General features: G+C 44.9%; 3 protein-coding genes and 1 long non-coding RNA gene across 10 annotated transcripts; 2 read left to right on the top strand and 2 right to left on the bottom strand.

Annotated features, from left to right (window-relative positions):
* Positions 1–208,891: 208,891 nt before the first annotated feature.
* On the top strand, positions 208,892–542,702 carry LOC138304297 (RING finger protein 112-like). 5 transcript variants are annotated; one of them, XM_069244247.1, is made up of 15 exons: positions 208,895–209,149; positions 308,830–308,907; positions 309,570–309,756; positions 327,993–328,275; positions 359,422–359,634; positions 397,571–397,723; positions 405,607–405,711; positions 408,268–408,318; positions 415,958–416,014; positions 437,106–437,192; positions 469,769–469,889; positions 482,066–482,196; positions 487,968–488,021; positions 495,488–495,562; positions 540,264–542,702. In XM_069244247.1, the coding sequence occupies exons 4-15, from the start codon at positions 328,009–328,011 to the stop codon at positions 540,816–540,818; spliced, it is 1,869 nt and encodes a 622-aa protein (XP_069100348.1). In that variant the 5' UTR covers positions 208,895–209,149; positions 308,830–308,907; positions 309,570–309,756; positions 327,993–328,008; the 3' UTR covers positions 540,819–542,702. The 5 variants fall into 5 exon arrangements, with proteins under 5 accessions (XP_069100347.1, XP_069100346.1, XP_069100348.1 ...); XM_069244246.1 differs by lacking the exon at positions 309,570–309,756 and having other exon boundaries at positions 208,892–209,149; positions 397,586–397,723; XM_069244245.1 differs by lacking the exon at positions 309,570–309,756 and having other exon boundaries at positions 208,894–209,149.
* Positions 478,914–698,201, bottom strand: LOC138304299 (uncharacterized). The gene is made up of 3 exons (XR_011205541.1): positions 698,182–698,201; positions 483,501–483,534; positions 478,914–479,548 (listed from the first exon to the last, which is right to left on the bottom strand). It is a non-coding gene; the product is annotated as an uncharacterized lncRNA (long non-coding RNA).
* MFAP4 (microfibril associated protein 4) lies at positions 623,257–1,090,387 on the top strand. 3 transcript variants are annotated; one of them, XR_011205540.1, is made up of 7 exons: positions 623,257–623,375; positions 938,120–938,207; positions 1,003,719–1,003,867; positions 1,010,144–1,010,240; positions 1,012,808–1,012,990; positions 1,087,894–1,089,624; positions 1,089,827–1,090,387. XR_011205540.1 is itself a non-coding variant. In XM_069244249.1 (6 exons), exons 1-6 carry the CDS (start codon positions 623,370–623,372, stop codon positions 1,088,139–1,088,141), a joined length of 771 nt encoding a protein of 256 aa, XP_069100350.1. In that variant the 5' UTR covers positions 623,257–623,369; the 3' UTR covers positions 1,088,142–1,090,387. The 3 variants fall into 3 exon arrangements, 2 of the variants coding, with proteins under 2 accessions (XP_069100350.1, XP_069100351.1); XM_069244249.1 differs by having other exon boundaries at positions 1,087,894–1,090,387; XM_069244250.1 differs by lacking the exons at positions 1,087,894–1,089,624; positions 1,089,827–1,090,387 and adding an exon at positions 1,033,605–1,035,330.
* Positions 867,940–888,237, bottom strand: LOC138304296 (uncharacterized). Its single transcript, XM_069244243.1, has 4 exons — positions 882,558–888,237; positions 874,091–874,405; positions 872,978–873,114; positions 867,940–871,810 (listed from the first exon to the last, which is right to left on the bottom strand). Exon 1 carries the CDS (start codon positions 887,531–887,533, stop codon positions 885,461–885,463), a length of 2,073 nt encoding a protein of 690 aa, XP_069100344.1. The 5' UTR covers positions 887,534–888,237; the 3' UTR covers positions 867,940–871,810; positions 872,978–873,114; positions 874,091–874,405; positions 882,558–885,460.
* Positions 1,090,388–1,153,433: the final 63,046 nt, after the last annotated feature.

The following is a 1,153,433-nucleotide window of genomic DNA, read 5'->3' as shown; positions in this document are numbered from 1 at the left end:
CGCTGGGGCACCCGGCCGCCGCCTGCAGCCCTGGGGGCCACCACCTCCTCGGGGCTTATAACAATTAACACATGGGGGACACTTGGACCCCCCCCAGCCCTGGGGACCACCACCTTCCTGGGGCTATGTTTAAATAGTGTGCAGGGGATCCACGCACCCCCCCCCTCTGCAGCCACCAGGGACCACCACCTTTCCAAGGCAAATAGTTAAACTAGGAAGGGGGTCTGTTTTGGACCCCCTAGCCCTTGGGACCACCTCCTGCCCGGGGCTTCTTCCACATTAGAGGGGGGCCACAGGGCCCCCCTCGTGGAGCCACTGATCTCCCTGGGGACCACCACTCCCCAGGGCCGGCTCCTGCTATGTACCGGGGTGCCCACCCCTGGGACATAGCTGTTTGCTGTGGCTTGGCTTGACAGCTGCCGCCAAGTCACAGCAAACACTCAGATATGTGTGCAGGGTACAGAGATGAAAGCATTGTTCCAGCTATATAAAGCAGCTGCCTGCTTGCTAGAGCAATGGGATCACAGGGGAGGCCTTGAGGCTCCCCCCACGGTCCTAGATAGCCCGTAGGGGCAAACTACAAAATAAATAAATAAATATAGTCAGGGACCACGGGGAGGTCTTGAGGTTCGCCCTGCGCTCCCAGATGGCCCATAAAGGCATATTACGAAATAAATATATATAGTTATGGACCACAGGTGTCCCAGATAGGCCATAAAGAGCTAAAAAATATATTTAAAAAACCTGAATAGCTCAAGTGTGAAGGTCGCAGATCTTCACACAGAGCATTGAGGGTTAGAGACCATGGGCCAGATGTAGGAAGAAATGGTTTCGCGACTCGCAAATTGCGAGTCGCAAAGCCATATGGAGAATGGTGTCCCTGACACCATCTGCGAATCGCAAGGGGGTTGCAAAGATCCACCTCATTAATATTAATGAGATGGGTCGCAATTTGCGACCCCCTTGCGATTCCCTGCACTCACAGGGATGGTGGCCTGCTGGAGACAGCAGACCACCATGCCTGTGACTGCTTTTCTAATAAAGCAGTTTTTTTTTGTGTATTGCAGCCCATTTTCCTTTTGCGAATGAGTTAGCACCCACTTCACATGGGTGCTAACTGCGAATTGTGGAGCGAATCGCAAATAGGAAGGGGAACACCCCTTCCTATTTGTGAGTCGCATTCCCATTTTGCGAGTCGGTACCGACTTGCAAAATGGGAATGTGCATCGCGATGCGTGTTTTACATGGCGCAAACAGTGAATTTCGCAGTTTGCGCCATGCAAAACACATTGTACATCTGGCCCCAGGTGTGTTCCTGGGCATTTCCCTGCTTTATTTTTTACTACAACTGTTTAAGAAAGGTAATCTTACTCTTTTTAAGTGACAAATAGATTTGTCTTTTCAAATTGTGCAAAAATATCTCATTCTAAGTATATCATACATCAAAGCCCAAAAAAACTCTCTCTCACTCTCTTACTCTATCTTTCTTTCAATCTCTTTCTCCCACTAACATACCCACTCAGACCCTTACGCACCCATTCACAGGCCCACTCAGACACTCACACACCCACACACAGACCCACTCAGTCCCTCTTGCACCAACTCACAGCCCCAGTCAGACCCTCATGCTCCCACTCACACAACCACTCAGACAGTTACTCATCCAATTACAGACCTACTCAGACTCTCACACGCCCACTCACAGACCCACTGACACCCTCATACACCCACTCACAGACCCTTGCACACACTGACGCACCCACTAAAACACTGATGTACACACTCTCACACCCAGACAGGTAGTCTCACAGCCACTCTCACCCTCAGATATTTCCTCTCACACATATTCTCACACCCAGAGAGGCTACGGCCAACTAACACCACTCACAGCCAAAGGCCATGCACAGTGTGGGGTTGGATGGTTAGGGGGCTTGGCCGCAGGGTCTGGCTGCAGGCCAGGTCTTGCGGGCAACGTCCGCTGCGCACGGGCGAAGGCCGTGCATGGTGCAAGCTTGGCTGATTATAGCGGGTTGGCCTCAGGACAATGGTCGCAGGACAGGCCCTGTGGCCAACCACTGGCGTGCACGTCCGGAGACCGTGTGGGGCGGTGTTTGGATTAACGTATAGTAATGAAAATTACTATATGTTAAAAAACCATAGAAATTCACTGAAAACAACATAGGTTACAGGGACGTTATATTGAGGCTCAAATTGTAAACACACGAAACCACATTAATTCACCAGTTATAGTTAGAGTTACCTCAAGTAACTATAACTCGTGCCCTGAGGTATAACTAGCGCGCTCGCCATGCACTGCTAATTACCCCACAAATTATGAAACTCATGGCATCTTTGATAACATCATTAATAATATCACTGTAATATTTGCAGTAAAATATTTGACAAAAAAATTGTGCATGGCGGGGGCACAAGCCCAATGCCACGCACGACCAAAGGGTTGGGTCTCAGCAGCAGTTGACAAGAAAGAACCGACTCGTCACAGTCACCACATGAGATTTGTGCTTGAAAAAAGCAAGGATGCAAACCCTCCATCAAGGGTTACAGATAACGTTTCAAGATGGAAATACAGAGAAAAAACATTTGCTTTGCCTTGACCATGCATAAGTAATTAGGATGATTAGTACCTTACAGAAGTGGACCTTGAACTTGGGCATCTGCTTTGTTTATATCTGTAAGTGCTTCCAGTTGAGGTTTGATTTCTGTCAAATGACTATCATGCCAAAATGAATCCTGCCCTGCATATTTAGCCAAGAAGAGACCACCATTTTGTGCAAAATGTCTACCCAACTGGAGTACTTTTTACAGGGAAATAAGTAAGCGCTACCTCATTGGGTATCTGTATAGTGCATCTCCTACACTACAGCTCCTTACAAGACACTGTGGTAATGTCTCCAGTGACCTTGTGTGTCTGTAACCTTGCCAATATTATTCCTCAAGCGTCTTTTTCAAGGACGAACTGCAGTTCCATTTTGAAAAAAAAAATATTTTCCAATTCTTAGTGACCACGGGGGAAGCCTCAAGGCATCCATAGTCCCAGCCAACTCCTGTCTCCTGCAGGAACCGCCTATGCTCACGCAAGCAGGGAGCTGCTTTAAATAGCAGCTCCCTGCTTGCAGGGGCAATGTTTTCATCTCTTTCCCTGCATGCATGTTAGTGTGCAGGGAAAGAAAAGAAAACTACACTGTCAACAAGCGGGAGCTGTTAGACAGCTCCCACTTGCTGAAAGCAGAGCTGTTAGCTCCCCCCAAGCAAAATCAAACCGCTACCTCCGGGGTGCCCACCTCAGGAGGTAGCAGGAGCCGGCCATGGGGGGTGGCAGTACCCAGGACCAAGTATGGCTCCAGGAGGGGGGCAGCACAGCCCCCTTCATGGTTTTCATTCAGCCTGGGAAGGTGGTGGTCTTCGGGCCGGAGTCTACGACAGACCTCCTGTCTAATAAATTCTATACCCCAGAGAGGTGGCAGTCCCCAGGACCCCACTTATATATATTTAGTAGTTTGCTCCGGGGAGGTTGTGGCCCGCACATATTTTATATTCATAGCCCCAGGGAGGTGGTGGTCCCCGGGGCCTGGGGTGTTCGCAGGACCCCCCCTTATATTTATTCAGTAGCTTGCCTGAGGGAGGTGGTGGCCCCTCTCCTTAAAAAGATATGCCCAAGGGGCCTGGCTCACCCGGGGACAAAAATAAAAGCAATCGTGGGTGACCGTGCTTGCTTTTTTTTTTTTTAAATCACAGCACAAATCATGAATATTCACGATTTTTGCCATTATTTTTTAAAAATAAATATTTTTTTAGACCTGGGGTGGTTCCCTGGGGAACCCCTGGACCAAGGCTAGGGGTTTAGGTTAACTGTACCCTGCCCACTTTTCCATCTTTTTATTTTTTCTTTTAAACTCGGCTGAAGCTGAGTCTCAAAATGGCAGCCAACACTTCCTGGTTGAAGTGTTGGCACTCAATCAGATCTCTGTACGAGATCAGCAGTATTCACTAATTCTTTGCGACCATATATATATATATATATATATATATATATATATATGCAAATTTGGATTTTCTTTAATTTCTCCTAAACTACTGAACAGATTTACACCAAATAAAGCAAGCATTGGCAAAGCCAATAGATCTTGCCTTTGTTAGGGGATGATTTGGGTTTGGCAATGCTTGTTGATAGAGTCGCATGTGCCAATGTATTGCTATGTCATTTAATGTTACACCCCCCCCACCCACCCAGGAATGTTTGTGTTGAGGTTGGAGCAGTACGTCCTTCACCGCTTGGACAGTGAAATTTTGACACCAGGCAGGAAACATCTGTGCCTAGGTGGAAGTGGTGCGAGAGCTATTGGCTTGGTCAACAACAATGTTCTGTTACTTACCAGTAATCTTCATTATCCCGAATAGGGGTCCTTCTCGTCCCAGTCCTAACCAATGAGGCTTGTCCTCCACCCGACAGGAGTAACACTGTAGTCCTTTTTTATTTTTTTTATAATCAACTCCTCCCCCCGCCTCATCCTGTATGTTACCAAGCAGAGCCAAACAAGGTGCAACACGTAGGGAGGGAGGGAAGAGGACTGGAACGAGGAGGACCCCTATTCGAAGAACAGCTGACTCTCCACATGTATCGGCACTTGGAAGTAGGCTTCCTGGAGATCCAAAGTGGCCAAGAAATCCCCCTCCATGAGGAGAAGAATGATGGATTGCAGGGACACCATCCTAAAATGTTCCACAAACAGAAACTTGTTCAGAGACTTGAGGTTGAGGATGGGGCGAAATGAACTGTCTGGTTTTGGGACCAAAAACAGGGTCGAGTAGAACCCCAAACCATGCTGATCCTCCGGAACTGAAACAATTGCTCGTTTCAGCAACAGCAACTTGATGCCCACCTTGAGACTTCACAACTGCTTGGGATTCCTTGGAGAAGGAGTAACTCTGAATCATGGAGGTGGAATGTGATCTTTGAATTGCATCCGATAACCATGTTCCACTACTGAAAGAAACCAGCTGGCGAACACCACCTGTTTTCACTGAGGAAGAAAAGCCTTGAGGTGAACCCCTTGTGCCATACAGTCATTTCTGCTGCTTAACAGAAGAGGCACCGCAGGAAGAAGGTCGAGCTTTATTATAGAAAGCGGTCCCCCGACTACGGGCCTGTCCACGAAAGGGCCGATGATCCGTTGCCTGAAAAGCATCACGTCTGAAAATCCCCTGCTTTTTATCCATCTCCTGTTTAAGAGAGCAAAGCATTTTCTTCTCCTCAGCAGCCCTCTCAATAATGTTGTTTAGCTCAGGGCCAAACAACTTTTGACCCAAAAAAGGCAGTTTACCAATGAGGGAACGCTGGCCTTACTCCAGCCTCCAAGATTTCAACCACAAGAAGTGCCTGCCCACAATTGAAGCGCCAGCAGCAACAGTGGAGGCCCAAAGACTGTCAAAAGTAGCATCAGATAAAAACTGAGACAAAAGTTCCATACTGACTTGCTCTAGCACGAAGGGAGTTGATAAACATGCAGCTCCCCAAGTGTAAGAGCAATAGTTTTGGCTCTTTCCCTGCAGGATGAAACCTCCACTTCCAGCGAGTGAGAGCACTGTGACAGCTCCCTACCGCTGGAAGCAGAGTGTTTGCTCTGATTTGGCAGGAGTTGTCAAAGCTCCCGCCAAGTCAGAGCTAATAGCTATTCCCCGGGGATGGGGACCCCGGGACATAGGAGGGGCCGTCCCTGGGAGATGTGGGTCCCCAGGGCCATTAATGGCTCCGGGGGGGGCTCTCCTGCTGGAAGTGGAGTGTTTGCTCTGATTTGACAGGAGCTGTCAAAGCTCCTACCAAGTCAGAGCTAACAGCTGTGTCCCATCCCAGGGGTGGGGACCCTGGGACATAGGAGGAACCGGCCCTGGAGGTGGCGGTCCCCTGGGCCATTTCATCGCTCCAGAAGGGGGCGCTGTGCAGCCCCCCTCCAATGTTTATTTTAGCCCCAGGGAGGTGGTGGTCCCAAGGGCCGGGCGTCTGCAACAGACCCCCTCCATTATCAGCCCCCATAGTTTGTATCATTTGCCCCGGGGTGTTGGCAGTCCCTGGGACTGCGGGGAGGAGGTGTGCAGGCCCCCTCACATTAATTTTAGAAGTTTGCCCAGCAGAGGTGGTGTCCCTGCGGTGTGGGGGACTGCGCTGCCTGCCATACATCAGTCACTGCCCCAGGGAGATGGTGGTCCCTTGAGCTGCGGAGAGGGCTGCACGGGCCCCTGCATGAATTTTAGAAGTTTGCCCTGGGGAGGTGGCAGTCCCCAGGGCACGGGGTGTGCCGGCAAGCACTCCCAGAATAGTTCATCAGCAGTGCCCTGGGGTGGTGGCAGTCTTCGGGCTTTGATAATCCCTGGGATTGGGCCCCGTGTGCCACCTACTTTTTCACTCCTCCAAATGCCCCAGGGACCTGGCCCAGTCAGGGGCAAAGAAAAGGAAAAGCAGGTGATAGAGTGCCTTTAAAAGAAGAAAAAAAAAAAAATCTCAGAAAAATCTGTAGATCCGTGGATTTTTCTGAGATTTTAAAAAGAAAATGCTTTTTAGCACTGGCAGGGTTCCTGGGGGACTCCTAGACCAAGGCTAGGGGCTGAGGGTGTCCCTACCATGGTCACTTTTCTTTTTTTAATCTTTTTTGTGGGACTCGGCTGAAGCTGAGTGCCAAAATGGCTACCAAGACTTCCTTGTTGAAGTGTTGCCAGCCAATCAGATAGCAGCACGTGGACAGCTGGATTTGCGGAGGATCCGCGTCTCTAGATATCTATATTTTTTAAGCTCTAATATCTCAAAAACTTCTGAACAGATTTACATCAAATCACAAGAAGCACACTTTTGGGACCAAGAACTAGCTTTCTGCCAAATTTGGTGTAATTCCAACCAGCGCTTCGGGCTGAAGATGTGTTAAAAATCTTTATGGGAAAATGCACAGGGGAAAATAGCATTTTTGGTCCCCCCTTTTTTTTGGCCCCTGCTTGGCGGATCTCCCCAAAACTTTCAAGACAGCAGCTGAACCAAAGGAAGAATACGTTTAGAAAGTTTTGTGAAGATTCGTCAAGTGGCAACAAAGAGTTCGGTAAAACAAAAATGCTCCACCTAGGGAAACTAGGTCCTAACTATAACTACCTACTGGTGACCATCAGTAGGTTATATATATATATACATATACATATACATATACATATATATATATATATATATATATATATATATATATATATTTAGATATAGATATATAAAGATATATATATAGATATAGACATATGTGTGTGTGTGTGTGTGTGTATATTTATATATAGATATATATATTTGTATGGGTTTCACTTACCTTACTATTCTCACCATGCGTAGTAAAGGCATCTGTGTGGTAAAGGTTGCCTGGAACAAGCATGTATTGTGTTGTCATACATCCCATCTCCAGTTGTGTCCAATGCTCAGTTATCCTTGATGCATGTTCATATTTGCCCCACCAATTAGGGCTTCTTCCGATTTGCACAACCACTCAATAATAAATGTATGTTTGGATTGGCACCATCCCTCAGTAACCCATATTCGAAATTTAGGGCCAGATTTAAGAAGCCTCTTACGCCACCTTGCGCCACATTTGTGTCATTTTCTTATGCAAATGTGGGGTTAAGGTGGCTTATCCTGTGCCATATTTACAAGTTAATCCCTTGCGCCACATTATGTCTGCACCAGGCGTAATATATGCAAGGGGGCATTCTGGCACTAGGAGGCTTGAACAAATGGCTCAGTGAAATTTCATGCACCATTTTTTCTTTCATTTTTAATGCCTGCTCAGAGCAGGCGTTAAAATGACACACCAATTTAAATGAATGGGCCTCCTTGCACTTTGCTACACTAGCATCAACATTTTTGACCCTAGTGTAGCAAAGCACCACAATAGCAGAAAAAATGTTGATGCTATTGTCCTAACTACAGCCATGGTGCGCCTTCTGTGAAATGCGGCACAACCATGGTGACGTTAGGTGCTGGTGTGGGGGGGAAGGGGGGTCAGAAAAAGTGGCACATCACAGCTGATGTGCCACTTTGTCAGAAATTTGGACCTTAGATCGGCACCATCGCTCATTAATCGTTACTGTATACCAAGATTGCACCATTACTCAATAATTCTCAGCGCATGATAATATTTGCACTATCTTTGAGAAATCTTGAATTTCTGTCTAGTTTTACAACATCCTTCAAAAAAACCTACTTGCTGCCTACATTTGAACAATCTTCATTTTGCATTAAACTAGTTCTCCCTTGCTTATCTTCCCATAAAGAAACCCGAACGTGGACACACCATACCAGGCAACGTATTTTCATAAATCTCCCCAAATATGTATGCGTTAATCATTTGCCTCCAGCTTCATGAGTTGTCTGTCTAGCGCGTTGCTGTAATACTGCAGCAGAGTGAACCAATGAAGAAAAAATTTACTCATCAAAACCTGAAAGCATGTGTGAGCAAGGAGGCAAAAAGTGATGGTGGGCTTGAATACCAAGGAACTCCTTAAACGACAATAGACATAAGGCAGGGATTGTGAACATTTCGTTGTGGAGAGAGAGACAAGCCGAGGGTCACCCTGCTCATTTCACATTGTGAAATCACATGATAACTGACACAAGCTAGCAGAGCGGACAAAACAGTGGGGCGTTGGGGAGCGAGTTGTGGTAAGGCCCTGTCTCCAGGGTGGAGATCAGTTGTCAAGTAAAACCAGCAGTCGGACATTGGGGGCCATGGTCCAGTGAGGGAGGGAAGAAAAATGATGAGCCTTTAGTGTGGGTGTGATACACTGTATGCATGATGTCATGCATACACGCTCACTGGCATACAGTGCTGCAGAGTTTCACGGACAACAAACCAGCTATCCCCACTACCACTAATTGACTTTGCTGCCTTTGGCTAAGTATGTGCTTTAGATTGTTATTGAGAGACTCTTCTTATGATAACAAGACTGCTGGATTTGGGCGACAGCACCACCAAGCGCGGAGGACTGAGTCTGATCCTGTGCTGTGTGACAGCTGTCAGCTTAACCCTTCTTGCCAGCTAGCAGCACCTCACCAGTACCCAAAAGGAAATGTGATTTGTGGCAGCCCTTCGCATGACTTCTTGGATTTCTCATGGAGACCGTGGTGGAACAGATCATACCCCTTTGTCTCAGTCACATATGTCTCGTACAGGCAAGGGACAAACAAAAGCAGGACTAGGTTCAACACGTTTTATTGAATAAACTGCATTCTATGTAGAAAGGCATGTGTTGCTATTATGAGGATGATAAAACATAATAGAAGCAAAGCAGTGACAAGGAAAGTGAAACATAGGAAAAGTCCCACCATTCTCTCACAATAATAGCTTTATAATCCCTACTTGCACTAATAACATTCTATACAAGAGCATGGAAATGTAAGCCCTAATCCGCCCATCAGGCGCCCTGGAAGGAACCCATCCCCTATACCTGTGGTTCTAGGTAAAGAAGAGGTCTGTTGGTCTACTGAGAGTCCTCCCACGTATGGGCAGAGGAGGCGTCAGATCTCAGCAGAAACTGCAAAGTCAGTGTGCAGCTCACGATGGCAACTGGCTAGAAATCCCCTCTAATGTACAAGGGGCAGTGAGGTGTTTTATAATCAAACAGCAGATGTTCTAAGAAACTGCCCTGAAGTGACAACACTTATATTTCTGTGTATAAACGTTGGGTCATGATGAACGCTTTGTACCGGCAATAATTAATAAGCTTATCATAGTCAGCTTTGGAAAAAGCACAGAGTGAATATGCTGTGCAAGAAAAGAATAACAGAATTCTGTGCGGAGAAACAATTGATAAAATAATAAACACATCTCCACTAAATGAAGCCTTTGCTAAAATATTAAATGAATAAAATGTCATATATTTAGAAGACATGGCACAAACTGCAGGCCTAAGCTAGAAAAGGCTAAAATAATGTGCTTGTATACTAGCTAAGTCAAAAAGAACAAATGATGGACAGAATCCTGAACAATGCAGAAATTCACCCGCAGTCACAAAGATCTGGGTTTAATCCATCGTTCTTTTGCTCACCATACCACCCCAGTTTGGATCCAGCCGATGCAAATCAGTCTTGACCCTGTTCCCCATGGGAACAGTCCAGCCCGAACTGCCAAGTCAGGACCTCCCTGGACCAGAAACAAGCATCCTAGAACCGATTTCAGGGTATCACCTTTCATCAGCCAGGCTAGCTTGAATCCAGTGGCACAATGAGCACAGGACCCACGTCTGGGCATACCCTTCCCACTTGGGGCGACAAACGCAAAAAGAACAGATGATGGACGTAATGCTGAATTCTTTTGGCAATTGTTCTTTTTGCAATTCTTTTTGAAATTGTATACTAGCTAAAGCAACCTTACAACAAGATATAGAATTAAAGATGGGTAACAGTGAGTTGCAGGCAGGAATGTTTTTCACAAAGGGGTCCTGAGTAACGTCAAATAGACAACAAGAGCGAAGCCTGAGTCGTCTATGATGTCACTCAGAACCCGAAGGCGAAAAACATCCCAGTAATTCACTTTTTACCCATCTATAATTTTATGTTATGTGTGGCTCCTAAAATAAAATCATCTGCTCTTGCCTCCAGCTACACGCAATGGCAGAGGATAATGGAAGAGCTATCAATATCATGCCTTCTACAATTAGGCAAATGTTAAAAATAAATATCTTACCTCTAATCCTTAACTAAAACCGACTACTTTCTCTGCCTTCCAGTCACAGCTCATGGGGATTACTGGAGGTGGGGCTGCGGGCACGGGGGAGAATTAATAACATTTTTTATTTTTAAAACTTACCACTGCTCCCTCGCCACTCCTTTGCTGCACGCAGGCACAGGCTCCCAGCCTGCCCTGTGGCCAATCCTGATGCTGCTCAAGGCAGAGGAGCAACCACTGCTGCCTTCCTTCCACTCCTGCAGCTGTGCTTTCTGTTTTCAATCAAAGCAGACAAGCAGAGTTGCCCTGACAGGCTCTCAGAGCCCTGTCACCTGGCATGAAAGGCCTTCATGACTTCACAACAGTTGATAACCAGTTTTGTTATAAACTTTTGTGATGTCATAGCAAGGAGTTATAACATTCAGAAACTGCCAAACATTACAACCACATCATATATACATACATAGATACTTGCTAATGAGGCTCACCACATCCTCCATTGTCGGAGGTTATACTTTGTCTCTCTGTGCTTGGCCTCACTGAGCCGCCCTTCGGGTTTGACTCTCAGAAGGATCTGGACAATTGATGGGGGGGCAGAAGGCAAGCAACACCATCTTAGGTAGTCATTGGGCAACGGTCTGTGCAGGGAGTGCGGTGAATACATATTGAAAACCAAATACAGCCTGGGTGGCAGACAGTGCCGGAGAGCGCCACAGATGCTGTTCTTCACATCCTAAGTGTGCAAGGTCGTGTTTTGTATATGTGTGTGGTGGCCGTGTGATGCCACGTGATTCATTGTGGCTGCATCCATTGGTCTTATTTCTCAATGTGTGAGGCCCTTGTGATGCCACTTGCCTCATGGTGCCTACTTGCACTGGCCTCATAGTTCTGTGTGTATGTATGCCTTTGGGAACCACTTGCCTCATGGTGTCCGCATGCAGTGGCTTCACAGCTGTATCGGAGGCAGAGTACAGGGGCCATTCTAATGCTTAATGATGGACTCTTTTGCCTATCTTTTCTCACCCAACCTTATATATGCAAACTCAAATAGGTAAGAGGATGTACTCCAAAAATTATGATGACTGTCACTTCAAGCACCAAATGGCTGCCCCGAGAGTCAAACACAACCTGTCCAACATCTGTATGACTCATCCAATAAACATTGGCTGAAGGGTAAGTCTCACAGCCCCTCTCAATGTATTTTCTTTATTTTATTAATGACATTAGCTCTACTATATGTAATGATGTAACATGGCTCCATGCCAGAACACTGGGCATGGAACCAGCTTGTTCTGAGGTTCTGTCATGCAGGGTTCTCTGCATGACAGTTGATATGCTGGCTGTTGGTTGAGGCTGTAATAAATACCTCCTACCACATATCTTCATCTGGTGTGGATTCACTTTATTACACTGGCGACGCTTGGGCGGAGAAAGGAACACAGAGGAAGGGACAGCCTCAACAACAACAAAGAAGGAAGAGCTTGGATTATTTAAGAGAAAAACGGAGATAACTTACAGAGACGTGCTGGGAGAGGATCGAGCGTCTTGCAGCATGTTCTAGCGGAGAAAAGTGTGAAATTGCGGTTGTAGGGGCTTTGTGGAAAGCTGTTTGAGCATTTACTGAGGATCAAAATGGTCTCTGTATGCTTCACGACGTCAGAAGGTCAGTGAGCAATTGGAAAAGGACTGAAAGCTGTGGGAATTGTTGGCGGCCATCTTGAGTGTGGTGAAAGGAGAAAAACAAGCCCGATTGACTGAAGAAAATAGACTGGATGTTTGGTTGCGGCCATTTTGAGTGAGGAAAACGATCCGAGATTGCTCAAAGAGAAAGCAAGCCCAACTGCCTGAAGAAAACGGACCAAATGTTTTGTGGCGGCCATCTTAGATGAGGAAGAAGGATTATTTTGTTTTGTTTTTTTGAATTTTTTTTTTTTACAGCGCAATTGTTGGAGGACATCGAAGAAGAACATCAACGGTCTATTGGAAGTTGAAACTTAGACGGAGACTGGATAAGGATCACTATATTGGTTTGTGGTCACGGGAATATACATTTCTTTGGAAACTTTATTGCACTTGTGGAATACAAGTATTGGGCGTTGTAAAATGAATTAAACTGAAAAGGTCGTCTCTGCAGTGACAAACACACCTGAAGACCCGTGTTTGATATAGTGGCATCGTGCTGGGACATACAGTGACTGGCACACCTTTTGGACTTTAAGTACTTTTAGCAACTAGTAGGGTTTGGAATATATTGTGGGGAAGAAGTGTTTTACACCTCTTGTGAGTATGCAGAATGTTACGGCGCCGCCGTTTTTCTTGTCAGATCCAGGAGAACCGGTTATTAAGTGGAAGAAATGGAAAAAGATTTTTGAGAATTATGCCAGGGTGTGTGGTACGATTTTGAGTGGTGAAAGGAAGCAGGCACTTTTGTTACATTGTTTAGGGGGTGAAGGACAGGAGGTGTTGGAAAATCTACCTCCATTGTCGTAAGCTGATCAGAGGGGGTTGAATGAATATGAAATATGTGCAAGACAACTAGATTTACATTACTTGCCAAAGATTAGTACTATTATGGAAAGGTACCATTTTGGTTTGCGGGAGCAAGGGAAAGAGGAGAGTGTTGAAGAATATATTACGGCTTTACGGAAGTTGGCTTCAAGTTGTAAATTTGGGGCGTTGGTAGAAGAAAGGATTAGAGATCAGTTTGTGCTGAGGTGTTGCAGTGATAAAGTGAGGGAAGAACTCTGGCTAAAAGACGAGCCACCGTTGGATGAGGTTGTTAGTATTGCAAAAAGGGTAGAGCATATGTTAAAGTGTGTTGGAGAACTAAGTAAAGCACATAAAGAAGACAAGGTCAGTGTAAAAGCACAAGAAGTGGAGTGTCAAGTCATACAAAAAGATGAGAAGGAAAAAAAGTATGAGGGTGTCCGTGAGAAAGGTGTTGTAATAGAAAATAGCGCAGGAAAGACACAGGGGAATAGGAGGTTTGCAACACCTTTTCAAGGAAATTGCTACAGATGTGGAAGATTTGGACACATGGCTAATGCAAGTGAGTGTCCTGCTAATAGGATTACTTGTAATATTTGCGGAAAAAGAGGACATTTTGGAAAAAATTGTAGGATGAGGAATAGGAGAGATTCTAGATCAGAAATAAAGGAAGTCAGTTTTCAAGTTAGTGAGAGTGAGGTGGAACATCCCTCTGAGTGAGTTTTGGTGGGGATGTTAAAGTCAAAATGAAATTTGATTCGTGCTCTCACATCACGTTTCTCTCAAAGGATTTTTTTATGAAGAATTTTCAAGGAAGAAAGAAGCTGTTCAAACCTAATATTAAACCTACGGGTTATGGTGGGTTGCCAATTAAGTTATTAGGTTATTTTGATGACTGCATTGAGTACAATGGTAGGTTCACTGATGCTAGGATTTATGTTGCTGAGAGGGGTGATAATTTGTTGAGCTGGAGTCATCAAGCACGCTTGGGTGTCATTCTCAATCCTAATGCACATCCATCTGTTCAGGTACAATCTATTGAGGGTGACGAAAACAAGTTTGTGAGAGCTTTTGGTGAATTGTTCAGTGACACCTTGGGGTGTTTAAAGGGGTACAATCACCATATTAAGTTGAAACAGGGCGCAGTACCAGTTGTGGCAAAAGTTAGACGCATTCCCATTTGTGTCCAAGACGCTGTACAAAAAGAGATAGATAAATTGTTGTCCACTGGTGTTATACAGCCTGTAGAGGCAACGGAGTGGTTAGCTCCCATTGTTGTGGCACGTAAACCAAATAATGAAATCCGTCTATGTGTGGATCTTCGTGCCTTAAATAAAGAAGTGGTGGTTGACAAGTTCCCACTTCCCAATATTGAGGAATTAGTATCATCGTTGGATGGTGCTTGCTATTTTACCACTCTGGATATGGCATCAGCATACCATCAGGTTCCGTTGAGTAAAGAGTGTCAAGAATTAACGGCTTTTATTACGCCAATGGGGGCCTTCAAGTTTTTGCGTATGCCGTTTGGGCTGGTTTCTGTGGCCTCAGTATTCCAGAGGATTATGGAAGATCTTTTTAAAGGCATTTCAGGCGTAAAGTGCTACCAGGATGATGTATTAATATGTGGGAGAAACGTGAGAGAACATGATGAGAGGGTGCATGCTGTGCTTAAAAGGATGCTTGATGCTGGGTTATCTCTTAGGCGAAGCAAATGTAAATTTGGAGTCACTGAACTGGACTATTTGGGTCATCATATTTCACGGCAGGGGGTGAGTCCTAAAAAGGATTTGGTGGACACTATCGAAATGTTAAAAGGACCGTGTACAAAAGATGAGGTTTCTTCATTCTTAGGTATGGCAGAATTTTATAACAAATTTATACGAAATTTTGCAGATAAGACAGTAAATCTAAGGAAGTTGATGTGTAAGAATGCAGAGTTTGTTTGGACGGAAGAGTGTGGTACAGAATTTAAACAAGTAAAAAATGATCTCAGGAATGCACCAAACTTACAAGCTTTTGTACCTGGGAATCCCACTTTCATTGTTACTGATGCGAGTATAAAGGGGCTGGGTGCTCTTCTTTTTCAGATCAGGAAGGGCCAAGAGGTGCTAATAGCTTGTGCTTCAAGATGCTTGAAAGGGGCAGAGATATGTTATTCTGTTATAGAGAAGGAAGCGTTGGCAATTTTCTGGGCCATAAACAAGTTCAAAAAATTTGTGTGGGGATCTTCTTTCGTAGTCAGGTCTGATCATAAACCCCTGAAAGAAATTTTTGAGAAGAAGGGTTTGGACTCGATTTCCTCGAGGATCAGGAGATGGGTCATTTCCTTACAGGAGTATAACTTCATGTTTGAATACATTCCGGGAAAGACAAATGTAACGGCAGACTGTCTGTCGAGATTGGTGGAGGTGGTAGAGAATGATAAATCTCAGGATGAAAATGATCAATGTGATGCTGAGTGTGGCATAAGAGTTTGTGATGTTACGCTGGGGGCTGTAAAGGAAGATGAATGGAGGGATGAGTTGCAAAAGGATAGTGAATTGTGTTCTGTGATGTCTCTTTTGGATCAGCATAAGTCTCGAAGTCTGGTTAAACCTTGGTCGTTAGTTGCGAATGAGTTAGCCGTTGTTGATGGTGTTCTAATGAGGGGCACAAGAATGATTCCCCCATTGAGTTTGAGAGAAGTCATCGTGAACATGGCTCATGAAGGGCATATGGGCATTTCTAAAACCAAAGAGCGCATCCGGCAGGATTTCTGGTGGCCTGGATTAGATTTGATGGTGGAACGTACTGTTAGGGAGTGTACACCTTGTCAAGCTAGTGATAAGGTACTCAAACCAAGATGTTCACCTATGGTTTGTAGAAGTTTACCAAAAAGTCCATGGGATGAATTAGCTATCGATATTGTGGGGCCATTGCATGGAGAACATCAGACTCCTTACCTGTTGGTGTTGCTGGATTTGTATTCACGATGGGTGGAGGTGAGTTTGGTGAGAGAGATCACTCCTCAATCTGTGATCAGTTTTTTAGAATCTGTGTTCAAACGCGAGAGTTTTCCTAACTCTATTCTTTCTGACAATGGTCCGCAGTTCTGTTCTGCTCAGATGGAGGAGTATTTTGTAAAATGTGGAATTGTACATAAAAAAATTGCGTTATATCATCCAGAGGCGAATGGTGCTTTGGAGAGATTTAACAGGACTTTAAAGGAGAGTATACAATTAGCAAAGGTAAACCGTTTAGATTGGAGAAAAGAACTGCAGTGTCGTATAACAGCTTACAGGTACACTCCTCATGCATCAACGGGGAAGACTCCTTTTGAACTGCTCAGGGGAAGGTCTCCAAATACTTGTTTGTGTCCTGGCTGGATGGTTACTGGGAAGGGTTTGAAAAACAATGGTATTGGGGAATGGAGAGACAAAGAAGTGTCTCTGCAAAGCAAAAGGAAGATTTATGTTGATAAAAGGAATAATGCGAAAGTTACAAATTTTGAGGTTGGAGATAAAGTAAAGGTCAAAGCTCCTGTTGGGTGTCAAAATTGGTCAAAATATACCTCTCCAAAAACTATCATTAAGCTGTTTAAAAATGCTGTCAAGACGGATGATGGTCGCATCTGGAATCATAGTCGTGTAGCACATTTTGGGGGGTGTGGTGTGGCCGACAGGAGAGATGATACTTCTTATCGTTTTCCCTCTGACATTGATTTAAGGTCTGATAATACTCGTAGGAGTGTCAGAACACGCAGGTTTCCTTTACATTTGTGTGATTTTGTGTAGTTCTTTCTACCCTTTTTTTCTTTCTGTTCAAATGTGTTTTTTGTTCTCATGTTATTTCTGTTCTAATGTAAAGAGGAAGAAGTGTAATGATGTAACATGGCTCCATGCCAGAACACTGGGCATGGAACCAGCTTGTTCTGAGGTTCTGTCATGCAGGGTTCTCTGCATGACAGTTGATATGCTGGCTGTTGGTTGAGGCTGTAATAAATACCTTCTACCACATATCTTCATCTGGTGTGGATTCACTTTATTACACTATATAGCTGAAGCAGGCTCAATGTCAGACCTAATCACCATAAGAATTTCTGACTAGCTGATGATCCTTTAATTAATGCCAGCTAATAGACCACTGTATTTAGATTATAAGTTATACACATGTCAAAGGAGGTGTAACAGGGAACCTCACTGATCTCACCAGTGCCCCTCTGTTGTCTCTGCCCTGTGGCTAGATGTGTGCACTTGGGCAGTACAAGGCAGTGACATTTTTGCATGGTGATGATCTAGCTTGTCCATTTCACATGCTTCATCTCTGCACGTTCTGTTTTTTCTTCCAGAACACATGGACACGATGAAGCCACTGCTGATGTTTATTGTGGCTGCAAGCTTCTGCGTCCGAGGTGAGGCACATTTGGGATACATTGATAATACTGTGGGAATACATTTGATGCCAACAACAAGGCAGGCACAAGATTAACTGGAGGTGGAGGGTGGTAGCAACCGATATTACCAAGGGTTACACACGGCTATTGAAGATCATGGAGGGTGAGAAGAGTAGATGCTGCAAAATATGAGAATTTTCTGAAGGCCTCTCTCTGCAGGGTAAGATTGTACCACAGCCGTTTCTAGGTCCGCTTCTAGAGCGAAAGAAGTGTACAAAGTATAATGATTTCAGTTAATATACATGTGAAAAAAAGCCTCTCCATCACCATCCCCATGCACTATTTATGTGTGAACTGTGTGCTCACTCTGAATAACTTAATAGGAAGTGAATGGAGCGGAGGTGAGTTGGAGGAAAAGTGTTTCCTTCAAAATGTACCGTGAAAGGGAAAGCTGCCTGAAGAGTGCACCCTTGCAAATATATCAGTGAAAGTTGCATGGATAGTGTATATCTCCATATATATATATATATATATATATATATATATATATATATATATATAGGTAGAACTGCAAGGGCAATATACATCACCAGGAAATAAATATAAAGACAGGGCAAAATGTACAAAACCATTTTGCAATCGCAAAACCTGTGATACGCAGCATCAAAGGGCTCACTTTTGCAGTCCTTTCCGAATCGCAATATGAGGTGTTGTGAATGGACGGTATCACTAGTTTTCAATCACAATTGTAGTTACAAAATATTGATGAGGTACCAAACCCCGAGTTGGGATGGTAACTGATTCGTAAAGGGGAAGAGGACCTTTTAGAACCTCTTCCCTTACATCAATCGTGTAGGCACTATCGTGGGAGTAAACTATGGTCCAGGGGACTACTCCTTTCTGATGTTTTCCAAAGCTGAATATTTTTTTTAAATTTAAAAACAGCACCAGTTCTTTGAGTAACACAGGCAGGTTTCAAAATAAAAAAGTTTTCCACAATGGAATGCAATCATAGGGGTGGTGGCCTGTTCCGTGCAGGCCAGCATCCTTTTGACTGCAGCCTTTCAGAGGGGATCCCAAATTGTGACCAGCCTAACTAGGATCACTGACAGAACATCTGAAACACAAATATCTTGTGGACTGAAAATCTTGTCAAAAGTACCAAGGCCCAATATATCAAGAAGGTAAGTATAGATTTATCATTCTTAACTAAACATCCACTTACCGGGATATATATACTGTAGATATGTGTGTGTGTGTATATATATATATATATACCTTTGACAAGGTATATTACTTACCCTTGTAAACGTACCTTCACAATATTTTTCTCCTCAATATTCAATATTTTTGACACCATATTCTGTCCCACGATATTTTTTGTTTACTATATTCTGTCTAAATGCCTCTAATGAATGTTAGCTATGCAGGTCATTCTGCGACCCCTTGCAATTCAGTATGTTGGGAACTGACCTGTTAGTATCAACAACAAAAAACTAAAATATATATAATAACACAGTTATGTTTACAGTAAACTGCTTATAAGTTACAGAACCTGGCTACAACATGCTATCCAGGAATGCTGTAACATCACATAAAAGAGAGATAAGGTAGTTTTTACAATCGTATGTGGAGCAGATCACACACACACATAACTAGACATTGTCTCTGTATGGGGTATTGTTATACTATTCCATTGAAGAGTCTTGGGGGAAAATTTAGACCATGGTAGGCAATCCACCAACTTGCCTGGAGTCCAGGTTCCGCAACCACAGCAAAGTTCTGCTTGGCATATACTGATCCCACCAAATCTTTTTGCAGAGAGTGCCAGAAGGCATAGCAGGAGCACTTTCTGTGAATTTGTAATGCTAGCAAGCCAGCATATTATGGTACCTCTGAGGTATTCAGTTTCGTTTTACAAAAACAAATTTCCAAAGTGTGATTTTTCTGCAAAGCAAAAAGGCAATGTTTGTGGTGTCCAGGGGACTCTTCTTTCTGTGCATCAGGGAGGTATCGCCTTTTTTCCTGTGTGCAAACAACATGGCTTACATGGTGGTAGCTAAAATTAACACAGAGCCTCAAGAACGGGAAAAAAGGGCACTAGAAAGTGTGGCCTTATAGGGCTTGTGTTAGAAATTGGGTCTCTAGTTGGCAGAGATATACACCCTTGTCCAAGTAGAGACCACAATCCTAGTCAGGGTAAGTTACTACACAACCTAAGTTATCCTGTGCTCACTCTCTGGTAGCTTGGCACAGACCAGGTAGGCTTAACTTAGAAGGCAATGAGTAAAGTATTTGTGCAAATACCCAGACATGGATTGGAGACAGACTGTTAGACACAGAAGGCAATAAGTGCAGAGAAATGCTGACTTTCTAAACGTAACACTTCTATAATAGTGATAATAAATCCAACTTCACCATTAAGTAGGATTTTCTATTACCATTGTTGCCATACTGAATATGACAGGGCTACTCCTTTCAGACCAGAATCTACCACTTAAAAAGTATGTAAGGGCAGTTCTAATGCTGGCCTATGAGAGGAGCAGGCGTCACTGTAGTGAAAAATGAATTAGTGAGTTTTTCACTTCCAAGACATGTAAAACACATAATTGTTCTGCCTTTTACTTACATAACACTCTGCCCTATGGGTTCTCAGGATCTACCTTAGGGGTGCATATATTAAAAAAAGGGAGTTTAAGGCTTGGCAAGTAGTTTTAAATCCAAGTCAAAATGGCAGTGAAACTGCACAAACAGGCCTTGATTTGGCAGGCCTGTGACATGGTTAAGGGGCTACTTATGTGGATGGCACAATCAGTGCTGCAGGCCCACTAGTAGCATTTAATTTACAGGCACTGGGCACCTCTAGTGCACTTTACTAGGGACTTCTAGGTAAATTAAATATGCCAATTGGGTAGGAGCCATTGTTACCATGTTTAGGGGAGAAAGTACATGCACTTTAGCACTGGTCAGCAGTGGTAAAGTGCACAGAGTCCTAAAACCAGCAAAAACATGGTCATAAAAATGGAGGGAGGCAGGCAAAAAGTTGGGAGGAGACCACATTAAGGCTGTCAGGTCCAACAGCACGCATTCTTACACTTCGGAGTCCCTGAGTGCGATGGACCATCGGCTATAGGTTTTTGAGTGTAGAGCTAGTTGGGACTCGGCCATTAGGATCCATATGTTTCATACATCTCTAAATGAGCTGTCAAAACAGCAGACTTAGTTGTTGGAGCACTTCCCAATCAGTCACGGCTCACTGGGTTACAAGGGACGGGGCGGCGCATGGCAGGGGGGAAAATATTAATTATATACAATTAGTAAAAAAAAGAAATGTACCTGCTCGCCGCGCCGCTGCTCCTCCATCCCCTCAGCAGGCACAAGCTCTCATCCTGCCCTGCGGCCAATCCTGACACTGCTCAGAGCAGCGTTAGGATTGGCTGGAGAGCTCAGCTAGGGCACTCCCAGGCAGACTGGGAACCTGGGCCTTTTCTCTCCAGCCTGGCAACACGGTGCCGGGCTAAAGAGAGCACAGTGCGCACGTGTGTTTGGCCAGCCCGAGACGGCCGTCCAAACACACATGCGCACTGAGGGGTGTGCACAGTGCACTCCCCTCATCCCCATCATCCCCCATGGCCTGCCCCTTGAACAACAAAACGATAATAAACACAGTACATTTTTTGTTATTGTTTCGTTGTTAAATGTTTGCAGTGGCTGCTGCTGGCAGGGGTACGGGGGCGACGCTCCTCTGCCATAGCGGAGGAGCTGCCTCTGCTCCCGTTTCTGGCAGATGTCCTGCATGCACCAATCCCAAAATAATCCATCTTTGTTGCTATAAACGTGTGTGCCAAAGGTTTCTTAGCGTTTTTTCGGCTGCTTCCAAACCTCTAACAGGAAGCGCAATGGATGGATTAATGAGGGTACATATTCCTTGATCAGAGAATTTATTTGGTGCAAAAAATGATTCTCTCTTGATTTTGCAAACTACTCTACATCATCATACATAAATACGGATTGAAGATGTTTTGCTTCTTAGTGTAATATATTTTCTTGAGAAGAGACATCTTTAAAGGAAGGATCTAAAGTTATGTAGGAATCATTAATCAAGTTTAAAAGACATTTCCAGAGGATTTTGTTTTTTTATTGTTACTGGGGTCTTAATGCAGCTACACCAATCTGTCATTCTTTGAAGAAAGCACAGCATGATCTGGATTACTTTAATAAGATTAAAAAATGTGATTTTCTAAATTTCAGATGAAATGTCAGACGAAATGCACAAGTAAAACAAGATAACCTCTGTTTTGGTGGTTGGAAACCTTAAACTCTAAATTGTGACATGCCATCAGAATTACCTAAAGAAACATTTCAGTGACTACAAATTCCAAATTCCAGTACATATTTCCATTTTTGCTATTTGGATTCCTGTATGTTTTCACAGTCGACATATTGATCTACAGATAGAATGATTGGCTGCCTAATCTTCAGGCTTTGTTGCCTGACTTTCAATGTTCTAAATACCAACATTCCTTTTTACCATTCTGCTCTACTCCCCATCTTGGGAGGACAAACCAATCTTTGCAATCGAAATGTATTCAGAATTGAAATTCAAAGATTCAAAGCCTCCTCTGCTCAGAATTTATCTTTCTCTGGAGCAGCAATATCAACCTGTAACACACTACCAATAAATATCAGAATTCATCCTCCCTCTCCTCTCCCAATAATGCTTTCCTTCACCATTGATTATCTCCTATCCTACTGCATCGACCACCATTTGCTCGACCCACTACCAACTGTCCATAAATAGGATCTGCTTTCTTGCTTTTCAGATACTTGTGTTTAAAATGTTAATTAGGATTCTTTTCTCATCCCTTCTTGTTTTCATCTCTAATTAAGTATTAATCTCCCCACCCAAAGTGAACAGAAAGAACACAACATACAGAAATTGTCAAAGCCTGTAAAAGCCTAATTGCTGTTATAGGCCTCCTCTGATTTGTCCCAAGTTAGATGTTTATGTTGCGATAAAAGAACATATAGTAATTTGGCTTGTGGAACTAATATCAAGCAAAAGTGTTTGATCATTGAAGGTTCAAGGGAGTTGTAATTACCAGCAATTGTAGGTAAAGGTTAATTTCAGAGGAATGCAGAGGATGATATCTTTTGAAAGTGTATAAGAAAAGATACACATGACAGCAAAAAAAAAAGCATTTATAATTAGGACATTTTCCCAATGACCCAGACAGTGTTCAGAAGGTGAATGTCAGCAAAGCACAAATTGGTAGCATCGATTACCTCAGCACCTCCAGCTTTACTTGCAGGGGCATTTCCATTACATTGTGCTGTTATCGACTCCTGCATAGCCTTTTACATCATTAGAAAGTCACAGTTGTGGATGGCAATGCCTGACCCTGGCAGGGAAGGGGGCGGGAGTAACATTGGTTCGTTAACATCTTAAGTGATTATACAAATTGGAGGTCAGTATACTTGAGCATGAGTGGACAATGTTGCAAGGCATATGAGAGAGGCGTATTGTTGCTCCAGCAAAAGAATAATCTCCCAACACTGGCAGGGGAACAGATGGGAAAGTTATATTTTGCAGACAAGTGACAAAAATACTGACTTTGGTCTTCAGGACAGCCTGGTGAGCTGTACTCTTATTGTCAATGTATTGTCCTTCATGGTCATTAATTTTATTTTTATTTTTTTACTTTTGACACTGTCAGGTTTTTGCCATTTTAGCAGTTAACACCTTCAAATACCTACAGGATATTGTTATTTGGGAATTGGGATCAACAACCGAATTTTCTGGCCTCTCTTGAACAGGTCAAAAGAAGTGGGATCAGGCACTTTTCAAATTCTGGTAAATGTTGTATCACAAGAGCACTGTATGCTTTTTCAATAGAGATAGCAAATAGAACTTTATGCAGAAATCCTTTTACGTCATTTTTAATGGTGCCCATATTAGTTTAGATGAAGGTAGAGTTAATTTTGACTGCTTATAAGCCACAGTATGATGGCAATTCCTAGGTTCAGGATAGTCGGCCAATGTGGGTATAGTGCACCATTAGTTGGATATCAAGGGGCATATTTAAAAGCTCTCCTTGCACCACATTAGCTTCATTCTTTTTTACGACAATGTGGCCTAACGAGGCCAAAATCCCCGAGCCACACTTACAAAGTGGCGTAATCCATGCATTTTGCCACTTTGTAACCCTTTGCGCTACGTTATGCCTGTGCCAGGCATAATGTATGCAAAGGGGGCATTCCCCCGTTAGGGGGGACGAAAAAATGGTGCAAGGAAATCTAACAGATTTCCTTGCTGTAGGAGCCTGACCTGATTTGTAGTGGGTACCTAAGGTACTTACACCTTAAACCAGGTCCAGTTATCCCTTATTAGTAAAATGTAGTAGTGTTCTAGCAGCTTAGGCTGTCTAGAGGTAGCTGTAGCAGAGCAGCTTAGGCTGAACTAGGAGACATGCAAAGGTCCTGCAATAGCACTATAATTACACAGTACTTATACACAATAAAAGACAATACTCAGTGTTACTAAAAATAAAGGTACTTTATTTTAGTGACACAAGGCCAAAAATATCTAGGAGGCAGTACTCCTTCTGGAGGTAAGTGTTATACACAATATACACACCAGTAACCAATATCAGGTAAGCACACAGTAAGAAAATAGTGCAAACAGTAGAAGATACAACAGAATGCAATAGATCTAGGGGCAACACAAACCATATACTAAGAAAGTGGAATGTGAATCACAAATTCCCCCCTTGGCAAGTGTGATGTGTAGAGGGGTGCTGGGAGTCTAAGAGAACACCAAAGGTAAGTAAAATACCCCAGAGCCCAGGAAAGTAGGAGTAAAGTACTGCAAGTTTCCTCAGGACACACTACAAGTCTTGATAAGAGATATTGCAAGAACCAAGCAAGACTGCAAGCAACATATTGTGGATTCCTGGACCTGGAGACCTGTGAAGAGAGGAGACCAAGTCCGAAGTCACAGAAGATTCTAGGAAGGACAGGAGCCCCTGCCAACCTAGAAGATGGTGCAAAAGACGATTCGCCGGTTAGACGTAGTCTGCCAAAGAAGATGGCTGTGGGTTCCTGCATGGTGCAGGAGATGTCCCACGTCAAGATGCTGGATGCAGGCTGTTTGCATTGCTGGATTCCTCCAACAAGCCTTGGTTCAAGCAAGGTTGCAGTTTGCATCAAAATGGCGCTGCCTGGACCCAGGAGGCACCTGGGGGCCTCAACTCAGCATGAGGAGGCGGGGGGGCTCCCAACACTGGAGAGAGCCCACAAATGACTAGGCAGCACACACAGGAGTCCCAGGACACAGGAACAAAGAAGATGCAAAGTGTGGTTGGTGCAGCACAACAAAAGAAGAACCACGCCGCCGGAGAACAACTCAGCAAGTCGTGCATCGTAGGATGGAGTGCTGGGGACCTAGGCTACCCTGTGCACAAAGGATTTTTGGAAGAAGTGTACAGAAGCTCAAGCAGCTGGAGATGACGCAGTGCACGGGGGTGCTGTCGCAAACCGGGAAGGCAAGCTCTTACCTCAACCAAAGTTAGACAGCTAGACCTTAGGACAGTCTGGATCGTGTTAGTCCACCACCTGTATTCCAGGGAGCACGCTCATTGTGGGGAGAGGTGTCCCAGAGAAGTGGTTGTCATTGCAAAAGGTGCCTGCAGAAGCAGGGAAGTGACTCTGGTACTCCACTGGAGATTCCTTTGGTTCTTCTGGTGCAGGGTGAAGACAGGAAGTCCTCAGAGTGTGCACACCTTGGAAACTGTTGCAAATGTTGGCTGGAGCTGAAGTTGCAGGTCACAGGAGTCATCCTGGATACTTTGTTACAGTTACAGCGGTTCCTGGAGCAGTCTGTGGTTGATCCGACGGTCATAAGCTGAAGCAGAGGATGCAGAGGATTCCTGGAGTAGTCTTGCAAGCTGAATCTGAAGAGACACCCACAGGAAAGACCATAAATAGCGCTGAGATGGGGATTGGCTACCTACCCAGGTATGCACCTATCAGGAGGGGTCACTGAAGTCACCTGCTGGCACTGCTGCTCAGAGATCTCCAGAGTGTCCCCACTCTTGGAAAACAAGATGGCTAAGGCCAAGGACACACTCGAGAAGCTCTGGGCACCACCCCGGGGGTGGTGATGGACAGTGGAGTGGTCACTCCCCTTTCCTTTGTCCAGTTTGCACCAGAGCAGGGACTGGGGGTCCCTGAACTGGTGTATACTGCCTTATGCAAGGAGGGCACCAACTGTACCCTTCAAAGCATTTCCAGAGGCTCTGGGAGGCTACCCCTCCCATGCCTGTAACACCAATTTCCAAAGGGAGAGGGTGTAACACTCTTCTCCCAAAGGAAATGCATTGTTCCGTCTTCCTGGGACTGAGCTGCTCAGACCCCGGGAGGGCAGAAACCTGTCTGGGAGGTGGCAGCAGCTGTAGCTGCAGTGCAAACCTCAACCTCAGAGAGCTGGTTTGGCAGTACTGGGGGTCCATGGTGGAGCCCCCAGGATGCATGGAATTGGCCCTCCAATACCAGATTTGGAATGGGGCGACAATTACATGATCTTAGACATCTCACATGGCCATATTCGGAGTTACCATTGTGAAGCTACATATAGGTATTGACCTATATGTAGTGACCGAGTGTAATGGTATCCCCACACTCACGAAGTCCGGGGGATTGGCCCTGGACAGCATGGGGGCACCTCTGCTAGTGCATGGGTACCCTCACACTTAGTAACTTTGCACCTAGCCTTCAGTAAATGAAGGTTAGACATATAGGTGACTTATAAGTTACTTAAGTACAGGGAATATGGCTTTGAAATAGTGTTTCACTATTTCACTCAGGCTGCAGTGGCAGGCCTGAAGAAAGGTTTGTCTGAGCTCCTTATGAGTGGCAAAAGAAATGCTGCAGCCCATAAGGATTTCCTGGAACCCCAATGCCCTGGGTACCTAGGTACCATATAATAGGGACTTATAAGGGGGGCCAGTGTGCCGATTGCAATTGGAATATGGAGTCACTAAACTATAGTGACTAATTTGGAAGTTGAGAGAGCATAAGCACTGGAGTTCTGGTTAGCAGAACTTCAGTGACACAGTTAAGCACTACTGACAACACACATAGGCCACAAACTATGAGCACTGGAGTCCTGGCTAGCAGGATCCCAGTGAGACAGGCAAAACACACTGACAAATAAGGTTTTAACTATGAGCACTGTGGTCCTGGCTAGCAGGATCCCAGTGAGACAGTAAAAACATACTGACACACACTCACAAACAGGCCAAAAGTGCGGGTGGCCATACTAGAAAGAGGCTACTTTCTCACACTTGTATAATTTTTTTATGGCACTTTTAACACCTGCCCAGAGCAGGCATTAAAAGGGGCACACCATTGTTTACAATGGACCCCTATGTACTCTGCAGGAGTAGTGCCAAAATGTTGGCGATACTTCTGCAGAGTACATCAATAGGGTCATAAAAAATATTGCTATTGCCCCCTACCCTGCGCCATGGTGCGCCGTATTTTGAATACGGTGCACACATGGTGGTGGTAGGGGGCGGTAAAGGGCACAAGAAAAGTGGTGTTGCACTGTGCACAGCGCCACTTTTCTTAACTATTCCCCTTAGTCTGTTTGAAGTATGTCTCTAGCTGTTGCAATAAAGATTCAACGTGAAATTAAGAATGCAGTAAAAAGCAGCCTGTTGGGATCTGTTGGAGAAGTATAACGAGTCCTTTGGTAAACAGGGACACCCTATGTGCTTCTAAGCACAGTGCAAAGATGTCTGACTTTAGGTATTCAGATAGATTGTATTCTGACCATAATGCCACCAAAAAAGCACTCAAGAAGAAATGAATCCTGTGATCTGAGTATGTTCTCCTTCCACCAATTTAGATGTGCTTACCAAAAAGATATGTTTAATGTATTGTAGCATGTATGAGTTAGAGGTATACCCATCTCATATTAACCTTGTACTGGAGCCTGAAAAAAAAAAAAATATCTGCTTTTAGGTTTCAGCTACTGACAGATTTAGCTGTCTGGAGAAAGCTCTATTGTTTCCTTACATATCATATTCTTAGAGTGGGCTTTGGGTCAGCCTCTTGCTCATGACTGGATGGCTTTGTTGTCTTTCACATGTGTCTGCTTTTGATTAGATATATTTAGTCCCTTTTGTTGGGTTTGTCAAACCTAGGGGTGTATCGGTCTCACAGTTGTTCTCATTGAATGAGTTGTACACTTTCACTGCTGATGTCAGAGAACTCTTGTTTCTATTGCAGGTTTCTGAATTATTTCACTTTTAGCCTTCGATGGGAGCGCACCTGTTGCTTTCTTCTCCCTCACCCATCATGTCTTCCTCCACATGCTTTCCACCTTGTTTTACCCCTAGTGTCTCTCCTTGCCAGACAATATTCCTGCTCTGTACCTAGTCGCTTGTTCACTTGTTATGTCACTCTCCCAGCCTCCTTCTCACTGAATTGTGCCTCTACATTCCAGTCTGGCCCTCTACATGCCTCCCCAATACATGATGCCTCAATAATTCAGTCTTCCCTGTGGTGCCTCCCACACCATAACTTCACTAATTAAAGTCTCTCTGTCTGCTTCTGTCTGTCTCTCACCACCCTGTTATCACTCTTGTGCTTGTTTTTGTATCCATGCCACCTCTTACAGCTTCAAAAGACCTTCTTTTAAAGTGAGTTTAGCTTGTTTTCTGAGCAGAAACAACCTTGCTCATGGAACAAACTGAGTTGACTATGGAAAAAGCCCTGAACTGCTAACAACCTCCAGGATACCCAAAGGGGCACAACAAAGTTATGAAAAGGTGAGGCTCAGAGCTATCGCACTCCTGTTCCCATCATTGCTTCCTATGTTCCCCCACCTGTTTCTCATGTCATTGATTAATTCCTCCAGTCACACATAGCCTTCCTTCCGTCCTCAGAAATGTTACTTGCTTCCTATGTTCCCCCACCTGTTTCTCATGTCATTGATTAATTCCTCCAGTCACACATAGCCTTCCTTCCGTCCTCAGAAATGTTACTTGCTTCCTTCGCTACCTCTTCCCCCAGTCAGCCCCATCCTGCAGTCATTGCTTCCTTCCTACACCACCCAACATTCCTTTCCTTAAACCCCAAATGAAGGCCAATTGGCTTTGTCAATACCTGTGGAAGCATTTTGAACACTCTGGTGTACATAGTTGCAAAGCGTTTGATGTCTTGTGAACTATGTTCAGACAGTCAAGGCTTATAAGTTAATTGTTCATTGTAATTGTTAATTGTCATTGTATTTATATAGCGCTTACTACACCTGACAAGGCATCTAAGCGCTTTTTGGCGAGCAGCACGCTACTCCGGAACCCAAAAGATTTAGTGGTGGATTAGTAAAAGAAAATGTAAGTATAGTAATGTCACGACTTACGCGCTGCTTTAACCTGGAGTCTGCTGAATGAGTGGTACGGTTCTTGTTTCTGAATGTTCGGCCTTGGCCCAGGTAGGGGCGACTCTTTCTGGTAGCCACGGTGCTGCAGGCGATAGGAATGCCAAGGGCAGCCCGTGTCCTACAGAATTAGTGCCAGAGGGGAAAAAAATGTAATAAGGGGAAAATTCCTCCAAAAAGGAAATTTCCTGAAACAGGAGCAAAAGTCAAAAAGTAAATCCAAACAGAAAGTGTTGCAGCGCAAGGAGGGAAAGAATCACAACCCTTAAATACCCCAAAACAAGAATTGACCAACAGGAAGTGCAAGGACGCCATATTAGATAGGGAAAAATACATAGAAAGTAATGGACAAGGAGCCATAGAAAGCAGGGAACCAAAGCATGCTGGAAAGAGAGGGGAATAATGGGAAAGAAGGAAAAACATAAAGGGAGGCAAAAATGAGGGCGACAGAAAGAAAAGGACAACAATAGCAGGTGCAACAGTAGGACCCCCTCCGAAGTCCAAGGTTTGTGCGGAAACAAGCGGTGAAAGTGACGAATCAGAAGAGGAGCGTGAACAGAAGACGCATCTTCCCAAGAGCATTCGCTAAGGGGGTAATCCTTCCAATGAATCAGATACTGAAGACGGTTGCGAAAGACACAAGAGTCACAAATTTCCTGTACCTCATATTCTGGTACGTCATTCACCAACAAGGGAGGAGGACAAGGAACTGCAGAGAGAAAGGACCAGGCACATAGGGTTTGAGCTGGGAAACATGAAAGATTGGATGGATTTTCCAGGTACGATGTAAATGAAGACAGACAGTGACAGGATTAATCAGCTGAAGAATACGGAAAGGACCGTAGTAACGAGGTGTAAACTTGTTCTGAGAAAGACGCAAAGGCAGAAATTTTGAAGAAAGCCAGACTTTATCTTGCATGTGATATACTGGAGCATCCCTGCGCTTCTTATCTGCCATTCCCTTCATGTATCTCTTAGTGTTCAGCAAGTGAGATCGAATCAATCTATGGATCTTCAGAAGTCGTTTGGAAAATTAGGTGACAGCAGGAAAAGAAGAGCTAGACTGATGAGTAGTAGGAAAAGAGGTAGGATGCTAGCCATAGGATCAGAAAAAAGGAGTGACCTTGGAAGCACTATGGACAGGGTTATTGTAAGAGAATTCAGTGATAGGAAGGTAAGTGTTCCAGTTACTCAGGGTAGAATTACAAAAACAGCAAAGGTACTGCTCTAGTCCTTGGTTGAGAGGTTCAGTCTGCCCATTGGTTTGGGGATGGAAACCAGAAGATAATGCTATATTGATGTTCAAAGTCCTACAGAAATGTTTCCAAAACCAGGAGATGTACTGAGGTCCCCTGTCTGATACAATGCTATGTGGGAGTCCATGGAGACGAAAAATATGATGGATAAATATCTAACTTAGTTCTTGAGAGGTAGGTAATTTCTTCAGGGCAGTGAAGTGAGCCATCTTATTAAAGGAATCTATTGTGACCATGATAACCCGGTTTCCTGCTGATGGAGGTAGTGAACACATGAAATCGGTAGAAATGGTGTGCCAGGGAGCAGGTGGAACAGGTAACGGTTGTAGTAATCCCGCAGGTCTGGTACGGGGTATCTTTACTTGGGCACATATGGGACAGGCCTGAGCATATTTTTCGACATCCAATTTCCAGGTAGGCCACCAGAAAGATTGCGAGAGTAATTCCTGCATGGCCCTGATGCCTCTATGACCAACAACCAGAGAATCATGCCACATCTGAAGCGCCTTTTCTCTTACTCCGCTAGTGGGGAGGAACAACAGGTTCGTATAATAATAATACCCCTTTTGTTTACGTATTAGGGCCCATATTTATACTTTTTTAGCGCCACATTTGCATCGTTTTTTGGCGCAAATTTACGAAATACAATAGTATTTTGTAAGTTTGCGACGATTTTGCGTCAAAAAACAACGCAAATGCGGCACTAAAAAAGTATAAATATGGGCCTAGGGGTTTTAAGTTCTCTAGCTCTTGTGCAGAAAGGTTGGAATATTCCAGTTGTACCTCATCCAGGAATTATTGAGCTACACCGATGATCTTGCTGAGCTCAAGTAGATATTGTGATGGGGTAGGTGTACAATCTGGATAATGGCGAGACAGAGCATCGGCCTGTAGTTTTTGGGATCCAGGAATGTAGGTGACATAGAAGTTGTACTGACTGAAAAAAAAGGCCCAACGAGTCTGATGACTGTTCTGGCATTGAAAGTTACGTAAACATTGTAGATTACGATGGTCCGTTCTCACCTCGAAGGGCTCTTTGGAACCAATAAGGAACTGTCTCACTCTTGGCAGGCAGTCTTCAGGGCTAATAACTCCCTTTCCAATACTGAGTAATGTTGTTCCGACACAGAGAGTACATGAGACAAATAGAACACAGGATGTTCTAGACCATCATCATCTTGTTGTTGGAGTAAGACAGCTCCGATGGCTCTTTCGGAAGCATCAGTAACAACAACAAATTGTTTGTTGGTATCTGGATATCTCAGTATTGGTGCTTGAGTGAAGGCCTTTTTTAGACTTTGAAAAGCTGTTTCAGCCGCCCTTGTCCAGACAAATCCTTTACTTAAATTTTCCTTCTTTAATGTTTGCGTAAAGTGGCTGGTCTGTTCCGCAAAATCAAAAATAAACTGTCGATAAAAGTTGGCCAGTCCTAGAAAACATTGAGTTTCCTTAATGGAGGAAGGGGAAGGCCAGTCTTGGATGGCTTGTACCTTTTCCGGATCCATAGCTATTCCAGTGGGACTAAGGTGATAACCCAAATATTTGACTTTGGTCTTATCAAACTCACATTTCTCTGGTTTACAGGACAGTTTATGTAACCTGATACTTTGGAGGACCTGTTTCACATGTGTAGCATGAAGTTCAGGACATCTAGAATATATAAGGATATCGTCTAAGTAGATTACTACAGTATGGTTCAAGAGATCAGAAAACACAGAGGGCCATATTTATACTTTTTGACGCAAAACTGCGCTAACGCAGTTTTGCGTCAAAAAAATTAGCGCCGGCTAACGCCATTCTGAAGCGCCATGCGGGCGCCGTATTTATTCAATAACGTTAGCCGCCGGCGCTGCCTGGTGTGCGTGAAAAAAAACGACGTACACCTGGCAGCGCCGGCGTAGGGGGATATGGAGCTTGGGCGCCAAAAAATGGGGCAAGTCAGGCTGAGGCAAATTTTTCGCCTCAACCCGATTTGCGCCATTTTTTCGACTCCCAACCCCCATTGAAATGACTCCTGTCTTAGCAAAGACAGGAGTCATGCCCCCTTGCCCAATGGCCATGCCCAGGGGACTTCTGTCCCCTGGGCATGGTCATTGGGCATAGTGGCATGTAGGGGGGCACAAATCAGGCCCCCCTATGCCACAAAAAAATAAATTAAAAAAACTTACCTGAACTTACCTTAATGCCACTGGGATGGGTCCCTCCAGCCTTGGGTGTCCTCCTGGGGTGGGCAATGGTGGCAGGGGGTGTCCCTGGGGGCATGGGAGGGCACCTCTGGGCTCCTTCCGAGCCCACAGGTCCCTTAACGCGTGCACTGACCAGGCGCTAAAAAACAGCGCAAAAGCGGCCGGACGTCATTTTTTTTGACCCGCCCACTCCCGGGCGTGAATTTTGCCCGGGAGTGTAAATACGGCGCACATGCCTCGGAGTCAATTTTTTAGACGGGAACGCCTACCTTGCATATCATTAACGCAAAGTAGGTGTCCACGCTAAAAAATGACGCAAACTCCATGGACTTTGGCGCTAGACGCGTCTAACGCCAAAGTATAAATATGGAGTTAGTTTTGCGTCGGAATTGCGTCAAAAAAACTGACGCAATTCCGGCGCAAACAGAGTAAAAATATGCCCCAGAGTCCATAAATCTTTGGAAAATTGAGGGGGCATTAGTGAGACCAAAAGGCATAACTCTGTATTCATAATGACCACATGGGGTTCGAAAGGCAGTCTTCCACTCATCTCCTTCTTTGATGTGCAAAAGGTGGTAAGCTCCACATAGATCTAATTTGGTAAATCGTTGAGCCCCTCTGACTGCCTCCAGAATATCCTTGATGAGGGGTAAAGGATAACGGTCTTTTATAGTGATCTTACTTAAACCACGAAAATCCAGACAGGGACGAAGATCTTTAGTCTTCTTGGGTACAAAAAAGAGAGGAGCCCCCGCCAGAGAGGATGATGGCACACTAAGACCGCTGTGCAGATTTTCTTGCAGATAATCTTTGAAAACTTCCTTTTCAGCTTCTGTGAAACAATACATTCTCCCAAAGGGAACGATCGCCCCAGGTTCCAGGGGAACTGTACAGTCATAATCTCGATGTGGGGTTAAAACAGGTCTGGATGGTTTTTGGAATACATCTTGAAATTCTAGATAGTGATCGGGGACTCCTTGGACTGTATTGATGGAACAACCTGTAGTAAGTTCAGTAGGCATCAACTTCTTGGGTGACCAGTATGTGTCTGATGCAAAACAATTTTCATGACAAAACTGTTTGGACAAGGAAATAGTCCTGGTTTCCCAATTTACATAAGGATTATGTCTTATGAACCACAGAATTCCTAAAATGATAGTATGATTGGGAGATGATATTAGGTCAAATGAGATGTTTTCTTGGTGGTTCCCAAATTGTAAACTTAGAATCAGGGTGGTAGTATCGACTGGACCAGAGGATATTAAGGACCCATCCACTGTGTGTACTTGTTCCGGGACTTCCTTGGGTTGTGTTGGTATTTGTTGTGTTGTGGCCGAAGACTTATCCATATAAATGCCACTAGCACCACAATCAAGTGAGGCCATTGTTCTTTCTTCGCAACCTTCAGGTAACAGCAAAGTCACAGGAAGCATAAACAAAGTAGTGGCATGGTCCTTGAATGAACTAATGGAAGGTACAGCAGATGATTCTGTCCCCTCCCTTCTTACAGAGGATGGGAAGTAGCGTTTCCCGACGGCCTTAGAGGACGAACGGGGCAGGTACGAAGCATATGACCGGCAGAACCACAATACAGGCACAATCCTTTTTTGCGTCTTTCTTCCCGCTTACTGACGGAAAGTGGGCCACGAGTAGTATCCACCTGCATAGGTTCACCTTCGGTTTCTCTGACGGGAGGGCGAAGTTCCTCCGGACTGTGCAAAAAGACACGTGAGGTACTTGGCTGGGAAGGTCCTCTGTTTCTTCTTTTCTCCAAACGTCGTTCTTGGAGACAATATTCGATGGAAAGGGCTAGATCCATCAGACCGCGAAGATCTTCAACTCGAGTGGAGTGCACTAATTCGTCTTTGACTTCCTCCTTTAGCCCTCTACGGAATAGAGTAACCAGAGTTCGTTCCACCCAGCTTGTCTCGGCCACAAGCTGTCGAAAGCATGTAAGATATTGGAGGACATCTTGAGAGCCTTGTTGGATGTCACACAGTGCTTCTTCAGCAGAGGCCTCCAATCCTGGACGACTAAACATCTGTTTAAACCAATTCACGAAGGCTGGATAATCAGACAATACTGGGTCATTGGATGATACCATCGGAGTTGCCCAGGCCAAGGCAGGACCGGATAGAGCACTGATAAGATAACCCACCTTTGTCTTGTCGTGGGAGAATTGTGTGGGTCGGAAGGCAAAGTAAACAGTTAATGCATCTAGGAACTCTTGCAGTATTGTTGGTTCACCGGAGTAACGAGGAGTTGAGGTGGAGACGGTAGGAACATCTGTACTGCGGAAAGCCAAAGCCTGTCCTAAACCAGCATTCTCATTGCGTAGTTGTTGCAGTTCCTGAGCCTGTTGCTGAATGGTTTCCAGAAGGGACTGATCAGGATCTGCATCAGCCGCCACTGTATCATCCATGGTGTTAGACGACGTCAGGTGTATTTGGCGCTGCAATCGGTCACGACTTACGCGCTGCTTTAACCTGGAGTCCGCTGAACGAGTGGCGAGGTTCTTGTTCCTGAATGTTTAGCCTTGGCCCAGGTAGGGACGACTCTTTCTGGTAGCCACGGTGCTGCAGGCGATAGGAATGCCAAGGGCAGGCCGTGGCCTACAGAATTAGTGCCAGAGGGAAGAAAACCCTATTAAGGGGAAAAAACCTCCAAAAAGGAAATTTCCTGGAACAGGAGCAAAAGTAAAAAAGTAAATACAAGATCAAAAAAGAACAGGAAAAACACTGGAACTGACGTAAACCAGTATCTGACACAAGGAAGAAGGAGCGAAGACACCATCCAAACAGAAAGCGTTGCAGCGCAAGGAGGGAAAGAATCACAGCCCTCAAATACCCCAAAACAGGAAGCGACCAACAGGAAGTGCAAGGACACCATATTAGATAGGGAAAAACACATAGAAAGTAACGGACAAGGAGCCATAGAAAGTAGGAAACCAAAGCATGCTGGGAAGAGAGGGGAATAATGGGAAAGAAGGAAAAACATAAAGGGAGGCACAAATGATGGCGACAGAAAGAAAAGGACAATAGCAGGTGAGTGGGGGAGGGTTAAACATGCCCGAATGTGTGCCGCGCTATGAAGAAACGAGGCCCCATGCCCAATTCGGGGCCTCGTATGCTGCACCATAGGCTGGGGGCGTGGCGTGTCTCTGTGCCGCCTGCCGTGGCTCGAGCCAAATGCTCGGCTCGCGCCGCGGTGCAACAAGTAATAGTTTCTGAATAGGGAAATAGGAGTTAATTTGAGCTGTGAGTCTGTTAAATGGATTGAATAGAACAATGGAGGGACAGAAGAGGGAAGAATCTAGAGAGTGTTACTTGGGAGATCATAGTAGTAGGGTGAGGTTTGGGATGAGTAAAGGAGAGATGGATGAGGGAAGAGTCTGTAGAAAGGGATTAAGGAGATCATAGCAGTAAAATGAGGTTTGGGATGGGTCAAAGGAGAGATACATGAGAGACAATTTAGTAGGGTTGCTTGGGAGATCATATCAGTAAATTGAGGTTTGGGGTGAGCCAGGAAGGATAGAGGAGGGAAGAGTCTAGGGAGGGTTATTTTTAAGATAACAGTAGTAGAAATTAGAATGAGGTTTGGGATGAGTCAGAGAGTGGAGATAGAGGATAGATTGAGAGAGTTTTATGGTGAGACAGTAGTGCATAGGAGAGAGTCTCTTTTTCTCTTGTACAGTAGGACTACAGTAATACATATATAGATACATGATTACATAGGAACGGAATATATGTATAAGGAAGATAATATATTGAGATTTAAAAATGCATTGTTCAAGTGTTACAGATAATTTGTGTACTTTTTATACATTTTTTAATCTTTCCCTCAATATTTCAATACTGAAGTGCATGTAGATAAATAGGTAAGACAATATTTACCTATTGTGATAGAGAAAACAGACTCACAAGCATCTAATCAAAACAACGTATATAGAAACTATGTAATGACCTATGAACATGTGAAGCATTGTATATATCTATATATATATATATATATATATATATATATATGTGTGTATATATATATATATATATATATATATATATATATATAACCGTACCTCATATATACATTTGTTAAGGAGACCCAAAGAGTATGTTCATATTTTAAGGCAAAAAAAACATTATTATACATATTTGTTCAAAGAAATACGCATGTCTAGATCTATACATATAATCAAATCATAAATGTTTACATACGTAGGGATATGCATTCCATTGCTGTTTGAATATGGTGGTTACGTAGGAAAGAGCCAACTCTTGAATAGTCTTCTGAAGATGAGATAGTTATCCACCGATCTTATATTTGAGGGTAAAGAATTACATAGTTTGGCTGCTTGAACAGAGAAAGATGTACCACCTATAGTTTTTTTCTGGTATGGTAAGGTTTTGAGGTGAGGTGCCAATATTGAGCGGAGGTTCCTTTTGGTATTTGGTTATTTTATTTCTGTTGAAAGGCGGTCCTATTCCATTTACTGCTTTGTGAGTGATACAAAGCAGCTTGAAGATGGATCTTATGGCAACCGGTAACCAATGTAAGGCCCTCAAGGCAGGGGAGATATGGGCTTGTGGCTTTCCTTGTAGGATTAGTCTGGCAGCAGAACTCTGTTGTAGTCTATACCTAGTGGATAGAGATGATCTGTGGCGGAGGTCATTGGCATAATCCAGTTTAGACAGTACTAGAGCAATAGTAGCCTGGACCTTGTGTGGAAATCCCAGGTGGGGGAAGAAGCGTTGCAGAGCTTTCATGGTGATGAAGCTTGAACTTGGTAACTTGTCCACGTGGGCATACATTGTGAACTTGGAGTCCATGGTAATTCCAAGGTTTCTTACTTCCTTAGAAACTTTAGGTGGTGGTCCTAGATCGTCAGGTGCATAATTTTCCCAATTGCCACATGAGTATTTCCAATTTGGAAGCATTCAGTTTGAGATGGCTCCATGTCATCCACTAATCAACAGCTGTATGGCAACTGAAGATTGGTGAGTTTTTAATGTCTTTGGGGCATTCTAGTTTAAGGAGTATTTTTGTGTCATCTGCACAGTTGTAGCATGTGAGCTGAAATTGAATGATCATTGCCAGTAATGACTTAATGTATATGTTGAAAAGCATGGGTGAGATCTTTGAGCCTTGAGGGGCCCCTGCTTTTGTGAAGTACAGTTTGGATGAGAAAGGGGGAGTATGGCATTTGTTTTGTTTTGAAGGTAGGATGTGATCCAGTCGAGAGAAGTCCCCTCTATGCCGGCTTAGTAGAGTCTTTTTATTAGGGTGCCATGGTCAACTGTGTTAAAGGCAGCTGAGAGGTCCAAGAGAAGTAGTGCAGCAACTCCATTGCAGATGGCAAAAAGAGCAGATTCTGTTCCCCTTTCTGGGTGGAACCCAGTTTGGTAGACTGAAAGTATGGAGTTATCTTCAATGAATTGTGACATCTGGGTGAATGCTGCTCTTCCAATCAGTTTGCCCAGGAAAAGTCCATTTGTAATTGGTCTGTAGTTGTTGGGGGTCATGCAGGCCCAGGTCTGTTTTCTTTAACCCCTTCCCTGCCATGGACATAATGGTTACGTCCATGGCAGCGCCCGTGTGGTGCCACCGACGTAACCATTACGTCCTGCTACCGGCCCTCGGGTGAAGCGCTAGCGCTCCCCCGAGGGCCGCCCCGCCACCCCCCCAGCCCAGGGCTGAAAGTGGAATCCATACCCCTTCAACCCCTGACCCCCCCTGTGACATCAGCGCGCATCGCGTGCTGACAATCACAGAGCCTCCCCCATCGCGCTGGAAGCTCAGCTTCCAGCGCGATCGAAAGAGAAATGCTCAGCATTTCTCTTTCGATCACGTGGGGAAGGCCCAGAGAGACTTCAAAGGGAAAGAAACCCCACTAGACACCAGGGATGTTTTTTTTTATTTTTTAAAGTGACATAAGGGAGCGACCCCTTGGTCAAGGGTCGCTCCCAGGGGGGCATTTTTTTATAGGCCTTTTCTGCCCCCCTGGGGCCAGATCGGCCTATTATTAGGGCGTTCTGCCCCCAGAGGGGGCAGAAACCTCTAGGCACCAGGGATATATATATATATTTTTGTTTGTTTTTTGTTTTGTGTTTTAGGTGTGGGGAGCGACCCCTTAGGCAAGGGTCGCTCCCATAGGGGGCAAATTATATTTAGGCCATTTCTGCCCCCCTTGGCGGCAGATTGGCCTATTTTTATGAGGCCAATGTGCCCCCAAGGGGGGCAGAAACCACTAGATACAAGGAAGTTTTTTTTTGTTTGTTTTTCACGGAAGGGGAGCGACCCCTTAGGCAAGGGTCGTTCCCCTGGGGGGCAAATTTATTTTGGGCCATTTCTGCACCCCATGGGGGCAGATCAGCCTATTTTAATTAGGCCGATCTGCCCCCAAGGGGAGCAGAAACGACTAGGCACCGGGGTTTTTTTTTTTTTTTTAGAGATGGGGAGCGACCCCTTAGGCAAGGGTCGCTCCCCTGGAGGGGCAAATTGTATTTAGGCCATTTCTGCCCGCTTTGGGGGCAGATCGGACGATTTTAGGTCAATCTGCCCCCATGGGGGGCAGAAACCACTAGGCACCAGGGATCTTTTTTTTGCGCCGTCACGCAAGGGGAGCGACCTTGTTGGCAAGGGTCGCTCCCCAGGGTGGGGGGGGGGAGCAAATTTATTTTAGGCCATCAGATCGGCCTATTATTATTAGGGCGATCTGCCCCCGGGGGGGCAGAAACCTCTAGGCGGCAGGGCAATTTTTTTTTTAATTTTTTTTTTTAGAGATGGGGAGCGACCCCTTAGGCAAGGGTCGCTCCCCTGCAGGGGCAAATTGTATTTAGGCCATTTCTGTCCGCGTTGGGGGCAGATTGGCAGAGTTTAGGTCAATCTGCTCCAAAGGGGGGCAGAAACCACTAGGCACCAGGGATCTTTTTTTTGCGCCGTCACGCAATGGGAGCGACCTTGTAGGCAAGGGTCGCTCCCCAGGGGGGGTGGCGGGCAAATTTATTTTAGGCCATTTCTGCCCCCCCTGGGGCCGGCTGAGCTAGAGGCCAAAATCCACAGGTAGGCACTTTGCAAAAAAACATCTCTGTTTTCTGTGAAAAAATATAATGTGTCCACGTTGTGTTTTGGGCCCTTTCCTTTCGTGGGCGCTAGGCCCACGCACACAAGTGAGGTACCATTTTTATCGGGAGACTTGGGGGAACGCTGGGTGGAAGGACATTTGTGGCTCCTCTCAGATTTCAAACTTTCTGTCACCAAAATGAGAGGAAAAAGTGTTTTTTGGGCCAAATTTTGAGGTTTGCAAAGGATTCTGAGTAACAGAACCTAGTCAGAGCCCCACAAGTCACCCCATCTTGGATTCCCCTAGGTGTCTAGTTTTCAGAAATGTGCTGGTTTGCTAGGTGTCCCCAGGTGCCGGCTGAGCTAGAGGCCAAATTCCATAGGTAGGCACTGTTTTCTGTGAAACAATGTGATGTGTCCATGTTGTGTTTCGGGCCATTTCCTTTCGTGGGCGCTAGGCCTACCCGCACAAGTGAGGTACCATTTTTATCGGGAGACTTTGGGGAACGCTGGGTGGAAGGAAATTCGAGGCTCCTCTCAGATTCCAGAACTTTCTGTCACCGAAATGTGAGGAAAATGTGTTTTTTAAGCCACATTTTGAGGTATGCAAAGGATTCTGGGTAACAGAACCTGGTCAGAGCCCCACAAGTCACCCCATCTTGGATTCCCCTAGGTCTCTAGTTTTCAAAAATGCACAGGTTTGGTAGGTTTCCCTAGTTGCCGGCTGAGCTAGGGGCCAAAATCTACAGGTAGGCACTTTGCAAAAAACACCTCTGTTTTCTGTAAAAAAAAAATGGGATGTGTCGCGGGCGCTAGGCCTAACCACACAAGTGAGGTATCATTTTGATCGGGAGACTTGGGGGAACATAGAATAGCAAAACAAGTGTTATTGCCCCTTGTCTTTCTCTACATTTTTTCCTTCCAAATATAAGAGAGTGTAGGAAACCCTTGTAGGATCTACACAAATTACCCCTTGCTGAATTCAGAATTTTGTCTACTTTTCAGAAATGTTGCGGTTTTTGGGATCCAGCATTGGTTTCATGCCCATTTCTGTCACTGACTGGAAGGAGGCTGAAAGCACAAAAAATCTTTAAAATGGGGTATGTCCCAGTAAAATGCCAAAATTGTGTTGAAAAATTGGGTTTTCTGATTCAAGTCTGCCTGTTCCTGAAAGCTGGGAAGCTGGTGGTTTTAGCACCACAAACCCTTTGTTGATGCCATTTTCAAGGAAAAAAACACAAGCCTTCTTCTGCAGCCCCTTTTTCCCATTTGTTTTTAAAAAACGAAATTTTCACTGTATTTTGGCTAAAGTCAAAGTCTGGGTACCTCTAGAATACCTAGGATGTTGGAAAAAAAGGACGCAAACTTAGCGTGGGTAGCTTATGTGAACAAAAAGTTATGAGGGCCTAAGCACGAACTGCCCCAAATAGCCAAAAAAAGGCTTGGCCTGGCAGCGAAGGGGTTAATAAAGGGCGTATGTATGTTGTTTTGTGTTTTTTTAGGAAAGCCTCCTGTAGTTAAGGAATTATTGATGATTCTTCTAACTGGTATGGCAGCAGAGGAAGAATGTACTTGAAAATGTGTGGTGGACAAGGGTCAGAAGGGCACCCGGAAGGCCTTTTTGCTTTGACAAGATCAATAAATTAACTTTGTGATATTTGTTTGAAGGAATGCAGAGGCTGGGACGCGCTGTGTTGCTGGTGGTGGTTGCCGCAGGAAGCTGTAATCGGGCAGGAGCCCTTTAAAAACTTCAAAGCGCTCCCGCCTCGCGGGACGCGCTGTGTTGCTGGTGGTGGTTGCCGCAGGAAGCTGTAATCGGGCAGGAGCCCTTTAAAAACTTCAAAGCGCTCCCGCCTCGCGGGACGCGCTGTGTTGCTGGTGGTGGTTGCCGCAGGAAGCTGTAATCGGGCAGGAGCCCTTTAAAAACTTCAAAGCGCTCCCGCCTCGCGGGACGCGCTGTGTTGCTGGTGGTGGTTGCCGCAGGAAGTTGTAATCGGGCAGGAGCCCTTTAAAAACTTCAAAGCGCTCCCGCCTCGCGGGACGCGCTGTGTTGCTGGTGGTGGTTGCCGCAGGAAGCTGTAATCGGGCAGGAGCCCTTTAAAAACTTCAAAGCGCTCCCGCCTCGCGGGACGCGCTGTGTTGCTGGTGGTGGTTGCCGCAGGAAGCTGTAATCGGGCAGGAGCCCTTTAAAAACTTCAAAGCGCTCCCGCCTCGCGGGACGCGCTGTGTTGCTGGTGGTGGTTGCCGCAGGAAGTTGTAATCGGGCAGGAGCCCTTTAAAAACTTCAAAGCGCTCCCGCCTCGCGGGACGCGCTGCGTTGCTGGTGGTGGTTGCCGCAGGAAGCTGTAATCGGGCAGGAGCCCTTTAAAAACTTCAAAGCGCTCCCGCCTCGCGGGACGCGCTGTGTTGCTGGTGGTGGTTGCCGCAGGAAGCTGTAATCGGGCAGGAGCCCTTTAAATTCTTCCTTTGCGCTCCCGCTCGCGGGACGCGCGCGGGCGTGCCCGGGCCAAGCCCGGGCCAAGGGCGGGCCCGTCCGTGCCCGTCCGAGGCCGAAGGAGGCCGGGCTGGGCCACCTCTCTTGGTCCTAAGGCACGGCAATTGTCCCTCCTGCATAGGGAAGTACTCCAATCTCTCCTCTACATTGTGACATAGTACCATTCGCCAATGGGGAAGCGTAAGGCCAAAGACAGCCCGACTTTAGGCTCTGGCAAATCCAAAATACTCAAAATCAATAAGACTATGTTACCCCACACTAGCCATGTTGCCAAGGAAAAAGATGATTTAATAGAAGAGGTAGAACAGATTCTAAACAACAAGGAGAAGCCTAGTCGAAAGGGCTCAAAATCTGGCACGCTTATTCCATTTCTAACATCTAGTTCACATACTGCTGTTAACTCTCATTCTGTCGCCTCATCTCACCAACCACTCCAACAGTCGTTGCCTTGCCAAGATCCTATTGCCCTCCCTACACTCTATTCCGATGTAGATGCTCTTAGAGCTTGCACACCTCACCCTTCAATTTTATGCTCTAATCGTTTTTCTCCGCTGGCATCCATTGACTCGGACAATCAGCAACCAGCCGTCTCAGCTCTGCCATGTATAGTGAGTCCTCCTCTACAAAATGATTTGTTCACATTGGTGTGTAGCCTTAAGACTGAAGTTAGCGAGTTGAGAGCATTATTGCTTGAGATCACCACCCTTCTTAAAAGCAAATATCCTTCCCCTATTAGCGAGCCTAACTCAAACCTTTTGCCTACCAAGCATCCACCTGCAAAAGGCGTTTTTCCAAACGGGCCTCTTCTGCCACTAGCTTGTGCTGCAGGTCCCATAGACGATCAGTGTCCTGCAAAACAGCTTACGTCCTCTTTTGGAAGAACTACCCCTCTCCTTCCTAATGTTCCCTTCAAATGGGATACTACCAAAGCTTTATACCACAATCATAAATTAATTAGCAACAACTACATATACATGTGCAATGTTCCACCTTTGCCCCCAAACGTGAGAGAAGACAAAGCCTCACTAACAAACAAGGTCTTGCACTGGGTGAGACATACCAGGGGTTGTGGCTCAATCATCCATGATGACATTGTTTCTGTCGAGCGATCTAATGGTTCCCCTGGTCTCTCTGGTCCTAGTGACTTTATAACACTTAGTCTTAAAAGCCCACATTTGGCAGCAGGCCTCATGGAAATGGAAGCACGGTCTATACGCAGGAAGTCCTCAGCAATTACTCTTTCAGCTAGCTGTCCTATTGCTAGCTATATGCGTGCGAATCCTTCCACTAGATCAGCCAATTTGGCCCGAACCATTTTACAACTACTCAAGACATAAGACCAACAGGCCATCAGGTCCAGAGAGATCCACTCCCTGATTTGGCCCCTAAGTTCTGTTTTGGCCCTGCTTCAAGGGCCCAACTAACCCATGATCCTGGGGCTACCTCGGATATTGACTGACTATGTTTCACCAATCTTTGCACAGCCACAGCAGCCATGAACTTTCCATCTAATTCACCCTGCCCAGCCTCTCTTCTTTTATCGGGCTCACAACCTGGAACTATTAATAATACCACAAGTTTATTCAAGGCGAACCCCGTTGCCAGTTACGTCCAAGTTGATACTACCACGAACTCAAACATTTCTTGTGTCCAGCACACAGCAAAACTTTTATCCTGGAATGTGGCTGGCATTAACAGCAAACTTGTTGACACTGAGTGGGGGGCACTCGTTGGAAATTTTAACGTCTGCATGTTCCAGGAAACATGGGCAACGCATTGTACATACAAACAAGGGTATAGTTCCTTTTTCAAGCCTGCTAAGCCATCTTTAGCTGGCAGGGCGGCAGGGGGTTTAATCACATGGGTAAAATCTATAGAGGGGAGTGGTACAAAGGAGATATATGTGGATTCCCATGATATTTTGGCCGTTGCTATCTACCCAGCCTCAGGCACTCCTGTCCTTTGTCTAAATATTTATAGCAGACCGGGACCCTCAAATCACCGATCTCCCATTGTCGAGCTACTGAATATCTTAATCTCAGACCTTCGCCTCAAATATCATATCATAATAGCTGGTGACTTTAACGTTCTACTTGAACTTAATGCAGATCACATAGAGGTCATGCAGTCTGAAGATAGTGTATGGAATATCCCTCCTCCTGTGACTTTTCATTCTACCCAGCAAAATTCATATAAACCAAGCGTTAGGGCCTCACAGATAGTGGACCTCATGATATCCCATGGCCTTCGTTTGGGTAATGGCCGCTTTCCAGCGGACATTCCGGCCAGACCAACCTTCTTCAGGGGCTCATATAGTAACAAATTGGATTATATCCTCTTTGACTTAAGACTATGGCACCATATTCTAGACTTAGAGGTGGGTCTTCCCCATACTAGTGATCATGCTCCCCTCCAGATCACATACAAGAGTTCTCTCCTAGTAGGGGTCGCACTTCCCCCTGTCTCCTCTACTGCTATGGAGCTGTCCAGTAATAGGCGTACAGTCAGGTGGGACTCCTTTGTGCAATCAAATAAGCTTCAAGGAAAATTGCGTGCCCTAACCTCTTCTCACCAGTTATTTGATACCAACCTTATTCTGGCTCCATTAGAAATATTGCCTCTTCATTTGGACCTTTTTTCTACTTTGAAAGAGCTGTTTACTAAACGTCCAAGGCCACTGACTATTTCCTGTATTCGACCACATACTAAATGGTTCAACAAGAGGTGTAGGGAGGCCAAAAATACTTTGGCCATCGCGCTAAAGACCAAGGACAGATCAGGCATCATCATTGCTAGACGTCATTATGCTTCCACTTGCAACAAAAGTAAATTCGAGTACGAAGAGGGGCTATGGAGCAATTTACTTGAGGCAGCTACCGTCCATGATTCAAAACGGTTCTGGCTCCTAGTTTCCTGTGGTGATCAGAACCGCGCATCTCACCTGGAGTCTTATATTTCTCCTGACATCTGGCTCTCCTACTTTAAGGAATTGTATGGACCATTGTTGGCAAGTCATATTTCTGACATAATTTCGGAGGAGCAAACAACTTTTGACGAGTCTATGGCTTTCTTGCCCCCTTTTACACTGAACGAAACTGTGTCGGCCATTGCAGCTCAGAAAGCAGCAAAAGCCCCTGGGATGGACGGGATCCCCTCTGATATGTTTAAAGTGGACCAGAACACCTGGGGCCCATATATTAACAGACTTTCTAATGCCATCTTGACTAGCAGAATTTATCCTGACTCATGGAAAGAGGCGATTATAGTGCCCATCCATAAGAAAGGAGAGAGGAACAACCCGGGTAATTATAGACCCATCAGCCTCCTCGACAACCTTCAAAAAAAATTCTGTTATCAGTTGTTGAGCAGGCTGAACAAGTGGCTAGTTGAAAATCAAATCTTAAATCATCTACAAGCGGGCTTCAGAGAAAAAATTAGCACATTAGATCAGATATTTCGTTTTACTTCTATTAAATGGAAAGTTGTCGATGTTGACTTAGGCCACCTATATGTAGCATTTGTAGATCTAAAATCGGCCTTTGATCTAGTACCCCGCCACAAACTGTGGGAAGTTCTGTCTAAAATAGGAGTCCCGTGTTCTATTTTAAATATTATCAGGGATCTTTACACTGGCAACTATGGTAGAATTAGATGGGGCCCACAAGGTGAATTAACAGAAAAATTCCTTACTGCCCGAGGTGTAAGACAAGGTTGTGTTCTTGCCCCTACCTTATTCCTTCTCTTCATAAACGCATGCATCCCTTATCTTATGGAGTGCTCTAACGACTCGCCTAAAATAGGAGGGCAGAAGATCCCCTGCCTTCTTTTTGCCGATGACACCCTGCTGGTTTCTCAAACAGCCACAGGCCTTTCAACCCTGCTTTCAAGATTCATTGACTATTGCAATGATTATGGGCTCGAAATCAACCGATTAAAAACCAAGTGCATGGTGTTTGGCGATAGGAAAGGCAGAATGAGACGACCTATCTATTTAGAGGGTGCCGCGCTGGAAAGAGTCAGCGATTTTGATTATTTAGGCCTGAAACTAGAAGACTCGCACAAGTGGCAGCGCCACATCCAGAAGGCAACTTTACGATTGCAACAGCGAGCGAGTGGCATTGCAAGATTTGCAGCTAGATCTCCTAGCTTTGCCATGACGCCCGCAGTAGAAATTTATAAACTACAAGCAAGAGGGGGAGCAATCTATGGAGCTGAACTGTGGGGCCACTGTTGCCTGGATGATTTGATAAAAGTGGAGAACTCTTTCTTAAGGTCATTGCTAAGAGTTCCTTCCAGTACCCCACTGCTCCCAATACGCATGGACCTAAATCTCCCTTCTATCAGCCAGATCGTTGCACTCAAGCCCCTGGTGTACTGGATTCGCATATGGTCATCAGATTCTCTTGTCCATTATAGATGTGCGCTAGCTAACTTGATGGCCAACAACACTAGCTCCAAAATCAAGTGGTGTGCATATGTAGAAAGGACCCTCTCGCTTCTTGGTTTGGGGTCCTATTGGAAGGAACCATTATCTATCCCTAAGAACGCAACCCAGACACTAAAGGATGCTTTCTGGCTCCACGTTCAACTTTCCCAATTGTCCGCTGTCTCGTCATCATCCATGACGGGAAACTTTTTATATTTTAAATGCCATTATGAATTTGCACAATATATGGATATAGTATCTTCCCCGTTTGCTCGTTCATTATACATTAGATTCAGGGTGGGCTCTCTTCCTTTGCGTTCCCTCACTTATAAATGGTCTAATTTTAGTTGTTCTTCTAAGATGTGTCCGATGGGCTGTGCCAGAGAAGAATCAGTAACTCATATTCTCTTCCAATGCCCCGCATACTCCAGACAAAGAGCCCGTTGGATTATTCCTCTGTGCAGAAGTAAGGGTTTTAAAAACTGCTCGCTAGCTTTGAGAATTTTTAAATCTGATTCATCGGTTTTAGTGGTTTGTTGTTTGTCAAAATATTTAGACTCAATCTGGCGTATCAGACTGAACACGCTTAAAAAAGCAGATGGAAATTTAACAATGAATGTGGTAAACAACAATTGATGGATTTATCATTGTATGCACATATCACTTTTATTGGTTCAGATGCATTCCCTACCTGCTGTTTTTATTTTTCTTAGATATTTTTTAAATAGAAATGTCCTTTTTATCTGATATGGTTTGCCAGGCTTGTATCTTATTCTTTTACCTATAACGTGTTTTTACATAACTATAAGGTGCGATTTTCCATGAGGGAACTGCTTATGTGTAAATATTTCTCTTTTCTTTTTTTTCTCCTTTTCAATCTTTTATGACTTAAATTGTTTATCATGTAGCTTGCCGTTCCTTTTTTGTGTGATGCGCTTTTATGGTATTTATATTTACCGAAATAAAGCTAATAATGGTAGTGTGTGAATGCAGAGGCTGGGTTGGTCTACTGTTGGAGGGAATATTTGGAAATGGGTTGGTGCTGGTGGTTTTCCTTTGTTTTAAATAGGAGTCAAACATGTCTGCTTTGGTTGTGTAATGGTTTACCAGTTTGTCTGAATTCTTGAGTAATGGGATGAGTTGCTTCTGTGCATTTAGGTTTATGAAATGTGGTGAGAATTTTATCAAATTCCTTATTTGCAGATGTAGCATTTTGAATTATGTTTGAATAGTACCTTTTTCAGCTTTTTGATAATTGATTTGTATATTCTGTTAAGTTAACATCACTTTGCATGCTCTGCTTATAAATCCATGACTAAGAGAACTGCAACAAACACATAAGAAGTGATGGGAGGAATGCTTGCAAATAGTTCACTGGTAATCGTTCGGGATAACATTCCAACCCATAGTTTTTTTGCCCACGATGCCACCTCAGATTAGACCCAGACATGTGCAAATCAACCTTAGCCCTGCTCCAATAGCAATATTACAGCCTGAACTGCCAAGCCAGGTCCGCTCTAAACCAGAACATAAGTAACCCAAGACCAGTTTTCACTTAGTTGGGCCTCAGCTGATGAGTAGAGCTTGGTTCAGGTGGGAAAGTGTGCACAGGACCCATGTCTGGGCTTCCCTGTGGCAACTCAAGGCATTACATCAAACACGTAGAAAGTGATGGGAGAAATGCTTGCAAATAGTCTAACTACTGGCAGTCACTCAGGGTAACATTCCAACCCAGGGTTTCTTTGCCCAAAATGCCAGTTTAAAATAGAACCAACCAAAGGCAAATTAGCCTTGGTCTTGCTCCAATAGGAACAGTCCTACCTAAAATTGCCAAGCCAGGTCCTCTTTGAATGGGAAGATAAGCAACCCAAAACCTGTCTGGCAGTTCGGGCTAGATGACAGCTAGGAATTATTTCAATGTATTTCTGCAGATTTCAGGTATTGGGGTCTTCCTCTCTTGAGGACGTGTTTTTGTTTCTTCACAGCAAGCAGGTGGAAATTCTCACACAGGTCAAGGTGCAACTGCTCTCTCGGTAAAAAGTGTTGCTTCTTAAGTGAAAGGTGTAATTCCTACTTCAGTGGAAGATGATCTTGTAAATTAAGGGGTATTTATGTACTCTGTTTGTGCTGAATTAACGTAATTTATTTTAAAGTTAATTCAGCACAAACTTAACTCTATATTTATATTTTGACACTAGACCGTCTAGCGTCAAAATATAGGAGTTAACATCATTTTTTGGATGTGGGAAACCACCTTGCGTCAATGAGATGCAAGGTAGGCATTCCCTCCCATAAAATGACTCTAAGCCGCTAGCACCATATTTATACATCCGTGCAAAAAAGACACATGGGTGGGAGGCGGAGCCAAAAAATTACGTTATCCCCGTTTAGTGTCAAATTTTAACGCCTGGGTCTGACCACGCGTTAAAATGAGCCACATATACCACTATATAAGGAAAACTCACCTAAGGAACACTTACTACCTCCAAGACAACATGGAGGTTGTACTGCTCCACCTAGGCACACGCTGCAGATGTCTGCAATGGCAGCTGATCCCTCCACCTCCACAACAGCAATGACAAATACCACAACGGCACCCACAAAGACAATTCAGGAGGCAGGAGAGGATATTTCGGCAGAGGACAACCCTCCTTGGCCTCAGGGAGCAAGACCTCATCAGGACTTACCGTCTCAACTGGGAGTCCATTCAACGCCTTCTGAACCACATTGCTGCAGACATCACTACAAGGCTGCAAACTCCCTACAACATACCACCCATCACAAAACACCTCACTGTATTGCATATGCTGGCTTCTGGATCATTTCACACAACAGGGGCACTAATAGCTGGTGTCTCACAGCCATCAATATCTGCTTACCTGCCTAGATGTCATCATCCCCCTCACACCCCACCACATCTGCTTCCCAAACACCCAGCAACTGCAGCAGGAGACCAAGCAAGGATTCTATCCGATTGCTGGCTTTCTGCATGTGCTAGGTGCATCTATCAAACATATTTACAGGAACCGCAAGCACAAACATTCCATAAATGTGCAGGCCATTGTGGACCACCGTGGGCTCTTCACCAACATCTCAGCCAAGTACCCTGGCAGCGTCCATGATGCTTACATATTCTGGAACTCCACCATCAACCAGCGGTTCCAGGATATGGCAAGGGTCTACTTGTCGGTAAGTCAACCAACCAAGCAATACACACACAACACACCAACCCTGTAGGACAAAAAAGATACACACCACAACAAAGACTCATGGATATGGGACCACAGACTTACTGGCAACAACACATATGCAACATGCCGCAGTACACAACAATGATTGGACATCACAAATGCAGACACCCACATGTACCTAACACAGCCACACCGTGTGAAGGACAGGAAGAGATATGTACGCATTGCATACAGAAGAAGACCACAAACCACTACAAGTGTCCACTGGTTAACTTCTAAGTATACTTCACACACAATAGACCAAACCATCAATATCTCTGCCATGTCAATGGCCTATTGCATGAGCATGGAAATAAAGTCACACCTAGGCACATCCCAACCTGATTCAAGGTGTGCAAGACTCAGGCATAATCCACATAAAATCACACCCAAGTGGTGCGAACCACAACTACATTCCATCTGCACATTCCTGACATACCTGTAGGCTGCACATACATCTGTCAAATGCATCAAATTGCACACATTGGAAAACTAATGTACCTGCCAACATAGACAATGGGGCAGAATCATGAGAAATGGTGACACAACTACTCAACTGACACTTCACATGCCCCACTTAGTGGCCCATAACCCCATCATGCCTGTACTGTAGACAAACAGTAGTACACCATGGCGTAGGTTCACTGCTAAACTGGAATGTACATGAATGGCATAGTAGACCCCTGTAGGAGTATGAAGGATAAGACTGGCCATAAATGCACTGTACTAAGTGACCCAACAGAAATATAGCAGGTCCCCCTCCTAAAGTCTGCACTGTGCATGTGTAGTAATTGAGGCAGAAAATCAAATTACTTTGGAGATAGGACACATAACGGTACCAAATGTAATCACAATGCCAAAATATGATACACACCCTTAGACACCTGGACACTCATCATGAGTTTGTTGACTGGCAGAGGCCACTTGTCAAACTTCCACCACAGTAAGACTGCCACTGTGGTCTAAACCCTGCCAGCCCAATTAGGAGTTCACTGCTGGGCCTTTCAGTGGTAACATAATTTTCCATATGCTGAGCCAGCTGGAAAGATGCCCAAAACATTGCAGCTGGTTTGTAAGTGATACGGCTGCAATGTGGTGCTGTGGTGGGTGCAGCAGCACCAGTAGCAGTTATTACCACATGTAATTTGTGCATTGGAAAGTGCTACAGGACTGTCTGTGTGGAAACCCAGCACCGCCCATGTCAAGTGCATGGCCAGTATAGGGGCCTCCAGAGGGCACCTTACACCCCCATACCTCCAGCCCTTGCATGGAGGTGGAACCACCATGCAAAGGCTGGCAGAATATGGAGTCCAAAGGCCTGTGCTGCTTGCAGTGCTGCCCTGGCATGATGAAGACTGCCGGGACTGCCAGGCAGCTGGCTGGTGGCAACCCGCCAATGTTGGCGGTCCAAATATGGTGGGTCCACCACAGTCATAATGCCATAACCACAGCCGTCCAACTGCCACTGTGAGTCTGGCATACTGGGAACACCAGATATTTAATGAGGGCCAAGATGGTTGACACAAACTTAAACTTTGTACTTGTGTAGCGCACTACTCACCTGTTAGGGTCTCAAGGCGCTGTACGCATGCCACTGTGGAACCCCTCCTGGCTTTTCCCTGTGAGGCGCCCACTCCTGGACAACCCCCAGGGTGAAGCCAGGCATCCAAGCGCTGTCAGGGCCGTTGTGGAGATTAAGCAAGCTATTGCCCAGAGTTACAGAGTGGGACCCATTAATTAGATTAGGCACTGAGGCGAGAATTAGCTGGTCCAAGGGAATCGAGCCCAAGACCCGCCAAGGCGGGAATTGAACTGCTGTTCCCGGGCCAGATCTCTGCATCAGGGTCTGCTGCTCTAACCATTGTGCCACACTTCGCCACACAACCACCATCTGCCACTAAGGCTCACTAAGTGTTATGCCCCATCCGTAACGCCACATGCCGATATTGACGGAATAGGCTGACTTTGTAGGTCAACTATGCTGGCCACACATCAGACACCATTGTGCTCCAAGGAGGTGGCAGCCTTCATCCAATATGAGGTCACTGCTACCTAAATGGAATACACATAACATGTAACATACATGATGAGCACACGTATTGCAATCCAGATTGTCATATACAGGTCCTTGAGGCAGTACCCATGAATGACATGTACATCAACACAGTCAAAATGTACCATATCACGAGACCTGGAACATACAGAACACCACAAACACCTCTGAAAACCCACTCAAACGGCAACCAACAACTGTCATGGAATATTCATGGTCCCTCTCAACTCTACACTACATTCCTCCCTCTTATCATTGCAGCTGACCAAGGTTATGGCATACAGCCGTGGGTCATGACCCCATTTGCCAATCCAGATACCAATGAACAGCGTGCCTACAATGAAGCACACCGGAAGACATGCAATGTGGTGGAGAGGAGCTTTGGCCTACTCAAATCCCGGTTTAGGTGCTTGGACATGACAGGAGGAAGCCTCCTGTATGCACCTCGCTGGTATGCAAGATCACACTGGTATGTGCTATCCTGCACAACATGTGTGTCAGAAACAATATCCCCTGGGATGGACAAGTAGATGTCCATAGTCAGGAGGAGGAGGATGATGGGGATGAGGACATTTAGGGGAACCTACCAAACACAGCAGCAGGGCTCCGCAGGAGACAGACAATTGTTGATAATTTTTATACATAGTCAATCAATAAAGTACTCTGTGAACACCTCAAATACATTTTGTACAACAACACAAATCTTGGTCTCCTCATTTTCCAATACATATATTTTTGACATGTCAATCCAACCTCGGGAAGGGTGTCAGAAACACAGAAACAACAAGTATGGTATATACATTTTTGGTGTTGTAGGGGGTTCTACACAATCCAACTCACATATCAGTGACGGCCAAATCCCTAGCACGTGACTTCTGAAGGGCAAGGCCCATGCACCACTACATAAATTGTTACATCATGTGGTCAATGTGCAATTCCATGGGCCAATCAACAACACAACACCATTTCTAGCAGGTAGGGGGCCACACATAAGGTATGGGCTGTCAGGAAATCGAGGTAAAGTAATGTCAGAACTGAACACTGTCACAACACTGTGTGAGAGCAGCTTGGCCTGCACCGTACATGTGTGTCAAGGGGGGGACATCATAGGTAACGTTGCTCCTTCAGTAATTGCCCATGGTAACTAGTCAATGTTGGAAGCTGAGCCTGCACAGTGTCTCCATGGGAATATGTACTGGCACTACAATAGGCCACATACCTGACACAAGGAGGACTTTAAATCATATATGGCACATACACATTGGATGGGGAATGGTCAATGGCTTGGCAGTGACATGAAGCACCTAAGGGTGTTGAATCCGTATGCAAACACATTACAGATTGTATGGACCATGAGTTACAATGGGAGAATGCATCTGCAAAAAGATAGTCTGGCTGGAATGTAGGCAGAGTGTGTGACACACTCATCTACATAGGATGCACAACGGTCACACAAATAGGCTTGATTCACACATGCCCATACCTAATAATGATGAATACATGTTGACAAATGTATGGGTGTCCATCCTAGGTAGCAACGGGTATACCATTGTCCACAATGAATGACCTGTGTTTGAATATCTACACAGTATGCCCCATACAACAACATAACACAGCACTTAGCAATACAAACCACTCACTGTCACTTACATGACAGATCCACTGCATGGTACCAAATATAACTAACTTGTTCATACATGTAATGGCCTCCAATTTCACAATCATATGTGGCATGTGTGTACATCTGCAGCATTCTCCTATACAGTCAGGGACCCACATCACACTAAGTGGGAGTAGTCACAGCCATATTGTCAGCATCTTGCAAAGGATGAATACAGCACTAAGGAGATTATGCACCTTAACATCAGTCAGTCACGGTAAGAGTCAGCTATGTTGCGGCATGCTGGGAGAATTGCATTGCCATGTTCAGCAGTGGATGTCGATGGACAGCTCTGAGATACCCACAAATTCCTGCTGATACTCCGTGACATGTCACACGAAGACTACTCAAGTGCTGTGGCATGTGCAATGTCATGTGTGTCTGGCACTCATTCCATCTCACTAATGATGCCAATGGGACAATGACAACTGAGTTGACAGTTGTAGGAGAGAATATTCCCACTTAACAAAAGTTGCATGTATTATCCCATCCCAATATCACCAGACAATGTTGCTGTAGACGATCTGTACAAGGTGCTAGCAATAAAAATACTGTGAGCAATGGAGGACACAAACATACCTCACCATTCATGGCAGACAAAAGGGATAATGACCAGAAAAACACCAAAACAGACACTGTTAGACACCAATGTCTACATGTCAAACTCTAACTGATGCACAGAAAGGGTGGGCACGTCAGTACATGACCTTGACATGTGTGCCACCACCATACTGTGGTAATTTCCCAGGGCATAGTATCAGAACAGGAGACAGTCACATACACTTCAATCTTAACCGTATAATTTGTCCAACCTTTATGTCACAGCAGTCATGCAACCCCAGGTAGGGTGAACATGGAGATAACTTTGAATTCCTAAACATCCAGACATGTACTACATCCATCTATACATGTCCTACATGTGTAAGCACATGACCTCTGTACCTGAGAGGGGAAGGCTGACATTTCGTACTGCATTGGAATTCGTCACAACCAGGGCTGTATATTAACAATTGTGCAAGTCTCCATCAAATAGGGAGTGTGCACAAGCTGGAAATTAGACATCATAAATGGAAGCGATACCAGCTCAATAAACCCATGCAACACTGCTCTGACAACATCGTCGTATGATAATGTCAGATGCTTTATGCACGTGCACAGGGGGCAGAGTGAAGCGGACCAACATCAACCTGCACCTCCACATGCAACCATGGGTTTGTGTTGCCACACACACTCACATAGTGATCTAGATGGGTAGGTCTGCTATCTATGCTACACTACAACACTGCAACACAGTGGTATGGCATTGTATGTGACAGTCATGATTGACATGATGTTGACAGTAAATAAAACACAAATGGAGGAAGGCACACATATCCTAAAGAGATTAGCACATGTTTCACCATAATGGGCTAGCCATGGTAATGTGAATGGATTCACTACAAAAGCTAACCTAGCAGCAACATAATGGCATAGGTGTCACAAAGACTGTGACAGTATGAATGTACCCACAAATTGTGCACTGACGTACAGTACACATGTGCCAGTGATGTGACAACACAGGCAATAGTGAAAAGGACAACTTCTGTCTATGCAGGGAGATGTCAATGTGAGCTTGCACATCCCCTGACACAGCAATATTGTGATGTATGACACAAACAACACTTCACCTGTCCATACAGATACATGGCATATAGCGTTCTCCACCAACACACATTTCCATAACATCTGCAGCAACTATGAAGCATAGGAAAATACATGGCACATGTGTAGCTGGCCTATAACTAGGTATTTATGATAAGTAACCAGTGAGTAGACACACATGCACACTCAACTTTACGTGATACGTGATGTCAGTGCAGTCCCAGTCCACTGCATACTCTGAGTATATGATGTAATGGTTGACACATGCCTTAGCATGTCACTGGCACAGGGCCATTATAACAATATGTATGTAGGTATGTAGACATATTTTTCCAACTGACATAACTATGTACTCCACCTGCTAATCACGAGTCATATACATATGTGAACACATAGCACACATGTGCCAAAATACATGTGGACACAGCGTAGGACACATGAACATATGCCCAAATCATGAGTGAGTGCCTAAAGCTGCGGCATGATAACACATATTGGATGCACATACTAATGACAGCACAATTACATTAATGCATAGACTTGCACATGTAGCCAAAAAACATATACTACATAGTAGTACAGGCCATGTAACATGCGAAACCACTCATGGTGCATTCAAGACCTACAGAGTAAAAAATGTCGCTATTCTGATATGCATAAAAATAACTGGTGCTAATGCATCTACACCACACCGCAACAAAGCGAAAATGATGCCTGGGCCCTGAGCGGCAAATTCAATGTTACCACTACTCTCAGTGCTCCATGTAGAAAAATTGACACATGACACCCATGCGTCAAAAAAATACACGCATGATGCAAAAAACGTGACGCACACGCCCAGGAAGTGATGTACAAGGATATCCTGTCTGCAAGCATCATACAGAAAGCGTAGTTTCACCTTCACTTCACAGTCTGTTCCCCTGTGACTGTGTTTGGTTATGTTTTGAAGGTGCTGGTGGATTAGTGGTGTGTTTGGAGGTCTTGTTGTGTCCCTTGTGCTGTGTCCTGTTTTTTTGTAGTTTAAAATGTAAACCTACTTGTCATTTGTATTATGGGTGTACTCTTTTTGTCATTGTATTGTTGGGTGTCTGTCTGGGGCAGCTTAGTTTTTGGGGTAGTTTTGGGAGTTTGGGGTAGGTTTAGGCTTTAAGTTTCCTTGCTCATATATATATTTTTCATGTACTGTGCCCTTTTGTCATGTCTGGGAAGGGTAGGATGGGGAGAATGTACCTGGATGAACTGGGGCTGTACAGCTGGTTGGTAGGCCATTACCTGCCCCTCATGCTGCAACTGGGTGGCCGGGTGATCGTAGGCTACCCCACAGAGGCAAGGCGTCTGCGGTGGGGCAAGGTCTTGCCCATCTGGGGAGGATCATCCAAAATGGACGCAATGAGCACCAGCTCAAACATCAGTGGGCAAATCTAGTGGCAAGGAAGCAGGATCTGCTGGACCATCTGGGGATCAAAATCGGCGGAACTGTTGGTAAGTCACCCATTGCCATTCAATTGGCTGCATGTAGCATTTGACTGACAGTAGCAGATAAGTCGGAGTGCTGTTTGTAATGCTTGTGAACATGTTGCATACAACCTGTATGAGGAGTCCCTGCCCCATTTGAGTCCTGTAGATCAAATGTCATATACGTTTGACCATGCGGGACACATGTAAGATGAACCCTGCATAACCATCACAAAGGGGCATATGTGAATGCCCCAAGCGCAACCTATGCACTCCCATAGTGTCATGTGGTTGACGGTAATGCGGTGCTGACCAACCATTTTGACCGCGTAGTCATTAGAAAGTGGTGCAGTGCATGCATTGCACCACTTTAGCAATGTTTAACACACATCATGGCTGGGCCAGCCACAATGTATGCAAGGGGGCCGCTCTGGCGCAAAGGGGGCCTCCATATTGCAAAGAAAAGTCAATGAGACAGCTGCACCCCATTTGTGGCAGATTTCCTAACGCCTGCTCTTTGCTGCCATTAAATATAAGCTCCCATAATGATCAATGTGCCCCTGGGTGCTTAGCAGGACTCGGGTAGGTGAATAATGATGCTAATCCTGTAAAGCGCCACACTACTGTCACACATTTTTGAGCCTACTTCCCCTAACTACCACCAGGGTACACAGTCCATTGGAGATGGCGCACACATGGTGGTATCAGGAGTATGCTAGGGCCCGCACTTCAACAGGCCCAGCACTAGGTGCTGCGCCACTTTCATATCATTGGCCCCAAGTGTTGTGATTCATGCACAGAGCACCTTTCCATTTATACACTTAGGAATCACGCATGAGCCATTAAAAAGGCATGAAAGGGTGTGTACCAATTACTTAGTGAGAGCAAAATCCGGGCCTCAGTGTCACGACTAATGTTCCAAACTATGAATTCCAAACACTCTGTATGGTTGCTAAGTATAGGTGTGATTTCTGTGCATGAAAATGCTTTAGAAGGGCCCCTATGTACTCAGCAGGTGGGTCCATGATCTGTAGCAGTTCCTGCCGAGTGCATCACTGACCTTCACATGTAAACATGATGTTGGCCCACACTGCCAGCATACTGTGACTTAAGAATGACTGTGCACACACATACTGTAGGTGTGAGTAAGGGGTGCACTAAGGCCCACAAGGACAGGATGGATGCAATAGGTGCTGCAATACTGTAGTGCTATCGGCCTCTTGGTGTAAATTTGCAAGGCCATGCTATGGAGCATGACCATGCACGGGGTCCAGACTACTGGCAGTTCCATTTGATCTGTGCATTGTGTACCAAGAGTCAGTATTGTTCACTGAACTTTGTTGCCCATTTGCTTTAAGTAGGATTTACACTAAGCAATGTTCTACCTACATGTCTTACAGGTGGACCTGCCCCTTACACCATCAGAGAGGTGGCGAGATTTGAAGACCCCGATGCATCCAGTAAGTGCCATTTTGTGGCTCCTGTTACCTACTCCAGGATTTGGTGTGAGTCAGTCAGAAGAGTGGAATGCAATGAGTGATGTTGTCATCTGGACCAGTGATAAGAAATAATAGGAGGAGGGATGATGACATCATGGGACATGTGTAAGAGGCCCAAGCACCACTGCAGTGTTAATATTTGAGAGGCTCTGGGGATGCTATGCCCTGCACCGTGTATACACAGTGGCCTTAGTACACATTTGGTGGCTTCACATCAACTTGTCAATACGGCCCCTTCACATGCAGTACTCTGTGTGGAAGGAGTGTGCAATGGGTGTTGTAGTGGCTGTGCCATAGCAACACCATACCAATTAGACGGTGTCCCATAGTTACACATTTCCTAACACTAGAGGCTGTAGCCAATCCTGCAAACACACCAAGGTGTGGCTTTAGCAGGCCAAAACTTAAACAGGCTAACATATATGTTGGTGTGCCTTCTATACTTTGCTCTTTCAATGGGTGCTGCATCTGGCAGCACACATCAAAAGTGCAAAGTCCATTTGTAGAATATATATGTGTTTGGAAGATGTCCCTCCATGCACAAAGACTATCTCCCCCTCAAAGCAGCCAGCTAAGCACCATGGGGTAAGGGTGCCTGGTTCGAGTACTGGAAGCAAGATTATTGATGGTGTTTAGAGAACCTTACTCATATCAAGGTAGCATCAGTTGTACATGTGGCCACAGCATGGGAAATGGAGCTGGAAACCAGTTATATAGGCTCAGGCCAAGTTTTACACCTGAACACATGAATGTAGATGTACTACAACATAGAATACCAGCTTTGTAGCCCCCCTTACAATTGGCCCACTCCTACACTCCATGAGGGGTGCTCGGGCCTTGCGGTATTACCAGGGGTGTTTAGCTGATGGATTGGATGCCCAACCCCCCGTCAGCTCAGGGAGACAGGAAATCGATACTTGTTGAGACAACTGATGCTTAAAGTGTAGATGAGTGCGATGTTTGACAGTCCATAGTCGGTTCCTATTAGCTGTGGCCCATCATTATTTACAATGGATTGATGTCATCCCACTGACATGTACAAGATACCGGTGCTGTATAGTTGTATATGGAGGCACATGAGGTGCAATACAAATTTTATGAGGCACATGTGTAGGACTTTCTGTGTACTAAGCTGTAGCAGCGCATGTTACAAATCTGTACATACTCCACCCAATGCTGATACTAATGGTTGCTTGTCCTCATTTTGCAGCTGCCAACATGACCAATGAGAAACGGCGTCAGTTCACCTGCCGGGCAGAAAGGTACCGTCACATCCTGGAGGTGCACACAGGTTACTGACGCATGGCACGCCATTTCCATTTGGAGAAGGTAACTGGGGAATGGTGGTCATTCCCACACGGGGGACCAACTCAGTACCCAAATCAAAGGATGGAGCATGACCATCATCACAGCAGAGGCTCCCAGCTGAACCCACCCCATCCACCTCTGCAGCACCAGTCGACACCCTCACACCAATTTTGCCACCACCAGCTGCTGCTCCCGCACAACTGGACAGGGACTTACATTGGGACGTGACCCTCATACTACAGCAATTGGACAGGTGTGAGGACGCACTGGCAGAGGACCGCAAAGACCTCAAATACATCAAGAAGAAGATTAAGAGGTCACAGAAGTAAACAAATACTCTGAATGACCACCTCCCAGTACCTTCCCCTCCCTTAAAGTTGTACCATATTTTAGTTTGGGTTTTATGTAGTTAGTGGAAGGTTAGTGTAGTGTAGCCATTATTTAGGATAAGTGTAGTTGGGGGTGGGTTTCTATTCTTAGGTTTTGGTTGTTGGGTTGTTGGGTGGGGGTAATGTTGGGGTTTATATGTGTTTTAATCTAAAAAATATATATATATATATATATATATATATATATTTGTTTAGGTGATAGGTTTAGTTAGTACATGTATAGGTACAGTCATTGTTGTCCTACTTGTTTCTTCTTTCTTAAGGGGGTGGAGAGTCAATGTTTAGAGTGTAGTGTTTTATGTGTAAGTTTAGCATAGGTTAGATAGTTTAGTTGTATGATAAGTATAGTTAGTATAGGTTAGTTTAGTTTAGGGTAGGTTGTAGTGTATTTTTTTAGTATATCCAATTTATAATAAATATCCTGTTATCATTTCAACCAGTTTGTGTAATTAGTGTAGGTCTCGGGGTTCTCCCCATGTGTGTACTGGCCAAATTGGGGAAATGGCTTATGGAATCCATCTTGCCTACGAAAGCCTCATTTTCCATGAGTACTTCCTATAGACAATGGAGCTATCACATTGATTTCAATGTCACATCTACTAGTCCAAGCATCTGCCATCCAGTGTACCCACCACTCGTGATGACTATGTATACTTTGTATTTTACAGGTAGGTCTGGTACTTCAGCTGTCAGTGTTGGGGTTGTGTGTAGGAATCTCAGGAACTGTGGCACATCTGACAACAGCCTCAAATGGAACTCTATCCTGCAAAACTTGCCAGTGGACATAACTAATGAGGTTTGCTACCTTTGTATCACACCAATGAGTTCTTCTGGTACTCCCAGATGATGATATTGCCCTAGACTGGCTTTACTGCCATACCTGCCTATATAGTTAGGGAACCATATATGTGTTCTTCATTTGTGACATACTCAGTGAATTGTTTGTAGATGATAAGAACAGCACACACATTTGTCATATTAGGAACCCTGTGTGTAGCTTTGTGCCCCCACAGTCTTGCACTCTTGTACCGATATTCTGTGACCAATGACATGGATTCACACATTACAATCATTTAGCTGAGTCAATGGATTACAATAGACATGCTGATTGTGTACAAGGTGTTTATTTACAAGTGGAAGTGTTGTAGTGAGGTATTTACAATATCCAGGTCAGGGACCCCATTTGTGAAATCCATACATTTGTGATACAACATAAATCCAGGGTTGAGGGACATCTCATGGGACATGTTTGGGAATAGTGTCAATAAGTGCGGAGGAACAATAGTTGCCAATTGGTGAGTGAGAGACAATGACAGTCCATAGCAGACAGGTCAACAGTGTGTGGGTAAAGAGTGCACATATCCAGCTGTGCTCACACTGGCATGATCTTAAGCACAGAACAAAGGAGAACACTGCCCATGCCGCACAGGCTGGTGCTACCGGGTACTCTTCAGAGTAAAGGTGTTCGACATCTTAATCCTCCGCTGTGTGTGGTGTTTCCTGTGCCCCTGATGGTGGTGGTGAGGAGGTAGAGGGGGCCACAGACACTTCAGTGGTTGAAGATGTGGAATCCCAATTCCTGGCAGCTGTTGATTTTTCAGGATAGCAGCACCATCCCAGTGGTAGGCAGCCATGTCTGCCCTGAGGGAGGCCACTTCATGCTGCATGGAGTCCAGCTTGTTTTCAATCACGCTGCTGCCAGTTTGGGAGGGGAGTTGTTGTGGCCTCTCCCTCATGACAACAGCTATGTCCTTCAGACACTGCTGGACTCCATGCAGTCGGGAGTGTGTGCCTCGTTTGGCATCGGTGTGTTCATTAGCCGTCATGAGGCACGTGCACATCCCTTTAGGCTGACTGCTACAGTCTCCATCCCCACCCCACCTGGGTGGCCCGCTGGACTCTGACCACTGTCCTCTGGAATCTTGTCCCTGGGTCCTCAGAGTCCTCAGCTGTGTCAGACCTGGCAGGTTGTAATATTTGGGTGCTGGAGGGTCTCTTAGCTGATGGTTGTCAGCTGGTCATCCAGGTCATCGGGGAACTCCAGGACAGGCAGATCAGCAGGAGAGCCATCATCCTCTGCAATGAAATGGTGTAAAATCAATCTTTCTCTGTTGTGGCAGTTGACATGTAACTCACTGACTTGCTATTGGAGGCTAAGGGACAACTTACAGCCCAGCTATTGTTCCTGTACATCATTGGTGAAATTTATCAGCCCTTTGCCCCACCCGAGTGTCACATAAAGGAAAGCTCAGGTGGTGCAATAGGCTGCGTCATATTTACTAGGTGTTTATGTATTTCCTTTTGTTTTGTTGGCTTGACACCATCTTATTATTGTGGACCCTTCCTATGCATCCATTTGCATGGTAGGGCCTTGCAGTGGGTGTTGCAGTGGTCAAGCCACAGCAACACACATTGCAATATGCCCCTGTGCCAGTTTTACATGTTTTACATACACCAAGGTGGCACCAAAAGCTTAAACCACCCTGGGGATGGCATTACCAAGGCGCTATATTGTTGTTTCCTTTGAGAATTCCTCATGTTGATGTATGTGGATGTGTGCGACATTGCACAGCACACATGGACCTAGCAGATTCCCATTTCTGTTTCTGGCTGTGCTGGAAGGTGCTCCTTCCTACACAACTATGATCCCCCCTCAATGCAGCCATCCTTGCATTATTGTGCAAGAGATGCAGCATTGTGGCAGTGCAGCTAATTTAACACAGGCACAGGGCTGGACCCAGGGGTGGCTAGCATGGGTATCATTGTTTGATGTGTACATCATTTTCTACATGACAGTGCCTGATGTCACAAAATAATGGACATAGCCAGTTGACTAATGTTGAACTTTGAATAGGGCCTCAAGCTAGTTTGATGGAGATTTTGCAGGTTGTTGTACTAGTGCATACATGGGCCCTCATTACAAGTCTGGAAGACCTATGACCACCAGACTGCCATTGTCAATATGACCACCGCCAACAGCGCAGGTGGAAGTGGCATGTGTTGTACATGGGGAATGCCCCATAGGCCAGTGGCCTGGCATTGGCATGTAGTCGGCAGCTTACAGACTGGCAATGCCACCTGTCTTGTGACACCAGACCAGTATTATGATCAGCGCTACCCTCCAGGTTATGTTCCCGCTTTTCCACCAGCCTTTGCATGGCGGTGAAACCCCCATGCAAAGGTTGGTGGTAATGTGGTGTGCCCCTGGGTGTCCCTGCACAACCCATGCACCTGGCATGGGCAGTGCAGGGGGCCCCATGCCCAGGCCCTTTGCGCTTTCCATTGCCTGATTTGCAGTGCTAAAAGCAGTGTGTCCTGTAACACCCAATGCACCCCAAGATTGGTGCTGACTCTGTTTAATCCATCAATAATGTAGTGGTAACTTCCCCACAGAGCTGACATGAGGAGACAGATTTCCACCCGCCACCCCAGCCTGTAACTCATACTGCCAACCGCAAAAGGTACACTGCACTAGCAGTCTTGCCAACGCCAGACTTGCCCATGCACCATCCCCCGCCTGTCAACGTGAAATTGTACACCATGATGTTCACAGACATACACCATATGTTGTGTTTGTGTGGTTATTTCCCCATTCCTATGTGATTACATTGTTGTGTTACTGTGGTTGTGGGCTCAGCCTGTATGTGTTGTGACCTACAGATTGCAATCTGTAGTGCATATTTTCTCTAGTGGCACAGTTCTGATCAGCGTAAATTTATGTGGCTCCACACTACACCAGTTTAGTTACACTGGGTAGTGCCATGTTTCCTGTGATACAGGACCACCCTGCAATTCCCCCAGCAGCCTGCCCAGATTACTTTTCCCTGCACCCAGAGAGGCATCCTTACTGCATGATGGAGAAGTGGCTGTCATATGAAGATGTGTTATTTATGTGCGGGGTTGTGTTGCTTCCGGCACATGTCTAAGTAAGTTGGCTAAAGTTGCATTTTATTGTGTGCTGTAAGATGCAGCACACATGTGTTTTGGCAAGGGGACAAGGCAGTTGCGAGGTGTTTCTGCAAGGGACACCACCATAACATAACCCCAGGAATTGTATTGACTGACTTCCTAGTCTTTGATGTCTTGGTCGTGTTGGTAGAGTTTGTTTGACTATATGCAAGGGATGTTGTGATGACACAACCACAGGCACAATAATTAGACATGCCTTCCATCCTATGTGCTGCATATGTACATGTTGGTATGTAGTCCTGTTGATTAACATATGTTCAGGTTGTGTATGTGTTGTGGTGCATAGCGCAACCAAGTTTTGTGTACATGTGTTGCTTACGTTTGAATGGTGCAACTTGATTCATGTGCTTTGTGTCCCTCTGTGGTCCTTTCACATGAATTGAGTGTGTCCTATGTGCCTCCCCCTTCTTGCCTTTGACACTTTTGCATTAATTTCCTCCCTGCAACTTACCCTGCATCAGTGGTGGTTCCTGGTAGTCTGCGCTGTCCTGTCCTGCAATTCCAGTGACCAGTTCCTCCAGGATTACCGCTGCAACCATCTCCTCCATCTCTCTCAGGTCCACTTGTAGTGCTGGAACTCCACCTCCAGTTTGCAGTGCTACCTTCCTGTTCCTTGCCATTTTCTCCTTTGTCCTTCGCTTACAATCATGCCAGCGTTTCTTGCACTCATTTACGGTTCTCCTCACCTCTGCCACACTGTTAATCTTGACAACTATCTGCTGCCATATTGCCTCTCTCCTGCCAATTGGCAATTTGGAGTTGACGAATAGTTGTTGTTGGGGCTCCGTCACCTCACTCATAAGGATTTCATGCTCCTCTGCACTAAAACGACACTTGGCTTTTTCTTCTCTGTCCCCTGGGACTTGTGTGTGTCCTCCTGGCTGGCTCCTGGTTGTATGGGGTCACCCTGGGGTCTCTCCTGGCCTGCTGGTTCCATTTTGCCTTTCCTTTGCAAAGTTTCCTGCAATAGCGTCTAAAGGTGAAGCTAATGCAGGGTTAAAATGGTGCATATCCATTGGCGACATGTTTACGTGCCGTAAAACGGGTTAGACTAAATTTTGCAGCGTTAATGTAATTTTGCCGTATGACAGGGCACAAGGGTTAACATCAAAATATTTTACTCTAGCCAGTTCTTAGAGCCACCGTGCATCTTAGTATATATAGGACGCCCTGGTGGCGCTAAAAAATGGTGCAAGCCAGTGCTAAACTTCTCGACGCAAAACTGCGTTTGCGCAGTTTTGCGTCAAAAACTGTGAATAGGGGTCTAAGTGGTTGTGCTCCCCCAGAGAAAGGTTTACATGCCAACCAGTGGAAAGGGTCCTTGTTTGCTCAAAGAAAGGTACTTTTACATCCTCAGGAAAGTATGCCTTTGCTTTCTCAGGTACACTTATTTTCGCTCTTTAAATCCATCTCCCAGGAAGTGAGTGACTCCCTCTTATCCGAAAACATGCATTTTCTCTAACACAGAGGTCCTTGCTCTTCAGTGTTGGGTACCTTTCATTCGTCAAAGGAAGTTGGCCCTGCTCCCCAAAAGTCAGGTGCTTTTGTCATTTCACTGTAAGATTCCCTTGGTTTTGTTAGCTCAGACACAGCCACTAATGCTCCTTTATAAAAATATCCTCTCAGCACTTACCAGCCACAGTGAACGCTCCTTTCAATGTGGCAGCGGCTGCTCCACATTACTTTTTTTTTTTTTTAATCAAACGGTGCAAAAAAATGTTTTTTTTTTAAGTTGGTCCCCAGTCCCAAGTGGGCAAGGCAGGATGGTGTACCTTTTCTTGAAACCAGCCCAGGAAGACTGTTATTGTATCGAGCAAGGTGATGTATGAGCCATGAAGCCCTCTTTCTGTCGCACATTTCAAACGTAGCTGTAAAAGAAATTAACCGCGTTTGATTTGAGAGCAGTTACTTTTCAAGGAAGCGTCACTGGTGGCTTTGCTGTGACTGTCCTCGCTCTCACCAGCAGTGAAGGCAAAGGATGAATGATGCAGGGTTCAATGGTAGCGCTCGACAGATGTCAGGGTGTCACATTATGAATCATACTTAATGCAGGATCAGGATACCACAGTCAGTATGATCAGTATATAGGTGCTCGAACTACACAAGCCTAACAACAAAATGCTCGTTCACCCATTTTGCAAAATGATTCTAATTGAGACTGCCAATACCAAGTGAGACTGCAACTGCGAACCAAAGGAAACTAAGGGCCAGATGTACCAAGAAGGCCTTTTGCGAGTCGGAAATAGCGATTTTTAAGAAATCGCTATTTCTGATTCGCAAAATGCAAAGTATCACATTTGCGATTCGGTAATAGCGATTTCTTAAAAATCGCAAATGCTATTACCGAATCGCAAATTGCGATACCGGCCCCATTCGCAACCATGGGCCCATATCTGCTAATTTTTTGCATTTTCAAAATTGCGATTTCTTAACTGGAAATCGCAATTTCGGAAATGCAAAACCCCAGGGTGCTGGGGGCCTAAGGCCCCTTCTGCTGCACCCCAAAATAACTTTTTACAACATGTAAGGTGCACACATGCCAAAAAGGCATGTGTGCTTTACATATAAATTTTAAAAATGCATTTTAAATGCATTTTTAAAATTTGCACATGGTTACCACCAGGTTCAACCTGGTGGTAAATAGCGATTCCTAAATGCCCAATTCGCATTTAGGAATTGCTTCTTACATGTGCTTTAGAAATCGCAAATAAGGAATCCTTATTTGCGATTTCTTATTTAGAGAGTCGCAATTTGCGACTCTCTAAACAGGGTCGCAATTTTAAGGAATCGCTATTTTAGCAATTCCTTAAAATTGCTTTCAGAATGCCTTTAATACATTCTGAAATGGCATTTTGGATTCGCAAACGGGCATTCACACCGTTTGTGAATGCAAAAAGCTTTCATACATCTGGCCCTAAGTAACACACAAAACTCTCCAACTGTGTCTACAACAATAGAAAGAATGAAAGCACTCAACTGGCAATTAATTTTGTAATCTATTTACTTTACCTACTATATATATTTTTTTATATCGGGTCTCCACTCCGACTCTCCAACTCCAAGTGCTGCTGCCTTTTCAGCCAGGTCCGGCCGGAACATGTGAGAGGTCTCTGAGGAATACCTCTTCGTCTCGTCTCTACAGCTGCGCTTCTTCGTGAGAAATGACGTACTTGTGACAAATGCGCAAGAAGTGGGAAGAGACTGAGAGGGTAAGGGCAGAAGGGCCAATCACTGCATGGCTTCATAATAAAGCCATACAGTGATTGATCATGAGCTCCGTGGGCCTGAAAGTAACCTCCCACCTCTGTGCTGTCCCTTGTGCACCAGAGAGGCTTACTAACCGTGTCTCTTGAGCCAATCCCAACACTGCTCTCTTGCTGTAATATTACCAACACAACATGAGAGCAGTGCCAGGATTGGCTTGAGCAGGCAAAGGCAGTGCTCATTAGGGGACCAGGGGGCTGCAGCTGCGAATCTCCCGGCTCACTAATAGAGCAGGTGAGAAAGGCCTCAAGTGCGCATGTTGGGTTGGACGGCTTCCTTTCTGCGGCCACCCTGACATGCACACTTGAGTGAGTCAGTGACTGTCAATATGTGTACTGTGTGTGTATTTTGAAGGCCCACCCACCTCCCTCATTCAGGATTCAGGAACTTTATTCAACTGGCCCGCGGCTGAAAAAGCTGACCATCGCAGCCAGACCAAAAAAAAAATATTGTGCTATTTTACATTAATACCGGAGATTAGAGGTCCACAAATATAGGAGGGCAACGCCCCAACGCTCTTGAAGAGGAACCGCCCATGGTTTTCTTTTTCTTTTTTTTTTTTAAACACAGAAAGGGGCAGCAACATGGAGGATGCAGGTGGGGGTATGCAACACGGAGGAGGCAGGTAGGGAAGCACACACAAGGAAGCAGGTGGAGGAAGCGTTACAAAGGACGTGGGTGGAGGAAACAACACAGAATGTGCAGTTGCAAAGAAGCAACACAGATGGTGTGGGTGGAGGGGAGCAAAAATTAGAGTGGGGTAGACAGAAGCAATGGGGAAGCAAGACTGAGAGCAGAAGTAACAGCGCGGGATCAGTGTGGAGTGGGTGGAGGAGAGGCACACGGGTGAGAAAGTAACACAGGGAGGAGAAGTACACCAGAGGGAGTGCAATATGGAGGGGTCAGAGAATGGGCACACGGGACAGAAAGCAACACAGAGTGCAGTCTGGGGAGAGGAGTACAAGAGAGAGACAGTCGGAAAACACATGCACTATCAAGCATTGCCTAACCCAAAAGCAAAAGGTAGAGCTTGAAAAGCAAGCAGTGGACACAAGTAATGCATCCAAGTTCCAGTGGAAGTACAAACACAAAAGAAAACAGAAAGCCTACACAAGCTAACAAATGAAAAACAAGCAAAGGAGAGTGACAATAAAACGAATCAGTGGTAAGCAATAGGCAGAATCTAAGCCAACTGCAAGCTTTCAATAGGTCTTTTTGACAGAAGACAGCTGGTGATGTCTAATAAGCAAAACCTTAAATGCGTGCTGCAAGAAAGATGTGGTATTTTAGAGGATAGTACTTTAGAAATGACTTATTAATGTTTAGGAAAATATATACAACTAATTTAGACAGAAGGCAAGAAATTAAGACAGTGGTATTAAAAGGTTTTAAAGCATAAGAAAATGCTTTGGAATGTAAAATATTGGTAAATGAAAGAAGACGAAATAAAACAGCACACTTTCAGGTATAATAGTTTCTTGAAACTCAGCACATGAGCAGGCAACTCTGGGCCATAAATGCTTTATTTAGGAGGCATGGATTTTATGTGATAAATGTGTTTGGTTCTTTGGATGAAGAATTCAAACATTGTTTGCTTTCCAGCTATTCTCTCCTACAGGAGACACAGGTACTTAGAAAAGAGTGAGTATGCCTTAGAGCCAAGTGGTTTCATTTTCAGAAACTGCTTTTTCCTTTGTGCCCCTCACCCTCCCACACACTCTCATGCACACACACACACCAACATATATTCCCCCGACACCACTCAAAAGCACTTTTTCCAAAACCATGGTGGCAACAATCCTGGAGAAGGTTGTTGGGGACATGAGACTTGCAGGAGAGCAGCACTATATATTACAAGATGGCAATGCTCTCTCCATTTTCCCGGACTTTACCCTAGCTGTCCAAGCAGCGAGGTGGGATTACCTGCTACTGAATCCCAAACTGAAACAAGTCGGCAATGCTTATGCTATACTGTCCCGGGCCAACTTGAAAATAATGTAAGTCGAGGTATTCCAGGACCCGCATAGTGCTGCTCCAATTGTCAAGCAAATTGTAGCCAAACTTAATGCACAGCAAAATGAACAAGACTGCATGGGATGGGTCGATGAGTAGTGTGGAGTAAGGTGTTGAAGAAGAATCCTTGTAGTCATCATCCCTCTGAATAGACCACCATCACTTGTTGTCAAATGCGAACATGTCTGAAAAAGCATCTCAGCCCCTGCAGCCCTAATGGGCTTACCTCACAGGAAACATTGCCACCACAGTTGGGCTGCGACAGGACCACCGGGCTGACTGTGAACATGACTGTGGTCTGCAAACTACTACATTCACCCCCAGGTGGATGCCTTATGCGTGATGCATATGCTTGTTGGAACTCTAGTTCCCCCACTGGTAGTATCTCATAGAACTGAGATATGTGCTTTCTCAGTTTATTGCTTCGTTGGCGTAGGTGGGACAGGATGGGGATCCCTAGCTGGTTGGGATGGCCAATGAGCTGAGGATGGAATGCATGTACTGTTTGGTTCGAGTCTCAACACAGGCATAGAAGGTTCATATCTAACATAGGCAACAGAATCATTTGGTCACCTGAAGAGCTGTGGGGTTGCTAGACACCCCTCTGGCAGCATGATTCGTGCAGCACTTAACATAAGTATCAAAGCTATGTCGCAGATTAAATTTTTGATCTGGAATGTGCAAGGCCTTGACAATCCATGCAAGATTAGACAGGTCCTCGCATATTTAGATAGACACCAAGTAGACGTCACCCTGCTTCTGGAAATGCACATACCAGATAAGGGCAAACGTGGTCTTGTGAGCAAGAGTCGCTCTTACACAGCGCATGTGATATATTCCTCATACAGCCGTGGCACAGCAGTACTGGTCAGAAGGGTCCTCTTGTTTCAACTCCTCCATGAGTAAAATGATTCCCAGGGCAGGTATAACTTGCTGCAAGTTATGATTAGTGGTCCACATATAACAATCTTAAACACATATGGCCCTAACATTTATGATACAGACTTCCTGGAGAAGGTCTGGTTTAAGTGCATCTCGTTGGCCCCCCAGCTTCTGTTGCGGGGTGGCAACTTTAATCTGGTCATTGATAAACAAGCAGACTGCTCGATTCCTAATCTCCACGCACACCACAAAGATGCAAAGACAGTGGCCGCTATCATGGCTGATAGTGGCCTGGTGGGTTTCTAGCACCTGCAACATCTGACCACGAAGGAAGGCATGCTTGTGTCCACTGTGAATGCATCCTGGGCCCACTCAGACTATTGGCCTCTGCACGGTTGACATATGCATGTGGGTAAAGTAAGTGGTCAACCTTCCCTTCACGATGTCAGAGAAAGTCCCTGTTAAACTTGTACTAGGCTTCCCCAGCCAGGCACACTGAGCATTTACTAGTGCCTATCCACAGTGGCCCTTGTAGATGATGCATTTAAAGAAGAGATTTGGTCTGAAATCCTCACTTCCTTTCAAACCAATGAGGGGTCGGTTGACAGTGTGGGTACTTTATTGGAGGCCTTCAAGCATACATGCAGGGTGTCTGCAAGCTAAGCAGAGTGGGGATCGCAAAGCCCTCCGTAACTGGCGTGACCTGCTGAAGAGAGAACTAGAGACCTTCGAGAAGTACTTGGCGTGCACCCCAGATACCCGAAGCATAGCGAGCATGCATGGCAAACTGAAAGAATATCTAAACCTAGCCGATCCCTAGCAGGCACATGCACAAATATGCCCATGCCAAAGCATATGGGAAGTCTGAACAGCTGGGCAGAACATTGGCAGCGATGATACACAGCCACCACACAGTCCCCATCATCAGATGGATTTAGGTTGACAGAGAGCAGCCTGTATGAGGCGGAAGATATCCTAGCAGAATTTGTGAATCACGTCTCTGTCCTCTACACGTCCTGTGCTAACAGCTCCATCCAGGAGTACCTCACCAATTTTGACCGTATCTTCTGGCATGGTAGGAGGGCTCGAGACGGCAGTTCGTAGATGTACCCCTTCACCTGGAAGTGATCTATGCTGCCATTTCAGGGCACCCCGCCTGCAAAGTCACTGGGAGTGATGGTTTCCCTGCTCAATTTTATGAAGTATACTCAGCCCAACTATGGTCCCAATTACTGTAAGTAAACAACAAAGCTCATGAGAGGGGTATGCTCCTCCCCTCTCTTACTAAAGCAACTCTTATTACTTTACTAAAACCTGGCAAAGATGCAGATCTCTGTGACTCCTATCAGTCCCTGTCTTTAATCAACGCTGACACCAAGGTTTTGGCCGAGGTCCTGGCAAACAGGCTGATGCTCCTGCTTCCGGACCTTATGCTCCCGAATCAGGCAGAATTTATCCCCGGCAGATCCACAGCTCATAATCTCCCTACCCTCTTTGCCCTCACTCACCAGCTGAACCCACAACTCAATGTGGTGGCGACCCTCCTGGATGCCACAAAGGCCTTCGACTCTTCTGAATGGGCCTTTTTATTTGCCATTGTTGATAGAATGGGATTTCATGAGTAGTTACACTCACTGGGTAAAACTCCTATATACAGCCCGGCCCGCCAGGGTGTGACTGATTGGTCTTCTCTCAGACCCCACACTGCTGAGTAGGGGCACCCCACTGCTCTTTGCTCTATCCACGGAGCCACTAGCGGGGGCAATATGACATTTGCATGCACAGAGAGGATTAAACTTACCTCCATGCAAAATCCTCATTTCCCTCAAAGCAGACAACATAACCCTATTCTTGCGAGATCCTGTCAAAAATCTGAGCCCAGTCATCAAGGAGTTCACGTTATTTTATATTCTCTCAGGCCTTGCAATTAACTGGAACAAATCAACAGTCTTCCTACTTACTCCGAGTACTCCAGAGGGAGCCTTGAAATTCCCACTTCAGCGGTGCACCACATCAGTGAAATACCTGGGAGTCTGGGTCAGCGGTGATAAAGATCTGACCCTTCTGGAAAGATGTGGGGTCCAAAACAGAAGATCATTTAGGGAGATGGCAAGCCTGCCCCACTCACTAATGGGGCGTCTGGCTCTAGTGAAGATGGTTATGTTACAGAGCCTCTTATACCTCTTCTACAACGTTCATATCTTTCTGAACAAACATGGTTCACCACACGATGCTCTCATATGTTAACACTGGCATGGGCAGGTAAGCACCCACAGATAAGATGGGAGGTACTAACATTGCCTTATACACGGGCAGCCTTGCTACACCAGATTTTGAACTTTATTATGCCTGCACCCAAGCACACTTTGCTCACTTTTGGGTGCATCCTTAGCTTGACATGACACACACGGCGATAGAACATGACACAGGGAGACCTCGTCCCTTGGCAGCGATGGTTGGCCAGCGCCCACCATACATATGCAATGAGAGTAATACAGTAACTAGCACCGAAGCAGCCTGGTTTGTGATGTATGATAGGCACTGCGTGCCCGCGTTTTTTGCCCCAGCACTACTCACGCACCGCCCACCGATCCGCATCACGCAGGAGCCTCTCATCTACCGTCGGCTCCAGGGTTGGGGACTGAGGACAATGGGAGCTGTGGAGGTAGAGCACTGGATCCTTTTACTTACATCTGTCCGAAACCCCTTTGCAGGACACATGATCCCTCTTCCCTCAGGCACCAACAGTATGCGGTGCGCTTAGGCTCCTCAATCAAACCACGGTGCAGGTAGAGACCCCTGACATGGCGCATCAAGCTTGACTAAGCTGGAAGGGCGACATAGGTGGGATTCTCGCTGATGAAGAATGGACATATTGCTGCAAGCAGACAGGCAGGCTTTCATCTAACAGCAAACTACGCTTTTTGCATTTTAAATTTCTGCATCACATTTTATTACACCCCTAGGCCTTGCTAAGTTTCACCTGCACCCGGACTCCAGATCACTGTGAAGTGGAGCACCAGATGCAGACTTCATGCAGTTGGCGTGGAGCTGTCCACCTATGAAGAGGAATTGGGTGCCAGTCGTTCATAAACTTCTCCTGGTGTACACAGCAGACATCTTCTGTACCCCACGGAAGTTTACAACTACTGCATTGTTGATAGCTCAGAGGAGGGTAGCCTGCATGAGGGCAGAGACAACACCCCCACAGTCACGCAATGGCTATTAGACATGGGGCATTGCCAGGAACAGCTGGAGGTATACTTCTCAACAATCCCACAAGCCTGCAGGCCAAATGACATATGGAGCTTCCTGAAAACGTACCTGCTTGATACAACTGCCCTAAGTGGATAGGGTGGCCAAAGGGGAGAGTGGGACTCCTCGGGTGGCGCATAGGACAGAGTTGGGCTACATTGGCCTGACTGTTGGATAAATCTGTGTGCCAACCCACCCTCCACTGCAACTGGGTAATAGTGTGTGACTACCATTGCACCTGTGTTTCTCTTTTCCCCTCACTTGAACAATCGAGCGTACCAAGAACGTGCCTTTTCAACGTACATTGTACGAAGTTTCATGCCTTTTTGTATATTATCTGAAACGCTAATTAAACATAATACATTTTTTTTTAAGGTTGTATGGGACCTAATCACAGGGGACAACCTCAACCTGGTCATGGTTAGCCTTGGAAATAGATCTAACATACACATTACACACAGTGGGCATTCATGAAAGGAGGAAGGGGCACATGGCTGGTTAAGGTGGGTTTGACTGATGCATGCAGACACCTGCACCCAGATGATACAGACCATTTGTTCCACTCAGAGACCTACAGGTCAAATGCAAGGATAGAATACTTTCTGGTAGGATATGAGCTACTTCTCAGAAAAGCGGAAGCCAAGATCGACACATAGCATTTTCAGATACTGCCCCAGTATAGGTGATAACTGCTGGGCCAAGGAACAACTACAGAGTGCATAAGAGGAGGTTGCATGACAATACCTTAAGCAATGGTCAGACACGGGGGTAACTATTGTAGACTTTAGAATCCTTTCTAAAGAAGAATGACATGAGAGAGGTAAGGCCTCTACGCATTGTGGGATGCACCAAAGATAGTTCTCAGATGGCAGATAATAGTGGCCTCCGTCCGGAGAAACATTCTATGGCTGAGACCCAACTGAGCATAGAGACACAGCTCAAGAAATTTGAGAGTATCAACTTGCCTGTCTTTCCATTACAGAGGGGCACCAAGCATGGGGGTCATTGCTGGTGCTGCTTTTCAACGACAATGGAGAACCTTGTGCATATGATATACAGGAATTGACACATTGAAGGCATGAAGATAGGGAACGATGAATATAAAGTGACATTGGGCCATATGTATGAACACATTTTCCCACAGACATACAATGGGTAAAAACCTTTGATACATCTGGCCCCATGTGCTTGGATAATCTACAATTGATTATATTGAGTCTGCCCAGCTCATTCCCTCAAGTGTTAGAGAGACTAAAGTCATATGGCATGGTTTTGGCATTTAAAGATAACCTGCAGAAATCCCATCTGATGAATTGTGGACTCCCTGGTGATCAAAACCACCAGCTGAAGCCTTTGTTTCTTTTCCAGTGAACGACTGATACACTCATCTACTCAGGGATATGAATCACACAAACTACACTTACACTGTCCTTGGAGGTTCAGTCGTGCTACATGCTGAGGTTGGCTGAAATCTGGACAGAATTGCAAAAAAGTTATAAAGGGGGGGCTGTCGTGTTGGGGTCGCTTTGCTGTGATCAAGAGGAAAATACTCGGGCATTGCCAAGATGGCAGCCACCTCGGACGCTTTCTGAAAGAGCTCTGTGTTGGGACCTAACACCATCCTGTTGTGATCCAAGCCGTCCTGCCTGCTGTGGTGCCAGCCTGTGGGGGGGGACCTGGGGCCCCTGCAACTAAACTACAGGGCCCCTCAACTGAATCTGGGGACTCTCCAGTAACCTCCTGAAGTGAAGCTGCTGAGCACGGCCTGCGATGCTCCTGAGTCGCATGGGTACCTACCTGCAGCCCGACTCACTTTGAGGGGCCAGAGAGCTTAACGGAGGCCCGTCTGGGGTGTACTTCACTTTGCCCGGATCCCACTTCACACCATACCCAACAGCGGCCCCTCTCACTACATCAGCAAGCCTTACTGGAGGTGCGACAATTGACAGCACCTGGCCGGCGCACTTCTCTCCTACATAGGTGTGTTTGGGCTCCGTGTGGCCCCTTGACACCAGAGGCATGGCTGTGATCATCTCTTGTGGTCCCAGGCAGCCGCCACCAGGGGGTGGGGGCTGCAATCCTCACTCTCTTGCAGGTGTGTGACACACAGAGTGACCATGTGTGGCACACACACAGTTACACAGAGTGCACCCCCTTGGACACTCAGCCTCATCGGATTGTAATTGATGGAGCCCTAAAGAGAGGTGAGAGATTCCAGACTCCTCCCCTACAAACATTTTGTGAGTGCTGGTAGTCACAGGGTGCCCACTGCTCTGCCACTGCATGAAGCGGGCCCGCAATAAACTCACCTCTTTAAATATCAGTGCTATACACCAGCACCACAAGTACTGACTGCAACTCCTTGACACCAGCTTCCTTTCACCAGCAGCCCCTTGCAGGAATAGGTGGGTCACTTGGCCCAGAATATTGCTATTTCAGTGCCACCATTCACATTCTTATGAGCTGTGAATTTGCACTTCCTGGGGAGATGCACTATTCCACCTCTGAAAGATCCTTGTGACCCAGCGATCTGAACTTACTTACAGACTGGACCTTACCTGTATTTTGGGCCTTGCTGGGGGCTGTAGCAACCTGTTCAAAAGCCCACTGCCTGATGCCGAGGCACATGTTGGTTGGTGCCCCTTGGTTTATACACGACATGCTGGGAAGACACACCAGCATGGGACAGGGAAGGGTGTCACATCCTCCACAGCACATATCACTAGCTACTCACAAGACAGGGTCCATGACTGACACTCATACCGCACAATACCACATCCTAATGTGGTATGTGTGTGGCATGGTCACTCCTGTTAAACTCTATGCATACCTTAAACATTGGCACACGCACATTACCATGCTACATCCCACATCAGAAAAGCTACAAAAGGTCTGCACGAAATGGAGAAGGCAAGTATCCAGCACATCAGTGTCAGCTTATGCTAGGGGAGTGCTCGTATAGATCGCCCCTGGGGTCCCATTTGTTCTGAACACACACAGAGTGGACACAGATGGATGCTATGTGGTCCTAGAGGACCAGCTCAATGGTGCTCCCCTCACACTGGTGGCAGTACATGCTTTCAACACAAATCAGTCTGGCTTCCTCGACATGCTCACTCAGGCGCTCTTTCGCGACCCCCTACACCCAGGACTTTGGGGAGGCAATTTTATGTACCGGATGTTGATCTTGACCTCTCCTCTGCTCCCCTATGTGCAGCTACCTGTATTCGCACCACACAGTACTTTCAAACATGGATCACACCACAACACCTACCAGACTCTTGGTAGGTTGGGCACCCAGCACACTGGGAATATTCTTTTTACTCATCAATTCATGATGTACACACCAAGATTGACCTTTTTCTTTTACACATGCAGGGTATTTGGAACACATTGTCTCTGACCACTGCACGCTGTTGGTCACCCTTAGATGGGGTAGACAGAATCCCATCATACCCACATGGCGTTTGCAAACAGATGCACTCTATGACCCCCCATGATTGCGTAGTGCATCACACAATACTTTGAACATAGCAAGGGCACTTCCTCGTCCCGGGCCCTAAAGTGGGATGCCCACAAAGTTGTCACACATGGCCACTGCTTAGTGACTACTTAGGGGTATGACGCCACTTGGTGGGTGAACTGCCATTGAGCAAGAGCTACAACCCCTGGAGGTGAGGGTGGCACTCACACCATGACAGCTGAGCAACTCAAGCAGCGAGCTGAAGCTCACCTGGTAAACATGACCACAAATGCCACACAGCCCTGTTATATGCTGTGGGAGACAGATCGGGGAAGCTATTGGCATGGCTTGTGAAGGAGGACCAGCGAAGTGCTCCGATCGGAGCACTGCACTTGGACGGTGGCACAATAATCACCTCTCAGCCAGCCATCAATGATACCTTTAGCAATTATTACCACAGATTGTAGGCAGCGATGGATCACCTTACTCTGGAGCACGTACACAGTTTCTTCCACAGCCTACAGATGGTCACCCTCTACAAATGACTGAACTGGACGAGCCCCTACAAACTGCCTGCAACAAGACCCTAGGAAACTACAGGCTCCCAATTGAATATTATACAACATTTTCCACTCAAACCACACAACATCTACTGGACATGATCACCGAGGCCAAAACGCTGGGTTAACTTCCGGTCTTGCTTTTAGAGGCCCTGATTGAGGTTCTCCCTAAACCAGAAAGAGACCCGCTTGATGTTTGCTCTTACCATTCTTCCTCATTGCTGAGTCTCGATTGGAAGATTCTGGGCAGTGTACTAGCGAACCACCTCCTCCCAATAATTAACATTCTTGTCCATGTCGACCAATTGGGATACATATCTGAGCAAAGCACTTTCACCATCTTTCATTGCCTACTGTGCCTCATACATGACACCCCACTGACACCTTCAGGCAGGTGGCAGTGTCCTTGGACATCCTTCTTACCCTTGCACACAATGGATTCAGCCCAGGTGTCTTGGAATGGATTCACTCATTGTACAATAGCTCATCGGCAGGGGTCATGACTGTCCAGCTGATCTCCGACAGCTTAGTTATTCAAAGATGCACCAGGCAGGGTTTCCCATTCTCCCCATTCATCTTCACCCCCGCCATGGAGCCACTGGCTCATCATCTCTGCCAGCAAGTGCAGGATTGGGGCATCCCAGAATTAGATGCCCATCATGTCATATTGCTTTACATATTGCTTTACACAGATGATGCCCTGGTCTCCATGCGCAATGTAGATGCCTCTCTCCCAAACCTCATGCACCTGCTGGACAACTTCGGAGACATAGAAGGGCTCCATGTGAAATGGCCTAAGTTATGGTTGTTTCATCTGGTGCCGCACCCTGCTCTGCTCCGCACTGACCCCCTGGTGACACATCTCCAGTGGTGTTAAAGCAGCTTTAGATACTTGGGAGTTCAGATCTATCACTCAGAGAAAGACATTAAGGAGGGCAACCCAGACAAAGTGATTGACTCTATCAGTTGGTCCCTGAGCTTCTGGCATTTGCTGCCCCTGTCCCCGCTGGGCCAAGTGGCGATATCTAAAATGTTGGTGCTCTCTCGCCTGCTTTACCTTTTCACAGTGCTCCCATTAGTGCTTCCCAAGGGCTTCTTTTGTGAATTGTACGGCTTATTGCTCAAATTGATATGGAGTGAGGGGAGCCACTGAGTTACACTCACCACTCTACAAAGCCCACTGACTGAAGGTGGTTTTGGCATGCCCAGTTTTGAGATTTACTACGCACTGGTGCAGCTATAGTGGTCACTGACCTGCTTGCACATACCAACATGCCCGAACCTGGCACCCATTTGTGCTACCCTCATCGACCAGAGCGTCTACACATGGCTGTTGGGATTACTATCCCACCCCCACCGGTTGACAAGCTAGGTGGCTGTGGCTCTCGCCTACTGGTGCAGGGTTGTACATGCCAAGGGAACCCATATCCGTATTGCACATCCATAATGACCTGGGACCTGCCCTGACTTTGCGGTGTGGTGCAGCGTAACAGTGTGTCTCCCTGGATAGAAGCAGGAGTTGTGCAACTGGGGGAACTCTACAATGAGAGCTCCATCATGTCCTTTCAGGACATCATGGACACGAACGGAATAGGAGCAGGCCAGTTCTTACAATTTCACATGATACAGCATGCACTATGCACCAGGTGGGGTGTTGGTGATGTCGAGCCCCTAAGTCTGCCATGCTACATACATTCCTGACCTTGGAAAGCTCACATAACACTATCATCCTCCTCTACATGTCCCTCAACTGAACCCCACCAGACTATGCCACTATTGACTAAAGCTTGGTCCTGTGCTCTGCAACTGGTGAAGGATGTATCCCATAACCCCAGATTTTGCTTTACACAATTCTATTACATGCACCACGCCTACCTCTCCCCTCGGCCCTCAGCATATCAAATGCAAGTAACCGACCCTATTCCCTGAAGGTCCCTGAAGAAAACAGTCAGATGCTCTGGACTCTACCATATGGTGTGAGATTGCCAAGCACTGCAACCAGTATGTCAAGTGGTCACCACCACTGTGATTTAACAGGCGGACCACACACTGGACCCCATACCTGAATCCTGCCTACGGGGCATACGCACCCACGTGGGCAGTAACAGACACCTCAACAAGTTTATTAACCTTGCCTTTGTCCTAGTTAAAAGACAGATAGCTTTGAGGTGGAAGGCACATGCCCCTCCTGACCCCCAGCGCTGGCTGTCCACTCTACTGACATAGACGCAGGCAGAAGCTAACACTCTTAGGTTCCTCTGGATGAGGCGGGATGCATGAACAGGTTGAGAGTGCTGGGAAGACTTCTTGCTTCATGCTGAAGCCAGGAACGAGATGCACACCACTCATGAACCACAGCATCATTCTGTATACTCAGAGTCACACTCAAGCGCTTATCAACAAACCTTTCCCCTCATGATGTGCGGCAGCACCGTTTCTCCTGCATACAACACAACAACCAACATGCACGCCACAACCGCCCCCGTGGAGCTCTGTCCTTACTGCACCCAAGCACACCCCCTCCCAGGATGCTGATTGCCCACGCTCCCTGCCCATGCGCTACCCTCGTCGGGTGATGCACCCTAGCAGCGCACCCCTCCATCAAGCCCATGTGGGACACTCTGTCATATTTTCACTCTAGGCAAACACCACAGTTGTGCTCATTTCAGACTATTGTTTCTGTGTGTATTGCATTGTTTCTCATTACTGTTGTGTGAAGATGGCTGCAGCGTCCTATCCAGCTGCTATCCGATATATGGCTTCACAGTTATGCCAATAATTATACCTGTCATTGCTGTCATGCCTTGACTATGAAAATCAACAAAACACATTTTAGAAAAAAAGAGGAAAATATTCCCCAGGTATGTCACCCATTCCCTTGTCTGCCTTTGCCACCAAGTCTTCAATGCGCCTATAAAGTGCTAATAATAATTTTGCACGGGCTGGGTAGAAATTTAGGATAGTGAAGGGCAGCATGTGTCTTCTGTTGAAAAATACGTATACTGGGCATACCAAGTGTTGAGAGATTTTGTCAAGCACAACAACTGTGTTTCTTGGTGGAGCAGCACAACAACTGTGCTTTGTGTTGGACAGGGTAGACCAAAGCCGGAAACAATGGTGATTCATCGATCAAATCATTTTAGGCACACAGAACTGGAAGATACCACAGCTGTACAAAAGACACTGAAGCTGGTGCTATACTCTTCCCCAGTGATGAGATGCACAAGCCATGAAGGAAGAACTGTTGCCAAATGGAAATGGTTCAGGATAGGCGATAGGGGAATTCTTTGATGAGCACAGGCTCACACCATTCGAGAAGCTAAAGAAAGAATTTGGCCTTGTAGAGATGAATGGTTTAGATACTACCGGATTAGACAATGGGTCATGCCCACGTGCCTCTAGACTGACCATTTAGTTTGAGAAATTGATTTTACCCCAAAAGAGCAACAAGAGCAGCATCTCTAACCGAAATTGTTAAGCCAGCCTCAAAATCCCCAGGTCAGGTGAAGTGGGAGGAAAAACTGGGTCACCTACTCACAGGTAAGGAACGGAGGGGTGTCTACATTACAACACAGAAGTCCAAAGAAAGCACTAAGGTTAGAGAGGCCGTGGGCAAATTGTTACTGTACTTGTATTACATTCATAATAAACTACACAAGTGGTACCCAAAATGCTCTGACAAAAGCTAGAGGGAATGCAGAGGTAAATATACAGTGTTGCGCCTAATGCCTTTAGCTTCCGAAATTCTGATTGACCTACTAGACTCAACTGACTGCATGTCCCAGATGGCCATACCCAGATTCTCTGCATACTCACTGCAAGTGCTCCCCTATAACCAAACATCCCTGTTGCACTCCGCTGGGGCACACAGATGGTGCAGGCACTGTGCGCAGGCAATTAAATGTTCACTGCCCAATGGGGGAAACATGCACACCAGATGTAGGGCAGTGGCACATCAGACCAAGGGGTCTCAGCTAACCGTATCCCTCGAGAAGAGGAGGACAGAGTTTGAAACAGATTGGGGACTTTTTCCCCCTATCTCTCTTCAGACGTTTGTGAACTCGGCTGCCCCAGATTTCTCAGACTGCTCTGAACCACACCATTAGATAGCTCCCAAATTGGCTGAGTGGGACTGCTGCAGGTGCTGAATGACAGTGGGTGAGGGATTTCTGAAGTATCAAAACTCAGGACAAAAGCTGGATGTCCCATTTGATGGACACTTCTGGGCATGTGGCAGGTGGGCTTTTTTGGCCGTTATTTGTTTATGATATTATGTTGACTGTTATATATCAAAAGCATTAATCACACTTCCTCTCCAGTTGGTGGTTGTAGGTGAGGTGTTTGTGCAATGAACATTTTAATAAAAATATTTGACCCTGAAAATCAATTTGGTGTGTTTTGCCTTGTTTTTAGGTTGAAAACTCAGAATTGGAGGTATTTACCAAACCAACCAAACCACCATTTAAATACTTCACCCTATTCTGTCCACCTTGTAGTGAGGGCTTATGTACGATAAAGTTTGCTATAGACATCAAACGAGCTGTCAACTAAGCAGTATAAATGATGAAAACAAGGCAATTTCTCCAAAGAGCAAAATAGTTACTTACAAGCATTCCCAAAGTTCACCTAGGCCCTCTCAGAGCAGCCCTACATGCTGCAGCCCATTTCATGGCAGGACACAAAAATATTCAACCACAATTCCCCCATTCTATGCTCCATTAAGTGGCTTCCCATAGAAGTGAGAGCTCAATTTAAAACTGCCTGCATCACTCATAAAGTTCTACACTTTTCTTTACCTTTGTTCCTCTCTGAGAAACTGAAAATCTCAGGTGCTGGCCAAGACTCATGAAACACTAAGGGCCTGGTTTATGAAAAGTTAGCGCCGCCTTTACGTCATTTTGTAACGCAAAATCAGCACAAATTTTCAAAATATAATTATATTTTGTAACTGTGCGCTGCTTTTGCGTCAAAAAATTACATAAAGGCGGTGCTAACTTTTCATAAATCAGGCCCTTAATTGCTCCTCCTCAGCCCCTCTCCACCCCCTTCCCCCACTTAAAGCACAGGCAATACATGAGCCAATCATTTTCCAGAAGCGCAACAAGATGATGGAACTCTCTCCCGCCAAGCCTCCACCTGACCACATGTCATGTCATCTTCAGAATACCTCAAAGCTGTCACTTTGAACAACACCTGGGCTAACCTGCTATTTCCCCCTCATGCTCCCATAAGTATAGACTAATCTCAACCAGCACAAACAATTGTTGTCCAGCTCCTGGTGCTGTACCACCTGCCTGTCACTGCTATGCTTTACAATGAAAAAGTGTGAGGCGCTCTACCTCACTGGGAGGCTAACCTGGTGTTCTCCCTACTTTTAATGTTAAATGTATATTTTCTATTGATTACTGATACATTCTGCTTTATTGTGAAGTGCTTTGATGCCTACGGGCCATGTCCTCACTATATAAAATCACAAAAAGTAAATAAAATGTGCTTCTTCAGCCTCAGAAAAAAAGTCACATATTTTTGCAAAGAAGCCATCATGAGGGGAAAAACAAGAAAGGCTTTGGACTGATATATCTATTTTACGTTCTCTTGTCAGCCAATGGACTGCAGTGCTACCACTGCTCTTTTGGGCAATGCATGCCGGAAAATGTGACGATCGTAGACTGCGCGCCTGGGCAGGACACATGCCAGATAATCTACAAAGAAGCCCAGTACAGCAGCATGGTATATAGTGAGTATATCCCTCAAGGCTCAGTACTTATCTCATCCTCTCTTTAAGAATCCCCTGTCCTTTTCTTCTAACTCTATTGCGGAGTTGACATAAATCAATTTCTTAATGTCTCTCTACCACAGATTTACTCCTAGCCGACTTACTCTTTTCTTTTCTTCTCTTCTAAATTCTCAACCCCACCAAAACAAAAATCAATTACTTCCACTTTCCCACTTCATTCCCCATTACCCCCTCACGGAGTCCTCCTCATCCCAGTCCTAATTAATGTGCTATGAAGAGGAAGATTCCTAATTGGGGTAACGATGATTATTGGTAAGCAGGGCTTAGTTTGTACAAAAAAATAAGTGCCAGAGCAATCGCCATCAGGCCACTGCAGCTTGCACAACTCATTACCCCTGCCAGCACTGCCAATGACAGTAACAACACAACTGCTAGACATCACACTCCAACACGTGTGACAATTCAGGCTATTCCAGGCCCCAAAAGCTATAAGAATAGCTTGGGCAGCAGGTATTAGTCACTTTTATTGTATATTGAACAATAGACAACTGTTTGTGTGCTCATCTCTAAATCAGACAAATGTAAGTGCTGGTGCGAGCACCAGAAACCACCGGTTCAAATTAAGCACTGCCGACAAGTAACTGGTAATTCCCTTCCCCATCATTTTTCCAGCATGTCAGTTTCTCTTTCATTACAGCCCACAGAATAAAAGTGCTGTGCAAAAGCAAAATACAATCTTCAAGTTAATCGACATGATGGCCACTGACGCCCACCGAAAACCTAGGTTGTTTCCGTAATATAGCCCCAGGCCTCTCGGTCCTCTGCCAAGTCCCTGAGCACAGTTCTACCTCTCAATATGGTAACTGCAACAGTCTCTTCTTCTGTCTCACTGAACCAAACCTCGATTTTGCCACCAGGCCCCTGTTCAACAGACACAGGTCCATCTCTACGAATGACACCAAGATGAATTGTTAATGGTAAATAGGGGGGGTCCTTATAAAAGCTGCTTGCGTTAGAAAACAATTGTTTCTGGCCTCACTTTACGCTCCTTTTCCTTACCTCCTTGCACGGACAATCTCCCTCTGCACTCTTGCTCGCCATTTATACTCACAAAGCTAGCAAGACCTGGCTAGCTCCTTCCTCATCCTGAGCCTTATAAAGATTCGGGAACTTCCTCAAACCGCCTTTAGAATAGGCATCCAAAAACCAGAGTGAAGAGCAGAATGCCTGCTTTCAGTAGCTCTTCATACGCGAAACGGAATTCTTAATCCCTCATGTAATAATAATGCATATACTACGCAGCTCCCTTTCTCACAAGTACTGCTTTTGTTGTAAACACCCACTCTAATTTTATCCAGCATTTTGTTTAGATTAAACTCAGAGTAGCGTTTTTAGATACTCACCAAAAATAAAATGCAAATTCAAAGTAAGACAACAAGGTGAGTTAGTTGTTTGCACGCACTTGCATGTGCTTCTTTCCATCAGGCAAACCCACGTGAAATCATAGGGAAATGCCAAAAGCAGCAAAAAAAAGACCAAGGCAAAGAGGTCATATAGCATTTTAGATGCATGGCTGGGGCAGCTTTCATTGAGGGGTTCCACATGACAGCAGATAGCCAACGGGAGTGAAGCTTGAGTTTTCTGTGATATAACTTTGAACTCTGAGGTTAAAACTCTGTAATTGGCAGCTACCCATGTACAATTTTATGTTATGTTTGGACCACTAGTGGACCACTAAATCCATGTGGCAGATGCCTCTCAGGATCCATGGGCGCTGAAGTAGAGAAATAAGTTGGGGCTTATTTACAAGGAGCTTGTGCTGACGCACTCTCTGCTCTATGTTGCCCCATATTTACAAAATGATGCATTGGACCCAATGTGTCAGTTTGTGATGGCCTGTGTCAAAAAATACCTGCGCTAGACCCGGCTGCACCACACAGTTTATAATGTATGCAGGGTAGGCGTTCCCACATAAAAATCCACTTAGAACTGCCGCAGTGATATTTACACATTTTTCAATGTGTGACGCATCTTAGAGATGCATCACGCTGAACCTGTCAAAATTCCTACGCCTCTTCAACCAAGGCATAGGAACTGACACAGTGGCTTTGTAACAGGAATCTGCCCATTTGAAGTCACTTTACACACTGGAATATGTCTGTAATTCACATCCCCTCTGTTAGTAGTGGATCTACACATGTGACAATCATGTTGTAGGACCCCTTGACCAACCTGGGACTATGGCATCTATGATATCATCATCCACTGTGGCAAGGCTATGTGATGTTGTCTACTCCATGGAAGGGACAGGCCAGGATTGTCACTTCTTCATGGAGGAATGGGTCCCCAAGTGCAGGCCAGCGTACTCCAAAGGACAACAGGTAAGTACACACATAAGGTAGGTAATACACAAAATGCCACTTAACATTACAACATATACTTACATTTACTCACATTGCACTGTCCCTCACCATGTCACACATATTCAGGTCTCACATAAGCAGACTATAGCCAATGTAATGTGGCACAAAGCCATACTGCATACATTACACCCAGGACCAATATAAGAGTGTAAAAGGTGCTATTCCACCATTTTACAGTCTTTGACATTGGGCCCCACACAATAGGCTACTTGCGTCAGTCAGAACTGATTTTTGATGCATTGTTGAAGTTGCATCAGTTGTGAGGCCAACTTCATCAATGTGCCACTTTTCAGGATGATGCCTTGCAGCAGAGTTCCCACTGATGCATCAGTATTTCTGACGCATCATGGGTCCTTGCACCATGGTGCCTCGGATTGTTAATAGGACACATATATGGCATCATAACCTGTTTTGATGCAGCACAACTTATTTTGATGCATTGCTGCCACAACGCAGGGATGCATCAATTCTTGTAAATGAGGCCGCTAGCTTGCTGCTGCAACTGCCTCATCACCCTTTCCCAGTATTCAACAAGCAATGGATCGATAACTCACGATTTCTGCTGCTCTAAAGTGGAAATAAAATGCTTGATTTTACTGTGGATTGGTGCTTCGGCTTTCTGTTGCTATTAATATTGGGATGCTTCGCCCTTTACCGCGACCGCCCTGGAGGGTCTGTGGCCCCATACGGAGCAATTTTGGAGAAGGATTGTTTAGTGAGTGGGCCTAACCCACTCCACTTCGTGCACATTACGGCATTTATCCAAGATGTGGTGTCATGAAGGTGAGAAGGGGATGGGACAGAGGTATTCTACCTCTGTCCTAGCTTTCCACAGACCTTCAGCGTGAACTTTTATTTTGGGAGCAGCAGGTGCATGGCACAGCCTGTGGATATGGAATGGATACTGTATAACATGCTTAGAACTGTGATGCCTTTTACATTATTTGAGCAATATAAAGATTAAGTACTGTTGAGCGAAATAAGGAACATTAAGATGCATTATTGGATTTGTATTTCAGACTACTGAACCACGTGCTGATGGTTGAAAAACATTGTGAGAAAGCACATCTGTTTCAAATTACCTGTGATCAAGGCATTAGCCGAAACGCATCTGGATTGAGAACTCACAATTTCTGCTGCTCTAAAGTGGAAATAGAACACTTGATTTTACTGTGGATTGGTGCTTCGCCTTTTTGTTGCTATTAATATTGGGATGCTTCACCCTTTACTTCGACCACTATGGAGGGTCTGTGTCCCCATACAGAGCAATTTTGGAGAAGGATTGTTTAGTGAGGGGGCCCGACCCTCTCCACTTCGTTGTGCATTTATCCAAGATTTGGTGTCATGAAGTTGAGAAGGGGATGGGACAGAGGTACTCTACCTCTGTCCTAGCTTTCCACAGACTTTCGGCATGAACTTTTATTTTGGGAGCAGCAGGTGCATGGCACAGCCTTGGATATGGAATGGCTGCTGTATAACATGCTTGGAACTGTGATGCCTTTTACATTATTTGAGCAATATAAAGATTAAGTACTGTCGAGCGAAATAACAAACATTAAGATGCATTATGAGATTTGTATTTCAGATTACTGAACCATGTGCTGATGGTTGAAAAACATTGTAAGAAAGCTCATCTGTTTCAAATTACCTGTGATCAAGGCATGAGCCGAAACGCTTCAGGATTGAGAACTCACAATTTCTGCTGTTCTAAAGTGGAAATAAAACGCTTGATTTTACTGTTGATTGGTGCTCTGGCTTTCTGTTGCTATTAATATTGGGATGCTTCGCCCTTTACCACGGCCATCCTGGAGGGTCTGTGGCCCCGTACGGAGCAATGTTGGAGAAGGATTGTTTAGTGAGTGGGCCTAACCCACTCCACTTCGTGCACATTACTGCATTTATCCAAGATTTGGTGTCATGAAGGTGTGAAGGGGATGGGACAGAGGTATTCTACCTCTGTCTTAGCTCTCCACAGACTTTCGGCGTGAACTTTTATTTTGGGAGCAGCAGGTGCATGGCACAGCCCGTGGATATGGAATGCATACTGTATAACATGCTTGGAACTGTGATGCCTTTTACGTCATTTGAGCAATATAAAGATTAAGTACTGCTGAGCGAAATAAGGAACATTAACATGCATTATTGGATTTGAATTTCAGACTATTGAACCACGTGCTGATGGTTGAAAAACATTGCGAGAAAGCACATCTGTTTCAAATTACCTGTGATTACGGCAATAGCCGAAACGCATCAGGTTTGAGAACTCACGATTTCTGCTGCTCTAAAGTGGAAATAAAACGCTTGATTTTACTGTGGATTGGTGCTTCGGCTTTCTGTTGCTATTAATATTGGGATGCTTCGCCCTTTACCACGGCCGGAGTGGAGGATCTGTGGCCCCGTACAGAGCAATTTTGGAGAAGGATATACATATATTTACGTCTTTTTGTCCCCTCCAGGAGCCTCTCTTCTTTCCGAGGCTTTTCCCAAACCGAAAAGAGAGAAATAAGGCGGCACCACCAGAAATGGTGGTTAGGACCAGGTTTCTATAGAAAAAGTGTTTTTTGATTTGCCTATATCTTTGGCGCCAGTTGACGAATCTTCACAAAGTTTTCCCAAAACGTTTACGCTCACTTTAGATTTTGCCTGGAATGTTTCGGGGTGATCCATCAAGCAGGGGCCCGCGAAAAAGGAGGGGTCCCAAAACGCGTTTTCTCAATTAATTTTTTCATAGGGATTTTTAACAACAATAAAGCTGAAACCACTGGACAAAATTACACCAAATTTGGGAGAAAGGTCATTCTTGGTCCAGAAAGAGGCCTTTTATTATTTGGTGTAAATCCATTTGTTAGTTTTAGAGAAATTAACTAAAATCCTAATTTATATATATATAGTGACGCGAAGGATTTGGATCCCTTCCAATCTCGTCCTGAGATCTGATTGGCTGCCAACACTTCAACAAGGAAGTGTTGACAGCCTTGTTGGGGCTCGGTATCAGCCGAGGCCCGGAAAAAAGTGTAAATAGGAACAAAAGGGGCCAGGGTAGAGTCACTCTGACCCCTTAGCTCTGGTGCTGGGGACCCAAAGGGACTCCCCCAGAGCAAAACAGTCCAGGGGCATTGTTAATTTTAATGTGGGGGACCAACAACCCCCCCACAACCCCAGGGACTCCCACCTCCATGGGGCTCAAACGCAATGCAATGTAGGGAGCCGCGCAGCCCCCCACAACCCAGCCCAGGAAACCGCCGCCTACCCGGGGCTATTAATAAATTCAATGCGGGGCCACGCGGCCCCCTCAGCCCTGGGAACATACCACCTTCCTGGGGCAGTGACTGTAAACAGTTCAAGGGACATGCGGCCCCTCGCAGCCCTGGGTCCCACCACCTCCCTGGGGCTATACTAAAAGAGTGAAGGGGGACAGTTTCGGACCCCCCCAAACCTCCAGGGACCACCTCCTCCTCAGAGCTATGCTTGTTACAGGAGCCACTGATGGCCCTGGGGACCCTCACCCCCCAGGGCAGGCTCCTGCTATGTCCTGCTGTGCCCAACCCTGGGCCATAGATGTTTGCTTTTGCTTGGTGGGAGCTGATAGCTCCCAGCAAGCAAAAGCAAAGAAAGTCCACTTTCTGACAATGAGAGCTGTCAAACAGCTCCCGCTGTCAGAAAGCAGAGTTTTTTATCTGTCTTTCCTGCACACAAATATGCGTGCAAGGAAGACAGATAAAAACATTGCTCCCGCAAGCAGGGAGCTGCTATTAAAAGCTCTCCATAGCGAAATGCCATTGACTTCCGATTGGCAGATTGGGTGCAAACAGTGACTGTGTTAGGTTCCACTAACTGTGGACCATTGTCTCGATTTCTACAACCTCTGCCTTTGTCCTGTGTTTTACGCTGTATATTGTTTTATATGTTTGTTTAAAGTGGGGAGCCATTGTTTTATGTAAGATATAATTGAATAATAATTCAGATTTTTTTGCATAATTTTGTGTTTTGGCACCGTTCCTTCTTGTTTTTCTTTTTTCTGTTGAATACTTAGTTCTTGTTAATTTATGTTATAATTGACTGCTTTCTCCCGGAAACACAGTTGTCAGTATGAGGTTTAAATGGTCCAAGCTATGGGTTAGCAGGGCAGTCCCTGTTGTAGTAATACCGAATATTCCTAAAAGCCAATTTAATTTGGTGGCATAAAAAGCTTCCACTGGCTTCCTGTCAAGCAAAGACTAGAATGAATTCAAAGCCCTGACATTATTGTGCAGGGCCACTGAATTGAAAGGCTCAGTGACAAAACCCAAAGATACCTTCCCCGCAGAGCCTTAAGCTTAGTCAATCACAAGTTGCTCTGCATTTTCAAGATTAAAATGACCAGAACAGGTGGGTGTTCCTTCTATTTTTTTTTCCCGAAGCTCTTGAACCTTTCACCTGACCACATTAGAGGTGCCACATCAGATAATTCATTTAAGAGTCTTTTAGTCATATAGCGGTGGGATGCTCCTTTTGGAGCAGCTGTTTTGCACTTTACAAATCTATTTCATTAATTCATTCATTCAATGGGAACTAATGATGTCACACCAGAGATGCGTAAATAGGTGCACATATAGCAACCCTTTGCATTCATACACTACAGTGCTCATGCAATAGCCGAAAGGACACATTATCAGAAAATTTTCCCTCAAAGCCATCTTCATGTTATATCTTCATGTCAAATCTATGTTGCACTTTTAAATAACCTAAATCAGGTTTAGTTTTGGGGAAGCTTGCTCAATAAAAGAATTGAGAAAAACCAACAAGTCAATCAATAATGTAACTAAAGCAATTGCCACTATTATTAGTATAAGTCAACATTTTTTTGGAGTTTTACACACCATGGGTTCTCTCAAATCAGATCAAAAAAAGGAAAAGGAAAACTCAAAATCAAAAAGCAAACTCTACATCCAGTGTATCAGTTCATTTAACTTCTGAATCAGAACCTAACCCTACAGCTGGTTTTGTCTGCTGGAGCGTGGGCCCTAATAATTTCACAAGATATTCAGGATATAAAGCATAAATGTTCAGCATTCGGACATTTATATTCAGTCAGTCAAAAATCAATTCTTCTTCACTGTGGCAGTTCTGCTCATACAGGCTATTCAGAAACGCTCTGTTTCTTCTCAATCTCATGTGTTCTCAAGTCAGTCTCACTCTCAACAAAGTAAGTCCATTTAGGAGATGATAATCTTCGTCTGGGCATCCAGCTGTCTATTTGATCTTCAGGCTACTGACTGGTGATAGTTTGCTCAATTGTTTCTGTTTCTTCTTCAATTGTTTCTGGGATGGATGAGGCCCTCTGACATAAATGCTCCCCACATTTCAGCCACCTTTCTGTCCTCTGTACTCCTCTGGGCAAAGTGCTTGCACCTTCTTCGAGTTCAGGGTGCACACCTTCAGTTGGTGCAGCTTGGTTCACTGTGGCTACTTGCAGTGCTTAATTTGTAAATAAAAATGTGCTGGTGCTCAAAGCACTCCTCTTAAACACGCAGCTGCTGCATTTAAATGTGCGAGAGCAGAATGCTGAAGCGGGGTAATCCTGAAGCCATATTGGGCCTCTTCAATCCATTTAAAGCCTCTCCCTGCCCCTTCAGCTCACTCTAGCAGCTTTCGGCTTTCTACCTTTGTGACGCTTTTTCCTTTTTCTCTTCCTCCGTCTTTCCCATATGTGTCTTTTGCTCGCAGCAAATGCTTGAGGCGGAAGACTAAGCACCAGCTCTCAAAAATAAGTGCTGGTACTCATCACCGGAAACAACAAGCACAAATTAGGCACTGGCTATTTGACTCACTCACAACATGCTCTGCGCTTGTCTTGATTGAACTTTGAAACACTTGTGCAAAATCTTATGCTTCCTTGGAATGTTCATTCTGTGCTGCATTTGCACTCTGTGAATCAGAGGTCACCACTTTTTCTGCGGCTTGTCTCACTCTCTTGGTATGAGAGGTGTTGGAAATGGCTCTTTTTGTAGGGTTATCGCCATACTTTTTGCCTTCTTCCTTCCATTTTTTTAGACCTGTTTTTGCTGGTTTATTGTCTTTGCACACTTTACCACTGCAGATCACTGCTAAACTGCAAGTGTTCCCTATGAAAATTGTATTGGTGATTGGTTTATCCATGACTGCCATATTTGCTTTACTAGTAGGTCCCTGGTAAAGTGCTCCAGAGGTGCCTAAGGCCTGTAAATCAAATGCTACTAGTGGGCGTGCAGCACTGATTATGCCACCCACATAAGTAGCCCTGTGAGCATGTCAGTAGCCAGTGTCTGTGGGTGCAGTTTTAAACTGTGGGTACCCTTGCCAGGCCCAAACCTTCCCTTTTTATACATGTAAGGCACCCCTAAAAGCCCCATGGGTAGCGAGCAGTGTATGTTAAAGGTGGGGCATGTAACGTTGTGTTTTACATGTCCTAACAGTGAGATACTGCCAAATTCAGTTTTTACTGTTGCAAGGATTATCCCTCTCATAGGTTAACATGGGGACTGCCTTTAAATATCCTTAAAGTGGAGTTTCCCTTTGATAGCAGATAGAAGTGTGGAGTTTGGGGTCTCTGAACTCACAATTTAAAAATACACCTTTTGATAAAGTTGGTTTTTAGATTGTCAGTTTGAAAATGCCACTTTTAGAAAGTGGGCATTTTCTTGCTTAAACCATTCTGTACTTCTGCCTGCTTGTGTATTCCACATCTGGGTCAGACTGACAGTTGGGCTGTTGTAAATTTGCCCTAGACAGTGACACAAAGGGAGCTGGGGTGTAGCCTGCATATCCTGATAGGCCATCTGGGTTAGACTGGAGGGAGGAGTGGTCACTTACACTTGAAAGGGCTGTACCTGCCCTCGCACAATGCAGTCTCCGACCCCCTGGTTTATGTCTGGGGCCAGGCCTGGGCAAGGCAGGATCTTGTCAACAACAGAGTATTTCCTTTGAAGTTTGCCTACTTCAAAGGCAGAAAGGGGTATAAGTAGTGAACCCAAAACCCCAGACTTTTAAAATATTTCTGGATCAAGAGGAACCTCTGCCAAGGAGAAGAGCTGAAGAGCTGGAGGAGGAGTACTGCCCCTTTGCTGTATGTGCATTGCTGTGTTGGCCTGCAGTTGCTGCTTCTGCCTGAAAAGAGAGCAAAGGGTGAACTTTGCTGTGTGTCCTGCTTGAGAGAGTTCTCCAAGGGCTTGGAGTAGAGCTTGCCTTCAGTTCGAAGTCTTAGGGATTTCTAAAGACTCCAGTTTCATCTGCCTGCAGCACTGGGAACTGTGTGTTCTATGCTGTTCAAGAAGAAAACCACTGAGATGCCGTCAACTACGCCGCTGGCCTGCACCGTGACCTGCTGATGCTGCACGGAGCCGCACCAACTCGGCTTCACACTGCAACCGTGGTCTCACCAACGCCGCCATCTGATACCGCCACTGAGCCACTGCTTGCACTGTGACCTGTGGGCCTGTACTCCTGCATCACCTTGCTCACACTGTAGCCTGGGCATCCCCAATGATGAAGCTCCTGCTGACACCGGTGCTGCTGCCTGCACTGTGGCCTGTGAACATGACTTGTGAGGTAAATGAAGCACCATCCCACACCGCAGCCCTGGTCCACCGAGGCCAGCACCATCGACTCCAATGTCGTCAACAGATGTCCCAGGCTGCCCCGCAACCCGTGGATGCCACATGGAGCCCGTCAATGCCGCAACGCCGACTTGGGCCTACCGATGACAGCGCTTCAGCAACAGTGCCACTGCTGCTGCTCCGTAGCCTGGTGACACTGCACGTCACACCGCCCGCTTCATACCGCAGCCCTGGTCTCACTGACGCAGCTGGATGCCATCACCAAGCCACTGCCTGCACCGTGATCTGTGGGCACCACACGTCGCATCGTCCCTCTTTACACCGCAGCCCCACCGCCATCCACGCCAGCGATCCTGACTTCATCAGCCCGGAGCTCAATCTGCAATGCATGTGACTTCAAGGGTACCAACCTCCGGAAACCGACGCCTACGACGCTGCTCTCCGGATCTCATCATGAGGATCCCGGTGCCCTGCATTTCCAAGGTACGGTTTGCGGATCTTCAAGACACCGTTGCTTTACCGTGATGCCGCAGCCAGCCTGAACTGTTGGTTTTGTTGATCACGACGCCATGATAGCCCCAGGTGGAGCTATTGACTTCAAGGAACTGTATTTTTCAGTTAATTCTTGCAAAATTCATACCCTTATTACTGTATATTGGATTTTTCTCGCTTTGGTCTTGCTTTGCAGAGATAGATATTCGCTATTTTTCTAAAACTGGTGTGGTGTCCTTTTGTAGTGTTTTCACTGTATTACTGTGTGATATGTGCAAATGCTTTACACATTGCTTTTCAGATAAGCCTAACTGCTCATGCCAAGCTACAAAGGGGATGAGCAGGGATTATCTGAGCTGGGTATCTCCATTATCCTGACTAGAGTGAAGGTCCCTACTTGGACAGGGTGCAAACCGACTGCCACCTAGAGACCCCATTTCCAGCAGGAGGCATGAATACAGTTTAGAAGGCCCCCAAACATAACAGCAACATTTGTCAGAAGAAGGAATTGGAAATGCCCATTCCAATGGGAAGAGTCCAGCCCAAGCTACCAGGGCTCCAGACAACCTTTCCTGACATACTTCTTCACCGTGACCTCATCCCTCAGGCTTAGATCATGGCACTCATCATGCCTTGGAAGTGGAGTTGCACAATCAACCTGGTGAGAGACAGAACACACCACATGGACCAGTCCTTTGCAGTGGTCAATAATCATATAATCCATTATAGTCACAACTGCTGCTGCAGGCAGATCATAAAGTCTCATTGCTCTTCCCATTATAACCTTATGGAGGAGATATCCAGTTCTTTAATTAGGAGTGTTTCAGAGAATCGTCAGAACCAAAGGAAGGGCACAATGCCATTTCATTGGACTATACACCTTAACCAGTTGAGACTTCAGCATCTCATGCACTTGTGCCACCTTTCCAGATGCCTCAGGCCTGCAGCTACCATGGAACCTCTGCTCTACCGAAAGCTCTATACACAGCATTTACATTATTTTATTTTTTTAATGCCTGCCACAATCTGACTCCAGAGAAACCGGTAGACTGAAATGAGGGATCGACCCCCACAGCAGTAATTTGGCCACAGCAAGAATGTCATGTATCCTAGTTGGCTAGGCCTCAACCCAATGAGAAAAGAGGCAGACTATCACCCAAGATATCGCAGAATTCATTGCAGATTGCAGAATCCAATGAAAATGGCCAATTCCACAAAGTCGAGTTGAATACAATTAAAGGGACCCCCAATCTCCCTATGTGAGTCATGGTTACAACTGTCATCTTGCCCATGTTTAACTGGTGGCAAATAACACATCTGTGACACAAGCTTTGTGCAATGACACAGAAACGTGGGTTAAACCCATAGGTCTTGAAGAGATGAACTATAGCATCTCTCCCTATGTGAGCGGGACCGTGAAAATGTCTTGCCATGGGTAACAACTGATCACTCGGTAGAACTGGTCTATCATCTGTAGAAACTCAACCCCCCCTACTGATTCTTTACACATTCTGACCTAAGTCAGTTATATTCCCCCTGAAGACAGACCTTTTCAGGTCTAAAATGCATTGAGGTGGCATGTTGAGCTTGTGATTGTACTCGACTGAACAAGTGAATTAGGATGACAATAAATCATTTATACAAATGAAGAATCCAGTGATCAATTTGGTTAAAAACTTATTTTTTTTAATTTGAACAAAGTGATAATCAACATTTATTAAAGACTGATGAACTATATCTTTTCGGTACAGTCAGTGCCTGTGTACCTTGGGTCTACTTCCCCTTCGTTGTTAGAGCAGCTATATTTTCTTGAAAAGGCTGCACAGCTTTATTTGATAATTTGGATTGTTACAATTGGTTAAAGAAGTAATTTATTATGCAGATGACTCCCATCTGCTCTTCGTCTTCCGGGGGCCCACTCTTCAAAAGAGAAATCATTCAAGGACTGCAGGCAGGCGGTCTTTGATTAGATGTACAGTAGCCAACTGTAGCCAGCTGAAATGTAATTCAGAACAAATGGAAATTATTTTTGGCTCCCACAAAGGAAACTGATGTGAAGTGGCTTGGCCTTCCTCTTTGTCGCCCCCCTTCATCTTCTGTAGCTAAACACTTGGGAGTTATACTGGACAACCAACATTCTCTCCAACCTCAGATCTCGGCTGTGGTTGGCACCTCTTTCAGATTGCTCTGGACCCTCACTAAATGTTTGCATCTCCTTCCTCCAGACTATAAGAAGACAATGGTCCATGCGCTGGCCAAACCTAGGCTAAACCATGCCAATGCTCTTAACCTGGGAATGGCTGAAGCTTATTTAGGCTGCCTCCAGGTTGTGCAAAATGCTGTGGCTGTATTTATCCTGAGACCTCCTAAATGGACTCTGATTTCCCCCTTGCTTAGATCACTTCACTTGCTCACAATAAGAAGCAAGTTCTTTTTAAATCCCCATTCTTGGTTCACCAGGCTTTGTTCCAAGCCAGGCCTAGCTATTTTGCAGACAGATTCCATCCTTCCTGTCCTACTAGATCACTGAGATCAGCATCAGCAGTTCTGGTGGTGGTGGTGCCTCGAATCAAGTGCATGAAGAGGGGAGGTAAAGAATTCTCATTTTTAGCTGCCAAAACTTGGAATCACCCTATCTACGGAGGATGCATTCTGTAGGAAGCAGAAAATCTGGCTCTTTTCTTCTGTCTCTTAGGACATGGTCTATTTATGCGTATTGGACTGTACATATAGGCTTAGCACTGGGACACTTGGTTGAGGACTGTGCGCTCTACAAAACCCCATCATTCATTCATTCATTCATTCAGGTGTGCATCATTTGGAACACTATATTTGTCACATCCTGACCAAACTAACTTCTCTTTTTGGGCTCTGGGGCTTCCACCTGTACACACTTGTTTCTTCTCCAGTATCAATAATGTTTAGCAACATGTTTGAAGTATGTTTGGATGGCCCTTTCTGTAATACCAAAGTGCCCCAGGGAAGCGCAAAGTGGGCACACATGCCCATGCTCCCCCAGGGCACTTCATATAATAAGGCCCCTGATGGTCTATCAGCGAATGAAGGAAGCTGTCATTAGGAGGTTTGGGCTGAAGCCAGCTCAATACGTGCAGAGATTTCCCGACTGCAAGAACCCTGATGGTGTTCTGTTTGAGATTTGGATTCATGGTGTATTGCGCAATTGGAATGAATGGGTAAGAGAGATGGAGAGCTAGGATTTTCACCAGTTGATGGTGACAGAGAAACTCTCAGTAGGAAGAGCCGGTGCTGCTGTGTGCTGCTGCATCCATTGAGAGCAGCCTAACTTTGCTGTGCAGGATCCAGACTTGGTAGCACCTGAAGAGAGGGCAATTGCTGCACCGCTGAACACTGTTATACCGCCAGAGTGGGTAAGACTGAAACCAATCCTTTGGTACCCAGTTGGACTTGCTGGTAACTGTGCTTCGGCACCATAGAAACTTTTAACTAAATTCCAAAAGGTCAAAAGGAAGAACTCTTGAGTACGGCTTAATAGTTGGCATTCCTTGATGCAGCCACCAGTGAATGGGGAATAACCCAGAATAGGTTACATGTTACCCAAAGGAGGGTGGGAGAGGAATTCGCCTAACAACTACTGGAGCCCCCGCCTCAAGGGGGATTGGGTTATTGCATTTGAATGTCTCTTTTTTGGATGTGTAGAATTATAAATAAAATGCTACTTTTTCTTATAAAAGTAGGTATTTAGCTGGTGATTGATTTATTGTTCATACTGTTTGCATTTTGAGTTATGAGTCATGTTCAATGACCTATATCTACATCCACCCAAGGGTGCTTTGACTGCTCAACCACAGCTACCACTGAGAGTCAAGTGCAGAAGAGGTACTCGGCCCAGTTGATCGAATCCATAGATGATCGGGCCCTGAGACACCACGATTAAAAGGCCTCAACCACCATGGTTGGGCCCAGTAGCCCTGTGCGCCCCGTGGCCCTCTGAATGGGGTTCTGGCACTTCCAGTATAGATGATAACTCTGAAGGTGTTAGAGACACAGCGCACTCTAGTAAGAGCAATCAATTGAGCCACCTGTGCTGACATTCCATTGCACACATAGGAGGCTTCCACAATACACCCCAAGGAACACACGTACAGGCTGCTCTCAGAATTCAACATTCATCTCTCAAATAAGAGCCATCTGCCAACAGAGTACAATCAGGCTCTTCCAGATGGATGGCTCGAATGTCATGTTTTGGCTTGGTACACAATTCTGTCACATCAAAAAAGTCCTGATCTACCCCATCATCATTCCTCATCAGACAAGGACAATGGCAAAGTATGGCAGGGTTTAGTGTAGCACTAAAAAAAAATCCAATCTCAACAACCACTCTGGGTAAAATGGGGAATAGTACCCTCCTGGCACTATTCAACACGAAGAGAATTACCCTGGGTACCACTGTCTACTCCTCTGTGCAAAAGGATTATTCGAACACTAATCTCAATTAGTCCAGTCTCACAATAGAGGTTTAATAAGTCCCTATCATGGTGTGGCCGATGGTGCCTCAAGGTCCAACACCTCAAACTTAACAGACAAGTCAAAACCTTAATATAACTCTGTATCTATCCTAGGATCTTGGATTACAATTAATCCATTACCCTAATTATACTCACACTCCTAGGATACTGCACCTGCTTCAGGAATGCCAAAACACCGTCAATACTCAGGCCCGTATTTATACTCCGTTTGCGCCGAATTAGCGTCGTTTTTTTCGACGCAAATTCGGCGCAAAACTAACGCCATATTTATACTTTGGCGTTAGACGCGTCTAGCGCCAAAGTATGGGCAAATAGCGTCATTTTTTTGCGTGAACGCCTTCCTTGCGTTAATGAGATGCAAGGAAGGCGTTCCCGTCTAAAAAAATGACAGCGACGCAAATGCGTCGTATTTATACTCCCGGGCAAAAATCACGCCCGGGAGTGGTCGGGTCAAAAAACCCCGCATTTGTGCCACTTTTTAACGCCTGGGTCAGAGTAGGCGTTAAGGGGCCTGTGGGCTCAAAATGAGCCCACAGGTGCCCTCCCATGCCCCCAGGGACCCCCCTGCCACCCTTGCCCACCCCAGGAGGACACCCAAGGATGGAGGGACCCATCCCAGGGACATTCAGGTAAGTTCAGGTAAGTATAATTTTTTATTTTGTTTAATTTTTTTAATTTTTTTTGGTGGCATAGGGGGGCCTTATTTGTGCCCCCCTACATGCCACTATGCCCAATGACCATGCCCAGGGGACATAGGTCCCCTGGGCATGGCCATTGGGCAAGGGGGCATGACTCCTGTCTTTACTAAGACAGGAGTCATTTAAATGGCGTCTGGGCGTCGAAAGAAATGGCGCAAATCGGGTTGAGGCGATTTTTTTGCCTCAACCTGACTTGCCCCATTTTAAGATGCCCTAACGCCATTTTCCCCCTACGCCGGCGCTGCCTGGTCTACGTGGTTTTTTTCCACGCACACCAGGCAGCGCCGGTCTGCTAGCGCCGGCTAACGCCATTCCATAAATACGGCGCCCGCATGGCGCTTCAGAATGGCGTTAGACGGCGCTAAATTTTTTGACGCTAAACTGCGTTAGCGCAGTTTAGCGTCAAAAAGTATAAATATGGGCCTCAGAGTTCAGGAAATTCGACTTCCTCTGGGCACGTTTTAACTATCTCTGGGGCAAATTTAGACTTTCTAAGCCTTTGTGAAGCCATCCTCTGCTACCAATGTCTTGGGGCACTTTGCTCGGTGCTAAATTCCGGTGACAATTATAGTTCAATGAGTGCCCTCCTATGAACCCTTATTTTCAACTGATGCTGACATCCAACTTAATATATTTCAATAACATTAAGCACGTTTGGCCCCACAAGTTGGCTGAGAATGTTTCAGTTCAAAACCATGAATGTTTATTACAAGATTTGCAAAGTTACAACTCAGATCATCAGGATTAATTTTAATTCAATAGCCAAGACATGAACCCTCTAATCAATATCTCCAAAGCAATTCAAAATCATATGAGCAATGACAAACTGTTATAACGTGGTCTCAAATAGAATTGAGCAAACCAGTTCTCCTGTATAGGAGAACTCCCTACACCTCCTATAAAGGAGAACTTCCTACACCTCCCGTAAAGAACTCCCCACACCTCCCGTAAAGGAGAACTCCCTACACTGCTAAGCTAGAGAAGTTAGACAAGTCTAAAGAAAAGTCAAGATATCAGAATTATTCTAGGAAACCTCTGCATCTGAAGGCAAATAGGAAAATAGGAAACAATCTACACCTGAAGGCAAGTGAAAATGCATCTTAATCACTAGTGTGGGAGAGAGTCCTGAGGAAATCTACATCTAAAGGCTGCAAACACGATCCTAAAATGACAGAATTCTAACATTATCAATAACCGTAATTTCTCAAATAGCCCCAATAAAGTGATGACAGAAAAGACACAATGTCAGTCTCATTGAACTATACAAACCTTTTTCACACACAAGCTTCAAACTAGTAGATAAGACATAATGGGCTGCTTGCAATCTAAGGTGCAGGTAAAAGGCTTCCTTTCCATTAAGAAATTCCACAGCATTCTCAAAGAATAAAACATTCTTTTCTGCATCAGAAACAAGAAGAAAATAAGCATTACACATTTTCAATATCAATTTTGCTTTTAGACTAGAAAATAAATGTTCATATTTCACATACCAAAGTGGCAACTAACATGAGCCATTTAAAATACAGGCCTCCGTGGACTATGATCAATCTAAACGTGGAAAGTACACTTCCCATACCTTTGCATGTTGCCTATTAATGTCGATATATATGCAAAGCATTTCATTATGAAAAATCTTCACCACATATACCTTATTGTTAAGGGAAGGACTACATGGGTATGCCGCTTTCTTGTGCCTTGATTGCCAGAAGAAAAGGCGACTCCCTTCTTGTAGCCACGGTGCCGCTGAGCACCATTTGAGACATGTAGAAGCAACGCATGCCTTTAAAAGGTGCACTGAGGCTGCACTGACGACCGGCAGGACAAGCCTTGTATCAGGATGGAACTCAAGGCCCTACAGAAAGAAACAAACAATATACAAGGTCACAGCTTGTAGCTTAGTAGGCCATGTTCCTACACCAGAAAGGAACCAGAAGCATTTGCAACTCAGTTTTTCTTTGGGTTGAAGCGCCTTAATCAGAGGAGAGCAGGAAACTGCTTATAAGAAATGATGGCGCCATGATGAATAGGGGCTGTGTGCTACATGGGAATGTAGAAGAGGGCAACTTGGAAATGTGTAAAAGGAGTTTCCCACCTACTTTCTACTTAGAAGTGATGGGAGACAGAAGTATATAAAAGTCATATCTGCAACATGTGTAGGCCTGGGCTAACAAAAAACCAATATGTATTAGATCGTGGCCTTAAAAAGTGAAATGTAAGTTAATGGTGTAAGGACAAAGGGAGAAGAATGATCAGTCCATCCCAATCACTGACTGGTTGTATGAGTCATTGCAAACGCATATCAAGTACAGTCCAGATTGTGACCCTCCGTGTATGTGTGGATTTCTCAGGTATTATCTGTTTGCCACTTTTCACCCACTAAGCTTTTAATTTGGTTATAACATAGATTTTTGTTCCGGTGTTCGGCAATAGTTCTTAGGGCTGCTTTCCTAGAGCCTGGATAGTAGGGCCTATGGGCATTGCTGCGTTGCTGTCACTGTTGTCAGTCCGTTTTCACCCTCTCACCCACTCTGAATGAAAGCACTGGTGGCTGAACAGCTTTGAAAGGGATGAGGAATAAATGCCCAACTTCAACTGCATTGAGCCATTGTGTGACGCCAGCAAGCCTTATTCCCATTAGTGGAAATTGTGGCAATTGTCTTCCTCAACAAGTGTTTTCAAAAACAGGCAAATACTCATTTGATTTTGCATTAGCTGGAAATCCTGAAATTCTGACCTGGCGTCAATAAAATATTCCAATCCTTTCATACTGTGCCAGCCAAGCCTTACCCTCCACAGCAATGCTGGGGGACCACCTCTCCTCAACCAAACGTCGAATATTTTGTGTACAATACCCCTGCTGTGTTCAGCAATGACTTCCGAAACTTTCGATTTAAAAGCACCTGCTGAAAAGTTCCTTGTGCGTTTAGCCCTCAAGAAACAATTAAAATGTCAAGATACCTCTTGTGATTAATGTTCCTGCTAGAGAGAGAGATGGAAATTTTGCCTAGTGGCAGCTTTGTCTCAACATAAAGTAACATAGAGGGTTAAAATGCCTCCTGCAAAAAACAGAACTATGGGGCATATTTAAGAGATGTGCAGCGCCACTTTTCTTGCACCCCTTAGCACCCCCTAATGCCGCCATGTGTGCGTCATATTTAAAATACAGTGCACCATGGGGGGAGGTAGGGGACTAGTGGCAGAATTTTTTACGCTAGTCCGGCACTTTTCTGGATTAGCGTCAATTTTGACGCTTATCTTGCAAAGCACCCAGAGGCCTATTGTAACCAATGGATGCCTCCTTTTAATGCCTGCTCTTAGCAGGCGTTAAAAGTGCAGCAAAAAAATGACGCAAAGAAATCTAACAGATTTCTTTGCGTCATTTCCTTGACCCCCCTAACGAGGGGATACCCCCTTTGCATACGTTATGCCTGGAGCACCTGGTCCATTCTTCCAGGATCCAAGTCACCCTGTCCTTTTTGCTTTTTGGCCTGAGCCCTGGTTAAAGCAAAAATATGTCCTGGAATGCCCAGCATTGCTGCATGGGCCTCCAACTCCACATCTGACCAAGCTGATGTCTCTAAATCATTCCCTAGTAGACAGTCTACAGGTAAATCTGAGGCAACCACAACTTTCTTTGGACCAGTAACCACCCCCCCAGTTGAGATTTACAACAGCCATGGGGTGGCTAAGTGTGTTGTTGTGAGCATCGGTTACTTGGTACTGGTGACCAAGTAGGTGTTGTTCAGGGTGGATCAGTTTCTCTATTACCATTGTAACACTGGCACCTGTGTCCCTGTAGGCCTGAACCTCAACACCATTTATTAGAGGTAGTTGCTTGTACTTATCCATGTTAAGGGGACAAGCAACTAAGGCGGCTAAATCAATAGCCCCCTCAGAGACTAACACAGCCTCTGTGGTCTCCCTAACAAGACCAACCCCAACTAAGTTACCAAAAGTGAGCCCAGCTACTCCCTTGGATTGGCTATTAGTAGGTTTGCTCCCACCACCACCGCTATTACTAGGGGCACTAGGTGTAGCAGCAGGGGTTGTAGTGGTAGGAGGCTTGGTGCTTTTCTTTGGTAACTGGGATCTGTTGTCCAATGGCCTTTTATTTTACATAAATAGCACCATGGTTTCTTTTCTTTGTTTTGATTTGAAGAGGATTTGGACCCACCACCCCCACCAGAGTGTTTTTGTGGGCCTGATGAAGACTCATTTTTAGATTTGTCCCCATCCTTGTCAAAAGACTTACCATCCTTCTTCTTGCCATCTTTGTCACCCCTTGTATGAACTTTTCTGTTCACCCTTGTTCTGACCCATTTGTCTGCCTTCTTTCCCAATTCTTGGGGAGAGGTCAGATCAGAGTCCACCAGGTACTGGTGCAACAAATCAGACACACAATTATTAAGAATATGCTCTCTCAGGATTAAGTTATACAGGCTTTCATAATCAGTAACTTTACTGCCATGTAACCACCCCTCCAAGGCCTTCATTGAATGGTCAACAAAGTCTACCCAGTCTTGTGAAGACTCCTTTTTGGTTTCTCTGAACTTCATCCTGTACTGTTCAGTGGTTAAGCCATAACCATCTAGGAGTGCATTCTTAAGAACTGCAAAATTATTGGCATCACTTTCTTTTACAGTAAGGAGCCTATCCCTACCCTTTCCACTAAATGATGGCCATAGGATAGCAGCCCACTGCCTTTGAGGGACATCCTGTACAACACAGGCCCTCTCAAGTGCAGCAAACCACTTGTTAATGTCATCCCCCTCCTTATAAGGGGGAACTATCTTATGCAGATTCCTAGAATCATGCTCTTTTGCAGGATGACTATGGGAAATACTGCTGCTGCCACCATGGGTTTCTAAACCCAATTTCTGTCTTTCTCTTTCCACTTCTAAGGACTGCCTATCCAAATCCAGCTGTTGCTTCTTGAGCTTCAGTCTGGTTTGTTCCACTCTCAATCTATTGAGCTCCCTTTCTAACACTCTGTCATCAGGGTGGGTGGGCGGGTCATTCCTTGAAACAGAAGTATGGTGAGAATGAACAGAAGGAGACCTGTCCCTAACAGATGACACCCTAACAGCTTGGCTAACAGAAACATCACTTCTACTATGATGAGAAGGAATACTCTTGCTGTGATGTGAGACAACACTATCAGTATGGTGTGACTGTACATCAGTACCAGCTATGCTAGGTGGCTTGCTAGGGGGCAGGCTGGAAAGCTTCCCTCCCACATCTTTTGCTAGGGTGCCCCAGAATCAGAGTGGGAACCATCAGCTAATTTCTCACCAGAAGTGCCACCTCTGGCTTTATCTTGTTCAACAAGCATATTAACCAACAGTTCTCTAGAGGGATTCTTCCTTACACTTAAACCTCTTTCTATGCAGAGACTCCTTGCTCCTTTCCAGCTAAGGTGATCATAAGCTTGTTTGGACAGATCAACAGTTTGGCCTGTGCCAGACATTTTAGAAAGTGTTTAAGTGATAGAAAAAGTGAGAAAAAGTTTTTCAGAACTTTTGGAAAGACAGAAAAAAACTTTTTTAACTTTTTAAGAACTTTTTAGAAAGTTTAGAGGTACTTTTCAGCACTTTAGAAAAGAAGTGAGAAAAGAAATGCAAAACTTTTTGGTTAGGTGTACATACACTGAACTTGTTTTGTATATTTTTGTCTTATGAAAAGTACAATGACAAAAGTGGTAAGTAGTTGCAAGTACTTATCCCACCGCTGCACAACCAATGTAGGAGGCTGGACTGGCTTGTAGTGAGTACCAAGGGGTACTTACACCTTGCACCAGGCCCAGGTATCCCTTATTAGTGTATAGGGTGTCTAGCAGCTTAGGCTGATAGATAATGGTAGCTTAGCAGAGCAGCTTAGGCTGAACTAGGAGACGAGTGAAGCTCCTACAGTACCACTAGTGTCATATGCACAATATCATAAGAAAACACAATACACAGATATACTAAAAATAAAGGTACTTTATTTTTATGACAATATGCCAAAAGTATCTCAGTGAGTACCCTCAGTATGAGGATAGCAAATATACACAAGATATATGTACACAATACCAAAAATATGCAGTATAGTATTAGAAAACAGTGCAAACAATGTATAGTTACAATAGGATGCAATGGGGACTCATAGGGATAGGGGCAACACAAACCATATACTCCAAAAGTGGAATGCGAACCACGAATGGACCCAAAACCTATGTGACCTTGTAGAGGGTCGCTGGGACTGTAAGAAAACAGTGAGGGTTAGAAAAATAGCCCACCCCAAGACCCTGAAAAGTGAGTGCAAATTGCACTAAAGTTCCCCAAAGAGCACAGAAGTCGTGATAGGGGAATTCTGCAGGAAAGACCAACACCAGCAATGCAACAACAATGGATTTCCAGACGAGAGTACCTGTGGAACAAGGGGACCAAGTCCAAAAGTCACGATCAAGTCGAGAGTGGGCAGATGCCCAGAAAATGCCAGCTGTGGGTGCAAAGAAGCTGCTACTAGGAAGTAGAAGCTGAGGATTCTGCAGGAACGACAAGGGCTAGAAATTTCTCCTTTGGAGGATGGATGTCACATGTCGTGAAGAGTTGTGCAGAAGTGTTTTCCTGAAGAAAGACCGCAAACAAGCCTTGCTAGCTGCAAGTTGTGCGGTTAGGGTTTTTGGATGCTGCTGTGGCCCAGGAGGGACCAGGATGTCGTCAATTGCGTCAGGGGACAGAGGGGGCGCCCAGCAAGACAAGGAGCCCTCTCAGAAACAGGCAGCACCCGCAGAAGTGCCTGAACAGGCACTACGAAGTGGAGTGAAACGGTGCTCACCCGAAGTTGCACAAAGGAGTCCCACTTCGCCGGAGGACAACTCAGGAGGTCGTGCAATGCAGGTTAGAGTGCTGTGGACCCAGGCTTGGCTGTACACAAAGGATTCCCTCGGAAAGTGCACAGGAGCCGGAGTAGCTGCAAAAGATGCGGTTCCCAGCAATGCAGTCTGGCGTGGGGAGGCAAGGACTTATCTCCACCAAACTTGGACTGAAGAGTCACTGCACTGTGGGAGTCACTTGGACAGAGTTGCTGGATTCAAGGGACCTCGCTCGTCGTGCTGAGAGGAGACCCAGGGGACCGGTGATGCAGTTCTTTGGTGCCTGCAGTTGCAGGGGGACGATTCCGTCAACCCACAGGAGATTTCTTCGGAGCTTCTAGTGCAGAGAGGAGGCAGACTACCCCCACAGCATGCACCACCAGGAAAACAGTCGAGAAGGCGGCAGGATCAGCATTACAGAGTTGCAGTAGTCGTCTTCGCTACTTTGTTGCAGTTTTGCAGGCTTCCAGCGCGGTCAGCAGTCGATTCCTTGGCAGAAGGTGAAGAGAGAGATGCGGAGGAACTCAGATGAGCTCTTGCATTCGTTATCTAAGGAATTCCCCAAAGCAGAGACCCTAAATAGCCAGAAAAGAGGGTTTGGCTACTTAGGAGAGAAGATAGGCTAGCAACACCTGAAGGAGCCTATCAGAAGGAGTCTCTGACGTCACCTGCTGGCCCTGGCCACTCAGAGCAGTCCAGTGTGCCAGCAGCACCTCTGTTTCCAAGATGGCAGAGGTCTGGAGCACATTGGAGGAGCTCTGGGCACCTCCCAGGGGAGGTGCAGGTCAGGGGAGTGGTCACTCCCCTTTCCTTTGTCCAGTTTCGCGCCAGAGCAGGGCTGAGGGGTCCCTGAACCAGTGTAGACTGGCTTATGCAGAAATGGGCACCATGTGTGCCCATGAAAGCATTTCCAGAGGCTGGGGGAGGCTACTCCTCCCCTGCCTTAACACCATTTTCCAAAGGGAGAGGGTGTAACACCCTCTCTCTGAGGAAGTCCTTTGTTCTGCCTTCCTGGGCCAGGCCTGGCTGGACCCCAGGAGGGCAGAAACCTGTCTGAGGGGTTGGCAGCAGCAGCAGCTGCAGTGAAACCCCGGGAAAGGCAGTTTGGCAGTACCAGGGTCTGTGCTAGAGACCCGTGGGATCATGGGATTGTGCCAACAATGCCAGGATGGCATAGAGGGGGCACTTCTATGATCTTAGACATGTTACATGGCCATATTCGGAGTTACCATTGTGAAGCTACACATAGGTAGTGACCTATATGTAGTGCACGCGTGTAATGGTGTCCCCGCACTCACAAAGTCCGGGGAATTGGCCCTGAACAATGTGGGGGCACCTTGGCTAGTGCCAGGGTGCCCACACACTAAGTAACTTAGCACCCAACCTTTACCAGGTAAAGGTTAGACATATAGGTGACTTATAAGTTACTTAAGTGCAGTGTAAAATGGCTGTGAAATAACGTGGACGTTATTTCACTCAGGCTGCAGTGGCAGGCCTGTGTAAGAATTGTCAGAGCTCCCTATGGGTGGCAAAAGAAATGCTGCAGCCCATAGGGATCTCCTGGAACCCCAATACCCTGGGTACCTCAGTACCATATACTAGGGAATTATAAGGGTGTTCCAGTATGCCAATGTAAATTGGTAAAATTGGTCACTAGCCTGTTAGTGACAATTTGAAAGAAATGAGAGAGCATAACCACTGAGGTTCTGATTAGCAGAGCCTCAGTGAGACAGTTAGTCATAACACATGTAACACATACAGGGCACACTTATGAGCACTGGGGCCCTGGCTGGCAGGGTCCCAGTGACACATACAACTAAAACAACATATATACAGTGAAATATGGGGGTAACATGCCAGGCAAGATGGTACTTTCCTACACTGGCGCAGGCATAATATAGCGCAAAAGGTTACAAAGTGACGCAATGCATGCATTGCGCCTCTTTGTATATATGGCACTGCGTTTTTGGCCTTCTGACGCCCCATTAGTGTAAAAAAATGACACTAATGTGGTCTTAGAGTGGCACGAGGGGCTCTTAAATATACCCCTATGGCAGTGCTTAATTTGTGCTTGTTGTTTCTTGTGCAGAGCACCCACATTTATTTTTGAGGGCCTGTGCTTATTTTTCTGCCTCAAGCATTTACTGTGAGAAAAAGACACATATGGGAAAGACGGAGGAAGAGAAAAACAAAAAAGCGTCACAATAGGAAAAAGCAAAAATCTACAAGAGTGAGCTGAAGGGGCAGGGAGTGCCTGTAAATGGTTTGAAGAGGCCCGAGATGGCTTCAGGATTATGCTGCCTCTGTAGTCCGTGTTCACACATTTAATTGCACAAGCTGCGTGTTTTAAGAGGAGCACTTTGGGCACCGGCACCTTTTTATTTACAAATTAAGCACTGCCCTATGCAGCATATTTGAAAAAAGTGGCACTGCAGACAGTGCTGCGCCACTTTTCTTGCACCCTTTAGCACCCCCCCAACGCCACCATGTGTGCGTCATATTTAATATACGGCGCACCATGGCGGTAGTTTGGAGATTAGCATCAGAATCTTTTATGCTAGACCGGCGCTTTGCAGGATTAGCATAAAAAATGTTGATGCAAATCCTGCAAAACACCCAGAGGCCCATTGTAACCAATGGAAGCCTATTTTTAATGCCTGCTGTGAGCAGGTGTTAAAAGCGCTGAAAAAAAATGACGCAAAGAAATCTGTCAGATTTCTTTGCGCCATTTTTTTGAACGCCCCCAACAAGGGGATGCCCCTTTTGCATACATTATTCCTGGCGCAGGCATAATGTAACATAAAAGGTTACAAAGTGCCGCAATGCATGCATTGCTCCACTTAGTAAATATCGCGCAGCATTTTTGTCCTTCTAACGCCACATTAGCTTAAAATAAATTACACTAATGTGGCGTTAGAATGGCACTAGGGGCTCTTAAATATGCCCCTAGGGGGCACATTTGAAAAAAGTGGTGCTGCACACAGTGCTGCACCACTTTTCTTGTGCCCCTTAGCGCTGCCCTAACACCACCATGTGTGCGTTGTATTTAAAATATGGCACAACATGGCAGTAGCTTGGACTAGTGTCAGAATTTTTTATGCAAGTTCAGTGCTTTGCAGGATTAGCGTCAATTTTTATGCTAATCTTGCAAAGCACCCAAAGCCCATTGTAGCCAATTAAAGCCTCCTTTTAATGCCTGCTCTGAGCAGGCGTTAAAAATGCCGGAAAAAATGACGCAAAGAAATCTAACAGATTGCCCCTATATTTTATGTGGCTAGCTGAGTGGATTAGTAAAGCCATCCTTTACAAGTGCTTTAAAACACATGAATGTATGTGAAAGGGGAGCGATGGAGAGATGAGGGGCACATTTGCCGAGTGGTAGTGAGTGAAACCGAGGAGGAGGTCATGGGATGGGGAGGCGCCACAATCAATTGTCACACAGGGCGCCACCGGTCCTAAAGCCGGCCCTGCCCGCAGCACGAGAGACTATGCAGCAAGATTGACAGGGCCCAACTAACAAGTTGACGGTGAAACCTAGGCCTCCCCTCTGATCCCCGGTGCACCTGCTATTGGGCAAAATGCCAGTGATCCAGAGAGGGGCTCAATGCCGACTTACTGGAGGCGCCTCACGCACCTGAGCATTAAGAGGGCACCATCAAGTGGTGATTTACGCGGGGCACTGCAATGACCAAAGGGGGGCCCCAGGGCTACCCCCAACACATTAGCCACCCGCTAAGAGTAATAGTGGGGTGGCTCACAGCTGAGACGGCATGAGCTTCAGGGAACAGTGGGCATACGCCGGCCGGATATACTGGGTGGGGGTCGTGTGTGCACCCTGTAGCCTCGAAATACATGCATTCCAAGGAGCCCAAGCCACAGCATGAATGGAGAAGAGGGTTTAGCAGTATCAGAGATAAGGGGGACCACACAGTTGTTGACAACACAAAAATGAGTCTATCCACAGTTGATTGAATGGGTGGGGGAGCACCTCACCTATTGCAGTCAACCACTATGGGCAAGTATAGGGCAGCACATTCGCACCCCGCCAGCACCATTACTCAATATACTACACCCCGTCCAACAACACAGTGGCTTACATGACAAGGAGGCGAAGATGCAGGGTAAGAACAATGCAAGAAAGATCCAGAGCTGTCGAGAGCCGAACTGTTAGCTGCTATTTATGGCACCATAACAACATTAGAGAATAAGATAGAGACAATATCCATTGAAGTTAATCTCCTGCATGCAGAATTAAAGAAGGTGGCAGAAAAGGTAAAAACGGCTGAGGGCAATATCACAGAACTTCAAGGGGAAGCTACAGCACTTAAACCGCAAATGGCCCAAATGACCACAGCTGGCGCAGATTTGGAGCACCACGTGGAGGATCCGTAAGGTCACTCTCGCTGAAGTAACATTTGTGTGTTGGGGTTCCCCAAACAAATAGAGGGAAGAGAGGCGGAGAGGTTCCTGGAAAACTTGGTCAGTACAGAACTGAAACCCCAGGCCTGTCACAATTCTTTATTGTGGAGAGGGTGCACAGGGCCTTTGTCCCCCCCTCCGCTACCCGGTGCTCCTCCTAGAGGCCTTATTGCAAAACTCAATTATAAAGACAGAGTCTGCATATTGCAGGCAGCCCATGAACAACAAGTCCCGCAACTTGGTAACAGCCGCATAGCTATCTATCCCGATTACACAAAGCAGGTGCAAGCTCCTTCCAAGCAGTCAAACAAAAACTGAAAGTCCTACACCTGCAGAATATGCTGTTGTACCCAGCACGGTGGAAGGTCCTGTTCCAAGGGAAGGTGATTTTCTTCGACCATCCTGAAGATGTCTGGGAGTGGTTGGAAATGAGGACTGTGTCTACCCTCCTGTGACCTGATCTTCCTCAGAAGCAGATGCAAAGCTTCCGCTCATGAGGGGGAGGGAGACACAGGTTCCGCACACTGCGGAAAACTCCCCATACGGACCCAATCAGCCCACCAAGAGTGACAATCAGTGATGATGGGACGATGCGGATACAAGACACTGAGGAACATAGTCTGGGGCCGAGCATTATCATGCAGACACCAGACCCTGAGGCTCAAGGTGGGACAGCAGATACTCAGTTGGATGTCATACTGGATACCATGGTGGCGGCGGAGTCGAAGATGGGGAAATTGTGAGAACTATGCACTGTACTTCGTTCAGATTCCAGGGATGGGGGTCAGAGGCCCTCAGGAGGCTAGAAGTGGTTTGATGCATTAGTGGTGTGGGGGCCTAGATCATGTAAGAGACACTGGAATATGATACACAATGGGTGTGACAGGAAAGGGGTCCTGGTGCACCCACGCTTGGAAGAAATTAGTATTTGAAGCTTGTCATGCACGGTGATTGGATGTGAGCAAGGAGAAAAAATAGACTGTGCAGGCTGGGAGTTAATTGGCAGGAGGGCAGCCTTAGTCCCAGTTGGACCAAAAAAGGAGATGCTATGCAGGTCCTGGGACAGTTTGTGGGTGGGCATATATAGGCCTCTAGATGCACTTTGTAAGTCGGAGGGTGAGAGGGGAGGGAATGTTGTTTTTGTTATGACTATTCAGTTCAGCAATTTGATGTAAGGTGGTCTAAAGCACAGTCGACATACATGAGATGGTGAGGACACTGACAGTTGTGCACTGTGGGTGATGGGGGGTAGTTATAGATTCCTGATATGGAACGTCTTGGGGATGAGCTCATACACAAAAGGATATCGGATACTCTCCTTCCTGAAAAGGCATAGGATTAGTATAGCAAGCCTTCAGGAGACGCATCTAGATGATGCGCAGCCAGGTTGGAGAAAACGTGGCCAGGTCAGGTCTATCACTCCTCATTCTCTACCTACACTAGAGGCACACTCATTTTTGTGGTGCCAGGTCTCCCCTTTTCACTGACATACATGGAGGCGGATGTGACAGGGAGGTACGATCTTGTAAAAGGGTTCTTGTATGGTCAACCGGTGACACTACTTAACACCTATGCCCCTATTATAGATGACCGGACCTTCTTCCTAGCCATGCAGGACGTGGCAGAACAGGAGGAAGGGGACCCCACTACTCTGGATGGGTGATTTTAATTGTGTCTTGGATGGCTCTATAGATAGGTCCCCCCCCCCCAGAGCGAATACAAAGTCCCTCATGACTGCGACGCTTAAAGAGGTCATGCACAACATGGGTTTAGTAGATATATGGAGGGAGAGAAACCCAACCCAAATACATGCCATTCAACCACACACAACACGTTCAGTAGGCTGGATAGATATAACACATATGGGCCGCATCATCTCAGATCACTCACGTGTGTTGCGAAATGTCTTGGTGCAGACCCATTTCGGGGGCCAGATATTGGAGGATGTCCTCGAAAGTGCTAACATATCCGCTGGGGAAGGAAACAAAGACACAGAGTGACCAACTATTTGACCAAAAACTGGGGCACCATGAAGCATAGGGCCACAGACTGGGAAACCCTGAAGGTTGTAGAATGGGGGTCATGTATGGGGCTGACATGTGGTATAAGCAGACAATTGCAGTCAGAGTTGTGTAGTGAGGAAACACACCTGGCATCACTATAGGTCCAGGACCTGATTCGCAAGGACCGGCAGGCATAAGAGAGAGTGTGCACAGGCGTATAGGTGACAGTTGGGACCGGCTAGACAAGTTCACACTTAAAAAATACAGACGACAATTACATAGAGAGGCAGATAAGTCAGAGAGCCTCCTAGCATGGATCTTATATAGGGAAACTCTGCCACCAACATAACATACCTAGCTACGGTGGACAGGAATGTGGTGGCCACAAGGGAGGGTGTAGTGGAGGCATTCAAGGCACACTTACAGGTAGTGTATACCTCAAATCCTGATATCGCTCCAGACCGCTACACACCATTTTTGGAGGATTTAGACATGTTGAAACTACTGGATGGGACGATTGAGGAGTAGGAAGCTCTGTTGGAGCTTGAGGAACTTAGGGCAGCATTAAAAATGCTTTCCCGGTAAAAGCCCCAGGTGGGGATGGCTTCACCACCGAATTCCGCCAGCTACACACAGCAGAGACCACAAAACATCTGCTGGAAATATTCCACTAAGCAAGAGATACAGGGTTGCTCCCACCAACTATGAGCAAAGGGGAGATATGCATGTTCCTGAAACGTGGTGGGGATACAAAAAACACAGCAGCGTACCGGCCTAACAATAATCAACTCAGTTGTAAAAATACTGTGTAAATTGTTGGCGAACCATTTGGCTCTACATATGATTACCCTCAAACCTGAGGATCAGTGTGGCTTTCTCCCAGGCTGTAGCACGGGTATGAATCTAAGATTAACTAATGTATGCCACGAGGTGAGGGGACTAGATACAGAAATGGCACTAGTCTCTATTGACCTAGAAAAAGCTTTTGATACGGTCGACTGGGGTTATTTATTAGAAGTCCTGAGGGTGGCGGGCTTCAGACCCCAGTTTCGTAGATGGGTTAAGTTGCTATATACGGACCCAGTCGCTAGAGTGCGTGTGGGACAAACACACTGAGGCGTGGACATTGGGACGGCAACACTGCAGGGATGCTCGTTGTCTCCACTCCTCTTCACCATGGCAATAGAACCATTGGTGGTGAAAGCACGGCAGGAACTACAAGCATGAGACATACAGGTAGGAGAAATGCGTCATATTATTTCACTGTATGCGGATGGTGTGCTATTTTAGATCTCGTCCCCTCAGCTTGCATTGCCGGTGCTCCTACGTCTGCTGGATGAATTTTCAGGGCTTAGAATTAACAGGGCCAAGTCCTTGATGTTCCCCATGGCCTCACTGAGTGGGACATCAGAGGAGCACCTCCCGGTCTTAGGATTAAGCAGGGAATTAGTGTATTTTCAGTATCTGGGGATCCAGATGGCCCTCTCCCAAGCCCAACAATACCATCTTAATATGGGTAGGATACTAGACTCCCTTAAGACCTCAGTGACCTTCTGGAATACACACCCCTTATCATCAATGGGTAGATTAGCCATTTCTAAAATGGTGCTCCTCCCCCACTGCCTATATGTACTCCAGAACTCGATGTGCCACCTCCCAGCACGTGTATTTTGACAATTGAACTCACTATTTACTTCCCTACTTTGGGAGGATAGTCGGAGTAGGGTGTCATTGGCCACATTAACCAAACCATACCATTGGGTGGGCTGGAGGTCCCACGCCTGATCCTACATTATTATGTTTCCCACTTACAGCATGCAGCATGGTGGCTAAACCCCAAAGCTAAATGGGAAACGCGACTTTTGGCAGGGATGGTAAATACAAATTGTCCACCCAAGCTACTTCTGGAGGGGGCGAGTATGCCTAAAGACACCCCGCATATAGTGTGCCAGACGGCCAGGCTGTGGCAGCGGTTTGTTGTGATAGTAGTAAAACGTGCACCATTTCACAGGGAACACCCGATATGGATCTTAAAACTAGTCAGGCAGATGATAACTTAAATGTCCTTCTGGGCATGGAGTTGGGGGGCGAGGGGGGATGAGAGGGGTTATTGTGAGCAATGGGGAAACCTTTACCCTGACGACTACTTTATATCGTTTTAAAATGACAGTGTGGCGATTACTCACCTATGGCTCGGGCAGGCATTTAATCGCGCATCTCTATAAGGCTATGCGATTAGATGCAAAAGGAGAGCCTACGCAGACCCATGCGGCCTGGGACGTTGACTATGCCCCAATCTGCAACACAGTTTGGGACCGCATCTGCGAATTGACGCGGACAGTGGCCGGTACTGCCCGATTCCGATTGATAGATTATAATTTCCTGCAAAGGATTTATGTGACACCCAAAGATATCCATCACATGGCACCGACGAGATTTGACACTTGCCCTCGTTGTAATACGGAGGGGAGGACTTTCTACACAGGGCGTGGAACTATAGAGCAGTATATAACGTCTGGGAACAAGTCGTGGACAAGATGGTACGTGCCACATATCTGCCCATAGGTCTCACACCTCAGTGTTGCTTGTTAAGTATTTTCAAGTGCCTGAAAGGTCAAAACATGACATAAAAATGTGGGTAGCTGGACATGGTATTAGCGCGGCATAGAATTGCTATAAGATGGATGTCGCAGCACGCCCTGACAATTGATTTTTGGCACAAGGATGGGGTAAAGTGGTCCCTAGCGGAAGAGGCACGTATAAGGCTCAGCGGAAGGGACAACAAACGGGAAGAGGCGCTTATTACCTGTCAGGCACTGTGCGATAAATTGTTAGAACGTGGACATGAAACGACAACAGACTCAGACAGTAGTAACATCTCAGATGAATCGGGAGATGCAGCCTCAGAGAGGGCGGGAATCAGACTATTGTATGGCTAAAAGAGGATCCACTCATGGACAGCTATAGATATCACGTGCTGAATGTACATAAGACGACTTGTTACTTTATGGTAAAATGAAAATATTAAAAAAAGAAAAAGAATTGCCAACAAGTTGTCCCCAAATAGCAGCCAGCCAGTTTCTGAAAATGAACGCATACTACCACATATAGACTAAGAATCTTTGTAAAATAGACTCAAAACAAGACTTTTACATTTTCATGAAACAACATTTCTTCTCCAAAAATACCAGCTTTTCATTTAGCAAATACGTCCTTTCCAATCGTTGGCTATCATTTCCATGAAGTATTCCCATGCAGTACTGCCAAAAATTGACATATCCTAACGCAGAGGTCTTCAAACTGGGGGGCGCCCCCCCCCTAGGGGGGCCTCAAGTGATCCCAGTGGGGGCCCCAGACTCTGGCCAAAATAAATATTATACAGATAACAGGCCTTTGTTTTAAGCAGAAGCATATTATTGCAGTTTTAAAAAGGTAACAATACCTAACTGCAATGTTTCAATAGGTTTAGACATATTTAAACATTGCCATGTTTACAAAATAATTGTATAAAATTCTGACGGAGGGGCCCAATGATTTTTATTTTTCAACTGGGGGGGCGCGGCATTAAAAAGTTTGGCGACCTCTGTCTAACGTTTATATACATTTAACATTATCATGCACCGGGGACTTTCATCCAATCACTAGGACTCCTAGCAGTGTTATGCTAGGGATAGCCATAAGGGTGTTGTGTACCCGCAGAATCACAAGGAATACTTACACCATTATGCCAAGGTCCCAATAATATCATTTTATTATTACATACTTAATATAAGACAACGAGTACTAACACATGCAAAAATGAATTTTAGACGCCACCTATATTTTGGAAAAAGAATGTGTTTGTTAAATGATGCTTTATCTATGTATTTATTTAGTTAGTTTGAGGGGTTTCTACAGCCAAACATGACCCTAAGGCAGAGGTCTTCAAACTGGGTGGCGGGCCCCCATAGGGGGGCCTGAAGTGATCAGGGGGGGGCAGACTCTGGCCAAAATAAATATTATACAGATAACAGGCTTTTGTTTTAAGCAGAAGCATGTTATTGCAGTTATAAAAAGGTAACAGCACTTAACTGCAATGTTTAAATAGGTTTAGACATATTTAAACATTGCCATGCTTATAGACTAATTGTGAAAAATTCTGAGAGGGGCCCAATGATTTTTATTTTTTAACTGGGGGGGCGCAGCCTTAAAAAGTTTGGAGACCTCTGCGGCCTAAGGTATCAAAGCGCTATGCAATAAACACAAAAGCATTTATCACCATAGTTGGTGTTTACACGTTATGAAAAGTTAACAAGCGTCTTATTTACATTCTGCTGGTTAAATTGGATGTATACATGTCTCCATATGTAAGGTGTTATTACTAATTACACGTTCATAGAGGTTACCCATCACTCAATGACCCTTTGTAGCCTCAAGTGAGTGTAGACACATTACCGTTTGTACTTAACATATACAGATAACTCCCTTGTAGGTTAAGAATACATATGTTTGGCCTTTATGCTGTAGTCCAGTGAAGTATGTGGGTGGGAGACTGGGAGGAATCCTGCCCTGTGGGTGGGTTTTGTATGGCGGGAGTCGGATGGTGATGAGGGGCACCTAGATAGGGTTCGATGCTTGTACTAAGCAGCTTACCATGGTATAATGTACAACCATGATGGAGCTAGTGTACGTTTATGGAAGGTGACTCGGTGTCTGTTAGGGCCTAAGTAGCTCTCTAGAAGTAGTGCCTTGATGTCTCTCTTGAAGGTCCTTAAGAACAGGTTAGGACATACCTCCGAAGCCAGGGAGTTCAAGATTCTGGGTGCGTTCCCCAAGAAGTTTGAGCGGTATCAGAGAGGGTGGAGCAAGTGTGTAGACGATATACCAAGACTGCAATTGATGCAATTAATTATTGCTTACCTAAAGAATCTGTCTCTAAATGCCCAAACTATCATCGCAGATATTCAACAGGGCAGCTAGGAATAGTTATCAGAGATTTCCATGTCTACTGCAATTGACAGGTCTAATAAAAACTGTTTTCAGCGCTCAAGTTAAACTTTGGGTCAGGGATGGATCTCATTGCCATCCATTGGACTTAGAAGTGAATTTCAGCTTCAAAGATAAAATAGCTAATGAGGCCATTCCTCCTCCATGAACTGCATCAGCAGTCTTTCTTTCCACTAGTCGTTAAGCGTCATTTCCGTGGGCCTGGAGAACAGTTAATTTATCCAGTCACCAAAACGTCCTTACGCAACCTCTCTGAATTAACTACACCTTTTGAAGTACGTGTGTATTGGAGAATCACTGTACGAAGATTCCTGGACATAGATAGTCTTCTCACCCAGAAGATAATGGATGCAATAGGGCTGGCAGCATAATTTCAGTCAGTGGGTGATTACAGATTCTCAAAACCGGTTGCCTTTGCTAGAGCATTAACTCTACTAGGAAGAGACTTTAAGGCAGTTATGAGGGTTTTACACTATTTCTTATCCTGGTTTGTTGACCTACCACTCTCTCTCTCATACCCCTTTTTCTTTCAGCCATATTACTCACGCTCTCTTCATCTCTTTAAGGCCTCCAGACCTTGCTCAGAAGTATCTAATTCTGCTCGCTTATTCCTCAAAGGTGTAGAAAGGTTTTGCACAACAGAAGCCCTCTGTAAACAACGATTTCAGGAACCAGATCAATGGGAGTCAATCTTCTGTTGCAGCGACTCGCTGTGCAACAAGTAGACGGAGCACAACATGGATGGCGTTAGAGACCAGAAGCTCACCGCCCCACCAGAGGCCTGCTACTCACAATGATCCAGCAAATGAAGGTGAAGAGGAAGAGCTCATTCGACTTAACCTTCACATTGTCCATCCACGTTTGATCAGCCTGTGTTCCACGCAAAATTACATATGGCTTGTAGAGATTCTCCATTTTCTCCCTGTGCCAAATATTAATAAAAATCTGAATCAAGTATATATGCCTCTGTGTATGTATGGGGGGGCGTGGATGTGTGCATGTTTATGAGCGTGTGTGCGAGGGAGAGTGAAAGGGGCAGATAAATAGAATGCCATAGGCTAAAATGAAATGGGTGAATAAATGAGGAGCTATGTGTGGCACACAGACACATATATATGTGGACCATTTTATGGGCTAGCGGAGCCATCCACAGAATTTCAAACCTGCCAGAGCACTGTAAGGTCTACTTAATATTATGCACTTTAAGTACTCCCATGTGCCCCCTTCATGCCATAACCCCACCTCTTCAAACTGAAGATTTTTAGGTATAGACCTACAGGCAGCTTTACCTGCCTTTTGTCGAAAACCTTTTATTTACAGTACAAGATACAGTGAGTGAGTTTTGGGTTAGACTCTTGCTCATGATTGGATGACTTTCTTTGTTTAGCTCCGTTGCTTGTTCCTTAATCAATGGCATTCCACCCTATTTTTGTTTTTGTCCACACCCCTGGGGGATAGCCTCTTTACCATCCTCGCTCTCTTCCCTGGCTCAGGCTCCTGTTTTACTTTTTTATATAATGTTTCTTTATTTTTTCAAGGACCCAGCAGCTGGACATTGCAGGCGGGCAGCTCACTGTTCATGATTTGTTCCCACTCTGTGCTGTCATCTTGCTGTGCTGTCCTCCTCTCTTGCCCATCACTCAGCACACCATTCCCAGTCCTGTCCCCACTCTTTTAAGCTTTTTTGATCATTATTTTTCCAAGGGCCTGGGAGTTGCACTCTGCTACACGGTTACTCACTTCTTTCCCAATGCATGGAAACCAAAGTAGATTATCTTTTTTAATTTACCGCTGCAACACAGCCACCTACCACCTAGTACCAGTAAACTAAAAGTAAAGTAAAAAGATGCCCAACATGTTTGTGCATGTGGTTCATCTCTCAATTATTTTTTTTTTTATTTAAGAAAACTCATGAACACATGGCTACCACACTTCAATGTGCATTTATGGCAGCCACCATATAAGGATTTTTCTTCAAGCATAAAAATAATAATTAAAGTTGGCCTACGTCCATGAGTCACACACGTAGTGGTCATATTAGAATGATTTTTCTACCCTTTAAGAGAAACATGAGATGGCAGCCATGTTTGCTTGCACATGCACAAGGGCCATGTAAGGGAAAAATGATTTGCAAAACCAATACGTTTCACAGGCGAGACCTAGTAGCCTTGGCCAATGCTTGTTATCCACTACCACAGTTTATATGAAGAAAGGATGTCTTTATGTTACCTATTTCTCCTTTAACCATATCTGTTTTGTAATTCACAATCCCTTATCAAGTGTCAGGAGCATACTGCATCCTAAACTTGAGAAATCCCAAGCATTCGTTCTACGATAGAGGGGTTACTGGAAAAAACAGTAGGTCTGTGTGAGATGGCTGTCATGTCTCCTACTCTCCAGATGGGGCTTGCAGTCAGTGCTTAACATGCAAAACAATAAGTGCCCATCGCACACAGCTCTGCTCAGAGGTGCACGGCAGATGCTACTGGATATTGGCCTACCAAAAACCAAGGCTGCTTAGTCCTAAACGCACCTCATGCATCTTTAATCCACTTCTAGATACTCCCTATCCGTTTATCTCTTCTTTGCAGGTTTCTGCTTCCTTCCTTTGTAACTGTTTTCTGTCTTTATGTTCCTCCGCCTTGCCATTTTGTGTGTTTTCCCTCTCGTGGTTTCGGTAAATGTCTGATAGGAAAAAAAACTGCCGGTCCCCAGTGGTCTCCATGGGCAACCACTGACTCAAATTAAGCACTGTTGCCAGTTAATCAGCCTGGAAAGCAATCAAAATTCTAGTTATTGAACTGCCCATGTTCTCTTGCACTTTTACGTCTCATAATTGTTTACAGGCACCTGCTGACCGCTACCGTCATACTCGGTAGACCTTCATCTTCCCTTTCACTTTCCTCTTTCTACCCCGGTTCCTTCCCCATTCCATCACTTTCCTCTACTCTTTCCGTGAGCCACTTCTCCTCAGTGTTCTACTTATCTCCCTCTGCTCTGTGTTCTGCCCCATTTAACCTCCTTTCGCAAATCCCCCTCCTGTTCATCCACACACTTTCCTCCTACTCTCAATCATTGTCCCCTTTGACTAGTACAGACCACTGTAGCTGGTACTGTACCTGTTGTGTTTGGTACTTTGACATACGCCTGTCACTCTCTGAACATCGTGTGGACAATGGCGCCTTGCTAACAGTACCCAAGCCCTTCTCACTTAAAATATTAGATGTGCATTGTGTTTGATGCACACAGTTGGGGACCGTCTCCGGGCTCATTGTGTTTGATGCACACAGTTGGGGACCCTCTCCAGGTTATAACAATGGCATCCACACAAGTGCTCACTCACTGCACTCTGCACTAAAAACTTCTCTGCTATGCCCACCTTCTGCTGGCCTAAACCGTCTTGCTAAAGCTCGTGTGTCAAAAATACTGCATCATGTCTTGCGCACCTCTCTGAACCTGACACGCATCACTCAACTGCCACTGTACATGCCACACCCTTCCTATTTATACAATCAAGCCACTGTTACTGCCCAGGGTAAAATAACTGTTTTGATGCCCCACAAGTGACGGCGATGTCCTTTAAAAATGACAATGAAAAGAACTGCATTGGAAAACCATGTACTATAACATCGTCTCTAGTAAAAATAAGTAAGTGAAACAGGAAATGCAACAGATACACAAAGGTGATGGGAGGATGCTTGCAATTTTAATAACGACTGGAAATCGCTCAGAGTAGCATTCCAACCCACTATTCTTTTGCCCAACGTGCCACCTCAGTTTGGACCCAACAATATGAAAATCAGTCTTGACCCTGCTCCAATGGGAATAGTCCAGACCAAACTGCCAGGCTAAGTCCTCCATGAACTGAAACACAAGAATTCTCACAGTGTGCTTGCTATTTGGGATGGTCCCTACATTAGATAATTGCAACACATAGGGTATTTGGTATTTGCCATGCTCTATACTACCGCACACGGTACACCAACACTTGCCAATCTTCCGGAGGTGTTAAAATAAATTCAAGATGAATACAGGGCTTCCCCAGCCCTGGATTTGAGGATGGAATTAATGGGCAATTTTGCCACTGTGTCTTCAATAATATTAAGTAACCTTAAAGCGGAAGCAGTCACACTAGCAGTGCACATGGGGCTACGGGACATTCCTGCACCGGATCAAGAACGGGAGCTGCCAAACAATATAGCTGAGACCTACTCTAGTATTGCTCGAGATACTCTGGGGGTCACACCAATAAAACCACAATTACAAGGTAGATCTAATAAAGATACTACTAAGCAAACACCTGAAGGTTCTAAAAAGTGCTGGGATAAAAAACAACAAACACCTAAAAAAGAAAGGGGAGAATCTCCACATTCAGAGACCCCCCAGGAAAAGATATAGGCCCGCATTACGACCTTGGTGGGCGGCTGAAGCCACCCGCCAAGGTCTGACTGCCGGGTAGCCGCCAATGTGGCCGCACTCCCGCCGCAGCCATCAGGAGATCCCTGCTGGGCCGGCGGGGATCTCGGCCGCAACATAGGAGCCGGCTCCAAATGGAGCCGGCGGTGTTGCGGCCATGCGACGGGTGCAGTTGCACCCGTCGCGCTTTTCACTGTCTGCATAGCAGAAAGTGAAAAGCTGCACGGGCCCCCAGGGGCCCCGTGGCTCCCTGTACCGCCAGCCTTTTCCTGGCAGTTCAAACGGCCAGGAAAAGGCTGGCGGTAGGGGGACTCATAATCCCCTGGGCAGCGCTGCCCTGGCGGATTAAAACCGTCGGAACCACTGTGGCGGGAAAACACCGGTCCCGACGGTGCGACCGCGGCGCTTCCGCTGCGGTCGTAATTCCCTGTAAAGCACCGCCAGCCTGTTGGCGGTGCTTCCTCCGGACCAGCCCTGGCGGTCTTGGACCGCCAGGGTTGTAATGACCCCCATAATCTTAGAAATACAGATAATATAAAATCACCTGATAGATATCAATATACTGATAAACACCAATCTCGTTCCTTTCAGCACTCACCGGAAAAAAGCAGGGAGAGAGGTGGGCGGTCAGAGCAGCAAACAGAGTACATGAAACCGAGAAAGGACTCAAAACGCTCGACCGAAGTTTCTGTTAAGGAAGAAGAGAAACTTCCCCAACAAAAACGCCAGTTTAAAAAGAAAAATGTGGTAGCAGTTGCAATATGACATGCCATTCAGGAAGAGGGCTTTACTGAAGAACAGGAAGTGGGCACTGGCACTGCTAGACAGTGCAGCAGAGGTCACAATAATTTGCCGGGATCTTTAAGAGCATCTGGAGGTGAAAGCAACTAATGACTTCTTAGAAGTTGAGCCTGCGAACATGCATGTCTCCATGCCCAACAGAGTGTAGAAAATAACTATCTAATTAGAAGGAGACATTGAATGCATAATCAATGGTATTTTTTGGGACCTCATGGTCACCATTTATGACATATTGCTGGCCGAAAAAGATTGACCACCTGAATACGTCCGTGATCTCCCTTATAGAGAAGAGATTATTGAGAAATCCTTCTCGCACCTTGTTCCCAGAAAGCTTGTTGAAATAGAGGCCATTGATTGGGCAGTGGTGCAAGTACCTGCGTTATACTGCAACCATGTAGGGTGGGATAAAGATTCCCTCTATCACGTAATACCAATTAAAAGCAAACCTCAACACCAATAATCAGTAAAGCATGAAGCTAAAGCACCTGTGAGGAAAATCCTCAAACAATTAGAGTAGCAGGGTGTAATTGAACCCTGTGTTTCACCAATGAACAATCCTTTGTCTCCGGTCGCTAAACACTATCATTCACACAGAGTAGTTTTAGACTAAAGACATTTAAACAGTCACACATGCACATGTGCTATACAAAATGCACACAGCACGGCACTTATGAACAATCTAGTGCGCAAAAAATTAGAAATCGGCCCTGGATATTTCCACCGGTTTCTTCTGCCAAAACATACCGCCTGAAAGTAGGAACTTAACAAGTTTCAACACTTTAGGCTTTAAGAAAATTTTGCCGACTCCCACAAGGGTACAGGAACAGTCCTGGACTGTCCTCAGCTCGTGTTACATCTATCTTACATGACATTGACCCTGAGGAATTGTCCTACGGGGACGACATCTACCTTACAGACGGTGACCTCATGCAACATATAAGATGGGCAGCCCACATTGTTGTAGGATTTGCCGAATTCGGCTACAAATTAAATTTAAAAAATAGCCTTCCTTAGTGTCCTATTTTTGGGGTACGAACTGTTGGATGAAGGCAAGAGCCTTGCACCCCAATTTTTACAAAAACATGCACAATTACAACCACCAAACACAATAAAAAAGCACCAGTCCTTATTGGGCTTTTTACATTTTGGCAGAACATACATTCCAGATTATGCACAACGCATTAAACCATTGTATGACTTAATACATCCTACTTTAGCATCAAATTTTGGACAGTCAAACACACATGCATTCTCAGAGAATTAAAAAAAGACATGCTTGAAGCAAAACACCTAAATACGAGGGACAACAAAAACATCTGTTCATCAGAGTAATTGCTCATGCCATTGGTTTCAACTACGTAACATTCAATGAGGGTAAGACCGTCCAAATTGCATACAAATCACATTTGTACTCCACAGCTGAACAACGCTTTGCTGCCACTGAAAAAATACTCACTGCTGTTCAGATGGCTGTTATAAAAAAGAGACCACTGGCCCAGGGGAAATGCACTATTGTCGTATCCCCCATTCCAGCCCTTGAGGCTGTTATTAAAGCTAGTGTTCCAAACACTAAAGCATTATATCCACGTTGGATCCAATGGGCAATGTCTCTGACAGCCACTGATGTTGATTATATTTTTGACTCAAAATTACAAACTCAAGAGTTTTTGCAATATGAACTTGAAATCCAGTTCCTGCAAATACATTGCCTATTGAACAAAATCAGCGAATTTTGTCACTGATGGTTCAGCCCAACCAGCTATAGGCACAAAATATCAATACTCTGCTGCTTGCACCATCATGAATGGATATATGAAGGATGGCAAATTCCATCCACAACAAACTTACACGCAGACCTTAGGGGACTGCACTGCACAGCTTGCAGAACTCAAGGCTCTGGTGATGGTACTGGAACATATGGATCCTGAGCGATGTCGCTGACTGTATGTGATTCGTACTATTGTGTCCAGTCCTTCAATGAAAATCTGCATTACTGGCGCCAGAATGGGCTCACAGATTTCAAAAGGACACACCATTAAACACAGATTTCTGTGATGGAAAGTAGCGGATCTGAAAGAAACACTACCCAATGTCCATATTGTACATACACTAGCACATCGGCAAGTTGGAATACAGGTTGCAGGCGACAACTTGGCTGATGAAGCAGCCAAATCAGCAGTAGCTACAGCTTCTGTTGCTGCAGTATCTTGTTCTAGAACAAAATTGGATGATGAAACACTGGCAGCTGTGAAAGTTTTGGCTGATGGCATGCCCTTACCAAAATCATATCCTGCTAAATACTCCTACCGCATACCATACCTCAATACAGCCCTAGTAGTGACAGAAGGGGTGGGAAATCTTGTGATTCCCAATAAAGACCAAAGACCAGAATTGATCAAAGCAGTGCATGAGGGAGTTGCTTCTGCCCATGCTGGTGGGGCGGCTACAAGTTCACTGTTACAAGCACATTACTGGTGGCCAGGTCTTTACAAACAGATTTATTGTGACATCGGCCACCAAATTAAAGGATTCACTGTTAAACACCCACCACAGACACTCCTCCTAATTTCCAAAAAACCATTACAATGTGTATACTTGGACCATTGTGGTCCCCTGACACCTGATAGTGCATTCAAATATATCTTAGTCGCTGTTGACTCATGCTCCAGATTTCTATGGGTTTGGCCACAACGCTTGGCTGACGCTTGAACTGTTATTAAAGATTTGCAAGTCTTTATCAGCACATATGCTGTTGCTGCTTTCCACTTGGACAAGGGCCCTGCCTTTGCCTCAAGGGCATTCAGGGATGCCATGGCTTCATTAGGGGTCCAACTGCATCACTCCTCTCCATTTCATCCCAAGGGAAATAATGACGTGGAGCGATGAAACCAAGATTTAAAGCAATCCTTAAAAGACAGAGTATTAGGCACAGATCGTAGTTGACTTTCACACCTGTATGAAGTCCAGAAAGCACTTAGGGGCATATTTATACTCCGTTTGCGCCGAATTTGCGCCGTTTTTTTCGACGCAAAATCGATGCAAAACTAACTCCATATTTATACTTTGGCGTTAGACGCGTCTAGCGCCAAAGTTCATGGAGTTAGCGTCATTTTTTTGCGTGAACACCTTCCTTGCGTTAATGATATGCAAGGTAGGCGTTCCCGTCTAAAAAAATGACTGCGATGCTATTGCGTCGGATTTATACTCCCGGGCAAAAATGACGCCCGGGAGTGGGCGGGACTAAAAAACCCGCATTTGCGCCGGATTTTAGTGCCTGGGTCAGGGCAGGCGTTAAGGGACCTGTGGGCTCAGAATGAGCCCAGAGGTGCCCTCCAAAGCCCCCAGGGACACCCCCTGCCACCCTTGCCCACCCCAGGAGGACACCCAAGGATGGAGGGACCCACCCCAGGAAAGAGAAGGTAAGTTGTGGTAAGTATTTTTTTTTAATTTTTATGTGGCATAGGGGGGCCTGATTTGTGCCCCCCTACATGCCACTATGCCCAATGACCATGCCCAGGGGACAGAAGTCCCCTGGGCATGGCCATTGGGCAAGGGGGCATGACTCCTGTCTTTGCTAAGACAGGAGTCATTTCAATGGGGGATGGGCGTCGTAAAAAAATGGCGCATATCGGGTTAAGACGGTTTTCTTGCCTCAGCCTGACTTGCCCCATTTTTAGACGCCCAAACGCCATTTTTCCCTACGCCGGCGCTGCCTGGTGTACATGGTTTTTTTTCACGCACACCAGGCAGCGCCGGTTGGCTAACGCCGGCTAACGCCATTCAATAAATACGGCGCCTGCATGGTGCTTCAGAATGGCGTTAGCCGGCGCTAATTTTTTTGGCGCAAAACTGCGTTAGCGCAGTTTTGCGTCAAAAAGTATAAATATGGACCTTAATAATTTGCCCAGAAGGTCCCTGGGGGGCGTACTTTATACAAATGCCTTTTCAGAACACAAATGTATGTTCCTGATCTTGATGGTCCTGGCGTGGAAGTGGCAGAAACAGTTCCATGAAGACAACGCATCTGCCAGTGCTGCCACCTTGGGAATAAGGGATGTACCAGTAACATCTACCGGCTGGATTTCAAAACTTGGGGATCTAGTGCGTAAAAAGATTGCTGTGAAAAAGGAGTTTGGTCCTTCTTATCTTGCACCGGTTCCAGTCCTGAGAATACATGGTACAGAACTGTCATACTTCCACCGCTGCCTGGTTCTAAAGAAAATATCACAAAATAAGATTATGGATGGAGTCTTGAAACTTTTCAAACACTCACCCCCAGTCAAAGATCTGGGTTTAATCCATTGTTATTTTGCTTGCCACGTCAACCCAGTTTGGACTCAACTATATGCAAATCAGTCTTGATCCTGCGCCCTATGGGAGCAGCCCAGCCTGAACTGCAAAGCCAAGTCCTCCCTGGACAGGATTCAAGCATCCTGGGACCGGTTCCAGGGTATCACCCTTCATCAGCCAGGCTAGCTTGAATCCAGTGGCGCAGCAATCAAGGGACCCACCTCTGGGCATACCCTAGCCACTTAAGGTGCACAACGCAATGTCACAAAATAAAATGATGGATAGAGTGTTGAAACTTTTCAAACACTGACCCCAGTCACAGATCTGGGTTTAATCCATTGTTATTTTGCTTGCCACATCAACACAGTTTGGATCCAACTATATTCAAATCAGTCTTGACCCTGCTCCCTATGGGAGCAGTCCAGTCTGGTCCTAAAGAAAATCACTTCATCTCCATCGACAATGTCAAGCTACACCATGAGGCCGATCCTGCACAGAAGACCTAGGGGACTTCTGGGTAGTACCCCAAGCCCTCTCACTACAGATCAAGATGTTCCTCTACAGGTTTTCAGCAGCAACGCTGATTCCTCTCCTAGCTTTGGGAATGTGGAAAATGAGCTTTCATTGGTTCCCCTAACTTCTACTTCCATGAATAACACGAATAATATTGATACATTTTATTCTAATTCTATGCAAACGGATGGCATAGTCTACTATGAAACACCAAGGGAGTCTTCTGCAAGTTCTCCTCTTCCAAATACATCGCCAGTTTTTGCACAAACTGCTTCTGGATATTTTGCTGTCGTGAATGACACTTTCACTGACTCATCTGACTCATCTGCCTCTACTGCAACAGAATGGTCAAGAGCACGTAAGCTTATAAATTGGATCAAAATTAACTACTTTATCCTCCCATGGAACAACTTATGGTTCTTATTAACTGCACTTGCCTTTGTCCTTTGGACTGGGTTTGTCATTGTTTTCTTTTTACTTATTCATGGTCATTACCTTCCTGAACGCTATACAGTTGAACTGGTGGATGAGGTCTTAAAACCAAATTTTTCATCATACAAAGTCCGCAGAGACTTATCCCTAGTGAACATTTCTGCCATACCAATTCCTGATGGGATTGTTTGGGATAAAGTATTATTTGATATATATGGACCAACGGAGGTCATTCAAATTCCGTATGTATTCAAACTTTCTGTGAACGATGTAATTACACCCGGAGTAGTTCCTGATGATTGGGATGTGAAAACCGTTGATTCCATGATGTCTGATGTACAGTATTATACAGGGTTTGAAAATGAAGATGTGTATCAATCCAGAGAAAATTACAGAGATATGTTCTGTTATAATTATTATGGACATCATTTTATTCACAGAGGAAGTACCCCAAAGACTATTGTTAAGCACACAGTGGGAACACTGTCCGACTCCACTAGTGGGGAGTTCCAAAATGTATACTGAAAAGTTTGCATATTTTTCTGAGCACAATTTAAAAAATGATGAGTCGTATTATTTCAAATTGTCAGTGGTGGAAAGTCAACATATTCTATTTACAGACACAAAATTAATTTATTCTGATTCCTTTGTTTCCCGGTTGGCTATAGAAGGCTATGAGTAATGGTTGAAGTCGATTGACTTGAAAAGTGTGTGGGGAAATGAAAACTGGCAAATAAGGGGAAAGGAAGCTTTATTTAGGGCATGCCTTATGCCTGTTCAAATTATATTTTTAAATGAAACAGTACAACAGACAAGTTGTTTAGGCTTAGCAAGAATTAAGGAATTGAATGAGCCCAGTATTCCAACAGCTGCAAAATTTTACAAATGGCAAAAATATATAAACACATCTGAAGATAAGATCGATGGATGGGTCCACAATGGAACATTCAACACATCACTTTCACATCCAGGTGGGTGCTTATTGTGGCCAGCAGGCACTAATGGGTGCTATAGACGTTTTGCAAACTCCACAGGGGGTTTTAGAACAAATAGGCTGGACCCTAGCTATGCGTCCTCAGAACTCTCGGGCATAGTGACAACATATAGGGCCTGATTCTGACCTTGGCGGTCTTTTCGCAAGACCGCCGAGTTACCGCCGCGGTAAAGACCGCCGACCGCGGCGGTATGCCGCTGCGCGTATTCCGACCGCTGGGAGCGTTCCGCCGGAATACCGCCAGCAGCCACACTGGCGGTCGGCGGGAAAGTGGAGACTGGTCAACCTCCACCGCCACGCCAGCAGAACACCGCCCCCAGAATTACGACCCACATTTCTGTGTGGCGGTCTTCTGTTGGCGGTCTTCTGTTGGCGGTCACGTCCCTATGGCTCCCGTCGCCTCCCGGAGGACCAACGCACAAGGTAAGTTGATCGTCCGTGAGGGGAGGGGGTGGGGGGGTGTTGTGTGATGTGTGCGTGCATGGGGGTGTGTAGAGGGGGTGTGTGAGTGCGTGCATGCGGGCGGGGGGTGCTGCTGTGCCTTTGGGCAATGTGTGTAGTTCGGCGGGTGCGCATGTCGGCATGTATGTGCGGGTATGTGCCCCCGTTGTGTATGTGTGTGTGTAGGGGGTGTGCATATGTGCATGTTGGGGGTGCGTGCATGTCGGGGTGCGTGTATGTGCATGTCGGGGTGGGGGGGGCAGGGGGTTCGTACCACCTCTGGGGGGTGGCAGGGGGGTGGAGGGTGTGGGGGGAGGACTCGTGGGGGGCAGTGGGGGGTGGGGGAGACCCCTATCAGTGCCAGGGAAGGAATTCCCTGGCCCCGATAGTGCCTACCGCCATGGTTCGCATGGCGGTTCCCGACCGCCAAAAACCGCGGCGGTAAGCAGGGTCATGATACGGTTGGCGGTCTTGGGTCGACCGCCGGGCCGGAGTGTGCGAACTCCAGCCCGTCGGTCATGACCGCCGTGGCGGTCGGAGTGGGGAAGTGGCGGTCGATCGCGGCGGTGACCGCCGCGGTCAGAATGCCATTTTTCGGACCGCCGGTCTGTTCGCGGTCCGACCGCCGCCTCTCCGCCGACCGCCAAGGTAAGAATCAGGCCCATAGTGTAGGAAAAATATGCCAGCAATGGTTGAAAAGTTCCTCACTGGATGTTGTTAAAGAACACCTCAGTCTCCAATCTTATGACGCAGATTTACAGGATTTCCTGTTAGGCCCGAGAAGACAACACAGAAAACGCTTCTTATATGCAGTATATAATGACATTTGGAAACTTTCACAACAAGAAGCGGCTGCCCGGTTAAGGCAAGTTGATCAGGAAAATTTACAGAAAGCATTAGCCGTTGTAGATAATGGGATTAGCACCTTGTCTGACCGGATATACTCTTTAAATAACATTGTATCCTCTGCAATAGACATAGTACAGAGTGACATGTCATCTTTACACCATGGACAGAGTCAGCTAAGGTCCATTGTGCAATTAGGTTGGACACAACAAACACTGAAAGCAGGTTGCATACCCTGGCAGCACGTTTGCGCAAGGGATATTTTTTCAACATTTAATGAGACGACAACAAATAATGGCTCAGAATGAAACGACGTACGTCATGCTAGCCACTGAGAAATTAGAAAAGTTGGCTTTTCCTGTGGCTAAAATACCATCTGCTGAATGGCTAACACACAGGGTTATAAATATGCTTATTTCAACACTTCAGTTTACATCCTGATTGAAACACATTCCAGTAGGCAGATATGAAAGGCTAAGAGATAGTTATGTACATGAGGTGAAGGAGCTTCCCTTTTCATACAAATGTTTCAATGGCATGAAAGAGGTCTTTCTTAGCGGTAGTGAATGCAAGACTTCTGTGAGCCATTCAACGGTTTGTAAACAGCTGTCCTTGCACGGGGCATGTAATGCCTCGGCGGCAAATCTGGCTTGTTATCTGAAGGCAGTCTCCCAAATTGTTACATGTTGCGGGAATGTCCTCTTTCCCTCTACACAACAAAGAGGAGTAGCAGATATTTGGCCTCACATTGCTACTTCTGATGTGAATTTTGACAAGTTGAGCAGACTCAAGGCTTTATTGTTTCAAAAACATGTGGCACTTACATCTGCACAGGAGACCTATGCGCTTCAGATTGCTAGGTCATCAGCAGAGATTCAGTCCCTTGTAAACACAAATTTTCTGGGACACTTTGGTGAACTTGTGGGACGAATATTGAACGTGTCCGGTACTACTGCAATCACCCATTTCTTTAAGGCTGTTGGTTCTGGTTTTGTTCACACCTTCTGCTCTGTATTTGGCTTAATACCTTCAGCCATGCACTCAATATTTCTGAATATTTTCTGGGAATTTCTGAGTCCTTTGGCTATAATAGGTGGCATCTTGCTGTTGCTTCTTTTTCTGCGTAAAGGCTGTCCCTTCACAGCAAGGAGAACTGAAAGCGCTTCCACCAGCGCAACTGTGTCATGAACGTATGATGTAGTATTTCGGAGCACCACTCCTAGAACAATTGGAGTGCCACTGGTCCTTGTCATTCCAACTAGTTGTGGATTGTGTGCAGCCTGTGTTTCGATGTCTTTGGTGCCTTTTTGAACGTGCACTGAAAGTTTGTCTTTCTACGCAGCGCTTACTTTCATTGGACACTGATCTGTTGATGTTCTCGATAAGGGCTCATTATCAGACATGCGCGTTGAGGGTGTGTTTGCTATGAGAAGACTATGAGTTGTCCTTTGTGGATACAGCGACTCTTAACTCAACATTGGGCACAACATGGAATGCTGCTGCTTCAGCTGGAGCGCAGGCTTTGGAACATGAGTGCTCTATGGTTTTCCTTGGAAACTATCTGGATGTTTTACCACCTGCCGAAGTAGAACTTTTCCTGGCTTCAATGATGCCGGACATAATTTGCTACTTTCAAAATGACACTGACATTTGAATTCGACTTTCATTGGCACCACTATTACATTTTTAAATTGTCCTTTTTATTCCTGCTCAAATGTCTTTTAACTTGTTATTATTGACATTTATGCTTATGAGCTTTTTTTATAGTATTTCTTAGGCTTTATTTTTAGGCTTTTAAACCGCCTTTGAACCAGCAAGGGGAGGGTATTGTATAGCTATTTTAGCCATATTTTCGACATGTTTTTTTAGCAAACTGGGCCTGCCGTTGTGCACTTTAGCCCAGTTATATTTTATTCAGCTGTGCTTTATTTTTTCTAGCGATAGCCACACTTGCAGTATTGTTTTATTTCCTTTCAACTACTTGTTCTTTCACCTATGAAAGCATTACGTTCAGGAAGATATTTATTTCACTTTGTGCTTCCTTCAAGGCTACAGTCAAATAGGGTTGCCAGCAAACGCGGTATGCTGTGTCTCCATCATTCACAGAAACACACACACTCATATGTGGGGACCATTTCTTAGAATGTCAACTATTCTATTATAAAAACATTGCTTTGTCCCATACACATTAGAGGGAGATTCCAGCCAGATGACCACGACTACATGCTGATTGCCTGCTAAGAAAAAAGAAGGAAGTGGGAGCTAAAAAAGGGGAATGCCAATGTTAAAACTCCAATTAGGGCAGCATTGCACCCCTGGTTTCGTTTCTGGGGATCTATTAACTCATGATGCAAATGGGACTTGCTTATCGAGTAGTGTAATGATGTGTATTGAACCATTGTTGAATTGTTTTTTTTTGGGAACGTTGAACTGTTAAGAATGCTTTGGTAGGTATTTTGAGAAAATGTCTGCATTACAGTCTCATTTTAAGAATCTCGGTCCTGCTGTGGTGTGAAAGCAAAAGTAGGGGCTGATAGCACATACCCTTGCTTAGAGGTGGCAAGTCCACCTCAAGGCAATTATAGTAAGATGGCTCAAAACCAATCCTCTCTTTAATTTTTCTAAGACTTCTAACAGAATAGAATTGCTTAGGTGCAAAGCAGGTGGATCCATGCATATCCCATCGGAAGTTTTAGGAGAGAGATGTCTGGCTCCAGAAATGATTAAAAGTCCTTTGGTCCAGAATCATAGCGCTCAGCTGGAACAACCCATTTCAAGATGTGGAGATGGGAGTGGTGTTGGGGAAGGGGGGTGGTAGTCTTTCCTTCACTCCCCCAAATAGACTAGTGAGTCCCAGATGCAGGCTACACTTACCCCTAGAATCCACCCTTCTTATAGCCATTTTAACTAGAGTCCTGCCATTAAGACCCAGATCGGAAGAATCCACTCTCCAGCTAAAAAACAACATTATGAATTTCAGTGGAGAGAGGAAATCATCCAACAGCCCAGATTAATATTGTCAGAAGAACTCAGTGGGTAGAAATTAGGGAGAAAATGTGGAAGGGGGATTGCATTATTATCAACTTTGATCATCCAGATATTGCCGGCTATTTAATACATCAAGCTTCCCAGATGAATCCCTCCTCAACAGGGATAAAGCTACTTCATCTAGCTTACTTTTATCTGCCAAGTGTCATCTCAAATGTCAGAGATCCCAAGAAACCGTTAGAGAAACATGTAATCCAGCAGAATATGACAAGACCTATACAGCTGACAAATAGATATGATCCATTAAGCTCCTTGAATTATAATAACTGGCTGACAAAAACCCACTCCCCCTCTCCAAGTAGGGTGGGGGGTGTTGATGGTCAGCTCACCAACCAAATCCCTGCCTTTATATTTAAGTTAAATACCCTCTTTAAATGTCTGAGTTTGAACATTGCTGGCCTAGACAATAAGAAACCTGATGATAGATGGCTGAATTTTGTAGAAGGACATCATATAGTGGGACTTCAAGAAACATGAGATACAGGTAGTTCTTTCAACATAGATGGATTTACCTCCTTTTTTCCCCAGCCTTGCCCTCTTCAGCGGGTAAAGATAAGGGTGGACCACTTACCATAGTCTCAAGTGATCACTTGTAAGACAATCCAAGTTGACACTGGTTCACAGTATTTGCTGGTGGTTACTGTAGTTTTTAAAAGGCCCCCAAGCACATTAGTGATTCATTTTTACAATTCACACTTACAGAAATATTTGTCTGAACACGTATTGGCCTTAAAGACCTTAGATCGCTATGCTGAAAAGCAATATACACTGTATGTGGTGATTTTACTTGGAGATTTTAATATTCACCTGTGGTCTTCTCCATGTCAAGTCGGCGGTGAGAGTCTTGTCATTTCGAACACACACGACAAGGAGATTCACTTAGCACTATTCTGGCCAACCATAACTTGGTATTTCTAGATCAAAATATAAAAAGGTCAAGGACCTGTAGAAGCCACCCCTACATTTACTGACAGAAGCGTTAACTCTATTATTGATTATATATTTATTTCTGCTTTTTTCTTTACGCAATTTAGGGTTATCTGGAGCCAGTTTAGTAATCATAATCCATTACTCCTCATCATTGAGTACAGACAGATGGAGGAAGTAGTGGGAAAAGAATGTCCTGAGGCCCAAGATATTAAGCCCATAGACCAGGGGTGTATATTGACGTGGAATAAGGGGGGCCGGGGACCTTCCTAGATAATCTATACACTGTATGTGGTCAAGATTTTGTACTCGGCTAGAGGTTACCTCTCAACCCAAAGGATTTCTCTCTGCTTTTAATAGGGTTTGTTTGCAAGTCTCAAAGAGTTTAATCTGTGTGGGTGGTAAAAATAAGATACCTGTTAATAGATGGTTTGACCATAATTGCTCAGTGGCTCATCAAAGCTTATTTCTAGCCCTAAAGAAAATTCCAAGAAGTAGCACTGAAGTCACAATGTGCAGGAAGAGATCTAAAATGGCAATAACTGACCGGAAAAACGTTATAAGTAAAGCTTGGAATCAATTTCTCCAGGTCAATATTTTAAAATGCAGCGCTAGACTCTGGGACATAGTCAATCGCCCTTATTTTACGGGAGTTACTAATGGAGCAATGGAGTGCTATATATTCCCAGACACCTGGGTGAAGCATTTTCAGGGGATATATGGTTCTGTCACTGCTGAAGTGATAGCCCCAGACAGGGAGGATTCTTAAGGTAAACTCAAAACAGAATTCCTTGAGGAGGAGTTAAATGAGGCTATCATTTACATGTCTAAAAACAAGACCTCAGACTGAGTACCTGCTGATTTATATAAAGCAGATCCTACAAAATGGACAAACATGTTAACCAATATGTTAAAAGCTGTAGGTAAAGTGGGTATCCTCCATCATGGTCCAGGTCAATCATTATATCTTTGTTTAAAAAATGGCAGAAAAACGACTCATAGACTCTGGGGGTGATTCCAACCCCCGTCGGGCGGCGGTAGCCGCCCACCAGGCGGGAACCGCCATTTGGCCGCCATGCAGCCAAAATACCGCTGCCCCCATTTCAACATTCCCGCTGGGCCGACGGGCGCTAACCAAGTTAGCGCCCGCCGGCCCAGCGGGAATGAGGCCTGCAACACACGGTGTTGCGGCCGTGCGACGGGTGCAGTTGCACCCGTCGCGCTTTTCACTGTCTGCTAGGCAGACAGTGAAAAGCTGGCCGGGGCCCTGTTAGGGGACCCCTGCACTGCCCATGCCAGGGGCCCCAGGACACCCCTTACCACCAGCCTCTTCCTGGCGGTGAAAACCGTCAGAAACAGGCTGGCGGTAAGGGGGTCAGAATCCCCAGGGCAGCGCTGCTTGCAGCGCTGCCCTGGCGGATTCTCCCAGCCAGGGCAAAAACGGCGGAAAACCGCCAGCCCCGGCGGGGCGACCGCGGCTTTACCGCCGCGGTCAGAATGGCATGTGAAGCACCGCCAGCCTGTTGGCGGTGCTTCCGTCATTCGTGACCCTGGCGGTCCAAGACCGCCAGGGTCAGAATGACCCCCTCAGTGGTTAAGGTCATGGAGTGTGTCATTATCACCAGGTTAACCACGTGGTTGGATGATAATAATGTTTTGTCTACCTTGCAGTATGGCTTTAGGGCTGGTAGAAGCACCCTAGAGCAATGTCTAAACCTGAAGATGATTATAGGGAAATGCACAATTGCTAAGGGGGGCTCATTACATCTAGCCTTCATGGATCTCATGTCAGCCTTTGATAAAGTCAATAAGTGTGGACAGTCCTCCTTAATATGGGCATTGACTGAGACAGAGTGCCTTATTATGACTTCGGCAGATGGCACAGCTCGCCTGCTGAAGTCCCGATGGGTAGGTTGCGGCCAGTGGTGTAGCCTCCCTTCCGGGCCATTACGAGTTTCCCACTGGGTCAACGGGCAAAACCTCAGTTTCTGTCCACTGGCCCAGTGGGAAATGGCGTACAGCATTGTCTCTGGCTCATAATAGAGCCAGCGGCAATGCTGTAGTGTGTAGGGTGCACCAGCACCCGTCACAATGTTCAGTGTCTGCAAAGCAGACAGCGATCATTGTGATGGTTCTGGCCAGACGGGCCCTGCACTGACCATGCCGGGTGCATGGGCAGTGCAAGGATCTCTCCAGGGCGCCCTGCACCCTGTCTCCTCCAGACTTTTCATGGTGGTGTTACCACCATGAAATCACTGGCGGAGAAGGGGGTCATAATCCCCAGGGCAGAACTGCTTGCAGCGCTGCCCTGGCAGATTAGGACCGCCAGGCTGTCGTGAAGTCGTAATCTGACATTGCTGGCGGTCCGACCGCCAGGTTCATAATGAAGCCCATAGTGTATTTTCTGCATGAACTAAATAAGGATCTGTCTGTTATGAACAGTCTAGGAGTTCAACCTTGCCATTTAAGGTTCATCGGGGAGTAAGATAGGGGTACATAATGGCCCCACTTTTATTCACAATATATAAAAGGGTTTGGGAGCAACATTATGCACCACCTGTAAAGACATCCTACAAACAGGATTGCATCTTATTCCTGCTTTATTATGTGCTGACAATGCAGTGCTGATAGCAAAACCCAGTGTGGGTGTATAGCATTTTCTCAAATCTTTTGTTACCTTCATGAACAGGCTGGATCTGAGTGGTATATACAGTAAATCCCGCACATTGATTATGGGTTCTGGGTGAAAGGAAAGCTGAAAATATACTCCAGAAGGAGGTGAGATCACTAGAGTAAAGCCTTTCCGTATTTTTTTTTTTTTTTTAATGATAAGCACTCATGAGCCCCTTTGTTGACAGCAAAACGAAATGCAATGGGCAGACTGGTTGCCTCTGTGTTTGTCTGGGAGCAAAGCCACTAGGGCCTTAATTAAAATCTATCAATCTAAGGGGCATTTTATACTTCCTTTTCCCTGAATTAGGCCCTCATTACAACCCTGGTGGCCGGTGATAAAGCGGCGGTAATACTGCCAACAGGCCGGCGGTAACTAAAATGGAATTATGACCACGGCGGACATCCCTCACACAGACAGCCACTTCAACACACCGACTGCCACGCTGGTAGCAACAAGAACCACGGCGGTAACCGCCAACAGCCAGGCGGAACACAATGTACCGCCCACTGTATTACAACAGGTCTATCCGCCACCTTTTCCGGGGCGGTACCAACGACATTAAAAGCACGGCAGAAACAGTGCACAGAAGGGAAACGACTCACCCCTGGTGACTCAAGGAAGAACCACGCCGCCATGGAGCCCGAGTTGCAGGTGTTCCCCATGCTCGTCTATCTCCTTTTTCACCATGAATACCAACGCCGGCGAAGACGACCACGGTGTGTACTGCCGCCTAGCACACAGAGATTCACACACATGCAACATCCCCACCCCCAACACTATACACACAAACAGATGCAGTAACATTACATATACATCCTGTACCCCTCAGGAATAATGCAAGGACAAAAGGAATTGATTAAAGTGAGTGTAATAAGATAAAATGTTAGAAAATTGTGCTTCAAAATCAAAACAGTATATACATATATACAAATGGAGGGACACAGCCCAGTCCACAATTTCCGTGGGCCACAGGGCCACATCACATAGGCCAAGGCCCCACTTGACTCCTGCAACAACACGGAGAGAACACTGCAGGGGCATCAGGTCGAAAATACACAGGCACCTCAGGGGACAGGGAACGGGGGGCACCTCAGCTGGAAGATGGAACAACACCACTGGTCCTGGAGGGAGCAAGATGCCCATCACACTGTCCTGGGGAGTGCAAAGCCACAGTCTCTCTAGTGGGTGGTACGCCCACCGCCTGGTCCTGGGGAGTGCAAAGCCACAGTCTCTCTAGTGGGTTGTCTGCCCACATCTTGGTCCTGGGGAGTGCAAACCACAGTCTCTCTAGTGGATGGCTTCTCCACTGGTTCTGGAGGGGGCTTTGTTCCCAGTGTGATTCATCCTGGCAAGGAGGGGGTGAGTGGATGTCTTCTTCCACTGGTTCTGGAAGGGCCTTTGTGCCCAGTGTGCTTCATCCTGGCAAGGAGGGGGTGAGTGGATGGCTTCTTCCACTGGTTCTGGAGGGGGCCTTGTGCCCTGTGATGCAGCACATGGGGAGTGCAAGGTCACAGTCTCTCACCTGGGTATCACACCCACAGGATTTGCAGGGGCCAGAATGCACTACAGTCAATGGAGGCAGGACTACACACTGCCCGCCGGCAGTGACGGCTGCTCAGTGGTGGCAGCGGCAAGGCTGCTGGCGGTGCTGGCAGTGGTGGGGGAGGCTCCTGCCCTTCCCCTGCAGCCTTAGACGGCTGCCCACTGGGGCTGCTGGCAGTGATGGCAGTGGTGGGGGGAGGCTCCTGCCTGTCCCCTGCAGCCTCGGATGGCTGCCTACTGGGGCTGCTGGCGGTGCTTGTAGCGGAGGGGGGAGGCTGCTGCCTGTCCTCTGCAGCCTTCGATGGCTGCCCACTGGGGCTGCTGCTGGCACTGCTGCAGGCAGTGATGCTGGTGGTTGTGCTGGTGCCGGGAATGCCCGTGGTGGGAGGATGCTCCAGCCCTTCTCCTGAGCCTCGGACGGCTGCCCACTGGGGCTGCTGCTGCTGGCACTGCTGCAGGCAGTGATGATGGTGGTGGTCCTGGTGTCGGGAATGCTCGTGATGGGGGGTGGCTCCAGCCCTTCCCCTGCAGCCTCGGATGGCTGCCCACTGGGGCTGCTGGCACTGCTGCAGGCAGTGATGCTGGTGGCGGTGCTGGTGGCAGGAATGCCTGTGGTGGGGGGAGGCTACAGCCCTTCCCCTGCAGCCTCGGACGGCTGCCCACTGGGGCTGCCGCTACTGCTGGCACTGCTGCAGACAGTGATGCTGGTGGCGGTGCTGGTGGTGGTGCTGGTGTTGGGAATGCCCGTGGTGGGGGGAGGCTCCAGTCCTTCCCCTGCAGCCTCGGACAGCTGAACTGCCATGGTTGGTGGTGGGGGCTCAGAATCAGTCCCTGCACCAGGCCTCCTGACCTTCCTGCCTGCAGGGGCAGGCCCCTTGCCCTTGTCCTTCACAGCTGGTGGTGCCTCCTTGCCCTTCACCTTGACAGCCGGTGGTGCCTCCTTGCCTTTGCTCTTCACAGCTGGTGCTGCCTCCTTGCCCTTCACCTTAGCAGCCGGTGGTGCCTCCTTGCCCTTGCCCTTCACAGCTGGTGGTGCCTCCTTGCCCTTCCCAGCTGGTGGTGCCTCCTTGTCCTTCCCTTTTGCAGCTGGTGCAGGCACACTGTCAGTGGTTATGGCTGGTTCCTTGGAGAATCTCCCACCTGCAGTAGCTGCCAACACTACTGTGGCTGTGGACTGGGTTGCTGAGATTATAGCCTGGGTTCTGACCACTCTGGTCGGACGTGAAGGACAGGGGGGAGGGGTAGGGAAGAGGTCAACGGCAGAGAGGAAGAGCTTCTTAGGGACACTGGGGCAGGAAGAGGGTGAAGGTCTGGGAGTGGAGGAAGAGGGAGTGGTTGTAGGAGGTGTCAGTCTGCTGTGTTTGGGTGGAGGTGCATGGGCTGAATGCTGTTGTGAGGTGGATGGCTGTTGGGTATCTGAGTGCTATCGTTTGTGTACTTTGGGAGGAGGGGGCACAGACACAGTGGGAGAGGACACAGGGGACGTGTGCATCGATGTGTGGGTGGTGACTCCCAGTGAGGTGTGTGTAGTGATAGGTGTGATGGAGGTAGTGGATGAGGGTGAAATGCAGGCAGGTATGAGTGGAGACAACACTGGGTGGGTGGTGGATGAGGAGGAGGAGGGGGACACAGTGGATTTTGGTGTGTCTCATTCTGGATGGTGTTTGTGTGAGTGCCTGTGGGATGATGTGTGGTGCTTGTGTTTGCCTGAGCCACTCCTGTGTGTTGTCTTGGGTGCATGTTGGTCTGAATGTGTGCTTGGGATAGGTTGGGGTTCAGGGGAATGGGACTGGGTATAGGAAGTTGGAGGGGGAGGCTAGAGACAGGGACAATGACTGCCACCAGAGAGGAGGCCAGAGTCTGGATTGATCTCTGTTGGGCTGCCATGCCAGAGTGAATGCCCTCCAGGAATGCATGTTTGTTGCAAATGGCCTGCCAGCCCCTGGATGGCATTCACTATGGCTGACTGCCCAACAGAGATGGATTGCAGGAGGTCAGTAGCCTCCTCTCTCAGGGCAGCAGGGCTAACTGGGGCACGGTCTGAGGTGCCTGGGGCGAAGGAGATTCCCACCCTCCTGGGTAAGCGGGCACAGGAAACTCGCTGAGGGGCTGCTGGGAGGGCCGTGCTGGTTCGGGGTGGCGGCTGTACCTGTAGTTGGGGTGGCCACAGAGGTGCCTTCCACCACCAAGGAGCTTCCATCGGAGGAGGTATCACTGTCCGAACTGTCCTCTCCTGTCTCCGCCGTGGTGCTCATTCACCCTCAGTCCCACTGGTGCCCTCATCGTCGGTGGATTCGGCCTCCTGGCACAAGTGGGATGCAGCTCCTTCGGTCGCTGGTGCCTCTGCTCCTCCGCCAGATGATTCTAATGCACACAAGGACAGGGTGACAAAACAAAAAGGTGGGGGAGACAAAGGATACACTTGGTCAGTGGCTGCACCAACACCACCGTTGGCGTACACAGCACACTCACACAGGGAACAGGCCTACGCACTATGCAATGCACTACCAGTCACAATGCTAGTCACCAGCCCTAGGACAGGAATGCCTAAGGCCAATAGCAGTATACCTGCGAACCACAGACCCCTGTACAGTAGTGGATGACTACTAGCTTGGTTGGAGGAATTTTACATCAGAACCCTGCCCAATATGGTACCTACCATGCAATGTCCGGCCTGGTCTAGGGGCACCCACAGGCCCACATCCCCCACCCAGAGACCACCCCACCAGGCGCAAGCTGTAGATTGGGAAACGGAACTCACCCCCTTGTGGCTGCTGTGATGCCCTCAAGCCCTCAATCAAGCTCCGGATTGGCCACTGCCAGTATGTGGGCCATCAGGTGGGTTAGGGTGCGACGGGCACCCCTTCCTCGTTGGGAGGCCATCCCCAGCTGGGCCTCTGCCGTCTTCCGTGCCCAGCGTCTCAGGTCCTCCCACAGTTCGCGACAGTGGGTGCTCCGCCTGCCGTAGACCCCCAGGGTCCACATGTCCTTAGCGATGGCACACCATATACCCTTTTTCTGATGGTGTGAGAAAGTAGCCTCTTTCTAGCCTTGTTACCCCCACTTTTGGCCTGTTTGTGAGTATATGTCAGGGTGTTTTCACTGTCTCACTGGGATCCTGCTAGCCAGGGCCCAGTGCTCATAGTGAAAACCCTATGTTGTCAGTATGTTTGTTATGTGTCACTGGGACCCTGCTAGCCAGGACCCCAGTGCTCATAAGTTTGTGGCCTATATGTATGTGTTCCCTATGTGATGCCTAACGGTCTCACTGAGGCTCTGCTAACCAGAACCTCAGTGGTTATGCTCTCTCTGCTTTCCAAATTTGTCACTAACAGGCTAGTGACTAAATTTACCAATTCACATTGGCATACTGGTACACCCATATAATTCCCTAGTATATGGTACTGAGGTACCCAGGGTACTGGGGGTTCCAGGAGATCCCTATGGGCTGCAACATTTCTTTTGGCACCCATAGGGAGCTCTGACAATTCTTACACAGGCCTGCCAGTGCAGCCTGAGTGAAATAACGTCCACGTTATTTCACAGCCATTTACCACTGCACTTAAGTAACTTATAAGTCACCTATATGTCTAACCTTCACCTGTTGAAGGTTGGGTGCAAAGTTACTTAGTGTGAGGGCACCCTGGCACTAGCCAAGGTGCCCCCACATCGTTCAGGGCAAATTCCCCGGACTTTGTGAGTGCGGGGACACCATTACACGCGTGCACTGTACATAGGTCACTACCTATGTACAGCGTCACAATGGTACCTCCGAACATGGCCATGTAACATGTCTAAGATTATGGAATTGTCACCCCAATGCCATTCTGGCATTGGGGGGACAATTCCATGATCCCCCGGGTCTCTAGCACAGAACCCGGGTACTGACAAACTGCCTTTTCTGGGTCTGCACTGAAGCTGCTGCCAACCCCTCAGACAGGTTTCTGCCCCCCTGGGGTCCAGGCAGCCCTGGCCCAGGAAGGCAGAACAAAGGACTTCCTCTGAGAGAGGGTGTAACGCCCTCTCCCTTTGGAAATAGGTGTGAAGGCTGGGGAGGAGTAGCATCCCCGAGCCTCTGGAAATGCTTTGATGGGCACAGATGGTGCCCATCTCTGCATAAGCCAGTCTACACCGGTTCAGGGATCCCCCAGCCCTGCTCTGGCGCGAAACTGGACAAAGGAAAGGGGAGTGACCACTCCCCTGACCTGCACCTGTCAGGGGAGGTGCCCAGAGCTCCTCCAGTGTGTCCCAGACCTCTGCCATCTTGGAAGCAGAGGTGTATGTGGCACACTGGACTGGTCTGAGTGGCCAGTGCCAGTAGGTGACGTCAGACGCTACTTCTATAAGGCTCTTACCTCTCTTGGTAGCCAATCCTCCTTCCTAGGTAGCCAAACCTCCTTTTCTGGCTATTTAGGGTCTCTGCTTTGGTGATCTCACCAGATAACGAATGCAAGAGCTCACCAGAGTTCCTCTGCATCTCCCTCTTCACCTTCTGCCAAAGGATCGACCGCTGACCTCTCAGGACACCTGCAAAACCGCAACAAAGTAGCCAGACGAATACTAGCAACCTTGTATCGCTTCATCCTGCCGGCTTTCTCGACTGTTTCCAGGTGGTGCATGCTCTGGAGGTAGCCTGCCTCCTTCTTGCACCAGGAGCTATGAAGAAATCTCCCGTGGGTCGACGGAATTTTCCCCCTGCAACTGCAGGCAACAAAAGACTGCATCACCGGTCCTCTGGGTCCCCTCTCAGCATGACGAGCATGGTCCCTGGAACTCAGCAACTCTAACCAAGTGACTCCCACAGTCCAGTGACTCTTCAATCCAATTTGTTGGAGGTAAGTCCTTGCCTTCCCACGCTAGACTGCATTGCTGGGTACCGCATGATTTGCAGCTGCTCCAGCTCCTGTGCACTCTTCCAGGATTTCCTTTGTGCACAGCCAAGCCTGGGTCCCCGACACTCTAACCTGCAGTGCACAACCTTCTGAGTTGTCCTCTGGCGTCGTGGGACTCCCTTTTGTGACTTCGCGTGGACTCCGGTTCACTATTCTTCCAAGTGCCTGTACAGGGACTTCTGCGGGTGCTGCCTGCTTCTGTGAGGGCTCCCTGACTTGCTGGGCGCCCTCTCTGTCACCTCATCAAGTGGCGACATCCTGGTCCCTCTTGGGCCACAGCAGCATCCAAAAACCCTAACCGCGACCCTTGCAGCTAGCAAGGCTTGTTTGCGGTCTTTCTGCATGGGAACACCTCTGCAAGCTTCTTCACGACGTGTGACATCGATCCTCCAAAGGGGAAGTTCCTAGTCCTCTTCGTTCTTGCAAAACACCAAGCTTCTTCCATCCGGTGGCAGCTTCCTTGCACCCTCAGCTGGCATTTCCTGGACTCCTGCCCACCCTCAACACTGTCGCGACTCTTGGACTTGGTCCCCTTGTCTTACAGGTACTCAGGTCTGGAAATCCACTGTTGTTGCATTGCTGGTCTTGGTTTTCCTTGCAGAATCCCCCTATCACGACTTCTGTGCTCTCTGGGGGTTGTAGGTGCACTTTACACCTACCTTACAGGGTCTTGGGGTGGGCTATTTTTCTAACCCTCACTGTTTTCTTACAGTCCCAGCGACCCTCTACAAGCTCACATAGGTTTGGGGTCCATTCGTGGTTCGCAGTCCACTTTTGGAGTATATGGTCTGTGTTGCCCCTATTCTTATGTGTTACTATTGCAATCTACTGTAACTTTACATTGCTTGCATTACTTCCTTTCGCTATTACTTGCATAATTTTGGTTTGTGTACATATATCTTGTGTATATTTCTCATCCTCATACTGAGGGTACTCACTGAGATACTTTTGGCATATTGTCATAAAAATAAAGTACCTTTATTTTTAGTATATCTGTGTATTGTGTTTTCTTATGATATTGTGCATATGACACCAGTGGTATAGTAGGAGCTTTACATGTCTCCTAGTTCAGCCTAAGCTGCTTTGCCATAACTACCTTCTATCAGCCTCAGCTGCTAGAAACACCTCTTCTACACTAAGTAAGAAAACAGTGATGGTTAGAAAAATAGCCCACCCCAAGACCCTGTAAGGTAGGTGTAAAGTGCACCTACAACCCCCAGAGAGCACAGAAGTCGTGATAGGGGGATTCTGCAAGGAAAACCAAGACCAGCAATGCAACAACAGTGGATTTCCAGACCTGAGTACCTGTAAGACAAGGGGACCAAGTCCAAGAGTCGCGACAGTGTCGATAGTGGGCAGGAGCCCAGGAAATGCCAGCTGAGGGTGCAAGGAAGCTGCCACTGGATGGAAGAAGCTTGGTGTTTTCCAAGAACGAAGAGAACTAGGAACTTCCCCTTTGGAGGATGGATGTCCCACGTCGTGAAGAAGCTTACAGAGGTGTTCCCACGCAGAAAGATCGCAAACAAGCCTTGCTAGCTGCAAGGGTCGTGGTTAGAGTTTTTGGATGCTGCTGTGGCCCAGGAGGGACCAGGATGTCGCCACTTGGATGAGGAGACAGAGGGGGCGCCCAGCAAGTCAGGGAGCCCTCACAGAAGCAGGCAGCACCCGCAGAAGTACTGGAACAGGCACTTAGAAAAGGAGTGAACCGGAGTCCACCCGAAGTCACAAAAGGGAGTCCCACGACGCCGGAGGACAACTCAGAAGGTTGTGCACTGCAGGTTAAAGTGTTGGGGACCCAGGCTTGGCTGTGAACGAAGGAAATCCTGGACGAGAGCACAGGAGCCGGAGCAGCTGCAAATCATGCGGTACCCAGCAATGCAGTCTAGCGTGGGGAGGCAAGGACTTACCTCCACCAAACTTGGACTGAAGAGTCACTAGACTGTGGGAGTCACTTGAACAGAGTTGCTGAGTTCCAGGGACCACGCTTGTTGTGCTGAGAGGGGACCCAGAGGACCGGTGATGCAGTATTTAGATGCCTGCGGTTGCAGGGGGAAGATTCCGTCAACCCACAGGAGATTTCTTCAGAGCTCCTGGTGCAGAAAGGAGGCAGGCTATCCTCAGAGCATGCACCACCAGGAAACAGTTGAGAAAGCCGGCAGGATGAAGCGATACAAGGTTGCAGTAGTCGTCTTTGCTACTTTGTTTCAGTTTTGCAGGAGTCCTGAGCAGTCAGCGGTCAATCCTTTGGCAGAAGGTGAAGAGGGAGATGCAGAGGAACTCTGGTAAGCTCTTGCACTCGGTATCTAAAGAATTCCCGAAAGCAGAGACCCCAAATAGCCAGAAAAGGAGGTTTGGCTAGCTAGGAATGAGGATTGGCTACTAAGAGAGGTAAGAGCCTACCAGAAGGAGTCTCTGACGTCACCTGCTGGCACTGGCCACTCAGAGCAGTCCAGTGTGCCAGCAACACCTCTGTTTCCAAGATGGCAGAGGTCTGGGGCACACTGGAGGAGCTCTGGGCACCTCCCCTGGGGGGTGCAGGTCAGGGGAGTGGTCACTCCCCTTTCCTTTGCCCAGTTTCGCACCAGAGCAGGGCTGGGAGATCTCTAAACCAGTGTAGACTGGCTTATGCAGAGATGGGCAGCATCTGTGCCCATCAAAGCATTTCCAGAGGCTACTCCTCCCCAGCCATTACACCTATTTCCTAAGGGAGAGGGTGTCACACCCTCTCTCAGAGGAAATCCTTTGTTCTGCCTTCCTGGGCCAGGGCTGCCTGGACCCCAGGAGGGCAGAAACCTGTCTGAGGGGTTGGCAGCAGCAGCAGCTGCAGTGGAAACCCCGGAAAGGCAGTTTGGCAGTACCCGGGTTCTGCGCTAGAGACCCAGGGGATCATGGAATTGTCTCCTCAATGCCAGAATGGCATTGGGGTGACATTTCCATGATCTTAGACATGTTACATGGCCATGTTCGGAGTTGCCATTGTGACTCTATACATATGTAGTGACCTATGTATAGTGCACGCGTGTAATGGTGTACCCGCACTCACAAAGTCCAGGGAATTTGCCCTGAACAATGTGGGGGCACCTTGGCTAGTGCCAGGGTGCCCACACACTAAGTAACTTTGCACCCAACCTTTACCAGGTGAAGGTTAGACATATAGGTGACTTATAAGTTACTTAAGTGCAGTGGTAAATGGCTGTGAAATAACGTGGACGTTATTTCACTCAGACTGCACTGGCAGGCCTGTGTAAGAATAGTCAGATCTCCCTATGGGTGTCAAAAGAAATGCTGCAGCCCATAAGGATCTCCTGGAACCCCAATACCCTGGGTACCTCAGTACCATATACTAGGGAATTATATGGGTGTTCCAGTATGCCAATGTGAATTGGTGAAATTGGTCACTAGCCTGTTAGTGACAATTTGGAAAGCAGAGAGAGCATAACCATTGAGGTTCTGGTTAGCAGAGCCTCAGTGAGACAGTTAGTCATCACACAGGGAACACATACAGGGCACATACTTATGAGCACTGGGGCTCTGCCTGGCAGGGTCCCAGTGACACATAGACTAAAACAACATATATAAAGTGAAATATGGGGGTAATATGCCAGGCAAGATGGTACTTTCCTACACAACCCCCCCCCCCAAACGAAGGACAGTAAGAATATCCATGACATGATAAGTCTTCATTGTCTAAGAGGAAACATCTGGAGTGTCCACCTGCATTGGAGTGGGTACTCCCAGGTCTATGTTCCACTGTATAGTCCATTCCCTGTAGAGATATGGACCACCTCAACAGTTTAGGATTTTCACCTTTCATTTGTTTTAGCCAAAGTAGAGGTTTGTGGTCTGTCTGAACAATGAAGTGAGTGCCAAACAGGTATGGCCTCAAATTCTTCAGTGCCCAGACCACAGCAAAGGCCTCCCTCTCAATGGCAGACCAACGCTTTTCTCCAGGGGTCAACCTTCTGCTGATAAAAGCAACTGGTTGATCCTGACCCTCAGAGTTAAGTTGTGATAAGACTGTCCCTACCCCTAATTCAGATGCATCAGTTTGAACAATGAATTTCTTGGAGTAACATGGGCTTTTTAGGACAGGTGCAGTGCACATGGCCTGTTTGAGCTCCTCAAAAGCTTTCTGACAGCTAGCTGTCCACAATACCTTTTTAGGCATCTTCTTGCTAGTGAGATCATTAAGTGGGGCTGCAATGGAGCCATAGTTTTTAATGAATCTCCTGTAATACCCAGTGAGGCCTAGGAAGGCTCTCCCCTGGGTCTGTGTTGTAGGGGGAACCCAATCCATGATTGTCTGGATTTTCCCCTGAAGTGGTGCAATCTGTTCTCCACCTACCAGGTGTCCCAGATAAACCACTTTCCCCTGGCCTATCTGGCACTTTGAAGCCTTGATAGTGAGGCCTGCCTTTTGCAGGGCCTCCAAAACATTCTACAGGTGGACCAGGTGATCATACCAGGTGGAGCTAAAGACAGCTATATCGTCTAGATATGCTGCACTAAAAGCCTCCAACCCTTGCAGGACTGTATTCACCAACCTCTGAAAAGTGGCAGGTGCATTTTTCAAACCAAAGGGCATTACTGTGAATTGGTAGTGCCCTCCTATAGTAGAAAATGCAGTTTTAGCTTTAGCATCTTCTGCCAATTTGATCTGCCAATACCCTGCAGTCAAATCAAAGGTGCTTAGATACTTGGCAGATGCCAGTGTATCTATGAGCTCATCTGCCCTGGGTATAGGTTGAGCATCATTTTTTGTTACCTGGTTGAGACCTCTGTAATCTACACAAAACCTCATCTCCCTTTTTCCATCTTTTGAGTGAGGCTTTGGTACAAGCACCACAGGAGAGGCCCATGGGCTTTCAGAATGTTCCACCACTCCTAGATCAAGCATTTTCTGAACTTCTTGCTTTATGCAGTCCTTGACATGGTCAGGCTGCCTATAGATTTTACTTTTGACAGGCAAGCTGTCTCTAGTATCAATTGTGTGTTCACACCTAGATGTGGTGCCTGGCACAGTTGAAAAGAGTTCAGAAAACTGTCCAAGGAGATTTATGCAGTTGTCTTTCTGCTCAGCAGTAAGACAGTCTCCCAAAACTACACCTTCCACTAAAGCATCATCTTCAGTGGAAGAGAAGAGATCAGGGAGAGGGTCACTCTCTTCTTCCTGTCCTTCATCTGTTGCCATGAGCAGGGTGAGATTAGCCCTGTCATAGTAGGGTTTTAGGCGGTTGACATGGAGCACCCTAAGGGGACTCCTGGCAGTGCCCAGGTCAACCAAGTAGGTGACCTCGCCCTTCTTTTCAACAATGAGATGGGGTCCACTCCATTTGCCTTGGAGTGCTCTTGGGGCCACAGGCTCCAATATCCACACCTTCTGTCCTGGTTAGTACTGAATCAGAACAGCCTTCTGGTCATGCCATTGCTTTTGGAGCTCTTGGCTGGCCTGAAGGTTTTTACTGGCCTTTTTCATGTACTCGGCCATTCTGGATCTTAGGCCAAGTACATAGTCCACTATATCCTGCTTAGGAGCTTTTAAAGGTTGTTCCCAAACCTCCTTCACAAGTGTTAGTGGACCTCTTACAGCAGGGATACTCAAAGTACGGCCCGCAGGCCTCATGCGGCCCCTCTGACCTTTACATGCGGCCCCTGGGGCAACAGGAGCACTGGGCAGCTGCTGGCTCGACTCCGCACTAACAAAAATATGAAATACACGCACAATCATTTATTTCAAACTTAATTGGTGCTAAAGAAAGGAAGTAACTAGGGACTTCTGCACTTAACTTTAGAAACGCCTTCATTTTTAAAGACATCTTGCAGCATAAGTGTAAAACTAAGACAGTCTCTTCAAAATTAATTAAGTGTATTTAGTTAACATGCAGAATCTTTTTGCCTTAGTACAATTTATTTTATCAGTGCATTGAGATGCATTCCTTTTAAAGTGATACTTTTCAAACATAAATTTGGAAACATTAATTATTTCCCTTACCCTGAGAACACCATCAATAGTAAATTAAAGAGGCAACTCACTTGGTATGTGCACTTTATGGGTGGCCTGGGTTCCCATCACACATAAACAACATTATAGTTTATTAAATCAAACATAGAAGCAGGTTTTGTGCAGCGCACACCATGAATCATTTATTTTGAGGTAATCTTAAATGTGATAATGCAGAAAAAGGAGGGAAAGTGACACTAAACAATTGCCTAGGATCACACAATATGGAAAAGTGGGTAAGCCGGGATTAATTCCAAGTTTTCTGGTTTCGCATTGTTTATTTCAGCCACTAGATGTATATCATTTGCTTCACCTACACCTACCTTGCCACCAATCCACCTAGTCACCCCACCCGACCGCCACCGCCCTGGCATCAATGCGGCCCCCAGTCACATCACAGACCAAACTTTTTGGCCCCTGGGAAAATGTTTGTGAGTACCCATGTCTTACAGGGTGCCCAAAGAGGAGTTCAAAGGGGTTGAAGCCCACTCCTTTCTGGGGTACCTCCCTGTAAGCAAAAAGGAGGCAAGGTACCAGGACATCCCATCTCCTCCTGAGTTTTTCAGGGAGTCCCATTATCATTCCTTTGAAAGTTTTATTAAACCTCTCTACCAGTCCATTTGTCTGTGGATGATAAGGTGTGGTGAATTTGTATGTTACACCACATTCCTTCCACATAGCCTTCAGTTATGCAGACACAAAGTTGCTACCCCTGTCTGATACAACCTCTTTTGGAAAACCCACCCTGGAAAAGATTCCCAGGAGGGCTTTTGCCACTGCAGGTGCTGTAGTGGTCCTTAGAGGAATTGCTTCAGGATATCTTGTGGCATGGTCCACTACCACCAAGATAAACCTATTGCCTGAAGCAGTAGGAGGGTCAAGGGGGCTAACTATGTCAACCCCTACCCTTTCAAAGGGAACCCCAACCACAGGTAGTGGAATAAGGGGAGCCTTTGGTGTGCCACCAGTCTTGCCACTGGCTTGGCAGGTCACACAAGACTTACAAACATCTATTGTGTCCTCTGATATCCTAGACCAGTGAAACAGGGGGACAAGCCTTTCCCATGTTTTGATCTGGCCCAAATGCCCAGCCAAAGGAATGTCATGTGCCAGAGTTAGGAGGAACTCTCTGTACTGCAGGGGAATGACCAATCTCCTGGCTGCTCCAGGTTTTGGGTCCCTTGCCTCTGTGTACAAGAGGTTGTCCTCCCAGTAAACTCTATGTGAGTCACTGACATCCCCATTTTGCTGCTTGACAGCTTGCTGTCTGAGACCCTCTAATGTAGGACAGGATTGCTGTGCCACACTCAGCTCTTCCCTGGCAGGCCCCCTCCACCCAAAAGCTCAGCAGTGTCTGCTGCCAGCTCATCTGGTGAAGGTTCTGCACAGGGAGGAAATTCTTCTTCCTCAGAAGGAGAATAATCTGTAGAGGGAGGGATAGTGCGTAGGGATTTACCCTTGCTACCCCTAGCTTTAGGGAGCACTTGGTCCATTGTTCCAGGATCCAAGTCACCCTGTCCTTTTTGCTTTTTGGCCTGAGCCCTTGTCAAAGCAAAAATATGCCCAGGAATGCCCAGCATTGCTGCATGAGCCTCCAACTCCACTTCTGCCCAAGCTGATGTCTTTAAATCATTTCCTAGTAGACAGTCTACAGGTAAATCTGAAGCAACCACAACTTTATTTGGACCAGTAACCTCCCCCCCCAGTTGAGATTCACAATAGCCATGGGGTGGCTAAGAGTGTTGTTATGAGCGTCTGTCACTTGGTACTGGTGACCAAGTAGGTGTTGTTCAGGGTGTACCAGTTTCTCTATTACCATGGTAACACTGGCACCTGTGTCCCTGTAGGCCTGAACCTCAACACCATTGATTAGGGGAAGTTGCTTGTACTTATCCATATTAAGGGGACAAGCAACCAAGGTGGCCAAATCAATGGCACCTTCAGAGACTAGCACAGCCTCTGTGGTCTCCCTTACAAGACCAAGCCCAACTAAATTACCAAAAGTGAGCCCAGCTACTCCCTTGGATTGGCTATTAGTAGGTTTGCTCCCACCACCACTGCTATTACTAGGGGCACTAGAGGTTGCAGTAGGGGTTGTGGTAGTAGGAGGTTTGGTGTTTGTCTTTGGACAACTGGCATCAGTTGTCCAATGGCCTTTTACTTTACATAAATAACACCAAGGCTTTTTTACTTGATTTGAAGAGGATTTGGCCCCACCACCCCCACCAGAGTGTTTTTGTGGGCCTGATGAAGAGTCATTTTTAGATTTGTCCCCACCCTTGTCAGAAGACTTACCATCCTTCTTCTTGCCATCCTTGTCACCCCCTGTATGAACTTTTCTGTTCACTCTTGTTCTGACCCATTTGTCTGCCTTCTTTCCCAATTCGTTGGGAGAGGTCAGATCTGAGTCCACTAGATATTGGTGTAACAAGTCAGACACACAGTTATTCAGAATATGCTCTCTCAGAATAAGATTATACAGGCTTTCATAGTCAGAAACTTTATTGCCATGTAACCACCCCCCAAGGCCTTCACTGAACAGTCAACAAAGTCTATCCAGTCTTGTGAGGACTCTTTTCTGGTGTCTCTGAACTTAATCCTGTATTGTTCAATGGTTAAGCCAAATCCATCCAATAGTGCATCCTTCAAAACTGCAAAATTGTTAGCATCACTTTCTCTAACAATAAGGAGCCTATCCCTACCCTTTCCATTGAAAGATAGCCATAGAATAGCAGCCCACTGCCTTTGAGGGACCCCCTGTACCATACAGGCCCTCTCAAGTGCAGCAAACCACTTGTTAATGTCATCCCCCTCCTTGTAAGGGGGAACTATCTTGTGCAGATTCCTGGAATCATGCTCTCTCACAGGATTGCTATCAGGAATACTGCTGCTGCCACCATGGGGTCCAAACCCCAATCTCTCTCTCTCCTTCTCCAGGTCTAGGGATTCCCTGTCTAGAGCCAGCTGTTGCTGTTTAAGCTTCAGCCTGGTCTCTTCCACCCTCAACTTTCTGAGTTCCCTTTCTAACATGTTGTCTTCAGGGTGGGCGGGTTGGGAATGTTTAGACACTGAGGACATATTGGAACCAACAGAGGGAGACCTGTCCCTAACAGCTTGCACTCTAACAACCTGGCCTCCAAGAACAAAAGCATCCCTACTATGATGAGAGCTTCTATTACTACCAGCATTGCTATGTGGTCTGCTAAAGGGCAGATTTGGAAGAGAACCCTCCACACCTCCCTCAAGGGGTTCCCCTGAGTCAGAGTGTGAGCTATCTACCATCTTCTCAATTAAAGTGCCAGCTAGTGACTTATCATTCTCAATTAGCAAATTAAATAGAAATTATCTTGAAGGATTCTTTCCTATCACTAAACCTCTATCAATGCAGAGACTCCTTCGGCTCTTAAAGTTTAGATTGTCATAAGTAGTATTGACCATTTTAAGAGAAGTTCCTACATCAGACATGATAGAAGAAGGTTTAGAGACAGTGAGAAGAGAGAAAAAGTTTCAGGACTTTTTAAAGAACAGGAAAAAAAAAACTTTTTCAAACTTTTTCAAACTTTTAGAAAGTTTAGAAGTACTTTTCAGCACTTAGCAGACAGTGTAAGAGAAGAAAAGCAAAACTTTTTGGTTAGGTGTACATACACTGAACTTGTTTTGTATATTATTCTCTTATGAAAAGTACAAAATGACAAAGTGGTAAGTAGTTACAAGTACTTATCCCACCGCTGCACAACCAATGTAGGAGGCTGGCCTGGCTTGTAGTGGGTACCAGAGGTACTTACACCTTGTGCCAGGTCCAGTTATCCCTTATTAGTGTAGAAGAGGTGTTTGTAGCAGCTAAGGCTGATAGAAGGTAGCTATGGCAAAGCAGCTTAGGCTGAACTAGGAGACATGTAAAGCTCCTACTATACCACTGGTGTCATATTCACAATATCATAAGAAAACACAATACACAGATATACTAAAAATAAAGGTACTTTATTTTTATGACAATATGCCAAAAGTATCTCAGTGAGTACCCTCAGTATGAGGATGAGAAATATACACAAGATATATGTACACAAACGAAAATTATGCAAGTAATAGCGAAAGGAAGTAATGCAAGCAATGTAAAGTTACAGTAGATTGCAATAGTAACACATAAGAATAGGGGCAACACAGACCATATACTCCAAAAGTGGACTGCGAACCACGAATGGACCCCAAACCTATGTGAGCTTGTAGAGGGTCGCTGGGACTGTAAGAAAACAGTGAGGGTTAGAAAAATAGCCCACCCCAAGACCCTGTAAGGTAGGTGTAAAGTGCACCTACAACCCCCAGAGTGCACAGAAGTCGTGATAGGGGGATTCTGCAAGGAAAACCAACACCAGCAATGCAACAACGATGGATTTCCGGACCTGAGTACCTGTAAGACAAGGGGACCAAGTCCAAGAGTTGCGACAGTGTTGAGAGTGGGCAGGAGCCCAGGAAATGCCAGCTGAGGGTGCAAGGAAGCTGCCACCGGATGGAAGAAGGTTGGTGTTTTGCAAGAACGAAGACGACTAGGAACTTCCCCTTTGGAAGATGGATGTCCCACTTCGTGAAGAAGCCTGCAGAGGTGTTCCCACGCAGAAAGACCGCAAACAAGCCTTGCTAGCTGCAAGGGTCACGCTTACGGTTTTTGGATGCTGCTGTGGCCCAGGAGGGACCAGGATGTCGCCACTTGGATTAGGAGACAGAGGGGGCGCCCAGCAAGTCAGGGAGCCCTCACAGAAGCAGGCAGCACCCGCAGAAGTACCAGATCAGGCACTTAGAAGAGGAGTGAACCGGAATCCACCTGAAGTCACAAAAGGGAGTCCCACGACGCCTGAGGACAACTCAGAAGGTTGTGCACTGCAGCTTAGAGTGTCAGGGACCCAGGCTTGGCTGTGCACAAAGGAAATCTTGGAAGAGTGCACAGGAGCCGGAGCAGCTGTACCCAGCAATGCAGTCTAGCGTGGGGAGGCAAGGACTTACCTCCACCAAACTTGGACTGAAGAGTCACTGGACTGTGGGAGTCACTTGGACAGAGTTGCTGAGTTCCAGGGACCACGCTCGTCGTGCTGAGAGGGGACCCAGAGGACCGGTGATGCAGTCTTTTGTTGCCTGCGGTTGCAGGGGGAAGATTCCGTCGACCCACGGGAGATTTCTTCAGAGCTCCTGGTGCAAAAAGGAGGCAGGCTACCCCCAGAGCATGCACCACCAGGAAACAGTCGAGAAAGCCGGCAGGATGAAGCGATACAAGGTTGCAGTAGTCATCTTTGCTACTTTGTTGTGGTTTTGCAGGCATCCTGAGCAGTCAGCGGTCGATCCTTTGGCAGAAGGTGAAGAGGGAGATGTAGAGGAACTCTGGTGAGCTCTTGCACTCGGTATCTAAAGAATTCCCCAAAGCAGATACCCTAAATAGCCAGAAAAGGAGGTTTGGCTACCTAGGAAGGAGGATTGGCTACTAAGAGAGGTAAGAGCCTATCAGAAGGAGTCTCTGACGTCACCTGCTGGCGCTGGCCACTCAGAGCAGTCCAGTGTGCCAGCAACACCTCTGTTTCCAAGATGGCAGAGGTCTGGGGCACACTGGAGGAGCTCTGGGCACCTCCCCTGAGAGGTGCAGTCAGGGGAGTGGTCACTCCCCTTTCCTTTGGCCAGTTTCGCGCCAGAGCAGGGCTGGGGGATCCCTGAACCGGTGTAGACTGGCTTATGCAGAGATGGGCACCATCTGTGCCCATCAAAGCATTTCCAGAGGCTGGGGGAGGCTACTCCTCCCCAGCCATCACACATATTTCCAAAGGGAGAGGGTGTCACACCCTCTCTCAGAGGAAATCCTTTGTTCTGCCTTCCTGGGCCAGGGCTGCCTGGACCCCAGGAGGGCAGAAACCTGTCTGAGGGGTTGGCAGCAGCTGCAGTGGAGACCCCGGAAAGGCAGTTTGGCAGTACCCGGGTTCTGTGCTAGAGACCCGGGGGGTCATGGAATTGTCTCCCCAATGCCAGAATGGCATTGGGGTGACAATTCCATGATCTTAGACATGTTAGATGGCCATGTTTCGGAGTTACCATTGTGACGCTATGCATATGTCGTGACCTATGTATAGTGCACGCGTGTAATGGTGTCCCCGCACTCACAAAGTCCGGGGAATTTGCCCTGAACAATGTGGTGGCACCTTGGCTAGTGCCAGGTGGCCCACACAGTAAGTAACTTTGCACCCATCTTTCACCAGGTGAAGGTTAGACATATAGGTGACTTATAAGTTACTTAAGTGCAGTGGTAAATGGCTGTGAAATAACGTGGACGTTATTTCACTCACGCTGCACTGGCAGTCCTGTGTAAGGATTGTCAGATTTCCCTATGGGTGGCAAAAGAAATGCTGCTGCCCATAGGGATCTCCTGGAACCCCAATACCCTGGGTACCTCAGTACCATATACTAGGGAATTATATGGGTGTTCCAGTATGCCAATGTGAATTGGTGAAATTGGTCACTAGCCTGTTAGTGACAATTTGGAAAGCAGAGAGAGCATAACCACTGAGGTTCTGGTTAGCAGAGCCTCAGTGAGACAGTTAGTCATCACACAGGGAACACATACAGGGCACATAGTTATGAGCACTGGGGCTCTGCCTGGCAGGGTCCCAGTGACACAAAGACTAAAACAACATATATACAGTGAAATATGGCGGTAACATGCCAGGCAAGATGGTTCTTTCCTACAAATGGTGACCAGGGTGGTGTGGATGTCCCTCAGGTCCGCCCTGATCCCCAGGTACTGTCTCTCCTGCAGCCTCTGGATCTCCTGCAACTTGGCCAGTATCTGGCCCATCATCTCCTGGGAATGGTGTATGTTCCCAAGATGTTGGTGAGTGCCTCGTGGAGAGTCGCTTCCCTAGGCCTATCCTCCCCCTGTCACACAGCAGTCCTCCCAGCTTCCCTGTTGTCCTGTGCCTCTGTCCCCTGGACTGTGTGCCCACTGCCACTGATCCCAGGTCCCTGATCGTCCTGCGTTTGTGGGGTGGCCTGGGGTCCTTGTAGTGGTGGACACACTGCTGATTGACGTGTCCTTGGGACAGTGGTATGGGCCTGCTGTGTGGGTGCTGTGGTGGTGTTTCCTGAGGGGGGAGGCTCTGTGGTGGTATGGTACTGTGCCTGGGTAACCGACTGTCCGGAGGTCCCTGATGGGCTAGGTTGGTCATCCAGATCCAGGTGTCCAGAGCTGCTGTCATCACTGTGGGCCTCTTCTATGAGGGGACTGGATGTTGCTGACACCTCCTCTCCGGTGACGTTGGATGGGGGACCTGTGGGGATGTAAATGCAGTTTTATTATTTCTGTGTGTGCCATATTGTGCATGGGTATGTTGCCCACTATGGTTGTTATTGCCCTGGCAGCTGAGGCTTGTGTGAGTATTGATTTGGTGGGCTAGGTGATTGTCTCAAGTGTGCATGATTTGGTGATGGGTGTCCATGCAGGTCTGTGATGGGGGTCCATGCATTGGTGTTGCATGCAGGGCTTGGTTGTGGGAGGGGTGGGTTGTGATGGTGGGGTGTGTGGAAGGTAGTGGAGTGATGGGAGTGAGGGTGAGGGTGGGGGCATGTGATGGAATGCAGGTAGTGGGTGAAAGTAGTAAATATTTGACTTACCAGAGTACAGTCCTCCTGCTACTCCTGCCAGGCCCTCAGGATGCATGACTGCCAAGACTTGCTCCTCTCAAGTTGTTAGTTGTGGGAGAGGAGGTGGGAGTCCACCTCCAGTCCTCTGTACTGCTATCTGGTGTCTTGCTACCACGGAACACATCTTCCCCCGTAGGTCGTTCCACCTCTTCCTGATGTCATCCCTTGTTCTGGGGTGCTGTCCCACAGCGTTGACCCTGTCCACGATCCTCCGCCATAGCTTCATCTTCCTGGCAATGGATGTCTGCTGCACCTGTGATCCGAATAGCTGTGGCTCTACCCTGATGATTTCCTCCTCCATGACCCTTAGCTCCTCCTCTGAGAAACTGGGGTGTCTTTGTGGTGCCATGGGTGTAGTGTGAGTAGTGTGTGTGAAGGTGTGTGGGGTGATGTGTTGGGGTGTGTGCTGTAAGGCACGTGGATGGTGTATGGGTGATGGTGTTTTGTGGCTCTGGTTCTGTGGGTGCTGTTGGTCTGTCTCTCTCAGTTGGCAATATTTTTGAGTTGTAAGGGTTTGTGGAGAGTGTAGGTGTGTGTTTTATAGTGGTGTATGGGTGTGGGTGTGGTGTGTTTATGGGTGCCAGGTGTGTGTTATTCAAATTGTCCAATGTGGTGTTGTTTTGTATGTGTGTGTGTGTATTTTGAGTGTGGCGGTATGTACCGCCAATGGTTTTACCGTGGTTGAATGTCCGCTGAGGTGATTCGTGGGTCATAATGCTGTGGGCTTTGTTCTGTTGGCGTAACGGTGTGGGTTTTGCTACCGCCAGTTTATCACTCAGCTTTGGGCTAGCGGACTTGTGTGTGTTTCTGTATAGTGACAGATTGTTATGTGTGGGTCATAATATGGGTAGCAGTAAACCGCTGCAGCGGCGGTATGTTGGCGACAGTCGGCATGGCGGTAAGCAGGAGTTACCACCAATGTCATAATGAGGGCCTTAGCATCATTGTTTGTATGCTAAATCAGCGCAAACTTAACTCCATATTTATATTTTGACTGTAGACCCGTCTAGCATCATAATATTGGAGTTAAAGTCACTTTTGGGATGCGTGAAACCACCTTGCGTCAATGAGATGTAAGGTAGGCGTTCCCGTCCAAAAAATGGCTCAAAGCCCCTTGCGCCTTATTTATCCTCCAGTGCAAAAAAGGTGCACGGGGGAGGCAGGCCTAAATAATGGTGCTAAGCCTGCTTAGCGCCATTATTTAACGCCTGAGTCAGGGCAGGCGTTAGGGGACCTGTGCACCCATTTCCATGGTCAAACACCATGGAAAGAGGCCACAGGTGCCCACCCCAAGCCCCAGGAAAACTCTCACCCACACCAAAGGGACACCAGAGGATGGGGGGGCATCCCAAGTGAGTAGAAGTAAGTATTTTAAAAATGTTTTTAAAGTGCCATTGGGGGCCCTGAAATGGGCCCCCCTCCATGCCACTGGCTGCAATGGCCAAGCCAAGGGGACCCTTTTCCCCTGTGCTGGCCATTGGGGTGGTGTGCATGACTCCTGTCTTTTATAAGGCAGGAGTCATGTGGTATGGATGGTTTTGCATCAGGAAATGACGCTAGGCTGGTTAAAGGTATTTTTGTGCCTCTAACCAGCCTAGCGTAATTTTTTGGTGCAAAACTCCCTTCCCCCATACCTCCACCCCGCCTGGCTAACATAATTTTACAAGACGCTAGCCCACCCTTTGCGCTGGCTTGAGGGATTCCATAAATTTGGCGCCCGGCTGGCGCTCTGGAATGACACAAGCAGGCACTATACTTTTTGACACACAACTGTGTTGCGCAGTTTTGAGCCAAAAATATAAATATTGCTGTAAATGCATCTATTTGGTGACATACGGTAGTGACACTTGGGGCTATAAAGAGGCCTTGGAATTACAAGTAGATGAAAATAAATTCACGAGGCGCCTATCATCGGTGCCCCAATCCACAGCCTCTTTTATTCTGCATTATGAATTAGGGATGGGATACTTCTCGGACCTGTTAACACTGCGACCCCTACTTAGCTGGATCTCGATATGGTGATATCCAGAAAAGGGATTGAATAAGGTGATATTGAAGGAATGCATGAAACTTGAGAGGGCTTAGCTATTTTAAATCAACATTTGTGGAATTGGGACATCCCAAATATACACGTCCCCAGAAAGGATTGTCCGTGAGGACTTAGCATGGGGCGGGAGACAATATATTTATCTATAGTTCAGGTAAAGAGATAAAGGAAGTTGATGTGCAAACCCTCTGTACGAGCTTATGTCACTACAAAATCATGTGGGCTAAAACAGCCTTATCTTACATTAGTCACAAATTCTCTGCATCGCTTCCTTTTAACAGGATTTACATTAAATCTACTACACTGGCTTTTGGCAGAGCCACTCGATTGGAATAAAGTTGAAAATGTAGTCCCTTGTAGCTGTGATTCTTTCTCAGATCACGATACCTTGCACTTTGTAATGTTCTGTGAATACTACAGCCCTCTCTGCCATCAGTATATTTTACCTTTGCTGAGAGGGAAACAATTTACACAAGCCAGACCTGCTTTAACCTTTTTAAAGATGTTACACAATTAATTTATATGTTTTAGTGTGGCAAACTTTTAATAGGGGGCGACAAGACTTAGAAAGAAATTAGGTTTACAGTGATTTTGATAATAGAGGACTATGGAACGCCTGAGATGTTAGTTTTGTGGTCAACAAAAGAATAGACCCTTTCATCACTATTATCTTTTTGACTGTCTTTAAGGATGTGATGTCCTCATCATTATTTTATGTTTGTTCTATTTATGTATGTCAGTCTGAATGAGAAACAACATTTCAAGTATTTTTATCTTTTTAAATGTATGCATCTTTTGTGGTTTTAAGTAATCGAATACCAAATATTTGATGATGATAGCTAGTAATTACATATGAGGTTTGGCTGTTTCTTCCATGAGTTTTGCACTTCTTGTATACTTGTCTGTTTACAGAAATCGTACAACAGTTCTTTAACGCTATCGCTCCTTAATGTGTTAGCTACCTGTCTTGGACTCGCCCTATATGTGTGAGAGAACTGTGTGATGTCCTTTTAGCTACTGCCGCCCTTCCTTTATTTATTATTTGAGTTGCTGAAGGTTGTGTTGATGCCCCATATTGTACCTTTGTTGTAAAGTCTGGTTTAAAATTTCCACGATACAAAAAATTTGCATTATAAGTATTTGTTTAATGAATGATGTGTGTGAAAGACAGTTGCGGCTCGCGCGATGGTGCATGGGCGGCGTGCAGGGGGAGGGAGAGGGGATTGACATGGGGAGGGAGAGTGGGCGTGGGAATGAAATAAAAAAAGTTTTAAAACTTACCTGTGCTGCCGCCGCCTTCCAAACCATGCTGCTCCTCTGCTTGCAGGCACAGGCTCCTGGCCTGCCATGCGCCAATCCTGATTGGCTGGGAGTGCCCAGCTAGGGAGCTCCCAGGCAGACTGGGAGCCTGTGTTGCCGGGCTTGAGAGAGGCTACTGTGCATGTATGTTTGGCCGGCTCGAGACGGCCGGCCAAACAGACATGCACAGTGAGGGGGAGTGCCCAGCACTCCCCCTCATTGCTCGTCACCCCCATGGCCCAGCCCCTTTTCCACCAAAACGATAATAAACAAAGTTTATTATCGTTTTGGTGGAAAAGGTTTGCAGCTGCTGCTGCTGGCAGGGGGATGACGCTCCTCCGCCGTTAGGGAGGAGCTGCCCCTGGTGAATGAGTGAACCCTCACAAAATATGTCACCAGAGACTATGATAACGCGTCCTTCTATGTCAAGTTATACACATTAGGACTCGTTTTAGGCCGATGAATCTTTTGACCCAGTGGTGAGACACCGTAAGACGAGGTAACTGATCAATATGTCAAGCAATATATCAATAATATCATCAACATATATCACCACGAAATATTTTAGTTTAGACATCAGTTAAAACTGTCGGCGCAACCATGACCTTTCAGTCATGGATAACCACACCTTTATTGAAGTTTTGTGAATTTTATTCCCTATTGATTACAATCTAATAGCAAATGTATTAATCTCAAAACCAAGAAGCAAAAGACCATAGTCACGATATGGCAACTGTGCTAAGATTTTGACAATGTAAAGATCAGAACCATTAAGACACTAACATAAGAGATACGCAAGTCAGAATGCATAGAACATCATATAAGCCAAGTTCAGCATAGTACAACGTCAGTCATGTTTGTTTGTCAGTCAAGGTGTATATCTACTCTAACCACTAATTAGCATTAGCATGTTGGAATTCATGCAAAAACAACTTAGAACACCGATTTGGAAAACATCTAACTAAGGTCTCTAATCAAAAATACAGCAGTTGGTACCTAGAAAGGAAAAGCGAATAGACAAATTACAAGAGCAACTGTCATAATTACCCTCCTCGGAATGAGTCAGCAAACATGTTCAGTCTTCGTCTTCAGGACATCAGTTAGATCGTCGTCAGTTTATCTAGTCTAAAGACAAGGGACACTTCCCTCATAAGGAAGAAAGTGTAATGGGGCGACTAAGGGTGAGGATGGTTTATTAAGTCTCAAGTCACCAAACAGAGTGACAGAGTTTCTGGATGCAATCCATATCATTCCCTACCTAGATCTCTCGAGTCTCCTGTGTCATGAGTTTTTATCCCTTTTTCGTGATACCTTCCCCCAAAATTCTATTGGATAGTCATTTCACCCCACTATCTGTAACCTATCAAATTATACATTAAGTAATGCACTTGTCATTTCATGATAATTCATAACATTTTGATTGGTCTTCATAATTGACGTTTTTCGTAGGTGGCACATCCGGGGTTACTTCATTCTCTGGCACATTCTTCGGGTCAAAAGTTCTCTTTTCTGTGGTTGAATGTCCTTGGATGTTTCCATATTTGTAGCAAAACGTATAAAACTCATACTAAAGCAGCTAGCATGCGGATGGGAAGAAACCTAAGTTCGATACAAAAACAAAGGAAGAATACATGCTGGGTCATCGCCTTTTGCAAGTCAGCACACTGGAGAAACATGAAAAAAGTATGCTTTAATATGAGAGCTACACGGCTAATTCTTCGACTCACGCTAGCTTAAGGCTTATGGATTCTAATAAAATGCAATCTTCGTAAATGTTAATGTATTCGATTAATTCATAATATAAGCAATTGTTTCTTATAGATGACATCAGTATATGCGTACAATAATTCTCTTCAATTATAAGTGTGTTAGAATACAAAATGGATAATATTGATATATTTATTAATGCAATATTCGTTAAGTGTGAGCACTTCACATCTACAATAGGTAATATTCAAATTACGCTCTCTCAGTCCCTCCTCTGATGACGCTCGTCATCACACAAATCTTTCTTTGATCTAGTTTTTCACCTTGCGCGTAATATGCATTTCAACATCTTGCCCTTAATGTGAGCTTTCCCATATTTCATTGAACATTTTCTCTCTTTCACTTTCTTCATTTCTTCTGGCTCTTTTGGTCCAATTTCTTTTTACTTTGTCATTGATTTTACATGCCCCCCATAATCCTAATAGACAAACCAAAACAATTAATAGACCCATCAAAATTTTTGCAAGTACCCCATTCCAAATGCTGGTAAACCAGCTTCCCACTCGGGCAATTCCTTTCCCAAATTTCTCCCAAACACCAAGTTCTTTCAGATCCTTCAAATCTGTACTATCTCTAGTAAGGTTAGTAAGCATGCTTCTAATTTTCTTACTGTTATCTGGAATAAAGGAGCAACAATGACGCTCATTAAGCATTTTGCAGACCCCTCCACTCTTTGCTAAAAGAATGTCTAAAGCAAGCCGATTTTGAAGAGTCATAGCTCTTTCTGCAGCAAGTTCAGTATCCATCAGGAGAATGGCTCCTGTAAAATTTGTCAGCATGTTATCCACAATAGTAGACAACTTTGGAATTTTCATAGAATTCAAGATAACCCCTACTGATGGGATTATAGCTCCAAATATATCACCAATGACAGCCGCCACTGATTCTCGTTTTTGTCTAGAATGTTGCAATTCAGACGTCTTAGGTATTTGTTTCAAGTCATCAATCTGGTATATCTTTGGGAATACTATCCACAAATAACATGTCCCATACCATCCCTTAGGGAGACGGTAATAAGCATTTAGCCCACAAATATAATAGATTCCAGGAATCGCTGGATCTTGTCCATTCAACATAAAGGTCCATTTACTCTGAAACAAAAACACACGCCTACACTCACTCGTACCCACAAACAAATTGTCTTGATCAGATTTTGGTCTATATACACAAAGCCTACCTACATGTAATGCATCTATAGCTAATTTGCCTTGCGTTTTGATTGCAGTATAAGCATAATCATTTGATATGTACGTTTCTCTAATCCTTTTTCTAACCTTTCTTTTAGTATTTTGCGTCTATCATCTGTGTGATCTAGAAAGCTCTTTTCTATAGGCGACAGTAAGCAAGTCAAATTGTTGCGATGTGCATAAGCAGTTCCAAATGTAAGTGTTGGCTCAAAGAATCCTCTAACTATTTTTATATCATGCTCTTTAGCTAGTTTATTCAAGAATTCAATCACAGGCACAAAGAAAAGCACAACATCCAAATTCGAATAAAAGTATTGCACATGCTCTTGATTATAAAATCTTGTTAGTAGCAAGCTGCAACTAATTCCATAAGTAAGAGGGAGGCTATGATAGGTAACTCCCTCCTGCACAGACGAAGGAATTTTAGTACATACATAACAATCTTTCGCACCCATTGTTTCCACATACTCATTTAGTAAGCGATAGAAGACATTATTAGATAGTTCTCCCTTTGCATTAGTCCCTTCATGCATATGCCTTGCATCCTGCTCAAATCTCTCCCACGGTGTCAGTTTAGAAATAGTTTCAGGTTTTGAAGTTGCGTTAATAGTTTCTTTCTCTGTCCATGGCATTCCCACAATCACTCCTACAACCATTATTGCACACACAACACCTATTATAAGACCTAACCAACCACACACCTTACTTTTTTTCTGCGTATATTACAGCATCTTCACTCACTCCAGGACCCTTTTTTTTCGTCAATTCAGGTTAGCAGCTTGTTTTAATCAGGTTTCTTTAAAAGTCAAGTCTGGTTTTAGTGTCACTTCCAGTAATTTTCTAGAGTTTCTTTCTTTTTAGTTTTCAAAATTTTCAACCTAGCCAAATGTTCCTTGAGTTTTGTTCAGGTACCGTAATACTGGCCTGGTACTTCTCGATCAAAACAGAATGCTAGGAATTCTTGTTGCCATTCAGATGTTGTAGCATACGCCCATTCAGGACCTGTATATCTTCTGTTCGCAATTCTTTCTCTCTTTACTCGTCGTTCTCCTTGTTGTTCTCCTTCACTCAGATCATCAGCTTGTGTGGTATCACTCTCTTCTATTATGGTGTCATTCGATACCTCTCTTATTTTAGGATGCGATTTGTCTGGCCAATTATCGCCTCTATGTGTCTTTTCTCAACGCTTCCCTTCTGGACGCTGGACAGCACCCTCCTCTTGTGATATGGTGTTTTCTCTTGACGGACCTGCAACCGGTTCGGGAGATTTTGACACGTTTTGATTTGTATCTACAGTTTCTCTTTTTCTTTCCTCTTCCGGTTCTATGTTGGGTTCAGATTCTAACCCGTATTCGTCTACTTCTGGGAGAACCTCTCCTTTGCTTAGTTCTCCTGTCTCTACTGAGATAGGCGTTCTGTCACCTCTCTCGAACTCATTGATAGCTTGAGGGACTAGGCTGTTCTCAGTGGGCTCTCCAGTAGTCTCAGTTCCTTCTTGACTGATCTCTGACTCTGAGACTTCTCTTCCTGAAGTTGCTGTACCGGATACTTCAAGTTCCTCTTCAACAGGACACGTTACCTTTTTCGTGTGACTGGCATGTATCCAGTTGGGAACCCCGGCACACTTCACAGCAGTGGTGGTCGTCAATATTACTTGGTACAGTCCTTTCCAACGTGGCTCTAAACACGATTTTCTCACGTGCTTCTTGACAACCACCCAATCTCCAGCTTGCAGAGAGTGGCCTGGATCGCCAATTGGTGGCAATGTGTTAGCTTCCACCTGGTGAGAGAAAGAGCGAATTACGTCAGCCAAACCTTTGCAGTAATCCAACACCATATCATCTGTAATATTCACTAGTGCATTTGCAGGTACTGCTGGTAATCTCATTCCTCTGCCCATGAGGATTTCATGGGGGGACAGTCCCGTTTTCTTGTCTGGAGCATTTCTCATAGACATCAGTACTAGAGGTAAGGCATCTGGCCATTTCAAGTTTGTTGCTGCGCACAATTTTGCCATCCTTGATTTCAGAGTACCATTCATCTGCTCAACTAGTCCTGATGCTTCAGGGCGATGGCTACAATGCAGCTTTTGTTCAATGTTGAGTGCGGCACACAGAAGTTTAATCACCTCATTGTCGAAGTGTCTACCCCTATCTGATTCTATAGAAACCGGAAACCCGAATCTTGGTACCAGTTCCCTAAGTAGTAGTTTTGCAACTGTAAGACTATCATTCCTACGTGTGGGATATGCCTCAATCCAATGACTGAAAACACACACAATCACCAACACGTACTTCAATCCTCCACAAACAGGCATCTCGATAAAATCCATTTGCATTTTGTTGAATGGACCTCCAGCTCTCCCAATGTGGCTCAAAGTTACCACAGTTCCTTTTCCAGCATTCATCTGTTGACAGATGACGCAGCTGTGGCAAGTGATTTCTGCGGCATGTCTGAATTTTGGATTGAACCAATCAATCTTAAAGGACCTGATCATGGCATCCCTTCCTAGATGTGCCTGCCCATGGTATAGCTGTGACAAAAGGCTATTTGGCAAGGCCAATTTTCCCTCTTCTGAAACCCATAAGTCATCAGCTCTTTGTACACATTGCATTCTTTGCCAAGAGCGTTTCTCCTCTTTGCTCGCACGACCTTGTAATGTTTTCAGTTCATCTAAGTTGTCAACCACTCGTAATGCCATATTCAAATGTGTGTCATTTTCAGATTGTGGTAACAATTCCCATTGTTCCTTAAACGATATACAGTTCAATGCACAAAATCTTGCGACTTGATCTGCATAGCCGTTTCCCATAGACACAAACTCTTGTGACCTGATGTGAGCACTGCACTTCACCACGGCAATTTCTTGAGGTAACTGAATCGCATGCAACAAATCTCTTATTTGTTCACCGTTTTTCACAGGAGAACCAGAGGAGGTCATAAAACCCCTCTGTAACCAAAGTTGGCCAAAATCCTGCACAATTCCGAATCCATATCTGTTGTTAGTATAGATAGTGACTTTCAAATTCACAGCTGCGTGGCATGCTTTAGTAAGGGCAATTAATTCAGCCACTTGTGCAGAAAACACTTTCTCGAGCCAAGAGGCTTCAACGATGCCAGTTATGGTACATACTGCATAACCGGCTCTCAGTGTTCCTGCAGAGTCTCTTAAGCAGGACCCATCAACAAACATGATACAATCATTTTCTTTTAGCTGAATGTCCTGAATATCGGGACGAGGCTTGGTGCACAACTCAGTCACCTCAAGACAATCATGTTCAAATTCTTCCCCATCTTTGATTTCAACATTTTCATTAGGAAGTAAAGTTGCCGGGTTCAGCACAGTGCTTCTTTTAAGAGTGACATTCGGCGACCCCAGTATGATCGTCTCATACCTAGTGAGACGTGCATTTGTCATGTGTTGTGTCTTAGTTTGTGTCAAGAGAATTTCAACTGAATGTGGAACCATTACTGTCAGAGGGTATCCCAGGACTATGCCTTCACATTGTAAAAGGCTCTGACCAACTGCTGCAACTGCCCGCAAACAACCCGGTAAGGCTGCTGCGACAGGGTCCAAAGTAGCTGAAAAATATGCTACAGGGCGATTTGCATCTCCGTGGACCTGTGTTAAGACAGACAAAGAACAAGCATCACGGTCATGACAAAACAACAGAAAAGGTTTTTCGTAGTCTGGCATTTCTAATGCTGGTGCCCTGCACATGCATTCTTTTAATTCTACGAATGACTCAAGCTCCTCTTTTGACAAAGTTATAGTGTATGGCTCATCCTTGACTTCCTTTCCTGTCAGTTTTATTAATGGCTTTGAGATAATTGAGAAGTTGGGTATCCACTGACAACAGTAGCCCACCATTCCCAAAAACATCCTAACATCTCATTTTGTTGTTGGGGGATTCATTTGCAAAACAGCTGTTATTCTTTCCTTTGATATTCTTCTGGACCCTTTCTCAATCAAATGTCCCAAATATTTTACTTCTTTCTGACAATATTGTATCTTTCTGGGCAACACCTTGTGTCCATTCTTTCCCAGATGATTCAGTAATGCAATGGTATCGTATTTACAACTGTCTCTAGTCTTGGATGCAATTAGCAAATCGTCGATATACTGCACAAGAGTTGAATTAAAAGGCAGCACAAGGGGTTCCAAATCCTTTTTCAGTATCTGATTGAAGATGGATGGTGACTCTGAGAACCCTTGAGGAATTCTGCACCAACTGTACACTTTATCCAGGAATTTGAAACTGAACAAAAATTGGCTATCCTCATGGAGAGGTATCGAAAATAAAGCTTGTGATAGGTCTACTACGGTAAACCATTCAGCATCACAGGGAACCTGAAACATTATTACTGCTGGGTTGGGTACCACAGGACAACATTTTATCACGATTTCATTTATTTTTCGCAAGTCTTGCACAATTCGAACTTTTCCACAGGGCTTCTTTAAACCCATGATGGGTTAGTTACATGGACTGCTCAAGACTTCTTTCAGAACCCCCTATCTGAGAAAATCTGCAATTATTTGTGACACCTCAATGAGGACATCGTGGGTCATGTGATACTGTGACACTTGTGGGAACACTGCATTTGGTTTGATCTGAACTTTGACTGGTTCTACTCCTTTTATTAATCCCACTTCCTTTCCGGTCAAATCCCAGACTTTCTCTGTCACTGTTCCCTGCAAGTCAACAAGTAAGCCAATCAATGTATGCATTGGGAATAAAGTAATCAAAGGGTAGTCTTCATTTGTTCCTGCTTCTTCCTCTACAAATTGACTCTCATCTCCCTCGTCGTCACTGTTTGTCTGTACCTCGATTCCATCATTGGAACAGGTAATTGAACATTTTGTTTTACACAGTAAGTCCCTTCCTAGTAAGGATACTGGACTTGAATCACATACAACAAATTTATGCAGCCCTTGGAAGTTGCCAATTTCAACTTGCACTGGATCAGTAATCGGGTTAGTCAGGTACTGATTTGCTACTCCAACCACTCGTATGGTTCGCCCTGAGAGAGGTAATCTTGGGACTTCTGCACTTCGAACTGTAGAGCGTGTAGCTCCTGTGTCAACCAAAAATGAAACCTTATAGCCCATTACTTTACCCTCTACATATGGGCCTCTCTGATCCACCTCTAGGGATGCTGCAAGCCTGCACTCTTCACTGTCTGAGCTATCATCTGACCAATCCTCATTCATGACATTTTCACCTCATAATGGGAACTGTTGTACAGGGTTATTTTGATTTGTTACCTGACCTGTGACCTGCCGAGGAAGCATCACCTGTTGCTGTCCCATCGGAGCCATTGGTAATTGCATTTGCTGTCTAGGCACCATAGGAATCTGCTGCTGCACTGGTTGCATTTGTATTGACTGAAAACGCGGCATTTGCATCTGCTGCATGGGCTGTACCCCTTGCATTTGTACCAAATTATTCTGAAAATTCGGGTTTTGATGTCTCATCTTTGGACCCCGCGAATTTTGTAATGTACCAACATTAGTGCTCTGCTGAACTTCACCATCCTGCACCACATTCGGGCACTCCCGTTTCCAGTGCCCCACGCCCCCGCACGCGTGACATGGTGACATCTTTTTCACTCCTTGAACTTCATTTTGAATAACAACATTATTCATGTCCGAACCGCGGTTCCCAAACCCTCGGCCTCGGCCTCTCGGCTGTGCCTGAAACACACCATTCATTTGCGGTTGTTGTTGTTGTATCATCTGCTGAACTCCATTTCCCTGTATTCCAGCCTGTGCAGCCCTTATCTGCATCAACATCACCTTTTCCTTTAAATTTTTCTGCTTCAACTCGATCTCATCACTACAGTACTTGGCATACTGCAATACCTCATCAATCGGTTTAGCTTGCCAACAAATCAAATGATTCTTAATCATTTGACTGACCTCCGGTCTCAATCCTTCAACAAATCTAAACACAAGGTGATTCATGTCCTTTGGTTCAATTGTCTCAGTACCACTGTAATGCTTGAACGCTTTCAACAAGCTCTCATAATAAGCATGTATTGACTCTTTAACCTCTTGAGAGGTCCGGTCGATTTTCTGCCAATCAGTCACCTTCGGCGATACCTTTTGCTTCAAAAACTCAAACACTTTATGATAATATTTCATCACCTCTTCTGAAGGTGCTCCGGTCACCTTATCTCTCGCTGGCTCCTTTGTCGGCCAATCTACCCCTCTCTTGCACTTGAGCCACAAATCTGGCGGAACAATGATCTCAAACAAAGTATTCAAGTCTTCCCAGAGACACTTTGCAAGCTTCACAAACCTATCTGTTTGTTGATACCACTCGATCGGCTTCTCTCTCAATCTGGGATAATCATTCGTAAAGGATAAAATGTCTCCCCTTGTCCATGGCACATGCACTAAAACACCACCAGCTGTCTCTCTCATAGGCAGTATTTTTACTGAATCCAAATCAGGTGAAGTCCTAGCTTGATTAGACCCTGGACTATCACTCTTTCCCCTATCTCTTTTCTTTGCCCATCTGCCTTCCCACTTTTCCAATGCACCCCAAATCTGTGCACTTTGCAGCAATTCTCTCAAATGTGCTTTCATGCCTGCAGATCTCATGTGTTCAAAATCTTTTGAATCAAAATCTAATCTATAACTCTTTTTCAAATGTTTAGTGTTTCCGATATCGATATTGTATTTGTCTGCTAGGTTTGCCAATCTCTGATGTGCTTTGCCTACCTCCTTGGTAATTTTGGGACACAGGTATCTTAATTCTGCCTCTGTGTATGACTCCAATCTATTTACTCCCATTGTCCCTTCTACCAACTCGGCAGCTTCTGCCCCTAGTCGTACAAGGTTCAGGTATTCGTCTTGTTTCTCCTTCTCGGGTTCAACTGTGGTCACTGTAGTCTTTTGTGAAGTATAGGTTTTCTCTAACCATTCGTTTAACTGTTGTACCATAAATCCCTGCAGTGAAATGTTCCCTGCATGTATCATTGGAGAATGCGAAGTGTTCGTACTCATGGTTTGGGGAGTCAAAACTCCTAATCCTGCTTGACGCATTGCTTTGAGAGGTGCCCCCACTGGACTAAGGTCCATTAAGGGTCTCGGTGGCTCATTTACTTGCTCTCTAGGGGCCATTATCTGTGGTGTTCCCATATGCCCTCCTCTTATCGCTTCTTGAGTCATTACTCCCTGATCACATACCCCTGCTTTACCCTGTGCATACAATGGTACGGGGGGACCAACAGTAATAGGTAATGATATAGCGGCAGGTGTCTGACCTGGACCCAGACCTCTTGGAGCCTCAACACCATAGGTCTGTTCCAATGTACCCGGAACGGGTACTAATGGCGGTCCCACTACAGGATTATACCCTGGTATCAACTGTGGGGGTTGGGACATTAACTTCGGAGTTGATTCAATCTGTATTAACTTTGGCTTTGTGTATATCGGGTCTGGCGGCACTATAAAATTCGTGGTAGTTTTAAGCACCGGGACATCAGGATAGATTCTCTTTATCTGTGGTGGCAGTTGCAACTGTATCGACATGTCGGGTGCAGTGGGTACACTGACACCATTCTGTGTCAAAGCTGTATCGCTAGTCTGTACTGTATCAGTAACTCCCTTTTCCTGCGTCTGGTTCCCAGGATCCAAGCTAGTGCTTGGAGCGCTGTCGCTTACCGCATACGGTGGCAGACGATCATGTAACAATCTATCCATAAATTCCTCATCGTCTGAATCATCGTCCTCTTCCCAGGATCTTTTATTTTCTTTAGATTTGCCTGAGTCTTTGTCAGTTTTACAGGAGGCTTTCTTTCCTTGTGTTTCTTCTCCCTGAGTTATTACTGGGAATAACTTCAACCCATCTACGATTCCCCTTCTCCACATTTTACTCTTGTTGTCCCACCTGGCCTCTGCATAGGATTTTTCTGCCCTTCTCAGTCTTCTCTGAAACCTTTCTTGTCTATGTTTAAGAGCCATTAAGTCCCAAATTGCTAAAGCCTTATATTGTGCCGGTCTTGGAGGTGGTTTTTGTGTACTTAACATCCACCTCAGATTTTCTAGTACCTTTGGATTGAACGTCCCATGTTCTGGGAACGCTAAACACCCTTCTTTCTCTGTTAATTTGCGCCACTGTTTCATCCATAAACAAGGCGCGACACCTTTCTCTTCCATAACTGTATAAGCTGGAGTACCCTCAGGTGGTGTGGGTTCCCCATCGGTTGCAACGATATATACATCTCCCTTTAGAGCGCTCTTGAATGCTTTGACAGAATTCATTTTTTGCGATTCTCTTATTTTGTATTTAACCAGAAATGGCTTAGTTCCCAGGACACTCTTCACCCGCCCTTTCTCAACCTATTGCCTCTCACGGACGGCAGCCAATCCGTGCGCGACCCCTTCCCGACATCTGACCTATCTCAGCACGGCACCACTGATGTCACACTCACACACACTGCAGCTGACAAAGTCTTGCAGCTTGTCCGCTCCTCACTGACCCTTACAATCATACAAACTAAAGTAAATTATTGCGAGCACCACAAATCTGTCGGTTTACTACAGGAAGGGTAACACATTCGCTTCAGAACTTTACAGAGATTTCACTTGAAGCCTCAGCCGCTACTCGCTCCTTATCAGTTCCCGCATACGCAAGCATAATTCGGCCCGCAAATTCTACTCTCGACTTGTCAATGACTCCTTCTAGTGCACTTTAGAATTTGTCAAATCTCCATCGAAGGTTTCATACATGCATTATAACTCAAACTCGATTTGTCAACCACGCCCGATTGACCTATTAAACCGCACAGATTGCGACATAAACCACATTTATCTTCATACTCCGGAGTCTTAGACCTCGACAGGTCCGTACACAACAACCAACCATGTGGATAATTTTGAGCAACAAGCGATACATTCACATGAAGTACGCCGCCTTCCCTACTCTCATACTGTGGAGTACGCCTGCTCCTGCTAAACAACACTTAATTTGGCCTAATTCACACAGATTTTCGCAAACACCTGCAAATTGCATAAGCTTTAAGCAAGCGCAAAAGACCCTAACCACACATATTATGGCGCCGAGAACATTCCCAACTCATTTAGGCAGGCTCCGAGATCCCAGGAAAGCCATGGTGAACTTAGAAACCCATCATACCTCTGAATTGCATTATCACAGAAAAACAAATTAAACAATGAATCTCCGTCTTAGGGCCCCCAAGGGCCAAACCGTCGCTCTGCTACCAGAACTGATAACGCGTCCTTCTATGTCAATTTATACACATTAGGACTCGTTTTAGGCCGATGAATCTTTTGACCCAGTGGTGAGACACCGTAAGACGAGGTAACTGATCAATATGTCAAGCAATATATCAATAATATCATCAACATATATCACCACAAAATATTTTAGTTTAGACATCAGTTAAAACTGTCGGCGCAACCATGACCTTTCAGTCATGAATAACCACACCTTTATTGAAGTTTTGTGAATTTTATTCCCTATTGATTACAATCTAATAGCAAATGTATTAATCTCAAAACCAAGAAGCAAAAGAGCATAGTCACGATATGGCAACTGTGATAAGATTTTGACAATGTAAAGATCAGAACCATTAAGACACTAACATAAGAGATACGCAAGTCAGAATGCATAGAACATCATATAAGCCCAGTTCAGCATAGTACAACGTCAGTCATTTTCGTTTGTCAGTCAAAGTGTATATCTACTCTAACCACTAATTAGCATTAGCATGTTGGACTTCATGCAAAAACAATTTAGAACACCGATTTGGAAAACATCTAACTAAGGCCTCTAATCAAATATACAGCAGTTGGTACCTAGAAAGGAAAAGCGAATAGACAAATTACAAGAGCAACTGTCATAATTACCCTCCTCGGAATGAGTCAGCATACAGGTTCAGTCTTCGTCTTCAGGACATCAGTTAGATCGTCGTCAGTTTATCTAGTCTAAAGACAAGGGACACTTCCCTCATAAGGAAGAAAGTGTAATGGGGCGACTAAGGGTGAGATGGTTTATTAAGTCTCAAGTCACCAAACAGAGTGACAGAGTTTCTGGATGCAATCCATATTATTCCCTACCTAGATCTCTAGAGTCTCCTGTGTCATGAGTTTTTATCCCTTTTTCGTGATACCTTCCCCCAAAATTCTATTGGATAGTCATTTCGCCCAACTATCTGTAACCTATCAAATTATACATTAAGTAATACACTTGTCATTTCATGATAATTCATAACATTTTGATTGGTCTTCATAATTGACGTTTTTCGTAGGTGGCACATCCGGGGTTACTTCATTCTCTGGCACATTCTTAGGGTCAAAAGTTCTCCTTTCCGTGGTTGAATGTCCTTGGATGTTTCCATATTTGTAGCAAAACGTATAAAACTTATACTAAAGCAGCTAGCATGCGGATGGGAAGAAACCTAAGTTCGATACAAAAACAAAGGAAGAATACATGCTGGGTCATGGCCTTTTGCAAGTCAGCACACTGGAGAAACAGGAAAAAAATATGCTTTAATATGAGAGCTACACGGCTAATTCTTTGACTTACGCTAACTTAAGGCTTATGGATTCTAATAAAATGCAATCTTCGTAAATGTTAATGTATTCGATTAATTAATAATATAAGCAATTGTTTCTTATAGATGACATCAGTATATGCGTACAATAATTCTCTTAAATTATAAGTGTGTTAGAATACAAAATGGATAATATTGATATATTTATTAATGCAATATTCGTTAAGTATGAGCACTTCACATCTAAAATAGGTAATATTCAAATTACGCTCTCTCAACTACAAACACTACAAGTCCCACAATGCAACATGCTGTTAGCAGAACAGCAAGGACAGGCTGATGGTATCACAACACAGTGCAATTTGGCAGACTTGTGAAATGCAAAATAACATTTAGTTCATGACTGCTTCTTGTAGTCTTCCATGGGTGAGACAGCCCAGTAGATAAAAAGGCAAAGAGATAGCCTTTCAAATAGAAAAAGGAGCATATTGCTGCCGATAGGCTAACATTAACACTCTTTGGAAAAGAGGCAAGCTAAAAAAGATGCTGTTTATCAGAACAATAGCAGCAGCAGCTAGACGTGCCTGAGGAGACACTGAGAAAGGAAAACAGTGTACTGACACCCCTCTTCATGAGGAGAGTTTAGTGTGGTTTAGGTGGCACACCCGGGAACACCAATGTGATGAGTATTAACACTGAGTTTTTAATGAAATTATTAATGAATATTCATGTAATTTGAGTATTAGATTTGCGCAGAAAATATAATAAGAGAAAAAATAATGCACACATTTAAAGGTGCGACTACCTGAGTGGCCGCCAATGTTCACAAATAATGGCTTATTAATATGAAATGTTGAGCTTATGTTTGAAAAATGTAGTAATATGTCACATTGAGAGTTATGCATTATGTATTAGCATTATAATTGTAGGCCTTAACTTAGCGGAGGTCTTGGCCTAGTTGCACGGCCTCATGTCAAGCTGTATTTCTTAGGCATTTAATAAAATGTCCAGTTAGGGAATTAAATTGTAATTTTCCACAGTGCTGTCCGTGTGCTCGTAGCTAAAAGTCTTTCTGCTTTCTAGAAGATGCTGTACTAGCTAATTCAACTCAGGAGAATACAATGGAGACTCTGGCTGGAGTACAAGCTTCAACAATATTGTTACCTGACGAGCCGGATGATGAAAAACAGGACGAAAGGAGCCAATCATCGACATGTGAACCCTGTACTAGTAGAAATGTAGATTTGAAGTTTTAGTTTTATTGGACAAAGTGTGAACATGCAATGCCTTCACCAATAGGGACTTGGGAAATAGTTTTAGATAATCTAACTTAGCAGGACTGCACTGAGAAGAGGACAGCATTTGCATTTTGCCTTTTGCCACTGCAATTACCCATTTTCCATCTTGAGAAGAGACATGCTTAACTTTACTGCTTGAAGACTTTGCCTTTTCTGAACTTTGATGTTGAACCCTAAAGCCTTGCTGGCCAGAGTGATATCCTGATGATGAAGACTGACACAGCTTGCTGATCCAAACTGAGGATAGGTATATTGACTATGATGTTGTTTGCTGTGTCTATTTGCTTTTGTTTCTAGGTACCAACCGAGCTATTTTGATAGAGCCATAGTTAGATTTTTTTCCAAATTTGTGTTGACTATATTGTTTTGCATGGAGCACAAACATGCTAATTTTACTCTGGTGTTAGTTAGGGTTCTCACTGATGAAGTTTGCTACATGTAATAACATTTGATGCATTTTCTTTGCTGAATCTAAATGTATGTAATATTGTTTGCACAGTTATTCTTGCTATTAATTTGCACTGTTACTATGGGATGTGTAGTAGCTCAAGCTTTGATTAGATTGGAATTATTTCTTCATTTCGGTTAGCCAATGTTGTTTCTGTATGCTTATCAATTGATTTTGAGATTAACCTACAACACATTAGTAATGTTAATATAGGGACATAAATAACTTAACTTTTTACACAAAGGTGTGGTTATTCATGACTGCAAGGTCTTGGTGTTTGACAATTACTGACTCTAATTGATTACTAATATTATTGATTGTTATTGATTATTGATTTGCATATACGTGATATATGGTGGGAACATCTTAAGCATAGTCAAAAGGTTCATCAACCTATTTGCGTCCACTTGTAAGTTTAATTATTAAAGTCAGATGCTCCAATATGTGCACTGCCTTGAAATATGTCCTGCAAGTGCTGCAGGAGCTGCTGAGTGTGGCCTCCAGTATGAAGCAGGTAAATAACTGCCCTGCTTCTAAGTGTGCACTCTCACAGTACCATCATATGGGCTCCCACTCACAAAGCCTCCCACTGCAGGTTCCCCGAATATGTCAGCTAAAGTTTACAAGATGCAAGACAGCACAGAAAGGAAAGTAGCAGGACTTTCTCTTCCCGGGGCTCACTACAGCAGGGCTGGCTTTTGGCATAGGCGATCTGAACACAGGACTGGGGTACATACAGTTAGAGGGGAAGATCACCTTCTGAGCTGCTATGAATAATGCTTTCAATCCAGGCTGCCGTTCTGTTGATAACCTACCGAAGGCAGGCTCTTTACTTTTGTTATCTTCCCTCCCATTACCTTTCCCCCATTCCTCCCTCATCCCTCCCTCAACTCCCCCCTTTCACCTCCAGTTTAGCAACTGGATAAGTGCTTAATGGAGGAAGCTGGCTCTTTATATAGTAGACCAAAATTAGGTACACTGTGCAAAGATTCCAGGCAAACCCCAGAGGTATCACAGAGGCACAATTACCATCCCAAATGCTCTCTTTTGTGGTAGTGTGGTCGAGGCGCTGGGCAAATCAGAGGGTAGCGCTAAGCATGTAAGGCACACACTCATATAGTAAGTGAGACACACACCCAATAAAGGAATCTGACACCAATTTATAAAAATAACATGTACTTTTATATAAACTTTGATACCAAGATCAGCGGAATCAGGTGAGTACTTTTCAAGTTAGGAATTTCTAGAGTTTTTAAAAGTTGACAGTGCATTTTTCAAATACAGTAATGTTACCCTATGGAGGAAGAACAAGCACTGCATACAGGTATAGTACAGCAACTTACGTACCAATCTCCTGGACTTAAAGTAAGTAGGGGGCAAAGTCCAAGGCCATACCACAGGTCACCTCGGGCGGCACTGGGGAGGCTGGGTGCAGGAGTGCAGTTCAGCATCGGGTGCCCCCAGTAATTCTATGGGGATCGGTCCGTTCACAAAATTGCTGCAGGGATGGACTGGAAGGTCATTCCAGAGGGAAGCCACAGTGGGGCTTGACCCCTGAGGTCTTCAGGCACTGGGGGTCCAGTCTGACAAAGCCAACAAGTGGGATGAGGTTTCATGAGGCTGAGAGATGTGGGGACACCCTTGGTTCTCTTCTCCTTGGTCTGGGGCGGACGGGTAAAGAGGTGTCCTGGGGCGCGGGTCTTTGTCTCCTGTTCACTCACGGTGGCAGGGGGGTCTGCAGAAACAGGACGCAGACGCCATTGTGAAGTCTGCAGTGGGCACACTCAAGGTGGGCTTCAACTCTGGAGGGCCTGGGGCCCACACTGACACCATTGCCCCACTTCAGCTCGGGTGCAGTGGTGATGCCTGGCATCGGGTTTTTGGCAGTCCCGGTCCTCACAGTTCTTTATTGGGTGCCTGCAGATGCAGGGGAGCAGCTCATCTACTCCAAGGTTGTTCTTCTTGGAGATTTGGAAAGCATTGGCAGCTATCCCTGTTTCTTGGAGGTGCCAGGACAGGTCAGTTGCTCCTTGAGGGTCAGGTGCAGCAGGCAGCTGGCAGGGATGGTGCCAAGTCAGTCATGCTACCCAGTTCTAAGGTGCAGCAGGCTTCATGTCCACTCCTTCTTTTGTGTCCCATGAAGATCTGACGTCCTGGTATCAGGGGGTCCCCTAAATACTCAATTTAGGGGGCATTAAGGGGAGTGAACCTTAGTAGGCAATGGGATACTTACTCTTTGGGTCACTACACCCCCTAGATGACCACTTCCTTTTGAGAGTGGGCATCACCCTGTTTCAGAAATCCTAATTGCCCCACACACAAGATGGCGGAACTCCTGAGGCTGTGTTCATTTCATGCTGGTCACCCTAGGGGTGTCTCCAGCCTGGAAAATTAACAGGCCTCCGACATAGCTAATTTTTTCACCTGTCAAGGTGCCAGGTGGGCCCTGAGGCAGGGAGGGGGTCTGCATCTCCCTCTGAGGATGGCCAGATCTACATACCAAAGGCTGTAGGCTTCTTTGAAGCTTCCTGTCTTGGAATACAGATCATCCTGTGGGAAGGGTGAGCAACACCCCTGCCCAAGCAGGCTTTGTTTCTGACCTCTAGAGAACAAAGTCTCTCACCGTTGGTGGGTCTGTTGGTTAGACTGGTTAGAACTAGTCAGTGAGCTCACCAGCAGTTGGTAGGTTTCCAGGGGACACCTTTAAGGTGCTCTCTGGGTGCATGTATTAATAAATCCACCACTGGAATCAGTGAGGGTTTATTAATATGAGATGCTTAATACCAAACATCCCTAGTTTCAATGAAGCCATCATGTAGCTGGGGAACTCGTATTGACCAGTGTCCAGCACATGGATTTAATGGCTTTACGGCACACTTACTATGTCTAAGAATCAACAATGACATAGCAGGGGGATATCTGCTCTTGCAGATATGTCCACACATTTAATATAATGCACCCTGCCTTATGGCTGTAAGGCCTGCTGTAGGGGTGACTTACAAATATTACAGGCAGCATTTAAGGGACATGGCACACAGGCTGCGTGACATGTTTTCACTTTAGGGGAGTACCTTGTCACGTAGCCTGCAATGGCAGTGTGCATGAGGTCGGTGCTGGGTCCCTTAGAGTGGCAGAAGCTGTCCTGCAGCTCTTAGGGACCCTCTCGGGTATGTAGGCCCTAGGTACCAGAGGCACCATTTACTAGGGACTTACAGAGGTGCTCAAATGGTTTGGTCACTTTGGGATCAAGTGATCAGGTGTCTTGTTTTGGAGAAGGAACACTGGCACTGAGGACCTGGTTAGCAGGAACCCTGTGCAATTCAGTCAAAGGTGCATCAAACACCAGGCAGAAAGTTGGAGGGTACTGCAACCAGAACCCAGCTTCCTACAATTAAGGTGAGGTGACAAGTGGCAAATGTGTGCTAACAACCTCTTCACAGGTCTGAGGTATTCAGCCAGGACTGACCAGTGAGCACAAAACGGCCCCTACCTTTAATCACCAATGGGAGGGGGAGTTAGGCAAAATGTGGGGGAGGAGAATCAGGTGGGGCGTCAAATTTAGTTTCACCCGGTGTGCTGTCTGAGGAAAGGCCAGCCCTGCACATTAGGGGGCTTTTTTACAAGCCCTGTGGGGCAGAGCAGTGCAGCAAGTCACCTTGCTGCGCTGCCCTGCCCTGCACCACAGGGAAAGGGCAGCAATGTGCCGTATTGGCGCATTTCCTTCCTCTCTCCCTGCGCTGGTGCACAATGGGCTGCCTAGCGCAAACGCAGTCACTGTTGCACCAGTTGCAAGGATGGCTGCGTCACAGACAGGATTGTTTCTGTGCAGGAAGGGACATCTTCCTGCACACAAACAATCCATGGAGGCTTTTTCCTCTTTCTACGTGTGCTGCAAAATGCAGCATACATAGAAAGAGGAAAAATTTGGATAAATAAAGATCTTTCTACTCATTGCACCTCCCCCGGGGTGGGTAAGATTTTGACGCATTCCCAGGTTGACAGTGCCTTGTAAATCTGGGAATGTGCCAAAACCCATGGGTGTTTGGGGGGGGAACCCAATGGGTGTTGTGTGGGAACCCCTTCCTGCCGCAGTGTAAGGCAATGCAGTGACTTGCACAGCATTGGTTTACACCATGTCTACAAGGCCACGAAAAGCCACACAAGGTGGCTTTGTAGATATGGGCCTCCCCAATAAGCCACCGGTGCATCATAAAAAGTGAAGCACCAGCGGCACACAGGATTGTAAATAAGCCACTAGGTAATAAATAAGGATGCACTTCATGTGAGATTTATATTGTGCCTGTTGTGTAAGACCTGCTGGTTGTGAATGATAAATAAGCACCCGGATGCAGTCCCAGGTGAGCTGTGGGTGCAGAGTTAATGCTTGAGCTACTTTTCAAAAATGCGAGTATCTGCGAAATGCCATGGGCTGCCCCAAAACTAGCCCAGATAAGTTTCCCAGGTCCATGTGTGATATGCTGCTCCATTCCAGGCTTTTTCTTTGAATTCTGGGACTTGTAGTTTTGTTTTTTCCACGATAGAACAGGGCTACAAATCCTAGAATGCAAAGAAAAACCTGGAGTGGAACAACACATCAAGCGTAGTCCTGGGAAACTTGGCAACTATGCAAAACGTGATGGGCAATTCAGACAAATTATGACTGAAGGGGTCTGACCTACACAAACCAATGGTGGGCTGACTGAAAGCCCACTCTCTGTGTGTGTATTTAAAGGAACAGGTCTATTGCTAGGCCAGACCTTAAAAGCGTGAATCCAGTGGTTCCCAACCTGTGTTCCAGGGACACCTGGGGGTTCGCCAAGCCTCTTTAGGGGGTATGCAACTGCTTAGAAAATTAAATAATATTAACAGATTAGGTCCCCAGCTTTCAGTATTGACTCACTGGGGGGTCCCCAGGTTCCAATAATGATTCAGTGGGGTCCCCGGGTTCCAGTAATGATAAAGTAAGGGTCCACAAAAGTGAAAAGGTTGGGAACCACTGCTATAGACCATTACTAGATTTTCCTATGAAGTGCCAAAGGGACGTCTAGTAACAGCCTGTGATTCTGCACCCTCGATGCTGCCTGCACTGTTTCATATGCGTCTGACCTGTGCTACTGTATTGTTTACCAGGTTCACTGCAGTAATACAAACTACTCTTGCATGTCACTGGGCAGTCAGCAACCTCATGCTGATGCACACAAACATCTAGTAACACTCGTACTGCAAGAAATATGTTTCATAGGTGCCTGGTGATAACATGCGTATATTTGAGTGACATTACTGAATTACTGAACTTAAAACTGGGAATATTTATGAAAAATGCCATGATGTTGGCTTGAGCGATCCACCGTACAATTATGATTTTAGTATGCAATTTATTAACAGTTGTGCACATCGGTCTCTGGGGGCAAAAGGGACAGAGTGAAGGACATGGCCACAGGCCACAATCTTCTTCCAGTGCCTTGTAGGCACCCCGATGGGTCCTAAACTAGGGGTTCTGGTGCCAGGGGTATTGCACGTAGATAGTTTTGGCAAGGTCTTAAATATTTCACTAAAAAACAAATAACTCACTGAAAAAAACGTTGTCAGGGGGAGTTAAGGGTAAGAAAGTATAAGATTCACACATATACTCGAAACACTTCCTTATGGCACAGTCCATCTTTTCCAGGCTTTTCTCATGTCGCTCTAGTTTAACTCTGTGCACAGACAAGTCTGCAAACCCTAGTTTTTTTATTGCATTTCACCGAGCTTTTAGAAAGAAGAGTCAGGGAGGAAAAACTGACACATAACCTGGATGGCACAGAGGTGAAGTTTAAAAAATTTGCAAACCTTGCTACCCCTTCTGCCTCTGAACACTACAGCTCTTTCAAAAGCGAAACAGCAAGTAATGCTTTCTAGATGTTACCCCAAGTCTATCAAATTATTGAGGGAAAAATATGCGGAGGACTAAATATATTGAGAAGATAAATGCTTAGTGTTAAGTATAGATTTACCATTCTTAGCTCCCCTTCTACACACCTTGAAGACATATACCTACATGATACACATATTTGGAGCTAAGCGTAGTAAACCTATAACCGGTTCCACTGGAATTATGCGATTTTGCAGCCACTGCGTATTCTGCATAATTATGGATTTGCCGCATATGCTACAAAATCTATCATCTGCTGCATCAGCAGAATTCAACAAAAAAGTTGAGTCTGCTCACAGTGATGAAAAGTTGCTAAAGTGTGGCAACGCGTTGGTGCGCGCGTAGTGGAGGGTCATTCACAGAGATCGACTAGTCCCCTTTATCTTGCTTATTTCTGTATTCATGTGTCAAAGTGGCACTAATAAAGAGAAACCTTAGCCCAGATTTTGTTAACATGTGTAAAAAATGAACCATAACGAGGTAATACTAACACTAAAAGTGCTGCATTACGCCACATAATTTGTCTTTTCTTGCCACCAAAATTGGTCAACTGCGCTGCATAATTTGGTCCTCCCTTGTAGCATAATACTTCTACTGACCCTGCCTATAACTTGAATAGTGATAACAAAACCCTGGAATCATATTAAGTCATTCCATCTCATTCAACAGAAATTTCTCCAGCAATAAAGGAGGAAGCTTAGCTGTCAATATAGAAAAATTTACATCTGTAATGTTGGGGGCCCTAGGCCCTCATGCTACTGGAATGACGTGACACAGACACAGTGGCATGGTGCTAGTAACTGGCCCTGGGCACGTGCGCCCGGCCCTTTTTATTGGCAGAGTCATCTGACCGGTGACGCCTGTGTTGGGTGGGGTGTAGATAGAAGGCTAGCCCTCAGCCGAGTGGCTGGCAAAACACTAGAACGTGTCCAGGAGGACACTACAACATCCATGCCTGTAAACTGTTACCCAACTCCAACTGTTGCCTGCTCATATTTCTTCACTTACAGACCACCTTCAAGCAATCTGAAACTTGAAGGATGCTTTATTGGACGAACTGACAAAAACCATGCAAACTCCCGTCAAAACTACATGAAAGGGAGTTGCGCGAGCATGCAAAACAAGATGGCTGCCTCCCGATAATCCCCAGACAAAGCCCGAATTTTATTACAAGACCGGAGGCTCATATTATGCAGTCTTTCCTTGCTTTAATTCTTAACAGCAGCCAAGTAAAAAACTACAGTACCCAGAATAAAGAAAACTACAACGATGACATCATAGCTGCAACAGCCAATAGGATAACATACAGTAATACTAATAACTTAACTACGAGCAACAAGTCCTCTTTTCTTGCTGCTCGCAGTCAAGATAAGTACCTTCATTGTTTGCTCGATATTTTTATTGTGTGCATTGTTTTCTATGGCTTACATATCGTTATTTTACAGCGCGTCCGTTTCCAATCTTAAAACGCGCGTCTCCCTTTCTTCTTGAAGCGCGTCTTTCAACGGTCGTTTTTCGGCCATTGAAGACGCGCGCCCGCTAATGCGACCATTCTTGACATTTTCCTCATGCCGGCATACCTTTGACTAGCGCTCACGCCGCGTCGATATCTCCGGGTATTTCGAATAATTATTGAGCGCATTTCGCTCGTTTCTTCTCCCGACTGCATTTTTTCTCCTCATTACTTCGGGGGTCAATCGGCTTCTGCCTTTCCTGGCAGTACCGCCCCTATTTCCTAGTTCCTGCCCCTTCAGCCACTCCCTCCCACTCTCTTCATATTTAACCCCTGTTTCCCCAGTTTTGGTTTTAGGTTTATTTTATTTTATTCTAATTATATATTTATATATTTAATATATTTTATTTTTCCTCATTATGGTTGAGGAAGAAGATTCTCAACTTTTTCAAGAGAATTTAAAGTCCTTCATTAAGGACTCTGTACAACAGGCAGTGAATGTTTCCATGTCGGATATTACTAAGAATTTGGAAACCTCTTTTTCCAAGATGATTTCCTCTTCCAAGCTGCCTGCTAATAAAGGCAAGAAACGTGCGGCCACCCTTCCAGTGCCGTCCAAAGGCGTTTCAGCTGGTCCTTCCACCCGAGAGGTCACTAAGTCGGGTCCCCCTCCTTCTCCTGTACAAGTTTCACATTTGAGAGACACAGATGATGACGATGATGATTCTAGTCATGATGACGACATGGACGGATCGGCAGATCCATTTTTGTGTGGGCCTTTGGAGAAAAGGCGTACAATTTCTCCGGGTGACGGTGGTGCCGTTCACCCTGTGTCTCATGTTTTGGTTGACCATACTGGCGAACCCTTATTCGACCCTTCCTTCATGGTTCATCCAAATTCAAAGGAGTGGTATCCATCCGATCATGTGGCTGATTATGTTTCTTTCTTTTTACGCCATCCCCTTGACAAAGCCACTCGTAATAAGCTTAAGTCGGAATGTCCCCGTCCTCACTACCAGATAGCATTACGGCAACCCCAGTTATTGACCCCAACATGCTGATGTTTTTTACCAAATTCGGTAAAGATCCCAAGAAGGGTGTTGATAGAGCTTGGTCAGGTTGTCAAGACAAGCTCCTGGATTTGGTGGGTCCTCTCACTAGAATCTTTGACTTAGCGGAAGAGGCTAAAATTGACAACAGTCCTATAGATCCTGAGGTGCTTTCGAACTGGGCGCAACGCGCTATCTGCATGCTGGGGAATGCCAATACTCAGTTGTCTATTGAGAGGAGGAAGAGTCTACTTTTGAAGATTGATCCTAAATTAGCCTCCTTAGCCTCCAAAGATGATGGTCCGTTGGGTAAAGGCCAATTATTCGGGGATTCTTTCATTAAAGATCTGGGGAAATATGTGTCCACCTTTGCCTCCCTGGACAAGGCCCAACTTTCAATGAAAAAGATTTTTTCTTCTCGGGTTTTTGCCAGGGCCGGCAAAGGCAGGAGTCGCTTTGCCGGCCGCTCCATCAGAGGCCAATACGCCAGCAGAGACTCCTACAGTCAGCAATCCCAGCTTGAATCCTATACCGGATATAAACCAAGGTTCTATCCCCGTCGGTCAAGAGGCTACCGGCAGAGAGGCTACGCCAACAGAGGAGATCAAACCTCCGGTAAGTGCTTCTGTTTCTGGCCTTCCTCCAGTAGGAGGCAGACTGGCTCTGTTCCTCAATTCATGGTTTTCTCTCACCTCAGATCCCTGGGTAATTCAGGCCATTCAGGGTTACCTGTTAGAATTTTATCAAACCCCAATTCAATCCCGCGTTCCTCTGCCCCTAGTTTTTTCCCAAGATCAAACCGAGCTTTTGCGCGTCGAGATCCACTCTCTCCTTTCCAAACGCGCGATAGAACCCGTTCAGTTCGACCCTTCGGGTTTCCTCAGCACCATCTTCCTCTTCCAAAAGAAAAATTAGAAATTTCGTCTGGTGTTGAACCTAAAGGCTTTCAACAATTTTATAGTTTATCGACACTTCAAGATGGAGACTATTCTCCATCTCAGAGACATTCTGCTTCGGCACGATTGGCTAGTCAGATTAGATCTTCAGGATGCCTACCTCACAGTGCCAATTCATCAAGCTCACAGGAAATTCCTTCAGTTCCAGTGGCTAGACTCTTTCTACCAATTCAGAGTTCTTCCCTTCGGGCTTTCTTCCGCACCTTGGTGTTTCACCAAAATTCTCAAACCCGTCGCAGCCTTTCTCCGTTCTCACGGGGTTCGTCTAATCCTTTATTTAGACGACTTTTTGTTGATGGCACAAGACAAAAGTCTGCTTCTAAGCCATCTTCAACTTTGCCAGAACCTACTTCTCGGCCTAGGTTTTCTTATCAATGTACAGAAGTCGGTCCTAATTCCGACTCAAAAGTTGGAATTTCTTGGTTTTCTAATAGACACCACTCTGTCAGTGTTGCAACTCCCCCAACACAAAGTATCCCTGATCAAGAAAGAGATTCGTCAATCCCTATCTCTTCCTCATATCTCCCTCAGGACTCTGGCGCGCTTAGTAGGCCTTTTGGCTTCTTCTATCCAAGCCATCTTCCCAGGTCCTTTGAATTACCGCGCCCTTCAGCGGCTCAAAAACCGTCATCTTCACAAGGGGTCTCGCTTATTCGGATCCTTTGGTTTTAGACGCCGAATCCAAAGAAGAACTTCTGTGGTGGTTGACACACCTAGATGCCTGGAACGGCAGAACTATCTTCTCTGCCGCCCCAGATCTTGTATTAGAATCCGATGCAAGTCGGACCGGTTGGGGCGCAAGATGTGGTCAGTTCTCGACTGGAGGCGCATGGTCTCTGAAGGAGTCCTTCTTGCACATCAACAGTTTAGAGATGCTTGCAGGTTCCTTTGCCATCCGCACTTTTGCAAAAAAACAGAGTAAGTTGCACCATCCTCCTCAGGATGGACAATTTGTCCGCGGTCAGGTATATCAACCACCTAGGGGGTACCAAATCCAAGATCCTCTCCACTTTGGCCAAGCATCTTTGGGAGTATTGTCTTCCTCGTCGCATCTCGGTCAAGGCAGTGTTTCTGCCAGGCAGGCTGAACACAGTAGCGGATTGGTATTCCAGACATCTTCACGATTCCAGCGATTGGCAATTGCACCCTTCAGTATTCAGGTGTCTTTCTTCCATCTTTGGCGAAATGTACATAGATCTTTTCGCTTCTCGCCTCAACTCTCACCTTCCTTCCTTTTTCAGTTGGAGGCCAGATCCGCAGGCTCTAGCCACAGATGCCTTCCTTCAGACTTGGCCGTCTTCCCTTCTTTATGCATTTCCTCCCTTCCTTTTCATTCCCCGGGTTCTGGCTCAGGTACGCAGACAACTGTCCACTCTGGTGATTGTAACTCCTTTTTGGCAGTCCCAACCGTGGTACCCAACTCTCTTGGAGTTGGCAATCGATCGGCCCATCTGGCTTCCTCACTTTCCCGACCTCCTCTTGGATCCCCAAGGCCAACGACATCAGTTAGTTCTCAACGGCTCCTTGTTCCTCATAGCCTGGAGAATTTCGGGGCGTCCTGGAGAACCCCAGGAATTTCGGAGGATGCTGCTAGACTCATCCAACAGGCCAGGGCCCCTGGAACCTCCAGAGCCTATAAATCCGCTTGGGCCCTTTGGAGCAGCTGGTGCTTGGACAGGAGTTCAGATCCCTTTTTGGCTAATGTAGTTTTAGTTATAAATTTCCTGGCTTCTTTAGCCTCTCAAGGTAAAGCCTATCGCACTATTAACATGTACAGATCCGCCATCTCTGCGGAGCATCAAAGAGTTGATGGTAGGCCAATTGGTGAACATCCTCTCGTTTGCCAATTATTAAAGGGAGTAAGATACGTTTTTCCACCGTCTCCTAAATATAATGTCATGTGGGATGTTAATTTTGTATTACGCTTTCTCACCTCTTGGCCTAATAATGATTTGCTATCTCTCAAACAACTTTCGGCCAAGTTAACCATGCTTTTATGTCTGGTTTCTATCAAGCGTGTCTCAGACGTTAAAGCGTTAGATGTTTCTTCCTTTTTCTTCTCTCCCCTTGGTGTTTCTTTCCAGGTCAAGAGACGTACGAAAACTAATTTAGCTTGTGTTAATTATCCATTTTTTCCCTCTCAACCCAAACTATGGGGGTCATTCTGACCTTGGCGGTCTTTTCGCAAGACCGCCGAGTTACCGCCGCGGTGAAGACCGCCGACCGCGGCGGTATGCCGCTGTGCGCATTCTGACCGCTGGGAGCGTTCCGCCGGAAAACCGCCAGCAGCCACACTGGCGGTCGGCGGGAAAGTGGAGACTGGTCAACCTCCACCGCCACGCCAGCAGAACACCGCCCACAGAATTACGACCCACATTTCTGTGTGGCGGTCTTCTGTTGGCGGTCTTCTGTTGGCGGTCACCTCCCCATGGCTCCTGTCGCCTCCCGGAGGAACAACGCACAAGGTAAGTTGATCGTCCGTGAGGGGAGGGGGTGGGGGGGTGTTGTGTGATGTGTGCGTGCATGGGGGTGTGCGTGTGAGTGTGTAGAGGGGGTGTGTGAGTGCGTGCATGCGGGCGGGGAGTGCTGCTGTGCCTATGGGCAATGTGTGTAGTTCGGCGGGTGCGCATGTCGGCATGTATGTGTGCGGGTATGTGTCCCCGTTGTGTATGTGTGTGTGTAGGGGGTGTGTATATGTGCATGTTGGGGGTGTGTGCATGTCGGGGTGCGTGTATGTGCATGTCGGGGTGGGGGTGGGGAGGGGGTTCGTACCACCTCTGGGGGGTGGCAGGGGGGTGGAGGGTGTGGGGGGAGGACTCGGGGGGCAGTGGGGGGGTGGGGGAGACCCCTATCAGTGCCAGGGAAGGAATTCCCTGGCCCCGATAGTGCCTACCGCCATGGTTCGCATGGCGGTTCCCGACCGCCAGAAACTGCGGCGGTAAGCAGGGTCATGATACCGTTGGCGGTCTTGGGTCGACCGCCGGACCGGAGTGCGCAGACTCCAGCCCGTCGGTCATGACCGCCGTGGCTGTCGGAGTGGGGAAGTGGCGGTCGATCGCGGCGGTGACCGCCGCGGTCAGAATGCCATTTTTTTTACCGCCGGTCTGTTCGCGGTCCGACCGCCGCCTCTCCGCCGACCGCCAAGGTCAGAATGAGGGCCTATGTGTTGGAAATTGTCTCAAAACTTATGTGACTCGTACTGCAGATTTGAGATCGTCCTCTGCCTCCCAATTGCTTATTTCCTTTCAGAAACCACATAACCCTGTTTCTTCCCCTACTCTGGCTCGTTGGGTTAAATGGGTCATGTCCTTGGCTGGCATTGATATAACTGCCTTCGGTGCCCATTCGGCCAGAGGCGCTATGGCCTCTCACGCCTTTTGGGCAGGATCCTCTCTACAGGATATTCTCAAGTCTGCAGACTGGTCGAATGAAAGTACGTTTAGAACTTTTTATTGTAAACCAGTTTCTCATGTTTCAGATTCTGTCATTGCTATGCTTTGAACATGCATAATATGAGCCTCCGGTCTTGTAATAAAATTGAGATTTTCCTAGCCTTGGTGTCTGAAAGGCTAGATTTTATTAAAGACACGGAGGCGAGTATTATCCCACCACTATTTTAACCCGCCCTGTATCTTCTTTCAGTGCCAACTCCCTCTTCCAGCGTTGGACAGACATGATGCACACGAACAGCTCTTACCGATTCTGGATTCGCCTGGCGACGTCTATTCCCAGATGGCTCTCCACTTTCGCCATATTCGAGATTGTTGCATGGACATTGTGACTTTGGTTTCTATTTTCTATGCCGTTTTGTTTGTTACTTCTCCTCTTTAGTTTTGCATCAAGAAAAGAGGACTTGTTGCTCGCAGTTAAGTTATTAGTATTACTGTATGGTATCCTATTGGCTGTTGCAGCTATGATGTCATCGTTGTAGTTTTCTTTATTCTGGGTACTGTAGTTTTTTACTTGGCTGCTGTTAAGTATTAAAGCAAGGAAAGACTGCATAATACTCGCCTCCGTGTCTTTAATAAAACCTAGCCTTTCAGACACCAAGGCTAGGAAAATCTCAATTTTCAACGCTAATTTAATTATTTGTAGGCATTTATTATCTGTAAAAAGTGGCTTATTGTATTTTGTTCATCCAGCGCTTCCTGGGGAAGTAACTTTTGAGGCTTTACAAGTACTCTGAAAGGCTTTCATCGATCAGAGCCTTTCCTTTGAGCTGTCCAGTGAAGTGCTGCTGGAGTTTTCTGTCAGGAGGGCAGAGACAGATCAAGGAAAGGGCACAGCTGAGGCCTAACCCACACCCAGCTGGTTCTAGCTGCTGTACACTCTGCTACTTCGGTGATACCTTGTGTAACTTAAATTTTTCTTCATTTGAAGTGAATTTGACATTATTTACTTTATTTACTGATATTAAATCAATATGGAAGGAAAGAATGTGCATGTTATAAATAACAAATGTAAACAAACAACTTCTCCCCCAGCAGTAAAGTATAACATTGTTGATTCCACTGAACTTTCTTTAACTGCAATATTAGAAGAGTTACAAGCAGTATGCTCTAACACAGATAACATCTCATCAGAAATTTAAAATATATGCAAAGACATGGCTAGTCTATCAATATAGGTTTTTGATAACACAATAAAAATCCAGTATAACAAGGCTAAACTTGACAGTATAACACCTCTTACTGCAAAAATTGGCCTACGAATAGTCTATTACTTGATTTAGAAAATCCCAATACACAGTATAACGTGCACATCTTTACTTTACAAGATGTTGAAGACAAAGATTGCAGGAAATACTTGGAAACCTTGTTACCTGGTCTTTTACATGTAAAATTCCCAGAAAAATTAAAAATTGACAAGGCACAAAGAATTCCTAAGAAAAGAAAAGTACACAGTTCCAGACAAAAAAAGGTATAGAAGCACAGTGGATTGAGAATGGAACATGTGAGTCTACTCTTGTTAGAACAAGAGCCCTCACTCACCAATTGGTGACATGCTTCATCATCTGGCTTTTTCTCCTCGTCAGGCTGGCACTGCAATGCCTGATGGGCCCCTCATGGGAGCTCTTTGCCGGAGATCTTTTCGGTGTAGAAATGCCAGTCGTTGAGTGCTGGAATGTGGGATTGGTATAGAAAAATGTAAGTGAGTGAGGTTAAAAATGGCTAGAGGTCTTCAAAACTCATATTTAATCAAGATCAGACCCCTGTCATAATTACAAACAATGGTGTGGGGGAAGGATTAGTTGTAATGTCTAATCTACCCTCAAAAAGAATTAAGAAAAATATGTTTTGTCTACAGTCCCTAAAATCAGAGAGCGTATAGAATGTCAGTACAGAGGTCCCTATACTGCTTCTAAAGAGGTCAACATGGTTCTCGCATTTAAAGTCATTAAAGATCAGTGCGATTCGTCAGGACCAAACGTACCTAATCCACATATAGCATTTAGTTTGTAGTTAAGTCAGTAAGAGGAAATATCATCTAAATTAATTTAGAGGATTATATGTATTGTTTGTATGTGTTTCACTGTGTCGTACACTTCACACAAGGGAAAAGTCACCTGTGTGGTCCTACTTTCCTACCCTCACACAGTGCACATTATTGTATCTGCGACATAAGTTTATGTGTTCCCTTCTCTTCTTTAGGTTCCTGTGAGATGTGAGATATACATTTATCTAAATTTGTAGATCTAAATGTATTTGTAATAATAAGCAACCATGTATAAACTATAAAAAAAATCAAAATTGCAAAATATAATGGTGGTTTTGGTTTACCAGACTTCTTTAATTATTATAAAGGGTTTATTTTAAAACAAAGCATTTTTTGGTGTACTAATACAGACTTTAAGAACGTACCTACATGGCTTTTCATTGAACAAAGTTTGATTTCACAGTTCCAGTTAGCTGCATTACTAAAGGAGTCATTTTGAGTTTGGCAGACGGAAACATCTATCTGCCAAATGTGGAGACTGCCACAGTTCTGGTGGTTTCCCCACCAGCCCTATTACAACTTTCCTAAGGGGCTGACTGGCGGAATGCAAGGTTTCTGCTGATCAGCCCAGTGGGAAAGGTGAGACAGCCTTGTTCCCGGCTCATAATTGAGCCAGTGACAATCCTGACGCACGAAGTGGTCACACTGGCTGCTTTGCAGACAGTGTGCATTTCAAGGGTGATAGTCAGGGGAACCCTGGCACTGCCTCTGCCATAGGCATGGACAGTACAGGGGCCCCTTGTGGCTCCCTGCACTTGTTCAACAAGGTTGTAATCAGCACTGCAGCGTTGACTTCAGCACCGCCATGCCTGATTACAACCATGACCGTTGTCATCCCATTAGGATCACTGATCCTGGCAGAAACAGCAGTCTTTTGGCAGTCCGACCGCCAAACTATTAATTTAAAGGACGTATAGTCAAAGCCACAGTGGTCCAGACCACTACAGTGGGTCTGGCGGTCAAGTGACACCAAACTTGTTATTAGGCCTTATGTCTTTTCCTAACTCTTTAATAAGACGAACCTCAATACTAAAATCTACAAAATGAATAATAAAAGATTTAGGGCCTCATCACGAGTTTGGCCGTCTTTTGGCAAGACCGCTGTGGTGGCGGCCGCCAAAAGACCGCCATGTTGGCAGTGATCCGACCGCCATATTAAGACTGACAGAACTAATCCTGCCAAAAAACAGACAAATTTCCCACACTGCCAGGACACTGCAGGGTGGGAAAGAGGCGGTCCCACCACCAGCACCGCCAGCCCACCAAAAAACCTCTGATCATATTACGATCCACAAATCACGGCAGCGGTTCGTCCACGGCAGAAAACCATTTGCAGTGCAAACCGTGGCGGTCGACAGTCACATCAGTTAAACACCACACTACATTGGATAGTTTGAAAACCCCACACCTGACACACATCCACACACCAGACACACCTACTAACTGCATTATATAACACACCCCTACACAACCCACAACCCTTTGCAACCAGAACGCCACACACAGCCAGAGACAAGCCAAGAATTAAAAAATATACAAAATCACACAATAGGCACCACTACACATTTCACTCAGAATTCATCCCACACCTGCACAACATACACAATACACAATTTTGTATCCCACACAATACACAACAACCGTCACCCATTCACATCACAGCACCCACACCTCATCACCAATTGTTAATTTATTTTCCCCATTTTTCACTACCTCACGGTCTCATCCACCGCTACCATGTCCCCACAAAAAAAATCATTTTTTCACTGATGATTAGTTGAGGGTCAGGGTGGACCAAATTGTCAGAGTAAAGACATACCTTATTGAAGCGCAGGTCCAGCAAACATCAATAGCCAGGAAAATGGAGTTGTGGCAAAGGACAGTTGACAGGGTGAATTCTGTAGGCAGTTATCCGCACACAAGGGAGGGCATCAGGAAGAGGTGGAATGACCTCAGGGGGAGGTATATTCCGTGGCCGCCAGGTACCAGCTGGTGGTCCTCAAGACTGGCAATGGACCCTCACCCCCTACTTTCACATCATGGGAGGAGAAGGTCTTGGACATCCTGCATCCTGAGGGCCTGACGGGAATGCCTGGGGTGGTGGAGTCTGGTAAATAACTACATCATTCATGTCACCAAAAAGCTTTTGTCTTGCATGCTCAGTGATCACCTTTCCCCACCTCAATGACCAGACCACCCACTACCCGTGTGTCCAAATGTCCAAAGACCCCTCTCTCACATGCCACATGTCAACTAAACTCACCTGGCGCCATAGTTTGTGTGTATGGCATGTGAAGTAAAGGGACTGACAGCACTACAACTCCCAGCAGGCACTGTTCCACCTGTAGGAACCCAGAACAGTGTACTGCATCTCAAATAGCTTTAAATGTGAAAATAACAAATCAATGTAACCCATCATCAATGCTCCACTATTTAACAGTTTGTGGCAATGACAGCAATGCTATAACCCATTACCAGTACCATTTCAAGCAAAACACAGCTAGGGCTGTGTTCCCTACTAAACTGGCCTTTGACATAACCTTCCAAACAATGTCATATACTCACCTGGGGTGGGGGGGTGGAGAAACGATATGGGGAACTGGATGTACTTGCAGTACACCCATACAGAGGCCCAGGTCAAATTGTAACTCCCATACTCTTGGCTAGCTCTGTCACCATTGTGCATTGTCCAGCTATTAGTTCAATCAATGATGCCATACACCTTACTATAAGATAAATGTACATTGTCATGTATTTACTCAGACAAGTTATGAGGGCAGCAGCAGTCATCTAACCACCAAAACCACCAACATACTCCAAGACCTTGGAGCAAGGTGTATGCAATTGCAAATCTCTGTGTCCCACATTGCTCTAACCCATATTTATAAGCAGCTGTCATTGTCATATCAAGGGAACATGTAAAGGCATTGTGTGCATTTCACATAGCATGTCTAGTGCTCAAAGTTGAACAACACGTGTTGCCTCACTCACAGCAATTGTGTGTTCCACTTCTCCTACAGGTAACCTTGCCATTCTGACCATGGACAGGATACCAAAGACTGACACTTCCCCTCTGGATGAAGGCCTCAGTGAGGAAAACACTCCAGGATGTCTAGACACTGAGGACAAAGCTGACCCATCAGGGACACCTAGTCAGTCAACAACAGTCAGCCTTACCCTGACCACATCAACTCCTCTCAGCCCTGTTGCATACACATCAAAGGCAAACATTCGCTCCCAAACCTGTGTCTAAAGGACAATAATTTCCATGGTGTGCCCTCCAGTACAGGTACTTGAGTCTCCTGTTGTAACCCCTAACAATGATGGACCTGCCACCAGTAGGAGTGGGCACACTGTGCCAGAAGCACAGGCACGTGGGGGTACAGTGCATGGGAGGGATGGTGTAGGCCAGAGGATGGGGGCTCCAAGGGACACAACTGACCAGGACACCGTCTCCCAAGCCTTTGGAGCCTACCAACATTCCCAAGCTGTGATGGGCCAGGTACTGACCATGATGGGGAAAATCAGACAGCTGCACAGAGACAACCACCAAGAAGCTATGCAGCAGTGGCAGGCCAAAATGCCATTCTGGCTTCCAGTGCTGGGGTGCTGAGAGACATGAATACCACCCTGAAAAGCTTTTGTACTCAACATCAGGCCTCTTCCAGTAGCAATGAAACATCAGGCCCTTCTACATCTGTGGCAGCTAGCAGAATGGAGGCCCTGCCAGGGAAGGGGAATGCCTCAGACACTCCACCCTCTGTAGTTGAAGAACCCCCCCACCCGCAAACGTAGATGTCCACCCAGACATCCTGGAGGAACAAATGCCAAAACCACTGCCAGGAAGTGAACCTCTACTGATTGGTTCTCCTTGTGTGCCACAGAGACACCCTTTTGACTCTTCTGAAACCTACCTCCATTTTCCTATGGTACACGGACACTAAACTTGTGTTTCCAAATGGTGTAGCATCCACCATGACAGAACCATTCACTGTTTACTTTGTGTCATTTTGGTTTCTAATCACTCTCTTTGCTGTGTAATCCCCAATAAATATCACTTGACCACAGATCATGTGTTTGTGTGATTTATCAACCATATACAACTGTCATGTATAACAACTCTTGTACTAAAATGTTTCTCTCAATTGTAAAACCTTTGCCGTGGTTGTTGCATATGTACTGTACAATCAGGCTACATATTGCATTGACAAAGTATTATTTACTTTACACAAATCACTTGTAAAGTGCATTCCCATGTATCAATTTGGAGAATGCCAATGACTACATAGTGAAATACTGCTGCTAACTTCAGAGTTACAGAATAGGTGTCAAACACTACAAACTCACTCTGAAGTTAGGGACATGTCAGTCTATAACTATCCCAGGAGGCAAACATATTGCTTCAGTGCATCATCAGCTACAGCCTTATCACATAACCATACCATAGCTCCCAATTAATCATACCCCATGTAACAGATAGATGTCAGCACTAATGCCCCCAGTCACGGCCCTTCCATATACAACGGTCAGGAATCTGTAGGTTTGCCATTTACCCATGTCAGTCTTCAGGCACATGCACATTGGTCTGCTAAGTGCAAACACACTGACAGCTATGTACAAGTTAGTTCTCAGCCAACACAAACCATAATGAATTTTGAGGGTCTGGATACCACATCATGACATATGTCAGAGACAAATAAACACACACATGGCACCATTGGCCCCATCTCCAATACCAAACAGGTCTTTAGTGTGGAATAGGAAATTACCATCCCACTGTCCTAACAGTCTGGGCATAGAACTCACCCACCACAAATCACATGCTAGACAGTACCTGGTTTAATCCATGTTCACTTCACATGTCATTCTGCAAATCCCATCTGCCTGTGACACTGTCTGATATTGCCAAATGAGGATGAGCCAAACAGTCAATCTGCAATCTGTAAAAGACAAACAAAAGGTATAGGCCACATTGATACATAAACATTACACATCCAAAACGTATGTATAAATGTGACTTTGAATGTACATTGGCAAAACATTAGACTATGTACATAACATGTCTGTACACAACTCCAAGTAACAATCTACATACATAATGAGTCATGGGCTTTGGAGCCACTTATGTCCTATGTGAAGGTCATTAAAGAACCTTATCTGGCATTCCTAACTTCACCAATACCCCACTAAATAACTTTAATTACATCACCACACATACCTTAAGTCAGGTGAAGTTCTGATTGATGAGATCAGCCCTGATGTCTCCAGCATCATCCTCATCATGCTCATCCTCACTTGGCAAAATCTGCATTTCAACCCACAGGATCTGCTGGCTGCCCATCATCTGGTATGAATGGTATCCAACATCTCATGGTGAGGTTGTGAAGCATGCAGCAGACAACAATAATTTGACAATTTTTGGGGGTGAGTAGAGGAGGGATCCTCCAGATTTATCTATGTTGCGAAATCTTGACTTCAGGAGCCCAAAAGTCAGCTCCACAACATGCCTTTCCTTCCGTGGGCCTCACTGAAGCGAACTTCCCCTGGCGTGGTTGGGTACCTCACTGGTGTCAACAACCAAGGATGGTTTTGGTAGCCAGAGTCCCCTGTAAGGAGTAGTGAAAACAAAACAAACATCACTTGGATATCCACATATCTGGTATCAGATAAAAGGTACAGACACACATTATATATAGGACCTACCAACCAGCCAGTCCCTATGAATGTATTGTCGTGTCATTAACAGTGGGATATTGCTGTACCACATGATGAAGGAATCATGGACTGACCCAGGATAATTTCCACACACTTGTGATCTGTAGAGGTCAGCCAAACAGATTACTTGGACGTTGATGGAGTGGAAGTTTTTCTGGTTCCTATAAACCTGTTCATTGGCATTTGGGAGAACCAAGGCTACACTGGCACCATCTATGGCTTTAACCACATGTGGAATGTGTCCCAAAGCATAAAAATCAGCCTTTACATGGGCCAAATCTTCACATTGTGGAAGCCTGATACAGCTGTCCAGGTCTTTCAACAATGCAGACAGTACATTCTTCAAAATCAGACTGAACATGGGCTGAGACACCCCTGCAGGTAGGGCCACTGTATTGTGAAAGAAGCCAGTGGCCAGGAAGTGAAGCACTGACATGACTTGGACAATGGGAGGCATTCTATTGGGATTAAAAATGGCAGGCATCGGATCTGGCTCCAACTGACGACAGAGCTCCATTATTGTATGCCTATCCAGACAGTAGATTTGTATCACGTCACTACTCCATGGTCTGCAGGTCTGCTAGTGGACGGTACACAGGAGGTTGTCTTGCTTTTCTCATGCCAAGATAACTAAGTGGGACAACACCTGATTGTATGTGTATTACTCAATCTATACATCACAAATATGATCACACCAACTTCACATATGAAGCTACATGATGTCACATGAAACAGTGAAAACGTTGTACTCAGCACATACCTAGGCAACATTTGGCTAATAACTACATTCTGATCCCCTAACCACTAGCATGTTCTGTAAATGGAGAAACATGTCACTGCCAGTAAGAGTGACATAAACAAACTTAACTTGTTGAACATTTTTGGTATCGCGATACTAATATCTGATTATTACTCTGCTGACAGTGCTATTTCATGTACATAACTCTGCATACAGCAATTTAACTACCTTTACATTACACCAGTACATTTATACCTGTTTGTATAACGCCATCAGTTAACACAATGTCATGAATGCGTTTCATGGTCAATGACGCACCTATCATAACTTCAACGTACATATATGAGTCTCAAAAAGGCAGCTGCCTGACCTCCTGTACAGGACATCAGGAAGTGACTTAACTCCGCCGGCAGATGTCGTCATGACGATAGACAGGCACAACCGTGGTGGACATTGCCATTGGAACACATTGCTGCCATTGGCGGACTTATGCCAATGGCGACATCTGCTGGTGGTGACGGTCCTGTATGTGGCGGGCATGACCGCCATCTCATACTTCATCCCTCACTTGACTCCTGACACTGCTGCCAGCAAGACCTCCATGCCCTGAGCTCCTGTGTACTGCCTCTGGGAGCAATCATGCCACGTCCTACACGAGATAGGGCCCCTTCCTTGTCTGCTGAATAAGCTGAACAAGCTTGTGGAGGAGGTCCTACCCCTGTATTGACAGCTCTACAGTGCACCAGAGGAGCAGGTAAGCGCAATGAAATACCAATGTTTGAAATGTTAAGTGTATGATGATGTTCAGGAAATGTAGTTGAATGACGATTTGGGATAATATATGTGAGTAGATGGACATGTGCGCACATGCTTAGATAGGTTTTGAGGCCTGATACATAGTAGGAAGTGTGTGATGTTTGTACCCTGACCGACCTAAAAACTGTATAATTAGAAAAATGAAGGTGGTGTCAAAATTATTTGAACACTTATACCATTCTTTAAGACATGCTTTGGTCTGGTCATATGTTTGTAGCCGACATCTGGTGTTGGATATGCATGTTGTATGCCTGACTCAACTTCACACATGGCCAGACTGCAGATTGCCATTCCACATAGAAGGGGATGTTGGAGGAAGTGTGTGTATGACAACTTGCACTACCTTGTTTTCCCCCCTTCTTGTTTTAGTATGGTGCATGTGGACATGACTTTCTTCTCTTGTCTGTGTCATCCATGCAGGTAAACGCCCAACAGAAAAAGGGAATTTGGCGTGCCATCACCAAGAAAGTGAGGAACCTGGGGTCCACAGCCGGCAGAGCATCCACTGTAGGAAGCGGTTGGAGGACCTGAGATACTGGTCCTGACACCCCGGCTGGAGATGTCCTCCCAAGGAGGAAGGGGTGCCCGTCGGACTTGACCCCGCCTAATGGCCCACATATTGGCAGTGGCCTACCCTATCCTGTTTTGAATGGGTGTTTGAGGGCAGCACAGCAGCCACAAGGGGTAAATACTGACTTAACACATATCCTTCCCTATGCCAGGTCAGTGTAGAAACCATTAGAATCTAAGGACTGACAAGAGGTAAGTTGAAAGGCTCACATATCTCCAAGGAACTCATAGATGTACAGTCCTCAACATTGGTACACAGGTGTGTACATTCCATTGTGTATAGGGACATATTTTCTCCTGTTATCCATTCTGTACACAAGTATATGATGACGCACATGTGACTGTGTCATATGTGTACCACTATACTGCGTTAAATACCCTACTAGTTGGTCCTTGCCACCAAAAGATCCATGCTCCCAATATCATGAAAGTAAGTTGTTCAGGTCTTTGCTCTCTGTCCATTCCAATGTCCCTTGATCCATGTCTATCTGGACCATAGAGTATGACAAGTTTAGGTCATTCCTACTTCTGAGAAACATCTGAGGTTTCATGTGAGGCTGCGATGTCTATCTGAAATGCCACATTCCGTACTTGCTAAACTTACTCAGAGCTGTTAGAAGGTGAACCCATTTGGAAAGTGCAAGCTGTACAATGGCCCCTGTAATGTCTCATCTGACTGGACATCCTACATGTTGAAAGCCATGGAGGTACTGCTAGACTACTATTGCCAAACATAAATTCATATCACAGCTCTGAATGTTGGTACCATGTACATGTTCTCTGGATGGTAAGTGGCTACATAGCTATTTCCTTAGTCATTGTGTTTTGGGCATGCTAGGTAGGCCAAGACATCTTATTACCTGTTACATTCTTCACTGGTTTTTGCCAACATCATGTGTACATTGTAAGGTTCTGTCATAAATAAACATTGTAATGTAGCAGGCACATACTTCATTTTGCTTTTTGGATATGTTTTGAATGCTTTTAGGATGGTAACCTATTGTTTGCACTAACTACACTGTGGTGCAAGTGTGATAGTTCACATTCACATGTGGGTGGAATGGTATGTGTTGTCTGTCATTTGGCTTGCCTCAAGGTGTATGTCTCTATCATGGTATCTTCAGATGTGGTTTGTGTCATTGACATTTTCCTATACAGATGTAGGACTACTCATGTCTGAAGTGTGGATTGGGATGTTGCTGCTCATCATGAGACGTTGAATTGTATATGGCCTTATTGCACATGACAAGTGTCCATTGTTTTTAAGGAGTTGTCATGCTACCTATGGTTGTATGTGGGTAAATGCTATTGGCTAATTAGGCCCCTACATGTGTGCAAGGCTTTGTATACAGATAGAGAATGACTAAGATGAGTAGGTCTACAAAGCATCTATCATCCTATCCTACTTTACTGTTGGTACATGTGTTGGTGACGTGTGTTTAGACTCTATCATACGTCAAATATTGGAACTGCCAAATATAGTAGGTGAATGTTTACAAATTTAAATTGTGATGGTTGTGGACTGTGGCATGAAATGTTTTTGGCTTGTATGAAACATGCTGTCTTGTGTTTAGCGTATGATAAGGGTCCTTTCCTGAGACATTACATCAGGTCATATTGTAAGTATGTGTAGATTTTGTGTATGCGATATGTGGAAATCAATGATACCACTACTTCCCATAGCTTGGTTGTTGGTTGACTATGTTGCTGTGGATAGGGACCCAGATTCATGTTGCCTAGTCAGGTTGTCAAGGAATGGTTAGTGTGATAGCTCTACAGATATTATGGTATTGTAGGTGTGGGGTAGGTGGCTTAGCTAGTGTGTGACATTGTTGTAATACAGAGATGTAGATTGTATCTTTTTGTGACATGATGTTGGCACTCACCTGGTTCTTCCTGGGGGTGTAGTACATATAGATGTAATGATCTAAATGATGAGTATAGTGTGATGTTAGTGTATGAAAAGTATGCAATGACCCTACCTTTCTTTCTGTTTCCTGGGATCAGCATCGGTAGTCGAAGGAGATGGGGCACAGCCAAGTGGGGAAGCTGCTGGGTGTGGGACCTCAAGTCATGATACCACAAAGACTAAGGCCCAGTGGCCCGGAAGGCGAGGGGAGTGCCACTGGGAGACAGGATCCACCTCATCATCTTCAAATCCTCCTCCTGTGGACACTCCCTGGTGATGGCAGACCCATCTAGGTCCATCCCAGCACCATCTCTGTCCGTCACCCTCCTTTATACCACTGCCCTCCCTGTAGCTCCCCACCCAGTTGGGCGTGCCAGCTCACCCAAGAGGTGGGCATCTCCTTTGCCGCCGGCCCCTCTGCCCGAGCCCCAATTAGCCATGCGGCCCAAAGTGAGGAGGCTATTGACATCCTGAGGTCAACCTCTGTGTGTCAGTCCACCATTGTGAATGCTATCCAGGGACTGGGAACTCAAATCCAACAGAGTAATGCATTCCTGGATGGCATTCACAGTGCACTGGCTGGCCTACTGAGATCCTTTCAGGCTCTGACCTCCACACTGACAGCAGCCAGGCACCCTTTGTATACTGTCCCCCCTCTACCTTCCTCTTCTCAATCCCAAACACCTTTTCCCAGACCCAGCCAAAGCACACAAACAGATAGGCATGCATCCAACTCAACATCCAAAGGTAGCTCAGACAAACATAAGCACCACAGGACACACCACTGGCATACGCACAAGCAACATTCAGATGCACACAAATCAACAGTCACAACCTACCCTGACACCCCCACCATCACAGACAACACACCTGACACATCTGCAGACACAAAACCAACATTCACAGATCTAGCCACTACACCTATTCTACCCACAAACAGCACCACAGCATACCCTCAGACATCCACCCCAGTCACCACACTCGCAGACACCACAATGACTGACACTCCAGCATGCAGCACATCCACCATGCCTGCAGTCACCGCCCCAACAGACAGCCACGCACACACCATGGCATCTCCCAGCACCTCTAAACCCCACCTCAGCCCAAGACACATAAACACCCGCGCTCACCCACCCAACAGACACCCATTATCCACAAGCATACCTTCCACAAACACACACCCAAGACATCCACACAAACAACTCAGACAACCACTCCCTCTTCCTCCACACACAAACCCTTTTGTTATGACTGTCCCTGTGTGTGCAAAAAGTATTTCCTCACGGAGTTTGGCCTTTTCCCTACTCCTCTGACCCCATTACACCCCTAAACGTGCTGCCTTCCTCCCCAAGTCCATCCCTCCCAACTCAAAAGCCTCCCCTACCCCCTGCAAGTACTCATGCCCCCGTGAAGAAGTCTACCCCTCCCAAGAAGACCCAGCCCTCCCCAAGCCTTAAGTTAAGACCCACCCTCCGAAGACAAATCCCAAACCCCTCCCTAACAGGCCTAAGCCTAACTCCCACCCTTCACCCCAAGATCATCCCTGAGGTGCCAGCCTGCCCCCTTGATGCCCCTACCTGTGGAGGTTACATGAAAGTCAGGAGTCAAGTTGAGGCACCATATGGTGCCTTTGGCACATTACATGTGCTTTGATGTTGGACTGGCTAAAGGCATTGTATTTATCTATTTCTTGGTTTAAGTAATATAAAGATACCAACCTGTGGTTTGTTTCCAGATTACATCTTTGTCCTGCATTTCCTTTCCTAGGTTAAAGTTGTTCCTGGCTGACATAGGTTGTGTGCCAGTATTTGTGTGTGTGTGTGTGTGGTGCTTGTGCTGCCTGTGTTGTATGGGCAGTATGAGAGGGTTTGTGTAATGCTTTTGCCCCCTAGGGATAGGGTGTGTGTTGTGTGATGGGCATGTGTATGTAGCAGACATGTTATTGTGATGGTATTGTGTAGTGTTTGAATTGACATTTGTTATTTGTTGTGGTGTGTAGCTTTGTGTGCTTTGACTGTGTGAGTGTGCATGTATTGTACGTTATGATAGGTACGATGAGCTGTGTGCTTTGTGATGTGTGTGTCGATTGGTAAGTTGATTGATTTTGTGATTGTGTGCGTTTGTTCCCTGTTGGTTGTACTTTGTGTTGTATGTGTGATGTGTCCTTGGGTTGTGTCTATTGTGAGTGCTTACCAATGTGTTTATGATTGTGCGGTTGTGCTGTTGTTGTGACATGTTGTTGTGTTGTATGGTATTGTGTGAGACTGAACCTGTGCTGAGTTTCCATGCATAACTGTGTGTTTTTGACATGTGGTGTGTAGTGTGTGGTGGTTGTAGTGTGTGCTGTGTATGTGCGGGGGTCTGTGTGGCTGTATGTGAGTGTGCGTGTCAGTGTACATTAACGTGTGAGTGTAGCTCTCGCACCTCTGTCCCTTTGGTATGTTATGTATGTGTACACAAATTAACAATATACAACAGTAAAAGGTGAGTGTATGTACTTACGGTTGCTGTCGTGGGTGTAGATTCAGTAGTCTTTCGGTGAGCAGGATCAGACGGATGATGTCTAGTTCTGGTTCATGGGGGCTCCGGAGGAGTATGGCTTCCTTTTATAGAGTTCGTTCCTGTCTGGGTATCTGTGGTGGTGCGACCGTGGCAATATCTTGGTGGTGTGCAGCCTTGTAATATGTCCTGCAGAATCATGGTCTCTGCTGGCCTGCTGATGCCTTCAGTCATCTGTGGCAGTCTGACCGCACTAGCGGTGCTTTGGCTGTATTCCATAGAGAATCCCGCCACAGTCATAATTTGGCGGTCTTCTCCACCAGCCTGTCATGGGAACACCAAACTTGTAATCAGGCCCTTAGTCTTCCCCTTCCAAGCATCGATTTCTAGGACCTTAAATATATTCTTATTGTATAATCCCTTGTTAAAACTCAATCAAAATATACAATTTTGGCAATCTTGGATAAATGTTGGTATTTATTTTTTACCTAAAAGATATATATCATAACAATACTTATATGAACTTTTTTGTAATTTCATCCTTGATTCATGGCCCAATTTCCCTGAGAAGAACATATCTGATTTAGAGATTTACATTGAAGCAAGTATCTCATGCAGTGTAAATGTATTATAAAACATTGAATAATTTTGAAATAAATAATATTAATTTTCTCTCTTCTTTTTGGAATAGTGAACTAGATATATCTATTTCTCAAGACATATGGAGAAAAATATGGTTGAATAACATTTGTGGATGTTTACCGGTGTCTCTATATCAAACTAATGCCTTTATTATTTAATTGTTTATGGACTCCATTAAAACTATTTAATGCAAAACTACTAAATTATCTTAATTGTTGGCACTGTAATATATGTTCATGCTTGTTAAAACATATGCTCTATGAATGTAATATTGTTTCTAAGTTTTGGAAAGAGTTCAAAAGATGGTATTACATAAATGTTTAATTTCTCAGATAAACTTTCATATAATATGCTGATTTGTAAATCGATTTTACTTTCAACAAAACTGTCAGATTCGAATAACAAACTTTTTTATCTTTTTACTATCTGGTGCTCTAAAATCAATTACTGCCAATTGGAAAAACATGTTATTATTATTATTAATCCATACATTGTGGTCATTGATAATTTATAACAGAAAAGGAGCTGATCTGATTCTGGGCCTTTTTAGGAGTTTGGCGGTCGGAAAACCTAACCACCAGACCTGTGGTGAGGTGACCCGCAGAGCTAGCGGTCTTCCCACCAGCCCCAAAACAAGTTTTCCACTGGGATCACCCTTGGTTTCTGCTGGTCAGCCCAGTAGAAAACGTGCGGCTGTTTTGGACTCTGCTCCACAGCTGCGGCAGTCCGATCTCCACTGCAAGTCTGGAGGTCTTCGGACCGCCAGACTTGTATTCAGCCCCTATTTTGGGTGTTGTTCAAAACATATCTGCTTATCAGTCATTTTGGAAACCTATTGATAATATATAGCAATATATTTATAAATAAATACTATTAATATACTCTATATTATATAATATGTAAAGTCTTTATAATTATAGAAGTAGCTCTAGTATGATAAAATTGTGAAGATTATATTTATTGACTCCCCCTCTTTTATTTTCAATTTCAGTTATTATTCTGCAATTGTCATTGTTTAGGTACAAATATTATATTAATGTTATATTGTAAAATTCAATGCACCGCTGTCAGTGCTCTTTTTTGTTTGGTCTGTTGTCATGTCATATATAATTCAATAAAATATTTTGAACACAAAGCTACATGAGTGAGACCCAAATAACCTTCATATGGCAAAACCCATATGAGGTTGGAACTTCAAAACTAGGTGACTGCCTGAAAGAGTTTGACCACTGGATATTTCAAAACTACTTAAAAATCATTGACTCTAAAAACGAGGACCTAATGTGTGGAGACTGGAAATTCTATCACTTTTAACAATCTGACCTGAGGAATTAAAAACACTATCAACAACCTCAAAAGAAGTAAAGTAAAAAAACTAGGATTTTTAAGGACTAATCCTTATCTATTATACAGCAGGTAAATCAAGTAACAAAAGCAACAGTCCATATTGTGAAGATGCTAGAGCGTATTTTGCCACATCTGGGATACCCTCTGAAAGCCCAACTAAGTACTCCCCTAGTCATGTCACAACTGGATTATGCCAATGGCTTATCCCACTGAGAATCAATTTCAGTTATGAGGCACCTCTAAAGAATGCAGGGTGAAGTGGCAAGAAAACATACACAAATTAACTTTCAAAACTAGATCTCTCCCGTGCTGAAAACCCTCCACTGGCCTCATGTCACCAGAAAATATACTTTCACAAGCATTACACAAATAGCAGTAAATGTTAATGGTATTTCCCAGTTTGAATATATCACATAAAACTAACCAAACTCTCAAACAGCCTAGAATAACAAGAACAGTTGGTGGTATGCTCGATTAACCAAATGATGCCACAATTTAAATCACAAATAGCATTAATCTATAACTAAATGAGGATTACTAGAGCATTAGTGTATAATTATATACCCGCATGGCCACTGTATATCAGATCCAAAGAACAACATGCTAATAATACATTATACTATACAAATATAACCAAATAATGGAGTAAGAATTTGCATGAGTTGGTGTGACAACAGCAATAATAACACCATGCCAGTGATCTTACCAATCAATCAATCAGTTTTTATAGAGCGAAACTACTCACCTGTGAGGGTCTCAAGGCACTGGTGATGGGTCTGGGCCTCATTCAAAGAGCCATGTCCTGAGGTTCTTCCTGAAGATGGTGAGTGATGGGCTTTGTCTGAGGTGTGTGGGCAGGTTGTCCAGCTCTTAGCTGCGAGGTAGGCAAAAGATCTTCCTCCGGCAGTGGTTTTGCAGATGCGTGGGATGGTGGCTAGCACCTGCTGGGCGGCGCGAAGGGGTCTGGCGGGGTTATATAAAGAGATGCATTGATTCAGGAAGGCCGGTCCGATGTTGTGGAGGGCCTTGTAGGTGTGGATGAGTAGTTTGAAGTTGACTCGCTTCTCCACTGGGACCAAAGGAGGATCCTCAGGTGTTGGGAGATATGTTCCTGGCGAAGGAGGTTCAAGACGAGTCTGGTGCAGCATTTGGATGAGTTGTAGTTTCCTGATGTTCTTTGTCGTGGTGCCGGCTTAGAGTGCATTGCCATAGTCGAGCTTGCTTGTGACTAAGGCGCGGGTGACTGTCTTTTGGCAGTCGACCGGGATCCATTTGAAGATTTTGCGGAGTTGGCTGAGGGTGTGCCAGCAGGCAGAGGCGACTGCGTTTACCTGTCGGGTCATTGATAGGGAGGAGTCGAGGATGATTCCTAGGTTGCGGGCGTCGTCAGTCAGTCAGAGTAGGCAGGGCGCTGAGCGATGTGGGCCACCAGGAGTCGTCCCAGGCTGAAGTGGAGTTTCCAAAGATGATGAGCTTGGTCTTGTATGAGTTGAGCTTGAGGCAACTCTCCCTCATTCAGACTGCAATGGCTTCCATTCCGGTGTGAAAGTTCTTCTTAGCTTTGTCCGGGTCTTCAGTGAGGGATATGATAAGTTGTGTGTCATCTGCATATGACACGATGTTCATTCTGTGGCCTCCGACGATGGCTGCAAGCGGGGCCATGTAGATGTTGAAGAGCTTTGTGCTCAGGGAGGATCCCTGAGGGATTCCGCAGCTGACTTCTGTTGGTTTAGATATGAAGGGTGAGAGCCTGACTCTCTGTGTTCTTCCAGAGAGGAAAGAGTGAATCCATTGCAAGGCTTTTCCGCAGATTACTGGAGTCTGGTACATAAGGTGCTGAGGGAGACCATGTTGAAAGCTGCTGAGAGGTCGAAGCGTATGAGTGCTGTGGTGAGTCCGTGTCAAGGTGTGTGTGGATGTCATTGGTGGCTGTGGTTGCTACAGAAGCAAGACTGAGAGGTATCCAGAGAGCTGTTGTCTTCGATGCATTGTCGTAGCTGTGAGTTGATGGCTTTTTCCAGTACTTTGGCCGGGTAGGGTAGTAGCGAGATGGGCCAGAAATTCTTTAGCTCTGATGGGTCAGCCATGGGCTTCTTCGGGGGGCGGACTTCAGGCTGTTTCCAATCTTCAGGGAAGGAGGCTGTGTTGAAATAGAAGTTCAGCATCTTGCGGAGTTCGGGGGTGATGGATGCACTGGCTCTGTTGTAGATGTGGTGAGGACAGGGGTCTGTGGGAGCTCCGGAGTGAATGCTGTTGATGATGCTTTCAGTGTCTTCTGTGGTGAGAGTGGACCATCTTTGGATGGTTTGGGTGGGTTCTGGGGAGCTTTGTTGGTTGTAGGTTCTGATGCTGGGCGGGTTCTGCGGGACAAAGCCTTCATAAATGTCCTTAATCTTGCGGTGGAAGAAAGTGGCCAATTTGTCACAGAGGTCTAGCGACGGGGATGTTGGTGGCTTCGGAGAGGGGATTGGTGAATTTGTTGATTACTGTGAAGAGTTCTTTCATGTTGTGCAGGGAGGTGCTGATGCGTTCACAGAGCGCAGCTTTTTTTTTTGCGTTTTTGATGCGTCAGTGATGGGTGGCAGTGGTGGCTCTGAAGGAGGCGAGGACTTCGCTCGTTTTGCTGTTTCTCCGTTTCTTCTCTAAGCTCCTGCAGGTGTGCTTGGATTATTGGTGTTCAGTGGTGAACCAGCTGTCTCTTTTTTTAGATGCGCTCGACCAAAGTTGATCGGAGGGGGATAAGGAGTTGGCGCATTCAGTGATCCAGGAGCTGAGGTTGCCTGCTGCGGTGTTGGCATCGTCAGTGGGAGGTGGGGTGATTTGGCAAGGGTTGTGGTGAGTTGCTTGTCGGTGATTTTGTTCCATTTCCTGTGGGGGGGCTGGGGACGCAGAGGCGGCTGTTGGGTGTGGTGATGGCAAAGTGTAGGCAGTGATGGTCAGTTCAGTCCAGGGTGGAGATGTTCTTGATGGTAATCCGGTTGCTCGAGGTGAAAATGGGGTCTCGTGTGTGTCCTGCGGCGTGCGCCTCTGCTTTAGGATCGAAATGAGAGCTTGCCTGACTCTCAGTTCGAGGCCCTCCTCAACCCGCAGGCTCTTGCCTGCGCCTCATCCGTGGTGGTCTAGTGGCCATCTACAAGTAAGTATCTTCTGTCTCTGTTCTCTCCTTACTCCTGCTTTATAATTCTGGCTTTTACCTCTGCTTCACTTCGTTTTTCAATTTTTTTCCTTTTTTCTGTCTCCTCTCTTCTTTCCTGTCTCTTCTGTTCCCTCTCGCTCCCGCACCGCTGCTGCCCCTGTGGCCCCCTTCCGCCCTGTGAAGCACTTTTCCTGCTCTCCCGCATCCCAGCTGACTAGACCCCCGCCTCCCTCCTCTTCTTAATGGCAGCCGCGTGCAGCAGGCGTGCCAAAGGCAAGCCCGTCTGCGCCCGTCCACGCCTGGATCACGCCCGTACCGCACCCAGCACCGGGCACCCTGAATCTCCAAGAAGCCATTCCCTGACCACCCTCCATTACGACGCCAAGATCGTCCATCGCTTTAACTCTGGATGTCTTAGCGCCTGCTGCACCGCATCCCCTAAGGACACCCACAGACCTTTTTCCGGCTGGAACTGCAACCTCAGTTTCAGCCACAACACACAGCCGGAACACGCCAAACCCGAAACCACTGACGCCCGCCACAACCTCATCAAGTGCCTACTTCTGAATATACGCTCCCTCCATATGCACACCACCTAACTTTGGGACCTGATTGACTCCGCCCATCCAGACATTGCAGTCCTAACCGAGACCTGGACAAACCCTACCTCCGGACCAAACATCGCCATTGCAATCCCGGACGGCCTAAGGAAGGACTGGCTCTCCCGTCCGGGTGGAGGACTGGCCATTGTACATAAGTCCTCAATCCACATCACGGTCAACACGGAGGAACATTCACGCCACTCACAACTCCTCCCCCCACAGCACCCTGGTCTACAGACCACCCGGCCCCCACCCAGCATTCATCAACACCATTGTAGACATCACCATCCCCCATCCCGTGGCCGGTGACTTGAATTTCCACCTCGAGGACCACAACGACCGAAACACCACTTCCCTACTCAACAATTTTGACACCCTCGGCCTCAGACAACTGATCACTGTGTCCACAGCAGCAGGAGGAGCTGGGGAGGGCAACAGACACTGACCAGGAGGTCTGCTGAGTCTTAAATATAGGTTAACCTGTCTGCACACATATACCTCCATTCCATTTGTGATTAACACTAATTGGTTAATCTTGCAAGTGAACCCAGTTTACATCACAATCCCCTAAACTAGAATAACACGAATAACTCTATCTTGGGATGTGACTAATTACTAACTCTGGGTACTCATGCATAGTTGCCAAATTCCCATGCCTATGAGAAATGTGTTGCTCCATTCCAGTTTTTCCTTTGAATTTTGGGACTTGTAGCCCTGTTTTATAATGAAATACACAAGACTGCAAGTCCCAGAATTCAAGGAAAAAACCTGGACTGGAGCAGCACAACATGCAATGACCCTGGAAGCTTGACAGGGCTTCCCATAAGTAGAAGGCTACCGGTCTAGAAAGCGCTTCAGCGCCTTGTCAGGCGTAGTGGGTACCATATAAATGCCAATACAATACAATGTGACACCTTCTAGAAACTCTGGATTTTAATGAAACTCTCTGTGCATTCTGGGAATTCTCGATCCGTACTCCTAAAAGGAAATGCAAAGAGCTGTTAGCTAAAAGCAGCCCTGACATGGAGCCATTTGCTAGCTATTACAAACACCAGGACTGCAAATACCAAGAAGCAAAGGGAAAAGCAGATCGATTCACGAGCGGCTCACACCTGCCACGTGACAACCCTGGAATCATTCGCGCTTTTTCTCATTATTTCGTTCCTGTACCGCTTTTGTTTATTCTTGCTCTTCTGGATTTTGGCACGTATCCTGGAGGCCGTGCACAATGCAACTGTGTCCCTCTTCTCCGACTCTCAACTCCACCCATCTTGTCACGAGACCAGTTGGTGCCAGGCGTCTTCCTTCACACCCTGCTCTCCCTAGAGTTCTCTCCTTCCAAAGGGTGCAGTGGGGAGACTGTCGCCGTAAATGCTACTTTCGCTTTCTCTTCCTCATTCCCCAACCCCTTGTTGTGTTTTCACATCTCTTGGAGAAGCAGGAGCTAGGCAACCTGGAGAGAACCGCGGCTCTCAGGTAAACACTTGTCGGAATATATCAATTTAATATTTTTTTTTTCCACATATTAGCCATTGAGTCGCGATTGTCTCTTTACTTTTCATTCATGTTTGTCACAAAGTTTCATCGGCGTCCTTGTTTTTAAAAGATATCCGCCATATAAAGCGCATGTATATATTTAAGTACGGTAATTGTGCGTGTGTTACCCACAAATACAACCGGATACTCCCGTACAACGAGCGCAGTTTACGATTTTTGAAATTAATTTGAGCAGCTATTTCGGTGTTTTTTTTGTTGTTGTTTTATAATACTTGTAGTTCCCAATTTAAATATGGACGAACATGACTACAACTCCCAGTAGGTAAAGAAACACCTTGCGTGGATGAAGAATTGCGAAAGGACTCCGGGAACTTGAAAGTGCTGTGCAAGGATAGGGCTGGACGCAAACTGCGAGTAGGGTGGTCATCTCTGGTGCGTGCCGGCGCTTCTCCAGTGTTGCGTTTTTTTTGTATAATAGCTTAATACACTAAGGGTATTGGGTTCTTGTTTCACTTCCCTTAAAGTAAATAGTCTAAACCTGGCTGGAATCAATGATTTGTAGGTGAAAAGTTCAGGACTGAAGACAATGTCCATAATTACCTGGAATGAGGCGCCCCAATTAAGAGTGGTGGGAGAAATACTGAGACTTCAGTTTCCCAGTGTCCCTTTGACATGTATACGGTTAGACAGGAGTCATATGATGACGCAGGGTCTCAATGATAGGAAGCAAAACTGTATGTACAACAAACACTAGCCAAGGAGCCCTCTGTGGCTTCTGGCACCCTCAGAGAGTTCCTCACCACTCCTCTAGCAATTTAAAGTGTGGGACTTGTAAAGTTGCATTTTTTTATTGTTGGTGCTTAAGTGGAGTAAATACAAGGGTGGGACTATAATGTGATAACACAATATTCATTAAGAATGTGGCTTAGGCAATGCTGAAATGGCCTAAGAAGATGTAACTGCAAATGCCTCCTGCTCCTCTGCATCTTAAGGCTGCAGCTGTACTTCAGTGATGACACCCAACAAGGGGAAACTGGCCTAGGTTTGCTTGTGTTCCTATTCAGAAGAGCCACAGTTTCACAGCTACGGCTCAACTCTTTCTATTGGAGCAGGACCAAGGCTTATTTGCATATGGCTGAACCCTATCTGTATGATGGACTGGAATGCAGCCCTGAATACCAGTGGCTGTGGCTAAGATCAATTCAGATGTTCCATTCATTGCTTTTATGTTTTTCTCAGTGGTTACAACTGAAGTAACTGCCATTATTCCTCCCTTGCTGGCTGTCGTGATCGCTGTCCCTGCTGTGGTGGCAGCTGTAGTCAGTGTTTTATTTTTTTCTGTAGTAGCAGCTGTGGTTGCTGTTGTCCCTTCTGTCCTTAAAGTTGTGTTCAGTGATGTTGCCTTGACTTGCCTGCAGCTACTGTTGTTATTTCTGACATACTGCCAGCTGTGGTTGCTGGTGAGTCTCTGTTGTCACAAGTCTTGTAGCAGCTTTGCTCGCTGCTTTTGTGGAAGTTTTTGATGCTCTTGTCTTTGTTGTGGTAGCAGATATGGTAGCTGCTGTGGTACTTGCTGTAGTCAAAGCTGGCACATTCTGTGGTTCCTGCTGTGCTTGCAAGCTGTGGCCCTTGCTTTATTGACAGCTATTCTGCTGATGTGTCACTGCTTGGGTCTGTGCTGTCATGACAGCCATTGTTGTTGTTATGGTGGTGGTTGATGTGGCCACTGTTGTGTTTTTTGTTATGCAAGTGTTAACTCGTCCCTTTATGATTAATTTACTCACTTTGGGACTCGTTTTAGGCCAATGAATCTTTTGACCATGATTGAAGACACCTTAGGACGAGCTAGCTAATCAACATGTCAATCAATATGTCAATAATGTAATCAAAGTTCACAGTAATACGACAGTTCAAATTAGTCAAAGACATTTAATAAAACTCAAAACCACCATGACCTTTCAGTCATGAATAACCACCCCAGTTTAGTACGATTTTTGTGAAGTTTATTCCCTATTGATTACAATTCTACTAGCAAGTTTATTAGTCTCAAAACCAAGAAACACATTAGCAAAGTCACAATATGGTAACTCTGATAAGATTTCATCAAAGCAAGAATCACAAACATTAAAATATAACACAGTGTCAGCATAGGTTATCTTTAGCAGAGTATCATCATAAAGTTATTTCAACAAAGCATAGGTTCAGTCATTTGTCTATTTGCATCAGTTTAGTGAATCCCTCTCCTAACCTCAAATCAGCATTGTCATGTTGGGCTTCATGCAAAACAATTTAGTAACATCAATTTGGAAAACATCTAACTATGGTTTCTGTCAAAAGAAGCAGTTGGTACCTAGAAAGGAAAAGCAAACAGACAATCACAATTTCATTGTCCTATAGTTACCCTCCGTGTTTTGGGTCAGCACTCAGGTTCGGTCTTCCTCCTCAGGACATCAGTTGGTTCGCCATCAGGAATTCAGCTATCGGGTAAAAGGGGGCACTTCCCTCATAAGGAGGTAAAGTGTAAACGGCAATATAAGGCAAGAATGGTTTTAAGAACCAAACAGAAAAGTCTCTATGCAAAGTGTCTGGGTCATAGCAAATAGCATCAGCATCTCCCTAACTCTCTCCTAGTTTCCTATTCTCTCTAGTTCTAATTTACTTCCTGGTGTCAAGGGTTTTATCCCATTTTTGTTGTACGTTCCCCTAAAATTTGGTTGGATAAGGGGTTGCACCCCACTATCTCCCTCCAATAGAGTTCCGATTACTTCATCAAATTTGTCACCTCATAACAGTTCTCACATATTTTAGTGGTCCTTATGATTGACATCTTTAGCGGATGGAATGTCCAGTATGATTTCATAGTCTTGTGGTCCTTTGCACATCTTCGGTCAGTGGCTCCATTGTCTGTACCAGTTCAGGCGACCTTGTACCTGCTAACGGTCTACAGTGTTGCATCCAGCTAAAATGTTTCTACAAGCAAGTCGAATCTCATGAGAACGGATCTACTACAGTTACATTCAGCTTCTAGTTTGAAGAAAACAAGAGTTCATGTCCTTCAGCAAGTTAGCACACTGCACGTTAGAAAAACACATTTAATATGAGAGTCAGGCAACTAGGCCTCGACTCATGATAACTAAGGCCTAATGATTTATTAGCAAAACCTTTACATATACCTATTATTATTAGTGTAAAATCATAACATCATATAACATTTCAACATTATTAGTCAGTTTCATTAGTCCTCGTGTATGTTGACGGCCACTCCCCGTGGGCACATTTCAAGCACACGTTATAGCAAAATACATTAATACATTTTTTTATGCAGCATTATTACACATTAGTTCATAAACATTTCATGTTAATATTAATTATCTAAGCTATGCTCTCACACAAGCTATCGCAGATGTTGTCACTACTGCAGTTTCTGCTATTTATGGCAGCTGTTTTTGCAGGTGTCACTTCAGTGAACCTTCCTCCTGGGGTGGGACATTATCCATGTGGACATTGCAATGTTTGTCCTCTGACTAGCCATGTCAATACACTTGATTTGGAACCTATAGGCCAATGGCATCTCACCAAACACACCAATTGCAATACAAAAAATTATGTCTGTATGGTGACACGTCCCTGTGGCCTGCGATATGTTGGGATGACTACTAGACCTGTCAAAACACAAATTAATGAACACCGGAGCAAAATCAGGTGTGGACGTGTCACCACCAAATTATGTGCACATTTTTTGGAAGCACCCCATAGTCCTGACGACTTAAGATGGGTGTTCTATCCAGGTGGCTGGTTGACACCTGTTCGGTATAAGTCAATAAGGACGCTCAATGAAGGACCACACGCCAATTATGAATAAATTTAGCTTTACTATAATTTCAGATAAATGCAGGCATTTAGCACATTAACAATAGTGAAATAAGAATGGCAATGAAAAGCATCTATTCATATATATGTACACTACAGATAGTATCTGTATACGAATGAGCAAAGAGTTCATTGACAGAGTAAGAATAGTAAATAAAAAAAATATATCTATATAGATGTTTATATATAAGTACACTACAAAGACAATCTATGCATACATCTGAGTAAAGAGTACATTAACAGATATAAACTTGGAATAACTGTATACCAACATGCAATACACTATGATGTTCAGGGAGCAGAATATTAACGAGTTGAATACTTCAGATAAGCTTTGATTTACTGCACACTAAAATGCACATTTCAATTACTGTGGCAGACTTACACTACGATGTTCAGTAAAGCAGTAAAAAACTATTAACGAGCTGAATTTCTCAGATTATAAACACAGTAGAAATATAATAATCAATCATAATAATAGAGCAGAGAAACGAAAAGCCTTTCATCCCTGGGTGGAACTTAACTTAGTCACTTAGTCCACGAGTGCTGGGAAGCCCTCTACCGCTCGCTTGAACCTCTCTCCCCCTCGAGCGTCACGGTCTTGGAACAGCAAAACAGGGAGGCAGCTCTGGGTCTGAAGATGACAGTTTCATAACTCCATGTGCGAGCTTCAAAATTCCCCCACCCACCTTTCAGTGTTTAAATAACCTGAAGCTTGAATTCTACCCCCTTCCAGTATTTTCTAGCTATGTTATCAGTACATGTCTCTTGGCTGCCTTGCCATTCCCTGGCCATTGTTTTCATTCCATCTTTTACTGTGGTCTCGTTCTCAAGGTTGAGACTGACTCTCCTTTACAGCATGTTTCTCACACATGCAGCTGCGAATAAGTTTATCTACGGAATGTCAAAAGAAAACAGGCTTGAAAGCGAACATCGTGAATTTCTTTCACGTTGTTCTGGCTTCGGCAGGCATCACGCTCATCTACACTGTTCAAGCTAATTAACCCTTTGCGTTACAATGTCTTCCGCATCTTTCCCTACTAATACACTGATCAATGGGTGATTCTGGATGCCCCTAAGTTTAGACCCGATTTTTCACACTCTCTGTTCAGGCTTGAACAACGTTGGGTGTTTAAACTTCATATCAACATTGACGGGTTGAATGGCGATATCCAGTGGGTTACACTATCTTAATAACTATATCTAAGTTGATTTGTGGTTAGATTAGTGACTATTTGTTAGCTTTATCTTTTTTCCTTATTTCTTTACTCAGTACTGTCCCCCGTGACCTTTCTGGTTACCAATGACATAACTCCTTTGTGTTAAGCACTATGAATGAGTGTATAACACCACCACGTTGTCTGATTGATGATATGACCTCTCACTAGATTTGTTTGTTCAATGGGACTACACCGCCCCTATTCTATTTTTTTATTACCTACATTTATCCTTAATTGGCATTAGGATACTGAGACACTACGTGTGATTTAGTGCCTCTTGACGACAACGAGTACTAATCCCCTTCTCCAATATGGCCCCTGATCGACAATTTATGGAGTGTCCTTTTTCTATTCCTTTGACTGCCTTAGGAGCTGGTCAGTCCTTTCTTTATTTTTATTAATGCCTTCGTGTGACTCGGGAGCGCGCTAAACTCGCGTCTTCCTTCCCTTCAAAAGAATACTCTGGCGGCCGGTTCTCTTGTGTACGGGAGAACGAGTCAAGGTAGGTGCCAGAAGCAACGACCGTCATCACGAAAGTGAGTGATTTTCGACGATGGCTGGGTTTGACGAGAAAATCGCACGTTAAGCCCGCAGTCGACTGTAGCTTGAGTTTGTTTTTGCTCCCACAATCGTCTACAGTTATAAATAAGTTACGGCGACTACGATTTTTCGCATGTGGTTTGGTTAAAATGTGGGGGCCCTCGAGGGCAGATTCTACTACTGTAATTCATTAATATATTTTCCACGTATGGTTGTTTATGGTATATTAGCCCTGGAGCATTAGTATGTGGGCGACCGCTTAATCCTTTTTATATCTCTTTTTACCCTTCAGCAATTATAAAAATAAAAGAGACAAGGCTTAGTGACAAAATAGCCTGCACTAGTGGCCATGACTCGATTGTATCCCTGGTCTATGACTGAGTGCTTGAATTGTGTTGGCATAGACATACCCATGACCAGTTGAATTTGTAAGATCCTACTTGGATTGGAGTTTTATGAATTTTGGTTTTCCCATTTATTTTTGATTTAGTAGTGACCGTTTAAGGCTTGTTTCTTCCCAAGGGGCCCTTCCTACGACTGGGGATGGTAAGCATATGAATTTGCTCACATCAGTACATTATGGGTTGTCACCCTTTGTTTTCACTGGTTCACCACGGGTGACTTTGGCACTAATCATGTGTATTGAAATTTATGATTTATTTTCTAGGGCGACCTTTTTGTTCTTTTTGATTGACAGTTTACCCCAATGTAAGTGACTATTCGTTAATACATATATAAATCAGTCCTCTGTATTTGACATACATTTTTTAAGCATCTTTACTAATTATGAGTCAGGAGAAGTCCTGTTTAAATGATGGTCCTGAAGAAGCGTCATAGGATCTGTATAGACCGTCGGACGCGAAACATGTTGACCAGTGTTTAGGGGATAGGTGATAATTTCCCCGACCCCATCCACCAAAAGAAAGTGGCTGAGCATTATTTCTCAATTTACAATTTCCCCGTGTTTTTAATCTTGGTCTAACCCCCTTTTCAGATACAATAAACAGTGCTGGTTTTTGGGGTGTAAAACCAATTTTAACCTTCCACTCTCCTGCCAGAAATAGTGCCTGACTGTAACAATTCCCAGTGATATTTTCCATCACGGCAGCCACTTCAAAAGATCTCCGGCAAAGAGCCCCCTAACGGGGAGCCCGTCAGACATTGCAGTGCCAGTCTGACGAGGAGCACCCCTGTGATGAAGCGTTACATCTGTTAGGATGTGTGAGGGCTCTTGCTCCTGAACTATAAGGTTCCCTTAGATTCATTCTTCTCTGGAACAGTGTACACCTTTTCTTGCTTGTCCCTTCAGTGAATACAGCTGCCCCTTTCATATGTTCTCATGTGCTAAGTACAAATGCAACGACTATCTGTTAATGTTCCTTACAGTATTTTCTAGAAGCAGTTTTAAGATGCCTCCATGTCCAAAACAGTGAATTGTTAAAATGGCATGAAGGAGTGTTATTATGGAAAAGTCCACTATATTGTATTGGCCGTGCACCCCTACCCTGAGTGCCCAACTATACTGGTGTCTGGATCCCTAATGCTGATTTGTGTTGTCACTGGCAAATGCAGATCATGCATGTGCACCAGGACATAGGCCTGTCTCATGAATTTCTGTCTTGTTGGACTGGGATGGCACCCAAACTGCTACCCTCATAGTGGTGGAAGGCTGTCGCCTTCACCAGGAGTTAAGCAACACAAGTGTGGTGGTGGCAGCATACCGTATAGTGATCAGTAGTAGTGCAGTGAGTTTTTAACCCGTGTCACTGGAGTGAGGCCTACAAGCTCACTCACTTAAAAGTTCAACTTCAGTGTGCTTAACTTACAATTGGCTACATCAGAAGGGTGTGAAGTGCTGTGCAGTGAAGAAAGTGTATCTGTGCTGGGTGTATGTGTTCCTCAGGACTGTACCATACAGGGAAAAGTACTGCGTGGTGTGTGCATGATGTATGCATGTGCTGAGGTGCATGGTACAGTACCTGAAGGATGCAGTGGTGTGCTTGGATGTATGTGTACTGATGAATGGTACAATATATGAAGAGTGCAATGTGTGCAGGGAAGGTGCATGTGCCTGTTGTTTGGTTGCCTATGAGTGGTTCTGTACATGGGGACTACAGTACTTTGCAGTGTTTGTATGCTGTATGCAGGGAGTGCAGAATTATTAGGCAAGTTGTATTTTTGAGGATTAATTTTATTATTGAACAACAACCATGTTCTCAATGAACCCAAAAAACTCATTAATATCAAAGCTGAATATTTTTGGAAGTAGTTTTTAGTTTGTTTTTAGTTTTAGCTATGTTAGGGGGATATCTGTGTGTGCAGGTGACTATTACTGTGCATAATTATTAGGCAACTTAACAAAAAACAAATATATACCCATTTCAATTATTTAGTATTACCAGTGAAACCAATATAACATCTCAACATTCACAAATATACATTTCTGACATTCAAAAACAAAACAAAAACAAATCAGTGACCAATATAGCCAAATTTCTTTGCAAGGACACTCAAAAGCCTGCCATCCATGGATTCTGTCAGTGTTTTGATCTGTTCACCATCAACATTGCGTGCAGCAGCAACCACAGCCTCCCAGACACTGTTCAGAGAGGTGTACTGTTTTCCCTCCTTGTAAATCTCACATTTGATGATGGACCACAGGTTCTCAATGGGGTTCAGATCAGGTGAACAAGGAGGCCATGTCATTAGATTTCCTTCTTTTATACCCTTTCTTGCCAGCCACGCTGTGGAGTACTTGGACGCGTGTGATGGAGCATTGTCCTGCATGAAAATCATGTTTTTCTTGAAGGATGCAGACTTCTTCCTGTACCACTGCTTGAAGAAGGTGTCTTCCAGGAACTGGCAGTAGGACTGGGAGTTGAGCTTGACTCCATCCTCAACCCGAAAAGGCCCCACAAGCTCATCTTTGATGATACCAGCCCAAACCAGTACTCCACCTCCACCTTGCTGGCGTCTGAGTCGGACTGGAGCTCTCTGCCCTTTACCAATCCAGCCACGGGCCCATCCATCTGGCCCATCAAGACTCACTCTCATTTCATCAGTCCATAAAACCTTAGAAAATCAGTCTTGAGATATTTCTTGGCCCAGTCGTGACGTTTCAGCTTGTGTGTCTTGTTCAGTGGTGGTCGTCTTTCAGCCTTTCTTACCTTGGCCATGTCTCTGAGTATTGCACACCTTGTGCTTTTGGGCACTCCAGTGATGTTGCAGCTCTGAAATATGGCCAAACTGGTGGCAAGTGGCAGCTGCACGCTTGACTTTTCTCAGTTCATGGGCAGTTATTTTGCGCCTTGGTTTTTCCACACGCTTCTTGCGACCCTGTTGACTATTTTGAATGAAACGCTTCATTGTTCGATGATCACGCTTCAGAAGCTTTGCAATTTTAAGAGTGCTGCATCCCTCTGCAAGATATCTCACTATTTTTGACTTTTCTGAGCCTGTCAAGTCCTTCTTTTGACCCATTTTGCCAAAGGAAAGGAAGTTGCCTAATAATTATGCACACCTGATATAGGGTGTTGATGTCATTAGACCACACCCCTTCTCATTACAGAGATGCACATCACCTAATATGCTTAATTGGTAGTAGGCTTTCGAGCCTATACAGCTTGGAGTAAGACAACATGCATAAAGAGGATGATGTGGTCAAAATACTCATTTGCCTAATAATTCTGCACTCCCTGTACATGCCTTTGGTGTATGGATGCATGCGAATGGTAAGACCTAGGCCTTCATGGTGAAAGATGGAGTGGAGGTAGAGGGAGCACCCCCACTGCATTACTGTAAGCTGGGTGTAACGCACTGTGCAGGGGAGGACGAGGCCTCTCCTGTAAATTTCAAAGGGTGCTCTTTGATTCAGTGAGAGGTGACAGGAAGGGGGCTAGGTACATCTAAGGAAGAAGATGGGACTGATAAGAGAATCATTAAGAGGGTGACTTGTGCCCATGGGCTAACCCTTTGCACATATCACTAGTCACTCCTATGGCCTGTGTTGTAGGACTGTCCACTTCAGAGACATCCCTGATTGGCAGACTTTTTTTCAGGAGGACGAGGGAGCAGAGGAGTATACACTTCAAAAGAAGGAGAACCCAAACATAAAATGTCAAAGACTCCGACCCTAAATCACATTTGGTGTCTGATAATGGACTATAAGAAGGGGAGTTTGAGACCCAGAAAACTGTCATCTGCCAAGAAGCCAGGCGGGCTGTGTGGGGAGACAAAGCTCTAAGATTTCTGCCTGTAACCAGCACTGGGGGCCAAGGCCTGCTAGTCTCCCTGGTGGTGAGGGAACATCACCTAGGGAAACAAAGACAACCTGCCCTGAAGTCTGGAACACCCGCACTGCCTGCTTGCCAAGACCAATGTGCCATGTGCGGAAGAGGAGATCATTGGAGGGAGCGAGGTCTAATAGGGAGCCCTGTTGAGTGGACTCCCTGTGCAATGTGTTAGGAAACGGCTGCTGCACTGCTCTGCTTGTTGTCCGTGTGCATAGCCGTGGTAAAGACTGTCATGCAGTAATGGTAGAAGCCTTGTGTGATAGCTGCAGCAACCCCCCCATACACCAGGAGAGGCCGCTGTGGGTAGCTTCGCCAGTTGGAGAAGTGAGGATACCGTGGGAGCACCATCACCTAAGCCTCGGACGCAAAACAGGATCATCGAAGCCACCTCCCCAACGGGAGAAATGGAACATTTACCCTGCAGAAAAGTCACAGGAAACCTTGGATTGCTACAGGAGCGCAGATGCAACAGAGAAAACATGCACCTGCCAAGCGCAGCCACTGCGTCTGCATGTGGCTTACTCACTTAAGTTAGACAAGAACCGCTGAAGGGTGAACTCCAGGACTCCGAATGCTTCCCTTCTGCTGGTGCGGGTAAGACTTTTTTCGGGCCTCACAGCCCCAGGGGATCTTGCTGCTAATTCGAGCGTGTGTGCCCTGGAACACTATTTACTTTAAATAAGAATCGTAGTGGACTCTTTAGATGCAGCAGTCTAGTGGGACATACCCATGATGTTACAAATGGTGAACAGGGAATAATCACAATTGCTAACGTTAGTGGGACAGGGAACCACCAGTCAGACATTAGAGCCCCAACTTGAGGGAAGGACTGTGAAATTGTTTGTGAAATTTGTATTCTTCCTTTGTGTGGGTAGTGTTAGAAATAAAATACTTCTCTTTTTTCATAAATGTCAGCATTTGGCTGGACAATGATTTAGTGCCTCAGTTGCATTTTGGGTTGTGAGCTTGTGTTTACTAATCTGTATCTACACCTCTCACCTGAGGGAAGCTTGAACTGCTCGGACCACGCATATCCTGAGAGTCAAGTGCAGAAGGGGTACTATACCTATTTACTTAGCCTCCATAGTAAATCGAACCACCGGACATCAGGAGTAAAAGGCCTCAACCACCACAATTAAGCCGGTAGCGCTTGCATGGCCCTTTTCATCCGAAAGGAGTTATGATGGTGTGCTTCTATTCCCCAGGGGTTTGTGGACGGTGCAGGTAGGTCCTAGTGAATTGCACCGCCACAGCAAACAGTTCAAGGAGAGGCAAGGAGGGCAATGCAAAGAGAATAGGCAACTCGTGAAAGATGAGGTGGACATAAGTAACAGCTGCAAAACCAGTGTTCTAATTGGGTCAGGGTCTACAAGAACCTTGAAAAAAAGGTGGAATGTTGAACCAGTGTCTTCTGATTCTGTCCTTTGCCAGCTGGAAGGTGAGGTGCTTGGGGTGGTGGGGGTGTGTGTTCGTGTTTGCCTGTGATATTTTGGAGCTACAGCACAACATCACCAGAAGGCTTCTTTGTGACACAAGGGTTAAGGAACAGTGGACACTTTTATTTATTAATTTTTGTATTTATTTATTTTATTTATGAGTGGTGTCCCAGGACCTAAAATGCTATTTTTGATTCCAGTTAAATGGCCAAGTTTACACTTTGCTTTTCAAAGGTAGTGATATAAAATAGTGAAGGAACTGCTTTCTTTTATATTTACCCTGTTCAGTATGTTATTGCTCATGGCTAAGAATCATGGGTCTTTATAAACTTGTGAATAAATGTGTTGTTGCCCATTGATTTCAGTAATGTTTTTGTCCAGTTAGGCTCTACTTATGAATTTGTCAAAAACAGAGTTCTGTTTCACGTGTAGGAGAACACTCCCTTAGTTATGTAGGCCACGCCTCTTGTGGATGTTTCTTAGATATGCTATGTAGCCACACCCATATTAAAGCCACCGGCCATTCCCCAGCCATGCACACACTTTTGACACCCCACACAAATCAACACTGTTTGGACTGGACTGTGCCCTTAGTGGTAAGCGGGTATTTTTCCCAGGCCTGGCTGCCTGACTTTGTGAACCCGGTATCCTGAATTTCTGTTTTGGCCATGGTATCATGATAATCTGTCAGTAGGTCTTGGACTTGTAACACTGAAGGGTGCACCAGGCATAACCTCATCTGTTGATAATGGATTACTGTCCCTGGCCTGGATTAAGCATATAAAGGAATAGTGGCAGCATACTGTTTTAAAAATCAACAGTGTGACCACACAATTATATCTGAGTCACTGGATTGGACACTTGTTGGCCTACACATATATAGGTCTGCTTCAATTTAGTTTACTCATTCCTTTGCACTAACATCCAGAGTTGTGTTATGTGGAGCCTGCATGGTACATGTGTTGTGTATGTGAGTGAGCCAGACTGATGCACAAATTAGAATCCATTTTGAATTCCCCTAACCCGGCCTTTGCAAAAAGTGACCTTGTGGGCTGTTTTATCAGACACTGGAAATGTATTGCTCATATTCCTAAAGCCGGTCGGAGGTGAGATAGACACTGTAGTAAGCAGAGTGGAAACAGGAATCCTTTAGATACTCAATTAGGCTTTTTGCTTAGCCAGGATCTTTTCATTAGTCTACCTGAGTGCTATTTTTTGGTGGATGGGATAGGTGATGGTGGAGATCGCATACTGGGTTGTACAAGTTGAGAAAACCTTGAGATAAGGCCTGCATATCTGTCTTCCCCTGATTACTCCTTCAGTAAGGCTGGTGACAATCAGGTGCACAAACCTCACACCTTTTTGTGCTCCTGCCGTGTTTGCTCCAGGCTGGAGATTACTCTGCTGTGAGAAACCTCAATCTACCCAAACACTGTTAGCAGAACAGCCTGGAAATTGAAAGGACCCTTTGAAGGAGAACCAAACTGAAACTGGCTGTATAGTTTCAGACAGTGGATCCATATCTCATGTCTGCCAGTTATGTATAAAATAGGGGCCCACTTCCCCACTCTGTTGCTTCAAGTCCTCTTTTGAAAAGGAATGGTGTGCTCTGCAGAGCACTCAGAGGGCTGTGGTGCAACCAGGACTTGTTTGCCTGACACCAGAGGTGACGGGACATCCCCTGAAGCGTGGATATCTTTCTGAATAAGCTGTGTACTTGTTCTGAAGCACGTAGAAGTCTGCCTGTCTGCTGAGAGAGGAAAGGACCATGCCATCCCCACAGGAGGTGAGACTGTCCAGGAAGGTATTGGGTGTAGCACGTTCCCAGTGGTTGTGGGGCAACTAGAAAATTAGACTGCAGGAGAGTGATCTGGGAGGACCCAAGCTTCAAAGTTCCCCTCCCAGACTTTCTCAACTGGAACCTTGACTCTTCAATGATGTGATTGCTGAAGATAGTTTGGAGCTGTGATATAGTGTTGCCATTCACCCCATATGGGAGCTTCATCTACCTAAACGTATCCAGTCCCTGCGGTGCTGGAACTCCTGAATGTCTGTGGGCCAGCCAACCCTCATTGTAGCCTTCAGGTGTCAACTTCAGAGGCCTGAGGGACCACACACCACCCCATCAAAAAATCAGCTCGGGCATGCTACCACACAAGGCCCAGTGCTCAAGGCAAGGGGTACTCTAGAACGGTCTGCTAGTGCACTGCTGCTCCTCTGAGTCAGCAGATACGCCCCAGAATACTAGGTGCCCTGAGCAGGAACCAGAAAGGACTCATCCAAGTAAACAAATAAGAGACTAAGACTGAGCGCACATACTGATTTGAAGTGATTGAACTGCACCTGTACTGAATTTACACTACTTCTGGTTTCGCTAGAGATAAAAGGCGATCACCCAGGATTGGAGAGGGAGCCTGGAGACAGTAGGCATAGGGACGGAGTGGGGTGGGTTCAACATTTGTCTCAGTATTGGCCGGAGACACTAAGTTGCTTTTGATACTAGTATTGTGTGGTATTGAGCACCATTCTGTACATCAAGCACTTTCTTTCCTGGAAGGGTAAGCAGTGGCCTGGACATTCACTTTATTTAGTTGTTGATAGTTTGACTTCTGAGCTTAAATACCCACTGCCTACTTCCATGAGAGGCATGTCACTGCCTATCCTTGCTACCTGAGAATCAAATGCATAATCGGTTATACTTGGCCCAGTTTGCAGAGCCATAGCAGGAAGGGCTCTTGGAAATCAGAGGCAAGTGACCCAACCCTCTACAGTCGGGGCCAAGCTGCCTTTGCATGTCCTGTGGCTTCTACAGCATTGTCTGACAGTTGTGCACAGAGCAGTTCAATGCTGCATGTTTCGGACAAAAGGGACAGTGCTTTGGCTTGTGTGGCAGTCACGTTTGCAAGAGATGTGCTAAGGGCTTCTCTACAACAACACGCCAAGCCAGTTGCTAGGGTATATTCCCTAGCAAGACATTCACTTCAAGTGGAGAGTAGCACCACCAAGATGTGTGCAGCACTAGAGTCAGCAGAAATTGCCAACCAGATGTTACCAAGTACTCCACCCAATGCATTATTCCAGATGACATGGTGAAATTCCACACTCCAATACATGGCACACTAAATATTCCATGAACTACCATATAGCAAACCATGACATATTTCCCCCCCTCTGCATATATCACAAAACAAGGTAAGACAAAACAAAACTTCGTTGATGAAAAAAACATAAGGAACAAACTTATGTCACCCATACCCTATAACGATTATAAACAAGCAGACCACTACTGGGACCATAAAGTAGCGCACCACACATTCAAAAGTGCACAAGAAGTAGATGTCATGTAGATTTAATGTGGCTTGAAGTCCTTCCACCATACAGGCTTCTTCTACTATCTTTGGCTCCTTCATAGCTTCTTTCAGGTTTCAGTAGTTGTGTAATAACTGCAGATTGACAGAGAGGCCTTAATAAAGCACCAACCATTTTATAATCAGGATATGCTCCACACATACCCAAAAGTCACCACATTTTTCCTCAGTTCGATGATTTTGAAAGGTCCCATAAACGTAGTCAGCATTTTTAACAAACCCAGGCTTTAATTTTAACAATTATTACCCACTTTCCAATATCTCTTCTGAACCGTGTTATTTAGATCATCCCAATTCTTGTAACACTGCTGGTGAAATTTCCTCCTAACATCTTCCCTGCGTTTGAGTCCTCTGCTGCGAATCATGCTTTAACCATAAGGGAGTAAGCTGTGATCCACCAACCCTTCCTTTCAAACAGACAAATGGAGAAAGTTGGGTTTGGCATGTTGCACTGTAGTTGGTACAGAACAGTCTCTTGATCGACTTTAAGTTCCTCAAAACAATCTTGCATCCCTTGTGACAGAAAGTGAACACTGTTGTCAGTAACAGTTGTCTTTGGTGCTCCTTCACAAGCCGACTCATCCCTGAAAGAAATTTCCAATACCACACTCGTATTAATAACAGTTAGAGGCTTGGTGGTAGTCTATTTGGATGTATATTCCAACAACAGGACTTTATTCTCCGATGCACTGAGAATTTCAAAATCACTTATGATATCAAAAGCCAATTTACTTAGTTTCTTTTCAACAGAGACACTCAAGACTTATCATTTCCAGCACACAATTGCTCATAACAGCCTCCACCTGACCGTTCACACCCGGCTCCAGATATTGTTTCCTCACCCTGCTCTGGTGCAGTTCCCGCCCAAGTGTCCCTCATGGGCCATGTTTATCATTGTGTTTCTTTCTAACTGTCTTGGTTAACACAATGTCCACCCTTCATCATTCCACCATCATGAATACATAATTCATCTCTCAAATTCCAGAACGTCTTCACAGGCTCCTGCAATTTACTAAAGTTCATGAAACCTTCAAAAACAATTTAATGACAGACTGTGAAACTTCATGACTCACTTTAGTTTTATCCCACTCCCTCTGACTTATAGCATCTTCCCTCATCCAAAGTACAGGCACAACACAGGCAACAACAAGTAATCTGCTGACTGCTTTCTGATGGGAGTAAGATATTCCACGTGATAGTTAAATTCCCTAAGGCTTTCTGTTTGTCTTTTAATTCTTGGTGTCATCCCCTCTAAATTACTAATCACAAAGATCTGAGCTAGAGACTGATGATCCGTCCTTAGTGGAAGCACCCATTAAAAAAAATTGAAGCACTGGGTGGCACATGCACAGGCCAGCACCTCCCATTCAAACACTAAATGGTATTTTTCAGCTCTTTAAAGTGAGGCAAGGAGACAGGTGTCATTTCTGTCCTGCCATAAACTGGAGCAACACAGCCCCCAGTCTCTTTAAACTTGCATCAGTGCAAAGGGACTGTTGTATGAATTTTTATACGTCGCAGCGTGGGCATGTGGCCTATCTCCTTGAGCACCTAGAACACTTCCTCACACTCAAACGTGTCAAGAGTTGAACAGTGCTGGACATATTTCTTATAATCCACATAGAGCCCGCCCAACGCTTGTTGCAAGGAATGGGAGTTTATACTATGTTTTCTTCTAGGTCAAACTTGGCATTATCTCTTCCTAGAGATTGTGTGTCCGATGTATAATGCAGTTTCCACTTAGAATTAGCATTTCAGAGTGAGCCCATTCCATTGTAGCCTTCTCTGAAGATTTTTTTATTTTCATCATGCTTTTCCCTAAACTTTTGTTACAGCCACCAAAACCTTCTTCATGATTCTCTGGAAGCATACCACTGTTACAACTGCACACAAAGCCAGTTTCTAAGATACATGGTTGGAAGACATTTATTTCAAGTGCAGAATGACACTAGCAAATCCTCTACCCATATCATCTTTCCCAACGTCATGATATGATTCCACACTCCAATACATGACACACTCCACATTCCCTGAACTAACTGAAAACAAAATACAAATGGGTACCAGGCCTAGAAAAATCATAAAAATGTTATTAGACCTGCAGGTCGAGTAGCTTGAATACTCTACTCGACCTAACTGTAATGTACTTGACCCGGAAACGGGTCTCAAATTGATCCTAGGCAAATACTGTATTTTACAGTCACCTTTTTCTTCATTGTCACATATGAGTGTACTTTCAAATATATGAGCTCAGCATTTCTGCTGTAAAAAAAAAAAAGTCCTCTTTTGTTTTGAGTAAATACACAAAATGTTTGCTCCATGTATAACAAATCTAGCCCACATATAGAGTACACATTATCCATTCATGACTTACCTATTCGTTTACTAATAGCTTTGCCATCAGGGCAGGAGTGTTTCTCAGTTTATGTTGAAACACTCACTTTAAATAAATATATTACTAAAGCATAATGTGGTAGCGCACTGTCATTTATAGACAGCACATTTTCAAGAAATGTCCAAAAACCTTCCCACTAACCTGCAGCTTTACTGATAAAACTATATAATGTATTAACAATAATCTGTGAAAATTGGGTTTCAGAAAACATTTATCATTTGCACATCACCAAGTAAAGTGTTCTGACATTTTTCCATTCTATTAAAATATTTTTTTCATCACACAGAACTAGAAAAAATTGTCTTTTATAGCTACTGATATATAATTTGAAATATTTGTAAAGTTTACTTAGGTTTTTCCTAACACACAACATTTATATAACTGATACCAAAAGCCTTTCATTTCACATAGGCCAGACAGTTCACCTTACAAAATCCTGGAACCCTGCAGTCACAAGGAAAAGTGTCTGCATTGCAGGAAGACAAACTGACTTTTGACCTATGTCTCTGAACACAGAGCACATGTGACAAGAATAAGATTTAAAGGCATCTTAATTGCTAATTCAGTTTCTAACTGAACAGCACACCTGCTCTTTGCCCACTCCCAAGAAGGGTGGAGTGGAATCTAAAAATAGCTCGATCTCATAAAATAAAACTGGTCCAGTAGATTTTTCCTGCCCTGCAGTACACAGTTTATTGTGGATGTCACCCGAAGAGACAGGGCTAGCACTGTTTGACAGATACGTAGAAACCAATAATAACCTATGTGGCTAAGTTGGCAATACTAGCTGGACATGTCACTAATTATACCGTAAGGCAAGGATTGCTAACTGTTTTAACATAAGTCCATCTGTCGACTGAGGTGTGGCCAACTTATTGTGTTGTCATTGCCTCAGAAATGCTGGAGCAAAACTGACATGGTTATGCAGCCTTCACTCTGCAAGTGCGCCAATCGTATTGAAAACTTGAATGTTAATCCTTGCCAAGATAAAAGTGAAGGAGTCGCACCAGAGTAACCAACTACACAATCTGGGGCTAAGTCTTGAGCACTTACAGCCCAGCTGGGCCATTGAGTGCCAGGGCCATTCCTTTGAGCAGCCCAGGGAAGGCTAATCCTGATGTCTCTGTCCTCCCACAGACTTGAGCACCTTGAGTCATGAGATCTTATGCACCTGTCCCTCACTCTGGCATCCGCTTCAGCGGTGGGTACAGAGGGAAAGGTATCCATTAGGGAGATACTGCTGCAGACTTCTGAGGGCAGATTCTCCAGAGGTCTGGATGGGGGTTTCTCTGGCCTGCCCAAATGTCTCTTGATCAAGTTACCAATGTAACTTTACACCCTGCTCTGTGCATTCCCACGTCACGACCATAACTCCACATCTGCAGTGCTCCTAGATCCTACTTTATCTGTCTTGCACCTTCTTTCCCCAGTTGCTCAAGACCGGCTTCCCACGATGTCCACCAGCTGAATGCAGTGAGATGCGCTTTCATGCATCCACAAAGCTCCTTCTTCTTTTCTTTTATGTTGTCATGTCCTCCTTTTTGGCCCCTCTTTTCCATCACTCCTGTTTCCCCAACTCCCAAGGAACCGTGAGGTGACCTTATGGGGATGTTATCCATTACACAAATCCACAAACCCTTAACACAAAAGGTGTGGAGGTGATCAAATGCCATATATCTTTGTTTGAAAGACTTCTAAACAGAAATAATCTTTTTAAACACGATGATATGCTGAAGTAAGCAGATAAACACGTTATTTCACATTTATTGCATAGTTTGATCGCAGACAACAGCAGTTCTATGTGTGGTAAGGTAAGTGCAGATTGCATAGCACTTTACAACTGCTTCTCAGCAACCAGGGATACCTCCGCTGCCATACCCCTGGACCAGCCACCCCGATAGCAGTACACCACAGCTACAGACCACATCAATATGACCTTCTCCCTTTATACATGTAACTTCCTGCTACATAGCTCTCCGTTGTAGGCAGCTTCAGTGAGGTCCCTCATCAGACGTTAAAGGGCTGATTGTACTTGAAATATCTGTAAAAATGTATTAGAGAGCTACCTGCCTTAGGTGAAACAAAACCAGACCTTTTGGTCTCAGTGCAAAAAAGTGGCAAGACCATTTTCTCGTTATTTCACACACAATTCATACGTTTGTAGGTGGCTGGGACATTTTAATGAGTTAGAGGGGAGGCAAACATATGCTGGGGTCCTCTCTTCGCAACCGCTCTGTTTTATGAACTAGTTTGAGCTCCTTCGTGCCCTCTTTAGCCAGGTCACTTATAGGGTACATGCACACTCGTCCAAATTCTAAATGCGTTTGTTCCTAATATTCAGGGATTGTGGCTTGTGTTTTGAATATTGTGGTGCAGCAGCTGCTCAGTAATATTACTGCAAATAATGTCTGACACCCTTCCGTTTATCATATACGAGTTCCTGTTTTGATCTAAAAACATTGTTATGGATGTCGCATGAAACATAAACACAACGTGTCTCTGAAAAATGTCTGGAATAGGCTCTAATACATTACCCACATTAAAAATAGGGAAAACGGTATTTCAGACAATCTGTTTAAGAAGTATTCAAGGTAATCAGGGCAAGACTCTGGCAGGACAGAGCTGGATGTGTCAGGGAGCCCCCTGAAAGGCTGGGCCCTGGGCCAGAGCTCCCTTTGCCATGCCGTACGACGTCTCTGGTATGTGGTCGTACAGCCTTTCTCACGTTCCTGCAGTGACATAAAACATAACGGGTCTTACATTTTAAAAACCTCAGAATGGAAGCCATCAAATTTGAACTTGTGACATTAAAGTTGTCCACAAATTTCTATGCTGTGAACTTTAAGATACTTTCTAATTTATCACTTATGGCCGCGCTTTAATTGAAAAGAGATAGGTGTGTATCCAACAAGCCTTGTCAGATGTCTCAGCTGGTTATTATATATGCTGTGGAGCACCAAGAGTTAGCATTGAGGGATCTCGGTAGACATCTGGCATATGTATTCCTGAAATGGCTGGATGTGTTCAAGATCTTACCATGTTGATGCACTCACGGACGGGTAGTCTTTCAATACATGAGGCAGATACACTGGTAACAGGGGCACCATATTTTGGGGTTAGGGTTTACACAAGATCTTCTAACATTAATATTTTGAAATGGTGGCAGTACTTAATGTTTCTTTGTTGAGCCCGCCTCGACCCACACATGGAAAAGCATCCCAGGGGTTTCAGTAACAATGAAGAATCCTTAGTGTTGGTCTGGACTGTAAAACAGAGGATGTAGATACTGGAGAAATGTCGAAATAAGTTTAGTGACTTTCCCTGGCCATGGTTCTCTACATTGCAAGCCACAGGTTCAGAGGGACTGGCATTCGCTACCAGTCTGTAGGGCAAATCAAGCTGGTTCACAAGCGTGTTCAGCCCTCATGTTGTCTCTGGACCATTGTCAGTCTTCTTGCGATAAGAACATATTTAGGTTTGAACCTGGTCGTCCAGACCGCAAATTCTCATCGGTTCTAGAGCAGGCTGTCTCTTTCAGTCAGTCCTCCATGCAGAGCTTAGTTAGCTAGGCTTTGGTTCTGTTTCCGCTTGTTCAGAGCAACTTGTGTCTTCCTTGGAAAGTACATTTATTTGTTTTCCAGGGTAGGAACTGGCAGCAGCAGCCTTGTGTTCCCGTCTAATGCAACGGATCATCCTTTCAGAGTTCAAACAGTTACAAAAACTGGTTCCAGAGGCAGTATTTATGGGAAAATGGTCATTCTGCCAGGAAACCAGTCTCTGAAGGCGTGCCACCTTGGAAATGTAACTCATCAGTCCACCAGAGCAGAGAAGACTCGCAGTGGGAGAAAGGAGAAATCAGTAGTCCGTGGGATGTAGATTTGAAGGCCAGAAGAGACTGCAGGCAACATAAAGCATTGAAGATAGTTGTCTGAGCTGAGGGGCAAGATGCACTGAGAGATCAAGCAAAGTAGGGCTATAAATGAAAAGCCAGGGAAGAGAGTTGTGGGACAGGCAGATTTGAGTGTGGGGATCAGTGAAGCCGGAGATATGGCTGTTGGTGATCACCACGCATATTTAATATAAAGATGAAGACTGACTACAATGCCCACTTACGGCCTTTTCCAGGGTTTTGTTTTCAAAGGCATCCATCATTAAATAGTGCTTGCCCAAATATACAAAAGGTTCCTTCACAATAATATCCTGTCCAGAGCAACTCCTAATAGAGGACAAATTCAGATTGCAGTGGCACATTAATATCATATTTACATGTGATTCTTTTACTTTTTATTTTTTTTAATTTGTGGGTTGTGTTTTTACGTGTTGTATTAGTTTCTTATCAAGGTATAAGTCCGTTTGAACTTTGACCTACCCGAAATGCTTTTTTGTTAAATAAAGAAAGCACTGCTTGTTAATGTCGAAAATTCAGCAGCGATTGCAGTGTTAACGTCACTCTTTCTATATATGTGTTGAGAATGGGCACATTTATGTATCAAAGGTAGTGGAAACTACCATGCCCATCTCCTGCTCCGTGGCATGAACCGCGGTGGCATCAATCTTGCTTATAATATCTAGTTGTATTTTTATCAATCTATGCAGATGTGTTTGTTTTCCTTTCTGCACATGCCCTTAAGTGATGTTCCTTTGTGCACGAGTTACTTCAGACTGTTAGGGAAATACATGTGTTGTAGTTTAAGAAAGTAACTGTGAGAAAGTAGCCTCTTTCTAGCATGGTTACCCCCACTTTTGGCCTGTTTGTGATTGTGTGTCAGTGTGTTTTTACTGTGTCACCGTGATCCTGCTAGCCAGGACCCCAGTGCTCATAGATAAAAACCTATATGTCAGTGTGTTTTGCCTGTCTCACTGGGATCCTGCTAGCCAGGACCCCAGTGCTCATAGTTTGTGGCCTAATGTGTATGCCTGTGTAGTGTGCCTAACTGTGTCACTGAGGCTCTGCTAATCAGAACCTCAGTGCTTAGGCTCTCTCTGCTTTTAAATTTGTCACTGTAGGCCAGTGACTTCATTTGCCAATTTCAATTGGCATACCGGACCTCCCTTATAAGTCCCTAGTATATGGTACCTAGGTACCCAGAGCATTGAGGTACCAGGCGATCCATATGGGCTGCAACATTTCTTTTGCCACCCATAGGGAGCTCAGAAATACCTTTACACAGGACTGCCATTGCAGCCTGCGTGAAATAGTGCACACACTATTTCACAGCCATTTTCACTGCACGTAAGTAACTTATAAATCGCCTATATGTCTAACCTTCACTTGCTGAAGGTTAGGTGCAAAGGTACTAAGTGTGAGGGCACCCTTGCACTAGCAAAGGTGCCCCCACATAGTTCAGGGCCATTTTCCCGGACTTTGTGAGTGCGGGGACACCATTACACGTGTGCACTACACATAGGTCACTACCTATGTGTAGCTTCACAATGGTAACTCAGAATATGGTCATGTAACATGATCTTGGAGTTGTCCCCCCATTCCAAATCTGGTATTGGGGAGCCAATTCCATGCATCCTGGGGGCTCCACCATGGACCCCCAGTACTGCCAAACCAGCTCTCTGAGGCTTGCACTGCAGCTACAGCTGCTGCCACCTCAGACTGGGCAGGCCAGTCCCAGGAAGGCAGAACAAAGCATTTCCTCTGAGAACAGGGTGTTTCACCCTCTCCCTTTGGAAATAGGTGTTACAGGGTGGGGAGGGGTAGCCTTCCCCAGGCTCTGGAAATGCTTTGAATGGCACAGATAGTGCCCTCCTTGCATAAACCAGTCTACACCAGTTCAGGGACCCCTTCTCCCCTGCTCTGGCGGGAAACTGGACAAAGGAAACGGGAGTGACCACTCCCCTGTCCATCACCACCCCAGGGGTGGTGCCCAGAGCTCCTCCAGTGTGACCCAGACTTCAGCCATCTTGCTCTGCAAGGTGTGGGGGCACTCTGGAGGCTTCTGAGTGGCCAGTGCCAGCAGGTGACGTCAGTAACCCCTCCTGATAGGTCCATAGCTGATAAGGTAGCCAATCCCCCTCGCAGGGCTATTTAGGGTCTCTCCTGGGGGTTCTCTTCAGATTCTGCTTGCAAGTTTCCTTCAGGAATCCTCTGCAACAACTTCCGCATCCTCTGACTTCGGATCAACCGCAGCCAGCTCCAAGAAACGCTGTAACTGCAACAAAGTGTCTACAAGAGACACTTTTCTTCAGCAACCTCAGCTCCAAGTCACCAACTGCAACAGTTTTCACAGTGTGCACGCTCTGGGGACTCCCTGTCTTCATCCTGCACCAGAAGAACCGAAGAAATCTCCTGTGGAGTGACGGAATCACTCCCCTGCTCCAAGCAGGCACCTTCCAAGGTGACGACCGGTACCCTGGGACACCTCTCACGGCAACGAGCGTGCACCTAAGGATACAGAGGGTGGATATCATCGACATAGACTGTCCTGAGGTCCTGCTGACGCAATTTGCAGGAGGTAAGACCTTGCCTTCTCTGAGAACTATGGTACTCCTGTGTATTGTGTCTTCTTCACCTCGTGAGGCCTTCGTGCACAGCCTGACCCAGGTCCCCACCATTTCACCCTGCAACGCTGAACTCGCTGAGTTGTTCTCCGGCGGCATGGGGCCTACTTTTGTTGTGCTGCATCAACTGCGTTTGTACCTCCTTTGAACCCGAATTCTGCAGCTTCTGGGGGTACTGGCAGGCATCCTGAGGGCTCTCTAAAGTGCCGAGAGCCCCCTCTTCCTCCGCACACAGAGTTGAGGCCTCCAGGTCCCTTCTGGGTCCATCCAGCGCCATTTTGATTAAAAACGCACTTCTGCCGTAGCCAAGGCTTGTTGGTGCCTTCCAACACAAAATCTCATCTGCAACGATCTTCACGCCGCATGACTTCTTTTGCATCATGCAGGAACCCGCTGGCATCTTCCTAGGGTGCATTTCTGCAGTCTTTTACTAACCGGGGACTCTTCTTTTGCACCCTCTTCTGGGTTGGCAGGGGCTCCTGTCCTTCCTGGAACTTCTGGACTTGGTCCCCTTCCTTTGCAGATCTTCAGGTCCAATAATCCAGCAGTTGTTCTTTGCAGACTTGGTTGGCTGCTGCAAACTCCCAAAAACGAGGTGTAGTGTGTCCTAAGGAAACTTGAAGTACTTTACTCCTGCTTTTCTGGGCTTTGAGGTGGGGCAATTTACTTACCTTTACTGTATTCTTACTCTCCCAGCCATTCTGCACACACTACACTTGTCTAGGGGGGAATTTGTGATTCACATTCCACTTTTTTAGTATATGGTTTGTGTTGCCCCTAGACCTATTTTCTCCCATTGCATTCTATAGGATTTCCTACTGTTTGCATTACTCTATGACTATTTACTTGTCTAATGTTGGTGTCTATTGTGTATAATACTTACCTCCAAAAGGAGTATTGTCTCTATGATATTTTTGGTACTGTGTCACCCAAATCAATACCTTTATTTTTGGTTACACAGAGGATTGTCTTTACTTGTGTATAAGTACTGTGTAACTATAAGTGGTATTGCATGAGCTTTGCATGTCTCCTAGTACGGCTTAAGCTGCTCTGCTATAGCCACTTCTATCAGCCTAAGCTGCTATAACACTACTACATTCACTAACAAGGGATAACTGGACCTGGTGTAAGGTGTAAGTACCCAAGGTACCCATTACAAACCAGGCCAGCCTCCTACAGTAACATTTTAAAACTTTTATATAATTTGATTGGGTGTCTGATTTACTTTTGTCACCGTTTTTTTTCTTTTACAAAACAATTGTTTTTATGCATGCATATTAGTTGCACTAGTGTTTGACAAAGGAAAATTAAGAGTAGTTAAAAGTTTCTACCGCACAAGTCATTTAATAAGGTTGGGTTTTGGATTACAATGGAATATGAGAGGAATGAGCTAGAAATTGCATATTCCTTGAAAGGAATATTTTATATTCCATGGACTGTAAAAGGAATATTTTGTGTAATGTTTCTGTAGATTAAATGAAAATTGAAATTAAACAATATGTCCTTGTCGTTCAGGTGGTTGCGTGCTTAACAGCTGACATTTTAGACCTGTCTATCTTGGCTTCTAAATACTTTCTAAAAGCTTGCTTGTTCAGACACTTCTTGAAATAAATGTTAATTCGACAAAAAGAGTACATCTGTTAATTTCCTTACTGAAGTGCAGAAGCTTTTTTTTTTTCTTCAATTGGTTTCAATACTGAAGTTCCTCAATGTTTTGATCGCTGAAAGATGTGCCTTGCCTTATTTTTGGAAGGATATAGGTGACACAAAATGAATCCTCTCTGCCAACGTTCAGTTTGAGCCTGTGGCTGCAAATGGGGCACACCAGCACACATTTTTGGAATCTAGCACTTATTTTTCTCATCAGACCTTCACTCAGAGAAAGAAAAAAACACAAGAGGAGGAAAAGAAAGGAAGAAAAACAGTTAGCGAGGGAGAAAGCAGGGATGAAAAGAAAATTGCAAGTGTGATATAAAGAATGGAGTACCTGGTGGAGGATTCAATAGGCATGGGGTGCAATCAGTCACGGTATTCGGCACCCTGATGATGCTGTCCGCAGGCTTTTACACAAAACTTTGGGCACTGGCACACATTCTTTTAGCAATTAAGCACTGCTCTCACCACTAAGAAAGGCATTCAATGCATCCTGATTATTCTCATTAGACATATCAGAATGCTTGTTGATGCTAAAAATGATGTGGGCAACTGTTAATACAAACTCAGGTTAGGATCCTGTAGCAGATTGGATTGAAGCATCTCTTGATGATTTGAAGACAATGTAATTTTTAGTCTGATAATACCCTGATTACTTACCTGGTAATCTTCATTACTCCGAGGCCAAGTCTCTCTCATCAGTCATTTATCAGAGTGTTGGCTATCATGAACAGAACCCACCAAAAAAACAAATGAAGTTCTAGCCTTTTCCATTCCCTCCAAGAAGTCTTACCTCCTCTTCCTTCTAGATAATATTAAAAGGAATTTGACCAACTCCTCCTTCCTCAACAAAATCTATGAAGCCGAATGTAGGAGGCTAGCCTGGTTTGTAGTGGGTACCTTGGGTACTTACACCAGGTCCAGTTATCCCTTGTTAGTGAATGTAGAAGTGTTCTAGCAGCTTAGGCTGATACAGGTAGTTATAGCAGAGCAGCTTAGGCTGAACTACTGAACTAGAAGACATGCAAAGCTCCTGCAATACCACTTATAGTTACACAGTACTTATACACAAGTAAAGACAATCCTCTGTGTAACCAAAAATAAAGGTATTTATTTGAGTGACACAGTACCTGAAATATCTTAGAGACAATACTCCTTCTGGAGGTAAGTATTATACACAATATATACACTAGACACCAAAATAAGGTAAGTAATTAGACATAGGACACTGCAAACAATAGGAAATGCTATAGATTGCGATGGGAGAAAATAGGTCTAGGGAAACACAAACCACATACTAAGAAAGTGGAATGCGAATCACAAATTCCCCCCTAGACAAGTGTAGTGTGTAGAGAATCACTGGGAGAGTAAGAAAACCACAAAGGTAAGTAAAATACCCCACTCAAGAGCCCAGAAAAGTAGGAGTAAAGTACTGCAGGTTTCCTAAGGACACACTACAAGTCGTGATTAGAGTTATTGCAGGAACCAAGCAAGACTGCAAACAACAAATAGTGGATTCCTGGACCTGAAGACCTGCAAAGAGAGGAGACCAAGTCCATAAGTTGGAAGAAGTTCCAGGAAGGACAGGAGCCCCTGCCAACCTAGAAGAGGGTGCAAAAGAAGTGTCCCCGGTTTGACGAAGACTGTAGAAATGCACCAAAGGAAGATGGATGCGGGTTCCTGCATGATGCAAAGGATGACCCACAAAGAGATGTTGGATGCAGGCAAGTTTCGGAGCTGGATTTGTCCAACAAGCCTTGGTTCAAGCAAAGTCGCAGGTTGTGTCAAAGTGGCGTTGCCTAGACCCAGGAGGGACCTGGGGGGCCTCAAGTCGGACTGAGGAGGAAGAGGGGGGAACCCACAGATGACCAGGCAGCACCCACAGAGGTCCCATGACACGGGGACAAAGAAGGTGCAAATTGTTGTTGTTGCAGCACTACAAAAGAATGTCCTACGCTGCCGGAGGACAACTCAGCGAGTTGAGAGTTGCAGGATACAGTGCTGGGGACCTGAGCCAGGCTGTGCACAAAGGATTCTTGCTAATAGTGTACAGAGGCCTCAGAAGGTGAAGATGAATCTGTGCACAGGGGTACTGTCACAAACGGGGAAGGCAAGCTCTTACCTCCTCCAAATTTGGACAGCAGGACCCTAGGACAGTCTGTGTTGAAGGGGTCCACCACCTGTGTTCCAAGGCGCATGCTCGCCGCTAGGAGAGGAGTCCAAGAGAATCGCTCTTTGACTTAGAAGGTGCCTGCAAGAGCAAGGAAGTGACTCTGTCACTCCACTGGAGATTTCTTTGGTCCTTCTGGTGCAGGGTGAATAAAGGGAGTCCCCAGAGCGTGCACACCGTGGAAACTGTTGCAGTTGCTGGCTGGAGCTGAACTTGCAGAGGACAAGTAGACCTTCTGGATACTTTGTTGCTGTTACAGCGGTTCCTGGAGCAGTTTGCGCTCGATCTGAGGTCAGAGGATGAAGTAGTAGATGTAGAGGATTCCTGCTGGGAACTTGCATGTAGAATCTGAAGAGAAACCCAGAGGAGAGACCCCAAATAGCCCTGAGAGGGGGAGTGGTATGGACCGATCAGGAGGGGTCTCTGGCATCACCTGTTGGCACTGGCAACTCGGAGGCCTCCAGAGTGTCCTCACACCTTGGAAAACAAGATGGCTGAAGTCTGGGACACACTGGAGGAGCTCTGGGCACCACCACTGGGGTGGTGATGGACAGGGGAGTGGTCACTCCCCTTTCCTTTGTCCAGTTTCGCACCAGAGCAGGGACTGGGAGGGTCCCTTGACCGGTGAAGATTGGTTTATGCAAGGAGGGCACCATCTGTGCCCTTCAAAGCATTTCCAGAGGCTCTGGGACGCTTCCCCTCCCAAGTCTGTAACACCCATTTCCAAAGTGAGAGGGTGTAACACCCTCCTCCCAAAGGAAATGATTTGTTCTGCCTTCCTGGGACTGAGCTGCTCAGACCCCAGGAGGGCAGAACCCTGTCTGTGGTGGCAGCAGCTGTAACTGCAGTGCAAGCCTCCGAGAGCTGGTTTGGCAGTACTGGGGGTCCATGATGGAGCCCCCAGGATGCATGGAATTGACTCCCTAATACCAGATTTGGCATGGGAGGACAATTCCATGATCTTAGACACCTAACATGGCCATATTCGGGGTTACCATTGTGAACCTACATATTGACCTATATGTAGTGCACGCATGTAATGGCGTCCCTGCACTAACAAAGTCCAGGGAATTGGCCCTGGACTGTGTGGGGGCACCTTTGCTAGTGCACGGGTGCCCTCAGATTTAGTAACTTTGCACCTAGCCTTCAGTAAATGAAGGTTAGATATATAGATGACTTATAAGTTATTTAAGTGCAACGAAAATGGCTGTGAAATATTGTGTGCACTATTTCACACAGGCTGCAGTGGCAGCCCTGTGAAAGGGTTTGTCTGAGCTCCTTATGTGTGGCAAAAGAAATGGTGCAGCCCATTAGGATCTCCTGGAACCCCCAATGCTCTGGGTACCTAGGTACCATATACTAGGGACTTATAAGGGGGGGTCCAGTGTGCCAAATGGAATTGGTAATGAAGTCACTAGCCTATAGTGACAAATTTAGAAGCAGAGAGAGCATAAGCACTGAGGTTGTGGTTAGCAGAGCCTCAGTGACAGTTAAGCATTACTGACAACACACACATTAGGCCACAAACTATGAGCATTGGGTTCCTAGCTAGCAGGATCCCAGTGACCCAGTAAAAACACACTGACACTCACAAACAGGCCAACAGTGGGGGTAACCAGGCTAAAAGAGGCTATTTTCTCACATCGAATAACCTAAAACATGAAATGGGAGGGATGGCACGATTTGGATTTGGAGAAATGAAGATTAGTGGTGAGTAACTGGGGCATTACTTCTGATTCAGTCTTCCTCGCCACAGTCATTTACACAATGAGCTGAGATCAAAGGCCAGATCGTCTTCATGACACCAAATCATTCTCTATGACCACTGTGAGATGTTGATGTCAACCACAAATAAAAACGATTTTAATCCTCTTTAAAACATATTAATTCTACATGTCATATGTTACTTCACACCTTAAATGTCAACACTTGCATTTAAGACAGAAGAAGCAAAATAAGTAGAAAGATTGCCACCCAATTCCAGCTTATAATGGTCCATACATGTGTGTGGTGATGACCAAGTGATTGTGTTGCCTAAGTCTCCTTTATTGATACACCCATAAAGTCTGCCCAGGAGATCTAAATATTTATTGTTGCTCCTCCTTTAATCTGATTGGCTAACTCTCTACACTGAGGCTTACAAGCAAGCAGAGCTACTTGCTTAAGTCATCTCCTCAGAGTAGAGTTAGATGGTTTAGACCATTTCAGACTGGTTGAAAGGTCACAAAAAGGCCATTCACCCTCTGAAAAGCTTGTGCTCTTTCTCAAAAAATCAATATAGAAACTTTCACATCTAGCAAATGTAGCAATGACTATCACTCTGACTGAAGATTTGGGGAAAAAGACTGGCAGAACCACTTTTGTAAATTAATGGAAAACTGAAGGAATATTTGAATAAATTTAGGGTTAAATTTTAACACATTTTTGCCTGGGAACACCTTTAAAAAGGCTCAGATCTTAAAAATGAACCCAACGCCTCTGTTCTTTTAGCAAAAGAAATTGGTCACCAAACAGAGTCAGGAATTTAACATCTACCTCCTCCAGAGGCTCAAAGAGGGCAAACTGAAGAGATTATAATACCAATGGTAGATCCCATAAAGGATATGGATGCAAAAGCCTTGATCTCTTAAGAAAATAATCATTGGCAAAGCCAGTAGTTCTTGCCAATGCAAAAGCTATTGGCTTTGCCAATGTCTTTTAGCAACGTTGCACATCCGTGTGGCTGTGCAGCATGGCGTGAAGTTAGAAAAATGTGCTATGACGCAGCCTGCGCTGGCTTCCTCTTAGCATTTTCTTTCGTTATGGATGGTGTGGGTTGGCAACACAGAGAACAGGAGCAAGGGTGGGAACAGGCAACAAGGACAATTGGAGGGTGGGAAATAACTGCAATGGGATGGTTAAAAAAAGAGATCAGGTGTGGCCAGTGCAAGCTGCATCCTGGGACTATTTTTCTTATGGTAGATTGGCAGGAGGCAATCCAGACAGTGAGAGTAGGAGGCGGGGGAGAAGCAACACAGAGAACAGGCGGATTGGGTTGAAAGGTAAGAAGCAGCATGGGAGGTGGGAGGGTGCGTCAACAGTGAATACAGCAGTAAGAACAAAAAATTTAATTTAGTAAAACCCGGATTAAGGATTGAGCACAAAGACTGAGGCTGTATTGAACTCATAATTAACTGATTCCTCATGGATAATGAACCGTGTCAGAATGAGGCCTGAAGGGAAAAGGTGCTTTGGGACACTATTATCTTTGCAATCTTCAACATATGAATGCCAAGAGATAGAAACGCAGATACCATGTGGCCCCTTCAGGCCCGGCTCTAAGAAATTGTATTTGGATGGGCCAAGGGTACATTCAGGTGGGCCGCTGCAGGCCTAAATTGTGGCTTCTGGAGGTAGCTTAAAAGCCCTAGATTATATCATATCTAGTTCAAAACATGTTTGCACCACAATACAAAGGATACATTCTGTGTGTATACATTGCATGTAAAGCTGAAGGGTAGTTTAATTGCCTGGGTACTCCCTTGCATCTAGACCTCTACACCTCCTCTGTGTGCCATGCCAATCCATCTGGCTGGGACAAAACTAATTACCTGACTCTCCCACACATTTTGAAAGAGGACAAGGGAAAAAGTTGAATCAGTGTTAGGGCACTGATGCCAGTCAAAGATCTCAAGTTAGGCACTAGTGTCCTGCCAAGGAGAGGGGCAGATATGAAGGGACAGATGTCAACACGCTTATACAGCGTTGCAGGTGGGTAGGCCACTGAAGGCTTGAGCCAGACCTGTCTGGCTCGGCTCAAGCTCCTCTTGGAACTTCAAGCCCAAAACAACCCAAGCTTTCATTTGGCCTGTCTCTGGGCCTTTCTTGTCTCTCCCGAGCTTTACAAAGCCTTATAAGATGCACTGTTTTCCACGTCTCTTCATAATTGATAACCTAAGAAGTGATTTTCCCCTTTTAATGCCAAGAGAATATTTCCGAGTTGGGAGTACCAGGCGAGTCCTCTGTGCTGGTCTTCGTAGAGGGATTCTCTCCATTGGCTTCTCCCCTGACCACGGACTCAGCAACACACCCCCTTTCAGCCCTAGTTATCCACTTTCCTAACATTGCTCCCCCATGTGCCTAATCCCACTACTGAACCTAGGCCCCAGCCACTTATCAGCCACCATCTACCTCAATTTTCATTATCCCCTTAATGTTGTAATAATCATAAGGTTTATTATTCGGCTAAAGAAAGACTTTTAATTTCCCAGTACAAAATCACCTAAGGTCGTGTAGTTTCCATGTTATACTTAATACAGTAAACGTAAGGAGAACGCACTTTAAAATGTGTTGTAAAGTTCCCCGATGACCCACCCGATTATTAAAGGAAGGAAAACAGAAAGGTCATGTTAATAATGCCATCTATTTTACACAAAGTATGTATCATGGTTGGGTCTTTGCAGATTCTTAAAACCTGAACAAATGGCCACACACTCCCGCAACATTCTCTCACCTGCTTAGAGCTTCACTGTGATCTCTGCCTCGTAGCCGGTCTAATAAAGCATCGGCTGCAGGGGTCCAGGAAAGGTCACGAAGGGTGTTTTAGGATTAACTTCTTTCCTCCAATGAGGAAGCCTAAAAGGAGGTAGAAAAACAGCGTTCGGCTGCCGATATGGAGGAACGTTTTATTTAGTATGTACATGCATTTTCTATTTACATTTTTGCCCTTGATCCATCAGCTCTTCTAGGTTTTGAGAATCCCTTGAGAGACTGTATAGCATAGGAGGAATATGGTACAGCCCTGATGGCAAAATTCCATGCTGCATATGTGCGCTTTACTGCAACACCCACCCTCTTGTCTTCTGGGTCTGATGAGGCCCCAGACATATCTATAAATTCCACCATTTTAGAAGAGGAAAGTGGGAGATTATTTTTTCTTATATATTTTGACATCTTTTGAAGGAGATGCAATTTCAGACTGGAATCAGTTATAAAATAAAGCAATTTTTGGCTTAAAAAATCAGGGGTCTCCCACCTGAATCGGGGCTATTGGCTTGTTGCATATCTCCCTCTAACCTTGTATTCCACCGATTGGGATAATCATTCACTGGGGAGTCTATTGCTGCCCCCATATTAAGAGTTGACTCTTTTGATTTCCCTGAACCCTCCATAGCTGTAGACTGTGTTCCGGGTGAGAAGAACTCTGCACACATAATGAGATTGCGGAGTCGTAAAACTGTTCATGTAGTTTGTGAATTCCAAAAAGTAGTATACTTACGCAAAAGTGCAAGTTTACCTTTGTGAATCAGACCTATGAGTTTGGCTTTGCAGAGGCATTTTCTTGTATTGCGGCATATGGGTATGTTATTGGCGCAGCAGTGAGAAAACTCACATAGGGAGGGTAAGCTTTATTTCCTTTGTGTTTGTTGACTTGGGAAACCCGAATTTTCTGCATCTTAATCAGTAGTTATGAGTAACAGTATTCGTTGATTTGCTTTTATTGAAGTGGGTGGCGCTTAAAGCGCACTTGCTATTTTCCTTATCCTTGTTTGTTTATTCTTTTTTGCTTCGTACGCAGTTGTTGAACAGTAACTTCTGCAAATACAGTTTTATTAACATTTTTTATTGTTAAACAGCACGAATATTTGTGAATAAGCAGACACGTGGCATGCGTTTTTGTAGTTTCATTTATGTGTGATAAATTAGGCACCACTGGACAGTCGAGAAGTGTATCTATTGCAATCGGTAACACTTTAATATGCAGACTTTTGCAACACCCTGTTAAGAAAAGCTCGCTTAAAACAGCACATACCACTCTTACGCTCATTTGTTTGCCTCTTATTTGTTAACGTGTGGGCTTACCTTCCTCTTCTTATGTCTCTCCCTCCGCCGGCGCGTAGATGAATTCCTGTGCCTTTTCTCTGCTCACTTTTTCAGGCACTACATTTTTCTTTTTATTTAAGCACTCTACAAGATTGTTTGTATGTGCTTTTTAACTATGTTCCTCTTGTGCTTCTCTGTCCCCTCTGTTGTGTTCCATGTTGCTTTCACCTGTGTGCTTCTCCCTCACCCCACTGTTTTGCCTTCGCGTTTGTGAACTTTCCCACCTTTCAACTGATCCACCCACAAGGGTCCCAGTATTACTTCCCTGGTGCCGTACCCAAATCCTTCTCCTTTTTATGGTCTGACTTAACAGCACAGCTGTCAGTTATGTTAGGATCACTAGAGAGAGCCATTGGCCCTTTGGGAGCCAGAAGTACATGATTTGATTGGGCAGATGTTGTGTACTTTCACAAAAAAGTGCTAGCCTTCCACACAGCTGTGATAATTTTGAAATATCCATCTTCCTGAGCTTGAATTGTCAGGGGCACAGATGTGTCATCGTAATGCTATTAAACTATCTTAGACAGCTAGATAATTTATGGTGTTTTTCTCTGGTGGCAGCACAGACGGGAGGGGGCAGTCATTATTCTCCATGGATTTTAAAGTCTGGCTTGTAAGTGCAACTGTCACCTGACCTTTCAACTTTAGCCAATGTTATTCTACAGTTCTTTGCTTCCAGTCAAATACATATTCATTTCCATACTATTTACTTGTAATGCTTCATATGGTCTTACACTACTATTGTATACCCAGACCTACTGGCATTGCCAGTGCTTGTTTTAGGTCAAAGCCTACCCAATAGTGCAGCCTGGTTTGCTAACAACATCTTGGGGACATTCTGAAAGCTTCCCTGGGAATGCATTCCGCTCATTGCTTACCATTGGCTTTGTGGCTCGTAACTCATATTTGCTTGCCTTTTATTTGCTGGCTTTATTTGTTCAAGGCTGTCCACCTTGAGTTCATCACTCCCATGGAGCATAGTGTATTTACTGTATTCTTTAATGAGTGCTATCTTTCTGTAAACAGGCCTTTAAATCTTATTTTTATCTTGTCATGCGCATTCAGAGAGAGAGGTCAAATGTCAGGTTCTGTCTTCCAGTTTGGTGTTTATTTTCCTTTCTCTGATGTCAAAGTAAAAGGATTTATGTGACAATCTCGCTGTGAAAGGAAAGGCTTTTTCTAGCACACAACAAAATGTAAAAGTCTGGTAATGGAATTTGCAGATATTCCAGAATATATCAGTTTTAGGAAAGCACAAATGAAACTCATGTTTTTGTAATTCTGATGTGTTGTGGAAGCAACAGTTCAATACACTAGGAGTTGACATTTCCACGGTATCTTTTGTGCACCCTATATTTTCATCAGTAAAACTGTATGCCTCTCCAAATTGAATGGTTGTTTCAATTGAATATGTGATGTCTGCAGTGGCAGAGCAGTACCACACCAAGCATACTCCACAGTACGCCACTCCACTCTGTCCCACTCTGCGACATGCCACTTCATTTTACAACACTCACCTCTGACATACCACTCCACTCTGACACGACAGACACTCCATTCCACCTCACTCCACTACACTCTACACCACTCCACTCTACACCACTCTGACCATCCACTCAACTCTGACACGTCACTCCACTCTACGCTACTCCACTCTGACAATTCACTCCATTCTATGCTATGCCCCTCCACTCTGACACTCTACTCCACTCTATCTTACAACCCTCTATGCCACTTTACTACATACTACACTGACACTACTCAACTCTACACCTCTACCCCACTCCATGCCACTCTACTTCATGCCACTCTACTTCATTCTTCTTTGCGGCACCCAACTTGATGACACAACACGCTACGACACTCCACTCCACTTTATTCCACTCCACTATACGACAGTCTGTTCCACTCTAAAACGCTCAACTCACTCTATGCCACTTTACTCTACTCTGTGCTACTCCACTCTACTCCACTCTTCTCCCTCCACAACATTCTATGCCACTCTATGGCATTCTACTCGGGGGTGGCCCCTCTGCTATGGCGGAGGAGTGTCATCCTGCTGCTGAAAGCAGAAAAATAAAGTAATAATAAAAGTATTTTATTACCAATTTAATTTTCCGCTTAGTGAGGGTGGGTCCAGCCACCCCCACTTCACCAGGGAGGAGGAGTGGTATGTGCACTTCTAAGTGCCCATGTCAGTTTGGCCGGCCAATTTGACATGCGCACTTAGAACTCTTCACCCAGCTGCTTTGCACAGCTGGGTGGAGATCAAGCATAGTCTCTCTCTCACTCCCTCCCTCAGCATTATTTCAGCCCACTCATGCCAATCCTGTTACTTCTCTCATGGTGGTAACAGCATGAGAGAAGGATTGGGTAGGGAGGGGAGGAAGAAAATTAGAAGAATTGAGGCAGCAGAACACCGAGGTAGCAGGTAAGTTTTTTTTTTTCCTTTTTTTTTTTTCCCGACTATTGATCCACCGCCTGCTCCGCACACTTCCCCGCCCCTCTACCCCTTCCTAGCGGCAGCCGGTAGTGATTATACTCCACTCTATGACAATCTACTCCATTTTATGCCACAGCACTCTGGTCACTGTACACAATGCCCTCCATGCCACTCAATGCCACTTTCCTCCTCTCTCCGCCACTCCACGCTACTCCACTCAACACTACTCTGACACTATACCCCACTCTCTGATACTCCACTCTACAACACTCCACTCTACTGTACGACACTCTACTTCTCTCTATGGCCTTCCATTCTGTGCCCTTCCACTCTGCGCTTCCACGCTATTCCATTCTACTCCCTCCATACCACTCTACCCCACTCCACAACACTCTACTCTATGCCACTCTACTTCACTCTGCCACAACACTCTCTGCCACTCTACTCCACCCTGCTCCCTCCTCAACACTCTGCCACTCCACCCTATGGCATTCCATGACACTCCACTCCACTCTGTGCCCCTACACTCTACTCCATGGCACTCTCCTCTGTCTCTAACTTTTAGCCATGTGGAACAGCAGCCAAAGTGGTGTACAGAATGGCTAAAACACATTGGCAAACCTATTGGCTCTGCCACTGCTTGTTTTTTTTCTTTTTAGTTACCGAATAAACTCAGAAAAAGGTAACACATTGTTGGACGTGGCACTTTTGGCAGGTTCATCCCCTATCTTTCTGCCTCCTTCAGCTTATTTTTTCTGACCTGTCTGTGTTAAATTTAGGACTCTTGGCACTTTACCACTGCTAACCAGTGCTAAAGTGCATATGATCTCTGTGTAAATTGTATTGTTGATTGGCATATTTGAGTTGCTAGTAGGTCCCTAGTAAAGTGCACTAGAGGTGTATAGGGTCTGTAAATCAAATGCTACTAGTGGGCTTGCAGCACTGATTGTGCCACCCACATAAGTAGCCCTGTAAACGTGTCTCAGACCTGCCACTGCAGTGTCAGTGTGCAGTCTTGCGCTGCCAATTTGATTTGGCAAGTGTACCCACTTGCCAGGCTTAAACCTTCCCATCTTATACATATAAGGCACCCCTAAGGTAGGCTCTAGGTAGCCCCATGGGCAGGGTGCAATGTACGTTAAAGGTGGGACATGTGCTTATGTGTTGTACATGTCCTGACAGTGAAATACTGCTAAATTCGTTTTTCACTCGTGCAAGGCCTATCTCTATCATAGGTTAACATGGGGGCTGCCTTTGAATGTGATTAAAACACAGATTCCCTTCGGGAGCAGATAGAAATATGGAGTTTAGGGTCTCTGGGCTCACAATTTAAAAATACATCTTTTATTGAAGTTGGTTTTTATATTGTGAGTTTGAAAATGCCACTTTTCAAAAGTAGGCATTTTTTTGCTTAAACCATTCAGTGATTCTGCCCGTTTGTGGATTCCTTCTCTGGGTCAGTTTGACAGTTGGACTGTTTGCACTTCTCTCTAGACAGTGGCACAAGGAGGTCTGGGATGTAGCCCGTATGTCCTGATGAGCCATCTGGGCGGGAGGGGAGGAGTGGTCACTCACACCGACAAGGGCTGTGTCTGCCCTCACACAATGCAGTCTCCAAACTGCTGGTGTGTGGCTGGGGTCTGGCGTGGAGAAGAAAGGATCTTACAGACACTTGAGATTTTACTTTGAAGTAGACCTACTTCATAGGAAGAAAGGGGTATAGGATGAGGACCCAAAATCCCAGACTTTAGATTACTTCAAGGATTCAAGAGGAACCTCTGTCTGGAGAAGAACTGAAGAGCTTGAGGAGAAGTGCTGCCCCGACCTGTGACTGTACTGTGTTGGGCTATCCAACAGTTGCTGCTTCTGCCTGTTCTACGGGACATAGACTGGACTTAGTTGCATTCCTGCTTGAGAAGTGACTCCAAGGGCTTGGAGTAGAGCTTGCCTCCTGTTTTGAAGCCTCAGGGACAGCAAAGGCTTCACCAACCAGACCTGAGTCTACTTGCTGAGGATTCTAGCTTGCCAGAGGGTGCCATTCCAGTTCCTGGACCACTAGAATTGAATTCCTGGAGAAAAAACAGTCTAGTGACGCTGGACGATGCTGTGCGACTTTGCAAAAGACACCGCTGCCCGGCATCGCGATGCCGCTTGCCCCGAGGCTGTGGACCTTGCTGAGTGTGAATCCGATGTCCCTGTGAGCTGACGCCCCTACCCCAGAACTGCGAAGCCACGTGCCCTGAGGCTGTGGACCTCATAGAAGTCCGATGACCCTGTAGGCCTCACATCGCTGCAGTCACTGATCCCACCTGACTTCTCTGACACTGGTGTGTCATAAGCCCAATGTCCGTGATGATCCGATGCCATCGCAGCACCTGCAGCTGTGTGACATCATCGTGACCCCGTGAGCTGCCCCACAGCATCGTGACTTTGCCGGACTTCGCATCTGCCGGAACCAAGGGACCACTCAGCATCCGATGTTGCTTCAACTCCACTGCCCTGTAGCGAGGACCTGATGCTGCTGTGGTGAACTGCAGTTCTTCTTCCCTGTGGCAACAGATCTGATGCCGCATCGGACCCAGTGAAGCCGGTCTTCCCGACTCCATGCACTCGCCTGTTTTCTACCTGTTTCTTAAGGTACTGTACCTGGGGGGACGAACGACTCCGTAAACAGTGCCATTGGTGTCGCATTGTAGGAAACAACTCCAACACGACGACGCACATTACCAACTTGCAGTTCTTGTGCCTCAAGGCACTGTTTTCTTGCTTTTAAATGCTAAATTTGTATTTTTAACTGTATATTGTGGATTTGTATCGTATTTGATCTTGTTTATTTACATAAAATGTATACTATTTTTCTAAATTTATGTTGTCATTTTGTAGTGGTTCATGGTATTACTGGGTGTGTTTGTTCAAAAACTTAACACATCGTCTCTGAGTTAAGCCTGCCTGCTTGTGCCAAGCTACCAAGGGGGTGAGCTGGGGTTAACTGAGTGTGATTCTCCTTTACCCTAACTAGAGTGACGGTCCTTACTTGGACAGGGGTAACCTGACTGGCAACCAAAGACCCCATTTCTGACATGCATCATTTTTTTTAGCACAAACAAATGGCTAGGTCAAAAGAAGTTGTTTTGTTTTATTTTTTCATTTCTTTAGTCACACAGGACAGCACTGGTGATGCTGTGTATCATTGCTAGAACCACTGCTGCACACAAGGTTTACACTATAACTGAGTAATCGTTGTTACATCTATTTTCAAGTAATAATTTGATATAAATAATGAAAATACAATGACATCACCAATTAATTTCACCAAGGGCACATATCTATGTCCTTCTAGTTCAAGAGAGTTCAGCAGTAAGTCCACGTTTATGCTGAGCCATAGTCAACCAGCGGGCTCTCCGCACTGTCTTAACCACTGATTGTGCTTTGCATTAGTTTTGGCATCAGACATGTTGTTGCCACAAAGGAAGCAATTTGGTTATTCATTTGGAATGCACTGGTGTCTAAGTCCATGGAGGGTCAGTGGTAAAAGGGAGTATCCACCACAGACAGAAGCCAGTAGTCATTGAAACGGGCATTTCCTGTGTTAAACGTCACCTATGACGATATCTCCTGCTTTCCTTAGCTGATTATTCGCTGACTTCCTCCTTGGTCCCATGTTCTCAGCACATATAGCCATTAAGCTGTTAATTTGATCGTCTTTTTGCACTGTCTATTGTGTCACTGGTTTCTTTGTTTTTCCCCCATATGTGCTCATTCCCACAACATGTACACTTTGGTGTAGCTTCAGGAGTGGGGTTTGGGCTATTACATCCCCCTAATAAATGTATTTTCTAGTAAGTTGTTGGGTACAGGTGCTTTCAGTCCGGTATGGTAAGGTGTCTGTTAGATTTCAACACACATTTTTACAAACAAAAACGCACACACACACTCTCCATTTCTGTATTTTAAAAGTTTTCAGAAATGTTGGTAAGTTTAGAAAACACTGTTTTCCCTCACTTAGTACCCCTACCAATCTGCATTCCGCGTTTTTTTTTCCCCCCCACTGACCCTGAAGTCCCACCAGTGTTGGCTGCTGCCCGGAAGGTGGTGGTGGAAGGGGGGTGGGGGAGGACAGAGCAGAGGGGCAGTAAACATTTTTTTTAAAAAGATGACCTGCTGCCTCTTGTTCCGCTGCTCCTGCTGCCACTCGTCTTCTTTGCCCCTCTCCAACCAATCCCGATGCTTCTCTCATGTTGTTAAATAGCATAAAAGGAGTGCTGTAATTGGCCTGAGTGGGCAGAAATGCCACACAGGGAGGGAGTGGGACACTGAACTTGGTTTCCACCTGACTGTAAAATACAGCTGGATTGAGAGTTCTAAGTGCGCATGTCAGTTTGGCCGGCCTTTGACAGCCGACCAAACAGCCATGCGCACTTAGAAGCGCACCACCACTCCTCCTCCACTTGTCGACATGGAGGATGGTGGCTCCACCCCAGCCAATGAAAGTGGAAAAGTAAAGGGATAATAATTTTTTTTTATTATCCCTTTATTTTTCTGCTTTCAGCAGCGGGGCAACACTCCTCCTCCATAGCGGAGGGGCCACCCCTGAGTCACTCTTATGTGCCCTGCCCCTGTATGATGCGTTTTTACATTATATGCCAGAGTGATAGTTGAAAAATGTGAAGCTCACACCCCTCCAATCTCACTAAGCTACGCCCTTGAGGCCACTTCATGAATAGGCAAGGCTTCTCAGTTCCCCACATCGTCTGAACGAGATCTACACAGTGCTGCAGAGGACTTCAACACAGGGACATAACTATCAAGAGTGTAGCAGGTGCTGCGGTACTGGGAACTCGGGTACTAAGACACCTACTGAACCCTAATTATTAATGTATTTTACTACTAAACCAGCAGTGATGTGACACGTTGTCTTGGCACCTTTACTCTGCCACTGATTTACAATCATTGCTTTTAGTCCAGACTCCTACTCCAAACCACAGATCCACACAGTAGATTCCCTCCAGCACCTACAACAAGGCAGACATTACGTTAGTTAATAGTTTTATATAGCAGTCAACCACAATAAATATGAAGGACCCTCAAAGCAGTAATGTCAGTCAGTCAGTAAAATCTTTATTTGGTTTTCATTAAAATCCCTAAAAGAGCATACACTCAAAAATAAACATAACACATATGATACAATCCATCAGTATGTGTAAACCTGATATTAAAACATTAAGGATCTAAAATACCCACCCAGTGCACCTTTTTTGTTTTTCATTTAAATCCAGGTTTCCTTTTGATTGGCCTCAAGGGGCAACATGTTTTTTAACACCAACATGTAGGGCTTAGTTTCCCCTGTGACCCAGACATACCCGAGGTGGCGGGTTTACATCATGCACATGTGACTATCTTTTTCGGTTTCCTTCCCTAGCCCTCTCACTGTAGGCAATATGCTGAAAGAACAGACCAATCTCACCTAATCCTTCTGACAATGCTCCTTGATTCATCGGCCCAACTACTATGGAGTTGGGAACAACATCCTTTGTCGACTGACTCAATATGGTGGCTTTGAAGTCATTATCTTCTTTAGGCAATTAGTCATGTAGAATCTCACAGACCTCAGTCTATTATAAACCTCTCCAAACATACATCTATAACAGTGCTTCAGGGCCACTGTGGATTTGCCCACTTTTACCAAAAGAGCACTTTGTAGAGCTAGAAGGTCCTCTTTTTCAATGCCACCATGCCCCCATATATTGGCGCACATCCGCCTTGGTAGGATTAGTCACTGTTTTATTTCCAGGCCTGACCTGCCAAACGCCAGGATTCTTTTTTATTTTTTTATTTTTTTTAGGTTGGGGCGAATCATGCACAGTAGTGGCTGATCTAGGAGTGATGACAAGTGGCTGAATGAAACACAGGGATCTCTCTGAACTGGGCTACTACTCACCAATTGTCTAGTTCTATCTTCCATCATGTGTTCAGCATTTGGCGGTATAGTCAAAACTTCACTGACTGCATGGTGCATAACCACGTCTTCCTTCAGCATTTCTAATTTACTTGTTTATAGTGCCAGTAGCGCATAAGAAATTAACAATAGATGTTGGAGATTGGGATCCTCCCCTATGATCGACAATGTCAGTTTCCTCAAGCCCATGCTACAATATTAAGCTATTCAGAAAAAAATGACAAACCAAGAGAGGTTGTCCTACCCAGCCTGTTCAGGGTCTGATGAGGTCAGACAGGCTCAGTCTTGGCCAGAGCACGTCCACGTAGTAGAAATAGTAAGCATGCTTTGTAACACCAGATGAGTGCCTGTTCCAGACTTCCTGGTTAAATTACGCTGTGCAGTCTGGGTGTCCTTACTTGGCCCAAAAAGTCTCAACAAACATCTAGCCCACTGGGAATAGTAAGTGTGCTTTGTAGTGCCATATGACATCTTGTGCCCCACTTTCTCCTGCTTAAAGCTTTAGGGGTTCCCTGAATAGCAAGATTACAGTTTCAGTTCTTGAATCTGTGGTAAGGGTTGTTCTTCAGGTGGTAACAGCCCAAGAAAGTTTGGTTCAGCACTTAGAAGGTCTTGAATTTCAGAGTTTTCACATGTGAAAATGTTTTGCTCTGGAGAGTTCTTTTACTGTCTGTGATTCTGACGAGTATTTCCAGAGTAAGGAGGTCTTATTACATGGATGGTCTAATAAGTGACTCAGGAGATCTTGAATTTCATTCTCACAGTAGTGATCCGGCATCATTCCTTGAGACTGGGCAAGATGTGGTTGGACTTTGTAGAGGTGGACAGAGTCTTGTTGATAAACTGAGAATTGGCTTGTTGGTGGCAAGTGAAAAGTGAGGAACCCTTTCAGTGATAATATTACTGGATTCTGGTCCAGAAAGCACTCATGCATGTGCAGGAGAGAGAAAGTGTTTGTTTGATGTTTTTGATGGAGTGTAGATGAAAATTGACTTGTTTAGCTGTTCATTTCATCTGAGGGATAAAAAAAAACCCAATAAGCCTCATTACCAAGTACCCAGATGCAGCGTTGTTCATTCCATTCCCTCCGATTTGATGCACTATTGGTGTTAACAATCCCATGGGACCAAGGGTGAACTCTGAGAATCTTTAGGGTAACGGGAAATTACAGGAGGCACCCAGTCATTGCAGATCCAATTTCTCCCAGTAATTCTACATTTTGCCTCACGGTTTCTCCTGGAGATTTTGACTGGGGAATTACAAGCTTCTCTTCATTAGGGCCTACCTTTGAATTGTAACTACCTAGCTCATGTTTTATGTGAAGGGGCAATCCATCCACCTTGAGTTCATCAATTAATGTAGGTGCAAATTAATTTCTGTATTCAGGAGGTAAGAGATGCAGTTATGTTTTTGGGTGTTTACAAGCAGAAAGTTCCCCTGCATCCAGGTCTGAAGAATACCAGTCCTGTGATGGAGGGTACCAATGTTATGAATAGATGATATTTTGATGTAGAGTTGTCGTCCCCATGTTGGTGTGTGGAATCAATCCTGTCAGAGACTGAACTTGGAAGCTCCATGTACAGGCTGAATAGAGCGGAAGCCAATATGGAGTCCTGGGGCACCCCAGTCAGTTATGTCAAGATATTTGTGTCTGCCAAATCACAACAATAGTTCAGCAGGTGAACTATTTCAAGGCTTGGGCAGGGAACCCCCAAAATTGAAAAGGGTTAGTTTAAACCTATGGTAGTCAATTGTACTCCGGGCTGTTATAAATTGTGTCTTTAGTTAGCAGAGGTTTGCACCCTGTCCCAGCAGGGACCATAGTCCTAGTCAGGGCATGTAAGATACACACTAAATGTTTCTGTGCTCACCCTCTGGTAGCTTGGCACAGAGCAGTCAAGCTAAACTAAAGAGGCAATGTGTAAAGAATTTGTACACGCACAGTAACACAATGAAAACACCACAAAGGACTCCACACCAGTTTAGGAAAATCCAACATACACAAGGCAAGTTATGAATTTTCAAAGATTCAATCATAATGCAGAGTTTAGAAGACAATAGCTCCAGCCGGAACTCTCTGGTCGTGCTAGACTGGGGCAAATTCAAAAGTGCAGTCTGACCACACTGGAGCGTGGACAGGGTACGGGAGTCACGCAGACCCGCCTATGCTTTGATCCAGTGGAGGGAATGCGTTGTGCTTGCAGACGATGCATTGTTTTCTGGTCACGCAACGTCATTGATGTGTTGATGTCCACAAGTAGTGAGCACTGGTTCTGATGTGACGTGCTGCGTTGTAAGTTGGGGTTGTTGCGTCGTGCAGTCGGCGTGTGGTGTCCGCAGCTTCGGTGCAGGCAGCAGCAAAGCAGCTTTTCTGCAGCAGGATGCGTTGGTACCAAGTGATGCACTGATGTTGTTGCGCCAGTGTGGGACTTTTTTCCTTACGCAGGGTCATCCCCAATCTTTTTGCCTCCTGCCTCCTATTTTTTCTGACCTGTTTTTGTTAGCTTTAGAACTCTGAGCACTTTACCACTGCTAACCAGTGCTAAAGTGCATATGTTCTGTGTGTAAATTGTATTGTTCATTGGATTTCCATGATTGGCATATTTGATTTACTGGTAAATCCTTAGTACAGTGCACTAGAGGTGCCTAGGGCCTGTAAATCAAATGCTACTAATGGGCCTGCAGCACTGGTTGTGCCACCCACATTAGTAGCCCTGAAAACATGGCTCAGACCTGCCACTGCAGTGTCTTTGTGTGCAATTTTAAATTGCCTATTTGACTTGGCAAGTGTACTCACTTGCCAGGCCTACACCTTCCCTTTTCTTACATGTGAGACACCCCTAAGGTAGGCCCTAGGTAGCCCCATGGGCATGGTGCAGTGTATGTTTAAAGTTGGACATATATAATAATGTGTTTTATATGTCCTAACAGTGAAATACTGCTAAAATCGGTTTTCACTGTTGCAAGGCCTATTCCTCCCGTAGGTTAACATTGGGGTTGCCTTTAAATATGATTAAAGCGTAGGTTCATGTGTAGTTTGGGGTCTCTGAGCTCACAATTTAAAAATGCATCTTTTAGTAAAATTAATTTTAAGATTGTATGTTTGAAAATGCCACTTTTAGAAAGTGGGCGTTTTCTTGCTTAAGCCATTCTGTGACTCTGCCTGTTTGTAGATTCCCTGTTTGGGTCAGTTTGACAGTTGGGCTGTTTGCACCTTTCTCTAGACAGTGACACAAAGGGAGCTAAGGTGTAGCCTGCATATCCTGATGAGCCATCTGTGCTGGTGTGTGACTGGGGCCTGACCTGGGCAAGGCAGGATTTCACAAACAGGAGAGATTTTTCTTTAAAGTAAGCCTACTTGAAAGGCCAAAATGGGTATAAGAAGGGCACCCAAAACCACAGCCTTTAGATCACTTCTGGACATCAAGAGGAACCTCTGCCTGGAGAAGCGCTGAAGAGCTGAGGAGAAGTGCTGCCCTGCCTGAGACTGTGCTTTGTAGAGCTATCCTGTAGTTGCTGCTTCTGCCTGGTGAAAGGGGAGGAAGACTGGACTTTGTTGTGCATTCCTGCTTGTGAAGAAATCTCCAGGGGCTTGTCCCGAGCTTGCCTCCTGTTGTTGAAGTCTCAGGGCCATTAAAGACTTCCCCTGCCAGCACCTGAACTCTCTGCAGAGACTCCTACCCTGCCAAGTGGTGCTCTATCCATTTCCTGGGGCCTTGACAGGTGAAGCTGGCAGACCAAGATTGAAAATGCAGGCACTGCCCGCCATGTGGGGAAATTTCTGACACAACCTCCTAGACGTGGCTGAAGAAAAGACGCAGCGCTGGCTCCGCGGCTGAAATTGATGCACCACTTGGAGCTGGAAAATCGACCCTCGAGGCTGGAGAAATGACTCGCCGCATCGCTAATGGGGGCTGATAACATCGCATCACACACAGCGAGATTTTGCTAACACCGTGCGGCTGGATTTTTGACTCACACCTTGTTGGGCGTGGAAAAACAACGCAACGCCTGCCCGGATCAACGCATCACTCTCCTGCGGAGAGGAAAACTGCGCTCGCCGAACCGACTGGAGAAGGAGAAATGACGCACGGTCGCGCTTGCATGTGAGAAATCGACGCACACTCGCCTGTGCGTATTATTTTGATGCTACCCTAGTACTTTTCAATGCTAACAGTGTTTTACCTGTTTACAAAAGGATTTAAGACTCTTTAGCTTTTAAAATTAATAATTTACTTGTGTATGTTTGATTTTTGTTGTTTTGGTCTTGTTTTATTTAGAGAAGTATTTCCTATTCCTATTTTTCTAAACCTGTGTTGTCATTTTGTAGTGTTTTCACTGAGTTGCTGTGTATGTTGGTACAAATACTTTACACCTAGAACTCTGAAGTTAATCCTGCCTGCTCGTTCCAAGCTACCAAGGTGGTGAGCGGGGGTTAGCTGACGGTGAGTTTCCTTTACCCTGACTAGAGTGAGGGTCCTTGTTTGGACGGGGGTAACCTGACTGCCAACCAAAGACCCCATTTCTAACAGCTAGTTATTGTGTTGCAGCACCACACCCACTTCCAAGGCCCCAGAACTGGATTTGCCACCACTTGGCAGAGTAGGGCTCACAGCAGAGGCACCCGAGTGCTGGTAGCAAGAAGCAGGTGAAGTATTTGAAATCCCTGAGGTTTCAGAAACGGGAGGCAAGCTTAGTCAGGCCCTTGGAAAAACTTTAGATTGCAGGATGTAGAGAGTTAGATCCAGTCTTCTTACTCCCAGGGCAAGAAGTAGCAGGCCAACAGAGTAGAGCAAACAGCAAATTGGAAGTACCTCCTGACAATACTGCGGTCCTTCTTCCTGGTACAATGTCCTCAGTCCAGACGTGTTCTGAGTATATAGTGTCAGAGGCCCAGTACTTATACCCATATGTGCCTTTGAAGTGGACAGCTCAGTACAGTCTGCCAGAAGCTCTGTGGGGGGTGGGTAGCAGTCCCTTGTGTGGGGTCAGGCCACCACCCTTTGAAGTGTCAATGAGAGCTCCTCTACCCTTCCAGCTTAGAAAGACCCACCAGTTGCAGATGGAATACAGGGGCAGTTGAGTGTCCTGTATTTTATGGGTGTCTGGATGGGATGCACAAAGGTAGCTGTCACCTAACCTTACACAGACCAGACAAAGATGGAGACCGGATAAGGCACAGGATGGTAAAAGGAAGAAAATTGCAACTTCCTAAAAGTAGCATTTTCAGACCTGCAATTTAAAAAACACCTTTACTAAGAGATGTGTTTTTAAATTGTGAGTCCAGAGACTCCAAACTAAATTTTTCTATATTTCCCTTATTAGAAATTACTTTTAAAAGATCCCCATACTAGCCTATGATAGAGCGAGTCCTTGTAATAGTACAGAATAAGAATGTAAGAGCTTTTCGCTACGTGGACATGTTAAACTTAAAAGTACATGTCCAACTTTTTAAATACACTACACTGTGCCCTTGGAGCTAACCAGGGCCTGTCTTGTAGGTGTCTTACAGGTAATAAAAGGGAAGATTTGAGCCTGGCAATTAGGTGCACTTGCCAGATCGAAATGGCAGTTTAAACTGCACACACAGGCTCTGCAATGGCATGTTAGAAAGGCCCACTAGTAGCTTTTGACTTACAAGCCCTCGGCACACATACTGCACTTTACTAGGGAATTATTAGTGAATCAAATATTCCAATCATAGAGAGGCCAGTGTTACCATGTTTTAGACACAGAGTGTAAGGAAATGGCTCCCTGTTGCAGTTACCCCCCACTTTTTGCCTGATACTGATGCTGACTTGACTGAGAAGTGTGCTGGGACCCTGCTAACCAGGCCCCAGCACCAGTGTTCCTTCACCTAAAATGTACCATTGTATCCACAATTGGCACACCCTGGCATTCAGATAAGTCCCTTGTAACTGGTACTTCTAGTACCAAGGGCCCTGATGCCAAGGAAGGTCTCTAAGGGCTGCAGCATGTCTTATGCCACCCTAGAGACCCCTCACTCAGCACAGACACACTGCTTACAAGCCTGTGTGTGCTAGTGAGAACAAAATGAGTAAGTCGACATGGCACTCCCCTCAGGGTGCCATGCCAGCCTCTCACTGCCTATGCAGTATAGGTAAGACACCCCTCTAGCAGGCCTTACAGCCCTAAGGCAGGGTGCACTATACCATAGGTGAGGGTACCAGTGCATGAGCACTGTGCCCCTACAGTGTCTAAACAAAACCTTAGACATTGTAAGTGCAGGGTAGCCATAAGAGTATATGGTCTGGGAGTCTGTCAAACACGAACTCCACAGCACCATAATGGCTACACTGAAAACTGGGAAGTTTGGTATCAAACTTCTCAGCACAATAAATGCACACTGATGCCAGTGTACATTTTATTGTAAAATACACCACAGAGGGCACCTTAGAGGTGCCCCCTGAAACTTAACCGACTATCTGTGTAGGCTGACTAGTTTTAGCAGCCTGCCACAAACCGAGACATGTTGCTGGCCCCATGGGGAGAGTGCCTTTGTCACTCTGAGGCCAGTAACAAAGCCTGCACTGGGTGGAGATGCTAACACCTCTCCCAGGCAGGAATTGTCACACCTAGCGGTGAGCCTCAAAGGCTCACCTCCTTTGTGCCAACCCAGCAGGACACTCCAGCTAGTGGAGTTGCCCGCCCCCTCCGGCCAGGCCCCACTTTTGGCGGCAAGGCCGGAGAAAATAATGAGAAAAACAAGGAGGAGTCACTGGCCAGTCAGGACAGCCCCTAAGGTGTCCTGAGCTGAAGTGACTCTAACTTTTAGAAATCCTCCATCTTGCAGATGGAGGATTCCCCCAATAGGGTTAGGATTGTGACCCCCTCCCCTTGGGAGGAGGCACAAAGAGGGTGTACCCACCCTCAGGGCTAGTAGCCATTGGCTACTAACCCCCCAGACCTAAACACGCCCTTAAATTTAGTATTTAAGGGCTACCCTGAACCCTAGAAAATTAGATTCCTGCAACAAGAAGAAGGACTGCCCAGCTGAAAACCCCTGCAGCGGAAGACCAGAAGACGACAACTGCCTTGGCTCCAGAAACTCACCGGCCTGTCTCCTGCCTTCCAAAGATCCTGCTCCAGCGACGCCTTCCGAAGGGACCAGCGACCTCGACATCCTCTGAGGACTGCCCCTGCTTCGAAAAGACAAGAAACTCCCGAGGACAGCGGACCTGCTCCAAGAAAAGCTGCAACTTTGTTTCCAGCAGCTTTAAAGAACCCTGCAAGCTCCCCGCAAGAAGCGTGAGACTTGCAACACTGCACCCGGCGACCCCGACTCGGCTGGTGGAGACCCGACACCTCAGGAGGGACCCCAGGACTACTCTGATACTGTGAGTACCAAAACCTGTCCCCCCTGAGCCCCCACAGCGCCGCCTGCAGAGGGAATCCCGAGGCTTCCCCTGACCGCGACTCTTTGAATCTAAAGTCCCGACGCCTGGGAGAGACCCTGCACCCGCAGCCCCCAGGACCTGAAGGACCGGACTTTCACTGGAGAAGCGACCCCCAGGAGTCCCTCTCCCTTGCCCAAGTGGAGGTTTCCCCGAGGAACCCCCCCCTTGCCTGCCTGCAGCGCTGAAGAGATCCCGAGATCTCTCATAGACTAACATTGCGAACCCGACGCTTGTTTCTACACTGCACCCGGCCGCCCCCGCGCTGCTGAGGGTGAAATTTCTGTGTGGACTTGTGTCCCCCCCGGTGCCCTACAAAACCCCCCTGGTCTGCCCTCCGAAGACGCGGGTACTTACCTGCAAGCAGACCGGAACCGGGGCACCCCCTTCTCTCCATTCTAGCCTATGCGTTTTGGGCACCACTTTGAACTCTGCACCTGACCGGCCCTGAGCTGCTGGTGTGGTGACTTTGGGGTTGCTCTGAACCCCCAACGGTGGGCTACCTTGGACCAAGAACTAAGCCCTGTAAGTGCCTTACTTACCTGGTTAACCTAACAAATACTTACCTCCCCTAGGAACTGTGAAAATTGCACTAAGTGTCCACTTTTAAAACAGCTATTTGTCAATAACTTGAAAAGTATACATGCAATTTTGATGATTTGAAGTTCCTAAAGTACTTACCTGCAATACCTTTCGAATGAGATATTACATGTAGAATTTGAACCTGTGGTTCTTAAAATAAACTAAGAAAAGATATTTTTCTATATAAAAACCTATTGGCTGGATTTGTCTCTGAGTGTGTGTACCTCATTTATTGTCTATGTGTATGTACAACAAATGCTTAACACTACTCCTTGGATAAGCCTACTGCTCGACCACACTACCACAAAATAGAGCATTAGTATTATCTCTTTTTACCACTATTTTACCTCTAAGGGGAACCCTTGGACTCTGTGCATGCTATTCCTTACTTTGAAATAGCACATACAGAGCCAACTTCCTACACAGAGCACATGCACTTTAGCACTGGAGAGCAGCAGTAAAGTACGCAGTTCTAAAACCTGCAAAAAAGAAGTTCATCACACAGTCAAAACAGTAAGTCAGAAAGCAAAAAGTCAGGGGAAACCAACCCAAAAGATGCCAGATCTAACAAGGGCCAAAAAAATAACCATGAGAATAAGTAGAGAGGAGCACTAGTCGTCCAGGATGCTGTGAACATTAAAACAACTGTAGGCAACAACCTTGGAGTGCAAGCATAAGGTTGTGCAAGAGTGCGGTAAGGGTTCAAATATTGCTGCTAGGAGAAACGGAGCTCTAAAACAGCAAACGTAATTTTGCCTAGTGCTCAAAGAATCATTGAGAACCATTGCACCGGAGCTACCTAGTTGTAATTACTTTATCAATGTGTAGTACTCAAAACAACGGTCTGTCAAGCCAAAGGAAGGCCCACAAGAGGAAAAAGAGGGGCTTAGGAGACGCGCGAGAGCTGGAGATGAAGGGCCGCCGTGAAGGGGGGGATACAGGTATATGACAGAAGAGGAGTGAACTGTCAAAGAGTGGGACTGCAGCAGAGAGGACAGGGAGAGCGAAGAAGAAAACGCGCAGAGAGGAAAGGGAGGGGGAAAGATTTATCGGGAAGGAAACAGAAAAGTAAGAGGAGAGAAATACAGAAAGGAAGGGAAAAGAGAGCTAGACGGACAGCGTCATACTTGAAGGTTCATCCATGTTCGTCTGTCTATGAGTTTTTCTCTCACTGTACACATTTAACCGCTTGTTCTCAGGTTGTGATGTATTAGAGGAATCGAAAGAAAGTGGGTCACTAAAGAAAGAAACCCGGCAAGAGTGGAGAGACAAAGAAATAAGCGACTAGGCACACGAAAAGTGCAAAAGGGTAATAATACACATAAAAAGGACCACGGGAGGCCGGGTAAAGAAGATCGAAAATAGAAGACAGTGTGGAGAGGCAGAAGTGCACATAGAAATGGGAACTTAGCCTAAAAGAGAACTTAAAGTGACTGAAAATAGGAGCGAAACTCGAACGTGGGCATATTTTTTTAAAGGAAAAAAAATGATCTCCATAGAGGAAAAACAACAGTTGAAACCTTCTTGCCTCTCTATATTCAGTGACGAAGATCAGGCTAAGCACGCACTAAATTGGGGATGAGTAGTATTGTGGGACAGCAAGGAGCGTATCGACTTGCGTGACACTGCCTTCGAAGCGTGAGGCGTGCTGCACCCACGTGGTTCCTGTGTTGGGCGAGTCACGTGCGCTGGTAAAAAAAAAAATTAATACCAGGCTGCCACTGGTGCAGGAAGAATGCAGTCGGGGACACTGACATTAGGACCATACGGAGCAGACTGCTGAGCACTGTGATTTTAAGCTCATTTTTGGAAAGTGCTATGGAGGAGGTAAGTGAACATGCAGCCCTACCCTTAAGGTAAGCTTAAGGGAAGGCAATGGTTTATCTACTGCTGGACTAAGACAAATCTGACTGGTACCCGGGACCTGGCACTGCCTCCCGAATCCTGCCCCTCCACTTTCTCCCCCCCGTGCATCGTCCTCTCCCTTCGCTGAGGTCCTCTGTCACGTGTGTTTATATGGAACATTCTGCAACATTTCCTTACTTACGCCGTCTAGTTTGAGCCAGCAGGTGTACTGGTTCTAGAATGAGCATGCCAGACCCAAGAGGGGGAACGGCCCATTCATTTCAAGCTGCATAACTGGCCCAAATAGGGGACATTGCAGGATTAGGGACAGTCGTAGACTTCCAGGTACGAGGCCAGACGGAAACATTTTGATGACTTTTATTCATAAGTGGTTCTCTGCTCTGGAAAGTTCAAGCTGCTGTTTGATGCACTGAAATTGATAGCTTTGCGATACTTATTGAGGGAGTGCAGAATTATTAGGCAAATTAGTATTTTGACCACATCATCCTCTTTATGCATGTTGTCTTACTCCAAGCTGTATAGGCTCGAAAGCCTACTACCAATTAAGCATATTAGGTGATGTGCATCTCTGTAATGAGAAGGGGTGTGGTCTAATGACATCAACACCCTATATCAGGTGTGCATAATTATTAGGCAACTTCCTTTCCTTTGGCAAAATGGGTCAAAAGAAGGACTTGACAGGCTCAGAAAAGTCAAAAATAGTGAGATATCTTGCAGAGGGATGCAGCACTCTTAAAATTGCAAAGCTTCTGAAGCGTGATCATCGAACAATCAAGCGTTTCATTCAAAATAGTCAACAGGGTCGCAAGAAGCGTGTGGAAAAACCAAGGCGCAAAATAACTGCCCATGAACTGAGAAAAGTCAAGCGTGCAGCTGCCACGATGCCACTTGCCACCAGTTTGGCCATATTTCAGAGCTGCAACATCACTGGAGTGCCCAAAAGCACAAGGTGTGCAATACTCAGAGACATGGCCAAGGTAAGAAAGGCTGAAAGACGACCACCACTGAACAAGACACACAAGCTGAAACGTCAAGACTGGGCCAAGAAATATCTCAAGACTGATTTTTCTAAGGTTTTATGGACTGATGAAATGAGAGTGAGTCTTGATGGGCCAGATGGATGGGCCCGTGGCTGGATTGGTAAAGGGCAGAGAGCTCCAGTCCGACTCAGACGCCAGCAAGGTGGAGGTGGAGTACTGGTTTGGGCTGGTATCATCAAAGATGAGCTTGTGGGGCCTTTTCGGGTTGAGGATGGAGTCAAGCTCAACTCCCAGTCCTACTGCCAGTTCCTGGAAGACACCTTCTTCAAGCAGTGGTACAGGAAGAAGTCTGCATCCTTCAAGAAAAACATGATTTTCATGCAGGACAATGCTCCATCACACGCGTCCAAGTACTCCACAGCGTGGCTGGCAAGAAAGGGTATAAAAGAAGGAAATCTAATGACATGGCCTCCTTGTTCACCTGATCTGAACCCCATTGAGAACCTGTGGTCCATCATCAAATGTGAGATTTACAAGGAGGGAAAACAGTACACCTCTCTGAACAGTGTCTGGGAGGCTGTGGTTGCTGCTGCACGCAATGTTGATGGTGAACAGATCAAAACACTGACAGAATCCATGGATGGCAGGCTTTTGAGTGTCCTTGCAAAGAAAGGTGGCTATATTGGTCACTGATTTGTTTTTGTTTTGTTTTTGAATGTCAGAAATGTATATTTGTGAATGTTGAGATGTTATATTGGTTTCACTGGTAATGATAAATAATTGAAATGGGTATATATTTTTTTTTGTTAAGTTGCCTAATAATTATGCACAGTGATAGTCACCTGCACACACAGATATCCCCCTAACATAGCTAAAACTAAAAACAAACTAAAAACTACTTCCAAAAATATTCAGTTTTGATATTAATGAGTTTTTTGGGTTCATTGAGAACATGGTTGTTGTTCAATAATAAAATTAATCCTCAAAAATACAACTTGCCTAATAATTCTGCACTCCCTGTATAGGTAGAGAGGGAGAGAGGTGTTGATAGAGAAGTGGAATAGAATGAGGTGAAATTGAGAGAACGCCAAGGTTCCCAGGGCCCCCAGAATGCGGGCGCTATGGGCAGTTGCCATTTTTCCTATGGAAATGGGGCGTGTTGGGTTTTCCATCTTTTTGAAAGATTGAAGGAAAAAAGAGATAATGTTAAAAGTAAACTAAGTAAATTTATGAAGAATCCATTTTGAATTTTTTTATTTTGTATAATAACAGTAGGAAAGAAGGCATTTTGAACTATTGCAATTTCATGCAGTAAAAGCAGAACCTATACACTAAAAATAAACCCCTCAGCAGACAGCCAAGTAAATATTGACTGCATTTGAAACTAACACATCTGACCCCTGTACACCCTGGTGCTGGAACATAGGTACCTTATATTATATGGCATATAAAAGAACAATGACTCATCCCTCTGGTGGGAATGAGTCATGCCCCGCTCAACCAACTGCCAATGCAATGCAGGGGCGCAGCCTGGTCAATAATACTGGGGCTGGGAGGGGTGAGCTTCAGATTTCCCACTATCAGGCTGGCACGTAATGTTAAAATACATTATACGAAAAAGTGGTGCACACAAGAGGGGCTTGAGGGGAAGCGGAAAGGGAGCGGAATGCATATTTGTTGGGGTACTAAGTTAAAGAAAGCACATTATTTTGTGAAATAACCAACATTTTTGAAGTCTTTCCAGAAAGGGAGAGTGTGTGTGTTTTTGATTTTTGTGTGTGTATAAATTCCTGCTGAAATCCAATAAACACCTCACTATACCCAACTGAAAGCACCTGCATCCAACTATATATCACAAATTACATTTATTAGGGGGGTGTAATAACCCAACCCCCCCCCCCCGAAGTTACGCCCCTGACACAACGGTTTCCTTCAATAATTGTAGGCCTTGCACGTTTAGTATAAATGACTCAGATGGGCAGCAGTGCTATTATGTGAAGATATGAGCACTAATTCCCTGTTGATCACATTTTGAGCTGCAGTAGGCTCTTTCTTAACTGTCAAGCTGGCGGCTCCTGACTGGCTGGCTCCTCCGTGGCAGGGTACCGGTATAAGGTCTGCTGAGAAGAGATCACGAGGGCCTCCATCTTGTTGTCGATGGAAGTCCTGGTGCCCCTCACAAGTCGTGGCTTTGTACACTGAAGGATCTCTTTTTATTTTGGGTGCTTTAGCCCAGGGTCATGATCCGTGACATCACTTCGGTGATAACGTCACATGCCTGTCATCCCAGAGTCCAGGCCACTATGCATCTGAAGCATCTCATGGTCAAACTGATTGAAGATTGAGCTGGTCAGGACATTAAAAAATAAAGCATTCCTAAGCATTATGTTAACTAATATTGTTCTTGAAAATATTATGTTCAGCATTTTGTAAGATGTTATTCCTCTATCAAAACTACTGCTAATATTTTGTATTTTAATGTTTAAGTTTTGCTTTTATGGCTTTAACCAAATAAAGATATTTTGATGATGATGATCAAAACGACCGATTCCAGCATGTTTCAGTTCTATAAATGTGTGAGTTTTTTTTATAATTGTCCCAAGCACGATGACACTGGGCACCTCAGCAGTGCAACTATGAGGGCACTACCAATGCTAGGATCCCTAAACCTACATGCCCTGCCATATACTAGGGACGTATGGGTAGGTTGACATAGACAATTATATTTAGCCTAATTTGCATACATCATCAGAATCAGGAAAACACCAGCAAAAAGTAAAAAATGGGGGCAAAACGTTAAAGGACCTCTGCAATCATCCCTGTTTTCTCACAATAATTTGTTACCAAAAGGACATACATATTTTTAGGAATTTCACATACATAAAAAGTGGTTTCTGACTTTGGTAATCCTTTAAATATTAAGGTAAAATGTGTGCACTTTTGGGAAAGTTACGTGGGTTGTTTTCCAAATGTTCTCTATAATTTGGACGAAAGCCTGATATGTAACTTCATTAAAAATACACCTGTATTTAAATAATTTGTCATGATCTACATGTGAGAGATTACACCTGTAAGAACATCAAATTTAAAAATTAAAGGTACAGTCTTGGGGACATTAGCTGCATTGGTCCCTGGCCTTGAATATAAAAAGACTAAAACTGAATGAATGGACTGACACTTGGAACAGGAGTGTTTCCGCCTGAGTAGTTTGATATTTTAAGAGGTTAATTATGTTCTGTTTAACTTATTCCTAATTAAAATTTCCATTCCAAAAATGGTTGGACTCTGCACGTTATCAACAGGTGACAATAGACACTAAGTACCTGATTCAAAATGCATTGTGTACCTAAGCGGAATTTAGGGAAACAAATATGTCTATTTGCAAGTGTTAACTCATATATAGTATTCACAACAAAACTCTAATTTACATTAAATGATATTTGCTCACAAACAATATTACATAGTATGTATTATTTTACATATGAGTGGGTCTGCTCCTGGGGTGCTTTGTGGGTAAACTAGTGTCGAGATGCCTTCCTAAATAGATGAACACCCAAAAACTTGTTAATTTCAGGGCACTGATAAACCTTTTCCAGGTACATTCCCACCTTGGATACGGTGGAGGTTTACTCCTGCAAAGGAGTACGTCTCTATCCTGTATGGGAATTGGTGGTAGCATCTGAAAATCGGTGGGTTGTTGGAGAAGGAGTTTCTCCAAAGGAGTAATATTTTATGGAGAAAAATGGTACAAATGCAGCCCTGGTTTCTATTTACCTATGTGTACATCTATGTATTGCATTTACAAACGCAGCTGCTTCTGGAAAACTACTCTAGTCGCAGTATCCCTGGAGTACTTGGGAAATTCAGTGAAATCTAAAAAAAAACAACAACAAAAAATGTCTTCAATCCTAGACATAAACCTGCTGGAGTAAAGTTTTGTCTGTGGCGTCCACTTCACAGGTTTTTGCCTACTTTGATTTATGTAGTCATACTGTATACATGCCATGTCATCCACAAAGGTTCCACTGTTTGCGTGTGTTAGTGTACTTCATGCTTACACTGTGGACGTGTGATCTATGACTTGATTTTCTCAGTATTGCCCAAGGTCAGGAGTGGCCATGAAAATGCAACGCAAACTAGATCACCACACATGAAGCAGTAACTTTTTGGGCAACCCCAAACATGCCATCCATGCACCTCTTACACTTCTCATAGCATCTAACTTGGAACCATATGGATATGGCGTAAGCAGTGCAGAAAGTCTGTACAAGAACATAAGTAGGCCTAGGCTTACAGGATGTTTCTAAGGTTATGGTTAAAATGTGTAATATAGAAATCAATACTGTTAAAGCATGTAAAAAATGCTACCTTATCCCTAACCATGTGCATGTAGAATGAATGCATTGCTTACATTCTGTACTATTACAACTATATAATGAAATAATGTATGATTAGAAAAATAGGCAGAAACTATGTAAATGAAAAACGTATATTTAAGCGTATACATCATAGAACATTTAGGCCATATCACCCTGATCTTTCTAAGAAGAATGCAAAAAGAACAGTTGATGGACGGAATGTAGACCAAATCTAACATTCACCCCCAGTCACAGATCTGGGTTTAATCCATCAGTTTTTTGCTCACCATGCTTTTCCAGTTTGGACCCAGCTATATGCAAATCAGTCTTGACCTTGTCCCCCATGGGAGCAGTCCAGTCCGAACTGCCAGGCCAGGTCCTCCCTGGATAAGAAACAAGCATCTTGGGACCGGTTTCGCGGTATCACCCCTCTTCAGCCAGGCTAGCTTGAATCTGGTGGCATAGTGAGCACGGGACCCACGTCTGGGCATACCCTTCCCACTTGGGGGCGACAAATGCAAAAAGAAAAGTTGATGGACGGAATGTAGACCAAATCCAATATTCACCCCCAGTCACAGATCTGGGTTTAATCCATCAGTTTGTTTGCACACCATGCTATTCCAGTTTGGATCCAACCATATAATGAAATATATAGAATGTATGATTAGAAAAATAGTCGGAAACTATGTATATGAAAACCGTATATTTATGCGTATACATAATGGAAAATTTAGGCCATATCACCCTGATCTTTCTAAGAAGAGGCCTGCCCATTCAAGCTCATTTTGAGGAACTTGTGCATGCCTGCTCTTCAAAGGTAAGTGTTTGCCCTCAAAAACGAAGCTTATACCTCTCAAAAATATATGTAAATGTGCAACCCTGTTCAAATTCTGGAATTATCACTGCATTGCAGAGGGGCCAGCAGATTTCTGTCGTCATGCTAAAATTGGGGGTTGCATCACCTAGTAGGATTTCAGTATTTGGAAGCTTTGGCTTGTTGAGCCCCCCTACTCAAACTCCCGACTAACACAATAAAATCAAGTTGCAGCATTAAATGTGCTAAAAGATTATTTAGGGTAACTGGTAAACTCCACCTGGGACTCTGGCCATCTAAACGCTACAGTGAAGATTTGCTTGTATTATTTCAGATTTTTATTGAAAATCTGTGTTTTCTGTGTTTTAAAACTGCGGACAAGTGGGATTTCCAAGGCATAGACATTGACGATTGATAATATTCCTGCGTGGGGCTCACCAAATGTATAGGTAGCCACTATATGGCTCCTGTCCTTCGAGACAAGTGTCAGGCATGCTGGCGATTGTCTGCCTTGTGCCCTGCATGTACCTGTCCTGCTCACTCCTCCCTGCAAAAAAACAGTGAAGCTCAAGTTGTTGCACAATTGGTTTTGATCAATCAATAAATGTTACAGTGGAGCAGAGGAAGGTCGTGTTTTTTACCCCACCAGTTTGAGCAAAATCTTGCAAGTCAGCCAGAGACTTCCATGACGCAAAACATGGACCAAGGAATTAGTCAAGCTCTTGCCTAAGACAAAAGGACGCACTCTGTGCCTAGCCCACCCTCCTATGTTCTATTCAGAAACATTAATTGCACCATCAAGAATGTCTGAACGGCACCACCTTCAGTAATTCACAACAGCATTATGGGATGTTTTTCTCCTTCACATATTTTGAAACATTGCAGCTGTTATTATTACTGTACTCTCACAGACCTTCTATCAGCCCTCAGAACCCTGGGTCAGCCCTAGAAGATTCTCATACGCCCTCATCCAGCCTTTAGGCTCCCTCTGCCATCCCTCAGACGCCCTAGAAAGGGTCAGAGTCAGCACTCCCAAACGCTCAGTTATCCCCTCAGAAATTCTCAGCCACCCAAACAGGCCTCTAAGCAGCATTTGTGTCTCCTAGGTAGGCCCAAGAGAACCCCAGCAGACCACGAGTAATGTCGATTTGGGCCTGATCTAGATTTTTAAAAAAACCGGCTGGCCCTCAGCTGGCTCTTTAATACCCTCAGTCAGTTTTCCGCTATCATCAGACAGTCCACGTGTATACTTAGAGCTTGTCAACACACTTTACGAGCTCAGGGGACCATAAAAGGCCATCAACTCCTTAAGCCTGCCATCTTATTTCCTTATCTGGGCCTCATATTTGCTCAGCCATCCTAATGAACCATGAGTCTCACTCTCGTAGCGCTCAGACCACTTTCCTGGGGTTTCAGTGATCAATGACTGCAGTTTTATTTATTTTTCTATATTGGAGACCTGATTAACAGGAAAAATATAAATCTACAAATATTCCAATGCACAAAGGGATTTGTAGAGTTTAAGGCTATTCACAAAACATGTCAGTAGTTTGTCAGGAAAGCTGTCAGCCACAGCTTTTCAGGTGTACTTGTGGGATACTCGTGACCTTTTTGTACATAGCAATTTCACTAATGCAAAATTGTAAAAATGTTTTTTTTAAGTGTAAATCCACAATATGGAAATATGGAAAGGCTTTTTCTTTTTTTCCTCTGTGAAGAAACATTTTCCCAGTGGAAAAACGCATTTGCTACATCATTATCAAGTTTTGGGGGTTATATATTTAAATTCTCTCAGTAGAAAAGGATTTATTCCAGCCTGTTACCGGTGTCAGAAAGAAGTTTGTGAATCTTCATGTTTTAGGTGTTTTAAAACTTTCAAGTAAAACCACACTTTTATGTGCCCTCTCGCCACCATTTGTATGGGATATACTTCCATGTAAAATTACGTGGGAGTGAATTAATTGAGGCGTGTAAGGTCATGTTCTGCGAATACCATGCAGAGGTAGATCACATCTTTTTGTAAAAGTACACAAACACCTTAAAATGCCTTTGAGAATCAGGACAATGAAAATAATTTCTATGTCTACATTATTGTTGTATATTCACTTCTTTTTTCATATATATTTGTATTTTCCCAGTATCAGTATCAACAATATAGCAATATAAATTAAAAAGTTACAATATTTTGGCCTATATTTACCAACAGACTTGCGCTGCACCTGCAGGCCTTTTTCAATGGTAAGTAAATTGAAGTAATTCGCGTCTGCCTGGACAGTAGAGTACTTCCCTGTACTGCCCTGTCAAATCAGAGTACAACCTTCCAAGGTCTAAATCATCATTATTTTGACCAGAATTACACAGTTAACAGTCAAGAGTCAGAGCTGAATTTAGAACCCAGTCTCCGAGTTGTCAAACATCACAACTTAACCACTATGCAGTCTCCAGTTTTGTATCATCCCAGCTATCACAGACCCAGGTACGAATTGTAACACCACATATCAACTCTGTTTCAAATGTACGTATGATTTTACTTTGGAGTATTGTTTATATTGACATTTTTTATCTTCTGTGTTGCCTGCCTTTTGCAGAGGGAGCTCTTTCACCATGTCCACACCACAGCATGTCTTCCTTCAACCACTTCCAATGGCAAAGATAGAAACCATGCTGGTGTAACTGGGCACCTACATTTTTAAATGACATCATGACTCTGGTGCAGTTTTACACCAATGTATTTTTTGTAGATATTTTTTTTTTTTTATTGAGCAGATGCAAATCTTAAGAATAATACAAAAAATACGACATATTTTTACATTACATCATCCAGAACTTATATAATACTTAAATAACTACAGACGATGCTTAAACTACTACTTTTCAGAACTTATCATATCCTAAATAATTTTACTACACATTGACAATGTACTCCAGTCCCTGAAAATGCCTGCGCACTCTTGACACTGCAGTATTTAATAAGATAAATAAGTGTCTGTTTGCACTTCCTCAAATATGCAGGGGGAATGAGTCAAGCAACATGTGATGCATTTATGAAAAAAAAACTGAATGCGTGGGCAGGTTTATATATCTCTAGATACTTTCTGATGCTCATTAGCAGAATGAATCATGCACCGTGGGCCTTTGTGCAGTAACTGGGCGCTTAGTGCCGCAATCCAGTTATTTTTCAGTCTGCTGTAATGCTGTATAATTTCTTCAGATGTTTAAGTATTATGAATGTCAGAAATGTTTTAAAAACTTAATGCATGGCAACCAACCATTCCCCCTTTTCTATCCCCCGCAAACGTCCCCACACTAATTCTAATTTAAAAAATAAGGAATTAGTGTAACATTGAATTGGCTTATTGTGCTTTTGTGACCCTAATGGTTGTGAATGATTTGTTGAAACTGAATACGATTCAACAGTACCTTTACAGATGACTTGGAGCGTGGCGCGCAACTGATTTTTGTAAATGTAATGTTAAATGAGGCGTTCAACATTTGTTAGGCAAGTAGCATGGCTTCAAACCAGTTCGAATTTAAAAACAAGTTTATACGGGGGGGTTGCAGCTCTGCCCAGTAGTTGCATAGCAAAATTATCCACTTTAAAATGCACTGCTATGTTATGTGCATTTGTGTGAGGAGTTTTAAATGAGCCCATTTGTGTGTCAAGAGTCAGTGTAGTTACCTGAGTTGTGGTGTGAGTTCTGTGTGGGAGGTTGAGGATGAGTCTGGCTGTTGAGTTCTGGGTGGTGTATAGTCTTCTGTTGAGTTGCTTGGTGATACCAGAGTAGCGATATCCTCATCGTCCAATTGCTGGTGACTATAGCGTGAGTGACAGTTTTTCTAGTGTTCCTTGGGAGCCATTTAAAGATCTTCCTCACCATGTTCGAGGTGTGGAAGCAGGGAGCAGTGACTGTGTTGACTTGTGTGGTCCTATTCAGTTTGCTGTCTGTGCTAGTAAGAGAGATGAAGGACGAGCGGGATGGAGAATTATTCCTGCACTGTTTTTTTCTGTAATAGAAATCACTGCTGTAAGCTGTGCTGGACCTCTGCTGTGCTCTGTGCAGGCAGTTTGCAAAGGTGTTGCATGTACTATATCTGGGCCCAGATTTTCAAAGATTTTCGTCATTACAAAGCAGTGCAAATGATGTAGATTTGCATTATTTTGTATTAAAAAATAACACAAACGCAGTGCATCGTGCTACCTTGCATTATTTTGCATCAGGACGTGTTCCATCGGTGGTGCATGCTTGTTCCCATGTATCCACCCATTAATTTTGACGCAAATGTACAGGGAGTGCAGAATTATTAGGCAAATGAGTATTTTGACCACATCATCCTCTTTATGCATGTTGTCTTACTCCAAGCTGTATAGGCTCGAAAGCCTACTACCAATTAAGCATATTAGGTGATGTGCATCTCTGTAATGAGAAGGGGTGTGGTCTAATGACATCAACACCCTATATCAGGTGTGCATAATTATTAGGCAACTTCCTTTCCTTTGGCAAAATGGGTCAAAAGAAGGACTTGACAGGCTCAGAAAAGTCAAAAATAGTGAGATATCTTGCAGAGGGATGCAGCACTCTTAAAATTGCAAAGCTTCTGAAGCGTGATCATCGAACAATCAAGCGTTTCATTCAAAATAGTCAACAGGGTCGCAAGAAGCGTGTGGAAAAACCAAGGCGCAAAATAACTGCCCATGAACTGAGAAAAGTCAAGCGTGCAGCTGCCACGATGCCACTTGCCACCAGTTTGGCCATATTTCAGAGCTGCAACATCACTGGAGTGCCCAAAAGCACAAGGTGTGCAATACTCAGAGACATGGCCAAGGTAAGAAAGGCTGAAAGACGACCACCACTGAACAAGACACACAAGCTGAAACGTCAAGACTGGGCCAAGAAATATCTCAAGACTGATTTTTCTAAGGTTTTATGGACTGATGAAATGAGAGTGAGTCTTGATGGGCCAGATGGATGGGCCCGTGGCTGGATTGGTAAAGGGCAGAGAGCTCCAGTCCGACTCAGACGCCAGCAAGGTGGAGGTGGAGTACTGGTTTGGGCTGGTATCATCAAAGATGAGCTTGTGGGGCCTTTTCGGGTTGAGGATGGAGTCAAGCTCAACTCCCAGTCCTACTGCCAGTTCCTGGAAGACACCTTCTTCAAGCAGTGGTACAGGAAGAAGTCTGCATCCTTCAAGAAAAACATGATTTTCATGCAGGACAATGCTCCATCACACGCGTCCAAGTACTCCACAGCGTGGCTGGCAAGAAAGGGTATAAAAGAAGGAAATCTAATGACATGGCCTCCTTGTTCACCTGATCTGAACCCCATTGAGAACCTGTGGTCCATCATCAAATGTGAGATTTACAAGGAGGGAAAACAGTACACCTCTCTGAACAGTGTCTGGGAGGCTGTGGTTGCTGCTGCACGCAATGTTGATGGTGAACAGATCAAAACACTGACAGAATCCATGGATGGCAGGCTTTTGAGTGTCCTTGCAAAGAAAGGTGGCTATATTGGTCACTGATTTGTTTGTGTTTTGTTTTTGAATGTCAGAAATGTATATTTGTGAATGTTGAGATGTTATATTGGTTTCACTGGTAATGATAAATAATTGAAATGGGTATATATTTTTTTTTGTTAAGTTGCCTAATAATTATGCACAGTGATAGTCACCTGCACACACAGATATCCCCCTAACATAGCTAAAACTAAAAACAAACTAAAAACTACTTCCAAAAATATTCAGTTTTGATATTAATGAGTTTTTTGGGTTCATTGAGAACATGGTTGTTGTTCAATAATAAAATTAATCCTCAAAAATACAACTTGCCTAATAATTCTGCACTCCCTGTATAGGTAGAGAGGGAGAGAGGTGTTGATAGAGAAGTGGAATAGAATGAGGTGAAATTGAGAGAACGCCAAGGTTCCCAGGGCCCCCAGAATGCGGGCGCTATGGGCAGTTGCCATTTTTCCTATGGAAATGGGGCGTGTTGGGTTTTCCATCTTTTTGAAAGATTGAAGGAAAAAAGAGATAATGTTAAAAGTAAACTAAGTAAATTTATGAAGAATCCATTTTGAATTTTTTTATTTTGTATAATAACAGTAGGAAAGAAGGCATTTTGAACTATTGCAATTTCATGCAGTAAAAGCAGAACCTATACACTAAAAATAAACCCCTCAGCAGACAGCCAAGTAAATATTGACTGCATTTGAAACTAACACATCTGACCCCTGTACACCCTGGTGCTGGAACATAGGTACCTTATATTATATGGCATATAAAAGAACAATGACTCATCCCTCTGGTGGGAATGAGTCATGCCCCGCTCAACCAACTGCCAATGCAATGCAGGGGCGCAGCCTGGTCAATAATACTGGGGCTGGGAGGGGTGAGCTTCAGATTTCCCACTATCAGGCTGGCACGTAATGTTAAAATACATTATACGAAAAAGTGGTGCACACAAGAGGGGCTTGAGGGGAAGCGGAAAGGGAGCGGAATGCATATTTGTTGGGGTACTAAGTTAAAGAAAGCACATTATTTTGTGAAATAACCAACATTTTTGAAGTCTTTCCAGAAAGGGAGAGTGTGTGTGTTTTTGATTTTTGTGTGTGTATAAATTCCTGCTGAAATCCAATAAACACCTCACTATACCCAACTGAAAGCACCTGCATCCAACTATATATCACAAATTACATTTATTAGGGGGGTGTAATAACCCAACCCCCCCCCCCCGAAGTTACGCCCCTGACACAACGGTTTCCTTCAATAATTGTAGGCCTTGCACGTTTAGTATAAATGACTCAGATGGGCAGCAGTGCTATTATGTGAAGATATGAGCACTAATTCCCTGTTGATCACATTTTGAGCTGCAGTAGGCTCTTTCTTAACTGTCAAGCTGGCGGCTCCTGACTGACTGGCTGGCTCCTCCGTGGCAGGGTACCGGTATAAGGTCTGCTGAGAAGAGATCACGAGGGCCTCCATCTTGTTGTCGATGGAAGTCCTGGTGCCCCTCACAAGTCGTGGCTTTGTACACTGAAGGATCTCTTTTTATTTTGGGTGCTTTAGCCCAGGGTCATGATCCGTGACATCACTTCGGTGATAACGTCACATGCCTGTCATCCCAGAGTCCAGGCCACTATGCATCTGAAGCATCTCATGGTCAAACTGATTGAAGATTGAGCTGGTCAGGACATTAAAAAATAAAGCATTCCTAAGCATTATGTTAACTAATATTGTTCTTGAAAATATTATGTTCAGCATTTTGTAAGATGTTATTCCTCTATCAAAACTACTGCTAATATTTTGTATTTTAATGTTTAAGTTTTGCTTTTATGGCTTTAACCAAATAAAGATATTTTGATGATGATGATCAAAACGACCGATTCCAGCATGTTTCAGTTCTATAAATGTGTGAGTTTTTTTTATAATTGTCCCAAGCACGATGACACTGGGCACCTCAGCAGTGCAACTATGAGGGCACTACCAATGCTAGGATCCCTAAACCTACATGCCCTGCCATATACTAGGGACGTATGGGTAGGTTGACATAGACAATTATATTTAGCCTAATTTGCATACATCATCAGAATCAGGAAAACACCAGCAAAAAGTAAAAAATGGGGGCAAAACGTTAAAGGACCTCTGCAATCATCCCTGTTTTCTCACAATAATTTGTTACCAAAAGGACATACATATTTTTAGGAATTTCACATACATAAAAAGTGGTTTCTGACTTTGGTAATCCTTTAAATATTAAGGTAAAATGTGTGCACTTTTGGGAAAGTTACGTGGGTTGTTTTCCAAATGTTCTCTATAATTTGGACGAAAGCCTGATATGTAACTTCATTAAAAATACACCTGTATTTAAATAATTTGTCATGATCTACATGTGAGAGATTACACCTGTAAGAACATCAAATTTAAAAATTAAAGGTACAGTCTTGGGGACATTAGCTGCATTGGTCCCTGGCCTTGAATATAAAAAGACTAAAACTGAATGAATGGACTGACACTTGGAACAGGAGTGTTTCCGCCTGAGTAGTTTGATATTTTAAGAGGTTAATTATGTTCTGTTTAACTTATTCCTAATTAAAATTTCCATTCCAAAAATGGTTGGACTCTGCACGTTATCAACAGGTGACAATAGACACTAAGTACCTGATTCAAAATGCATTGTGTACCTAAGCGGAATTTAGGGAAACAAATATGTCTATTTGCAAGTGTTAACTCATATATAGTATTCACAACAAAACTCTAATTTACATTAAATGATATTTGCTCACAAACAATATTACATAGTATGTATTATTTTACATATGAGTGGGTCTGCTCCTGGGGTGCTTTGTGGGTAAACTAGTGTCGAGATGCCTTCCTAAATAGATGAACACCCAAAAACTTGTTAATTTCAGGGCACTGATAAACCTTTTCCAGGTACATTCCCACCTTGGATACGGTGGAGGTTTACTCCTGCAAAGGAGTACGTCTCTATCCTGTATGGGAATTGGTGGTAGCATCTGAAAATCGGTGGGTTGTTGGAGAAGGAGTTTCTCCAAAGGAGTAATATTTTATGGAGAAAAATGGTACAAATGCAGCCCTGGTTTCTATTTACCTATGTGTACATCTATGTATTGCATTTACAAACGCAGCTGCTTCTGGAAAACTACTCTAGTCGCAGTATCCCTGGAGTACTTGGGAAATTCAGTGAAATCTAAAAAAAAAACAACAACAAAAAATGTCTTCAATCCTAGACATAAACCTGCTGGAGTAAAGTTTTGTCTGTGGCGTCCACTTCACAGGTTTTTGCCTACTTTGATTTATGTAGTCATACAGTGTACATGCCATGTCATCCACAAAGGTTCCACTGTTTGCGTGTGTTAGTGTACTTCATGCTTACACTGTGGACGTGTGATCTATGACTTGATTTTCTCAGTATTGCCCAAGGTCAGGAGTGGCCATGAAAATGCAACGCAAACTAGATCACCACACATGAAGCAGTAACTTTTTGGGCAACCCCAAACATGCCATCCATGCACCTCTTACACTTCTCATAGCATCTAACTTGGAACCATATGGATATGGCGTAAGCAGTGCAGAAAGTCTGTACAAGAACATAAGTAGGCCTAGGCTTACAGGATGTTTCTAAGGTTATGGTTAAAATGTGTAATATAGAAATCAATACTGTTAAAGCATGTAAAAAATGCTACCTTATCCCTAACCATGTGCATGTAGAATGAATGCATTGCTTACATTCTGTACTATTACAACTATATAATGAAATAATGTATGATTAGAAAAATAGGCAGAAACTATGTAAATGAAAAACGTATATTTAAGCGTATACATCATAGAACATTTAGGCCATATCACCCTGATCTTTCTAAGAAGAATGCAAAAAGAACAGTTGATGGACGGAATGTAGACCAAATCTAACATTCACCCCCAGTCACAGATCTGGGTTTAATCCATCAGTTTTTTGCTCACCATGCTTTTCCAGTTTGGACCCAGCTATATGCAAATCAGTCTTGACCTTGTCCCCCATGGGAGCAGTCCAGTCCGAACTGCCAGGCCAGGTCCTCCCTGGATAAGAAACAAGCATCTTGGGACCGGTTTCGCGGTATCACCCCTCTTCAGCCAGGCTAGCTTGAATCTGGTGGCATAGTGAGCACGGGACCCACGTCTGGGCATACCCTTCCCACTTGGGGGCGACAAATGCAAAAAGAAAAGTTGATGGACGGAATGTAGACCAAATCCAATATTCACCCCCAGTCACAGATCTGGGTTTAATCCATCAGTTTGTTTGCACACCATGCTATTCCAGTTTGGATCCAACCATATAATGAAATATATAGAATGTATGATTAGAAAAATAGTCGGAAACTATGTATATGAAAACCGTATATTTATGCGTATACATAATGGAAAATTTAGGCCATATCACCCTGATCTTTCTAAGAAGAGGCCTGCCCATTCAAGCTCATTTTGAGGAACTTGTGCATGCCTGCTCTTCAAAGGTAAGTGTTTGCCCTCAAAAACGAAGCTTATACCTCTCAAAAATATATGTAAATGTGCAACCCTGTTCAAATTCTGGAATTATCACTGCATTGCAGAGGGGCCAGCAGATTTCTGTCGTCATGCTAAAATTGGGGGTTGCATCACCTAGTAGGATTTCAGTATTTGGAAGCTTTGGCTTGTTGAGCCCCCCTACTCAAACTCCCGACTAACACAATAAAATCAAGTTGCAGCATTAAATGTGCTAAAAGATTATTTAGGGTAACTGGTAAACTCCACCTGGGACTCTGGCCATCTAAACGCTACAGTGAAGATTTGCTTGTATTATTTCAGATTTTTATTGAAAATCTGTGTTTTCTGTGTTTTAAAACTGCGGACAAGTGGGATTTCCAAGGCATAGACATTGACGATTGATAATATTCCTGCGTGGGGCTCACCAAATGTATAGGTAGCCACTATATGGCTCCTGTCCTTCGAGACAAGTGTCAGGCATGCTGGCGATTGTCTGCCTTGTGCCCTGCATGTACCTGTCCTGCTCACTCCTCCCTGCAAAAAAACAGTGAAGCTCAAGTTGTTGCACAATTGGTTTTGATCAATCAATAAATGTTACAGTGGAGCAGAGGAAGGTCGTGTTTTTTACCCCACCAGTTTGAGCAAAATCTTGCAAGTCAGCCAGAGACTTCCATGACGCAAAACATGGACCAAGGAATTAGTCAAGCTCTTGCCTAAGACAAAAGGACGCACTCTGTGCCTAGCCCACCCTCCTATGTTCTATTCAGAAACATTAATTGCACCATCAAGAATGTCTGAACGGCACCACCTTCAGTAATTCACAACAGCATTATGGGATGTTTTTCTCCTTCACATATTTTGAAACATTGCAGCTGTTATTATTACTGTACTCTCACAGACCTTCTATCAGCCCTCAGAACCCTGGGTCAGCCCTAGAAGATTCTCATACGCCCTCATCCAGCCTTTAGGCTCCCTCTGCCATCCCTCAGACGCCCTAGAAAGGGTCAGAGTCAGCACTCCCAAACGCTCAGTTATCCCCTCAGAAATTCTCAGCCACCCAAACAGGCCTCTAAGCAGCATTTGTGTCTCCTAGGTAGGCCCAAGAGAACCCCAGCAGACCACGAGTAATGTCGATTTGGGCCTGATCTAGATTTTAAAAAAAACCGGCTGGCCCTCAGCTGGCTCTTTAATACCCTCAGTCAGTTTTCCGCTATCATCAGACAGTCCACGTGTATACTTAGAGCTTGTCAACACACTTTACGAGCTCAGGGGACCATAAAAGGCCATCAACTCCTTAAGCCTGCCATCTTATTTCCTTATCTGGGCCTCATATTTGCTCAGCCATCCTAATGAACCATGAGTCTCACTCTCGTAGCGCTCAGACCACTTTCCTGGGGTTTCAGTGATCAATGACTGCAGTTTTATTTATTTTTCTATATTGGAGACCTGATTAACAGGAAAAATATAAATCTACAAATATTCCAATGCACAAAGGGATTTGTAGAGTTTAAGGCTATTCACAAAACATGTCAGTAGTTTGTCAGGAAAGCTGTCAGCCACAGCTTTTCAGGTGTACTTGTGGGATACTCGTGACCTTTTTGTACATAGCAATTTCACTAATGCAAAATTGTAAAAATGTTTTTTTTAAGTGTAAATCCACAATATGGAAATATGGAAAGGCTTTTTCTTTTTTTCCTCTGTGAAGAAACATTTTCCCAGTGGAAAAACGCATTTGCTACATCATTATCAAGTTTTGGGGGTTATATATTTAAATTCTCTCAGTAGAAAAGGATTTATTCCAGCCTGTTACCGGTGTCAGAAAGAAGTTTGTGAATCTTCATGTTTTAGGTGTTTTAAAACTTTCAAGTAAAACCACACTTTTATGTGCCCTCTCGCCACCATTTGTATGGGATATACTTCCATGTAAAATTACGTGGGAGTGAATTAATTGAGGCGTGTAAGGTCATGTTCTGCGAATACCATGCAGAGGTAGATCACATCTTTTTGTAAAAGTACACAAACACCTTAAAATGCCTTTGAGAATCAGGACAATGAAAATAATTTCTATGTCTACATTATTGTTGTATATTCACTTCTTTTTTCATATATATTTGTATTTTCCCAGTATCAGTATCAACAATATAGCAATATAAATTAAAAAGTTACAATATTTTGGCCTATATTTACCAACAGACTTGCGCTGCACCTGCAGGCCTTTTTCAATGGTAAGTAAATTGAAGTAATTCGCGTCTGCCTGGACAGTAGAGTACTTCCCTGTACTGCCCTGTCAAATCAGAGTACAACCTTCCAAGGTCTAAATCATCATTATTTTGACCAGAATTACACAGTTAACAGTCAAGAGTCAGAGCTGAATTTAGAACCCAGTCTCCGAGTTGTCAAACATCACAACTTAACCACTATGCAGTCTCCAGTTTTGTATCATCCCAGCTATCACAGACCCAGGTACGAATTGTAACACCACATATCAACTCTGTTTCAAATGTACGTATGATTTTACTTTGGAGTATTGTTTATATTGACATTTTTTATCTTCTGTGTTGCCTGCCTTTTGCAGAGGGAGCTCTTTCACCATGTCCACACCACAGCATGTCTTCCTTCAACCACTTCCAATGGCAAAGATAGAAACCATGCTGGTGTAACTGGGCACCTACATTTTTAAATGACATCATGACTCTGGTGCAGTTTTACACCAATGTATTTTTTGTAGATATTTTTTTTTTTTTATTGAGCAGATGCAAATCTTAAGAATAATACAAAAAATACGACATATTTTTACATTACATCATCCAGAACTTATATAATACTTAAATAACTACAGACGATGCTTAAACTACTACTTTTCAGAACTTATCATATCCTAAATAATTTTACTACACATTGACAATGTACTCCAGTCCCTGAAAATGCCTGCGCACTCTTGACACTGCAGTATTTAATAAGATAAATAAGTGTCTGTTTGCACTTCCTCAAATATGCAGGGGGAATGAGTCAAGCAACATGTGATGCATTTATGAAAAAAAAACTGAATGCGTGGGCAGGTTTATATATCTCTAGATACTTTCTGATGCTCATTAGCAGAATGAATCATGCACCGTGGGCCTTTGTGCAGTAACTGGGCGCTTAGTGCCGCAATCCAGTTATTTTTCAGTCTGCTGTAATGCTGTATAATTTCTTCAGATGTTTAAGTATTATGAATGTCAGAAATGTTTTAAAAACTTAATGCATGGCAACCAACCATTCCCCCTTTTCTATCCCCCGCAAACGTCCCCACACTAATTCTAATTTAAAAAATAAGGAATTAGTGTAACATTGAATTGGCTTATTGTGCTTTTGTGACCCTAATGGTTGTGAATGATTTGTTGAAACTGAATACGATTCAACAGTACCTTTACAGATGACTTGGAGCGTGGCGCGCAACTGATTTTTGTAAATGTAATGTTAAATGAGGCGTTCAACATTTGTTAGGCAAGTAGCATGGCTTCAAACCAGTTCGAATTTAAAAACAAGTTTATACGGGGGGGTTGCAGCTCTGCCCAGTAGTTGCATAGCAAAATTATCCACTTTAAAATGCACTGCTATGTTATGTGCATTTGTGTGAGGAGTTTTAAATGAGCCCATTTGTGTATCAAGAGTCAGTGTAGTTACCTGAGTTGTGGTGTGATGTGTGTGAGTTCTGTGTGGGAGGTTGAGGATGAGTCTGGCTGTTGAGTTCTGGGTGGTGTATAGTCTTCTGTTGAGTTGCTTGGTGATACCAGAGTAGCGATATCCTCATCGTCCAATTGCTGGTGACTATAGCGTGAGTGACAGTTTTTCTAGTGTTCCTTGGGAGCCATTTAAAGATCTTCCTCACCATGTTCGAGGTGTGGAAGCAGGGAGCAGTGACTGTGTTGACTTGTGTGGTCCTATTCAGTTTGCTGTCTGTGCTAGTAAGAGAGATGAAGGACGAGCGGGATGGAGAATTATTCCTGCACTGTTTTTTTCTGTAATAGAAATCACTGCTGTAAGCTGTGCTGGACCTCTGCTGTGCTCTGTGCAGGCAGTTTGCAAAGGTGTTGCATGTACTATATCTGGGCCCAGATTTTCAAAGATTTTCGTCATTACAAAGCAGTGCAAATGATGTAGATTTGCATTATTTTGTATTAAAAAATAACACAAACGCAGTGCATCGTGCTACCTTGCATTATTTTGCATCAGGACGTGTTCCATCGGTGGTGCATGCTTGTTCCCATGTATCCACCCATTAATTTTGACGCAAATGTACAGGGAGTGCAGAATTATTAGGCAAATGAGTATTTTGACCACATCATCCTCTTTATGCATGTTGTCTTACTCCAAGCTGTATAGGCTCGAAAGCCTACTACCAATTAAGCATATTAGGTGATGTGCATCTCTGTAATGAGAAGGGGTGTGGTCTAATGACATCAACACCCTATATCAGGTGTGCATAATTATTAGGCAACTTCCTTTCCTTTGGCAAAATGGGTCAAAAGAAGGACTTGACAGGCTCAGAAAAGTCAAAAATAGTGAGATATCTTGCAGAGGGATGCAGCACTCTTAAAATTGCAAAGCTTCTGAAGCGTGATCATCGAACAATCAAGCGTTTCATTCAAAATAGTCAACAGGGTCGCAAGAAGCGTGTGGAAAAACCAAGGCGCAAAAAATAACTGCCCATGAACTGAGAAAAGTCAAGCGTGCAGCTGCCACGATGCCACTTGCCACCAGTTTGGCCATATTTCAGAGCTGCAACATCACTGGAGTGCCCAAAAGCACAAGGTGTGCAATACTCAGAGACATGGCCAAGGTAAGAAAGGCTGAAAGACGACCACCACTGAACAAGACACACAAGCTGAAACGTCAAGACTGGGCCAAGAAATATCTCAAGACTGATTTTTCTAAGGTTTTATGGACTGATGAAATGAGAGTGAGTCTTGATGGGCCAGATGGATGGGCCCGTGGCTGGATTGGTAAAGGGCAGAGAGCTCCAGTCCGACTCAGACGCCAGCAAGGTGGAGGTGGAGTACTGGTTTGGGCTGGTATCATCAAAGATGAGCTTGTGGGGACTTTTCGGGTTGAGGATGGAGTCAAGCTCAACTCCCAGTCCTACTGCCAGTTCCTGGAAGACACCTTCTTCAAGCAGTGGTACAGGAAGAAGTCTGCATCCTTCAAGAAAAACATGATTTTCATGCAGGACAATGCTCCATCACACGCGTCCAAGTACTCCACAGCGTGGCTGGCAAGAAAGGGTATAAAAGAAGGAAATCTAATGACATGGCCTCCTTGTTCACCTGATCTGAACCCCATTGAGAACCTGTGGTCCATCATCAAATGTGAGATTTACAAGGAGGGAAAACAGTACACCTCTCTGAACAGTGTCTGGGAGGCTGTGGTTGCTGCTGCACGCAATGTTGATGGTGAACAGATCAAAACACTGACAGAATCCATGGATGGCAGGCTTTTGAGTGTCCTTGCAAAGAAAGGTGGCTATATTGGTCACTGATTTGTTTTTGTTTTGTTTTTGAATGTCAGAAATGTATATTTGTGAATGTTGAGATGTTATATTGGTTTCACTGGTAATGATAAATAATTGAAATGGGTATATATTTTTTTTTGTTAAGTTGCCTAATAATTATGCACAGTGATAGTCACCTGCACACACAGATATCCCCCTAACATAGCTAAAACTAAAAACTACTTCCAAAAATATTCAGTTTTGATATTAATGAGTTTTTTGGGTTCATTGAGAACATGGTTGTTGTTCAATAATAAAATTAATCCTCAAAAATACAACTTGCCTAATAATTCTGCACTCCCTGTATAGGTAGAGAGGGAGAGAGGTGTTGATAGAGAAGTGGAATAGAATGAGGTGAAATTGAGAGAACGCCAAGGTTCCCAGGGCCCCCAGAATGCGGGCGCTATGGGCAGTTGCCATTTTTCCTATGGAAATGGGGCGTGTTGGGTTTTCCATCTTTTTGAAAGATTGAAGGAAAAAAGAGATAATGTTAAAAGTAAACTAAGTAAATTTATGAAGAATCCATTTTGAATTTTTTTATTTTGTATAATAACAGTAGGAAAGAAGGCATTTTGAACTATTGCAATTTCATGCAGTAAAAGCAGAACCTATACACTAAAAATAAACCCCTCAGCAGACAGCCAAGTAAATATTGACTGCATTTGAAACTAACACATCTGACCCCTGTACACCCTGGTGCTGGAACATAGGTACCTTATATTATATGGCATATAAAAGAACAATGACTCATCCCTCTGGTGGGAATGAGTCATGCCCCGCTCAACCAACTGCCAATGCAATGCAGGGGCGCAGCCTGGTCAATAATACTGGGGCTGGGAGGGGTGAGCTTCAGATTTCCCACTATCAGGCTGGCACGTAATGTTAAAATACATTATACGAAAAAGTGGTGCACACAAGAGGGGCTTGAGGGGAAGCGGAAAGGGAGCGGAATGCATATTTGTTGGGGTACTAAGTTAAAGAAAGCACATTATTTTGTGAAATAACCAACATTTTTGAAGTCTTTCCAGAAAGGGAGAGTGTGTGTGTTTTTGATTTTTGTGTGTGTATAAATTCCTGCTGAAATCCAATAAACACCTCACTATACCCAACTGAAAGCACCTGCATCCAACTATATATCACAAATTACATTTATTAGGGGGGTGTAATAACCCAACCCCCCCCCCCCGAAGTTACGCCCCTGACACAACGGTTTCCTTCAATAATTGTAGGCCTTGCACGTTTAGTATAAATGACTCAGATGGGCAGCAGTGCTATTATGTGAAGATATGAGCACTAATTCCCTGTTGATCACATTTTGAGCTGCAGTAGGCTCTTTCTTAACTGTCAAGCTGGCGGCTCCTGACTGACTGGCTGGCTCCTCCGTGGCAGGGTACCGGTATAAGGTCTGCTGAGAAGAGATCACGAGGGCCTCCATCTTGTTGTCGATGGAAGTCCTGGTGCCCCTCACAAGTCGTGGCTTTGTACACTGAAGGATCTCTTTTTATTTTGGGTGCTTTAGCCCAGGGTCATGATCCGTGACATCACTTCGGTGATAACGTCACATGCCTGTCATCCCAGAGTCCAGGCCACTATGCATCTGAAGCATCTCATGGTCAAACTGATTGAAGATTGAGCTGGTCAGGACATTAAAAAATAAAGCATTCCTAAGCATTATGTTAACTAATATTGTTCTTGAAAATATTATGTTCAGCATTTTGTAAGATGTTATTCCTCTATCAAAACTACTGCTAATATTTTGTATTTTAATGTTTAAGTTTTGCTTTTATGGCTTTAACCAAATAAAGATATTTTGATGATGATGATCAAAACGACCGATTCCAGCATGTTTCAGTTCTATAAATGTGTGAGTTTTTTTTATAATTGTCCCAAGCACGATGACACTGGGCACCTCAGCAGTGCAACTATGAGGGCACTACCAATGCTAGGATCCCTAAACCTACATGCCCTGCCATATACTAGGGACGTATGGGTAGGTTGACATAGACAATTATATTTAGCCTAATTTGCATACATCATCAGAATCAGGAAAACACCAGCAAAAAGTAAAAAATGGGGGCAAAACGTTAAAGGACCTCTGCAATCATCCCTGTTTTCTCACAATAATTTGTTACCAAAAGGACATACATATTTTTAGGAATTTCACATACATAAAAAGTGGTTTCTGACTTTGGTAATCCTTTAAATATTAAGGTAAAATGTGTGCACTTTTGGGAAAGTTACGTGGGTTGTTTTCCAAATGTTCTCTATAATTTGGACGAAAGCCTGATATGTAACTTCATTAAAAATACACCTGTATTTAAATAATTTGTCATGATCTACATGTGAGAGATTACACCTGTAAGAACATCAAATTTAAAAATTAAAGGTACAGTCTTGGGGACATTAGCTGCATTGGTCCCTGGCCTTGAATATAAAAAGACTAAAACTGAATGAATGGACTGACACTTGGAACAGGAGTGTTTCCGCCTGAGTAGTTTGATATTTTAAGAGGTTAATTATGTTCTGTTTAACTTATTCCTAATTAAAATTTCCATTCCAAAAATGGTTGGACTCTGCACGTTATCAACAGGTGACAATAGACACTAAGTACCTGATTCAAAATGCATTGTGTACCTAAGCGGAATTTAGGGAAACAAATATGTCTATTTGCAAGTGTTAACTCATATATAGTATTCACAACAAAACTCTAATTTACATTAAATGATATTTGCTCACAAACAATATTACATAGTATGTATTATTTTACATATGAGTGGGTCTGCTCCTGGGTGCTTTGTGGGTAAACTAGTGTCGAGATGCCTTCCTAAATAGATGAACACCCAAAAACTTGTTAATTTCAGGGCACTGATAAACCTTTTCCAGGTACATTCCCACCTTGGATACGGTGGAGGTTTACTCCTGCAAAGGAGTACGTCTCTATCCTGTATGGGAATTGGTGGTAGCATCTGAAAATCGGTGGGTTGTTGGAGAAGGAGTTTCTCCAAAGGAGTAATATTTTATGGAGAAAAATGGTACAAATGCAGCCCTGGTTTCTATTTACCTATGTGTACATCTATGTATTGCATTTACAAACGCAGCTGCTTCTGGAAAACTACTCTAGTCGCAGTATCCCTGGAGTACTTGGGAAATTCAGTGAAATCTAAAAAAAAACAACAACAAAAAATGTCTTCAATCCTAGACATAAACCTGCTGGAGTAAAGTTTTGTCTGTGGCGTCCACTTCACAGGTTTTTGCCTACTTTGATTTATGTAGTCATACTGTATACATGCCATGTCATCCACAAAGGTTCCACTGTTTGCGTGTGTTAGTGTACTTCATGCTTACACTGTGGACGTGTGATCTATGACTTGATTTTCTCAGTATTGCCCAAGGTCAGGAGTGGCCATGAAAATGCAACGCAAACTAGATCACCACACATGAAGCAGTAACTTTTTGGGCAACCCCAAACATGCCATCCATGCACCTCTTACACTTCTCATAGCATCTAACTTGGAACCATATGGATATGGCGTAAGCAGTGCAGAAAGTCTGTACAAGAACATAAGTAGGCCTAGGCTTACAGGATGTTTCTAAGGTTATGGTTAAAATGTGTAATATAGAAATCAATACTGTTAAAGCATGTAAAAAATGCTACCTTATCCCTAACCATGTGCATGTAGAATGAATGCATTGCTTACATTCTGTACTATTACAACTATATAATGAAATAATGTATGATTAGAAAAATAGGCAGAAACTATGTAAATGAAAAACGTATATTTAAGCGTATACATCATAGAACATTTAGGCCATATCACCCTGATCTTTCTAAGAAGAATGCAAAAAGAACAGTTGATGGACGGAATGTAGACCAAATCTAACATTCACCCCCAGTCCACAGATCTGGGTTTAATCCATCAGTTTTTTGCTCACCATGCTTTTCCAGTTTGGACCCAGCTATATGCAAATCAGTCTTGACCTTGTCCCCCCATGGGAGCAGTCCAGTCCGAACTGCCAGGCCAGGTCCTCCCTGGATAAGAAACAAGCATCTTGGGACCGGTTTCGCGGTATCACCCCTCTTCAGCCAGGCTAGCTTGAATCTGGTGGCATAGTGAGCACGGGACCCACGTCTGGGCATACCCTTCCCACTTGGGGGCGACAAATGCAAAAAGAAAAGTTGATGGACGGAATGTAGACCAAATCCAATATTCACCCCAGTCACAGATCTGGGTTTAATCCATCAGTTTGTTTGCACACCATGCTATTCCAGTTTGGATCCAACCATATAATGAAATATATAGAATGTATGATTAGAAAAATAGTCGGAAACTATGTATATGAAAAACCGTATATTTATGCGTATACATAATGGAAAATTTAGGCCATATCACCCTGATCTTTCTAAGAAGAGGCCTGCCCATTCAAGCTCATTTTGAGGAACTTGTGCATGCCTGCTCTTCAAAGGTAAGTGTTTGCCCTCAAAAACGAAGCTTATACCTCTCAAAAATATATGTAAATGTGCAACCCTGTTCAAATTCTGAATTATCACTGCATTGCAGAGGGGCCAGCAGATTTCTGTCGTCATGCTAAAATTGGGGGTTGCATCACCTAGTAGGATTTCAGTATTTGGAAGCTTTGGCTTGTTGAGCCCCCCTACTCAAACTCCCGACTAACACAATAAAATCAAGTTGCAGCATTAAATGTGCTAAAAGATTATTTAGGGTAACTGGTAAACTCCACCTGGGACTCTGGCCATCTAAACGCTACAGTGAAGATTTGCTTGTATTATTTCAGATTTTTATTGAAAATCTGTGTTTTCTGTGTTTTAAAACTGCGGACAAGTGGGATTCCAAGGCATAGACATTGACGATTGATAATATTCCTGCGTGGGGCACACCAAATGTATAGGTAGCCACTATATGGCTCCTGTCCTTCGAGACAAGTGTCAGGCATGCTGGCGATTGTCTGCCTTGTGCCCTGCATGTACCTGTCCTGCTCACTCCTCCCTGCAAAAAAACAGTGAAGCTCAAGTTGTTGCACAATTGGTTTTGATCAATCAATAAATGTTACAGTGGAGCAGAGGAAGGTCGTGTTTTTTACCCCACCAGTTTGAGCAAAATCTTGCAAGTCAGCCAGAGACTTCCATGACGCAAAACATGGACCAAGGAATTAGTCAAGCTCTTGCCTAAGACAAAAGGACGCACTCTGTGCCTAGCCCACCCTCCTATGTTCTATTCAGAAACATTAATTGCACCATCAAGAATGTCTGAACGGCACCACCTTCAGTAATTCACAACAGCATTATGGGATGTTTTTCTCCTTCACATATTTTGAAACATTGCAGCTGTTATTATTACTGTACTCTCACAGACCTTCTATCAGCCCTCAGAACCCTGGGTCAGCCCTAGAAGATTCTCATACGCCCTCATCCAGCCTTTAGGCTCCCTCTGCCATCCCTCAGACGCCCTAGAAAGGGTCAGAGTCAGCACTCCCAAACGCTCAGTTATCCCCTCAGAAATTCTCAGCCACCCAAACAGGCCTCTAAGCAGCATTTGTGTCTCCTAGGTAGGCCCAAGAGAACCCCAGCAGACCACGAGTAATGTCGATTTGGGCCTGATCTAGATTTTAAAAAAAACCGGCTGGCCCTCAGCTGGCTCTTTAATACCCTCAGTCAGTTTTCCGCTATCATCAGACAGTCCACGTGTATACTTAGAGCTTGTCAACACACTTTACGAGCTCAGGGGACCATAAAAGGCCATCAACTCCTTAAGCCTGCCATCTTATTTCCTTATCTGGGCCTCATATTTGCTCAGCCATCCTAATGAACCATGAGTCTCACTCTCGTAGCGCTCAGACCACTTTCCTGGGGTTTCAGTGATCAATGACTGCAGTTTTATTTATTTTTCTATATTGGAGACCTGATTAACAGGAAAAATATAAATCTACAAATATTCCAATGCACAAAGGGATTTGTAGAGTTTAAGGCTATTCACAAAACATGTCAGTAGTTTGTCAGGAAAGCTGTCAGCAACAGCTTTTCAGGTGTACTTGTGGGATACTCGTGACCTTTTTGTACATAGCAATTTCACTAATGCAAAATTGTAAAAATGTTTTTTTTAAGTGTAAATCCACAATATGGAAATATGGAAAGGCTTTTTCTTTTTTTCCTCTGTGAAGAAACATTTTCCCAGTGGAAAAACGCATTTGCTACATCATTATCAAGTTTTGGGGGTTATATATTTAAATTCTCTCAGTAGAAAAGGATTTATTCCAGCCTGTTACCGGTGTCAGAAAGAAGTTTGTGAATCTTCATGTTTTAGGTGTTTTAAAACTTTCAAGTAAAACCACACTTTTATGTGCCCTCTCGCCACCATTTGTATGGGATATACTTCCATGTAAAATTACGTGGGAGTGAATTAATTGAGGCGTGTAAGGTCATGTTCTGCGAATACCATGCAGAGGTAGATCACATCTTTTTGTAAAAGTACACAAACACCTTAAAATGCCTTTGAGAATCAGGACAATGAAAATAATTTCTATGTCTACATTATTGTTGTATATTCACTTCTTTTTTCATATATATTTGTATTTTCCCAGTATCAGTATCAACAATATAGCAATATAAATTAAAAAGTTACAATATTTTGGCCTATATTTACCAACAGACTTGCGCTGCACCTGCAGGCCTTTTTCAATGGTAAGTAAATTGAAGTAATTCGCGTCTGCCTGGACAGTAGAGTACTTCCCTGTACTGCCCTGTCAAATCAGAGTACAACCTTCCAAGGTCTAAATCATCATTATTTTGACCAGAATTACACAGTTAACAGTCAAGAGTCAGAGCTGAATTTAGAACCCAGTCTCCGAGTTGTCAAACATCACAACTTAACCACTATGCAGTCTCCAGTTTTGTATCATCCCAGCTATCACAGACCCAGGTACGAATTGTAACACCACATATCAACTCTGTTTCAAATGTACGTATGATTTTACTTTGGAGTATTGTTTATATTGACATTTTTTATCTTCTGTGTTGCCTGCCTTTTGCAGAGGGAGCTCTTTCACCATGTCCACACCACAGCATGTCTTCCTTCAACCACTTCCAATGGCAAAGATAGAAACCATGCTGGTGTAACTGGGCACCTACATTTTTAAATGACATCATGACTCTGGTGCAGTTTTACACCAATGTATTTTTTGTAGATATATTTTTTTTTTTATTGAGCAGATGCAAATCTTAAGAATAATACAAAAAATACGACATATTTTTACATTACATCATCCAGAACTTATATAATACTTAAATAACTACAGACGATGCTTAAACTACTACTTTTCAGAACTTATCATATCCTAAATAATTTTACTACACATTGACAATGTACTCCAGTCCCTGAAAATGCCTGCGCACTCTTGACACTGCAGTATTTAATAAGATAAATAAGTGTCTGTTTGCACTTCCTCAAATATGCAGGGGGAATGAGTCAAGCAACATGTGATGCATTTATGAAAAACAAACTGAATGCGTGGGCAGGTTTATATATCTCTAGATACTTTCTGATGCTCATTAGCAGAATGAATCATGCACCGTGGGCCTTTGTGCAGTAACTGGGCGCTTAGTGCCGCAATCCAGTTATTTTTCAGTCTGCTGTAATGCTGTATAATTTCTTCAGATGTTTAAGTATTATGAATGTCAGAAATGTTTTAAAAACTTAATGCATGGCAACCAACCATTCCCCCTTTTCTATCCCCCGCAAACGTCCCCACACTAATTCTAATTTAAAAAATAAGGAATTAGTGTAACATTGAATTGGCTTATTGTGCTTTTGTGACCCTAATGGTTGTGAATGATTTGTTGAAACTGAATACGATTCAACAGTACCTTTACAGATGACTTGGAGCGTGGCGCGCAACTGATTTTTGTAAATGTAATGTTAAATGAGGCGTTCAACATTTGTTAGGCAAGTAGCATGGCTTCAAACCAGTTCGAATTTAAAAACAAGTTTATACGGGGGGGTTGCAGCTCTGCCCAGTAGTTGCATAGCAAAATTATCCACTTTAAAATGCACTGCTATGTTATGTGCATTTGTGTGAGGAGTTTTAAATGAGCCCATTTGTGTGTCAAGAGTCAGTGTAGTTACCTGAGTTGTGGTGTGATGTGTGTGAGTTCTGTGTGGGAGGTTGAGGATGAGTCTGGCTGTTGAGTTCTGGGTGGTGTATAGTCTTCTGTTGAGTTGCTTGGTGATACCAGAGTAGCGATATCCTCATCGTCCAATTGCTGGTGACTATAGCGTGAGTGACAGTTTTTCTAGTGTTCCTTGGGAGCCATTTAAAGATCTTCCTCACCATGTTCGAGGTGTGGAAGCAGGGAGCAGTGACTGTGTTGACTTGTGTGGTCCTATTCAGTTTGCTGTCTGTGCTAGTAAGAGAGATGAAGGACGAGCGGGATGGAGAATTATTCCTGCACTGTTTTTTTCTGTAATAGAAATCACTGCTGTAAGCTGTGCTGGACCTCTGCTGTGCTCTGTGCAGGCAGTTTGCAAAGGTGTTGCATGTACTATATCTGGGCCCAGATTTTCAAAGATTTTCGTCATTACAAAGCAGTGCAAATGATGTAGATTTGCATTATTTTGTATTAAAAAATAACACAAACGCAGTGCATCGTGCTACCTTGCATTATTTTGCATCAGGACGTGTTCCATCGGTGGTGCATGCTTGTTCCCATGTATCCACCCATTAATTTTGACGCAAATGTACAGGGAGTGCAGAATTATTAGGCAAATGAGTATTTTGACCACATCATCCTCTTTATGCATGTTGTCTTACTCCAAGCTGTATAGGCTCGAAAGCATACTACCAATTAAGCATATTAGGTGATGTGCATCTCTGTAATGAGAAGGGGTGTGGTCTAATGACATCAACACCCTATATCAGGTGTGCATAATTATTAGGCAACTTCCTTTCCTTTGGCAAAATGGGTCAAAAGAAGGACTTGACAGGCTCAGAAAAGTCAAAAATTGTGAGATATCTTGCAGAGGGATGCAGCACTCTTAAAATTGCAAAGCTTCTGAAGCGTGATCATCGAACAATCAAGCGTTTCCTTCAAAATAGTCAACTGGGTCGCAAGAAGCGTGTGGAAAAACCAAGGCGCAAATTAACTGCCCATGAACTGAGAAAAGTCAAGCGTGCAGCTGCCACGATGCCACTTGCCACCAGTTTGGCCATATTTCAGAGCTGCAACATCACTGGAGTGCCCAAAAGCACAAGGTGTGCAATACTCAGAGACATGGCCAAGGTAAGAAAGGCTGAAAGACGACCACCACTGAACAAGACACACAAGCTGAAACGTCAAGACTGGGCCAAGAAATATCTCAAGACTGATTTTCCTAAGGTTTTATGGACTGATGAAATGAGTGAGTCTTGATGGGCCAGATGGATGGGCCCGTGGCTGGATTGGTAAAGGGCAGAGAGCTCCAGTCCGACTCAGACGCCAGCAAGGTGGAGGTGGAGTACTGGTTTGGGCTGGTATCATCAAAGATGAGCTTGTGGGGCCTTTTCGGGTTGAGGATGGAGTCAAGCTCAACTCCCAGTCCTACTGCCAGTTCCTGGAAGACACCTTCTTCAAGCAGTGGTACAGGAAGAAGTCTGCATCCTTCAAGAAAAACATGATTTTCATGCAGGACAATGCTCCATCACACGCGTCCAAGTACTCCACAGCGTGGCTGGCAAGAAAGGGTATAAAAGAAGGAAATCTAATGACATGGCCTCCTTGTTCACCTGATCTGAACCCCATTGAGAACCTGTGGTCCATCATCAAATGTGAGATTTACAAGGAGGGAAAACAGTACACCTCTCTGAACAGTGTCTGGGAGGCTGTGGTTGCTGCTGCACGCAATGTTGATGGTGAACAGATCAAAACACTGACAGAATCCATGGATGGCAGGCTTTTGAGTGTCCTTGCAAAGAAAGGTGGCTATATTGGTCACTGATTTGTTTTTGTTTTGTTTTGTTTTTGAATGTCAGAAATGTATATTTGTGAATGTTGAGATGTTATATTGGTTTCACTGGTAATAATAAATAATTGAAATGGGTATATATTTTTTTTTGTTAAGTTGCCTAATAATTATGCACAGTAATAGTCACCTGCACACACAGATATCCCCCTAACATAGCTAAAACTAAAAACAAACTAAAAACTACTTCCAAAAAGTTCAGCTTTGATATTAATGAGTTTTTTGGGTTCATTGAGAACATGGTTGTTGTTCAATAATAAAATTAATCCTCAAAAATACAACTTGCCTAATAATTCTGCACTCCCTGTATATTTACAGAGAGTTATAGACATATTTTTCTCCTTTATATTTCCTCTTCACATGTGTGCAGCTCACATGCAAAGAAAACTCCAAGGTTAGTTTTTGTGCAGGAAGTTACACCTTCCTGCACAAAACCTTCCTGATCATTACGCACTATGACACAAGAGAGCCTCTATTCGCGCTAGGCAGCCCAAAGTGCACCAGAACAGAGAGAGAGCAGAACTGCACCATTTAATTTAAAATATGGCTAGTTTCTGCTCACTCCCTTTCATGCAACCCAGTGCAGCAACTTCACTTGCTGCACTGTGTTGTGTGAGATGATGGGAAATCTGGCCCCTGATGTGTGAGAGGGTGCAATGGTGACTGTTCTATTCTTTCCTCAGCTCTCTTCCTCCTTCTGTATCATCTGCCTCTTCTTTCCTTCCCGTTATCTCCATGAACGGCAATTCAACAAAATGCCAGGGGTAGCGGACGTGACATCACACACTCTTTGACCTTCAGTTTAATTCACACACATATTCTTACACAGACACACGTTCACAATTACACACACACTCACTCAAGTACACACACAACATGCATTTGAAAGCATTTTGTACTTACCTCAGCTGCCAGGGAGGGTCATAGTCCAGCTAATTGTATTTTTATTACACTAATAGAGAATAATTCAACATTATTTACTATTAGTGTAATAAAAGAAATGAGAGGAAACAACGAGAAAGGAGCCTCAACCTACATCCATAAGGACGCACTGCCATTGTGCTCCTGGCACTGATTTTTGACACCTCTGTAGCCAGGGGTCGCAAAGACAGTGCCAAGGGTCGCAAGGGGCAAGCCAGCGGTTGCAGCTGCGATCCCTGCGACCCCTAAATGACGTCCATGGTTATCTCTCCTTCTTTTCCATCGCTTTTTTTCCCTTATCTCTTTCTCTCCAAGGACAGAAATTGAACCTTACGTATCTTTGACTTTTTTGTTTTTCCATGTCTAATGCCGTGGGTGAGGGAAGGTCAAACCCTCATAGATTAATTCCTACTGTAGAGTTGCCCCCTTTTTTAAGGATGTGCCACCAAGAAACTGGGCAACCGGAAGTGAATTAAGGTGTGTCAAATTATTATTACGCCTTCATTTCACTCTTATGTACGCCATTTTAAAGTAAGGCATAGATGTAGTTTTGAGTGCTCCATGGGACATTGAGAGGGAGACAGCACACACTGGAAAGCAAACTGAGGCACCGGCACCTTTGGTAAACCTTTGAAAATTCCCAAAACGATTACTGAAATAAAGTATCTGCTCTTTTGTAAATAGTAAGTGACATTGCATTCAATTTCGACTCTGTAAATTATGGTTCTTCATGAATAACGGTTTAGGGGTATGAGAAACTTGCGTAAATTGCTTTTGTGTAATTACATGAAATTTCAGAAAAACTAGGTGAAATTACACAATTATCGAAACATATGGTATTTAGCGCTGTATTTCAGTGTGAAATGCATCCTTGTGTACATTGTTGACACGAGGACGCATTCCATGCTAAAGAAAAAATAGCGTCAAAAACAGAAGTAGCTTAGATGAGAGCCACTCACGTTCCGGTTATTTGTGTTGTCCCTACGCTATTATTTTTCTGCTAATGTAATGCTAATGCAGTGTAATTACACAATGAGACATAATATAATTTCTGGAATTTTGCGTGACAAACATAATGCGACCTTCAGAAAATTAAGGAAATTACCCTGATATATTTGAAAATTTTTCCTGAACTTAAAATAGCTCCTCAAAACAGTCTTGCATGTATAACAACTTGTTGATGTAAAGCGATTGATACAGCAGTGTAACTAGTTCGGATCCCTGTAACATAGTTTGGCAGCAAATGTTCACCAAGAGTAACTTAAACGTAGTGTTTATATATTAAGTGAGCTTTTTTATTGATTTTAAATTTACACCTGATTATATGCTAATAATTAGGCAGAATGTTTTTGGTATTGTGAAGATTATCTCTTTTCTACATTTCTCTAGCATTCCCAACAAATAACTGCTTGTAATGTCAAGAATCGGAAAAATCGCTTCATTAAATAGTTAGCTGAACCGTTAATATTGAATGACAAGTTACTGATGATTATTAAGTTCTGATAGCTGTGTATTTATTTATGGTTTTCCGATGTTTGCAACAAAGTAGAAAATTCACTAGAGATTTGCTTGGTAGGGCCGCTAAATATGAAAATAAAAGTGTTCCCTAAGTTCTTAAATCAACTCCAGCACACACTTTCCGAGGTCACAGGGGAATTGTTTGGGGTGGTGGATGGAGTAATTAGATCCCTGTTGTTGGATGGGGGTTACTCGTGCACTGTCCTATGCACGCTAACTAGACACCCATGCGGGAAGGAATCTCATTCCTAGACCTGCGGTTGTTCTATTGGGCAGTACAGCTGCTGACCATCAATGACTGGGCATTTGCCCCCAACAGGATTCTTCTGTGATGGCAGATCGACAATCAGGGTTACTTGAGTCTGCTCTACGATGAGCACCAGCCATTCCGCTACCCCTTTCCGACTGAACCAGTAGTAAAAAACTGGAAGGATGCCCTGAACAAAATAAGTTAGAGAGGATGCGCAATTCCTGTGACCCCTCTGTGGGATTCCACGGTCCTGGGGACGTTCCGGTTGATGGAGTGCCAGTCACAGTGGGCTATCTAAGCTGGGAGACATCTGGGGTCCTCGGGGACTCCTCTCCTTTACGGAATTACAGCACCATTATGAGTTGGTGGCCTTGCAACATTTCTGCAACGCACAGGTCAGTCATGTCCTTCAGAGCCAACAGGAGCAATTACAGGAGGCGGTGGATGAAACGCCACTGGAGTTCTGACTTCCTTCAGCCCCCCTGAAAAAACAGACCATATTCTTCATCTACAGAACAATAGTGGCAAATTGCCAACCCTCACTTGATGGGTTCCGGGTCAGGTGCAGGGAAGATCTGTGGGTCCTGTTGGAGGAGGAGTCTGGGGGAGGCCTGCCCACAACCCACAGGAAGTCGCCATCAGGGTGGGTTTTTGCTTGGTACAATTAAAAATCCTGCATTGAGCCTATTACACTAAGACACGTCTGGAACTCATGGGAAGAGCGGACAATGACAGACACCTTCAGGCTGTAATCATAAGGGGTCACTGATTTACACTCTCTGAGACTGCCCATTGTAGGAGGCTGGCCTGGCTTATAGTGGGTACCTTGTGGTACTTACACCCTGTGCCAGTTTCAGTTATCCCTTATTCGTAGAATAGAGGTGTTTCTAGCAGCTTAGGCTGATAGAAGGTAGCTATGGCAAAGCAGCTTAGGCTCAACTAGGAGACATGCAAAGCTCCTACTATACCACTTATATCATATAGCACAATATCATAAGAAAGCACAATACTCCGAGTTACTAAAAATAAAGGTACTTTATTTTAGTGACAATATGCCAAAAGTATCTCCGAGGATACCCTCACTTAGGAGGTAAGTAATGTACACAAATTATATGTACACAAACCCAAAACAGGTAAGTAACAGTAAGAAAAGTAGAGCAAACAATGTAGAATCACAATAGGATGCAATAGGTAGACATAGGCCTAGGGGCAACACAAACCATGTACTCCAAAAGTGGAATGCGAATCAGGAATGGACCCCAGGCCTATGGCAGGGTCTAGAGGGTCGCTGGGACTGTGAGAAAACAGTAAGGGTGTCCAAGCTACCCCACCCCAAGACCCTGAAAAGTAGGAGTAAAGTTAGCCTACTACCCCAGAAAAACAGAATAGTCGTGATAGGGGATTCTGCAAGAACCACAAGCACCAGCAAAACACTGAAGACAGATTCCTGGACCTGAGGACCTGTAAAGGAAGGGGGGACCAAGTCAAAGAGTCACAAAAGTGTCTAGGGGGGCAGGAGCCCACAAACCCCCGGATGAAGGTGCAAAAGGGCTGCTTCCGGGTGGAAGAAGCCAAAGTTTCTGCAACAACGAAAAGGGCTAGGAACTTCTCCTTTGGATGGAAGATGTCCCACGGCGTGCTGGAGGTTGCAAAAGTATTTCCAGGCAGAAATACGACAAACAAGCCTTGCTAGCTGCAAGAGTCGCGGTTGAGGATTTTGGGTGCTGCTGGGGACCAGGAAGGAGGATGTCACCCCTTGGAGGAGGAGACAGAAGGGGCGCTCTTCAACTCAGAGAGCCCCTGCAGAAGCAGGCAGCACCCGCAGAAGTACCGGAACAGGCACTTAGAAGATCTGAGGACAGCGGTCGACTCAGTCACAAAGGAGGGTCCCACGACGTCGGATTTCAACTCAGCGAGTTGGGCAATGCAGGATGGAGTGCTGAGGACGACCCAGGCTAGGCTGTGCACAAAGGAAGTCCTGGAAAAGTGCACAGAAGCCAGAGCAGCTGCAAATCACGCAGTACACAAGATTGCTGTCTGGCGTGGAGAGGCAAGGACTTACCTCCACCAAATTTGGACAGAAGGGCCACTAGACTGTGGGAGACACTTGGACCCAGCTCCTGTGTTGCAGGGACCATGCTCGTCAGGATGAGAGGGGACCCAGAGGACCGGTGATGCAGTAATTTGGTGCCTGCGTTGGCAGGGGGAAAGATTCAGTTGACCCACAGGATTCTTCTTGGCTTCCAGTGCAGGGTGAAGGCAGACAGCCCTCAGAGCATGCACCACCAGGAAACAGTTGAGGAAGCCGGCAGGATGAGGTGCTACAATGTTGCTGGTAGTCTTCTTGCTACGTTGTTGCAGTTTTGCAGGCGTCCTGGAGCAGTCAGCAGTCGATCCTTGGCAGAAGGCGAAGAGGGAAGTGCAGAGGAACTCTGGTGAGCCCTTGCATTCGTTATCTGAGGAATAGCCCAGAGGAGTGACCCTAAATAGCCAGAAAAAGAGGTTTGGCTACTAAGAAAGGAGGCTTGGCTACTGAAAGAGGTAAGTACCTATCAGGAGGGGTCTCTGACGTCACCTGCTGGCACTAGCCACTCAGAGCAGTCCATTGTGCCCCAGCACCTCTGAATCCAAGGTGGCAGAGGTCTTGGACACACTGGAGGAGCTCTGGGCACCTCCCCTGGGAGGTACTGGTCAGGGGACTGGTCACTCCCCTTTCCTTTGTCCAGTTTTGCACCAGAGCAGGGCTGGGGGAATCCCTGAACCGGTGTAGACTGGCTCATGCAGAGATGGGCACCATCTGTGCTTATCAAAGCATTTCCAGAGGCTGGGGGAGGCTACTCCTCCCCAGCCCTTCACACCTATTTCCAAAGGGAGAGGGTGTAACACCCTCTCTAAGAGGAAATCCTTTGTTCTGCCTTCCTGGGACTGGGCTGCCCAGACCCCAGGAAGGCAGAAACCTGTCTGAGGGGTTGGCAGCAGCTGCAGTGGAGACCCCAGAAAGGCAGTTTGGCAGTACCCGGGTTCTGTGCTAGAGACCCGGGGAAACATGGAATTCTCCCCCCAATACCAGAATGCTATTGGGGTGACAATTCCATGATCCTAGACATGTTACATGGCCATGTTCAGAGTTACCATTGTGACGCTACACATAGGTAGTGACCTATGTGTAGTGCACGCGTGTAATGGTGTCCCCGCACTCACAAAGTCTGGGGAATTTGCCCTGAACAATGTGGGGGCACCTTGGCTAGTGCCAGGGTGCCCACACACTAAGTAACTTGGCACCTAACCTTCACCAAGTGAGGGTTAGACATATAGGTGACTTATAAGTTACTTAAGTGCAGTGGTAAATGGCTGTGAAATAACGTGGACCTTATTTCACTCAGGCTGCAGTGGCAGGCCTGTGTAAGAATTGTCAGAGCTCCCTATGAGTGGCAAAAGAAATGCTGCAGCCCATAGGGATCTCCTGGAACCCCAATACCCTGGGTACCTAGGTACCATATACAAGGGAATTATAAGGGTGTTCCAGTGTGCCAATGAGAATTGGTAAAATTAGTCACTAGCCTGCAGGGACAATTTTTAAGCAGAGAGAGCATAAACACTGAGGTTCTGGTTAGCAGAACCTCAGTGAGACAGAACCTCAGTGAGCCAGTTAGGTACCACACAGGGAACACATACATATAGGTCACAAACTTATGAGCACTGGGGTCCTGGCTAGCAGGATCCCAGTGACACATAACAAACATACTGACAACATAGGGTTTTCACTATGAGCACTGGGCCCTGGCTAGCAGGATCCCAGTGTGACAGTGAAAACACCCTGACATATACTCACAAACAGGCAAAAAGTGGGGGTAACAAGGCTAGAAAGAGGCTTCCTTCTTACACCCATCCATTCAAGCCTTCTGGTTGGGACTTGGTAGACACCTTTCATCAATACTGGAGGAGCCAGTGGACCTAACTAGAATGCTGTTGACATTGGGATGAGGAGCCAGAGCTGCCTAAATATGCCCTACTCTTCTGTAATAAGGCCCTTATTGTGGCCAGACGGGACATTGTCTGCACCTGGGGCAGGGCTGAGGCACCCATAGTTTCCCAGTGGCAACAGAGGATGGAGTGGTGCATGGAGTACACAATATGAGTAGAGGGTGCCCTAGAAAATTTGGCAGGATATGGGGTCCTTGTAGGGCATTCAGAGACTTCGATTAAATCTTCCAATTGCCTACTGTCAGCTCAGTACATCTCCGCATGATCCTCAAGACCCAGATTGGATGTTGCACTGGTGTCAAGCGGTTGTTGGTTATATCTGTTATGATGCAAAATCTAGAAAAAAGATTTTTTTATAAATAAAGATTTCTTTAAAATATTGACGGCCATGCGATAAATTGTTTCTTAAAAGATAAACTGAATAGCATCCTTTGTGCTCGACCAGGGGTGTCCAGTGTATGTATGTCCAGAATGGCAGATCACTGTCGGGTTTCCAGGGTAACCTTTGGGTATGTAAATGAGTTCCATTTATAGCCATTGTATGTAAAGGAATATTATGTGACTATCGTTAAAATGTGGCTTGAATCCTGTCCGTTTGTACAGCTGAGCTGGAGCTGATTCTGGGTAAGAAATATTTTGGGGTCTTTGCTTAGAACAACTTTGAGCTTTATGACCCATTTTCTACGTATTGAAACCCCATGATGCGGAACAAACTGTACATATGAAGACGCTCGGTCCTACTATAAGATTTAGAGAGTTACTTAATTGTCCTCTCGAAACCGAAAAATGTGGGCTTTGAGCTCAGCCGTGACATGCCACGGAAACGTGAAACCTAGGCATAGGGACTTGGAGAAATACTGAGCAGTATTCAAAACGCCGTGTTTCGGCGCCAGTTATGCCGGGAGCCGTGTGCGGTACTTGCTTGAGAGATATCACTGCTCGCCAAGACGGGAGTAGAAGTATCTATTCACTTAAACCAATAACACTGCCATGTAGGTTTGAGTACGTGTGATCTACGTTACATGGAGAGGCTTTCTCTGCTTTCTGATACGTGGCCGTGTTGTAGGGGAAATAACTGAGAGAGAGTCCTGCTGAGGAAAGAAAGAGCCTGAACGATCGGAGTCCTCTTTGGGAAATTCATGGCATCTTTTTATGAGGTGTTTTTGGTACAATGTGATACAAGTTTCCAGTCCAAGGTAATGCACACATTTCCATTCTTTTATTTTTATCCGGATCTAACCGCCTGCTTGTTGTGCTTGAACCTTGGCACTACATTTGGACTACATTTCTAAAGCTGTTTATTTTTGAAGGTTTTTAGTAGCATAATCGGAGACAAACGGCTATGCAGCCACAACTGCTCCCTTAAGCTTCAACATGCAAGCCAGTCACAAAACCTGTTCAGTAGGCTGTGTCTGAACAGGGCCCAGGAGTGCCGATTATGTCCAAGCTACTTTGCTTCGTTAGAGAAGAACTGGACCCACGGAAAAAAAAAACTTGTCAAAACATGCTTCGATTTAACTTGAGCAACAGTGTCCCATAACTGAACTTTAGAAACTACCGATGGAAGGCGGTAGTTTGACCAGGGTTAGAGTAACTGGATTATGCAAAACAAAATCTGGGACATGCCACTAAAATAGACAGGAATGCAGTTTTTCAGCGGCAAATAAAACGCATGACGCAGTTACCAAGGTTAGTATTTTCGTGGAACTATCACAGGGTATATTGAAAGTAACTTTATCATACAATATCTGTGTCACTGTAATTGCTTCCTGATATTGCGGTTGACTAATCCGGACAGGTACACATTGCTTAATCGACCCTCTTTAAAACGCCGACCATGCGGTACATTTCTAGAAGCTTGCTGGAACAGACGTTGAAAATCTGGGTCGTTACTAGTAAATCTAAGACATCTGGTCACTCTAACCAGGGTTCACTTTCACCTTCATGCTCCCCACCAGTGTTAAACAGAAATCCTCAGGCGTAGGCTGTTAGTGAAATACTTCCAGCCTCTCTAAGGCTTAATGCTGTCACAGTTTGAAGCTGACTTTAAATGACTTTTGGGCTCTCCTCGCCCATGAAAAAAAGTTAAAGCTCCACTGGCTCTCCTTGTGGGATGCTTATCAGCCATCGACCTATAATCATTGGCCCTCATTTGGACAAGCTCTGCCCTTTATAGTCCTTCCTAACTTTACCTCTGGCAGACATCTGTTCACCTGCCGATGAGTCTTCATGCGCGGTCACCTCCTCCTTGTCAGCTTTCTGTGCTTGCTTGCTATTTGTTCTGTAGTGAGGGGGTTTATTGGTCTTCTTAGTTCAGAAACAGAATTCTTTTTAAATTCATTGACGACTTTTTTTTCTCCATATGTGTATCTCCTTATGCTCTTCTGGGCACCGAGACATTTGGAGATCAAAAGTTTAAAAAGTAAAGCTATACAATGTAATTACACTGTTGGTCTTGGCTACTCTACATGGTCGCCACCAAATGTTTTGTCTTCACCCCTCCTGCTCTTCTGAATTTGTTTTTGTTGGTATTAGGACTCTGTGCTGTTCACCACTGCTAACCAGTGCTATGCTCTCTCCCATAAACATAGTGAATTGTCCTACACCTCATTGTTACATTTAATTTACCCATAATCCCCTAGTATATGGTACTGTATGTATCGAGGTCCTGTACATTAAATGCTTCTTATGTGCCTTCAGCACTCATAGTTCCACTCACTAAAGTCATAATTTAAAACTTGCTCAAACTTGTCACTGCAGCCGTAGTGCAGCTTTAAACTGCCAATTCAATATGGAAAAATAAGCCTTTTGCTAGGCCTGAACCTTCCTTTTTCATACGTATGTCACCCCTAAAGTAGGCCTAATGGCCCATAGGACAGGGCGCAATGTATTTTTAAAAAGTGCAACATTGTGAGTTTGTTTTTCATGTCCTGTTACTGAAAAACCTCCTAAATTAGTTTTTAGTAATATAAGGCCTATCTCTCCCATTGGATAACATTGGGTTGCCTTAGTACATTTAATAAGTGCTAGGATTTAATTGGGAGAAGGTAGAAATATCATGCTTGAACTCACATTAACTGTAATTTTAAATCCTTTTTAATGGTGATCTTGGATTTTAGATCACAGTTCTGAAAATGCCACTTCTAGAACATTGGCATTTTCTTCCCTTAACCATTTGGTGCCTGTGGGCAGTGTCCAGGGTCACATGACTTTTAAAGGCCCTGCTATTGAGGTTTTCCTGCCACACAGCGACACAACTTGGGCTAGTCTAGGCTGAATAGGCCACCCTTCCTGGATTGCTGTGGGTGGAGCTTTTTCCAAAGGTTGCCTCCAGCACACACATAAAGGAACCTGACACTCGTTTTTTGTCACCACAGACTTCATGGAACCTTGACGGGGGAAGGGAAGAACGTTCCAGACCAGATGTGGGGATAACCTAGAAGGTTCTCTCACTTGCAAGGCTGACACAGGGTATAAATATTGGACCCTCAAAGCAACTCTTCAGTACGCTCCTGGACCTGAGGACATTACAGAAGAAGGGTTGCCTTGCTCCCCAGAGGACTATCATGCTGCTTGATACCTACCATTCTGCTATGAGAGGATTGCCCTGCTAGTTCAGTACTGCCTTGACCTCCAGAGAACTGGCCTGCTGCTTGAGAACTGCCCTGCTCTCTGAGAAGGGAGACTGAACCTGCTCCTTTCATTCAGTGCTAACCTGAATGACTCCAAAGGTCAGTTGGCTGACCCGCTGTCTGAACTATAGGAACACAAGCTCAGGAGGCCTTCCTGCAACTGTCCAGCTGACCTGTTGCACTGGACATGCCTGGACCTGTACCTGGACATGTCTGAACTCTGCTGGCCTTTGCTGAAGTGAGTTCCTGATTCCAAAGATGTGCCTCCCCAGGTCCTTGACCCTTGGCTGTCATCAGTTGAGCTCCTCCTGTGAAGAAAGGGGAAATCCTGAAGTAATGGTCTGTTTGCAACAGCAAACAACCCCGTTTGCGGCAATACTCTGCCACCCATGATGACCACCAATGCGAATCCAGCTCTTCATGCTACAGTGACTGCCAGTGACATCCGGCAGGGCAAGATCTGCACTTCTTGGTACATCAACAGCCTGCAGTGACCACCACCACGAAGCTCCAACTGCGGTCATCTGTGACGCCCAACCGGTACTTCGCACTACAGCGATGACCATCTGCAAAGCTCTCCCTGTTCCACTGCAAACTGGACTAGTTGCATCATACTTTGAAAAGGTAACCTTTTCAGCAGGACTAACCTGTTCCCTGTATCCAGCCCACTCTTCCTCACAGTTGGCCTGAACTTGTGACTTTCCTTTAGTCTACCACATCCAGATGACCGCGAGTAGCACTTTGTGCCTTAGGCCCTATATCTACCTAAAACTTTGAAATTGCATGTCTCCAGTTCTACTTATTGGGTTTTTGTTGTTCTGTTATCATTTTATTTAATAAAATTAACTCTGGTTTTCTGAATTGGTTTGGTATTTTTCTTGTGTTGTGTCTTCACTTTATTACTTTTGGGGTGCTACATAAATACTTTACACGTTGCCTGTAAGTTAAGCTTGACTGCTTTTGTGCCAAACTACAAGAAGTTAATTTGGAGACTTTTGTGGTTCACCCTGACAGGGATGGTGGTTATTGCCTGAGTGGGTTCCCGCCCCCCTCAGCTAATAACCCAATTTATTACATACACAAAAACCTTACCATTCAAAACGCACATTCAGTTAACTATGACTTAGTATGGATTTCGAATTAACAATTTATTCAACGTACGTTATTATCCAAAAACAGATCAAACCCTAAACCTATCGTTTCCATGAACCTAAACCCAACCCCTACACAAAAACGAACACTAACCCTAATATTAAACAGAAGACAACTCTAAGCATATGCCTGACCAGGGCCTTAACCCAAAACTAGCTTTTATCCGCTTCCAGTCACTAACGGTATCATAAGCACGACCTTGATGACCCTTACTCCAACCATTTTCTTATAATTTAAACTTCGCTTCTTAAAAAAAAAAAAAAATCTTTAAAACTATTGTTTTTTGAAAAAACAATATTTATAATTGTCTTTCCAAAACTTCACCACATACTACCAACAGCGTGCTGCCACGCGTTTCACAACTCATTGTATTCTAAGGTATGTTGTGATATGCGTGGTCGTTCTCTCTCTTGCCTTTTCTGATTTTCAGCACATACTGGGATTTTACCGCTCTCAGAATATCCAAATGTTTCGATATTGTGACTAAGATCTCAAACATCCACGCACACCACCTGCCTGTGCCTCAAGCTCATGACTGTCAGCTGACAGCCCCACTCATGGTTCTGCCAAGAAGCGTGCAATTAAACGTTGTGCCCTTCGTCCCACGCATCCCCGTCGCCGAAAACGAAACTCTAATGCCAGAGTTGGGTTGCTAATCTCTGTCTACCTATTCATTTATTCGGCAAAGTAAATAACCAATCTTTTTTTTTCTTTGAAATCACATGCTTATTTGTAATGTTATGGCCACCTGCCTGCCGTCTGGAATTGTTAGCCTCTGGTCCCCACACACTGTAGTGATAACTAATTATTTGATTCATTCTTTTAACATTTTTCTACAGCCAAGTTGCATCAAGTATATTAATGTGCTTTACATTACGACGAGGACCATGATCTAGGCGTGCCATGTGTTTTACAAGCCATAACGCTAGTACCAGTGTAAAATAGAAGGTACCATTTCATTTAGGGTGAGGAAGAGTGCTGCTTTTAGTGGGGTAAGACATTATTAGCCAGGGGTACATTCATTGTATAATATGTGGATCGTGGTAAAGTCTGTGGTCTAAGGGTTATGCAGAGTGCCTCTGAAAAAGGTTTGTCTGGGAGAGAGTTCTGAAGGAGAGGCTGGTGGGCTGGGTTCTCAGATGGACCGGGGGATAGTTTCACGGATTTGTGCCACCCCTGAGAAGGATTGTTTCATGGCTAGAGACGTTTTGAACGTCTGTCTCTAGTACAAGGGAGTCTCTGCTTCTCAGTCCCCATAGCCCTAGGGAAATGGTTACTATGTTGGCAAGATACTGTGGAATGTTTAAGTGGGTAGCTTTGAGGTTAAGCAGAAGATTGTGGCTTGCAGCAGGAACCATTGCAGATTCTTCAAGCCTGGAGAGATGTGATTTAATGTCTTCTTGCCCGTGATGAGTCTGACTGTTGAGTGCAGTTGGCCTTTCGGGGGTAAACTGCCACAACAACAGGGTTTTGGATGGAATGCTTTATTTTATCTCAGGCATTGTCAATCACTCCGTCCGCTTACCAGTCCATTGTTTTTACATGTCTTGGTCCAAACTGAGGTGGCATGTTGTGCAAAATAACGATGGACTGGGATGCAGCTTGAGTAATTACCAGTGGCTGAGATTAATTTAAACATTCCACCCATGACGTTTTTGTTTATCGTAAAGAGGACAGGGAAACTTGGGTGGGGGCCCTCCAAAACTCCATTACCGAATTCCAGACTGGCGATGACTGCTTGAGCCATGGTTTTCAATTGTGTCTACGTTCAGAATTTTCAGATTTTGTTTTTCTCCATTAAGTTAGGCATTTCTTGACTTGGTGAGTTTTTTTATGTGATTTGATGGCGATAAGGCGCTGTCCAAGGTGACTCCTTGTGATTTGGTCAGATGGATTTAGGCGGAAGCATTGAAGTTTAAGTTTATGTAGTAGGATTGGGTTGATACTGTTTTGAGATTTGGGGCCACATGTATCAAATCTTTTTACATTCGCAAACGGTGAGAATCGCAAAATTCGGCCGTTTGCGAATGGAAAAATGCCTTTCACAATGTATGAAAGGCATTCACAGTACAATTTTAAGGAATCGCTAAAATAGCAATTCCTTAAAATTGCGACCCCATTTAGAGAATCACAAATTGCGATTCTCTAAATAGGAAATCATCGCAAATAGATAATTCCTATTTGTGATTTCCAAAGCACATGTATTAAGCATTTCCTAAATGCAAATTGGGCTTTTAGGAAATGCAATTACCACCAAATCCAATTTGGTGGCAAGCATGTGCAAATTTTAAAAATGCATTATAAATGCATTTTTAAAATTGAAATGTAGCGCACACATTCCTCCAAGGCATGTGTGTGCTTCACATGTCTGCAAATATTTTTGTGGGGTGCATCAGAGGGGGCCTTGGGCCCCCAGCACCCTGGGGTTTACATTCCTAATTTGTGAATTCCTAACTGGAATTCACAAATTGAGAAATGCAAAACCATTCGCACCTATGGGCATACAGGCCCATAGGGTTGAATGGAGTTGCATTCTCTACTTGCGATTCGGTAATAGCATTTGCGAATTTTAAGAAATCGCTATTACTGAATTGCAAAATTCATACATACCATTTTGCATTTCTTAAATAGCGATTTCTTAAAATTCGCTATATAAGAAATGCAATTCGTTTTTTTTTATACATCTGGCCCTTAGGGGTGATGATTAAGAATTCTTTCTTCCGAGGGTTAAGCATAAGGAGATTATCTGAAATCCAACACTGAATTGTCTTAAGGCGTGAGTGCAGACAGACAGTGTCATCTATAGATTTAATTTTGAGAAAAAGTTACTTATCTGGTGATTTATGGATGGGAACTCCTTACTCCATCACTGAAAGGCGTAGTGGCTCGAAGTAGAGGCTGAACAAGGTGGAGGATCGAATGGCTCATTGTCGGCCCCCCTGTAACATAGTGGATGTCCCTGAAGTGTGTTTGCCCCTTTTTACCACCTGCTACCTCAAGGACTGGAGCGAGGTGAATCATGCAAGGACTCGATTTCCAAATCTCATTCTGTTCTCCAAGACACTGAGCAGTCTTTGGGTAAGTGGCATGAGATGCTGCAGAGAGGTTTAAGACCAGTAAGCAGGTAATACCCTTGTCCACAGTGTGATGAACGTCATCTTGCACTTCAAAAGTAGCAGTTCCTGTTATTAAACACACCATGAAATCCAGACTGGCAGATTCCCAATAGATGGTTATCACTGATGTAAGTAGATAGCTTGGTAGAGACAAAGCATGCAGTTGCATTCCCGCAACAGGATGAGGTGGACACCGATATATAGCACTGTAATAGGTTTGGGTCAAGGCTGTTTTTCTTTACTATAATATTTATCAGGCCAGTTTTTATAATTTCGGTGAATATTCCTTGGCTTAGGGAAGCCTTCGGTTCCGGGATTGTTCGAAGAGATAACAATTGCTGAAATTACATTTAAGGATATCCTGCACTCTTTATTGGCTTCTGTGTGTAACTATAAGGTCACAGGTCCAAATCCCAGAAGGGCTTACTCAGCCTTTCGTCCTTCCCTAGTCCATACGTTGAGCATAATTAGATTTGCTTTAGTAATACTAGGTATTCGCAGCAATACAAAATCACGGCATTGAAATGTGAAACTTAAAGTCCCATAATGTTTTTTGTGTTGGCTCGCCTGCCAGGCAACCTGTCTCACCTATATCCCTGTGCTCCTTTGCTAGTTTTCTAGAATAAACTGTCCGACCATGTCTTTCTGCCTACTGAATATAATGATTTGGTATATTTTTTTCCAGTTGCTAGGCATGTGTAAGTAATTGCTAGTCTTGTAATACGAAATTAAAACAGTAATTGCTAGCCTAATCATGAATGTGAACGTTATTTGAGTACTTTTGCATGCTTGCCTCCATCTGAAAACGAATACATCAACTGCAATCTTTAAATGGCACCACCCACACTAGATTTCCCCCAACACCATGTATCCCAAAATTACACCTCACTGGCTACCCCAGCTGTATGCATCAACTCTGAACTGTTCTCAATCTGCCTCCTCCTGCCCAGAGCACGTACACCATACCAGTTGCAATAACTTATGCATAACCTATACCTCTAAAATCTGGACTCAGGAATGACTCCTCTGCAGGCCAGATCTGTTGGCACTCTTTCAGACAAAATGTTTCTTAACAAGAACCTTAACTCAGACCGATTTTCTCAGGATGACTACCATCCTAGTTCAAATCCTATCTGACACATTACTTAGGAAAGATCTTTTCATGATTTTTTTCTAGAGGTGTTTTCAACATCCATACAGCTGTTTTCGCTTGTGAGCGTCCCACTCATTGCACAACATATCTTTGAGGCCACCAGATGTAGCTCCACCCTTATACGGAAATCAACTACACCCTACACCGCTCATTCTTCAACCACAGACAGCAATCCTAGCACCATGGAGCGCCTATATGAGGTCCTCACCACCCAGATTCACTTAGCCCTTGCGTTTCTACATCTTGAAGTTTCAACCTACAGTAAGGCAACCTTAGGGTCACAATGACCCCAGACCATAAAACCCTCCCCGATGCTGCACACCTCACTTGACAAGTCACAATTCCCACCCACAGTCTCAGGCAACCTTTCAACAATTGCCTGCAAAGGTCCACACGGTCTTGGGTGCCAGTCCTGCAGTTTTATGCCAATCGATTTGGCCTCCTTGGATCAATCAATAATTGGGTATTCAACAATTATTATTTGTTTTTGAAGAACTCCCTCTTGTACCTTAATTCTCAACGGAAATAAAATGCTTTTTATGCAAGAGGAGTGACGGTATATTATCCTCTTATTTTCTACTCCAGGTTCTATAGGAATGCAAAGCAGCACATCCATCTTAACAACCCCTGTTCTTGTTTATTGTAGGAACCTTGAAGAGACAGTCAATGGTTGATACCAGAGGCCCAAGCCTTGTGCCATGATGGGCAACTCCAGCAAAAAAGAGTAAGTTGGCTTCATTCCTCTGCATGCAGGTTTCTGATGTTGTACAGGAAAGACTGTTGGCTGCATGAGGGTGGTTGTATCATTAATTATATTTTATGTGGCCTAAATTAGGGGTGTGTGGATGGGTGCTTGTCAGAATATTTAATGTGTGAATGTATTCTTTCTTTACTGAGGTGACAGTCTCAGTTTTGGTATTTGTGGTTTGGGTGTGTGGCAGTTCGTCAAATGTTTTATGAAGTTTCAATGTATTTGGTTTGTGTGATGAGGTAATAGGTTTAAGTTTGTCTAGCATAAGTATGTGGGGTTTTTGACATATGTGTTGTGTATATTTTGTGTGTATAATGTATCTGGTGAAACAGGTTTGTGGATATCTGTGCTGGAATTTTGGCGAATGCTTGAATTTTTGTGGTTTGTTCGGGAAGAGAGTGAGAAAAGGTTTAAGGTGCATGGGCAGTACATGGACTACATCTTTGCTGTAGATGTATGATGAGATTTTATAGCTATTCTGTGTACTCCCTTTACAGAAGGGTCAATACTGAATTTGAAATTTAGGATAGGACAAAGAGGATTTGGAGTACAAAATTCCTAGGTTTGCCTATGAAAGTTGTTTAATTCTATTAAGGACACAGAGATGAGCAATATGCTTGGTCCTTCTTTTCAAGAATCCCAGAGCATTGACTCCCAACCTTTATTCAAATCAAGGCGAGAGAAGACATTGGCACCATTCAGTTACGTTATCGTGTTAGCAGTGGGTGGTCTTCAACGGCTCCTTCACTGTCCTTTTTGGCTACTACTACTATGGGAGAAACCCATGATGCTGGACCAGTGGAGCGCTCAATAATATGATAAGTAATGATTAAAGTTATTTTTTCTTACAGCTTCTTGTAAATGAAAAGCATCTTGTCTATGTCAGTTCTTTTTTCTTACAGCTTCTTGTAAATAAAAAGCATCTTGTCTATTTCTCTGAGCAACAGGACGGACATCCTCATTAATATGCAGCTTTACTTTCTTAAACCATGAAACAACAAAGGGAATTGACTTACTGTTTTGTGATGAGTATCCATGTGTTAATTCACAGAAATTAGTCCCATGTCAGCAGCTGTTTTGAAAATGAGCAAACAGGCACTTGCTGCTGCACCTTGAATTACATGGATCAGTGCTTGTACTTTAGATTTTTATGTTTCACTGTTGCTCCAAATGAGCCTCAACTCTTCATGGGCGTCAATGCAGTTAATTGTATTTCTGTTCAGGCATTATATTTATCGATGCACCACTATCGATAATTAAAGGTATCGAACATCCATCTATTTTCAGTGTAATCTTTGGACAGAGCTTTAGCATGTTGACTTTTCTCTGTCTGACATATTTCCTCACATGCTACCAGGATAATGTGCACGGTTTTCTGAGATACACATCGCCATTGTACAATCACTTTCTTCACTTTCAATTATTGAGGCGGGAGAACTGTTTGACGATTTATATGACGATCACCTTCCTTTAGTATCTATTTGCCTAAACTGGTGTCACTGCTTGGCCTTGTGGGCGTGCATCGAACATTGCTTCTGGAACGTTCTGGCGGCCTGTTTGTATTTGCACATGACGCACTCTAGACATCATCACAAAATGGTTCTCTTTACCACAGGCTTTTCATACCTGTCCAATGATGGGACACTTTCCTTCATGTGGAAGCGAAATTCCACATCTAAAACACAACATCTTTATACCTGTAGAAATTACTTTGTGTCCTTCAGTCTTTTGTTTCGAATGACTTTTCACACTCATGACTGATTCATTCTGGGCACCTCCTGCCTCTATATCAGCAGCTTCTTTCTCATCACGCTCCTTAAGTCTGGCAGCCATCAACACTCGTTGCAGACTAAGAATCTCTCTCAGCATTCGTCATTTGAATGAATCGGATAAGCATCTATCAATAACTCTAAGCCGCATGGCTTCTTCATCTTTAAATTAATTGAACTTACAGTGTTTGTTGAGTGTGTCAAGTCTTTCCACAAATTCATTGATTGTTTCACCAACTCTTTGAAGTTCTTAACTGAAAACGTATCGTTCATAATTGACATTTGGTACTGGATTGAATTTGAGATTAAATGTATTTTTAATCTGACAGTATGTGACTTATTTGTCAGTTCTCTGCATTTTCTTTGACTTCTTTCACACCATTACCCACAAGATGTTTGAGATATTTGATAATCTTTGACAACAGTCTCTTCTGGTGCATCAAAGAAATTTTCATTTGCCTGCATCCAGGCAGTCAGTCTATCAACAATATTTTGCTTTTTGGCAGTATCAAAAGCAGGTGTTGATTTCAGGAAGGCAGCAGCATTGCAGCCCAGTGGGAAACATACTGATGTTGAGAGTAGCATGCTCCCAGATGCTGTAGGATGATCATGTTTGTGCAAGCCCTCTTTAAAGTCTTTTTTTTGTGTTGTACTTTTTTATTGTTTTCACAACTTTACATAGTATACAAAGATAATTTTATACCATTCTTAGTCCTAATCTTAGCTCCACTTGGCTTAATTGACATATACATTCTGTGATCTGTTACAAACCCATGTGTTAAATAACTAAGCAACTTAAGCAGATATTTACATTCCTAGCTTTCGATTGTTATCATCAATATTGTTTTGACAGTATAAAGATAATTGTCATAAAGTAATGCAAGCGGGGTCTCAAACAGTGTCTTATTATAACAGACCTATAAGAGAAGAACCCGTTCGCTCTGTGGTATTATTGTCGTACAGTCTCATTGTACTGATAGTCGAGCTTAATAACAGTCAGATAATCTCTTCCCTACCCCATCCCATATGTCCAGGGGTAAATCATGTAGATGTTTTTCTTCCTTAATAGGGGATAATCCTCCCCTTGATGAACAAAATGAATGTGGGGAGAGTGGATATAAACGTATGTTGTGGGAGAGCGACTGGTGATAAGGGGAAAAAGGTAGCTTTGAATGACCCCCGGGTATGGGTTAGAGGTTGTGGGTGAGGTAAGTTGGTCCAGCATAGCATGAGTGGGGATGGTGCCCTATTTATGATATAAGGGGGGTAGGCCTTAGGGAAGACCTTGATATAGTGATATGGGTATAAAACTCGGAGGTGTAACTATCTCAGGAATGTTACTGCAAGTAATGGAGGCGTGTAACTCGAAGCATCATATGGAGCAGATGTGAAATGATCAAGGGTGAGGGATGTATGATATCTAAAAAAAAAAAAAAATGGGGGAACTTTCAAATCAAATTGAGGGAAGGGGGAGGGTAACGTGGGCTTACTGAAGAGGATAAGAAAAGGGAGTGGAAGGGAAAGAATGAGGAATCCAAATAAAGAAGAGAGGGGCAAGGAAGAGCATGAATAGAGGCAGGTATGAGTGTAGAAATAAGATTGATAGTGATAGGGATGATAACAATAGTAGCTGTAATGGTAGCAATAACAGTAACAGTAGTGACCGAGGGGTGGGGAAAGAATCGCACATAAGTAGAGAGGGAGATTGTGGTGATGGGGATAGAGTGGAGATGGTGGGCCAAACGGAGTGATAGCAGTACAGGGAAGTGGAGGGGTAAATTAATGGGAATGGGGATGAGGAAAGAGGGAATGGCGTGAGTGGTGACTGACAGCTAAGAGTAAAAATGGGAGATCAGTAAATCCACGATAAACTGTATGACCGCATTCGGTCGGGGTCCATATTGGATCATGGGGATACAATTCAATACAATAGGGGGTGGCCGTGTATGTTTCGGTGTTGCAAGGGGAATGTTACAGCTGTATAGATTGGTTGAAATTGACATTTCTCCGGAGAGGACTTAGTCCGGTGGCCCGGAGAGAAAGTGTGACCAGGTCTGTAGGAACACTTCTGTCCTATCCTGTAAGCCGTAAATGAGTTGTTCGTGGGTGGCCGCCTGATAAATTGCCACCAACCATTCTTCATGGGAGGGAGTGGCCGCTGCACGCCAGTGTCTAAGAATACATAGTTTTGCCATGGCCAGTACTGTATGTAGTAGTCAACCTTGTGGTCGGGAGAGATTGTATAGCTCCCCAGTATCGTGCAGCAGGATAGATGGGGTGAGGCGTGGTGGTAGGGGTAGGACTTCCTGAAGAGTGTTTCCCACTGACCGCCAAAAAGGTTGTATGGCCGGACAGTCGTGTAGAATGTGGATTAGGTCACAGTGTGTGTGTGGGCATCTCCAGCATGTTGCATGGGATAAAAGTCCTGCTGTGCGCAGTTTCTGTGGGGTCCAGTACCAGTCATGTAAGGTCTTAAAAAGACAGAACTTTAGGTGGGCCTCATGTGCTCCTCGGTCTCTGGCCTCAATCAAGTCAACACAGTCCTCTAGGTCATAGTCGGTCTGCAGGCGTATCTGCCATTTATTCTTAAGAGAATTCAGGAGGGGGAGTGAAAAGAGGTGTTGGTTCAATAATGCCTGCAGTCTGGATACAGCTCCCTTCATTTGTCCCCAAATTTCCAGGTAGTATAGTACTGGGGAGAGTAGGAGTCGTCGGTGGAGGGTCCTAGCCGTTGTGTCAGACAATGTCGGAGTTGGAGATAGCGCCATGAGTAATGTTCCGGAAGATCGAATTCTGCCTGAAGTTCTCTGAATGTCTTCCAGGTATCCCCCGATATGAGCTGGTCTATTCGCACGATACCTCTTTGATGCCAGTCCCTCCAAACGATTGTTTTTCCTCCAATCTGAAACCCCTTATTGCCCCATAGTGGGGCTCTGTCATGTAGATGGGGGTCTATTTTAAGGGATCGGTGCGCCTGTCGCCAGGATTTCCTCATGGCTCCAGTCATGGGGTTGGTGGGTCGGTGGCCCATCTGACCTGTATCATAGAGCATCTGAAGGCCATAGGAGGCGCCTGTAAGTGTTCGTTCCACGTCCACCCAAAGTGGTGGGTCTCTTGCATTCAGGAGTAGGAAAACCAGTTGCGAGTGGTGTAGTGCGGAGGCATAGTGTTCAACCAAGGGAAGGTTTAGACCTCCACATTCACGTCGGGCTAGCAGTGTGGATCTGGGTAGTCGTGGGCGTATGGATCCCCAGGCGAAAGCGTGGATGCAGCGTTCTATCTCCCGTAGGATAGATAGGGGTATATGTAGGGGGAGCATGCCCAGGACGTACAGAGATCTCGGTAAGGTCACCATTCGCACCGCTTGCACTCTGCCCCACATAGAGAGACCCAACTGGTTCCACTTCTCTAAATCTCGCTTCATATTACTGAGTAGTGGGTCTAAATTATCTGTCACTATTTTATCCAAACCTGTGTTTATGTTGATGCCTAAGTAACGGAGACGGGATTGTTTCCATTTGACCGGGAGTCCTTGTGCTGAGGTGCTGACTGTGACCGGGGATAGTGGTAGGGCTTCGCTTTTATCCCAGTTGATCTGATACCCCGAGAGATGTTCGAATTCCGTTAGTATCTCTCTGAGGGCTGTGAGGGAGTTGGATAGATCTGTGGGGGTAAGTAGAATGTCAACTGTATATAGATAGATGACGGAGTTTCCACCTGGGAGCGAGATTCCTGATATAAGATTGGAGCTACGGATAACTGCTGCTAAGGGTTCTATAGCTAAAGGGAATAGTAGGGGGGCAGCGGGCAGCCCTGACGCGTCCCTCTACGAATCAAGAAGGTGTCCGAGAGGAACCCTCCGCAGTTCACCTGGGCTGTCGGGGAATCATACAGTAGACACACTTTATTGATGAAACTATCCCCTAACCCAAAACATTTTAGGATTTCAAAAAGGTACCACCATTCTATTCGGTCGAATGCCTTTTCTGCATCCAGTGAGAGGGCTAGGGCTTCCTCCCGCTTATCTCGTGCTGTCCAGATAGCATGAAAAAGTGTGCGGAGGTGATTCCTTGAGGAGCGGCCCGGTACAAAGCCTTACTTGGGTGTGGTAAATTAGGGAGGGGGATGACTTTTTTGAGGCGTGAGGCCAATATCCCCGCTAGTATCTTAATATTCCCATTGAGAAGAGAGATGGGGCAGTAGCTTCCACTGAGAAGTGGGTCTTTTCCAGGTTTTGGTAAAACTGTGATGGAGGCTTTATTAGAAAGAGGATGCAAAGAGCCCTTCTGTCCAGCCCCTTTGAATGCCTCGTATAAGACTTCCACAGTGTCGGTTCCCGTCCATTTATAGAATTTGGATGTAAATCCATCCTCCCCCGGTGCTTTGTGATATGATAAGTTGGCTATTGCCTGTTGTATCTCTACTTTACTAATGTCGCCTTCTAAAAGTGCCCTGCCGTCAGCCGAGAGACAGGGTATATGTGGTCTCTATAGAAAGGCGTCTAGACGAGTAGTGTCCTCGACTGTTTCTGGGGTATATAGGGCTTGATAGTACCGGCCAAATTCATGGGGTTGGAGAGGCGCCAAGGCTTGCGTCCGGGCGTAATCATCCCGAGTTCTAGGGTTAATAACACCGGGGATGGATCTGATAGTGCGGCCACAAGGATTTCTGCTGATCAAATCGATTGCACCATCCGATGGTTGAGTTGGAAATAGTCGAGCCGCGATTGAGTCCCGTGGACCGAGGAGACAAAGGTGTATTCCTTATCAGAGGGGTGGGAAGGACACCAGCAGTCTAGTAGGCCATGGTCTGAAAGGATATTTTGTAATAAGGCTCTGTCTGCGTTGTTGCCCATATCAAGACCGTCTTGAATGATGTTCCAATCCCCTCCTAGTATATATTGTGAGGCGCCAATCTGCGTTAGTAGGCGGTTGAGAGAGAGAAAGAAGGAGCTTTTGGAGCCAGTGGGGGTGTATATAGAGCCTATGCAGATTTTGGAGGATCCTATCAGAAGTTTGGCGAGGATGTAACGTCCTTCCAGATCGCCCATGTCTTGAGTAACCGGAACTGTAGTGAGCGACGAAGAAGTATCGCCACCCTGCATCTCCTTCCCGTTCCCTGTGTACCTTCCGGCATAGACGGTAGTCCGCTGAAAAGTACTTTGCCCACCCGGTCTCTACGGAGTTTTTCTGATTCTGACGATGAAAGATGTGTTTCCTGTAATAAGGCAATGTCGGCATGTTTGGAGCTGAGATAAGACAGTACCTTTTGACGTTTAATATAGTCGGTCATACCGTGTACATTCTAGGAGAGGACTGTGAGTGGAGTCGTGGATCCCATGAGTGTGCGTAGGGGTTTGTGGTTTGTGGAATGTATAGTGTTCTGCAGTCAGTGATAAAGGACAAGAAGTGGGGGGTAGAGAGAATAGGGGTGTAGACGAGGAGAACCTTTGCCTGGGCATGTGATGGGGAGGGGATAAGAAAGGGGAAGAGGGCGAGAGTGATGAAAATAATACCCCTCGGTCACAGGGAGGGAAGGAGTCGGGTAGGTGGGAGGACCAGTCAGAGGGACAGAGGATGTTGTAGATAGATTGATATGTAAAAGCAGAAGGAGGGGGGAAGTGGAAAATAACACCCGAATGACCGGGGAGTGACTGCTGCTCTAGTGGGCACAGGAGTAGGGGGGGGGATAAAAAAGGTCTGGGGATAAGAATAAGGAAGAGATAGGTGTAAGTAGAGGAAGGGGGGATAAGAACCGTAGTGAGTAAACACTCGCTACTGGAGTCCTGCTAACCTGCGGGTCTTGACCTGTAGGGCCCGCGCGCCGGGGAATTATGACATAAGAGTGCAATGGGGGAGTTCGTAATTTACGTATAGTTTTGTAAGTCCTCTTAGGAGCCTTGTGGCCGCATAGTCATGCATGATAATGGGTAGGGTATGGAGGGTTATGGTTATGGATATGGATATAGGGTCAAGGTTTGAGTTTTTTTGGGGGGTGGAGGAATGACGAGTCATGGGATATGTCCTAGAATATAGTCAGTGGTTGATGAGTGTCAGAATGGTGTAGAGTGTAAGGAATTACGATAAACGGGGCTGTGTTTTGGATGGTTGCCCAAGTGGGTGTTCATTGAGGTCGCGGTCCCAGAGCCGCTGGAGACGGGGTGTGTGGTTGTGGGTCTGCGAGGCTGTGCCGTCACTGTTGCTCCATCCGGAGTAACTGGTACTTAAGGAGTCTGCCTTAGTGGTCGAGGGGTGTGCCTTCATTTATTTACTCTCGAGGGTTAGAGGTATGGGGGTTAACAGTGGGGCTTCGTATATAGGTTGTCCTTGGGGGATGGAGGGGTCCCCTATGATTTAATACGAGTGCTGGGGGGTTTAGTGTGTTTGGGTATGAATTACTAAGTACCCTTCCAATCTGCCATTCGTGTGGGAAGAGGGGGCGGTTGGTGGAAGAATGGCTTTCCCTTTGGCCAGGATGTAAGATACATTGAGAGGGGCGTGGGGTGCGTGTGTGTGTGTGTATTTGTCATAGGGGGATATATAGGTAATCTTGCAGCGTCTGCATTGAGAACCTCATACTGTTGAAATTAGGATTTGTGTAATAACCAATGGACAGGACCTTTGTCATTGTTGTCCTTCCCCCCCCCCCCCCCCCCCCGTACCAGCCATGCATCAAACCCCGGGTTGATATAGCTGTAGCGTTGAAAAGTGCAACCGGTGTATTAAGTTTCCCTTACAGATCCCCTCCCGCCATTAGGCAATCATCATTTAGGTTAATTGAGTTTGCCACTTAGCTGTCCGAAGGCGGGGGAGGTAAAATCTGGTAGCGGATTCGGGTCCTGAAGTCTTCCGTGTCTCTGTGATATTAGTGTCCTGTATGATGATCATCAGGCGATGGTTTCAAGAGGGAGCGGGATTTGTATCTGCCCGCGTCCTGAGTATGGTCGATTACTGCATGGAGGATGTGTTCACGAGCATCTTGGGATTTTGGGGGTCGTTCGTACATGCTGCCTCTCTTTTGTGAGGATGAGTGCTGAGACTGAGACCGTGGGGATGGGGTGATGGAAGCGTTCCCGGTAGGTGGTGGGTCGGATTCCAAGTGGTGATGTCCATGGAGTGTGAGGCCAGGTCGTTTAGAAAGAGCCGAGGTCTTCTGGTTCAGTGAAGTCTCTGGATGTGCTGTGACATGTGATCTACATATGTGCCGGTTCAAAAAGGCCATATTTAATATCCATGGATCTGAGTTGTGGACGGAGAGCCAGAAATGCCCTTCTTTTTTCATTTGTTAGTCTAGAAAAATCTGCAGCCACTCTGATCTTGTGACCTTCCAGGGAGACCGGGCCCGTGTTTTGGCTGCAGAAATAACCTGGCGGGCTTGTTCATGGCGCAAGAAACATGCTATAATAGGACGTGGTTTGTTGGCGGACACTTTATGGGGAGGGCCAATTCTATGCACTGTCTGGAACTCCGGTGGCAGCGAGAACTCTATGCCGAAGTGGTCGATCAGAAGTGATCTGAGGAAGGCTTTGGTGTCAGATCCTTCTTTTTGCTCCAGGATGCCAAAAAAGCATACGTTGTCCCTGCGGCTCCGATCTTCTAGATCGGTGATCTTTGTTCAAAGTGTTCTTAGCTCCTCTTCTTGATCGGGTATTACCGGTACTTGGTCTTCCACAGCTGCAAGGCGTTGATCCAAATTATTTACTGTCTCCCAGAAGCCGGCTATGTCAGCGCGGATGGAGGAGGAGGCCACAGTGAGATCTCTTATCTTTAGATCCATTACCTCTAGATGGCGTCCTACCGAGGTTATCTCTTGCAGAATGCGGTCTGTTGCTTCCAGCGGAGATGGGTCAGCTGGGGAGGGTGTGTGTCCGGATGGTGCCGCCTGTGTCGTCATGGTTTTTGGTTGGGCAATGGCTTCTGAGAACAGCAACTGACTGGAATGTGTGCCTGCAGCTTTTCCGTTTGGCATTGCCCCCACCGTATAAGAGTCTTACGAGAGACGCATTCAATGAGTATATGTATGTTGGGTCCAGGTCACGCCGTTCGTGTTTCTTGGTTCAGTCACTCAGGTTTTTGGGGCTAAAGCCGTAGTGGGGGGGAAGTTCGGTAGGTTGTGATTGTGTAGGTGGGGGGAGGAGGGTGGTTTCCCCCCCCCCCCCCACCTGGGGTGGGTTGATCGTTGAGTTGCGTGGTCTGTGGGTGATACTCCCACTTGGCCTTCTAGGCAGTCTGAACCATCGTAGGCCTCAGGCCCTGTATCATCTGAGGCATTCCATGGTATATCGGGATCCACCTCTGGATTTCTACCAGGTGTTGAAGTAGGTGATAAATGAGGTGCGATCACTAGTAGGGGTCCAGAGGAAGAGGAAGGTGTCTGCAATTTCGGGCAAGCTCCGCTGTAGGCCAATAGGAGGTCTCTCCCCTATGGGCTGTCTCAAGGGGGTCGTCTGTCTCGTCACCTGACGTGGGGTTCTCTGTAGGGACTTCTGTGGTAGGTGCCGGGTTAGCTCATGGAGAGGACTCTGGTTGGGGTCGTGTTACCCACTTTTTTCCTTTTCCTTTTTTGCCCTCCCACCTCACTTCTTTTTGTTTTTTCCTTTTTCCTTTTTTTCCCCCTCTCTCTCCTTCTCAAAAGGCCAGCGGTATGCTTAGGGCGTCTTTTTCTTCCTCCTTCCCCCTTTCAAAAGTGAAGAACCAAAAGTCCTGGTGTGTTTCGATTATAGGGGTTTTTCATGGTTTATTGGTGTGATGGCCTCTGGATTCTCTAGTCTCTGTTTTGTTTTATAGCCGTGACAGGACTTGAGGCTATTTGGGCAGTCTTATTTATAATTATAGCAGTGTTCGTTTGGAGGGGAGGGGGGAGCAGAAGGTATACTCCTTGGCTTTCTTACTTGTAAATTCTCCTGCAACTTTTTAATTTGCGGTTCCGCTTGTTTGGCCTCGGGTGCTGACGTAGCAGGGACAGCGTCCCCGTTCTCCCCTGTATGTGCCCTCGCTCCTGGGTTCGCCGGGCGCTCTGGATCGCGGCTCGGTCCACCTCCGCTGGTCACCTCTGAGCCGATTCCCGGCAGCGCCGCAGGAACTGCTCCAGACCGCGGTGTCCCGCTGCTCCCCGAGCCCATCTCCTCTACGGCCCGAGGGGATGCGTTGTGCGTTATTGGTGAGTGACGGCAGCGGGAGGGTTTACTCACTCACTTGTGGTCTGGGTGATCCAGTGCGCGGCACTAGTGTCACAGGGGTGGGGGGGCGGCGTTCCTCATTTCCCTCTGTTGCGCTCTCACCCCTGGGTTTGCTGCATGCGTCAGTCCACGGCTGCATGGGTCTCGGTAGGCCGCGCCCGATCCAGTTTCCGTTGTTACGGCACCAGCTGTTTTGGGCCGTGGATTCTCGTCTTTCTTCGAGCCCACCTCCTCCGCGGCACTGAGAGGTCGTAGGAGAGGTTGGAGGTAGGGGATAACTCCCCTGTTTCGTTGTAGAACCTGCCCGGCGTGCTGAGCTTTCCTCTCGGGCGGCCATTCTCTCCGCCGGTCAGACCAAGCCCCCTTTAAAGTCTTTTGACATGTGAGCCTCCGAATCTTCCTTAATATTAATTGAAATGGTATGTTCTTTCTTAGCTGCCAACTTCAAGTTTCACAGGCCCAACTGTTGCCTTCAATGCTTAGCTCTTAGAAGACCTATGAAGCTGTTTTGAGCCCCACTCTGCACCTTGATGAGAAACTGCTTTGGGTAGGGACAGCTCTTAAAGCACATCTCGGGGCACCTCTCCTTGAGCTACTTTGGTGATGGCTGTGGCACAATGACTCTTTAGCAGGCTCAATAAGTCATCTATTTTATTCTTTTTACATTTCAATTAGCATTTTCTTATACATGGTTAATTTCTGGTTTGCAGGGCTATTTGGTATCTGTTAATGTTCTTTAACTGCGCTTTGTAAATGTGGTTGAATCCACCTTCAATGTTAACACTCCGTACAATGTATAACTTTCTTTTGCGTGGCAGTGCGGTACTTTTTTGTATGATCTTGATCGTAGCTTCTTAACCAACAATACATAGACGTTTTAGTGAAGCTTTTTTTCCCATTCACACACTTTACACCAACTGGAATTGTGCTTTGACTCCACATACGCCAAACGTCGACTCAGCACTTCAAAGAAGGCACACGTGGCACACACAGGGAATTTGCTTGGACCGCAGCAAACTCTCCAGGAGAGCATGTTCATCTTCGGGTTTCTTATCCCCTATTTCAGTGACAGTTGTAGCGTTTTCTTCAGGCTGTGTACCCGCCAATGACGAGTCCACACATGGAGTTGTAAATCACACATCTTTATTCCTCTGCGTGTACATGTGAACTTCAACATTCCAAACTAAGCTTTCGTTACATTCTGTTCTAGCGATTATGTCACATTGATGTGGATTCCGCTGGGAGCCAGAAAGGTTCCGTTCTAAATCCTGCAAACCACTACATCTCCCCCTATGTTAAATGAAAAAAACATTTTTTGGGGAAATTTATTAGAATTATACATATATATAGAAATATGTACAGTTATATCTCTTCAATCATTCTTCGTGGTGCTTTAATCATCTGACTCTGTCTGGTTACTGGAAGCTGTAGACTCATCTTCAGGGTCAGAAATTGTTAAAGATGGTCAAGGATCAGCAACAGTCACTGAGGTTTCAGAGCCAGTCTTTCTTTCACCATTTCAAGTTGAATACTGATGAACACAGGTCCAAAGTGAGAAGTCTCCATTAATGGACTTCCCACAGCACTTGGCAGTCACAATGTGTCCTTTGGTAGACACTACTTGAGAAGGTTCAGTATCATAAGGAGCATTTTCTTTTGCGTTATCTGTCGAACGATAACCAAACCTCCCTTTCTGAAGGAGATGTCTTTTGCATGTCGCTTCTTGGCTGGATAATCTTTCATTTTCTGTTTGTTAAGTAAGTCCCTACTATGAATTATGTTTTTTTTCCCTCTCTTTAGGTGGTCCTTTGGGGTAACTTGGTTGTCAGTGCTCTCCCAAACATCAAAGTGGCAGGACTCCTAGCCTGTGGTCAAGTGGGGTGTGAATGATAAGCTCATAGAGTAGAATTCAATACTTTTTTTAAATTGAGCTTCTCAAGAGTTGCATGCTGCACTGCTTTCTTTAGCGTACTCATAAAACGCTCAACAAGTTCACTGGCCTGTGGCCTATAAAGGTGTGAACTTTTGATGCTTTATGGTCAGATGCTCCATAAATTCTTAAAATTATTTACTGTTGAAGGAAGGACCATTGTCAAACTTTACAATGGCTGGTATCCCCTATGTTGCAAAGATGCCATCAAGTTTTTCAGTTGCTTTTTCATGCATCGTGGATGAGAGATCTTCATCCAAGAGACAACGGGAGTATTCATCTACAATCACCATTAGATGATGCCCATTATCAAACGGACCAAGGAAATCAATGGGTATTCTCTCCCAGGCATGTTTAAGAAGTTCTGACATATTCATATAGTATACAGGGTAACTCTGGCGGACAGGCAGTTGCATATGTGACAGGCCTTGAGTTCCTTTTCACCTCTTCTACCTAAGTATGGAAACCAGGCTCGGTCTCAGAGAGCTTTCTTTGTGGCAACAATACCACAGTGTCTTTCGTGAGCCACTTCAATCACTCTTTGTCTCATACTCTCTGGAGTCAGGATCCCTGACCCTCCCAATATAATTCCTTCCTGAATTATGGACAATTAATCTCTGACAATTTTGTACTTTTGATATTCACCATCATTACTGAGAAGTCAGATGTGTTTTTCCCACTACTGATGTGTAATTATATCTTTTAACTTCAACAGGTCAGTATCATGACTTGTGGCAGTGATATTCTGGGCTAACGACACAGCAACTGGTGTACTTTACTTGACAATTATATTGATGTAGGCCTCAGCCGTCTTGGGTGGAGTACTATGACTCTGTATGGGCTCTCTTGAAAAGTAGTCAGCAGGATTCTGATCCTTTCTGGGATGATGCACAATTGTATTGTCCTACTCTTGCAATTTCAATCCCCATTGTTCAATTCGAGGAAGCATCTTGGCTTTTGGATTGCCAAAGTTGGTCAGCAAAGCTGGCTGATCAGTCACCAGCACAAACAGCTTTCCATACAGCAATACATGGAAATGTCCACAAGCCCATACAACAGCCAAACCTTCTTTTTGAGGCTATGAGTAGGCACGTCCTATTTGAGACAAACTTTTGGTATTATAGGCCACAAAATGTCATCTAGCATTTGGGAGTCCACTAAGCTCAGTACAAGTATGGCGCCTAACCCAACGGGGCTAGTGCCAACCACAATCTCTGTATGAAGCTTTGGAATAAAGTATGCCATTTACATACCATTTTCAATGGCTTGTTTGATTCTCTTGAAACTTTCCTCACATTCTTTTGACTATTGAAACAAAATGTTTTCTTTGTCAACTCTCGTATTGGAGCACCAACAGTGGCAAAGTCTTGTATGTATCTTGAATAGTAGCTGGCCATTCCAAGAAAAGAACGCACCATTGAAACATCTTGTAGGGGGTTCAGCATCTGTCTAAGTTTGTACTTTTACAGGATCAGGCGTCGTGGCCCTGTCGGAAAAGATATGGCCAAAGAATTTCATTTTTGTCCTATTGAACTTACACTTGTCTGCATTCAAAGTCAAACGTGCATTACTGAGTAACTGACATACTTGTGTAAGAGCTCTACCGTGCTCCTTCTGTGTAGCTCAGAAAATGTATATATGTCATTGCTATAACTGAATGCATTCTCAACTGGTTCTAAGACAAATCGAATGACGTCTTGAAAAAGTGCTGCAGCCGATGACACAACAAAACTAGGTATCTTATATCTAAACAAAACAGCAAGCGTAGAAAAGGTTATAATGTACCTCCAGCTTTCTTTAAGTTCCAACTGATATCTTTACTCAGTACCCTTAAGGACACAGAGATGAGCAATATGCTTGGTCCTTCTTTTCATGTAGCAGCTCATACCAAATTAGAAAAACATCAACTAAAATCCCCAACAATAAAGAACCCCAGAGCTATGGCTCCCAATGTCCAGCTAGGCAGTCCATTTTCCAGGACATCACAGATCACAGCCATCTTAACCTATTTCTTTGTGTGTTGACTGCCGTCTCTCCCAGGCCTGAAATATAATTGTTCCAGTTTTTGTTCTGCCACTATAAAAAACAAACTAGAAGACAGTAGATCATCTGGTTAATTGATTCTAGTCGACAATGAACAATGCATTGAACTTCAATCAAGAAAGAAGAGTATTTAATATATCTAGAACAATATTACTCTTTCAATAGTAATGAAACTTAAAATATTAATAGCCAAACAACATTACAGATTCCCCAGTGGGATAACAATCACCTCTGTGCCCTCAACTGGGATTAAACTTTCATATGCAAAATCCTGGAAATGTAGTGTTCCCAAGCAGAATTGGGGGGGCTAAGGATTATGCTAATTCAACCACATTTGCTGCAATATAAGGGATAGGCTTAAAATCACATTTCTAAAATGTGGAATCACTTGACTAGTCTGCTGCACTCATAATCTGATCAAGAGTTACACCAGATACAGATACAGTGTTGTCACCATTTTTCACAGAATGTGCACCAAGGGCCAGATGTATCAAAAAAACGATTTGCAGTGCTTAAATAGCGAATTTTAGGAAATCGCTATTGAGAAATGCAAAATGGTATGTTTGATTTTTGCGATTTAGTAATAGCGATTTCTTAAAAATTGCAAATGCTATTACCGAATCGCAAATAGAGAATCCGATCCCATTCGCACCTATAGGCCTGCTGCAAATGTTTTTGCATTTCCCAAATTGCGAATTCCAGTTAGGAATTCGCAAATTAGGTTAAGCAAATCCCAGGGTGCTGGGGGCCTAAGGCCCCCTCTGCTGCACCCCAAAAACAATTTGTACGGACATGTGAAGCACACACATGGCTTAAGGGCATGTGTGCACTACATGTCAATTTTAAAAATGCATTTATAATGCATTTTTAAAATTCGCAAATGTTTACCACTAAACTTTTATTTGTGGTAATTGCATTTCCTTAATGCCCAGTTCACATTTAGGAAATGCTTGATACATTTGCTTTGGAAATCGCAAATAGGAATTCTCTATTTGCGATTTCCAATTTAGAGAATCACAATTTGCGGTTCTCTAAATAGGGTCGCAATTTTAAGGAATCGCTATTTTAGCGATTCCTTAAAATAGCACTGCAAATGCATTTCATACATTGTGAAAGGCATTTTTGCATTCGCAAACGGCCGAATTTAGCAATTTGCACCGTTTGCAAATGCAAAAAAGCTTGATACATCTGGCCCCAAATCTCTTGATTTTTCAAGCCACTCAGAACCATGGAAAGTGGCTTTGTGTGATTTCAAATTGCTGTCTTAAGGCTTGCGTACTCTTGCACCACGTTGTGTGGAACAAGAGCTATGCAAACAGCCTTATAAATAGGCCCCACATTAGACATGGAGCAAATATTTACACTATTTAATCAAACAAAAGAGGTTTTTTTGTACAGCAGAAATGCTGAACTCATATATTTGAAGGTGCACTCATATCAGAATGAAGAAAAAGACGATCACTCAACTTGAGACCTTTTCACGGGTCAAGTACATTACAGTTAGGTCAAGTAGATTATTCAATTTACTCGACCTGCAGGTCTAGTAACGATTTTATGATTTTTCAAGGCCTGCCTATATTTCTGAAATTTTCTGACACTGCACCCTCTTCCTTGGCAAAGAACTGAGGGGTGGATGAGAGTTTGAAAAGAAAAGCTAAGAACTCAAACTTGTATACATATAACCCGAAGGAACTTGGAATGGGGTTAGAAGATTGGAATGGTCAAATAGCTAACTGTAAGAAAATGGGTTATGTGTGGAGGAAGTGGTATCTACCCTAGTATTAAGTCCTCAAAATTGTGTCAAGTCAAACATTCATTTTTATAATCTAAACCTTAATAGCACAGTTTGGAGTTTCTCTTTTTGAAGCTCAAAATCCTAAGAAGTCAAGCCTGAAGCTGTATCAGACAAAGTCCTCTTAGATTGGAATAGCTTTACCACAAGGTCCCTTTGAAGCTCTAGAAGTCCCAATTTTTCATACATTCTGGAGCAGTTCCTCTTAGTTACTTCTAAGACTTCCAGGACATTGGAGATAGTACTTAGAAGCCACAACACACTCAACTGAGGAAACCAGCAAGGTCCAGTGTAAGTGAAGGTATTAGTGCCATTCCAGGAAAAGGCCTCCTGCAGCTTTTGAGTTCCCTGTAGCTACACAGGAGGTCAGCCAATTGAACCTTGAAGTTCAATTCTCAGTTCTGGGAATAAATAGGAACAGGTCCAGCTATTCAGGTCTTCATACAGGTTACAGTCAAAGTCCATTCCTCTTCTATTCTGCCACAGGTCCAGAAAGTGTTTGGAGAAGCTGGGACTGAAGTATTATTTTAGCAAGTGGTTGGGGAGGTGAGTCCTAGACACCGCCTGACCAAACTCTTCTCAAAGGCAGACCTTCTCACTTTTGCAGCACATCCTGTTTGCTTTCTGCAAACTATTCCATAATGCACCACTCTCAGTAAAATTTGACATGGCAGAATGTTTTCATCCCTAGTGGGAGATTTTGACACAGCGATGGCTGTGTCAAATGTAATGAGCAGTTTCTCCCACTCGGTCATTCCAACCCAGATCTCCAATGCCTTTCCTACCTCATGGTTTCATTAGTATCATTGTTTCTTGCTGTCTTTTGACTAGCTCAGACCTTTACATTTTTTTTTGTTTACTCATACATTTAATTATACATCCAATAAAGTACCCAGAAAATCCCATTACTTTGTATAACTTCCACAATAGTTGCTACTAGAAGAGCCTGCAAGCTAAACCCAAGTTTTATCAAATCAAGTTTCATTAAAATTAAACTGCTCGCTTGCAAGCTGTAGCACATATGCAAATTGATATTATTGGATTAGCTACATTATCTTTTATTCATTTTATAAAATATGACATTTAATTGAATTGGCTTCTGCAATTTGCAACCTAGTTGATGCCAATTGGAGACATTTTGCAAACTCTCATTGGTAAATTAAACCTCTTATGCAGGCTATATTCCATTCTGTAAAACGAATATGCTGGATGCTGTCCACTTAGGTAAAGTGAATCCAAACACTCAAGTCTCTGATAATAGATTGCAAAGTCTGCATAAACCTGTAGACCACTGCTAGTCCATCCGTACCCCTTTCAATATTACAAAATACCGCTGCCTACACCTAAATGGTATACACGTCTCTGTTAGCCTACCTTTTCTTAGTTTTAAGAATTAGCATTACAATTTAGGAGGCTTAATCATTTCTATGAAGCCGCCTTGCATGTGGTCCCTTTTGTCTTAAAAGATCGATCCATTATCTCACCAATTGTTTTCTTGTGTACACTTCTTGTTTTGCCTGATACTACATACTGAAGATGTTATACAGCCTGAAAGAAATTTGAGATTAGCTTGATGTTTAGATTTCTTGAGGTCCAAGACCTTTTTTAATTAAATATTTCAGTGCTAATGCCATGTATTGGGTAGCCCACTTCAAAACTAGTTGGCACAGTTTCTCATGGTCAGTAGAGATTGTAGATTATTTTGTCAGTCAATTCCGGCTGGTCTGTCCCCGTCATGCGACTACTGATGCTTTTATTGATTGTACCATAAGGGATGGATCTACTGATCTAGGGTCCATAACTATGATAGAAGCTGCTCCTTCCTGTTGCTACTAACTGTACTTCAGCGCTATCTAACTGCTCCTACAGTTTAAATTAATCTTAAATGTTAGACGCAAAGAGGGGTAAACTAACTGTTTTATAGTAGTCTTTTTGGCTCTAGACAATTCAAGGTTCAAAAGTGTCTTTTAGATAGCTCCCCATCTCAGCAGATCTTTCTACCAAAACACCTGTCTCAGTATCTCTCCTATTAATAATCTGACTTTGTTTTAATGTAACTCTACCTCCACCTCTCTCCTCTTAATGTACCTGCTTTCACATCTGTTTTTCCGACACCATCTTTTTATCATTCCGTCTCTTTTTACTTCACCCCCTTTCGAACACATTTTATTATCACATCTCTTTCCTTCCATGTCTATTTTCTACTCTTCTGCTTCTCTTTCCAATTTACAAAGCGTGGTCCTACCCTCATATTTCATTTCACCACTTATTGTGTATTGCCATTTGTTTGTATCACACCTTCTGGCTCATAACTTTTCTTTCTGTACTTGATTCACTTGTTTCCAGACCCACTCCAGTGCAGATGTACACTATAAATGCTCGACTGGAGGACCTGGCTGAGGATCTGAAGTGCTCCATTTGCCTGGATGTCTTTGAGGATCCTGTCTCCATTGACTGTAGCCACAACTTTTGCCGTGGCTGTATTGAGGCCCATTGGAGTGGCATCTCAGTACAAGGATACCTTTGTCCTGAATGCCGGCAACCCTGTCGAAAAGATCGGGTGATCCCTGACTTCCGGATAAAGAACCTTGTGGAGAAGATTGTGCTTGGTGCTGCAGAAGTGGCTATGGTGAGTTGGGTCATAAATATCAGCCAGTGGTCCTATAAAGTTCAATGACTTCAAATTAATGAGAACATACTGTTGGTAGCCTTTGTGGTTAAGTAATCACAAAGTCACACTTTAATCCTCTCCTTTTTAAATGATGTTTGGGAGTTTAACAATCTTTACATGGGTATGTAAGCAAGACATCTCACATGTCTAGGCAAAGTCCTGAAAGAAACCAGTGAACCTCACTGAATGTGGTATTCATAATAAACTCTTGTAAAATAGACCGGAATCCCAGAAAACCCCTGATTTAGATTTTTCTTCACAGTTTTTGTCTGTTATTATGTTTGATTGACCAAAAAGCTACTCTATTTCTTTTTGGCATCTGTATCGAGGAATTAGTGACCACTTTACAGATTAATGTTTTTGACAGGAGGACGTCTTGTGTGTTTTTCTAATTTCTGTTTTGGCAGTGTGTCTAGATGGCGGGGCTAAGACCATCCTTTATGCTTTGTCCCTCATGCCCATTGAAGATTGTGATTTCTGAAGACCACAATGTTTATGTGTGGTGTTTGTCTTGTGGCAGAGGATCAAAATGCTTGCAGAACGCTCTTGCTAAAGAATTTGAGTCCTAGGCAGGAGACCATGTTGGAGAGGAAGATGTGGAAGTCTGATGAATACATGGGGGCAGCTGCTGACAAGGTGAATGTTGAAGTTGAAGAATACTGACTCAAATGTGAGCCCCCTGCAAAATCCTGCAATAATAGCAAAGGCCGCAATCCCCTACAGGAGTCATTTGCCCACGACAAAACCCTAGTCTCATAACTCGACTTCATCTGTTGTGAAATCTCTAACCATATATTGTATGCTACCTCAGAATTTGATCCTACTATACACACAGGTCCTCCACCTCATATCTGAAGGCAAAGTGATTCCATTGAGATCAAGAATCTTTGGTGCACAAGAGTTAGACACTCTCTGGTTAGATATTATAATACTGGTTGATACTGCTTGCATTATTGTTAAAGGCATCAGAATTAGGAAATGTGGTTCACAGCATGTGAATCCATAACATCCGATTGCAAAACCAGTGCTGCAGTGACATATTATTCAGTTATACCTTTTGTAAATATTTCATATGCTCCATAGGATTATTGTGTGCTTCTGCTATGATGATTTTTACAGAACAGTATGGTAACTGTAGCTGGATGTGAGGCTCTACATAAATTTGGTGAGTAGTAGTAATAGTATTGAAAAAAATTTTTTTTATGAGTTTCCAAACATGAATTTTACTAACAAAGGCCTTCCTTAATCTCTGGGATGAGGTTTCAAAAATTAAAAAGAATGACTTTTGTACGTAGTGCATCAAGTAACACATCTTTGCCGCCCCTAAACACAGTATGTAAATAAGAGGTGCTTTTATTACCCATTGTAATGGTGCTCAATATAATTGACCTTCAAAGGGTGAAAGGCTTACTAGGTCATGCCAGTACTGGAGCTCGTGGCCTGCAAGTCAATGTAGACGTCAGCAGTGAGTGTTAACTCTTGCTGGCTTGACTTTTATACTGAGATTTATAAGAGTGGTCTGGAAATCACATTCTACTATATTAAGGATTTTTGGACAGATTGCAAATTAGATTGGTTTCTGCCCCTAAACCAGCCCAATGCCTTATCTTGTAATGAAATATTGAGAGATTAAAATAGCAACAAGGCTCCAAAGTCAAGTCCTCAGGGAACGTCTGAGCTATACTTTCAACCTGTGATTCCTTATTGATGCCTGAAAATCTTAATGTTCCTAGTTATTCAATTCATTTATAGAATGAAGACCTGCTCCTTGAACTGATAAATCATCTTTGGGGGCCCTGAGACTGCAACCAGCAGTATTAGAAAGCAGCTTTTAAGAATTTAGCTCTCCACCCAGAGCTGCATGGAGAGTTCCAAAGCCATCCACCTGCGTTGGGTACATGCATTTTTATTAGGCTGCTATTGGCTTAGCCTGTTCTATTACAATCCTCCTTGCCACTCTTAAGTGGACATCCTTCTTGGATTGTGAGCAGAAAACATCACTGTTTCCATGGCTTTCCTTTATTGTGTGATCGGTGCCCAGCAGGAAGCTCCACTCAGCAGAGAGATGTCTTATTTTCCGTGGAAGAGAAGTGAAATAATTATTTATCAATAACATCTGGTGTACAGTTAGGAAAAAAGGAATTTATGAGGTCAATCATTCAGTCCTCAGTCTTTTATACTGCATTGGTGGCTGCCACAATGCACTGATGTTAGGGGCTTTTTAGTGATGTGCTGGTGAATAGGACAGAAATGCCCTGGGGATATGGGGCCCAGGGAGGGCTGTGAACAACTAAGGGTCTGATTTAGAACTTGGCAGACGGGTTACTCTGTCTAAATCCCATTATAGTCTATGGTTTTAGATTCTGGCAGATGGGATACCTGTCACCGTTATGATGGAGTAAACCATCTGCCGAGTTCTAAATCAGCCCTAAATTTGTTGCTTGAGTTGTATAGTGTATAACAAGTTACACCCAATTGAGTTTGCATGACGAGGGAGGATCTGGGGTGGTCTTTGACTGAGAGGACAGTAAGGTGGGCTAAAGCTTAGGACAAGGGCCTGCAAAAATGACTGATCACACCTTCCTCTTGCACAGTAAATAGTGCATTAATTACAAAGGTTTTAATGATCGATGTTACCTGCTAAAAAGCACTCCCTATAGTGATCGAACACCACCATTTTATTGTATTGATCAGAGCAGGCAAAGCAGGTTGCCCATACATAAAGAATACATTATATAAGCTATACACAAAAGTCGTACACAATATCTGTATACTAGAGCTATAAAGATGCCTGAACGCTTACAAACTAAAGCCTGACAGAAAAAACAACTGTTCTTATGTGTTGCCCGAAAGCTTCTGCCCCATCCCACTGACCCTGCCCCTTCTCCAAAGTTTCTCTGGATAAGTACCCTGAATGCTGGAGAATGTTTAAACATTTACAGACCGGTAATGCCGTATTCCATAATTACTCATATGGTATTGCAGAAACTGCACCAATAATGGAAGTTGAATGCAGGTGAAGGTGCAAAGAGAATGTACTTCTGAAAGCCTGAAACACGCCGGTATTAGGATCTCAGATGGCAGTGCCACAACTAAAGGTGCTGAGAGTGCACAGGGAAGTAACTTGCAACCTCTTGGTAAAGTAATCAAAGATTTTTCCTGATTGGTCATATAAACCTTTATAAGTTGACATGAAGCTTTGAAAGAGAATCCGCTTCAATAATACATTTCAAACTTGTGAAGCCAGTGTGGCCCCACAATGAGGACCAGGAGTGATGACAGTAGCTAAAAGGATTTATGTTAGGTTATTATCAGTCCAGCAGATATAAATGACAGAAATATATTCAAAAGATACAACCAATACAGCTGACAAGCTGAAATATCTCAATAAATTCAGTATCAGCAGAATAAGGTACAGAACAGTAACAACCACTGTGTTGGACCTGGCCCTTTTTGCAGGGTCATCCCCAAACATTTTGCCTCCTTCCTCCTATTTTTCCTGACCTGTTTTTGTTGGCTTTTGAACTCTGAGCACTTTACCACTGCTAACCAGTGCTAAAGTGCATATGCTCTCTGTGTAAATTGTACTGTTAATTGGTTTGTCCATGATTGGCATATTTGATTTACTAGTAAGTCCCTAGTAAAGTGCACTAGAGGTGCCAGGGCCTTGTAAATCAAAAGCTACAAGCGGGCCTGCAGCACTGATTGTGCCACCCACATAAGTAGCCCTGTAATCATGTCTCAGACCTGCCACTGCGGTGTCTGTGTGTGCAGTTTTAAACTGTAAATTCGACTTGGCAAGTGTTGCCACTTGCCAGGCCTAACCCTTCCCTTTTCCTACATGTAAGACACCCCCAAGGTAGGCCCTAGGTAGCCCCAGTGGCAGGGTGCAGTGTATGGTTAAGGTAGGACATATATTATTGTGTTTTATATGTCCTGAAAGTGAAATACTGCCAATCTCTCATAGGTTAACCTGGGGGCTGCCTTTAAACATTATTAAATCGTAGCTTCCCTTTGGGAGCAGATAGACATGTGGAGTTTGGGACCTCTGAACTCACAATTTAAAAATACAACTTTTAGTAAAGTTGATTTTAAGGTTGTGTGTTTGAAAATGCCACTTTTGGAAAGTGGGCATTTTCTTGCTTGAACCATTTTTGTGACTGCCTGTTTGGGGATTCCCTGTCTGGGTTAGTTTGACAGTTGGGATGTTTGCACCTCTCTCCAGACAGTGACACAAAGGGGGCTGGGGTGTAGCCTGTATATTCTGGTGAGCCATCTGTGCTAGGAAGGAGAGGAGGAGTGGTCACTCACACCTGAAAGGGCTGTGCATGCCCTCACACAATGCAGACTCCAACCCCCTGGTGTGTGTCTGAGGCCTTGCCTAGGTAAGGCAGAATTTCACAAACAAGTTAGACGTTTCCTTTGAAGTAAGCCTACTTCAAAGGCCAAAATGGGTATAAGAAGAGCACCCAAACCCACAGACTTTAGACACTTCTTGGAGTAGACACTCTAACTCACAGACACTTCTTGACTAGAAACCTGCTGGTGAAGAATCCCTGAACCAGACCTGCCAAGAGGGACTGCCTTGCTGCCCAAAGGACTCACTGGGACTGCTTTTCTGACAAGGACTGCTGCCTTGCTGTTGCCCTGCTGCCTTGCTGCTCCCTGGCTGTGCTGAGAAGTGCTCTCTCTAGGGCTTGGATAGAGCTTGCCTCCTGTTCCTTGAAGTCTCAGGACCAAAAAGACCTCACTCCTGCAACTGGACTCCTTGTGCGGCGAAAATCCGACGCACAGCCTGCTAAAAGCAACGTACAGCCTGATCCCACGGTGAGAAATTCATCACACGCCGAACCGGAACGACACAGCGCGACTTCGCAAGGAGAAGATCGACGCAGCGCTTGCTTTGCAACCGGAACTTCGATGCACGGCCCACCGGATCGACATGCAGCCGACTTGGGACAACGCAGCCTGACTTCCAGAGAGGACTCGACGCAGCTCCTGCTGTGCGGGAGAAACTTCCACTCAACGCCCACTGAAATGACGCAGCGCTTGTGACTTCGCTCCGCAAGCCCAGGATTCCACGCACAGTCCCCGGGACGCCAAAAGCCCCCGCAACCTGAAGAGGAACCAAGTCCGCACACCGGAAATCGGCGCAAACCCTTCCCCGCGTGGAAAATAATGACGCAAGTCGGTGTGCGAAGGGGAGAAACCAACGCATACCTCCCCGTTTTCCACGCATCTCCTCCTGTGCGGTCCCTTGCGAGGATTTTGAACCAGGTACTTTGTGATTGCAAGAGACCTTTATTAATTTAAGAGACATTTATTTGTTTTGCAAAGACTTAAGACACTTTCAATCACTTTTATAGTGACATCTCAACATCTACTTATTGCATTTTTAATCGTTTTGACCTGCATCTTATCAGATAAATATTATATATTTTTCTAAACACTGTGTGGTGTATTTTTGTGGTGCTTTATGGTGGTATTGTATGATTTATTGCACAAATACCTTACACATTGCCTTCTAAGTTAAGCCTGGCTGCTCAGTGCCAAGCTACCAGATGGTGGGCACAGGATAATTTGGATTGTGTGTGACTTACCCTGACTAGAGCGAGGGTTCTTGCTTGGACAGGGGGTAACTTGACTGCCAACCAAAGACCCCATTTCTAACACACTGCAATACAGAAACTGAGAATTGGAAATGGGTGTTCCATAAAGGAACTCCGGTTCTCTCTCCTAAACATAAAATAATTCTAAGGTCATCTAATCATAGCTCTAATTAAGGAATTGGCATGGTTTTGGAAAGGGTCTCAGTAAATTCAGGAAATGTGAGAAATGCAAGAAGGTGTCAGCATAGCGAAGACTTCAGTCATCAAGAAAAGAGAATAAGTGATTAGCTTAAAGCTTCTCACCTGTAAGAATAAAGGGAAACAGAGAGGTCTGAACCTCTCGAAGTCTAAAGGAATCTTCAAAAAGGAATCTGCTTCAACTACTAACTGTGTGAACACTAGTTAAAATGACAGATGCTTCAGCAACATTTGTATATTATCCCATACCACTAGGAACTAATCATTTCACTTCTCATGATGTGCATTTGCACTATCACTTAAGTTTCCCATCTCACTGAAATTTAGACAGCTACTGCAACCTTGAGCATCTCTTGTTCCTGGTCCACGATGAATATAAGGTTTCATCTGCATGTTAGGTCTCCACACTACTTGGCAAGATTTTTCTTTTCAAGCCTTACTATCTGTAAACTAAAGCATACAACAATATGCCTTTCTCTAGGTAATAAAATCATGAGAACGCTCCTGCAAAGAAAGAACATGCTGACCAAGCAGAATACATTTCAAAATCTTTAACTAAACATTTAATGTGCATTTTAAGTACATGGTTATACATACACGTGTGTTACTTTAGAAATAAATACAGACAAATAAAAGAATATGTTTACTTATGCAAATATAATTTGAAGTGCAAATGTAAATCGTGAATAATGAATACATGTAAGCATTTTAAATTAACATTAGTGCACAACTATATAAATCTTCAGTTTCTTCAGTGGTTACGTTTCATTAATGTGTTTAAATGTTTCACAAATGTTAATGTGATTAAGGCGCACAGTGAATATAAACCCACATATAAATTCGTAACTGCAATGGTGATGTGCAAAGGATGGACTCTAAAATCAATCAATCAACCATTTGTGTAGCGCGCTACTCACCCGCTAGGGTCTCAAGGCGCTGATGGGGGGGGGGAGAAGGAATGCTACTGCTCGAATAACCAGGTCTTGAGGCGTTTCCTGAAGGTCAGGAGGTCCTGGGTCTGTCGTAGGTGGGCCGGGAGGGGGTTCCAGGTCTTGGCTGTGAGGTGGGAGAAGGATCTGCCGCCGGCTGTAATTCGATAGGGACGAGGGCAAGGTTGGTGGAGTGGAGTTGGCGGGTGGGAGTGTGGAAGGTGAGTCGCTCATTGAGGTAGGCAGGGCCTGCCTTGTGGAGAGCTATGTGGGTGTGGATGAGGAGTTTGAAGGTGATCCTCTTGGTGACGGGAAGCCAGTGTAGGTCTCTGAGGTGGGCTGAGATGTGGTTGCAGCGTGGGATGTTGAGGATGAGGCGTGCAAAGGCGTTCTGTGTACGTTGTAGTTTCTTCTGGAGCTTGGCCATTCTTCCCACGTAGAGCACGTTGCCGTAGTCCAGTCTGCTGCTGATGAGGGCGTGGGTGACCGTCCTACTGGTTTCAGTGGGGATCCATCTGAAGATCTTGTGAAGCATGTGGAGGGTGTTGAAGCAGGAAGATGAGACATCGTTGACTTGCTGGGTCATGGTGAGCGATGAGTCTAGGATGAAAGCTAGATTGCGCACGTGGGTGTTGGTGCGGTTCCTTGAGTGGCTGGCCACTAGGAGTCATCCCATGTGGAGCGGTTGGAGCCGAGGATGAGGATCTCTGTCTTGTCTGAGTTAAGTTTGAGGTGGCTCTTCTCCATCCAGTTGGTGATGGCATGCAGTCCGTTATGGGGGTTGGTTTTGGCGGTGGCGGGTCCTTGGTGAGTGAGAGGATCAGCTGGGTGTCGTCAGCGTAGGAGACAATGTTGAGGTTGAGGGATCGGAGGATGTTGGCGAGCAGTGCAATGTAGATGTTAAAAAGGGTTGGACTGAGAGAAGATCCTTGGGGAACGCAGCAGATGGTCTTGGTGGCTTCCGACAAGAAGGGAGGGAGGTGGACTCTCTGAGTTCTGTTGGAGAGGAAGGATGTGATCCAGTCCAGGGCCTTGTGGCGGATCCTGGTGTCGTAGAGGCGAGTGTAGAGGGTGTGGTGACAGACGGTGTCAAAGGCAGCCGAGAGGCCCAGGAGGATGAGGGCCACAGTTTTGCCTTTGTCGAGCATGGTCCTGATGTCGTCGGTTGCGGCGATGAGGGCAGTCTCGGTGCTGTAGTTCCTACGGAATCCAGATTGGGAGATGTCCAGTGTGTTGTTGTCCTCCAGGGAGCGGGTCTGTTGGCCGTTGACGATCTTCTTGATGACCTTCGCCGGGAAGGGAAGGAGGGAGATGGGCTGGTAATTCTTGAGGTCTCCGGGGTCCGCTTTAGGTTTCTTTAGCAGGGCGTTGACTTCGGTGTGCTTCCAACTCTCCGGGAAGTTCGCGGTCTCGAAGGAGCTATTGATGATCATAGGGAGTTACAATAGATAACCTGTTGTGTCACTGCCTTCAAGTTCCACTCTTTGCGTTTTTACTGATTCCCAGAGTCTTAATGAAGGTCAAGAGGGTGAAAGCTCTGGTGAAAATGGTTGTTCCCTTTTAGCTGGCTCCTCTTGGTTTCCACTTCTTTCGACAGATGGGGATGAGTCTGGAGTGGGTGGATCTTGTTTCTTTTTCTCCTCATCTGAAACCTTCCCTCAGTCAGTTAGTCATGAGTGAACTTCTGTTGATTGTTTGGAATTTCAGAGGCTAGGTCTTAAGAAAAAGGCTTTTTTCAGGAGTCTAGCCTTTGCTGTTCAGAATGCTAGAAGAGGTTCCATTCTCATCAGTGTGAGTCTTTTAGAAAATGGAGTGCTTCCAGAAACTTAGCCCCCGTTTCTTGTGAGGGGGTAAATCTTGTTTCTTCCCTTCAACGGGTTTTTAGTCTACATTTAGCTTGTTTCACCTTAAGGATTCAGGGCTACTACAAAGGCTTTTAGAGAATCTCGGTGGTGAGGTAGGTTCCCTGGAAACCCATGCTTTAGACTTCTGAAGATTTATTCTTCTTCTAGACCTGCAGTAACAAAGCCGGTTCTAGTTTGGGGTCTTCATTTAATCTTCTTTGCAGACACCATCCATTTAGGACTCTGGAGTCTATTACTTTTCAGTTTTTGACAATGTCAATTTTTGGTTGCCATATTTTCGACACATGGACCGTGGGAATTGGGAAACTCTTTAATGCAGGCCACTTTATTGAAGGATTTTCTAGATACAATTGTTGCCGGATGAGTGTTTCTTTCAGGCCTGAAGTACTATCTTCGTTTCATAAGGATCAGGAGACGATTCTGCCTCAGTTTGTACATAATCCTCTGTCAGCAGATCAGGAATCTGTCATTCCTAAGATGTTAGCAATACCAATGTATATGAGTCGAGCATCTTCTTTCATAAGGGTAGAGTCTTTGTTGTGAATTTTGCCTCTTTCAGAAAGAGTATGAAACCATCGCTCCAATCTCTGTGCAGATGGGCAAGATCCACAGTTGATTTGGTTACAAATAGAAGTGTTAACCTTGTCTTGGGGGAGTATAAGAGAAGTCAGGGTAAGGAAGGTCTGCTTCCTGGGCAGAGGGTTGGGTGGAAGGAACACATGAATAAATTTCACTAGATCAGCATTTAAGTGTCTCTATTTTGTATGTGGGGTATTGGTCATTGTGAGGGTGCGGATTACCCATATAGCTTCATTGTATAATGATTAATGAGAACGCAAACATGGAGGTAATCTTTTACTTACTAGTAAACCCATTACTTAAAGTTTTTTAATCCTTCGCGTTGTTATTAAACTCCTGCTCAACCTCTTGATTTAGGAGGGTCATCAGTGGGCCTGGTGTATTTTAGCTTGGCCCAGTAAGGAAGAGGTGTAAGTGGATGGAACCTTTATACGGGAAGGGTATCTGCCGCCTTTCGTAAGAGTGAAATTGGGACTAGAATGTAAGATCAATATACAATTGTGTAATGACTGTAACGAGGAAGACAAATATCTTGTAATGGAATTATTGATAAGTATTTCAAATACTTAAATATATGTGGTATTTAACTGCAGGGCTCTGTGATGCTCAGTGTTTTGGGTGTGGCCCCAATCTGCCATGATGACCTTAGCCCGAATTCTGCCTACTTGACCCCTCGAATCCCGGGCATGCCCCCAGGCTGCGTTGTGTTCATTGAGGGTGGGGTCGGGGCTTGTAGGGCTCTCCTGCGTTCATGTAGTTTGGGGTGCACCTTCAGTCCAGGTGGGGGGAGCAGGTGAAAGAAGGACTGAGCGAGTGCCACAGCCACTATCACAGGCCTCTCAGCCTCCGCGTGGCCTTGCGTGGGGCTCATGGGCTGCATGTAGCAAGCCCCACATACCTGGACACACAGGGTTGAGTAACAGACTATAGCGTCATAACAGAGTGCTAGGTTGGTTTTGCTTGTCCTGATTGTGGAGAGGTGGCCGTCGGGCCTGTAATAAGGAGACCGCAGCAGCTGTGGGCAAGAGCCCGGCACATCATTTGGTGCCCTCCCTGCTAGTGGCTACTTGAGGTCAGCTGCACTCTGCAGTTTGCATGTGTGTAGATTTGGTGTCCTGAGTTCTCATTTTAAACATGCCTATATGTCACTGCATCCTGGCATCTTGCCCCCGTATCACTCACGCATCACTCTTCTGCTCGCTGGGATAGGTTGCACTTTATAACTACACCCAAAAATAGAAATGAATACAATCTCTCCACCTGCTCTCTGTCCACCGTTCCTTCCTCTTCATCTCCCTCTCTTGCTACTTCTTCTCCCTCCTTCTCTAAAACTCTTCCCCTCTCTCCATTTATGATCATTCATTAGCTTTGATCCCCCTTCTATTCATGCCTCCCTTTGCCCCGTAAACCTCTCTGCGGAATTCTGTCTCCTCTGCCTCTGTCTTCCTGATGAGAGCTTTGGCTGTATGAACAGTTCAATAAAGGGACATGTTTGGAAGGGGCACGTCAGCGAGTAAACACAATGAGCAGGGCCAGTGGAGTGATGCGATTTTCGCGTAGTTAAGAATTTGCTGCATTATCCATCATCTGCTCCATATTATCCATATTTTAACAAAAAAATATTTCTAGCTCAGACAAGTTAAATGTTACTAAAAAGGTACCAACCGGTTTTGCTGCGGAGTAGAAGGCCCTTTACAAAGGGTTACTGGTCAACTTTCTGTTGCATATTCCTGTGTGTGGGTGTCACACTGGTATTAATGAAGTGAAACCTTTACCCACATATTTTTAAGAATTGTAAAAATGACACCATGACGAGTTAATACTATCACATAATGTGCTTCATAATTTGGCTTTTTTTGCCGCAAAATTCAATAAACCCTGAGGCATAATTTGTTCCTCCCCTGCCGCAAAATTCCAGTTGCCCTGACTGTAAGTCATATTAGAATTATGGTGCCACTGGCTGCACTGAGATACATTTTGCCAGAGTTGTAGATGTGCTCTAGTCAACAGCCCTGGTCGGTGGTACTTTGTGTTGGTTTTGTATGTGCAAATAATCTGTTGGGGGAAGTTGCTTCGTAAATTAGTAATAAGAACCAGTATTTTAAGAGTAGGGTAAGATAATACCTAAAGGAAACACGAAACACAAAAAGAGAGTATTGGGAGTGTTGCTATCCCACACCACCTCCCAAGAGAAATCTATATAGCCACTAAGGGTGTGGGGTAGTTGGGGTTGAGGGTGGAGTTGGACCAGTGTTCCCTCAATTGGCGGTATTGATTAGGACGCGTTTCTGTAAGAGAGGGGGAAAGCATGTGTGGAGAGTGTCTCAGGAGCGACAGGCTGTGTTGTGATAAGAGGGGAGGGGGTAAGTTCCCTTACGGACTAGGTGGTCTCACACACATGATAGTGTCTTGCTTCATCATTTGACCACCTAGCCCCACCCAAGTAAGATGGTACTACTTGGGCGGACTCAACCTCTTAGTTAAAAGAACAAGAGGGAGTGCTGAAATTAAACTGGCTGGATAAATTACAGGGATCCAGATAAGGTGGAAATAAAATTACCATACATGTCACCAATTGCTATCACTGGTCCAACTCCACCCACAACCCCAACTATAGATACCTAGAGGGAAACCAGCCTGTATCGTTTACCTGTCTCAGCAGGAGATCTAGGTATCTCCAGCCCTTCTGAGTGCATGCTCATAACACCACAAGGACGTTTCTGTCTGGGACAAGTGCTGGCCTTCTTTCAAGAGCAGACCTTGGACTGGGGGTCAGGCACAAACCTACAGCACCTTTTCACCCAGAAGAGATGCTGAACCCAGAAGAGATGCTGAATCTAGAAGAGATGCAACTATTCAGCACCACTTTATCAGGGGAGATGCAGAGTTTAAGGACATATCATAACAAGCGTTACCTAAAAAAAAGATGCTACATATTAGGGTATTGGAAATTTGCGTAGTATGCCTTTGTGTAATTATACGAAATTCCAGGGAATTTATGCAAATCTGTCATTAGTGCTATATTTTTCTGAGAAATGCCTCCTTACATCTAAAAATAGCATGAAAAGCACTATTGTTGCAAGTAACAGATGCTACTTTCTGGTTGGTTGTGTTGTTCCTGCTCTCCCGTGCCACAATTTTGCTGTGAATGGCATCTTAATTACACAACGTGGCAGAATTTCAGGAATTTCACATAAGAGTAATTCAAAATTCATCAAATTCCTGGAATTATTTCTGTGGGATTTAAACTGTCATAGAATCCCACTATTTATCAAGGTGTTGTCTATTGTACTGATATTTGTAGCCAGTGTTTTGTTATCTCTTAGAAGGAAAGCAACTCTGCATAGAAGCGCTGATGCTGCCCTGTTTTACGCACAGCACCCCTGTGGACAAGTTCCACTACTCCAAGTTCAAGAAGGGTGTTCCCAGCAGATACACGCTGGTACAGTTTCTTAGCATCCCTCTGGGAAGAGCCTCTGCTTTCCCATTCTAGGGCTAGAGTCCAGCAGAGATGTGTCCATACTCTCTCATGGAAAGTGCCTTTCCGTACTAAGAAAAGCCTGTAATGTCCCGGATGCTGGGAATGTTCCCCTAAAGCACCAGTACTAAAGGGAAGGGTCTGGATAACCCCAATGAATGTACTGCAGCCCTGCTAACCAATACCGTGCTGTCTGATTGCAGGAAAGCAGCTCTGCTGAGGTTCCTGTGCTGCCCAATAAAATGAGGCGAGCCAGAATAAGAACTAATACCTGATTAGTGACCTCAGTCAGACGGGGAGGTGATGTCCCTTGCATGCGCTACTGGTTTGCTGGGAGGCTGCTGTGTTGCTCGGTTGAATTACTGCCGCCGTTCTTAGAAGTAGAGGCCTACAGCAGCCAAATAGAGATTATTGTAAAGTAGAAGTGCAGATCCCTGCAGGCACTAACCCACCAAGCTATATTTCACAAAAAGTCAGCGTCTCGTGAAAGCTGTAGGACTGGAGCAGTGACAATCAAATCTAAAGCATACCAGATATGTCATTGACTGTTCCAAAATGTATCCGATATAGAAAGATCGTTGTCTGCGGTTTTTGCAATGGGCCATTTCCTCTGAAAGTCCAGTATAGATTGGACAGTGTCACTGACCACTCAAGAGTGAGATCGGTGATGAAAGATGCTAGATTGAGCCCTTATGATATGATGCCCCACACATCAGTGCAAGCATTTGACTCAGCACAGTAGTTTGTATCATGGGCAGATCTGAAAGGCAAGAGGGGAGTTCGGTCAATGCCCGTTCAGTGCTGAAGCTCTTAGTACAGAAACTATGCTGAGAGGCACCGATCTTTCTGTGAGAAAGTAGCCTATTTCTAGCCTTGTTACCCCCACTTTTGGCCTGTTTGTGAGTATATGTCAGGGTGTTTTCACTGTCTCACTGGGATCCTGCTAGCCAGGGCCCAGTGCTCATAGTGAAAACCCTATGTTGTCAGTATGTTTGTTATGTGTCACTGGGACCCTGCTAGCCAGGACCCCAGTGCTCATAAGTTTGTGGCCTATATGTGTTCCCTGAGTGATGCCTAACTGTCTCACTGAGGCTCTGCTAACCAGAACCTCAGTGGTTATGCTCTCTCTGCTTTTCAAATTTATCACTAACAGGCTAGTGACTAAATTTACCAATTCACATTGGCATATTGGTACACCCTTATAATTCCCTAGTATATGGTACTGAGGTACCCAGGGTATTGGGGTTCTGGGAGATCCCTATGGGCTGCAGCCTTTCTTTTGCCACCCATAGGGAGCTCTGACAATTCTTACACAGGCCTGCCTCTGCAGCCTGAGTGAAATAACGTCCACGTTATTTCACAGCCATTTACCACTGCACTTAAGTAACTCATAAGTCACCTATATGTCTAACCTTCACCTGGTGAAGGTTAGGTGCAAAGTTACTTAGTGTGTGGGCACCCTGGCACTAGCCAAGGTGCCCCCACATCGTTCAGGGCAAATTCCACGGACTTTGTGAGTGCGGGGACACCATTACACGCGTGCACTGTACATAAGTCACTACCTATGTACAGCTTCACAATGGTAACTCCGAACATGGCCATGTAACATGTCTAAGATCATGGAATTGTCACCCCAATGCCATTGGGGGGATAATTCCATGATCCCCCGGGTCTCTAGCATAGTACCCGGGTACTGCCAAACTGCCTTTCCGGGGTCTCTACTGCAGCTGCTGCCAACCCCTCAGACAGGTTTCTGCCCTCCTGGGGTCCAGGCAGCCCTGGCCCAGGAAGGCAGAACAAAGGATTTCCTCTGAGAGAGGGTGTAACACCCTCTCCCTTTGGAAATAGGTGTGAAGGCTGGGGAGGAGTAGCCTCATCCAGCCTCTGGAAATGCTTTGATGGGCACAGATGGTGCCCATCTCTGCATAAGCCAGTCTACACCGGTTCAGGGATCCCCCAGCCCTGCTCTGGCACGAAACTGGAGAAAGGAAAGGGGAGTGACCACTCCCCTGACCTGCACCTCCCAGGGGAGGTGCCCAGAGCTCCTCCAGTGTGTCCCAGACCTCTGCCATCTTGGAAACAGAGGTGTCTGTGGCACACTGAACTGCTCTGAGTGGCCAGTGCCAGCAGGTGACGTCAGAGGCTCCTTCTGATAGGCTCTTACCTCTCTTGGTAGCCAATCCTCATTCCTAGGTAGCCAAACCTCCTTTTCTGGCTATTTAGGGTCTCTGCTTTGGGGATCTCCCCAGATAACGAATGCAAGAGCTCATCAGAGTTCCTCTGCATCTCCCTCTTCACCTTCTGCCAAAGGATCGACCGCTGACTGCTCAGGACGCCTGCAAAACTGCAACAAAGTAGCAAGACGACTACTAGCAACCTTGTATCGCTTCATCCTGCCGGCTTTCTGGACTGTTTCCAGGTGGTGTATGCTCTGGGGGTAGCCTGCCTCCTCTCTGCACCAGGAGCTCTGAAGAAATCTCTCGTGGGTCAACGGAATCTTCCCCCTGCACCCGCAGGCACCAAAAGACTGCATCACTGGTCCTCTGGGTCCCCTCTCAGCATGACGAGCGTAGTACCTGGAACTCAGCAACTCTGTCCAAGTGACTCTTCAGTCCAAGTTTGGTGGAGGTAAGTCCTTGCCTCCCCACGCTAGACTGCATTGCTGGGTACCGCGTGATTTGCAGCTGCTCCGGCTCCTGTGCACTCTTCCGGGATTTCCTTTGTGCACAGCCAAGCCTGGGTCCCCGACACTCTAACCTGCAGTGCACAACCTTTTGAGTTGTCCTCTAGCATCGTGGGACTCCCTTTTGTGACTTCGCGTGGACTTCGGTTCACTCTTCTTACAGGTGCCTGTTCAGGTACTTCTGCGCTGCGGGTGCTGCCTGCTTCTGTGAGGGCTCCCTGAGTTGCTGGGCGCCCCCTCTGTCTCCTCCTCCAAGTGGCGACATCCTGGTCACTCCTGGGCCACAGCAGCACCCAAAAACCTCTACCGCGACCCTTGCAGCTAGCAAGGCCTGTTTGCGGTCTTTCTGCATGGGAACACCTCTGCAAGCTTCATCGCGACGTGTGACATCCATCCTCCAAAGGGGAAGTTCCTAGTCCTCTTCTTTTTGCAGAACTCCAAGCTTCTTCCATCCGGTGGCAGCTTCCTTGCACCCTCAGCTGGCATTTCCTGGGCTCCTGCCCACTCTCTACACTGTCGCGACTATTGGACTTGGTCCCCTTGTTTTGCAGGTACTCAGGTCCGGAAATCCACTGTTGCATTGCTGATGTTTGTTCTTCCTGCAGAATCCCCCTATCACGACTTCTGTGCTCTCTGGGGGTAGTAGGTGCACTTTACACCTACCTTTCAGGGTCTTGGGGTGGGCTATTTTTCTAACCCTCACTGTTTTCTTACAGTCCCAGCGACCCTCTACAAGCTCACATAGGTTTGGGGTCCATTCGTGGTTCGCATTCCACTTTTGGAGTATATGGTTTGTGTTGCCCCTATACCTATGTGCTCCTATTGCAATCTATTGTAACTGTACACTGCTTGCATTACTTTTCTTGCTATTACCTGCATAATTTTGGTTTGTGTACATATATCTTGTGTATATAACTTCTCCTCATACTGAGGGTACTCACTGAGATACTTTTGGCATATTGTCATAAAAATAAAGTACCTTTATTTTTAGTATATCTGTGTATTGTGTTTTCTTATGATATTGTGCATATGACACCAGTGGTATAGTTGGAGCTTTACATGTCTCCTAGTTCAGCCTAAGCTGCTCTGCTATAGCTACCCTCTATCAGCCTAAGCTGCTAGAAACACCTCTTCTACACTAATAAGGGATAACTGGACTTGGCACAGGGTGTAAGTACACCTTGGTACCCACTACAAGCCAGGCCAGCCTCCTACACTTTCCCACCAAGTCCCTCATTCTGAGTGGTTCGGTTTTGGCCCATGGTCAGACAGCCCCAGAGAATAATGATTCCACACAGTACTTCTTTTCCCCGATGCAGGTTTACCTCTGCATTTCCAGTTTACCTGCTTGGGAAGAGAGCTAACCTGTGACTTCTGAGTTTGTGCACCGGATTATTGTTGATTTTCCCTCTTTCCCAAAAAAATGTCCTTGCAAATTCAACAAGGTCTTTAATGATGCGATTTGCACATAGAAAATAATTCTCAGATGTGTGGTTATTTTGCAAAAATTGTGAATCCAAAGCAGGTACAAATAGACGTTTGCACACTATTTGGAGTGATTGTCCCACTCAGAATGAGAGCCGACCTTTGTAACGACCTTGCTTGTGTGGCGCTGCCGTTCTGCTCCTGCAGTAGAGGTTTAGCTGATCTATTTCTCTGTAATCTTGGGATCTGGAGCAGTGTGCCTCTCACTGCAAAGCACTCCAGTACCTCTTCAGGATAGTAAGTGCTATATAAATACATTTCACAGTTAGTCTTCTGAGATTTGGTGGTACTGTCCCGTCAAACAAGTATGGCGCCCATAATAAAACATGGCGGTGCCATGCCCTTGGATACACCTCATTATCTGCTATGCTCTGTTGTGTCTTTAGAAGTTTAACCAAGAACAGTGCTCGGAAGTAACTGTCCCTGTTCGGAGGTACTGGCACTGTCCTCTTCCGAGTGCCGAGTAATATAAATCCTCAGTTATATAAAAAGGGCAAATAAACTGCTTGACAGAGAGACTTATGCACTCGCCAAGGTTCAGAGTGATTGGTCAAACGGGAAGTGACTTCAGTCCAACTGGTCTCCCTAACCACTGTAACACACTAGTGTTCTGTGCTAATAAACACACACATACGCCCTCTCACACGCTTTATTATAGTCGATTCTGTCATTGTTTGTTGTTCTAACCCTGTATTTATCAGCCTTCTGTTTCTTTCATCACGTGTGATCCCAGCTGGGCTTTGAGGAACAAATGAGAAATGCAGAAGTGAAAATTAGTCACTCAGAAAGCGGAACGGGCCAGTTCAAGAGTGACCTGGCAAGGATGCCATTGGACCTAACGCAAGCAAGAAAATCCCTCTCCCACACCTTTTTTCACAACTATGCAGCGTTTATTGAGTTATTATAATTTTTATTGATATTCTCATTTTGACATCAAGTGTTTTTATTGAATTGTGCTTCCTGAATTTGGCAGCACTATCTTTTGTGTGGTGGAAGTACGCCACCAAAGATCAGGTATGTCCTGGAGAAATGACGGAGGCCTAGCACCGGGCCACTGGGGGTACCAGACGGTGAACACACATGGCTGCCTAGGAAGGGCAGGCATGGCTCAGTCATTAACATTACCCTGTGTGTTTGATGTCTTTCTGAAGCAAAAATATTCTAAGTGGAGGGAAGGTGCGGATGCAGGTTGTTGAGTTTTGTGTCCTCAAATTGCCCCCGTGAAGTAAACTTAAAGATGTGAAGACACTCCACAGAAGAAGGTGATTTTTGACTGTTAATGAATGATGCTCAGTGCTTAATTTGCGCTTGTGGTACCGGTGCTTAGCACTTTTTTCTCGGGGCTACACAAGATATCAGCTTGCTAAATTCACACGGCCTCCCGGTGAAGAGTTGATTTTGCACAGTGTTGTAAAACATTGGACACCGCTTGAGGCCTGCCTCATGAGGCACGCGCACTCACCGCCAGAAACTGCCTGGGTGAGGTTCCTGCTGTGTCAGCTTAACAGGTGGGTCCATCAATCACGGTAGTGTAAGCGCGGGCTACCATTGAACACTTGAAAAAGGGGATACCCCTCCCCGTCCCTCCTTGGCATTTATTCGTCGTGTATTCTCCGAGTCGACACAATGAAGACCAGTGAGCGCCCTGGTTGTCACCCGCGTCCTGCCCCAGTGTACTGCGCAGCTGCAGAGCTAGTCATTGACAAACTAAGAAAGCACAGAGAGTCGCACAGCGGCTGCAGACCTGCCTTTAATTAAAAGGCATTAAGTAGTAAAAGTAAGTCATGATTTCATGTATTTCTTTTTCGTAACATGCCTTTACATGCGCAAGTAGTGTGAACTTCGACTTAAGCAAGTATGTCTTGTATAATGGTTGAGGTACGTTCCCGGAAAAGTGCGACCTCTTATTTCTTGTGCTTGTTTTTTGTTAAAGTAGTGTAGGTCGTCATAGGGTTTGTTTGGGACTGCAAATTCCAGTCCAGATGACGTGCTGCACAATCCTGACTGCTGAGTGATAGTAATGTGTCTGCATGTTGTTAATAGAGCAGCCAGGTTTCCAGCTGCCTGCCCTCTTTCATTTCTTGATCTGCACCCTTACTGTATTTTGCAAAGCGATGCCACTATACACCACAACCTACGAACACACAAGCAGCCTGTGAACACTCCCGAACAGGAACAACAACAACCACCCCCCACCACAGTTGGCTTTCAAATAATATTTTTAACATTTCTTTCTGATATTTGTAAACATTTTAGTATTTGAAGAAATGCCATATGGTTGTTGCTTCTAGAGCGCGCTTACTGTTTTACACCATTACCCCTTCTCTGGTCAATTTTTTGTTTCCCTCTTGGGCTGTTTCGTGTTTCGCACTAGCTTGTAAAGAAGTGCTCATCAATTTATGGACACGTTGTGGGGGACACAACATTTGCTGTCCTTCAGTTTGATAGGGCATGGCTTCTCATGGGACTCCACCCCTTTTAAGACAGGGTTTACATAAGTTACAAACCTTCAGTTTGTGAAGCTCTGCCTGCAGGATGCCCTTCTCTGTGTCTACACACTTATCATGTGCTCTTGTGGCATGGCTTTTGAGTAGTACTGTTTTTATGGAGCTTTGGCCTGTCAAAACCAGGGTTCGAGTCTGTTGTGGTTTGTTTCGTATAATGCAAACCTAAAACTTGTATTTATTAAAGAGGTAATTCAGTGTTTTACCTTCCAGCCTACATCTATATTGCACATTCGTTTATACAGGAAATAATAAGTTCTTGTTTGCATATATTTATTAACATGCCTAAAGAAAGAAATGTGCGACCTATTGCCTTTGTCAATGCCCGTTGGGGTGGTGACTAGATTGCAGTGGGAGTGGTGAATGGGAGGGTGGATTGGGGTGTCTGCTGCAGTGCGGAGGGAGGCCCCAAAGATAGTCGCGAAGCGGGTGTAAGTGCATATGAGGTACATATGCCAGAGGCTTTCATAACTTGACATATATAATAAGTCAACCAAATAGAAGACTGCACAGCTGGGTATTTCTGACTCGGGTATGTGCAGTTTGCAGACCTCCATTATATGCTCTAATGCTTAGGTAATCTGCACATCTGAAAAGTGTGATTTTCAGATACCACAGCATTATATACTGTGCATATACAAAGGGTCGGCTTTGTACACTATAGGAATATCTGTAACATTGCATTTTACATGAGCCTATGATTTATGCATATTTTGGAGATTTGATATATGCATGTAATCAGAGCCTTTAGATGTCCATATTGGACGTAGTGCACGACTAAGTGATGTGCATAAATTAGATACAGGCAGTGCATATGCCAGAGAGGTGCATATTGTGCATCTAGCAGAGTCCAATATATTCTTATATTCTTCATGTGATGCATTCATTGTGGGCCTGTACCTATATTGTAATCTATCCTTTAGCAACAGAATGTACATATCTCAGTGGAATTCAAATTCCCCAAATTCTCAGAGCAAAATAATTGAAAAATGTGTAAGGTGTGGTACTCTCTTTAACTAATAGACTGGCCCAGGCAGTTTAGGGTGTCATTTGCTAATCAAGCCCGGGGAGACACAAAATACAACAGAAATAGATAGTTATTACAGCATTAATTTAGAGTCAGGCCTTTCATGGTCAGAAAAAGTTGATTATCTTCGGTTTCAGAAGTCATGACATCCAGTCTCTTTTGCATTTTTGCCTTGGTTTTATTAAGATGTCCTCCCCAAGGAGGTTGAAAACCAACATGTGTTTCAAGTCAACCATCATATTACTGAGGTAGTAGGAGTGAGAACAGCAGTAAGTAATGCTGGCGCCTTCCCTCCTGACTATTGCTTAAGTAATAGATTGGTAAAGTACCAGTTGCCACATACAATGCACAATGCTCCTGGGTTTTTGGGTTCACTTTGGGCATCCAGAACCAAAGTGGGCAAATGTATTTAGCTCAATTCCTCCTTAGAATTTCCTTTAAATTCTAGTTGGTTTTCCTTGGTGATTCTGAATAAGTGCTCTTTAATATGCACCATTTAGCAAACATTTTTCTACATATTTCTTATGGGAGAGAACAGATACCCATCTACAAAATAGTTTTTAAGTTCCACTGGCCATTAAATGTACCTGAACTTAGAACTGCCCAATGTTCAACATCTTCTGCTACTAGATCAGTTGGGAGCCTTTTTGTGCCAGACCTGGTACATGCTTTATTGTTGACATTCTGATGCACATCCTGCTTCTCTTATTAAAACTCTGTGACAGTAATTGCCGTAATGAAAAGAAAAAAATGCTTTGAATGAAATATTCACACATGGAATGGAGAAACCTAAGGCTGAAAGAGGAAGAGAGCCTGTGTCTGTGCGTGCATCTGAATGAGCGAGAACAAGAGAAATAATGTGCCTTACTTTCCATGTATGCATGTAGGGGTTTGTATGAAAGTAGCATGCCTTGTATTTTAAGTGTAGGTAAAATGTGTGGGTGTTAGGAAAATGTACCTGAGTGACTGTGTATCTTAAGAAGGTGTGCATCTTGTTCTATGTTTCTGTTTTATGTGTCCCCTGTGTTTGGCTGTGCCGTTGTTAGAAATACATTTCAGAGAGTGTAATAAATGTGTGCTTGTTTGGAAAGTGTGCCTTGCTGCAAATCTTTAAAATATGGTCGTAGACCCACAGAGTTGTGTGTTTAATCTATGTTCTTCCGGTTGTGTTTAGGAAATGGCATCTGGGGCTTGCCTGTCAGGAACATATTTCTGCTTTGGTGTGTTACTTGTGTTTGTGTCAGGAATATGCGTCTGATTGTGATTTTTAAGAGTAGTGACTGGGACCATGATGGCATGTTTGAGGCAACAGCGGGTCACACAGTATAATGAGGAATGTATAGGTGGATTTTTAAAAGCACCCTCTCAGGTTATTTCTTGCTCAGAAAAGTCAATGTGCCTGATGCTTTTAGGGAGGTTATGTTTGGTTTCTGTGCCATTATGGGTTTTTGGGGTATGCAGAAGGTGTACTGACAGTTTAATGAGTTTCAGGGGTGTAACTAGTGCAGCAGATTCAGTGGCACCTGGACCCAGGGAGGCGGGGCAACTAACTGATAGAGGCCGTTTTGTTATACTTGTCCTGGAGACCTTTGCAGAATTGTATTGCAACTGATCTTGTTAGCTGCCATAGTGGGGTTGTCACTACACAGTTGGCTGTCTTTATATATTTTGTCTGTATTTCTCGAGGAAAAGTGGTCTCAATACAGTCTGTTGTTTAACTCCTCATCTGTTTTGTTTGTCTTGTGAGAAGTAGCTGTGTGTGTGTCGGATGACATCTCTCTTGCTATAAGTTGCTTCCTCAAGATTTCATACAATGCTCAATCCTCCAGGCATTTGCCCAAAGCCTTCAGCCATATTCCACAGATATACTCATAAGAGTAATCTAAATACTTCCTGTTCGTTTTGTTTACCTTCTTTTGCAATAAATGCTTTGATGGTTCTGGTTTATCAGTGGGCTAATATTTTCACTTCAGAAATCTGTGTTTGATCTCAGGGTCTTAAATTTAAATCTTGGTGTGGCCACTCGGGGCCTCATTACGACTTTGGGGGTCCTTTCACAGGACCGCCGAAGCCGCTGCAGGCAAAAGACCGCCAATAATGGATGTCTTTTGCCTGCCCTTTTAGGAGTTTTCTGCTGGGCCAGCGGGCGGAAACAGCATTTTGGCCCGCTGGAACAGCGGAAAACTCACTACAACATTGAGGCAATTTTGTGGTGCATCGGGTGCAAGAGCACCCGTCGCACATTTCAGTGCCCATAATTCGGGCAGCAAAATGTGCGACAGGGATGTCCATGGGGGCCCCTGCACTGCCCATGCCAAGTGCATGGGCAGTGCAGCCCCCATGGGGACCCCTATGCTCTCTTTCCGCCAGCCTTTGCATGGCGGTGGGACTGCCATGCAAAAGCTGGCGGAAAGGGGACTCGTAATCCCCAGGGCAGCGCTGCTTGCAGCGCTGCCCTGGCAGATTGCGACCGCCGAGACTGCCAGGCTGTCGCCAGGTTGCAACCTGGCAGTGCCGGTGGTCCGACGTGGCTCCTCTGCCACAGTCATAATAGGGCTGTCGGACCACCCTGTCTGCGGCTGTCCGACTGCCATTGCAAGTGTGGCAGTCTTGAGACTGCCACATTCGTAATGAGGGCCTTTGTCTTTTGTATTTCTGAGGCCGATAAAATTACTGCCATTGTGTTGGATAACAACATTTTTAATTTGGCGTCAAGGCCCCTTCTAGTGAATATGTGCTTTACAGACATACATGAGCCCAGATTTAAGTGGGCCTAGCGCCAACTTGTGCTACATTAGCGTAATTTTTTTACGCTAATGTGGCCCAAGGAGGCCAAAATTATCTGCACCAGACTTACAAAGTGGCAAATGCAATGATTGTCACTTTGTAACCCCTTGCGCTACATTATGCCTGCACTAGGCATAATGTATGCAAGAGGGGCGTTCCCCCGTTATGGGTCTAACGAAAATCGCACAAAGAAATATAAAAGATTTCTTTGCACCATTTTTTTCAGCATTTTTAATGCAGGCATTAAAAGAGGGCACACCATTGGTTACAATGGGCCCCAATGTACTCTTCAGGGCTAGTGTCAAAATTGTGGCACTAACCCTGAATAGTAGATCAATAGCATAAAAAGTTCTGACGCGATTGCCCCCTACCTTGCGCCATGGTGCTCCGTATTTTAAATATGGCGCACAAACGGTGGCGCTAAGGGGCGCAAGGAAAGTGGCACTGCACTGGGTGCAGCACCACTTTTCTTAAATCTGCCCCATGGTCTGTTAAGGACACAGAAATGTATTTTAATCTTTTGGATTTCAATTTCTGTGCAATATTACACTGTCATTACTTCCTCTGTCCCTCCTGGACCCAGTTCCTTTCACATATCCATCATGACAGCCCAGGCTACAGTACAGCAAAGGTCACCACAGACAGTTGATTCACTGTTTCTTGCTACAGATGTGGGTTGGGTCTCTTTCAGGTGCCCTTTTCAGGCTGCTTCTGTGGCACAACCTTTGTGTAAAGCGATGCTTCTTAAAGCAGGTAAACGGGTAATGACTCCACGCAGGAGTACCAGTAACATGGGCACAATTTAATTATGAGCTATCTGCACCTGGTTGTCACTAACCTTTCCTGAAGCAACAATGAAGGACAGACAAAAGGCCAGGCTTGGTTGAGAAACGTTCTCTCCTTGAACAACAAATTACACTCTCACCTGCCCCCATACCATTCACCAAATGGCAGTTCTCAGGAAGGACTAATCAGCGCCCCTTTGCTAACGAGGCCAAGGACCTCATTGAATTTGTAAGGGAAACCCTTCTCTTCAGTGCCTTGGGCTCCACCCTCCAGTTACAAGAATAAGGGGAATTCACGATAACTGTCTGGTGGAAGCCATGGTCACCCCTGTCTTGTGCCACGCTGAACCAAGGTCATCCAAAATGGATCCTACTTTGTTTTTGTAGTAATACTGGAAGCCAAAGCTTAAAGGTGAGCCAGACTTTAAAGACTTTGGCCCTCATTACAACCCTGGCGGTCAAAGACCGCCAGGGCTGTTTTGTCGATTGCACCGCCAACAGGCTGGCGGTGCAATCTTGGGAATTACAACCGCGGCGGAAGCGCTGCGGTCGCACTGCCGGGACCGGCGGTTTTCCACCACGTTGGTCCCGGCGGATTTAATCCTCCAGGGCAGCGCTGCCGAGGGGATTATGAGTCCCCCTCCCGCCAGAGTTTTCATGGCGGTAGGAACCGCCATGAAAAGGCTGGCGGAAAGGGGAGTCGCGGGGCCCCTGTGGGCCTTAGGCATGGGCAGTGCAGGGGCCCCCTGGCACAGCTCCATGAAGCTTTTCACGGTCTGCATAGCAGACCGTGAAAAGCGCGACGGGTGCAACTGCACCCGTCGCACCGCCGGCTCCATTTGGAGCTAGCTCCCACGTTACAGCCGTCATCCCCGCTGGGCCAGCGGGCGGAAACTCTGTTTCCTCCCACCGGCCCAGCGGGGATGTCGAAATGGCCACCGCGGGAGTGCAGGCGCATTGGCGGCTGCTCGGCGGTTACAACTTGGCGGGCGGCAGTTGCCGCCCACCAAAGTTGTAATGAGGGCATTTTTGTGTCTTTCGAGTAAGCACTGTAGGGCAGATGTATGAATTGAAAAAGGCTTGAATTTGGGTAGGCAAAGTAGGATCTGTTTGGGTTGTACTTGTAATCAGAGTCATGGCAATAGATGTGCAGGTGCAGAAATGTCCTTGGTGCAAATAAATATTATGCTTGTTCATAACTGTGGCTGTTAGATGAATTGAGATCAAACCCTACACACGTCTAGTGTGTTTTCTTTCACTTTGCTTTGCTAGAATGTCACATTCTGGACAGAAGAAGATTTCAAGCTATTTCACAAAATTTAGGCCAAAAGATGATGAGGAGTCGCTAGCAAGCTTGCTAGAAAAGGCTGTGTTCTTACAATGGATGAATGAAACAAAGAAGATGATGAAGTGCAAGAGAAGGCACTAGATGAGAGTGACACCACTACTAGCATCAGCGTTATCACCCCTACTGAAGGAAAGACCCAAGATAGTCCTCTTAGAGATGAGCAGCATCATGCTGTGGAGAGTGATACAGAGACAGAGGAAACACCAAGCACCAGCCAACAGTTTGACACAATGTCACTTAAACAACATGCAGCCACAGTTTTTAGGAAAGGTGTCCTTCCTAAAGGTTGGAAACATGACCAAAAATATATTTCCAACGCAGGTATCCATGGTTAATTGTTAAAGCCCCTAACCTTGGCTGTTCTGTGTATCGCCAAGTCCATGATCTTTGTGCTAAGAAATCTAGGGGAATGAAATTGTCCAAAGAATGGACCGAGTCTACTGTGAAGGCATATGGCACCAATATAGAGCAACAGCAGACATCATTGAGGAAAAAGATTGCAGAACATGCACAAACCAAAGCTCATGTTACAACTTTAAAAATCGTGGAAAACGCTAAAAAATATCCTTTATTGCAAGTAACTGCAAAAGCTCCACCTGCACAAATATCAGCAACAGCCATAATATTCTGTGTAGCTTATAAGGAAGCAAAGCGGAACAGGCCAGCATACGGTTTTGAAACAGATGTAGACTGCCACCAGTTGAATGGACTGGATATGGGGCGAATTTTGCACTCCAGTGTGTCTTGCTCAAACATACATCCTCAGAAATGAAGTGGAAGATATTTTCCAAAATAATTGAGCTTTCCCCAAAAGTAAGTCTTTTACTAGATGAAGCCACCGCTTTAAATAGAAAAACTACTTTAAATGTGTTCATTGGACTGCAGCTATCTGGGATGGACTCCCCTGTTAATATTTTTGTTGACCTTGTTGGGCTTAGTGATTTGTTAGCTGATGGCTTAGTAGGCAATTTACTATCTGCACTAAAAAAAGATCTGGTTAACATAAGTGAGAACTTTCTTTCCAAATGCCTGTTTTCAGTTGCCTGTGATGGGGCTTCAGTGATGTTTGGCCACCACAGTGGTGTTGTAAAGAGGTTGCAAGAAAAAGTCTCTCCCAATATTGTAGCCCGGCACTGCTCAGCACATCGCCTGGAACTTGCAGTTCATGATGTGATGAAAGATATTGGCGCTGCAAACCATTTAAAAAACGTACTTGATAAGTTGTATTCTCTATTTGCCACATCTGTTAAAACTGTTTGGAGCTAAAAGAATATGCAGAAGCTCTTGACATTCAGCTCTGCAGAACAGGTAGAGAGTTAGATACTCATTGAGTTGCATCAGGCTTCAGAACTGTGGAGGCTATTTGGAATGCTATCCTGCTCTCTACAGACACTTTACTAATGCAGCTGATGATGGTTTCCGGGACAGTTCATGGTGATATGTACACAGGCCTAGGTAGGTGGTTAGCATCTATCCAGTTTATTGCTAATCGTGGCCTCATGTATGATGCTCTTCAGGAGTTATCATAGTTATCACTTGAGTTACAGAAATGTGACTCTACAATCATTGATGCACATTGATGCTTGTCGACAAATAGCAGTGTTTGAGGCAATGGTAGACAGGCAAGAGAACCATTTCTCACAGTGTAAAAAGGCCATAGAACAAAATATATTCCAAGGTGTGGTGCTGCGCAAAGGAAAGACCACTGACAAAATAATTGAACAGGGACATTTTTTTTGCAGCCTTGCAGAAAATTTAGGACATCGTTTGTTGTCTACAGGAAGTACTATTTCTTCTGACAAAAAGGCTGAGTATGATATACCTATTAGTGAAGTGAAAGTTTTATACAAACAGTACTGGCCTGATGAACTACCTGCTCTTTATAGTGAAAGTGATATTGAGCCTCTATGTAAAAGATTCAACATTGGCAGTCAACAAACCATACGTGCTTACAGAGAGTATAAGGAATCTGGAGGCAAAGACATTAAAAGGCAGTTTAAGGAGCTTTTGATAGCCTTACACACTATTGCTAACAGTGCTGCAGAACGTGAGCGGGGCTTTTCTCAAATGAATCTTATATACACATCTACAAGAGCATCATTGCTGACTGAAACAACATCTTCTTTAATGTTTTTCAATCTTGTTGGCCCACCATTTAGGAGATTCAACTCCATCCCCTATGTTCAGTCATGGCTTGCAAAAGGACGAAGAGCAGCACATGACACTAGGAGTAAAGCACCAAAAAAAGGGAAGACTTGAAATGCACAAGCAACGTAGACAGTTTATGGGCTTTTCTGGAAAAATAGCCCAGTCCACCTGACAAAACACATGCCATTACAATGTTTCAAATAACATAAAAAGTTAGACTTTACCATGTTTGGATATTTAATCATTGTTCTAGTATATACATGTTATTTATTTTGCATTTATAACACTTTATTGACAGTGTCAATTTAATTGTTTGTAGAATTTGTGTTGTCTTTGTTTGCTAAATTTATTGTTCTATTTTATATATTCTATTTATTTTAGAACATATATTTGTGTATTTGTATTTTATCTATATTTATTTTTAATTATTTTGTCTTTGAATATTTTGTATGGCACTGTGTTCATTGTGCACTAATATGTATGACTTGAGATATGGTCAATTTCAAACTGCCCAGCCACTACCTCTTTTTTTGGCCTAGGTGTTAGGACCTTTTTGGGTAGATGAAATCATTCTGTGCTTTATGTTAAGATACAAATCTTCAATTAAAAGGTAATATTTTGAACATGTGCATCTTTTGTAATCTGCCTTGTCTGTGTGTTACAGAACTACATTTGGAAAAACCAGTAAAGTTCCATGATTTTTACTATTCTGAATGTCTAATAAATGCACCTATATTGCTATCAGAGTAGGTAATAGCAACAAGCCTAATTTGTAATAATCTTTTTTATTGTTTCTTTAAAATTATTCACTTTAATGGAATACTCAACTATTTATGAACCAAGCCTTTTGGCTACTGGAAGTGACAAGTGGCATATTCAAGTGTATTACATGATTTTATCCAATGTATCTGTTTAGATTGTTTTCAGAACATTTTGGTTTATTTTTTCACATTAGATATTTAAAAACACACAGTTAGACTCTGCTGAAAATGACAACGCAAAGCACCGTTGCACATACACCAGTACTGTCCTTTTACCAAATTGGCACATAGAGCACTGGAATATTTGACATGCCCCTTTCAATGGATTAGTCATTTAGCCAGGTTATTCCAGAGTTGTACTTTAAATGCACTTTCGTTTTCATATTTTTCAAAATGTTCATAGGACTGGGGGGCGGGCCTCCTATCAAAACCTTACTTGAGAAAGGCTCCATTGCTGAAATTCAGATATGATATTACATCTGGCCTTCAGCAGTGCCAGTTGAGAATGTGGGTGGGGCCATTGGAGTAAGTGGGTAGGGCCTTTGGAGTAAGTGGGCGGAGCTGGGGAAGTGGGTGTGGCCTCCTACAAAAAAATTGAGCACCTGGACTTAATATTTTACAAATTAGGCACTGATGATATTGTTCATTGTGTTGTCACAGTGGGTTCTCCTGGTCAGTTATTCTGGTGCAAAGCCTGTCCAGCTAGGCAGACCCAGATGATTTTTGGTAAAAGAATGAAACAGTCCTTCCCAGAGTGGGATTAAGCATCAGAGAGCCTTTGGTGATTGCGCCATTCTTGGGTCAGTGGGTAATGTTACTTGGATGTATTTCTAAGGGCTTTCTTGCAGTTCCACATGTATAGGAGGTAGATTTTAAATGTGGCTTAATTAGTGCTCTTAGAACTCCTGAGGGCTGGTAGTCAGTTGTCTAGTTTCTCATAGTGCAATATTCGATCCGCATCAGCTGATGTCATGCTCAACAATTTTTGTAATAATTCAACAAGTGGCTTTGAGGCGCAGAGAGGCTTATTTACTGTGGATTGTCATCTGTGATCTTCTGTGGCTCTACATGGCAGGAAGCCGTCCCAGAAGTAGTTGTCTGTAGGCAAGTACAGCAGCTATGTAGCAACCTGGCTTCTTGATGACCAAAGCAGTGTTCCTGTTGTTCAAGGGGTAAGGAAGAGTCTGTTCCCCTCCTACCTATGACACATTCTTCTGCTGAGCAATAGGGAGAGCTGCTCTGCATTGCCAGCGTCCTCAGTCTAATATGATGCACAGATTGGCTTAATTCTTGAGACAAGTTATTTTGTGATTGTGTCAATCTCCAGCCCTAAAGTACCTAAGAAATGGTAACCAATTAAATCCCACTTACTGCAGTGGTGTAACAAAACTTGAGGGGGCCTCCCCTGCAAAGTACATGGAGGGGCCCCCTACAGACACACTGAGGAGTTCTTAGGCCACGATACTATGTTCAGGGGTCCCCCTGAAGCTCAGGGGTCCCCCGCACCGTGGGTGCTGCGTTGGCCTTTGTTACACCGCTGCCTTACTACGCTTTCATACAGTCTAAATGGAAGAGAGATGGGTACCTTTAATGAAAATAGCTCCAGCGACCTTCTATCTTCTCAAATGGTGCCTGAGAACCTTTCAAAGCAAAATTCTAATATTAGAAGTTGACAAGAAAAAAATGTCCTTCTATAGAGAAGCTTGGACTTGTCTCTTGACCTATCCATTGCCAAAGAGGGTCTGTTATTTTACCTCTTAATATTCTCCATTTTCGACCAGATCTGCCTGCCAGAATTATTCTCCGCCCAGGATTAGCACCTTTCTTTACAGCATGACAAAGGATAGTTTTGCCATTTCCAGGAAAGGCTTAGGAAGATTGCTATACTTTTTCTCAAGCCAGAGAACTCAATCTACTTTGAGAGAAGTTTCAGAAAAACTATTAGGTTCACTTCTAAAAACAATACACATTGGAATCAGTACCAAACATATTTTATACTGTATCCATTCATGGTACAAATGCTAAAGAGAGATTAGTATCATTTGCTGCCCTCGTTTTTTTTAATTTTTTTTATTTTATGTAATATTTTATTAGATTCTAAAAACATTGAGGCTCGAGTGGCCTCTCACCGAGCTACCAAGTGGCAGCTGTTTAACACTTAAACCAGATGACGGATTAAAGTAAGCTATTGCCAACAATTCTCATAGCGTCAACGATAAATACTACAGTGAGTGTTTAAACATCATGGTATTCTATGAAATTTTAGAAGTTAGGAAAATGGACTACTTTGACTTAGGAATATTGTTCCTAGTGCATAAGGCCAGCCTCCTCAATCTGCTCTGGCAGTAAAATAAGCAAGCTGTGAGCAACTTTCGAATTGAAGCTAATGACTTGATGCAGTCAGGCCTGGAAGCTTCCCTCTTAATAGACAAATGCCTTAGCTAGACCCGGAGCCTTGATCAAAGTGCGTTAAGGGAGCAGGATCGAGCAGAAATATTATAGGTTCTAATAGTGTTTCTGTGGTTAATGGTTCCTCCTATTAGTACTGTATCTGTCTCCCTGATCCTCCCTGCCAATTTTTCTTCCAGGTAGTATCTTCTCTCTTAAATTCACCCTTATTTTTCTGTCAATTAGATTTAGTCTCTTTAACTGCTTCTCTGCCGTTATCTTTTTGTCTTTTTCTTTGTCTCTCCATCCAGCAGTTGCCCTCTGCATTTCTGGAGTGCTCGTTTCTAAATGCCCTGTCAAGATAACAAAATAAATGTTTATTTAGAAGTGACTACAGCTGATGCTTGTTTGCATTTCTAAAATATCTTAGATGATGGATCCGCATTACCCCAGTGAGTTCTAAGCTTCTCAGGCATAAGCATATTGCTTGCGTTCAAATGTCTCACAGGTTCTCTGTACGTTTCTTGTAGGAGACCAATGAGCCCACTGACCCTGTGGCAGCAGTGCAGCTGGTGGGGCTGGATGGAGATGGAAGGCTGGTTGTTCATGAACAAACGCTTAAGAGTTGTTTACAGTCAGAAGAGGTGAAGAACTGCTTAGTGTGCATGATCTCCATCATTGGCGAGCAGCGCAAGGGGAAATCCTTTCTCCTGAATTACCTCCTGAGGAAATTACAAAGCCTGGTGAGAAACAGGAGCAAGCGGGAACATTTTGGGAATGAAAATTGCTTCTAAGATGCACAAGAGAAAGCTTTCTTCATGTCGTTCACTCAACGTGTGTTCATGTTTTCATATCTGATGATTGAAATTGCTTTTTGTGAAAAAGGACTATAATTTCTTGTGTGGCATACTGTTTTTGGGCTCATTTCCTTTAACTGGGAAACTGGATTTAATAGGGTCTTGGAGCACTGCCTCTTTCACCAAGCAAGGACTTGTTGTTATAAAGGATGACTAAAGGTGCAACCCTGCAAAGAAACAAGGATGAATGTGTGGAATGGCTGTATGTGCTGAGATTATTACACAGTTGATGGGTTGTGATGTGAAGGAACGGTGGCTGCATATTCATTGGATGTACGCTGTGCAACTAGAATTGTGCATCCTTGCCGATACTTGTGTAGGAATGAATAGCACATGTCTGTTAGAATAGAAAAGCCTACCCATCGTTCACTAAAGGGAAGATGGTTCTGAGTCTCACAGAATCGCTTTACCCTGTGGCACTGCTCCACACAGCACGTAGCCTATGAAAGTGACATACTCATCAATGATTTATAAAGGCATCCATCTCTTGGCATAGTACTGTGGGGATTTCCACATACATTGACTAATATAAAAACCCTTAACTGAACCATTAAAACAACAATTTATTACTTCTGATAAACCATACCTTGCATTCCCTAGTGTGATCTGTACTAAGGACTTGAAACTATTTACAAAATATTTAATTTCATCCATATACTGTAGTTCAAACACTGTTAGAAGTATACATCAGAAGAACATGTTCTTCTGCTGGATAGTGGACATTCTGTCTTACCACAGATTCCTCACTGCTGCCCACAGCGCGCACATGTGGAGTGGTTTTCTTCTGTGTTAGAAGATGCCAAGTTAGACTTCTTGCACTGCTAACATCTCAATTTGTTGGTTGCTCCGAAACAGAGTATGTGAAAAATGGCTGTTGATAAACTGACGTTATGTGCTTGTGCGGTTGCCTATATGCAACTCCATGTCCTTACATCTGGAGGTGGGATAAAGCTACCACATAGTCCAATGGTGCCACCTACTGGCATGCACAGCTAGTCCAACAACGTTTCCGAATCCAGTCTAGTGTCTGGAAGGATTCGAGTGGTGAGGAATCTGCAGTTAAATGAAATTCACCAGAACAGTGGTGGCTGGTGACTGAAAGCAGTGGTGGGGCACAAATACAAGACGGAATTGCACCTTCTGAGAGAGCCTCACTACCCACATATTTCCATTCACCTACTCACCCACTGCCTTTGGTCACCTACCCATTTACTCATCCACATTGTCATCCACTGCCATTCACACAACTCTTATACACAGACACCCACATTTTCTCAGCCACTCTGTCAAGCCTTGCAAACACATTCAAACACACATTGCCTCACCCATCCAGTATCCAGCAGTTTCAGTGATAAAAGGTACACGTTTATTTGAGCTGCAGATTACATGTTTAATATGACATATCACGCCATTAGTTTGCAGAAGAAATAAAACAATAACTAGCCCTGATAAATAACTGGAACCATTACTGCCTTTGAGAGACAAAATCACATACAGAGGCAGTGAAAGGAGAGGCGAGCTGAGAGAACAGATTATTTCCTTATTGTCTGTAAAAAAAGATAGAGCTCCAACTTACTTGTGTGCAGGGTTGTCTTTGGCATATTTATGACTTGAGGTCTTCAGGTCACACTCCTGTCTCCCAGAGAGCCCTGGATGGAGTTATTTATTGTTTTTATTCCATTTCTCTGCCACAGACTGGGGATTTTCTTTGCGCAATGCCACATTCTTTTAATAAAATGTGACCTCTGGTACGTAAACACTTCTGATCACACCCCACCATTTGAGTAAATAGGAAAGGGTGGAGAATAATATTGGAGTGACATGAAGTTTTCAGAAACCCGGGCTGAAAAAAAAACGCTACAGGCTGTTTACTATCAGGGCTTCTGGTGGAGGAGGAGATAAGCCAGAGACGTCACTGCGATCTGAGAAAACTTAAGGGCTTTGCGTGGGCAAGCCGTGTCAGCCCTACTGTGCAGCTTTCAGCCACATACTGACGCAGGCGCACTGGGGCTTTTCAAAGTGCACAACTTTCACTCCGAAAATGTTGTGCAGAAAATGTTTTACTTTCATCATGTAATTAAATTTATGCTTTACTAGAGAGGCCAGAAAAGGCTAGGGGCACAGCCCCTTAGTCCTTGAACACCAGCCGCCACTGCACCAGAAAGAGCTTTACTGAAAATAAGTAACATATTTATCAGCTCTCAAGTGACAACTCAGTTGATTTGTTGTCTTTGGATCTTTCAGTCCACTGGCATGACTTCAGCTGTGGTAGAGAAATGCTGAAAGTATTCATGAGCTTTAGTTGAACTTGCCCACTTATCTCCTAGTCCTCGTGTTTTGTCTACGTGAGCACTACCTCTGTTTTTCCAATATATCTCAACACAGTGTTAACTGACAGTTTCTCAATGTGTTTCACTCCCATCCGAGTGCGAAGGGAGCAGGGTCAGGGATCCAGTATACAGTCACTCAAGCGCTAACCTCTTCTATGCCCCACTCCCAGGGATTCGGTCTCCGCTCTTACTTCCATTCTGGGCTGTTGCTTTTCTCCCTGCATGAGTCGGGTCCTGCTCAGTCTCTGTCCCCATCGGGTGCTCCCACTTGTCAACTGTCTCTGTCCATAGGTCTGCTATGGGACGTCTACGTACCCCTCTGGACTCTTCCCTTATCAGCGCCCTTTCTTTGTCTCTCCTACCTATGTCTCAACCTTGGGCCCTATCATCGCCTTACATGCTATGATGACTATCCTCTTGGCTAGTATCAGGGTAAGGTCTACAAATTGGTTCCCGACTCTTCTGGGCTCGGTTCTAGAGAGGATACTCAGCTGGCATATCTCAACAGTATTCCCCAGTAAGCGATCCAGGGTCACATTGAGCTTTGAAAGAACTTGTTCCCAGTACCCTTGTATGTGTGTGCATCCCGAGTCATATGAAGGAAGTCTGCATCCAGTACTGTGCATTGAGATGACAGCCTGGACTCACCCCTGTAAATTACTCTAAGCCTGTGCAGCATCATATAAGTCCTGTGCATGTTATTATACAGGATGTACCTCAATCGAGTGTTGTGTTAAGCACCACTTTTAGGGGGTATACTAGTAATCTCTCCATTCTGCATCTGAAAGATCCTGGTCCAGATCGCACATCCAGCACTCCCTTAGGCAACACCAATGGATTCCTGACCATTGTATGTAGAGCCCTATAAAACCAGGAAATCAGGTGGCTAACGGTGCCCATCATCAGTAGTAACTGCAGGACCTGGTGAGTCAACAGTTCGGTGCCTCTATGTCCCCGGAGGTCTCTGAATGTTTGCAAGAGTGCCTCGTGCATAAGGAATTGATCCACTGGGAGGTTTGTCTGCCTCATTGGGTCCAGCAGTGGGATGAGTGTGCCCAGTTGGTAGCAATTGCTCATCATCACTATCCCAGCGTCCGTCCAAGGACTAAGCTGACTAGCTCTAAAATATGTGATTGAGTCACCATGTGGTAGCCCAACAAGTGGTTGCTCAGGGATATAAAGCATTCCCCCTTCTGCCCACTTACAGCAGCAGTGCTAGTAACTCAGTGCCGTGGCCAGTAGGAGCCCCTTTCCCGAGATCCCCAATGCAGGCTGGAGAAACTTTGCAAGTAGTCGCCGCTGATTAGGCTCAGCTCAAATCTTGCCCAAGCTCTGATAGGCCTGCTACATTCAGCTATCATGTGACCCACTGAGCTGCGCAGCCAAGTAGTAAAGCTCAAAGTCAGGGACCCCAAGCCGTCTCTCAAGGGGCATCGTAGGCGTAGGGTCGTAGGCGTAGGGTTGTGGGAGAGACTCACTGACGACCCCCCATCCCAGATTAGCTCCCTTAAGACAGCGCCCAGCTGCCAAAACCACAACACTGAGACCCAGACCAGTAGGTTCACAAAATAATAAAACGTCCTAGGGAGCATGATCATCTTAGAAAGCGACATGCGCGCCGTGACTAGTAGTCTTGTAGCTCTCCAGAAGGAGACACAGGTTTTCAGGGAGCGCAGTGCCTTCCTGATCTTGCACTTCAGCAGCTCTGCTGCATCTTGGCAGACCTAGATAACAAGGCATTTAAATATATGAAGTGTTTCGACCACGTCTAATGGGCAGCCAGTCTGTTGTGGAGCCCCATGCATCATGGGGAAGGCGAATGTTTTGGCTCAGTTTAATCGAAGGCTGGAAAAAGCATAAAGGGGTATGATATGTTTCTCCCCCTCCACTGTGAAGCCACTCCCTCGGAGCGCCAGCCTGATGTACTCAGCCAGCAGTTCGATGGCCAGTGCAAATAGCAAGAGGTGAATCAAAAGAAGGAGGGGGGGACCGGGAGGTTATATGTTCCAGTGTACAGTCTCCCAATAATAGTACAACATACAAAGGTACACTGTTCCACATGTGCACAAATAGCCAAGGACACCTGAGGTGTCAGGAGCAAAAGCCCTCAAGCATCACAATGGATGACTAGCATCATCATCGGGAAATGCTCCTTGTCAGGCCGGCGCTGCAACGCCTGACGGGCTCCCCAAAGGGGGGCACTCAGCCGTACTGTTCTGATAGTAACTCTTAGATCTAACCTAATCAGACAGATATGCCTATATTCAGGCACCAGCATACGCACGGAGAGAACGAAAGAAAATATTAAAATTGGTTATTCATCTAAAAAATATTTCATAATTTTAATCAATACATTAGGATGAAGACCAAGATTAAAATCAAGAAGAAAGTAATAAATTGAGTGTTGATGCTCAATTACTCTCAAAGAGCAACAAACTACTGGGGACTATAATTATAATAGTACCCTTACACCAGGGTCGACATGTTTCGCATCGAACGGTCCTTACGGATCCAATGACGCTTCATCAGGACCAATAACAAGACATTAATCAATTCTTCTCCAAATCAAAAAAAGGGTGACAAAAAATATATACATTATATGTGCGGGATGCCGTTTCGGAGGGTAGGTCCCCAATGACGGACCTGGACACAAACCTGTGTTTCCGAGTCCTCGAAACGTGCCTCTCAAGGAGCCTTATCCTGATTGGGGATGGGCGACCTGACTGTGACTTAGCCAGTTTACTTTAATGTAAGTGACCAGTATATATATTTTTTGTCACCCTTTTTGTCACCATATTTTCTTTCGTTCTCTCCGTGCGTATGCTGGTGCCTGAATATAGGCATATCTGTCTGATTAGGTTAGATCTACGAGTTACTATCAGAAGAGTACGGCTGAGTGCCCCCCTTTGGGGAGCCCGTCAGGCGTTGCAGCGCCGGCCTGACGAGGAGCATTTCCCGATGATGATGCTAGTCATCCATTGTGATGCTTGAGGTCTTTTGCTCCTGACACCTCAGGTGTCCTTGGCTATTTATGCCCGTGTGGAACAGTGTACCTTTGTATGTTGTACAAATAGCAAGAGGGACAGCAGGCACTCCTACCTAGTACCGCTGAAGTTGTTGTATGTCTCGGAGATAGTGTCCAGTTTTAGCCCCAGGCCTTAAGTTCAGTAGTCATATCCAGTCTGTCCATCCCTCTCCTAGCCCCTTGAGGAGCATTCAGCTTCCATGATATCCCACCGCACGGTATCATAGGCTTTCTCTAGGTCCAGTGACACTGTCAGGTCCTATGGGTGACAAAGCCAGCCTGGTTGTGAACTATGTTTTGCAGACGTCTAAAACTGAGGGAGGTGTTTTGGGCCGGGATGAATCTGTTCTGATCAGAGTGTATTAGATTAGGCATGTGGGGCCCCAGCCTAGAGGACAGGGCCTTGCTCAGTACCTTAAAGTCTGTACTAACCATTAAGAGTGGTCGGTAGTCTGCCATGATGGTCTCAGGTGAAGGGGCCTTGGGTAGGGGAAGTGCCAGGGCCTCTCGTCAAGTATGAGAGACACCCCATCTCACACGCCTCCTTGAAGAGGGCCTCTTGCTTTAGAGCCAGGATCACAATATAGTTCACATAGAACTCCAGGGGAAGGCCATCGGTTCTTAGCGACTTTCCGATGCCATATCCTTGACAGCAGTCCTTACTTCCAGGACAGTAATCTGTCTCGCCAACCCCTCAGCCTCTGCCTCTGGAAGCCTCCGTACACCACCTGATCCAGGAGGCCACTGGGGTATCCCCGCGGGCCCGGTCCCTGCAGCCCATAGAGGGCCATATAGTAATCCCGAAATGCTGCATGGATGTTGACAGTGGAGAAGAATGTATTACCAGCCTGTGACACCACGCGATGGATTGGGGAAACTCCTGCCCTCTGGGTGGACCATCCAGTCCAGCAGCCATCCCTGCTCCTCTTCTTCGTTATGGGCGCAGGCAATGTATTCTCTGTGATTGTGGCACTGCAGGTGTTATACTGCTGTGTTGTACTGTTCCCTGGCCTTGAGCAGTTTACGAAGGGCCTCCAGATCCATTCCCAGCACACTGTCCAGGTGATGTATTATAGCATCCAAATGCTACAGCTCATGGTTAATTTCACTGCTGATACCCACAGTTTGGCTCAGGCAATGCCCCCTGCCGACTGCTTTGAAGGCGTCCCATTCCAGCAGTCCGACTGAGGCCATGCCAGAATTGTCCTCAAAGTAATGGACTATCCGGTCGTGCACCTTGTCCCAAAATGTCACATCCTCAAGGGCCACCATATGCAGGCACCATGTTGGAATCGTGGAGCGCTTGTCTACCAGTTGCAGGGGCAATAGTAGTGGGTTGTGGTCCGACAACATTTGATCAAAGTATTCTGTGTGATTGACGCATCGGCTGAGTCCCTTAGAGCAGATGTACGTGTCTAGTCTGGTATGTGCTTTATACATGCTGGAGTAGTATAGGTAGTTCCTGTTGTGGGCATGTTGTGTGCACCACACTTCCTCCATGTCCCAGTGTGCCATCCAGTCCCTCATGCCCTCATCTGTCATATGTTCCATTGCTCCAGATAACAGTGGGGTTGATTGGTCCATTTTTGTGCCTAGTACGCAATTAAAATCTCCCCCAAGTAACAGGACCCCCTCTGACAACTGACTTAATTGTGTGGACAGGGAGCTTAGGAAATGGTTTTGGGCATACACACTTCCCAGCACCACCAGCATGCTGTCAAGTCTTCCCTCCACCAAGGACGTATCTACCCTCCTTCTCAGTTTTTACTGTTATGGCTGTTATGGTTAAGAAAACTCCCACTGTTAGAAATGCGGTCTTTAGTTGGCAGTGAGGTTACCCCCTGTCCAAGCAAGGACCCTCACTCTACTCAGGGTAAGTCACACACAATCCAAATTATCCTGTGCCCACCCTCTGGTAGCTTGGCACTGAGCAGTCAGGCTTAACTTAGAAGGCAATGTGTAAAGTATTTGTGTAATAAGTCATCAAGTAGCACAGTATAACACCACACAAATACACCACACAGTGTGTAGAAAAATATAGAATATTTATCTGGATAAATGCAGGTCAAAACGATCAAGATTTGTACATGTTGAAATATCACTTCAGAGAATGATAAAAGGAGTCTTTAGTCTTTAAAAAGCAACAAGTGTCTCTTGCAAGCACAAAATACCTGGTTTGCGTTCAAATTCTCTGCAAGGGACCGCAGAGGAGGAGATGCATGGAAAACGGGGAGGTGCACGTCAGTTTATCCGGGCGCACACAGACGATGTGTCGATAATTTTCCACGCATGGAAGGCTTTGCGTCTATTTCCGGTGCGCTTTCATGGATCCTCTTCGGGTTGTGGGGTATTCGACGCCCGGGGATGATGCAGAGAAATCCTGGGAGTGCAGGACAAAGTCACAGTAGCTGTGTCGATCGTTTGGGCGATGCAGGGAAGTTTCTGTCGCACTGCAGGTGCTGCGTCGATTCTTCTCGCAGGAAGTCAGGCTGTGTCGTTTCGGCTTGGCTATGCATCGATCCAGTGGGCCGCGTGTCGAAGTTCCGGCTGCAACGCTGTCTCTGCGTCATTTTTCTCTCAGGGAGCCGGGCAGCGTTATTCCCGTTCAGCCTGAAGTGATTTTCTCACCGCGATGCAGGCTGTGCGTCATTTCTGGCAGGCTGTGTGTAGAATTTTCGTCGCAAAAGGAGTTCTTTGCAGGAGGAAGTATTTTTGGTCCTGAGACTTCAAAGAACAGGAGGCAAGCTCTATCCAAGCCCTTGGAGAGCACTTCTCAGCAGTGCCAGAGGGCAGCAAGGCAGTAGGGCAACAGCCAGGGGGTCGAGGGGGGATCAATCCTTTGCAGAAGAGCAGTCAGGCGAGACCTTTGAGCAGTCAGGCAGTTCTTCTTGGCACATTGCACGCCCTGGTTCAGAGTTTCTTCACGTAGTATCTTGTTCAGAAGTGCCTGAGTTGGTAGGATCAGAGGCCCTGTTTGAATACCCAAATGTGCCTTTGAAGGGGGGGAGACTTAAAAGAGTGGCTTAGAAGTGCACAAGGTCCCCTTTCAGTTCCATCCTGTCTGCCAGGGTCCCAGTATGGGGTTTGGCAGTCCATTGTGTGAGGGCAGGCCACTCCACCCTCCCAGTCCAGGAAGACCCATTCAGTATACAGATGTGTGCAGGTGTGACTGAGCATCCTGTGTTTGGGGTTGTCTGAGTGAAATGCACAAGGGAGCTGACAAATAACCCAGCCAGATGTGGCTTGTAAGGCACAGAAGGATTTAAGTGCAGAGAAATGCTCACTTTCTAAAACTGGCATTTCTAAAATAGCAATATTAAATCCAACTACACCTGTCAGCAGGATTTTGTATTACCATGCTGGCCATACTAAATATGACCTTGTTACTCCTTTCAGATCAGAATCTACCACTCAAACAGTATGTGAGGGTAGCCCTAATGTTAGTCTATGAAAGAAGCAGTCCACACAGTAGTGTAAAACGAATTAAGGAGTTCTACACTACCAGGACATATAAACTACACAAGTATATGTCCTGCCTTTTACCTACATAGTACCCTGCCCAATGGGTTACCTAGGGCCTACCTTAGGGGAGACTTATATGTAGAAAAACAGGAGTTTAAAGCTTGGCAAGGACTTTTAAATGCCAAGTCGAAGTGGCAGGGAAGCTGCACACCCAGACCTTGCAGTGGCAGGCTTGAAGCATGGTTAAGGAGCTACCTATGTGGGTGGCACAATCAGTGCAGCAAGCCCACTAATAGCGTTTAATCTACAGGGCCTGGGCACATGTAGTGCACTTTACTAGGGACTTACAAGTAGAATAAATAAGCCAAATTTCGTATGAACCAATGTCACCATGTTTTAAGGGAGAGAGCGAAATGCACTTTAACACTAGTTAGCAGTGGTAAAGTGTGCAGAGTCCTAACACCAGGAAAAACAGTATCCAAAAAGTGGAGGGAGGCAGGCAAAAAGTTGAGTGACCACCCTAAGGCTGTCAGGTCTCTCACCCAAATAAGTGCCTCTTGTGCAAATGGCGAGTATGTGGTGATCTACATCTGACCACGCCGGTGGTGCTGTAGCCTATCACGTTTCTTGCAGCAAGGCTATGTGTACCCCACACCTCTTGAGGAACTTATATATTTTGTGACATTTGGTCGCTGCTCTCATTCCCCGTATGTTCCACGTCATGAGTTTAAACTTGTGTAATGTACGTGTTATGGGATAGCTATCTATCTGTCCCCAACTTCTTTTCCCCATCCCCCGTCTACACCCAACACTCCCCTTTGTCTCCCCACATCCCCCGCATGAAGACTGAAAAGTATGATGCAACTGAAAAAAACACAAACATGTGTCCCAGTTCCTCATTCCTAGGGCAGCCCAGCAGCGATAGGCCATCCAAACCAGTCAAATCAAAGAAACTGTTGCTGCCTTTGATCTCCATGGCAGGTCTATAGGATCGAAGGTGGGGGTAGGCTCATAGTTCAGCCAATGGCTCCACCTTACTGCACTAGGCTCCACAGTGCTCAAGGCCTCACTCCTCCTCCTTTAAATGATCTTGTTCAATGTCTGCGAGGTGATCACCAGTGGGAAGCTCTCAGTTTGATCCTGCCCCTCGGATAACAACCTCATGGAGCCACATCTCGAGACTGGGTCCTCCCCATCTTCTGTGCCCCTGGCATCCATGAGTTCATCGGCTGCTAGCAAGGCCGCTGCCTTGTCCCGGTCCATTTGCGTTTTAGTGGGCCTGACCAGTATTCCACTTCATGCACTCCCCTCCGCGTGCCCCAGTGTGCAGGGGTCTCTTTGTTCCTGCATGGCATGCCTCAATTCAGGACCATGCTTCTTCCGGGTCCTGGCAGAAGTGCAAAGTGCCATCTGCCAGGATTTTAAATTTACAGGGAACCTGAGGGAATAGCACAGGCCCTCTTCTCTTAATGCTCTCTAGACCTCTAGAAAAAAGGCCACTTTGGCCTGAACCACTCTGAAGGTGCCCACTCCCGGGCCTGCTTTAGAAGCAAGTCTCTGTCTTCATAGTGTAGCAAGCTTGCAATCTTGCAACTGCCGGCATGGTCGGCCTCCCCGGAGCCGATGGTCATGCTGGTACTCTGTATATAACCCTCTCGATTGCAAATAAGGGGGTGGGTTGGTTTGGGGCAACAGTATCCCAGTCGGGACTCCAGCTATTCCACCATGTCTGGACCTTCTATGCTCTTGGAAGGCCCATCACTCAGATGTTGTTCCACCTGTTGCGTCCTTCCACGCCCTCTCCTCATTGCTCAGAGGCCCCTTAGCTAGGCACTCATGGCTTTCTGTGCCTGCTGCACCTCGTATAGGACCGTTTCGGAGCCCTTGACTCTGTCCACCCGTTTGCTGTGGTCTGCACACAGCAGGCCCAGCTCTGTCACCACCGTGCCAGTCCATTGGTGAAGCATGTTTTTCACATCTGTTATGGCTGTGAGAATTGTTCAATGTGTTCTGTAGGGTTTGGACAGCGTCTCAAGTGTCATCCCCGCTTCTGCCAGGTCCTTATCACCCTCTTGGAACTCATGTGAGGTGCCCTGTGGTTTGGTCCTCAGCTTACCCATCTCTACCCCATATTACTGATTGCAAGCCGCTCGCTGATTATCTGTTGGGAATGTATGGCAAGGTGAACACAGTAAATGTAGGTCTGTGTGGCCCCAGTCGTCACTCAAGGGGCCTGTGTCCTTGTGGAGTGTTCACTGTCCTTCCCAGGACTGCACTGCTGTCCCCCGGGGCACCCCACAGCAATCACTGACCTTCACCTTCAGTGGTCTTTTGGGTCTTCAGTGCACTCTGCTGCAGTCTCCAGCTTCGGACCCCAGCCTCGCAGAAGGTCTCCCGCTCTTCAGTGTACCAGGACGGAGCCCGACTATCCAGCCAATGTCCACAGCTGTGTCCCAGCCACTTTCTACCGTTTGTCGGGCCCCCTCAGGCAGCGGCCAGGTCCCACCTGGTGCACATATCGGTGCATGCATTCCAAGATTTTATGCCTGGGAGGTTGGGTTGGGTTATTGGGGGAACAGAGGCCCGGCTCATCGCACCTCATCCCGGCTTGTCCCGACGTCCGCATTCGGGGTGGCTCTGTAACCAGGTCTTCCACCTCAGGCATCCAGCTCTCACCTGGGTGGGACGTGAGGATAAGGCCAGGGGTGGGGGCAGGGCGAGAAAGATGCCCTCTATGCACACTACTCTCCCACTCACCACTGTCTGGGTGTAGAACTCCACCTGGGGCCTCAAGCACCACTCCAGAAGCCCCAGAGTACCTCTGCTGCAAGCTCTATTGCCCCAGGAGACCGAGACAAGTCCAGGAGCACCAGGCATGTTCAACACCACCACCGAGGTTATTGACAGCGACCCCTCTGTTGGGTTGCTCTGCACTTCTCTGTCTTCCCCAACACTGATTCATGACTGCTGCCTTGGTACCGGCCCACTCTGCTTCCTATTCCCCTCCGGGACCGTCGTGGCTCTTCGGGCCTACCTGCCAAGGCCTGCACAGGCTACAATGCCTATCCGAGTTGCCGAGCCGTGCTCCGGGCTCCCTCCTGCACCGTGGTGATAGGAGGGTCATCTCCCCTTATTCCCTAGCAGACCACAGAGTGCAGTGCTCCGTTGTTCTTGTGCCAGCTACAGCATAGTTAGCGCACTCCTTGGCCTGCAGCCGGGGCCGGCCCACAGCAGCAGGGCTGCAGTGCCGCTCGTCTTGGCTGGGTCTGACAACTGTTTTAGATGCCTCTGGGCCACTCTGGTGGCAAGTGCTTGGGGGGACCTCTGGTTTAGGGCAGGGGCAGAGGGGCGCGAATGCACCCCCCAGGCGCTCACTAAAACCAGTATCCTGTTAGGCTGGTGCAAAGTCTAAGCATCCATCATTGTGGCATGCTTGGCCACGCCCCGACTGAAGTGGCATTGTCTGTGTTGAGTCAGGTGGCATTGGTCCAGACTGGTTCGAGAAATTGCTTAATGGTAGGAGCATGATGAGAGCAGAGTTTTATCAGAAGTCCATGTGAGTTGAGCTCTAGGGTCAGTCACTGAAGACAAAACTGTGTGTCACTTGTGAGCAAACTGCACCGTGGACTTGAAGGGGCCTCAGAGGTGAATTCCCTCTCAAGTGTAACTCCACTTCAGAGTGGGGCTGTCACTCAATAGTTTGGTCCTAGGATAAGAATTTCCTGCCTATGAGTAACTGGGAGGTTGGAGTGTGCTTATCAGCTAACAGATGGGTCTAGTTCAGCCACTGAAAACTGCAGGTAGCAGCTAAAATAGTCTGCGGAGTGGACTTGTTTTATATAGGTGACTGGTATTTGGAAGATTGCTCAAAGATTGAGTCTTTAACTCCAACTTGAGCCAGAGTAGATGTTGCAGATAAAATAAAGAGACACCAGTAGGGCTTTTTCTGGTCCTGTTCCAGAAATGTTTAAAGTTATGTGAGGTGCTGGAAGGGAATATGGGGGTCATTATGACCCCAACGGTCTGTGATAATGTGGCAGTAGTACCGCCAACAGGCTGGCGTTACATACCGCCACATTATGACATTGGCAAGTTGGCTGCAGCCAACCTGCCAGTATACCACTCCGACTGCCATGGAGGTAGCAGCCGCCGGGCCGGAGATAACAATCTCCAGCCCGGCGGCCGCTATTTTACCACCGGCAGCATTTTGACCCTGCCTACCACCATGGTTTTTGTGGCGTTCATAACGCTGCGAAAATCATGGTGGTAGGCCCTACCTGTGACAGGGAATTCCTTACCTGTAACTGGTAGGAGGCTCACCCACCCCCCACAAAACACTTCCCAGATGACCCCCACTCTCCCATTCACGCACACTGGCAGACACGCGCCAGGCATACACACACTCACTCACACAAGCATACAAGCATTCATTCACGCAGGCATACATTCATTCTCTCACACATTCGTACTAACATTCACACTGACACTCAAACACGCATTCACATTTCCATTCATACACTAATTCTCGCACATGCATACACACACGCATACAATACTACACACACCTTCACATTCATGCACACACTCACACGTTCATGCACACAACCCCACCCACACACACACACACACACACACACACAACACTCCCCCCTCCCCTGTCGGAAACCAGACTTACCTGCATTCAGGGGGTCTTCCGGCAGGGGAGGGGCCGCTGCTACTGCCAGCAGCACCCACTAGCAGAACACCGCCAGGCCGTATTATTTGTCATAACCTTAACACCATATGCCAATATGGCCACAGCTGGATTTCTGCCCTTCTCGTGGCAGAAATCCAGCTGTAGTCATAATTTGGCGGACAGATGTCTGCCGCGGCGACGGTCTTTTGGCGGCCGTCGCCGCGGCGGTAGGCAGCATTTACCACCAATCTTATAATATAATGAGGGCCTATGTTCCTGGTGAAAGATGGGGAGCATAGTGTTTGTGATATTAAATAGTGTCCTAACTGTTGAATGATAATTTAAGAGAAAGCCATGTTTATATGATAATTACTAGCTCAATTTAACGTTGTTTATGATTTCAGAGCAAAGTGATCACAAATTTAGGGAATTTATACCACAATTTCTACTTCAGTCCGCATGTGTCATCATTCCTAAATAAACCCCAAACAATTAATGGAGCGCATATGATAAATAAAACTGCACAACAAAATAGCTCCTTTACTCAGGCTAAAGCCAATATCCATCCAAGCAATTTGTTTAATGCTTCTGCTTCCTGAAGATCAAACAACTGCCTCGCCCTGACCCATAACCTCAGAAAACTGAGTAGCATTGTAAAGATTATATGCCACAATATTGAGGTTAAAAATATTGACCTGCAAGAATATCAACTCAAGAATATCAGCTACTGGTACTATCTGTTCCTAGAGAACCCATGCTCTGCATTCTACTCCCATCTAGTGTTGGGCCTCGGTGTTTGCAACTTGTTTTGCTTTGCAGAAGTCTGATTCACAAGACCTGTCCAGACCTCACCCTTGGCCTATACTGGCTCCATCTCAAAGTGTTTTTCTCACTCAAGCGGGTAATATAAGTGAAGTTCACTGTCAAAGATGGAGTGTGCTGTCAATAGCAAAGTGAGTAAGAAGAACAAAGAAATATCTGTGATCAATGCTGGCTTCTGGGCAGGAGGGTAGACATGTGAATCTACAGCTCTACACACTGCATTCGATGGTTGAAGGGTAAATAAGGTTTTCCATTCATACCATGTGTAGCTGTAGACATGCATGCTGTACATTGACTGTAAAGCAATCCCTTTGCAAAATGGTGGTTAGTAAGAATATGATTCAAATATTTGAAAAAGTATTCTTAGTTCAGGTTGACCAACCAAAGCCTGTTGATGTGCTAGAAATTCTACATAGTAATGCTAAGTGGGCTGACCACGTAGCAGCCTTGCAAACCTTGGTTAGAGAAATGTTACCACAAGAGACTAACATGGCCACCTTTTTGCATTTAGAGTGGGTACTACGGGATGCAAAGAGTTTTTGCTGATCTTAGCATATCATGGTTTGATGCATTTAACTATCCACCTGGCAATGCCAGTTTTAGAGATGGCAGGACCCTTGTGGGGTTTGGTGAAGGCTACAACAAGTTGATTGGACTTTCTCAATGGTTTGGTTCTATCAAAGTAATACATGAGAACCTTCCTACCATCCAAAGTGTGAAGAGCCCTTTCTGCTACAAATTCTGGTTGTGGGACGAAGACTGGAAGCTTAATGTTTTGGTTCATGTGAAGAGGTGAGACCCCCTTAGACACAAATTTAGAGTTGTAAGAAGGACTACCCTATCTTTGTGAATCTGGAAGAATGGTTCATGTGCCAAAGAAGCTTGTGGCTCATTAATGTGGCTATCGGAGGTAATTGAGACTAGGAACACCACCTTCCAAGACAAGATGTGTTGGTCACATGAGTGTAGGGGCTCAGAGGAAGGGTCAATAAGTTATACGAGGACCACATTCAGATTCATCAAAGGTACAAGGGCCACCTTTGGAGGTATTACCCTCTTTAGTGCTGGGAGCCTTAATAATAGATGACTGTTAGAAGTTGGTTGTTGGGTGACTGGGTATGAGCCCTGGTCAAGCAGCAACCACAATCCTAGTCAGGCAAACACTAAATTAACTGTGCTCACCCTCCTGTAGCTTGCACAGAGTACTCAGGCTTAGCTTAGAGGCAGTGTGTAAAGTATTTGTGCAAACCTCAAACAGTGAAAACACCGCAAAAAAAGATTCCATACCAGTTTAGAAAAATAGATCTGAATATAACAAATGAAACAAGACCAAAATGGCAAAAATCCAATACTTAGCACTGGAGATGTGGACTTTCTAAGTGTTTAGTAACAATAGTGCCAATTGGAGATAAACCAATACTATCATGTTTAGAGCAGAGAGCACAAGCACGTTAGCACTTGTTAGCAGTGGTCAAGTGCACAGAGTCCTAAGGCCAACAAAAATGAATGCAGTAAGAATTGGAGGAGGAAGGCAAAATGTTTGTGGATCACCCTGAAGAAAGGGACATTTTCTGACAATGAATGTTGTCTGTCTTGTGGGTACTCCGTAACTGTAGTTAAATGTAAGCATATGGATGTGTAATGAAGGCCTGCCTTGTAAAGGTGTAGACAAGACAAAACAATTCCCTGCACAGAAACTTTAAATGAGTTTAAGCATTCAGAAATACAGTAATGCGTTAATCTTTTCCTCTTAGCCACATAACAGGTGTGCACAGTGGGCTCTCTCACTTTGTGCATGATAGCCATGCTTTCCTCTAGGAGCTTGAGGTAGCCAAACTCTAGAAACTCAAGTGTTGGATCACGAGGTTCATCTGTTTGGGATCTGTATTCTTGAGCTGACTGCGATGCTGAGTGAGAAGGTCTGATCTGAAAAGGAACTTCTTTTGTGGCCTTTTTGCCCAGGTTGGTGCCACTAGGTTGTACCTCATGGACCCCTGCTCCATTTTATTCACCACGTTTGGAATGAGGGGGGACGCAGAAAAGCATAGGTAAATATCCCTGACCAGTTCATCCTGGAGGCAATGTTTTGACATTTTGAATTTTTGATAGCGGTAAACAGGCCTATTGTGGCAGTTGCCACCACTGAAAGTACTTGTGAAGGACTTGTGGGTGGAGCTTACTCTTGTGAAGTTGTTCATGATTCCTTCTGAGGTGCACAAAGTCGTTCTCCACTACTCTCCCAACAGGTGAATGTTGTTGTGGGTTACGCAAAACGAAATCTCCTACTCTAGTGCACAGAGTTGGTGGGATGCCCCCTGCTTTTGGATTCAATACATCACTGTTATGTTACTTATCCTTATCAGATGTTTTTCCCTGAATAAGGGTGAGGACCGCTTTCAGGGACAGTGTGATGGTTAGGAGTTGCAGGTAGTTTGTGGTGTCCCTGGTGCTGAGAGGTCCAGGTGCCTTTGACAATCATCTCATGAAGTGTGCACCACACCCATGAGAGATGCATCAGTGATGGTCGTCACCTATGGAAGAGGACTTAGGAAGGACCTGCCAAGCCACACGTTTTGACTTTATCAGCAAAGCAGAGAGTACTGAGCCTGGTTGATACCTTATACTAGATCCCAACCACAGTCTTTCAGTTTCTGCCATGAGAAGCACTCTTGTAATGTATGAATGGGTAACCTGGCATGTGATGTAATCACAATACATGAAGCCTTCATACCCATCTGTTTCATTTCAGTTTGAACAGTGATAGTACAATCTGTCTGAAAAAGAAGCAGCAGCTGTTGGAATGCCATCAGCCTCTGTTCATTGGGATATGCTTTACTTGTTACCACATATAGAAAGGAGCCAAGATAGGGCTGAATGTTTTGTGGTCGAAAATGCAACTTTTTTGCATTGATGCTGAAACCTAGGCTATAAAGTTGGGATACTTCTGTTCGAGTGTATGGTAGGCATTGCTGTTTGCTGCTACTCATGATTAGCCAATTGGCTAAGTAAGGAAAGACGTGTATGGTATTTCTGTGAAGGTGCACTAATGCTAGTGCAAAGCACTTTGTAAACACCAGTGGAGCAATAGTGACTCAAGCAGGTAATGCCTTACACTGGTAGTGTCATCCACTTGCCAAAAAGGGAGTCACTGTTTTGCATCAGAGACACACCTTGCAGAGCCACCTATGGCCATCCCAAGTCCATTTTCCCTATAGACCACTGTCAGAAAGTCTTTGTCTGGTGGGGTCTAGAAAGGACTGTTGGTACGGTGGTCTCTGATCACAGTTTCCCGGTTTGGCACCTCACCTGCTTTCCTGCTCCCATAAGTTGATTTGGGACTGGGGGACTGTAAGGCCTTATAGACATGTTGATGCAAGTGTCTATTTTGGTCCATCTGGAGGCTGAACAGATTTTCTCCATCAAAAGGGATTTTTAAGAGGTGCTGTTGCACTCTGGGCCTAAACTCTGTAACCCAAAGCCAGGCATACCTGCAGAGGAATAGGAGGGGCCATCTAATATTGGCACTACTGATGATTTCCCCTCAGCAACCAAATCCTGGCCTCTTTTACGATGAGAACTCCTCCGCGACCTCCCATTGGCACTGATTGTACCTGGGAATAGGCTGAGTGAATTGCCATTGCACCGGAGTACGGCTGCCTCACGGGCTATCCTCTTTCCCGCGGCATCAATTTGGATAGATTACTTGTCAGTCAGAGTGGCATCTCTGGTGGCCTTTGCAGAAGCCCTTTTTATAGACCATGTTCACCACTAAGGAGCTAAAAACAATTTGTCCATAAATTTAAACTGGATTGTCTTGGGCAGGCTTATATTTTTTCTCTATATGGGGAGTAGCTACACTGGCTTTTGCTCACTTCTTAAAGTTCTCAGAGGCTGATTTCACCAGGCCCTTAAGCACTGAAAGATTATGGACTGCACGCTCCATCCAAGACAGACTTCTGACTAGGAAATGTCCTTCTCTTACAGTATGGTATGCAGTAGTGTTGTATTATCTGGTGGGTTGACTTGGCAGGGTAGGGCTCTCGATCTTGATCATCCACCACACAGTGTCCCCAGGGATTATTCCTTTCCTGAGGCCTAAAGGTTTCTTAATAAGGGTCCTGTAGTTAGTAATTGCTGCCTGCTTCAGAGACAGTGTCATGTGTCTTAGGTGGAGGAGAGTGCAGGAGTAGTGGTGGTGGATGAGTTGTGGGTGGTACTTATGAGAGAGGGAACAGGGCTGGTGGCAGAATCTCTGACCCTTTCATGGTTTGGTGGTCTAAAAGGGTCGCCTCCTGGTGCCTTTTTGAAGGCCAGCTGGCAAACATTTGGGATGTGAATGAGTCCTGTCGCTGGAGGTTTAGCTGGGATCTTGCTTGAGTCATGGCGGATGAAAAGCTTCTCATTTTGCATCAAGAGCCTCAGACAGCCTTTCAAAGATCGAGCTCTCTGCCCGACTTTAGCAGCGAGGGATTCGTCAGCGCCAGCCTTGATGTCCATTACAGCTAAAGTTCTGCCATCAGTTTCTCCTCTGGATGCAGCTTTACAGCATCTCAGGTCAGATCAGCTTTGATTTCTGCTCCAAGTATTGGGCCGAGGTGACACCGAAAGGCAGTGTGGTTTGCTTCCCTTGGAAGTGGGCTTTGCAGGTGTTAAGCCAGCTTTGACAAGAGTGAACCGTGTCAGAAGCACCTTTTATTCATTCCAGGTTGGCTTGGTTGGTGTTACACCAATCCAAATCTGTAATAATGTGCCTAGAGAGGTAAAATACTTTTTGTATTTTTTTTTTCAGCTGTTGCACTTACTAATCCTGTGCTTAAAGACATTGATGCAAAAATGTTGTGGCGTTATCGCTTTTCTAGTTCGTGTGGATAGTATGCTGCTAAAACTCTGCTTGAAAAAACAGACATTTGAGGTGGATAGACTTAAAATGTGGCTGGTGTTGTGATGAATGTGATCCAACTACAGCTACTCTCCACCTAAACTTGGTAACTTCCTTTCTTTGTTTAAACAATTTATGTCACACTCTCAGTTTGCATTTATGCATATTTACTAATTTAATAATTTACTCTTCATAACTCGACCTACTTTGAAAATCTGATGGAAAATTCTTCCCACATATTCCTCACATTTTTAATATTGTCCAGGTGACATCCAGAAACCTTTTCACACTCCTGCACTGCGGTTGGACCATCCAGTCCAGCAGCCATCCCTGCTCCTCTTCTTCGTTATGGGCGCAGGCAATGTATTCTCTGTGATTGTGGCACTGCAGGTGTTATACTGCTGTGTTGTACTGTTCCCTGGCCTTGAGCAGTTTACGAAGGGCCTCCAGATCCATTCCCAGCACACTGTCCAGGTGATGTATTATAGCATCCAAATGCTACAGCTCATGGTTAATTTCACTGCTGATACCCACAGTTTGGCTCAGGCAATGCCCCCTGCCGACTGCTTTGAAGGCGTCCCATTCCAGTAGTCCGACTGAGGCCATGCCAGAATTGTCCTCAAAGTAATGGACTATCCGGTCGTGCACCTTGTCCCAAAATGTCACATCCTCAAGGGCCACCATATGCAGGCACCATGTTGGAATCGTGGAGCGCTTGTCTACCAGTTGCAGGGGCAATAGTAGTGGGTTGTGGTCCGACAACATTTGATCAAAGTATTCTGTGTGATTGACGCATCGGCTGAGTCCCTTAGAGCAGATGTACGTGTCTAGTCTGGTATGTGCTTTATACATGCTGGAGTAGTATAGGTAGTTCCTGTTGTGGGCATGTTGTGTGCACCACACTTCCTCCATGTCCCAGTGTGCCATCCAGTCCCTCATGCCCTCATCTGTCATATGTTCCATTGCTCCAGATAACAGTGGGGTTGATTGGTCCATTTTTGTGCCTAGTACGCAATTAAAATCTCCCCCAAGTAACAGGACCCCCTCTGACAACTGACTTAATTGTGTGGACAGGGAGCTTAGGAAATGGTTTTGGGCATACACACTTCCCAGCACCACCAGCATGCTGTCAAGTCTTCCCTCCACCAAGGACGTATCTACCCTCCTTCTCAGTTTTTACTGTTATGGCTGTTATGGTTAAGAAAACTCCCACTGTTAGAAATGGGGTCTTTAGTTGGCAGTGAGGTTACCCCCTGTCCAAGCAAGGACCCTCACTCTACTCAGGGTAAGTCACACACAATCCAAATTATCCTGTGCCCACCCTCTGGTAGCTTGGCACTGAGCAGTCAGGCTTAACTTAGAAGGCAATGTGTAAAGTATTTGTGTAATAAGTCATCAAGTAGCACAGTATAACACCACACAAATACACCACACAGTGTGTAGAAAAATATAGAATATTTATCTGGATAAATGCAGGTCAAAACGATCAAGATTTGTACATGTTGAAATATCACTTCAGAGAATGATAAAAGGAGTCTTTAGTCTTTAAAAAGCAACAAGTGTCTCTTGCAAGCACAAAATACCTGGTTTGCGTTCAAATTCTCTGCAAGGGACCGCAGAGGAGGAGATGCATGGAAAACGGGGAGGTGCACGTCAGTTTATCCGGGCGCACACAGACGATGTGTCGATAATTTTCCACGCATGGAAGGCTTTGCGTCTATTTCCGGTGCGCTTTCATGGATCCTCTTCGGGTTGTGGGGTATTCGGACGCCCGGGGATGATGCAGAGAAATCCTGGGAGTGCAGGACAAAGTCACAGTAGCTGTGACGATCGTTTGGGCGATGCAGGGAAGTTTCTGTCGCACTGCAGGTGCTGCGTCGATTCTTCTCGCAGGAAGTCAGGCTGTGTCGTTTCGGCTTGGCTATGCATCGATCCAGTGGGCCGCATGTCGAAGTTCCGGCTGCAACGCTGTCTCTGCGTCATTTTTCTCTCAGGGAGCCGGGCAGCGTTATTCCCGTTCAGCCTGAAGTGATTTTCTCACCGCGATGCAGGCTGTGCGTCATTTCTGGCAGGCTGTGTGTAGAATTTTCGTCGCAAAAGGAGTTCTTTGCAGGAGGAAGTATTTTTGGTCCTGAGACTTCAAAGAACAGGAGGCAAGCTCTATCCAAGCCCTTGGAGAGCACTTCTCAGCAGTGCCAGAGGGCAGCAAGGCAGTAGGGCAACAGCCAGGGGGTCGAGGGGGGATCAATCCTTTGCAGAAGAGCAGTCAGGCGAGACCTTTGAGCAGTCAGGCAGTTCTTCTTGGCACATTGCACGCCCTGGTTCAGAGTTTCTTCACGTAGTATCTTGTTCAGAAGTGCCTGAGTTGGTAGGATCAGAGGCCCTGTTTGAATACCCAAATGTGCCTTTGAAGGGGGGGAGACTTAAAAGAGTGGCTTAGAAGTGCACAAGGTCCCCTTTCAGTTCCATCCTGTCTGCCAGGGTCCCAGTATGGGGTTTGGCAGTCCATTGTGTGAGGGCAGGCCACTCCACCCTCCCAGTCCAGGAAGACCCATTCAGTATACAGATGTGTGCAGGTGTGACTGAGCATCCTGTGTTTGGGGTTGTCTGAGTGAAATGCACAAGGGAGCTGACAAATAACCCAGCCAGATGTGGCTTGTAAGGCACAGAAGGATTTAAGTGCAGAGAAATGCTCACTTTCTAAAACTGGCATTTCTAAAATAGCAATATTAAATCCAACTACACCTGTCAGCAGGATTTTGTATTACCATGCTGGCCATACTAAATATGACCTTGTTACTCCTTTCAGATCAGAATCTACCACTCAAACAGTATGTGAGGGTAGCCCTAATGTTAGTCTATGAAAGAAGCAGTCCACACAGTAGTGTAAAACGAATTAAGGAGTTCTACACTACCAGGACATATAAACTACACAAGTATATGTCCTGCCTTTTACCTACATAGTACCCTGCCCAATGGGTTACCTAGGGCCTACCTTAGGGGAGACTTATATGTAGAAAAACAGGAGTTTAAAGCTTGGCAAGGACTTTTAAATGCCAAGTCGAAGTGGCAGGGAAGCTGCATACCCAGACCTTGCAGTGGCAGGCTTGAAGCATGGTTAAGGAGCTACCTATGTGGGTGGCACAATCAGTGCAGCAAGCCCACTAATAGCGTTTAATCTACAGGGCCTGGGCACATGTAGTGCACTTTACTAGGGACTTACAAGTAGAATAAATAAGCCAAATTTCGTATGAACCAATGTCACCATGTTTTAAGGGAGAGAGCGAAATGCACTTTAACACTAGTTAGCAGTGGTAAAGTGTGCAGAGTCCTAACACCAGGAAAAACAGTATCCAAAAAGTGGAGGGAGGCAAGCAAAAAGTTGAGTGACCACCCTAAGGCTGTCAGGTCTCTCACCCAAATAAGTGCCTCTTGTGCAAATGGCGAGTATGTGGTGATATACATCTGACCACGCCGGTGGTGCTGTAGCCTATCACGTTTCTTGCAGCAAGGCTATGTGTACCCCACACCTCTTGAGGAACTTATATATTTTGTGACATTTGGTCGCTGCTCTCATTCCCTGTATGTTCCACGTCATGAGTTTAAACTTGTGTAATGTACGTGTTATGGGATAGCTATCTATCTGTCCCCAACTTCTTTTCCCCATCCCCCGTCTACACCCAACACTCCCCTTTGTCTCCCCACATCCCCCGCATGAAGACTGAAAAGTATGATGCAACTGAAAAAAACACAAACATGTGTCCCAGTTCCTCATTCCTAGGGCAGCCCAGCAGCGATAGGCCATCCAAACCAGTCAAATCAAAGAAACTGTTGCTGCCTTTGATCTCCATGGCAGGTCTATAGGATCGAAGGTGGGGGTAGGCTCATAGTTCAGCCAATGGCTCCACCTTACTGCACTAGGCTCCACAGTGCTCAAGGCCTCACTCCTCCTCCTTTAAATGATCTTGTTCAATGTCTGCGAGGTGATCACCAGTGGGAAGCTCTCAGTTTGATCCTGCCCCTCGGATAACAACCTCATGGAGCCACATCTCGAGACTGGGTCCTCCCCATCTTCTGTGCCCCTGGCATCCATGAGTTCATCGGCTGCTAGCAAGGCCGCTGCCTTGTCCCGGTCCATTTGCGTTTTAGTGGGCCTGACCAGTATTCCACTTCATGCACTCCCCTCCGCGTGCCCCAGTGTGCAGGGGTCTCTTTGTTCCTGCATGGCATGCCTCAATTCAGGACCATGCTTCTTCCGGGTCCTGGCAGAAGTGCAAAGTGCCATCTGCCAGGATTTTAAATTTACAGGGAACCTGAGGGAATAGCACAGGCCCTCTTCTCTTAATGCTCTCTAGACCTCTAGAAAAAAGGCCACTTTGGCCTGAACCACTCTGAAGGTGCCCACTCCCGGGCCTGCTTTAGAAGCAAGTCTCTGTCTTCATAGTGTAGCAAGCTTGCAATCTTGCAACTGCCGGCATGGTCGGCCTCCCCGGAGCCGATGGTCATGCTGGTACTCTGTATATAACCCTCTCGATTGCAAATAAGGGGGTGGGTTGGTTTGGGGCAACAGTATCCCAGTCGGGACTCCAGCTATTCCACCATGTCTGGACCTTCTATGCTCTTGGAAGGCCCATCACTCAGATGTTGTTCCACCTGTTGCGTCCTTCCACGCCCTCTCCTCATTGCTCAGAGGCCCCTTAGCTAGGCACTCATGGCTTTCTGTGCCTGCTGCACCTCGTATAGGACCGTTTCGGAGCCCTTGACTCTGTCCACCCGTTTGCTGTGGTCTGCACACAGCAGGCCCAGCTCTGTCACCACCGTGCCAGTCCATTGGTGAAGCATGTTTTTCACATCTGTTATGGCTGTGAGAATTGTTCAATGTGTTCTGTAGGGTTTGGACAGCGTCTCAAGTGTCATCCCCGCTTCTGCCAGGTCCTTATCACCCTCTTGGAACTCATGTGAGGTGCCCTGTGGTTTGGTCCTCAGCTTACCCATCTCTACCCCATATTACTGATTGCAAGCCGCTCGCTGATTATCTGTTGGGAATGTATGGCAAGGTGAACACAGTAAATGTAGGTCTGTGTGGCCCCAGTCGTCACTCAAGGGGCCTGTGTCCTTGTGGAGTGTTCACTGTCCTTCCCAGGACTGCACTGCTGTCCCCCGGGGCACCCCACAGCAATCACTGACCTTCACCTTCAGTGGTCTTTTGGGTCTTCAGTGCACTCTGCTGCAGTCTCCAGCTTCGGACCCCAGCCTCGCAGAAGGTCTCCCGCTCTTCAGTGTACCAGGACGGAGCCCGACTATCCAGCCAATGTCCACAGCTGTGTCCCAGCCACTTTCTACCGTTTGTCGGGCCCCCTCAGGCAGCGGCCAGGTCCCACCTGGTGCACATATCGGTGCATGCATTCCAAGATTTTATGCCTGGGAGGTTGGGTTGGGTTATTGGGGGAACAGAGGCCCGGCTCATCGCACCTCATCCCGGCTTGTCCCGACGTCCGCATTCGGGGTGGCTCTGTAACCAGGTCTTCCACCTCAGGCATCCAGCTCTCACCTGGGTGGGACGTGAGGATAAGGCCAGGGGTGGGGGCAGGGCGAGAAAGATGCCCTCTATGCACACTACTCTCCCACTCACCACTGTCTGGGTGTAGAACTCCACCTGGGGCCTCAAGCACCACTCCAGAAGCCCCAGAGTACCTCTGCTGCAAGCTCTATTGCCCCAGGAGACCGAGACAAGTCCAGGAGCATCAGGCATGTTCAACACCACAACCGAGGTTATTGACAGCGACCCCTCTGTTGGGTTGCTCTGCACTTCTCTGTCTTCCCCAACACTGATTCATGACTGCTGCCTTGGTACCGGCCCACTCTGCTTCCTATTCCCCTCCGGGACCGTCGTGGCTCTTCGGGCCTACCTGCCAAGGCCTGCACAGGCTACAATGCCTATCCGAGTTGCCGAGCCGTGCTCCGGGCTCCCTCCTGCACCGTGGTGATAGGAGGGTCATCTCCCCTTATTCCCTAGCAGACCACAGAGTGCAGTGCTCCGTTGTTCTTGTGCCAGCTACAGCATAGTTAGCGCACTCCTTGGCCTGCAGCCGGGGCCGGCCCACAGCAGCAGGGCTGCAGTGCCGCTCGTCTTGGCTGGGTCTGACAACTGTTTTAGATGCCTCTGGGCCACTCTGGTGGCAGGTGCTTGGGGGGACCTCTGGTTTAGGGCAGGGGCAGAGGGGCGCGAATGCACCCCCCCGGCGCTCACTAAAACCAGTATCCTGTTAGGCTGGTGCAAAGTCTAAGCATCCATCATTGTGGCATGCTTGGCCACGCCCCGACTGAAGTGGCATTGTCTGTGTTGAGTCAGGTGGCATTGGTCCAGACTGGTTCGAGAAATTGCTTAATGGTAGGAGCATGATGAGAGCAGAGTTTTATCAGAAGTCCATGTGAGTTGAGCTCTAGGGTCAGTCACTGAAGACAAAACTGTGTGTCACTTGTGAGCAAACTGCACCGTGGACTTGAAGGGGCCTCAGAGGTGAATTCCCTCTCAAGTGTAACTCCACTTCAGAGTGGGGCTGTCACTCAATAGTTTGGTCCTAGGATAAGAATTTCCTGCCTATGAGTAACTGGGAGGTTGGAGTGTGCTTATCAGCTAACAGATGGGTCTAGTTCAGCCACTGAAAACTGCAGGTAGCAGCTAAAATAGTCTGCGGAGTGGACTTGTTTTATATAGGTGACTGGTATTTGGAAGATTGCTCAAAGATTGAGTCTTTAACTCCAACTTGAGCCAGAGTAGATGTTGCAGATAAAATAAAGAGACACCAGTAGGGCTTTTTCTGGTCCTGTTCCAGAAATGTTTAAAGTTATGTGAGGTGCTGGAAGGGAATATGGGGGTCATTATGACCCCAACGGTCTGTGATAATGTGGCAGTAGTACCGCCAACAGGCTGGCGTTACATACCGCCACATTATGACATTGGCAAGTTGGCTGCAGCCAACCTGCCAGTATACCACTCCGACTGCCATGGAGGTAGCAGCCGCCGGGCCGGAGATAACAATCTCCAGCCCGGCGGCCGCTATTTTACCACCGGCAGCATTTTGACCCTGCCTACCACCATGGTTTTTGTGGCGTTCATAACGCTGCGAAAATCATGGTGGTAGGCCCTACCTGTGACAGGGAATTCCTTACCTGTAACTGGTAGGAGGCTCACCCACCCCCCACAAAACACTTCCCAGATGACCCCCACTCCCCCATTCACGCACACTGGCAGACACGCGCCAGGCATACACACACTCACTCACACAAGCATACAAGCATTCATTCACGCAGGCATACATTCATTCTCTCACACATTCGTACTAACATTCACACTGACACTCAAACACGCATTCACATTTCCATTCATACACTAATTCTCGCACATGCATACACACACGCATACAATACTACACACACCTTCACATTCATGCACACACTCACACGTTCATGCACACAACCCCACCCACACACACACACACACACACACACACAACACTCCCCCCTCCCCTGTCGGAAACCAGACTTACCTGCATTCAGGGGGTCTTCCGGCAGGGGAGGGGCCGCTGCTACTGCCAGCAGCACCCACTAGCAGAACACCGCCAGGCCGTATTATTTGTCATAACCTTAACACCATATGCCAATATGGCCACAGCTGGATTTCTGCCCTTCTCGTGGCAGAAATCCAGCTGTAGTCCTAATTTGGCGGACAGATGTCTGCCGCGGCGACGGTCTTTTGGCGGCCGTCGCCGCGGCGGTAGGCAGCATTTACCACCAATCTTATAATATAATGAGGGCCTATGTTCCTGGTGAAAGATGGGGAGCATAGTGTTTGTGATATTAAATAGTGTCCTAACTGTTGAATGATAATTTAAGAGAAAGCCATGTTTATATGATAATTACTAGCTCAATTTAACGTTGTTTATGATTTCAGAGCAAAGTGATCACAAATTTAGGGAAGTTATACCACAATTTCTACTTCAGTCCGCATGTGTCATCATTCCTAAATAAACCCCAAACAATTAATGGAGCGCATATGATAAATAAAACTGCACAACAAAGTAGCTCCTTTACTCAGGCTAAAGCCAATATCCATCCAAGCAATTTGTTTAATGCTTCTGCTTCCTGAAGATCAAACAACTGCCTCGCCCTGACCCATAACCTCAGAAAACTGAGTAGCATTGTAAAGATTATATGCCACAATATTGAGGTTAAAAATATTGACCTGCAAGAATATCAACTCAAGAATATCAGCTACTGGTACTATCTGTTCCTAGAGAACCCATGCTCTGCATTCTACTCCCATCTAGTGTTGGGCCTCGGTGTTTGCAACTTGTTTTGCTTTGCAGAAGTCTGATTCACAAGACCTGTCCAGACCTCACCCTTGGCCTATACTGGCTCCATCTCAAAGTGTTTTTCTCACTCAAGCGGGTAATATAAGTGAAGTTCACTGTCAAAGATGGAGTGTGCTGTCAATAGCAAAGTGAGTAAGAAGAACAAAGAAATATCTGTGATCAATGCTGGCTTCTGGGCAGGAGGGTAGACATGTGAATCTACAGCTCTACACACTGCATTCGATGGTTGAAGGGTAAATAAGGTTTTCCATTCATACCATGTGTAGCTGTAGACATGCATGCTGTACATTGACTGTAAAGCAATCCCTTTGCAAAATGGTGGTTAGTAAGAATATGATTCAAATATTTGAAAAAGTATTCTTAGTTCAGGTTGACCAACCAAAGCCTGTTGATGTGCTAGAAATTCTACATAGTAATGCTAAGTGGGCTGACCACGTAGCAGCCTTGCAAACCTTGGTTAGAGAAATGTTACCACAAGAGACTAACATGGCCACCTTTTTGCATTTAGAGTGGGTACTACGGGATGCAAAGAGTTTTTGCTGATCTTAGCATATCATGGTTTGATGCATTTAACTATCCACCTGGCAATGCCAGTTTTAGAGATGGCAGGACCCTTGTGGGGTTTGGTGAAGGCTACAACAAGTTGATTGGACTTTCTCAATGGTTTGGTTCTATCAAAGTAATACATGAGAACCTTCCTACCATCCAAAGTGTGAAGAGCCCTTTCTGCTACAAATTCTGGTTGTGGGACGAAGACTGGAAGCTTAATGTTTTGGTTCATGTGAAGAGGTGAGACCCCCTTAGACACAAATTTAGAGTTGTAAGAAGGACTACCCTATCTTTGTGAATCTGGAAGAATGGTTCATGTGCCAAAGAAGCTTGTGGCTCATTAATGTGGCTATCGGAGGTAATTGAGACTAGGAACACCACCTTCCAAGACAAGATGTGTTGGTCACATGAGTGTAGGGGCTCAGAGGAAGGGTCAATAAGTTATACGAGGACCACATTCAGATTCATCAAAGGTACAAGGGCCACCTTTGGAGGTATTACCCTCTTTAGTGCTGGGAGCCTTAATAATAGATGACTGTTAGAAGTTGGTTGTTGGGTGACTGGGTATGAGCCCTGGTCAAGCAGCAACCACAATCCTAGTCAGGCAAACACTAAATTAACTGTGCTCACCCTCCTGTACGTTGCACAGAGTACTCAGGCTTAGCTTAGAGGCAGTGTGTAAAGTATTTGTGCAAACCTCAAACAGTGAAAACACCGCAAAAAAAGATTCCATACCAGTTTAGAAAAATAGATCTGAATATAACAAATGAAACAAGACCAAAATGGCAAAAATCCAATACTTAGCACTGGAGATGTGGACTTTCTAAGTGTTTAGTAACAATAGTGCCAATTGGAGATAAACCAATACTATCATGTTTAGAGCAGAGAGCACAAGCACGTTAGCACTTGTTAGCAGTGGTCAAGTGCACAGAGTCCTAAGGCCAACAAAAATGAATGCAGTAAGAATTGGAGGAGGAAGGCAAAATGTTTGTGGATCACCCTGAAGAAAGGGACATTTTCTGACAATGAATGTTGTCTGTCTTGTGGGTACTGTACTCCGTAACTGTAGTTAAATGTAAGCATATGGATGTGTAATGAAGGCCTGCCTTGTAAAGGTGTAGACAAGACAAAACAATTCCCTGCACAGAAACTTTAAATGAGTTTAAGCATTCAGAAATACAGTAATGCGTTAATCTTTTCCTCTTAGCCACATAACAGGTGTGCACAGTGGGCTCTCTCACTTTGTGCATGATAGCCATGCTTTCCTCTAGGAGCTTGAGGTAGCCAAACTCTAGAAACTCAAGTGTTGGATCACGAGGTTCATCTGTTTGGGATCTGTATTCTTGAGCTGACTGCGATGCTGAGTGAGAAGGTCTGATCTGAAAAGGAACTTCTTTTGTGGCCTTTTTGCCCAGGTTGGTGCCACTAGGTTGTACCTCATGGACCCCTGCTCCATTTTATTCACCACGTTTGGAATGAGGGGGGACGCAGAAAAGCATAGGTAAATATCCCTGACCAGTTCATCCTGGAGGCAATGTTTTGACATTTTGAATTTTTGATAGCGGTAAACAGGCCTATTGTGGCAGTTGCCACCACTGAAAGTACTTGTGAAGGACTTGTGGGTGGAGCTTACTCTTGTGAAGTTGTTCATGATTCCTTCTGAGGTGCACAAAGTCGTTCTCCACTACTCTCCCAACAGGTGAATGTTGTTGTGGGTTACGCAAAACGAAATCTCCTACTCTAGTGCACAGAGTTGGTGGGATGCCCCCTGCTTTTGGATTCAATACATCACTGTTATGTTACTTATCCTTATCAGATGTTTTTCCCTGAATAAGGGTGAGGACCGCTTTCAGGGACAGTGTGATGGTTAGGAGTTGCAGGTAGTTTGTGGTGTCCCTGGTGCTGAGAGGTCCAGGTGCCTTTGACAATCATCTCATGAAGTGTGCACCACACCCATGAGAGATGCATCAGTGATGGTCGTCACCTATGGAAGAGGACTTAGGAAGGACCTGCCAAGCCACACGTTTTGACTTTATCAGCAAAGCAGAGAGTACTGAGCCTGGTTGATACCTTATACTAGATCCCAACCACAGTCTTTCAGTTTCTGCCATGAGAAGCACTCTTGTAATGTATGAATGGGTAACCTGGCATGTGATGTAATCACAATACATGAAGCCTTCATACCCATCTGTTTCATTTCAGTTTGAACAGTGATAGTACAATCTGTCTGAAAAAGAAGCAGCAGCTGTTGGAATGCCATCAGCCTCTGTTCATTGGGATATGCTTTACTTGTTACCACATATAGAAAGGAGCCAAGATAGGGCTGAATGTTTTGTGGTCGAAAATGCAACTTTTTTGCATTGATGCTGAAACCTAGGCTATAAAGTTGGGATACTTCTGTTCGAGTGTATGGTAGGCATTGCTGTTTGCTGCTACTCATGATTAGCCAATTGGCTAAGTAAGGAAAGACGTGTATGGTATTTCTGTGAAGGTGCACTAATGCTAGTGCAAAGCACTTTGTAAACACCAGTGGAGCAATAGTGACTCAAGCAGGTAATGCCTTGCACTGGTAGTGTCATCCACTTGCCAAAAAGGGAGTCACTGTTTTGCATCAGAGACACACCTTGCAGAGCCACCTATGGCCATCCCAAGTCCATTTTCCCTATAGACCACTGTCAGAAAGTCTTTGTCTGGTGGGGTCTAGAAAGGACTGTTGGTACGGTGGTCTCTGATCACAGTTTCCCGGTTTGGCACCTCACCTGCTTTCCTGCTCCCATAAGTTGATTTGGGACTGGGGGACTGTAAGGCCTTATAGACATGTTGATGCAAGTGTCTATTTTGGTCCATCTGGAGGCTGAACAGATTTTCTCCATCAAAAGGGATTTTTAAGAGGTGCTGTTGCACTCTGGGCCTAAACTCTGTAACCCAAAGCCAGGCATACCTGCAGAGGAATAGGAGGGGCCATCTAATATTGGCACTACTGATGATTTCCCCTCAGCAACCAAATCCTGGCCTCTTTTACGATGAGAACTCCTCCGCGACCTCCCATTGGCACTGATTGTACCTGGGAATAGGCTGAGTGAATTGCCATTGCACCGGAGTACGGCTGCCTCACGGGCTACCCTCTTTCCCGCGGCATCAATTTGGATAGATTACTTGTCAGTCAGAGTGGCATCTTTGGTGGCCTTTGCAGAAGCCCTTTTTATAGACCATGTTCACCACTAAGGAGCTAAAAACAATTTGTCCATAAATTTAAACTGGATTGTCTTGGGCAGGCTTATATTTTTTCTCTATATGGGGAGTAGCTACACTGGCTTTTGCTCACTTCTTAAAGTTCTCAGAGGCTGATTTCACCAGGCCCTTAAGCACTGAAAGATTATGGACTGCACGCTCCATCCAAGACAGACTTCCGACTAGGAAATGTCCTTCTCTTACAGTATGGTATGCAGTAGTGTTGTATTATCTGGTGGGTTGACTTGGCAGGGTAGGGCTCTCGATCTTGATCATCCACCACACAGTGTCCCCAGGGATTATTCCTTTCCTGAGGCCTAAAGGTTTCCTAATAAGGGTCCTGTAGTTAGTAATTGCTGCCTGCTTCAGAGACAGTGTCATGTGTCTTAGGTGGAGGAGAGTGCAGGAGTAGTGGTGGTGGATGAGTTGTGGGTGGTACTTATGAGAGAGGGAACAGGGCTGGTGGCAGAATCTCTGACCCTTTCATGGTTTGGTGGTCTAAAAGGGTCGCCTCCTGGTGCCTTTTTGAAGGCCAGCTGGCAAACATTTGGGATGTGAATGAGTCCTGTCGCTGGAGGTTTAGCTGGGATCTTGCTTGAGTCATGGCGGATGAAAAGCTTCTCATTTTGCATCAAGAGCCTCAGACAGCCTTTCAAAGATCGAGCTCTCTGCCCGACTTTAGCAGCGAGGGATTCGTCAGCGCCAGCCTTGATGTCCATTACAGCTAAAGTTCTGCCATCAGTTTCTCCTCTGGATGCAGCTTTACAGCATCTCAGGTCAGATCAGCTTTGATTTCTGCTCCAAGTATTGAGCCGAGGTGACACCGAAAGGCAGTGTGGTTTGCTTCCCTTGGAAGTGGGCTTTGCAGGTGTTAAGCCAGCTTTGACAAGAGTGAACCGTGTCAGAAGCACCTTTTATTCATTCCAGGTTGGCTTGGTTGGTGTTACACCAATCCAAATCTGTAATAATGTGCCTAGAGAGGTAAAATACTTTTTGTATTTTTTTTTTCAGCTGTTGCACTTACTAATCCTGTGCTTAAAGACATTGATGCAAAAATGTTGTGGCGTTATCGCTTTTCTAGTTCGTGTGGATAGTATGCTGCTAAAACTCTGCTTGAAAAAACAGACATTTGAGGTGGATAGACTTAAAATGTGGCTGGTGTTGTGATGAATGTGATCCAACTACAGCTACTCTCCACCTAAACTTGGTAACTTCCTTTCTTTGTTTAAACAATTTATGTCACACTCTCAGTTTGCATTTATGCATATTTACTAATTTAATAATTTACTCTTCATAACTCGACCTACTTTGAAAATCTGATGGAAAATTCTTCCCACATATTCCTCACATTTTTAATATTGTCCAGGTGACATCCAGAAACCTTTTCACACTCCTGCACTGCGGTTGTGCCATGCAGTTTCAGCAAAACTCTGATCACCTAGAATGCGATGACATCAGATTGGATAAGGTGGCAACTGAAGGGCTGGTATCCGCTTCTATTTTTCTGCACCTTTTGATGGAGATCTCCATACTTCACAGACAGAATTTCTCACAGCTCAGCAGCAACTAGATGAAATGTCTCGTCTGAAGATTTTATGTTTCAAACCCTGTAGCATATGCCAGAAAAAGATGCATTTATCTAACCCACATGGTTGCATGTGGTGTCTTGACTCTAAACATGAACGCTTGTCTCCACTCCTGTTCTCTGAGAAACCCAAATCCACCAGGAAACGGGTAAGCTAATCTATGTTTGCCTAGGCCATGGAAATTCACAGAAGCATTCCCCTTCCTCCTTTGGCACAAACCATGCCTAAGGCCCAGAGATTTGGCTTTATTAACTTCTTAGGGCTGCCTCTAGTAATCTTGTCATACCCAGTAAATATTGTCTTTCAGAGGTCTTGGAGGGTGATGTATTGATTCCCACTTTTCCTGAAATGAAAATGGTTTTAACACATCTTCAGAAGTGTGTAATGGTAACTATTACTCCTCTGTGCCTAATTTAGGGAAGTCTGTTTGTTTGTATGGAAAGGAAGCTTTAGAATTTACCTTGTCTATCACTGACTCCAAATATAGGATTCTGACAGATCTTGTAACTTCCTGCTACAATTTCAGCAGCTCTGTTTCCTTTCAACGCGGCAGTCTTGGAGCCGTACTGGCTGACACATACAAATAGCTTGATGACACAGGCCTGCACCTTGTGACAACATTCATGTTGTCATATCCATCTCGGTAGAGCTAAGTGATCCAAGGTGCCTCTACTAAGTTGAAACATACGCCTTTCCTAAAGCCCTGCAGACTGCGAGGCCAAGGGACTGGAGTTTATTGTTTGAAATGTATTTGCCCCTGGAAGACTTGCCTTTTGGAGTGCCAATGAGGTGCCCTCTAGCCGCTATGTCCACACACTTTGGGAGTTAGGGTAATTCACTATTATCAGTTTACCAGATCACATCAATAAGCCTTTCTTTGTCCTGTCCAGTGACTGTTTGGATGGTTCCAAACAGATTCTAAAGTGTGACATTATTCTGCAGACACTGTTGCTCAATCCATGAGCGCAACTGTTGTGCTACATTGCCATGCTTGGATGCATTCCACTTGCTTTGGGGTGGGGGGATGCCCAAGCAACCCTCACCACCTGGCTTTCTATGGCTATATGCTGGTCAGCAAGAAGGAAACTCCTTCCTGAAGCACTTAAACAGCACAGCCATGGCATACATACTTGACCTAACATCCCTGGTAAAGCAGTTCCACTGACTTTGTAGGTCGTTGTGAGTCTTGTCCAGAATATAACACTACTGCAGTTCCATCTTTTGCAAGAAAGCAAATATACGGCAGGGGTGGGTGTAAGGGATGCCATCACTAAGAGCAGCTACACCAGTCCCACCTTCTTCTGCTGGCTCTGCTGCTTCAAAACCTCTTTCACTCCCCCACTCCTTTACTCATCAAATTTCCAATAAGGAGCACTGGAGGGGTGTAACATTTTTGCACCAACTGGAAGGCAGTTATGTTGGATCACATAACCATCAAGCTGATCAGCAAGGACTACATTGTACCCTTTTCCAGACAGTCCTCCTTCCATCAGAACGTACTTGGTGACACCTTGATTGTGTAGGCAGAATTTCTTGCCCTTCTGAAGAAATGGGCCATAGAGCTGGAGCCCATGGCTCAAATGATTTTACTCTATTTACCTTACCTCTTGATCCTCCAGAAGCCTGAGGGACTGAGACCCATCCTGCAACTTAGACTCTTAAACTTTTAAGTTGGAAAAGAAATGTTTGAGATGCAGTTCCTGATGTAGGTCTTGCATGCGTATGGTCTTGGCTAGCGCCACTGCATTTCCAGCATGTCTATTTCACCTACTGATCCTCACTGCTCACAAGTGCTAGCCGAGGGTCACCTTGATGTCCCAGCACTGCAAGTTTGATGTTCTTCTTTTTGCACTGATGGCTGCTCTTTGAGTATTTGCCAAGTGATGGCTTCACTGCAGGGGTCAGGCAGCCGTGTACTTCTGTACTTGGATTACAGGCTGGTGAAGGCAGGATCTCCTATACCAGTTACGGAACACCTTCAGTGTATCATGACTGCTTCATGACCAACACCCAGAAGTCTCATCTACCACATACACGGAGGCTGAACTATAAGGGTGGTACTGGGTACGACATAAGTGCAGTTCATACTGATAAGTGTGTTGGAGCTGCAGGCAGTCTGTCTGGCTATGAAGGCCTTCCTCCACTCACAGTCCCTTACATAACCGATTGTGGTGGTGGGCCAAGCAACAGGGCTTTTTTCCAGGGAGTGTCACACTTCTGACACCCTTAAGGTGAGAGCTAATGCCCTGAGCAACCTCTCCTTGGCTGTCCACAAAGTGACTGAAGTGATATTTTCAGAATTGGGATGTACATGTGTTAATATAATCACCATGGCCCTAATCGGAAGTCCACTCTGTTTTGTACCACAACCTTACCTCTGAATGGTTCCCTCGTGGATGTCTGCAGGTTGAACTAGTTACATACCCAACAATTCAACTTTACCATAGGGTCCTGCAGGATTGAGTACAGCTGATTCTAATCGCCTCAGGCTAACTTAAGAGGAGTTGGTACTGAACTGTTGGAACTCAGAACGTATGCCCTTCTTTTCATCCTGCATTGAATGGGCCTGCTCGCTCGGCAGATTGGTCAGGTTCTTGTGTGTCACTTAAGCAGTGACCGAGTACCTCTGCTTACTACCTGAAGTAGCTGATTTATTTTTGGTTACTACAAGATGCAACACATAATCCATTTGTGAAGGTCCCTGGAACATGTTTGTTCAGTGGTGTAAGAAAGTCTGGACACGTCAGTCTCTCCTTTCCAATGGTCTTCACTTCCCAGGCCTCTAGCCCTATATAGCTTCCATAAAATATTATTTGACTGCCATATTCACCATCATGTATCTCCTTGACCAGCCTCATCTATTTTGTTCAACACTAGCGGATCATTTATTTGAAAGGTTTGCTTTATTTGTTTCCTACTACTCTGTTGATTGTTCCTCTGTGGGATTTCAATCTTGTGTTAATGTTCCATTTGAGCCAGTGCTCAATTACCAATTTGACCTGTGACTCTGAAAATCATCTTTTTGGTCGCAATAACTTTGTCCCAGGGGGAAGGAGAACAATAAGCTCTTTTAGAGCAGCAACCATTCCCAGACTTCTGTGCGGGCAAACTGGTTGTTCTTACTTTTCTATCCATGTTACCGAACTTTATCTGCCTTTCACATGCGGCAGTGTATTACTCCTTCTGCTTTCAGTGCTTTCATCTCACCAAAGAAGAGGACGGATTGTATAGACTGGACCCAAAGCATGCTGTGTTTTACTAAACTGATTATAATTAATGCTTCCAGTGTTCTATTATTACTGATTTTTACAGATAAATGCAGACAGAAAACAGTGTGTATACCGTCTGCATTTAATTTTAGAAGCGGAAAGATACAGAAAATTGGGCTTCTTTTAAGTGGCCTTCCGAACCATATGTCCCAAACTCCAGGACAACAGCTGAGCAGATAGCATGGGGAATTAAAAATGCGGGCTGAAATGTCATTAAATACTTTCATATGTCAATCTATCACCATATATTTGTAGAATAATGCTAATATTTATCTGTGGGTGTATTGTGATGTTGTATTTGGCTACCTAATTTGCTAAAACACGACAGGCATGAAAATATGAGTGCTCATTTAGCAGTTAAATAAATGTGGAAATATACAATTTTAAATTTAATTTCTTCTCAAAACAAAAAATAAATATGGATAAATACAGATGGAAATATAAAATAAAACCTGGAGCCTTAATTATTATAATCGGCAGAACAGAGTAGATGATAAAGAGGATGTGCCAGGCCGTGCACTGCAGTGACTATTTTGTCCAGGCTACCCTGCTTGTTACTATCTGGCATGACTCTGCCAAGAAAGACACTCTGATTGGCATTCGCTCCTACCCAGCAGGGCTTGGGATGCTTCCACTGCTGTCACACGATCAACCAGTAGTTGACATTTGCTAAGCAGTCACGTGAACATCCTTCCATGGTTTCACTTAACACTACTGTTGCACAGCTTAAGTATATAGTGATGGATACTTTGCCAGAGCTGTGTTGTGTGACTTGCTTGGATAATTGCCAGTATTCGGATCCAGCCGATGTAGGGTATTGCTATGATACTCCTTCGCCTGGTGAGGAATGTGTTAGAAGAAGTATCCATCAGAAGAAAAAGTTACATAACTTCTGTAACACTGTTTCTGGTGGCTAATCTGTCTTCCTACAGATTGCACTTTATATACTCCCACATCATCACATCCAGGGCAGGCAGAGTCACGGATGAGGCTGTGTGGTGCAACCTGCTGGCATTGGAGCGCTATTGATGGGACTAAACGTTTAGGGGCCTAGGCCAGAACCTGGATGATATCCATAAATTGAGGAACCTGCTGGAATCCATGGTACCCCTCAGAACTGTAACTACCAAAGAAACCTTTTTATCGTTAGGGTCCTAGATGTGAAGTTAGGTACATTGATAATTATTTAAATATATTTACATTGACGATGTAGTTGTTATTTAGGATTCCATATTTTTACCGGTCAGTATTAAAAATGTGAAATTGTAGTAGAACACAGATGGTGAGATATGAGTGCGTCCGGAGCAATTGACCAGTTATGGGCATCTCTGACAGTTTACTTCCACAGAATAACCTTCCTTTTGAACTAGTACCTTTTGGAAACTGGAAACGGTAAGGCCTTCTGAAATATGCGGAAGGAACAAGAGAAAAGGAGGGACGGACGTCTTACAAAGTGAGCAAGCCCATAACCAATCCTCCCTAATCTCTGTTCTAACTAAGTTGTGGACTCTAATAATAAATAATAAGGAAGAGGGCAAAATAATGGAGAAAAACTGTGAAATAGGCTGCCAGTCAAGTAATCTGTTCCTCTAGAAATTCTTCTTTGTTTCACTTAACAGCACGGTTCCTTGCAGGAGACGGAGGACATCTCTTGGATGGGTGAAGAAGAGCAAGTCCTGGAGGGTTTTGAATGGAGAGCCAGTGTCCATCCCACCACCCGGGGAATATGGATCTGGAAGAAACCCTTCATCATCAATAGCAATGGAGAGAAGGTATGGAGGGGAACTGCCTATCGGCCTAGGGGGGCTCACTGTGCTCTTCACTTACAAGAAAAGGATGGAATGTTAATATTGGGACAGTTGTTCTACGAGGCTTTGCTTCTCACTAATAGGTTGCACTTTTGTGTAAAAAATATATATATATATATATATATATATATATATATATATATATATATATATATATATATATATATATATATATATATATATATCCCTGTCGCAAATATATATATATATTCGCAAATAGTAGTGCATTTTGTTACCCAGTTAAGGTTTTTGTATTTTCCTTGCTTATCAGATATTATACTGCAGGCACTCTTCTTTTGCACTTTACTTAAGAGGGCCTCTGCTTAGTTTGCTGCACCTGGAATCAGAGAGCCTGTACATTGGAATTCAATAAGAGTCTGGGAAAGGAAGCTTTTGTTGTAGATATCTTCAGTTTAGTTGAAATTACTGGTTTATCTGCAGTGACTGTACTTTCTGCTTTCATTGGTTGCAGGAAGATCATCAGTTCCTGAAATGTAATCTGAGTTAGTAACTAAAATCATTTTGAAGGTGACAGTCATCGTGATTACTTTTCTGTCTTCCTGCTTTTCTTTTAATCAAACACTGATTTTGGCTGAAAGACAATTAGTCACATTTGTGAGAAAGTAGCCTCTTTCTAGCCTTGTTACCCCCACTAAGGGCCTGTTTGTGAGTGTATGTCAGGGTGTTTTCACTGTCTCACTGGTATCCTGCTTGCCAGGGCCCAGTGCTCATAGTGAAAACCCTATGTTTTCAGTATGTTTGTTATGTGTCACTGGGACCCTGCTAGTCAGGACCCCAGTGCTCATAAGTTTGTGGCCTATATGTATGTGTTCCCTGTGTGGTGCCTAACTGTCTCACTGAGGCTCTGCTAATCAGAACCTCAGTGGTTATGCTCTCTCATTTCTTTTAAATTGTCACTAACAGGCTAGTGACCAATTTCACCAATTTACATTGGCTTACTGGAACACCCTTATAATTCCCTAGTATATGGTACTGAGGTACCCAGGGTATTGGGGTTCCAGGAGATCCCTATGGGCTGCAGCATTTCTTTTGCCACCCATAGGGAGCTCTGACAATTCTTACACAGGCCTGCCACTGCAGCCTGAGTGAAATAACGTCCACGTTATTTCACAGCCATTTTACACTGCACTTAAGTAACTTATAAGTCACCTATATGTCTAACCTTTACCTGGTAAAGGTTAGGTGCAAAGTTACTTAGTGTGAGGGCACCCTGGCACTAGCCAAGGTGCCCCCACATTGTTCAGGGCCAATTCCCCTGACTTTGTGAGTGCGGGGACACCATTACACGCGTGCACTACATATAGGTCACTACCTATATGTAGCTTCACAATGGTAACTCCGAATATGGCCATGTAACATGTCTATGATCATGGAATTGCCCCCTCTATACCATCCTGGCATAGTTGGCACAATCCCATGATCCCAGTGGTCTGTAGCACAGACCCTGGTACTGCGAAACTGCCCTTCCTGGGGTTTCACTGCAGCTGCAGCTGCTGCTGCTGCCAACCCCTCAGGCAGGCATCTGCCCTCCTGGGGTCCAGCCAGGCCTGGCCCAGGATGGCAGAACAAAGAACTTCCTCTGAGAGAGGGTGTGACACCCTCTCCCTTTGGAAAATGGTGTGAAGGCAGGGGAGGGGTAGCCTCCCCCAGCCTCTGGAAATGCTTTCTTGGGCACAGATGTGCCCAATTCTGCATAAGCCAGTCTACACCGGTTCAGGGGACCCCTTAGCCCTGCTCTGGCGCGAAACTGGACAAAGGAAAGGGGAGTGACCACTCTCCTGACCTGCACCTCCCCTGGGAGGTGTCCAGAGCTCCTCCAGTGTGCTCCAGACCTCTGCAATCTTGGAAACAGAGGTGCTGCTGGCACACTGGACTGCTCTGAGTGGCCAGTGCCACCAGGTGACGTCAGAGACTCCTTGTGATAGGCTCCTTCAGGTGTTGCTAGCCTATCCTCTCTCCTAGGTAGCCAAACCCTCTTTTCTGGCTATTTAGGGTCTCTGTCTCTGGGGAAACTTTAGATAACGAATGCAAGAGCTCATCCGAGTTCCTCTGCATCTCTCTCTTCACCTTCTGCCAAGGAATCAACTGCTAACCGCGCTGGAAGCCTGCAACACTGCAACAAAGTAGCAAAGACGACTACTGCAACTCTGTAACGCTGATCCTGCTGCCTTCTCGACTGTTTTCCTGGTGGTGCATGCTGTGGGGGTAGTCTGCCTCCTCTCTGCACTAGAAGCTCCGAAGAAATCTCCCGTGGGTCGATGGAATCTTCCCCCTGCAACCGCAGGCACCAAAAAGCTGCATTACCGGTCCCTTGGGTCTCCTCTCAGCACGACGAGCGAGGTCCCTCGAATCCAGCAACTCTGCCCCCACAGTCCAGTGACTCTTCAGTCCAAGTTTGGTGGAGGTAAGTCCTTGCCTCACCTCGCTAGACTGCATTGCTGGGAACCGTGACTTTTGCAGCTACTCCGGCCTCCGTGCACTTCCGGCGGAAATCCTTTGTGCACAGTCCAGCCTGGGTCCACGGCACTCTAACCTGCATTGCACGACCTCCTAAGTTGTTCTCCGGCGACGTGGGACTTCTTTGTGCGACTTCGGGTGAGCACCATTTCACGCATCCTCGTAGTGCCTGTTTCTGGCACTTCTCCGGGTGCTACCTGCTGCTAAGAGGGCTCCTTGTCTTGCTCGACGTCCCCTCTACCTCCTGGTCCAATTTGCGACCTCCTGGTCCCTCGTGGGCCACAGCAGCATCCAAAAACGCTAACCGCACGATTTGCAGCTAGCAAGGCTTGTTGCCGTTCTTTCGGCGGGAGAACACTTCTGCACGACTCTACAAGGCGAGAGGGATCCGTCCTCCAAAGGGGAAGTCTCTAGCCCTTTGCGTTCCTGCATAAACCGCAGCTTCTTCTGTCCAGTAAAAGCTTCTTTGCACCCGCAGCTGGCATTTCCTGGGCATCTGCCCATCTCCGACTTGCTTGTGACTTTTGGACTTGGTCCCCTTGTTCCACAGGTACCCCAGATTGGAAATCCAGCGTTGTTGCATTGTTGGTTTGTGTCTTTCCTGCATTATTCCTCTAACACGACTTCTTTGTCCTTAGGTGAACTTTAGTGCACTTTGCACTCACTTTTCAGGGTCTTGGGGAGGGTTATTTTTCTAACTCTCACTATTTTCTAATAGTCCCAGCGACCCTCTACAAGGTCACATAGGTTTGGGGTCCATTCGTGGTTCGCATTCCACTTTTGGAGTATATGGTTTGTGTTGCCCCTATCCCTATGTTTCCCCATTGCATCCTATTGTAACTATACATTGTTTGCACTGTTTTCTAAGACTATACTGCATATTTTTGCTATTGTGTATATATATCTTGTGTATATTTCCTATCCTCTCACTGAGGGTACACTCTAAGATACTTTGGCATATTGTCATAAAAATAAAGTACCTTTATTTTTAGTATAACTGTGTATTGTGTTTTCTTATGATATTGTGCATATGACACTAAGCGGTACTGTAGTAGCTTCACCGTCTCCTAGTTCAGCCTAAGCTGCTCTGCTAAGCTACCATTATCTATCAGCCTAAGCTGCTAGACACCCTATACACTAATAAGGGATAACTGGGCCTGGTGCAAGGTGCAAGTACCCCTTGGTACTCACTACAAGCCAGTCCAGCCTCCTACATTATTCCTCGAAGGGAGACCATCAAAGTGCCACTGTTAAAGGGAATACCACCAGCATTTGGAAATTAGTAAAATACTGCCCTACCATGAAGTACACTCCGCCGCACTACCCCCAGTGGCATTACTGCACACCAGTATTTGCATTACCATTGGCTTTCCAATAGTATAAAAATTGACTGACTCCATTTGGTGAAAATAATATTAGTTATGAGCTGATCTTAAGTAGGGTCAATGCCAGAAATCTGGTGCAACTTGCGGCATAGATTGGGTACAGTCACTGCACACCAGTGTAATGACAGAGGAGTGGTTTAGACCACTTGGTTCTTGCGCCTAAGTTCACACTTGTGTGGGTTTTTTATCTCAGTTTTGGTTATTACCAGTGAGATGTTTATATCCGTAGCAATATCTCTAACCCCCCGATTAGCACAAACCCAGGTGTTAAATAGCACAACGCTCTCGTAACATGTGATGCAAATACCAGATCAGCAGTAGTGTTTAGTGAAAACATGGAAGGATGTCCACGTGGCTGCCTGGCAGATGTCAACTACTGGGTGATCTGGTGATTAAATGGTCGTTAACTCTCAACAGAACTATTCTTGTCAGCCTAACAAAATCGTAAGTCTGACTTAAAACCTACAAGGATTCAAACTTCTGCCTTGCAGGTTACACACCCAACTATTTGCAGAGGACGTATATCTCACTGAGCCATTTTACAAGAATTGTAACTGTCACCTGCAGGTTACACAAGGATCTCTGCAACAGAAACCTTATTGCACGGAGCTCCAATACACAAAATCTAAGCCATTCACCACCATGTTATACGCAGGGCTTACCAGCCCACACACAAATCCATCGAGTCATTTCATGATGAATAAAGCCTTTTTCCAGAGATACCCCGCCCGACACACACAAACACACACACACACACACCTCTCTACTGATATGCTATCTGGAAACCTGCTGGATTCACAGAGATCTTTACAGCAGTGTTTTAATTCCTTAAACTGCCTTAACCCACCTTACCACTAAAATGCAGTTTAGTAAGCCAGAACAGTTTCACTATTGTGTCTATCAATGATGCCAATATCTTCTTGGGTTGAGTGTGTAAAAAATATAGTTCATAGATTGACTCTTATCGACTCTGCTGCTGACACCGCCCACCATGACTAAAACGCTAGCCCGATTTGTGGGTGCTGGAGTATGTTTTCCCATTTCCAGCGCTACCCCCACAATTAAAGTTGAATTGAGCATGCAAACTGTGTTGGGTACAAATTGTGCATCCTGTCCCGCCTGTGTGTGTTTTTTGTACACTGATAATGTCTGGTCACCTTTGTATCTCTGTTCATTGGTTGGGCAACACCTTCATCCCTTAAGGTTTTCAATCTCACCCCTAGTTGAAATAGGAGGCAGCAGGCAGCCTTGCTCCTCTTTGGACATCTGTGATCCAGGCTGTCTGCCACCAGGCCATACTGACCGCGTCAGCACCAAAGGCTGCCCATGGCTGAGCGGCTCGGTCCACAGTCTCGCTGGTCCTCCTACAGGAAAATGCTGTCATGTCGCTAAGTAACAGCATCATGGAGACAGCATAAAGTAAATCTCATATTGCAAATGACAGACTGATAGCTTGGGGCACTATATATGTGTTTTCTGCAAATGTGAAGCTGTTCGTTTGGGACAAATTAGTGCATTTGATGCATATAACACGTATATGGTTTGGGACACAAGTGTACTTTCTGCAAGTGATAAGTGTATTTATTGTTTTAACAACCCCATCTGCAGTATTATGATATGCTTTGTATGTGAACACTGTAATGTAGTAATTGTGATGCAGCAATGTGTTTAACGGAGCACTCTCTATTAGTGGAATGGAGTTCTCTGTTTCAGACAAATGTTAGTCTCTTTTTTTAAGTTTGTGTTCTATTTGGACCCCAAATACCATTTTTGGTCCTCTTGATACATTTCATTGTAATTCCCTTTGATATATTTTCCTCTAATGTCATTTTCTGTAAGATTATAGATGTCAATTGCCATGTGAGATCACTCCTAACATAACATCTCTTCATGAGTGCCCTGAATGTATGGTTTGCAGGCTCTGTAGTTTACAACGTAATTGCAAACCGGCCCAACTCTTAAGGTTTGACACCGCTGAATTAACAGGACCTCTCCGAGCCCTGATATTCCTGAAACGGCTTCCAGAAAGACAGCCCATATTATCCCACTTTGCTGAAATCCTTAGAATGAGCCGAATCTGAGACTGAATCTACAAAGTAGAACACTGAAGTGACTCTAATACAACAGGTTTAGCACTACACAAAACTCCTTAATAACTAAATAAACTTCTTCCAGAGTTAGGCACACAGTGTGTGCAAGAAATCATTCCAAAAGTTAACAATGATGTTTCATTTGTAGCTTTCAGAATTCACTGTAAGTAACTGATAACTTCGAGAGGTTTGTAATTTTTAACCCACAATCTGCACACTTTCTATATTAAATGTCATGACCAGGAAATGATGCTGTTTCAAACCTAGACGAGACCTATACAGCCAGTGGCCAACTTGGGTCTAAAGCTGCATGGTTTATATGACAGAGCCTCCATCATCCAGTCATATTTGACTATAGCCTTCCTGCTACATGACCTTGTTGTGTGTACTTGCCACTTCTCTGCTAACTCTGGTCTTAAGATTCCAATCACTGCCTCCCAAAAATGGAGCCTGGAGTCTCCTGTAGACACCAAATCCTGTTTCTCCCAGTGTAGGACTCTGCATTATTTCCTGTAGATACATTGGTGCCATGGCTTTCTGGCTTTAGCATTAGTGCTTATTTAATTCTTCAAAAATAAACGCATGGCCCTGCACTAGTAGGTCAATGCCATGGCAGTATAACCCACATCGAATCACTCCGTTCCCGCTACTGACTTGCTGTAAGCATTTGCTTGTACTGCATTATATTCCACGTGCCCATCTGAACTTGACCAGGTTTTCTCGCTACTTCCTAAGCTGCTTTTTTCAGTCAGCGGATCACTGCGTTCTCAAAATCAATACAGTTTAATAAATGAGGATCCGATACAGAGATGCTGTTAGCCAGGCCACCAATTGCTTGAATGCCGTTCCAGTCACCTGATCTAAAGAAATTATCTATCTCCCCGTATGCAAATTACTTTAGACCTGGGGCCCCTTTAGCGCTGGATGGTAATGGAATAGCCTCTGAATTCCAGAAGTGCTAAGATAGGCGGAGATTCCAAACTGGGAATTTCCTCCACCATACCTGCAAATGAGGCAATTCCACTGGTGATTTGTATGCAGTTGCTACACATTTTCTCGGAAATTGATGGATTTTTCATTACCACACAATTCTGAATGAGGCCTGTGGCCTATTACTCAGCACTTAACCTTCCGACTAAATGTTATTTCTTCCTTTCTACTTTTATGTCTGTGCCTTTCAAGAGGGCAATGCTTACTTCACGAGGATATCTTGATAAAATATGTGTGCATTTGTGTCATAAATAAGGCACCAACAGATTATGGCCATGTAAAAGAATGATTTTAAAAATAACTTTTATGGTGTCATTGCATGCAGCACATAATACAATGCCAAAGCCTTTCCCAGAACACTTCTTATCTCTATGACGTACCCACAATCACTCTACAAAAACATTTATTTACAACATCAAGAGTAGACACCCCTTTGCAGCACATAGGCTATTTGGTAAGTGAATTTCGCAGGCAGTTAATAAACTCATTGCCCAAAGACTTAAAGAAAATTTTCAATTGGGCATTTATGTAGCATATTAAATTGTTTTCTCCATGATCATCTTGTCAAGTGTTTTCATTATCTCTCCATGGATTCATGGATTATCTTTTATTTTCCTTTTCTTTGAAATTAAATTCTCAGCAAGTAAGAGTTTGCACCAGAATCGGGATTCCAGTCACTTGCAGAGAAACATTTATGGTATTGAATCCATTATGGTGTTAAGGTCTTGTCCAAGCAGCTGCTCTTAAAAGCACTACTTCTAGCAGAAGGGGTGGAGAATCCATTATACCAACTGTGTAGTCTCTTAAAACAGCCTGCGGGTACATTTGTAGAGAGTTCTTTGTAGTACATCATGATGATAGCTAGTGTTTTTTAAGTCTGTGACTGTGTACTCTCATTGGCCAGATTGCGGTTTTCTTGGTGGATACAGAAGGCTCCCTGGACATTGCAGGCAACAAAGAGCTCACCGTGAAGATGTCTGCACTGAGCATGCTGCTCAGCTCCCATCTGGTGAGTAGAGAAAGAAGTGGCATGAACATGGCTTCCTCACAGCCTGCATTGTGCTTTCATTGCCAGAGATGATACTGCGATCTACAATCTCATTCTCAGGTACTGGGTCACTATTTTACATGCATTATATTGCATGAAAAAAATGATATCCTCTATATCAACCTAACCACTACATTACAAGATGAGTATAGTTTAAGTAGATATGTAGTTAAGAATGGTAGAAATATACGGCCAGATGTACGAACATCAGTGTTTGCGACTCACAATTTGCAGTTTTTTTTGCAAGTCGCAAACACTGATGTACAACAGTGTCTGTGACACTTTGTGATTCCCAAATGGGTCGCATGGAACCCGCCTCATTAATATTCATGAGGCCGGTGGCAATTTGAGAGCCATTGGAAATGGCCAGCTCTCACGTGGGGGGTGGCCTGCTGAGGTCAGCAGATCACCATGTCTGTGACTACTTTTTAAACAAAGCAGTTTTTTTTAAAGCAGGCCTTTTTCCTGAAAGGAAAACTGGATACATTTCAAAACTAAAAATGAAAAGTGTTCTTTTAATTTTTTTAGAGTGTTCAGTGGCCAATGGGACCACTGCCTGCTTTGAAAAAATGATGTTGCCTCCATTTAGAAAGGGGAAGGCATCCCTTGGGGACCCCTTCCCATTTGCGAATGGGTTACCATCTCCTTCAAAGAGTCGGTAAAGTATGAATGTTTTTTGCAACTGCATTCCAAGTTGCAAATCATTCGTACATACCAGTGCAACTCACTATTAGGAAGGGACACCCTTTACATGCCCCTTCCTAATACCGAATCGCAAAAGCAAAATGTGAGTCAGTAACAAGTTACAGACTCACATTTTGCATTTGGATGTGAAATATTTGTTGGTCGATGTTAACTACCTCAGCATAGTGTCATACAACCATTCGAGAAGGCGTTAATTTACTATTGCTAAATTCTTGACCAACTTTTTTTTTAATGAAAAAGTCACCTGTATTGCACCAGGTTAAACAATTTAGTGAAAACAATGTTACGTAGATTAAGTCCCGTGGAGGAACCCAAAAGGCTACTATATTGCCTCTTAAGTCCACTGGTTGCCTGATTTACAAATGGGTGGACGTTTACTGTAGCTTGACCCGAGTCTTGTCTAGCTGTGGTCCCTGGCACTTAATAGTTCAATCTTGTCTTAGTAGACCTAGTTATCTTAATCTTGTTTACTGCTGCCAAATGTGTCTTGGAGGAGTTTCCGTCTGTCTTCTATCAATGGCCTGGTTTAGCCACCCTCTTTCTTTAATTTTGAAAGCAGTAAGGTCATAATTTTCATCATCTGGGGTGCCATACAGTTAGTTAGGCCTTTGTAAGAACTGTTAAGAGTTTGGAACCTGAGACACTGTTCAAAGGTGATTCATTCATGATACTCATTGACGAAACACTGATGAGGGAGACCCATTAGCCACATATGTCTTTTTTTTTTTTTTTAGGTGTAGCATAGCAGCACGCAAGCTGTTGGTATCTATGTGGGCTTTTAACCATGGCCACCTCACGCCCATCACGTTCACTCGTTCGTGGGCTTGCCTTTCAAAAATCCTTTGACATTGGTAAATGCTTTACGTTTGTCCCACTTTGGGGCGGTTTTGTTACCGCCTTGGAGAGCGACCCGGTTACATGAATAGTTGCACCTTTTCGATATATGCGACTGCGAGTGAACTTCTTTCTCCTTTTGTGTCTCCATCACCCTCATGGCGGCCGTGGCACTTTGAATTGACTTGCTTATGTCAGCTGTTCCACTCTACATTTTATTAACTGGTTCTGCTCTGGTTCTTTTAAAAAAAAAAAAGTAATTTCCTGAGGAATACTGTGAAGCACCAGCTCTGTGCAACCAAACTCAGTACGTTTGTGCCACCGAGACTGATGCCACCAGTTGGAAAATCTACCTGTAATTTTTTGACAGTTCAGAGCTTTGGGAGTCTTCAGGCAAACCTCACCATTTGTGGCTTGTAATGTTGAACCCTTGTGCTTGGCCTTATTGGAAATCTGCATGGTTAATAGTATTTAGAAGAAAGTCAAGTTATTGAATGTGATGTGGAAATTTTCACTGATGTCCCTTCCTGTCAATGATTGGCTGATCGACAGATAAGTCCCTTCACCACTGAGCCATTTTAATAGTTAGTTAGCAATATCAAGCCAAAAATTAGGGTTGCAATACATTTTGGCAACATGAAGGGTCACCCAGGCCAATTTCACTCCTGCTACAACAACATAAGTCCTGTTTAGTGACACACTTGGCTTTGCTGTTTTGTTAAAATTATATTCCCATCTGTCTGCAGACCATGTGTAAAGATAGACCATACATATGAATTGAAGATGGGCCTGCTTAGTTGTCTTGATTCGTGCCCCTTCCTAACACTGGAAAAATCACAGTGGACTGTAATTAGTTGGAGCAAAAAGGCCTCTTTTCAGAGCCTGCTAAAAAAGGGAGAAGCTATTTTCTGTATTCACCTGTGGTTCATCATAGGTTTTATATTTACCACTCATAAACTTTCTTCTGGTTTCTTGTAGATTTTCAATGTTTCTTGCAGCTTAAAGGAGCCAGAGCTGGAGTACCTAGAGGTGAGCTTCTTGTATTTATCTACATGTTGTGTATATACTACCATCAAACTAGCTGACCATTCTTTTCATGTGGTGGACCCTGAGATCTGAATCACATGTATGCATTTGGGCTTGTGCATCTGTGAAAGGTGCTGAAGTAATGGTGTAAGTCTCTAGTTTAGTATATGCAGTTGGTCCATGTGTCCCAAATCTGCTCAGAGGGATGAAGAAAAGCTGATGTAGAATTATGCCAAAGAGAGATCACTAAAACCATCCTGCTAGTCCTCGCCTAGGAGATGGTGTTGGATGCCACCTGTAGGAAAGTACCATCTTGCCTGGCATGTTACCCCCATATTTCACTGTATATATGTTGTTTTAGTTGTATGTGTCACTGGGACCCTGCCAGCCAGGGCCCCAGTGCTCATTAGTGTGCCCTGTATGTGTTAACTGTGGGATGACTAACTGTCTCACTGAGGCTCTGCTAATCAGAACCTCAGTGGTTATGCTCTCTCATTTCTTTCCAAATTGTCACTAACAGGCTAGTGACCAATTTTACCAATTTACATTGGCATACTGGAACACCCTTATAATTCCCTAGTATATGGTACTGAGGTACCCAGGGTATTGGGGTTCCAGGAGATCCCCATGGGCTGCAGCATTTCTTTTGCCACCCATAGGGAGCTCTAACAATTCTTACACAGGCCTGCCACTGCAGCCTGAGTGAAATAACGTCCACGTTATTTCACAGCCATTTTACACTGCACTTAAGTAACTTATAAGTCACTTATATGTCTAACCTTTACCTAGTAAAGGTTGGGTGCTAAGTTACTTAGTGTGTGGGCACCCTGGCACTAGCCAAGGTGCCCCCACATTGTCCAGGGCCAATTCCCCGGACTTTGTGAGTGCGGGGACACCATTACACATGTGCACTACATATAGGTCACTACCTATGTGTAGCTTCACAATGGTAACTCCGAATATGGCCATGTAACATGTCTAAGATCATGGAATTGCCCCACCAATGCCATCCTGGTATTGGGGAGACAATCCCATGATTCCCCGGGTCTCTAGCACAGACCCGGGTACTGCCAATCTGCCTTTCCCGGGGTTTCACTGCAGCTGCTGCTGCCAGCCCCTCAGACAGGTTTCTGCCCTCCTGGGGTCCAGCCAGGCTTGACCCAGGAAGGCAGAACAAAGGACTTCCTCAGAGAGAGGGTGTTACACCCTCTCCCTTTGGAATAAGGTGTCAGGGCTGGGGAGGAGTAGCCTCCCCCAGCCTCTGGAAATGCTTTGATGGGCACAGATGGTGCCCATCTCTGCATAAGCCAGTCTACACCGTTTCAGGGATCCCTCAGCCCTGCTCTGGCGTGAAACTGGACAAAGGAAAGGGGAGTGACCACTCCCCTGACCTGCACCTCCCTTGGGAGGTGCACAGAGCTCCTCCAGTGTGCTCCAGACCTCTGCCATCTTGGAAACAGAGGTGCTGCTGGCACACTGGACTGCTCTGAGTGGCCAGGGCCAGCAGGTGACGTCAGAGACTCCTTCTGATAGGCTCCTTCAGGTGTTGCTAGCCTATCCTCTCTCCTAAGTAGCCAAACCCTCTTTTCTGGCTATTTAGGGTCTCTGCTTTGGGGAATTCCTTAGATGACGAATGCAAGAGCTCATCAGAGTTCCTCTGCATCTCTCTCTTCACCTTCTGCCAAGGAATCGACTGCTGACCGCGCTGGAAGCCTGCAAAACTGCAACAAAGTAGCAACGACGACTACTGCGACACTGTAACGCTGATCCAGCCGCCTTCTCGACTGTTTTCCTGGTGGTGCATGCTGTGGGGGTAGTCTGCCTCCTCTCTGCACTAGAATCTCCAAAGAAATCTCCCGTGGGTCGACGGAATCTTCCCCCTGCAACCGCAGGCACCAAAGAACTGCATCACCGGTCCTCTGGGTCTCCTCTCAGCACGACGAGCGAGGTCCCTTGAACTCAGCAACTCTGTCCAAGTGACTCCCACAGTCCAGTGACTCTTCAGTTCAAGTTTGGTGGAGGTAAGTCCTTGCCTCCCCACGCCAGACTGCATTGCTGGGAACCGCGTGTTTTGCAGCTACTCCGGCTCCTGTGCACTCCACGAAGATTTCCTTTGTGCACAGCCAAGCCTGGGTCCACGGCACTCTAACCTGCATCGCACGACCTCCTGAGTTGTCCTCCGGCGGCGTGGGACTCTCTTGTGCAACTTCGGGTGAGCACCGTTTCACTCCACTTCGTAGTGCCTGTTCCGGCACTTCTGCGGGTGCTGCCTGCTTCTGAGAGGGCTCCTTGTCTTGCTGGGCGCCCCCTCTGTCCCCTGACGCAATTGGTGACATCCTGGTCCCTCCTGGGCCACAGCAGCATCCTAAAACCCTAACCGCGACCCTTGCAGCTAGTAAGGCTTGTTTGAGGTCTTTCTGCGGGAAAACACTTCTGCACGACTCTTCACGACGTGGGACATCCATCCTCCAAAGGGGAAGTTTCTAGCCCTTGTCGTTCATGCAGAATCCTCAGCTTCTACCATCCGGTGGCAGCTTCTTTGCATCCACAGCTGGCATTTCCTGGGCATCTGCCCACTCCCAACTTGATCGTGACCTTTGGACTTGGTCCCCTTGTTCCACAGGTACCCTCGTCTGGAAATCCATTGTTGTTGCATTGCTGGTGTTGGTCTTTCCTGCAGAATTCCCCTATCACGACTTCTGTGCTCTTTGGGGAACTTAGGTGCACTTTACACCCACTTTTCAGGGTCTTGGGGTGGGCTATTTTTCTAACCCTCACTGTTTTCTTACAGTCCCAGCGACCCTCTACGGGGGCACATAGGTTTGGGGTCCATTCGTGGTTCGCATTCCACTTCTAGAGTATATGGTTTGTGTTGCCCCTATCCCTATGTGCCCCCTTTGCATTCTATTGTGACTATACATTGTTTGCACTGTTTTCTATTGCTATTACTGCACATTTTGGTATTGTGTACATATATCCTGTGTATATTTGCTATCCTCATACTGAGGGTACTCACTGAGATACTTTTGGCATATTGTCATAAAAATAAAGTACCTTTATTTTTAGTATATCTGTGTATTGTGTTTTCTTATGATATTGTGCATAAGACACTAGTGGTACTGTAGGAGCTTCACTCGTCTCCTAGTTCAGCCTAAGCTGCTCTGCTAAGCTACCTTTTCTATCAGCCTAAGCTGCTAGACACCCCTCTACACTAATAAGGGATACCTGGGCCAGGTGCAAGGTGTAAGTACCCCTTGGTACTCACTACAAGCCAGTCCAGCCTCCTACACCACCCTGCTCTCTCCCGAAGTGGATGGGTGAATTTTCCCATGCCCATGATCAGTAGGCACATAGGGCCAGATGTCTCATCACGGCCCTTTGCGATTCGGAAATAGCGATTTTTAAGAAATCGCTATTTCCGACTTGCAAAGTGCCATGTATCACATTTGCGATTCGGAAATAGCGATCTCTTAAAAATCCCAAATGCTATTACTGAATCGCAAATTGCGATACCGGCCCCATTCGCAGCTATGGGCCTGTTGGCCCATATCTGCGAATTTTTTGCATTTCCAAAATTGCGATTTCTGAACCAGAAATCGCAATTTTGGAAATGCAAAACCCCAGGGTGCTGGGGGGCTAAGGCCCCCTCTGCTGCACCCCAAAAAAATTTAGGGGGACATGTTAGGTGCACACATGCCAAAAGGGCATGTGTGCTTTACATGTACAATTTAAAAATGCATTTTAAATGCATTTTTAAATTTTGCACATGGTTACCACCAAGTTCAACCTGGTGGTAATTAGCGATTCCTAAATGCCAAAATCGCATTTAGGAATTGCTTCATACATGTGCTAAGAAATCGCAAATAAGGAATCCTTATTTGCGATTTCTTATTTAGAGAGTCGCAATTTGCGACTCTCTAAACAGGGTTGCAATTTTAAGCGAATAGCGATTCCTTAAAATTGCGTTCAGAATGTATTTCATACATTCTGAACTGGCATTTTGCATTCGCAAACGGGCATTCGCACCATTTGCGAATGCAAAATGCTTTCATACATCTGGCCCTTAGACTTGATAGGATGGCCGTCTGAAATCATATTGGACCTGTCACCTAGAGTACAGTGCACTGATCCTGGCTCCCTAACAGCCTCGCTATAAATGTAATGCCCATGACTGAAGCAGTACAATGGAAACCGTACCCATCTCAACTCGTTTCTGAGCACCTTTGGGGTTACGCGCATTATCCAAGCCATTCCATTATCCCTTCCTTTACCACAGTTATATTCTCTGCTGACAGTGGCAGAAGAAGTCCTGTGTAGACAAGAGGTTTACAGCATCGTACTGAGCAACCTGCTGTTTTTCAGGAATATAAACCAGCATTGGCACTGCCAATAGGTCTGGCTTCAAAGGAATTTTGTATGGCAATATGAAGCATTACAAGTAAATAGCATACAAATGGATATGTATTTGTGTGGAAGCAAAGAACTGCTGAAAAAGGTAGGTGTACGTGAAGGGTCAGGTGCAGTTGCACTGTCAAGCTATACCTAAAAATCTATGTAAATTAAAGACCGTCCTCCTCCCAATTCTACTACTGCCAGAGAAAAACAACATAGATTATCTAGTTATATAAGACATAGCATTACCACCCTCTTGTTCCCTTTACTTACAGTGGTACCTACAGTGGAGGGTACAGCTCTGTATTCCATTAGGCAGAACTAGGAGCGACCGAACTTTTGTATGCAAGCAGGATAGGCTAAAGAGTGGAGGCTATCCGTGCGCAAAGTTTGCGGCGGGTGTCTGCCCTACCGTCTCTGTGTCAGGAAAGAGAAGGTGCTATTCATGTACAGATCACCTACTATTTTTAAGGACATATTACCTATGGCCCCACACAGGAGCGTATATACAGCTTTGCATAGAGTGCAAAATGTCAGATTTTGTTTAATGCAAAATACCTGTAATTTCGTGAAATTGTGTCTACTACAAAAAATGCCTTCTACTGGTACATCGAGTAACATTTCTCTGTAAGGCTAGCGTAGGAAAGTCACATCAGACACCACCAGGAAGCTGTTTTGAGGGCTAAAATCAGGCAATTTTTTTGTTATACAAAATGGCAAAATTTTGCATACTTCACACAATAAAAAATTCAGAAGTTATTCGAGATTATAATATTGCACAGCTCTAACATTAGCACAGTGTTGAGGTGCTCAGTTTACAAGCTGCAGGCTCTGCATAGGTGATCAGTAACCGGATGATCCTTTTCGGGTTAAAGAATTCAAAGAAAGCATCATGGGAAAGCTGACATTATACCACATGATTATGAATGTGGTGTTTCATTTTCAATGTCCTCTCATTCTGAAGCTATCACCGAGATAAGAGTCGTGTGTTCTAGGTCTATTTCTTCACAAGGTACTATCCACACTAGGCTACCCATTACCTGACTCCCTGTAGCCAATAGTCTGCACCCCTAACTTTTGTGTAATTGACACATTTAAATTTAAATGTTTGAGAAACTTAACTACTTTTGGCTTGTCACCATTTGACTGTAAAGTTACTCAAAAGTGTGGACTTACATCTCCATCCCCTGAAAGGTAGCTAAGTGACCACAAGAGGCAGGAGGTAACGTGGTAGAATCATTGCATGGACCTCTGGCTCAAGTATGGAGTCTTCCTCCGCGCCCCTGTACTACTGGAGAATCACATTAACAGTTTGGTGCCCAAAGCCCTGAGCCTAGGCACTCTAGAAGCTGGATCTGTCCTGCTGGCAGTCCAGTGAGCCCAGATTGTAAGTAGATGTCTGCTTTGGGTACGCTAAGCCCAGCAGAGGGTTGATAGCCTTATTTTAGCCCCAAAGTTTCCACAAGATGCTGCTCCACGTCAGTGTCAGAGTCAGAAGCCAATCAAATCCAACTAGAGCAATGGGATGCTTCCCTGTCCAACTCTTCAGTGCCCATGTGCATGCCTGGTCATTTAGGAGCGCCTCCGTGCTGCAGGGGACCAGCAGCTGGCTTTGGCACTTCTTCTCTCCGTGCCATCTCGAACAATATTCTCTCCTAGAACTCCCTTGACCCAGAAAATACCCCCGGCATCTCTCCACGGAGTCACCCAACCATTCCCATTCACACATCACACAGGCTGACAGCCAGTGACTGCCGAGCAGACTTTCCTCTTCCCTACTGTTGTTAGTGGAACCTGCAGCTATCAGATTCCCTAGGCGCCATGTCGCTGACCTGCATTTACAGCACCAGCGGGAGATGGCATTCAGGGAACTCCTGCCCTCCTAAGCGGGCTCTCGGCTGTGACATGGTGCGAGTGCATGGACCAAGCACCCTGTAAAAGTAGAGGCTTTCATTACAGGTAGGGAAATGTCATTCTGCCAACACGTTGTTAATTAACTGAAAAAATCCTTCCACCAAGTTGTTGTTGTAGAAACTCTTTAAAAAATCCCAGTGAAGTAATGGTGTGAACAGACACAAAAACCACTTCTGTTGTTTGCGAAGTCTCACTTAATTTTGGTGCAATTTCATACGGAGCTGGATAAACCTTTTGAATGGACATGTATGAAGCGAGCTCAGATGTAATGAAAAACAATGGAGGGGGACAAAAACAAAGATTGAATCTAAGACAGAAAGAATAACGAGCTCCGACAAAGGTAATAGGCCTGGCCTTTACTGCTAGAACATTTGTGGTGCAACTTTATAGCTACTTGATTTATGCTACAAGCCACGAAGGTGGCCTTTATAAGCCTAAAATGAAGTGTAAGAAGCATATGCAAAAAAAAGAAGGCATGCCACCTATAGCATAATATCTGTTATTTAAAATGATTAGAAACAGAAACAACCCAAATTATTAATGATATGATATGTGCGATTCAGGAGGATCATAACATCACTGATGATAAAAAAAAATGTTGCAATATTTGACCATTCTTGCTAAAAGTGACAAAAAGCTAAACATTAAACTGCTTGGCGGTGCAACAATCTCACACTTCTAATTAGTTCTGCAAAGAAATATACTGCACATATTTACATATGGCTGCTTCCAGAAACAACAACTTTCACAATAACCACCTTTGAAGTTTGCTATTACAAGGATGAACAAAAAAAAGTCAAGTAATGCTGGGACATTCACGCACTTTTGCTGCCTAATCAAATGCCAGGCTGCTGTGCACAAGCAAAAAACATCTCTCAACATAATTGTCAGTGTGATTGACATATTTGCCTTGTGGGATAATCCATGAAAAAGAAGACTCTAACAAACAAGTCAATAACTAAGGAGAGCTGACCTTTCCCACACTGTATTTATGCATTCCCGTGGACTGACCCAGAATTTCATTGATACTTTCACAAACCAATGGCTAAGGAAAAGTGGCCTGGTGCCCCTTGCAATATGTACTGCGATTATGTTACCTTGGCGGGACTAGCCCAGACCTAAAAAGTAATGAGCTGTTCTATTTCATGACACTTAAATAAGAAGAAAACCTGAATGTTTGTCTATAATTACTGGGTCTCGTTCCACAAGCTTCTGACAAAGGAACTCCATGGACATTGCAGTCGCCTCCTACAACATATTGTTTAAATACTAGCATGATCTGCTGTATGCGTCATGGCACTGTCAAATAACGGCCCCCCTTTTTTTCTTTTAACAGATGTTTGCGCATGTGGCGGAGGAAGTAGGGAAAACATTTTGCTTGGAGGCCATTCAGGTAAGCATCTCTTGGGGTCCCGTCCTGACCAACAGTTGGAATGATTGCAGAGTTTTGATGAGTACTCTTGCAGCTTTATTAGAGGGCTCATTGAGCTGCTGGTAAACTAGGATATTTTTCCATAGGGTGGTGCCTCTGAAAGACCAATGTGGCTTTGTGAGACTCAATTGTGTGTCTAACAAGAAACACTGTAGTTGTTTTATGTGTAGTTTTGGGCCCAGTGCCGAAGGCCACTTGTAGAGTATTATGTTCACTTTTTCAGCCCACCCGACTGAATGGTAATGCAAGGGGGGATTTCTGGTCATTGCTTCTGAACTGCACGAGATATCTAACTTTTCTTAGTGTGATGATTCCAGACGGGTAATGATGCTGCACATGTGTGTAGCGAGGAGACTCACTTGGATGATCGCAGTCCATTCCAACTTATTTACGTATGAGTATCTCCCGCTTCTCTGGGCTTAACAACTCTAAGTGTGATCAAATAGGAGATAGTCATACACTGCCTGCTTTGTGGTAGGCCCACAATTTTACGATTACAGGCGACCCTGCCTGTCCACCTTTATTTATTTATTAAGCAGTTTTCTATGGTGCTATGCAGCTAATGAGGATCCAAAATTCAAAGTAGGGTACAGATTGTCCTCCCTTCCTGGGGTTCTCCGGATTTCTCTCTCCTGCCAAAAGGTCATAAAATAAATGAATAAGACATAGAAAACTTTTGATCCTGTATGGGGATTTTATTTTTTAAACCTCTTTGATACAGTGAAATTTGAGCAAACGTAAACTTACTTTGAAGTAGTCAATGGGTTCAAGCTTTATACATGGCCCTTGTCAGATCCCTGCTATCTGGACAACTGAAGCAGGGACCCACATAAGTCGTTCTGGTAACCCGCTTTGGTAGCCCTGTAAATTGGACTGGTCATACACTATCTGCTCACTGGCATTCAGAAGGGACCTGGTTTCAAACCATAGCCAACTGTGACTGACCCACAGGCCCATGGAATTTGCTTGCTTATTACTCGTTAGATTAGCTAATACCAGTGCAGCTCTTATGTCCACATATGTCCTGTTCTAGCATCAGAATGTATCCCTCATTGGTCAAGTGCATACATTCACTGCATTGCTGCAACCTCTCACTTCCAGGGGTCAAGAGCCCACTTCTGAAGACACATCCTTTTAGTCACTTCTCACCACTCACATCACATGATGTCATCAGAATACTTTTATTTCTAGCATCACTAAATCTACAGGATATATAAAGACTCACATACCCCACACTGCAGGTCAATGACCCTGCAATGGCAGAGTTTGGTCACACTGAACACACTGTCTCTTATGTCACTCATCTTTGCAGACCTACTTTGTGTACAGCATTCCTATGCTAGAAAGCTTAAAGACACTTGGACCTATTCACAAACGTAACTTGCACTTTTAATTACTTTACACATGCAAGGTTTCTCTTACACTTTTGAGTAACTTTACTTCTTTTGGCTGTTCACTGTTTGAGTGTAAGGCAGGCCTTGAAAAATCATAAAAATGTTACTAGACCTGTAGTTTGAGTAGCTTGAATAATCTACTCAACCTAACTGTAATGTACTTGACCCGGAGATGGTTCTCAAATTGTGCGATCCTAGGCAAATATTGTATTACAGTTCCCTTTTTCTTCATTCTCACATATGAGTGCACCTTCAAATATGTGATTTGAGTATTTCTGCTGTAAAAAAAAAAACTCTTTTGTTTGATTAAATACACTAAATGTTTGCTCCATATATAATAAATCTAGCCCACATATAGGGTACACATGATCCATGCATGACTTGTCTCTTAGTTTACAAAGGGTACACATGATCCATGCATGACTTGCCTCTTAGTTTACTAATAGCTTTGCCATCAGGGCAGGAGTGTTTCTCAGTTTATGTTTAAACACTCACTTTAAATAAATATATGTTCGATGGCATCTGTCGCTGTAGATACGCATGTTCTGCAATAGCTCGCCATCTGGTGTTGGGCCGGAGTGTTACAAGTTGTTTTTCTTCGAAGAAGTCTTTCGAGTCACGGGACCGAGTGACTCCTCCTTTTGTCTCCATTGCGCATGGGCGTCGACTCTATCCTCGATTGTTTTTTTTCCGACATCGGGTTCGGACGTGTTCCTGTCGCTCCGAGTTTCGGAACAGAAAATTAGCTAATTTCGGAAGATTTTCGTCGGTATTGTTGCGTTCGGGATCGGCGTACTTAGATTCAAGACTGCATCGAAGATCGAAGAGCTCCGGTGCCCTTCGGGGTAGTTTTTCGATCCTCCGTCGGGGCCTGGTCGGCCCGACCGCGTGCTGAAGAACGCCGATGGAACGGACCCCGTTCCGTTTCTGCCCCAAATGCCACAATAAATACCCCTACACAGACCAACACTTGGTCTGCAACCTGTGCCTGTCACCTGAGCACAGCGAAGACACCTGCGAGGCCTGTCGTGCGTTCCGGTCCCGAAAAACACTCCGAGACCGTCGAGCCAGAAGACTTCAGATGGCGTCCGCACCGACAGCCCAACGGGAGTTCGAGGAACAGGAAGAGGAAGGTACCTTCTCGATCCAAGACTCCGACTCCGAAGGATTCGACGATACACAAACCGTGAGTAAGACGTCGAAAACCACACAGAGACACATTTACAAGGCCCAGGGGACGCCACTGCCATCCGGCCATGGCTCCACCCATAAATTCGGTGACCGACCGTCGGCACCGAAAAAGGCCCAAACAGTGCCGAGATCGTCCGACTCCGGTCGAGACACCGGCACGCAGCCTTCTCGGGACCGAGAAAGTGCTGGAGACAAGCCTCGACACCGAGATGCCGGTGTGGACACGGCTCGACGCCGAGACAGCGGCACCGAAACAGATCGACGCCGAGAGGTTTCGGCCCGAAAAGGAAAAAAGTCACCTCGGAGCCGAAAAAACACGCAGACAAAGTTTCGATGCCGAAACAAACTGCAAGCGACCCAGCTTCAGGCTCTTATACAGAAGAGCACTCGCTAACCTCCCAAATGCAGAAGCATAGGTTTGAGGAAGAGCTACAAGCAACTGATGTGGACCATACGCAAAAGCGTATCTTCATTCAGCAGGGGACAGGAAAAATAAGCACCCTTCCCCCCCATTAGGAGAAAGAGAAGGTTGGAGTTCCAGACGGAACAAACACCACAACCAAAAGTGGTGAAAAGAGTTACACCACCACCCTCTCCTCGGCCCGTGATTAACGTTTCACCAGCACAAACTCCATCACACTCCCCAGCTCACACCACCATGAGCCAGGGTGACCAAGATCAGGACGCATGGGACCTATACGACGCCCCAGTGTCAGATAACAGTCCGGAGACATACCCTACAAAGCCATCTCCACCAGAAGACAGCACCGCGTACTCTCAAGTGGTGGCTAGAGCAGCACAATTTCACCACGTAAGCCTCCACTCAGAACAGGTCGAGGAGGATTTCTTATTCAACACACTCTCCTCCACCCACAGCTCATACCAAAGCCTGCCTATGCTCCCTGGTATGCTCCGGCACGCAAAAGACATCTTTAAGGAGCCGGTTAAAAGTAGGGCAATCACACCAAGGGTAGAAAAAAAGTATAAGCCGCCTCCTACGGACCCGGTTTTCATCACTACACAGCTGCCACCAGACTCTGTCGTTGTAGGAGCAGCTAGGAAAAGGGCCAACTCTCACACATCTGGAGATGCACCACCCCCAGATAAAGAAAGCCGCAAGTTTGATGCAGCTGGTAAAAGAGTCGCAGCACAAGCTGCAAACCAGTGGCGCATCGCGAACTCCCAGGCACTACTTGCGCGCTATGACAGAGCCCACTGGGACGAGATGCAACATCTCATTGAACATCTGCCCAAGGACTTACAAAATAGGGCAAAACAAGTGGTTGAGGAGGGACAGGCCATCTCCAACAACCAGATACGCTCCTCCATGGACGCTGCAGATACAGCTGCACGGACAATTAATACATCTGTAACTATCAGAAGGCATGCATGGCTCCGAACGTCTGGATTTAAACCAGAGATTCAACAAGCAGTTCTCAATATGCCTTTTAATGAAAAAGAACTGTTCGGTCCAGAAGTGGACACAGCGATTGAGAAACTCAAAAAAGATACGGACACTGCCAAAGCCATGGGCGCACTCTACTCCCCGCAGAGCAGAGGGAATTACAGCACATTCCGTAAAACGCCCTTTCGAGGGGGGTTTCGGGGTCAAAACACACAAGACAGCACCTCACAAGCCACACCGTCCAGTTACCAGGGACAGTATAGAGGAGGTTTTCGGGGACAATATAGAGGAGGGCAATTCCCTAGAAATAGAGGAAGATTTCAAAGCCCAAAAACCCCTACTACTAAACAGTGACTCACATGTCACTCACCCCCTCCACACAACACCAGTGGGGGGAAGAATAGGTCATTATTACAAAGCATGGGAGAAAATCACTACAGACACTTGGGTTCTAGCAATTATCCAACATGGTTATTGCATAGAATTTCTACAATTCCCTCCAAACATACCACCAAAAGCACAAAATTTAACAACACACCATTCCAATCTCCTGGAGATAGAAGTGCAGGCACTATTGCAAAAGAATGCAATCGAATTAGTGCCAAACACACAAATAAACACAGGGGTTTACTCACTGTACTTTCTGATACCAAAGAAGGACAAAACGCTGAGACCAATCCTAGACCTCAGAGTAGTGAACACTTTCATCAAATCAGACCACTTCCACATGGTCACACTACAAGAAGTATTTCCATTGCTAAAACTACACGACTACATGGCAACTTTAGACCTCAAGGATGCTTACTTCCATATACCAATACACCCATCGCACAGGAAATACCTAAGGTTTGTATTCAAAGGAATACATTACCAATTCAAGGTACTGCCTTTCGGATTAACAACCGCACCAAGAGTCTTTACCAAATGTCTAGCGGTAGTCGCTGCACACATAAGAAGGCAGCAAATACATGTGTTCCCATATTTGGACGACTGGCTAATCAAGGCCCATTCGTTCATACAGTGCTCAAATCACACAAATCAGATCATACAAACCCTCTTCAAACTCGGGTTCACCGTCAACTTCACAAAATCCAACATTCTGCCGCGCAAGGTACAACAATACCTAGGAGCCATAATAGACACATCGAAGGGAGTAGCCACTCCAAGTCCACAAAGAATTCTAAATTTCAACACCATCATACAACGCATGTATCCAACACAAAAGATACAGGCAAAGATGGTATTACAACTCCTAGGCATGATGTCTTCATGCATAGCCATTGTCCCAAACGCAAGACTGCACATGAGGCCCTTACAACAATGCCTAGCATCACAGTGGTCTCAAGCACAGGGTCACCTTCTAGATCTGATGTTAATAGACCGCCAAACTTACCTCTTGCTTCTGTGGTGGAACAACATAAATTTAAACAAGGGGCGGCCTTTCCAAGACCCAGTGCCACAATACGTAATAACAACAGATGCTTCCATGACAGGGTGGGGAGCACACCTCGATCAACACAGCATACAAGGACAATGGAACGTACATCAAACAAAACTGCATATCAATCACCTAGAACTTCTAGCAGTTTTTCAAGCACTAAAAGCCTTCCAACCAATAATAGTTCACAAATACATTCTCGTCAAAACAGACAACATGACGACAATGTATTATCTAAACAAGCAGGGGGGGACGCACTCCACGCAGTTAAGCCTGCTAGCACAAGAAATTTGGCATTGGGCAATTCACAACCAAATTCGCCTAATAGCACAGTTTATACCAGGGATCCAAAATCAACTCGCAGACAATCTCTCACGAGATCATCAACAGGTCCACGAATGGGAAATTCACCCCCAAATTCTGAACACTTATTTCAAACTCTGGGGAACACCTCAGATAGACTTGTTTGCGACAAGGGAGAACGCAAAATGCCAAAACTTCGCATCCAGATACCCACACAAACAATCCCAAGGCAATGCCCTATGGATGAACTGGTCAGGGATATTTGCTTACGCTTTTCCTCCTCTCCCTCTCCTTCCTTACCTGGTAAACAAACTCAGTCAAAGCAAACTCAAACTCATATTGATAGCACCAACTTGGGCAAGGCAACCCTGGTACACAACGCTGCTAGACCTATCAGTGGTACCCTGCATCAAATTGCCCAACAGGCCAGATCTGTTGACACAGCACAACCAAAAGATCAGACACCCAGATCCAGCATCGCTGAATCTAGCAATCTGGCTCCTGAAATCCTAGAATTCGGGCACTTACAACTTACCCAAGAATGTATGGAAGTCATAAAACAAGCCAGAAGGCCATCCACCAGGCACTGTTATGCAAGTAAATGGAAGAGGTTTGTTTGCTACTGCCATATTAATCAAATACAACCATTACACACAACTCCAGAACATGTAGTGGGTTACTTGCTTCACTTACAAAAATCTAACCTAGCTTTCTCTTCCATTAAAATACACCTTGCAGCAATATCTGCATACCTGCAGACTACCTATTCAACTTCCCTATATAAGATACCAGTCATTAAAGCATTCATGGAGGGCCTTAGGAGAATTATACCACCAAGAACACTACCTGTTCCTTCATGGAACCTAAATGTTGTCCTAACTAGACTTATGGGTCCACCTTTTGAACCCATGCACTCCTGCGAAATACAATTCCTAACCTGGAAGGTGGCATTTCTCATCGCCATTACTTCCCATGAAGAGTAAGCGAGATTCAGGCGTTTACAATACAGGAACCTTTTATACAACTACACAAAAATAAAGTCGTCCTAAGGACCAATCCTAAATTTTTGCCAAAGGTTATTTCACCGTTCCATCTAAATCAAACAGTGGAACTTCCAGTGTTCTTTCCACAGCCAGATACCGTAGCTGAAAGGGCACTACATACCTTAGATGTCAAAAGAGCATTGATGTATTACATTGACAGAACAAAAAACATCAGAAAGACTAAACAACTCTTTATTGCATTTCAAAAACCTCATGCAGGAAACCCAATTTCAAAACAAGGTATAGCCAGATGGATAGTTAAATGCATCCAAATCTGCTACCTTAAAGCTAAACGACAGCTGCCCATTACACCAAGGGCACATTCAACCAGAAAGAAAGGTGCTACCATGGCCTTTCTAGGAAACATCCCAATACATGAAATATGTAAGGCAGCCACATGGTCTACGCCTCACACATTCACCAAGCACTACTGTGTAGACGTGTTATCCGCACAACAAGCCACAGTAGGGCAAGCTGTATTAAGAACATTATTTCAGACTACTTCCACTCCTACAGGCTGATCCACCGCTTTTGGGGAAATAACTGCTTTCTAGTCTATGCAGAACATGCGTATCTACAGCGACAGATGCCATCGAACTGAAAATGTCACTTACCCAGTGTACATCTGTTCGTGGCATCAGTCGCAGTAGATTTGCATGTGCCCACCCGCCTCCCCGGGAGCCTGTAGCAGCTTGGAAGTTACCTTCAATTAATTATATATGTATCATCTCAACCTTAAATAGGTGCATACTTAGTCACTCCATTGCATGGGCACTATTACTACAATTCAACTCCTACCTCACCCTCTGCGGGGAAAAACAATCGAGGATAGAGTCGACGCCCATGCGCAATGGAGACAAAAGGAGGAGTCACTCGGTCCCGTGACTCGAAAGACTTCTTCGAAGAAAAACAACTTGTAACACTCCGGCCCAACACCAGATGGCGAGCTATTGCAGAACATGCGAATCTACTGCGACTGATGCCACGAACAGATGTACACTGGGTAAGTGACATTTTCATACTAAAGCATGATGTGATAGCACACTGTAATTTACAGATTTACAGACAGTAAATTGCAGCTTTACTGATAAAACTATATAGTGTTTTAACAATAGTCTGTGAAAATTGGGTTTCAGAAAACATTTATCATTTGCACATCACCATGTAAAGAGTTCTGACTTTTTTTTCATCCTATTAAAATTTTTCATCACACAGAAGTACAAACAAATGGTCTTTCACAGCTACTGAAATATATTTTGAAATGTTTTGTGAAGTTGACTTAGTTATATGTCGTGTGTTAGGAAAAACCTGATACCAAATGCCTTTCGTTTCGCTTGGCAAAGATAAAACACGGCTGTGCGCTCAGAGATCCCATAGCAGAAAAAGATCTAGAATCCTTACTGGAGATGAACTGATGATGTACTGGAGCGTAATCTGTATCGGACTGTGACGCGCGGGTTCTATCTTCCTCTCCGGGAGACACAGAGTAGAAGGTTCTCCCTTCATAAAGCACCTGTAAGCTCCGCCCGCTGAGCCACGCCCCGTCCACCCTCGAAGTAGGTAAAGGAATTCCCGCCTCTTACCAGGATGATGGACAGCTTTCCAAAACGACCCCACTGCGTTTACCGCCGATTCCAGTGGTGCGTTGTTGATGATCAGAAGCACGAGGACATCTCCACAAAGACGTACTAGTAACAATCACATTGCCAAAGGCACACAAGGTTGCTGGAGACGTTTACCCCGTGGCCCATCACGTAACCTTAGTGTACAATATAAACGGGGCGTATAAAACATGCTAGGTAACGCTTACTGACATACTCGTAGAAAATACCCCGGTTGGGTAGGCCACGATGCTCATTTTACAGAAACTAAACCTCAAAGGAAGCACTTCCAAATATAAACGTAGCAGGTGCCGCAGTTGAAGCTCAGCTTCTGGAAAGGACAAGCCACCGTAACTCTTGGGCTTGGCAAAGATAAAGCAAGGCTGTGCGCTCAGAGATCCCATAGCAGAAAAAGATCTAGAATCCTTCCTGGAGGTGAACTGATGATGTACTGGAGCGTAATCAGTATCTGACTGTGACGCGCGGGTTTCTATCTTCCTCTCCTGGAGACACAGAGTAGAAGGTTCTCCCTTTATAAAGCACCTGTAAGCTCCGCCCGCTGAGCCACGCCCGTCCACCCTCGAACTAGGTAAAGGAATTCCCGCCTTTTACCAGGATGATGGACAGCTTTCCAAAACGACCCCAATGCGTTTACCGCCGATTCCGGTGGTGCGTTGTTGATGCTCAGAAGCACGAGGACATCTCCACAAAGACGCACTAGTAACAATCGCATTGCCAAAGGAAAACAAGGTTTCTGGAGACGTTTACCCCGTGGCCCATCACGTACCCTTAGTGTACAATATAAACGGGGCGTATAAAACATGCTAGGTAACGCTTACTGACATACTCGTAGAAAATACTCCGGTTGGGTAGGCCACGATGCTCATTTTACAGAAACTAAACCTCAAAGCAAGCACTTACAATTATAATCGTAGAAGGTGCCGCAGTTGAAGCTCAGCTTCTGGAGGTGAACTGATGATGTACTGGAGCGTAATCTGTATCTGACTGTGACGCGCGGGTTCTATCTTCCTCTCCGGGAGACACAGAGTAGAAGGTTCTCCCTTCATAAAGCACCTGTAAGCTCCGCCCGCTGAGCCACGCCCTGTCCACCCTCGAAGTAGGTAAAGGAATTCCCGCCTCTTACCAGGATGATGGACAGCTTTCCAAAACGACCCCACTGCGTTTACAGCCGATTCACGTGGTGCGTTGTTGATGCGCAGAAGCACGAGGACATCTCCACAAAGACGCACTAGTAACAATAACATTGCCAAAGGCACACAAGGTTGCTGGAGACGTTTACCCCATGGCCCATCACGTACCCCTAGTGTACAATATAAACGCAGCAGATACCGCAGTTGAAGCTCACCTTCTGGAAAGGACAAGCCACCCTAACTCTTGGGCTTGGCAAAGATAAAGCAAGGCTGTGCGCTCAGAGATCCCATAGCAGAAAAGATCTAGAATCCTTCCTGGAGGTGAACTGATGATGTACTGGAGCATAATCTGTATCTGACTGAGACGCGCGGGTTCTATCTTCCTCTGCTGGAGACACAGAGTAGAAGGTTCTCCCTTTATAAAGCACCTGTAAGCTCCGCCCGCTGAGCCACACCCCGTCCACCCTAAGTAGGTAAAGGAATTCCCGCCTTTTACCAGGATGATGGATGGATGACTAAGTATTTTTTACCCATGATTCTAATTATGTATTGTATGTGCATATGTGTGTGTAGTCATGTGTGTGTGTGTGTGTATAAATATATATATATATGTGTATGTATGTGTATATGTTGTTTCTGTGCCTGGCATGTTTGTGGATCATTGCATGGCTCCTGTTTTTTTTTGGGTTGTTATACTAGATATCTATGAATTTCTGCTCTCTTTTTATCACACTTATCTACTCATCACTCTTATGTCATGTCTCTATCAAACTATCCTCCATTCTCACTCGGACTCATCCCAAATCCCTTCGACCACTTTCATCTCCTAAATATCTCTGCCTAAGCTCTTCCCTCCACCTCCACATCTAACTCACCAAACCTCACTCTACCTCTGTGACCCCCCACACAACCCTACTAAATTCTCCTGCATTCATCTCACCCTGCTACTATGCTCTCCCTATTCCTTCCACATCCTCTTTCCCCTCCGCCCCCCTTTTATTCATCTCAAGCCTTTGGATTGAGTAAATGAAGGATAAACTCCCAATTAACACTTCTGGATTTCTTTCCTCCTCCACCCCTCCATTACTCCAGTCAATCTAACTAACAAACTCTCATATCCGCAACTCAAATTAACTCATAATAATACTAAAACTGTACTCCTTATTAAATTATACTAATCCATCACTAATTCTTGTTGGGTACCGGAGTAGCGTGCTACTCATCGAAAAGCGCTTCGACGCCTCGTCAGGGGTAGTAAGCGCTATATAAATACGATTACAATTACATAGGTCAGACAGTTCACCATACAAAATCCCTGAACTCTGTAGTCACAAGGAAAAGTATTTGCTTTGCAAGAAGACAAACTGACTTTTGACCTCTGTCTCTGAACACAGAGCAAATGTGACAAGAATAAGATTTAAAGGCATCTCAATTTCTAATTCAGTTTCTGACTGAACAGAACACCTCTTTGTCCACTCCCCAGAAGGGTTGAGTGGAATCTAAAAATAGCTCAACCTCATTAAAAAAAACCTAGCCATATTGAGTGGTCGAGTAGATTTTTCGAACCCTGTAAGGTTACTCAAAAGTGTCCATCCCTAAAACAGGAGGTGGAGCCACATTTCTGAGTGTAATTGACTACTGCCAAAACGGAGCAATAATAAATCCAGCACCACAAATGGCATCCACTGGTACTACAACACCCTTCCATAGGAATCAATGGAGGTAGGGATTAAGAATAAAATCCCATAGGAAATAGTGTCAAATTAAACTATTTAAATAATTTAAAAACATAATTACATTTAATGTTAACAAAAATCTAACAAGAAAACATTTATTTAATTTTAAGGTATTTAATAACATTTTTTTAATTTTTAAATTAGAAATTAATGTAACATTAATGTTTAGTAAAATATAATGAAAGTTTAATTCTTTCTATACATTACTTTTACCTAATACATTATAACTTTTTTTTTTTTACTTTAGGTGAAAATGCTTTTAAACTTCAAAAAATTATTTTTATTTAATATATTTAAGTTGATTAAATATTTATTTCAAAACTAGTTTAATAGTGTTGTAACTTTTTTAAAAATGTTTTTGTGCATTTAAAAAAATGTATACAATTAATTTACATTACTATTTAACTTTAGAAGATTTTGCATTAATTTTCCCTTCAGTTTAGCAAAGAGAGATATCCACCACCAGAGTTTATTATTTATTTAAAAGTATTAAAAGAGATTATAGAATTGATTGAAGGAAATGTAAAATGTAATTATATTTTAACTACAACTAATGCTACATTATTTTATGACTTCCAAAAATGTTCTTAAAGTATTTTAAAATAAATGTTTTATTGCATATTATTTAACATTACATGTATGTATATGTTTAACTCATTGAAATAATTTAATTTAACATTATTAACTATGGGGTTTTATTTTAAGTCCCGTACCTCCATTATTTTCTATGGGATGGTGTTGCAGAGCAGTGGTTGGCCATTTGTGGTGCTGGATGTAACCCTTCTCTGAGATGAAGTACAAACTGTTTTGGGTCTTTTTTTGGCCGTGGTATCTTTAGCAGTGAGGTTTATGAATAGCAATGAGCTTACTGTTTTGTGGTGGAGGAGGCCATGTACCTCCCTAAACCCAACACTAGCCCTCCCTAAAACCCCTTCCTAGCCTTCCCTAAACCCTGCCTTACTCATCCCTAAACTGCTTCTATTTAGTAGTAAGTCAACCCATTTTCCAGTCCCCACAAACCCAGTCACTCCCACATCTACTACTAAGTAGTAAACTTACATGTGTGAGGAGCAACCTGTAGAAAAGATAGGAGTGGTGGAGGTGGAAATTTGGAAATTCATGGTTGCAGGTTCGTGAATTACATTTCTAGTAAATAAGTAGTACTAATTTACATACTACAAAATGCTGTTTGTGAATCATTCCCACTGTGACCAGTACAGAGATGAGTGGTGAAACTAGTGTGTGAGTTATTTTCCACATCCTGTAAGAAAAATTGATACCTTTTCACACATAATTGAATTGTGATGTGAACCCTATCAACAAAGCTTTAACCATTATTTGAGAAAGGAAAGAAAAAAAATGTTTAAAAAAGTAGAGCACAGGAAGTGAATGTTCTTGCTGCGTACAAGGGGCAGTGACAAGAAGGTTATGTTTCTCTGCGAAAATGATCCTGATTACAGTGACAAAACATAAAGGGCATGGTAACGCATTCTTTGTAATATTTTCCGACCCGTGCATAAAATCCTACTTACACATGGGTTGGAATTATGAGTTTGAAGGTACGTAACGCATCCAGTAATCATCAGATGCATTAAATACCTCATGCTTCATTACATTTCACCAAGCCTGCCGAAATTTAATGGGAAAACCATACAGTAATTACTGTTTCATGCAAATTTTGTTGCGTTAAATATGCATGTGTGTGTATATATAATTAGGACCACGTTTCCACAGAAAGAGCATTTTTTTACTTGCCTATATCTTTGGTGTCATTTGATTTATCTTCCCGAAATTTTGCACAAAAAAGTGTGCAGGTGATTCTTGTTGTGCATGGAAAGTTTCCAGGCGATCCGACAAGGAGGGGCTGCGAGAAAGGCAAGGTTTGGGTTGGTCAAAAAACGTGTTTTTCCCATTTTGATTCCCATACGACTACAGTCCGAACCGCTGGATGGAATTACACCAAATTTGGCAGAAACTAGATTATGTTCCACAGATTGTGCTTTTGGTTATTTGGTGTAAATCAGTTCCATTAGTTTTTGAGATATTAAGGGGAAAATACATTTGTAAATCTAGGACCACGGATCCGTTGCAACATTTTTGCTGCAAATTTGCAAATTGGCGTGGCAACAGGAATGCTGTGATTGGCTGACCACAACTTGACCAGAAAGTTGCGGCCACCATTTTAGGTTACGGGACACAGCCCCTGGGGCTAAAAAATAAAAGAAAAAGTGGCATAAAGGGTCAGTTTGTAGGTACCCTGACCCCAGGGGTGTGATATAGGGGTCTTTAATGGGCAAATTATGACCTTAAAATGAATTTTTTTTCATGCCACTCATCGTGCCCCAGTGTAACGTTGCAACAAATTTGCGAATAACACTGAATTAAAAAATATATATATATATTTCACTGTCTCATTTATTCACTAAATCATTCACTCATAGAAGCACTCAGACACTCAAGCACCCACTCAAACACCCACTTTCAGATGCACTCAAACACTGACACACCCACTCACAGACCCTCTCAGACTTCACACATCCACTCAGACTTACTCAGACACACAAGCACCCACTCACACCCCCATGTACCCACTCACAGACCCACTCAGACCCTCATGCACCCACCCACTCACTTAGTCATACACCCACTTTCAGACACTTGCGCACCCATTAACAGACCCTTATGCACCCACTCATATACCAACTCAGACACTGATGCACCCACTTACAGACACACTCAGACCGTCACACATCCACTCACAGAACCACTTAGAACCTCTAGCACCCACTCTCGCACTCAGTGAGACACTCCCACACCCAGAGACACCCTCTCAGACCTATTCTCACACCAAGAAAGACCGACTCTTTGGCCATGCTTAGAGCAATATTGGGTGGTTATAGAGGGTTGGCCCTGTAGCCAAAAGCCTTGCGCAGCACGGGGTTGGGTGGTTATAGGGGGTTGGCTGCAGGACCGGTCCTGCGGCCAACCCCTGAAATGCACGACCAAAGGCTCTGAGCGGCCGTAGTTGGATTACTGTATAGTAATTAAATGACTTTACGTTAAAAAAAAAATAGAAATCCACTCTAAAAAACATAGGTTACAGGGGTGTTTTAATTAGGAAATAGAATTAAGAAAACATAGAATTTCACTTAAAAAAACAAAGGTTGTCGGGGCGTGGCCAAGATGGCGGCGTGAGCGGACGTGTGATTCCGAGCTCTGCCGCCTAGGCCTTTCCAGCCACAGCGTGGCCCCGGGCACCCTTTGGAGAGGCCGCCCCGGCGTCCGGAGGTCTCAGAGAGGCCCCGTGAGTGGAACCGGGGGATCAGCCGGGTGTCTGGCGGCCCGGCGGGAGCAGCTGGTCTGAGTACCGCGAGCATGCCGGCCGGGAGCTGCGGCAGTGAGGGGCAGCCAAGCAGGAGGCAACGGGGCCGTGGGCCCATTCCTGGCTCGAGCAGAGCGTTTGCCCCGGAGGAGTTGGCAGCAGCAGTCGAGCCGCGGAGGTACGGAGCCAGGGGAGGGGGCCACACTTGGGAGATGGCAGCGCGTGGCATTGGCCCTCCAGCGCTGCGGTGATCGTCAGGCCCTGAGAGGGCCTGCTTGGGACAGCGGCAAGGCGGCGTAAGGGAGTCGGAGCTCCCGTGGTCCCCTAGGACTTTGAGGGGCAGTGGGCCCTGTTGTGCTCAGGGCAGAAGGCGAAGCTGCAACTCGGAGGGACATTTCGGCTCGCGCCGCGACGTACTTGGGCTGGTGACTGTCCTCTGGGCCTTGGTTCTTGTGGGCTATCCCCTGGTGGGCCCTGCAACAGGGACAAGCTACAGAGAGCCGGCTCTGACGGGGCAGCGGAGGTGAGGACGGTTGCTTCGCCTTGGCAGAGTCGAGAGCCCGGGGCCGGACCGGGTGGCCCCGGTGGGTGGTGGTGACCCGGCGAGAGAGCTAGATAGCGGAGCAGCTTGGAGGACTGCGACGGGTGATGGTTTCCTCTCGACAACAGCTGTTGAGCAAGACACTGATGGTGTCCTCTAAGCCGAAAAGAGACCAGTCGGTGAGGGAGATGCTAACAAGGTCTCACCCGCCACAGGGCAAGCAGGCTGAAGGGGCTACCTTAGCGAGAGGGCCAGATGACAAGGGCGAGCCGGAGGAGGAAGAAGGGGCTCCGGTAATGAAAGGTTTTCTCACCTCTTTATTTGCCTCTCTCAGGATGGATCAGCAGGAGCTGCGTAGAGACATTTCTCAGGAGATGCGGGATATGCGAGCGGACATTACGGCACTCAGGGAAAGGGTGTCGAGTATGGAAGACACTGAGATCTCCCGGGGGAAGAGGTCGAGCAAGTGCAACAAGAGGTCTTGCGTCTTCGTGAGCAGCAAGAGCTTCTGCAGATCGTGATGGAGGATTTAGACAATCGCTCTAGAAGGCACAACATTCGGGTCCGGGGAGCCCCGGCCGGGGCAGAAGGGGGAGACATTGGAGAGTTCGTCACGGCGCTGTTCCGCTCCATCCCGGGTCCTGATGATTCACAAGAGATCACATTGGAAAGGGGTCCACAGAGCAGGGCGGATGGGGGGAGCCAGTGAGCGCCCTCCGGGTATCTTAGCATGTCTGCACAACTTTATGACTAGAGCAAGTATTCTGCAGAGAATGCGCAACCTTCCTCAGGTCCAGTTTAGAGGGTACACGCTACAGCTGTTCCAGGATCTCTCATTGCGGACATTGCAGAGGTGACGAGAACTTAAGTCCATCACAGAGCACCTTCGGATGCACTCTACGCCCTACACCTGGGGTCATCCCTTTCGCCTTGTGTTCCGCTGGGGAGACCAGCTGCGCCAGGTGAAATCGCTGCAGGAAGCTCATCGGTTCCTAGGCCTGGAGGGGACGGAGTGGAGTGACGGGCCGCGTGAAGAAGCTGCTCCCGAGGACCGCCCGCAATGGCGGTGGAAAGAGAAGAAACTGAGGCAACCGAGGCCGCCTACGACCGAACAAGCGCTGGAGAGACAGTCTGTATTGAACAGCCTCGCAGCGGGGACAAGTGCCTAGACGCAGACAGTCCTTGAGGGTCGTTGCAGTGGTCTGGGGTCGTTTGAGAGTATTGGTGAAGCTGCTGGAGTTGGGTCTGGGCGGTTGGGTCTCTGGGCGCCGAATGACAACCTTGGGAGGTGTGATCGACCCTGTATGGAACTTGCCGCTTTTTGGACTTTCGATAGAGGACTTGTGTGTGTTAGATGTACACCTGTTGTGTACCTTTGTTTTATGTAGTTGTGTTTCCTCTGGAATATTGGGTGCCCTAGACATGACCGCTGCTCTTTTTTACCTGGCCATTAGAGTGCGCGTCGAGTCATTCCACTTCACAATCGCTACATAATATGCCCCCAATGAATGGCAAGAATTATTCATGAGACAAGCTATATCCCCCATGCTCGCTACACCCGACAGGGCTATACTTGTAGGGGGGGACTTCAATTTGGTTATGGACAATGATTTGGACCGCTCTGGACAATGTTTTGGGCAGACTGGGGCGCTGATGCCGGCGGGGCGACAGTGGCTGGCTGACTGTGACTTGGAGGATGTCTGGAGGAGGGCGCACCCGACTCTCTGGGACTATTCATTTTATTCGGCGTCCTCCAAGACATACATGCGCATAGATTTGTTTCTGGCCTCCTCGGAGCTTAGTTCTCGAGTTAGTGAGAGCGCGATTGAACCTCGGGCCTTGACGGATCACGCCCCTATTACTTTGGTGGTCCGCCTTGATGGTGGGCGAGCTCGGGTCCCCAGTTGGCGATTTAGGGACACTATGCTACAGTCACGGTTGGTGGAGGAGGCGCTGCGACGAGCGATTCTTGACTATCTTAGTCACAATGACGATGGGAGGACTAGCTTAGAGACACTGTGGGAGGTGCTGAAGGCTGTTATCCGGGGGGAGGTGATATCTCTCTCGGCTAAGGATAATAAAGCTAGAAGAGAGCTGAGAGAGGTCCTAGAGCAGAAAGTGTCTGCCTTAGAGCGTTCTCACAAGCACACAGGTGCCCCCATGGTGTGGAGGGAATTGGTGAAGGCGTGCTATCAGCTGAAACGGCTCGATTGGGATCGGGCGTAGTATACGGTTGCCAGGCGTAAACATAAATTCTACGTAGGGGTAATCGCTATGGGAAATTCCTTGCCCATAAATTGAGATCCCAGCGATCGGCCAATGCTATAAAGATGGTGCGTTCCTCTGCTCGGTGGGGGGGGGGGGATACGGACAGATCAGCAAATAGCTGAGGTGTTTGCTGATTTTTATAGAGAGTTGTATGCGGCGGGCGTGGGGAGCGGTGCGGATCCTGCCTCTTATCTCGCGGATTGTAAGATTGCCCCGCTCCGTGAGCAAGATGCAGCCTCCCTTGACCAGCCCATACGAATAGAGGAGGTGATCGCGTCGATTTCTCGCCTTACGGTTGGGAAGTCGCCAGGCCCTGACGGCTTTACCACGCTTTTCTATAAGACTTTTTTCTCTGAGTTGGCCCCGCTCTTGGTGCTGCTCTTTAACTCCTCCTTACTAACAGGATCCCTCACGCCTAGCATGTTAGAGGCTACTATCGCAGTCATACCTAAGCCTGGGAAGAACCCGGAGGACTGTGGTTCGTACTGGCCTATCTCGCTCCTAAATAAGGATGCCAAGTTATTCACGGGTATTCTAGCGCAGCAACTTAATCCCTCTATGCCAGGACTCATTGACCCGGATCAGGCGGGTTTCATTCCCCATCGACAGTGCGGTGACAACACAAAGCAGCTCCTACACTTAATAGATAAAACTAATAGATCTCATAGGGAGGTGCTCCTCCTCTCCATTGATGCAGAGAAAGCATTCGATCGGGTGCATTGGCCCTATCTTCTCCGGGTGCTGGAGCACTTTGGGCTTGGACCGGCGTTTTGGACTTGGATTCAGTGTGTTTATAGTGCGCCTACGGCTGCAGTCCGCGTGAATGGGGCTCTGTCGCCTTCGTTTCCGGGTGGGGGACGAGGCAGGGGCATCCGCTCTCCCTACTACTGTTTGCGCTTTATATGGAGCCCCTTGCTCAGCGCCTCTGTCATGATACTCATAACTCTGGCGTCAAGCTTGGGGGAGACCACCACCTCATTAGACTCTATGCTGACGATGTGATCCTCACGCTGGCGGATCCCATGGTCTCACTGCCCGCGCTCATGGTGGCCCTTAGCGCGTTTAGCCGGGTATCTGGGTTTAAAGTGAATACACAGAAATCTCATGTCTTAAGTTTGTCAATTCTACCAGCGAATGAAGAGGCCCTACGGGCTCGATACCCCTTTATATGGTCAACGTCCCACGTGCCTTACCTGGGCATTGCCCTGGCAACATCGGCGGCAAGAAGTTTAGCATGAACTATGCTTCCCTATCTTGGGAGATATTGGGAGACCTGGAGAAGTGGGGGAAACACGGACTCTCCTGGTTCGGCAGGGTCTTGCGATCAAGATGACAGTCTTGCCGTGCATAGTCTACGTGTTTCAGACGCTCCCTTTAACCCTGCTGCCACGCACCATAGCGACACTCCAGTCAGTGATCTTGAAATTCGTATGGGGGAAAGCCTGCTCGGATGCCGCGTCGTGTCCTGTACCGTCCTAATGAGGGGGGGGCCTAGCTGTTCCTGGTCTGCTGAGGTATTTTCAAGCCACCCAGCTGCGCTACTTGCTGGAGTGGAGTCGACCGCTCACCGGAAAGCACTGGTGTTTTATGGACCAGGTGGAGGCCGGGTCTCATATCTGGAAGGAGCCCTGGCTCCGGCATAGGCATAGAGCGTCGGGAATTTATTCCTCTCCGGTTACGGGTACAACGTTCCGGGTGTGGGATGCTGTGGCGATGAGTGCGGTTTGACGAGCTTTCCCTCCCCGATGTCTCCAATTTGTGAGAACCCCGACTTCGCCCCAGGTCTTCAGGCGGAGCGCTTTCAGCGCTGGTATGAAGGGGGCCGCAAAAGGGTTGTCAGCATATTTGATGCGGATGGAGTAATTGCCTTTGACCAGATGAGGGAGACTTATGGGCTCACGGAAGCAGACAGGCTGACCTATTAACAAATTCAGCACTCGGCCCTCAAGCCGGCGATCAGGCCGTTGGTAGCCAGACCGCTTACTCCGTTTGAGAAATGGCTGATGGGAAAGAAAGATGACAAACGGATGATTTCCGAATTGTACCAACTCTTACAGGCAGAGACTCAGCCCGCTAAAACCAAGGGGCAGAGGAGATGGGAGGAAGAGTTGGGGAGGGAGCTAACAGAGGAAGAGTGGGAGAGTGTTCACTATAGAGCGCACCACACTGTCCCTGATGTGTTGTAGGCTGAGACTGCCTACAAGCTCGCCACTTATTGGTACTATACGCCGGCTAGGGTGCATGCATGGGACTCCGCTAAGACTCACCTTTGCTGGAGGGGATGTGGCAGCACTGGCACACTTATGGGGAACGGGAGATAAGGGAAGGGGGCAGAAAGAGAGGCACTGCCGGGGACTGGAAAGGGACGCACAGTTTTGTATTTTGTATTGTGTTGTGGTTTGTTTTCGAGTTTCTAATCTCCGCATAGGCTGGCTGTCTTGACATCTGGGTTATGGGCGATAGCCTCCAAGAGACGGGCTCTAGAAATAAGGGAACGTGTTTCATTATGTCAGTTGGCTTGCGGTACGGGCCGTCTGTTAGCATGTGTGGCAGGACTTCCTGCGAAACTTGTTTGCCGACTCGGATGTAGGCACAGAGTTCTGTATTTGGTCTGTCTATGTTATATACCAATAAACATATTTGATCCATAAAAACCAAAGGTTACAGGGATGGTATAGTTAGGTTCTGAATTTAATCATACAAAACCAAAGAAATTCAGCTGTCATGGTTAGTTATCACAAATAACTACGAGTTACTCGGAACCTAACTATAACATCCCTGTCACCTTTGGTTTTTTAAGTGAATATATATACATATATAATGTGTATACATACATCGTGGTGCTCTTTTGCAATTTGTTGGAGCTGCTTGACACATGGGAACACAAAAATTCTTACACTGTCTTGAACAAAAAAAAAAAGGAGTTTGCGCTCAATGGAAGCTAAAAATAAAAATACTTAATTTGTTACACCAAAATCAATCCAGACACTTTTTTCTGTCATGGCCTTATACACGGGTAAATCAAAAAAGTCCATTATCCCTGCTTAAATTCACAGTGATATGTGTAATTTCCTGTTTTTTTTACTCTTGTTCATGGTAAATGCAGTTCTTTGCAGTTCGATTCTGTAAAAGCATGTAAGAAAGTGTTGTATGCAATTCTGAAGCTAAGTTCCAGTGCTTTCTTTAATCTTTTGTTGGGTCACCTTCATGATAAAATTAGATGCAATTTTCTTTCATGTTTCAGTTGGAATCTTTATTATCATTATTTCCTTTTTTAGAATTTCTTTGTACATCATTTGTATACATTTCACCATTTAGTTTTTCGTAGTGAACATCATTCCTTTTTCAACTTTTCTCATTATCTTATTTACCATAGTTGATTTCAGTTACCATGTCATAAAGATGTTCATTTCATTTTTCTCTTTGATTAACAATATGCTTGATATGCCTTTGTAATGTTTATTTCGCGAGCTATTCCAGCACCCCCCCCCCAGCCCAAGTAGGCTATTTTATTGTTTTCCGATTGCAGTCATTATATTTACATATCTGGTTTTATAGACCTCAGGTTGGTGTGATTAGAATATGGTTTAAGTGAGAGATTTTTTTGTCCTAGAAACTGAACCAACACTGATGCCACACTGTTGTCTTTTATGCTTCAGCATTTAGACATCCTGGTGAGAGACTGTTTTCTCCCTCCTGTCTACGGAGCTCCAGGTGGAGAGAAATATATGAACACTGTTACAGAGGTAAGAGTGTTGCTGTCGTCTTGGAGGTACTTAAATGCTTCTCTGAAATGGGTGTTGAATTATAAGCGGGTCTTTAACTCAGTCGTTCAAGACACCATCCTAGGAGATGACTGGCTGATTTCATGAAGCCTCATTATCTGTTTGACTCTGACATCAGAATTGTGACTCCTGATTTAGTGTATAAGTGAGACTTTGGGGAATCATCCAAGACTAATGCAGAACATCACCAACACACTTAAAATCGCACATTAATTAATCAGAGAACCAGCAGGCTCACCTGGTATCGAATTCACCTAACGTCTCATGTATTTAGTTAACCAGTTACAACATCTCCTCTTTCACAGAGATTGTGAGGTAAAGTTAATTTTCCCTGTGAACTCCTATCAATAGAGCAACACATTTCGATGGGCCTAAAGTGAAGCAAACGTTGTGAGGCACAGCTATTTACTATGTACTCTAAACCTACCTTTCTTAGTGAATAAATATAAGTTCTGAAAAAGGGGTTAACATATTTATGGCCCTATATAAAGTATGGCAGATGGGTTTTAGTGCATCAGGCACGTACAGTACCCCATCTGCCTGACAGTTTCTGAGATGTCCGCCTGCATTGACGAGAACCACTATTACCGTGGTACTTGTCAATCCGTTGGAAGTTTGACAGACAGCTCCATCAACATGACAGAGATGCAAACTTTTTTTTTCCAAAACGAATACACAAGTAGGATTTTGTTTTGAAAAATTAAAAAAACGGTCCTCCCTCTCTCACCTTGTGTGTTTTCTTGCATGACAAGAGGCTCGTTCAGTTTTCACTGCCCCTTACCATCAGGTCTTACCTGGGAGTGATGAACAGTGAAGACTGGCCATGTGTTTGCTCATTCTAAATCGGGATGGCAGCTCTTACTCTGTGAGGCCATCCAAGGTTCATGTCGGCAGTGAAGACAGAGTACCCTTTATGCCAAACTCTAATCGGTCCCATACATTTTCATTTCCAGTGCTGTAGTTAGTTTTTCTTGAAAAATGTACCAATTAAGTGGCTTTATAATTAAGAGATGTTTCTCACCCTACAATAACCTGAGGTCTAGAAGAGAACTGATTCCAAACGCAGTGCCCAATTTGTATTGACTTGAGCTAAGGAAACCATGAGTGTTTAAAGTATTGTATTTTATTTAAAGGATTCTCTTCAAATGAATTATGGTGAAAACAAACACATTTAGCAAAATTCAACACCATAAAAAATAAATTTAAAAAAAAGACAGAGACCAAGTTAGTTGTATTTTCTTAATAACTTGAAAAATCTCTGAAAACGAATTACACATTTTTCCTATCTGAGTCAGTCTGCGATTATACAATAACGGAAAAATGCAGGAATGTAGGTGAAATATAAAAAGCCACCAAAGTAGTCCTAAGTGGTGAAAGGCTGCAGTTCTCCTTTACTCATGGGATGCACCTAACCTCACTTAGTGGCAAGACCCTCTGCTTGAAAGTCCTGCAAAAACATTGGACTGTAAAATCATTCTAAAACACGGTCTTCCATGCTAGGAAAAAAAGGAATATGTATGTAATGATAGAGGACTGCATGCAGATCTGAATGCTGAAGACTGGCTTGTTCACTGTAGGTCCTTTACTAGAATAAAAACAAGTTTCACCTTTTTAGTAGCAGTATCCAAGTAATTAATTTACAAAATCCCCACTAGAAACACAAACATAAACCCTACTCAGATGGAATCTTCCCATCTATTCCAAATGACAGAGGGACCATGCCACAGCAGTAGAAATTTTGGTGCTGAACCACCGGACACATATTATAGAGATAGGGTGCCCATAACACCACTTATAACACCAAGAAACATCAGACGTCATTGTGTGATCAGAATTCCCATAATGAATGTCTAAAGTCTTCAGTCTGGATGCCAAATGGCAGGGTTAGTGGAGACGATATTCCACAGTGTAGCTGCTGTTGTCTGGCTAAATTTGGAATTTTCCACCAAATCAGCTTTTTATATGTTAAAGCGTCTCCCTTTGCAATGGAGAGAGATGCTTTGTTGAAAAATAGGCTGGGCATTTAGCCTTTCCATGACTTCACAGTCCCCATTTGGCAACTTTTTTGCTCCAAAGACAATGAATCAAAACAGCAGTCTGTCTTCAAAGAATAAAATAAGTGCCCCAGATGGACTGAACACTGTTTTCCAGCATTTTGGACTTTTCTGCCTAGGATCGCCACGGTGCACAAGAAAAAAAGCTCCCAGCTAAGCCATCAGAAGACTCCCGTAAATAGGCAGGTCTTCGGAAGCCATGACCATCAGTGGGTGGCCTGGCTGTGTTTTCATACCCAAGAGGCCCTCATCAATGATATGCTGAGATTAGATGTTGGGAAAGATTGCAGATTGGCCTTGCATCTCAAGATCTCTGTGACTGTTCAGAGTTTGGATTTAAAGTGTAGAACCTGGTTGTTTCCATGCTTTGAGGAAGCAGCACTGTCCTTCGTTCTCCTGTGAAATTCAGTACAGGTATCACTCCGGCAGTGTAATGCTAATCGTCCATGAGTCCTGGAAATCACTCAGCTATCTGCTGCAGGATTAGCCATTCCTAATGACATTTGGCAGGAACAGGATGGGTCTCTGGAAGGGCCTGCATGCAAAAGAGATAGAGTGCATAGGGACTGGACAAGGAGCGTTCGAGTATAACCATGCCAGGGTCAGGATATATAGTTCTGAGAGGAACACAAGGATTTCTGATTATCTCTACTACAGAGAGCTCACAAATGCACACTCTGACACTAAAGCAGATATGTTAATTAGAAATATCAATGAGTGTTTATGTATTTTGAATAATAACAACATGTAGAAATAAATAATGTAGAAAAATAATGTGCACATTTGAAAATGTGCCCTCGGAGAGCAAGCACCAAGATTCACAAATGTACTAATAAAATGAGTAACATGTATGAAATATAGAAAAACATATTGAGTAATATAGTACTATATCATAATAAGACATGAAGTATGTTTTGCATTATATTATATAGGTAACTTAGGTGAAGTTGTGGCATAATTTTGCCAGGCCTCATGCAGAAGCTGAATTATTAACGCAATGTAGAGAAGCTAATGTGCTGAACTGACCATGAACCGCTCATTGTTTAAAAAATCTGCTTAGTAAAAATTCTCTGCGATGAACAGGAGATTACGGAATTAAAGTTTTTATCTAACCTGGTGTAAAGCAGATGGGATGTATTTTCCCAGGACTGGAACAATGGAGACACTGACTGGAGAAGATGCAACATTTTCGATACCTGACAAGCCGGATGATGAGGCCATTGTACAGTGAATCAGTTGACACCTTGAGAACTGTGTAATATTAGACTTAATAGATTTGGGGAATTAAGATAATTGGATAGTCATAACTGGTGATTAGTTGACCAATTAGGAATTGGGGGAAAGTCTGGGTGACTGCGATATAATGCTGTGACAGAGGGAAAAATCTTCAGAACTTATTCTGAAATTGATGCGGTATTTGGTGGAGAAGAGATTCGAGATTCTGTCATTGGGCTCAAGCTCTTAAGAGCCTGATTTGATGCTGATCGATTGATGACCTGAAGACGAAGACTGACATTGTTGCTGATCCATAGCGTGGATAGGTAGCTATGACAATGTGACTGAATTACCTTGTGCCTTTTCTTTCTAAGTACCAACTGCGCTGTCTAAATAGTTTTTCTCTTAAGCTAGATGTTTTTCCATATTCATGATCTAAACTGTTTAAGCATGAAGTCCCACATGCTAATGCTAATCTGGGTTGGGTAGGGTTCCTATTCTGAGACATTGACATAATCGATGACAAATGATTGACGGACTGATTTGCTGAACTACTCTTGTCAACATATTCATCATTATTTGCTTACGTTGAAGCTTTAGAACGCATGTTTTCTCAAGTTCTGATTAGATTACGTTATTGGTGGTCACAAATGAATTAATCTTGAGTTGATTTGAATAAAGTTTGAATTAACCCCATGACTTAGTATTGTAACTAATAGGGAAATAACATTTCTAAAACGTATATTAAATTGTGGTTATTCATGAATATTGACGTTATTAACTACTGATTAATGTCCTGCTTGATAATTATTGTATTGAATGATTGTTGATGACATTGGTTATTACATGACTAGGATACTCCATGCAAATCAAAAAGTTAATCGACCTATACACGTCCCCATGGAAGTTTACTTATCTAATAGAGACTTCTAGTTGCAGATTCCTTACCTTAGAATTTTCCCCAGGCATCAGACTGGATCCGGAGATTTTTCTTCGAGCAATACCCTTGCGCTTCGGTAGGTGGCATCGGTCGAATCCGCAGGCGTCGTAGGTGTCGTGATGACGTCGGGAGTAGTACATAGAAGCCGCCCTCGCCCAGTGACGTCAGTTCTTTTCTTTCTGCGCCATGCGCTGATCCGAGAGAGAGCTACCCTTGGCTATTTTTTGGCAGAATTCAAGTGTTTTGTCGAACTTTTTTTGGTGCGACACTTGGTGCGTCGAGGAAGTCTTCGGGTCAAGGTAAGATGAAGAAGTTGAAGAAGTCCCATCGCTCTCCGACTTCACCCCGTCGCTCAGCTGAAGCAACGCAGGACGTGCGTCCACGCACTAGGCCTCTGTCCTCAGAGCCTACGTCTGGGTCAACTCCGCGCTTCCCTGAGTTTCCCGGAGCGACCCTGCCCAACTCAAGGAGTTCTACGAGGCCATGCGCCTCATCTTTGGGCGTGCCGACCCTGATACGGTGCCTTCGGGCCCAAGGGGCTTGGCTGAGGGACCTTCGGGTTCCACGCTGGCGGCTTCAGCCCCGGCCACCGAGGTCACCTCCAGATCCGTGCGCGGATCCGCATCGACGCGGGTCGCACAATCGAGACCTTCCCCAGCGCTGGGTCGTTTATCGATGCTCCCGACGTCGGTAGTGGCCAGTATCGACGTCGACCCGAATCTCATTCCTGACGACTCAGAGTCAGAGCGGTGTTGGCCGACGCCGCCATCGGCTTCGGTGGGCCCTATTCGCCCGAGGTCAGATTCTGACCCATTTTCCTATGGGTACGAATACGGGGAGGAATTGGAAGGGTCCCTGGACCCTTATGAATACCAGGAAGACCCTACTATTGACTGGGCACAGGACTTGGGCGAAGCCAGTGGTCTGGATACTTCTCCTGACGCTGGCATGCTGTCTCCTCCAACCGTGGCTACGGCAGAGGGAGCTACCTATAGTATGGTGGTTAGTAGGGCGGCTGAGGTCCTTGGCCTTGAGCTACCTACTGTCAAAGTCAGGTCTATTCTCCTGACGGAGGTGCTTCTGCCTCGGGCTTCTACGTCTGAACCCGTTCTCCCATTTAACAAGGCCCTCACTGATATCCTTTTGGGTACATGGTCCAAACCCAACACAGGAGCTCCAGTGAACAGTACTATCGCTGCGCCGAATGACCCAAAGCTCCTGTCCCAACATCCTACGCCTGAGAGTCTTGTCATCCAGGCGTCCTCTTCTTCTGGAGTGTTCCCTTCTGCACCCCCGGATAGGGAATCCAAAAGGCTGGAACAATTTGGTAAGAAGTTGTTTTCTTCCTCCAGCCTCGCACTGCGGTCCGTGAACACCGCATGCCTTTTGGGCCGTTATTCCCACTCACTGTGGGCATACGGTTGCGCAAGTCCTGCTGCAGTTACCGGAGGAGGCCCGTGCTATCGTCTCTCAAGCCGTCAAAGATGGGAGAGATGCGGCAAAGTTCACGATCCGTTGTGGGCTGGATACAACCGACTCTCTGGGCAAATTGGTTGCAACGACAGTGGCCTTACGGCGCCATGGCTGGTTACGTACTTCTGGCTTCTCTGGGGATGTACAACAATCACTCATGGACATGCCCTTTGATTGCACCTGTCTCTTCGGAGACAAAGCGGACTCAGCCTTGGAGAAGTTCAAGGATTCCCGGGCTACTGCTCGGTCCCTTGGCCTTTCTTCCGCCACACGCCCCCCACAGTCCACCTTTCGTCCCTTTCGTGGCCACGGAAGGGGCGCCCTGTCGCGTCCTCAACCCAGCCACCGGACAATGCACGCTGGACAGCCTATGCGTGGCTGGGGGTGTGGAATCCCACGTGGCCGTGGGACAGGGAACCAGAGGTCTGTCCAGTCCACCTCTGGCCCCGCAGCAGCCGCCAAACCTTCCTAGTCCGTCCCCTCACTCTCTCCCAGTTGGTGGCAGAATCAGCCATCACCTGCCCCACTGGGAACATATAACCATGGACGGGTGGGTTTTGAAAATAATTAGGACGGGCTACTCCCTCCCTATTGAATCTGCACCACCACACATGCCGCCATCCTTCCATCACCTTTCGGAGGATCATTTAGTGCTTCTCCGCCAGGAAGTCGCTGCTCTCTTGGCCAAGGGAGCTATAGAAAGGGTCCCTGTGCCAGAAGTAGGTCGTGGGTGTTATTCCCACTACTTTCTGATACCAAAGAAGGACAGGCTTGCACCCTATCCTAGATCTTTGGGACCTGAACTACTTCCTCAAGAAGAAGTTCAAAATGCTCACCCTAGCTCCGGTTCTGTCTGCCTTGGACCCAGGAGACTGGATGGTAGTGTTGGATTTGCAGGACGCTTATTTCCACATCCCCATCCTGCCTGCCCACAGGCGTTACCTACGATTCGTGGTAGGTCACGAGCACTTTCAATTTACCGTGCTCCCTTTCGGCCTTACCAGTGCCCCTCGGGTGTTCACGAAAGTGATGGCGGCGGTTGCAGCTCATCTGCGCAGGTTAGGGGTCTCAGTCTTCCCCTACCTAGATGACTGGCTGGCTGTTGAAGGCGCCTTTGCCCCTGACAGTGGTCTCCCACCTCCAGACTACAGCGGACCTCCTGAACCAGCTGGGGTTCACTATCAATGTGCCGAAGTCACACCTGACTCCCTCTCAGACGGTCCCTTTCATCTGAGCAGTTCTGGACACAGTGCTGTTTCGGGCTTATCCTCCTCAAAAGCGAGTCCAAGACATTCAGGCTATGATTCTGATCTTTCAGCCTTCGTCTTGAGTTTCGGTGAGACAGACTCCGAGGCTGCTGGGCCTCTTGGCCTCCTGCATCCTGCTAGTAACACATGCCAGGTGGCATATGCGGGCTCTGCAGTGGAACTTGAAGTTCCATTGGGCGCAGCATTAGGGGAATCTCTCCAACATGGTCCAGATCTCGGAGGGGACTGCGAAAGACCTGCAGTGGTGGTTTTCAAATCCCAATTGGGTCACTGGCAGATCCCTCTCCCTTCCCCACCCAGATCTCTTTATAGTGACAGATGCGTTGCTTCTGGGTTGGGGTGGCCACATGGGGGAGGCGGAGATCAGAGGCCTCTGGTCTACGGCGTAGTCGGGACTCCACATAAATTTGCTGGAGCTCTGAGCAATCAGACTTGCGTTGAAACCATTCCTTCTCTCTCTCTCAAAGGGAAAGTAGTGCAGGTGTTCACGGGCAACACTACCGCCATGTGGTACTCTGAAAAACAAGGCGGGGTAGGGTCCTGGACCCTTTGTCAGGAGGCCTTATGCCTCTGGACATGGCTGCAACATCAGGGCATTACCCTGATGGTTCAACATCTGGCGGGCTCTCTCAACGCCAGAGCAGACGAACTCCGCCGCCGACGCATTGTCAATCACAAATGGCATCTCCATCCGGAGGTGGCGCAAGGTCTCTGTCTCAAGTGGGGAGAGCCTTGGTTAGATCTGTTCGCCTCCACGGAGAACGTGCAGTGTTTTGCGCATTGGAGTTTCCAAGGCGGCACTTGCTCGGAGACGCTTTTCGTCTCGAGTGGAACACTGGCCTCCTTTACACCTTCCCGCCTATCCCTCTTCTGCCCAGAGTTCTCAAGAAAATCAAGTAAGACCGGGCCCAAGTTATCTTGGTAGCTCTGGACTGGCTCGAAGAGTGTGGCATCCAGAGCTAATGAGCATGTTCATCGATCCTCAACTCAGACTGCCTCTTCGGGCGGATCTTTTGTCGCCGCAGCAGGGGACGGTCCGTCACCCGAACCTGTCCAACCTCCGCCGTCATGCGTGGAGATTGAGCGGCAACAGTTGACGGCATTTTACCCTTCCACCCGACGTCTGCAATGTTATCTTGGCAGCCAGGCGTCCATCGACTAAAACTGCATATGCCTGTCGTTGGAATAAATTTGTGGCATGGTGCACGAACAAATCTGTTGACCCCCCTATCTGCCCCTCTTTCAGAGGTTCTTCTATTCATTCTTTCTTTAGCCCTGCAGGGCTCTGCATTGGGCACCCTTAAGGGGTATCTGTCTGCCATTTCTGCCTTTCTTAGGCTTCCTGATCAGCCCTCACTCTTTAAATCTCCTCTTGTGAGTAGGTTCTTGAAGGGGCTCACCCACTTATTTCCTCCCACTCCCTTCATCATGCCTCAGTGGGATCTTAATATTGTACTTACTTACTTGATGTGTACCCCCTTTGAGCCAATGCATAATTGTCCCTTACGGCGCCTCACATTCAAAACTCTTTCTCATCGCCATCACCTCTGCTGGCAGGGTGAGTGAGCTTTAGGCCCTTTCTTCAAAGCCTCCATACTTGTCTGTGCACCCCAACAAAGTGGTGTTATGCACTAGGGCTTCCTTCCTTCCTAAGGTGGTTACACCATTTCATGTAGGCTCTGGCGTGGAAAGTCATTAAAAGAAACTGACGTCACTGTGCGAGGGCAGCGTCTATGTACTACTCCCGACGTCATCACGGAAACCACAACGCCTGCGGAGTCGACCAACGCCACCTACCGACCCGCAAGGGTATTGCTCGAAGAAAAATCTCCGGATCCAGTCTGACGCCTGGGGAAAATTCTAAGGTAAGGAATCTGCAACTAGAATATGTTTCTACCAGATATTTGGTTACCAAAGGTAAGTAACTTGTACATTAAGGACCGGGCACGCTAACCGTTTCTAAAGACGTGATAACCCTTATATAGTTTTATTTAGAATGTGAATTATTACTAGTGTGCACGGTGATTACGTTACACTTGGATTCACCTGTCCAAGTAGATAATATTTTAAAATATTTATTTTGTACCCTCTGGCCCTATGTACCAATTCCTCTAGGGCCACAACTGGTTATTTCTATTTGTCCATTCTAAATTGGAGGAGGCACAAGCCTTTCGCCAATGACGGGCTGTATCCTTTTTGGTCACCAGGTATCTTTTTGCTACCCCCTCCCCCCCCCCCCTCCTCCAAATTGAATCCTTTACACCCAGCAGGGCTACGCTCTGGTCCAGATCTATCAGCACAACTTGCAGTACGTCATTAATGGCCTTCCAATATCGTGCAATCACTGGGTACTCCCAAACGACATGAAAGAAGGTCCCAAGGGTAGACTTCCACCTGGGGCACACCAGGCGTACTGTTCTTCCTATTTGCCAGAGTCTGTATAGGGAGTAATAGAATTTATATAGGTGCTTAAGCTATATTAAGCTTAATTGCATTGGTATCGCCAACTGATGTGGTGCAATCTTTGCTTCGACCCATCTTCATCCTCAAGGACTCCCATATTTGCCTCCCATCGAGCCCTTAGCTTGAACAAGGGACCTGGGTATTTATTAATAAGTGATTTGTATAGTATGGAGAGCCCCCTTTCTCCAATTGATCAACTATGTGGTGGCGTACCATGGGATTACTTCCTGGGAGGGAAGTGAGTTTGTTTCAGTGTATGTCCAATGTCATCTGTAGATGACAAAAAAATTGTGACCTATGGAGGTGAGTCTGCTGTCAGGTCCTGGAAGAACCTAATGATACCACCCCTTCACACATCTCTTAACATGGACTGGCCAAATAAATTCCATTTGGTGAAGCCAGTTAGCCCCGTTACGGACAACAAAGAGCCCTGCCACAGTGGAGTCACCGCTGTCAGCTTCCCATACAAATGCATGTGCTTTAGTGCTGCATGCCAGCAAAGGAAGGGAGGGTGAGTAACAGGAAGGGATGCGTCTGGGGATGACTTACCATATAATAGTTAAGGATTCCATAGGGGCCAGGAAGCTCATGCTAGGTAATTTCTACCTCCATGTAGTCAGTCATCTACCAGACCAGATTGAATGCCCAGTAGGATAGCAGAGCATCTGCCTATCCCAGTCCTGCCTCATATGAGGACATTCAGCACCTAGCAAGTTATATTCGGTTTTGTTGGCTCATAAAAAGGCCCCTATATGGGCCTGGAGGATCGAGGAAGCTGTTAGGGGAGAATGTATGGATAATGTTGGAGGATGTGAAGGAATCGCAGGAGGGAAATCATTTTGAAAAGTGCTCCCCTACACTCCATGGGGAATAGCAATAATGCCCACGTCCGAAAGTCATGTTTTATCCTACTAAGTAAAAGTGCCACATTTAAGTCCCAATACCACTGTTGGGTGAAAGCCACAGACATACCCAGGTAGCATAAGCTGTCCCGTGCCAGCTGGAGTCCAGCATTGATCCACCCTCCTTGTAATCCCCCCCCCTCCCATCAGCACCAATACTATTTTCCTCCAATTCACCTGTAGCCCTGACGCATCACCATAAAGCTGAAGAATTTCCATCATGCGGGGTAATGTTGAACAATAGGGGCATATCATCTGCATGAAGGAAGACACTGTCTTCTGGCCCACTAGGCCACCAGAATCGCTACACTCTTGGGTCTATCTTGGGTAGCTCTGCTCGGGGCTCCACCACAAGAGCAAAGAGCAGTGGGGATAGCTGGCATCTGTGTCGAGTGCACAGCTCTATCAGAAAGGGAAGAGAGAGAATTCTATTGACCCTGTCCTTTGCCCAAAAGTCCCTGTAAAGGGTTTCTACCCAGCCAATGAACTGAGGGTACAACTGCATTTTACGAAGACCTGCTACCAGAAAGGGCCAGCGGATGGAGTTGAATGCTCGCTCCACATCAATTAACAGCATAGCACTGTCTTCCTGCGTTCGTCTCTCCATGCCAGTGCTAGATGAAGGCGACGAAGACAGAGACCTGTGCTCCTCCCAGGCATAAACCATTCTGGTCCAGATGGACCAGCAAGCGAATCACAGTATTTTCACTTCAACATTTATTAATGATATGGGATGATGCGAGGCACATTCCTCGAGGGTGGGGGTGGGAGGGTTAAGGTGGGGGTTGACCGAGATAGTGCCCCTGCACGACACTTAGATTAGGAGGGAGTCTGCTTCCCATCAGTGTGTCCTTGAATAAGGCCAGCAGATGTGGAGCTTGCATGGAGTAGTCTCTCTTAAAGAATTATGCCGGGAAGCCATTAGGGGCAGGTGTCTTGCCTGATGATATGGATGCAGTAGCCTGCTGTACCTCCTCCTCCATGTTAGTTAAGCCCAGGTCAGCCTTCTCCTTCCCAGAGAGAGTTTTCACCGGGAGGTCCACCACAATGTAGTGCCCTCTTTCTGAGGGTTAGGGCTCACGAGAAGCTTAAAGGGCTTCAAAATGGGAGGCAAATTCCTGCAGTGATATGTATTGCTGCCTGGATCACTTCCTCCTCCAGCCAGTGGAGTAGATTTCCAGCTTTGTCCCCCAGTTCAAACATTCTTGCCTGAGAACTAAACCAGCCTAATTGGGCTGAGTCCACAAGGCCTTCCGTAAAGCCAATCTGGCTTGGTTTAACTTGTCTTTGGTAGAGGAGCTAGGGTGGGTGCCCTTTGCACGCTCAAGGCGGATTATGTCTTGGTCAAGAGCCAGGATTATGTCTTGCCAGCGCTGGTCCTTTGATACAGGCCAAGGCCTCCCCCAGGTAGTGGCCTTGCAGGCTTCCCATAGTGTAATTGGGGAAGGTACAGAACTGCTCTAGCAATAAAAGTAATCAGAAAGAATGTTGTGGATATGGTTGCTGAAGGAGTGGTTGAGAAACAACCTGTGAACGGGTGGTCCCGAACACATTCTCGATGCCAGCCGGTACAGAGTGTCGGATAGTTCCGACACGTCATTTCTGCGTTCCCACGTTGCCGTGGGAACGCTCGCGGATGGAGGTTGGCGTCCAAGTGTTGCCGCGGCAACCCAGGAGGGTTTCCGGGCCGCGGCAATGACGAGGCAGGATGATCTCCGTTTTAAGGAGAGTGACGACGGACGATGGGAGGAGGAGACGGCGAACAGCGCGGAGGAGACGGCGAACAGCGCAGAGGAGACGGCGAACAGCGAAGGAGAGACGGCGAACAGCAGAAGAGAGACGGGAGACGGAGGAAGGACCGGGACAACACGGAGTGCCGACAAGGAGTGGAAGAAGGAGAGCAGTTTACAGGATCCTCCACCGAAGGAACACCCCAGCGCCAGCCACGACCCAGGAGGGTCGTGGCTTGCTAAGGTACGGTCCTTGTGGGACAACAGAGAGAGTACCACGGTTAAGAGGGCACTGGGGAAGGGGGCTAAGAAGGAGTGAGGGGAGGACTGGGAGGGAGCTTAGAGAGCACAAGAAAAAACCACGAGTGAGCCACATAAAAGTGCACTATAAGGAGTTTATTCACTTTTTGCCCTAACTCACCACCCCACCTTTGTTGCCTCTTCCCCTTTAGTGAAATAAAACATAAACCTTATTTAATACCCCACTTACCGTAGCGTTTTTCCTTTTTTCCCGGTACCACACCATGTGAGGCCACTGAAAAGCCAGAGGGAACATCCACCTAAAAGAGAACGAAGAGAAGAGAAATCCAATAAGAAGAATAACAGACAGCGACTTAAGACCTAAAAACATAGTAAACAAAAGAAGGACAATTAGAGACAAACCCATAATATTTAAATAAACCACTTACTTGATCATCGCAATTACTCTCCGTGGTCTTTATACCGTTCGACCTGCCACACAACCAACGATTTAATCTGGGAAAACCTCGCTCACCACCAGACAATTTTCCGACTGCCTCCATCATGGAGGAGTGGTCTGAACGACCTCTGGGGAAGATTTGTATCTGGGAAATGGCCTAACGTCAGTGGTTGGGACAAAAAAAGTAGTTAAGGGGGAAGATGTACTGTGGGCATGGGAAAATAATGTTTAATGACAGGTGTGATGATGGAATTGTCACCATACATCAACCAGACCAAGAGCCTCTGCCCAGTGTGACCGGTGCTATGACCTACTGGCCTCTGACTGTGAGTCTGTGCTCAACCTGGGGCGAATAATAGCATTAAAGTCTGCACCCAACAACAGTGGACCCTGGGGGGGGGTGGGGGGGTGGGAAGGGTAACGTGTGAGGGAGAGCTAGCAAAAATGTCAAGACATCCTCTGGAGGGGGCATACACGCTTAGAAGTCTCCACAGACTGCCATCCAAAAATCCTGTGCGCAAGACATATCAGCCAAGGGGGTCAGTACAGACTCACTGCAGTAATTTAGCACCCTTCATGCAAGCCCCACTTCAAGCCATAGTGATATATCCTACAATAGCCATGTCTGCCTAAAAAGGTAGATGTTTGTTGGAGTAATAAAACTACAGGTAGGTGCCGCTTAATATACAACATAACTGTACCTTGCTTCAATTTATCTTTCCGTCTATTGACATTTCATGAGAGTATGGTGTGCCACCTAGAAGTTACACTTGTTGGGTCAGTGATCATCAAGGGTGGGTGTAGTGTGGTGGAAGGAGTTAAAAGGTGGTCGAAGAGTGTGGCATCTTAAGGGGACACAAATGTGCAGAACTAAAAAACGTATGAACAAAAAGATACGTGAACCAGCATTTGCCCCACCCTACACCTCTCCCCAAGGATCATCGGTCGAACAAGGACCCAAAGTGAGAGCCCCAAGAAGTAACCAGACAAAAAAAGATTAAAAACAGAAAGGGGAACATAACAGAAGGAGGTGATTCTCGAGTTATGCAGTAGATAATTGAACCTAGCAGGGGATCCTGGCCTGGCATAACCATTACAGGAAGATCTCTGGATCAGCAGCAGGCTCTCAGCTACAGACATAAGTCCTGGGTCTAGCCGTAGGGAGGGCCTCCACCGCCAGTGTTTCATGTTCTAGACAATCTCCGTCTACGGGTAGTACCTTCATCTGTTCCTTTTGTTTGACAGAGCAAACGCCTCCCAGACTCTAGCCTGTCCCCCCGGGTTGGATGCTGATCGGCGACAACCAAGTCAGGTGCTTCTCAAGCCAGGCACAGACACTTTCCGGCGTATCAAAAAAGAGGGTTTTGTTTTTATAAATCACTTTGAGCAGGGCCGGGAACTGTAGTTTATATTGAATTTGCGGTGCCCTACGTTTTTCTTTAACAGCGAAGAAGATGAAACACTCTTGTACTCTGAGGGTATAATCAGGTAATTGCATCACTGTGGTCAATTCAGTGTGCTTCCCTAAGTCTGTGGAACTCTCGGAGGATGATGTCTCAGTCAGTTATAGTTCAAGAGCTGGGTTATCAACAGGCACATAGGGGGCCCGAGATGGCTAAGCTGCCAAGGACCTATGTACCCTCTCCAGCACAAAGCATAACAAGAGCAACTCAGCAGGGAACCAAGAGGTGAGTCATTTAGCCACAAATTGTGTTGGTCGTCCTTCCTCTTTCCCCTCAGGGATCTCACAATGTGGATATTTTTTTGTCTGCTCCTTCCCTCTGCATCCACAGCCCTACCCTCTAGCTGGCCTGCCCCACTTTGGAGGGCTGTTACGATAAACTGAAGGATGTGGGTATTGTCCTCCACTCTGGATAGATGGTCCTCTGCCTCAGTAACCCTGCTCCTCCACATTTCAAAGATATTGGTGAAGCAGGGAAAGATCTAAGCTGAGCTCACCAATGTTCCCCTCGAGGGAAGTTCTGGAGTCTCTGATTGCCTGAAGGATGAATGTTGTGGGGTTGGTTGGAGGCTCTTGCTCAGGCGGTGCCAGCTTTAGGCCCTATCGCTTGCTCCCTTCAGGGATTGGTTTAGTGAAACTGTCTATTTTGCTCTGAGCAGTGGGATTAGCATACTTGTTCTTACCCATGCTGACTACATAGGGTACAAAGGCTTCCAGGCCACCTGATCACAACAAAATACAGGAGCGAGGGCTCGACCACCAAACCGGATTCCCGAAAGGCAGTAAGGACAGCAAGGAGAGAAGGGCCAACAGTTATGCAACTCACTCATCATCTAGCTATCACTACCTAAATATCCAGGCAGGCTCCTCACAGGGCCCCCAGCGGAGCTTCCATTCTCAGCAGTCCTGGGCACTGTCCATGAGGCAGTTATTGTGGAGCCCTCCACTCAGGGTCCACAGCATGCCTAGTATATAAGGTGGGGCCTTTTCAAATGTCTCCCAGCTCAACCCACTGACTCGGTGGGGATCACATCTGGCTGCACAGCCCACACCACATCACAAAGTCAGTGGCCAACCAAACAAGCAAAGCATCTCTCCCCAATCCCAACAGAAGAGTCAAGGAACCCCACCAGCATGTGCTTTCCTCAAGGACCCCAGCACAATTAGGCCGTGCCTCAATAGTCACTACATTGATGCTGCTGCAGCCAATAATAATTATCCAGCCCCGGTTGGCACCTCTGCTGTCTGCTCATGTGGCAACCCTCGGAACCACGGAAGGTCTCGTATTACTGCCCTGGGGTGTGTCTGTGCATAAGGGAGCACCAACTCCAAGCCTCTCCACCTCCTGTCCCACGTAGCTCCAGGCCGCACGCCTCAAGCCATCTTATTCAAAATAGATGTCACAGTATCATGCTTTGTTTCTGCTGCATGTAGTCAAGAAATATATGGATGTCTTTTTTTCTGTTTGACACTGTTCTTGAAGAAAGCCTCTTTGAGGGCCAACTGTAACAGTTTTTCAAGGACCTTTTGCATGCATGCAGTACTGCATTCATTCGCAGTTGTTCATTGTTTATGTAACTGGTTTGTTCTGACACCTCGGGATCACATTAGGTCAGAGGGACTGAATCTATATTCATGTGGTGTTTAGTGTTAAATTGGTAGGATTTTATGACATGTTAAAACTGCAGTTTGATTTGATGAAAATTTAATTCTTTGCTCAAACCATGGTGACTGTGCATCCATTGTGTTTTTCCATGGAGAAAATGGCTATATAAACCCTTGAATTTGGAGGTGAGCCAGAGATTACTTTGCCTGCTACTAGGGATGCTGCCTGATTTCTTACTGACTTTGCTGTAGATTTCAGACATAGCCTATTATTGATTTTTGTCTTTTATTCTGCATTTTTCCTATTACAGAGAACCTTAATATCAATTATTTTATGCGTTGAAATAAAATTTGCTGCACCTGTGCTATACTATCTCTGTATTGTATCATTATGAACTTTGTAATAAACCTTCACGGTTTTCCTGAATAGCACCATACAACTAATTTTTAAGTCAGCCCTTTCTTTCCTTGACTGTATTTTGAAATGTTGTTTTGAGCCTTGTCTCTGACGGTTTCTCATGATTGGAGGTTAACACCATCCCTGATCAACTAAACTGCTAGGCACACCATTGAGCTGTAAACTTTAGGGGTACTGCGCATCCACAGATTAAACAAGCAGCTGAAAAAATGCTACATAGGCTCTCTGTACTCCAGGCTTCAGGCAATATAGAAGATGTACAGCTGTCTGGATACCCCATATAGACATAGGAGCCCTTGCTGATAGGCCGCAGCCAGCCAAGATTTTCTATAGTGATAGTTAAGAGATAACAAGTTCAACTAGATCTCCTGATGAAGACCACCATTATTGCACTTGTGCTCGGTCATTTGAAATATGGAGGTTTATCATTTATTTCTTTAGATAAAGAGCACTAGACAAATATTGTAATTGTTGATGATTGGCACTCATGCTTGATACAGCATAATTTGTTGACTAGCTTCAACAAATAAAGACGCAAATGCACTCCAAACGGTTGACCCAGATACCCTGTGATCGAAGATTTGTAAACCCACTACAACTTAAGAGAGTCTATATCAAATAACATTATTAAGAGCTGAACTACAGTATATCCTTACATTGAAGAGGTGCTTTGAGCTCTATCAGTATGGATTCTAAAGTGGACTACTGCTGGGGTAGGTTCTCTTTGTCCCTTCATTGAAGAAAAGATGGTGGGGGATTAATTTCACTCTTTCATTTTCTGTAATGTGCATATACAAAAGTAAACACTTTCTTAGGGTTACTGCTTATCAGTAGAATCACATTAAATGTGAAGGCACTGTTGGAGAACTATTCTGTAAACACCATGGTTTTTAGGGTTTTTCTGCTCTCCATAGGAAGGTCTGGATATCCATAGGAAGATTCTTCTACAGATTTGGGTGTCTCCAAATTATGGGGGTTATTCTAACTTTGGAGGAGTGTTAATCCGTCCCAAAAGTGACGGTAAAGTGACGGATATACCACCAGCCGTATTACGAGTTCCATAGGATATAATGGACTCGTAATACGGCTGGTGGTAAATCCGTCACTTTTCCGTCACTTTTGGGACGGATTAACACCTCCTCCAAAGTTAGAATAACCCCCTATGTCTGTAGTGACCCCAGGAAGCATCTGTTAGTCAACTGAAGGAAAGTAATGCGCACTTTTGCCCTTAAGGTCGGCTGGCAAACACATGGCTGTAGGTAAATACCAAATAGTGGCTACCTTAGCATGAAACCCCAAGACAGTAGACTGCTCAACTTGACAGAAGTAGAAACTAAGAGGTATATTTATACTCTGTTTGCACTGAATTAGCGTAATTTTGTTTTACGCTAATACAGTGTAAACTCAACGCAATATTTATATTTTGATGCTAGACCCGTCTAGCGTCAAAATATTGGTGTTAACATCATTTTTGGGATGCCTGAAACCTCCTTGCGTCAATGAGATGCAAGGTAGGCGTTGCTGTCCAAAAAATGACTCTAACCCCCTAGCACCATATTTATCCACCTGTGCAAAAATGACGCGGGTGGGAGGTGGACCGAAAAAATTACGTTAACACCGATTTGCATCAAAATGTAATTCCTGGGTCAGGGCAGGCGTTAGAATGAGGCAACTGACTTAAGGAGAACACACAGAAGCAACATTACTAACCCACAGGAGAAGACAGAGGTGATACTGATCTAGCTTGTGAGACGATGCAGAGGACAGCAACAACTACAGCAATCACCACCACTACAACGCCGCCCACAGAAGCAACGCAGAAGGCAGGAGAGGGTCTTCAGAACCAGGACAACCCTCCTTGGCCTTAGGGACCAGGACATCATTAGGACCTACAGACTGAGCCGGCAAGCCGTACTACACCTGCTGCACCACATTGAACCACAAATCACAGGTAGCCTGTGGACTCCACACAACATACCACCTGTGATAAAGCTGCTAGCTGTCCTGCACATGCTGGTAAGTGGCTTATTCCAAACAACAGGTGCCCTAGTTGCTGGTATCTCACAGCCTTCGTTCTCTGCATTCCTGACAAAGGTGTTAGACGCTAGTGTCTCCCTGACAACCCTCTACATCAGCTTCCCCAATACCCAGCAAAAGCAGCAGGAGAACAAACGGGTTCTATCTGATTCATGACTTCCTGCATGTGCTCGGTGCAATGGACTGCACCCATATCCGGCTCGTACCACCTACAGCAACCGAGCACTTGTCCCACGCATATGCATTCCATTAATGTGCAGGCCATAGTGGACCACCTGGGACTATTCATAAACATTTTGGCCAAGTATCCTGGGAGTGTCCATGATGCCTTCATATTCCGGAACAACAGGATCGATGAACAATCTCAGGATGGACAATATGGAAATGGGCTACTTGTGGGTAAGTTAACAAACCTAGCAATGTACTCACAACACATCAACTCTGTAGGACACACAAGACATACACCACTACATTAACACATTGCCAGGATAACACAGATGTGCAGGTATCAACACATGCACCATGCTGCAGTACAGCACAATCCGTGCACGCCACAAACATGTACCCCCATACGTACGTAACACACCCACAAATTGACAGGCACACCATATGAAGGACAGGTGCAGACATGTACCCTTTGCTAACAGAAGAATTACACAGACCACCACAAGTGCCCACAGGTCGCCTACTATGTACACTTCACACACAGTTCACCAAACAAAGAATAGCACATCCATGTCAATGGCATACACCATGACCATGTCATGTAACTTTCATATAGGCACAGATCCCTCAAGTCATGTCGTGCAAATCATTGCCAGAATAAACATAAAATACCAGACAACTGCTGCTTATACCAACTACATCTCATCAACACTTACCTGACTTACCTGTAGTGGGCAGAGACATCTGCATGATGCATTGGCTCACACACAGAGGAATACAAGATCAATGCCCATCACATACCATGTGCCAGATGTGTGATAAGTGCTACCACACCTACTGTAGTGCCACCTCACATGGACCACATTCTGACCCACAACACCATCATGTCTGTACCAGATACAATAAATGACCCACCATGGGGCAGAGCCACTGTTAGACAGTGAGATCATGGATGCCATAGTGGGATCCTGAAGGAGAATACAGGACATCACTGACCTCGCATGCACTGTGCCAAGGGACACATTTGCTAAGTAGCTGAACTCCATCCCATAGCCTGCACTGTGCATGTGTTGACAGAATAAATGGTGATTCATGTGTTGGAAGATAGGAGAGACACTGGTAGTTATGTTGATCATCCTGTAATAATGGGATACACACCCTCGGATGCCTCATGGTTGCCACAAACATTAGCTGCCACTCTGGATCACCAAGGGACCTTCGTGAAAGCCCACAGTGCCATCGTCATGGCCTGCAGTGTATGTACAACTTCGCAGATGACCATTTTATAATGACTTGAAGCCACTTTGTAAATCGGCCACCCTCCCATGCTGTGCGTAGTGTGGAAGGGGTGTTTGTGTGTTGCTGCAGGTCTGTCACCACAAGATACATAGCATGACGATGCTGACTCAGATGTAGGTGTCACCTAAAACCTGAGGCAGTGCCAACAACAAACACCGCCCCAGGGGTGCTGTTTGCGGGTTGCAATAAGGAAGTAGACTGTGCTTTGAATTCAGATGATTGTGCCACCAATGCATGCTGCATACTGCTGCACACACAGAAATAGACAACTGGCCATCAAAACAGCATATGTATAGGGTGGTGTCCCTTCCTGCACAGATACATCCACCTCCACAAGGCAGCTAGCCAAGTACCCTGGTGCAAGGTAGGTAGTGTAGTTGGACAGCTGCATATGAGCAACTGGCGAAGGGGCCAACAAAGGGTTGCCTAGTAACATGTGACACATGGGGCATTCTTGCATAGTCTAAATATTGCAGGACACTGGAGCCAATTTTGGAGGTGTGTTGTGCATAGTCACTTACCAATTTCAATGGTCCGAAGTGTTGCACATCATCTACAATGACACATGTCAAAATGGATGGTATGTACAGGCTCTGTAGTGCTACCATGTTGCCACCACATCTGACCCCATTGTGTTGTGAGGATGTGCCATATCCTCTCTAGTGATAGCACCCTGATACAAAGGTGCACTACACAACGCGCGGTACATACATACTGAATATCAGTTTGGAATCCAAATCATATGTCCCAGCCCCATGAGCCAAACACAAGATTGTCATGTCCAACAACCCAGTGCTGAGGAGACATTACAAAAGGATAGGAACTCGCAGCATACCACACACACATGAGTCACAACCAACTCAAAATATCAACTGCCATGCTACATGACACACCTTTTGCAAGCCTTAACAACAACTTTAATCTTTTGCAGCGGATTAGGGTTATGGCATACAGCCATGGATAATTACCCCACTTCCCAAGCACAGCAGCAGAGTGTGCATATAATGAGGGACATCGGAGGACACAGGCTATTGTGGAGAGGACATTTGGCATCCTGAAGTCCAGATTCAGGTGCCTGGACATCACAGGAGGCAGCCTCCTATAAGCCCCAGACATCGTCTGCAGGATCATAATGACGTGCTATCCTGCACAACATATGTGTGCAGATGAATGTCCCCTTATGTGAGTAAGTTCATGACCTGCCTGAGGAGGGGGAGGATGGTGGTGAAGAAAATGAGGGGGGACAGCACAACACAGCTGCTGGGATACAATGCAGACTGCACATCATTGAGAACTTCTTCACTTAATAATAATGTAACTCACTTTGTACATTTTGCCTTAGTGATGGTTGTGCTTATTCACACAATCCAACTTTGGTCTCTTCAATCTCTTCAACCTATACCTCAGGATTGTGAGTCTAACCTCAGGGAGCATGTTACAAACACTAATCTGAAAAGCACTGTAGCAACATAACATGTAACGCGTAAGATTGAATTGCTACCATCACACACATCACAAATAGACTCATCACTTGAATGTAACAACTAAAGGACACAGTACATGGAGCACAACATATGAATTACATCCACCTTGCCAACTTGTACAACAATAGCTCATCACACACAACTACAACATGTGCAAATAGGAGGTAAACCAGGGCCCCACACATGGAGCATGTGTGACAAGGGGGGGACATCATTGGTGACAATGGTCATCATGATTAGCCCGGGTATGACGAACAATGGAAGAAGTTGGGCTTGCGCAGTACATCCATGGAAATCAGTCATGCCACTGCCATGGGGCCCTATCCTGACACAGGGTACACATGACCTCACACTTCGCACAGACTCGTCTGTGGAATGCACATCAGAATGGATGAGAAGATATGCAGCTAGGGCTGCAGGTCCACCACACACAAACAAGAACCATTGCTAAATGTAATGAGTTTAATCTGACATTTGTGTTCAAAACATGATACGGTGGAATGTAGGCAGAGCGTGTTAATCACAGTATGTACTAAATATGTGCACGTCAGACATATGTGTAGTCCACACACAAGTCACCATGAACTCAAGATCAACATATGGAGATAGTTGTCTGGTAACATTTCCTAGATAGCGTTCATATGCCATCATCAACAATGCCTGAGCTGTGTATCTTGTCTTAAATGTTATGCTCTGTAAGACAACTACACACATAACATAAGTAAACACAATTCACAATCACATACCATAACTGTTGTATAGTATTGACTGCCATACATATGTGGATACACTGTTGTCACACAGGCATACATATGCACAACGTGCAAATATTTGCATGCTGTTGACTCTGTAACACACACATCGGTGTAACAGACCAATTGCACCCAAATCACATTGTTTGATGGACTACCACATGTGGCCATACACAATATGCCACACTGCAGCACAGCCCATTCCATTTGTATGTTTATACGGGGTGCAGCCATAGACAATGGAACAAAACCATGCAATCAGGAATAGAGTCAAAGAAATTGACAGAAATGCGTCAAACATTGGCAAACGCAAAGTAAATGACCCATGGGCCCTTAGCGTGAATTCCACCTTTGCACTCATCTCAATGATGATTTTCTGTTAATTTGATGAATAAAGGTAATGCATCAAAAAAAGAAAACGCACGTAGCTCATGCATCTGAAATAATCTTGCAAATATCACATGCGTCAAATAAATACACGCATAACAGAAAACGTGACGCACAGGGACAGGAAGTGATGTAATATGAAATCCTGTTTACAGGCATGGTACAGATGAGGGGAACTTATACTTTCTGTTTACAGTCTGTGTCTCTTTTGACTGTGTGGTTTTGTCCTAGAGTTGGTGGTGTGTTTTTGCTCAGTATTGTATCTTGTGGTGTCCCTCCTGTTGTTTTTTTTGTATTTTTGATGTACTTTGTCCCAGTGTTTGTAAATTTGTGTGTTTTGTTGCCCTGTCATTGTTATTGTACTGTGGGGTGTCTGTCCGGGATAGTTGATAAGTTGGGCTAGTTGGGATACATTTTTGGGCTTTAAGTTTCCTTTACATTCATTTTGTTTATATTCATCATTGTCGTCAACCTGTACCTGATAGATATGTCTGGTAGGGGGAGGTTGACAAGGATGGGGGGGGGAGCTGGGAGGCTTTGTGTGGCTGGTAGCCCACTACCTGCAATTAATGTTGAGATGGGGGGGTGGGGCGGGGAACGTGTGATCCAAGGCTACCGGACAGAGGCGAGGCAGCTGCTGTTGGGCAAGGTGCTCCACCACCTGAAGAGGGTGTTTCGCAGCAGCCGCAACAAGCACCAGCTCAAGCATCGCTGGGCAGATCTAATGGCCCGGGAGCAGGATCTGCTTGACCATTTTGGTGTGGTGATCAGTGGCCGTGTTGGTGAGTCTCCCATTGGCATACTATTTACTGTTCACCGCTCTTGAATGACAGTAGCAGATGTGTTGGAGTGCTGCATGCAGTGCTTGTGGACAGATTGCATGCAACCAGAATGAAGTCAAACTGCGCCAGTCTAGACATGGAGTTCACATGTCCTATCATTTTACCAGTGCAGGTCAGATGTTTGGTGAGTCATGCACATCCATCACTAAGTCACACATTTCGGGGCCATGGCAACACCTGTGCCCAAGCATAGTGCCATGTATGATAAACCAAGACACCGCCAGCATACCATATTTAACTGGATTGTGACAACAAAGTAGGGCAATCCAAGTATAGTGCTACATTGTCATCATTTCACACACATGATCCCTGCCATTATGTTAGCAAAAGGGCATACCCGCCTTAGGGGGCACTGGCAATGAGGCATTTGATACCATCAGACAACTTTGCCACATCAATCCTGGATTACTCGATGCATGATCATTGCAGGCTAAAAATTGAGCTGCATGTCCTTCACAAAGTGCCTCTGGGTGCCTTGCAGGACAAGCCAGAATACCTGAGTCAGTTGGCTTGCAGAGCACCAGGGTAGTGTCATGTATTTGCTACCCAACTCCCCCTCATACCATGGAGCTCCATCTTCTATAGATTGGACACATATGGTTGTTGCAGGGTGTAGCACTACATGAGTCTCAGGCCCAGTGTAAGTGTGCAGATGTGTAGCTCTCACTCACCTGAGTGTCAGTGTCATAGTGAGTTTGCAGTGGTGTGTCTGTTGCACTGTCTTACACCAGGATAACTAGCTCAATCCTCTAAAATAGTACACCCTTAATATGTTGTCCACTAATAGTGACAGTGATATGACACTAAGCATGGTTTTCCATCCATATCTTACAGGTGGACCTGCCCCCTACACCATTGGCGAAGTGGCAAGATTTGAGGATTCAGATGTATCCAGTAAGTGTGATCATGTCTGTCCTGTGTAGTGATTGAGGGTTTTGTGTGAGTGAATCGTGTGTTGCACACAATGCTAGAAGTGATGAGTTGTGAAATGATCAGATATCAAAATAGGCTGGATGGTGACATTGTGTCCCATTTAAGGGTTCCCCATGCACGAGCAGAGAGTCATATCTTGTGAGGTTTGTGGTGCTCAGTGGGCAGCATTGTGTAAGCAAGGTGATGACAAGCCACATGTAGGCCCATATGTAACTAAGAAGTGCACCGCTGTGAGAATATTGTCACTGGGACACACTGTGATTCTCACAAAACAGTGATGCACCATTTTGAAAACAAATTGGTGCATCCCTGTATTGTAATGTATATGTAGGAGTGGGTGGGCAACTGTCCCCCAGCATGGTGCCCCATATTTTGTACTCCATTTATGTGACACTTACGTGGAATGTAATAAGCGTGCATGCAGGTCAATGCCAGACGTGTGCTGGCATGGGTATTGGTGTGTAAGGAATAGTATTGGCAGATCAGGTATTGATGGGTGTCTACACCTGGACAGATGAATGTAGATGTGATAGACCTATAGATACCAGCTTACTAGTTGGCAGCCCTCCTAACATATGGTCCACTTCCTGACTCCATGTATGAGTGGGCTTGCCTTGGTGGATGACCTGGACAGTTGAGATGATGGATTGCATTGCCACCCCCCCCTGAGGCACAGGGGGGAGAGGAACAACAAATTTGTAGGTAGATGTGATGCTCACAGTGTAGGTGACAGACATTTTGATCAGGCTTGCATGTGTACCTATAAACACTGACCCCTTATGGTTACCAACCGCATCCCATACTCCCAACAACATATTCAAGTTACTGGTGATGTATGGTTGAAAATTGATGATGAGGAATATTGGCCCTAATCTATGTGAAGTTGACGCTGCCTTTGCATTGTTACACATGGCACAAAATCAATGCACACCTAATTAGGTTTGGTTCCTAATCTTGCTGTGGATCGCTTTGGTGTCAATAAAATGATGCTAAGGCAGCGTTGACGTTATATTTATCAGGGCCATTGTTTTATCCAGAATGTGAGTTAGAGTGCACGTGCAATTAGATGTAGAGTGTAAGCTTATAATCTGTACATACGCCACACAATGCTGACACTGATGGTTGCCTGTCTCAATTTAACAGCTGCCAACATGAACAATGAGTAACTGCGGGCATTTCAGAAGAGGGCAGTCCGCTCTAGGCACATCTTGGCAGTGGAATCTGGATTCTGAAGGATAGCACAGGGTATCGCAGGGAGTGATCCACCTGAAATTGGCGGGCATTCACCCAAGAGGGACCCACAGTGGCCACATAGAGAGGACCAAGAACCACAGCTGTGCAGTGGGGCACAGCTGCCACCGTCATTACAGCCCACTCTGCTACACCGCCAACATCTGTGACACAGCCCTCCCCACCTGCTGCCATGGACATGAATGCAACAAAGGACCTACAGAGGGATGTGACACTGGTCCTTAAAAAGTTGGACAGTCTGGTGAAGGAGGTAAAGAAGGAACACAAAGAGACTGAAGTTCATAAAAAGGAAACTTATGAGGGCCAAATGACTGTCACCCCCAGTTTTGCCCTCTCCCTTCTCATTTGTTTTAATGTTTTATAGGGTTAGTGTCCGGTTAGATTAGGTTAGTAGTTTAGTTAGGATAAGTAGGTTTGGGGGGGTGGGTTTTCTACTTTTTACATGTTACTTTGTGGGTGGATGGGTGGGGTAATGTTGGGGTATTTTTGGTTTAGATGTAGGTAGTATATGTTTAGTTTAGTATGTGTGAGGGCCAATGTTTAGACTGTGTTGTTATATGTGTTAAGTTTAGCATAGGGTAGTTAGGGTCAGTTGTTGGTTAGGTATAGCTAGGATAGGTTAGGATAGGTGTTCTTCATTCTCTTTAGTTTAGTTTAGTTTAATTCTTATTAAAAATCTTAGGGTACTCCCTTACTTCATGTGTCCCATGCTTGGGTCTAAGGGTCTTCCCATGAGTGTACAGTGAAACTTGTGTGTTGGCCTAGGGATTTCGTCCTGCCTCTGGATCCCTCTCTTGACATGTTCATCAACTTCTTACAACTGAGCTGTCACATTGCCAACTACCACACATATACTTGTCTATGCATCTGCCATCCAGTGTGCCCACCACTCAAGGTGACTATGTTAACCATGTATTGGATAGGTAGGTGTGGTCATTCAGCTGTCATTGTTTGGGTCCTGTGTTGAAATGTTAGGCACTTTGGGACATCTGATGAGACCAGCATCAATGTTCATCATGTAGGTACCTTGTGCGTAGATATTTGCCCCCATATTCCTGCACTCTTGTACTGACACTCTGACTAAAGACGTTACACACATCACAATTCCTAAGCGTAGTAGATGTGTCACAATACACAAAGACATGCTAGTTGTGTAGGTGGTCTTTATTTACAAATGTCGTAGTGCAATATTTACAAAGTGCAGGTCTGTGACCCATTAGTGAAATCAATACAATTGTGACACAACACAAGTCCAGGGTTGAGGGACATGTCATGGGACATGCTTGGGTAAAGTGTCTTTCAGTGCAGGGGAACATAAATTGCCAATTGAAAAGTGAGAGACAATTGCAGTCCATAGCAGAAAGGTCAACAGTGGGTCGATGAAGAGTTCATATCTCCAACTGTGCTAACACTTGCATGATGTCAAGGACAAAGGAAAACACTGCCCATGTGGCATGGGCTGGTGCTACTGGGAACTCCTACGGATGAAGATGATCTGTTCCACACCTTCATCCTCTGATGTGTGTAGTGTCTCCTCTGCCCTTGATGGTGGTAGTGGTGAGGTAGAGGGGGCCACACACACTTCAGTGGTTGGAGATGTGGTCTCCCAATTCCCGGCAGCTGCCATCTGTGGATCTACATATGGCATCACTGCAGCAAGGAGGAAACTGCTGATTTTTTTAGTATAGCAGCAACATCCCTGTGTTAGACAGCTATGTTTGCCCTGAGGGATACCATTTCCCGGTGCATGGAGTCCAGCTTGTTCTGAAACACGCTGATGCCAGTTTGGGAGGGCAGTTGTTGTGGGCTTTCCCTCATGGCAGCTGCTATGTCCCTCAGACACTGCTGGACTCCATGCATTGGGGAGTGTGTGCCTCGATTGGCTGCAGACTGTTCAGTAGTGGAAGCGATGCACATGCGCATACTCTTTAGAATGGCTGTCATAGTTTGCATCCCCACTCGCACCTCCTTGGTCATCTCCCACTGGACTCCTACCACTGTCCTCTCAAAGCTGGTCGCTGGGTCCTCGGATTCCACAGCTCTGTCGGTGTTGGCAGGTTGTACTATTGGGGTGTTAAGTGGGGCCTGTGGGATGGCTGCTACATCAGTAGCCCTCCTTGTGACTGGAGGTGGTGTCTGGATGTTTACAAGGACTTCTTGGAGGGTCTCTTGGCTGATGGTTGTCAGCTGGTCATCCAGGTCATCGGGGTACTCCAGGACAGGCAGATCCGCAGGAGAGCCATTATCCTCTGCAATGAGATGGTGTAAAATCAGTCTACCTGTGTTGTGGCAGTTGATATGTCACATCACTGACTTGCTATTTGAGGCTTATTGTCATCTTAGTTCCAATACATTGTTCCTGTACATCATGGCTGCAATCTACAGCCCTGTGCCCCACCTGCCTGTCACATGAAGGGAAGCCCAGTTGGGGCAATTGGCTGCATCATATCTTTTAGGTGTGATGTCTATCATTTTTGTGGCTTGACACAATCTTGTCGTTGTCAACCCTCCCTATGCATCCATTTGCATGGTGAGGCCTTGCAATGGGTGTCGCTGTGCTCATGCCATAGAACCACACATGGCAATTTTCCATTGTCCCAGTCTTACATGTTTCACATACACCCATGCTGTGCTAAGACTCTGCACCACCCCAGGGATGGCATTGCCAGGACACTATGCTGTTGTTACCATTGATGGCTCCTCATGTTGATGTTTGTGTATGTCTGCTACATTGCATAGCACTCACGGACCTAGCAGAGTTCAATTTCATCTTCTGTCTGTGCAGGTGTGTTTGCCTTCCTACATACCTACGTCCTCCCCCTCAATGCAGCCCTCCGTGCACTATGATACATGAGTGCAGCATGGTGGCAGTGCAGCTAATTTTACACAAGCACAGGGTTAGACGCAGGGATGGACAGCTTGGGTATGACATTTCTGCTGTGTACATCATTATGTATCTGACAGTGCCTGATGGTAAATGAGTCTATGGACATAGCCAGTTAACAGGAGTGGTACTTAGGTCAGGGCCTGAAGCTAGTTTGAGGTGATTTTGCATGTAGTCATACTGGTCCCTCATTTCAAGTGCGTCAGTTCTATGGGCAACTGACTTCCATTGTCTATTTGACCACCCCCAACAGCACAGGTGGTAGTAGCAACTGTTGTCAATGTGTAAAGTCCCATGGGCCAGTGGCCTGGCACCAGCAGGTTTCCAGCAGCTTACAGACTGGCAATGCCAGCTGTCCTGTGACACCAGACCAGTATTACCTTCAACGCTCCCCTCCAGGTCAGTTTCCGTATTTCCACCAGCCTTTGCATGGCGGTGAAACATGTTGGTGCTGTGGTGTGCCCCTGGGCGCCCCTGCACAGCCCATGCACTTGGCATGGGCAGTGCAGGGGGTCCCATGCCCTGGACCTTTGCCCTTTCCACTGCTCGATTTGCAGGGCTGAGTGCAGCATGTCCTGTCATACCCAATGCACTGGGTGTATTTGATCCATCAAGAATGTTGTACTAAATGCCCCACAGAGCTACCATGAGCAGACAGATTTCCAGCCGCCATCCCAACATGTGATTTGTACTGCCAACCGCAAAGTGTACACTGCACTGGCAGTCTTTCCAACACCGGACTTGCCCATGCACCAACCCCCACCGTCGATGTGGAATTATACGCCATTATGTGCACAGTCATACCTGATGTGTTGTATGTGTGTGTTTATTTCCCCATTCATGTGTCCCACATGGTTGTGTCAGAGTAGTTGTGGGCTCAGCCTGTGACTGTTGTGACCTACTGTTTGCTATCTGTGGAACATATTTCTGTAGTGGCACATTTCACTTCAGCATCAAGATGTATGGTTCAACACTACTGCAGTTTTGTTGGTCTGGGTAGTAGCATGTTACCACTGATACAGGACCAGCCTGCTATTCCCCAGCGCCTGTTCAGTTCATTGTTCCCTGCACCCAGGGGGCCCCCTGACTGCATGATGGAGTGGTGGCTGCCTCATGTGATGTGTCATCAATGTGCAGTGTGGTGGTGCTACCGGCATATGTCTGGGTACTGTTGGGTCAGTTGCAATGACTTGTGTGCTGTGAGATACAGCACACATGCATTTGGGCAATGAGGCAAGGCAGTTGGAAGTTGGAAGGGACACCATCATGACATTACCCCAGGAGTGGTATTGGCTGACTACCTAGTCTCAGTGGTCTTGGTTGTGTTGGTAGTGTTGATATGACTATATGCAAGGGATATTGTGATGACACAACCAGGGGCACAGTGATTATTCATGCCATCCATCCCCTGTGATGCATATGTACATGTAGGTATTTAGGCCTGGTGTTCAATAAATGTCCAGGTTGTGTATGTGTTATGGTGCATGGCACTACCGAGGCATAGGTACATGTGTAGCTTACGTCAGCATGGTGCAACTTGCTTAATGTGAATTGTGTCCCTCTGCACTCCTTTGCCATGCATTGTGTGTGTCCCATGTGCCTCGCCCTTCTTGCACTTGACATTTTAGCATAAATTTCCCCCATGCAACTTACCCTGCATTTGTGGTGTTTCCTGGTAGTCTGTGCTGTCCTATCCTGCAAGTCCTGTGACGATTTCCTCCGGGATGATCGCTGCAACCATCCCCTCCATCTCGTGCAAGTCCTCTTGTGGTGCTGGACTCCCACCTCCAGTTTGCAGTGCTGCCTTCCTGTTCCTTGCCATTATTTCCTTTGTCCTTCACTTGCAGTCATTCCTCTGTTTCTTGCACTCTGTTACTGTTCTCCTGACCTCTGCCACAATGTTCATCTCATCCACTATCTGTTGCCAAATTGCCTCTCTCCCTCCAACTGTCAATTTTGAGGTGACGAAGAGTTGATGTTGATGCTCCGTCACCTCTCTCACCACTATTTTGTGCTCCCCTGCACTGAAACAACACTTTCTCTTTTTCTTCTCCCTCCCCTGGGTTTTATCTGTGTCCTCCTGGCTGGTTCCTGGTTGATTGGGGTCTCCCTGGGGTCTCTCCTGGCTTCGTGGGTCCATTTTGCCTCTCCTCTGCACTGTTTTCTCAGTTTCCATCTGTATTTGACGCTATGGCGGGCAAAAATGGTCCATTTCCTTTTTATGACATGTGTACATGTCGTAAAACGGATTTGAGTCATTTTTCCTCCGTTAACGTCATTTTGCCTTAAGACAAGGCGCAATGGTTAACAACAGGAAAAATGACTAAACTATTTTAAACGCCACCCAGCGTCATAGTATAAATACCCCGAGTGGCTTTAAAAAATGGCGCCAGTCAGCGCTAAACTTTTTGACGCAAAACCGCGTTAGTGCAGTTTTGTGTCAAAAAGTATAAATCAGGGCCTAAATGTCCAATTTTCTCCTGCTGCTCCTGATCCACAAGTAAAGACCAGGGGCTGGATGTTTCAGAGGGTTTTACCCATTCAATGACTATGGGAAAATATGTTCATACATATGGCCCTAGATGTCTTTTAGTGATGCACTGCCAGATTGTGACTATTTCTGACAATTGGTCAGGGAAGAAAAAGTAAAAACATTTTGATTGATTCATCACACCGAAATTATAAATAATATACTCTGGAGACATTTACATATTGTAAAGGGATTTTGAATAGAGCTGCATGTCGCATAGCAAATGCTTCACAGCACTGCTTGTGAATTCGAGTCTGGGAGTTGTGATGAGGAAGTTTGAGGCCAATGGCATCTCGAAGTTTCCATGGATGTGGTCTTCACTGTTTGGGTCCAATTGCAAATGCTTTAACTGCGGCAGTGCTGATCAGAAAATTGTTGGTGATCAAAAACTAGACTCCACACCAGGTTCACACAAAACATAACTAACTGTGTAAAACCAGGCACTTGGACTGCCATTCTGTTCGAAAAAACTACCAAGAGTTGAAGAGTAAAGAGGAAACTAAACTTTTACTTTAATCTATGTTCCGGAGCTTGATTTTGATGGTGTCTGGGGGTGCTGGGGTTTGGGAGTCGCAAATAGCAACAGTGGCCCACTAATAAATCAAATATCAAGGTACTACGTATATTTCAAACCCCTATATTAAGCGTTGTGAAAGTGGAAATATTTGAAAAGTAGATAACACGCCCATAAAGTTAATTTTGAATGCCCTGGACATTAAAACGTGCACATAACTAAGGGCCAGATGTAGGAAAATTGCAAATTGCGACTTGCAATTTGCGAGTCCTTCCGACTCGCAAATTGCAAGTCGCAATTTGCAATGCAGATCGGTGTCTCAGACACCATCTGCGAGTCGGTATGGGGTCGCAGAGACCCACCTCATTAATATTAATGAGGTGGGTCGCAAATTGCGGCCCCATACCGACTATAGGCACTCGCAAACATGGAGGCCTGCTGTAGTCAGCAGACCTCCATGTTTGTGACTGCTTTTAAATAAAGCAGTTTTTTTTTTTTTTTTAAGTGTAGCCCGTTTTCCTTAAAGGAAAACGAGCTGCACTTAAAAAAAAAAAACGAAACCTTTAGTTTCGGTATTTTTTAAGGGCAGGTAGTGGTCCCTTGGACCACTACCTGCCCTGAAAAAATAGTTTTGGGTCCATTCACAAAGAGGAAGGGGTCCCATGGGGACCCCTTCCACTTTGCGAGTGGGTTACCATCCACTTCAAGTGGATGGTAACTGCGACACCAATGGTATTGCATACCACTCCGAATCGCAAATAGGAAGGGAACACCCCTTCCTATTTGCGATTCTGAAATGCATTTTGCGAGTCGGTCCCGACTCGCAATATGCATTTCTGAATAGGAAAATGCGATTTGCGAGTCGCAAACGGCAATTTTTGCAGTTTGCGACTCGCAAATGCTTTCCTACATCTGGCCCTAAATGTCTTTTTTATTTTTTTTTTCATTTTAAAATTGTCGTGAATAGGAATAAGCTATGAAGAAGTGTATTTTTTGTTCTTGAATATTTTGATCTACTGGATTGTTATTGATGCAATATTTAGTCTGACGCGTTTTATACTAGCATTAATAATTTCTTGGTTTTGATCCTAAATTCATAGTAGAAACATAAGCTCATCTTTGGGAGAACATGTCAGCAGACTAAATTATTCATAGAAAAGTATAAAAATAAATATATGAAGGTTGTGGTTTCTGTTAATGCAATTTCCTTATTTTCTTTTGTTTTTCAGCAACTGCAGGGTGCCTCCAAGCATCCCAGAGCCCTGAACATCCTAAAGAATAGGTCTTGCTGTTTCTTGATGCCTTTTCCGGGCAAGAAGATTGCATTAGGAAGCAGAGGGACTCTGCACGGTAGGCGTACTGTGGCACGATACCTCTGCTTATTAAGCAATGATACTCTGAGCACCCTTCCATTTTGTTGACAAGTTCAAAAAACAAGTAATTTTAGCATTAAGATTAGGACAAATTACTGTCATTCATGAATTTCTCCACCATCCCTCTCCCATGGTTTTGAAGATCAATTGAGGCATGAGGCATTACTGTCTGCTACTTCATATTGTAAGACACATGCAGAATATTATCTTAGTGGCCACAGTGAATGGAGGCAAGTTAACGGTGGTTGCCTTTGATGTGTAGTGCGCCAGACCTTAATGAGTAAATGTACAAGGGGACGCAAATAGGTCAATGAACCTTTTGACTCGCATTTAGGATGTTCCCACTATAACTCCAGTACATGTAGCTCAATAATTAATCAATAACAATATTAATCAATGATCATCAATAGCACTAGTAATCATTTGGAGTCAGTGATTTTCACTCACCATGACTTTTCAGTCATGAATATTCACACCTTTAGTAAAAGTTAGAATGTTTATTTCTCTATATTAACAGTGCTAATGTCATGTAAGATCATCTCAGAAACAAATTATAAACATACAGAAACATCACTGGCTGTCCAAATCAGCGAAAGAAGTGTAATCTAATCAAGAACAATTTTGCAAATGATATCACATACATTTGGGTTCAGCAAAGAAAAAACATCAAACATTACTCCATATAGTAAACTTCATTAGTGAGGAATCATATCTAACACCAGATTAGCTTCAGCATGTTGGGCTTCATGCAAAATAATTAGTAAACACAAATTTGGAAAACATGTAGCTATGGCTCTATCAAAATAGTGGGGTTGGTACCTAGCAAGAAAATGCGAATAGTCTTAAGAAACATATCAGTAATAATATACCTCTCCTCAAATAGATCGGCAAGCTAAGATAGCCTTTGTCATTAGGACATCAGTTGAGTCAGCAGGGCATCAGGCTGCATTAAAATTCAGAAAACGCAAAGTCTTTAAGCAGTAAAGTTAAGCATGTCTCTTGTCAAGGCGCTTAAGAAAGTAATGGCTGTGGCAAAAGGCAAAAGCGCAATGGCGACTTCTTCTCAGTGTACTCCAGCTAAGTTAGATTGACCTGTCAGTCAAGAGATCGCATGTTCACACTTTGTCCAATAAAACTAAAATATCAAATCTATAATTTCTACTAGTACTCGGTTCACATGTCGCTGATTGGCTCCTCTTGTAATGTCTTCATCATCCGGCTCGTCAGTTAACAATATTGTTGCAGCTTATACTCCAGTCAGTGTCTCCATTGTTCTTCTCCTCAGAAAGTCAGTCTTACACATTACACTTTTATTGTTACATTTAGCAAGTGCAACGTATTCTAGTAATGGGTTCTCATGAGAAGGACTTTTAGCTACGAACACATTTGGCCAGCACAGTGGAATATCACAATTTCATTCTCTAAGCAAACGTTTTATTAATCGGTTTAGAAATACAGCTTGACATGAGGCCATGCAACCAGGCCAAGACCTCTGCTATGTTAAGGCCTACAATTAATACAGCTTAATACATAATGCATAACCCTCAATACGATGTATTACTACATTAATCAAACAAAATCTCCATGTTTCATATTAATAAGCCATTAATAAGTATACTTTGTGAACATTGACGGCCGCTCAGGTGGACACACTTTCAACATTTTTCTCTTTATTATTACATTTTCTACGCAAATCCATAACTCAGAATACATGAATATTCATTAATATTTTATTAAAACACCTGCTTTAGCAGATGCTCGTTTATGTCGGGGTTCCACACGCCTCGAAGAGTACAGTTCCACCTTCACACATGCTGCTAATATCAGTTACTTCGTAAACGTATATAAACCAGCAATGAGCAACTTGTCACTACCAATGTTTGCCTGACATGATCATTATGCAAACCTACTGCAAATCACTATTGCTGAAAGACGCACTAACACCACCAACACATCACAACACAAAACTCAACAACACTTCCAAATGTACTTCAGCTGCCTGGCCAAAGATTGAAGCCAGGAAACAGCACAATATATTGATAGCCACGAGCTTCGTTACCCAAACTCCCTCCAATCCCTCAGTCCTGGCACCACAGATTCACTTGTAGAGAATAACACGTTGGCGTGACCTTCTCAGCCCATTTAACTAGATATGACTGTGTCCTGAGCAATGCTCCAAAACATACCAGGCACCTGTAGCCAATCACAGACAAACAGAAGGCTTTCCCTACCTCAACAATAAGGTTTTGCCCTTGTTGTTCTCGCATACACTGGAAGAAATTGGGTAATTAGATGAGTGGGATAACTAAGCACCTCATATATTCATCATAGTTCTTGTGAGGGTGAAACTGCAAAGTCATTATTAACCTGCGATCAATCACCTGGTAGCTATGGCACAGGGAAGAAAGACTTATCTTTGGGACGTGTGTAAATTATGTAAGCAGAAACAAAGTGACACTAAAATGAGAACGTAAAATAAGGGGAACCGGAGATATGAATTTTTAAAGTTTTAATTAGTAATGGCACCAAAAAGCACAAAGCTCCAATGACAGTGATTGCAGTAGACCAGGACGTAGACACAATTTGAGAATGACTGCGATAGAACATGTCGGATAGACCAACCATGTTCATGCTGATCAAAGATTTTAACTTTTTGACAAAGGGCCTCATTACGAGTGTGGTGGTCTGTACGAGTGTGGCGTTCGGATTGACGGTCAGACCGCCCTACTCCGTCTGGTCCGACTGCCCAATTATGACTTACGTGGGTGGACCCGCCTAAAGACCGATGTCCCCGACAGGATCTCAGATCCCGACGGGGTGACGGCATTCGGGCTGTAACCAGCCATGACAGCGCTGAACTCGGTGCCGCCTGGCTGATTACAACCCCACTTTCCGCCAGCCATTTCATGGCCATGAAAAGGCTGGCAGAGAGCCAGTGCTGGGGGCCACAGGGGGGCCCCTGCACTGCCCACACACATGCCATGGGCAGTGCAAGGGCCCCCATGCCCAGCACCCTTGGAATGCGCACTGTCTGCTTTGCAGACATTGCCCATTCCGAGGGTGCTGTAGTGTAAGGATATTGGCCTCAGCCCAGTTAAAGGAGCAGGTGCCAGTATCCTAGCACTGTTCCTGCCTGTCAGCCCAGCGAGAACGCATATTGCAATGTTCTCGCTGGTCAGCCTGGCAGGAACATTGTAATATGCCTGGGGCACTACTGCCATGGTGGTAGCATCCTCCCCGCTGCGTTAGTGGTCCTGTGGTGGGACCGCCAAAATTATAATCAGGCTTTAGTCTTTTAAGTCCAACTACAGAGGTACACTTCTAAGGCCCCAGAACCTTAAGGGAGGCACTTTGAGACTATTAATTTGTCATCCAGGGGCCAACAGAAGGGTTTAGTCCACGTCCAGGAGCCACTATTCAGCTGGGTACTTCCAGGAAAAGGCCTCCTATTAATTGTTGTGACCCTGTAGCTTACACTGGAGGTCATCCAACTTACCCTTGCAGTCCATTTCTTTGTCCTGGGTACAAGGAAGAGCAGGTCCAGTCCACTCCTTCAGGGTTTCTCCCAGGTCACAGACATCCCTTCCAGTCCTTTTCTGTTCTTGGACCTAGATATTGTTCTGAAGTGGGTAGCAGCAGGTGCTGCATTTATGCCTGCCACTTGCGAGTGGGTCAGGTTGATTCCTGGCCCATCTATAACCCTGAAAGTAAAAGTTTCCAGGGCAATCCCTGCCCACTTTTTGAGTAGTTCCTGTTTACATTACTGCAAACAGGTCCACAATGCCATGTTTCAGTGCATTTTCAAGATGGCAGAAGTCTGCTGTGCTGAGCCTGGGCTCGGAGGGCTAGATGTGTGTGTGTGTGTGTGTGTGTGTGTGTGTGTGTATGTGTGTGTGTGGAAAGTGTACTACGGTAATTCTAGTGTCCTCCCACATCTAACACTCAAATCTAGTTTGAAGCAGGCAGTGTACCCACAACAGACCCTGAGACAGAAGTCTGGTAGGACAAAAGCAGGGTCCTCCAGCAACGAGATAGTTCTAAAAGGATTGTCTCAGCATTCTCTCCTCTCTTTGAAGTACGCCCCAAGAATTATTTGTACGCTAGCAGATCTGTCACGCAGGATGTGACACTGGAATGTCAAAAGGATGCCCACATCCCCCACCCTGCTACTGAGCTCAAAGGAGTCATCCCTGCCCATTCAGGTCAACCTGCCAATCAAAGTGATCTATGGTGTAGCTGATGGGAGGACATTCACACGTATTCAAAGGCTAATCCCTTGCTGGGAGAAGCTGGATGCAAGTTAGGTCTCTGGAACCTCAGGCAGGGAAAATGTAACTCTAAAAGTTACTGTTCCATGATATTTATTAAAAACCTGACTTCACCATAAAATTTGATTTTTAATAACTATTTAAAATAATTATTTTTCCAGCTGACCCCCATTCCCTAGATACAGTATTAGTATTGAGTATTGATTCCCAGTGTTTCAATATGGGCCAGCTAGCCTTCCTGCAATAAAAATACCTTTTCACTGTAAGGACATGTTAACATTAAATGTTGACATGCCCTACTTTCAAATACCATGCACCTTGCCTTCTGGGCTACAAGGCTTACATAAAGGTGACCTTTTAATATTTAAAAGGAAGGTTCATATCTGTCAAAAAGGGTTTCTTTTTGCTAGACCAGATTGCTGTTTTTACACTGCTACAGTCAGGCTACAGTGTTAGTCCGTGAGCCATGTTTGCACTGCCACTGTAAGGTATGGTTCAATAGATGCTGCAGTCCCCTAGTGGCATTTAACCACTAGGCTCTGCCTACCTCTGCACCATATGCTAGGGACCTATAGGCAAGTTAAGTATGCCAATTAGCAGTCTGCCATTTCAACCATGTTTAAAGGGGCAGCACAGGCACTTTACTACTGAATTCCCAAAATATACGGTCTAGCTAAAGAAGAAAAATTCAGGGGGACCATGCAGAAAATGCAGCTATACTGCACCGACTCTCCATGGTGCTCTCCTCCTACTCTTAAAATAACACTTCCAAACACAGTTCAAATTGCCTTTCACGATTCTGGATTTAGGATTATGTCTCACTGTTAAGTTACAAACATTCTTTGTTGTATTTTTAAACCTAGAGGCATATGCATGAACATTGATCCCGCTTTTAGGGAATAACTTTCTAAGACGAATCTGCTTTTGAAAGTAAGTGTCTGAGTATTGCTTTCACAGCATGCATTGGGAACCGGTGTGTTCACCGTCTATTTTGCTAATTTGATGACAGACCAATTGGACAGACAAATCCAAAGCTTCTGATACCTAGCTATGCCTAAAACACATATAAAACATGTTGTATTGCAAATATTATCTACTCATACCAACATCTGCCTGAAACAAGCACTGGCAGTTCTATAGGCAAGGCTTGAATTTTCAGTTAAAGGCTAGATCTCCAGGCTTTACCAAAGAAGTGGAATGTGTTCAGTGTCATCAGCAGCCTAGCACCAACATCAGAAGAAACACTAGGGCGGCAGCAGTGGAGCAGGCAGGTTCCTTAATGTGGTTGGTAGGGATGCCAAAAGTTTGCCCTCGGATAGAATCTAAACGTACCATTAGAGAAATAAACCTTTGGTATCCCCAGCAGTCACAGCGTGTGACTGAAGCTGGGTACTTCAGGGGCTGGGTTCTGCCTGGAGAGAGAGTGGAGAAGCACAAGGGTAGGCTGGAGGAACTGTTTCAGTAAGCACTGTAACAGGTGCAAGAACTACGTTTTGTCATATCACAAATCCTTAATGGAAGCTCAATAGAACAGTGTGGTGCATCTGAATAATGCTATCTGCTTAATGCAACCCATCCAAGCAATGGCAAAAGAGAAAACAATCAGGAAAACCAAAGACTAAAGGGGGCTATCCTGGTGGCCACTGTCTCTGTACTTCTTTTTGTAACTTTTTTAAAAGATTGATGACATCAGCTCCTGGCGCAAACACCTAGAGCAGTTTATAGGCAGACATAAAAACAAAAGGGGAGTGGAATAAAGACCTCAAACAGCTTCTGGTAGGACTTTTGGATGTGATGAAGGATGATTCCACTTCTGACAGTTAATGCAAATAATAGTGTAAAGTGCACACCACGTATTGATTCCAAACTACAAACCCCATTGACGACAATGTCTTTACTGAGGCATGTCAGGACACCTTATGCAGGTACGCTACTCCAGACAGATTTGTTGCTCCAATTTAGTACAGACAAGCTTACTAATAAGTTAGATTAGGAAAAGTGGTAGTTTGACACAACCAGTTCTCATATGTTGCTTAATACACAATTTCTTGGCTGAAAGTGTCAATATTGTATATGGAGGATAGGTCATTTCTATGTTATAGGGAATTAAAAGAATGGTGCAATATGCAGCAGATTTCACCTCCAGTCAATACTGAAATCCTAGATAGAAAACCTACTTACAGCTGATGGGTCCGTTTATTCCTCTGGTCTCTTAATGTCTGATATCCTAACATTGCCCCATAGCTGAAGAATTCAAGATGCAGAATCCTCAGTGCAATACACAGGCCCAACTTTCATATTATTTTGATAAGGATATTGCTGTGGAAAATATATCCTGCATTTAATTGGTAGGGGATTGAACCATGGTTTGTTTTGATGCACAGCAACTATAAGAGTGTTCTGGCATTGGAATAGAGAGTCTTTGCCTTTATGCACTGTTCTATCAAGTGCTCTCTGTTTAACATTCTGGTATCCGCCTTGAATGTTTTTCAATGAGTTAAATTCTTGCATTAAGATATATGTAGTTAGTATGCAGGTCACTCTTTTGAATTGTGGCAAAGCTGACTCAGTCTTCCATTCATCTGAGGTTGGTAAATTGATTATATTTCACATATATAATAGTAGTACCTGTTATTTAAAGCACTTTGAAACAGTGGAAGCACTATATAAATACAAGTTGTCATTATTGTTAGTATCCACAATGCCACACTGGGACTGTTGCAGCGATTATGTAGACGCATCTTTAGTCTTAAAGAGGCACACAATTTAATGTAACATTGCTTATGGACTTTGCAACCAGATGGTAAAAACCATCTAGCCCAGTGGCTCCCAGCATGTGGTCTCGTGGGGTCCACGACTGCTTAGAAAAATTAAAAAATATTAACAGATTGGTAAAGTGTATATAAATACAGGGGATAAAAGTACAATTTAACATTTTAAAATATACTATAAATGTCAAGGGATTAAACATAAAATGAGTATCCTCAAATTGACTTGTGTGAGCCTTGCAGGTGCATCGAATAGAATAAACTATGACAGTATGCATGAGGTGTGGCTTCATTTGAATTTAGAAAAGCTCCAACCTTCCTATTTAAAAAAATAAAAATAATGTAGATTTGTTTGCAACTTAATGTGTTATCAATTGTGTATCTGTTTGTTGAATGCTTGTTTCTGTATTTTCTGTGTATTGTTATGCGGTTCAAATCATCAGCAATGTTTACCGGGGCCCCCGGCTTCCAGTACTGACTCCAGGGGGTTCCCCGTAATCCAAATATGATTCAGTTGGGGTCTCTGGATTCCAGTGATGATAAAGTAGGGGTCCACCTGTGTCAGAAGGTTAAGAACCACTGGTCTAGCCAACACACATCCTGAAGAGCAGACGACTTGTGAAGTACGTTGGACAGATTGAAGAAAGTCTTTTGGTGAAGAAAATACAGGTGTCGACTACTTTACGTTTAATACGATTGCCATGAAAAACTTCAAGCATCTTCCACTGATTCATCTTCTGATCAGACTCATTAAAAATGCCACTGATTTTATTAAATTGAATGAGAGTAAAAATGTATTGGATTTAAGTGGGAAGAGTGGGAAGACAGACTTAGACTATACATTCTGAAATTATGATCATGTGGTAATGCTGCATGATGCCTTAGTGGCATACCAATGTTTTATAAATGTTGTCATTTGATATATCATCCATGTTTATGTTATTGAATAGTTGGACAGAATTTTAATTTACGAATCCAAGATTACAAAATCGCAGAATAAATGTTAGGTTTGCCTTAACCAAACTACAGTACCAAATCTGATGTATAAGGGCTCTTTCGTCCATAAAATGTAGTATCTCTTGTTCTTCTCTACAAGTTTATCCTTCTTTTCTCATAACATACAGGCCATATTGAATTGAACTCATCCAAATTCTGTGGAAAAACTACCACAAATGTTTGTAATTCACAAACACTTGTAGACGCTGTACCGTTTACTTATCCAGGAAATGTAACCAGAACTGAGATCCTACTAAAAAAAAAAACAATTTAGCATTACCAGTGATGTGCTGGTTCTTGTACAACTCTACTCCATTTGTCAGCTTCCCCGGTCAACTCGTATCTGTACTCAAGCCAGAAGGCATTGGGCATGGATTCCTCACTACAGAGACCACTTTAAATCCCACTCCTGACAAGGGGACGTCATTCCAGACCCACCATCATATGCATGCCATGACCATGTTCACAGAACTATTGCACAGGATGATGGTCACTGCAGCGGCGTAATACTTGTCCTGTTTCCATCCAAAATCTGACATGAGGATGCCACAGTATCAGAATGCTCTGTCTACGACATGGATTCCTCGCTCACGGCAGCTCTTTTCTTGGCATAGGTAGTGCTTGCTATTGCACCACGTTTCTTACCTCAAAGAGCCTGAGGCAAGCAATGTGTCTACTATGAGCATGTGTTATTTACTGTGTGTTAGCTTCCGTTATTCACTTGGAGCGAAATCCTTCCACAGTACTGCAGACACCTTTCAGATACTACTTTATGAAAGAAAGGTTGAGTTCAGCTAAGATTTCCTTAGTTTTTCTCCGGAGTCCACACTGTGCACATGGTTTTTACAAAGAAGAATTTATTAAATGTTTAAAATAAAACATTTCCAATATAGAAGTCTAAATAATAAGTTATATTTCACACCAATGGCATTTTAATAAAGTTAAGAATTATAATAGTATAGGTTAAGTCACGCCATGAAATATTAAAAATAGGATGAATCATTAAAGCTTACATTAGAAAAACATAGATTTTCTCAATTTAATTTGTATTTCAAATTACATAATTCAATAACAGTGTTGTACCCAGATGTTACTTGCACACCAAACATTTACAGTACCACAACATATAGTACGAACATGAGCAATAATGAAAGAGAGCAAAAAAGGAAAGACCCTATATATCAGCTTCAAATATAAAATGTATTAAACAGAGAACTGATATCTTCATACGTTACTCCTTTATCTAATCTCGTAAAATAAATATTTCCACACTTGGAAGGCAAAGTTTATCAGTGATTTGAAATCCAGTACCTGGACCATCATCTGATTTCGACAACTGAACAATTTGTCATCAAAATGTCTGCAGACATGATTTTATAATCAATGTTAGCATAGCTGGCTATAATGTATGGCCTCTTCTCATTGGTTTCCAGATGCTCCTGCTCCCATCTGTGTTCACCTGGTTCTGTCAGTTCACAGCTTCAAAACCTCTTGTCACACCCTTCCTCCTATCATCATTTCTTTTCATCATCTGTCCTCATGCTTCACTCAGATTCAGAAATTCCTTTATCCTGGTGCAGAAAGCACACGTAAGGTACATAGTTCTAATGAAAAACTAAAATGTTAGTTCATATAAGAACACTGCAAATTCATATACAATGAAAACATAGAAAGTGATGAAAGAAACAAATAAGTCACTCAAAGTGCATGATGCTACATTTGCCATACAGCAGATCCGAGGAAAGATCCTACATAAAGACCGCAGTCAGCATCTGCCAGTTGGTGTAGGAAACGTAAAGCTGGTCTACACTGCCTAAAATTCTGTAATCCAATACATAGAATTAAACCTTGTTTGGTGTATTTTATATAGAATTTACATGAGAATAGAAAGTTTAACATTGTTTGAGCAGATCTTCCATCACAAGGACATGGGCACATGCTAAAACTTTTCTGAAAGCTCAGTGGGAAGCAAAGTAGATACTTAACAGTATCAGCCCTAAAGCAGAATAATAGGGATCTTTCCCATTGTCCACGTGCATTAAAAACATATTGCACAGGTGCATTATCCAAACTCAGGTGGGAGTAAGTTAAAACTGATGTTTTTTTTTCATTTCCATTGAGACCCTTTGTGGACGAGCCTAGTTCGGTACATGCTCTTTCACACACTTTTTATCTAGTCTGCCACAGCAAGGCTCAGCAAAGGTATGAGGCAGCCCTATCTCATGAAAGTATTTTTTCACCTTTGATCGCCATGGAATAAAAAGGCCCTTATTGCACGCAAGGAAATCTTTAATAAAGATCTGGTTCTAGGCTGCCTACTTGGTTTACCATGTGGATAAACACAAAAGTAGAGGTCTAACTCATATGCGATCCGCCATATAACTCATGCCCAGCTCCTCATGACAGATAAAGTGAGAGGTATATAAGGGATTCAAAGATATTTTATCCCACAGAAGGTATCTAATACCTCCTGGCCCTGTTAAGAATCTCACAATTTCTTATTGGAGCTCTTATGCCAAAGGGTTTTAATTTATGACATTGCAATCACCTTAAGAACAGAGGTCGAAAACATAAATAAAATGATTGACAAGCCGTTTTGAAGTGCTGAAAAGTCAACAACCTAGCTTTTAAATTTTATATATTGACAAGAAAATATATGAGGAGGGAGGGAATGGACAGGTTGTCTATTCAGCGATTGTGCCCAGGATTCAAATTGTGCTGTTTTTTTATACTTGTATTTTGATCATCTCTGCCATGCCTTCTTATGGTAATTCGTAGGTGTTTTTGTGGCGTATCCCTATTTATATCATATTTGTGCCCATGCAGGAGCACAGCTACATCTCTGTGGTGAGATCTTACAAGGTAGAGATGCAGCATGTCTTTGATTTTAAATCCTCTGCATTGGATTTGACTTGTTACCTGGCTGTGCTGCACTCCCTGGATAGTGTAGAGTAACTACATTACTGGGGGCCTTCGCAAAGACGCAGAACAAGGCATACCCCCCCCCCCCCGGGGAGGATTGTATGCATCGGTCAAACACTGTGGACTTTATTTTGAACGTTCATGCCTTTCTTTTTTTTGCTTTCTTACTGCCTGCATGAAGACCAGCTACCAGGAGTTGGGTGAATCAGTAGCATAAAGGCAGGTGCTGTTTTTGCAACCGTCTGTATGTGATCGTCTTTGTATGTGTGTTACCCACAACTGAGTACAGTTGTAGGTTGTACCAGTTAGCACTGTCCATGTCCACTACGAGAGCCCACAGGTAAACTGGCAGCTGAAGGATTTATCAGTGCTGCTTTCCGTGTAATTATTAAACCTGTTGCCATGGAACTTGGATGCCAAGTATCAGAACGCTTTCTGCATTGATCTGTACACCTCTATGACTTACTTTTAGAGGGGAAATCACGTTTTCAGAAGTGTGCTTTCATTTAATAGCATTGTGCCTTCTAGGGGTTGCTTGGTTGGTTCATTTCGCTTGAACCAACCAGTGTGCCCTAGAATTGGACCCCAACTACTGTACCGTATTCCAGTATTTATATAGCACTCGCTACCCCTAGGTAGAGATGCAGTTAAAAGTGCAGGACTGGAATGCTTGAATAGATCCTGAACACCTCTAGTCCTTTATTTATTTGCCGCCGTGCCACTCCAGAGACTAGCCATGTGCAATTCGGACTTGGTCCTGCAGAATAGGATCAGTCTAGCTCGGATTGCCTTGCCAAACCTCCACTCTGCAGCGGCATAACCAACCCCAGGCGAGCTTCTGCCTGTTCTGGCCTCATCGGTAAGGGGCAGCTCGAGTCCCATGGCACTCAGTGCCCAGATGGCATGCCTGGCTATATCCATGAGACTTGGGACATCTCACTTAGAAAAAACAAAAAGTGATCGGATGAAAACATTGAGCAGGCACTGGTAATTAGCCTGGGTTGCATTCCAATCCATCATTTTTTTTCCCACGAGGCCCGTCACAGGAAGCTTGTTGCCCTGTCGACCTGAAGACATCTGGGCAACGGCGCTCTTACAATATAATTTTAGGCTAAGAAGTGAAGTATTATGTCACATGTATGAAATATCCCTGTGCACAGGTCTGATTCATTTGCTTGTCCTCTCTCTTTCTGTCAAAGATATGGATGACGACTTTAGAGACACTCTGAAGACGTATATCAACAGCTTGGTGAACAAAGCTGTCAGCCGTGCGAAGGTGGACAACAGGGGGTTCAAACTGACCGCAGGAAAATTGGCAGAGAAAATAAAGGTAAGAGACACTTAGTAAACGGGCAGGCACCAGGATGTTATATTGCGTAAGAGGCCAGCGTCTCTGGCAGGACACACCCTTACCCAAAGAGCTATGGCACGTCTGTGAGAGAGAGCCAACAAACAATGAGGTGTTTTTCCTGCAAACTTGTTGCTTAAGGGCTGTTCAGAATTATCTTGCAGAGTTTAGAGTCCCTAGCTCATACTCATTAGTGTGCCCTTGGGACTGTGTGTCTTTCCAAGCTGTAGTAAGCTTCTGATGCATCCTCACTAATGTGTACGTTGAACATTAATGTCACCCAGTGATGAACAGCAGGAATGATTAACTCAATTAGAAATGCTTGCAACATATGAAAGTTGAGAAGGGTGACCACAAGCTTCATACTTATGTAGTAATAGTTACGTGTTTTCTTTTAGTGGATATCTATAACCTGCCTATTTCATCCTTAACAGTTATAAAGTTAATTATTCGCAAATAAGGAGTTCTGCTCCTTAAAGGGAAATCAGGAACTCAGAATTTAGCACAGGTCATGATATTGTGACACTTGCATTTAGCCTCAATACAGGGACATGTCAGGGCTTCTGTCCTACTTTGAAAGTATGTCACAACAGGTCACCAAACTTCAGTGACAAAATGTTGTGTTTAAAAGATAGCCACGGTCCTAGTGCAAGAGGTAGGTTTTAGTATTATACATAAATAACATGAAGGGGCATAACTGACTCATTGTTAACCTTTCTGTCTAATGGGGACTAGGGTCATAGGTCAGTATACCATGTTGACGTCACCATTTCGTCTTGCCTTCAGCGTGGTTTACACTGTCGTTTCTTAAAGGCCTACTCCGTGTGCACTCCTGAATACTCTCTTCTCAATGTTGTGACCTTTTTTTTTTTTTTTTTAACTTTTTCCAAAGTTGATATATTTTTAATATGATTTGTCTTTCTATCATCATATTAGTGTTTAGACAAAATGCCCTGACAATTGGCACTCATAAAGTTCAGACAGCCAGATCTGGTGTCTCTTCCAGATACGGGTTTTCTCTCCTTTGCATCCGGCTCAAGGTCTGCCATATTAAAGTTCAATCAGTTTGACAAGCATGAAATTCCCATAAAAATCCTTATCATTTAAGTCCTCATGTAATGCTTCATACAATCGTATGACATTCTTCAAACTGTTATTTAAATCTGTTCCACTTTAAATCAATTTAGATACCATCAATATTATCGAAGAGAGAGCATTTATCAAAATGTAACTGAATTCAAGCCATTTTTGTACTTTGCATATTTGTGTGAGCATTTCATGCTTACCCTTATGCTTCATTGGGAGTTGTACTGTACAATTCTGAAAAAGATAAATATAACATGTTACCTTTTACATATCAACACATTTCTAATTTCTGAAATAAAATCAATGTTACTTTTTAATTTCCGTATATTTTATGGTTGTAAAGATAAACTGTGACAAGAAACATTTAGCAGTACCTACATTAACATAGTATAAGTGTCAGTAGTTCTAACGTATGTAATTAGTAATAGGGGTATAGGATAAAAAGGTTACATAATGAATAGTTACTGTCTTCCCAAAGATATAAACATTTTAACTGTAGATTAGTTTACCAGTAATCAGACTCAAACATATATCTATATCTAAATAAATAAATGAAATCACAAAGAAAGAAAGAGAGAAAAAGCGAGAGAAGAAGGCAGCATACCAGGACCTGCCTGGTTTTGGTGAGGTAAGTCAGATAGTAAATTAGTTTGTGCTGTCAGTAATAACGGGGGCATAGGGAGAGAGGTGACAGGGAATGGACGCAGCGGACTGAGATAATTCAAGCTTTCTCCTTCTGTTAGAGGGTGAACTTGAGGGGTCGACTTAGTCTGTTACTATGGGGTTTATACTTTTGTAGATGGAAGTCAAGTTTGTTCCCTAGGGGTTTTGAGCTCCCTGTGATTGAATGATTATTTGACATTGTGTTATCCGCACATACCCAGGCCTACCAAGTGTGGCAGGAGAGGTTTCGGAAATGTTTCCACTCACATAATATTGTCTTAACACCTATTGTTAGTAATATGTCAATAAGAAAAATATATGACTTCAGTAAGTTTGTGGGTTGAGCTCTTGTGCCATGGACCTGAAATAATGTTGCAGAGATTAAGTGAGAGATGTACTTGAAGTAAATCCTCTATAGTTTGCCGTATTTGATCTCAAAGTGAGTCAATGTCATTGCAGCAGAGAAGCATGTGTTCTGGGTCAGCATTTTCTTTTGCACAAGTTCAGCAGACTGAAGACTCAGCCCTTGCTGAATCAGGCTCCCATGCTGACCGCTAGCAGAGATTTAGAGCCTAAAGTTTACTCTAACAAGTAGAAGGGAGAACGTATGACTTGACCTACTGGCTCAGATTGTGGCACACTCTTCATCCCTAGGGGATCTAGTATTAGAGGTATCACATAAAAGCTTCCATTTTCCAATCATATTTTTATTTGTGTTGGTATTCGGTTTTTCAAGAGCACCATAGTGTCTACTAGCCATGTGGCCTAGTTTAGCTACTTTCTCTAAAAATGCTGTGCAATCCTGAATGTGTGTGGCCGGCGCTAAGTGAACAAATGAGAATCTACTTATGGGGGTGGTTCGGGAATTCTGCTCTGCACTTTCTAACCCAAATAGGACCAACAGCTTAGAGGAGTGCAGGAGGTATCTCGAAAAACTATATTGTTCCAGGGTTCAGAATTGGAGAAAATAGAATTAAACAAAGCAACACAAATAGCAGAAATTTCTAAGGCTATAAATTCACTAAAGCTGGGGAAAGCCCCTGGGCCTGATGGCACAGCACTTCCATGGCAATGGCACTGAAAGCAGAGAAAGGCTTTGATAAGGTCTCATGAACTTTCTTGCGTTGAGTGCTGAGAAAATCTGAAACTGAAATGTTTCCTATGAATGCCTTATGCCACCCTGGCATTATTGGTTCATCTGGGCTTAAAAGGTAAGCAAATCAACATAAATATTTAGGAATAGAATTTTAAAAGAAACTAGACCTGACAAAGCAACACCTGGCAGACAAAATATTTAACAAAATTAAATCACTGACAGAAGCAGGGTCTCAGACGTTCATCACTCGGTGGGAGAGAACAGAATATGTCAAAATGATGATATCCCCTCAAATCAATTTCTACTCAAGTATGTTACGATTATTATTCTCAGCAAACTTTTTAAAAACAATTGATAAAATAATGTCAAATTTTATTTGGAGTTTACCATACTTATGGATAGCTTTGGACAGAAAATTGGCATGTGTTTATAGACCGAACAAAGCCCACAAAGGTATGAAACATCTGATCTTTCTCCAAAGAAATCAGTGGGGGAATAGCATATATGGATGTACAATCATGGGAAATGTAAGAAAAGCTCAATAGGAAAGAAGAGAGAGAAAAAAGAAAGTAAACACATAAGTAAAACAATAATAATAAGATCCACCAAACTTAACCCCCCACTTGTCCCATTCACCCACCCAACCTCCCACTCGTGAAACTAGGAGGCAGTGGATGCCTCAAGAGGCCAATGGCAGAGCCAGCTCCAACTTGGAGGCAAACAACAAAAGCAGAATAACTGCTGCATTGCTCGCTAACATGGGTTAGAATTAATATTGTCAGAATAAAGGTTCAAACAGTCTTCAGTAATTCGAGAATCAGGGATGTTATGAAAATCTCTAGAATAATCATCATACAATTAGGTTAAACAATTAGAGATCCCAGAACCAAGACAATGAGCAGTGCATCATATGCCTAAGCATCTATGTCTTCGTTTTGCAGTAAATGATCTCCTCTAATCAAAAAACATTTAATGATTCAAGACCGGGGTCAAAGAGGCAAGGCAGAGCTGACTGAGATAAGAGTTCACACACGTGAGGGAACAACTACTAGTGAAAACATTGTTACAAAACAACAATTTCCAGAGAAGATGCTCAGAACTCTTGACTTACAAGTACACTGCGCCGACAGTTGTCACTTTGTGTCCGAAACTATCCACAGATGTTGGTTGAAAAGCAGTGGAAATAATTGTTCCATAATAAAGAATATCCACATACAATATTTGCATGATGGCAAACTAGTTAATAATCACACATTTACAGGATGTTAACACTGCCTCCCAGGTGGTATAATCAATAAACATACAACCTACAAAGTTTAAAGGTTATCATCCAAATCCTGAGATAGTTTCAACATGAGATTAATCTTGTTAACAATAAGGAACAGAAACCTAATGGAGAGTAGCATTCATCAGACCATCATGATACAAACTTTAGTGTCCATTCAAATCTGCTATGGATTTTTGATGATGGAGTCCAATTCTGCCAATGTATTAAAGATGATGCCTTTTCCTTCATACATTAGTCTAATTTTTGAAGGACCCGCAAAGGAGAAAGGAATATTCTGCAATTTCAACTTGGTCCTAAAGACAGAAAGCCTTTCCTTTGTAGAGTCACCGTGGTATAGTCCTGGGATATTCCTGGGTTTGCCCCATTCCAGTTGGTTGATTTTTACTTGCCTCATCTGCCCTAAAGTGAGTTCCAAACGTTAAAATCTAAGTGGTCTGAATGTAAGGGGCCAAGGTGATTTAGAATTCAGCGTTATCTTGGTGGTTAGCCTGTGTGCACATTCAATCTCAAATTTGTTGTCAAACGAGTTGCAGAGACTGCAGGGAATCCAGGATTGTAGGAAGCTTGCAACGTCTTTGGAGCCATTTTTCAGGTTTTCTTGCAGGCTGAATAGTCTAAGGTTTCTCCTTCTATTCCTGCCCTCAATTCATTGACCTATTTTTCCAGGACTTCAACATTTATTATAGGGGTGTCCAACTTCTTTTTTCTAAAGCAGACTGAGAATCCTCTGGCTTACTCATTCTTGAGACAGCCTTGTCAGTCCCACTTAATGGTGCTTGGATGTCACCCTTCAAACTTATTGTTTCATTTTGCAAGAACTTAGTATTCAATGTTGTACTTTGTGTGAGGTCATGTAGGGTGTTTAACCTTTGAAGGATAAGTTCCATATTTGCCCTTGGGTCCAATTTGTCCTTAAAGGGGAAGTCTGGTATAGGCAGCTCCTCTTTGGTTCTTTTATTTCCATTTTTTTTTTATTCTTTGAGATATTTTTCTCTGGATTCTGCCATTTTATAAGGTCTTGTAGTTTTCAGAGATTGAGTGAAATGCAATGTGGCTTTGACTTAGGGAATCCTCTTTATGTGTATCTGGGACATCTCTGCCAGGATGTAAATTGTCATCTGGATGCTACATATCTTTCACATCATATCCCATTGGCACAGCTGAGTTCTATCCTTTTAGTGGATACGTCGAACAACGTTAGAATCTGATGCTCTTATTATGCCTTGGTGTAACCTTGTAATTGACAGAAAGTCAATGTCTCATTGACAAAGTCTTGAGAGGCTCAGACCTGCACCTATCTGCTTTTATGTTGATCTGTGTACTCATTTATAGAATGCTTTGTCTATCGTTTACAGAATGCTTTGTCTATTTTGATATTAAAGGAGAATTGTGAATCCTTTTCATGCGAGGAAGATCCAGAAGATGTGGTACTCACACCTCTGGTGCTAGTAACTAAATAGACAACCTATGGTTAGTTCTGTCACTGTCCAGCACTGATCTAAATGCTTCCCTTCGCAGTCCTACACTAGCAGAATATGCATTGTGCTTTTGCTTTCAAAGGTATGACTGTGCTGTAATTTGTTTCTTTTTTTCATTCTCTTTTTTTGTTGCTTATTCCAGAAATTTGTGGAGCTGATGAAGAAAAATGAGTACAGCTTTTCGTCCCCTTTAGAGGTAATGTGTATTGATCATTTGCTCTCTAGTACAAACAGCATCCTTCGGGTACATGCTTTTCTCAGCAACCCCAACCTGTATACTTTGTCCTTGAATGTTTGACCTACCTGTCCATCATACTCCTTGAATTGTCCTCTTGTCCTCTGGACATCTCCCTTTTTCCTCTACTTATCTATCTATTGATCTAGATGTCTCAGCTATTCTCTGTTTCTCCTTTTTTTTTTTAGATGTATTTTTCTGTTCTTTGGCAACCCATTGTATGTTCTTGTCCAAAGGCTATCTCCTGCATGCCTCAACTGACAACTTGTTATTATTCTCTTCTCTTCTGCAGGCTACTTCTCCTGTCCTCTGGGTGTCTCTCCAGTCTTCCAGAGTTCTCCTTTAACCCCTTTTTTTACCCTCTCCTTTAGAACTCTCTTATTTCCTGTCATTACCCCTATTATTATCCTCCTTTCCAGCTTCCTATCTTCCCCAGTGTTACTCTTAGGGTATCTCGGAGCTCCCAGCCAAAGGTGGTATCCTCCAGGAAGAGACAGAAAACTTAAAGGTGGGCAAATGTAGTTCATTTCCTGTCCCAATCCTACTGTGGAATGAAGGATGCAGGTTTACACTAACAATTCAATTTAAGTAATCAGTAATGAACAGTATCATTCTGACTATATCAAGAAACTCTGAGAAACTTCACTGTCGCACTGAAGATGCGGAGGATCATTCCCGGCACAACAAGGTGTGAATAATTGGCCTTCCTGAGGGCACAGAACCCCAACTCATCGCCAACTACCTCAAAACATGGGTCAAATCCTGGATACATCAAGACTAGCTGTCCTCCTGGTACGCTATGGAGAGGGCTCACAGATCTCTATCTCCCAAACATCCCCCGGGTGGCGCCGCCTAGACCAGTGATTGCTTGTATCCTTAACTCTGAAGACAGGCACGCCATTCTCAGAGAAGCTTGTGCCCAGATGGACCTCCAATGTAGGGATACCAATGCCCTTCTCTTCCCAGATTACACCCTGGAAGTCCAGCAACAGCACCATTCATACTTGGAGGTAAAAAAAAAAAAGCTCAGAGCAATGGAACTCCAATATCGTCTCATTTTCCCTGCTACACTTCGGGTAATCCATGCTAATAAATATCACTTCTTTGATACCTCTAACTCTCCCTGGTCATGGCTTACAGAAGAATGCCTGCCACACGCTTCAGTGGAAGCCCCCCATCCCAGGGCCCAAAGCTGCAACGACAACCGAAAACCAGTTAGCACCCAAACCACAAAGATACTGCACCCGCTCATGGAAGAGATGCCCCTCACTGCGATCCAAATCTCCATCGCACCCCCGACACGAGATAATCCCTTTCCTCGCTGCACCCTTCACAGGCGTCTGAGGTGGGGGACACCGTATGAAGCTCAACAGCTCCCTCACTCCTGCATCAGCACCAGCCACCGAAGAACATACAGGCACAGACCTCTTTCAAAGCCGCACTCTATAAAAGCTGTTGAGTGTTACGACGGGCATACAGGCACCTACACTTGAACTTTTTTGGATGCATATTGATGGCAAAAGCTTATCCTTGATTAAAGAGGGGTCCACCATAACTGTATTGTTTACTATATTGTTTTCCATTTCTGTTCTCCTTGTTAGACAGATGCTTCTTGGGTAGACATATGGGGTGGGGCGGGTGTTGGGGGGAGGAGATTCAGTAACCTGTTACCATTCATTTTGACACAGACTATATTTTGTTTAAGTGTTGGTTTTAATGTGTTTAACAGTGCTCAGACACATATCAGCTATACAGGCACAATGATGTACACAGAGACTTAGCTTCCTTCCCCATCCATTAGACCCATGCACTGCCACTCTGGCGTGAGGGGATGGCATGCCCTCACTCATCCTGCCCACTGCCAGGCCTGCTACCAGGCCTGACATGACATCTTTTGGAATCTTGTCCTGGAATGTTAATGGTCTACTAGACCGTATAAAATGAACAGCAGTCCTCAATTTCACCCATCAAAACATTCCTGAGGTCTTCCTGCTCCAGGAGACCCAACTTCTGGGTAACCAATTCCCTTTCCTGGCTTGTAGGGGTTATGATAGAGTCTTTCACTCAGGCTGTGCCCCTGGGTCCGAGGGGTGGCAGTGCTGCTGTGGCGATCCTTCCCTCTGCCAATTACCAACGAAGTCTGAGACCCTCAGGGCCGCTTCTTAGCACTCACTGGAACACTTGAGGGTCAGATAGTAAATCTGGTGTGTGTTTATGCCCCTCGGCGACCCTCGCCACCTTTTTTCATGCCCTCTCAGGAGCCCGCCTGGGACTCTCACTAAACATAGTAGGTGGGAAATTCAATTAAGTCCCCAACCCAGACGCCAACACCACAGGAGCAGCATATCACACACACTCGCAAATAGACCTTCTTTATATGCCCCCAGTGGACTGTCACACTATCTCCACAGTTGAGATTCTTCCTATGGGAATATCAGACCATGCTCCCCTCCTCCACCTTGGTTTGATCCGTAAAGGTCCACACCCTATCTGGCAGTTTAACACCTTGGCACCGAACTCCAAGCCTACTTTCATAGCAACATGGGCTCAGCCAGCTCGTCTGGCACCATGTGTGCTGCCAGTAAGGCAACCATGTGGGAAGTCGCTAGGGGACACATTAGAGCTAAGAAGCATTCCCGCTCCCTGCACATCACCCAACTGTAAGCCCACACCCTCTGACTAGAGAGCAGTCTTGCAACAGGCTCACGGTGTGACACTTCCCAGCAGTTTAGTCTCCTGTACGAGGACATATGCCTTGAATCCCTGGAAGCTGCCAAGCATCTGTGGCGGGCCAGAACAGCTGGAGTCTATGGGTAGGGTGGCAAGATCGGGAAGCTACTGTACTGATTGGCCTCCCGTCACTATGCGACCAGAATTGTGCCCAAAATTATTGACAAAAGTGGGATTACCCTCCCTGAGATAATGCAAGCTTTCGCTCACTATTATTGCTGTTTACATACAGCTGTCCTTGAAAGGGACATGGAAGCTTTCTTGTGGTTCCTTAACTAAATATCCCTCCCCATCTATCCCATGCCAAAACTCAAATGTTGGATGAGCTGCTCTCGAATGAAGATCGAGGAAAACCCCAGGCCCTGATGGCTTCCTCCCTGTATACTACAAGACATTCTGTGATGCCTCAACTCCCCCATCTACTGGCACTTTATAAGGAGGTAGGGCAGAGGGGTACTTTTTCCCAGAAATAGATATTGCTACAATTGTAGTGATCCCAAAGATGCAGCCTCCATCCCTCGCTTGTACTGACTATGGCCCTATCTCCCTCATTAATGGAGAGATCAAGATATTCACTATGCTGCTAGCTACCCGTCTTAAACTGGTTCTCAGCACATTGATACACCCTGAGCAGTGCAGCTTTATGCCGAGCCGTAGCATGAGGCACTGCCTCCGATTCCTTCACGTGGCCCTAGTTCACTGTCATCTTCTGGTTTCTAACTCGGCCATGCTTTTTATAGACTTCAAAAAAGCATTTGATAAGGTGGACTGGGGCTACCTCCAATCAGTGTTGTTGTGTGCCAGGGTGGGGCCTCGCTTTCGGGGCATGGTCCAAGTCCTTTACTCGAACACTTTTGCCCAGGTCCAAATTAACGGCACACTCTTCGGACCTTTCATATCACTCAAGGGACTAGACAGTGATATCCTCTATTGCCCTGCTATTTGCCTTAGCAATTAAGCCCCTGGCATGCCTTATCCATGAGGACAAACAGCTGCGGGCTGGAAATGGGGCGAAGGGCATAAAGACCGCATAGCTTTATATGCAGATGATGTCCTAATATATCTTGATAACCCAGCAAAGAGTGGTCCACATTGTCTCCACCTTCCCTAATACTTTGAGGAGGCCTGTGGTTTTAGGATGAATTGCTCTAAATCTGTACTGGTGCCCCTGCCCCCCCCCCCCCCCCCACCCCCCCCCCCCTACCATCCCCTGACTGCTTTGACTGGTAAAATAACATTCCAATCCGTTGACTCAGCTTTAAATTCTTGGGCACTTGGATAGCGCTCCACCCTGAATTTACCTGGTCCCTCAACCTCGAGTCTCTCACGTGAAAGACCAGTGCCTCCCTCGCAAAACGGCAGGCTCTTCCACTGAATGTTATAGGACTTATAGCATTATATAAAATGATGATCCTGAAGAGGTTCTTGTACCGCTTCCAAACCCTTCCACTTCCATACCAAGAACTTGGTTTAAAGCACTAGATGGGATTGCCAACTCCTTCCTATGACTTGGATCCAGGCTGCGCCGCACACTTACTCACTGCCAACGTTATCTGTATGATGGCTGTCTGCGTTTAGCCAACTTCTACCTTTATTATATGCCATCCCACCTTCTAGTGATCCACAATTGGTTCAATGGGGGAGGTAGGACACACCCTATCGGCTAGAACTATACCTTCTAGGGTGCTCACTGGTATTGGCTATGCTCCATGGGTTTCAGATTCCCCTCTGTGACCAAAAGGGTACTCATGACCTGGAGAGCTGCCCTTCGCCACGTTCAGTGACTATATAGGCATCTTACAATTGGGCAATGTCTGGTCGGAGACGCATATACAGGCCTTCCAAGAACTTCAAAACAATGACTCCCTTTCTAACACGCAATTCTACAAATATCTTCAACTGAGACACGCCCTCTACTCCTTTGTTTCCCAGATTAATCCTTTTCCCGAATTTAGCTCACTGGAAGCCAAATTCTTCATAGGTGCACTGGGCAGGGGAGGGGTCTCCCACATCTATCGTACCTTGATCATGAATGCCCCAGGCACACTAGAACACCTTAGAGCTCGATAGGAGAACTGGTTGGCTGCCCTGGAGGGAAACAACTGGAGGGATGATGTTATGGCACCCAGAACCATCACTATATCTTCTAAACTGGGCCTGATCCGAACATACTATGGGGGTCATTCCAACCCTGGCGGTCAATGACCGCCGGGTTGGAGGACCGCGGGAGCACCGCCGACAGGCCGGCGGTGCTCCCAAGGGCATTCCGACCGCGGCGGTAAAGCCGCGGTCGGACCGGCAACACTGGCGGTCTCCCGCCAGTGTACCGCCGCCCTTTGGAATCCTCCAAGGCGGCGCAGCTAGCTGCGCCGCCGAGGGGATTCCGACCCCCCCTACCGCCATCCAGTTCCCGGCGGTCCGCCCGCCGGGAACCGGATGGCGGTAGGGGGGGTCGCGGGGCCCCTGGGGGCCCCTGCAGTGCCCATGCCACTGGCATGGGCACTGCAGGGGCCCCCGTAAGAGGGCCCCTACAAGTATTTCACTGTCTGTTTGGCAGACAGTGAAATACGCGACGGGTGCAACAGCACCCGTCGCACCTTCCCACTCCGCCGGCTCGATTACGAGCCGGCATCCTCGTGGGAAGGGAGTTTTTCCCTGGGCTGGCGGGCGGTCTTTTGGCGACCGCCCGCCAGCCCAGGGAAAAACTTAGAATACCCTCCGCGGTCTTTCGACCGCGGAGCGGTATTTCGGAGGGGGGAACTCTGGCGGGCGGCCTCCGCCGCCCGTCAGGGTCAGAATGACCCCCTATGTGTATTGTGCCTACCTTTCCCCAGCTAGACTACATTGTGCAGGCCTCCTTTCTGAGCCCTCCTGCCTCATTTGTTGGGAAACACCTGCCGATTTCACCATGTGGTTTGGGGATGACCTGAGGTCCAGAAGTTCTGGACAGTGGTGGTAGGGGAACTATCCGCAGTGGTGGGGTGGGAACTCCCCTTTTCCCCCTTGATGATTTTGTTGGGAGTCCTTGAGGGCTCTAGTAGTACGAGGACCGACAGGACATTCTTGGGCATGGCATTGATGGTTGCCAAACGTGTTATAGCAGCTCGCTGGAGAACTCACTCCACCTGCCATATCCCAGTGGTGACGGGAGGTGGACTGGTGTTCGGAACAAGAGAAACTGATCTATGAAGCCCGAGGCTGCCCTCATAAGCACAACCGGGTATAGGGGAAATGGCTGTGTCAGCTGGGTTTAGATCCCACGAGGGGTAGAAATATTGCTACTGCTGTGTCTTGTTTTAATGTGCATGTTGTGCTCGACCACTGTGTCAGTCTTCTGGATATATCATATGTGTGACTTATTTTACTTGCTGCAAAAACTCAATAAAACGTGGCTATTAAAAAAGGAAACTCTGGTAGTAGCACAGAATAGCACAGAACATGTAGCACAGCATCCGCCTGTGTCCCATTGCACACATCACTCTCCCCTGACATGAATGAGCAGAAATAGGTACTTTCACCCTCCTTACAAATGTTTCAGTAAGCACTGTGCAATAGGAGTCCTGGAGTTCAGATACATTTCCTTCTCTGATGTCAAAACCTCAGTCTTACTACTGCTCATGCTGACCCTCCGCTTTCTTTTATGGTGTTTTCCACGATCCTCCTTTGTTCCCCCTCTCTTTACACCTCCCACCATGGAATGGTGGACTTCTACCCAGCATGCAAAGTAGTGTTCTATGACATGTTTGGAGAATCTCGGCAATGTCATTGGGACTTCAATACTCAGAATGCCTACAAGGCTTAAATTGATGCCTATTAATAATATCACCAGTTTGAGACACCAACATTGCACACCCTCTATCTGATCATGTGCTCACTGGCATCCTCATGTCATTCTGCACCCAGCATCTCCTACATGTGCACACTTGGCACTCTGGCTCCTGTTACCCTCTGGAAGGATGAGCTACCATGATCCAGCAGCACCCTAGGCTTTTTAGTTATTCAGATATACTGTGCTCGGTGTATAGCCTCTGCACTGTGTACAGCCTCGAGCTACAATTTACCGTTTTGCACTATTCCCAGCCATTTGTTTTATAGGATCGCCTCAGCCTAGCAGTGCATGATGTTCTCTCCTCACACATTGTTTGCTTCAACTGAACGGGGAGGAAAGGTACAACAACTTTGTATTCCAAACATTTATACATAAGGACAGCAGTGTTGAGTGAGACCTAGTGGTTAAGTGAGCAAGTGATGAAGCAGACACAAAAGGTGAAGTACAAATCCAGAAATAGCTTGTTATAGAAACCCAGTATAGATCTGGAAGATCCGAGAGCCAGGTTTCACCTACCAATGAGTTCCAGTAAAAATCTTCCATACAAACAAATTTTGCATCCTTGAACGGCAATGCCAACCACTCCGGTTCTTTCAATAACCCCCTTCCCAGGTACCCTAATAAAATACATTATCTGTTGCACAAGCAACCTCCTTCAAACATAAATGTGCTCCGAAGATGTCTTACACTTTGGACATACTCAAATATGACTGTGTGAAATTGGCCGACCACTTGTGTGTAAACATTTAAATTTGTCTGGGTGTGCAGGCCTTCTGGACACAGTTTACTTTTCAGGTCTGGGAATATTTAAAAATTGTTTGGAATTGCTTGTGGCAGATTTTGATAATTACTTATTTCCCTTACACAGATGGCCATAGCTCTTCGAAACTTCCGAGCCAACGACGGCATTAAGAACGAGTATGCAAGCTTCATTGAGGAACAAGTAAGTACACATTGTGGCAAACCTTTTATCTGCCTCCAAGAATCAAAAGTAAATGGGAATCGGTAAACTCTGCTAAAGTATGCATAGGCATTGGTGTTGAGAATGAAAAGCATGCTGTTGAAATTTGCATAAACAACAGATGATGGACGGAATGTAGAGCAAATCAAACATCAACCCCAGTCACAGATCTGAGTTTAATCCATCAGTTTTTTTGCTTGCCATGCCATTCCAGTTTGGACCCAGCCATATGCAAATCAGTCTTTGCCCTGTTCCCTGTGCCACTGGATTCAACCTAGCCTGGCTGATGATGAGTGATACCCTGAAACCAGTCCCAAGATGCATGTTTCTAGTCCAGGGAGGACCTGCCCTGGCAGTGGTTGGGTCCATACTGGGGTGGAATGGTGAACAAAAGAATTGATGTATTAAACCCAGAACTGTGACTGGGGGTGAATGTTTGATTAGTTCCGCATTCATTTGTGTTTGTTTGCTGGTAAAATTTGCATGACAGAGGAGCCAGAGTGATGGCCTAGTTTGCAGACTAAAACCTGTCTTTCTAGGAAAAAGATATTTAACTTGTGCAAAATTACATTTTCAGGCCACTAAGAAAGAAGCCATGGTGAGCTCTAGAGTAAAATAAGGACTCAAATCAAGAATAAACTGTCAGAGTAAATCAGGTCCTAATCTTAAACTACCTTCTCTGACAGTCGATGGGGCGTGCCACTGGCTCCCTCCATTACCAAGTCTTGTATGCTGTGTCTCCGTATCCCTGGAAACCTTAAGGAATGAATCTTCTGTTTGGCAAAAGGCCCTCTTTTTATACAGATATATTATGTATGAGTTGCCTTACTACACAATGCCCCTTCCTCTGTTTATGCAAGGCATCAGAGACATTTTTGCAATGAGTGATCTTGGGCATCTGTTGAGCTGCAACACTGAAGAAATTGCTCCTTCAGGTGCAACTTTCACACTGAGTGTGAATAAAAAATAAAAAAAAGCAGTGGCTTGTAATTCTTTGCTACACCCAGAGGTAAAGTGAACAACATGGTGCTTTTTCTCAACCTCAGAAATATGTTCCCCGTATTTTCTGCCATGTGGCCATATTTGTTGCCGACATTGAGCTTCTCAAACAGCCTCTGATGCGCCTTTCTCTCCTGTATGACTTTGTGCCCTAAAGACGCTTACCCATCGTCCACAAAAGAGAAAAACACTTGATGCACACTACTGTTATTTACAGTGTTTTTCGCACAAAATGTACTTGTGAAGCCCACATAGTAACACTAAAAGATTTTATTGTTCTGTGTTTCTCGAATATGCAACTCTAGTTAACATACTTAACTTAAAACCTTTGTGCAAATAAACTAAATTTACTTAACTTGGTTTCACGTGGTATATAGTATCTGTGTCCAAAGTGAGGTGCATGATGTGCAAAATAACAATGGGCTAAAATGCGGTCCGAGTAATTACCAGTGGCTGAGATTAAGTCAAGCATTCCATCCATTACTTTTTTGTATGTGTTAAAGCCTCCATTTCGGGTCAGTCGCTATACAGACACACCAGCAAGTAGTTTCTGACCTGTGTGTGCATGACACTGGAATCCTCCTTGCAGTGCAGAACTGTAGTGAATAAGATCACCACATGCTGCCAGCACAAGGTCCTTGGGTGTGAGGACCGGTTCAAGCCAAGCCACTGGTACAGCTTCTGCCCCCGCCCCCAGCTGCGTCGTACGGTTAACGGCAGCCTAAGCAACTCCATCTGGTCTTGCATAGCCCCCTCTGATAAATGTACTCTGTGAAGGCAAATACTAGTGCGAGAGTGTGTGTGTGATGTCAAGCATACATTGTGTACCCTTACCGTACAAAAACTAGGCATTGACAGTTAAAAACTTTGTATGTGTGCTGTAAAGCGCAGCATTCATGCAAAGCTGGAAAATCTTTGAGAAATTAAAACTTTTCTTACACCTTATGCCTACCTCCAGAAGGCATACAATTTTGGTGCAAGGCCCTATCTACCCTTTTCTTAGTAGGTAGGGATATGTGTCAAAACTCATGGGTGGTTGCAGGGAGCACCCATGCACCATCCATGGAACACCCCCTTGAGGCGAAGCACCTCATTGCTTTACTTTAAGTAACTTTCCAGCACAAATCAGGATTTGCGTTGTAAAGTAAATCCCAACAAAACATTTTGCATGGGTTTGCAATGCAAGCCCTGCACAAAGTATTAGTAAATAACTCCCTTAGCAATTTTCTACATCTACAACAAACCCACAAAATTAAAACTGCAATTTGATCTAAACTTATTTACTTTAGTAAATAGGAAAGATACCCTGCAGTGAGGGATCGTAGGACAGTGATCAGAAACATAATTGTTCTTGTAAAGTCTGCATTGGAAAGAGTGTTAAGACCAAAAACATCAACAAACCCAACCAAAAGCCTATGCAGAGAAACAAACACCCTCAGCACCCCCACAAATGGGGAAGAGTCAACAAAGAAAGAAAACGCGGAGAATCACAGAAAGCCACCGTCACCACTGACAGAACATATATGGTACCACCGACAAAAGAAGACCATGTTGCCAGGTGATAGCCTGACATGGCCAGAATCTACCAAAGACACCTGCAAGGGTACATCATGTGATGCAGAGAAGCAGCTTATGGAAGATAAGGAGGATGGAATGTAAAGCACATGCATCCAGTTTGTGCTTGCTGCGTTGTGATTAACGACATGATAACTACCATGCTGGTTTATATCTTGGGGGAGTATTGGAGCAAGGTCCAGTAGGCCGCTTACCATGGTGTTTTGTCACTCAGTTTTCTGTGCACCTAATGAACACCATCTCTTCAAGCAAAAAGCTAAAATGTTATACTTGATTTATTGTGATTGGGGATCTGCCCATCTCTATGGGCAGAAATTTACATTCACTTGTGTGTTGCCAGAGTTTACCTATAAGCACTATAAGCTAATTCAGAGGTATACATCCAGCAAAAAACTTGAAATAAGGCACATCCACATCTCCCCAACAAGAGAGCTGAGGTGTTATCTGCACATATGCAGGAATGTTATCCATAAGAATGGCTGAGGGCAGCCAGTGAGTGCACATACATTTTGAGCATGACGGGTAGCAGAAGAAGCCCCGCGGGACTGCCAGATACACAGTTAAAAGCTGAGAGTAAATGCTGGAGAGAAAAAACAGATTGTCTACAAGCAATTAGGTATGAAACTATCCAGGCGAATAGACTATCCCATCAGCTTAAGATGCTCCTAAAGTATTTAATTGTTGATGGCATCAAAAGTGGCTGATATTTCTAAGTCTCAGCTTCCTTATCTTGTCATCTGCATCCTTACAGAAATCATCTAGAAATAAGACGAATATGGACTATGCTACGCCATCCTAGAGTGAAAATCTAACTGCATGTGTAGTCATTTTAGATGTTACCAGCAAAAGTGAATTCACCTGGAAAGGTGTCTGGTCCAGGTGATTTAAATAATGAAGACTAGTTGACAACTGTTAAAAAAAATAAAAAAGACAACAGATACCCTTTGACAGTGCCAAAGCAAGACCTGGGTGAGGGACAACACAAACAACAGAACTTTGTAACGTTTGGCATGGAGGGAGTACAGCAGTGCAACAGTTCACAAACATATCCTAATGGCAGGCATATACAGATTTGGCTTAGGGGGGTCTGGGTGCTAGGATGATATCCACAAGTTTGGGCAGAAAGTCATAAGCAGTCAAAGGTCACAGCTCAATCTCCAAGCATGGAGGTGTAGATTGCGGAAATTCAGGAGCAGAACCCTTCCTAATGCTGTGACATGAGATTCTCTCAAATGAGTAGCCTGATCGGAGGACAGATGCTTAAGCACAGGAGTTTGGGGGACCTTACTGTCTGTGTCCAATCCAGGATCACCAGGGGGACTTGGGCCCGGTTGGTTCTGATCTTCTGCCGAACTCTGGGCAGGAAAGGTACATTCAGGAAAGCATACAGAAGTCTCAGTCTCAGTCCCAAGTACCACTCAACATGGAATGCATCTCCAAACAAGAGACGCCTTACAAAGTTCAATGCGCAAAAGTGTGGCCATTGCACATTCTCAATTTTGGTGAACAGATCGACCACAGTTCTCACCTAACTGCCATTCATGGCCCACATGGTGTCAACGGCTTAGTTCATCCATTTAGGTCTTCAGGGAAATCACCAGGTGGTGTCACCAAAGCAATTATTTGATGGTCCAGCCACATTCAAAGATGCAAAGGCTCCAGGCACAGTGTCCATGACCTCATTCCGCCTTGCTTGTTGCAGTACCGCATGGCAGTGGTGTTGTCCATGAGCACCTGCTTCCTTTTGATGGAGGGCGGTAAGGCTTTCAACATCAAGCAGATGGCTCTCTACTCCAGAAGGCTTATATCGAGCCGGGCCTCCACCGGAGACCACATGGCTATCATCTCCACATATCCCAGATGGCCTCCCCCATTCAGAAGTGATAAATCGGTCACCTCAACACCGTATCCAGGATAGCTAAAATCAAAGGGGAGCACCTGTGAAGGAGTCTACATCTTTAAAGGAGTCTAGTGTGACTCTGGCATGTTGATAGTGAACCCCAGCAATGTTAAGAGGCTTGCCATAGTCTGGAGGTGGGCAAAGACTGCCTGAGACTAACCTGCCTTCAACATCATTGAAGTAGGGGAAGACTGGAACCCATGACCTCAGAGGATGTGCTACTACCACCGTCATCGCTTTCGTAAACACCCAATGGGCGCTGGTAATTCCAGAAGGGAGCACCGAAAACTGAAAATGCTCATGGCCAAGTTTTCTGAACCACTGATAAGGCCTGAAGGGAGTAAATGTGAACATAAGCGCCCTGCAAGTCTAGGGTTACCATCCAGTCGCCTATATCGTAGGCAGTCAAGATGTAGGCTTTTCTCAGGAAGGCGTTGAGTTGTCGAAGGTGCAATATGGGACAGGGGCACCAGTCCTTTTTCGGCACCAGGAAGTAGCAGAATGGCAACCTCTACTTACTTCTGGCACAGGAACTCTCTCGTTTCTGACCAAAAGAGCCTGCATGTCCTAATGCAAGAGAGACAGATGGTCCACCGTCAGCCATTATGAAGTTAGTGGAAGGTGCAGCAGGATGTTGAGAAACGGCAAAGAGTAACCCCACAATTGTAGTACCCACTTGTTTAAAGTTATCTCCCACCAAATGACAGAAAGTGTTGTATTCTGCCATCGACCGGGGGACTGTGTGACGCCAGGGACATGCTTTAGAGGCTGTGGAAGACTGGGCTGCCTGCTGTTCCCGTGGTCCTCTTTGTGGGGCACCGCTGCCACAAAAAGGTTGTGGCAACTGATGCTCCTGTTGGGGCTGCTGGTGTTATTGGGGTGCCCTACCGAAGCCACAAAAGGTTCAAAACAGGAGATGCAATTGGCAGCAAAGGATAGAAAGGCCCAAAGAGTGCGCTTGGCCTTTCTATCCTAGAAGCGCTCTTAAGCCAAATCTGCTTTATCACCAAACAATCTGGGAATATTTAATAACATATCCATAAGGCTGACCTTAACCCCTTAACTGCAGGGCCTCCCCCACTCCCCCCAACCTATTTGGGGCAGTTCACGATTAGGCCTTTATAATTGTTAGAAATGGGGTCTTTGGTTCGTAGTCAGGTTGCCCCCTGTCCAAGCAAGGACCCTCACTCTAGTCAGGGTAAGTCACACATAATCCAAATTAACCTGTGCCCACCCTCTGGTAGCTTGGCACTGAGCAGTCCGGCATAACTTAGAAGGAAATGTGTAAAGTATTTGTGCAATAAATCATGCAATAACACAGTATAAACACCACAAAAATACACCACACAGGTTTAGAAAAATTTACAATATTTATCTGATTAAATGCAGGTCAAAACGATCAGGATTTGATAAGTACACGTTGAAATATGACTTTAGAAAATGATAAAAAGAGTCTTAAGTTCTTAAAAACCAAAAGTGTCTCTTGCAAGCACCAAGTACCTGGTTTAGGTCTAAATCATCCACAATGGACCGTAGAGGAGGCGATGCATGGAAAACGAGGAGGTGTGCATCGGTTTCTCTGGGCGCACACAGACAATGCGTCTGTGTTTTTCCATGCAGCAAGGGCTTTGCGTTGATTTCCGGCACGCAGGCTGGGATCCTCTTCGGGTTGTGGGGTACTTGGTCGCCCTGGGGATGGTGCAGAGAAATCCTGGGCGTGCAGGATGAACTCACAGGAGTTGCATCGATCCCGTGTGGCGATGCCTTGAATTTTCTGTCGCACGGCCGGCGCTGCATCGGTTTCCACTCGGGAATCAGGCTGCGTCGTTCCGGTTTGGCTGTGCGTCGATCCGGTCAGGTTGTGCAGCAAATCTTCTGTCGCAAGGCAGGCACTGTGTCGAATCTTCACTCAGGATGTTGGGCGTCATCGTTCCGGATCGGCTGTGCGGTTATTTTTCGGTCGCACCACGACTGTGCAGCCTTTCTGGCAGGCTGTTCGTTGATTTCCGGCACACAAGGAGTTCCTTGCAGAGATGAAATCTTTTTGGCCCTGAGACATCAGGAAACAGGAGGCAAGCTCATCCAAGCCCTTGGAGAGCACTTCTCAGCAGAGTCAGAGGGCAGCAGGGCAGCAGTCCTTCTCAGCAAAGCAGTCCAGATGAGTCCTTTGGGCAGCCAGGCAGACCCTCTTGACAGGCTGCTGGGTCAGGTCCAGAAGTGTCTGAGTTGGTAGGGTCAGGGACCCTGCTTAAATACCCAAATGTGCCTATAAAGTGGGGGAGACTTCAAAGAGTGGCTTAGAAGTGTGCAAGGTCCCCTTTCAGTTCCATCCTGTGTGCTAGGGTTCCGGTAGGGGGTTTGGCAGCCCATTGTGTGAGGGCTGGCTTCTGTCCTTTGATATGTAAGTGTCAGGCCCTCCACCCTCCCAGCCCAGGAAGACCCATTCAGTATGCAGATGTGTGCAGGTGTGACTGAGCATCCTGTGTTTGGGGTTGTCTGAATGAAATGCATAAGGGAGCTGTCAAGTAACCCAGTCAGATGTGGAGTGTAAGGCACAGAAGGATTTAAGTGCAGAGAGATGCTCACTTTCTAAAAGTGGCATTTCTAAAATAGTAATATTAAATCCAACTTCACCAGCTAGCAGGATTTATTATTACTATTCTGGACATACTAAATATTACTTTTTTCCCCTTGGGGATATCAGAATCTACCACTCAAACAGTATATGAGGGTAGCCCCAGTGCTAGCCTATGAAAGGAGCAGACCTAACAGCAGTGTAAACATAATTTAGGAGTTTTACACTACTAGGATATATAGAAAACATGTTCATGTCCTGTCTTTTACTTACATAGCACCCTACCCTATGGGTTACCAAGGGCCTTCCTTAGGGGTGACTTGTATGTAGCAAAAGGGGAGTTTAAGGCTTGGCAAGTACTTTTAAATGCCAAGTCGAATTGGCAGTGAAACTGCACACACAGGCCCTGCAAGGGCGGCCTGAGACATGGTTAGACGGCTACTTATGTGGGTGGCACATACAATGCTGCAGCCCACAGTATTTAATAAGCCAATTGGTTATGAGCCAATGTCACCATGTTTTAAGGGAGAGAGCATATGCACTTTAGCACTGGTTTGTAGTGGTAAAGTGAGCAGAGTCCTTTTTCAGCAAAAACAGTGTCAAAAAGTGGAGGGCGGCAGGCAACAATTGGGGGATGACCACCCTAAGGCTGTCAGGTCTAACAATAACTTTTTGTCCACATAAGCTATCCACGCCAAATTTGCATCCTTTTTTTCCAACATCCTAGGGATCCTAAAAGTACCCAGAGTTTGTGGGTTCCCCTGAAGGAGACCAAGAAATTAGCCAAAATACAGCTAAAATTACATTTGCTTTTCAGAAAAATGGGAAAAAAGTGCTGCAGAAGAAAGCATGTGTTTTTTCCCTGAAAATGGCATCAACAAAGGCTTTACGGTGTTAAAATCACCAACTTCACAGCTTTCAGGAACAGGCAGACTTGAATCAGAAAACCACATTTCTCAACAGAATTGTGGCATTTTACTGGGACATACCCCATTTTTACTATTTTTTGTGCTTTTAGCCTCCTTCCAGTTAGTGACAGAAATGGGTGTGAAACCAATGCTGGATCCGGGACAGCTAACCATTTCTGACAAGTAGACAAAAGTCTGAATTTGGCCAGGGGTCATTGTTTAGATCCTACAAGGTTTTCCTATGGAAAATAACAGCTGAAATAAAAAAATATTGAAATTGAGGTGAAAAAAAACCCAGATTTTTTAAAACAATATATCGTTACGTCCCCGGACTCTTCTGGTTGTAGGGATATATAGGGCTTGTAGGTTCATCAAAAACCCTAGGTACCCAGAGCCAATGAATGAGCTGCACCTTGCAATGGGATTTCTTTGTAAACTGGGAATACAGCAATTCATTTGGTTGAACTATAAAGAGTTAAAAATAGGTATTAAGGAAATTTTTGTATTTTCAAAATGGGCATAAAATAAGGTGTTGAGACGCAGTGGTTATTTGCACATTCTTGAATTCCGGGGTCCTCATACTAGCATGTGAATTACAGGGCATTTCTCAAATAGACTTACACACTGTCTTACATTTGGAAGGAAAAAATGTAGAGAAAGACAAGGGGCAATAACACTTGTTCCTCTATACTTTGTTCCCCCAAGTCTCCTAATATAAATGGTACCTCACTTGCGTTGATAGGCCTAGTGCCCGCAACACGAAACACAACATGGACGCATCACATTTTTACATTGAAATCTGATGGGTTTTTGCAAAGTGCCTAACTGTGGATTTTGGCCTCTAGCTCAGCCAGCATCTAGGAAAACCTACCAAACCTGTGCATTTTTTAAAACTAGACACCTAGGGGAATTCAGAATGGGGTGACGTGAGGCTCTCACCAGGTTCTGTTACCCAGAATCCTTTGCAAACCTAAAAACTTGGCAAAAACACACTTTTTTCTCATATTTTGGTGATAGAAAGTTCCTTAATCTCAGAGAAGCCACAAATTTACTACCTCTCTTGTGTTGGTAGGACTAGTGCCCGCAACAGGAAATGCCCAAAACACAACATGGACACATCACATTTTTGCATTGAAAACTGGCATGTTTTTTGGAAAGTGCCTAGCTGTTGATTTTGGTCTCTAGCTCAGCCGGTACCTAGGAAAACCTACCAAACCTGTGCATTTTTTAAAACTAGACACCTAGGGGAATCCAGGATGGGGTGACTTGTGAGGCTCTCACCAAGTTCTGTTACCCAGAATCCTTTGCAAACCTAAATATTTGGCAAAAAACACTTTTCCCTCAGATTTCGGTGCTGCCAAGTTCTGTAATCTAAGAGGAGCCACAAACTTCCTCCACCCAGAATTATCCCAAGTCTCCTGATAAAAATGGTACCTCTCTTGTGAGGGTAGGCATAGTGCCCATGTCAGGAATGGATCACACATTGGTCAGTGTTAGTCCTTACATGACGGCAACTGTTGACCCTTGGGTGATCCATTCCTGACGCAGGCACTCAAGTGGAGTTGCATTTTTTTCAGGACAGATGGGGAAACACTGGGTGGTAGGAATTTTGGGGATCCCAGCATATTCCTGTAGTTTGTATGACAGAAATGCAAGAAAAATTGAGTTTATTTTTCAACTTTTCACCTTTGCAGAGTATTCTGGGTAAGAAAGCTTTGGGGAATCCACACAAGTCACACCTCTGTGGACTCCCCCGGGTGCCTAGTTTCCAGAAATGTCTGGGTATGGTAGGTTTCCCTATATGGCCGCTGAGCCTGGGACCAAAAACGCAGGTACCTGCCTTACAAAACCAGGTTGTTTTGTGATAATTTTGATGTCTCCTTAATTTGGGCGGTTGAATTTGGGGCAGAAATTATTTGGGGAGCTCCCAAGAGAGCACTTTCTCTGTGCTTGCCGCCACATGCACCTGCTCTCTGGGTTGGGCTAACCCGCTATTGTCCCGCTGCACAGACTGTGCTTGCAAAGGGACAGTAGGACTGCCCTCATCACCTTCCTCAGAATCACTGGAAGAGGAGTTGTTGGAAAAATCACTCCCAGAGTCTGCACCATTTTCCTGTCCCTCAGATGCTGTCTCAGTCTCTGATCCTGCGTCATAGCTATCATCTATACCCCTAGTTAGGGCTTGAGCAGCAGTCATCCAATGAGATGCCGTCTCTGCTACTGGCTATAAACTGTCACTCTAAAACACTAGCCTATGTAGACAGTCACAGAATTGCTGGTGGGTGTGTGTGAGATGCGTGCAACAGTAAAGGTCAGTCACCTTACCTTTGCTTCTTCCCCCAATCAGCACGTTCTCTCAAGACACTCAAAAAAACAAAAAAAGACACACTATTACTTCACCTTGTCACATACTTGTCGTCACAGTCTTTAGCACCTCTGGCGCCCAGTCCAACAATCATTATTGGCGCTCCTGCTCCCATGACTTCCTCCTCAGATTCCCTCACTACCACACAGCAAAAGTGCTCTTCATCTCTCCATAGCCCCCCTCGCACATACATTTCATTTGTATTATAGCGCAGGTAATGGCTGTCTTTACTAATCCACTTAGCTATTTACATAGAATACAGATTTTATCTTTGCAGTAGGCATATAAACCTTCTGCGCTACTTTATGGCATCAAAACTGCCACTTTAATACACGTCAGTTGAAGTATGTGCATTCCTTTGAAGACACAAGCTGCAACTGCAAGAGAACTGGTGGCGAGTCTGTGTATATATATACATGTGTGTTCAATGGCATTTGTAGCTGCAGATACACATGCTATGTATTGCTTCCACCATCTAGTGTTGGGCTCGGAGTGTTACAAGTTGTTTTTCTTCAAAGAAGTCTTTTCGGAGTCACCAGATCAAGTGACTCCTCTCGGTCATACTGCGCATGGGTATTGATTCCATTGTTAGATTGTTTTCTTTCTGCTGTCGGGTTCGGACGTGTTTCCTCTCGCTCTGAGATTTCAATTCGGAAACCTGAGATAACTTTCTTTGACCGTCGGTATTGTTTTGATCGTGTTTCAACCAATAGTCAAACCGATAGCACCGCTGAAACCCAACTCGGGCCTGTTCGGGCCTACCACATCGAAGCCTGATGGAACGAACTCCACTTCGATTTTGTCCCCGATGCCACGCAAAATTTCCATACACAGACCAACACCATCTATGTAATCTGTCTCTCTCCCGATCACTGAGAAGAGGATTGTGAGGCCTGTCGATCGTTTCGATCCAAGAAGACCCTGCGTGACTGGAGAGCCAGGAGACTGGAAATGGCGTAGAAGAGTACCGAGTTTATCGACACCATGAAGAACAGGCACAAATGGCAGTTTCCATCCGAGACACCGACTCCGAAGAAGACTCGGAGGAAGATAGACTCGTCACTGCTGGTCAACACGTGAGTACGACTGACCGTACGTACACCCACTCCAAAAAAAGCCGTTGAAGCCCTTAGGGGCAGCACTGCCAGAGAGCCATGGTTCGACCCGCAAGAAACTACTCATCGACCAACCTTCGGGTTCGGCGCTGAAAAAGGCCACACCTCCTTCGATACCAGAGTCGAGCAAGTGCACCAAAAGCTCAACTTCCGAGCCGGCATTTACACTCTTTGGAGTTGAAGCCTTGACGTCCTGCCTCGGGCCGAAACAACCGGCTGCATTTTCGGGGCCGAAAAAACTGTAATCATCGGAGCTGAAAAAGTCTTCTTATTCAGAAGAACAAGGACTTTCAAGCCATCCTAAGCAGAGCTCTAATCCATATGACGAACAGTCTTCTAAATCATTGAAACCATCTGAATATGTTTCTGAGGACACAGAGATTCAACATTCTGGAAATCATGGATGAGAGACAATCAAGGATCCATATCCATAAAGAGCCTGGCAGAATAATTACTGCACCGCCTCTACAGGCTAAGAGAAAGTTAGCTTTTCAGGAACATTTAGATACTGCTCCACCACCAGTGAAGATTTTCAAACGGAAGGAGAAGCCATTACACCTATGTATACTTCTCCCCCTCATTCACCACAACTTTCTTTTTTGCCACCACCCACAAGCCCACCACCTTTGCCTTCACCAACTCATTCACAAATATATTCTCATGGGGATACTGTTAATCCTTGGGATCTGTATGATCCAATTCCTATACCTGCTAATGACCCGGAATTATATCCTTCCAAACCTTCCCCACTGGAAGACACTGCTGTATACACATAGGTTATTTCTCGGGCAGCAGCGTACCACAGGGTACTTATGCACAGTGAGCCTTTGGAAGAGGATTTCCTTTTTAATACCTTATCCTCCACACACTCACGATACCAGTGCCTCCCAATGCTACCTGGCATGATAAAACATGCAGAAGAGATATTCAGTGAGCCGGTTAAAACTATGGTTTTAACACCCCGCATTGACAAAAAATATAAGCCTGCACCTACAGACCCTGCATACGTTACCCACCAAGTATCTTCATTATCAGTGGTTGTGAGTGCTGCTAGAAAAAGGGCCAATAGTCAGTCGTCAGGGAATGCCCCTGCCACTGACAGAGAGTAGGAAATTTGATGCTGCTGGCAGCAGGGTAGCTACACAAGCAGCTAACCAATGGTGAATTGCGAACTCACAAGCCTTTGTTAGGTATGATAAAGCCCACTGGGACAAGATGCAGGAGCTGTTACAACACCTGACAAAAGAGCACCAAAAAAGAGCTCAACAAATTGTTGAGGAGGGTCAGGCCTTAAGTAATAACCAAACATGATCTGCCCTTGATGCTGCAGATACTGCAGCTAGAAGCTTGAATACTGCTGTCACCATACACAGACATGCATGGCTACGTTCCTCTGGATTTAAGCCGGAAATACAGCAGGTAGTATTGAATATGCCTTTTAATAAAAAAACACCTGTTTGGACCTGAGGTTGACACCACAATAGAAAAAAATCAGGAAGGACTCAGACACTGCTAAAGCAATGGGAGCCTTTTACACAACAGCTTACAGAGACTCCTTTCGTAGGCACCAATTTAGAGGAGGATTCAAGCCACAATCTACAGAGGTTTCTACCTCCCAGTCTAAACAAGGGCAACAACAGCAGTACCAGAGAGGCCAACACTTTAGAGCCAGAGGCAAATTCCAAGCCTCAAAACAAGTCACAACCCCATCAAAACAGTGACTTATTATGCATGCCACAACCCCACACATCTCTTGTGGGGGGCAAACTGCAGCAATTCCACTCCCAATGGGCAAATATCACCACAGACCAATGTGTACTTTCAATTATCCGCAATGGTTATTGCCTAGAATTGATTTATACCCCTCCAGGCATTCCTCCACGTTATCAGAGGTTGTTCCTAGAACACAATGTTCTATTACAAGAAGAAGTACAATCGCTACTACTTAAAGAGGCAAAAGAATTGGTCCCAAAATCTCAACAAGGAACAGGGGTATACTCACTATACTTCCTCATTCCTAAAAAGGATGGCACTCTCAGACCCATTCTAGATCTCAGACCACTAAATCTATATATCCTGTCAGAACACTTTCACATGGTAACTCTGCAGGACGTCATACCACTACTACAAAAACAAGATTACATGACTACATTAGACCTAAAAAATGCGTCTTTCCATATACCCATCCATCCAGCTTACAGAAAATATGTAAGATTTGTGATAGCAGGAAAACATTACCAATTCAAAGTTCTACCATTCGGCATAACAACAGCTCCAAGAGTATTCACAAAATGTCTAGCGGTAGTAACAGCTTACCTAAGAAGACCACACATACATGTCTTTCCTTATCTAGACGATTGGCTAATAAAAACAAGCAATTTTATACAATGTCACCGACACACTCAATACACAATAGAGACCCTACATATACTAAGGTTCACTCTCAACTACCAAAAATCTCATATTCAGCCAGCACAGGTTCAACCTTACCTAGGTACTATTCTCAATTTGCAAAAAGCCTTAGTCTATCCAAATACACAAAGGATACAAGCTTTCCAAAATCACATACCACAAATGCAGCCAAATCAACAATACACTGTAAGATTTATAATGAAACTACTGGGAATGATGGCATCCTGCATAGCAATAGTACTGCATGCAAAACTAAACATGAAAACACTACAACAGTGCCTCTCACAGCAATGGTCTCAAGCACAGGGTCAATTGCAAGATCTAGTGTTGTTAGACCGCCAAACGCACAGCTCCCTTCAATGGTGGAATCTCAGCAATTTAATGAAGAGGCGGTCATTTCAAGACCCTGTGCCTCAGACCACAATAACAACAGATGCATCAATGATAGGTTGGGAAGCTCATCACAACATTATTACCATTCAAGGGGATGGGATTCAAAACAGCTAAATTTTCACATAAACCATTTAGCATTGTTAGCGGTGTTCCTTGCCCTAAAAGTGTTTCAACCACTTCTCAAACGCAAGACTCTTGATAAAAACAGACAATATGACGACAATGTATTACCTAAAGAAACAAGGCGACACACATTCATCTCAACTGTCCCTTCTAGCTCAAACAAAGGGAAATGGGCAATTCACAATCACATTCTACTAGAAGAATACATCCCAGGAATACACAATCAGCTAGTGAATCTCCTAAGCAGAACACAGAAACAGATACACGAATGGAAAATTCACTCTCAGGTACTTCATCAGTACTTTCAAAAGTGAGGGACACCAGAAATAGACCTATTCGGAACAAGCGAAAACGCAAAATGCCAAAACTTTGCACCCAGACACCCACACCCTCTGTCCAAGGGCAATGCTCTATGGATCTGCTAGTCAGGGATGTTTGCTGACGCTTTTCCCCCTCTCCCACTACTTCCATTTCTGGTCAACAAACTGGGTCAGACCTCTCGCACCGTGATACTCATAGCCCCAACGTGGGCACGACAACATTGGTACACAACACTCCTAGACCTGTCAGTAGTACCTCACTACAAATTTCCAAAACATACTGGATTTGTTAACACAAAACAAAGGACAAATCAGACAACCAAATACCAGTGCTCTCAATTTAGAGATTTGGCTCCTGAAGTCATAGAATTTGGTTACTTACAACTTCCATTAGAATGCATGGAAGTTCTCAAACAAGCACGCAAGACTACATCTAGGCAATGCTATGCTAACAAATGGAAACGATTTGTTTATTACTGTCAATCTAAAATAAAATACTGACCCACTTACAGCATCAATACAAGATATTGTAAGCTACCTACTTCATTTACAGAAGTCAAATTTAGCTTTCTCATCTATTGAAATACATCTTACTGCCATATCATCATATTTGCAGACTATACAACATACCTCACTCTTTAGAGTCCCAGTTATTAAAGCCTTCATGGAAGGACTACAACGTATTATCCCACCTAGAACACCACCAGTTCCTGCTTGGAATCTCAATATTGTCCTCACAAGACTAATGGGCCCACCTTTTGAACCCATGCATTCCTGTGAGATTCAATTTTTAACCTGGAAAGTTGCTTTCCTAGTAGCGATTACTTCATTAAGAAGAGTTAGTGAAATACAAGCATTCACTCTTGAGGAACCTTTTTTCTAAGTGCACAACCATAAAGTCGTACTTGGAACTAATCCAAAATTTCTGCCGAAGGTAGTTTCCTCTTTTCAAATAAACCAAACAGTGGAATTGCCAGTCTTCTTCCCAGAGCCAGATTCAACCGCTGAAAGAGCCCTTCACACTCTTGACCCTAAAAGAGCTCTAATGTATTGCATGGATAGAACAAAAAAATTTAGGAAAACTAAACAACTTTTTGTTGCCTTTCAACAACCACATAAAGGTAATCCTATCGCTAAACAAGGGTTAGCTAGATGGATTGTTAAAGGTATTAAAACATGTTACATTAAGGATAAAAGACATCTTTTAGTCACACCTAAAGCACATTCCACTAGGAAAAAAGGTGCATCTATGGCATTTTTAGGAAACATAGCGTTGGCAGATACATTCAAAGCCACATGGTCTACACCCCATAGGTTTACTAAGCATTACTGTGTAGCTGTATTTTCAAAGCAACAGGCCAATGTTGGTAAAGCTGTCTTAAAAATATTATTTCATACAACTCCAGCTCCTACAGGCTAGCCACCGCAATTTATGGGGAGAACAACTGCTTTGAAGTCTATGCATAGCATGTGTATCTGCAGCTGCACATGCCATCGAACGGAAAATGTAACTTACCCATTGTACATCTGTTCGTGGCATGTAGAGCTGCCGATTCACATGCACCCTCCCTCCTCCCCGGAAGCCTGTAGTCGTTGCAGTTTTCTTATTTGTACATGTGTATACACATTTTAAATTTGCATCAACATCTATTTTTACTTACAATTTTTTATAGAACATTTATATTCTTACACTCTGTCACTCCTTCCTACACCCTTTTGAGGGAAAACTATCTAACAGTGTAGTCGATGCCCATGCGCAGTATGACCGAGAGGAGGAGTCACTCGATCCTGTGACTCCGAAAAGACTTCTTCGAAGAAAAATAACTTGTAACACCCTGTGCCCAACACTAGATGGCGGGAGCAATGTAAAAGAGATCACTTTTGTATGTAGGTGTGGTTTTCCTGGGGGTCTATATGTAGATATGGCTATATCTAGATTTGTATCTGTATTTCTTTATTAGCTATATGGTTACCATACAACTATTTTTTTAAAAATTGCCCGTCAATTTACATTTTTTTTTTTTTTAAAACCCCTGGGGGTATGTGATCACATCCCCCCCAGGGGTAAACTTAATATTTTAAAATATATATATATATATATATAAGCCCTTGGGGGAGGCCGGCCCGTTTCCAACAGGGAGGCGACCCCCTTAAGTGAATTCCCTGGTGTCTAGTGGGGTTTCCTGGAGCTGCGATCAAGGGCCAGGAAACCGTTTCAGAAAGGCCTCACTTGAAAGGGAAGAATCTCCCCTTTCAAACGAGGACTTCCCGAATGGTGGGGAGGCCTGTTTGGGCCTGTTTTTCCCACCGGAGCAGGAAGCAGCCTTACCTGCTGCTTCCTGCTTCGGTGGGGAAAACAAGTGTGACGTCAGCATGCCTTGCAGTGCATTGACATCACAAAGGGGCGCGGGAGACATGGAAGCTCTTGTAAATAAAAAAAAAAGTGTCAGCCACTGGTCGTGACCTGCACCAGGGAGGTAGTGTGACGCCGACGCCCGCACCAAAGGTCTTAATGTCTTCCAAAAAACAGTGGACTGCAACCAAGCTGGTCTGTGGATGGCAAAACTAGTACCAATAGCTTTACTGAGGGAGTCTGTCATGTCCAGTCCACAGATGATGGTGAACTGGCCCGCATTGTGGTCCTCCTGGGAAAGACTGGTCCTGGCCTACTCCAGGACCATGGGCAACACTTGGGCAACAGAATCCCATAATGCTTGAGAGTAACGGTCACACAAGCAGCTGGAATTATCAGAATGACGGGTCAAACTTCTGGAAGAGAAAACCCGCTTGCCAAAGGCTACTATTCTCCTCAATTCCCTGTCATGGAGAGTAGACGGAAAATAGTTTGGGTTCACTCTGCTGGCTAAAGCCTGCACCACAATCCTTTCAGGAGTGGGGTGCTGAGTGAGAAAGGCGGGGTCACCTGGAGTAGGGGGATTATGTCAGGTGAAATATGGGTGAATCTTAACATAGCTTGGCCACTTGGCCCGGAAGCCCACAGGCATATCTGTAAGGATGTCATTGATTGGTAACAGCGTCTCAGAACTCATCTGGCCAGGTCGTAACACTTCTGTCGGGACATTAGTTTTGACCTTGTGAGTGGGAAGATGGAGATTAAGGACCTCCACCACCCTTTGCCTAATCACAGCAAAGTAGGCACTGTCTTTGGTGGTAGGTCCTGGTGGAAATATTAGACTAGTGTCTGGGGAGGTATCCAGACCACTGATATCCCTGAGATGTTTGTACCAGATATCCTCCAAGTACAGATCACGTCCCCAACATTGTCTGAATCCATTCTGAAAAGTTCAAGAAGGACCAGAGCCCAACCAGAAGGTACAGGCATTGTGCCCGAATCAGAAGGATAGTAGAGGAGTCGCAGCTCAGACGAAGGAGCGCTTGCCATCAGCAAAGGTCAGGGCGTCGTCGTCTCAGCGTTGGACCACACTGGTTTGGCCGACATCATCTAGAGTCAATGGTGACAGCATCTCTGTATCACATTCTGGCATAGGTTGATGCTCCGGTGAGGGAACCAGTACTGAATTAGTTCCGAGCACTGAGTGGATCCAGAAGGCCCAACTGGTGCTGAGAGCGGACCTGCCTACGGAAGCCCAGTTGAAAGACCGTATGCTAATTCGGGCCCAAATGCGCACCAAAAGGGGTCAGTAACATGCCAAAAAACGTGCAGTAAGGCATCGCAAAATTACTCCGTTTGCTACTGGGTAGCTGACTGACCTGGAAATTCCGGTTGTTGTGGGACAAAGGTCGGAATAGACCCCAAAGGGGACTGACTTTCGGAGCATGTCCCAGACGCACGATAATTCCCTTACACCTTCTCAGAAAACCGAGAGTGGCATGACTGGGCAGAGTCTTGCTTAGATTTCTTGCACTTCTTTTTCAGTTTCCCTCAAGAGTTCGATCGCGAATAGGACTGGTCATGAGAGTTACCTCGGAAGCAGGATAGAAACCTAAGTTTTGTCCTCAGTCAATCTGGCATGGGGTTTTGCCGTGCTTTACCACAAAGAGCTTAGCTTTGCAATCCAAAATGGCCTTGAAGGGCATCAAGGTGCAATCAATGCATGCCTTGGAGTCATGATCTGATATCAGGCAAACCAGATGTGGGCCAGTCACAGACATTTGTTTGTGGCATTCCCCAAAGGATTTAAATCCTGTAGATTTGGGAAGTGACATATTACCCTTGCACACTGGATTTAGAAATTTTTTAACAAGAACAAAGTCTCAGAGATGCGGGGTAGCTCCAGATCCCCATAAGTTGACGTAGAAAGAAAGGAACCAATGTCAGCATGCATGGGTGGAGCGTATATAGACCGATGCACTTCACAAGCAGCGTGAAGTAACATTGGTGTGGAGCCAACGGTGCAACCTATTGCTGCCCTGAGGTAGCACTCAAGACTTTTCAGATCCAGTCTGTCTGACGCCTGGGGGTATTTAAACGATGAGGCATCTGCGGTTATCTAAACATGCTTTACTTACTCCTGTACTGTTCTGGAGAATGTAAAATGTCGAATTCAGAAGCATTGGAGTCAATACTTTTGTATTTCATATGAAACATTTCTTTTGAACATTTCATGTTACTTCAATTATTTGGCCAAAAAGTGGGGGTTTCAATCAACAACACTTTGTGGATATTAATCGCTGCTTTATAAATAAATTGACTTTTAGGATAATAGTGCCACCTCAAGCTTTGTTTTGGCTTAGTTTTAAGGTAACCCCTTTCTTGATGTACCTAGGCGCAGGGCTTGGTATGGTGGTCACTAAGCCCATTTCCTGGGTGCTGACTTGCCTAGAGGAAGTCACTCACAAACTATGCCACCCGATGGGAGTGGTCTGCCTCCTGGTTACCTAGATATTGATTATTCCTGGCTACACAAGGCATTCTTTTGTTTAGCCCCAAGACATTGGAACCAGATCCTAAAAACATTAAAGAGCATCCTAGTCTCTTTTTCCTTTAGAAGAAACCTTAAAACGTACTTCCAGCTCATTTAAACAGGCTAGGATTCTCTCCCCTTCTGTTTACATCTTTCTAAACTATTTCATTCCTTTTACAGTTCTATTAGATTCCTGGTCTCTCCTTAATCCTATTTTACAGGTGTTATGTAGTGCGTTTCAGTGCACCTGTGGATATGTATGTAATCTATAAATACCCAAAATAAATGAATAGTAAATAAATAAGGCAGATACAAGGACCTGACATGAAGACTGGAAAAATAATACATCATAGACCAGAATCCCCCTGTGTTCTGCTGGATTTTCTAACCCTATCTTGTATAGCATTTAGTAGGCCAGTGCACACCCACAACAGCTGCAATGTTCTGCAAAAACCTGGATCCTCTTCAAACTGAGAGCTCTGCATAGGATGGAGTTGTTATGATCCTAAAAGGTCCAGTTAAAGTTGTGGACTGGTGATGGCTGGTGTTGGAAATGGCTCTTTTTGCAAGGTTAACCCAAAACTGTTTGCCTCTGACCTATTTTTGACTGTGTGCTGCATTTCCTGTTTGCTGGCTTTAGGACGCTGGGCACTTTGCCACTGCTGATCATTGCTAAAGTTCAACAGCGCTCTGTCTAAATTGTATTGGTAATTGTTTTATCCATTGATTGGCATATTTGGTTTACTGGTAAGTCCTCAGTATAGTGCGCCATGGGTGCCCGGGCCTGTAAATCAAATGCTACTAGTGGGCCTGCAGCACTGAGTGTGACACCTACATGAGTAGCCCTGTAAACATGTCTTGACTTGCCCCTGCAGTGTCTGTGTGGGGAGTTTTAAACTGCCATTTAGAACTGGCAAGTGCACCAACTTGCCAAGCCCAAACCTTCCCTTTTACTTATGTAAGTCACCCCGAAGGTGGGGCCTATGCTGCCCATGGGCACCGTGCAGTGTATTTAAAAGGTGGGACATGTACTGGTGTGTTTCACATGTCCTGATGGTGAAATAGTGCTAAATTCGGGTTTCCCTATTGCAAGGACTAAACAGCTATTTTAAGTTGCCACCCAGTCCCAAGTGGGGCAAGGCAAGGCGCTGTACCTTTTCTGAAAGGAAGGAAAGGAAGACTGTTATTGTATCGATTAACGTAATGTATGAGCCATGAAGCCCTCTTTCCATCGCACATTTCAAACTTAGCTGTAAGAGAAATTAACCACATTTGATTTGAGAGCAGTTACTTTTCAAGGAAGTGCCACTGGTGGCTTTTCTGTGACTGTCCTCGCTCTCACCAGCAGTGAAAGCAAAGGATGAATGACGCAAAATTCAATGGTAGCTAGCGGTGGTCCTCCACAATGGCGGAGGAGCATCGCCCCGCTGGCTAAGAGCAGGCAGCTGAGAAATAAAGCGGTATTTTGTTTTATTTTTCAGCTGCTGGCTCAGCTTAGCCAGCGTGTGAAGGTGGGGGTGGCTTTTGGGGAGGAGAGAGGGGAGAAGTAGAGAGTGCACTAAGTGCGCATGCTTGTTTGGCTGGCTGTCTTCAGCCGGCCTAATTGACGTGCACTTAGGTTTCTCCAACCTGGCTGTGTCACAGCCGGGTTAGAGAAACTGCACAGACTCCTACGCAGGTCTGAGCGGCAGACCCAGTTGCTCAGACCAGTCCTGGTGCCTTTGTTGGTGTCCCAGGGAATGCTGGTACAGCATCAGAAGAGGAGTGTGCAGCGCCCGGCAGTGTCTGGAAAGGTAAGTTGATTTTATTTTTTATTATTATTTATCCCCCACCCCTCTTAAGATTTGCGGCGGCCTCTCCTGATGGTAGTGCTCATCAGATGTCAGGGTGTCACACTAGGAATCATACTTAATTCAGGATACCAGTCAGTATGATCAGTTTATACTGCTTGAACTACACAAGCCTGAACAACAAAATATTCAGTCACCCCCTTTGCAAAATGATTCTAATTGAGACTGCCAATACCAAGTGAGACTGCAACTGTGAACCGATGGAAACTAAGTAACACAAAAAACTCTTCAACCGTGTCTACAACCATAGTAAAAATGAAAGCACTATACTGACAATTAATTTTGTAATCTATTTACTTTACCTCATATATCTCCACTCCAACTCCCCAACTCCAAGTGCTGCTGCCTTTTCAGCCAGGCCCGGCCAGGACATGTGAGAGGTCTCTGAGGAATACCTCTCTCTTCGGCTTCGCTTCCTTGTGTGCAATGCCGTACTGGTGGCAAATGCGCACAAAGTGGAAGAGAGAAGAGACAGAGAGCCAGGGCAAAAGGGCCAGTTACTGCATGGCTTCATACTAATGCCATGCTGTGATTGGTCATGAGCTCCATGGGCCTGAAAGTAAGCTCCTATCCCTGTGCTGCCTCCTGTGCACCAGAGAGGCCTACTAACCGCGTCTCTTGAGCCAATCCTGAAACTTGTCTCTTGCTGTGATATTAACAACACAGCATGAGAGCAGTGCCAGGATTGGCTTGAGCATGCGAAGTTAGCGCTCATTAGGAGACCAGGCGGCTGCAGCTGCGAGTCCCCCAGCTCACTAATAGAGCCAGGTGATAAAGGCCTCAAGGGCGCATATCGTGTTGGATGGCTGCAGCCAGCCCGACATGCGGACTTGAGTGAGTCAGTGCCTGTCAATCATGTGTACTGTGTGTTTTTTGAAGCCCCAACCCACCTCCTTCACTCATGACTCAGGAACTTTATGCAACTGGTCCACTGTTAAAAAAAGCTGACCCCCGCAGCCAGACAAAACATTTTTTTGTGCTTTATTACATTAATTGGGGGGCTATGAATAGGGGTCAGGCCACAAATATAGGAGGGCAAAACCCCAACGCTCTTGAAGAGGAACTGCCCCTGCTTCTATCCCTGTATAAAATCCCTAAATATCTTTAAAGAGCCTGTGTAACAAGCCCTGCTGGCAGGAGAAAGGGGGAGAGTAGCCAAAGACAATGCTATGAGCAAATGCTCTTCCAGAGCCAAAGCAAAGATGCCTAGGAAGGAATGTTTTTTACACACAGTGCAGACAGTCAAAAGTGTAATAAGGATACAAGAAAAATATAAATAATTTTTTTTAAATAAATACATTCAAGTAAGAAAGAATATAGGGATCATCCCAAGTGCATGACAATAAAGAAATATTGAGTAGAAAGGCAGCACTAAATACTTGCAAAATAACGGTAAAAGGAATTTCCAGCGAAACCAGTGCAAGTCCGTAGGACCAAGTGACTCTGTGGCTTTATGAGGTGAAGATTTTCAGCAGGATGTTGGTAAAAAAGCATTCTGCCTTATGAGTACACTTTGTGTTAGGAGGTAACACTAGTCTAAGCAACGTCAACCTCCCTAGGTGAAAATAAACCAAGCTTCAAATTCAAACAAAAAAGGACTACTAGAATTATTATTTTTCCGTAAATAAGCGTCACTCCATGTTTTGCAGTCATGCTGTCCAGTTTAAATCTTTTTATTTTAATACAGTGAGCTAGATTATTGTTGAAGCTCACATTTTCTTATTCAGACCCTTACAATTTCTTTTACTTAAGAGATTGTGAGTCCTAATCAGCGTGCATGAAATTTCATGTTAGAAAGGAACATATGTACAGGGAACAGCTTTTCTAGTAGCTGGACTGCATAAAATGTTTTTCTTGAGTAGGGCAGCAAAACAATGATAAAGTTAGTGCAACCCAAATAGTCAAAGCTTGAATAAAGAAAGCTAAATAAGATGTTACAAATTATCAACAGAAGTGAAAACGATGCAAGATACCTTGGTTGATGGAACTAGATGAGAATGAGAGAAAATTGAATGTAAATACATGAAGCAAATAATTGGCAAATCAAGGCGCAACTAGTTGTAGATTTTGGAGGGGGGCCATTTTCTTTTAAACAAAATGGCACCAAACTTGGTTTGTCAAGGTATGAAATAAAAGAACCCCCACATGAAATCCCATAACAAACATTTCAATCTTAAGAAACTCTCCAGACCCTTCTTTGGCAGACAATATTGTAAAGTTTTCTGCTCGAAAGCTCCTTAGGTCATGATTTGGCCTCCACAACATAAATGCACCATGTTGTAGAAATGTGTGCAACTAGCAGATTTTCCTATGAGTAGGTTTGGCTGTTTGTGGCATTGCCAAAAAAGAATATGCAAGATGGCGTCGCTTCACTATATACCAAGGACAAATGAAATATGAAAACAGTGGTTTCACGAAAACCCTCACAGTACTCAGTTGAAGGTGAGCTATCCCTGAAAAAGTAATTGCCTATTCTACATTGCTTTGGATAGCTTCTGCTGATGACTCTGCTGGATGTACTCCACAGGTTTTGGGTGTGCCAGAAATTGCCATTGTAAATGGAAATGTCTTTGACTTCTTAGATGGTCAGGGCTTCCATGGTTCCCAGTGCCATCTGTGTGAATCTTTACAATACTGGGCACAATAACACTGGAACCCTCCAGTAAGAGGCAAAGCTTGAATGGCCCATGCTGCTGATTATTGGCAGGTTAGTAGGTTACACGTTCCCTGCCTTCAGCAACTTCTGATCCCACAACTATGCCAAACTCATGTATAAGTTTAGGGATAATGTGCAGGCAATAGGAACCTCATCCCAGATGCTCTACAACTCCTCAGTGTTTGACTAGAAGACACAGAACCTAGCGCGCCCTTTGGATCAACAGGATGTGATGAACCTCATTATCCAATGAAGACTGGTCCTGAAGGATCTCACTGACAGGGCCCTTAATAATAATAAAGCCTCGTCGTTTTCTTAAACAAAGGACACCTCTTGGACATTATGTTCCTTGTGAGTGATACATTTTCTACCTGATTTATGTTCTCCACTAAACCATCCCCCCCAGACCTCCTATCAAGAAGAAGCCTTGTCCTCACTGTCCTGAGTTATAGCCTAACAGGAAACATTGGTAATTCAGTGTGCCCACAGTAGTGCCCGATTCCTATGCTTTCACCCTTTCAGCAAACCGCCTGATCATATCAGCACTTGCCGAAAGCTATCTAGAAAATCAACAGCTGAATAACTGCATGCGCCAACACCCTGGCTGCCCTCAAGTGAAAACCAACAGCAAGAGTCCAACCACAGGCCAGCTGGTATACAGAGGAACTCAGCTTAACAAAACAACATTGCAAACAACTGGAGTACAAATGGAGAGCAAGTTGACACCACAGATAAAGACAAACCAGTCCTAAGACATTACCACTGGCAGATACAGAACACCAAGCTCTTGCAGACTCCATTGACACCTGCACTAACAGCAAGGAAACCTTTGCCATCAAAGATTTCACTACACCTCCTACTAACTCCAGCAGCATCACCCCACTCACAGAAACTTTGCAACAAGCTCTCAGAATTTGTTTGTAACTAAATTACCTCCATATACGCAGCTTTGACCCTCAACTGGACCCCATCACCATCGCAGCTGAACCACCCAGCTTGGCAAAAACGAACCCTGGCCTTGTGTCCTGCCATGATCACCATGGAAATCACTGCTATCATTAAGACCATTCTACTTTAGGGTCCCATCTGACTCTTGCCCCCACCACGCTTTCACCAAAGGACATCTACCAATCAGCAAAGCACTAATACTCCTACTCAACCCCTCCACATTCCTGGACACCTGGAAACATACAACCATCACGCCCCTGCTCAAGAAATATCCGCTGATCCAGCCATGCTTTACAGCTACAGAGAGAAATTAATCAGTTAATATCTGACCAACTACCTCAGCTCCTTATTGCCACTCAGTCTTGATTCAGGCTCAACCCACACCCTGCCATCACGCCCGGAACCTCGGAGTAATCATTGACAGCAACCTGAACATGACTCACACAAGTCAACGCCATCTCTGCATCTTACATCCACACCTGAAAATGCTGAGGAACTTCATCAAATGGCTCCCAAGCAACACTAGCAAAACTGTCACTTATGCTCAAGTCACAAGAAAGTTAGACTATGGGAACACCCTCTATGCCGGGATCAAACATGAGAAGACTACAAACCATCCAGAACTCGACAGCCAGAGTCAACCTCAAACTCCCATACAGAACTTACATCAGACCAAACCAGGAGGAGCTCCACTGGCTCCAGGTACAATAATGTGCTTGATTCAAACCCCTCAAACACACTTTCAGGGTACTACACAACTTATGCCCCACCTGCCTGAGCAGTTGCATCTCCTACCTCCAACCACCCAGACATCTCTGCTCTGCAGGTCTCCTACTAGTACACATCCCACGCATACCCAGAACCAAATCAGGAGGATTCACGTTCTCTTACATTAGTCCTAAAGTGTGTGGAATGGCCTCCCACTCCACATCAGAACTTCCTCTTCTCTTCTTGAATTTCAAAAGAAACTGAAGACCAGGCTTTTCAATTAAACAACCTACCATAGGAAGGGCTAGGCACACACACCTGCTTGTGCCCTCGCAGCTGATAGTGGGGTTTACAACATAACGTATACAAAACATTACATGCATAGTACATATATAAAATGTAATTATATATATATATATATATATATATATTTTTATTTATAAGTTTGATGGCATGTGTAGCTGCAGATACACATGCTGTGCATTAGTCCACCATCTAGTGTTGGGCTCGGAGTGTTACAAGTTTTATTCGAAGAAGTTTTTTCGAGTCACGGGATCGAGTGACTCCTCCTCTTCGGTTCCATTGCACATGGGCATCGAATCCATTGTTAGATTGTTTTCTTTCCGCCGTCGGGTTCTGACGGGTTTCCTTTTGCTCCGAGATTTCGATTCAGAAAACTCTCTTTTCGTCAGTATTGTATCGATCGGGTTCATAATCTTCCATCGACACAGCCCTACTGTCAGGAAAACAACTTTGTTCGCCCTTCAGGGTGCACACGCCCAACTCGGGCCTTTTCAGGCCAACCGCATGGATGCCTCATGGACCGGACTCCATTCCGATTCTGTCCTCGTTGCCACGCGAAGTACCCATATACAGACCAGCATCTGGTTTGTAACCTATGCCTTTCCCCAGACCATCGGGAAGAAAACTGCGAGGCCTGTCGATCCTTACGATCGAAAAAGACTCTTCGAGACAGAAGAGCAAGAAGGCTCGAAATGGCGTCGAGGAGCGGGGAACATCTCTACGTGGAAGAGGAAGAGTCTCTGTTTCAGATTCCGAGTCCAAGCAGGAATCAGACTAAGACAGACCAGTCACAGCACGACACCATGTGAGTACGTCTGCCACTCCACCCCCACAAAAGAAAAAACACAAGGCCCTGGGTACGCCTCTGCCGGAAGGCCATGGCTTGGGTTGAAAAAAGACTGTCGGTGACCAACTTCCCAGTTCGGCACCGAAAAAGGCCACTCCTCCGAAAACATCGGAGACAACTAAGAGCTCTGTTTCTGACTCCACTAAACACCAGGAGGAGTTAGAGGTACAACCAATTCTAGAAATTATGGATGAAAGGCAATCCAGGATCCAAATCCATAAGGAAACAGGGAGAATTCAGACAACACCGCCTTTAAAAACAAAAAGGAAGCACACTTTTCAGGAGGAATTGGACACTATGCAGCCTCCAGCTAAAGTGCCAAAGCAGAAGGAGAAACCACCACCTCCTCAATCTTCTCCTCCTCACTCTTCTCCTCATTCTTTCCACCTACCTACCTACCTCTCTTCCTACCAGCCCTACACCAGTGCAGTCACCCACTTATTCTTAAGATTCACAACAGACAACGTGGATCCATGGGATCTTTATGACCCTGATCCCATTCCAAGTAACGATCCAGACAGCTATCCCTCTAAACCATCATCACCTGAGGATAGTACTGTCTATAATCAAGTCATAGCTAGGGCTGTAGCATATCATGGTGTTACCATGCATACAGAGCCTCTAGAAGAGGATTTCTTATTTAACACTCTATCCTCAACACATTCTAGGTATCAATGCCTCCCGATGCTCCCAGGCATGGTGAAACATGCGGATCAGATCTTTAGTTAACCAGTTAAGGCATGCATCATAACACCTAGGATAGAGAAAAAATATAAAGCTGCACCCTCTGACCCTGATTATATCACCCATCAGGTACCTCCTCATTCCGTGGTAGTTAGTGCTGCCAGGAAGAGAGCAAATAGTCAGTCATCAGGAGATGCACCCCTTCCTGATAAAGAGAGCAGGAAATTCTATGCTGCAGGGAAAAGAGTTGCGTCCCAGGCAGCAAATCAGTAGAGGATAGCCAGCTCGCAAGCACTTTTAGCTCGCTATGACAGAGCCCTTTGGGACGAGATGCAAGACAAAATACAGCATCTTCCCAAAGAACAACAGAAAAGGGCACAAGTAGTGGAGGAAGGGCAAGCCATTACAAACAATCAAATAAGAACTCCCCCAGATGCAGCAGATACCGCTGCTAGGAGTGTCAACACTGCAGTCACTATATGCAGACATGCATGGCTCGGATCTTCTGGATTCAAGACCGAAATACAGCAGGCTGTGTTGAACACGCTGTTCGACAAAAAACATCTTTTTGGGCCAGAAGTAGACACAGCTATAGAAAAATTGCGAAAGGACTCTGACACAGCAAAGGCAATGGGGCACTCTACTCTGCACCATATAGGGGGTCCTTTCGTAAACCTCAGTTTCGAGGTGGTTTCAGAACACAGCCCTCAGAGGCATCCACCTCGTGGACAAAGCCGACATACCAACCGCAATACCAACGTGGTAGTTTTAGGGGCACATATAGAGGACAATACCCCAGAAATAGAGGGAAATTTCAGGCCTCTAAGCAGCCTCCATAGCACCCAAAACAGTGACTTCCCTCATTCCCTTCCACTCCACACCTTTCCTGTGGGGGGAAGACTACAACAGTTCCACACAAATTGGCAAAATATTACCACAGACAACTGGATGTTGTCAATTATCCGTAATGGCTATTGCCTAGAATTGATAAACACTCCTCCAAATATTCCACCAATGTCACACAAACTATCCACAGAAAACATAATTCTGTTACAACAAGAGGTCCAATCTCTACTACTCAAACAAGCAATAGAAATGGTTCCACACTCTCAAATAGGAAGAGGAGTTTATTCACTATATTTTCTAATTCCCAAACTGGATTGCATCCTAAGGCCAATATTAGACCTCAGGACTCTCAATCTTTACATCCTGTCAGAACATTTCCACATGGTAACTTTACAGGATGTCATCTCACTCTTACAAAAACAAGACTTCATGACAGCCTTAGACCTCAAGGATGTGCATTTTCACATACCCCTCCATCCAGCACACAGAAAATATCTCAGATTTGTCATTCAGGGCAAACACTACCAATTCAAAGTGTTACCCTTTGGAATAACAACAGCACCAAGGGTATTCACAAAGTGCTTGGCAGTAGTGGCAGCCTACCTAAGAAGACAACATATACATGTCTTTCCATATGTAGACGATTGGTTAATAAAATCAAACAGTCATACACAATGCCAAAATCATACGCATTATGGAATACAAACCTTACACACACTAGGTTTCTCAATAAACTACCAAAGATCACACCTTCAACCAGCACAAATACAACAGTATTTGGGTTCAATACTAAATACTCAACAAGCTCTACCATATCCAAATACACAAAGGATACAAGATTTCCAAAATATAATCACACAAATACGAATAAATCAACAATACACTGTCAGATTTGTCATGAAGATGTTAGGAATGATGGCATCATGTATTGAAATTGTTCCACACGCAAGACTAAACATGCGGCCCTTACAACAGTGCCTTGCACAACAATGGTCACAAGCACACGGTCAACTCCAAGATCTAGTGTTGATAGACCACCAAACATACATGTCCCATTCAGTGGTGGAATTCCACAAATCTAAAAAAAAAAGGGTGGCCATTTCAAGACCCTGTGCCTCAGACCATAATTACAACAGATGCATCAATGATTGGTTGGGGAGCTCACCTAAACAATCATAACATTCAAGGGCAATGGGATGTCAAACACAACAGCTACACATAAACCACTTGGAGTTATTAGCTGTTTTTCTAGCGCTCAACGCTTTTTAACCTTTTCTCACACAGAAGAATGTTCTTATCAAAACAGGCAACATGACAACCATGTATTATCTCAACAAACAGGGAGGGACACATTCATCCCAACTGTCCCTTCTAGCCCAGAAAATTTGGAAATGGGCAATCCACAACCAAATTCATCTATTAGCACAATACATTCCAGGGATACACAATCAGTTGGCAGAAAGCCTCATCAGAAATCACCAACAAACTCACGAATGGGAGATTCATCCTCAAGTACTTCAAATTACTTTCAAAAGTGGGGAACACCAAACATAGACCTGTTCGCAACAAGCAAAAACACAAAATGCCAAAACTTTGCATCCAGTCACCCACATTCCCTATCCAAGGGCAATGCTCTATGGATCAATAGGTCAGGGATATTTTCATACGCTTTCCCCCCCCCACACTCCTTCCGTTTCTAGTCAAAACGTTGCGTCAAACTTCACTCAACATGATACTGAAAGCACCAGCATGGGCACTTCAACCGTGGTACCCAACATTATTAGATCTGTCGGTAGTACCAAACTCCCATCCAGACCAAATCTGTTGACACAAAACAGAGGTCAAATCAGGCATCCAAATCCCAAGACACTCAATCTAGCAACTTGGCTCCTGAGGTCATAGAGTTTGGATATTTATAACTCCCATAAGAATGTATGGAAGTTATTAAGCAAGCAAGAAAACCCACTACTAGACAGTGCTATGCAAACAAATTGAAAAGATTTGTATATTTCTGTCAATCCAAAAATATAGACCCTCTTACAGCATCAATACAAGATATTGTATGTTATTTACTTCATTTACAAAAATCAAATTTAGCATTCTCTTCAATAAAAATTTATCTTACTGCAATCTCAGCATATTCACAAAATATGCAACATAGCTCTTTATTTAGAGTTCCTGTCATTAAAGCTTTCATGGAAGGTTTAAAACGCATCATTCCACCTAGAACACCACCAGTTCCTTCTTGGAATCTAAATATAGTGCTTACAAGACTTATGGGACCACCATTTGAGCCTATGCACTTGTGTCAAATTCAATTTCGAACATGGAAGGTTGCCTTCCTAGTGGCAATTACTTCTTTAAGAAGAGTAAGTGAAATCCAAGCCTTTACTCTTGAAGAACCTTTCTCCAAGTGCACAAACATAAGGTTGTACTAAGAATAAATCCAAAATTTCTACCAAAAGTTGGATCACAATTTCATATAAATCAAACAGTGGACCTGCCAGTCTTCTTCCCACAGACAGATTCTCAGCTCTACATACATTAGACATCAAAAGAGCTTTAATGTACTATATAGACAGAACTAAACCATTTAGAAAGACTAAACAACTATTTGTAGCTTTCCAAAAACCACATACAGGCAATCCTATATCAAAACAAGGATTAGCACGATGGATCATAAGGTGCATCCAAACATGCTATATTAAAGCAAAAAGACAGCTTTTAGTTCTTAAAGCACATTCTACAAGGAAAAAAGGTGCACCAATGGCTTTTTTAGGGAATATTCCAATGGCGGAAATATGTAAAGCAGCTACATGGTCAACACCACATACATTCACTAAACACTACTGTGTAGACGTATTATCACCACAACAAGCCACAGTATGTCCAGCTGTTCTAAGAACATTATTTCAAACAACTTCAACTCCTACGGGCCGACCACTGCTAATTTATGGGAGGACAAACTGCTTTGTAGTCTATGCACAGCATGTGTATTTGCAGCTACACATGCCATCGAATGGAAAAGGTCACTTACCCACTGCACATCTGTTCGTGGCATGTTCTACTGTAGATTCACATGCACACTCCCTCCTCCACGGAAGCCTGTAGTCGTTTAAGTTACAAACATTTGTACATAAGTAGATACATTTAAATTGGCATGGACAGCTTACTTTATACCTATATACTCTATCACTCCTTCCTTTACCCTCTGCGGGAAAAAAATCTAACAATGGAGTCGATGCCCATGCGCAATGGAACCGAGGAGGAGGAGTCACTCAGTCCTGTGACTCAAAAAGACTTCTTCGAAGAAAAACAACTTGTAACACTCCAAGCCCAACACTAGAAGGTGGACTAATGCACAGCATGTGAATCTGCAACAGAACATGCCACAAACAGATATACACTGGGTAAGTGACATTTTCCATCCATATATATATATATATATATATATATATATGTTCGATGGCATGTGTAGCTGCAGATACACATGCTTTGCAAATCCCGCCATCTAGTGTTGGGCTCGGAGTGTTACAAGTTGTTTTTCTTTGAAGAAGTCTTTTCGAGTCACGAGATCGAGGGACTCCTCCCCTTTCGGCTCCATTGCGCATGGGCGTCGACTCCATCTTAGATTGTTTTCTTTCCGCCATCGGGTTCGGACGTGTTCCTTTTTGCTCCGCGTTTCGGTTCGGAAAGATAGTTAGAATCTCGGAAAATTCGACGGTATTGTTTGCGTTCGGTATCGGGTTAGTTACAACCGATCGACACCGACTTTTGAAGAGCTCCAGTGGCCCTTCGGGGTTTTTCGATCCCCCGTCGGGGCTTGGTCGGCCCGACCACGTGTCTCTTCAAGGCTAATGGAATGGACCCCATGCCGCTTCTGCCCCAAATGGCACAACAAGTATCCTTATACAGATCAGGCACCTGGTCTGTAACTTGTGTTTGTCTCCAGAACACAAAGAAGATACTTGTGAAGCCTGTCGAGCGTTTCGGTCGAGGAAGACATTAAGAGACCGAAGAGCGAGAAGACTGCAGATGGTGTCGGCACCGACAGGACAAAGACACTTGGAGGAAGAAGAAGAAACCTTCTCCATCGAGGAGTCGGAGTCGGACGAGGTCGATCCCGAACAGACACCTAAAACCGTGAGTAAGACGTCGACACACAAAACTCACGAGAAGACCGCAAAAGCCCAGGGGATGCCACCGGCAGCAGGCCATGGCTTAACCCGAAAAATAGGTGACCGATTATCGGCACCGAAAAAGGGCGCGCATGTGTCGAAGACATCCGACTCCGGTCGAGATACCGGCACACAGCAGACTCGACCCCGAGACAGCGGGTCCGAGCAAGTTCGGCACCGAGAGGGCGGCACCAAAACGAGTCGGCACTGAGAGACCGGGACGCCGAAAAAAAAAAAGTGTCGTCGGAGCCGAAAAAGACTGCCGAAAAAGTTTCCATTCCGAAACATCCGGCCTCGGAACCGAAATCAGGTTCCTACACAGAGGAACAGGGACTGTCCTCACAAATGCAAGGACATAAGTTCGGACAAGAACTAGAGTCAATGGAGCCAGACTACACTCGGAGAAGGCTCCACATCCAAAAGGACACAGGGAAGATAAGTACTCTTCCCCCAATTAGGATGAAAAGAAGACTTGCCTTTCAAGAAAAAGACAAGCAGCCACAGGCAAAGGTGGCAAGCCAAATAACACCGCCACCATCTCCACCACGTTCAACGCACACATCACCGTTATCCACTCCACCACTGATGCAGTCCCCAACTCATACTGGAATGAGTCAGGATGATCCCGACGCATGGGATCTTTATGATGCGCCAGTGTCAGATAACAGCCCAGACTGTTACCCAGCGAGACCGTCGCCAACTGAGGACAGTACAGCCTACACACAGGTGGTGTCAAGGGCAGCGGCATTTCATAATGTCACCCTGCATGCAGAGCCTATTGAGGATGATTTTTTGTTTAATACACTATCCTCCACTCATAGCCAATACCAAAGCCTCCCTATGCTACCTGGAATGCTAAAACACTCCAAACAGGTGTTTCAGGAGCCTGTGAAGGGCAGGGCCATAACTCCAAGGGTGGAGAAAAAATACAAGCCACCGCCAACAGACCCGGTATATATCACGCAGCAATTAACACCAGACTCTGTGGTAGTAGGGGCAGCTCGCAAGAGACCAAACTCTCACACCTCGGGAGACGCACCACCTCCAGACAAGGAGAGTCACAAGTTCGATGCTGCGGGGAAAAGGGTTGCAGCACAAGCGGCCAACCAATGGCACATTGCCAACTCACAGGCACTGCTGACAAGATATGATAGGGCTCATTGGGACGAAATGCAACATTTCATTGAACACTTACCCAAGGAGTTCCAGAAAAAGGCACAACAGGTGGTGGAGGAAGGACAGAGTATCTCGAACAATCAGATACGGTCAGCAATGGATGCAGCAGATACGGCTGCTAGGACAGTAAATACAGCAGTAGCCATAAGGAGACGCGCATGGCTGCGTACGTCAGGATTCAAGCCGGAAATACAACAAGCCGTGCTGAATATGCCTTTTAACGGACAGCAGTTGTTTGGGCCGGAGGTGGACACTGCTATCGAAAAACTTAAAAAGGACACTGATACGGCCAAAGCCATGGGCGCACTCTACTCCCCACAGAGCAGAGGCACATTTCGCAAAACGCAGTTTAGAGGGGGTTTTCGAGGACAAACTACAGAACCCACAACCTCACAAACAAGGCCCGCTTATCAGAGCCAATATCAGCGGGGAAGTTTTCGGGGACAATATAGAGGGGGACAGTTCCAAAAGAGTAGAGGGAAGTTCCAAAGTCCCAAAACTCCTCAAAACAAGCAGTGACTTCCACGTCACAAATCCCCAACACATAGCACCTGTGGGGGGGAGACTAACCAAGTTTTACAAACATTGGGAGGAAATAACAACAGACACTTGGGTCCTAGCAATTATCCAGCATGGTTATTGCATAGAATTTCTCAAATTCCCTCCAAACGTCCCACCGAAAACACACAATATGTCAAAACAACACATGGACCTTCTAGGACTAGAGGTCCAAGCGTTGCTACAAAAAGAAGCAAAAGAATTCGTACCAATTCATCAGAAAGGATCAGGAGTTTACTCTCTGTACTTTCTCATACCCAAAAAGGACAAGACTCTAAGACCTATATTAGATCTCAGAACGTTAAATACCTACATCAAATCAGATCACTTTCACATGGTGACATTACAGGACGTAATCCCACTGCTCAAACAACAAGACTACATGACAACACTAGACATAAAGGATGCACATTTCCATATACCGATACATTCATACAGAAAGTACTTAAGGTTTGTATTCCAAGGGGTACATTACCAATTCAAGGTGTTGCCATTCGGAATAACAACTGCGCCAAGAGTTTTTACAAAATGCCTGGCAGTAGTGGCCGCACATATCAGAAGGCAACAAATACATGTGTTCCCGTACCTAGACGATTGGTTAATCAAAACCAACACGCTAGAACGGTGTTCACAACACACAAAGTACGTCATAGAAACCCTCCACAAACTAGGTTTCTCAATCAACTACACAAAGTCACACCTTCAGCCGTGTCAAACACAGCAATACTTAGGGGCAACAATCAACACAGCAAAAGGGATTGCCACTCCAAGTCCACAAAGGGTACAGGCATTTCACAATGTAATACAGGCCATGTATCCAAGACAAAAGATACAAGTCAAAATGGTGATGAAACTCCTAGGCATGATGTCCTCATGCATAGCCATTGTCCCAAACGCAAGGTTGCACATGCGGCCCTTACAACAGGGCCTAGCATCACAATGGTCACAGGCACAGGGTCAACTTCTAGATCTAGTGTTGATAGACCGCCAAACATACACCTTGCTTCAATGGTGGAACAATATAAATTTAAACCAAGGGCGGCCTTTCCAAGACCCAGTGCCTCAATACGTAATAACTACAGATGCCTCCATGATAGGGTGGGGAGCACACCTCAATCAACACAGCATCCAGGGACAATGGGACACTCAGCAAAGACAGTTTCACATAAATCACTTAGAACTACTGGCAGTATTTCTAGCGTTAAAGGCATTTCAACCCATAATAAGCCACAAACACATTCTTGTCAAAACAACAACATGACAACGATGTATTACCTAAACAAACAGGGAGGAACACACTCAACACAGTTGTGTCTCCTGGCACAGAGAATATGGCATTGGGTGATTCACAACCACATTCGCCTAATAGCACAGTTTATTCCAGGGATTCAGAATCAGTTAGCAGACAATCTCTCTCGGGCTCACCAACAGATCCACGAATGGGAGATTCACCCAAACATACTAAACACTTACTTCCAAAGTTGGGGAACACCACAAATAGACCTATTTGCAACAAAAGAAAATGCAAAATGCCAAAACTTCGCATCCAGGTACCCACAAGATCAGTCCCAGGGCAATGCGTTATGGATGAGTTGGTCAGGGATATTTGCATACGCTTTTACCCCTCTCCCACTCCTTCCATATCTGGTAAACAAATTGAGTCAAAACAAACTCAAACTCATACTAATAGCACCAACTTGGGCAAGACAACCTTGGTACACAACACTACTAGACCTCTCAGTAGTGCCTCATGTCAAACTACCAAACAGACCAGATCTGTTAACTCAACACAAACAACAGATCAGACACCCAAATCCAGCATCGCTGAATCTAGCAATTTGGCTCCTGAAGTCTTAGAATTCGGACACTTAGACCTGACACAAGAATGTATGGAGGTCATAAAACAAGCTAGGAAACCAACCACTAGACATTGCTATGCAAATAAGTGGAAAAGATTTGTTTATTATTGCCATAATAATCAAATTCAACCCTTACACGCATCTGCCAAAGACATCGTAAGCTACTTACTACATTTGCAAAAGTCAAAGCTAGCTTTTTCATCCATTAAGATACATCTTACCGCAATTTCAGCTTATCTGCAAATGACGCACTCAACTTCACTTTTTAGGATACCAGTCATAAAAGCGTTTATGGAAGGCCTAAAGAGATCTATACCACCAAGAACACCACCAATTCCTTCGTGGAACCTCAACATTGTCTTAACACGACTCATGGGTCCGCCTTTTGAACCCATGCACTTATGTGAAATGCAATACTTAACATGGAAAGTTGCAATTCTAATTGCCATCACATCTCTAAGAAGAGTAAGTGAGATACAAGCATTTACCATACAAGAACCATTTATTCAGATACACAAGCATAAAGTAGTTTTACGAACAAATCCTAAATTCTTACCGAAAGTCATATCACTGTTCCACTTGAATCAAACAGTAGAACTACCAGTGTTCTTCCCAGAGCCAGATTCTGTAGCTGAAAGATCACTACATACATTAGACATCAAAAGAGTGTTAATGTACTACATTGACAGAACAAAACAAATTTGGAAAACAAAACAATTATTTGTTGCTTTCCAAAAACCTCATGCAGGAAATCCAATTTCCAAACAAGGCATTGCTAGATGTATAGTTAAATGCATTCAAACCTGTTATCTCAAAGCAAAAAGACAACTGCGTATTACACCAAAGGCACACTCAACTAGAAAGAAAGGTGCTACTATGGCCTTTCTAGGAAACATTCCAATGACTGAAATATGTAAGGCAGCCACATGGTCTACGCCTCATACGTTTACCAAGCACTACTGCGTAGATGTGTTAACAGCACAACAAGCCACAGTAGGCCAAGCAGTACTACGAAGTTTGTTTCAAACAACTTCAACTCCTACAGGCTGAACCACCGCTTTTGGGGAGATAACTGCTTACTAGTCTATGCAAAGCATGTGTATCTGCAGCTACACATGCCATTGAACAGAAAATGTCACTTACCCAGTGTACATCTGTTCGTGGCATGAGACGCTGCAGATTCACATGCGCCCACCCGCCTCCCCGGGAGTCTGTAGCCGTTTCGAAGTTGATCTTAAACATTTGTAAATTTTTAAAAATATCACCTTAAACTACATTATGTACATACATATTTACTCCATTGCATGGGCACTATTACTATAATATACAACTCCTACCTCACCCCCTGCGGGGAAAACAATCTTAGATGGTGTCGACGCCCATGCGCGATGGAGCCGAAAGGGGAGGAGTCCCTCGATCTCGTGACTCGAAAAGTCTTCTTCGAAGAAAAACAACTTGTAACACTCCGAGCCCAACACTAGATGGCGGGATGTGCAAAGCATGTGAATCTGCAGTATCTCATGCCATGAACAGATGTACACTGGGTAAGTGACATTTTCCATATATATATATATATATTACAGATTGCCTACTTTACTTTCACTAGAAACTTGCTATTGCATACAGTTCACTCCCTGAGGCCCTGAGGAGCATCTTGGCACTAGGCACCGCAGGTTTGCAAAAGCCATCACCATAGACTTGACAGGGACACCCCAGACGCGACAGGCACACCTGATGAGGAGCTGTCACAGACATTTGCTTGCGACAGTCCTTGCAGGGCTTAAAGCTCATCATTTTAGGGGGGTGGGTGATATCATTTGCACAATATGGACATTTAATGAACTATTGAGTAAAGTGACTGAGAGATGAGAGAGAGAGCTCTGTATCTGTGTCTGATGGCATGGAAGGAAAGGAACTGATGTCAGTGCACTGGAGTGGCGCCTTTATAGGATGCTCATATGCGTTCCAGAGCAGAAAGATGTAGATGCAGAGCCACAAGGCCCCATCTACAGAGCACTCAGAGGTGCTACTGAAGCGTTTCCAGGCCAGACGCCTGGGAAATATTCAAAAAGTGAGGAATCTGCAGGTAGAAGTTTTTATCAGAAGCATTTTTTCAGAAAATGACAAATCCTGTCATCTTTTAAGAGAAGAGGTGAAAGTGTCAGTGATGAGGAGGGACTTCAGGTGAAACGATAAAAGAGAGGACAATGTGGTTAAGGAGTATTGATTATATGTGATTGGCTTAGATGGAAATCTGACAAGAGTAGTATCAGCCCTCACCTCCCAGGTGTTCTGGAAAACCCTTCTGCTGGCAGCTGTGGCAAGCATTACCCATTCTAAGATGGTCATATCACTGCGCCTCTTATATTACTTAGCTAATCTACCCGGGGCACATTCCTAGGAGAATATATATGGCATAGAGTGGTGCTTGTCAAATTGTGCCTCCCAGTGGAGGCTGGTAGATTAGGGTCTCTGGAATACGAGCTGTACTTCAGCTCTGCCCAGCAGCAGTGGCTCAGCCAGTGGCTAGTCACATGCTCTTAAGGAGACATGTGAAACTTTAGTAGGAGTCTGCCCTGATGAGCTCAAAGGGCTCCTGATTGCAGGCATCTGGGGCAAGAACACCCTTCCTTGTCTACTTCGGGTATCGCTGTTGTCTTATACCCAAGCCATACAACTCACCAGAGGGGCTCTGCCCTGTGCCCCAGTTATCCCACTCCTTGGTCTTCCTGACCACGTGGATCTCTCACTTGAAGAAACCTGACATATTGGCACAACTCCAACCTCATGGCGTTGGAAGGCCTCTTTGAGGAGGGCCCTCTCTGTACATTTGATTAATTGTCAGGCCAGTTTGCTTCCAGAGAGGTCAATTCCAAATCACAGTCATATTCAGTACACTTTCTGGCAAATACAGTTCATACTAGACACTGAACAAGAGACATCCACAGGCCCAAGTGCTTTACACCATGGGATTGGGGCATAGGTATATTATTTTGTTGTTTAAATCTATATGTTGGACTGATTCAGGTAGGGTATTCTACAAAACAAAATAATCACAAATCCTTGTTTTACCCCATTTCATATCTCGTAACACCAAATTTAAACTTATGCAATACTTCATTCTACATAGGGCCTACCTCTCACCTGCAGTGGTTAATAGATTGCCACAGACCAATGCTACATGTTTCTGCTATTCCTCAGAACAAGCAGATCTGCATCACATGCGCTGGGCTACCACTCATTGGGGCATTACTGGACAAACATATTGGGGATTACTTCCTTCATAATAGCAAAACGCATCCCAAATGATTGGGTATCAGTAGCCATAGGTGTCTACAAATCTTCCAAAAAAGACAGTTTGCATCTTGTTTTGCTAACGTAGTCCTTTTTGCAAAGCAAATCATTACAAGCAACTGGAAGTCTTGTACACCACCTTCTTTATCAGCCTGGTGGAATGCCCTCTTTAAATGGGTGGAGCCTGAGAGCAAGACCCTTGATAGGGAGGAAGCCAGAGGCCTTCATCGATGCCCTATGGCCTATGGCTTGGGATTGGGATGCCATTCTGGACGTAGTGACAAGAACAACGTTTCTAGAAGATACACTGACATAGCACTCCCCCCTCTCCATCATGGGAATCCCCCTTAGTGCTACCCCCTCAAACTGGTGAGGTTTTAACACTAACAGAGAATCCCCCCAGTCATAATACCCCTTAGTGTCCGATCAGTTGCACATCACAAATAGAAAATGGTCTATACTCTCTATCCTTAAGTTTTATCTAGTCCAGTATGAACCTAGTCCGCCTCCCTCTCCCATCTCCACTCCCTGTTGTTTTTACTACCAGTTGAATGCCAAGATCATATTAGTAATCTATAGGTTTTTGCATGTTCATTTGGCACAACAATTCTCAACTGTGCAGATGTCACACTTTTGAGGCAATGTCTGATCATATAGTCTCTATTGTGTTGCTAATTCTGTAATGTTAACTACAATGAAGAAAATCCCAATAAAGTTTTGTAGGGAGCCGGCTCTCCATATAGTACACTAAAATGAAGTACACTATGTAGAGTCCAGTCGATCCTCAATTGGTATTGCAGAGGCAAAAGTAGATAGGACTAATGCTCTATTTGTGGTAGTGTGGGTGAGCCGTTAGGCTTATCAGAAGGTAGTGCTAAGCATTTGTTGTACTCACAGAGGCAACAAACGAGACACACACTCAAAGAATAAATCCAAGACCAATTTAGAAAATAACATTTATTTTTATATTTGTTTCAAACCCAAGAACTTCGTAATCAAGTAAGTAGACTTTTAAGCAGAAAGACTTTGCAGTTTCAGAAATAGACAATGCAATTTTCAGAGTTCTCTCAATGTTATCCTATGGAGGAAAATAATGTTCAGCAAACACAGGGTTAACACCGACTTACAAAGCCAATCTCAGGGAGTTAAGGTAGGTACTGGGCACTGATCAGAACCACACAGGGAACACAGGGGAGCGGTAAGACATCAGGTGCCCAGTGGTTTTCTATGGGAGTTTGATCCTCATGAAGATAGGCTGCAGGCTCTAGCTAGGAAGCCAGTCTGGGACAACAAGCAGGTAGGTAGTGGACTTGGGGTGCTCAGAACATAGGTGCACCTTTGGTCCTCTTCTCCTGTTCTCAGGGGCGACAGATGCAGGGGTGTCCTTAGACATCGGATTTTCACGTCCGGGAGCCCTTACGGACAGGGAAACCTGTATGCTGAGACTACTGGTGCCATGGGGGAGTCTGGCAGGGGTAGGCACAAGGTGGAATCGAGCTCCTAGGAGAAGGGAGATGTTGTTGGCATGGATGGCTCACCTCAGCTAAGGTCAGGGTTCACGGGTGCAGTGGTTGGTGTAGCTGTCAGGTTTTCTCTCACCACAAGCCTGTGGAAGAAGCGGCCTGCATGCAGAGGCTGCAGGCCTCTCGGGGAAGTTCAGGATGGGTCAGACCACACTGGACTTGTTCTCTGGACAATTGGGGACCTGCTCTGGCACCCTCAGTTGGCTGGCTTCACTTCAGGTAGTGAAGGTCAGTTACAGTGGTCACTTCTGACGTCTGTTTTCCAGGGTCCAGCAGCTGCAGAGTCTTTTTGCTGGAGTTTATTCTTGTAAGGCAAATCCACTGTGTGTGTGAAATTTGAGGCTTTTTTTGAAGACTGGACAAGTTGGCTTTTTTGTGCAGGACTCTTCAAGGTTAACAGGCAGGCTGGAGGGGCTGGGTCCAGGTCAGCTGCCTTTTCATTTCCTCTTCTGCAGGTGCAACTCTTCTTTGGCCAGGTCTTCTTAGTTTGTTGAGATCTGAGTTCTAGGGTCCAGGGGTGCAACCTTAATACTCAATTTAGGGGTGTTAAAGGGAGTGCCGGGTGGTAGCCAATGGGCTGACCACATTTAGGGTGACTAGACCCTTCTTATGACCACTTCCGCTGGGAAATGGGCATAACCCCAACCCTAGTGGCCTAATTCCTTCCAAGCAAGATGGAGGACTTTGAATAGTAGTGTCCACATCCGCTCATCCACCTTAGAGGTGGGACTGGCATGAAATGGGCACTCCTCCTAATTTAACTAATTTTCTCACCTGTGCTAATGCCAAAAGTGGGGTTAGGACAGAGTGGTTGGTCACCTCCGCCATCTGGAGAGACCTGGGTCGCATTACAAAGGCAGCAAGGCCTGTGAAGCTCCCCGCCCTGGAATGTCCATCCTGCCTGTGAGAGGAGGTCACACCTCTGCCCAGAGCAGGCTTTTGTCTCATGCCCTTGAGAGTGCTGGCTCTCACTTTAGGGGACCAGAAACGTGTCTGTGATGACTGAAATGGTCAGGACCAGTCAGTCAACACACTAGTAGTTGGTAGGTTTTCAGGGGTCACTTCTAATGTGCCCATTGTGTGCATTTTTTTATAAATCCATCACTGGGATCAGTTTGATACCAAACGTCCCAGGATTCAGAAAAGCCATCATATAGGCGAGGAACTCGTAGTGACCAGCACATGCATTTAAAATGGCATTCCTGTTCACTTTCTATGTCTCAGAATCGACAGAGACATAGCTGAGGCATATCTGCTCATGTACAGGGAGTGCAGAATTATTAGGCAAATGAGTATTTTGACCACATCATCCTCTTTATGCATGTTGTCTTACTCCAAGCTGTATAGGCTCGAAAGCCTACTACCAATTAAGCATATTAGGTGATGTGCATCTCTGTAATGAGAAGGAGTGTGGTCTAATGACATCAACACCCTATATCAGGTGTGCATAATTATTAGGCAACTTCCTTTCCTTTGGCAAAATGGGTCAAAAGAAGGACTTGACAGGCTCAGAAAAGTCAAAAATAGTGAGATATCTTGCAGAGGGATGAAGCACTCTTAAAATTGCAAAGCTTCTGAAGCGTGATCATCGAACAATCAAGCGTTTCATTCAAAATAGTCAACAGGGTCGCAAGAAGCGTGTGGAAAAACCAAGGCGCAAAATAACTGCCCATGAACTGAGAAAAGTCAAGCGTGCAGCTGCCACGATGCCACTTGCCACCAGTTTGGCCATATTTCAGAGCTGCAACATCACTGGAGTGCCCAAAAGCACAAGGTGTGCAATACTCAGAGACATGGCCAAGGTAAGAAAGGCTGAAAGACGACCACCACTGAACAAGACACACAAGCTGAAACGTCAAGACTGGGCCAAGAAATATCTCAAGACTGATTTTTCTAAGGTTTTATGGACTGATGAAATGAGAGTGAGTCTTGATGGGCCAGATGGATGGGCCCGTGGCTGGATTGGTAAAGGGCAGAGAGCTCCAGTCCGACTCAGACGCCAGCAAGGTGGAGGTGGAGTACTGGTTTGGGCTGGTATCATCAAAGATGAGCTTGTGGGGCCTTTTCGGGTTGAGGATGGAGTCAAGCTCAACTCCCAGTCCTACTGCCAGTTCCTGGAAGACACCTTCTTCAAGCAGTGGTACAGGAAGAAGTCTGCATCCTTCAAGAAAAACATGATTCTCATGCAGGACAATGCTCCATCACACGCGTCCAAGTACTCCACAGCGTGGCTGGCAAGAGAGGGTATAAAAGAAGGAAATCTAATGACATGGCCTCCATGTTCACCTGATCTGAACCCCATTGAGAACCTGTGGTCCATCATCAAATGTGAGATTTACAAGGAGGGAAAACAGTACACCTCCCTGAACAGTGTCTGGGAGGCTGTGGTTGCTGCTGCACGCAATGTTGATGGTGAACAGATCAAAACACTGACAGAATCCATGGATGGCAGGCTTTTGAGTGTCCTTGCAAAGAAAGGTGGCTATATTGGTCACTGATTTGTTTTTGTTTTGTTTTTGAATGTCAGAAATGTATATTTGTGAATGTTGAGATGTTATATTGGTTTCACTGGTAATAATAAATAATTGAAATGGGTATATATTTTTTTTTTGTTAAGTTGCCTAATAATTATGCACAGTAATAGTCACCTGCACACACAGATATCCCCCTAACATAGCTAAAACTAAAAACAAACTAAAAACTACTTCCAAAAATATTCAGCTTTGATATTAATGAGTTTTTTGGGTTCATTGAGAACATGGTTGTTGTTCAATAATAAAATTAATCCTCAAAAATACAACTTGCCTAATAATTCTGCACTCCCTGTATGTATGCCCCCTCATGTAATATAATGCACCCTGCCTTAGGGCTGTAGGGCCTGCTATAAGGGTGACTTACATATATGGAATGCAGTGTTTAGGGAACATGGCACACTGGCTGTGTGCCATGTTGAGTTTTCAATTTTGGAGCACCTGGTCATGCATCCTGCAATGACAGTCTGCATAAGGTTGGTGCTGGGTCCTTCAGAGTGGCACAAGTTGTCCTGCAGCTCTGAAGGGCCTTCTTCAGTACTCATGCCCTAGGTAGCAGGGGTACCATTTATTAGCGACTTACAGGGGGCTGAAGGGCTGGGTCAGTTGGGTATCAAGTGACCAAGTGTCTTGTTTTAGGGAAGGAAAACTGGCACTGGGGACCTGGTTAGCAGGAACCCAGTGTACTTCAGTCAAAGTTGCATCTAAAAAACAGACAAAAAGTGTGTGTGAGGGGTACTGCAACCAGAACCCAGCTCCCTACAGGTTTGTTGGAAAAAATGATTTTATGTGATTGGTGAGGATTTGTTTTTAGATAAAAGGTTGAAGGCGCTCCATTCTACACTGTTTATAGGAGTGGGATGGGATGCCGGAGTTCTCACCTAGGTTGACAGTTTGGTATTACTACTTCTGTGAATTTTGGCTTAATAGCAATTCCTGTTTGTTTGATAAGTTAGCACTTATAGTATAGGATGTGGCTGTGCAGTTATCAGCAAAGTAAAACGTTTATATAAATGTATCTTAGTAACAATTCTTCGAACGTTTTGACTTGGCAATAATGCTGATGTAGTCTGCATCTCACTAGCCTATCAATGCATCGCTACTGACAGACCCTATAAAGTTTGTGACTTCTGTTTACCTTCTTTCTGCAGGACATGAATTCCAAATCCATGTTTACTAATTTGAAGACATCCCCCAGCAAGATGAAAGAGAAGCTGAAGGTCAAAATGGCTGAGATGATGAAGCGCTCTGAGAGGGTGCTGGAGGGGGATGAGTACAGGAAGCTGGACCTGAAGATGGAGCTAGAGGCCCAGATGAGGACTGACATGGAGCGTTTCATGGCAGTCTACACCAAGCGGTTCAAGATCAGTGCCATCAAAGCTGGTGTGGCTGTAGGTGTAGGCACAGTCGGTCTAGCCGGAGGAGTGGTTGGTGGGGTGGTGGCAGGGTTGGTTGTGGCTGCTGAGGTAGCAGTGGTTGCGGTAGGTGCTGTGGCTGGAACAGGCACCTTTGCTGTCATTGGGGGTGGTCTAGGGGCTGGGGTGGGCAATCAAATTGGGAAGAAGCAGGCTACGAGCCTAAAGGATGATGATGGATGCCTCGACTACAACAACATTTTAGACAGTGATGGAGATGGTGAAGATCCTCAAGGGTTTGTAGATCTGTCAGAAGAAGCTCACCTCCTGCACCTGAACCCTTCAGCTTGAAACACACTTCTCTGATACTTCTAACTCAGAACTTATCTTAATGTAATGGCAGCAGAACGCCATCAAGGGGGATGTTGGTGCTTCTTTTAGCCTCAATGAAAACACTGCTCAAACTGTGTAAAACCAAAGGTGGAGAAAGAAGCAAGTAAAAAAAATGTTACTAGATTAAAAGGGGACCTGTCTAATGCACTGACTACTAAAGCACTTTGCGGGCCTGCCCGGAGAAGAGGTTGCACGCTTTCGGTTATGTTAATTAAAAGGTAAGAGGATGTTGCGAGAAGGCTGAGGGACAGTAGACTAAATGACTGGCCTGCTACTCCCCAGGGATGTTGAATAAGGAGAAGCTGAGGACCTGGTACCAGAAAATCAATCAAGAGGAATGTCAGAAAGGGGTGTTACTGGATTGATAAAAGGAAGAAAGGGGGGTGAGAAAGAAGTTGAGCAGAGGAAAGCAATAAAGGGAGTAGATAAAAAAATGATAGCTATAAAGTGGGATGATGTAGAAGCTTCTGAAATCATTGCAGTAGTGGCAAAAGCGGACTCTAGCAACATGGGTAGATATTTGCAAGACCAGTGCTAAACTTAAGGGAGAGACAGTTAAATGCAGTGATGTCCATCTCTTCTGTTTATCTTTCTGTTTGAAATTGTTCATCTTTATCTTGGTGCTAGACGAATGGTCACTACATGTAGTGCTTATCGACTACCTTAGTGACTATTAAGTCCTCCTTGGTGGATAAAGGTCATTGCAATTTACGAAGAAAGCTACAGTAACCAACTGCTGCTCCCCCAAGCACAGATGTAGAATTGCGAAGGGGGAGATGTATGATGTGAAGAGCATAAATGAACGTACAGACTCCTGAGGGGAAAATGGAGATCAGAGGGAGGAGAAGGGTGTTGGTACGTATCTGAAATTATCTAAATGAGGCCATCAGGTAGGTGGAGTTCATGACACAGTACCAGGTAACGGTGCTGCTTGGGTAGAATAACACTTCGAGTTGAGTAATTGACAGAGTAAAGTAATGGAGACTCAGGGTATGTGGGAGATGAGAGAGATACCACACAGAAAAAACATGAGTGAGGAAGATGGAAGATATTGAGGGTAAAGCAGCACAAAATGAAGAACTTGTGAAACGTCACGTTCATAATTTAGATGATCGCTGTGGATAGAAGAGGTGTAAGGGAAGCTGCTGAAAGAGACATACGATAAGCAGATATAGCAACATGATGAAAGAACTAATGTCAGAGTAGAGCTACAAACAGGAAACTGAAACTGGAAAAGAAGCCAGAAAACATGGCAGGGAGGGAGAGAATGAGACATCAGAAAGGATAAATATGAGAGTGCCTGGAGAATCAGAGGGCCCTAAAAGAAGCTCCGCATATAGCTGTTAAAAGTGGTAACATGAGAAATGAGGAGTAAAGACTAACTCACCGATTGTGGCATTAGGAGTGATGTTAAAAAAACAAACGGAATTCTGGGATCATTGTGTGCAAGCACCTTGGGATTTACTATTGATCGCACCTGGTGCTTAAAGCAATAAGACTTTTTATGTTGATTTCTGACCGACCAGGCTCTTGGGGTACACTCCTTATCTTCTGCTCTCGCAGACAGCTGGCATTGTCATGTCAGACAATAACCACAAGCCACAGAGAGATGTTGCAATGTCATACTGGGGGATGCTTCATTTCAACAATGTAGCACCTAGCTCTGATCTAATTGATGCAGCAATAAAAACCAAAGTCGGACATCCATCTTCTCAGTGGAGCTACAAATATCCCATGAAACCCCTAACTTCCAGTCAGAGAAATCATTTTGCATAACTGCATCCAAAGCCTAATGTAATTGTATTGCAGCCTATGTGAATAAATACTATCTGTTTTATGAAAGATGTTTTAAGAAAATTACTTCTTTGATTAGCTTGTGCACAAGAACATTTCTGCCAAACTGAGTTAGAGAATCATGGTAACGCTTACTGACATACTCGTAGAAAATACCCCGGTTGGGTAGGCCACGATGCTCATTTTACAGAAACTAAACCTCAAAGGAAGCACTTCCAAATATAAACGTAGCAGGTGCCGCAGTTGAAGCTCAGTTTCCGGAAAGGACAAGCCACCGTAACTCTTAGGCTTGGCAAAGATAAAGCAAGCCTGTGCGCTGAGAGATCCCATAGCAGAAAAAGATCTAGAATCCTTCCTGGAGGTGACCTGATGATGTACTGGAGCGTAAGCTGTATCTGACTGTGACGCGCGGTTTCTATCTTCCTCTCCTGGAGACACAGAGTAGAAGGTTCTCCCTTCATAAAGCACCTGTAAGCTCCGCCCGCTGAGCCATGTCCCGTCCACCCTCGAAGTAAGTAAAGGAATTCCCGCCTCTTACCAGGATGATGGACAGCTTTCCAAAACGACCCCACTGCGTTTACCACCGATTCCGGTGGTGCGTTGTTGATGCTCAGAAGCACGAGGACATCTCCACAAAGACGCACTAGTAAAAATCGCATTGCCAAAGGAAAACAAGGTTTCTGGAGACGTTTACCCCGTGGCCCATCACGTACCCTTAGTATACAATATAAACGGAGCGTATAAAACATGCTAGGTAACGCTTACTGACATACTCGTAGAAAATACTCCGGTTGGGTAGGCCACGATGCTCATTTTACAGAAACTAAACCTCAAAGGAAGTAGTTACAATTATAATCGTAGCAGGTGCCGCAGTTGAAGCTCAGCTTCTGGAGGTGAACTGATGATGTACTGGAGCGTAATCTGTATCTGACTGTGACGTGCGGGTTCTATCTTCCTCTCCTGGAGACACAGAGTAGAAGGTTCTCCCTTTATAAAGCACCTGTAAGCTCCGCCCGCTGAGCCACGCCCCGTCCACCCAAAACGACCCCAATGCGTTTATCGCCGATTCCGGTGGTGCGTTGTTGATGCTCAGAAGCACGAGGACATCTCCACAAAGACGCACTAGTAACAATCGCATTGCCAAAGGAAAACAAGGTTTCTGGAGACGTTTTTACCCCGTGGCCCATCACGTACCCTTAGTATACAATATAAACGGGGCGTATAAAACATGCTAGGTAACGCTTACTGACATACTCGTAGAAAATACTCCGGTTGGGTAGGCCACGATGCTCATTTTACAGAAACTAAACCTCAAAGGAAGCACTTACAATTATAATCGTAGCAGGTGCCGCAGTCGAAGCTCAGTTTCTGGAGGTGAACTGATGATGTACTGGAGCGTAATCCGTATCTGACTGTGACGCGCGGTTTCTATCTTTCCTCTCCTGGAGACACAGAGTAGAAGGTTCTCCCTTTATAAAGCACCTGTAAGCTCCGCCCGCTGAGCCACGCCCGTCCACCCTCGAAGTAGGTAAAGGAATTCCCGCCTCTTACCAGGATGATGGACAGCTTTCCAAAACGACCCCACTGCGTTTTACCGCCGATTCCGGTGGTACGTTGTTAATGCTCAGAAGCACGAGGACATCTCCACAAAGACGCACTAGTAACAATCACACTGCCAAAGGCACACAAGGTTGCTGGAGACGTTTACCCCATGGCCCATCACGTACCCCTAGTGTACAATATAAACGCAGCAGATGCCGCAGTTGAAGCTCACCTTCTGGAAAGGACAAGCCACCCTAACTCTTGGGCTTGGCTAAGATAAAGCAAGGCTGTGCGCTCAGAGATCCCATAGCAGAAAAGATCTAGAATCCTTCCTGGAGGTGAACTGATGATGTACTGGAGCGTAATCTGTATCTGACTGTGACGCGCGGGTTCTATCTTCCTCTCCTGGAGACAGAGTAGGAGGTTCTCCCTTCATAAAGCACCTGAAAGCTCCGCCCGCTGAGCCACGCCCGTCCACCCTCGAAGTAGGTAAAGGAATTCCCGCCTCTTACCAGGATGATGGACAGCTTTCCAAAACGACCCAACTGCGTTTACCGCCGATTCCGGTGGTGCGTTGGTGATGCTCAGAAGCACGAGGACATCTCCACAAAGACGCACTAGTAACAATCACATTGCCAAAGGCACACAAGGTTGCTGGAGACGTTTACCCCGTGGCCCATCACGTACCCTTAGTGTACAATATAAACGGGGCGTATAAAACATGCTAGGTAACGCTTACTGGCATACTCATAGAAAATACCCCGGTTTGGGTAGGCCACGATGCTCTTTTTACAGAAACTAAACCTCAAAGGAAGCACTTCCAAATATAAACGTAGCAGGTGCCGCAGTCGAAGCTCAGCTTCTGGAAAGGACAAGCCACCGTAACTCTTGGGCTTGGCAAAGATAAAGCAAGGCTGTGCGCTCAGAGATCCCATAGCAGGAAAAGATCTACAATCCTTCCTTGAGGTGAACTGATGATGTACTGGAGCGTAGGCTGTATCTGACTGTGACGCGCGGTTTCTATCTTCCTCTCCTGGAGACACAGAGTAGAAGGTTTCTCCCTTCATAAAGCACCTGTAAGCTCCACCCGCTGAGCCACGCCCGTCCACCCTCGAAGTAGGTAAAGGAATTCCCGCCTTTTACCAGGATGATGGACAGCTTTCCAAAACGACCCAATGCGTTTTTAACGCCGATTCCGGTGGTGCGTTGTTGATGCTCAGAAGCACGAGGACATCTCCACAAAGACGCACTAGTAACAATCGCATTGCCAAAGGAAAACAAGGTTTCTGGAGACGTTTACCCCGTGGCCCATCACGTACCCTTAGTGTACAATATAAACGGGGCGTATGAAACATGCTAGGTAACGCTTACTGACATACTCGTAGAAAATACTCCGGTTGAGTAGGCCACGATGCTCATTTTACAGAAACTAATCCTCAAAGGAAGCACTTCCAAATATAAACGTAGCAGGTGCCGCAGTTGAAGTTTAGCTTCTGGAGGTGAACTGATGATGTACTGGAGCGTAATCTGTATCTGACTGTGACGCGCGGGTTCTATCTTCCTCTCCGGGAGACACAGAGTAGAAGGTTCTCCCTTCATAAAGCACCTGTAAGCTCCGCCCGCTGAGCCACGCCCCGTCCACCCTCAAAGTAGGTAAAGGAATTCCCGCCTCTTACCAGGATGATGGTCATCTTTCCAAAACAACCCCACTGCGTTTACCGCCGATTCACGTGGTGCGTTATTGATGCTCAGAAGCACGAGGACATCTCCACAAAGACGCACTAGTAACAATAACATTGCCAAAGGCACACAAGGTTGCTGGAGACGTTTACCCCATGGCCCATCACGTACCCCTAGTGTACAATATAAACACAGCAGATGCCGCAGTTGAAGCTCACCATCTGGAAAGGACAAGCCACCCTAACTCTTGGACTTGGCAAAGATAAAGCAAGGCTGTGCGCTCAGAGATCCCATAGCAGAAAAGATCTAGAATCCTTCCTGGAGGTGAACTGAGGATGTACTGGAGCGTAATCTGTATATGACTGAGACGCGCGGGTTCTATCTTCCTCTGCTGGAGACACAGAGTAGAAGGCTCTCCCTTTATAAAGCACCTGTAAGCTCCGCCCGCTGAGCCACACCCCGTCCACCCTCGAAGTAGGTAAAGGAATTCCCGCCTTTTACCAGGATGATGGATGGATGACTAAGTATTTTTACCCATGAGTCTAATTATGTATTATATGTGCATATGTGTGTTGTATTCATATGTGTGTGTGTATAAATATATATATATATATGTGTATGTATGTGTATATGTTGTTTCTGTGCCTGGCATGTTTGTGGATCTTTGCATGGCTCCTGTTTTTTTGGGTTGTTATACTAGATATCTATGAATTTCTGCTCTCTTTTATCACACTTATCTACTCATCACTCTTATGTCATGTCTCTATCAAACTATCCTCCATTCTCACTCGGACTCATCCCAAATCCCTTCGACCACTTTCATCTCCTAAACATCTCTGCCTAAGCTCTTCCCTCCACCTCCACATCTAACTCACCAAACCTCACTGTACCTCTGTGACCTCCCACACAACCCTACTAAATTCTCCTGCATTCATCTCACCCTCCTACTATGCTCTCCCTAACCCTTCCACATCCTCTTTCCCCTCCGCTCCCCCTTTTATTCATCTCAAGCCTTTGGATTGAATAAATGAAGGATAAACTCCCAATTAACACTTCTGGATTTCTTTCCTCCTCCACCCCTCCATTACTCCAGTCAATCTAACTAACAAACTCTCATATCCGCAACTCAAATTAACTCATAATAATACTAAAAGTGTACTCCTTATTAAATTATACTAATCTATCACTAATTCTTTTGGGTACCGGAGTAGCGTGCTACTCATCGAAAAGCGCTTCGACGCCTCGTCAGGGGTAGTAAGCGCTATATAAATACGATTACAATACAATACAACACAACAATAATGACACATATGACAGAAAGGAAAGTCTCTTTTTTTTTTTAGCAGATGCCTCACACTGGGTGGTGAGGCTACAGGAGCGGAAGCCACCGCTACAAAATTCAAGTACAAAACAGAGATTTAGAACCTGGAATGGAAAGGAAAGTGGTCTGGGGGTGTCTGCAGGGAGGGAACATAGCATCCACAGGCAACAAGGTATAATACTACCCTTTAACGCGTGTGCACACAGACTGTTGCCAGGCATGAAGGTTTCTCAAGAAGGACCAAAAACAACACATGTTCCCAACACAGTTGAGTTTTATATTGTATTGGATAAAGGTCTGGGCTCGTTAAATAAAGACACTTTCAAATTGTTTGAATAGAAAGTCCTAAGCTGTAAGATGCTCACAGTGCCTTTGGTTTTTAAAGCCTTTCTTGATCTGATTCCCTTGCTGTCCCAATTTGCTTGCTCTGATCCTCAGACCTAGTATGATAGCAGGTCTGGATATGAATCCCAGATGTCCTGGCCTTCTGCTGAGTCGGACAAGGCTCAAGAACCCTGTTGCAGGCGAGTAGCCCTGGCGTAGCTGGCACCAGGTTAGCTACCTGGTTGATGGCAGATAACGAAATACGATAAATATGAATGTGCACTAACGACTACTCTACTTATCGCTGATGTTGATGCCCAAAAGACGCAATCTCTTCCAGCCAAGCCCTTTCTAACCCTGGCAAAAGGATTAAAAATAACCAAATGTGGGAGCTAGGATTAATGTCTTGTTTCAATCCTGATAAACTGCAATTCATTTTGACCTGTGTGATAAACATAGTGCGTCTTTAAAATGTTACTGGCTATTGAGGGGTGTATTCATTTTATTACACGAACTGAAGATTTGAGTTTGTGGGTGTTCGTGTCTGCGGTTATAATATAACAAAGCCTGTACAAGGTTAAAGTGATGAGCTTTCGATTATATAGGCCTGTGGCCCCTTTTCCCAAGTTCACCATTTCCTAGCCCTTAGTTTCTTGTAGAACTTTCTCTCATCTCATTAGACCATCATAAAGGTCAGCAGCGTTGCCACTGCTACTCAGGATGCAATCTCTAAAGGACATCAGAAACCAGTGAAATCACGGGCAACCATGGAGATTTACCCAGAATGCACTTTAGCAGTTTAAATATGTTACTGAGTCACATGCTGGCCATATCCAGCTGATTCATGATTGCGGTAGCGAGGGTTAGTTGTTTTTTTCTTAAAGCTTTTTGGTATTTGTGGGTGTCAGCAGACCTAGCTCCACAGAACTGTACACGTCCGTGCAAATGTTAGCAGTAGTTATTTCTGTCACTTTGTTCAGTCTCAAAGTGGAGAAAGGAGAGAAAATGAAGATGATTTGCAAGATTCCGATCTCAGGGGTATCTACACGATAGGGACGATGATGATCCACCCTCACATTACAGTCCATGTCATGCTTGCAAATGGTAATCATTTTTACTGTACACACACGTCACACAGCTAACATGCATCTCTCAACATCCGGCATTCAGTCGGGAGCATGAAAGATCATACTTCTGAGGGACTGAGCATATCTCTTACAGGGAAAACATCAGCCTTTGTCGCATGAATTTAGTGAAAACGCATCTTGAACTACAAATTGTGCCCCCCAGAACTTTGGTGTTCCCATTGCTTGATGAGGAAGGGGCTGTGTTTAGTGTGAGCTGGTGGTTGCAAGTGGGGTCCACGGGCGTTATTTTACCTCACCAGACTGATCGAGAGCAGGAGGGGGAGACAGAAAAACTGTGACAAAGGGAGAAAGCAATGAAGAGAAAATCTGCAGAGTGAGGTTAAGGGGTGGGGGGGGTGTCAGTTGGTGGATTAAAGAGGCATGATGTGGAATCAAGACTTTGCTTTCTTGGTGTTAGATGCTAGGCTTTTGATAGTGCAAGGTGTTGGCTTCCTGGTAAAACTTTGGTTCCCGGGGGGTCACTTTGAGTGTATGTTCCGCCAATCAAGGTTTATTGCTGTGTTGAAAAGCAATTGAAAAACATGAAGCCCTTTCCCAGTGATCTTGGCATAGAAGGCCACTGTTGAAATTAGACGTAAGATGGAGCAATACATAAAAGGGCTGAATCGCAAGGTTGGTCACACAGTTTCAGTGCTTTTGGTCATGCAGGACCTTTAGAATAAAATCACAATACATTTTTAAAAAGGGTCATGTTGAAGATTACCATCTCAAGACTAACAGGCTGCACACAAAAAGCACACACTTTGGCAGCCAGAAATGGTTCTGCATAATTCAAAGTGTTTTTGACACTGCAGTTGGGTTTGATTTCAGCACAAAGTATCTATAATGCTAGAAAGCCGATCACAATTCTATTTTGTATTGCAGACCTAAGCTTAGCATCACATGGTCTCTGGAGATAAGCTAAAACCAATTTGAGATGATGTATGTTGATTATTGATATGGTAAGCTCAAAGCGTAGAAGAAGGGAGGGAGGAGAGGAAGAAAGAACACTTAAGGAAGGGTCAAACTTAAGGCAATGAGAAAGGAACCTGATGGCTGAGGTATCCTTCAATACAAAACCTATGCTAGGCTCACAGACACCTTTGCACTATGGTGCAAAGGTATTTGAGTGGTTCTCCGCAGCTTGATTGTGCCCCAGTCCTAGAGTGAGAGCAGGATAGTGCCATAGCTTAGTAGATCTAGTGCTTTCCTGTTCTCTCTCACGGACATCAACCCAGCAAATTTGGGTGCTTCATTGTGTGACAGGTTTGTAAATGTGGGCCCTTGTTTTCACACCATTGAAGACCTAAGCCCACAAACTGAGATTTCTTGGCAGGCTGCCTTTCTGGAGCTTTGGGGCCAAGGCCCAATCCCCCAGGCCCCCTGAGGCTCAGTGAGACTTTAGGATGGTTACCATGTTGCAGACCTCTGGCAGGGAAGCAACCCTCACATGATGGATGTCACTAGCTGCTTGTCTCACCTCAGCATAAACTTCCCATTGTTTGATTGAGCCATTCCAACTTAAGAGAAAAATAAGCCAAGTAGAGTATGAACTAGAAAAGGTGCTTTATACAACTGCACACATCCGTTTGCAAGGGCCACATTATGAAGAAATACTCTTTCTGGTGGAGAACTCTAAACTCAGATTTCTAACATTTTGAATATTCCTTAGTCTGCACACTAGATCCAGAAACTTTTAAGCAGTCCCCCTATGGGGGAGTAGGTGACACCATGTAGCTCTGCACTGACACCATTCCACTCCAGATATGTTGTATGGCCCTCATATAGGCACCCCTCCTGCTCCCTGACCTCATTTCCTTTCTTTCTGCTATACCAGACGTGGATCTGCAGCTACTTGGCGTCTGCTTGACAGTTTTTCATCCAAAACATCTACGACAGTTTGCTAGGGCAGTGTCATCTCCTAAAACAGCAGGTTTTTACCCCTGTAATGACTGTCGCAAACTTGACGGCACAGGTGTCTACAATTTGGCCAAACCCAAGTACTTTTCTGACCACTCTTCCCGAAAGGGAGTCTGAAAAAATGGAGAACTTGGAGAAGAGGGTACTTTCTGCCACCAGCTTGGCCCTCATATCTATGAAAGCCAGCTGCCTCCTAGGATAGTATTCACATGCTCTTTGGGATTTGGTGGCAGAAGCCCTCCCAGGTATCCCAGACAACCTCCAAACTCTCCATACCCAGGCCATACAGGGTGGCTGTGATGCAGCCAGGTTTACAATTCGGTTTGACTTGGACACCACCATGCGTGGCTGTGGTCCACCATTTTTTCAGGCAGTGTCCAATCGTCACCTATTGACATACCCTTTGACGGGACCCGCCTGTTTGGGGACAAGGCAGATCTGCTCTGCAGTGTTTAAAGGAGAGCAGGGCCACAGAAAGCTCCCTGGGCTTATCGACCCCACCTCACCAGCCCTATCAGCCTTAACATTCCTTTTGCTGATTCAGCAGAGGTACCCTATTTCGTCATTCACTTCAAGCAGAGCAAGGTGCCCAAACATCTTGGGCCAAGGAGCCATACCACTCACCTAGTCAAATCAGCGTGCTTCTCAATCCACTGTAGCAGCCCCACCTGCCATACCCTTTTAGTGTGCCCTTAGTGAATCACAGCCATCGGATTGGAGGCAGGATCTGATAATTCTTGCCAGCTGGCAGACAATCACGCAAAGACAGGTGGGTCATATGGATAGTTTTGAAGGAGCATACCTTGCCTTTTGCTTACACTCCAATAAACCGTCATGGTCCCCAGAGCAACTGTTGGCGGGCCCGTCTGTCTGTTTTCTGGTAGGAAGTGCCAGCCCTTTTCACCATAGTGGCTGTTGAGAAGGTGCCTGCGCCAGAAGGACAGGGTTATTATCCCTGGTATTTTCTGGTGGATGGAGGTCTTCATCCTATTTTAGACATATGCCCTCTCTTCGCCTTCCCCCAGAAGAAAAAAAGTCAAGAGACTCACACTAGCCTAGGTCTTGGCTGCTTTTGACCCTGGAGCCTGGATTGTGTTGTTGGACCTGCAGGATGCCTATTTTCTTAGACCCCTTTCTGCAGACCCATCTGCACTACCTGCCATTTGTTGTGGGACAGGAGCATTTTCAGTTTGCAGTGCTCCACTTTGGTCTCAACAGTGCCCCTCGGGTGTTCATGAAAGTGATGACAGTGGAAGGAGCGCATCTTCTGAGGTACTAGTCTTCCCATACCTCAGTGACTGGCTGTTGAGGCGAACTTGTTGCAGGCAGTCAACAGCCACCTCCAGATTACAGCAACTCTCCTATCATCTTTGGGGTTCACTATCAACATGCTAAAGTCACTCCTGACTCCTCAGATGCTCCCCTTCTTCTGAGCCATTCTGGATATTGTTCAGTTGTGTGCCTTTCCTCCGCAAAGGAGAGTCCAGGACATTCAGGCTATGTTCCTGATTTTTCAACCTACGTTCTGGATTTCAGTGAGGGCAAATCTGAGGCTGCTGGGACTGATGACCTCCTGCAAACCTACAGGTCAACCATGCCGAGTGGGATATGCAAGGTCTGCAGTGGGATCTGAAGTCTCATCAAGTCCAATTTCAAGGGTTTCTCTTCAACAATGTCCAGATCTTAGAGTAAACTGCAAAAGACCTGAGGTGGTAGTTATTGAGTCAGCGGCAGACCCTCTCCCTACTGCACCCAGCATTGACAGTGGTGACCGATGCATCCCTTCTGGATTGGGGCAATCGTGGGTGGGGTAGACATCAGAGTCCTTTGGTCGCTGTCTAAGGCCAGTCTCCATATCAACTTCCAGGAGCTGAGGGCCTCCAGCGTGGCATAAAAAGCCTTCCTTCCCTCCATCAAAGGAAGGCTGGTGCAGATACTTACAGACAACACCACCACCATGTGGTATTGCAACAAGCAGGGCGGGGTGGGGTCCTGGTCCCTGCGCCAGAAGGTGCTACGCCTTTAGGCATGGCTGAACCATCAAGGGATTTTCCTGGTGGTGAACCAGCAGGAAGAATCTTTAAATGCCAGGGTGGATGAGCTCAGCTTTTAAATCCTAGCGGATCAGGAGCACCAGATACACTTGGATGTAATACAGGTCTCTTCCATGAATGGGGAGAACCTTGGCTCATCTACGCTTCTACAAGTAGAGGTTTCCAAAGCGGTTATTGCTCAGAAACTCATTCCACATCAAGTGGAACCCAGGACTTCTGTACGCCTTTCTGCCTCATTCATCTCATCCATCTGAGGAGGAGAGACTCCATCTCAAGGGCTGAGGGCTAAGCTTTTATATTGATCGTACCAAAGAACAGTGTGTGTGCAATCAGCTGTCTGTGGGGTGCATTAAGGTGAAAAAAAGGCAAGGCCGTGCAGAAGAGGCCCATATCCCTTTGGATCATACTCTCCATCAAGCTCTGCTAAGTGTTGTCCGAAATGTAGCTTCCCGAAGATTTGTGAGCCAAAGCTGCTACTATTGGGTTGATACACGGAGGTCCTGCCATGGACATCTACCAGGCGGCTATGTTGGTGTTACTCCATATGTCCATGGAGCACTACTGTCAGGACAGATATGTTCAATGAGAAGGGTATTTCACCAAAGCCAATGTGCTGTTGGGGCTCTGTGTCTGAGGGCGCGAACAACCTTAAAAGCACTGATGTCAGCACACAGGAGTGACGCATATAAAGACCCTGCTCTGATCCAGAGTGGACCCTTCAGAGTGGAGCCACACAGTGCCACCTACCCTACAGAAGTACCGCTCAAACGTTCCTGGATCCAGTCTGATGCCTGGGGAATATTCAAAAGATGAGGATTCTGCAGTTAAGAGTATGTACGAGAAAAAGCGTTACCTAAGGTAAGTACCTTACTTGGAATTTTGAAGTGTTCTAATCATATGTGTACTGGACACTCTGCGCCAAGCTTTTCAGTGAAATCCATGTGCAATGACCACATTATAAAAAAAAAACACACAGTTTTTTTAATTTTGAAGTGTCATAATCATATATGTATTGGACTCTCTGAGCAAAGCAACAGCACACCCTTCCCCTCCCTTCTCCCAGAAGCTCTGGATGTCAGTGCCCCTTGTGGCGACCCTGCAGAAGACAGTAACCAAGCAAAGACAAAAACAAATGTTTTTTTTAAATTTCATTGAGGCAATTGTTAGAAGTAATTGTAATCATGAACTTAGAAACATTCATGCCCCTTCGCCACTGCCCTGATGTTACTAGTGAGCCAAGAGGGAAGTCAGCTGTCTCTTAACCCATATATGTGACCATGGGTGTCTACTGTAGATGGAATAACAATAGTCTTTTGTTTATGTGTAGCACACTCCATGATCTGATGTAATTAAAGGTGCCTTCATGTGATGATGAAGGAAAAAGTGTCACTGCGAAAACTGTAATTGGCTATGATACAGCATATGCATGTTTTATAAGAATAAGTAGTGCTAGTGTTTGGGGAGGGTGATGTTTTAATGCAAAAGCTTAAATGAAAACCAGAGCTCACAACCTCGCTTAATTCATTAAGACCACTTGCTCCACTGGCAAAAAGTTTTTATTAATTGTCATCCACTCTTGAACTAAAGCATTCACCTACTCCTCACCCATCCAACTGTTCATTAATTCATGGAATCCTGTAGCATGTATGGAATCTCCATACATCCATTCAATGATAGGGCAAGGTTCTGTGATAAAATAAAATGTGTTGTAAAACACGCCATTTTCCATTTTGTTTCAGCCATTTTTGGGGGAAGAGCCCTCCAAACACTCCTTGAAGAAGTCTGCCTGCCTGCCTGCTTGCTTGCTGCATGCTAAATGAGGGCTGGTCTGATAAAATATGCCAGGGTTTCAGTTCCCAGCCGGGCCCTGGTTACGCCACTGTGGACAGGTCGCCTCTAGAAGTGGGAGGGGCTCAGCTCTCCTGGTGATGCATTCACGGGACGTTGCACCCATTGAGTTACATGCAGCCTGGTCGCTGTTGCTGCTCTGCCCCCCTCCCCCCCCACCCCCCCACCTAACCACACTTAGTGAAATAGATCGCTAAAAAAAAAGTGCCCACGTTTGCAAATTGGGCCAGTTTTGAACTTGTAATGAAACAATGTGTGTGTTTTTGCAAGGTATTGAATACGTCATGGGTGTGAGCTTGTTGTAGGCAATGTTTGTTTTAATATCAGGGAAATCAACTGTAAATCCCAGCCAAGCAGACTATAAAACCGCCCCACACACTGGCCTGTCAGGCAAGCCTTTCGGGCACTGCCTGATTGCCATAGGCCAGTCCGACCCGTCCTTCTCTCCCAGTGGTTTTGTCAAACTGCCTGCTCCCTTTAGCGATCCAGGACATTAAAGTTGGCATAAGGGATTGATTTTAAGCAAATGAACGGGCTCTCCCTTATTAGGTACATTCAATCAAGTCCTTATGAGTTTTCGTTTGTTTTCAACCACAGCTGTTGTGCTTGAGCCAAGTTATTTTTGGGGCTCGTGTTTAGTCTGCGATTGTGTGTTCCAGTAGAAACACTGGACAGGCCCCTCCCGCTCACCCTGGAGCCGCAGAGCTAAGGCCTCATCAGTCAGAGTGAAGGGTGTCCCCCGGGGCTGCGTTAACACGGGCCTGTCGGAGCCCAGCCCGGTCTGGCCTGCATCCGCCGCTGAACGTAGAATAGGCTGAGACAGGCTTTAAGGCCGGCGAGATAGTACTGTCGCCTTGCTGCTGTGCCTTGAGATGTGTGTGCTCTGTGAAACCCTTTGCTGCCTAAGAGAAGACGCTGGGGTCCGTGGAGGAGGCTGGAGTCTGACGTGTAGCATGCAAACCAAAGCCTACCTACACTAAAGACTTTGCAGCAATGCAAAATCGCACGTGATGTTTACTAACCAACACAATAAGGTTTTTGCGCTGGAAAGATGCCTGTTTCAGTACAAAAATGCTGTGTGTGAAGAGACATTACGGGGTAGATCAGCGCAAACACTCATAAATTTGATGCAAAGTCCAATCTACCAAGATCGCGAGACCAGTCATTGTCTAAGAAGTTAAGGCTTACTTAAAGTGGGCGTCAGAGCCGGCCTTTGCTAAGATAGTTCCCTGGGCGACAAGAAATGTAGTGCCCTTGCTGACGGTAATGAATTGTATGAGGCAGCAATGAGTCCCTTCTGTGTTCACTGGTCAGTACATGGATGAGCAGCGACTGATCCCTCAACACAAACATCACTGGTCCTCCCCCAGCTCACCTAAATCAATGATAGCTTAGCCGCCTCACGCAGATGATGGTTAAGTTGATGTGTGTCTGCGGGGGTCAGAGGGTGAAATGAGGGCAAGGAAGGGGACTAAAGAGGTATTACAAGCATCGCCCATGGTATGATAATGAAGGACTAAAACCACTTTAAACTGGCAAATTAGATAGAAACACAGGCTGAAGCAATATGAGAAAGGCGCTGCTGTTTGCAATAATCTTAATGCACACAGCTCCACCCGCCCCTCTAATTATTGGTCCCTGCCCCATGGGCCCAGCTCGCCCATGCTAAAGGCGTGCCCTGGTGGGCGTAAATAAAGCGAAATATGCTCATTTCACCAAAAACGTTAAATTGCACGTGTGCTGCAGAGCACAACACACATTAAATGATTGGTGTCCTTATAAATTTGTCTAGGCATATGGATATGAACTGAAAGGGTAGGTTTTCAGTATAAACCCTGTGCTAGAGAGCGCACATTCACCTTCTGCACCATGGTGCCGAGCGCGTGCAAAACACGTCAAATGTGGGTGCCGCGCTGCGTTGTGTGAAAAACTAGTAAAATTCAGCCCAATAACATACACCTTCCGTTTAAGGTCAGAGCCTGTGATGTTTGCTATTAACGATTGTGTGTGCTGTATTGACAGCACAAGCTAAATCAGGCTTGTATCTGCGATTGAAACCTCAGATCAGTTTGGAATTAATTTTCCAGGAGGAGTGGTCGTCATCAGGTGCTCTTTACACCTGAACAAGTGTTCCCGGCCTTTATGGCTGCACAATAATGCAGTGATCCACCCAGTACATTCTTACTTCTAGGCCCTTGGCCAGATCATTAGTTAGCGTTGGATAAAAAAGTATGTTTTAAATCAAAACATGCCAGGTTATGACATAATTGCATCAGCTGTAATAACAGAATAACTACAATGACGTCTTTAAAATATTTCTTTATTAAATACAATTAATGTACATATTTGGTCATTTGGGGTAAAAGCTGACAAGAGTGCTTTATTTTTACATGCCCTATGAAACTAATGTGATGTAGCTGGCCCCTACCTCCTGCATATCAGGTGTGGTGGAAAATTCTGATTATATATAAGTTTGAATGAACTGGAAAAGACTCAAGTGAGCAACAGCAGTGAAAATGCAAGATATGCAGCATTTGTAAGGACTATTTCGATCAATTGTATGGGCTTGTAGAGCTCTTGCAATGTTAGGGTGTTGTTCCAGATGATTCAGTACTTTGACAATGACCAGAGTCGAGGTTGACCTGTATCTGGTGAGTCAGTGGCGTAACATTAGGCCCCACAGCTCCCACAGTGCCGGTGCACGCAGAGCTCCAGTGCGCCCCCTCAGCACAGCGAGCACTGTGCATGGCCAGCGGGCCTCGGGCCTGACCGCTCATTGACTTGGCCAAGAGGGACGGTGGACAAGGCCTCAAGTTTCGCGAAGCCACTGTGGTGAGCGTATATTGTATGTGGTGCTTGGTGGTGGTTCCAATTGGTTAAGTATGCTGTCTTGTTGTTTAGATATGAGTAGGTGACTTTGACATTTTTTTATTTACCGAAGAGTGAATGGTTGTCTGTTGCGTGGCAGTTTGTGTTGAGTTGTTAGGTTGCCATACTATTCACTTTGGTACTTTATTGTATGGGTGACATTGCGTGTAGACTATCTGCTCTGTGTTGTTACAGCTGCAGGCAATGGATTGTGTGATATATAATTTGCGTTGAGCAGAAGCACCCAGAAGCCCACTAAAAACCTATGCTCCTGTATTGTGTGCATTAGGACGGAGTGTACTGTCTATTTTTTCAGTAGCACTTTTGAGCGTTGGTTTACGTGCCAAGTGGATTGTACCAGTTCGGAGCACTGCTTCGTCAACTTCACAGTTTTGGTGCTATGTCCTATACATAAGGATGCTTGAAAGACCGTCTAATGTTCTGTTGTCTCTGGGAATTAAGCTTGTGTTACATGAGTAGGACATAACGCTCTGGGACATCGATTTGCCTTCTTTGTTACTTTAGAGCTGTGTTGTGAACATCATGGTGTGGGAGGGTAGACCATGTTCTGTTGAAGTTATGAGCAATGTCTACGTTTCCGTTTTATGTAAGTGAACATTAAAACAGTAAAAACTGTGACATGTCTTTATCTAATTTATTACCTCAGGAAACAAACACCTAGAAGTAATTAAACCATAGAACTTCAAACAATGGATACAAGAACAGTGAGGAAATGCAGTTAAATGCTGGGAGATGAAGTACGAAAGGAAAAAATATAAATTAAATTAATAGTAAAAGAAAATTAAAAAGGAAACGGGGATATAAAAGTTCCTTCCACTCCGTGAAATAATTATCTTCAATTCCAGGTTTCGATACATTTAAATAAGTAGGATATCAAACCCCAAATACAGTGGAGACAATGAGTAGGTTTGATAAAATATGTACCACAACTATTTTTTAGTATGTTCCTTGTTATTATTTGGGTTTGAACCTCATGCCTTTTTTTAGATACAATGAATGGATGTGCAGTTGCTTTTTTATGCAGAGCTCCATGGCTCCAACTTGCAGTCTCTGAGCTATATGAATACATAGCGGAGACTGTACAAAGTACAAATATTTCAAATGAAGAAAATCAGGTTCCACCACATCAGGGGTGTCACAAAATTGGTCCTTAAGGTGCAATCAAAAGAGATAGATGATGGTCTTTGTTGGGGTCTTTGGGTCGCTCTAAGACTTGGGGACTACAACCTTCCATAAATGGGGAGGAATTAAGGAAGAGAGAGAATACTTCTTCCAGTCTTTGTGTCTCCTCAACCACTGGTCAGCTAATTTGTCTCTATGTGGTTGTCAAAAGGAGAGACATGTTCCCTTAGTAAATGCAGTTAAGAGGTCAGGAACAGATACGAGGCACTCATCGGCCATGTTTTACATAACGGAGGTCTTCATGAGGCTGCTTTCAGCACATCATATTACATTCTGTTGCTGAGAAAAAACCTACCAGCAAACTGCCCACTCCATTCCTCTCCAAGATTAGTTTGCAGCAGTAATACTGTCAGGACTGCCAGAAAGGAACTCTACCCTTTCCTTCGAAAAGTGTGAAGCCTATGAAGTAAGAGATGCAGCACCACCCCATGGAAGGATGAGGCGGAGAGGTTGTACAGGAGGGGGAGCACTTTGCTAATAGAACGGTGACCCACCACCCCAAACCCACTTTCATGATATGTGCACAAATACACATGGCTAAACCAACTACAAGTCAATTCTCCCGGTTTAGGAAGCAGGCATTTTTCTATATATTGATATATCTTCACCCTCCTTTCCTTTCTTCTTCCTAAAATATCAGACAGCTTCCATCTAAATCCCCCCCAAATCTAGTTCTTGTGTGCTTCGATATATCTGCATGCATGTCAATTCACCCTCCTCTCCTCACGTCCCTTTTCCCACTCATCCAGTCTCAGAACATCCTTTGTGCCAGCAATTTCCGAAATCTAAAATTCTTTAGAAGGATTGAGAGCCAACCAAAACAGAGTCAGAGAGAAGAGGCTCAGGACTGGAAAACAAAGAGTGTTCGTGATGTTAAAAGTAAGAAGAGAAATGGGTGGCAGAAACTCATGAAATTGGTGATTTCCCCACTATTGCCGGTCTTGTGTCCATTACTTACTGTTAATGATTTTACTCCTAGTCCTAATCCCTCATCTTGCTCACAGTTAACAAGGAAGGTGAGGGAGGGACGGGAGGTAATGGGTCCATTACTTACCATTATTGGCATTACTCCTAGTCCTCTTCCGTCGCCTTCTTCATTAACTGTAAGGAAGGCGAGGGAGAGATGGGAGGTAATGCCGGATTCAGTGTCATGTCACGTTCACAGTGAAGAGCCTTAGCCAATACTGAGGCAGCTGTCTATCATCCAACTAAAACTTTCCTTTTAAAGTTGTAATATTATTGAGCTGCTGCTTCCTTGCTGCCCGAAGCACAGTGGCCCCTTTTCCCTAATGTTTTGCCCTCATGCAAAGCAAAGCACAGTGTCCTTTTGCTAATCATTTTAAAGGCTAACATGCCCTGCACTAAACTGTGTGGCATCACGAGTGCCTGCATAACCTTTAGTAAATAAGGGACACTTTTACCTTATCCGGCATCTTAATGTTTGTGGTGCTGCCTGTGTCCTTGCTCATCCCTCATGTCTAGGCTGCTACTGGCATCATTGCACACCCCTTGACTGCAGTGCTGTCAGTGCCCTCATCTTTCCAGTGGACTACAGTCTAAATAGCACTTCTCCACCCGTGTCTCTTCAGTGCTACTAATGCCCATGCAAATGGTGTTTTTCACTCCTGTCCTTCTCTTTGTCTAGAGTGCTACTAGTGATGTGGTGCAGCTTTTCCACTTATCAATTTACAGGTCTGTGGGCCTTCGGGTACTCTTGTCCACCAAGGTGTATACAGTGCTATGGATCTCTTCTACATCTATCTTTCTATAGTGCTAGAGGTGCTGCTAGCAATTAGGATTTATAAATTTCTCTAGAGATCCCACTACCCTAGTCAGTTCCTTCATGTATGAGTGTACAGATGTCTCTGCTCGATCGCACTGTTGTGGTGCTACTGGTGTGTCTTTGTTCGTCCCTGTGCCTATGGTGCTAGAGACACCTATGTCCAACAATGTGTTTACTGCCTCCATTGTCCATTTTTGTATCAATGGCTTTCCTGCAACCCAGGTCCAGTTATGTGTCTATAGTGCTTGTACATCTCTGATTTGGTCACACGCTCTTTTCCCATTTCAAGGTGATAAGGGTGCATGTTTCCATTTGCTTGTGTACACTTGTACCTTTGTCCCGCACCTGTATACCAGTGGACTGACTTCCTTATCTATGCCTTTTTCATGCTTCTTGCACCATTGGAACACCCGACTGCAATGCTGTCAGTATATTTGTCCTTCTCATGTTCTACAGCAGTACTCTGCCAATCCAGATGTTTAGAGAGTAACTTTCTGGCCTTGATCTACACTGGATGGAGGTACAAGATAGGCCTGAATCCCCACCCATTTTCAGAATGAGGGAATAGCACCTTTTTCCGATACCAGTCCCTTTTCTATTGCAACCTTGGATAAGAACAAGTGCCCTTCCTGTAGGAGGATGGACTGGTGCTTCTCGGAAATCTATTCAGGTGTGGGAGGGATAATGGATGTGGAGAAAAGAAAGGTTAGGTCTTAGCTGTTACAAGTAATTCACCTTGTGGAAAACCTAACTGCAATCAAGTCTGGTTGAAATCTAAAACACGCATGGTTCCAGTTTTCCTTACTACTTAGATAAATGCAGACATGAGGAACTGAAGACTATACCCACTGCCTTTGAGGCATACTGTTAGAGTGGGGAGCCAGTCATTAACAATGTGAGAATAGGCTTAATCAAGAATGCTGGTAAATAGGCATCCTATAACAGGCCTCCTCGAATGGCTCCACCTTCTCCATCACATTTCCTGCTCTTCCGTCCTTTCTAGAATTCCAAACGAAGATGGATTCTAGCACTTTATTATGTCAGCACAAGAAACAGAAGTAAAAGGGGGACAACAGGTTGTAACACATCTCCCCACTCAAAAACACATGAGAATTATTATAAAACAGGTTAGGAAAACAAATTTAATTTTAAAACATAAAATTCTCAAAAGGACGAGGAGCAGGAAACGTGACTGAGAAGGTGGTGGAGCCAGTTGATGAAAAACTCATTAAGTATACATTTTCAATACCATGCATTAAGAAATTGTTCATTATTTTTGAATTTATGATTGAATGCATGAAAGAACATTGTGTTTACTACAAGAAGCAATGCCTTCCCCTTCACTTCTAATCCTAGAAGAAAATACAGCACTTTTGGCATCTTCCATCATTTTTACAACACAAGCCATATTCCACCATTGTCCATTTTCCAAATTCACATCCCACCCATCCTTACTCACTTCCATAACCTGTCATGGTGTCCCAAACTTTACCCTGACTTTCCCTATCTTAGTACCAGGTAGTTTGAACTGAATCCAATCTCCTTTTTTGATACAAAGGAATTCAGTTCTTTTACATACACTTTTGATTTTACTGTTCATTTGGCTCTGTTCAATGTTAAAACGCATCTTACCAATGTTTTGTTTGATTTCAAAATCAGACTTTAAGTTAGACAAATTACTCAACCAAGCGGGCTTAAGAAACTCCTGAGAGAATCTCCAACTTAATGCCTGTTACACTGTGAGGAGTGTTGCGGTAAGACCACAACATAGCACAAACTCCATCCACCCCTCCAATATATGCACTTCTTATACATTCACTTACTAGTCTGTTGGCTCTTTCCATCTGGCTATTGCTTCGGAATGATATAGACTACATTTTGTGTGTTTAATACCTGCATGCCTCTCTTTAAAACTCATTAATCTCAGCTGAAATAAATTGAACATCTTTATCAGAAAAGATTTCAGCTGGGAAACCATCTCTTGAAAATGTATCTGTGAAAAAAGTAATTTCTGTCTTGGTGTTTGCTTCACTTACAAAATTGACCTACGTAAACTTGAATAAATTATCAGCCAGAACTATAGCAAAATGTTGGGTGTTCGAGGGAGATGAAATGGACCGAGAAAAAACAAACTCATTCTACTCCACACCCTTTCTGGACTACCAACTTCCACCGTAGGTGGTGTAATACACTTAAGGTTTTTGTCATTTTGTAAACATAACGATCATTTCTCAATAAATCCTTCCACATCCCTGTCCATACCTGGACACTAATATGTTTCTCTTAGTCTTTCGTTACTAAGAGACCTTCATGACTTAGTTGTAGTAGTTTGCATATGATGGTGCTTGGTGGAACTAACGTCCTCTCTAAACAGCAATCCTGCCTCAAGTGACAATTCTTATTGCAATAAAATATATGGTTGTAAATGTCTTTCTATGGGTCAACTTTTATTCATGTATTCCATACCTTTCTCTAAAATAAAATCCTGAGTAATTTATTTTCTACATTCACCTTTTATGGCACATTTAGTTTTGCCCCATATGACACTCGCCACCAAACAATTCACATCCTGCTGATCGTTCAGTGCCTCTTCCAGTTCATCAACTGACCATGGAAGGTGAGATCGAAAATCTACCTTTTTGTTTTTACTACCTGGAATATATTCCACATCAAAAGGCGTTATTCACTTAACCTTACCAATTTTCCTGTTGCTTTTGTGGAATGAACATTAGGACCACTAATCATTTTTACCAGAGATTTGTGAAGAGGCCTGTACCGCCAAAGCATCACTTTTTATGAAGCTCCAGTGGCACAAGCCTCTCAATCAGATTTGTCCCATTGTGAGGAATACAGTGAATGCAGCACACACACAAAGAGGAAAACACCTCCATTGATTGTTTTTGTGCAGGAAAGAGTTTCTTCCTGCACAAAAACAATTGTGCCAACAACTCAGACACCCTTGCACCATGGTGCAAGAATACCTGCTTTGGTGCTAGGCACCTATTTATGTACAAGCAGAATGGACAGGAATGCAGCATATTTCGTTAATACCGCACATTCCTGCCCTTTACTTTTGATGCAGGGCAGCGAAGCAAAGTGACTTGCTCTGCAGCAAAAACTTGTAAATGAGGTCCTTAGTGCCCCACACATAAGTTTTAAACCTCTCCACTGCCCTTAAGCAACCCAGCATTTTATACTCAATAACTGAATAAAAATGCTCCTGTGGTTTGAGTGTACATAAAATAAAAGCAATCACACATTCAGAACTGGTAATGGATACTGACTTGCCTGGAATGTACAGAGTCAGTATAGGGGCATTAGAAAGTTCTCTTTTGTGTCAAAGGCATCTTTTTGAAGTTGACCCCCATATACACTTTGAGTTCTTTTTCAACAGAACAATAAGTGCCTCTGCTTTGGTGTAGTAATTACGAATGAATTTAGCATCCATTACACACACATACACCAAGAAAAACCTGAAGTTGCTTACAATCTAATGGTGTTGGTACTTGTTCAATCGCTTTGAGCAAGCCTGGACATGAGGCACCTTGATACAACATGACCAAGATATTTGACTCTGGGTACACCAAATTCACATTTATATCTCTTCAATCCTCTAGCATTAAGGTCAGACAGAACACCATTTATTCTTGAAATATGCTCATTATAATGTTTTCCATACAGCAGAATGCCGTCCTATAAACCCAAGACACCCTCTATTCCCTTCAAAAGTTCCCCAGTAATCGCTGAAACAGCAAAGGCTGAAGCAAGTCCAAAACGCATCCTGCAAAACTGAAATACTCTAGATTGCATAAAAACAGCAGTGAGATGCCTAGACTCTTCAACAAGAACTACTTGGTAGTGAGCTGCTTTTTCATGTCTAGATTTGAGAACATTTAGCACCAGGTAATGTGGCAATCAAGTCCTCAATCTGAGGCAAGAGCTGTCTATCTACCCAAGTAGCCTTGTTCAGACTTCTAAGGTTGATGCACATCCTTAATTTTTTTTTTTCTTCTGTGCTAAGACTATGGTGGATAACCATAAAGAAGATTCAACTAGTTCTATTACATCCTTATTACGCAATAAAGAAAGACGTTTATCTAGATTGTCCCTGATACTTAATGAAACACATCTCAATTTGTGCTTCACAGGAATATTTCCATTCCTTGAGTTTGAAGATGTGCTAAAAAACAGTGAGCTTACCTAGCTTTCCTCAAATATTTCATTATGTACTGACAACACTATCTCTAAGCATTGTTTTTACTTGTATTCACATACTTTTTCATCTACCCATATAATTTGCTTCGCACACCCAGCCTCAACGCAGTGCCTAAACAGCCCTGGTGATGCCAACCAAGAATATCAGGACCATGATCTGACACATAGACCTTGCCTTGTACTTCCTGCACTTTGAATTTTATGACAGTGTTAAAAAAATCCTTCCAGGTCAATCTTTTCATTGTTGTAGCCTTGAGGATTTATATCAGGTGAATCGTATTTATTCTTAAAGCCCATGCTTACTAATGTCTCCTTTGAAATTATGGTTATTTTAGAACCTGAATCAGTTAAAAATTGAATATTGACATCGGCAACAATAACATTTTTTATACGATCTTTAGACTTTCTAAAGTTATTCTTGAGTATTCTTACACATAAAAGCATTTTATCTATGCTGTTAGATAATTCATGCTCATTATCCTCATTTATCACATTTACACTGTTTTTCCTTGGCTGAGTGCAACAGACGCTAGCCAAATATCCAGATGTGCCACACCTGAAATATTATTCCTAAACTTCACATTGTTTAATTGAAGAAATATGAAATTTGGATCCACAAGGATAATGTGCACTACTACTACCTAGATTATTTGTGTTAACCAAAAACTTGTTTTATTTCCTTTAACCACAAAAACAGCTAAATCACTGCCTTTGTTATGTTCTTAAACCAATTTCTTCAAATCCTGGATGCTATTGGAAATGTCCAAAGCTTCATCAAGTGATGGCTTCTTACATGTTAATAACCTTTCCTGGATTTATTTTACTGTAACATCTAGTTAAAATTTGATCTCCGATAAGCTGATCAATGAAAGTACCAATATGCACTTAGCAGCCAAAATTCACAATGAGATGCATCCACTGACTCCATCGCAGATTGTGCTTTTTAGAAACAATTACGTCTTCTGACAATTAAATGTGGAAGTTTACAAAAATGTTTATCTTCCTCTTCTTCTGGTGGAAAATCAAGTAGTGTTTTGGAAACAAAGACTCCTAGACTCTGGCTTAGCTCTACAAGATTTGTTTTCATACCCAGCAGTGACACAATTTGACTTAGTTCAATGCACCAGCAATTAAATATTAAAAAAGAAGTTGTTGTAACCCCCCACAACCCCACTTAGCGTATAACTGATGTGGTGTCCATGCTTTCCCCTGTGGAGGTGTACGAATTTGGCACATCCCCAGGTTTACAAGGTGTTGTAAATCTGGGGATGCATCAAAATTCATTGATGTTGCGTGGGAATACCAACTGCAACAGCCATGGAATGCCTCCCTAATACAGAGTAAGGCAGCGCAGTGATTTGTGCTTCCTTGCCTTACACCATATTTATGAGGCCATTCAAAGCCACACAATGTTTGAAAGGGTTGTGCGGATGGCCGTTACATCACAAATATTCCCCTCTACGCTTAACAGTGCTTATTTCAACAGGTTCATCCTCTTGCTTACCACATAAAAAAAAAACACATACAGAATATTATTAACATATAAATCACCCCCAAGGTAGGCCCTATGTAACCCATACGACACAGTGCTATGTAGGTAAAAGGTAGGACATGTACTTATGTGTTTTATATGTCCTGGTAGTGAAAAACTCATAAACTCGTTGTCCACTACTGTGAGGCCTGCTCTTTTCATAGACTATCATTGGGAACGCCCTCATATACTTTTGAGTGGTAGATTCTGATCTAGAAGGAGTAACCAGGTCATATTTAGTATGGCCCAAATGGCAATAGAAAAACCTGCTTATTGGTGAGGTTGGATCTAATATTACTATTTTAGAAATGCCACTTTTAGAAAGTGGGCATTTCTCTGCACTTAATACCATCTGTGCCATACAGACTGTCTCCAATCCATGTCTGTGCTGGTTGACAGCTCCCTTGTGCATTTCACCCAGACAAACACAAACACAGGACACTCAGTCACATCTGCATTCATCTGCATACTAAATCGGTCTTCCCGGGCTGGAAGGGTGGATGGCCTCCCACTTACATTTCAGAGGCCAATGGCCTGCCCTCACACAAAGGACTGATAATCCCCCACAAGGACCCTGGCAGACAGGACTGGGCTGAAAGGGGAACTTGTGCACTTCAAAACCACTCTTTGAAGTCTCCTCCTCTTCAAAGGCATTTTTGGGTATATAAACTGGGTCTCTGACCCCACCAGATCGGACACTTCTGTGCTTACACCTGGTCAGAGGAGCTGCATGGCTGCCCAAAGGACTCATCTGGACTGCTTTGCTGAAAAGGACTGCTGCCCTGCTGGCCTCTGACTCTGTCTTCCACCTGACGTGTTCTCCAAGGTCTTGGATTGTGCTTGCCTCCTGTTTCTGAAGTCTCAAGGCCAACAAAGACTTCACCTCTTCAAGAACTCCTTGTGTGTTGAAAATTGATGCAAAACCTGCAGAAATTGACGCAAAGCCTGGATCGCAGCTGAGAAATTGCCACAGAGCCGACCGGCACGACGCAGCACTGACTTCCTGACTTGAAATTCAACGCCTTACGACCCATTGCCTGCTCCTTTTTCCAGCGTATCAAGGATTTTCAACGCAATGCCCCTGGGCGTCAAAATATCCCTGCATTGCAGTGAGGAATCAAGACTGCATGCCGAAACACAACGCAAACCCTTGCAGCTTGAAATGAAATGACGCATCGTCTGTGCCGTGCCAGAAAATCCGACACAACACCTTATTTTTCCACACATCCCCTCCTCTGCGGTCTCCTTGCGTTGTTATTTTTTACGCATCCCAGGTGCTGTGTGTAACAAAGAAACAACTGTTAATTTATAAGGATTGACTCGTTTAAGCCTTTTACAAGTGATATTTCAACTTGTGCTTATTAGATTTTTGTCACAAATACTTTAAACTTTGCCTTCTAAGTTAAGCCTGACTGCTCAGTGCCAGGCTACCTAAGGGTGGGCACAGGATAATTTGGGTTGTGGTGTGACTTACCCTGACTAGGATTGTGGTCCCACCTGTGTGAGGGTCAGTGTGAGCTGGCAGGGAGTGTTTGTCAGAAGATATCTTGTCGTGGTTAAAACCCATTAATAGTTAGTTATGACGGATTCCAAGGAGGAAATGGTGAGTCAGGCACTGGAGACCTTGCATGCGGCAGGGAGAGCTGACTTGTGGAGGGGGCCCTGGGTGTGTTGAGGCAGGAAAGGCTGAGCAGGCTGTCTCCTGGAGGGGTTGCCACAACAGTGTTGGCATGCATGTCTCCAGCACGCAAAATGTACAGGGGGTCCAAAAGCAGTGTGCTAGGCAAGTTGGTGGGCTGGCTGTTTTGGGCCGATATACTGTGCTTTGGGGGCCGTAGAGGTGGTGGCAGGCAAGTGTCAGAGCAGTGGTGCGGGGGTGCGGCCTAGCGCAGTGTCAGGTGGTACAGGGTGGGCAGGCGGACAGAGATTAATGGTGGGGCCCCCAGTCACAGCTCTGTGAGCCGTGCCGGGGCTCTCCGAGGTGTTGCAAGTGGAGTGAGAAGGAGTGGAAAAGTGGGGGCCATGCAAGCTACACTTTTCCTCTCACCTGGGCAGTGGGAGGGGGCATCTCGGGTGGCATTGCGAGCGGCTGCCCATGCTCGCATGGAGGAATGTAGTGGGCTGGCCCTCCTGCAGCCAGATGGTGTGATACTGACGTGCAGGAGTGGTGATTCCTCTGACGGCGTTGGGAGGGGCTCTTGAGCTGCTGGACCCATTAGATTTTTTTAGCCCTGGGCGGCAGGCCTTGGGACAGAATGCAGGGGATGTGCTTTAGGAAGCAGGGAGGGCCAAAAAAAGGGAGGGAGAATCATTGAGCAGCATGAGGGAACGGAGTGGACTGCGGGCCCCAAAATGGTGATTCTAGCAGCATGTGGCATTGAAGAGATGAGGCGGTCTTCTTCTGAGTTGGGGGTTGGGGTGGGAGGAGGGGAATAGGCCCCAGTTGGGATTCCCTGTGGGGAGTGATATGTCAGGGAGAATGGCTGCCGAAATGTATCAAAGGCACTGCTTGTCATCGGGCATTCCCATTTATCCAGGGGGAGGTGCAGATTAGGATGGCGTCCTAGTACAGCGAGTGCGCTCGATTGCCTGGGTGAGCAGGGAGGGTTTTGGAGACAGTGTTACTATATTTAGGGAAGTTTTCACAGAGTATGATGGCACTTCTTGCCCTTGTTCACTAGTTTATTAGCCCAGAAGGTGCACTGAACAGGATGAATACCCCCAAAAAGATCCTGTAAACCAGCAACCAAAATCACTGATAAATGTATTAAATAGATGTCAGGCACTCATCTAGCTAATAGTTCACCTTGGTACACTTCACAATATACAGTCAATATATATTCATAACAATTATTCAGTCTTCAATCCTCTCAACTGAATTTACTTTAATAATCATCCGGCCTTGTAATATCACCAATACTTCCAAATTGTTTCAAGTGGTTATTTTATTTAATTTCTGTTATTTCCTCATTGTCCATATATACGCCCACGTGGCCTCCACTTTGATCCCTGTAATTTTGAAAAGTTCATCAGAGTCCTTTAAATATTCATAGCGAATTCCAACATGTATATTTTGCGTTAATTCTTCACATTATATCACCCTTGAATCCGTCAAACCAGCCAACACATGTTTCGTCTGGGAAATCTCCCATTAGACTTCATCAGGGCTTCACTTGTTCTTAGATCCCTTATTTTCAGATTTCTGTCCTTATGATATCATGAAATCCTTCTTCATTAGTAGTCATAATTTCTGATTCTGTCCTCCTTTTATCTGATTTTAGGGGGTTGTATGGGTATGTGCAGTGGGCATGCTATAGTGATGGGTGTCCATGCTTTGTTGTTGCATGCAGGGCTTGGTGTTGGGATGGGTGGTTTGTGATGTTGGGACATATGTGAGGAGTTGGGGTGCTGGGGGTGAGGGTGGGGGGAATGTGCTGGCATGCAGGTAGGGTGGGGGATGTAATAATTAAGATTTGTCTTACCAGAGTCCATTCCTCCAGCTACTCCTGCGAGGCCCTCAGGATGCAGAATCGCCAAGACCTGCTCCTCCCATGTTGTTAGTTGTGGGGGAGGAGGTGGGGGTCCGCCGCCAGTTAGCTGAACAGCCTGGTGGTGTCTTGAGACCACGGAATGCACCTTCCCCCGTAGGTCGTTCCACCTCTTCCTGATGTCCTCTCGATTTCTTGAGTGCTGTCCCACTGCGTTGACCCTGTCCACTATTCTTCGCCATAGCTCCATCTTCCTTCTTCCTTGCTATTGAGGTGTGCTGCACCTGTGATCCGAATAGCTGTGGCTCTACCCGGACGATTTCCTCCACCATGACCCTGAGCTCCTCTTCCGAGAACCTGGGGTGTCTTTGCCGTGCCATGGGGTGGTGTAGGTGATGTGGAGTGTGTGGTGATAAGTGTGCTGATATGTAGTGGTGTGTTGTGTGAGGTGTGTGGAAGTTCTGTGGGTGATGGTGTTGTGTGCCTGTGGATGCTGTTGTTCTTGCTGGTGCTGTCTCTCTCTGGCCTTCTTTCTGAATTTTTGGTCGTAGGGGTTTGTGGGTGATGTGGGTGTGTGTTTTATATTGTAATGGGTGTGTGGGAGTGGTGTGTGTATGTGTATCAGGTGTGTGTATTTCGAATTGTCCAATGTGGCTGTGTTTTGTAAGTGTGTGTGTATTTTAAGCGCAGCGGTGTGTACCGCCAATGGAATACCGTGGTTGAAAGACCGCCGCGTGGTTTCGTGTGTCGTGATAGTGTGGGCGTTTTTCTGTTGTTGTGATGGTGGAGGTTTTGTTTTCGCCAGTTTATCACTGACCTTTGGTGTGGCGGACTTGTGTGGGTGTCTGAATTTTGGCAGATTCCGAAATGTGGGTAATAATAGCTGTGGCGGAATTCCGCGGCGGTGTGTTGGCGGTCTTCTGCACGGCGGTAAGCGGCTTTTACCGCCAATGTTGTAATGAGGGCCATAGTCCTGATAAGTGTGTCTAGATTTTTATACTTAATTTTGGTGGTCAGGAGATTAAACAGACAATCAGACAATAGAATATACATGTTAGTTATATTGAGTATTGATGTTTTTAGATAAAGTGAGCAGAATCCATGCCCAGATATGGGGGCTAATTAATCATGAACTAAGAATTACCATCACTTATGTGTTAAAATTTGGACATGAAGATTCCCAATAATATGAAGGTCAGTGTACATTTGAATATGACCTCACTCACTGGTGTGTGCATGTCTATATAGGGTGAGCTTGTTTTATGACACTGATGAACTCTATCACTAGCCTTACTATAACAAATAGAACTACAGACACATACTTGGTGTGGCACTTATTATCATACTATTTTGCACGATATTAATATAGAAGTTAAATTAAAAATTTATAAATTTATAAATTTAAGTTCCGTTTTGGATAAGCATGTGATTGGCACCCGCAGAACACCGCATGGTCACTGTAATTAGCTACACAAGTCAAGGGCAAGAATAATTGAAATTTTGTGTTATATGTTGTCACAACCCTGATGGAGTCTAGTGGGAGATTTTCCCTGACAAAACACGTGTTGGCTGATGTTACGTGGAATATATAACTTAATGGACACTTAATGGCTGATGTTAAGTGGAATATATAACTCGAAGGACACTTAATGACTGGTATTTGTATATATACTACAAGGTTCAAAGAGGTGGTCATATGGAAAACGTATGGACTATATGAAACAACAAATAAATTGACTTGATGAATTGATTTGGAACTTGGACTTGCACCTGTTCAAATAGTGACTTAATTATAATTATATACACTGTTATTGAGATTATCATGGAGATATTGTATGCATAAGGTAATTTGTGATTAATTTTACTAGCTGGATGAGTGCTTGTAAGTAAATGTTTGTCCCTGATACGGTGGTCCAGCTGAAATGTTTTGGGAAAGGTGGCATGAGACAATTTACTACCAAAACTAAATTCTCTGGTGAAGGGTAAACCTTGTCCAGACATTTTGCTCCTGTACCTGGGAGAAAGCGATCTGGTGAAACTGAAGGGTTTGGCGCTAGTGAAGACAATGAAGAGTGACTTACAGGAGATTAAGATAGCATGGGTTGGTACTATCCTAAATGAATTCATGCCCAGGAGGATCTGGCAGAGGCGGTGAACCCAGTGGCAATTGGCATGGCCTGCAGGAAAGGGAATAGAGAACTGAGGAGGTTCTGCAAGGTGGGAAGTTTCTTCTTTTTGGAGCACAGTGACATCCGATACGAGATGGCGGAATTTTTCAGGGACGATTGTGTTCACCTGTCAATCTTCGGGGTAGAGCTGTATCTAATGCAGCTTAGAAATGTGTTGGTGGTGATGCTACACTTACCTGTCGGCATGAAGGGAGGTCCAGAGGGAGAAAGGGGGTGTCAGAAAAGCTCAAGGTTTTTCTGGTGGCGTGTGTATATAAGTTTAATAAGTTATTACAACAGAAACGTTGAACAGTATAAAGAACAGTTGAGATTTTGGTGGGAGGTGCAAAAGTTTGAGGAATGGAATAAAGTAAGCAATTTTGGGGGTACAAAGTGTGAGCACAGGGATTTGAGTGGAGCGAGTGGTGATTGGACGTATGGCTTTTTGTGGTTTTGAAGGACTACTTAGGGGAGGAGGGAGGTAGTTTGAACAGTTATTGTGATGTATAGTGTATCTTGGGTAAGATTAGGTTGTAATGAGTTAGGGCCAAGATTTTGATTTAATGAAGAAGCACCTGTCTCATTAAAGCGACCTTTTGCACATGAATACTAGTCTGTCATTCTTGGATGTGCCATCCCACCTGAAGATACAGTGGCGACCCTCAAAAACTAAATATCTTTCTAACTCGGAGGCTTCATTTTCTCTGTTGGCCACTGGCATTTCCAACTCCAGAGTCAGGGGTAGAATTTGCCTTGTAACTTTCTGGCGACAGCTGTATGGCCAATAACCTTTGTAGCCAGTAGTGACCCTGTACTGTTCTCTTCTGATTAAATCTCGGTAGAACTGCGACGTATCTTAGATGACAGTACCATAACCTACATTTTTAACAACGAGGTAATGGAACACAAGGCAATAGTTGTGGCCTGGGCCCACGGATTGTGATGTGCTGCAGCTAGATCGCAGCTTTCTGGACGTAAGGTGGAAATGACACACTCTGAGGCCTGTCTTTGTTCACAACTGCCTCGCCTAGAACGTAAATGTCAAAAGACTATTTTGGAACCCACTGAGCCAATGCAGATAGGAACTAATCGTTCTCCTCTTTCTGTGGCAGAAAAGGAAAAGAGACGACGAGACAAGTTAGGTCTCTGTTGTGGCCAAGAAGGTCACTTCGGATGAAATTATACCAAAAACAAGAAAGGATTGAGGAACTTGGGGCCATTAAAACGTGTTGTGTCTAACAATCCTCAGGTGGCAATTGCACATGTGACCACGGATGTATCCTTTATTGGGCCCACAGTGAAATTCTGCAGTATATCTGTAAAGCTCGATTCGGGCTTAACAGCAAATTTTTAAAATTGGTACTTCGCTTGTATGCACCATTTTCCTATAATATGAAAGGCTTTTGTAAAACAGGTTTGTGCTGTGAATGGTTCCCAGTTGCCTTAGGGACCCATAAAAATACTAAATTGACCATGATGGGATGTGATGGGGACACTCCCACCCACACCAGAGGGACAGCAGAGGATGAGGGACCCCATCCCAGGTAAGTATAGGTAAGTTTTATTTTTTGTAGTGTCATGGGGGGCCTAACTTGGGCCCCCTTACATGGCACTGGGCCCAATGGCCATGCCCAGGGGACATATGTCCCCTGGGCATAGCCATTGGGGTAGTGGGCATTACTCCTGTCTTAACTAAGACAGGAGTCATGTCCATGGGGTTTTAATGTCAGAAAATGACGCTAGTCTGGTTAGAGGCATTTTTATGCCTCTGCCCGTACTAGGGTCATCCTTTGACACTAAGCCCCCTTTCCCCCCTACGCCTCCCCCACCCAGCTAGCATCCTTTTTTATGGCGCTAGCCAGGCCTTACCATCGGCTACTGTCATACCATAAATATGACACCTGGCCGGCGTCTTGGGATGACGCTAACCGGTGGTATACTTTTTGACCCTAAACTGCATTAGTGCAGTTTATCATCAAAAAAAAAAGTATAAATCAGGGCCCCAGTGTCAGTATACACTGATGGCAGAAATCTGACATTTTAAAAATCCACAACGGAATTAAACCCATGGAGGTTGAGGAGGTGGTCATTGATTTTTGCAAATTATTCTTTTCTAAAATCTTTTAGGCCAGGTCAGGAAAATTGTATGGTGGATGCCTTATCATGACCCACATAGACACCTGTAACTCCAGCGGGACTATTACTCTTGTTGGGCAAGTCAAACTTAATAAATTGTATCAGTGCCCAAAATGATAACTGGAAAAAAACTCCTTCAACTGCTTTCACAAATAGATATTACCGCCTGGTTGAAGGAACATCCAAAAGGACAATTAATGCGAGGTGTGCTGTCTCACGATGAATGGGTATATTGACAACGTCTTGAATTTCTCCTTGTCACTGGCAGAATACATTGAGCACTCGTGCCAGGTCCTTCGAACTTTGCAACAATATGTGTCACTGCATTCCAGTACAAGGTATACTGTATGCTACTTGATTCGCCTCAGTATTTTAACAACACGTTGCTCACCTATACAGTCTTCTGTCCAATATAATTCAGTTGTGGCTCGCAGGGGTTACAAGGGGTGTGGTGGCATGGGGGGGGTTAGAAAAATGAAATAAAAACACTTACCTCCACGCCGCACCACCGCTACTCCGTCTCCTCACAGGCACAGGCTCCCAGCCTGCCCTGCGACCAATCCTGAAGCTGCTCAGAGCAGTGTTAGGATTGGCTGGGAGCCTGTGCCTGCTCTCTCCAGCCCGGCGGCACAGTGCCAGGCTGGAGAGAGCTGTGTGTGCATGTGTGTTTCGCCGGCCCAAGACGGCCGGCCAGACATATATGCGCATTGAGGGGAGTGCACAGTGGGGAGTGCACAGTGCACTCCCCCTCATCCCCAATGCCCGCCCTTTTAACAATGAAAGGATAATAAACTTTGTTTATTATCTTTGCATTGTTAAAGGATTTGCTGCGGTTGCTCCTGGTTGGGGACATAGCGGAGGAGCTGCCACTGAATAATTTCGGATCAAAGAACGCAATTTGTGTCCCAATTTTGGGCGGCATTTTGTAAATCATTAGAAATCGCTCTAGAATTGTCATCCACCTTTTATCCCCAAACTGATGGACAGAGAACAGGAAAGTCTGGAATAATTCCTATATGACCGAACTAGAACAGACTTTGTTTGGTTAGATGAATTTTCCTGTAATAACATATTCAATTCTTCTACTGAATTTCCCCCTTTTCATATTATATGGATCTTTTCCAAGAGTCATGCCTATATTAAAGAAATCCATCACCATAAATGTCTCGGCTAATTAGCAACACAAACAATTAAGAAACACCCTAACCAATGTAAAAGATAATTTAGCTCAAACAAAATCTTCTAATAAGCAATACGCAGACAAGAAAAGAAAACCTGCTCTTGCGTGTGCCATAGGGCAAAAAGTTTGACTGTCCACCGAGTATTCACACATATAAAAATAAACACCTCATTTCATAGGCCCATTAAAATGAGTTGGTAACACTGGAGAACGTTTGCAATTGCACGGCTCCCTGATAATCCACCCTACGTTTCAAATTTCCCTGATTAAGCCTGTACATCCGAAATTATATTCTGTCATGCCACCATCCCCCCTTGAAATCCAGGTGTATTTAGAACATTGAATTTGGTTCTATTATTGACTTGTGACTTGTTTGCGGAAAGTTGTTTTATTTAATAGACTGGAAGGGTACTGGACCTCATGAGAGAACTTGGCAACCAGCCACACATGTCCGAGCCCTATGATTGCTTTGAAAATTAAATTTGCTCCACCTGGAAAAACAGGCCTCGTTTCAGGGCCTTGGGATTGGAGTATTGTTGTGAAAGGTCTCTGGAGGGCTCTGATTCAAGGACAGAAGGTCCACTGTGCCTCCAGAACATTAGGGCCCATATTTATACTTTATTAGCGCCGCATTTGCGCCGCTTTTTGACGCATAAACGGCGCAAACTTGCAAAATACAATTGTATTTTGCAAGTTTGCGCCGTTTTTGGGTCAAAAAATTACGCAAATGCGGCTCTAAAAAAGTATAAATATGGGTCTAGGACTTGTCACATTACATCCATTGGACCCTCACCCAGACTGGTCATCCCTATGACATGCATTTTGCGAGTCATGGGAAATAGGGATATGGTGCAAGGTTCATGTGACAATGTGTGTTAAAAGTAATGCACCTTGCATAACGCCTAATTGCAAACACAGGCCTGATTTAAATCTATAAAATGCCTGGTACCAGTTTTCCTTAGTACGTAGCTAAATGCTGATTTCGAAAACAAATGACAATACCAACTGCCTTTAAGGCGGCCTCTCTCGTGGTTGGGGCTACATTTGATGGGCAAGACAGCCCCAAATCTCGGCGGCCGTCTTGAGTGAACCAGGGCCATTTAAACCATGCCCATGGAAGCCTTGATATTTTGCATTGACACTTCCTGGTGGGAAGTTCGCTCCTGTAGTTCGCAAAGGCCACAACTCCCTTCTGTATTTAGAACTACTTCTGGACGGATCCAAGGCATTTACCAAGACAGAGCTGGAACCAGGTGGACAAGAGCTCACTGCTCAACTTGTTGAATGGGTGATTCCAGACATACGTTCGTAGTATTTGTCTCTGGGTGGAAAAAACGAGCTACATGGTTGAGTTCAGTGATGGATGGTGACATTCAAGGATTCTTACAAGCACAACAAGCAAACCCAATAATGTTTTAAGGGAAACTGGAGCATTAATCGTTGTATGAGTGGCATTTGCAGTGTGGCATAACAAAGTTTGTGCCTTTGATATCAATGTTGATGTTTAAAGGACGTTCTAGAAATAAGCACTGAACCTTATCTGCAGGCTATAGAACATTCCATTGTTAATCACCGAACCAGTCTAATTTTGATGGATAGTTAGTTAATAACCATTGATACTATTTGGTAATTTGCTGTGCGAGAAGAAGTGAGTTCACTGGAAGGCAGAGTGTGAGGGGTGACATTGTGCTGTTCTTTGGGGGAATCAAGTATAAAAGTTTGAGATTCTTTAAGGTGTGAATCTTCTTTAACCCCCATGAAGAATCAGGAATTACAAGGAGTGGTGTAATTAAAATTGCGGGGGCCTGAAGAGTTAATGGTGGACCCCCTCCGGATTCAGTTAGGAGCTATCAGGCTAGGGTAGTGTGCTGAGGGAGCCCCCAGAGCTCAGTGGCCCCCTGCCTGCAGAGGCTGAGGGGGGCTATGTTACGCACAACAATGGAGAGAAGAAAGCCTCACCACACCCTAACGCCAATGTGCACCGATTCGGGTGGGTGTAAAAGGTTGTGGGAGAAGAACTCCTATTTTTACAATAAAACAAATGCAACTGTGAAGTGGGGGGGCTTTTACCTATTTCTTAAAAAAAAAAAAAAAAACATTTTATTGGATTTTGCATAACATCCTTCAAACTGTCAACAAGTCCCCCCTCAATCAAGATGACACACTCTATGTCCATTGTCTTCCATCACAGCACAATATTTCAGTAACATTCCCTCAAGTTTGCAGTATCTGCAGTTCAGTACTTTGCATCCCTATCTGCCTACTCCTTGAAGTAGAACAACTGACCCTCCCTCCACCCGCTGGTGTACTGCAACAGTAGGCCTAGTGTGACTTTTGAGCCCATGTGGGTGATCAGCATAGTCATTCTGTATCTGTTGTTTTTTGTGATCTTTTATTATGCCCTGTAGGCTTTTCTTCTTTTTCTTATTCCTCCTGGGGGTCTTTCAGGGCCATGACTAGTAGTTCCCAAGCTCTCGCATTTTCCAGTGTTCCTATCCCCTTGCGTGCCTCTCTACGCAGTAGGGTCCCTTCGCATTCTGCCCATTTCTCCAGCTCCTTCATCCAGGACAACAAAGAAGGGCCAGCACCTTCCCGCTCTGTGCGTAGGTGAGTCTAACTAGGGAGGGTGAGACCGATCCATCTCAGTATCCAGTACACAATTAAAATCACCCCCCCAAATTACCCTGCCCATTAATACATGAGGTAAACATGTAGACAATTGCTCAAAGAAGAGTGACCAGTGTAAATTGTGGGCTATAAATGTTAATCAGTGAGATGTCCTATCCATCTAGCCTACCCATCACTGCAACATATCTCCCCTCAGGGTCCACCTCTGCGCGCACTAGTGCAAAAGGCAGGCTCGTCCTGATCCATATCAGAACTCCTGCGCATAAGCCGAGAATGTAGTGTAGTATAGTTGTCCTCACCAGCATCTCTGCAAGGTCATGCCCTCTTTGGCAATCATGTGCGTTGCTTGCAGGAATGTAATGCCCACCCCCGCCTCTGTAGGTATGTGAAAACCTTATACTGCTTAGCTAATGTATGTATGGCCCTGACATTCCAGGAGATTATCTTATAACTTTTTTTGTGCTCCATGAGGGGTGCATAATTTGGGTCGGGAAGTGAACATGTCCCTCCACATTCCATAGGAGATTATGCAGAGCTCCCATCCTCAGCCCAGCATCATTTTCCACACTAGCGGTAAATCCCAGCATTCTCCAACTCAATCTGAGTAATTATTAACTCAACTCCTATTCCCCAGGACAGAAAGAAACATTCTCCCTATCCAAACGTCAAATTAAGCAACAGTTCTATCGCAGTATAAAACTTTTCAGGGAGGTATCCAGGCAGCGGTCGGCTCCCAAGAAATCCAGCCCCCACCTGTGCTCAACCATCATTTTGCTTGCAACATCTTGTAACCCTCCATCTCGGGGACATGTATAAGACATTAGAAAAGCCTGCACTTGGCTCTTCAGGGGGATTGCCTGACGAATGTACGTCCCCCTAACAGGTATTTCATTACCACTCTTATAGTCAATATATCATGTTATGTCAGGTCATCAGCTGAGCGGGTGACGGCACTAGTAATCCCTCGCTAGAGAAGAGCGATATATCCGAGTCTGAACTTGTGTTAGCGCTTGGCGGTGGCAGTGTTCGTTCTCCAGGTGTCTTCCCGCTAATAGAGGCCACTTCTTTAACCACTTTCAGTTTTTCTTGCTGTACCTCTTCTGCTGTGGGGGATCCCCTCATCATGGATCTCCCCCTCCAATGGGATTGTGCACGATGTTTGCTCTTCCCGGTGTGCTGTTCCCCACTAGGGCACAGTCCAGGCTGGCACTCCACCCAGGACCAAGGCTCCTGTGGAGTGAGGAAGCACTGTACTCCTGACTACTCGGAGCCGGGCTGGAAACTGCACAGAATATTCCACTTCTAGGTCTCGTAACTTCTTTCTCACTGTGCCGAAGGCCGCCCGTTGTCGTACTTCCTTAGAAAAGTCAGGGAATATTAGCACCTTATGGTTTGCAGTTACCAGATGGTTGTTTTGGCGTGTACACCGCAGGATAAGGTCACAATCCCTAAAGTGTAGCAGTTTTGCCAGCACCCGATGTGCTCTTCCAAAAGCGAAAAATGGGGAAAGCCCCTCTGGGACTAACTCCTGAGCAATTCATGTCTCCAGATAGCCCACCAGGTCATTTTTCTCTATTTTCTCCGGGAGGCCCACTATTCAGATGTTGTTGCGGTGGGCTCTATTTTCAACATCTTCTGCTCTAGCCTCCAGCACTTTCAGTCGCCATGCTACATCGTTTAGTCTATTACTGGCCACAGTTACTACTGGAGTTGTCTCCGATAGTTCCCTTTCTAATGCTGTCACTCGTTCCTCCAGGCATCTATGATCATCGCGTAGAAGTTCCAGATCTGTGCTCATGACAATATCTTCTGCTCCAGAGCTTCCTGAGATGCCGCAATTGCCTGCATCACATGTTGAAGTATGGGAGTGTAGTGCATGTTCTCCAAATGAGGGTGGCTCCCCCGCTCTTCTAGTTCAGCCCCCTGGAAACTACTCATCCGATCATCCGCCGTCATGTCTTCTTTTTTTATTAGCCTTCCCCATAGCTATGAGGTTCAGTGATAGTCAGTGTGGAGGAATGGGGCACTGCTCTGCTTTCTCTAGGTGCCCTCGACTAGTCGCACCAGTGGTCTTACTGCTACTGTGCGGCCTCTGCTTCTCGCTTTACATGTGTTCATTCTTGTCTTTGTGGGCCCCACATGCACTTCTAGACTTATCTGCAGGCCTATGATTCAGTGTGTGCATCTCTTCTTTAGCCAGAGATCCCACCTGTGCTGTGTTTCACCCCGATTAATTTAGGGTATCTCCCCGGGTGTCCGCCAGTCAGGACATCAGAGGCGGCCTGTACTATCAGCAGTCTCCAGGGCCCAACAGCTAGCCGGGCCCACTCATCCTAATTCTTTTAATTCCTCTCCCCCTTTGAATATTCCGGTATTTTCTGGCTAGGGTGTGGGGGGATCCATCCCCCACGACGCGCAGGATCTCTCCTCTTCCAGGCTTTGGGGCACCCCCTCTATCTCGTAGCCGGCGGTGGGGCACCCAGCTTCCTTTAAGTCCAGGTCCCCCTACTTTTTAAGTGTTCCTCATGGGAGGGGGGAGGTGGGAGGGGAGCAGGCAGCCCCCACGCAGGCAGTGTCCAGTAAGAAGGAGGGGGGGAGGAGACCGCTCTTTGTCTGCTGTGGGCCGCACCCTGGTGTGCAAGGGCCCGCGTCTCCTTGGTTACGGGCCCCCACCCCCAATGTCAGTGCCCGCACCTCACCTTCCTGTGGGTTGTCAGCACCTCCAATGCTGCCCGCTCCTCCTCACCAGATGCAACAGATCATGGGACTCCTCGCGAGCTCCACCGGTGCTCGCTAGTTGCCTTCCGTCTCACTGCAAAGCCACCGAGCCTTGGCGGCCGCCATCTTGAATACCCTTGTGGTGTCCTGGGCCTTCCACCTGCCGCCTTTCTGGCCCCGCAACGGTCTGCTTTTCTTTGGATTTTCACCTCCCGGGGCCTTCCAGCACTTATGTGCCAGATGGGGTCCCCGTAGAGGGCTTTATGGCAGCCGGCTTGGTCGGGTGACGGCCGGTTCCTCAGAGCTCTGAGGTTCTGCGACTCACTCCATCGGCCTCCCGGCCACACCCCCTTGCCTATTTTCTATTCATATCAGACCGGACCTGGCATGTTGTCTCTCCATTGTCTAATGCGAGTAGGTACAAAAATGCATAATAAATAAGTGAATAGTACAAAATGGCATAGTTCAAAGGCAAGGCTGGAAACCTCACTGTTCGCTTTTTCCACAGCCATTAACATGCACCTATTCTGTGTTTAATTATTTTAGCTTATTATATTAGTCTGTTGTTTTCCCCCTCCTCATGGTCAGCCACCGGTTCTACTACGAAACCCAGTGGCCATCAGGTGTGAATAGGAGATTTAGGGTCCATGCTGTCTCTATAACTAAAGCAGAAATAACACGTTCCATCTTGATTCTGTAACAACTATCTTTAAAGCATACCACATTAGAGTCTGCCTTCTCAATGAAGAGGTAGGACCCGTCAAAGGGCATGCCCACCAGTGAAGTCTGCACATCACCAGAGAACGCAGTAGACCTCGTCCAGGCACCCCAACGAAAGACCACACTGTGAAGGCAATCCATGGTATCCAAACCTATGCAGATAACATTTGGCAATACCTTGACCATCATGTGCAGTCTGAGCTCAAAAAGACTTTAGCTACTCCGTGACTGGCAGCAAGATCACACTGGCCATATCTGTAGGAGGCTGGACTGGCTTATAGTGAGTACCAAGGGGTACTTACACCTTGCACCAGGCCCAGGTATCCCTTATTAGTGTAGAGGGGTGTCTAGCAGCTTAGGCTGATAGAAAAGGTAGCTTAGCAGAGCAGCTTAGGCTGAACTAGAAGACGAGTGAAGCTCCTACAGTACCACTAGTGTCATATGTACAATATCATATCTCAGTGAGTATCCTCAGTATGAGGATAGCAAATATACACAAGATATATGTACACAATACCAAAATATGCAGTAATAGCAATAGAAAACAGTGCAAACAATGTACAGTCACAATAGAATGCAATGGGGGCACATAGGGATAGGGGCAACACAAACCATATACTCTAGAAGTGGAATGCGAACCACGAATGGACCCCAAACCTATGTGACCTTGTAGAGGGTCGCTGGGACTGTAAGAAAGCAGTAAGGGTTAGAAAAATAGCCCACCCAAAGACCCTGAAAAGTGGGTGCAAAGTGCACCTAAGTTCCCCAAAGAGCACAGAAGTCGTGATAGGGGAATTCTGCAAGAAAGACCAACACCAGCAATGCAACAACGATGGATTTCCTGACGAGAGTACCTGTGGAACAAGGGGACCAAGTCCAAGAGTCACGATCAAGTCGGTAGTGGGTAGATGCCCAGGAAATGCCAGCTGTGGGTGCAAAGAAGCTGCCACCGGATTGTAGAAGCTGTGGATTCTGCAAGAACGACAAGGGCTAGAAACTTCCCCTTTGGAGGATGGATGTCCCACGTCGTGAAGAGTCGTGCAGAGGTGTTTCCGAGCAGAAAGACCGCAAACAAGCCTTGCTAGCTGCAAGGGCCGCGGTTAGGGTTTTTGGATGCTGCTGTGGCCCAGGAGGGACCAGGATGTCGCCAATTGCGTGAGGAGACAGAGGGGGCGCCCAGTAAGAGAAGGAGCAGTCCGCCTGTTTGGATTTTACATCCATGCCTTTTGGGATATTGTAGGAAAGTACCATCTTGCCTGGCATGTTACCCCCATATTTCACTATATATATGTTGTTTTAGTCTATGTGTCACTGGGACCCTGCCAGGCAGGGCCCCAGTGCTCATAAGGATGTGCCCTGTATGTGTTCCCTGTGTGATGCTTAACTGTCTCACTGAGGCTCTGCTAACCAGAACCTCAGTGGTTATGCTCTCTCTGCTTTCCAAATTTGTCAATAACAGGCTAGTGACTAAATTTACCAATTCACATTGGCATACTGGTACACCCATATAATTCCCTAGTATATGGTACTGAGGTACCCAGGGTATTGGGGCTCCAGGAGATCCCTATGGGCTGCAGCATTTCTTGTGCCACTCATAGGGAGCTCTGACAATTCTTACACAGGACTGCCAGTGCAGCCTGAGTGAAATAACGTCCATGGCTAGTCTTATTGTCCTTTGTTTGGGGGGGGGGGGTTGTGTAGGAAAGTCCCATCTTGCCTGGCATGTTACCCCCATTTTTTCACTGTATATATGTTGTTTTAGTTGTATGTGTCACTGGGACCCTGCCAGCCAGGGCCCCAGTGCTCATAAGTGTGCCTGAATGTGTTACCTGTGTTATGACTAACTGTCTCACTGAGGCTCTGCTAACCAGAACCTCAGTGGTTATGCTCTCTCATTTCTTTCAAATTGTCACTGACAGGCTAGAGACCAATTTTACCAATTTACATTGGCTTACTGGAACACCCTTATAATTCCCTAGTATATGGTACTGAGGTACCCAGGGTATTGGGGTTCCAGGAGATCCCTATGGGCTGCAGCATTTCTTTTGCCACCCATAGGGAGCTCTGACAATTCTTACACAGGCCTGCCACTGCAGCCTGAGTGAAATAACGTCCACGTTATTTCACAGCCACTTACCACTGCACTTAAGTAACTTATAAGTCACCTATATGTCTAACCTTCACCTGGTGAAGGTTAGGTGCAAAGTTACTTAGTGTGTGGGCACCCTGGCACTAGCCAAGGTGCCACCACATCGTTCAGGGCAAATTCACCCGACTTTGTGAGTGCGGGGACACCATTACACGCGTGCACTGTACATAGGTCACTACCTATGTACAGCGTCACAATGGTAACTCCGAACATGGCCATGTAACATGTCTAAGATCATGGAATTGTCACCCCAATGCCATTCTGGCATTGAGGGGACAATTCCATGATCCCCCCAGGTCTCTAGCACAGAACCCGGGTACTGCCAAACTGCCTTTCCGGGGTATCCCACCGCTGCCACCAATGTAGGAGGCTGGCCTGGCTTGTAGTGGGTACCAGAGGTACTTACACCTTGTGCCAGGTCCAGTTATCCCTTATTAGTGTAGAAGAGGTGTTTCTAGCAGCTTAGGCTGATAGAAGGTACAAGGGCTCAGGACAAAAAGCAAAAAGGACAGGGTAACTTGGATCCTGGAACAATGGACCAAGTGCTCCCTAAAGCTAGGGGTAGCAAGGGTAAATCCCTACCCACTATCCCTCCCTCTACAGATGATTCTCCTTCTGTGGAAGAAGAATTTCCTCCCTGTGCAGAACCTTCACCAGATGAGCTGGCAGCAGACACTGCTGAGCTTTTGGGTGGAGGGGGGCCAGCCAGGGAAGAGCTGAGTGTGGCACAGCAAACCTGTCCCACATTAGAGGGTCTCAGACAGCAAGCTGTCAAGCAGCAAAATGGGGATGTCAGTGACACACATAGAGTTCACTGGGAGGACAACCTCTTGTACACAGAGGCAAGGGACCCAAAATCTGGAGCAGCCAGGAGATTGGTCATTCCCCTCCAGTACAGAGAGTGCCTCCTAACTCTGGCACATGACATTCCTTTGGCTGGGCATTTGGGCCAGATCAAAACACGGGAAAGGCTTGTCCCCCTGTTTCACTGGCCTAGGATATCAGAGGACACAAAAGGACATAGTGGACTGTGTACTTGGCATAAGATCCAGAATGGCTGAGTACATGAAAAAGGCCAGTAAAAACCTTCAGGCCAGCCAAGAGCTCCAGAAGCAATGGCATGACCAGTAGGTTGTTCTGATTCAGTACCAACCAGGACAGAAGGTGTGGGTATTGGAGCCTGTGGCCCCAAGAGCACTCCAGGACAAATGGAGTGGACCACATCTAATTGTTGAGAAAAAGGGTCAGGTTACCTATCTGGTAGACCTGGGCACTGCCAGGAGTCCCCTTAGGGTGATTCATGTCACCCACCTAAAACCCTACTATGACAGGGCTTATCTCACCCTGCTCATGGCAACAGATGAAGGACAGGAAGAAGAGAGTGACCCTCTCCCTGATCTCTTCTCCTCCACTGAAGAGGATGCTTTAGTGGAGGGAGTAGTTTTGGCAGATTGTCTGACTGCAGAACAGAAAGACAACTGCATAAATCTCCTTGGACAATTTTCTGAACTCTTTTCAACTGTGCCAGGCACCACATCTTGGTGTGAACACACAATTGATACTGGAGACAGCTTGCCTGTCAAAAGTAAAATCTATAGGCAGCCTGACCATGTCAGGGACTGCATAAAACAAGAGGTTCAGAAAATGCTTGATCTAGGAGTGGCTGAACCTTCTGAAAGCCCATGGGCGAGTCCTGTGTTGCTTGTGCTAAAGCCTCACTCAAAAGATGGAAAAAGGGAGATGAGGTTTTGTGTAGATTACAGAGGTCTCAATCAGGTAACAAAAACTGATGCTCACCCTGTACCCAGGACAGATGAGCTCATAGATACACTGGCATCTGCCAAGTATCTAAGCACCTTTGATTTGACTGCAGGGTATTGGCAGATCAAATTGGCTGAGGATGCTAACCCTAAAACTGCATTTTCAACTATAGGAGGGCACTACCAATTTACAGTGATGCCCTTTGGTTTGAAGAATGCACCTGCCACTTTTCAGAGGTTGGTGAACACAGTCCTGCAATGGTAGGGGGATTTTAGTGCAGCATATCTTGATGATATAGCTGTTTTTAGCTCCACCTGGTCCACCTTTGGAAAGTTTTGGAGGCCCTGCAAAAGGCAGGCCTCACTATCAGGGCCTCAAAATGCCAGATAGGGCAGGGAAAGGTGGTTTATCTGGGACACCTGGTAGGTGGAGAACAGATTGCACCACTTCAGGGGAAAATCCAGACAATCATGGATTGGGTTCCCCCTACAACACAGACCCAGGTGAGAGCCTTCCTAAGCCTCACTGGGTATTACAGGAGATTCATTAAAAACTATGGCTCCATAGCAGCCCCACTTAATGATCTCACCAGTAAAAAGATGCCTAAAAAGGTATTGTGTAAACAAGGCAAAAAAATGGCAATTAGGGACAAATTTAGTACTAAGTTGAAATAACAGTCCTTAATTCTGTTACTACTGGATTTATTTCTTTTTCATATTTATTTCCAAAAATATTTTTTAATATAGCAAAAAGGATCTATGGTAATCTCACACAAAACTTAATACACATCACATAAATAAGTGTAAACCAAAAAATTACTGACCAAAAAATTACTCACAATACACACGAGATAAATTACATATAATATTTTAACAATATAACAAATAAACCATCTTAAAATGGAGTCCTACGCATTTGAAAAGTGGTCACTATTATGTAACTCCACATGTGATCCACTGTTATTTGCTAAGAAACTGGGCTTTTCGTACACTCGACTATCACTGTGTTGTGTATTTCTTTCACACAAACGTGATATCGTGCATCTCAAATCTTTACAGTATAGTCCATTATTTAGCAAGCCCAATCTACTTGCAATACAAAGAAGTCAACGCGTTTCGGCCTACGGATTTATGGCCTCATCAGGACTGGAGAAGGGCAATCATAGTTCTTAATTGTAGGAGGAGAATGGAGAAACCCATCCTGTACACCGTCCTTAAAAAATCTAAGCGGTTGCTTGTGTTTATTTCAAGTCGCCATAATGCGGCTTATATCGGCTCCCTGTTCGGAGACAGCCTCTGTCTCCGCGTCCTCCAACTGCTCTTTCCCCTGCGGGTCGCCGGGTTCTTCCTGCTCGGAGCAACGTTGTTTCTTCTCGCTGCCTGGTTCCTCTGCGTCTTCCTATTCACCTCCAGAGTCTGTCTCCCAAGTGGAGTCGCACTCCTCCAGGGCGGTGGGCTCCTTCTGGCTGACTCCTCCGAAGAGGTTTCCCATTTAACCCCTGTGCTGCGGCTGCTGCGGCTGCTGCGGCAGAGGAGTGGTGGTGCAGCAGCGGAAGCAGGAAAGACTCTCTGCTGGACCAAAAAGGTATTGTGGACAGCTAGCTGTCAGAAAGTTTTTGAGGAGCTCAAACAGGCCATGTGCACTGCACCTGTCCTAAAAAGCCCATGTTACTCCAAGAAATTCATTGTTCAAACTGATGCATCTGAATTAGGGGTAGGGGCAGTCTTATCACAACTGAATTCTGAGGGCCAGGATCAACCAGTTGCTTTTATCAGCAGAAGGTTGACCCCTAGAGAAAAGCGTTGGTCTGCCATAGAGAGGGAGGCCTTTGCTGTGGTCTGGGCACTGAAAAAGATGAGGCCATACCTGTTTGGCACTCACTTTATTGTTCAGACCGACCACAAAACTCTACTTTGGCTAAAACAAATGAAAGGTGAAAACCCTAAATTGTTGAGGTGGTCCATATCTCTACAGGGAATGGACTATACAGTGGAACATAGACCTGGGAGTACCCACTCCAATGCAGATGGACTCTCCAGATATTTCCACTTAGACAATGAAGACTCATCAGGTCATGGCTAGTCTTATTGTCCTTTGTTTGGGGGGGGGGGGGACTTATAAGTCACCTATATATCAAACCTTCACCTGGTGAAGGTTAGGTGCAAAGTTACTTAGTGTGTGGGCACCCTGGCACTAGCCAAGGTGCCACCACATCGTTCAGGGCAAATTCCCCGGACTTTGTGAGTGCGGGGACACCATTACACGAGTGCACTGTACATAGGTCACTACCTATGTACAGCGTCACAATGGTAACTCCGAACATGGCCATGTAACATGTCTAAGATCATGGAATTGTCACCCCAATGCCATTTTGGCATTGGGGGGGGGGGGCAATTCCATGATACCCTGGGTCTCTAGCACAGAACCCAGGTACTGCCAAACTGCCTTTCCGGGGTCTCCACTGCAGCTGCTGCTGCTGCCAACCCCTCAGACAGGTTTCTGCCCTCCTGGGGACCAGGCAGCCCTGGCCCAGGAAGGCAGAACAAAGGACTTCCTCTGAGAGAGGGTGTAACACCCTCTCCCTTTGGAAATAGTTGTGAGGGCTGGGGAGGAGTAGCCTCCCCCAAACTCTGGAAATGCTTTGATGGGCACAGATGGTGCCCATCTCTGCACAAGCCAGTCTACACCGGTTCAGGGATCCCCCAGCCCTGCTCTGGCACGAAACTGGACAAAGAAAAGGGGAGTGACCACTCCCCTGACCTACACCTCCCAGGGGAGGTGCCCAGAGCTCCTCCAGTGTGACCCAGACCTCTACCATCTTGGAAACAGAGGTGTCTGTGTCACACTGGACTGCTCTGAGTGGCCAGTGCCAGCAGGTGATGTCAGAGTCTCCTTCTGATAGGCTCTTACCTCTCTTGGTAGCCAATCCTCCTTCCTAGGTAGCCAAACCTCCTTTTCTGGCTATTTAGGGTCTCATCAGAGTTCCTCTGCATCTCCCTCTTCACCTTCTGCCAAAGGATCGACCGCTGACTGCTCAGGACGCCTGCAAAACCCCAACAAAGTAGCAAGACGACTACTAGCAACCTTGTATCGCTTCATCCTGTCGGCTTTCTCGACTTTCCAGGTGGTGCATGCTCTGGGGGTAGCCTGCCTCCTCTCTGCACCAGGAGCTCTGAAGAAATCTCCAGTGGGTCGATGGAATCTTCCCCCTGCAACCGCAGGCACCAAAAGACTGCATCACTGGTCCTCTGGGTCCCCTCTCAGCACGACGAGCATGGTCCCTGTAACTCAGCAACTCTGTCCAAGTGACTCCCACAGCCCAGTGACTCTTCAGTCCAAGTTTGGTGGAGGTGAGTCCTTGCCTCCGCACGCTAGACTGCATTGCTGGGTACCACGTGATTTGCAGCTGCTCCGGCTCCTGTGCACTCTTCCAGGATTTCCTTTGTGCACAGCCAAGCCTGGGTCCCCGAAACTCCTTCCTGCAGTGCACAACGTTCTGAGTTGTCCTCCGGCATCGTGGGACTCCCTTTTGTGACTTCGGGTGGACTCCGGTTCACTTTTCTTCCAAGTGCCTGTTCAGGTACTTCTGCGGGTGCTGCCTGCTTCTGTGAGGGCTCCCTGAGTTCCTGGGCGCCCCCTCTGTCTCCTCCTCCAAGTGGCGACATCCTGGTCCCTCCGGGGCCACAGCAGCATCCAAAAACTTCTACCGCGACCCTTGCAGCTATCAAGGCTTGTTTGCAGTCTTTCTGCGTGGGAATACCTCTGCAAGCTTCATCGCGATGTGGAACATCCATCCTCCAAAGGGGAAGTTCCTAGTCCTCTTCTTTCTTGCAGAACTCCAAGCTTTTTCCAACAGGTGGCAGCTTCCTTGCACCCTCAGCTGGCATTTCCTGGGCTCCTGCCCACTCTCGACACTGTCACGACTATTGGACTTGGTCCCCTTGTCTTACGGGTACTCAGGTCTGGAAATCCAATGTTGTTGCATTGCTGGTGTTTGTTCTTCCTGCAGAAACCCCCTATCACGACTTCTGTACTCTCTGGGGGTAGTAGGTGCACTTTACACCTACCTTTCAGGGTCTTGGGGTGGGCTATTTTTCTAACCCTCACTGTTTTCTTACAGTCCCAGCGACCCTCTACAAGCTCACATAGGTTTGGGGTCCATTCGTGGTTCACATTCCACTTTTGGAGTATATGGATTGTGTTGCCCCTATACCTCTGTGCTCCTATTGCAATCTATTGTAACTTTACATTGCTTGCATTACTTTTCTTGCTATTACCTGCATAATTTTGGTTTGTGTACATATATCTTGTGTATATATCTTATCCTCATACTGAGGGTACCCACTGAGATACTTTTGGCATATTGTCATAAAAATAAAGTACCTTTATTTTTAGTACTTCTGTGTATTGTGTTTTCTTATGATATTGTGCATATGACACCAGTGGTATAGTAGGAGCTTTGCATGTCTCCTAGTTCAGTTTAAACTGCTCTGCCATATCTACCTTCTATCAGCCTAAGCTGCTAGAAACACCTCTTCTACACTAATAAGGGATAACTGGACCTGGCACAAGGTGTAAGTACCTCTGGTACCCACTACAAGCCAGGCCAGCCTCCTACAGCCTTGAAATTGGAACTGAGTACAGGACTGTAACGTGAAATATGACCTATGCAAAGGCCATGGTGACTTTTTGTGCTCAGCAACATACAGCTTTGCCTTCCGGTCTCAAATCGCCTTTGGATGCTTGAGTACACTTATCAAACTACTGAAGAATTTTTTCCCGAGCCCAGGCAGATCCGTGACCAGCATATGCTTTCTGCATTCGTAGCGCAGCTTGAAGCCTTTCATTTTTGGAGGGGGCATTGTTCCATAGCACAGTGCATGAATGCAGTTAGAAGTATCCATCAGAAATGAAATAGCCTCTTGCTCAACCACCCAGAAGTGGTCCTTGCCTCAACAATCGGATAAGGCACTATACAAATGTGACAGGGAAGTTCTATCATCGGCATCTAGTCACAAGTTAATAACTGGACATTTAGGACCCAGGAGGGGTTGTTTCTATTTTACCAACCTCATTAGGACTAACCAGTAAGCCTGCCCTACAGACATTTGAAACAGAGAAACAAAAATAGTACACGTTTGTGAGTGTCAGACTGAGGCAGAATGGAGAAAGAAAAATTAAGCAAAAGAAAGAAAGGAAAAACAAAATTGTGTGTAGAAGAGGGAGTAAGAGGGAAGACGAGTTGAAAGAAAACTCAGAGACAGAGTAGGCTAGGTCAGGAGCCCCATGTGTTCTAGTATTTAGCAGAAGATCAGAGACGTCTGGAAAGTGAATGAAAAGGAACTGGGCCTTGTCCAGCTGTTTCCTAACACAGCCGGAGTGCCTCACACCAAGCACGGTGTCCCGCCAAGCCACAAGTGTCAGAACGTGTCTGGCTGAGGGCGCAAAGATTATGCGAACAGGGCCAGGTGTTCCTCGTTCGGGACTCCACAAAGCTCTCACTCTACGCCACCTTCCAGCTGGAGCAAAGGCCTGGCCAAGAGGCTTGTCTGACGGAGAGAGGGAGGTTGCAGCGGGAAGCTGTTCAAACATTCCACTCTCCAGACCACAACAGCTACTCAGAGCTCCAGATGTAATATCACAGACAGCAGAAGTCTTCTCCCAAGGGCCACCAATTACATCATCGTAACTACATTAACAGACATTTCCCATATTTATACTTTTTTTAGCGCCGCATTAGCGTCATTTTTTTACGCAAGAGCGGCGCAAACTTAAAAAATACAATTATATTTTGTACGTTTGCACCGCTTTTGCGTCTAAAAATGACGCAAATGCGGCGCTAAAAAAGTATAAATATAATTTATCCTGTTTATGTCAATACTTATCTTTACACAGGAATTACATTGTCATCATTTACATTGGGACTTAACCTTTTATATACATTTCAAACCTGGGTGAGTGTTTGATTTCGGATTAGGGTTTACCCTTTTATGGTTCAAACCGAGGCACTGTTGCATCCTCTTTAACTGCCATACAGCTTGATGGAAATGATAATGTAACTACATTGACAAAAAGTGGTGAGGATGTTGAGGTTAAACCAAAGTAGTGATAAATACATGCAACATGCTTGGTTACTATGTAGTAGCATGATGATATGTAGGTACCAGTGTAAATGTTGCCAAAGTAGTGGTTGAACATGCTTTGATTTACACTGAGCCGTGCCTACGGTTCGGGCACATAGGGACATAACTATCAGGCTTGCCTCTTTCTGCACAGTTTGATACATCTCACTACTTTTCAGAAAGGAGGTGTAAATTAGTGTACTTTCCAGTTCTATACGTTACATAGAGGTTATTAGTTCTGCTGAGTGGCATGATGAACACAAGGCACATCAAGCAATTGTGCAATCCTAAAGGGGTGGTGCCCTCATTTGCAGGGGGAGGTGGCACCATGCAAATGGAAGAAATATTTTGCCTCTGCTCCTGTGCCATATTATGGATGTGGGCGCAGACGCAAAACTCATTGGAGGGCACACTAACTGTGCGACACAAAGTATTTGCACGTAGGGCATTAGAGCACTCTCTGGAAGGGGAAAAGCAGGTCCCATGGCCTCCCCCAGATATCCTCCTACAGGCAGTTGTAGTCAATCACTGAACCTGCTTGCAGGGGAGCTCCGCCCCCTTTTGTAAAGCTGATTGGGTGCCATCTGTACTTTGAAAGATGGAGTGGCTGCCCTGGTGGGTGTAATAGGGTGCACCTTGTTAAAGATGTGCCATGGTGCAAACAGGACTAGTGCATCCCTTACCAACATCGTGCGCTGCCTCCTTGTGGAGCAAGGCGCACATCTCACTAATCTTAGGCCCTTACTTCACTATTTTTCCAGTGGTATAATTGGCAGCCACTACTCAATGAAGATTGCCCATCTGATAGGTGTGTGGATGACAGCGCTATTCTGGCATGAACTTCAGAAGTGGGTACAGTGCTGATATAGTGGTAGGCGTCTCTGGTGTGTTTTCGCAATGTGGTGTCTCCAGGAGGGTTTACTGCTACACCTTGTGGCATCTGATTTCTCACTTAATTACACAACTATTAAGGTAAGTATGAGGGTTGTTCTTTCACATTTTATCAGTAAAAGGTAATCAGCAATGACTCCAAGAATCAGGCTACTTTTATCTGAATGTGCCTGCTGTGTCCAGATGCAGGCAATATACATGAAGCTCTGTTACTCGTGTTCCATGGAGAAGAATGCAGTCCAAACCTGTCTGGGGGATTCTTAGTCATGGGTTGCACACATACACTCAGGGGCATATTTATGAGCGTTTTGCATCATGCTTGCACCACGCAACATGGTACATGCATGACGCAAACCTCTAAGTTAGATTTTTGAAGCCACGCAAAGCCATTTCGCGCAGGTTTGAATGGCTTAAAAAATCTGGAGTAATGCAATGCAGCACAAATCGCTGCATTGCGTTACTCTGCGCAAGGGAAGCGCTCAATTATCATTGTGTTGGTGTTTCCATGCACTTCCCATGGTTTTTAGCGGATTCCCAGATTTGCCAAACCTGGTAAACCTTTGAATATGCCAAAAAGGTAAGCCTCCCAGGAGAGGCGAAAAGAGGAGAAACTTCTTTAGAATAAGCACTCATGAGGAGGTTTCTGTTGACAGACGTTGCTCGTGGGGTGAGACAAGGGTGTGTATTGTCCCAACTTTTATTTATTTTATATATTAACAAGCTTCACCCCTTTTTAATTACTATTACCCTGGACATACCCAAAATTAAAGCCAGACTGCTTCCTTCGCTTTTATGCAGGACTAATAGCGCGGACATCAAAGCACTCCCTGCTGGTGCATGCTTTTGTAGATTTTATGGCCACTTTGGACTTACAAACACATTTTGCTGAATCTTATGTTATGGCATGTGGGCCAAAGCGCAAGCAGCTCTCAACCCTTTCTGTTGGTACCAACCGTCTGAAAAGCACATGCACTTTTTATTACCTGGGAGAAACTTTGCATCAATAGGTTTGTGGACCCTAATATTGTGCTGCACAGGGCGAAGCTATGAAGGGCAGTCTTCATTGTACAATCTACCCCAACATCCGAGGGGTGAACCTTTATCCCACTGCTTCAGATCTATAAAACACAATGCATTCCTATGGCAGCATAGAGGGCTGAGATATGGGGCATTGCGAATCTCGAAGCTATTCAGACCGAAGAAAAACAGTTCTGCAGAAAAGCTGTCTCGGCACACATATCATCCTCCCATATAATTTGTCATAGTGATTTGGGTCTGCCATATTTAGAAGATCTTTTAGGGCACGTCCCACATTACGGTGGCTGGTGCTTTAGGGAAATGAGGAGCCCTGTCTGACCAGGGACATTATTAAAGACTGTCTTAAATGTGACCTTTTATTCCCTGGTTAGCATTTGTGAAACTAACTGATCAAAAGAATGATCTGCAACACGTTTTTACTGAATTTAACAGCAAACTAAGCAAGAAAAGTGTGCGGCAAGCTTTATATACCTTCGATTGCACTCTGAGACTAAACAAAGAGAGGAGAAAGCATACTGGGCGAGCTATCTCAGCCTACCCAGAAAGCCGACCCAGCAAGTATCTTCTTTGTGCAATGGGAACGCACTCTGTCGTTCCGCATTAGAGCAGATACAATACAATATCTGTTGTGTTTCCAGAAAAACCTTGATATTAGCCCCTGCGATGGTAGGTCTGGGCAGAGTGGGTTGCACTTTGCACTTTTTTGGAAGTTTTATGTGAGATGCACTAAGCGCATCTTAATACCGCTTATCTTGCGAATAAATACTAATCAAATTAGGCTAGCTGATAATTTTCAATTACAACTATCAGGTGAGGAAGCATTCTGCATGTTGGCTCGGTTTTGAGATTCACTGTACAGGCCAGAGGTGCAATGGAAACCTAGCTACGCGTGTTGTGCTGTTGTTTATGTGCACGTGAAGATTTTATTGTAATTGGATGATCTGGTTTTACACAGCTTTAATATATTGCATCTGTTGTTGCTTTGTTTTTACATGCATGTATTATTCACTTTTATGGGTGCCCTTTTGCACCCAAATAAGGATTTTGATTCACCAGCATAAGCAACATGGAATCTCTGCAATTCCTTCTGGTCCCCCCTATCCGCATGCAGGACTCTAAGCTGGTCTCCCAGCACCAGAGACACCACCGTCTGATCTGAGCGCTAGCTCTTCCTCCCTATCCTTTCCTTTAGTCCCACAGACTGAGTAGCAGTAGCTTGGGTGCCTCTTATGACTGCTTCCTCACCACACACTATAAAAATAGTTATTTTGGGGGAGCCTCCTTCCTCCGTAAAGTAGAGTACGGTGGTCCTTTTAACAAGACTCCATGTAGTCCGGTTCCTGGCCATGTCCCCTTCCATTTGTAACCATATATTGTAGTCCCGCCCAGTCACCGACGTGGGAGTCTCTGTCCTTGCTCCCTGTAGTAATTCAAGACTTGTCTACAGACTCATTTTCACAGGTAGGTCGAGGGTTATAAGTCAGAAGGGTCCTGACAGTGCTCACCACTGCAGGGATAAACAAGTGACTTTGGAACGGTCAGGCCTTATATCAATGTCCTTAATTTTACAATCAAAAACACTATTTTCTTCCTTGACAAGTGTCAGAATATCTAAGATAATACAAGTCATTATACACTCTTTACATTTATTATTATTACTACTACTAATAACAACAATAATAATAATATTTGAAGTTCTAATACGCTTGGGTGCCGCAAATAGGCGTACTTCATTTTTCGTAGTATATATGTTCCTAATCCCCAAGAGTGTTTCAAGATATGTTTCTGAAGTGTTTTTTTTCCAATCAACATATGAGCTTTGTATAGTGTCTCACTGTGCCATAAACCTCTTCAGAATACCTGCTCGTCCGATCTTATATGTGGGGCATTCAGAGCAGTGCTGCCAATGTAAACTATTTAATGTGTACCTTCAGCACCTTCATGTTCGACTGTGATCACTTTTTTCTCTTTTTTACCTCTACTCTGTATGTTACCAAAGCTGCACTTCCTGGCAGTTGACAGTACCTACCTGTGGCAGTGCCCACGCTGGAACCAATCTGTGCTAATGTCAAGTGAGTAGGATTCACCCATAGCAGGGACCCCTGCAAAGGCCATAAGTTCACTCTTTGCAGTGCCCATTGCCAAGGCCCCACTCATTCCAGTGCTCACTGCACACACTCATCCATGGCAGTGCTCATTGCCTTTGGCCCTTGTGGTGCAACAACCACTGACCAGAACACATCAATGGCTGTCACCACTGAGTGGATTCACATATGAAAGTGGCTATAGACCAGGCTTGACCTGTTAAAGTGATCCCCACACAGAGCACACCTTGCAGTGCCCACTGATTAACACCCACCCAAAGGAGTGCCCACTGACTAGGCTCCACCCATGAAAGTACACTCTGTTTAATTCTCAACTTCTCACACATCGCAATAGCCTTTACACCAGACCCACTCTTCAGAGTCCCCATTGCCAAAGCCAGACCCTTGACAGTGGCCAGCACCGAGACCCACTTCTGGGCTGCTCCCACTGCTTAGACGCCACATGTGGCAGTGCCTGTTAACACAGACATGTCCCTCGGGGTCTCAGACAGCAGTATTAAAACTGACTTCAAGGGCTTCCCCTCAGACCCTATAGTCATGTCCTTACCTTTACAGGCCAAAACCCAGATCCATTCCTCAGCAATTACTGTGGAAACCCTCAGATTAATCCATGTCACTGGTGCAGTTTATTTTACATTTCACACTTTACTTAATATTGCATTCTCTAAGAGTATTTGCTTTTCCAGGTGTTAATGTTTTGAAATATTTGCCCAAGCAACAGATATATAACTCTAATGTAGTACAGGAGTCTGGCGAGTTCAGGTAGTGGCTAGCTAGGCTTGATGGAACACAATGGAGATCTCTGAAGCAAAGGTTTGAAGGCACTGCGAGTTTCTCACAGTGGCTGTCAGAAGGTCATAAAGGCGTTCAGTCTAAAGCATATCCAATCCTTGGCCTCTCTGCTGAGCACACTAAGCGATCGTCACATATGTGCTATTGGTAACTGTGCGAACGTGTGTGGAAGTACAGAACTACTGAAATATTAACAATGCCAAAGGCAAAGAAAGGGTGAGTGGGTTGCTTCAGCATGGGGAGGGATGGTCAAGTGAGGAGATGGAAGGAGATAAGAGCAGAGGGAGAGGGTGAAAGGTGTGGTGAAGAGGAACGGGTAATGTGTGAGATGCAGAGGAAGGACTGCAAAATGAGGTGGAGATAAACAGGCAGACATGCCTAACAGTGAGAGACTGCATTGGAAAGGGGGGAAACAGGTGTGGTTGAGACCCTTCGAAGACTAATACCCCTCCACTGCCCTTAATAATCTTTAATTCAGATCATACTTTGGGAATTCAAACATTTTTAATCATATTCATTCAAACAAAATCGGTGCTGTTAATCATTTATTTGATACTGCTAAAAGGCATTAGCAGAAGAAGAGATGCCTTATCTCCCACCTTCTGTTCGCTGCCAAACAAACAATTCTCTCCGTTATTTTTTTACACAATACCCTGTATCACATTTTTAGTAGGCAGGGTTTTGCGTCAAAAAGAATGGGTGGTTGCATGGGAATGCCAGGTAACGCCTCCTTGGCGCTAACTAACGCAAAGCAGTGCTTCACACTGCTTTGCTTTACTTTTAGGCCACTTTTCAGCGCAAAACTGGAAAGTAAATTAAAAAAAAAAAACTGTGCTGGTTTGCGGCACTTTTTTGACACAAGTCTAGAGCAAAATGTTTGTAAATCTACTCCCTTGTCTCTATGGAACCCAAGTTGACTGAGAAGCTGTGGTGACTCTTAGGGATGGAAAAACTGTCTAAAAGGGACAAAGGCGAGGACTTAGACTGAGAGGCATAGTTAAACATCCACGCAAAGCAGGGCACCAAGCAAAGTTGCAGCACTGCGCTGCATGAAAGGGAGAGGGCAGTTTTTTCAGATGGGGTGCCAGATCTATTGCAACCCATAATCTGATTGCTTTAACACCTGCTGTCGTCTTCCTCCAGAGAACGAGACCTGTCCGTGGGGTGCTCGCTGGTACCGGGGTAAGCAGTGATCTTTGCACTTGGCTCCGCCGTCACCCAGAGCTGTAGGCGGCAAGCGTTAAAGCGAGATAGTTATGTCTTGGTTTGTTTCTCCTTTTCTTTGTCGCCATCTTAGTTACAGTTGATACAGAGTCTGCATCTGATAATCCTTAAATGACCCAGAACCAGGCACTGATGGGGGGGGTGCGGGGGCGGGGTGCTACAAGACTGCATGTCCCAGTAGAGCCCAGGTCAGCTGTGCGGTTATTACTATTAAATGACTCCTGCTCAGCACCGGCAGGCAGCGTCAGCATCAGATAGGGAACAAGCCATTGCAATATTCTGCTGACTGGGGGGGCGGAGCCAAGCGCCGCAGAAGATGGCGGCTTACTTTTAAAGCCGGACAGAACGAGGACAAAGAAGGGGACCAAATGTGCTTTTTTCCCCCTCAAATATCTCAAAAGAGCTAAAAATACCTAATCGGAACCCCACCGGAAGCTGTTGAAGCTGGAAACTTTAAGTAAGACTCTCCTTATCATCTACTTCATCGAAGTCAGGATGAATAGCTCTTACTGCCGCGGAGTTTATTGAGACTCCCTTGGAAACAAAGTTAACGAAGTCGGAGCACCAAGACAAAACAATATTTCTTTCACTGCATTCTTCACTAATAAATACTGTTTGTCCTCTGGATATCATCGGTTTTACATTCCACGTCTACCTCATAATGCACATAATCTTAAAATATACTGTGCACAGTTTACAATGTGGGGAAATGTGGACTTGAACAACGCTCCCTTAAAATCTAAAGTTACGAAAGGAGACTCGGATATGCAATGTAACTTTTCGATTCATGGCTTTTGGACAATGCGATCACGATGCACCAGAAATCGTCTGTAAATTAAGAAACACACATTCTGAACTTTGTTTGTTTGGCAACACTGCTTCCTTTTTTAAAGGGGATAGGAACAGAGGAACAAGGGGAAAAGATATAATTCAAAGCTTATAAAAACGAAACGAATAACTTGGATTTCTAAGCTTAAAATTGTACTGCAGACTTTCTCTCTCACCCTGGAAGGTTGCTAAAATACTCGGACATTGAATACAAGTGCTCTTCTTAATACTAACTTATGCAGATGATATCTACATGGTTGCTTGCGTAAAAACTTTTTTTTTTTTTTTTTTCCCTTTTTTCTTTTCTTTTTCTTCATTGGTTTCTCCTCCTGAGAAAAAGTGCATTGAGACTCCACTAATAATCAACAAAGTTGTTTGTTCAGTCTCTACAACTTAAATAATACTACTGTAATGTAGTAAATTAAAAATCCTATACGACGATTAAAACTTTGCCAAAATAAAATCCACTCCAGACTCATTATCAACAAATGATATGTCGGATCTTTACTTTCTATTTACTATCTATAGTGCAAATACTAAACTATTCAAACGTGATATAAGGCCCTAGCAACTTCGTATTTCTCTTCACGGCAGTAATACTCCATCAAATGTGTGGGTTTACACATCAAAAGTACAACTCATATTGAATTCATGAACTAAATCTGAAAAAATCTTGCTCTCTTTTCACATTGTAGGCACTACACAGTGGGCTTTACCTTACCAAGGCAACTTTGATACCAATCATAAATAAGTTTCTGGAACGTAATAGTTATCATACATGTCAGATCCAAAAGTTGTGCGTCAACTATCATATAGTGCAGCCTTACAATCCGTACCAGAGATTGCAAACTCACAACACATAATGGCTGAATCTGTTGCATCATCTACAACAACGATGGATACTATCTTGAAAGAACTTCTAGCCATAAAATCGTCCATCTCCTCTTTAGAACACACAGTGTCCACTAATACCACGGAAGTCCAAGGACTGAGGAATTAAGGTGTTAAATTCCAGATTAGTATGCAATCAACGGATGCTCGTCTCTCGGCTGTTGAAAATCTCATCGACAAGATACCTGATAATAGTCAAGATATTGGATACCTGCAACAAATAGTGATCGAGTTAGAACACCGAAGTAGAAGGAATAATCTACGAATCATTGGCCTTCCGGAACAAATAGAAAAAGACAATATTTTGGACATTCTGACCACTTTTCTTCCGACCTTAACGAAAATGACTTTTTCACAGCCACTGGATTTTCAAAGAGCCCACCGTGTACGTTCACGTGGAATCACATCATCTACGAGACCTAGACATGTTTTGGCGTGCTATTTACGTCATCAACAGGCCCGTCAAATCATTATGGCTACCAAAAAACATGGACCATACGAATATGACTCATCCCAGATAAATATTACAGCAGATTTTTCTGCACCTACAAATTTCAAAAGGAAACAATTTCTAAATTTACGCACTAGGTTAAAGAAAAGAGAGATCAAATATGGCCTTTTGGAACCTGCCACCATGATTGTGACTTTTCAAGGGAAAACCAAAGAATATTTGGATCCCCACGATCTAGAATCCTTTTTGAATGACCTTGATGACAGAGACACTGAAATGGAACATAAATCTACCTCAAATACAGACATTATAGAATCCACATCATCTATCTCTCCAGAGGATACAGACGAAGGTGAATGGATGTCTGTGCAGCGACAATGGACATGGTGGTAAATTTAAGGCATGGAAAACAAATCACCCAAGAGACAAACCCAGATCTCCCATCAAACCATGAGTAAAGTTCAGTATATTAATCCTGTAGGGGTGGTTTGTTCTATTAATGACGTAGGAAACTTTATTCTATGTCCTAACAATGGTTTTCCCTTTCTTTTCCTCTTCTCTATCTTCCTTTCACAGCTTTTAGGCTTCTATCCCTGGATTAAAGTTTAGTTGCTCAGTGTACATACTGTCTTATCTATTGAGTTGGACAGTTCAGTAATAAATCGATTCTTCTGATAAGTGATACTTTCCTGTCACTATATTTTCAACAAGTCTATACTGATTTAAAGATTCAAATCTCATATAGTTACAAGCTACAATCTTGATATTCTAATTTTCTTTTTCTTCTCGCCTCATATTCTTTTCTCTCAACTCTTCTATTTCGTTCATCTATTTTCATAGATTGGTATTATATATTTCTATTTTTTGTTTTTTTCTCTATTTTGATATCGTTATAGTATGTCTTCTAACAAGTTAAAACCTCTGAATGTTGTATCTTTAAATGTTAATGGTTTGACACATTTTATTCAAGAGAAAGAAGATAATTAGTTATCTCGGTCAACAAAAACCAGATATTGCTTTATTATAAGAAACACATCTTACTGAATCAGAAAGTGAGAAACTGCAGAGAGACTGGATAGGTCAAGTAATACATGCTAATATAACTCATAAAAATCCTATAGATACTGCCGCTCCCATCCGGAAATGTGGAGTGGCTATCCTTTTTCATAAAAACCTACCATATAAAATCTTACAAACTTGGACAGATGATGAAGGTAGACATGCATTTGTTAAAATACGTGTCAGAAACTGCCATATGATTATATGGTCAATATATGCACCTACTGATTCCAAAACGATATTTGTTTAAAAAATTAATAGACTACTTTCATCTTTTGGACCCACCAAAGTACTGATTGGCGGAGATTGGAATGTTACTATAGACCCATTTATTGACAAATCTGGTAAACCAGATACCCATCATTCCACCGATAGATATATCCTGAAAGATCTTATGGATGACTTTGCTTTACAAGAACCTTGGCGTTTACTACATCCACATGACAGGGACTATACTTTTACATCCTGTGCACACTCCATTCGTTCTAGAATAGATTAATTTTTAACATCACCAACAATGATACAGTCAATATTGCATGCCCAAATTATTCCTTGTAGTATATCAGATCATGATTTAATAGACTTGCATATTAATATCGGACTCACTCAACCTCCTAGAACTCATTGGAGACTTAACACTTCAATGTACAAAACACCACAAGCTAAACTAAATCTATGCCAACATGTGGATCAGTTTTTAGCTGAGAACAAAGATTCCGTTACAGATGCTAGCGTATTATGGGGGGCAGGCAAAGCTGTCATTAGAGGACTGATTATGAGGGATTCTTATCTACTTTTAAAAAAACTGAATGCAGAGAGGATTTTATTGGAACAAGAAGCTCTATCTCTTACGAAAGATTATAATAAATCTGAATCACCTATCCTTCTAAAAAAATTACTATCAGTTAAGTTTAGACTTAGTAATTTATATACTTCTCAAGCTGAAAAATGCTTAATCTTAATACGACAACGTCATTATAAAAGGGGGGAGAAAGCAGGACGTCTCTTAGCTTATCAACTACGCCAACAAGAATCGTCTAGAACGAATTCTGCTATTAGGAATTCTTCAAATGACTTACTTACTTTACCCACGGATATAATAACTCAATTCCAAAAATACTATGAAACACTTTATACCTCCTTGAACTGCTAAGATACATTAGCGGAAGATGAATTTTAAAAAAAATTAAAAATCCCAAGACTGACTCAAGAACAGAAACAACAATTAGAAGGAAATATATCAGCAGAAGAGATAGCTAAAGCTATTGATTGTCTAGCTACAAATAAAGCCCCTGGAGAAGATGGTTTCCCCATTGAATTCTATAAAATCACGAAAATTCAAATGATTCCAATCCTACACTCTTTCTTTAATGAATCTCTAATCAAAGGCCACTTCCCACCTGAATTTTTAAGAGTGCGCATTACTGTGCTTCTTAAACCTGATAAAGACCCTTTGGAATGTTCCAGCTATAGACCCATATCTTTGATAAATTCCGATATTATAATTTTGGCCAAAATACTTGCGACAAGGTTAAACTCAGTCATTACATCTCTCATCCATCCCTCACAAGGGGGATTTGTTCCATCTCGCTCCTCCTCTAACCATCTCCGAACCATTCTACACTTATAAATATCCTTTTATCCCTAGACGCTGAAAAGGCATTTGATAGAGTAGAATGGGGATATTTATTCCGTACCATGGATAGAATGAGTATCGGTCCAGAGTTTATTACGCTTGCTAAAGGAAGGTATAACTCCCCTACAGCTGCGATTACTTGCAATGGCTTCACTTCCCCATATTTTAAAATTTTACGTGGAATTCGTCAAGGATGTCCCCTTTCTCCTTTGTTATTTCTTATAGCATTGGAACCCTTGGCTATTGCAATCCGGCAAAATATCGACATACAGGGTATTGCTACCTCATCCGGTGAGATTAAAGCTTTTTATTACGCTGACGATATTCTAATCACATTAAACAACCCAAATTCCTCAATTAACACCCTGATTAATTTATTAACTCGCTTTGGGGCATTTTCTGGATATAAGATCAACTGGTCTAAATGTGAAGCTTTACCAATGAATACCTGTACCACTTCAACAGCTTTAGGGGATCTCCCTTTCAATTGGAAAACATCTCATTTGAAATATCTTGGGATCCTTCTCAATACGGGACTGAAGAATATTGCAATGGATAATTTAAACCCCATTAGAGATAAATTTAAAAGAGACTTTGTTAGATGGTCTCAACTGAATCTCTCATTATGGGGAAGAGTGCAGATTATTAAAATGAATACAATTCCGAAATTTAATTACGTTTTTAACATGCTATCACTCCCCCTTACTTCAATTTTTTTTTAGGAATACAACATCTCTAATAAATCGTTTCATTTGGGGAGGAAAAAACCCCCATATAAGTGGTTCGAAATTACATTCATCTTCCTTAAAAGGTGGCCTCAGACTCCCACACCTGGAAACTTACTGGATAGCACAACAATTATCTCATTCGATCTCTATGATATCCGAGAAAGACAAGGTACCTATATGGGTCACGCTGGAACAATATCTATTGAAAACCACCACTCCTTTGGCGATTTATTATACTAAATGTCCTAAATTCTCACCATCCTCCAATCCAATCATTTACTCATCCCAATTAGCATGGCAAAAAGCACATAAAATTATAAACTGTAACATCCATATACATTTAAATGCTCCGTTATGGAATAACTCAGCAATTATACATAGAGGAAAAGAGCTAAATTGGTTTGTCTGGAAAAATTGTAAAGTCAACAACATATCAGACTTATATAATCGAGATAACTCCTTGAAATCATTTACACAGCTACAAGAAACATATCAACTCCCGATCTCACAATTTCATAACTATATACTATTGACATTGATTCTGAACCCTATAACATCCTTGAACTCTGACTCTTTGACTCACTCATCCATTGCACGCCATATCTATATATGGAGAAATTTTAAAGGCACAGTATCTGGCCTTTATTCTTTACTAATTGACAAATCTTTTTCAGATAATACATCCAAAGATCTGCAATCTTGGTGGTCTACAAGACTTAACATTACCTATACAGATAAAGATTGGGCTAAACTTTTAGAGAATTATAATAAAGGGCTCCGTGATGTAAGGTTGAAATTTAATTATTTCAAAATACTACATAGATGGGATTGGTCACCTTCAAAACTTTACTCTGCTAAACTTAGTAATGACTCCAGTTGTTGGAGATGTGACCAGACCAATTGTGATATTGTTCATATCCTGTGGGACTGTACTACACTCCAACCATTCTGGATACAAATATCACAACATTTAAGGAAAGTGATTCCCAATATCTCCCCACACTCACCTCGCCTATTTTTACAACACGATACCCATGGTCTAGGTACGCTTTCTTCACACTTATTCAGATGGCTCTCTACTGCAATTAGTGTAGCCAAAGTTAATATACTGCGTTTTTGGAAATCTAATGTTTTACCATCTGTCCAAATGTGGTAAAGGATATGTTTGATATTGCTTAGTTTGAAAGAATGCTATATAAACTAAATGATAATTTACAACAGTTTGATCAAATATGGAATGTATTTTTGACTAGCTGACAACTTCATATTTTTTTTGTTTATTTCTTTACATGTTCAATGATTCATGAATAACACCTCATGCTCTCATTATACTTTCAATACCACTGATAATTATCTTCTTTTGAAGATAGGTTTTAGATAGGTATAACTATGTAATAATTTATTTTATCATGTTGACTTAATGTATATTTGTTTATTGCCTTTTTTTCAGTAATTTCAGATATAATATAATTAACAATGTTTATTTATGGAAAGTATTTAACCATTTCATTGTGCACTGGAATTTCTTTACTGTGAACTTTTGCTTTTAATGGACAATTTATAACTATTTGTTCACTTATAAAAGTTTAATAAAGAATTGAAAAACAAAATATTCTGCTGATTGCCACTAATTTCCCCAAAGTTTACAATACCATTTTTATCAGCCTCAGCACTAGCACCAGAGGAGTGAGCAGTCAAACAAACTGTTGAATAATAATGTTTCCTGATGCCGTTGTCTCTCAGCCAGACCCCCTGTTATAGCTACATCGTTGCAGCCTCCCTGTCTCTGTCGAGTATTCACGCCATGAGGGGGAGTGCTGAAAACCAGCAGAGAAGCGGACAGTGCGGCTCTCAGTACCTTTTCCCGGAGCCGCTAAGGCGAGCGCTTCCATCAACATCAGGCTTTCGAGAGAAGCTGCTGCAGAAAGGGAGGAAGGCTCTCTCCTGGAGGCCTCTGATGAATACCAAGAAGCTTGATTGCCTGAGACTCCCAAAGTCACCACAGCGGCCTAAATTCCGGAGCCGGAGCATTTCCAGGTTATTTGCTGCTGAGCTGGGCCCGGGGTGCCTGCTCGGGCCGAGGTGCCTGCCAGATGAAAACCTTTACCTCACACAGGCCATCGTGGGTGCTATGCCTGCCCCAAAGCAAGGTGGGGAATAGCGACTGTCCCGCAACTGAAGAAGCAACTACGGGTTTCCCATAGCAAGCAGAGCCACATCGACAGCAGGGATGACGAGCACTATGCATCAGCCAATACCTGGTGCTTGATTAAAGTTCCCCTGCTTACTTTTACCGCATCACATACGACTCCAGCATCAGAAAAGCAACAAAGATGGTTCAACTGACACAACAGAGGCTCCACTACACATTGCTGAGAGAGGAAAATCTGAACATCAGGTTTCAGGTGGCACAGGGGATCTGGGGACGCAGGGCGGTAGAGGAGCACACTCATGACGGGGTTCAGCCCACCACCATCTTTTTCCTCATTTGGCCAACTCATGTCTAAGAGCTACTAAACATGGCGCCAAATCATAAAACTGTGCATATACAGTCACACAAGTGCAATTCACTAATGTTTTACTCAGTCAGAGGTTCCCGTATGGAAGGGAGCAGTAGTTGCAGAAACACACTAGAAGTTTATGACCACCCACAACTCACATGTTTATGGGCATTGACAAACCCCTCTCCAAATCCCCACGTAAATGGTTGAAGATTTATTCAGGTTATGCGCAGGAGTAAATCCCATTCCAGGACTGTAATGCGGGGGAAGGGAATCCTTTGAGTGAAAATGTATTTCTGGACTGGTACACAAAAAAGAAGCTTAGCAAGTGCATGTCTGCTTTTTTGCTTTCTGTAAAACTATAATCTTGTATATTTTCACTTAAGGAAATAGAATTGCCAAGGTTTGACTAGGATTACACAAGGAACACTGCAATGGATGCACTTTCCCAGGTGTAACTTGGAAATGTTTTGAGAAGTCTAAAGTCGTAAATCAGCACATGTACGAGGCACTAAACTTGCTAATACCGATGTATTTATTTTTCAGAAAAACTGGGAGTCACATTTGGAAGCTCTGTGCGATGCTGGTGCGTCACTTTTTGTGACGCACCAGCAGCACATAGCGCTGACCCATATCTACAAGGCTACGCAGAGCCACTTTGTGTGGCTTTTCATGTCCTTGTAGATGTGGTGTAAGGCAACGCAACGCAAATGGCTGTGTTGCCTTACACTGCGTCAGGGGGGGGGGAGTTCCATGGGCGTTGCGGTGGGTGTTCCCACACAACACCCATGCGTTTTGATGCATTTCCAGTGCTACAAGGATCTATAAACCTGGGAAGCGTCAAAACTGTACACCTCCCCAGGGCAGGCTCAATGAGGAGAAATATATTTATTTCTCCTTGTTTCTTCTTTCTGTGTGTGCACATAGAAAGCGGAAAATGCCTCTCTGGATTGTTTTTGTGCAGGAAGGCGTTCTTCCTGCACAAAAACAATCCAGCTGACAACACAGACAACCTTGCACCTTGGTGCTAGGGTGCCTGCCTTGGTGCTAGGCAGAAATTTGTGTGCCAGCGCAGGGGTATAGGATATAAATACCACATATCTTGTAAATACAGTGCATTTCTGCTCTCTCTCTGCGGTGCAGGGCAGCACAGCAAGGTCACTTGCTGTGCTTCCCTGCTCCACAGTGCTTGCAAGTATGCCCCTGAGTTTTTAATCTGTACTGAAAGGTGTTACGCATCCGCTTTCATCAAGTACAGAAACTGAGTGCATTGTACCCCTCAGGTTAGCATCGATCGAAACCCAGATTTGCACTATGCCGATGAACAATGATAGCATCAGGGTGTTAAATAATGCCACCCATTTTGAAAATATTTGGCAAAAAAGCAACAACTTGTCGAAACCTAAGTCTATGGAATTTGTATCTAACTTTTTACAGCTGGTATAGTGATTTTTTTCAATGGAAATTTTGTGCAAGGCAAAGGCATCTTGAAATAAGGATTCTCGTGGGACTGCTCTGTTGTAGCTTCATAAAGTTCTGGCAGGAAGAATCTTAAGCCTATAAAACTGGCTTCTTGGAGGAGTGGTGGGTTGGGTCTGAATGAGAAACAGAACTCAACAAGATTTTCAACAAGAGGGAGTAATCCTAATCTGGGGAAAAAACAGAGGTGCAGAAATATTTGGGTGTACTGTGTTTAGGCATTTGGCAAAATAGTTTGTCCCGGCAACCCTAACACAAACTGCATTTGATTTTCAGATGTACTAATTCTTCTGAGCTGGAGGTATGCACTCCAAGATGACAATTAACTGCTCTTAGTTTTTTTCCATTTCAAACACTACCCTTCTAACTATATTTTAAATGCATTTGTTTTTATTTCTCATTATAGCACTTCTAACTGCAATGGAGTGACAGAGGAAGGTCGTGGTTGTGTAGACACACATAAATCCTGAATCCTTAATATTCAAGTACTATACATAAGCACATCCAAAGTAAATGCCATGTAATAAAAAGATTGACAACAGAAATCCATGATGAAACATCAAGAAGGCAGACATACAAATCTTTTGGACCAGCAAAAACGTACTGGATGCATTTATAGGAGACAACGTTAAGTACGTAGTATCTAGTCAAACTGGTGGTGTATCCAGAATCTCTAACGCCCATCTCTGTATAGCATGGTGGAAGACAAGACATCTCCAGTCCAAATGGCCTCTGCCTCAAGAGCAGGCATTAAAAGGGGGCTTTCATTATTTAGAATGGGACCCTAGGTACTCTGCAGGAGTAGTGACAATATTTTGGCGCTACTCCTGCAGAGTACATTTAGGAAAGTACCATCTTGCCTGGCATGTTACCCCCATATTTCACTGTATATATGTTGTTTTAGTTGTATGTGTCACTGGGACCCTGCCAGCCAGGGCCCCAGTGCTCATAAGTGTGCCCTGTATGTGTTACCTGTGTTATGACTAACTGTCTCACTGAGGCTCTGCTAATCAGAACCTCAGTGGTTATGCTCTCTCATTTCTTTCCAAATTGTCACTAACAGGCTAGTGACCAATTTCACCAATTTACATTGGCATACTGGAACACCCTTATAATTCCCTGGTATATGGTACTGAGGGACCCAGGGTATTGGGGTTCCAGGAGATCCCTATGGGCTGCAGCATTTCTTTTGCCACCCATAGGGAGCTCTGACAATTCTTACACAGGCCTGCCACTGCAGCCTGAGTGAAATAACGTCCACGTTATTTCACAGCCATTTACCACTGCACTTAAGTAACTTATAAGTCACCTATATGTCTAACCTTTACCTGGTAAAGGTTAGGTGCAAAGTTACTTAGTGTGTGGGCACCCTGGCACTAGCCAAGGTGCCCCCACATTGTTCAGGGCAAATTCCCCAGACTTTGTGAGTGCGGGGACACCATTACACTCGTGCACTACACATAGGTCACTACCTATGTGTACCTTCACAATGGTAACTCCGAATATGGCCATGTAACATGTCTATGATCATGGAATTGCCCCCTCTATGCCATCCTGGCATTGTTGGCACAATCCCATGATCCCACGGGTCTCTAGCACAAACCCGGGTATTGCCAAACTGCCTTTCCCGGGGTTTCACTGCAGCTGCTGCCAACCCCTCAGACAGGTTTCTGCCCTCCTGGGGTCCAGCCAGGCTTGGCCCAGGATAGCAGAACAAAGGACTTCCTCAGAGAGAGGGTGTTACACCCTCTCCCTTTGGAAAAAAGTGTTAAGGCAGGGGAGGAGTAGCCTCCCCCAGCATCTAGAAATGCTTTCATGGGCACAGATGGTGCCCATTTCTGCATAAGCCAGTCTACACCGGTTCAGGGACCCCTCAGCCCTGCTCTGGCGCGAAACTGGACAAAGGAAAGGGGAGTGACCACTCCCCTGACCTGCACCTCCCCTGGGAGGTGCCCAGAGCTCCTCCAGTGTGCTCCAGACCTCTGCCATCTTGGAAACAGAGGTGCTGCTGGCACACTGGACTGCTCTGAGTGGCCAGGGCCAGCAGGTGATGTCAGAGACTCCTTCTGATAGGCTCCTTCAGGTGTTGCTAGCCTATCTTCTCTCCTAAGTAGCCAAATCCTCTTTTCTGGCTATTTAGGGTCTCTGCTTTGGGGATTTCGTTAGATAACGAATGCAAGAGCTCACCCGAGTTCCTCTGCATCTCTCTCTTCACCTTCTGCCAAGGAATCGACTGCTGACCGTGCTGGAAGCCTGCAAAACTGCAACAAAGTAGCAACGACGACTACTGCGACACTGTAACGCTAATCCAGCCGCCTTCTCGACTGTTTTCCTGGTGGTGCATGCTGTGGGGGTAGTCTGCCTCCTCTCTGCACTAGAAGCTCCGAAGAAATATCCCGTGGGTCGACGGAATCTTCCCCCTGCAACCACAGGCACCAAAGAACTGCATCACCGGTCCTCTGGGTCTCCTCTCAGCACGACGAGCGAGGTCCCTTGAACTCAGCAACTCTGTCCAAGTTACTCCCACAGTCCAGTGACTCTTCTGTCCAAGTTTGATGGAGGTAAGTCCTTGCCTCCCCACGCCAGACTGCATTGCTGGGAACCACGTGTTTTGCAGCTACTCCGGCTCCTGTGCCCTCCACGAAGATTTCCTTTGTGCACAGCCAAGCCTGGGTCCATGGCACTCTAACCTGCATTGCACGACCTCCTGAGTTGTCCTCCGGTGGCGTGGGACTCTCTTGTGCAACTTTGGGTGAGCACCGTTTCACTCCACTTCGTAGTGCCTGTTCTGGCACTTCTGCGGGTGCTGCCTGCTTTTGAGAGGGCTCCTTGTCTTGCTGGCCGCCCCCTCTGTCCCCTGACGCAATTGGCGACATCCTGGTCCCTCCTGGGCCACAGCAGCACCCAAAAACCCTAACCGCGAGCTTTGCAGCTAGCAAGGCTTGTTTACGGTCTTTCCGCAGGAAAACACTTCTGCACGACTCTCCACGGCGTGGGACATCTATCCTCCAAAGGGGAAGTTTCTAGCCCTTGTCGTTCTTGCAGAATCCTCAGCTTCTACTGTCCAGTAGCAGCTTCTTTGCATCCACAGCTGGCATTTGCTGGGCGTCTGCCCACTCTCGACTTGATTGTGACTTTTGGACTTGGTCCCCTTGTTCCACAGGTACCCTCGTCTGGAAATCCATTGTTGTTGCATTGCTGGTTTTGGTTTTTCCTGCAGAATACCCCTATCACGACTTCTGTGCTCTTTGGGGAACTTTAGTGCACATTGCACTCACTTTTCAGGGTCTTGGGGTGGGCTATTTTTCTAACCCTCACTGTTTTCTTACAGTCCCAGCGACCCTCTACAAGGTCACATGGGTTTGGGGTTCATTCGTGGTTCGCATTCCACTTTTGGAGTATATGGTTTGTGTTGCCCCTATCCCTATGTGCCCCCATTGCATCCTATTGTAACTATACATTGTTTGCACTGTTTTCTAATACTATACTGCATATTTTTGGTATTGTGTACATATATCTTGTGTATATTTGCTATCCTCATACTGAGGGTACTCACTGAGATACTTTGGCATATTGTCATAAAAATAAAGTACCTTTATTTTTTAGTATATCTGTGTATTGTGTTTTCTTATGATATTGTGCATATGACACTAGTGGTACTGTAAGAGCTTCACTCGTCTCCTAGTTCAGCCTAAGCTGCTCTGCTAAGCTACCATTATCTATCAGCCTAAGCTGCTAGAGACCCTATACACTAATAAGGGATACCTGGGCCTGGTGCAAGGTGTAAGTACCCCTTGGTACCCACTACATGCCAGTCCAGCCTCCTACAGTACATCAATAGCGTCATGAGAAAGGATGCTATTGCCCCCTACCCTGCGTCATGGTGTGCTGTATTCTAAATATGGTGCACACATGGTGGCGGTACGGCGGTGCTAAGGGGCGCAGGGAAAGTGGCACTGCACTCACAGCAGCACCACTTTCCATAAATCTGCCCCTCAGTGTTTTGAGGTGACCCGCTGGTGACTAGTGTGGCATTGTAATTTATTGTGACATTTATACAGCATTAAGAGCTACATAGATAATGACTGATATCTCTGGACAGCCAGAGCTAACAAGTAAAATCAATTTACACTGCTGTGTAAAGGATGCCCTGGTGGTAGGGCCTGGTCTCTGTCCAGGGTCTTTGCTCAGTCTCTGTTCCAAGCAAATCAACTGTGCATGGGCGTTTGACATGTACTGTGGCCTTCAGGTGCAAGGGTTGGCCTGCAGCCAAGTCACTTGCTTGTCCCACCTACACCTGCTGTGCCCAGCCCACGTGTCCACTGTGCTCAATGGGTAATGCACCTGGCCATGTGTAGTTCCACCATGTAGTGTTGAATTTCAACATCAAACATGACTGCAAACATACCAATAACATAATATACAATTTCACATTTCAAACATGATTGCAGGGGGCTGGAATGATGGTTGAGTGAGAACAATAAAGATGAGATCAAATTTTAAGTTATTGCATTAACTTCCCCCCCCCCGAACCTTCAACTGCAGAAGGTGTGAATAAGAAGTGAATGAGATGCTGAATAATAATGTGGATGAGCATCTGTTCATTAGAGGTGTGAAACAATGCGTTATGTAAGGTTATGTGAAAAGTAGTTTAATGTTTGAAACACTTTATGTTGGTTTTTTTTTGCAACCTTTTGTCTGTAATGGTGTTTTTATTGTACTTTTATGGTCTAATTTCGGACCAAAAATTATATTTTGATGATGATAGTGTTGGAGGTCTGAGTACATGTTGCATAAAGTTAGCTGAGACAAATGTATTACCATAACCTGAGAAGTTCATGTCTGTTGAGGATTTTTGCTACATCCACTGACACCGCTGTCAACATAACTAATCTCATTGCCTTTTAAAAAAAATAGAAATTAAGTTAAAAGAGGTCAAGGGACAGCTTAAACTAACCCTCTATCATATTCCCATTAGCGAAAAGAACTATTACATGTTCCCAGCCTCATTTTCTCAAAATGATGATGTCTAAGGTTAAGGGGGACTTGGGGCACCAGCAGTGTTCTTCTTTCTGAATGCGTTGTTAGGCAGCTATCCTTTGCTCAAGGGCAGGGGTGGAATATTTTATCCCACCCCCAGTTTGCCCAATGGCAGGGGTGCAGCATTTTGCTGCTCTACGTTGGCGAAGGCCGTGGGGTATATCTCTTGGTACAACCACGCCCTGCTCATGTATGCTGGGGGTAAGCTTCTCGGTCCCTTTATAACCGTTGATCCGTTTGGCCAATGTGCACCACATTTTCATGCTAAAGGCTTGAGCTTCGTGTGGATAGTTCAAGAGATGGAAAACAAAAGTGTGAAGAGTGAAAGACGGATTTTCTGTTGAAGAAGGTGTCACCAGTAACCGCAGAGGTCGTACTGCACCTCTGTATTATACACCCCACCATCTATAATATAGAAATTGCTCACCATAAGAGAAGGGGTTGACCGCAGGCTGGGTTGGGTACACGGTTGATTAGCTGCAGAGAGCGTTGGGAATAGTTAATGAAATAACATGGGAGTTTGATATAAAGGAAGGAAAGGGGGTTTTTAAAACATCAATGTGTACTTTGCTGTGAGAAGGCCTTGGATGGGACAGTTCACTCTCTTGGGTTGATATGGCCTGGCCCAACCTCTTGCATGTGGCCTGGGAAGGCATGAGATGATCAGTGTTACCCCTGCTCTCATGTCCAGACCCTGGTCACCTTAGTAAAATCATTGACAAACTTGTTATTTTTTTGTCAAACATTTTAATATTTATTCGTTCTGTTGTTATTTTCTTATGGAATTTGCTTGCGCTCAGATGTTAGTTTCATCCAGTAGTATTACAGTACTTCAGAGCGGCGAGGAGAGTTGCTTTTACTCAAACTATTTTCTGATGCGGAAGCGTTGAACGGAGAGATCGATATGGTGTCTCGGTGATGATCCCGTGAAGGCAGCATGATAGGAATGAGGTGCAGAGCTGCGTGCGTTTCTCAGCCCTGGGAGAAGAGTGGGTACGGTAGGCCTGGGCATCAGTAGGCAAAGCAGGTTGGAAGGAGATGTCTTTACAGCAGTGACAGCAGAGCGTGCCAAGGGCCCTAGTGCGAACAAGGAGCCCCCCCGGCTCCCCCCTCCCCCCCCCCACTGCGTGCTTAATATATCAAAGGAAAAAGCAGGATTCACTGGGCCCTTCAAGCTTCTGGGCCCCGGTGCCACTGCACCCGCCGCAGCACTAATGGTTGCGCCCCTGATTTCAGAGCTGTCCGAGTTACATTAGTGACCACAGCTGACCCACATTGGCAAAACGTGGGTCCTTAGCACTGGACTCGTAGAGGGCTCTGCAGGACTCAGAGGTACGTTCGTAAAGCGGTATACGGGGCGGGTCCCAGAACCCGCGCCTTAGACTTTTAACGCACTACAATGGCTTGTTTTGGACGTCTGCCTAGCGCCTGTCCACAACACACATCTGGATCTTAGCAGTGTAATCCATCTCTCATTATCACGGGCACGGAAGGGCTGCCAAGAATATCCCGAGGCAAGAAAGCGCGTTCCTTTCCTGTCCAACAACACAAGAATTCTCTGCACGCGCCAGGGCTACGTCACCATAACATTCCAAAAGTGGAGGGGGCATATTACTGCACAAACACTGGCCCTGGGACAAGAGGTCTGTTTGCACTGGGCCGTCTTTCTCTATAATAAAGAGCCAACACTGATCTATTGTAAAATGTGGGTGCATGGCCAGCGTCTAAGAGGAAGGGGATCTCAAAACCGGCACTGTGATTTAAAACATGTAAACTACAATCCTGTGGCCTCCTGCCCAGTATATGGGTTTCTATCTGTGGGTTTTCTACTATTCCATCCATGCATAAAACACAACAGACATACCCCTAAAACAAGGTGGCCTATTAGTTTTGGGAATGCTTTTTACGGTTTAAATACATTTTTTAGGGCATTTAGTTTAAACAGTCAACGGCCATTGAATTTACTGGATCAACAGGAAAAATAAAGTGGCCCCACAATATAAACTCTTCCCTCCCTTAACTCCCCTCCTTCCATTGCCACCACAGTCCATCAATGCAGATTGACATTTCGGTCTCAGTAGTTTGTTCCTCTTCCTCACTGAGGATTTGTTAACTCAACGTGTCAATGTCAGTTCCCTCCTGGAGTATCAGAGAGAAGTATAAAATAAGCATTTGCAATGCAACGGGTCTCGCATTTCTACAAGTTAGAGCTATTAGCAGTTGTAAACTCCCAGCCAGACTTTTCTTGCCACATTAAATGGAAAAAAGAGCGCGATCGCGCTGCTACAGTTCACTCGTAGTGAAACCTATTAGCAAAAATGCAATTATCTACGTAACCGGCAAAAGTGCAATTAACTATGTAACAGGGTCGATGTCATGAAAAGCGCTCGACTTGCCAAGCGAAATCGCGCTGCAAAAAAAGATAAAAAGTAGTCACAAACACGACGGAAAACAGCGAGCCTCGCATGTTTTCAGTACTTGGTCGTTGCGCTCAAGGAGGTCCACCGGAAAAGGCATGGCATATGCATGCCTTCCACTAAAGAAAGCAAGCAGAATTTAAAAGGCAAGCCCACGAACCAATGAAAGACACTGACGCGACATGGACGGGGCTTCGAGCCCTTTTCTAACTATTAAAGCGTCTCGCAAGCGATACACATGCGCAGGCGCATGCTAGCTCAGGCTCGACCCTAAAAAAATTGTGTGCTCAAGGATTCCTCGCACCTTAAGACTAAGGGCCATATTTACTACCATTCAAAGTCATGGTTGCACCACTTTTGTGGTGAATCCGTGATGCAAAATGCTAGTAGATATTTACAAAGCCATGCAAGAGGCTATTTGCACCACCTTACCTTTAGTACAATGCATGGAATTAAAGAAAGATATAGCAACTCAGGAAATTGAACGTACTTTCAGGGCATTGCCATCTAGTAAGGCAGCCACGGAGAATGCCATTCTGTTGGAATTTTACAAAACGTTTTCTCATATTTTACTTCCAGTTTTTGCAAATCTAGGCCCATATTTGTACTTTTTGATGCAAAGCAGCGCGGGCGCTGGTTTGCGTCCAAAAATTTACCGCCGGCTAACGCCATTCCAACGCACCAGGTGGGCAACTTATTAATGGAATGACGTTATCCGGCGCTGCGGGCTGGTCAGAGTAAAAAAAATGACTCCAACCAGGCAGCACCGGCGTAGGGAAAAATGGGGGTTGTGCATCAAAAAATGGTGCAAGTCAGGTTAGAGTAAAAAATCATGGCTCTAACAGGACTTGCGCCATTTTTTGACGCACAACCCCCATTTAAATGACTCCTGTCTTAGCAAAGATAGGAGTCATGCCCCCCTGCCCAGTAACCATGCCCAGGGGACTTCTGTCCCCTGGGCATGGCCATTGGGCACAGTGGCATGTAGAGGGGCCCAAGTGAGGCCCCTCCTATGCCACTTAAAAATATATAAAAAAATACTTACTTTAACTTACCTGGGATGGGTCCCCCATCCATGGGTGTCCTCCAGGGGTGAGTGGGGGGGCAGGGGGTGTCCCTGGGGGCAGGGAAGGGCACCTGTGGACTGCTTCCATGGACAGAGACCATGGAAATGAGCCCACAGGTCCCTTAATGCCGGCCCTCACCCAGGCGTTAAAAAACGGCGCACATCAGGCTGGGCACCGTTTTTTAAGGCCCACCCCCTCCTGTGCGTCAAAATGACGTGGGAGTGTAAATAAGGCGCACAGGCCTTAATGTCATTTTTTGGACGGGAACGCCAACCTTGCATGTCATTAACGCAAGGTGGTTTCTCGCATCCAGAAAATGACGCTCACAAAGGAATTTTGACGTTCGTGGGGTCAGGCGTCAAAGTATAAATATGGTTTCGAGTTTGCGCCAAAGTTGCGTCAAAACTTTTGATGCAAATTCGGCGCAAACAGAGTATAAATATGCCCCCTAGTATCTAGTATTGAGAATGGTTCTGAGGTTCCAGCCTCTGGGAATCTTACCAATATTGTTGTGTTTCTAAAAAAAAGAAACCACCAGAGGACAGAGGATCATATTGGCCGATTTCGCTAATCAATTCTGACGCCAAGATTTTTGCCGAAATCTTGGCAGCTCCTTTAATTCAGTATTCAGTCTTGCCGCAACAACATGGGTTTGTTCCCAGCCGGAATACTACCAGTCAAAATAACATGCCTGCGGCTATTTTTGATGTGGCCAGAATGATTGGTGGTCAGCTCGGTATGATCCTGTTGGATGCCAAGAAGGCCTTTGATAGAGTATTGAGGCCTTTTCTTTATCGCCCTCGTTAAGGCCCTCTGTCAGAGGCTGAGGACTTGGCATGTTTTGGATGGATTTACCGCTCCTCCATTCAGTATTCATTGTGGTACTTGCCAAGGATGTTAAATTTCATAGCACTGATCAGAAAATGAGTGTGTATGCTAACAATATTGGTACCTATTCCACTGATCCTTAAGCGGCGATGGGACAGACTGCAATGGAGGCTTAGAAGTATAGGGTGGTCTCCAGTTACAAGCTTAATCTACCCTAAAATACAAGTTATTTCCAATTCTCAATCCAACTTACTGGTCCCAGGGACAGTCACTACTGTAGGAAGGTAGCCTCTTTCTAGCATTGTTACCCCAACTTTTGGCCTGTTGTGAGTGTATGTCAGGGTGTTTTTACTGTCTCACTGGGATCCTGTTAGCCAGGGCCCAGTGCTCATAGTGAAAACCCTATGTTGTCAGTGTGTTTGTTATGTGTCACTGGGATCCTGCTGGCCAGGACCCCAGTGCTCATAAATTTGTGGCCTATATGTGTTCCCTGTGTGATGCCTAACTGTCTCACTGAGGCTCTGCTAACCAGAACCTCAGTGTGTATGCTCTCTCTGCTTTCCAAATTTGTCAATACAGGCTAGTGACTAAATTTACCAATTCACATTGGCATACTGGTACACCCATATAATTCCCTTCCATATGGTAATGAGGTACCCAGGGTATTGGGGTTCCAGGAGATCCCTATGGGCTGCAGCATTCCTTTTGCCACCCATAGGGAGATCTGACTATTCTTACACAGGCCTGGCACTGCAGCCTGCGTGAAATAACGTCCAAGTTATTTCACAGCCATTTACCACTGCACATAAGTAACTTATAAGTCATCTATATGTCTAACCTTCACCTGGTGAAGGTTGGGTGCCAAGTTACATAGTGTGTGGGCACCCTGGCACTAGCCAAGGTGCCCCCACATAGTTCAGGGCAAATTCCCCAGACTTTGTGAGTGGTATTGGGGGGACAATTCCATGATCCCCCGGGTCTCTAGCACAGAACCCGGGGACTGCCAAACTGCCTTTCTGGGGTTTCCACTGCAGCTGCTGCCAACCCCTCAGACAGGTTTCTGCCCTCCTGGGGTCCAGGCAGCCCTGGTCCAGGAAGGCAGAACAAAGGATTTCCTCTGAGAGAGGGTGTTACACCCTCTCCCTTTGGAAATAGGTGTGAAGGGCTGGGGAGGAGTAGCCTCCCCCAGCCTCTGGAAATGCTTTGATGGGCACAGATGGTGCCCATCTCTGCATAAGCCAGTCTACACCGGTTCAGGGATCCCCCAGCCCTGCTCTGGCGCGAAACTGGACAAAGGAAAGGGGAGTGACTACTCCCCTGACCAGTACCTCCCAGGGGAGGTGCCCAGAGCTCCTCCAGTGTGTCCCAGACCTCTGCCATCTTGGACACAGAGGTGTTGGGGGCACACTGGACTGCTCTGAGTGGCCAGTGCCAGCAGGTGACATCAGAGGCTCCTTCTGATAGGCTCTTACCTCTCTTGGTAGCCAATCCTCCTTCCTTGATAGCCAAACCTCCTTTTCTGGCTATTTATGGTCTCTGCTTTGGGGAATTCTTCAGATAACGAATGCAAGAGCTCACCAGAGTTCCTCTGCATCTCCCTCTTCGCCTTCTACCAAGGATCGACCGCTGACTGCTCCAGGACGCCTGCAAAACCGCAACAAAGTAGTAAGATGACTACCAGCAACATTGTAGCGCCTAATCCTGCCGGCTTTCTCAACTGTTTCCAGGTGGTGCATGCTCTGGGGGTAGCTTGCCTTCACCGTGCACCAGAAGCTCCGAAGAAATCCCCTGTGGGTCGACGGAATCTTCCCCCTGCAAACGCAGGCACCAAAAGACTGCATCACTGGTCCTCTGGGTCCCCTCTCATCCTGACGAGCATGGTCCCTGGATCACAGCAACTCTGTCCAAGTGACTCCCACAGTCCAGTGACTCTTCAGTCCAAGTTTGGTGGAGGTAAGTCCTTGCCTCCCCACGCTAGACTGCAAAGCTGTGTACTGTGTGATTTGCAGCTGCTCCGGCTCCTGTGCACTCTTCCAGGATGTCCTTCATGCATAGCCTAGCTTGGGTCCCCAGCACTCCGTCCTACAGTGCACAACCCTCTGAGTTGGCCTCTGACGTCGTGGGACCCCCCTTTTGTAACTTCACATGGACTCCAGTTCACTTGTCTTCTAAGTGGCTGTTGGGGTACTTCTGCGGGTGCTGCCTGCTTCTGTGAGGGCTCTCTGAGTTGCTGAGCGCCCCCGCTGTCTCCTCCTCTAAGTGGTGACATCCTATTCCTTCCTGGTCCTCAGCAGCACCCAAAAACCTCTACCGCGACCCTTGCAGCTAGCAAGGCTTGTTTTCGCTATTTCTGCATGGGAACACCTCTGCAAGCTTCATCGCGACGTGGGACATCTGTCTTCCAAAGGAGAAGTTCCTAGTCCTCTTCTTTCTTGCAGAATTCCAAGATTCTTCCATCCGGAGGCAGCTTCCTTGCACCTTCATCCGGGGTTTCCTGGGCTCCTGCCCCCCCTGGACACTGTCGCGACTATTAGACTTGTTCCCCTATGTTGCAGGTCCTCAGGTCCAGAAATCCGTTGTCAGTGCACTGCTGGTGTTTGTTGTTCTTGCAGAATCCCCCTATCACGACTATTGTGCTCTTTTGGGGTAGTAGGTGTACTTTACTCCTACTTTTCAGGGTCTTGGGGTGGGGTATCTTGAACACCCTGACTGTTTTCTTACAGTCCCAGCTACCCTCTACAAGCTCACATAGGTCTGGGGTCCATTCGTGATTTGCATTCCACTTTTGGAGTATATGGTTTGTGTTGCCCCTATACCTATGTTCTCCTATTGCAACCTATTGTAATTCTACACTGTTTGCATTACGTTTCTGACTCTTACTTACCTGACTTGGGTTTGTGTACATATAACTTCTGTATATTACTTACCTTCTTACTGAGGGTACTCACTGAGATACGTGTGGTATATTGTCATAAAAATAAAGTACCTTTATTTTTAGTAACTCTTTGTATTGTGTTTCTTATGATATTGTGCATATGATATAAGTGGTATAGTAGGAGCTTTGCATGTCTCCTAGTTCAGCCTAAGCTGCTTTGCCATAGCTACCTTCTATCAGCCTAAGCTGCTAGAAACACCTCTATTCTACTAATAAGGGATAACTGGACCTGGCACAAGGTGTAAGTACCTTTGGTACCCACTACAAGCCAGGCCAGCCTCCTACAACTACTGCCACTTATCTGGGGCTTAAGCTCTATGCCAACACAGAGCACATTGTTTCTTTGAAATATGAACCCCTCAAAGTCGGTTATTGCAAAGATGCGGTCGTAGAACCGCCTTCCAATTAGTATTGTGGATGTTGTAATATTGTTAAGAAGAACATCTTACCTAAATTTCTTTATCTTTTCTGGGCAATCCTGTTGCGGGTTCCAGGCCACCTTTTTTGGCATCACAAGGGAGCAATAGGTAGTTTTATTTGGTGGAATCAGAGGGCCAGAAGGACTATGAGCCCTTTAAAACCTTCACCTAGTCAAGGTGTTTTTTTCTTACCGACTTTAAGCTATATTTTTGGACTGCCTTTGGTTCTCATATGAAGAATATTTTTACCTATCATAAGTCCAACAGCTATGCCTTAGGTAAAAGATCTATATTTGATGCTTTGTGTTGATATTATATATATATTATTGTATATCTTACATATTGATTTCAACAACAACTTTAATATAGAAAATATTTTTTAAAAGCACTTATACATGAGGCTTCACCCCCCCCCCCCCACCCAATTGTCTTCTGTTCTAACATAATATACTTCAAATAGGTAAAGGTGTGGGCTAGTAAATGCAGTGTTCAAAACAACCAGGGAAATGTGCTCAAATAAACGCTCTCTCTCACAGGACCTTCGGTTGAAAAGTGGCTTAGAAGAGGATCGATTGACCAAATTCCCAAAAGTCTAAATGATGGAGGTGGGACAGCTATTGAAAGCTTGAGCCAGTGACTCTTCAGACCAAAAGGAGACGATCTTTCATGTTTCTGTCACTCACTGTTAGAAACGGAGTCTCCAGTTGGCAGTGGTTTACCCCCGTCCAAGTACAGACCCTCACTCGAGTCAGGGTAAGAAAGTCACACTGCTAACAGAACCCTTGCTCACCCACTTGGTAGATTGGCTCAAGCAGTCAGGCTTATCTCAGAGGCACTGTGTAAAGTATTTCTACACACACACACACACACACTAACAAAACCACAAAAGTACTCCACACCGGTTTAGAAAAATAGCCAATATTTATCTGAGTTAAAACAAGACCAAAACAACACAAATCCAACCTACAAAAGCAAAGTTACATATTTTTAAAGATGAAATCTCAGTTAAGCGCTTAAAAACACATTAGCTCCAACTAGGGCTATCACAACGTTGTTGATGCAGTCATTCCCAACAGTCTGACACCATTCGCACGGGAGTGCGGGACAGTCACGGACTCGCATTGACCCCAGGCACAGCACCTTTTGAAAACAAGGGAGAAACAAAGATGTTGCATGGAATCGGGGAGGTGAGGCATAGGTTTCTTACTGCGTGGCAGGGGAGGTAAGGTGGGGGTTCCTTAAGGTTGCAGAGGAGATGATGCACCATAGGTGGCGAGGTGTCAGTTTCTTACGATCCGGCAGGGTCGATGAGTCCAGCAGGTCAAGACGCAAGGCATCGACTTTGCGGTGTCGCAGTCACACCACAGAGCCACAGGTGCTGCTGCGGAGTCGGATGTCCCAGAAATTGGGGACATGGCACTCAGAACTCACGTTCTGGTGGGACTACGGAGGCGCTGCAGGGTGTCGGGCCTGTGGCGTTGGTCGCTTCACTCAGCGGGGACCACAGCTCTGGTGAAGGCTGTGGCGCAGAGTCAGACAGCAGCACCGGTTCCAAAGTCTCTTTGGAGTCGACGTACTTGGTTTCTTCTTGGCTATACCAGAACTCACTCCCAAGGGCTCAGGAACTGGATTTGGCACCACTTGGTGAGACAAGACTCTCAGCAAGAAAGCCCAGGTCCTGGAAGATGAAGTTTTTGATGACCCTAGGATTTCTAACAGGAGGCAAGCTCAGTTCAAGCCCCTGGAGAACCTTTGGAAGCAGGATGTAGACAGCAAGGTCCAGTCCTTTCACTCCCAGGACAGAAGCAGCAGGCCAACTCATCAAAGCAACAGGCAGAGTGGCTGTCCCTCCTACAGTTTTTAGCTCTTCTTCCTGCCAGACTGTCCTCAGTCAAGAGATGTTCTAAAGTTGTGGTCTCAGAGATCCAATACTTATACTTATTTCTGCCTTTGAAGTAGGCAAACTTCAAAGGAAAATCATTGTAGTGCATAAGACCCTGCCTTTCATGCCCTGGCCCCAGACTCACTCCAGGAGGTTGGAGAATGCTTTTTGTAAGGACAGGCACAACCCTATTCAGGTGTAAGTGTCAGCTCCTCCCACCACTCTAGCCCAGGAAGACCCATCGGGATATGCAGGGCACACCTCAGCTCCCTTTATGTGACTGTCTAGAGTGAATTCACAAACATCCCAACTGTCATCTTGACCCAGGCGTTTATTCCACAGCCAGGCAGAGGCACAGCATGGTTAAGCAAGAAAATGGCCACTTTCTAAAAGTGGCATTTTCAAACTTACAATTTAAAAACCAACTCTATAAGCCTCCAATGGGCAATTACACTTAAAAACTATTTCACAGCAATTCCCATGTTACCCTATTGGAGAGCTAGGCCTTGGAATAGTGAAACACAATTTTAGAGGTATTTAAGTATCAGAACATGTACAACACACTAGTACCTGTCCTGCCTTTTAAATGCACTGCACCCTGCCCATGGGGCTGTCTTGGGCCTACTTTAGGGGTGACTTTCATGTAGAAAAAAGTGGAAGGCTTGGGCCTAGCAAGTGGTTGCACTTGCCAGGATGAACTGGGAGTAAAAACTGCACACACAGACACTGCAGTGATAGGTCTGAGACAGGTTTACAGGTCTACTCAGGTGGGTGGCGCCATCAATGCTGCAGGCCTACTAGTAACATTTGATTTACAGGCAATGGGCACACATGGTACACTGTACTAGGGACTTCCTAATAATTCAAATATGCAATCATTGGTAAACCAATTACAAATACCATTTTAGACAGACAGTACTTGTACTTTAGCACTGGTCAGCAGTGGTAAAGTGCCCAGAGCGAGCAAAACGAAATTCAGCACAAGATCAAACCAGGAAGTCAGAAGCCAAAAAGACAGGGGGAACCACACCAAGAGCTGACAGGTCTAACACCCATGCCCTAACTTAGTTGCCTAAGAATTAATGAAAAAAAAACATTAACCTTTTAAGTAAAACAAGAAAGGCAAAACAAGCATTGGCAAAGCCAATAGGTCTTATCCTGGAGACGACTGGCTGTCACAGCCCTTTGCCCATGCTGTACAGTATGGGCATTGCTGACTTTGGCAATGATTTTTAGCAATGCTGTATAGGATTGTAACTGCTTTGCAAGGATAAAAATAATAATAAATGACTACGATGCATTTAGCGCTAATGCACTTTTAAAGCACAGGCTGTGTCATAGCACAGTTTAAATTCGTTTTAGCCACGCTGCAAAGCATCCACACTGCTGTAAAGCATAGCTACATAACATTGACAAAGCCAATAGCTCTCACAGGCAAGACCTATTGCTTTTGCCAATGCTTGGTAATTTGTACTAGTTGTGGATGAATAATCTCATTTTGTATGCTTTGGCACCAATTCTTGAAGGCACGTAAGAATACCTGAGTACTGCCTGAGTATTCTTTATATATTCCAGAATGCCTCTGTAAATAGGGGGCGTCGTTCTCTGTATTGCCGTAATTAATACATTTCATCAATTAAACACCGGAGGCTAGTGCACCTGTTGCCGATACGGACCTCCTCGAAAGAAACATCTGGAACACACTAAAAACTGTGACTGCGTTCGATAAATGCATTTTTTTTATTCACAGCACCACATGGTCTGAGGCAGCAAGCGCTACATGAGATTGTTATTATTTATGGAATGCGACACAAAGACTGACTCTTCGCCAGACACACACGCTTCAAGTCTCCCTGATGGGGAGAACAGAACCTGGCAGACATCACTGGCTGGCTGGCCCGAAGCCTCGGGTGTCTGGTTACAACCAGAGTCTGAGCAGATATATACAGGCTGCCCCAGCTGGAGGGGAGCAAAGCGCAGCAGAACCAAAGGGGATCCAGGCCCGCTCAGGCAGAACCATGAAGGTAGGACCCAAACTTTAACAATCCATCTGTTCACACAGACTGATCCACAAATCTCAAAGTACTCACGGGTACTTTCATTCATAACTCAAGGGCTCTCATTATATCAATCTCTGGCACGCGAAGGGCTGAGCCAGTATCACTGGGTTTCAGCACTTTTATCCAGGAGGTGCATAGTTATTGCTGACAATCTAAACATTGAAATACGAACGTGGCTTGTGCAGCAGGCGCGCAGCCAACTGAGCTAGTCGGCTGGGATTCCAACCCGTGGGCACTTGATTACACACATCTCTGCAGTAGGCATATTAAGCTACTGAACTACATTAACATCTGAGCTGCAAGATGTCAAACCTTTCTGCCCAATTACGCTTCCTTACAGGTAGCTCGCTTCGAGGAATGCACGTGACTGTTTTCATAGCTCTTGTTGTCACAGGTTTGCAGCTTCAAAGCACTGTACACGGCCGGTGTTATTACTGGCATGCGTACTCCTTACGAGCTCTGGGAAGTGGGCTTGAGATGAGGTCTGCGCTAGTGAATACTTTATTATTTTGTATTTGGTGTATTTTACATAGTTTTGTGTGCAGCTAAACGTTGCACCCCTGTGCCTGTGCCCGTTCCGAGGGCCTTCACACACGTAAAATGTCGTTTTACGGGCAGAACTCTCGAAAACAGGTTCTGGCTGGGACAATACATAAATAAGGTGGCTTCTTTATGAGGGGTGGGCATGCCAAGCACTGCTTGAGTCAAATCTCTGGCTTGGCTCTTGCAAACCAATACAGCGAGGCACTGCCCCTCCCTTCCTTAATACAGCTTTGGACAGAGACTATTACTTTCGATACATTCCACCCAATCCAGTCATATAATGGGGTGTGTTATAGTGAAACTCACATTTAGGAAACACTCATCCTTAAGCATTTCAAAGAACCTTTAAAACATGTTTACATGCCGTCTGTTATGGAACTTAGGTGCCAAATATTTTAATGCCTCGGTATATAGGTTGGCTTTAACAGCCAAGCTCTCTCTTTCTCGCTCTAAATTATGTAAGTTTGTGGGCTTCCGTACTCACTAAAGCAAGTTGAATCTGGGTGGGGGAGCCCACTAGCTATGCTCTCATGTGTCCATGTTTCCGACAGAAGTCTGCGACGGCGGGTAAATACGGGTTTGCTTGCACTTTGTTTGCTTTGGGGCATTTAAACTCAGGCCCATATTTATACTTTTTTAGCGATGCATTTGTGCCGCTTTTTGACGCAAAAGCGGCACAAACTTACAAAATACAATTGTATTTTGTAACTTTTTTGCAATGCGGCGCTAAAAAAGTATAAATACGGGCCTCAGTTCATACAGTGCAGCGCAGCAAGGGAACTTGCAGCGCTGTGTTGTACGAAAGAGAGACAGCAGACATTCTCCACACTTACCAAGCTATGGAGCATTTCTGCCCTCTCCTTGCACTGGTGCACTGTGTGCTGCCTAGCGCCAATGCAGACACCCTTGCTCTATAGTGCAAGCGTGCTATGGGCAGGATTGTTTTTGTGCAGGATGGAATACCTTCCTGCACAAAAACAATCCTCAGAGACATAGGAGCAGACATAGAAAGAGGAAGTGACAAGAGGAAATAAAGATATTTCTCGTTCTGCGTTATTCGTGGAGACACACCATTTTGGTACAAACTCTGATGTACAACTGTTTGTAAATCTGGGTTTGCATCAAAATACACGGGTGGATGCATAAAAACACTCTTGTAACACATACCCCGTGCAGCGTGCTGCAAGGCAGCGCTATGTGCTCCATTGTATTGCTTTGCATTTACTAACCACACAAACCCAGGCAAAGAGGCTTTGCATAGCTTAATAAATTCCAAATAGGATTTGGGCTGGTGCTGCACCACAAAAGTAACACAACCCAAACGCAAAATCATATTAATTCTGGGCCCAAACATGTAGCTTGACGTGTAGTTGATGCACTAGGAAGTGTATTTTAGATGCATAGGATCAGTATTTATTACAACAGTGTCAGTTTGTGTGTATTCTCTTGCTTAGTTTGAAAAAGAAACCCCTTTTGATTTTGATGAGGAGTAGGAACCGAGCATTACCTTCATCTGAGTCTTAAGGATTGCTCTTCGCATCCTTTTGTAGTCATTGAAATGTACAAAATGTGGCAATTGAATGCAAATGTTTTGTTTTCAGCTTTATATAATTCTAGTCTAGAGACTGTATATCTGAATTTATGTATGCCTCATTTTCTGTTCCGACAGTCTGTGCCCAAAACAATACCTAAATTGTAAAATAAAAGTAAAAATAAATTTAAAAACAAGGGCCCAAAGTTTTCTACCGGGGATGCCAAATGCCATGGGGGTCTACTGTTGATTCCATTTAACACCCTACCATCTAACACCTTACACTTCTGGTCCCTGTGTCTCACTCTTGCAAAGTGTTTCACTCCTACTTTCTCTTTCGCACTGTTTTCCTACCTTTCTCTTCCGCTCTTCCCTTTTCTACCTTTCTCTCTCTTGCTCTAGGTCAAAGTCTGATGGCGAAAAATAAATGCAAACATTTAGCTTATCCTGGGTTCCTGAAAGGGTTGACTAAACACAGAGAGGAGCAGTTTTTAGGTCTGGCATTAACCAAGACCTTTTGATTTCATTAAACCTATATGTACTCACCTAGATACTTATGGGACTTTTAGCCAGCCCCCTTCATCCATTGGTCTGTTACTCTGTGAGTCACACTTTTTTCCACCCACTACAGCATACAGCAAGGCCTTTGGCTAACTTTATTGTGAGTGACACCATTCTGTCCTTTAAGCAAAACCTTAATCAACGTAGTCCCGTTAAGTGCCAGGAACTACTATGGTAATGTGTGCTTTTTGAGACCCATAAAATATTTTTGATTTTAGCTAAATTTCTTCTAGGTTGGTGAGGGATGTTCAGTCCCCAAACAATAAAATTGTGCAAATAACATGACAAGACAAAACAAGCACTGGTAAACCAAGAAGGAGGGCAGCCAGGGCCAGATGTATTGGCTTAACCAGGGCTTGTTTGTTATACCTTCCAGTGAAGGATTAGTTAGCACTCCATATCTGAAAGCAACTTATGTATTACAAGTGATACTGTGTTTGTAAAAAGTGCATTTAAATTCCAATTTGTGCCTCCATGTCATGTTTTTTTTAAGTCGGCATGTATTTCTAATTAAGTCATTCTGTGCCCTTGGTCGGTGCTCAATTGTAGTCCAGGTTTAGTTGTGAAATGTTCAGGTTTCTGGATATCAAAATCTGGTTGCAATACACATGCAAGAAATGGATCCTTAAAAGCTAACTATAAGAGGCACCTACTTCCAGCACAAACGTTCCCATGTGCCTGCATATCATTAGGTGTCTGAGACACATTTACGTAAAAAGCCTGTTAAGAATAATTTTTTCTGATCTGACCCACCAAACTGTTAATTAAGAGCAATTGCATCCTATATGGGGAATATTGGCTACTGGGGTTTTTCTCTATAAAAATGACCCAGTTAATGGTTAAGGTTCATAGTATACAATGTATCCACTTCTTGACATTCTGTTTTGAGTACTACACATCTAGAAGCCGGATCTAAAGCACTGTGTCCAGTTAAGGCCTCAGGACAAATGTGTGTTCAGGTCTGGAGGCCTCACCTAGAAGATTGTGCCCGGTTGTGAATGACAAATCTAGAGAGCTGTCAACACTTGTGAGCACCTAGGCCCTGATTTATACTTTTTGGGTCAAAACTGCACCAACTCAGTTTTGCACCAAAATGTTTAGCATCGACTTGCACCAATTCTGTGCACCAGCCGGGCACCATATTTATGCAATGGTGCAAGCCGGTGCAAACGGTAGGCTAGCGGCAATTTTTTTTACTTTAGTTGGGTTGGGCTGGCAGTATGGAAGAAGGGTTTTTTGCAACAAAAAATGACGTTAGGCAGGTTAGAGTAAAATAAAATAACTCTAACCTGCCTAGAGTCATTTTCTGACGCAAAACCATCCATACCACATGACTCCTGTCTTAGAAAAGACAGGAGTCATGCCCACCACCCCAATGGCCAGCACAGGGGACCAGGGTCCCCTGGGCATGGCCAGTGCACCCAGTGCCATGTAGGGAGGACCCATTTCAGGGCCACCAATGGCACTTTAAAAAATAAAATAAAACACCTGTACTTACTTAGGATGGGGTCCCCCATCCTCCGCTGTCCCTCTGGTGTGGGTGGGGGCATCCCTGGTGCCTGGGGAGGGCACCTGTGGGCTTATTGCATGGTGTTCCACCATGGAAATTGGCCCACAGGTTCCCTAACGCCTGTCCTGACCCAGGCGTTAAAAAATGGGGCAAAGCAAGCTTTGCACCATTTTTTGACCCCTTCTCCCTCCAGTGCACCATTTTTGCCCAGGAGTATAAATATGTCGTTAAGGCCATAGAGTCATTTTTTGCACTGGAACACCTACCTTGCATCTCATTAACGCAAGGTAGGTTTCCACTTCCAAAAAATGGCTTTAACTCCATAAATGTGGCGCTAGACGGGTCTAGCACCAAAGCATAAATATGGAGTTAGTTTTGCACTGAATTAGAGTAAAAAAAAATTAAGCTAATTCGGTGCAAACAGAGTATAAATATGCCGCTTAATCTCTCAGCATATAGGGCCAGACTTATCATGTTTTTGCGTCACCCTTGCGCCATACGAAAGTGTAAATGAAGCATTTCATTGAGAGAAATGTGAGAGGAATTAGAATCCTAAACAGTGTGTGGAACCGAGAGGAGGAACATAGTAGGATGTGAGAAAGTGAGGCTAGATATGTGCAAGGAAGTAATGAGAAAGATTGTATGAGAAATTGTAGAGAGCTAAAGGTAGAGAAGAGTGTAGCGTGGTGTGTGTGTGTTAAGCTAGAGCACAGTGACAAAGGGAAAGACAGCTGAGTATCAGGGGATGGAGAAATTTGAAGTTTGCGTAGGAAAAGTGCTACATAAAAAGGGAGAACAGGGGGGAGGTAAGGGGTGAGAAGGAAATGTGTGAGAATCATGTATTTCAAAGAGGAAAGTGGATGAATGATTTAACAAAAGGAGTTCAAGAGAGTCGGAGTGAGAAAGAGGAAGTGTAAGACACATGAGAGAGCAGGTTAATTTCTTAAGAAGGGAAAACTAGGTGGATGATTAGGCGTCCACCAAGCAGGAGATGTCTTATGACACACTGAATCGGAGGTTTTGGGGGATCCCATTTGGTGGAAGCTTCCCCATCTCACTGGCAGAAAAGAGACAAAGTAACAATGCCAGTGGTTGAGCCTCCATACTTTGCCTCTTATTCCTAGTGATGAAATCCATTATCTCTTCAGGGGTCGGCCACTCTTTCTTGGCAAAAAGGCCCAGCAAGTCTGGTGGGATCTGAAGCCAGTGGGAGCACACACAGTGCAAAAATGACCAAGCTTCAGTTTTCCCTCCAAGCACAAGGCTCTCAGTCAGGTGTGCTTGATGAAGGACGTGTATGGCTTAAAGCTAAAGGATTGCAGAATAAGATACCTGAGCTGAAGAAGGAAGGTGATTCCGCTCCACACTGGTTGTGACAATGGCTGGGGCATGCTTATGTACAGGACTGGTGGGCTTGCCACATGTGGCAACCACAAGCATGCAGGGTACTGCTGTGCTGGGATGGTGCACAGCTAAGACATAAGAATACTTAAACTGTGAGCTAAAGTTTGAAACTAAATAATTTTCTGATTTTTAAAAAATGTTTCTAACTATTCACCTCACGACTTGCGCTGCATGTAGAAACAAAAAAATGATTGTAACCTGGAAACCAGAACAACAACCACATTGCTGCAGAGACATGAGTCTTCTATTTTGGGCCCACCACAACCTAGCTGCCTGTTTCTCTAGACATTATAAGAATTTGATTAAAACTGCTGACAGGCATACATACAGACTGTTGCATAATCCAGCCTGAACAGCACAATGGGAATAACTGCTGTGAAAATGTTACAGTGTGTTACGAGAATCTCCTAGTACATTCCAAAGGAAATCCTAAAGTTTTTTAGGTCAAGCCTAGGCAGCACGCATGCACTGTCTGCAAGACATGCTGTATTCAGTAAAAGGACTTTAACCGCCTGCTGCTTATCATAGGTTGACTCCAGAGTCACTCTTCTGTGCTGGCTCTTAACTGGTTTGCTCAGCTGATGCGTAACTTCCGTTCTTAGCTGACGAGCACCAACTAAGTACAGATTCACTTCTCTTGATTAGTGCCCATCTGCTGTGATGCAGGTACTATTTATTCTACCCCCTCCCATCGCCCTATCCCTCTTTGCCAAAGCGTGTATTTAAAAAACAATTGCCTTCCAACCGGAATGTAACTGAAGCTCCAATACCTTTGGGTCGAGATCGCACTTATAAAAAACTGCAAAAAGAATTGTACAGATCTACACTTCTGTTCCCTGTTTGTAGCAGTTTTTTAATGCATTTGTTTAGTTACTTAAATTATTTATTTATCAGTACCACCAGAGTGATTCTTTCAAGTTCTGTAATTCTACACGTAGCGTTGACAAGAACGTCAAAGTATGTGTTGCTTGCAAGTCATTCCTCTAATGAGAATTTCTGCACAGTATGTTTGTGTAGCGCTAGGCACCAACTCAGACAAAGACTGTAACCATCCTACCACAGGCGAACGAGCAGCTGAGAACCTCCTCCTGGATGTTTTGAGGTAAGGAGAACAAAAGCTGGCAGTGGAACATTACTTTTACCCATCACATATTCATAAAAGTCATTTATGTAACACCGCTTGGATTGCTTTGGGCTCTGTAACAGTATGAGAGGCTGAACTCTGCGGAACCCTGCAGAGCACGACACACTGTTTCTTTCTTTTATGTCTATGATGCTCCGGCTCTAGTATTGTTGTCTGTTGTCTAGCTCTATGTGTGCGTCTGGTAGCCTGGAGTGTCTGACAAATGGGACCATATTTAGAGAAGTGGAGGAAGCTCCCAGGGCTGAGAGCTGGGAGGGGGTGAGGAAGGCTAAAGTGTGACAGACTTCAGTTGCACTGCTTGGATCCAATTATCCTGATGCAATCTCTTTATAACTGTTCTCACCTTGTTATTCTTGGTGTAAATTGAGTATTTCACTTCTACTGATGCCACAGGTTGTGCAGTGAGTTTTTGGGCCCTCTCTTGTCAGCAGGCGAGTACCTCCATCTTTGGCAAACATCCTGCCACACAGGCATTATCACAGTGCTTGTTTAGGGAGTGGGTCTGCGAAGCGCTGCTTCTTTCTGGCTTTGATAATGCAAGTGCTGCACAGAGAACCTCCTTGAAGCCTTCACCAGAGCCCATGCTTTCAGACGTAGCTTGTAAGTGCCTTTGTCATTCATTATGTAATGTTCAAGATCTCCATGGTCCTCGTGTATGCAGCTTACTCTATCGTGTGTCTTCCTCTGTCCTCTACCCTCCTAAGCCTTTCACTATCCTCCGCCTTCGAATGTATTCCCCTGTCCTCCACCTTCGTATGCATTCCGCTGCTCTTTGCCCTTGTATGCATTCTGCTGTCCGACACCCTGTATGCAGCCCCTACTCTCTGCCCCAGTGTGCCTTCTCTTTCCACCACAGCCCTTGTGTATTCATTGTCTGCCCTCCATCCTCTTATGTAGTCTCTTTCTTCCACCGCTGTATGCAGCCGCTTTACCCTCTGGCCAGCTCTTATCCTCCGCCCCAGTTTTCAGCCTCTTTCCTCCACTGTTCCACCTCTAGTGTGCATTCCATTTCCTCTTCCCTCATGTAAAGTGCCTATCCTCTGCCCCTGTATGCAACCCTCTTTCCTCTGCAAAAATCAATTGAGTACTTGTCACAAGCACGCGCACTATACATCATTTTAACTTCATGTGCCAAGTATTAAAGGAAAAGCAATTAACCTTTAACGCAAAACAGGACAGAGGGATACCCTTGTATTGGCTGAATTGCAAAAACGTCCGCTGCTTGTCTGTGAAATTCTAACCCAGATGAAGGAATTGTTACTTGTGTACTGTGCATATTTTTCCCACTCATTAGAAAATTAATTTTATTTAATTGCCAGGAAAAGAAAACCCTTTGAAATCTTTTGAGGTACCTTTATTGTACATCTGTATTTACAGAATATGTTCAGCCTGATGTGCCAGCTTTTATTTACTTGCAATTTTCAAGGTGATACTGCCGTGAGAGAGCACTTTACAGCACACACAAGACATAGTGAAAACAAGTGGATGCAGGAAAGGGCTACACTATTTGTGTTATTCTTCATCACAGAGAAAAATTACATTTACATACACAAGTGTCAACTGACTGTCTGTGCTCACCACAAAAGTAAACTCCTCTGCGTGCTGCTCACGAGTCCCACTGACTGTCTAACTGACACACTTTTACTGCGACCTGCAGGTTCACATCCACATTTGATGCTTAAGAACTGAAGATCCCGTCAGTCTAATGTTTTCACCTCTAGGTAATTTAATTCACCATAACACTTACATTGAAAATGTTGCGTCATTATTTTTGCTAATCGATAATTTCACATAATTCAACAAAAAACATATAATACAAATCAACAAAACAATTACTTAACACACCACATACACACAACCCACACCACATGAGTCCACGTCACACCATGAAATTCAACAGCACACCACATAATTGAAATCCACAACCCGGAGTTGGTCGGCGGCAGGTTTGGTGACAGTTGGAGACTGCTACCACGATAAATAAATAATTCCACAGGGAGATCTGAGGGACACTCGAGATTTACCAGGTGCAGTTTGTGACTTGCGAGGCGGTGGCAAATGCGTGTGCAGACCTGTGGCGTTGCGGTCGCCTGAACCCCCTGCGCGCGCGGTACTTCACGTTCTCCTTTCACTGGGATGGTCTAGAAGAGTGATCACCTGGTTATATAAAGCATTAAATGAAATGGAATGTACACCACTAACGAGACTGAGAGACAAATGGGAAGAGATATTTGGAAAAGACATGTCGGACAAAGACTGGAGCAGGATGCCGAGCCATCCCAAGAGTATCTCACTGCTATTTATATCTGACGCCACGTATGATACAGATCATTTATGGGGGGAGGCCCAGGGATGCCCGAGGTGTGGAATGCTTTTGTCATATGATGTGGGAGTGCACTTTCACACAAAGGTATTGGGGGGGCAGTAATAAACAAACTACACAACACACTTGGTCGTTCAGTCCCCTGCACCTTAGAGGTATGTATGAAGGGGCAGTTCCCCAGGCCTAGGGAGAGAAAGTTGGGGTCCTGATTCTTGGACCTAGCATTGGCTTTGGAGAAGAGACGCATCACAATGGCTTGGAATTCGGCCAGAGGTCCTGATTTTATCACATGGGAAAAAGATGTCTCAAAATGGGCAAGGGCAGTGTTTAGGAAAGAGGACGGTAAAGGGATTAGGAGGCGACCTATAGAACATCTCTGGGATGAGATAATGGAGGTCTGGTTAAAAATGCCAAACCTGATATGGGGAGAGCTCTGATTAGAACCCTAAATTATGGGGACAAACTGACTAGGGAGGGACTACAACGAAGGAGTGACGAAGAAACGAAAGACTGGAAAGTATGCAGGGGGAACATTTGACTTAAAACACGGGCCACAAGAGGCATGTGGTGTGGGACGGCCCAAGCTCCGGGCACATAACTATATGTTGGCCTTGAAGGTCAGGGGTCCCAGAACAGAAGCGATGACCTGACCAGGAAGACTAGATAGAACGAAGTGGCCCCTCTGCTTTCTGGGCTCCCGCCAATGCTTATAGGAAGATAAACAGACTCACCGATTCCTGCCTACCTCATTACCTGTTTTGTTATTTTCTTAGTTTACTTTTGTTCCTTTGATTGGTGTGTAATTTCAAAAGTTGCCTAGAGTATGGGACAGATCGAGATACATTACAGGAACTCTTCCTACCCCGCACAATACACAATCAGCTCTCAGAATCACTGATATCGTAGCTATTACCCAACTTAAAAACCCCAATATCTAAAACAATAATGAGGCCGCCGTAGAACTACATTACAATCTCCAAAAGTAAAGAAGTATGCTGAAGTATAGATTGGTAATTTAAGGCGATTGCAGGGAGATAAAATGCAGGATGTCAAGTGGTACAAATGGAAGGAGAACTAAAACTAAAGAACGGGGAGAGACGTGAGACTGCAAATGTGTAGCAACATAGCTCTGATACAAAGAATTAGGAATGAAAGAAACAGCAGCTGAGGAGGGCACAGTTTTATAAGATTCTCAAATGATACAATGTTAAAGTATATGTCTTTAACTATCAAATGCTACAATAAAGATATTGTGAACATGACTGTACCGATTACCTATCAAAATACTAATAAAAAGAGTTGGAAAAAAACACTCCTCAACACAAAATAACATACCACCTTAATTATTCTTCATAACACAAAATCTCACTCCACATAATTCCAAAAAACTAAATACCACATAATTACTATCCACATAATTCCACTGCACACCATACCACATAATCCCACTACACACCACATACATCCACCCAACTCCTAAACAAATAAGTAAAAAAAACATTATCGACCTCCCACCAGAGGGGAAGGACCGGTAACCCTTCTGGGGCCTGTGACCATACAGCATCACGTGGAAAGACCAGGGATTTATGATTCGAGGGCCAGATATCTCCACAAATCGGTCCAGTAGTAAAGTGAGAGAATGCTGTGGGGCTGACAAGTAAAAGAGAGCGTTGTCAGCATATAAAGACACCAGGTCAGTGTTGTCCCCTATGGTTATCCCCCAGGGTGGCAGCTGCCTTTTAATCCAAACTGCCAGTGGCTACATGGCGAGGCAAAAAAAAAAGAGTGAAGAGAGGGGGAAACCCTGTCTCATACCTCTGCTCATTGGCCAACTATCCAAGCAGAGCCTGCCCACCATGACACTAGCAAAGGGATTCATATATAATAATTGCAGCCAAGATCGAAAGTCAGGGCCCATCACTTCCAGTATTTGAATAAAATAAGCCAGTCTACAGTATCAAAGGACTTGACTATATCTATGGAAACCACAGTGAGGTCATCTTCCCTGCTGTCCACCTCATGGAGCACATGCACCAGCTTCCTGAGGTTCATGATGGTGTTATGGCCAGGAATTAACCCACATTATTCCTCTTGAGCTAGCTGTTTGAGCACAGAGCACAGCCATAATGCAAGGGATTTGCTTAGTATCTTCACAACAGTACTGATCATTGATAAGGGTCTATATGATTAGGGTTTGAACATCATAGAAACATAGCATTCACGCATGGATGCTGGCCGAGTCCTGAGCTCCTACTCTTCTGGTAGACCGCCAGCAGATGTTGAGTAAGGGATGGAGAGAAGGTCTGGTGGAATTCGACTGGGAGACCATTGTTGCCTAGTGCCTTCACCATAGCAGCAGCTGAAGCGTCGTCCGGACTTCCTTTAAGGTGAGATTGGCATTGAGGTCTGCAAGAGCACCCTCGTTGAGTCGGGGCAGCGGGCCCAATACCAGGAAGCCCTTAATGCAATCTAGGTCTGACAGATGAGGACAGCAATATAGTTGCACTAAATGGGTTTTAAACACATCCACTATACCACACTGTCTGCAGACATCATGCCTTGATGAATCCCTATGATGGAGTATAGGGGTTATGGGGGGTGTCTCATGTTTAAGAATAAAGTCTAGTAAGCACCAAAGGTTGTCACCCTCCCGGTGTAACAGCTGAAAATAAGATTTCAGTGTGTATCTTTCTAACCTATATCTAGCCTGCAAAATGCTAATAAATCTGCCGGGGGTACAGGGCTGGTATCTGGGGCCATGCTCTGTAGTCACGCTAAGTCCACTTCTACCTGGGACAAATCTGATAAGAGGTTGTGGGTACCCCCAAAGAAGAGCCCAATACATCACCCTTGAAACACCCCCTTCATTGCCTTTCACTCCTGTTAGAAATGGGGTTTCCGGTTGGCTAGGGTATGCACCTCAGCCAGGCAGAACCTACCCACTCTAGTCAGGGCTTGGGAGTTACACGTCCAAGATAACCCCTGCTCACCCCCTTGGTACGAGCAGTCAGGCTTAACCTGGAGGCAATGTGTAAAGCGTTTGCACAACACACAACACACGTGACGCAAAATGTACACCACAAAGTAAACACAACACTGAGCTATGTAAAAATAATCTGTATTGCGCAAAACATAATTAGACCAACATTACACGTAAATAATACCCTGCTACCTTAGCAGTTGTCAGAAGGTTACACAAGTTACTAATACTCTGCAAGAATATGCAGTTGTCACATTAGAACACGTAAGTACTCAGGATTCTGCCACATAAACAGTAGCCAGGAATTATAGTGAAAGGTATATGCACTTGTCATGAACAATTCCTAAATACCCATGAAAGGAACATTAGAGAATATACCACAAGTCATATACATACACATCAGCTAGGCATGCCTAGAAAAGGAACATTAGCACATATATGTATCACCAGTAAACAAGTAGAAAATGGCAAACATCTGTAAGTTTGTATTAGGCTCCTAGAGCCTAGATTTTCTAAAGAGTACCTGTTTCCAGTCGATTAGGGCACCTCCAGTGCCTAAAGGTAGAGGGCCCCCGCACTCCAGCGCGCAAAACGGGGGGCACGCAATGTCTTGGAGGGAAGAGGGGCAGTTGGCACCCTCTCTTCCTGAACGGGCCCCTCCGGGGGCCTCCGTTCTGGGTGGGGGCCTGCCTCGGCCTCCGCACACCCTGTCCGTGGGGTGGGGGGCCGGGTACGGCCCACTAAACAATTCTGGGGGCCAAGGCGGGAAGGGACCTCAGTCGAGGTCTCCCTTCCCGATTTTTGATGAAAGAAATGCACCTGAAAAAGGAAAGGAGCGTCCCGCTCCTGTCGCAGCGACCGGGGAAGGGGGCGCTCCCTGCGCCTCCCCCGAGTCCTGCTGCGCTTGTAGACTGAAACTCGGACCCCTCCGGGGGCCCGAGGAAACACTCGCCTGCACCCGATGTGGTGCGCGAGTGAGGGAAGGCTCCCCCGAGCCGCCGGGAGGCTTCCTGGGGAATCGAAGGTGGCTGGTGCCCCGAGGGCACTCCCGGAAGCGGGAGGTGTCTCGGGGGTGCCGAGAGGAGCACGCTTGCTCCGAATCCTTTGTTATTGTGCCCCGGGGACACTAGAAACAGCGTGAACCCGGCGCTGAAGGACAATGAAAAGCCCGGGTTGCGGCAGTGATCCTGGGCAGCCGAGCGCAGCGCTTTATACAGCGCTAAAGGCAACTTGCAGCCTGGGCTGCGGCGGTGATCGTTTCCAACAATTTTAAGGTTCCCAATATAGCGCTTTGTACAGCGCTTAAGCAAACGCTGGAGAGATCAGTGCAGGGGTCAGGGGCACAGCACCCTGCCCCTGGGAGCAATCAAGAGTCAAAGGAAGCACAGGGCTGGAGGGCCCAACTACAGGCCAGCACAAGGGATGCAGATGGTGGCAGTTCCTCCTAGTGACCAGGCAGGTCACAGGTCAGCACTTCAGTAGCAGTCCAAGGTGGTTTCCTGGTGAGTCCATTCATCAGAGTCCTGTGTCCAGTTTCCAGTTCCAAGAATGTTCAAATTGTGGGGAACATTCCCCTGTACTTATAGTCAGTTTTTACAGTGTTTCACAATGGTAGGGAGAGGAGGTTCCAGCCAGTTACAACTGGTTCTGGGAGTGCCCCCTCTCTCCTTTCAGCACAGGCTCCAAACATCAGTGGGGGGTTAACAACCCTATTGTGTGAGGCCAGGGCACAGTCTTTACAAATGCAGGTGTGCCCCGCCTCTCCCTTCTCTCAGCCCAGGAAGGCTTTACAATATGTAGATGCACCTCTGTGTCACCTCCACCCTCCCTGTGTTCAGGCTGTCTGAGAAGTATGCACAAAGCCCCAAATGTCAGTCTGCCCAGACGTTGATTGGAGACAAGCTGCAAAACACCAAAGTCATAAGCACAGATAAATGTGCACTTTCTAGAAGTGGCATTTCTGTGATAGTAATAAAAAATACACCTACACCAGTAAGCAGCATTACTTACCACTGTCACAACCATACCAAACATGCCTTCGCTACCCCTCATAAATCAGACAATACCCCTTACACATAAGGCAGGGCATCTCTAATGCAGTACTATGAGAGGGTAGCATTCACAGCAGTGAGACACCAGTTAGGCTGTTTGTCACTACCAGGACAGGCCATGCAACATGGCACATGCCCTGCCTTCTACATACATGGCACCCTGCCCAAAGGACTAGCTAGGGCGTACCTTAGGGGTGACTTACATGTAGTAAAAGGGGAGTTCTGCGCCTGGCACGTAAATTTAGATGCCAGGTCCCTGTGGCAGGAAACTGCGCACACAGACTCTGCGCTAGCAGGCCTTAGATAGGTTCGATGGGCTACTTCAGTGGGTGGCGCAAGCCGCGCTGCAGGCCCACTAGTAGTATTTAATTTACAGGCCCTGGGATTTATAGGTAAATTAAATATGCCAATCAGGTATAATCCAATCATATCAAATTTGTAAGAGAGAGCACATGCACTTTAGCACTGGTTAGCAGTTAAAAACTATTTTGTGATAGTTGTGTGTCTTAGGAAGACCTGCTAGACCTCCTCGCCCTTCTGTGTTAAGATCTGTAATTTCTCAACACAGTGGAGCACTTTGCTTTGTGACTTCTTAATATGACGCACTAAGAACAAGCAGTTCTACAAGCATAGGAGAAACCCAATTGACATGTCACCCACAATCAGCTCCTACAAGGAGGAAGCCACAAATTTTATTTACTGCGGGCACCTGTCCTCACAAATGCAAAGTTGGTGACTTCACTGACCTTTTGAGCAGCATCCGTTGCTCCTCCTGTGTGGCTGCTGCTGCTGTGCCGCTGTCTCCTGACAGAGCCTACCCGCTCTGTGTTTGAGGCCTGCCTCCACCCACAGGCACCCGCCTGCACCTCATCCCTGGCAGCCTAGTGGCCATCTGCATGTCTCAGGTCTATCTACCTTTTTCTCTTTCATTTTTTTCTGTATTCTGCCTTTAAAAAAAAATTCTGCTTCACTGTTAGCATGCGCTTTCCCATATCACTTTCCCCATTCCCTGGCGCTACAGCCCCCGTGACCCCACCCTCCCGCCTCCCAGCTGACCAAATCTTCCCCCCTCCTCCTCCTTAAGGGTGACTGCTGCGCAGTGAAGGGTGACTTCACTGACCTTTTGGCCAGCATCCGATGCTCCCTCCTGTGTGGCCACTGCTGCTACTGCTGTCTCCTGACAGAACCTGCCGGCTCTGTGTTAGAGGCCCACCTACCGTGGCCTCATCAGAGCTGCCAGGAAAACAGCCCTGCAGGACCACATCAACACCACCACCACACAACGCAAAATAACTCTTCAATGTCTTACAAGAATTCGCCAAACCACAAGCCAAGACCGCAAACATCCCTCCATCTTAGGACCGCTGCGACAGACTTCCCACCTTCTTCCATTGGAAAATTGGGGACATCTATGACAGCTTCGGACCCTAACACTCTCCGAACCAACCAACAATGCCCCGACCTGGGTCCACCAAACCCGCACAGCGCCTGCATGCCTGGACCCCTCTCACGATGGATGAGACTCGCTCCATCATGAGCAGCATCCACTCCGAAGCCCCAACCAACCTCTGCCTCCACCACATCTTCAGCAAGACCAGTGCTTCGATCGCACCCAAGCTTTGCAAGACCATCAACTTCTCCCTAGGGTCAGCAACCTTCCCTGAGGACTGGAAGCATGCAGACATCCACCCACTGTTGAAGAAACCCACAGCTGACCCAACGGATCTCAAGAACTTCCACCCCATGTCGCTGCTGCCCTTCCCAGCCAAGGTCGCTGAGAAAACAATCAACATTCAGCTCCGCCAACACATTGAAGACAACAGCCCCCTCAATATCTCCCAATCAGGATTCAGACCTACCCACAGCATTGAGACCGCCTTGCTCGCCGCCACAGATGACATCCACTCCCTCCTTGACCAGAGTCAAACAGCAGCCCTCATCATATAGATCTTTCGGCCACCTTCGATACAGAGTAACACTGCACCCTAAGCTCCAGACTCCACATAGCTGGCATACGTGGCAAGGCCCTTCGATGGATACACTCCTTCCTGACAGGCAGAACACAGAAAGTCAGACCTGTCAGAACCTACAGAAATCAGTTGTGGAGTACCCAAGGATCCCTGTTGAACCCCACACTGTTTAACATTATCAGGAACTACAGTATGAACATCGTATCTCTACGTTGACGACACCCAGCTGATCATCTCCCTGATCGAAAACCCCTAAACAGCCAAGAAGAATTTCAAAGACTGGATAGAAGCAGTCGCCACCTGGATGAAGGATAGTTGCCTCTTGCTGAACTCCAACAAGACCGAGACCCTCATCCTGGGACCTTTCCCCCTCAGCCTTGGGTGACCCTGGTGGCCCTCAACACTCAGCAGCCCACCCACCACCACAGACCACGCATGAAACCTTGGTGTCGTCCTCGACTCAGAGATCACCATACCCAGACAGATCAACCCCATCGCATCCACCTGCTTCCACACCCTCTGACTCGTACGGTAGATCTTCATGTGGATACCAACCGACTGTCAAAAGAGCGTGACACACACCCTGATCACAAGCAGACTTGACTACGGCAAAGCCCTCTATGCCGGAGCCTCCAAGAAGAATCTGAGCAAGCTGCCCTCCACAACATCAGATCTGTCTACCTCAACCACCGCCTCACCTGGTACTCCCCTTCCAGACATTTCCACTCCTCCCAGCAGTCGCTCGCCAAACGTACCCTGCATAAAGAAGTCCTCAACTGCAGGAAGATCTTTCACCTTCCTGGCAGCTAAGGGTTGGAACACCTTACCTCTCCATCTCAGACAGTCATCATCGCTACCTCAATTCAGGAAGGACCTTAAGACCTGGCCCCTCGACTGAATCCTGAGGACATACCCAACAGCACCTTCAGACCCTATGGGTGAGTAGCGTACTCTAGAAGTAATTGAATGTGATTGTGAAATATGGAATTCACTGCCGTGTTTGTATTCACAATTAAAGGTAATCTCCATCCAGTATCAGCAGAGCATGAACTGAACATCTCTGGATGTGTGCATCTTGGTATTTGATGTTCCTCAGCAAAGAGCAGTCATTTGTTTTGTAGGTGCTTAACGTGCTGCTTTCGGCTCTTCTGATCAAGTGACATACCAAATGGTTAATCACCTTCAATCCACTCCGCTGAAGGAAGCACAACAATCTCAACTGGTGGGAGCTGACTGCTTGCATGCTAGCACCTTAAGGCACATCCTGGTTTATATACAGTTCACCTTGTTGTATAGCTAATTCAGCCATATTTTAGACATGTTATTTTAGCTAACCAGGCCTGCTGCTGTGCACTTTAACCCAGTTACATTTTATTCAGCATTGCTCTATTGTTCTAGCAATAGCCACATTTGCGATGCTGTTTTATTATCTCTATCTCATTGTCTTTTCGCCTAGAAAAGCATTACATTTTTAATAGGACATTTATTTCACTCTGTGCCTTCTCCAAGGCTACAGTCAGATAGGGTTGCTGCCAAACGTGGTATGCTGTGTTTCCAACATTCACAGAAAAACACACTTGTACGTGGGAACCAATTCTTAGAATATCAGCTGTTTTATTATCCCAAACACCTTAGAGGAAGATTCCAGACAGATGACCATGACTGTATACTGAGTGCAGATTGCTTCGCTACAGCTACTTGCTCAGACAGCTGAAACCCTGAGCCACATGAGGATGGTGTCTCTATGGACTACAGGCTTCTTTCTCCAGGTATGATGTCCTCGTAGGGGGAAATCTGAAGGGCGGATTAGGCTTATTATGCTGTTCTCAAACATTGCATAGGCAGGAGGACTATGGATCACTCCTATTGACAGCATGGTAGGACTGTTTTTGTGTTTCACTCTTTTAGTCGCATGCTTGCTTTTATTGTGGTTTATCATGCTAGTTTTTGCAATACATGCCATTTTATCTAAGATGAAGTTACTTCAATAAATTCTTATTGAACTACATTCTGCCTCTGTTGTCTTTACCTAGATGAGACTTTTGTACCTGAGAAAAAGAGATGAGATCTGATTGACCACGATTCCCCTGAAGAGTCTTTCTTGTCATGTGCCTGGTTGCCCCAATCATCTCGGCCAGAGATGAGGCACTGCTAGTTAGCAGGAGAACCCTGATTAGGCCAACAGGTGTCATATGGTGTGGAATCACACTCAGTATCCACAATCCATGTCATTCTGCTGCCCAAATCCAGTAGCCTCAATTAGCATGATGAAAAACTATGCAACATGGCACCGCCAACGTTTGGTCAGGAACTAATATTTGGGTCCTCCTAAGTATCTCTGTCTCACTAAAGGTTAAAGACACCTCAATACTATATACGTAGATGTCCGCAGTATTGAGGATTTCCCACATAGCTAAATAGGTAGTACCTATCTTGAGCTGTAGGTTGTTCAAGCTTGAACCTTAAAAGGACCTATCCCCAGTTGGTGTCCCTATCTCTGAAGTTCTGTACATTCGATCATGGGTAAGGTACCCACCAAATGGGAGGAAATTACGTTTTGGTTAGCTAAAAAAATAAATGCGCTGGAAGCAGTTTTTCCACAAACGTGACCTCAGGATAAACATACAATTCTCACTATGTGCTTGCCTTTTGGGATGGTTACCACAGTTGATAACTGTAATACATGGGACATGGTATTTGCCACACTCTATACTACCACACACGGTACACCAACACTTTCCAAGCTTCCATAAGTGTTAAAACAAATTCAAGATGAATACGGGGATGCCCCGTCTCTGGATTTGGGGATACAATTAATGGGCAATTTTGCCACAGTATCTTCAATCATATTAAGTAACCTTAAAGGGGATGTAGTTGCACTAGCAGTGCACATGTGGTTCTGGGATGTTCCTGTACAGGATCAAGAATGTGAGCTGCCCAAGATTATCTCTGAGACCTACTCTAGTGTTGGTCAAGATAGTCTGGGGGCCAGACCGATCAAACAACAATTTAAAGGTAGATCTAATAAAGACACTACCAAGCAAGCGCCTGAAGGTTCCGAAAAAACCCTGGGATAAAAAACAACAAACACCTAAAAAAGAAAGTGAAGAATCTCTGCACGCGGAGACCCCACAAACCAGATATAACTTTAGCAACAGAGATAACATAAAAATGCCTGACAAATATCAATATACTGATACACGCCAATCTCGCTCCTTTCAGGACTCACTGGAAAAGCGCAGTGAGAGAGGTGGGCGGTCAGAGCAGTGAAACTGAGAAAGGACTCACAGCACTCGTCTGAAGTTCCAGTTAAGAAAGAAGAAAAACTTCCCCAACAAAAACCCTAATTTACAAAGAAATATTGGCAGCGGTTACAGTTCAACATGCCACTCAAGAAGAGGGCTTTACTGAAGAACAGGAAGTGGGCACTATCACTGTTAGACAGTGTGTCAGAGGTCACAATAGCTTGCCAGGACTTTCAAGAGCATCTGGAGGTGAAAGCAACTGCTAACTTCTTGCAAGTTGAGACTGCGGGCATGAGTGTCTCTACACCCAACAGGGTCTATAAAGTAACTATTCAGATAGAGGAAGACATTGAACGTGTGATAGACGCCATCTTTTGGGACTGCTCTGTCTCCATTTATGATATTTTTCTGGCTGAAAAAGATTGACTGCCAGAATTTGTCCATGATCTCCCTTACGGAGAGGACGTTATTGAAAAGTCCTTCTCGCTCCTTGTTCCCAGAAAACATGTTGAAATGTACACCATTAATTGGGCAGAGGCGTAAGCACCTTTGTTATTTCACAATCATGTAGGGTGGGACAAAGATTCCCCCCACCACTTAATACCAATAAAATCGCAATAAAATCCCAACCCCAACCTCAATCTCAATATTCAATAAAGTATGATGCAAAAGCACCTGTGAGGGAAATCCTTAACCAACTGAAGTACCAAGGTGCACTTCAACCCTCAAATTCATCAATTAATAATCCACTATTTCTGGTTGCCAAACCCGACCATTCATATAGAATAATCTTGGACCACAGACATTTAAACAGTCACACACACGCATTTGCAATACAAAATTCACACAGCACAGCACTCATGAAGAACATAGGGCCAGATGTAGCAAGCCGTTTGCATGGTGCAGACTGCGAAAATTGCAGTTTGCGCCATGCAAACAGCCGAACGCGATGCTCATTCACAAATTGCGAGTCGGTACCGACTCGCAATTTGTGAATGCGACTCGCAAATAGGAAGGGGTGTTCCCTTCCTATTTGCGACTCGCATCGCAATTCAGAATTGCTTTGTGACCGCGAATGCGGTCGCAAAGCAACTCACAGTTACCACCAGTGTCACACTGGTGGTAACACATTCGCAAAAGGGAAGGGGTCCCCATGGGACCCCTTCCCCTTTGTGAAGGTCGCCAAAAATATTTTTTCAGAGCAGGCAGTTGTCCTTTGGACCACTGCTTACTCTGAAAAAACGACACCAAATGGTTTCGGAAGTTTTTTCATTTTGCAACTTGTTTTCCTTTAAGGAAAACGGGCTGCAAAATGAAAAAAAAAGCTGCTTTATTTAAAAAGCAGTCACAGACATGGAGGTCTGCTGACTTCAGCAGGCCACCATCCCTGTGAGTGCAGGGACTTGCTATAGGGTCGCAAACTGCGACCCACCTCATGAATATTGATGAGGTGGGTCTTTGCGACCCCATAGCGAGTCGCAGACGGTGTCTGAGACACCGTTCTGAATCCGAAATTGCGACTCGGAAATTGCGACTCGGACAGACTCGCAATTTCCGAGTCGCAATATCGGATAATGCTACATCTGGCCCTTAGTGAGCAAAAAATACAAGACGACTCTGGATATATCCAACGGGATTTTCTGCCAAAACAAGGCACATGAAAGTAGGGACTTAACAAGTTTCAGCGCTCTAGGCTCTAAAAATAAATTCTGTTGACTCACATAAGGCTACAAGAACAGTCCAGGACTGTTCTCAGCTGGTGTAACATGTATTTTACATGACATACACCATGAGGCGAAAGAAAAAAGCACAACCAGGGCACTCCAAGGTCAATAAAGTGTCCGTATGAATCCAGTTGTTGTAGAATGTTTATTTCGCAAGCAAGGCTTGTTATAATGGTTCGGGTATTGCACCGACTGGAAGCGTTACCATGCGCTGCCGTTACCTCGAGCTTTAGTCTCTTTTATATGTTTGAGTGCGCGTTTATAATACGCTGACACTCGTCTCTTAGCGGGTATTGCACCGACTGGAAGCGTTACCATGCGCTGCCGTTACCCCGCAACACAGGATCTTTACTTTTCCTTCAAGTAGGACGGACTCAATGTTCAGACAATTACTCCATTACATCTTCGTAGAAGCACTTGAATCCATGCCGTTTTGACGACATTTGTTACCCCCTTACGGCTACTTCTTTTACCTGGGTTTCTCACTTAGACCTAGGATGACACGACATGCTACTCTATTTTGTGAATAGTGTTTGTGGTCTACATGTTTCCTCGACGATTTTTGCTGAGCCTTGAAAAAGTCCAATAGGACGAAACACGTGTTGGCTGTTGTTCTTCTGTGACATTTATGGATTTATTTTTGTCTTGAACCATTATAACAAGCCTTGCTTGCGAAATAAACATTCTACAACAACTGGATTCATACGGACACTTTATTGACCTTGGAGTGCCCTGGTTGTGCTTTTTTCTTTCGCATCTTGTTTCTACAGCACATGCCATAGACGGTTCCTTTTCCTAGGTCCACCTGTTGTTCTGTGTACCTATAAAACCTGAGGTGGTTGGGTTTTTTTCAACCAGGATTGCACCATTTGTTATTTGCTTCTTGTTATGTGAAGACTGATTGGTATTGTGTTTCGGATGTGCTACGTTGGCATCAACCACCTTCCTCTTTGAGTAACGTTGACAATACACCATGAGGCGTTGTCATATGTGGATGACATCTCACAAACAAAAACCTAATGCAGCATTTAAGACGCGTAGCAGGCATTATTGTAGGATTTGCCAAAATCGGCTACAAATGAGAAATTTCCTAGCTAGCGAGAAGGAAAGTTTCAATTCTATGGGGTCTATCGTAATAAGTAAGGAACGGTGCTTCTCAGCTGAGATGGCGCAATTAGCGTTGCCAGGAGGTAGACTGCCCTCTGGGCCCACCCGGCCACAACATCCGACAGCAGGGGGGTGTCTGTCTGTTTTGCACGCTCAGCCAATTCAATTATTTGTGTTAGGGAACTTAACACGTCAAGTAGCTTGTCCTGGCAAGCCCTCCAGGACTGGTCAATACACTTCTTGGGGTCATTTGTGTACTTTGCGAAAAATTTACACATTTTCGGATCTATGTCCGGAGTCACAGCAACTATATCTGGCAAGGTAGGACGCGGACACTCGGCCTTCAGGTGGGCCTGCACCTCCTTGTCAAGAGGCTGTTGAATCTTACTACCCACATATTCGGCCACCTTCTGCTCCGGCCGCCACTCCAATGATCTAGGATGATAGATTCCCTCGGGTTCAAACATATCTGAAGTGGAGTCATCCTGCTCTTGCAGATCGGGCATAGAGGCCCCAGGGCGCATGGGGCGACCGGAGTCCTGTTCCTCCGTAGAGGAGGAATCCCCTTCAGAGTCCTCTGCTATGCGCTTGGGTGGCCCCACATCAGGGTCCAATATGTGGTGCAGATCTTCACCAGTCCCTCCGGGTTGAGTTCCCTCCTAGAAAGGTAGGTGCTTATGCGCGCACAGACTCTTACAAAAGACATTGGCAAGGCGTTCAAAGTCTTCTAGGTGCCCTGAGTCGCGCTTGCAAGATTTCTTGGGAGCTGCGACATCGATAGTCTTTAGTCCAGCCCCCGTCCCCCCAGTCATGCCAGTCCCCTTGGAAACCTGTTCGGCCAAATGTGCCACACTCTCTTTAATAGAGACCAGGGCCTGGGCTATAGCCTGAAAAAGCAACACATCCACCCCAGGAGGTAGAGTGCGTTGTGAAGGGCCCTCCCCTGTGGACATGTTGGGGAAAAAATCATGGTTCTGGGCGGACTGCATCGTGGGACTCAGGAGGGAATTTATGACAGAAGAACACCCTATAAAAATAAGAAGGGCAGCCTGTAGGAAAGTACCATCGTGCCTGGCATGTTACCCCCATTTTTCACTGTATATATGTTGTTTTAGTTGTATGTGTCACTGGGACCCTGCTAGTCAGGGCCCCAGTGCTCATAAGTGTGCCTGAATGTGTTACCTGTGTTATGACTAACTGTCTCACTGAGGCTCTGCTAATCAGAACCTCAGTGGTTATGCTCTCTCATTTCTTTCAATTTGTCACTAACAGGCTAGTGACCAATTTTACCAATTTAAATTGGCTTACTGGAACACCCTTATAATTCCCTAGTATATGGTACTGAGGTACCCAGGGTATTGGGGTTCCAGGAGCTCCCTATGGGCTGCAGCATTTCTTTTGCCACCCATAGGGAGCTCTGACAATTCTTACACAGGCCTGCCACTGCAGCCTGAGTGAAATAACGTCCACGTTATTTCACAGCCATTTTACACTGCACTTAAGTAACTTATAAGTCACCTATATGTCTAACCTTTACCAGGTAAAGGTTAGGTGCAAAGTTACTTAGTGTGAGGGCACCCTGGCACTAGCCAAGGTGCCCCCACATTGTTCAGGGCCAATTCCCCGGAGTTTGTGAGTGCGGGGACACCGTTACACGCGTGCACTACATATAGGTCACTACCTACATGTAGCTTCACAATGGTAACTCCGAATATGGCCATGTAATATGTCTATGATCATGGAATTGCCCCCTCTATGACATCCTGGCATAGTTGGCACAATCCCATGATCCCAGTGGTCTGTAGCTCAGACCCTGGTACTGCCAAACTGCATTTCCCGGGGTTTCACTGCAGCTGCTGCTGCTGCCAACCCCTCAGACAGGCTTCTGCCCTCCTGGGGTCCAGCCAGGCCTGGCCCAGGATGGCAGAACAAAGGACTTCCTCTGAGAGAGGGTGTTACACCCTCTCCCTTTGGAAAATGGTGTGAAGGCAGGGGAGGAGTAGCCTCCCCCAGCCTCTGGAAATGCTTTCATGGGCACACATGGTGCCCATTTCTGCATAAGCCAATCTACACCGGTTCAGGGACCCCTTAGCCCTGCTCTGGCGCGAAACTGGACAAAGGAAAGGGGAGTGACCACTCCCCTGACCTGTACCTCCCCTGGGAGGTGCCCAGAGCTCCTCCAGTGTGCTCCAGACCTCTGCCATCTTGGAAACAGAGGTGCTGCTGGCACACTGGACTGCTCTGAGTGGCCAGTGCCAGCAGGTGACGTCAGAGACTCCTTCTAATAGGCTCCTTCAGGTGTTGCTAGCCTATCTTCTCTCCTAAGTAGCCAAACCCTCTTTTCTGGCTATTTAGGGTCTCTGCCTTTGGGGATTCTTTAGATAACGAATGCAAGAGCTCATCTGAGTTCCTCTGCATCTCTCTCTTCACCTTCTACCAAGGAATTGACTGCTGACCGCGCTGGAAGCCTGCAAAACTGCAACATAGTAGCGAAGACGACTACTGCAACTCTGTAACGCTGATCCTGCCGCCTTCTCGACTGTTTTCCTGGTGGTGCATGCTGTGGGGGTAGTCTGCCTCCTCTCTGCACTAGAAGCTCTGAAGAAATCTCCCGTGGGTCAACGGAATCGTCCCCCTGCAACCGCAGGCACCAAAGAACTGCATCACTGGTACCCTGGGTCTCCTCTCAGCACGACGAGCGAGGTCCCTTGAATCCAGCAACTCTGTCCAAGTGACTCCCACAGTCCAGTGACTCTTCAGTCCAAGTTTGGTGGAGGTAAGTCCTTGCCTCCCCATGCCAGACTGCATTGCTGGGAACCGCGACTTTTGCAGCTACTCCGGCCTCCGTGCACTTCCGGCAGAAATCCTTTGTGCACAGTCTAGCCTGGGTCCACGGCACTCTAACCTGTATTGCACGACCTCCTATGTTGTTCCCCGGCGACGTGGGACTCCTTTGTGCGACTTCGGGTGAGCACTGTTTCACGCATCCTCGTAGTGCCTGTTTCTGGCACTTCTGCGGATGCTGCCTGCTGCTGAGAGGGCTCCTTGTCTTGCTCGACGCCCCCTCTGTCCCCTGACGCAATTGGCGACATCCTGGTCCCTCCTGGGCCACAGCAGCATCTAAAAACCCTAACCGCACGATTTGCAGCTAGCAAGGCTTGTTGGCGGTCTTTCGGCGGGAAAACACTTCTGCACGACTCTCCACGGCGTGGGGGATCCATCCTCCAAAGGGGAAGTCTCTAGCCCTTGTCGTTCCTGCAGAAACCTCAGCTTCTAATGTCCAGTAGCAGCTTCCTTGCACCCACAGCTGGCATTTCCTGGGCATCTGCCCATCTCCGACTTGCTTGTGACTTTTGGACTTGGTCCCCTTGTTCCACAGGTACCCTCGACTGGAAATCCATCATTGTTGCATTGTTGGTTTGTGTCTTTCCTGCAGAATTCCCCTATCACGACTTCTATGTCCTTTGGGGAACTTTAGTGCACTTTGCACTCACTTTTCAGGGTCTTGGGGTGGGCTATTTTTCTAACCCTTACTATTTTCTAATAGTCCCAGCGACCCTCTACAAGGTCACATAGGTTTGGGGTCCATTCGTGGTTCGCATTCCACTTTTGGAGTATATGGTTTGTGTTGCCCCTATCCCTATGTGTCCCCATTGCATCCTATTGTAACTATACATTGTTTGCACTGTTTTCTAATACTATTACTGCATATTTTGGTATTGTGTACATATATCTTGTGTATATTTGCTATCCTCATACTGAGGGTACACTCTGAGATACTTTGGCATATTGTCATAAAAATAAAGTACCTTTATTTTTAGTATATCTGTGTATTGTGTTTTCTTATGATATTGTGCATATGACACTAGTGGTACTGTAGGAGCTTCACTCGTCTCCTAGTTCAGCCTAAGCTGCTCTGCTAAGCTACCATTATCTATCAGCCTATGCTGCTAGACACCCTATACACTAATAAGGGATAACTGGGCCTGGTGCAAGGTGCAAGTACCCCTAGGTACTCACTACAAGCCAGTCCAGCCTCCTACACAGCCCCCCCCCCACACTCCTGTCACCAAAACCAACAAAATAAGGGACCTAATGGTCTCTTAACGCGCTCTAAAGGTCACGTGCATTGTTCCTTAAGAGAAGCAGTCTTACCACAATACGGTGTCCCTTCAACCACAAAGCAGTGTTTGGTGGGGGTTTGAGGTGTTAAAAATGAGTCTTGGCTCGAGAAAGCCCCTGTCGTGCCGAAATTCTAAGCCTCGACTTGAGCGCTAGAAAAACACGCTGTGGAAACGAGCGGCGCGAAAGAGCGCCCTCTAGAGGAGGTGGCGAGTCACCGTGTATCGAATCAGCACTCGGGCAAACAGCCTACTGCACGCACGGTAAGCATCCTTAGTAACGAAGAAATATAAACAATTCCCAAAGTTAAATAGCAGTCAATGTGCAGAACAGTTTTAACAGACAATCGTTAAAAAAAAAAAATAATACAAAGTACTTCAGAGGCAGTAAGGGCAAGACTTAACTGACACTGGAGCAGTGAAGAAAGAGGACGGACGACAGCGACAAGAGACATTTATACATATTGTTGGAAGGAGCGATCATTGGACATTGGTTGCCATGGGAACGTCCTCATGGGTGTTGTAGTTCTTTCGTAGTTTTTTTGTTGAACTTTGAATCTATTCTGATTCCTTTGTTTCTCGATTTGCTATAGAAGGCTATGAGTACTGGTTAAAGTTGATTGACTTGAAAAGTGTGTGGGGAACAAAAAATTGACAAATAAGAGGAAAGGAAGCTTTATTTAGATTCTGCGTGATTCACGTCCTGGTGGGTTGTTATTATGGCCTGTAGACACCAATAGGTGCCACATAAGTTTTGTACACTTCACAGGGGTTTTTAGAACAAATATACCAGACCCTCGCTATGTGTCCTCAGAACAGTCGGGTATGGTGACAACATGTAGTGTAGGAAAAGTATGTCAGCAATGGTTGAAGGGTTCCTCACTGGATGCTGTCAAAGAACACCTTAGTCTCCTGTCCAATAACACAGATTTACTGGATTTCCTGTTAGGCCTCAGAAGACACTGCAGAAAAGGCTTCTTATAGGCAACATATAATGAAATTTGGAAGCTTTCCCAACAAGAAACGGCCGCCCGGTTAAGGCAAATAGATCAGGAAAATTTACAGAAAGCATTAGCCGTTGTAGATAATGTCATTAACACCTTCTCTGACCGAATATACACCTTAAATAATATTGTGTCCTCTGCAATAGACTTAGTACATAGTGATGTGTAATTTTTACAAAATGGCCAAAGTCTGCTAAGATCCAAATGCAGTTTTGTTGGACGTTACAAACACTGAAAGCAGCTCGCGTTCCCTGGCAACATGTGAGCGCAAGGGACATTTTTTCAACATTTTATTTAACGCAACAATAACAAACAATGACTAAGAAGGAAGCAACATACGTCATGTTAAATATTGATAAATTACAAAAGTTGCTTTTTACTGTGGCTGAAATACCATCTGCTGAGTGGTTGATATATGGGGTTATAAATCTGCCCATTTCAACACTTTAATTCACGTCCTATTTAAAACACTTTCCAGCGGGCAGATATGAAAGGCTGGGAGATAGTTACATACATGAGGTGTGGGACCTTCCCTTCTTGTACAAATGTTTCAATGGCATGAAAGAAGTCTTTCTTAGCGGTAGTGAATGCAAGACTTCTGTGAGAGAATCAATGGTTTGTAAACAGCTGTCCTTGCACGGGACATGTCATGCCTCTGCGGCAAATTTGGCTTATCTGAAAGGAGTCCCAGTCCCCTTGATTAGACCTGCATTCCAAGTGCTCTCAAATGGCAGCTATGTACTCCTTAACAGTGAGAGCTGTTGTGGAATGCAAGCCAGAATAGCTTATGTCGTTTTGGTCTCCCAAATTGTTACACGTTGTGGGAATGTCCTTTTTTCCCCAACACATCTAAAAGGAGTAGCAGACGTTTGGCTTCATATTGCTACTTCTGATGTGAATTTTGACAAGTTGAGCAGGCTAAAAGTTTGTTTCTAAAACATGTGGTGCTTACAACTGCACACAAGACCTATGCACTTCAGGTTGCGAGGTCATCAATGGAGATTCAGTCCCTTTTAAGTACACATTTTCAGAGACACCTTGGTGAACTTGTGAGATGAATATTTAATGCATCCAGTACTACTGGAATCACCCACTTTTTTAAGGCTGTTGGTTCTGATTTTGTTCATACCTTCTCCATTTACGGCTTAATACCTTCAGCCATACACTCAATATTTTCGAGTGTTTTGGGAGGATTTTCGATTAATTTGGCTATAGTATGTGGCATTTTGCTGTTGCTACTTTTTCTGTGCAATGGCTGTCCCTTCACAGCAAGGAGGACTGAAAGCACTTCTGCCAGCGCAACTGTGTCGTGAACGCATGATGCAGTATTTCGGAGCACCACTCCTAGAACAACTTGGGTGTGGTACTGGTCTTTGTCATTCCGACCAGTTTTGGATTGTGTGCAGCCCGTGTTTCGATGCCTCTGCTGCCGCTTTGAACTTGCACTGGAAGTCTGTCTTTCTACGCAGCGCTTACTTTCATTGGACGCTGACCTGTGAATGTTCTCGATGAGGGCTCATTATCAGACATGCACGTTGAGGGTGCGTTTGCTATAGGAAGCCGTCTTTGAGTTGCTCTTTGTGGATTATGTGATTCTTAACTCAACAGTGGGCACGACACGGAATGCTGCTGCCCCAGCTGGAGCTCTGGCTTTGGAAGACGAGTGCTCTGTGGTTTTCCTTGGACATGATCTGGATATTTTACCACCTGCCGAAGTGGAACGTATCCTGGCTTTAATTGTCTGAGATGTAAATGGAGATTTCCAAAATGACACTGACCATTGAAATTGGTCTGTTTGCGCCACATGTGGTTTCTCAGATTGTCCTTTTTCTTGCTCCTGTGTCCCTTAACTTGTCACTATTGACATATATGTTTTAATGCTTTTATTGCTAGGGTTTTATTAGACTTATTTTAACTTGAGCTTTTGAATCACCTTTGACTGGCAAGGGGAGGGTGTTGTATAGCTATTTTAGCCATATTTTAAATATGTTATTTTAGCTAACTAGGCCTGCTGCCACTGTGCACTTTAACCCGGTTACATTTTATTCAGCATCGCTTTATTTTTCTAGCAATAGCCACATTTGTGGTGCTGTTTTATTTTCTCTATCTCATTGTTCTTTCGCCTAGGAAAGCATTACGTTTTTAGTAGGACATTTATTTCACCATGAGCTTTCTCCAAGGCTGCAGTCAGATAGGGTTGCCGACAAACGTGGTATACTGTGTCTCCAACATTCACAGAAAACCACTCACTCATACATGGGGACTATGTCTTAGAATGTCAGCTGTTTTATTATAAAAACACCCCTTTGTCCCAAACACGTTAGAGGGAGATTCCAGCCAGATGACCACAACCTTATGTTGATTGCAGATTGCTTCGCTACAGCTACTTGCTTAGACGGCCGAACCCCTGTTCCACATGGGGATGGTGTCTCTCTAGACTACAGGCTTCTTTCTCCAGGTATGAGGGATGATGTTCTCCCAGGGGGAAACCTGAAGGGCGGATTAGGCTTATTATGCTGTGCTCAAACATAGCATAGGCAGGAGGACCTTAGGTCACACCTATTGACAGTACGGTAGGACTGTTTTTGTGTTTCACTCTTTTATTCACATGCTTGCTTTTATTGTGTTTTATCATCCTAGTTATTGCAGTACATGTCATTTTATCTAAGATGCAGTTACTTCAATAAATTATTATTGAACTATATTCTGCCTCTGTTGCCTTTGCCAAGGTGAGACTTTTGTAACTGAGAGAAAGGGATGAGATCTAATTGACCACGATTCCCCTGGGAAGTCTTTCTTGTCATGCACCCGGTTGCCCCAATCATCTCGGCCAAAGATTAAGCACTGCTAGTTAGCCGGAGAACCCAGATTAGGCCAACAGGTGTTATACGGTGTGGACTCATACTCAGTACCCACAATCCATGTGATTCTGCCATTCAAATCTAGTAGCCTCATTAGCATAATGAGAACCTATGCGACAACATTCATCATCTAATATCAGCGCAGCTAGAACTATACATTACCGAATCGTAATTCATGGTATTTGCCATTCGTCAGTAGGGAGCAACCCTTTGTTTTGAGGGTTCTTAATGTGCTCCTTTCATGTCAAGTACCACTCAAGGGCCAGGAGCATCTTAATGGCTTGTCAACCACAATCAGCTCCCCAGGGCAATTTCAGAGGTAAACTTCACTGGCTAGCAGTTCTAGAACACATCAGGTTTAAACTAGGCTGCCTCACATTCAGATATATTACCATGCTCCAAAGTATCTTGAAATAAAGATAAAATTATATTGTCAAAGTCTAAGATCAGAAGCTCCAAACAGAAGCTCAGTCGTCCTTAGGTTTAAACTTAGTAGCCGGGGAGGTAGAACTTCCTCAATCTTTGATCCTTATCTGTGGAATTCTCTGCCACTGTGTCTCAACCATGCCCTTCCCTTCAACACCTTTAAGATTACAATCAAGGGCTATCTTTTTCGGTGATCTTATGATGACCTATGAAGGCCAAAAAAGCCTGACTAGCATAATGTAATTATCATGATTATGAACTTAATTTTCTATTGAGATGCACAATACGCTTTTTGCTGGCATAATGGTAAATCCATCCCAGCCCATCAACTGATTTACCTCTGTTATCCCTTTAGCATCCCATTCCAATGAACCAAAACTATGTTCCTTAGGGAAAAGTGGGGAGACATGTCATCTCCTCAATTCGGTAAATAACCATTGGAAATAATAGCCTATGAAATTGGAATATAAGTTATTTACTAAGTGTGATAACACCCAAACACCCTCTCTTAACTTGACACAAACTTTCTGATGTGTCCCCAGTAGGCAGGTGAGAACTGATAAGAGAGAAGGGGGGTTAGATATGGAGTGTGGACTTTAAGGCACAAACAAACAAGACAAGGCAGTTCTGATTCTTAATGGATGTTTTGTGAAGGGACACAGCAAAATATGAATACAAAAAGCAAGTGGTAACAAATTAATTTATACACAATTAAGACATGTGATCAAGGAGAGTGTCACCCCATGTGAAATTCTTACTTGATTTCAAATAAAAGTTGCCAATAGTTCAGCCTATATATTTCATCCATTGCACCAGACGTGTGAATGGTTAAGTATCTCCTGTGCTTATTTTGATTTCATCCAGTTAGGCTCAGAGGGGAGAATTCTATCATCTACACAAGATACCAGAAGTCTTGATCTTACTGACTCGATGCATACTTTTTGGAGATTTCATTTATCAGGTTAAGTATTCCTCCAAACATTCCCAGTGTCAAGCTCTAAAACTATATTTAATTTTCAGTGGCGGCCGGCAGCTTTAGGAGGGCGGGTGGAGGGCAGGACACACACACACACACTCATTCTTTCACACACAGGCACGCATGCACATCCATTAACAACACTCATACCATTCAAACATGCACGCACGCACCAAACATTCATTTTAAAAGATAGCACACACTCATTATTTCACACACACGTGCACGTACATCCATTAACAACACTCATAACACTCAAACATGCACGCGCGCACCAAACATTCAATTTAAAACATCACACACATACACACACACACTTACCTTCAGCCTCCAGGTCCCAGGATGGTTGGGACTGCTGCCTTCCCTCAGCCAATGAGGGAAGGCAGCAGTCCCAGCCTCGTCACAAAGTGGGATGGGATCAGTGAGACTGAGAAGTGACTGACACTTGCCCTGGGTGCTTCAGGGCTTAAACTGAAGCGCCCAGGGCAAGTGTCAATCAGTGACGCTTTCCTCGTCCCTCAGGGGAGAGCCTCGAGGCACCTTTGCTGAGCTGAGGAGGTCACGCCCATAGGAGCTGTGACCTCCTCAGCCCAGCAAAGTTCAGCTCAGGCAGCCAGGGGTGTGCGCAAATCGCGCTTGTCTGCTCCTGGCTGCCTGAGCTGAACATCAAGAGTGTCTGTCAGGCTGACCTTTGTTCAGCCTGACAGACACTCTTCATGAGGGGCAAAAGATGGGGGGGGTGGCCCCTCCACCCTAAAGGACGGGCCGCCACTGTTGATTTTCGAGGTTCCCTGTACGTCACTATTTGCAATTTACAGTGGAGCACCTCACCTGTGTAGCTGTCACTAACAAAATTAGATCAGTGTGTACCCTCATTGTTAAACGGTTAACTGTCAAATCTCCAGGCATAAGTTGAAGATCAAAAACCTTAGGAAGGTTAACCAGTTGCAATACCATTGTAGCTTCTCTTCCCAGAAGCACTGAAGGTTCCTCTTAGTAGGAGGGAGCAGTTCCTCCTTCTAAGGCATGTAGAACTTAGTAGGAGGCTCTGCTACTCAAACTCAACATCCTATTCCCTTACTACTTCTAAAACCCAGTCATGATCAGCTTCTAGGGTAGAACTGAATTCTTTGAATTGGTAGATTCTTCATACCAGTGGAGTTTGGTGGCAAATCCTATCACAGCGCGCAAAAAATATTCACAATACAACAAAATAATATAAATATACACATAAAGAAAATCACTTACCCTACACTGCAGCTCGATGTCCTGAAGACTCTCATCCAATCAAGACGCTGTTCTCATGCTGATAAGCAGCATGAGTGAACCATTTTGATTTGCTGCAGCAGCCATTGCTCTGCCCTCCGAAAGGCACTGCAGGCCTGTGCCTGCCCTTTAAACCAGCTGTCCAAGATAGCTGGGTTGGAGAGGTTTAAATTGCGTTGCGCTGTTGGAGTGGTGGGGGCTTCTCCGCTCCCACGTAGGAACCACCGCTGCCAAAAACTAAGTAACAGAGAAGGCAATCTTGGATTGAATTCAGCTTCGAAAATAAGTGCAAATTCCTAGAACAAACGTGTAGCTTTTTTTTCTTGTAATCCAAAAACGGGTAAAATCCTGTGATCTCTCAGCAGCCTTTCAATGTTAGCTGCCATTATCCAGCTAGACGACTTGTTGCTTTGCCTTGTTTTCTTCCTATGAAGTGAGGTATGCAAAATTGTAGTTGCGCACCTTTACTAGTGTCTATAAGTCTGTTTGACACCATAGCATCACATAAAGCCTCCAATGCAATGCGACCTGAAAATGGGGCAAAACATGGTAACTTGCCAAGAGGCTCAAATTTTTGTTTTAATCTTTTTATTTCCTTGAGCTACATCACAATCAGGCAAGTAAGGAGCATCATCCATCTGCCATAGTTACAACCGACCTGCAACACATCAATAGTAAATCAGTTTCTATGAATACAGTGCCTATTCTGCAGCAAAGGGTGGAGAAACTATCAGTTCAAGCAGGTTACATGTGATTGTCGAGCTTAAAAATTATATCACAAAAATATTGATGTAAGATGATTCTTACTGAATGCAATTTGGGACCAGCTATACATATACTGCTATAATCGAAGAAAAAAGATTATATTATGAGAAAATAGAACAGTAACAAAAGGAAACCCCAACCTTGGACCCTTTACCATTGCCAGCACGCAGCATGTTAAATCAAAAAGCATGTGATTACACTAGAGGACATGCAACGTGAAAAACCTAAGGGAAAGTGAACAGGGAGTCTGTTGGGTCTCTACGGATAGCAGTCAGTTAATGAGGAGTGTGATCAACTGCCATGTCCTCTCCTCCATCCAGTGAACTCATTCCACTTCCATCCCCCTCTTGGGTAATAGTCTGGAAATCCGTCAGGATAGTATCCTAGTTAGTAGCTATAGGGTGCTTGTGTAATCCCAATGCATCCTCTCTGTGAAGCACTACACTTTCCACCTATGCCCAAGTGAGCAGAGTTTGGATCCAAAGCCACTAGTATTGGAGGCTCTGGCACTTTCCATCGACAAGTGATGAGGCGTTTGGATGTCATTAAGCCCAAACTGAGAAATCGAGAGGTAACCCATCGCTTTATGTTCCTATGGTAGAGACCCAAAATACATATTTCCCTTTTGTACAGCGTTAGAGGCCCCGTGTAGACAGACAAGTTGGCTGTGACACCTCGACAATAGTGTTGAAGCGATGGACAAGTCCATAACATATGAAGCAGGTCTGCGTCAAGCAGGTGGCATCGTGGGCACGCAGAACCTATTCGCTGGAAATAGCGGTTGATTTTGGCAGAGGTAAGGTAAGATCTGTGTACAATAAAACATTGTATAAGGAGGAATCTAGTGTTGCGTGGAACATGCGTGGGACTTTCCAACACATCGACCCATGCCTTATCTGTGTAGGGACGGGTCAGATCCCCCTCCTAACGGCTGCCTAGAGCCATAAGTGATGGTGTGGTGTGAATTTGTAATGATTCAGCAAACCAGTGTATGAGGTGCCTGCCCGGTCCCATTACATGAAGATATCGTACCGTTAGATGGGTTGGGTGTTTGTGAATCAAGTCACCAGACTTATGTGTCCGTGCCATAAGTATTTACTTATATAGAATAAGAACTGATCGGGTGGCAGGCTTGTAGTTTCCAAAGTGCCTCATAGGAGATAAGGGCGCCATCCTGATAAAGATCTCCTAAGGTAGGTTGGCCAGCTGCATGCCAAGTGGCAAGCTCCGCTCCTGAGGTGAAGGTGAGGTTTCTGGGCATACCCAACAGGGCTAGCGCTGGTGCGTAAGGGGTCACCAATCGCAAGAGATAAAGGCTACGGCGATAACAGCAAAATGTCACTCCTAGTAACAGATTGTCAGGTATCCTTGCCTTAGTGCATAGGTGAAACAAGCGTAGGATCTGTAGCAAAGGCCAGGCTGGTAACGTCATGGCAGTTTGTTTAACTGTAGGCCAGATACCCACTGAAGGTGTGATGCTAGGCAGTGCTTAATTTGTAAAATATTAAGTCCAGGTGCTCAATTTTTTTGCAGGAGGCCACACCAACTTCCCCAGCTCCACCCACTTACTCCAATGGCCTTACCCACTTACTCCAATGGCCCCACCCACATTCTCAACTGGCACTGCTGAAGGCCAGATGTAATATCATATCTGAATTTCAGCAAGGGAGCCTTCCTTAAGTAAGGTTTTGATAGGCCGTGCCCCCAGCCCTATGAACATTTTGAAAAATATGAAAACAAAAGTGCATTTAAAGCACAACTCTGGAATAACCTGGCTAAATGACTCATTCATTGAAAGGGGCATGTGGAATATTCCAGTGCTCTATGTGCCAATTTGGTAAAAGGACAGTACTGGTGTATGTGCAAAGGTGCTTTGCGTTGTCATTTTTAGCAGAGTCTAATTGTGTGTTTTTAAATATCTAATGTGACAAAATAAACCAAAATGTTCTGAAAACAATCTAAACAGGTACATTGGATACAATCATGTAATACACTTGAATGAGCCACTTGTCACTTCCAGTAGCCAAAGGGGTTTGGTTCATAAATAGTTGAGTATTCCATTAAAGTGATTAATGTTAGAGAAACAATAAAAAAGATGATTACAAATTGGGATTGTTGCTGTTACCTACTATGATAGCAATATAGGTGCATTTATTAGAAATTCAGAATAGTAAAAATCATGGAACTTTACTGGTGTTTCCAAATGTAGTTCTGTATCACACAGACAAGACAGGTTACAAAAGATGCACATGTTCAAAATATTACCTTTTAATCGAAGATTTGTATCTTAGCATAAAGCACAGAATAATGTCATCTACCCAAAAAGTCCTAAAACCTAAGCCAAAAAAAGAGGTAGTGGCTGGGCAGTTTGAAATTGACCATATCTCAAGTCATACATATTACTACAAAATGAACACAGTGCCATTCAAAATATTCAAAGACAAAATAATTAAAATTAAAATATAAATACAAATACAAATACACAATAAATATATGTTCTAAAATAGAAAAAAGAAAAAGAAAATTACAAAATAAATAGAATATATAAAACGGAACAATAAATATAGCAAACAAAGAAACATACATACAACAAACCATTGAATTGACACTGTCAATAAAGTGTTATAAATGCAAAATAAATAATGTATGTACTAGAACACTGATTAAATATCCAAACATGGTAAAGCCTAACATTTTATCTTATTTGAAACATTGTAATGGCATGTGTGTTGTCAGTTGGACTGGGCTATTTTTCCAGAAAAGCCCACAAACTGTCTAAGTTGCTTGTGCATTCCAAGTCTTCCTCTTTTCGTGCCTTACTCCTAGTGTCATGAGCTGTTCTTCGTCCTTTTGCAAGCCATGACTGAACATAGGTGTAGGAAGTTGGCTCTGTATATACTATTTCAAAGTAAGAAATAGTTTGCACAGAGTCCAAGGGTTCCCCTTAGGGGTAAGATAGTGGAAAAAGAGATCATTCTAAAGCTCTATTTTCTGGTAGTGTGGTCGAGCAGTAGGCTTATCAGAGGGTAGTCTTAAGCATTTGTTGTACACACACAGGCAATAAATGAGGAACATACACTCAAAGACTTACTCCAGGCCAATAGGTTTTTATATAGAAAAATATATTTTCTTAGTTTATTTTAAGAACCACAGGTTCAAGATTTACAAGTAATACTTCAAATGAAAGGTATTTCACTGAGGTATTCTAGGAACTTTGAATAATCCCGATAGCAAGTACAGTTTTGGCAAAAAGGCAATAAGCTATTTTAAAAGTGGACACAGTGCAAAAATCCCCAGTTCCTGGGGGAGGTAAATAATTGTTAAGTTCACAGGCAAGTAAAACACTTACAGGGTTCAAAGTTGGGTCCAAGGTAGCCCACCGTTGGGGGTTCAAGGCAACCCCAAAGTTACCACACCAGCAGCTCAGGGCCAGTCAGGTGCAGAGGTCAAAGAGGTGCCCAAAACACATAGGTTTCATTAGAAACAGGGGTGCCCCGGTTCCAGTCTGCCAGCAGGTAAGTACCCGCGTCCTCGGAGGGCAGACCAGGGGGGTTTTGTAGGGCACTGGGGGAGGGGGGGGGGGGACACAAGCAGGCACAGAAAGTACACCCTCAGCGGCACAGGGGCGGCCGGGTGCAGAGTGCAAACAGGCGTCGGGTTCTGAATTGGAATCAATGGGGAGACCCGGGGGTGTCTTCAACGATGCAGGCAGGCACATGGGGGGCTCCTCGGGGTAGCCACCCCTGGGCTGGGCAGAGGGTCGTCTGGGGGTCGCTCCTGCACTGGAGTTCGGTTCCTTCAGGTCCTGGGGGATGCGGGTGCAGTGTTGGTTCCAGGCGTCGGGTCCCTTGTTACAGGCAGTCGCGGTCAGGGGGAGCCTCTGGATTTCCTCTGCAGGCATCGCTGTGGGGGTCAGGGGGGTCAACTCTGGCTACTCACGGACTCGCAGTCGCCGGGGAGTCCTCCCTGTAGTGTTAGTTTTCCGCAGGTGGAGCCGGGGGCGTTGGGTGCAGAGTGGAAAGTCTCACGCTTCCAGCGGGAAACGTGAAGTCTTTAAAGTTGCTTCTTTATTGCAGAAAGTTGCAGTTTGTTGAACAGGGCCACTGTTCTCGGGAGCTTCTTGGTCCTTTAGATGCAGGGCAGTCCTCTGAGGCTTCAGAGGTCGCTGGTCCCTGTTGGATGCGTCGCTGTTGCAGTTTTTGTCGAAGTAGGGAGACAGGCCGGTGGGGCTGGGGCCAAATCAGTTGTCGTCTCCGTCTTCACTGCAGGGCTTCAGGTCAGCAGTCCTTCTTCTTCTTTAGGTTGCAGGAATCTGATTTCTTGGGATCTGGGGAGCCCCTAAATACTGAATTTAGGAGTGTGTTTAGGTCTGGGAGGGCAGTAGCCAATGGCTACTGTCCTTGAGGGTGGCTACACCCTCCTTGTGCCTCCTCCCTGAAGGGAGGGGGCACATCCCTTTCCCTATTGGGGGAATCCTCCAAAACCAATATGGAGGATTTCTAAAGGCAGGGGTCACCTCAGCTCAGGACACCTTAGGGGCTGTCCTGACTGGTGGGTGACTCCTCCTTGTTTTACTCATTATCTCCCCTGGACTTGCCGCCAAAAGTGGGGGCTGTGTCCAGGAGGCGGGCATCTTCAATAGCTGGAGTGCCCTGGGGCATTGTAACACGAAGCTTAAGCCTTTGAGGCTCACTGCTAGGTGTTACAGTTCCTGCAGAGGGTAGGTGTTAAGCATCTCCACCCAGTGCAGGCTTTGTTTCTGGCCTCAGAAAGCACAAAGGCTCTCACCCCAGGGGGTCAGAAACTTGTCTCTCAGCAGCAGGCTGGCACAGACCAGTCAGTCCTGCACTGAACAATTGGGTAAAATACAGGGGGCATCTCTAAGATGCCCTCTGTGTGCATTGTTTAATAAATCCAACACTGGCATCAGTGTGGGTTTATTATTCTGAGAAGTTTGATACCAAACTACCCAGTATTCAGTGTAGCCATTATGGAGCTCTGGAGTTCGTTTTTGACAAACTCCCAGACCATATACTTAATATGGCCACAACTGTACTTACAATGTCTAAGAATAGACTTAGACACTGTAGGGGCATATTGCTCCTGCAGCTATGCCCTCACTTGTGGTATAGTGCACCCTGCCTTAGGGCTGTAAGGCCTGCTAGAGGGGTGACTTACCTATGCCACAGGCAGTATTTTGTGTGCATGCATGCCATGTCGACTTTGCCTTTTTCTCCCCACCAACACACACAATCTGCAATGGCAGTGTGCATGTGTTAGGTGAGGGATCCCTTAGGGTTGCACAACATATGCTGGAGCCCTTAGGGACCTTCCCTGGTCACAGGGCCCTTGGTACCACTGGTACATTTTACAAGGGACTTACCTGTGTGCCAGGGGTGTGCCAATTGTGGAAATATTGGTAAATTTTAAGTGAAAGAACACTTTTGCTCGGGCCTGGTTAGCAGGGTCCCAGCACACTTCTTAGTGAAGTCGGCATCAATATCAGGCAAAACGTGGGGGGTAACTGCAACAGGGAGACATTTCCTTACAATAGGGGATGGGGTTGAATCTCCTAAATGGTGGGCCAACAAGATTTTAAAACATTAAAGAAGATGTTGTTTCAGTCAGCAATGATGTTCTGGTAGATGTGTATATAAGATTCATTTGAGAAAAGCCCCACTCACATTCTGCAGTACTGATAGCAAAAAAAAAAGCTCCTTGAACTGCCTTTTAATTTATTTGCCTCCAGACTCCTTATACTCTCTGTAAGCACATATGGTTTGTCGACTGCCAATGTTGAATATTTTACATAGAGACTCAATATCACTTTCACCATAAAGAGCATGTAATTCATCAGGCCAGCACTGTTTGTATAAAACTTTCACTTCACTAATCGGTATATAATACTCAGCCTTTTTGTCAGAAGAAATAGTACCTCCTGTAGACAACAAACGATGTCTTAAATTTTACTGTCCCTGTTCAATTATTTTGTCAGTGGTATTTCCTTTGTGCAGCACCACACCTTGGAATATATTTTGTTCAATGCCCTTTTTACACTGTGAGAAATGGTTCCCTTGCCTGTCTACCATTGCCTCAAACACTGCTATTTGTCGACAAATAGCTTGATGAGCATCAATGATTGTACAGACACATTTCTGTAACTCAAGTGATAACTCTGATAACTCCTGAAGAGCATCATACATGAGGCCACAATTAGCAACAAACTGGATAGATGCTAACTGCCTACCTAGGCCTGTGTACATATCACCATGAACTGTCCCGGAAACCAACATCAGCTGCATTAGTAAAGTGCCTGTAGAGAGCAGGATAGCATTCCAAATAGCCTCCACAGTTCTGAAGCCTGATGCAACTCAATGAGTATCTAACACACTACCTATTCTGCAGAGCTGAATGTCAAGACGTTCTGCAGTCTTTTAGCTCCAGTTATAGAGAATACAACTTATCAAGTACATTTTTTAAATGATTTGTACCGCCACTGTCTTTCATCACATCATGAACTGCAAGTTCCAGGCGATGTGCTGAGCAGTGCCGGGCTACAATATTGGAGAGATTTTTTCTTGCAACCTCTTTACAACACCACTGTGGCGGCCAAACATCACTGAAGCCCCATCACAGGCAACTGAAAACAGGCATTTGGAAAGAAAGTTCTCACTTATGTTAACTGGATCTTTTTTTTGTGCAGATAGTAAATTGCCTACTAAGCCATCAGCTAACAAATCACTCAGCTCAACGAGGTCAACAAAAATATTAGCTGGGTAGTCCATGCCAGATAGCTGCAGCGACATGAACACATTTAAAGTAGTTTTTCTATTTAAAGCGGTGGCTTCATCTAGTAAAAGACTTACTTTTGGGGAAAGCTCAATTATTTTGGAAAATATCTTCCACTTCATTTCTGAGGATGTATGTTTGAGCAAGCCACACTGGTGTGCAAAATTCGCCCCATATCAAGTCCATTCAACTGGTGGCAGTCTACATCTGTTTCAAAACCGTATGCTGGCCTGTTCCGCTTTGCTTCCTTTTAAGCTACACAGAATATGATGGCTGTTGCTGATATTTGGGCAGATTTAGCTTTTGCAGTTACTTGCAATAAAGGATATTTTTTAGCATGTTCCAAGATTTTTAAAGTTGTAACATGAGCTTTGGTTTGTGCATGTTCTGCTTCTTTTTCCTCAATGATTTCTGCTGTTGCTCTATATTGGTGCCATATGCCTTCACAGTAGACTCGGTCCATTCTTTGGACAATTTCATTCCCCTAGATTTCTTAGCACCAAGATCATGGACTTGGCGATACACAAAACAGCCAAGGTTAGGGCCTTTAACAAATAACCATGGATACTTGCGTTGGAAATATATTTTTGGTAATGTTTCCAACCTTTAGGAAGAACACCTTTCCTAAAAACTGTGGCTGCATGTAGTTTAAGTGACATTGTGTCAAACTGTTGGCTGGTGCTTGGTGTTTCCTCTGTCTCTGTATCACTCTCCACAGCATGATGCTGTTCATATCTAAAAGGACTATCTTGTGTCTTTCCTTCTCTAGGGGTGATAACGCTGATGCTAGTAGTGGTGTCACTCTCATCTAGTGCCTTCTCTTCCACTTCATTCATCCATTGTAAGAACACAGCCTTTTCTAGCAAGCTTGCTTGCAGGCTCCTCCTCATCTTTTGGCCTACATTTTGTGAAATAGCTCGAAATCTTCTTCTGTCCAGTATGTGACATTCTAGCGAAGCAAAGTGAAAGAAAACACACTAGACGTGTGTAAGGTGTGATGCAAATTCATCTAACAGGCACAGTTCTGAACAAGCATAATATTTATTTGCACCAAGGACATTTCTGCACCTGCACATCTATTGCCATGAATAGATCCTACTTTGCCTACCCAAATTCAAGCATTTTTCAATTCATACGCCTGCCCTACAGTGCTTACTCGAAAGACACACAAATTCTTTAAAGTTTGGCTTCCAGTATTACTACAAAAGCAAAGTAGGATCCATTTTGGATGACCTTGGTTTAGCGTGGCACAAGACAGGGGTGAACATGGTTTCCACCAGACAGTTATCTTCAATTGCCTGCATTCTTGTAACAGGAAGGTGGAGCCCAAGGCACAGAAGTGAAGGGCTTCCCTTAAAGATTCAATGAGGTCCTTGGCCTCGTTAGCAAAGGGGCGCTGATTAGTCCTTCCTGAGAACTGCCATTTGGTGAATGGTATGGGGGCAGGTGAGAGTGTAATTTGTTGTTCAAGGAGAGAACGTTTCTCAACCAAGCCTGGCCTTTTGTCTGTCCTTCATTGTTGCTTCAGGAAAGTTTAATGACAACCAGGTGCAGATAGCTCCTAATTAAATTGTTCCCATGTTATGGGTACTCCTGCATGGAGGCATTCCCAGTTTAACTGCATTGAGAAGCATCGCTTTACACAAAGGTTGTGCCACAGAAGCAGCCTGAAAAGGGCACCTGAAAGAGAACCAACCCACTTCTGTAGCAAGGAACAGTGAATGAACTGTCTGTGGTGCCCTTTGCTGTACTGTAGCCTGGGCTGTCATGATGGATAGGTGAAAGGCACTGGGTCAAGGAGGGACAGAGGAAATAATGGCAGTGTAATATTGCACAGAAATTGAAAACCAAAAGATTATAATACATTTCTGTGTCCTTAACAGGCCATGGGGCAGATTTAAGAAAAGTGGTGCTGCACCCAGTGCAGTGCCATTTTCCTTGTGCCCCCTAGCACCACCATTTGTGCGCCATATTTAAAATACGGTGTACCATGGCGCAAGGTAGGGGGCAATCGCGTCAGAACTTTTTATACTATTGATCTACTATTCAGGGTTAGTGCCACAATTTTGACGCTAACCCAGAACAGTACATAGGGGCCCATTGTAACCAATGGTGTGCCATTGTTTAACCCTGCATTAAAAATGATGAAATAAATGGTGCAAAGAAATCTTTTATATTTCTTTGTGACATTTTTGTCAGCCCTCTAACTGGGGAACGCCCCCCTTGCATACATTATGCCTAGTGCAGGCATAATGTGGCGCAAGGGGTTTCAAAGTGGCACAATCCATGCATTGTGCCACTTTGTAAAACTGGTGCAGCGAGTTTGGCCTCGTTGGGCCACATTAGCGTAAAAATAAAATGATGCTAATGTGGCACAAGTTGGCGCTAGGCCCTCTTAAATCTGGGCCCGTGTATGTTTATAAAGCACATATTCACCAGAAGCGGACTTGACGCCAAATTAAAAATGTTGTTATCCAACTCAATGGCAGTAATTTTATCGGCCTCAGAAATACGAAAGACAAAGGCCCTCATTACGAGTGTGGCGGTCTCAAGTCCGCCACACTTGCGATGGTAGTCAGACAGCCGCAGACAGGGCGATCCAACCACCCTATTATGACCATGGCAGATGAGCCATGGTCCGACAGCCGGCATCACCAGGTTGCCACCTGTCGACAGCCTGACACAGTCAAGCCCCAGATACCATTCCTTAAACACAACAGGAAGAACATACCTTAAACACACAACTCTGTGGGTCTAAGACTACACCTTAAAGATTTGCAGCAAGGCACACTTTCCAAACAAGCACATATTTATTACACTCTCAGATATTTATCTCTAACACCAGCACAGCCAAACACAGAGGACACATAAAACAAACACATATATAGCAAGATGCACACCTTCTTAAGATACATAGTCACTCAGATACATTTTCCGAACACCCACACATTTTACCTACACTTAAAATACAAGGCGTGCTACTATCATACAGACCCCTACATGCATACATGGAAAGTAAGGCACATTCTTTCTCTTGTTCTCGCTCATTCACATGAACACACAGACACAGGCTCTCTTCCTCTCAGCCTTAAGTTTCTCCATTCCATGTGTGAATATTTCATTCAAACCATTTATTTTATTTTCATTATGGCAATTGCTGTCACAAAGTTTTAATAAGAGAAGCAGGATGTGCATCAGAATGCCAAGAATAAAACATGTACCAGGTCTGGCCCAAAAAGGCTCCCAACTGATCTCGTAGCAGAAGATGTTGAACATTGGGCAGTTCTAAGTTCAAGTACAGTTGTCAAAATTGAAAAGGATTTAACATAACCTTATTCAAACACTGATGGGTCTCTCGAGAATATTATTGGTAAAGTAGTATCAAATTGTACACATTTAATGGCCAGTGGGACTTAAAAACTATTTTGTAGATGGGTATCTGTTCTCTCCCATAAGAAATATGTAGAAAAATGTTTGCTAAATGGTGTATTTTAAAGAGCACTTATTCAGAATCACCAAGGAAAACCAACTGGAATTTAAAGGAAATTCTAGGGAGGACTTGAGCTAGATACATTTGCCCACTTTGGTTCTGGATGCCCAAAGTGAGCCCAAAAACCCAGTAGCATTGTGCATTGCATATGGCATTGTGCATTATATGTGGCAACTAGTACTTTACCAATCCATTACTTAAGCAATAGTCAGGAGGGAAGGCGCCAGCATTACTTACTGCTGTTCTCACGCCTACTACCTCAGTAATATGATGGTTGACTTGAAACACATGTTGGTTTTTAAGCTCCTTGGGGAGGACACCTTAATAAAGCCAAGGCAAAAATGCAAAAGAGACTGGATCTCATGACTTCTGAAACCAAAGATAATTAACTTTTTCTGACCATGAAAGGCCTGACTCTATATTAATGCTGAAATAACTATCTATTTCTGTTGTATTTTATGTCTCCCTGGGCTTGATTAGCAAATAACACCCTAAATTGCCGGGGGCCAGCCTATTAGTTAAAGAGAGTACCACACCTTACACATTTTTCAATTATTTTGCTCTGAGAATTTGGGGAATTTGAATTCCACTGACATATGTACATTTTGTTGCTAAAGGATAGATTACAATATAGGTACAGACCCACAATGAATGCATCACATGAAGAATATAAGAATATATTGGACTCTGCTAGATCCACAATATGCACCTCTTTGGCATATGCACTGCCTGTATCTAATTTATGCACATCACTTAGTCGTGCACTACGTCCAATATGGACATCTAAATGCTCTGATTACATGCATATATCAAATCTCCAAAATGTGCATAAATCATAGGCTCATGTAAAATGCAATGTCACAGATATGCCTATAGTATACAAAGCAGACCATTTGTATATGCACAGTATATAATGCTGTGGTATCTGAAAATCACACTTTTCAGATGTGCAGATGACCTAAGCATTAGAGCATATAATGGAGGTCTGCAAACTGCACATACCCGAGTCAGAAATAACCAGCTGTGCAGTCTTCTATTTGGTTGGCCTATTATATATGTCAAGTTGTGAAAGCCTCTGGCATATGTACCTCATATGCACTTACTCCCGTATTGTAACTATCTTTGGGACCCCCCTCCGCCCTGCAGCAGAACCCCAATCCGCCCTCCCATTCACCACTCCCACTGCAATCTAGTCACCAACCCTATGGGCATTGACAAAGGCAAAAGGTCGCACATTTTTTTCTTTAGGCATGTTAATAAATATATGCAAACAATATTTTATTATTTCCTGTATAAACGAATGTGCAATATAGAGTTAGGCTGGAAGGTAAAACATTGAATTACCTCTTTAATAAATACAAGTTTTAGGTTTGCATTATAAGAAACAAACCACAACAGACTCGAACCCTGGTTTTGACAGGCCAAAGCTCCATAAAAACAGTACTACTCAAAAGCCATGCCACAAGAGCACATGATAAGTGTGTAGACACAGAGAAGGGCAGGCAGAGCTTCACAAACTGAAGGTTTGTAACTTATGTAAACCCTGTCTTAAAAGGGGTGGAGTCCCATGAGAAGCCATGCCCTATCAAACTTAAGGACAGCAAATGTTGTGTCCCCCACAACGTGTCCATAAATTGATGAGCACTTCTTTACAAGCTAGTGCCAAACACAAAACAGCCTGAGAGGGAAACAAAAATTGACCAGAGAAGGGGTAATGGTGTAAAACAGTAAGCGCGCTCTAGAAGCAACAACCATATGGCATTTCTTCAAATACTAAAATGTTTACAAATATCAGAAAGAAATGTTAAAAATATTATTTGAAAGCCAACTGTGGTGGGGGGTGGTTGTTGTTGTTCCCGTTCGGGAGTGTTCACAGGCTGCTTGTGTGTTCGTAGGTTGTGGTGTATAGTGGCATCGCTTTGCAAAATACAGTAAGGGTGCAGATCAAGAAATGAAAGAGGGCAGGCAGCTGGAAACCTGGCTGCTCTATTAACAACATGCAGACACATTATTATCACTCAGCAGTCAGGATTGCGCAGCACGTCATCTGGACTGGAATTTGCAGTCCCAAACAAACCCTATGACGACCTACACTACTTTAATAAAAAACAAGCACAAGAAATAAGAGGTCGCACTTTTCCAGGAACGTACCTCAACCATTAAACAAGACATACTTGCTTAAGTCGAAGTTCACACCACTTGCGCATTTAAAGGCATGTTACGAAAAAGAAATACATGAAATCATGACTTTGTTTTACTACTTAATGCCTTTTAATAAAAAAATGTCTAGCATTCGCGCTAAGAATTTTTCAATTCTATTAAGGACACGGAGGCGAGGATTATGCTTCTCTTTCCATGCTTTATTTTTAACAGCAGCCAATAAAAATCATGGAAAGTAAAAAACTACATGACTCAACATCAGTCATATCACGTGATAAACCATAGAGGAGGAAGCCTATAAAGTGTTGCATCACACCTAGCCACTCCTCTTTCTTTGTCCAAAATTCTCAACAGAAAAGTCAAAGTCTTAACATAAACTTGCAAACGAAAATCCTGAAAACAGATGAACTGGCATCCCACTTGACCGGAAGAAGAACGATATTGCGGCAGTCCGCACTACTTCTCATCATTTCCTAGGAAAAATGAAAAAATCCAGGCCATAAAAACTGAATAACATAAGAAATACTTATATCAACTATTCAATAAGGTGGGGTAGCACTGAAGTACAGTAACTTGCACATAATATCAACAGAATAACATGAAACTCTACAATCATATATATACAGTGCGGTGGGATAATCCTCACCTCCGTGTCCTTAATAGAATTGAAAAATTATTAGCGCGAATGCTAGAATTTTTTTTATTCCATGTCAGGACCAGAGGCTCAGATTATGCTTGTATAAGGTGATTCACAACCACAGAGGCTATATCAACAATAGGTTTATAATAAAAAGTTTTAAAAGTCGAAGGCGAAGACCAATCTGCTGCCTTTAAAATGTGCTCTAAACGAGAACCCAAAGCCAAAGACTTCGATGCCATAGCTCCTCTGGCAGAATGCGCACCAAACTTAGAAATATCAATGCCTGCTTCACTCAGCAACCAACGCATCCATCTAGCGAGAGTGGCTGAGGAAACAGGATGATATGGCTTAACTAAAGAAATGAGTAATTGACCCCCCATATCAGAACAGAATTCTTCTGTACTCACCTCGTAAGCTTTAAGACACTGCACCACACAAAGCTTGGGGTTGTCTACAAAGCAGGGGTAAGAAACGGACTTCAGGTTGCATTTAGTTCTACGCGAAATGGAAAAAGAGACACCCTCAGGAGAAAAAACTCTCCCAGCCAAATCTAGTGCTCTAACATCTGATACTCTCTTACAAGATATTAAACACAACAACATGGTGAGTTTAGCTGATAACTGTTTCCTAGACAAATATCTATTAGAAGGCCAGGATTCTAAAAAACGAAGGACAATATTAACATCCCAAAGGGACGAATAACGGGGACGAGGAGGATTAGCTAATCTGATACCCCTCATTAATTTACACACAATTGGAGACTCGCCGATGGGTTTACCCTCCACTGGTAAATGTCCTGCTGAAATAGCGGACCTATAATTATTAATAGATCGGTATGCAAGACCTGACGCTGCTAGGGAGGAAAGGAAATTCAGGACCAGACAGCAACCTGCTGAAGAAGGATCTGCACTACACCAAGCACTCCATCGCTTCCACGCCGAAGCGTATCTCTTGTGAGTACTGGAGGACCAGGAACCCGCAATGAATTCGGAAGACTCTTGCGAAAGCCCTGGGATGTTCCATCTTTCCCTGAAAGACGCCATGCCATCAGAGATAGCTGGCCTGACAGGATCAATGGATGTAACAAACCCTGAGGGTCCTGGAGGAGATTCTCCCGGAAGGGAAGAAGGATCGGATGATCGCAACTCAGTTCCATTGCCACCGGGAACCATGCTTGAGATCTCCAAAGGGGAGTCACCAGAACTACCTCCGCTTGCTGACGTCTGATCTGGGCCAAAACCCTGGGTATCATTAAGGAAGGAAGGAAAGGCACAACTCAGTTCCTGAGACCAGTCCTGAAGAAACAAATCCGTCCTCGATGCCTCCAGATCTGGCCTCCAACTGAAAAAACGTTTCAGCTGCCCATTGAGGCGAGATGCAAACAGGTCGATCAAAAAGGGGCCCCACTTCGCAGAGAGAGTTCGGAAAACTCTGGGATGTAACCTCCAATCGCTGAAGTCTCTCAGGTGACGAGAGTTTCAATCGGCCACCAAGTTGCTGGCACCCGGTAGGTACTCCGCCACCACTGAAATCCTGTGCTGAAGGCAAAAGTGCCAGAACTCCTTGGCTATCTCCGCCAGAATGCGGGAACGAGTTCCCCCCAACTTGTTGACATATCTCACTGCCGAGATATTGTCCATGCGAAGGAGAATACAACAATTCGCTCTGATGGGAGAAAGACTCTTGATTGCGAAAGAGCCGGCTAGGAGTTCCAAGCAATTTATGTGGAGACTCAACTCCGCGTTGGACCATCTGCCTCCCGTAGACACTGAGCCGCACCGGGCTCCCCAGCCCCAACGACTCGCGTCGGACTCTATCACTACATCCGGGAGAGAGCTGAATATGGCCCTGCCGTTCCAGGCTTCCATATGATCGAGCCACCAATGCATCTCTGCACGGGCCTCCTCTGACAGGGGGACCTGATCTGCATAACGGAGGCCCTTCGGAAGATGAGAGATCTTCAATTGTTGAAGGGCTCGGTAATGCAAGGGACCCGGAAATATCGCCTGAATCGAAGAAGAAAGCAGGCCCACCATGCGAGCAATCGCTCTCAAGGAAACAGTCTGTTTGGATAATAGACACCTCAATTCTCTCTTGATTGAATGGATCTTCCCGGGAGAAAGAATCAGAAGAGACTGCAACGAGTCTATCTGGAACCCCAGAAAGTCTATCCGATGAGAGGGGACCAGAACGGATTTTTGGGCATTGATTATAAAACCCAGACTCTGAAGTAGAGACACTGACCATTCGAGATGATCTAACAGAAGGTCCCGATCCTGGGCCATGATTAGGATGTCGGATAGGTAGACAATTAATCTGACCCCTTGGGAGCGAAGGAATTCCACTACTGGACGCATTACCTTCGTGAAACACCAAGGGGCGGAGGACAGACCAAAGGGGAGAACCTTGTACTCGTAATATTCGGTCTCCCAACAGAACTGAAGGAAACTCTGATGTGGAGGAAAAATAGGAATGGTCAGGTAAGCGTCCTTTAGATATAAACGGACTAACCAGTCTCCCTCCTGGAGAACATCTCTCAGCAAATGGATACCTTCCATTTTGAAATGGTGATATAGCAAAAAAACGTTGAAGTCTTTTAAGTTTAGAACTAGGCGCGAGCTGCCACCCTTCTTGTCTACAAGAAATACTGGGCTGACAAAACCTGAAGGGTGATGGGGAACCCTGATAACGGCACCCTTCTTGACTAGAGCTGAAATTTCTGCGGAAATAAGACTGTTCTTGAAGGGAAAAATATCCCTGCCTGGGAAGGCATATCTGATAAGGGGACTCGTAAAATTCTAGCTTGAACCCTTGCACTAAGACCCAAGCATCCGAAGAAATTAGATGCCAATTCTTTAAATATTTCTGAGTTCTGCCCCCCCAGTATTACTTCTGAACTCAAGACCAAGCTCACCTGTGGCTCCCGACACCTGGGAGAAAGATTGTTGTCCCTTGGATCTCCCCCTGCGGAATCTGCCTCGACCATACCTAGGTCTCGACGGATAGAAGGTAGACGAGGAGGAGTTGTAACCCTGAAAACCCCCTCTTCCTTGTTGGTAGGATCCACGATGGGGGCCTTGTTGATTGAAACGGCCGAAGGCACACCCTCTGTAGCGTCCGGCCCCTCGAAAAAGTGGACGTGGCACTCTCCGGATGGATCCTTGTGCCTTGTCCAGACTGGCATAAGTGGAAACAAACTTAGAAAGTTCCTTCATGAAGGGAGACCCAAAGGACAAACCCTGGGCCACGGGGCCTGATTCCGATGCAGCGAGGTCCGCCAGCTTGGGATCTAGCTTCATCAAGACAGATCTGCGTCGTTCAGATGAGATTGCGCAATTAGCATTGCCCAAGAAACATAGAGCTCTCTGAGCCCAGCCTACCAAAATATCCGGGTTGATAGGTTCACCTGATTCCTTGGCTTGAAAGGCCAATTCTAGGATCTTAGTTAGAGGTCCTGAAATGTCTAACAGTTTATCCTGGCATCCAAGCCAGGTGCGATCGATACCCTTTTTAGGATCCTTCGTGGATTTCTTGAGGAAGGTTACTAGGGTCGGCTCCAACTCTGGAGTCTCGGTAACCTTGGAGGGGAAATCAGGTCTGGGACACTCAGATCTCAGTCTAGAACCAATATCCTTATCAAAACCATGTCTAATATGGGCTACTACATAATCAGCCACCTCAGGGGGTGGTAACCGCAGCGAAGACCTGGGATGCACGATGTCCTCTGGCTCGAAAGTCAACACCTTAGGGGTAGGAACTTCCTGGTGATGAACTTTCTTCTTGTGTTTACGAGGAGGAGCATCATCCTGCTCGGAGGAGTGCTCAGAGGAAGAAGAAGAAACTGGGTCGTTCGCAACTTTCTTTTGTGCTCCCGCATTGTAATCATGCTCCCTTGTCATATTTCTTATAAGGGATTCAAAGTCTGCAGCATGCAGGTTAGAAGACTGCTTAGCAGACTGAGGGTTTGCCGCAAAGGAAGAATCTCCCAAGGGAGGGGCGCTCACCAGGGCTACCCAGCCCTGTTGATCCACCAAGCCCAAAAGATGGTGTTTGATGGGCTGAATGGCCTGATTAACTGAGTGACGCACACCTGCGTCAAGAGCATAGACTAAGTCCTGGTCAAACGAGCCAGCAGTATCATCCATATAGTATAATTCTTCGGCTCTCCCTTGGAGCAATACCATCTGAGTACGTATGTACAGGATTGCCTGAGGGGTCAATATTTTTCCAGGTGCCTACCACAGGGCTGCTTTGTGCTCTCCTGTGGTGGCCCTTTATCTTATTTTGAAGTGAATTCTTCACTTTATACGATAAAACTGTTTTCGGTTCCTTCTTATAAAATCTTATGTTATCGATTTGTATTATATACACGATACGTATTGTATTTTACTAACCCATTTTGTGCCTACCCTTGGGACGTTGAGTACCTTGTACTTTGACGTTCCAAGATGGCGCCCACTGTTTTGGGCGTGCTGGCAAGTGATATCTACTCTTTGGTTTTTTATCTTTGGTTATTTCCTTTTGCCACTACTATATGGCTATGACTCTACAGTTTGATTGTACCTCTGATTCTCTGTAGATTTGGGCATATTTCATGCTGTTTTGACGGTTCTAAGATGGCGCATGTTTGACCATTTCCTTAGATGGCCCCTACAGGCCTGTTTCTATGTTCATCACATCACCTGTGGTGATTTGGTTTAAATAGGAGGCAGCTGGGGAAGTACGGGTTATTGCTCCTCGAGAGATCATCGTGCTGGTCATATGTCCTGGATCCTGCTGATACTGGTAGGCTAGCTTTGCTGAACCTTTGTGGATTGAATTATTTTATACCGTCTGGATTGTGTCATTTCTATCTGGCTCATGACTCCCCCCTGTTCCCTTGCAGTCAGCAAGTTGTTCCCTACAAGTTTGGTATCCTTGTGGGTTTCCCCTGTGGATTACGTTTTTTAAACCATGTGAACTTGTAGGTAAGTCTGTAGTTAGCGATTGTACATATGAGCAGATTTTTTCTTTTCTATCCTGTAGACTTTCCTGCCCTGTGCAAGCTAATGATTTAATTATGTTTGCTTTTAGAGTGAGAAAGCATAGCTTCATTTAGCTATATCCATGTGTTAGTCCTTCATTTTGGACTACAAATTTGAAGTTGGAGGGTGTTTAATCCAGCCTGTAAGGGATATCTAAGTTCTTTCATATCTAAGGTATTTTATCTTATTTTTAATATAATCAAACTAGTCTTTTACTATTCTTGACTAGATTCTCTCGGTGGTAATCCAACACTTTTATACTATAGGTGATTCTATTTCTGCACTTTATCTAGTATTTTGCTGGACACTAATGGTGCTTTCCTTGGATCTTTAGATTTATTTACCTTTATTAAGCATTGGTTTTATAGATTTTGATTTTGGGCACTTCATCAGTGTTTTTTCTTAATTAAGTCACTTGAGTTGGTCTGGTTGCAAATCTGACATGATTCGAGCCTTCCCCCTATGCAAAGAATTGTAATGAATAATTTTGATGTTTCTTTGATAGGCAGATTACAAGATGTACGTATGCCAATTATACTGAATCATAAAGTCCTGATGAAGGTGTATTTATATTTTTCTTCACTCACCGAAACGCGCGTCGGCTTGTAAATTGGCATGTCTTCAACATTGGCATGAAGTGTTTGAAATTGGCAAATTTGAAGCCCTGACCAGGATTGGCTACCATCAGGCCTGTAACACGAGAATTTGAATCAGGAAATTATAACCTAGAATTGGCTGTTATTATGTTGAATTTTATACAATCCAAACTACAACGCATAATTGTAGCATCAAAGCAGTAACTTTATTGTGCTGTTTAAATATCCTCTCATGCATGAGGCGGTTGTAAATTTGTATGTATACTATTTTGTGATTTTGTTGGTTCTGTGTTATTTGTTTATTTTTGCGTATTTACTGGTATGTTATTTATGTTTTCATATATGTATGTTTCATTTAGGTTAGGGGGTTGTATTATATTTTTTTGGTTGATTCTATGTTGATTATATTATGTGCGAACTGAATGTTTAATTAGTTATAATAAATATCTAAATTGAAATACATTGTATGTTGTATATTTGAATTTAAGATTTCCATTCCTATGTTTGCTATGCTAATGGAGAGTAAACTACGTTATACTTATAATTCTTCGGCTTGGTCATCATAGCCAGCCATACTGAGACACAGCAGAAGGGGGGCTCCAGAGGATCAGTATAAACAATAAAAGAATAAATCAGGGCAGTAATCAAATAATCAAAAAAAAAATTGGATGTGGAGGGAGCTGCCCTGAAGGGGTTAAAACGCCCTTAACTAGGCCCAGCCTGAATAGGAATTATTACAACCCCAGTGTCCCAGCACTGGGGCGTAGATGGGAGCTGAGCCGGTGGAGACTAAATGAAATCTTAATAGCGCGGATGCGCTCTGTTCAGTATGGGGCAGAGCCTCTTAGTTTTTCCTGCTCTACGAGGGCAAATTAAGTCCAAAGGCGCTCAGACACGAGCGCTGTAATAGCCGGCACCCCGGAGGGAGAGCAAAGTATCCAAACAAACGCTCCGGGGTGAGCGCTGAAAGAGAGGCACCCCGGGGGGAAAAGGCAATTAGAAAGCACTCGGCCTGGCACAGCGATCGGGCATGAAACAATCAAGTCACTCGGATGAAATAATACGCGCGTGTCAAGAGGCACACACAGAGAGTTCGGGGAGAGGAAGGAGAAGGGAAGAAACGTCGAGGAGACGTGTGGAAAGCGTAGATCTCAAACAACGCGCTCACGCAGAGAGCGGGCCATCAAATAATAAAATAGAAGAATTTTTATCTCACCGGCAAAGACAGGACTGCGCAGAGCACGAGTCCTTGCTCCCTAGCTCCCACTCCACGTAATGAAAAGTGCTCCAATGGACGCTTATAAGGAGGGGAAAAGCCCGCTCCTAACACGTTAATAAATAACAGTAAGAAGGAAATAACACTTATCTGGCTGCGAAGCGGCAAAGAAAGAGGAGTGGCTAGGTGTGATGCAACACTTTATAGGCTTCCTCCTCTATGGTTTATCACGTGATATAACTGATGTTGGGTCATGTATTTTTTTACTTTCCATGATTTTTATTGGCTGCTGTTAAAAATAAAGCATGGAAAGAGAAGCATAATCTGAGCCTCCAGTCCTGACAGAATTAAAGGCAGGTCTGCAGCTGCTGTGCGACTCTGTGCTTTCTTAGTTTGTCGGATGACTAGCTCTGCAGCTGCACAGTACACTGGGGCAGGACACGGGTGAAAACCAGGGCACTCATTGGTCTTCATTGTGTCGACTCGGAGAATACACGACGAATAAATGCCAAGGAGGGACGGGGAGGGGCTATCCCCTTTTTCAAGTGTTCAATGGTAGCCGCGCTTACACTACCGTGATTGATGGACCCATCTGTTAAGCTGACACAGCAGGAACCTCACCCAGGCAGTTTCTGGCGGTGAGTGCGTGTGCCTCATAATATTTCACAACACTGTGCAATATCAACTCTTACAACCCTTCAGTGCGATTTGTTCCAAATAAATTTGCATGTGTTTCTGGGAAGCCCTAAGAATTCAGTTGGGATGTACAGTGGTAGATTGGCAGAGTATTAAAAGCAGGAGAGGACCACCATTTTCAGTAGGGCTCACTGGCCCACCACTGACAATGGTAATGTCTGCCAAAATGTCATATGGGATCTTAAAGAGGTGTCTGCACGTGTGAAGTTGCCATCAAACAGGTCTACTGGCGAATTAAATAAGCGAACGCATAGATAACTGAAAATTCTGGGCTGCCATGGTATTGGTGTGGTAAAGGGGAATACGCATGATTTCGCCCAAGTGACTCGTAGGCTAGAAAGGGTAGCAAAGCAATGGAGTGTTGAATCAATTATGTAGGGAAAAGAGGCTGAATCTTGTAGCAACCTTTCAATAAATCAGAAAAACTTTTGCTTGAAGCAGAGTAGCTTTTCATCTGGTGAAATAGGTTTGGTAAGGAAACAGGAATATTTATTGAAAAAGAAAAAACAAAGATTGAACTGGTTCATACACATTTTGAGGTATCACATCTAGAAACAAAAAATGTCCCATGGTAAAGCTTTCTGACATTAACACAGCTTAAAGAATACACATCAAAGTGTAGGGCACTTTCCTTCTCCTTTCTGAGGTGCACCACACTGCATAAAATGATCACTGTCCTAGACGTTTATATTGCCCACAAAACACACCATTCTGGGCCACTGAAGAATGCTTTCTAAAATGTGACTCTGTACTTTACATGTTATTAAGGGATGTGCGCACAACCAAGACTCCTCTGGCAAAGCTATAGGGTGGGATTTATCACATCGGTGTTGCCCTTCCTGATATGAATACATCTAGGCCTCTCGTATGGTGGTACTTAATGAAATGGCATTTAGCACCCTGCAGGAACCAAATAGTCTTGGTCTTCATTGGCTCAGAGCAGTGGGATGTCAAGTGCTATCCGTTTGTCATATGAATGAGCGGTTTATTAACAACCTTTGCAAAATGGGTCCGGTGTTCCAGAGTCTCCAGGCCTTAAAAGCAGTCACTGTTTCTGTTATAAGAACTCTGTTCTGGCAGTTATGTGCTGGTAGGTGCCTGAGCCGTATTGAACTGAAACACTGTGTAATTATGTTTGTCAACATTATATAGGGATTTTTATCACATCAATATTGCCCTTTCTGATATCAGACAGTACTCTGAGCCGCTCAACTGTTGGTATTGTTTCATCTGTCCTTTTTGCTCCCACCAAGAACCACCCCCAACAACTGATCGATCAACCTGAGATGATCACGGATATCTCAGGGTAAGAACTATGCAATGTGGATTGCAGAAACCAAAAATGCAGTTCTCTGTTTGTGGAAGGCTGCCAAGAAAATGGGTCGGTATGAGATGGTTACATTAGAGACACTATCATGGGAATGTGAACTCCACTGTGACTTCAGCAGCCTCTGTTCCGTCAGTGGAACCACATAAATATACCTAGTTTGGGTGATATCTGGGGGGCAGATGATATGAAAACATTTTCAATTCTGCAACAGCCCTTCACTTACAGATTCTCAGATACTGAAATTGAAACATGCCCTGGGGAAATATGTAAACGGGCATCATAACATCCAGACGGTTCCCTGCTAGAGAAAGGGGTAAGATAAAACTTCCAGGCTAGGAAAGCTATCTCCGTGGTCTACAAAATGTTTATTAAAGCAGAAACTTTGAACAGACTGAAAGAACTATAAAGGTGTGATCTGAGGTCCATGAAAGATACAGAAATGGAGGAGGTGGGGTTGTTGTCTCAAAAATGGCATTGTGATCATGATTCTAGCTAGTACAATTGAAGATCCTCCCATAGCCATTACATGCCCATGCAACCCAATAAACTAAGGAAGAGCCCTTGTTTGTGTCCTAGGGGGTGTGGTCAGAAAACTACCTTTCTCTACACTTTATTGCAGTTCTCCTTAGCCAAGATTCTAGCCCAACTTTGTGAACCACCCATTCAAATTCAGGGGGAAACCAGCTTAATAACGGATAGAACGGGGTTGTTGTGCATTTTGAGCCATCAAACCTCCCCCCCCAAATATTCCATACTCTTTAGTGAAAAATGGGTCAATCTTTGTATCGTTAAATTATGGGGCAGACGGCTGGTTTCAGTTTGACACTTGTGCACCCTCACAGACTGAATGAAGCATGATGGAAAATAAAGTTATTAGTTTTACTTCCTGAAGGTTTACCAAAATCTGGGTGAAAGGGAATAGTAACTCATGTTCTAAATTGAACCCCGCTATTGTGGAGAATGTTAGGATTGATGAATTACTGGAGTATTACTTATGGGTACTCATATACTCTACACAAAATGTAATACAATTCATTGTGTTTCCATGCACGCTTTACTGCTTGGTTGCTCACCATTGGTGAGACTTGAAAATAATGTGAAAACAAACTATTTAAACTGCTTTAAAAAATGCACTGCCGTCATTCACTCATGCTCTGTTGACTGGATTCCCACATGATGGTCCACTTGCATTACAACCATCACTCACAGCCAGGAGAACCGAGTAAATACCTAGTCAGGCGAACCAAGTAACCACTTGTGTTATGATACTGGTCAAAACTGGCTTTATATGTACATAAATGCTCCTACAGACAGGAACTCTGATTGCTAATTATGTTACTGGAGCCCAGGGTACAATGTGAGAGTCGCATAAAAGTTACGTTTATTATCTCCTAAGTTTATCTCACATCTTTAGATAGTAATACCATAACCACACATTTATATCTTCTACAGCAGCTACTTTTGGTGGCACAGTGTAATGTGATATTTGTATTAGCATGTGCAGTCTCTCATATGAAATAAAAATTACTTTCTGTCACACAGACTTGTCTATAGTGAACCTTAACTGTTATTTTTTTCTACAAAGTAGCTTAATGTCTGACTTCATGCCACAGTCATTTTGGCCCCATTCAGTCTGAGCTTTGCTTTTTTCTAAGTACATATTACCTGCAAATCATTCTGTCATCGTATATTAAAGGTAATGTCATCTTCCAGTGTTTACACCTCTATCCTACAATACAAAACATACTAGAACTACTGCACTGTCAACGTTGTGCAACAAGCTATGACCCTACACTTTCAAAATTCCACCCCATCTTTCTAACAAGTGCCCATTTCCTTATTTGAAGGGAGAGACTGCTAATCTGGGAGATTACCTGCAGCAAAGCCCTACATGACACTCATGTAAACATGCTGTTTAATAATCTACAAAACCTGAAAAAACAATATTAGGAATTAAATGACTTTCCCTCTATTTTCAACACAAATTTGTTGATAAAATGGGAGTGGGTCTGCAGTCAGTGTCTGAGCAGTCCTTACCCTTTACAGGCCTCAAAAGATGTACTCGCTATTGCGAGTCACATTTTATCAGGTTGAGCTATTTTTAGCACCTGCTTGTCCATTCTGGTGACTGAACTTAAGCTGGAAGGAAAATATGTTCTGTTCATTCAGAAAGTGAATGAGCAGTAAAGACGCCTTCAAATCGTGATATTATCTTGATACATTTGCGGTCTGTTCAAGGACAGAGGGCAAATGTCAGTTTGTCTTTTTACTAATTGTTTGTATCATATCCTAGAAAATAGTGTTTACTTTTTTTTCTCTTTATACAATGAGAGGTTTTTGTCAAGTGAGCTGTCAATCATTGTGAAACAAAAGGCTGCGAGACGTCGTTTTTTTTTCCTAACACATTTAAACACGTATTTCAAAATATATATGGAATTACAAAATAACTTTTTTTGTAATTCAGAAGTGAGATGCAAACAAAGCTTTATATAGGAGCAAAACACATCAGAACACTTTACTTGGTGATATCCAAGTGATAAATATTTGCAGAAACTCGATTTCCAAACATTGTACACTATTTAGTTTTAGCAGTAAAACCACATCAGTGGGAAATGTGGCAATTTTAATGGAAAATCTTCTGAATGTAAATAAGTGTGGTACCACTTCATGCTTCTGGTATGTATGTATTAAAAGTGATAGATTTTAATTATGATTTGAGAAACATCCCTACCCCTGCCCTGATGACAGTGGAGTTAAAGAACTAAGAGGCAAGTCAGCGGTCATGTGCATCCTACATGTGGCTGGAATTGTATTATATGTAGAGCAAATGTTTGGGCTATTAAATCAAATGTGTTCTTTGTACAGCACACATGCTGAACTTATGTATTTGAAGGTGCTTTCATCTGTGATAAAGAAGAAAATGGCTGCTCAGTGAATTAAAGTATTTGCACAGGATCACATAATTTGAAAACCGTTTATAGGTCAAGACCATTGTAATTAAGATGAATAGATTATTTAAGTCACCAGAACTGCAAGTCTATTAATATTTTTATGATTTTTCAAGGTCTGCTCTTATTTTTCCTTCATTCTGCATACTTACACACCATCCTAAACACCAATGGTCTAAAATTATATTCTGCCTGGTGATTTGATCTAATTCACTGACATCAATGAATTTACTTCTATGAACTGTTTGCTGAATTCCTCTGTACATGTTTCATTGTGCCTGTGCCCAAAAGTGGATGTGCTGGAAACACGGACATTGGAAATTTCTAATGGCCATACTCGCTGGGAAATACTGATGTTTCAATAACCCACAAAGTAGTTCACAGGTCATGACAGTCCCAAAAAATGCTTCATTATAATGTCCAAACACAACGTTGGTTAAATGTCCTTGGGTCTTTGATGTTGTAAAAGTCCAAAAATCATTCACAATTCAGAACGCTATCGCAGTTTAACCTTCAGATCATGGAAAAGACTGAGACTTATTTCATGTACAATGGGTTGCTCAGAAAATCCTGAACTCACGAAAGATGCACACCTCAGACTGAAACTTTACATTCTGATGATGAAAAAGTTGGTGGATCATAGGTTGTACAATCAAATCACCTGCATTTCCATGACTACAGAGTTTCTGTGTTCTCACAGGACGTGAACACAGGCTGTGATCCGTTTTATGGTTCTACCATGGCACAATTCCATCTTTCAGGTCATAATTATCCTCCAGCCAGCATGGTCTTCATCACAAGCTTTAGGCCCACACTGGACAGCATCAGGTTCTGTGGAACATCCTTTCTACTGTACCGTTGAATACAACACAGTTCAGTCAAGATGTTCTTGAACACAAAATCCAGTGCTCAGACTCCATAAAAATATACTAAATTAGAAATTCAAGGATGTCACGGATATCAAGCCAAAAAGCATTGCCTTACTACAAAAATAGGATGAGCGGGTGCACCATGAAATAATAATCACCTCCTGTTTGCTACATCAATACAATTCTTTAATTAAAGAAACCATTACCATCCATATATAAACTGTTGGCCCTGTGCAAGGTAACATTTTGTCAACAGAGGAAAATACATTGTCACAAATAGCGTCTGTCTGCTGCTGCGTCGAGGTACTAGTCAGTTGTTCAGTGACTAAACAGAGCCCTGTCTCAGTCACACCAAAGAAAATGTCAATTAAGTCCTCGTCAGGACGAGTGGCCCAGCACATTCTGGTATGAAATCAATTTCTCCCTGTATGGTGTGAATTGCACAAATAATCCACAAGTTATTCCAAATAGTTCCACAAGTTGTGGAACTAGTAGGTGCAATTTACGCTTTAAGAAAAAGGTAACAAAATAATAACATAATACAAATTCATTATACACGGTTTTTGAGACCTCGGCAAAGCAGTTTTCCGCCACAGTGACCAATACAAAACTGCATATTTCCATATCGTGTTTTTCTTTTTGAAGGGTATTCTTTCTTTTATAACAATGAAATGTATTTTTGTGTTTATTTGTGCTAGGCTAAAATAAATATTACCTCCATGTATATGGTGCCAGCTTAGAAATGAAGGTGAAAGTAACTAGTGGTGAAGTGGGCAATGAAAAAACTGCTGCTTCCCTTATGACAGAGTGAATACGCTTAGGTGTCAGACAGGTTTCCTCATCAACATCTAAACCAGTAGATTCAGTCTATATCCAACATATTTGGTAGCTGTTGACACAAACAAAGCAGTGGGCCTCTCACGCACAGAAGAATCTCTCAGGACCCAACTTCTTTTGTGTTGTTTTTTTAGAAGCTTTCTCCAGTCATATCTACTTTCATAGACAAATCCAATGCAGGAGGAAAAGACAGAGAGCTGCATGACAAACAGGGATGAGACTGGCTAACAGTGTTAAAGCTTTTGCAGGATTACCACTTGAAACTGAGAGCAATTTATTTTTGTGAGACATCCAGGGTGCCGAACAACCACTACAAAGATTTCAACATAAAATAGTGTAAAGGAAGTCCAAGAGGACTGGACAGAAACAGAGTGATAAAGATCAAGGAACTGTAAGGGCTCCACCTGGGGCTAGTGCAACAGGCATAAGCAGAGAAACTGCAGAGTAAAGGGTCCTATAAGCTTCTACTGCTGGAAAAAAGTAAACGCTAATCTTAAAACATACAAATGAGTGAAGGATACGCAAACATTATGTATGTCAGATGTATGCTTCCCTGATACAGGTGTTGACATCATATGATGAAATAACACTGCCAGTTAACAACAATATTATATTATGCTACCAATGATAAAGTTGCACAAGGGTTAGAATAACATGCTTATAGATTCAACATGGATGTGCTCCTCTTTGGCGCCGGTTCTTCGGCATTCAGTTCAAAGCACATCACTCTTGAGTGTTCAGCCCCGCAATTAGAACAGATGTGCTGGAAGAAGCAACCTGGGCCAAACAGGCACATATCTTGATTGTATGCAAAGCAAATATTCTTTAGGGGAGACGCTTGTGCTGGAGCCACTGCACGTTTGCTTGGCTGCGCTGGAGCCACTGCACGTTTGCTTGGCTGTGCTGGAACCACTGAAGGTTTACATGGCTGTGCTGGAACCACTGGAGGTTTACATGGCTGTGCTGGAGCCACTGGAGGTTTACATGGCTGTGCTGGAGCCACTGGAGGTTTACACGGCTGTGTCGGAGCAACAGCAGATTTGGATCGCTGCGCTGGAGCAATAGCAGGTTTGCACGGCTGCGCTGGAGATCTGTACAATGGTCCTACAGCGCTAACAGGTTTACATAGCTCATTCCAAAGCTCTGAGTGTACCATTGCCCAGCTTACATCTGGGTTGTCCGCTTTCAATTTACGAAATTTTTCGTCATAAAGCAGCCACCCCCCGTCCGGCCCATCGTCATGGGCCTTGCGGATAGTTTCACCATAGTCAAATAAGCCTTGCATCTTGTCTGGTACGTCTTCAAACAGGATGGACGCCATAACAGCGAAGCCTCTCTGCCATACCACAAGTGATTGCCTGCGTCGTTTTCTACCAGTATTTGGTAGCAGAGAGAACATATCAAAGTACTGCAAAGCTGCCACTGTCAACCGAAAACGTTTGGGGACATGAGCTGCCAACGGTGAACACAAAACAAACCCACTTGGTGGGTCCATTACTGGTCTCTCCACTGCGACTGACGGCAACACAGGCATTGTTGGAACTAGCGCCACTTGCTCCGCCACTGATCTAGCTGAGAGGGGGGAAGCCATAGACGGTTTGGCCAAAGAATCCGGAGATCTGTCAGACACAGGGCCATGGATGTACGCAGCCTCGCTTGAACGAACCTGGCGTCTACTGGTAGATGGGTCCACCCCGCCATGCATTAATCGTGTTCCCGAAGTGTTGGGCACTGCAAGGGCCAGATTGTCAGTGGTTATTTCCGTACTGTAAAAACAGTCATAATAGGCTCTGGTCGCCTCGGAAATGAATCGCTGTATCTTCAGAGGAAGTGTTGACTCGTTTAAAACTGGTAGACTCCTATGAGTTATACTGTGTGTCTGGAAGAGGTCTTGTCCACTCCACGATGACCATTCCCCCCTTTGATCTCCGCACTCATGACTACTCAGGTCGGCTGTTTCATTCTCCTCTTCTTCATCCCCAGATTCCTGACTGGGTAATGGCGCGTCGGGATCTGCTTCGGGTGTTAAGAGATCAATAATGTCAACGTTTTTTACAGGGTCACTGCCTGGGTGGGTGCCCTCTTTCGTGCTTTCTGCTAAATCACCGCAGAATGCCTCGTCCTCACTGGAGTCTGAGGGGAAAAGAACAACTCCACCACGCAAAAGGGTGTCAATTACAAAGTTCCAGCCCCTTCGCACTTGCACCTCCCAGGCCTTCAGCACGATTTCCTCATCACTCATCTCCATATCGCTCTTCTTTCTTAATTCTCCCCTCACCTGCACCCCCATACCCACCACAACACAATCTTTCCAGCCCTACAGTTTGAAACTCTGCGAACGCATACGACGCAAGGCCACTTTAGGCGTCATCACGTACGTGAAGCCACAGGAACCAAAGGTGAAAAAAAGAACCAAAAGCTATCACCGCCCACAAAATGACACGAACAATTGTATGAGCCGCGCTCGACCTTAAAAGCACAGACCAGTGCACGCGAAAACTTTGAACTAGCTGTCTGATTCAACAGGCAGTAGAGCGGCGGTGGTAAACGTGGGGGCCGGTGTCAAAGGTGTCGCAAAACATTTTTTTTTATTTCACCCTCAGGTAGGCTACCTTTAAAATAGCGCACAGCTTAATTTAGAAATATGTAAAACAAGCATTTGAAATGCAGCGGGTCTCTCATTTCTCCGAGTTAGAGCTATAAGCAATTGAAAACTCCCAACCGGACTTTTCATGCCTCCTTAAATGGAAAAAAACGAGCGCGATCTCGCTGCTAAACAAGCCTTATATGTTTTCAGTACTTGGTCGCTGCGCTTGAGGAGGGGTAACCACCGGAAAAGGCATGACGTATGCATGCCTTCCACTAATGAAAGCAAGCAGATGTTAATAAGCAAGCCCACGAAACAATGAAAGACACTGTCATGACATGGTTAGGGCTCCGAGCCCTTTTCTAACTACTACAGCGTCTCACAAGCGATATGCATGAAGTGCATGCTATGCAGGCTCGACCCTAAAAATGTTTTATCAGTGGCGAATGCACTGTAGTACCATTATGAAACTTCTGTTCTGGGTTAAACCATGGAAGCAGTCCATCGCTTCCAAGGTTTCAGATTGTTTATGTGTGACTTCAAAATTTCAGTGTAATTTCTCGCGCGCAAAATCAAGCAAGGAAGTCCATGGAAACAGAGAAATTAAACCCATAGGAGCAACGAGAAACTGAGAGCAGATTTTAAACTGCTGTTAAGCACCCGAAATGGAAGAAAAATAACCCAGTGCACTTGTAAGCTGATTTTACAGTAAAACAATTGTGTATCAGTGACATTGAACAATAAACACGTCTTTCAGAGTCAGTAATTTATTAAGGTTTTGTGCACATATGCAAGCAAACATGCAGTTAAACAAAAAATACTACCACGGATTGCCACTTTTATAAAATAATCAATGTAGTATTAAAGTCCGTACATACATACATTCAAGACCAATTAATACACCTTCCCAACTGGACAAAACTATCAATCTCAAACAGCACAGTGATAGACATTAAATTCTCATTTTCTCAGGACCAGCAGATTGCGCCTGGTGCAGTAATCATTTTTTGGTGCCCCTTGACCATCTTAACGGCTTCTTTCACAACCACTGTCCAACAGTGCCCCTAATCTCTCCCTAGTTCCTCTGTCACAAACATTTCATTTGTTTTATAGAGCTGGTCACCAGTACAGGGTGTCAAGAGCACTTTACATCACAGACACATTACACAGAGACAACAAATTATCCCTGTGTAAAGTCCTTTTAGCAAAACTAAGGGGCATATTTAGAATGAACAGGTGCAGTGCAGTGCAGTGCCAAAATTGGCCGCGCCACCCTACATCAGTTCTGAAATGCAGGGATGGGTCGTATTTACAAAAATACGGCAGACCCCTGTGTTTCTTCTAGCGCTGGCTCTAAATTTAGCTGCCAACGCAGGCATTCTTACACAATAGTGCAGGGGTGCTTGCATTGCAGGGAAGGGTGGTTTATGTGCAGGAAGGTGTCTCTTCCTGCACATGAACAATCTACAATAGTGATCTGGCACTTCTATGTGTGCCGCAGAATCCAGCACACATAGCAGTACCAAATTGTAATTTTTTAATGATTGTTTACCTGCAGGAAGGGACACCTTCCTGCACATAAATAATAATTCATGGCGGTTTTTCTATTTCTATGAGTGCTGAACTATGCAGCACACATAGAAAAAGCAAAAATGAGGAGAAATTAAAGTATTTCTCCTCGTTGGGCCATGCTAACGCCATCCCTGGGGTGACATTAGTTTTTGGGGCTGCCACAGATTTTTCTTGTAAACCAGGGACAGCATCAAAAATAATGCGGTTGTGGTGAAACACCCACGGCAACACCCAGTGCACACCCTTCTACCGCACAAAACTGCGTCGGGAGCATATTTACAAGGCAGTGTTAAGTCACATAAAGTCGCTTAGTTCCACCATGAAAATATGTGCAGTGCACAGTGCCACTGGAGCGTCACGTTTTGAGAAGGCCAGGGATGCCACTCTTTGCCCTTTCATGTAGTTCTGGCAGCTGCAATTCTTGTTGGACAGGCTGGCTGGGGCAGAAATTTGAAATTAAAAATATGATCCTTCCTCCGCTGCCCAGAGTTATTTAGTCACTCCACAAATTAGGTGACTGCTAAACCAATGTGGCTGGACTCAAATAAAACTTACAAATACTTAAGAAAGGCCATATATTTCACTTCAGTTTTGCAAAGAGCACCTGCCACCCACCTACAGTGAAGGTGAACTCAAGCATTTTTGGAGATTGACTTAGCCAGACAGCTGTGAGTACAGGCATTCACAACATTATTCGTCCTGTGTAGACAGATTATTTTACCAAATAGTAGATTTGATGAAGGATTGTCAGTAATTATACATCAGCGTGCTGCGCAAGGCGAGAGAGTGCAGATGGACACAGCACACAGCTTCAGCAATGAGAGCTGCATGAGGCCATAAAGCACGCAGCCACGAGAATGCAGCAGTGAATGTGGCACAAGCACTAACACCAGACTTGCTGCCTGGCAGCAGTAAACCTCATTGTGGTAGAAAGCAGGCAGTGTTGCCAGATTTTGAGAGCTGTCTAAAGCTCAGAGCTGTCTGAAGTACAAGCCCAAATTCAGCCTAATGCAGAGCAGTAGAAGCTCAAAAATGCAAGTCTCAAATTACGCAAAAATAGCTTTCCGAAAACATTTCAAGGATAATTCTTAAGTCTATTCAATATACATGTAGTTGGAGGAGGTACAGTGGACACCAATGGATGTCAGCAATCATGCCAAACTTCTATTAAAACACTCATTTTGGAAACCACTCCCCACTACTCTGTGACCTTCTAATTGTCCCTCTGTCACTGCAAATCCAAATTTGAACCTGGTGCTCATGAATTAAATCTACAAGAGCAGTTTATAATTAACCTACAAGGAATCTAAGAATGGGAACACCAAAGCTATTTCAGTAGTGTGGCTCAAAAAAAGACCATTAAACACCACACAATGATACATGTATAATGAAATGACCCAGTATGACGTGTCTGGCAAGGTTTGTATTATATCTATGTGTTTGAAGATATTTAAACAAAACAAACATCTTTTACAAGGCATTCATGGCAGAAATAAAAATAAACATTGAGGCAGAGAAGTAACAAGTGTGCTTAAATATGAAGCAACTATGTGAAAACTTAAAAAGACTAAATGAGAAGTGTTCTGTTTGAGGACTGTGAGTGTCACCTTAGTAAGAGGAGAGGCCACACCCCTTCAGATAAAATGTACTGACAAGGACAGAAGGAGACTTTAACTCACACTGATCAATTCCCTTTTCTGCCCTCCACTTCAAAGTCCTTCATCATGGCCACATACACTGGCACTAAATGTTATACAGGGCATGTTTTGTTGCCTTTGTGCTGCAGCCAAAACTAGGCGAAAGCTTCAAGACTTGGAATGAAGCAGATGTATTTGTTTGGTGTCTAAAAGACCCCTTTTATAAGCACATACGGCAACACCTTCTCCCTAAGATCTGAAAATTGATGCTCCCTTAAAACCGCCGACACTGTCATCATTCCTCTTACCCCACCCAATCCATTTTATTTCATAATTTGGCCTGTACAGTTATCACACAACTGATGATCTAAGCAATCACGTGAGCCTCCTCTATACTTTTCACCCACAATGCAACTTATATGTTGCGGGTCCTAAAGCTGACTTTGAAATGGATACCTTCATTCATGTTCTCAACTTTAAAAGCAAAAGCACAGATCAATCTCTCAGTAATAACTCTAAAAATCCTATGTTAGTTCATGGCAGCACAACACTCCCTGTTTACATTTCACATTCTTAACCTTATCCATAAGAACATTTGCTTTTTCCAGATGTTGTGTTTCTGTAGTTTTATTTTCATGAAAAATATGACTATTATTCAATACATATGAGTTGGTGTCTAGTAAGTTCAGATTTTGGGTGGGTGTTGATTAACCAACTGAAAGTCCTGAGGCTGAAAGCAGTACAGGCTTCTCGCAGTGTCTGCCAGTGGGTCATTCAAATGTTTAAATTAAATGCAGAAGCAATTCTTGACCTTTCTGCAGAGTGCACAGATCATTGATCACATATATTCAAATTGGAAATGAAAGCAGCAGTACACATGTGTGACAGGATGCTGGGTCATGACCAGTTATGCATGCCCATATGGGTTAATTGAGAGTAGGATTGTAGGGTCCCTCTTATCCCCACATCTTTCTGAAATCCTCCATTTGCATATGTCACATCACCTCTTATCTCTTAAGCACCAGTTTCCACTCACTCCTTAAGTACATTTTTCTGTTAATTGGTGCAGGAAATGAGGGGGATCTGGTAGCTGTTATTGAGCTGGCTCTGGAATTGGGGCCAGCATCAGTAAAATACGCTGAATTTGTCCAGGTGTAATTTGCCAAAACCAGAACACATTCATCAGTAGCCACACGTTGTCCGCTTTACTTTGGGAACAGCACCCTGTAGTGGATTTCTTATTCTCACTTCCATCTTGGGCCGAAAACAATGGCCTCTCTTAATGGACCATCAGCCCTCCTTTTATTAGGATCCTGTCCTGACTCAGTGCTATCTGGAGCCTACCAGGTAAATATTTATGCAATGGAGTTAAACATACACTGAGTTTGTTATCACTTCACAGGTGTTAAAGCAACAATGTAATTGCAGGGAGGTTTTTTACTTTGTGTATCCCCCTGTATGTAAGGTACACATGTACTGTAAGAATGTCAAAGGTATGTCAGAATTAGTAATTACATTAATGTTATAAATACCACTTCCAAATGTATTTTTTTATTCAATTGATTGTATAGTGCTATTCATCCTAATATAGGATGTCAGAGCGCTTTACATCAGACAAGCACATTATACAGAGACAATATTGCATACAAGTTTATAAATGAATGTACCAGGGTTTTTTACATTATGTAATAATTAACATTGTGCTAACAGCAATGCTTACTTTTTAAAAGAAGAGAGCCGGTGCTCAAAGCTCTGCTCAAGAGGTGCTGTTGAAAATATTCACCCCAAATACAGAGGTTGCATACTCTGGAATTCACCTCAGGCCTCTTTAATCCACTACCAGACATTGCTGCCCTTTTAGTTTACTCTTGCCAGCCCCTGCTTTCTCCCTTTGTGGCAGTTTTTCCATCTTCCTCTTTCTTCTCCTTTCCAGTTTGTGTGCTTTTATGTATCATGCCTGCAGTCAATATCTGATGAGGAAAAATAAGTGACGGTCCCTGAAAATGTGTGCCGATGGACCCCACCCGTAAACACTGGCTCAAATTAAGCACTGGTTAAGAGTACTTGGTCTGGAGAAACACAAAGTGGGGATTTAAAATATAATGCAGTAGCTGCCTGTGCTAATTAGACTTCATTGCTACCCATAAGAACCCTTTTTAGCAAACTTGGAGTAACAAAAGCTTAAGGAAAAAAACTAAAAAGCTAATGCTATGCCTTTCAGTTTGAATGCATCTCCTTTATGACAGTCTACAGCTCACTGTGCTACATTATTAGGATGTTAACATATTAGCTGCAAGTAAGTGAGGGGCCCCTGTGATAACTGAAGTAACGCACTGAGTCATCTACACACATTACAGATCTGGGATCTATGTGTTACAAGCAGGGTTCCCACCTGTTCACCAGTATGCTCACCAGTATAAGCAGTATTTTAATGTCCCAGCCGATAGAAAAATTAGCAACATCTTGAACAGACAATATTGTTCCGCTTATCAGCATATACTTTTAACAGTAAATATAACAAAAAGGTATTTTAGAATGTGTTCTAGACTTGCCTCAATAATGCCTGACTGATAACTGAAACAAAGAGAGAAAACCCATGTTAAAAATGAACATAGCTTTTTCAGTGAGTGGATGTGTGAGTGTCTGTGTCGGTCTGTGAGAGTCTGAGTGGGTCTGTGAGTGGGTGCGTGAGTCCCTGAGTGGGTCTGTGAGTGGATGTGTGAGTGTCTAAGTGGGTCTGTGAGTGGGTGAGTGAGAGTTTGAGTAGGTCTGTGAATGGGTACATGAGTCTCTGAGTGCATCCGGGAGTGAGCGCATGAGTTGCTGAGTGGGTCTGTGAGTGAGTGCTGAGTGGGTCTGTGAGTGGGTGCATGAGCCTGAGTGGGTCTGTAAGTAGGTTCATGAATGTCTGAGAGGGTCTGTGAGTGGGTACGTGAATGTCTGAGTGGGTCTGTGAGTGGGTGCACGTCTGAGTGGGTCTGTGAGTGGGTAAGTGAGTCTCTGAGTGGGTTCATGAGTGTCTGAGTGCGTCTGTGAATAGATGTGTGAGTGTCTGTGTCATAGCTGTGTGAGTGAGTCGGCCACAAAGGAACCTCACCTGCCCTTTTATCCAACATGAGCTCACACCTTTGCACAAAATATCTACCCAAGTGGAGTTCTTTCTGCCTCCTTAGGTAAATGTCCAGTATGGGGGGTGACCACAGGCCCCCGCGTTAATTACATTGATAGCCCCGGGGAGATGGTGGTCCCCGGGGCTGCAGGGGAGCCCATCGGGCCTCCCCCTCTTACCTAATAGCATTTTTGTCCTGGGGTATAGTGGTCCTCGGGGGTGGTGGGGCTGCGACCCTCCGCTCATATTTGCACATTCTCCCCGGGGAGGTGGTGGTCCCTGGGGCTTATTAAAGCCCAAGGGGGTGGGGGGTGTGTGTGCATCCCCCTCCTCTATGATGCCCCAAGGACCTGACCCACCAAGATGGCTGCCAACATTTTCTTGCTGAAGTATTGGCAGCCAATCAGATATCAGCACGGGGACAGTTGGATCCGCGGAGGAATCGCGTCCCTATATGTCTATATTTTTCGGCCTTAAAGTTTCCCAAAACTACTGAAAGGATTCACACCAAATCAAAAAAGCTTGATCTGGAGAACAGAATCTAGCTTCATGTCAAATTTTGTTTAATTCAGTTCAGTGGTTCAGGCTGTAGGCATGTCGAAAGGTCCTATGGACAAATGAATGGGAAAAATGCGTTTTGGGACTCCTTTTAGACTTGTTTGTCAACATTAATGTATAAACCAGCATACTTTTCTCGGCTCCCGCTTCACAGATCACCCCGAAACTCTCAAGATCGAAGCTGAACTTAGCTAAGTATAAGTTTTGAAGATTTCATATAGGTTCATCAAACGATGCCAAAGTTAGTAGCAAGTTAAAAAACGCTTTTTCTATAGAAACTAAGGGCCAGATGTATGCGAATCGCAAATAGGTAATCGCTAATGGAATGTATGAAACTCCAGGATTTTCAAATAGCAGTTTGCAATGGCTAGCAAATGGACCTACCTCACTAATATTCATGCTGTAGGTCGCAATTTGCTACCCAATGTGAATGGCTTCAATCACAGGGATTGTGGCCTGCTGGGCTCAGCAGGCCACCATGTGTCTGTGATTGATTTTCAATAAAGCAATTTAAAAAAAAAATGCAGCCCATTTTCCTTACAGGAAAACGGGATGCATTTAAAAAAGAAAAATGAAAAAAGTTTTCTTTTCCTTTTTTAAGAGTAGGCAGTGGCCAGTTGGACCACTGCTTGCTCTTAAAATATGTTTTCGCATGCATTCACATAGGGGAAGGGGTGCCCTGGGGACCCCTTCCCCTTATCGAATGGGTTCCAAGAATGAAACTGACATCCAACAAGATTCCTCATAGCACCCCCTTCTTGTCAATCACTATGAGAGCAAGCCCTCATAAGATCAATACTAACATTTCCAACTTCTTCTAAATTGTGCAAATAAAACCCAGAGCACCTTAAAGCTACAAAAACCTAATTTGGACTACTGCGGCCTGGGCCTCTCCTTCCAATGTACAACTGAACTTCAAGAAAGCACCTTAAAGTCAACACGTCTAAAACTGTTATCTTTAACTGCTGTAAAAGGCTTACCTTCTGTCCTCCCACCCAATACTCCAGCAACTTTGAAATTCCCCAAACATTCCCAGCGTGGTTAGAAACCTCAGAGTGAACATGTATTCTGACCTCGCCCTAATCCTACAAATCAGGGAGGTCATTGAGTCCAGGCATTCATAGCCCACAATATGATCTGCCTGGATTCCCATAAAGCAATTTCATTTGGGATACCTTCTTTCTGACTCCAATGGAGTTAGACCTCAACTGCCAGACTTCTGTCTCATAGTTGAACTGGAGATCTTAGATCTCCAACCCTTATACTGACCACTAGCAGCCAGCGACCAGGTGTTCTCTCCTTCAAGGCTTTCTACATGCACATTGAGGTGTCCAGGGCACTGGCCTACTGTTTCTGCAAAACAGATTCCTTCCATACCATGTGAGAACGAACCTCAGACTGAAAAGCATAACATTACTGAACATAACCTAAGTTTAATAGGTGCCTCCTCCGCTGAACCCCCTTTTCTGTAGTGATGATGAAGGTCTAGAATTACCTCCACATTTGGATTAAGAACTCTTTCTAATCATTTGGAATTCAAAAGACCCTTGCAGACTTGTTTGTCACTATTAATGTATAAACCAGTAACTTGTTGTTTAAGAGGACACCTGCCCACTTTACCACAAGAGATCCAAAAGAAAGCTGCTACATTCTCATATCTGGCAATCTATCAGTAATTCAACGGTCTCTGGAATGTATGTATGTATGTATGTAGGTAGGATTTTTAGAGCTCATCCCGGCTCAAAAGAGCATCAAAGCGCTAGACAATAGGTGAGAAAAAAGAAACAAAGGCGTGATGCAGGAGGTACAAAGATAAAATAGAAGGCCAGATATATGAAACATCAATTAGCGCGGAAAGAGAAAAGTTTTGATAAGTTTTCGGAAGTTCAAGTAGTTAGTTTCCTTCCTAATATGGATTGGAAGAGCATTCCAATGACTAGCAGTGGCCGCAGTGAAGGCTTTATCCCCCCATCTGACTTTCTGAGCTCGTGGAGCCTGAATCCTAAAGGCTTCACAGGACCTTAGATTTCGCCTGGGCCTATACCAGCAGAGGTGAGTGACCAAAACGAGGGCCAATACCATACACTGCTTTGTGGGTCAAGCCCAAGATTTTAAAGGTCACCCGTTGGACAACTGGGTGCTAATGCAACAGTTTGAGACTGCCTGTAGCTGAGGCCGAGCATGGGAGATTTAGAATACATTTTGCCGCCATATTCTGGATCAGTTGGAGTTTTTTCATAGAAACACTTTCCACTCCTGTTGTAAGTAGGGGAAAGATTTCCTTAACATTTTCAATATCCATAGACAGGTCGAAACAGTCTGAGTGACTTGGGCTTTGAAGGATTGATGGTCATCAAAGATGATCCCTAAATTTCTGCTGGAAGTAGTGGGAACAGGGAGAGATCCACACTCAGCAGACCACCAGCGGGAATTCCATTGCTCTATCCCGGATCCGAAACATATAATTTCGGTTTTTGCCCCGTTCAATTTCAGCCAATTGTTGCCCATCCAATTATTAATGGCTAGCATGCAATTGTGGCAGCAATCAGCCACCTCCTCCCAGTTCTTGTCCACGGGTATAATAAGCTGAGGGTCATCAGCACAGGACGTTGGCAAAAATCCAAACGACCGTATTAGAGTGGCCAAAGGCGACATATAAACATTAAACAAGGTAGGACTTAAAGAAGATCCCTGGGGGACCCCACACAGTAGAAGATAAGCCGCTGATCTAAAATCCCCGCAACTGACTGAAGACCATCTGTCCATCAGGAATGACTCCAGTAGTGTTAATGCTTGATCTCTAATGCCTGCCTGGAATAATCGATGGGTTAATAGAATTTGGGGTGAGATGGTGTCAAAGGCTGCTGATAGATCCAGCAAAATCTGAATAGCCCCTTTCCAACCATCCACCATCCTCCGTATAGAATCCGAGGATGTGATAAGGGCAGACTCCGTGCTGTGGGATTTTCTACAGCCATGTTGTGAAGGGTCTAGTACACCCTTTGTTGTTATAAAAGCCATGAGTTCCTTATTTATATGTTTTTCGCAGATTTTAGCCAAAAAGGGGAGTAGGGCGATAGGGCGTAAGTTGCTCAGACCTAGGTGGTCGCCATTTGCCTTCTTCTTCAAAGGAATCACTGTTGTCTCCTTCCAGGCGGCAGGATACTTTCCAGATGATAGGACCTCCTGTAAAATAGGAGCTATTGCCTGAGAAAAAAAACTTCAGGGGCTAATTGAAAGATGGATGGGGGGCACGGATCTAAAGGAGAGCCTGACTTCGTCTCCATAATTAGCATTTGAATATCATCTTTTGAGAGAAGTGAAAAGTGAGATAGAATCAAGTTGCTAGTGTTAGATTCTAAATCAGGCTTAATGGACTGATCTCCCTCTGTCAAAACAGAGTGATGCTTCATTCCTCCTGAAGGAATAAAATTGAAGTGAATATTTAAAATTTTGTTGTGGAAAAATGTGGCGACTTTATTACAGAAATCTTGAGAATTTTCCAATTCCGATGAAGTGGGAGAGGAAGACAGAGCCTTAACAACTTTGAAGAGCTCTCGGGCGAATTGGCAGCTTCTTTGATTTTCATAGCATAGAAATCAGATTTAGCTTTAAATCGTGCAATTTTATATGATTTGAGTGCTAGTTTCACTTTATCTTTTCCCACAAGGGAAGAATTAAGCTTCCAATGCCACTCCTGTTGGTGGTATCTTCCCTGGAGGAGTTTGAGCTCCTTTGTAATCCAAGGTTGGCTTGGTTTATTGGTTTTACGGTTCCTCAGACACTTAGTAGGAGCAAGTTGCTTCATTGCAATTGCAATTCCTAAATTGAAACTCTCTAGTAAAGGCAAAGACCTCTCATTGGCCCTATTCCATTCTGCTTCCAGAAGGGGAGCCAATTCCGTCAGCTTAACCTGTTTCCACAATCTAACAGATTTGCTGTTAGGTCCAGGAGCTTGAGAAAGGAGGTCCCCAGTGACCAGGAAAATAAGTAAATTATGGTCAGTCCAGCTCTGCGCGGTATTGATAACCTCCAATTGAGCTTGCATGCGGGCAAAAACCCCACCCAATAAATGACCAGCTATATGAGTGGCTGTGGTAACCTTAAGGGTCCAGTCAAAAGTCAACATGAGATCCAGAAATTCCCTGACCTCAGGATTGTCAATTTCATCTAAATGAATGTTAAAGTCCCCCAAGATAATTGCCTTGGGGGACATCACTAGGGGCTCAGTCAGTTCCACCCAGGTTTGAACAAAGCCTGAGCAGGAACCAGGGGGGGCGATAAATTAAAAGGCCTTCCAGGAGTGTTACTTTGTTAAAAGAGATTCTAAAATCCATATCTTCACATGATGTGGATGACATATTCTTCCACATACATATGCATGTGGAACTGCAGATAATCGCCAATCTGCCTCCTCTTTTGGATGTTCTGTCTACCCCAAAGTACGTATATCCTATGGGCATAGCTTCTATAAAATCCGGCTCAGATTCAGGCTTTCCCCATGTTTCTGTTAAAAATAAACAGACAAGATTAAAAGTTTCAATCATCTCTTTAATTTCTAATTTGTGTTTGGGAAGAGAACGGACATTAATTAGAGCGTAGCGAAGGTTATTCATAGTAACGCCCTTTTCGTTCCACTTTGAGATGAGGACTATCAGATCGAGCTCTAGCTTCCTGGAGGGTTAAAGCGGGATGAAGTTCCCAGCTACAAAGCCCACATGAGCGACTGGATGTACCATCTGGGGCCATAAGATGCCCGCAGCCCTTACGTTCAAGAGATCTCAACTTTGTCCGGGATAAGGGGCCTCCTTTAATAGGTTGGGCAGAGTTCCTGGCCTCTGGCCCCGTATGGGCACGGGCGGGCGCAGACGGGCTTGCCTTAGTCGCCCCCGCTGCACGGCTGATTCAGCCCGGTCATTTATCGCGCCGGGTCTCCTAGCAACAGGGAGACTCCGGGCGTCTAGCCTGTCAAAATATACCGGAAGTGAGGCCGCAGTGAAAAACCCTCACTTCTGAGTAAAAAAGGGAGGAGGAAACGAACAATTTAAAAAAGATTCGATGCCAACAGTAAAATACCATGAAAAGGTCCCTCCCAAAAAGCATAAGGCCCCCCAGCAACCATGTGTGTGTAAAAATTAGAAGCACTGCCTCAAAAATGTAAATAAGTAAAAATTTCACAAACTCGCAGCAACGCGGTCACCTATATCTGCGCGGCCGCTTCAGCCTGGGCATTTATGGCGCCGGGTCTCCTAGCAACAGGGAGACTCCGGGCATCTAGCCCGTCAAAATATACCGTAAGTGAGGCCGCTGTGAAAAACCCTCACTTCCGAGTAAAAAAGGGAGGAGGAAACGAACAATTTAAAAAAGATTCAATGCCAACAGTAAAATGCCATGATAAGGTCCCTCCCAAAAAGCTTAAGGCCCCCCAGCAACCATGTGTGTGTAAAAATTAGAAGCACTGTCTAAAAAATGTAAATAAGTAAAAATTTCACAAACTCGCAACGCGCTCACCTATATCTGCGCGGCCGCTTCAACCCGGGGATTTATGGCACCGGGTCTCCTAGCAACTGGGAGACTCCGTGCGTCTAGCCTGTCAAAATATACCTGAAGTGAGGCTGCTGTGAAAAACCCTCACCTCCGAGTAAAAAAGGGAGTAAACGAACAATTTTAAAAAGATCCGATGCCAACAGTAAAATAGCATGAAAAGGTCCTTCCCAAAAAGCTTAAGGCCCCCAGCAAACAAATTAGAAGCACTGTCTCAAAAATGTAAATAAGTAAAAATTTCACAAACTCGCAGCAACGCGCTCACCCATAAGAAAGCATGTACCTATTCTTTGCTATTTTCTATAATTCTTACTTTCTTCTGCAACAGTTACATGCAGTTCAGATCAGCAGGAACAAGACTAGAGCACTCCTCGAGACCTCACACGGCACCAAACTTTTCCCCCTTTTGACACTCCATAACATACACTCTATCAACTACAGAAAGCTTGAATTTGCTTTCCGAAAAATGTAATTTGAAATCTACAAAAATGTATGTAATACTCTACATAAATGCAAAATATATCACAATAAATACAAATCTTTTAGAGATTAAACAGGATACTGCAGAACCAGTTACTTACCTTCAGTAATGCCTTATCTTGTAGAAACTCTATCTGCCCTCAGGTTCCTTACCTTAAAATATTCCCCCGGCACCACACTGGATCCGGGAACATTTAGTGAGCAGTACCCCTGCGCACCGTGGCTAGATAGAGTCTCTACCAGATAAGGCGTTACTAAAGGTAAGGAATGTAGCCGCAGATTCCTTACCTTAGAATAGATATCCAAGCATTACCTCCCGGTAGATTGGGTTGCAATATGGATTAGACTAAGAAGTCTTGTTGGACCAAACGGGCAAAGTGACCGTTACGCCTGACCTGACTATCCAGGCAGTAGTGCTTTGCAAACGTGGGCAAGGATGCCTATGTTGTTGCCTGACAGATATCCAGCACAGGAACTCCACAAGCTAGCGTAGTTGTTGCATCCGTGGCTCTGCGAGAAGTGTGCAAGCCTTCGGGAGGTTGCTTTTTGCCCAATGCGTAGCAGATCTTGAAGTAGAGCAATATCTTTTGTGAGATGGTCTGTTTCTGCTCCATCTTCCCTGTCTTTGCTCAAATGTGTCCCACCCCAAGAGTTGATTGTACACCCGGAACTCTTTAGTGCAGTTCAAGGTAGAACGACAATGCTCTTGTGATGGACTGGCCTACATGAAAGGGAGTTACCACCTTTGGTAAAAAGGATGCTCGATTCTGAATGACCAGTTTGTCTGGGTAGATGTTACGGTACAGAGGATGTGCTGACAGTGCCTGTAACTCACTGATCCTTTGGGCAGATGTTATCGCTACTAGAAAGGCCATTTTGATGGTGAGAAGCCTCAGTGGACCATTGTGTAGTGGCTCAAACGGGGCAGACATTAGAAATGTGAGAACTCGATTGAGGTCCCTCTGTGGCATAATAAAAAGTGCAGTTGGGAACATATGTTGGAGCCCATCCAGGAAGCTAAGTACAGTCAGGATTTGAAAAGGGCTGATCTGACAACTGCAGAAATGGCAGGAAATTAACCTTTTAACATGCCCAAAAGAGAAGACTGCTGGGCTAAGGTAAGAATGAACAAAATAACATAACCTGCAAAAGGGATGCAGATAGAGGGTTAACATGTTTATCTGTACATCATACCATGAACTTGCTCCAATGGTAGGCATATACTGTCTTGGTGGAGGGACACCTGGCTGCCAGAATATCATTCCAGACTTCGAAAGGAAGATCAAAAGCTGTCAACTGTCGCCACCCAAATTCCACACATAAAGGCAAAGCACTTTCAGGTTCGAATACAGAGCCCTACCCTGCTGCAACAGAAGATCCTCCTGATGAGGCGGCCAGATCGCAGGACCAGTGCTCAAGCTCAACAGTTCAGAATACCAGATTCTCTGTGCCCAATTCAGAGCCACAAGAATGACTTGGCCCTTGTTGTTCCTGATCTTCTTTAGAACTCTGGGCAGGAGTGGTACTGGGGAAATGTGTGCAGGAGGCCAAAGCGCCACTCATGGTAAAAAGCGTCTTCGAGTGAGAGCCGCCTTGAACACTCAAGTATGCAAAATTGCTGACATTGCGCATTCTCAGTGGAGACAAACAGACTTAACCAGGGATCTCTCCACTCTATGAAAACACTTTGCCCCACTTCCGGATGAAGACGCTATTTATGATCCACTAGGCATCAATGGCTGCGTTTGTCTGCTCTGGCGTTCAGAGAGCCTGCAGGGTGTTGTGCATCCAGGGATATATATCCTGGTGTTCCATCCACGTCCAGAGGCCCAAAGCCTCTTGGCAAAGTGTCCACAATCCCACCCCGCCCTGTTCGTTGCAATACTACATGGAGGTGTGGTTGCTTTTGAACACTTGGAACAGCCTTCCCCTTATTGAAGGAAAAAAGGCTTTCAGTGACAATCGGATCGCCTGAAACTCCAACACATTGATGTGGAGCCTGTATTCTGCCAGAGACCAAAGTCCTCTGATCCCCACCTCTCCTAGATGGCAGCCCCAGCCCAGGGGTGACGCACCTATCACTACATTTAGCTCTGGTTGAAGAAGGTAGAGGCGTCTGCCACTGACCTAGTCATGGTATTAGCCACCACTGCAGGTCTTTCACAGTTCCCTCCAAGATCTGGACCATGATGGAGAGATTCCCTGATGCTATGCCCACTGGAACTTCAAGTCCCACAGTTGAGACAACATATGCCAATTGGAATGTTTCACTAGCAGGATGGCCATGAAGCCCAGCAGCCTCAGAGTCAGTCTCACCAAAATCCAGGACAGAAGCTGAAACATCAGTATCATAACCTGAATATCCTGGACTTGACGCTCAGGAGGATACACCAGAAACTGCACCATGTCCAGAACACCTCCAATGAAATGGAGCATCTGAGAGGGAGTCAGGTGTGACCTCAGCAGGTTGACAGTGAACCCCAGGGAATGCAGAAGGTTCACTGTAGTCTGGAGGCGGAGGATGACTGCCTGGATCAAGCCCACTGTCAAAAAGCAATCGTTGAGGTAGGGGAATACTGAAATCCCTAACCTTTGGAGGTGAGCTGCGACCACCACCATCACTTTTGTGAACACCCGAGGGGTACCGGTAAGGCCAAATGGGAGCTCAGCAAACTGAAAGTTCTCTTGTCCGACCATGAACTGCAGGTAACACCTGTGTGTAGGCAGGAAGCATTGTGAAACTATGCGACCTGGCAACCATCAAGTCTCCTGGGTCCAGGTCAGGCAGGGACTTGAACTACTGTGAGCATTGTGACCTTCTCCTTCTTGAGTAAGACGTTGAGAAGGCACAGCTTGAGGATAGGGCGAAGGCCTCAATCCTTCTTGGGCACCAAAAAGTCATGGGAATATCAATCAAAACCTACTTTTGATGCCAGCACCCTCTGGATCGCTCCTTTTGGCCTAGAGAGCCAGCACTTCCTGGCAGAGCAAGAAGAGATGGTCCCTGTCAGCAGGACATAAATGAGTAGCCCCTTTAGACTATCTGTAAAACCCACTAGTCGGATGTAATCGACTGCCAGTGGTGCAGGTGATGTCGTATCCTGCTCTCCACTAGATGCCCCTGGTGGTATGAAGGCAAAGTAAATGAGTTTGGTGACTGTGGCTGCCAGGTTAGAGGTGGACTGGCTGACCTGTGCTAGTAGCATCACGTGGTATGTGGAACCACATCCTCAGCCATGGAAAGACTGAGAAGCCTGTTTGACATGGTGGCTGGGAAGGAATGAATGCAGTTGGAAGTGCCTTCCGTAGCCACGAAAGGGGAGGAAGGTGGAGTTGGGATAGCGAGGGGCCATGGATAACCCCAAGGATCTAGCCGTAGCTCTGTTATCCTTGAAGCGTTCCAGCACTGAGTCTGCTTTCTCACCAAAAAGGTAAAAGCCATCAAAGGGCATGTCCATGAGCAAGGCTTAGATGTCCCCCCAAAAGCAAGTGGCTCTCAGTCAGCTTGGCGCCTAAGGGCCACCGACGATGAAATCACTCTGCCCAGAGAGTCTGTCATGTACAGTCCACATGTGATGTTGAACTTTGCTCCATCTTTTCTATCAGCAAAAGCTTGGGAGTCTGACCCGGGTCTCCTCTGACCCCATGGGCAACAACGATGCAACTGAATCCCAGATCATATGGGTGTACCGGCCAAAGAGGCATGCGGTGTTCACAGAACTCAGTGCTAGGCTGGCAGAAGAGAATACCCTCTTCCCATTTGAGGTGCTGGGTAAGAAACGAGGAGCTCGGAGAAGTTTGGAGATGGAGGCAGGAAATTGTCTTGTGCACAAGAGCCCCTGTGCAGAGCTTGGACCAGTCCCCAAGGAGGACATCTGTAAGGGCTTCATTAAAGGGGACCAAGGATTCAGTGGGGGCAACTCTCAGCTGAAGCACCTCCCAGTCAAGACATTCATTTTGACTGGCACTAAGGTCCAAAACCTCAGCTGTCCTCCTCAAAAGCTTTGCAAATGTTGCACCCTCCTCCATAACCACACTATGGGAGAGTCCAAGCCAGTACCTGGTGAGGTGTTCAAACCACTGGCAATCACCAGTTCCTCATATCAGCTGTCCTCTGCCATCTAGTAGATGCTGGTATCTAAAAAGGGTTATCCTAACCCTCCCATGTGTCACCCTCTCCAGGCCTATCAAATGAAAACGCGCTGACTCCAACTCGAAGGCCATGGCCCCAGTTGACACCGGAGCTGGTATCAGACAATGCCCTTCCAACTCCGTTTCGTGTAGGACAATGGGGATGGCGCTGAATCAGACTTCAAAAGGAACTCAATGACAACACATGACAAGCAGTCATTCCACCTGCTAGCGTCCCCACCACCATCACTGACTGTCCAACATGCATGTCTTCCTCCAGCCAGGCTGGGGATTAATTCTGCACCTCCCAAACCTCTATAGCCAGTTCTGAAAGGCCCCAACAGAGGAAACATTCCTGTGAATTCATGCCACATGCACATATTCATGGACATGAGTCACAGAGGGTGCACCATACAACAGGCTGTTACTACACTTTATATGATCCCCCACTGGACTGGGTTTCTTCTGAGGTGGGATCATCTGTCATAGACACCGGTGCATACAGCTGTTAGTGTCAATGTTACAAAGCTCATAAGCATGCATATACATGCACATGGAGAACCAGACATAACACTTGGTGAAGAACAGCAGGAGGTAACAAGCTTCAGGTGGAGATCTGACCAAGATATGGGTGTAATTAGATTGATTTGCAAGGTAATTCTGCTGCACTGTCTTAGCTGAAAGACATTTCCAAGCCTCCCCTGGCAGGCAGGTAAATTGAAACCACTGATCTTTCTCACTGGATTATAATCTGTGATCTACAGGATACAGCAATATCTCTGCAGTTGGTACATTCAACCACAGCTGTCTGACAGGGGTTAGAACTATTGACCTGTAAGTTAGAGCCTTATCACTCAAGTAGTTGTGCTAAGTCACTGAATTCTCTCACAAAGACTGAAACGAGTAAAGGAAAGAACAAATTAAAGTCACTTGTAAAGCAAACAGATAGCTTGAGAAGAAAATCGTGGTGTGGAAATGAAACAGGCTGGTTAGTTATCAGAGAACAGCCGCAAATGTTTTTAGAAACTGAGAAAGTTCTGAAGTAACACAAATCTCAGGTGTGATGATTGAGAAGGAGCAACCACCAGGGCTGGCCCTTCTGAACCTTCGTACCTGAATAGTAGTTGGCAGATGCCAAACAAAGGGGTTAATTGTGACAAAAGCATTTGCAGATTGTCAGGACCAGTGTCACGAATGAATGGCCTTATGATAGAGGAAGAGGGTTGGAACATTTGTTTGTCATGTGTAACAGGTGCAACACTGCTAATTGTCCTGCAATGGATGAAAGATGGGCACCTCTGTCTTATCACTCTTCTGTTATAGGGTATTTTATCCAAGTTGCAAAGATTGAAAATTTGGAGGCACATCAACTATTTAATTGTTAAAAGATGCTACAAATATAGTGTTAGTGGCATATGACATAACAAAGAAAACATTAGATTTGGCCAAAGTGATCAGAGGCTTGACAAAAATTGAACAGAGTGGAACTGAGGGGTGAGCCTTTAGGCACTCTGCAGATGAGAGATTTGAAAGATAAATGAAAGACAGAAAGACTTGCACGCGATGTGACAGAAAAGATTGAATCAATAGTGTATTCTTTAATGCAGGTTTGGCGCATACTTTAGATCAGAATATCATGTGTGATCAGAGCATATGTGGCACTTAGTTCAGACAAGATAAGGGTAGCTGTGCTCCCATGATCGAGAATGCCCGAAGGTGTTCAGAAATTGGAGAGCAGATTTTGTATCTCTAAGGGACAGAACAGAATTCCGCGACATGTTAGTCTCAATAAACCTAGGTAGTTGGAAATTAGCAAAATGCTCAGTACCAAGCAGATAATCAGCTTGGTACTGATCTGGCGATCATTTTTGCAATTGATGATAATATTATTATTATTATTATTATTATTATTGTTATTATTCATATTATTATTTATGACTTACAGGGTGCACTGCAACCTGAAAAGGCACCCTGGTGCTAGCTAAATGAAACCTTAAAAGGAGCTGTAAGATTAAAGAACCTACTTGGTGTAAAGGAAAGTTTTAAATGATTCCCTGAAGATGAAATGAACGTAGGTAGCATGAATAAATGGGGGCATACTACACCAGAGCTGATTCAGGTGGACCAAAAAGGCTTGACTAATTGCCCAAATGTTAGGAGACAGCAGAGGTTCAGGAGTAGTTAAACCTACCTGCTGCCTTTGACACTATTAATCACAGCCTTATCATTCAGCACCTAGAGTTTAGCAATAAAAGGCACTGCTTTCCAGTGCTTTAAATCTTTCTTCTTAGATAGAACCCCACAGACATAGCTTGGCTCCTTTCTCTCAGATTTGGCACTCCTGTATTTCTTAGTAGACCAGCTTTATCACCTGTCTTATTAAACCTTCACATCCAAACACTGGCTCTTCTGCTGAAGCAAATCAGTGTAATAACTTAACTCTATGCAGATGCCGTCCAGATTATAACTGATTTAAAAGAGAATACTGTCATGCCTAAAAGGGGTTTGAGCCCAGCTTTGCTAGATGTTTGTGCTTCACTCGCCTGCAGCTGTCTACCGAAGCCCCTATAACACCAAGAGACTCCCTTCAGAGAGTATGCGGGACTCTATAATTATCCAGAGATAAATACATTCTCCAGAATGTTGGTGATAAAAGGAAGCAGCAAATGGGTTGAAAATGATCTTAATCTGGGGCTCAGCAGACAGCTTCTTGAGTAGAGAAATTAAAAGAGCCTGCTTCCACTCATGGGCCACCATCACATTGGAGGGACAAGTGCTGCACAAATCAGCAGTTAACGGTGGTAAAATGTTGAAAGCCACATAAAAGGTAGAAGCTGGCAGGAATCCATAGGGGTGTCGGACACAGTAGCGCTAGCCAAAAAGGAAACGTTGTTAACAAATATAGGACAGAATTACTGGATAAGATACATAGTTCCAGAGGCCACAGAATGCTAGATTAAAAATGTCACAAATCACATGAATTTTCTCTGAAAAAAGGCTGAAAGTGAGTCGAATAAAGACATAAAGAACAAGTTACTTACCTTTGATAATGCTCTTTCTTTGGACACCTTAACTGCAGATTCCTTTCCCTATTCCTAAGGTGGATCCAGAAACATTTTAGCAATGCTCCTACGTGATAGTAGGTGGCACTGTACAGCTTCGGGCTGGCTCCGTACCACTTTAGAAACAAAGAAGCATGTTAGTGGCACACCTACGCACAGACATCAGTTTCTTGCTTGATTCCATCTGCAACTCTCAGACATGGAGCATGGCACAATCGTCAATACCGATGTGTGGCTTCCTAGCTTGGGACCTTTTTTAGATGTTAAAGGGTAGGTAGGAGGGAGGTGAGGAATCTGCGGTTTGATGAAATATCCACTAGAAAGAATGTTATCAAAGGTAAGTAACCTGTTTTTCTGAAAGTTACTTCTACCCACAGATCCCTTACTTTTAGAATATATACCAAAGGTGGAGGGTCTGTGCAGCAGACGTGGACCAAAAAGGCCTTCAGGACCGAATGGACAAAATGTCCTTCACTATGCACCTGATTGGCTTTGTAAACTTGTGAACGAAAGCCTGGCAGATGTCGAGGACAGGCTCTCTGCGTGCCAACACTGAAGTACTAGTCTTATCCCTGGTGAAATGGGCTCTCAGTCCTTATGAAGGCTGCCTTTTGGCCAGTGCATAGCAGTTTTCTCTTTCTTCACCCCAGAGAAACCCACAAAAGCTGATCCCCCAACCCATGATCCTTGGAACATGCAATCTAAAAGCGTGAAGTTCTGCTGGGGTCTTATCCATGTATCTTCGCTTCCTCCTTCAATCAGTGAGGATGGGCAAAGTATGCAAAGCTGATGATGGATTTCCCAACATGTAAACGAGTCACAACTTTAGGCAAGAAGGCTGCCTGAGTCCTCAAGCACCAGTTTTCCTTAAAAAAGGTGGTGTATGGCAATTTTGCTGACTGCACGTACAGTTCATTCATGCTGTTGGAAATGGCCCTTTCTGCAGGGTTTCCCCTAACTTTTTGCCTCTGACCTCCAGTTTTTGACTATGTGCTGCATTTTGTTTTCGCTGCCTTTCGGACTCTGGGCACTTTACCACTTCTGACCAGTGCTAAAGTCCAAGTGCTTTCTGTCTAAATTGTATTGGTAATTGGTTTATCCATGATTGGCATATTTGATTTACTAGTACGTCCCTAGTACAGTGCAAAGTGTGTGCCCAGGGCCTGGAAATCAAATATTACTATTGGGCCTGCAGCACTCACTGTGCCACCCACATGAGTAGTCTTGTAAACATGTCTCGGACCTGACACTGCAGTGTCTGTATGGGCAGATTTAACTGCCAGTTCGACCTGGCAAGTCCACCCACTTCCCAGGCCCAAACCTTCCCTTTTGCTACATGTAAGTCACACCTAAGACAGACCCAACGCAGGCCCACGGACAGGGTGTTGTGTAATTAAAACTAAGGACATATACTGGTGTGTTTAACATGTCCTAATAGTGAAATACTGCTAAATTCGGTTTTCACTAGTGCAAGGCCTATCTCCCCCATAGGTTAACATGGGGATTGACATATTTGTTTAGTGTAATTACCTATTGGGAGCAGATAGAGATGGAGTTTTGGTGAAATTGATATTTAAATTGTAAGTTTGGAAATGCCACCTTTAAAATGTGGGCATTTTCTTGCTTAACCATTCTGTGCCTCTGCCTGGCTGTGGAATACACGTCTGGGTCAGGATGATAGTTGGGCTGTTTGTGAATTCACTATAGACAGTCACACAAAGGGAGCTTGTGAGAAGGTAGCCTCTTTGTAGCCTTGTTACCCCCACTTTTGGCCTGTTTGTGAGTGTATGTCAGGGTGTTTGTCACTGTTTTCACTGTCTCACTGGGATCCTGATAGCCAGGCCTCAGTGCTCATAGTGAAAACACTATGTTTTCAGTATGGTTGTTATGTGTCACTGGGATCCTGCTGGTCAGGACCCCAGTGCTCATAGGTTTGTGGCCTATATGTATGTGTCACTGGGACCCTGTCACACAGGGCCCCAGTGCTCATAGGTGTGCATGTATATGTTCCCTGTGTGGTGCCTAACTGTCTCACTGAGGCTCTGCTAACCAGAACCTCAGTGGTTATGCTCTCTCATTACTTTCAAATTGTCACTAACAGGCTAGTGACCAATTTTACCAATTTACATTGGCTTACTGGAACACCCTTATAATTCCCTAGTATATGGTACTGAGGTGCCCAGGGTATTGGGGTTCCAGGAGATCCCTATGGGCTGCAGCATTTCTTTTGCCACCCATAGGGAGCTCTGACAATTCTTACACAGGCCTGCCACTGCAGCCTGAGTGAAATAACGTCCACGTTATTTCACAGCCATTTTTACACTGCACTTAAGTAACTTATAAGTCACCTATATGTCTAACCTTTACCTGGTAAAGGTTAGGTGCAAAGTTACTTAGTGTGAGGGCACCCTGGCACTAGCCAAGGTGCCCCCACATTGTTCAGAACCAATTCCCTGAACTTTGTGAGTGCGGGGACACCATTACACGCATGCACTACATATAGGTCACTACCTATATGTAGCTTCACAATAGTAACTCCGAATATGGCCATGTAACATGTCTATGATCATGGAATTGCCCCCTCTATGCCATCCTGGCATAGTTGGCACAATCCCATGATCCCAGTGGTCTGTAGCACAGACCCTGGTACTGCCAAACTGCCCTTCCTGGGGTTTCACTGCAGCTGCTGCTGCCAACCCCTCAGACAGGCATCTGCCCTCCTGGGGTCCAGCCAGGCCTGGCCCAGGATGGCAGAACAAAGAACTTCCTCTGAGAGAGGGTGTGACACCCTCTCCCTTTGGAAAATGGTGTGAAGGCAGGGGAGGAGTAGCCTCCCCCAGCCTCTGGAAATGCTTTCTTGGGCACAGATGTGCCCAATTCTGCATAAGCCAGTCTACACCGGTTCAGGGACCCCTTAGCCCCTGCTCTGGCGCGAAACTGGACAAAGGAAAGGGGAGTGACCACTCCCCTGACCTGCACCTCCCCTGGGAGGTGTCCAGAGCTCCTCCAGTGTGCTCCAGACCTCTGCCATCTTGGAAACAGAGGTGCTGCTGGCACACTGGACTGCTCTGAGTGGCCAGTGCCACCAGGTGACGTCAGAGACTCCTGCTGATAGGCTCCTTCAGGTGTTAGTAGCCTATCCTCTCTCCTAGGTAGCCAAACCCTCTTTTCTGGCTATTTAGGGTCTCTGTCTCTGGGGAAACTTTATATAACGAATGCAAGAGCTCATCCGAGTTCCTCTGCATCTCCCTCTTCACCTTCTGATAAGGAATCGACTGCTGACCGCGCTGGAAGCCTGCAAACCTGCAACATAGTAGCAAAGACGACTACTGCAACTCTGTAACGCTGATCCTGCCGCCTTCTCGACTGTTTTCCTGCTTGTGCATGCTGTGGGGGTAGCCTGCCTCCTCTCTGCACCAGAAGCTCCGAAGAAATCTCCTGTGGGTCGACGGAATCTTCCCCCTGCAACCGCAGGCACCAAAAAGCTGCATCACCGGTCCCTTGGGTCTCCTCTCAGCACGACGAGCGAGGTCCCTCGAATCCAGCGACTCTGTCCAAGTGACCCCCACAGTCCAGTGACTCTTCAGCCCAAGTTTGGTGGAGGTAAGTCCTTGCCTCACCTCGCTGGGCTGCATTGCTGGGAACCGCGACTTTGCAGCTACTCCGGCCCCTGTGCACTTCCGGCGGAAATCCTTTGTGCACAGCCAAGCCTGGGTCCACGGCACTCTAACCTGCATTGCACGACTTTCTAAGTTGGTCTCCGGCGACGTGGGACTCCTTTGTGCAACTTCGGCGAGCACCGTTTCACGCATCCTCGTAGTGCCTGTTTCTGGCACTTCTCCGGGTGCTACCTGCTTCAGTGAGGGCTCTTTGTCTTGCTCGACGTCCCCTCTCTCTTCAGGTCCAATTTGCGACCTCCTGGTCCCTCCTGGGCCCCAGCAGCGTCCAAAAACGCCAAACGCACGATTTGCGACTAGCAAGGCTTGTTGGCGTCCTTTCGGCGGGAAAACACTTCTGCACGACTCTCCAAGGCGAGAGGGATCCGTCCACCAAAGGGGAAGTCTCTAGCCCTTTTCGTTCCTGCAGAAACCTCAGCTTCTTCTGTCCAGTAGAAGCTTCTTTGCACCCGCAGCTGGCATTTCCTGGGCCTCTGCCCATCTCCGACTTGCTTGTGACTTTTGGACTTGGTCCCCTTGTTCCACAGGTACCCTAGATTGGAAATCCACAGTTGTTGCATTGCTGGTTTGTGTCTTTCCTGCATTATTCCTCTAACACGACTACTTTGTCCTTAGGGGAACTTTAGTGCACTTTGCACTCACTTTTCAGGGTCTTGGGGAGGGTTATTTTTCTAACTCTCACTATTTGCTAATAGTCCCAGCGACCCTCTACAAGGTCACATAGGTTTGGGGTCCATTCGTGGTTCGCATTCCACTTTTGGAGTATATGGTTTGTGTTGCCCCTATCCCTATGTTTCCCCATTGCATCCTATTGTAACTATACATTGTTTGCACTGTTTTCTAAGACTATACTGCATATTTTTGCTATTGTGTATATATATCTTGTGTATATTTCCTATCCTCTCAGTGAGGGTACACTCTAAGATACTTTGGCATATTGTCATAAAAATAAAGTACCTTTATTTTTAGTATAACTGTGTATTGTGTTTTCTTATGATATTGTGCATATGACACTAAGTGGTACTGTAGTAGCTTCACACGTCTCCTAGTTCAGCCTAAGCTGCTCTGCTAAGCTACCATTATCTATCAGCCTAAGCTGCTAGACACCCTATACACTAATAAGGGATAACTGGGCCTGGTGCAAGGTGCAAGTACCCCTTGGTACTCACTACAAGCCAGTCCAGCCTCCTACAGAGCTGAGGTGTGCCCTGCATATCTTTATGGGTCTTCCTGGGCTAGAGTGGTGGGAAGGGCTGACACTTGCACCTGAATGGGCTGTGCCTGTCGTTACACAAAGCAGTCTCCAACCCCCTGGAGTGTGTCTGCGGCCAGGGTAAGAAAGGCAGAGTCTTGTGCACTACAAAAACTTTCCTTCGAAGTTTGCCTTCTTCAAAGGCAGAAATTAGTATAAGTATTGGGCCTTTGAAACCACAACTTCAGAACACTTCTGGACTGAGGACATTCTGCCAGGAAGCAGGGCTAGATGATGTAGTAGGAACTGTCACTCTGCCTGTTGCTTTGTTGTGCTGACCTGTTGTTTACTGCTTCTATCCTGGGACTAAAAGGACTGAACTTTGCTTTTTACATTCTGCTTTTCAAGGTTCTCCTAGGGCTTGAACTGAGCTCGCCTTCTGTTCAGATGTCCAAGGGACATCAAAGACTTCATCTGCCAGTGTCTGGACTCTTCCGCTGAGAGTCCTGACCTACCATGTGGTGCCAAATCCTGGGCCCTTGGAAGTGGAAGCTAGTGTCCTGAGGAAGAAAATCCATGCATGGGATCACCGCGGCTAAAAATCAATGCATCGCTGACCGTACGGCACAAGAATCAAGACAGCGCCTGCCTTGTGGCTGAAGAATCAGCGCAGCACCTGCCTTGGGGTGGAAGGATCGATGCAGCACCTGTTCCACCACGGCTCTGTTATCATCATGCATCTGGATTTTACCACACATCATCCCTGGGCATCATCATTTTCACATTGACTGCACACCCCAGCAAGAAACCAAGGCTGCACGACAGGAAACCGATGCATCCCCTCTCCTGCAGGGAGAGAACAAACGCATCACCTTCTGTGCCTGTAAAGAGCCGAAGCATCACTTCCCCTTTCAGTAAGGAACCGACCCATCACCTCCCCTGCTCAGTAAGGCACCAACGCATCACTTTGTTTTCCGGCACTTCACCTCCTCTGCGGTCCGTATCGTTCTTGTTTTTTGCTCACCCCAGGTACTTTGTCTTAAAGCTAAAAAGAGACAACCATTGAATCCTCTGGATTAGGATTTTTGCAACTTTTAAAGAGTGTTATCTTTGCTTGTGTATGTTGTTTTTGTTGTTTTGGTCTTGTTTAGCTCAAATAAATATTGACTATTTTTCTAAACTGGTGCTGAGTGCTTTTGTGGTGGTTTCACTGTGATACTGTGTGTGTGTACACATACTTTAAACATTGCCTCTGAGATAAGCCTGACTGCTCGTGTCAAGCTATCAAGTGGGTGAGCAGAGGTTATCTTAGCTGTGTGGCACTCTTTCTCTGACTAGAATGAGGATCCCTACTTGATAAGGGTGCAAACCATTGCCAACATATGCGATGAGCTGAAGTGATGAGGAAGACGGTCTTTTAGGACAGAAGACACAACAAGCTGCTGTTCATCTGCTTGAAGGGAAAACACATGAGAAACATCAAGACCAAGTTTAGGTCCTATTGTGGAATCACAAACTATTTTAAAGTAAATGTGTATCAAACCTATAGTAAACTGCAAAACAGGTGATTTAAACAAGGACAGTTGGTGACATAGATGTGAAAAGGCTGAAATGCGTTGCAAATAACCTTTAATTGTGCCCACATCAAGGTCTTTCCGGGCTAAAAATAAAATAAACAACATGGCATCCAACAGTTTATCTTGTAAGGGGTCTATCCTGCAGACTCCACAGCAGGCCACAAATTTGTCCCTGCTTGTGGCATAAATGGACTTTATGGAAGAACATATGGCAGCAAGTAGGACATCCACCACTTCAGATGGCAGATAAAATGCAGTTAACTGCCACTGCTCAATCTTCATGCATGGGGGTGTAGATTGCCATGCTGCTGCAAAAGGACATCCTCTTGAAGAGGGCAGATGCTCATGCCCATTAGTTCCCGGTACCACACTCTATTGGCCCAATATAGAGCCACTAGGGTTACTTGGATCTTTTTTAGAAATCGGGACTGCAGTGGTAGAGAAAGGAAGGGGTACAGACATCACATGTTCCATCCCAAGCCAAATTATTCTCCTACCGAGTATCACTGCAGAAACTCCACCTCACAAAACGTTTGACCCTGCATGTTCTCAATGTGGTGAATTGATTTAGTCAGGATTCCCTCACTGCTGCAAGATTTCCTGTGCCACCTCAGGGAGTAGGCGCTGCTTGGACAGAAAAGTCCTCTGCATGATAAGAGGTGTGTGTCCCTGCCCTGAGTGCCCACCTGCACAGTTGCATATAGCACTAATGCAGATTTATTTGTCACAGGTGAACACAGATCATGTGTGTGCACGATGACAAATGGGGGTCTTGTTGGACCAGAAGGGGTGCCCAAAGTGCTACTTTCATAGTGGTGGAAGGCTACTGCCTTCACCAGGAGATAAGCAGCACAAGTGTGGTTGTGGCAGCAACTGTGTTGTCATCAATAATAGTTAACAGTTAACCCTGTGTCAGTGGAATGAGAGTTACAGGCTCACTCAACTTCTTAAACGTTCCGCTGCTGAGTGCTTAAGTCACCCTTGGAGTACATCAGGTAGATGTGGAGTGCTGCATAGTACAGAAGTAGTGTCTCTGCATTAGTTCTATGTGTGTCTGGGAAGGGAACAGTAAAAGAATGGAGCAGTACTATGCACTACATGTGTGGTTAGTACATGTACTGGGTGTATGTATGCTTGAGAGGAATACACTGCATGAGCGATCTAGTGATGTGCAGTGCATGCACTTTAAGCATGTGCTGGGTGCATATGTGCTTCTGTGAAGTACAATAAACGAAGGGTGAAGAGTTGTGCAGAGCCCACATAGTGGGTGTGTGTTTTGAAATAACATACCCTGGTTAAAGATAGAAAAGCTTCACTGCTGAACAGTGCGTGCAGAAGGAGTGTATGTACTGAATGTATGTGTACATGTGGGGGTACAATGCATAGAGGTAACAGTGCTGGCTTCAAAGTGTGCTGTGAAAGTACACTAAGTGAGTGTGCCGGCAATGGTACATTGTGTGGAGGACCCTGGGTTACATTTTAGGAAGCCCAGGCCTGGCTGGTAAAGACATGTGGAGAGGAATTCTGACAGACAGATTTGTGTATTGCTGCATTCTTATGAATTGGATGGGGACACACTGGAGGGAAAAGGAAGAGACTCCCTTTACATTTCCAAAGACTGCTCTTTAATTCAGTGATACGTCACAAGGTAGGGGCCTAGACACATCTCAGAAAGGGAAAAATTAGGGCTGAGAATCTGGGATTGACTTTTTGATGCACAAATTACTGTGGCTGACATCCAGATGTGAACTCCTGTCACTCATGAATCGTTTTGTGGACAATTAGCTTTGGAGTTGTGCCATGAAGGAAGATGAAAAGGAGAACTGCCTACTTCAAAAGAAGTAGAACCCCAACATAAATCTTCAAAGACTCAGACCCTAAATCACCTTCGGTGTCTGGAAAAGGACTATAAGAAGGGAGGTTGAGTCCTCAAAAAAAAATCTCTAAATGTCTGTGTGAGAAAGGGAAGCTCTGCAGGAATACTGCCTGTAACCTGGACTCGGGGTCAGGGCCTGCTAGTCTTGCTGCTGGGTGAGGGGACATCACCCATGGAAAAGGAAACCCCCATCCCTAAAAGCCTGGGGCTCCAGCACCTCTCTGCTTGCCAAGACCAGTGTCCCCTGTGAGAAAGAAGAGTTGGAGGGAGCGAGGTCCAGTGAGGAACTCTACCGTGAGAACTCCCTATGCGAGTTGTGAGGATTCAACTGTGCACCGATTGGGCCCCCGTAGAATGTGCTAAGTATTGAGCGATGTGTGGAGGGTGCTGAGCACACATGGTCTTGCTGTGGTGACACTGTATGCCAGAGGGAGCTACGGGTGAAGGAGCTGAATGACCAGTGTGCTAGAACTCATGGACCCTTGAGTGGTGACTCCATATGCCAGGAGGGGCTTCTGTGGTGCAGGTGACTGCATATTAGAATTCTATGTTGTATCCGGAAGATACAGCTGCAACCCTACATGCAGAGGGGGAGCTACTGCAACCAAATGCTTCAGTGCTCTAGAAGTGGGAAAATCTTGACCTAGGGCCAATGGGGCCCTAGGAGATTCACAGCTAAAGGTGCTGCAGCACAAAAGACACCTTTGACTGAAATCCTGAAGAGGCAAAAGTGAACTTGAGTGCAGCCAAATAGTTTGCACTCCATCATGCGGCTTCTAGTGAATGGGGAATAACCCTTAACATGTTACACGAAGGAGGGTGGGAGTGGGATTCACCTGACAACCTCTAGATCCCTGACCTCAAGGAGGATTGTGTAGTTGCATATCAATGTTGCATCTCTTTGCATGTGCAGAGTTAGAAATAAAATACTACTTTTTCTTGTAAAGGCAAGTATTTGGCTGGACATTGATTTATTTTTCAGACTGTTTGCATTATGAGTTATGAGTCCTGTTCACTCATCTATATTTATATGCCCCCAAGGGAACCTTGACTTCTCAACCACAGGGCTTACTGAGAGTCAAGTGCAGAAGGGGTATTTGGCCCAGTTGAGCAGGATCCTTAATAGGTCGGGTCCCAGGACAGCGGGAGTAAAAGGCCTCAACCACCACGGTTGGGCCCAGTAGCCCTTGCATGACCTGTGGCCCTTCAAAAGGGGTTTCAACAAGCACCATTTGTGATCCGCCAGACACCACTGGACGAGCTTGCCTGTCTGGCACTCAAGGATCCCAGTAGCTGCAGATCGTGTGCAGTTTCCTCCAAAATCACCATGGCATCTAAGAGGCTTCCTTGGTGCTGGGCCCACTGAGACTTCAAATTCTATTGCAGCACCTGTACATTCCTCCTGCCGTAGTTGACAAAAAAGGAGGCTAAATGGCCAAGAAGCCTCAGAGCTGCACTCACTGAAATCTAAGACTGAGGCTTAAACACTGGGATCATAGCCCAAATCTCCCACTCTGGTTGCAATAGAGGGAAGGTCCTCATCTGTACAGTATCCAGGACAGCTCCAAAGAAAGGAAGCCTTTGCAAAGGAATCAGGTGCAACTATGGCTCCTTTATTGTGAACCCCAACTATGTCAAGATGTTTGCCATTATCTAGAGGTGGTCTACGACTGACTGTAGCATGCCTGCCTTCAGCAACCAATCACTGAGGTAGGGTAAATCTAATACCCTGGACTGCCGAAGATGAGCAGTGACAACTGCCATCCCTTTTGTGAAATAGTGAGGCAGAAAGAGAATGCTGCAAATTGAAAATGCTCCTCTGCTACCTTTAACTGTAGCTCATGTGTATCGAACTACATGATGGATTTATGAAAATATTCATCCGGCAGGTCGTAGAACATCACCCACCCGCTCAGGTCCATAACAGTCAGAATGTGGGCCAGAGTGGCCATTTTGAATTTGTGCTTCAGGCATCCGGAGGATGAAAATGGACTGAAAACTACCATCCTGCTTTAGCACAAGCAAATAGCCACAGTAACAGCCCTCTCGTATTTTCAGGTCCAGAATTCCATAGCTCCTTAGAAGAGTAAAACTTGCATCCCTTGCAACAGAATAAATAGAAAGCTGTTTTCTTGACATTCTTTTTGATGGCAGAGGGAAAATATGGCAATGCAATATCCTTTCAGAGGGAAATGATATGGCATTGCCATGCTGAATGATTTGGACTTATCTGTTGGATGTGGGACCACTGAGATTTCAAATTCCATTGTAAAGCCTGCATGTGCCACCTGGCAGGAGAATGTGCTCTATCCTGCCTCCCACATGGGGGTTGAGTACCACTAATGGCAAGCTAACGCATCTTGGTGACTGATGTCGCAATGAATAGGGACTGCAAAGACTGTTGCCATTCAGGCTGGATAGATTGATGCTACCAATACACCAGTCCTCTAGAATAACCTCAGAATTTCTGAAGCTGGTGAGGAAATTGTTCGGCAGGGGTCAACAGACCCAGAAAAGGTGCTGTGGCTCTGTTCTCCGTGAAATAATCCAAAGCAGAATTGGCTTTTTTACCAAATAGGTGCGAGTCATCAAAAGGCTATCAATGAGAGAGACTAATACAACTCGTAGTGCCAACCACCCTTCCGAGACCATCAGTGGTATCAGGGCCAATACAAATCATGTATTTGGTCACATCTTAACCATCCTGAATGGTGTGAGGCATTGATGCCTTAATGTCTTCTGGGACCACCAGCAAGATCTCACTAGCCATGTCCCAGAGGGTTTGCAAACATCTGCCAATCAAACAAACATTGTCTGAAGTTAGTGCTATGTTAGCTTATGAGAACATGTGTTTTCCCAACAGCTCAAACCTCTTAGACTCTCTATCTCAGTAGTCATGGGAAATGAGCTGGGGCTCACCTTGTGTTTGAAGACTGAACTACCACCCTTTCAGCAGTACAGCATTTAGGGCCAGATGTAGTAAGCGTTTTGCATGACACAAACTGCAAAAATCGCAGTTTGCGCCATGCAAAATGTGCATTGCGATGCACATTCCCATTTTGCAAGTCGGTACCGACTCGCAAAATGGGAATGTGACTCGCAAATAGTAAGGTGTGTTCCCTTCCTATTTGCGACTCGCACCGCGATGCAGAATTGCTTTGTGACCGCGAACGCGGTCGCAAAGCAATTCGCAGTTACCACCAGTGTCACACTGGTGGTAACCCATTCGCAAAAGGGAAGGGGTCCCCATGGGACCCCTTCCCCTTTGTGAATGTCACCATAAATGTTTTTTCAGAGCAGGCAGGGGTCCAATGGACAACTGCCTACTCTGAAAAACCGAAACCAAATGGTTTCGTATTTGTTTTGTATTGCAACTAATTTTCCTTTAAGGAAAACGGGCTGCAATACAAAAAAAAACTGCTTTATTTAAAAAGCAGTCACAGACATGGAGGCCTGCTGTTTCCAGCAGGCCACCATCCCTGTGAGTGCAGGGAATCTCAATGGGGTCGCAAAATGCGACCCACCTCATTAATATTAATGAGGTGGGTCTTTGCGACCACATTGCGATTCGCAGACGGTGTCTAAGACACCGTTCTGCATCAGATTTTGCGATTCAGAAATTGCGAGTCGCACCGACTCGCAATTTCCGAATCGCAAAATCAGAATTTGCTAAATCTGGCCTTAGTAAAGAAATCCGTTTTGCCAGGCACTGGTGTGTGATATCTGGTGACCTGCCTATTCTCAGGTGGGCAAGAACAGGGCTTTGAACAAGTGCTCATTCCATAAGAACATTTGCCTTAACCTCAGTAGAGGATTATTGTAGTTCCAAGACCTCAGCTGCATGTTAAATTTCCACTGTAAATTAAATATTCTCTTCTTTTAGAGGTCCACATGGTGAGTTCAGCCATATATCAGGAAGCAGCAAGACTACTGGCCTCTGGTAAGCCCATGTAAAACCTATCATCTTAATGAGGGGGTAAATCATCCCCCTCCTCATCATCATTACCTCTGGATGGTGGAAAGCTTTGGTCAGAATCTGAGCTGAGATATAATGGAGGATGGGTTTACTATAGTAGGCTCTAAGACGGGATGTACTTTAGTAATTTCATAGCATTAGATCGAGCAAATCGTGCTGAAGTCAGTTCAAGGTCAGACATTTGAACTGGCACCAGGTGCTCCTCCTGTGCTGGAGGTGTTGGTAATGGCACTGATGCGGCCAGAACCGACACAGGTCATAATCACAGGTTGGTAGCCTGAACCGGAGCCCACAACATGTCCAGAGAGGTCAGACATAATAGAGGAATGTCCCACTGACAGTAAAATGGCTGATGGTCCCTACGGATCCTTAAGGCGAGCCAGAGGGAACCAGAAAATGGCAGATATCAAGCAACATCCTTAAAGGCTTTGATCTGCTGTAGTGTCACCAATTGCCTGAGAAGTTCAGCATATACTAACAGAGCAATCAGATTCACATTTGGAGATTCAGAGGTTGAGCGACTAACATTGTGACTCCCTTGCACCTTCTCTTAGGATAGAGAGTGGCGAGATATAGACAAGTCCCACTTTACTTTCTTATGTTTATGTTTAGACTTCAACATACCAGCGGACTTTGACTGAGAAGTTGAGCTGAAGCACCCTCAACTTGGCACAGGAGACATCCACGAACCTCTTGACTACCTCTTGTGTTCAGTGCCAAACAGTTTTAGTTTCTGGTCCCAGATTACCTTAGGGTGCATGAGAGTCCACTTGTCACATAACTTTGATTCATGCCCAGAACTTAAACACCAGAGACATGCTTGTGCAGGACTGTGATCAACATCTGTTTCCTATCATCGCAGCATGGTTTAAAACCTGTTTTTTTAGGTGAAGACACTGTTCCCTAGTACACTGGATTTTCTTGTTGAAGGAGTCATCTGAAGGCCAAATAAATTGGAAGTGACGTTCCAAGTCCGTAGATAAAAGAAACTGATGTTGGCATGCAAGGATGATGCCTAAAAGTGACTCTGCTCTGTCATTTCTATGGTGGTATAAAAAAAAGCACAGAGTTACCTAATGACACAGGAGCGTTGCTGAAAAGTTTCTAGATCCAGTCCAACACTTGGGAAATTTTCTAATGGTGAGGAATCAGCAATAGAGGTATCAATCAGAAGGAACAATATTAACTGAAGTGGTCTTTGGCAGTGATATTTCCTAATAAATCTTGATAAATGCAATAGTAGAATTGTCAGACAACTCCATTTTAGGAGCTATACCTCTTAGCAGCTGCTCTGTGAATGATTTTTTATCACAACCATTATATCATTTAAACCCAACCTCTATCTTCTTCCCAACGCCTTGCAATGGTGCTTGCAGGTTGCAGGTGGAATCTGTTTGAGTGGCTGCCTGGTGTTGGGAGAGGCGATGTCATTAAGTGATGCTTTAATCCAATTAATAATAGAACTAACATCATTAGCAATACCAACCTGTTAGAAATGGGGTCTTTGATTGGCAGTCCGGTTACCCCCTGTCCAAGCAACGACCCTCACTCTAGTCAGGGCAAAGGAGAAACACACCTCGGTAACCCCCACTTACCCCCTTGGTGGCTTGGGACAAGCAGGCAGGCTTAACTCAGAAGCAATATGTAAAGTATTAGTGCTAACACACACACTAAGGCAGTGAAAACACTACAAAACGGACATCACACCCACACCAGTTTAGAAAAATAGGCAATATGTATCTAAATCAAACAAGACCAAAACAACTAAAATCCAACATACACAAGCTAAAATATGAATTTTTAAAAGAATAAGAGTCTTACTCAATAGAAAACAATGGAAACTTTGATTTTGCACAAAGTACCTGCGGGCGAGCGTGCATCGGAAAAGGCAGCGATGCGTCGATTCCTTCCTCGCAAGGGAGACCGTGCTTAGTTTCTTCTCCGGTCAGGTTGGCGGTGCGTAATTTTTCTCTCTCACAAGATAGGGATGCGTCAACTTCCAGACAGGGCACCTCGGGTCCACGCAGAGTTGGGATGATTTTGACACCCAGACGCAATGCCTGGAAAATCCGGTCACACGGTGTTTGAAAACTGCGCTGCGTGGGCTTTGCGTCATTATGAGCAGCCGCAAGCAGGTGTTGAGTGTCGTTTCTTCAGTTGCGATGCGTCGATCTCCCAGCCGCGATGCAGGTGGAGCGTCAATTTTAGCCACGAAGCCGGCGGCGAATCGTTTATCAGCCACTTTGCAGCTGGTGTATCGAAAATGTACCCGCACAGCATTCTGTGTGTGGCAAGCTCAGTTCAAGCCACACTTGGAGATTCTTCACAAGCAGGATTATACCACAAAGTCCAGTCTTTGTCCCCTTTCACAGGCAGAAACAGCAACTGCAGGATAGCCCAATAAAGCACAGTCACAGGCAGGAGCAGCACTTCTCCTCAGTTCTTTAGCTCTTCTACTTGGCAGAGGTTACTCTTGGTTCTAGAGGTTATCTAATTTCCAGGGTTTTTGGGTCCATTGCTTATACCCCTTTCTGCCTTCGGAGTAGGCATACTTTAAAGGAAAGTCTCTGTTGTTCACAAGATCCTGCCTTGCCCAGGCCAGGCCCCAAACACACACCAAGGGGTTGGAGACTGCATTGTGAGAGGGCAGGCACAGCCCATTCAGGTGTAAGTGACCACTCCTCCATCCACTCTAGCACAAATGGCTCATCGGGACATGCAAACTACACCCCAGCTCTCTTTGTCTCACTGTCTAGAGGTTATTCACAAACTGTCAAACTGACCCAGACAGGGAATCCACAAACAGGCAGAGTCACAGAATGGTTTAAGCAAGAAAAATGCCTACTTTTTAAAAGTGGCATTCTCAAACTAACAATCTAAACAACCAACTCCATTAAAAGATGTATTTTTTAAATTGTGAGTTCAGAGACACCAAACTCCACTTCTATCTGCTCCCAAAGGGAATCTGCACTTTAAAGTTATTTAAAGGTAGCCCCCATGTTAACCTATGAGAGAGATAGGTCTTGTAACAGTGAAAAACAAATGTTGCAGTATTTCACTATTAGGTCATGTAAAACACATCAGTACATTTCCCTCCTTTAACATGCACTGCACCCTGTCCATGAGGCTACCTAGGGCCTACCTTGGGGGTGCCTTACATGTATAAAAAGGAAAGGTTTAGGCTTGGCAAGTGGGTACACTTGCCAAGTCGAATTGGCAGTGCTAGACTGCACACACAGACACTGCAGTGGCAGGTCTGAGACATGTTTACAGAGCTACTAATGTGGGTGGCACAAACAGTGCTGCAGGCCCACTAGTGGCATTTGATATACAGGCCCTGGGCACTTATAGTGCACTTTATTAGGGACTTATTAGTAATCAAATATGCCAATCATGGATAAACCAATCAACAATACAATTTACAGACAGCATATGCACTTTAGCACTGGTTAGCAGTGGTAAAGTTCCCAGAGTCTAAAACCAACAAAAACAGGTCAGAAAAACTAGGCGGAGGAGGCAAAAAAAAGAAAAGATCTAAGCTCAAAAAGAAATCCTCTCTAAGTATGAGGTACTTCAAGCAACTACGTAAATGTAAATGGAATTCCATAAAGATGCATTCAGATGTAGGGAAATGGGTGGACTACTGCTAAATCCATAATGGTAGAAAAAGGGGAATTGAGACTGAATCTGCATTACACATTGGGGAAGATACCAAGTGATTATGGCATACCTTTGCTGTGGCATCAATAAAAGAGTCATAATTTGTTTTGTTATGTTCCTCCAACTATATATCAAAATCACCTAATAAAGTACTGAGAAGCACAAGATCCAAGATGCAACCACAAACGCTAGGTTAATCTCTGAATTGAGAAAAGGAACCAAATAATGAGAGCAAGAGTAACACCAAATTAAGTTTCAACAAAAGTTCCTGGTCAATGAGAAATCTGGTCAAGGAAGAACAGTGAGTGATAACAACCCAGAGTTTCGAAATATACCCTGTGAGAAAGTAGCCTCTTTCTAGCCTTGTTACCCCCACTTTTGGTCTGTTTGTGAGTGTATGTCAGGGTGTTTTCACTGTCTCACTGGGATCCTGCTAGCCAGGGCCCAGTGCTCATAGTGAAAACCCTATGTTTTCAGTATGTTTGTTATGTGTCACTGGGACCCTGCTAGTCAGGACCCCAGTGCTCATAAGGTTGTGACCTATAGGTATGTGTTCCCTGTGTGATGCCTAACTGTCTCACTGAGGCTCTGCTAATCAGAACCTCAGTGGTTATGCTCTCTCTGTACAAATTGTCACTAACAGGCTAGTGACCAATTTTACCAATTCACATTGGCATACTGGAACACCCTTATAAATCCCTAGTATATGGTACTGAGGTACCCAGGGTATTGGGGTTCCTATTGGGGTTCCAGGAGATCCCTATGGGCTGCAGCATTTCTTTTGCCACCCGTAGGGAGCTCTGACAATTCTTACACAGGCCTGCTACTGCAGCCTGAGTGAAATAACGTCCACGTTATTTCACAGCCATTTTACACTGCACTTAAGTAACTTATAAGTCACCTATATGTCTAACCTTTACCTGGTAAAGGTTGGGTGCTAAGTTACTTAGTGTGTGGGCACCCTGGCACTAGCCAAGGTGCCCCCACATAGTTCAGGGCAAATTCCCCGGACTTTGTGAGTGCGGGGACACCATTACACGCGTGCACTACGCATAGGTCACTACCTATGTGTAGCTTCACAATGGTAACTCCGAATATGGCCATGTAACATGTCTATGATCATGGAATTGCCCCCTCTATGCCATCCTGGCATTGTTGGCACAATCCCATGATCCCACGGGTCTCTAGCACAGACCCGGGTACTGCCAAACTGCCTTTTCAGGGGTTTCACTGCGGCTGCTGCTGCTGCCAACCCCTCAGACAGGTTTCTGCCCTCCTGGGGTCCAGCCAGGCTTGGCCCAGGAAGGCAGAACAAAGGACTTCCTCAGAGAGAGGGTGTTACACCCTCTCCCTTTGGAAAAAGGTGTTAAGGCAGGGGAGGAGTAGCCTCCCCCAGCCTCTGGAAATGCTTTGATGGGCACAGATGGTGCCCATTTCTGCATAAGCCAGTCTACACCGGTTCAGGGGCCCCTCAGCCCTGCTCTGGCGCAAAACTGGACAAAGGAAAGGGGAGTGACCACTCCCCTGACCTGCACCTCCCCTGGGAGGTGCCCAGAGCTCCTCCAGTGTGCTCCAGACCTCTGCCATCTTGGAAACAGAGGTGCTGCTGGCACACTGGACTGCTCTGAGTAGCCAGGGCCAGCAGGTGACATCAGAGACTCCTTCTGATAGGCTCCTTCAGGTGTTGCTAGCCTATCCTCTCTCCTACGTAGCCAAACCCTCTTTTCTGGCTATTTAGGGTCTCATCTTTGGGGATTTCCTTAGATAACGAATGCAAGAGCTCATCAGAGTTCCTCTGCATCTCTCTCTTCACCTTCTGCCAAGGAATCGACTGCTGACAGCGCTGGAAGCCTGCAAAACTGCAACAAAGTAGCGAAGACAACTACTGCAACTCTGTAACGCTGATCCTGCCGCCTTCTCGACTGTTTTCCTGGTGGTGCATACTGTGGGGGTAGTCTGCCTCCTCTCTGCACTAGAAGCTCCGAAGAAATCTCCCGTGGGTCGACGGAATCTTCCCCCTGCTACCGCAGGCACCAAAGAACTGCATCACCGGTCCCCTGGGTCTCCTCTCAGCACGACGAGCGAGGTCCCTTGAATCCAGCAACTCTGTCCAAGTGACTCCCACAGTCCAGTGACTCTTCAGTACAAGTTTGGTGGAGGTAAGTCCTTGCCTCCCCACGCCAGACTGCATTGCTGGGAACTGCGTCTTTTGCAGCTACTCCGGCCTCTGTGCACTTCCGGTGGAAATCCTTTGTGCACAGCCAAGCCTGGGTCCACGGCACTCTAACCTGCATTGCACGACCTCCTGAGTTGTCCTCCGGCGACGTGGGACTCCTTTGTGCAACTTCGGGTGAGCACCGTTTCACTCCTCTTCGTAGTGCCTGTTCCGGCACTTCTGCGGGTGCTGCCTGCTTCTGAGAGGGCTCCTTGTACTGCTGGGCGCCCCCTCTGTCCCCTGACGCAATTGGCGACATCCTGGTCCCTCCTGGGCCACAGCAGCATCCAAAAACCCTAACCGCACGACTTGCAGCTAGCAAGGCTTGTTTCCGGTCTTTCTTCAGGAAAACACTTCTGCACGACTCTCCACGGCGTGGAACATCCATCCTCCAAAGGGGAAGTTTCTATCCCTTGTCGTTCCTGCAGAATCCTCAGCTTCTACTGTCCAGTAGCAGCTTCTTTGCACCCACAGCTGGCATTTCCTGGGCATCTGCCCACTCCCGACTTGGTCGTGACTTTTGGACTTGGTGCCCTTGTTCCACAGGTACCCTTGTCTAGAAATCCATCGTTGTTGCATTGCTGGTTTTGGTCTTTCCTGCAGAATTCCCCTATCACGACTTCTGTGCTCTTTGGGGAACTTTAGTGCACTTTGCACTCACTTTTCAGGGTATTGGGGTGGGCTATTTTTCTAACCCTCACTGTTTTCTTACAGTCCCAGCGACCCTCTACAAGGTCACATAGGTTTGGGGTCCATTCGTGGTTCGCATTCCACTTTTGGAGTATATGGTTTGTGTTGCCCCTATCCCTATGTGTCCCCATTGCATCCTATTGTAACTATACATTGTTTGCACTGTTTTCTAAGACTATACTGCATATTTTTGGTATTGTGTACATATATCTTGTGTATATTTGCTATCCTCATACTGAGGGTACTCACTGAGATACTTTTGGCATATTGTCATAAAAATAAAGTACCTTTATTTTTAGTATATCTGTGTATTGTGTTTTCTTATGATATTGTGCATATGACACTAGTGGTACTGTAGGAGCTTCACTCGTCTCCTAGTTCAGCCTAAGCTGCTCTGCTAAGCTACCATTATCTATCAGCCTAAGCTGCTAGACACCCTATACACTAATAAGGGATACCTGGGCCTGGTGCAAGGTGTAAGTACCCCTTGGTACTCACTACAAGCCAGTCCAGCCTCCTACATACCCCCAAAGTGGTAAACCGTATATTAGGTGAAGATGAAGAAAGAAGGTCAAAGATCTTGGGGTCATGGTAAGTCAACAAGTGAGCATTAGAAGAAGGCAGGAGAGTGTGCAGCCTCTTGTATATTGCACACTCATGGAGCCAGGAAGACAACAGATAGGAGAAAGACCCTGTAATGAGTGAGAGTTAGCCACCAGAGTCAGACAAGCATCCAGTGGCTAAGCAGATTTAGGCACACTGAAGGAGTCTAGCATATCGCCTACCCGAGGAGGTGGACAAAGAGATAGCAAAGCTTTAATGTGGGGTCCTGAAGCTGCATGCGGACAGGTCACGGACTACATTCAGCTTTCTTTCTAGTATCCCCGCTGTATCGTTCTCCACCAAAGCAGAGGTTAAACAGTATACCACTGGGCAACACATACCCTCTTATCCTTCAGGAAACAGAATGCTACAGCGGCAACTGTGCCGCAATAAAGCTTAACCACTAGTGCAGTAAGACTGCACCACCCAGAAGGACCAGGATAAGCAACCAGATGGCTGATAAAATGCACAGGTAAGAAACGTAGTTCCTGATAAAACACAGTGCCTAATAAAAGTGATCAAACTAAATGACATGAAAGTAATAAAATCCATCAAATCTGTAACAGAGAACATTGAGACAAAAGACCCATCTTACAGTGTTCAATATAACAAACTCTCAACTATATATAACAACTTGTCTGACTGCTCAGTGACTCAGAAAACACATACATATATGTAATAATAATAACATTAATCCCATGTAGTAGTTCACTTACATTGTAACATTCAAAATACAAAGCCTGTTTATTTTTTGTGTATTTTATCCTTCCTAATAGTTGAAGTCACCAACTAACGAAAGTAAATAGGAAAAAAGAAACAAATAGATGACAACATTTTCATCGTAATTTTTTGCCCAGATGGGTGATCTACAAATTGTGTATACTGTTAGTTTTGGCAGACTCCTTCGGTGACAAGCATATAAAGTGTTTGGTGGTTTTCCAAAAACACACAGGCCCTCATTATGACATTGGTGGTAAATCCCACTTACCGCCACGCTGACTGCCTCCAACTTACCGCCGCCGTGGCGGATAGGCGTTCACCATATTATGACACACACACACCAATCCGACAGAATTCAGCCACATACACAAATCCGCCAGGCCAAAGGCCAGTGATAAACTGGCGGTATCAAAACCCACACCGTTACGCCAACAGAACTACGCCCCTCACATTATGACCCACGAATCACCACGGTGGACATTCAACAGCGGTAAACCATTGGCGGTACGTTCCGCCGCGTTTAATATGGACACACAAACAAAACACCACTGTAGGAAAGTACCATCTTGCCTGGCATGTTACCCCCATTTTTCACTGTATATATGTTGTTTTAGTTGTATGTGTCACTGGGACCCTGGTAACCCAGGGCCCCAGTGCTCATAAGTGTGCCTGAATGTGTTACCTGTGTAGTGACTAACTGTCTCACTGAGGCTCTGCTAATCAGAACCTCAGTGGTTATGCTCTCTCATTTCTTTCCAAATTGTCACTAACAGGCTAGTGACCATTTTTACCAATTTACATTGGCTTACTGGAACACCCTTATAATTCCCTAGTATATGGTACTGAGGTACCCAGGGTATTGGGGTTCCAGGAGATCCCTATGGGCTGCAGCATTTCTTTTGCCACCCATAGGGAGCTCTGACAATTCTTACACAGGCCTGCCACTGCAGCCTGAGTGAAATAACGTCCACATTATTTCACAGCCATTTTACACTGCACTTAAGTAACTTATAAGTCACCTATATGTCTAACCTTTACCTGGTAAAGGTTAGGTGCAAAGTTACTTAGTGTGAGGGCACCCTGGCACTAGCCAAGGTGCCCCCACATTGTTCAGAGCCAATTCCCTGAACTTTGTGAGTGCGGGGACACCATTACACGCGTGCACTACATATAGGTCACTACCTATATGTAGCTTCACAATGGTAACTCCGAATATGGCCATGTAACATGTCTATGATCATGGAATTGCCCCCTCTATGCCATCCTGGCATAGTTGGCACAATCCCATGATCCCAGTGGTCTGTAGCACAGACCCTGGTACTGCCAAACTGCCCTTCCTGGGGTTTCACTGCAGCTGCTGCCAACCCCTCAAACAGGCATCTGCCCTCCTGGGGTCCAGCCAGGCCTGGCCCAGGATGGCAGAACAAAGAACTTCCTCTGAGAGAGGGTGTGACACCCTCTCCCTTTGGAAAATGGTGTGAAGGCAGGGGAGGAGTAGCCTCCCCCAGCCTCTGGAAATGCTTTCTTGGGCACAGATGTGCCCAATTCTGCATAAGCCAGTCTACACCGGTTCAGGGACCCCTTAGCCCCTGCTCTGGCGCGAAACTGGACAAAGGAAAGGGGAGTGACCACTCCCCTGACCTGCACCTCCCCTGGGAGGTGTCCAGAGCTCCTCCAGTGTGCTCCAGACCTCTGCCATCTTGGAAACAGAGGTGCTGCTGGCACACTGGACTGCTCTGAGTGGCCAGTGCCACCAGGTGACGTCAGAGACTCCTGCTGATAGGCTCCTTCAGGTGTTAGTAGCCTATCCTCTCTCCTAGGTAGCCAAACCCTCTTTTCTGGCTATTTAGGGTCTCTGTCTCTGGGGAAACTTTAGATAACGAATGCAAGAGCTCATCCGAGTTCCTCTGCATCTCTCTCTTCACCTTCTGATAAGGAATCGACTGCTGACCGCGCTGGAAGCCTGCAAACCTGCAACATAGTAGCAAAGACGACTACTGCAACTCTGTAACGCTGATCCTGCCGCCTTCTCGACTGTTTTCCTGCTTGTGCATGCTGTGGGGGTAGTCTGCCTCCTCTCTGCACCAGAAGCTCCGAAGAAATCTCCCGTGGGTCGACGGAATCTCCCCCCTGCAACCGCAGGTGCCAAAAAGCTGCATTACCGGTCCCTTGGGTCTCCTCTCAGCACGACGAGCGAGGTCCCTCGAATCCAGCGACTCTGTCCAAGTGACCCCCACAGTCCAGTGACTCTTCAGTCCAAGTTTGGTGGAGGTAAGTCCTTGCCTCACCTCGCTGGGCTGCATTGCTGGGAACCGCGACTTTGCAGCTACTCCGGTTCCTGTGCACTTGCGGCGGAAATCCTTCGTGCACAGCCAAGCCTGGGTCCACGGCACTCTAACCTGCATGGCACGTCTTTCTAAGTTGGTCTCCGGCGACGTGGGACTCCTTTGTGCAACTTCGGCGAGCACCGTTTCACGCATCCTCGTAGTGCCTGTTTCTGGCACTTCTCCGGGTGCTACCTGCTTCAGTGAGGGCTCTTTGTCTTGCTCGACGTCCCCTCTCTCTTCAGGTCCAATTTGCGACCTCCTGGTCCCTCCTGGGCCCCGGCAGCGTCCAAAAACGCCAAACGCACGATTTGCGACTAGCAAGGCTTGTTGGCGTCCTTTCAGCGGGAAAACACTTTTGCACGACTCTCCAAGGCGAGAGGGATCCGTCCACCAAAGGGGAAGTCTCTAGCCCTTTTCGTTCCTGCAGAAACCTCAGCTTCTTCTGTCCAGTAGAAGCTTCTTTGCACCCGCAGCTGGCATTTCCTGGGCATCTGCCCATCTCCGACTTGCTTGTGACTTTTGGACTTGGTCCCCTTGTTCCACAGGTACCCTAGATTGGAAATCCACAGTTGTTGCATTGCTGGTTTGTGTCTTTCCTGCATTATTCCTCTAACACGACTTCTTTGTCCTTAGGGGAACTTTAGTGCACTTTGCACTCACTTTTCAGGGTCTTGGGGAGGGTTATTTTTCTAACTCTCACTATTTTCTAATAGTCCCAGCGACCCTCTACAAGGTCACATAGGTTTGGGGTCCATTCGTGGTTCGCATTCCACTTTTGGAGTATATGGTTTGTGTTGCCCCTATCCCTATGTTTCCCCATTGCATCCTATTGTAACTATACATTGTTTGCACTGTTTTCTAAGACTATACTGCATATTTTTGCTATTGTGTATATATATCTTGTGTATATTTCCTATCCTCTCACTGAGGGTACACTCTAAGATACTTTGGCATATTGTCATAAAAATAAAGTACCTTTATTTTTAGTATAACTGTGTATTGTGTTTTCTTATGATATTGTGCATATGACACTAAGTGGTACTGTAGTAGCTTCACACGTCTCCTAGTTCAGCCTAAGCTGCTCTGCTAAGCTACCATTATCTATCAGCCTAAGCTGCTAGACACCCTATACACTAATAAGGGATAACTGGGCCTGGTGCAAGGTGCAAGTACCCCTTGGCACTCACTACAAGCCAGTCCAGCCTCCTACAACCACCGCATTAGACAATTCAACAACACACACCTGACACCCATACACACACTACACCCACACACCCACACACCCACACCTCTATAAGATACACCCCCACAATACCACAACCCTTTATCATTCCAAATCATTGTCAGCAGAGAGACATCAAGACCACAGACACAACTAAAGCCACAAACTATTCACACCTATACACCACTCGCGCACCCCAAAACATACACCTTAACACATTACCTAACACACCCTCACCTACACACCTTACACAACACCCATGGCACCACAAAGACACCCCAGAGGAGGAGCTAAGGGTCATGGTGGAGGAAATTATCAGGGTAGAGCCACAGTTACTTGGAGCATAGGGGCAGCAGATATCGATAGCTAGGAATATGGAGCTATGGCGGGGAATCGTGGAAGGGCTCAACGCCATGGGACAGCACCCAAGAAGTAGGGATGACATCAGGAAGAGGTGGAATGAACTATGGGGAAAGGTACGTTCCATTGGAGCAAGACACCAACTTGCTGTACAGAGGTCTGGTGGTGGACCCCCACCTCCTCCCCCACAACTAACAGCATGGGAGGAGCAAGTCTTGGCAATCCTGCATCCTGAGGGCCTGGCCGGAGTAGGAGAAGGACTGGACTCTGGTAAGTCAACTCTCTACTACTACTACCCCCCTGTTCGCATGCCATCACATACCCCCATCCTCACCCTCACTCTCATCACTCCACCACTTCCCACACACACCACCATCACATATCACTCATCCCAATGCCAAGCCCTGCATGCTCTACCAATGCAAGGACACCACTCACAGCCCTGCATGGGCACTCATCACTAAAGCATGCATACTGTAGAGAGCTAATCATCCCACCACACACCAGCGTACACAAATCAAAGCTGCCAGGGCAAATACAACCAAAGAGGGCAAGCCACGGATGCACAATATGTCAAACACAGAAACCATAACACATCATTTACATCCCCACAGGTACCCCAGGTACCCCAGCCAATGACAGCCAAGAGGAGGTGCCAGCAATATCCAGTCACCCAACAGAAGAGGCCCACAGTGATGACAGCAACTCTGGTCTTCAGGATCTGGATGACCTACCTGGCCCATCAGGGACCTCTATACAGCTGGTTACCCAGGCCCAGTCACACACCACCACAGAGCCTCCCCCATAAGGAAACACCAGCACAGCACCCATCCAGTGTACCCACACCTCTGTCCCCAGGACACGTCAATCAGCAGTGTGTCCACCACTGCAGGGACCCCAGGCCACACCTCATACCCAAGACAATCAGGGACCTGGGGTCAGTGGCAGTGGGCACACGGTTCAGCGGACAGAGGCACAGGCCAACAGGGAAACTGGGAGGACTGCTGTGCACCAGGGGGAGGACAGGCCCAGGGAACCGACTCTTCAGGAGGCACTGGCAGAGACCCTGGGAGCCTATCAACATTCCCAGGACACGATGAGCCAGATCCTGGACAATGTGCAGGAGAACAGGCGGCTGCAGGAGGGACAGTACCAGGGGATCACGGAGGACTTGCAGACCATCAGCAACACCCTGATCTCTATAGCAGGGGTGCTGGCAGACATGGCCAATATTATGAGGGAGGCAGTCTCACAACAGCGGGCCCCAGCCACTAGTCAGACATCTGAACAGCCTTCCACCTCCGCTAGATCTAGTAGACAGGAGGCCCCTCCACAGGACTCACAGACCGCCAGCACCTCTCCCTCTGCAGAAGGTGAATCACCCCGCAAACGTTCCCTGTGATCCAGACAGAAGCCAGAGACACTTGCCAAGACCCCCACCAGGAAAAGAGACTCTCCTGATTGTCACCCTTGTGTCCCACTCAGTCACGCTGTCCACTGTGAAATGCCATTGCTGCCCTTCCCATGTCCCCTTGGACAATGCACCTGTGCTACAAACAGACTGGAACAATACCCTGGACTTTCCTCCATCATCAACCCATCCCATTGCACTTGCTCCTCTATATTTTATCACTTCAATAAACACCCTTGGGAAAAAAAAGTTTGGAGTGTCATGTATATCAATTATGTATTCATTAAAACAGGTACTAACATTTCAATTCAACTGTACAGAAAATGAGCATAGATTAATGACCTGTAGCTGGCTGCAGTGATCACACCAGGAGTATATGTGAGGTCTCCAACATCTGCAAAATTAATTGGCAGAGGGAACAGTAAGTGGGCATAGAAGTTGGAAATATCAGCATGCCAGTGCCACAGAAATTCAAACAAATGTCAATGAAATGTCAAGTAACATTGTCCTACCTGTGTGTCATTGGAAGTATTGTCTGATCACAGATGTTCTGTTGTCCTCATCCTCATCCTCTGCCTGCTCATCCTCACTGTCCACAGGGTCCACAGCTGGCACACAGCCATCTCAAGCCTCCTCCTCCTGCAGGAATGGGACATGGCGTCTGAGGGCCAGGTTATGCACCATGCAGCATGACCCCACTATCTGGCAGACCTTCTTGGGTGAGTAGCACAGGGATGCACTTGTCAGATGGAGTTACCGGAACCTGGCCTTCAGGAGGCCAAAGGTCCTTTCAATTATCCTTCTAGTTCACCCATGGGCCTCATTATAACGTTCTTCTGCCCTTGTCCTGGCGTTCCTCACAGGGGTCAGCAGCCATGATAGGTTGGGGTAACCAGAGTCACGTGAAATATTGAGGGACAACATTTAGCTACACACCATCCCATATGGCCCACACCATACCCATACACCAACATCAACTGGGTGGGAACAAGGGCTCACATATTAGCCACACCCTGTGCCTCTGTAGTTGGTCCATCACATTTGGGATGCTGCTATTCCTCAGGACAAAGACATCATGCACCAACCCAGGATACTTAACATTAACGTGGGAGATGTACTGGTCCACAAGGCACACCATCTGTACATTCATAGACATTCATAGAGTGGAAACTCTTCCGATTTCTGAACACCTGTTCATTCTGGCAGTGGGGGACAAATGCAATATGTGTTCCATCAATCGCCCCAATTATGTTGGGGATATGTCCCATTGCATAGAACTTGGCCTTCACTGTGGCCAAATCTTCAACCTGGGGGAAAACAATGTAGCTGCACATGTGTTTAATCAGGGCAGAGAAGACTCTTGCCAGCACGATTGAGAACACTGGCTGTGACATTCCTGCTGCCAAGCCCACTGTCACTTGGACAGAACCAGTTGCCAGGAAATGGAGCACTGATAGCAGAAAAGGGGGGATCCCATTGGGGTGACAGCAGATATCAGGTCAGGCTCCAATTGGGCACACAGCTCTGTGATTGTGGCCCTGTCAAGTCTATAGGTAAAGATAATGTGCCTGTCCTCCAGTGTTGCCAAGTCCACCTGGGGTCTGTACACGGGGATATGTCTCCATCTCCTATTCATCTGCAGCAGTAGGAACCTAAGGGACAAAAGAGTGAGGAGCCGGTCACAAACTGAACAATGGAGCTATAACAGAACTTTACATCCTGTTAACTTGTAATGGATCAGTGTGATTTGTCCAGTATGTCCTAATATCACCAGACACGCAGCAATTTTCAAGGGCCTGCCCCTCCCCTGAAATGGTGTCCGTCTGTCCTGTGTGGAGGGACAGGTGGAAGTGAAGTAATTCCGCTCACGTTGTGCGCCGTTGCGGAAGGCAGTCAGGAACCGCTGTGCAACTTCTCATTGGTTATAATTGGGCCCTATGGGTTACAGTGGCCAATGGTGATCTACGCCAGCGGTGATGGTATGCACCGCCGAGGACGTGACTCCCATTTTCTACCTGATTCCTCACTTGCTACCTGACCTTCCACAGGGGAGGACCTGCACTGAATGATCTGCTGTGACCTGTGTCTGGAACCCAATATTGCCCGTGTGACCGGGGAAAGGGCCCCAGCCTTCACATCGGAGGAGTTGGAGAGACTAGTGGATGGGGTCCTACCCCAGTACGGACTGCTGTATGGGCCTTCAGACCAACAGGTGAGTACACTGTGGGCACGATGCATGTGGCATGAATGCATGGAGTGATGTGTGTGAAGGCCTCGTGTAAGGGCGGTGGGTGGATGTCCTCTGGGCGGCGAACAGGTTGTATGCTGGGCCATGTGTGTGTGTAAATGATGATGGAAATGGGTATGGGGGGCCATATGTTTAACAGGCAGGACTGTTTATCTAAATCTATTTTCCTCTGTGTATTGCCTCTGCAGGCCATCAAAAGAAGGGTATATGGCGTGCCATCACCAAGGAGGTGCGGACCCTGGGGGTCTATGGCAGGCGCAGCACCAACTGTTGCAAACAGTGGGAGGACCTAAGACGCTGGGCACGGAAGACGGCGGAGGCCCATCTGGGGATGGCCTCCCAACGAGGAAGGGGTGCCCGTCAAACCCTGACCCCACGATTGCCCGCATATTGGCGGTTGCCTATCCAGAGCTGTATGGGCACTTGAGGGCCTCACAGCAGCCACAAGGGGGTGAGTACAGTGTCCATCATTACAACTTACGCATGGTAGGGTGGTATCTGGGTGGGGGAAGTGTGTCAGTGGGTGCCCCTAGGCCAGGCCTGATATTGCAGCATAGGTCCCTTGATGGCTAGATTTCAGAAGGGAAAATCTTGCTACCTCGCTCATAGGCATCCACTACTGGTCAGGGCTGCGTGAGTCCAAGGTGTGCTGCATTTGGTGGTGTGTGCCGCTCCCCATGCCTTGGTAGCTAACTATTTCTCTGGTAGTGCAATGGTATATTGCGTAGGCCTGTTCCCTGTGTGTGAGGGTGCTGTGTACGCCAACAGTGGTGTTGTTGCAGCCATTGATCAAGTGTATCCTTTGTCTCTTTCCCCCCGTTTTTGTTTTGTCATCCTGTCCTTATGTGCATTAGCGTCATCTGACGGAGGAGCAGAGGCACTTGCGACGGAGGGAGCTTCATCCCACAGGACCCAGGAGGCAGAGTTCTCCGATGCTGAGGTCACCAGTGGGACGGAGGGCGAGGGGAGCACCACGGCGGAGACTGGAGGGGACAGTTATGACACAGATACCTCCTCCGATGGATGCTCCCTGGTGGTGGTGAACACTTCTGTGACCACCCCAGCTACAGGTACATCCGCCACCACGTACCAGCACCGTCCTCCTAGCAGCCGCTCAGTGAGTTGCCCGTGCCCACTCACCCAGCAGGGTGGGCATCTCCTTCGCCCCAGGCACCTCAGGCCCTGTCCCAGTTAGCCCTGCTGCCCTGAGTGAGGAGGCTGTTGACCTCCTGAAATCCATCTCTGTAGGGCAGTCAACCATTGTGAATGCTATCCAGGGGCTGGCAGCCCCGATGCAACAATCTAATGCATTCCTGGAGGGCATTCTCACTGGATTTGCGACCCAACAAAGGTCGATTCAGGCTCTGGCCTCCTCTCTGATGGCAGGCATTGCCCCTGTTTCTACCCTCCCCCCTCCAGCTTCCACTGCCCAGTCCCATTCTCCTCAACCCCAGCCCATCCCAAGCACACAGGCAGACGAGCATGCACACAAGACAACACCCAAGAGTGTCACAGGCAAATACAAGCACCACACTTTATCCCACAGGCACTAACACAAACACCATCCAGTTGCAGACACACCAACATCCACTATTACCACTGTCTCCCCCTCCTCCTCCTTCTCTTCCACCTCCCACCCATTTCCATCCACATTCACACCTGCATGCACTACATCATCATCATCCACTATCAGCATCACCACACCAAGCAGAACACACACCTCATTGGCAGACACCTCCACAACAGCCATGCGCACGTCCTGTGTCCTCTCCCACTGTCTGTCCCCTCCTCCTAAAGTACACAAACGCAAGCACTCAGACACCCAACAGCCATCCACCTCACAACAGCATACAGCCCATGCACCTGCACCCAAAATCAGCAGACACCTCCAACAACCACTCCTTCATCCTCCACTCCCATTCCTTCTCCCTCTTCCCGCCCCAATGTCCCTAAAAAACTGTTCCTATCCACCATTGTCCTCTTCCCTACATCTTCCCCCATCCTGCACGTATGGGCAGGGCATGAAGAACCCAGCCAAGCACCTCAGCAACACAGTCCACGGGCCCAGTCGTCACCATACCCACTTGTGGTGGAAAGGGATCCAGGCCACATGTCCTGAAGGTGAAGGAGCCTGCACCAGGCAGCCTCAAAGGAAAGGATCCTGCCCCAGCAGGCAGGAAGACCAAGGAGCCTGCACTAGCAGGCAAGAAGGGAAAGGAGCCTGCCCCAGCTGCCAGGAAGACCAAGGAGCCTGCACCAGCAGGCAAGAAGGGAAAGGAGCCTGCCCCAGCTGCCAGGAAGACCAAGGAGCCTGCACTAGCAGGCAAGAAGGGAAAGGAGCCTGCCCCAGCTGCCAGGAAGACCAAGGAGCCTGGGGCAGGAACAGTGAACGAGACCCCACCACCAACCATGGTTGTGCAGCTGTCCGAGGTTTTAGGGGATGGGTAGGAGTCTCCCCCCACCAGCAGCACCACCACCACTGTGCAGCCGTCTGAGGTTGAAGGGGATGGGCAGGAGCCTCCCCCCACCAGCAGCACCACCACCACTGTGCAGCCGCTTGAGAGACTGTGGCCTTGCTTTCCCCACGATCAAGCACAGGGCATGTTGCTCCCTCCAGAACCAGTGGGTATGACACCCATATGCCCATCACTCCCCAGGATCAAGCATAGGGCACGTTGCCACCTCCAGAACCAGTGGGTATTACACCCACCTGAGAGACTGTGGCCCATCACTCCCCAGGATCAAGCACAGGGCACATTGCACCCTCCAGAACCAGTGGGTATGACACCCACCTGACAGACTGTGGCCTTGCACTCCCCAGGATCATGCACAGGGCATGTTGCCCCCTCCAGAACCAGTGGGTATTACACCCACCTGAGGGACTGTGGCCCATCACTCCCCAGGATCAAGCACAGGGCATGTTGCCCCCTCCAGAAATAGCGGCTAAGACACCCACATGCCCATCACTTCCCAAGATCAAGCACAGGGCATGTTGCCCCGTCCAGAACTTGAGAGGCTGTGGCTTTGCACTCCCCAGGATTAAGCACAGGGCATCTTGACCCATCCAGAACCAGTGGTCTTGTAACATCTCCCGGCTGAGGTGCCCCCCAGTCCCCTGTTCCCCTGAGGTGCCTGCCTATTTACCAACTGATGGCCCTGCAGTGTTCTCTCCGTGTTGAAGCAGGTGACATGTGTGGCCTTGGACTTTGGCCTATAGCCATGTGGCCTACGAACATTGTGGACTGGGTTGTGTCCCTTTTTCTGTACAAATGTATATATCTGTTCTCTTACCTAACTTATTTTTCATACTGTGTTGATCTCATTACATTAACTTTTGCAAAATTGTTTTGTCCTTGCATCATTCAGCTGAGTGATGGGGTAAAATTGTTTTTATAATACATCTGGTTGTGTGTATGGTGTGTGTGTGTGGGGTGTGTGTTGTGAGTTTGTGTCACTCTCTTTTTCCACCCCCCTCCCTTGTGTGCTAGGCAGATGTACTCACCGCCATTGTCTTCGCTGGCATTGGTGTTCGTAGTGGAGCAGAACGTAGAAGATCATCGGGAAGACATGCAATTTAGGTTTCATGGCGGCATGATTGTTCCCTGTGTCTCCAAGGATGAGTCCTTTCCCTTCTGAGCTCAGTTTCTGCCAGGCTTTTGATGATGTTGGTACCGCCCCGGAAAAGTTGGCGGATTGTGTAGTTGTAATATGGTGGGCGGAACTTTGACTTCCGCCTGGCTGTAGGCGGCTACTGCTGTGGTGGCTGTTGTTTCCGCCCTGGCGGTCGGTGTGGTACATTGGCTGTCTTTAGGAGATCTTTCTGCCTTGTTCATAATTTGCTGGTAGTTACCGCCAGCCTGTTGGGGGTATTACCGCCACTTTATCACCAACCGCCAGGGTCGTAATGAGGGCCACAATACCCAGATCCATCAACAGCAATGATGTTTCACTGTGTACTGATCATGCATCCAATCAGAAGATAAAATAAACAAAAAATTGTGTCAAGGAAAGCTATGCATTTTTTAGATGTGCCCAAGAATCTCAGATTAAAAATAGTCATTAATTGTATGACACTGAATTTGGGGGTCACTTATGATATCATGTGATTCAAACTGGGGATTGCCAAATGTGTTCTTTCTTGCACACTGACTTACAACTGAAAGCCAAAAATGGAGATAAATGCAACAGATAATAGCACATGTTCTATTATTATGTGTTCCCACACTTCTTATTAAAACGGTACCCCACTTTTGTGAGTGAATCTACCCATGACAGGAGACTCTCTGCCTTTCCATGGTTCCCCTGTTTTGAGGAAATGTTCCTGGGTGCCGTAGATGTCCCTCAGGAGCAGAGCACTTGAAAAATAAAAAGACAACTGCTGTTTTACTATCGGAGGCCAACTAGGGAGGGCCATGAGAAGAGGATCTCTCAAAGATTAGTCAAGGAGAGTCAGCTGCCCCCATAAAACGCTGTTGCAACCAGTGCTGACATTGCAGAATGTGGAATTGTACCATGTGAACAATATCACTTAGGGGAAATCCCAGTGCTGAAAAAAATAAGTTCCTTAACTTTGATAACACATTATCTGGTAGGGACTCTATCTAGCTGCAGATTCCTTGCCATAGACTAGATACCAAAGCAATCTTTTTCCAAAAATGGGCTTGCGGATTGTGTAACACTAAAAAGTCATCCAGAACCTGATTGTCTGGCAGTAGTGTTTGGAAAACGTGTACAGTGATGCCCATGTGGCTGTCTGAAAGATATCCAGAAACAGACCACTCTCACCAATGCAGTCACAGCTTTAGCTCTGGTAGAATGAACCCGTAGGCCCTCTTGGGGCAGATTTTTGTAACAGATTTCAATACAAAGGATAATCCAACTGGAGATTTTTTTAAACTGCTTTGCCTTTCTTTCCAACCATAAAACCAACAAAGAGTTGATTGTCCACCCAGAATTCTTTGGTGCGATCAATATGAAAAGACAGTGCTCTTTCTGGGTCCAGATGGTGAAGTCTCTTCTCTTCCTTGGTGGGAGGGGGGAGAAGAAAGTTGGCAGTGAGATGGGCTGTCCAACGTGAAAAGCTGTCACCACTTTTGGCAAAAAATAGAGGCTCTGGTTCTGAGAACCAGTTTGTCTGGGAAGAAATTAATGTTTGGGGAGTACAGAAAGCATGTGCAATTCGCTAACTCTCCTGGCAGATGTGATCTCCACAAGGAACACAGTTTCGATGGTCAGCATATGGTAGCTGTGTAACAGCTTAGAAGGCAAACACACGAGGAAGGTGAGTGCTCAATTAAGGTCCCATTCAGTCATAATGAAGAGTGTGGGAGGAAACGTATTGAAAACGTTTAAAGGCAACAAGTCACAACAAGTGACTTAAACAGGGAAGGTTGATCCGGCAACCACAGGAAAACGGAAAAGGCAGAAAGGTACCACTTAACCATGCCCAACGCAAACCCCTGCCGGAGTAGGGATAGAGCAAACGTTAGAACTTCAGATAAGGGTTCAACAGATTTTGATACACACCAAGCCACAAACTTGACCCATTAGCAGGTCTAAATTGTTTTTGTGAAGGGGTGCCTGGCTGCCAAGGTGACATCATATACTTCAGAAGATAGGATGAACACTCACAACTGTCGCCACTCAAACTTCACGCATGGAGGTGGAGAGTGAACTGGTTTGGGTGCAGAAGCCTGGCCTGTTGCTCTGACAGGAGATCCTTCTGAAGGGGGCAGCCTGATTGGAGGATAGATGCTCATGCTTAGGAGTTCAGGATACCAAACTCTCCTTGCCGAACCTGAAGACACCAAGAGGACTTCGACCCAATCATTCATGATCTTCTTGAGAACTCTGGACAGGGGTGGTATTGCGGAAAGGTGTACAGGAGTCCTGAACTACACTCAAGGTGAAATGCATCTCAGAGCGAGAGCCATTTTGGAAACTCCAGCACACAGAAGTGCTGACACTGTGCATTCTCGGTGATCTAACTATGGTTCTCCCCAATCTCTGAAGGGCCCTTACACCACCTCAGAATGTGGCCTTGGTTATGATGGTGGCTGGCTTGGTGTTGGAGATCACTATAGATAATGGATCCGCTCCAGGCACCAATGTTAAGGGAGCCAGCATAAGGAGTTACACTGAAAATGAAGTTGGTACAAACGCCAGTGGAGAACCCAAAGCGGGTTTGATAGACATAGACGGTACTAGGAGCAAACCTGCAGGGGGGACACTGACGGGAGGACTCTGTAGATTCTTGCGGCCCAAAGACTCAACAGAGGGAATCAGAAGTGTGCTAAATAAGCACTGTAGGGCCTCCCTAAAGGGTTCTTTTCAATGAAACCACGCCAATGAACCTGAAAATTTGGGCTGCATGAGGATCAAACTCATAAACGGCTCTTCAGGAGATCTGGAACAAGACTGAGTGGCATGCTGATGCTCTCCCGGCAGTTCAAAAGTGGTGGCAAGCAGCAGATTTGTGCTTGAACTTTTTGTGTTTCTTCTTTGACTTACTGGAAGACTTCGACCGCAAAGAGGCTCTGCTGCAGTCTAGACTTTGGGAGGGGGACTAGGACGTTCTTTTCAACTTCGACCGGTCACAGTGCAGTCTTGCAAGGTTTGGCAATGTAGAGTTGCGCCTCACAGTCTCGTACAATTTTTGGACTCCCCTGGGGGTAGTGGTCACATGCCCTTGAGGTTTGCTCATTCCCAGGCATCACAGTAAGGCCTTGTGTGTGTCTGTCACAATTAATTTTTGTGACAGTCCCACAAGGTCTAATCCCTGTCATTTCCCTTACACATTCTTAAAAAACTGAAATATTGGAAAAAAGGCTTATCTAAAACATGAGGAGTAGAGCTCCAGATCCACATCTGATAGTGCAGAAAGGAAGGAAACTATGGGCCTCATTACAACTGTGGCGGGCGGCAATCGCCGCCTGCCAAATTGTAACCGCCGTGCCCATTATGACATCCCCGCTGGGCTGTGGGCCGCAACATGGGAGCCAGCTCCAAATGGAGCCGTCGGTGTTGCGGCTGTGCGACGGGTGCAGCTGCACCCATCGCGCTTTTCACTGTCTGCTGTGCAGACAGTGAAAAGCAGTGTGGGGCTGTGCCTGGGGGCCCCTGCACTGCCCATGTCAAGTGCAGGGGCCCCCAGGGCCCCGTGACTCCCCTTCCCACCAGCCTTTCCATGGCAGTTCCTACTGCCATGGAAAGGCTGGCGGGAAGGGGACTCGTAATCCCTGGCGGATTAAAACCGCGGGACCACCGTGGTGGAAAACCGCCGGTCCTGGCGGTGCGACCGTGGCGCTTACGCCGCGGTCGAAATAGGCAAGATTGCACCGCCAGGATGTTGGCGGTGCAATCGCCAAAACAGCCCTGCCGGTCTTTGACCGCAGGGTTGTAATGAGGGCCTATGTCAGCATGCCTTGTTGGCAACTATCATGTGCAGAAGAACTGCTTTTGAGTTTTCCAGATCTAATTTGAAAGGTTGCAGAGAATATTCACGAAATGAGGAATCTGTGGTTCAAAGTAACCTTCAGAATTATATATGCAATAGTCATTTGTCTAACCCGCTTCCCAAGGCCTAGGCAAAAGCAACCCGGCATGTTGACAGAAATTACCATTGTTGTAACACAGTCAACATTTTACTACTAATTATCACTGCTATGCAAGGGCAAGCATGTTTGATGGGGTTATCAGCATTGTGCCAGGGCCAGCATGTTGTCAGGAATTACCAACACTGCCCCAGGTCTAGGAGTTTACCTGGAAATTAAATCATTGGGTTATGGTGGGCATTGCTACCAATGTTTCAGAACCACTATTCTGAGGAATTGCTAGCATTGTGCAGGGCACCCACATTGCCAGGAATTACAGGCATTGTGCCAAAGCCAGCATTTTACCAGGAATTATTGTAATGTGCCAATGCCAGGAGGGTGCTAGGGATTATCACCACAGTATCATGGCCAGTAAATTGCCTGGGGTCACCACAATCGTGCCAGTTCCAACATTTCACCACAAACTACAACCACTGTGTCAGAACTAGCATGACATCAGAGATTACCATCACTTTGCCCTGGCCAGCATTTCACCATGATTTACCACTATTATGCTATGTTGGGCATGTTGCTGGGGGAGTATCTCACCATGATGTACCACTATTATGCTATGATGGGCATTGTGTCAGGGATAGCATATGACAAGGGAATATGAAGGGATAAGGGAATTCTATCTTTGTGGCAAGGCTAGCATTTCACCAAGAATTACTACCATTGTGCCAAGAATAACATATTTCCAGGAATTACCACGATTGGCTCAGGGCTAACCTGGTGCAAGGCATTACCACTGTTGTGCCAATGCCATCCTTTTGCCAGGGATTACTACCATTGTGTCAGTGCCTGTATGTTGCCAGAGAGTACCACCACTGTGCCAGGGTCAGCATACTGCCAGTAATTACCATCAGTGCGCTACGTCCAGCACTTTATGGCCCTGGGCAGTGAACCAAACAACCACTCGTTACCAACACAAAGAAATTCATGCTCCCAAACTCAAAAACGCGCACTCACCACTTCACATACATAGATATGCATACACATACGTTTACACATGCAGGCAGGAACTTATGCATCCAAAAACAATTTACTTTTCTTTCGGACTTCTACTGCTCCTCCAGTGGCCCTACCTCACCTGCAAACAGCTCCCAAACAGCAGTTTAACGACTAACAGTGGCAGGGGAAGAGTCTCAGGAGGGGAGGATGGGATGGTAGGGGGTCAGGGAGCGAGAGGGGTAAGCGAGGGTGAGATATCAGACCATAAACAGAGATAAAACATGTTTTGGCTCCGTTCTACATAATATTTTGAAACAAAAAATCATAGATGATTTCTGTCTTTCAAATATATACATTCAGGGGGCTACTTTTTAGGTGGCACCTACCAGACATCCCAGCTACCTGGTTGAAAAAGACCTACTATGGACTTACAACGAACTTACAGTGGGCCTAAAGCCTGCCCATTGATTATAAATGATTGGCTTGTTTTCCACTCTTAGTTTTCTTTCTTCTTATTAAATGGCTTTCTTGTTTGTCCTTCCCCTGGAGCATATCCTCTTCAGGTAACATGCAATCATGCTGAGCCACCACAGTGGTGTGCTCCAACTATTGGTGGGTGTTGTGAAACATACAACGGTATACATTATTATGCTCTTATTTATTTATTTATTTATTTTGCTTACTGGTGTGGAGCAACATTGGAAAAGGCATTGGCAAAGCCAGTAGGTCTGCAATGGCAAAGCAAAAAGGTAAGGATTACTGGTTTTATTGATGCTTGTTTACTTGCAGGGACAGTCATACTGCCTTGCCTTAAAACTTTTGGATAATTTAAAAAATAGGGAATTTCAGAGTTCACACTTGCACTGTTCTCTAGCTAAAAATCTCTAAACAGGGTGGTTCACCTCCCCACAGGGAAGGGATCATACAGTAGACTTTAAAGGGAGTAACCACTCTATTGCAGACAATAAAGTCTCAATTCTCCAAGGGTAGCCTTATTGTCCTTCCTTTGAGGGGGTGGGGGGGTTGGTTGTGTGAGAAAGTAGCCTCTTTCTAGCAAGGTTACCCCCATTTTTGGCCTGTTTGTCAGTGTGTTTCACTGTGTCACTGGGATCCTGCTAACCAGGACCCCAGAACTTAAACTCTCTCCCTTTAACCTTGGTTGTTGGATACTGTTAACACAGTATTCCACTCATAATTGGCATACTGGGGCCCCCTCATAAGTCCCTAGTATATGGTACCTAGGTACCCGAGGCATTGGGGTTCCAGGGGATCCCTATGGGCGGCAGCATTTCTTTTGCCACCCATAGGGAGTCCATGCATAGGCTTCTACAGGACTGCCATTTCAGCCTGTGTGAAATGGTACATGCACCCTTTCACAACCATTTACACTGCACCAGGTCACTTATAAGTCACCCATATACAAGGCCTTCCAACCCTGAAGGCTGGGTGCCACGTACCTGAGTGTGAGGGCACCCCTGCACTAGCAGAGGTGCCCCCATATCATCCAGGACCATTTTCCTGGACCTCGTGAGTGTCAGGACACCATTTTATGCGTGCACTATACATCGGTCACTACCTATGTACAGCTTCACAGTGGTAACTCCGAATATGGTGATGTTTGGTATCAAACATGTTGGAATCATACCCCAAGGTATTTGCAAGCATTGGTTGTATGATTCCATGCACTCTGGGGGCTCCTTAGAGGACCCCCAGTACTGCCATTACAGCCTTCTGAGGTTTTCCAGGCAGCCCCAGCTGCTGCTGCCTCACAGACAGGTTTCTACCCTCCTGTTGCTTAAGCAGCTCAAGCCCAGGAAGGCAGAACAAAGCATTTCCCTTGGGAGAATGGTGTTACACCCCCCTCCCTTTGCAAATAGCAGTTACAGGCATGGGAAGGGTAGCCTTCCAGAGCCTCTGGAAATGCTTTGAAGGGCACAGATGGTCGCCTCCTTGCATAATCCAGTCTAGACTGGTCCAGGGTCCCCCAGTTCCTGCTCTGGCGTGAAACTGGACAAAGGAAAGGGTGGTGACCACTCCCCTGTCCATCACCACCCCAGGAGGGGTGCCCAGAGCTCCTCCAGAGTAGCCCTGGGTTTTGCCATCTTGGATTCCAAGTTGGCAGGGCACTCTGGGAGCATCTGAGTGGCCAAAGCCAGCAGGTGATGTCAGAGCCCTCCCCTGAGAGGTGCTTACCTGCTAGCTGACCAACCCCCCTTTCAGGGCTATTTAGGGTCTCTTTCTTGGGTGGTTCTTCCGATGCAGATTGCAAGACTCCAGCAGGAACCCTTTGCATCCTTTACTTCAACTTCTTACCAAAGCAACTGCCTCTGGACCCTCCAAGAACTTTACAACTGCAACAAAGAAGCAAAGACGACTTCTGCAACATTGTATCTTCAGCGCCTGACAGCAACTGCAACTTTTTCCCAGTTGTGCATCCTCAGAGGACAGCTAGTCTTCAGCCTGCACCAGAAGAACACAAGGAATCTCCCTTGAAGTGAAGGAGTCACTTCCCTGCTTCAGCACGCACCTCTCTGCAGCGACGACCGGTGGATTGGGTCCCCCCTCCTGAAGAAGTGCTTGGATCCAGCAACATGGGTAGTGGACAGAAGTAAAGCCCTTGCCTCCTCACGCAAGACAGTACCCCCATCCAAGGCTTATTGGAATCCTCCCACAAAGTTCTTCGTGCACCGTGGAGCTCCGGTCCTCAGCACTCCTTCCTGTGATGCACATTCTCCTGCGTGGTTTCTGGCGGTGTAGGATCCCTTTTTGGAGTACTGCATGGGCCTCCTTTTGCATCTTCTTTGTCCCCATGCTGTGAGACTCCTGTGAGTGCTGCATGGTCTTCTGATGGCTCTCTTAGTTGCTGAGAGTCTCCTCTGTCTCTCTCTCCTGGGTAGAGTCCACCAGGTGCTCCAGGTCCCAGGCAGCTCCATTTTCCGCTAGCTGCGAGCTTTGCATGTGCCAAGGCTTGTTGGTGGAATCCAGCGATGCAACTCAGACTGCAGTCATCCATCCGGCGTGGGACATCATCTGCACCAACCAGGAACCTGCATCCATGTTTTTTGGTGCAGTACTGACTGTTCTTCTTCACCGGTGGTTCTTCTTTTGCACCTTCATCCATGTTACCAGGGGCTTCTGTTCTCCCTGAACTCTTTAGTGCTTCTTGGACTTTGTCCCCTTCTTCCACAGGTCTTCTGGTCCAGGAATCCATCATTAGTGTCTTGCAGTCTCTTCTGGTTCTTGCTAAATCTTCTACCACATGTTCTTATGAGTTCTAGGAAAGTAACTGTGATGTACTGCTGCTTTTGTGGGCTCTGGGATGGGTTCTATTACTTACCTTTTTGGTTTTCTTACACTCCCAGCGCCCCTCTACACACTACACTTGCCAAGGTGGGAACACTCCCTACCCCTCCTCTTCCTGGTTATCAGCATGCTCCTGATCATCCTGGAGAAGAAGGCTTAGCAGACAATTCTTATTCGGGTTCTTCCCTACATCTAAGCTTCTCTCTGAGCAAAGCCCCTTCAGTTCTTTGAAGGTCATGCCCTCATAGTGAGTACCCACAACCTCAGAGCTAGGCCCAGCAGTAGACATAGTATAGTTAAAGTAGTGTAAGTGAAAAAGAAAAACATACTCTACTTCTTCTCTAGTCTCTTAGGAAGGATGGTACGAGACTAGAACCTGTAACTAGGTATATGTATTTATAGCTCCAGGTATAGAGTACACTTTCTTGTGGAAAGCACCGGCCACAGAGTGATAAAGCAATTGCAAGTACTTATCCCACCACTGCACCACCAATGTAGGAAGCTGGCCTGGTTTGTAGTCGGTACCTAAGGTACTTACACCCTATACCAGGTCCAGTTATCCCTTATTAGTGAAATGTAGTCAGTGTCTAGAAGCCAGGCTCTCTAGGGGCAGTGTGGATGAGCAGCCAAGGCCTAACTAGGAGACATGCAAAGCTCATGCAATACCACTGTAGTCACACAGTACTCACACACATGAAAGAAAATACTCCGTGTTACAAAAATAAAGGTACTTTATTTTGGTGACACAAATGCCAAAAATACCTTAGAGACTATACTCCCTTAGGAGGTAAGTAATATACACAGTATATACACTAGAATGCAGAAATATCTGTAAAAACAGTTAGAAAATAGTGCAAATAGTGAAAATCACAATAGTTAGCAATGGGCCTGGGGGAAAGCAAACCATATACTAAAATAGTGGAATGCAAAAGTTGGTTTCCCACCTAGGCAAGTGTAGTGTGTAGAGGGGTGCTGGAAGTGTAAGAAAACATCAAAGGCAAGTAATAGAACCTAGCCCAGAGCCCAGGAAAGCAGGAGTAAATTTCAGTAATTTTCCTAGAACATTCAAGAACACGTGGTAGAAGATTTTGCAAGAACCAGAAGAAACTGCAAGACACCGACAATGGATTCCTGGACCTGAAGACCTGTGGAAGAAGGGGACCAAGTCCAAGAAGCACTGAAGAGTCCAGGGAGAATAGGAGCCCCTGTCAACCCAGATGAAAGTGCAAAAGAAGAACCACTGATGAAGAAGAACAGTCAGTACTGCCCCCAAGAAGACGGATGCTGGTTCCTGGTTGCCGCAGATGATATCCCACACCGGATGGATGATTGCAGTCTGGTTTGCGTCGTTGGATTCTGCCAACAAGTCTTGGCACATGCAAAGCTCACGGTTAGCAGAAAATGGCACTGCCCGGGACCAGGAGGGACCTGGTGAACTCCACCCAGGAGGGGTAGACAGAGGGGACTCTCAGCAACTCAGAGAGCTCTCAGAAGACAAGGCAGCACTCACAGGAGTCCCACAGCACGGGGACAAAGAAAGCCTAAGCAGCACCATACAAAGGGATCCCACGCTGCTGGAGAACCACACAGGTGGCTGTGCATCGCAGGAAGGAGTGCTGGGGGCCGGAGCTGCACGGTGCACAAAGAACTTTGTGGAAGGATGGCGACAAACCTTGTCAAATGCAAAACACGCTTTGCACGGGGGTACTGCCTTGCTTGGGGAGGCAAGCTGTTACCTCCACCAAAGTTGGACAGCTGGACTTCAGGACTGTCAGGACCACTTCAATCAACCACCTGTGTTGTGAATCCACGCACGTCTTCAGGAGAGGGGACCCAAGCCACCGTTCGTTGCTGCAAAGGGGTGCCTGCTGAAGAAGGGAAGTGACTCCTTCACTTCAAGGGATATTCCTTCATTCTTCTGGTGCAAGCTGAAGACTGGCTGTCCTCTGAGAATGCACAACCAGGAAACAGTTGCAGTTACTGGCAGGACCTGAAGATAGAATGTTGCAGAGGTCATCTTTGCTTCTTTGTTGCAGTTGTAGAGTTCCTGGAGGGATCAGATGCAGTTTCTTCTGCAAGAAGGTGAAGTAAAGGATGCAATGGATTCCTGTTGGAGTCTTGCAATCCGAATCTGAAGAACCACCCAAGAGAGAGACCCTAAATAGCCCTGAAAGGGGGGTTGGTCAGCAACAGGTAAGCACCTTTCAGGGGAGGGCTCTGACATCACCTGCTGTCACTGGCCAGATGCTCCCAGAGTGCCCTGCCAACTAAGAATCCAAGATGGCAAAACCCAGGGCCACTGTGGAGGAGCTCAGGCCACCACCCCTGGGGTGGGGGTGGACTGGGGAGTGGTCACTCCCCTTCCCTTTGTTCAGTTTCGCGCCAGAGCAGGGACAGGGGTCCCTGAACCTGTGTAGACTAGATTATGCAAGGAGGGCACCATCTGTGTCCTTCAAAGCATTTCCAGAGGCTCTGGAAGGCTACCCCTCCCATGCCTGTAACACCTATTTCCAAAGGGAGAGGGTGTAACACCCCTTTCCCAAAGGAAATGCTTTGTTCTGTCTTCCTGGGCTTGAGCTGCTTGAGCAACAGAAGGGCAGAAACCTGTCTGTGAGGTGGCAGCAGCTGGGGCTGCCTGGAAAACCTCAGAAGGCTGTAATGGCAGTACTGGGGGGTCCTCCAAGGAGCCTCCAGAGTGCATGGAATCATACAACCAATGCTTGCAAAAGCCTTAGTGTATGATTCCAACATTTTTTATACCAAACACGGCCATATTCGGAGTTACCATTGTGAAGCTGTACATTGGTAGTGACCTATGTATAGTGCATGCGTACAATGGCGTCACCACACTCACAAGTTCCAGGAAAATGGTCTTGGACAATGTAGGGGCACCTCTGCTAGTGCAGGGATGCCCTCACAAACAGGTAAACTGCACCTAGCATTCAGGGCTGGAAGGTCTGTTATATGGGTGACTCATAAGTGACCTGGTGCAGTGTAAATGGCTGTGAAAGGGTGCATGCACCATTTTACACAGGCTGCAATAACAGTCCTGTAGAAGCCTTTGCAGGGGCTCCCTACGGGCGGCAAAATAAATGCTACAGCCCATAGGGATCCCCTGGAATCCCAATGCCTTGGGTATCTCGGTACCATATACTAGGGACTTATAGGGGGCCCCCAGTATGCCAATTATGAGTGAAATACTGTGTTAACAGTATCCAACAAATTTAAAGGGAGAGAGCATAAGCACTGGGGTCCTGGTAGCAGGATCCCAGTGACACAGTCAAACACACTGACAAACAGGCCAAAAATTGAGATAATCATTCTAGAAAGAGGCTACTTTCTCACACCTCATTCCAGGTAATTCACTGTTCAGTTAATTAACTTCTACTTGCAGCAAAAAATGTTTACTCCTATCCGAAAATGGCTTTTAGTTATAAGCATAAAATCAACCTAAACATTCACAGTATGCCTTCAAAAGCTGCCTGCCTTCCTTAAAGTGGTCAGTCACGCACTTTAATTGCAGTATTTCATGCATGATGTATTCCTATATATCAGTAAATACTTAAAGTAATATTATAACAGGCTTCTAGAAAATGCCATGGCTTGGTGCTCTAATACACTGGTCCCCAACTTTCTGATCTCTTTGGACCCCCACTTTAATAATACTGGATCCCGGGGACCCCCACTGAATCATTATTGGAATCCAGGGACCCCAACACTGAGTCATTACTGAAAGCTGGGGACCTAATCTGTTAATATTATTTAATTTTCTGAGCATCGCTGACCCCCTGAGGAGGCTTCGTGGACCCCCAGGGGTCCCCGGACCACAGGTTGGGAACCACTGCTCTAATACACAACTACTAAAAAATTATAGAATTGTCAGATACTGGGGCTGCTCTTCATTTATATTGCACCTGGCGGAAATAGCAATAACTTGATACAACCTTATTTCAGTAACAAAACCATAAACGCAATGCAAGCAGGAAAATACATCAATGCAATTTGTCAATCAGCTCCTATTATTACAGAATAAAAACACACAAATACACACAAATCTAAAATACAGCAACATGACCCCTCTGTATCACCGTATCCTTGCAAACAGACTCTTGTGCCTCAAGACAATATGTCCCCTGTGATTCCACGAATCATCCAGATCAAATAAAGTGTCAGTGCTACAACAACCCTACTAGAAATCATGTTGATGAAGCTTCAATTGACCAGGTATATGTACAGCTATGCATATAATATGAAAATAGTGCATAACGGTACCTCATAGGAAGGACATAGGGCATTTAATAAAGTCAGAGTTTTTTGTAACAACTCAAGATACATGCAGGCATGTATGGAAGGCTGTCATCAACTGGGTTATTTCCATAACTCCACAAAGTGCTAGAGTAAACATGCTACAAAGAAGGCTACATAAGAAACTTAAAGGGCAGCAACATAACTCTCCTCAGTATCAGCAGTACTGGTGGACTAACACTTGTACCCCAGCACATGATACAAAAAGATGGTCACCGTTAACCTACAGGTTGGTCAGGTTGAGTAACCTACAAATGCTACATAAGCCTGTTTTAAAACCGAGTTGATAACCAAGAATAATATCCACTGTGCACAAAGGTAAAATATACAGTGATATTACATGACAATGCCTCATAGTATCAGCATGGAAGCACATGATGGAGTCGGAGAATTTTTATAATAACTCATTGTACCTACATGCATGGATGGAAAATAGTCATCAGCTGGGTGGTAACCACACCTCCCAGCTTTAGGTGTACATGCAAATGTGCTCATGCAATAAAACCTTGCTCATATCCAAGCTAATGTTAAGGAGAGCAAGTAATTAAGGGTTGAACCCCATGTTCTGGCATTAAGGTTTCAGCCATTTTGCTCTGGCACAGGAATACAGTGGACAAGTGCATAAAATGTGTTTAATGGTTTCCACCCCATCCATGCATATAGTGCACAGTTTTTTAATCAGTACTCGTCTGTTCCACTTGAAGGTGGAGCTATTCAATGCTAAAGTCCCAACCCTAAATTTAATTAAAAGTGTTTTGGCCCACCGCGGAGTAACATCACCAAGATAGTGTGAACTGTGGAGATGGTTTAATAGTCAAAGATCTACCAGTAAGGCTATCTCTATCTGAATTCTGTGTGTACCCACCAGAATAATTTTTCAGGAGGACCTGCAATGAAGAGTTAATAACAGAAGGGTTAGTCCACAAGACTTCAAAGATCACCCTATTAAGCCATTTTCAATATGAGATAGCCTGGGGGATGGTCAAATTTCTATCAAACTGGACATGTTCACGAAGACCTTCTGTATATTGTTCCACTTGTGGAGTAGACCAAATCCTAACTCACAAGACCAAGGGTCTCAGAGCTGCCAGATCACCAACCCTATTTAAGACTAAATAAAAATATACTCGTACAAGTCAAATAGATTGAGGTAGAGAAAGTAATGCTCTTATAAAATAATTTTCTCTGATTATAAGGGAATCTAAAGAAGCCATGCCCCAAATCTCAGTCCCATACAGTGCAGCTGACTGGGCTGTGGTCTTACACACATCAACGGCTGGAGAAACTACCCTCTGGGTAGTGCCCCTACGCATCCTTCAATTACTGGTGATTTATGCAATATAGTAGTCTTGCACTTCTCATTATGGACAGAGCATGACAGGAAACTGCTAATTTTTATTCCCAGATTATCAAAATGATTAACTTCCTCAAGCTTCATAGCCCCAAGTGCTGAATTTCTGCAAAATGATCTGTGCAACCTTAGGGTCATGAATTTTGTCTTCTTGACATTAATCTCTAACCCCCCTAAGATCACAGAAATTGTGGAATTTGTTTAATAGATTATGAATTCCAACAGGGGTTCTTGAGATAAGCAGTGTGTCATCAGCAAACATCATCCCGGAGATTGAAACACCACCACGTTTAGGGGCATTGTGGGTACAATTGTTTAGGTGTTTGAATGTGTCATTTATATACAGGTGGAAGAGCAGTGTTGCGAGTACGCATCCCAATCACACCCAAAGATTTTCAACTAATCCTGTCTGTTAGCAACCCATTCTCACTCGTCTGTACTTGGGCATAATTATTCTTGTGGAGCCTCATTAGAATCCCTACAAGGGAACGAGGAGCCCCCATTGACCTGAAAGATTCCTAGAGACAAGCTCTGGGAATCAGGTCGAATGCAGCTCTAATGTTGACAAAGGCTACATAAAGCAGGTCCTTTTGACCCTTTAAATCCTTCCAGAGTATCAGCATGAATCTAAAAATTTGATCCACTGTTCCGACCATAGATCGTAACCTGGCCTGGAAGGGAAAAAGAACATCTTTGTCAGTAACCCACCACTGGAGTTTAGCTGAGACCTGACAGCAACACACCTTTTGAAGAATGTCAATAAGGCTAATGGGCCTATAATACCTGGGATCAGATCTAATGCCCTTTTTAAAAATTGGTATAATCATAGCTCCTCTCCAGGAATGAGAGAGAGGAGCACTTGGCATGATGGAATTAGACAGAATATTTATATACAGGCCCCATATCTCAATACAATATAAGTTGCACGGAATAAGATCAAGTCCGAGAGCTTCCCTGGGCTTCAGGGACAGAATCTCTTCTTTGGTATCTTCTAGAAAGGAAAAGTCAGAACCAGGCACCACAAGATCTCTATTAATCTGAATATACAAGTCTGTGATAGAAGGCAACTGGACTGGGCGAGAGTTTAATAAATATTGCACAATGTTGAACCTATGCCTTCTGTTGAATATGATGGACAGTTGAAGTACAAGCTTCCATACTACCTTAGGTGTTTATATGCCAAAAGGAAGAGATGTATTTCCTTTTGGAAGCCTCTAGTAAATACTGCCGTTTGTGTTCCTCCCAGCTCTTTTTACTAGCACTAGCACCTCTTTATAATGGTTTCTGGCCTCACAAATGTTCAAGGGTTTAAGGATCTAATAGCTGTTAGCAGACGATTTATGGCCTGTATACAACCCTAAATAAACCAGGGAGCGGACTCAGTGGCAACTCTTTTAGGGTTGCCAATACCCACCTCAACCACAAAGAGGTGACTTAAGGAGTAAAAGAGATGGCCATGGTTAGTAACAATGGGAACGGCATGCATGTCAGCATACTCACATGGTGCGAGACCATAAACTGAAGCAAGCCACATAGGGGACAGGCTCATTTTTGATCACTTGAGGACCCTTCTAGATTTCCCAACATTAACATCCCCAAATAATGTAGTCTTGTCAGAGAACTCGAACAGCCCCTCTTTTAGACTTAGATGCAGTGGGTTATGGTCACTCTCTATTCTATGAGTAACATATCTACAAAACCAGTTCCATAGCTCAAGAGATAACAATATATAATGGATTCTGCTCTTTAAAGAACCTCTATGGAAGGTGAGTACCCTGCCCACATAGAAAACTCTATGGGCAATAGTGAACAGAGCTAATTGCGTAGTAACAGCAGAGCAGGATTTTAAGGGGGGATCATTTAATACGGGAATGGCTGGAGCTTCATCTTCCAGTTAAGTGATCAGTGTAGTCCAATGGCTTATAGGTGGTATTGAAGTCATCCGCAAGAATGAGTTGGGTTCATAAGATTTGGACTCTACATGGTTATCTAAGGTGCTTAACGTTGGAGAAGCACTGTTATAAACCACACTACATTTATAGATGTAAATATTGATGGTGGACCCACTGCTGGCCCATACAATTAAATTGGTCAATGACCCAATTGAGAGATTTTGGCCCATATCAGGAGGCCCCCAGAGCGACAACCAGACAAAGAGGGAGTGAATCCACTGAGAGGGTAACAAAACCTGATCTGTATCACAGCGGTAGTGACTAGGTCGCTGGAAAAGGCAGAGATGAAAAGAGTTGACATAATCACCCCATAGTTGGTCAGCCAACTTGCTGCATAGCCCAGCAAGGTTCCCGGAGAATATTTGCAGTTGATCGGAAGATCTGGGTTGCTCCAATGCAGCACCCAACAAATTATCCTCACCCTCTAAGGCAGCATCTACATCTACTTCTAGCTGGGGTACCTGAGCTATTCGGTCAACTTAATTAGACACAGGCACAATGGTGTCATGAATGGCTATGGACCACAGTCAGCTGACACCACTCCCAGGATCACCCTCCCCCAGTCTTGGATAACCATCACTCCCATTGCTATTGCAAAAGGCAAGTTAAATCCCTGCACCTGTGGCACGAATATCACACGCTTCTACTGCCAGTAGACCATTTAGAAGTTCCCTGCCAGCTACCACAACCTCAGTGCTGTCTTATGGCCCAGGCTCTGGAGAACTTCTGCGGACACTCAAGATGTCTTACATAATGATCGATTTACATTTACAGGTGCCCCTCAGGCACAATAATACTTTGGCCCAGATTTACAAGAATCTGGCATGCCAGATGTCTTGCACCCCCCCCCACCGCCACATAACGAAACCATGGGTGCACTGTATTTAAAATATGGTTCACGTTAGGCTAATAGCCTCAAAATTATTGTGCTGCTTTGCTCCACTAGTTTAAAAATGTTTTACCCTAGTGGACCAAAGTGCAAGGAGGCCCACTGATTTCAATGGGTGTGTCCTTGTAACCCCTGCTTTGAGCAGGTGTTAAAAATGATGTCAAAAATGGCGCATTGAAATCTTGTAGATTTCATTGTACCATTTTTGCAGGCCTCCTAACGCTGGAACGCCCCTTTTAATCATTATGCCTGGCGCAGGCATGATGTAGCACAAGGGTTGCAAAGTGGCGCAATGCGTGCACTGACCACTTTGTAAATATGGCTCACCAGTGTTTGTCTTGTTGAACCACATTAGCGTAACAAAATTACACTAATGTGGCACAAGGAGGTGCTAGGGCCTTGTAAATCTGGCCCTTTGTTCTGTAAGAACTCCCTGCTCTCGAAAAACTCTTTTCAGTTTTGGGAGATTAGTCATTTGGAGACTACGGTAGCCTTTGTTCAAACTAGCCTGGATGTGGCCCTCTCTATGGGTAAAACTGCAAGCATTGCAATAGCAATATTTTGGTGATCTCCCATGTCAATAGACTCACAGAGTGATCTAAACATTTCCAGAAATGAACTTGTCACCTAGCACATCTTTCAATGGTGATCAAAGGGATTTATTCACGCTGTGTTGTGTATGCAAAACATAACCCATCTTCTAGGTATTAATTCATATAAAATCAGGATGGAAGCCATTAAAACTTTGAAAGCCAAGGGAGGTGGTGGGGAAGGAAAACTTTCCCAGAGTGCTTCCTTGAATAAACCTTCCTCTGTGATGCATTTTTGCCCTACTTAAGGAAGACCAACCCTTTCCATAAGACATGATTTTTTTCACCTATAAATAGTCCGTATTGACCAAATCCATTAATTTTCTTTAAAAAGCTAAATTAGTATTAGAGTACATACAAGTCAGCAGAAAAATTTGCTGACTTTGAGAACCCCCATTCATTAATCTTTTTATAAAGGAAATTAAGAGGAAGGAATCAGGGCAATGTAGCCATATAGGGTGCAGCTATGTTAGAATGAATACTGGCACTGCACCTTAAGGGCTCCCAGCTCTCCAGTATCCCATCATACACTGGATATGCCAATTACCACAGTTATTTTCCTAAGGATAACATAATGTACAAAACAGTAAACATCCCTATCTATTCCGCTGGAAAGGTGGGAGGGTTCCTAATGATTTCATTGGAGAGTCCTGTGAAGAAGAACTAGGATTGCAGGTATGAAACCTTTCTTTCTCCTTCTGGGGAATCTCCATTGATAATCATAAGCACTAAAACAAATAGCAAGCCCATCCCCAAAAACTGCAGGGGAAGCAAAAGAAAAATAAACAATTACAGCTACTCAAAGAGATTTCTCATGGAGGCCTGAACCACTTGGACACTTGGACATCTGCTCCAGAATCCGAAATGAGAGAATAATGTCTTGTAAATGTGCAAACTGACCTCCAGTCGGCTGTTATGCAGGTTTCAGCAATTGGAATACTTCTTTCAGCCTGCTAGGTAAAGTTGTATTTGCTTTCTATTAGCAGAAATGAATGCAAGAAAATATCCATGTGGACAGTGATTACTTGGGCATAGCTAGCCCTGTGTCTAAACAACTATAATTTACAAAACCTTTTTTAATCTTCTTATTTCTCTAGTCAATATAGAATTTTAGAAGTCTCTTAACATCAAGTATGTGGATAAGTCCCTCTGCTAGGTTTTGAAAGAGCAATGCTAAAGTAATGGTTTGTTTTACGTTAAAATCAAATCTGAAACTACTTTAGATATAAATTGGATTACTCCTCATGCCTACCCTTTTGCTGTGGAACACTGCAAGTGGGTCATGAGACATAAAGCTTGTATCTCACTTATCTTGTGGACTAAAGTTATAGTCACAAGCAAAGCAGCTTTCCAGGAAAGGTGAACCTATAAGACATGATAGTACAATGGCTAGCACCCAGGGAAAGGAAGGTCTCCCTCATGGAGGAAAAATGTGTTCAATCTCAAGGGAATCCTTAACCACTAAGATCTTGAAGAACAAAAAAGGTTGTGAAGGACATTTTCGATAGGCAGCAATAGCTGTCAGGTGAACTTTAATGGAAAAAAACTGATCTGACTAAATGAAGCACATATGGAAGCAAAGCTTTTTCTTGGGAGATGGTCGGATCAACATTCTTCCTAAAACATCAGATACAGAATCTCTTCTACCTGAAAGACTAGGACACTACCGTAGATTAACTTTTAGCTTCTCCTAGAATGTCCATATAATCCTGTTGAAGGTTCAAGTGTTCATATTGGATATGTTCAGGGGCCAGGCTGTCAAACTCAAGAATGTAAGGTGGTATGGAGCATCTTGACCCTGAACTTGTGCAAAAGTGCCGATCTGTGCAGCAGCTCCCTTTGTTGTCATTCTCACGGGTAAACAAGGTCTGTGACCACTACTGACTGGCCAGTTGGATGATTACTGCTGTAATGAGCGTAATTTGGAAAACAAAACAAAGACATTTGCTAGGATAATCAATATATAGACCATTCACCTTTGACAATAGTTGATAGAATCTTGAGGTGAGTTGTTCACTGTAGTGGCAAGGAGTTCTGAATGAGGGAAGCCCCAATGGCAGAAGATGTTATAAAGGACAGAATCACTGAGAATCTTCTAGTGGGTTTTGTGAATTGATCTGCCTATTGAATCAGCTTGCGTGTTCTGGACTCCTTGGAAATGAGCTGCTAATTCTTAAGTCCCTGGCAATTAATAAATCCCAAATGGTTTGGACTTCTAATAAAAAGGCTCTGGATCTAATGTCTCCCTGCCTGCTCAGATAGTACATCAAGGTTGTATTGTCCATCTAGACAAGGAGGGAATCTGTCCGGAAAGAAGGAAAGGAGGCATACAGGGCAACGTACACAGCCATCAGCTTCAACAGATTGATATGATATGTCTTTCCTTTCCCAAGTTCCTTGAAATTGAAGGTCATCCATGTGCCCAGTTCAAAGTAAAAGGAAGGCATTGATAACTTGTCTGATTATGGAACGCCTTGATGAAAACTCATAACACGTAGGAGGTTCTCCACTTGACACCACCATTTGAGGGACTGGGCTGCACTGGGAGAAAGAATGATTGTTTCATCCTGTTTGCCTGAGAACAGACAGCAGTGGGCCTCCCGATATTCCAGTAAGAGTCTCAAGTGGAGGCAAGCGTTCGGGACAAGAAAGATGGAGGACACCATGGAACCTAGTAGTGGCAATACTTGTCATGCTAGCGGATGGCTTACTTTCTAAAATTTTGATATATTAAATGTATAAATTACAGGTTTTCCTCAAAAGGATTCATTTTTGCTTTTCAAGTTTCCAGAATTGCCCCTAGATAGTATAAGACCTGTCCTGGAGTCGATGCTGATTTCTTGTGGTGATATGCAGTCCTAAGAGATTTACAGTACTTATGCATGTTTAAATACCAAAAACAAGACAAATTCTATACAGAAGTGAAGCCTCTCTATAGGGTAATATTCCACTTCCAAAAGAGATAAAATACAGAGCCCGAAAAAAAAAGGAGCTTTGGTTATTCTCCTTGAATAAACATGGCTCATGACCTATTGGTCCTTTTACGTAATGAATTGAGATTGCAAAGACCTCATCGCAGAGTCACTTGCGGTGGTTGAGAGATGGGAAAAGGGAAAAGGGAGAGTAGGAATGAAAGGGGAACGAGGGTTCAAGTGGGGCTAAAAGAAAGTAGGAGGGAAAAGATCAACATGGAATAAACCTTAACAACAATAAAGGCATGGTGGATGAAGGGTAAGAGCGATTGGGGAAAGAGAAATGTCTGAGCAAGAAATGTAGAATGAGGACAAACAGACACTTAAGATTAATCTACAAGAGTTTTGTGCCGCCTTATCATCATTTGTTTTTCGCTAAGGTGGCATAAAACAGCCCCCCACATCATATTTACAAACTGGTGCAATGTTTCCATTGCACCACTTTGTAAAGCCTTGCATCACATTATACCTGCACCAGCTATAATGTATGCAAGGTAGGCGTTCCCCCAATAAAAGCCTCACAGAAATGGCACAGTGAAATCTACAAGATTTCACTGTGCCATGTGGTGCCAGCATAGCATCATTTGTTTAACACCTGCTCAGGACAGGTGTTAGACTTTTCATCCTTGGCGTGGTCTCCCTTAACTTTTTGCCTCTGTTCCCCAGGTTGTTGATGTGTGCTGGACTCTGATTTTACTGTTTTTGTTACTCTGGGCACTTTACCACTGCTAACCAGTGCTAAAGTGCAAGGGCTCCTTTACAAAATGTGTATGTGATTGGTTTATCCATGATTGGCATATTTGATTTATTAGTAAGTCCGTAGCACAGTGCACTAAAGGTGCCCATGGCTTGTAAATCAAATGCTACTAGTGGGCCTGCAGCACTGGTTGTGCCACCCACATAAGTAGCTCTGTAATCATGTCTCAGACCTCCCACTGCAGTGTCTGTGTGTGCAGTTTTACCTGTAAATTCGACTTGGCAAGTGTACCCACTTGCCAAGCCTAAACCTTCCCTTTTCTTACATGTAAGACACCCCTAAGGTAGGCCCTAGGTAGCCCCAAGGGCAGGGTGCAGTGTATGGTTAAGGTAGGACATATAATAATGTGTTTTATATGTCCTGACAGTGAAATATTGCTAAGTTCGTTTTTCACTGTTGCAAGGCCTGTCCCTCTCATAGGTTGAATGTAGGAGGCTGGCCTGGCTTGTAGTGGGTACCAAGGGGTACTTACACTCTGTGCCAGGTCCAGTTATCCCTTATTAGTGTAGAAGAGGTGTTTCTAGCAGCTTAGGCTGATAGAAGGTAGCTATAGCAGAGCAGCTTAGGCTGAACTAGGAGACACGCAAAGCTCCTACTATACCACTGGTGTCATATGCACAATATCATAAGAAAACACAATACACAGATATACTAAAAATAAAGGTACTTTATTTTTATGACAATATGCCAAAAGTATCTCAGTGAGTACCCTCGGTATGAGGATGCCAAATATACACAGCAAAAGGAAGTAATGCAAGCAATGTAAAGTTACAGTAGATTGCAATAGGAGCACATAGGTATAAGGGCAACACAAACCATATACTCCAAAAGTGGAATGCGAACCACGAATGGACCCCAAACCTATGTGAGCTTGTAGAGGGTCGCTGGGACTGTAAGAAAACAGTGAGGGTTAGAAAAATAGCCCACCCCAAGACCCTGAAAAGTAGGTGTAAAGTGCACCTATAACCCCCAGAGAACACAGAAGTCGTGATAGCGGGTTTCTGCAAGGAAGACCAACACCAGCAAAGCAACAACAGTGGATTTACAGACCTGAGTACCTGTGAAACAAGGGGACCAAGTCCAAGAGTCGCGACAATGTCGAGAGTGGGCAGATGCCCAGGAAATGCCAGCTGAAGGTGCAAAGAAGCTGCCACCGGATGGTAGAAGCTGTGGATTCTGCAAGAACGAAGAGGGCTAGAAACTTCCCCTTTGGAGGATGGATGTCCCACATCGTGAAGAAGCTTGCAGAAAGACCGCAAACAAGCCTTGCTAGCTGCAAGGGTCGCGGTTAGGGTTTTTGGATGCTGCTGTGGCCCAGGAGGGACCAGGATGTCACCACTTGGATGAGGAGACAGAGGGGGTGCCCAGCAAGTCAGGGAGCCCTCACAGAAGCAGGCAGCACCTGCAGAAGTACCGGAACAGGCACTTGGAAGAGGAGTGAACCGGAGTCCACCCGAAGACACAAAAGGGCATCCCACAACGCCGGATGACAACTCAGAAGGTTCTGCACTGCAGGTTAGAGTGTCGGGGACCCAGGCTTGGCTGTGCATGAAGGAAAACCTGGAAGAGTGCACAGGAGCCGGAGCAGCTGCAAATCACGCGGTTCCCAGCAATGCAGTCTAGCGTGGGGAGGCAAGGACTTACCTCCACCAAACTTGGACTGAAGAGTCACTGGACTGTGGGAGTCACTTGGACAGAGTTGCTGAGTTCCAGGGACCATGCTCGTCGTGCTGAGAGGGGACCCAGAGGACCGGTGATGCAGTCTTTTGTTGCCTGCGGTTGCAGGGGGAAGATTCCGTCGTCCCACGGGAGATTTCTTCAGAGCTCCTGGTGCAAGAAGGAGGCAGGCTACCCCCAGAGCATGCACCACCAAGAAACAGTCGAGAAGGCGGCAGAAGCGATACAAGGTTGCAGTAGTCGTCTTTGCTACTTTGTTGCGGTTTTGCTGGCGTCCTGAGCAGTCAGCGGTCGATCCTTTGGCAGAAGGTGAAGAGAAAGATGCAAAGGAACTCGGATGAGCACTTGCATTCGTTATCTGAAGAATTCCCTAAAGCAGAGACCCTAAATAGCCAGAAAAGGAGGTTTGGCTACCTAGGAAGGAGGATAGGCTAGTAACACAGGTAAGAGCCTATCAGAAGGAGTCTCTGACGTCATCTGCTGGCCCTGGCCACTCAGAGCAGTCCAGTGTGCCAGGACACCTCTGAATCCAAGATGGCAGAGGTCTGGGGCACGCTGGAGGAGCTCTGGGCTCCTCCCCTGGGAGGTGCAGGTCAGGGGAGTGGTCACTCCCCTTTCCTTTGTCCAGTTTTGCGCCAGAGCAGGGCTGGGGGATCCCTGAACCGGTGTAGACTGGCTTATGCAGAGATGGGCACCATCTGTGCCCATCAAAGCATTTCACCTTTTTCCAAAGGGAGAGGGTGTAACACCCTCTCTCTGAGGAAGTCCTTTGTTCTGCCTTCCTGGGCCAGGCCTGGCTAGACCCCAGGAGGGCAGAAACCTGTCTGAGGGGTTGGCAGCAGCTGCAGTGAAACCCCGGGAAAGGCAGTTTGGCAGTACCCGGGTCTGTGCTAGAGACTCGGGGGATCATGGAATTGACAATTCCATGATCTTAGACATGTTACATGGCCATGTTCGGAGTTATCATTGTGACGCTATACATAGGTAGTGACCTATGTATAGTGCACACGTGTAATGGTGTCCCCGCACTCACAAAGTCCGGGGAATTTGCCCTGAACGATGTGGGGGCACCTTGGCTAGTGCCAGGGTGCCCACACACTAAGTAACTTAGCACCCCACCTTCACCAGGTGAAGGTTAGACATATAGGTGACTTATAAGTTACTTAAGTGCAGTGGTAAATGGCTGTGAAATAACGTGGACGTTATTTCACTCAGGCTGCAGTGGCAGGCGTGTGTAAGAATTGTCAGAGCTCCCTATGGGTGGCAAAAGAAATGCTGCAGCCCATAGGGATCTCCTGGAACCCCAATACCCTGGGTACCTCAGTACCATATACTAGGGAATTATAAGGGTGTTCCAGTATGCCAATGTGAATTGGTGAAATTGGTCACTAGCCTGTTAGTGACAATTTTGAAAGCAGAGAGAGCATAACCACTGAGGTTCTGGTTAGCAGAGCCTCAGTGAGACAGTTAGTCATCACACAGGGAAAACATACAGGGCACACTTATGAGCACTGGTGTCCTGGCTGGCAGGGTCCCAGTGACACATACACTAAAACAACATATATACAGTGAAATATGGGGGTAACATGCCAGGCAAGATGATACTTTCCCACACATGGGGGCTACCTTTAAAGCTGATTAAAGTGTAGATTCCCTTTGGGAGCGGAAGGCTGCTGCACCTGGTGCCACTCCAGAACTCAGGTTCTGTGTGGACTACTGGGGATTCAAGGCGGTCAGCAAGACTGACGCACACCCTATCCCCCAAGCTGATGAGCTCATTGACCGGTTGGGAGCTGCCAAGTACCTCAGTACGTTTGATTTAACATCTGGGTACTGGCAGATTGCCTTAACTGAGGGGGCCAAGGAGAGGTCAGCATTCTCTACACCAGATGGGCACTTTCAATTTAAAGTGATGCCATTTGGGATGAAGAATGCCCCTGCCACCTTTCAGAGGTTGGTCAACCAGGTGTTGGCAGGATTGGATGAGTTCAGTGCTGCCTACCTGGATGACATTGCTGTGTTTAGTTCCACATGGGAGGAACACTTGCAACACCCCTGGAGAGTATTGGAGGCCCTGCAGAAGGCAGGCCTCACTATTAAGGCGAGCAAGTGCCAAATAGGGCAGGGTTCTGTGGTGTACTTAGGACACCAGGTGGGGAGTGGCCAGGTGGCACCCCTACAGCCTAAGACTGACACGATTCTGGCTTGGGAGCCTCCCAAGACCCAGACTGAAGTGAGAGCCTTTTTAGGTCTCACAGGATATTACAGGAGGTTTGTTAAGGGATATGGTACCATTGTTACCCCCTTAACTGAGTTGACTTCTAAGAAGCAACCCAGGAAAGTGATCTGGACAGAGGCTTGCCTGAACGCTTTTGATGCCCTGAAGGCTGCCATGTGCACAGAACCTGTGCTGAAGGCACCTGACTACTCCAAGGAGTTTGTTGTGCAAACAGACGCCTCAAAGCATGGTATTGGAGCAGTACTCTCAAAGCTTAATGAAGAGGGCCTAGATCAACCCGTAGGCTTCATTAGCAGGAGGTTACTACCCAGGGAACGTAGGTGGAGTGCCATAGAATGTGAAGCGTTTGCTGTGGTCTGGGCACTGAAGAAGCCAAGACCCTACTTGTTTGGGACTCACTTCCTAGTTCATACCGACCACAGGCCCCTCAGATGGTTAATGCAGATGAGGGGTGAGAATCCAAAACTGTTGAGGTGGTCCATTTCCCTACAGGGGATGGACTTTATGGTGGAACACCGTCTTGGTACAGAACACGCCAATGCTGATGGTCTGTCCAGGTTCTTCCGCCTTAGTGATGAGAACTCCCATGAGGTTGGGAAGTTGCTCCACACTTTCAGCTGGGGGGGACACGTGTTAGACTTTTCATCCTTGGCGTGGTCTCCCTTAACTTTTTGCCTCTGTTCCCCAGGTTGTTGATGTGTGCTGGACTCTGATTTTACTGTTTTTGTTACTCTGGGCGCTTTACCGCTGCTAACCAGTGCTAAAGTGCAAGTGCTCCTTTACAAAATGTGTATGTGATTGGTTTATCCATGATTGGCGTATTTGATTTATTAGTAAGTCCCTAGTACAGTGCACTAAAGGTGCCCAGGGCCTGTAAATCAAATGCTACTAGTGGGCCTGCAGCACTGGTTGTGCCACCCACATAAGTAGCTCTGTAATCATGTCTCAGACCTCCCACTGCAGTGTCTGTGTGTTCAGTTTTAACTGTAAATTCGACTTGGCAAGTGTACCCACTTGTCAGGCCTAAACCTTCCCTTTTCTTACATGTAAGACACCCCTAAGGTAGGCCCTAGGTAGCCCCAAGGGCAGGGTGCAGTGCATGGTTAAGGTAGGACATATAATAATGTGTTTTATATGTCCTGAAAGTGAAATATTGCTAAATTCGTTTTTCACTGTTGCAAAGCCTGTCCCTCTCATAGGTTGACATGGGGGCTACCTTTAAATATGATTAAAGTGTAGATTCCCTTTGGGAGCGGAAGGACATGTGAAGTTTGGGGTCTTTGAGCTCACAATTTAAAAATACATCTTTTAGTAAAGTTGATTTTAAGATTGTGTGTTTGAAAATGCCACTTTTAGAAAGTGAGCATTTTCTTGCTTATACCATTTCTGTGACTCTGCCTGTTTGTGGATTTCCTGTCTGGGTCAGTTTGACAGTTGGGCTGGTTGCACCTCACACTAGACAGTGACACAAAGGGAGCTGGGGTGTAGCCTGCATATCCTGATGAGCCATCTGTGCTAGGAGGGAGGGGAGGAGTGGTCATTCACACCTGAAAGGACTGTGCCTGCCCTCACACAATGCAGTCTTCAACCCCCTGGTGAGTGTCTGGGGCCTGGCCTGGACAAGGCAGGATTTCACATTTCAAAGAGACTTTACTTTGAAGTAGGCCTACTTCAAAGGAGAAATTGGGTATAAGAAGGGCACCCAAAACCACAGACGTTAGAAATACTTTGGAACCAAGAGGAACCTCTGCCTGGAGAAGAGCTGAATAGCTGAGGAAGGAGAGCTGCCCTGCCTGTGACTGTGCTTTGTGGAGCTATCCTGCAGTTGCTGCTTCTGCCAGAGTAAGAGGGCAAAGACTGGACTTTGTGTGACTTCCATCTTGAGAAGAAATCTCCAAGGGCTTGATCTAGAGCTTGCCTCCTGTTGTTTGAAGTCTCAGGGACAGCAAAGACTTCTCTCTGCCAGCACCTGGAGTCTCTGGAGAGACTCCTACTCTGCCCTGTGGTGCCCATCCAGTTCCTGGGACCCTGAAAGGAGAAGCTGGCAGCCTAAAGACAATGAAATCCACACACAGAGCGCAGTGCAGGGAAAAGATTGAAGTGAATCCGATCTGCGGCTGAAAAAACGATGCGCCGCCGGCTCCGCAGCTGAGAAACGACGCTCGCAGGAAATGCGACCGAAGAATCGATGCACGGAGCAGGAGAAATGACGCGCAGCATCACTGACGGAGGCTGGGAGATCACAACCTGTGCTGCAGGATTTTCGGATCATCGTGCAGCTGGATTTTCGACTCACAAACCGTCGTGCTGAGTTATTTTTGACGCACACCCGCCCGTGCACGGTTATTTTTGACTCGCACCAGGTACATTTTCACTCTAGCAGAGCTAGTATGTGTTTAAAACTACTTAATGACTCTTTTTGTATTTGTATTGATAACTTGACTTGTGTATGGTGGATTTTTGCCGTTTTGGTCTTGTTTTGTTTAGATAAATATTTCCTATTTTTCTAAACTGGTGTTGTGTCATTTTGTAGTGTTTTCATTAAGTTACTGTGTGTGTTGGTACAAATACTTTACACCTAGCACTCTGAAGTTAAGCCTACTGCTCTGCCAAGCTACCAAGGGGGGTAAGCAGGGTTTAGCTGAGGGTGATTCTCTTTTACCCTGACTAGAGTGAGGGTCCTTGCTTGAACAGGGGGTAACCTGACTGTCAACCAAAGACCCCATTTCTAACAACAGGCATTAAAGGTGATGCTGTGCTGTTGTCTATTGTGGACCGTTAACATTGCTGGATTACCGTCAAAATGTAGACGCTAGCCTTGCAATGTTTAGGTTTTGTGCCACAAGAACGTCAGAATTGCTGACACTGTTGTGGACACTCTGCACTATGGAGCACTGTGTTGTAAATGCAGTGCTCCCAAGGCATTGTTAGGGGGGCGCACAGCGGTGCAAGGAAACTGATACATGGATCACAATCTGCCAGTTTCTTGTAAATCAGTCCCTTAGATGTGAGGGAAAGAAGAATAAAGTGAAAAGTGAGGTATGGGGAGGGAGAGCAAAGTGAAAATAGAGGGAAGAATGCGAGTGTGAGCAGAGAAAGAAACAAGAGTAAATGATATCGTAGGGGAGAAGAGTAAGACAGAAATACAGTGAGGAGAAAGCGCAAGTGGGATGGAAGCAGAGGCAGGGAGGTGAGCTTGGAGAAGAGAGAATGATAAGGATGGAAGTGAGGGGAGAGTCCCAGAATATATAGAATATAAGAGGAGGTGTGAGTCACGTTTCCACAGATAAGGTGTGAAAACAGCAGAATCTTTGAGAAGCGGGTTTATGTGAACAGCTTCTACTGTACTGCAAGTGCTCCTCAACTCTCCACCCCCACCCCCACACTCAGAACTCTCGTATTTCACTTTGTCCCAGAACCTCAAACCCAAGAGGTTGTCACCTCAGGGAGAAGTAGTCCCTGCCTACCAGGCACAAAGTACTGGGAAAGAGTTGCAGAATGGTCCAGAAAGTGGGGAGTCAACCATGTGTGCGTCTAAGTGGGTCCTCCATCATGAGTGAGGGTGCTATGAACTTTCATTCGGAACACATGAACCTTCAAAAGGCACAAGGGTGCTGCGGGCTTACAGAGGTGGAAGGTGCGGCAGCTTTCCATTAGGCTTACTAAAAGGGTGCTACTCAGGATCCACCCAAAGAAAGAAGTCACCTAAAAGTCAGACAATCCAGCATGAGATAGTCAACAGAGCAAAAAAGGAGAATGGACCTCCTAAACTTGCCACTTCTAGCTGGAATGATCACAAGAATCTCCCTCAGAGGTACCATGGATTACTCATTTCCGCTTCTCTCCACCGCATGAAGGGGTTCACAACACAGAACACAAGAGAGTACTGTCAAATGGCTGTCACCCAGATCATCCATGGCTCAATGGAAGAGTGCAGGTCTGGAGAGGACAGGAGGCAGACAAACAAGAAGTCCCCACTCAAGAACATTTCCACAAACAAACTGCTGGCTGCCACCAAAGGACATGTAGTGGAGGTTCTTCATCTCATGGGTAATCTCATATCCAAGGCCTTCAACGAGCACAAGGTGTCTTACTTTTCCCTGTATCAGCCATGTCCAGCTGGGACCTTTAACCAGAAAGAGGGTAGAGGGTGGTGAATTGGAATCTTTCTCTCTGCCACGCCGTCTTCTCAGCTCAGTGTTGTCCAGCCACCCTTCCAGTTCCAATTTGGAGTACAGACCGTTATTTGGAAATGCAGAAGAGTTTGATGAGATGTTGATGCCTTGATCAGCCACTCACCCAAATCAAGACAAATAACGTCTAGCACCTGGATGCGTCACAACAACAGCCAGGCACCTTGGGACTCTCTTTGGAGTAGTCTTTAAGCTAAATGGAAGGACCTTGTACTGATACGAATTGTCACCAACCACAAATTCAGGAATTTGCAATGTTTCTTTGCTTTAAACACAAAGCAGTACCAATCTTGAAGATCTGTGGAGTACAGATAACCCCCTAGATGGATCTGCAGGTACATATGATGTTATGCTAGCATTTCTGTCTGTATCCATGCTTGCCAGTTTGAGCTCCAGAATAGGTTTGAATTCATTCTTTTGCCCTTTCTTTTACACCAGAAAGCAGCAGGAATGAATTCCCATTCCTTTCCGGGAAGGAGTAACAGTCTCCACATCTTGCTTCTGCAAGAGTCTGTTTACTTCTTGCTGAGGCATCTCAAAATGTTGCAAGGACAAATTCTTAGGAGGTCCCAGTTGTGGCGGAATAGTGACTCTTAGACAGTAGCGACTCTGACCAATATTCAGCACCAATTAGAATGGAACTTTACTCTTCCTGGTAGTTCAAAATGCAGCTCGCCACCAGAATGAGTAATGGAAGATGGGACGTAGTGACTAATTGTTTTGTCCCTGCTGAAGGTTTACAACCTGCAGCAATCGATTGGCGACTACCTATACTTTTGGGTTGCCGCCTCTTTTGGTGGAAAGGTCTACGGCTTTCAATGTTGGACTTTGAGGCCAGAGGTGTTTGAACCTTCTGTTGGTAACATCAATGACCATAAGATCTGTAGGAGTGTTTCCATTGCTGCGTCTTCTTTTTCAGACTAGTACCTCTTAAAGACTCCACTTAGGCTTCCATATGAGCTATTTTGTCATTGGTATGACTGCCACATAAAGATGTGTATGAAAGACATACATTTAAATCCACTGCTGAGCTTCTGGTTTGAGGCCTGTTAGTCTCAGCCAAGGGGATCGCCTAAAAGCCAGTCCATAACAATATCCATGTGAAGTTAGAATAGATGTGCCTTCAGCTTCACTGATGACCTGATTCGACACACTAATGCCCTCATTCAAAATCTCATGAAGCCTTTCTAACAGTCAATCGATCGATCGTTGACAAAATACAGGCCACAGTCTCATGATCTCTTTTATTTGCCCACACGGGCAGTGGCACTTGCAGTTCTCATGGTGGTAGCAGACGTACACACACATATTTCTCTCTACAGAATCATGTTTTCTGCATTTCTAGTCTGCGAGGGAGTGGTAGCATGAAACTTTTTCACAGCCGACACCAAAACTGACTCAGAAGGCGGGCCTATATGAAGGAAAAAATGGTCCTAGTCTGGAGGCCCATACTTTTTTTGCAGTCTGGATGGTGCAACATTAGCTGTACCTGGAATTAAGAATAATTCTATAGCTGGTTCTAACAAGCCTGCGTCTGCTGGGAGAAGCAGAGTTGTAGATGACCGCTGGTGTAGTATTTAAAAAAAACACCTAAGTAGTTGCAGCTGGAGCAGGCAGAGGGATATTTAATTTGTAAGCTCCTCAGATTAGCACCTATTGCAAAGTGCTGATGTTGTCAATGAGAGAGATTCACAATGGCGGAGAATCTGTTAAGGGAGGTGATTACCATCTCATCTTAGATGAGAGAGAAAGAATATGTTCCAGAGTGATGTCTATGCCTTGAAGAACACCTTGGAGAGGAGTTATGGCTTTAGTGACAAGAGTGGCATCTTGTCCTCAGTCTTGACTTGTAACAACATCTGAATTGGAGAAGAAGCATCTTAAATCTCCTTTGTGCCTCCGGTGGTCTAGAGGGAGGCTCCCCAAAGTTACTATTTGTGGGGAAGGAAGTGGTGGTGGAGCTGCTGGAGAAAATGGGTGTTGTAGAAGAATTGGTGGTGGAAGAGGCAATGATAGATGTAGTTACGAAGGGGGCTGTGGAGAAGGCTTGGCAGCTTGAGAGTCTGGTATGGTAATTGAGGATGATGGTCTAGAATGCAAATACGCTCTATAATACTCCGAAACTGCTGTAGCAAGAGGCCTTCTCACTATCATCTTTCTCAACCAGTCTGCAGACCTTTGGACAGAGAAGGAAGACTGCACATGCCTTGATATCAATGGGTACTTCCATGGCATTGTTTCTCTTGATGTCCAACATCTTTTTGCCCTTGATGTCAAGTGCCTTCTTCTCTTCAACCTTGACTCAGTCATTGACGGCAAACAAAATGACATATAACATTACCTCAACCTGAAGTAGGTTTTTTCCTAAGGTGGTGTCACCTTTTGGATATCACTCTGGGGCATTCCTCAGAGAGTAGAGGTACAGCACTGGTAGAGAACTGGCCCTCTCCTCACTCTTTCAAGACTCCTGCTTCTGGCATCGCCTCATGCTGTCTGCACCTTCTCCCTTTACATTAAAGCAAATCATTTCCCTGTCCTTCAGGGTATGCATGGAAAAGTCATGCAGTGTTTGCGCCTTTTTAGATTGTAAACATCAAGAAGGCAAGTATACACAGATCACGGGGAATCTGATTTTGCCTCTTTTCTCACACATTCAGGGCTCTTTGCAAATGTAGATGGAGGTCTGCAAAGAACAAATATATACTTTCTGCCAAAAATATAATAGAAAAACATTCTAGAGGTAAAAAAATGTGTAATAAATATTTTTTTTTATCAAGATCTGACAAGAGTATAGGATGAAAAATAGCTTCTAAAAAAATTTATGGACATGGTCAATGGAACTTATTTTATAGGTGGCAAAAACATCTAATGGCAAATGGAATGATTTGGCCTTTCTAAAGCAAGCCAAACATGGAAAACAGAGCAAGATATATTTAAAGAAGTGCTCTGGGATCCTGCGTGTGGGCAAGATTATTCAGTGGTTAAAATTATCCATGGACATGTTGTGAAGATGAATCAATAAGTGTTGTCTGCTCAAGCTTGATTAGATAGCTTTCCATGACAGGACTAAGGCATTTGATCTGTGTGCTGCCTCAAGGAAAGGAGCCCAATTTCAATTCCTCTATTACAATTCTTAGCAGTAGTACATCCTTCAAACTACATCTGTATTGGAGAGTAGCACAATTTCAATTCCTCTATTACAATTCCTATCAATACAAATCCTTCAAACTACATCTGTATTATTGAAAAAAACATCAGCTGCTTAAAGTTGTACTGCTTAGAAAAGGGTACTATATTCCTCACACAAGCTTAGGCTAGATTCTTGCACCCCAGATTCAACCGCTACTATCATTTTACTCTGAGGGGTCAAAAACCTGATACTTCAATTCATCACAATTTGTTTTTTACTGACATCATAATGTCTCAGTTTAACAAGGCATGGGAATTCCCCAGCTTTTGAGCCCCCTCCATCCTTTACATTTTACTGTCTGTCTCATATCATCAATCACCCCCAAAATTAGGCCAACTTATTGTGTACATTCGTTCCCACTTCTAATGGCCATTGTGCTGGGCTGCATTTATTTATGAGGTCCTCTGTATTATTTGTTTCAGTATTCTTGGCAGAAGTCCCTATAATGCGGTCCCTCTGCTACCCTGTTTAGGGCTGGCCAGTTTACCTAGGGCACATCTTACCTAGTATCCTTCCCACAAGAAACTGGGCCTAATGTCCTGAGAAGAGTTCAATGTAACACAGGGCCCTGATGTCTCCATATGACACAACAGTTGCTATGCACACAGTGACTCCCGCTCTGTTGCAGTCCCACCCACCCTATTGCCCCATTTGTCCTTCCTGCCCTGACCTGCCCCACCCCATGGCTTGATGTCCCACCCCTGGTAAATTACTACTTTGCCCAGAGGCACACAGATTGTTCAACAAGAACTGTAGGGATTCTTACCTAATGTGTCTTCTACATTCAGACATTTTTCATTAACTTTTCTAATTTCATATATCATCAGAGAATGAGAACGCTTTAAACTGAAAAATAAACATTTATGGATTAAAAACCAAAACCGTGATTAATGTCCGATGGTTCTGTCCAATAAATTGTTAAACTGGGTTCTCAGACATGAGGAGCTAAGAGACCCACCTTAGTAAAGCTGCTTATCAGAATATTTTGCACCTATCTTCCACCGTAGTTTTTGCACTATAACAAACTAAAAGTTGTATATTTGGGCACAAAGGTTTTTTTTCATTCACACTGTTTTAATCAAGCTCCTGATTGTTTTTTTAAAAAAAAAGTCTCCCATCGAAAAGGACTGTAACAAACTCTGCGTTGTCTGACCCCAGGGAGATAAATCTTATTCTGTGCAGAGCGGTGACTGCTAAGGTTTCCAGAGGCTCGGTATTAGACATCAAAGTTTGTACCTGAAGCAATGAGTCAGGTTTCTTACCCAGGAGAGATTCTCAAACCTGTGTTGTGTGATTACAGGTAGAGCCCATCTGCTCTAATTGTACAGTAAATGTCATTCTTGATAACTAATGATAGACTGGCACTGGGCAACGCCAGTGTGGATTCTGCTGCTGCCGGGCACCAGTGTGTGTGTGTTTTTGCCATAGAGAAGCTGTTTTTATGAAAGTATTATAGCCACGGGAATTGTGTGGCAGAGAGCCCCAAATTATGCAGCAGGGTTGACCAATTTATGTGGCAAGCAAAGTCCATTTATGCATTTACAACGCCAACAGCTCTAACTCAAGCAAATGTGAGACCTATTGCATTGCATATGCTTGTTCTGTTTGCCAAAACAACTAGGCTCTGCAAAGAGATAACAAGTAATTTTGTTGGGGCACGCATACTTGGTGGACGCACCTACCAAATTGTGCAGCCTGCAGAATACTTTTTTTTCTTCTTTAAAACATGGCCAGAATCAATAGCAGTAGGCAAGGCCTACTGACTTTGCCAGTCTCTAATTTACAGTCCTTCTTTTCGGACGTGCCCCTTGATTTCTCTCACAATCTTACTCCCTCCAGAGAGAGGCAGCCCTTTAGAATGAGCATTTCTCAAGGGAAACAAAATACTGTAATAAGTGTTTAGGGTGAAAACGTTTTTGGAAATGTTCTGCAGTTTTTTGCCATCAGAGAGACCCCCTAGATGGCAAACCACCCCTTGCCTGCTCACCGTTCCTTCCTATTTCATCCTTCCAGCCCTCAACTTCCCTTTCTGAATCTCACTGTGCTTTGAAGACGTATAGTTTTGTGTGGTCTTGTACTCATTCGGTCAAAGCCTATCAGATAGTGCATAAGTCTGGCTGCAAAAACATATTGGGGACATGCTGAAAGCTTCCCTAGGAATACATTTTACACACTGCTTACCGTTGGCTTTGGGTCTTGTTAATCACATCTGCTTGCTTTCTATTTCCTGGCTTTATTTGTTTTAGGCTTTCCAGCATGTATTTGTCCCTCCCTTGGAGCATATCCTGTTTACCGCCTCTCTCACTGGCTCCATGTAACCTTCCATAAGAGCTTTCTTTCTGAAAACTCCTTCCATCTTTTTCGTGAGGCACTCCAGGAGAATACATTGTTTTCAGTTGCCCCCCTTATGCTAGTTCTCAGCAATAAACAAGCTGCATTTCTCTGAAAAGGGTTCCTGCTTTTCATCTTTCAGCATGACAGGGTCTCCTACTCTCTGCCACTACCAGTCATCAATCTTGCATTGCTGTGAGGATCAATGTTCTATGTATTTTTTTATTTTGTTCAGTGCTCTTTAATAATAGCAGAACTTTGACTGAATCACAGCTCCCAGTCAAATCACCAGCCCCCCACTTCCAGTGCCTTGAGACCCTTACAGGTGAGAAGCCACGCTAAACAAACCCCTGATTGATTGACTGAATTTAAACAATCATCTTTCTTAATTTCACCCCCATTCCATAGGTGCTTGGAGTGGGTGGTACTGATGCAGCCCCCAAAACATAATTCAGAAGTAAATGAGCAATAAACAGGTCTTTACATTTTGTTTTTATCTTGTCAAATTTGCTATGCATTCAAAGACAGAGGTCAAATGTTAAGTTCTGTCTTCCAAGGAAGGCTATTGTTTACTTTTCTTTCCCAGACTGCAAAGTCAGAGGATTTATGCAACAATTTTACTGGGTACTGCGGGTGTGAAAGGAAAGGCGGTGGAGTGTTATTTATTTCTAACACCGAACAAAATTTGAACGCCTGTAAATGAACTGTAGAAATATTTCAGAATATATCAGAGTTACAAAAGCACAAATGAATCACATTTTTGGTAATCTGAAGTGTGGTGTAAAAAAATATTTTAAAATGATCAAAACAAATCAATACACTAGATGATGCCAATTTCCACACGTTATAATTTGTGTGCTGTATAGTTTAAATCAGGCCCTTAGTCTCATCCATTGTAAAAACCTGACCTGCCCTTCCCAGTTAAGCTATTTTCCCAAAAAAATTATGTGAAGGCTTTATAAAAGAAAAATATATTTTATAAAAAATTAACCAAAAGCTATAAGAAAATAAATTCACAAAAAGAAGTACTAACGTGCATCTAGGGTTCAGCCTCGATAAACTGGTCAACACACTGGTTCAGCGCTCTTGGACTGCTCCACCAGCTGTGCAAGCACATGCCTTTCCCCACACTATTGCATCCATGAATTCAATACCATAAAGGGATTTTCAAGCCTGAAGTTTATTTTAAAAGAAAAACAGACTTCCTCTGAACCAATTCAAGCAGGCCAAAGGTTGAAAGACTCACGCAAAACACATGGAATAAGAAGCCAATTGCAATGTTCATAGTCTTCAGTCATCCACAAAGTAGATTAAATATGTGCTGGTCCATGGAAAAATCTGCATTGTAACGTCCACACACACACTGGGCACAAGGAGGAGCAAGGAGAAGGGTCACGGGTCTTTGTGGGCAGCAAACATGTCCTGAAAGCCAGGGGCGCCTGCCCAATTTCCAAGGCAGATCAAAATGTCATCTTCCGGTCAGGCAAATGGAGACCCTTTCATTGTCTGATAAACCTGTTTGCTTTTTAATGATCCCCATTACCTGCAAAGAATGCAGAATGTTACCATCGCCACAGTGACATCTTCTGGATGCACCCTGGAAGCACCTGTATCCTTCTGGAAAACACCATTGACCTCTCAAACATGTTTCTTATCAGGGCATCCATTTGCCTTCTTTTTTTGTTTTTTTAATATCTTTTATTGTTTTTTAACCTTATATAGTAAATTCCCCAATTCTTATCTATGAAATCCCCCTCCCCCAAATTGCACTTAAATCAATGCATTATGTTCCTAAGCTGACAGTTCTTGATGGGCTAAGCAGTGCAACGTACGCATCCAAAGTTCTATGTTGCCGGTGCGGGGGCTGTTTCTGACTCAGAGATTGAGGCCGTCAGGTCATTTTCAAGTGCAGGGTTGTCCAGGGTTTTCAAATTCTCCAGTATTGAATCCCATTGTGTTGCGCCTTCTCTTGGTCTCCGTCCCTGTAGCGCTTTTCTTAGTAGCACAGTCCCCTCACTCTCTGCCCATTTTTCTAGTGCTTCTTGCCATCTTTTAACCTGCGGGCCCATTGGGTCTTTTCAGTAAGAGGTGTTTTCTCTTTTGGCCAGGACAAGAGCCAGATCAATACATTTATTGGACATTTTGTGAGCTGCGGGGCGCGGGAAGTCTCCCAATAGAGCCACCAGCGGAGATAGGGAAATCGTCCTGTCAGTGCTGGTGGAGATTCTCCTAAAGATCTCTGTCCAGTATGAGCTGAGTTGTGAACAACTCCATAGCATGTGTACTAATCCTGCAGCTATTTCGGCACATCTAGGGCATCTCGCTACATTTGTATTGTATATTTTAGTTATCATTTGCGGGGTTAGATAGGCCCTATGATAAATGTATAGATTTATTCATTTGAATCTGGCATTTCTAGACACCGAATAAGTATGAGAGGTGATCCTTGACCATTGTGCATCCTCAATAGGTGTGCTTAATTCAGCCTGCCACTTGTTTCTAAGTTTGCTTAGGGGGATACATGTGCTGCTTTGTAAGGATTTGTATATTTCTGATATCACTCCTTTGTTCTCCCCAATTGTGCAAAGGATGTTACAGCCACTGTGAGTTGGGGGTTCGAGAGCTGCTGTCCCCCAAATTTTTTGTGCGATTCTGGTGATCGCGCTATATGTAAGGAACAGTCCTGATGGGAGATTGAACTGATCCTGGAGCTCCGAGTAAGTGCGGAGTCTCCCTTTGTCATATATGTCGCCTAATTTTGTGATGTTGCGTTCTACTAGCTTATTAAAACCCTTGAGCATTTGGTCCCCCATAGTATATGCCAGGCAATCTAGGGGCGCCTCTGGTGTGTAGGGGGTCTTTGTGCGGGTGCTTCTTAGGTATTGTTCCCAGCAGTGTCTAGTTGATTCCCACTCCATGGGTAGTTGCAGCCTTGGTTTCCTGGGATTTAACACTACCCCAATACCTTTTTAGATGGGCAATTCAATGGGATCCGTAACTCCTTCGCTCCTGGGGGTTCGCTGATGAGTTTTGCTAGCCATTGTAGTTGTCCTGCCCAATAATACATTTCTAGGTCTGGGGTAGCTAGGCCTCCATCAGCAGTGGTTCTCTGCAGTAAGTTTAGTGCAATTCAGTGCCTACCTGGTCCCCATATAAAGCTCGCGGACATAGATTCTATACTTCTGAATACTGCTTTCGGGATTACAAGTGGGATAGTGGAGAAGTAATATAGCATTCTGGGCAGCACTATCATTTTGATTAGGGTGGTTCTACCGGACACCGTCAGTGGTAGTGTCTCCCAGAATCGCATGCTAGTCCTGATTCCTCTGAGCGCTCTATGAATATTTTCTTCTAGGAGGTCTTCCGCGGTATGTTATATATTTACTCCTAAATATTTAAACGTATTACGTATTAGGTGACCAAGGTAAACCGCTTGTTTCGTTCGGTTCGATTGTGCCTCTCTGCGCAGGGAATCTGGTGGACTTCCTCCAATTAATTCGGAGTCCGGAAGCTATTTCGTAGTTCTCTAACATAGTTATTGCCCCTGGCAGGTCAACTTCCAGATTTCGAAGGAAGAGCACCATATCGTCAGCATAAAGGGCGATATAATGTGTTCAGTTATTAATTGGAATGCCTTTATAGTGCCGCCCAGTTCTAGCCATTTGAGCCAGGGCTCTACTGCTACTGTGAAGAAGAGAGGGGATAGTGGGCAACCCTGTATAGTTCCCATACCTATCGAGAAAGAGTCAGATATAGTGCTACCCGTTTTCAACCTAGCAGTAGGATTTGAGTACAACAACTTAGTCCAACGTGTAAATTACTCCTTCAACCCCAATTTTAGCATGACCTGTTCCAGGTAGTCCCATCGCAGGCAGTCAAATGCCTTCTCTATATCTACTGAGATGATTGCTCCCTGTGGCATTTCCGGGGGTATAGAATGGAGAACAGATACCAGGCGCCTAATATTTTGTGCTGTGCTGTGTTTTGGGATGAAACCGGACTGATCCTGGTGGATTAGCGATGACATGTGGGGCAAAAGTCTGTTCGCTAATATCCAACTTAGTATTTTATAATCTATATTGAGCATGGATAATCGGTGATAAGAGCGGACATTGGTTGGTGGCCTGTCGGGTTTTAATAAGGGAATCATAATGGCTTCATTAGTAGATTGGGGCAGGCTAGGACTGTTCCATGCTTCCGTATATATTGTGCTTAGGTGTGGGGCTAACAGATCCTGATATAGAAGGTAGAACTCAAGTGGGAGTCCGTCGGACCCTGGGACTTTGCCTTTAGCCATGCCTTGGATCGCTGTTTTTATCTCTGCAATTGTAATTGGGGCTGCTAAGGCTGAGCTCCCCTCTTACCCAAGTTTGGGGAGGGCGAGGTCTTCCAGTTCTCGTAACTGGAGGTTATTTAGTGTCTCAGGGGGCGCGTATAGTGTTGAATAGTAGTTAATAAAGCTAGTATTAATCTCTTTTTGGCTGTAAACATTGGTGCCTGGGGTTTCTTCAATTTCCACTATGATAGTTTGTTGCTTAGGTGGGTTAGCCAGCCACGCCAGTAGGGCACCCGCTTTATCCCCTTCCAAGTGTTGTTTGACTAGATGCTGTTTGTAGTCATAGCGTGATAATCTAATGTTTACCTCTGTTATTTTGTTTTTGGTGTCTTTCAACAGGGGTGCCAGATCAGGTTGTGTAGGGTGTCTACGCTCGAGGTCCCTGAGGGAGTCCTCCAGTCCGCAGAGCTCATTTTCCATTGATTTTCGAACTCCTATGTTCTCATTGATACAGGTGCCCCTTATAACTGTCTTGAATGCTTCCCATTCAATGGATCTGGAGGACGCGGTCTGTGTATTTTGTTTTAAAAACTCAACTATGGTTGTGTGCAAAAGGTGTTTGAGTGCCTCATCCTCGAGCATTTCAGCCCTCAGGCGCCATGTTGGAATTGTCGTTCTCACCCTTCCCCAAGACAGCGATAACACCAAGGGATTGTGGTCAGATATTGTACGACTCAGGTATTCAGCAGAAATCACATCATTTTGAATTTCAGGGGAAACTAAGAAAGTGTCCAACCTGACAAGTAGGTTGTGTACCGCAGAGTAATATGAATAGTCCCGAATGTTTGGATTGAGCTGTCTCCAGCTATCTCCTAATTGCCAGTGTTTTTGCCAGTCTGCGAACTATTTGGCAGTTTTTAGAGTTGGGGACTGTGTTTCTCTCCCCTCTAACCTCCCAGATGCTACTATATATCTCCCATCCTTATCTATGATCTTGTGTAAGACCTGAAAGGGCACCCCCGGTCGGATCCAGAGCAATACTCCCGTTGCAAATGCTGAATAGCTAGTGGCTATTATTTGGCCTCTCCGTCGTTTCTTAAGAGCGTTAACTTCCTGTTCCACCAGGTGGGTCTCCTGTAATAAAGCTATGTGGATCCCCCTGCGCTTTAAATGGTTGTACACTTTATATCGTTTGGACATGTTATTTAGGCCTCTAACGTTCCAGGTTATTATTTTATACTTTGTGGTCCTATTTTGGTTACTTAGCTTGCGGTGGTTAAGATGGGTACGTAATCTATTGTGTATGTGCTTGTGTTGTGGTGGCTTACTTTTACTGCATGAACCGTCAGCTACATAGGCGGTAAGTGCGTAAGTAACTCCCTGTACTAACTTGAAAAACTCAACTCCCAACTCCCTCTCCCCAGGACCGGTGATCACAACTATTCCCGTCCATACCTTTATAACTTCCTAAAATCCTATAGGTGGGTGGCGTGCCAGTGACGAGAGCCTACACTCCAGGCCGGTTCCGGGACCCAGCGTGGTTAAATTAAGCTGCCCAGCAATCTGTTACACAGGTCGTGCTGAGTGTGGTCCATCCGAGCAATTGTCCTCCTGCTGGACAGACCATGCCGGTTTGGTTCGCCTCAGCATTCCTTTAGTGCCAGTTCTATCAGTGGAGGGTCAGATAATTTCTTCAGAGGTTCTCAGAGTTACTTTTGGTAAGCTGGTGAGGGTGTCCTGCGACGAGATCGATGAGCCCCCACAGCTCGTGATCTGAGGTGTGTCCAGAATTTTGTGATGGGAGGAGGAAGCCTCTGCTCAGTGCCGCAGCAGCGTCCACTGCCTCATACATTTCTTGAAGAGCCTGGTGTCTTGGAGGAGCATCTCTTTGTTTTGTTTAGAGGATCTGCTGCGCTTCCTGAAGGTTGTACTATGTGTTCTGCAGCGGGGGCCCGGGGCTATAATGTTCTTGGATTCCAGCCATTCTTCTACTACTTGCGGGGATGTAAAGAAATGTGACTTCCCTTCATATTCCACTCTAAGTTTGGCGGGGAAGAGCATGGCATATTTAATCCCATTTTCACGGAGGATATGTTTGGGGTTATTAAAGGAAGCCCTTTGTTCCTGTGTTCCTTTGGTGAAATCCGGAAAGAGCATGACACGCTGATTGTTTAATGTAATTTCGCCTTTCAGGCACGATTGTGACAGAATATAATCCCTGTCTTTAAAGTGCAGGAGTTTTGCCACTATTGGTCGAGCTCTTTCCCCAGTGGGAGGAGGTCTGCCAGGCACCCTGTGGGCTCTTTCTATGGCAAAAAACAAAGATAGACCCTCGGGAGGTACTGTGTCTTTGATCCAGTTTTCTAGGAAGGATTCCATACTTGCCGCCGCTGCTTCCGCTCCCTCTGGAATACCAATCAGTCTTAAATTACTCCTGCGGGCACAGTTTTCAGCGTCTTACGCTCTTGTTTCTAGTGCCTTTACACAGTAATTTCTAAGAGTTCTTTGGTATATGACTTCTGAGTTGAGGACATGAGCTCGAGCACCTTTTCATTTGTTCCCACTCTCTCCGTGAGTCTACGGTGGTCATCTCGCAGCAGGTAGAGGACTACAGTCAGGTTGTATATTTTTTGCTCAAGTGCTTCTCGAGATTCCCTGATGGCCCGAAGCACCGTATCGAGGGTTGTTTCCTGGTGTGTTGTGCTGTCTTGGGAGTTTATATTATGGGACTGGCCCAGGATCTGGGTGCAGATAGAGTCCTCCGGGTCCTGCCCCTCACGTCTTTTGGGCTTCCCCATCATCGAGACCAGGTGCCTGTTTGTAGGAAAGTACCATCTTGCCTGGCAGGTTACCCCCATTTTTCACTGTATATATGTTGTTTTAGTTGTATGTGTCACTGGGACCCTGCCAGCCAGGGCCCCAGTGCTCATAAGCGTGCCCTGTATGTGTTACCTGTGTTATGACTAACTGTCTCACTGAGGCTCTGCTATCCAGAACCTCAGTGGTTATGCTCTCTCATTTCTTTCCAAATGGTCACTAACAGGCTAGTGACCAATTTCACCAATTTACATTGGCATACTGGAACACCCTTATAATTCCCTAGTATATGGTACTGAGGTACCCAGGGTATTGGGGTTCCAGGAGATCCCTATGGGCTGCAGCATTTCTTTTGCCACCCATAGGGAGCTCTGGCAATTCTTACACAGGCCTGTCACTGCAGCCTGAGTGAAATAACGTCCACGTTATTTCACAGCCATTTACCACTGCACTTAAGTAACTTATAAGTCACCTATATGTCTAACCTTTACCTGGTAAAGGTTAGGTGCTAAGTTACTTAGTGTGTGGGCACCCTGGCACTAGCTAAGGTGCTCCCACATTGTTCAGGGCAAATTCCCCGGACTTTGTGAGTGCGGGGACACCATTACACGCATGCACTATACATAGGTCACTACCTATGTATAGCTTCACAATGGTAACTCCGAATATGGTCATGTAACATGTCTATGATCATGGAATTGCCCCCTCAATGCCATCCTGGCATTGTTGGCACAATCCCATGATCCCACGGGTCTCTAGCACAGACCCGCGTACTGCCAAACTGCCTTTTCAGGGGTTTCACTGCAGCTGCTGCTGCTGCCAACCCCTCAGACAGGTTTCTGCCCTCCTGGGGTCCAGCCAGGCTTGACCCAGGAAGGCAGAAGAAAGGACTTCCTCAGGGAGAGGGTGTTACACCCTCTCCCTTTGGAAAAAGGTGTTAAGGCAGGGGAGGTGTAGCCTCCCCCAGCCTCTGGAAATGCTTTCATGGGGACAGATGGTGCCCATTTCTGCACAAGCCAGTCTACACCGGTTCAGGGACCCCTCAGCCCTGCTCTGGCGCGAAACTGGACAAAGGAAAGGGGAGTGACCACTCCCCTGACCTGCACCTCCCCTGGGAGGTGCCCAGAGCTCCTCCAGTGTGCTCCAGACCTCTGCCATCTTGGAAACAGAGGTGCTGCTGGCACACTGGACTGCTCTGAGTGGCCAGGGCCAGCAGGTGACATCAGCGACTCCTTCTGATAGGCTCCTTCAGGTGTTGCTAGCCTATCCTCTCTCCTAAGTAGCCAAACCCTCTTTTCTGGCTATTTAGGGTCTCTGCTTTGGGGAATTCCTGAGATAACGAATGCAAGAGCTCATCAGAGTTCCTCTGCATCTCTCTCTTCACCTTCTGCCAAGGAATCGACTGCTGACCGCGCTGGAAGCCTGCAAAACTGCAACAAAGTAGCAAAGACGACTACTGCGACACTGTAACGCTGATCCTGCCGCCTTCTCGACTATTTTCCTGGTGGTGCATGCTGTGGGGGTAGTATGCCTCCTCTCTGCACTAGAAGCTCCGAAGAAATCTCCTGTGGGTCGACGGAATCGTCCCCCTGCAACCGCAGGCACCAAAGAACTGCATCACCGGTCCTCTGGGTCTCCTCTCAGCACGACGAGCGAGGTCCCTTGAACTCAGCAACTCTGTCCAAGTGACTCCCACAGTCCAGTGACTCTTCAGTCCAAATTTGGTGGAGGTAAGTCCTTGCCTCCCCACGCCAGACTGCATTGCTGGGAACCGCGTCTTTTGCAGCTACTCCGGCTCCTGTGCACTTTTCCAGGATTTCCTTCGTGCACAGCCAAGCCTGGGTCCACGGCACTCTAACCTGCATTGCACGACCTACTGAGTTGTCCTCCGGTGGCGTGGGACTCTCTTGTGCAACTTCGGGTGAGCACCGTTTCACTCCACTTCGTAGTGCCTGTTCTGGGTGCTGCTTGCTTCTGAGAGGGCTCCTTGTCTTGCTGGACGCCCCCTCTGTCCCCTCACGCAATTGGCGACATCCTGATCCCTCCTGGGCCACAGCAGCATCCAAAAACCCTAACCGCAAGCTTTGCAGCTAGCAAGGCTTGTTTGCGGTCTCTCTGCAGGAAAACACTTCTACACGACTCTTCACGACGTGGGACATCCATCCTCCAAATGGGAAGTTTCTAGCCCTTGTCGTTCTTGCAGAATTCTCAGCTTCTACTGTCCAGTGGCAGCTTCTTTGCACCCACAGCTGGCATTTCCTGGGCATCTGCCCACTCTCGACTTGATCCTGACTTTTGGACTTGGTCCCCTTGTTCCACAGGTACTCTCGTCTGGAAATCCATTGTTGTTGCATTGCTGGTGTTGGTCTTTCCTGCAGAATTCCCCTATCACGACTTCTGTGCTCTTTGGGGAACTTCAGTGCACTTTGCACCCACTTTTCAGGGTCTTGGGGTGGGCTATTTTTCTAACCCTCACTGTTTTCTTACAGTCCCAGCGACCCTCTACAAGGTCACATAGGTTTGGGGTCCATTCGTGGTTCGCATTCCACTTTTGGAGTATATGGTTTGTGTTGCCCCTATCCCTATGTGCTCCCATTGCATCCTATTGTAACTATACATTGTTTGCACTGTTTTCTAAGACTATACTGCATATTTTTGGTATTGTGTACATATATCTTGTGTATATTTGCTATCCTCATACTGAGGGTACTCACTGAGATACTTTGGCATGTTGTTATAAAAATAAAGTACCTTTATTTTTAGTATATCTGTGTATTGTGTTTTCTTATGATATTGTGCAAGTGACACTAGTGGTACTGTAGGAGCTTCACTCGTCTCCTAGTTCAGCCTAAGCTGCTCTGCTAAGCTACCATTTTCTATCAGCCTAAGCTGCTAGACAACCCTATACACTAATAAGGGATACCTGGGCCTGGTGCAAGGTGTAAGTAATCCTTGGTACTCACTACAAGCCAGTCCAGCCTCCTACACTGTTCACTAATGCGGGAGGCCTCAGCCACTGAGTACCAGGGCGTTGTGCACCATCCACGGTATAGGCCCCTTCTGCCACTCCCGAAGTTCCACGTCTGACAGCAGTGGGGGGAGATCTAGTCACCTTAGCCAGGGATTGGCACTTCTCCCATCTAGCGCAGGTCAGGTCTCAGCACAGCGTTCAGTGCCCCCAAACGATGGGGGGACGGATATTCATAGCCCCGCCTCTACTCGCTCCCTCAGCCGGGGGGTGGGGCACGGGATTGTTTTTTGGATCCCCCTCATCCCCCGGCGGGAGTCAGTGTTCCTGAAAGTGTTCAGGGCCGAAGGGAGCGCCCGTAGGGGAGGGCGCATAGCCCGGTGTTGAACCCGTGCCGCTCTCGCCGGTTGCACCCCCAGGACAGTTGGTAGTATCCTTTATTTTCCCCTTGCAAAGTTTAGCAAGGTCGTGGCTCGGGAGACCCCCACCGGGTCATTGATGAGTTTGGGTGCGCAGGTCCGTCAACCCGCGCTCCTGCTGTCGCAGCTTCTCCCCTCTCCCGTGCTCCCACCTCCGTACCTCTCATGATGTGGGAGCAGGGGGCTCCTCCGGTGTCACTAGGCCGCCCGATGGGAGATCCACTTTCACAGCATCTCCTCCCATCGTAGTCGCTGGGTCCTATTTGCGCCCTTCAGCCAGTCCAGATCGGGCTCTGGTCCGAGGCGAACCGCGCCTGGCCACCTGCCCGCTCAGGCGCACTGGCACCTCTCCTCACGACCCCGCCTTTGCGATCCTGCCTCTTCACCTCACTCTATGAGAGCGGGGGATGTCTCCACCGCCACTGGGTCGCTCCAGGGGTGCAGGCGAGTTTTCCTCACTCCGGTCGGGTTCTCGGCCTCAGTCCTCCGAGTTCGGGGCTCAGCCGAGACACACACTGTTTTCTCCGCAGCCGCTATTCATCGCACACCAGCATTTTCACTGCATTTGTCGGGCAGGTATCCGCACACTGAATTGTATTTTGCTGCTCGCTTTAGGGGGCTTGGAGATGCTAGTATTGCGGCCGGGCCCTGTTCATGGCTCCGGAGCGTCACGCTAGGCGTGCAGCTTCATCGGCTGCAGGCCATGCCCCCATCCATTAGCCTTCTTCTGATATTTAACTCCAACAGCCCCAGTCTTTGGAGATCAATCCCACTCAAACACAGACGCCACCAGAAGTCCAAACAAAGTGTGTCTAGGAGTTTAAATATTAAAACCTGGTATCTTAAATATGCTTATTTTGAAATTCAAGAATGCTATAAAACTGCCTACTCTCCACAGTGAACACAACCTTGCTCTATTCACTAGAATCCCTAACTTAATTTAGTGCAAGGCATGTCAAACTTACAGTTACAGGATTGATAATACATTTCGCTCAGAGTATAAGAGAACAGCATAATGGATTTGTTCCTAAGATTTGAGTTGTTTAAAATAAACTCTAAGCCTAAAAAATATATAGGCAAAACGTAACTGTACTCAGGTTCGTTTTAGTAGTTTCCAGCAGTGCTTAATTTGTTTAAAAATAAATGCAGGGGGGCAAAGTATTTCTCAGGAGACCACTGCAGCAGGCATCACCCAAGCAGCTGCCACTGCTCCCAATTACCAGTAACAGCAGTACCTAGGCCTAGTAAATTGCCATTGAGGATTTCAACAAAAATAAACAAATAAAATAGGCACACAGCGCCACCATGTGGTGGCAAAATATGTGCCTGTATTTAATTGCAGAGCACCAGCAAACACGAGTACAAATTAAGCACTAGTTTCCAGTTAATGTTTATCTATAAAGTTAATACCACATACTGTCCCATACTAATACACAACCAACTGTAGATGTGCCACTACAATATAACTGGTTGTTGAACTGTAATGTGCACTTTTGTTTTCTTAAACAGTTGAAAAAATAAATAAACAAATAAAATCTCCACTAACTAAAAGGAACAAAACCCCACATACCCGATTCACATCACATTTTAAACTATTCCTCCACCAATATAAAATGAACTGTTATCTTGAGCAATTTGTACATAGTAAACACATTTACCCAGTCAAGTGGAGTTTTGCCATGTAGAACAGTCCCCGTCTGATGTCCAATGACTGAAATGTCTCTTTAAGTCCAAACAGGAGTTCGTACTATCCCACCCAAATGGCATGTAATATAAATTCCTTACCAAACTCCAGACTGCCTGACTTTGAGCATTTCAATTTGAAATTAAAATCACCCACAACTGTGGCAATTTTATGGTAAATCCCTTATGCGTGTGGCGAGGCGAAGAACACATATGTGCATATGAAGTTTTCAAAGAAAAAGGAATGTTAAAAAAAAAAAAAACATAAAAGTACATTTAGGGGAGTAAAACGGTATTTTTGGTGTAGTGGATCTGTATTCCATCTGTAGGAGGCTGGACTGGCTTGTAGTGAGTACCAAGGGGTACTTGCACCTTGCACCAGGCCCAGTTATCCCTTATTAGTGTATAGGGTGTCTAGCAGCTTAGGCTGATAGATAATGGTAGCTTAGCAGAGCAGCTTAGGCTGAACTAGGAGACGTGTGAAGCTACTACAGTACCACTTAGTGTCATATGCACAATATCATAAGAAAACACAATACACAGTTATACTACAAATAAAGGTACTTTATTTTTATGACAATATGCCAAAGTATCTTAGAGTGTACCCTCAGTGAGAGGATAGGAAATATACACAAGATATATATACACAATAGCAAAAATATGCAGTATAGTCTTAGAAAACAGTGCAAACAATGTATAGTTACAATAGGATGCAATGGGGAAACATAGGGATAGGGGCAACACAAACCATATACTCCAAAAGTGGAATGCGAACCACGAATGGACCCCAAACCTATGTGACCTTGTAGAGGGTCGCTGGGACTATTAGAAAATAGTGAGAGTTAGAAAAATAACCCTCCCCAAGACCCTGAAAAGTGAGTGCAAAGTGCACTAAAGTTCCCCTAAGGACAAAGAAGTCGTGTTAGAGGAATAATGCAGGAAAGACACAAACCAACAATGCAACAACGCTGGATTTCCAATCTGGGGTACCTGTGGAACAAGGGGACCAAGTCAAAAAGTCACAAGCAAGTCGGAGATGGGCAGATGCCCAGGAAATGCCAGCTGCGGGTGCAAAGAAGCTTCTACTGGACAGAAGAAGCTGCGGTTTCTGCGGGAACGCAAAGGGCTAGAGACTTCCCCTTTGGTGGACGGATCCCTCTCGCCGTGGAGAGTCGTGCAGAAGTGTTTTCCCGCCGAAAGAACGCCAACAAGCCTTGCTAGCTGCAAATCGTGCGGTTAGCGTTTTTGGACGCTGCTGTGGCCCAGGAGGGACCAGGAGGTCGCAAATTGGACCAGGAGGTAGAGGGGACATCGAGCAAGACAAGGAGCCCTCTTAGCAGCAGGTAGCACCCGGAGAAGTGCCAGAAACAGGCACTACGAGGATGCGTGAAACGGTGCTCACCCGAAGTCGCACAAAGAAGTCCCACGTCGCCGGAGAACAACTTAGGAGGTCGTGCAATGCAGGTTAGAGTGCCGTGGACCCAGGCTGGACTGTGCACAAAGGATTTCCGCCGGAAGTGCACGTAGGCCGGAGTAGCTGCAAAAGTCGCGGTTCCCAGCAATGCAGTCTAGCGAGGTGAGGCAAGGACTTACCTCCACCAAACTTGGACTGAAGAGTCACTGGACTGTGGGAGTCACTTGGACAGAGTTGCTGGATTCGAGGGACCTCGCTCGTCGTGCTGAGAGGAGACCCAAGGGACCGGTAATGCAGCTTTTTGGTGCCTGCGGTTGCAGGGGGAAGATTCCGTCGACCCACGGGAGATTTCTTCGGAGCTTCTAGTGCAGAGAGGAGGCAGACTACCCCCACAGCATGCACCACCAGGAAAACAGTCGAGAAGGCGGCAGGATCAGCGTTACAGAGTTGCAGTAGTCGTCTTTGCTACTATGTTGCAGTTTTGCAGGCTTCCAGCGCGGTCAGCAGTCGATTCCTTGGCAGAAGGTGAAGAGAAAGATGCAGAGGAACTCGGATGAGCTCTTGCATTCGTTATCTAAAGTTTCCCCAGAGACAGAGACCCTAAATAGCCAGAAAAGAGGGTTTGGCTACCTAGGAGAGAGGATAGGCTACTAACACCTGAAGGAGCCTATCAGAAGGAGTCTCTGACGTCACCTGGTGGCACTGGCCACTCAGAGCAGTCCAGTGTGCCAGCAGCACCTCTGTTTCCAAGATGGCAGAGGTCTGGAGCACACTGGAGGAGCTCTGGACACCTCCCAGGGGAGGTGCAGGTCAGGGGAGTGGTCACTCCCCTTTCCTTTGTCCAGTTTCGCGCCAGAGCAGGGCTAAGGGGTCCCCTGAACCGGTGTAGACTGGCTTATGCAGAATTGGGCACATCTGTGCCCAAGAAAGCATTTCCAGAGGCTGGGGGAGGCTACTCCTCCCCTGCCTTCACACCATTTTCCAAAGGGAGAGGGTGTAACACCTTCTCTCAGAGGAAGTCCTTTGTTCTGCCATCCTGGGCCAGGCCTGGCTGGACCCCAGGAGGGCAGCTGCCTGTCTGAGGGGTTGGCAGCAGCAGCAGCAGCTGCAGTGAAACCCCAGGAAGGGCAGTTTGGCAGTACCAGGGTCTGTGCTACAGACCACTGGGATAATGGGATTGTGCCAACTATGCCAGGATGGTATAGAGGGGGCAATTCCATGATCATAGACATGTTACATGGCCATATTCGGAGTTACCATTGTGAAGCTACATATAGGTAGTGACCTATATGTAGTGCACGCGTGTAATGGTGTCCCCGCACTCACAAAGTCCGGGGAATTGGCCCTGAACAATGTGGGGGCACCTTGGCTAGTGCCAGGGTGCCCTCACACTAAGTAACTTTGCACCTAACCTTTACCAGGTAAAGGTTAGACATATAGGTGACTTATAAGTTACTTAAGTGCAGTGTAAAATGGCTGTGAAATAACGTGGACGTTATTTCACTCAGGCTGCAGTGGCAGGCCTGTGTAAGAATTGTCAGAGCTCCCTATGGGTGGCAAAAGAAATGCTGCAGCCCATAGGGATCTCCTGGAACCCCAATACCCTGGGTACCTCAGTACCATATACTAGGGAATTATAAGGGTGTTCCAGTAAGCCAATGTAAATTGGTAAAATTGGTCACTAGCCTGTTAGTGACAATTTGGAAAGAAATGAGAGAGCATAACCACTGAGGTTCTGATTAGCAGAGCCTCAGTGAGACAGTTAGTCACTACACAGGTAACACATTCAGGCACACTTATGAGCACTGGGGCCCTGGGTTACCAGGGTCCCAGTGACACATACAACTAAAACAACATATATACAGTGAAAAATGGGGGTAACATGCCAGGCAAGATGGTACTTTCCTACACAACCCCCCCCCAAACGAAGGACAATAAGACTAGCCATGACCTGATGAGTCTTCATTGTCTAAGTGGAAATATCTGGAGAGTCCATCTGCATTGGAGTGGCTACTCCCAGGTCTATGTTCCACTGTATAGTCCATTCCCTGTAGGGATATGGACCACCTCAACAATTCCGGATTTTCACCTTTCATTTGTTTTAGCCAAAGTAGAGGTTTGTGGTCTGTCTGAACAATGAAGTGAGTGCCAAACAGGTATGGCCTCAACTTCTTCAGAGCCCAGACCACAGCAAAAGCCTCCCTCTCTATGGCAGACCAACGCTTTTCTCTAGGGGTCAACCTCCTACTAATAAAAGCAACAGGTTGATCCTGGCCCTCAGAATTAAGTTGTGATAGGACTGCCCCTACTCCTAATTCAGATGCATCAGTCTGGACATAGAATTATTTAGAGTAACAAGGGCTTTTCAGGACAGGTGCAGAGCACATGGCCTGCTTCAGCTCCTCAAAAGCTTTCTGACAGTTTGCTGTCCATAATACCTTTTTAGGCATTTTCTTGGATGTGAGGTCATTAAGAGGGGCTGCAATGGAGCCATAGTTCTTAATGAACCTCCTGTAATACCCAGTGAGGCCTAGGAAGGCTCTCACCTGAGTCTGAGTGGTAGGGGGAATCCAATCAATAATTGTTTGGATTTTCCCCTGAAGTGGTGCAATCTGTTCCCCACCAACAAGGTGTCCCAGATAAACCACCTTACCCTGCCCTATCTGGCACTTTGAAGCCTTGATAGTGAGGCCTGCCTTTTGCAGGGCCTCCAAAACTTTCCATAGGTGGACCAGGTGATCATCCCAGCTGGAGCTAAAGACAGCTATATCGTCCAAATATGCTGCACTAAAAGCTTCCAGCCCTTGCAGGACTGTGTTCACCAACCTCTGAAAAGTGGCAGGTGCATTTTTCAATCCAAAAGGCATTACTGTGAACTGGTAATGTCCTCCAATGGTTGAAAATGCAGTTTTAGGTTTAGCATCTTCTGATAATTTGATCTGCCAATACCCTGCAGTCAAATCAAAAGTGCTTAGATACTTGGCAGATGCCAGTGTATCTATGAGCTCATCTGCCCTGGGTATAGGGTGAGCATCAGTTTTGGTTACCAGGTTGAGACCTCTATAGTCTACACAAAACCGCATTTCCTTCTTTCCATCTTTGGAATGGGGTTTTGGTACAAGTACCACAGGAGAAGCCCATGGACTTTCAGAGTGCTCAACCACTCCTAGTTCTAACATTTTCTGGACCTCTTGCATTATGCAGTCCCTGACATGGTCAGGCTGCTTATAGATCTTACTTTTGACAGGTAAACTGTCTCCAGTATCTATAGTGTGCTCACACCAAGAAGTGGTACCTGGCACAGTAGAGAAGAGTTCAGAGAATTGATCTAGGAGATTTATGCAATGGTCTTTCTGCTCAGCAGTAAGACAATCAGCCAAAACTACACCTTCCACAAGAGCATCTTGTTTTGTGGAAGAGAAGAGATCAGGTAGAGGATCACTGTCTTCTTCTTGTCCCTCATCAGTTGCCATGAGCAGGGTGAGATCAGCCCTGTCATAGTAGGGTTTTAGGCGGTTTACATTGAGTACCCTAAGGGGACTCCTTGCAGTGCCTAAGTCAACTAAATAGGTGACTTCACCCTTTTTCTCAACAATTGTGTGGGGTCCACTCCATTTATCTTGGAGTGCTCTTGGGGCCACAGGCTCCAAGACCCACACTTTCTGCCCTGGTTTGTACTGAACCAAAACAGCCTTCTGATCATGCCATTGCTTCTGGAGCTCTTGGCTGGCCTGAAGGTTTTTGCTGGCCTTTTTCATGTACTCAGCCATCCTTGATCTGAGGCCAAGTACATAATCCACAATATCCTGTTTAGGAGCTTTTAAAGGTTGTTCCCAACCCTCCTTTACAAGTGTGAGTGGACCCCTAACAGGGTGTCCAAAAAGAAGTTCAAAGGGGCTGAAGCCCACTCCTTTCTGGGGTACCTCCCTGTAGGCAAAAAGGAGGCATGGTAACAGGATATCCCATCTCCTGCGGAGTTTTTCAGGGAGACCCATAATCATGCCTTTGAGAGTTTTGTTAAATCTCTCCACCAGTCCATTTGTTTGTGGATGATAGGGTGTAGTGAACTTGTAAGTTACACCACACTCCTTCCACATGGCCTTTAAGTATGCAGACATGAAATTGCTTCCCCTGTCTGATACTACTTCCTTTGGGAAGCCCACCCTAGAAAATATTCCCAGGAGGGCCTTTGCCACTGCAGGTGCTGTAGTGGTCCTTAAAGGAATTGCTTCAGGGTATCTTGTGGCATGGTCCACTACCACCAAGATAAACCTATTGCCTGAAGCAGTAGGAGGGTCAAGGGGGCCAACTATGTCAACCCCTACCCTTTCAAAGGGAACCCCAACCACAGGCAGTGGAATAAGGGGTGCCTTTGGTGTGCCACCTGTTTTGCCACTGGCTTGACAGGTTTCACAGGACTTACAAAAATCTTTTGTGTCCTCAGACATCCTAGGCCAATGAAACAAGGGAACAAGTCTGTCCCAAGTTTTCATTTGTCCCAGGTGCCCAGCTAGGGGAATGTCGTGGGCAAGAGTTAGGAGGAACTTTCTGTACTCCTGAGGTATCACTAATCTCCTGGCAGCTCCAGGTTTAGGATCCCTATGCTCAGTGTACAAGAGGTTGTCCTCCCAGTAAACTCTGTGAGAGTCACTGACATCCCCATTAGCTTGTTTGACAGCTTGCTGTCTTAGACCCTCTAATGTGGGACAGGTTTGCTGTGCCACACTCAGCTCCTCCCTGGCAGGCCCCCCTTCACCCAAAAGCTCAGCAGTGTCTGCTTCCAGCTCCTCTGGTGTAGGTTCTGCACAGGGAGGGAATTCTTCTTCCTCAGAAGTTGAATCCACTGTAGAGGGAGGGATAGTAGGAAGTGGTTTGCTTCTACTAGCCCTAGCTTTAGGGAGCACTTGGTCCATTGTTCCAGGATCCAAGCTTCCCTGTCCTTTTTGCTTTTTGGCCTGAGCCCTTGTCAAAGCAAAAATATGCCCTGGGATGCCCAGCATTGCTGCATGGGCCTCCAACTCCACATCTGACCAAGCTGATGTCTCCAAATCATTTCCTAGTAGACAGTCTACAGGTAAATCTGTGGCTACCACAACTTTCTTTGGACCAGTAACCCCCCCCCCCAGTTGAGATTAACAACAGCCATGGGGTGGCTAAGTGTGTTGTTGTGAGCATCGGTTACTTGGTACTGGTGACCAAGTAGGTGTTGTTCAGGGTGGACCAGTTTCATTATGACCATAGTCACACTGGCTCCAGTGTCCCTGTAGGCCTGAACCTCAACACCATTTATTAGGGGTAGCTGCTTGTACTTATCCATATTAAGGGGACAAGCAACTAAGGTGGCTAAATCAATAGCCCCCTCAGAGACTAACACAGCCTCTGTGGCCTCCCTAACAAGGCCAACCCCAACTAAGTTACCAATAGTGAGCCCAGCTATTCCCTTGGATTGGCTATTAGTAGGTTTGCTCCCACCACCACTGCTATTAGTAGGGACACTAGGGGTAGCAGTAGGGGTTGTAGTGGTAGGAGGCTTGGTGCTTTTCTTTGGACAACTGGGATCTGTTGTCCAATGGCCTTTTACTTTACATAAATAGCACCATGGTTTCTTTTCTTTGTTTTGATTAAAGGAGGATTTGGACCCACCACCCCCACCAGAGTGTTTTTGTGGGCCTGATGAAGACTAATTTTTAGATTTGTCCCCACCCTTGTCTGAAGACTTACCATCCTTCTTTTTGTTGCCATCTTTGTCACCGCCTGTATGAACTTTTCTGTTCACCCTTGTTCTTACCCATTTGTCTGCCTTCTTTCCCAATTCTTGGGGAGAGGTCAGATCAGAGTCCACCAAGTACTGGTGCAACAAATCAGACACACAATTATTAAGAATATGCTCTCTCAGGATCAAGTTATACAGGCTGTCATAATCAGTAACTTTACTGCCATGTAACCACCCCTCCAAGGCCTTCACTGAATGGTCAATGAAATCAACCCAGTCTTGTGAAGACTCCTTTTTGGTCTCTCTGAACTTTATCCTGTATTGTTCAGTGGTTAAGCCATAACCATCCAGGAGTGCATTCTTAAGAACTGTAAAATTATTAGCTTCATTTTCTTTCACAGTAAGGAGCCTATCCCTACCTTTTCCACTAAATGATAGCCATAGGATAGCAGCCCACTGCCTGTGAGGGGCATCCTGTACAACACAGGCCCTCTCAAGTGCAGCAAACCACTTGTTAATGTCATCCCCCTCCTTATAAGGGGGAACTATCTTGTGCAGATTCCTGGAATCATGCTCTTTTGCAGGATGACTATGGGGAATACTGCTGCTGCCACCATGGGTTTCTAAACCCAGTTTCTGTCTCTCTTTCTCTACTTCTAAAGTCTGTCTATCCAAATCCAGCTGTTGCTTCTTGAGCTTCAGTCTGGTTTGTTCCACTCTCAATCTATTGAGCTCCCTTTCTAACAATCTGTCATCAGGGTGGGTGGGAGGGACATGCCTTGAAACAGAAGTATGGTGAGAATGGACAGAAGGAGACCTGTCCCTTACAGAGGGCACCCTAACAGCTTGGCTAACAGAAACACCAGTACCACTGTGGTGTGAATAAATGCTTTTGCTATGATGTGAGACAACACTATTTGTATGGTGTGGCTCTTCATCATTACCAACTATGCTAGACTGTCTAGTAATGGGCAGGCTAGGAAGTTTCTTTCCTGAATCTTTTCCTGGGGGAGTCCCTGGATCAGATTGGGAACCATTAGCTACTTTTTCAACAGATGGGGCACTTCTAGCCTTATCCTGTTCTCTAAGCATGTTAAGTAACAATTCCAAGGAAGGATTCTTCCCTACACTCAAACCTCTCTCTTTGCAGAGACTCCTTGCTCCTTTCCAGCTAAGGTGATCATATGCAAGTTTGGACAGATCAACATTTTGGCCTGTGCCAGACATTTTTAGAGAGAGTTAAAGTGATAGAAAAAAAGAAAAAAGTTTGTCAGAGCTTTTAGAAAGACAGAGAAAAAAAACTTTAAAAACTTTTTAGAACTTTTTAGAAAGTTAGAAGTACTTTTCAGCACTTAGAAAAGAGTGAAAAGAGGAAATGCAAAACTTTTTGGCTATGTGTATATACACTGACCTTGTTTTGTATATTTTTCTCTTATGAAAAGTACAATGACAAGAGTGGTAAGTAGTCTCAAAGCACTTATCCCACCGCTGCACAACTAAGGTAGGAGGCTGGACTGGCTTGTAGTGAGTACCAAGGGGTACTTGCACCTTGCACCAGGCCCAGTTATCCCTTATTAGTGTATAGGGTGTCTAGCAGCTTAGGCTGATAGATAATGGTAGCTTAGCAGAGCAGCTTAGGCTGAACTAGGAGACGTGTGAAGCTACTACAGTACCACTTAGTGTCATATGCACAATATCATAAGAAAACACAATACACAGTTATACTAAAAATAAAGGTACTTTATTTTTATGACAATATGCCAAAGTATCTTAGAGTGTACCCTCAGTGAGAGGATAGGAAATATACACAAGATATATATACACAATAGCAAAAATATGCAGTATAGTCTTAGAAAACAGTGCAAACAATGTATAGTTACAATAGGATGCAATGGGGAAACATAGGGATAGGGGCAACACAAACTATATACTCCAAAAGTGGAATGCGAACCACGAATGGACCCCAAACCTATGTGACCTTGTAGAGGGTCGCTGGGACTATTAGAAAATAGTGAGAGTTAGAAAAATAACCCTCCCCAAGACCCTGAAAAGTGAGTGCAAAGTGCACTAAAGTTCCCCTAAGGACAAAGAAGTCGTGTTAGAGGAATAATGCAGGAAAGACACAAACCAACAATGCAACAACGCTGGTTTTCCAATCTGGGGTACCTGTGGAACAAGGGGACCAAGTCCAAAAGTCACAAGCAAGTCGGAGATGGGCAGATGCCCAGGAAATGCCAGCTGCGGGTGCAAAGAAGCTTCTACTGGACAGAAGAAGCTGCGGTTTCTGCGGGAACGCAAAGGGCTAGAGACTTCCCCTTTGGAGGACGGATCCCTATCGCCGTGGAGAGTCGTGCAGAAGTGTTTTCCCGCCGAAAGAACGCCAACAAGCCTTGCTAGCTGCAAATCGTGCGGTTAGCGTTTTTGGACGCTGCTGTGGCCCAGGAGGGACCAGGAGGTCACAAATTGGACCAGGAGGTAGAGGGGACGTCGAGCAAGACAAGGAGCCCTCTTAGCAGCAGGTAGCACCCGGAGAAGTGCCAGAAACAGGCACTACGAGGATGCGTGAAACGGTGCTCACCCGAAGTCGCACAAAGAAGTCCCACGTCGCCGGAGAACAACTTAGGAGGTCGTGCAATGCAGGTTAGAGTGCAGTGGACCCAGGCTGGACTGTGCACAAAGGATTTCCGCCGGAAGTGCACGGAGGCCGGAGTAGCTGCAAAAGTCGCGGTTCCCAGCAATGCAGTCTAGCGAGGTGAGGCAAGGACTTACCTCCACCAAACTTGGACTGAAGAGTCACTGGACTGTGGGAGTCACTTGGACAGAGTTGCTGGATTCGAGGGACCTCGCTCGTCGTGCTGAGAGGAGACCCAAGGGACCTGTAATGCAGCTTTTTGGTGCCTGCGGTTGCAGGGGGAAGATTCCGTCGACCCACGGGAGATTTCTTCGGAGCTTCTAGTGCAGAGAGGAGGCAGACTACCCCCACAGCATGCACCACCAGGAAAACAGTCGAGAAGGTGGCAGGATCAGCGTTACAGAGTTGCAGTAGTCATCTTTGCTACTATGTTGCAGTTTTGCAGGCTTCCAGCGCGGTCAGCAGTCGATTCCTTGGCAGAAGGTGAAGAGAGAGATGCAGAGGAACTCGGATGAGCTCTTGCATTCGTTATCTAAAGTTTCCCCAGAGACAGAGACCCTAAATAGCCAGAAAAGAGGGTTTGGCTACCTAGGAGAGAGGATAGGCTACTAACACCTGAAGGAGCCTATCAGAAGGAGTCTCTGACGTCACCTGGTGGCACTGGCCACTCAGAGCAGTCCAGTGTGCCAGCAGCACCTCTGTTTCCAAGATGGCAGAGGTCTGGAGCACACTGGAGGAGCTCTGGACACCTCCCAGGGGAGGTGCAGGTCAGGGGAGTGGTCACTCCCCTTTCCTTTGTCCAGTTTCGCGCCAGAGCAGGGCTAAGGGGTCCCCTGAACCGGTGTAGACTGGCTTATGCAGAATTGGGCACATCTGTGCCCAAGAAAGCATTTCCAGAGGCTGGGGGAGGCTACTCCTCCCCTGCCTTCACACCATTTTCCAAAGGGAGAGGGTGTAACACCTTCTCTCAGAGGAAGTCCTTTGTTCTGCCATCCTGGGCCAGGCCTGGCTGGACCCCAGGAGGGCAGCTGCCTGTCTGAGGGGTTGGCAGCAGCTGCAGTGAAACCCCAGGAAGGGCAGTTTGGCAGTACCAGGGTCTGTGCTACAGATCACTGGGATCATGGGATTGTGCCAACTATGCCAGGATGGTATAGAGGGGGCAATTCCATGATCATAGACATGTTACATGGCCATATTCGGAGTTACCATTGTGAAGCTACATATAGGTAGTGACCTATATGTAGTGCACGCGTGTAATGGTGTCCCCGCACTCACAAAGTCCGGGGAATTGGCCCTGAACAATGTGGGGGCACCTTGGCTAGTGCCAGGGTGCCCTCACACTAAGTAACTTTGCACCTAACCTTTACCAGGTAAAGGTTAGACATATAGGTGACTTATAAGTTACTTAAGTGCAGTGTAAAATGGCTGTGAAATAACGTGGACGTTATTTCACTCAGGCTGCAGTGGCAGGCCTGTGTAAGAATTGTCAGAGCTCCCTATGGGTGGCAAAAGAAATGCTGCAGCCCATAGGGATCTCCTGGAACCCCAATACCCTGGGTACCTCAGTACCATATACTAGGGAATTATAAGGGTGTTCCAGTAAGCCAATGTAAATTGGTAAAATTGGTCACTAGCCTGTTAGTGACAATTTGGAAAGAAATGAGAGAGCATAACCACTGAGGTTCTGATTAGCAGAGCCTCAGTGAGACAGTTAGTCACTACACAGGTAACACATTCAGGCACACTTATGAGCACTGGGGCCCTGGGTTACCAGGGTCCCAGTGACACATACAACTAAAACAACATATATACAGTGAAAAATGGGGGTAACATGCCAGGCAAGATGGTACTTTCCTACACCATCTTCCATCCAATCGTCCAGCTTCAAGCATCTTCAGGCGGTGGTGATGATTTTACTGTTAAATTAGCATTCTCCCGTCTGATTCTACAAGTGATGCTGTTGAAGCACAGTCCCTTATAGTCTATCTCTGCCATAAACGGAATGCGAGCTTGTAACTTCAGTGACCACAGATGCAATCAATAAAGCCACCTCTAGTCCTTCATCCAGCTTGTGGGCCGAAGTCAAAGCAGGGGATGCATAAATGACTGAAGGGACACCAACTAGCCTTACTGACCATTATGCATGCTAGTAGCAGATTCATTTGCCAGTGATATCTCCCCACCCGTTCCTTTCCCACAGTATTTATACCTAAACCATTACAGATCTGCTCTGACAAATCACATTTTTGAAATTTCAATGAATGTACTGGTGAATCATTATTGCCTTTTTCTGAAAGCATAAAAGGCAGCCGGCTGCCCCCAACTAATCATAGGCCCAAGCTGGAAGTACGTAATAAGGTGGGTTGGCACCATCTAACTACTAAAGCTATTAGTAGCTGCTGCTCACCGCATATGGACACTGTCCTTGCCCCATGTCCCCACTGCACGATTTCACTGCACTCAGGAAAGCTTGTAATGCAGGCCAGCAGTAGCTGTAAACGGCCCATTTACACATCTTCAGACTTACTTAGCCACTCTCAGCACTGCCTAAAGGATAAGAATGTGATGAATGTCTTTATCTGACAGCACAATACAGTGCAGTAACTTGACTGAAATGATATAAAACAAAATGCTTGTGTAACATATACTTATACCACAGATGTTTTCGTAGAAACTGAAACCCATTTTCCTGTTAGGAAGGACACATTTTCATTCACAAATGGCACGACAGTTTCATTAAAAAATTAGTCCTGATTCAAATATGTCCACTAAAACTAAGCAAGTTCTGTTAAAAAGTTGTAGATCAGCACTGCCGCAGGGTTGACCATTTCCTACAAAATAAACAAAAAAATACAAAGGGCCTCATTTACGGGGCATGTGGCAGAGGGCCGCGCAGCATGTGCCTTGCTGTGCCATCCTGTGCCACAAGGAAAGGATAAATGTGCAGTATCTGCAAGATATGGCGCATTTCTGTCCTCTCCCCCTGCGCAGGTGCACAAATTGATGCCCAGCACCAACGCAGGCATCCTTGCACCATGGTGCAAAGGTGGCTGTGTTGCGGGGATGAATGGTTTTGAGCGGGAAGGGACACCTACCTGCACAGAAACAATCACAAGAGGTGTTTTCCTTTTCTCTGCAGCACACATGGAAGAGGAAATAACAATATTTCTCCCCATTGCTTCATTCTTATGCCATCCTTGAGGTGGCGTAGGAAACTGACGCATTCCCAGACTTGTACCTCTGGGAATCTGTCAGATTCCTCCCAGTTCCATGGGTGTTGTGGGAACACCCCAAGCAATGACCATGGAACGCCCCTTTCACTCAGAGTAACGTATGAAAGGGAACCATATATACCAGGTAATGAAAAGCCATGCAAGGTGTCTTTGCATGGCCTTGTAAATATGGGCTGACCCACAGCACCACTGGAATGCTAAAAAAAAAAAAGACACTCCGGTGACGCAGTGGCCCCTAGGGCCTCGTAAACAAGGACCAATATATGTGGAAGCCAGGTACTAAAAAAAGAATGATACAGACTGGGAGATTTCTCTGCTTCTGAGAATTCCACTTATATCCAATGCAGTCCTGTGAACCTGCAAATTAAAACAGAGGGGAACCCGCTATGGGGGCTATTAGATGGAGGCCTCTCCGGCCTGAAACTGTTGTGGGCGCCTCCTGCATCACCCACATATACAAAGCATACAAACAAACCAGGACTAAAATGCATACATACAGCTTTGAAGTAAGAAACATGTGGCAGGTCCTGCAGGGACCACACTGAGCTTTCCTCATATTTCACCAGTATCTGAACATTACGCCGACCCCTTTGACAAGTGGCATTAAAGTGTGGAAAATGTTTGCGGTGCCAATTTTCTGGTGTCAAAAACAGGTAATTCCTCGTTTCCAGACACACGTCAGGGGCGCACTAAAATCATTAATCGGTGTTCTACGTGCTTCTTGCATAGACACACTGCTTCCAAGGTAAATCACACCTTTCATTTTTAGCGTTACGCACATAATCATTCATTTTAGTGATTGTTTCCAAATGCACACAAGCCATGTTTAGGTTCTATGAAATTCGGCATACTTTTTTTCCCAAGTGGTGTTGGAATCTACCCCTACACAACATATCTCACAGAAACAATTAAACGGCTTTGTGTACAATGCCTTAGTACCTACCAACCACATATGTCCAGTCTCTGAACTTCACTCCAAACTTTAACATCTCGTTGTCTCAGAGCACATTCCATCATCTTCTTTCATTTAAGTGACACTCTGTGCTGTTGTCTGAGTACGTCTATCATTAGCATGTGCAAAATGTCCGGTCCACTCCTCCAGGCAACTCATAGGACATCGGTTTGGTCAGCATCAGCATCGGACCATGAAAGGAAATGGTTCAGAACAGGGGACTCTAAGCTATCTGAACCATTTGTAAGGCATAGTCTAAGGGTCAGCATTCAGCATCAAAGTCTAAGCAATAAATTTAAAGATAGAAAATAAAGTCCTCCGGGAATGTTCAGCTCCTCATACAGAATAAAAAAGCTCCTCTGAGGAGGATATCAAAGTGAGAAAAAGCATCTCTTCTCAGTGCAGTCGGGCTAATTTAAAACCATCCAGAACACTTTCCACGTTGCCATTGGTCAAAGAATTGTACTTTTACATTTAGTCCAATGAAAGTAGAACTTCAGATCTAAGATATAACTAAACTGTCTTTCACATGTCGATGATTGGCTCCTCTTCTCTTGTTCCCATTGTCGGACTCGTCAGGTAACAATGTAGTATCTCCCTGTTCTTCAGTCAGTGCGTCCATTGACATTGCATTCACATACACAAAACTTTACATTGTAACAATAGCAAATATGGCATATTCTAGCAAGCAGTTCTCATGGGGAAGAAACATTTACTAGCATTTGGTCAACGCAGTGGAATAATACAGGTATTCATTTCTCTAAATAGTCATTTTATATGAACTGTTTAAGCAGTACAACTTAGCATGAGGCTGTGCAACTAGGCCCAAGACCTCGCTAACTTAAGGCCTACAATTAATAAAGCAAGATACACAATGTTTAATCAGTAATATAACATACTACTACATTAACCTAAACATAAGCACATCTTTTCTCATTAACAAGCAATTGATAAGGACACTTCGTGATCACTGACGGCCACTCAAGTAGGCACATTTTCCAAATTGCGTATTATTTTCTACATTATTTCATTTTCTATGCAAATTCAGTGTTCAGAATACATGAATATTTATTAGTAAAAATTCAGCTTTAACACTACTTAGCTAAAAAGCACCCTACCATGCAATATTCAACATACCATTAATGGTCACTGTCTGCCTATTCCTGTACCACACCAGCTGTGTGATTTATCATCATAGACACACTCTGAGTGCTAAGTGGACTGGAATTATTTAACAGAAAAATTAAACACAATACCTTTCAAAGTCCTCTAGCTCTGGAGAAACCGCCACCATACAATGCAGGGATCTAAAAGTCTGCCCTATACACACTTTCACTACATTACTGCTGTTTTGTTTGTAGTTGAAGCTAAATAAACTTTCTTTACTTCCATTCCTCAGTATTCACCCTTCCTCCTTCAGACACAGCAATGACTATGTCAAACCCCTTAATGAATCTAAGATCCTCTGTTCGCAAGATGTCACAGGGCTGCTGCTAGGCCGTTACCTCGCCTTTATGACACAATGGAAATTTGACATAACCACAACTTTGAACCAAGACGTTGCACAGCGCTCATCTGTCCTACAATGTTGTAGCACGGCTGTATGTGCACAGTCTTGTGGTTCAAGTTTTAACAGACAGATTAGAAAATGTGGTTCTTTTCTATGCCCGTGGGCAACAGACTGCCTTCAGCATATACCTATAAACAAACAAACATGGATTTTGTGCTTTAATTTCTTATGTATACAGCATGTCCGATCTACCGACGAGGGAAGAAATTAAGGTTGTGCACTGAAGACATACCACTGTTGCACATCTGTGGTATAGGTTTCCACAACTTTGTACTGGGTAGTCTGGAGTCAAGTTATGACCAGTTGAGGCTAGCCGGGTTACATGGGGCGGGGTGTGGGGATTTTAATAAACTTTAAAAAAAAAAAAAAAAAAAAAGAAACTTACCTCTGCTACTCTCCGCGCCACTGCTCGGTCTTGCAGTGCAGGCACAGGCTCCCACCCTGCCCTGCGGCCAATCCTGACGCTGCTCAGAGCAGCGTCAGGATTGGCTGGGAGCACACAGCTAGGGCGCTCCAGGCAGACTGGGAGCCTGGACCTGCTCTCTCCAGCCCGGCACCCTGTGTTGCCGGACTGGAGAGAGCCTACTGTGCATGTATTTTTGGCAGACTAGAGACGGCCGATCAAATACACATGCGTGCTGAGGGGAGTGCACAGTGCACTCCCCTCAGTGCCCATCATCCCACATGCCCAGCCCCTTTCACAACAAAAGGATAATAAACATAGTTTATTATCCCTTCGTTGTGAAAGGTTTGCAGCTTCTGCTGCTGGCGGGGGGATGACGCGCCTCTGCACTAACGGAGGAGCCACTGCTGCTCATTATACTGTATTACAAAGAGTTGTCACTTTTTACTTAAAGGTAACAACTCTTTAAACAAAAGCAGCAACCCACTGAGCTGTCTACATAAAAATAAATCTGTGACTGGCATGTTTACACCATGCTTTGCAGCAGGCTCATTATCCCTCAGTGTTATTTCTAATGATTCACACCTTTCAGAAGACTAAACATAGACCTCTACAGCAAGTGCACAAACACTACAATTATCTTACTGCCATTATACATTGGAACTTGTTGTGTTCATAAAGGTGTCTGCAGTAGGTGACAATGGAGTCTGTAACTATGTCAGTCTGAAATAAATACCTGAATCATTTATTCTTGTTGCCAGTTCCCTTGGAAACAATCTTTAAAAAAATATAAAGATATAAGTTGACTGTCAAACCCTGCTCCCTATTACTCCACCTCTCCTAAATATGCCCCGTTTATGATGCCCCCTTTAGTCATAACGTTGGAATCCTAAATAATTGTAAAGTAACTTTTCTTATTTTTATAGAGAACAAACATTGGCAAAAGTCAGTAGGTTTGACGTGCTAATGGTTTGTAAATGCCTGTTTGTGTACCGGTGAGTATGCCTAGACAAAAGGATGTAAAAATGGATGCTATGGAAGAAAAGGTTGTTTCCTTTTGTGTAGTATCCATTTCTTCAAATGCTTTTGTCAGCGCTCACTCCTCAGTGCTACTGGACAGTGTTGGACAAACTTTATGCATGATGCGAATCTTGGAACCATAAAACACAAATAGATTATGTAGAATAGTAATGATTTTAAGGTGCATTTTTCTAATCAGACGGCCAACAGTGTGGGAACACTATGTAACGAGTCCTGACAAAAGCAACGGAATGAGTAAGCACTGCAGGGGTGTAGTAGTTTGGTCAATATGATTGGGGGGGTGTGAGCTTCAGATTTCCCAACAATCATGCTGGGACAATGTCTTAAAACACATTACATGAGAAGCAGAGGGGGCTTAAGGGGCAGTAGAAAGAGAGGAATGCAATTTTTAGGGATACTTAAAATGCAATATTTTTTCAAAATAATCAACGTTTTTTAAGGCCTTTAAAACATAGTCAAGGGACAGTGTCTGTGTTTTTTGAAGTGTGGGCATGTAAAAAGCCCAGATGAAATGCGAGAGATACTTCACAATACCCAACTGAAAGCACATGTACCCAACTGTTTACTGCAGAGTACATTTTTTAAGAGGCTGTAACACTCCACAACAACCCCCTACCCGGGAGCTCCACCCCTGAGCACTGGAAAAACCAAATACACCATACCTTTTAATGGCGTTACCCAACTGTTTCGCTTTGTCAATATTTTTGTTGCACTACACCTGCAAAACATAAAAATACCGGTTTGCCGATGAGAAATAGCATCTAAAAAAGCAACATGAAAAGGCGTACACATGTATTTGTCATTACATGTGCATAACGCGACATGACCCTAAGGCGGCAACAGCATTATCACACTTGCAAACGCATGTGTTATTACACTGCAGTTATTTGAATTTTTTGATTTAATTTATGATTCCAAGATGGCAAACACCCATTTCTGAGTGGTAAATTAGAAAAGCATAAAAAGTGCAACAATGTTTTTTTTGTTTTTAGAAACATTATTACTTTTTGAAAATAAAGATTAAGATGGGAGAAGGGGAAAAAATGGTGGAGTATGATGGCAGGTGTTCTTGTAAGGACCGGTGAGCAGCAAGAGCAGTGGGAGGAACAACAGTGGAGCTGGGTGTCAACTTAAACAAGAATTTGCAATGCAATAGGACTCGCATTTGCGAGAGTTAGAGCTATTGGTGTTGTAAATGCCTAATTGGAATTTCTTGCCACATAAATTGGTCAACCCTGCCTCATAATTTGGGGGTTTTCTGCCACATAATTTCAGTGGCCCTGTATATAACTAAAGCACTTCCATTTACCTTCTTCCTCTGCAGCACAAACTGCAATTTATCATCCCAATTTAAATCTGCCATGCTAATTACAACAGAAAACCACTTTTACCACCCCACTATCAGAGTTGCTGGCTGGGTAACACAATTCCCACAAAAAGACACAAGACAGCCACGGATACGTTGGCTTGAATTATAGTCATAATTACAATGAGAGATTAATAAAACGTTTACAATTATTATGTAAACCCAATAGAAACCTTTATCAGAAATAAACTTCTGCCAAGATTTAGCAGCTCACCTAAAAATTGCATCAATATTGGAAGTTAAATGTGTGGCAAATTAACCGAAGAGTGCTTTTTAGTCACCTAGGGAAGAGGTAGCACTAGATATAAGTAAAAAATAAAGAAATAGAAGAAAATAAAGGCATAAAATAAAGAAATAGAAGAAAAAATATTATTTATATTTTAAAACAGTGTGTTTGTGATTTAGAAACCTGGTGTCACACTGCACAGCGTTCCAGGAAGTGAAAGTGTATTTTTCAATAAAACAAGCTAAACTGAGTTTTTTTCTGGTTTTATGCTTTACATTTAAGTTACTTCTTTCTAGGGGGCTACCTCGGAAGCCGTCCTTAAACAGAAGAAGATGAAAACTTTATTTAGGAGCTAATGGTGATTGGGGGTTAAAGATTATCTGTCTTGGGGGGAGATGTCGGTGATTATCCTGAAAAGGCGTATTGACGGTCGTTCAGCAGTCTTCCTGACATTCACTTGCGCTGGCTTAGACTAAAGGTGGTGCAGGTTTGGTGGCATGCAATAACATTTACTTACTGCTATCAGCTGTGCAACAGAGAAGTACTCACTGCCGGTCCTCCAGCCCTGTGCAGCTGCTCAGCTCCCTACAGCTACAAGAGCAATGAGAGCACAAATGCCTAGCCCTCCTCTGCCTTTTATTTCTGGTAATGCCATCTTCACGACTGTCAGCTCCATAGCAAGGTCCACCTAGGCAATTGTTCTGAAGCTTCATATTTCATAAGTGGAATGCATAGGCTTGGTGGGAAAAAAAACTAGACCGTTGATCTCACAGATATATATGATTCTGGATTGGGGCATAAGTGATGTAGTTAATAAACAGATGTCCTTTGAGTAATGGATTAGGGAGGTTGTTTCTCCTGTTGAAATTCAGTGGGTTTGTCTGCTACTTTGGTACGTAGTCGTCATTTTAATTGGGTGTGATTTTGTTTTATTTACACCCAATATGGCCGCTGACCTTTGAAGGCAACGCCATTCACTTGGTCTAGCGTTTAGGATTCTTTTCAGAATATACAAAAATAATCGCCATATTCGAGAAGCATTTGCCCGGTATTCAGCAACACAATTCAAAATATTTGAGAGGACAATTCTGAAGTTTATTTTACTAACAGTCATCCTGATAAATGAATGACATATTTACACCTTTCTGCTGAATCGAAGTGCGAAACCTAACGTCACCAAGCTGCTGTGGGCAAACCCTTACACCTCCCTGTGTCTTCACCGAATACCTCCCTCCTCCACCATGTAATTAAACCCGACCAAAACTACATTTCAAAGGGACAAAATAAATGCTGCTTGTACAATTTAAAAATTGGGCACATCAATAAGGGGAAAGCTAAATCTGTCTTTCTGCCCTGCAAAGCATTATAGGGTGAGTGTCCTGAGTCCAGTGAATAGTGTAGTATTGGCTCTCCCGCTGTCCCGGGAGAGGTGCTTTAAGGATGTCTATGTTTTTTTAAAATTTACTTATGAAACCGCTTCACCCTGAAGCAGCAGTGGCAGCCCGCCCTTCTCCCAGATGACCCGCTGCACACCGTCATTAACTGCATGCAGGGAGTGAGCCAAGTGTGCCATGCTCCTCTACCGCCATGTTGTTTGCCTTGGACCCGGTAAATACATGAAAAGAAAAATGCCTCATTAACCTTTGTGATGCATGCAATTAGCACACACGGCACACAGAAGCATCAAGCAATGGGGTGGGAGGTGCGGAAAGGATGGCAAAGGGAAGCTGTGACAAAATACGGCGCTAAGCACACACAGTGAGAAAGGAATGATAAAGTAGTCCCTGAAACTAAGAGATAAAGACCCAAAGCGTAGATATACAGTACGGTCCTTGCTCCTCGGAGGAAAAAAGGAGGACCAAAGAGGAAGGATTGACCACTAAGAAGTGAGGAGTTTTAAAGGACACTGAAACTGACAAATAAAATGTCTTTAAGCCCACAAGAGAAGTATACTAAACTATACAAGAAATTGTACACTTATGTTCGACCTAAAAACAGACTAAGCTCGGAAGGACAGTAGAGGCAACAAACAAGCTAATGGTGGAAGGGAGAAGAAACTCCAAGGGAGCATAGAGAAGGGAGGTAGGAGTTCAGTGAGGAAGAAGCACACAAGGGAGAGAGTAAGAAAATGCAGGCACGCACATGAAGTGCTGAAAAAAACGAAAAAGAGCTCCCAGAATACAGGAAGAATGAAAGTCATCCAGTCAAAAGGATGTTAAAGAAGATATGCTCCAGGCAAAGGACAAACACAAGAAAAGAAAAAAAGGCTGTCATGAGGTTATTTTAACATTTACCCAGGCACATTATTTTAGCCCTGAGCCTGCGGCGTGTGCCCTTTCACCTAGTTACATTTCACTTGTATTCTTTTTATTATTTTAGCAAAGCTTCATTTTACTGGAGATGTTTTATTATTTTTATCAGTTGCCCTTCCATGAAGAATTTCTTTCTTTCTTTGCAGACATTTTCATCCTGTGCTCATCTCAAAGCTGTGCACAATAGTTTACTGAGTATTGCCTGTCCAAAGAATACATTGTCTTCCCTACACAGAAAAATATGTGTTGTCACGTCAGGGCATTTATTAGAACAACAGATGTTTTATTCTAAAACACCACACTGCCCCTACCACATCAAAGGGGACATTCCAGCCAGCCAGCCAGCTACATGTTGTGTCTACTGAAACTCTGCTTTTTCTCTTCATCCATGTGGGAGATCTCCCAGCATACCAACAGACCTTGTCTCTACCAATAGCACAGGTTTGGGGATTGTGTTTCCTTCCAGGGACTAGGCAGGCATATTAGAGATACCATTTCTATTGCTCTCATGTAGAATCTTAGTAGTGCAGGTAGGGATTTTAAATTCACTATTGCAACAGAATGGTGGGACTTTTCCTTTGTTCAACTTTTCTACTCACTGCAATAATAATGTTCTGTTTAATTATCCTAATAATCGCAACTCATGCCTTTTTAAATAGAATGCAGTTGCTTCAATAAAACATATTGAACCAAATCCTGCTTCTGTTTGTATTTGCATGCATGAGATATATATAACTGACAGAAAGGGTAAGATCTGCTCCACCACAACTTCCCTGAGGAGTCTTAAAGCGTCATATGATACGCTACCACAAATCACCTTTACTCTTGGGTACTGGTGAAGTTAGGCCAATGGCTGTCACACAGTGTGGGATCAGACTCAGTCCCCCATTCTCAGTGGTGCTGCTGCTATAAACCAGCAGTCTCATTTCCACAAGAGTCCTACGATAAGGCATTGAATAAGAAGCAAGCAAATTAAACTGATAAGAAAGCAGCCAACCAAATGTAAACAGTGGGCTGATCCAACACCCACTGTTAATTTTACTATTGTCCATATATGTCCATGACAGCAGGCAGCTACAAGCTGTCTCCAAACAAGATCTAAAAATGTATGCTATCAAAAATAAAGCAACCTTTTTCTGTAACATCCATTGTACAGACAGAAAATGAAGCCGCAGTTTTTTATGTCTGGCTTTCCAGTGAAGCTGAATCCAAGATGTAGTGTTATAAATTGTTTGAAATATACAAAGAGTAGGCTTTAGCTCCACCCAGAGGAGTATCACTTTCTCCTCACATGTATGGGCAGTTGTATGTGTCTTTCGATCTTCCAGGAAGTGCTTCCTTTAGAATGCATGAGGAATTATTTTGCATTTTAACAAATACAACCAATCATTACAGTTTTTCCACTTATATTTTTTATCTCCTGTATGCATGTTGTACAAAAACATAAATTTATAATGCACTGGCAAACCAGTAAGGCATGCTTTAATGCGATTAACAGCAATGTTGCATGAAGTGCATCTACACAGCATAGGTGATGCCTTATTACTTGGACTGGCACATCAAAGGCAGACCTATTGGTTTTGCCAAATCTTATTTTCTGTAGCATCCATTTTTCAGATGCTTTCGGCTCTCCCCAGAGCTACAGGGCCATTTGCAGACTGTAAAATAACACAAAAAACTCATTAGAAAATGTGTGACACCAAAACATTTCTATGGGCTATCCAAGATGCGACTGACAATGTCACAAGTAAGTGGCTGAAGCTTCCATGGCAAAAGAAGTCATTGGCTAACGAAGGCTGATCCAAAACTCTTTAACGCAAAGGTTTTCAAACACTGTGTTGGGCCTTCATTGATATTACCTGGGGAGGGTACACTCTGGCCAAAAGGAGCATTTAGTATGGTCCCGGGTAACAGATACAAGCACCCTGAAAAGAATGAAAGAAAACAGAGTGGCAGTGAGCAACTCTGTAATGGATGCATGTCCTCAGCTCCAAATATGTTGGCTGCCATTTTCACTATGGCCAGAGAACTAAGACATTCGAGACCTGTACAAAACATTGTCGTTTCTGAGGCAAAGTGAAATAGCTGACTTTTTTAACTAGAAAGATCTGCGTCATTTTTAGCCTCATGCGATCATATGATCCACCATTCCTTAACTCCCAGTTCGGTGACAGCACCTCTGATACCACCTCAGTTTTAGAAATTAAGTCGTTTTTACCCAGTTATCTGATGAGGACATTTAATGCTCGAAAACACGACCGAGACTTCTGCCTCTCCCCAGGACCCACTACCTGCAAACTACCCACTACCTTTCACAAGTTGCTCCCGAGAAATGTAACTTTTTCTAAAAATGAATGCCTCACTCTCCCTTTGCGCTCGGTCCACTATGACTTCAAATCGGCTTCACTAAATCCATTATTTAAGAAATCATCTTTCGATCTGGAAGATTCTACAAATTAGGACCCAATCGCACCACTGCCCTAATCTGTCAAAGCTGCTCAAGAAAACAGTTTTTTTTCCTACAGATAGAGGCCTTTTCCGACAGAAGCAACCTACTTTACTGTCTTCAAGTAGGATTTCATGCTGGTGATAGAGCTAAAACAGTGTTTGTGGCCAATCTGGAGGATTAACATTGGTGTGTGGACCATGATATTCAGACTGCACTGAGTTTATAAGATCTGTCAGCAGCCTTCATTGGATCCTCTTAGATCCACTGCGGAACCTTGGTATCAATTGGGTTTGCTTGGGAAGTGTTTTGAAGTTTTCTGTCAGGCAGATGGGTTTGAGTGACCATGTGTGGGCTATCTTCTTCAGTCTGCACGCTGCACGTTGCACGTTGGGGTTCTGTACTGTCACAGTTGGTATTTAATGTATGTATGTCGTCATTGGCAGATCTGATCCAATCTCATGGGCTCAATCTTTACATGTAGGCTGATGATAATCAGATCACGTTAAAGATCTCGAACTATCTGTGTGACAAGACCTTTAAGCTTTATGGTTGTCCATCACAGGCAGAACGCTGAATGTTTAATCATCATTTAAAATTGAATGGGAGAGCAAGTCGGAAATTCTGTTTTCTTTGAGACCTACTATTCCTTTTTTGGAGACTCCGTTCTTCTCTGGGCTCAAGCCCTACACCTGTGTCACATGTAAAAAGTCTCAGTTAAGCTAGTCTCGACATGAACCTTCTAAATCTGCAGTCAAATCCTGTCTTCTTCACTTGTAAACAATGAAGAGAAATCTGAGCTTATTCTCTTTTCCTTACAAGGTGATATTGTAAATGCTTTCATATCAGCGCCGCTGAATTACTGTAATATAATTTAAATACAACATTCAGATTATGTGATCTGCGATCTACAGTCAATTCAAAATCATGCAGCCAGGCTAGCTCTAAGGTTGAGCGCTACAGATAGCATTTCACCAGGATTGCCTGCAGTCACTGGTTACCAGTAAGGTCACGCATTACTTTAATGTCATGATGCCTGGTGCAGTAAGTGCTCTATTCTTCTAGCTGGTCTCAACTAAAGGACCTCTTTAAGTGGTATCAGCCTCCAATTCCTTTTTTGGTTAGCTCCTCCATCCTTACCACTGCTCCCTGGGTTTCTTCGCTCAGAGGGCAAGCATTCTTTCCAGTTGCAGCTGCAAGCTGGAACAAACCACTGCTTCACGTTAGGAGGAAGAGCATTCCCATGAAATTTAGGAACCCCCAAAATTGCTCTTTCTCCTATGTTAAATTTGATGGTTCATTCTTTATGATCTGGGGTTTCTCTCGTATCATATTGACTATTTGGTTGCATTGAGGGTTTTATTAGCGCCCAGATATCCTTTGCAGGATAATAATTTACACACTATAAAAAACAAATAACATATGCATGTGATTTCGTTTTTAACCGTACTAACAGAACAAGCCTGCAATATTTAACTTAATAAATATGTTCAGAGCTCCCAATTGTATGGAATAACTGCGATAGGATATGCTTGTCATTCTGGTGGGGGTGAGGAGGCAATGACCTTTTTACACATAGGCTGTGAGGGAGGCAGCATTAAAACGTTTGAAGACGATTGTCTTAACATAAGCATACAATGCAGTATGTTGCCTTTGAATGGCACAAGCATCGCACACGTCTAACCTAAAAAACGCATTGTTTGGTATTTGTGATTTTCAAAGTCCAGACGATCTCATGTATTGATGGCTGTTGTAACAGGCAGAGGGTAGCTTTACACAGAGCTTTTCTTTTCTTTACAATAACTTTTCTCTTGAACTCTCCGAGAAAAGCTGTACCAGGTAAATTATCTCTTTTAACTTCCTTCTAGTGCAAGGGTGTATATTTTTTAAATAAATCCCTCTTATGGATCACAGTTCCTGCATTCCTACAGTGATCCACAAAGTCCAGGTCCAATCCTTGACACCTTTCCCATTAGAACTAGATGTTTTTATCAGTGTGACATTTTCAGTATCCCTACCACGCTGCCATACTTTGCTTACCAAGCCTAGCATGCTGTTATACAACTAACTTTACTTTCTTGCATGGTGAGCCCTCCAAAGCTTGAGATACACAAATTCTGCATTTATATGACAAGAAAACCTTGTATTGAATTATTCAAGGTCTCTCACTGTTGGAGAGATTTTATGTTGCACTCACAGCAAACAATCTGGGTTTGGATTAGCAGAACAGAAGTGGTGGGGTAAAAGCTATATTAGAACATTGGAAGTTGTCAGCTCCATTGAAAACAATGGAGTGCTGCGGGCTTTTACTGGCCGGTAAAAGCCCGCAGCGCCAACATTCCAATGGGCTTTGTTCACAGCAGCAGCTGTGAACAAAGCCTCACGGAGCCCAGGGGATTCTAATCCCCTCGGGCTCCGTGAGCAATTTGTTTTTTTTAAGAGAACATTCTGCCCTGAGTGGCAGAATGTTCTAATAGCCTTAGAACCTGCCGTAGCCGCCTTCGGCTCGGGCATTTAACTCGGGAGCGGGCCTTTAATAGCCGGTAGAACCCGCTACGGCGGGTTCTAAGGCTATAGAAGACTGCCAATTTCTTTGAAGATTATCCCATATCTCTGAAATCCTCCTGATCCACATTGATTCTTTTATGAAGAATACCAAATAATTCATTTTTAATAAGTTTGTTCCCATACCTTCAGCCCCTTCCGCTTTTCTTTAGTTTTATACTTGGAGCTGGCTATTATCTTGGATGCAGAACATTCTGAAATAGCCATCATTAGTTGCGCTCAGTGCACAATACAGAAATCATTGTGTACAGACTTGTGGTTAGACCAGTTGGTGTACTATGTGAAGCCAAGAGTGCAAACAGTCCGCAGAATTGCAGTCTCTGGTGGCATTTAAGGATTCATTGGCTTACAGGCAAGCACTTGCTTGCTTGCTGTTGAGTATATGGCTCTACAAAAGGGCCTTCCATACAGTTGCCAGTCTGCACATTGATCACTTTTGCTCTTCTCCAGGTAGTTCTTTACAAAGTTTGAGGCGCATGTGCACTTGATTTAGGGGACACATCTGGGAAAGCTCTCTTTGAAATCCTAAATAGGTCCCAGCTGTGTGCCATGACTGACTATGAAGCAAGGGCAGTCATCCTTAGGAAAGGTGACAAGTCCTTTACTTAGTCATCACTCACTTGTAAAATGGAAATATGGAAAACAATCCAGCATCTATGGGGTATATTCTGATACAGATGACATCACACACTTTAGAAAGTCTGTTTTTCAGTTGAAGGCACAGGATTTCATATTTCAGAAGGTACTGACTCCCCTTTACCTCCAAGCTGGCTCGGGAGTGGAAAGATCCTGACAAAGTCTACATGCAAAGATTAACGTCTCAAGTGTATTCAATGACAGGACAAATAAGGGTTTATCTGAAGCCTTACAAATTCATTTATTGCTTTCTAACCTAAGAGGAAATTATATAGTAGAAGCAGAAGAATATGCATCTCCAGCACATGAAGTTGACGAAACTGCTGCAGCAGTGCTAAAAGATCTCATTCCCACCTAGGCATATAGCAAGTTCTTATTCTGCTTGTGTATCCTTGCACCTTCTGTGAGGCATGTCCTGTTTTTAAGGTTGAGTTAGAAGGAATACATCTCATAGTTGATTCCAATTAATGCGCTGCAAACTGACCTCCTGTCAGATCTCTTCATGCATATGTTTGTGCATCAGTATTGGGCAGAAGGGGCAGCTGAATCTGTCTCTTCCACACATTCAATAACAGTGACTCACAAGGAGCTGTCCTGGCTATGTCAATATCAGGCCAACAGTGTGGATGCATGTCAGGCATCACTTCAGTCAGTTCCAGTAAAACTGAGAAGGATCTATCAAGATCAAAAGGTGAAGATCATTGTGAAGTATGTTTACAGCAAGCATTTCAAACCACTTCCATGAGAGGCTGGATCAGTGGCTATCGCTTGACCAAGGAATCCCATGAGATGCCCATCAGTTCAGGAGGGGACTGTGGGGCTAGTGGTCTCATGCTTCGGATTGCATAGTGAAGCCATCGACTTACCTGATCGGAGAGTTCAGGTGGTTTCTCGTTAAGGACCTCAGTTGGGCTAAGATGATCACTTTACATTATATCAACCCCTTGGTCTCGCATAGATCACCTGATTACCTTGGATCGTGAAGATTCATATCTCCATGTGCAGATTCATTCGTTATTTAGGCATGTCTTTAAAAAAATGGGTTCACCATTTTTTATCCTACAAGAGTCAAAGCTCGCTTGTGCAGAGATGAATTGGTTCTCTTAGACAGAAGTGCATATCATATGCATGGACAGACTAGCAGGTGATGAACTGAGCCGAATCGTTCTCTACTGAGAGAAAATTGCAGGAAAACACATAAGCACTTCAGCATATCCTAGAGTGCCTTTTTGTACTCAAAACAAATGCGTCAGAACCCCTTTTTTCTTGAGACCTCTGAGTCTGTTTGGTTTGAATGTAAGCATTCTCTCATTCTTTTGACCGAGTTCTCTTCTTAATTCGTTCTCCTCTTGCCCCTTGGTTACTTTTCAAAATCGGACACGAGAAGCAGATGTGGTTCTGCAGTACCAGTTTTGAACCAAGACAAAATGCCCCCCTCCATGCCATTCAATCTAATAATTTGCCAATCCTGACAAACCAATACCTTCAAATTCCACATATCCAACAATAAACAGTTGACTCAATATTCTCAACCTCTGATGCACAAAAGCACTTCTCTGATACCAAACAGACGCCATATACTATGACGTGCACATTCTCATGCTCAAGGGCTCCTAAAATGCTGAGTATCCATATAAATTCGAATAATGTTTCCTGACAGTCTGGTGTAGCCTGTTGCATCATTTACAACAGTTTAATAAAATGGTAATGTATAAGGCATTTTGTTCTTATTCTAACCCATTGTTCCATAGAAATATTCCTCCTTCAAAATGCCTCCTGTAATTCTATTCAATCTTGCTACTAAAGATAGCTATTGTTGTATCTTTCTGCATTATTATCCTAATAAAAGTCTAGTGCAGTAAACATGTAAAAGATTTTGGACCTGATTTAAGAAAAGTGGCGCTGCACCCAGTGCAGCACCATTTTCCTTGCGCCCCTTAGCATCTCCTTACCACCACCATGGGAGCGCCATATTTAAAATATGGCGCATCATGGTGTAAGGTAGGGGGCAATAGCATCAGAATTCCTTACGCTACTGATGTACTCTGCAGGAGTAGCGTCCAAATTTTCACGCTACTCCTGCAGAGTACATAGGGGACCATTGTATTCAATGGCATGCCCACCTTTTCCGCCTGCTCTGAACAGGCGTAAAAGTGGGCAACAAAATCTCTTTTATTTCCTTGCACCATTTTTTCAGCCCCCCCATTAATGGGGGAATACCCCCCTTGCATACAATATGCCTGACGCAGGCATAATTTGGCGTGTGTAAAAAGCCACTTTAGCGCCGTCTTAGTGTAAAAAAATGATGCTATGGCCACACTAAGGTAGCGCTAGAGCCTTTTAAATCAGGCACTTTGTGACTTTCAAATATTCTCCAATTAGCAAGTATGAATGCTGGGAGATCCAGAGGCTTCTGAAGTGGTTCCCGTGGATTTGCCTCGGTTTCTGATTTTTTTTATCATTAAAATGATGCTGCATTCTTTATACAAGCTGAGATAATTCATTAGGATAGTGACAAGAAAGAAAAGTAATGGATGGTCGAGCTTCTATCTGCCATACTGTATCTGCAATGGTTGCTGGAGATTCCACCTGCTGTGGTGTATTGTTAATGGATGCTTGAGATTCCATTGCTGTGGTGTATTGTTAATGGATGCTTCAGATTCCATCCCCTGTGGTGTATCTGTAATGAATGCTTTGGATTCCATTTGCTGTGGTGTATCTACAATGGATAATGGAGATTCCATCTTCTCTGGTGTATCTTCAATTGATGTTTGAAATTCCTTCTGCTGTGGTGCATTTATAATGGATGCCTGGAATTCCATCTGCTATGGTATATATGTAATGGGTGCTTAAGATTCCATTTGCTGTCGTATATCTGTAATAAATGCTTGAGATTCCATTCACTGTGGTGTATCTATAATAGATGCTTGGGATTCCATCTGCTGTGGTGTATCTTTAATGGATGCTTGAGATTCCATCTGCGTGCCTCATCTGTAATGGATGGTGGAGATTCCATCTGCGTGCCTCATCTGTAATGGATGGTGGAGATTCCATCTGCTGTGCTGTGTCTGTCATGGATGCTTGAGATTCCATCTCCTGTGCTGTATCTGGTATGGATGCTGGAGTTCCCATTCTCTGTGGTATATCGGTATGGAAGCTGGAGATTCAATCTGCAGTGCTGTGTCTGTTATCAATTCTGGAGAGTCCATTTGCTGAACTATATCTGTAGTGGATGCTGGAGATTCAATCTGCTGTGGGGAACTTGTAATTGATGCTGGAGAGACATTCTGGTGTGGTGTAACTGTAATGAATGCTTCAGATTCCATTTGATGAGGTATAGCTGTAATACATGCCTGCAATTCCGTCTGCTTTGCTGTATCTGTAATGGATGCTTGCGATTCCATCTGATGTACTGTATCTGTAATGGATGCTGGAGATTCTGCCTCCTGTATCTGTAAAGGATGCTGGAGATTCCACCTGCCATGTCGTATCTGTAATAGATGCTTGAGATGTCATTTGCTGTGGTGTATCTGTAACAGATGCTTGAGATTCCATCTGCCATATCTGTAATGGATGTTGAAGAGTTCATCTGTCAAGCTGTGTCTGTAATTGATTCTGAAGATTCCATCTGTCTTGCCGTATCTGTAATGAATGGTTGAGATTCCATCTGCAGTGCCGTATCTATAATGGATGTTGAAGAATCTATCTGTAGTATTTGTAATGGATGCTGGAGATTCCATCAGCTGTCTTGTATCAGTAACGGATGCTTGAGATTATATCTGCCGTACTATATTGGTAATGGATGCTGGAGATTCCATCTGATGTGGTATATCTGTGATGAATGCTTGAGATTCTGTTTGCTGTTGCATATCTGCAATTGACGATGGAGACTCCATCTGCCCTAGTGTATCTAAAATGGATGCTTGAAATTCCATCTGCTGTGGGGTGTCTGTAATGGATGCTTGTGTTTCCATTTGGTGTGGTATATCAATAATTGATGCTTGAGATTCCATTGGCGTGGCGTATCTGTAGAGGATGATAGAGATTACATCTGCTGTATCTGTAATGGATGCTTGAAATTCCATCTGCTGTGTTGACTCTGTAATGGATGTTGGAGAATCTGCTTCCTGTATCTGTAATGGATGTAGGAGATTCCATCCTCTGTGCCGTATTGGTAACGGATGCTTGAGATTCCATCTGCTGTGCAGTATTCATGATGGATGCTGGAGATTCCATCCGTGTTGTTGTATCTGTAAGGATGCTTGAGATTCCATTTGCTGTGGTGTATCTGTAATGGATGCTTGATATTCCAGCTGCAGTGCGCATCTGTAGTGGGTGCTGGAGATTCCATCTTCTGTCGTGTATCTGTAATTGATGCTTGAGATTCCATTTGCCAAGGCGTATCTTCAATGGATGGATGCTGGAGATTCCATCTGCTCACGTGCATCTTTAATGGATGCGCGAGATTTCATCTGCTAAGGTATAGCTGTAATGGATGCTTAAGATTACATTTGCTATGGTCATCTGTAATAAATGCTTGAGATTCCATCAGCTGTGGTGTATCTGTAATGGATGCTTGGAATTCCATCTGTAGTGCTGTATCTGTACTGGATGTTGGAGTTTATGCCTGGTGTATCTGTAATGAACCCTGGAGAGTCCCTGTGCTGCGCCTGATCGTTGACGGATGCTTGAGATTCCATCTGCCTTGCCATACCCAAGGGTAGGTCGCTCCCCCTGCCGCTGCAGCTCCTCCAGGTTCCTGAGTTCCTGAGACCCACCCCACATTAAGTACCCCCCACCTCCCAGCCCCTCGTTCTGCCCCGCGCTACTCACCCTCTCTCCTGCTCCTGCTTCTTTTCCTCTTTCCTTCTTCTCTGTTCTTCCTCCTCTCTCCTCGTCTGTATTCTTCTTCTGTACTCCTCTTCTCCCCGTCTTCTCTCCTCTTCTCTTCTTCCTCATCTTCTGCTGTGGTTTTCTGCACTCTGTTTCTTCGTTTTTTGTATCTTCCTCCGTGTTCTTCTGTGTTCTTCTGTGTTCCTCTGTCTTCTTCTGTGTTCCTCTGTCTTCTTCTGTCTTCCTCTGTGTTCTTCTGTCTTCCTCGGTGTTCTTCTGTCTTCCTCTGTGTTCTTCTGTACTCTTCTCTGTTCTTCTGTCTTCCTCTGTGTTCTTCTGTCTTCCTCTGTGTTTCTTCTGTCTTCCTCTCTGTTCTTCTGTCTTCCTCTCTGTTCTTCTGTCTTCCTCGGTGTTCTTCTTTCTTCCTCTGTGTTCTTCTGTCTTCCTCTGTGTTCTTCTGTATTCTTCTCTGTTCTTCTGTCTTCCTCGGTGTTCTTCTGTATTCCTCTCTGTTCTTCTGTGTTTCTTCTGTTCTTCCGGTCTTCTGCTCTTCCGGTCCTCAGTCCTTCCGGTCTTCTGCTCTTCTGTTCTTCTTTTCTTCTGTTCTTCTGTTCTTCTTGTCTTCTGCCTTCGGCTCTTCTGCCTCCTCCGTCCTCTTCTCCCCGCGCCTGCCCTCCTGCTCCTGCCTCATCCCCCTCCCCCACTCGCATCCCCCCTCTATCTCCCCTATCTAACCCGTTCACTTTCTACCTCCCTCACTCCTCCTATCTACCTATCTCTCTATCCCACTATCCAACTCCCTCACTCTCCACCTCCTCCTATCTTCCTATCTCTCTATCTTTTTCCCTATCTATCAATTTCTCTATCTACCTTTTCTCTCTACCTATTTCTCTATCTCTCCCCCCTCCCGCCACCCCCTCTATTACCTATCTTCCTATCCCCTCACTCTACCTCTCACCCTCACCCACCTCTACAACCCCCCCTCCCCTATCTTCACAACCCTACACCTATCTTTCTCCCTAATCTCCTAAACCTCCTAACACTCTCCCCCCTCCACCCTTAAACCCCCCTCCCCCAGCTCTTCTCACTCTACCTGTCCCCCCCCCTCCCTCGCGCTTTCCCGCCGCCACCTCCTGCACGCCCCCGCCCCCCAGCTCCCATTCGCCCCCAGCTGACCCCTCCCCCCCCTCCTACCTCATATGGCGGCCGCTGCGCGACAGTGGTAGCGACCCTTGACCCAAGGGTAGGTCGCTCCCCCTGCCGCTGCAGCTCCTCCAGGTTCCTGAGTTCCTGAGACCCACCCCACAGTAAGTACCCCCCACCTCTCAGCCCCTCGTTCTGCCCCGCGCTACTCACCCTCTCTCCTGCTCCTGCTTCTTTTCCTCTTTTCTTCTTCTCTGTTCTTCCTCCTCTCTCCTCGTCTGTATTCTTCTTCTGTACTCCTCTTCTCCCCGTCTTCTCTCCTCTTCTCTTCTTCCTCATCTTCTGCTGTGGTCTTCTGCACTCAGTTTCTTCGTTTTTTGTATCTTCCTCCGTGTTCTTCTGTGTTCTTCTGTGTTCTTCTGTGTTCCTCTGTCTTCTTCTGTGTTCCTCTGTCTTCTTCTGTGTTCCTCTGTCTTCTTCTGTCTTCCTCTGTGTTCTTCTGTCTTCCTCAGTGTTCTTCTGTCTTCCTCTGTGTTCTTCTGTACTCTTCTCTGTTCTTCTGTCTTCCTCTGTGTTCTTCTGTCTTCCTCTGTGTTCTTCTGTGTTCTTCTGTCTTCCTCTCTGTTCTTCTGTCTTCCTCTCTGTTCTTCTGTCTTCCTCGGTGTTCTTCTTTCTTCCTCTGTGTTCTTCTGTCTTCCTCTGTGTTCTTCTGTATTCTTCTCTGTTCTTCTGTCTTCCTCGGTGTTCTTCTGTATTCCTCTCTGTTCTTCTGTGTTTCTTCTGTTCTTCCGGTCTTCTGCTCTTCCGGTCCTCATTCCTTCCGGTCTTCTGCTCTTCTGTTCTTCTTTTCTTCTGTTCTTCTGTTCTTCTGTTCTTCTTGTCTTCTTGTCTTCTGCCTTCGGCTCTTCTGCCTCCTCCGTCCTCTTCTCCCCGCGCCTGCCCTCCTGCTCCTGCCTCATCCCCCTCCCCCACTCGCATCCCCCCTCTATCTCCCCTATCTAACCCGTTCACTTTCTACCTCCCTCACTCCTCCTATCTACCTATCTCTCCATCTCTCTATCCCACTATCCAACTCCCTCACTCTCCACCTCCTCCTATCTTCCTATCTCTCTATCTTTTTCCCTATCTATCGATTTCTCTATCTACCTTTTCTCTCTACCTATTTCTCTATCTCTCCCCCCCTCCCGCCACCCCCTCTATTACCTATCTTCCTATCCCCTCACTCTACCTCTCACCCTCACCCACCTCTACAACCCCCCCTCCCCTATCTTCACAACCCTACACCTATCTTTCTCCCTAATCTCCTAAACCTCCTAACACTCTCCCCCCTCCACCCTTAAACCCCCCTCCCCCAGCTCTTCTCACTCTACCTGTCCCCCCCTCCCTCGCGCTTTCCCGCCGCGACCTCCTGCACGCCCCGCCCCCCAGATCCCATTCGCCCCCAGCTGACCCCTCCCCCCCCTCCTACCTCATATGGCGGCCGCTGCGCGACAGTGGTAGCGACCCTTGACCCAAGGGTAGGTCGCTCCCCCTGCCGCTGCAGCTCCTCCAGGTTCCTGAGTTCCTGAGACCCACCCCACAGTAAGTACCCCCCACCTCCCAGCCCCTCGTTCTGCCCCGCGCTACTCACCCTCTCTCCTGCTCCTGCTTCTTTTCCTCTTTTCTTCTTCTCTGTTCTTCCTCCTCTCTCCTCGTCTGTATTCTTCTTCTGTACTCCTCTTCTCCCCGTCTTCTCTCCTCTTCTCTTCTTCCTCATCTTCTGCTGTGGTCTTCTGCACTCTGTTTCTTCGTTTTTTGTATCTTCCTCCGTGCTCTTCTGTGCTCTTCTGTGTTCCTCTGTATTCTTCTGTCTTCCTCTGTGTTCTTCTGTCTTCCTCGGTGTTCTTCTGTCTTCCTCGGTGTTCTTCTGTCTTCCTCTGTGTTCTTCTGTATTCTTCTGAGTTCCTCTGTCTTCTTCTGTGTTCCTCTGTCTTCTTCTGTCTTCCTCTGTGTTCTTCTGTATTCTTCTCTGTTCTTCTGTCTTCCTCTCTGTTCTTCTGTGTTTCTTCTGTTCTTCCGGTCTTCTGCTCTTCCGGTCTTCAGTCCTTCCGGTCTTCTGCTCTTCTGTTCTTCTTTTCTTCTGTTCTTCTTTTCTTCTGTTCTTCTTGTCTTCTTGTCTTCTGCCTTCGGCTCTTCTGCCTCCTCCGTCCTCTTCTCCCCGCGCCTGCCCTCCTGTTCCTGCCTCATCCCCCTCCCCCACTCGCATCCCCCCCTCTATCTCCCCTATCTAACCCATTCACTTTCTACCTCCCTCACTCCTCCTATCTACCTATCTCTCCATCTCTCTATCCCACTATCCAACTCCCTCACTCTCCACCTCCTCCTATCTTCCTATCTCTCTATCTTTTTCCCTATCTATCGATTTCTCTATCTACCTTTTCTCTCTACCTATTTCTCTATCTCTCCCCCCCTCCCGCCACCCCCTCTATTACCTATCTTCCTATCCCCTCACTCTACCTCTCACCCTCACCCACCTCTACAACCCCCCCTCCCCTATCTTCACAACCCTACACCTATCTTTCTCCCTAATCTCCTAAACCTCCTAACACTCTCCCCCCTCCACCCTTAAACCCCCCTCCCCCAGCTCTTCTCACTCTACCTGTCCCCCCCTCCCTCGCGCTTTCCCGCCGCGACCTCCTGCACGCCCCGCCCCCCAGATCCCATTCGCCCCCAGCTGACCCCTCCCCCCCCTCCTACCTCATATGGCGGCCGCTGCGCGACAGTGGTAGCGACCCTTGACCCAAGGGTAGGTCGCTCCCCCTGCCGCTGCAGCTCCTCCAGGTTCCTGAGTTCCTGAGACCCACCCCACAGTAAGTACCCCCCACCTCCCAGCCCCTCGTTCTGCCCCGCGCTACTCACCCTCTCTCCTGCTCCTGCTTCTTTTCCTCTTTTCTTCTTCTCTGTTCTTCCTCCTCTCTCCTCGTCTGTATTCTTCTTCTGTACTCCTCTTCTCCCCGTCTTCTCTCCTCTTCTCTTCTTCCTCATCTTCTGCTGTGGTCTTCTGCACTCTGTTTCTTCGTTTTTTGTATCTTCCTCCGTGCTCTTCTGTGTTCTTCTGTGTTCCTCTGTATTCTTCTGTCTTCCTCTGTGTTCTTCTGTCTTCCTCGGTGTTCTTCTGTCTTCCTCTGTGTTCTTCTGTATTCTTCTGAGTTCCTCTGTCTTCTTCTGTGTTCCTCTGTCTTCTTCTGTCTTCCTCTGTGTTCTTCTGTATTCTTCTCTGTTCTTCTGTCTTCCTCTCTGTTCTTCTGTGTTTCTTCTGTTCTTCCGGTCTTCTGCTCTTCCGGTCTTCAGTCCTTCCGGTCTTCTGCTCTTCTGTTCTTCTTTTCTTCTGTTCTTCTTTTCTTCTGTTCTTCTTGTCTTCTTGTCTTCTGCCTTCGGCTCTTCTGCCTCCTCCGTCCTCTTCTCCCCGCGCCTGCCCTCCTGTTCCTGCCTCATCCCCCTCCCCCACTCGCATCCCCCCCTCTACCTCCCCTATCTAACCCATTCACTTTCTACCTCCCTCACTCCTCCTATCTACCTATCTCTCCATCTCTCTATCCCACTATCCAACTCCCTCACTCTCCACCTCCTCCTATCTTCCTATCTCTCTATCTTTTTCCCTATCTATCGATTTCTCTATCTACCTTTTCTCTCTACCTATTTCTCTATCTCTCCCCCCTCCCGCCACCCCCTCTATTACCTATCTTCCTATCCCCTCACTCTACCTCTCACCCTCACCCACCTCTACAACCCCCCCTCCCCTATCTTCACAACCCTACACCTATCTTTCTCCCTAATCTCCTAAACCTCCTAACACTCTCCCCCCTCACCCTTAAACCCCCCTCCCCCAGCTCTTCTCACTCTACCTGTCCCCCCCCTCCCTCGCGCTTTCCCGCCGCGACCTCCTGCACGCCCCCGCCCCCCAGCTCCCATTCGCCCCCAGCTGACTCCTCCCCCCCCTTCTACCTCATATGGCGGCCGCTGCGCGACTGTGCAGCGGGCGCGCCAGAGGCGCGCCAGAGGCAAGCCCGTCTGCGCCAGTCCGCGCCTGGCCCGCACCCAGCGCCACGACCCCTGGTCCCCAGCTCTCCCAAGCCCCGATGATCCGCTACGACCCCACCACCCTCCATGCCCTCAACCCAGGACGCTCCAACACCTGCTTCGAAGCTCACCCAAAACGCACCCATGGACCCTTCGCCTGCAACTCCTGCAAACGCATCTTCCACCACGCAACAACCACGACCACAAGCCCACGTGCCATCAACCACCTCAAGTGCATCCTAGTCAACGCTTGCTCCGTTCACAAACACGCCGTTGAACTCTGGGACCTCCTGGACTCCACAGCACCGGACGTCGCCTTCATCACGGAGACCTGGATGAACGCCTCCTCTGCTCCAGACATCGCCACCGCCATCCCCGAAGGCTACAAGATCTCCAGGAAAGACCGCACCAACCAAGTAGGAGGAGGTATCGCCATCGTCTTCAAAGACTCCATCAGCATCACCACCTCCACTGAAGACTCCCCTCTCGCCGCTGAACACCTGCATTTTCAGATTCGCACCGACCCGAGGACCACCCTCAGAGGATCCCTCGTCTACCATCCTCCTGGACCTCGCGCCCCTTTCAGCGACGCCATCGCCGACTTCATCTCCCCGCACGCCCTCGCCTCACCGGACTACATCCTCCTAGGCGACCTCAACTTCCATCTGGAACAAAACAACGACCCCAACACCACCACCCTGCTCGACAACCTCGCCAACCTCGGCCTCAAACAACTGGTGAACACTGCCACCCACATCGCCGGACACACACTCGACCCTATCTTCTCCGCCAGCAAACACGTCTTCTTCAGCCACGCCTCCGCCCTTCATTGGACCGACCACAGCTGCGTCCACTTCACATTCCGACGCGAGACCCGCCACCTCCGCACTCAACCCATTCCTCGCCGACAGTGGAACAAGATCCCTGAAGAGCAACTCTTCTCCGCACTCGCCACCAACCAACCCACCCTCACCACCGACCCCAACGACGCAGCCCTCAACCTCACAAACTGGATCTCCAACTGCGCAGACAACCTTGCTCCCCTCAACCGCTCGCAGCGACAGAACAACACCAAGAAACCCCTCTGGTTCTCTGACACCCTCAAAGAATCAAAGAAAACTTGTCGCGCACTTGAGAAAGCCTGGCGCAAGGACCGCACCGCTGACAACATGACCGCCCTCAAGAACGCTACCCGCGAACACCACCACCTGATCCGCGCTGCCAAAAGGAATTTTTTCACCGACAGACTGGACAAAAACAGCCACAACAGCAGAGAACTCTTCAGCATCGTCAAGGAGTTCTCCAACCCCAGCGCCAACGCCAACGCCGTCACGCCCTCACAGGATCTGTGCGAATCCCTCGCCACTTTCTTCCATCGCAAGATCAGCGACCTCCACGACAGCTTCGGACACCAGACCCAACCAAACACCACAGAACACACATCCCCGACCATCACCCTCAACAACTGGACCAACATCAGCACGGAAGAAACCAAATCCATCATGAACTCTATCCACTCCGGCGCCCCTTCGGACCCCTGCCCGCACTTCATCTTTAACAAAGCCGACGACATCATCGCCCCGCACCTCCAGACCGTCATCAACTCTTCTTTTTCTTCTGCTACCTTCCCCGAATGCTGGAAACACGCCGAAGTCAACGCCCTACTAAAGAAACCTACGGCTGACCCGAGCGACCTGAAAAACTTCCGCCCCATCTCCCTTCTGCCTTTCCCAGCCAAAGTAATAGAGAAGACCGTCAACAAACAGCTGACCACCTTCCTGGAAGACAACAACCTGCTCGACCCCTCACAGACCGGATTCCGAACCAACCACAGCACTGAAACCGCCCTCATCTCAGTCACGGACGACATCAGAACCCTGATGGACAACGGTGAAACAGTCGCCCTCATTCTTCTCGACCTCTCGGCTGCCTTTGACACCGTCTGTCACCGCACCCTAATCACCCGCCTCTGCTCCACCGGGATCCAAGACCAGGCCCTGGACTGGATCGCCTCCTTCCTCGCAAACCGCTCCCAAAGAGTCTACCTCCCTCCGTTTCGCTCAGAACCCACTGAGATCATCTGCGGCGTACCTCAAGGCCCATCACTCAGCCCGACACTCTTCAATGTCTACATGAGCCCCCTCGCCAACATCGTACGCAAGCACGACATCATCATCACCTCCTACGCCGACGACACCCAACTTATACTCTCCCTCACCAAGGACCCCGCCAGCGCCAAGACCAACCTACAAGAGGGTATGAAGGACGTCGCAGATTGGATGAGGCTCAGCCGCCTAAAGCTGAACTCTGAAAAAACGGAAGTCCTCATCCTTGGCAACACCCCGTCCGCCTAGGACGACTCCTTGTGGCCCACGGCCCTCGGCACCGCACCGACCCCCGCAGACCACGCCCGCAACCTCGGCTTCATCTTGGACCCTCTTCTCACCATGACCAAGCAAGTCAACACCGTGTCCTCCGCCTGCTTCCTCACCCTCCGCATGCTCCGCAAGATCTTCCGCTGGATCCCCGCCGACACCAGAAAAAACGTGACCCACGCCCTCGTCACGAGCCGCCTGGACTACGGCAACACCCTCTACGCTGGGACCACAGCCAAACTCCAAAATCGCCTACAACGCATTCAAAACGCCTCGGCCCGCCTCATCCTCGACGTACCCCGCAGCAGCCACATCTCCGCACACCTGAGACACCTGCATTGGCTCCCAGTCAGCAAAAGGATCACCTTCCGACTTCTCACCCACGCACACAAAGCCCTCCACGACAAGGGACCGGAATACCTCAACAGACGCCTCAACTTCTACGTCCCCATCCGCCCCCTCCGCTCCTCTGGCCTCGCACTCGCCGCCGTCCCTCGCATCCGACGCTCCACGGCGGGTGGGAGATCTTTCTCCTTCCTGGCGGCCAAGACCTGGAACTCCCTCCCCACCAGCCTCAGGACCACCCAGGACCACTCCGCTTTCCGGAGACTCCTAAAGACCTGGCTGTTCGAGCAGCGATAACCACCCCCTTTGTCCCTAGCGCCTTGAGACCCGCACGGGTGAGTAGCGCGCTTTATAAATGCTAATGATTTGATTTGATTTGATATTGATAATGGAAGTGAAGATTCCAACTGTCATGCTTTATCAGTAATGGACACTTGAGATTCCATTTGCTCTTGTGTATCTGTAATAGAGGCTAGAGATTCCATTGGCTGTGGTGTAGCTGTAATGGATGCTTGAGATTCTATCTGCTGTGCCGTATTGGTGATGGACGTTGGAGATTCCTTCTGCCACTCTTATCTGTAATGGATGCTGGAGATTCCATTTGCCATGGTGTATCTGCAATGAATGCCTGAGGTTCTGTCTGCTGTGCCGTATCTGTAATGGATGTTGGAAATTATGCTTGTTGTATCTATAATGGATGCTTGAGATTCCTTCTGTGGTGTAGTATCTGTAATGAGTGCTGGAGATTCCGTCTGCAGTGATGTATCTGTGAAAAATGCTTGAGATTCCATTAGCTGTTGTTTTATCTGTAATGCATACTTGAGATTCCGGCTGCCGTGCCGTATCTGTAACCATCTGATGTGATGTATCTGTAATGGATGCTGGAGATACCATCTGCTGTGCTGTATCTGTAATGGATGCTGGAGTTTCCATTCTCTGTGGTATATCGGTATGGAAGCTGGAGAGTCCATCTGCTGTGCTGTATCTGTAATGGATGCTGGAGATTTCACCTGCTGCGGTGTATCTGTTATGGATGCTGGAGTTTCCATCTGTTGTGCTGTATCTGTAATAGATACTGGAGATTCCATCTGCTGAGGAACATCTGTAATCAATGCTGGAGATTCCATCTGCCATGGTGTATCTGTAATGCATGCTGGAGAGTCCATCTTGAGATTCCGTCTGCAGCGGTGTATCTGTGATTAATGCTTGAGATTCCATTAGCTGTTGTTATATCTGTAATGCATACTTAAGATTCCGTCTGCCGTGCCGTATCTGTAACCATCTTCTGTGCTGTGTCAGCAATGAATGCTCAAGATTCCATCTGCTGTGCCGTATATGTTATGGGTGTTGGAGATTCCATCTGTTGCAGTATATCTGTAATAAGTGCTGGAGTTTCCATCTGTTGTGCTGTATCTGTAATAGATACTGGAGAGTCCATCTGCTGAGGAACATCTGTAATCAATGCTGGAGATTCCATCTGCCATGGTGTATCTGTAATGCATGCTGGAGAGCCCATCTTGTGTTGTGTATCTAATGGATGCTTGACATTCCATTACGGTGGTGTAACTGCAATGGATGCAGGAGTTTCCATCTGCTGTGGTGTATCTGCAACGAATGCTTTATATTCCATCTGCTGTGATGTATCTGCAATGGATGTTGGCGATTCCTTCTGCTGCGGCATATCTGTAATGCATGATGGAGTTCGTCAAATGTGGTATATCTAATCGATGTTTGAGACTCCATTTGCTGTGGTGTATTTGCAGTGGATGTTTGAGATTACATCTCGTGTAGTTTATCTGTAATGGATGTTGGAGATTCCATCTGCTATGGCAAATCTCTGATTGGATGCTGGAGATTTCATCTACCATGCCGTATCTGTAACGGATACTTGAGATTTCATTTGCTGTGGTACATATTTAATGGATGCTGGAGATTTCATCTGCCGTGCAGTGTCTGTATTAGATGCTGGAGACATCATCTGCTGTGATGTATGTGTAATGGATGCTGGAGATATCATCTGCTGTGGCATATCTGTAATGGATGCTGGAGATTTTATCTGCCAAGGCATATCTGTAATGGATACTCAATATTCCATCTGCTGTGCAATGTCTGTAATATATGCTTGAGATTCCATCCTCTGTGGTGTGTATGCAATGAATGCTTGTGATTCCATCTACTGTAGTGTATATATATATATATTGGATGCTGGAGAGTCCATCTACTGTAGTATGTCAGCAATGGATGCTGGAGATTCCATCTGCTCTAGTATATCTGTAATGGATTGTTGAAATTCAATCTGCTGTGGTGTCACTTAGAGTTTTTGTTTTCTTAGTTTCCTTGGTTCTGAGCACTGATGGGGCCTGACGCCACTAGTTAGGCCAAGGACACTGTACACTTTGTAGAAGATGACAGTTTTCTTTTTTCAGTGCACCTCCACTAGGATAGCGAGACTGCCTTGACTGGAAGAGAGAAAAGCCTTGCTAACAAAGTGGCTAAAGCATTATTAGAATATTGGAACGTTGGCAGCTCCATTGAAGACAATGGAGTGCTGCAGGCTTTTACTGGCCGGTAAAAGCCCGCAGCGCCAACATTCCAATGTTCGCTTTGTTCACAGCAAGAGCTGTGAACAAAGCCTCACGGAGCCCGAGGGGATTTTAACCCCTCGGGCTCCGTGAGGAATTTGTTTTATTTGATAGAACATTCTGCCCTGAGTGGAAGAATGTTCTAATAGCCTTAGAACCCGCCGTAGCGGGCTCTACCGGCTATTAAAAGCCCTCTCCCTTGTTAAAGGCCCTCGCCGAACGCGGGAGCGGGCCTTTAATAGCCGGTAGAGCCCGCTACGGCGGGTTCTAAGGCTATATTAGAACATTGGAATGTTGTAACCTCCATTAGAGACAATGGAATGCTCTGGGCTTTTACTGGCTGGTAAAAGCCCGGAGAGTCAACATTCCAATGTTCTTTGCTCACACACAGCAACAGCTGTGAACAAAGGCCTTACGGAGCCGGAGGGGATTTCAATGCCCTCCATGAGGACTTTGGTTTTATTTATTTGAACATTCTACCCTCTAGTGGCAAAATGTTTTTAATAGCCTTATGGCCCTTCGTAGCTGGGCTATGCCAGTAATTAAAGTCCTGCTCCGTTGGTAAAGGCCCTTGCTTTCGGCTCGGGCCTTTAATGGCCGGTATAGCGTGCTATGGTGAGCTATAAGGCTATATTACAATGCTCAATACCAGGCAGAAAGAGCTTACAGACTCCACTGTTCTATTGAATTTGGATTACAGTGTGGATAAAGTGATGTGTTCTAAGTTAAGTAGTGTGAAAGCATGAGTCAGGCTGCTCTGCACAAATAGCATAAATGTCACAAGAAAAGGATAAACAAGCTCAAAACTGGAATTAAGCTAGTAATGCAGTAAACATAAAATGCAAAGGGATAGTGGCCTGAGGCAACCAAATCTGGGCCACAAAAGGCAATATCTGTTTATCTTTCAGACCTGGCTTCAGTAAGAATGACAGTATTATACAGTCATGTATGAAACATTTTTGCTGTAGAGGAGTCACTCACTTTGTCTCTCCTTGACCTTACCTGCCGTTCCCCGGCCTAGCAGTAGGAGAGAACAGATTTACAGCAATCTACCTTCACCACCCAAATAGGTGGGTGGTCTGCTAAGATCTGTAAAGTGCTTTATTAACAGAGCTTGTGTGTTTGTAGAATACATACACAGACTGGTAAAGGAATGTGTTTAACCCCCTTGGTGCCTGGTACGAGCTGGTCTTGTCCTCGGCCACGGTTTTAGTGTGCTGAGGACAAGACTAGCTTGTCCTGCACCCGGCCCAAAGGGTGAGCGCTAGCGCTCTCCCCGTGGGCCTCCCACCCACACCCTTGTCAAGGATGGAAGGGGAATTTCTTCCCCTTCCACCCCTGATTCCCCCCCGCCCCCCAGTGATGTCTGATGACATCAGCACGCAATCGCTCGCTGACCTCATCAGAGGTTACCTGCCATCTGCTGGAAGTTCAGCTTCCATCTGGAAAAAGAATGCAAAGCATTTCTCTTCCGACCGGGAGCTGGGGGCAAACAGAGGCATGAAAGGAAAGGAAAGGCCTTTATTTTCCTTTCATGTCTCTGTACGGATTTCTGCAGCCCGATCGTGAAGAGATCGGGCTGCAGAATGCCCATTAGGCACCATGGATTTTGTTTTGTTTTTTCTTTATGTGTGTTTGTGAATAAGGGGAGCGGCCACTTTGGCAAGGGCCGCTCTCTGGGTGGGCAATTAATTATTAGGCCTTTTCTGCTCCCCGCAGGGGCAGATCGGCCTTTTTTAATTAGGCCGTCCTGCCCCCCCCGGGGGGAGGCAGAACCCGCTAGACACCAGGAATACTTTTTTTTAGTTTTTTTTTTACATGTGGGGAGCGACCCCTAAGGCAAGGGTCGCTCCCCTGGGGGCTAATTATTTTTTGCCCATTTTTGCCCCCCTTGGGGGCAGATCGGCCTATTTTTTTAGGCCAATCTGCCCCCAGGGTGGCAGAAACGACTAGACAGCAGGGATTTCTTTTTAGTCAGTTTCACGCAAGGGGAGCAACCTCTTAGGCAAGGGTACCTCCCCTGGGGGAGCAAATTTATTTTAGGCCATTTCTGCCCCCCTTGGGGCCAGGTCGGCCTATTTTAATTAGGCTGACGGGGCAGGAACCACTAGACACCAGTGCTTTTTATTTTTTATTTTTTTACAGACAGGGAGCGACCCCTTAGGCAAGGGTCATTCCCCTGGCGGATAATTTTATTTTAGGCCATTTCTGCCCACCTTAGGGGCAGATTGGCCTATTTTACTTAGGCCAACATGCCCCCAGCGGGATAGAAACCCCTACACACCAGAAATTTTGTTTTATGTCAGTTTCACGCAAGGGGAGCGACTCCTTAGGCAAAACTCGCTCCCTGGGGGTAGGTAGGGGGATTTATTTTAGGCCATTTCTGCCCCCCTTGGGGGCAGAATTGCCTTTTTTAATTAGGCCGATCTGCCCCCACTAGGGGCAGAAACCACTAGGCACCAAGGATTTATTTTTATTTTTTACAGATGGGTAGTGCCCCCATAGGCAAGGGTCGCTCCTCTGGGGGCAAATTTAGTTTAGGCCATTCAGGCCTCCTTAGGGACAGATCGGCCTATTTCTATTAGGCATATCCATCCCCGGGGGGGCAGAAATCACTTAGGCACCAGGGATTGGTGTGTGTGTATGTGTGTTTGTTTAGGAGGGCAGCCCCTTGGGCAAGTGCTGCTCCTCATGGGGGCACATTACTGTTGGCCATTTCTGCCCCCCTTGGGGGCAGATCGGCCTATTCTTGTAAGGCCCATCTGCCCCCAAGGGGGGCAGAAAGCCCACCAGAGAAAAAGGGAAGATTTTTTTTTCAAATAAAGAGGGTGGGGGTATGGCCATACCCCCACCCCAAATAAACGGGAACAAAGTTTTTCTGCCCACTGGTGGGCAGATGGGGCAATTACCCCTGTTCCACTCCTTGTGGGGTTAGACAGCATACTAGAAGCCAGGGAATAAAAAAAATAAATAGTAGGTTGGTGGCTACCAACCAGTATGGGCCTGGTTGTGCCCCCAACTCAACTGAAGGGGGTAAAAGTCTTTCAGCTCTCCCCCTGCACACTAAAACATCTTATCCCACAGCAAGCAAGAGGACATTTGATTATTTTGGGTTTTGGTTTTACATTTGGGCCATGAGAGCTTGTCTAACTCTCATAATCGTCCTACTTGGAATGGTGAGGGCTGCACTTTTTGGACTTTGGGACGCTGCCATGTAGAAAAATCTATGAGACCTAGACACATCTGAAAATGAAACATCTGGGTGAGTCCAGGGTGGTGTGCTTCACATGCACCCCACACCATCTTGTTACCCACAGTGCCCTGCACACCTCCAAATTTGCTCGAAATCACACATTTTTCCCATGTTTTTGTGATGGAGCCTTCTGGAATCTGCAGGAATCCACAATATTCCTCCCACCCAGCATTGTTGCATCTATACGTATAAAAATTCTGCCCCACTTGTCAGCCTAAAAACTTTTTTCCCAAACTGCCCTTTTGGACCCGCTTTGGTCCCCCCTCATTTTCGACATGTTTTTGACTCTTCCCTGTCACAGGCACTTGGCCCACCTACACACTTGAGGTATCAATTTTACCGGGAGACGGAGGGGAACATTGGGTGGTAGGAAATTTGTCCGGGTGCGGTGATCCCACACAGAAATGTGGGGAGAATGTGAATTTTTAGCTAAACTTGAGGTTTGCTGAGGATTCTGGGTAAGAAAACACTGGGGAATCCAGGCAAGTCACACCTTTCTGGATTCCCTCGGGTGTCTAGTTTTCAGAAATTTTTGGGTTTGGTAGGTTTCCCTAGATGGTGGCTGCTGAGCCCAGGACCAAAAACGCAGGTACCCCCCACAAAAACCGGTAGTTTTGTATTTGATAATTTTGATGTGTCTACATAGTGTTTTGGGGCATTTCCTGCCGCGGGCACTAGGTCTACCCACACAAGTGAGGTACCATTTTTATCGGGGGTCCTGAGGGAATGCTGGGTAGACAGAAGTTTGTGGCTCCCCTTAGATTCCAGAACTTTGCAGCACCGAAATATGAGGAAAAAAATGTTTTTGGGCAAATTTTGAGGTTTGCTAAGGATTCTGGGTAACAGAACTTGGTGAGAGCACCACAAGTTACCCCATCCTGGGTTCCCCTAGGTGTCTAGTTTTCAGAAATGTCCAGGTTTGCTAGGTTTTCCTAGGTGCCGGCTCAGCTAGAGGCCTAAATCCACAGCTAGGCACTTTGCAAAAAAACAGGTCAGTTTTCTTTGGGAAAATGTGATGTGTCCACCTTGTGTTTTGGGGCATTTCCTGTCACGGGCACTAGGCTTACCCACACAAGTGAGGTACCATTTTTATCGGTACTCTTGGGGGAATGCTGGATGGAAGGAAATTAGTGGCTTCTCTCAGATTCCAGAACTTTCTGTCACCGAAATGTGAGGAAAAAGTGTTTTTGTGCCAAATTTTGAGGTTTGTAAAGGATTCTGGGTAACAGAAACTGGTGAGAGCCCCACAAGTCACCCCATCCTGGATTCCCCTAGGTATCTAGTTTAGAAAAATGCACAGGTTTAGTAGGTTTCCCTAGGTGCCGGCTGACCTAGAGGCCAAAATCCACAGCTAGGCACTTTGCAAGAAACACGTCAGAATTTCAATGTAAAAATGTGATGTGTCCATGTTGCGTTTCCTGTCGCGGGCACTAGGCCTACCCACACAAGTGAGGTACCATTTTCATCGGGAGACTTGGGGGAACACAGAATAGCAGAAAAAGTGATATTGCCCCTTGTCTTTCTCTACATTTTTTCCTTCCAAATGAAAGACAGTGTGTAAAAAAGACGTCTATTTGAGAAATGCCCTGTAATTCACATGCTAGTATGGGGACCCCATAATTCAGAGATGTGCAAATAACCACTTCTTTTCAATACCTTATCTTGTGTCCAGTTTGGAAATACAAAGGTTTCCTTGATAACTATTTTTCACTCTTTATATTTCACCAAATGAATTGCAGTATACAATGAAAACCCATTGCAAGGTGCATCTCATTTATTGGCTCTGGGTAGTTCTTGATGAACCTACAAGCCCTATATATCCCCACAAACAGATTAATCCAGCAGATGTAACAGTATATTGCTTTTGAAAATATGACATCTCAGGAAAAAGTTACAGAGTGAAACGTGGAGAAAAATTGTTGTGTTTTTTTACCTCAATGTCAATATTTTTTTATTTCAGCTGTTATTTTCTGCAGGAAAACCTTGTAGGATGTACACAAATTACTCCTTGCTGAATTCAGAATTCTGTCTACTTTTCAGAAATATTTAGCTGTCTGGGCTCCAGCATTGGTTTCACACGCTTTTCTGTCACTAACTGTAAGGAGGCTAAAAATACACAAAATAGTAAAAATAGGGTATGTCCCAGTAAATTGCCAAAATTGTGTTGAAAAATTTGGTTTTCTGATTCAAGTCTGCCTGTTCCTGAAAGCTGGGAAGATTGTGAATTTAGCACCACAAACCCTTTGTTGATGCCATTGTCATAGAAAAAAACACAAGCTTTCTTCTGCAGCCTTTTTTCCCATTTTTAAAAACAAAACCGAAATGTTCGCTTTATTTTGGCTAATTTCTTGGTTTCCTCCAAGGAAGCCCACAAACTCTCAGTACCTCTAGAATCCCTAGGATGTAGGAAAAAAAGGACGCACATTTGGCATGAGTACCTTTTGTGGACAAGAAGTTATGAGGGCCTAAGCGCAAACTGCCCCAAATAGCCAAAAAAGGGCCTGGCAGCTCAGGGGAAAAAGGCATGGCAGCAAAGGGGTTAAAGAGAAAGGTGTTTCAGAATTAATAGTGGGTGTCGATACATCAGTAGGTTTTTCTGACTGGTTTAATATGATTTCACCATAACACAAAAAGAAGAGGGAGAAATGAGCTCACTTCTTTTCCACTAACAATATACCTCCAAAACCAAATAAGAGCGAGTACAGTACCAGAAATGTAGGTAACTTGGCTAACATAACAACAAAGGTTATATGTATATATGTATATATATATATGTATGTGTGTATATATATATATATATATATATATATATATATACACATTTAATATATCAAACCAAAAAACACACATTTTGATACACAATATCAATTTATTCAGACAAAATCATATGAAAAAATACATCAACAAACTTACATTTAGTATAGCTTTGAATAAAATTACATATGAAAATATGATAATTCACAAATGGATGCATCAGTTCCATAAAATATTGCCACATGTAGCTGCTTGTGTCTCCAAGACCATCAATTACTCACTCACATTCATCTATTATACCCAGTTATTATTCCAACCACCCATACATGCGGCATGGTAGATGAAATCTCCAGCATCCATTAGAGATATGCCATAGCAGATGGAATCTCCAACATCCATTACAGATACATCACATTAGATGGAATCTCCAGCATCTATTACAGATAAACCACAGGAGATGGAATCTCAAACGAGTGACTGGTGCTCTTGGAGACACAAGCAGGTACATAGGGAATTTATTTATATAATGTTGCATCCATAGGTGGATTGTCATATTTTCGCATGTACTTTAATCTATAACTATACTAAATAAATGTAAGTTTGTTAATATGTTTTTTCACATGCTTTTGTCAGACTAAACTGATATTGTATATCAAAATGTTTGTTTTTTTGACTCGATATGTTAAAGGTGTATATATATATATATATAATGGGACATTGTAGGGTTTAATATTCAGGGGTGGGTTCACTTGTGTGTTGTTACAATTGTTATATTGATCATTTTCCCATGGCAAGACCTACCCCTCCGGGTTTATACAGGGGCCCTCTGTTGTACTGTAGTGACTTGGTTAACATCCTATTTCACCCCTGCTACCGCCACTATATTCTACTTGATAAAAGACCCTTCACCCACCATCATGGTTGTGGCATGCTTTATCATGGTGGTCCCACCCCTGATGCTTTGGGCCTGAGGGATGTGCTTTGATGCCTGATTACAGCAGAGCAGGTATTGGTCTGTGAAAGATATAGAGGTGAATTAAAATTGCCTAAGGGGTGTCCATCTAAATGACGTGCTTTAATATTGACACCCTTTTGGTAAGATTAATAACAGTGGTGAATGCGCTATAAGGATCAATGCCCTTTCACATCCTCAGTGGTGTAATGGTTGACATGTTTCAGTCAAATTCTTTATGGTGCCCTGGAGGGTCAATATGGCTTTCTTTTATGAACTTAATTTCACATGCACCCTAAGGCATGTAAAAGAAACTCGCAATCCATCACTTACGGGGTTTGATTGCATCCTTACCCCTTTCGAGTGTATCTGTGTGGAAAGCAACAAATACATATCAAACTTAGGTGTTAATAATTTACAAAGTAGAAATAAAAACACCAGCACCACGTTTCCACACACCATTCAGCTAGATCGTGTATATTACGAGTGTGGTATTGTGCCCCAACGTGGTCTTTACACCTCAACAGCATTTAATTTTGTGCTTCTGGAAAAAAATAGTGGTTTAATTCCTAAAGCTTACCACCATCGAACATTATGCAAATCAGAGTAAACACATGCGTCTCAAATGTAAGTGTCATCATTAGCAAAGCTCTTATATCGCCCTGTATGATTTCAACCACAGCACTTGGATAGGTTTGTGATTTGGAAGAAAAGAGATACCCCTCCCCCCTCTAACTGACATCCTAAGGAAGGTGTTGTAGCGTCCAAGTGAATCCAGAAACTTGTGCACAACTGGGCATGTCTGTACCCAGAGAGGACACACATGAACACTTAGAACCTACAAATCAGAGGACGATTGCTGCCTGCTGTTGAAGAATGTGGATCATCTGAGAGGTATTAAAAAGAGGAGGGATGAGTGGTGGGTACGAGGGGCTGGAAATCGTAGAGAAAAGATAGGAGACTGCAGAACTGCAGAGGGATTGGTGAGAGCAGCAGGACGATTTAACTTCAATTAAGCATTGCTTGAAGATATAAGATCATAGAATGAGAAGGCCTGGTGTCTTGTTTTCGTTCTATTGCATGTCCTGTCTTGCACTTTACATGCTGCAATTCCTCTGTGCTCCATCAGAGATCTTGATCTTTGTTTCTAAGTACAGTGGTGTACTGGATTTGACTGCCTTAGAGACCACACACCTCGTTTTGAATATGATGGGGGTAGGCAGCTGAAGCTGATGAAATGTAGTTCTCAGAGCATCAGTGTGATTCTGGCAAGCTTTCAAGAACTTTGACGATAAAGCCTGATGTAAGCTGCTCTGTAGGAGTGTTCATTGAATCTCCGGGACCCCAGCCAGCAGAGTGTTATGCTCTCAAGACAACATAGCACCAGCATCTTGACTGCCACACTGAACTCCACTGCCAGGAAAGAAGACTAGATTCTTCACAGCAGGGTGAGCTAATGCCAGCAGTTTTTTTTGTGTATGATAGGGTTTCCCCATGGCTAAGGTTGGTTTCAGTGCCAATTGGGAAGTCCAAGAGTTGAAGCTATTGACAAACCATGGAGTTAAGTCACTCAGATTTATCTTTGAAAGCCCCTTGTCCCTTTCAAAGGTCCCCATTGTCTGCTGCCGCCAGTAATGAATACAGAGACCCTCTTGGTGGGATGCAACTTGTGGTAGGCCATGCATTAATTTCACTGGGGCGAGTGCTCATGTGGTCGATGTCAAGGGTGGAGGAGACCTTCAGCGTTGTTATCTGCTTACGGGCGACATCCTTGCCAACCATTACAAAACCCTGTGGCTTTACTTACATTTTGACTCTTGAAAGGAAGCAGCCTTGTGGAATGCCCTCTTTTACTGCCAACAGTGGGATAACAGTCTTTGAATGTTGCAGCCTTCATGGATTAGAATAACATAGGCATATTGTCAAGGAAGAGCATGCGAAACCTGGCTCTCATGGATATTGCACATGGTTGGATTGTCACAAAGATATCAAATTTATGGTGCAGTGCTATTTTTGGAATTCTTGTTCTTTACTAGCTTGTTGATTGCTGTCATTTGAGGTAGGCCAGTATTTTCTTTACATCGTTCTCAATTGCCTTAAAGACTGCCCAACTTCTATTGGCAGTTTCACTAATGAAGGTCTTGCACTAGTTGGACTTGGACCCTCTGATGAAATGCGAACAGATCAGAGCAGAGGTTTTTTTTTCTGTCATCAGGTGGCGTATTTGCTATTGACAAATGCTTACTCATATCAAGATGGGAAGTGTTCGGGCTTTATGGAGAGAGACATCAGCAGATCATGAATATTTACTGTCATCTAGAAGGTGAAATCTCCGAGTAAGGTCTCAACATCTATGTTGGGGAGGGGGTGTTGTCATATGTGGCTGACATGCAGTGCATCCATTGGTAGTTGTTGTTTTCAAGGCTCTATTCACCAACTCTGCTCTCCTTGATTTACCTTGGTTAGTGTGAGAGGTATTGAAAAGTTAAAGGTGGGAGAAGCATTGCTAAACCAGTATTCATTTGTGGTGTATGTAGCAGTGGAGGCCTGTCTTTGTGGTGCAGATTACATCCTGGATGCTCTTATTAGTGTGGGTGAACAGTATGAATAGAGGTGTGCTGTTGCCAGTAGTCAGAAGAACAGAGAGGGCCTTCTCCCTAGTTCTGGTTGATGTGTCACTTGAGAGTCTGAAGTGACAGGCATTTTATTTGCTGTGGAGGCAGGCTGCAGTGACAAGGCCCGACATCTCAAAGCTTAGTCCTACGTTGATGTCAGTTGGTTATGAGGTGGAATGTGATAGTCTGTGCATGTGCTGGAAGTAGCAGAAGAAGCGCTCACAGGTGTTGAGGCTTGGATGCGACTGAGGTCTGCGTGATCGTGAAGGGTAAAGGACCACTACAACTTCCCTTCCAGTTCAGGTTTTACGATCGGTATGTCCCTGCCACCACCTTTCCTGTCCTATCTAGTATTTTCTTATTCACTGAGACATAGATTTTGTTTTTGTTTTTTTTGTTTTAAAAAACAAATTTTCTTTGTTCAAACCATCACTGACGAGCTCTTAGCATTTGCTCACCACCGCCACACTTTCCCATTCCATGACATATTTTCACTTGTGTGTTTTTACCCCATCTACTTCCTATCCTGTTTCTTTTTGCTGCTATGGCTGGAGTATAAAGACAATACCGACCTCCTTATCTTTGCATTTAACAACCCAAGTGGTTTGGTGAAATTGTACTTTTTGCTGTTGCAGCAAATATGTGAATTTAAAAGTCTTGTTTCGTGCGTCCTGCTCAGAGACTAGAGCCCTCATTACAACCCTGGCGGTAAATCCCGCTTTCCGCCGTGCAGAAGACCGCCAACATACCGTGGCGGCTGCGGAATTCCGCTACAGGTATTACGACTCACAGCTCGGAATCCGCCACAATACAGACACGCACACAAGTCCGCCACATCAAAAATCTGTGATAAATTGGCGATACCAAAACCCACACCGTCACGCCAACAGGAATACGCCCACAGTATCACGACCCACGAATCAACGCGGCGGTCTTTCAACCGCGGTAATCCATTGATGGTACTCACCGCCTCGCTCAAAATACACACACATTTACAAAGCACAACCACATTGGACAATTCGAAATACACACACCTGATACACATACACACACCACACCCAATCCAATATAAAGCACACACCCACATCACCCACAAACCTTTACAATCAAAATTTTGAAGGGCCAGAGAGAGAGATTAGCTAACACAACACCAGCATCCACAGACACACAACACCATCACTCATACAACATCCACACACCTCAAACAACACACACCAACACATCTCCTCACACATCACAACAGCACCTCACACATCACCCACACCACATCATGCTACATCAAAGACACCCCAGGTTTTCTGAGGAGGAGCTCAGGGTCATGGTGGAGGAAATCATCTGGGTAAAGCTACAGCTATTCGGATCACAGGTGCAGCAGTCATCCATTGCTAGGAAGATGGAGCTATGGCAGAGAATCGTCGAGAGGGTCAACGCAGTGGGACAGCATCCAAGAACACGGGATGACATCAGAAAGAGGTGGAACGACCTACGTGGGAAGGTACGTTCCGTGGTATCCAGACACCAGATTGCTGTACAGAGGACTGGCAGTGGGCCCCCACCTCCTCCCCCACAACTAACAACATGGGAGGAGCAAGTCTTGGCGATCATGCATCCTGAGGGCCTCGCAGGAGGACTGGACTCTGGTAAGGCAAATCTTAACTACCATATCCCCCCACCCCACCTGCATGCCATCACATACTCCCACCCTCACCCTCACACCCATCACCCCAACACCCCACAGATACCCCACTACCACAACCCACACATCCCAAAATCAAGCCCTGCATGTCACACCAATGCATGGACACCCATCACCAAAGCATGTCCAGTAGAGAGGCTCACTCCTGCCCCAAAATCACCAATCACACAAAGGCCACGGCAACAATGCAAGCACAGGAGTAGAGGTTAAATCACCCATTGCACAAGATGGCATACACAGATACTAAGATTATGCATTCACACCCCAAAAGGACCCATACCCAACATCACCGGACAGGGGGTGCCGGACATATCCAGTCCCCCCACAGAAGAGGCCCACAGTGATGACAGCAGCTCTGCACGCCTGGAACAAGATGACCAGACCGGCCCATCAGGGACCTCGGGACAGTCGGTTCCCCTCCCACTGTCACAAGCCACCACAGAGCCTCCCCCCTCAGGAAACACCGCCACAGCACCCACCCAGCGGGCCCACCCCTATGTCCCCAGGGCACATCAATCAGCAGTGTGTCCACCACTACTGGGAACCTAGGCAAACCCACTAACACAGGACGATCGGGAACCTGGGGGCAGTGGCAGTGGGCACACGGTTCAGGGGACAGAGGCACAGGATAACAGGGAAGCTGGGAGGACTGTTGTGCGACAGGGGGAGGACAGGCCCAGGGAACCCACTCTCCAACATCATGGGAGCTTACCACCATTCCCAGGAGACCATGGGCATGGTACTGGCCAAGTTTCAGGAGACCGAGCAGCTGCAGGAGGAACACTACCTGGGGATCAGGGAGGACTTGAAGTCCATCAACACCACCCTGGTCACCATTGCAGGGGTGCTGGCAGACCTTGTCAACACCAGAAGGGACACACCAACGGGCCCCTGAGACTAGCCTGGACGATGAACAGCCCTCCACGTCTGCTGGCGCTAGTGGACAGGAGGCACCGCCACAGGAACAACAGGCCACAAGCACCCCACCCCCTGCAGAAGGAGAACCACCCTGCAAACGGTCCCTGAGATCCAGGAACAAGACAGAGAACATTGCCAAGACCCCCGCCAGGAAATAAGACCCCCCTGAATGTCACCCTTCTGTCCCACTTTGACATCCTGTCCACCTTAAACTGCCATTGCTCCACTTCTTATGCCCCTTTGGACAATGCACCTGTGAAACAAATGAAGTGGGCTCTGCCATGGACATTCCTCCACCATCACCCCAGCCCATTTCACACCCCCTCCACGTATTTGCACAGAAATAAACACACTTGAATCACAAAACAATCTGGAGTCAGTCTGTGCTTTCACTATTGTGTAACAGCAAAATCTCAGGAATATAGCAATGTCAACGTACTTGTTCACATACCAATGTTACACAGCTGTAGGCCAGCAGTAAACAGAGCAGAGGGCACAAAGGGGGACCCAGATCTGTGAATGGAAGGGCTAAATAACAAGTCAGGGTCCATACACTGAGTGAAAGTGACAGACTTATGCTAGCTCCAACAATAGTATGAGATGTGGGAAGCAGTTACATCTTCTTACCTGTGTCTCACTGGAAGTATTGCATGATGATGTTGTTTCGGTTGTCAACATCTTCTTCTTCTGCCTCCTCTTCTTCACTGTACACAGGCTCCACAGCTGCCACAAGACCACCATCTGGCCCATCCTCCTGCAGAAAAGGCACCTGGCATCGCAAAGCCAGGTTGTGCAACATACAGCAGGCCACGATGATCTGGCACTCCTTCTTCAGTGAGTAGTATAGGGAGCCACCTGTAAGATGGAAGCACCGGAATCTGGCCTTCAGGAGGTCGAAGGTGCGTTCTATAACCCTCCTAGTTCACCCATGTGCCTCATTGTAGCGTTCCTCTCCCCTTGTCCTGGGATTCCTCACTGGGGTCAGTAGCCATGACAGGTTGGTGTAACCAGAGTCACCTGCAAATGTCGAGGGACAACTGTTAGACACACACTAACCCTTAGGGACAACCCCATACCAGACACCTATGTCAACTGTATTTGGACCTTGGGCTCACCTATTAGCCACACCCGGTGCCTCTGGAGTTGCCCCATCACATAAGGGATGCTGCTATTCCTCAAAATGTAAGCGTCATGCACTGAGCCAGGATACTTGGCATTCACATGGGAGATGTACTGGTCTGCCAAACACACCTTCTGCACATTCAGTAAATGGTAGCTTTTCCGGTTTCTGTACACCTGTTCATTCCTGTGGGGTGGGACAAATGCCACATGTGTACCATCAATGGCACCAATGATGTTGGGGATATGTCCCAGGGCATAGAAGTCACCTTTCACTGTGGGCAAATCCTCCACCTGAGGGAAAACGATGTAGCTGCACATGTGTTTCAGCAGGGCAGATAACACTCTAGACAACACGTTAGAGAACATTGGCTGGGACATCCCTGATGCTATGGCCATTGTTGTTTGAAAAGACTCACTGGCCAGGAAATGGAGTACAGACAGAACCTGCACTAGAGGGGGGATTCCTGTGGGATGGCGGATAGCTGAAATCAGGTCTGGCTCCAACCTGGCACACAGTTCCTGGATTGTTGCACAATCAAGTCTGTAGGTTATAATGATGTGTCTCCCTTCCATTGTCGACAGGTCCACCAGGGGTCTGTACACCGGAGGATGCCGCCATCTCATCACCTGCCCCAGCACACGTGCCCTATGGAGGAGAAAAGCGAGCAGAGGGTCATCCAACACTTAGGTATCACAATGTGTTATTTGGTAAAATGTTGGAAATTCGCAATGTGCCTTTAGCTGTCCATATTCCAGGCCTAAATAGGTGTGACGCAGTTTTTTTCCATGCAATGTGGCCCCCTGAAAAGGCGGCTGCCTGACCTGTAAGGTGGGACAAGGGGAAATGAGGTAACTGCGCTGGCGTTGTACACCGTCGCGGTGGGCGGTCAAAGACCGCGGCGCAATTCAGCATTGGATAACATTGGGCCCTATGGGTCCCAGGAGCCAATGACGATGTACGCCGGCGATGACAGTACACACAGCCACGGACGTGACCACCATTTCCTATCTGTTCCCTCACTTGATACCTGACCTTCAACAGGAGAGGACCTACACTGCAAGTGCTGCTGTGACCTGTGTCTGGAAGCGACGATTGCTACAGTATCTGGGAAAGGGCCCCTGCCTTCATTTCGGAGGAGTTGGAGAAACTGGTGGATGGGGTCCTCCCCCAGTACATGCAACTGTACGGTTCTCCAGACAAACAGGTGAGTACACTGAGCATGGCGGATGGCACATGAGTGTATGGAGTGTCATGGATGGAAGAGGGTGGGGAGAGGGACAGGCCAGCATGTCAGGATTGTATGTGTATGTATGTCTGGGCCAGGGTGGGGGGTGTTTGGCAATGTGTGAGATGAAATGTACAGGATAGAAACATCCATTTTTACTTCACTTTTCCTCTAGGTTAGCGCCCACAAAAAGAAGGGTATTTGCGTGCCACCGCCAAGGATGTCCGGACCCTGGGGGTCTACCATAGACGGAGCACCCACTGCCGTAAAAGATGGGAGGACCTGCGCCGCTGGAGCAAGAAGACAGCGGAGGCCCAGCTGGGGATGGCCTCCCAACGTGGAAGGGGTGCCCGTTGCACCATGACCCCCCTGATGTACCGGATCCTAGCGGTGGCCTATCCGGAGTTGGATGGGCGCTTGAGGGCATCACAGCAGCCACAAGGGGGTGAGTACACTCTCCTTCAGCTGACTCTGCGCGCTTTACGAGGTGTCTGGGTGGTCGAAGTGGGCTGTGGGTTCCCCTAGGCCAGGGCGAACTTGGTAGGCTAGGTCCCTTGTTAGGCAGGCTCTGTGGCACCCCTACCCCACTACTAGTAATAGCCATCTACACCTAGTCAGGCTCCTGTGACTTCCAGGTGTGCAGCAATTGGGCCTTGGCCTCATCCCCCATGGGCATGTGAATTTGCTAGGAACTGTTAGTGCATGGCTTAGTGCATAGGGCTGCTCCCTATGTGTTGTGTCCGCCAACGGTAGTGGTGTTGCATGCACTGACCATGTGTATCTTCTGTCTCCCCCCCCTTTGTTTTGTTTCCCTGTTCTTGCGTGCATTAGCATCATCTGGCGGAGGAGCATTGGCACGAGAGCAGGAGGGAGCTGCAACCCACATGGCCCTGGAGGGTGAAGCAATGGAGTCTGAAGCCACCAGTGGGACAGAGGTCAAGGGGAGCTTCACGACGGGGACAGGAGCATACACCAGCGACAGCGACTCCTCCTCTGATGGGAGCTCCCTTGCGGTGGCAGGCACCTCTATGCCAACTGCATCAACAGGTACAGCCGTCACCCCCCCCCCCCATTAAGCACCGCCTTCCCAGCAGCCCCTCAGCGTGTGTCCCGTGCCCGCTCACCCAGGAGGGTGGGCATCTCCTTCGCCACAGTCAGTCCTGCTGCCCTAAGTGAGGAGGCTATTGACCTGCTGAGATCCCTCACTGTTGGGCAACCTACCATTTTGAATGCAATCCAGGGTGTTGAGAGGCATTTGCAACAAACAAATGCATACCTGGAGGGCATTCATTCTGGGCAGGCAGCCAAACAGAGAGCATTTCAGGCTCTGGCCTCAGCACTGATGGCAGCCATTGTCCCTGCGTCCAGCCTCCCCCCTCCAACTTCCTCTACCCAGACCCAATCCCCTGTACCTCAGCCTATCCCAAGCACACCATCAGACCAGCATGCACACTCAACAACACACAGGAGTGGACATGGCAAACATAAGCACCACACATCCCACAAGCACTCACACAAGCACCATACCCATGGAGACACAGCAACATCCACTGCCTCCACTGTGTCCCCCTCCTCCACGTCCTCCTCCTCCCTCCCTGTCTCATCTCCACTCACACCTGCATGCACTACATCCTCATCCACTACCTCCATCACCAGCACGCCCATCACCACAGACCGCTCACGTACAATCACCACCCCCACTGCCATTCACACATCCCCACTGTCCTCTCCCAGTGTGTCTGTGAGCCCTCCTCCCAAAGTACACAAACGCAGGCACACACCCACCCAACAGCCATCCACCTCACAACAGCCTCTGGCCCATGCACCTTCTCCCAAATTCAGCAAATGTACACCTCCTACAACCACTACCTCTTCCTTCACCCCCAAACCCCCTCCATCTTCCCATCCCAGTGTGTCTAAGAAGCTTTTCCTGGCTAACATTGACCTCGTCCCTACACCTCCCCCCCCATCCTTCCCCTAGGGCCAGGCTTTCCAGGTCCCAGCCCAGCACCTCAGCCACCACATCCCCAGGCAGAGTGGTGCCAGCAACTGCGGGGTCATCGAGTGCGCCACCCATCAGGGCTGACAGTGTGCCACGTAGCGAGGCCAAGGACATTCTGCCACCTGACAAGTGAAGAAGGTGCCCACATCCCGGAGGGAGAAGCCGCACCTACCAGCCACCAAAGGCTCATCCAAAACAAAAGGGGACAGTGGCAAGACACATACGGCACCATCAAAGGTGGGGAAGGGACACAAACCGAAGAGCAGGTCAGGACAGGGCAAGGTGGCTCTGACTGAGGGACTTGAGTCACCCCTTCTGCCAACCACTACCCCAACCTGTACGGCGGCGAACACTGCCACCAGCACCACCACCAGCACAGCCACCTGCACCGCCACCTGCACGTCTGCAGCCTTAGGAACAGTCTCCTACATCTTCCCCAGTAGGCAGCCGTCCGAGGCTGCAGGAGACGTCCTGCTGTGTCTCTCAACAGGTGCTGACACATGCACCACCGCCAGCACCTCCGCCACAGACACTGCCGCAAGCACCGCCACTAGCCCCGCGACATGCTCGGACAGTGGCACCACAGCTGACATGGCTACCATCCCCAGTGGGCAGCCGTCCGAGGCTGGAGGAGACGTCCTGGACCCTGCCCAGCTTCCATGAGGCATGACTCTCATCACTGTTTGCACATGCAGGTGGAAGGCGAAGCTGCAGCAGGGTGGGGTATGTCTCTGCCTCCATGGCGTATCATGCTACCTGTTCCTAGGCAATCTCGTGGCACACACACCCATGTGGGGTAATGGGACCAGCCACACTGCATGTGAAGCACTCTGGGCACCAAGCCCCCTCCAGAACCAGTGGAGATTGACATCCACTACCTCAGTCCTTGGCAGGATGAAGCACTCTGGGCACAAAGCCCCCTCCAGAACCAGTGGAGACTGTTATCCACTTGAGAGACTGTGGCTTTGCACTCCCCAGGATAGAGCAGTGGGCAAACCACCCACTGGAAAGACTTGAGAGACTGTGGCTTTGCACTCCCCAGGATAGAGCAGTGGGCAAACCACTCACTCAAAAGACTTGAGAGACTGTGGCTTTGCACTCCCCAGGATAGAGCAGTGGGCAAACCACTCACTCGAAAGACTTGAGAGACTGTGGCTTTGCACTTCCCAGAATAGAGCAGTGGGCAAACCACTCACTCGAAAGACTTGAGAGACTGTGGCTTTGCACTCCCCAGGATACAGCAGTGGGCATGGAGCCCCCTCGTGCAGCAGTGGCGTCGTGCGTTCATCCGGCTGAGGTGCCCCCTCTCCCCCTGAGGTGCCTGTTTAATTTCGATCTGATGCCCCAGCAGTGTTGTCTCCGTTTCGTGTCAGGTACCTTGTGTGGGCTTCGCCTATGCATTTTGGGACCACTGGTCCACGGACAATGATTGGTACACTATCCGGACTTGTGTAGTTGGTGTACATATTTGTATATACTGACTTTTGAACTTTCACTATCTGATTTTTATTGATTACACTTGTTACAATCATTTCCTTTTGTCCTTGCGTTCTTCCATGGGTTGAGGGGTGTATATGTAATGTTGCTGCATGTATTTGTGTATGGTGTTGTGGGTGAGGGTGGGGGTATTGCGTGTTGTGTGTGTGTGTCACTCTCTTTTCCCTTCCCCCCTCCCCTGTGTTGTAGGTGCAGTACTCACCGTGGTCGTAGACGGCGTCTGTCCTGCTCCTCATACAGCAGGAGGAAGACCAGCATGGGCAGTACGTGTAACTCGGGCTCCATGGCGTCCTGGTTCCTCGTTGGGTGTCGAGAGGTGAGTGGTTTCCCTTCTGTGTACTGTTTCCGCAGTGCTTTTGATAGCGTTGGTTCCGCTCCGGAAAAGGTGGCGGATAGGCGTGTTGGAATACAGTACTGTCTGTTGGTGGTGACCGCCGCGTTGTTTGTTTCTACCTCCGTGGCGGTCAGAGTGTTAAAGTGGCTGTCTATGTTGGCGGTTTCCGCCATGGTCGTGATTAAATTTTTTGCCGCTGGCCTGTTGGCGGTATTACCGCCGCTTTAACACCGACCGCCAGGGTTGTAATGAGGGCCTATGTTTGGCATTGGTGCACAATGAACACAAGAGACTACAAGATCAGGCGGTTATGACTACATTATCCCAATATTGCAGCAGTAGTATTGTCACATAAGACAACTTGAGTATTCTAGGCTTCTACCTCTCAGCACAACTGGACCTGAAACCCAACATTATGCAACACAACCTGCAATTTCACTCTAGAGAAACACTGTATGATAAGAATACCACAAAGTAGTTGGGTTAAACAGTCTGCAAAGTTTTATTCCTTACATTAAGTTGAGTGGAAGAGTCTAAAGTGTGCCATGTAGAATAACCTAAGTATGCACAGTCATGTTTCACTATACATGTAGGTACCTATTAATGGAGAAAAGCATGGGCCCACATTTCACAGTTGTGAGGCAGCTCATCAGAGTGTTTGTTTAGATAGGAGTTGGAATGATGATAAATCAGAGAAACTTTGAAATCACTTCTCTTTTGTAAGTTACTGGCCTAGGTTTCTTCAAGATGAACCACACGATGTACATGTATCTGCATGCTTTAAAACAGCTGCAGAGAAAGTGATTAGAGAATCGGAATGGGTAAAAAGTAAGTATAAATGAGAAAATGGGTGCCATGGAAAAACCAGTGATACATAAAGATAAAATGGAAGAATTTTGCACACTAACGGTTGGCTTACTACTGTAAATTTTAAGTTACACCTCAAACAATTCTCTACAAATGCCTACACATATACTCGATAACAGTATGTCCAGAAGTAAATACGGCTATGCCAGGCAGGACCTCGTTAAATATGGCATACTGGAGAATGTTGTCACAGGGTTTGATGGGCCATTGAAAAAAAATGTAAACAAATGAGAATTAGCTAAGAGCAGTGGGTTACTCACCTACAAGAGCTACATGCAACTTGCATTGATGGGGATCTTCCCTCACTTAAAGCCTCAGATTCCAAGTTAAATTGAACTTTAAATCTGTTGGTAGGGGAGTGCTAAAACGATATCTGACAAAACGGAGTATCTCACCTTTACCAGATGAAAAAAATAAAAATATATTATTTTAAATCAGAAAAGAAACTATGTCTTATGCAGCAAATCAATACTATTTAATGTGCTACACCGCCTGTTGCCTGACTGGGCCCCAAACGGGCATAACTTTGGCCTAGTTGTGCTATTAGCTAAATACTTGATTAGAGTAATGCTGTTTATTTGGCTTTACCCAAGAGACCACTAACCAGATTCCAGAAAATCAAGTACAACGGATAAATATCTAATTGATATGATCAACATTCCCCTTGTTGAAATACATGTAATGATTTCCTGCTGTGGACAGGTAGCAACAAAACTTTCCATGACAAGTGCATTGGATAAATTGCACTTTTTGAGGGAAAACTAAAATACTATTAGTCCATCAGAACACTTTGATGCGTCTCCTCATATGTATCTGTATTTCCAACTACCAGCATGAAAGAATCAGTAGATTTCTGCATCCTAGCTCCGTCTGGAATTGCCTTACTTCTGTGTGGTTGCAACCTGGCCTGCTTTGTTCCCATAAACAGCTTGTTAATAACATTGTATTTACATATAACAATACCTTTATACCTTGTAGATTTATCGCTCCATGTGTAGTGCGATGTTCTGCCATCTAGTACTCGCAGTGGAACATTAGAAGTTGTAGTTCTCAGCTGTGCTTTCAGTCATGCCTGTGTTTGGAATGACTTGTAATCATTTCTTTAAACTCAGTGCACCAGGACAAGGTCTCCCCATTAGACCGTTGTAACCCACAACTGAAAGTGGTCTATATGAGCGTGTTCTCGTTAAAGGGGGAACTTCATACAAAATCTCCAACTGCTTTCACGTATCTAGAGAGTCTCAAGGAGGCATGAATACTGCCATAAAATAAACTGCAAACCAAATGTTACAAGTAACATTTTTTAGTTGCAGTGTTGTTTAAGCTCATATACTATGCATAATATGTAAATCACTTTCTCTCATAGTTGTGGTGTGTGGGAAGCAGTGGAGGTCGAAGAAACTAGTATTCAAGGATAGTCCAACCTCCGCCTCTAGCCTGAATGACAATACAGGAGTGGTCTGTGGAAATAATGGCCACGATGCTGGTTTGCAGTGTATGTCCCCCTCCTCCCCCCCCCAAACACAAAATCAGCTCATTTTCACTCTTTGACTTTCTTGTATTGTGCATGCAGCTTATATATATATATTTACACAAACCAGATTTAGATACACTAAACAATCAAACTTTGCAAGTTCTGTCTTAGAAGTATGGGTTCTCCTAAATGTAGTTTAGGGAAAGCAACACACAACTGGTCAGTCTTAAATAGTCACTTTGAATGCTTGATGTAGCACAAAAAAGTGAATTTGCCATGTAGTGTGTAAGTTGAGTGATCTGCTAAAAGTTGTGGATTTTAAAGAACATAGGTAATTCTATGGCCTGATTGACGTAGAAAGGTGAAACGACCTTTAAAATAAATATTGGATGAGTGCACAGTGTGGCTCTATCCGTATGAACCTTCAAATAAGGCTCCTTTATAAACAATGTCTAAATTTACCTAGCTTTCAGTAATTATGTTATTGCCACTAGAAACACAACTTTAGAAGTGAGGTATTAAAGGAGGCATGGGTGGAAAGGCCAAACGGTGAGGTCATTAATCTTACTAAAACAATGATTCGACCATACTAGTGAGCAGATTTTTCTTGGTTGAATAATACTGTTTACCCCAGAACTGAATTTGCATTGTTGTTTTTATGAAAACTAGTAAGATTTTTGTAATTTCAAACTAACAAGATCTTTTGAAAATACTGTTTATCCCTTCCTTCATGGCCTTTATGACAAGATTTTTAAAAATGGATAGAAATTGTCTACTGTTCAGATATGCTGCCACTGGAGCTTAGAGGACACTTACTGACGTTTATGCCTTTTGCGATAAGAGTAGGTACAACAAAATGTTGTAGACTGAAACACTAAAGGGCCTCATTACGAGTTTGGTGGTCAGACAAGCCAACCATCAAACTTGCGAGGAGGAGACCTTCGTCAAGCCAGCACCCTCCCCTTATCCCGGGCCCTCTTACAATGTTCCCGCCAGTCGGACCGGCAGTACATAGCAATAGATCGTTACCACGAGTCAGACAGACGGGAACAGTGGTATATGATAGGACTCAGCTCCCTTAAGGGAGTAGAGTCCTATCCCGTAGCGCAAGGGGGCTGACCAGCACCCTCAGAATGCGCACTGTCTGTAAAGCAGACAGCGCGCATTCTGATGGTGCTGGGCATGGCCAGTGCAGTGTCCCCCCTGTGGTCCCAGCACACCCTTACCACCAGCTTTTCAATAGCAGTCACACTGCCATGAAAAAGATAGCAGCGAGGGGTGTTATAATCAGCAAGCCGATGCCGAGCTCAGCGCTGCCCTGAATAAGTACAACTCTGACTGCGATCTTGCCACTAGGAACCATGTTCCCAGTGGTCCACCAGGGTCGTAATGTGGCAGTCTGACCGTCACCGTGAGACTGGTGGTCCTTGGGCCGCCAGCCTCAAAATGAGGCTTTTAACTGGGTAACATCCAAGACTGCGGCAGGATAAAGATAAGGTTTCCACTTTGCTTCACACCATGCAAGAATAGACAGGACTCTTTCTTTGTTGAGAACTGCCATGCATTCAATTAAATGCAAAAAGTAACAAAATTCTACAATTGCATATGCTTAACTCAGAGATGTGGCTGCGGAAGCTCCTTGAATTGAGTAACCCTTGGGGCTCTGGTAAATTATGAAATGGCTTGATGGAACTTTCTATCAGTATTGAGAACCTTGATCACTGGCCCCAAGTAGGAACAATGAGAATCATTCTCATGTGAGTCTTTCTCACCTTGTGTTTTATGTGAGAACATTGGGATAAGAGCATATGCAAATATTTGACCAACTGATCCATATGGCATTTCATATTGACAGACGCTGCGGAAATCTTAAAATGTAGTTTTGGCGTTTTTTTTTTCTTTCCCTTGTGGTGAAGAGATTTAAGTTGAGTCCCTCACATGGAAAAGCTGTCCTAAGAATGTGAGAGCTGAACTCTTAACTCTGGGATTTCCTGCTTGTTTCTACTCTGAAGAAGTACAAAACCACTGGTAGGTGTTCAGGCAGCAGGCAAATCCGAGGTAGATTACCCCAGTGTCAAATGGCCTTGACAGTAGAGGCAAATGTATACCTCCAGTTCCTAAAAATAATACAAGGTGGTCAGGTTGTCTGTCTGCACCTCAAAACCACAGTTTTTATACAGCTGATGTAAATGAAACCACAGACAGTTCTGTTAGGCTAATGTGTAATTGGCTCTCCTGTAGAGACTACTGCCCCTATCTTGTCATTTATGAGATGTTCCCTACACTGTGATAGATTCATCTGTGTAGGTGGTCAGCTGAGGGTCTTCAAACAGTCTACCAACAATACGTTTTGCTCATTTCATGACAACAGTATGTGCCTACCAACAACAGACATTTTAAGGACCAGCCAATAGAAATCATTGCACTGACATTCATGAAAAGACACATGGGAAGTCTTGCACTAGGTACTACTACAGGAAGCTGTCTCTCTAAACAGTTCAATTACCTTCCCCCACTGTCAGATGATGCAATATGTGACAAAGGAGAAGCATCCGCTGGAACATCAATGCACTTTCAATCTCTATACATAATTAGACTGCATTTGGCAGATAGTAAACATGGGACATAATCAAATACCAGATGAGCCAACCAATCAAAAATTTACTATTCTACACCTGAGCGAAATCCAAACCAAACAACACTGTGGAATCTGCCATTAGTATGTGGCTGCACTTGGATTAAAGAAAAGAAAACACACACACACCAACTCCCACATTGCAGCACCACATAGGTCATCTACAGACCGGAGTGTAAATACATCATACATTACACTGGGCAAACAACTAGATATATATAGGTGGACATCCAAGAATACATAAGCGCCATCAGAATTCAACAAAACCACAAACTCAGTGTCACATTTCACTGAAATTAACCATGAACCTACAGACTTTGTTGTGGAATGGGTGAATATCATGAAAAGTGGGGCAAAAAACACTTGGGGGCATATTTATACTCCGTTTGCGCCGAATTTGTGTCGTTTTTTTCGACACAAATTCGACACAAAACTAACTCCATATTTATACTTTGGCGTTAGACGCGTCTAGCGCCAAAGTTCATGGAGTTAGTGTCATTTTTGTGCGTGAACACCTTCCTTGCGTTAATGATATGCAAGGTAGGCGTTCCCGTCTTAAAAAATGACTGCGTTGCATATGCGTCGTATTTATACTCCCGGGCAAAAATGACGCCCGGGAGTGGGCGGGACTAAAAAACCTGCATTTGCGCCGGATTTTAGCACCTGGGTCAGGGCAGGCGTTAAGGGACCTGTGGGCTCAGAATGAGCCCAGAGGTGCCCTCCCAAGCCCCCAGGGACACCCCCTGCCACCCTTGCCCACCCCAGGAGGACACCCAAGGATGGAGGGACCCACCCCAGGGACATTAAGGTAAGTCCAGGTAAGTATTTTTTTTTTTGTGGCATAGGGGGGCCTGATTTGTGCCCCCCTACATGCCACTATGCCCAATGACCATGCCCAGGGGACAGAAGTCCCCTGGGCATGGCCATTGGGCAAGGGGGCATGACTCCTGTCTTTGCTAAGACAGTAGTCATTTCAATGGGGGATGGGCGTCGTAAAAAAATGGCGCAAATCGGGTTAAGACAATTTTTTTGCCTCAGCCTGACTTGCCCCATTTTTGGACGCCCAAACGCCATTTTTCCCTACGCCGGCGCTGCCTGGTGTACGTGGTTTTTTTTCACGCACACCAGGCAGCGCAGGTCGGCTAACGCCATTCAATAAATACGGCGCCCGCATGGCGCTTCAGAATGGCGTTAGCCGGCGCTAATTTTTTTGGCGCAAAACTGCGTTAGCGCAGTTTTGCATCAAAAAGTATAAATATGGGCCTAGCTGTATGAAAAAGGAGCTAAGTGGATTTTTTTGTCAAAAGGCAGACAAGTCAGTCCTGAATGAAATGACTGAGTTGCAAAAACCTGGGGCAAACTTAGTATACTGGCTCCTGTGTGTCACCTCCAAATCCTAGAACGCTATGCCTGGAGGTGTGCATATCCACCACTTTCGCCTTCATTCAAACCCTGGATACAGAATAAATTACGACAAGCACAGGATCAATCTGAATTTAGTAATATCCAATTAGAAGCCCTTCTATTTAACTAGTGAACGACTTTTGGTATACCCGAATAAAGGAATATTAAATAAAAAATCTGTTCACGTTTGCGACTATGAAATCTATTAAGTCTAACACAATCTATGTCCATTGTCCTCCAGCTCACCCGCTAACCTCAATAGAGGAACTTTTCCTTATAAACGTAACCACCTCACAATTCTGCAATTGGTAATAATAATTAACAGACCACAAGGTGGCTCTGATTCACATTGTTAGGTCCTTGTTATAATTAGCCTCCACCCCTATACTTCACTCACCAAAGGGTACATAAATAGTCAGAACAGCTCTTCACAAGTTAAGCATGCTGTGATTACATATTTGGCTACATGTACAGTTAAAGTGGTGTCTTTTGCCTTTTTTGTGTTGCTTTTGTGTTTTTAACAACTAAAACACAGCAGGTAACAAGAAGTCCCCAGTCAAGCCACCAATCATTACATATTTAATCAAGTAACAGTAATCACATATAATACCAAACAGGCAAACAAGCACTAAAAGGCCTAGTTGGGCAGCCATTGGTCCCATATTTTATCATATTTGCTTTCACATCCCCTCCATTTATACACCATTGTTTCCAGCAGCTGCACAGTTGTCTACTCCATACCTGTCTCTCAACTGGGGGAATTCTTGCCACGCCAATGTTTTACATCCCATATTGCAACTAGGCAGCCAAACCGGCTAATGTTCTCTGTGCTCCTTTCAAAAATCCATAATTCACAAAATCATTACATTGGGCCCAGGGTTGGGCTGGGTGCCTATGCACTTAGCCAGGAGTCATGTATTCTCAGCCTATATTTTCGAATAGGAGGGACATTCCAAAACGAGATGAAAAAAGGTTCTGTTAACCTCCATCCATGTTATGCAGCGTGAGTGGTTACCCCTGCCCATCTTCCTTTGAAGGCTAAGGTAATTTCTATGAAAATAAGTGAACTGAATCATTCTGAAATGTGATGGAATCACAAGCACTCTGGATGCCAACTTGCACTCCTGCCACTCATCCTCTGGCAAATTACCAACGTCTCATTCCCAAGTATCATGTGTTGTCACCAGTGGGTTGTGGTACTCAGCAATAAGGACCTGTAAAGCTGCACTATGCCCTTTTGGACCCAGTGTTTCCATAACTAGCTTGTACTCCAGTTGGTACCAGCAGAATACTGGCATTCTGGCCATCAATACTATGTGACTGGAGGATCCCCACAGTATAGGAGGTGTTGAGTTCCCAATTCCACCAGGACACCTAATTCCACACCGAGCAAAGGGTCTGATCTATCTCCAAAAAGCCAATCTGTGATAAGGACCTACTGTGACATCCAGTAATGCATTTGGAGGTCAGTCATTCCCGGCCCTCCCTTATAAGGGGACATAGTGCATTTCCAGAACATGTCCCTGGGGTGTTTCCCAAACAATTGAAATTTTGTGCCTAGTGCCTGAAATCTCGTAAGGAAGAAACGTGGGAAGACAAAGGGATAGTTTCGTACTGCCTGTAAAACTCAGGGCAGTGTGACATTTCTGATAGATAAATCACCTTTTGAATTTCCCAATGTGCCAGCATTCCATGGAAACTTTATTGCTCTCCACGAGGACATCATAATGCCTTGGCTCCACATGTGACACCTCCTGATGTCTTTGTCGCCTAAAAAGCCCAGGTCACGGACGTCAGTTCCCTATTTTCAGCACCTTCGACGCGTAACAGTTTTCTTTGAGCTCTCGAGTTGCTTTGTAGACTCTCTGACAGTTTTCTCTCTGAAGTAGCTATACTGCTGAGAGCAATACTATGTGTTTTCTGAGAAAGTCAGGCTTTAAGCCATGGAGGGATTGTGAGGCTCATTTGTCCATTACTGACCCACACAACTATTGTCTTTGGTGCTTGGGTTCCCATCACGATGTTGAGAATTGTTCATCATGCCAGAAGATGAATCCAAAGGCACTAAAGGAGAGAGAGGAGAAGCTCTTCATGGCCAAAGTCAGGCACGAAAAAAAAGAGATTGTCGAAGTCACGGCCTCGGTCGAAGTCGCTAACACCTCACTCTTCAAAATCCTCCAGAACGAAGTACAAGAAGCAGCGCCACTCCATTCGAGGCCATTCTTCGAGGGAAGAGTCTTCGAAGTCAGGGTCTCGGAAGAGGTCGAGACAGGATAGACATGAGGTGTCTCCCTCTCCATCCCTCGAGCCACTGGTGTCCCCTTCGAGTACAGCTCTGGACCCAACTTTACCACATTCTGATCCAGAGCTGGAGGCTCAGCCCGAGACTTCAGACATACCTGCTCCTTCAGCGCAGGAGCAAATTTATCTGGTGTTTCCAACTCCAGAGACGGATACCTCGAGTTTCTGAACACCATCTATGGGGTCCTTACCAGGATGATGATAATCCACCTGTGGGCCCACTATCTTACAAGCTAGGTGGATTCTCAGCATCATACTAGCAAGGCCCGTTCCTGCCTTTTCTGTTAATGCCTCAGGTGTCCTGGCCTCTCTCATCACCGAGGTGGTCGACTTTGCCCATGCCAGTCTTTTCCCAGCGTCGGTTGAAGGGGCTGCGGCATCGCATGACAACGCCAGCTCCCCCTGTTCCTTCTGGGCAAGGTTCCAGGACAAAGTCTCCAGCAGCCCTGTTGGATTCATTTGTGCCGTCGTTGACGGCACCGCTTCTAGCATCACCAATGCCAGTATTGAACTAAAGATCTACAAGGGAAGCACGTAGGCTTTTAGAAGAACAGTATGCTAGAGGCAGAGAATAAATTGAGGAACTGGAGATTGTTTATATGAACCCCGATTTTGAGGGCCTAGATGTAGCAAGTGGACGACACACTTCATGGGAATGGAAGCTATTATCTACAAGGGGTATCCCTCTACCCGAGGTTCTTTCTTATCATTCTGTTATTAACAAGGCAGCAGAAATATTAGATTTGCCTCTGCCCACTGCTGTACTTAAGTCGAACCTTTTGACAGAAGTATTGCATTCATATTCATCTACCTATGAACCATTTAATGATGTATTAATGGAACTGATTTTGGACATTTGGCAGAAGCCTATGTCTGCGGCTGCTGTGTCAAGGCCGATTGCCAGGTGGTAGGAACCAGCTCCAGGTGACCCAGTTTTTGACTTCATACCCCCTACCTGAGAGTCTAGTAGTGCAGGCCTCATTCTCCTCAAAATTGTTTCCCGGGTCATTCCCCACTTAACCTGCAGATAGTGAGTCAAAATAGATGGAGTCAGCAAAAAAAGGTGTTCTCTTCTTACAGTATGGCCTTGAAGTCTACAAATGCAACACGTTTGTTGGGTTGTTACATGCATGCATTGATTCACTCGGCTAAGCTTGTGGTCCCTAAACCACTGGAGGAGCGCCACTTTGATAAACTAATGAATGATGGGCAGGCTGCTGCGCATCAGGTCATCTAGTCAGGCCTGGACTCTGTGGCATGGGCGATGGGGACTTCGTTGTTTCCTGGAGGCACACTTGGTTATGGGTGTCTGGGTTATCGCCCGACGTGCAGTCAACCTTGCTGGACCTCCCATTTGATGGTTCAAAGTTATTCGGGTTGAGAGGGCAGACTGCCTCAGAGAGGTTCAAAGAAAGTAAATCAACAGCACAGTCCTTAAGCCTGCAGTCGCAACCAAGACTATAGGCAGTACCAGAAGTTTAGGGGATTTGGCAGATCTTTCTCCTTTCAAAGTTGACAGCAATACCGGCAACAGCCACAACAGTCAAATCCATTTGATACAAGCTACAGAGGGCGGAGTAGGGGGGAACAACGAGAAGCCACCCATCAGCCTTCCTCCTCCTCTTCCTCCCTCACCAATGTCTCAGGGTAGCAACCCTAGTTCTGCCATCATGGAACATGCTTTACCTGTGAGACAGGTTACTTCATTTTCTACAATGGAGGTTCATTACATCAGACCTATGGATGTTGATCATTGTAGAAAGTCGATATGCCCTACCCTTCCAAGAGTTCCCCCCCTCCCTTTACTCCCCAACAAGGTTTTTTTTCTTCTTCAAAGAGCATCTTCTATTACTATAATAGGAGGTCCAAACCCTACTCTTGAAAGATGCAGTGGAATTGGTCACAGGGCAGGAGTGGGGTCAGGGATGTTACTCCCAGAATTTTCTGATGCCGAAAAAGGATGCTGGTTTGTGTCCGATCCTGGATCTCAGGGTTTTGAACTAGCTCCTCAAGCAGGAAAAATTTAAAATGCTGACCCTGGCACAGGTACTTCTTGCACTGGACGAAGAAGACTGGATGGTTTCAATTGATTTGCAGGATGCGTATTTTCACATCCCTATTCTGCAATAGCACAGGAAATATCTCCGCTTCACAGTGGCATCACAACATTACCAGTTTGCGTTCCTTCCGTTTGGTCTTACTTCTGCACCTCGAGTCCTCACAAACGTGACAGCAGCAGTCGCAGCACATCTCAGAATGTAGGAAATACCAGTATTCCCTTGCTTGGACGATTAGTTGCTGAATGCCAAGGCTCTGGAGTTTGTGTTGCATCACTTGCAGCAGACAGCTCAATTATTGTACAACCTGGGTTTTTCCATAAACCTGATCATATCTCACCTGGAGCCCTCTCCACGCACACTGTTCATAGGGGCAGTACTGGATACTACAGTGAATCGTGCCTACACTCTTTCTCAGAGGATTCATGACATTCAGGGTCATTCCAATGTAACAGAATGGGGTAATGGTTCTTACGCCTGCTCGGTCTCATTCCTTCCTGCATTATTGGTCACCCATTCACGCTGGCACGAGGGCCCTTCAGTGGTGCCTCTGCAGGCAGTTGTTTCAATACAACAGAGATCTCAGAGAGTCAATTAGAATCCCTAGAGGCACTGCAGAGAATCTTCAATGGTGTGATGTGGACGACAATCTATCACAAGGGAAGCAGTTTTGTCCTCCGCCTCTGGTGGCCATAGTTATAATGGATGCACCCACTCTAGGGTGGGGAGCACGTCTGTGTGATCTGGAAATCAAGGGAATTCACCTCCAGAGGAACTGTTGTTACACACCAATCTGCTGGAATTGCGGGTGATACATCTGGCTCTCAAGGCCTTCCTCCCTTCCATTTGTGGTCTGTCAGGGCAGGCCTTCACAGATAGGGAGGTGTGGGAATCTCCATCCGTAGGTGGTGCTACATATCTTCTGGCTATGCTGGACCCCTCAGATATACCTGTTTGCCTTTCTTGAGAATGCACACTGCCCGCCCTTCTGCAGCCTTCAGTATCCGATGCAGGGAGCATTGGGAGACGAGTTTTAATTGGACTGGGGCTCCCAGCTGCTCTACGTGCCCAACTCAATACCCTGGATTCCTCGAATTCTGCAGAAGAATTGCCAAGACCGGACCCAAGTCATATTGATACCCCCAGATTGCCCAAGAAGGGTGTGGTAAACAGACTTACTGCAACTCTCACTGTACCATCCGTCTCCCTCACAGGGAAGACCTCCTCTCGCAGTTGCAGGTTCTACACCTCCACCTCCAGAGCCTGCAGCTGCATGCCTGGAGATTGAACAGGGCAAACAGAGTTATTTTTCTCTCCCCCCTGATGTTCTGAATGTTATATTATTGGCCAGGCATCACTCCACCAAGTCAGAGTACGTTGGGAGATGGGCTAAAGTTGTAAAGTGGCATGAGGAAAATTCTATGGACCCCATAAAAGCCCGTTTGTTGGCCATTTTACAATTTGCGCATTCCCTGGTACAGCGAGGTTCTGCAGTTGAAACTGTTAAGGGATATTTATCTGCCCTTTTGGCTTTTCTTTGTTTACCCTACCAGCCATCCCTGTTAGACTTCGGTTTATTAAGGGACTTACTTACCTAAGTACCCTCCCACTCCATTTATCATGCCTCAGTGGGATCTTAGTTTGGTACGGACTTACCTTATAGGTACTCCATTTGAACCCTTGCACAGTTGTCCTTTAAGGTTACATACGTTCAAAACTGTTTTTTCTAATTGCCATAACATCGGCTAGACATGTAAATTAACTGAATGTGTTAAACCTTAAGCCCCCCTTCACAACTTTCTATGCACATAAGTTGGCAGTGGGAACCAGGGCTGCTTTCATACCAAAGGTGGTTACTTCTTTACACTTGGGCCAGTCTGTCACCCTTAGTATTTTCCACCCTCCTCCCCATCCATCTAAGAGGAGGAAAGGCTTCATCACTGGGACCCTAAAAGGGCTGTAAGCTTCTTTATTGACAGAACACATGCTCTCCAGCTGGATGATCAGCTCTTTGTTGGCTACATAGGAAAGATGAAAGGCAAGGCTGTGCACAAAGATCTGCTACGCCATAGCAAACAAAGAACCTCTTGAAGGTATAAGAGCTCATTCGACTAGAGCTTAGTATTCTACTTCTGCTTTAGCTAGAGGTGTCCCGTTGATTGACATTTGTGAAGCAGCAACTTGGGCCCTCCCTCCACACCTTTGCAAAGCACTATTGCTTAGACTGAGGTGAGGCGGGACGGTCACCTGTTCAATCTTGTAAGATTTTTTTGGTATAGGCAGAGAAGCACCCACCTCTGGGTGCGGGACTGCTTAGGAATTCTATTCAAAAGGTGAGGAAGCTACAGGTAGGTATATCCATAAGAAGAACAAGTTACATGCCTTCAGTAAGGCTTTTTCTGGTGGAAACAGGATCTACATGTGGATTCCTCACTTACCCACCTGCCTCCCCTTTGCTTGTCTGTATATACCAAAAATAAATCTATTTGTATATTATGTATGTATTTTGCATTGCCTGTACATGATGTATATTATTTCCCAAACTTTATCGACCCATGGCTCCCTTGACCAACTGGCCTTTAGCCACAGCTCCCTTTTACATTACTTTTTTGGCAGGGGAAGTGTGCGGAAGCTGGTAAGATGTAAGCCCGGCCTTGGAAGTCCTTCCATTTTAATTCCTATAGAAAACTGGGATGAAGGTATGGAGAATAGTGCATGCAATGCAAGGATATGCCTACTCTCTCTTTTCACAATATCTGTGTGCCTTTGGGCCATGCAGTGACTGCATCTGCTTGCTGTTCCTGCGCACTCAGCCTAGAGCTGCACATAATCAGCCAGGGGTATCAGGGTGCCACATTGTAGTTTGGGAAACCATTAGGTATTGGGGTCTAATAACAATACTGGTATGGTGCTGCACTTCCCTTTGACTTGGAGGAAAGAGTGAAATATCTGGGTATCGTCATCAATAGAAACAGCTCTTAAAGACAGTTAAAGACTGATGATCTGACTACCCCTAGCTTTGGCAGGCAGAATCACACTTGCTAAATTGGTAGTGCTGCTCAAACAATTGTATTTTTTCATGCATACATATGCTAGACTTCGAGCATTGCTGACCAAATTAGAACGGAGAGGGAAAGGTCAGTGACTTAGATGGGAGTGGCTTACTCATCCCCATGAGGCAAGCTTATTTGCTATGACTGATCTCTAACAAAAGCTTCTTTCCTGCACAATCGCACCCCTTGACAGAGCTCAAGGTGAGCTTGGGACCCTTAGGGCCATATTTACAAGGCCCTGTGCCATCGGGAAAGGGTAGAAATGCACCATATCTACAAGATACAGTGAGTTTCTGTCCTCTCCCCTTGTGCTGGTGCAGAAATTGCTGCCATGCGCCAGCATAGGCACCCTTGCACCATGGTGCAAGGGTGCATGGATTTTGGGATGATTGGTTTTGTGCAGGAAGGAGCACCTTTCTGCACAACAACCACCAATGGAGGAGATGTCCTCCTGTGTGCTGGAGAATGCAGCACACATAGAAAAAGGAAAAAACGGGGAGAAATAGATATTTTGCCCCCTTGGGTAACTCTTATGCCACCCTTGAGTGGCATAGGCTTTTGATACATTCCCCGGTTTACAAAACATCGGGGAATACGTCAAAAAAATTAATGGATGTTGTGTGGGAACACTCATGGAAATGCCTTCCTGACACAAAGTAAGGCAACGCAGCAAAAGCCACGCAGAATAGCTTTGCGTGGCCTTGTAGATATGGGTCAGCAGCCTGCGCTGCTGCAGCGTCACTAAAAGTGACGCATCAGTGGCACAGGCTGCTTGTAAATATGGGCCCAAGTATTGTGTTAGTGTCTAAGATATAATTTCATTGAAAAAGTTAACTGTCCACACTGGCAGTGTGACACTTGCTAATAGGGCAGGAAAAACAATGGTGTTCTCTCTGAAATGCTCATCGCATATAGTCCTGCTTTGCATCAATCACTGGATCATCTCAGATAGTCAATGAAGGCCACACTACGCCAGCTACAGCTGCACAAGATGGGACATCTATTCCCTAGTGGCTGTTATATATTCAAGCATTTTGATGAAAGTAGCACAATCAATGCGCTAGTCATATTTGCATTCGTCCAAATCAGACAAGTGGCCTAAAACTTTCAATTGCACTTGAAACGTAATGAACATTCTGGCATTAGACATATTTTGCTTGAGTAAGGGGAGTCTGTCTTGAGGTGTACGCTCCTACTGGCATCTAGTGGCCCCTATAAGAACTGTAGTTTGTTGAAATGATCTAGCTTCACTGCTGAATAATATAACATTGATAGTTTTGTAGAACACACTGACTTGAAGAGTTGCGTAGATTATGGATTCTCCTGTGCGACCGCGGCACCCCAGGCTTGTTCTGAAGGCGCACTGAGGTGCTGCAGCGCACAATTTGGGAACTACTTATGTAAGGTTTTAAGCTAAATTTGCAATCAGATGTGGCATTTGTGATGTTAGTTTCACCAGCTTGCCTAAAAGGCAGGAAAAAAAAGTGGGCCGAAACGGACGTCAGCGCACCGACGAGGGCTTCTTACAGCTAATGTGACGTTAGGCAGGTGGAGCCGTGGCATTATGACATCAACATGGAGAGCTATGAAGAAAAGTTTCCATGGAATGCTGGTGCACTAGGATACTCAAAAGCTGAGGAATGCACAGGTAGATAATCTACCAGAGAAAGTATTACCAAAGGTAAGTAGCTTGTTCTTTCATGCAATACCACCGTTCCAATCAGTGAAATGGGCAATAAAGACATCTCTTCAACTCCTCATGAGCATGTCTTATCAATAGGACGACAAAGCTCACGCGCCAGTTGATCTCATGGGATGTTGATGCCCAAATATCAAAATCAATCAACAGCCACTTACCAGCAAGTTAATGGGAAATCACAGTTTTGGGCCGCCAAGCTGTACATATGTCAATTTGCTCCTATTCACTGTCGGCCTGATGCCTATACTTTTACCTTAAAAATTACTCATTGCTGAAATTAGACCAGTGGATCTGCAAGAAGAGAACATCACCTGCATAAAGGGATAATCTACTTTCCCTTCCGCTTGGCCATCAAAATCTATCTGAGCATCTCTCCTTATCCACTCAGTCAAGGGCTCAATAACCAGCCTGAAGAGAAACGGCAAGAGGAGGGCATTCCTGTTGAGTTCCATGCTCTATGGGAAATTAAGACAAAATTCTGAATACTCTTACTTGCACGTTTGGCACCTCCTAAAAAGCTCATAGTTCTCAGAAGACAAGGGCCTATGTTTAAAAAAAAAAAAATAAAAAAAAATGTAAGTACACCGAATAGAAACGGCCAGTGGACGGTGTCAAATTTCTTCCGGTAATCCACCAGTTGGATTGCGGATAAACAATGCAAAAGTGAAATTCTAGCAATTCCATTTGTATCAGTTGTAAACAGTGCAAGTGTTTCTGCCAAAAATGAAGATGCTTTGTTTCTCATATAGAAGTTTCCGTATTACACTGACAAACCTATTGCCCAAAACTTTCACCAAGTTTGGTTTCGACATAAAGGAGTAAAAGTCAATACAACCCAGTTATCCAGATGTTTCTTATGCTTGCGAATGGTAACAATTGTAGCCTGGTATACTTCTCTCTGGTGTGAGGCTGTGCGTCCAGCTTCCTCAGATAGTTTACGGAGGTGAGGGGACAGAAGGTAAGATATATATTTTTTAAAGTTCAATCAGTAAGCTATTTAGGCTTGGTGTCTTACCCGAGGATGTCTGCACTATTGACTCTTGGAACTCATCCAGCAAAAGTGGCTGGGACAATCCATGCTCTTCCCTTCTGTACGGGTCTGAACACTCAAGTCTCCCACAACAGGATGCTTGATCTCCAGAGGCAGGCATGGTCATCTATAGAGAATTCTAAATACCCGGCGAACATACACGATTTCTAGGGAATCTGTAACTCTTTGTCCGCTTGCTGTACGGAGTGATGCAATAATGTTCACTGCTTATTCCCCAGTTCCTTTCCAAGCCGTCGAACTGTGCCATATAACTTCTATGTGAGTGTACTACATGTACAAGCTACTCAAACTGCCTTATCAGCTTCTGAATTGTTCAAGGCTACTCTCCACTGAAACTGCAATATCGGAGACTCCTATGCCATGATTTATTTTTTGTTTCCTGCCCCTTTCCAACCATCTGACATAGGCCAAAGTCGTTCCTCTAAATTCAGACTTAAAATCCTCCCAGAGGCTAACAGGAGATGTCAGCGAGGATTCCTTTACCTGAAGATACGCATCAATCGTCCACTGAGCATACAAAGGGTCTCATCCTTCAGCCACCATGCGTTAAAGCGGCAGACTCCTCTCTGGCCGCGCAGAGTGCTTTCAGGGCACAGGATCAGACAATCCTCAGAACAAAATGCAGGAGCCTTTGATAACCTCGGGTTTGCTTCCCCACTACCACAGACACCTATGTGACATAGCTGACTGGATTATCTAGAACTGAAGAATCTGCCAAAGGTTTTAGACAGCAATACATGTCAGCATTCCATAAACATATGCCAAGGGGTGCCTTTCTTGGTTTAACCCCTTCGCTGCCAGGCCTTTCCCCCCCCTCCTGTGCCAAGCCTTTATTTGGCTATTTGGGGCAGTTCGCGCTTAGGCCCTCATAACTTTTTGTGCACATAAGCTACCCACGTCAAATTTGTTTTTGTTTTTTGTTTTGTTTTTCCAACATCCTAGGGATTCTAGAGGCACCCAGACTTTGTGGGTTCCCCTGAAGGAGGCCAAGAAATTAGCCAAAATACAGTGGTTTTTTTTTTTTTTTTTTAAATGGGAAAAAAGGGCTGCAGAAGGCAGCTCGTGTTTTTTTTTCCCTGAAAATGGCATCAACAAAGGGTTTGCAGTGGCAAGATCATCATCGTCGTCCCAGCTTTCAGGAACAGGCGGACTTGAACTGGAAAACCCAATTTTGACATTTTACTTGAACCCCATTTTTACTATTTTTTTCAGCTTTCAGCCTCCTTCCTGTTAGTGACCAAAATGGGTGAAAAACCAATGCTGGGTCCCAGAAAGCTAAACATTTCTGAAAAGTAGACAAAATTCTGAATACAGCAAGGGGTCATTTGTGTACATCCTACAAGTGTTTCCTACAGAAAATAACATCTGAAATAAAAAACAAATTGAGGTGAAAAAAACAGCAATTTTTCTCCACGTTTTACTCTAACTTTTTCCTGCGATGTCAGATTTGTGAAAGCAATATACCGTTACGTCAGCTGGACTCTTCTGCTTGCGAGGATATATAGGGCTTGTAGGTTCATCAAGAACTCTAGGTACCCAGAGCCAATAAATGAGCTGCACCTTGCAATGGGTTTTTATTCTATACCGGGTATACAGCAATTCATTATCAAGAAAACCTTTGTATTTCCAAAATGGCCACAAGATAAGGTGTTGAGAAGCAGTGGTTATTTGCACATCTCTGAATTCCAAAGGGGGGGGGGGGCATACTAGCATGTGAATTACAGGGCATTTCTCAAATAGACTTCTTTTTTACACACTGCCTTACATTTGAAAGGAAAAAATTTTGAGAAAGACAAGGGGCAATAACACTTGTTTTGCTATTCTGTATTCGGGGGGGCAGAAATGGCTTAAAATAAATTTGCCCCCCCAACGAGCGACCCTTGCCTACGGGCTCGCTCCCCCTGCGTGACATTGGGGCCACAAACAAAAAAAAAAATCCCCGGTGCCTAGTTGTTTCTTCCCCCCTTTGGGGCAGATTGACCTAAAATTGGCCGATTGGCCCCCGGGGGGAGGGGTGGGGGGTTGGGAAGCAGGAAACGCCCCCAAGTGGGGACATTAGATGGGAGGTAGTTGAAGCACCCACACTTTACAACAGTGACAACAGGGCTTTATGGAATACTACAACTATCGAGACAGACTGTCCTACAATCAACTCTACATCTAGTCTTGGGTGCACACCAATGCTGAGAAACCAAGAACCCTGAGCAACAGCGAACCAATACAAGCTCCTGTTTTTTTTTTTTTTTGTTAATATGTACCTTAACGGTACTGCAGATATTGATTCATTACTGGAAATCACACTTGTATACACATGACAGGTGGTTATTGAGCATCATTATTCTATGTAAGCCTCTACATACAGACACAGTGAGGGCCTCCCACCACTTTTTGATAGATACATATGCCTAAGTGAGGTACAGAAAGCCAACAGTAGCCTTAACTTCCCAACACTACTGACTGATCATAGACATATCATCCATGTTCAGAAGTGGGAAAAGTGCCTTCTAGAGCATCTCCACTATTAAACAAATGTAACCTCACTGAGATCACTTACACAAGCTCTCAAGGTCATTCTTGCACACAGGTATATGTTCAGTATGCAACAAGATATTGTCAGCTATTATTTCCTGAACCTCCATAAACTATCATACTAGCTCACTCCTTCAGCCAATATAAGTGTTCCATGAAACATACCCTTCCCGGAAAAAAAAAGCTAGGCTTCGTTTCCAGTTACCCAAAGTATTTTCTTTCAACTTTTGAATCTGGTCTTGAGCCATCAGGTAAAATCTATCGAAAATTAAGACCCTCATTGAATGCAAATTTGATGATGTAAACATACAAACCAATCCCTGAATGTTTCATTCAAACTACTGTAAACCTATATTTTTTTTGCAAGCTACTTTGACTTAACAGGTTAATGGTAAGTTGTTAATACACTGGCCAAAAACTTGAAAAACATTTTACTAAATGTAGTAAAATACTGCCAGGCGCTTCAATGCCTGCACTCATAATAAAAAAAATACAAAGACAAATATTATCCCCCATCCTGCCGTGTGCATACTTGGATGCCTCCACAGAGGCATTACTGAAAAGATGTAGCTGGGCATTCTGCCAACATGTGGCTATGCAGAACTGAATTGTTAACCACCTTGTACACACCTGCTATTGTCATTATTTGCAAACCTGCACACTTATATCTCAAAGTTTCAAACAGCCACTGCTTCAGGGTCACCGACAACTCCATGTGTAAGGCACAAATATTCAGTGGCTAATACCTACTTTTCATTGCCTTGTTTCTCATCGTTCACAGCCAGACTTCACAATGCACTACTCAAATTTCAGACAAATAATGTAATTGCCAGCTCAGTGCAAGACTGGGCCTAAAGAGAGAACACAGACGGAAGAGTCCAATTTTCCAGATACTTCTCACAGACCTATGCCCTTTAGCCTAAAGGCCACAAGATGACTAGCAATAAAGGGAGATTAAACTGAGAAGGATTAGGAAGAGAAACACTAACAGTTGCTGACCATGAAATCTAAGGGGGGGGGGGGGGGGGGGAGGGGGCTAGTTTGTCCAACAGGCTGTTGCTTCAGCTGGTATGTGCTACCCTATACGCCTTAGTGCCACCAATCTGAAATACCAGTGTTCCAAAGAGTTAAATCCACCTCATAATTATATGCCTTACATAATTATTTAAATGGCCATGGTTTTCCTCAAAAGCAAACAGAAAACTTAGAAATAAGTCCAACTACTGGAGGACAGGACAATTTACTATTCTAGCTCCAGTGTGCAAGTCTTTGCGTAAGTATATTTTTGCGGTTTCCTTGCCTTAATCTCGGCAAGTAGCAGGAACTGTAATTATATAGACATGTTAGTGAGCCTACATGCAACACGTGTGTACTGTTAGAAGCAGTGGTAGGGCACTTAGTCATTCAGCTTCAACATACGAAACACAACTACTTCTGGTGTGCACGTGTGTCGAGAAGGAAGAAAGCAAATGTTATGCCCTCCCTAAAAAAGACTCAGTGATTTGCTTTTATTCGGATCTGTGAAACAGTAGATTAAGTGGGAATATACCATTTTTAATGTGACCGAGTGAAAAAAGGATCAGCTTCTTTCAGCATCATAGCATCCCAAGGAGGATTATCTTGCAAACATCAAAGTGGGACATTTTTAGATTTATATGATGCAACACTGTTGTCAGATAACACATTTCTAATATATTCATTTTTGACTGACAGCAAATCGTAAGAATACATAATCTATCATCTAATGCAGAAAACAGTTTCCCGACTGTAGAGTAAGATGACGTGCTTTACACCCAGCTGTATAAACATGGATGCATTATGTGATCCTGGGTATGGTAATGGGTTATGAAACAAAAGTGTGAGTGCAAAGAAGTATACCAGATGATCTCTCATTCTTCAACTAAAAGAAGTAATTTATGAATATTATTACAAAGGAACCGGGGAGCAGTACAAACACTGAAGGTTTAACTATGAAAATAATATTTAGCCTCAAATGTCATAAAAAGTAATTTATTAGTCCATATAGGTTATCACATAACTACACACCAACCATTAAAGTACTTCTAACAGGGTAATTTTATCAGTGAAATGAAGCTATAACATCAACCATTTTTAAACATTTTTATTAGCAATTACATGTCAACATATATTTTCCAGCTTGCATATTTTGTTTGGTCTTTCTTCTTGAGTGATGTTTTACTCTGCTAGTTATTTAATGAGTGTGTTACCCTCCCACCCTCTATCTCCCCCCCCCCCCCCGTCTGAGAAGTCGTGTTTAACATTGCGCGAGGTGTATAGTGTGATGAGGTCTGTTGTGTCTCGTTTTCGTGTGGATAGGTTACTTTGGTCTCTTAGTCCGGTTGGATCCTTATTTTCAATTAGGAGGTGGTCAGGCCTGACCAACTTCTATTAAGGGTCTGGGGCGTCCTGGGTCTCCTCTCTCATATTTCCACCAGGGTTTCCCATGCTATTGTTATATCCAGGGGTCTTTTCCCCTTTTGGCCTCCCCAAAAAGGGCATAACCTTCACAGACAGCCCATTTTTCTAGTTCCCTGTACCAACTGGTTACTTTCAGGGCAATCGGATTCTTCCAGTTAATTGCAATTTTCCTCTTGGCTAGAATGTACGCTAGATCCTGGAATCTGCTGGTGACCTTCATCTTAGACGTACGTGGGAACCACCCAAGTAAACAATGGCTCATTGTGCAAGAAACGTCCTTATCTATCGTATCTGCCACCTTTTGTGTCACCTCTCCCCAGAATGTCCTAATCTGTAGGCAGTCCCAAAACAGGTTTTTAAATTCTGCTCCTAGTACTCCGCGTCTTGGGCATTCCGCCCCTTCCATGTTGAAATGTCTGTTAATCTGACCAGGCAGCAAGTATGCCCTATGTAACATGTAAAAGTTTACTAACTTAAATCTAGCTTTACTCGAAACTTTAGGGGGGTTCCTTCCAGTATAATTTCTCTAACTTATCTGGGATGCAGGTTCATAAATTCTCTCCCCATTTACGCCTCAACGAGTCTAATGGGAGGGCCATATCCATTTGTATTCTATTATATAGGTTTGTGACGACCTTTACCGTACCTGTTGAAGCTGCTAGATAGGTAAAAGTGGTCAGTGTTTGGGGCTCAGATAATCCCACATACCAGTGATGTCGAATACCTGCAGCGATCGAGCCATGTAACAGAAAATGACCTCTCGGTAGGTCAAACTCTGCTGAGGTCTTCGAACTGGATCATTTTACCATCTTTAAAAAGGGTGCAAATGGTTAAAACTCTTGCTGCATACCAGGAATGCAGCCCATCCCAATTACACATATGTGGAAGTACTAGTAAGAACAACAGAGGAAGGTCTGGAGAGTAGGGAACCTTTGTCTTGGACTTACGTAAATAGCTTGTCCAGCATTGTGTGAGTACTTTCAATTCGGGTCAGACATCCATTTGTCAAGGCAGCATGATCAAACATTATCTACATTCTGCCAAAAATAGGCTTGCCAACATTGTAACGGGCGTTTGCTGGATTGAAGAGAACCTCAATTTTTCTAAACAACCTTTTGTGTACAATGTATCTATGGTAATGTGTGTACGAATATGGGCTTCAGTATGAGATAGAAGGATTCTCTCAAGTTGTATATAGAGAAACCTATAGTTGTGATCACTGCTCTGAATGCCTGGAAACCAGAATATTAAGACAAGTAGTCTACATATCTTACAGCCCTGATGAAGTGGTTTTCTTCGATAAACACGTGTTGGTTGTTTACATCAAAACAAAGTTCTGATGCCGAAATAACAATGAAATAGACAAATGACATTGCCATCTACAAGACTATCGTGTGACAATAACAGATAACATAAATTAGTTGATGTTACAGATTCATTTCACTCATACAGTTATCCTGTTAGAGGTCTGAGGCCTATGTACTGTAATGGCTGATGTGCAACTGGGGGTGTGATAAAGTATATGGAATAATAAGCTACTTCTTATGACATTTACTGAGGTTAAAGAATGTTTGATATTTAACTTTTCAGTGTCTGTACAGTATCATCACTGATTTGTTTGTAAAACAGACAGGGAACTGTGACCAGTGGAAGTTTCTGGTCTTTTTGAGGTTGAAGACAGCAGGGCCACATCCGGACCAAAAATCCCACACTGTACTGAACTTTAAAACTTCTTTGCTCTACCGTTTTATCCCGAGTTAATTATTATTAGTTAGCAAATGCCAATCAATTCACACAGAAGACGCAAATGCACTTTACACCGTCTGAGACCTTTATAGGCAGTCACAAAATAGAAATTATACATAAGTTCAATTTTAAAAGTTATATGACACCACACATTACTCATTTTTACTCTCAAGTTATTGAAAGGTTTCAATAAATCACATTTCATTCTATAATCAGGAGCTGGAACCTTCACTGTACCACAGCAAAACAGTACCAATCCCTTGGGGAGGGCGTAACTTAGGGGTTGATGTCAAACCTGCAAGTCGGAGACCAAAATGGTGTGGCATTTTGGAGTGACCCGTGTCATACCCCACAGCTGCTGTGATCAAGATGTACTCCTCAGCAAGAGAAAAATGAATATAGACACTTTCTGAATGCCAGACCAGATCTAGTCCAAACTTTTGATGTGGATTGATCTCAAAGGCCTAGACCCACTAAGATTTCATAGGTGGTCTGCGAGAAAGGACAACAAAGATGTGGCTACAGTGAGATCAATAAGATATCACCACCTACACAGCTTTAGCCATAATCTCTGCCAGACAGGAGGGGGACAAGTAGTGAGTGAAGAATTTACCCTCTTCCTTTTGGCAAATGGGTCGTGTGAAGCCAAAACACGTACGAAGGCCTCAGCAAGCCCCACTTCACAGTGCCCCATGAAGTGTAAGATAGGAATGTACATGTATGTTTGTGTGTGCAGCAGTACAAGAGCATTGTTCCCCAACTACGTGCTATCAGTGTTACTTTGTGAACATCTGTCCAAAAACCAACTATTTGTTCCCACAGTAGATACTAAAACATGCTCTCAGCTTTTCAAGCAGTATTGTAGATATTTAAATATTGGCTGCAGTAAACGCATCAGCCATTCATGTTTCATAACTACTATTTCCACACATTTAAGATATTTCTGTATTGCTATTGGCAGTAGGCCAGCACACACTGTAGCAAACGAAATCATCCCCTCCATTTTGGGTAACTGAGTGCTGTGTAACATCCCCAGGCATGATTTTATGTTTGAGGAGGGACAACTGTGCAGTATGGATGTTGATGGGACATTACCCAATGCCTGTCCTGCCCCCCTCCCCCCCACCCAACATCAACCTCAAAAGGGAACGTATCAGTATGGAGGAGTGAATTAGGAGTATTGACAGGCCAACAACCTCCATTTCCAGTTAGGCAACCAAATTCCTGTTATTTGACAAAAGGGCTAACAACACTATTTGAACAGTGCTAAGAAGTTGCTCTTCTGATCAGCCTGATGGGGACACCATACCTGTTAAGACAGGCTTGAAGCCAGTGAATCACAGGAGTCACTGTGAGTAGGGATGTGAATATTGGTTCTGGCAAACATTCTAGAGCAGCAGCTGCAATAGCAATACAAGACTGCATTCCTAGAGCAAGAAACCAAACTTGCACACTAACAATGACAAACTTTCTTAAGAATAGCAGGTATCCATTTCTTGCATAGCAGACCAAAACAGATCACACCAGGACACTTTTTCCTTGAGGCCAAATGTATCTTAATTACAAAACTCATTTATTTGGCCTCTGTCTTAAAGTTTTCGGTGTATTAAGTATTAGAGGAAAAAAGGTTAAAACATGGTGGAGAATTCCAGTGGGCTAAATGACCCCTGGGATTCTTATGTGTCCCTCTAGTCTTGCTTTTTGCATTTAGCGGAGGTGTTCAATATGGAATTTCTGTGACTTCCAAGCACATTGGATGGATGTAGCTGCAAGATGTACTTTTGGTTGCTGACATGTTGCTTCCTCAGAGTGCTATGACAGAGCAGTAGACTCCAAGGGCATGAAGTCTGAGAACGTATGCAAAGGAACATGCAGGTTTTTAGAGCTGGCTGGTTGGTGCTAGGAGAGATCACTATGCACCTCGGGTGCGGAAGGACGGAGGATATTTTCCCAGGCTTTTGGGTGTACTGATGCAACTGTGTGCTTGATCAGACAGTCTTTAAGAGGCAGGCTTTGAGATGACTTTATTAGATCTTGTGTGCCATTTCTTTTATTTTTACTGACAGATTGCAGCGTCCAATTTGGTGCATGCAGTAGGATTATGCAGTGGTCTATGTTTCAATGTGGCACGTAAAGACTGCGGATGTGGTCTCCGGTTGAGTGAACTGAGATGGGGATTCTGGACTTTCACCGGTTTGCTTCTCGTTAAACTGTGCAGCAGTGGTTGAGACATGGCTCTATCCTCATTTTCATAGTGACGCGCATGGATACTGCAAATCTGACGGACTGCCGACTGAGTGACGTACTGAGTAGCAGATGGCTGCTGCTGTCAAGAGGCAGGAGAAGGTGACCAAGGTTTTCAAGGAATTATCGAAGAGAGGCATATCATCGGTTCCCACACAACACCCAATAATCCTTACATGAACACAAAGATTTAGCGTTTCAGAAACTTCAAGGTAGGGCAGACAGTAGGGTGGATCAATCTGGTAACGTCTTATTCATCAGTGTCCACCATATGCAGGTCATACAGGGGTATAGTGGATTATCTATCTAGACATAGCACCAGTCGGTCCTCCTCCATGTAATTCTACCTACTAGGCATTCGTGAGATTCCATTCATGGGAGGAGAACTTATCAGCAAGGAGGTTCAAACACAATCAAAACTTTTCACAGGATCATAAAGCAAGTGAAAGAGGCAAAGGTGAGCCAGTAACCTGGCTCCTAAAGGCGGTCCAGCCCTTCTCTGACCCTGCTGGCGTAAATAAATATTGTTTGACGCTTTTTTGTAGGGGGCAGTATCCCTACAGATGCCTCCAATGTGTATGGATACTCTACTGAAAACGGGAAGGGGAGGATACAGTCTTTTGCTGGTCCCTTCACTAAATCTGCAGATAAAATTGTTATTTTTAAGGGTTGTTTTTTTGCAAACATCTTTAAGTCCTGTCATTTTTAAGCATATCCAGATAGAGTCCTCCTTTGCCCAAACGCCTGATCGTGGCATGCAGGCTGACCACCTATATAGGATTATTCTAAATTCTGTGCTAGTTCAAGGAGTAAAGCTGTCAAAAGATTTTCACATATTTCTTGGTTAGGTACTTCAAAGTAAAACAGATATCCGCTGCTGTATGGCAATGTCTGAAGAAGTTTTTGGAACTAGAGACCTTGTTGACGTCTTCCCTGCCTCCATTTTGAAAGACTGAATAGTGGGTATTCCAAACACAGCTGTCTATTACATTAGGGCAATGGATTTAGCAGTACAAGCCAGGCTGGCTAGGACTTCTGGCAAAATGAGACGATATCCTTCCCTCAGAATATCTGGAATTTGACAAATTATGGCGATAGCACCGACCACTGCCTTGCATTCTGCTTGAGGAGCATTTGTACCAAATTTGCCCCCTGGCTTTTCATGCTTCAAACACAGTGATGATGTTTTTCTTTTCTCCTTTGTTTGGGTGGGCAATGTGATTTACTGCTTTGATAGTTCAAAGTCCAGAGTTTTTGTGAGATTGGTTGGAGGACTGATGCGGTTCTGGAGATTTTCTACATTTGGATGGATAGAGGCCTATGGTGCGAATTTCGCAAAGGCTTGCTTGTCAGAGTAGGTGGCAGACAGCAGCAGGTGTTGCCACGTTTTTTCTGTGTACATTTCAACATTAAATGTGGCCCACTGCTTTGAAGGTTCTGCTTGATGCATTCTATAGACCGAGTTCCAGATTTTTTTGGAGTACAATTGCGAGTTCTGTAGTCAATGGGGATCTACCGCTGGGGTGAGAGGGCAGAGGTTCTGTGTAGTCAAGACTTCTTTTTCATGTTGTTTTATTCCATGTGTTGAACAGACTGGAGTAACTGGTTGCCTGTGGTGCTGGATCAGGTGCGGATTCCACCTTTGATGAAGCCAGACGTGCCTTGCTGTTTTTTGGTGTTATGTGAGATCTATGTGAATAAAAACAAACTTTGTTAAAGACAATAGCTAAAACAAATACAAACATTATAGCATTCTATAAAAGTATTATCAAGAAGTGTCTTTCATTTTAAAGAATAAAACTAAATGAATGCCAGTGAGAACACCCAATTTTAGCTTTTCATTTAAAATGGTGGGGATGGATCGTCAAGGGAGGCTCGCTGTCTGTACACTATTGCTCATTAACATTTTTTAATCCTTTTCAAACAGGCACTGAGGCAGGGAAATACAGTGGGGAGGGACTGCAGATTGCTGGTTGTGTTCGGGGAACTCTAGTACTAAGTGCCAAAGTTCTTCCTTGAAGTCTCAAATTTCAGCAGGGACCACGTATAAGAAACCAAAGCTACCTCAAAGATGCAGCTTTGGTTTAAGACTAACCAGCCAGGTGTATATTTTGAAAGCATCTCCGTATTTAAGTTCTCCACAGATTACAGGCAACCCAAGAAGCGAGGTTTACAGCACGTTCTGGAGAAACCAGAACACCCCCCCCCCCCCAATGCGTTCTGGCAACGACCACTTCTGACCACTAAACTATATTGTTGATGACACCCTATGGTCTATTTAGGTATCGAGACAGTACTCAAGTCTTCTTCTGCAAGGTTTTCAATAGTTAGATACCATCAGTCTCGGTACACGTAAACACATTCTCTAGGGCTTTACCCACCTCACAAATCTGTCCTTTGAAAATGTATCCCATGGTTAAAGGCATAGTGGGTTTGATCCACCACTGTTGAACAGCTATCTAAATGTTTCCTTGTGCATCTCAGCAGCCAAGACTCATGGTGTAGAGTGCCTTCATTTTAACACATGACTTAACAAAATAACTACTACCCAGACTAATCAAAGTCAAGGGAGATGTGAAGGGTCCCCATATCTTTTGGGTGTGATACGTCCTTTACAAATAAATAAGGGGACCAGCAGTATCTAGGTGAGGGTGATCAACCTGGCCCAAATGCATTACTGCAGGAGTTTCTCTGCAGTCTGGGGTCACATCCACTAGGAAATACAGAACTGGCCTTCATGAGAAGCAGAGCTCTGAAGATGCAAGTCTGTCTCCTGCACAGTGATAATTCACATCTACATATCAAAGACAGGAGCCCAAGGCCTGGACAAGACGAAACTAGAATAAATGAACTCACCTGAAGGAAGATGGCTCCTTGGGCTCTTCCGCTGTTAATTCTTCTGTAATTCGAATGAGAACAAGCAGGCAGGCTTTGAGTGGACCCTTCTTAAAATGTGTGTGCAGCCACTCACAGCAGCTCTTGTCGCAGCTGATCTGTAGGTTTGGTCATATGATAAGTAATTACTTTCAAATTCATTGTCAAAGCAATATATGTTACAAAAAAAAAAAAAAGACTATGCATTCACATGAAGGAAAGAAATACATGTAAGTCCAGATGCACACAAACAGGTCCTACCATCTTATGAGACCAAGATACAACACCCGCACCCCCAAAAATTCAACATTACTACTAATGGGGCAAGGAGCTATAAACACATTCCAGGAAGGCTTATTTTCAGTGTTGATAAAAGGGCAAAAGGTTGAGTGTCCACAGCATGATTTGTTAACTTATGTGTAGTGCAGGGACTACTTACAACAGACAGCCAATTTGATGGTCTCAAAGAATACCACAATGTGTGGAGCTGGCTAGGAGTCAGCTCTCTCCCGCAGTTTCTCAGAGGAACTGGGTGCAATGATCACCGTGTTAGTGGATTCGAACCCAGATGGTTGAGAAAACAGTAAAATGGTACAAAAATCCTAATATTTTTCAAAATCATCTAAACAAGAAAAGGATCCGACAGTGTTCCAAGGGAACATTTAGAGCAGAGTAGGTAGTTCAAATTTTCATTGTCCAATTAACAAGGCCATTAGAGGTCATATATTCTTGTCCACAATGATGCACTGTTCTAGGTCAGTTGTGATGGAAAGTAACAGTCCAGCTAAGCTCAACAAGTGAGCCTACTGATTCTGGAGTCTGGCTAGCTACCTTTTCAATGTAGAAAAACTTCAAGCGCTGCTATGTCAAAACTGGCAAGACACCAACAAGATTTCTGGTTGTGGGGCATCCACTGGACCCAAATATTCAGCAGTAAGGAACACTGTTCTCAGATATGGGATTAGGTACAACACAAGGTCATGCAAGGATATCCACAGAAGAAAACGGGTTTTAGCACTAGGGCAACATGTCAAAGCCTACAGAGATCACCAAAAGACCTGGTGTTGAAAGAAAAAACACCCATGCCGCCCTCACCTGCAAAGGGTCCAATTTAGGTTGCCACAAAGCCATAGATAGCACAGGGCACGTCCAGGATAAGGCAGGCTCACCCAGCTTGTAGGTCTGATCTGTTTCTTCACAATTGAGCGGTCTCAGTTCACAAAGTTATTACTTGGTTCGTTTCTGCTGTGTTAATCTGCATGGACCTTGTAAATTCCAATCAGATAACGTCTTGTAGAGAACTTCCATACAAGTGCGTTAATTGGGTCTTTTTTTGCCCTTCTGGTGAGGCCTAGTATTTCTTCAGGCACAGGCTAGGTCTCTGGAGAAGTCCTGCTGATGTGACTCTTCCTGCAAGACAAAAAACTTCTATTAGGTACTGTTAGAACAGCAACCAGCAGTATCCTGTTTCTAACTAAAGTGTCTCGGAGTTGCTGCACAGTCCCCAGCATGCTCAATTCACTCACTTCTGATGTCTGTCCGACTCAACCCAGAAGCAACATGTTAGACATACCCACTTCAGACTTTTTAGAAGCTAGGAGTACTTGGTACACCACTAATTGACTTTCTCCTCCAACCATAATCCCTGGGCCTCATGAATTATTTTTCTTCAAATCTAGGTCCCGCACTGACAAAACTTCCCATTTGCTTGACATTTTCTCTTGGAGCATTGTCAGTATTGTGGGTCCTAAGGGTATATTGTCTTGTTGGTCCATTCTAAAGAAAAGTTTTTTTCAATCTAAAATGATTGGTCTTCAGGAGACCTGGGAAGTTAACAATAGCTTCTTCCTTATTGGTTATAGCAGCTTCTTTGTGCCCGCGTGAGCTCCCAGTCAAGGAGGGCTACGGGTGGTCTTTTAATCCTGGTTTCACTTGCCATCACCTGTAAATTTAAACATTAAACACTGGTTCTCTTAACATACTAGTCTTACGGCTGTCTTTCTCTAGCTTCTGCGTGTTGCTTGTTATCAACTTTTTGGTACTATTGATCAATGCCTAAACCTGTACCTTTTCATTAATAAGTACACCTTGGCCAGACACCCAAAGCCATACATTTGGCTTTTATTAACTTAAGCTCTGCTTTCCATAGGGTCAATAGAAATTGTGGGACCTATAATGCTGGACTTTGGGACTGTCAAAAACATTGCCCTTTTCTATGTGATCTGCATGATATTCAAAGCACTTCTGTCAGTTATGATCCGATGGGAGAATGCACTGGGCACTTTACACTCAATAGGGGGATTGGACAACGTTCTATCCTGGCACGTTTTTTATTTACTCTTTATATTAACAAACAGGAGCAGATACTTGTAGCTGGTAGCCATGATCATCCTATGTTAGGTGGCCATCCGTTTCCAGCACTTTTAGATGCACTATTTTAATGTCTAGGACGGCACATGATCTTCACATTTTATTGGACTTTTTTTTTGTAATTATCTGGACACAGTTGATGTAAGTGTCTACTCTAACAAATCACATATCATAGTAATAGGTCCTAGAAGTATATACAGCAGAACCCATCTCTGCAAGAGCCACATGCTTTCCAAAATCAAAACCTTCTCATGCTTTTTTATCATGTTTGATTCATCAGTCACCTGGTCATTACTGGTCAGGGAAACGAGGCATACTTTTGCTAGAAATACTGCTGCTGTTTTTGACTTTGCCACCAGGCTTGGGCTATGCTTGAGATCTATAACGCGAAATGAGTGGCATAAGTGCCCATACTGTATTAAGATTGTGGTACTTGGGGTATGCTAATACTGTTTCCCTACAATGTGTAAAAAACATGTTTTTGAAAAGGCTACTTGCCTAGCTCATCTACTTTCATTACCCGTGAAGAGCTGGGACAGGTTTTTTGGCTGACATGATTCGTCTGAGACTGCTCATTTTAAGGCTGTCTTATCTGGCTCAAGCAAAAGCTGGAACTTAACAGGAAATTTTTAAAGGATTGTCATGACTGGGTCATGTTTCTCGCATATCATGAATTTCTTACATCAAGAATTGCTTATTTAAATTAAGGTGACTGACCCTTTTAAGTAATTATGAGAGTATCAAGAAAGCGGCTCATTTGGGTGAAAGAGGCCTTTCTTAGCCAGTTACCTGAGGATAAAGAAACCCTTGCTTTATTAAAGGTCACAGTTTGGTCATATATTCTTGTACAGAATACTCTGTATATAGAGCCATATCTTTTATACGACGTATCTAATTTTTGCTGTTACTAACACGTCTTAGGTCAAATATATCTCATCCTTCATGGAGTGCTCCTAAGGGATGGACACAGGATGTGAACCGCCCACCTTGTATTTGTGATGCTACCTCCACTCAAGACACTATGCACTTTACTTTATTCTGCCAATTTCCAAGCATTTCAGATCTCGTTTTTTAAAGTCACTTTTAGTTGGAAGAAATTTTACTTGGGCTAGACCCGGTTTTCTATTTTTATAGTCATTAAAGAATCTTTTTAATGATTGGTCTTTTGCTTGCTTTTTAAAATTGTGCCTTGTGTTAAGGAACCTCATGATTGCCGACTCTGGCCGTATTTTGTAATGTTTTAATTATGCATTGGTTGAATTTTTTTTATGGAATTTTCTTTTATGGTTAGGGCCACAGCATTCTCTATAATAGGACGAGCTATCCCTGGTCGCCCCTTGTGCACCTACTTAAAAGTGCACTGTGGCGCAAACAAGCACAGCGCACCCTAGATTTAATATGGGCCCAAGTTGGCGTTTTAGAACAATCATCCTAGATATGCCACCAATCATCTCCTGGTAGCTTCTCTGTCTCAAATCTATCACTGTGGTGTACATTTGAGATACCCATTGAAAATATGCAGCAGTCTGAATGATGTGGGATAGTGAGGTGGAATTATTCAGGTTTGCCTGGGCCTACCGAGCAGTTAACACAGTCAATGTGTAATGTGTAAAATATACCCAATGAAGACATGGATCTTTTTTTTCTGTAAATTGGGTCTCAATGCAAGTGACCAATCTTAAGTTCTTCAGCTCCTGTAACATGCTTATTTCCAGCGTTAATGGTTTCATGGGATTATCCAGTCAAAAAACAAGCCATGCTCGAATTGTTGAAGTCCCCCGGTTTATATATGTACAAGACTGCTGAGGTGTGACTGCTGGGATTGTTTTTAATGTTCCAGATTCTATGAAATCACGTTCTGTAACCAGTTAAGACACATGTGTGAAGTGTGGAACCAATAGGTTACGAAAAGGAACTATGCAGATGGGAAATGTAATTCTTGTGGAGGAACCCAGTGTCCTCACTTAGAATATGGTCAGATCATTGCTTCCTGTTCAATACAAATCGGTTTTCCTGTCAAAATAAGCATAGACAACAAAGAACACAGTTTTTCAAGAAAATATTTAAATGAAACTGGTATATTAACAAATAAGTACAGTATTTTAGCAAGTATTATCATTTAAGTCAGATCCATATATCCTGCTGTCAAAGGCAGACCAATCCATGTAACTTAGCCATCATATTGAAAAGGACTGGACCATACCTATCCCTGAGCACTATGTTATAATCTCTGTGCACCCTAAAGGTACCAATGCTGTTTTTCATATTTCAAGAGGTGTTGGGAATGGGTTAATACTGTAAACGTACTGAGGTGTCGTTCGAATTGTTCCATTTTGTGTCTTGTGCCAATTTTGAGCAATGACTGCTCTTTAGCTTCTGCTTATATTTAGGTGATGTACTTTTCAGTTATCTCAAACCTAAGGAGTAGGGTTGCTTTCCAGACAACCTGCTCTCAACTCGCTCCAGGACATCCTGCTGAAAAAGATCCCTTATAGGATAACTGTGAGGTCACTATGGGATTCTTGCAGCACCTTGTCTGGAAGGGTGAAGGACCAGGCGGTCCTAATTTAAAAATTAGCCAAGGTCAATAGAAAACTCTTGCAGGGACAAGTAAAAAGTTCCCACTACAAACTGTATACTATCAGTTATCTACAGTATTCACGCTCAACCTGAAAGGTGTACATGGTGCACTTGCTACAGCAAACATTATAGAGGCACAATGCTCCCTTAGCTCGCCCTGTTGGGTATGTATCAATTCACACTATTTCCAAACAATTTGAGATGGGCAGGATTTTGAAAGTGTCTATTATTTAATATGTTTTTGCTTAAAAACAGGCTTATGCATACACTTTTCCCAGCAGGTTTCATAATGGCAAATTGTTTTTTCAGTGCCACAAATTAAAATCCAATCATTACAAATACAAACACTACAAGTGCTAAAACATAATGTCATTCAAGCAGTTTCTTGATGCATGGATAGCTACATCTCACTATGTATGTACCTATACCTCCAACAACCTTCTCTTGCCTGAACAGTTGAATACATTTATACTCCGTCAAACAAGAACTCGCATTTAATTAGACCTTAAGCTTCACAATAATTTCAAATTTGTTGCTATAGTAGCCAACATTCTAGACTAATTTATACAATCATATCAATTCGTTTAACTCAATATCCCACAATATATGTAATCCATAAATCATGTGTGTCCATTAATATTCAAATAATTATGTCTAGGATTCCATGAAACAGCTTTAGACTCTCTACCAATCTGTTACAAATCAATAAAGTGACTATAAATCAACACCAATGGGTGATATATTTTTTAGCTCTTTCAAATGCCCCAATGAGTATGTTTGCATATAAGGGGTCAAATCTACAGCACAATGCTATGACCAGAGGTGTGGAATTTATTAAAATATCTACTTGTCCAGGGGACAGGTTGCTTCTCAAATCTACTTGTCCTGTAAAAAGATCTACTTGTCCCTTTGGTGCCATGTAGTGTGGCAGCAAATTATGGCAGCAATCTCATTATGTAAGAGCTCTGATAATAGCCTCTCTGATTATGCCAGGGCTACTACCATAGTAGGGCTTGAATACTTGCAGTTTCAATCCCTACTGTAGCAATTTCCTTATTTTGCCACCTTTCTGCAGATCTGCATACTGGGGCTGGAGGAAGCAGTAAGCAATAGTTCTAGGGCTGGAATGCCTTGGAGTCTGCAAACCTATTGACCTGCATGTTTTAAAGATTTTCACCAGCTTCTCTCTAATATTTTCCCATAATAAGAAAGGTTGGACATTTACTCCTGACAATGGCAGAATTAGAACTTCTTCCAGGGTTGGGAAGAAAGTGGCTGGAGGGAAAATGAACTTGCAAATGTTCAATAGATTTTCACATGAGCAAATCTACACATCATATTTACCCATGCAAAAATACAGTTCACAAATATTTTATAGGGGTACGACATATACCATTGGTGCACTTTTGTGACTTTCTTTAAGAAGTTGGGGCCACATGTAGGTAGGTTCAGATTTGCGACCCGCAAATTGCGATTCGCAAATCCGAATGTAGGATGGTGTCCCTGACACCATCTGTGATTCGCAAGGGCTTCGCAAATGCCCACCTCATGAATAATCATGAGGTGGGTCGCAATTTGCGACCCCCTTGCGAATGGCGGCCCTCACAGGGATGGTGGCCTGCTGGAGACAGCAGACCACCATGTCTGTGACTGCTTTTCAATTAAAGGAAAAAGAGATGCATTACAAAAACGAAAAATGAAACGTTTTCGTTTCATTTTTTCAGAGCAGGCAGTGTGCTCTGAAAAAATGTTTACAGTGACATTCACAATGTGGAAGGGGTCCCCTGGGGACCCCTTCCCTTTTGCGAAAGTGTTAGCACCCATTTGAAATGGGTGCAAACTGCAATTGGTTTGCACCCGCGTTCGTGGTCACAAAACAATCCTACATTGCACTGTGAGTCGCAATTAGGAAGGGAACACCCCTTCCTAATTGCGAGTCGCAAACCTGTTTTGCGATTCGGTAACCAAGTTACCGAATCGCAAAACTGGGTTTGTGCATCGCAATGTGCTTTTTGCACGTCGCAAACAGTGAAAGCCGCTGTTTGCGATATGCAAAAAGCTATCTACATGTGGGTCTTGGTCCCTAATTAGGTCTGGTGTTAACAAAGACATTTTGTTTTTATTAAACTTCTATTTCTCTCTCTTTCGGCTGGCTTTACTGTGAATGATCGCATTCTGCTCTTCCACAAGTAGCATATTGGCACACAAAGTAGTTTTTTTCAGTGTCAGGAACTACAGTGGCAATCAGTGACGTAACGAAACTGGAGGGTGCCCCTTTGCAAAGAACATGAAGGAGCCCCCTCTCCAGACTCACTCAGGGCAGGTGCTGTGCTGAAGGGGCCCCCTGGAGGGCAGCTGCAGGGCCTTTGTTATGCCACTGGTGGCAACGTGTGCTTTTAGAATTCAAAAACTTTTGGGTTTTTTTTTGCCAGTGTTTGTTACAATGTTGAGGGCCTGGTAGCTCCAACAACAATAAAGTGTTACAAAAGCCATGTCAAAACGAGACACGCATTGATGAAACTAAAAGACTTATAAAAATATGTCAGATCAGTTGGCTTTGTCAGTGTATGTTTATTTTCATGCTTCCCATAATCGTGTTGAAAATGGTTACACTGATTTTCCATTAGAAATATTTTTGGGAAATACTAGCATGCATCAACACATTTTACTAAATGACACTTCATTTGCATCTAATCCGAGAGCATTATACTTAGCCTCATAGCCTAAACTTTTCAAACATGTGTATACATGTTTTTTTTTTTTTTTGTACTGGAACCAACGTCAGTAGTGAAGTGTGACCGTAAAACATTTATTTACAGCACTCACCCTAATAATGAAGGCTTTCAAATAATGAACCATAAATACAAGTTCGAACAGTATTATCTTTTGGCAACACATTACCTCAACTGCAGAGTTCCACTCTCTGTAAACAGGCAGCCAAAGAGTTTTGTGCTGCAGAGGGTTGGGCCTACTTGTCCCAAGGACAAAGTAAACATAAAAACTTGTTGCCCTTGACCCCAAACAATAGGAATTCCACATCCCTGTATGACGCAGACTTATTTAGGCATGCAAGGTACAAACGTTAATTATTCTTATTCTTCAATGTTAAAGTTGCTGCTCCGAGTATCGGACTAGGAGTCAAGTAGTTTGGCAGATCTTGGTTTTAGAAACACTCACTTTATTTAAATGTCTCCAAAGATCGATGCAGGCATACAGAGATTTCACACGTGATTGGCATGATAAAATCATATTTCCAAGGAATATGGTGGCTCCCGTTCGAAAAAATCCTTAGAACCCCATATAAGTATAGCTTATATGTGGAGGGGTGTACTGTTAAGTGTGCAGGTACACGCAACTGTCCTGCAACTGAATTCTGTGTGAGATACAGCTGCCAACGTAGGCAGATGTGGCTATGAATGCATAAAGAAACTGCTTTAATGACTGTCTTTAGTAGTCATAAAGAGCACTTGCTGTATTGTCTGAATTTCAAATTTTAATGATTGAATTACGATAATTTGTGGCACTGAAGTGATCATGAGATGTGTGTTGGTGATGTAAATTTGTAAGCAGAGAAAGGATATTGTTACCTTTCTCTTCTTTTTTGAAGCAGTGCGGATGGTGTATTCCTTGGGACCACAGGACCCTTATCTGGGTCTCAATCTGTTACAAAACGTACCTCCAATCCAAATGCAATACTGTTAAGTGTGCATAGGTGTTTGGGGGGTGGGTTATAAAAAAAAAAAAAAAAACCTTCAGGCTGCCATGGGGCAGGCGAGCATGCTCTTCAAAACCATGCATGGAACCTTTAGCGTCCCAACAGTAAATTAAGCATTCTATTCACAGCACATGTCCCATCACTAAATAAAACGCGGCTAGTTTAGATCAAAATGGATTCAAAGTCTGGACCCAAAAGAAAAAAAACGTCACCTCTGTGGAACAGAGCCTCAGTCTGTGTGCGCGCTATGGCAAGGCTGTTACAGAGGGAAGGCGTGGGAAACCCAGCAGCCTCTTTTGCACCAGGAACCATAACTGTGGGTGTTGGAATGTTGATCCTTTATTTAGATTACAATGACATCCACAAACTCCAAGGGGTGGGGAAGAAATGGGTCCCAGTTGTGTGTGAAGGATTGGCTTTACCCAAGGGCAGCAGGGACTTCTACTAGTGGGTAGGAGAAAAGGCTTACAGACTTACACTACAAACATACACCTATCAACCGTTTGTCTCCCCAACTGCCTGGCCTCAAGATGATGAAACTATAACTATAAACGGGCTCTAGTAGTAGGCCTCTTCAGAAGCATGAGGAACTCAGTTGTTGGACCAAACAAAAAATACAAGTTGGTGCAAAGTTTATAGGAGTAGTGAGACAAGTTTTGCAAAGAAAAAAGCTTGTGGTATGCCAGAATGTGCAAAAGAAAGCAGATTAGTACAAGTGAATGACATCAGGTGGCCTTACAACACTACACCCTTCTAGCTCACCACTTCATAACAATAACCACGCTCTAAGGAAACGGTTCCCATCAAACCCATCCCAACGCCTGCAGCAGTTTCCCCCTGTTTCTCCCCCCCCCCCCCACAGAAAAACCCTCTGTCCACAATCCCAGCATTTCTTACCTTACCATTCGAGATCACCACGGTTCCAGGATTCATCTCGTCAGTCCAGCTGGCTGTCTGCCACACCAGCTCTTTGTTCCTTCCAGTTGCAGTAATGCCATAAAAGGCAATATTATGAAAGCGCTTTGTGTCTTTTTTTCTTTTTTAAAGACATTCATAGTGATATTTTTCAACAGGAAGTGTAATTGTGTAGGAGAAATCCTGAGGTTACGTCACTAGGAACCTTCTTAACCAGAGGGACATGACCATGATGTATTGGTGCGAAGCTGAGGGGTCAGGGGATGCAATAGGATGGAATTGTCCAGTAAGATGTTGGGGAATCCTGTAGCCCAATTACATTTTAAGTTGTGATTTCTGATTAAGTTTCAACACCATCTTCCTGTGGTCAATGGGTGGGGCAGATGAGGGGTTGGCAGATCACGTGTCAATGGTCGCAGTGCAGGAAGCTTGGTTCGTTTGGAGCTATGGTTAACCACTGCAGCTTTAATGGAGTCAACTCTTGTGACTTCCATGTCAATAAGAGGATGGACTCAAAGGGTAAGCAGATAGAAAACTTGGTTCATTAACTCATCTAGGGGGCACCTACTGACACAACCTTTGAGGTAAACAAGTGTAAGAGGCAACCTAGTGTCATTTGCAATACAAGCTAAGCCTTTTGAACCCTACAAGCTTGGTTTCCAGCTCCTGTTGTAATGCCATGTCCCCAGATTTGATTTGTAGAGGCAGGAGACATACAGGAATATGCTTGAGTACTGTAGTAGTTGCAGATCACCCTTACGGTTGCAGCATGGAATAAACTGTTGGAAGTAGATGATTTTAAATGGCACTATAAAGATGCATATTGGGTATTGCACTTATCAAGATTTAAAATAGGGAGGCGATGCATGAGTGAAAAAAAAATAAACAAAAGGGCAGCCCTGTAGATTAACATTGTTTACTTGAAATCCCATTCCAGCATTAGAACACACTGTTAAAGGAGATTTTTCAACAGTTTAAAGAGCTTCCAGGATCCATAAAATCACTATCCCATTCTAGTCTTCATCCAAATCGTAAACTCCTTCATTGGCTTACATAATAATGTTCACTCAGCATTCCTGTCTCCTTTTCATAGCTTTAACACGTTCTCTAAAGATTCCCATGAACAGCACATGAACATAATTGTCTAGATAAAAGCGGTTTGGGATCTGCACTGTTCAAAGGAAGGCCAAAACTCTACAAAATGCATGCGAAGACAACCGATAGCCACGCAGTAGTCATCAGCTACAAATATAGATGGAGACAGTCATGAAAACAGTGAAAAGGGCACACAACTTAAAGGTTTTAAGGCTCAAACAACTGCTGTACAGGGAAACCCAGCTCAAGCAGATTACATTTACAGGCACTCAAAAACGTTTTACAAGGATCAACTTCCACTAATAGCGGTAAACTCTGCAACACTGGAAATGGCTGTTCGCTCTGGTTAAAAAAATGTAGCAGAGAGTTATGAGTAAATAGATACAAACCCCGATTTCCTTTCCATATTTAAAGATGGATTTATCACCGGATTTAAATTAAAATGTGATTAACTGTGCAAAGGTACTTTGTGTGAGAAGTTACAGCACCTGGTATTCACCAAGCACGTGAAGCACCTGGCTACCCAAGGGATGTATTGTCCATGCAGACTCAAGCAAAAATGTACTTGCAAATGGTTGCATGTTTTTTCTGATCAATGTCTATCTATTAAAGAGAATATGGTAAGCATGCGAAGGAACGGGGGAATAAAGGGAGGGAATCAAGGGGGGAAAAAGTACTTGCGGGCGCAAGCAGTTTGTGATCCGCCTCTATAGGATATCCAATCCTATAGCTGGAAATTGACAGGGGGTATTGGTTGCCTTATATTGTCCTATACATTTAATTGTTAGAGTCTCACTGCATTTCGTCCTAACGCAAACAAAACAGCCCTCCGAACACAGAAAATGGGTTGTCCTCCACAGTATGCTAACATCGTGCTCCTTGTATTCTCAGCCTAGTTTATATGAAATATTAGCCATCTATAACAAATTCAGCCAAGTAAAAATAAATTCAGACCTCTGCAAAATGCCAGGTGCAGACTAAAGTCTCCAAGAAGGAAAAAAGGATCACGTGAATCAATTGAAGGACCTCAAAGATGTTAAATTTATAAGATGGATACTGGGGTACAGAGGGACAGGTACAACCAGCAGACTATGGAAGGAGATTCCATTGTGCACAAATCGCTGGAGAGGCCTCGCGGCTAGTACAGGAGGCCGAATCCTCCCAACAGCCACGAGCTAAAATTCCAAGAGCAACAAAAATGTTAAAATGTCAAGCATTGGGGGAGGTCCCAGAATTCCAATCGAAGTGCATACAAAAGACTTTCAGAATATTGTAACAAATACATACTGTACAAGATACAAGTGTCTTAAAGACAAATACAGACTTTAGAACTAGGAGTCATGGTATATGGGCCTAGAGGGAATTAGCTGCAACATCAGCAACATTGTGGAAGAACAGTTGGAAACAAAACAGTAAAGTAGTTCAAAGCGCCATGGGCACAAAATGGGGATTACAAAGAAAGCAAGGCTTAAATTCCAGCCTATGTAAAAACTAGGCTACCGTTGTAGTGACGACAAAACAGGAACAAATGATAAAATATCAACCAACATGCAACAGATCTAAAAGGTTCACAATGAGTTATGCAAACAAAGTCTAGTGCGTATACATGGAAAAAGAAAATTTAACATCGCATGCTAAAATGGAGGCACCGATGAGCAACAGACAGAAAGGGCTACGTGTTTCTGCAACAAACAGACACCAAAAAGTAGGCAGCACATAGTTACTGGTAAAGCTAAATGAGGAGCTCTTGATCATTATGAAGCCCCTCCGAGTGCCTACACATCTTTAGTTCAAATATTTATTAATGAGCCACACGTAACTACTGGGTGCGGTCGAAGGCATTCAGAACATACGTGCTTTAAGAGGCAGAGGTTCCCGAACTTGCATTTTTCTATGTTGTACATCTGGCAGATTTCCATCTGTTTGTGTTTCTTCCTACCTCTTCTCCTCTTCTTTGGATTCCATTCCACAGACGTGGGGTTCACTTTGCTGCACTTGATCAGTGGGTGACTATCCCCACAGCCAGAGCAAACATGGTTATAGCGGCATGTTCGCCCTAAGCTGCATCCCCCTCTGTTATAGAAAGAGCAATAGCCTTTGACAACTGGACCCCCACTGGAGTTCTTTTGGTTCTCTTGTTGTGGCGCCTCGAGGCCAGGCTTCACTATGGTAGACTCTGCAGTAGGGGGCTTCCCCCCACTTTTAGCACAGATGTCCCCAAAGCTGAAGAAGCCACCCGTCACCAATTCACCTTGCTGGTGTTCACAGTGTTTTTTCTTCATTACTGCCTCCTCATCGAGTTGCTGCTTTTTCTTTAGGTTATGTTTCTCGGGCGCCACTGTGCCACAATTCACCCACGCATGCTGCCCACCACAGCCGTAGCACAGATGCTTAAAGCCACAGTCGTTTCCCAACCTGCAGTACCCAGTGCTATAGTGCCGACAAATAAATGACCCCGGAGGCACCTTACCTAGACGTTTTTGCGCCTCAGGTTTTTTATCCTTCCCATCAAGGTGCTCTGTGCTACACTCCACCCTCGGGTGCTGCTTAACTGCAGTATCGGACCTGGGAGATGATTTAGGATGCAAGTGGAGACTGCATTTCACCTTTGGGTGCTTGCCTCCACACACGGAACAGAGATGCGCAAATTGGCAGAGGTCTGCCAGTTCACATTTGTCTTCATCATACAATTGGCAGGTTTTCTCAGATGCCTTTGACCCATGAGGATGCTGCACTGGCTTCGAGACCTTCTGCCACAGTTGAGGGTGTACCACTGCCCAGCTCATATCCGGATGAGTCTCTTTCAATTTACGAAACAGTTGATCGTATATGAGCCAAGCTCCCTCAGGCAAACTGTCATAGGCCCTGCGGATCGTGGCGCTGTAGTTAAAGAAACCCTTCATCTTTTCTGGTGCATCTTCTAGCAGGATACTACCCATTACTTCAAATGCATTTTGCCAATTCACAAGCGTCCTGTCAATCGCATCTTCCTTTTGGCCGGGGTGTTTGATGGACTGCCCTTGCAGAAGAGAGAAAATGTCAAAGAACCGTAAAGAAACCACTGTCTCGCGTAATTGCATGGGGACATGGGCAGCTAACGGCTTGACCCAATGGAAGTCATCAGCAACCTCGACAGGAGCTGGAGGGACTGACTCAGCAGCTGCCACTGAAGGCAACACAGGCATTGCCCGCACCAGTGCCACTTGCTGAGGCAGCGGACTAGCTCTAGAGATTGCATCTATAGGTGGCTGCTCTCCAAGAACAGACGATGCATCCCAAGGGGGAGCTTGTGTCTGTGCATCTTTAGTTGGCCTTTTTACCCATGTGTCTGTAGAAAGACCTGGCTGGGCACGTAATGATAATGGGTTTGAAGGCTGACATGTCATAGCCTGCTTGTCCCTCCGCATCTCTATGCCAGGAAAATAGTTTTGGAACACTCTAGTCACCTCATCGATGAACTCTTTTATCTTTGAGTACACAGACCTCCCACCCTGATAGTTTCCCTTGGCACTCAGAACTGGGGGCTTCTCTAGACTAGAGAGGGTGGTTGTACTACACCTAGGACACTGTCCAGACCATGAGGGCCATTCCATGCTACCCAGGTAGGATTTGTCAGTTTTAGTTATCTCCTCCTCCTCTTCATCCCCAGACTCCTGGCTTACCAAGGGATTGTCTGCTGGAATGAGACCTTGCTCTGACCAATCCCCAAACTGACTCCAGAATCCCTGATCCTTGGAATCACCAAAGGCAGGGGAGAAAACTTCCACCCCCCCACGCAGTAGGGTATCGACTACAAATCCCCACCCCTTTCTCAAAGCCACCTCCCAGGTCATTAGCACGAGCTGCTCATCACTTAGCTCCATAATGCGCTTATTTCTCGATGTCCTTGCTGGATTGCTTTGCTGGTGACACAGTCTGCCAGTATCTCTTCAAGAAAGACGATACTCTATGGTGTTAAAAAGGAAACAACGCTCGCTCGGAGTCCAAGCGAGGGTCTCCACTAAATCAGCCTTTATACCGCCCAAAGCAAGGGTAATGAAAATTCACGAACATGAAGCCGATGTATACTAAGTAAAATGTTTGTGGGTTATAAAATAAACACTAAGGTGCCTACCCCAGTTTAACCGAACTGATTTATCACGTGGTCGTGCCTTTGTACTCCAGGTTATACACAGAGCAGCGTAAAACGTATAGCACTTGACGGCTGTGTGGGAGGTGTTATAGTTTGAAATCTCTTTTATGATGGCGGGGATATTTCTGTATCGCAAACTTGCAGGGTTAATCTGTTTCAGGAAGGGTTAGATTATCTATCTAGAGCAACAAGGGGGGTATATCTAGGAAGATGGGGGTTGTCCAGGGTACCGACCGCGTCGTCGGCGAAGTGCGAGAGGCTCACACCAGGTGCGAGGAATCCTAATCGGCCTGGTGCGCGGGGGGCGCAGGTCAGTTCAGAAAGGGGTCCCTCCGTTACCGGTGCGGATAACATCGGCAGGCCAGCTCGTGGTTCACGCGGAGGAAGGTCGCTCACAAGTAAGCATACTTCCCATCAACCCTGCAGTAACCGCGCACCCTGGACAAAAAGCCCCGCCCAGAAAGGGAGGGACCCGACAGAAAAAAAACACACAGACTGCTGGAGCTGCTGAAGAAGGACTTGATGCTTTAGCTAGCGCACGTATATAGTGGAAGTATTTGTTTGCGATGAAAAATGCTATTAAAAAAAAAACCTGACACATACTGATGTATTACGAATGAAAAGTAACTCGTCTAATGTGTCGGCTGCAACGCGACCAGAAAGAATTACACGGAATCAACTATTTTAAATGACCCTTGAGTCTACGAAATAACCCTTCATAAAATGTAAAACTACCGTTTTTTTCGAGCATGCCGGCAGCCTATCGATCGATTGATACTGCGCAAGTAAAGACAGTAACTAGTTTGCCTGCTGGTGTTAAAAGACGAGACGTAATCCAAGATGGCCGCCGAGGTGCGCCCCTTTTACCCCTTTGCTGCCGGGCCTTTTCTCCCTCCTGTGCCAAGCCTGTTTTTTTTGGCTCTTTGGGGTAGGCCGTGTTCAGGCCCGCATAACGTTTTGTCCACAAAAGCTATCCACGCCAAATTTGCGTCCTTTATTTCCTAACATCCTAGATATTCTAGAGGTACCCAGAGTTTGTGGGTTTTCCTGGAGGAGGCCAAGAAATTATCTAAAATACAGCTAAAATTTCGTTTAAAAAAAAAAATGGAACAAAAGGGCTGCAGAAGAAAGCACGCGGGTTTTCCCTAAAAATGGCAATCACAAAGGGTGAATTTGCAGTGCTAAAATCACCGTCTTCCCAGCTTTCAGGAACAGGCAGATTTGAATCAGAAAACCACACTTTCAACACAATTTTGGCATTTTACTGGGACATACACCATTTTTACTATTTTTAGGGTCGAGCCTGCGCTAGCATGCACTTGCGACACGCTGTAGTAGTTAGAAAAGGGCTCGGAGCCCCATCCAAGCACTGAAAACATATGAGGCTCGCTGTTTTCTGTCTGGTTTGTGGACTACTTTTTCTCTTTTTCTCGCTTGGTAGAAGTCGAGCGCTTTGCATGACATCAACCCAGTTACATAGTTAATTGCACTTTTGCCGGTTACATAGATAATTGCACTTTTGCAGATAGGTTTCACTGAAAGTGAACTGTAGCAGCGCAATCGCGCTCTTATTTTCCATTTAATGAGGCAAGAAAAGTCCGGTTGTAGGTTTACAACTGCTAATAGCTCTAACTCGGTGAAATGCAAGACCTGTTGCCTTGCAAATGCTTCTTTGTGCTTTCAGCCACCTTCCAGTTAGTGACAAAAATGGGTGTGAAACCAGTGCTGGATCCAGGACAGCTAAACATTTCTGAAAAGTAGACAAAATTCCGAATTCAGCACAGGGTCATTTGTGTAGATCCTTCAAGGTTTTCCTACAGCAAGTAAAAGGTAAAATAAAACAAAATATTGAAATTGAGGTGAAAAAAAGCAATTTCTGTCCACATTTTCTTCTATAACTTTTTCCAGCTATAGCAGATTTTTTAAAGCAATATACCGTTACGTCAGCGGAGCTCTTCTGGTTGCGGGGAATATATAGGGCTTCTGGTTCATCAAGAACCCTAGGTACCCAGAGCCAATAAAGGAGCTGCACCTTGTAATTGGTTTTCATGGTATACTGGGTATACAGCAATTAATTTGGTGAAATATAAAGAGTGAGAAATAGGTACGAATGAAACCTTTGTATTTCAAAAATGGCACAAGATCAGGTGTTGAGAAGCAGTGGTTATTTGCACATCTCTGAATTCCGGGGTCCCCATACTAGTTTGTTAATTACAGGGTATTTCTCAAATAGACATCTTTTTTACACACTGACTTACATTTGGAAGGAAAAATGTAGAGAAAGCCAAGGGGCAATAACACTTGTTCTTCTATTCTGTGTTCCCCCAAGTCTCTCGATAAAAACGGTACCTCACTTGCGTGGGTAGGCCTAATGCCCGCAACAGGAAACACAACATGGACACATCACATTTTTACATTGAAATCTGACTTGTTTTTTGGAAAGTGCCTAGCTGTGGATTTTGGCCTCTAGCTCAGATGGCACCTAGGGAAACCTACCAATCCTGTGCATTTTTTAAAACTAGATACCTGGGGGAATCCAGGATGGGGTGACTTGTGGGTCTCTCACCATGTTCTCTTACCCCGAGTCCTTGCAAACCTTAAAATTTGGCAAAAAAAAAAAAAACACGTTTTCCCCACATTTCGGTGATAGAAAGTTCTGGGATCTAAGAGGAGCCACACATTTCCTGTCCCCCAGGGGAGTGACCCTTGCCTAAGGAGTCGCTCCCCTTGTGTGAAATTGGCGCAAACCAAATTGGAGCAAAAAATAAATCCCTAGTGTCTAGTGGTTTCTGCCCCTCGAGGGGCGGATTTTCTTAAGAAAAATAGGCTGATCTGCCCCCAATGTGGGCAGAAATGGCCTAAAATAAAGTTGCCCCCCAGGGGAGCGACCCTAGCCTAAGGGGTCGCTCCCCATGTGTAAAATAAAAATAAAAAGTCCCCGGTGCCTAGTGGTTTTTGCCCCCTTGGGGGCAGATTTGCCTAATTAAAATAGGCCGATTTTCCCCCAAGGGGGGCAGAAATGTCCTAAAATTAAGTTGCCCCCCAGGGGAGCAACCTTTCCCTAAAGGGTCGCTCCCGTTTTGTGAAATTGTCGCAAAAAAAATCCCTTTGTGCCTAGTGGCTTCTGCCCCCTCGGCCTAATTAAAATAGGCCAGTCTGCCCCCCGGGGGGGGGGGGGGGAGAAAAGGCCTAGTAAATAACTACCCCCAGGGGAGCGACCCTTGCTCAAAGGGTCGCTCCCCTTACTTGTTTATAGAAAAAAAAAACTCCCTGGTGTCTAGTGGGCATTTCTGCAGCCCCATCGCTTTGCAATGTAGGAGGCTGGCCTGGTTTGTAGTGAGTATCAAATGTACTTACACCTTATACCAGGTCCAGTTATCCCTTATTCGTGAAATGTAGTCAGTGTCTAGAAGCCAGGCTGTCTAGTGGTAGCTGTAGGCAGAGCAGCCAAGGCTGAACTAGAAGACATGCAAAGCTCTTGCAATAACGCTGTAGTCACACAGGACTCACACACATGAAAGACAATACTTAGTGTTACCAAAAATAAAGGTCCTTTATTTAAGTGACACAATGCCAAAAATACCTTAGAGTCTATATTCCCTTAGGCGGTAAGCATTATACACAATATATACACTAGTAACCAAAACAGGTAAGTAAATTCTCAGAAAATAGTGCAAACCCTGAAGATCACAATAGGTTGCATTGGGCCTAGGGGGAACACAAACCATATACTAAAATAGTGGACTGTGAAAGTCGGTTTCCCACCTAGGCAAGTGTAATGTGTAGAGGGGCGGTGGGAGTGTAAGCCAGGGAAGCAGGGGTAAATTACAGCAAGTTTCCTAAAATACACTAGAAGTTGTGATAGAAGCTTATGCAAAAATCAAAAGAGACTGCAAGACACCAACAATGTATTCCTGGACCTGAAGACCTGTGGAAGAAGGGGCCCAAGTCCAAGAACCGATGAAGAGTCCGGGGAGAACTGGAGCTCCTGCTAACCCAGATGAAGGTGCAAAATTGGAACCTTCGGTTAGAAGACAAAGTCAATAATGCACCAAAGAAGACAGCTGCAGGGTCCTAGTTGGTGCAGGAGATGTCCCACGTCAATTGGATGAATGCAGGCTGGTTTGCGTCGCTGGATTCCGCCAAGAAGCCTTGGCTCATGCAAAACACGTGATTGGCAGAAAATTGTGCTGCCTGGGCCTGGGAGGGACCTGGTGGTCTTAACTCAGGGAAGGAGACAGAGGGGACTCTCAGCGACTCAGAGAGCCATCAGAAGATCAGGTAGCACGCACAGGAGTCCCACAGAATGTGGACAAAGGAGGTGCAAATGGAGGTCCATGCAGCACTACACAAAGGATTCCCAAGCCGCCTTGGAACAACTCAGGGAGCTGTGCGACACATGATAGAGTGCTGGGAACCTAAGCTGTGCTGTGCATGAAGAACATCTAGGAAGTTTGCGCACAAGCCTTAGCAACTGCAAAACATGCAGTGCATTTGGTACTGTCCTGTGTGGGGAGGCAAGCTCTTACCTCCACCAAATTTGGACAGCTGGACCTTTGGACAGTCAGGGTCACTTTAGTCCACCACCAGTGTTCCAGGATCTACGCTCATCGTCAGGAGAGGGAACCCATAGCACCGGTCGTCATTGCAGAGAGGTGCCTGCTGAAGCAGGGAAGTGACTCTGTCACTCCATGGGAAATTCTTTCAGTTCTTCTGAAGCAGGCTGAAGACAGGCAGTCCTCTGAGGATGCACAACCTGGAAACTGTTGTAGTTGCTGGCAGGAGCTGGTGTTACAGTGTTAGAGAAGTCGTCTTTGCTTCTTTGTTGCAAGTTGTAGAGTTCCTGGAGCAGTTCTGCGGTTGATCCGACGGTAGAAGGTGAACTAAAGGATGCAGAGGATTCTTGCTGGAGTCTTGTAATCCGAATCTCAGGAAACACCCACAGGAGAGACCCTAAATAGCCCTGAGAGGGGGATTTGTCACCTAACCAGGTAAGGACCTATCAGGAGGGGTCTCTGACATCATCTGCTGGCACTGGCCACTCAGATGCTCCTAGAGTGCCCCACCACCTTTGAATCCAAGATTGCAAAACCCAGGGACACTCTGGAGGAGCTCTGGACACCACCCTTGGGGTGGGGATAGACAGGGGAGTGGTCACTCCCCTTTTCTTTGTCCGGTTTCCCGCCAGAGAATGGACTGGGAGTCCCTGAACTGGTGTAGACTGGATTATGCAAGGAGGGCAAGATCTGTGCCCTTCAAAGCATTTCCAGAGGCTCTAGGAGGATACCCTCCCATGCATGTAACACCTATTTCCAAAGGGAGAGGGTGTAACACCCCTCTCCTAAAGGAAATGTGTTGTTCTGCCTTCCTGGGATTGAGCTGCTCAAGCCCCAGGAGGGCAGAAGCCTGTCCGTGAGGTGGCAGCAGCTGGGGCTGCAGTGAAAACCTCAGAAGGCTGGTATGGCAGTACTGGGGGTCCACTGTGGAGCCCCCAGAGTGCATGGGATTGTGCAACCAACACTGGAATCAGTATTGGGATACAATTACCAGTTATTAGACACCTTACATGGCCATATTCTGGGTTACCATTGTGAAGCTGTGCATAGATATTGACCTATGTAGAGTGCACCTTTATAATGGCATCCCCACACTCACGAAGTCCGGGAAAAAGGGCCTAGACAACATGGGGGCGTCACTGCTAGTGCAGGGGTACCCTAACACACAGTTACTTTGCACCCAGCCTTCAGGGCCTGAAATATAGGAGACTTATAAGGGACCTGATGCAGTGAAAATGGCTGTGAAATAGTGCTTGCACTATTTCACATAGGCTGGAATGGCAGTCCAGAGGAAGTCTTTGTATGGGCCCCTATGGGTGGCAAAAGAAATGCTGCAGCCCATCGGGATCCCCTGGAACTCCAATGCCCTGAGTACCTAGGTAGAATGTACTAGGGACTTATAAGGGGAGTCCAGCATGCCAATTTGGAGTGAAATACTGGGTTACCATTATGTAAGTACAAATTTGGAACAAGAGAGAGCATAAGCACTGGAGTTCTGATTAGCAGGACACCAGTGATACAGTCAAGCATACTGACAAAAACAGTGAAATATACTGAATAATTGGGCACAAACCATAAGCACTGGGGTCCTGACACAGTCAAAACACACTGACAAACAGGCTAAAAATGGGGGTAACCATGATAGAAAGAATCTACCTTTATACATACGATCGAGCTGCAGAAATGCTCAGAAAGACTTGAAAGGAAAGGCTTTTCCTTTTCTTTCATGCTTCTCTGCCATACCCCACCCCGATCGGAACAGAAATGCTTTCATTTGTCTTCTGATTGCGTGGAAGCTGAGCTTCCTGCTTGATGGGGGCGGCCTTTGTTGAGGTCAGCGTGCAATTGCGTGCTGATGTCATCAGAGGTCATGGGGGGCACGGGGCTCGGGGATGGAAGGGGAATCGATTCCCCTTCCATCCCTGCCCTGGGGTGGGTGTGAGGCCCTCGGGGGAGCACTAGCGCTCCCCTGAGGGCCGGTAAAAGGACGTTATGGTAACATCCGTGGTGCCTGAGTGCTGCGCCACAGGATGTAACCATTACGTCCTTGGCGGGCAAAGGATTAACCGGTCAGGGTACCTGCAGCTCTTTTATTTAGAAACAAGCATTTGCAATGCAATTGGTCTCTCATTTGCTCAAGTTAGATCTATTAGAGTTGTAAATTCCTATCTGGACTTTTCTTGCACATAAATTAAAAAATGAAAAGTAAAACAGTTGGCGTAAGCAAGCCAATTCAAAGCGTTGTGGCCGCCATGAGCGTGAGCGCAAAGGATCGATACAAAAGGAAAAAGAAGTTAGCCTGCAGTCAAATTTATCAGCAAACGTGCAATTATCCATGTAACAGGGTCGATGGCTAAAGCGGTAACAAAACTGCCCCAAGGAGGTGTGAGCGCGTCTGGCCTTATTTGGTCTTTGATAATTTATTTTTAAGGGGATGCTTTAGAGGTTTGATGGACCTCTGATTCCTCTAAGAGTGATCCACCATGGACACCGAATTTACTCATGTTCTAAATAGGCAACAGTACAGTATGTTCAACAAATCATTATCAGTAATTTTGAGTCAGTAAACTTTACACACCATGACCCATTAAGCCATGAATAATCACGCATTTTAGTAAAATTAGAACATTTATTTCACTAGATTAACAAAGCTAATATTACATAAATCAATCACAAAACCAAATGAGAAACATATATGAATAACACAGGCTGACCAAAACGGCGAAAGAATCTCATTCTAGCCAAAGCAGTTATCATCAGACATTCAAGGGTTACTTTACAAATTAATAGCAACAATAACTGAACAATAGAAATGGTATACATCTAGACTCAACAGATGGATAAAATCAATTGTTTGTAAATAACATTTATTTGGACAATGATAATCTAACTAACCCTCTAATTTGAAGAGCATGTTTGGTCTTCATGCAAAAGAGAAAAATAGGCAAAACTTAATTTGGAAAACATCTAGCTAAGCCTCTAAGAAAATAGCGGTTGGTACCTAAAAGAAAAGAACAAAAATCTACAATAGAAACAATTGCATTTTGTTCTACCTCTCCAAAATGGATCAGCAAGCAGAGACGTCTTCGTCGATGGGGCATCCGTACAGTCTTCATTAAGCAACGGAATGAAGGGAAACAGTTCGGCCAAAGATGGGCTTTAAACTAACCGAACCAATTAAGCAAGGACATAAAACTAAGAGAGACAGCAGGATAGCAATAATGGCAATAACGATAGTAATAGCAATAATAGAGGTGAGAAAAGAACGCCTCTCAGAAGTGGCAGTCTCAATATATATTGAAACCCCAAAAGTAACTTGTAAACCTTCCGTTGGTCAGTTCCTCGTGGGTTCAAAACAGAACCAATAGGGATTATTTCTCATGTGTGATAAAAGTTCGACAGTCTTTCACACGTTTGTGATTGGATCCTCTTTTACCACTCCCTTCACCAATTACGTCCGGTGACAATTTGTTGCAAATCATAACTTCAGTCAGTAGGACCATTGTCATGTCCTGGGAACAGTAGTTTCTCATGCACAAAAGATACAGGAAAGCTTGAAGAGTAAAGTTGTTTAACATTGCAGTATTACAATTGGTCAGCACTGTGTGAACAAGGAACAATGGACAAGTGTGAATTCTGCTGAGAAAGAAAAACATCCGCAAACATTTTCTATTACATGAAATTTAAAATGAGGCTTTCTCGAGTAGCCCCTTTATTTCACAATTTGGCATGTCTATTATGTTTTTATAAGTAAAACATTTAATTAATTATTCTTAATATAAATCACAAATACATTTTAGTTATGCGTATGAACACTATTTCATTAAGCAGTTAATTTTCATTAATGTCGTACATATCATGGCTGATACCTATGTGGGCACATTTTTCCAAAATCTCTCAATTTCACTTTAGTAGCATTATTCACTTTAATTTAGTATGATTAATCATTGAAATAGTTATTAGTACTTATTTTGGCTTTCACAGTCCCTCCTCTGATGACTAACCGTGTCATCACGACTAAAATTTACTTATTAATAATTACGTTAGTCTAAAATTTTGTTTCTTCGTAACATCTGCCATTTTCCCATTTCCATCCAATTTTCGTCACAATATTTGCTTCTCAACTTCTCCAATTGAATTTCCTCCCTCCTCTGTTCATTTTTCATCCTTTGTTTTTTTATTCAGTGTATATAATTTGTATGCTTCCATTATGCAAATGACACAAATCATAATAATCAACACTGGTTTCAATATTATCTCTATGATAGAATTTCCAAGGTTGCCCAACCAATTCCCCACAGCAGTGAAACCCTTTCCAAACCTTTTCCCATACCCTAGGTTTTTTAGGATTGTTAAGTCAGCGTTTGTGTTAGGCAGGTTTTTAATTAAGCTTCTAACTCCTTTACTGTTATCTAGAATATACGTACAACAATATTGCGATTTCAACATTTTATAGACTCTGCCCCCTTTTGCTAAAAGGCTGTCTAACACAAGGCGATTCTGGAGAACCATAGAACGTACCACATCCATTTCAGTGTCCATTAAGACAATGGCTCCTAAAAACGTAGTTAGCATGTTATCCACAATAGTAGATAACTTCTGAATCTTCAAAGAATTTAGAACAACTCCCACTGAGGGAATGGTCGCTCCAAATATGTTTCCAATTATTTCAGAATAAGATAACCTCTTTGATCTACCCTTTTGTGAGTCATTTATCTAGGTGCCTCATCCAGTTTCTCAATTTGATAAATCTTTGGAAAGACAATTCCCAAATAACATGTGCCATACCATCCTCTTGGAAGACAGTAAAAGGCATTCTGTCCACAGATATAATAAACCCCAGGTAATCCTCGGGTCTTGTTCATTGAACATAAAGGTCCATTTACTCTGGAAAAGAAATACATCTCTGCATTCACTTGTTCCCACAAATAAGGTATCAGTTCGAAATTGGGGTCTGTAAACAAAAAGCTTTCCTACATGTGGCGCATCTAAAGCTCGCCTTCCTTGTGTCTTTGTTTCACTAAATGCGTGGTAATTTCTAAATGTCCTTTCCACTAACCCTTTATCTTCTCCTTCAATGCATTTCTCCTGTCATTGTCTGATCGAAAAAAAATAATCTACTGGTGAAAGCAAGAATGTAAGATTGGTTCCTTGCGTGTAAGCAGTACCAACTGTTAGTGTAAGTTCACAGAAGCCTCTCACTAATTTAATATTCGTTTCCCTAGCTAGGCTACCCACGTATCTGACAATAGGAACAAAAGAAAACACTAAGGGGGTCATTCTGACCCGGGCGGGCGGCGGAAGCCGCCTGCCTGGCGGGAACCGCCAAATGGCCGCTCCGCGGTCAGAAGACCACGGAGGCCATTCAGACTTTCCCGCTGGGCCGGCGGGCGCCTGCCAAGGGAGCGCCCGCCGGCCCAGCGGGAAAGGCCCTGCAACATTGAAGCCGGCTCCGAATGGAGCCGGCGGTGTTGCAGGGGTGCGACGGGTGCAGTTGCAATGCAGACAGTGAAAATCTTGCTGGGGCCCTGTTAGGGGGCCCCTGCACTGCCCATGCATGGGCAGTGGCATGGGCAGTGCAGGGGCCCCCAGGGGCCCCATGACACCCATTCCCGCAATCCTGTTTCTGGCGGTGAAAACTGCCAGAAACAGGCTGGTGGGAAGGGGGTCGGAATCCCCATGGAGGATTCTCCCAGCCGGGGGTAATCCGGCGGAAAACTGCTGGACCCGGCTGGGCGACCGCGGCTTTACAGCCGCAGTCGGAATGCCATGGAAAGCACCGCCAGCCTGTTGGCAGTGCTTCCGTGGCCCTCCACCCTGGCGGAATGATGCCCTAAGTCATGGTTTGAATAGAAATACTGTATGTATTCTTGGTTATAAAACCTTGTTAATAAAAGACTGCAACTAATTCCATACGTTAGTGGCAAGCTATAATAAGTTATTCCTTTTTCCACTGATGGAGTAATTTGCGTGCAAACATAACATTCTCTCACATTCATTGTCTCGACATATTTATACAGTAAGTAATAGAAAACATTAGAGGAAAGATCTACTTGTGAGTTATCTACGTGCAAGCATTTCTCATCCTGTTTAAACTTGTCTAATTCTGTAAGTGTAGTAGTAGTTTCTAAAGAAGAGGTGTGATTAGTTTCAGCTTTACTGAGAAAGCTCATGCTCACAATCAATAGCAAACATACCGTCATACATACAACTGCTAAACCAACACCTATGTTTTTACAGCACCTATTGTTTCTAATCTGCTTGTTGAGATTACTCATGATCTGTAGAGAATCAAAAAGTAGAAGGAAAAAATTCACCTATGCAGCCAAAATTAAAAATAATCCCCTTTTACGGTATGTACAGCTTTCAGTATCTTCTCCAGAACTGTTGTCGAAATCGGTTTAGCAGCTTGTAAAATTAGATTTTCAAAGTCTTTTGAGGTAACTGAGATGTTTCTGCCTTTTTCAGTTTCAGAAATCTTTCTCAGAGTTCAGTCCATGGAACAACTTCACATATCAAAGTACAGACCTGGATCTTCACGATCAAAACGAAATGACAAAAATTCACATTGCCAATCACTGGTGGTAGCATATGCCCATTCAGGACCTGAATATCCTTGATTTAAAACTCTTTTTCTTTTCAGTCTCTGATCTCCACTTAATTCTCCATCACTCAAATCTTCTTTTCTGTTGATGTCTATTTCTTCTTCGGTTGTTGACACTGTGGCTGAATCTTTTCTCTTAATTTGCAATCTTGGCCACTTGTCTTCTTTCAATGTTCCTTTTGTCAGTACTCTTTTTAGTGCTGGACTTACAGTTTCTCTTTCTTCTGCAGGATTTAGATTCTGGTTTGACGTACCTTCTACCTTCTGGTTGTAGAAGAATTAGATCTGTATGACTCCGATCTAAATCAACCCCCTCCACCGGGTTGGTGGATTGTTCTGGCTGTTTTTCAAAATTGTCTGCTTAAAGGAGAGCCCTCCTCTGGCTTGGCTCTCCAGCTATGTCAGTTGATATTGATTCAGTGTGAATATCTGGCAGACCCTCTGTTCTGTCTCTTACAGGGCTACTTGGACCCTTCTCAGTTTGCTCTGAGTCTGTTCCTGATTATCCTGCTTATTTTTCCTCATTCTAGAGTTTTTTGATGGTGTTGGTACTCTCAACAGCTCTTCTTCATTGTCCAAAGAATAGGGTACTCTCCGAGTGTGACTGGCTTGTACCCAGTTTGGAACTCCTGCACACTTCGCAGCAGTACTAGTAACCAGTGCTACTTGATGGGGTCCCTTTCACCTGGGCCCCAGTCAAGTTTTTCTCATGTGTTTTTGGATCACAACCCAATCTCCAGCTCTCAGATTGTGGCCCTGATCTTGGGACGGCAGCAAAGCTGTACCTTTCACCTGATGGGAAAAAGAGTGAACCACATCAGCCAGACCCTTGCAGTAATCCAACACCATATCACCTGTTATATTCACAAGAGCATTAGCAGGAACCGCTGGCAACCTTATTGCTCTGCCCATGAGGATTTTGTGCGGGGACAGACCATTTTTTCTGTCAGGTGCATTTCTGATGCTCATCAGAACTAATGGTAGTGCACCTGGTCAATTCAGATCCGTAAATGCACACATAAGCGCTTCGACGCCTCGTCAGGGGTAGTAAGCGCTATATAGATACTATTACAATACAATACATCTTTGCAATTTGTGACTTCAGGCTACCATTCATCTGTTCTACGAGTCCCAATGCTTCAGGGCGATAGCTACAGTGCAATTTATGTTCAATGTTTAAGGCTGAACACAGTAATTTAATTGCTTTGTTACTGAAGTGACTTCCTCTATCTGATTCTAAAGAGACCGGAAATCCGAAACGTGGGCTCAATTCCCTAACCAATAACTTGGCTACTGTATGGTTATGGTTCCTATGTGTGGGGTAGGCTTCAATCCAATGGCTGAAAATGCAAACAATCACCAACACATATCTAAATCCTCCACATACAGGCATCTCAATTAAAAATTAAATCCATTTTCATTCTGTTAAATGGACCTCCAGCTCCTCCAATGTGGCTCATATTAACAACTGTTCTTTTACCCACATTATTCTACTGACAGATGATACATCGGTGGCAAACTGCTTCGGCAACCTGTCTACATTTTGGATTGAACCAGAATTATCTAATGGTTTGTATCATTCCATCCCTTCCAACATGTGCTTGAACATGATGTTATCTAGCCATTTGAGTCAGCAATTTGGCAAAACCACTGTACCGGATACCCAAATATCATCTTCCCACTGCACACATTTTGATTTAATCCACGTTCTCTTTTCTTTTTTGTCAACACCCTCCTGCAGTCCGTTAATCCCCTCCCAGGTATCAACAAAAGTTAATGCATAACTTGTACTGACTTGCTCTTCTGGCAACACTTCTCACTTTTCCATAAAATATATAGAATTCAATGCGCAAACCGTGGGACTTGATCTGCATTTCCCACAGTGCTTAATTTGTAAATAAAAACATGCTGGTGCCCAGAGACCTCTTCTTAAACACTGGGCTGCTGCAATTAAATGTGCGAACACGGAATACTGAGGCAGCTTAATCCTAAAGCCATCTCAGGCCACTTAAATCCATTTACAGCCACTCCCTGCCCCTTCAGCTTACTCTTCCAGCTTTCTGCTTTCTCCCATTGTGATGCTTTTTTGTTTTTTTATTCCTCCGTCTTTCCCATATGTATCTTTTGCTTGCAGTAAATGCTTGAAGCGGAGAAAAAAGTGCCGGCCCTAAAAAATAAGTGCTGGTGCCCGCACCGGAAACAACAAGCACAAATTAAGCACTGATTTCCCATTGAAACAAAATCTTGTGATCTGTGGTGTGCACTGCATTTCGTCACAGCAATCTTTTCAGATAGCGTAAAGCTCGTAAGAAGTCATGGAACCTATTACCGTTTCGGGTGAATGAGAAGAGGACAAAAACCTCTCTGCAACCATAGTTGGCCAAAGTCATGCCCTAATCTGAATCCATACTGGCTGTGTGTATAAATTGTAACTTTATGCCATGCGGAAGCATGGCATGCTCTAGTAAGAGCCACCAACTCAGCTACATGTGCAGAAAATACTCCCCAAAGCCAGGAAGCTTCGAGTATACCAGAAATTGTGCACACAGCATTTTAATGTTCCCATTTATCCCTTAAACAGGAACCACCAACAAAAATAACCTGGTCATTTTCTTCTAATTGGGTATCTCGAATGTCAGCTCTGGGTTTTGTACACAATTCAGTAACTTCTAGACAGTCATGTTCGACATCTTTCAGTTTGACAATTTCAAAATTTTCTTTCGGGAACAAAGTTGCTGGGTTAAGCACATTACACCTTTTTAGAGTAACATTTGGGGAACTCAAAATTACAGTTTCATATCTGGTCAATATAGCATTTGTGAGATTCTACATTTTCAATCAGGTAAGCAAGACTTCATTGGAGTGAGGGACCAAAACAGTTAAGGGATGTCCCATTACAATGCTCTCACTTTGACAATCCAACCACTGCCACAGTGAGCAAACAGCCAGGCAAAGCTGCTGTGACTGGGTCCAAAGTAGCAGAAAAATATGCTAAGGGTGGTTTATACCATCATGTAGCTGTGTCAAAATGGAAAGAGGACATGCATCACGCTCATGACAAAACAACATGAATGGTTTTGTGTAATCAGGCATTCTCAAAGCCGGGGCTTTGCACAAACATTTTCTCAGTTCTGTAAAAGCTTTCATACAGGCTGTGTCTATTTCTATAGGATCAGAAATTTCTTTGGCTTAGAAGTAATTGAGAAATTCAGAATCCACTGGCACCATTAACTCACCATTCCTAGAAACATTTGAACATCTCTTTGTGTAGCAGGGGGGATTCATCTGTAGTATGGCAGTGACTCTCTCTCTGGAAATTGTTCTTGCCCCTTTTTCAATTATTTTCCCAAATATTTCACTTTTTTCTGTCAGTACTGTAATTTGGCTGGAGACACCTTGTGTCAGTTTTTTTCCAAATGATTTAGTAAGGCAATAGTATCTTGCCTGCATGCTTCCTTCATTTTCGAAGCTACCAACAGATCATCAATGTACTGAACCAATGTCGATTGGAAAGGCATTTCCAGTGTCTCCAGGTTCTTCAGTATCTGATTAAAGATGGACGGTACTCTGAAAAACCTTGTGGGATTCTGCACCAACAATATACAAGATTAACAGAAAAGGAATTGTTTATCCTCATGAAGAGGTACAAAAAAGAATGCTTGAGATAGGTTCACAACTGTGTACCATTCTGCATCACATAGGATCTGAAATAATTTTACTGCTGGATTTGGCACCATTGGACAACATTTATTCACAATATCATTGATTTTCCTCAAATCCTGAACAGTCCGAAAGTTTCCACAGGGTTTTCACAATCCCATGATAGGAGAATTACATGGACTGTTCATTACTTCTTTAAGGACACCTTGTTTTATGAATTCTGCAATAATAGATGCAATCCCTTTAATAGTGTCTGATATCATGTGGTATTGGGGAATCTGGGGGAAAACTGCATTTGGCTTGACTGGGACTTTAAACTGGCTCAACTCTTCTGATTAGACTGATGATTTTCCCTGAAAAATCCCACACTTTCATCTTAACTGTTCCCTGTATGTCGGAGGGACGGTCTCATAATGTAAACACATGAAAGAACCTGATCAACGGGTACTCTTTACTTACTGAATTACAGTCAGTTTCCCCAGACTGGTCGTCTCCATCATCACTATTTGTTTGCATGACAATCCCATCATTTGAACAGGTAATTAAACATCTCGCTTTGCATTGCAAGTCCCTTCCTAGTAAGGAAACCGGACTCGAGTCACAAACTACAAATTTGTGCAAGCCTTTGAAATTTCCAATCTTAACTGGAATTGGTTCTGTAATCGGATTAATCAAATACTGATTTGCAACTTCCACAATTTGCAGTGCTTTTCCTGAAAGGAGTATGTTAGTGACTTCTGGTGTTCGTACAGTACAACGTGTCGCTCCTGTATCAACTAAGAATGAGACCTTGTTACCCATTGCCTTTCTCTTCACAGATGGACCCTTTTGGTCTACTTCTAATGAAGTTGCCAACACACATTTTTCTTCATCTGAACTCTCACTCATCATTCAATTCATCCTCACTGTGTAATGGGTATCAGTGTATTGTCTTATTACTGGTGTTAAACTATTGACCTTTGCCCTGCTGAGAAAGCATAATCTGCTGCAGCACCATTGGAGCTTGAAGTATCTGAATTTGTTGCTTAGGTGTCATTTGAACTTGGGGCTGCATTTGATGTGACTGTGGCATCTGAAAACGTGGCATTTGCTTTTGTTGCATGAGCTGAGGACCTTGCACTTGACTCACACTACTCTGAAAGTAAAACTTTGGACCATCATTCTTGGTCCTCTCATGTTTGAAAAAGGATTGTTTTCATTCATTTGTGTGACAACACCATCCGGTCCTAGCATCAACACTCGCGCTTTCATTGTCCGAGGCCACCGCAAGTGTGACAAGGAAACATTCTTTTCATTGCCTGCATATCATTGTGAGTAACTACAGTGCTCAAATTGATGCAACGGTTCACATTTTCTTTTCCCCCATGAGCTCTACCTTTCGCCTGATTCTGGAAAAACATGTTTCTCTGCTGCTGCTATGGAAAGATTCCCTGCATTCCTGATTGTGCCGCTTTAATCTGCATCACCATTGCCTTCTCTTTCAACCTTCTCTGCCTCAATTCAATCACTTCATTAGAGTATTTGGTATATTGCAATACTTCATTAATCAGCTTGCCAGCAAATCAGATGACTCTTAATCATCTGGCTAATTTCAGGTCTCAATCCCTCGACAAATCTGAATACAGAATGAATCATGTCTTTCGGCTCAATTGTTTCTGTACTACTGTAATGTTTGAATGCTTGCAACAATCTTTCATATTACGCATGTATGGACTCTTTTCTTGAGCTATCCTTTCTATTCTCTGCCAATCAGTATTCTTGGGAGAAATTCTTGTTTTCAAATTTCAATCACCTTGTAATAGTATTTAATTACATCAGGCAATGGTGTATCTCTAGTTGGATCTCGCAGAGGCTCTCTCGTTAGCCAATCTACACTCCTTTTACAATTAACCCACAAATCAGCTGGCACCACTATTTCTAACAGTGTATTAAAATCTTCCCAACTGCATTTTGAAGGCTTCACAAACCTATCTGTTTGCTGGTACCATTCCACTGGCTTCTCCCTCAGTCTTGGGTAGTCATTTGTAAATGACAGAATGTCAATTCTGCTCCAAGGGACATGTACAAAATTCCCTCCAGGAATTTCTCTCATTGGTAATATTTTTACTGGATTGTCAGTCTGTTGTATACTAGCAATTACATTTGCAGACTCCTTTTTCTTCTTGTCTTGTTTCTTTACCCATCAGCCTTCCCAGTTATCTAATGCTCACCATGTCTGAATGCTCTGGAATAATTCCCTAATGTGAATTTTCCTTCCCTGTATTATCATGTTCTCAATATCCTTTGAGTCAAATTCTAATCTGCAGCTTCTTCTCAAATGCTTAATTTTCAAAATTTTGATGTCGTATTTCTCTGCAAGGTCTGCCAATCCCTGGTGTACCAAGCCTGCTTTGTTGGTAATTATTTTGCACAAGAAGTGCAATTCGTCTTCACTATATGAATCAATTCTGTTTAACTCAATTGTTTCCTCAATTAATTCCTCTACTTCTCATCTAAGCCGCGTCAGATTTAATGGACTTCCTCCATTTGAATCTCCTGGTGTGCTATTCAGCCTTTCCAGCCATTCAGTTAATTGCTGGGCTGTCAAACCTTGCTATGAGATATTTTTTTTACTTACATTGGGCACTTGTTGTCATTTTAGACATGGAGTCTCCGGAGTCATCGAAAATGGGTTAGGACTCGGTGGAGTCCTGTAATAATTCAAGTCAATTAATGGACCTGTCATGTCAAATGTTTGATTCATCAGAGACATGACTCCTGTATTTACATTGAATCTTTCAATTTCTACCTTCAAATTTAAACTTTTCTGTTCAGTGTTCTTATCATTGTCCTCAGCAAACAATGGTATAATGGTACAAATAGTAACAGGTACTGACACAGAGTCTGGACTCGGTTGGACGTTGTGATTTCTACAGCACACTACTCCTGTATTCTGGTTTGTCAACACAGATGTATTTGTCTGTGACACTGCTGCAGGGGTGTATCTCAGTATTGCTTGGGCTTGCATTGGGGATATCAAATTAGGTATAGATTCTATTTGAATCAATGTCAGCTTCTGATAAACCTGTCTTATTTGGGACGTTTGTCCAGTCGGCACTATTGTACTTGGTGCAGGATTTACAATAGGGACGTCTGGATAAATCCTCGGTATATCAACCTGCGGCATAGGGGCCTGATTTGTGGAAGTGGTAGGGAAAGTATGGCTAACCGTCCTTGGCTTTGTGTCTCTTCAGTAGGTCTGTACACCTGTTAACTGACTCTTGGGAGGATTATAGGTATGTGGGTCCCATCGATGGCACCTATCACATGGGGTATGTTGGCATAGGCATAGAAGTCAGACTTGATGGCAGGGAGGTCAGTACTTTGGGGAAACCTCATATAGGACTGTAGGTGTCGTACAAATGCATTCAGAAATCTTGTCAGTATCATGCTGAACATTGTCTGTGAAAATCCAGCACCCATGCCCACTGTCACTTGAAAAGAGCCCGTGGCCAGGAAATGGAGTGCAGAGAGCACCTGCACTTCAGTAGGGATGGCATGCTGATTACGATTTGCTGGAGTTAGTGCAGGATCCAGTAATGCACAAAGTTCGAGAAAAGTTGCCCGGGTGAGTCTGTAATTGATTATGATGTGACGCTTCACCATGGTCCGCATATCCACAAGTGGTCTGTACACCGATGGGGCCCTTCCTCGCCACAAGGGTCTGTACCTAGGAGGATATTGAAACACGTGTGAGGAACACACATACATCAGCACACATTGTCAGTCATTGAGCACTTCTGACTTGAATGTAGGGACTCAAATGGTAAATGTTTTTGACATAACATCAACTAGACCATAATTATTGATCAGGGTTTGTAATGTGTGGTATTGTTAATGGTCACAGGCATAGGTGTGTTAGGTGAACATTAGGGCCTGCATTGTGCAGATAGCAGTATTATAAATGCGTAGTTAAGGCCAAAATGTCTGACTCTGTAATCCAGAACTGTCGTGGTGGAAGTGACCTCATACCGCTAGCGTTTGACGTAACAGCGTAAGGCAGTGTTTTCCGCCGTGCGCACAGTCATTGGTTAACATGGATGCCAATGGGGAATCCTGGTGTATCATGATCGCCCCTGGCGGTGACTGTGCACACCGCTGCGGTACGTACGAGATTTCATCACCCCAAATTCAGTTGACTCCCTGATCTCGTGCAAGCAGGTACTCCACTGAGTGTACTGATGTGTCCTGCCTCTGGTCATGGAAGTGGCTTGTGTTGCAGGGGAAAGGGCCCGGCCTTCACCCTGGAGGAATTGGAGAGGCTAGTGGACGGGGTCCTCCCCCTGTACGCCAAGCTCTACGGACGGCCAGAGGTACAGGTGAGTATTGGGATTGGGGGCAATGGTTGTGTGTAATGGATGGTGTTGGCAGTACATATGTGTGCACCTCTGACCCTGCATGGGCCAAGGTTCATGACATGCTGCGTGCGTATGTCCTGTTATTCTTTTTGTATTGTCCGTCCCATAGTGGACGTCTAGCCAGCTGTATATATTTGCCAAGTGCCTGACCTCAGTGTTACTTTTCTGTGTGTCCCTTTTAGCTAAGCGCCCACCAGAAGAGGGCACTTTGGCATGCCATCACCAAGGAGGTGCGTACCCTGGGGGTCTACAACCGGCAGAGCATCCGCTGCAGGAAGAGGTGGGAGGACCTGCGGCGCTCGGCGTGAAAAATCTGTGAGGCCCAGCTGGGGAAGTCCTCCCAACGGGGAAGGGGTGCCCGTCGGGCACTGACCCCCCTCATGCTACGCATCCTGGTGGTGGCATACCCAGACCTGGATGGGTGCTTGAAGGCTGCACAGCAGTCACAATACCACATTTCTAACCCCTGATGGATGTCTGTGTGTGCATTCGGGTTTATGCTGCTTAGTTGCAGGGACTCTGACTGATGTCCATCTACATGATGGCCCTCGTAGGGAGTAGGGGTGTTTGGGTCAGGTCTCCTACACGCCGGGTCCTTAGGGTGTTTAGGGTGTTTAGGGAATGGGCGTAGAGCAGGGTTCTGGTCACTTGTCAGGGGCATGGCCATAGGTATAGTTGAAGGTGCTGCCTGTTGGAGGGTCTTCTGGGTGGGTGTATGTATGACTACTATGTTCACTCCTTTCAGCTATTTACAAGTGTCTCTCCTGTTTTGTCTCCCCATCCCTGTTCTCTTGTGCTGTTTGTGTACATCAGCATCATCTGGCGAGGGAGCTGAGGCACGGGAGAGTGGGGATGCAGTGGCCCACGGATCCTCGGAGGCAGAGTCATCTGACACCAAGAGGACCAGTGGGTTGGAGGGCGAGGGGAGTATCACTGGAGGTAGTGACTCCGATACCTCCTCCGATGGGGGCTCCCTTGAGGTGGCGGACCCTAGTGGGCCCACCCCTACTGTATCATCTTCCGCCACCTCCCATGCCATCACCGCCCTCCCATTTGCTCCCCACAGAGTTGCCCGTGTCCGCTCACCCAGGAGGGTGGGCGTCTATTTCGCCCCAGGCACCTCCTCCCCTGTCCCAGTCAGCCCTGCTGCCCTCACGGAGGAGGCTATTGACCTCCTGAGAACCATCTCTGTAGGGCAGACAACCATCGTCAATGCCATCTAGGGGCTAGCATCAGAGATGCAGCAGACCAATGCCTACCTGGATGGCATTCATGGTGCTCTGTCTGGCCTACAGAGATCTTTTCAGGCTCTGGCCTCCTCTTTGACGGCAGCCAGTTTCCCTGGTCATTCCGTCCCCCCTCCAACCTTCTCTACCCCTTCCAGCACCACACTCCCTTCACCCATCCAAAGCACACAATCTGATACGCAGTCAAGCACCTCAACACACAAGAAGCACACTTCTAAACACAAGCACCACACCTCCCACCACAAGCATTCACACAGCCAACATACACATGCACACACAGCAACATCCACTTCCCGTAGGGTGCCCACCTCTTCCGCCTCCCTGTCTGTCCCCTCTACATACACACCGCCAGGCACCTCACTTTCATTCACTGTTGCTGAACCTATTCCTGCACTCACCACAATAGCACACATCCAGACATGCACCCCAGACACCACACCTGCACTCACCACAACTACTGTAGTTGACACATGCAGCACACTCACCAGACTTGCAGATACCCGCATAACATACATTCACAATGGCAGCCTGTCTTCTCCCACTGTGTTCACCCCCCTTCCTCCAAAAACACACAAACGCACCAAAACACCCACCCATCACACATCCACCACACCTCAGCATTCTGTCCAGTCACCTGCACCCACAACACGCACCCCTACATCATTTAAGTCCACACAATCTGCCTCCACTCCCACACCCTCCTTCAGGTCCAACCCAATTGCTCCTAAAAAACTTTTCCTCTCCCGTGCTGACCTCTTCCAACCCACTGGCCCACCCCGTATTGTCCCTAAACGTGCGCACCTCCTTGCCCTTTCCACTCCTTCCACTTCACAGCCCGCCCCTGTCCGCCCTTCGCATTCCCATGCCCCTTCCCCAGAGAGGAAGAAGCCCTGTGCAGAGCCAATGCCATCTGGCTCCACCTGGTCAAAGCACACTCCCCCACCTTCCAAGGCCAAACCCAAACCCCCTCCACTTTCCGAATGCAAATCCAAGGCCCACCCCTGTCGTAAATCCCCACCCCCACCACCCTCTGCCCCTGTTTCCTGGGGTGCCTGGATGCCCCATTGTTGCCCCTATAAGGTGGAGTACCGTAGCACTTTTGGGAGTCAGGTTGGGGCCATTGTCACCCAAATAAGTCTGGCACTATGGACTGGCCATTGGCCTTCATGTGAATCGTTTGCTCAGAGAGCTGCATTAAATGTTTATGTGTGGCCTGTGTTTTAGCGGCACACTCTTGATCCCTAGTCTCTCGTTTCATTGTTTGTGGGTGTGGGGCATTTGTAGGTACTATGGTCAGGTTGGATTTGTCTTGTGTCGGGTAAGTACCTCTTGATGTAGGATATATGGGTTGTGCTGTTGTGAAGGGTTGTGGGAGCGTTGCAGGGTGGGTCGGCATGTAACTGTGCCCTTCTTCCCTTGTTTAGTTGGTTGCGGAACTTACCGTTGTTGTCTTTGTCGGCGGTCTTGGTCGTGGAGGTATATGGCAAGGAGCAGGGCTGGCATGATCTGCCGCTCTCTATCCATGTCTGCTTCAACGTGTTGTGTGAGCCTCCGGTGAGTGTTTCCTTATGTTTGGTTTGTTTCCGTCTGGCTTTGCGTGGCGGTGGTTCCCACCCCGGAACTGACAGCGGTCTAGTGATTCATTATTTGATGGGCGGGTTGGGCCTTTCCGTCGGCTTGTGGGCAGGTGCTGCTGTCGTTGTCGGCTCTCCTCTGCTGGCGGTGGGTGGTTTTCGGAATGCCTGTGTTTCAGTTGGTTCATTATTTGGCGGTCCGGACTGCTCCTCTGTTGGCGGTTTTTACCGCCGCCGGCGGTGCAGTGTTTACCGCCGTGTTCATAATGAAGGCCTATGTATCCACTAAATAATGTTCTCCAAGCTTCGCATCCATCTATACAAACGTTAGTAATTAATACACAGAACAATAAATAACATGGTATATTCTCTTGCTAATCTAAGTTTTCTGAATAACATTGAAAAACCTTGAGAGTTTGGCACTTTTGCACTGCAAATGTATGCACAGACCAGTTGGCCTGCTATTTTGTGAGATTCCTGAGTATTGCTGATAATAGACTAAAAGGGTGTGATGGGACGCTGAATGACTTGAATAACAACTGGAATCCAATTAGATATCGGTTTTAAGGTTATAAGAGTGTCCCAGGGAAATACACTGGTGCACATCTCAGAATATCTGTTCGATTAACTGCTAATTTGCACAACCAATTAAAAAGCACTGCTAACTCTGCACTTTAGTTCTCTCATCATACATAACACTATGGAAATATTCAGACTCTAGTAGCTATTTTCTTTTTACTATGAATTGCACATTTAGGCTCCTACTTCTTAGGATTAGCTCGAGCTAGCTGTAGAACCTACGTCCTCTCAAAATAGTTGTTAATCTGCACAATATGTTTTTTTTTATAACACCTTTTATTGTTTTTTTGACAAAACGCACACACTCTTATTATCTTTAAAGCAAAAGAAGACAATGAACATTGAGGTCACTCTTGGAGGGCCCTGGCCCCTTCCAATATCCAGAACACATTACATGGAGAAAAACAACAAGAGAACATGAAAACATTCCCCTGCTGTTGATACACCTAGCATTGTACAGCCATTGTACAGGGCGATCCAGGTCATGGGTCTAGAGTGATGCCCCTGTGGCCCGCCCACCTCTGTCAAATCCTGATATGTTTTTGCAGACAACCTCTGCTATGGTAGATCGGCCTTTCGAGAGACGTACAGTAGTCCATGGCATTAACCCATTAAGTCGTCGACGGGTCCGATGTATGTGTCCAGTTCTCAAGAATTTCCCTTTTAGCCATGACTAGCCCCATGCATAGTAACTCTCTATGATACCTGTTACATGTGATGTCTTCTGATATATAGAGCAAAATCAGTTTGGGGTCAGTAGGAATAGGCCAACCCAGTACTGCCCCTAGCGTATTCAGAATATGCGTCCAATAATTATGTAGTGAGGGACATTGCCAAAAGGTATGCAGCAGTTACCCTCTTTACTATCCCATCCGAGGCACCAGGCTGATGGGATCAATCCAATTTTTTAAAGTTTAGTGCATGTATAATACACTCTGTGTAACATTTTGAGTTGTATGAGTTGGAATTGTGAGGCTATCAAGGTGTCACATGGGACGGCTAGCACTTCGTACCAATTGTCCTTGTCTAGGGTTGACTGGTCTGCCTCCCATGCCTCCTTCATGCGACCCATACAGTCAACAGCCTCACAGATCTGCATTCGATAGATGTCAGAGAGTTTATGTTCTTTTATATAAGGGGGAGAAGTCAGGGATGTCCCCTCAGGTGGCATATATTGGGGCAGGGCGTGGCGTAATTGCAAGTACCAGAAAAATTGTGATCGGTGTATATCATACTTTGAAGATCGGTAGAGGATTTCATGACTCCGCCCTCACAACATCCTTAATGGTTGATAGGCCTATGTTATCCCATGCAGTGAAGCCTTTCAGAGCCGCCACCTGAGGCAGTCTGGTTCCCTGCCATAAAGGGGTTTCCGTAGTAAGCCTGGATGCCCAGCCAATGTCTTTGTGAGTCTCCTTCCATAAGCGAAATGCCGTGACAGTGGCCGATGGTAGCTGGTCTGGGAGAGTGCCACCATATAGCATATGGGGTAGGGTAGTGTTGCCCATGGCCCAGTACTCCGATGCGTACGCTGGGTCACTAAAACCCCCATACCACCAGTCATTTAATAAGAGGGGGTGTGCAGCTCTGTAATAGGAGAGCACATTAGGTGTTGCAATGCCCCCTGTCATCACGATCTAAGGAAATCCATGGCATTCCCCTATTCCAGAGTAATGTGCATAAACCCATGTTGATCTTCGTAAAGAAAGGCCGTTTGATCGGAAATGGGAAGTTTTGGAGTTGATAAAGTGTTTGGGGAAGGGCGACCATTTTGAAAATAGCCGTTGAAAGTAGATAACGGTAGGGAGGACCAGAACTTAACATTGGTTTGTAGTGTCTGCAATGCATGTTGTAGGTTGAGGACATAGGCTACATCCTTGTTGGGTGTTATGAAGACCCCGAGTTATTTAAAACTGTCTGTGAGTACCGGCAGGTCTGAGCGCCATGCTGTTAAATATGGGCAGTCGTTGATGGGGTACACGTCCGACTTAAGTTCTGTTCACACAGAGTCCTGAATAAGTGCCAAATATGTCAAGAATTTGAAGGGCATGAGGCCCTTTAATATCTGGATCATCCATAAACAATGGGATGTCGTTTGCATACAACAAAATTCTGTCCGCACCATCCCCAGATCATTGCATTTCGTGATACAACGGATCCACTCTTACCAATGACGCAAGGAGTTCGATGGCCAGTGCGAACAGGAGTGGGGAGAGGGGACACCTCTGATGAGTTCCCCGCTCACCTGGAACCCATCTGGAGACCGTTTCTAGAACCCACATCTGCACTAGCAGGCCGGCATATAGGAGTCAGATGTATTTTATGAAGCCTGGGCCAAAACCACAGCGGCAAAGCACCGCTATCAGGTATTCCCAGCCCACTGCATCAAATGCCTTCTGGAAATCCGCCAGCAGAAGAGCCTGGTGACTGAGGAGCTGCCTGCTCAGCTCCATGATGTTGTAGATCCTACACATAAATAAGTTTGGTTTTTAAATGGAATTTTATACTTCTGGGGGAACATTGTATTTAACCAGGATTTTAGAATTGATTAAGAGAATTACAATTTTCATATAGTTCTAGTTGGGAATGAATTATATGTTTTAACTGTTTGCAAAGATTTTAATTAATCATGCAAATAACGTTATTTACTTACTCACTATCGATAAACCTTGAGAGTGCATTATCAACATCAAAATTCTTATTTTCAAATAAAGTGCTCATCCTTAAATTAACTCGGTACCTTTAAAAACTAGGCAAAGGATCAGCTTTCTTAAACATACACAAAATATAAAATACAATACAGCATTTCATAAAATAAAACCATCATTCCATTCCACATTTAAAAAGTATATGATAAAAGTACCTAATTCATCTGCAGTTTTAAATATTAAAATGCTTCATTTAATGTACTTCTTTTCCTCCAGGCATACAATACGTTTCTGAATACCTCAAAAACTATCTGCTCTGTGTTATTAGTTATTGAAATCCAAATGACTTCTTAATAACATCTTACACCCAAAGGTGACATATAGGAATTAACCAAGCCTTCTTTAGATGGTAATTTGCTGGACAAAATAACTGAAAATGTTCTTCAGGTTCAGGGCACAGGTTACATGAAGGGCAAGTAAGTGGAATAGTCAACCCGCCATCTACTATTTAATGTATTGACTGATAGAACCCTGTACCTGAATTTGAAAACATAAGGATCTGCCCTGTGGTGCTTCAATTCAGTCCATAAACATTTCAAGTTCCAGATAATGTTTAGAATTAAGAATGCAGTCTGTCAACTTGCTCACTGATGAGGATTTGCTACTCCAAAGTCTAATCCAATAGACCAGAAGCTTGGGTTTGGCTGTATCCACTATATTCCTTAGACCCAAGTCTAGGCACATAGGTGTTAGTTGATTGCTTTGTGGCAGCTAAGGATAGGTCGTCCAAACCCCATATCTCCACATCATACAATGCTATGCCAAGACGTCTTGCATAGTAGACCCCTAAAGCAGGATATATAGGTTGGAAACTAGATGCATCCACTTTCTTCACAATCGCTGACCCAGTGTGCTGCAATGCCATTTATTTTACTTTTAATTATTTGAAATACCCTTGATAGTGTACTCGCGATTCAGACTCCCAGATAATGGAACCCACTGACTCATTCTAAGTAAAAAGTCCCATCTTTACCTTCCTTCTGATGGGCCTACATGGACAAAAGACCATCAATTTTGACTTAGAAAGATTGACTTACAAGCCGTACTGTTTGCAGGTGATAGAAACTCTATCAATTAAAGTCTGCGGCCCCAAGAGAGTCTTCGAAATTGGTAATGTATCATCTGCAAACAGTAGGATAGGGATACTCTGATTGGCCAATTTGGGAGGCTCGCCATTGCAGTCATATAGAATGTTAAAGACCCCATTAATGTAGAATGTAAATAAAGTTGGGGCAAGCATGCAACCCAGATAGATCCCTCACTCCCCCCTTATACAGTATGTCAGTTCACCTTCCCTATCCCATCTCACTCATGTAATATTATTGCTGTACAAGCAAATTATTAAGTCGAGCAGATTTACTGGCATTCCCATAGTACAATCCAGTTTCACCCGAGGTATCAGATCAAAGGCTGCCTGTAGGTCTGCAAACACTAGATACAGGTGAACTTTGTCTATATTAACTGCCTTCCAAAGAATCAAAATAAATTGAAACACATGATCAATAGTGCTCGTGTAGGACCAAAAGCCTGTGCCAACATTTGATTTCCCTCCATCTATGTTTAAATTGTAACCAGTAAGCATCTACTAAATATTTGTAGGACATTATCTATCAAGCTAATTGGTTTGTAGTTAGCTGGGTTGTCTTTATCCACCTTTTTATATATCAGGATGATATCTGCTCCTCCCTGGGATTCCGGTACCATTCCTCCTCTAGCTATAGCATTCAATAAGATATTGAATATAAAACCTCATACAGCCACTTCTGACTGATAGAGATCCCCAGGAATATTGTCCAGTCCCGGGGCTTTCCCTATTTTCATACTATTTATGGCTGCTAGAGTCTCTTCCAAAGAAAAGGAGACTGTTGAAGTGCTCTCTAAGTGACACAACATGTTCATGTTCTAAACCACACTCACTCACTCTTGTTCTAAACAGTATAAAGATTGCTAAATTAACTTGCCCAAATGTGAAGCTGGATTTTAAAGTCTTGATCTCTAGTGATAGTAAATAGAAATCTTTACTGTCTTTCTTATTGTCAGCTTTAAGCATATCTAGCCAGTTTCCTTCCTCCCATCTTTGTCTAGCAGCTGGCTATGTGCATCTATATTGTTTCCTTCACACAGCTATTAGCTCCCTATCTCCACTTTTAAAGTAATATTAATGTTGTTTGCCCAACCTGCATTGCTTGTCAAACCAGAGTGTTTCTTTCTGTCTGAACGGTGGAATCTTCACTGTTTTATAAAAATAAACTCTTATACAAGTAGATGTTTGAAGATATTCACTCTAGGAGCCTCTTCTTTGATGAAATCCTCAAACATACGTAAGGCATTAGTAACAAATGAATAATTGTGTGCAATTGTGTCTGCATTAGTCATTATAACCGGCCATTTGATCCTCCTTTTATTGTTAGAATGGAAGATTGGTGCTTCAGCTGATAAACTTGAATGCGAGCCAGCAACTAAAGGGATATTCTTTAATGATAGAGACAACACAATATGTTCACTATCTTTTCTACTGATTATCACCATATTTTCTATATTCAACCAAAGATTTAGGTCCAATAAAACATAGTCTATTCTACTTGTAGACAGGGCTCTTTTAAAGGTATAAGCGGCTTCCTTGTCAGATGTTAAATGACCATTACAGGCACGAAGACCATAACAAGTTGTAAGGGATGTAATTTGTAATGATACCTTGGACCACATCTTTAGGGGTGGTAACATTAGTTTCAGTATTCCTATTTCCTTATCTTCCTTCTCTGTAAATTTGAATAAAATCTAAGGGCTAAGAGGTTTTGTTAAAGTCTCCCACTAAGATAAGATGATTTTCGATGTTTATTTGTTCCAGATATTCATCTAGAACTAGTAGAGTAGGTGACTCACTATTCTGTCTAATAAAACAATTGTATACATTAAATACCCTTATTGCAAATGTCCCTACAGACAAAATAATGTGAAGGCCCGGTATGTCAGCAGTAGATTTTACAAACAAACAATATCTTTATCCAGATTGCTAATCCACCCAATGGTTGCCCTACCGCTGAGGGTCTAGCTTATATACTATAGCTAATGTAACCTGACCTATTGATATATGTTCAGGCACACAAGTTTCTTGCAGCACACGTATATATCATGAATATCAATAAAGTCTCTCAAATCTGGATCACTTAGTTTTCGTCTTAGACCCACCACATTGAAGGAGAGCAATTTAATTGTATGCATCACATCTTGGTTTAGCATAATATAAGGTTATCAGTTTCTTGGTCCAGCCCTCGTGTGTCACCCCATGTATTCCCTTTTCTAGAACTTTCTCCAATAATAGTTGGGTATTTGAAACCTGATTCCAATAAATTCCCATCTCCACTTGTTTGCTTCTCCCCAATAGTGAGTCAGTCAACCCTGCTAAGATTTGAATCAGGGTTCCATAGTGTTATCAAGGAGAATTTGGATCTTGTGTTAGCTTGTCTATCTGAGAATAACAAAGCAAACTCTGTGGTCTCAGTTTATAAACAGCTCTGCTCCGAAAGTGCTACTGAGACCCTCTTCCCTATAGTCAATAAACTTAGGTGGTTTAGCCATGAATGCTCTGTTGTCAATCGTCAACTACGTAGGGCCTATGGTGCTCACCCCCCTGAATCCCTTGGAGGTGGCTTCCCTTCACAAAATATATAAAGGTCACAATGACTAGGAAGACGGAGGTATTGAACAAACAATGGGGTTTATTAGTCTCAGTGGCGAGTGAGAAGAACAGCAAACTTTTTGGGGCAACTGTGAAAGACATGAGACAACTGAATCAGGTTCTAACAGCCATTAGTTGTAATACCTCTAGTGAGGCTTGGAAGATGCACTTTGCCAACATCTATTTAGCTATCTCACCAGAATTAATTAAGTCCCCCATGGCTACTGCATATGAGGCAGTGTCAATGATCTTGGAGGAGGTTGAGGATGCTATTAGATAAAGCATTGCGGGCACGGCCCGGGTCTGGAGAAGGTTCTAAAATATCTTATCAAGCATAATTCTGAATTCTGGGCACCACTATTACTGAATGTTTTTAACAGTCTGGCCCTTTCTCTTAGTCCCCATATTAAAAAAGGGTGATCAGATAGTGACCATACAGGGGCCCAGAATTCTGAATTCTGGGCACCACTATTATTGAATGTTTTTAGCAGTCTGGCCCTTTCTCACTTACCGAGCACATGGCCAACTTCTGTTATAGTCTCCATATTCAAAAAGGGTGATAGGATAGTGACTGGGCCCCTAATAATCTGGGGCCCAGTCTCTGTACGTACATATCTGGCACACCCTTTCCTACCATAGAAAAAACACCTCTACACCATATTATTACCAATCAGAGGAGGGTGGCATTCAGCACTGGCACTATACTGCATGTGTCCTCATTTCCATGGTATTTGGTGGTTTATGTAACAGACAGTGCAGAGTATATGAATAGGTGCATATATGTGAGCAATGATTAAAAATTTCCTAACTTCAGAAATGTTTAATTCTATTGAGTACACAAAGGCAAGTATTACCCCATACGGCAATATATATTTTTTTTATAAACAACTTTATTGATTTTATTGTTGGTACAACGTAACATCAACAGGTCACATCTACACCTCAGATACATACCAATATACAATTCCTGACTGGGCTTCATCACAACATGTCTTCAATACATTATGCTGTCTAAGGACACATTTAGCAATTATCACCATGTTTAAGGAACCGTCCAGCAGTATTTTAATAATGAAATTATTGTATGTATCAATACTGGACATTTTCTCAACAAATTTGTTACTATTCGTTCACCACATTTTGGATAATAGGGATTTTGGCATGGATAATTCATTTGCTTCCTATATTGTCTGCAGGGGTGAACCAAAAATAAGAGCAATGAGGTTGAAAGTGGCTGAAATGGCAATGCTGTGCCACTTTATTACTTTTTAGAGCTGTTGGTTCTTTTACTGACTGCATATTAGTTGGACATTTATTATAGTGGAAGGCTGTGGAATCTGTAATGGCTTGTTATGTGGTTTATATGTGGTGATGTAATGCAACATATTTGTATTTACGGTGTTCAGACAAAATATCAGAGAGAAAAAATATTGTGGGGACAAAATATTCTGTCTAGACTATTGAGGAAAAAAATGTTGTGACTGTAGTTCCTGTAGGTAAGCAAAGCTATACTATATATAGCTCCACATGTAGGTACTGTGAGTTAAATATATATATATATATATATATATATATATAGATATATCTTTCAAATGGACACAAAGCACTCCAAAAGACTGGATATTCATATTTTAATGATCACCAGAGCAAACCATCACCATCACCATCACCAAGGCGTTTTGATTATCACAGTCTTGATCACGGTAAGTCTGACTGGTGATAGTTAAAATATGAATATCTAGAGAAATGGTCCATCCCCGGCACCAGATGTTGAGTGCGCCCTGCGAGGACTATTTTGGCTTGCTATGTATATATATATATATATATATACATATATATATATATATATACATATATATACCAAAATGTTCTTCCAGTTTATAATTTTGAAAGAGAACACCGGCACTCTGTACTGCTGCACAATAGTTAATTTATTCCATACCGAAAACACAAAACTTACATCAATCCAAAGGTTCTGGGCAACGCGTTTCAACCAAAACGGTCTTTTTCAAAGCCCACCTTGTTCCAACTAAACACATATACAACCCGCACCGCCCCTCCCCCCTCATTTTATCCTGTTCCACCATTAGAAATAAATTAAAATCCTACAATTTGACAATCCTAAACATCAAAAATTCAAAATAAACCAACAATAATTGTTAAAGTGTTTTCTCCATTATTAATTCATTATCTCAATTAATAACTATAATTGATTTCCCAATAAAGTCACTTTTACATTATTTCTACTAAATACAAAAAACACAAATATCCTTCTTCATACCATCCTGCTAATATTTCTAATGTTAAATTCTTATCCTAACTTTCTACATCCTAATAATGTCGTCAAAACTTTTTTTGTGTACAAAACCTTTTACTCACTGCAATACCTACATCCACTAATACCACAAAAAATTATTATATATAATGTATATTAGTAATAACAAGAAACATTTCAATTTATTTCATAAACGAAGGTATTGGTGCCAGCTAACACAAACAGCGCCTAGTTCTCATATACTTCCCATTAACCCACATGTACATACAGTTCTTCATCCTGGTTTAACCCCCACGGGGCTCTGTTATTTAGTCTGATAATATATTCCGATTCCATTTTCCTCAAAATCCGTTCCCTGTCTCCTCCTCGCGGGGATAGCAGGGCCCTGTCAATTCCAAAAAATAACATATCATCAACTTTCCCCTCATGAAATTGTCTACAATGTCGAGCTATGGGATAATTGACATCATTATTTTTAATTGCCCGCCAATGTTCCAATATCCGTTTCTTCACAGGAAAGATTGTGCTGCCCACATAACAAAGGTTACACGGACATTTGATGACATACACCGTATAATCCGAATTACAATTTATAAATCTATTAATTTTCTTCTCCTCCCCTGTGGGCAGCATATACGTTTTACAATTTTTACTATACTTGCATGCCTTACACCTCATACATTTGTAAAAACCTTTATCTTTCAAAAATCCCATATTTTCACTCTTACTTTTGTTCTCATAACTGTGTACTAATATATCCCGTAGAGATCTATTCTTCCTGTACGTTATCCTCGGATAGGGACCCACTAATGAACCTATCACCCTGTCCGTTCTAATCAAATGCCAATATTGCTTTAGGATATTCACCATTGCTTTGGAGCCGGCATTGTAAGTGGTAATACATCTTATCACCTTCTCGACACTATCCCGTTTCTTTGGAAATAGAATACTCTCCCGATTGATGTTTGCTACCTTCCTGCAAGCATCCCTAATATCGCTGCCAGGATAACTCCTGGCTTTGAACCTAGCAATCATGTTACTCTGTTCTTTCTCAAATCCAGTCTTCGTACTGCAGTTTCTTCTTGCTCTCAACAGTTCCCCATAGGGTATACTCCATTTAAGTCTAGCGGGATGGGCACTCCTAGCATGCAAAATGCTATTACCTGCTGTGCTCTTTCTATATAACCTTGTCTGGACCTTATCCCCCTCTATTTCAACTAGAACATCCAAAAACTCCATCATTTGCCTATCCATCTTATATGTGAATTTCAGATTAAAAGCATTCCTCTGTAAGCCCTCCACAAATTCCAGTAGGACATCCTCCGGTCCATCCCATATCATAAAAATATCATCAATAAATCTTGTCCAAAAAATCAAATGCTTCATCCATCTATCATTTTCTTCTGTCATCACATATTGGGTTTCCCACCAACCCATAAAAAGGCATGCAAAACTCGGAGCGAAACAGCTCCCCATCACAGTCCCTGTAATCTGCCTGAACCACTTATCTTCGTATAAAAAAAAGTTATTTTCCAAACAGAATTTCAGCATTTCTGATAACATTTTTGTGTGTTCATACATCTTTAAGGGCTTATCTCTGAAAAAGTGATCACATGACTTAATCCCTAAATCATGATTGATACTGGTATAAAGGGATACCACATCTATGGTAACCGTAATATAGCTCTGCTTCCAAGGGATGTCCTGTATTTTAGTAATGAAATCCATGCTATCCCTACAATACGAGGTCAAGCTAAGAACATATGGACATAAGAAATGATCTAGATAAATAGACGTGTTTTCTAAAAGACTGCCTCTTGCTGACACTATCGGTCTTCCTGGCGGATTATCTCTATCTTTATGGATCTTGGGCAGCATGTAAAAACACGGTGCTGTTGGTTATTTCACCACCAAAAATTCATATTCATCTCTACTCAATAAGCCTCGATCATACCAATCTAAAAGCATAGAGTAATAAATCTTGATTGAGGCCTTGTATGCAAACCCTGTTGATGCCTCATAACATCTTGAAAATTCCAACTGCTTCTTTGCCTCCTGCTTGTATTTACTCACATCCCACAATACCACATTTCCCCCTTTATCAGCAGGCTTAATGACAAAAGATGTTGCCTTCCTCAAAGTTTCAAGCACTCGTTTTTGCCCCATTGTCAAATTATTCGCCCAACATTTCACACTATTCTTCCATAGTTGTAATAGATCAAATCCTACTGCCTCATGAAAGGCATCGATATTATCATGTGGAGTAATCGGATTGCATTTTGACTTGGGTTTAAAACCACTTCTACTTGAACTATCACAGTCCAATCCTAATTCATCCAGCAGATCTTTCTCAGTCTCCCACATTCTTTCTCCTACTTCCAACTCCCTCAAGGCAGCTAAACCCTCAAGGTCTCATATACAAAGTTCCTCTGATATCAAAACCTCCCCCCCATTCCTCTTCTGTGGCACCTGCCCTCTCACCTTCCCTTTTTGTTGCGTAAATATCTTTAACAATTTCAACTTCCTTACAAACTGAAAAATATCCACTTGTGGTTTAACATAGTCAAATTCCCCCGTAGGACAAAATAAATGAATAAACTGGAAGAAAATGTTGGTATAATTACGGAGCCTGCATCCGGAGCCGGGTTGAAGTCAGCTGTTGCAGGAATTTATTATATACATATATATATACATATATATATATATATTTTTTTTTTTCAAGGTACTTAGATGTGGATTTAAGAATAGTAAATCTATACTTACCTATGCGCACCAACATTCTAGAAATTTTGGACCTCTATATTTTTGACACGGTATTCTGTCCACCTGCTAATTCTGTTTCTGATATTCTGTCAGTGATTCGTATTCACTTCACTACACAAAGCTATTTTGCATTTGAAAGGCACCCTTTTCTCAGCGCAAGCAGTCTTTGTGCTGATTTGTATCGCTTTGCAACAAGTGTGTGCTACTAGGGCATTACCTGGGTCGATCAGCACAGACAGCCATAAGGTTTCACGCAGAGTGAAATCTACTAAAGAGCCAGACCAGGCTTTGGATCAAAAAGTAAAGCCTCTTTGGAGAAAGTGCTAACAAGGGGAAATTATTTTATTGCTAAATAAATCACACATTGCATTTGTGCTGTAGTACACAGCGTGCATCCAGTGTATGGGATACTTTTGAGTTTGTCTAGCTATGGGAATTTGTCCTTGAAGGACATACTTTGAGTACAAATCCAATGTTAGATAGCGCACAATCATCTCTGCACTATGGTGTGAGGCTGTGTGTTGCATAATGCAGGCTAATTAGAGCATCGGGCAGTAGATGATAGCAGCAGCGGGCCAGTCTTAGTAGATCTGGCCACTGTCTTTCCCCCTTGTTCAATGCAGCACAGCAAATTTGGTTGCTGTGCTGCATTGTTTCGAAAATTAGTAACTCTGGCCCCGGGTCTCTAATGGAGATTTTTCATGAAGAGTAATATATTGTCAGGTGACTGGGAAGCATCTTTTAGTGAGTCAAGGACAAAACACATTCTACAAAATACACCTCACAAACCTATGCGCTGAGACTGCTGCTTCCACCACTTCTATTTTTTTCTGGGTAGTGATTTCCGTACACATAGGTGTATTTCATTGGAGTGACGGGGAAAAGGCTGAAAAATAGGAGATATTTACTCCCTACTAAAAGTTAAGAAGGGTCAAATACAAATACAAATATGCACCCACAAAAGAGTAAGCCTATTGCTATTCACAAACAACAATTTTAGAGTAAGTAAAACCAAAAAGCAAAACAATAGTTAATTTACTTCAGGTCAGCCTTGGAGATAGTCTAGCATCAAACATGTCCTTTCACAAATACTGCAACTCACTCCTATGGAAAATAATGGATGGAGGGACTTAAGATAACACTCCATAGGAAATAATAGATTCTCCATTTTCATTAAATATATATATTTTAGTAGTGTTAAAAAGCTAGAGTAAATTAATAATAAAATACTTTCAAAATTAAATTATTTATTTTAAATAGTTAAATTAATACTTTAAATATAAAAAAACAAATTGATTTAAAATTAACACAAAAACACTTAACTACTCATTAAATTTAACAAATATTTATTAAATATTTAAATGCCAGTGAGAATGTGTTGCCTGTTTTTCAATTTTGATTAAAAATGAGATTTGTAAGTTAAACATATATATATATACACATATATCATTTGATAAACATTTAATTTGATGAATTTATGTGCTGTGACATTTTATTTTATTAGTTCTAGCTTAATAGCAATTTTAAATTAATTTTCATTTTTATTTTACATTAAAATATTTTAAAGATTTTGTAAGAATGAATAAACTTTATTATTTTTCCCTATACTTTAACAAAGAGAATTCTCCTCGTACGTGCGAAAGGTTACCAGTAATAACTTTACTCTAATAAATTGTGTCTTAGATATCGTCACTGTTGAACTCAAGGGGTGGTGACATGTAAGTCTGCACTTAGAAATGTTGAATGTATAAAGTGTTAAAAAGTGTACACTTACAACTAAGTGCAAGAGTACATTTATGCATGAGTAAATCTACACACGTAAATGCACTTTTATGAATAGGGCCCTGTATCTCTGTGTGCTTGTAAGGATGTGTTAATCAGGTATGCAATATGTCTAGTTCAGGCTGACTATGACCGCAGAGGGTTAACTGAGTGAACAACTAAGTGCAAGAGTAAATTTATGCATGAGTAAATCTACACATGTAAATGTACTTTTATGAATAGGGCCATGTATCTCTGTGTGCTTGTAAGGATGTGCTAATCGGGTATGCAATATGTCTAGTCCAGACTGACTATGACTGCAGAGGGTTAACTGAGTGTGCTCCTGTAGAAGAGTGTTTGTAGTTTGTATGTATGAGTGTTCTGGAAGAATCTAGAAGCAGATCAGTCTGTGCAGAGCGAAGAGCTTTGAGAGTAGATGCCTGCTGGAAAGACCTTTGGCCTGCTACAGCTGCATGTGGACAAAGGAAAGAGCTCGCTTTTAGAAGATCATAATTCTGGATCAACCACCTGGAGACTCAGCAGCACAGAATCAGGACACAGCCACTGATGGACAGATCCCTCAGAACCAATCTGGCCCACCCCTCTTCAGGAGATGCAGGTGAGGGGATAGAGATGATTGGGAAGAACCTGGACCCATCGACTCCTTGTAAGTAGTGAGAATGTCTGGATTAACCAGCTTCTCATACAGTGAACTTGATCATTCTGGGTCCAGAGATACCAGACCTGGACTTTAAATCTTTTGCAGAGGGATGCAGACAGCAGCTGCACCTAGGCCCCACCTGCTGTGTAACGATCCCTGAGGACAGTCATAAATGCTTCTGCTGTATGTAATCAGACTACCTTCACCCTAAGCCACCTTCAGAAAAGACTTAGTAAAACATGCCTCATACATTTACCTCAAGCTACATGCATGCAGTTAATTTTTGCACATTAAGGTCAATTATTTCCCTCTGAAGGAGTGGGAGTATTTGGACCCAGAATTTCCAGGTGTTCTTGTTATTTCCCATTCCAAGGGAAATAACTTGCAATCCTTCGATTTAGCTGAAATTGAATTGTGAAGAAAGAGAGCCTAAAATGTCTCTCAACCCTGGTGGCTACAAGGGACCTCATATCACCAGCATGGGAATGGGCCCTACTGGAGAGTTAAACCCCCACCTATATACAAGACAGTGCTTCAGGTTGGGACTCAAAGAGCAAACTGACTTTAGGTGGGCCCTGGGGACGCTTCAAAGAAACGGATTGTAAATTCACTCACATTTTCCAGGCCACCTCCCTGCCGTCTGGTGCCCCTCAGCAATTGTAGAAGACTTATCGAATCCCGCTAGTGAGGGAAGAGAAAACCCTTTGATTCCATACCGCCTCACTGTCGACTGTTTGTAGACACTTCTCGATCACTGCTCAGCCGGAAGGAAGAAGTAGATGTCACAGTCCTAAGGATGGAGGACTGCCAAGGTACATTATGAGAGAGACAGATTGATCCACTTTGGCTAGCACTATTGTAAATGAATGTTCTGTGGTTTCTTGAATGAGTGAGAAATGTTTGTATGTGACCCTGCAATTAAATACGTCTGTGTTGTCTATAGTGGGCCCAATTATACACTGCTGTTTTAGGGGCAGACAGTTTATTGTAAATACATCTCTGAGGCAGCAAATATGTGTTCCCCGTTAACGCAGTGGGAAGATGCCAGGGTTGGAATTAACATTTCTGACTTGTTTACCCCGATGAGTTAACAGAGGTTTCTTGGTAAGCTCCTGAGCATGTAGAATAAATTGATAGACATGAAATTATTGGGCCCTTCATCAGAGGGTTTCTGCAATTCTGGGGAGTTTAACACAGATACATAGACATAGGCGGGCTGGAGCTGTGTGGGCTATGGATTGTCATGTACTGGGCGGTGTTCTTTGGCGACTTTGAAGACTCAAGCTTCTCCAGGGAGAACATTGTCTGCTCCCTCCCACAGGGGAGCTGGCCTGGACCCCTGTCTCTCTCTCAGCCACACTTTCCTTTCAGGTGCAGGTCTGCGCCCAGTAAAACCTTGTCTGGTGTTTCGGGACCCAGAAATTTATGATCTGGAAACATCAGACCACTTGTAGTTGCAGGAAGCAGTATTATAATGGGAGTTTGAGTATTGACACCCTGCGAGCTAAGCAGTGGATGGACCTTCATAACCAGGGAGCATTAAATAAGACAAACTTTGAGAATGAATGGAGGCCGGCAAACACATTGCATACACCAGGCACAGGTGTAGGCCTTCATCTCTGCAGGTCATTACCAACCCAGATATAGGGGGTCATTACGACCCTGGCGGTCTGAGACCGCCAGGGCTAAAGTGGCGTCCGTACCGCCAACAGGCTGGCAGTACGGAGACCCATATTTCGACCGCGCGGTTAGCGCCGTGGTCGCACCGCCGGGGCCGGCGGTTTCCCGCCGTTTTAGCCCCAGCGGTGATAATCCGCCCTGGGGATTATGACTCCCCTACCGCCAGCCTGTTTCTGGCGGTTTGCACCACCAGGAAGAGGCTGGTGGTAAGGGGAGTCCTGGGGCCCCCTAACAGGGCCCCATGCTGCTTTTCACTGTCTGCATAGCAGACAGTGAAAAGTGCGACGGGTGCTACTGCACCCATCGCACGGCCACAACACTGCCGGCTCCATTAGGAGCCGGCTCCTATGTTGCGGCCGCATCCCCGCTGGCCCGGCGAGCGTAAACTAGGTTTGCGCCCGCCAGCCCAGCGGGAATGTTGTAATGGGGACCGCAGGAGTGCGGCCGCACGGCGGTTACAGCTTTCCGCCCGCCAATGTTGTAATGACCCCCATAGTGTACTTGGGCGTGGGTGTTGCAAAGACAGAAAATCTAGGCCTCAAGAATGATAAAATACTATTGCAGCCATTACCTTCGAAGTTTCTTGCGTGGTCAAGTGCACAAAGCACATTGCCCTTAGCTTGCCCAGAGCCAAAAAGAAGACCTACAACACAATAGCAAGCATGCAGTGATTAGTCAGAAGTGTGGCTGTCTCTGCCATCTACTGCATCGTCTACTCAACCAGTGGCAACGTCAAACCTCCGGTCCTAATTCCTTCAAAACCAGCATGAAGTTTGAGCCATAGAGGTGGCTTTTCGAAAATTACCATATTGGTCATAATTAACCTGTGATCCCAAAATATTTTGGCAATGACTGCTATCCCTTTTCCGAGCTGAATAAGTGATGACAACCGTGAGATCGGTCTCAGGAAAACACACTGGCAGCTTACTGAAAAGGGAGCAATCAAATAAGCCTCCGATTTCCACTCTCACCCTAACTTCTCTTCTGAGTGCATTTCCTGAGGGAATAGCAGCAAGTTTGTAGCAGTAGGGGAAGTCATTTCTGTGAAGATTCTTGTGGACTTTGGGTACTTTTAAGGCCTGGAATCTGTTAGCTGTACCTCAGCATGCCTTTCTCCTGCATCCTTCCCTTCTCCTCATGCAAAGCCCTAGGTATACGGAACCTCTGAGCATTTGAATAGCCCAAAGAGCAGATAAACTTGAGGGGAGCATTGGGCAGAGAAAGGTAGCGAGAGATAACCATGAACAAGGAGCGGGGTGGGGGGGGGAATATGTAAATGTACGCGGCAGTGAATGGACTCTACAGTCAGGTTACATAATTATGCTCAGAAATGAATAATCTTACCCAAACATAGGATTATGAAATGTAAAAAATGTCACTCATTTTCAGCTTAGTGGATGTCACGAACATTGTAGTTATTAATGGAGTCATAAAGCTAGTTGGTATATTCTAAGTGATTCTCTCAGTGCACCTTTATGGAAGGTTGCTCTTTGCGATTTCTGATGCCCGAGGCGTGGCGTTCCATGGTTGACAGTTGAGAGGCTGTTTTCCTTGGGAGAGCTGCTGAGGACATCGGTGTTGATCTCATGCAATAAATCCTCATTTCAAGGCAGTTTATTGCCTACGATTCATCTGTACTCTTCGTGGGAATACCACACTAGTGTCTTCGTATTGATGAAATGGTTGTTGACGTGACATGTATTTTGAAACGTTGGATTCTTTCAACAGGTCTTGTGAGGAGGTATTCCAGGGAAGGTTCTGTCAGACATTCTGATGTTAAAGTGACTGTCCTTGTTCACTAGCAACAGTAAGTAAATCTGTCCAAGATTGTGTCAATATTTATCTACCATCCACTGAATTTCTTGGTATTATTCCCCCTACGTAACTGTATTGTTTCACTGAATCTCTGAAAGAAAGAGATGTTTCAAAACTCACACACTTCTCCACGTTAGGTGGGGATCATGGTGCCTGTACATATGACACTGTCCAGGACTGAGATTCATCTGGTGTTCTGAATTTGCTCAGTGTGTGGCTATCACATACTTATTTGAGATCTCTGCCTAGGATGTAAATTTACTTAGCATCTCTGATTGCTCAATGGATGGGTTCCATCGTTTCTGTACCTCAAAATTTCCTCAGAGTCCATTTAAATCATGTGAACTCTGTTATTAATGTTTCTGCCAGTGAACATTGATGCTTGAGTTTTTTTTCTGGTCAAGCCATGACGTGTTGTTGTGTTCCTTAATGAACTGGTACGTGGTTCCTTAAGTGCCACCTCTTTCCATTTCAGCAATGCATATTACTTTGTTCAGTTTTCTCATAAGTCATTAAACTTCCTATTTTTTTAGTCATTCTAGATGTTATTTTTCTGTGGGCCATTCTCTGGGAACTAGGTTATTATGTGAAATGATTTCCATGAAATGGCAAGCCAATGTCATTGGGAGGCGATTAGTCAACACCATTCTTAGAAAATTTGGCTTGATTTTATCTGCTCTTTTGGACTGCCCCACTGGTACTGGCTGAAACCGTCAACTGGACCAAAAAGCTATTGGTGAGGTGGGCAACAATCACTTTGGTCAATGTTTAATTCTTCTATAAGGATTGAGGAATGGAGGTTCCTCTTGACCAATTGCTAGGTATGGTAGGCAGCACACTCCTGTTTCTTCAGACATTTTCTGGGATCCTTATATTTGAACAAAATCTCAATAACTAATGTGTTCCTATATCAGTAAGAAAATTGTTAGGGTCACAGAGATATTCATTCAGTTTTATCTCAGAACCATCCCCTTTTAGGTTTTTGAGAGCTTGTGGGAATTAGAATCCTTTATGCATTTACTATGAGGTGTGATTACCCCTGTAGAATGTTTTTCCAGTATATGGCAGATTTTGCATATATCAAATGCCCATTTGTCGTGGTGGTGATTTTTTTTGTAATGCTAGTCATAGACATCATTTAGGGGTCGCCAGGGTTTGCAGCTGCAACCCCCTGGCTTTCCCCTTGCGACCCCTGGCACTGTCCTTGCGACCCCTGTCCTCAAGGGGGAAAGATCAGTGCCTGGAATAGAGCAGCAGATCCTCCATAGATTGTCCTTGTTGATGTCCATTAGGGCGTCATTCTCCTTGTTTTCTATGAAGTTATTATTACACTAATAGTGAAGAAAATTACATTTTTCACTATTATTGTAATAAAAAATGGAGCTGACATAGGAATTTTCCTGGCAGTTGAGGTAAGTAAAAAAAATGCTTTTCAATGTATGTTGTGTACGTCTTTACAGGTGGGAGTGTGTTTACGGGAAAGAGTGTGTATGTATGAATGTTTGTGTATGTGAAAGTGAAGGGCAAAGGTTGTGTGATGTCAATTCCGCTACCCCAGGCATTTTGGTGAACTGACGTCCATGGTGCTAGTGTTAGAAACATGAATCCATTCACCACAAGACACAGCCACTGTTCAAATTCAGTGGCTTCAGCAGCTTCCCCAACTTGACAGAGGCAGTTTGGCACGTTGCTATTCTGGGTTTCTATATAGTGATGAATGAGAACTTCCACAACTGCAGACTCCTCGGTGGGGACTCTGAAAATTACTCCTGAAACAGTGGGAGCAATTGTTTTGTGGTTTACACACTTGCATCTCGTTGGATTAGAGGTGAAAATGTTGACAGCTCCAGGTGATTATGACAGCATTTTTTTTTTTTTTCTCATGCGCGAGTACCTCTGTTTTGTGACAGCAAGGACTGGCAACTTTGGCACCGCATAACTCAAGGGGAGGAGCAGGCTAGGGGGGTTGTTGGGACAGAGACAAGGTAAAAAAAAAAAGAAAAAAAAAGAACTTACCTTGCGTCCATCCCTGCGACCTCGCTTCTCTTCTTCCGGTGTCCGAACATTCACTGCTGGGACACCAGCACAGGCTCCCCAGCAATCCTGGTGCTGCTTTCATGCAAAGCCGCTCGGACTTCCCATCAGACACAGTCCTGGGGCCGGTGCAGTTTCTCCAACCTGGTTGTTAAACATTCCAGGCTGGAGAAACCTAAATGCGCATGTGTGTTTGGCCAACATCAGAAGGCCAGCCAAACACACATGCACACTTAATGCACTCTCCCCCCCGCCCCCTCCCACCTCCCGTGACCTGGCCCAGTCCCTCCCTGCACTGCTGGCTGTGCAGCAGCAGAAAAATAAAATGATAGTCAACTATCGTTTTGTCTGCTTCTGGCAGCCAGTGGGCCGATGCTCCTTCGCCATAGATGAGGAGCCGCTCCTGGGCCACACTGTGCTGGTCCACCAGTAAATCGACCTGCTGCTGCTCTTCCTTTCACCATTCTATCTCTGTGCAGACTTTCTTCTTGTAACTTTTGCAACTACTTGCCCACCAGCAACTTATACGACTCAGCTGATACCGGATAGTTCAGATCTTTGTACACCTGAACCGCCTGTCAGCGCTTGTGTTTTCTGATTCATAAGGCAGCGGCGTGAACTTTCCTTTCGCTAGTCCTTTGGTTTTTTTCTTTTACATGATTGAATCTTCTACTTTTTGTCACACTTCTGTTCCTGTTTGTTGTTCCTTTTGGTTGTGCTGTGCATTCTTCTTTTACGCACAACACTTCTTTAATCTTGTGGCCATTGTTGTAATGCATGCTCGTTGTAGCAGTATGCAGACACGTCACTAGAGTAGGAGAGGGTTTATTACAAGTTTGATGGATGGAAGAACGACCCCACCAGCAGCAAGTGTTCCCTCAGCAGATCCCTAGCTCTTCTCTCGAACTTCCTACCAAGGAACACTCATTTCTCAGTCATTCACTAACTTCACTAAGTGAAAAAAGAGGGACACCACACACAGAAACAAAAGGGGCACACACTAAATAAACTGGACAACAACAAATAAACCAAATAGAACACCCAAAAGTAAACACAAATCAAAAACCTGTAAAACATACCCACAAACTGGACTTTCAAAAAAATCACAATGGCATATACCCAAGAAACTATCCGAAAAGCACTACATAATTCACCACTCCTATAAAACATCCAGAACAGCAAGAAACTTAGGGCCAGATTTACAAGACCTTAGCACCACCTGAGCATCACTATTAGTGACACTCCCGTGGCGCTGTGCAGTGTGCCACATTTACAAGGCAGCGCTTAGCCATTTTTTTGTGGCTTAACGCCACTTTGTAAATGTCAGAGGGGCATGCAATGGGTGTTGCTGTGGGCGTTCCACCACAACACCCATTTCTTTAGGTGCTGCCACAGATTTAAAAGAATGCGTAAATCTGTTGCATCAACCAAAAACTAACACCACCCCAGCCGTGGCGTTTGCATGGCGCAACAAGGAGGAAAACCTTTATTTCTCGTTTTTGCTTTTTCCATGTATGCTACATTCTGCAGCACACATAGAAGAAGCAAAACACCATGAATTATTGTTTTTGTGTAGGAAGGTGTCCCTTTCTCCGCATAATAATTCAATAATGACATTCTGCAGCACATAGAAGTGCCAAATCACCATGGTATATTGTTTATGTGCAGGAATGGACACCATCCTGCACAAATACAATCATTACCCTCAACGCAGTCACCCTTGCACTCTGGTGCAAAGATGCCTGCATTGGCGCTGTCAGCTAAATTGAGTGCCGGCGCAGAGGGAAACACAGGGGTGTGCTGTATTTCAGTAAATAGGGTGCATTACTGGGTTTCTAAAGTGGTGCAGTGTGGTGCTGCAAATTTTGGCGCAGCACCACGCTGAGCCACTTTTTAGTAAATCTGGCCCTTAGTACCAATCGCCACTCGTTCAACTTTCTCATCAACCATTACAACAAGGAATAAGCACACACAGTCGGAAAAACATAAAAGATACTCACACCACCACGAGATTGTATCAGTTGTTAAGGCTAACACACTCTCATGACAATGCCAGAAAAATAAATAAAAAGCACAAGCTCAGATTCAGCATGGGTATATTTCACCATCACAAAAGGCATCATAACACTTGCCAGGAACTGGTATCTCAACACACAGACATATTGCTTGACTAGGAGAGGGTTTATTAAAAGATAACTGAATGCAGGTATACAAGTTCAACCCACCAATACCAGACCCAACTCCAAGCTCACCTCCGGTAACTCTTTCTGATTTCCTTCTTAGGAAATCTCTTCTCCTTGGCATTCTATGACATGAGATGACCAGGTGTCCCGAAAGAGCCAAACACAAATATGCAAGGTGAAAACTCCAGAAACAATCTAAATGCGCTGATTCCTGATTGTACAAGCCAATAGAATAAGGCGGAGGCACTAGGGGCCTGATTCACACTTTTTTAGCGCTGCACTTGCGCCATTTGCTGGTGCAAAAGCAGTGCAAACTTACAAAGTTTAATTATATTAAGTATCTAAAGAAGGATGTCTTACACCGACCCATGAGCAGGGGATCCATGTCAGATTTTGAGGTTAACCATTGGCTATGTTAATAAACTCGATGTAGTGTTGGTAATATGTAATGCTCACGGTTCTCGATTGCCTCGCGCTCGGGATTCTGCACGCGCTACGAGGCATTCGAGAACGGTGCACAGAGAGACGGTTGGGAGCGGATTGAACGGCAGCACTGTCTCCCTTCTGCGATATTTCTTATATAATAAAGAAGTAATTATTTAATACGCGCGTACGGGCAGTTCTTACAATTGGCGACGAGTGGAAAAGAACTCTACCGGTATTTTTTCACGACGAGTGTGCTGTCTGCTTCACTGGTTAGTCAAGTGCTGGGCAGGATTCACCCTGCAACAGAAAATCGCCTGTTTCTTCAATCCGGTGCTGGGCAGCACTCACGTGGCAGGTGAGGATCGTCTTCACCTGGTGGGTGTGCACTGTCACTGGTACTGCCTTAATGTATACGTCATACTATTTAAGCGGCCATTTTGGATTGGTCACATCATTTTGAAAGCAGCGGCCATTTTAAGTTGGGACAGTTCGGATTACAGAGGAGCAGCCATTTTAAGTCAGATGTCAACTAAGCGGCAGACATCTTAATTTGGGACAGTTCGTATCAACTTATAAAGGCAGTTTTACTGGTATTCTAACTATCAATTGAACCTTTTACTAAGATTATAATTCAAGAAAAATTCGATTTTGTGAAGTGGTTTATTAGTGGTTTTAACACTTTATATAAACCATCTATAACCTACTATAAGCTATAAGGGAGACAGTGCAAATACATGGCGGCTAACAATCCTTGGAACTTATCACCTCCACAATCATTTATTCCAGTCGCTGGTTCACCAATAATAAAATGGGAAGAATGGAGTGAATTTTTCAGGAATTATATCTCCGCCATTGAGGAGGAAGAAGAACTTTCAGCTGAAAATAAATATAGGATCCTTTTGCATTGTTTAGGACCAGGTGGTCTGAAAGTCTTTAAAAACATTAATAAGAAACCTAGGCAAGCGGGTGATGGTGACCTGTATAAGAATGCGCTTGAAGATTTAGATAACTATTATAGACCTAGAGTGTGCATTGCGGTGGATCGTTATAAGTTTTTTCATCGGAAACAAGGGAAGGAGGAACCACTAGAGGATTACGTGTCTACCTTAAAGAATTTAGCAATTAATTGCAGATTCAGTGATTTACATGACAAGCTTATTCGTGACCAGATTGTTATGCAATCATCAAACTCGAATATTCAAGACAATCTGTGGGCCAAAGGAGAAAGCTCTTTGCAGGAAGTCATTGATATTGTAAAAAGGGCAGAATTGACAGGAAGGTGTGCGAAAGAAGTTTTAAGTGAAAATAAAGGTGAAGAGACCATAATTGCAAGAGTGAAGGATAAAAAACACAGTAAGGATTCTAAAAAGAGAAGCACAAGGAGAATAGGAATAGAATCTAAGAATTTTAATACGAATGATAAAAAGAAGTGTTACAGATGTGGCAGTTATGACCACTTGGCGAATGATAAATTGTGTCCGGCAAAGAAATTGAAATGTTTAAAATGTGGTATTGTAGGTCATTTCCAAAAAATTTGTCTAAGGAAGAGTGGAAGTAGCAAAATCCTGGATCTTGAAGATTCAAACTCTTCAGAGGATGATGATTTGAACATGTGTATTTTGTGTGTAAATTCCTCTGATGAAGATTCTATTCTTTGCACGAAACAAGTTGACTCAGGGTCTCCATATACTATTATTAATCAAAATGTATGGGAAAAGAGTCTCAAGCGTATTGTGGGCGAAGAGTTATGCTCACCAGATATAACTATCAAAACGTTTACTGGTGAAATTATTGAATTGTTAGGCTACAAGGAATTGGAATTCTAGTATGAGGACAGACAAATGACCGGAAAATTGTATATTGCTGTCACTGGTCCTTCCGTTTTGGGATGGATTGATCAGAGAAAATTGGGCATCAGAGAAAATTGGGCATAATATTGGATCCAAATAATCCTGAACCTGTATTATCCTTAGAAAAGGGATCAGGAATTGGTCAACTGGTTCTGCAGACATTCTCTAAAGTATTTACAGGGAAGATTGGAAAAATTAAAGGTTTTATGCATCTTATTCTTTAAAAAAAAAATGCTATTCCCCAAGTGCATAAAGTAAGAAATATTCCAATTCCCCTAAAGGAAGATGATAAGTTGCAATTGGACAAACTACAAGATGAGAAAATTATAGAACCCATTGAATCTTCAGAGTGGGGGGCCCCGTTAGTTGTAGTGAAGAAAGCCAATGGGAGTTTACGTTTATGCATCGACTTAAGAGATCTCAATAAAAATATACTAGTTGATCAATTCCCCTTACCGCATATTAGTGAAATGCTATCATGCACTAGAGGGATGAAGTGGTTTTCTACTATTGATTTAAAAGCAGCCTATCATCAGGTACGGTTACATCCCAGTAGTAGGGGCTTGAATGCTTTCATTACACCCTTTGGGTGTTACAGGTTTCGGCGTGTGCCATTTGGCTTGGCGTCAGCTGCAGCCATGTTTCAGAGGTTAATGTGCTCAATCCTTGCAGGAATTAATAATACGATGGTCTTCCAAGATGACATCCTGGTGATGGGTAGGTTAAGGGACGATCATGACCAAACTTTATTAAAAGTATTGAATACGTTGGATGAAAAGGGTCTGACGGCGGAATTTTGTAAATGCAAATTTGCTTGTGACCATGTCAATTATTTAGGGCATGTTGTATCTGCTCAGGGAATTAAACCAAAGGAAGAGTTATTGTCTGCTATAAGAAGGGCACCTAGTCCTCACAATAAGGAAGAGATTCGTGCTTTTCTGGGGTTAGTGGAGTTCTATTCCAAATTTGTTAATAATTTTTCTACAAAAACGTATGATTTAAGGCAATTGCTTAAAACTAAAAACAGGTTTTTGTGGTCAGAGGCGTGTCAAAATGCTTTTGACATGTTGAAAAATGATATCTGCAATGCTCCACCATTGCAAGGCTTTGATTCAAGTCTTAGGAGTGTTATTACAACTGATGCTAGTTGCAAAGGAATAGGAGCAGTTCTCACTCAAATTAATAAGGAGGGGTATGAAGATACTATTGCTTTTGCCTCGCGCTCATTAACTACATCTGAGGAGAAGTATTCAGTTATTGAGCGTGAGGCACTTGCATGTGTATGGGCAATGGAACATTTTAGACAGTATGTGTGGGGTACTACAGTCATACTAAGATGTGATCACAAACCTTTGGTGAAAGTTTTAACCACGAAGGGGTTGTATAAAGCTTTTCCTAGGCTTGCCAGATTGTCGGTGCGTTTGTTTGATTACAATTATATGGTGCAATACTTACCTGGAGTGAAGAAGATGGTCGCAGACTTTTTAAGCCGCATGCCCTTGCCATCCAACGATATTGAAGAGTTTCAGAACACTAATGAAGATGGGACAGAAGACATGTGGGTGGCTATTGTGGAGGAAGGTATATGCAAAGGTATTACGCGAGATGAATGGAATACAGAACAGAATTTAGATGAGGTAATGACAGAATTGAGTATCATGATTAATAAAGGGTGGTCGTTAAAGAAAATGATTAGTAAAAAGTTGTTACCTTTTTGGGAAGTAAGGGACAAATTATCTATAGAAGAAGGTCTATTTATTAGGAATGGGAAGGTAATACCTCCCTTCACCTTAAAAGGGAAAATTCTTGAGATTTGCCACGGAGGCCATCTAGGCATTGGTAAAACCAAGAATAGAGTGAAACAGTGGTACTGGTGGCCGGGGATAGATAAGGAAGTAGAAAGGTTGGTGAGAGATTGCCCTGTTTGTGAAAATGCAGATAAAACGCATGTGATGTTGAAACCGTCTTTACATCCCATTCCTTCTCCCAACGTGCCATGGGAAAGAGTAGGAATTGATGTCATGGGACCAATTGGTGAAGGTGAAGAGCAGACTTTCTTGTTAGTACTTGTAGATCATTTTTCTAAGTGGCCAGAGGTAGAAGTTGTAAGAAAGGCTGATGTAAGCAGTATCATCAAATTTATGGATACAATTTTTGTAAGAGAAGGTTTACCAAAATGTATTGTGTCGGACAATGGGACACAATTCACGTCTTCTGCTTTCAAAGATTATGTGGGAAGGAATGGGATAAAGCATCATACTACTTCAATTTATCATCCTGCAGGTAACGGTTCTGTAGAAAGGTTCAATCGTGTACTTAAAGGAATGATTCAGTGGTCTAATTGCAATAATTTAGTGTGGAAAACAGAGCTATGGAAAACCCTGTGGGCCTTTAGGATTACTGTGTGTAACAGTACTAATTCTAGTCCGTTTGAACTCATGAGGGGTAGAACTCCCATGTCGAAAGATAATGTTGGTTGGCTCAAGGCAGCAAAAAGAGTAGAATGGAGTCCGGAAGAGGTGAAGACAAATATTGGGAAAGCTCAGGATAAATATAAGAAGTATTATGATAACATACACAAGTGCAAAGAGATTAGGTTGTGCGTTGGAGATATTGTGAGAGTCAAGAGCAATAAACACACTATTAAAGGACAAAGTCAATTTTCTTCCCCCATGAGAGTAATTGCTGTGTACAATAATTCAGCACGACTCAATGATGGGAAAGTGTAGCATATATCGGCTTTGTCACTGTGTAAGAATTCCAGAGTTGACTCAGGAACAGATATTGGTATTCCGAAGAGTCGTATGTGGAAGGAATGGTTGGAAGAGAGGAATGAGGGAATAGATGAACATGTTCATCAATGTCAACATAGAGTGGATTCAGGGAGCTCTGATGATCACCATCTTCCATCAAATGACCTGAGGTCACCTGGCAGTTCCAGAGACTCTAGTGGCTTGGATGAAATTGGATGTAGGAGTGGAAGGTGGAGTAGGTTTGGTAGGAAAATTGTGGTACCAAAGAAATTAAAAGATTATTATTCATAGCAATGTTCTATGGATACGTGTTTGGGATGTTCAACTGTTTAATGTAAACCCGAAGGAAAAGACTGTTATTTATAGTAATGTTTTACTGTTTATTTTACTGTTATTTATAGGCGACTGTTTATTTATAGGATTACATGCATTGTTTATCCACATTTTGTTTTTACTGTAAAGAGAGAAGATATGTAGTGTTGGTAATATGTAATGCTCACCGCTCTCGATTGCCTCGCGCTCGGGATTCTGCACGCGCTACGAGGCATTCGAGAACGGTGCACAGAGAGACAGTTGGGAGCGGATTGAACGGCAGCACTGTCTCCCTTCTGCGATATTTCTTATATAATAAAGAAGTAATTATTTAATACGCACGTACGGGCAGTTCTTACACTCGATTAAGGTGAATTTACTGTAAAAGCATCTTATGCTAATATCCTGAACAATACTTCTACACAACGAGATCCAAAATAATTGTTGCTCACAGCTTCCATCAGTGTTCCTAAATTCAAGGTGAAGGAGCCATTACAAATTATCATTTTTTTATGAGCTTTGATATGCTGTGGTCTAGCAATTACTGTGAACATGTTATTTTGAAAATAGAAAGGAACGTTCCCGCCAGATGATGTTGTACAATATTGGCAAAGGTTGCAAACTTATATTTTTTGTCTTCTTTCCACTGGATAAGGGTGCATTTTCTCTCCAAAACAGGAACATTAGTTCTTGTGTGCTCTTTAAATTATGCTAACATGTGAACTATGTATGTGGGTTAGCTAGGGTTTGCATCTGTGTAAAATTCTCCCAATTAAGTCTCTTTGTTTTTTCTCTTTCAGGCCCTGTGCTTGTCGCTTTTCCAGCTACTCCTCTTGTTGTCGAGTAGTTCTCTCAGCATCCAGCAGTCCCCCAGCAGTCGGCAGAATGGTAGGGCAATAATCACAGCGCATTTTGTAACGTTAACCTCGGTGTTTTCTCATTATATCGTATTATGAAGAAGGGATTTGGTGGGGAATATTTTCAGTTTTACATAAAACTGGTTCCTCTACGAAGGGGTTCATACATCAGGTATCATACATGACCAGAGCAGGGGATTTTTTTTTATTCAAGCCTATCTTTGCAAGAATTTCTTCATAGAATTGACACTTGCCATCTCCCAATTTTCTTCTCAACATGGAGGGTACTGTTTGTTCGTTGGTGCTACTGTTGAGCAGGCAGTGTGGATAACCACTCACATAGTTTCAGTTCAACACTTCTTTTCACTGGATGCTCTCAAAGGCACAGTATTGTGACTGCAAAGGATCCTGTTATGTCCAAAAGGTTAGATAGAAATCCAGTCTTTATTCTAAATTTATATCTCACCAAAAACAAAACAAAACTTGCACCAAACGCATGATTCAGTATTGACGTGTTTCGGCTGGAGATTGCCCTCTTCAGGGTTTCACAGGGTAATGTCAAAGGGAGCGTTTGAGGCCATCTTAAATAGTTCCCTTCCATAGCTGTTATTCATTAAGAAGCAATTATGTTCTAATTGTTTCATTTAATCATCAACTCAACTTGGGTGGGGCCAAGATGGTGGCTGGGACAGTCACATAACGCAGAGCTCTGCCCTACTGCACTGAGAAAATGGAATCCTGGTAGCCTCTGCTCTCTCCCGGAACATCAGTGCCTCCTTCCGAGGCCCACTGCTGCAACGTAAAGGTGGGCCGTTGCAGAGGACAGGCGCGTGGCAATGTCACGCACAAACTAACCTGTGCCAAGGATCTCACAGGAGCAGATGCACTAACCCAATTTCCTCCCTCTTCCCTTTACTGGTGATGGTTAAGCCCCTCCTCCGGTTGGGGATCTGCATAAGAATGGCGGGCTTGTACTTGTTATGTATGAACTGCGGATAAGTGAGCTAGTATAGCAGTTGATGGCGCTCCTAGCCATGAATTTCACTGAATGCATCTTTGGCTCCTAGGGCATCTCTCCCAGTGCCTTCCTATATGGGTAAGGAGACACAGACGAACGCATGGCATTGCAAAGCATTGACCTCTTGTTAGCAGCCCATCCAGGTACTGGGAATTGGAGTGTTACAGTTTCAGGCTGGAAACTTTGAAATGTATATTTTTTTGTTGGTCCATCTACACACTTTATCAAAACACATAAGCAGGAAGGTGGGGACACTTGCTTATTACAGACGCCCACAATTGGACTGTGATCTACAGACAATGTAAGATGACATAAATACCAGGAACTGCCAGTATAATGTGCTAACTTGGAATGTTAGGGGTATGGCTAGTGCTGTTAAAAGGTACAAGGTCCACCTGTACTTGAAACGATGTCACATACACATGGCATGAATTCAGGAACACACCTCACACAGGCGGAACTGACAAAATTGAGTAAGTGGTGGCGAGGCATCGTAGCCAGAACTACAAATGCAAGCAACCCACAGCGATTGACCCAGAGAGTAGCTATGTAGTTCTTGAGAGCTTATTGGATGGGTCAGACCCTTAATGCCCCCAACACCAACCAAGTGGCCTTCTTGGATCACCTGACCCCCACCCTGCTCCAACTAGACTTCCCCCATGCCTCTGGAGTAGAGACTACAGTAGTACACTGTACATAGACATGGACAGGTCCTTCCCCTAAGTCCCTGGGGCCCAGTCATGTATGACTACAAGGCTTCTCCAACACTGGGTTTCCCACATGCAGTTCTCTGACAAATGACTCCTCACCTCTTTTTTTTTTTTTTTTTTCTCCCCCAGACAAGGGACCTGAGTTTGATATATCTGTTAAAGTAATTTACAGTGCCCTATCCTGGACATAGGGACTAGCCTGTCAAAATGGGAAAACGCAAGGGAGAAAATGGGGGAAGGCAAACCACCCAGGAGGCCCCCCCACCCAGGCTAATAACAAGCTACCTAACGTCTGTAATGGGTGCCATTGAGACAGAGATAGGGAGGGTAGAAGCTACCCTAGAGTCGTCTCTTGAGAAAGCAGGAAAGGCTGGGGAGGGGGGACGGAACCCGTCGGCAACACTGCTGCCAAGTAAGATTAAGGAAAGAAACCCCTGTGTAATAACTGCAAATGATTTAATCGATCTAATCACTCCTACAACCCCAGAGAGTCCACCCTAAAAAAAAAGCAGGCAAATAATCCCCCCCCAAACGGCACTAACCCCCATACACCAAGGGGGACTTCCCATAGATAGGGAAGGCTCTGGAGAATCCTCGCCAGGAACTAAGAAGACCAAGAGCAAATGTCCCTCTAAAACCCAAAAAATAAAACAAACTATAGGGAAACAACCAAAAGATAGTAAAAACCTGGATTCAACTAAAACTTACCTTCTGGAAATTGAAGACCAACTCAGAGATATTAAAAAGCTATGCTCATTAGTTCTGGAGAAAGTGGCCGTCCTCGAACAGAAGGTTGAATCTATATCAAATATAAAACCCGAACCACCAAAGGCAGAATCTCAGAACATTCATTCCATTCCGGAATTTTTACCAGCCCCACCTACTCACCAACATCAGAACTTTAGAATATCTCCTATCCAGAACCCAATCCAAAAACCCTTGAATGCAGAGGCCCCACAACATTCTACAAACCCACAATATCAGCGGGACACAAATAAACGGGAAGGCTGCCGGGGCCAGGAAACTATAAGTATTCAGGCAGCCCGCCCAAGGATACCTTTGGCATGTACCCCGTATGTTTTAATCTTGGAAAATGCCCCCATACTGGAAAGCACCCACCCGAATCCCATATGTCTCTACTGAATAAAGTGACGCATTGGGTAGAAAAACACACGGGAGGGCGGGTTGACTTCCATAGGGACATCTTAACTGTAAGAAGGGTACCTTGGGTTGGCTCATCCACTAAAACATCACCCGGGGACTGCATTATAATAAATTTTAGGACCCCCCGGACTGTTAATGTTCTATATCACCGTCTCTCATCTATGAGATCACCTGCAGGGCCTATAAGAGCCCAACTCCTGACAAAGTTTATCCATCCATTATCAAACCCATGTCATTCTGATTCAACCTCCTCTGGATTTCAGAATCCCACTAACCCTGGTCTCCCTAACCCCTCTGATACCGCCCTGACACTATCTAATAGATATGAGACCCTGACCTCACTAGAGCAGTTAGATTGACAATCACTAACTGACCCATCCTTGCAAGACCCTCTGGAGACAAACATACTCTCACAGTCCCCCCTAGAATCTAAAGGAGTCCCTAACATACGTGATATACAGGGTTCGACACCCCTAGGGATTATTTCATGGAATGTTGCAGGTCTAAAATCAAAAATTGGAAACCCGGATTGGATAAATTTAGTGATGGGAAATCTTATTATTTGCTGCCAGGAGACCTGGCTCACAGAATCACCACATATAAATGGCTATACCACATACTATGTTCCCGCAACTAAGGCCAAGGCAGGCAGAGCTAAGGGTGGTCTGGCTATCTTTTTATCTGTGGAGGCTGGAGGGACGGAAGCATGTGTTGTAGGTAAATCGCCCTTTTTTCTGGCCCTATCTCTGAAACTAGAAGAATCATACGATATATTACTGATCAACTATTATAACAACATATTTGATAACTCAGATACTAGCGTGGTCAGTAGCTTGGAGACCCTAATACATAAGGTAACAGTATCTAGTAAAAAGGACATAAGAATAGTCTGGGTTGGTGATTTTAATGCCCATCTCTGTGAGCCAGAACTCCTCGACTGCTGCGGACTTCTGGACGAGAATGACATTCCCATTCAACACTTCAAACACTCCCCGTACGGGAACGCCCTCAACTCTCTGATAACAGTAAACTCCCTTTCCTTTCCCACACCTGTTACTCGAGGAATACCAACTTTTGTAAGGGGGGACACTCACACCACTATTGATTATATTATTTATTCTAGAGAATTGTCCCCTATCACAGGTCAACTCAGGGTTACCCCGACCTGCTTTAGTGATCATAACCCCTTATCCATTATGATTAACTTAGATCTGACAAATGATCCAAGCAGAGGGAAGCGACACCCTCCCTTGAACCTCTCATCCCAAAAAGGGCTCACAATCAAATGGGGAAAGATAAACAACAAACAATTTTTGAGTGATGTTTTTTTGAACAAATGGCCAGATGTTATGACATCCCTGGACGACAATAAGGCCCCACACGAAATTATTCGGGCATTCTCCTCCCTAACAAACTACATGGCAGAGAAACTACAGCCTCAACGAGCCAATAAAGCCCGCGGCCCAAGATGGTTTAACCACACATGTACCTCATCTTTAAGCAAGCTAAAAAAAACAATCAATGCATCCCCCAAAGATCTACAAGCAATTAAGATTGCCCGGAAAAACTATAAAGAAGTTCTTGCCAAAAGGAAAGTTGATCTAAGTGAATCTGCGTGGGAGGAACTGATGACTGCAAGCAAACTCAAAGATACAACTGCATTCTGGCGTGTGGTTAACTCCTCATTATTCAGCGATAACTATGAGACGCCCATGGACACTGTCATTCCAGCCAAGACCTGGGTGGACTATTTTAAAAAAACCTTTGCCACAGAGACAAACACCCAATCAGAAATGCTAAACTGTTCAAAACCTGCAGGAAACGATCAGCTAAGTTTGGCTTTTAGCAACACTATAAGTGTAGACGATGTTAAACAGGCAATCCAAGATAGTCCATCTGAGAAAGCCCCAGGTCCAGACAGAATTCCTGCTGACCTATACAAAGCACTTCCAGACTTCTGGGGCCCATTGCTAACCAACGTCATGAGGTCGGCTGTGGTAGGCCCTTTAGTAGACTCTTGGAAAGAAGCGATCATCGTCCCGATTTTTAAGAAGGGAGATAGGGCAGACCCTCTGTGCCCAATCTCTTTGCTGGATAGTTCAGTCAAAATTTTGGGCCGGGTAATCCTAAATAAGCTAGAAGAATGGCCGACTGATACCCACTCCCTCTCAGAGGTACAATTTGGCTTTCGCCCAGGGGTGGGCACAGTCGAACAAACCCTTAATTTGACACTCATAGTCCAGAAATATACTAAAGCCAAAAGGGGCTGTATACACTTAGCATTTATGGACCTCTCCTGCGCTTTTGATACAGTCAGCAGGGAGAAATTGTGGAAGGAAATGCTGGATTTGGGCGTGGATTAAAACATAGTTATATTACTCAGTAAACTTCACGCCTGCACAGAGGCTCGGGTCCGTTACTCCCGGGAGGGAGGTCTGACAGAGAAATTCCCCTCACAAAAAGGGGTCAGACAGGGTTGTGTTCTTGCCCCTTTTCTCTTTCTCCTATATATAAATGGGCTGGAGAAATTCCTTTGCGATCTAGGAAAAGACTCCGCAGTTATTAATAACTCCCCAATCCCTGTACTTTTATATGCAGATGATGCAGTTTTAATTTCAAGGACAGCGAATGGCCTCCAGATTTTATTGAATGCTTTTAATACCTTTATGAGGAACCTTGGCCTTAAAGTTAATAGAACCAAGTCATTTGTCATGAAGTGTGGTCCTAAGTTAGCAAAAACAAAAAAATTTACTTTAAATGGGCATGAGATACTTAAGGTCCCACATTTTACGTATCTGGGGGTCCCTATTGATGTAGATTTTAACTGGAAGTTTTTAGTTAATACACGCTCCAAAAAACCATTGAAGCTGTTTTTAGATTTGCAAGAAGACTACGACATAAACCTGTTAAGGAAATGATGACTGTCTACACTTCTAAATGCCTTTCCGTCGCGACATTTGGAGCTGGGGTCTGGGGGCATGCAGACTGCACAGGGCTCCAGATTACAGAAAACAAATTCTTAAGAAGGCTACTATCAGTCCCCCAATCTACACCAACAAAGTTCTGTCACAAAGAAGTAGGTCTAAGATACATATCCAGCTATATAAAACTTCAACCTCTCATATTGTGGATACAAATCTGGACTAAGCCTGAAACGCTTCTATGTAGAAAGGTGATACAGGATTCCCTTCTTCTGTCACGATCTCTAGATATACCCTGGCTTAGATATGTTTACCTTACTCTCCTATCATTAGGACTAGGAGATTTTTTTCTTAAACCAGATACCTTAACAAGACAGGACATTAAGAAGGTCAAAGACATATTCTGGCAGAAAAATCAGGACACTGACCCAGCCTCTTGCTTAATGAGCCAACGGACAAGATTAGAGACACAACAACTTCAACCGAAGCTGTACTTGACCATCATTAATCATGAGCAAAAAAGGTTTTTACTCACAAGACTACGCCTAAATACCCTACATTATCTGGTAGCATTCCCAGTTGCCGGAACCTGGTTTAAGATCCTCCCTCCCTGTTGCTGCGATGGAAAGACAACTCAAAGCACATTACATTTTATGCTTTTTTGCACTTTATACACTACGCCAAGAAAAAGGTTTCTACGTCCGTTATTTCAATCTAACAGTATCAGAATTAGCCAACTTGCTTACTCCCACTTACATGATTTGGGAACTATGGACATAATCCAGGCTGTGCATAATTTTATACATGCTGCTTTTGGTGTTCGGAAAATGTATTAACAGTGTTTTTAGAAATTTTTTATGATTGAAAATTCTGTATGTTATTTATTTATTTGATGTCTTTTATGGTCTTTTTGCACCGAATAAAGTAAAGTAAAAACATGAAACATGACTCCTCACCCATCTTACTGATAGGGAATACTCACATTACTCTGGGCTCCACAGAATTCACACCAGGATAGATATATTTTTACTGCACTGCTAACTTAGCTCCCAGAGCCGGCAGGACTGAATATTTGGAACTCACTCTGTTGGATCACGACCCACTACTGCTTGTATTGAATTGGGGGTGGGGGTACCCATTCACCAATACCCACATGTCATCTTCCAGTGAGGGCACTTCAGGACTCACTGTAACCGGCAACCCTAGGGGGTGCAGTGAATACTTACTTCAGTGCAAATGAGGGCACTACCAATCCAATTGAATGGGAGGCATTCAAAGTGGTGCTAAATGGGCTAGCCATTAAGAAAATAAACAGCAGTAAGTTGACTCTTCAACAGAAGTTGATGTCATTAGAAGCTAGAATCTGAACCCTAGAAAAGTGCTCTGTTTCTGATTCCTCCTCTCCCATTCAGTTGGCCCAAGCAAAATTAGACCACACCGAGACTCTAATGCCACTATCCACCCCCGGAATGTAGAGAATCTAGTGGTCCTCAAGATGGGTAGGAAGACAAGCTGCGGCACCGCCTTTCCTGGCACCTTCGTTCAGATGTCCCTAGATGCCTGACAGCGGCTATTCTTCATTGCAGGAGTGTACCGCAAATACACCAAGCGATATCTATTCTGCGTTCTGGGAATACTACAGCACACTGTAAAGTGCTCCTGAGGCAGCAAAGGTACCTGCTGTTTAGGCATACTTGGATCCCCTCCACATGCCGAAAATCACCCCTTTACAGTGCTTACAACTGAACACTCCACTTACTACAGATGAGGTTAATTTGGCCATTATGCAGATGGCTAGTGGTGAGAGACCCCGGCCACTGAAGGCTTTCCAGTGAAGTTTGATGCCGTGTTTGCCCTGCACTTGGCCCATAAACTATTGCAAGTGTATGAGGCAGCCCAAAAGGAAAGTCAACTTCCCCCATAAAAGACGCTGTTATTGCTGTACTTTCTAAACCAGATAGGGATCCGTTATTGGTGGGCATATGATCCGTTGTCTGTGTTAAACACACATTATATAATTCGAAGGAATGTTTTGGCCAATAGACTGGTCCCGATAGTACAATTGATGGTCCACCCAGATCAAAATGGCTTTATTCTGGGATGTAATACTTCGCTCAATTTGCGCAGATTGCTTACGATAAAGGACTGTTTGGTCTATTGATGGCTGGTCCTAGGTCGCCCCCGTGAACATTGAAAAGGTCTTGGATACCTTCAGTTAGAACTACCCGCTGTTACTGCTCGGTAAAGTAGGACTGGGCACAATAATTATGTCGTTGATACAACTGCTCTACACGTTTCCAACAGCGTGTGTGAAAAATGGACAAGTGATATCAGACGCACTTCCCATAGTGGCATGCGTCAGGGGGCCCACTCTCCCCACATTATCTTTTCCATGGCCTTGGAGCCACTGACCTATGCTGTGCAAATGAGAGGGCCTGAAGGGGGCGTACAGCTGAGAGGCTGATGACACATTATTGCGCCGTATGAAGACAGCGTCCTAATCTATCTTCGGGACCAATCTCGGGTCATGGTTCATTTAATTACCCTGTTAGAGGAATCTGGTGGGATGTCAGGCCCATGCATCAACTGGGACAAGTTAAGTAGGATTTCACTAATACCAGTAGGCCCCACACAGTGCGTGTTATTACTGTTCATCCTTCTGACCCGTGCATATGACACTTTTAGGTACTTGGGTGTAGGGGTGTATCAAAGGGAGGAGGACTTGATAGCTGTGAACCTAGGGAACGCGCTGACTGGCCTAAGGTCCTTAGTGCCATTTTGGCACAGCCTACCATTATCTACTATGGGAGGGGTGGCTAGCTTGAAGATGCTTATTCGAAAGCACCTTTACTTCTCAGCTATTTCAGTGATCCTCAAGGGAGGGCTTTTCCATAAGCTACGACCCTACTAATCGCACTGATATAGGGAACCTGTAGATGTAGAGTCTCCTTTCACAAATTATATCTCCCTCTGAACAAGGGTGGGCTGTGGGCCCCGAACTACGAATGGTATTATATAGCTGCAAACTTCAAAGGTCGATAGGTTGGCTGGTCAGGGAATGCACCCAAGTGTTGGGGGACAGGCTTTCGGACTCTCTTTCACTTCAGGATGTCATTGTCAAGTAGCTGGTACGATCGGATTTGACAACCCCAGCATTCAAGGTCAACATACTAATGAAGGTTGCTTCTGCCCTTTTGATCTGGCTGAAACAGTTTAATGGTCAGGTCGATACAAATGGGTTGCACGCTGGGAACTTCCTTCTCTAGCTGCACTAGCTTACGCGCTGCAAACTACAGACCATCTGGGATAGAATGCATGATATGCCGACCATCTTCCAAAACCTATAAACGCCCTTACACATGGGTGAGCCTGACATGCGGTGACTGGCCTTTACACTGTACTACAACACAATACAACACGCCAAGCCCAACCCTGAGGGCGTACTGGGCATTGGACACTAGTCAAGAATTTATGGATGAACAATCGTCACGGTGCCTCTAGACAGTTACATTTATATCCCGTAACACTCGCCTCATGTGCTTACAATTTAATTATTTACACCAAAACTACCTGACACCCCAGCTGATAGACCACATGTTCCCAGGATCCATACAAAAATGACCACGGTGTCAGTAGGTCAACACAGATTTCATTCATATGACATAGCATTATCCAATAATCTCTGACTATCGGAAAAGAGGTCATACCTCATCTCCGATATGGTTGGGAGGCAGTTCCCCCAGGCAACACTACACTGTATTTTAGCACTCACCACAAGCTCCAAATACACTTACAATATGCACAGATGTATTGACCCTAATGTAGCGCTGGCCAAGCAGTGAATTTAATTGGCTTGGAAATGGCTACTCAACCTAAATAAAGATGCATAGGCAGAAATTGAGGCCCACACCCAGTGTGAATGTGATGCTGTATGGGGACCGCCCCTACTGCATTGGGGGGGGGGGCTACTTGAACACCCTGGATGCCAAAACAGATGAGAAGTCACCCTGAGCTCCCCCTCATGTGCATTCCCATGCTCTAAATGTCCCCCGCACCTGCCAAGATATGCATACCTCAATTACCGACTCACGGCTGGTTACAAGAGGCATTAACTCTTTACCATCCCCATTATATATTGGACAAGCGGTATAGCTCCAGGTGGATACTCCTCGCTGAGTACTACAGTGCAGTGTTGCCCTCTCTCCCCCTCTCTTTGTTTCTTCTGTATTCTACACGGTTTGCCTAGTTTTAAATTGTTTAAGATTTAAGAGTTTTGAACAGTAACACCCCAGTATTGTCCTTGGGGTTAACGGTACTGTATTACCTGTATGATTGCATCCATTTGTCAGGCGTCTTATGTTGTTCAATGTGACTGTATTACCTATGATACATGGTATGGAAGCAGAAATGCCGATAAAGAAATACTGAGGAAGAACTCAATTGGGGTTTTAGTTGCACAATTCTCAAATTAAGCAATTGCTTCCAGTGTTCATGCCTCTCTTAGTGTTTTTTGCTATTATACACATCACTCACACAATTAAAACAAACATTGGCAATGGGTCTGCCTTTTAAATAATATTGTATGTTAAAATGAAGGATTACAGGTAAATAGCATGGGAATGAATATGCATTTCTGTTGCAGCAAAGATCTGTAGAATTATATTGGTGTAGGTTAAAAGGCCAAGTGACAGTTGCACTACCAAGCCAGAACTAAAACTCCATGTAAGTAAATGACTGTTCTCCTCCCATCTGTGCTGCTGGTAGAGAAAAACAACATAAATTATCTAGTTATCTAAGACACACTAATAACATTCCTAAGTCATGTGTGTGCCCCAAAAAGTTCAATCTACTGCACTGGGACAAATAAACAAAATTATCACCGCTGCGTACAAGGCAAGCACTTTTTTTTGTGGAAGCACACCTCTTCTGCCTAATCAAAACATGTACTCCTTGCTCCCAAAATGTGGGCGGAGTTAAAGCCCCTCTCTGGTGATGCTCACTCAAATGTCTGGTGACAGCTGACCATAACTAACCAAATACGAAACTGTAATATTAGAATTTTCTGGCGGCCAACCCAAGTAATATAGAAAATATTTAGAAGTCTCTACCACCATCTAATGAATGAAGACTGATTCATTAAACTAGTTTCATTTTATCTGTGACATATACAGTACATAATTGTTGCCAGCTATGATGGAAATTCTCCTCAGAATCAGAATTCATTTTTGCATCAATACCTCTGGATGCTAATATTGCTAAAACTAATTTAATTACACAAAAACAATATGCACCCTGCCTCTCTATTGTTGCAAAGGCAGGTCCTAGTCTCCCTTTTCTAATATTATGAGGTGCTGTATCAGACGCAAACTGTTTAATCCCTCAGTTTTACCATCACGTCCTTCTAGAAATTGTTTGGCTGTACTGTAACTAAAATCTTTATTTTCCATAGCTCTTACATGTTCCGCAATTCTTCATTTTAGGTTTCCAATTGTGCTCCTAATAGAATATTTTCCAGTAGGAAATTCAATAATTGCACCAGAAAGTTGGCATTTAGTTGATAAACAACTGCATATCCTATTATCTAAATTCTGTATGCTCACTACCACACTTCATATATATAGATCCCTTTAGGTAAAATTAGCAGCCATGCTCTTCCAATCAGTTCTGATTTTTCAAAATAATTGGTAAAGAATGTAACCATAAGAACTGGTAATTTTTAATATGTGTTGGGGGGGATATCCACAGATGCTCATTATTTTATCTTCAGTCATAACTGGTGATGCTTTTAATACTTTTATTGATTTCTCTGTATTCTGAATTATAGCCTAGAATTTTGTGGTTTGGGTCTACATTTTTAGATTCAAGGGAGGGTCTAAGCGACAAATGCTCACTTTTTAAAGATTTTCAGGGATTTGATTCTGTTTAACCAAGCTTTTAGTTTCTGTAGTTTATAGCCTAGTTAATTCAAACCTTTCCATCATTTTGTGAGTTCTTACAGAAATTTCTAATTTCAGCTGTTTTCACCCTAAAAAAAAAATCCAATGGGTTTGTTATCAATAGATATTCTGGGGTGGCATGATACATACATATCAACATTGAGTCAGCAGAAAGAGCGAGATTTAAAAAAAATAATCGGGCGAATGTATTTAGCCCATTGACTTGCATTGAAGTGGGGCTGATTTCAGGTGGGAAAACACAATTAAAGCCATTTTTTACTTTAAAAATCATGAGTCTCCCAGATGAATTTCGTCTGTTGGCATATATACATGACTCCAATATTAGGCAGTGTGTTTTCTATGGGTATACAGTTCAATATGATCACCCATTATTTCAAGGGTTGTGTACGAACATGGTAGTTTTTCTTTGCTATTATACCTAGTCAAGAAAATATTAGAAGGATGATGATAATATTAATAATAATGTTAATAATAATAATAAACCATTTATACGGTGGGCAGCTGCCTCCAAAGACCATCCAAGCGCTGCAAGTGCTAAACAGAATTAACAATGCAACACAGAGAAGGCACCAAGAGAAGAATTCAGTTAGAAATTATTAAAAAAGGAAGGTCTTAAACTTCTTTTTAAAGATGGATTCTGATAGAACTTTCCTGAGGACAATGGGGAGGGCATTCCATAATTTGGATGCTAGATAAGTGAAAGGCCTGCCCCACTTCTAGCTTTATGCACCCGGGGGCTTGCAACAGAAAAAGACTGTTAGATCTAAGAGATGTGGTTTGACGGTAGGCCTTAACCCTTTCCTTAAGTAAAGTGGTCCTTGCTTAGAAAAAGCGCTATAGGACTAAAGCTTTATATTCAATTATTCAATCCTTTTAACAACTGGTAGCCTATGCAGTCGTTTCAAATGGGAGATGATTGATTGTTGAAAGAGGATTTTTAAGATCAGTCTTGCAGCATCATTTTAGACAACTTTTAAATAAAGCAAAAATGTGTTCTGCAACGTTTCAGTGCGGATCCAAATTAAAAAGATGACATCTATGAAAGGCAACCATATACACATGACTAATAAAATCATATGTGTTATACTTTGCCACACATTGCTTTTCTCCCATCATCGGATTCACTTGCTGTTGTCTAAGTGACACTTCATAGAAATTGTAGTTCGAAACAGAAATGCCTGGAAGAATCACAGAAAAGGACGTTCAGGTTTAAAAATTGAGGAGTTAGATTCAACAGAGTTAAATCCTTAAAAAAGGGAGGATTTGTTTTCCTTACAAAGGAAGGATATGTTTCTTGTGAATCTAAAAATGCACACTCAAACCACAAACATCTAATTTTGGTATATAGTACAGCAAAATCAGTAACGTTATTAAACATTGGCACCTTTTCAAACATGATAAATTATTGAACATCTCTTAGTATCCCTCCATAACATAAAAAATACCAAACCTTACGGATAAACTCTGTAACAATTATTTTGTCAAATTCAAACCCATTGGAAACACAAGGCTTACTCCTTTACCTAAAGTCTCCTGTGTGGACAGTGTAAAATTTGTGCGTTTGCACGAAGTTCCACAAAGGAATGTGAGAGTGAGAATGCCAAACTAAAAGAATATAACATGCCTGTTTAACAGCTGTCTGACACACTTTGTGATCTACATTATTGAACATCTTTGTGGTAAACAATATATTGGGAGCACAATTTGACTCCTAACTTACAAAATGCAGAACATGTAGGAGCAGTGGGAAATTAAGCTCTGAGTTACGCTGCAGCTGAATATTTTTTAGAAACGCATGATGGATATGGGAATATCATTCCAGATCCTTGGTACATAAATAGGAAATGTATTTTGATTGTTTCTTCCTCTTCTTAGCACGTCTTCTTCCACCTGAAGATTTTCCTTCCTGCGGGTGTGTGGATAGCCACTGAAGATGGTGAGCATGTCACCCAAAAAGGCAGGGGTATCAGTCGATTAGTGCAAACCTAGCCAAAAGGCAGCAGAGCACTGTACAGGGTCAATGACAAACATAAGACCAAGAAGTGATAGGAAAGATAGCTGGTTTGTTGACTATTAATGCATTGTGATGGCTTTGCAGATAATGCAGGTGGGTTTGAAGATTGTGCGGGCTGCCAAGGTGAAAATGTGGCCATTGCCAAGGTGAAAATGTGGCGTCCTGTCATGGTGGAACAACGTGGTCTTATTTCTTCATGCCCTAGTGAGGTATGCTGCAGCATTAAAAAAAAATGTCCATAAGGGGCTAGTATGGATTAAAATTCCAAGGAGGTTCCCCAGATACCCAGTGCAAGGTATGTGCAAAAAAGATACAAAAGCAAATAAAACAGTTGAAAACAGCTTGGTTTCTATTAAAGGCATAACTCAAGTCACTGTAAAATATTTAAAACTACCAGAATACAATCATGTGTAAGCTAAAAGGGATGATTAATCATGAGCTGTGAGCCATGGCTCCACCTCTTCTATCCAAGTCCTTTGAACCTTTAAGTGTTTTGTTACAAATAATTAATATAGACTTACATAGTTCCAGAGTGTATTACATGCTGTAAATTAGCATGATGTAGAGTCAAATAATAGATATGAGCTACATTTTCTCTCATTTGATTTCTCCCAGTTTTGAAGAATACCTGAAAAACACATGTTTAAATGCAATTAAATCATGCTGCGAGCCTGGCCTACTAACTGGCCCATTTCCGTTGGGCCTCACAGTGCTGGGCTATGGTTCCAGGTTTAGGAGAAGGAGGCCTGGCCTTTAGGGTTGTGCCTGGTAAGATTTTCCAGTCATGGACAGTATTTTCTTGACTAAACCAGAGCAAAAAAGCAAAATGTCTCAATATAACTTCTTGGGATATAACGATATAGAACCAAAAATCCTCGCTTCATCAACTAACTAAAATCTCTCAAATTGGAAGTGCATACCATATAAAGACAAATGGTGTAAGCAAAGGTCTTCAAATTGAGAGGGGGGCTGGTGGACCTCGATTGATCTTAGGGGGCACCAGCCTCAGAAATGGCTGGGATTAGTTAAAGCATTCCATCCATCATTTTTTGTATACTTTAATATGTCGCTCTGGGTATGCCCAGATGTGGGTCCCGTGCACACTGTGTTATTGGAACCAAGCTATACCTGGCTGATGAGACAGAACTATGGCAAAACCGGTTGTGGGTTGTTTTGTTTCTGGTTCAGGAAAGCCCTATTTGGCAGTTCAGGCTGCACTGTTCTCATTGGAACAGCGTCAAGATTTTTATATGGCTGGGTCCAAATGGAGGTGGCATGGTGTGCGAAATAATGATGTACTAGCAAGAAGCCAGAGTAATTACCAGTTTCTGAGATTAAATCAAGCATTCCATCCATCACTTCTTGTCTACTTTTTTTGTGGACAGTAACATGCAGCCATAATATGGGTGTATTTGACCGATAACCCCATCAGGCCACAGTGCCACTGCACTTGCTGTATTGTTGATAGCTATGCCCTTCAGAGGGGCCTTTCCCCCTGGGCCTTGCAGCCATGGATTCTTGCTGCAAGGCCCAAGACAGCAGGCTTCCTCCATTGGACTTTTCAGCACAGTACCATGGCTGGTAGGCCAAGGGGAGGATGACCCTTACCTAGGTTCACAGCCTGAATCATGGCTGTGAAGTGCATGGGAGAAGGAACAAGTGGCAGAGTAATGTAGCCATTAGCTGTGATGCAAGAAAATTATGTGGGACAGTACAACACAGCCATAATCTGTGTGCATTAGGTCCCTAACATCCTTGAGACCCGATGCTACTGCACCTGCTGCACTACTGTTACCTGTACCCCTGAGAGAGTCTCCCCCATTAGCCTCACACACATACTCTGGTGCTGCTAAGCTCATGGGCTGGTGCTTCAACCACTGAGTGTCCAACCACAGCTGGCTGCCTTGCTCAGGGGAGGAGGGACTTCTCTCAGGCCTCACAGCTCTGGAACATGGTTGTGAGGTTCATGAAAGAGAGGCAAGTAGCACAGCAGTGGAGCCATGGGCACTGGTGCAAAGTAAAAGCATCTTCTCATACTTGTCCACTGGCTGCACAATAAAATAAAGTCATAATTGTGGAACATTGGGAGCTTAATACTCCTGGGCCCAGTGCCGCTGCAGTTATTGCACCACTGATGGCTATGCCCCTGACTGATAGCTATACCCAGGTAAAAATGTAATGTGGGAGGCCCCTCTAATTTGCATACAAAATGAAATCACAGGAGATTACATCACAGGGCAGGGTCCCTGTTATTGGCCCAGGAACAGAGCCACAGTACAGAGATGTGAGACATGTTCAATTTGACCTGGGGGAGATGCCGACATGAGGTGCCCCCCCCACCCACCACCTGAGCCTCTCAGACGTTGTGTAGTTCTGAGAAGACTAGGGAAGGAAGCCCACTAACCCATGGCCCTCAAGGAGTAGGGCCTCCCATGGCCTGGCAATGCTATACCATGGCTACCAAAAGTAGGCTAGGGGGCTCCACTCCTCTAGGCCTTGTAATCATGGTCTAGTGCTGGAAGGCTTAGGAGAAGTGACTCAGAGTAGGGCACCCCTCTACCATTGGTCTTGCTACAATGGTGTAAAACTGCAAGCGCAGGACAAGGGTGTTCCCTCTCATGGACCACCCCACCATGATCCACAGCTGTGATGCCTATGGGAGTGCTGTAGCACTGCAAGATCCATGAGATGTTATGTTATGTTAACAAATTTATATAGCGAATGGCTACCCGAGGGCCTCCCAGCGCTTCGGCAGATACTCCAACGACACTTTCATAAAGGAGATCAGGATAGTCATGTTTTCAGTAGGCGCCGGAAATTGGTTCCTGGTCAATTAGCCGAAAAAGAAAGAGGTAGCGAGTTCCACAGCTTCGTGCCTAGATGTGACAGGGATCTTCCACCCCATCTGGCCTTTTTTTCTGAGGGAATTACTGCCAAGGCTGCTGACGATGACCTAAGATTGTGCGAGTGCTTATAAAAAGTGGCCAAAGAACGCAGCTGTGGGGGCCCTTTGTCATATAGGGAGCTATGTATATAGCGTGAAGGCCTTGAATTTTATTTGCTGCTCCAATGGGAGCCAATGCAAAGTGAGGAATGCAGATTTGGCTGATTCATCTAGCGGCAGTATTCTGCACCCCTTGAAGTCTCCTTTTCACATAGTTTGGAGACCCAAGAAAGAGGGCGTTCCCATAATCCAGGCGTGAACTGATCACTGCCTGTATGATTAATCTCTTTGCCGTAAACGGAAAGATTTTGAAAACCTTCCTAAGGAGTCTGAATATGCCAAAGCAAATGGCCGAGTTTTTTTTTTGCCTGCTGATCCATGGATAACCATGGATCAAGCCAGATCCCAAGACACTTGATACACTCCTTAGGAGCTGGAAGATCGCTAAGAGGAGAGAGGACAGAGGGGGACGGATTTAACGGGGACAGATTTAACAGGACCTCTGTTTTAGCTGCATCAAGTTTAAGTTTAAGATGTGACCCCATTGCCCTGGGCCTCATATTCATGACCTGGTGCTGCAAGGCACAGGAGAGGAGAAGTCCCAGTCCATGGGCCTCACAGCACTGGTCGCCAGCTATTGTTCCAAGGGCCACGTACAGTGGGCAATTTTCATTACCACCTAACAGGACAAGTTATGCCTTTGGTGTACAGAGGCATCAGAAGATGTTTGTTGGGGATCAGGGGAACTATGAGTCACATAGCAGATTTGGGGGTTTTCATTTGAAATCTGCCCCCCTAAAGCAAGTGATGTTAAAAGAAAACTCAGTTGGAGATTCAGTTTATGAGTGTGATTACTCTTTATACTGTATTTGAGTTCTAATGCCTTTACCACTCCCTGGAGTAAGCTTTGATTGCCCTGGAGCAAGCTCTGACTGCTCACTGTTGCAAATTTTGAGCAACATGTTTAGAAAATTAACTTTGGTTTCCAAACAGAATAAAATAGCCTTAAACTTTGAAACACCAGAGGTTCATAATAGTATCTACCCCACATACTGTCCAGTAAATACCCGTTGCCACAGTGCCTGGTCCAACTGGTATGTTTTTACCCTGGAATTGGTATATTTGACATCTAATCTCAGTTCTGCGATGGAATTAAACACCATGTTCTAAAGCTGGACAGGGCCCATAACAGAGTGACAATTCCCTTGATGGACAGCTCCTTCACTTTGCCAGCAGAATCACAGACACCACATGTTGTACTTGGTTCTGCCCCTTCAGCACTCCCAGATCTTTTGCTTTTCTGCTCACCTGGTTTTGGACTCTTTTCTGTGGGTTAGTCTCACTACTGGTGTCTCACCCACAGTACTCGCATAGCAGACAGACTGCTTGTGCATCACGGAGACATGGATGAACGCCTCCTCTGCTCCAGACATCGCTACCGCCATCCCCGAAGGCTACAAGATCTCCAGAAAAGACCGCACCAACCAAGTAGGAGGAGGTGTCGCCATCATCTTCAAAGACTCCATCAGCGTCACCACCTCCACCGAAGACCCCCCCCTCGCCGCTGAACACCTGCATTTTCAGATTCGCACCGACCCAAGGACCACCCTCAGAGGATCCCTCGTCTACCGTCCTCCCGGACCTCGCGCCTCTTTCAGCGACGCCATCGCCGACTTCATCTCGCCGCACGCCCTCGCCTCACCGGACTACATCCTCCTAGGCGACCTCAACTTCCATCTGGAACAAAACAACGACCCCAACACCACCACCCTGCTCGACAACCTCGCCAACCTCGGCCTCAAACAACTGGTGAACACCGCCACCCACATCGCCGGACACACGCTCGACCCTATCTTCTCCGCCAGCAAACACGTCTTCTTCAGCCACACCTCTGCCCTACACTGGACCGACCACAGCTGCGTCCACTTCACATTCCGACGCGAGACCTCCCACCTCCGCACTCAACCCATCCCTCGTCGACAGTGGAACAAGATCCCTGAAGAGCAACTCTTCTCCGCTCTCGCCGCCAACCAACCCACCCTCACCACCGACCCCAACGACGCAGCTCTCAACCTCACAAACTGGATCTCCAACTGCGCTGACAACCTTGCTCCCCTCAAACGCACGCATCGACAGACCAACACCAAAAAACCTCTCTGGTTCTCTGACACCCTCAAAGAATCAAAGAAAACTTGTCGTGCCCTTGAGAAGGCCTGGCGCAAGGACCACACCGCTGACAACATGACCGCCCTCAAGAACGCTACACGCGAACACCACCACCTGATCCGCACTGCCAAAAGGAACTTTTTCACCGACAGACTAGACAAAAACAGCCACAACAGCAGAGAACTCTTCAGCATCGTCAAAGAGTTCTCCAACCCCAGCGCCAGCGCCAACGCCGTCACGCCCTCACAGGATTTGTGCGAATCCCTCGCCACTTTCTTCCATCGCAAGATCAGCGACCTCCACGACAGCTTCGGACACCAGACCCAACCATACACCACTGAACCCGCTTCCCCGGACATCACCCTCAACAACTGGACCCACATCAACACGGAAGAAACCAAATCCATCATGAACTCTATCCACTCCGGCGCCCCTTCGGACCCCTGCCCGCACTTCATCTTTAACAAAGCCGACGACATCATCGCCCCGCACCTCCAGACCGTCATCAACTCTTCTTTTTCTTCTGCTACCTTCCCCGAATGCTGGAAGCACGCTGAAGTCAACGCCCTACTAAAGAAACCTACGGCTGACCCAAGCGACCTGAAAAACTTCCGCCCCATCTCTCTTCTACCTTTCCCAGCCAAGGTAATAGAAAAGACCGTCAACAAACAGCTGACCACCTTCCTGGAAGACAACAACCTGCTCGACCCTTCACAAACCGGATTCCGAACCAACCACAGCACGGAAACCGCCCTCATCTCAGTCACAGACGACATCAGAACCCTGATGGACAACGGTGAAACAGTCGCCCTCATTCTCCTCGACCTCTCGGCTGCCTTTGACACCGTCTGTCACCGCACCCTAATCACCCGCCTACGCTCCACCGGGATCCAAGGCCAGGCCCTGGACTGGATCGCCTCCTTCCTCGCTAACCGCTCCCAAAGAGTTTACCTCCCTCCGTTTCGCTCAGAACCCACCAAGATCATCTGCGGCGTACCTCAAGGCTCATCGCTCAGCCCGACACTCTTCAATGTCTACATGAGCCCCCTCGCCAACATCGTACGCAAGCACGACATCATCATCACCTCCTACGCCGACGACACCCAACTTGTACTCTCCCTCACCAAGGACCCCGCCAGCGCCAAGACCAACCTACAAGAGGGTATGAAGGACGTCGCAGATTGGATGAGGCTCAGCCGCCTAAAGCTGAACTCTGAAAAAACGGAAGTCCTCATCCTCGGCAACACCCCGTCCGCCTGGGACGACTCCTGGTGGCCCACGGCCCTCGGCACCGCACCGACCCCCGCAGACCACGCCCGCAACCTCGGCTTCATCTTGGACCCTCTTCTCACCATGACCAAGCAAGTCAACGCCGTGTCCTCCGCCTGCTTCCTCACTCTCCGCATGCTCCGCAAGATCTTCCGCTGGATCCCCGCCGACACCAGAAAAACCGTGACCCACGCCCTTGTCACGAGTCGCCTGGACTACGGCAATACCCTCTACGCCGGGACCACCGCCAAACTCCAAAACCGCCTGCAACGCATCCAAAACGCCTCAGCCCGCCTCATCCTCGACGTACCCCGCAACAGCCACATCTCCGCACACCTGAGACACCTGCATTGGCTCCCAGTCAGCAAAAGGATCACCTTCCGTCTTCTCACCCACGCACACAAAGCCCTCCACAACAAGGGACCGGAATACCTCAACAGACGCCTCAGCTTCTACGTCCCCACCCGCCCCCTCCGCTCCGCTGGCCTCGCACTTGCTGCCGTCCCTCGCACCCGCCGCTCCACGGCGGGTGGGAGATCTTTCTCCTTCCTGGCGGCCAAGACCTGGAACTCCCTCCCCACCAGCCTCAGGACCACCCAGGACCACTCCGCTTTCCGGAGACTCCTAAAGACTTGGCTGTTCGAGCAGCGATAACCCCCCCTTTCCCCCCTAGCGCCTTGAGACCCGCACGGGTGAGTAGCGCGCTTTATAAATGTTAATGATTTGATTTGATTTGCTAGTTTCTGCCTTTTGAAAAAAGGCCACTGTGATGCAGCAAGCATAAGGGGCACTTGGCTGGTTGAACGTGAACACATGTGCACACGTGTGTGGGCTGTATGTGGGAGACTACTGTCATGCGCAGCTCGGTAACAGCGCACAGGTAGTCTAGTGCAATGGGGACTCTGCAGCTTTGGGTATTCATCTGGGCTAGGCCTTATAAGGGCAGTGTACACTAATAGAGAAAGTGAGTGTGATTTACTGTTTTGTCTATGGTGGCACCCCATTATACACATGGGGGGAACTGCTTTAGAGTGTAGTTTCACTCCCCTTTGGCCTAGAGAGGCAATTGACGTCGGAGTGTAACCTGTGAAAGAAAAGCAAATATGTAACTTCTAAAATCATAACTCTAGACCTTATGGGTGATCCAGAGTTTTCATATTTCCCTGGCTCAACTCAGGATCAGAGACCAGGATTTGTGTCACCCTGCTGTGCCTAGTTAATTACATTTTCTCTAGCAGTAGAACAAAGGCTGTCACACACTAAAGGGGCAATTAGAAGTTCTTCTCCCATGCCCTGAGGAGGAAAGGGTGAGGCAAAATGATCTGCATAAATCACCCAGCAGAGATACTGTACCAGTCATGGGCCTGCCCAAGCCCACTGAACAAAAGAGAGTGCCCAGACAACTGGAGCCACCCCACTAATGGACTTCTTTTGAAATTCTAGTGTGCAAGTCCCTGGCACTGATGTCAGCAAGGGGTAGAGCTGAGACCCCAGGAGCTGATGTGACCAATGGCTCCTGGATGATGCCATTTTGGACTGTCCCAACATGCTGTTCAGGAGGGTTGGGATGGGGTAGAGAGGTGATGTGGCACTCTAGGATCGCCCAGGGTGCCTGCCTTCTGGAACATACCTCTCTCCTTTTAAAACGTGTGCACATGGGGAAGGCACTCTCTTGCCTGTGGATTTTTCCACACTTTGCTGCGGGATACTGGGACTGCCATGGAGAACTGGAAGGACCCCCACTCAGGACTAAAGACTCTGCCCTATTGACCCCAGGACCAGTGGCTCTCCCCAAGGGCCAGTGAGACTGGCCCCCTTACACCTCTGGAGGACCAGTTTGAGAAAAGCCCTGGATCAAGAAGAGAACTGGTGCAAAGGACCCAGAAACCCAGCTTTTTGAGGACTTCACTACTTTGGAGGTGAAAGGTTTTGTTATAACTGCCCCTGATGGCTAGAGTTCACCACCAGAAGTAAAATGAGACTGTTTAGCTCAGTCCAACAGTATCCGAGTTATAGCATTTTAAAGGTTGGCAGCCTTTGAACTTTTCCTTTCCTCAGAGTGCTTGGAGCTCTGCAGTCTGGCCGGTGAAACTCCCCCTGGGTGGGCCAGGGGAATGGTGCGATGAAGCTGTCCTGCACTTTGATGGGAAGAGGGCATGGGTGGGGCCCTCTACCCATTCCATTTTGCCCAGGGACTCCATCCCCCTGGTGGATTCCTGTTCCAGGAGCTGGGGCTCCATCCCCGACCCCCAAATGCAGATCAGTGTGGGGATGGGCTGTTGCGCTTCCCCAAAGCTTTGGGATGGCGGTAGGAGGGAGCACCATCACATTCCGCGAGTGAGGGAGATGAGGCCCAGGGCCCCATCCCTGGGCCCTGATGCCAGACGTTACGAAGGGGGAGTGCCACTGCAATCCTCCTGCATGGCCCACCTACAACCCATGTCTGGGGGGGGTGGGACAGGCCGGCCACACAGTGCATGTCTGCCCACAGGAGTGGGGAGACAACACTGAAGCTACGGCTCTCACTGCAGCACGCAGGTGTGCTGCCATCCTGGGGAGCAAGTGAGAGCAGCTGGGGGCAGGCTCCCTGAGCTGCCCTGTAATGAAGATGATGGCATGGAGAACATGAGTGGGACTGAGTGTGAGAAAGTAGCCTCTTTCTAGCCTTGTTACCCCCACTTTTGGCCTGTTTGTGAGTGTATGTCAGGGTGTTTTCACTGTCTCACTGGGATCCTGCTAGCCAGGGCCCAGTGCTCATAGTGAAGACCCTATGTTTTCAGTATGTTTGTTATGTGTCACTGGGACCCTGCTAGTCAGGACCCCAGTGCTCATAAGGTTGTGGCCTATATGTATGTGTTCCCTGTGTGGTGCCTAACTGTCTCACTGAGGCTCTGCTAACCAGAACCTCAGTGGTTATGCTCTCTCATTTCTTTCAAATTGTCACTAAAAGGCTAGTGACCAATTTTACCAATTTACATTGGCTTACTGGAACACCCTTATAATTCCCTAGTATATGGTACTGAGGTACCCAGGGTATTGGGGATCCAGGAGATCCCTATTGGCTGCAGCATTTCTTTTGCCACCCATAGGGAGCTCTGACAATTCTTACACAGGCCTGCCACTACAGCCTGAGTGAAATAACGTCCACGTTATTTCACAGCCATTTTACACTGCACTTAAGTAACTTATAAGTCACCTATATGTCTAACCTTTACCTGGTAAAGGTTAGGTGCAAAGTTACTTAGTGTGAGGGCACCCTGGCACTAGCCAAGGTGCCCCCACATTGTTCAGGGCCAATTCCCCGGACTTTGTGAGTGCGGGGACACCATTACACGTGTGCACTACATATAGGTCACTACCTATATGTAGCTTCACAATGGTAACTCCGAATATGGCCATGTAACATGTCTATGATCATGGGATTGCCCCCTCTATGCCATCCTGGCATAGTTGGCACAAACCCATGATCCCAGTGGTCTGTAGCACAGACCCTGGTACTGCCAAACTGCCTTTCCTGGGGTTTCACTGCAGCTGCTGCTGCTGCCAACCCCTCAGACAGGTTTCTGCCCCCTGGGGTCCAGCCAGGCTTGTCCCAGGATGGCAGAACAAAGGACTTCCTCTGAGAGGGGGTGTTACACCCTCTCCCTTTGGAAAATGGTGTGAAGGCAGGGGAGGAGTAGCCTCCCCCAGCCTCTGGAAATGCTTTCATGGGCACATTTGGTGCCCGTTTCTGCATAAGCCAGTCTACACCGGTTAAGGGACCCCTTAGCCCTGCTCTGGCGCGAAACTGGACAAAGAAAAGGGGAGTGACCACTCCCCTGACCTGCACCTCCCCTGGGAGGTGTCCAGAGCTCCTCCAGTGTGCTCCAGACCCCTGCCATCTTGGAAACAGAGGTGCTGCTGGCACACTGGACTGCTCTGAGTGGCCAGTGCCACCAGGTGACGTCAGAGACTCCTTCTGATAGGCTCCTTCAGGTGTTGCTAGCCTAGCCTCTCTCCTAGGTAGCCAAACCCTCTTTTCTGGCTATTTAGGGTCTCTGTCTCTGAGGAATCTTTAGATAACGAATGCAAGAGCTCATCCGAGTTCCTCTGCATCTCTCTCTTCACCTTCTGCCAAGGAATCGACTGCTGACCGCGCTGGAAGCCTGCAAAACTGCAACATAGTAGCAAAGACGACTACTGCAACTCTGTAACGCTGATCCTGCCGCCTTCTCGACTGTTTTCCTGGTGGTGCATGCTGTGGGGGTAGTCTGCCTCCTCTCTGCACTAGAAGCTCCGAAGAAATCTCCCGTGGGTCGACGGAATCTTCCCCCTGCAACCGCAGGCACCAAAAAGCTGCATTACCGGTCCCTTGGGTCTCCTCTCAGCACGACGAGCGAGGTCCCTCGAATCCAGCAACTCTGTCCAAGTGACTCCCACAGTCCAGTGACTCTTCAGTCCAAGTTTGGTGGAGGTAAGTCCTTGCCTCCCCACGCCAGACTGCATTGCTGGGAACCACGAGTTTTGCAGCTACTCCGGCCCCTGTGCACTTCCGGCGGAAATCCTTTGTGCACAGCCAAGCCTGGGTCCATGGCACTCTAACCTGCATTGCACGACTTTCTAAGTTGGTCTCCGGCGACGTGGGACTCCTTTGTGTAACTTCGGGTGAGCACCGTTTCACGCATCCTCGTAGTGCCTGTTTCTGGCACTTCTTCGGGTGCTACCTGCTGCTAAGCAGGCTCTTTGTCTTGCTCGACGTCCCCTCTACCTCCTGGCGCAATTTGCGACATCCTGGTCCTTCCTGGGCCACAGCAGCATCCAAAAATGCTAACCGCACGATTTGCAGCTAGCAAGGCTTGTTGACGTTCTTTCGGCGGGAAAACACTTCTGCACGACTCTCCACGGCGTGAGGGATCCATCCTCCAAATGGGAAGTCTCTAGCCCTTGTCGTTCCTGCAGAAACCTTAGCTTCTTCTGTCCAGTAGAAGCTTCTTTGCACCCACAGCTGGCATTTCCTGGGCATCTGCCCATCTCCGACTTGCTTGTGACTTTTGGACTTGGTCCCCTTGTTCCACAGGTACCCTCGACTGGAAATCCATTGTTGTTGCATTGCTGGTTTGTGTCTTTCCTGCCTTATTCCCCTATCACGACTTCTTTGTCCTTTGGGGAACTTTAGTGCACTTTGCACTCACTTTTCAGGGTCTTGGGGTGGGCTATTTTTCTAACCCTTACTATTTTCTAATAGTCCCAGCGACCCTCTACAAGGTCACATAGGTTTGGGGTCCATTCGTGGTTCACATTCCACTTTTGGAGTATATGGTTTGTGTTGCCCCTATCCCTATGTGTCCCCATTGCATCCGATTGTAACTATACATTCTTTGCACTGTTTTCTAAGACTATACTGCATATTTCTGGTATTGTGTATATATATCTTGTGTATATTTCCTATCCTCTCACTGAGGGTACACTCTGAGATACTTTGGCATATTGTCATAAAAATAAAGTACCTTTATTTTTAGTATAACTGTGTATTGTGTTTTCTTATGATATTGTGCATATGACACTAAGTGGTACTGTAGGAGCTTCACTCGTCTTCTAGTTCAGCCTAAGCTGCTCTGCTAAGCTACCATTATCTATCAGCCTATGCTGCTAGACACCCTATACACTAATAAGGGATAACTGGGCCTGGTGCAAGGTGCAAGTACCCCTTGGTACTCACTACAAGCCAGTCCAGCCTCCTACATTGGTTGTGCAGCGGTGGGATAAGTGCTTTGAGACTACTTACCACTCTTGTCATTGTACTTTTCATAAGAGAAAAATATACAAAACAAGTTCAGTGTATATACACATAACCAAAAAGTTTTGCATTTCCTCTTTTCACTCTTTTCAAAGTGCTGAAAAGTACTTCTAAACTTTCTAAAAAGTTCTAAAAAGTTTTTAAAGTTTTTTTTCTGTCTTTCTAAAAGTTCTGAAAACTTTTTTCTCTTTTTCTATCACTTTAACTCTCTCTAAAAATGTCTGGCACAGGCCAAAATGTTGATCTGTCCAAACTTGCATATGATCACCTTAGCTGGAAAGGAGCAAGGAGTCTCTGCATAGAGAGAGGTTTGAGTGTGGGGAAGAATCCTTCCTTGGAATTGTTACTTAACATGCTTAGAGAACAAGATAAGGCTAAAAGTGCCCCATCTGTTGAAAAAGCAGCTAATGGTTCCCAATCTGATCCAGGGACTCCCCCAGGAAAAGATTTAGGAAAGAAACTTTCTAGCCTGCCCATTACTAGACAGTCTAGCATAGTTGGTACTGAGGTGGAGTCACATCATACAGATGGTGTGCTCTCACATTACACTGTCAGCCAAGCTGTTAGGTGTCCTCTGTAAGGGACAGGTCTCCTTCTGTTCATTCTCATCATACTTCTGTATCTAAGAATGTCCCTCCCACCAACCCTGATGACAGAATGTTAGAAAGGGAACTCAATAAGTTGAGGGTGGAACAAACCAGACTGAAGCTTAAAAAGCAACAGCTGGATTTGGATAGACAGTCCTTAGAACTAGAGAGGGAAAGACAGAAGTTGGGTTTTGAAACCCATGGTGGCAGCAGCAGTATTCCCCATAGTCATCTTGCAAAAGAACATGATTCCAGGAATCTGCATAAGATAGTTCCCCCTTATAAGGAGGGGGATGACATTAACAAGTGGTTTGCTGCACTTGAGAGGGCCTGTGTTGTACAGGATGTCCCTCAAAGGCAGTGGGCTGCTATCCTATGGCTATCATTTAGTGGAAAAGGTAGGGATAGGCTCCTTACTGTGAAAGAAAGTGAAGCCAATGATTACAAAGTTCTTAAGAATGCACTCCTGGATGGTTATGGCTTAACCACTGAACAGTACAGGATAAAGTTCAGAGAGACCAAAAAGGAGTCTTCACAAGACTGGGTTGATTTCATTGACCATTCAGTGAAGGCCTTGGAGGGGTGGTTACATGGCAGTAAAGTTACTGATTATGACAGCCTGTATAACTTGACCCTGAGAGAGCATATTCTTAATAATTGTGTGTCTGATTTGTTGCACCAGTACTTGGTGGACTCTGATCTGACCTCTCCCCAAGAATTGGGAAAGAAGGCAGACAAATGGTTCAGAACAAGGGTGAACAGAAAAGTTCATACAGGGGGTGACAAAGAGAACACTAAGAAGAAAGATGGTGAAAAGTCTCAAGATAAGCATGGGGATAAGGGTAAAACCAAAGATCCCACTTCAAATCTTAAACACTCTTCAGGGGGTGGAGATAAAACAAATTCTTCCTCTTCTTCTCAACCTACACAATTTAAAAAGCCTTGGTGCTTTGTGTGTAAAAATAGAGGCCATAGGCCAGGGGATAAATCCTGTCCAGGTAAACCCCCTGAGCCTACCACCACTAATACATCAAGCTCTAGTACCCCTAGCAGTAGTGGTACTAGTGGTGGGACTGCTGGCAACAGTCAAGTTAAAGGTGTAGTTGGGTTCACTTATGGGTCCATAGTAGAAACTGGGGTAGTCAGTCCCAAGACAGTTTCTGTCACACCTAGTGGCATTGGCCTTGCCACACTGGCTGCTTGTCCCCTTACAATGGATAAGTACAGGCAGACAGTTTCAATAAATGGTGTTGAGGCCTTGGCCTACAGGGACACAGGTGCCAGTATCGCTTTGGTGACTGAAAACCTAGTGCACCCTGATCAACACATCATTGGACAACGGTATAAGATTATTGATGTCCATAACTCCACTACGTTTCTTCCCTTAGCTATAATTCAGTTTAGTTGGGGTGGAGTTACTGGCCCTAAGCAGGTGGTGGTATCACCTAGCTTACCTGTAGACTGTCTCTTAGGTAATGACCTAGAGGCCTCAGGTTGGGCTGATGTAGAGTTTTATGCCCATGCAGCCATGCTGGGCATCCCAGAGGAATTGTTCCCTCTCATTTCTACTGAAATGAAAAAGCAAAGGAGAGAAGGCCTGAAAACTCAGGATCCCTCTCCAACAACAGGTAAAAGGGGTATCACAGTATCCCCTAACCACCCTACCATTCAGGATACCATTCCTGTGGTGGGAGAAACCTCTCCTGGGGTGGCACCTGTTCCAAGGGAATCATCAGTTGGCAAAACTGTACTCCCTGAGGTAGAAGTACCTCTCTGTGGGATAACTAACATTGGTGAGAAAAAGAGCACCATTTTAGTTAACATGGAGCATCCCTCCAACCCTCCCAGAGAAACTTTAGTGCAGAAAACCTGCACTGCCTCACAACACTTAGGACAGCATCCCTGCCCTAGTGTGGAGCTCAGAGGATAGCATCCCTGCCCTGCTCCAACTCAAGAGAAACAGCATCCCTGTTCTCTCTTCCAGCCATATGGACAAAGTTTTTGCCCAGCTATGGCTTTATTGAGACAGCATCCCTGTCTGGCATTTCCATCATTAAAAATAGGTTCAGTAGACAATTCCCACTGCTCTAAACTAAACCTTACTGATAGAAACTCTGAAAATACATCTTCACATTGTTGCTTAGCTAAAAAACTTCAAACAGGATGGTTTACATCCCCAAAGGGAAGTAACCATATAGTGGATGATAAAGGGAGTAACCAGTCTATTGCAGAGCTACTCTCTACTTATCACCACTTAGACAATAAAGTCTCAACTGGCCAAGGTTAGCCTTATTGTCCTTCGTTTGGGGGGGGTTGTGTGAGAAAGTAGCCTCTTTCTAGCCTTGTTACCCCCACTTTTGGCCTGTTTGTGAGTGTATGTCAGGGTGTTTTCACTGTCTCACTGGGATCCTGCTAGCCAGGGCCCAGTGCTCATAGTGAAGACCCTATGTTTTCAGTATGTTTGTTATGTGTCACTGGGACCCTGCTAGTCAGGACCCCAGTGCTCATAAGGTTGTGGCCTATATGTATGTGTTCCCTGTGTGGTGCCTAACTGTCTCACTGAGGCTCTGCTAACCAGAACCTCAGTGGTTATGCTCTCTCATTTCTTTCAAATTGTCACTAACAGGCTAGTGACCAATTTTACCAATTTACATTGGCTTACTGGAACACCCTTATAATTCCCTAGTATATGGTACTGAGGTACCCAGGGTATTGGGGTTCCAGGAGATCACTATGGGCTGCAGCATTTCTTTTGCCACCCATAGGGAGCTCTGACAATTCTTACACAGGCCTGCCACTGCAGCCTGAGTGAAATAACGTCCACGTTATTTCACAGCCATTTTACACTGCACTTAAGTAACTTATAAGTCACCTATATGTCTAACCTTTAACTGGTAAAGGTTAGGTGCAAAGTTACTTAGTGTGAGGGCACCCTGGCACTAGCCAAGGTGCCCCCACATTATTCAGGGCCAATTCCCCGGACTTTGTGAGTGCGGGGACACCATTACATGCGTGCACTACATATAGGTCACTACCTATATGTAGCTTCACAATGGTAACTCCGAATATGGCCATGTAACATGTCTATGATCATGGGATAGCCCCCTCTATGCCATCCTGGCATAGTTGGCACAATCCCATGATCCCAGTGGTCTGTAGCACAGACCCTGGTACTGCCAAACTGCCTTTCCTGGGGTTTCACTGCAGCTGCTGCTGCTGCCAACCCCTCAGACAGGTTTCTGCCCCCCTGGGGTCCAGCCAGGCTTGTCCTAGGATGGCAGAACAAAGGACTTCCTCTGAGAGCGGGTGTTACACCCTCTCCCTTTGGAAAATGGTGTGAAGGCAGGGGAGGAGTAGCCTCCCCCAGCCTCTGGAAATGCTTTCATGGGCACATTTGGTGCCCATTTCTGCTTAAGCCAGTCTACACCGGTTCAGGGACCCCTTAGCCCTGCTCTGGCGCGAAACTGGACAAAGGAAAGGGGAGTGACCACTCCCCTGACCTGCACCTCCCCTGGGAGGTGTCCAGAGCTCCTCCAGTGTGCTCCAGACCTCTGCCATCTTAGAAACAGAGGTGCTGCTGGCACACTGGACTGCTCTGAGTGGCCAGTGCCACCAGGTGATGTCAGAGACTCCTTCTGATAGGCTCCTTCAGGTGTTGCTAGCCTAGCCTCTCTCCTAGGTAGCCAAACCCTCTTTTCTGGCTATTTAGGGTCTCTGTCTCTGGGGAATCTTTAGATAACGAATGCAAGAGCTCATCCGAGTTCCTCTGCATCTCTCTCTTCACCTTCTGCCAAGGAATCGACTGCTGACCGCGCTGGAAGCCTGCAAAACTGCAACATAGTAGCAAAGACGACTACTGCAACTCTGTAACGCTGATCCTGCCGCCTTCTCGACTGTTTTCCTGGTGGTGCATGCTGTGGGGGTAGTCTGCCTCCTCTCTGCACTAGAAGCTCCGAAGAAATCTCCCGTGGGTCGACGGAATCTTCCCCCTGCAACCGCAGGCACCAAAAAGCTGCATTACCGGTCCCTTGTGTCTCCTCTCAGCACGACGAGCGAGGTCCCTCGAATCCAGCAACTCTGTCCAAGTGACTCCCACAGTCCAGTGACTCTTCAGTCCAAGTTTGGTGGAGGTAAGTCCTTGCCTCCCCACACCAGACTGCATTGCTGGGAAACGCGACTTTTGCAGCTACTCCGGCCCCTGTGCACTTCCGGCGGAAATCCTTTGTGCACAGCCAAGCCTGGGTCCACGGCACTCTAACCTGCATTGCACGACTTTCTAAGTTGGTCTCCGGCGACGTGGGACTCCTTTGTGTAACTTCGGGTGAGCACTGTTTCACGCATCCTCGTAGTGCCTGTTTCTGGCACTTCTCCGGGTGCTACCTGCTGCTAAGAGGGCTCTTTGTCTTGCTAGACGTCCCCTCTACCTCCTGGCGCAATTTGCGACATCCTGGTCCTTCCTGGGCCACAGCAGCATCTAAAAACGCTAACGGCACGATTTGCAGCTAGCAAGGCTTGTTGGCGTTCTTTGGGCGGGAAAACACTTCTGCACGACTCTCCACGGCGTGAGGGATCCGTCCTCCAAAGGGGAAGTCTCTAGCCCTTGTCGTTCCTGCAGAAACCTTAGCTTCTTCTGTCCAGTAGAAGCTTCTTTGCACCCACAGCTGGCATTTCCTGGGCATCTGCCCATCTCCGACTTGCTTGTGACTTTTGGACTTGGTCCCCTTGTTCCACAGGTACCCTCAACTGGAAATCCATTGTTGTTGCATTGCTGGTTTGTGTCTTTCCTGCCTTATTCCCCTATCACGACTTCTTTGTCCTTTGGGGAACTTTAGTGCACTTTGCACTCACTTTTCAGGGTCTTGGGGTGGGCTATTTTTCTAACCCTTACTATTTTCTAATAGTCCCAGCGACCCTCTACAAGGTCACATAAGTTTGGGGTCCATTCGTGGTTTGCATTCCACTTTTGGAGTATATGGTTTGTGTTGCCCCTATCCCTATGTGTCCCCATTGCATCCTATTGTAACTATACATTGTTTGCACTGTTTTCTAAGACTATACTGCATATTTCTAGTATTGTGTATATATATCTTGTGTATATTTCCTATCCTCTCACTGAGGGTACACTCTGAGATACTTTGGCATATTGTCATAAAAATAAAGTACCTTTATTTTTAGTTTAACTGTGTATTGTGTTTTCTTATGATATTGTGCATATGACACTAAGTGGTACTGTAGGAGCTTCACTCGTCTCCTAGTTCAGCCTAAGCTGCTCTGCTAAGCTACCATTATCTATCAGCCTAAGCTGCTAGACACCCTATACACTAATAAGAGATAACTGGGCCTGGTGCAAGGTGCAAGTACCCCTTGGTACTCACTACAAGCCAGTCCAGCCTCCTACACTGAGCATCCCACAAACAATGAAACACGCATCATGAGGCCACTGCCCAGAATAAAAAAACATATGGAAAACCTGACGCAGCTCTCCCTAGCACTGCACTCACCAAAATTGCCCCATAATGCCTTGCGGGGCCTTGTTTGGCAAACATTTCTGCACATATCTCTCTTTGTGGTGGCCCCAGGCTGACAGAACCACCACCAATCAATTCAGCTGGGTCCCACCTTTTTCCTCCATGATCCCCTGGATCCTTGGGGTGGGGGACTGCAGAAGTATCACCTCTCCTGGATTCCCTTCATGTTTTCAAGCACTCCCATGGTTGGCGCTTTTGCTGTGCAGCTGGGAGTGTTACACTGTCTAGAGGCAAAGACTGAAGCTTTCGCTCTGTAGCTGGGAGTGTTACATCCTCTAAGAGCCATGTGTATGGTGACATTCAGTTGGGTGTGTAAGGCCTAAAAATGTATAAAGGCAATGTTGATATGGTTATGCTCTCTAGGAACCTACTGTATGATTGCAATTCAATATTATTTCAATGTAATGCGATGCATTCTAGGCGCTATTTGTACAATTGCAGTTTGGCACCAAATACATACAGAAATACACAAACACAGGGTTTATTCATGATAAATGTTTACTTGGTTCATCAGAACGATTTTAACTGTTTTATGTTTATTGCCATAATGACAATGACGTCTGCAAAAATGAATCTTAAAATGGTTTATTACAAAAATAAAATAATGAAACTCACTTGATATGTTTGGGCGACCACTATAGGGGGTCACCAGTGATAACACAATGTCACCTATGATATGTTCCATCTGCCAATGTACATATTTGTAAATTATTGCCTAGTATTTAGTAGTGTGTTTGTAATCAATGCAATTATTTTTCTAATGAAAAGTACTGACTGTACAATCATTTATTGAGTGTTGTTATTGCGTGCCAGTGGTTGGTACTTACTAGTCCACACCACCTCCTTTGAGTAGGCCTGGAACTGTTCAGCTTTGCTACCCTGTCAGAGTCAAGTGCTACAATAGGGGTGTTTGGTTCTAAATATGGACAATTGTGGATCTATTACGTGTGCAGGCCACACAACTAATAGTCTAATTCCAACATCCCGGTTGTGGCCTAGTGGACTAGTTGGAAATATGGAACCAGTAGATGCATTTCTTAATCATGGGCTCCCACTTGGCCAAATTGTGTGGTCTTAGGCAATCATTTTCTGAACCTATTGCCAGGGCCACTAGAATTATGTGATTATGTAGCTACAATGTTTTTGGTATAATTACGGATTTGCCACATTTGCTGCATAATCCATCATCTACTGCATAATTTGTAGACTTTAACAAAAAAACGTTTTGTTTCTAGCTCAAATGGTTCAAAGGTTACTATAAATGCAACAACACAAATTCCTGCAGCAGTCGAAGATCATTTGCAAAGCTTGATGAGTCACCTTTCTGTTGCTTATTGTGACCTTTGGATGTTAAACTGGTACTAATGAGGTACAATCAATGCTCAGGAAGCGTTAACAAGTGTAAAAATGGCAATATAGCGAAGTAATACTGTCGTAAAATGTGCCACATTACACTGCATAATTTGCTCTGTGTTGGTGCTTAATTACTCAACCCCCCTGCATAATTTGACTCTCCCCTGCCACATAATTCCAGTGGCCCTCCCTATTATTCTGCTGCTCCCTTCTTGGAAAAATTGGTAGTCTTTTGATTCAATGTAAAAACTGCTACAGTGTGTGATTTAAAAAAATTGACTAAATATTTCCGGGGAAGAGGGAGCTGTCCAGTCACAAGCTACATTCACCTAAATGTAGTGACTATACCATGTGGTGTGGTAAATATATAGCCTTTCCACCAGGAAGCTGTGTACTGCAGTCTTGGGTCTAGTAATTTAACAAATTGTTTGAGCCTATGCAAATAATACTCTCCTCATGCCTCACTAATCTGACATTATGGTAGCACTTTGAAACCGGCTCAATGTGAGAAAAGTCACCAATGGCGTACTCCCATACTCTGGTTCAGCTCAAGGTCCAGTTGAAACCTCAAGTCCATAACAAGCCTAGCTTTCATGTGGCTTCTGCCTGCCACCCTTTCTCCAACCAGGAGGTGGAGTTACAGCTAGAGCTGCCGACATTGGATCTGGGGAACCTTGTTCCAGTTTTGGCCTCATCTGAAGATCCTGTGATTCTGGGTAAATCACGTAATCTCCCTTTGCCTAAAAAAGAATATCCTTGTGTCATGTAATCTGTGCTCATGTAAACTGCCCCAATACCTTCAGGTGAGTTTCTGCTATATAAAACTGAAAAAATGGATTTCATTCAAGCTGTTGCATCTAGGGTTACTACCTGGTTAGTTTTTTACTGTCACAACCTGGCTGGCGCAAAATATAAGAAAACTCACCTGAAACCGTTATTTTTATTCATTACCTGCTCATTCTTCAAACAGCAAATGTAAGCAGAAACCACAATTAAATGTGTTTCTAGAGATGCATAATGATCCCTGACTAATAAATAAAGTAAACAAAGGAAAAGTCTTGTAACAAATCAATACATAAAATGTTCTTTAAAGTCCTATTTAGTATTGCGTCCGGCCTTTGCAGACTCTCAAAACATGGCTTGTATTTTTCTCTTGGAAAGGTGGCAATCCTCTTTGCATCTCAATAATTGGAGGTGATCCTGAATGGTGCAGGACTTCTCCTGTACAGCAACGCCCCCATTGTGGTGCTTACTGACAAACCTCTCTTTCGCAGCACATTAAGGGCCATATGTACAAACACATTTTCCCATTGACACAGAATGGGAAAAACCCTTTGCTACATCTGGCCCTTAGTGCTGAAAGAGAGTTGCTTATCCTTTGAAAGGGCCCCTTCCCTAATATCTGACCACTACAGATGCCTGCGAGGCACAGGAGAGAGGTGCCCCTCCCATGGGTCTCACAGTGCTGCAGCATAGGTGCAACCCTTAGGGTGTGTGTTTCATGGGACAATGGCGCAAAGCCACATGTTGGTGAGCTTAGTGCGGGGCCCTGGGCAGCATGGCCAACCTTTGCACAGTTAACACCCTGGGTCAAACCCACTTTGTTAGCATCTGTTAGCTTAGGAAATATGTATTTTAATCTGTATCCCGCAAGTTAGTACCCTATACAGTGGAGACAAAACTGCAAATACCACACTGCAAAAAGAAACTACAGAATGTAATCCATGTCCACAATGAGCATACAGTTATTTTTGATCTATGACCTGACCCTGGGCCTAAGTCCCATCACCCCACTGACAACGTTTGTGCTTTTTACGTAGGAGCAGACAGACAAGCAGAGTTGTTGGGGATGGATGGGGAGTTATCTGCTACCCAAGACCTTCCCTGCCTCCCTGTTGGTATGCTGCTCTCTCCTGTCTGCCCCCTGCTGTTGGTGGGCTTCGTATGTGACTCTTGTAATCACTGGCTAGTCACTGGCTGTTTCAGTCAGTGACGGGCCTGCTCTGAGCACACATCTCTCCGCCTCTCCTCACCTTCCATGAACCTCCTTGACACCAGCCCAAATGGAAAGTGAGGGGCCTACAAAGGAGTGCTATCAGCTGTGTTTAGTCAATGGAAGCAAACTACAAAACCCAGAATGCATTTGGTTGTCATACATAAGCTCGTGTTTCGAAAATGATGGAGAATAACATGGAACAATCTAGTCTGCTTTGGAGGGGAGAGAGGGTCACTTCACCCTCATTGGGACTGTCTTCAACCCACAGAGACTCGTGGGCACTATGCACTGCTTCCAGGAATCTTGTAAACCCCATAACACCATAAAATCAACAGTTTGCACTCCGCACGGGCAAGCTACAGGGGAACGGACAAGTACAGCGCTATACTCCGTAATGGGGAAACGTGTCTTTATTTAAGCCTAAGGCATTGTTTTTTTGTTTTTTTTTAAAAAGCCTCGCACCTCATAAATTACTATGTTGTTGACTTGGATAATAATCAAGGCTATCATTTAAACAATGCCAATACGTGTGTTTGCTTTACAAGCAGATTGTGATGTTAGTATCAGTATTTATTTATTACATATCCACCTATGGGACAGTGTGGATACTGAAGCTAATCAGGTGGGGAGGGGACGACACTTGTCATTCACGACGGTGCCCTTCCGAACTAGGTAATGAGTGTGCTCACTGAATACACTGAATTCCCTCAAAATTGCTGTGCCTTGTTTACCAACTGTCTTGTTATATCTATTAAGTTAGCAAGAATTTACATAACAAGGTGTTTATATTATATTGTATATTCTAGTGTGTGTATTGTGTTAAACGATATGGATGAACTGTAGCAATTCATAGTTTTGACTGCGTTGCTGTAGTAGGTACGCACGGCGTCCATCCTGGGTGTGGAAGTATTGCGTGAAATGCTTGCAGATTTTGTTGTTTCTTTCTACAGTTGGATACTACCTCATAAATCAACTCTATCCACGCTATTCCTAAAACACGGTACAGAACTTTGACTTTGGTATAAATATTCCCATGGTTTCCCTCCTTTCTTTTGAATGACCCTCTACTTCACCCTTACCCTCTATTGACCTCCTGGGTATATAATCGACTTTGTTGTGCGCATGTCTGCCATAATCTCTTTCTTTGAAACTAAAGTCCTGCAACCTAATGTCTCTTCATTCTGTAACCGTTTGCTTCTCACATAGCCCTCACTAATAATTCCTCCTAAATCATTAATGTAGCATAACAGAAGTAGGGTACATGCAGTGGGTAGTTTCTGTGCAAACTGAGACTAGTATCAACAACCAATGAACGAACCTTTAAGTTTGGGTTCATCTCGAGCAGGCATTAGATGAGGCTGGGGTGAGAAACTGTGTCGAATGCAGCAGTGAGAAAGAGTAGGATGAGGCAGTCCTGTCTCTTTTGTCCAGGATCGTGCAGATGTCATCTGTGGCAGGGATGAGGTCTATTTCTGTGCTGTGGTTGCAATTTAAGCCAGAGTATGATGTTGAGGAGTTAGTCGTTGCTTATATGGTTGATGAGGCATCTGATGATGAGTTTCTCTAGGACTTTGGCTATGTACAGTAGCCCGGAGAGTGGTCTGTAGTTGGAGAGCGCCAATGGGTCTGCAGAGGGTTTCTTGAGCAGGACAAGGACTATGGCATGTATCCAAGTGTCCAGGAAGGCAGCTGATCAGATGGAGGCATTCAGGAGGGGTGTGAGTGCTTCGCTGATGGGTTGATGTGCTCTGGTGAAGGTTTGGTGAGGGCAGGGGTTTGATGTGGCCTTGGAGTGCAAAGACAATTCTAGCAGCAGTGGCTTCATCCGATGTGATGACAGGCCATGTGGTAATAGAATTTCCCTTGTCGAAATGGGCATTCATGTTGTGAGGTCTGTTGAGGGTCGAAGTTGGTCTTTATTGTGGTTATCTCACTTCAGAAGAAATCTAAAAGCATGTTGCAGAAGTCCTGTGAGCAGATGATGCTGTTGGAGGCGGCTTCTGGCAAGGTGAAATCTTTCACATGGGTGAAGATCTCTTTGCTGTTTTTGGTGCTGGCGCTGATGTGGTGTGCAGATGCCATTTGTTTGGAGTTCTAGTTCTGTTAGTGCAGAATAATCCTTTCACAAGGTGCACATCCACAAAAGGTAGTTCCCTTCAATGCCAAGGGCTACTACCGTAATGCGCCCTTTTTGAGACCACAAAATATAGTTGCGTTTACCTATTTTTTATATTATTGAGGGACCAGCAGAATCCCCAACAAAGGTTTGCAAAACTTATCGGAAAACAAGCATTGACAAAGTCACTAGGCTAACAGGCAATGCCAGATCTATTGGCTTTGCCAATCTTTTTTTTTTACTTTTCACCATGCTGCACAGCAGACATGTTACTGTGTGCAACATAGCTTAAAATCATCGAGAAAGCCATATGGTACCCATGAGAAGCAAGGAAACCAGAGTGACAGTGTAGTCAACCAATGGTAAGTAATGGGCAGGCTAAAAACCCTTTTTAGAGATCATAGCATGCAAGAGCATGCAAGAGGGCAAAATCCTAACCATTTTCGATCAAATCACAAAATTCTAGAATATAATGCAAGTCACAGAGAAATCAGTAAAATTAATAAAAAGAAACGGCCTCTTACGACCCCAAATCATATAATGAACATCTCTGGATATCCTTCCATAACGTAGATGAAAAATTACCAATTCTTAACCAGACGCTCTTTAACGGTTATTTTGAAAAATCACAACCGATTGGAAGAGCCTCGCTGTCACGGTTACCTAAGGGGTTCTATACATATGAGATTTTGTATCGACAATACCAAATTTAAACAAACATGTAAGAGCTATAGAAAATAAAGATTTTAGTTATCTTACAGCTGAACAGTTTCTAGAAATACATGATGGTAAAACTGAGGGGTTAAACAGTCCACCCCAGGACACCTCTGAATATTAGGAGAGGGAGACTAAGAACGACAGCACAAAAGGACTGTGGCATGTCTGTATTTTTGAAATTAACTTTGTGTGTGTTTAGCAGTAAAACGTGCACATCTACTGATGCAAGCATGTTTCCCGAAGAGCTGATAACAATCGCGTTTTGTATATTTCACGAATAAATGGAAATATTTTAACTTGAAACTGATTCAACCGGTACTCAGTAGATGGCGCTATCGTCTGCTAAATACTCTGTGTTACTTGGGTTGACTTCGAGAGAATTCTAATATTGCTGATTCGTATTTCAAGGTCATTGTAGGGCTTTGCTTGAGCACCAGGGGTGTTACAAGACCGCTGCGGCGTACCGGAGCCCTTAACCCTTCAGGGACACCCCAGCCGTTCAAGGAGGCCTCATTCAGACCAAGGCCCAATAACATCTGTAAGATATGGGAGCCTCAGAGGCCTCTCCTTATATTCTGCTTGGGGGCGGGAGGGGAGGAGTGGGGGGGCGGGGGGGGGGGGGGGGGGTTGCACATTATTTTGCGTTATGGTACCGCTGAGCACTTGGGGACATATGTACAAAACTCTTGCTGTGAACTTTGCGAACAGTATTTCTGCTACTAGTGTGGTATTGTGCAAAGTGAGCTATGAATTAATAAGTAAAGTTTTCAAAATAGTGAATAAGAGTGTGTCACAATTCGTCCTATCTCATGAATATTAATGAGGGAGGTTGTAAATTATGATGAGCTATAAGTGCTGCCACAATAGGGACCCTAGCCTGCTGGGATCAGCAGACCATCATATCTCTGACAGCTTTTAAATAAAGCAATCTTTTTTAAAATGCTGCTCATTTTCTATAAAGGAAAATGAAATGAGTTAAAAAAAAGTTTTACAAACATTTTTAAGGCCACTGCCTACTCTCAAAAGTTATTTTTGTCAAAATTCACAAAGCAGAAGGGGGCCCTTTGGGACCCTTTCTTGTTTGCAAGTGGGTTACCTCTACTTTTGTGTAGGCTGTAAGATAATGTTTTGCAAACATATTTTGGTCACAAACCAAACAGATTTCAAATCGCTGTTTAGAAAGAATGCCCTAAACACTGCCCTTCCAAATACTGATTCAATATGTAGTTGCAAAAACAAATTAGAGCACTGGAATGCTGAGGGCTCCATCAAAGGCAATGGAGTAGCTTAGGGCTTATAATGGCTGGTATGAGCCTGGAGCTCTAACATTCCAATGTTTGGCTTCATGTTTCTCCCTTTTTTAACTTAGAATATTCTACCCTTAGTTGTGAAATGTTCTAGTAGTCTTAAAGCCCTTCTGCCTCTAGCATTACCAATTGTTAAAGGCCCTCTCCCTTGTTAAAGGCCATCTCCCTCGTTATAGGCCCACGCCTGTGGCTCAGGCATATAACTCTGGTTCAGGGCCTTTAACAACCAGTATAAACCTCGGAAGCAGGCTACCAGTCTATTTTATGATTCTGGATCACAAATTGTGTTTAATACACACAAAAAAAATTGCAGCTGCAACCAGTTTGATTTTGCGAATTGGACCATTTGCTACTGCAAAAATACGTACTACATCTGACCCTATACTACATATTACATTATGATTTTTTTCAAGGGATTAAGGATGGTGAGCGGAGATCTGCTCTTGAACGTGGCTTCCAAAGTCAGCACCTTTGGCTATATGCCACATCCTTTCCTATTTTTTTTAATTACGTGACCTGACATGTATTTAAGCAAGAACCGAAAAGAGAGTAATGAACATATTGACCAATTAATTAATTTGACATTTTGAATTTAGATCCCTAATTGGGTTGATGATTAACTAGAGCCATAAGCACACAAGTGTTTCACAATAAAAAACAGATAGTGAAACTTTTTTATGTGGTTTTAAACACCAATTTCTCTTTTGAGAAGGACCATGTCAGGCCGCAATCAGGTGTCAAAACTGATTGATGCATTTGCTGCAGGGTAATGTTTTAATGAGATATGAAGTTAAAATAAGGATTTGATTTTTATTTAACTTTTCTAACATATGAGCATCCTATGGAGTCAGAACTCTGTGCAGTGCAACTTGGCTTGTTGAAGTGAAAGTGTATGAGTGCTTATCAATACTCGCTTAGCGGCACCAGCACTACAGAAAAAAACAATACTCTCTGTGAAAAAACAGTGAGGCACGGTGTGTTTATTTTATAGAGAAGTATTGAATTAGTAAATTCCAGAAATGTGAAAAATTGAGTATACAAAAAGTGGCCAAATTGTGGGAATATAAAATCCAAACTAATTATTTTGAACCGAGGAGAAATCCACGTGACTTGAGAATCTTGATGTGCCCTAGATATGAAGATCAGGATTTAGAATTACAGTCTGTGTGACTGAGAGAACTCTTGTAAAATATGCAGAAAAGTCACTTGATACTTTCACACAGGAGCTGGTTGTTTTAAATCAGGGATTTTTGAATATGAATTTGGATGATAAAACAGAAGAACTGTCTAATGGAGTAAAACAGAACCTGAATTTACTGCAACTTAAAATCAAAAGTAACAAGCATTTTCAATGCAACGGGTCTCGCATTTGTTCGACTTAGAGCTATTAGCGTTGTAAAGCCCAAAGAGAGATTACAGAATGGACGGAGCACTTTCATAAAAATGAAAGAAAGGTTTTGAGAACTGAATGAGATTAGGAAAATACATGTTGGTACATGTTCTCTATTTTTGTTCAGAAAAAAACACAAGACAATAAAAAACAGATAAATAATGGGATATCACTCCCCTGCAATAGACTCAACCACTATGACACAGATATTAAAGGAATAAATGAAAATGATGACATAGAACAAGATGCCTTTGAAGGTTACACCACAGATATAGTAGTAATTTATGCAGAGTTAATTTATTGTGCAATGATAAAAGCTCAAACATTATGCTTTATGTGGCAGTAAGGGGGTGAGTTGGGCTAGAAAGACCAATGGGAATTGAAGATAATTTTAAATCCACATTCTAAACAACAGGCAGTTTTTTGTGAAATATTCCTTCAATAAGTATTGGGTAGTGAGACGAGACATTTTCCCACTATATTTAGCAATGAATCAGGAAACTGAAAACTTTTTTGCACAGAATACAAAGTGCGGAGGCAAACTGGTCAAAGAAAAGCTCAGTTGATAGAAGATGATATTATTGAAAACGTTGCGTCATCTGTGTGGGTTACCCCCATTGTTGTGGGCAGAAAGGGAGAACATAGTTTAAGAATTTATGTAGGTGAAAGATTTCTAAATAGCAATAGTCTTGTAGAAATGAATACTGTACTTAATATTGATGAAGTCCTCACCACACTAGAAGATGCTGCATTTTTCTTTACTTTGGATTGTAGATCTGCTTACCACCAAATAGAGTTCCTTTCAGAATCAAAATCACTATTGCCATTTTAAATACCATACTGGCTATTTCAATTCAAGCGAATGTTGTTTGGTCTAGTGTCAATGATGTCTGTTTTTCAAATGGCAATGTCCCACATTTTTAAGGTTGTGGAGGGAGATTTTTGCTAAGTGCTTCAAAGACGATATTTAGGAATTTAAAAAAAATTACAAGCATCATAGAAAACACACCGATAAGTGTCCTTGATGGTTGAAAAAGTGATAGGTATGTTATGAAGAAGATGGGGGTTTCAAACGGTCTGCTGCAGTGTGTAACCAATGAAGTAAATTCAATGTCAGGCATGATGGCAGAGGAATTGTATGTTTTCTCAATTTTAGTGTGAGTAGCTGGATGAAAAGCCACAAACTAGGGAATGCTAAAAAAGGTCATTCCAGATTTGGAGAACCTATACAAACTGTCAAAGTCAATTTGTATCTTGTTGTAGCAAAGGATGAGTGTGGAAAATGAGATGTGGCGAAGTGTTGATAAGGAGGAAGACTAACCAGACAATTGGATCACCAAAAGGGTCACTAGCTATAGTCAAAGTAGATGCATCTTCTACTAATGAGGTCGTTATTGAGGGAGAATCTAGCTTTGAAATAGCAGGGGCAGGAATCTAAACCGTTGTGAAGTTATAGAAGTTATTGAATCTGTTTGTAATGTAAATGTGGCTTGTGTAGTTACATGATTCAAACAATTGGGTAGGATTGAAACAGCTTCTGTGAAGGTCATGGATTACATGTAAAAAAAACAATAAAACATATGTACATATTACGATTTTATGTATATTCGAACTTATTCATTCCAATTTAGTTTTTTTAAAGGGGAAAGATGTTTATGTTCTTTATCCTTATTCGCCATCCCCGTCCCATTTGTCTTGTTCTTTTCTATGTATTCCACTTCAACTCCAGAATGCAAGAGATAGCACAAAATATTATTTTTTGTACTGTAATGTTCTGTTACTGCACTATGCCTGTTGTGTCACGCAATATGTTTTTTATCACCTGTTACTGAGGAGTGTTTTTATAAAAGCCGATCAACAGATTGAACCTGTGAAAAAGGTTTGTGATGTGGATACTGGAACTTTGAAAGATGGCTGTTAAGTTACTGTGAACCATCAACGTCAACAATCAGCATAGTAGAGTGGTTCAAGAGAAAGTTGTGTGAACTCAAAGTAAGAGAGAATGCTTGGCAAAATTATTGGGACTTCATTGAAGTTGTTGGATTTCAAGAGTGTGTGTGTGAGTTTACATTGGTTGTTAGCACTATGTTTATGCAATTAGCTGCTGGTTTTAATATTATTGTAGTGTCCATTACAAATTGTTTATTTTCATTTACATACTCTATATAATCTCTTTTGGTCCTTATTAGTTTTCAAATCTTTTTGTATTTAATCAAATTGTGTTACACCGCTTACACATTTATTTCCTGATTATTTATGAGAAGAGCATGTGTACTGAGGTGCTTACGTCTCATTTTTTTCCTGTTACACATTATCTAATTGAACTTTATGTAGAGTATTCCAAACTTACTTGTGTGGTCTAGACAAGAATGTTAGGAAATGAATGTAGCAGCAGTTAGTGGACAGTTGTGAGGTGTTACAATTGTCATGTTAGGGTTGTAATAAACCAATTTCATCAGTATCATATGTGTTATTCAATCAAAGGGGTGTAGGCATGAATCACTTTCTATTCCCCTGTTCCTGTCACTAGATGGAATCACACTCTTTCCAAAAACCAAAAACATATTAATAACAAGCATTTGCAATGCAATGGGTCTCACGTTTAGTCAAGATAAAGCTATTATGGTTGTAGACTCCTAACTGGACTTTTCTTGCCACATAAACTGTAAAGTAAAACAGTTTCATATAAGTGTGCCGACGGCTGCCACTAGCGCAAAGCAAACGCACAAAAGGAAACATAAGTTCACTCGCAGTGAAACGTATCAGTAAAAGTGCAATTATCCATGTATCCGGCAAAAGTGCAATTATCCATATAACAGAGTCGACGTCATGCGAAGCGCTCAACTACTGCCCAGAAAGATTGCACTGCCTATGAACTAAAGAGAAAAAGTAGTCCAGAAACCATATGGAAAACATGGAGCCTCATATGTTTTCAGTAGTTGGGCAGTGCACTCGAGGCAGGCTAAACACCAGAAAAGGCATGACTTATCCATGCCTTTCACTAAGGAAATCAAGCGAATTGTAAAAGGCAAGCCGACAAACCAACCAAACTGATGGACTGGACATGGGTGTGGTTACAAGCCCGTAGAGAGATAACAACAGGGACGGAGCGCTTTGCGCTTGACCCTAATAAAAGAAGGATTTAGAATTAACAGACATTGATAAGCAGAACCTGGAGGCGATAAAATAATAGAGCCCCAGGACTGAAAGTTAAACACCTCCGCCGTGCCTATTGGAAAAAGCTTATGGATATAAAGAAAGATAAGGGAAAAAAGCAGCTGATTTGGATGCATGATGCAGCCCACCATAAAGATTCTAGTAACTTCTGCTCAATCGTTAATTTTTACGTAAATGCAAGTCACCTGTTCCAAATATCGCACCAGCTGCTTGGATCAAGTACATTTCAAAGTTATACTATGATCAGCAGGATTCCAATAGATGAGATCTCCCTAAATCTGATTGCTAATTGATTGTGAATTAAATGCAGATGTCTTCTCGCCGTAAGATGTAGAGGAGGCCATTAAATCTACTCACAATAATGTGACTCCGTGGCCTAGCTATATTCTGGCCTCCTTTTTTTAAATTAATGTTTGATCAATGGACGACAATTTTAAGCCCTGTTTACAATGCTGTAATAATGATATCATCCCAGATACCTGGAGAGGCTCGCTATTGACGCCCATACATAAAAAAGGTCAACTAGGTCGCCTCAGAACTTTTGCCTCATTACATTGTTGGATGTCAGTGGCAAAGTATATGCAAAGTCGCTTGTAAAAGAACTGGACAAGTGGGCCACGGAAAAAATATTCCTTTTTTGCAAACTGTATCTGTAAAAGGCTGTAGCATTGAGCACCATCTATTTGCGCTCTCATCCTTTGTGAAGAGCACTCTGGCCAGTGAAGAAAACTTGCTATATGCAGCTTTTATTGACTTTACCACCGCCTTTGACAATGTCAACAAGGGTAAGCTCTGGGCAAAACTCAATGAATGGGGTATTCCGCAACCCCTATCATTGGCTATCAATGGTCTATATTTAAATATGTGAGTAAAGATAAGACTGACGTCCAAATGGGTTACGTCAGGGAAACGTTTTACGAACAAAGGGCTGAAGCATGGTTGGCTCCCTTTCTTTTCAACTTATACCTTGTAGACTTGTGCAAGCATCTCTCCCAAAAAGAGCTTACCCCCCTAAATTAGGAGAAGTGAAGGTCAGCACTCTAAAGTTTGCTGACGATACAATTCTGTTGGATATACCTGGAGTTGGCCTCCAAAGGCAATTACCTTTGGAGGCCAAAGCCTTCTTTTGGAAGAAAGAAGAAAAAAATGGTCACTGGATAATTGGTAACAAATTCATCGAGAAGGTGCCTTGCAACAAATATCTAGGAGTTTGGTTTGGAGAGAGCGGGCGTGCAATACTACACAAGACATCAATCAGAAATGCGCCTACCTTTCTATGCACAACATTTTGCCATCCCCTTAAGAATGTTCAATGTTCTGGCACAAGCCAACTGTGTAAAGTGATAGAAGTGTAAATGAATTCCAACAATTTTGTATGGCATGATTGTATTGAAAGACGGAGTGATTGGCTTGAAATAATGCATTGTAAGTGCCATCCACATGCATACAGACTACATCCTGACTCCTCCCAAACACAACTAATACTAGAGTTGAACATGACCAGCTGTAAAAAGCTAATTCAAGACAGATTTCTTTCTTATTGTTATAAGGTAAAAATAGCAGACCCGAACACTTTAATGTTTTACCTTTCGTTAACAATAAAGTAATGCTCGAGCTGGTTACTTTAGTTGGAAAGTGCTGTAACTCAATTAGAAGCCAGGGACCGGTGGGTGAAGGAGCTTCCTGACAAACTGTTTTCCAAAACAGTAAACAAACAGGCTAAACAACTGGCAATGAAACGGGATGTTGAAGATCTAAGCAAACAATTGCATATTAATGTGTTCCTCTTGTTATATGATCCTCAGAGGGTTCCACACTATCTTAAGCAGCACTTTAACAGTAGGCCAGGGCAAGGCTCAGATCGTTCTTGCTGGCTGTCTGGCGCAAAGTCAGAGTCACTGAGTCATGTCATCCACTTCTGCATCTGCCCTAATCTTGTTATACCCCGAAAATATTGGCTCGGACCACTGTTTATCCATCAAAACTTGTCAGACAGCAGTGGAGACCTGCCTCAAGGGCGAGTCCGCCCAGCTGACATCCTGCTTCTTTACAATTTTTAATTAGAATCTTCATGCCGTGTGGCACAGGATGACATTTTGAATGTTCATTAAGTATGTAATTGTAAAGATTGTAAAGTTTCCCTTTTTGTTGTGCTGTGATATTCAGATGATATAACGAATTCTAGTATCGAGTTTTAACAATATTCTTTTTTTTTTTTACTAATCAATTATTTTATTTATAGCTTCTTCATGGCCTATGCCATCAATATATGACTACTGTAATCCCTTTTGGTTCTCATTTCACCTCAAAAGAGAACAATCGTGTAAGTGTAACAATCCGAAGTGCTCTATTCACGGCACAGAAACCGGAAGTAATGCAAGGTATTACTCCGATGTGGTACCTCCCCGGCCGTTACTGACTGCAGAGGTATAATAATTGGACTCGTCCTCTACTCTGATCCGGTGCTCAGTCGGTCCCAAATTTGAACATTCACAATTCCCCCTTCAATTTTCGCATCTATTTTATAAAAGAATCTTACAGAGCAGGGGGCTCTGGTTGACGCCACTTCTTACATATTGCTCTCCATGCCAGGATTCACAGAAAAAAATGATTTAGTTTGGCTCCGTGCCATTTTATCTACCTCTCCATCCTTTCATAGTAAACCAAACAAGATCGTAGTGGGGTTCACCGCCAGGTACCCCTGAAAGGTTGGATATTGTTTTACCCATTTTTAGCCAGATTCCTTCCAGAGCAGAGCAGCTGCCAAACAGATTGAAGTTGTTTGCACCCTGAACCCCGCATCTCCTACATCTGGCATTATCAGACTTTCTGAGTTTAGCCAGCTTCAGGGGGGGCCAGAAGACCCTGTGGAGAATAGAAAAGTGGTTTCTCTGTAAAGCGGCAGACTTCACCACTGAATAAAGAAAGTTCATTGATGCTTGATCTTACACCTGGCATCTTTTGAAATGGTTTCACCTGACTTTTTGCTTTCTGACCTCCTGTTTTGATTGTGTGCTGAACTTTATTTTTGCTGGCTTAAGGACTCTGTGCACTTTTTCACTGCTGACAAGTGCTAAAGCGCATATGTTCTGTGTCTAAAACATGGTAACATTGGCTTCTCCATAAGTGGCATATTTGATTTACTAATATATCCCCAGTAAAGTGCACTAGGTGTGCCCAAGGTCTGTAAATCAAATGCTACTAGTGGGCCCACAGCAATGATTGTGCCACCCACTATCATAGCCTTTCAAACATGTCTCAGGCCTCCCACTGCCAAGCTTGTGGGCACAATTTAAACTGCCATTTCAACCTGCTAAGTGTACCCGCTTGGCAGGCCCATACTTTCCTTTTTAGGTCGAGCGTTAGCGTTCGGCCTGCTGTATACTAAAGTATACAATAGAGTGAGTTCCAGCGTTTTGATTTGTTAGTTGCAGTGTCCTTCAAAAATCCTTACTTGCTAGTGGTCAGTTCTGCCTCTTTGTCCTGCCTTTTTTCACTTTGGGAGCAGCACAAAGTACTGTGTAATTGCGCTATGTCCTGTTTATCTCTTCTGTAAGGGACTTTTTTGGGGGGCATTTGCCTGTTTCACCTCAACAGTGTGGGTGCTTGTTCAGTCCCTCCTCCCCACCAGCTCCCTCTGTAAACATAAACCAACAGCAGAGGGGGGCTTTTCCAGAGCCAGCTCACCCTCACTCTCTTCCTTTTGTTATTTTCAGTCTGTGTGGCAATAAAAGTCCAGTCAGTAATTTACAATGCTATGAGCTCTAACTCGAGCAAACACAAGACTATTGCATTCCAAATACTCGTTCCTCACTGCCACCACCCCTCACTTTGGCATCTTAGTTCTTCCCTCTTATCATCTATTCTTCGTCACTGGCGCCCCATTCTCCCATCAAGTTTTTCTGCTCACTTTTACTCAACTATCCTCGTTATTGTCTGTATTTACTCCCTATCGTCCATTTTCTGATGGCGGTTACAGTTTCGTCCTGCTGAAAGTCTCTCTTGACTTTAACCCATTGCACCTTTCGCCTCGTTGTTGTAACTGCTTGCTACTAAGACCCATTCTGTCTGCTTTGCACCTTTTCTGCGGACTGCTCACCACCTCCTCTCGTGGGAGCCCCTCCTTCTTTTATCCCCAGCCCATGGGTAACCCTAAGCCATACTACCCCTCACCGTAGCTGCTGCTCTGTAACCTTTCTCTTCAAATAGATTCCCCTTCCCCTTGGCTTTCCGTGTTTCCCGGATCCCTGTCACCAGCTCACACAGACTAGACTTCACTTGCAGCATGGGTCGTGTGGCCCTCATGTTTTGAACAGTAATGCACACATCAACAGGTCTGAGTGAGCTACCCACGTATGGGATTGGGAAGACCGGAAGCTCCGCATCCATGTGGTGTAGCCCACCTCCTGGTGTGATCACTACCTATGTTGCCACCCTTTCCTTGCACATGTCCTGCCGCCCAGCTGAGCCTTCGTTTCATCCCGTAATATCTGTATATATACCGCAGAGGGAAGTCTCAAGGACAGAGTGATGGAAAAAGGGGACGTTATTGCATATTGTAATTGCTTTCATATAGCGCTTCATGGCCCTGGTGAGGTGCTGTGTTTTCCTCCTAGGAACTTTGTCCCGTAATCTGGTGCCTTTATTCTACTACAAACAAAACTGTATGGATTGATAAATAATGTAAACGTGCTACATTGGTGGTCAAATTTGGAGACGAAACAACGAAGCAGTGAGGGTACAGAAGGATCGTGCAGTTATGAGAGGTGTTCCGTTAAGAAATTATGTTCCCTCCATATGAAAAGCGTTTCTACTACAATGACCAACTCCAGCCATAGCTTCAAAATTACACCTAGCTCTTGTTTTGATTTCTTAGATGATGTGGTGAACTTGGAGTGTCACATTTAAAACAAAAATGTGACCTATAAGCCTGCCGAACATTTGAGGGGTGCCATAGTTTGGGTCATACACCTCGTCACAGGTTTATGCTCTGTTGTGCTTCACACGATAGCAAGGCACAGCCGCGTCCTCGTGATTGTCTCCTGGCTCCTCCCATTTCGGGTGCTCCACCCCAGTCTGCATTCCATAAAACACAGCTTAAAAGCCTTGGAGGGAGGGGAAAGCGACTTGCCTTATATTTTTGTGACGAGGACCCTGGGGGAAAGGGATGGGATGATCTGGTTTTGGAAATATGATGATTCAGGGCTGGTTTGTGCATGCAGCACACAGCGCAAGAACAGCCTTCAACCAAAAAAAAAAAAAAAAAAAGACAGATTGCCTGCCCCAGGGGTTGGGGGATGGAGGCAGCCTCTGATTCCACTGCAAAGAAAGTGATAGCAATCTAATAGCACCATTTGTTGTCTCCTTGTGCCTACGGAAGCCCAACTGTCCTGCACGTGCGATGCCCTTGTTAATATATGTATATCACTGCGAAGGAGATGACAATCCCCTCTCACACATGGGTAGGCCCCTAACTTCGCCTGTTTACCCCCAGTGTTTGAATACTCCTGCACACGAGTGCTTGCGTATATTTAAAGCTTTGTATACAGAAATATTGTATAAAGTGAACATTTGGTACATAACCAATGTCACGCAGTGATTAGTGGTTGCAGGTGGGATACAGATGGTTGTGGGCGAGTCAAGTTAAACGGAGGAACGAGATAAACTGTTACTGGATATTTGCAAGGATTACATCAGTGCCGATCAAGGAGCGCTGGATCCATATCACATTTTCAAGATATCCACAGAAGATAATTGTACAATAAGCAAATCCAAATGCGACTCACTTACATAGTGGTTGTCATGAAAATCTGCACTTAATCAGGCTCTCCTGATCCTAAGTATGTGATTACATGACCATGTTTCTTACAAATGTTATTTTTATAGTGGTGCCCTCTAGGCGCAGTTCTGAGCATTAAAGTCAAGATACAACAATATTCGATGCACTCAGAAACTCGCCCCATAATGCTTTGCAGGATATTCTTTTTACAAAACATTTTTGCCCATAACTCACCACATGACACAGACAGTGAAAAGAGCGACGGGTGCAACTGCACCCGTCGCACGGCGCAACACCGCCGGCTCCATTTGGAACCAGGTTTCCGCCCGCCGGCCCAGCGGTGATCTCATAATGACCGCGGCGGGAGTGTGGCCGCATTGGCGGCTGCCCGGCGGTCAGATCTTGGCAGGCGGCTAAGGTCATAATGAGGGCCTCTGTGCCATAGCCTGTCTCTGAAATCACGTCTGGGTTTAGGTGACAGCTACAGTTATGCATTTTCTCCAGACAGCTGCAAACAGGAAGGGCTGGGTGTGAAAGGAGATACATATGCATTCATCTGCATACTGATTGTCGCCCTGGGCAGGGAGAGGGAGAAGCAATTAACACATCTGAATAGACTGTCCTGCCCTCACACAAAGGGCTGATACCCCCAACTGGTAGTCTGGAGCCAGGACTGGGTTGGAAGGGAACCTTGTGTACTTCAGAGAATTATTTTGAAGCTACCCCTATATCAAAGACCATTTTGGGTATAAGTACGGGGCCTCTGACACCATATACTCTGAGCACTTCTGGACTAAGTACATTCTACCAGGAAGAAGGACTGCTGTGCTTCCAAGACTGACTGACACTTTGCTGTTTCATTTGCTGTGTTGTCCTTCTGCCTGCTGCCTTTTGCCTGGGAGTGAGAGGACTGGACTTAACTCTCTACATCCTGCAACCTAAAGTTTCTCCAAGGGCCTGAGTGAGCTTGCTTCCTGTTTCTGAAGTCTCAGTGATATCAACGAGTTCACCTGCATCTTGCTACCAGCACCTGGGCTCCTCTGCTGTGAGCCCTGGTCTGCCAAGTAGTGTTAAATTCAGTCCTGAGCCCTTGGAGGTGAGTGTGGTGCTGCAACAGAAGAACCGACACAAAGACAATGGCGAGTCACTTGAAACCAATGCATCCCACTGCAGAAATGCTGCTTTGCTACTGCCTGTACCAAAGCTGCAGACAACGCTCGCCGACTGCACGACGCAATGACCCCGCCTTACAATGCAGCCTCGGCTTGGCTGATGCAGCACTGACGCATCAGAACTGGCACTCATCGCTACTGGACATCAATGCATCAATGAAATTGCCCAGTCAGGAAACGACGCATCACCTGCAAGTGCAACACATCCCCTCTTTTGGATCAACGCATTGTCGCTGAGTATTGCTGCAACAAAGGTCTACGTGACTCCTCTACCTGGCCCGCGCTCCACTGCGGTGGGACTGAACTTGTGGATTTGCCACTGGTCCAGCACGACCAGAATGCTTAGAGGCATATCTAGGCGGGCGGTGAGGCTGTTTCCCACGCCCCTATTATGAGGCTGCACACCGCCAGGATTTCCGAGGCAGTCACACCACCATGAAAAGCCTAGTGGAAATGAATCACTGAAAAGGGAACACTCATCTTCAGGAACACAGGCACATCTGCAGGGGTTATAGCATGCGAATTGCAAGTCTTCCCAATGCTCCTGTTGGCCATTGAACTCCAGGATCAGCAACAAAGACACCAACCATAAGTACACCTGCCTAGCATACACTGGAGGTAAGGACATTAGTACAGACACACAACACGCGCACGGCATGGCAAGCCATGCCCACAAACACAAACACACGCAAACACCCATACCAACACACACACACTCACACATGCCAAATCACATATTTACGACACATACATGTGGAAGGAAAGCCAGGACACAGTTGTTACCATCAACACCAATGGTGCAGTAGTGCATATATATTTAAAAAGTGAAAACTATATGAAGAACTATGTACAAAGAGACCCAAGCACCAGTCCAAAATATCTATAGTGCCCCTAGCACACTGGGCACAGAATAAGCCCCCAACGTGACTCCTGACTGCAAACTACAGGCCTCCACTATGCAGGGGCATCAATGGGGCATGCAGACACCTCAGGGGTGAGGGGGGAGCGGGTGGTGGGGGTTTGGCCTTTTGTGTGGATTTGGAGTGGGAGTCCTTAGGCTTGGATGGGGGGTCTGGGCTTTGACTTGGATTTTGGGGGAGAGGGCCTGGGTTTGGGCTTGGGAGGGGTGACTGTGAACTTGGTGGGGGTGGAAGTCTTAGTTGGGGAAAGGGCATGGCGGTGACCAGAGGAGGACTGGTAAGTGGAAGGCAGGGGTGTGGAGAGGGTAACAGGGTGCTTGTGGGGGCAGGAACTTGTTCACTGGTAGGAAACAGGGAAAATTCACAGAGGAAACTTTTCTTGGGGCACTGGGATGGTCATGGCAGAAAGCTATGGGAGTGGAGGGAGAGGTTGAGAGGTGTGTACATGGAGATGATTTGGGTGCAGGTGCATGCTAGGATGCCATGTGTGTGTTGTGTGACTGTTGGGTGGTTGACTGTGGAGGGAGATGCAGGGAAATGGCAGGGGGGATGTGTGAGTGAATGTTTGTGGTGCTGTCTGCAGGGTGGGTGGGTGTGCTGCATGAGGGGGTGTTGATTGTCGTGCTGAGTGCGCTTGTGCTGTATGGGGTGCATGTATGCCGGTCTGATATTGTGTTGACGGTGGCAGTGAGGGCACTTGTGGTAGGATCTGGTACTGATGGGGTGGTGACTGCAGGTGTGAGTGGTGTAGTGCCTGTGAGGGGGGAGGTGGTGGGGGAGTCAGTGTAGGGAGTGGATGTTGTCATGTCTGCATCTGAATGTTGTGTGTGTGCATGGCGGTGGTGGCGTTTGTGGTGCTTATGTTTGTCCTTGCGTACCGTGTCTGTTGATGTGGATGCATGTGGGTCAGTAAATATGCCTTGGATGGGTAAGGGGAGAGGGATGTGGGATTGGGAACAGGCAACACTGGCTGCCGTCAATGAGGAGGCCAGATCCTGAAACAATCTCTGCAGGCCAGCCAGGGCACCGTGAATGTCATCCAGGAACACATTGGTCTGCTGCATCTGCGATGCCAGTCCCTAGATGGCATTCACAGTGGTTGACTGTCCCACAGAGATGGACCTCAGGAGGTCAATAGCCTCCTCATTGAGGGCAGCAGGGCTGACTGGGTTGGGGGCAGAGGTGCCTGCGGCAAAGGAGATGCCACCCTCCTGGATGAGTGGTCACAGGCAACTGGGTGGGGAGCTACAGGGAGGGTGGTGCTGGAAAGGGGGTGCAGCCAAGGATTAGGATGTTACTGGGGTGGTCCCGGTTGGATTTCCCACCACCAGAGAGCCGCCATCGAAGGAGGAATCTGAAGATGGTGTGGTCGATCTTGTCCCCCCCTTGGCACTCCCCTCTCCCTCCATCCCACTGGTCCCCTCTGCTCCGCTGGAATCAGCCTTCTCGGTCCTGGGGGCTGCAGTTTTTCCACTCATTGTTGCCCCTTCTCCTTCACCAGATGATGCTGATGCACAGAACGACAGAGGAGGAGAGGGAGGGAGGGAGGGATGGTGGGAGAGAGGGACAGGGTGAAATGGGTCCCTGCCAGCACAACAGTCACACAGAGTAACAGTATCATTATCTTACCATGCCCTCACCTATGCATGCTACAAAAGTGGGACACTATGGGGGAAACTACAGCTATGCTGATGTGAATTGCTGATGGTAGTACAATTGCACTCATGTACTTGATGTGAGTCATACCAGTCACACTTACCCAGTACTTGGCAACTTCACATGGCCATTTAGAGAAACAATTTGTGTACTCCTGAATCAACTGAATCCTGCATGGGTAGGTAGCATGCCTACTAAGCCATTAACAAATTGCACAGTGACAGCTTGGCCCACTCTGCTTCACTACACTTACAGTACATGGCAGCAGACTGAGGACTCACTTATTTCATCTAGCAAAGTGGTAAACAAATATAGATGACAATGCCCTGACACTCAGGTGTACTGATGACGTTGGCGGGAGCTGGGTTCCCAAACTTGGTTGAGAGAGAGTGACCACACAAATTACACCTTGGAAGTAATTGCCCTCATAAGTCACATTCTGCATGGTATGGGCACACATCTGTGATACCAATCCTGCCAGGGTAGCTGATAACCATAGTGGACAGGCATCTGCCTAGTACCTACGCTACAGCTACCTACTAGTACTCAACCCAAACCCACCTAAGCAACACATTAACGAGATGAGAGTGTGTACTTACCCCCTTGTGGCTGCTGTGCTGTCCTCAGGCACCCATCCACCTCAGGGTAGGCTACCACTAAAATGCGGGCCATGAGGGGGGTCAGGGTCCGACGGACAACCCTCCATCATTGGGAGGACGCCCTCAGCTGGGCCTCTGCGGTCTTCCGGGCCCAGCATCTCAGGTCCTCCCACCTCTTTCTGCAGTGGGTGCTCTCCCAGGCATGGACTCCCAGGGTCCGCACTTGCTTGGCAATAGCATGCCAAATCCCCTTCTTCTGATGGGCACTGACTGCATGGGTGACACCGACAGAAGGACAAAGTCGTGTAGAATGGCATCACAGGGACAGCAGTGGACAGCACACATCTCACACATCTCATGCCCACACTCACATGTCTTCATGCCACTTACGCTCAGACTCCTGACCCATTTCCATGCATCAACTCTGGCTGCCTCGCCCCAAAGCCTTCCATCCCCATACACATTGCTATCAGACAGGACGGTGACATTAGACTCACCTACTGCTCTTATGCCCCATACAACTGTCCATACAGGGGTAGTACCCCGTCCACAAGCTTCTTGAGTTCTTCCTGTGAGACGGCTGGGGCCTTAACTCCTACAGGACGTGGCATCTTGGCTACCAGAGTCAGAACACAGCAGCACACACAGTGGAGATCTTGTGTGCAGGAGTGTCAGGAGTCAAGTGAGCATTGCCACATGAAATGGCGGTCACGGCCGCCGCAGACCTCACCGCCGGTGTCGATCACCATTGGCTCTAGTCTCCCATAGGCAACCATGTTATCCAATGCGGAGTTGCACAGCAGTTGCAACTGACGGCAGTATGAGGTCACTTCCTTCAGTTCTGTGCATGCAGGACAGGCGGCTGCCATTTTACATGTATTTAGTGAATAGTGGCCGAATGTTTGGTGCATCATAGGTGAAATTTGGTGACTATTGCACAGCTTTACTGTGTCCACACAGTCAATGCAGCTTCTTGTGACTTCTCCTTCTCCTATTCCCAGATACAGTGCAATGTTGAGAATGAGACATGCTCCTGTGTACCAGCCCCTAGTCGACCTTGCCATCCTGGAAGAGCGACATGTCATTCAGACGTATCGTCTGAACAGCCACACCATCATGGAGCTGGTGACCCAGTTGGAGCCTGATCTGTTGCCTGCCATACATCCTCCCAATGTCATCCCCCCCCATAGTGCAGGTGTTGTCAGTCCTACACTTTCTTGCTACAGGGTTGTTCCAGATGACACTGGGCTTGGCAGCAGGGATGTCACAACCGATGTTCAGTAATGTTTTGAGGGATGTACTGTGTGCCCTGGTAAGACATCAGTCCTTTTACATCAGGTTCTCCCACTGTGCTGATTTAGCCACTGTCAAAGCTGCTTTCTATGATTTGGCACAAGTCCCTCATGTGATCGGGGACATAGATGGCACACACATTGCCTTGGTGCCACCCAGGAGAAAAAACTTTCATTGTATCAATGTGCAGGTGGTGTGTCTGGCTGACAAATGTACCTCCAAAGTGACGGCCAAGTTCCTTGGTTCTGTTCATGACTCCTTCATTCTGTATAACGGCAATCTCCCACAGATGATGGCACCAGTACAGAGGGACTGGGCCTGGCTCATCGGTATGTATCCATTCGTATGTATGCCCCAATATATTCAACTCCCTTCAGACCCTGCCCTATCTCCCTCCCGGTCTTGACATGGGTCCTGCCTCTGTGCACACAGGTGACTCTGGCTATCCCAACCTTCCCTGGCTATTGACAACTGTGAGACATCTGACTACAGATGCTGAAAACCGTTTCAGTGAGGCCCAGTGTAGGACAAGGCGTGTGATCGAGAGAACCATTGGGCTACTAAAGGCCAGATTTTGGTGTCTACACATCTCCGGAGGTGCCCTACTCTACAAACCATAAAAAATGTGCCAGATCATTGTTACCTGCTGCATGCTACACAATCTGGCCCTCATACGTCATATCCCATTGCTGGATGCAGAGGAGTGGCAGCTGGACCAGTGGCTGATGAAGGGGACATAGGGAGTGATGACGAGGAAGATGATGAGAATGCAGCTGACTTGAGAGCAGAGTTGATATGACAATACTTCCTCTGAGCTACAGGTATGTGTCAGATGTATGGTATGTGACCTGTACTCTTGGCTGCCTTGTGACATAGATTTTCCTGGTGTCTGTTAGCCCTGGTGGTATTGGGTGTAGCTCTGCCAATGGGTGGGTTTGGGGGGTCACATTTGCCAATCAGTGGAGTTGTCACTCTACACATTTCAGTGCAGTTCTCACCTTGCTTTTGAGTTGGTTCACTTGTGACATGTTTGTGCATTTCCATTGTTCCCTGAACTGCCATATCAACTGCAATATGTGTGCTAAACATTGGGGTGTCAACAGTATTGCTACCTATCCTAAGAGTTCACATTGGGAGGCAGTGCAACATTATTGTTTCTGACTGTGGAACATGCCTTAAGTTTAGCTTTGTCTGTCAATGGAAGGACCATTGTGGATTTGTATCTTGGGAAAGCGGGTCTGACATGGGCATATGGTTAGAGCTAACACTTGACATCTCAATCCTAGGGACTTTGTAATTATAGTGCATGTGTGGTGTGTGGGCATACTTGACTCCTATAGTTATTGTTGTCACTGTCTTGTTCTACTTGCAGGGCATTTGTGTGGTGCACTCTGGTTCCTACATCACCTGTTGGCTCCCTTGACTCATGTCTCCAGCCTCTGCCTGTTCCACTATCATCCTTGCTGCATATTGCTCCCCATTCTGTCACTCTCACAAACTTTTGCAGGACAATGGATTGACAGTTGAACATGCAATGCCACACTAAATGGAACTTCTTACATTAAAACACGTAGACAGTAGCTGTGCTCAATAGTGATTATTTGTGACTGAGATGTGCAAGGGGTGATGAGTGGGGTCATGTTGGTTGAAATCATCAGTGTAGTTAGCCCAGCTGTGGGTATTCTGGGTCCAGTATAGGGGGCCATGGGAGAACGGAGAGATGACAGTGGACAGTCAACAGGATGTCGCAGTGGCACACAAGGGAGAATGTTCAGGAGAGGGTCACTTCCTGGCGGTGGTGTTGGTCTTGGCATCAGTTCCTGCAGAATGTCTGGTTGGACTGTAGCCCTCAGGTGCTGTGGTCTACGGGTCTTCTGGCAGGGCCTCCATTCCACTAGCTGCCACTAAAGTGGAGGGCTCTGTTGGGATGTGGCTAGTGGAAGGGGCCTGCTGGTGGGTGGAGGACTCATGCAGGATGCTGGTCAGTTCCTTCAGCACCCCTGCAATGGAGGCCATGGTGGCATTGAGTGCCTGCCAGTGCTGCATGGCTTCCTGATGGTGTTCCCTCTGCAGCCTCAGGTTCTCCTGCATAGTCGCAAGGATGTGGCCCATCATGTCCTGTGTTTGGTGGTATTCACCCAGGACTTGGGAGAGGGCCACCTGGTCAATCTGTTGTTGTGGCTGCCCTGTCCTTTGGACCATATGTCCCCTCCCACTACCCATGGCCCATTGTGCCTGTGCCCATGGCACAGTGTGTCCACTCCTAGTAGAACCAGGACCTTCACTGTTGTGGGTGTGTGCCCTTGACTCTGGCCCCTGCACTGTGGGACCCACTTCTGATTGACCAGTCCCTGGAGCACCGGTTTGGGGATGAGAGGCTGGCTGCGGTGTAGTTGCAACATGGAAGGGGGAGTCAGTTGTGTCCAGGGTGGGGCTTCTGGGTGTGGACTGACCAGACATCCCAGGTGGGCCAGGCAAGTTGTCACTGTCCAGATATCCACTAGAGCCTTCATCCTGGGGAGGGCTGTCTGACCCTATTATCCACTGGCATTTGGCAGTGGCAGAGGAACCTGTGAATGGAAAGGGAGAGAGTTACATTTTGGAGATGTACTTGTTGGCCACATTATGTGATGCATGGTGTATCCTGACTTGCTTCCCAGTGATGGCAATGACAACTGCAGTACTGCAGACATTGTTTGGGGGATGCGGATCGTGCCATTGTTTCCATGTGCCATTGAGGGTTGAGGATAGTGGATAGCATTGCTGTCATTGCCATGTGTTGGTATGCATTCGAGGCAACCAGTTGATGTGGCATGTGGTATGGTTTTCCATGCAGGTGTTCCACTGTGAAGTGGGACTGTGATCCTCTGATATATAGGGAGTGATGCATTGTGGGCGTTGTGGTGCTTGGCATTGTACTTGGTATCTGTGCATTAGGGGGTGACTGTGTGGGAATGGTGGCAATGGGGTGGTGTGTCATGCAGGGGAAGGTTGTGGGGTGCTTTGGGGAGTGCAGAAGTGTGGAATGGGGAGTGATGGGTGGTGGGGACGCATGCTGGGCAGGAGTTACCTGAGGGATGTTGTTGACTTACCAGAGTTGAGCCCTCAAATGATTCCAGTCAGGCCCTCAAGATGCATGATGTCTAAGACCTTCTCCTCCAAGCATGTTAATTCAAGGGGTGAAGGTGGGGGCCCACCGCCAGTCTTGTTCAGGGCAATCTGGTGCCTGGATGGCATGGAATGCACCTTCGCCCTGAGATCATTCCACGTCTTCCTGATGTCCTCCCTTGTTGCATGGATATGTGCCACTGAGTTGACCATGTCAACGATCCTCTGCCATAACTCAGTTTTCCCTGCCAATGATGTTTGCTGGACCTGGGCTCCGAACAGGTGTGGCTCTTCCCTGACAATATCATCTACCATGACCCTCAACTCATTGCCAGTGAAACGTGGGTGCTTTTGATGTGCCATGTTGTGTGGGGGGTTTTAGTGTGTGTAGGGTACAGTGTGGGGTGGTTGGTGGGGTGGGGGTGTTTGGATGTGGGTGCAAGTGGGTTGTGGTGTTGGTGTGTATGTCTGATGTGTGCCTAGTGCAATATGTGCAGTTGTGTGGTGTGTTGTGTGTGCAGTGTAAAAGTGCCTGTCGTATATGGGATCTGTGTGAATGGGTCATCACTATGGGCCTCATTACTACCTCAGCGGTCTTATTAAAAGACTGCTGAGGCTGCGGGAGCCAGAATACCGCCATTGCCGGCGGTATTCCTGGCTCCCTATTATGACTTTTCCGCTGGGCCAGCTAACGGTAACAGTGTTACCCTCCGCTGGCCCAGCAGAAAAGTTACATCAACATTGCTGCCGGCTTGCAATAGAGCCGACGGCAATGCTGCTGTGCAGCGGGTGCAGTAGCACCCGTCACGCATTTCACTGCCCGAAATTCGGGCAGTGAAATGCGCGACGGGGCTATGCCTGGGGGCCCTGCACTGCCCATGCCAAGTGCATGGGCAGTGCAGGGGCCCCCAGGGGCACCCCAAGTCCCCCTTACTGCCAGCCTTTCCATGGCGGTGTTTACTGCCAAGGACAGGCTGGCGGTCGGGGACTCATAATCCCCGCTGCCCTGGAGATTATGACCGCCAGGCGGAAGCCTGGTGGTATGTTGGAGGGGCCGGCGGTATGGCCGTGGCTATTGCGCCACGGTCATAATAGCTGGCAGAACACCGCCAGCCTGTTGGCGGTGTTACCGCCAACTTACCGCCGGCCGCCAGGGTCGTAATGACCCCCTATGTGTGCTGTTCGTAGGAAGCGCAAGGGATTGTGGGTGTGTGTGTGGGGTGTTTTATAGTGCCGTGAGCAGGTGTGTGCAGTTTGTGTATATGTCTCAGGTGTGGGGTATTCAACCCATCCAATGTGGTGTTGCCCACTATTGGTGGTACCTTTTTGAACTGCAGTGGTGCGCACCACCAATCATGTTTCACCGTGCATGGACCACTGGGCAGAAAACTGACAAGTAAAAGGGCGGACGGAATGGTGTTGGCACGGTGAGGCTGGTGGTCGGACAGTCATTCTTTCGCCACGGTCGACCTGGCGTTGTGGAATTTGTGGCTGTATTTGGGCGGTTTTCACTTTGTGACTCGTAATAAGGCGGTCACTGTACTGCCAGCACTGACGTTATGGTGACGGCATTATGCATGGTGGTCTTGCCCTGAAACCACCCAAGTTGTAATGAGGGCCTGTGTGTCTTAACCTTAATAAATGAAATGTAATCATTGAAAAAAGTAAGAAATTACTCTCATATTAATGAAGTGTGATTTCATTAGTAACAAAAACTATTTATGTGATGTGCACACTAATGTTTTCAGTTAAGGTTGAGAAATGCATGTCTTAGTCATACTTAGGTTTATATATCCTCAATGGTATTGCATTTATTATAACTATAACATTAACTTTTATTTGACAATATTTCACTGATATTTGTATGAATGTTGAAATTAAAATATGTGCCATATAACATGAAATGTTATGTAAAGGTGCATTAAGAGTTTAATATTTTAAGTTGACATAAATAGGCCTGTCTTTCTTATAATGTGAGAAACTGATTTCCATTCCTGCTAACGTGTCATTTCAATGCAGGTGCATTCACACGAAATTTAGTTTGGAAATAGATGTATTATTGTTATATTAATGTTGAGTCTGTGAAAAAGACCTTGATGAAAGAACTTAGAGAAACCAAATGTGAGATGACTGTCCCTATTCATACGTTTTGCAAATGATGCCTAGAGGACCAAGGAACGCAGCGTTCTCGGGACTGCTGTGGAAAAGGGAGCGAATGTTGCAAGTTTAGATTGTGAGATTGAAGAATGCAATGGAGCTCCTGATGGTGGGAAGAGCATTTTACCTAACCTAATTGTGTGGCATTAAGTAGCGTTCTCACAGATTGATATTAGGCACTATCCCTTTGGATTTCGAGATGTTCAGATCTTTCCCCATTTGCCCCTATGATTTGCTAAGTGTGGCTTAGACCAAAACTTAACTTTGTCCTCAAAGAGTTATAGTGGCTATCTTATAGATGCTGGCCCAGACAAACAGAAACTCATGGATACTGGGAGAATGGGTGGCCAGAAGGGGACTTATGCCCTCTGCTGGAACGTCAATGGTTTGCAAGATGTTAAGAAACAGCAGATGATATTATAATATTTGAGAGTCTAGAGAACATATTATAATGCTTTAAGAAACCCACCCTTTGAAGCATGAATACACAGATCTTATGCAGAGACATAGATGGGTGGAGAAAGTAATAGCAACTGACCGGCAGCATTGTATGAAGGAAGTATCCCTGATAATTAGGATGAATTCTGGGGTGGAACTAGTATAGTATAAGTCAGATGAAGGTGGAAGGTGGTTAGTTGCATACGTCAAGGTTAGACAAAAGTTATTTGCTCTGGAAGCTACGACGGCCCTAATGTTGACGACATCAACCTGTTAACCCAGCTTTTTTCTTTACTCATGGAATGATTATCAATAATTTCTGCAATATAAACTTGAGTTACTAATTGCTAAAAATTCACACTGAAGGGCTACATTTTAGACACATTTTCCAAATTCAATTAAAAGAAAGAGAATAATTGTACACATCTGCAAAAAGCTGTGTGCTCATTCCAAATCATTTTTTGTTTTAGCCCCACATTTTTGGTTTCACCATTGGTAGATTTCCTTAGCACAAAAAGGAAACTATGACCTTTTCTAAGAAAAGGAAAACTGCCAGATGCCTCTCACTTCTCTCCACTGACTGATGCATGTTTACAATATATGGTTATTTATTGAACGCTGTTTGTCCACACACAATGTTAAAAAGCATGATTGTAAATGTTATAATCCAGTGATGGTGAACCTTAAATACTAATGATTTTAGCATTCATAAACCCTCTGATTCGGTACATCAGAGGGTTTGTAAATGCTAAAACCCTTTTTTAAATGTACAGAGCTAATTTATTGATTTGGAAAAAAAAGGTTTTCTGAATCATTAAATGAGTTTAGGAAACCATTAAGAATCAATATTTGAAAGTGGGTATTAAGGGCGTCCTGTCCAAATACCAATTCCTTCTGGTATTTAGTAATGTTTTGCAACCACATTCAGGTTGCAAAACATGAATAATTTACCACCACAAATCTCAAATTGGAGGCAGTTCCAAGGGACCTCTTTCCCCTAGTGAAGTTACAAAAAAACCTTTTTTTAGGAGTAGTCAGTGGTCCATGGGACCACCCATAATAGTAAAACATGTTTGTAAAACATTTGATGTAAATAAATTCTTTTTTCCATTTAGGAAAATGAGCTGCATTTTAGTTTGCTTTATTAAAAAGCTATCACAGACATGATGGTCAGCTGACCCCAGCAGGCCACCAGGCATGTGATTCTAGCCAAACGTAATGGGTGGAACCAGTATGAATGTTGAATGATCATTTTTGAAAATTTCACTGGTGAAATCAAAAGTGTGTGCCCCAATTTGGCAACATCGGCTTACAGGCCATATTGAAGAGGTCTGAAGAGAAAATCCAATCCTATGGAGGATGGTAGACTTAAATCAATTCTGTGATGATATTAAGATGAAACATGGATATTTAGTTCAGAAACTGGAGTAAAATGAAAGTATGAGCCCATTTACAAAATATTGGAGTTTGTCTTGATTTTTCAGTTTTTCATGTATTGAAAAATGGTAGTTACCCTAAAAGGTCATTGTTATTTGAAGCTAGCCAGACACAGCCTAACTAGGTTGTAGATGGGCACACAGCAACTTCCCTTTCAAAAATCATGGCAGTGCAAAGCCTTCAGAGCCTTTCAGTGAGCTGGCTTCTTCAACGACTCATAACCCACATTGGAAAATATTAATTGTGCGGCTTAATACTCAAAATCTTCTAGACAACTTCCATGCACATCCATGTGAACTTACCAGCACATATAAAGGCAGCAACCAGGCAAAGGAAGTGAAGGTGCAAATTATTCAAAGCTGAAGAGCTTCGTCATCGAGACCAATCCTCCATGAACCACGAAGGACCCTCAAAATAATTCTCACACTAAGAAGGTACCATGAGTGATCCAGTGTTCATGCTACCAGAATGGAAACTACCTTATCAAAAATGTCAAACACCGAACGAGGTAAAACACGTGCAATCAAGGAAGAGAAGGTCTCCGTATGTGAGGGAAGGATACATCTAAACCATCATTTAACCGTAGGCCTTGTAACCTGCTTTCCAAGAGGAACTGTGGAAAGCGCCCGTGTAAAAGTTAGCAGAAACACTTTAAAAAAATAACAATTGAGTTATCATAAAACAATGGTACATGTCTTGCTGTTCGTGAGCCATAACTTATTCTCTCCCTCAGCCCTGTCTGGGAATGTCAGCTCCTCAGAAAGCATCCCCTTATTTGAGTATACTTTGGCAGGCCTTTACTGCAGAGTTTCCTCAACACTTTTCTCACAGGAGCAAAGCTTCCTGTAATAGCCTCAGTTTTAACTGACCCAGTTCTAATACCATGAACAGTCCAACCAAATGTGTGTTACTAAAAACACTGTTCTGTTTAGATGCTAGATTATTTAGACAATCATTTTTGTTTTTATTTTTGGTAAGTCTTTTTGAAAGAGTGCCCTCAGTATTAAAAAAACGGAGCCCCCCTGTGGCTGAAAACCCCTGCTCAAGTTCCTAACTGGGCTTCACAAACGGCCCAAAGTCTTCCAAAAACACCTGGTAAGAAAGGAAATCCTGACTTAAGAAGCAAACTTTCAGCTTTAAACTCATGCTGCATACGAGGCCCTGCGTTTAAGATTTCAGATGCTAGGTCACAACGAATAGTAGATTCAGGGGTATTATTTCTTAAATTCACGGCTGGATACTAAACTTCATACATAATCAATTCAGCAGCACCCGTCTGATGCTAACGGATCTTTTTGCTGTATTGCCTTTCCAAAGTTCTGCTCCCTAAAAGGCACTGGGAAACCCTTGGGGAGGAGCTTGAGCTGTTGCCAGGTGCATGACTGGATTTTAATGCTGGATAAATTATGTCCGGTACTCCTATGCCCTTGCTTTACATGTGGAGCCGAGCGTCATGTGCCAGTTAGGAGCATTCTAAGGCCCATATTTATACTTTTTGACGCTAAACTGCGCTAACGCAGTTTAGCGTCAAAAAATTTAGCGCCGTCTAACGCCATTCTGAAGCCCCATGCGGGCGCCGTATTTATGGAATGGCGTTAGCCGGCGCTAGCAGACCGGCGCTGCCTGGTGTGCGTGGAAAAAAACCACGTAGACCAGGCAGCGCCGGCGTAGGGGGAAAATGGCGTTAGGGCGTCTTAAAATGGGGCAAGTCAGGTGGAGGCAAAAAAATCGCCTCAACCCGATTTGCGCCATTATTTTCGACGCCCAGACGCCATTTAAATGACTCCTGTCTTAGTAAAGACAGGAGTCATGCCCCCTTGCCCAATGGCCATGCCCAGGGGACTTATGTCCCCTGGGAATGGTCATTGGGCATAGTGGCATGTAGGGGGGCACAAATCAGGCCCCCCTATGCCACCAAAAAAAATTAAAAAATATAAAAAATTATACTTACCTGAACTTACCTGAATGTCCCTGGGGTGGGTCCCTCCATCCTTGGGTGTCCTCCTGGGGTGGGCAGGGGTGGCAGGGGGGTCCCTGGGGGCAGGGGAGGGCACCTGTGGGCTCATTTTGAGCCCACAGGCCCCTTAACGCCTACCCTGACCCAGGCGTTAAATAGTGGCGCAAATGCGGGGTTTTTTGACCTGCCAACTCCCGGGCGTGATTTTTGCCCGGGAGTATAAATACGACGCATTTGCGTCGCCGTCATTTTTTTAGACGGGAACGCCTTCCTTGCATCTCATTAACGCAAGGAAGGCGTTCACGCAAAAAAATGACGCTATTTGCCCATACTTTGGCGCTAGACGCGTCTAACGCCAAAGTATAAATATGGCGTTCGTTTTGCGCCGAATTTGCGTCGAAAAAAACAACGCTAATTCGGCGCAAACGGAGTATAAATACGGGCCTAAGTCACTTGGATGGCGGTTGATATTATGAAACAATTGACGTCGTGAGGATGGCCCAACTCAATTACTTTCCCATTGCCTGAAACGTCGACTCATTTTTTGTTACATTTTCACATATAATTGTATAATGCTGTTTTGCAATGCCAACTTCTAACTTATAGTTTTATGACTTTTACCTTTTTATTTTGTGAATAAATGTATGAATAACAATACAGTTGTCACTTTATTTTTGCTCCATTTTACATCACCGTTTGCTTGCCTACACTTGCAAGGCACACGTTCTGTCTGAATTTTGTCAGGAGAGTAATGCAACTGTCAGAAGTCAGCCGGAAGCTCCTGATGGCTTACCCATTAGTGTAACTGTGTTAGAGCTACAACCAACCTTTCCTGTCATCCTTTCGGCCTGTAATGTAACCCTTACAGTTTTTGTGAACTTCTGACGCTTATCAATCAGTCTGTCTTGCTTTTCAGTGGTAGAGCGCGAGGGCTTCCCCCTGGATTGTGATGACATCAGCGACCAAGGTGACGACGTAGATGGTGTTTACCTGATCTATCCCGCTGGACCTGGAACACCTGTTCCAGTCTATTGTGACATGAGCACTGACGGAGGGAAGTGGACGGTGAGTACTGCTGAAAATCGATGCCCATTAAGATGTTGTGTTTCTTGAAATTTGCCCCACATGTTTAGCGTTTATGAATGTCCATCAATGGCAACATAAAATCAGAAATATTTTCAACGTAAAACACGCCATTCTGTGGTTCTTTTTACATTGATAATGAGTATACTTATACACACTTTACAAATTGTCTCATTCATCGATAACAGGTGTCATCAGCTTTTACACAACCAAATGGTTCTCATTTTAGTGACCTCAAAGCAATGAGAGTCTGTGTGGACCCACAAGGAATAGTAGTTTTTCCCTTCAGGTTACACACAATTTGCTGCAATTGTGCACTAGACAAGTGAACTGTTGTACTGGTAGATGTATGTGTGCTTTCTGTCCCTTTCCTGGCTTCTCACTTGTAAGACAGGGAGCCACGTTTATGCAATAGTTGCATAGAACATCAGCAAGCAGGGAAAATACCATGCACTTGAAAATGTCACCTTTTGGGAAAGTGGCTGGAGAAATGAAAAGGCAGACACAAACACTCCACCCAGCTATTGGCCCCACCAGCAGCATCCAAAATGATTTTGAATCTATTTGCCTTCCAGTGGTTGGCCAGGGCATGCCCACACCAGCTTCCTTATTGCGATGTTCCTTTGTGGTTCACAGGCAACATACCAGGCCTTGTGCCAATCTAACACTATGATTGGGAGCACAGGGCCTTATTGCAGGCTTATTGTGTCATGGGTCCTAGGCTCACAATAGATGAAGAAGAACTACACAGACGCTTGTTCTGAGCAGAATTAGAGTGAGGGCATGTGTGCCCAGCTGCTATTCATTGGTAATGTAACGACTGATAATTCCTGTGCTGGATGGCTGTGGGGAGATGTAATGGACAGCCCTCTGGGAGGTGGGCTTCTGTGGCGTGGCCTCCACTCTCAATCACGCTGTCAGTGTGGCAAAGGTGCTACCACTGGGTTTGACGTACTGAAGGTCAGTGCTGTGTGGTGGAGATGCATATAGTAATTTTATGCCCATCTTTCCAACAGAGTGCTGTGAATCAGTGGAAACTATGAATGTTCAGTGAGCCGAGGATGGACCTACAGTCCACCAGCACACATGCTCAGTTTTCTACTTTTAACTCTCAAGGTCTGGAACTAAGTGACAGATAACGCCGTACACCCCAAAACACTGATAACAACAGACAAATTAGTGTTTAATTTCTAAAAAATAATGCCCCTGTAACATGAGAGGGATTGAGCCAAAGGGAGCCAGCATTCAAGTGAATATCTCCCCACCAGAACCACACTCATCTACAATACAAAGCCCTATAGCTGATCAGTAGCCAGGCCACATCACCTGGAAAGCTAACAACAGGGACCTAAAACAAACCAGACCTTGTGCCTGTGAGCCCACACACACAGGACAAAGCAGAAAGAGAACATAACATCTCCAAATAAAACACTAATGCACACACTATACCTGGAGACCATAGGCAGAGATACACCACAGTCACACAACCCAGCTGCAGGCCAAAGCCCAGGCCAACAACAACAATGCCAACCGGATGGATAGGCAAAGAGACGCTTCCAAAAGAAAGGCAGCAGCAACAGTGCCCGCCAACGGCTCCCTACAAACTCCAAAGCTCAGGAGGAAGTCCAGCGGTACAACAATTGTCACAAGAAGAATCAACCACCAGCAGGGAGGTGCTACAACAAATCCACACCTTTCCAGGTTCCAGAAGCTTGTGAGGGTAGGACCAGGTCAGAAGTGCAGATAAAATACTAAAGGGACAAAGAGGTGCTGGCAGGAGATCCAGTCTCTAGGTGATCACCCACATGGAGAATGTGACCATGTGAAGTCTACAATGAAACTACAGTGAATCTACACAGTCACAGTTTTTCGTCCATAAACAATAAGAACTTTTTCACTGGTGTCAGCCAAAAAACATGGTATTCAACTCATTATCTTAATCATAATACAGTGAATGGTCTGAATGTTAGTATACAAAAAAGTGATGGAGGGAATGCCTGAATTAATCTCAGACTCTAGTAAATAGTGCTGCATCCACCTCAGTTGGAACCCAGCTATATGCAAATCAGTCTTGACCCTGCTCCACTTGGAACAGTCCAGCCCATACTGTAATGCCAGATCTACCCTGAACAAGAACACAAAGAACCAAAACCCAGTTCCACCATAGTTATGGAATCTTTAGTCAGCTATAACTTGGTTCCAATGACACAATGTGCACAGGACCCACATTTTGGCACACCTGTGCCGCTTTTGGCAGCACAAGAAACACAAAAGGTGATGGGAGGCTGTTGCAGTAAGTCTAAATACTGGTAATAGCTTGGGGTAGCAGTCCAATCCATCGTTCTTTTGCTCATCATGTTCTCAGTTTGGACCTAGCCATATGCAAATCAGTCTTGACCCTGCTCCTCATGGAAACAGTCCAGCCCGAACTGGGTTGGACTGCTATTGCCAGTGGTTAGACCTAGTGCAAGAAATCTCCCTTCACTTTCTGTGTGTTTTTTTATGGTTTGAATTTAAAGCAATATTAGAAGGAAACCTTCTCAACATCATCATAAACTTCATACTAACCATATTTATCGATTATCTCAATTCAGAACCGTCTTATGATGTCATTTACTATGTTGCGCCAGCGCAGAAATGATCTGTCCATTTGTTTTTGGCGTCATGAGCGCATAAATAAATTACAGCAGAGCTCAGAAACACAGGGCAGTAACTGACTATTTGTGTTTCGGAGCTCTGCTATGAGATAAACATGCATTATTTCAGAAATATTTCAAGTTGATGGATGTGCTCAGGATGCCAAAGAGAAGCGCTAAAACCCCTTATTTGCTGGCACAGGGCAGACCGACTCATGTTTCAATCGGGCATGCTACTCCGTGTAGGAAAGTACCCTCTTTCTTGGCATGGTTACCCACATTTTCTGTCTGATGTCAGTGTGCTTGACTGTCTTCACTGGGATACTGTTACCAGGACCCCAGTGATCTCCCAAAACTCTGTATTTCACTCTCAATTGACATACTGGTGTCCCCCTTATAAATCCCTAGTATATGGTACCTAAGTACCCAGGGCATTGGGGTCCCAGGGGATCCCTATGGGCTGTAGCATATATTTTGCCACCCATAGGGAGCCATGCAAAGGCTTTTGCAGGACTGCCATTAAAGCCTTTATGAAAAGGTGCAAGCACCCTTTCACTGCCATTTACACTGCACCAGGTCACTAATAAGTCCCCCCTGTAGCAGGCCTTCCTGCCCTGAGGGCAGGGTGCAAGGTACATGTGTGTGCGAGGGCACCCCTGCAGTAGCAGAGGTGCCCCCACGAGCTCCATGACCATTTTCCCAGACCTCGTGAGTGCGGGGACGCCATTTTATGCGTGTACTGGACATAGGTCTCTAACTATGTCCAGCTAGATAATGGTAACTCTCAACATAGGCATGTTTGGTATCAGACATGTAAGAATCATACCCCCATTCTTTTGCAAGCATATGTTGTATGATCCCTTGCACTCTGGGGGCTCGTTAGAGGACCCCAAGTGTTGCTATAACAGCCTTCTAAGGTTTTTTCAGGCAGCCCCAGCTGCTGCCACCCCACAGACAAGTTTCTGCCCTCCTGTTGCTTGAAAAGCTGGAGCCCAGGAAGGCAGAACAAAGGATTTCCTTTGGGAGAGGGGTGTTATACCCTCTCCCTTTGGAAATAGGTGTTACAGGTTTGGGAGGGGTAGCCTCCCCAAGCCACTGGAAATGCTTTGAAGGGAACATTTGGTGCCCTCCTTGCATAATCCAGTCTACACCGGTTCAGAGACCCCCAGTCCCTGCTCTGGCATGAAACTGGACAAAGGAAAAGGGAGTGACCACTCCCCTGTCCAGCACCACCCCAGGGGTGGTGCTCAGAGCTCCTCCAGAGGGTCACTGGGTTTTGCCATCTTGGATTCAAGGTTGGCAGGGAACTCTGGGAGCATCTGAGTGGCCAGCAGGTGATGTCAGAGACCTCCCCTGATTGGTGCTTACCTGGTTAGGTGACCAATCCCCCTTTCAGGGCTATATAGGGTCTCTCCTTTGGGTGGTTCCTCAGATTCGGATTACAAGACTCCAGCAGGAATCTTCTGCATCCTCCACTTTGACTTCTCACTGAAGAAACTGAATCTGGACCCTCCAGGAACTCTACAAGCTGCAACAAAGAAGCAAGAAGCCTTCTGCAACATTGTATCTCCAGCTCCTGCCAGCAACTGCAACTGTTTCCCGGTTGTGCATCCTCTGAGGACAGCCCATCTTCAGTCTGCACCCGAAGAGCGAAGGAATCTCCCTGGGGTGGAAGCAGTGACTTACCATGCTTCAGCAGGCACCAACTGCAATGACAACTGGCTGCGCGGATCCCCTCTCCTGCTGAGCTGCATTGATCCTGCATCACAGCTGGTGAACTGGTGGTCCCGACGGTCCTCACGTCCAACTTTGGTGGAGGCAAGAGGTTGCCTCCCCACACAACAGTACCCCAGTGCACTGTGTGTTTTGCAGCTGCCAAGACTTGTTGGCCTCCTTCTTCCAAGTCCTTTGTGGATCTTGTAGCTCCGGCCCCCAGCACTCTATCCTGTGATGCACAGCTTCCTGAGTGGTTCTCCAGCGGTGTGGGAGCCTTTGTCGTAGTGCTGCCTCTTCTGCAACATTCTTGTCCCTGTGCTGTGGGACTCCTGTGTGTGCTGCCTAGTCTTCTGTGGGCTCTCTTAGTTGCTGAGAGCCCCCTCTGGCTCCTTCTACTGGGTGGAGTCCACCTTGTCCCTCCTGTTCCCGGGCAGCACCATTTTCCGCTAACCGTGAGCTTTGCATGTGCCAAGGCTTGTTGGCGGACTCTGACGACACAAACCCAATTGCAATCCTCCATCCAGCATGGGACATCACTTGCATCCTCCAGGAACCTGACTTTGTCTTCTTGGGTGCAGTACTGACTGTTCTTCTTCACCAGTGGTTCCTATTTTGCACCTTTTCTTCCTGGACTGTTCTACGCTTCTTGGACTTGGTCCCCTTCTTCCACAGGTCTTCTTGTCCAGGAATCCACTGTTTTGGATTCTTGCAGTCTCTTCTGGGTTTTGCATAATTCTGGGCACTGGGGTGGATTCTAGTACTTACCTTTGGGGTTTTCTAGTACTCCCAGCTCCCCTCTACACACTACACTTGCCTAAGTGGGAGATCGACTTCGTATTCCACTATCTTAGTATATGGTTTCTGCTTCCCCAGGCCCATTTCTAACTATTGTGATTTTCACTAATTGCACTGTTTTCTAGCTGTTTTATGCTTATTTCTGCATAGTAGTGTATATGATTTGTGTATTACTTACCTCCTAAGGGAGTATTGTCTCTATGGTATTTTTGGTATTTGTGTCGCCAAAATGAAGTACCTTTATTTTTGTAACACTAAGTATTTTCTTTCATGTGTGAGTACCGTGCAACTACAGTGGTATTGCATGAGTTTTGCATGTCATCCACAGCTATCTCTAAAGAGCCTGGCTTCTAGACACTGCCTACATTTCACTAATAAGGGATAACTGGACCTCGTATGAGGTGTAAGTACCATAGGTACCCTCTACAAACCAGGCCAGCCTCCTACACTCCGATATGTTTTTTCAGACTTTGCGCTCCACAACCTGATAGACTTCATCTTCGACCACAATGACTTTATGATCCCAAGAATGGTACTAAGATCGAACCTGATAAGTTTCTTGATGGGCTCTAAGCTTGTTTTGTACCTGAAAATATTCCTTACTCATTATTATGCAGCCCTGTGTAGAGCTGGGAATGCCAATATGATTGTATGGGAGAAACCTATTCGATGTTTAGAAACATTACTTTTTCCAGTGCAGATTGTGCTGTCTTGTTTATTTCTTGCCATATTGATTCTCAGGCCCATATTTATACTTTTTTGCGCCTCATTTGCGTCACTATTTGACGCAAAAGCAGAGCAAAACTCACAAAATTCAATTATATTTTGTAAGTTTCTGCCGCTTTTGCATCAAAAAGTGACGCAAATACAGCGCAAAAAAGTATAAATATGGGCCTTAATGTCTTTCCCACATCATTTTATTATCTTTCTGAAGGTCTAGCTATATATTAACTACATAAGGAACATCTCCTAGATCATTTAATTTTTTGTCATTTGTATGTCTCTCTACTTTTGATCGTCTTTGCTTCCTCCTCGATCTTAATTAATGTTGTGGTGTCCTCAAATGCAAGTGTAGTAATCATTTTCCCACTGTGGTTGTGGCAATATCCAGGTTTTTCAAAAGAGATTCAATGGCTCTGTCAGCTTCATCCGGAACTGGTCTGATTACAAACTAGGGTTTGGAAGAGCCGACGGGGAATATTGGCTGGGTGAGTAAAATAAGTTAGTTGTAGTTTGCATGTATCTCACAAACCCAGATCAAAAAGGTGAAATAGATGTATATGTTTTTTAAAGTAGCTGACAGAAAAATTTTGCATGCTCTTTCATCTGGCCCACTGTAATCCAAACTGGTAGAAAATGCATGACAAATTATGGTGCACAAGTAACTGCACCTAAGCATATTAAACATGAGACTGAAGACCACACACCTTCCATTCAATGTTTCTCAGAATCTACTATTCCACCCACTAAGGGTAGAATGTTCTAAATCATGGGTACTCGCAAACTTTTTGCCAGGGGCCTGTGGGGGGGTGGGAGGGTGAAGGAGCGGGTCCAAGGGGCAGGGCTACTGGTGTAAAAAAACATTACTAGACAATGCTGTATCTCGAAGCCAGATGTAAGTACAAAGCTAGATATTTTGCCAATACATTTTTATTATACAATGGCATTCTTAAGAGGCATTGCATGGTAATCCTCGCTAAGCAGATATTCAGCAGAGGTTTAAATGAGACTGAAAAAGTGGTATGTCAATGAAAGATATACTATGAACCTATTTTACTCTACATGTCTCCTATAAGTCTCCTGTAATCTGGTACTATGTCTGAAATGGCAAGCCTTAAGAGTGGATCCAGATATAAGTCTGTTAGCTTATTTCTGAGTTAACTCTTCAACATTCCCATTGTGGAAAACGAACTTTCACAAACATATGTTGACCCAAACATACAAATTACTTTCTGGGCCACTGTAAAAAGAACAGGAAATTTGTCAGAAGGCACTATGTATCAGAATTCTTCTGGTGCCTGCCCCAAAAAAGATGCTTTGTGAGCTACTGCTTTCATGGGACTTCAGGTGGAAAATAGTATACATAAATATTGTAGGATAGATGCAGAGTTCGAGAATCCCACAGAAAAAGAAGCACAGGTATACATACCTCTCCCCACTCCACATACACGAAGGCACACATATAAGCACATCAGGGGCACGCACACTCGAACATAATTACACACACAGAAGTCATGCTTATTGCAGCGCAACGTGAAGCATGAAACTGGCAACTTAACCCATTAGAACCCCAGCAGTTGCAGTGCACTTCAACCACCATTACTACTGTTAGGTTTCAGTTTCTAAGAATGCAAATGAATAAAAATTAGGCAGACTAGAATTACGATGAGTGCTTAATTTGTGCTTGTTGCTTCCGGTGCGGAGCACGAGCACTTATTTTTGAGGGCCGGTGCTTATTTTTTTGCCTCAAGCATTTATTGCTAGCAAAAGACACCTATAGGAAAGACGGAGGAAGAGAAAAATGAAAAAGCGTCATAAAATGAGAAAGGAGAAAGCTGCAAGAGTGAGCTGAAGGGGGCGGGGAGTGACTTTATATGGATTGAAGAGGCCTGAGATGGCTTCAGGATTACTCTGCCTCACTGTTCCGTGTTCGTACATTTAATTGTAGTAGCTGCATGTTAAAGAGGAGAGATTTGGGCCCTGGCACAGTTTTATTTACCAATTAAGCACTGATTACGATACACCCCCCCGACCCGCCCCCCCAGAACTCTCGACCACCCCTCAACCCCTCGACCCCCCATAGGGGAGCAGATCATGGGGCCTACCTTTAAATCAGGGAGAGTGATGAGACATTCATGCAGGCGGTGAAGGTAGCGGGAAGCTTTCAAAGACCGTTTAAAAGTCTGCTGACTTTTAAAGGGTCTTTGCGTCCCGCTACTGCAAGCGTGTGATGTCACCCCAGCTCTGGGACAGGAAACACAGAAAAGGGCCTCTGGAATGGGAGGCATGCGCAGCAAAGCTATTATTGCGCATGCTCCAGTGTTCCTCTTTTGTGTTTACCAACAGGACCTAGTCGTAGACTCGTAAAGTCTATGTTTAGGAAAAAAGATCCGCGGGCTGCCACGAGAGGTCTGCCGTTCCGCTGGCGGCCTGCGGGCTGTACTATGAGTACCACGGTTCTAAATTAACAAGGAAGAAACTGAAATACAAGCATTGGAATTCTAGAGCAGAAGGCTTATACCAATGTTCTAATATGTATTAGAACACTGGAGTATTAGGAGCTCCATTGACAACCATGAGGTGGCTCAGGGCTAATAATGGCTGGTATAAGCCTTCTGCACCAGCACTCCAATGTTTCTCTTTCTGTTTCTCCCTGGGTGGAATGTTCTACTATCCTTACATCCCTTTCACCTTACACAATGCTGGTTGTTAAAGGGGCTTTCCCTCATAATAGGCTGTCACCTGCGGCTTGGGTCTATAACTTGGGTTTGGGGTCTTTCACAACCTGTGTAGCCCTTGGCAGCGAGTTATAAGGCTACAATGTGCAAGCTCACTCACTTTGTTTTAACTTTTGCATTGCAAGGGATCAGATCTCTGGATACACATACGGAGCTTAGTTTTCATGACTAGAATTTTTCGATTTCTAATCTGCCATGTATAATATGACCATGAATATAGAATGGATGTGTGTTGCAAGGCTCCCTCTGTATAATGAAGTTATATTTTCTTCTGAAAGACTTCACCACTGAGTATAAACTTGTTTCCTCCCTTCCAGGACTACACAACATCTATTTGTTGACCCTAAAGCAGAAATACGAGCTAAGGGTGGACCTGGCAGATTTTGAAAACGGCACAGCCTCTGCCACATACACTGAATTCGCCATCTCGCCCCATGCCATCAATGCAGAAGAGGATGGATACATGCTACACGTAGACGGCTTCACCGATGGAGGAGCAGGTAACTTCCATTTGATGGTCTCAGAGAACTACCAAATCAGAATTAAAAGAGGAATGCAGCTTCATTGGTTCCATTTGATTTGTTCATGGAACACATTTTCCCGTGGAAACAGATTTTCTGATTGCATTATTTCCTCACTGGCTGCAGATATTGAGCTTATGAGAACGTACACCCGTTCTCAAGCTATATAACAGTACCGTAAAAATCTTATCCACAAGTACCTATTTCAATTTCATTTTCCAAGAATAAAGGGCGATAAAACATTTTACAAAGCATCAGCCAAAGTGCACATAAAGACCAGGTGGTCCAAAATGTTGGGGTAATCAAGGAAAAGATAAATACTCTTCGTCATAGTTAGGCACGCAGGGGACAACAAGATCTCCCACAAAGAACCGCGGACAACCACGCACAAATATGCCACCCAAAAAACGAAAAAGGTACTTCTGGTGCTTTAAACTCTAGTCAGTGCAAGCGGTCCACTTGGTTGCATCTAAAGGCAATGGCGCTACTCAATTCCTGTTGAAACAGTCTAGGTAACTGACTCAGAATGTGGACGACTCGGACTGGATATAGGGCTTCAAGTGCAAAGTGTACTGTTGCAAACCCTCAGATCTGATCAATCTGAGGGTTTGTGACAGCTAAAACACTTTTTGAAATGTACTAAACCCAATTAACAATTTGGAAAAGGTTTTCTGAACTGCTAAATGGGTTTAGGAAGCAATAAGGAATCGGTATTTGGAAGGGGCATGTTTAGGGCAACCCTTTCAAATGCTGTTTTCCTTAAGGTATGTACTAATGCTTTATGATCAAAATCTGGTTGCCAAAGTTTAATATTTTAAAACCAATTCAAAGAAGAGGGGTTCCCATTCACAAAAATGAAAGGGTACCAATGTTGATAAATACTTTTGTGAAATTTTATCATTTTTTAACACATTCCGTTTTCCTTTAAGGTGAAATTGTGACTATGTTTCTGTATTTTGTGGGCAGACATAGTACATAGGTCGGCTTGCAAAATCAAAAAGTATTCATTAAAAGTCAGTGCACAATTTGCAACATTTCCACTGAATTAATTCTTTGCACATGAGTCTCACAATATATTATCAACAAATTAATTATAGTCGTTCTACTGCAAGAATGCCAGACTACAAAGGGTCTAAAATGGTATCTAGGCTTCACCAATCTTAATAACCCCAACAGGCACCAATAGTCCTTCAGCTCCTGCTCATAGTAGAAGTGTGTAAGAGAGAACTTGAACATGGTTTATGACAAGGAGAGCCAAAAGGTGGTTATCACCTTGCTAGCTAGCCCATTTCTTAGAGTACTGAGCATCTTTGAACATCTGTAAAGGTGCTGGATTCAGGTCTGTTCGTAGAGTGAGTATGTAACGTACCAACACTTGCAATCATCTTCCCGAATGGTGGTGACCTCACGGCAAATTTGTCATGTGCGTTTGTCAAGTTGGCAGATACAGAACTGTAAGGCTCCCAATGCTATCCTACATTTACTCCAAAACAAACCTAAAGGGTAAGTGGTTTAGTACATTTTTGTACCAGTGAAAGTTTAATACTTGCAGCTACCTGGGGGTCTGAGTAGTGTGAAGGGCCTGCACGGGGTACCCATAATATAATTCTCCTTGCTCTAACCCAACTTCACCTCTGCAGCTTTGTCTGCAAAATAACTGATGTACTACTGGGTATTGTTTTGTTTTTCTTCTGCTGTGCTTTTTTATGCTGAACCTGAGTATTTTATAATTTGAAATGTTCAGCTATATTCAGACTCAGCACCATCTACAAAGGTATATACTTATTAAGCACTTTAATGACAGCAGAAGTTCACTTTTGAAGAGCATACTTAAGTGAAAAAGGGACTGCACTAACTGTGTAAATAAAAGGCTATGACATTTTTCAGTACTAAACAGTACTTACTTCTAAAATGAATCTCTGAACCCTAAATACCCCTTACTACCCTGTGCCCTTACCCATCCTGTCACCCTAAAACATATACTACCCTGTACTCGTACCCAGCTCTGATCCCTAAAATTCTGCACTAATTGGTACTCCTACCTATCCCTGAACACTAAATAACCCACTAACTACCCTATGAACATATCCACCCCTGAACCCAAAACCACGTACTAATCTGTACCCCAACTACTTCTTGAATCTCTAAACCCCATACTATCTATACCCTTATCCAACCCTGAATCCTTAAATACACTCCTTACTATCCCTTTCCCATCCCCTTCCCTAACCTATTCCTGAACCATTAAAACATTTCAAAACCCTTATTATCCCTTGCCCTTACCTATCTCCGAACCCTTAAAATATTTACAGCCCTTAATTCCCTTAAAAATTAATAACTTAAAACACTTAACATCATTGTAAAGTTTTGCATTGTAAAATACAGACAAAGTCCCTCTTCATTACATGCATTTTAAAGACTTGCACTATAATGTCAATTTTTGGTAAACAAAAGGTGTTGTAACATTACATACAATGTTTTATACTAAAACATTGTTAGACCTGTCAGCCTTACGCTGGTCTGCCCCCAAGCTTTCATCCCTCCTATTTTTGCTGATCTCATTTTTATTGTCCTTAGAACTCTAGGCGCTCTGCCAACCAGTGCTAAAGTGCTTGTGCTCTCTCCCCAAAACATGGTAGAAGTGGCTTGTACCCTTTTGGCACATTCAGTTTACTTGTAAGTCCCTTTTAAAGTGGTGCCTTTGTACCCAGGGCCTGTAATTCAAATGCTACCAGTGGGTATACAGCACTGATTGTGCATCCTACTTAAGTAGCCCTGTTAAACAACCAGGGCTGCCATAGCAGGCTGTTGTTTCAGTATTAACCAGCAATTTTGACCTGAAAAAAAGAAACATTTTGTAAGGCCCAAACCTTCCTTTTTAATACATATACGTTACCATTAGGGAGGGCCCTGAACAGACCAGAGGGCAGGGAGCAGTGTGGACACATACATTTAAGTTTTACATGTCCCAGAAGTGAAAAAGTCTTAAATTTGTCTTTCCATATTTCAAGGCCTATCCCCCCCTTTGGATAACATTGGAGGCACCAGGTATAAATATTGAACCCTCAGACCCAACTCTTCAGTACAGAGCTGGACTATGTGGAAGACTCAAAAGAAGGACTGCTGTGCTGCTTTGTTATAGAACGACTGCTACACCCAAGGAGTGCCACCCCGGCCCTGGACCCTTGGAAGTGGGACTGAAACTGCTCTGCCGGCCCAGCTTTGGTCCTAGCAGAAACAATACAGTGTGACATATCACCTCACAAAACACATCTGAACAACTGCATTCGTGATGCAAGACTTCAAATCAAAAGCCCTGCTACTTCTTTGTGACCAGCCGGTTCGCGACGCATCTTCAACACAGAGCTTTGCATTGCAAGCCCCTCGTTGACTGCTTCCTTGATGACAATACAGGACCTCACATCGCTGCCTCACAGCTTCCCGGAACTGCCACTGTGTGACTCATCTCCACAGCAGGACCTCCGATTGCTCCTGTGCTACTTATCCTCGATGCAGAGCTCTGCATTGTTACACAACCAGGATTCAAGATACTTTCTTTAGCTGGCCTAATTCGTTCCCTATAGCCGCCCACACTCCATCATGGTAGGTATGAACTTGTCCCGGTCTGGTGTGACCAGATAACCACAGTTGGGACTTTGGCCCTCATTATAACGTTGGTGGTATACACTGCCTACCGCTGCGGGGGCGGCCGCCAAAAGACTGTTGCTGCGGCTACCAGCCATCTGCCGTATTATGACCACAGCTGGATTTCTGCCAGAAGGTTGGCGGAAATCCGGCTGTGGCCATACCAGTGGATGGCAGTAAGGTGGTGCTGCTGCCAGCAGCAGCACCACACCAGTAGACACATGATATAGCCTGGCGGTGTTCTGCTGGCGGACGCTTCTACTGCCATGGTTTTTGTGGCGGTACGGTTGCCACAAAAACCAGGGTGGTAGGTGGGATCATAATACCACAGGCGGGCTAGTGACAGCCTCCGGGCTGGAGACGGAAGTCTCCAGCCTGGCAGCCGTTACTGCAGTGGCGGACGGTGTGGTACATTGGAGGTTTGGCTTGAGCCAAACCACCAATGTCTTAAGATAGGAAAAGTACCGCCAGCCTGTTGGCAGTACTTTTCTCCATTTTACCAACGTCAGCCGGGGTCATAATGACACCCTTTGTGTTTTTTGGTGCTATTTTCACTAAAATCTTTAAAATTGCATATCTATGGTACTTCTGATTGGAGTTTTCTCATTTTGGTCTTAAATTATGTATTAAAAATGACTCTATTTTTCTAAATTAGTGTGGAATTTTTCTTGTGTTGTGTTTTGCTTTATTACTTTATTTCCACATAAATAATTAACACATTGTCACTAAGGCAAGTCTGACTGCTCTGTGCCAAGCTGCCAGAGGGTTGAGCACAGGTTCATTTGGGGTTTGCTTGTGACTTCACCCTGACAAGGATTGCGATTGCTGCTTGAGTAGGGTTTCACGCCCCTCATCCAGTAACCCAAATTCTTACACAAGCTTAATGCTTTTGTTGTAATTTTTCATAATAAACAAATCACACCCAAGGAATCTGAAATAACATTTTCCCCTGAAACAATTGGGCCAATAACCTTTATCGCTGGCCTATCACCAAAAACAATGCAGACCCACTATATTGAACATAAGCTGTTCCACAAGGCAACCATTAGGTATGCTGTAATAAAATGACAAATATATTCAACATTACAGTTGTAAAATGAATATACAGTTGTAAAATGAATATAAAATCCATCCTTAAAGGGTCTCAAAATGATTAATATAGTACAATTCCTCTGTCCCATGGTGTGTTCGAGTGAGTCACTAACACCAAAAACCCTTGCATTCTATAGCAATTGGTGACATTTTATGCAACAGCTGTCTACAGGTGTTAGCACTATATAACAACACAACCTTAAAATCCTACTGCCTCTAGAACATGCTTTTCACAATACGCGAGTCAGGCCTAATGGCTTTGTCATAACTGCTCATAGTAAACAATTAAACCTGTGGAACCTGACATAATTATACAAAATAACGAATAAGGTATGCAGCCATTGTCACCCACCATAAGCAGCACATACCCACTGAATTGCACATAAGCTAGTAATCTCCATGCATACAGTTATACAATGTGTATTAAACTAAAAATAGCAGAACAGCATACTACCACTCTCAAAAAGCCTAACAAGGATTTTTAGAGAAAAAAAAATACTTTACGCTTTCCATGGTGATCACTAAAATTACATGTAACAGAGTACCTATGTTCAGCCTCTGACATAGTGTGATAACAATCTACTGCAATAGGCCTACTGGTTTTAACAAATACTATTCACAATAAATAATCCAGGTCTATTGACGCTGATGTAACTCTTCTCAAACAAATTGGACATGATATTGGACATAACTTTCCCAGTTGAAACAATCAGGTCTATAAACGTAAATGGCTTGCCACCTTAAGAAACAGAGCCCTACTGTACTCAGCGTTACCTTTTTCACTAGCATCCATCAGGCATACAGTCATAAAATTACAAAAGTTTGCAAATTTTCAGTTGGGAAAGCAACTTTTTTCAGTGAAAGCATGCAATGCCAGCCCCATCAAATGCCATATTCAAGAAAACTAACTTGTGTGGGACGTATGCCCCTCTCTTGGTAGTTCTTATGAAAGCTATTTTTCTTTGATTCACATAAGGACTGCGGATGCTTCACTGTCAAGTCGGACCTAAAAATATCTCTCTGGAGGCTATAACACAAACCAATAACATTTCACCTACAAATGTCTAATGGCTTTAACATTTTGTTTTTTACACTAAATATATTAGGCGTACTGACTTTATCATAACATTTCATTATAAACAGATCAGGCATATAGCCTTGATCACCGACTTGTCTCTATTACCAGATCACTCCTGCTGTTTTCAGTATAAGCTTTCACACAAGACAAAAAATGCAATGCAAACGCTTTTTCAGTGAAAGTACACAATGGGCCTGATTACAACTTTGGAGGAGGTGTTAATCCGTCCCAAATGTGACAGATATACCACCAGCCGTATTACGAGTTCCATAGGATATAATGGACCCGTAATACAGCTGGTGGTATATCCGTCACATTTGGGATGGATTAACACCTTCTTCCAAAGTTGTAATCAGGCCCAATGTCTTGTCAGTGGTAGTAAGGGCCACACAACTGCAATTACAGTACAATAGAACTTCAGCCCCATCCAATGATGTTCTCATGAAAACCAACATATGGGTGAAGCGTAAGCCCCCATCTGAACAGTACTTATGAAAGCTCTTTTTCTGGTGATCAGATAAGGTATTCTATGGCTATGCTCTCAAGCTAGACCTAAAATGATTGGAAATAGAATAGCACTGGCAAAGAAAGACTGGAACTTCCACAGGACCTGCTGACCCTACATAAGCCGTATTTGTTAGTGACGTTTGCCTGCTATAGAGTTGATCACCCACATTAAAGATCCTCCATGATATGGTTATTTGCAAGATGATGTAAAACTGGGACCGCCATGGCACCCTGGTTTCCTAGCGAGTTATAGATTATTATTAGATCACACACCACAGACTGCTGCTTTATGATATGATGCTATATGATAGCTGCAGGAATGAGAACTGCAGTCCACTACTTGTTAGCCAGATCCCAAAAATCACCCACTTAGGCTACACCAAAAATACATCATGCCAATCAAACAAAATAATAAATTAACTGATTATAAAACTCATGCACTCTATTCTTCAGTCATCCTCAAGGCATTACCAGTCTAAGCGGAGCGACCTAAGGTGGGATATAAGCCCTATTCTGGTCATTATGCACAATACCAAAACACTTCCTTCCCAAGTCACATTGCAGTTCAGCAGTTTACCAACCAAACACTCCCTATGGTGTTGAATTTTGTCTGTCCACTAAGGTGTCAGTGCCTCATCAATCTACATGAATTCAATTATAATAAAATACAACACAAATGAACATAAAGACCCTCATTTTGACATTGGCGGACATTGGCCAATGCCATCCCGCCATCAGGCCGCCTGTTTGGCCTGAACCCCACCGGACCGATTATGGCTTCCCCGCTGGGGAACAGAGTTTCCACCCGCCGGCCCAGCGGGGAACAGGACTTTAACGTTGCAGCCGGCTCCTAATGGAGCCGGTGGCAATGTGGTGGTGCAGCGGGTGCAGCAGCACTCGTCGCGCATTCCACTGCCCGTAGTTCGGGCAGTGGAATGCGCAATGGGGCTGTGCTTGGGGGGCACCTGCAGTGCCCATGCCAAGTGCAGGGGCAGTGCAGGGGCCTCCCGAGTCCCCCATCCCGCCAGCCTTTCCATGGTGGTGTTTACCTCCATGGACAGGCTGGTGGATGGGGACTCGTAATCCCCAGGGCAGCACCACTTGCAGCACTGCCCTTGCGGATTACAACCGCTGGGACCTCCAGGCTGGCGGCAGCCCTGTGGTGTCGGTATTTGACTGTGGCGCCACCGCGACCGTGACTGCCATGGTCCAAATGACCCCCAAAGTGCTGAAAATGTGCAAATCCAACCTACTCAGAAAACGAGCCTTACAGTCGTCACCAGGACTGCACATTGACAAGACAAACTGTAAGGTTGTTGTTGTGTGATTGTGTGTAAAGAACTATTGGAATTTACTTACTATACAGTTCTACAGTGCAAAAAATAATCATGTTTAGAAATGTGCATAACAATGTGGGAGTCATTATGACCCTGGTGGTTACTAGATTCTGTTTTCCGCCCGCCTGCCCAGCGGGGAAGCCATAACAGGGCCGGCAGGGTTCAGGCCGCACAGGCGGCCTGATGGCGGGATGCGATTGGCGGGTGGCAATGTCAAAATGAGGGCCTGTGTCTTTAGTGTTTTTTGAATTTGGAAGATTAGAAATTCAGCTGTCTGCTTAACCCCTTTCTCCACGTATTCATAGTGCTCTACAACCATATCATTCCAGTATAAATGAGCATTGGCAAAGGCAATAGGTCTCACCTGTGGGAGATATTGTCTTTGCCAGTTTATTTCGGTGTTTCTGTATAGCTTCAGGATGCTTGCAGCATGGTCAAAGTAACTAAAAAAAGTGCATAGTGGTCGCAACTAGGGTGAGTGCCAATTGTTTTAATTTTTTGTTTACTGACCCAAGATGGTGGCCACCAATGTGATCAGTAAAAACAAAAATGAAGTTTTTTTCATGGAGAAAGTAGCTCTAAAAAAATGAACAGCAGGTGTTGAACCAGTGGAGGGAATGGAGGAGTGGGTGGGAGGGAAGAAGGCAGAAAGCATCATACCAGGGTGGGGTGAAGCACAAGAGTGAGATAACAGCAGGGATGCACCCAGGAGAGTAAGCAACTGGGAGTACCAGAGGGGAGGTGAAAGAAACACACAGACAAGAGGGAGTAGCACAAAAATAGAGAGAAGCACACTGATGAGATAGAGCAGCATGGGGTGGGAGGGGGAGGGAAACTCAGACTGCTTCAGCCAAAAGAAACAAGTATTGGCAAAACCAATAGATCTCCCCTATGCAAGAGCTATTGGCTTTGTCAATATCTAGTGTATCTTCTGTTGAGGCAATGCTGAAAGTTAGTGGGGTAAAGGACATTGGTGTGGAGTGGAATTTTGTAAAGAGAAGTGTCATGGAGTGGCGTAGAGTAGAAGAGAGGAATGGAGTGAAGTGCAATGGAGTGTCATGGAGTGTTGTGGAGGAAGTAAGATGTAGAGTCGAGGGAGTAGAGTGGATTAGAGTGTCATCATGGAGTAGAGTGTCATATAGAAAAGAGTGACGTAGAGTGCTGTGAAGTGGTGGAGAGCAGAGTGGAGTCGCATAGAGGATGTTGCATAGAGTGGAGTAAAGTGTTGTCCAGTAGAGTGGAGTAGATTGTTGTAGAGCACAGTGGCTTAGAGTGGAACAGTGTAGGAGAGTGGAATGGCACAAAGTGGAATAGAGTGCTGTAAAGTCAAGTGGTAGCGAGTAGCCAGAGTTGCATAAAGTGTCACAGAGTGGAGTGGCATGGAGTGGAGTAGTGTGTCATGGAATAGAGTAGAGTAAAGTGGAATGGAGTGTTATAGTTGCGTACAGCGTCATTGAGTAGAGTGTTATAGAGTGGTATGGCATAGAGTAAAGTAGAGTGTCAGAATAGAGTTTAATGGAGTAGACATAATTGTGAGAAAAAGCCTCTTTTTGACATGGTTAGCCCCCACTTTTTGCCTGATGTATGATGTAGCCTAGAAACTGTAGTGCAGTGGGCCCTTACTAGCCAGGTTCCCTGGGCCAAAGCTTTTTCCCTAAAAGTGTTGTTATTCATTGGCACAATTGAATACACCCTTACCTACCACTATGCATTGGCACAATTGAATACACCCTTACCTACCACTATAAGTCCCTAGTAAAGGGTGCTTAGGTACCCAGGGCAAGGGATACTATGGGTAGGCCCCTGAGGGCAGCAGCACTGATTGTCACCCTCTAGGACCAAGCATCCAGATGCATCCTGCACTGCCATTGCAGGCTGAGTGTCCTGGTGCAAACCTAAAAGACAAACTCGACATGGCACACTACCTGTGTGCTCTGCCCACCATACACTGGATTTACTCTGGGTAAGACACCCCTCTGTTAGGCCTTACATCCCTAAGGCAGGGTGCACCATATTATATGTGAGGACATAACTGCATGAGCAATATGCCCTCACTGTGTCCTTGAAAAACCTGGGACATAGTGCGTGAACAGAGCAGCCATTTTAATACATGTGCTAGACAGTGGTCAATATGAGTTTCCAGTCTATATGATGGCCCCTCTGACCCCTGGTTTGTTTGGTATCAAACAACTCAGAATGATAAATCCAAACTGGTACCAGTATTAGATTTATCCCTTAATGTATCCAGGAGTCACCTTAGAGGTGCCCCCTGCAAAAGCAAACCACCCTGGAATGGTTGCTGACTGGTTTTATCCGGCCTGCCACCTCCAGACACCCAATCTACAAACTGTGGGGGAGAGCCCTGTCTCCCTAGTTTGTAGAACAATGCCCTTCCTGGGTGGAGGTGCTAAGACCCCCTCCCGCAGGAATGTGCACTGCCCTGGTGGTGAGCTTCAAAGGACTTATCGCCCTTGAAATCTGACCCCCCAGCCTGCTGCTAGCAGCAGAGGAACAGCCCCTTTGCAAACCCCCACTTTTGGCAGGAGCAAAGGCAGGAAACCACACAAAGGATAGGGGGAGCGGCCCCACCTAGCATGCACCACCCCTAAGGTGTTGCCTGCAAGTTGGACACTCTTTTTCATTTTCCTCCATCTTAGATTAAAGGAAAATTGCTAATCAGGGTTAGGGAAGTGAACCTTCTCACAGGAAGTGGTCACTATAGTGGGTGTAGCTATCCATTGGACACTAGCAGGTTCCCCCTAAAACACCGAATAAATTCAATATTTAGTGGGCACCCTTAGACCAGATAATCAGATTTGAAGGACACAAAGAAGACCAGCACAAAGAAGATCCAAGGCACGAGTAGTGTGGACCTGCTGCACAAAGAAAAGGCTCTAAACCCTGTCTGTTGCACCTAAGACCCGACAATCGCCGCTGAGGAGCTGCTGGACAACTGGACTGATGTCAAGAACCCCAGAGGACCTCCAGGCTTCACCAATAACCCAAGAACTCCTTCCAGAGTGGAGGTATCACTCTGCAACAAACAAGAAACCAGCAACCCAGTGTGGGTAATTTCACTGACTAGCTGCTAACTCCCTAACTGGACGTTGCAGCCAGACCCGACAACACACCAACGACCACAAGGACAATCCCTGCAAGTGTGCCAAGTCTGGTGGCACTGCACCCTACAGTGGTCAAACCGTACTAATACCCTGGATATTGGCCAGCTGACGTCGGACACCAAGAAACCAGTCCGCCCGGGACTGAAAAAAGACCAGGAGGAAGTCCCAGTTGAGGGACTCCAAGAACACCCTGAACGTCCCTCCTGAGTGCCCGGTTGTCCTGCAAGCAACCCTTGAAGTGACTTACCTTCAGATCCCAAGGGCATCTTTGGGCACAGCTTCTGGCTCACCAATTCGCTCTGCACCCGCCTACCCTGTACCCTGCAATGAAGAACCTGCTGTGCCCTAAGGGTCCCTCAACCCTTGCAACCTCGACACTCCAAGGGGACCCCAAGGAACCACCTCTAAGCTTACCTGCACAGATATTTTCCAAGTGGTCCCCCACAATGGCCCTGCACCAACTCCAGAGACTTTTCACTGCTGCTCCCACCGGAACCGGGAGCCGCCCGAATTTCTCATGCTGGCACAGTGTGTCCACCGATGACCTCGACCAACCTGCTAAAGAAGAACTTGGTAAAGCAAATGTATGATTTTATATGATTTTTTACAGGTGACTTTTCATTGACTCCTATGGTGCATAATTATGCACAAAAAGACTATCTTTATTCAACTTCAAAAATCCATATCTCAAAAAGTACTTAACTAATTTTGATAATCTTGGTCTTAAAAAGTATATAAACATCTGAAGTATTTTTATGAATTGGTCTTGAGTTATTCCTTCAAATGTGTGAGTTGCATGATTGATACTGTGAGTACAACAAATGCTTCTCACTTCTCCAAGATTGGCCTAACTGCTCGACCAAGCTACTATAAAAATTAGAGAATAAGGTGATCTGGTTTTACCTCTGTAAACCAACGTGTGGTTGCCTGGACTTGATCCCCTGCACAGTGTGCCTAGCTTTGCACACTATATAAAGGACAAGCCTCCTACAATCATAGAGTGGAAAACCATAGGGTGTAGTGTCATAGAGTGAAGTAGATTGGCCTAGAATGAAGCGGCATAGAGTAGTGTGGTGCAGAGCAGATTGGAGCCCAGAGCAGTGGCATAGTGTGCATTAGTTTTGAGTAAAGTAGTGTAGAGTGCATTGGGTAGAATACAGTGTCATTCAGTAGAGTGGTGTAGAGTGGAGTAGTGTAGAGTGGTGCACAGTAGATTTCATTGGCTTAGAGTGCAGTGACATAGAGTAGACTGTTTCAGAGAAGAGTGAAGTGGCATGGAGTGAAGTGGCTCCGGGTAGAGTGGAGTAGTGCAGGATAGAGTGCAGAATTGTAGAGCAGAGAAGCGTAGAGTGCACTGGTGTAGAGTAGAGTGGTGTAGAGTGCAGTGGCATGGAATGCAGTGGTGCAGAATAGATTAGAGCTGGGTGGAGTGATGTAGTATAAAGTGGCGTTGAGTGCATTGGCGTAGTGTGTAGTAGAGTGGCATAGAGTTGAGTGGTGCAGAGTAGAGTGCAGTAGCATAGACTGCATTGGCCCACAGTGGAGTGGTGCAGAGAACATTGGCATAGAGTACCATGGCCCAGAGTAGAACTGGGTGGTGTAGAGCAGTGGTTCCCATCCTGTGGTGTGGGGACCCCTGGGGGTCAGCGAAGCCTCCTCAGAGGGTCCGCGACTGCGTAGAAAATGAAATATTATTAACTGATTAGGTCTCCAGCTTCCAGTAATGACTCATTGGGGGGGGGGGTCCCTAGATTCCAATAATGATTCAGTGGGGGACCCTGGATTCCAGTAATGCTAAAGTGGGGGTTCACAGAAGGTAAAAGGTTAGGAACCACTGGTGTAGAGTGCAGTGACATAGAGAAGAGTAGGGTTCAGTAGTGCAGAGTAGCATGGTGTTGAGTTCAGTGGTGCAGAGTGCAGTCTTGCAGAGTAGAGTGTCATAGAGAGCAGTGGTGTAGTGAGCAGTGATGTAAAGTACAGTGGTGCAGAGCAGAACAGAGTGGCATAGAATGTAATGGAATGTAATGAAATAAAACTCAGTGGTGTAGAGTTGCAAAGTAAGCATTGGCTTAAAGCACAGTGGTGCAGAGAAGACTGGCTTTGAGTGCAGTGGAGGAGAGTGCAGTCTTGCAGAGTAGATCGGCATAGAGAGGTAGAGTGTAGTGGCGTAGAGTTGCAGGGAATGGAGTGGTACATAGTAGAGTGGTGCATAGAACAGCTGTGTAGAGTACAGTAGTGCTGAGTAGAGAGGCATACCATTCAGTGGCATGCAGTATTGTAGAGTATAGTGGCACAGAGTGCAGTGGTGCATAGTAGTTTTCATAGAGTGCAGTGGCATAGAGTGCATTAGTTTTGAGTAAGTGGTGTTGCGTGCACTGGCATAGAGTGCAGTGGTTCAAAATAGAGTGGCATAGAGGGCAGTGGCATAGAGTATAGTGGTACAGAGGGGGGTAGAGTATTGTAGTGTAGAGTGCAGTGAAATAGAGTTGAGGGTAGTAGAATGGCTTAGTGTGCAGTGGCATTGATTGCAGTGGTGTAAATTGGCATAGAGTAAAGTGGACTGGTGCGGGGTAGAGTGCAGTAGCATAGAGTAGTGGCGTAGGGAGCAGTGGCATAGAGTACAGTGGTGTGAAGTAGAGTAGCGTGATATAGATTGGGGTAGTGCAGAGTGAAGTACAGTGGAGTAGAGTACATTGTTTCAGAGTAGAGTGAAGTGGCATAGAGTGAAGTGTCATAGAATGGAGTGTTGCAGGGAAGAGTGGTGTGGCGCTGAAAGGAGTAGCACTGAGTGCAATAGCACCAAGTGCAACAACGTCAAGTGTAGACTTGATTGTTTCAGAGTAGAGTGAAGTGGTGCATCACAGTGTACATTGGCATAGAGTGCACATCAGATTAAAGTGGCGTAGAGTGGATTAGCACAGAGTGCACTGGCATAGAGTGGAGTGGTACACGGTAGATTGCATTGGTGTAGAGTGCAGTGGCATAGAATGCGGTGCTGCAGAGTAGAGTGGCACAGTGAAGAGTTGTAGAGTGCAGTGGCAAAGAGTGCAGTAGTGCATAGTAGAGGAGTGTGGGGTAGAGTGCATTGGCATAGAGTAGAGTGGTGTAAAGTAGAGAGGTGCAGACTAGAGTGCAGTGCACAGTGTGGAGTGGCATAGAGTGTGGAAGCACAGTGTAAAGTGGTGCAGAGTAGAGTGGAGTGGGGTAAAGTGGAGTATTCATGGTGTGATGCGCACTGCCATAACTGCCAAAACATCTTCAGTTGAAACTATCATTACATTTGCACAGACAGTTTTATAGATAAAAGTATAGAGCACACAAACAATGATGTGTGGAAAGTCATCACCTAGTGTATTGATTTGTTTTGATTGGTTAAAATATTTGTTTCTGCTACACTGCAGAATTACCCAAAAATGTCATTTTCGAATTTTGATATATTCTGAAATACCTGCCCAGTCCATTTACAGAGATTTACATTTTGTTGTCTGCTCGAAAAAAATAACATTGTACAGCCTTCTTCAAGCACACCCCCAGTAGTCAGCATGATTGTCACAATTAAATCCTCACCTTGAAGTCAGAGAAAGAAAACTAAACACCAAGCTTCCTCGATGACAGAGCCTGACATTTGACCTCTACCTTTGAATGCACAGCAAATGTATCAAGATAAGTACAAGATTTAAAAGCCTGTTTATAGAAATCTAGTACTGGGGGAAGAATACAGTAAGCAGGGAGTGGGCAGCGGTAGGCACAAATTTAAGCTGGACAGCCTAAAATAAAAAGTAAATAAAGTCATCAAATAGAAAGCAAGCAAGTCAGGGTTAGAACTGCAAAGCCAATGGTAAAAAATGGGCAGAATGCATTCCCAGGGAAACTTTCTAAATGTCCCCAAGATATTGTAAGTAAAGCAGACAGCTGTGCTGTCTGGTAGGCTTTGACCTAAAAAATAGATCCCTAAAAGTGCTCCTTGGGAGTTACAAACAAATGATAGACAAAGTAAACTATAGAAAGAGAAGCAAACAAATGAGAGTGACTATAATGCCAACCAATGGTAAGCAATGGGCAGGCTTTAAGCCCACTGTAAGATCTTGATAAGCTGGCAATGGGTCTTTTGCAGCCAGACAACCTGTATTGTTTAAGTAGGCTTGATTTAAAAATGGGCATTGGATTCCTATGGGAGTAAATTGAGATAGCAATAATGGTTGTTTTGAAGGACAGTCAACAGTGGCTGTTATGTTTTAGTGACCTTCCTAGCGGTTCTCCTCTGATGTGAAGTCATTGCAATAAAAAGCTTAGGCGATTTATGAAGTAACGCCACAGTGGTGCAGAACGTGCTTCATTCTACATTGATGTCAATTTACAATTTTAAAAAATGCATGTAATTATCTGTTAATGCGACATAACTGATGTAGAGCAGAAGTAATTTTCTAATAATATGATGTCATATTGGTGGAGGACATAAGTCATTGTATCAAGCTGACGTTGCACTGATGTGACACCAATAGACAAAAGAAGGCATTCTCTTTTGATGTGATATTACACTTCACTAGAGGAAGGACGACTTCTCTGTTGATGTGACTCATGTTGGAAAAGTTAAATAATTCTCCATTGATGTGACTCCCACAATGAAAGAGAACAGCTATTATTAGTGTGTCTTTAATAAAATCATGTTTTGTTTTCCCACCCCTGCTGTGGAAAATCTGAATTTTATACTAACAGATAGTATAAGTAATTTTCTTCTGGTATGATAATAATTTGGTAAAGAAAAGAAGCCAGCCTTTATTGATTTGATGTTACCATGATGGAGAACAGAATACATTCTTTATTAATGTGATATTACTCTGGTGGACATGAAAGTAATTCACTAGTGATATCTCACTGTTGAAAAACAGTTGTTTTCTTCTGCTTTCACACTGGTAAAGAGCAAAAGTCAGTCTATTGATGTGACGTCAGATTGATGAAGTCCAGCATCAATTCTTACAAAATTGAACAAATTAAGTCATTCTCTACTCATCCAAAAGCACATGAAGAATAAAAGCCACTCTTTATTTATGTGACGTCACAGTGGTGGAGAACAGAGATCGTTATCCACTGAAAACTAGTCACTTTGTTGTCTGAAGTCGGTTTCTCTGGAATCCACTACAAACATTTGGAAAACGTAGATCGTCCTTTTTGTTTCATAATGCTTTATTGAATAAGTTAGCATACACTGGTACAATAGAATAAATACATTGTAACTAAAAGAAAAAAATAAAAGAAAATAATCATAATCATAAAGATAATTATATCTATAATATAAGAAACAATTTGTATACACAACCAGACTATAATATTGTACCGTAGAATAATAGCATTTTTTTTTATGCTTTAGCAAAGAAAGAAAGAGAAGAGAGAAAGAAAAGAAAAGAAATCACATAGTTATAATAAAGCTGCCATTAAGTATTAACAGTAGTAGTATTAAATGTCTTATGTTGCGAAAGGAAATAGGTGAGAGGAAGCCAAAACATGTCCCTTTTAATTAACAGTTGAGTAGTATTAGCATTTGCTCGATCCATTCTGTGATTATAACAGATCAGATTCCACCAAGTTACAACAGATATTTTCGTAGTATCTTTCCAACTAGAAGTAATAATTTGCAGTTGACTAGCAATGAGCAAATCAGCCAATTTACCACGCAGTGGTTGGGAATACCAAATAGATGAAGTACTACCCAAAAAAATATGTAATATATTGAAGGGTACATTGATGGAGAAAATCTGATTAACTTTATCCCAAACTTGTTCCCAAAAAGTATGAACTGCACGGCCCTCAAAAAAATGTGCATATAATGACTGTTTCTTTAGAGCACGACCAACACTTGCTATCTGTAGTAAGTTTAAATTTATAAAGATCTACAGGAGTATAGTACAACCTATTATAAAAGTAGTAGATTGTCCTTTTGAAAAAGAACAAAATCACTTCTCTCTTCACAAAATATCAACTGTTGTACAATGATGGTTTTTATCCATGAATGTGAGGTCAAGCACTTTAGTCATCTGAATGATATTAATTGACAGCAAACGGCATTCTGCAAAGATATGATGCCACACTGGTGTAGAAAGTAGGTGTATTCTTTTACCCGTTCAGATTATCTGCATTTTAGCTCTGACGTGTTCAAAGCTGTTAATTAGATAACGATTGAGAGGTCGAGGTTACAATTTTTTCTTTACAATTGGAACTCAGGAAGTCACTTGTTCACCTGCTGTTTCGATAATTTTTTTTTTATTATAACCAATTTTGTTGATTTTATCTTAGGAAAATAACATCTAAGAAAAGCCACATATAGCCATCATAGCAAGTACACTAGTCAAGTCCCAGGTTAAGCCCCACTGCTTATATCAGCAATATCAGAGCCCACACATGGGTACACCTAACCAGCGTTATTGTAGTGTGCCAAGTCCAAAGTAATCCCACCGTTTGCTCCATATCCTGCTTTATTTTTGGGGTCGTCCCTGGGCCTCATATATTGGCTTCTCCTGTTGTGCACACCAGTCCACACCCCGGCACCACTGGGTCAGTGAGGGCGGTGTGGACGACTTCCATCTCCGGGCTATGTCTTGCTTTGCAATCATTATGTCCTCTCCAACTAGTGTCTGGTCAGCCCTTGTTCCCCCGTACCTTCAAAAATCTCCAGTAGAGCAATCCTCAGGGACATATCCACCTCCCAACCTAGGGCCCTTCACAGTGTCTGAGTCACTTTACCTCAGTAGCAGGCAATTAAGGGACATGCCCATACCATATGGTAAAAGTCTGCTGGGGCATGGAAACATCTGAAACATGTGGAGTTGGGAAGGGGACAAGCCCAGCACAGATGATTAGGGGTGAGATAGGCACAGTGAAGATAGTATGTTTGCATTCATCTTAACTTAGATGAGATGGCAATGATACAAGGGTCCCAATGCTCCCATTGGGATTGTAGTAGCAAAAATGTGTCTGGGGCGTTAATGATCGAGAAGCAATGGATTTGTGAGATTCCCGCCTTTTGCAGCACACCCATCAGAAGCTTAGCTTCAAGTGTGCTATGTAGAGGGAGTTCTGTGCCTGGAGAGATGTGCACCCTCAATGCTTGCTGCAATTGAAGTTACTTGTGAAACTGCGTGGACGATAGCTCATAGGTCAATTGGAGCTCTTGAAAGGAATGTATAAGGCCACTCAACCAGGCGTAGCCCAGTAGTGAGAGGACTTACAAGTTCCATTGGGTAAAGCCTTCCAAGGCCAGCTGTTTCACACAGCCAGATTCCGCTCTATAAGGAGGTCGGCATCAATACAAATTTAATACACAAACTTCATGAACAACTTGACTCACAGCTGGGATATTTAGAATATCTATTGTAAAGAAACCTGTGAAATGGTGCCCTGTTAGCTGTTTAGTATTTAGTCAAGTGTTTCATTGTTGTGGTATTCATTCATATAGGGCAAGATCTCTTGCCCGGGTTAAATATCTCCTTCAAACCCCTTTTGGCTAAAATGAATAAAGATGTCTTAAATTCACCCTTGTCCCACTCCAGACTCTTCATTTTCGTCCTTGCGTGGAATGATTATTATTCGTCTGGCTTTATTTCTTTTCTGTATACTTATATGAAGTATGAACCATTATTTCCCAATTCAGCAGATTTGTCAACATTATTACATACATACTTTTTCTCTTAAGAATTTCCATTTGGCTGATTTGTTTGAATATTTCAGAGAGTTTGTAATTGCACTTTCGTAAATCATTGTTGTTAAACCCTTCCCCTCTGTAGATGGGGATATGGAATGAGAGCAGTTTTCCAGTGTAGCATGATCTTTTGTCTCACAACAATCATCATATACTGTAGAATATTTTTTCTCCCATACATGTTCTCCTGTAATCCCTAGACATTTTGGGCCTGATTACAACTTTGGAGGAGGTGTTATTCCGTCCCAAATGTGACGGATATACCACTAGCCGTATTAACGAGTGCCATAGGATATAATGGACTCGTAATACGGCTGGTGTTATATCCGTCACATTTGGGACGGATTAACACCTTCCTCCAAAGTTGTAATGAGGCCCTTTGTCTTTGGTGTTATCATAATATTTCTGATTGGAAGTAATGTATTCACCCATGAGTTTATGTTTCCTCAGTACGGGAAGATTTGCAAGCAAGTTTAAAGTTTATGAGTTAAGATACCTTGTTCTTGCAAACATCTTGCACATTCATCTGTTGACATGAATCATCCTTTAGGCAGGTATTTTGGGGTTAGATAAAGGTGTTGCATAGTAATATGTATTAATTACGTTCTTGCACACCATTTCCTCTATTTTATTTGATCTGTCAGTGACTGAGCTGCTACGTAGTGCTAAAGAAGAGAATAATTGGGTACACTGAATTTAATTACTCAAAAGTTCCTAGTCTCCTGATAAGCTATGGGTTTGCAATTATTTGTTAAATGTTTAATCCTCCTCCCTAGTTTGTTTTCAATATGTTCAATTGAAGTATAGCCCCACTAAAGAGTTATGCTGTACAAGGATGTGTAGAGCATATAATAGTTTCCTTTTAGTAGAAAAAACCTGCCCGATTCACCATATTTCTTGAGTACCTTCAGTTTTATTTGTTTTTTTAAACAGCAACATTTCCATATCCTCTGTAGTGATTCTTTCCCTAAAAGACCCTTTAATGGATGTATAATATGTCTTCTATTAACTAAAACTTTAGTTAGTCTGATTGTCATTGTGTGGTGATATACATGAAATCGGGTAATTCCCATCTTCTTTTCTCTTATAATGCCATAGTCTTGTCATAAGATTGCCCTAACTTTTTATCATCTTACAAGAGCACAAGAAATTAGTTAGGCAACACTTCAGTTTACTGAAGAATTTGTTTCAGAACTGGTAAAAGAAGGACTGGTTTCGGCTAAAAAGTAGTTTAGGTAACATGGTCATTTTACTATGATTTATATGATTTATAAATTACATGAATTGATTTCTGATTCTAGTTCTTGCACAGTTTCTCCCAGTTTGGCTTTATAGTTTAACCTCTTCCCCTGTGATAAATACAGAGCCATCAAAATCCTTAAATATGTGACCTTGGTTTTAACATTTTTTTTTGTTTTTTTGGTATGACAGCTGAGAGTTTCAGTTTTAGTATAATTTGTTTTAGATCCCGATACTAGCGTTATGTTATGTACTTTAATTTTTCAAACGTTTGTTCAGGGTTGGTCAGAATTACATCACTTTATTTGCCTGCCATATTCTTTTTTTTCCTCCTGTCCCTCAGTCAATAACTTGTTAGTTGAGCTGCGTCAATACCAAAATGCAATGGTATCTGGATCACATTTCTTAGGTTCTGCAGCCCTTGTCGACTGTTCCTTCCTCTATTTTTGTGTAGCTGGTAAGTGATGGCCTTGTGGAGACTGATGGTTTGGTGAGAAGTAACAAAATTGACAAAAGGTAGCAGGATAGGCCAGAAAGATAAAATTATTGTTCCTGGTCCTTTTACCTTAACCATTTCATCTCGTCATTCCTTTGCTGCCCACAAAAATAACTTCAAAGTGGAATACAGGTAAAATGTATTTTGGAGAACCTAACTAAATTCAGCCAGTGAAATGTGAATACCTTAGAGATGAACTGCTAGTCACCTTTTAAAACCATAATTAATTAAAAAATCGCAGATGTCCCAAAAGACAATGCTTTTACAGTGCACCCCATTGTCTTGCCTTAGGTACTATTTGATGGACATGTGGGGTCGTGAAGGCGTAATGGACTTATCCAATTAAACACTGTTGAACCATTTTACTTCTTTGTTCTTCTATAGGAGACGCCTTGTCATATCACAGTGGGATGAAGTTCTCTACCATGGACCGCGATCAAGACCTTTATCCTCAGAGCTGTGCAGCCCTCACTTTGGGAGGTTTCTGGTTCAAGACTTGCCACGCAGCGAACCTCAATGGGCTTTATTTACAGGGAGCTCAACAAACCTATGCCAGTGGTATCAACTGGTATCAGTGGAAGGGCTTCTCCTACTCCCTGAAGGAAACACAGATGAAAATTCGGCGTGTTTAATACCCTGTATGTGAAGAACTGTGGAAACAGTGATAACACGGTTCAGTCACAAGTATGGGTGCTGGAGACATGACCTTCCATTTTTAACTTGCCAATTTATCTTAATATAGCTCTTTGCTTTGTAATATTTCATAGCAGGCTTTGGCCAGGATATTATTCTCATTTCTGGTCTGTGTCCTCTAGGCTTGTCTGCAATGCAGATGGTCACTTAAGCTCACCATCTCATTACAGTCTGAACTTCTCACTAACCCGCAGGGGGAACAGATGAAATGTGAGAGTCTGGAGGTTACCTTGTGGTTCACTGAAATGATTAGGACAGAATAAGAATTCTCTCTGGAAGGTAGAATTGCTTTCCTGGACAGTTCATTACGCTGTCATCGTCCAATGGGAAACAGGGATAGATACAAAGGAGAGCAGGTTAGGCGTCAGAAGGCTATCATCCATAAAGGTGAGGATGTTACAGAACTCGAGTAGCAAAAGGGATTTCGTTTTTTCATATGATGGTTCAAGATGGACTAGAGGTGGAATGGTTAGCAATTTATGGATGAATTGAATAGAGTGCCATCTCTAAAGAGTATTAGAAAATGTTGAATATGAAAACCAGACGAGAAGTACTGAAAAGAGGATCCCAACAAAGGATCAGATATTACAGGAAAGAAGGCAGAGTACGTAAAAGCTCATGAAGAGGGGGAAGGACTCCTTGAGGAGAACAAGAGCTCTTCTCTTAAAATGTGGTATACAACTAGGAGACGTTTCCCCTTGGAGGATGAGAACTAGACTGGTATTACGACAGAGCAGCATCAGCCAGGAATGGAATTGGACTGGTGTCTGGCTCAAACCAGATCTCACAGTGTAGTATGCGTCTCAACAGGTGATGGGATATGTTTCTGAAGTGTTTCCTTTCAAAGGTAAATTCATTTCTAAGTTACATTTGTCCATTTCTTCAAATTATTGTTTCTTTCTTTGCTCCGCAGCATGTTTATACAAACAGTAGCTCCTCCTTCAGTCTACCAGAGGGATATTCATGATTTTTAGATGTTTTATATGTTCAAATGTTAGAAAGAGTTGTTTTTGCATCTCCTCAGATCTTGCATGTTGTGCTTTTGAGGGCGTTTTGGTAAACATATGAAACCTTTCATCATCTCTTGTGAGACACTTCTTCCTAGAAATCATGGTGTTTCCAAAACGTGCCAAAATCTGAGTTTTATCCAAACCCGTCTTTTATACACTCTTGTGTTTATTGATTATTAAACACTGAGCATGCTTCTCTTACAATCAATGCAGAAATGAAAAAAAGTCTAACTACTTTTGGTAGTGATTAATTAGCAGGATGCAATACCATCTTCTGAAGTTATGCTCTTTAAATGTTGTTTTTATTAGTGCATGGGAACCGTCTACTACAGACTGTCAATAGGCAGCAGTTATTACTGTAACTCTTTCTTGCATTGTTTTTCTGCCAATAAACATTTATCGTAGAAGGCTGCGTCTGTGCTCATGATCCCCTATTGAATTTATGGCTTTCAATTAGGAGTTCGGGTTTGTTTGTTTTGACATATTATTTTTAATCAGCTGACCAACTAGATAAGAAAATCGGGAGATTTTCTGTTTGGCGGAGAGTTGGGCTTCCAAAGCCAATTTGTACCGGACGGAGTCAATCAACTTAGGTATCCTTTACCTCTCTGTCCAGAAGCACGTGTCCGTTGACATCTTCCACGGGCCTTTATCCCTCTGTCCACTGCTAATGGTGGCTTTTGTTAGAACTGAGGAGCAGAGAGTTTACATAGAACCAGTGATGATGGAAGTCCCTCAGTGAGTACCAAGACGCACAATATCTGGTTAGTCGAAAACAAGGATTTTCGTTTTTAGGGTACTAGTGTTTATGTGGTGATATTATGTGGACACTGATTGCACTCACAACCAAGGCAGTGTATTTACTCAAGGGTGAATTTCACACTGAGGTTCAGCAACCCCCTTGGACTGCAGCACATCGGTCCGCAGTGATGAGAGGGTGCTGAAGTAGTTTATGTGGCTCTGGATGAGTGCCATGCAGGTGGCAATACAAAATGTGCTCAACTTATCCTGTAATAGTTCTTCAGCTGACGGCACTCCTGGGCCCAATCCTGTGCAAGCCAGCTCTAGCTCAGCAGGAGACAGCTCCAAATCCACTTCTGTTCCTCACAGCCTATGTCCAATCCAGCAGAGCACCAGCTCTACCTCAAAACATGGGCCTCATTTATTGAGATCCATGATATCCCACTTCAGTGGCTCATGTTCCTCCCCACCACAGCTTCCCCCTGAGTCTGCCTTATTAATGCAGCTTCACTGCTGGATTATTACTTTTAGACAATGCAATCACCTAATATGTGGTGGCTTTCCCGTCCGTGAACAAATGATGCCATAAAACTGTTAGGTATCTGCCCTTCTGCGAGGTTGGAGTTAGCCCACCAAAGCATGACATCTACACTGCATTACCCAAAAAAACCCAATCTCTGCTGCATACCTGCACCTCACAACTTCATCCTTCTCTGTAGGACCACAGCTCCACATGGCCAACTAACCACACCTAGATGAGGTGTCCCCTATTCTGCAGAGGTTCTAGAACAATTTTCAAAGTGGTGGTGCTGGCCCTCGACATCACATCATAAAGTCATTTGAGCCATTAAAAAAATGGAGTGTTTCTTAAAGAGAAAAAGAAAGTATATAAGCCAAACCCATTCGTCTCAAGTAGTGGGGGTTCAGGGGTGCATTTTGCAGCACATACAACACATATATGGTCAAAATTCGGCAAGGTATTTCATATTATAAACATCACATTCTCTATCAAAATTAACTCTGAGTAAATAAATCACCAAAAATAACCACTGGATCACAAACTCAGTTTCGATTGGGAAAGAATGAGATCTTAATTGCTATTCACAATTTACGATGGTCTGGCTTACAGACACTGCAAGGAAGCCATACACGATGGTATGAACCTCGCCCTTCCAGAAAAATAAGTTCTTAGTCAACCTCCACCAGGGACAGGGTTGACCACTGGTTTGTGTACTTTGACTGAGTATTAATACATCCATCACAAAAACCTCTCCATCAGTTTAGCACATTCAATATGAATTGATTGTGCCTCAGCCAAGTGTCTCGAGATATGGCGGCTGGCAAAGGATTTTTTCCTCTCTATTTATTGTATAAAATGCATCAATTCCTCAGCTACTGCATAACATCTATCATTCATCAGCCTCCAAAGAACCGAAGGTTCAGCAAGAAAAGTGAGATCACCTTCTATTGCCACCACAATTGTGGGAACAAGATTTGCATAATCCTTTTAGCAGAGGTGCAGTAGGTCCCAAGTCCTTCTTTCTGGTTTCTTATCAGTGTAAGCAGAAAACTCATAAAAAAAACTGAAAATGGCATTAACATATCATCTCACACTCCATCTTTCGAAAGGTGGCAATCATTTTTTGGCAAGACTAGGCCATTTGAGAAATTGCTTCTTTCAGAAACTCTGAGCCACAGCAGCAGTAATGCTAATGATAAATATTGTGGAAGGAGAATTAATGGAATTAATGACTATCAAACTACTGTGCTATTGTAGAATACAAAGTCAAAGGAGCCTCTGTGTCATGCAAGTACTGCCATCAGAGTTACAGTATGTCCAATAAAATGATGTCCCATAAATGCTGCGTTTCACTTTCTCACTACTGCACCAAAGAACCGTGCTTCTCCGAGTACACACCGAGAAGAAACTCACAAAATACAGTCAGAGACTGGATCTAACTAAGCTGGTTTGTGTGGTATACTTGCTACATGGTGTTGCAGGATTGTGTCTTGTTGGCAGGACTCCATCGTCTTACCATGAACACGTACACCAGGAAAGTCTCATGGTGTCAGATTTTGTGGTTACATTTTCCTTATCATACATTCTTGTTCTGGCAACTATGTGATTGATTTTCTATTGGCGCATTTGTACTTGACAAGTGCATATTTTTGCTCTTGGTTTTATTGAGAACTTACTACTCAGCTGTGAAGCTACCTTAATGAGCTTTGCAAGAGCACACGTCTGAGTTTGCTTTGCGCCTTCTACATACATTTATGAGTAAGATTCATGAAGAATGGGCAGAGATTTGTAGCACTGTATGAATATACTTACAGAAGTTTTGAGTTCACAAAACAGGTGTAAATAAATGCCCAGAAAGCCACTTCATGCCTAGATGTATTGCACCTACCCTGATTTTTTTTTGCTGCCCTTTATCCCTGTGTGGTGTTATATACAGCGGCAGCCACCGCAAATGTCATTGGGGGGGCGGGGATGGACGACGGGGACAGAAAAAAAAAGGCACTGAACTTTCTCACCGTCTCCTGCCGCCTCCTGCAGCCTTGCACTCCTCTGCTCCTGATAGTTGGTGTCCCAGCATTCACAGGGACACCAGCACAGGCTCCCCAGGAATCCTGGCTCTGCTTTCATGCTGAACCTAGCAAGAAAGCAGCACCAGGATTGGTCTGAGTGGCTCGGACTGCCGCTCAGACACAACCCTGGAGTCTGTGCAGTTTCTCCAGCCCGGCTGTGTAGCACAGCCAGGCTGGAGAAACCTAAGTGTGCATGTGTGTTTGGCTGGCCTAAGACGGCTGGCCAAACACACATGTGCACTTACGTGCACTCTTTCCTCATCCCCCCTCCTACCCTCTGTGGCCCAGACCCACCTTTCAAATCACATGCTGGCAGAGCAAGCAGATGAAAAATAAAACGATAGTGTAAAGTAACTATTGTTTTATTTTTCATCTCCTGGCTTTTGGCCAGGGGGGTGACGCTCCTCCGCCATTGTGGAGGAGCCGCCTCTGGTTATACATAGCGTGCAATTCTGCCTAGTGGGAAGGTCAGATGGATCTTCACAAGCACATTTTGTTTCTTTTCTTCTTCAAGAGGAAAATGTTTTCCCCATTGAGATACTCCTCCCCTATCTTCCTATCAAGTCTGAAGTGAGCCGTTCTCCTTCCAGTCGTGGAAATGAAGTGACTTCAGCACTTGGTTAGTCGAACCGTAGGTGTGTAATTGCACATGTGCAGAAACATCCTTGCTGAAACACATTTTAACACAGAGTAGCACATGGAAACTCCCAATGTACGATTATGTGCTTGTGAAAGCACACACCTTCAATTGAAAGTGCACATTCGTTGACATTTTGGTTTTAGTAAAGCTGTGCAAACGGAGGTTAACTACACTTGTACCAGCGTACATGCTTGTGCTGCATAGACCCCATTGACCTCACAACATCTGAAACTGAAGAAAAAGGCAAACATTGAGTCAAAAATAACATAACATACAAGAGGTGTTAACGCTTCAGAGCCTTGATAAGTAAACTTACCAGGAGACGCGTTTAGGTCGACAAACCTTTGGACCACGTTTGGGAACTTCCCAGTACGAAATATTTTCTTGGCATCACCAATCAATAGATCAATAAACAATCAATAATAATAATCACTAATCAATAAACATTTAATAAGAATTTATTTTCAAACACACCATTGACTTCGCAGTCACGAATAACCACACCAGTTTAGTCAAAAGTTAAGATATTTATCTCCTTATTGGTTACAATCTAACATCATGTTTGTTAATCTCATTAGCAATAAACCCACGCCAAAACAATCCAATCAGTAATCAAAGCGCGACTTAATCAATGCATCAGCTATATTCATTCAACATCTAGGCACATCATTTATATGAATCAACTTAGCAGAGTCTCATTAGTACATGAATCAACAAAGCAAGAACTCAGTCATTTGTCTAATTGCACAAGATATTAGTGAACGCCTTAACTAACCTCAAATTAGCATTTGCATGTTGGGCTTCATGCAAAACATTTTAGTGAACACGAATTTAGAAAACATCTAAACTAAGGCCTCTATCAAAATAGCAGTTGGTACCTAGAAAGAAAAGGCAAACAGACAATTACAATTCGCATCGGATAGTTACCAATCCAACAGATCAGCAAACAGCGTCAGTCTTCGTCCTCAGGACATCAGTCGATTCACCATCAGCAGAGATAGGATGGGGCAAAGTCTCAAAATAGCATAGCTACAGAACGGATTACTTCCCTCAGATAGAGGAGAAGTTAGCATCCAGCAAGAATGGGGTATAGGATAGTTTCAAAGTACTCAGAATAAACTCAGGAAAACGCTAGACCAATAGTAATGACACATGGAGATAGCGAAATGGAGTGAATTGGAGTGAAGTGAGGTGAGCTTGTTTCTTCTTGGGTCACGCCGTTAAATCAAAACTGTCTAACTATTCCCTAATTCCTCATTGGGTGAAGTTTGGTGCATTATTATCTCTATCCAATAATTCGGGAAGCCCCTTCCTAGAATTTTCCACAATTTGCAGTTCTCATGTCGTGGATTGGTCCATGTTATTGACATCTTCAACGGTTGGAATGTCAGGTAGAGAATGCTACACTTTGCGCTCCAGTCAGTGTCTTCATTGACTTCTCCTAGTACGGTTAACCTTGCACCTGTTACAAATTACACTGTTGCATCTATCAAGAACGTTGCCTTGAGCAAGCCGGTTCTCATGAGAAAGAATTTACTACGGCTACACACACATAACTCCTGGAAAAATACAGCTTTGTGTCCTTCAGGAAAACAGCACATTACACGTTAGAAAATACAATTCAATATGAGGCCAGGCAGCTAGGTCCAAACCCTCGCTAAGCTAAGGCCCTCTGGTTTAATAAAACAAAACTCTTAACACATAACTCTAATTATGATATACTAATACAAATTCAAATTCAGAATTAATAAGCCTTTTCCTTAGTCTTCGTATACATTGGTAGCCACTCCCCTTGGGCACATTTCAACGCGTGCATTATTTTCTATGTTAACATATTTTCTATGAAGCTTCATCACACAATATATTGCAAGTTTTTCATATTAATATTGGTTTTAAAAAGACACACTCCAACAATCCCTCCTCTGATGACACTTGTCATCACACAAAACCTTCCCCACTAATTTCACATTAGTCAAAACTCTTTCATTTCAATTTCTTCACTTATTGGCTTCCCCTTTAATTTTTCCCTAAACAATTTTTCCCTTTCTTTTTCTTCCCTCCTCTTATTATTTTTCGCCCTATTCAATTTTATCCTTTTGCTAATTTTACATGCCACCCATAATCCAAATAGACAAGCTATAACAATCAATATCCCCTGTATTATTTTAGACAATATCCCATGCCAAATGTTGCTAAGCCAATTCCCCACTGAAGCAAAACCCCTTCCAACCTTTTCCCAAACAACACGTTCTTTCAGTTCTTTCAAATCTGTACTATCCCTAGTCAAGTTAGTAAGCATACATCTAATCTCATTACTATTATCTGGTATATGCGCACAACAATCACACTCATTAAGCATCCTACAAACTCTGCCACTCTTCGCTAAAAGAATGTCTAAAGCAAGCCTGTTTTGAAGAGTCATCGTCCTCTCCGCATCAAGTTCAGTATCCATTAGGAGTATAGCTCCCGAAAAATTTGTCAGCATGTTATCCACAATAGTAGACATCTTTTGAATCTTTATGGAATTCAAGATAACTTCCACTGAAGGAAATACCGCCCCAAATATGTCTCCCACTACGCCAGCAGCAGTTTCTCTCTTCTGTCTACTACGATGTAATTCAGACAATTTCGGAAACCTTTTCAAATCGTCAAGTTGGTTTATCTTTGGGAAAACTATCCCCAAGTAAAATGTCCCATACCATCCCTTTGGAAGACGGTAATAAGCATTAAGCCCACATATGTAATAGATCCCTGGAATCGCTGGATGCTGCCCATTTAACATGAACGTCCATTTACTCTGAAACAAAAACACATGCTTACATTCACTCATTCCCACAAACACATTGTCATAATATGATTTAGGCCTAGATATACAAATCTTCCCTATGTGTAATGCATCTAAAGCTAGCTTCCCTTGCTCCCTAATTGCGCCATAACTTTCACTACTAGCAAAAGCTCGCTGCTGTAATCCTTTTTCTAATTTGCCCTTTAATGCCCTCCTTCTATCCACCATGTGATCTTAAAAGCTTTTCTCTACTGGTGTAAGCAAGCATGTCAAATTATTGCAATGTGCATAAGATGTACTAATTGTCAATGTCGTCCCAAAGAATCCTTTAACTAACTTTATACTATAGCATACACCACTCAACTCCTCCATCATAGGTACATATGAAAACACAAAATCATGATTAGAATAGAAATATTGAATCTCCTCTTGGTTATAAAATCTTGTTAGTAGCAGACTACAACTTATCCCATAAGTTAATGGCAAGCTATGATAGGTAACCCCCTCTTGTACCGAAACAGGAATCTGTGTGCACACAAAGCAATCCTTCACTTTCCTTGTCTCAATATACTCACTCAGCAAGTGATAGAAAACGTTAGTAGAAAGTTCCCCTTTTGCATTAGTTCCCTCATGCAAATATCTCTCATCCAGCTGAAACCTCTCCCAAGCTGTTAGTGCAGTGGTAGTCTCAGGAACTGTAGCATTGTTAGTCCCACTCTTATCCATTAGTGTCATACTCGCAATCACAACCACAATGAATATCACACACACAATACCTGAGCCTACACCCAAGTATTTACAACGCCTACTCCCTCCATTCTCCTGCCTAATGTTAGCCATGATCTGTAAAGAATCAGAAAGTGAAGGATAGCGAATTCAAAACAACAACAACAGAGGAATGGTTAGTAATTCTCTCCTGCAGCAAAAGTCAAAACAAGCAAAATCTTCTTTCAGCGATTATTTACAGCTTCAATTTCACTCCCAGGATCCTTTGTCAATTCAGGTTAGCAGCTTGTCAAAATCGTTTTTTTCAACTCAGGTTCTCAGAGTCTCATCCGGCAATTTCTCACTCTCTTTTATCAAATTCAATCTTAGCTCAAATCTTTACACCCTTTCAGATCCTTTCGCCAAACTCAAGTGCCAAAGTATTGACCTGGGATTTCTTGATCAAAACAGAACGCCAGGAATTCCTGTTGCCATTCAGCTGTCGTTGCATACGCCGATTCAGGAACTGCGTATCTTCTATTTGCTACTCTCTTCCTTTTCAATTTGCAATCACCTTGCAGCTCTCCTTCACTCAGATCTTCTCTCCTTGTGGTGTCTACTTCTTCCTCTATTGCATCTTCGACAACCACTTCTCCCCTCTTCACTTGTAGCTCTGGCCACTTGTCTCCTTTCTGTATCTCTTTAGTCTTTGATCTTTCCTGTGGCACCCTTCTTCCTCTCTTTGCTATAAGGTATTTTCACTCGATGGACCTGCAATCTGCTCAGGAGGAGTTGGGACCCTCTGACTGTCTTCCGCCTCAACTCCTTCGCCTTCTGGGTCTGTCAAGTGCTCTGGCTCATTCTCATAATCGTCTACTTCTGGGAGAACCTCTCCTTGCCTAGGCTCCCCTGTTGCCCCAGTTGAGATAGGCTCACCGTCACCCCTCTGGATTTCTTCTCCTTTGTCTCTTACTGGAGTGACCAAGCCGTCCTCAACGGGCTCTCCTTCAGTCTCAGTTCCCCTTCGATCATTCTCCAGCCCTGAGACTTCCTTGTGTGTTGTTGGTCCTTTCAACAACTCAACTTCCTCATCAGTTGGAGATGTCACCTTTTTCGTATGACTGGCATGGATCCAGTTTGCAACTCCTGCGCACTTTACAGCAGTGGTAGTCGTTAGTATCACTTGGTAAGGTCCCTTCCAACGTGGCTCCAAGCACGTCTTCCTTACGTGTTTCTTGATTACAACCCAGTCACCAGCTTTCAGGTTGTGTCCTGGATCATGAATCGGTGGCAGGGTGGTAGCTTCCACCTGGTGAGAAAAATAGCGGACCACATCAGCCATACCCCTTGCAGTAGTCCAACACCATATCATCTGTGATATTCACAAGAGCATTTGCAGGCACTGCGGGCAGTCTCATAGCTCGACCCATGAGAATCTCATGCGGAGACAGTCCTGTCTTCTTGTTAGGTGTATTTCTCATTGACATTAACACTAAAGGTAATGCTTTGGGCCATTTCAAATTCATGGCTGCACACATTTTTGCCATTCTCGATTTCAGGGTACCATTCATCTGTTCCACTAGTCCTGATGCTTCAGGGCGGTAGCTACAATGCAACTTCTGCTCAATGTTCACTGCTGCAACCTAACCACCTCATTGTTGAAGTGACTTCCCCTATCTGATTCTAAAGAGATCGTAAAACTGAAACGCGGTATCAATTCCCTAAGCAACAACTTCTCTACTGTGAGAATGTCATTCCTACGTGTAGGGTAAGCTTCAATCCAATGACTAAAGATACACACAATCACCAACACATATCTAAAACCTCCACACACAGGCATCTCAATGAAATCCAATTGCATTCTGCTAAATGGACCTCCAGCTTTCCCAGTGTGGCTCAAATTCAACACTGTCCCTTTCCCCGCGTTCATCTGTTGGCATATGATACAACAATGGCATATCACCTCTGCAGCTTGTCTAAATTTTGGATTAAACCAGTCAATCTTGAACAGCCTGATCATGGCATCCCTCCCAGTGTGTGCTTGGCCATGATAAAACCTTGCAAATTGTGACAAAAGACTGTTCGGCAAGACCATTTTCCCTTCGTCTGAAACCCACAAATCATCTGGTCTCTGTACACATTGCATTCTAACCCAAGAACGGTTCTCATCTTTGTTAGCACGACCTTGCAACAATTTCAGCTCTTCTAACGTGTCAATCACCCTCAATGCATAACCTGTACATGTCTCATTTTCTTTTTCAGGCAACAATTCCCATTGATCCTTAAATGATATACACTTCAATGCACAAAACCTTGTGACTTGATCTGCATATCCATTTCCCACTGAAACAAAGTCTTGTGACTTCAGGTGTGCACTGCATTTCACCACGGCAATTTCATGAGGTAACTGAATTGCATGCAACAACTCCTTAATTCTTTCACCATTTTTCACTGGCCAGCTAGAAGAGGTCAAATAACCCCTTTGTGACCATAGTTGTCCAAAATCATGAGCAATTCCAAATCCATATCGACTATCGGTATAGATAGTCACTCTCATCTAAGCAGAGACGTGGCAAGCTCTGGTAAGAGCTACCAGTTCAGCTACCTGAGTGGAATACACTCCTTGAAGCCAGGATGCTTCCAGGATACCAGAAATCGTGCATACAGCATATCCAGCTCTCAGCATGCCTACTGAGTCTCTCAAACATGAGCCATCGACAAAGATAATTTGGTCATTTTCCTCCAATTAGGTATCTTTAATATTAGGTCTTGGTTTGGTGCACAGTTCGTTTACCTCAAGACAATCATGTTCTACATCTTCCATATTTTCAACCTCTGTATTTTCACTTGGAAGCAAAGTTGCTGGGTTCAACACTGTACATCTCTTTAACATTACATTTGGTGACCCCAATATAATCGTTTCATATTTCGTCAACCTTGCATTTGTCATGTGCTGTGTTTTCGTTCGGGTTAGGAGGATCTCAACTGAGTGAGGGACCATGACTGTTAGAGGATGTCCCATCACTGTGCCTTCACACTGTGTGAGGCTTTGCCCAACTGCTGCTACTGCACGCAGACAACCCGGTAAGGCTGCTGCAACTGGGTCCAAAGTAGCTGAAAAATATGCTACTGGTCGGTTTACACCTCCATGGGCCTGTGTCAAGACAGACAAAGAACATGCATGACGTTCATGACAAAACAGAACAGAAGACTTTGTGTGATCAGGCATACCCAAAGCTGGAGCCCTACACACGCTCTCTCTTAACTCAGTGAATGCTCTCATTTCCTTCTCTCCCAAAACTATGCCATCCTGATTTTCCTTTACCATCAGCCTCTGCAATGACTTGGAAATGACTGAGAAATTTGGGCTCCACTGGCGACAGTAACCCACCATTCCTAGAAACATCCTGACATCTCTCCGTATCAATGGGGATTCATCTGTAACACTGCAGTTATTCTTTCTCTGGATAACTTCCTCGACCCTTTCTCTATCTGATGACCCAAATACTTCACCTCTTTCTGACAATATTGCAATTTCTTCGGGGACACCTTGTGCCCATTCTTTCCTAGGTGATTCAGTAAGGCAATCGAATCGTACTTGCACTCGTCCCTTGTTTTAGATGCGATCAACAAATCATCTATGTACTGCACTAGAGTCGATTGGAAAGGCAGTTCCAATGACTCTAAATTCTTCTTTAGTATATGATTGAATATGGAAGGTGATTCCGAAAACCCTTGAGGAATTCAACACCAACTGTAGACTTTGTCCAAAAATTTAAAACTGAAGAGAAATTGGCTGTCCTCATGAAGAGGCACAGAAAAGAACGCTTTGGACAGGTCAATTACTGTGAACCATTCTGCATTGCATGGAATCTGAAACATAATCACAGCTGGATTTGGCACCACTGGGCAACATTTCACCACTATGTAATTTATCTTCCTCAAATCTTGAACAATCCGAACCTTCCCACAAGGCTTTCTCAGCCCCATTATAGGTGAATTACACAGACTACTCAACACCTCTTTCAGGACTCCCTGTTTCACAAAATCTACAATGATTTGCGCAACCTTTATAAGGACATCTTGCGCCATATTATACTGCGGTATCTGGGGGAAGGCAGCGTTAGGCTTCACATTGACTGGCTCTACTCCTTTTATCAACTCTACTTCTTTCCCTGTCAAGTCCCACACCTTTTCTTGAACTGTTCCCTGTAAATCTGCCGGGATATTAGTCACGGTGAACATCGGAAAGAAGTTAATCAGAGGATATTCCTCATCTGTTGTCTCAGTTTCAGGCTCTGAGCCCTGTACCTCCCCTTCCACATCACTGTTTGTCTGGACCTCAATTCCCTCATTGGAACAGGTGATTGAACACCTAGTCTTACACAATAAGTCCGTTCCCAGGAAAGATACAGGACTTGAATCACAAACCACAAATCTGTGCAATCCTTGGAAAGTGCCAAGCTCAACCTGAACCGGATCTGTGATCGGGTTAGTCAGGAGTTGGTTTGCTACTCCCAGTACCTTAACTGTCCGTCCTGAAAGGGACAGTTTCGGAACCTCTGCGCTTCTGACTGTGGAGCGTGTAGGTCCTGTGTCAACCAAGAATGAAACCTTGTGACCCATTACCTTCCCCTGAACATAGGGTCCCCTCTGATCTACCTCTAAGGACGCTGCAAGCCTACACTCCTCACCGTCTGAACTCTCATCCGACCATTCATCGTTTATTCCATTCTCACCACGCAATGGGTAATGTTGCACTGTGTGATTCTGACTCACTCTTTGACCTGTGACCTGTTGAGGAAGCATCACCTGTTGCTGTTCCATTGGGGCTAGAGGCACTTGCATTTGCTGTCTAGGTACCTTGGGGACCTGCTGTTGCGCTTGTTGTAACTGTATTGGCTGTATGCGTGGCATCTGCACCTGCTGCATGGATTGAAAACCCTGCATTTGATTCACATTATTCTGAAAATTTGGATTTGGACCTCTCAATCTTGGCTCTCTCATGTTTTGAAATGAACTGACATCATTGCTTTGTTGAGTAGCCCCATCCTGCACCATCATTGGGCACTCCCGCTTCCAGTGTCCAACGACCCCACAGGCATGACAAGGTAACATCTTCTTCATTCCCTGTGCATTGTTTTGAACTACTATAGTGTTCAAGTCTGGACTACGGTTCACAAAACCTCCTCGACCTCTACCTCTCACTTGCGCCTGAAACATCCCATTTCCCTGCGGCTGCTGCACACACTGCTGTAGAAAACCTCCCTGCATCCCTGTCTGCACTGACTTGATTTGCATCACCACCGCTTTCTCCTTCATCTTTCTCTGCTTCAACTCAATCTCTTCACTGCAGTACTTCGCATACTGCAAAACCTCGTCAATCGGCTTTGCCTGCCAGCAAATCAAATGATTCTTAATCATCTGGCCAACCTCAGGTCTCAGTCCTTCCACGAATCTGAACAAAAGATGATTCATGTCCTTCGTCTCAATAACCTCTGTACTGCTGTAATGCTTAAACGCCTTCAACAACCTCTCATAATAGGCATGTATCGACTCCTTCACTTCCTGAGCCGTTCGATCAATCCTTTGCCAATCAATATTCTTCGGCGAAACTCTCGTTTTCAAAAACTCAATCACCTTATAGTAATATGAAAAGAAAGAAACCACGGCACATCATGAGCTCAAGGTGAAATCCATTTATTGTCGGCTATTTCTCCACAAACATGAAGGGTGTTTTCTATGCTCTCAAATCACCTATCAAATGTGTTTCATGAAATCAGAGGATCTTTGTCCTGAGACATCACCAAAACAATAAATGGATTTCACTTTGAGCTCATGATGTGCCGTGGTTTCTTTCTTTTCATATATGGACTGTGACCTTGCCTAGGTAACAGCGTACACACCCTGTGGCTGGGTGTATAACCATTTGAGCACTCTCCTTCTCCAAACAAGACTGTTTCATTAAGAACTTTAGATATCCAATACCATCTAATACTCTGGAAGTGCGCACCATCCTCACACGGCCACAACTGTTGATACTATTGTTGTACCTTATAGTAATACTTCATCACATCAGGAGATGGCGCCCCTGTGTTTCTGTCCCTGGCCAGTTCCTCAGTCGGCCAATCTACGCTCCTTTTGCACTCAATCCACAAATCGTCTGGAACTATGATCTCAAAGAGAGTATTCAGGTCTTCCCAAAGACACTTCGTGAGTTTCACAAACCTATCCGTCTGCTGATACCACTCTATTGGTTTCTCCTTCAGCCTGGGGAAATCATTCGTGAATGACGGAATATCCCCTCTAGTCCAAGGTACTTGGACGAAAACCCCTCCGACAGTCTCTCTCATTGGTAACCTGTATCCAGTAATGTTTTAGCTGACTGCTCTATGCAATCAATCTTCCTCTTGTCTCTTTTCTTCGCCCATCTGCCTTCCCACTTTTCTAAGGCTCCCCAAACTTGTGCACTCTGCAGTATCTCATTGAGGTGCGCCTTCATTCCAGTAGACCTCATGTGATCGAAATCCTTTGGCTCAAAATCTAACCTGTAACTCCTCTTCAGATATTTGGTATTTTCTAAATCTTCACCATATTTGTCTGCCAAGTTTGCTAACCTCTGGTGCACCCTGCTCACTTCTCTAGTTATCTTTGGACACAAGTACCTCAATTCTGCTTCCGTGTACGACTCTAGCCTGTTCACACCCATGCTTCCTTCAACAAGTTTATTGGCTTCCATACCCAACCTCACAAGGTTCAGGTACTCTTCTCCTTCCGCTCTCCCTGCAGCTACAGGAGCAGTCTGTGGAGTATTAAGCTTGTCTAATCAATCGGTCAGCTGTTGTGCTGTTAAACATTGCAATGAGATATTCCCAGCCTGCACTAAAGGTGTCTGTGGTACATTCGCACTCGAGATCTGTGTAGTCAACAGTTTCGAACCTGTCTGTCTCATGGCCTCTGGAGGAGCCCCAATCGGACTGAAATCTAACAGGGACCTAGATCCTTCAAATGTCGGTACCACTGGAGTCGTTCCTTGGGAGCTTCCTACGAACCTTCCTCTTGTCATATCTTGTGTCATTACCCCTTGATCGCATACACTAGGCTTCACCTGCACATACAATACAATGGCACTGGTGGACCAACCGTAATAGGCAAAGATATGGCATCTGGTGTCTGTCTGTTTCCCAAAACCTGTGGAAGACTAACTCCCATATTCTGGCTCATCACTGGTGTCATGTCTGACTGCGGTCTTGCGACCGAAGTGTATCTCTGAATCATTTACGGCTGTACCTGGGGCAGTAAAGGTGGAGTTGGCTCAGTCTGTATCAACTTTGGTCTCCCATATACTGGCTCTGTCGGCACCATCAGAATAGTGGTAGTCTCTAAAATGGGTACATCAGGGTAAAGCCTCTGAATCTGTGGCGGTTGCAACTGAGGTTGCATAACCTGAGTGGTGGGCACACCAAAACTACTCTGCACCGGGACTTGTGTCGAGACAGGACTAACCTGTGTCGGATTTATTGTCACCTTCTCTTGTGTCAAACCTGCAGGACATGCACTGGTACTCGGTCTATTTTCATCTATTGCATATGGCGGTGGTCGATCATTAAATAACTGATTAAGGAATTCTTCATCATCTGAGTCATCTACCTCTGACCAGGGCTTCCTAACTTCTTTGTCTTGGGAAGGTCTTTTGTCAGTCTTACAAGTAGCTTTCCTCCTTTGTCTTCACCCTCTTGAGCTATCGCTGGAAACAGCCTAACTCCATCTATTGTTTCTCGCCTCCAAACTCTCTGTGCACTATCCCACCTAGCCTCCGCAAGTGTCTTTTCTGCTTTCCTCGTTCTCCTCTCAAACCTCTGTTGTTGTTGCCATATTGCCATTAGTTCCCAAATTGCTAATGCCTCAAACTGTTCTGGTCTCGGAGGCGGCTTCAGATCATTTAGCACCCTCCGCAAAGTTTCTAAAACCCTCAAATTGAACGTTCCGTTTTCAGGAAACGCTAAGCACCCCTCTTTCTCCGTGGCTTTAGCCAAAGACATGACGCAACACCCTTTTCCTCCATTGCAATGTAAGCCGGTGTAACCTCCCCTACACTCGCGGTAATATATACGTCTCCACTGAAAGCGCTCCTTAAAGCTTTGAAAAATTTCATCTTTACGTCTTTTATTTTGTTCACAATCAAATCAGGAAGTGACTTTAATTCCCAGAACTGTCTTCGCCTACCTTCTCAGCCAATTGCCTCCCACGGACGGCTGCCAATCCGTGCGCGACCCCTCTCACGAACCAACCTATCCCAGCGCAGCTCCAATTACGTCACACTCACACACTCTGCGGCTGACAAAGTCTTGCAGCTTGTCTTCCCACTCTCGGTTCACACAAACTAATGCAATATATTGTGAGCACCCACCAAATAAACTCAAATTTGTCGGTTTACTACAGGAAAGGGTAACACAATCGCTTCAGAACTTTTACAGAGATTTCGCTTAGCTTCGGGCGCTACTCTCTCCTTCTCAGATCCCGCACTCGCAAGCAAAATTTGACCCGCAAATTCTACTCTCGACTTGTCAATGGATTATTGTTCTAATGCACTTTAGAACTCACCAAATCTCCATCAAAGTTTTCATTCACTCACTTTGACTCATACTTGACTCGTCGACTTCACTATATTGACCTATTAAACCGCACAAATTACAACATAAACCAAGTGTCTCATACACTTATCAATATTCCCTGGAGTCTTAGACCACGCAGGGTCCGTACATCATCAACAACCACGTGGACAATTTTTTAGCACAAAGTGCCACACTCACATGAAGTTTGCCGATTTCCCTACTCTCATACTGTGGAGTACGCCCACTCCTACTAAAACATCATCATCTGGCCTAAAATCCTCACAAACATCACAATTCACCTGCGATATGCATAAGCTGTGCAAGCGCAAAACCCTACTTCATTCGCACTGTCACTAGAACGCCGAGAACATACTCAAACTCCCTTCAGCAAGCTCCGAGATTCCGGGAAAGTCATTTGGGACTTAGGGACACATCACCCCTCCAATTTGCATCATTGAAAAATACAAATCCACAATACCCAATTTATTTGGTACACCTCGCCTACTACCAAACCCTAAGGACCTCAAAGGACCAACCCCATCAGTCTCTACCAAAATTGTTAATTATCACACCATCAACTCTATCAAACCGTGAGCTTTCGTACTGGGGCTCCAAAGGGCCAAACCTCCACCTCTGCTACCCAAAACTGTTAGCGCTTCAGAGCCTTGATAAGTAAACTTACCAGGAGACGCGTTTAGATCGACAAACCTTTGGACCACGTTTGGGAACTTCCCAGTACGAAACATTTTCTTGGCATCACCAATCAATGGATCAATAAACAATCAATAATAATAATCAATAATCAATAAACATTTAATAAGAATTTATTTTCAAACACACCATTGACTTCCCAGTCACGAATAACCACACCAGTTTAGTCAAAAGTAATATTTCTTTCCCTATTGGTTACAATCTAACATCATGTCTGTTAATCTCATTAGCAATAAACCCACGCCAAAACAATCCAATCAGTAATTAAAGCGCAACTTAATCAATGTATCAGCTATATTCATTCAGCATCTAGGCACATCTTTCATATGAATCAACTTAGCAGAGTCTCATTAGCACATGAATCAACAAAGCAAGAACTCAGTCATTTGTCTATTTGCACAAGTTATTAGTGAACGCCTTAACTAACCTCAAATTATCATTAGAATGTTGGACTTCATGCAAAACATTTTAGTGAACACGAATTTAGAAAACAGCTAAACTAAGGCCTCTATAAGAATAGCAGTTGGTACCTAGAAAGAAAAGACAAACAGACTATTACAATTTGCATTGGATAGTTACCAATCCAACAGATCAGCAAACAGCGTCAGCCTTCGTCCTCAGGACATCAGTCAATTCACCATCAGCAGAGATAGGACTTGGCAAAGTCTCAAAATAGCATAGCTACAGAACAAATTACTTCCCTCAGATATAGGAGAAGTTAGCATCCGGTAAGAATGGGGTATAGGATAGTTTCAAAGTACTCAGAATAAACTCAGGAAAATGCTAGAGCAATAGGAATGACACATGGAGATGGCGAAATGGAGTGAATTGGAGTGAAGTGAAGTGAGCTTGTTTCTTCTTGGGTAACACCGTTAAATCAAAACTGTCTAACTATTCCCTAATTCCTCATTGGGTGAAGTTTGGTGCATTAATATCTCTATCCAATAATTCGGTAAGCACCTTACTAGAATTTTCCACAATTTGCAGTTCTCATGTCGTGGATTGGTCCATGCTATTGACGTCTTCAACGGTTGGAATGTCAGGTAGAGAATGTTACACTTTGAGCTCCAGTCAGTGTCTTCATTGTTTTCTCCTAGTACAGTTAACCTTGCACCTGTTACAAATTACACTGTTGCATCTATCAAGAACGTTGCCTTGAGCAAGCCGGTTCTCATGAGAAAGAATTTACCACGTCTATACACACATAACTCCTGGAAAAATACAGCTTCGTGTCCTTCAGGAAAACAGCACATTACACGTTAGAAATTACAATTCAATATGAGGCCAGGCAGCTACGCCCAAACCCTCGCTAAGCTAAGGCCCTCTGGTTTAATAAAGCAAAACTCTTAACACATAACTATAATTATGATATACTAATACAAATGTAAACATTATTGCATAATAATTCAGAATTAATAAGCCTTTTCATTAGTCTTCATATACATTGATAGCCACACCCCGTGGGCACATTTCAACGTGTGCATTATTTTCTATGCTAACACATTTTCTATGCAGCTTCATCACACAATATATTGCAAGCGTCTCATATTAATATTGATTTTAAAAAGACACACTCCAACAGAAGTAAAACAATTTTTTAATGTCCAAGATCACAAAAGTTAAAGAAGCACATATCTGCTCATTTTGAACACAGAACCAAGGCTCAAATTTGTGATCTGACTCAGGGTTCACTGACAAAATATCGAAACCCTGTATAGCATGATAGAAAAATATTGTGACAAACATATTGAGAAACAAAAATTAAGTTATCCCATACTTATAATTGAAAATACAAAAATATTGAAAACAAATTTTTACACTAATATCCACCCACCGACCTAGCAGGAAACTACTAATAGATTTGGTGGGGTGATTGCCATGAAGGAAGCAGCCAACCTGTCGAGAGTTTGGCGGACGGGCTTTCCTGTCGGCCAAACTCATGATGAGGCCCTTAATAATGCATTATTTATTATTTAATTAAATTCCCACCCACCCTATACCCCTACAATCCCATCAACCTGCACCTAAAATATAACCTAAAAAATATTATTTGCCCAATTTACATCCTCACTAATCAAAGAAATAATGAATATTAATGAAAAAGCTATTTAAATCGATTGTACTTAATTAACTTCCCACCCTGTACCCCTACAAACCTCAAGCCCACTACAACAGTATAAATTACTATTTTACAAATGAATTAAACATGTAAATAACTTAAAATTACGAACTATATTTAAAGACATTAACAACAATTATGCCAACAATATTAGTCATAGACAATTAAAATATTATTTAAACACATAAAGAAACTTCACAAACAATATTTCTTACCTTAAAACATCACACAGAAACAATATTTCTGTGTGACGATATTTCTGTGTCACAATATTAAAAACACAATATTTCTTTAACGCAATACTTTTAAATCAAGATTTTGTCCGAACACCCGGAATATATGGTGGAAACAAAGCTGGATTAGATCCTGACCTGGTAATTGAAGGAATAACCAACAGTAAATATGAGCCTTACCTGCACTATTATTATGTGCTTTGCACATAAATGAAGTCATAGAACATGTCATGAGTACCGTCATGTGAGGTCATAAGCAGTACATAACGGATGGGCAAGTTATAGTTAGTCCTGCTAACTATAACTGGTGATTTTCTGTGGGTGTTTTTGTTCAAAACATTAATGTTGTCATGAGAAATTCACCTTACTATAACGTTTCTTTAACCTTTGTTTTTCTCAGTGAATTTCTAAGTTTTTTTTTTCAAAAAAAGTAAACATTTTTATTACATCTAAGTATAACGTTGCTTTAACCTTTGACCCGGCCACATTTTAAAGGGGGAAGGGGGAAAGCAGCCCCCTTCCCAGAGCAATTTTGGCCCCGGGGGCAACATCCCCCAGCGCCCAACACCTATTTAAATGGGAGGTGGGAAAGCAGCCCACATCCCCTAGCCTTTTTTGGGCCCCAGAGACCCCATCCCTCAGAATCCAGCAGTTTTTTAAATGAGATGGGGGACATGAAGCCACCCTCCCCGGGGCCCAGTCAACAAAGTGTGGATGCCCCCCCCCCGGGGCACCTACCATATCCTGGTTGAGGGCCGAGGGGGGAGCCAAGGCCCCCGTGGCCCCAGTTTGCTCCACACATCCAGCAGGAGCTGGCATTGCTCCTGCCCGCAGGGAGCTGCTAGAGCTGCTCCCTGCGGGATGGAGCAATATTCAGATCTGTTTCCCTGCCCAGATCTAAAGTCCACTCCCACCTGGTGAGTAAATGTGGGTAGAGACTGCTGTCTCTGCTCATACTTCTCTTCATGAGAAGGAATATCATTAGTAGAGTGACAACCGTGTCTTGGACAGCTAGTGTGCACATTTGAATGTAATGACACACTCAACTCTTTCTCTCGTAGACAGCTTGTAATGGGGACAGGACAGGCCTGTGTAGTACACTGTATACAAAGACAGAGCTCTGCACTGAAGCTGTTCTCCAGAGTGAGAAGCAGACATACTGAGATGTGCAAAACAACTGCCCTCTCCACTAACACACAGCAGTGTAAAGTATACTTTTAGAATGCATTCACCTCTGTACCAAAACCTGCCTTTTGTATAAAAATCTTTATTCTACAGTGGGAAAATGCACTAATCTGTCAATAGTACCTTAAACATACATATACATGCAGAAGAACAGTTGCAGTTCTTGAAGAACAAACTGCCACTTTAAGTCAACATTAGACGACTGTATTACTTGTCAAATCTTTAAAAGCGATTAAGAAATCAGTAGTAACTTCAAACATTTTATTTAAAAAACAATTTAACAACATAATCAACAATAACACATATTATAAACTACAACAGCAGCAAAAACAAACTTTCCAAATTATTATTTATCTTTGCTGACTTGTAAAATATACAAAAAGGCGTTCAGCAGGGGAAGCAAGAACACCCAATACAGCAAGAGAGGCACTGGCATGTGGCAGTATTTGAGGGCAATGCAGCCTCAACACCTTGCTCGGGCTGAGTTAAATTGTGCTGCAGAGCTTGATAACTCCTCAAGGACATCTAATTCTTTTGATCCTTGTGACACTGTGCCTGCCCGGGAAACTCAATGCTCAAGCAGATAACAACCCTCCTTGTATCAATAAAGCACTTTTTTTGCTGCTTGAATGAGTAAGAAGATCATTGTGTCATCAAAAACAAGTAGAGTAGAGCTACACAGAACAAGCTTCTCCAAGGGTATTAATGTCGCTGTAGGCACTAAGAACAACATCAGTTGTGAAATTAAATGTTTTTTCTTGACTTTCCACCCAGTTGCTGTTTCATCTTTCTTCTACAGTAAACAATTTTTGTTTTACTCCTTCATACCTTGTGTGATATGAAACTTCTGTTTTTCAGAGCTTCTGTTTTGCAATTTCTCCCAAAAAAGACAAAATAATCAAGAAATATAAAGTTACATTTTGACCAGTAATTGATAATGATACATTACTACATGCTCAGAGGAAGTCTTCATTTTTCAGCCACAGTCATATATTTATATTTACTGCACCACTAACTTAATCTTCCTTTCTGTTTAAAAAATCCACAGCCTCAAACAGTGCATTTTTTATCCACAAGCTGTATGTTAAAACATGCCTTCAAACATGATTCCATAACAATGTGCATTGTAACACATTCCTCTCTACACACCTTTCCTAACAGTGAGCGCAGTGTTTTACTCAAGAAATTGCAATAGCTCCACTCAGACATCTCATAGGGGTAAAATATGTTCACAGTAAGGTTCATAAAAACACTAGGCCTTCTACTAACAGATTGCAGATGCTTTGTTTGATAATTTCATAAACACTGACTCTTTTACTTACAACTACGTACAGATTGGACATTTCATTTTTTACACAACATTTAATACTTTGTGATATATCTCATATTCTAAAGTCTACCTCTCAAAACCTATATTGATGGACATGCACTTCTACAAACAGCTTTTGACTCAGTGAACCTTGTGTGGATTAAATTCACCAACAATAGTGCACTTACTGATACTTCAAAAAAGTTAATAACGTATATTTCTAAGTACTTGCACTTAGAGCAGTTACTTATATACTGGTGAAGACACCAATCTGTCTCAGTTCCAAATTCATTCACCGCTACCGAACACAATTTATCAGGCTTCCTTCTCCTCCAAATCACCAAGAACAATCTTAGCTATCCCTGGTTCTGCACCCAATCACATCATACATTTCTTCAACCATGGAAAAATAAGAGAACCTTTTGATTGAGTCTTGGCCTTTTTTTGTTTTACCCCCCACCCCCATACAATTTTGTGAGACTCTTGCTGGATTTTAAAAAACCTCATGGCAGGCTCAGTTATTTCCCATAGGGTCTTGCTAGCCTCTCACGAGATTGCATGTGTCCATGCAGCAAGCTTCACTATCTGAATCTTGTGAGCTACTCTTGTGGGAGTCTCTGGGACTCGCTACTTAATTGTCTGGAAATAGTAGAATGTAGGACAGAGTATCATCTCCACTGAGACCTATTTCTTACATGACAGGTGTGTGTAGTAGAGTGTGGGGAACACTGGCCTTTTCACATAGTCCTCTGTCTCAAATGACAAGTCTACATATGTGCCAACATTTTAGTGGAGGAAACTGTGAGATTCTAAAAAAAATAATAAGGAGAATGCATTTCCCCCACTGACGTCTATTAAAGGAGAGGGAATTTTAGGTGGGAGACAGACAAAATAAAGCTATTTTTGTTTTATAAAATCAGAAGTCTCCCACCTGAATGGGGTCATTTGGCAAATATGGCTAGACGCAGTAGTGTGTATGGAGGGACTGGCCTCTCGGGTGAGACCCCTCTCTTGCATGATGGGTATACGTAGTAGGGTGTGAGGGAAAACTGGACTCTTCCCTCAGACTCTCTCTTACATTAAAAGTGTGCATAGTAGGGTGTCTGTATGGACTGCCCTCTCTTTTCACATCTCTCAGATAACAAGAGTGCGTAGTAAGGTGTGTACATGGATTACCCTCTTTTTCCAGACCTCTTTATTAGATGACAGGTTTGAGTAGTAGGGTGTATTGAGAGAGACTGCCTCTCCACTAACTCCTCTCAGCTGACAGGTGTAAGTATGAGGGTGTTTACATGGATTGACCTTTTCTATCAGACCTCTGTCTCAGATGATGGCTCTATATGGTAGAGTGTGTACATGGACTACCTTCTCCTTCCAGAACTCTCTTTCAGATGGCGGTTGGCGTAGTAGGCCTTATGGAGAAAGACTTCCCTCTCCAGTAAAACCTCAGTCTCAGATGATGGGTGTGGTTAGTACGGTGTTATCGTGGACTAGCCTCTTCTGTCAGACCTCTGACTCAGATGATGGCTGTGTATAGTAGGGCAAGTACATGGATAAGCCTCTCCTGTCAGACCTCTCTCTCTCAGATGACAGGTGTGCGTATTAGGCTGTGTACATGGACAGGCCTCTTCTGTCGCAACTCCGTCTCAGATGATGGGTGTGTGTAGTTGGGTGTGTGGAGAAAGACTAGCCTCTCCCCTGTTTTTTGTTGTTGTTTATTATTATTAATAAATAATGAAGTTACATACCAGATAAAAGAGCACAAAGCAAGAAAAGAAGGCATATAAATACAAATACAGTAATTCATCCATATATAATAAACTGCAATTAATAATTAGATTCAGTAAAAACCATCCTTACATAGTAAAAGAAAAAACAGTTTATCAAATACCAGTAAAGTGCAAAATTAGGCCTAGTGCACATCGCCTACAGCTCATGATCCAGTATCATCGAGCCACTGTGCGAGTGGGGCCCAGATAGAATTGCAAGTCCGCCTTCGGATAGATCCCTTAAACGCATAGGAGCTCATCTCAAGATAAAACATTGAGCATAGCCGGGCCAGCCATCAGTTAAATGATGGGGGCATCGGCTCTAGCCAGTCTGACGTAATACAGCAGCGAACCACTGACATGGCTAAGAACAGAAACCTCTGCAGCTGATCCGGGTACTCAGCGCCGTCAACACCAAGTAATACAAGTTGGGGGGTGATCACCACCTCCTGATGACTAAGCCTAGAGACAAAGTTAGCCACATCCTTAAAACATTATTGCAATCTACAGCAACTAAAAAACATATGTTCCAGGTCAGCCATCTCGCTCTTACAGCGGGGGCATACCACCCCCCTCGAACTACCCCATTTAGCTAACTTGGCCGGCGTATAATAGAGTTGAAATACTGTTTATAATGCTGTGCTTGGGGACCGGCTGCAAGCAAAAAACGGTGACCGATATCTAAAGAGGCCAAAAAAGTAGACTAAGACGCTCCAATACTCCGGGCCCACCTCTCAGCATGATTATCCAGATCGTCTAGCAATAAATCCAAGAAAAGTGGATATAAAGACCAAACCTGCCACTTTGTGTGCTTGTATAATACCTCAAAAATAGGGATTTGGTCCCCCAATGAACCACTGACAGAAGTGCACGTTTTCAGCAAAAAATCCCTTATTTGTAGGTATTTAAAAAAATCTTTGCTATCAAGTTTAAATTCTTTCCTCAGCCCCTGCATAAAAATCGCCAATATACCAGACACCCTGTTGTGCCCATTTGGCACACTGTTTATCCCTAAAAATATCAGGAAGTATAAATGAGTTTATAATCGGGATATAAAAATTTATGCTTTCTATTCCGATATGGGTTTCATTGCTGGTCCACACCCTAACGGCCACCCAGACAGCCTTAAACTTGACTTTTTTTAAATAGCTAGGCTCAACATATCTCATAAAAGCTGCGCTGGCATGATTTTCCCAGATCATGTTATAAATAGATGGGCACTTCTCCCCGGCGCAACCCTTGTCCAGATCATGAGTAATTAGAGGTTGAATAAATTGTAAAACTGTTGCCCAATAATAAAATAAAAAATTAGGGGCAGTCCACCCACCTTTCTCTCTTGGAAGCACTAAGTACTTATATGCCCGCCGTGTTTTGGAGAAGGACCATATAAAACTATTTACTAAATTCTCCATGTGTTTAAACCAATCCTTGCTAATTTCCAATGGGATATTGCAGAAAAGATACTAAACCATAGGTAAAAATAGCATTTTAATGATGTTACAGCATATTCATGCAACACAACTCTTTCCTAGATTTAGCAAGTACGGGAGCACATTTTTTCTCTACAATCTTCTCCAGATTAGTCATTAATCTAATTCCTAAGTAGGTCACTTGCTCAACCCTTCCATTATCAACCATGTAAATCCACTTATTACCCATTATTTGACTCTTAGCCCTGTTTAATAAATAGCCCGATACCACACCAAACTCCGCTGTTAACTTCTCTATTTCTACAATGGCCAGTCCGGGATCGGGTGTGGTAACGGCTATATCATCCGCGTAAGCCAGAAGTTTAAGCGTACCCTTAACCGTTTCCATGGGCGGGATCAAATTGCTATGAAAAAGCCTAATAATTAAAAGATCGATGTAAAGGGCAAAAAGTAAAGGCGAACAGGGACAATCCTGTCTAGTACCCCTTGTAATATAAATAGTGTCCGATGCTACCCCAGATGAGTAAATCTGTGCCGTAGATTTCTGATATAAAGCCTGTGTGGCCCTAATAAAGCCGGGACCAATATTGGCTTTCAGAAGCACTGCCCAAAGATACTCCCAACTCACCCTGTCAAAGGATTTTTCGGCATCTAACAGGATTAGTGACATGGGGGCCGCAGCCACCTGGGATGCATCCAACATAGCAACAACCCGCCTAATATGGTCAGCAGTCCCGCGCCCAGGAATAAACCCATGCTGCCATGGGGAAACAAGCTCACCAATTACTCTACTTAATCTAGTTGTGAAAATTTTCGCATACAGTTTCACATCCGCGTTTATTAATGAAATAGGGCGATAGGAGCCTGGCAGTAGTGGGTCCTTCTCTTTCTATAAAAAAAACGCAATATTAGCATCTAACCATGAGCCCGGCGTTTGCCCTCCATCCTGAACTAATACAAATAGTGCCAGGATGCCATCTTTCAATTCCTCAAAAAAGGTCTTAAAAAATTCCAATGGTATCACATCCGGCCCGGTAGCTTTCCCATTGGGCAAAGAGGCTAATGCTGCTTATGATTTCATCCATCAAAATATGGGTAGCCAATTGGTGGCCCTCATCTATCGATAATCTAGGGCCAGGAATTTAATTCAAATACTGGCTAATCTTTTCCGCTTGATCGCAACAGGGTTGATTTTCCTACTGATACAACACCGAGTAATAATCTTTAAAGACCTCCAGTATCGCCATATCCCCCCATACAGTCTGCCCCTGAGTATCCTTAATAGCAGAAATAATACCCAGAGTCACCCTCTGCCTAGTATTATATGCAAGCAGTTTACCTACCTTCTCACTAAGCTCATAGGACTCCTGTCTGCGCGTCTGAGCCTTGACAATATCTTGATTTATATACAACTGCGTAACCCCAGCTTTCGTGGCAGCAATCTTATCTAAAGTGCTCTGCATAGAGTGGCTATTCATCGTCAGCCCACCAATCTGCCGTTCCAGAGAGGCCAGTTCCTTCTAAGCCGCTTACATACCTAAGCGACTTTGTTTTTCCCGATTTAGGGCATAGCTTAAAGTTTCCCCTTGGACTGCTGACTTTAGGGTGTCCCAAAGCATCCCAGGTGGAAAGTGCTCCTATTAAAGCTTAGAAACTCCGGGATCCATTAATGATACATAGGCAGGGTCTAAAAGAAGCCCCTGGTCAAAAGACCAAGGTCTTTAACGTTGCGCTTTACGTAGAACAGAAAATTGCGCCACCAGAGGGTTATGATCAGACATAACCCCAGGAAACTTTTCAACAGAAAGCCCTTCACACAGAGAGGGTGACAGCAAAAAATAATCCAGTCGGACAGACTTCTTATGCGGGTAGGAGAAAAAGGTGTACTCCGGATCGACAGACACACCGTGCTGCCAAGCATCCACAAGTCCATGGCTCTGCACTAAAGTTTGCACAGCACGATACACCTTCAGCTTTCTTCCCGCATATGAATCCTGATTCTGCAAAAGGGTATCAGCCTATATATGTATATTCAGGTCACCACATACAACAAGCAGTAGAGGCCAAGCAGCCAGCTCCATATTCAGGCTATTAATACTATCCGGATCATCTAAATTAGACCCATAGATGGAGCACAAGGTAAAAAGAAACTCCCCCAATGTACATTCCAATATGACCCAACGGCCCCATCTATCAACTCTTTTTTTAGCAACCGTACGAAGATCTCGTCGAGCGAGAACTGCAACCCCTCTTGTTGTAGTGGCCTGGGTGGTATAGGCCAATACTTGAAAACCCTGAAAATCCAAAAAGTGCTTTTTGACGGAATAACATGCGTCTCCTGCAGGCAGATTACATCTGCCTTTAACATTTTTAACCCATGATTGACAAGATGTCTTTTTACTGAATCATTTAGGCCACATATATTAATCGTGGCGATCCGTAGAGTATTACAGTGCCCCATTTAAAGATCTGGCACATACTCCCATAGTTAAACCAAACCTAATCATACATGCAGAAAAAATCTTCAATACCTTCTTATACATCATTTTGTGCATCTTCATTACAAACATACTACCCCGTGACCACCCACAGACCCCCCAAACCACAACCCAGCTCAACCCCCCCATACCCTACCAAATGAGGCAACCAGACAGAGAGCCTGTAAGATGGACAAGGTACCCTCCCCTCCTAAGCTCCAAGAACTACCCCTAAGAAAAGAAAGGTAATAACTGCTAAGTTATACCGCAGATAAGAAGAAAAACCATAAGAATAGATCCCTTCCAAACCAATAAACGAACACTAAACTATTACCACCAATAACATTACTCCTTTTCTCAGTTCGATCCCCACACCTTTCCCCTTCTTTCCCTCCCTACTTCTTCTACAACCCCAATTGCATGCTTTTCAATTTCATTCTTTATATATTTATAATTCTGTATGTTCGTTCCCCCACCCCTTCCTTTCCCCCACGATCCTCCTTATCCTCCTCCCCCACCTCCATCCCATTCCTTCCTTTTCCTTCCCCTATGGGATTTCTCAGCGTTCAATTAAGTCAAAGATTGCAAATATTCCTTAGCTTTGTTCTCTGACGAAAACACCACACAGTGCCTTTAAATAGTATCTTGAGTCGACCCTGGGACAGTAAAAAAGCTTCAGCTCCCTTCTCCTGAAAGGAGCTAATCAGTTGTCTCAAGCGCCAACGTCTCTCTACTGTTGCATGACAAAAGTCAGGGCTAGAAAAAAAGGTGAACCCTCAAAGCTGATCTTAAAGTCAGGATGGGCCTTTTCAAAAACTATCTGCAGTAGCAGATAGTTACCAAAATAAACAATAAAGGCTCTAGGCTGTTGCAGGCTCGCCCTGGCTCCTCCTCCTGATGGTTGTTTCTTCAGATACAATGGGAACGATTGGCTTCTTCTCCCAGTCCCACCCAGACTGTTCCGGAAAAGCTGCCTTGAGCAACCTGATTATAAAGGCCCTTGCATCTTGCCTGTGTATTCCTTCTTGTATCCCCAATATACGTAGATTATTACGACGTTGCCGGTTTTCAAAGCCCTCGATTTTCCATTGAATATCAGAGAGCTGAGTGTCATGCATAGCGGTTTGTTGCGCCAACGCCCCCAGATCTGTTTCCAGAACATCAGCCCGAGCCTCAATTGTAGCAATCCATTCCCCAATTTCTGAGTAAGACTTTGCAATCTTGCTGACTGCCACTTGTAGTTGCTTTGTGGCCACACTGGCTTTTTAACTGTCCCCCTGCGTCTGTTTATGTTGTGCCATGATAGTCTCATAAATAAGGCCCAGCGAGGGGGGAGTCACCTCTGACTTTGTAGCATCATTCTCATATCCAGCTGGGTTACCTAAAAGATTATCCAGCCTATGGGGAATTTGCTGTGTTCCTGAATAATCCCATGACATTGCTCTCACCGCCGCACCTTTTTCTTTCTCGCCTTTTTTTCCGTTGTCTCCAAACCGAGGCCATCACCTCGCCTTTCATGACACTTAATTGCAGTCCGCCTTAACATGGAAGGGCGGGCAGAAGAGCTATTTCCTGTTTCTGTGTTCATAGAAGAACTGCTGTCAGCATCGTCCGAGTCCCTGGACTGATCCGAGAGAGAGTAAAAATTCTCTCCACCCTTGCCTACTGCATGATAGTCCTCTTTTCCCTGATGGGGTTGCTGGTAGCCATGAGGGTACATGCTGAAGTTAGCGGGTCCGCATCAGCTGCTGAAAGTCTTGCCACACTTAAGTCATGATACTCAACCTGAGAGTTTTGGGCATGCTTCACATTACCTATAAGGGAAAAGTCTTGTAACAGTTGGTAAGTCTTTCCCTCGGGCAGTACTTGCTGCTCATTACCACTGGTACTGGGCACAGAAAGACATAAAGATGCCAAAGACAAGCCCCCAGCAGAATTGCTTATGTCCAGGGGTCCATTATCATCATTGGTAGCATCAATCTGAGGCAGCACTTTATCTTGAAGTGCCAAAGACACTAAATCGCTGCTATCATCAGCCACCTCAGGGTCGGGGTTAGAGGGTTTTATAGGTACATCCCTGACTGAAGCTTCCACAAAATGAGGGGCGTTAAACATTGAGGGGATTATCACCCCCCACCATGAGTACCATGTGCAACAGCCAGACTGACATCACTTCCCAACTTACAATTTTGGTGCAAGGCTGTATGTTTGTCTTCCGTGGTCCCCTGGGGTCTTACTGTAGCTTGCCTCCCAGCGCTGCCATTACTGCCACTCCTGGAAGCGCCCCCCGGGTCAAAGGTGGGCGGTGAGAGGAACGCCGATCCTGTGATCCGGGCTTCGGTTGGCTTCCACGCACGACCTTCGGGCCATCGTTACTTGCAATCCTCCACGAGGTAGAGAGGAGAAGGAGAACGAGAGAAAGGGGTAAATAAAAAAAAACTCCAAAATGCCGCTGCTGCAGGTGCGGCGGCCGAAGCTGTTTACACAGCCGACCCATGGCAGAAAACTCAGATACGAAGATACGCAGCGCCTCCAAAAGCTGCAGCGCTCGTCTCCCGCATTATCCCATTTCAATCCTCTGCGGGAACGAGCAGTCGCGACACCGGAGCCGTGAGAGGAGAAGAGAGCCTCCGGCGGCTAGCAACTCGCGGCCGCCATCTTGCCTCCCAGCCTCTCCCCTGTGACCTCTCTCTTGGATGACAGGTGTGTATAGTATGCTCTGTGTAGGAAAGAGGCATTCAGGGCAGGATTAGCCACCAGAGCTTCATATTGGCCACATGACATGATCTGACATGACAGGGAGTGGGCACAGTGCCACAGTTGCATAGCCAAACTGACTCTACTCCAGCCTACACTAGGAACTATACTGGGAGGTGCATTTGACAGGCCCTGGTCTCTGCAGACTGAGCATACAGAACCAACATGATACTCCATTCTCATCACTTTCATGCATGACAGTACATCATGTAGCCAACCGCAATTTAGCATGTGGTGTGTGCAGCAATTTGAAGGACAGAGTGAGTCATGATATGTCTTCCAAACAACAGTTTAGCAAGGGCAGATGTGTCAAGAAATCTCTGTAGCCCCATATACATTGCTCACATTACTCTCAACTGACTCATAGAACATGGATACTCTGCTCATGCTGTCATGCACATACATGTTGTCTGACATTTACAACAATTATGAGAAAAGAGATGTCAGTGGATGGCAGTAATGTCTCCTCATCTAGCTATGTGTATCCCACACAAGGAGGATCCAGGACCCCAAAAAACTCATACAACACAATGTGACTGAACTTAGCATATGGCACTGGCCACCAATACCTGCACATTTCCCCTCCCATTAATGCCACACAGACGGCAGCAACAACCACATGACTAGTCAAACCGGCACACATGACAACATTCTAGCCTGTGAGGAGGGAAAGGATGGTGAAGTGCAGAAAAAAACATGAGGTACTTACCTGCTCATCTGGTGCACCCTGGAGGTGTTCATACAGGGGTAGGACCTCATCTACTAGCCTCTCCGGCTTCCATGGAGAGAGGGCAGTGGCTCCATCACCTGTAGGACTTGGCATGATTGCTCCTAGAGGCGGGATGCAGCAGCTCAGGTAGTGGATGTGTTGCTGGCAGCAGTGTCAGGAGTTAACTGAATGAATCTGCAGAACATGGCGGTCACGTCTGCCACGTACTCAGTCGTCACTGCTGGCGGATACAGCCATTGGCCCGTGATTGCCAGTGGCAACGTTAGCCTATTGCTGTGTTGGCTGCAGTTGCAACTGCCTAACACCATGACGACTTCTGACAATGGTTCCTAATGTCCAATGGAGTAGGTCAAGCTGCTGCCATTTTAGAGGCCTGAAATGCTGTATTGGACTTCACAAACTGCAACACACCTTCACAAATGTATTGCGCTCATAAAAATGCTTATCCTGTCTTGTCATGTAGGTCCTACTAATCAAACACCATTGTAGTATGTTGCAGGGCACAGATAGCATCTAACGATAGTCACGGCCGGCTCTAGGGCATGCGACCGATACCATGTGTGCAGCTATATCATAGCTTTTAAAGCCCCTGCTGCAGCGTTCCTTGACCTCAGGAACTTTCAGGCAACAATAGTCAAGATGACTGTGGAGGTTAATGTTCTTCCTGGAAGAGAGTTCGGAGTCTTCTCTAGTGGAAGTTTTAAGGTAGCAAAGTGTGTTAATATGCCTCCTGGAAAGAACATGTACCATGTAGATCACAAAGTGCATATGACGCAAATAGGTCAGTGGGTTACTGCTTTTGTCAGAGAAGTCCTTTTGTTACTATTACTTTAGGAGTTAAAATCCTAATATAGAACGGTAAGCTATTAACAGTCATCAAAGAACTGCATCCACTCCTCAAAGTGGAGATTAGAGCATTATTATTTTTCCCCCATTCTTTCATTATCCCTATGTTGCAAAAAGAGTCAATTTGGGTATGACTCCATTTTTATTATTAAAGAGAACCCCCAACCAATGTGTTACCTTTGAAAATCTGAGTTTGTTATTCTCCAGACAGAGCACTCCTAAACTATACAGCCTACAAGTATGAGTGATATGTGACTCATGCATCTTTTAGTGCTCTGTCTTATGTAACATTTCTTATACACTGATTTGCAAACTTATGACTGATTGTCTCTGTGTAATGTGTGTGCGATGTAAAGTGCTCTGACATCCTACACTGAAATTAATGGTGCTACAAAACTAATTAAGTGCATCTGAGAGAGAGTAGTTATGAAGACTCAAGGGGCACTGTTAAAGGATGGTAGTGAGGGAATTCTTGGCATAGGTGGCCATTAGGGGGTGCCAACAAACATTGTCACACAGGGTGCCGTCAGCACTAAGGCCGGCCCTGACAGTGGGGCACAGTCCTCCCTCGCCGACGGTCATTTTGGCGGTCATGATATCCAGTTGCATTTCGAGGGGCTATTGTGTTTGTTCCACAATTTTGAGTCTGGTCCAGATACATGTTGTGTACACATGTGTGGAAAACCATAGGGGTCACATGTGACCCTTGTGTTATTTGCAGCTATGATGAGCAGCTTCTGAAATGTCTATCCCTTCTGGTTGCCATGTCCATCCCTTCTGAAATGCCTTGTCACATGATATTACTGACATGCATCATCTATCAATGTGCAAGTTGTCTCTTTGAAGAATCTATACATTTTACAGTTCTGTGCTTGTTACCTGGGCTCAGCCCATGATTCCTTCATAATGCAGAACAGCACCATACACCAGCTGAAGCCACAACTGTACCCTGAGAGGGCCTTCGTGCTTGGTAAGTCACATCTGTCTTGTTTGTGTGTGTGCAATGTCAGAAGCTACAATCGTGTAGTGAGGGACTCATAGTTGCACTTATGTCCCATTTCTTAACAGGAGACTCCCCATATCCAAACTCCAGACTTCCTTGGTTGCAGTGGCATCTGCTGCAGCTCTCAATGCATTGGGTGGCTGGGGGGGTGCATGAGGGTAATAATACAATAATTTTAGGAAAAAACTTACCTGTCCACCGCCTTGCTCCTTTCCCGATGGTGCTGGTGTCCCAGCAGTCCCTGGGACACCAGCACAGGCTCCACATGCAATCCTGGTGCTGCTCTTATGCAATATCTAGTATGAGAACCGCAACAGGATTGGTCTTAGCCGCTTTGTCTGCTGCTCAGAGAGTGCATTGGAGTCTACTGTTTCTCTAACCCGGCTGTGCAACACAGCCGAGTTGGAGAAACCTAAGTGTGCATGTCAGTTGGGCAGGCCCAAGACGGCTGGCCATACTGACATGTGCACATTTAAGTGAACTCACTCCACTCATCCTCCCCACTCCCATGGCCCAGCCCCACCCCTCCCTGCACATGCTGGCTCAGCCAGCAGCTAAAAAACACGACTATAATTACATATTGTTTTATTTTTCAGCTGCTGGCTCTGAGAAAGTGGGGTGACGCTTCTTTGCCATTGCAGAGGAGCCGACCCTTCTTGGTTATTGACGCCAATTAGGAATCCAACAGCACCAGGGAAAGTCCGCTTCAATGAGGCCCATGGAAGAACAAGGCAGATAGTGGAGTGGGCTTTTGGGCTCCTGAAGGCCAGATTTAGGTGTCTGGACCGGACATGTGGAGCCCGCCTCTACTCACCCGGGAAAGTGTCCGACCACTGTGGCATGCTGCATGCTCCACAAAATCGCCCTGTGGAGGAATATCCTGTACATCCCAGAGGAGGGGGAGCCTGCAGTGCCACCAGATGAGACTCATGAAATGCCAAGTGAGGATGACAGTGGTGTAGAGGAAGGAGCTGACTTGCGAGAAGATCTCATCAATAGCTACTTTTCAGGAGTCTAATTAAAGTCATGTGATGTGATGACTTTGGCTGTACGAAGAACTGTAGTTGTGAGAATGTATAGAGTTGAGTGTTTTGGAAACAATTAGGGAGCAGATACTCTGCAGTATTTAGCCAAAGTGTGCTAAAAGAATTATCCTTTTTAAAAATCCCCACCTTGCTTTAGCTTCTTTGTTTGTAGTCAGTCTCATTGCAATGTAACTTCCTTTCCAGATGCTTGCGTAATAGGTATTTTTTCAAGCTTAGACTCCTTGTTTTGTCTTTGTACAGATACCTTCACCATGACATCCTCATGTTGGCATTTCAGAGTTGTGACATTGGCAGGTATCTGAAGCAGTTCTACCATATGAAGTGGACATGGATTGTTCCAGGTAATGTAGGTCACAGATTTTGGGTGTCTGAGACCTGTGCCAAACCAGATTCAACAGTGTTTGGGTAGAAGGTCTGAAGTGCACATATATGTTTAGTGTTCTGTGTTGGGCCGATTGCATGATGTGTGTGATCATGTGGGCATGAAATATGTTGCATCAATTGCAAGTAAGGTATTCACCCTTCACATAGGCTATTCACTATTCTTTAATGACCTGTATGTTGCTGTAGATGTGTTTCTTCATTGCATGTCACAGTACCTGTGCCTTAACACTTACATATGTTTGTGTCACCTGCTAGATGCATAGTCATTGGATTATGATGGGCCTGTGATCAAGGACTGTTGTACTGCCCTGTCTGTCTGTACTTTGGTTTATGTCATGTTGGATTTCTTTGTTATGGTATGTGATAAGGTTTAAGCTGGTGACATCATCCACTTTTCTGTTTGCCTGTTCTACAGGATAATGTCTGTCAAGGCCCTTTCTTCCGTTTTCTGGGGGGCTGTACCTTGGTATGTGTATTATGAGACAATATGAGTCAGCCACTCTTGGCTATGACAGTCCAGACATTTCAACAGCCTATGTGCTGTACACTGGAATAAAATGTCTGGTGTGACCAGACACTTGCAGCAATGTGTTTGTGTGTGTTGGTAGTAATCCTTAGCAGGACCCTGCTTGCATTTGTATCCTGTGTCTTCCTCAGTTACTTCACATGGTCTTACATCGCTACACGGCAAAATGTTGAACAGAGGCAAGCTGACAATGACTTTGTGATAGTTGGCTTTATTGAAAATTTGTGCATAAAACAAAATTGGGGCATGATGGAAAAGAAACGTGAAAGGTTCAGTCCTGGTGGATGAATCATTGAAGTAGATGCCACACAATTGGAAGTCCAAAGTCCAGTTTATTCCTCCCATTGGAAATGGAAGGTTGTTAAAAAACAGTCAACAGATTGAATATGTGGCACACAAAGGAGGTAATTTTGGAAGAGGTCACTTGCTGGCAGTGGTGGGTGTCTTGCCATCCGCACCTCCTGGAGTCTTTGCTGGACGACCCTGCTTGCGTGGTGGTGGTGGTGACATCTGCTTCTACAGAGGCAGGGATGTCTGGGACAGGTTCTTCTCCTGGCAGGGCCTTCCTTCCAGTGGCTGGCACCAATGAAGGGCCTGGTGTAGATACGCCGAAGGAAGGGCTAGTGTGTTGATGTCGATCCCTGCTCAGGGTGGTGTTAATGTCCCTCCGCACCCCTGTTAGGGAGGCCATGTTGGTATTGTGATCCTTCCACTGTTCATGCATTTCCCGATGGAAGTCCCTCTGCAGCTGCTTCATTTCCTGGAGTTCACCAAGTACCTGGCACATCACGCCTTGAGACTCCTGATAGACCCCCAAGAAGTGGCTGATTGTGCCCTGGCCAAGAGCATCCCCAGTGGTCTCATTCCGCTAGCCCACAGCATCCCTCCCATGCACCCTACCCCCATGGCCCTGTGCCCTTGCCACAGGGTGCCCCCTCCCACTGGTTACTGAACCATCATTGTCAGAGGTGTGTTGCTGTGATTCAGGTTCCTGGGCTGGGGGCACAAAATGGTTGCCACTGTCCTAGGGACACTGGTTGGGGGTGAAGGGCTGCCTGTGATGTGGAGGCAACTGGGCTGGGAGGTGATGTAGTGGCCACAGTGACACTTACTGTCGGTGTCTGACCAGGTTGTCCATATGGGCCAGAACTGTCATTCACGGCCAGACATCCAGGACTATCATTGTCACTGAGGGCTTCATCCATGGAGGTAGTGGCATCTCTTCTGTGGGCTCTGTGTGGCCAGTGGCAGCTCGACCTGTTGATGTGAAAGATTCAATGTTACTGGTTGTATTGTGACATCTACCTCCAAAAGTTTACAGTGACATTTCGCAAAGCCCTTGTACATAGTTGATTTGTAGGTTATCCTATTGTGACACATACCTATGGTATTGGTTGTATTTACCTGACATTTGTGAAGCATACCTTCTTCATTTGAGTCAAGTAGCTGCTTAAATGTGCAGATCATTGGCCCTTGGGAGGATGGCCAGAGAATGCCATCTTGCCACCAGTGCAGGCAAAACAGTGTCTAGGCAAGGTATGTGTTTGGCTATTTTTAGGCATAGCTGACTGTTATGCAGGCAGACCCAGGAGCTTGTTGTATATGTGATTGGAGTCATTATATCATTAGTGCATTATGAATGTGTCTGATGCCAATACCATTCTGGTTATGCATCTTGAGGCCTATGGGATCATTGTTTAGCACACTGGGTAAGGTGGCCTTTCTGTCCACAATAGTTTCATCTTGGATTACAAGGTCAAGGTGGAGGTAGATAGCCAGACACATCTCAGAGTTGAGCATGATTTATTTCCTGGTCCCTCCCAGGTGAGTAAACTTTAATTGAGAGTTAGCAGGGAAGGTTATTTGGACACGTGAACAGTGTTATTGTGTTTGGAGTTACTGAAACAGTGCCTCCTGGGAGTTGCAGTCATGTCACTCTCCATTCTACACTCAATTGACAGATGGTATCCACCCAGGTGAATGAACGTCAATTAAGATTTCATAAATAGATGGAATTGGGCAAGTGAACATTGTTTTGTGTATGGAGGTAGGGACACATGACCTATTGTGTTTTGCATTCTGATCACTCCCTCTACTACCCCCAACATATATTTGTTATGCTCCCAAATGAGTAAACTTCATTAGAAAGATAAGACACGGGTATTTTGACATGAGAACAGTGGCCTTGTGTTTGGTGTGGAAGAGACAGAGCCTTCTGCCCTTAGCAGTCATGTCACTCCCTCTACTTCATATACTTCCTACCTGTCATCCCCACAGGTGAGTCCACTTCATTTTTGAGTTCATAGAGAAGCGTATTTGGAGAACTGAACACTGGGCTTGTGTTTTGAGTTAGTGAAACACTGCTTCCTAGGAGTTGTAGTCAGATAGCTCCCTCTACTACACACACTATACAAATGGTATCCTCCCAGATGATTACACTTCAATTGAGAATTAATAAACAGGGGTATTTGGACAAGTTGACACTGGTCTGGTGGTTGGAGCCAGAGAAACAGTGCCTCCTGACAGTTGCATTCATGTCAGTCTCATTACTCCCCAATACATGACAAATGTTATCTCCCCAGGTGTAGGAAAGTACCATCTTGCCTGGCATGTTACCCCCATATTTCACTGTATATATGTTGTTTTAGTCTATGTGTCACTGAGACACTGCCAGGCAGGGCCCCAGTGCTCATAAGTGTGTGCCCTGTATGTGTTCCCTGTGTGATGACTAACTGTCTCACTGAGGCTCTGCTAACCAGAACCTCAGTGGTTATGCTCTCTCTGCTTTCCAAATTGTCACTAACAGGCTAGTGACCAATTTCTCCAATTCACATTGGCATACTGGAACACCCATATAATTCCCTAGTATATGGTACTGAGGTACCCAGGGTATTGGGGTTCCAGGAGATCCCTATGGGCTGCAGCATTTCTTTTGCCACCCATAGGGAGATCTGACAATTCTTACACAGGCCTGCCAGTGCAGCCTGAGTGAAATAACGTCCACGTTATTTCACAGCCATTTACCACTGCACTTATAAGTCACCTATATGTCTAACCTTCACCTGGTGAAGGTTGGGTGCAAAGTTACTTAGTGTGTGGGCACCCTGGCAGTAGCCAAGGTGCCCCCACATTGTTCAGGGCAAATTCCCCAGACTTTGTGAGTGCAGGACACCATTTCACGCATGCACTATACATAGGTCACTACCTATGTATAGCTTCACAATGGTAACTCCGAACATGGACATGTAACATGTCTAAGATCACGGAATTGTCACCCCAATGCCATTCTGGCATTGGGGAGACAATTCCATGATCCCCAGGGTCTCTAGCACAGAACCCGGGTACTGGCAAACTGCCTTTCCGGGGTCTCCACTGCAGCTGCTGCTGCTGCCAACCCCTCAGACAGGTTTTTGCCCTCCTGGGGTCCAGGCAGCCCTGGCCCAGGAAGGCAGAACAAAGGATTTCCTCTGAGAGAGGGTATAACACCCTCTCCCTTTGGAAATAGGTGTGATGGCTGGGGAGGAGTAGCCTCCCCCAGCCTCTAGAAATGCTTTGATGGGCACAGATGCTGCCCATCTCTGCATAAGCCAGTCTACACCGGTTTAGGGATCCCCCAGCCCTGCTCTGGCACGAAACTGGACAAAGGAAAGGGGAGTGACTACTCCCATGACCTGCACCTCCCAGGGGAGGTGCCCAGAGCTCCTCCAGTGTGCCCGAGACCTCTGCCATCTTGGAAACAGAGGTGTTGCTGGCACACTGGACTGCTCTGAGTGGCCAGTGCCAGCAGGTGACGTCAGAGACTCCTTCTGATAGGCTCTTACCTCTCTTACTAGCCAATCCTCCTTCCTAGGTAGCCAAACCTCCTTTTCTGGCTATTTGGGGCCTCTGCTTTGGGGAATTCTTCAGATACCGAATGCAAGAGCTCACCAGAGTTCCTCTGCATCTCCCTCTTCACCTTCTGCCAAAGGATCGACCGCTGACTGCTCAGGACGCCTGCAAAACCGCAACAAAGTAGCCAGATGACTACTAGCAACCTTGTATTGCTTCATCCTGCTGGCTTTCTCGACTGTTTCCAGGTGGTGCATGCTCTGGGGGTAGCCTGCCTCCTTTCTGCACCAGGAGCTCTGAAGAAATCTCCTGTGGGTCGATGGAATCTTCCCCCTGCAACCGCAGGCAACAAAAGACTGCATCACCGGTCCTCTGGGTCCCCTCTCAGCACAATGAGCGTGGTCCCTGGAACTCAGCAACTCTGTCCAAGTGACTCCCACAGTCCAGTGACTCTTCAGTCCAAGTTTGGTGGAGGTAAGTACTTGCCTCCCCACGCTAGACTGCATTGCTGGGTACCGCGTGATTTGCAGCTGCTCCGGCTCCTGTGCTCTCTTCCAGGATTTCCTTCGTGCACAGCCAAGCCTGGGTCCCCGACACTCTAACCTGTAGTGCACAACCTTCTGAGTTGTCCTCCGGCGTCGTGGGACTCCCTTTTCTGACTTTGGGTGGACTCAGGTTCACTCCTCTTCTAAGTGCCTGATCCGGTACTTCTGCGGGTGCTGCCTGCTTCTGTGAGGGCTCCCTGACTTGCTGGGCGCCCCCTCTGTCTCCTCATCCAAGTGGCAACATCCTGGTCCCTCCTGGGCCACAGCAGCATCCAAAAACCCCTAACCCCAACCCTTGCAGCTAGTAAGGCTTGTTTGCGGTCTTTCTGTGTAGGAACACCTCTGCAAGCTTCTTCACGACGTGGGGCATCCATCCTCCGAAGGGGAAGTTCCTAGTCCTCTTCGTTCTTGCAAAACACCAAGCTTCTTCCATCCGGTGGCAGCTTCCTTGCACCCTCAGCTAGCATTTCCTGGGCTCCTGCCCACTCTCAACACTGTCGCGACTCTTGGACTTGGTCCCCTTGTCTTACAGGTACTCCGGTCCGGAAATCCATTGTTGTTGCATTGCTGGTGTTGGTTTTCCTTGCAGAATCCCCCTATCACGACTTCTGTGCTCTTTGGGGGTTGTAGGTGCACTTTACACCTACCTTACAGGGTTTTGGGGTGGGCTATTTTTCTAACCCTCACTGTTTTCTTACAGTCCCAGCGACCCTCTACAAGCTCACATAGGCTTGGGGTCCATTCGTGTTTCGCATTCCACTTTTGGAGTATATGGTTTGTGTTGCCCTTATACCTATGTGCTCCTATTGCAATCTATTGTAACTTTACACTGTTTGCATTACTTCCTTTTGCTAGTACTGCATAATTTTGGTATTGTGTACATATATCTTGTGTATATTTCTCATCCTCATACTGAGGGTACTCACTGAGATACCTTTGGCATATTGTCATAAAAATAAAGTACCTTTATTTGTAGTATATCTGTGTATTGTGTTTTCTTATGATATTGTGCATATGACACCAGTGGTATAGTAGGAGCTTTACATGTCTCCTAGTTCAGCCTAAGCTGCTTTGCCATAGCTACCTTCTATCAACCTAAGCTGCTAGAAACACCTCTTCTACACTAATAAGGGATAACTGGTCCTGGCACAAGGTGTAAGTACCTCTGGTACCCACTACAAGCCAGGCTAGCCTCCTACACCAGGTGAGTAAACTTCATTTGGGAATTGATAAACAGTGGTATTTAGACGAGAGAACACTGGTCTGATGGTTGGTCTAACAGACACAGGGCCTTTCTGACCTTACTAGTCATACCATTCTCTCTACACCCCACATTTGACAATTGGTATCCTCCCAGTAAGTAAACGTGAACTGTGTGTTGGCAGACAGTGGTCTTTGGAAAAGGACCACTCTTCTGGTGTTTGGAGTTGCTGAACCAGTGCCTGCTGGAAGTTGCAGTTATGCCACTCTCTCTAGTTCACACACTTGACCAATGTTCTCCCCCCCAGGTGAGTACACTTCAATTGAGTGTTCACTAAAATATATAGTTGGGCAAGTGACCATTATGCTGGTAGTTGCAGTAATATCACTCTCTCTAGTACACACACTATACAAATGTTATTCTCCCAGGTGAGTACACTTCATGTGTGAGTTAACAAACAAGGGTATTTTGACAAGTGACCACTGTTCTGGTGTTTGGAGTTACTGAAACAGTGCCTGCTGGGAGTTGTAGTCATGTCAGTCCCAGTACTACACATACTTGATAAATGTTATCTTCCCAAGTGAGTACATTTCAATTGGAAACTAACAAAGAAGGGTATTTGGTGAAGGGAACACTGGGGTGGTGGTTTGGGTGACAGTAACAGTGCCTCCTGGGAGTTGTAGTCATGTAACTCCCTGTACTATACACTCTATACAACTGTTATCCCGCCAGAGGAGTACACTTCAATTGCGATTTGCCAAACAGGGGTTTTTGAACAGGTGAACACTGGGCTGGTGAGTGGAGTAACAGTAAATGTGGCAAAATGTGAGCTATGGGCATGCATGACATAGTATTTTTGTTATATTTTCATTGTTGTGACTTACCAGACTCCACTCCAAAGTATTCCTGTCAAGCTCTCAGGATGCAGGATGGCCAAGACCTTCTCCTCCCATGGAAACAGATGTAATGGGGCACTAGGAGGGCCACCGCCAGTCTTCTTGGCCTATAGCTGGTGCTTTAAGACCAAGGAATTGACCTTGCCCCTGAGGTCATTCCACCTCTTACTAATGTCCTCCCTTGTGTGCAGGGTGGTCCCTACAGCATTGACTCTGTCGACTAACCTGTCCCACATTTCCATTTTCCTAATGAGAGGAGGGTGCTGGACTTGGGTTCCAAACAATTGTGGCTCTAGTCTTATAATTTTATCCACCCTGACTCTCAACTCATCTTCAGTAAAACATGGAGTTTTAGAATGTAACATGGTGGAATTTGAAAACAAAAAACTAAAAGTGATGTTGACTTACTAAAGAGGGGAAGTGCAAAAGTGTGTGACTGGACAAACATGTGTGCTGGGTGTGAAAAGAGAAGGTGAGAAAAAAGTGGTGCCTAGTATCTGTGCTGCTGTGTTGTATTATTGGCTTTGACTTCAGTGTGTTTCAGTGTAAATGCAAAGGATTGTGTTGTGTGAAGGGGTGTGTTTTGTAGTATCCTTTGCAGATGTGTCCAGTGTGGCAATGTGTGTCAGCTGTGATGTTTTCAAATCCTTCCAATGTGTATTACTTTGGTGACCTTGAACCGCCATGGTTCAGACTGTCATTGGCTTAATGCCATGGGTGCCAGCAACTGTGACTTTGGCCTTGTAATACGGTCAGTGGTTAGTAGCTGTGCTGTCGGGGCTAGAGGTTGGACCAACTATTTCCGGGCCTCCACGCCACTGATGGTCTGCCTTTTTGTTGTTGGTGGTCCTGCCTGTTTAACTCCTAATACAACAGTCTGAGAGACCGCGAACATGGCGGTCTTTTTAAAACCACCTACATGGTGGTCTGTCGGTCTAACCACCAAACTCATAATGAGGCCCTTAGTATACATATATCAGTGTTTCCATGGGAAGATCATTTTTTTGTTTCGTGAAAACGTTTGCGCAGTTTGAAGAATCTTCACAAAACTTCTTTTTTTAAAAACAGTTCATCCACCTCAGCTCCTTCCTGGAAAGTTGTGAGGTGATCTGTCAATCAGCAGCCAAGAAAACAAGCATTTTCAATGCAATGGGTCTCGTTTTTGCTCGACTTAAAGCTATTAGCGATGTAAAGTCCTAACCAGACTTTTCTTGCCACATAAATTTAAAATGAAAAGTAATACAGTTGTACATAAGCGAGACGATTTAAAGCGCCACACCATGAGCATGAGCGTGAAGGAGCACACAAAAGGAAACAGAAGTTCGCTCGCAGTCAAACGTATCTGCAGTTATGCAATTATCAATGTGACAGGGCCGATGTCAAGCAAAGCGCTCAACTACTGCCCAGCGAGATCTCGCTGCATAGGAAATAAAAAGAAAAAGTAGTGTTGAAGCCATGCAGAAAACATGAAGCCTCGTATGTTTTCAGTATTTGGCCGGAGCTCTCAAGGAGGGCTAACCAGTGGAAAAGGCATGACATATGCATGTGTTTCATAAACGAAATCAAGCATTTTTTAAAGGCAAGCCCACGAACCAAAATAACTTATAGGCATGCAGTGGGCTTGGTTAAAAGCCCACAGAGAGATTACAGCAGGCTAAAGCACTTGCGCGATCGACCCTGAAAAAGGGGCCCCAAAATGAAATTTTCCAATTCAATTTTCCATTTTAAAACTGAACAGCAATACAGTAAAAATGCCTGAATGGAATTAAACCAAATTTAGCAGAAAGCTAGATTTTGATCTAGAAAGCATGCTTTTGTGATTTGATGTAATTTTTGAGAAACAAAGGTTAAAAAATGTTGTATTTATTGATGATTCTGTGGGAGGCCCGTGACCATACAACTTCAAATTATGTAGGGCTGGTGGAACTCACAGAACTTCACTCCACCTAATTACATGAAAACTCCACGAGATTCCGCTGAGTTCTGCCAATGGGCAGAAACAGCATGTTGTGCTGCTTGCGCTGTGATTTAGCACTGAAGGCTCATTCCATGCTGGTTTTTCATCACAGAAGGCACCACGCATTGAGCAATCCCAAAGTTTTCTCACCAATAGTTTCATTGCAAATGTTGCAGTGATATTATCAATGATGTCATAGAAGATGTCATGAGTGATATAATATGTGTGGTAATTAGCACTGCATGTCAAGGGCGCAAGTTAGTTACTTTAGGGCACAAGTTCTAGGTACTTGAGATAACTATAACTGGTGAATTTATGTGGTTTTTAGAGTTTAAAAAGTTACGTTTGTTACTGAACATTTCAACTAACTATAACGTTACATTAACCTTTGGTTTTTCAGAGGAATTTCTAATGTTTCTTCAATGTAAAGTAATATCTTGTTACCAAATGTGAAGCCAATCTCCCACCACACACCCCGCAGGCAGCCAAACCTCTTCCCCACCCAAAGCCCACCCTCTACATAAATCGGATCTATTATCTCTCTCTAAAAATTACCAATAATTTTAATCAAATGTATATTTCAGTAATAAGTTACAAAAATATTTCATAAAGTTGTATTGAACTACATGACTTTTTACACAGTTTATATGATTATATTTTGGGGATGAAAACTGTGAAAATAAATAGTCCGAGATATAATATTTTTTCTTTAAGAAAAAAAATAAAACGAATATATCTCTACCTTTTAACACCTCAAAAAATGTGACGGTAATAATAACCATGTAAATGGCTTCTATCTTATGTGATACTTGTTTAATACATAAAATTAAATAATGTACCTGGTCCCTAGGTAACACTGTCATCCCAGCTGTAAAGCAAAACCTTCAGCCAGGATAATGCTTTTGAAAAATGTAAGTTCTGCTGGGGTCATGGTTTTAATGACCTAGGAGACTTACTTTTTCCATGGGTTGCTGGGGGGCTGTAGAACTCCTTATAGCCCCCACAACATTAAAACAATTAGGTGATGTTTATGCCCCTTCCAGGGACACCACAATAAATACAATGTATGTAACTAGGCCTCCCAGGACACTGTGGGGTGGTCCTTGAACGAGCAGTGAATAATGAACCAGCAGTTGTGGCTGCTCATTTATTTTTCATTTCCTGCATGTTTTTTTCTGGGTGTCCCAGGCCCACCCACGACACGCTTGCATGGGGAGTCCCAGAGCCTCTGAGGCCCCCTACAAGCGGCCCCATTTCATGGGGCTGTGCCGGGAGCTGACATTTTTTTCTTCATCTACAGGGTGCCCTGGTGCCCACCCAGGACACCCCCCAAAAATTAATATTTTGGGGGCTGGCTACATTTTCCTTTTTTCCAATAATATTTGACATGCCTCAGTGCCCATTCCTGGCATGTCACAACTAGTCCAGTTATTGTTTTTTAAGGTGGGGTACCCCGGTGTCCACTGGGGGCACCTCACAGATAGCCCCTTGTTGGGAGCTACAGGGGAGGGCCAGGGCCAACGCAGCCCCACCAGCTCCCTAGCTTGTAACTTTGGTGGGCAGTGGAGCCAGTATTTCTCCAACCCTATATGAGCAGTTTTCTTTTGTTCCTGCTAATGGAAGCAATTCAAATGATTTCCCTAACAAGATGGTGGGCAGGGAAACACTTTGCTCTCCCACTGGGCATTAGCAGCTTTGTGCTCCTGCTGATTGGGAAAACATATGCACTTTCTCTTCCCTGCCCGCGCTTGCCGGCTTGAAGTAGACAGTGTTCCAGGGTTGGGGTCCCTGGGATAGAGTCACTGAGCCAGTCTCCCCTTTATGTAAAAGACGGGCCCTGGGGCGTGGCGTCCCGGGCCTCTTGGAGGCTTGAGGAAGAGGGCCACCTGCCCCATTAAATATATGCTATGCCTCTTTGAAGCTTGGGGAGGGGTCCTTGCACCCCTCTTTCCTTCAAATGTTATGCACCCTCCCTTAACTCCTTGCCGGCTATGGAAGTAATGGTTGCGTACATGGCTGCGCCTCTCAGGTGCCACGGACATAACCATTACTTCCGGTTACCGACCCTCAGGGGAAGTGCTAGCGCTCCCCCCAAGGACCGCCCCCACACCCCCAGGTCAGGGCTGGAAGGGGAATCGCTTCACCTTCCACCCTGACCCCCCCAGTGACGTCTGATGACGTCAGCACACGATTTCATGCTGACCTCATCAGAGGTCACCTCCCATCGCGGACAAATGCAAAAGCATTTCTCTTCTGCTCGGGAGGAGGGGGCCGGCAGAGGCATGAAAGGAAAGGAAAGACCTTTCCTTTCCTTTCATGTCTCTGCAAGCATTTCTGCTGTCTGATCGCGATGCGATCGGGCAGCAGAAATGCCCACTAGACACCAAGGATTTTTTTTAAAAATGGACTTAAGGGGAGTGGCCCCTTGGACAAGGGCCGCTCCCCAGGAGGTCAAATAATTTTTGGGCCATTTCTGCCCCCTGGACTAATAGCCCACCAGACACCAGGGAAGATTTTTTTTTCAAAATAAGAGGGCGGGGGTACAGCCATACCCCCACCCCAAATAAATGGGGCCAAAGTTGTTCTGCACACCAGTGGGCAGATGGGGCAATTACCTCCGATCCACACCCCGGGGGCAGAAAGTCTACTAGATGCCATGGAATTAAAAAAAATAAAAATAGTGGGGTGGTGGCTACCAACCAGTATGGGCCTGGTTACGCCCCCACCCCAACTGAAAGGGGAAACAGTCTTTCAGCTCTCCCCCCTCACACTAAAACATCTTATCCCACGGCAAGCAAGAGAACATTTGATTATTTTGGGTTTTGGTTTTACATTTGGGCCATGAGAGCTTGGTAACTCTCAAAATCATCCAACTTGGAATGGTGAGGGCTGCAGACTTTGGGACGCTGCCATGTAGAAAAATTCACAAGACCTAGACACATATGAAAACTAAACATCTGGATGCTTCCAGGGTGGTGTGCTTCACATGCACCCCACACCATTTTCTTACCCACAATGCCCTGCAAATCTCCCACTTTGCTTGAAATCACACATTTTTCCCATATTTTTGTGATGGAACATTCCGGAATCTGCAGGAATCCACAAAATTCCTACCACCCAACATTGTCTCATCTATACCAATAAAAATTCTGCTGCACTTGTCAGCCTAAAAATTAGTTTTTTTCAAACTGCTCTTTTGGACCCGCTTTGCTTCCCCCTCAATTTTGACATGTTTTTGGCTCTTCTCTGTCACAGGCACTTGACCCACCTACACTAGTGAGGTATCATTTTTACCGGGAGACTGAGGAGGAGCCTAAGGTGATAGGAAATTTGTCCCGGTGCGGTGATCCCACACAGAAATGTGGGAAAAAAAGTGATTTTTTAGCTAAATTTTAGGTTTGCTGAGGATTCTGGGTAAGAAAACATTGGGGGATCCACTCAAGTCACACCTCCTTGGGCTCCCTCGGGTGTCTACTTTTCAGAAATGTCTGGGTTTGGTAGGTTTCCCTAGATGGCTGGTGAGCCCAGGACCAAAAACGCAGGTGCCCCCGCAAAAACAGGTAGTTTTGTATTTGATCATTTTGATGTGTCCATATAGTGTTTTGGGGCATTTCCTTTCGCTGGCGCTAGGCCTACCCACACAAGTGAGGTACCATTTTTATCAGGAGACTTGGGGGAATGCTGGGTGGAAGGAAATTTGTGGCTCCTCTCAGATTCCAGAACTTTCTGTCACCAAAAGGAGAGGAAAAGTGTTGTTTTTTTGGCCAAATTTTGAGGTTTGCAATGGATTCTGGGTAACAGGACCTGGTGAGAGCCCCACAAGTCACCCCTTCTTGGATTCCCTTAGGTGTCTAGTTTTTAAAAATGTGCAGGTTTGCTATGTTTCCCTAGGTGCCGGCTGAGCTAGAGGTCAAAATCCACAGCTAGGCACTTTGCAAAAAAAAGCTCTGTTTTCTTTGGGAAAATTTGATGTGTCCACGTTGTGTTTTGGGGCATTTCCTGTCGTGGGCGCTAGGCCTACCCACACAAGTGAGGTGCCATTTTTATTGGGAGACTCGGGGAATACTGGGTGGAAGGAAATTTGTGGCTCCTCTCAGATTACAGAACTTCCTGTCACTGAAATGAGAGGAAAAATAGTTTTTTGTCACATTTTGAGGCTTGCAAAGGATTCTGGGTAACAGAACCTGGTGGGAGCCCCACAAGTCACCCCATCTCGGATTCCCCTAGGTGTCTAGTTTAAAAAAATGTGCAGGCTTGGTAGGTTTGCCTAGGTGGTGGCTGAGTTACAGGCCAAAATCTACAGCTAGACACTTTGCAAAAAATATGTCAGAATTCAATGTACAAATGTGATGTGTCCATGTTGTGTTTCCTGTCGCTAGCATTAGGCCTACCCACGCAAGTGAGGTACCATGTTTATCGGGAGACTTGGGGGAATACAGAATAGCAAAACAAGTGTTATTGCCCTTTGTCTTTCTCTACATTTTTTCCTTCGAAATGTAAGATAGTGTGTAAAAAAGACATCTATTTGAGAAATGGCCTGTAATTCACATGCTAGTATGGGCACCCCGGAATTCAGAGATGTGCAAATAACCACTGCTTCTCATCACCTTATCGTGTGCTCATTTTGGAAATACAAAGGTTTTCTTGATACCTATTTTTCACTTTTTATATTTCAGCAAATGAATTGCTGTATACCCGGTATAGAATGAAAACCCATTGAAAGGTGCAGCTCATTTATTGGCTCTAGGTACCTAGGGCTCTTGCTGAACCTACCAGTCCTATATATCCCCACAACCAGAAGAGTCCAGCAGACGTAACGGTATATTGCTTTAAAAAGTCTGACATCGCAGAAAAAAGTTACAGAGTAAAACATGGAGAAAAAATGCTGTTTTTTTCACCTCAATTTCAATACTTTTTTATTTCAGCTGTTATTTTCTGTAGGAAACACTCGTAGGATCTACACAAATTACCCCTTGCTGAATTCACTATTTTGTCTACATTTCAGAAATGTTTAGATCTAGCATTGGTTTCACACCCATTTATGTCACTAACTGGAAGGAGGCTGAAAGCACAAAAAATAGTAAAAATGGGATATGTCCCAGTAAAATGCCAAAATTGTGTTTAAAAATTGGGTTTTCTGATTCGTCTGCCTGTTCCTGAAAGCTGGGAAGATGGTGATTTTAGCACTGCAAACCCTTTGTTGATGCCATTTTCAGGGAAAAAACCACAAGACTTCTTCTGCAGCCCTTTTTTCCCATTTTAAAAAAAAACAAAACACCATTTTCGTTCTATTTTGGCTAATTCTTTGGTCTCTTTCAGGGGAACCCATAAAGTCTGGGTACCTCTAGAATCCCTAGGATGTTGGAAATTAAGGACTCAAATTTGGCGTCGATTGCTTATGTGGACAAAAGGCTATGAGGGCCTAAGTGCGAACTGCCCCAAATAGCCAAGAAAAGGCTTTTCACCTGAGCGGGGAAAGGCCTGGCAGCAAAGGGGTTAAATATATGCCATGCCTTTCCCTACTGGGCCCTGGCTCACCTGTTTTTTTTTATATGCACAGGAGCTGCGCTTTAAAAAAAAAAAAAAAAAAAAAAGCTTGTTGAGGGTCCTCTGCAAATTTGCAGCAGAATGTTTTAAAAAAATATATATTTTTGGCCCCAGCTGGCAGGCCTAAGGGGTCAGGGTATCCCTACGCTACCCCCATGTCTTTTTTGCATTTTTAGGACTCAGGACTGAATCCTGAGTCCTAAAATGGCTGCCACTATTTCCTAATTGATGTGTTGGCAGCCAATCAGATCTCAGCAGATATGTGGGGGTCCACAGATCCTCCACAGCACTATAATTTTGCCAAAACTACTGTACCCATTTACATCATAACACAAATATCACTCTTTATGGATCAATACCTAGCTTTCTGCCAAACATGGTGTTAATCCGTTCTGCGGTTTAGACTGTAGCTATGTCTAAAGTTCCTTTTAAAACATGAATGGGGCACATTTATTTTAGGACCCCCATTTTTTCTTGACCCTTGCTTGAGTGACCACCCTAAAACTTTCCATGCACAAACTAGTCAATAAGTAGCACTTTCTTGGAAAGTTTCATGGAGATTTGTCTCATGATGCCAAAGTTATTAGCAACACAAAAAAGGTATTGCCACTGGGTAATATATCTATCAAACAGCATATTTAAGAGCAAAATGCCTCAATTTTAGTTTTCATGCTACTGATACATTAAAAATATTTGTAAAGTTTATTTTGATAACAAAGGAAATGTATTTACATGTCTAAATATACTATAACTGTTCTTCTACACCAAGAGTATTGCTGAGGTAAACAAAAAAAACTCCATGTTAAATAAACAAATCAGTTCCCCTAAGAAATTGTCTTATACTCCAGTGGCTATTTTTAAACAAGCAGCAAATGCTCATGAGGAGTAACACAAATCAGGGGCCTTTTTGTTGCCTACTTTCCAAAATGACTTTCAAAATTAACTTCGGTGCTGCAGCACCTCCCCCACCCCTACTCTCTGCAACACTCTGATGTCATCTTGATCAATATCAACCCACTGCATTTTTAAAGATGTGTCAATCAATCAGTCAGGAAATTTGCAAAGCGCACTACTCACCTGTGAGGGTCTCAAGGCACTGGGGGGAAGGGGGAGAGGGAGAGGGGCGCTGGAGTCCTGCTACTGCTCGAACAGCTAGGTGTTGAGAAGTCTCCTGAAGGTAAGGAGGTCATTGGTCTAGCACAGGTGGGTGGAAAGAGTGTTTCACATCTTGGTGGCGAGGTGCGAAAACGATCTGCCGCCGGTTGTAATTCTGTGGATGCGTGGGATGGTTGTGAGGGCGAGGGCGGCAGAGCAGAGATGTCGAGTCGGGGTGTAGAAGGAGAGCCGTCTCTTGAGGTATTCTGGTCCAGTTTTGTGCAGTGCTTCGTGAGCGTGGGTGAGGGTGGGTGTGTGTAACACTTTACATAGACCCGTTAAAACTATTACATTTATAAAATCCATAAATATGCTACACAATTTAAATCCATTAAATAATCCATTAAATATAAAGTGCTGATGAAGGGGGAATACACAAAGATGTAGGAAGCCTTCTAAATACATCATTAAAATCAACCCCGCTAAGTTTCAGTGCATGTATTTGACTATTTTAATTACTCCATTGAAACTGTTGTATGTGTAAAGTCCCTATAAGTCCCTATGAGGTGTTATAAAATTGAATCTATTAAGACATTAATACGGGTGACTCCAATAGTACAGTCAATGTAAATAAAATAGCTGGATCAACATAGAATATTAAAATACTTTGGAATTCAATTATATCAAAGTTATTGGAAGCGCAATCCTGACTGGTCATCTTCAGCAAACTGAGCCTTCAGCTTTACTACCACCGCTGTGTTAAATCATAGCATCACAGTCATACCTAAGCAGTACGTCCAACAGAACTTGCTTTCACTATAACACCTTAATGTTCCATAAAGGGGTTGTAGAAGAGTCATATGCAACCTGTTAGATATTTAGCATGCAGGGTTAAAAATGTCACCAGACTACAATTAATTTATCGATCAGACGGATCAAGCACTTTCATTACTGCCGGCTGACAGGAGCGGAACCCACTCATAAGGAACACTGGTCTCGACAGTTGACAACAAGCTTCCCTTAGAGCCGAGCAGATACAAATCAAATGGACCATATCCTCCGTCCAGCACCACATTACCTGCATACCATCTCACCACCGTTCTTCCATGCTCGTTGGTCCGCTAAGGACGGTTAAGAACCCTAACCATATGGCAAGCAGCTGGCGTTTCAGATGTACTGGGTTGATTGAACTCAGATATTGTGCTGGTGCTAGTCTTCTGTAATTATGCATAATTATCCAGGCATACGACCGGCCTGCAAATTTATGCTTGTTGTCCAACAAGGATTGCAGCCTGGCTTCTTTTTTTAATGCTCCACAGAGAAGGGAATATGACATATTAGAATCCCATAGTTGTACTGTTTGTGTCTCTTGGAGGGAATATTCCAAATACCCATTGTATACTGACTTTGGATTATTAGCCACAGAATTCTATAGTGCAGCGACTAGTTGACTCTTTTTATTTCCCCTAATTTTATACCAGGTCTTAATCGTATGTAGTTTTCTGACTAACTACTGTTGTTTAAGACCAAATTCTAGTCTAACTTGTGAGGGGAGGCACTACAGGGAAGGCAAAAAAACTTGCTTGTATATTTTGAATTGTTACTGGTCCAAAATTAATGAATCTTTCCCATATAACGCTGCACGACCATAGGTTATGGCTGGTAATAGTTTTGCAAATATGACTGTCAGTAAGGGTTTATACGAAGGCCCGTTCAACTTCCTAGCCAGGGCACAAAAGGCAAATGTCAAGGCTTTGCATTTCTGTTGAATATGTTGCTTTTGCGCTGCAAAGTTCAATTTATTATATATGTTGAGGCCCTGACTGATCTCTGAGTGACTGATCTCTTCTAGCACTGTATTGCCTAGTTTAAGATTAAGCACAGTACTGAAAGTGCACCACATTGACATAGTTTTAAACTTACTGATGTTAATTTCCTATTTATTTATTGCTGCAAAGTTGCTCAGAGTGTTGACTATTCGCTGGAGACCCACTCTTTTATGACTCAATAAAACTTTATCATCTGCATATGAGAAGTGCGATATAGACAGGAGTCCCAACTTCAGGCAGTGTGAGTTTGTTGCATCCAGCTTCGGAGAAAGGTCAGCCATAAAAAGATTAAACAATTGCAGGGCCAAGACACACCCTTGTTTGAGGCCAATTTTTGTTGGAATCCTCAAAAGTTTTGTACCATCAGCTAGCTTAATCTGCACCTAGGTTTTGTCATATAGCATTTCTTTGCCTCATAAAGTTCTTTCATGCAGGCCCCAACTTTCCCCAGAGGATGGTTCTGTCCACATGGTCAAAAGCACTTTTAAAATCTATAAAACATAAATGTTGTTTTTTCTTTTGACGATTTGATTTATCAGCAATATCGCTTAATGCAAGTATGTTTATCATGGTGCCATACCCTTCCTGAAGCCGGTTCGATTCAGAGGAACTATGTTGTTAGAATTAGGCCAGTCAAGAAAATCATTTAAATTCAAAGAGGCAAAATACTTAGCTTCAGAGTCAATGTGATCAGCCTGTAATTGGCTGGATTTGATCAGTCCACCCCCCCATTTGATTATCGGATTAATGATAGAACCTCTTCAGCTGCCTGGAATCGCTCTACTTAGTTTGGCTTCAGTGAAGAGGATTGCAAGTGGCGTGGACCAAAATCCCGAATCTACCTTAAATATCGTCTGTGATAAACCATTAGGGCCAGGCTCACAATCGCTGCGCCCCTCCTTAATCACTACATTTACCGCCTTTGGGTCATAACCCATATAGTTCTGCAAGTTTACATCGGATGACAACTCCTGACTGGTGAACATGCTGGTCAAATGGGTTACCCGTTTTTCTTCAGGAATTGACAAATAGTTAATATCTCTTGCCATTCTTTCGATACCGTTAACCATTGCCCAAAAGGTCCTGGATGTAAAATGTATCCAAAATCTACACTGCATTCGCTTATCCTAGACTAAAAGTTGAATATTATTGTTGTAATGTTTGGGAGTTGAAACCAAAAAGTGGCTCTTGCAGTCAAGGTGTGTGTAAGGTAAAGAATAACTAAGACATAAATGTCACGTAAGCTACTTATACATGTGAAAATTAATAAAGAACTATGAACTTAAGTAGCAGGTATAAAAGGTAATTCCTGCCCCCAGATCTTTTATTTATTGTCATGCCCTCGCTGCCGTGAAGAATAACTATATGACTTGCCTTGTTTGCAGCCTGATGGAGATATGGGGAAGTGAAAGTGTTATTGTCTTTCCCAATTAGTCATTGTTGAACCATTTTGCTTTTTTGTTCTTTTGTAGGAGACGCCTTGTCCTATCACAGTGGGATGAAGTTCACAACCATGGACCGCGATCAAGACCTTTATCCCTTGAACTGTGCAGCCCTCACTTTGGGAGGTTTCTGGTTCAAGACTTGCCACGCAGCCAACCTCAATGGGCTTTATTTACGGGGAGCTCAACAAACCTATGCCAGTGGTATCAACTGGTATCAGTGGAAGGGCTTCTCCTACTCCCTGAAGGAAACACAGATGAAAATTCGGCGTGTTTAATACCCTGTATGTGAAGAACTGTGGAAACAGTGATAACACGGTTCAGTCACAATTATGCATGCTACAGAAATTACCTTCCATTGTTAACGTGCCAGTTTATCTTTGCTTTGCAATATTTCACAGTAGGCTTTGGCCAGGATATTATTCCCATTTCTGGCCTACCAAAGTCATAATCAGACCCTTCATTTTTATAATCAGATTTTACCCAGAAAGGGAGAGAGAAAAGCAGAAAAGTGGAAAGGAGGAGAAAAGGAAAGACAGAAAAAACAGGGACAAAGAGAAAAAGCAGATATGAACGACAACCTGCAAGAGTGAGACAAGGAGCAGGGGGTGTCTGGTGGTGGATGTATGAGGCACAAGTTTGAATACACACTAGAAAACCTCGATATGCAGTACAGCAGACTTTCAGTAGTGCCACCAGTGTCTCCTTAGAAATAATTTGGTCCCACCACATAATAATTATTTTATTTTGTTTATTTATTTATTTTAGAATCTAAGCACTAGAAAAGAGTATGGAGGACGACCTCACTGGGACAAGAGAGAGGGAATTTGAACTATGGTATTGAGCAGGTGAAACCCTGGAAACCAGTCATGCTTTTGCCCAATCTTCTTTGAGAACAAGTGGAACTTTTATATTTACCATAAGTTAACTTTCTTTGGTCCCAGCAAGGTTGATTCTACCAAGGATTGTTTCCAAAGCAGTCCATACTGCCCCAATCTATAACAGAAGTTTAATATTGTGTGACAACATAAATCCACTTGAAAGAATTCATTCAGATGGGGGAGACTGGTAAAAGTTTAGAAATATAGAAAAGATTCCTCATTTACAAGAGGAGCATTGTGGAAGGAGACCTTAAGGGTAGCTCCCTACGGATAGTAGTGAGCTTTAAAGACCAGGCACGAACGAGTAAGCCCATAATTTTCCTTGTGTGGAAAATGTGCACCCTTCTTTCCAAGTGGTGGAAAAGTGGTGATTGTGTTAACACTTCTTACAAAATGGAGCGTCCCTGTATTGGACATCTTTCCACTAAATCATGAGTCTACTCATTACAAGCCACATAAAGGGCTCCAGAATTAGATGGCGAGGTGCTCAGAAGGAAAATTAAAACATGGTGAGCTGCTTCCTGTGCATATGTGACTCTTAATCTTCCAGTAGATCTGAGAGGGAAGTAAGAGCATCCTAGATCAAAAAACAAACCAAAAGCCAGACCCTTCCAGTAGGCATTTAAATAGTGTTTGGGTGTGCATGCCCTAGGCAAGTAAAAGTACAATTAAGACACTTTTAAAAAAAGCATCCAACAGAGCAGAGAAATATCAGATGCTCTTTAGGGAAGCTCTGCAGATGTAAAGCTCCACTTGTAACCTGCTTGTCTCCGATAAGAGGTTCATTACAAGTAGGTAGGAGCAGTATTTTCTGGATTGGGGGTTGCGGTTGATCCTGCCTGGCCGGTGCAGAGTTTTACTGGCTGGGCGACTGCACCCGGTAAATCCAAAATCTTTGCTGCTGTCTTTTTCAGTCTTCCCAAAGCAACATCTCTTTCTCCCTCGAATTACAAAAAAAGAAGAGTTAAAAATCCACAAATTTAAAATACACTTTGGCTTGCATTAAGCAAATTTTGTATGATGTACGTGATTTTTAGTCTGCAAAATGTAGCAATGTTTCTAAAGTGTGTTTCCTTTTAAAGGCAAATTGCCAATTCCTTTAAATGTTTGTTTCTACTTCTTTGCTCTGCTGCACATTTATCCAAACAGTAGCTCCACCCTTCAGGCTGCACCAAAAATCTCCAAGATTTTTTGATTTTCAAATGCAGAACGATTTTTTTTTTTTTGTTGGTCCTTGTCAGATTCTGCATGTTCTCCAAGTAACAATTTCGGGGGCGTTTTGGTGAACATATGAAACCTTTTAACCATCTCTTGTTTGAGACCTCGTCCCAACCGCCCTGGTGTTCCCAAAATGTACCAAAGTCTGTATTGCATCCAAAGCCTTTCTTCAACCACTCTTGTGTGTCCATTGTTCTGTAGTTAATACTCAGCCTCCCTTAAAACCATAGCAGAAATGCAAATAAAAGTTGAATTACTTTTTGGAAGTTATTAGGAGGAGACAGTTTCAACTAAGGAAGTTATGCTCTTCACATATGTGTTTTTATTGGTGCAAGGGAATCGTCTAGTACAGACTGTTGGTTGGCAGCAGTTATTCCTGTAACTTACTTGCGTTGTTTTTCTGCCAATAAACCTTTATATTAGAAGTCTCTGTCTGTGTTCATGAGCCCCAATTGAATTGATGGCTTTAAATTAAGAATTCGGGTTTGTTTGTTTTGATATAATGTTTTTTAATCAGTAGACCAGCTAGTTAAGAAAATCGGGCCCATGTTTAATAAAAAGTGGTGCATCAGCTATGGTGCGCCACTTTTCTTGCACCCTCCCCCCCCCCCCCACCGGCACCTAACAACAATATGGCCGCACCGTATTTATTATACAATGCGCCATGGGGGTTGTTAGCACAATATCCTCAACATTTTTTAAGCTATTTCGGCGCTTTGATACACTAGCATCAAAACTTTTGACGCTAGTGCAGCAAAGTGCAAGGAGGCCCATAGGGTACTATGGGGGTGTCATTTTAATGTCTGCTCTGAGCAGCTGTTAAAAATGACACCAAAAATGGCACAGTAAAATCTTTTAAATTTTACTGTGCCATTTTTGCGGACCACCTGGCGCCGGAACGCCCCCCTTACATACATTATGCCTGCTGCAGCCATAATGTGATGCAAGGGGTTACAAAGTGGATGCATTGTCCCACTTTGTGAGTATAAAGTGGCAGAAAAGCCACTTTAGTGACGCCTTAGTGTCAAAATAATGACGCTATGGAGGCGCTAAGGTGGAGCTTGGGGCTCTTAAATATGCCCCTTGGTTTCGATTTCTTGATTGACGGAGAGAGAGGCTACGAAAGCCACTTGGGACGGGACAGAGTCAATCACCTTAGGTATCCTATACACCTCTGTCCAGAAGCACGTCCATGTTGACATTTTCCATGATGCCTTTATCCCTTTGTCCAGTGCTCATGGTGAATTTTTAGAGTTGAGGAACTGGCAATTAATCTTTTTTTTTTAGGTAAAGAGTTTACATGGGGCCAGCGCTAAGGGGAAGCCCTTCCGTGAGTACCAAAAACTCCAATCTCTGATTAGGTGAATGCAAGGGTTTCAAATTTTAGAGAGCTAGTGTTATGCAGTAATATCATGTATACATTGATTGTTCTCACCACCAAAACAGGTAATTTACTCAAAAGTGAAGTTCATACTGAGGTTTAGCCATAGACCTCAATTCACCAAAATGACATGAGTAGCGGAATTGACACACACTCCTTCTGATCCCAATGACATCAAGGTTGGATTGCAACAGTAAATAAGCCCACGCACCAAAATAAAAATAGCCCCCATTTGTGAATTAGATAGCTAAAAAAAAGTTGTTTGCAAATTGGGGCCCTGTTGACCTTGCTAAGACATCCTGTATAAGTGTTTTGCAAGGTATTGAAGAATGTATGGATTTAGGACTGCTGCAGGCAATATGTGTTCTAAGATCTGTAAAATCAGTAGAAATAACTAGCCCAGCTGATAAAACCAGCCCACAAACAACCCAGAAAATGGCCCACACACAGGCCTGTCAGACCAGCCCATCAGGCACTGCTTGACTGCCCTCTAGGCCAGTCTGACCCTAGCTCTGATGTCTCCCAGAAAATGTCCCATTTAATTTGATGCTGATGACCTCACCTGAGTTACGCCACTAAAGGTAGGACCCCTGCAATAATTTCAAGACTAAAAAAATGCCACAATATTTAGTAAACCAGATACATGACTACTTTATCCAAAATATTTTAACTAATATGTCAGACATGCACCCACTACCTACCCACGTGCAAACAGTAATTGCCAATTACAGACATGCAATCACAACCTAAAATACCTAGGCTCAACAAATGAATGACTACAAACACATACAAAACAACAAAAAAAGGTTATATTTCTAGGATATTGTGCAATGCAACTTAGAGCTTCTTCTTGCTCGGACAAAGTGGTGAACGCTGATGACGTCTAGAGAAGACAATTGTAATATGCACATCCTGCTTCCAAAACTCTGAACATCCACAGACAGGAATCCCAACCTCTGCCAGTGCAAAATCCACTGCTCAGCCACAGCGCACACAACCACATTGACTCAGCATCTGACATCCACAGGTTAATCTACAGCCTCCAGTGCTTCTATGTCTATTTATCAGTGAATATAATGAAATTTGATGTTCTGCTTGAGGTGATCACATCTCTCATTTTGTGGAATTCAATGGCATTAATGTTATTAACTTTACATTGATGAAAAACGGAGGGTGTTTGCTGGGATTCAATTCAATCTGCATGAGGGTGAAACACAGAATCCTGTAGTCGACACTATGGTCTTCTGAATCACCAGCTCTGGTTTATAGTAAAGCAAAGTGACAACACTTCTTAGCAGCTTAATATTAAGTAATTATTTTTTTTAAATGGGGCAACCCAGTAACCTGGGGCCTGGGTAAGTGAATGATATATCAAAAAAATGTTTGGTTCCTCTGGGGGAAGGATATGAATTAACTTCCACGACAGTGGTTGTACCATAAAGAACTTTCTGTTTTGTTGCTGTTTGTGAGTAATATATCACATTTACTGGAAACTTAAATTCAACAATTTAAAGTAAAGTCATCGAGGTGCTCCTGTATAACTGCGCAGTGTGAGTGAAATATGTGTTAGTGTTGCAGTGCTATGTACATGAAAACTAAAACCAAACTGTGGTTAAAAGTATCAGGTCTCAAATAAGCACCTATACCCATAGGTACTGTGAGCCTGCTGAATTTTTCAGTTAATCCATAATTTCAACCCCAATTAAAGAAATGAATTCAGGTGGGTCATCATCATGACAGAATATTGAAATAGGAAGCACCTAGAATACAATACAGAAAGCATGTATCAGTACTTTTCCCTCCATCTTGTCAGCATCTATTAATTCAACAGTACAACCTATTGTATGGTTATATTATCAAATTCATATTTAACATGAGGTCACTACTTCTTTATGTGATAGTTAGTCGGCCTCTTAAGAGATAGAAACCAAATTTACATAAGTAATTTAGAAAATAAACCAATTTGAAGACGTACTCACCCCTATTTAATTGTACTCAGACACATCCTAGTCGTGTTAACAATAAAACTATACCAAATCACCTTCCATCTCATGTAGCCCTGGTGTGTTGTTAATAATACCACTTTTTTACTTTGTTATGTAGAGAAAAATTATATATATATATATATATATATATATATATATATAAAGGTAACTGTCTTATTGTAGTTTTCAAGGTCAAGGCTACTGTATAGGGTTTGAAAATATACCTGAAAATTGCTTTATAGTTACCTAATGGCTTCAGGACGGTCTTAGATCGTTCCATGAAAATGAGCGTTTAAAGTCCTTTTTAAAATTTGTTGGCGTGGTCCTATGTTAACCTCTCCCCGCCAAGGACGTAGGCGTGGCACTCAGGCACCATGGACGTAACCACTACGTCCTGGTTTAGGCCCTGGGGGTAAGCGCTGGCGCTCCCCCTCAGGGCCCCCCTCCCAGCCCCCCAGGGCAGGGCTGGAAGGGGAATTGCTTCTCCTTCCACCCCGACCACCCAGTGACGTCTGAGGACGTCAGCACGCGATCACGTGCTGCCCTCATCAGAGGTCACCTCCCATCGCATTGGAAGCATGCTTCCACCGTGAAATGCTCAGCATTTCTCTTCCGCTTGGGAGGAGGGGGCCGGCAGAGACATGAAAGAGGGCAGAAAACCCCTAGACAACAGGGATTTTTTTTTTTTTTTTATATATGGGGAGCGACCCCTTAGGCAAGGGTCCCTCCCTGGGGGGACAAATTATTTTTAAGCCATTTCGTCCACCCTAGAGGGCAGATTGGCCTAATATAATGAGGGCCGATCTTCTCCCATGGGGGGGGGACAGAACCCACTAGACGCCAGGATTTTTTTTTATACTTACGCATAAGGGGAGTGACCTCTTGGGCAAGGGCTGCTCCCCAGGGGGCCAAATTATTTGTAGGCCATTTCTGCCCCCGCCAGGGGCAGATCGGCCTAATATAATGAGGCCAATCTGTAGGCTGATCTGTCTGCAGTGGTGGCAGAAAACCCCTAGGCACCAGGGATAATTTTTCTTGTTTATTTTTTGTTGTCTATATGTAGGGCGCGACCCCTTACGCAAGGGTCTGTCCCTGGGGGGGGCAAATTATTTTTAGGCCATTTCTGCCCCTGCCCCCAGGGGAGGCAGAAACCACTAGACACCAGCAATATTTTTTTTATTTACTTACGCATAAGGGTAGCAACCCTTTGGAAAAGGGCCGCTCCCCAGGGGGGGCAAAATATAAAATATCTTTAGGCCTTTTCTGCCCCCTTGGGGGCATATCGGCCTATTATAAACACCACTAGGCACCTGGGATTTTTTTTTGCGCCAATTTCACTCAAGGGGAGCGACCCCTTAGGCAACAGTCGCTCCCCTGAGGATTTATTTTAGGCCATTTCTGCTCCCCTGGCCTATTTCTATTGGGCCGATCTGCCCCTGGGGGGGGCGGGACAGAAACCACTTAGGCACCAGGGATTGGTGTGTGTGTATGTGTGTGTTTTGTTTGGACAAGGGTCGCTCCCCATGGGGGCACATAACTGTTGCCCATATCTGCCCCCCTTGGGGGCAGATCGGCCTATTTTTGGAAGGACCATTTGCCCCCAAGGGGGGCAGAAAGCCCACCGGAGACCAGGGAAGATTTTGTTTCAAAATAAGAGGGTGGGGGTATGGCCATACCCCACCCTAAATAAATGGGGCTAAAGGTGTTCTGCCCACCAGTGGGCAGATTGGGCAATTACCCCGATCCACGCCCGTGGTGGGGGGCAGAAAGTCTACTAGATGCCAGGGAATTAAAAAAAAAAAAACAGTGGGGTGGTGGCTACCAACCAGTATTGGCCTGGTTATGCCCCACCCCAAGTGAAGGGGGTAACAGTCTTTCAGCTCTCCCCCGCACACTAAAACATCTTATCCCATGGCAACCAAGAGGACATTTGATTATTTTGGGTTTTGGTTTTACATTTGGGCCACGAGAGCTTGGGTAACTCTCAAAATCATCCCACTTGGAATGGTGAGGGCTGCACTTTTTGGACTTTGGGACACTGCCATGTAGAAAAATCCACAAGACCTAGACACATCTGAAAACAAAGCATCTGGTTGATTCCAGGGTGGTGTGCTTCACATGCACCCCACACCATTTTCTTACCCACAAACCTCCAACTTTGTTGGAAATCACACATTTTTTCTACATTTTCGTGATGGAATCTGCAGGAATACACAAAATTCCTACCACCTAGCATTGTCTAAACCGATAAAAATTCTGCTGCAATTGTCAGCTTAAAAATGTTTTTTTTCAAACTGCCCTTTTGGACCTGTTTTGGTCCCCCCTCAATTTCAACATGCTTTAGCTCTTCCCTGTCACAGGCACTTGGCTCACATACACAAGTGAGGTATCATTTTTACCGGGAGACTGGGGAGAACGCTGGGTGGTAGAAAATGTGTCCCGGGTGCGGTGACCCCACATAGAAATGTGGAAAAAATTTGATTTTTTAGCTAAATTTGAGGTTTTCTGAGGATTCTGGGTAAGAAAACATTGGGGGATCCACGCAAGTCACACCTCCCTGGACTCCCTCGGGTGTCTAGTTTTCAGAAATGTCCGGGTTTGGTAGGTTTCCCTAGATGGCTGCTGAGACCAGGATCAGAAAAGCAGGTGCACCGCTGCCCTGCAAAAACAGGTAGTTTTGCATTTGATCATTTTGATGTGTACAGATAGTGTTTTGGGGTATTTCCTTTTGCAGGCACTAGGTCTACCCACACAAGTGAGGTACCAATTTTATCGGGAGACTTGGGGAAACACTGGGTGTAAGGAAATTTGTGGCTCCTCTCATATACCAGAACTTTCTGTCACCGAAAATGTGAGAAAAATGTATTTTTTGGCCACATTTTGAGGTTTGCAAAGGATTCTGGGTAACAGAACTGGTGAGAGCCCCACAAGTCACCCCATCGTGGATTCCCCTAGGTGTCTAGTTTTCAAAAATGCGCAGGTTTGGTAGGTTTCCCTAGGTCACGGCTGAGCTAGAGGCCAAAATCCACAGCTAGGCACTTTGCAAAAAACAGCTCTGTTTTCTTTGGGAAAATGTGTTCTGTCCATGTTGTGTTTTGGGGCATTTCCTGTCACAGGTGCTAGGCCTACCCACACAAGTGAGGTACCATTTTTATCGGGAAACTTGGGGGAACGCTGGGTGGAAGGAAATTTGTGGCTCCTCTCAGATTCCTTACCAGAACTTTCTGTCACCGAAATGTGAGGCAAAAGTGTTTTTGGGCCAAATTTTGAAGTTTGCAAATGATTCTGAGGTTTCCCTAGGTGCTGGCTGAGCTAGAGGCCAAAATCTACAGCTAGGCACTTTGCAAAAAACACTTCAGATTTCAATGTAAAAATGTGATGTGTCCATGTTGCATTTTCTGTCGCCTACTCATGCAAGTGAGGTACTTGGGGGAACACAGAATAGCAAAACAAGTGTTATTGCCCCTTGTCTTTCTCCACATTTTTTCCTTCCAAGTGTAAGACAGTATGTAAAAATACGTCTATTTGAGAAATGCCCTGTAATTCACATGCTAGTATGGGCACCCCAGAATTCAGAGATGTGCAAATAACCTCTGCTTCCCAACACCTTATCTTGTGCCCATTTTGGAACTACAAAGGATTTCTTGATACCTATTTTTTACTCTTTATACTTCAGCAAATGAATTGCTGTATACCCGGTATAGAATGAAAACCCAGTGCAAGGTGCAGCTCATTTATTGGCTGTAGGTACCTAGGGCTCTTGATGAACCTACAAGCCCTATATATACCCCCGACCAGAAGAGTCCAGCAGACGTAACGGTATATTGCTTTCAAAAATCTGACATCGCAGGAAAAAGTTACAGAGTAAAACGTGGAGAAAAATGGCTGTTTTTTTCACTTCAATTTCAATATTTTTTTATTTCATCTGTTATTTTCTGTAGAAAGCCCTTGTAGGATCTAAACAAATTACCCCTTGCTGAATTCAAAATGTTATCTACTTTTCAGAAATGTTTAGCTTTCTGGGATCCAGCATTGGTTTTACACCCATTTCTGTCATTAACTGGTAGGAGGCTGAATGCACAAAAATAGTAAAAATGGGGTATGTCCCAGTAAAATGCCAAATTGTGTTGAAAGATGGGGTTTTCTGATTCAAGTCTGCCTGTTACTGAAAGCTGGGAAGATGGTGATTTTAGTTCTGCAAACCCTTTGTTGACGCCATTTTCAGGGAAAAAAACACAAGTCTTCTTCTGCAGCCCTTTTTTCCCATTTGTTTTTCAAAAACGAACTTTTCGCTGTATTTTGGCTATTTTCTTGTTCTCCTTCAGGGGAACCCACAATGTCTGGGTACCTCTAGAATCTATAGGATGTTGAAAAAAAAAAGGTGCAAATTTGGCGTAGGTAGCTTATGTAGACAAAAAGTTATGAGAGCCTAAGCGCAAACGGCCCCAAACAGCCAAAAAAAGGCTTGGCACCTAAGGGAGAAAAGGCCTGGCAGCGAAGAGGTTTAATTTAAGGATCTGCAGCCCTGATTTAATCAGGTTAAATGATCTAGTTTTGGAAAGAAAGTAAACAAAATATAATGAAGTCAGATAAATGAGTCTCTGCCAGCTAAAAATTGCAGCAATCCTGTTGATTCCATCTACTTACTTGGCTGGTAGTTCAGCAGCACAAGGAATCCATTAGAACCTGCTGCCTATCTCGTTCTATTTATAGCACGAGGATAGCCTCTACTGCCACCTAGTGGCCAAAAAATTGATTGTTCCTTTATTAAATAAGGAAGGTCTTGTGTTATAATGGCTGTTCTTTTGCTAGTCTACGAAAAACAAAATAAGAATTCTATTACTTGGGCCAAAAAGACAGTGGAGGCAAAACTAAAATTATGCAGAGATAGAACATAACCCTCTATGTAAATCCAGGTTATGATTCTATACTGAACCATTTTCATGAATGCATATTAAGGTTTTGTCTGTATTAATTACCGACTGTGATTTCATCCAAGCTTAATAGTATGTTTGTGACAGCTAATAGTTACCATAAGGCCAGGTTAATTGTTAAAGATATTTTTGGCTTGAAAACTCTTATGAAAAGTCCCATCATATGGTAGACGTGGACATATACTTAGTTCACAGTGTATGTGGGTATTAGCTATCAAATGAAGCTAAGTAAACAGAGCCCTTGAATTGGCAATGCGGTCCTGATTAAATATTGTATTCCTAGTTCCCATAATAGAACCCTCCAAAAGAGGTGTACATATGTTCATATTATATGAATTTGTACCTTCTGTTATACTTAATAAAATCAAAAGCAGTGGTACTTATAACCAAAATACAGAAGCTTGTCTCCAATCCTCCAATGTGTTTAATCCTCGTGGAATTGTGTTGCACCTGTCCATCCAATACAGCTCTACAGGACTGGAGACAAGCTTCTGCTACATACCAGGATCATGGACTTTATCACCTTGGCTTGTGAGAAGAGCTTTGACTGTATTTTCGTTATAAGTACCACTGCTTTTGACTTTATTAAGTATAACAGAATGTGAAGTTTATGCAGAGGCACAAATACATTTCCAAATTACTTTTTGATATAATGGATGCGCAGAACACATGTTTAAAAGTTAATGTGTTTCCCCCAGTCAGTGGTATTCACTTTAACACTATTGGAAGGATGAAAGGCTGCAGAGGATGCCAGACCCGCGAGTGGCTGAGTATAGATTCAAATGCTTAATGCGCATACTTGGCCGGCTACAACTCTTTTATTGATTTTCAATGCCTTTGTTTCTAGTCAGGTCATGTATGCTGGGCATGTTGTTGGAATACCTGTCTCTGTAACTAGGTATTTCTAATGAATGCAATAGCAAATCTTAATTTCAGTGGCAACATCATTAACGCATATAACTAAGACTGGTATGAATGGAAACATGACTTGTCCATGTGTATGCCAGTGCCTGTTTACCTATACCTGCTAAAAGTAAGCAAACCTTGAACTTCAATACACGCAGCCTTCTACATTGCAGAAATTCGGATGTACGTTTTACCTTAAGTGGCCACTATCAGCCATTTCCAGTTCTATAATTTACAATCAAGAACAGTATCAGGACTTACTCGCTATCTCTGGGGAGAACAAATCTGTTAATACAGAGATAATGGCAGTGAGCCTTCTGTGTTCGTCTGATTTCTTCCCATTAACGTTACTTTAAAGGACGAGTGCACAGCAGGCCGAGCTCCCACCGGCACATGCCTACTTTTATAAGAGTAATGTCCAGGTAACGTTGAGATTGCCGCCCCAGGACCCAAGGATATTGTGGAGGTGGAGGACACCTCCCTTTATAAAATGACAATGGATACTTTTGTAGTGTGCAGAAGGGTGTGCAGCAGGCAGCAGCAGTTCATCTGTATGGGCTAAGGGAACACACTCCCACACCTTTTTCTTGATGTGTAGAGTCTCTGTCAGGCTGAACAAAAGTCAGCTTGGCAGACACTCTTCTGGTTCAGGTCAGGCAACCAGGAGCCAGGCATGCTAAATGTGCAGACTCCTGGCTGTTTGAGCTGAACTTTGCTGGGCTGGAGAAGTCACACCTCATTGGACGTGACCACTGCAGCCTGGCAAAGGCACATCAAGGCCCTCCCCCTCATGATGAGGGGGATTGTCACTTATTGCTTCAGACCTGAGCGATTCAGTTTTAAGCTCTGAAGTGCCCAGGGCTGAGTGTCAATCAGTGACTCCTTGTCACAGAGTGGGGTGGGGCGAGCAGTCTCACTGAACCCATTCCATTTTGTGATGAGATTTGACTGCTGCCTTCACTCAGTGACTGACAGTCCCCACCCTTCTGGGACCTACGAGGTTTTCCTGTCAGAGGTGCTGCTCTTGAGGTAAGTTTTATTTTTATGTTTGGTGCATGCTTACGTGCATGTATGAATGTATGTGTATATGTTAGTGAGTGTTTTGAATGGGTGTGTGAGTGCGTGCGAATGAATGTTTGTGAATGAGGTGTATGTGTGCATGTGTAACCTCCCCTGCCCCTCCCTCGTAAAATTACTGGCCACCACTGGTAGCAGAGCAAACCACCCAGCAACGTGAAATGTTGACTATTACCAGAGCCCAGTTTTGCCTCTGTTCTTGGGACTGCCACTGTGATATTGGAGGCCAGAGGTCGCAAGGTTAGTGTCAGCGGTAGCAAAGACAAAACCAGGGTTCACAGTTACAACAGCTAGCGACCCTTTAATAATCAACCTCCTGGGGATGCAGCTCGTTGGTGTGCAGTGATAAGGGTATGCAGCAGTATTTTATATTGGTCTGGATATGTGGTTTGTAAGGGGCAATACAAATGTGTTCAACTTATCCTGTAATAATTTTTCAGCGGACGGCACTCTTGGCTCGAAACTTGTGCAAGCTAGCCCTAATCTAGCAGGACACACCTGCAAATCCAATTCTGTACTTCAAAGCCTATGTTCAATCTAGCAGAGCACTAACCAGGTCTACCTCAATACATGGTACTTATAAATCCAGCTCCATGATGTCCCACCTCATTGGCACATGCTCCTCCTCACCACAGCTTCACCCAGAGTCTACCTTTTCCAAGCAGCTTCACTGCTGGATTTTTACTTTTGGACCATAAAATGCAACCATCAGGTGTTGGATGGCTTTCACAACTGTGAATAAATCATGCTACAGAGCTGTTAGATAAGTGCCTTCCTGCAGAGGGAGTAGTTAGCCCACCAAAGCTTGACATCTGCACCTCATCCTCTCAGCCTCATACCTACAACCCACACCTCCAGTCCCAGCTGCATACCTGCACCTTGCAACTTCATGATTCCCTGGAGGACCACCGATTTATATGGGCAACCAACCTCACTTGCATGTGACATCTCCTACTTTGTACCCCAAATTACCCACCCTGAGCTTCACCCTGACCCCAACTACACAACTGCATTCAAAATTCCAGTCCCATACATAACCCTACAACCCGAACTCAGAGGCTGAAGACCACATCAGCTTCAACATATGGCCTGAAAACCTAGCTCCACCACATGTACTCCACAACACATCCCCAGTGCTGCAATCAACCACTCCAACTTCACCACTGCTTCCCACCATCAAAGGTGGACTCCTTCAAACAAATCCAAGTTCTACGCGTGGCAGTGACTGTCTTCAAACCAGTGGCTTGGGAAACTGATTCACTCCCATGATGAGCCACGGCAGAAGTTGCTAAAGCTCTGTGCAATAACACTCATTTATTTTATTCAACAGTAGAAGTGCCTGCTTATAATTTAAACTGACAGCAAACTGTTACAATTCATCTATGATAGGTTTATTTGCAAAGCTCTTAAAGTCAATCACATGAAAGAAAAGCCCTTTCCTCCGGGCGAATCCTCAATTACAGGTAAGCAATTGTTCATATCTAAGTAACGTGACTATGAAAATGCAGAAGAGATAACCAAGTAGTCTTCAATCCAGCTTTAAAAAAGGTATATTGTGTCGATACAGCCAGAGCTCCCAACATTGGAACTGGGGAAATCAGGTTTAAGTTCCAGCAGTGTTCAACATCCTGTGATTCTGGATAAATCACTTAATCTCCCTGTGCCTAAAAACAAATAAGCATTTGTGAAGCCAATTGTTCTGGCTTTGGCAGCCTTCCTTTTGGCAATTCTTTTTTTGTTTTGTCATGGTTTTTGCAAAACGTAATTGTTCGGGAAGCTTCTGGGCCCTCTTCAATCTAAACAAAACCTTGGCTAAAGGCACACATTTTGTTTTGGTATCAAAAAGCGCACATTGCCATAGCACTCCCTGGCACTGAAGGGAACTACTTTGTGTGTTGATATGCTCCTTATGAAAGGTCAGCATGCAGTAACTCATAGTGAAGTCAGCCAATGGCGGAAGTGGGTTGACGCATTGGCCCTTGATGTAGGTTGAAGTCGGTGGAAGTAAAAATGCGTGAATGACCAAACTACAGATTAATGGATGAAGTTTGGCTGAAAACCCCTATAGGGAACGATGCTAAACATATAATTATAGTAAAATAAAAAAAGGGCTTGGCTAACAAAGACATAAAAAAGCACATTGGTCTGGCTGCCACCCTCTTGCCTTTTAGAAAGAAGGCAATAAAGTAGAAGGAATGAAAGAGGAAGACAAGAAAAAGAAAGCGAAAAAAGAATGAAAGAAAAAGTGGAAGGCAAGAAAGAGGAAGGAAACAATTAAAGAAGGAAAGAAAGGAGAAGGAAAGAAGGAAAGAAAGAGGAATGAGCAACGAAGAAAAGAAGAAAAGAAAGGAAAAAAAGAAAAAGAAAAAGAAAGGGAGAGAAAACAGTGCAAACAAAAGGAAAGAAATAGAAAGAATTAGAGACAAAAATAAAAATAACAAAAGAAAAATAAAAAAGAAAGAGACGAAGGAAGGAAGGAACAACAGACAGAAAGAAGGAAGTCAGAGAGGATTGCAAAAATAGGCCCCCCTCATAAACCTCTATTCAGAGTTTATGTGATCTGCTAATATGGTTTCAAACAGCAGCAGTCAGTCTCCTCAAAAGGATTTACAACAGCACTGTCAGGAGACCGGAAACTATGACTCTGGAATGTGCCATTTGCTCTCAGCTTGTAGAAAGCATCTTGTTATCACATCAGGCTCTACAAACAAAGGCAACACTAAAATAATAATAAAGTCAAAACAAAAGCACTAGTCTAAACAACATCATACATTACTGGATCACACAGAAGACTTTGTACTACATATAGAAACGCAGTCAGGGATTTTTTAAACTTCAGCATTACAACTGAGGATTTCAAGCTGAGGCCTAGGTAGATCCTATGCAGGGCTCCTTGCTTTCTTTTCTTGTACCATTAGATGTTTCATGGAACTGTCCGTACACCACAGTCCTAAAAAAAGTTCTTCCATACGTAATTATTTCGGCATTTATAAATGGCAGAATATTTCTGTGCATGTTTGGCATCCAAGAATATATTTTTACTATGCATGTTTTCAAATCTGAGAATAATTTAAACAAGAAAACATGTCTACAGAAAATAATATTTCCACACATTTTTTAAATACAAACAAATTAGGCAAATTATGCATACTAAAGTATGTTGGACTGAAGCAGCACACTGGCAGTGTGTTTAAAAAATAAAAAAAATGTAAAAGAAACCCATGGAACAATATCAAAGGGAGGGCCACCCTTAGAAAGACTGACCTCATGAAGAGCATCACACAGAATCGAAACCCGGTATGACAGCCTTGAAAGAAAAGGCACAGAGAAATACAAACTTGCAAAGCAAAGGTCAATACAGTCCTGTTTATGAGAACGCCCTGGTGACACCTTCAAAAGCTTCTAAAGGATACCACATTACTGCAGCCTCTTCTTCAGATCTGATATCTCTTTCTGCTCAAATCCCATCTGCTCAAATTCCGGGCTCTAATAGACCACGAATTTCACCTGCAAATGACATTATGGTGGTCATTAAACGCTGGCGGTCACTTGAACGCCAGACTCACTGTGGCATTTGGACCGCCGCCAATGTGGCGGTCCGAGCGCCACATTATGACCACAGTGGTCGTGTCACGGTCGGACTGCCAGCACCGCCAGGATCAGAGATCCTGGCAGTCTGGCGGTTGCGGTGGTCCTAATCCACCAGAGCAGCACGCTGCCCTGGGGATTATGACCTCGTTCTCTGCCAGCGATTTCATGGCGGTAACACTGCCATGAAAAGGTTGGTGGAGAACGGGTGCATGGGGCCCCAGGGGGGTGCCTGCACTGCCCATGCACTTGGCATAGTGTGAGAAAGTAGCCTCTTTCTAGCATGGTTACCCCCATTTTGGCCTGTTTGTCAGTGTGTTTTGACTGTGTCACTAGGATCCTGGTAGTCAGGACCCTAGTGCTTATGGTTTGTGACCTACTTGTCTGTCGGTTTCACTGTTTTTGTCAGTGTGCTTAACTGTGTCACTGGAGTCCTGCTAACCAGAACTCCAGTGCTTATGCTCTCTCTGTAACCCAGTATTTCACTCCAAATTGGCATACTGGACCCCCTTTATAAGTCCCCAGTATATGGTACCTAGGTACCCAGGGCATTGTGGTTCCAGGGGATCCTTATGGGCTGCAGCATTTCTTTTGACACCCATAAGGATCCCATACAAAGGCTTCTACAGGGCTGCCATTGTAGCCTGTGTCAAATAGTGCATGCACTATTTCACAGAGATTTTCACTGCACCAGGTCACTTATAAGTCACCTACAGGTCAGGCCTTTCGACCCTGAAGGCTGGGTGCAAAGTACCTGTGTGTGAGGGCTACCCTGCAATAGCCATTTTAAGTGTGCACTGCACATAGGTCAGTACCTCTGTACAGCTTCACAATGGTAACTCCAAATATGGCCATGTGAGGTGTCTAACAACTGGGAATTGTAATGCAATACTGATTCCAGTATTGATTTTACAATTCCATGCAATCTGGGGGCTACACTATGTACCCCTAGTACTGCCATACCAGCCTTCTGAGGTTTTCACTGCAGCCCTAGCTGCTGCCACCTTACAGACAGGCTTCTGCCCTCCTGGGGCTTGAGCAGCTCCATCCCAGGGAGGCAGAACAATGCATTTCTTTAGGAGAGGGGTGTTACACCGGCTCCCTTTGGAAATAGGCGTTACAAGCATGAGAGGGGCATCCTCCCAGAGCCTCTGGAAATGCGTTGAAGGGCACAGATAGTGCCCTCCTTGCATAATCCAGTCTACACTGGTTCAGGGACCCCAAATCCCTGCTCTGGCTTGAAACTGGACAAAGGAAAGGGGAGTGGCCACTCACCTGTTCATCACCACCCCAGGGGTGGTACCCAGAGCGCATCCAGAGTGTCCCTGGGTTCTGCCATCTTGTTTTCATCTGAGTGGTCAGTGCCAGCAGGTGACGTCAGAGACCCCTCCTGATAGGTGCTTACCTGGTTAGATGACCAATCCCCCTTCCAGGGCTATTTAGGGTCTCTCCTCTGGGTGTTTCTTCAGATTCGGATTGCAAGACTGCAGCAGGAATCCTCTGCATCCTTTACTTTATCTTCTACTGATGGATCAACCACTGACTGCTCCAGGAACTCTACAAAACTGCAACAAAAAAGCAAATATGATTTCTGTGACCTTATAACTTCAGCTCCTGCCAGCAACTGCAACAGTTTCCAGGTTGTGCACGCTCCAAGGACTGCCTGTCTTCAGCCTGCCCCAGAAGAACCAAAGGAATCTCCCTTGGAGTGACAGAGTCACTTCCCTGCTTCAGCAGGCACCCCTCTGCAGTGACGACTGGTTGCTTGGGTCCCCTCTCCTGATGCCAGGCGTGGATCCAGTGACACGGGTTGTAGACTAAAGTGACTCTGACAGTCCCAATATCCAGCTGTCCAATTTTGGTAAGACAATACCTCAATGCACTGAGTGACTTGCAGCTACCAAGGCTTGTGTGCAACCTTCCAAGAAGTTCTTCATGCACAGCACAGCTTAGGCCCCCAGCACTATCCTGCGATGCACAGCTTCCTGAGTGGTTCTCCGGCAGCATGGGAATCCTGTGTGTCGTGCTGCATGGGCCTCCATTTGCACCTCCTTTGCCCCCGTGCTGTGGGACTCCTGTTTGTGCTACCTGGTCTTCTGAGGGCTCTCTGAGTTGCTGAGTGCCCCCTCTGTCTCCCCCTCCTGGGTAGAGTCGACCTGGTCCTTCCTGGGCCCGGGGAGTGCCATTTTCTGGAAACCATGAGCTTTGCATTTACCAAGGCTTGTTTGCGAAATCCAGTGATGAAAACCAGACTGCATTCATCCATCTGGCGTGGCACACCTTCTGCACCAACCAAGAACCCACATCTATTTTCTTTGGTGCAATACTAACTTTGTCTTCTCACTGTTGGTACTTCTTTTGCACCTTCATCCGGGTTAGCAGGGGCTCCTGTTCTCCCTGGACTCTTCAGTGCTTCTTGGACTTGGTCCCCTTCTTCCACAGGTCTCCAGGTCCAGGAATCCAGCATTGGTGTCTTGCAGACTCTTCTGGTTCTTGCACTGTCTTCTACCACGACTTCTAGTGTGTTTTAGGAAACTTGATGTGTTTTACTCCTGCTTTCCTGGGCTCTGGGGTGGGGTATTTTGCTTATCTTTGGTGTTTTCTTACACTCCCAGCACCCCTCTACACACAACACTTGCCTAGGTGGAAATCGAATTTTGCATTCCACTATTTTAGTATATGGTTTGTGTTCCCCCTAGGCCTATTGCAACCTATTGTGATTTTCACTATTTGCACTATTTTCTGACTATTTACTTACCTGTTTTTGGTTACTAGTGTATGTATTGTGTAATTTACTTACCTCCTAAGGGAGTTTAGTCTCCAGAGTATTTTTGGCCTTCTGTCACTAAAATAAAGTACTTTTATTTTTGGTAACGCTGAGTATTGTCTTTCATGTGGGTGAGTCCTGTGTGACTACAGTGGTATTGCAAGAGTTTTGCATGTCGTCTAGTTCAGCCTTGGCTGCTCTGCCTACAGCTACCTCTAGACAGCCTGGCTTCTAGACACTGACTACATTTCACTAATAAGAGATAGCTGGAATTGGGATAAGGTGTAAGTACCTGTGGTACCCACTACAAACCAGACCAGCCTCCTACACATGGGCAGTGCAGGGGTCCCCCTGGTCAGCACCATCGCAATGTTCAATGTCTGCTTTGCAGACAGTAAACATTGCGAGGATGCTGGTGCACCCTACATCCTACAGAATTGTCGCTGGCTTGAGTACAAGCCAGAGACAATGCTGTAGGGTGTTTCCCACTAGGCCAGCAGGCAGAAACTCTGGCTTCCGCCAGCTGACCTAGCGGGAAACTCTTAATGAACCTGGCGGGGAGGTAGCCACTATGGCAGTAACCTCCCCATCTGAAGTTCAGCAGAAAACCTAAACTGTCTGCTGAGCTCATAATGATGCGCCGTATGTTTTCTTAAAATCTTCAACAGAACTATAAATAATCTCAAAATCGGTACCATCACTCTTACAGTGAAAAAGCCACTGTTATTGAAACACTCTCAGGAATGCAACAATTAAGCCCAATCAAACCACAGATTCAGGGATTTTACTGGTCCCTCTTTCAGACCTCTAGAATGGTAAAAGGAAAAGATATACAAAGTTAATAAAACAACCAAACGTTCCTCAGACAGAACACACCTCCAAATTCTCTTCCTCTGGCTATAGCAGAAATAATAAAAAAAAAATACAATACTATAGGTGCTATTTCTATTTCTGCATTGGAAAAGACAAATAGAATTAAGTTTTGTGGAAAATGTAAGTCAGATCACTGCAAGCAATTAAGAGACCATTCACATTTCGCTGCATGATCAGGTCGATAGGTATGCTTTCTATAGAACACCATCAGGAATTTTCACACAAGGCATCATCCGACTGAACAACATGTTGCAGCAAAGGCCACTACATATATTTTTACAGTAGATAAATTTCGCCATGGCTTTTCATGGACACCCTCCTCTAAGTTGCAACTGACTTCCTTAACACTGCAGGCACATAAGCAAGACTATTCCTTAAAGACATTAAGATGATTAACATAGAAGCCACAACTCTGAAGTCCTTCAGCACGTAGAAAAGGAAAGATTTAAAAATAAAAAATACAGTTTAGAGGGTCTAGGAAAAGCCAGCACCAGTAGTTTATTTTTAAGTTTTAAGAAGAAAGTTTATTGAGAAATCATACAGTATACAAAAAATATAAATACATTTGATAATAGAAATTAAATTAATACAACAACAGTTCAATTTCTGAGAAAACACGTAGCAGACAAAAACTGTTTAAATATATTAATACTCTAAAACCAAAGTATATATGCATATATTAAAAATATTATAAGAGATAGTTAAAAATAAGTATGCACATTAAGATAGGGAGAAAAAACTACAATTCGTGGTGGTTTAGAGACCTCCTCATTTCTAGGAAAATAATTACATGCAGAATAAGTCAAAGAATTTAAGTATTTTGTAATAGGTAACCATAGCATGTCTCTTTTAATAGCTAGGGATAAGCTTGGGATAAGCTCTATCCAGCCTATGATCATAGCACACACCATACCACCAAGCTTGAATGGATAATTGAGACGAATCCTTCCAATTTTCGTAATTTGCTGAAAAGCAACAGCCAGTAATAAATCCAATATTACAAAATAAGTTTTTGGAAAACAAGACCAGACAGCTGCAAGAGTACCTAGAAATATTGACAAAACTCATGGGAATTTGAGTTTTAAAAATAGTATGAATTTGACTTCATACTTTAACCCAAAATTGAAATGTATAGGGACATTAAAAAAGCATGTGTTTAAGTCTGGAGACCAGCGTATTACAGGACCAACAGGAGGACTGGAGGTTAGAATTAATTTTATGTAAAAAAAAGAAGGAGTAATTAATAACCCATTATATATAAAGAACAAAGTTTGAATTGCATTAGCTGCTCTATAAGACTTCTGTATTTTAATCCACACTCTGTTCCACAAAGAAGGTGAAAGTGAAATATCCAGATCCGTTTCCCACTGCATTTTTATTACCGACTTAGGTCTATCTTTTGGAAGAGCTGTAAGAGTTTGATAAAGACAAGAAGCTGATGCAGATTTTAGTAACAAATCCTTAATTGGAAGAGGACGGACTAAAGGTGTTTGCTGAGCTGGAAAGGATTGATATAAAGTAATTATAACGTGTATTAGAGCATCATATTTTTTATGAAAAGAGGATGGAAGTGAAAAAAGAGATTGTGTCTGTACAAAAAAAAGCGGGGAATAATTTTCAAATAATTGACATGCCCATCTTATCCCCTTCAAATGCCACGATTTCCAATTTCTGGTTCTATTATTCAACTTAATGAGCTTATTGTACCAAATTGACGAATTTAGAAACCTCACTTTACCATCATTGTATGAAGCAAAAACAGGCTGTAAAATTCGACAAGGTTATTCAAAATCGGAAGGGAGATAGAAGCTGGTTTATTTTACAGAGTCAATATCTCCGGAAATGTAAAGGGAACAACGAAAGACTTTTCAACGTCAACCCATAAGGGTAGAAAAATAGAATCATCATCCTTCACTAAACAAGAAGATTGCTTACGCGAAAAAGCCATATGATAAGAGCAGCTATACAGTAAAATTAACCCCTCCATTGCATTAAGGTCTCATGAACTTTTGAAGAGACATTCTGGGTTTCTTATTATTCCATAAGAATTTCATTAAAAGGGAATTCAACTTCTTAAAATAAAAACTTGAAATATTAATTGGAATGTTTGATAAGGAAAAGAGGATAACAGGAAGTAACATCATTTTGAGAGAATCCAATCTACCCCACCAGGATAAAAATAAAGGATTCCATTTAGAAACAAGAGAATCAAGATCAGAAAATAATTGCAAAAAATTACAAGAAATTGTATCTTTAAAAGAGGGTTTAAACCACAAACCTAGATATTTACATTTTATCATTATTCCAATGAAAATGTAAGGATTTAAAATCTTCAGGAAAACAGAATTTATTTAGTGGGAGTATTTCACACTTGTCTTCGTTTAACTTATACCCTGAAATAGAAGCAAAATGCTGTACTTCAGACAGAATAGAAGGAGCTGAAGATTTTGGATTTGATATAAAAAGTAAGATGTCGTCTGCATAAGCAGAAAATGTTATCTGTCTTTCCCCATAATGGAAGCCATGCAAATTTGGATTAGTCCTAAGTTTCAATAAAAAAGGTTCCAAGGCAAGAACAAACAAAAGCGGTGACAATGGACAACCCTGACGAACTCCTCTATGGAGTGAGAACGAGGGAGAAATAAGACCATTTAGAAAAATAGCTGCTTTAGGAGAGGAATACAATAACAAAATTAAATTTATGAGTTTAGCTCCAAAGCCAATCCAGGAAAGTGTTGAAAAAATAAAAGACCAATTAACCCGATCAAAAGCTTTTTCAGCATCTAGAGCTATTGAAGATAGAGAGTCTTTATATGCCACGGACTTACTTAAGATATTAAAAAATAGGCGCGTGTTGTCCGATAATAGGCGTCCTTTAATAAAATCAGACTGCTCTTTACCAATTAACTTAGGTAGGAGCAATTCCAAATGCATAGCAATAATTTAAGCAAAAAAATTATAGTCCAAATTTACTAGAGATATAGGTCTATAGTTCTTACAAAACTTTGGATCTTTATTATCTTTTGGTACAAGAACTATTAAGGCTTCCTGGAAAGACCCTATAGAGGATTTTGCTTTGACAAAATGGGTAAAAAGCTTAAATAATTTTGAAAAACGTAAACAGAATTCAATAGTAAAGCCATCAGGGCCTGGGGCTTTACCTTTTTTTAAAAGCTTTAGTGCACTAAGAATGTCATCAATACTAAAATATCATTATGAAGCACAGAAAAATCAGAAGAGGGAAGTACAGGTGGGTTAATGGTAAACAAATATTGATCAATAAGATCCTGAACTGCAACAGAATCAGGAGTATACAATTGTGTGTAGAAATGAACAAATTCATCCAAAATGTCTTCATTCTTATGTAATAAAAGATTGGAGGAGTTATAAATAGATTCTATCTTTTGTCTATCTTTTTTGATTTTAAGATAATTTGCTAAAGGTTTTCCTGATTTATTTTGGCCCCCATAATACTTAGCACTAGACTTAAGAAGATAAGAATTAGCAATATCAGTCGAATTTTTATTGAACGTAAATTTAGCTTGAATTAAGTCATTAAGACAACTTGTAGACTTGGAGGAGTAACAAAGATTCTCTAATTGTTTGATGCGATTCATTAAATTAAGCAATTTTTTAATAGCCGTTTTCTTTTTGTTGGCAACATAAGATATAATAAAATCCCTAGAGGCTGCTTTGAAAGTATCCAAGATAATTTGAAGCGCTATCTGAGAGGTATCATTATCTACAAAGAACTGTGTGACAAACTTCTCAAACAGCTGAGTAAAATTATTATCGCGAAGTAGTGAATTATTAAATCTCCATCTGTTACTTGGCTGATTGTGTACGATAAGATCAAGGTCCATGCTCACAGGAGCATGATCTGAGATTAATATGGAACCAATCTCTGAACCCAAAACATGTTGTACAAGAGGTTGTGAGACAAACAGATAATCAATCCTTGATTGGGACGAATGTACTGGGGGAAAAAAAGGAAAAATCCTGTAATGTGGGATTACACAATCTCCAAACATCCATTAATGCTTTTTGTTGAATCATGGGTGTAAACTGTGAAAAGATGGTGGATGGAACAAATTGAGAATTGGATTTGCGATCAAGAAAGGGGTCCATAAACATGTTACAATCACCTCTAAAAATCAAATATTCATCGGAAAGAATCATTAACTTAGCTAATATTTCATTCCAGAAGGATTCATCAGGTTGGGTTGGCGCATAAACATTAAATATAGTTAGAGGTACTTTATTAATATTCATTGAAACTATAACCCATCTACCCTGCTCACCAGAATCTTGAGAAATATCAGTAATGTTCAAAGCCTTATGACACGATATCGTAACCCCATTTTTTTTCCCGGTACCTGGAGATGCAAAAACATAACCTACCCATTGTCTTTTATGTTTAGCTACCTCATCATCTGTTAGGTGAGTCTCTTGCAACAGAGCAATATCAGCTTTCAATTTTAAAATATGTGTCAAAACTCTTTGATGCTTTATTGAGGATCCCAAACCTTTAACATTCCATGAAAGAAATCTAATTGTAATTTAATATATAGAAAATGTAATATGACTATGAAATTAATGCGTATAAACCACTTATCAATATGAAGAAATTGAACCAAAAGAAAACATTTGTTATACAGAAAAAGAAACATATAACTATGAGCATGAGAAAATAGAAAGGAGAACAGAAAAGGAGGACAAATTAGCAAGAGCAGAAGAGGTGAAGTGAAAGAAAACAAACAGAACAAAAAAAAGAAGAAAACATGAAAACTACAGAAAAAACACATAAAGAATAATAAAAACATACCTATAAGACAAAAAAACAACGGGAGGGTGGTGAAACCACAAAATGAAGACGACATAACCTTCACTCCACGACCGCAGACATGAAGGTCAGATAGGTTGCTACCACAAAAGACAGGTATGTAAATGCATGAAAATCTAAAAAGAGAGAAACATAGGAAACAATGAAAACCGTGGATAATTGAACCAATCTAAGATTTCAAAAACCAAAAATGGGCATATCCATTAAACAAGAGGATAATAGTAAAGCAAAGAAACAAAAATAATACAATGTTCAAGTCTATGATATTTTGGAAGTGTCCATTGTGTTGCCTCTACAAGACTCAATAAATCGCTGAAGCAATACTGGATCTTCATATGTTATGGTCTTATTATTGTAGGTCACCTTGAACAAACATGGATGAAAGAGACCATACCGAGCATTAAGTAACTTCAATGCCGGACGAATATCCAGAAATTTCTTTTGTTTGTCCGCAGTTGACTTAGCATAGTCCTGAGCGAAAAAAAGATTAGAACCTGACCATGTTATCCGACCTTTAGCTTTTGCTGCTCTGAGAACCTTTAGCAGGTCTACATACTCCAAAAAATAAAGTATTATTCCTCTTGGTTTCTTTGACGTTGAAGCCAAATGTGAGGGATGACCAAGTCTGTGCGCTCTTAGTATATTCAAAACAGGCGAAGTAGGGAGGTCCAGAATCTTGGGCAGAAATCCTTGAAAGAAAGATAAAGAATCTGAGCCTTCAATTCCTTCACGTAGACCATAGATACGTAGATTATTCCTACGATTTCGATTTTCTATATCCTCTGCATGCTTTTTCAACATAGTAACTTCAGACTGCAGAGATTGAATAACCGTCACTGAATCCTCAAGCACTTCCACTCTTCGTTCCACATGAGAGACTCTGTTTTCCACAAGAGACCATTTGTTGTCTAATAATTGTAATTGTTTGTTTGTGTCCTCAATATAGGGTTTAAGCGCTCTTATTTCCTCAAGGAGTAACTCCATAGAAATGGTATCAACAACTTTAAGAGGCGATGGAGGATTCTTTTTAGCTCTCATATTCGATGACGTCGGAACCGTTACAGGAAGCTTGGGCGATGCTTTATTAATAACAGTAGGAGGAGAAACAGGCGCTGAGAGTGTAGCATCAAGAGTAGTAAACCCGGCGTTCTCCATATTTGATAAAGGCGCAAATGAGTTTGTCAAAGAAATATTTTCAGAACCCTTATTGCTCTGTACTTTGTTGCTAGTCAATTGAAGGTTCCTAGGTCTGCCCATAAGCAAAAATTAATAATTCTGTCCAAGATATACTAACACATGTATTTTATGAAGGGAGGTTCATCTGAAAAAGGAGAGCAGCTCAAAATTCTCCTTAAGCTGGACCAAATCTTCCAAAAAGGAAAATACGGTGAATAAAGAACATAAATACACATCCATAAACCAAAAAAGTGCAAAAAGAAACTCTCAGAGTTTGATGAATAGAGCTAAAACAAAGTCATGAGGTGAAAAGTGAAAAAACAAAATGGCGGTCGCAATAATTCCCTCAGAGAAACGTAAGTCATTGATAAAAGGTGCAAAAAATACCTTTTCCTCATTTCAAGGGGAATAATGCTGCCCAGGCATATTCCTCTAACTTTTCCTCTCTTCAGCAACATTGAAATCCTTTAAAAGAAACGAGCCGGCTCCCTGTGTCTCCGTTGCGATCACGGAGCTCCGGTGAAGGCGACCATCTTCTTACGGCACCAAGCCATGCCCCCAGCACCAGTAGTTTAATACAATGCTTTTGTAAACACAATTGTGGCAACTTCAACAAGCTCAGAATCATACAAGCATTAGAAGGCATTTAGAGGAAGGGGTAACAGATAGGTGAAAAACAATGGCTGTCAATCTGATCGACCAGTGCCTAGGTAGGGGGGGGGGGAGTATTTCTAACCAACTCCTGGATTAACAAAGAATAACAAGAAAGATGACGTTGATAGATATTATGCAAAGCTGATACCAAACACACATTCTGCATCCTAAACTATACGAAAACATGTCAATACAAGTTTTCTCTTTAGTTCAGGAAGTGAAAATAATCATAAACGATGTGACTCAACCTGTCTCAAAAACCAGCAAAAGAAGGATGCATATGTTTGTGTGACGGGTCGGACCGATCCGACCCGCACACAATCGCGACTGGTGCTGCCTCTGCCTGGGATGACCCGGAAGTAACCCCGAGGTCAACCCTTCCTAGTGGTTCAGGACTCTCTCTGCGGGAACCTGGGGAATTAAAAGGCCAGGTCACGGAGTTAAGAGAGAGAGCGGATGGTCGGAGAGGAAACATCCAGGAGGCGTCAGAGGATCCAACCCGAAGACTCGCGGGGACCCAGGGGATGAGGAGACTCCTAGGACCGTCGGGAACACCCGAGAACAGAGCCTGACCAGAACAAAGAATCATCGCAGTCCCAACCCGGGACGAAGACCGCCGGCCCCGGGAAGCAGACTCTTAGGACCCGCCACGCTTCAGGAGAAGCGTGGCCAAGCCAGGTACGGGGCTGGGGACGGGTAGGGTTAGGGAGGACGGGAGGGTGGATATACACAAATATATAACACTGGCATGGTCACCGGGGCGGGAGGTACATTGATAAAGAGGTGGGAGGGCGAGAACGGTGAGCACTGTAAGCACAAAAATAGGTGACTACTAGGAAGGAAACAGGGTTCAGGTACTGGCAGAAAGAAGAAGAGAGAAAACCCAATTATAAAGAAGAAGACTCAAGAGAATAAGGAAAATAGAAAGAGAAAAGAACATACAGGATAAGAGAGAGAGAAAACGGCCAGAATCAAACGCAAACAGACAGATCTGAGTAAAGACAGAAGACAGGATAAGAAAGGAAAGAGCAGAAACAAGGGTCAAGGAAGAGAGAGAGAAAGAGAGAGTAAGAGAAGAGAAGAAAAGAGCGGAAGACAGGAAAAGAAAAGGAAAGAGCAGAAACAAGGGACCAGGAAAAAGAGAGAGAGAGAGAGTAAGAGAAGAGAGGAAAAGAGTGCTTTACCCAATCACTTACCGTGCCTATTCCTCTTCTGTCCCCACATGCTTCCCGAGAGGCCTATGGAGAAAACAGAAAGAAGAAGACGAGATTAGTCCACCAAGACTGGAGGAGACATCCGAAGCCAACTACCACAGACTGACTCACCATAAAGTGCTCTGTAAAACAAAATAAACACTATTTACCTATAGACTCAACTAGTCCTGTGTGTTTGATATCGGCCAGCCTACGACAGTTTGCTACTTCACTGTCAGGTGGAACGGCCCAAAAAGAATTTCACCTCATTCTGGAATTGAGCTTAAGGGGATATATAGAGAAACATTCAGAATGTATGTTCGTTAACAGATAACCCGTTGTCTAAATAAAAGAGATCAAATGTGCTACAGGAATAGACAATGCATAATTGTATATTCCAACTTGAATGCTTCTTGAGATTATGCACTGAGAAAAATCACTCTCAGTATAGAATCCTTCAGGCTTGAAGTCAGGTCCCTTTCTGTCCTCAAAGTGTAAGACAGTGGTAGAGGGCTTCTGTCCTTACAAGGGATGTTCATCGACAGATGCCTTCTAATGGCTGATTCTAAACTGAAGGTGCAACTGGACTTGAGAACAGCAACAAGCCACCCTTTAAGGCGATGTCCATACCCATGTTGATAAACCACTCCTATTTCAGGAACAGGTTACTCAATATTTAGGAGCAGAAGGAAAGCAAGAGAGTTTTCCTGAGGGGTCAGACTCTTGTCTGTACAAACAAATGTGACAGTCTCCAAATGACAGCACCTTAACATTTTTGGGCTCCCTTGAGGCATCCATATCTTGTTCTGAGCACCGGACTGTGCATGACATTTTTTTCAGGAATATCCAGTAAATCAGTGGAACCAGATGATAGTGGATTTGGATGACAACATGTTCCTGAACAATGCTGGTATTCAATTACTCGAATGGTGGTGTTGTAGGTAGAGCATATGACAAGAAGTCTCCTTTCATCAAGGACCAACAGGACAGACTTTGGTGACATAGCCTTCATTAAAGGGAGAGCATCCATCCATGGAGAACCTGACAACTCAGGTGGCACACTTTCCAAGGAATTGCTAAGACAGGGGTCATTTCAATGGGAGTTGTGCATCAAAAAATGGTGCAAGTCCGGTTAGAGCCATGATTTTTTACTCTAACCTGACTTGCACCATTTTTTGATGCACATACCCTATTCTTCCCTACGCCTGCATTGCCTGGTTAGAGTAATTTTTTTTTACTCTAACCAGCCCGCAGTGCCGGCTACTGTCAATCCATAAATAAGGCGCCCGCCTGGCACGTTAGAATGGCGTTAGCCGGCGGTACATTTTTTGACGCAAACCAGCGCTGGTGCTGGTTTGAGTCAAAAAGTATAAATATGGGCCTAGGCCTGTCGCTGTGCACTTTAACCTAGACATGAATCACAAAGCTCTACAGAAGATTCTGCTAAAAAAAGAAGAGAAACTTCCCCAACAAACACCACAATTCAAAAAGAAAAAAGTGGCAGCAGTTGCAGTTCGACATGCCACTCACGAAGAGGGCTCTATTGAAGAACAAGAAGTGGGCATTAGCACTATAAGACAGTGCAGCAGAGGAATCTTCAATAGCATCTGGAGGTGAAAGCAACTGATGACTTCTTACAAGTTGAAACTGCAGACATTCCTGTCTCCATGCCTGATAGGGTGTACAAAGTAACGTTACAGTTAGAAGAAGACATTGAACGCACAACTGACGCAATCTTTTGGGACCGCGTTGTAAATATATATGATATTCTACTGGACAAAAGGGATTGGTCACCTGAATTTGTCCGTACTTGCCCATACGAGGAAGATGTTATCAAACCTTCTTTCTCACCCCTTGTTCTCGATGAGCTTGCAGAATCCTACGCCATCGATTGAGCATTGGTGCAGACACCTGCGTTATATCGCAACCACATAGGGTGGGATAAAGATTCCCCCATCATGTAATTCCGATTAAAAATCAACCTCAACCTCAACCACAGTATCCAATATAACATTTGCAAAAGCACCCGTGAGGGAAATCCTCACACAACTGGAGTACCAGGGCGTAATTGAACCCTGTGTCTCACCAATGAATAATCCATTATTCCCAGAAGCTAAACCAGACCATTCGTACAGAATAGTCTTAGACTACAGACATTTAAACAGTCATACACGAACATACGCTATACAAAACTCACATAGCACAGCACTCATGAACAACATAGTGTGCTAAAAATACAAAACAACACTGGATATTTACAATGGTTTCTTCTGCCAAAATATAGCGCCTGAGAGTAGAGACTTCACAAGTTTCAGCACACTAGGCTCCCAGAAAAAAATCTGTCTTTTACCCGAGGGGCACAAGAACAGTCCAGGACTGTTTGCGGCCTCGTGTGAATTCAATATCGCACAACATTGACCCTGAAGCATTGTCCTATGTAGATGATATCTATCTCACAGATGATGAATTACTACAACATCTAAGATGGGTATCCCGCACTGTTGTAGGATTTGCCAAATTCGGCTATAAATTCAACTTTAAAAAAACATAAATAGCCTTCCTTAGTATCCTGTTTCTGGGATACGAATTATCAAGTGAAGGAAAGCGCCTAGGGCCTCAATTCCTAGAAAAGATGCGCCCAGTTACAACCTCCAAATACAATTAAAAAACTCCAATACCTATTGGGTTTCCTAAATATTGGCAGAATTTACATTCCAGATTACGCATCACGCATAAAGCCCCTAGTAATTGCTGGTGCCATTGGTTTCACCTATGTAACTTTCAATGTGGGTGAGACGGTCCCAGTAGCATAAAAATCACATTTGTATTCAGCAGCAGAACAACGCTTTGCTCCCACTGACAAAATTCTCACTGCTGTTCAGATGGCTGTCATTAAAAAAAGACCACTAGCCCAGGGGAAACACATTATTGTCGTATCACCAATTCCAGCCCTTGAGGCTGTTACCAAAGTCAGCATTCTGAACGTTACATCCACGTTGGATTCAATGGGCAACGTCTTTGACAGCCACTGATGTTGACTACATTTTCGACCCAAAATTACAAACTCAAGAATTTTTGCAATGGGAACTGGAATACCCAGTTCGGGCAAATACATTGCCTATTGATCAATATCAAAGAGTCATGTATACCGATGGCTCAGCACTACCAGCAATAGGCACAAAGCATGAATACTCCGCTGCTTGTGCAGTCATAAGTGACTACATGGAAAATAATAAATTTTGTCCCCAGCATACATTCAGGCAAACCCTAGGGGATTGCAAAACACAACTAGCAGAGCTAAAGGCTCTGGTGATGGCACTGGAACACAAGGATCCTGCACAGCTAACACTGATCGTCTGTGCCCAGTCCTTCAATGAATACCTGCATTACTGGTGCCAGAATGGGTTCAGAGATTCATCAACACCATCAAACACAGACTTCTGTGGGGGAAAGTGGCGGATTTGAAGGAAACTCTACCAAACGTCCATGTTGTACATACACTTGGAGACCAAAGCGTTGGAATACACATTGCTGGAAATACACTTGCTGATGAAGCAGCCAAATCAGCAGTAGCTACGGCTTCTGTTGCTGCAGTAACTTGTTCTGGAACTAAACCGGACGATGACATATGGGCTGCCGTGAAAGCTACGGCTGAAGGCATGCCCTATCCAAAAGCATTTCCTGCTAAATATTCCTACCGAATGGGAGGCTTCCTTGACGCAGAAGTAAAAATACCAGGCGTGGGAGTTTGAGTAATTTCTAATAAAGACATAAGCACAGAGATGATTAAAGCAGTGCATGAGGGGGTTGCATCTGCCCATGCTGGTGTGGCGGCTACAATAGCATTACTGCAAGCACATTATTGGTTGCCAAGTCTATACAAACAGACCAAGCAGTATGTCCTTTTTTGTGACATCTGCCAACGAATTAAGGGTTCCACCGTCAAACGCCCACCGCAGACACCCCTCCTAATTTCCAACAAACCTTTACAATGTATGTACTAGGACCATTGTGGTCCCCTAACACCGGACAGTGCATACAAATACATTTTAGTCGCTGTTGACCCTTGATTTCTATGGGTGAGGCCACAACGCTCAGCTGACTTTCGGACTGTTATTAAAGATTTGCAAGCCTTTATCGGCACATATGCAGTTGCGGCTTTCCACTCAGACCAAGGCCCTACTTTTGCCTCAAGGGCATTCAGGGACGCCATGGCTTCATTAGGGGCCCAACTCCATTACTTGTCTCCATTTCATCCCGTGGGAAATAGTGTTGTAGAGCGACAAAATCGTGATTTAAAGCAGGACTTAGCAGCCTGAGTATAAGTTTCGGGTCATAGTTGGCTTAAGCACCTGTATGGAGTCCAGAGAACACTTAACAATCTGCCTAGAAGGTCCCGGGGAGGGGGTGGTTGTACTTCATATGAGTGCCTGTTTGGAACTCTAATGTATGTTCCAGATCTTGATGGTCCTGGCGTGGAGGCGGCAGAAACACCTTTTGACATAAATTAACATGTCACTGTCTTGCAGGAATTATAACAGTTCCATGATGACAACGCTTCTGCCAGTGCTGCCTCCGCAGGAATTAAGGATGTACCAATAACATCCACTGGCTGGATTCCAAAAGTTGGGAATCAAGTACGTGAAAAAGTTGCTGTGAAAAGGGAGTTTGGTCCTTCTTATCGTGCACCGGTCCTGGCCTTGGGAGTACACAGTACCAGAACTGTCATTCTACCACCGTTGGCTGGTGCTAAGGAAAACCGCTTTGTATCTATCAACAATGTCAAGTTACACCATGTGGCCGTTCCTGCACAGCAGACCAAGAGGAGCAGCCGGTAGTTCCCGAATCCCCCTCACTATTGGTCAAGACATCCCTCTACAAGTTTTGAGCACCAATGCTGACACCTCTCCAAGCTTGGGGAGGGTGGAAAATGATCTTGCATTAGTTCCACTAACATCTGTTACAACAAACGATATAGAAATTACTGATCAATTTGGCACAACATCAACACAGATGGATGGCATCATTTACTGTGAACCACTGCAGGAGACCCCTACCAGTTCTTCTCCTACAAATACGGCTCCAGCTTTTGTACAAACTGCTTATGGATACTTTGCCGACATCAACAACACTTTCTCGAACTCATTTGCCTCTTCTACATCTGAACTGCCAAAAACACGTAAGCTGATAAACTGGCTTAAGCAAATTACTTTATTTTCCCATGGAACTATCTGTGGCTTTCCTTGACTGTTTTGGCTTTCCTCCTTTGCATTGGCTTTGTCATACCATTCTTACTATTAATACATGGTCATTTTCTTCCTGAATGATCAACAGTTGAACTGGTGGATGAGGTCCTAAAACCATATTTCTCTTCTCACAAGGTCGGCAGGGACTTGTCTTTCATGAACATTTCTGCTATACCAATTCCTGATGGGATTGTTTGGGATAAAGTCACATTTGATATATGTGGCTCCACAGAGGTCATTCAAATACCATATGTGTTTAAACTTTCAATGAACAATGTAATAATACCTGTAGTTGTTTCTGATGACTGGGATGTAAAAACAGTTGATTCCATGATGACTGAATTGCAGTATTTTACTGTATTTGAAGGTGAGGATGTTTATCAATCTAAAGAGAATTATGTGGATATGTTTTGCTATAATTATTATGTACACCATTTCATTCATAGAGCGAGTAGCCCAAAGACTATTTTTAATTAAACACAATAGGAACATTGTCCAACTCCACCACAAGGGAGTTCTAAAGCATACTCTGAAAAATGTGCATATTTTTCTCGGTACAATGTTAAAAATGCTGAGTCATATTATTTCAAGTTGCCATTGATGGAAAATGTACATATATTATTGACAGATACAAAATTAATTTATTCAGATTCCTTTGTTTCCCGGTTGGCTATAGAAGGCTCTGAATATTGGTTGAAGTCGATTGACTTAAAAAGTGTGTGGGGAACAAAAAATTTGCAAATAAAGGGAAAGGAAGCTTTATTCAGAGCATGCCTGATACCTGTTCAAATGATATTTTTAAATGAAGCTGTACAACAGACAAATTGTTTAGTCTTAGCAAAGATTAAGGAATTGAATGCGCCCAGTATTCCCGCCCCTGCAAAATTTTACAAATGGCAAAAGTATATAAATGCAACTGAAGATCAGCTTGATGAATGGGTCCAGAATGGTACATTTAATGCTTCACTGTCACGTCCTGGCAGGTGGTTCTTGTGGCCAATAGATACCAACGGGTGTCATAAACGTTTTATAAACTCCACAGGGTTTTTTAGAACAAGTAGGCCGCACCCTCCCTATGTGTCATCCAGACATGCGGGTATAGGAACAACATACAGTTTAGGGAAACTATGTTCCTCATCACAACCTTGGCGGTAAATCCCGCTTTCCGCCGTGCTAAAGACCGCCAACATACCGTTGCAGTCACGGAATTCCGCTACAGGTATTACGACTCACAGCTCGGAATCCGCCACAATACAGACACCCACACAAGTCCGCCACACCAAAGGTCAGTGATAAACTGGCTACACCAAAACCCACACGGTCACGCCAACAAGAATACGCCCACACTATCACGACCCACGAATCAACGCGGCGGTCATTCAACCACGGTAATCCATTGGTAGTCCACACAACCGCGCTCAAAATACACACACATTTACAAAACACAACCACATTGGACAATTCAAAATACACATAACTGATACACATAGACACACCACACCCACACACCCAATCCAATATAAAGAACACACCCACATCACCCACAAAACCTTACAACCAACAATTTGAAAGAAGGCCAGAGAGAGAGATTAGCTAACACAACACCAGCATCCACAGACAGACAACACCATCACGTATACAACTTCCATGCACCTCAAACAACTCACACCAACACATCCCCTCACACATCACAACAGACAGCACCTCACACATCACCCACACCACATCACAGCACCTCAAAGACACCCCAGGTTTTCAGAGGAGGAGCTCAGGGTCATGGTGGAGGAAATCATCCGGGTAGAGCCACAGCTGTTCGGATCACAGGTGCAGCAGACATCCATTGCTAGGAAGATGGAGCTAAGGCGGAGAATCGTCAACAGGGTCAACGCAGTCAGACAGCATCCAAGAACACGGGATGACATCAGAAAGAGGTAGAACGACCTACGGGGGAAGGTGCGTTCCATGGTTTCAAGACACCAGATTGCTGTACAGAGGACTGGCGGTGGACCCCCCACCTCCTCTCCACAACTAACAACATGGGAGGAGCAAGTCTTGGTGGTCATGCATCCTGAGGGCCTCGCAGGAGTAGCAGGAGGACTGGACTCTGGTAAGGCAAATCTTTACTACTATATTCCCCCTACCTGCATGCCATCACATACTCCCACCTTCACACCCATCACCCCAACACCCCACAGATACCCCACTACCACAACCCACACATCCCAAAACCAAGCCCTGCATGTAACACCAATGCATGGACACCCATCACCAAGCATGTCCAGTAGACAGACTCACTCATGCCCCAAAATCACCAATCACACAGGGCCATGGCCACAATGCAAGCACAGAAGTAGAGGTTAGCTCACCCACTGCACAAGACGGCACACACAGATACTAAGATTATGCATTCACACCCCAACAGGACCCATACCCAACGTCACGGGACAGGAGGTGTCAGACATATCCAGTCCCCCCACAGAAGAGGCCCACAGTGATGACAGCAGCTCTGCACGCCTGGATCAAGATGACCAGCCCGGCCCATCAGGGACCTCGGGACAGTCGGTTCCCCTGAAACAGTCACAAACCACCACAGAGCCTCCCCCCTCAGGAAACACCACCACAGCACCCACCCAGCGGGCCCATACCTCTGTCCCCAGGACACGTCAATCAGCAGTATGTCCACCACTACAAGGAACCCAGGCAAACCCACCAACCCAAGAAAATCAGGGACCTGGGGTCATTGGCAGTTGGCACACGGTTCAGGGAACAGAGGCACAGGATAACAGGGAAGCTTGGAGGACTGTTGTGCGACAGGGGGAGGACAGGCCCAGAGGATCTACTCTCCATGAGGCACTCTCCAACATCATGGGAGCTTACCACCATTCCCAGGAGACCATGGGCACTGTACTGGCCAAGTTTCAGGAGACCCAGCGGCTGCGGGAGGAACACTACCTGGGGATCAGGGAGGACTTGAAGTCCATTAACACCACCCTGGTCACCATTGCAGGGGTGCTGGCAGACCTTGTCAACACCATGAGGGACACAGTGGCACACCTACGGTCCCCTGACACTAACCTGGATGATGAACAGCCCTCCACCTCCGCCGGCCCTAGTGGACAGGAGGCACCGCCACAGGAACACCAGGCCACCACACCCCACCCCCTGCAGAAGGAGAACCAACCCGCAAATGGTCCCTGAAATCCAGGAACAAGACAGAGAACATTGCCAAGACCCCCGCCAGGAAATAAGACCCCACTGAATGTCACCCTTCTGTCCCACTTTGTCACCTTGTCCACCTTAAACTGCCATTGCTCCACTTCCTATGCCCCATTGACAATGCACCTGTGATACAAATAGACTGAACTCTGCCATGGACATTCCTCCACCATCATCCCAACCCATTTCACAACCTCCTCCAGTTATTTGCACAGAAATAAACACCCTTGAATCACAAAACAATCTGTAGTCAGTCTGTGCTTTCACAAATGTGTAATTGTAAAACCTCTGGAATATAGCAATGTCAATGTACTTGTTCACATACCAATGTAAAACAGCTGTAGGCCAGCAGTACACAGAGCAGAGGGCACACAGTGGGACCCAGATCTGTGAAATGGAAAGGCAAAGTAACAAGTCAGGGTCCATACACAGAGTGAAAATGGCAGACTTATGATAGCTCCAACAATAGTATGAGATGTGGGAAGCTGTTCCATCTTCTTACCTGTGTCTCACTGGAAGTATTGCATGATGATGTTGTTTCGGTTGTCAACATCTTCTTCTTCTGCCTCCTCTTCTTCACTGTCCACAGGCTCCACAGCTGCCACAAGACCACCATCAGGCCCATCCTCCTGCAGAAAAGGCACCTGGTGTTGCAAAGCCAGGTTGTGCAACATACAGCAGGCCACGATTATCTGCCACACCTTCTTCGGTGAGTAGTATAGGGCGCCACCTGTAAGATGGAGGCACCAGAATCTGGCATTCAGGAGGCCGAAGCTGCGTTATATATTCCTCCTAGTTTGCCCATGTGCCTCATTGTAGCGTCCCTATGCCCTTGTCCTGGGATTCCTCACCGGGGTCAGTAGCCATGACAGGTTGGGGTAACCAGAGTCACCTGCAAATGTCGAGGGACAACTGTTAGACATCCTCCAAACATTAGGGAATCTCCCATACCCAGACCCCAAATGAAACTGTGTGGGGACTTCAGGCTCACCTATTAGCCACACACTGTGCCTCTGGAGTTGCCCCATCACATAAGGGATGCTGCTACTCCTCAAAATGTAAGCGTCATGCACTGAGCCAGGATACTTGGCATTCACATGGGAGATGTGCTGGTCTGCCAAACACACCATCTGCACATTCATTGAATGGTAGCTTTTCCGGTTTCTGTACACCTGTTCATTCCTGCGGGGGGGGACAAATGCCACATGTGTACCATCAATGGCACCAATGATGTTGGGGATATGTCCCAGGGCATAGAAGTCACCTTTCACTGTTGGCAAATCCTCCACTTGAGGGAAAACGATGTAGCTGTGCATGGAGTTTCAGCAGGGCAGACAACACTCTGGACAACACGTTAGAGAACATTGGCTGGGACATCCCTGATGCCATGGCCACTGTTGTTTGAAAAGACCCACTGGCCAGGAAATGGAGCACAGACAGAACCTGCACTGGAGGGGGGATTCCTGTGGGTTGGCGGATAGCTGACATCAGGTCTGGCTCCAACTGGTCACACAGTACCAGGATTGTTGCTCGATCAAGTCTGTAAGTGATAATGATGTGTCTCTCTTCAATTGTCGACAGGTCCACCACAGGTCTGTACACTGAAGGCTGCCGCCATCTCATCACCTGCCCCAGCAGACGTGCCCTATGGAGGAGAACAGTGAGCAGAGGGTCATCCAACACTTAGGTATCACAATGTGTTATTTGCTAAAACGTTAGAAATTTGCAATGTGCCTTTATCTGTCCGTATTCCAGGCCTAAATAGGTGTGACACAGTTTTTTCCCCTTCCATGTGGCCTCCTGCAAATGGCACCTGCCTGACCTGTAAGGTGGGGCAAGGGGAAATGAGGGAACTGCGCTGGCGTAGTACACCGCCGCTGTAGGCGGTCGAAGACCGCAGTGCAATTCAGCATTGGTTAACATTGGGCCCTATGGGTCCCAGGAGCCAATGACTATGTACGCCGGCGGTGACGGTACGCACCGCCGCGGACGTGGCCACCATTTTCTAACTGTTCCCTCACTTGATACCTGACCTTCAACAGGAGAGGACCTACACTGCAAGTGCTGCTCTGACCTGTGTCTGGAAGCGACGATGGCTACAGTGTCTGGGGAAAGGGCCCCTGCCTTCACTTTGGAGGAGTTGGAGAAACTGGTGGATGGGGTCCTCCCCCAGTACACGCAAATGTACGGTCCTCCAGACAAACAGGTGAGTACACTGTGAGCATGGTGGATGGCACATGATTGTATGCAGTGTCGTGGATGGAAGAGGGTGGGGAGGGGGACAGGCCAGCATGTCAGGATAGTGTGTGTGTATGTATGTCTGGCCCAGGGTGGGAGGTGTTTGGCAATGCGTGAGATGAAATGTACGTGATAGTAACATCCATTCTAACTTCACTTTTCCTCTAGGTCAGCGCACACCAGAAGAAGGGTATTTGGCGTGCCATTGCTAAGGACGTCCAGACCCTGGGGGTCTACCACAGACGGAGCACCCACTGCCAGAAAAGATGGGAGGACCTGCACTGCTGGAGCAAGAAGACGGTGGAGGCCCAGCTGGGGATGGCCTCCCAACGTGGAAAGGGTGCCCGTCGCACCATGACCCCCCTGATGTACCGGATCCTGGTGGTGGCCTATCCGGAGTTGGATGGGTGTTTGAGGGCATCACAGCAGCCACAAGGAGGTGAGTACAATCTCATTCAGCTGACTCGGCACGCTTTACGAGGTGTCTGGCTGGGGGAAGTGGGCTGTGGGTTCCCCTAGGTCAGGACGACCTTGGTAGGCTAGGTCCCTTGTTAGACAGGCTCTGTGGCACCCCAACCCCACTACTGGTAATAAACTACACCTAGTCAGGCTCCTGTGGCTTCCAGGTGTGCAGCAATTGGGCTTAGGCATCGTCCCCCATGGGCATGTGAATTTCCTAAGAACTGTTAGTGCATGGCTTAGTGCATAGGGCTGCTCCCTGTGTGTTGTGTCCGCTAACGGTAGTGGTGTTGCATGCACTGAACATGTGTTTCTTCATCTGGCGGAGGAGCAGTGGCACTGGAGCAGGAGGGAGCTGCATCCCACATGTCCCTGGAGCGTGAATTTACGGAGTCTGAAGCCACCAGTGGGATGGAGGGTGAGGGGAGCTCCACAACGGTGACAGGAGCATACACCAGCGACAGCGACTCCTCCTCTGATGGGAGCTCCCTTGCAGTGGTAGGCACCATCAACAGGTACAGCCGCCACCCCCCTACCAGCACAGCCTTCCCAGCAGCCCCTCAGCGTGTGTCCCGTGCCCACTCACCCAGGAGGGTGGGCATCTCCTTCGCCCCAGGCACCTCAGCCCCTGCCCCAGTCAGCCCTGCTGCCCTCAGTGAGGAGGCTATTGACCTCCTGAGATCCCTCACTGTTGGGCAATCTACCATTTTGAATGCCATCCAGGGTGTTGAGAGGCATTTGCAACAAACAAATGCATACCTGGAGGGCATTCATTCTGGGCAGGCGGCCCAGCAGAGAGCATTTCAGGCTCTGGCCTCAGCACTGATGGCAGCCATTGTCCATGTGTCCAGCCTCCCCCCTCCAACTTCCTCCACCCAGACCCAATCCCCTGTACCGCCGCCTATCCCAAGCACACCATCAGACCAGCATGCACACTTATCAACACACAAGAGTGGACATGGCAAACATAAGCACCATGCATCCCACAGGCACTCACAAAAGCACCATCCCCATGCAGACACAGGAACATCCACTGCCTCCACTGTGTCCCCCTCCTCCACGTCCTCTTCCTCCCTCCCTGTCTCGTCTCCACTCACACCTGCATGCACTACATCCTCAGCCACTACCTCCATCACCAGTACGCACATCACCACACACCACTCACGTGCAATCACCACCCCCACTACCATTCACACACCCCCAGTGTCCTCTCCCAGTGTTTCTGTGAGCCCTCCTCCCAAAGTACACAAACGCAGGCACACACCCACTCAACAGCCATCCACCTCACAACAGCCTCCGGCCCATGCACCTTCACCCAAATTCAGCAAACGTACACCTCCTACAACCACTACCTCTTCCTCCACTCCCAAACCCCCTCCATCTTCCCATCCAGTGTGTCTAAAAAACGTTTCCTGGCTAACTTTGACCTCTTCCCTTCACCTCCCCCACCCCCGGCCTTCCCCTAGGGCCAGGCTTTCCAGGTCCCAGCCCAGCACCTCAACCACCAAATCCCCAGGCACAGTGGTGCCAGCAACTGCGGTCTCATCGAGTGCGCCACCCATCAGGGCTGCCAGTGTGCCACCTAGCGAGGCCAAGGACATTCCACCACCTTCCAAGATGAAGAAGGTGCTCACATCCCAGAGGGAGAAGCCGCACCTACCAGCCACCAAGGGCTCCTCCAAACCAAGAGGGGACAGTGGCAAGACATCTGCGGCAACATCAAAGGTGGGGAAGGGACACAAGCCGAAGAGCAGGTCAGGACAGGGCACGGTGGCTCAGACAGAGGGACTAGAGTCACCCCTTCTGTCAACCACTACACCAACCTGTACAGCGGTGGACAGCGGCACCTGCAGCGCCACCAGCACTGCCACCTGAACCGCCACCAGCACTGTCACCTGCACCGCCACCTGCACGTCTGCTGCCTCAGCAACAGTCCCCATCATCATCCCCAGTGGGCAGCCGTCTGGGGCTGCAGGAGACGTCCTGCTGTGTCCCTACACAGGTGCTGACACATGCACCACTGCCAGAACCTCCGCCACAGACACGGCCGCAAGCACCGCCACCAGCCTTGCGACGTGCTCAGACAGTGCCACCACATCTGACATGGCTATCATCCCCAGTGGGCAGCCGTCTGAGGCTGGAGGAGACTTCCTGGACCCTGCCCAGCTTCCATGAGGCTTGACTCATCACTGTTTGTACCTGCAGGTGGCAGGCGAAGCCGCAGCAGGGTGGGGTATGTCTCTGCCTCCATGGCGTATCATGCTACCTGTTCCTAGGCAATCTCGTGACACACACACACCCATGTGAGGTAATGGGACCAGCCACACTGCATGTGAAGCACTCTGGGGACAAAGCCCCCTCCAGAACCAGTGGAGATTGACATCCACTACCTCAGTCCTTGGCAGGATGAAGCACTCTGGGCACCAAGCCCCCTCCAGAGCCAGTGGAGAATCACATCCACTACCTCAGTCCTAGGCAGGATGAAGCACTTTGGGCACAAAGCCCCCTCCAGAACCAGTGGAGACTGTTATCCACTTGAGAGACTGTGGCTTTGCACTCCCCAGGATACAGCAATGGGCATGGAGCCCCTCATGCAGCAGTGGCATCGTGCGTTCATCCGACTGAGGTGCCCCCCTCCCCCTCAGGTGCCTGTTTAATTTTGATCTGATGCCCCTGCAGTGTTCTCTCCGTTTCGAGTCAAGTATCTTGTGTGGGCTTCGGCCATGCATTTTGGGACCACTGGTCCACGGGCAATGATTGGAACACTATCCGGACTTGTGTAGTTGGTGTACATATTTGTATATACTGATTTTTGAAATTGCACTATCTGATTTTTATTGATTACACTTGTTACAATCATTTCCTTTTATCCTTGCGTTCTTCCAGGGGGTGAGGCGGTGTATATGTAATGTTGCTGCATGTATTTGTGTGTATGGTGTTGTGGGTGAGGGTGGGGATATTGCGTGTTGCATGTGTGTGTCACTCTCTTTTCCCCCCCCCCTCCCCTGTGTTGTAGGTGCAGTACTCACCGTGGTCGTCGACGGCGTCTGTCCTGCTCCTGATACAGGAGGAGGAAGAGCAGCATGGGCAGGACATGTAGTTCGGGCTCCATGGCGTCCTGGTTCGTCGTTGGTTGTCGAGAGGTGAGTGGTTTCCCTTCTGTGTACTGTTTCCGCTGTGCTTTTGATAGCGTTGGTTCCGCCCTGGAAAAGGTGGCGGATAGGCGTGTTGTAATACAGTGGGCGGAACCTTGTGTTCCGCCTGTCTGTTGGCGGTTACCGCTGTGGTGTTTGTTTCTACCGCTGTGGCGGTCGGAGTGTTAGAGTGGCTGTCTATGTTGGCGGTTTCCACCATGGTCATGATTCCATTTTTTTCCGCCGGCCTGTTGCCGGTATTACCGCTGCTTTAACACCGACCGCCAGGGTTGTAATGAGGGCCTATGTCAGTAATGGTTGAAGAGTTCCTCACTAGATGATGTTAGAGAACACCTCAGTCTCCAGTCTAATAACAGTAACATACAGGATTTTCAATTAGGCCCCAGAAAACAACACAGAAAGTGTTTCTTAAAACACTCTGTAATGAAATTTGGAAGCTTTCTCAACAAGAAGCTGATGCCCGGTTAAGGCAAATAGATCAGGAAAACTTACAGAAGGCATTAGCTGTTGTAGATAATGGGATTAATACCCTGTCTGACCTGATAGACACCTTAAACAACACTGTTTCTTCTGCATTAGACATATTACAAAGTGATATGTCTTCTATACACCATGGACAGAATCAACAAAGGTCCATTATGCAACTGGGTTGGACACTACAAACACTGAAGGTGGGTCACATTCCCTGGCAGTATGTTAGTGCACAGGACATATTTTCCACATTTAATTTAACGTGACAACAACTACTAATGGCTAAGAAAGAAGCGACTTATGTCATGTTAAATATTGAAAAGTTAGAAAAGTTGCCTTTTACTGTGGCTGAAATACCATCTACTGAGTGGTTAATACACAGGGTTATTAATCTGCCTATTTCAACACTTCAATTCACGTCCTGCTTAAAACACATTCCAGTAGGTAGATAGGAAAGGCTAGGAGATATATCCATGAAGTGTGGGAGCTGCCGTTCTTGTACAAATGTCTTAGTGGCATGAAAAAGGTCTTTCTTAGAGGTAGTGAATGCAAGACTTCTGTCAACCATTTGATGGTTTGTAAACAGCTCTCTCCCTGCAATGGGCGTGTAACGCTTCAGCAGCAAACTTGGGTTGTTATCTGAAGGGAGTTCCAGTCCCCTTGATTAGACCTGTGTTCCAGGTGCTCTCAAATGGCAGCTATATCCTCCTCAATAGTGAAAACTGTTGTGGGATGCGAGCCGGAATAGTTTATGTTGTTTCGGTCTTTAAGATTGTTACATGCTGTGGGAACGTACTTTTTCCTCCTACATGACAGAGGGAAGTAGCTGGGATTTGGGGCCAGATGTACCAAAGGATTTCACCCATTCTGTGTCTATGGCAAAAAGCTTTCGTACATATGGCCCTTGGTCCCTTATCGCTACTTCAAATGTGAATTTTGACAAATTGAGCAGACTCAAGGCTTTATTGTTTCAAAAACATGTGGTGCTCACATCTGCACGAGACCTACGTGCGTCAGGTGGCAAGGTCATCAGCAGAGATACAGTCCCTTTTAAGTACTAACTTTTTGAGACACTTTGGTGCGCTCGTGAGATGAATATTTAATGCGTCCAGTACTACTGGAATCGCAAATTTCTTTAAGGCTGTTGGTTCTGGTTTTGTTCACACCTTTGCCTCTATATTCGGTTTAATACCATCATATTCCACTCAATATTTTCCAGTATTTTGGGGGGATTTCCGATAACTTTGGCTATAAGAGGTGACATTTTGCTATTGCTACTTTTTCTGCTCAATGGCTGCACTGCCACAACAAGGAAGACTGAAAGTGCTCCCACCAGCACAGCTGTGTCGTGAACTCATGATGCAGTACTTCAGCGCAACACTCTTGGAGCAATTGGAGTGTGACTGGTCTCTGTCATTCAGACCGGTTTTGCATTGTGTGCAGCCTGTATTTCGGTGCCTCTGGTGCTTGTTTGAACATGCACTGAAAGTCTGTCTTTCTACGCAGAGCTTGCTTTCATTGGACGCTGATCTGGTGATGTTCTCGCTGAGGGCTCATTACCAGACGTGCGTTGAGGGTGTGTTTGCTACAGGAAGCTACTTATGAGTTGCCGTTCGTGGCAGATGCAGCTCTAAACTCATTGTTGGGCGCACCCCGGAATGCTTCTGCCTTGGCTGGAGCGCAGGCTTTGGAACACAAGTGCTCCTTGGTTTTCTTTGGTGATAAACTTCCTACTTTACCACCTGCCCCAGTGGAAGATTTCCTGTCTTCAATTATCCAGGATTCGATTGGCAACTTCAGAAATTACTCTTACTTTTGAAATTCTGCCCTTTTTACGCCACAGTTACCATATTAAATTGTCTTTTTTACACATGCTTGAGTGTCTTTTTAACTTATCATTATTGACATTCTTATATATATGCCTTAGGTCGAATTTTAGTAGCTTTTATACATAATTAGGCTTTGAACCACAGTTGAACCGGCAAAGGAAGGGTGTTGTGTAGCCATTTTAGTTATAGCTTCATACATGTTATTTTAGCAAACTAGGCCTGTTGCTGTGCACTTTAACCTAGACAAATTTTTATTCAGCTTTGTTTTATTATTTGAACAATAGCCACATTTGCGGTCTTGTTTTATTTTCTATATCTAGCTGTTCTTTGCATGGGCCAGCACTGCGTTCTTAAACAAAAACATTTCTTTCACTCTGTGCTTTTCTCAAGGCTGCAGTAAGATAGGTTCCCGGCAAACATGGTAACGCTTTGTCTCTAGGGTTCACAGAAACATACACTCTCTTACGTGAGGATCCTTTCTTGGGACATCAGCTGTTTTATTATAAAAGCACTACTTTGACCCATGTACGTTAGAGGGAGATTCCAGCCAGATGACCACGACTGTATGCTGATCGCTGAGTGCTTCGCTACAGCTGCTTATGTAGACTACAGGCCTCTTGCTCAGGTATGAGGGATGATGTCTTCCCAGGGGAACCTGAAGGGCAGAACTAGAGCTTAACATGCTGTGCTCTAACATAGCCTAGGTAGGAATTATTCTAATGAATAAAGTGACAATATGGTAGCGTTATTTTTATGCTTTAATCTCCTTGTCACAATTTTAATCCTGTCATGCTTTATCGTCCTAGTTATCGCAGTACATACTTTATTATCTAAGATGCAGTTATTTCAATAAAATTGTATTGAATTCTATTCCGTCTCTGATCATCCTTGTATATGTGAGACTAATATAGCTGAGAGAAACAGATGCAATCTGAGTGACCACGATTTCTCTGAGGAGTCAATTGTGTCATGCGCTCAGCTGCCCAATCATCCCTGCTCTTGGGTGGAGATGAGGCACTGCTAGTTAGCCGGAGCAAAACACAGATTAGGCCGACAGATGTCACCTGTAGTGGGTTCAGGCTCAGTCTCCCGCAGTGCAATTGATTCTGCCACCCAAATCCAGTAGTCTCATTAGGATAATGATGGCCTACGCGACACCGTATTACTCAGGAGCCAAGAACTGTTGTCTAGTCTTCAAGTCTCCTCGTGTATCGATGATATCCAACTTGATTCTTCTTCAAACACAGAACACCACACACGTTATATATGAACAAACAAGAAAGTATGAGATTAAGAGTCCTCTAGGGGAAGCCACAAACATTTTGCTGTTGCCCCCCAGTGAAGGACATCCATATCACGAGTCCATCTTCCAGCAGGTCAGAATGTTAAGGCAGAGGAGCTGAACATGTATCTACTGAAGCAACATGAGTGTGGGTAAAAAACAAGGAGCTCTCCGAAGTCTTTTCAGTGTGAGGAATGCCAAAGATTGGTTTATCTGCAACAGAAGAAAACTCAAAATTACAAAAATGTGTTTCTGTGTTCCAAGATCCTTACTTTTAGAAGATTGCCCTTGGATAGACTGGTCTGAGACATTTCTATATATAGTTCCTTCAATTCTGCTGCTCCCTAAACTGATCGGGATCCTGCCTCCATACAAAGATTACTGCTCATCAGATCAAACTGGCCTTGTTAGAGTTCTTACCAGAATCTTCTTCAGCTTTCTACACCATGACATCAGGCAACATCCCCCAACTCCACTTTCCATCACTGAACTTGACTTCTTAGATTCCCAATGCCTGCACCTGGCCATTTTAGTCCCCCAGGTGGTGGTATGAAAATTCCAAAAGAGCCAAGCTTATATTCAAAAGATCTACTTACATCTTCAAGTAGAAGTTGTTGCCTAGAAACACAAATCGGAACAGAATTTGGCAGGAAGAAGCCGTACTCTCCTACCTTCTAGCTACATCTAGTTTACAGCTTTCCTCTTCTGAAGGAGTCATTACTGCTTATCCAAAAAATCATTCTTAAGCATATATTTTCATATTTGTAGTGAATAAACATTGTGTAGAATGCCCTGAAAGGATATTCTCCTATACACGAGAATGTATCCTTTTAGAAAGCGAACATAGTAATTTTTTAGTTAAAATGTCGACCTAATGTACCTTTGCACATCATAAACTACAAGTATTTGATTTGAAATTATTTTTCTTGGTTGCTATTACACTAGTTAGAATGATTGGTGAGCCTAAAGCCCTTTGTACGAAATACCCCATTATGGTGTTGCCCAGTTATAAGGTTCACATGAGGACGACTCATCTTTTCTATTCTAATGTAATTTCGGATTTCCATATCAAAATATTACCCTTTTAAGTCTTTCCATCCCAGTAGATGATCCTTACACACCTTAGATGTGAAGAGTGTTCTGCATTACTATTTACAGAGACTCAACAGCATATATAAGAACAATGAAATAAATAATAGGGTTATTTTTGAAGGTGTAGTAGCTTAACCAAATTGGCCAGTAGCTGGTGAATAGTTTTATTTATATCCGAATGTGTTATCAAAAATCCAAGAAGCCTAGGTATCACAAGAGAGAATGCAGTCTCAACTGCTCTGATGAGAATCATCCCTCTTTGACATTTGCAGGAGCGCCACAAAGGGATCAGTATTTACCTTTGCTGCCTAGAATCTGACTCCAGAAAAGAAACTATGGTGAGTTAGACTTGCCTGCATAAATGGTTTGCTTAACAATTCCCTCTAATCTCCCTATGTTTTTCTAATGTGTATGAGGATCAGAGAGAATTCCAACAGAAAGAATGAAAAGGTACCTACTTGTAATTCTAGTTCAGCAACATGTGTATTCTAGCTGAATTCATAAATGCCCCACCAAACTCCACCTGGACAAGGTTCATAGTTTTGGATCTGGGTCTTTCTTAGAGCTTTTCTCAATCTGACATGCGCAAATGAACTGCCTGACTCCCACCTTTACATGATGAATCTAGAAGTCGTGCTAGTGTGATGTTTTCAGTCAAAAGTACTTTATAACGACTGATTCGGCTAAGTGAAATAAATTTTAAAAAATGGCAGAAAACGTTCTCTCTTTGTTTGTTATTTTCAAATGTGTACATTGCTGTGATCTGGGATCCCAAACATGCATGGACATTTTGTATCATTAATGGAGTACTGAGATTACAAGTAACCTTTCCCCTTATGGTAATACTCGGATGTCCCTTTAAAGTAAAATGTTGTTCGCTATATGAGGCATCATGATGAACTCAAAGTATATTGGACTATTTCTATTGCTGAGTGGAGGGATTACACCAGAATGCTTCCTTCATTGACCTTTGTCAGATGAGACAATTGCCAAGTGCTCATCGTAGTGGAACTCCTGGAGGACGCCACCAAAGATATTGCCAAGATGCAAGGGTTCAGACTGAGACTGATTGGTGGTGTCCCGTACTAGTATATTGGCTTAAGACCATCAAACAGGCACACGTTTGGATGTAAGCATTACAAATTATCTCTGAGCACAGCAAGACAGTGTTTTGGACAGTTGCCCAAACCTGAGCCAAAGTCAGAATATTGAACTACAGCAAGGGGAAGAAATAGTTTATATCACAGAGATCTAAGACAAAGTGTGTGACTCCTCCTTTTTTCCTTACAAGAAAATAATGAAACTAGTATCCTTGACCTCTTTCCAGGGACTTTCTAGATGATTTTCTAGAGGACTGGTTTTCTCCAGGAGGAGTTTCGCTGCCTCCTGCAAGGGTTATTGAGATGCCAATTGGGGTAGAGGTGGCCAGTATGAATGGCACCATTCATCAGTGGTAATGTGGATCAAGCAGAGGTATTCTTGAACGGATGGGACAGGCGACTGGTGCCTCAGGTTGACTCTTTAGAAATGCACCAGAAAAAGCAGGAGCTGCACTAAGGATGTGCTGGACTTGGAGGCACCAGAATCCGAGGCTGAAGGATTAAGGCAGATAGCTTACCTTTCAGCTTTACACTAACTGCAACCAAGATGAAGACTGACTAGACTATAGATAACAGAAGGGATGCAAAAGCTGGGAGGGCATGATCCACCTATTCCTGGGGCCGGCCAGTCTACAAAAGAACCCACTATTCTAGAAAATGGGGCAGCCAGGGAACAGTCCAAAGGCTAAAAAGTCCTGATGAATGTTGTACTAGATGAGATTCCTACGAGCCCTGTGGTTTACACCAACCTCTGCTCCTCCAAGATCTAGATTAGCAGAGAGATAGGCAAGGTTGTGTAGTGTTTTGTGTTTAAGGACTGATGGCATACACCAGCACTGAGGAAGCCACTATATTTCAGATTTTCTTGCAGCAAGTCTCTACATTAGCTGGTTGAGTGACAGCACACAGCTCAAATGTGAGGGGATGGGATGGAGGGGAGTAGCTAAAGATCAGCTTGTCTGGCCAGGCTATGGCTGTGACGGAGATGGCCCATAGAAGGAGCTGTGCCTGACGCCCTGGTGCAAGTCTCTGCTCAGAGAGCCTGTCCTCTGACACTTGCACAGTGAGAGCGACTCGCTTGACTTCTTTGTAGATTGTGCCTGCAGTACTATCCCAAGATGAGAGGCTGCTGTGATCCAAGGTGCAGTGGCAGCGTAGGACCCGTTCGCCCTGAAGAGGTACTGAGCTTGACTTGGTAGTGCAATGGTCCTCGAAATGAAGACAGATTTGGCACACTCTGCTTTTGGACATTTCACACTCTTTCCATGGACCGTGATGTTCAGACGAGCTGAAACGGGCTGCCCGGTACTCGCTGAAACGCAGCGCAAGGGAGGGCAACCAGCACATGGAAGGGGCGGAACAAGGTGCCGGGTGTCTATGCCATACCGGCTCGCTGACAGACCCCGTATTCAGAGTTGTGCCTCGTGACCAAGACTCTCCTCACCTCGTCGCTATTCTTTATGGTGAAATCGTGTAACTCCTTCAGGGGAGCACAGTGGCCTGAAGGCTTAGGTTGAAAGATAAAGAGGGTGCACGGATAAAACAGCATAAAGTGATAAAAAATATCAAGGTTTGCCAGGCAAAGGCCCATGAAAGCAATTTACTGAGCATCATTTAATCTGGTCAAGCCTGTTGCCAGATAAAACAGAAGCGTCGAGGGGGTGTTTGTTTGTTAGACAATATGAACAGATAAACACCTCATGATCACTGTGACGTGAGGCAGGTACCTGGAATCAGACTAAACACCCACCCACCCGTCTAAATCATGAGAATCTGCCAAGCAAACAAGTAGGTGGAGATACTGACTTGTGGCCCAGATCACAATGCAGTCCTTTATGAATAAGGAAAACACAGTTCTGCTGGTTCACCCCACCTCACACTGAATGCAAACCATAGACTTTTAACAAGAAAATTCAAGTAAGCACTTGGCTTCATGTCATTGCGGATACCATCCTCGGCGTGACATTTTTCAAACACAAACCTTTGGTTGCAGGTATGTTAATATAGTGAGTTCAACGAAAGCAAAACAAGGCTACAATACCGAAAATTCACTAGGCTATCACACAAAAGTCCAGGAGTAGCAGTGCTTAATTTGAGCTGGTGGTTTCCAGTGGTTTTTGGGGGGCTCCACTTATTTTTCTGCATCAGGCATTTAGGTGGTCATTACAACCTCGGCGGTCTTTTAACAAGACCGCAGAGGGACCGCCGTGCGGAAGACCGCCAGTAGTGGCAGTTTGCCACTCGGCGTATTATGACTGTTGGCTGCTCTCTGTCCTTTTCACGACGGAGAGCCGCCAACAGCCATACTGGTGGGCGGTGGGGAAGTGGAGGTTGCTTCACCTCCACCGCCACGCCAACAGAACACCGCCCACCGAATCACGTCCTGTGATTCGGCGCGGCGGTGTTCTGTTGGCGGTGTGGTGTTGGCGGAGCAGCCCCCATGGCTACCATCCCCTCCCGGAGGATTGACAGACAAGGTAAGTCGATCGTCCGTTAGGGGAGGGGGGGTGGGGGGTGTTGTGTGTTGTGTGGGTGCATGGGGGTGTGTGTCTGTGTATGTAGAGGGGGGTGTGAGTGCGTGTATGTCTGTATGTATGTCTGTATGGATGTGTGCGTGTATGTTTGGATATGGGTGTGCGTGTCTGACTGAGTGTGTGGATGTAGACATGTATGTTGGTGTGTGTGCATGTATGTGTGTTGGTGGTGCCTGCGTGCGTGTCGTGTATGTGGGAGTTATGTGATGTGATGTCGGGAGTCGGGGTGGGGAGGGGGGCCCTGCCACATTTGGGGGGTGGCAGGGGTGGTGGGGGGTGTAGGGGAGGGAGTCGGGGTGGGGGTGGGTGATGGGAGAGACTCCTATCAGTGTCAGGGAAGGAATTCCCTGGCACTGATAGGGCTTACCGCCATGGATTTCATGGCGGTTCCTACCGCTGGAAATCCACGGCGGTAAGCCAGGTCGAAATACCGGCAGCGGTATTGTGAGGGCCACCAGGCTGGAGACCCAGGTCTCCAGCCCAGCGGTCGTCTCCGCCCTGGTGGGCGGAACGGTGAAGCGGCGGATGACCATGGCGGTAACCGCCATGCTCATAATACTTAAAAAAAGACCGCCAGCCTGTTGGCGGTCTTACTGCCGCTTTAACACCGTCCGCCAGGGTTGTAATGACCCTCATAGTGCTTGCAAAAGACGGAGGAAGAGAAAGACGGAAAAGCGTCACAAACGACGAAAGCAGAAAGCTGCAAGAGGAGCTGACGTGGCAGGAACGATCTGTAAAGGGTTAAAGAGGCCCGAGAAGGCTTTAGGATTACGGCGCCTCAGTATTCCGTGTTCACACATTTAATTGCAGCAGCCGCGTGTTTAAGAGGAGGGCTTTGGGCACTGGCACCTTTTTATTTACAAATTAAGCACTGGGCAGGGACGATCTGTAAATGGATTAAAGAGGCCCGAGATGGCTTTAGGATTACGCTGCCTCAGTATTCTGTGCTCACTAAACTAATTGCAGCCGCGTGTTTCAGTGGAGAGCTTTGCGTACCAGCGCGTTTCTGTTTACAAATTAAGCACTGAGGAGTAGTAACATCGTGTGCAATAACCTAAAGGGAGGTGGCCACCCTAAAGAAAAAGACGGCCACTTGATAAATACAAGGTAATTCAGAGTCTGATTTACGAGTCCATGCATGATGTAGCTGAGTGGGCACTGCCAGTCCACTAAGCCCACGAGCTGTCCCTAAATTAAACGTAGGGAACATCAGACTTCACCGAGCAGTGTTCGAGCATCAAAATAATCTCTTGAGTATGGAAATGCATGGTGTCAGTCAGTGCTTTAAATGGAAAAATAGAAGTGCAGGTACTCTGTACCAGAGTACCTGCTTGTTTCTGAGAAGTGCTGGTACTCTCCAATTAAAAGTATTGCGTTTTTCTTGAGATATGCCGGTACTCTCCCTCTCAAAATAAAAAAGTGCCGGTACTCAGTACCGGAGAGTACCGGCCCATTTAAAGCACTGATGTCAGTGCAGCTGGACCCTGCTGGACTGATGAGCCAATGGTGCTCTGCGCATGACTTGTCGCTCCCGAATGCTCTTGCTTCAGTAGGGCTCATTCAGCAAGTGCATTCCCAGCTATCAATACTCATAATACACACGTGCTGTGCGCTCTCGAAGGTACTGCACACACTGAGCAAACAATACTTCTGTAAATACGTTTTGTGAGCTGATAAACACCCATCATTTTGTGTCTGGAAGTGCACGAAGAAACTGAAACCCCTCGGGAAATGAGGTGTTCTTGCAATTCGTTTCCAAAAAGGTGTATTTTCTCTTACAGCTATTCAGCAGTATCAGTAGGGTCAGGGAGTGATTTTCAACCACTTATATAGTGCACACGCTCATGGATCTGCAGGGTGAAGATGTGATTTTTAGTTCATTTGTCACCATCAAGAAGATTGTTCTGGACCGAGATGGACAGAGTCATGGGATTCCGTTGATGAATCAACCACCACAAACAGCCTTAGGTTTATTGGGAGGAAAAGAAAGGCGGCCCACTTCAGCAAAATGCAGATTACACCTTGATGGTTAAATGAGCTACAGAGGCCGAAGCGTATTCAACTGGCCAATGTTATGTTGACTCATAGGATCTTCATTGAAGTTCCGGCAAGACTGACACCAGTGAAGTCAATACTGTGCAAAGGAGACATGATCGTGTTTCCTAGGTGGGAGCGCAGATACAAACTAGAAATCTTCACCAGATTACCAGTTGGGGAGACACCAGAAAGTGGGGAGGGGCACCACAGTACTGGAATTATAAACGTAAAGGCGTTCAAAGAATCTAATTGTGAGAGGAATCCTTCAATAGATGGATTTAAAAATAGAGCCAAACTGAGGTAAAGAGGCAAACCAGGGTTAAATATGACCCAGGTTACCAATGGGGAAGAAACCATGTGGGATGGGTAAAACGCAGTTAAACTAGTGCATCTGCATGTATTTTACAGAGGAATAGTCATACCCCTTGTTAGACCTCACAGCCTTAGTGTGGTCACCCCTAACTTTTTTCCTGCCTCCCTTCAATTTTTTTGACACTGTTTTTGCTGGTTTTAAGACTCTGCACACTTTACCACTGCTAACCAGTGCTAAAGTGCATATGCTTTCTCCCTTTAAACATGGTAACTTTGGGTCATACCCAACTGGATTATTTAATGTACTTATATGTCCCTGGTAAAGTACACTATGGGTGCTCAGGGCCTGTAGATTAAATGCTACTAGTCGGCCTGCGGCAGTGATTGTGCCACCCACTTAAGTAGCTCCTGAACCTTGTCTCAGGCCTGCCTTTGCAAGGCCTGTGTGTGTAGTTTAATTTAAAAGTACTTGCCAAGCCTAAAACTCCCCCTTTTCTACATATAAGTCACCCCTAAGGTGTGCCCTAGGTAACCCATAGGCAGGGTGCTGTGAAAGGCAAAAGGTAGGACATGTACCTGTGTAGTTAGATGTCCTGGTAGTGTAAAACTCCTAAATTCGTTTTTACACTGCTGTGAGGCCTGCTCCTTTTTTAGGCTAACATTGGGGCTAGCCTCATATACTGTTTGAGTGGTAGCTGCTGATCTGAAAGGAGTAGGAAGGTCATATTTAATATGGCCAGAATGGTGATACAAAATCCTGCCGACTGGTGAAGTTGGATTTAATATTACTATTTTAGAAATGCCACTTTTAGAAAGTGAGCATTTCTCTGCTCTTAAATCCTTCTGTGCCTTAAAATCCATGTCTGGCTGGGTTTAGTTGACCGCTCCCTTGTGCATTCACTCAGACACACCCCAAACACAGGATACTCAGTCTCACTTGCATACATCTGCATTTTGAATGGGTCTTCCCTGGGCTGGGAGGGTGGAGGGCCTGCCCTCACAAACGGACTGCCACACCCCCTACTGGAACCCTGGCAGACAGGATTGAACTGAAAGGGGACCTTGTGCACTTCTAAGCCACTCTTTGAAGTCTCCCCCAATTCAAAGGCACATTTTGGGTATTTAAACAGGGCCTCTGCCCCAACCAACTCACACACTTCCTGGAGAAGAGGACCTGAACCAGAACTTGCATCCTGCCAGGAAGAACTGCCTGGCTGCCCAAAGGTCTCACCTGTCTGCTTTCTGTGAAGGACTGCCGCCTTGCTGTCTTGCTGCTCTCTGGCTGTGGTGAGAAGTGATCTCCAAGGGCTTGGATAGAGCTTGCCTCCTGTTCCCTGAAGTCTCAGGCCCAAAAAGACTTCATCTCTACAAGAAGGACTTCTTGTGCGGCGAAAATCGACGCACAGCCTGCCAGAAACGATGCACAGCCTGCACAGCGGCACCGAACTGGAACGACGCAGCCTGACTTCGCAACAAGAAGATTGACACAGCGCGAGCATAGCAAACGGAAATTCGATGCACGGACCACTGGATCGACGCACAGCCGAGCCGGAACGATGCAGCCTGACTTCCAGAGAAGAATCAACGCAGCGCCTACTGTGCTGTAGAAATTTCCACAGAATGCCTACCGGATTGACACAGCCCCTGTGACTTCGTCCTGTCAGTGCCGGAAATCCACGCATCTCCTCCTCTGTGGTTCTTTCCGGGGATTTTGAACGAGTACCAAGTACTTTGTGCTTGAAAGAGACATTTATTGCTTTGAAAAGACTAAAGACACTTTATATCACTTTTATAGTGATATCTCAACAAATACTTATTGCATTTTAATCGTTTTGATGTGCATCTTATCAGATAAATATTATATATTTTTCTAAACAATGTGTGGTGTATTTTTGTGGTGCTATACTGTGTTAGTGCATGGTTTAGTGCATAAATACTTTATACATTGCCTTCTAAGTTAAGCCTGACTGCTCAGTGCCAAGCTACCAGAGGGTGGGCACAGGATAATTTGGATAGTGTGTGACTTACCCGGACTAGAGTTAGGGTCCTTGCTTGGACAGGGGGTAACCTGACTGCCAACCAAAGACCCCCTTTCTAACACCCCGTTCAGGAAATCCGATGTTTTCATTCTTAGTACCTAGCGTTCTGCACCAAAATACCTGGATGTAAAAGCATGCAAGGATATCTATGGGCATATCAAATGTATTTCAGGCTGGGCAAAGGGATAAAAATTCCACAGTTTCAATCACTAATTCCACCAGAAATACAGTGTGTTACTTCCATATATAGTGATCAGCTCTGCTTGATGAAAATAATCGCAAACGTTGGCAGCGGTCCGGCCCCCATATTACGACCCTGGCGGAGCCGCCACGGTCTGACCACGACACCGCCAGGTTGTCAACAGCCTGGAGGTGCTGGCGGTCTCAATCCACCAGGGCAATGATGCTTGCAGAGCTACCATGAGGATTATGAGTCCCCTTTCTGCCATCCTCTGCCTGGCGGTGGCACCGCCATGCAAAGGCTGGCAGAAAGGGGGTGCTGAGGGCACCTGCACTGCCTGTGCACCTGGCATGGGCAGTGCAGGGACCGCCATGGACAGCCGTGTAGCACTTTTCACTGCTTGAATTAGGGGCAGTAAAAAGGGCGACGGGTGCTGCTGCAACCGACGCACCGCCACATTGCCGCAGGCTCAATTATGACCTGGCATCAATGCTGGGCTGGTAAGCAGAAACACTGTTTCCACCCGTCAGGCCAGTAGGGAACTCATAATTGGGCCGGCGGGCGGAAGGCTGGAGTGGCAGTCTTTCGTGCGAATGAGTTTGGCGGGCGGCCTCTGTCGCCAGGCAAACTCATAATGAGGACCCTAGGCTTTTACTTTGGACCAAAAAGTAACCTCAAACGTCAGGAACCCGGAAGACTCAGAAAGATCACTGTCAAATCCCCTGCTCTCTGGGTACAAATCCCACATACCCTCACACATACAATGTCTCTTGTAATATACTCTTACTTTGCACCACAAAATTACGCACGCTCCAATATTTTGAATTGGGTAGAACGGTGGAGCATTATTGGCCTGGAAGGTGAGATCCAACCTAAGCAGGAATAATTTAGAGTCACTGGTAGAGTTAGGAACAGGCACGGTACTGAACTTATTGGAGGAAATCAAAGAAGAGATGTTGCGTAATCTTAGTGGGACTTACAGGGAAGAGTTGGTCACATATCTCCTGTTGGTAGAACAATGGCTGCAGGGAAGGAATCTTTGCCACCTATCGGAAGAGCAGGATCAGATCACAAATGCAGAGTTCATGGGGCAGGCTAGGGGTCTTGCCAATGGTAAAAAAAAAGCAGGTCCTGATGGGATCCCAGCTGAATTTTATAAACATGTTAAACACACTAGTGCCCTTTAATGAGATCTATCCAGAGGGCACCACAATCCTGACATCATGGTATGAGGCAACAGTAGTTATGATACTCAAACCAGGCAAGGATCCTAGGTCAGTGGATTCTTATAGGCCTATATCCCTGCTGAACTGCGATTATAAATTATTTGCAGGAATCTTGGCTAAAAGGTAAATAAGTGTTATCCAAACTCTAATACACTCTGGTTAGAAGGGGTTTCTGCCTAGCAGACAACTGCACAAACTAACACACCAGGTTATTGGGGCGATTGACACGTCTGAAGCTTTTGACCTCCCTTTGACTATTGCGAAAATCAGTGCGGTGAAAGCATTCAACAGGGTCAACCTTTGGGAAGTGTTGAAACATTAGGGTTTCAGTAGTAATGTGATCAAGTAATGTGATCAGATTCATACAAACTCTCTATAAGACCCCCAGTAACCAAGATCCTGGTCAATGGGGAAATTACAGCTTCTTTCCAGGTAAACAGGGGCACGAGATGAGGAGGCCCGCTGTCACTGGTTCTTTTTGACCTATACATGCAGCCCTTTGTCCAGTTCATCCGTCAAGATGAGACTATTATCCCGTTTGAAGCCTCAGGATTATCGATCAAAATAGCACTGTATGTAGATGATACAATCTTATATACCACAAATCCAGCACTTTCTGTCCCCAAGCTAGAGGCGCTTGCTGAAGAGTTTGGAAGTATGTCAGGATATTTAGTTAACAAGGGGAAAACAGAGATCATGTCATGGGGCAGTGAGAAGGCAATCCACAGGCTAAAAATAAAATCAGATTCTTGGGGATCACGCAGAGTTTTGATAAACTGCTGGGAGATAATTATCTAGGGTCGGTAGAGAGATAGATGCTCTCCTCAGAAAGTGTGAAAATTTACTCCTAGGTATTTTTGGGAGAGTGAATGATATGAAGATGCTGGTCCTCCCCAATCTGACCTTCATTTTAATACAATTCCACTACCCTTCCCTAAAAAGTATTTCCAGAATCCCCAAAGGCAAGTCATTCACTTTATATGGGCTTCTAAGGGAGCTAGGATCTTGTGGAAGAAACTTCGGAGGGAGCTGAAGCAGGGGGGGCTGACACTCCTGGACCTCCAGGCCTACTGTTCTACATTTCAACTTCCGGCTTTTGGCTGGGAAGCTCAAGGACTCTTGTACAGGCCAACTGTATAGGGCTATGCTGGGGCATACTGGTCCTGGAAAGTTTCTGTTCAAATTTAGGGACCTGGAATTCTTTAAGTGTGGAAATTTGAAGGTTCTGTTGGCAGCTCTAGGGTGTGGGTATACTTCAGGAAAGGTCTTGGGATACACTACTGTGCAGACCTAGCACTAATATGGGGCTCTCCAAGGACCCCAAAATGGCTTAAGGATAAACTCAGGTTTTCATGGCAGGAGTTTTCCGATTTGGTGAAGGCAGGTGATGCAAAATGCAAATATTTACAACTTGACTTGGTGGTAGCCCCAGCACCTATCAGAACCTCGTTGTGCTCTCAGGGAGGACTTCCTTTAACACACAGGAACAAAGGATCAACTCAAGAAAGAGGTAGTTTGCTGGTACTGGACAATCATCAGCTGAAGAGAAAATGAGAGCCCTGCACGCACATTGGGAAAAAGAATTTCCAGAGCTGGATAAAGAGTATTTATGGCAAGTATCCTTAGATTTACTATATTCTACTGTAGAACCTGCAATACTAAAAAAGAATCATTTGTTCACCCTTCATAGAGTCTACTGGTACCTGATGAAGCAGGATAAGTTTATGTCAGTCACCAGGATACAAGAAGTGCAGGGAAGAGGCGGACGATAAGCATATGTTTGTGGAATGCCTGGCACTAACCTTATTTTGGAGGGACGTAAGTAAGATACCTCATGAAGTCATGGGTCATGAGATTAAGGTAAGCCCATGTTTGATTTTATTTGGGGTTGATCCAGCCTTACGCTGCTACTTAAGCAAGGCAGGAATGTCATTTGTCTTCTTCCTGATATTACTCACAAGGAGGGAAATTTGTAAGAATTGAATTACCCCTGACACTCCCACAGTTTCCGAATGGCTGTGCTCTGTCAGTTATGATAGTAGACTGGATGTAGATCATAAGTCTCCTTCAGCTGAGATGGAATTGGAGCCCTTCAAAATTTGGCAAGACATCATAATGGTCCAATGATTACACCTCTATCTCTTGGCTTGAGAATGGAGGCACTGCCACTCTCAACAGAGGGGGCAAAAGGGAGACCTGCCTATCACAATTGCCACATCCATCAGAAGGATGTGCTTGGGTCTTAGTGTATGCAGCTGGATGGCGATATAAGGACAAAAAAAGATTTATGTTTTCATGAACACGCTCTACTTTGAGGGGATCCTGGTAGTGTAGAGTCACCTTTGAATTTGGGCTATGTGTGAAAAAATGAATGAAGAACTGCCATACATATTGTAAAGAGGAGACATCTATCCTATTTACAAAACAAACGTGTGAATCTGGACTAGGGACTAGGTCAAAGATCATTACCTCTTACAGGTAAATTAATTATATGATGATTGTGATTACTAGACATAGCCTTTAATGTTAGCACCACTGCTTTCCATCCCATACTACAAATCTCAAACACTTTACCTGGACTCCTGTGTAACCCAAATCCATCTCCAAATTGTGCTCCTATGCACACTATCCAGTAAACCCAAGAATCTCCACAAATCTAGACATCTGTAGATCTGTGGTAAGCTATAATCACAGGTTCAGGAAAAAAAAATATTTTAAAGATTTGTCAAGAAAAAAGAGAAAGTATTAGTTAAGAAGGATTCTTTAAAGATATTGGCCGTCATTACAACATTGGCGGTAAAAGGCGCTTACCGCCGTGCAGAAGACCGCCAAAACACCGCCGCGGAATTCCGCCACAGCTATTATGACCCACATCTCGGAATCTGCCGAAATTCAGACACCCACACAAGACCGCCACACCAAAGGTCAGTGATTAACTGGCAAAAACAAAACCTCCACCGTCACGCCAACAGAAACACACCCATGCTATCACGACCCACGAATCCACGCGGCAGTCTTTCAACCGCGGTATTCCATTGGCGGTACACACCGCTGCGCTCAAAATACAAACAGATCTACAAAACACCGCCACATTGGACAATTAAAAAAACACACACCTGATACACATACAAACACCACTCCCACACACCAAACACAATATAAAACACACACCCACATCACCCACAAACCCCTACGACCACAATTCACGGATGAAGGCCAGATAGACAGAGAGCACAGCAACTGAGAACCCCACCACACAGAGGCACACAACACCATCACCCATACAACACCACACACACCTACACATCACCCCACACATCAACACTCACACCACCCCACACATCAGCCACACCACCCCATGTCACGCCAAAGACACCCCCGGTTTTCCGAGGAGGAGCTCAGGGTCATGGTGGAGGAAATCCTACGGGTAGAGCCACAGCTATTTGGCTCACAGGTGCAGCACACATCCATAGCCAGGAAGATGGAGCTATGACAAAGAATCGTGGACAGGGTCAACGATGTGGGACAGCATCCATGAAATCGGGAGAACATCAGGAAGAGGTGGAACGACCTACGGGGGAAGGTGCGTTTAGTGGTCTCCAGGCACAACATCGTGGTACAGCGGACTGGCGGTGGACCCTCACCTCCTCCCCCACAACTAACAATATGGGAGGAGCAAGTCTTGACCATCATGCATCCAGAGGGCCTCGGAGGAGTCGTTGGAGGAATGGACACTGGTAAGTTAAATCTCAACTATCATATCCCCCACCCTACCTGCATGCCATCACACACCTCCACCCTCACCCCCCCACTCCCTCCCCTATCACTCCAACTCCTCACTAATGTACTCATAACACAAACCACCCATCCCAACACCAAGCCTCGCATGCAAAAACAAAGCATGGTCACCCCTCACCAAAGCATGCTCACTGCACATACTCATAACAACCCCCTAACCATCATCACACAAACCCACACACAGGAATGCTTGCACTGGAGTACACAAACACCCACCCATTGCACACCATTACACACACACATGCAATAATCATGCTCTTATATCCCTGCAGGACCACTACGGAACGTCACCACACCGGAGGGTCCAGACAACTCCACTCCACCCACAGAAGAGGCCCACAGTGACGACAGCAGCTCTGCCCTACTGGATCCTGATGACCAGCCCGGACCATCGTGGGCCTCGGGACAGTCGGTTCCCCTTGCACAGGCACAGCCCAACACTGACCTACCACCCTCTGGTAAAACCAGCACAGCACCCACCCAGCGGGCCCATACCTCCGTCCCCAGGACACGTCAATCAGCGGTGTGTCCACCACTACAGGGAACCCAGGCTAACCCACCACCCCAACAACAATAGGGACCTGGGGGCAGTGGTAGTGGGCACACGGTCCAGGGGACGGAGGCACAGGGAACTGGGAGGGCTGCTATGCGACAGGGGGCGGACAGGCCAAGGGAACCCACCCTCCACGAGGCCCTCTCCTCCATCATGGGAGCATACCACCACTCCCAGGAGACAATGGTGACGGTCCTGGCCAAGTTTCAGGAGACCCAGCGCCTGCAGGAGGAACAGTATTTGGGGTTCAGGGAGGAGCTCAGAACCATCAGCTCCGCCCTGGGCACCATCCTAGGGGTGCTGAAGGACATACAAAAATCCATGAGGGACACCGTGGCACTCCCAGGGGCCCCTGACACTAGCATGGACGATGAACTGCCCACCACCTCCGCCGGCGCTAGTGGACAGGACGCCCCGCCACAGGACCACCACACCAGCACCCCACCCCCTGCAGACGGAGAACCACCCCGCAAGCGGTCCCTGAGATCCAGGAACAGGACAAAGCAAGATGGCAAGACCCCCTCCAGGAAATGAGACCACCCTGATTGTCCTCCCACTGTCTCACTTTGTTACCCTGTCCAGATTGGAACTGCCCCAGCTCCACTTCCTATGCCCATATGGGCAGTGCACCTGTGTGACTAATGGACTGGACTCTGCCATGGACATTCCTCCACCGTCCCCCATCACCATATTACTACCCACCTCCATTTCTGAGCACTTAAATAAACACCCTTGAACCACTAAACAATCTGGAGTCAGTCTGTGATTTGGTAAATATGTATAATCAATGACAGTGTCAACATGCGTTTCCAATTGTAAAGCCAACATACCTATGTCACACATCACAAGTCCTTGAAGGATGCAAGCAGATGACACACGTTGCTAACCACACCTGTGAAACCGTAATGGAAAGGTACAACTCAGTGACCAAATACTGCTATGAAATGACAGACAGGATAGAGGAAGAAGTGTGAAAGTGAATGTAATGGTAAAAAGAAAACTGTTCTCACCTGTGTATCACTGGAAATATTGCTGTATGACTGACTCCCTGTTGTCTATGTCTTCTTCCTCAGCGTCCTCCTCATCACTGTCCACAGCTGCCACAACACCGCCATCTGGACCATCCTCCTGCAGAAAAGGCACCTGGCGTCGCAAAGCAAGATTGTGAAGCATCGAACAGGCGATGATGATCTGGCACACCTTCTTCGGTGAGTAGAATAGGGAACCACCTGTCATATGCAGAAACCTGAACCTGGCCTTCAGGAGGCCGAAGGTACGTTCGATCACCCTCCTAGTCCGCCCATGGGCCTCATTGTTGCGTTCCTCTGCCCTGGTCCTGGGATTCCTCACTGGGTTCAATAGCCAGGACAGGTTGGGGTAACCAGAGTCCCCCAATAGCCACACCCGGTGCCTCTGGAGTTGACCCATCATATAAGGGATGCTGCTATTGCGCAGGATGTAGGCGTCATGCACTGAGCCAGGGAACATAGCATTTACCTGTGAGATGTACTGGTCTGCAAAACATACCATCTGTACATTCATCGAATGATAACTCTTCCTGTTCCTGTACACCTGTTCACTCCTGTGGGGGGGGACCAGAGCTACATGGGTGCCATCAATAGCACCTATGATGTTGGGGATATGTCCAAGGGCATAGAAGTCACCTTACACTGTAGCCAAATCCTCCACCTGAGGGAAAACGATGTAGCTCCTTACGTGTTTCAGCAGGGCAGACAACACTCTGGACAACACGTTTGAAAACATAGGCTGGGACGTCCCTGATGCCATGGCCACTGTTATCTGAAAAGATCAACTTGCAAGGAAATGGAGCACTGACAGCACCTGCACGTCAGCGGGGGATTCCTGTGGGATGGCGGATTGGTGACATCAGGTCTGGCTCCAACTGGGTACATAGTTACTGGATAGTGGCACGGTCAAACCTGTAGGTGATGAGTAAATGTCGCTCCTCCATTGTCAACAGGTCCACCAGCGGTCGGTACACCGGAGGATTCTGGCATCTTCTCAAATGTCCCAGCTGACGGTGCCTAGGAAGGACAACAGTGACCACAGAGTCAACAAAATACCAGGTATGTACCCACAGATACACAGAACACGACGCCAAAGACAAAAATCTTCCTGTATGTGTGTTGAGTGTAGGCCTAGGTATGTGTGACGCAGTTGTAAATGAAGCTATGTGGGCCCCTGAAATGGCGGCTGCCTGACCTCTAAACTGGGACAATGGGATGTGAGGTAACTACGCTGGCGTTGTACACCGTCGCGGTAGGCGGTTGAAGACCGCGGCGCAATGCTGCGTTGGTTAACATTGGACCCTATGGGTCCCAGGAGCCAATGATGAAGTGCGCCGGTGGTGATGAGACGAACCGCTGCGGACGTGACCGTCATTTTCTATCTGTTTAATCACTCGATACCTGATCTTCGACAGGAGAGGACCTACACTGCAAGTGCTGCTGTGACCTCGGTCTGGAAGAGACAATGGCTGCTGCGTCTGGGGAAAGGGTCCCTGCCTTCACTGCTCAGGAGTTGGAGAAGCTCTTGGACGTGGTCCTCCCCAGTACACGGTACTCTACGGTCCTCCAGACCAACAGGTAAGTACACAGGGAGCACCTTGTATGGGCTATGCCTGTGTGGAGAGGGCTGGTTGTAAGAGGGAAGTGGGCAGAGTGCAGTGAACATGAAGGACTGTGAATGCATGTGCCACATGGCAAGGGCAGGGATGTGGGCCACTCACTTCGACGGTGCTCTTGCTAATGACTTCTCTTCTTCCCCTGTGCATGTCATGTAGGTCAGCGCCCACCAGAAGAAGAACATTTGGCGTGCCATCGCCAAGGACGTCCGGACCCTGGGGGTCCACCAGAGAGGGGGCACCCACTGCCGGAAAAGATGGGAGGACATTCGCTGCTGGAGCAAGAAGGCGGCGGAGGCTCAGCTGGGGATGGCCTCCCAACGTGGGAGGGGTGCCCGTCGCCCCATGACCCCCCTGATGTTCCGGATCCTGGCGGTGGCCTACCCTGAGTTGGATGAGCGCTTGAGGGCATCACAGCAGACACAAGGGGGTGAGTGCACCCTCATTCTGGGGACTTTGCGCACAGTTGAGTGGTCTGGGTGTGGGAGGAGGGCTGTGGGTTTCCCTAGGCCAGGGCAACTTCCATAGGCTAGGCCCCTCCGTAATGCAGGCCATGTGCCACTCCACCCCACCGCAGTAGAGTGCCAAGTACAGGTATACATGCCCCTGTGGCATCCATGTGTGCAGATGTCCACCATAGCGATGTAGGCCATATCCCAGGAATTGCATCTGTAGAGGCCAAGAGCACGGCGTAGTGCAGGGGGCTGCTGTGTCTGTATTGTCTGCCAACGGTAGCGGTAAGCCATGCACTCAACCTGTCTTTCTTCTGTCCTCCCCCCCCCCTTTTTCTGCTCTCCCTGTTCTTTTGTGCATCAGCATCATCAGGCGGAGGTACAGTGGCACAGGAGCATGAGGGAGCTGCATCCCACATGGCCATGGAGGGCCACACCACGGACTCAGAATGCACCAGTGGGATGGAGGGCGAGGGGAGCTGTACGTCGGTCACCGGATCACCAACCAGCGACACGGACTCGTCCGCCGATGGGACCTCCCCTACCAGCACCGCCCTCCCAGCAGCCCCTCAGCGTTCGCCCCGTGCCCGCTCACCCAGAAGGGTGGGCATCACCTTCGCCCCAGGCACCTCAGGCCCGGCCCCTGTCACCCCTGCTGCCCTCAGTGAGGAGGCCATTGACCTCCTCAGGTCACTCACTGTTGGGCAGTCTACCATTATGAATACCAACCAGGGTGTAGAAAGGGAGTTGCAACACACTAATGCATTCCTGGAGGGCATTAATTCTGGTCAGGCTGCCCATCATCGAACCCTGCAATCTCTGGCCTCAGCACTGATTGCAGCCATTGTCCCTGTGTCTAGCCTCCCCCCTCCAACTTCCTCCACCCAGACCCAATCCCCTGTACCCCAGACCATCCCAAGCACACCATCAGACAAGCATGCACACACCTCAACACACAAAAGTAGCTCAGGCAAACATAGGCACCACACATCCCACAGGCACTCATACAAGCATCACCCACATACAGACACAGCAACATCCACTGCCTCCACTGTGTCCCCCTCCTCGTCATCTCCCTCCTCCCTCCCAGTGTCGTCTACACTCTCACCTGCATGCACTACATCTACAGGCAGCAGGACTCGCACCAGAACACCCAGCACCACACCCCGCTCACCTGCACTCACCACCCCCACTCCCATTTACACGTCCCCTGTGCCCTCTCCCAGTGTGTCTGTGACAACCCCCCCCAAAGTACACAAACGCGGGCACCCACACACCCAACATCCATCCACCTCACGACAGCCTCCAGTACCTGCACCCAAAACACCTAAAGTGACACCTCCTACAACCTCCTCCTCTTCCTCCCCTCCCAGACCCCTTCCAGCTACCCATCCCAGTGTTCGGCAGAAACTCTCCCTCAGCAACGTTGACCTCTTTGCCCCCATCCCTACCCCTCCAATTCATAAGTCCCGTTGTAGCGCCTCAGCCAAAAAGACTCCAGTACCAGTGGTGCATGTTACAGGTGTGTGGAGTGCACCGGCCACCAGGGCAGGCAGTGTGACACGGAGCCAAAGCACTGCCAGTCCACCCCCTGTAAAGCATCTCAAGTTGGAAAGTGGCTGACGGGACAGGGTGAAGACTCCTGGCGGCAAAACTGCTCACAAGGGTCCCAGGGGGATTGCAGAGTCAGCTGTGACTCCTCCAAAGGTGGTGAAGTGCCAGAAGAAGTCTGCATAGTCTGGTGAGAGCAGCACGGCGGAGAAGGGCGACATCCACCCCGGCAGCCGGGACGCCACCGCCAGCACCGTCGTCACTCGTCAGGAGACCACCACCGGAGTCAGGGCCCAGGAGGGCAGGAGTATCGTCACTGGTCAGGAGACCACCGCCGGAGTCATTGCCCAGGAGGGCAGGAGTATCATCACTGTTCAGGAGACCACCGCCGGAGTCATTGCCCAGGAGGGCAGGAGTCATTCCCCAGGAGGGCAGGAATATCGTCACTGGTCAGGAGACCACCGTCTGAGTCATTGCCCAGGAGGGCAGGAGTATCGTCACTGGTCAGGAGACCACCGCCGGAGTCAGTGCCCAGGAGGGCCCCGGCTGCCACAGCCCCGCTGGGCAACGAGGGACCGTCATGCCACACACCAATGCACAGGTCAGAGACCGCCATGGCAAAGCACCGCTGAACAAGGAAATCACCGCCATGGTGAAGACCGCTGAACAGGGCAAAGCA

Source organism: Pleurodeles waltl, chromosome 7 (genome assembly GCF_031143425.1).
Source record: "Pleurodeles waltl isolate 20211129_DDA chromosome 7, aPleWal1.hap1.20221129, whole genome shotgun sequence".
Taxonomy (NCBI): Eukaryota; Metazoa; Chordata; class Amphibia; order Caudata; family Salamandridae; genus Pleurodeles; species Pleurodeles waltl.
This window is presented reverse-complemented; position numbering and strand designations above follow the sequence as displayed.

What these genes read in the sequence shown, in the direction of transcription:
- LOC138304296 (XM_069244243.1), bottom strand. Translation starts at nt 887,533, where the DNA reads ATGGAGCTAAGTGATGAGCAGCTCGTGCTAATGACCTGGGAGGTGGCT.
- LOC138304297 (XM_069244245.1), top strand. Translation starts at nt 308,882, where the DNA reads ATGATGGGCAACTCCAGCAAAAAAGA. An exon ending in GGCAACTCCAGCAAAAAAGA is followed by an intron (nt 308,908 to 327,992) that starts GTAAGTTGGCTT and finishes ACTTGTTTCCAG; the next exon opens with ACCCACTCCAGTGCAGATGT. An exon ending in GCTTTTCGTCCCCTTTAGAG is followed by an intron (nt 488,022 to 495,487) that starts GTAATGTGTATT and finishes TCCCTTACACAG; the next exon opens with ATGGCCATAGCTCTTCGAAA.
- MFAP4 (XM_069244249.1), top strand. An exon ending in CCCCAGCAGTCGGCAGAATG is followed by an intron (nt 938,208 to 1,003,718) that starts GTAGGGCAATAA and finishes CTTGCTTTTCAG; the next exon opens with TGGTAGAGCGCGAGGGCTTC. An exon ending in CTGACGGAGGGAAGTGGACG is followed by an intron (nt 1,003,868 to 1,010,143) that starts GTGAGTACTGCT and finishes GGCAATATCCAG; the next exon opens with GTTTTTCAAAAGAGATTCAA.